We start from the raw sequence: 1,153,433 nt of genomic DNA, 5'->3' as shown, positions 1-1,153,433 counted from the left end.
GACAGTTGATATAGGAAGTGGCTACCCCAGGGCACAGAGAATATGTGATTCTCCTGCAGAAGATGAAAAGGGCCCAGGAGTTGAAGCATTAGATATTTTTGATGGTAGAACTGAGGTGTGAGGCTAATACCAAGAGACCAGTTAAAAACCTATACTGAAAAGACCAGGGAATTTCCTCCACTTTGTTGGTCAGGGCAACTATCCTTTCTTATCTCTACTGCCTACGTACACTGCCACTGTGTAGAGCAAAAGCATATTCCCTGGACGTATTCAATCAGAAAAGCTCCTGATTTAGAAACAATGGCTGGAATGTGTATGGAGAAATTTGTGGCTGAAAATGAGATTAAGTGAAGTGTGCATAGTAAATTGTGAGACTTTATTCCTTTCTTCCTTCCCTGGCCCTGATTTCAAATGCTGGGAGCCAGAAATATATTCACCATGTAGGAGACTGAAGGACTCTCTAGAGAAATTAACTGGCCATAAAGAGAAGAGCCAATTCCAGTGTCTTTTCCATACACATGGCCTGTATTGGCTCATGCTACAGATTTTTCCTAAAATCTCGCAAAGGTTCACAAACCCCAAACAAGCAGCGTCTGGCTTCGGCATGTCCTATACTTCTGGCTGAGCAGCGCTAAGATGGGCACTAGCGACAGCTGGCCTTTGTTCACAACTTGGCCTCTCCAGGCACCTCCAAGTCCAGCACAGACAGTAGCAGCCACCTGCAGATTGCTTTTTGGCTCATGCCAGGTGGCCCTGGGCAAGGCACAGGCTACAGATGAATGTGGTCTGCAGCAGGTCCCCTCCGGAAGGCCCTAGGGCTGGCATGCCTGGTGGCCAACTTCGGACCCAGCCTGAGCATCACCCGACCACCTCCAAGGTTGACACATCCAAAGGGCAGACTGGGCAGGCACCAGAGCCCCATTAAAACAAGGCCTGCTCTGTAGGGTCAGCCCCTGCATTGTAATCGTGGCCAGTCCTCACAAGTAATCAACCCAAGGGTCAATCCCTCCCATTGACATGTAAACAGCAAGCAAAGTTTAATTACAACAGCAGGACACACGCAACCAACACAAGAAACATAACTGGAGAACATGACTCAGGTGACCAGGGAGACTGTGTCCTTGAGACTCACTGCACACTTACTACATAAGGACACTCTGCTAAGACTGGGAGGCATAGTAGCCCTACCTAATACATTAAAAACAAACACAGGGAGGCAGCCAAAGTGGGGAGAAAAGGAAACATTTACCAAATTAGAAAAAAACACACACAAGAAAACAGAACAAAGCTCCAGAAAAACAACTAAACAAAATGGAGACAAGTAATCTACCAGACACAGAGTTCAAAACACTAGTTATAAAGATGCTCAATGATCTCAGGGAGAACTTCAGCAAAGAGATAGGAATCCTAAAATTGGAGATAGAAAACATAAAAAGAACCAGTCAGAAATAAAGAACACAAAACTGAAATGAAGAATACATCAGAGGAAATCAACAGTAGATTAGATGAAGCAGAGGACTAAATAAACAATTTAGAAGATAAGGTAGCAGAAAACACCCAATCAGAACAGTAAAAAGAAGAAAGAATCCAAAACAATGAGGATAGTTTAAGGGGCCTCTGGGACAACATCAAGCACACTAACATTCACATTATAGGGGTACCAAAAGGAGAAGAAAGAGAGCAAAGAATTGAAAACCTATTTGAAGAAATAATGATGAAAAACGTTCCTAACCTGATGAAGGAAATAGATATACAAGCCCAGGGAGAGCAGAGAGTCCCAAACAAGATGAACTCATGAGGCCCACACCAAGACACATCATAATTAAAATGCCAAAAGTTAAAGACAAAGAGAGAATCTTAAAAGCAGCAAGAGAAAAGCAGTTAGTTACTTATAAGGGAGCTCCCATAAGATTGTCAGCTGATTTCTGAACAGAAATTTTGCAGGCCACAAGGGATTAGCACAAAACATTCAATGTGAAGAAAAGCAAGGACCTACAACCAAGATTACACTACCCAGCAAAGCTTTCATTTAGAATTGAAAGACAAATAAAGAGTTTCCCAGACAAGAAAAGGCTGAAGCAGTTTATCACCACCAAACAAGTATTACAAAGAATCTTAGAGGGACTTCTTTAAGATGGAAAAATAAAATAAAAAATATGAATAATAAAACGGCAATAACTACATATCTATTGATCATTACTTTAAATGTAAATGGATCAAATACTCCAATCATAAGATAGGAGGGCTGAATGGATAAGAAAACAAGACCCTTACATATGCTGCCTACAAAAGACTCACTTCAGATTGAAAGACACACACAGACAGAACGTAAAGGGATGGAAAAAGATATTTCATGAAAATGGAAACAAACAAAAAAAACCAAGGTAGCAATACCAGATAACATAGGCTTTAAAACAAAGACTGCAATAAGAGACAAAGAAGGACCCAGTAACACCACTTCTGGGTATTTATCCAAAGAAAACCAAATGCTACTTTGAGGGGCACATGCATCCATATGTTCACTGCAGCATTATTTACAAGGGCCAAGCCGTGAGGGCAGCCTGGGTGTCCGTCGATGGAAGAATGGATAAACAGGAGGTGGTACATCTATACAATGGAATATTGCTCGTTCATGGAAGGGAATGGATTCTTGCCATCTGCAGCAGCATGGAAGGACCTGGATGATATTGTGGTGAGTGGAGTATGTCAGACAGAGAAAGACAGATGCAATATGATTTCATTTATATGTGAAATCTAAAGAACAAAATAAATAAACAAAACAGAAACAAACTCATAGATGCAGAGAACATTTTGATTGTTGCCAGATGAGGGGGGTGAAAAAGAAGGGAGTAAGAAGTACCGATTGGTTGTTACACAGTAGTCATGGGGTTGTAGGGTATAGCAGAAGGAATATAGTCAGTAATGTTGTAATAACTATGTCTGGTGTCAGATGGTTTCTAGATTTATTGAGGTGATAGATGGGAGGGGGGTTGGGGGTAGCATGAAAAAGATGAAGGGATTAAGAAGTACAAATTGGTAGTTATAGCATAGTCATAGGGATGTAAAGTAAAGCATAAGGAATATAATCAATAATGTGGTAAGAACTATGTATAGTGCCAGGTGGGTACTAGACCATTCAGGGGTATCACTTCTTAAATTCTACAATTGTCTATCCATATGCAGTACACCTGAAATTAATATAAAATAATATTGAATGTCAACTTTAATTGAAAAATTAAAAAGGGAGGGAAGAGGAAGGGGCATAGGAGGTTCAAATTTCCGGGTTTGAAACAAGTAAGTCATGGGGATGTAATGTACAGCACAGGGAATACACACAGTCGATAATACTGTTATAGCATGGTATGGTGTCAGATGGCAGCTGGATTTATTACAGTGATCAGTTCTTAAGGTAAATAAATGTTGAATAACTATGGTGTACACCTGAAACCAATGTAACAGTGTACGTTAGCTATATTTTAATAAAAGTCTAAGGACAAAAAATCACTTTTCATAAACCTCCTTAGCTAGAATCCCCAATTTCCTGATCCCTGGAATTAGCCATAGTTTCCCCTTAACTTCATGTGGAGTAGACATTCTTGTAGGCATTTTTTACTGCTATGATCATACAACATAAAAAATAAGTGGAAAATACATAGAAACTAGACCTTTCGCACTAACTGGTAAATGTTTTGGGAGGAGAATTAATCATAGTTCTTTGTTCTGTTGAATTTTTCTTATGGGGAGTTCTGTTGAAGAACCATGCCAATGAAATGGGAAATTAATATTTCTAGCACAGTCTACTCTTATCCTTAGGATAACATGTACAAGAAGAACTATTCATAGAAAAACATTTTGTTCAGAAACTACCCTCTTCTCTTATCCAAACTGTCTGAAGTATAAAAATCATCATGTGGGTTTTAACATGCAATCCAACTTTATTATCTCTTATAAAATTTTCAGTGCAAGCAATTAATCATTACATCACATGGTATCTAGAATTTCTGAAACAAACATTAACTTGAATGGAACAGCCCAGCCCTATGGAATAGGAATGTCTTTAAGACTTGGGGTTTTTTGATAAAAGAAAAACCAGGACAAATCCTTTTTCATTTATTATTTTCAATGCCTATTTTCAATTAGTGCAATACCAACGGTAATATTTATGTGAGAGCACAATCAGAAGTAATATTTACATGGGCACCAAGTTATGGGATGACCCATTGGAAATATATCATCTTATTAGCAGAGTTCTCCCTTATCCTCATCTAAGCAGAATTCATTGGCTCTTCACTTGTTTATACTGTATCATTATTTTATCTCTTGACACATTGCACAGTGAGCAGTTCAAATCCTTGCTATGCCACTTATCCACTGTGCAACCATGAGAAAATTACTTAGCATTTTTATGTCTTCATTTTCTTATCTGTACAATAGGAATAATAATATACTTCTATCACAGAGTTGTTAGAAGAATTTAAGCATTCAATAAAAATTTACTACTAGTTACGTGTGTGTGTCTCTTCCCCACCACGATGACTTAGGAAAAAAGGGATTCAGAAGAACCAAATAATATCACCAAGCAGTTAACTTAGATACCTATAACACAATCATGTCTTATTATAGAGAGGTAGATCCCAAAACTTCACTGGCAGTGACATTTTAAGTAGGACTTAATGATACATGCAAAGAAATGCACAAAGGACAATATCATCACAATCAAAGGTTTTGTTCCTGAACCACCCTTCGACCTGTCTATGTTTATTTTCTTCGTCCCCTAAGGCCACCTCGTTTTATTCTCTTGACTTTTACTGGGCTTTTCATATTCTTCACCTTTTGAACTATTTCTTGGTTCATGAATGTTGCATTTCTTTCCCAAAAATTTCACTAGCTTGTTGCTTCCTGGAACAATGTCTCAATAATGTACTGTTCTTTGGCACTGACCCCAGACTCCTTCCCTGAGGGCAGTGCACCTCCCCCGCTGTGTATGACCCTGACTGGCATGACTTAATTCTCTCCTTGCCTAAACATGAGATTCTTAACATGTAAACTGACATTGACCAGGACGGGAAGGTAAAATGCAAAATTAATAAGGGTAATCTTAGAGGATTGTGACATTAGGGATAATTCCGCCCAAAATATGCTTTAACTTTTAAAAATGGAGAAGAGGATTGTGTACGGGGATAGGCCACACAGGGCCCAAATATTTTTAAGACAAGACTAAGAATGCTGAGAATCCCAAACTCTTGTGAGAGTTTAAAAAGCAGAAGTCTTACATCTATTATTCCTGTGCGGTGAAAAGAACAGGGACTTTCAGACCTGGTAGACATAAGTCAAATTCATATTCTGTCACTAAATAGCATGAGACTGAGACCTTGACAGAGGCCTTGACCTATAACCTGTCATCTATATAATATATTTAATAGTGCCTACATTGCAGGAATGTTGTAAATAGGAAAGACAATATAGACCAATTTGCTCATAAAGATTGCTTGAGCGAATGAGTGCAGAGTGCCTTTGAATTGAAAAAGAAGTCCCCCAAAGGGTGGAATTGAAGAAGCGGCTGTAAGTATGGGGGAGATTGGGGAAGGGGAGGTATGGGGAGTCAGATATATTCTTTTGGCTCATTAATGTAAGGTAACAGTTATGTACTGGATACCTTTTTTGTCAAAAAAAGATCCTGAGATTGATATATTAGCAGCTGACAACATACTTCCTTTTCTCTCTGAACTAATACCTCTACACCATTAACTGTAACTCAGTTGTAACTTGTAACTCAAGTGAGTAAATTCAAGAGAAAATACATGAAGTGGAAGAAGGAAATACCAAGCATCTTAGCCAGCTCCCAGCCATCCAGTGGCTTGGAGGAAAGTTCAGGAGAAGAATAAAGCATGATACTTGTCCTTCTTGAGCACAAAGATTGATGGACTCCTACCATGGAACTTATTTATATTATAGGAGAAACTATAATTTTAAAATGTTTACCTGAGCTATGTATTGCTAAAAAAAAAAAAAAAAAAAAAAATGAAGTCCAAGAGTAGATATCATTTTGTTTTAAACATGCAGAGAAATATTAAATGGAAAACAAAGTTGCTCTGGTTTAGTAATGGAACTGAAATTTGGGGGTTGGAGGCTGGCAATGGAACAAAAGAGAAAGGACTTGGGAGATGTTATGGACTGAATGTGCACCCCTAAATTCCTATGTTGAAGCCTTGAACCGCAGTACTTCAGAATGTGACTGCATTTCAAGATAGGACCTTTAAAGAGGTACTTAAGTTAAAATGAAGCTGCTAGCGTGGGCCCTGATCTAGTCTGACTGCTATCCATACAAGAAGAGGTGATTGAGACACAAGAGAGACACGAGAGATGAAATGCACACACAGAAGCAAGGCCAAGAGAGGACACAGTGAGAAGGTGGCCATCTGCAAGCCAAAGAGAGGCCTCAGGAGAAATCAAACCTACCATCACCTTGATCGTGGACTTCCAGCCTCCAGAACCTGGAGACAGTAAAGTTTTGTTGTTTAAGCTCACCAGCCTGTGGTATTTTGTTATGGGACCCCTAGCAAACTAATATAAAGGATTACTGGGAAAGGGCAGGAGAGGGAGGGTGAGGCAGTGTAATTCCACTGTACAACTTGGAAACTTCAATATAATCTGCTGACTACAAGTACCTTGTGTTATTGATACTCTTGTCAATGAAAGAATCAGGCTAGCGTTCAGACTGGAGCAAAGGGATTTAGGAGAAGTACTGCAGTTCGAAGAATCAAGCGGGAGGTAAAAACCAAAAATTCAACAGATACAGATATCAGAACAGGAGGAGACTATGGAAACTTGCTGCTGGGATTGCTAGTGTAACTGGGCAGTACTGAACAATGCTCTGTAAGAAGGTTGGTTTCTTCCTTTCGGGCCTGGAAAGATTTTGCTGTGCCTGGAAAGTGAATCATAAATAGAAATAAAGAAAGAAAAATGTTTAACGGATAGTTATCATTAGGTGTATTACTTTACACCGAATCTCACATTAATGCAAGACAATTATATAGACCTATTGAGACTGAACTCAGATTCCTTCTGAAAAAGTAGAATGAAATAGTCAATATTGTGCTAATTTAACATTAGGAGAAAGCAGGAGCTTACATGATGTGTGTTGCATTTGTGCTCCTAAATTTAATAGCTTAGATAGCATCTCAACAGATTAGACTAGTGCCTCAATACTTACATTTGTCTTGATATAGTGCCATATCATCAATAATAAACACTCCGGTACAATAATGTGAAAGATACTGGAAAGAAAGAAAGTAGACTGGAAGATCCTTTCTTGGATATTCTAAATATCTCAGAACCTCTAAAACACATGTACCTGTCTTATCTAATATGCAAAACAAATCACTATGTAACAAGGCTACTTATTTGAATACTATTTTTCCAGCCAGCTAAAGAATAACACCATAAAAGGAATAGAATTTTCCATCTAGTGACCAGTTTTTGAAGAACGAATTTTTAAAGTATTATTGAATTTTGCCTCTTGTAATTACTATTCCAAACTACTGACTTTAGGGAGCTCAAATACTGATTCTTTTTTTAATTAAAGTTTATTGGGGTAATGATTTTTTTTTAAATAGTTGTCATCTTTTTCAGTCTCAGTTAGGTTTTTCCAGTGTAATTCCCAACTTCTAAGATCAGTATTTGGATTATGCAATTTTTGTCATTTCAGCAAAATGTACACATTTGCTGTGGTGAGGGTTTCATCTTCCTGAGGCTATGCTTATGGGCAGAAGAAAAAACAAAAGTTCTCCAATGAATAAACTGTCATTATCGCTTGGTCATAGCAGACCTTCCTAGACTTCTGTTTTACTGCTTAAACAGGAAGTTAAAGAGACAAGAGCTTTCTTCCCAAACCTAACTTCGCATATTTGAAAAAAGCTGCATGAACTAGAACCAAAAATAACTGCTTGATGCCTTCTTCTTTAGCTCCAAGTTACTTTCCACACAGGAAGCAAACTGTGTTGCTTGTATTTTACCAAGAAGCATGCTTTCCGTGATTTTCTAAAAAGGAAAAATAAAAGTTTTCATAACAGCAAAATTTGAATATAAATGACACCATTTGAAATAACTGACACCAGGAACACAATCCACTATTTTATACACTTATTACATGATGTTATATTATATATTTATTTATTAACCTTTTTGTAGTTAGCCTTGCCGTTAGAATTCAAACTCCTTGAAGACAGGGGTTGGCTCACTGAAGTTTTGTTAATTGAATGAATGAATTCTGATAGTTACCAGTACATGCTTATAGATCATATTTTGTTCTAGAAAAACAATTAATTACACCATAATATTAAGATACAAAATATTTCTGCCACTCGTAATTTTAAACCTTAACAGAATTAATCAAAAAATATGGTGTGACTACTTGGTTAGTATATTACTTATTGTTTTTCTCTCCAGTTTTGGTTTTCCATGATTTTCATATACAAAGGCAAAAAATAGAAGGTATAATAATAAAGATACAAGATCATATTTCCCTCAAGGTGATGGGAAAACAAAAGGATGAATTTTTCATGCAAATAAAAACCACAACGAGCTATCAGCTCACACCTGTTACAATGGCTATCATCAACAAGACAAATAGTAACAAGTGTTGGAGAGGCTGTGGGAAAAAAGGAACCCTCATACACTGTTGGTGGGAATGCAGACTGGTGCAGCCGTTATGGAAGGCAGTGTGGAGGTTCCTCAAAAAATTAAGAATAGAATTGCCATACTACCCAGCAATCCCTCTCCTGGGTATCTACCCAAAAAATCTGAAAACTTTTATCCGTAAAGATCTATGTGCTCCGATGTTCATTGCAGCTTTATTTACAGTGGCCAAAACATGGAAACAACCACAGTGTTCTTCAATAGATGAATGGATAAAGAAGATGTGTATATATACACAATGGAATACTACTCTGCCATAAGAAAAGATGAAATAGTGATAGTGCCATTTACAAGAACATGGATAGATCTTGAGATTATTATGCTAAGCGCAATAAGTTAGACAGAAAAAGTCAAGAACCATATGATGTCACTGATATGTGGGATATAAAACTGAGAGTATCAAAGGAACAAGACAAAGAAACAAAAACTCATAGACACAGACAGAGAATAGTTTAGTGGTTACCAGAGGGTAAGGGGAGAAGGGAGGTGGTAGAAAAGGGTAAATGGGATCAAATATATGGTGATGGAAGGAGAACTGACTCTGGGTGGTGAACACACAATGTGATATATAGATGATGTGTTACAGAATTGTGCACTTGAAACCTATGTAATTTTACTAACCATTGTCACCCCAATAAATTTTAATGAAAAAGAAAGGATGAAGTTTTCAAAAATAAGTGATTATCTTGTATTGGATTTTAAGTATATTTTTTAACTTTTTTATTAGTTTCAGGTGCACAAAACAATGCAATGGTTAGAAATTTATCATTTATATCCCTCACACAGTGACAACCCCCCCTCCCCCCTTCCACTACCCCTGTGACATCGCACACAGTCATTACATTTCCACTGTCTCTATTCCTAATGCTGTACTCTGCTTCTTGTATATATATATATATATATATATATATATATATATATATATATATATAAAATTGTAGTTGACATTCGTTATTGTTCAATTTCAGCTTCAGGTGTACAGTGCAGTGCAGTGATCAGGCATCTACATCATCCCTAATGACACAGTATATTTTTAAATGGAAATTGATTCATAAACTTTTTTAGGTATTATGAACAAAACCAAAGTTCAAGTAGAAATATCTTTAATTGACAATTACCTTTTATGATTCAAGCTTTCCACTAATTAAGTGAGAAATAGTTTCTGCATTTTCTGCATTGGACAGAGTATGTTAAAATATATGGATAAATCTACTGTGTCTGGTCAAGGTCAAGCAATATATTCCAGAAAAAAAATTATTTTTTTTATCAGTTTCAGGTGTACAAAGCAACGTAATAGTTATTTAATAGTAAATTACGTAATAGTTATTTACACCTCACAAAGTGATAACCCCCCTCCCCCAAGCTACTACCCCTCTGACACCTTACATAACTGTTACAATACCATTGACTATCTTCCTTATGCTCTACTCCACCTCCCGTGAATAGATATATATATAGTTGACATACAATATTATTCTACCTCAGGTTCAGGTGTATAACACATTGGTCAGGCATCTATACAGTCTATGAAGTGATCCCCTTGATAAGTCCAGTGCCTACCCGGCACCTTATATAATCTTTACAACATTGTTAATTATATTCCCCACACTATATTTCATATCCCTATGACTATATTGTGTCTACTAATTTGCACTTTCTAATTCCTTCACCTTACCCCCATCCCCTCCCCCTCCCATCTAGCAACCAATATGTTTTTTGGGTTTTTTTTCCATATCTCTGAGTATATTTCTGTTTTGTTTGCTCAAATTATTTTTTAAAAATCATTTTGACCAATGAAATTAGACATAGTTGTCAGGCTCTCTTCTATTTTCCTTTTTTTTAGTAGGGGATGAGTGGTGTTATGGCTAATGGTTTGGCTGGATGGTCATGGACTTGGAAGGAACATGATTGGAAAATTGGGGACAAAGAAATTTGGGGAAGAGGTGTGTGGATAGACCTCTCCAAATGACCAAAAATCATGAAAATATGTATGTCCTATGTGAATGCTCACCAAAGGGTGATGCCAGCAGAGGATGATTTTAATAATCAAGTGGATAGGATGACCTGTTCTGCGGATACCAGTCAGCCTCTTTCCCCACCTACCCCTGTCATCGCCCAATGGGCTCATGAACAAAGTGAGCATGGTGGCAGGTAAAGAGGTGATGCATGGGCTTAACAACAGAGACCTCCACTCACCAAGGCAGACCTGGCTACAGCCACTGCTGAGTGCCTAATCTGCCATCAGCAGAGACCAACACTGAGCCCCCATATGGCCAGGTGATCACCGTTTACCCACGTGATCAGCTAGCTACCTGGTGGCAGGTTGATTATACTAGAACACTTCCATCATGGAAGGGGAAATGCTTTGTCCTTAGTAAATGGAATAGACATTTATTCTGGGTATAAATTTGCCTTTCCTGAGGCTCTCTTGCTATAGAATGTTCACAGAGCTCCAGTCAAATTGGCCTACATTCAGTTCCTCAGTACACACCCCAGGTCCTTTCCTTTCTTGGGGCTTTTGCACATGCTCCTCTGTCTCTCTGGAACAGTCTTTCCCCTGCTTTTATAGCCATTTCCTGCTCATTCTTTAGGTTTCAGCTTATATATCATCTCCCCAAAGAGGCTTTCCTCGACCACACTACCAAAACAACTCCTTTGTAATTATCAAATCTGTTTATTTAGATTCATTTTTGTATTATTTTTCCCCCCAGTCTCCTCCAACTAAGAGGAAGAACAGATGTTAATTACAATAAAAAGAACATATTTAAAGTTATATGGTAATTTAGCAGAGAGAGATAGTACTTATTTGGGGATGACCCAGAAAAGTTTTGCAGAAGAGATGCTCTTCCTTCCACAACAGTGGAAGAGATGGCATTCCTTCTTGTATGCATAGTTCACACAACTGATGTGAACATTCAAGAAAAGGGGAATAGTTGTCCCCTTTGAGCCCTGTTTCCTCTCCTCTATCAGCTTTGTGCTATTGTTGCCTATTTGTCACATTTCACTGCTTTTACTATGAGGTCTGACAATTAAGTTCGAGAACTTGCTGCAACGATGTTGCTAACCTTTTTTTTGATATCAGAGGTATTATTCATTATGAATTTGTACCAACTGGACAAACAGTTAACCAAGTTTACTACTTGGAAGTGCTGAAAAGGCTGCGTGAAAAAGTTAGACGACTTGAATTTTTCACCAATTCATGGCTCTTGCATCATGACAATGTACCAGCTCACACAGCACTGTCTGTGAGGGAGTTTTTAGCCAGTAAACAAATAACTGTACTGGAACACCCTCCCTACTCAGCTGATCTGGCCCCTAATGACTTCTTTCTTTACCTGAAGAGAAAGGAAATATTGAAAGGAAGACATTTTGATGACATTCAGGACATCAAGGGTAACATGAAAACATTCCAGAAAAAGAGTTCCAAAATTGCTTTGAAGAGTGGACTAGGCGCTGGCATCCATGCATAGCTTCCCAAGGGGAGTACTTCGAAGGTGACCATAGTGATATTCAGCAATGAGGTATGTAGCACTTTTTCTAGGATGAGTTTGCGAACTTAATTGTCTGATCTTGTATGTTCATTTTTCCTTTTCTCTGCTCATAAACTACTGATTCAAAGCAAGTTACAATTAATCACATTTACCTTAGCTGTTCTGAGACTGTACCATGAGCGGGTACAGTCTCATGGAAGGAGGGAGTCCAGGAGCAGTGCTGTGGTAGCAATTCCACAGGCGATATAAACAAAACCAGCAGAAAGACAGTGATCTGGGCTTTGAAGCTCCCCGCCTCATTGTCCTTCAGGCCCAGGCACACAATGACCATTCACTCTCATTGCTCTTACTCACAACCACGTGCTCTTATTTCCATTCTGACAAAGTTGCTCTATGGTTATCTTTAATAGATGTTCTGTGCTGTCACTGCACACTTGAGAAGGCAAGGGCATTAAACTAGTCAAAGGCCATAGGTGTTTCCAAATTCTAAGGCAGAGAGATTGGTGTCAAAACAAGGCCTGTGTTTGGCATAAAGTGCCACAAGTAGGTCAATGGATTCACTATAGAGAAGAAACACAGGTCAATGCTTATGAACTAAATCGCATTGATGTATTTCCTATCTTTCCCTAGAAGAAGCATGTGGCCATCCTCACATTGGCATGTGAACTTGTTCCAGTCCAATGAGTCAAGAGAGAAGGGAAACCAACTTATTGGAGACAACAAGTGTTAACTTTGTTCTGGAGAGGACAAGTATGATCATAAAAGTATACTTGAAATAAGTACCCTGAAAGTATGCACATGGTTAGTTACACTTTCCTAGAACTGAATGCATTTGTAAATAAGGTCATTTAGCTATTTTCAATTAAGTCCTTTGTTTCTAGAGTTCTCATATGGGAAATCATGCATGGGGCCTATCAACCATCAAAGTCATTATAACAGGACTTGGTCAGAGCCTGCTACAAGATTGGTGCCGCAACTATGATAGTGATAAAATGGATGTCCATTCAAAAAATGTAGCTGTGAGGATAAAGAAGATCCAATACATGCTGATAGAAAGAGAACTGACTCTGGGTGATGAACACACAATGTGATATATAGATGATGTATTACAGAACTGTACACCTGAAATCTAGGAAACTTTACTAACAATTGTCACCCCAATAAACTTTAATACAAAAAAATGTAGTTGGCGGGCTTTATTGTTTGGTTGCTATTTGTTACTATGAAGATCGGGACCACCATGCATCAGAAAGGAGAGAGAGAGAGAGAGAAAGGAAGAGAGGGAGAGAGAAAAGAAGGAAGGGAGCAAGAGAGAATGTTTCGATCAATTGTTTTCTATCTAAACTATTTTTTAAAGTTTCATTTACACTTCTCATGGAAAAGATGATGTTGCCAAATTTAGACATGTGCTTATTTCCCTAAACAGCTCATAATTTTCCATCTGTAAAAAAAAAATGTCATTTGACTTCAGTAAGCTAAAAACTCTCAGAAAACAGAGGGAACACTTGAATGATAACCACAGTTTCAATTGAATGACAGAATCAATTCAATCACAGAATGAACTGAATAAGAAGCACAGTTTCAGACCTATCATTTATTTCCCAATACGATGTCCATCCAAATGCAGGGACTTTGTTCTGCTGCAGATTTCCCAATCCCAATTATTCTGCTTACTTTGCTACTATAAATATGGTCACATTTCCCTTCAACATATATGTGCAGAATGTGCCTAAAGAGAGGAATTTTATTTTTAAATGTTTCTCTCTTGCTGCCTATTTGTCAAATCTCCCAGCTGTCACTATGGGGCTTTTCCCCTTCTCCTTTGCTTGTAAGTTTGAACAAGTTATAGACCAACATGATTTCTTACATTTAATATGGTATATAACTTTATGCATTTGTCTAAAGTGTATCTCCCATACTTAAGCTCTAAACGTACAGGTATCATTCCTGAACGATAATAATATTTAACCTTTATTGAATGCTTACCAAGTTCCAGGTCTAGCCTAAGCATTATATCTATGAGCACATTTAATCTTCACAACAAGATTCTGAAGGGGGTGCTGTTTCTGTACCTATTTTACAAAGGAGGCCTGGCCGGAGAGGTTAACTAACTTATTCATGGTGCCTCATGCAGGAAATGACCAAAGCAGCCTTTAACTAAGGCAGCCTGACCACAAATCCCTTGCTCTTAAGGGTAGTAGTAAACTGTATAGCAACCTCATATCAGGACATTTAAGAAAGGCCTTGTCTTCTTTCTATGCATGCCACAAAATGGTGAGCACGTCTGTAATTTACACAAATCCTAATTCAAGGTTTGACCTTGCCTAATAGGTCGGCTCACAAGGCCCTCAGTTCACAAGGTTGTAAGTAAATGTTCTGGAATCAGGCATTTTACACCTCCATTAACCAAAGCTGTGTGACTGACTACCTCCCCTCCATCAGGTTTGTCCTGCTGCTACCCATTTGTCAAGCTCACTGCCTTCATTATGAAATATTTTCCTTTCCTTCGCTGGCAAATAAAGGGTTCACGGAGAGGTTGTGATGATTAATATTTGCAATGTATATAGAAAACATCATTTTTATATTTACTGTGATTTATGATTTCATGCAAATATCTAAAATGTGTTCACAAACTTCAGGGTAATGGGTAACATTTCTGAGAAAATAGATTTGTTTTAAATCCTCTTTTAATCAACGATATTGTCTTTCTCTTAAAGAAGATAGATATATTATCTGATTCCATGTTGTCTTCCTATTTTGTTTCCCTTATCTCTAAACTCCTTTTTTTTAAAAAAAATTTCATTCTGCCTTTCTTTACTCTCTTTTCCTGTACATATTTGTTTAAGAAGTATTGACCTAGAAATAATAACACCTCCCCTCGATTAGAAAAAAAGAAATTGTCTGTGTTTACTGAGAAAAAGTAAAGGAAAACTGGTTTGAGGCAAAGTAGATTCATGCTCTACTAGCTACACATTCTTAGAAATCATTTGCTCTGGAAGGCACTGAACTGTCTCTGATCTTTGAAACAGAGAAAGTGTTAGTGCTAAAGGAACCATTGTTCATTTGTTTATTTGAAACTCTCTGAAGAGTATGTCAAAGAGAGAAGAATATGGATCCTTGATTTCTTGATATTCTTCTAAAAAATTCCCATGCTTCCTGTATCTATCTAGTTTCTAGAAAACTAGAAACCAGTTCAAGTACGTATAACAGAAAGAATTTAACACAGGGAACTGATAACCATGAAAGATGAAGATCTGAGAAGCCATATATGCTCTGTGAAGCAACAACATTATGTAGCCACTGCCCTCCCTAAACCAGAGGACGGAAAGGGAATGGTACTACAGCTCAGGGCCCAAGGTCACCATGTGAAACTGGAATGATAAGGAAGGCACAGGCACTGTCAGAGATGCTGCCAGATGCAGAGAGAGAAGTAGAAATACCCAGCTAGGCTTCTCTCTTCTTTCTGCCCACCTATCTCCTGTAAGTATCATCCATTAACTGAAATTAGCCAAGGGGGGGGGATGACATGGGGGCTTGGAAATGCAGCCTACAGGGCCATTCCCTCTGACCCAGAGCAGAGCAAGGAGGATGGATCTGACAGCAATCAGGCCCTGCACAGCACTTTCCCATTCTCCCTTCCAATTTTCTGTGGCTACACACAGTCATCCTTTTCCCACCAGAGAGTTGTTTGTTGTTACATGGTATTAAGTTGGCTCCGGCTCCTGGTGACTTAATGAATGAGTGATGTTGTAATGTCCTGTCCTCAACAACCCTGCTCAGCTCCTATAGACTCATGCCCATGGCTTCTTTTATGGAGTCAGTACATCTCATCTTTGGTCCTTCTCTTTCCCTGCTGCCTTCTATTTTTCTAGCATTATTGTCTTTTCCAAAGAACTCTGCCTTCTCGTGATATGCCCAAAGTAGGACAGCTTCAGTTCTGTCAGTTTTGCCCCAGTGATATTTCAGGCTTAATTTGTTCTAAGACCCATTTGTTCATCTTTCTGGCAGTCTAGAGTAGCTATATTTCAAATGAGTCAACCTTAAAATATGGAACTTTAGAACTCATGCAGAAACTGGTCAGTCATCCAATTATGTTACATCATCGGAATAAGCTTCAAGAAATAATGTGTTTAAAACTACAAAAAAACAAATCTACTAAATCAAATACAAAGGACCTTGACACAAAGCTCCATCTCTGAGACATTTATTGAAATTCAGTTACAGACTATTTCCTTATTGAGTTTTACTTTTCTATTTTCCTGGAATATAGACATAAAGTCAAATTTGGCAAAGTTATACTGGTTAATCACATTCTGCAAAATTATAATATATTACTTCTTTATACTTCCACAGAGACAGTTCTGTGGCTATTCCAGAAAAATAGAAAAGATGATGAGGACTCAAAGAAAATAGTTCAAACTATTTTTTTTACTTTCTCAATTTTCAAAAATGTTCTTGTCTACTGCATCTATTATAACTTACAATTTTAAAAACTTTAAGGTGTGTTAAAACCACCCCCAAAATACTAAAGTTTGAGACTAAAACATGTTCAGAAAACATGATCTGTTTTTATCAAATTTTGTATATTCTTACCTTTAGCCATCCCCGTTGAGTTTTTGATGGTGAGAATTAAACCTTGTTCGGTTTTGTATCCAGAGCAGCTGTTGCAGTGCCTCACACCTACCAGGTGTTCATTAATGCTTGTTGAATGGATCAGTTCCTGTATCAGGAAGAGAAGGAAGAGGATCCTGAGGTATCGTAGATGTTAATGAAGTACAAACTGATCCTTTTAAAATTCCATTGTAATCCTTCTGCTCAAGAAACTACATTGCTTTTTTTTTTATTTCCCATAGAATACAGTTCCAAATAGAATATCGGCTATCTAGTTAAATATGACTTTCAGACAACCAACAAACAACTTTGTATGTCCCACATATTGTACGTATAAAATATTTACATATTTGAAACGTACTTCAAATAACACATTATTCATTGTGTATCTGGAATCTAAATTTAACGGGACATCCTATATTTTCATTTCCTAAATCTGGCAACCCTACCATAGGATAAATATAAATCTCTAGTTTATCATGGTTTTTTAAAATGGCTTAATTATCAGACATATTAGGTAGAGATGGCAACCCAATAAAGTTAGCCAGGCATCAGGAAGAGGAAATAATATTTATCATTTTTATAGGTTTTTAAATTTTTAATAATTTTTCTTTTTTAATATATATTATTATTTTAATACATTGCTGGATTAGATTTGCTAAAATTTTGTTAAGAATTATTCCACTTATTTTTTTTAATTTAAGTTTATTGGGGTGACAATTGTTAGTAAAGTTACATAGATTTCAGGTGTACAATTCTGTAATACATCATCTATAAATCCCATTGTGTGTTCACCAGCCAGAGTCAGTTCTCTTTCCATCACCATATATTAGACCCCGTTTACCCTCTTGTAGAGCCCCCCTTAACTTCTAGTAACCCCTAAACTATTGTCTCTGTCTATGAGTTTTTGTTCCTTCATTTGTTTGTCTTGTTCATTTGTTGTTTTCAGTTTTATATATCACATATCAGTGAAATCACATGGTTCTCTACTTTTTCTGTCTGACTTATTTCTCTTAGCATCATAATCTCAAGATCCATCCATGTTGTCACAATGGTACTATTTCATCCATTGTGTATATATACCACAACTTCTTTATCCATTCATCCATTGAAGGACATTTTGGTCATTTCCATGTCTTGACCACCGTAAATAAAGCTGCAATGAACATTGGAGCACACATGTCTTTATGAATAAATGTTTCAGATTTTTGGAGTAAATACCCAGGAGAGGGATTGCTGGGTCATATGGTAATTCTATTCGTAATTTTTTGAGGAACCTCCACACTGCCTTCCATAGTGGCTGCACCAGTCTGCATTCCCACCAACAGTGTATGAGGGTTCCTTTTTCTCCACAGCCTCTCCAACACTTGTTACTATTTGTCTTGTTGATGATAGCCATTCTAACTGGGGTGAGGTGATATCTCATTGTGGTTTTTATTTGCATTTCTCTGATGATTAGTGATGTTGAGCATTTTTTCATATGTCTATTTGCCATTTGTATGTCCTCTTTGGAGAAATGTCTCTTCAGGTCCTCTGCCCATTTTTCAATTGGGTTGTTTGTTTTTTTGTTGTTGAGTTGCATGAGTTCCTTGTATATTTTGGATATTAGCCCATTACCAGAGGCACTGTTTGCAAAGATCTTCTCCCATTCAGTTGGTTGCCTCTTTATTTTGTCGGTGGTTTATTTTGCTGTGCAGAAGTTTTTAAGTTTCATATAGTCGCATTCGTTTATTTTAGCTTTTATTTCCCTTGCCTTTGGAGTCAAATTCATAAAATGCTCTTTGAACCCAAGGTCCATAAGTTTAGTACCTATGTTTTCTTCTATACAGTTTATTGTTTTCGGTCTTATGTTTAAGTCTTTGATCCATTTGAATTAATTTTGGTACATGGTGACAGATAGCAGTCCAGTTCCATTCTTTTGCACGTGGCTTTCCAATTCTCCCAGCACCATTTATTGAAGAGGCTGTCTTTTCTCCATTTATGTTTTTTCCTTCTTTGTCAAAAATTATCTGTCCATATTTATGTGGGTTTATTTCTGGGTTCTCAATTCTATTCCATTGGTATGTGTGTCTGTTTTTCTGCCAAACCATGCTGTTTTGATTATTATTGCCCTGTAGTACAAACTGAAGTCAGGGAGTGTGATACCTCCAGCACTGTTGTTTTTTCTTAGGATTGCTTTGGCTATTCAGGGTCTTTTGTGGTTCCATACAAATCTGATGATTTTTTGTTCTATTTCTTTAAAAAATGCCATGGGGTGGTGGGTGGACAGATGGCTCAGTTGGTTAGAGAGCAAGCTCTTAACAACAAGGTTGCCAGTTCAATTCCAGCATGGGATGGTGGGATGTGCCCCCTCAACTTAAGATTGAAAATGGTGACTGGACTTGGAGATGAGCTGCGCTCTCCACAGCTAGATTGAAGGACAATGATTGATGGGTCCTGGAAAAACACACTGGACCCAATATTCCCCAATAAAAAATTTTTTTTTAAATAAAAAATGCCATTGGAATTTTGATGGGGATTGCATTAAATCTGTATATTGCTTTGAGTAATATGGCCATTTTAATTGTGTTGATTCTTCAATCCATGAGCATGGAATGTCTTTCCATTTCTTTGTGTCTTCTTCAATTTATTTTAAAATTGTCTTAGTTTTCAGCATATAGGTCTTTCACATCCTTAGTTAAGTTTATTCCTAGGTATTTTATTCTTTTTGTTGCAATTGCAAAAGGAATTGTTTTTTATTTCTTTTTCTGAGATTTCATTGTTAGTATATAGGAAGGCAATGGACTTTTGTACATTGATTTTGTAGCCAGCAACTTTACTGTATTCGTTTACTGTTTCTAATAGCTTTTTGGTGGATTCTTTAGGGTTTGCTATATATAGCATCATGTCATCTGCAAAGAGTGACAAATTAACTTCTTCATTCCCAATTTGGATGCCTTTTATTTCTTTCTCTTGCCTGATTGCTCCGGCGAGGACTTCCAACACTATGTTGAAAAGCAGAGGTGATAGGGGACAGCCCTGTCATGTTCCTGAACGTAGAGCAAAGGGCTTCAGTTTCTCACTGTTAGTTATGACATTAGCTGAGCGTTTGTCATGTATGGCCTTTATTATATTAAGGTATTTTCCTTCTATATCATTTTATTAAGTGTTTTAGTCATAAATGGATGTTGTATTTTGTCAAATGTTTTTTTTGCATCAATTGATATAATCATATGATTATTGTCCTTTATTTTGTTTATGTGATGTATCACATTGATGGATTTGCGGATGTTGAACTATCCTTGTGCCCATGGGATGAACCCCACTTTGTCGTGATGAATGATCTTTTTAATGCATTGTTGCATTCGATTTGCTAGAATTTTGTTTAGGATTTTTTCATCTGTATTCATCAGAGATACTGGTCTGTCATGTCTTTTTTTGTGTTGTCCTTACCAGGTTTGGTATCAGGGTAATGTTGCCTCAAAAAATGAGTTAGGTAGTATTGTCTCTTCTTCAATTTTTTGGAAGAGTTTGAGTAGGACAGGTATTAGGTCCTCTTTGAAGGTTTGGTAGAATTCACTAGTGAAACCATCTGGTCCCAGACTTTTGCTTTTAGGAAGGTTTTGGATGACTGATTCAATTACCTTACTGGTGATCAGTCTATTTAGATTTTCCAGTTCTTCGTGATTCAGCCTTGGAAAGCTATATGTTTCTAAGAATTTGTCCATTTCTTCTAGGTTATTGAATTTGGTGGCATATAGTCCTTCATAGTATTCTTGGATGATCCTTTGTATTTCTTTGGCATCAGTGGTAACTTCCCCTCTTTCATTTCTGATTTTGATTATTAGTGTCTTTTCTCTTTTAATCTTAGTGAGTCTAGCCAAGGGTTTGTCAATTTTATTAAAATTTTCAAAGAACCAGCTCTTTGTCACATTAACTTTTTCTATTGTCTTTTTGTTCTCTATTTCATTGAGTTCTGCTCTGATTTTTATTATTTCCTTTCTTCTCCTGACCTTGGGTTTCATTTGTTCTTTTTCTAGTTCTTTAAGGTGTAATGTGAGGTTACTTAACTGGTATTTTTCTTGTTTCTTGAGATAGGTCTGTAATGATACAAATTTCCCTCTTAAAACTGCTTTCGCTGCATCCTAAAAAGTTTGGTGGGATGTATTTTCATTCTCATTTATTTCCATGTATCTTTTGATCTCTCCTATTATTTTGTCTTTGACCTGGTCATTCTTTAAAAGTATGTTGTTTAATCTCCACATATTTGTGGTTTTTCCAGCTTTCTCATTGAAGTTTATATGCAATTTCAAAGCCTTGTGATCAAGGAATATGCTTGGTATGATTTCAATCTTCTTAAATTTGCTGAAGCTAGTTTTATATTCCAATATATGGTTTATCCTTGAGAATGTTCCATGTGCACTAGAAAAAAATGTATAGTCTTATGTTCTAGGATGAAGTGCTCTATAAATGTCAATTATGTCCATTTCATCTAATGTGTCATTTAGGGCTGCTATTTCTTTATTTATTTTCTCTTTGGATGATCTATTCATAGCTGTTAATGATGTATTTATGTCTCCTACTATAATTGTGTTTTGGTCAATTTCTCCCTTTAGTTCTGTTAGTAGTTGCTTGGTATATTTTGGTGCTCCCTGATTGGGGACATAAATATTGATGACTGTTATGTCTTCTTGATGTATAGTCCCCTTTATCATTATGAAATGTCCATCTTTGTCTCTTGTTACCTTTTTTATCCTGAAGTCTCTTTCATCTGATATCAGTATGGCTACACCTGATTTTCTCTGGGTACCATTTGCTTGGAGTGTCAATTTCAACCCTTTCACTTTGAGTCTATGTTTGTCCTTGTAGCTGAAATGTGTCTCTTGGAGGCAGCATATGCTGGGTTTAGTTTTTTGATCCAATCTGCTACTCTGTGCCTTTTTATTGGTGAGTTTAGTCCATTTACATTTAGGGTGATTATTGATATGTGAGGATTTCTTAACATTCTATCTTTGGTTTTCTGGTAAGATTGTGTCTCCGTTGTTTCTTTGCCTTTTTGTTGTTGTCTATTATTTCTGTGTGGTGGTATTCTATGATTTTTCCTTCTGTTTCTTCTTTTATTATGTTATATATTTCAGTTCTGGATTTTTTTGAGTGGTTACCATTAAGTTTATTTAAAAGAAAGTTTCACATTTAGAGTATTCTATTTTCTTCAGCATGCTTACTTTCTCCATTCCCATATTCTGGTTCAGGCCTTTATCCCCCCCCCCCTTTTATGTCTTGGTTTTCCCAAATTATCCCTATTTATGCTGGTCAAATAGCCTCCTTCAGTATTTCTTGTAGTGCAGGTCATGTGTTAGAAAATTCCCTCAGCTTCCTATGTCTGGAAAGGTCTTTATTCCTCCTTCATATCTAAAGAATATCTTTGCTGGATATATTATTCTTGGTTCATAATTTATCTCTTTCAATAGTTTGAATATTTGGTTCTACTCCCTCTTGGCTTGTAGAGTTTCTGCTGAAAAATCTGATGATAATTTAATGAGCTTTCCTTTGTAGGTTACCATCTTGTTTTCCCTGGCTGCCTTGAGGATTCTTTCTTTGTCGTTGATTTTTGACAGCTTCAATACAATGTGCCTTGGAGAAGGTCTGTTGGGGTTGAGGTAATTAGGTGTTCTATTTGCTTCTTGGATTCGAGGATCCAGTTCTTTCCACAAGTTTGGGAAGTTCTCATCGACTATTTGTTTGAATATACTCTCTGTTCCCTTCTCCCTTTCTTTTCCTTCTGGTATGCCCATTATTCTTATATTGCTCTTTCTGATGAAGTCAGAAAGTTCTTGTAGAGTTCTTTCATTTATTTTAAGTCTCAAGTCTCTTCCTTCTTTCATCTGTGTCATTTCCAGATTTCTATCTTCAATGTCATTGATTCTTTCCTCCATCTAGTCAACTCTACTGCCTAAGCTGGCTATTTCATTCTTCATTTCTTTTACTGAGTTCTTAATCTCCAGAAATTCTATTTGGTTCTTTTTTAAAATTTCAATCTCTTTGGTAAAAATGTTCATTTTGTTCTTTGATTGTGTTTCTGAGTTCATTAAACTGCCTGTCTGTGTTTTCTTGTATCTTGTTGAGTTTTTTAAGAACTGCAATCTTGAATTCTCTGTCATTTAAGTCACATATTTCCATGTCTTTAAGTTCATTTTCTGGAGACTTTTCATTTTCTTCCTGAGCTGTCTTGTTACCTCGGTTATTCATGGCAATTAATGATTTATTATTTCTCTTCCTAGACATCTACAGGAGTGGGTTCTGTAACAGGTTGATAGAAAGAGGTCTTTCTTTTGTTTTCCAGTAGGTATTGGTAGAATGTTTTATTTTCTCTCCGACTGCAGCCTTTTATTGTCTTTCACACTGTAGTGTTATATTTTCTCTGCACTATTCCAGCTTCTCACACAATGGGGGGTTCCCTGGAAGCCTGGCTTCTCCTCTGTGAACAATTCACCTGTGTCATCAGGCGCCGCCTCCGTGAGGGGATGTGGAGAGCTTCTGAAATTCCAAAGCTCTTCCTGCTCCAGATTCAGAGTCCTTGTATTTCAGCAGCTCTGTTTACTCCTGCAGGGATTGGCCCAGATAGGTGGGGACAGGGGCAGGGTAGGTTGTGAGAGGTGGCCCAGAGCAATGGCGGCAACCACCACCACAGCCAGTCCTGCTTCCATGGCTCCCTTCCCTTTGCCAGAACTAGTAGTTGGGCTGCAAGTCTGTGTCTGCACACCACAGTTCTCAGAAAAACAAACATTCTGTTCTTTTGATCTGACACTGCTACTGTTCTGCTTCTAGCACTGGACAGGTGGGGGTGAGGCGAGCTCTGGGAGGGTTGGGACAGAGCAGCTAGGCTCAGTGCCTAAGGCTTCCATTCTCTGCTCGGCAGTGAGGGCTTATACCACCGTGTTCAGCCTGCTTCTTTCAGTGTTTGCTCCGAGGTCTCTGCCACGAGTGTTGGGTTCAGCCGTGTTATATGCTGTCCCCCAGTCCTGTGGGCCATAATCAGAGCCCTAGCAGTCTGAGTTCTTCCCTCTCCCACAGCTGTGGTAGTTCCGGGATGCAGCGAGCTCGGAGCACCGAGCTAGGTCTGCATCCTTTGCCCACGCTGCCCCGTCTCTGCACTTCTCCCTTCCCCCTTCCTCTGCTCACACAATTTGCCCAACTTTAGATGATTTCAGTAGTGTGCGTCTTAGTCTTGTCTACTGTGGAGTTATAGTTGTTCAATTTGTTGTAAATTCCAAGGGAGATTTCAAGAGTCTCACCTCACGTTGCCATTTTAATGATGTCATCTCCTCCATTTATCAATAATTTTTTCTGAATAAAACAATTTACTTTAGAAATAAGTAAATAATACAACAAATAAATAGGTAAAACAACCTTTGATATTTAAGAGAACTGTGTTTAAGGGATTATATGCAATTGGAAAGCCATTTTTCTCTACGACTTTATAAAATGATCCTAATTTTTTCTTATGGTATTGAGAAGAAAACAAAGGGCTAGATTGAACTATGGATGTTTCTTTATACCCAACCTTTCTCACTCCCTTCCATAGACGTAATCATCACTAACTGCTATAGTTTTAATGTTTCTGTCCCCTCAAGATTCATAGGTTGAACCTCATCTCCAATGTGATATTAGGAGGTGGGCCTTCGGGAAGTCATTAGGTCATGAGGGGGGAGCCCTCATGAATAGGATTAGTGCCCTTGTAAAAGAGACCATAGAGAGCTCCCTCACCCCTTTTGTCATGTAAGGAAATAGCAAGAAGTTGACCATCTATGAATGAGGAAGTGGGCTCTCACCAGGCATCAAATCTGCCAGTGCTTTGATCTTAGACTTCCCAACCTCCAGAACTATGAGAAGTAAAGGTTTGATGTTTATAAGTCATCAAGTCTGTAGTATTCTCTTATAGCAGCCTGATGGATGAAGACACTAATCATATGATCTAAATCATTCCCATCATTTTGTATGCATTTATACACGTATATGTATGTGTATATATGCATGTTATCTTTTATTTACAAAAATGGAATCATATTTCACATGACACTGAGACTTTCATTTTCATTTAAAATATTGGATGTCCAAAAACACTTTCATTTATTTAATTTTACTAATTAGGTAATACACACATGTTGTGGCAGGAGGACTCTAAAATGTCTCCCCTGTGATCCCCAACTCCTGGTATTCATTCCTGTGTGTAATTCCCTCCCCTTGAGTATGGAATGGCTTAATGACTTGTTCTAACAAACAGAATAGGGCAAAAGTGACAGGATATCACTTCCATGATTAGGTTACATAAAATTTGACTTCCATTTTGCTAGTAAACTCCTTCTATTGCCTTCTCAGCTATTATGCTTTGATGATGCATGCTGTCATGTTGGAAAGGAATTGGGGAGGCCTCCAACCAATAAACAACTAGAAATTGAGGCTCTCAGTCCAACAGTTCTCAAACAACAGAATCCTACCAACAATCATGTAAGCTTGAAGGCAGATCCTTCCACAGTCAAAGCTTCGGGTGAGACTTCAGACTTGGCGTACAATTCACTTACAGCTTTGTAAAGACCCTGAGGCAGAGGAACCAGCTAAGCCTTGCCTGTATTCCTGGCACACAGAAACTCTGAGATAATAAATGTGTGCTGTTTTAAGCCACTACGTTGTGTGGTAATTTCGCTACAAGTAATAGATATCTAACGCATTCATAACACAAAATTTAAAGTTATAAATGTTATCTCTGTGAAAATTTAAGTCTCCTTCCTATTCTTTTTTTCTGGTCAATTAAGTTCCTTTCCCAGAGGCAAGCAGTGTTACAAGCATCAAATCAGATCACCAATCTGAAAGCATTTCAAATGTTTAAAAGAGAATTAAAAAATTAAACATATTTATGTCATTATTCAAACTAAAATTCCAAAATTTACAAATGATACTAAGATCTTGGGTTAGTGGAAAGTGAGAACAACAGGGATAATTATAGAATTATCTCACATGAAACTATATGGAAAAGGCAGAAAAAGTGACAAAGATTCAGAAGAACACATATAAGAAGGGTTATTTATACCTGGCAGAAATTCCAAGTACATTTACAAGATTATAACTAATGAGCTATTGCTTATGACCATAAAAGATCTGAGAATCATTGAACACTTATCCTCAATATCATTGATTCAGTGTCCTATGCTGGCTGTAAAAAGGGCATTATCAGGTTGAGTGGAAACAAAACAAAAGCATTGTATTGCATGGTTCAAAGCCAGGTCACTGCACCTGACACTATACATGGAAGACTGTTTATCACACCTCAAAAATGATTTGGTGTCACTAGAAATGAACTCAAACATCTGCTCTAATCACCATTCTTAGTGATTTTCTGCCCATCTAGAACCTGAGTTGTCTTAGCATTAAAATGGAGTCACAAATCAAGAATTACCCCTTATTTTCTCAATGCCCTGCCTTCTCACCATCCCTCTTCCAGCTTCTTGGGAAATTCTAGGACTAGAACAATAGTACTAGATTGAAAAATGTTATCATTAATAGCTAAACAGATATATACAATCCATATTTTTAAAATTATATTGACAGAAATTAGTGTTTTTAAGCATTTGATACTAAATTATCTTGTTTCAAAGCAATTAAATTAATATTTATAAGCCAATGTATAGAATTAGACATTTTATATTTTTATGCTATATTTACCACAACACTTATAAATTTTATTGATTTCTTAGCATCCTTTTCCCCAAATCTCAACTATGTATTATATGCTTTTATGTTTCATGAATTTTTGTTAAAAAAAATAAAAACAACCCTCAAATCCTTTGTGTCAGAGAAAAATCTACACACAGATAGCCGTGGGTTCACACATACCTGACACAGTTGGATAAAAGTTTACCTGATTTTATTTTCTGGTCCTAGTCCTCCTGCCCACTTGGTTAAAACACAGGATAGAAGACAGGACCATAAGAAATATAAGTTGCCCAATCATATAAAAACATTATGAAATTAAAATATGTTTTAGAAAAATAAACTTCCTGTGTATAAGATTCTAGTCCTTCTTAAAAAGAAAAAGAAGTGTTTTTCATTAATCCTCAAACAGTCAAAAATTGTGAGAATTAAATGAAAGTGTGTCACCTTTATTCTTCTAAATTCAGATTACCATCATCTCTAAGATACAAACTGGGTTCTTAAGGGCCCAAGCTTGATGAAGCAAGATGTATGTTTGAAATCTTACTAGAGGTTAAGACACCACAATTTCACTTGTGTCTGAACCAAGTCCACATAAACAAAAATAAAGTGAAACCCCTGCCTGAGACACTTTGGCACTCTCTAAAAGCAGGAAAAGACCGCTTTCCTGACCCCAGCTTCCACTTCCTACCCAACCCAGACAAGTGGGTGTACCAACTCTGCTGATATGCCACACATGACCTCCTTTACTGCTTCTATGAGAACTCTGGTTAGCCCCCTGGCCAAGCTATGATCCGCAGACCAGAGACCACCGTGGGTTGGGGAATATCGGTAAAATATACAGGAAAGGGTCAAAACTTCAGCTCCTAACCATAAACAGTTTCTAACATAACCTACGGTTTCCTCTAATTATGGTCATCTCCATATTAGGAACCATGGTGGCGTGTTTTAAAATTCTTCAAGTTTCCTAGAATTTACCACCCACACAATATTTGATCTGGTAAAAGTCAACTAAGACTAAAATTAATCTGTAAACACATTTCTACCAGGGAACAGAAGTCATCCAAAACTTTCAAAGAGCATAACTTTAAGTTCTCAAATATAACTAGATAGGTTGATTTTAACTTCTTATCTACCTACCCCTGTTTGCCCCTTGGTGAACAAGCCAAAAAACAAAAGGTGCTCCGAAAGGCAGGTGGCCTACTCCGGAAATTAAAGCAAATGATGCTATGTGAATAATCAGAATTTTCAAAATGAGTTTATTATTTATTGGGAGATCACTGTAGCCCCTCTCAGAGTCAAACTAACTTAACAACATTTAATGCAATTTGTGGTACAGTCAAGATAAAGTCAGGTTTCCTGGTTTCCTACGTTGGACATTATCCATTAAAACCTGTACCAACACTAATTCTCTTCTAGTAAAAGTAGGAAAAACAAAAACAGAGGACCAAGAGAAACACGCTACCTTAATCACTTAGTCACTTAAAATATCTACTGATGCTCCTTTTGCAATTAAATGAGATGATACACCAACTCCTTTGGGAATTAAATGAGTCACATACATATTGTATAAAAAAAATCAACTCCAATTTTAACATAATAGTTGTTTCAAGTGGACTAATTCAGGGTTTAAGGAATGAGAAAGTAAAATGAATAGAAAATTATATATATATATATATATATATATATATAGTTTGGGGATCATAATATAAATCCAGTTTCATGAATTTAAATGCTAACATTCAAAAACTATGGATTGAGCATTGTTATGTTTAATGAGTTGCATGAATTAAGGTAACATCTGCTATTACGATGTATAACAGATATCAGGAACTTAAGGCACATTTATGGTTCATGTAATATCCAATGCCAGGGTTCCTGGTCAGCAGACAGCTCAAGCTCTCTCCTCCTTGGGTCTCTCTGCCCTCCAAAAATGCATCCAAGTCCTCTCCATTCAGCCAAAGTGTTAAGAAGAAGAATATGGAGGAGGCACACTTAGGTTTTAGGCATTTCAGCCTGGAAGTGAAACACCTCACTTTAGTTCACATTCCATTGGCAAGGACTAGTCACACAGACACACCCAGATGCAAGGGAGACAGGAAAATATAGTTTCATCTGGGAAAGCTGCTTCCCAGCAACTCCTCTGAAGGAGATGAATCTTTGGTGTACAGCCACCAATACCCGCCACAATTATTATCGTTGGTGCCATAAGAAATTCAAATGTAGTTAAGACATAAGGCTAACTATGAACTGTACCTTTGTCTAGACATATGGCACCTGTTAAAATATAAGCAATTAGCTTGAAGTTTAGCTAATTAAGACAAGTAATATTTTAGGCGATTATATGTATTAAGTTTGAAGCTAATGATATTAACCCACAACCAGCAATCACGCATTTGAATTGGTGATTCATAACAGTGTGAAATTAGCAGAGATGTATTCACATTCTCTGACACTGTATGGCTAATAGCCATAGAATGTATGACATTAGCTGGGTGACATATGTGGAAAAATAAATCTTTACATTTTTATTAGATTTGAACCTATCAGAAACAAAATTATTCACTGTCTTTACAAGAATTTTTTATCAATATCATTGTAACTCATAGCTTTTGCTATATCTTTATTTGTGAGGTATTTTTCAACCAAGTTTGGTCAAAGGTGAATGCTTATAATTTTTATTCATATTCTAGAAGTTATTCTCTAGCATCAATTCCTCCTCTGTATTGCATTGTAGCATCCTCTTGGAAGCTTTTTGTACCCAGGGAGAACTAGTTACTCCCTTCTCTGGACATCTATCGACTCTGCAAATATATACTCAAAGGTTTTTTGCAAGGAGTGAATGAAGTCATGAATACAGAAGTGATGCCACAGTAAATTGCTTCTATTATAATCATCTGAAAAATTGATATCATAATACTGAATTCATATAGTTGTTAAGAATATTAGGCATAATGTATATTTTAAAATCTAGTACATTATAGGTGTTCCATGAAAACATATACAATTTCCATTGTTATTGCTGCTATTACCATTTTAACATCTCTCCTTTTAACAATCGAAGGCAGAATTTCTGCGCTTACTCTCTGCTATAATAGAAAAGGTATAAGCTGAGGGCATAATAATTACAAGGAAGTATTTCTTAGGAGGAAAAAAAACAGTAGAAACTTGTTAAGCATGACAGAATTTAGTTACAAACTTTGACTCTAAATAACTCTTGAACAATTTTATCACATATAAAGTGAAATTATTTGGTTGTCTAGACCAGTCATATCTACAGATGCTTGGAAATGAAGATGATAATAGAGCAAGAATGAAAAATCTAGAAGCATCTCCAAATTATGAAGAAGCCTCATATTTCTGATCTGTTTGGCAAAGAAATTACCTCCTAAAATCACAGGTGACATTTTTCAGAAAAGAAACAAGACAACTTCTTCAGTCACTTTCTCCTCAATCTCTCACTGTTGGAGTAACAGCATCTGAAAGAAATTCCCGTGACCTATACTGAGAAAACACCTCTAAAAAAAACCCATATTTGGGGAGGTAGGGATAAAAATTCTCAGAACATCAAAGATTGATTTATTAGAGTCATATTGGGAATGATCTCCCTCCTTTTTTAAAAAAAAAGTTTTATTTTTACAAGTATTATTATAATAATATTCATTAATTTTATCTATGATTTAAAATATAGTAAAAAACACATGAAAGTTTACTTAAAAACATCAAAAAGACTCAACTTTCACTTGACTGCTGATCTACTAGAGATTTTGTGTCAAAATCTTCTCTTTCTGTTTTTTAACCTGAAGTTCTCTTATAATCTCAATGTCATCTTTATTTCTACAGGTGGTTTGCTCTTCCTGTTGTAATGTCAATATTTTATTCCTTGTGAATTAAAAAAAAACAGAATTTTAGAGCTGAAACTGATATTAAAAATAAACTAGATGAATTCTATCAAGAAACCTGAGAAACCAGACAACTTAAAGGGCTTGCCAGAACCCTGTAGATAAGAGGAAAAGAGAAGAAGAGAAGATCCTGGATCTTCAGATTGTGCAATGACATTATAAAAATGTATGTATGAATCGTTCTGAGAATGCAGCTGTTGTGCCAACTTCCTGGAACGGAGGATACTACAGTAGTCCCCCCTTCTCCACGGGGGATACCTCCAAGACCCCCAGTGGATGCCTGAAACCGCGGACAGTACTGAACCTTATATATACTATGTTTTTTCCTATGCATACATACCTATGATAAAGTTTAATTTATAAATTAGGCACAGTAAGAGATTAACAACAATATCTAATAATAAAATAGAACAATAATACAATATACTGTAATAAGTTCTGTGAATATCACCTCTCTCTCTCAAAATATCTTATCGCGCTGTACTCACCTTTCCACGTAAAGGAAGCACTTTAGGGCTTCTCCTTGGCACACCTGAATTGCCAGCATCACCACTCTTGTCTTTGGGGCCATTATTAAGTAAAATGAGGGTTACTTGAACAAAGCAGGGGGATACCTCTACAGTCAATCTGATAACCCAGATGACTACTAAGTAACTAACAGGCCAGGAGCCAACATGTGGGGGATACATTGCGATACAAAGAGATGAGTCACGTCCTCGGCGGGATCGCGCAGGACTCGCGAGATTTCATCACGCTACTCAGAACTGTGCACAGTTTAAAATTTTATAAATCGTTTGTTTCTGAAATTTTTATTTAACATTTTCAGACTGTGATTGACCATAGGTAACCAAAACTGCAAAAAGCAAAACCACAGATAAGATGGGGCTACTGTAAATGCAGGTGTTACATGTAGCACATATACAATTAAGCATTATTAAAGCAATGCTCCTTCATTCACTTGTTCCCAAAACATTTACTGAGTGCCAAGTAGGAAACTGTGATGCAAACGTAAGTAAGAACCAATCCTTACTTGCAGGGAGTTGACTTGTTAGTGTTAGCAGACCAGCATGTGAGAGCAATGAAGTATCACAGGTGCTGTGCTTGATCGCGTGCAGGGTGCATTTGGGGCACAGAAGTGGGAGTGGTTCTTTCTATTTAAGTCAAAAAAAGGCTTCATAAGGGATGCCTGGATTTTTGGCCTGAATTAAGTCTAGAAAGCTGTGAGAATATTTCACAGGCAGGTGTGGATGGGACTGGAGGGGTATTTTAGAGGAGGTGGGGGTTGCAATGTGAGCAAAGGTGTAGAGACTTGAAATTGCATGGCCTATTGGGGAGCTCTGAGTAGCTGTGTGCTTATTTCATGGAGTATAAGGAGGGACTGGTGAAAGATAAGACTGGAAAGATGAAGGATGCCAGATCTCAGAGGACCTCATGTTCTGTAAAAAAAAATAGCTTTCACCTGACCAGCCATCTTGGTGCATAGAAATCATGCCTGGAGTCAGGTGTAATCCATTCTGCCTGACAGCAACTTCCAATAGGACCTAGAGAAGTTCTATTGAGACCTTTATGAAAGCAACAGAAAATAATAAACTTAAGAATTATATACATTTTGTTACGGAGTTAATTGTTTTTCATTACTGCATAAATATTTGTTGGCACATAAACTGCTAAGGGATGAGCATATATTAGAAATTGCATTCTATTGAGGAATTAAAACATTAAGGAACTCAAGCTTTAATTACTAATTATTTTAAATAATGTTTTTAAAAAACATAAATGTTACACCATGGAACAGGGGACATTAACGTGAGGTATTCCTTAACTGGAATTAGCAAAACAAACAAAAACCCTTAGCCAAGTGTGGCTAGAAAATATAATTTAGTTGCTTTTTCCTTTGTTAAAGTTTTATAAAAGTTTATTTGAGCCCAACTGATGACATGCTGTGGAGCAAGATCTGAAATGCTCCTAGCCACTTCTTTTGTTCTCCAGTTTTTGTCTTCTTTCTTCTGTTCTGCACTAATATGGTCTCTTTTTCATATCAACCTTATACTGGATCCTCCACTAGAAATTACTGAAACATCAGATTTTTAAACAAAAATTCTCATAAACTGATTTCAAAGGATGCTTTTCTCTGCTCAAATACATTCTGCAAAATGCCTGTCACTGATTGCTTAGTGCAGCAAAATGTATTTTCTGTTCTAACATGGGCCCACAACTGCTAGACTGTCTATGTACATCTCTATCTGCAGTTTTGCACCTCCCCAAACCCCTTTGGATCTTCTCTAATTTCAGGCTCCTGGATTGTTGCCCGTGTTGCTGCAGGTAGAGTTCTATGCTACCAGGATTGATTTTGGATGGGAAGAGAGACTTCCTGTTTTAGCTCAATCCCAAAATACTCATCCCTTCAACTCCAGTGTAGACACAATGTCCCCACCCTGTGCCTTCCCTTTCCACAGCTCCACTGAGCTTACCATATAACCACACCCCTTAACCTCATTGGTTACTCCAGTTCCAAATTTCTTAGTTGAGTTTCATGAATAAATGGGCTCCATAAGGGTAAGAATGGTGTCATTTTAAGAAAATAATAATAATTTAAGTCCCGTTTAGAGAATCTATTATTTAAAGAGTGCCAGAATATCCTCAAAGTTAATGATAATATACTTTTATAAAGAATACTGCTAGATTCTTGAGTACTGGCAAATATTAGCTATCAATATATGATATATGGATTGAAACACGGTGCCCATGCATTGTATTGATAAGTAAGAACCATATGTTCATATTTCATTATTATGGACGGAGAGTGGTTAATCATTAACAATCTATTGAATACTTACTTATTCTATAACAATGCTGTGGATCTAAAATGAAACCTTTTTTCTTTTGTTTGAAGTGAAACTAACGTTTATCAATAGTAAGACCATTTCATCCGGAGCTGAATTTTGTTTACTAACTTATTGAACAATGGGATAAAAAGTTGTATGGTGTTTCTTTTTTGTATTACTGAAATATTTTAATTTCATGTCTGAACTTAAAAACAGCACCTTCTTATTTTTCACCCTTGTTTCCCTTCCTCTAATAAATAATGTCCCTTTTCCCTGGACTATAAATGATGAATACTGTGGTAGGCATATCTATTATTAGCTATAATTCCCAACTTGTCTATGATAGTTTGGTGATGGTATCAAAATATCAGATTTTCAGCTGACCCTTGACTCAGAGGGAAAAAATACTTATTTGTAGAGCTGAAAGAGTTTAAACAGTTGATTATACTTTACTAAGTAAAATATAATTGGAAAAATCAAATAAACTAGAAGTTGGTAATAAAGTTCACCAAAACAGTGACATCTGGACACTTAAATTTTTATTATATGGGAATTTTCATGAAATTCAAGCAAAAACAAGATGTTCTATCTGTTTCCATATGTCCTCTTATAGTGTCTATAGATCATGATCACAAGCCAGTCTTCATTCCTGTTAACAAGTAAAATTTTTCCTTCCCACATAGAAAACTTACAAGGACTTTGGTCATTTTGAGTTTTGATTCTAACAACCAAAGATCAGCCTAATCAAGAATGGAAACAGTGTGAAAATGTTACAGATCAAGCCTCTGTTTCAAATCATTTAAAATGTTAATTCTGACAGTTGGAAAATGTTACTCAGAAAAAATCAGGTGTCAGCAGCATGTTTGATTACAAAAAGTAAGAAGCAAGAACCTCTTCAAACGTCAGAATGACACACTATCCGTTTCATACTTCAGAGAACTGCCTTCATTATAAATCACGTTATCTTCTCATCTCTGAAGCATCCCAGACACATTCTTTAACCATGAATTCATAAGCCTTTACTCTGAGTGAGACCTCGGGATCAGTAACCTTTTGAGTGAGTGTGGGAAGTGGGAAAGGGATAGCGGCCACCTGGGAATTGCTGAAGGCAACCACTGAGCAGAACAAGCATGCTTTGGTTCTCTTGGTCTCTGTGTCCCCTGTTATTGTGTAGCGGGTTATTGTTGGGAAATATTTACTCACCTGGCATTCCAAGAAATGGACCCCCTCCCCCCGCCCCCCAGCTGTCTTAGAGTTCTGTCATTAAATAAATGAATGTTCTAGCCAGCCGAGTAAAAAAAAAAAAAAAAATGACAGACCAGATTGTGGTCTGAAATCCTATTCAGAAATGCTGCCATCGTGTGGCACTTTGTAGTCATGACCGGAAGAGTTCTGGGGTGGGTCATATAGTTCATCGCAAGATGGCTGGGCTCCAGCAAGATCTATTCCTATAATTCTCTAAGTTCATATTAAATCATTTCCGTGGGCACAGAGTAAACCATAGTGAATACTGTGGAAATCTTGTTGTTTTTAGAATTTGTGAACATCCCCCCCACTAAATTGACAACATGACCAGCTTATGTGGGTGATGTGTTTAAAGAGAAAAAAAAAACAGTTTTTAAAAGCGGAAATAAGAAGTCTGTTTTGCAACTTTATAAGCTGTGTGTCTTATATTTTATAGAGATAGCTGCCATCTGAATTACTAAAATGTGTGCTTGGAATCCACAAATCAATATCAATTCATTTGGAATACATACAATTTAAGAGACATATTTTCCCCTGAAATCTATGGGTTAGTTATACTACTAACACTGCAAGAAATCATTTAATCCATATTTACATTAAAAGCAATATTTGATAAGTAGAAACTGACACCTTAGATAGAACTAATAATAAACGGGGCCATTTATCTTTAATCTTACTTCACACACAGATTTTACAATGGCGATATGAGGTAAATGAATAGTGGAATCTCCATTTCACAACTGAGAAAGGTAGATGAAGAAGTTAACTACAAAATCTCAAGACAACACTAAACATTTAAATGAACTCAGAGCTCTGCTACCTCTAATTTCTATTTCAGTATTCAAACTTCACGTGCAATTTTCTTTCATTCAAACACCTTTTAAATACCCAGTAAAGTTTTTTGTAAATATAGACTTTTTTTTTTTTTTTTACAATTTCATATTAAGTAATCAACTTTATATATTCTGGGAGAAAAACTAGAAAAAGATGATTCAGAAATCTAATCCATTCCTTTAGAAGTGTGTAAATTACACGATTGATGTACACAGTTTAAAATCTTAACATCTAGTCTTATTCCAAATAACTCGTTCCACTTAAAGACATTGCAAATGATGAGGACCTGCTCCTCCTAAATTTCAGTAACAGTTAACACATACGCAATCCTTAAAATAAGCATATAATATGTGCCAAGCACTTTCGTTTTCCACATACTAATTCATTTAACCTCTCAAAAACCCCATGAGCTGGGTAACTGTGTGCATATGACAGACGAGAAAACAGGTGTAGGTCTGCTAAGTGATTTGCCCAAGGTCACATAGCTATTTAGGTGGCAGAGTGAAATTCAAAACCACTCACTCTCTGGCTCCCAAAGCAGCATTCTCAAAAAGTCACCCTGTGCTGTTAGACACCACTTTCCTTCCGCAGCATCTAAAGTAAATTACCATTCTTTTATTTTGCATAGCAAGTTATCAAATTAATCACCTCCATACTATTCAAACAGTGTGACAAAAATCCGTGTCCTTGAAAGGTCATTGTTAAGTCCAACTTAATGGGCAAGAACATAGATCTTAATGTTACTAATACCACTTGTCTAACTGACAAACTGCTGCATACTTGAAATGACAAACCCAGGCTTGAGGAGTAAAGGATGGAGGGAGGATCTCTGAGCAATTTGTACACCTGAACAATAGTCGTGTAGATCTTAAATAAGTATAACTGTAAGGCAAATGTAGTTGTATATATTATCTGATCTGTTATTTAAACTGAAAGAAGCAAAACACATTCTATTTAATTTTATTTAAGATTTATTTGTGTTAATATTTTTTCTTCCAATTCAGAAATTATAAAGTCTTTGTAAGAACTAGTCATTTCCCCCCTTTTTTGATGGGACCCTTAGGTACCCTTTCATGATGCTAAATGCCATTCCCATAAAAAAAATATCTAGTTAATGATATTGTAAATAAGTAATGTTTTAACTTGTGGGTGTGTGTGGGTGTGGGGGGGTGTGTTAACCACAAAACCAGAGGGGGAAGTGTGGGAGCAAGTGGGTTGGGCAGTGGCAAAAAAACCTCATGACACATCTCTCCGCCTCCCTGTGTCGGTGGGGAAAGTCTGGAGCAGCATTTAAATTCTGGCAGGTCCTGGTTGTCAGCAGCAAGAGAGGAAGCAAGGAGTGCAGCTCCATCTGGGACTAGACTCTCTTCTCAGGTCAGTGGCAGTCTTCTGAGCCCACCTCAGACCAAGGTAAGCCTGCAGTTTATTATTTTGCTGTTGTCCTATTCAGTTTCAATTCATGGAGAAGGTCAAGTTCTAAGGGAAATAGTTTAACTGTACTGCTGCTAATCAGATTTAAATTGTTCTAGTCTTGAGTAAGCATGCCGGAATACAGAGGATAGGTGACCAGCTAGTTTGAAAGCCAGTCAAATATAAAACTTAAAATTCCTTCCACTGAGTCCTTAAAAGAACTGAAACTACTTCTTTCAATCCAAAAAAAAAAAAAAGTAAAATTCTGTGCTCCTGTGCAATGATTTATACCTATTTCATTTTAAATGGATAGATGATTGTGAAGGCATTTAAAAGGAAAATGATCTTTAGTGTTAATGTAAGGCAATGATAGCACACTTTTTAAAATTATTTGATTAATCCTATTTTCAAGGAAAAAAAACCCTTTCTAAATATTTCACTTCTGTATTTAACTGTTAAAATTTTCACCAAAATACCTGTTTGACACTATGTAGACTTATTATCACAAATAGAAAAGCTGTTGACTGTTTTCAATGTTTCCTTTTTTGTTTCAAATTGGAGAAAAACTTATTTAAATAACTCATTTTAGAGATAGCTTCATCTCACCTAAAGTAGTACCTTTTTAATAATTTAAGTTAAAAATCATATTTGAAATGCATGCTGAAAAAATGGAGAAAGCAAATTTCTTTCATGGTTTTATTTTCTCTTTCTCTTTGTTTTTCTTCTCTGAAAAGTAAAGATTCCCATACTAGCTTATTATTTTAATTAAATTACTGTTGAGCTGTGTTTAGATTTAGATAGCTGGCCATATCAGCTAATAATGGTGTAATCTCTGAAACTCTAAATTTAAAAGTTGAATATACAGACTTGCAAAATTCCCCCTCCCTGGCCTAATGGAGAAAGATGGAGAATAAGGGCGGCATTACAAATAGTAACTCAAAAGACCATAATGTTAAAAAGAAAAGTGTTCTCTAGGAAGTAGAAAATACTTTACAAAAAATATATTTTTTTGTGGTTATTTTGTAATGTGGTAGCATAAAAAGGTATCACCATTTTAACCTGTGATCAAATATTCATTACAAATTTTTTGCAGGAAAAATCACTACCATGAGAATTGCAGTGATTTGCTTCTGCCTCTTAGGCATCGCCTACACCCTTCCAGTGAGTACTATAGAATCGTAAAGAAAATTCCTCAAAATAAATAAGTTGTACACTCTCAAGTACTGGGAACACATTCACATTGTAATCTTTCTTCATCTTTTCTGTTTCAAAGGTTAAACATGCCGATTCTGGCAGCTCTGAGGAAAGGCAGGTAAGCATCTTATAGGTTTATCATACAGTTAAATGATTTATCCAACTGCTTCAAGAAGCACCACAAACATATTTGTTGCAATTTTACTTGTTTTCATAGTCAAGCCTGTTAATTTATAAGTATTTATTGACTGCCTGCTTTCGTTCTAGGCCAATACCAAGCACAGTATAATTTTTAATTAAATATAAGCTCCAAACATCAAACTAGATTTTTTAATTTAATAAAATAATGCTGTAGGCCATTATTATCACTCATGTAAACTGAGTTCTGTGAAGTTGTGAGACTTCCTTTCCAAGAGTCAACATATTGTTCTATAAGTAGAAAATTCTGTCCTTTGTTTTACTTAGTGAAAGTTTCTTTACAATTCATCTCACATATTGGACAACTTATATGACTATAATATTTACAATATCTCCTAAGATTTTTGCTAAGAAGCCCATTATAAAACGAAAGCCTATTTATGCTGTTTGCATCTATTGTGCTTGTCAGCTGACTTTAGATCACATTTTTCTAACCAAACATCAGCCCAAATCAAACTCTTTATTATAAGTTCTTGACCAGCACCATAGATGTACCTGCCCCTCCACAATAGATGAAACTGTGCCAGCTGAACAACAAATGGTCATTGTCCCAAGGAGCTTGGACAAAAAGACACAGAGTCCAATTCACATGAACGGAATAAAGGCCAATGTAGAGTTGCCCAGAGTCACTGTAATTAGATTGCTTAATAAAGACACTAGGAGAGGTATTGTGTGTGGTTGGGTGTGCAAGTGAGTGTGTGGGGGTGGGTCTGTTTTCCAATTGATTTAAGAACACAGGTATTGCATCAAAACAATAAGCCAGAAAAATGAACATTTTCAGAGAAGATAGAGGTCATGCAAGAATTAGTGTCTTTTTAATAGAAAAAAAATATGGCACATGAAGCCATGGCAGTATAAGTTATGAAATAATTATTAAGAGTTAAGTGAAGAGCTCAATCTTTTAAAATCCTAGAAATTTAGTAGAAAATATGGGAAGTCTATAAGGAGACACCTCTGAAGATGAACACTGATTATTTGTGAGTGTTATAATTATTGGGTGGATTTTAGCCTGTTTATTTTGCTTAGCTTTATTTTTTTCATTTTACATTTTGAATTATAAATTTAACCTATAAATACATTCTCCCTGAGCGTGTATTGCATGTATCATCAGGATGTATATAACAAATATAAATTATATTTCTATATAATACTTATATAAATATATTTTTAAAGAAAAAAAAGGAGACAAACTTTGAACCCATCTAGACCAGTAGCTTTTTGTACCTTTTGTCAGCAAGGAATCCCTTATTTCAGCAAAAACTTTCAGAGAAGCCCAATCCAAAGCTGCTCAGGTCACAGTCAGCCATAGGGAAACACAAAGTGATGGCTGGTTTCCTCCCTCCTCTTCTCCGCCCAACGCCCAAACACCTTGATGGCCGTGAAGGAACTCTATGGAACTTTAGGGTTCTCATTCTCAATGACAGGGATTTGAGGTGCTTGGCCACGGGTGATACAGCCCATAAGATGACACACATTCAGAGCAATTTCCATTCCTCTGTTGTAGCATATTATAATCATTTTCCAAATAAATAACTTGGCTAAAAGAAAGACCATTCCATTCATGTCTTTGGCACCTTAGAGAGGTGAAACTTTTGTGCAGTGATGTTAATATTATATTTCTGCACCATCCACTAAGATAGCCACTAGCTATATGTGGCTATTAAACATTCAAAAGTAGCTAGTGCAACTGAGGAACTGAGTGTTTTATTGTAGATAATTTTACTTAACTTAAATTTAAATAGTCACATGTTATGTGACTAGAAGATACCACACTGGACATCACAGACTTAGAAAGTTTCTCTTTGTTCCATAGGGAAGGAAACAATGAAGATCAACACTAATTAAGGGTATCTCTGCTTTAGATGTGTTTTATGTGAGAGGAAATTTCAGTTAGTAAACACAGAGTAGGAAGGCACAGTGTTAAGATGAGTATAAAGCGCCAGTTTATCTGGATTTGAACCCTGGCTCTTAACTACACTGTGGCTGAGTTTCTCCTGATCTGCGAAATGGAAACAATAATGATACCTGTCTCATAGGGGATTGAGAAGATTAAATGAATGAATATATGTAATTCACTTCAAAAGAGTGCCTGGCCCACAATAAGTGCTCTGTAAGAGTTTATTAAATAAATGCCAGAAAAAATAACTTAGAAAAGGAGTATCTAAGGCTCTGGTTGACTATCTATATGCATATTATGCTTATCCACCACTATTGGTGAAGTATAGTTGTTTTTTCAGCTTATCACTTAGATATCCCTATGTTACTTTTCTTTTAAATAATGACAAATATGCAACTTTTTTGTAGCTTTACAACAAATACCCAGATGCTGTAGCCACATGGCTAAAGCCTGACCCATCTCAGAAGCAGAATCTCCTAGCACCACAGGTATTTTTAATTAATTTTAAAAATTAAATGTCTTGCAATTAAAGAGCAACAACATTAAAAAAAAAAAAAAAAGCCATCAATCAGGCCATTTGGGCTGGGTAAGTAGATCCTTCCTGCCTGTTGGTAAATATGTGAGCTTAGGACACCAATTGATCTGTCATGTTGACTTCTTCCCCTTTAAGTCATTCACCAATGAGGCTAAAAACATAAGACATGCTTTGGGTGGAAAAGGCTAACTTTTGGGGAAAAAAAGTTAAACATGCATGATATACACTGATATGGCCTTTCCTTCTTCAGAATGCTGTGTCCTCTGAAGAAACTGCTGACTTCAAACAAGAGGTGAGTTCTCACTTTGAATCAGAGGCCCACCATGCCTACCATGCCTTGGAGAGACAAAAGAAGCCACTCTTTTTTCTAATGACGTTGCCTGGGTTCAATTTTGACAAAATTCCATTAGCAAATTTTCCAGTAAATTGCCAGTCTAAAACTTGCTCAGCAAGAAAACATGTATTTACTAAATGTCAGAAATACCAGTTTTGTTCAGATAAATTTAGTGTGACCAGAAATGTTTACTAATGACTATTATTTGAAATACTAAGCTTCTTGCAGTTGATGTAAGGTATTTTATAGATGTTACATCTAATATCTGATACGCATCTAATTAATACCTATCAAACCCAAGATTTTACATCTAGGTACATTTCTGTTTCTAACATAATGGTTTACTTGAAAACTATTATTAGGACTAGTAATTAGGACTTCTTATTAGGACTATTAATATATTTGTTAAGCAAAGAGATAAGTTAAATTTGTTTTCCTTAGGATTCTCTTTTAATATACTTAAAATCACTAATAAGGAAAGTTAGATAAGTAGCCAGTATATTTGCTAATCGGAAGTTTAATAGACATTTACTGATTAATTCAATTGACAAATCTGCTGTACTTTATACATATGCATAACAAAGTCACCTTTCGATTATCTATGCTAATAAGGAAGTGGTTTCAGGTTTTGGTGCATGCATTAACATATGGATGCTCAGATCTCCTGAGAATTCTCATTTCACATAGAGAAAGTCATCTCACAATTATGTGTCTGTATTTATTGCATCATTGAATTTGGCATATTAAATAATGTCTAATGTGAAAAGAAAAAACAATGTTACCAATACAAATATTATACTCATATATTTGACTTGAAAATATCCAGGAAAATAATTTTTTATGGGGAAGCAAGAAAAATACCTCAGATTATGATTCCGTTTTTCTTTGTGTTAAAAGAGAAGTTGGAAGATGCTCAGTTGAGCTCCTAAAAGCCACTGAGTACATTGTTGTGGATGCGAAGATCCTGAAACTGAAAAAAAGATAGTAAAAAAAAAAAAAAAATGCACTGGAAAGGCTAAGGGAAAATAAATGCCCTTACATTAATTTTTCTTGCCATCTTGATTTTAGACCCTCCCAAGTACGTCCAATGAAAGCCATGACCTCACAGATGACGTGGATGATGACGATGATGAACACGTGGACAGCCAGGACTCCATTGACTCAAATGAGTCAGATGACGCTGATGATCGTCCCGACGACTCGGACACTTCTGATGAGTCTAACCAGTCTGATGAATCTGATGAAGTGGTTACTGATTTTCCCACCGACTTTCCAGGGACCCCTGGAGTTGTCACTCCACCTGTCCCCACAAGAGACACGTATAATGGCCGAGGTGATAGTGTGGCTTATGGACTGAGGTCAAAATCTAAGAAGTTCCACAGATCTGCAGTCCAGGTAAATACTTTAACATGCTCATCAAGATGATTATGATTAGAGCCCAATTCTAGGAACCAGAGTCTGAATATTCATTCATTCAGCAAGCAAGCATTATTATTACTTTGAATATACCATTGAATATAAAACCTTTTTCCACTTAGGTGGGTATTTTTTTATGTTTAAGTCCATATAATTTCTCTCTAATTTCATCTCTCAATCACAATGCTATTTTTCCAAATTCCAGCTATAAAATATTTATTCTATTCACTTGTTTTTTAGATTAAAATAGACTTTAGAAAACAGCAATTATGTTCACAATACAGTAGTCACATTTCGAAGTTAAATACCCAAGAGGAATGGTGGAGTTGCAAATTACACTGAATCTATAGTCAAAGGATCTGGATTTGATACATAGCTTGGCCCTTTACTATTCACTTTACTTTTTAATTTCAGTTCACTTTTCCTTCATGTAAAACAGAGGTAATGAGACCTACCTCATAGGTTTCATCACATATATAATTGATGTACCTATTACACTGAAGGAGATAACATATGAAAGAGCTTGGTGAAAAACAAAGTAACATGCTAGTATTATTTTTTATTTCAGCCAAATTTAGATTGTTTTCAGTATAAACTGGCCTAAAAGCTCAAGAGCAGAAAAGAATGACAATGTTCCCATCCATGGCTGTCATTTAATTCTTCTTCCTTTTGTGCTATGATTCAGTATCCTGATGCTACAGAGGAGGACCTCACGTCACATGTGGAAAGCGAGGACGTGGACGATGCACACAAGGCCATCCTTGTTGCCCAGGGACTGCAAGTGGCTTCTGACTGGGACAGCCATGGGAAGGACAGTCAGGAAACAAGTCAGCTGGATGACCACAGTGTGGAAACCTACAGCCACAAGCATCCCAAAGAATATAAGCTGAAGGCAAAGGATGAGAGCCATGAGCATTCTGATGTAATTGATAGTCAGGAAAATTCCAAAGTTAGCCATGAATTCCATAGCCAAGAATTTCATAGCCTTGAAGACAAGCTAGTCCTAGACCCTAAGAGTGAGGAACAAGATAAACACCTGAAATTTCGCGTTTCTCATGAATTAGAAAGTGCATCATCTGAAGTCAATTAAAAAAAAGAAAAATACAATTTCTTGCTTTTAGTTAAAAGGAAAAAATATATAGTGGAGTGGAAGAGGATATAAAATGCTTATTTCTCAGCTTAGTTGGTGAATGTATATGTACATGGATCTAGAAATAGATGATGTTTTTGATCAGTAGTTTAGTGTGTGGCTTCGTGATAACGCCCTTTTAAACGAAAAGCTTCAGGGCTTAGTCTATGTTCTTTCCATAGAAGAAATGCAAGCTATCACTGCATTTTATTGTTTGCTATTCCTTCGTGAATAAAAATTTATGTAGAAGCAAACAAAATACTTTTACATACTTGTAAGAGAGAATATAAAATTTTATGTCACTATCTTTTGTTTTTCAAATTATTGTACATTTTGTTGTGATTATTTTTGTGTGAATAAATCTTATATCTGGAATGTAATGAGAGTCTGGTTGTGCCAATTGCTTTTCTTATTTTGTTTCCCACAGTTGCCCAATAATTAACAGATATAACCATTTTAATGAATGTGCTGGACTTAGTAGAGAGCAATCCAGGAACTGCTGTATCAACTGTACTGTTTCTGGCTGAGCCAAAGGTCCCAGTCAAGGAAACAGGAGTCCAATAGGGGTTGATATTCAGCCAGAAATCCTCCCACCATGCAGGTCTCTGTAGGTTGCTTTCACCCAGTGGGAGCACATTTTTCTAATTTTCACAAAGCTTATATAAAAGCTAACAAAAGCCTAAATGCAATCACAAACAATTTTATTTTTTTCTTATTAATTTGTTCAGTAAATTTATTGCTTTCTTATCCTTGGATGAAAACTTGGGTAGGTCCCATAGCTATTCTGATTACTCATAGAAAATAAACAAATAGTCCCTTTATATTGGGAAAAATTTTTATGAAATTTTAGGTAATAATCAAAATTTTTTTATTTCATTCAAAACTAAAAGTTCTGGAAATCTAAAGTGGAGCAAATGTCTTTATTTCCTTGTCTTGCTTCTCTGGTATTTCTAAAACTAGAAATTCCATGTAGAACTTAAAGAAATTTTCTATTAAACAATTCTTGGGACAAAAGAGGAAAAATTTAAATTGCTGAATTTCTAAAAAAAAAAGAAAGAATCATTATGAAAACACAAAATCAATAGAGTATAGTTAAACCAGTGATCATAGAAAATTCATAGCCTTAATTTTTGCAGCAACAAAAAAATAAATAAAAGAATGAAAATAAATAAATTAAGCTCCCATCTTAAGAATTAGGAGAGCAGCAAAGTAAAGCAAAAGAAGGTATAAGGAAGGAAATAATAAAGTTAAAAGCAAAAAGAATGAGGTAGAGAACAGAAGAATAGTAGAAATTAATAAATCAAAATGACGGTTCTCCATTAAAAAAAAAAGTCAACAAAATAGATAAGCCACTAGCTAACACAATAAAGGAAGAAAGGTAGTAAACAAAAATAAGAAATTAAAAGAAAGAGATCACCAATGAAACTGAGGACATTTTAAAATTTACAAGAGACTACTTTGCACAACTCAATATAAAACTAATGGAAAACCTAGATGAATTGGACTTTTTTCTAGGAAAATACAATTTACCAAAATTGACCTTGCTATACATGGAAAACATAAATAAATTTATATAGAGGCAAGAGAAAATGTTATCAAAGAACTAACTATAGAAACTAGACCCAAATGATTTTACAGGGGAATTCTATCTAACCTACAAAAACCAGATAATCCCAATACCATATAAATTGTAGCAGAGATGGAAAACTCTCAAGTGATCTTTATGAAATGAGTGTAACTTTGACACTCAAACCTGGTAAAGATTGCAAACACATACAAAACAAAACAAAGCAAAACAAAACAAAACAAAAACTATAAACCATTCTCACTCATGACTAGCAATGGAAAAATCCTAAATAAAATGCCAGCAAACAAAATCTAAAATCAAGTTTAAAGAATGTAACATAATCAAAGGGGGTTTATTCTTGGACAATTAAGTTTTAATATTAGTAAATTCATTTCTCGTAATTCACCATATAGTTAGATCTATGGAGAAAGATGTCCTGTGATTAGATGTAGAGATTTTGTTTTAGTCAGCTATTTCTGTGAAAATAATGAGTAACAAACACACCCAATATCTCAGTGGCTGACAACCTCAAATATTTTTCTTCTTCTCACTCAACAGTCTGTGGGTTGGCAGGGGTGGTTGTGCTTCAGGCTATAGGATGGATTCAGGGCTGCTCCGTTTGTCTCTCTATCTGAGATCAGCAACAACCTGGGTCCATCTTTCTGATAGCAGAGGCAGAAACACAAGAGGGATGAGCAGAAATGTGATACTTTGGGCTCAGAACTGATACACTGCCACTTTTGATCAAATTCCATTGTTAAAAGCAAGCTACATGGTCAAATCCAATATTAATGTTCAGGTAAAGTGTACCCCTCTCCCCACAGTGAATCAACTGTACTGTTTCTGGCTGAGCCAAAGGTCCCAGTCAAGGAAACAGGAGTCCAGTAGGGGTTGATATTCAGCCAGAAATCAAATTCCACTTTTGATCAAATTCCATTGTTAAAAGCAAGCCACATGGTCAAACCCAATATTAATGTTCAGGTAAAGTGTACCCCTCTCCCCACAGTGAATCACGATAGACAAAGGGAAAAAGGAAAGAGTTGTGAGCAAATAATAAAATGTAACACAGACTTTCATAAATTTCAACAGTCATTCTTAAAGTTCATAGAAATAATATAAAAATTAAGGGATACTTCCTTAACATGATGAAATATTTTATACCTCAGCTTGAAAGCCAGTATCATACTTAATGGAGAAGCATTAAAGTCATTCTCATTAAGATCAAGGACAAAAGAAGTATGTCCTCTGTCTCCACTAATATATAGCATAATATTGGAGCTATAAGCTAATAATCATAACCATTTATAGACATAAGAATTGACAAAGAATAAAATTATATCTTTATGTACATTATGTAATACTACACCTATAAAACAGAAAATCAGTACTATAAATAACTACCAAGTTCTGTAAGGTAGCATGATATAAAAGTTACCTAAAAACATATATACAAACAGCAACTCTTTAAAAGATATAATTTCATTTAATATAGAAACGAAAAAAGATAAAAATCAGAAAATGTGCCAAAAGTATATTAGAAAATCTGTGAAACATTCCTGTGGTTTTTTTTTCACATGGGACAATTTAACACCATAAAGATTTCAGTTCTCCCCCAAGTAATATATAAATGTAATGTGATTTAAAATCGAAGCAAAATTTTTTTCCTAGAGCTATGCAAGCTAATTCTAAAGTCCATATGAAAAAATAAACATACAATAACATGAAGGAAAATCCTGAGAAACATAAGCAACAAAGGAGAACTAGCCCTAACAAATATTACATCAGACTATAAAGTTCTCTAGTAAAAATACTGTGAAACTGGCAAATGAATAGAGAAAATGGAAAAGAATATTAAGTCCAGGAATAGACCCAAGTACATATGGGAATCGCTACGTGACATGTGAGATCACTTGGAAAAAGATGGACTTTTAAATAAATGATGCTGAGTGACTGGATACCCACTTGCAAAAAGATAATATTGGATCCATACCTCACACCATACACCAAAATAATCTCCAAATAAACTAGAGGTATAAATTTAAAAGAAAACTATAAAAATATTAGACAAATACATGAGGTAGTTAATCTGGATGTGGGAAATACGTTTTTATGAGGAGAGTCAACCCATATCACCTACTTTAGACTAAATGTTTGTGTCCCCTCCGAAATTCATATGTTGAAACCTAGTGTCCAATGTGAGGGTATTTGCAGTTGGGAGCCTTTGGGAAGTGATTGGGTCATGAGGGTGGAGTCCTTATGAATAGAATTAGTGTCCTTATAAAAGAGGCCCCCAGAGCTCCCTGGATCCTTCCACCATGGGGGACACATTAAAAAGATGGCCATCTAGAAACAAAAAGCAGGCCTTTACCAGACACCGAATCTACCAATGCCTTAATCTGGGACTTCTCAGCCTCCAGAATTGTAAGAAGTAAATGTTTCTTGTTTCTAAAGCACAAAGTCTTTTGGCATTTGTGTTACAGTAGCCAAAACAGGCTAAGACACCACCATCCTTGTAGTCATCATAAGTCAAGAGCAGCGGCCCCTTGGGCTCCCATGTACTTGCTTCAATTGACATTTCATCACAACCAACCACAGGTAACAGCTTTATTAACTGTGTTGTCCCTGTGTGCCAAAGAATCTGAGTATCCCATTCCCTTTGGCAAGTGGCTCAGTTCTATCCTCAAATCCAAGAACATGAGCAAGTTAATCCAGAAATTATACCATTCAAAGACCACTCCCTGTATTCTATCAGTCAGGGTTCAGTTAGAAGACAGAAAACACATGAGTAATTTGAATAGGGACAATTTAACATAAAGAATTATCAACTAGACACAGAGGGGAAACCAGAGGAGATAAAGAGAACCTTAAAAATGTCACTCGGCTGATAGTACCCAATAAGGAACAATTTGGAAAAAGGGGCCCTCTCCCTAAAGCTAAAAGTCAAACTTCATTAGAGAGGGTGTAGCTGCAGCCCAGACGATGGCAGAGATGTTTGCTGTGTTATCCTGGGCGGGAGCTGGTCCATAGCTGGTGGATTGAAGTTGGCAAACAGGTCACTTCCCACAAGAGTGCCAATAGACTGAGGCTGGCAAGTAGGAAACCGTGGGCCATGATTGCTGAACAGGAAACTGCCTGCCTGAGTGCCAGCAAAACTAGCTGGACAGTGAGCACCACTGCGAGTTCTGCATGCACGTCACCGGCAGCTGCTCCCTCCATAAGGAGAACAAGAGAGGACACACACCAGCTCCTGAAGCCTGTTTCCTGCAATGTCCCTCCAGTGCCCTCTACTGGCAAAGCTTGCTGTGTGCCAGCTGGCAAAGGAAGCATGTTTACAGGGTCCAACTCCAGTATCACAAAACAGGGCAAACACAATATATTCCAAGCAGAACAGCAGTAAACTGATAGCTGCCACAGGCTCTATAAAAAGGCTGATTCCTGTTCTTGGACAAAATGGGTAAAATACGAGCCTGGGAAATCTCTTTAATAATAGAATGCAAGGAAGCATTCAAAAACAAAATGGTGTCATATGCAAGGGATGAAAGAACAGACTTGAGGGAGACTTCCAACAGCCAAAACTGAAATAATTTAAGAATACAAAGAATAATGGCAATAATGGATTATAACAAATTGAATTTTTTTCAATTTCATTAGTACTTAGTGATATTATAAGAGAAGAAAGAGCATAAAAGCAAGATCTTCTTTACAAATGAATGCCAGTTAACAATAAATGTAGAAGGAATGAAAAAATTAGAAAATCATTTTGGAACCCACAGTGTGATATTGATTCAGGAAATGATAACAAATGAATGTTAAAATCATTGCACAAAAGGTTATTGGGAATAGGACAATCATCTGCGTTCAGAACACCCCCCCCACACACACTCACACAAATTACTAATTCTGATGAAAGAAGACACCATTAACTAGGGAGGTTTGGTAGTCACCATCTTCATCCAGTAATCAAACTTAGCTTCACTAATGGGACTAGTAGATATGTTCCTCCTAATGTGATGCAATAAGAAGGATGTAACATTGCTTATGCAATGTTTTTGTAAAAAAAAGTTAAACAGAATCAAAGAGAAAAACAAATCTAGAATTTGAGCTACTATATGAGACAACTGGCCTGAACTTCCCAAAAATTAGGGTTGCCAGATAAAATATAGGACACTCAGTTAAATTTGAATTTCAGATTAACAACAAATCTTTTAGTATAGCATGGGCATATTATACTAAAAGATGATTCATTGTTTACCTGATATTCAAATTAACTAAGCATCCTTCCTGTATTTTTATTTTCTAAATCAGTCAATCCTACAAAAGAAGTAAGTGTAATGAAGAAAATTTGTAATCTATTTTAGATTAAAAGCCTAAATACGCATAACCGAGAGCAAAACATAAACTTTGATTGGCTGGCTCCTGGTTTGAAAAACAAACAAAACTATGGAACATTTTACAGACAATTATGGTAATTTGAATATACATAGTATGTTAGATGATATGGAATTATTGTTAATTTTCTTATATTTGTATATCATACCACAATAAAGCTAGAAGAGAAAAAACCCAACTGTAAATAGATACAGTTCCTCTATTCAGATTCATATAATGGTAAAAATAATAATAATAAACTCTACATCACCTTTTGTTTCTCTCTGTTTTATGCATTTCCCCTATATACAGATTTAAAATTTTTAAAGAATTGTATTACTGTAAAAAAGTGGGATTAGAAAGCAAATAGCGGGCCAGCCTGGTGGCTCAGGTGGTCAAGTGGTTGGAGCGCCGTGCTCCTAATGCAGAGGTCACTGGTTCGATTCCCATATGGGCCAGTGAGCTGCACCCTCTGCAGCTAAGATTATGAACAACAGCTCTCCCTGGAGCTGACCTGCTGTGAGCAGCCGGAGGTTGGCGTGAGCTGCCATGGGCTGCTAAGTGCTGCTGTGGGCTACCATGTGCAGCATGAGTGGCAGGCAGCCAGCGTGAGTGGCCAGCAGCCAGCGAGAGCTGCCATGAGCTGCTGTGAGCGGCTGACCAATGATTGGTAACTGACTGTCTCAACCAGGGAAGGGGTGGGGGGCGCGCAAGGCTCATAATACCACCAGCATGGGCCAGGGAGCTGTGTCCTACACAACTAGACTGAGAAACAACGGCTTAAAAGGGAGTGGGGGGCAGAGGCAGAAGAAAGGGAGGGGCAAAAAGCAAATAGCATGCACTGAAACAAAGAGTTTATTCTATATTGTTAAAGTCCAATAGATATAACTATTATGAAACATTAAGCACCAAATAGCAGAGCAATAAAATACTACATAACAAAAACTGTTACAAACACAATAAATAATTGATGAAAAAATAATAGTAGGAAAACCTAGTTGACCTTGGCTATGCTGATGACCTTTTAGATATAACACCAAAGGTATGATCCATGAAAGAAAGAATTTATAAACTGGGCTTCATTAAAATGAAAAACTACTTTGCAAAAGACAATGTCAAGAGGATGAGAAGACAAGCTACAGACTAGGAGAAAACAATTTCAAGACACATCTGATAAAATATTGTTATACAAAATATACAAGGAACTCTTAAAATTAACCATAAGAAAATTAACAATTCAATTCAAAAGTGGGCCAAAGACTTTAACATATACCTTACCAAAGAATAGATAGAGATGGCAAATAAGCATATGAAAGATACTCCATGTCATATGTCTTCAAGGAAATACAAATTAAAACAACAATGAGACACCACTACACACTTATTAGAATGGCCAAAATCTCAAACACTGACAACATCAAATGCTGGCAAGGATGTGGAGAAACAAGACTTGTTATTTATTGCTGGTGAGAATGCAAAATGGTACAGCCAATTAAGAAGACAATTGGCTGGTTTCTTACAAAACTAAACATACTCTTACCATATGATTCAGCAATCACACTCCTTGGTTTTTACCTAAAGGAGTTGGAAACTTATGTCCACATAAAAACCTGCACATGGAAGTTTATAGCAGCTTTATTCATAATTGCCAAAACTCAGAAGTAACCAAGATGTCCTGCAGTAGGTAAATGGATAAATAAATTGTGGTATATGCAAATAATAGAATATTATTCAGCACTAAAAAGAAATGAGCTACCAAGGCATGAAAAGACATGTTTAAAACTTAAATGCATATCTCTAAATGAAAAAAGCCAATCTGAAAAGGCTGCATACTATATGATTCCAACTGTACGAAATTCTGGAAAAGGCAAAACAATAAAGATGGTAGAAAGATCAGTGATCCTCAGGGGTTAGGGTGATGGGAGGATGAATAGGCAGAACACAGAGTACTATTAGGAAAGAGAAACTATTCTGTATATACTGTAATAATGCATATATGTCATTATACGTTTGTCCAAACCCTTTGAATATACAACACCAAGAGTAAACTCTAATGTAAATGTGGAGTTTAGTGATAATGCTGTGTCAATGTAACACATGATCTGATAGGGATGTTAGTAATGGAGGAAGCTATGCATGTGTCAGGGCAGGGGTTACATGGGATCTCAGGGCAGGGTTTATACGGGAACTCTCTGTACCTTCTTCTCAATTCTTTTGTTGTGAACCTAAAACTGCTCTAAAAAATAAAGTCTTTCAATGGGGGAGCTGACATAATAGTAGTGATAATTTTTAACATATCACTTGGGTTCACTTAGGAAATAGAAGGCATACTCAACAGGCTAATTTGAGTAGCAGTTATACAGAACAGACCAGCTTTTATACTAGGCTAATTTGGCCTCGCTAATGAGGCATTGCTCTTCTGAGTATTCTACTCAATGCCCTACATATCATAAGGTTTTTAATTTGAAAGTTGAGAACTTGAAAAATTCCTGACACTGTGAGAGCATCAGGAATTTTCCCACCTGCTCTTGTCTGGTAATCCTTTCCTCTGCCTCAGGCAAGTTCCTCAAGTGTACACTCTGAAGACTTGAGGGCATCTCTCTGGAGAGCTCTTCTTCTATGCAGCTCTTTCCTCTCTGGTACTCTGTCTATGAATTCTGTCCACCTTTGCCTCCCCAAATCCTCAGCTTACTCGGTCTTCTCAGCTGAGGAGGACTGCACTGCCACAAGAAAGCCATCTCCAAACAATTCCTGGGAAAACCATAGCCCTCACCTCGTATGTTTATCTTCTTTCAATAATTACTGTTTGTCATTGCCTGCTGTCCAATGTTTAAAAGCCAGTCTTCATAAATGTTGACTGTTTTTTGTATTTGTTTAAGGTGGGTGGCTAAATCTGTCCCTGTGGTTCCATCAAGGCCAGAAACAGAAATCCTTTAAAAATAATTTTAAAATTGACACATGCAATATACAGATGATGTATTATAGAATTGCACATCTGAAACCTATATAATCTTCATCAATGTAACCCCAACAAATTTAATAAGATAAAAAAATAAAATAAAAAATATAAACCTCACTAAATTTCAATTTATTACAATTACTCACTCACGTGATAGTATCAACAGACTCAGTACTGCAGCAATTTGATAAAAATCACCATGATATCATGAGCCAACAAAAGTTTACAAGTAAAATATTATCTCGTTAATAATAAAAACATTGAAAAAGATCAAATAAGATATATGACCATGGAGAAATGAAAAGGAAGCTGGCAGAATTCACAGGAGGAATTAAGAATTTAAAATAAATAATTAGGGAAATGAAAAGCCACCTTTGAAACTACAAAAACATGAAAGATACAGTAACGTGGAGGGCAGGATTTATAAAACTCATATTAAAAACAAAATATAGAAAATGACAAAAGGAAAAATCATTAGAAAGAAGGTAATACAAAAATCAAACACAGTAGCTCCAGCATATGCATCATTGGTATTCCTGAATTAAGAGAACAAAACAAATGAAACAGACTATTTCAAAACTATATTTTAAAAAAACCTTTCCAAAAATAAATGAAAAATTGAATTTGCTGATTGAACCTGTACAATATTTTCCAGAAAATAATTATTCAGCATGAGCAACACAAAGTTGTATCTTGGAGCAGGATAGTAAAAAACTCACTAAGCAGGTAACTTTGGGGCAGAAAAATCAAGACATCTGCTAGGGCTGAGAGAAAAAGGGTGGGTTTAATCTGACTACTTCTCCATAACAACATTTAATGACAGAGGAAGGTGGAGGAATTTTTCCAGAATCCTGAAAGAAAAAAAAAAAAGATTAAGCCAAAAAAAATTAAGCCAAATGCCCAGCCCATTTGTTTTATGTTTATGGCAACAGAAAGCCCTTCTCAACTTTGTTCAGATTCTGGGAATCATGAGGCATTAATGAGTCCTTCTCTAAAATTAAATAAATAAATAAATAATACAGATTTTAATAAAAAAATCTATCCCAAAAAGATAGGATCAAAAGAAAGAACTCAGAGAAGAGGAATGCATGTTTTAAAAGTACTGGTAATGAGTATTAAATGCATTTAAATATATAAAATGAAATATTATGTTTAATATTTTAGAAAAAATGAAAGTTTATAGTCATTGACAATGTAAAAGTTATTAATTTTAAAACATGTTTGCTGGTAGAGAGTATATATTTGCTAATATTCTCATCTTTCAGAAGAGCAGCCAAAAGCTACTGAAAAAACTGATAAATAAATAAAAATGCTGGCTTCATTTAAAAAATTGAGAGTTGATGTTAAAATTTACATTTGTAAATGATTTGAAAATATCATTCAGACAAAAACCCAACATAGCTCACTAATGCTCTCTGATAAACTGATGAGTAGCCCTTAAAGGGTCAGACCAAAGTAAGGACTGTGACTAGAAGAGTCATTAGATAAAGTTAAACCATTAAAATTTACAAATGTAAAATATCCTATGTCTCCAGAGAGCAAGAATGTGAGGGAAGCTACTATAACCAAAGCAGGATAATTTCAGTAAAAGGTTAATTGCGTAAGTCAAAGGAACAAAACAGAGCGTCCAGAAATAAACTCACACACATATGGTCAAATGATTTTCAACAATGGTACAAAGATGATTTAACAGAGAAAGGACAGTCTTTTCAACTAATGATGCTGGAACAATTGAATATCCATATGTAAATTTAAATTTATAAAAACCTCAATCTGTACCTCACACCATATACAAAATTATCTCAATTATATGACTAAATATAACATCTGAAATTACAAAACTCCTAGAAGAAGACATAAGAAAAAATGTTCATGGCCTTGTGTGAAGCAAAGATTTCTTAAATATGATAACAAAAGCACAATTCACAAAAGAAAAAAAATATATAAATTGGGCTGTATCAAAATTATAAACTTCTGCTATTGAAAAATACTCAAGAGAATAAAAAGATTTTTAAAAGGTCCTTTGGAACATTATTTACAGCAAAAATTTCAAAGTTATAATTTAATGATATTAAACAAGAAAAGTAGGGTTCAGCATCCCCCCAAAGTCTCTACTTTCCTAACCCTTTCAGAGTGGGAGGTCAAGCCAGCCACCCTATATACCCTATTTAGCCTACTTAGCTCAGACTGGGTGTCCCAATCATATAGCATCTTATGCATATTACTAACACAACTCTTAACAGTCTGCATGATCCACATCTACTCAAATCTATTTCAGTTGCAAGGGACAGAAAGCCTAACCTAACATAAATTAATCAAAAAGGACATGCTTTGGCTAAGGAAGTTCAGGGATACGTCTAACTTTAATTAGTGCTGGCTCAGGGGCTCAAGTGACATCATGGTCTTTCCTGTCTCCTAGGACCCACCTAAGACACAAGGAGTCGGAATCCCTAGGAGTTAGACTCCACCTCTCAACAACAACAAATCTTTCACAGATGAGTGCCATATAGCGCTTATTGGGTAATTGCTTTACCTGTGTACAGCTTGTCTTTGCAAGCTGATTACAAGCTTCTTACAGACAAGGGCAACTTCTTTTGCACACTAATCATATCTAAGATGGTGCTAGATGGATATTAAACACTATTCTGTAAAGCCTGGTAGATCTGGGGATGTCGTAAGCTTCATTCATGTTGGCATCAAAAGGTTTTTTGAAAAAAATTTTTGTATCCTTTTGGAAAATCTAGGCTAGTGAAAGTACAGTTGTACTCAAAGTTTTTGAATAACTACACCCAAATAGCATTAGTGAATAGATTTGAGTTGGTGAAGAGAAAAAGCCTCACACAGCATTCCAAAAAGTTGTGTTCTTGTCCCTACATGATTCAAAATTCTTTTGAACTTGGATAAAGATATAGATGATAAATATCATATCTACATCTGACAAAACTAAGCTATGACAAATGATAAAAATATATTTCACAATGTTCTTGAATACCTTGGCCACTGAAACATTACCACTAGTTCAATTTTAGTATTCTTCCAGTCTTCGCATTATACGTATATTTTGTATATGTATTGTTGGATCCATTTTTTTTAATTAAATTTATTGGGGTGACAATTGTTAGTAAAATTACATAGATTTCAGGTGTGCAATTCTGTATTACATCATCTATAAATCCCATTGGGATCCATTTTTTCTGAGCATCAACGTTTTGGCTGCCAGCTTGTCTAGACTTATGTCCTTACAACTCCAAATCTAGTGAAAAGAAAAGCTTTCCTTTTCCAACAACTCAGGGAAAAAGTTCTGTCCTGATTTCCATTGAACAAAATTGTATTCCATGTCTGTTCTTAAATACCATTCACAGGGGGCAACTGGACATAATGCCCTGGTTTGCCAACCCTGAGTTCCACGCTCAGCCACATGAGTCACACATGGACTCAGAACGGGGGACAGTAATACCCCCAAGAACATCTGAATACTGTTCAGATTAGAAAGGGGAATGGCTATTGAGCTGCTAAACAACACACCAAATAAGCCGGGGTCTCTGCTCTCTAGGAGCTTACATTCTACTCAGGAAGACAACTATGTTAACAGACATTTTCAACATGAGATGGTAGATGTTTGTGATAAAAGTTTACAAGTTAGAGGGACAAGTAGATTTAAGCTGGGGGCCAGGATCATGACTAAGGAAGTCCCAGAAGAAGACAATGCCTCAGTCTAGAAAGATTCATAAGTCTGTATGAGGTATAGAAGAGGGCTTGGGAGTGAGGTATGGATGTTTCCAAGCATCCTTGACTTATAGGACTTGATCCCCTGGAAGGTAGGAATCATGTCTTCTACTTGCCTTCCCGGAATCCATCCTAGCATCTGGCATCAAGAGGACACTCTATAAGTGTTTGATGAATTTAGTAATATTCCCTAATTATGTCTTCAACAAAAAATTCTGTGGGAATTTTTAAGATCAATATTTAACCTCATTGTTCAGAGAAGGAAACTGAGATAGAGAAGTTAGGTCATCCAAATCAGGGTGCCAGCCAACAATGGTGCCTCATAGAGGCAGGGACATATCCAAACCAACTCCAGACATGAAGAAAAATACCACAAATACTGGCCTTGCATTATTAGAGCAGTAGAGTGTGAAATAAAGTAAAAGTTTTAGTATGGTTAGCAGTTCTTATAAAGCCCCAAACACCAAATTTTCTTCTAATGATTTCAGATGTCAAGTGGTAATAATTTATTTTATAATGTCCTTGAATAAATAAGGACTGGGGGAAAAATTGAGAGGGAAATATGTTTGTTTGGGTGGGTTACTAAGCAACCCCACATATGCCAGATACTTCTTTTGAAGGTGGAATCTGCAGAACTAGCAGGTTCTTCAGTTTGTGTCTACTTCATTGGTTTACCCTGGACAATAAAAGCAAAACAGGAAACAAACAGGCAGTGCTAATAATACAGAAGAGAGATGTGTGGAGAATACTAAGTATTAAATTAGACTGGATTGTTTTTAAAGTTGCCTTTTAAAATGGATTTTCTGAGTGTCCACCATGGCACTGAAACTAAGAGTTGAGGTTTATAGGGCATGTCCCCAGAAGAACCTACCATACAGACGAAATAAAACCAAATAGCAGCCAGGCTTTGTTATCTACCTGACATGGTATTTCAAGCCCTATGGATCACTGAAATTTGAAATGTGGCAATAGGACTGCAGCAACCAATGGAAGAAAAATACGAGTGTGTACATCTCACTTATGTAATAAGGGAAATCTTCACATGAGAAAGAGGGTTTTAAGATGGTATTAAAGGCAGGAAGGGGTACAGAGAGAAAATTATGGCCTCAAGGCCTGCTTGATAAAAAGCTAGGAGCTCTGAACGGGGAAAATAGGTCAAGGTAAAAGCACGAAAGAGAACATGAGTAAGCCAGAAAGAATGAATAGGTGGAGGGTTTATAAAGACTAAGATTGAAATTAGTAGTGAAACTTGGAACATAAGGTTTAGAACAAAATAGACCAAATACTATCCAAGTCATATTACACAAATCGCTGTGGATTTTTTAAATTGCATTTCTTGCAATGGTTTGTGATTAAAATTTTGGGTCGGCACACATCTAATTCTGAATTATGTATGTGTGGACACATTTTCAATCAATCTGAGTTCTTTTCAGAATTCCTTTCACATGCCTGTGCTCCAGACCCAGCAGCCCTGCCTTTGAGAAACTCACAGTTAAATGAAAGATGGACACTTAAAATAGATAAACTTCAGGATCCGGTGATAGGTAGCTATGGTTACCTACATACAAGCTGCATGTTATGAGCACACAGGCAACCAACAAAGAATGCTGCACTCGGATGTACAGGAAGGCAAATTGTGTTAGAAAAGTAGATGGGAAGTTGTCATGGGCTAAATTGCATCTCCATCAAGAATTCATATGTTGAAGTCCTAACCCCCAGTATCTCAGAATGAGACCACATTTGGAGATAGGGTTTTTAAAAAGAAATTAAGTTAAAATGAAGTCATTAGCATTGGCCCTAAATCAATCTGACTGGTATCTTTATATGAAGAGGAGATTACAACACCTACACACAAAGGAAAGACCACGTGAAGACAATGGAGGATAATCACCACGTACAAGCCAAAGAGAGAGGCGGCAGAGGAAACCAACCCTGCCAACACCTTGCTCTCAGACTTCCAGCTTCGAGAATTGTGAGAAAATACGTTTCTGTTGTGTAAGCCACCCAGTGTGTGCTTTTGTTATGGTAACCCTAGCAAACAAATACAGGAGCCGATTATGAAAATTTACTAAGCCAAATTATGGAAATTAAATTTTATCCTTTAAGGTGTCAGAAGCCCCCAGAGGTGTCTAAGTATCAACGTGCCATGAGCAGCTTTGGTCCTGGAATATAATTTAGAAACAATGGAGCCCCTGAAGTGGTGAATGGAGGTGGATTTGACAGATGCATTGTTTCAGTGTGGAAGAAAACAAGACATAAGGTACGGGCTCTATACTAAACCGTTGACAACGAGAACGAGAAAACAAAGGTCATATCAGAGATACATTTGTAGGGCAGAAGAGGAGGATGAGAAGAGATGAGGATATCATGAAGCGTAGCTTGGGAAGTGAGGACAGCGATGCCTCAAATCTCAGCTGGGGATACAGGAGGTGAAGCAGGCTTAATACAGGAGGGGAAAGGTAACTTTAGTTGCGGATAGGTTAAGTTTAAGACAATTGCAGAGCATGGAGCTGTATGAGCTTGGTGGGGTAAGAACAAAGTTCTGGACCTGGGGGCTGATATAAGATTCTGTTACTCAAAGGCCAGTGCTGGTCCCTGCAGAAGGGTAGTGGGTGGGGGGACTTGGGCATGAGCTCACGCTGAGAGCATCAGCGATCTGAGAGTCCCAAGGCCGAATCCTTGGGGTCTCACAGTGTGTGTGGAGTGAGGAGTCAACCAAAGATTGAAGAAACCATCCAAAACGCAGAATCAGGGAGAGGAGAGCCACCAAAAGCCAAGGAAGTCAGTATTAGTAGTTTGTCGGTAGTTTTCAAAAGAAGGGAAGATTTCTTTGCCCCTGCTGCAGACTAACTCAGGCTACATTTCGCTAGTTCACGCCATCCCACATAACGCTTTTCTCTCTCTCTTTCTCTCTCTCATTCTCTCGGCACGTCGGTACATCGAGGCAGAAGTGGCTGGCGGTTAACGGGCACCCAGCAACACCTCAGGGTCGCGCAGGCAATGACAGCTGCAATAGCCCTTTCCCGCAGGCGGGCTGGCGGGCGAGCCGGCGGGTCAGCGACTCTGTCCCCGCCCGAGCCCTTTCACCCGAATGGAATGTGGGCGCGCGCCCTGGACTCCGGCTGCACTTGGAACGCGGGCCGGGACGCCGCTCGCCCAACGCGCGGGCCGCGGGGGCGGCTTCCTCTCGCCTCCCCCAGAAGCGCGCCGCGGCCGCTGGGCGAGGCGAGGCGAGGCGAGGGGGAGGCGGGCCGAGGGGGCGGGCGAGGGACGCGGGACTGCGGGGAGATCGGGGGCGGGGAGCAGCAGGCGGCGGGCTGGGAAGAAAGGAACATGGCTCCTGCGGCAGGCAGCGCCGAGCGCGGCGCGGGGCGAAGGCACGCCGGCCGCCAGTGACCGCGATGGTCAACTCGAGCCGCGTGCAGCCGCAGCAGCCCGGGGACGCGAAGCAGCCGCCCGCGCCCCGAGCGGCGGGCCCGAGCCGGCTGATGGCGGGCGGCCTCCGCGAGCAGACGGGCCTGGAGATCGAGATGGAGCGCATCAGGCAGGCGGCCGCTCGGGACCCCCCGGCCGGAGCCTCGGCCTCCCCGTCCCCTCCGCACTCGTCGTGCTCGCGGCAGGCCTGGAGCCGCGACAACCCAGGCTTCGAGGCCGAGGAGGAAGAGGAGGACGAGGAGGTGGAAGGGGAAGAAGGGGGAATGGTAGTGGAGATGGACGTGGAGTGGCGCCCGGGCAGCCGGAGGTCGGCCGCCTCCTCAGCAGTGAGCTCCGCGGGCGCGCGGGGCCGGGGGCTGGGGGGCTACCACGGCGCCGGTCATCCAAGCGGGAGGCGGCGCCGGCGAGAGGACCAGGGCCCGCCGAGCCCCAGCCCTGCGGGCGGCGGGGACCCGCTGCATCGCCACCTCCCTCTGGACGGGCAGCCGCCGCGAGTGGCCTGGGCCGAGAGGCTGGTTCGCGGGCTGCGAGGTAAGCGCGAGACCGGCACCGGCTGATGCTCAAACCAGACCTGCGGGCATCGGCCAGAGCCATCGCTCGCTGCGGGCAGCTTTCCGGGGCTCCACCTTGCATCCCCCTTGCGTCCCCGCCTCCCTTGGAAGCGCATTCCCCACCTCTGCTAATTCTGCTCTATTTCCGGTACCCAGCGCCCAATTTCACTGCGCCCTTGTTGGTGCAAATTTAGTGGAGACCTCCTTCTTCTAGAAGAAGAAAAGTCAGCATATTTTTTATTTCTGGAAATAAGTGAAAGCCGTATTAAAGTGATAGGGTATATCTGGGGATTTTTTTTTTTATTGTAGGAGGGAAAAAATATTATGGTACAACTAATAGTGGTTACACTGTATATTTGCTAGTTTTACTAAACCAAAATGAAAATTCTGTATTAGTACCCATGCTCTTCCACGGGTCTCGATCCCTCATTGCCCCTCATCCCGTTCTCAAAAGGGTAACAGTACCCTTTATCCAAGTTGCCGGGTTGTGGGTTGTCATTGATGTTGTTTTGGTGATGTGTGTGGTTGTTTCTGGGAGGAGGTGTTGTTCAGAACCTCGAATAGAATAAAATCTTTGAAAACGGTTATTTGGCCATTTCTAATTCTAGGCATTTTCCTGAAACAGTTGCAAAGAAAGATTACATTGTTTTAAAAACTTGAAAGTATGTTTTTAAATAACAAAATTAATGTTCTTTGAAATTCCAACAAAACAGTGAAGTCACCAGATACCAGCTGTGTGTAAATGTGTCAGAGTTCAGTGTACCCGACTCTCCAAAGGCAGGAAAGGAATTTTCAAATTTGCCAGTGTCTATGAAAAGGACACAAATTTTCCAAGAGCAGATGGGGATCCTGTTTCTGCAAAGTTTTGTCAGAGGCATACTTAGAAAAGCGTTGCATTTGCCCTTACCATCCATATTATTTTAATCTCTACTTTTAAGTGTTTCCATTCTCAGTTCTTTTGAAAATTTCCCTTCCCTTCTCTTACTGTCGGTTTTGAAAATCTTGCACAAAAAACGACCCAGGTGTTTTTATAATAACCACGTGATTAAGATCAAGTTAAGGCCTACACCCAAATCCCAGTTCTATCACATTGTCTCTGTGACCTTGAGCAAATTGCTTAACCTCCCTGATTCCCAATTTTTACATTTATTTTTTTAAGGGTTAATCACAATACTGAGCTCTTGACTTTGGAGAATTAAATGAGATGAGATGTGTAAAATGTGTACAACAAGTCTCTCCCATGTTGTAGGTACTTCATAAATATAAATTAAATCATAAATTCTAAAAGTATACATTTTGGTACTTCTTTTACATAAGTGCTTATGCTAGTTAATTTGATTCAGAGCATGGTGGGGAAACAAAAGATCCTTTTTGAATAACCTGTGTGAGTAGATTAGATATGTACTTTTTAAGGTTCGAAACTGTATTCAACCAAATTATATACGGTTGACTCTTGAATAACCTGGAGGTTAGGGGCACTGACTTTGCCATATAATTCCAGTTGGCCGTCCACATATGCAGGTTCCCAACTGCAGAGTTGACCTTTGAACAATGGCTTTGAACTGCCACAGGTCAGTTGAAAAAAATACCCATATAAATGGACCTGTGCAGTTCAAACCCATGTTGTCCAATGGTTGACTGTATTATTTTACATTGTTTTAAATGTGCTTTATGAAATGTTCTCTAAAGTAAGAGAAGTTTCTAAATTAATAAGTCATAGTAAGTCATGCTCCTTTTAACTCAATTTAACCATTTGATAACACATTTAACCTTTGAATAAACTCAATAATGGAATATAATGAAACAAAATAACATTTTTATAAGAGTATATGTACCAGTTTATTTCTTTTAAATAAAGATTTCAGGAAATTTACAATGAATATTAAAACGTAAAGTCATACTTTATCAATGGTCTGTTTAGGAGAGCAGACTCAGGAAAATCTTAATTATAGAAAATTTTGCAATAACTTCCATTTTATTACTTTCTTTTATGAAGAAATATAATTGACATCCTTGTCACTTGTTAAATAAGTGACATTTGTTAAATACTTAGCACCTACTATGAAAATAACACTGTGCTAGGCGCTACAGAAAGAAATAAACTAAAATAGCACAACACCATTTTCCTATAGACAGAAACCCAGAAGTGTGAAATAAATAACCATAAATGAGTTGTGATTTTTTTTTTCCCCTCTTGGGATACCAATGACAGAAATCTTACATGCATTGTATACCATGTTTCCCCGAAAATAAGACCGGGTCTTACATTAATTTTTGCTCCAAAAGATGCATTAGGGCTTATGTTCAGTGGATGTCACCCTGAAAAATCATGCTAGGGCTTATTTTCCAGTGAGGTCTTATTTTCGGGGAAATACTGTAAGTAGTGCCCTAGGATCAGACCAGAAATTAGCTTGCAATTTCTAAAGTTAGGGGAGATAACTCAAATTTGGAGTGGTCAGGAGCTTCCCTGGGGGTCTCCTGCCTTTGTGACTTTACACAACTCACTCAAACTTCCTGGGCCTCAGATTCTCATTTATAAAATGGAAGAGTTGAACCACCCAGGTCCCTTCTAGTTTCAACGTACTCTTGTGTTACTGTTACGTGAACCCAAGATGAATAGCAAACGGTCATTTTTGTTCCTTGAAGAGTAGATCTATCTTCTTAGCAGAAGTAAGGTAGTAAAGGAGAAATGTTTGAGGCCTGGTTGTGGGAAGCATTGGGTCTAACCAAGGAATTAAGAATTTATTCCTCACGATTAGGAAGCGGTTGAAAGTTTTTGAGCAGGAGCAGAACATGCTGAGAGGCAATATGATGAGTCAGGCAGTGCTGTGCCGGAGAACTTGCAGAGGGAGACAGGGAGGTAGGAGGCAGCCAGGGAAGAGGTGATGAAGGCCTGGACCAAAGGAAGTGAAGAAGCGCTGAAAGGCTGCCCCAAACTTAAAGGTATCCCCAATAATCTTGTTTAATTTTTTTTCTTACCAAACTGTTTTTAGAGCAAAGAGAAAATCTGATACTCTACATGAGTTACCAAATTTTCTGAATTTCCATAATTAAATGTGTCTTATGGACCTAGCAACTTGTTAGAGTCATTTCCTGTTATTTTAGACATATATGCTTGTTTTGTTTTCATGGGGGTTTTTTCCCTGTAGAAATCATAAAGTACTAGCTGCATTGGTCTGGGTAGGCGAAGCTGCTATAACAAATAGATACTTCATCACTGTCCATTTCCAGAACGTTTTCATCATCCCAAACAGAAACTCTACCCATTAAATGACAACTCCCAATTCCCGCTCCTCCCGACCCCTGATTGCCTCTATTCTGTTTTCTGTCTCTATGAATTTCCCTATTCTAGGTACCTCAGTATTAGTAAAATCATAACAATATTTGTCCTTCTGTGTCTGGCTTATTTCACTTAGCATAATGCTTTCAAGATTTATCCATGTTATAGCATGTATCCAAACTTCATTCCTTTTGATAACTGAATAATATTCCATTATATGTATGTACCACATTTTGTTTATCCATTTATCAGTTAGTGAATACTTCAGTTGTTTTTACCTTTTGACTATTGTGACATTCCCTTTATTTTAACCCAAACCTTGCTCCATCACTTCATTCTTTTCCCTTTTTGTTTGAACTGTAATTTTGGACAAATGACATTATTCTGGGGTTTGTGATATGGTTATACAAGTAACAGAATTTGTGCAGTCAACAAACATTTATGGAGAGTCTCCTTTGTGGTAGGTAGTAGGTATACAGAGATAAATGATACAAGTTCCCAACTCTCAAGGAGCTCAGTTTAGTAGGGGAAACGGGTGTTAGTAAAAAAATTGCAAAGCCTGGTCCCAGGTATGGGAGAAACCCAAAGAGGAGAGGACCATTTCTTCCTGGGGGAGGCCAGACGTAGTGAAACTTGAGTTATGTTTTAAAAAGAAGGGTGAGGATTGGAGGAGGGAAAAGTAGCAGAAGTAAGACCAAGTCTGTAGCTCATTGATACTTTTTCCTGTAGACAGAGCCAGTGGAGGCTTCAAGCAAGGGGCTGATAGGATCACATATCAATCTGAAGATAATCCTGGCAAGAATGTAGAGAATGGGGTGAGGTGGATAGCACTGGCTGCTGAGAGATAGGTCAGGAGAGATCTGACCGAGAAAGAGGGGTGATAAAGGGTGCAACAAGGGCACATGACTTGGGATGGAGGGAAACTAGGTTAAAAATACAGAAACTATCACAATTGTGGACCAACTAATTGTGAGGGTTAAGAAAAGTGCTTATTCTAGGATGAAATCAATGTTTCTGGCCTGATATCAGTAACTCAATCAGGGCAAATAGGTTTCTAGAGAAAGAAAATGAGAAATCTATTTCAGGTATGTGAGTGTGAGCTGTCTGTGGAATATGCAGGTGGAACTGGCAGTTAGCTGTGGCATATACTGATCAGGAGAGGGCTGAGAAGTTGAGATTCAAGAGTCAAATCATATAAGGTAGCAAATGTCTATTCTATAGAAAATGGACCAACAGTAGTAAAAAGTCACTTGCCTTTCTAAAGATGTCCTTGTAATTCAAATAGATGTCAGGAAGAATTGTTATCTGTCTTTGTAAACAAGCCCCACATGTGTCTGAGCACAAAAACAGGATTCTTTTATGTATGCAATGAGCATTTGGTCAGGTTATTCACAGCAAACTCAAAGTCCATATGGATTTGGGTCTCTATGCCCTTCTAACATCTAGGCTTTAGATTTGGACCCGTTTCTGAAGCTACAGACAGGCCTCTCCCAACCCCTGTATGTGCTTTATACATAATATTTCTAATTCCCAGAGCAACCCGACAAAGAGGTACTCTTCTCCCATTTTCAGATGAGGAAATGTAGGCTCATGATGGTGGGGAAGGTCTCATCCCATAAGGGGCTGAGCTCTCACTTGAACACAACTCTGACTCCAAGTCCCTGCATTGTACTTTGTCATGATCGGTAAGTCACAGGGGTTTAGTGTATTTCAGATGGGGCAGGGTTCATATGAGGCAAAAGATCCACACTGAATCTTTTTACCATGGAACTGAAATATTTACAGATGAAATGATACGATAGCTGGGATCCATTTCAAAATAATTGGGAGGGATGGGTGAGGATTTAGATGAATCAGGGTTGGTGTTGAGTTGATAATTGTTGAAGCTGGGCGAGAGATAAATAGGAGTTCATTATATCATTCTCTTTCTGTGATTTTTAAAAATATATATATTGCACAATAAAAAGGCTTTAGAAGCATTTGGTTAAAATAGTTACAAAGATGGCATTTTTTTCAAAGTCAGCTATTTATATTTGGGACATCTTTTGTGTTTGGGATTATTCACCTCCGAGTTCCCCTATGTTCATATTAATAAGTAACACCGCATGGGGGAATAGACACTGTTTAGATAATATGCTCCAACTTCGGGTCCTGGCATTAACTAAGCTTCTCTTAAACACCGAGGAAGCTGGATATTGTCCAGTATCCCCCTCATATCATGTTCTCCCTGACAGCTGGAGACACCTTATATACTGAACATGCGTGCCTGGAATGTTGGGAAGGTACTCCCTCCACATGTGGGACAACTGTGGAAAAAAGACAACAGTTGATTTTGAAGAATGCTGCCATTTTGGACATGAACTCTATCCATAATGATTCTTGTTCTATCAGTTCTGCTAAACATGGAAAGTAGGTAGCTACAGGACAGCTGTTTTTTCCATTTGTGGATGCAGCCATTTCTCACCCATCAGAATGTAAAGAGGTCCCTGTATCCTGAGACAGATCCAACATACAGACCCAGTTGGGAAATCGGATGAAATTTTTAAAGCACTAAATGTTTGAGGAGGTAGATAGAGTAATTTATAGCAAGTAAATGCATAAACGTGCAGTATATAGAAGTATAAATAAGGGGACTTGTTTCTTTTCATTTGAAATGTCTTATTCAAAAGCTAGAATTAAATTGCATAGACCATTGCAAGTTTAGCTTGAATAAAATTTGAAAAGAACTTGGTTTTTCTATTTATAGGTCAAGTGGTACCATTTGTAAATATTAAGAACCATGACTGTTCCTTAGTGCATAATTGTTTATAAACCACGGGAAAGAGTGAAGTCACTGACTTAGGCAAGGCAACAATCTTTCCTGATGGGAAAGAGACTAGCAATCTCTACTGATGTGTGTATTTTAGGCCTGGCCTCTGAAAGAAATATATTCAAAGAAGTGGTGTGTTTGTGTGCAGAGCTACTGAGCCTAATATTTGGCTGCCGCTGTGTTATTCTGAGTTGTAATTTTCCATGTCATCTAAATTTGTAATAATTCTTTAATATGATGGAGTTTCAGTGAACAAACATTCTGCTTGCTGCATTTCTTCGGAGTGAGTAATTCCCTGACAACTACCAGATCTTGGCAGAAGCAAACCTGGTCATAAGTTATGCTCCACTTTCAGTGTGGTGAAACCTATGATGCGTAACACAGTCTCTTTGAACTCAGATACTGATTTTCCTAAAGGAAATTTGGGAGAAAAAGGAAAAGGAAATGAAATGCCCAAACTTAGGAGTCGAACTAATGTATTATTATAAGACTTAAGAATACATAAACACTAGTGATGAAGTCACTTCTTCACCGTGAAAAGCCGTATACCATTTTTTCCCTGGTCTCTGTGTGGCTTACGTGGTTCTGTGAGTTTCAGTGATTGAAGGGGTTAAAGTCTGTGGAGTAAAAGTGAGGCAAGATGCAGGGACCAGGTTGATTGCCATTACTAGCAGACCTAATCTAACTAAAAGGGTTGAGAAGTTTGTCTTTTTTGGAACATATTAAGGCTCTTCTTCCAAGTAACCAGCAATGTAACTTGACCACACTGTTCATTAATGGGGGTTTGGACGGCCACCACGTCTGTCTACGAGTCCAAAACTGTGGTAACTCTCTCCAGCAAGCTCGTGGAGGGTTATGTCATCTTTGCTCAACTGGACCAACACTTTTTCCATCTGTGAAAATATAGAACATGATTGCTGATTTTACCCTTTCTCCAAAGAGAGCAGTCGGATGAGTTGTTGCATTTAATTTAAAGATTAGATGTTAATTGGCACTGCAAAAATCTGTGAAGCTGTGTGTGTTTAGTGTAGTCAGTCAGCACTGAGTGTCAAGCTGGGCACAGAGCAGAGCTTTTACACCACTATGTGAGAAGCTTGATAGATGTTCCCACAGGGAAATGATGTTCCCACTGGGACTTCTTTTCATCAGGGGCGCCCTAAAAGTTATTTGCAATGTATTTTCAGCATGTGCTAAGTTTAGTTAATAGGATAATTACCAGGTTGCATCCTCCCCCATATAGGAAGAGCTGTTGTGTATGCACAGTTATTTAATTTTCTCTTTTAGACTGCCCTCATTTCCTGTTCTCTTTCTAAGTGTTTACTAAGGTACTCCTTCTAAAACAATTTCCCGATGACATTCAGAGCATGCTAGAAAAAATATAGGAATCTCCCTTAAGGGCTATACTATTTATTTTATGTTTTCCCTTTGCCATTCACGAGATTTTTAACAATAAAATGACATCTTTTTTATTATTATTTTAAAGGTCTCTGGGGAACAAGACTCATGGAGGAAAGCAACACTAACCGAGAGAAATACCTTAAAAGTGTCTTACGGGAACTGGCCACATACCTCCTTTTTCTCATAGTCTTGTGCATCTGTAAGTAAAACATTTCCTTCCATTAAAGGAAAAGTTTTGAAATTATTTGACTTGTCAAAATCATAACTAAAAGGAATTGTTTATGCACCAGAAGGGTTAATTCAGAAGTTCTCTTCTCTGTTTTCAATTCCAATTTAGAATTTGGTAAAGCTTTCTTCTCTTGTACACATTAATTAAAATTCACCATTATCTGATTAGCCAGTTCATTGTCGTTTGTGATCATGTTCACTCTGAGATGCATGTGGCAACCTGCCATTTACCAAGAAACTAAGTAAAAGAATTTTTGTATTAGATTTCTTAACAATAATTACTCCTACTGTGTCACTATTGTTACATCATGTAATGCAAAGTCCATATAAGAATTATTTTCAGCGGAATGACTTTCCAAGTTTAACTTTCAGGAAATACAAATAATGTCAGCTAATATTGCATACACACACACACACACACACACACAAAGGGTGCTAAAAAATGTATATACATTTTAAGAAAGGAAAAAACTGTATTAAAATTACGCTGATGGTAACCACTTTGAGCACCTCTTATAATTGCAGAAGTCAAATATGACTTGTATTCATTTTTGGTTATCAGTATATATTGAGTATTACAATTTTAATACAGTTTTTTCCTTTCTTAAAATTATATATATTTGGCACCCTCTGTGTGTGTGTGTGTGAGTGTGTGTGTGTGTGTGTGTGTATATGTATATTATATGTACTTAAAAATCTCCTTCTTTTGGATTTGGATGTGTTATGTGGATGCCTTCATTCTTCAATAATCACCAGATTTTTACTCTATAGGAAACTTATTGTAGACTCATCTCTTTTTTTTTCTTCTTTTCTTTCAATAAGGCCGTGCATCCTTTGGATAGGGAAGCCTTAGCCAGAAACAAGTCTTAGAAGCCATTTGCCTCAAAATCCAGAAAACCCCAGGCAATGGATTTAACCTCTGAATCAAAGGGTGTTGGATGATGCCATTCTGTTGTGTCCCCTCTAAAGCCCTTTATGAGAATATACAAGGAAGCATGTTTGAGACCACCAGGACCTCTTACCACACTCCTTTGGGGAAGGAATTCATTCTTATGTTGTACACGTAGAAATGCTTAAAGATTCACACTAACCTTGGAAAGCATCCCCTTCTTTGTATATGAAGATAAACAAAATTTAACCAATACTTTAATAATGCCATTTTTATTACATTAAAATTGACCACCTTGAATTTAATTGACTAAGTGCTAAAAGCTTCCTAAAAAACAATTTGTATTTACTAGATTTATTTTTAATAAATTAAGAGATTTGAACATAAGAGTGTAAAGAAACATTTAAGTGTCAATATTTGTAATATTAAGAAATTGGCTCTTGATTTATTTAATATCCCTGCACTGGTTTTTACTAATACTAGTAAGCTCTTAGTGAGCTTACTAAGAGCTTGACTTTTTTTAGCAGGGCATGACTTTTTTTCACATTTTCTGAGAATTTGCCTAGCCCAGTGAGAACTTAAGGAAAAAAAAGTTATTCAAGCCAAAAAGTTTATCTGTATGAATAACATCTACATTCTTGGTTTTTTTCACTAATTTTCTGAAATTTTTTCTTCTTTGTATAGAAAGGAATGTCTCATTACATTTTAAAACATCCAAGACAGAAATGCTGAAAAGCTTGAAGTGATCTGTTCGTTACATTCTAAGTTATTAAGCAAGAGATATAATATTTTTAACTTTTATATTCTAAGCTGTTAGACCTTAGAATACTGAAGTTGAGTTTGCTCCCTGCATAGAAATGGTACTTAAATATTTAACTACAGTGGCCTTAAGTTAACAAGTTGATTAGAAGTATTATTAAATTTTTTCGAGCATGACACATACATACATACATATTTCTTATGCAAATATAAATCCTCCTATAAGTTAGTCTAGAATTTTATTGGTCCCCAAAACTGCCTGAGCATGAGAATCACCAAGAGAACTTTTTTAAAAATTACAGTTTGCCCAGATGTACTAAATCAGAGCCTTCCGTATGTGACCCAGGGAAGTAGGTTTTCAGATACACTGATGAGTTTTGGAACCAGGCCAGATAAATAAACTGAAAAGCTAGAGTTTTGGGGAAACATACCTTAAGTCATATAACTAATTGGTATTTTCTTGTTTATTTTAGAATTTTTATGCTTTTTGCTCTTTTTCACACTAATTACATTGTTTTCTTATGTCAGTAGTTACATATTTCACACAGCAAAGTTTTGTTTTCAGAATATTGTAGAATCTCTGGTTAAGAAGGGATCGTAGTAGTCATGATCAAACCTCCACTGAACGCTAAAATTCCCCCTACAACATCCCTGTCAAATGGTCAGTCATCCTGCCTCCGATTGAGCAAGAGTTCCAGGGTAAGGGAATTACTTTTTTGAAATAGTTCATTACATTTTTCCAGGGCTATGTTGGATAGTTCTTCCTTATATGAAGCCAAAGTCTATTCCCATTTAACTTCCTCTCTTAGTTCCACTCTCCAAGACTACTTATACCAAGTATCTTTTTCACATCTCTTCAATTTAACCCATCAGAAGTTTGGAGACAGACATCAAATCTCCCCTAAGTCTCTTCTAGGTTAAACTTTTCCAGCTCCTTTAACTGCTGGTCATGTGATTGGAGACATGCTTTTGAGTAACTCTCCACATTATAGAAACTCCCTCCCGCACATGTTCTGTTGATCAGAGTCCCTTTGAAAGCACTACAGGAGCCTCACCATGAAAGAGTGGAAAGTGGGGCCATGAGCATCCTCACCCTGATACTCTACTGTGGTTCATGCATCCTACCATCACTTGATTCTCTGTATAATTCATATGATTCCTTAGTCTCTTCACCAAAAACAATAAAGCACTGTGTCCTGCAGCTTGTTCCAGGAGAAGGAACAAGGTGGAAGACTTCTCTGTCAGCTATGTTAAATTTTATCACGTTAGGATCTGCTCATCACTCCAATCTGCTGAAATTGTCTTAAATCTAGATTTATTCATCTCATGTATCAGCTTCACAGTATGAGCAGTGTTGATATCTCCCTGTTCTTATCTTGGTAAATTAACAAATCAGAGGAGATTGGTCCGAGAGCACCAGTCCATTAGTCAAAGCTCTGTGGGTAGAGTTCACGAATTATTGTCATCTAGCTCAGACTGTTCATGAAGTAGTATAATAAGAAAGACTTTCAAATGCCTGTCTGAATAAATGCACCATGTCTGTCAGCTATCGACCAAGTTAAAAAGGAAGTGAGGATAAGCAGGCCTGATTTACTCCTAGCAAAGCCTTACTGGCTCCTAGTGCTTGAGTCCTTTCCCTATTGCTCAAAAGTCATCTTTTTAATTACTAGTTTTAAAATCTTGCCAGCAATATCGATATCAAATGACCAGTAATATCAAACCCATTACTCTGTGAGTAAATGAGATAATGTACCTAGCCTTATGTTTGCATATTGGAAGTTCTTGATATGGTTCTGGAAAGCAGCTTGACATAGTAAGAAAAATACAGATTTTTTTTTCTTTTTCATCACAGAGATCTGGGTTCAAATCCCAACTCTACTACTTACACACTAGGTGAGCTTGAACAAGTTATTTAACCTTTTTAAGCCTTTGTTTCCTGGTCTGTAGAATATTTATTTTGTGAAGATTAGGAATAATACATGAAAAGATCCTAGGGTGCTATCTGTCATACAATAGTAGTAAGAGCAAAAATCTTCCCAAGGTTGTTAATAATGGCTGAATTATCTCATCGGGGGTTCTAAGAACTATAGGTAGTAATTAGGCATTCATTTGGAGCAACTAAGTGTCCCTCAAGAGCTTATTTTCTATGTTACCAGTGTTAGTTTTAGCTCCTATGTCTTTAAAATCAGTCTACTTAAGCAAGAGGACAGAAAAACATGGGAACTAAGTAATCCCACTTTCTCTGTAATTTAGGATTTATTTTTACTTGAATTTTAAGGTGGCTGTGAATTGACCATCAAAGTACTTACTTATATTGTGGGTTACTATTGTAAATAATAATGGTATTTCTATGTGTGAGTTAGATGCTGAAGTTAAAGAAAGGAATAAATATTATAATAGATCTTTGAAAAAGGCGAAGGAAGGTCTTTGGGGAAGTAACTGTTAAAGACTGACTATGGCTGGAAAGGTCTTTGTCCTTTTCAATAAACTGAACAACAAAAAACTACAATGACAAGAATATATATTCAAGCACAAATATTACTTTTCTCCACATGCATAGCTTTTTCTCCTTTATGTAGTCTTAATAACATATATGTATATTACATATCTTCTCTTTTGTTTTAAAAGAAAAAGTGTACTAGCTCAATACAGGCATTTGCAAAAGCACTTGTGTCAACAACCTCTGTACCTTAAAGATTTCCATCACAACTTCTTACTTACAGTTTTCTTTGAATTTTAACCAAAACTGGATTAAAATACCGGGGGTGCCAAAAAAGACGTATACAAGTGGACATTTTGGTCAACATTGCTCAAGCAGTAGTTTGCTGTAATCAGAAGTGTCTGGACGCTGATGGTAGCCACTTTGAGCACCTTATAATTGCAGAAGTCAAATGTGACTTGTATTCATCTTTTGTTATTGGTATATATATAGTAATACAATTTTTATATAGTTTTCCTTACTCGAAGTGTGTATACATTTTTGGGCACCCTCTGTATTTGCGGGTTTTAATAATTTTAATTCACCTCTCTTGCTTATTCTGCAGTCTCACTTTGGCTTCCTGAAAGGCCCTCACCAAGGTCACTATGGTCTTCTTAATTGCCAAATTTCATGGTCTCTCCTCAGCCTTTTCTCTGCTATTGGGTCCCATGGCATTTAGCCTTCTAGAAACTTCCTTCTATGAGTCCTTCTCTTCCTGTGTTCCTTCTTGTTCTGTTCACTTTTTTAGTTTTCTTCTTTTCGGAATATGTTTAGACAGTGATCTTTTCCACAGCTTCCACTGGTCCTTGTATGCTGGTGACTCCCAAGTCCCTCTAGACCTCTCATGAACTACACACCTTTTGCCAACTTTTACTGGACATCTCCAGTGGTGTATCTCACAGACATTTCATCCTTAACATTCCTAAAGCTGAACGCATCCTTCTGCCCATCCAAACTTGCTTCACTCATGTTCTCTACCTGGATTAACGTTAATGTCACCTACATGAATGCTTCATCCAAAACCAGGGCATCATCCCTCACTCTTCTTAGCTGATCATTCCACCTAATTCTTCTTCTTTCATATATCTGTCTTCTTTCATATATTGCCATTGTCCCTATTTTAACCTTTATCATCCCTATCCTGCATTGTTGTTCATTTATTCATTCATTTGTCAATTCAGTAAATGAATTAAAAACAGATATAGGCCCTGTCCTTAAATGTGATAAGTGATATGAAAGAAGACAATTAGGGAAGAGGATTACCCTAAGGGAGCGCCTTTTTGAAGCCTGAAGCAAGATTGGGAGCCAGTCTGATAAAGAGAGAACTGCATGAATAAAGGTTCTGACACAGGAAAGTACTCAAAACATTCTGGAAGCTGAGTAAAGGCAGTTATTGGAGAGAGCGCCATGAGATGAGGATGGGAAGGTGGTCAGGAGCGAGACCCTGCAGATCTGGTATGCTTTTGTAAGGGGGAAGCTAGGATTTTAAGTGGAGGAGTGACGAGATTTATTTAAATTAAAAAAAAAAACATTTAACAGTTCTCTCTTTTTTTAATCATTTAATTTTTTTTTTTTGACATACAATATTATTTTATATTAATTTTAGGTGTACAGCATAATAGTTAGACGTTTATATAATTTAAAAAGTGATCCCCCTCCTTAGTCTTGTACCCACCTGGCACTATGCAGTTATTACCATATTATTGACTATATTCCCTATGCTTTAATTTACATCCCCGTGACTATTTTGTAACTACCAAGTTGTACTTTTTTTGTGTGATGGATATATGAAAGAAAGTTTGGGGAATATAATCAATAATGTTGTAAAGATTTTCGTAGGGTGTGAGATGGGCACTTGTCTTATTAGGGAGACCACTTCATGGGCGGTGTAGATGCCTGACCACTGACTGCACTGTACACCTGAAGCTGAAGTCGAATATTGAATGTCAACTATAATTAAATACATATATAGTCACAGGATATGGAGCACAGCATGGGGAATAGAGTCAAGAGAACTGTAACAGCTGTATACGACGTCAGAGGGGTAGTAGATTGGGGAATGAGGATTATCACTCTGTGAGGGGTGTAAATGTCTAACTATTACATTGTTTTGTACACCTGAAACTAATAAAAAAAAAAGGTTTATTTAAATTTTAAGGAGATGACTCAGAATGCCATTGGACCACAGATTGGATGAGATCCACTATCTGGACTTTTAGGACTCCCAGACACTACCTCCAGACTGCTGTCTCTGAAGCCAGACTAAACTAGGTCACACTTCCATTTAATATGCTATTATGACCTCACTTCAAGATAAAGTTTTAAATCTTTACATAATAGATTAGCATGTCACTACACAGTCTCTGCTTACTTCTTCAGACCTACCATTCCCTGTGAACATCTGGTACTGCAACCATTGCAAACCACCTATGAGTCCCAAAAAGGCTTCGGCCCTATGCTGTCCTCTTCCTGTTGGTCTGTTTAATTCTTCCTCGTCCTTCAAGATCAGCTCAAAAGCCAGATCCACGGAGAAGCCTTTATCAACTAGCCCTTCCTCCAGGCTGTGCTGCTGTTCTGGGTCCACCTCTGTCACGGCACACCTCACAGCAGATTATCAGACTAGTTCATGCATCTGTTTCCTCAGTGCGGGGAGGGAGAAAGGGACGCTGTTAGACACATCTCAGAAATGGCACACAGATGTTCTCTCTAAAGGTTGACAGTTTGCCCATTTTCATTCTCTGTTGTACACTAGCATTTCTCACTCACTATCACAGAACTTTTCCTAATACAACAACTAAAATAGTTGAAGCCTAATCATTCCTCGATTTATGTGTAGCACTTTGCATTTACATATAACACTTTTAGTTGGTAGAGTTCCTTCAAATACCTGTTCCTACTTTATACCGTGTATAACACAGAGCTAGCAAAGAAGTGGGGTTTCCTGTTGAAGATGATGGCTTCACATTGTGGTAGATGGCCTGCAATCCTGCGACCAAGGCACCTTGGTTCTACTGGCTTTATAATTGCTACATTTATATTTGTGTGATAGTTTTGATTTCATCTTTGGCCCAACAGTTATTAAGAGAAAAGAATCTTTAATTTCTAAATGGCTGGGTTTTATCTGGATATTTGTTTTTCCTTGTTATATTAATTTTCTGCACTTATGGTTTAAAAAATATTGCCTGGTTGGTATCTAGGGTTTTGTGAGGGGTTTTTTGTTTGTTGGGGGAATTTTTGTTTGGGTTTTTTTGCTTACAGCAGGAGATATTTATTGTCTCAAAATTCTACGGGCGAGAAATCCAAACTCAAGGTGTCTGCAGGGCCCTGCTCTCTCTGAGACCTGTAGGGGTATCCTTCTGTGCTTCTTCGTAGCGTGTGGTAGTTTGCTGGCAATCTTTGGCATCCTTGATATATAGCTGCATCACTCTAATCCTCCGTCTTCACAGGCCATTCTCCCTGTGTCTCTTTCTTCACATGGCCATCTCCTTATAAGGATACCTACTTGTTCATTTTTAACTTTAGAGATTTACTGGTGTCCCCTTTGTGGCCTCATATATTACTAATTTTCATAAATTTTCCATGGATATTTGAGAAAGAATGTGAGTGATTTCTTTTGGTACAGTATAAAATTTGATGTATATATGAGCCATGATCAAAAAATACAGTGAATGTTTAAATTAAAAAAAAATTATTACAATAAGAGACACATTGCCTCAAAACACTCTCCGTGACTTCGAACACTTATCCTATCATTCTTGCCACTTTCTGAAGCAGTTCTGGAAGTCTTCTTTCTTATCTTTAGCTGTGCTGTCATGGCTGCCTTGATGTCCTGAATCGATTCAAAACATTTCCCTTTCATGGTCATTTTGACTTTGGAGAAGAGCCAGAAGTCAAATGGTGCCAGATCTGGTGAATAAGGTGGATGAAGACACACTGTAATGTTTTTATTTCACAGAAATTGCCATATCAGAAGTTATGTGTGACACAGTACCTTTCCGTTGTGATCACAAAATACGGTGAATGCTGCTGCCAAGTTCATCAACGAAAAGGCAGGGATCTTCAACAATACGGGAAGTACATATTGAATGAACCTTAGTAACAGTGCGTGACAAATTTCAACTTGTTCGGTGCAGTCAGTCAGCTGTGAGCTACAGTTGAGAGAAGGTGTGTTTTAAAGTGTGCTGTAAATCATCCTCCATCATGACAACGTTCCATGTCATACATCACTTCTGGTCTGTCAATTTCTGTCAAATAAAAATACTACAGTGTGTCCTCATCTACCTTATTCACTGGATCTGGCACTGTGCGACTTCTCGCTCTTCTCCAACATCAAAATGATTCAGGACATTGAGGCAGCCGTGATAGTGCAACTGAAGACACTCACAAAAGAAGACGTCCAGAACTGCTTCAGAAAGTGGCAAGAACGATAGGATAAGTGTGCTCAAAGCAAGGGAGAGTATTTTGAGGGGGGTTAACAGAATGTGTCTTTTACTGTAATATTTTTTTTTATTGTTCAATCACACCTTGTACATTAAGTCACATATTCAATTAAAAACCATAATATCCCTAGATAATTTTTATCTACTATGTCAAAGATTAAGAGAATATAAATTTAAGTTTCCAACTACAATTGTGGTTCTGGTAATTCTCCTTATATCACTAGGATATTGCTTTATACATCTTGATGTTGTTATTCAATGCATAAGAGTTTCATTGTAGTTAAATCATTGTATATGGTGTTATCAATTAAAATAACCTTTTTGTTTAACTCATACTCACTTTATAATCTCCTTTGTCAGATGATTATACTACTTAACATATTTTTCAAAATATTTTAACCCTAACATATATAGTATATATTTCTCATTCCTTTATTTTTAGTTTCATTTTGAGTGGGTCTCATAAAAATTTTAGAGTGCAGTTTTAATTAATTAATTTTTTTATTATTTTTTTATATTATTCGAGCTGAAATTTATTTTAGTGTACTTATCCACATTTTTAACCAATATTTAAGACTTTATCATCTAGTAAGTTTATCCTCTTCACATTTCATGCTTTTGTCAGATTTGTCACCTTTTTGTTTCCTCTCTTATGCTTTTCTGTTATTTTCCATTATTTTTATTTTGTTACATTAGAAAATTTTTCTTTGCTTTTTATTCTAACAATTTGGAGTTCATTCAGTACAATTTCCTTTATTTATTTTTAGTATTTGAACTTATATTTTTCATGATATTAAGAATAATGTAGTGTCTGTTGCCTATTTTGAAATTAAGACACAACTTTGGTTATTTTATATGTTGATTAGTTGATGATGCTGTGGTAATATTTTTATTCTGGCTTATTTTATGGAAAATGGAAATTGGGAGTTAAGACAAAGATTAAATAGCATTTAGAGAGTGAATGCTACCTTCCAAGTAGCCTGTTTCCATCAGGGACTGAAAGGAGAAATGACATCACAGTCTTATATATTTCTATTATATTTAACATTATGCAATATGTCTTCACATACTTTTCTCCAGTTGAACTACACGAAAGCCCTACATGTTATTAGTCCCATTTTCTAGATAATGAAACTGAAGCCCAGAGAAGTTAAGTAGTTGTCCGAGATCCCAAGAGGCTGAGACCCACAGCACAGAGGCACACATTCAAGATGAAGCAAAGTGGAAACTCAAACCCAGATCATTCTGAGTCTAAATCCAGGGGTCTTTTAGCTACAGCTTAGATAGACTCAAGGTGCAGTTGACTTTTGAATGTGTGGAGATACCACTCAAAAATATCCCACTGACCAGCCCATGGCCTGGCACAATGGAGGACTGAGTTAATGTTTGCTGATGGAATGAAGGTGTTAGTATAATCAATCATCCTTCAAAGCTAGATGGCTTTGTTTCTCTGGATGTCCAGCAGGTGGCACTACATAATCAAGGGGATCTGTCACTTCCCTTTTAGGGAAGCCATTAAATTCCATACAGGTCCTGAGAATTTCAAAAGCAAAACCAAAATTGAAAATATGGGAAATAAAGGAGATATATTTTTTAATCGTTGGCTAAAATTTACGTACATACATAACTACCATATTTATATATCAAAAAATTTAAATAATTTGTCAAAATTCCTTCTTAGCAACAACAAGAAAACCCACAGGTGAAAATTCCAGAATGATCTATATCAATCAAGCCAACATAAATTCTAATTTCAAGTTAATGAAAAAACTAAACTTCATCATTTAGTCAACCTTGGGGAGCATCATATGGGTTTTGTTCCCTCGACTGACTCTGATCCATAGAAGGCCTTTGTAGAGGACACTTGTCCCTGCCTCTGTGGGGCTGGATAGGTGGTGCTCTCCCTGGGCACTCTACAAGCTCCTCTTCTTGAGGGCAGATATTACATCCTGCTCATCTTCATGTCCAACACCTTGTTTCATAAATGTGAGTGGACTAAAAGTCTAAACCCTTAACTGCTCCGGTAGTTTTCAGAGATGGCAGGTGATGTAACACCTGAAGAAGAGTGTTCTTGTCTAAATTAGCGGGTCGTAGGATGACAGGTAAGGAAACCTAACTGAGGCAACTAGAAACTGTTCCTCCCCCTCGAGATACAGCATTATGCACCCTGTGTGGATTACGTGTTTTTATTGCTCCATTGACTGCTCGAGAGAGACTCTTAGACACACTTGTGTTTAGATCATTATTATCTACTCCTTTCTTTTAATAAGCTTAGTTTTCTATTATGTTCAGGTGGGGAAGGGGAACTATATGACGGAGAGACTTTACTAAATAGCATTTAATCCCCCCAAATCATTTAATACAAGGTTTAAAAATGCATTTTATGATGCCTGAGATTACTATAGAATCAGCTACGTATTAGTCACCTGCTAGGTGTTGAGAACTGTGGCCAAAAAATATAAAATGTGCCTCCCCTAGAAGCTTTTTGTCAGCTAATTATAGGAACGCTAGTGCATTACACTGTAGTCAATGGAGTTCAGCATAAGATTGTACTCATTAAAGTGCACTTTTAATAGATATGTTATAGCAATCTGATTAAGGAGGAAGAACCACCATTACTGGACATTTAAGTGTCAGCCACTGTATTATTTTTGTTATTTTTATTTAAGCAGAAAAAAATATCCTATGGGATAGCTTATTATCTCCATCTTATAGATGAATAAACTAGAACTTAGAAAGTTTAAGCAACTTGCACAGGTCACATAGCAAGTAGGAGGCATGACCAAGATTCAAACCCTGATCTCCTGTGACCTACTATGCTTATAAATTATTTTCCCACTCCCTGTAGGACCATTCAGAATGGACTGGTATAATCAGCAAGTCTTCATGGCAGAGATGGAGCTTGCGTTTAGAGGGTTTCATGAAAGACTTGATAGGTGGGAGACAGATGTGTCTGCATCTGTCAGCATCCTGGAGGGAAAGAGATGGAAAACTCAAAGTGCTAATTAAAGAAAATTTAATGAAGGGATTATTTACAGAGGATGTCAGGGTTATGGACACCAACAAAGAGAAGTGAAGCCTCAGGAAAGGTGATCACCTTCAGGCTTGAGGGCCAAAGGGAGAGAATAGCATGGCATGAACCCAGTGTGGCTGTGGGAGAAGAGATTCCCCCAGCAACTGTGGTCAAGGTTAGAGATTTCCCTGCCAAACTGCATCCAGGCAATGAAGGAATGGAGAGTAGAGTGGCGGGAACAAACCCAACCTCTCTCTCCTCTCGTGCCCCCACGTCTCCTGTTCAGCTGCCTGTTGGCAAGGGACCCCATGTGATACAATCTATAGAGATCAACCTCAGGGCAAGAAGAACGGAGAATTGATCTGGGAACAAATGGAGAATGGCCTGCCCATGTCACTGTAGAGACAGTAAGCAGCATGTGCACAGTTGTAGGCTGAGGAGCTCGACATGGACTCTGTTGGCGCCTGCGCAGACCGGCCTCGCCAGTGCAGAGGGTCTGATCTGAAGGCGGTGGATGAAGTTGAAGAGGCATGCTAGAAGTCCTAATGTCAAGTAAAGGGGCCTGATTCTAATCTGACACTCAGTAGTAAGCTATTTTGTTTTAAGCCAATGTTAAATTATTTCTTTTGTAAGCCAGAGAGCTAGGGAGATACCCTAGAAGCATGAGAAGGGGACGGAAGGTGAGGGTGAGAGCAGACTGAATGTGGATATCTGCCCGTCCACTGGACTGTGGGAGTGAGTGTGCAGGTTCCCTCACAGAGTTCATTTGGCTCTCTCTGTTCCAGTGACCTATGGGATGATGAGCTCCAGTGTGTACTACTACACTCGCATAATGTCACAACTCTTCCTAGACACCCCGGTGTCCAAAACGGAGAAAACTAACTTTAAAACTCTTTCTTCAATGGAAGACTTCTGGAAGGTATTTGCAAATGACTTTGAAAGTACCTCTTTATCACGGAAAATTGTTCATTTGGCTTCATATGCTCAATTTGATAGTATCTGCAGGGCCTGCTATGCGCTTAACACTGTGTAAGATGTGAAAGTTATGGTGAGTTGTTAGAAGTATGTATGTGCTTTGCACCATGCTGAGTGTTTCATACGCTACCTTATTTAATCCCCATAGTAACCATACAAGATAAGTATAATATTAATATTCCCCATGTTGTAAATGAAGAAACCGAGATTCAGAGTGCCAGGGAGTAAGAAAAAATGACTTTATTCTAGCCTGCAAATACTTCTTCACCTAGATTATAATTCATGCAGTCATTCAACTCAATAAATATCTATTGAGTATCTCCTAGGATGTAAGGCCCATAGACAAAATGTGGTTATTTTTGTTTTGCTTTGCTTTTTGCTTTTTGCATTTTGTCTTTATTGATGGTGGCAGGTATCCTAGAACAATTCTTAATACAAGACAAACACATTCTTTCAAAGATCTCTATCTAAAATTCAACCCAGCCCCTTCCCAAATTGCCACCAATTCCAACATGGTAGTGGAAAGTAAGCAGTGAATGATACAATGGGAAAAATATTAAACTGCTCTGGATGACATGGTGCTCAGAATCTATGAAAATTGGGAGGGAAATTGGAAAGGAAATGATTATTTCTTCCTTAGGAAATACTTTCTTAAATTCTTATAAAACCCTGGCAGTCAGTGCTGTTGATTTTAAAGATAGAGGAAACCAGATCACAGGAACCTGTTCATTCTAATGAGTAAAAATATTTGGCATCCAAAACCACACTTGCATAATATGAATATTTCCCTCCCTCAATGGGGCAAATCAGTCCATCGGTATTGATCATCTGATAAGACGCTGAGAATGGCTAAATCTGTCTTCCCTACAGGCAAACTAACAAGAGACTTCTCACATACACAGAATTCCATGATAATAAATGCCAAGCTCTAAAAGCAGGGCTGGGTGGGGTTGGAGAGTTCACCATATGGCAGAATAGTCCAAACAATTAAAAGATTCATCAGATAGCAGACTGATAATCAAAACTATAGTCTTTTCCTTTCCAAATAAGTTTAAAATCATGATTATTAATTATTAACTATTTTAATAAGGGAAAATGAAGTGGCTATGGCTTTATGCAAACCATAAAGCCATAAAACCTCCCCATCCCCTCCTTCAGTCCTAGAGCATAAATCAGAGTTTCCATTTAATAAGCATCCACTCTGTGCCTATTGTTCTGTGGAACCATACAGAGAAGATTAGCATGGCACCTACACAAGGATGAAATGAAATTCATGAAGCATTCTACCTTTTTTAAAAGAAATATCCTGTTTATTCATTTGAAATATCACATGCAACTTTTAAAAATTAAAATTATTTAAGCATTTCAATAGCATCTTATCAATTTGGTGGCAAACGAAACACTGCCAAAGACAAATGTTTTGAAAAACATTTACAAAAATAAATTGCACAAAGTCCTATCTTGAATCTTTAAAAGTAAATTAATTTTCAAAATATTTCTATACCAACTCCCAAATTTAGTTTTACATAGGAAATTCTTATTTATATATTTATTCTGTAACACATAAGACATCTGTATATATTTTATCCAACGTAACTGCATAGTAAGAAGACTGAAAAAAATACTACTTTATGTAATTTTTGTATATTTGAGGACTGTTGTGCAGTATACATAAAACTTCAGAAAATTGGTCAACACCATTGTTTTATCTTTTTCTGAAAATACAAAATATATGGTACACAAAAAAAGTCTTAACCCAATAAAACTTAAATATTTTTTTAAGTTAAAACATTTGCAACACTTAAGTGCCTTGCAGATACCTCCTTTATAAAGTCTGTTCTGTAAAACAGTCTAAATGTTAAATATTAACTATAACCAAAATGAGTCTCACAAGAATCAAGTGAGAATGGCTAGCAGTCATAATAGAAGGCAGATCCCAACTAAAGCCAGTAGAAAGTGCTGCTGTAAGGAAAATTATAATCATAAAATGGAATGGTTTCATGAATTTGCCATCCTGGATAATCTTTCATAATCATCAGTGGAGTAAAAACAAGCTTCTGAAAGATTTAGAGCATGTTAGTGTTCGCTTTTCAGCAAAACTCAAAACAAGACCTGAGAACATCAAAAGATTGGATTTCTTGATTTCCGTTCATACTGTGAAGTGAAAACTGCAGAATGATCCCAGTGGGTTGAGCCTAGTTGAGACGTGAGAACTCTATGTGATTGTTTAGATCCACTCCATCCCTTTTCAAATCGATGTAGTAACCATGCAAAAGATGGACCTTACAGGTGCGGGAACCCAGGCTCAAAGGAGGATCCTGCTCCAGGCTTTGCAACTAGCCAATGATGGTGTACGCTCCAATTTAAATCTCTCTGACAGCAAAAGCCACCCTTGTTACTCTACTGTGTTCACAGAGTGCTACCCTGTTGGCCATGCAAACATTCCAGTCAAGAGCAAGGCAGCCACTGAGTTTGGAGCTTTTCAGAAATGTTTCCTTTGCTTTCAGTTCACAGAAGGTGCCTTATTGGATGGGCTGTACTGGAAGACACAGCCCAACAACAGAACTGAGACTGACAACAGAAGCTTCATCTACTATGAGAACCTCCTGTTAGGAGTACCACGGATTCGGCAACTCAAAGTGAGAAATGGATCGTGTTCCATCCCCCAGGACTTGCGAGATGAAATTAAAGAGTGCTATGATGTCTACTCTGTCAGTAGTGAAGACAGAGCTCCGTTTGGTCCCAGAAATGGAACCGCGTAAGTGTCTGTGGCTCATGGCCACGTGTCCTGGCCTCTCACTGACATTCATTCATTCATTCATTCTCTGACTCCTTCACCAAGGACAAGTAGCCTTAAGTGAGTCTTCAATACTTATATTTAAGGCCATGGCCAAACTGACCTTTGGTTTCTCAAATTTTCCCTACCTTTTACCCCCTTTCAGCTTCTATTATACATACGTATTTTTCAAAAGGCTAAATCATTGACCATATGGTCCACAAGAAAGAAGCTACATGGTCCTTCAGATGTTTCTTTTAAGGTGACTGGATACTATTTTTATAGAGCTAGTGATATCATTCACTAGGTTATTACTGGAAAATTTTCTGGGAAATTATTTTATTATTAGCTCTTACAAATACATTTTTGTTCAGAGTGCAATAATTTAAAGTGTATAATAAGCTTGTGAGGCAGTTTTTCTGTCTGGTTTAAAGCCCATCCTTCTTAAATGTGTGTTTATGATTTTGAGTATGTATTTATAATGTGCACATTTATAGGTTTTTTTTTTGTGTGTGTTCTTTGGTAACCATACTTAATAACACATTTTTTGCGGGAAACGAGTAAACTCGTCATATCGCCTCTAGTTGGAACCGGCAAAAATTTTGCAAAGTAAATAAATAGAGACCTCTTTTTAAACTAAAACACTGAAAGTTTCATAGAAAATTATCAAATAGATCAAAAGATATGAATATTTTACGGAAAGTCTAATTTTGGCGAAAAAATGTCAAAAAAGCCCCGCGTTACTAGGCAATTTGGCGGGAAAATGCCCGCTTACATTAAAACATCTCAAATATTAAGGGAGTACAGTCTTTTTAGAATTAGTGTAGTCATTATGAAGAAATGAGAAGAACTCTCAGGCTATCCCAAGATGGACCTTTTGGGGTCACTGCCCCAGGTGAGTCACTGTGGTGAAAATTGTCTTCTAAGCTTTACTGAGTTAATTCTGTCAGTTCATCTAGATCCTGGAGACTGAGACACCCAGCATCTAGATTTGTTCGTATAGAGTGGGATAAACACCTTTTCCTTGATCAGATTCTTTGTCTGTCATCTAGTATACACCCTATTTAGTTCCAGGGTCCATAGAAATTTAGTAAAAAACCAGAAAATTTAGAGTAAAGGGACTAAATAATCTCAAAAGACTTTTTTTTCAGATTATCATAGTGATTTTTCTTTTTGATGATCCATTTTCTAATTCCTGCCAAGCATAAGCATGCCCTTAAACTGTGGCACCTTGCCCAATATCTTACTTTATCTCATATCATAAATGTGAGAAATTTATGCAGCCACTACTCCATGCCAGACACTACTTAAGAAGTGATTTCATGCATTATCTCATCTACTCTTCACAAAACAACTCTGAACTAGGTATCATCTCCATTTTATAGCTGAAAAACAGAGGCTCACTTGCCCAAAGCGCCAAAGAGTTCCTGACTATCCTAAATGTAACTAAGCTGGGATTTAGCCAGCCTGACTCCCAAACCGTGTTTTCTTCTTCCATATTAATTGTGTTATTAAGGTAGCTTCTTGCTATCCTGAGCCCCCCATCAGTATTCCAGCATGAGGCACGAACTCTATTTCGTCCACTGCTATATTCTCAAAGCCTTGAACAGTGCCTGGTCTGTAAAGATGCTCAGTAAATACCTGTTGGATGAATGGATGAATAAGTGATTTCCACTACAGGGTGGACTACTGAAGGGCATCTTTCTTGTGTGTCTCTAAGCTACCCTTGGATCCACCATATTCTCAAGTTACTCCCATTTCTCCTGCCCTTCAACTCCAGACTTCTTGAAAGAATAGTTTTCACTTGACACCTAGATCTCCTTACCATTGGTTCACCCCTTAACACTTAAGCCCTTACTTTGACATCTCTCATGGAAGCTCCCAGTGACCTCTGGTTAGCAAACCCACTGAACAATTCTCAGTCTTCATCCTATTCAATCTCTTTGAAGAATGTGGTAGTGTTGATACCTCATTCTTTTGACTTCTGCGAGTGACACTGAACTTGGGTTCTGAATTCTGTAACCTCTTTCTTTTCTCACCTCTCCTCTCTTACTCCTGTGTTCTATATTCAGATCTTTGTCTTTTCTTTCTTTATACTCTTTACCTTACAGATAAGCTTCCACTCTCATCTCTATTTAATGATTCATCATCTTTTCAACAAATATACTGAGTATGTGCATGTGCCAGGTATGTTCCAAATGAGGTCTGTCTTTTCTTGCAAATGCCCTTGGTGCTGGCTGGGGTAACAGAGCAGCAGGAAACAAAGCAGAATCACAAAGCTTACATTCTAGTGACAGACGACAAATATTCTGCCTGTATGTCCCACCAGCTCCTATAATTCAGTAGGCCACAAACTGAACTCATCACTTTCTTATTAGATTTGCTCTTCCTCCTATTGATGGCACCACCCTCTTCACATTACCCCAAAAGAGTCATTTTGGAGATGTCCCTTCCCCCTCGCCACCAACTTCCAAATCAGTTGCCAAGTTCTGTTGAAAATCACTGCAGTGGCTGCACTCTCAGTCCTGCCTTCTCCTTCCCACCGTCTCTGCTGTAGTTCAGTCCTCATCAGCTCTTGTTTATTGCAGGGATGGCTCACTGAGCTGTGTCAGGGTTCCCAAGACCATTCCCAGGTTCAAATTCACTGGAAGGATTCACAGCACTCAGCATATACTCGTATTTGTGGCTAAGGTTTATTGCAGTGAAAGGATATAAAGCAAAAGCATGAAACGTGCAGGCACATGGGTCAAAGGGCAGAAAAACACAGCGCAGGCTTCCAAAAGCTCCCAGTGACCTCACACAGGAGGTGCTTAATTCTTCCAGTGACAATTTGTAACAACATGTGTGAAATGTCTGTCAGTGAAGCTCATTAGAGACTAGTGCCCAAGGTGTTTCCTGGGTGCTGGTCACATAGGCACCCTCTACCTGGCACGTACAAAATCCAGACTCCCAGAAGGAAAGCAAGTAGTCAGCCTAAGCCCCAGCTTAGGCACAGCGAAGCACTCTTGCCAGTTAGGAATGGTTTATATCAGTGTAGGTCGCTGATTATCCATCAAGTTCCAGATGGCAGCCAAGGTCCAACTTTGCAAGCATGCCTTCCTAAGGAAAGGTCATCTCAGACCTGTTATGTTAACTCTTTTCTGCTCATGAGCCCTCTGTTCCTCACCACTGTAGTCTTTCCCATTCCCTCCAGAGTAACCCTGCTCTGTGCCTCTCAGAAACCTTCCCTTCTGAGACTCCATGCTACCCTTCATAGTCTGACCACAGTCTACCTTTCGACCTTCTGTTTTTCATCATATGGAAGCCAAACCGAACTACTAGCTGAGAGCTTTTTACTTCTCTGGCCCTGCCTGGCTCACGCTTGGCAATGCCTTTCCCACCACCCTGTGCAAGTCCGAATGCTACTTACCTTTCACAGCCCAGGTCCGCTACAGCTTCTTCCCAAAGCCTTGTCTGATCCACCTTTCCTATCTCTGGACCTCTAAGCAAGTATAGCTTTCTTCTGAGCTGCTTGAGCAATTTCTCTATACTTCTCTTTTGATTCTCATCATCTACTACCTTGTATTTTAATTGTTTCATTACAACTTTTCTCTCACTACTTATTACAAATTTGGTTGGGAAAGGATCCTGGTTCATCTTTTTATCTCCATTAATGCCAAAGAAGCATCTGATTCTTAAGTGAGCTTATGTAAACATTTGTGGGTTAAATTCCCAAATGCTGTGTGGAACCATATTTAGTTCAGTTGCCAAAAGTGTCACTCAGTGAACTTATCCTTCATTTGGCTGCAGTTTTCTTTGAGGACCTAGAGTCATCTAGGCCTTGAGTAGTTACCCAGGGAAGGCAGCCATATTAAACTAAGGGCTGATACAGGGCTCTGGAGACAGTTCTGATCTAGACCCCTGACTCTACCCTCAAAAGCTTTGAGACTAAGTTGACCTCAATAAGCCTCAGGCCCTCATTCCTAAAGTGGGATTAACAACTCTATGAGAATTAAATGAGGAAACACTTACGAAGCACCATGCACATGACCCAGCTTGATAAGACTTACATTTATTACCGGTTCACACCAAGAACCGTCTTTGTAATTGCCACAAGTCTTGCACTGATTTTCACCTGTTTGTTTTGTTTGCATTTTGTGTTTTAATCAGTTGGATCTATACAAGTGAGAAGGACTTGAATGGAAGTAGCCACTGGGGAATGATTGCCACTTACAGTGGAGCTGGCTATTACCTGGATTTGTCAAGAAGAAGAGAGGAAACGGCCGCTCAGATTGCTAGCCTCAAGAAGAACGTCTGGCTGGACCGAGGAACCAGGGCCATTTTTATTGACTTCTCAGTATACAACGCCAACATTAACCTTTTCTGTGTGATCAGGTGTGTACTGAGGGCACGGAGCCCTCCTATTCTGTGTATTTCTGTGTACATCCTAGTCTGTTGATAGACCAGAAAACTTGTCTGCAGTTGGCTAACGGAGAGTGCCAAGGATCAGAGCTGTTAGCAAGGAGGGGCAAAAACTGGAGGGTTATTGGCGTACGGGCATTTGGGAAAGGGAGTTAGGATCCTTGAATATTACGAGTTGGGAAGAAGAACCTAAAGCCTGATCCAGGTTCATCCCTAAAGCACTGTTTGGCTAACAACGGTCCTTACCCAGTCTAAGGCTGATCAGTGCTACATGCTCCATTGCCAAGGCCCCCACCCATCAAATTTTGACTCATTTCCCTGAGTTTCCCAGTCTCAGATGATGCCCTTGCTACTAGAACACAAGCACAGCAGTCAGGGGCTATTTCTGTGTTCAGTAGGAAACCTAGGTACCTGCTTGTGCTCGAGATTCACCAAAGGCATATTAAGTTCCTTCTATAGATCCTGTCACATTGCACTCATGACCATTCGGGTGACAGTGAGGAAACTGACAAAGATCCGACTAGCTTGTCTGGCACCTCTTGTTCACTCATTCATTCACTCATCAAACATTTATTAGATACTTAAAATATGTCAGGCACTGTTCTAGGTTCTTGACCCATTAGTGAACATGGTAAAGATCCCTACCCTTACAGAGCTTGCATTCAATCAGGACAAGATAGATAATAAAAAAATAAACAAAAGAAACAAATTAATTCAATATTATAATATGTTAGAAGGTAATACATGCTATAAAAAAAGAAAAAGTAAAACAAAGCAAGGAGGGTCTGAATTTCACCCACTTTAATCCTCCTGGGGAACATGTCCCCGACATCCAAACATCGCCAGCGTGAATTACTTGCACGTATGTTTACCCACCAAATAAGAAGGATAAATTCTCATAATATCCTTATTTTGTGATCATTTTTGAAGCTAAACTCAACTCTGTTTTGCATGGCCAGTTTGGATTTTCCCGGTCCTTATATTTAACAACTTTTGCAGAAAGTATTAATAATATCACATTAAAACAATAGCTATTACTAGAAATAAATGGAAATCTACTGCAGTTATTATTGAACTTTTCCTGATGATTCCAGCGAGGAGAAGAAGAGGATAGAAACAGGCAGGCAAGCTTGACTGACTTAAACAAATATCTATTTATAGAAGGTCTTGAGTCTGTCTCCCACTTCCTCCTACTTTAAGAGTGACTATTATCAAGGCAATTACTTCATTTCTCTGCAGTGTTGTGTAAATTTCCGCAAGGGGTTGACAGATGCAGGGTCAGAATGCACAGCAGAGAGATGACTTGGCACAGAGGCCACTTCCTGCCCTCGTGAGTTTGTAGTGAGGTTGTCTCAAGGCTTTGTTTCAATATTGTCCTCCTTAGATTTTGGTTTCTACTCATTCTCTCCAGTATATAAAAATAGGAAAGAAAAAACAGGAGACTGACAGTGAAGAGGAAGCAAAAATTTTCACATTTCTTTGACCAATTCTAATTTTCCATAGTCCATGCATGTATTTGATGATTGCTCATGCATGAGTCCTAAATACTCAAGGTCTTGTGTGGCTAGTGACCCTGTAATGGGAGAGTTGGTTATGCCTAGTAGCTGACTAACGGTCTTCAAATTAAGAAGCTAAAGGTTCTAGTTCGATAGGGAGACTGCAGCATTAAGTGAATCATTTAACTTTCTCAGTATGACACCTACAAAATGGCAATTTGGCCAAAAAATGTCCTCACTTCAATTATTGTAAAGTACTAAAGATCAGTGCCATCAGTATGAGTGCAAAAATATATGTGATTTATTTAGGGCCTATTAACTCTGAGGCTCTAGGAAGGGTAGCAAAAAGTACCAACCCCCCAGGGCAAGCTATTTGATGCTAATTTTGTGTTACCAAATGAATGAATGAGAAACTCAGCCCCTATCCTTACTACAAAATATACAATTCTCAAACAGATCGTTCATGTTTTGAATGCATGACTTATTATTTTTTATGTTCTTCATTGCCTAGTAGAATGACTGCATTTAATAGAAGTCCTAGAAAGGCTGGCTTATTGATTACCTGCTACACTACAAAACAAACAAACAAACAAAATTTAAATACCAGGGAAGTAAAGGGGAAAGTGAACAGGAATAATCTGTTTGGTCTGGGAGAACTTGGGAAGTCTTGTTCCTTTTGTGACACAAAATTCTGTAAGAATAGAGTCACCAGCTTTGATAAAAATATTTTGCCATTAGTTTGAGGTGACATGTGGTTGCAGTTTTATTACCTTGTAATGTAGAGACAGACTAGATGGATGTCCTTTCCTGGATGCATCCATGTGTTGTTGTTGTTGATGTCGTTGTTGTTACTGTTTTAATTGTTCTTATTCTAATGCAGGTTATTGGTTGAATTCCCAGCAACAGGCGGTGTGATTCCATCTTGGCAATTTCAGCCTGTAAAGCTGATCCGATATGTCACAACTTTTGATTTCTTCCTGGCTGCCTGTGAGATTATCTTTTGTTTCTTTATCCTTTACTATGTGGTGGAAGAGATACTGGAAATTCGCATTCACAAGCTACACTATTTCAGGAGTTTCTGGAATTGTCTGGATGTTGTGATCATTGTGGTAGGTTCAAGAACACCACCAAACTACCTACTTTGTTATGAAAACACGTTAGAGTCTGTCTCCTCAGCATTTTGAGCCTTGATATGCCTGAAGGAGAATCTAAAACTTCTCCTCCATTACATCAACTTCAGTTACTATGTTTTCTCATTTTGCACAAGTAACCGTTCTGAATATGGAAGTGGAGAGGCATTTAGAGTAAACTCTCAGCCAAAAATAACAGTAATTCATATTTGCCCTTGGCATGCCATATGAGATGTGGGGGAGAAAACAGTGTTGTTTTGTTTATTCTGTTTTTTGCTTATTTTATATTACGGTAGGGCTTATTTTATATTACGGTAGGGCTTATTTTATATTACGAGGATCCTGAAAAATCATGCTAGGGTTTATTTTCCAATTAGGTCGTATTTTCGGGGAAACATGATAGCAATAATAATTGCTAACACTTTAGCAGCTGTCTGTGCTAGGCACAGTTCCAAGTGCTTTTCATATACAGAAGTTTGTGTAATCCTCACAATAACCCTCTTAACCACTCTGTCACTGCCTCACGAGTCATGTACACGTGTACTTCAGAAAGAGCTTTCACTTAAAGTAAAAATTCCTACGGAACACAGTATGGAACCTATCTGACCCTGTTGCAGGTAGAAGTGCATCTCTTCTTTCACGATGGTCGTGTAACATCATGCAGTTCCTGTAGGTAAACTCTTGAACCCCAAATTCTCAATGTATTAATAACGAACAGAGTTACAGAAGAATTTTAGTAACTAAGGAGGCTGGATAGGTGAAGATACTGAAAAGTTTTCAAAATATTTGTGTGCTGTGTGATGGCAGAGTGCAGTCCATACACACTGAAAATTATTCTAGAAAACAATTATTATTTGAAACTCTAAGGATGCAAAACCTGCTGTTTTGATTTATATGGATATATTTATATTTGGGTCAATGAGGATAATGGTAAAAAGGTAAGTGCAATACGCTAATTAATAACAGTCTTCTTTTTAACTAAATTACTTCAATAGCAACAAAAAGCTAGTCAATGGTATTCAGCTTTTTAAATTAAGAACACCTGTCAGTGAAAACTTTAACAACACACCCTAATGTGTTATATTTATTTACAAAGTGAGTGTGTGTGTGTGTGTGTGTGTGTGTGTGTGTATACTGGTATAACAGGTACATTTGAAAAAATATACACAACATAGAATTTTAAAGATTGGGATAAAAATAAGTAGAAATAGAATTCCAACGCTTTCTTATCACCTGCCTAGAAGTTTTAATACTTTCTTCCCACACCCCAGTGTATTGCTTTGTACCCACTTTGGAGGCCACTGGAAAAAAATAGTTGATGATATGGAAATTAAAGATAGTTTCTTTGATTCAGGAACCACAGAATTTTGCAAGTATTTATTTGAAAACTTGCTTCACTGTGCTAGTGTTCTTATTTTTCTTAATGCTTAGTACTGCCAAGACAACAATTCAAACAGTGTGCTTTTAAAAAGAACAAGGAAGAGCTACTGAAATCTCACTTCTCCTTCCAAACCTTTCCTGACCTAGCTGACATCAGAGAAAGCTTTCTGCTCATCCCCAAAAGGTGCCCTATGCTCTACTAGACATTAAAACCTTTGAAAAAAGCCAAAAGTTTTTTGTTTTATCTGGCCCAAATTTGCTCAAGTCCTCCTGAAACTTGAAAAGAAATGGTATCCTGACTATAAATATAACATATTGGAAACACTTTGAAATTATTTCCTCTATTTTCCTTTTTTTAAAAAACACTCTGAAGTCTATAGGTTTACTTCAATCAACCATTTGTCCTAAGAATAGTCTTTTAAAACTAGAAGAATTACTGAAAGAAGCAGACTATTAAGAGTCTAAATTCAAATAATTTTGTTGAATCATAGGTTTCACAGGGTGAAAATGATTAATTCATTTATCGAACAGATGTTTTCTGAGCACTCACAATGTGTCTGGTACTGTTCTAGGCATTGTGGCTATAAGAATGAACAAAGCATCCAAACCCCTACCCTTATGAGTCTTATGTTATAGTAAGGAAAGAATGATCTTTCATAGACAGGGGTGAGAATCCCTAAGAATACCCAGGAGTGACATAACAACCTAAATGCTCTCAAAATCTCTTTATGTCTTTTCTCTCTATCCCTTTTTTAAAGGGAAAGTTTTGAGGAAATTTAGTGTTTAAAATGATATTGTGTAAAAGACCGCATATTCCATATTTTTATAAACATTGGTCCTGTGCAGAGTAAAAAAAAATGGAATGGAGAATAAATTGTACCTAGAGCGCATTGGGTAGGATTATTGTTGGATTCAGTCAGTCAGCACTTCCCTCAGCTTCTTCTCCATCCCTGTCAGCTAAGTCCATAGAGAAAAGCCTTTTCAGTGTATTCCAGAGAGTTCAAAGACAATATTCCTCCAACCAGCACAGAAATACAATATTGGCTCCAGACATCTTTTATAGAGAAGAAAAAAGAAGGTGGTGAGGTTGGCTTTTTCAGCTGTGATGGGCAGCCAGGTGGGTCTTTGATTTGATAATCACCTGGGGCCATGATCTATATGGCTTCTCAAGAAGGGCTAAGGAAGTATTCTTTTACTATCCTCCATGAGAAGAGAGAAAGAATGGGCAGCAATGGTCACAGCACTTGTCACAGCCCACCTGACATGGATTCAGATTGCATGTGAGAGCAAGGTTGTAATGGTTAACCCCTAGCACTTTCCACATATACATGTTAATCCAGTGGTGACAGATGCAAGTATATGCAAGTGTCCCATCAGATATGGTTTTATATCCCAGAACCAAAGCAGATGTGAAAAGTTGTATGGTCATAGTACAAGGAATATAGTCAATAATATTGTAATAACTACGTATGGTGTCAGATGGGTGCTAGATTTATCGGGGTGATAGATGGGAGGGGAGTTGGAGGACAGGATGAAAAAGGGGAAGGGATTAAGAAGTACAAATTGGTTGTTACAAAGTAGTCATGGGGTTGTAAAGTAAAGCATAGGGAGTATAGCCAATAATATGGTAATAACTGTGTATAGTGCCAGGTGGGTATTAGACTGGTCAGGGGGATCACTTCTTAAATTATACAAATGTCTAACCATTATGCTGTACACCTGAAATGAATATAAAATAATATTTAATGTTAACTGTAATTGAAATTTTTTTAAAAGGGGGGGGGGAAGGGAATAAGAGGTTCAAATCACCAGGTGTGAATCAAATAAGTCTGGGGATATGATGTACAGCATGGGGAATATAGTCACTAATATTGTGATAACATAGTACACACTGGATAACATAGATGGTTACTGGGCTTAATCATGTTGATCACTTCTTTAGGTATATAAGTGTTGAACAACTATGGTGTACCCCTGAACTCATATACAATAGTACCTCAGCTTTCAAACATCTCCGTTGACGAACATTTCGGTTTATAGATCTATGGTAAAATTCATGCTAAATTTGCAGTTTTGGGGGTTGATTTTAAAGGTCTGGAATGGATTCATCCATTTTGCATTACTTTCTATGGGGAAACCGTGCCTCGGTTTTCAAACGTTTCAGAACTCGAACGGTCTTCCGGAATGGATTACGTTTGAAAACCAAAGTACCACTGTAATGTTGTAATGTTAGCTATATTTTAAATAAAAGTCTTTAAAAAAGGGAGGGAGGGAGGGAGGGAGGGAGGGAGGGAGGGAGGGAGGGAGGAAGGAAAAGGAAGGAAGGAAGGAAGGAAGGAAGGAAGGAAGGAAGGAAGGAAGGAAGGAAGGAAAAAAAGTTATATGGTCATGAGTTAAGGGACAGAAACAAGCAAGAGGGAAACCGTTGGCCCATGTAGTTCTAATATAAGCCTTCTCAAGCCCTCTCTGCCCATCATTCCCTCCATCTTTAAGACCAAGCTCGTTCCTTCCTCTTAAGAGCACTTCTTTTAATATGTTTTGTTTCACCCTTCACCTTAAGTTACTTAGGAGCTAGTTACTTACTAGGTTTTTTGTATTATTTATCTTTATGAGTTTATCTGATCTTGAACCAGAGTATTCGTTTCCTGAGGACAGAGTTTGTGCATTTTACTTTGTTGGTTCCTCTTGGCCTCTAGCACAGTGCTATGTAGATAAACATCCACTGTGTATTTGTTGAATGATGAAAGAATGGATGGCAGGAAATTGAAAATAAATAAATAAATCAAGAGAAAGCAAGATGAGGTAGAGAAAGTAGTAGGGTGAGAAGTGATTTAAATGGTGGCAGAAAAAACAGAATGCATTCCTGTTTGAGTTTGATTTTGAAACATAGTGACATCTCTTGTGTGTGTGCATGTGTGTGTCCATGCACATATACGCATACATACACTCATTGGATTTCTCTTCCTAACTAAGGAAGTGCAAGCAATATATGTTTTACTTGTTTTCCAGCAGTGCTCAACACTTTCCATTTGTGTGAGTAACTTTTATGAATGCCATTGGGTAAATAGAAAGTTGAGTCCTAGAATTAAAACAATGGTGAAGAAAAACTAGTTATTTTAGGTTAAGTTATATATTTCTAAAACACTGTAATAATATGTGAATCTTGTTTTCCAGCTATCAGTGGTAGCTATAGGAATTAACATACACAGGACATCAAATGTGGATGTGCTACTACATTTCCTGGAAGATCAAAATACTTTCCCCAACTTTGAGCATCTGGCATATTGGCAAATACAGTTCAACAATATAGCTGCTGTCATAGTATTTTTTGTCTGGATTAAGGTAATTTATAAATTTCATATTCTGGATTTTTAACAATACATCTCCCTTCTTTTTATTAACACAAATCATACAAAATGTTGGAGGAATTTGATTTTATGGCCAAATTCAAGTAGCCAGCCAAATCTGCTCCGTATTGCACAAGTAAACTAGCTCCCTGCTGCTTGCACTCCTGCAAGACCTATGCCTGTCTAGGTTTAGTTGAACAAATGCAGTACAGTAAGAGGCCTCTTATGTCAGCTGGGCCTGGAATCCCAGGCTGCTCTAACACAGGGAAAGGTCTGAGTATCACCTGACATGGGGTGACCAGGTGGAGGAAAAGAAACTAAGTGAAATAGGAAGAAAGGCTGGGAAGAAGGAACATTGGAAATGTTCTCTAGAAGGATTGTCTGTTCCAAGTAGAGGTCATAGGGAAGCTCTACCTAGAACTGAGGTTGGGACAGGCACCTCTTCCAAATAGTTCCTTAATCACTCATTTCCTTTTTTTCCCAAGACATAATGTGCAGTTCCATATATGTGAAAAGTTAGGTCATTTCATGTACAATGAGCCTTCATTCTGGAAAGGCAGGAAATTTCAGTAATTTGGAGGCAGCTGCCAGCCTGTCGTTAGTCAAGTTCTATAATTATACCATCCAGACAGTAGCTACTAGCCACAAGTGTCTATCCAAATATAAATTTAAGTTAATGAAAATTATATACAATTAAACATTCAGTTTCTCAGTCACTCTAGCCCCATTTTAAGTGCACAATGTCTGTGTGTGGCCAGCAGCTACTATATTGGACAGTGGAAATATAGAACATTCCCATTATCACAGAAGGGTCTATTGAACAGCACTGTTCTAAAAGATACTTACCAACAGTTATTTATTTTCCTGAATTGATATTCACACCTGGAAGGCCTAAGATTTATCAGACCTCATCCTGTATCTCTCATGCTATTTATTCAATCACATGCTTGTTCAGGAGAAACCATCACTAGTGTACCAAACGTTTATCGTAAAATAGTAATCAAACTCTTATGATAGGAATTGTATTAAGTAATGTGATTACAACAACCCTGAAAAAAATTTTGGTGTGGCCGGAAACATTTTATAAGAAGCCTTTCAGTAAAATTCTACAGGTTTCCTTTCAATGTGTGCCTCAGGCTGGGTGGTTTATTTAGTGTTTCACTTGTGAATATTTTGCCCCCAAAACTTAAAGAACCTTTACGTTCTTTAAGGCAGGGTCATAACTTGACTTCTTTGTATCTCCCAGTGTTCTCCCACCAAGGCTTCTAGCTAGAAATGTGCAGGTTGTCGTGCCCTGTGGGCTGTGAATTGCCCAACCTGGGGGGCCATCTTCAGTGTCCTGTCTTCAAAAATGATCACTCATCATGGCTTTGCAATCAGACAGAGTTGGGGTCAAGTCCTCACCCCGAGACCCAGCTGACTCCTGAGACTGAGTACCAATATTCTGTTCACTGCAAAGGCTCGAGGCAGGCTACGTAAGGCTTCTCCCACAGTGCCTGGCACATAATTGATGCACAATAAATGAAAGTTAATAATATGCAATAAGTATTTCCTGGAGTTTCTTTTTTTTAACTAGTTTTCATTTGTGGGGGGTTTTCTCTTTTAATCTTTCTTGAGGGAAGTATATCACTAGTCATTTTAATTATAATTAAACATGTTTTCACTGTATTTTATCCATCATGTAAATGTAAGCAGCATGAGAACAGGACCTTTGTTTTGTTCACTGCTATGTTCCCAACTCCAAAAATGTGTCTGGCTCATGGCAGGCACTCAACACATGTTTTTTGAATGAGAAAATAAAAGTTTCTAGATTTGAAAAAAAAAAGTCATTTTTCTCCTCTTTTTTAAATTTTTGTAAAATATACATAACATAAAATGTACCATTTTAACCATTTTTAAGTACAATTCAGTGGCGTTAAATACATTCACAATGTCATGCAAGTATGCATTTCCAGAACTTTCTCATCATCCCAACTGAAACTCTGTTTCTATTAAACACTAGCTCTCCACTTCCCCTTCCCTCAGCCCCTGGTAACTGCTATTCTACTTTCTGTCTCTATGAAGTTCCCTATTTTAGGTATCTTACACGTGTACGTGGAAATATTTGTCATATTTCACTTAGTATAATATTTTCAGGGTTCATCCATGTTGTAGCATGTATCAATACTTCATTCCTTTGTAAGGCTGAATAACATTCCATTGTATGTATATACCACATTGTATTTACCCATTCATCTTTTGATATCTTCCCTCTTTTTTACAGCTCTTCAAATTCATCAACTTTAACCGGACCATGAGTCAGCTCTCCACAACCATGTCGCGGTGTGCCAAAGACCTGTTTGGCTTTGCAATTATGTTTTTCATTATTTTCTTGGCATATGCTCAATTGGCATACCTTGTCTTTGGCACTCAGATTGATGATTTTAGTACTTTCCAAGAGTGTATGTAAGTATACATGAAATTAGAAGAAAAATTTAATCAAAAATGTCACTGCCTTCTCAATGATAAGTCTTCACGGTTGCTATTTAACCACCAAATGTTTAAAAGTAGTTGTTTAAAATTGAGAATTAATTCCTTCCCAGAATATTAACCCACCAATGCAAAGATGACCGCACACTCTGAAATGCTGATGCTTAAGATAACAACAGCCCTAAAGTAGTCAGACACCGTAAATTAGTCGTAGTAAAACAACACGGTTTCAAACATCAGGGTCTTCTTAGCATCAAATGCAAATGGTAGCTTTTAAGAGATCATTTGCCTATATTTTTATTCCTATTCACTATTGTTGCAGTGTTTTAAACTTCAAGTTATTTTCTAAGAAAAATAGTCTAATATTCTCAGAGAAACTCAAACCAGTACAGGAATTTTCAGACTTTTTTTTCAAAGTTCTCAACTATGGTATTAAAAACAGGAAAAGTAGCCAGTATCAGATTTCCATGCCATTTGGAAAGGACTTAGGAAAAGAGGTGACCATGATAATGGAAGTTAATAGGGCTTTGTGTATGGGTATTCCTAATTAATGTTGCTGTTTGATAAAATCAGGAATGAAAATGATTTTGCTAATTAAGGTCCAGCATTGGCAACACGTGGCAACTCTTGACTCTACTGTGAGTGCATGTGAGATCCTTGAAACACAATTTTGTCTGTCCTCCAAAAATATTTTTTTTAAAGAAATTTTAAGTTCAGACCCATGATGACCATTGTGAAGGCTTCGAGTTACCATATTTTACACAGATTACATATTAAATTATTTTAGCGTATCGTTTTATAAGTCATCCAATAATGATTATTATATTTTCTTCTCAACCAAACGAGATAACATATTTAAGCATGAAAGCATATTATTTTTCTTCCAGAAGGCTTCAATTGCTCATAGAAGTAGCAAGAGTTTTCCAAAGGGATTCACAATTTTCTGTTATTCGGCAGCTAGCTACACTGAAAAAAATCTGAAAGTGTGAAATCACCTTTTCAAAAAATGTTTCATCAATGCTGGACATTCTTTGTTTTTGTATTGTGGTGTTGTGTTGTGTTTTGTTTTGTTTTTATAGCTTCACTCAATTCCGTATCATTTTGGGTGATATCAACTTCGCAGAGATTGAGGAAGCTAATCGAGTTTTGGGACCAATTTATTTCACTACGTTTGTGTTCTTTATGTTCTTCATTCTTTTGGTATGTACTCTTTTATTTAGAGTGAGGTGATTTAAATTTCATAAATCACCAACTTTTCTTTTCTCTACATTCTGTTCCCTATCATTTTTAAAAAGAACCCGGAAGTAGAAAATTGTAGATATTAGAAATCATATTTTATTTTACGTCTCATTGATTTACATTTTTAAGTCTTCACTAAATATCTTTTCCATGGACTTTCATTTATCCATATATATGTAAATATATATGTCTATTTATTGCAAAAAAAATAGATCAAGTGCAACCTTATAGTTGCCTAAAATAATGCTTTGCCTAAAAAGTAGAATATGCTTACATGCTTTTTTAATACAAACATCAGCACTTCCATGGTCACTTGCTAGCATGACTTTGCATTTCTCTCTTTCTTCTTTTCTGTTTAAAAAAGAGGAACTGACAAAGCAAGATAGATCCAGGGTGTCAAGAGTAATGCTTGAGTGAATTATCACTTGTCAAGGTTAAGATATTATGTTTTCACTTCCTCATATTTAGCACATCTAGAGACTGCCTGCAAATAATATTTATATTTTAAATTTGAAACTAAATCTAACAATGAATGGAAATTGCTTGAAAAATTATTTTCAAAAATATTTTTTTTATTCTCTTGCTTTGGTACAAATTAATATTTGTTTTTTTAATATTTGGCCTTCAGTTATGATTTTTTAAAGGCATTTTTTTCTTCATCTTAACGTTTATACATTTGTCCACTCTACTAAGAAAGAATTAAATTAAGTTAGCTTAACCTAAGCAGTGGCTATTGTTTCATTTAAATACTAACACTTAAGATTTCCTTACATCAACCATCATCGTAAGAAAACAAAACTGTTTCCATTTTCAATAAGTTTTATAAAGATTCTTTGTATAAGATTCAGTATTTTAGTATAATATCTCCAGAGTTGGTCCAGGTATTTAGTTGTGAAGTATGTAGTATTTACTGAGTGAAAATTAGATGTACTTTAATAGGACTAAAAGAGTCAGGAATATCTTGCAAGTCATTTGTGTCTTGCTGTTCCCATGTATCATGATTACTTTTAAACTTAAGCCTCTTAAGTTTCTTCTTCCTATCATATATTAAGGACAAAAAAAAAAATAGAGGAAGAAGTAAGCTTTTGTTACTCTCTAACATTGGGAATACTTTGGATTCTGTAGCGTCTGAATCCCTGAATCTCTACTAAGAAAACAAAACCAGAAATCGAGAGTTCTGCAACAACCCTTTAGTTGACTTCAGGCCACCAGTTTCATATGTATATAATTGTGGCAATTGGAAATGCTAAAATGTGAACTTGTTTGAATGGTGTCCTCTAGTACGTAGCACCTTCTAAATTATTCAGTCACTATGTCAGATCAATCACTAGAACGTGAAAAGAAGCGCTTAGTTTTTGTTTTTACACTAAAATGATTTTTTGTACTACTGCACAAAAAGGAATTGCTCTCCCTGAACCTCCCAGAGAGAAAGGGGAGGCTACTATCAATTCAAACCTTTCTTTTACGGATATGACAAGCCAACTGTAGGGTTTGCCACCCTTCTGAGATGACTGCCAAGTGTTAATTTATTGCACCTACTTAATAAGAAGCCACAGTGGTGTGAGGTGGCCCAGCTGAGGCAGGAAGCAAAAGGCCCATCATCAACAGGGAAAGACCACTGATTGCAGATGTTCATCCTACAATTAACGGAGAGAAGAAAAGTAAACTTCCTCTCCCCAGACCTTCAAGAGCCTTTCTCAGCCACTTTCTGTTTTTTGAAATCTCTTCAGAGGATGCACACTTTAATACATTTCAACTAAGATATTTGCAGGCATTAGGTAACAGCTGTTTGGAAACAAAAATAAAACAGATGCCTGGGTTGAAAAGGAGAAGGTGGGAGATGTTACTCTGACTGTAGCTGTCTGCCCTTGGAAATGAACATTAAGCCAGGAACTGTGTATTCTATATTCTATTCTCATATCTGCTGCAGAATCTTCATTATTTCTCCTTAATTCATAGCAATTCAATAGCCCAGCAAAATAATAGATCTATCATTTGTTCATCAATCATTCAATAAATATTTATTGAGCTGCTGTATTCCAGGCAATGTGCTAGATACAAGGAATGCAGGGTAAGGAAAATAGAGACCAACTCTGCCCTTATGAAGATTCTGTGAACTTGCAAGGAAAACAGATATAATCAGATACACAACTTTATATTTACAAATCATAGTGCTAAAAAGGAAAGCCAAAGGAAGAGCATGTTAAAGAAGGACCTGATCAACTGGGTACAGTGCTTCCAGAAAATCTTTTAGAAACAGGTGTTGGAAATATAAACCATTATATTGGGGAAGGAAAAAGTCAGGAAAATGAACTAACCATTACTGAGTAATATTGGCTATAAATTATGTAGCATGTACCATACATTAGGCCTGTCTTTAAGCACTTTAGATAGATTACGTCAGTCATTCTTACAACAAATCTGTGTGTGTGTGTGTGTGTGGGGGGGAGATACTATTATTTCTTCCATTTTATAAATGCAAAAACAAATAAATACATTTTTAAATGAAGATTAGAAAATTTAAACAATTTAGTCGTGGCAGTGCCAAGACTGAAACCCAAGTTTGCTTGACTCCAAAGTGTATGTCTTGTCGATTAAGCTTTTCTTGACTATCTTCCTGCTCAGCCTACCATATTCCTATTTGCAAAGATCATTTTAACTCTTAAAAATTTGTTCCATAAACCTCAAATATTATATAACAGTATTTGGAATAAGCATAGAATTCCATTTGTTTGTTGAAATTTGAAAAGCTGTTTAGAGTTCTACACTCCAAATAATTTATGTCAAATGAAAAATGCAGAGAACGTAGATAAGCAAAAATAATAAAATAATCCATTCATAGTTAAATACATTAATATTTTGTTGTATTTCATTATTGTCTCTTTTTGAAAAATATATTACAATATGTGGTTTTGTAAGTAAAAAAATATGTTGCATTTTCCTTTGGCATAACTTCATTGAAAAAATAATTTTCCCAAACAATATGGTAGCAAAACTATTAATTTATGACTTCTTAAGATATCAAATTGTAAAAAAAGAAAAAAGGAACAAAAAAGGCGTGTGTCAAAGATTAGACTGATGTTTACAAAATATATTTAGGTTTCTTCTTTAACCTCACCTTTCCTTTGATTTACAAACAGAATATGTTTTTGGCCATCATCAATGATACTTACTCTGAAGTTAAATCTGATTTGGCCCAGCAGAAAGCTGAAATGGAACTCTCAGATCTTATCAGAAAGGTATGACAAGCCCTAATTCTCAGAATTGTTTTGAACATAAAATGAGCATTGTTTCAGCCAGATTTCCAAATCAACATTAATTGATTGTCACTGTTTAAAATAAAAAGTAGATTGCTATATTGTAGGAATAATCTAAGTCTTTTTAGAGAGATGGATCTACAGCTAGCTGAACTCCTTTAATGCCCTGGATTAAATTCTCAATAAACTCTTTGGATTCTTGGAGCTGAGCTGCTGGTTTCTGAGCTGCTGGTTTCTGGGCTGCTGGTTTCATCCCCTTTATTTATTTTGACACCTTTTCTAGCGGGCTCTCATTTGCACATCCAAAGTTCAGAATAAACTAGAAGGGAAAAATATAAAGACATTTCCACCTTTTCTATTTCAATTACAGTTTTAAAAAAAAGGAAAGGAAAAGAAAAGAAAAAGTTTCTGCGGCAAATACTTTGTAGTTCACCCTTTATCCTTAACTTTCCAGGGAAGTTTTAACGTAGTCAAAGGCAAAGGTCCATGGAGTAAGGACACAGCCTAAGGGAATGAGAACTTTCACCTATGCACCTTCTCAGGATATGTTTATGTTTAATGTTAAATGGAAGGGCAGGACTGGGAAGTTGGGCAGCTTTGCTCTTCTCAATGTGACTTCTTTATTTGGTTTAAAATACAAAACTTAAGCAACAACAAATATCTACATCTAAAGCACACAGCTTGTTTCCTAACGTCATTTTCTAAGATATAGTGGCCCTTTTCTGTTAGTTCAAACCAAAGGACTATGTTGTCTGTGAATCCTGTTGTAATAGAGAACTTATACTTCTTAAAACAAAGTCCTTTGGATGGGACCTAAGATTTACATTATCCTGAATTTTGCATAACAGTTGATTACATTGCAGCAAATCTTCATGGTGTAAGCAAGCGGTCCTCACTTTGCACTTTTGTTCTAATAGGCACACATTTCAGTTAAATCATACCAGCCTGTCAATACAGTTGGAACTTCAATTATCACAGTGTGTTGACTGTGAATAACAGTATAAAGTACAAACTTCACTTTCAGTTACCACAGTTTATTAACTGAGTGATAAAGTTCATACTTCCCTACAAATCGTGACCAAAGTAACAGATGTGCATCAAAATCGGTGACCTATAATGTCACTTCTTGCAAAGTCTCGGATTGTCAGTGAGGATCTGCTGTTCAGTTCACGCACAAAACATGTAGTTGTGCTACTTCCTTGTATCCCAGTGATAAATCATGTGACATTTTACAAAAAGGAATTGGAAGGGAGAGTGGACGAGCAAAGATGAAAGTATAGCAAAGAAAAAAGAATCACAACACTGGAAGAGAAAATCAAACAAACGTATTGGATTTATAGAAGAAAGAAGTAGCTGGCCACGGGAATGTCACTGCCACCATTCAAGAGATCTAGATATACAGCTAACAGGACAATAAGGCAAATTTATCAATATGAATGAGACGATTGTGACAGAATGAATGAAAATGTCACAGAGGAAATGACACTGGCAAAAAATTTCAAATGAAAGGAATTCTTGGCAATATTTCACAACACTAAAAGTACAAAGAATAAAATTTTGGGAGCTGGCCCATATTAAGAAAGGATTGTGATTATGGTAATACACCAAGACATAGGAAAGATGCTCACTCCGTACCATAAGTTACACAAGACTAAGGCAAGCAGTGTTCAAAATACTCTGGATAAGTTTTCTTGTTTTGGGTTTGTTTGTTTTCTCCCCTTAGGGAAAAGCGCGGTACTACTTATATTGCCAAGGAGATAATGAATGGATCCAGTAATTTCTGAGTTTACCTCAGGAAGGCTTAACTATCCATTAACCACATTCTTGAATTCAGGCTAGAACATCACATATTTCAGATTTTATACTAAATCATGGGCTTGGTCCCAGTGGAAATTGAAGCAGTGAGTGGGTTGAGACGAGCTTCATCTCACAAATCAAGCTCACAAATCATTAGACAAACTGGGATCCTCTTCACTAGTGAAAACTACTATCGTGCTAATAACAATAGCAATAAAAATAATAGCTAATACTGTTGCATCCTTATAATGAAAACTGTGGGGTAAGAACAGACTTTCCTCAAGGTTCTTCCGGCTAGCCTAACAATCAAATAGACATGAGACAGGTTAGCAAGAGAAAATAACCAAATTTATTACATACATGTGTATGAGAACCTCACATACATAAGAGACTCAGAGACTCCACATGCATGAGAGATTCAGAGACAGAGAACTTGTTATATAAGGCATCCTGAACTAGGGATGAGGTAAGGTGCCTTGGAGGTTTCAAAAGGTCATTGCAGGATGATAAGAGCAGACCTTTAGTAAATAGAAGTTTGCCTCGCCTGGTGAAAACTAGGAAGTAAGCAACTGTGAACTGTCTGTTACACCAGTATTTTATTTAGAGTGATATATTTATGAACACATATTAATTTCTAGGTATATATGTTATTTCCTCACAGCACAAATTTTTTTAATGTGGCATAAGGCATGTTTACTAATAGACCCAAACATCTTTAGTTCCTCTATTATAAAAAGCAAAAAGGTGATATACATATGTTCAGTAATTAATGTTTCATTATTTTATCTTATTTGGACATGCTGTGACTATCCATCATTTAATTTAACTAGCAAAACATTAAAATTTCAAGTTACCCAAGAGATTTAGGAAACCCTTTTTAACAATATACTTATTGCTAAAGAGTTCACCTAAAAAGAAACCTTTGATCCTACTTACATTTATTTAATTTACTTGCTCCTAAAAATAAAGTTTATAGATTACTTATGAAAATATAATCATACCAAGTTACTTTTCTTGCTGACAAATTTTGCAACAGAGAACTCGTTTGACTAATAAACCCAGGTAGAGTAAAAGTACTATTTAATGCTGATTATTCTAAAGATATGCCTATTTAACCAAACCAAACTCAAACCAGCTTTAATGTCAAATATTTTTCCAGATTATGTGATTCTAAAAAGTTTTGGGATTAGTTTCTGTTATATTTTTGAGAATTCTCATATAAGTGCTTATTCGTTTAAGCCAACTTAATAGAGCTTCTTTTTTTAATAAATTAACAATACCATCCAGAGGTAGAAAATACTAGACTTCTGGGGGGGATCACTGCATAAATTATATAAATGCCTAACCTCTGTGCTGTACACCTGAAACAGACATGAACAGAAATCTCCTAGCCTTCATTTTAAAATTACTGCCATAGGATGGATAAGATAATGTAAAAGAACAGTTGGATCCAAACTCTGTTTCTGGCAGAAAAAATTAAGGTTACCTGTATAGATGGCTAAAGCTTTTTCTTACTAATATTTGTGGAAAAAGCACTTAAGATTTGTATTTGTCCTTCGCAAGGGAGTCTTGGAGCCATAGAAGCAGTGCGTGCTTTCCAAAACACCTCAGTGTCCCTTTTTTTCCTTCAGTCTTAAGAATTGTGGACAATAAAGATAGCTGGGCTTTGAACTGCTTCTGGAGCTACATTTCCGGTTTCACAAAAATTTTTAAGATGAGAACAGCTGCTCTAAAAATCTGGGCTGTAACTTAAGTGGCATATTGACCTACCTGTCGAACTACAGAATCTCTAATTTGCCTCCTTCCCCTTGGGTATAAAGTTTTATTTTACCTGAGGGAGGTAGCCCAAAAGAAAAAAAAAATTCCTGTCAGGCTCTGTCATTAGTTTCAATTTGACCAAATTTCTCATCAAAAAGTTATTAAATCCTTTGAAATATCTTGTCGGGTTTCCGCTGGGACAAACAGTAAATATTTCCGGCATTATTAAACAATTCCATAGACCTAAGAGGGCGCAAAAAGTTTACTACCTTCTAGAGTCTTTTCCTCTGACAGCCAAAAGAAAAAACTGACAGCCCTCATGTACCAGCCCCCCAGTGAGACACAATGTCTCTTCCATAATACACTCAGGTAAAAGAGATGCAATCAATTAAAATTGACATAACTTTTTTAAACATAAAGGCTGTTCAAACATTCCAATTTTCATACTCTTATGAATCTTTACTTTTCCATATTCTTTTAATCTAATTGTAGCTTGAGTCAGGGCTTCACCAACGGATTTTGGTACCACAGTTCATGGAGTGCTGGAAATTTCTTTTTTCTATCTCCTGACCATTTTATCCACTCTTGAGTAAAACGGCTTTGGGTTCCCAGCAAGAGGTTAAACCAGGGGACCTGTTATCAATCTTTAACTTGATTTAACCAGAGTGACTATTGCCGCAAGTGACTGATTGCTGGTCAGATTTTTCGTTGTATTCATTTCCCTACAGTCTTTTAAATGTCTCCACACAGGGGTAAATAGAGCAGATTTATTTGTGGGGAGTAACAGAAGGTCAATTTGGCCCATTCAGCCTTTGGTAGTGCTGTACTAAAACCTGTTTTAACCCCGTGAATATCTGTTTTATTTATTCCACTTTTTTTTCTTTCTAATTAGCACATTCCTTATAATAGCCTTTGGAATTTTAGATTATAATTTCGTTAAGGGATGACAGCAATGTGGTACGACCCTACTCATAAATGGAGTTGAGCCCATGTTTCTGTCTGGCCACATTTTGGAGCTTCCAACCTGACAGTTACCAAGCTGAGTTCTTAAGACATAAAATTTTAGGTTGTCTTTTAGTAAGATTTTGCCACTCTTTTTCTTTCATTTTTCTTTTTTAGGTACAGGACAATTGTACTTCCGATGTATTTTTTTTTTTTTTACAGTATCTGTAAATGTCTGAAGATAAATAGGAAGGGGTCTGTCTGAGTAGACTTCGATTTTTGTTTTAATTCCTGTCCTTCCATCATATTAAGGGAATCTTAATGACTAGCTTTTATAACAATATGAGAGCTAAGAAAAAAAATTTCTTTCTTTTCGATTTAGAAGTTTTTCCAATTAAAAGGATCCATTGTCTGGCCTTGACATTAGGATCTATAGTGACTCAAACCAATACTATGGATGTAAGAGGCATCCTCAGAAGAGACTGCAAAAAGATGCAAGAATGTTTATTCCCAGAGTTAGCCTAAGAAATATGGGGTGGGTTCTGTCGTTAAACAGCTGTTCCAGAACACAGGGAATCACATGCTTTCCCCATTTGAGCAGAGTAAGGTTTAAGATTCCCTAAGCTTGGATCCACAGCCTATTTGGCTGCCCACCATTTACATAAGCATCCTCCACTTGGTGGAGATAATAGACCATCTCTAGGAGGAACCAGGTAGACACAGAAAATTCTGTAGAGAACTAGTCATGGCCGGATAGACAGCAAGATGCACCTTAGCAAGTACACCCTCTGGATGGTGGAGGCCAGAGAGAAAATATTCTCACTGGTCATAAGGCCCAGCTCTCAGGACATACAACATGAAGAAAGGAGAGAAACCAGACAGAGACAGAGACAAACAAAACCTGTGGGTACTCATATCAAGGAAATGAGTTGCTAGCCCAAGAAACTATTTTCACAAACATTTTCTCCTGCCAATCTAAATTTAGAAGAGAGGAAAAGACTCTCACCACCTTCGCTTCCACCAGACCCTGCAGACAGAGATCTGGGGGTGTGCTGCCTTGGTAAGCACCTTACCTTCTGCCAGCATGTGTAAAATGCCCCAAGATCTCCTCATCTGCAGCAGCCTCGTGGGGAAGCACGGGGTTCCAGCAGTGAGTTTACCCTACTCCTTGCATTAGCTGGGGGCAAGGAACAGACTTTCCTCTATCTTCAAGGTTCTTCTGCCTCGTCTAATCATCATAGACATGAGACAGAATAGCAAGAGAAAAATAACCAAATTTAATACATACACATATATGTATGGGAACCCCACATACATGAGCAAGTCAGAGATGACACATGAACGAGAGGTTTGGAGATAGAAAGGGAACATGGGGATAGAAGACATCCTGAGCTAAGGATGAGGTAAGGTGCCTTAAGGGCTTGAAAAGTCATTGCAACATGATAAGAACAGATGTTAGTAAATGAAAGTTTGTCCTGCCCTATAGATAGGTCAAAAGAGGTTATCTCTAATAATCTCTTATTATGGCAAGGCCCCTAATTCAAGTTGTTCTAGGTAATTAAGGGAAGGGCAAAGTTTCTTTTGAACCTGAGGCTAAAGGTGTCTTCAGCTCAAAACAATCTGCATACCACGGAGGCATATCTTGGAGTGACTCATTACGAATCCCCATAACACAATGCTAAATACATGTATATTATCTCATTTCTTTCTGATGACAGCTATGTGAATTGATTGCTGTTCTGCACACTCTAGGTATGACGTAACTGAGGCATGAAGGGAAGCATGTCCAAGGTCACATACGGCACACACTGGACTGATCCATAGCACTTGGCTGGGCCAGGACTTGGACCCAGGTCTATCTGGCTACAAGTTCATGCCTTTAGCACATTCAAAAGACTCTATACATGGCAAAAGGAACTTGTTTTATTTGGATAGGAAAGTAGAAAGGCAATTCTAGTGCCTTCTCCTTTCAATAACTTAATATGAACTGCTCAAAGTGAGTAATTGAGATGCTTCTCAGCATAGGTGATTCAGTATTTTGGATCCCAGAGTGCTGTTATAGAAAGAAGTCACAGTGTAAATCATAATTTTCTTCTAAGATATGGGTGGTTCAGGGTGGTTGGCTCTTTTCTTTGCTGTTTGGAAAGCGTGAAATTTCCATTTGTATTATTTATAACATCTCTGACTTTGCAGTGCTCAACTCTTATCTTGATAGCCACTGGCCTGGCTGCCAAAATATTTAGTAAAAGTGGTCTGGGGGATACCCACTCACCATGTTTGGTTTGGGGGAATATTCACCGTCATAGTCTATGGAGCTGCCACGCAGCCCCAAAGTCTCATAAAAATTGCACCGTATCATCTCAAAAGAATCTTGCAGTCAGAAAGGTGGCCCCTTTGGAAGGTGTCATTGAAATCCCAACATTTAGGTCCAATTGGTAGAGGTGGTTGCATGATGTTGTGATTTAGAAGGTCTTAGGATAAGTTTACGATAAAACTTAGGAAAAGTTTTTACAAAGAAATAAAATACTTTAATTTTCAATGTTTCTAATGTTTTAAATTTGAATGTACTAAATATTCATTTTACTATTTTTTTTTTAAATTTCCCTATGACTTTCTAACCAACACAAAGGGAGGTTTTAATGTTTGACAAACAATTTTAAAGGTCATGGAGCAATCATAATTTTTCCTGTTGATTATTAACATCACTTTGTACAGTTTGAGCTTGCACTTTTACAGTCCTACACTAAAATGCAAAGCAAGGTCAGCCTGTAGTTTATTAATGAAAAGTCCACATTCACATTTTACTTAATTTTTTTACATGCTTAACATATATAAGGAAATTACTATGAGATAATATAAAAAATAAACAATCTATGACTCAGATTTCTCAGTAGTAAGAACTGTTGCACATTCGTACATATTCTGAGGCAGACAGCTATGAAACATATAGCGATTTTCATTTCTATAACCTAAACTTGAGTTCATATATGAGCAAAAGGCCCTTAGTTCTTGACTTACTGAAAGTCTTTGACTCTTTTCATATAACTCTTCCACAAGAGTTTTGTGGAAAAATCGGGATACTTTTGTTATTCATGCATTCAACATGTACTTGATGTGTGGCCAACTTATGTCAAGCACTCTTCTGGTTACTGGGTTTACAGTAGTTACTACTGTAAATGGAAGGTAAAGCAAATGCAAAAGGAGAATACACTAAACCAAGTATTTTCTTTTCAACAGGGCTACCATAAAGCTTTGGTCAAGCTAAAACTAAAAAAAAATACTGTGGATGACATTTCCGAGAGTCTGCGGCAAGGGGGAGGCAAGTTAAACTTTGATGAACTTCGCCAAGATCTCAAAGGGTGAGAATTATGTTTTCTGAGGACCTGGGATGTTGCTTATGCAAAGATAAATTGTTGGAAATAAGGATATTTCTGGCCCAAGTACTCATAGAGACACTTTTTTTTTTTTCTTAGAGGTGGGTATCTTTCTGGAACATATTGTAAGAGGAGGACTGTCCCTGAGTCAGCAATTTCTCATTTCCTCTTGCATTTTGTTGTCTCTGGGTTGGTCCACGTATGTGAATGCGTTCATCTATAACCTCTCAATAATTTCAGGAAGGGCCATACTGATGCAGAAATTGAGGCAATATTCACAAAGTATGACCAAGATGGAGACCAAGAACTGACTGAACATGAACATCAGCAGATGAGAGACGACTTGGAAAAAGAGAGGGTAGGTTTAGTTTAAGAGAATATGATTTGATTCAGCACCCAAGATATTTCAAACTCCATGCTAAATAGTGGGTGAGCTTCTCTCTCTGTCTCTCCCCAACCCCCACCTCATCTCTCTTTCTCTCTCTCTGTCAATTTATGTATTAGTACCCTGCTTATTCTAACAAGGATATGTAACACATTAATATATAAAAATGCAGTCGGTTAGCATAAATGTAAAAAAAACAAAACAAAATGAAGAATGAAGCAAAACAAAGCAAAAGTGAAATATAAAACTAGACTGAATGAAGTGGAAAATGCATTCCATAAAAACACACATGCTTATTGAAATTGGGCTACACATTTGGCCCTAAGCTTTCTAGTAACCAACTTGAAAAGAGAAACCTGAGTAGTTATATACTTCGTAATATCCATGAGAGTGCGAAAAAAATATTTCTCAAGAGATATAAAATTAGTTGATCTTTATATTAACATTTAAAATAAAACAGCTGCCTTCCATTTGAATAATTATTATGAAACTGAAAAGTAAATTTACATGGGCTTTTATAGTCAGAAAAAAAATAATAAAAAGCTTAATTCATTACCTTACTGGTAATTAAAATCACTTTTGAAAATTTGCCAGTCCATGAAATTGAAAAGTATGGGAATCACAGTCAGGTGATAACCACAAAGAAACCTGAAGTAAAGGGCACGCACCCATTTTTCATTGGCCCAAGCCCTCAATGAAATGTCTGTGGGGTCCAGGTGGTCCTGCTCAATGACGCCATTTTCTTCAGGAGGACCTGGACTTGGATCACAGCTCTTTACCTCGTCCCATGAGCAGCCGAAGTTTCCCACGAAGCCTGGATGACTCTGAGGAAGAGGATGATGAAGACAGTGGGCATAGCTCCAGAAGGAGGGGAAGCATCTCCAGTGGAGTTTCTTATGAAGAGTTTCAAGTGTAAGTATAAAGGAATTGCAATACACAACTTTGCTCTTACCCACTTCCTTTGTCCTGTTATTGTCAAATGTATTATGATATTTCTATATGTTATAGGCCTAACAACACCTTTGTGTACATATTGTCTTGTACAGTTCCTCTTTAAATCAGTTAAGAGAATAAAGGAAAAGAAATATGCATCAATGCTGCCTTTCATAGTTACGTAATTCCCTGTACCAGTGCTCTTTGTTTTTCCGTGTGCTTTTAATTACAGTACTGTCTGGAATCACTTGCTTTCAGACTGAAGAACTTCCTTTAGCATCTCTTCTAAAGCAGGCCTGCTTGCATGAATTCTCTCAGTTTTCCTTGATCTAGGGATACTTTTATTTTACTTTCATTTCCTTCTGGCTTCCATTGTTTCTGATGAGAAGCCAGCTGTTAATCTTACTGAGTTTCCCTTGTATCTGACAAGTCATTTTTCTCTTGCTGCGTTCAAGATTTTTTCTTTGTCTTTAACCTTTCAGTATTTTTATTATGATATGTCTGAGTGTGGATCTCTTTGCCGTTATCCTACCTGATGTTCACTAAGCTTCTTGGGTGTGTGATATTTTCATCAAATTTAGTAAATTTTTAATCATACGTCTTCAAATATTTTTCTGTTCCTTCCTTTCTTTTCCTTCTGGGACTCCCAGTATGTGTATGTTGGGGTGCATAATGTTATCCCATATTTCTCTTAGGCTCTGTTCATTTTTCTTCATTCTTTTTTGACTCTGTTCTTCAGATTGCATAGTTTCTATCCATCCATCTCAAGTTTACCAATTTATTCTTCTGCCTGCTCAAATCTATTGTTGAGACTCTCTAGTGAATTTTTCATTTTATGTATTGTACTTTTCAACTCCAGAATTTCTATTTGGTCCTTTTTAATAATTTCTGTCTCTGTATTGATATTCTCTATTTGATGAGACAATGACATCATACCATCCTTTATTTATTTAAGCATGATTTCCTTTACTCTTTTGACTATATTTATATCAGCTACTTTGAACTCTTCATCTACTAAGTCTATCTGAGCCTTCTCAAAGATAGTTTCTGTTACCTGCTTTTTTCCCCTTGTGTATAGATTACATTTTCCTCTTTCTTTTTCATAATTTTTTATTGAAAACAAGGTGTTAAATAACATATTACAGCAATTCTAAATAGTAATTTCCCTTCCCCCCAGGGTGTGTTTTTGTTGTTGTTTGTGTGTTTGTTCTTTAATGAAGTCTGTTTCCTCCACATGCTGAAGCCTCTGATGTGTCCCTTGTCAGAGGGCACAGCCACGACAATGCACACAGTCATCCTGGGAAGACAGTGGCTTTAGCAGGACTCTGTTGTCTTCCCTGATCTCCGTTATCTTCAGTTCCACTAATTGTTGGCTGTTTGGTCTTTTGTTTTCAGTAATGCGTTGGGATATAAATTGCTCTACAGTCCCATCCAATTAAATGCAGGCCCCTTTGAGGGGTAGTTTTTGAGGCCAGTCTTTAGGTCTCTTCTTAGCTGTCTCTTTCCTGGTTCTCTCTGGTAAACTAGCTGGTAAGCAAGTTAATTTGTTGATCTCATGAAGACTGGTCTACTGTTAATTGCCCATCACCACCATCACCATTGTTTTCAAGAGCAGTCTTAGGCTTGAATTTCCCCAGGCTTTGTTCCAAATAAAACCAGTACACTTGGGGGAAGCTTTGAAGCTCTCTGTTTTATAGCCTGACTCTACAGAAGCAAAACCTCTATGCCACTGCTCCAGAGCTAGGGGCAAGGAGAGCAGCCCATCTCTCTCAAAGTGACGGCCTGCTTCCTAAATAAGGCATTGGGCTGGAATGGTAGCCTGTGGTCTTCTCAGCCTGTCTCTCCTGGCATGGAAACTCCACCCTACCCTTGGAAGTTGAATGGGGAAAGAGAGCCTCATATTCACCCACTCTTGCCCAGATTAGAGCCTCTGCCACATGGATTTGAGCTAGAGATGTAGGGATGAGAAATGCTGGCAGCCTGCACCTCCCTGGGAGATACTGTAGCCCTCCGTTGGAGCTGAGGGGCCAGGGAGCCCTGTGTCCTTTGCCCCACACACCAGAGTGGTACTTTGGTCATACTGAGCTGGGGACAGTAGAAAGGGAACAGATTGTGGCTCAAACGTCACAGATTCTCACTCGTCTTACTAAAATTTAGTGGATTTTATTAAATAAATGCTTCTTTATTTGCTCTATGCCCTTAAGAAAATTTCCAGAAATTAAAACTATTAAAAAAAAATATATATATATATTTAACAGTTATGGTTCTTTCACTGGGAGAGGGCCTACAAAGCCCATTCCAGAAGTTATCTTCTATTATATTTTTAAAGTATTTATATAACATTTTGCTTATTCAAAATAATGGGATCATAGGTGAACATACTGATTTCTAACTGCTTTATTTGCTTACTATATTGTCAACATCACTCTACTTCATTAAATATTCTGTTGCAATATAATTTCTGGTGTTGGCTCAGAATTCCATTGTATACATGAACAACAACACATTAAATAATCTTGTATTAATTATTTAATGTAGTCATTTTTCATTGTCATATTCTTAATAAGTAAAACTCTCTTGAATATCCTGGTAGCCAAAAATCACACATATGCTTAATTATTTACTTTAGAAACTTTTCAGAAAAAAAGACTATCTGAATAGAAAGTAGGCATACATTTTAAAGACGTCTGATACCATGTTGACTTGCAGAGGCTTTCTTTCCACCAGCAATGTATGAGAGTTTATCTCTAAAGTTTGAGACTACAAGGAAAATGTTTCTGATGATCATACTGTTTAAAACAAAATCTTAGCACTTCCATTTGAAAAGCCAACTGGGCTGAAAAGACAACAATGCAAGGTGGCTTTGTCCCTCCCCACTGTGGTTTCCTACAGCCTCGTGAGAAGAGTGGACCGAATGGAACACTCCATCGGCAGCATTGTCTCCAAGATAGATGCTGTCATAGTGAAGCTGGAGATCATGGAGCGGGCCAAACTGAAGAGAAGGGAGGTGCTGGGAAGGCTGCTGGACGGGGTGGCCGAGGTAAGTGGTCATCTGCAACACAAACACTCCCATTCTATCAAATATCAAGGTTGTCATTATTTTGTAAGCCTTAATCTGAGAGGTTTCTCTGTCTCCATAGCTATAGATCAATTCATAGTCTAAAGATGTTACTTTCTTCATACTCCACACGCCTACCTTCCCTTGGATGGTAGAATTAAGCAAAAACATTTCCTCTAGTAACTGGGAATTGCTGTTATGTGCTGTAAATCTTCAGCCTTACCTAATTACAAGCAGATTATTTGGCCCCTAAATTTCCTCAGGCAATTTCTAAGTTCAAGAATATGCATCAATCTACCCTTAACATTCTGGTTTCTTTTTCGTTTATTAGGATGAAAGGCTAGGTCATGACAGTGAAATCCACAGGGAACAGATGGAACGGCTAGTGCGGGAAGAGTTGGAACGCTGGGAATGCGATGATGCAGCTTCCCAAATAAGTCATGGTTTAGGCACACCCGTGGGACTAAATGGTCAGCCTCGCCCCAGAAGTTCCCGCCCTTCTTCCTCTCAATCCACGGAAGGAATAGAAGGCGGAGGTGGAACCGGCAGTTCCAATATCCACGTGTAGGATGTTTGTTAGTATAATAAATGTGTTCCTAATAGATGAGAAGGCGGCTGTCCTGAGTTTCCATAGCAAGGACACGACAGTAAGTCCTCACTTAACATTGCTGATAGGTTCTTCGAACTGTGGTGAAACGCGTATAACGAAACCAATGTTACCATAGGCTAATTGACATAAGTAAGAGTTTAGTTCCTACGGCATCAAAGTTATAACTAAACGATGTTATTCCAAGCCCTGCTTATTTATATGCCCTCACCACCATATAATGCTGGTCTTTGTGACTAATTGTTAATTCTTCTGCACTTTAATTTATTTTAGATAAATTTTTCCCATGGATCAAAGAAGACTTTTTACTTTTTCTCATATAAGAAATTAGTTGTAAATATTGAGTACAGAAACAACATCTTTGTAAAGTATTCAGAGTGGTATACCCACTTGCTACCATGACTGAGTCTTTTCAGTTTACAATGAAGTCGCCTTTTAAAGCTAGAAGAGAACTGTCAAAAGGCTTCTGAGTTTTATTTTCAATCACAAAAATCAGTATTGTCATTTTTGCCCAGTGTGTGAAGGGAAAGTAGGGGCATTCCTTCTCACTCAGGCTGAGGTCATGGGCTTACTACACAGCTTTCTTTTTTAAAAGGAGCCTTTTATTTCAACTACCTTCCTGGGGTAAACTTTTCTAAAAGATGAGCTAGAAAAGAACTCCAAACAATAGAATGGGTACGTAGTCATTATGCTAAATTTCGTATGAATGGTTAAGGTAAATGTTGAATACCATGCTTTTTTGTTATTTTATCATATCTAACGTCTGTTGGAATAACCGTTTCACTTAATTTTTACACTATTTTTGCTCTCATTTGAAATGAGCTGCATGAAATCACCAAAGATCAGTTATGGGTTAAAATGTCATCTCTAATCATAACAGGAGAACCGGAAGGAGCCATATCACTAAGTTGGAATTTTTCTCATAATTGGTTTAGTATAAAGATTCATTCATATATTCTCTTTCCCATATGACTCAACTTATTTGCAAGTAACTGTAATGTTGAACTAATCTAGAATGGACAACTTAACTAAAATTTTTAGTACACATTGAAAGTTTTCGCTCAGCAAATTTGTTCATTTTAAATAAAATGTTAAATGTGTTCTAAATTTATATAAAAATACTGTAAAACTAAAATTTGAGTTTTGTACTGTTTAAAGAATACACATCTCAAATACTCTTAGTTCTGCATTTCAAAACTAGAATTTCTAATCTAAATGAGCTCAATTTAATGAAAAGGAGCTTTTGATATTGAAAGTTCATCCATTATCAGAAACTACCGTGTTTCCCCGAAAATAAGACCTAACTGGAAAATAAGCTCTAGCATGATTTTTCAGGATGACATACCCTGAACATAAGCCCTAATAAGTTTTTTGGAGCAAACCTTAATATAAGACCCAGTCTTATTTTTGGGGAAACACAGTATCAGCCAAAGTTTGAGTTTGCAGCAATTTTTTTGTCATTAGGAGAGGTCTCAGCAAATTTATGGGGAAGAAATCCGTTTCTCAGTAAAAAATAAAAGTCTTATTTTTCGAAAGTTTTGAATAAGATGACCTGAGAGCTAATAGGATAAGCAAGAGAGCATTCAGTGCTGGTGAATAACTCATTTGGAAAACAATAGAAGAGGGGCCTGTTTTTAAATGCTATGTTTTAATGCACATGTGGTTCATTTAATTGGTAGAACATGTCAGTCAAATCTTCAATGAAAACATGAGCAACAAACCTTTCTAAGTTGGCTTCTACAGAAATGATAAACACTGGGTTTCTTTAACAGTTATTTCCCATGGCTTCATCTCCATCTTTATTTGCAGTATGCTGCAAAAGTCCTTTATTACTAGGTACTAACGTTTGCATTCCAGGGATAGTGAGTGTATGTATTTATGTATGTGTACCATGTTGTTACATGTAAACAAACTTCAATTTGAAGTGCAGCCATTATGTGGTATCCATGTGTGTTGACCACGTGCCATATATCAATTATGGTCACTAGAAAGTCTTTTATGATACTTATTGTTATACTTTTTTTTTTACTTCACCTGTAAAATTTTGCAAAATTCTTTCTTTTTACCCATAAGTTGCCTATTTTTGTTTTCTTTAGTCATGGAAAATTCCCTCCTTATCCTTCCCCTGTCATCTTCCCCTCTATATTAATATTATTAAGATGTTATATATGCAGGTTTCTCTCAACAATTGAGAATTTCATTAATGTGTAATACTGAGCACTTTACTTCTTAATAAAGACTTGATATAAAAGTGGATGTAAGAGTTGTCTGTTTCCTAAGTAGAAGCAATTAGATAATTTGCCTTGTATCATGAGCCTAACAGTAAAGGCTTAAACTTTCAATAGTCATCTTCTCTTTTTATGTCCCAAAACAACATGATTGACACGTTACTTCTTCTGCAGTATGTATCTCTAGTAGGTTATTCTGACGATTGTGTAGTATTTCCTAGTGTGAAACCATCACATTTTACTTATGTATTCCTATAGTGAGTGGTTGGCTTGAATTGTTCTACTATTCCAAATCTTTGTAAGTAATTCCCTTGTAGAGTTTTCATGGGTTCCTCCGTGAGTACATAACAGGAGTCAGAGTCCCAGGTATAAGTGAATACATATCTAATTTTACCCAGAGCGGTCAGGTTGCCCTCCAGAATGACTGCACCAATCTACAATCCCACTACGTGCATGAGATTACCACTTTTATCCAACCCTCACCAGCACTGGTACCATCTAGCTACCTAATCTCTGTTAATGGAATGGTTTTAAAGTGAGGTCTCATTTTATTTTGCATTTCTCTGATTCCTAATAAGGAGAATCATCCCCTCATACAGTTGATCAACATTTGGGTTTCCATTTCTGTAAATTGCCTATTAAACCCCCTGAAAATCTTATGCACTGATCAATGGGAAACCAGTATGTTTTTGTTCACTACCTATTTTTCCACTGGGTCAAGGTCTTTTATGTTGATTTGCAAAATTTCCTGAGTTTAAGTATTAATTCCTTATCAGTTGTGGACTCTGTTAATATCTCTCATCTAACTGATAACTTTGTCAAGGTTTCCTTAGGTTTTTTTTTAATATAGTAAAATCAATCAATTTCTTCTTTTTCCTATGTTTGGGGATGTTACAGAGTCCTTTGTAAGGTCACAAACTTTTATTTATTAAACTTACAGTTTTAATATATCTTAAGAGTAACTTCAGAATTTCAAATGTATAAAAGAAGCTACAAAACTGTCATTCTCAGGAGCATTTGAGATCTTGCTTTCCAGCAATTGTCAATTTAGGGACAAACAAGCCCTTATAAAATTTTTTTTTTTTTTAAAGTAGCTTCTCATAAGGTCCATAGGTATTTTTCTTTATATAATGATCCAGTTTTATCAATATGCTATTAAATAAATTTTTCCCTTACTAGTTCATGGTGTCACTAATATATTTCAGGTTTATGTATATATGTGTCTGTTTTTGAACTCTTTGGCCTCTTACACTAATTTGTGAGTGTTCCTATAGTATAATATTTTTCATTATTATGGCTTTGTAGTATGTCTTCCTATGTGGTAAGTTCTTTATATGTGTTCTGCTCTTTGCCCTTTCTTTTTTTTGTAAAATTTACTAAGCTATTTTTGTGAACCTTTATTTTTCCATATAGATGTGTTCAAATAAGTTTGATGAGTTCCTAGGGTGAGGTGGAGAAAAATTCCCCCTGAAATTTAATTGGAATTGTATTGAATTTATTGATTAGTTTGGGTAAAACTGACATCTTCACAATATTAGAAACATAACTCTCCATTTATCCAGAACTTCCTTAATGTCCTTTAAGTGTTTCTTAAAATTGCTTAAAGATCTTATATATTTTTTAATATGGTTTTATTGCTACTATGAACAAAATTTTGTCTTTCATTATATTTTCTATTTGATTATCGCTGATATAAAGGAAATTACTAATTTCATATAAATTAATCATATATCACACTTGAACTCCCTTGCTAGCTCTAATAGATTCTGTATTGATTCTTTGGGTTTTCCATGTAGAAGACCAGCTCACTTGTACTAAGGAGGATAGTACTGTGTTAGAGAGTAGCAGTAACAGTAGACATGCTTTTCTTGTTTTTGGTCTTAATGAAGTGTGTTTTAGTTTATGTTCCTCTAAAAGAAAAGCCAAAGGCTTGAGTTCAGATAGTTTATTTGGGAGGTGATACTAGGAAACTAGGGTAGGAAACAGAGAGTGAGCCGGAAAGGGAGAGAATGCCAATATACAGGTGTGTGATTGAAGTTGCCCCTGTAGACAGCAGGAGCTCAGTTCCGTCTGAGTATACTACGGAATGCCTCCCATAATTCCCTGTCTGAAGAACATGAAGCGGGAGCAGCTGTCTACCAACCCCAATCCCTACTTGCTGAGGGGAGCCTAGGGGTGTTAACACCTGCCCTTTCAGGCTGTGCTTGCCCTGAGGTTGAGCAGGTTCAGCTTTGGAGAAGGCCTCACAGCAGAAAAGTGAAGAGATTGTGTTGCAGGCTTGGGGTAGGGTGCTGTCAACATGATCTGAGATCACATGGAACTGTTCACATAGCTGCAATGGAAGTCAGAGGTGCAGAGGCTACGTGACTCAGAGCACCGACAGCACCTACCTCCTCCACGCCTTCACCACTCAGATTCACTCATGCCCACATTAAGTCCACTCCGGACTTTTTGAGGGAGGCCAGATATGATCTCTAAATCATACAATACAGGAGGGTTAGTGGAACAAGCTAGTCCCCATTGCTGTTGCTTGTCACAAGGCCACAATTTTTTCTCCTCTCTCTCCTCTCTCCCAGCTTTTCTAGAGTTCCCTCATTGCTGGCCAGGTGTGCATTGATCCACACTTTTGCTGAGGGCTCAAAGTCCTGCTTCCCTTGTCCTTTTTCAGGCTGTGGTTGTTGGGATTGCCTATTTACTGTAAACACTGAGCATGGAAACCCAGTTAGCGCCGTGCATTTGTTATGTAACAGTAAAGCTAGCCTTTCCTAACAGAGATAACCAATGTGACAATTGCTCTCTTTGTCTGCTGTTCAACCAGTGTGGGGATCGCAAAGTGAAAAAGTGGCAGACAGTTTCAGGTTGAGTAGAAGCCTACTATATTCCCAGGTGAAAGTATTCCTCCACTCTTGAGTATTCAAGAGCTCTAATCCAGCCAGCGCCTACAGCTGCAGAAACAGGAAGCACAGATTCTGCAAATGGATTGATTAGTAGGAATGATATTGAGAGAGGACTTGTGTATTCTAACTGTTGGGAACAGGCACTCTTTGTTTAATGCAGGGGTCTACACTTTACACAAAGGGCCAAATAGTAGATATTTTAGGCTTTATGAGCCATACCGGCTTCTGTCACAACTACTTTACCATCATAGTGCAAAAATAGCCATAGACAATACAAATATAAATGAGTATTGCTGGGTTCCAATAAAATTTTGGTTACAAAAACAGGCAGTGAGCAGGATTTGACCTGCAGGTCAAATAGTTTACCAACCCCTGGTTTAATGCATATTACACATCCTAGAGGATGGCTTTCCAGTCACTCTGAGTGTGTCATCCATGAAGTAGCACTAGCATAATGCTAATAACTAGTGGGATGTCCTGTAGGATGTAAGAGGAATAGCCAAAAGGTATTAAGTGTATCCTGTAAGCCAGGTACGTCTGTAAGCCAATGCACTTCACATGCATTACTTTATTTAATCTCACACCTCTGCAGAGGTAAATACTACTAGAATCCCTATTTTATGGATAAGAAAAATACAGATTAAGCTAAGTTAATCAAGTTCACAGACCTGGTGAATGGAAGATGATGAAGAGGGTAATGGGGGGAATTTGCCTGAGTAACTATAGTGATAAAAAGGCCCTGTATTCTTCACAGCTCCAGGAATGCTTCTTTTCAGTACAACTCCCTAGCTTCTAGTGATGCCCACTGTTCCCATCCTGGCTCCTGCACATTTGCAAAAGTGACCCACCAGAGGTGATTTGTCAAGTTACTGTGGTAATTCTGCAGTACACCCCAAATCTTATCAAGGAAATAATCTGTCACTTTCGGCTGGTCAGTCTCTGAAATTCAAGCTACCTCACCTGCAAAATGAAAAAGATAGAAAAGCTTGAGGTTTTTCAAACAGTATACTGCCAAGCCCTTAATTACTGAGATGATGCCTCAGGTTTTGCTCCTTTGCAAAGAAAGGAAGCCAGGGTGGCCGGATGGTTCAGTTGATTAGAGTGCGAGCTATGAACCACAAGGTTGCCAGATTCCCACATGGGCCAGTGAGCTGCGCCCTCCACTACTAGATTGAAGACAACAAGCTGCCGCTGAGCTTCCAGAGGGGCAGCTGGATGGCTCAGTTGGTTAGAGTGCAAGCTCTCAACAAGATTGCCACATGGGATGGTGGGCTGTGCCCACTGCAACTAAAGATTGAAAACGGCGACTGGGCTTGGAGCTGAGCTGCGCCCTCCACAACTAGACTAAAAGACAAAAACTTGGAGCTGATGGGCCCTAGAAAACACACTGTCCCCCAATATTCCCCAATAAAATTTATACAAAAGAAAGAAAGGAGGCCAAACTGAGGGGCCATATCCTCACTTGGATCAGAGCAGCACAACTTTTAACTGTCATTTATCAGAGACCCAGATACGCTGTTCTATGGTTTGCCAAGTGAAAGAAGGATTTTGCAGGTTAAAAAAAAAAAAAGCTTTGAGAGCGATCCAACATGTCTGAGTAAATAAATACTGTGTCTGCGTTGTTCCATGAACACATTAAAATTAAAACTAAATTACAGAACAATCAACCTGGAGAACCATCTGAAATCTAGCCTAACAGAAGTCTTCTGACCAAAAATTTAAAGAAGCCACAACGAGACTGTTAGGAGGGGTGGAGACGCAGAATGGGCCCCAAACGTCCCTGTGGCAGTTGAGAATCCAGAGGGATATCTCGGCCACAGAGGTTCCCCCAGAGGAGGGAGGGACCTCAGCCCCCCACACCAGGCTCCCCAGCCTGGAGTACTGGTGCCGGGAAAAGGAGCCCCCGCAACATGTGGCTGTGAAAAACAGTGTGGATTTGGCCATCTGGGTGGTACAGAAGGCTGCGGGAAACCCAGCCATCTTCTTAAACAGCCCGCACACAGACGCATTGGCTCGCAGGTACTCACCTTGGGCTCCAGTGGAAGGAGGGTGACTTGGGAGGTGTCGGAGCAATGTGGCATGGCAGACTGAGTTATGTGGCTTTTGTGGGAGGACTGGAGGACAGTCGGCATTTTCCTGACTGTGTGAGATCCTCCTCCTTTACAGCACACAGGTCGGTGACGTCTTTCCTGTGCTGAGCCCATCCCCACCACGGCCAAATCTGAATCTGATTGGACGGTGAGTTCTGCTGCTGATTCTGAGACCCCACCCCACCAACTCCCGCAATGTCAGAGGCACTTTCTCAGAGAGCAGCCAGTCACATTGTACTCTTTCTTGGAAAACTATCAGAGTCCATGTGCCCCGGGCGAGTGGTGACTGGCTTCAGTGTGCTCTGAGACTTTTGCTGAGTCACTCCAGGCCCAGCACTGTCACCAAATCAGAATCTACAGTAACTTGGTGACCACAACTCTTCCCACTCTAGTGACTCCCTGAGACCCTGCCTCACCCAATTCGTGTAACACCCGAGGCTTTATCAGCAGCTGAACCTTACAGGGGCTAGAAGGTGGCAGCAGGCCTTGGAGTGTACTGGCTTTTTGTGGAGTTACCCCAGACCTGGTACTGGTGGCAGCCATCCTCAGTTTGTAGCATGACCTCTCCCATGCACCTCCACGTTTATAGCCACAGATTGCTTTGCACCTCCTACCAAGTTGTGCCCAGCCAGTCACAACTAGTGTGTGTCCTGTGCCTCCATTGGAGCCCCTCCCAAGAGACTTCAAAACCAACACACTGGGAATTTGGCTTCAGAGCACAGCAGAGCACCACCCAATTAGCCCCAGAGGCAGCAAGCCAAAAGGATGGTCTCAACAGGCACCAAAGCCCACTAAAGTGAATCTGACTCAGTGGGGTAAGCCTCCATCACAGCAGCCCATAAGCTGTAGATGTGGCCAAACCCCACAGACAGACTGAGGATCAATCCCACCAACTGACATGCCCATAGTAATCAAGGTTCAATTATAACAAAAGGGCACACACAACCCACATAAGGGACACTCCTGGACACCCAGAGCAAGTGACCAGGGAGACTATGCGAGGGCCCCACACCGCACATACTACATAAGGCCACCCAGCCAAGACTGGGAGACATAGCAAATCTACCTAATACATAGAAACAAACACAGAGAGGCAGGCAAAATGAGGAAACAAAGAAATACATCCCAAATCAAAGGAGAAAACTCCAGAAAAAGAACTAAACGAAATGGAAGCCAGCAACCTACAAGATACAGAGTTCAAAATAATAGTTTTAAGGATGCACAAGGAACTTAGTGACAAATTCAACAAAGAGATAGCAAGTATAAAAAAGGACATAGAAACCATAAGAAAGAACAAGTCAGAGAAGAAGTGTACAGTAACTGAAATGAAGAATACATTAGAAGGAAACACCAACAGACTGGATGAAGCAGAGGACCAAAACAGAGATTTGAAAGACAAGGTAGCAGAAAACACCCAATCAGAACTGCAAAAAGAAAAAAAGAATCCAAAATAAGAGGTCTCTGGGACAATACCAAACGCAACACTATTTGTATCATAGGGGTACCAGAAGGAAAAGAGAGCAAGCAAGGGATTGAGAACCTATTTGAAGAAGTAATGACTGAAAACTTTCCTAACCTGGTGAAGGAAATAGATAATACAAGTCAAAGAAGCACAGAGTCCTAACCAAGATAAACCCAAACAGGCCCACTCCCAAGACACATTATAATTAAAATGGCAAAGATTAAAGACAAAGAGAGAATTCTAAAAGCAGCAAGAGAAAGGCAACTATTAACCTATAAGGGAGCTCCCTGTAAGACTATCAGCTAGCTGATTTCTCAGAAACTTTGCAGGCCAGGAGGGAGTGGCACAAAATATTCAATGTGATAAAAATCAAGGACCTACAACCAAGATTATTCTACTCAGCAAGGCTATCATTTAAAATCAAAGGACGGATAAAGAGATTCCCAAACAACAAAAAGCTAAAGGAGTGCATCACCACCAAACCAGTTATTACAAGGAATGTTAGAGGGACTCCTTTAAGGTGGACACACACACACACAAGATCAAAATTAATTTATGAATAATAAAATGGCAATAGCTGAATATCAACAATTACTTTCCATGTAAATGGATTGAATGCTCTAATCAAAAGACATAGGAGAGCTGAATGGATAATAAAACAAAACCCTTAAAACTATGCTGCCTACAGGAAAATCACTTCAGATTGAATGACATGCACAGACAAAAATGGAAAATGAAAGAAAGAAAAAGCTGGGGTAGCAAAACTTTTACCAGACAAAATAGACTTTAAAACAAAGGCTATAAGAGATGAGGAAAGACCTAATTAATCCCACTTCTGGGTTTTTATCTGAAGAAATCAAAACGCTACTTCCAGGGGATGTGTGCATCCATATGTTCGTTGCAGCATTGTTTACAATGGCTAAGATGTGGAGGCAGCCTGGGTGCCCATCGATAAATGAATGCATAAAGAGGAGGTGGTACACATATGCAATGGAATATTGCTTGGCCATGGAAGGGAATGGGTTCTTGCCATCTGTGGCAGCATGGATGGACTTGGAGAGTATTGTGCTGAGTGGAATGTCAGACAGAGAAAGACAGATGTAATGTGATTTCGCTTATATGTGGAATCTAAAAAACAAAATAAACTACAAAACAAACTCATAGATACACAAAACATTTTGATGGTTGCAAAATGGGAGGGGGTAGGCGGGTGGGTGAAAAAAGAGAAAGGAATTAAGAAGTACAAATTGGTTGTTACAAAGTAGTTATGCGAATGTAGGGCTTAGCATAAAAATTACAGTCAATAATATTTTAATAACCATCTATGGTGTCAGATGGGTACTAGATTTGTTGGAGTGATAGATGGGAAGGGGTTGGGGGCAGGGTAAAAAAGGTGAAGGGAGTAAGAAGTACAAATTAGTAGTTACAAAATAGTCATAGGGATATAAAGTAAAGCATAGGTAATATAGTCAATAATATGGCAGTAACTATGCATAGTGCCAGGTGGGAACTAGGTTAGTCAGGGGGATCATTTCTGAAATTATATAAATATCTACTATGCTGTACACCTGAAATGAATATAATATTGAATGTCGACTGTAATTGAAACATTAAAAAGGAGGAGGGGAACTGAAGGGGAATAAGAAGTCCAAATTTCCAGGTATAAATCAAATAAGTTATGGGGATATAATGTAGAGCATAGAGAATATAGTCAATAATATTGTGATAGTGTGATACAGTGTCAGATGGATGCTGGACTTATCATGGTGATCACTTCTTTAGGTATATAAATGTTGAATAACTATGGTGTACACCTGAGACTAATTTAATACTGTATGTTAGCTATATTTTTTAAAAAATCATATTAAATAAGTAAAACACTCATCAATCAAAAAAAGCAATATTAGCAGCATAACTATATAATTTATCAAAAAGGACACTAAAAATAAGTAAAGGGCATATAAAATTATATAACCTTTTGGAAGTGTTTATTGATTACATATTCACTTTATTGGCGAGCCTATAAAATAGTTTTACTTAAACCCTATTTTCAAAAATTCAGAATTCACTACATGATACTTGTTTGGATTATTTGTGTGCATATAAGAAATGGGTTGTAATATCAATATGCAATATGAATATGTTTTTTACCATGAATATCAGTCAAAAATATTCACCCTACAATAACTTGGACATGCTCTCAAGCCAATGACCTCCTATAATCCTACTGCTACATTGAAAAGAAAACTTCCTTTGACAGAGTGTACAAGAGATATGATAAAACATTACAGTTCTGCAACAGGGCCTGCAAACTAAAACAGAAAGCACAGAATTTCTATAAAGTTAGAGCCACCAGTAGGACCCATAGCCCAAGACAGTGATTCTCACAGACTTCAGGGACAATAGGTATTGCATGTTTTCAGCTTGTCACCAAATGCCTGGCTGTTCTAAAGGACAGAGCCATATGGAGAGCTTAGCATCAACTCCTGCCACTGACAGCTCAGGCATCAGTAGTTGCTACCAGAAGATCAGCAGTGGTGAGAGCCCACGCTGTTGGACCATGAGCACCCTCCATCCCTGCTACCTTGACTAGTCTGTTCTGGGGCCCACTGAGCAAGCACTGGAGTGTCCTGAAGATGTCTTATAAATATAAATAATGCTACGTTTCAAATATATGTAAATGGTATTGAAGTTAATAAAATCAAAGCTAAAGACCATGAAGAATGGCTTCAAAGATGAGGAAACAGATGAACAAGTCAGGTCCCTTTTTGACAACCCTCTCAACCTACCCACTTTTCATTTTTCCTTTCTTTCTTATTACGTCAATCAATGCGCCAAGGAGCCTTCCATACCAGGTTTTCTTGCACTCTTTTTTGAAAGCCCAACGACAGCTACTGCAGGAGTGAAAATATAGCTAACATTTGTGTATCCTGACGTTTCTTTTATTTTAAACCAAAGTAATTAATTTATCCTCTCCAATATAGATTAGTTCTTCTGACATACAAGAAGAACAAAATTCAAAAGAATATAGACATATTCTGAAGTGAATTTCTATAATATTATTCTTTCTATTTTATAGGACTTATGCTTTTACGAATACTTATTGTTTTTAAAATGGTTAACATAAAAACGTTTAAGATGGTAAATTTTATGTATGTTTCTTACCATAATAATTAAAACAGAATTATATAAAAAATATAACTGTAATACAAAGGGAAGGTAAGTATAATAAGATATATTTAATTCTTATTAGTTTTAAAATGGGTAGTGTTAATATTTTTGGCTTTTTTATTTCTTAAGTATATATATTTTCATGAGTTTCTGTTTTGTTTTCTTATTTTGTTCTTATTTTATTTCTTAAGTATATTTAGTGTATGAAGTATAGATATATATTTCTCTCTGTGTATATCTACATATGTATATATACAGAGTTCTCTGTTAATATGTTTGTTCCTATGTGAGGAATAGCGTATACAGAGAACTGTGAGTAAGACAGGGTTATGTTGAAAGAAGGAACTATACCAACAACAGGAAAAACTGATTAACCCTGATGGTTATATAATAAACAGGTAAAAAGAAAATGTGATAATGTGTTACAAGATGATGTATTAATTAAACGTCATCAAAAACAAAAGAAAAATGTTCCTTAAAATTCAAAGAGAAAATGGAATGCTATGTCCCTAGAATGATGCAGCAACAATATGGCAGGGCACCTGCTGATGCTAAATGACATTCCAACATGACCAGTCACGGGGGGTCTACACGCTGGTGATCCTCAGTTAACTTAATTCATGTAATACTGAAAAATACTAACTTTTAAAAATGAGATTAAATGCAATGTGATCACCTGAACTGGATCCTGGCACAGTAAAAGAGTATTAATGGAAAAGTGGTGACATGAATAAAGTGCTCAGTTTAATCAACAATAATGTACCAATGTTAACTTCTTAGTTTTGACATATAAAATGGTATATAAAGTGTTAACATTAAGAGAAGCTGGGCAAAGGGTACATGGGAACATTCTACACTACCTTGTAACTTTTCTGTAAATCTAAAATTATTCCAAATCTAATAGTTTATGAAAAGGAGGAGAGGGGATATAATTAAGGTTGTACCTACCCACACAGGAACACAAAACTGAGCTGCAGTGATGCTCTGATGATAGCACAGAGGGGAGTATACACGCTTCATTTCACAATAACCCAGAGACACATGGGGAAGTAGTAACTGGTACAGGGGCCTGAGAGAGGCTTCCACACGCTGGTAATTCCTTTCTCATCACCTGCATGGATGTGATCCTTTTATGACAAAGGGACTGTACTTTTTATTACATTACCGCTCAATAAAAAAGAAGTTAAAAAATACTTATTAGTATAAAAGTTAGAATAATATCAAAATAAATGAGATGTACATGTGGGGAAGAAAAGAACCTATACAGGGCCAGTTATAGCAGTTATTATATCATAAGTAAAATACGCAGAGCTGGGAAAGAACTTGGAAATTACCAACTCCTGGCATAAAGTTCTTTATGTTGGTGCCCTGGAGATATGGATGCAGCTGGGCTCGCAGGCCCAGACATCTGCATTTGAGCCAAGTTCCCAGGTGATCTGATGCACACCCAGATCCTACCACTGAACCACCCCAGGAAGGGTAAGTCACCAGGTTCCCGGCTCTCTACACCTGCAGTCCAAAGGCCCAGCCAGGACCCCTGGGATAGTCTAATTCCACAATAGATAAATCTCAGTAAGACCTACTCACCTTACATGGCTAATCAAAGCTTTTTCTATCATAATGGCTTTTCTACATTATAAATAACACTGAGTTTTTCCAACATAGTTTAGATTTCATACTTCAATTACAGCATCAATACATTTGTTATTTACTTATTAAATAATGTCACTTTATAAATTCATGCAATATTGAAGCTAGAGGGCAACTAACCCACCTATTCCTTTTAAAGATGAGGAAACTTATATCAGAGATATTAGTAACTTGTCACGAGATTCTAGATTCAGTTCTTCTTTAGGTCAATAAAGTAAACTACACTTCTCTCTTGTGGTTACTGTCTAACTAGTAACTGTCTAACTGATATTATCAGCAGTACAGAATATCACTAGTTTATGACTTAGGTAATTTAAGATGTAATTCAGCTCATGTGATTTCTATGAAAGTTTCTGTTGAAAATAATTCTGGCTGCAGAACAGTATGATGGTAAATGAAAGAAAAAAAACTCCATTAAATGCTTAAATCAAGGTGCTCCATTTTAATTGTAGATAAGTTATGTAAATTAGAAGGAATTTAGGAAAATTTCTTAAGAAATAACAACTTTAGGTAGGCAATTGTAAGGAAGATAACAATCATGCACGCCAAGGCCACGTGATTCTTCCACAGGCCCCAAGGTGAGAGGTCGATGCCCTGGTTTATCAAGTATTCCTCGCCGGTACAGCTGAAATGCAACAGAAACAGAATGTGACTTCATTCTCACCATCTGTCCAATTTTACTCAATATATTCATTGTTCCTTTGTTAAAGAAGCATATAGGTTATCAAGCCTTATATAACTATCCCTTTATATAAAATAGGTAACAATGAGCACTTACAATTCTGCTAGATATTATGCTAAGCAACCTGCACATAACGCTTCAGTTAATTCCTAATATAATCCAATGGGGTAAATATTATACACATTCAAGACATGAAGAGATAAGGTTTAAGGAACTTAGTCAGGTTCACAGACTCACACTTTGAAGTAGGTTGCCTCTCCAGATTCATTTGTTTCCAAATCTATGATGCTGCTCTCTTCAAAGGGCAGAAACATTTACCAAGTAATTTTTCACTTACTCCTGATGGGGAAAACCTCAGCTTTAACACGTGACATCTAGCGCTCTCACAAAAATGATCAACGCCCTGTAGGGAACTCATTACCCACAAACCACCCATACAAAAGACGGCAGGCTAAGAATTCCAACTAGGAGGAGAGGCGAGGAAGGGCTTCCTGCCAGTTAAACTTGCTCAGCTCTTGCAACCAAGAGTGGAATGAGCATCTCAGAGGCTCGGCGACAAGACCTCACCAGCAGGCCCCGTAATCAGGTGTAGGCCTTGTAGCTGGAGGAGGGCAGGATGCAGTACCTGCCACAGGTGAGACAAGCCCCGGTACTAAAAATACAGACACAGCTATTACCTGGTACCATATTTGTATGACTCTTGGCATTTACTAGTTCCAAAACAAATGTCATACCCAAATGAAAAGAGCACAAGTGGGCAGAATACTTCTCTTTATAGAGGTTTTTTGGCAATACACTGACCCTTGAATAATGTGGGTAGAGTGTGGCAGGAAAAGGTTCACCCCTTTCCGCTTCTGCTGCCCTTTGAGCTCTTACTCCTGACCATGGGTTGGGCTCCCAGGAGCCGTGTTTGTGGATCCACACACTTCACATGAGACATACAGTGTGGATACTGCAAGGCGTTGCTAAAACACCAAAGCAGCTCATTTCAAACTCAGATGTTCTGAAAATCAAAACTCACACCCACAATCAAAACAACAAAAGGAACTTTTAAAGGGTCCAAAACAAACAACACACAAGAACCATTTCTCCAACATAAATACAATCTGACTGTAGTAGAATACCTACAAATTGTACAGCACTTTCACATGCATTAATAAACAATTATCTTTGTTATCTTATCGCATTACAGATAAGAAAACTTAGCTCACAGCACTCACAGACCTGAAGGGACTCACACCAGCTCTGAGCCCAGTGGCCTTTCTACATCACACCACACAGTAAGCAAACCCATTACGGCACTGAGTGTAAACTTACATGGCAAAGCTACAGGTATTGTTTGCTGTTACATTGAGTCCCGGGCAGAAGTTCTGTCCCAAAAATTCATTATGCCGCAAAGCCTATAACACAACGGGGAGTGGGGCAAGGTAAATAGTTTTAAAAGACTTTGCAAAGAATTATCACAATCCCATCTTGCTACTTTCATCTTTATTGTTATTTCTGAAAACAAACCAAACTTCATATGCACAATCTTCGTCACACCAAAGTAACTAACATGAGTTATCCTGGCAATGAAGAGGCCTTGAGGTGAATTTTGGCTTCTAATACAAAGGAAATAAAGTATTTGGCCAAGAGGGGAGACCTCTGGCTGTAACCCCAGAACTCCTTCGTTTTTCTCTCCCCAGTGTTATAACACTGTGAACACTACAATTAAGATGATATAATGATACTCAGTAACTTTTCTTAATTTATGGTAACACATATTATATCATTATTGTCTGTTTTAATCAAAACCACTTATAATTCTTTGGAGCTGATTACCTTTCTAAAGCCAATAGTGGCTGTATATATTATATGGTCTTGGTTTTTCTTCCAAATTCCCTTTCAATATATGCATAAAATATGAATAACAGTCTCCCATTGTCTCAACTATTTCCTGTTGCCCTTAAAAGCAAACCCATTTTTTTTTTTTACAACAAGTGGTCAATCTTTCTCCTTCACTATGACATATCTCCCCACCCTTCACCTCAAACAGCAGGGTGACTGGGGAAAACTCAGGTGATCATCATGGTGACCTAAGACTTAATAGATAACTCTCCTTCATTGGTCCCCAAATGATTTCCTGAACACCTCCAAGTCCTTGTCTGGGGACATGAGATGGTCAGGCTTTATTTTGGTTGTTCCTAGCTTGGGAACAATGACCCAGCCATGGTAATAGAGGAGGAAAACTTACCGTATAGCCGTATCGAGGAATGCTGAAGTACTGAAGCCATGACAGCCACGGCACTATTGTTTTGAGATTGACCAACAGCCCAGAAAAGATCTACAAAGAGCAAATATGAAGAATCAAGACTGGTGGAGTGATTTCATGAAGAATTCTAGAGAATACCCTCTTTAGGTACCGTACAACCTTGTAAACACTTCTGCTGGGGCCAAGTCTTTCTGGAAATTTTGTCCACTCATCTAAAGACTCAGCATATCCTCTTTGCATGGATATTCCTCTCTATAGCTGAGGTTGTTTATGGTTTTAAAGGAATGACAATATATCTGTGTTTCCTTTAATTAGAAATTCCTTGTTACGGCTTTACTTTCTCTGTGACTGCGCACAATGGAAGGTCCATAAGTACTGCCTGTTCTAATGATACGACCACTGTACGTTCCCACCAACAGACATAATGAACATATCCTGAGCCCCTCATGCCCCTCTCTACTTCATAACACAATAAACTTTGTTGTTTACAGGGTTTGCATTCTATCTCCCAATGACTTTAGGAACAATTTTGGGTTCAGAACGCATGCCTAAAGTAACCCATAGCCTAGACTGGTACACAGTATAACGTGGTGAAGTATAGCATAAAATATGGTAAACACCTTCATTTAAAGCAACAAAAAGCAGTATTGCAATGGAGACCCCAGGAAGGACCGCTCCAGCAACAGACGGGTACATAAGAAGAGGTTCATACAAAACTTCTCCTCACTGGCACTGCCATGGGGGACGGGCATAACAATGACAATGTTGCTGGTGTCACTACACACATTGTAACTTGATCTAACCAAGTGTATAACATCTCTCAGTAAAATATGGTTTTAAAAGTTTTATGCATAAAGCATTAAAGTCATAATCAAAGGCTCTAACATATCAAACAAAACATTTTTATATTATCCAAGGACATATTCTTTATTGGATGCCATTTTAGGAAATATGTACAAGGATTATCATGTTCTCAATAATATTTATATTGGTAGTTTTCAATAGCAATTTTTTGTGCTAATTACAAACTTTTAAAGATATCTACTCCTGCTCTAGCAGAAAGGACTTGGGTAGTAAGTAAATAGGCTAAGCATTCCTGTTTACTCCATGTAGGAGGGGATATGTGACAACTGGTTCCTTTCACCTGTTCATACATCTATGTTTCTGCAAAATTTAGGAGCACGTAAGCTTAGGATTAAGTAATCATTAAAGAAAATGCCTAGATATATTGATATAAGAGAATGTCAAGAACCCAGAAAGGAGGGGCCTTAGTACTGTGTGGACTTTGGAATTTTCAGTATTTTTCAAACACTCCTTTTCAAAATATAGGAGGGTACCCAAGATAGATGACCCATACCACATACTGTTTTATTTCTCATGGAGCTTAGCTTTTCCCTTGGAAAGTATTTGATCCATCCAAACCATTTCAGTTGTTCGTTAAATAAGACAACAGTTCACTAACACCACCATAAAATTTAGGCAATTAACCTATTGTTTTTATAAGGGAATCTTCCAATAAAAATTTTCTGGGTTTTGCAGTTCCCATTTATCAAGGTTTCACTATATGTCACCAAGAAGCATCATTTAAAATCTCATTTGTAAAAACATGTTAACTAAAGTTGTAGTAACCATATTGGAACAGAGCAAAAAAGGCTGGGTAAGAGTCCAGAAAAAGCTGGTACATTCCCTAATATGAGCTATACTTTAATATATGCTTTCCTTAAAGCTAAGGGTCCCATTTACAGAATCCTCCAAGCAGATTTTCCATGAAAGGCAAATTACCAGGAAGGAACGAGAGGCAATAATTACTTCTCAGAGAAGCACTGTTTCTACTCACCATCATAAACACAAAAGAGATGGTCATGAGAAGTGTTGCTATGGATACCACACTCTGACCTGCTGCTATGGCCAGTGACATAGAACTGGCCGTATAAGCCACCATCGCCAGAGTAAACATCATGATGAAGAAGGACTCCACCACTGGTTTCAATCCTTAGGAAGACAGAAGGGGTTAATCCAACTGCCTAGGTCACTGTGTACCTCGTTTTTTTTATTGTGCAAATAATACTCTATTTTGAGAAACTGATAGCAGAATGAAAAAATTCATCCCCTACCAAACCATCCTGGGTCACTAATTTCATTGATCTCCCCCCACCCCATATAATTGCATAAAATGATCATGCAATTTTCTATTTTATACTTACTGCATTAGCACTTTGCCATGTAACACCTATGCTTCTTTATGTGGAATTATTAACAATTTCTGAGTGCCTGAGATGGAGATCTGGAGGCAGCACACCTGGTCAGAATTCTACTGGCTTCTCTTCAGAGAAGGAGAATTGTCAGGAGCACACCCTTTTCACCCAGACATCACCACATTATTCAGTGTTTGCTGTAACTGTGTTGGTGAAGAAACTGGGAAGACGAGGATTACGTGAGCTCCCAGTAGTTTCACTACCTGAGGGAGAACCTCAGAACCCAAGTCTCTGAGAAAAAGTAACACAGAGTTTGGGATTGAGGATGGGGTGAAATTACATTTCATAAAAATGCATTATACACTATAATGCGCTACAATTATGGGTCAATTTGAAGATTTTTTTAAATTTATTGGGCTGATAATTGTTAGTAAAATTACATAGATTTCAGGTGTACAATTCTGTATTACATCATCTATAGATCCCATTGTGTGTTCACCACCCAGAGTCAGTTCTCCTTCCATCACCATATATTTGATCCCCCTTACCCTCATCTCCCACCCCCCACCCCTCTTACCCTCTGGTAACCACTAAACTATTGTCTGTGTCTATGAGTTTTTGTTTCTCATTTGTTTGTCTTGTTCTTTTGTTGTTTTTGGTTTATATACCACATATCAGTGAAATAACATGGTTCTCTGCTTTTTCTGTCTGACTTATTTCGCTCAGCATTACACTCTCAAGATCCATCCATGTTGTCACAAATGTTCCTATATCATCTTTTCTTACCGCCGAATAGTATTCCATTGTGTATTTTGGAACAGCCATAAGACCACCAGTCAGGAGTCTGAGGATCTAGATACTATGCCTAATTCTTTATGACACACCTCTCATTTGTAAAATGAAAGTTTAAACTATATCAGTGAATCTTCTCTTATAGAGTTTTGAAACAAATACATGTATTTCTGGTATATGTGTATGAATCAGGAAATACATGGAAATTCTGAGGCAGTGAGCCTGGGGTGAAGCCTAAACACGATGCACAAATGAATCTGTCTACATTTATCAAACAACTACTTTATTGAACTACTATGCACCAAAAGTTGCTACCTTTCACTATCTTTACACACACATACAGATATATATACATAAGAATATACATAGATAGGTAATAATATTCCAGCTCCAGCTCCCCTCTCATAGTCTCAAATACTTTCATGAATTCTTTCCATGTCCGTAAATGACACGTATTGCTTCTCAGTAAAATATAGTTCTATAAATAGGTTTAAGAGTTAGGTTGGGAAAAGTCATGAAAAAAGTCCTCTGAGACCAGATTTCAGAGTGTGCACAATAGATTGATGCTTCCTTATCTCATAGCTTGGTTTATACTTTTGGGAACCAAAAACATGCTTGTGAAAAGAAATTAGCTTCCCCTCACATTGGAGGCTAAACACACATACTTTCTTATTGCTTACCTAACAAGAAGTATGTGATACAAGTAAATATAATACTTGGTAACATCCTCATGGGTAGTAAATCAGATAATAGTTTTCCAAAGAAATAAGATGACACTCTGTAGTATCCACTGATATATTCATGCCTAAAAAACAAAAATTATACCATACACCCCACATTAGTTTAAGAAGGCACAGACCAGATGATGAAAACACTTGCTGTACAGATTTCTGTGGCCACCAGGGGTCTAAAAGACACCTTCTCACATCCTGCAGGTTTACCCACCCCTTTCACCCAGTCAGCATGAGGCACCAACCTTAGGTGCCCTCCCCTGGGACATCGTCCCGCCAAGCTCTGTGCAATGACCCCTCTTCTCCCTCCTAATGGCATCCACTTTGCCCTTGGGGACCCCACTCCAGGTAAACAGGTTCTGCATCTCCTCCCTCTTCCGACACTGGCTCACGTGAAGAAGAGCACGTCAGCCGCTGATCCCAGTGGTCAGAGAGGGTTTTCTTTCTCCCCACTTCTGATTGTGAAGAAGGTGGCACTGCTATTCTCCACACCCCCAAGTACAACTTCCGTGCACTAATCCCTGGTTAGTCCTTCCCTCTGAAGTCCTAGAGGCCCCTCTTCCCGTGATTCCAAACTATGCCACCAATATCTTCATTCTTTCCTCAAGCATATAAATACGGGGAAGTGTCTTCCAAATTTGAAAACCACACAAACAAAACAGCCTGCACTTTATTTCAAGGCTACCTTCTGGCTCTTTCTCCCTTCTACTGAGGGCTAAGCTTGCTCTATATTCTTTGTCACCTTTACCCACCCACCTTCAACTGACTGTTAGACACAATACTTTCTACCAAGCCCCTCAAACTTTTTCTGAAGGTCATCATGACTTCGTATTTGCTAAAAACAAAAGATCCTTTGCAGCCTCTTTATTTCGTGCTTTCTCTGCATCATTTGCATTTGGTGGGTATCTTGAACCTCCTTTTTCCTTTGGTCTCAGGCCCCACGTGCTCCTGCTTTTCCTTCCAGTCTCTGGCTGCTTTTTCTCAATTAACATTAGTCATCCAGGAAGCAATCTAGGGTCTGCAACTGGATGTGACCAGTTTGATCAACAGTCCCGTCACTGGACAGCCCCCTTCCATACTCACATAAAGAGCTTCTTCTCGACCACAAAGAGCTCTACAGCTGAAATACTGCTGAAACACTGGTTGGTTGTCAAGAAGAAGAGCACCCCAGCTCTGCGATGAGAAAAAGGGGATGAAAACACTGCATCAATGAAACATCCCTGCATCAATTTCCTACCTGCGAATACTCTTTCTTTAAATGGTATAACGTTAACAACTATGCTGGTCAAAACAGAGAGGGAAGTGTGAGCCCTTTCAGGTCTTGCACCATCCCTGTGTCTCCTCACGGTGCCCCTGGGACTCTATATAGCACGGTTTGAAATTCTGGGTTCTGGGTTACCATGGATTGAAGTGTGTTCTCCCAAAATCCCTATGTGGAAGCCTTAACCCTGAACGTGATGATACCATGTTTCCCTGAAAATAAGACCTAGCCGGTCAATCAGCTCTAATGCATCTTTTGGAACAAAAATTAATATAAAACCCAGTCTTATTTTACTATAATATAAGACCAGGTATAATATAATATAATATAATATAATATAATATAATATAATATAATATAATATAATATAATATAATACTAGAATAGAATAGAACAGAATAGAATACTGGGTCTTATATTAATTTTTGTTCCAAAAGACACATTAGAGCTGATTGTCCAGCTAGGACTTATTTAACATAGTAGTTAGAGGTGTTGTCTTTGGAAGGTGATTAGGTTTAGATGAAGTTATGAGTGTGGGGTCCTCATGAAGGGATTAGCACCCTTAGAAGGAAAGGGAGAGACCTCAGAGCTCTGTCTGCATCACTGAGGACACAGCAGGAGGGGCAGCAAGCAAGCAGACGGCAAATATCAGAGCCCGACCATGGTGGCACCCAGATCTCCAGAAGGGTAAGAAGTAACTTCTGTTGTTTAAGCTACCCCGCCTAGGAGTCTCGTTATGGAACCCAAGCTGAGGATTACATAGGTGTTAAAAGTACTATCGCTTTGAGTTTTAACTAACAAAAACACTGACTACCAGTCCCAATGTATGAACAAAAAACCAACCAAATAAAGCCTGCAAAGGTTAAAAAGCTCTATTAACCACTTTTTCAAAGTTGAGTAAAGACACTAAGACATGAGGAGGCAAAATGAAAGAGTGGAGGGAAACCCCCGTCGATACCTTACTACATGCTTTTACCACATAATCATCAGCAAAACCTTGACAACACATCACCAACATTACTTCCCACATGCTCAAAAAGAAAGCAGATCATGCTTATGAAGGAAAAATGAATTTGTGCATGTGTAATTAAAGAATGACTATTAATGCTTCTCTCTCGGTAAAATAATTAAGGTTTAAAAAGGAAAGCACACAGTTTATTGACACTTTGATGGAAATATAAATTTTACGATAGCATGACACAGCCCTGAAACAGTGTTAGGAATACCTTCATAACCAAACACTTTAACTAACATTGAGGATGTGAGTTGAAACAAGAAAAGATGAAGTGAACATTATTTAAATGATACAAAATTAAGACAGTGTTTTAAAAAAATGTAAACTCAAGTGTACAACCCCCAAAGGGCCAAAAGACACTCAGTAATTGTTTTTAACACCAAAATTATAATTATAAATAACTTAGGTAACAAGCTATCTTAAAAGTAAATGTTTATACAATAATGGATAAGTGGAAAAGGCAGACAGAGTGCACATGCAGCTATGCAAGTTTACAGAAACACCAAAAAGAGCCTAGTTTCAAAGTAAAAGCTAGTTTCAGAAACATAGGACATATCTACATTCAGTTCAATTTGTTAAGTCTTTCATGAATTACTTCTAATTCATAAGGTAAGTTATTCTATAGAAAATATAGTTTTTATTGTTAAAGTATTTAATATATTTGATTTAAGGTGGTAATCCCTGTCTATAATATCTAATTATGGATCCAAATATATTTTTAAATAACTTTTCTCTTTTCTCTACTTTATTTACTTTGACAGTCAATATTATTTTATATTAATTTCAGGTGTACAGCACAGTGGTTAGACATTTGTACACTTGAAGAAGTAAGCCCCTGACTAGTCTAGTCCCCACCTGGTACTATACATAGTTATTACCATATTATCAACTATATTCTTTATGCTTGACTTTACATCCCCATGACTATTTTGTAACTATCAGTTTGTATTTCTTAATCCCTTCAACCTTTTTACTCTGTCCCCCAAACCCCATCCCATCTATCACCCCGATAAATCTAGTACCCATCTGACACCATACATAGTTATTACAATGTTATTGACTATATTTTTTCTGCTATAAATACTGTGTCACAACCAATATTTACTTTTTAATCCTTTACCATTTTATATTCACTCCCAACCCTTCCACCCATCTGGCACCCATCAAAATGTTCTCTGTATCTATGAGTTTGTTTTGTTTTGTTCTTTAGATTCCAGATATAAGTGAAATCACATTGCAGCTGTCTTTCTCTGTCATACTGACATACTCCACTCAGTACAGTACCTTCCAGGTCCATCCATGCTGCCATAGATGGCGAGAACCCACTCCCCTTCATGGCCAAGCAATATTTCATTGTATATATGTACCACCTCCTCTTTATCCACTCATCCATCGATGGACCCCCAGGATACCTCCACATCTCAGCCATTGTAAACAATGCTGCAATGAACAGATGGATGCATTTGTCCCCTCAATGTAGCATTTGGAATTTCTTTGGATAAATACCCAGAAGTGGGATTACTGGGGTCTTCCTTGTCTCTTGTTATAGCCTTTGTTTTAAAGTTTATTTTGTCTGGTATAAGTATTACTACCTCAGTTGTTTTTTCCAGATTTTCATGAAATGTCTTTTTCCCATCCCTTTACTTTCACTTTGTGTTTGCCTTTTGATCTGAAGTGATTCTCTAACAGGCATCATGTGTATGGGTCTCGTTTTCTTATCTATTCAGCCACCCTATCTTATGATTGGAGCACTTAATCCATTTATACTGAAAGTCATTATTGATAGATATGTACTGACGGCCATTTTATTATTCATATTTTTTATCTTTTTTTTTTTTTTTTTTGTCTTAAAGACATCCCTCTAAGATTCCTTGTAAAAGTGGTTTGGTGGTGATGAACTCCTTTAGCTTTTTTTTGTCTGGGAAGCTCTTTATCTGTCCTTCAATTCTAAATGATAGCTTTGCTGGGTAGATTAATACTGATTGTAGGTTACATACCTTTTCTCTTAATACACATTAAGTTGTTTAGCTATCACCACAACCCCGTAAGGTAACCATTAGTTCCAAGAAGCTCATAGACTACACATGATTAGAACCCAGCTTGTCAGTTGTACAGGTTAGAGAAAGAGGAGAATGAGCATCTCCCTGGGATAAATCATTCCCAAAGAAGAGAAGAAAACCATTGTCCTCATGAGCAATTTCAAGTTATGAAAAATTGGTAGCAACTTAAATCAAAATACAAATTAAAATAAATCCAATGCCCTGTTTCTCCAGAAAACATTGGAAGAGACAGCTAAAGCTCTTTTTTATTTCTCTGAATTCTTCTACCATGATCTTTAATGGCTACATTTCCAGGTCTTCTTTAAAATTTCAGTGGAGGACAGGTGTCCCAATATTTTGTTCCAAATGCTTCCCGCTGGACAACACAAAAGGTTCATGGGCTCTAGATCCTGTGATAAGTATTCTGCACTAGGTGAAAATATGGCATCTACCAAGGTACAAACCACCAATTAATAGCAGGTTTGGAAACAGAGAAGAACACAGCCACCAAGGTAGGTAAAGAGAAAAATGATGACCTAACTCTATAAAGGAGCTGCCATAAAAATTTCATTGTAGAGGAACACTGTCTGATTCCATTCAGGAAATGTTTTACCTGAGTGAGGTTTTTATGCTTTTTCTTTCTTTCATAAACAATCACCCTTTTTCCAGACATCAAAATAGATTCCATTGAAGCCACTGAAAGTTTCTCCCAATAGTAAAATGGGGATAAACCACCCACCTCTCGGGCAGGAGGGTAACCTGAGGCCATGGATGGAAAGCAGGGAGCACAGTGCTGGCACAGAGCAGCTCTAAATACACAAAGCAAAGGAGAACTCCGCGGTCTGCCAACTTGCTGAGCACCTGTATTCACAGCACACCTGAGCCCATTACAAAGTCTCATCATGCAACAATAGTTCTAAGAGCACATTGTGACTGAAACTGGGGAAGGTACACTGACGCAAGTGTTAATCATATATCATAGCCACACACAAAAAAGCCTAATATCAAAGTAAATATGAATTTCAAAACTGAAAGCTAATTTTAGAAACACGGGACACAGCAACAATTCAGCTCAATTTGTTAAGTTTCTCATCTAAGACTACAATAATGTGCATAATGTTTCAGAACTAGTAGACAGTGAAATTCCTTCTAAATTAGAAGAATTTATTTTATAACACTAACCAGTTTTTGTTAATTTAACGTATTCTAATTCTTTTCAACGTGGTAATCCATATTACTGTTAGAAAGAAACTGAATCTGATCCATGTCCCCACGTCAAATAAATCAAAAAACAGAAAGGAAATTAACTCACAGGCAACAAAAGAAAAAACTAATGAACTATGAGAAAATGTAAAACTTTTATGTATCAAAGGACACTATCAACAGAGTAAAACAACCTACAGAACGGCAGACGATGTCTAAATTTACATCTAATAAGGGGTTAATATCCAGTATATATAATGAACTTTTACAGCTCAACAAAAAAAATCCAATTAAAAATGGGCAAACAACTTCAATAGACATTTCTCCAAAGAAGACATACAAAAGACCAATAACCACATGAAAAGATGCTCAGCATCACTAATCATTTGGGAAATCAAAACATCAGTGAGAAAATACCACTTCACAATAATTGGGGTGTCTATTATAAAGCAAGAAAAAAAAAGATAATAACAAGTATTGACCAATTGGAAAGAAATCAAACCCTGATACACTGCTGAGAATTGCAAAATAGTACAGCTGTAGAAGACAGGATGGAGGTTCTTAAAAAAAAAAAAAAATGGAATTATGAAATGATCCAGTAACTCCATTCTCAGTATACACCCACAAGAATTTAAAGCAGAGACTCAAACAGAGAGTTATCTGTACACATATGTTCCTATCAGCATTAATTACAACAGCCAAAAAGGTAGAAACAACCCGTGTCCATGGGTAGGTAAATGGATAAACAAAATGTGATATATCCTTAAAATGAAACACTATTCAGACTTTGAAAGGAAATAATTCTGACATGTGCTACACCATGGATGAACCTTGAAGATATTATGCTAAGGGAAATAAGCCAGTCACTCAAGGACAAACACTGTATGACTCCATTTATATGAGATACCTAGAGGAGTCAAAATCAGAGAAAGAAAGTATAAAGGTGGTTTCCAGGAAATGGGGAAAGGAAAATGGAGAGTTTTTGTTTAATGGGTACACAGATTTATTTTGGGAAAACGAAAAAAAAAGTTCTGGAGCTGGATAGTGGTGATGGTTGCATAACAATGTAAATGTAATTAATGCCACTTAACAGTACACTTAAAACTGGTTACAAGGTTAAATTCTATGTTCTGTATATTTTATCACTATATATGTATACAGGAAAATTAACTTTTCCATTAAGCCTTCAGCTCACTGACTTACCCTACTCCTCAATTTCTGCAGTACTTATCTGAAATTCAAACTCTTAATAGATTCTCATAACCTTGAAAAAAGTAATAGGACTTTCTAAAAGTCAGTATCTAAATTTACTTACCTATTCTGGATTCCCGTAGGGTCATGTTTAAGATCATAGAAAATGGCACCTATAATCAGTCCCAGGAAGATTGTTACAATTATCTTTTCCAAAAGAAAAAAAAAAGGAAGAGTTTCAATTAAAAGTAAAAACAACTCACTATTTATTATTATAATATATACAGCTATAATCAAATCACTCCATTAAGATAGATAATTTAAATGGCTTGGCAAAAACCCTTTAGAATCAATATGAAACAGTGTGTATTACTAGACTGCTGTCTAAATTAAAATAAAAAACAACTTCTCTGTGTGTTGGGGGGCCTGTCAGGAGAACAAAGGAGACTACGGGAAAAGTTACGGTTCCTCCCAGTGCTTCCGTGGCACTGGCAGTTCAGGGTCCAGTTCAGGCTACGGGTACTTGGAATGCCACACAGAGTAGGAGAGCAGTGCAAGCGATAACAGAGTCATTTCGGGAATAAAATCAACTTGAAATGACAATCATTTCTGGCCTGACCTCTCAAATTTTCTGGTAGTGAACATGCAGTTTTATATTTCAAGAGGTCGAGTAAAAACAGGATACCTTTACTCTTAGTATGAAGCTAAATAAAAATTTTAAAGCACACATAAAATATCTGACAATGGAATTTTGCACAAAAAGAAAGTAGGGGTGAGCTGGGGATGCCTGCCTATCCTCCTAGGGAGAGCCCACCTTGCATGGAAAATTCACTGCATTGTCACTGTCACCAAAGCATTCAGTCAGCTTTCCCTGAGGGCTCCCAAGTGCTTCCATGACCCAGTCTCCTGTCACTTCTCCAGCAACTTCAGCCTGTAGGACCCACGACCCACAGTGTAGAACTAAGCCGCCAATTCTTTGCCATGCTGGCCTACTGTCACTTACTCTGTTTAATAAGTCCTAAGAAAACCAAGTAAACATCACTTATTTTCAAGATTGATAAAATGGTCTCTGAAGGACACTTCTACCAGGAAAGGGTTAAAGGTTATATAATGATATAATTTACTTAAGGAAATTTTAAAGAAAACAAAATATCTAACCTTGTGTCTTGGAACCTTCAAAGTTAAAAAAAAACAAATCAGGACTACAAGTACAATGATATCAAGACTTGAAGTAACTTGTCAAGCACACCTTTGGCATGAAGCAAACCAAATTTAAATTGAAAAAGGATCACGATCTGTGAAGGCTAGTTTGTGAAGACCAGAGTCTGGAAAGCATATGATTTGAGACGGCCTTAAAAATTCCCTTGCTAATAAAACAGAAAAAATTTTGAAAAAAATCTATTGCCCTGGCATATTTTAATTACCCTCAGAGAACACGGTACATCACGTCAACAGATCAAGTTTCCAAAACAAATTAGGATGATTCCATCAACATATAAGCATGCTCTATATAAGTCTATAATTTCACACAGTATAACTTTAAGAATATCAAGATTTTTTTTAACTGCATACTCCACATGCTTTGTTTCTTTTGCATTCGAACTTGATATCTTATACTAACATATGATCAGCATTACCATTGGGATGTTTCCTACAGGTCGCAAAGTTCTAAAAGTATTTTCAAAGTCAGCTTTCAAACATACTGACGAAACAGTTAATCCCACAATACTGTCACGCTTTTACAAGGTGCATCTATGTTATTCTTTCTTTCATTAAGAGAAAACAAACAAAGTAAATGCTGCACAACACATCAGAGAAAAACACCCTGTGTGTGTATCTCGCCACTATTTTGAACAGGGGGGAAAAAAAGGAAAGAAAAGAATTCCCTACATATATGATTCTTTGTTCAAATGTGTTTACCAACATTTCTCAAGGTGAGTTCTAATTGATGTTTAAGGCTGTCCCTAAAAAAGTTTTCCAGTCAAATGTTTAATATGCTGATAAAAACAATGAATCTTCCAAGAGATAAGACAATGTTTCCAAATTGGTAAGATTAGAAATGCCTTGTAACATTAAGTGAACATTAAATCTTCTTATACAGGTAATCTATTCATGCCAATATTTTCCAAATACTTTTGGTTAAATGCATTCTCAGAAGCAAAGTCTGATTCACGTAGATAACTAGTTCAAAACCAAATAAGTCTCTAAGACAACAGACACAAGATTTATGAGCCAGAAGCCATAAAACGTTTTCATAGCTACATGTTCAAACACCTAGAGAAGCAAATGACATACTTGCAAAATTAAAAACCCAAACCAGGGGTCAGTAAGCTATAGCACACACACCAAATAAGGCCCGTTGGCTATTTTTGATCAGTCTATGAGATAAGAATGGCATTTTATACTTTTGTAATGATTGAACAAGAAAGGGAAGAATATTTCTTGCCACATGAAATTTACATGAAATTCAATTTCAGTGTCAATGAATAGTTTAATTGGAGCACAGCCATGTTCATTTGTTTATGCATTATATCATCTATGGCAGCCACTAAAATGGATGAGATTACTACATGAGACAAACACCATATGACCTGCAAAGCATAAAATATTCACTACCTGCCCCTTTACAAAAATAACTGGCATACTTCTGACCTAAGCTAATATACCAATATTCAAAAACCTGAACAAGAGCTGCTCCAGTTAAGCAGATGCTCAGGGACATGCAAGGTTGTATCCCTATTGTATGAGGTCACCACTGCTCTGAACATTTTGGAATTCCTTTTGTGGAACTGAGTTCACTGAGGAGGCAAGTAGGCTGAACAGGCAACCTGGAGACACTAGGCCTGGGGTTTGCCACTGAAGGAAATCAAGCACCAAAAGATGCAGAATCGTGGTGTATTAGAAATATTTCCGCATTCACACCCTGCTCAGAACTGCCATATACTTGGATAGTACACTCATAAACCACTTGGAGGCAAGAGAAATTTATTTTCCAAGTAAAAAATTCTAATGCATGAATTACACTGAAGAATCAACTCCGTTACATCATCTCACTGTTGACCAATGGGAAACCAGGTTGACATGATTCACTAGACTTGTTTCCAAATAACATCAAATCTACTCTGAAAGAACAAAAATTTACCCTTGATTTATAGTACGCAAAAGTGCTCTCATTCCAACAGAAATGTCAAATAACAAGTCCCAAAAATGTTTGGAGCAATAGCAGTACATTCCAAAGAGGGATCTAGGCTCTAGATCCCTCTAGGTATTAATACTTCAAAAACAACAGTACTGAAGTATGAAAATTATGGTGCACATGGTAAGAAATCAGTAATAGAGCCAACTCCATGACATCTTTTGGAAGTCAACAGGTTCAGTGATTGATAATAAAATTAACAACCCAAAAAATAACTGGCTAAATTGATTTCCTTAGAAAGGATGGACCAATAAAATGGAAATATTAGGTTTTGTATGGCAGAGGGCTTCAAAATTACAGAAAATCCATATGGAGTATTAAACAACTACCATTAACAGAGTCAGCAAAAAGAGTAAAAGAACATTATTACATCTTAATGAAGAGAAAGTTAATCTGACAGTGAATGATAGCCTTATGTAATGGAAGTTACGTTCGCTTACTACCTTTCTGTCAGTTGTACACCGTTTTAGGCATCTACTGCTGTCTGAAGACTAGAACCCCAAAATGAGGAAGGTCAATTATAAGGAACATCATTTGCACACAGGCTCTTCCCTCAGATATGGACCAGCCCCTCCTCCATTCAGGTGCATTCACTGACATCTAGGTGAAGTCTTCTGTGACTACCTTTGCATTTGATTGAAAATGCAAACCAAACCATTTTACCTGTCTCCCTCCCACAACTGTTCTTTTCTCTTTTTTCTCTCTTCCTTTCTCCACTTCTCTGTTTAAAATTTCCCATAGACCCTTTAACCTTCTGTCATGCTAGACACTTTATTTCTGTATGAATTTATCACCTGTCCTTCCTCATAAGAAACTGTGCTCCAGGAAAGCAGGGATTTTACTTTTATCCATTGTGTTCACTGCTCTGTACAAGCTCCTGAATGTAGCACATGATCAAGAAACTTGTTGATTAAATCAGGAAATAAACATGTACAGCTACCAGAAAACCTCAACTGGGACTAAACATTTGTTTACATCACTATTTTGAAAACAAAAGTTCTCTCTACAAAAATTATCCATTACAGCTTGTCTGAATCAACAAAACAATTCTGAATTAAGTAGTCCAAAAAAAAACACTAAAAAAAGTGTTCTATAAGTAAAAATTTTATTGTGTTTTATTTGTTCCATTGATTGTTTTGATATCCCAAATGGAATGGGGTGAAACTGTCAGTAGAAGACAATGTAATCCTAAAATATATTGTATCAAAATCTAATGTTGCTACATGAGCATTTCAGAGCATAATTAGAAGAATCTCTTAAATTACCTGAGCTATAGAAGCCTGGGGATTACCCAGTAAGTTTTTGAATGAACGCTTGGAAATCCATTTGAGTTGATGACAGAAGGAGGTGGCATAGGTGAGCTCCTTGAAGACTACACTCTTCTTCTTTTTCTGAACCCCTGAGAGTTCATCTAACTCAGCTTTTGTGTCTCTGAAGAAGGTGGAGTTGACATAAAACTCAGCCAATTTTTCTATGAGTGGCTTATCTCTCTTGGATGGCTCTTCAGTCTCCTTGGCTTTGAAATAAAAGTGGATAGAGAGGGAAAGATTAACAATATAACTGATTTAGCACATTTTTATGTAACCCCGTTCTTAGATTCTACTCTAACTCCTTAATCCTAAAGCTTGAGCATATAAAATTTTTTAGGTAAGTCATTGCCTTACACATTAGAAAAATATAGTTAATTGGCCTGACTACTTCCATAAACATGGATATAGCAAACCCACTGACCTTTTCCTAACTATAATATTTGTACCCTGACTCTCCTAAAATAAACGTCTTACCACAGCGAGTTTTCATTATTCATATAAAGACCTCATCTTTCCTTTCTACTATGTGCAAAATGTATATAGTGTCATGTTTCTCATTTCAAAACACTACATAAACAATGAGTATATTTTTTTAATAGAAGCTCCCCTTAGAACTGACACTATCAGATATATGTTCATTTATAAATTACATCAAAAATACTTATCACATTCATGGACAACAATACCTGTGTTGGCTGGTGCTACAGACTGAATGTTTGTGTCCCCCCCACAACTCATATACTGAAAGCCAATCCCCAGTGTGATGGCATTTGAAGGAGGGGCCTTTGAGGAATGATGACATCATCAGGGTGGAGCCCTCCTGAATGGGGTTAGTGCCCTTAGAAATGGCCTCAGGGAGCTCCCTCCCTGCTTCCACCATGGGAAGAGGCAACAAGAAGATGGTCGCCCACCTATAACCAGGAGGCTGGACCTCAACAGACACAGAATCTGCTGGCGCCCTGATCCTGGACTTCCCAGCCTCCATAACTTGAGAAATAAATGTTTGTTGTATAAGTCACCTAGTCTGTAGTATTCTTCTTACTGCAGCCTGAACACACTAAGACAACTGACACGAGAGGGGAGTGTTAATAATGTAAATTCACAAAGCTACATTTTAATGAGCTACCACACTGCTAGTCTTCAGGAAAATCAGGTGATAATCTGTGACTCTGGACAGATTCACATACCTTCACCGTCTTCATCCTCTCTGTTTGATATCACAGCAGAGGAGTCTCCATTAATGACATCCAGGAAGAAGTCTGCAGGGTTATTATAGGACTCACAGTGGTGACCTACAAAAGAAGGCAACTTCACTACATGAGAAAAACAATATACATGTTGAAAAAGAAAAGAAAGCTGCACGTAGGACTAACGTTCCTAAAGCGGGGCAAAGAGCAAAGCCAGAGAAGGCGCAGCAGGACTGTGTTTGTGAAGAGCCAGGGCGTGCTCTGTTTGAGTTCCCCAAGGGCCTGCAGGAATTCCAGCACCCACTATAGTAGGGTGCTTCTCCACCGACCAAATTCAGGTCCAAATTGTGTTCTATTGTGCAGCTGGAATTCAAATACAGAGAACAAACTACCAAAGCAGGAATCTCAAGAGGACGCGAGCAGCACCGCCCACCTGAAGGATTACATTCACTTCTTAAGCCAGAGCTTCTGAACTCATCTTGGCCTATTGTCTGACTCTTAGCATCACCTCCCTTATACTCACCAGTCACATATAAATGCTTGACTATTTTAAATGATAGGGATTCAACATTAACAAATTTCATGGACCGTGACCTATAATCATATTCAAATATCTCTAAAATAAAGCAGACTGCATGAGTCATAAAAAATATTACACCTTATCATCTGAAATAGAACCAGGGAGACCCGAACTGTCAGAAATATTGACCGTTAAGTCACTCTCAGGAGTAGTCATTCTACTGACTGTAAGTCACACATATCCACTCCAATCTAATTTTACTAGAAAAGCAAGCAGCATCTCCATGAACCCTCATAAAGTCAGAACAACATCGCCTGTAAGGGAAAATAATGATTAAACCTGATCTGTAGCGCAGTCAAGAACACAAATATTTAGGCGTATTTTAAGGCCTTTCCAAAAATGTTCAACTGACAGATAACTGGCTATGAGGCCAATATATTTATTGAACTGTTAGGAAACGGTCACCAGAACTGGCAAGCAGATCAGATATAGGCCCAGTAGAAACCGTCCTACACGTACACAGAGTATGCACGCATACTCAAATAGGACAAGAAAGAGGCCTAAATAACAAGCCAGTGCTGCAAAATGAAGAAAACTTCTAGCACCAAACTGACCAAAGATGTTCTGCAGTGGTGGAACCCATACTATGTCTACCCAACGATCAAACAGCACTAGCGTCCTTCTCTGCTCTCTTTCTATTGAGGAAGGATCTCACTGCAGGAAAAAGGCAACCATACCAGCTGATGCAAAGTACCCCAAGGCCTCCTGAGCAGGCCCGTGGAACATTACTCTTCCTGAGGCCAACAAGGTGAGGCTATCAAACAGCTTGAAGATGGAATAACGAGGCTGATGAATGGAGAAGATGATGGTTCTTCCCTGTTTAGACATCCTAGTTGAAAGAGAAAATAAAGAGTCATTAATCATCTGAAACGTCTACCTCTTAGCAGTGGAATTTATTCTAGCCTTTACATCATTTATTCCTAGTTCAACTTGATTTTCTCTTACTAACTTCCCATCTCCTGTTATCTCTCTGAGAGATGGGGGAGATAAATCCAATGTTGTTATGAAATATGAAGGTTTCTGAAAGTGTGTCCCATGAATGGTCTGGTCTAATATCAACTAGAACATGAATGAAAACTGCACATTCCTGAACAGTCTTCCCAGACCTACTGGGTCTTGGGAATCCTTATTTTTAACAAGCACCCAGATGAGTTGTCAGTACACTCACATTTGAGAACTTATCATGGACTAAATATTAAAACAATCATTGATGCTCCAGTCTCATGGATCATTGAAGTCTTCTGGTTCTATAGGAATTGGTGTTCAATCTTCAGTCCTAACACTACAATTAACATTGCTGAGTTCTTACTATGTCTCTGCTGAATATAGGTACCCACATCTAAATTTTCACAATATTGTTATGAGGCAATACTGACAGTACCAACAGTGTTATTACTTGCATTTTACAGACAAGCCTAAAGGTAAAGTAACTGGCCCAGTGTGTCACAGTTGGTAAGGAGCGGGGCTGGGGTTCAATGGACCGTGGCCAAAACATTGCTAAACTACATTTACATGGGATTTGCTACTTATGGGTAGAAGAAACAAAGGCTAAAACTACTATTCAAAAACTGTTATAATTAAATATATTTTATGAGAAGAATCACTTCAATTTAAGCATTTTCTATGCACATACTATATGTTGGCAATACATACACATTTGTTCTGCCTCAAAGACAATCAGGCCAGTAAATCAGTAATTTGAATATGATGTGCAATAGAAATACCTGAGATTCCCTTGTAAGCAAACAGTCTGAAGATGATATGAGAATATTAAAGCGGCCAACAGGAATAAGTCAAGAAGAACTAAAAAGGGTAGTCAAGGCGAAGAAACATAGAGAAGAATAAAGAGTGTGATGACACAGTCTATTCAAGAAGCTACAAGTAGTTCAGTATCATTGCAGAGTTAGGTTGAGGAGATGAGGAGGCTAGCTAATGAAAGAGTCTGCATCAAAAAACAAGCATGTGATGAAACCTTTACTCAGAAGGTGGAACTTCAGTCCGTAGACAATAAGGAGCTGAAAAATAACAGGAAGTAGGGAAGTGGATTGGTGTGAGAGCCTTGCTATTGAGGACCAATGGCATCATTATCAGTATCTCCTACAAGAAATGGAGACTCTGCATTTTAAGAAGACCCAAGGAGATTAGTGTGCACAGTGAAGCTAGAGAAAGATTGGGTTAGAGCTCTAGGCATAAGCAAAGATGCTTATGGGATAACCAGCCAAAACATAGTGAAAATATTTACAGTACTCTTATCAATTCATGATTGATTAATGAACACTGTTAACATAATTGCAGATGATAAAAATAACATGGATGTATTCTCTAACTTAACTTGAACCCAAGATTCATTACTTGAGATGGTCATTGTATATGTACAATTGACATCTCAAACTGAAGATGTTGAAAATCTTAGATATCTTCCCATCTTCACATTTCTTCTCATCCTAGCAGAAAGACTTGCTTACAAGTGCACGGCAATCAGAGAAAGCAAGGTAGTAATCAGGTGGGAATGCTATAGGTAGACTGTGTCTGGCAGCTTTTCAAAATTGAGGCTGGGGAAAGGGAGGTTCCTAGGGATGGTGGGCAGAAGAAATCGCCACAAGGGTTGGTTACACTGAACAATTAAGTTAGTTGCTGAGCAAGTAAGAAAATATATTGAGATAATAGGAGTCAAGTTTCTCATTGTCTGAAAAGTCACTTACAAACATGGAAAAGGTGCAGACTAAAAAGAACACTCAGTTGTTAGATAAAAATTGAAAATATTACCTTGTGGATTTTTAAAAATATATACATAATGACATACAGTAATAGTTTCCAGATGTATGTTTATGTGTCTTTTTATTCAAATTGCGTATATACACACTATATGTTGAATACATATTTTCTAATAAGGAATTTCTATGTTTCAAATGTAGAAATATATTTCTATATTATATATACACACAGTCACACACATACATGTGTATTTCCTGTCTCTGTCTGCTAAGTGGGCGAGAAGAAATGACATGCCAGTAGTAGGGAGCACTATATAATCAGACCTTGGTTTACAATTCTTAATTACACCGAAGGGACTAGGGTTCCGTAGAGAAGCATCTGGCACAGGAAAAGTATAAGATGAGCCTGGAATCTCTTATTAACCAAAAAGTAAAGAAATACTTGAAGAATAATCATAGACATGTCAAACGGACATGTGTCAGATTCAAGGGGGTTCCACTGGTGAAATCAGGGTTAATTTGGTCATAAAAATAAATAAGAACAATGTATGAGGAAAGAATGATGGAAATACAAAATCACCACCTGGTAACCATCATACTAGTAGGTAACATAGGCAGGAGTTGTAAGTATATCCTAAAACTGCTGGGGAGATCATTGAAAAGGAACAGGACTTTGGTTTAACACTTGATTACATCCTCTGACAAAAAGCTAGTCAATTACAAAGAAAAAAAGTAGTTATTTCACAGCAGAGAAACCCAGCAGACATCCACATGACCAGGTAAAGGATAACATCACCCATGGTGGGAGAAATCAAAACCATGCAGCCCTTGATGTTATACACCAAGAACACAGCATCATTTCTGTGGTTTCCCTGCCAAGAATTCGTGGCCTGATCTAATCATGAGAAAACTTATTGGATGGGGTCAGCTGAGGGCCACCCTATGAAATGTACTCTTGAAGACAGGTGAGGACATGAGAGGCAAGGAAAGATTGTGAACTGCTCAAGCTTAGAAAAATGTATCCACGGAGAGGATCATCAGACAGAAAGGAAAAAGAGACTGGGACAACTGCTGAAGTCTAAGTGGAGTCTATGGATTGAATGATGGCAATGGTATCACTGTGACTTCCTCGCTGGAAGGTAAAGAAAGTGATAATGTAAAAGGAGTGTGCTGATAATTTGGAGTTACCCTCCAGAGGATTTGGGGGGATGGGGATAAGCTGAGTTCCAAACTAAAACACACATATTATCATTATTAGCAATAGCAACCACAGCCACTATCGTTTATTGAGCTCCTAATGTGTACCAACCCTGTAAAAACAAATGAACAAACAAATAAAACTACCCATATACATGTGGCAGGGAGGGACAGAGGGAGAGTGAAAGGAATTAAATGCTAAGAGTTGTGGAATCTACGTAAGACGATATGGGATTTTTTTCCAACAATTCTATTTTTTCTGTAAGATTCAAACTTTAAAAAAATAATGTAAAAAAATGTCAACAAGTTAAATATTCAAATTCCTATTATTAACATGATCCTCCCAGAGTCTTTCTTGACAAAAGGAAATGACATTCCTTTTACTCCATTCTTCCATTTTTCAGGTCCCAAGTCTTAGAATCCATGCTCTCAATACTCACAACCTATGTGCAATTCATGAGATAATCCCATTGGTCCTATCTTCAAAATAGATCCAGAATCCACCCACTTCTTACCACATCACCGCTACCATCTTAGTCAAAGCCACAATCATCTCAACTGAGTTAATACAACCAGCCTACTGACTGGTTTCCCTGCACTCACCTTTGCCCAATTACACAGTCTGTTCTCTATGTGGTTGCCATTCCTTCCTTCTAAAACTCTCTGAAAGCTCCCAAGTCACATAGGTACAGGAAAAGCCAGTGTTCTCACTGTGGCCTACAGTTATCTGCCACCCACTCAATTCCATCTCCTGTCTTATTCTAAATGCTAAGGGCTGAATTGTACCCCCCACACACACTTCATATGTTGAATTCTTAAGAAATAGCACCTCAGAATGTGACTCTATTTGGAGGTAGAATCTTTATAGAGGTAAATAACGCTACAGAAGGTCATATGAATGAGCCTTAATCCAGTAAGAAGCAGTGTTCTTATAAGAGGAGGCGATAAGGACACAGAAAAACCGAAGGAGGGTGAAATGAAGACAGAGGGAGAAGACAGCTACCTACAAGCCAAGGAGAGAGGCCTCAGAAGAAATAATCCTGAAGACACCTTAATCTTAAATTTCTGGCCTCCAAAACTGAAAAAAATTAACTTCTATTATTTAAGCCACCCAGTCTGTGTACCATGTTATGGCAGCCCAAAAACTAATACACTAACAAGCCCAACTCCCTTTCTGTCAGTGGTTCCAGTCCCTCTGGCTTCTTGATGTTACAAACACATTAGTCATGGTCTGCCTGAGGACCACTGTCCACTGCCTCCAACTAGAACTCTCTCCTCCCAGACCCCCAGGTCTTGCTCACAGCTCAATGGCACATCATTGAGGACTTCCCTGACCATCCTGCTGTATAATACAGCACCCTCAGTCCCACCACAGCAGTCTTCCCTACACTCTTACCTTGTTCCATTTTCTTGAAACACTTACATTTGTTAGTTGACTGTTCACCTCCAAAAAAAAACGATAGAAATGTTTGTCTGCTGTGCTCATTGCTAAATCTTCTGCACCAAGAATCATGTCTGGTACACAGCAGGTGATCAGATATTGCATGAATGTAAGAATAATGTTCCCATAGCATTTACCTCTTCAGGAGCAGAAGGACGGCATTCGCTGTGCTTGAGTCTAAGCCAGTTGTGGGCTCATCCAGGAACAAGATGGATGGATCTGTAATAAGCTCCATTCCAATACTAGTCCTTTTCCTTTCTCCTCCAGACACCCCGCGGGTAAACTGAGTTCCAACCTAAAACACAATTATCATCAATATTAACAATAACAACCACAGCCAGTCATTTGTTGAGTTCCTTACATAAGCCAAACCTGTAAGAGGCACGTTATCTCATATCCTCATTTATTCTGAACAGCAAATAAATTAGTATCTGGGAGGTAGGTTTCTCCTTAATTAGACAGGTAAAGTGAAGCTCAGGTCAGAGCTGGTGCATGACTAAGCCTGATATAAAACCATGTTTCAAATCATTCTATATGTTTCTTATCACATCAAAAGTTTAGCTTTAAGATGGAAGTTAGAACTGAAATAATGTGGCCCTTACATAGTGAAATCTCATTCTGAAAACAGAGATAAAGATAGGGTAAGAAAAGGTAAAAGCATTTATAATTTGTTAGTTCTTCTAATACCCTCCGCTTCCTACCCGACTTAAAAAAAAAGTCCTCATGTGGAGTTACAAGAGCTGGGGGGTGGCAACTAAGGAAGTGCACTTTCTACCATTCACATTAGCACCACTTAAATCACCATAAGCTTCCCAAACTGACCCCTTTTAAACCCTAAATAACCACAGAATTCCCGACTTATTCTTTCAGACAAATTCTGAAAGCAGAATATTCTACAGGGCAACTGGCTCAGTCTTTTCAAACACTCAAGGGCCCTGTATGCGGTTGGGAGAACAGGAAGGTTTGGGGAAAGGCAGGAGATAAGCAACAATTCTTATACTAAGAGTCTTCTACAGAGAATATTCAAATGGTAGTTATGCCTTTGATTTTATCCAATAACAATTGAGCAATAAAAGGCATGGAAAGAGAATTGGAGAAATGTGAATGAATATGAGCTCTATATAGCTGATATCAAATATTATTAATTTTGTTAGTTAACAATGATAGTGTAGTAACATAGCCAAATATCTTTTTCAAAAGTGCATAACAAGTACGTAGGAGTGACATATGATATTTATAACTTTGCTTAAATTACTTCAGAAAGAAAAATATGAGGCCTTTACTGAAAAAGATGTTAACAACTGAAAAATCGAGGTGAAAGTTTTTAGTAATCATACCATTGTATTAATTATACTATAATCATATCAAAACTGTAGTAATGAGATGATTCTCTCTATATTTCTGTTACATTTAAAATTTCATAAAACATAAACATTCTTAATGTATTGTTTCAATCAATTACATAAATAAATTCTAAGAAGTCAACAACTGTCTTCAGCTTATATTCCTTGGAAATCCATGCAAGGAACTCAGGGCAATGACTGCCTAAAGGTAAAGAATGGAAAGCACCTTACTGGAATGACAAAATCAAATAAACAGAGCCCCAGCAAAGGAAACCGAATCACTCATAAAATGAAAATAAGTGGTACATTGTAGTATCTCAGAGGCATTCTATCAAACAAAATATAGCAAAATATACTTTATAGAAAAGACTGTCAGAAAGTATAGTATGACGCAGCAGCCAGAAGAATACCCCAGTCTTCATTCCCTCTAAGTAAAGGGTATCACAGGGGATTAAACTGGAGCCATCAGACTCTAAAAAGCTCATCTTCACCCAGAGCTTCAGAAATCTTCCCAGCAAATCGTCCATACATATTCATCAACTGTAAACTTCACTCATTCGTCTCATTTCCTCTTCCTGATACTGCAGAACCCATATAAGGAGTTCTTCTTGTCTCTCTTGCCCATAACTTTCACCTATAAAACCTAAGAGAGCCCAGCACATGCCTGTAATATTGGCAGAAGGGAGAGGGGGAGGAAGAGATGGATGAGAGACAAAGTGCCAAAAGAAACCCTATAGAAAAACAACTTCGACACTATACAAATTAGTAATAAGCCCCAATTTTAATGAAATAATTTTGGAAGCCAAATTATAGCAAAGTGAAACACACAGGGGAAGAACCCACGGAGTCATGTCATTTCTAAATTCCAGAAATATGCCTCCAAAGCAACAAAGTCCCCTGGAGGAAGAGAGGAAGAATAGCTAAAAGGGGAAGGAGATAACGGAAAGAAGAAAGTTAGTGTACAGACACTGAACGTGACAGGACCTAAACAATTTGTGTGGGGGACGATCACGAGCTATAATCACATGGAAAGGACACCTGTTCTTTGCAAAGAACACTTTTACAAACTGGACCACATGCCATATTTCATTTCCAGGATTCAATCATTTTTTGATGTTTTCCTGGTTTATTTCCACCTCCATATTACGTAACTAGTCACTTTTCTCACCCTAAGGTAGGCAGCCACTTTTGACCACACACAATATAGAAAAAATGGGAATAAGAGTTACACTAGCCACACCATGGAGGTCCTATTGCCTGGAGATACCATCAGGTTTTTCCATGTTACCTTGGAATCTGCCACTTTAGCCAGACCTAACTCTTGAATGACCTTGTTTATCCGTTCATTCTTTTCATGATTTGTCATAGTTGTTGGGAGCCGAAGAGCTGCTGAGAACTGCAAATTTTCTCTCACTGTCAGAGTTCCCATCACAACATCATCCTTAAGGCAAAAGAGCATTTTAACAAGACATATCAGGTCTTTTCTAGTACCATCACTCTTTAGTACATGTAACTTAATCCACAAAAATAATATACCGGGGAGAGTTATAGATAATGATGAACTAGCAATGATACAAATCACAGTAACTCCCGTATACAGAGAACTGCAAAGCCTGATGGAATTAATTCTTATTTCCTATCTGTACACCCAGATAGAATAAACATAACTATGATTACTACTAGCAGACATTTCCAGACTGCTTTATGCAAGGATTTGCCAAAATATCTTTCTAAGCTAGGGGAAGGAGAGAGCTAAATACAAGGAAAACAGTAAAACAGTGTATCTTCTGGAAATATGGTAACTAGAAGTGAAATCATGGCCCCTATGAGAGTCATATGCCACCAGGAGAACTAATATCACTGTGCTTACAAGAGTCCTATTCTAGATTCTCCCTGCATGTTCAGGTAACACTACTCTATGTCTTACGGGAGATTCAATGGGAAGCAAACCGAACTATCAGCCACGGCACTTGCCCACATAGAAACAAGATAAATCTAAAATGCAAATCCATGAATACTTACTTGTACCACATAACCTGAGGTACATTTGAAATTGGCAGGTTGAGGTGCTCCATTTATCAAAACATCTCCAGATAGTCCCTGTGGATCTTTCCTTGCAGCTAAGACATCCAACAGCCTATGAAAGGAAACACATGTTTTGTTTTTTTTCACCTCCACCTCGGACTATATCTTTCAGCTACTCTGAATCCAAATTTTGTACAAGTTGGAAAGTTAACTAATCAAAAAATTCTATGGTTTAACTAAAATTATGTGTTTTTTAAAATTGTCACCTTATATATATATATATATATATATATATATATATATATATATATATATTTATATATTTATATATTTATATATTTATATATTTATATATTTATATATTTATATATTTATATATTTATATATTTATATATTTTTTTGACTCTATATTACCATAAAGCCCAAGAACATAAAGCAAGGCACTGCTGGCTGATCCAGCATAGACCTCCCACACTGCCCTCCAGCTGTCTGATGCTGGGGGAGCCAACACAGGCAATGTGCCGCTTTACCTGAGACTCAGCCTTCACTTTTGCCTTTGGCTCCATCTCCCCACTTTCTATTTTATCCCCTCCCTTTTCCATCTCATTAGCTCAAATGCCAATCACCTTATCACCTCCTGTTAGTAAAGCTGAAATAAGACTTCCTACTCCTAGGACAGAACCACAGCTGGCATAACTGCATGGGATCCATAGCACCTAGAACCAGACTAGACATGTACTAATGCTCAACAAAGACCTGCTCTCCTAAAAGTGATCTTTCAACACACACTAACACTGCAGAGAAAAGACTTATGATACTCGTTATACTCACGAAGATTTGCCTCCACCTGTGGGTCCCAGAATGGCGTTGAGGCCAGGTCTCATGATCCCACTACAAATACAGAAACAGACTGATTTACTGGGTCACTTTAAATCCAGTACTACTAATTTACAGTCTGAATTTAGTACATTCACCTAAAGTTTATGAAAATAACAAAAAACAAGCACAAACCAACTTTTCTTTTTTTTGAAGGCACAGCTCACAGTGGCCCATGTGGGGATCGAACCGGCAATCTTGTTGTTAAGAGCACCGCGCTCTAACCATCTGAGCTAACCGGCCATCCCAACAAACCAACTTTTAAAGGAAGAGAAATCAAATGGTCAATTAATGGAAGTCTAGTCTACAAAGAACGTCATCACCAGTTGGGACCTACGAGAAAAATGGCTCAGTTCCATAGGTACCTGGTAGACACTCGAAATTTGCTGAAGAAAGAAGTCTGTATGTTTTTATAAATGATGATTGCTTATAGGAAAACCAAGTGCTTTCAATGAAAACAAATGTTAAGAAGAACGAAAAAATGTATGGAAATTAGGCATAGCCTCACTGGAAAGAAAACCTAAGTTGCATTCTCTCCTATTATACCATGTTCAAATAATACATCAGTCATTTCCATTAGACTTTACCTTCCCTTCTTAGTGCGAAGGTGATGGAAGTGCTGGGTGGCGGTGCAGCTACCTCAGCACCTATGAACACAGGCTGCAAAGAGAGATGGAAGAGAGGAGACAGCTGGAGGGTGGGGAGATTGCTTCTACTAAGGAACAAGAAAATTGACTGAGCAAACCAGTCAGTATACTAAGAATAATGAACCAGGTTTTTCACTTTCTGAGAAGATGTTTTATAAAGATAGGAATATGGAAATAACCCTGGGGCATTAGACAGGAATTGGGTGTCATGGGTTTTAATCCACATACACGGACAGATATAAAAAGGTTTAGATGCATGCATACTTAAACATATACATATGTTCCCTAGGTCTGCCCCCTGAAAAGGCCTGGAAAGTATGACATCCCAGTAGCAATGAACATTCCAAACACCTAGGTCATGGCTATAAATACAAAACTCCACAAAAAGGAACATCGGCTCATTTCAGGTCTGAGGGAGGCTAAGCACACAGTGAGCCTGGAACTTCTTGCAGTGCCAACAAAATACTCAACGAAACAGAGAATATGTCCAAAAACAATGAGTTCAAAACAACAAAACCCAGAAACTACCTTGAAAGGTTACCCACTGACCAATTAAGGAACAATAGGATTATCGAGATAATTAATGATAATGCATTACTATTAAATGCTACTGAATAAAATGGGAATCCATGAGTCTACACTGATATAAATAAATGAATGAAAGATGATGAATGAAGCTTTTTCTTTTCAGTAGAATGCAAACTAACCCACACAGAAGAGTAGGATGAAAACAGAAAATCACCCTCTGGTAACTATCATCGTGATAGTTATTGCTGATTCAGGCAGGTGTCATCAATGGCAGCTGAAGCAGGTGTGTTCAGGTTTAATGAGGAATAGGGTTTGGGAATAACGTCAGGGTATCTCCCCTCATAATAGTTATTAATTACAAAATGGAAAGTGGTGACCTTGTGGTGAAGGCTGGCAGACACCAACGTGACCATGAGATCAAGGTTAACTTCACCTGGGGCAGAACAGGAAAATCCCAGATTGGATGAGACTGAGGAGACAGGATATGGTGGTCAGTCAGCTACGTGAGGGGCATGGTTGACCAGCGGCCCCGTAGGACCCACCACTGCATCCATTATGAGGCTTTGCTTTCCCTGGGCGGATCCTAGACAATGACCGAGAGGTTCTATAGGAGATGGTCCTTATTTCTGAAAAATATACGGTGGAGGAGTTAGGGATAATAGAGCACCATGTGGACGGCTTGCTCTCAAATGGTTCAGAAAAATCCTTATGACAGTGGGCATGTAAAGAGACAAAATGACTAGCAAGTGCAGTGTGGTGTTTACAGTTGGGAAATTTAGGTAAATTAGTTGTTTCTGCAAGGCTTAACTTTGAAATCATTTCAAAATAAACTATAAATTTTTCAAAACTCCAAGTAGAAAATTAATTTTCAAAAAAAAAAAAGAAAGAAAGAAAATGAATTTCCCTGAAGATTACAGGATATCTACACATCTACTGGAATGGACCATTTTTTCCACAGACCTTCAGCATTGGTGAGAAAAAGCTCAAATTTGGGTATGGAGACAAACTAAGCATAACAGAAACGTTTGTCATAAGGTAGCAAAATCTCACCGTTTTGAATTCTCATAGTCAGATTTTGTTTTATCTTTTTCCCCCCAAAGAGGACATCAAGTTCTAGTTATTTAGTTCTAAAAATGACATTACAGAATGTCCAAAGGCAAAATAAAAATCAAGATCCTCACCAGCTGTTTTTGGAATATTTTACTATTTTGAATGGTTGTGGTGTGATCAAACACAAGTCAAAACTAAGAGAAATGAGAGCAACCTTTCTCCCATCCAAGAAATGCTATTTTATTTAGTAGAAGACAGCAGATAGGAGAAAAATTAGAAATGCTGCATGGAATAAAAGGAATGACTTTTCTGATGGATGCCTAAACCAGAAATATCAGTAAGCGAAAAAAAATGTAGTGTCCTACCAGATTTATCAGGCCGATAACTTTGTAAGGTATATAAATGTCTCATCACTATGCTGTACACCTGAAATTAGTATAATATTCTATGTCACTTATAATTGAAAAGTTAAAAATATTTAATAAAAGGAAAAAAAAGTTTATAGTGTTTTTATGAACCAAAAAATGCAGGTAAAGATGGACTCAAATATTGCTGGAAAGATTACCACTGCACCATAAAAGCATTAAGAAGCCTTGATCAGATGACAGTTTTATTACATCAGGTTACTAATCTACTAGCTATAAAACATAAAGATAAATGTATACTCGCACACTATGCATTTTTAACCTATTCAACCTGCACATAGTCAAACTATTTGTCACCTTCCACTTAGCACAAAATCTGAAGTGACCAACACTTTCTTCATTGTTATGTTCCACAAAAATCTTGTCACCTTTCAAACAGGTCAGTCAGTTCTAACTAGGCACGTAGCAAAAGACAAAAGCTTTGTGTCTATCATTTCTCTCCTTATGTTCCTAGTCAGGGTTTCTTAACCAACACAAGAAAGCAACAAGGAAGAGGGTATGACAGAAGGTGTTGCTGCATGAACAAAGGTCTATCTAATCCTACGAGCCCCTGACCTCACCACCACCCAATCAATCTCAGATCCCCATCGTCTCTTCCCTACCCACATCCAAAAATATTCGCTCCTATTTTTTTTTATTTCCTAGCCTTCTGGGAGCAGTTGACTGCTAGTAACAGATAAAACCACAATCCCATAAAATGCATCAAGCAAACACCTGATTCTATTTGGTTGATGCAAAAGTAACTGCGGTTTAAAAGGTTAAAAAAATTAATTGAAAAAAACCGCAATTACTTTTGCACCATCCTAATACAATATATAGATTTGCACCATACCTGGCCAAAGTGTATAACCACTTATAACCACTCTTCCAATCTCAGAGAGCTAGAAAAAGTTGCTTGTTTTTTTCATGAATAATTATTTCCCCTATTAAAAAAAACAAATTACCAAAACAAAACACATAGGCTATGCTGTCCCAGCAAACCCAGATGCATTCCCCACTCCAGAGAGGAAGAATCAGGCTCAATTCTCTAGAAATCAGAAAAACACGAACAATCTTAATGGCTCTCATCTGTGAAAGAAGACAGATATGTGGTACCAACTAAGTTCTATTCTCATCCCCCTGCACCCCACACACCATGCTACTGCCCACTCCACCACCACTAAATGAATTCATTGCTGGAAGACGAGAATGAATATCATAGTTGGTATTGATTTGGATCCTAAATTCTCCATTACTCTGGACTTCAACTGCGTACTTAAGCTAAGCTAGAGATGTCATATACGGTATTTAAGTAATTTCTGTCTACCTGTATAATAGGGGAAAGCATTAGGCAAATTGTTATAGATTATAAACGACTATATAAACAGGCTACTTATTTGAAACAAATCTATTTGAAAATCATAGTACTTTCACAATATATTGTCATTTCAACATCATGACTCTTGCTTCTAGAACATAAAGGACATAAAGTGCATTAAGAACCTAGTGTGTCTGGCTCATAAAGTATAGTGATAGATCTTTTATTTCACAGATTAGAAAACAGAAGCTCACAGATTAAAATTATATCCACGATCAAGAAATCATAAGTCATACAGCCAGGCTCTCTGTCCACAAACCCACCAAGCTTACCGAGGAAAACTAAATGACATGTTAATCATTTGCTTTCTCAAATTATTTGGATTCTCAAATTGTTTGGTTATGCACACGGTATAACATTAAAAATAGTCTGACAATTCTTTTAAATATTAAACATAAACCTAATATATGATTCAGACGTTTCAGTTCCAGTTGAGCCAAATGAAAGTATGTGTCTATGTATCTGTACAGACATGTATACAAATGTCCATAGCACCTTACTTGTAACAGGCAAAACCTGTGCAGTTCACTGTATGTCAACAAAGCGATTTACATAAAAATTCATGCACGTACTTGACATTCATTAGTATTTCTTTCTCAGTTGTTTTTCGAGCAAGTAGAAAGCCACTCTTCACTTTTACTCGATAGCAGATGTTATGAAAACTTAACACAGCTCCTTCAGCAAATGACTTCAGGTCATTGGACGGCTTCCCGGAGAGGCCACTGGTGTTTCTTTGTGACATTGGGATAGAAACTTGGTCATTACTGGAAGACATCCTGAGAGTTTCTGCCTTTCTGCAGAGGGAAAAGCAACAGTAAGCTGATAATCCAGATAAATGAGATTATAAACACTAGGTACCCTTAAAACAAGTCCATTTTGGTATAAACTTCCAGTTATAAAATAAGTCCTGGGGATGTTATGCTCATCACAGTAAGTAGCGTTAATAGTGTATTATATATTTCAAAGTTGCTGAGAGTAGATCTTAAAATTTCTCATGGTAAGAGAAAAACTAGTAACTATGGTGATGGAATTTAACTAGACTTATTGTGGTGATCATTTCACAATATATACAAATATTGAATCACTATGTTTACACCTGAAACTAATGATACATGTCAATTGTGTCTCAAAAAATAATGAAAAGAACAGAAATCCAAATTTTAAAAAAAGAATATAAAATACCTGATTAATCAATTTTACATTGACTACATGTTAACTAAAAATATTTTTGATATGTTGTGCTCAATAAGATATATTAACTTTTTAAAAACTCCATTTTAAACTGCACTAAAATAACTCCAGTTCCAGTGGACAGTCCCCATCACTGTGTTAGGAACAACCTTGTAACCCATATTAAGGAGGCAGACACAATTCTCAACACATAAACTTCAATTAAGTGTCAATGAAATATCTAACAACTAAATAGGGAGAGTTTGAAAATTATATAAAATTCATGAAGCAGGAGAAACCTAAGTGGGAGTTATAAACCTGGCGAGTGTGAAAAGCATATTATACTATGATCCAAGATCGGGACAGACTACATGGTCACCATCACCTCCTGTTTTTGGTTTTGGTTATTTTTTTATTTTTGGTTTTATGACATAGTTGTTACAAAAGGGAGCTTAGCCAGGCAGTCAGGAACAAGAGAAACTTCTCTGAATGTATAGCTCCAGGCTTATATCACTGATTGTTACGCTCCTTCAATCAGCTAAGAAGATAAACTCCAAAATTATTTGGGATGACACAATCATTTCCTTAATGGATGAACATATTTAAATCCAGGAAGATTTAGAATTAAGTGTAAAAATGTTTCAGAAAATCAAACCAATAGTTAAGCAGCTAAAGAATTTGAAACAAAAACTTGAGTACTAAATTTATAAATGAAGTTTAAAGGTTTCATTATGGCAGTAACAAAAAGCCCCTTTAAAAGATTTTATTAGAGTAGGAAATTAGGCAGAAGGCAAATTCAATAGCTTGTGAATAGATTTGAAATGTGAAACTTCGGGGAATCTAGTTTTGTTGTGTGTGTTTTTTGTTTTGGTTTGGGTTTTTTTAGTTTTTACTTTTTTTTTTTTTTTTTGAAACCTAGTTTTTATTTTTAAAAATCAAAGTAATCTATGAAGAACTTTTTCTCTGGCTATGATAGAGCAGCTGTTCCAAACCAATCACCCTCCTAAGAATAACTATAAAAGTAGATAAAATATAAGAAGCAACAGTTTGAAGAATTCTCTCTGATGAGACCAACAAAAGCACCCAGGACTTAAGGAGCCAAAAGCCTGGAAAGGAGGAAATAACACAGAGGGAAACCCAGCATTCTGTGCCCTTTCCTATCCAGGCAAACTATACACCCAGAACAAAACTCAGAAAGAACACAGGTAGAAAGAAACTGCTAGAGGCTAAAAACAGCTGAGGAAATATTTCAGCAGTCTCTCAGGGCAAGGGAGAGAAAATTTGAAGTTGCAAGCCTACCAAAGAGGAGGGGTCCTAGAAACCCAAGCTTCTGAGATCCCAGAAGGGCTATGCCCTGGCAATATGGGCAGCCCAGAAACAGACCAGCCTCTACTGAATCAGAGCGATCTGCTCATACTTTATTTGTCAACTAGGAGTTAAATCCACTGTCAAAAAAATATATAATCATCCAAATTTTCAATCAACATTAATATGGAGTTTCAGAAAATAGGACCTAATGTTCCAAAAACAAGAAAAGAGAAATAGACCCACAGGCAATACAGACTGAAGTCATCAGACATTGACATTAAAATAACTGCATAATATACTATTTAAGAAAAGAAATGAAAAGGTAGACTATTTCCAAAAAACCAGAATCTACATATTTTCGAAAAAGCAATAGATGAGTTTAACAGCAGTTTAGATACTGATACTCAAAGAGAATTAGTAGTAGACTAGTATGTAGAAAACATCCAGGTTGAAGCATGGGTGAAAATTATCACTTGGAAAATAAAAAGAAATCCAGACTGAAAACAATGAAAACTATATTTAAAAAGCCTAAGAAGCATATGGGACGTGATGAAAAAGGTACTGTCATACACATGTAACTGAAGATTAAGAGTGGGGAAAACAATGGAGCAGAATCAATATTTGAAGAACTACTGGCCAAGCATTTTCCAAAACTGATGCCACAGAATGAGGAAGTTCTAGGAACCCCAAAGCAGAATAAATACAGGAAAACCCCACCTGTGTTCAAAGGCTCAGCAGCAATGTGGTAAGTTTTAGATGTCTGAGACATCCCAGGGAGGTATAGCTTTGGTTAAAAACTGAGTAGACTCTCATGGATGACCAACGACCACACCCTCTTGGGTCTTCATCATACAATACTGTGTTGCTCCTTAATTTTTTTAAAAATGCTACAAACCCACATTTAATTGAGCATCCAAGTGTGAACTGTTTTCCAACAGGCATCGATGGATTTACACTGTCACATACAATTTTGAAGGTTACTATGTTGTTGGCTTCAGGGAATTTCAAAATCCATATAGACCTTTGTCCTTCACCTTCCCAGCTCCCTGAGCTTCTCTCCTCTAATGATCTTGCCCTCCCCACTACCACAGCCACGCAGGCTCCCACCTTGGCACTGTAAATAAAGACCTCTTTTCACCCACCCACCCTTCCTTTTTACACCATCTTTCATCCATGTCCTAACTTTCCAGCCCACTCCCTCTACATATCAGGGGCCAACTCTTCTAGGCCTCCTTTTGCTACCGAAGGTTAACCCTCTACTTATGCATTGCTTCTCATTCCCTCCTGCCTCCTCAAGGATGTCTCCCCAATCATTGCCACCACCTCTCACTTTTTCTCCCCTGCATCAATTTTTTCCTTTTCTACTGATTATAAATATTCTGTAATTCTTCTCCCTAGTCCCTCTTTCCTTCCCTTATTATGATGTTATAAGCCCCAAAGGTATGACCCCTTTGAGTCATACTTTTTTCTCAAAAAAGAAATAAATAAAATAAAAGCCCTACAGCCACTGCCTAGTGCCCTCTAATTCGTCTCCCTCAAATTCATTCTGAACCCACTCCAGTCAGGTTTCACCCCACCCCACTCTCATATCAAAGATACTCTTGACAAAATTAGGCAACTACCAAAGTGATGTATCCAATGAACAATTTTTTTTATTAAAATATAATTCACAAACTATAAAATCCACCCTTTTAAAGTGTGAACAATTACATGGTTTTAATGTATTAATGATCATTTCTTCGTCCTCTCTGAGGCAAACTACCAGCAACACTGACAAGAGTTGAAAATCCCCTCCTAGAAATGTTTGATTCACTTTGATTAAGGACACGATCAGGAAGCTCTGCTTGGAACATGTGTTTTTCAGACATCCAAGCGGAGATGAAGCACAGGTTTGGATGTTCTCCAGTTCACAGGAGAGGTCCTAGGGACACCCACAATTGTGTTAAGGCCCTGAAACTGGACACAGTCAGAAGGGGAGTGACTTGAATACACCACTGTGGCAGAACAGTTATATTCAGCTGAAGGCATCCGACTTCCTGAAATCACTTATCTGCCTAAAAGCAGACTGGGCCATAAGTTTTTGTTTCTTCTGGGAGGTCTTTTTCTTCTGTGCAACCTCCTCTTCTGGTTTAGGAACAATCTGCTCTTTTTCAGTGAGGACCATCTCAGTGTGTCAAGTGGCTAATCTGCCCGTGAGCTCTGTAAACTCTGCGCTGCATCTTGGGAGCTTTGTTCACCTGGATGTGTAATGACCAGAGAGTCTACATCTAAAACCTTACTTTCAGCATTACTCTCTGCATTTTTAAGCATGTACAATAAAAATTCTACACTGTTTTTGGGCCACCGACCCTGTGTTGAACCCCACTATTCACAATAGCCAAGACATGGAAACAACTGAAATGCCCATCAGTCGAAGACTGGATCAAGAAACTGTGGTACATTTATAAAATGGGGTATTATGCAGCCATAAAGAAGAATGAAATCTTACCATTTCCAACAATATGGATGGACCCAGAGAACATTATGCTAAGTGAAATAAGTCAGACGGAGAAAGACAAATACCATCTCACTTATACGTGGAATCTAAAGAATAGAATAAATGAACAAACTAATCAGAAACAGTCTCAGAGATATAGAGGAAAGACTGAAGGTTGATAGATGGGAGGGAGGTTGGGATAAGGGGGAAGGTGAGGGGATTAGAAAGCACAGTCGGTAACCACAAGATTGCCACAGGGATATGAATGACAGTTTGGGGAATATAATCAATAATATTGTAAAGATTTTGTAGGGTATCCGATGGACACTTGTCTTATTAGGGAGGCCACTTCATGGATGGTGTAGATGCCTGATCACTGCGCTGTACATCTGAAGCTGAAAAATAATGAATGCCAACTATAACTATAACTATAACTATAACTATAACTATATATATATATATATATATATATATATATATATATATATATATATATATATATATATATATATATGGAGTACAGCATAAAGAATAGAGACAGTGGAAACGTAACGGCTGTATGCGACATCAGAGGGGTAGTCGATTGGGGGAGGGTGGTTATCACTTTGTGAGGGGTATGTCTAACTATTACATTCTTTTGTACACCTGAAACTAATACTAATTTAAAAAGTAAGTTGGTGCAAAATTCAAGTTTTCTCTTTCTACTAAATAAGATAAAAAGTTTGTTAGACTATTGATCTACTGATATTATGAGAAAGTTTTCTGCCTGAAAAGCAAAGATTATATGTGCCATCAAAATAATTTTCTGTTTTATATTGTCTCAATCAGGTTCTTGGTTATTCAAAAAAACTAAATCTAAAAATTAAGCTTTGCTAATAGTTTCTAAATTTCTGTATTTTAGAACTGCTAGAGTTCATGTGCCTTCCTCGATATCAGCTATAGGCCAATATAAGGAAGCTTAGCCTGATGTTTTCCCCTAACTGGCAGGGAATTCTAATGGTTCTAGCTATTAGAACTGATAAAGAGGCTCAGATTCTAAAGAAGGCCAGAATTTGTTTAAGTATTGTTAACAACCCAGACAGGAAAACAAGGAATAAAGGAACAGTGAGACCAGAGGATGAGACCAGAGACAGGCCAGACTTTTGGCCACAGTTATAGACAATCCAGGGCTGAGGCCACCTCAAGGCACCCCAAACGCCCCAGAAAAGAAAATGCCACATAAAGGATCCTGCTTTGGATGTGGAAGCCCAGACCACTGGAATAAAAAGTGTCCCAATTCTCCAAAGCAGCCATGCCCACTGTGCAAACAAAACGGCAATGAGGGAGGGATTGCCCCGTTCTAGAGGGAACAGGGACCAACTCCTTCCCCACAAATGGCTGTGATTGACTAATGGGCCTAAAGTTCCCAGCAGCTCCCAAGCTATTCTCATCACAGGGGTGAAACTCCAGGTGACCCTGATGTGGCAGGTAAACCTTTTAATTTCCTAATTGATATAGAAGCCATTTATTCTGTCTCAACTGCTCACTTTGGACCTTTTACCTCTGAAAACTGCTCGGTTGTAAAAAATAAAGCAAGCTCCCAGATTTGGGCTCATTTTACTCACCCTGTTCCTTATCACTGGTCTATACCTTAGAGGAAATGTAAAATAAACAAATTAAACTTAAAAAAGGAAACTTAAATTCTGGAAAAGTTTTATCAAAAGACCTCGAAGCCCTGGCTCCAACTGCTGCCCATTGCTTTAAATTCTAACCTCAATTCTGTTATCTCCTATGTTGTTAGCTTGGGAAACTTTCAGCAGGCACTTAGGAAATATGGAGAACCAGCATCTCCCCCAGGCCCACCCATCTACACATTGCAGCCCTGGAAAGCCAGGGGCCTAAAACAAACCAGTTTCTTCCTACAAAAAAGGAACGCTTTGCAATTTTTCCAAGCACCCCAACGGTTGCTGGGCTTCAGAGAGTCAGTGACTGGGTTCACTTCCTTGAGTTAACTTATTTCATTTAAGTCTCCACAGGTCTCCCCCAGAAGGAAGACTGTCATTCCTGGTCCTGTAAGACAACTGAAGACCTTAAACTCTTCAAACAAAACTGCTGGTGCTGCTCATTATTGCTTTATATTTTTTCTCTGCGGGACTAGGTCTTATCTTGCCTTCCAGGTACTTGCATAGACACCTATACCTTCGTCTACTTGGCTCCAGAGATCAACATAGCCCCCAATAATCAGTCCCTAACCATTCCTTTGAAAACCCGCTGAAAAGGGGTAAGGGAGGCTATGCTTATATTTAGAAGAAGACTGTTGTTTCTATGTTAATCAGCCTGACAGAGATGCTGCCCAAAAGTTAAAAGATAAAGCTTCCAGGATCCGCCAACAATTAAGTGAATCTTGGGGATCTTGGTCCAAGATTTGGAGTTGGGCATCCTGGCTTCTTCCCCTTGTGGGGACATTGCTAACGATCATTTTAACCCTTGTTTTTAAACCCTGCATCTAAATTTTTAAACGAAATTTATTTCTTCCCTCCTATAAGCCATCAAACTTACAAATAACACTTCAACAGGGCCCTGGGCCAATTTCAGCAGTAGAAGCTAATCCAAAAATCCTGCTCTCACGTATAGACCAAATAGGATGGGAATTTCATAGTTCACCAACAGTCTCATAAATATCAGGGGAGAATGATACTCCAAAACAATAGTCAATCAGGAAATCTTTAAATTTCCTTGTGCAAGTTGTGTTAGGTAATAGACTTCTCTTGACTATATCCTAGCTGGACAACTATGTAGGGTTTGCCCTGTTGTTAATACTTCATTTTGAACTTGGAAAAAACCCACTTTCTATGAGGTGTTTTGTTTTTCTAATTTTATTGGGGAATATTGGGGAATAGTGTGCTTCTCCAGGGCCCATCCACTCCAAGTCGTTGTCCTTCAATCTAGTTGTGGAGGGCATAGCTCAGTTCCAAGTCCAGTCGTCACTTTCAACCTTTAGTTGAAGGGGGCGCAGACCACCATCCCATGCGGGAATTGAAGGCAGCTCTTTGTCTTCAATCTAGTTGTGGAGGGCGCAGCTCACTGGCCCATGTGGAAATCGAACCAGTGACTTCAGCGTTAGGAGCACGGCACCCCAGCCACCTGAGCCACCAGGCCGCTCCCCACCCCAGATTTAAACAACCAGTAGTATACTACTAACTTTCAATGCTACAATTCTTTCAATATTTTATCTCTATAAATGAGCTAACTATGTAGCTTAAAAATTAGATATCCACCTTCTAACAGTCTCCCACTGAGGTAGAATACTTGCTTCAAAAAACTACGGGGTGGGAGAAATATCATGAGAAGGGGAGGTGACTGCTATTGGATAATTAAAGGAGAGAATGATGAAAATGTGACGGTCGCACAAACTGTACACTTTAAATGGTAATTTGTAGCACCTGTGAATTATATATCATGAAGCTGTTAAAAAAATACCTATGAGGCCAAAGACATCTAGACACTTTATCAATTATTGGTTCACATCCTGGAGTAAACTGGGAACTGATTTTTTTTAAAGGATTCACGTTAGTTTCCTGCAGACCTACATATCTTATATGCTATATGCTAAAATGGCTTATATGCTAAATGGCCATCTAGGTTCATTAGTTTTTACTAACAGATCTCAACCCTAACCTACAACCCAAGTAAGCAACACAGAATAAAACTTCCCACTTGATATACTCTTCAACTCTTGCCAAACTTCTATTACTTCTTGACAGATAGAAATAGAGAGTGTTTGAAGAATATGAGGTTCACCGATCCCACTAGAAAATCTAGATTTATCCCCAAAGGAGGCCCGAGCCATTAAACAGCAGCATGTGTGTGACCACAGGGTCTTAGCAAACAACACGTGTTTTTCATAACACTTACAGTAAGGAAAGTTACAGCTACAGCAAGCAGTCCTAGGAAATGCACCATTGCACGTACTGTCTATCATGGGCACACGGGATGCTCTCCCACTGCCATGGTTCAGTCTCCTCTACATCCTTCTGTAACACAAGACATTTCCCTCAGAGGTAAATGCCAGGGAAAGCCTCTCTAAGGAGCTGGTGTGTTTCTCCCCTTTATCCTCATTGAACTGTGTAAGTCATAGCTCCCTTTTTATTATGGCCAGAGGATGCAACTTCAATTTGCACAGAGTCCTCTGGTCGGTCCATGTTCATTCCAATGTGCTCACACAGTAACTCTACTCTGGGTGGCACTTTATTTTCCATTAGTAATACTTATGCTCACCTCAACTGCTTCATGGATGCTTAATAAAATTAATGCAGAAATAGATTCTAGATACAAGTGTATTTTAAGACCATCTTGATGCAAAAGAATGTGTTCCCTAAGGGAGTTCTTGCTGAATGCTGAAGTGACCCAAAGTTTGCTACCCTGAGCAGCCTTTTTGGGATATTGATTTTAAGCTGTTTCTTAAGAAGGACTCAGAAAGAATTTTGACCCTTCACCTTAACTACCCCGGGACTGGGATAGAAAAAACCTGCTTCAGGAAGGAGATCTTAGGATGCTAGCCTCAGCCTAATTTGAATTAAATATGGTAATAAGAGGGCTTCAGCAGGGGCCTGTTAGCTAGATACCCAGTGTCCCAGAGTTTCTGAGTAGCCTAGCAAGGATTTGCCTGCCAAGTGTGTTCTGCTCCTCAACTACCTGTAAATCCCCCATTCTCACTCCTGAAATCTAAGACCCTGTCCCCACCCCTTCTCCTTTGTCCCAAAATGTCATAAACCCAATGCTGCCTCACTGTCTTTGGATTTTCATGCTTATGTGAATTCCCCATGCACATGTATTAAAATTTTGATTTTCTCCTGTTAATCTGTCTCTATTAACGTATTAGCCAGGCTAGAAGAACTTAGAAGGTGGGAGGAAAAGTGTTAATTTTTTTTTAGCCCCCAAAATGCCCAGGGTCTGGAGCAAAGATGGCCAATAAACATTTGTTACTATGATTGTACTGTTTTTTTCTGATAGCGCAATGAGCCTCAATATTTTCACCATTAGGCAAGAAAATAAAACTAGGCAACATTGCAAGTATATTCTTTACCTGTTTGCTAGATTTGCAATCTAACCTTTTGGTCTTCTATTTTTCTGTGTTGTTCTAACTTCTCTAATAATCTAGAAACTATCCACAGAAAAATTACAAAAGGGAGCTCAAGAACTCTTCAGCAAACCATCCAAAGTTGTGGACAAACTTTATGTCCTGAGGATAAGAAAAAGAATAAATATATTGGTTAATGCCTTTTAAAGTATTAACACTAATGTTAACAAACTTTTCTCCCACCTTGCAGTAACTTCCATGCTCACTAAGTTTTCATCCATCCAGTATCAGCTCTAGTTTCACACATTTGGAGAAAAGCTAGAGTTTGACCAAAGGGCCCTTAACACACACTAGCACACACTGAAACAGTTGCACCAAAGCATCGTTTTCTGAAAAAGCAGTCTGCATTTTCAGTTTGCATTTCATATTCACTTTCAAATGAAACTGGGAGGCACTAATTAAACCCTAGTCATCTCAGCTGAACAGTTTTCTATATTCTACCAAAAGTACACGCAATTCCCACCGACCTTTCAAGCGACACACATCTCAAATAGCATTTACTCACTTGGCAATTCAAGGGCTGATGTCAGGGTCCGTGCGCTGAGAGGCAGAGCACTAATAATCGTTTACATAAACGCTGAGATGAGTCCGCCAGACCTTCCGAACATTCCCTAAGCAGCTCCTACTTCGCAATGACATCAAGCACCTGTACTGTGCTTTCTAAATCGTGCAGCTTTTCCAAAATCTTCCCGGTTCCTTCCTGCGTCTCCCCAGTCTTTGTTGGACCGACCAGGACTCCCTCTCCCCTCCTGCGCTCAAGGGACTGGGTGCTTAACCACCGGTTTAAGACTCAGCGGGCGCGCGGCAAAGCAGAGCCGGAGGGCGACCTTCCCGGACTGTCACCCACAGCCCCGCGGGCAGCCCTCCTCGCGAGCCCAACTCTTACAGGCGCGGCGCACAGCCTGGGAAGGCGTCGTCCTGGGGTCGGGGTCGGGGTCAGGAGCGGCGGACTGCGAGCCCCGGCGGCGAGAGGCGAGCGCAGGCAGCGCGGATGCGGGCTTCACATCCGACACCTGCGGCTGCGGGCGGGGAGGCGCAGGGCGAAGTCCCCCCCACACGCCCGGGCTCTCTGAGGATCCGTGCTGGTCAGAGGGCGAAAGGCGTGGCGCCTCCTGCCTCGCTGCGTGTATCGTCAGGGCGGAGCCCACGACCCTTGTAGCGCTGGTACCAAGTTCCGCACCGCACCTGGCAGCCACCTGCCCGCTGGCAGGGGAAACGAAGACGACTCTCCCCGAGCACACAAGAACAGTCCCAAAACTTCTTCTCCAGGGCTCTTCCGAGATGGACAGTTTGCTATAAGCCATGGTCATCACAGGACGCTACCCCTGCTGATCAATACCTCGTCTGGCCTTGACGGATTTGGTCACTAACGGTGCCCTGCGCCCCTAAGCACCGGGGGACGCTGACGCCTTGGTTTTTTCAATTTAGAACGTTGCCCACCGAGAGCAAGAAGGCAGTCTTCTACTGAATGAGCTTCCGAGAAATTAGGTTCCCGCGCCCCAAGGTCAATAAAATCAGGAACTATATCGACGGGGAAAGAAGGGTGGAAAAAAAACTATTTGAATGAAAATATTACAGAAAACAGTTAACAGTATTTTTCCACACTCCTGTACTAAACACATCTTTGCAAGACACGGATCATGTAGAAAAAAACCTGGAAAGTGATTGTGCTGATTGAGGAAAAGGGTTGGTTATCAGGCTTTATGAGTGTGTATGGCTACGCCAAAATTCACCTGCTGCATCTACTCTCAGAAATTAGTACTTGCATCTATCTAGTTTCTGGTTTTCATTTACAAACAAAAATCATACCATCAGTTAAGTTATTTTAAGCAATACTAGGAATTACTGTTAATTCTTCACCCAATACAAGAAAGTGTTAGGCAAGAGGCCTAGATAAGAAAATTAATTACACATAATTTTTAAAAATTAATTTTAGGTGCACAAAACAACATAATGATTGGACATTTACACCCCTCACAAAGTGAAAATCCCCCAATTCTACTACCCCTCTGACATGGTACATAGCTATTACAATACCATTGACTACATTCGCTATGCTGTGCTGTACATTCCATGACTATATAAATATATTTAATTATAATTGACATTCAGTATTATATTAGTTCCAGGTGTACAGCGCAGTGGTTAGGCATTGACATAACCTATGAAGTGATCCCCCCCAATAAGTCCAGTACCCATCTGACACCCTACATAATCTTTACATTATTGATTATACTCCCCATACTGTATTTCACATCTCCGTGACTATTTTGCGACTACCAATTTGTACTTTCTAATCCCTTCACCTTCTCCCCCACCCCAACCTGCCTCTCATCTAGCAACCATCAGTTTTTTCTCTGTGTCTATGAGTCTATTTCTGTTTTGTTTGTTCATTTACTCTGTTCTTTAGATGCCACATATAAGTTGCTTACACATAATTTTTTTAGAATATTAAAAATACTATACTGTATATTTTTGAAGGACTTAAAAGTGTAAGTCTATGATGCGCCCAAACACTTGGGTGAAACTGTTGTTGTGCATTAAATTTCTGAGTCAGTTTAAAGGACCTTAAAAACCTGTATAAAAATACATTTGTCATTTTAAACCAACGTTGGAAAAAATTCTTCAGAGCTGGCCCTTAATAACTGCAAACTTGAAAAACACTCTCTAAAGGATAAAAGTTTATTGATATAAGTAAAGATGAAAAATTTTCCACCAAACTCTGAAGACAGTTCCAGGAGGGGACTTATAAAAATGAAGAAAACACACTTGAAATTGGCAAAAAGCACATTGGAAAAAACAGGATATTGTCTATAGCATTCTGCAACTATGTAAAACAAAAACAAAACAATAACCTATACATGGAAAAACAGCTGGCAATACAAGAAAATGTTTGTTTTCTGGGTAATAACATTATAGTTCTCTTTTTTCTTCTCTTTAGTGTAATTTTCTAAATTTGATACGATATACTGCAGATATACAATTTTTTACATTAGAAACATGAATTTTGTTTAAAGGTAAAATTAATTGATAAAATGCCAGTGTTTGTTTTTAGTCAGGAAAATGTACACACAAAGACACATAACAATACAGAGTCATGTTCTCATCCAAAATAGGGCTAAAACCACTAAAATAAACAACAAAAAACTTTCTGCCTTGTTTTTGGTCTAATTTTTAAAATATTTACACCTGTGATTTATTTCATATTGATATGTCAGTGAATTTGCTAACTAAAATTATATTAGATCTTAACCTCCCCCTAATACTTTCTCAAGTTGACCACTGCCATCAAATCCTGTTTGACAAATTCAGATTAAAGCCAGAATTACATAAATGGATTGCACTGTAAAGGAAAGAGTCATTTTAACTTACAAGTTAGCACTTTATTTGGGGCTAATTATTTTCAAATGGCCTGTTGTGTCTCAGTGTTTTGGTATTTTGGTTGTCTCTTTTAGTGTTTTAGAATATTACAGAGGGAGAAACCTAAAGATGAACTTCCTAATCTTACATATGAGTCACCTAGTCCAGAGGACACCAATTTGCAGAAGTGCAAAAGTTATAAGAACAAATGGGTGACTCAGCTTTTCTCAGACCACAGCCCTCTGCCCTCTGCCTTATGACATCTATATTATTTTATCTAAAAAGAGTAACTGCCCAGTATTTATAGAGCCCAGTATTGAAACTCTCACTGAATGTGTTCTCAATTTGGCACTTTTTCTTTTCCATTTAATTAGACTTTTTTTCTCTCTTATTGCATATCAAACAAGAAAAAAAATCACCTTTAACACTTCAGCCACATAACATCTTCTTTTAGTCTTTTCTATGCATACATATATTCTTAAAAAACAAAAGTGAGCTTATGAGTGTATACAAAGCACAGAGATGAAGGGTATCATCTCAAATCAGATAGTCTGTGTCTGAATCCTGGCTCTCCCACAGCCTGGAGATTTGAACTTGAACTAGTTACTTAGTCTTTAGATGGTCTTTGGTAATCAAGGGAAACAATCTCCCTGGTAGTTACAGAGATTAAACGAGATAATGTCTGTGTAAAGCACTGAACAGAGTCATAATCTCTGCCTGATTAGCCTCAGCAAATCATAGCTGTTATTATGTAAATTGCTCTATTGGTTCCCTGTCATTTATTACCTTGCTACAACTTTATACTTAGTGCTGAAGTTTTCGATGGTTTGTGATATACCATAATAAATTTAACCAATCTTCCTATTATTCACGGAACACCCTTGTAGCTATGTCATTGCACACACCCAGATAAGTTCCAAAAAGGGAATTGCTGGGGCAAAGGGTTATGCCATTGAAAAATTATTAATACATGTACCCAAATTTCCCACAAAAGTTTGTGCCAAATTCAATCTCTCAACAATTTAAAAGGTTTCTTCTTCTCCTAAACTCTCACAAAAACTGGATAGAATATTAAGTTTAATTTTTTTAGAATTTGACCTATGACAAATGGCCTATCAGTGTTTTAATTTATATTTCTTTGACTTAGTGAGTGAAAATAAACTTTTATAATGTCTTACGATTGCTGGTTTATTTTTAAATTTTCTCTGTAAGCTCTTTCCCCATTTCTTTCTATTAGTTTTCTAGAAGGCAGAACGAGTAAACAGAAGAGCCTGGATCTCTGATGACATTATTGATCTGCTGGACTATCTCTACGTTGCTGAAGTCACTGTCACGTTTTATGTACCTTGCAATCAAACCTCAGAATTATCAAAATTAGCATTTCTTTACAATCCTAACTGAAAGCTTTGGAGCCATCTAGAGTCCACACCCTTGACACACACAGTGGAGATCTAAAATGGCATTAGCAGGGGTGAGTTGTGGCCATGTGCTTTTGTAGGCAGTGTCATGACATAAACAGACAAACAGTGAAGATGTCCTCCAGTGAAGGGAGCAGACAGGCTCATTCATGAAATCACTTGAGCCTCACTTTTGAAAACTTCAAAAATAACTGGGAGATTTGGTGGGGCTTGGGGTGGGATGGAGGTGGTAATATCCTTTATAATAATCACACCAGTGAGGGGCTTGCTTGTGCAGTTTTCACACAAGTATCAGGGTGTGATGGAATGTCAGCAGAAGTCACAGGCAAAGGATATAAATTTATTTAATGTTGATAAAGGATATGGCTTATTATACAGATGGGCAAACTAAGCACTCTTCTCATTAAAGGAACAAACTTCCTGGGCCTGTAACTGCATGAATCAGGTTCCCTAATAACAAAGCTCCCACAGGGACCTATGACAGGCTCTCTTCACCGAACTTACAGCATTTTTAATACACTCTGTTAGATTAAAAAATATATATATGTATATATGTGTGTGTTTTTTCCTTTAACTTCCATGGCTGAAAGTGTTTTGGTAAGTAATGTTTCATTGAGCCAAAAATGGTAGCCAAAAGGACCTGTCTTGGATCATGGACTCTAAACTGCCAGCAGCACGGCTAGGTGGAAAAGACAGCATGTTCACCCTCCGAGTTCCTGCTGGAACTTCAAATTAATTTCCAGGTGGCTATTTCTGCAGATTATTTTAGCCAGGCACTGTTGAACTCCAGGAGCCTCCCCTTGTTTACACGTGGGCTTCCAGGACCATTGTCCCAGCCAATCTACAGGGGTGAACATTTCTTTATGCAGACTCTGGGCCTATCCCAGAGCTGGCCCCACTTCACCTTCTCCACCCCTTGTCTATAGCTCATACAAATCTTTCAGGCTACCCCTTTCTTCCCCCTCTCCCAACTTGATGTATAAAAATATTTGCATAACTCTGGGGCAGTGGACATGCTGTCTTTCCCACCTAGCCATGTTGCTGGTGGTTTAGTCTCCATGCCCCAGGACTGGTCTTTTTGCTAGCATTTTTGGCTCAGTAAGACCTTGCTTATAAAAAGACTTTCAGCCACGGAAGTTAATAATTTTGTGTTTAACATTTGGCCCCTAATGTGGGCAACGCTTTGGAGAAGCAGAGAGGGGTGCTGCTCTCTCGAGTCCGAGTGTGACGTCCACAGAACCCCCCTGAGGCTCATCGGACTCTGGGTGCCATCTCTTTTTGCCAACCCAAAGCCTTGGATCTTGGGAACCCTCACTCTGTGATAGAAGCATATGGCTTTATTGCGCCAGGGTGGGGTATTCTTTCAGGAAAGGTTCCATAGGTGCAGCTCAAAAAGTCATGAGGGTTTGTTCCCTCATGTCGGTACCAGGTCAGTACAGCGAATGTGAAGGAGAGACTCACTGGTTCTTTATCTGACTTGTGATTTTTTTCAGGGGACACCCTCAGTTTTCATGTACCTGTATTCCTTTTTTTGTCTTTGTCTGAGAGTATTGGACATGTGGTGACATCTGATGGCCATTCTATGTAATTAATTTGGGGTTTTGTTCCAAGTCAAAGCCATTAGTTTAGCTTTGGAAATTATATAAGGGTCAGCTTTCCACTGTGAAGATAATAGAATAGGCAGTGACCCACTGTGGAGGGGCACTCACGAAGCAGCATTCTACTGACCAGACACTATTTCCCAGACTCGATTGGTTGAAAACAATTTAAATTATAGGAAATCAAAACTCCAAAACTTACCCTGCCCCTCCCGCAAAACTTACCAGGTTGTTGCTAATGAGAGAAAATATGGGGCTAACTTGCGCTTTTTTTTTTTTTAAATCTAAATGCATTAACCTTACTGAAAAATGACAACTTAGAATAGAATATTTTTCTCTTCTACATTTAGATTAGCAGGAGAAAAAATTTGTGAAGCTAGTTTCTTGGGCCTACCGTGTTTCCCCGATTATAAGACCTAGCTGGACCATCAGCTCTAATGCACCTTTTGGAGCAAAAATTAATATAAGATGCAGTCTTCTATTATATCATATAAGACCTGGTATCATATTATATTATATTATATTACATTAGATTACATTATATTACATTATATATTATACTATATTAAAATAAGGCCTGGTCTTACATTAATTTTGCTCCAAAAGTTGCATTAAAGCTTATTTCCCAATAAGGTGGAAATTTTAAAAATATTATTGAGATATAAGATTATGAATATTGGTATATTTGAACAGGATTTAATAATTGATCAGAAATTTGGCCAAATTGGAAGTTGATTTTTCAGTCTGAAAGGAATATTTTAAAAGTTTCATCAGGTCTTCCTGCTGAGTAATCAGAAATACAAACCCAGTCCACAGCTGCCTGAGGCTGGGAAACCAAAGGAAAAAATTGAGAAAGGGGCACTTTTAAAACACAAGCAAGACTGGCCTGTGGCTCAGGCGGATGGAGATCCATGCTCCTAACTCCGAAGGCTGCCAGTTCAATTCCCACAGGGGCCAGTGGGCTCTCAACCACAAGGTTGCCAATTTGATTCCTCAACTCCCGCAAGGGATGGTGAGCTGTGCCCCCTGCAACTATCAATGGCAACTGGACCTGGAGCTGAGCTGTGCCCTCCACAACTAAGATTGAAGGACAACAACTTGACTTAGAAAAAAGTCCTGGAAGTACACACTGTTCTCCAATAAAAATCTTAAAAAAAAAAAGAAGAAAAAGAACACAAGCAGCTGAAGTCTGCTAAATCTGACCCCCCTTTTGTGCAGCCTCCTTAAAATTGTCAAGGGCAAATAAAAAGTTTTGTGTCTTCTTGCCTTTCCCTTACACAGAGGAAATCAGCACTGGCCTGCAGATCCAGCATGAGTCTAGGTCTCTGCAAAAACCACGAGGACTATTTGGATAGGCCCGAGTATCTCCTGGCTTTCTTCTTGGCACAGAGAAGCAAAGGTCCAAATTCCTAGGTGGGAGCCTGCACCGTGAATGCAGAAAACAAGACTGTCGGGGTCGGATACAATGGAATGGCAGCCAAATGGGTACAGCGATGACCTCTTGCCTTGCAGGAGGACAGCAGAGAGGAAGCTGGATGCCAAATACCCTTATGTGTGGCATGCCTAACTGAATGCCATCGGGAACTAAAACTCGGTCAACGTGAAAGGCTCTACTACTATGTATGTGGCCTTGTTCCAATGTAATGAATGTGCTAAGCTCGTCATCCAGGCAGGTATCAGGAAGTTATTTTCATGTCCCATAAATACCATGATGGTGAGGAGACAACAGCTGCGAGGCTCATGTTTGGTATGGCTGGGGTTACCTTTAGGAAATTCACACTAAACTGCCGCAAGATTGTCACTGACTTTGTCAATTAACAGCAGCGACTCAGAAGCTTCAGTGAGTTATATCTCATGAAACCTCAAAAAGACTGGGATCATCTTCTTCTCAGGAGCTGCTGATGCCTTTCATCTTGAAGTTACACGTAACTTCTTAAGAGCCAGTTCAGCAAAAGTAGACATCTAAAAAATATAAAGCTTCAAATCTTCCTAACTCTCCCTCCTGTCACGTGGAATCTACATCTGTTTAAGCTATTGATTTAGGGTTTAAAAGATAAAGGAACCTGTAGATGGCCTGCCACAAAGGGCTGAAGTGGGGTGCCTCCCTTTGTGTGTCCCGGTTCACTGGGATGCTGGTGGCTGTGCAGAAGGGCATCAGCATGTCTTTGTCATCCAGTGCATCTCACAGCTGCTTCTCGCTGCTACATGTGCTGGAAGGACAAATAAATGATTGTGTTCCTAGCGGGATGAACAGAACATCTGGCCCAAATGAAGCAAAACATGCAGTGCCCTTCAGGAAAAAAAAAACTAGGACCCACATGACAGTGGCATTAAAGTATGTGCTTTAGAGATTTAAGGAAACTCCCACCCACCCACCCACCCATCCAAAAACACCTAGACAGGATGGCGCATCTGTCCTGACAGTCGATGAGCATGACTGAGCTCTGGGTACTCTCTCTGCTTCTGCCGTCCTGCTACCCACTGGACAATGTGGCACGTTGTCCCTCTGGGAGAGGGGGTCTCTGTTGTTTTTGCCTCTTATTTTTGTTTTGGTCACAAGGAGGTCTTACACTGGTTTATCTGAATACTGAGTTGCTCCCAGAGGGGGCAGCCTGGCTCCTCCTGTCGTCCCTGAGACCACGCTCTGCTGTGGTGGTGGGGATTGTGTGGATGGGAGGGTGGGTCAGGCACCACTTCTGCCACCTGGAAACATGTTGTCACTCCTCCACGTGCCAACTCGGTTTACCTCCAAGGCCACTCCACAACCGGGGAGTAAATTAATTCCTATCCTCTAAGTGAAATGTGAGGAAATTCAGCCCGTCTCAAGGCGGTTTATTCCAGATCTATTGGTGATGGGAGCTCATTTGTGCCCCTGGCCATATGTCTTCCTTCATTGACACAAATCTCGCCTTCCTAATCACTGTGCCTTAGGGAATATGTGGCTGTGCACCTTTAATCTCATTTCATTTTTAATAAACATGCCCGGCACCTTTGTTGACAAAATGGTTTCTTTATCCTAAAGATAATTACTGTTTTAAAGTGCTCTTGTATATTTATGAATTTTTGTTTTGTCTCTGAGGTTTGTATTCCATATTCTGGGACATGTTGTAATTCGGCTGCTTACCAATATTATTAAAATCTAAAAGAAAAAAATCTGTGTCTTCTCTAGAATTATTAGTAATTCTGTTTATGTTCTGATCTTGTTGTAATCTGTTTTTATTTGTTTGTATGTTTTATATGTGGTATAGAGTTTTTTTTACCTCCAGAAGGTATTGTTAATTTTAATACTTAATTGGCTTATATAAATGAAGAAATATAATAGAAACTAACCCATTATTTTCCAGATCTAGTAAATATTTAATATTAAAATGAGATACGATACGGCAGGACACCCGGGGGACAGGAAACAAAACATCAGCCAAGGACAAAAACCAATAAACCAGGTTGGGGTACAAACAGGCCAGAACTGATCAAGACCAAGATGGTGACCTCCAAGTAACCTCCAGTCTCATTATACCTTCATCAAAATATATTTTCATACTATATAACACACCCACCATCGCCATGACACTCCAGAATTGACCATATAAGCACAAAGAGAGGGTATATCACCGATTCTCAGAAAAGCCCACCCATTTCCTGAAATTAATAGAATATTCCTCCCTTTCATTTCCATGTAAAATACGTACCAAAATGAAAATTACTGCCACACCTCAAATCAAGGTTGTCTCTCCCTCAGAGGCAACCTCTGCTCTGCCTATGGGGTAGGTCTCTAACCAATAAACTACTTTCGCTTTGCTATTTGGCTTGTTCTGAAATTCTTTCCTGTGCATAGCCAAGAACCCTCTTTCCTGTAGCAAAAGCTAGTTTAAGTTTGGTTTGAGTAGACATGTCTTTTAAAGTTATTAACTTTAAATACAATATCTTGTTCTACCGGGGTTTATGAAAATAAGTTCATGTTTTCTCTGTTACAAAATTTGTCAATGGCTTGTACAATAATTGACTTTAAAATCTCATACTGTTAAGAGCTAATAAATTAAATAGATAAAAGATTCTAGATAACACTTTTTAGTAATAATTATGTTGTATGATATATATGTATATATAACATATATATTATATATACAGACTCAGACACTTAAAAAGTTTCCCAAAATCTTTTGGTAACTTGAGACTTTAGAGTTTTATTCAGTTAAATAATAAAAATTACTAAATATCAAAAGTAAGTTTACCTACTATTGGCTTCCTATTACAGAGAAATGAAAAGATAAACATGGATCTGTTAATGAATAAACTTTTTTAAATGTTTAGTAAAAATGGCTAGGATGGTAGCTTTATATGTGCTTTTTGCTATAATAATTTTTAAAATAGGCATATAAAAAGCTAATTGTAATACAAAGGAGTATAAGTATCACAGGATACATTTAAATTCTTATTAATTATAAAAGTAGGTATTGTTAATATTTATGGCTGTTTTGCTTAAGTATATTTTGTATATGAATTATAGCCATGTGCATGTGTGTGTATATGTGTATATTTATACATATATATTACCTGTGGATTATATTCCTGTGTGAGGAAGAGCATATACAGAGAACTGTGAGACAGGGTTATGGAAAAAGAAGGAACTGTACCAAGAACAGGAAAAATTGATTGACCCTTATGGTTATATAATAATCAGGTAAAGAGAGGATGTGATATGTGTTACAAGATGATGTATTCATCAAATACTATAAAAAGAAAAAAATGTTCCTTATCATTCAAAGAGAAAATGGAATGCTATGTCCCTAGAATGATGTAGCAACAATATGGCAGGGCACCTGCTGATGCTAAATGACATTCCAACATGACCAGTCACAGGGGTCTACACGCTGGTGATCCTTAGTTAACTTAATTCATGTAATACTGAAAAATATTAACTTTTAAAAATGAAATTAAATACAATGTGATCACCTGAACTGGATCCTGGCACAGTAAAAGAGGATTAGTGGGGAAGTGGTGACATATGAATAAAGTGCTCAGTTTAATCAACAGTAATATACCAATGTTAATTTCTTAGTTTTGACATATAACATGTATACAAAATGTTAACATTAAGAGAAGCTGGGCAAAGCCTATATGGGAACATTCTATACTACCTTGTAACTTTTCTGTAAATCTAAAATTATTCCAGAATTAAAAGTTTATGAAAAGCGGGGGGGATATCATTAAGGTTGTATGTACCCACACAGGAACACAAAACTGAGCTGCAGTGATGTTCTCATGATAGCACAGAGGGGAGTATACACGCTTCATTTCAAAATAACCCAGAGAGACATGGGGAAGTAGTGACTGGTACAGGGGCCTGACAGAGGCTTCCACATGCTGATAATTCCTTTCTCATCAACTGCATGGATGTGATCCTTTTATGACAAAGGAACTGTACTTTTTATTACATTACCGTTCAATAAAAAGAAATTAAAAAATACTTACCTATTAGTATAAAAGTTAGAATAATGTCAAAATAAATGAGATGTACATGTGGGAAAGAAAAGAACCTATATAGGGCCAGTTATAGCAGTTATTATATCATAAGCAAAATACACAGAGCTGGGAAAAAACTTGGAAATTACCAACTCCTGGCATAAAGTTCTTTATGTTGGTGCCCTGGAGATACGGATGCAGCTGGGCTCACAGGCCCAGACATCTGCATTTGAGCCAAGTTCCCAGGTGATCTGATGCACACCCAGATCCTACCACTGAACTACCCCAGGAAGGGTAAGTCACCAGGTTCCCGGCTCTCTACACCTGCAGTCCAAAGGCCCAGCCAGGACCCCTGGGATAGTCTAATTCCACAACAGATAAATCTCAGTACGACCTACTCACCTTACACGGCTAATCAAAGCTTTTTCTAACAGAATGGCTTTACTACATTATAAATAACACGGAGTTTTTCCAACATAGTTTAGATTTCATACTTCTACTATAGCATCAATACATTTGTTATTTACTTATTAAATAATGGCACTTTATAAATTCATGCAATATTGAAGCTAGAGGGCAACTAACACACCTATTCATTTTAAAGATGAGGAAACTCATACCAGAGATATTAGTAACTTGTCACGAGTTTGTAGAATTCAGTTCTTCTTTAGTCAATAAAGTAAACTACACTTCTCCCTTGTGGTTACTGTCTGACTAGATGAACTTATAAACAGTACAGAATATCACTAGTTTATGACTTGGGTTATTTCAAGTACAATTCAGTTCAGGTAATTTCTGTGAAAGTTTCTGTTGAAAATAATTCTGGCTGCAAAACAGTGTGATGGCAAACAAAAAGAAGACAACAAAATACTTCATTGAATACTTAAATCAAAGTGCTCCACTTTAATGTGTAGACAAATTATGTAAATCAGAGAGGAATTTAGGAAAATTTCTTAAGAAATAACAACTTTAGGTAGGCAATTGTAAGGAAGATAACAGTCATGCACGCCAAGGCCACGTGATTCTTCCACAGGCCCCAAGGTGAGAGGTCGATGCCCTGGTTTATCAAGAATTCCTCGCCGGTACAGCTGAAATGCAACAGAAACAGAATGTGACTTCATTCTCACCATCTGTCCAATTTCACTCAATATATTACTGTTCCTTCATTAAAGAAGCATATAGGTTATCAAGCCTTAAATAACTATTTCTGCATATAAAATACGTAACAATGAGCGCTTACAATTATGCTAGATATTATGCTAAGCAACCTGCACATAATATTTTAGTTAATTCCTAATATAATCCAATGGTGTAAATATTATACAAATTCAAGACATGAAGAGACTAAGGTTTAAGGAACTTAGCTTCACAGACTCACACTTTGAAGTAGGTTGCCTCTCCTGATTCATTTGTTTCCAAATCTATGATGCTGCTCTCTTCAAAGGGCAGAAACATTTACCAAGTAATTTTTCACTTACTCCTGATGGGGAAAACCTCAGCTTTAACACGTGACATCTAGGGCCCTCACAAATATGATCAACGCCCTTTAGGGAACTCATTACCCACAAACCACCCATACAAAAGAAGGCAGGCTAAGAATTCCAAACTAGGAGGAGAGGCGAGGAAGGGCTTCCTGCCACAGCTGTACTTGCTCAGCTCTTGCACCAAGAGTGGAATGAGCATCTCAGAGGCTCGGCGACAAGACCTCACCAGCAGGCCCCGTAATCAGGTGTAGGCCTTGTAGCTGGAGGAGGGCAGGATGCCGTACCTGTCACAGGTGAGACAAGCACCTGGTACTAAAAATACAGACACAGCTATTACCTGGTACCATTTTTGTATGACTCTTGGCATTTACTAGTTCCAAAACAAACATCATACCCAGATCAAAAGAGCGTGAGTTAGCAGAATAAAGAAAACTTCTTTTCATACAGGTTTCTGGCAATACACTGACCCTTGAGCAACACAGGGTCGGGGGCTAGAGAACTAACACTCCACACAGACAAAAATTCAATTATAACTTTTGACTCCCCATTAAATTTAACTCTAATGGCATATTGTGGACTGGAAGCCCTACCCATAATATAAACAGTTGATTGACACATATTTTGTAGGTTATCTGTATTATATACTGTATTCCTACAATGAAGTAAGCTAGAGAAAATATAATTTAAAAAATCATAAGGAAGAAAAAATATATTTACAGTATTTATAGAAAAAGAAACCACACATAAGTGAGTCTCTGCAGTTCTAATGCATGTTGTTCAATGATCAACTACTTCAAAATAGCATTTGTGCTATTATTCAAAATTATTTCTGTTCTACTTGAATGGTCATGAGATTTAGAATATCAACATTCTCTTTTCTATCATTAATTAACCAAAACCAAAGCATTAACAACCATCATTGAAAAGGAAAGTGTTATTATATTTTTAAAACAACTTCTAAGTTTATTAAAATTGACATTTCTTTACTTGACATTTGTTTCACTGACATTACACAAAGAAATGGGATTCCTTCTCAGCTTATTGAAATATGTGTTTCTCCCTCTATAGGATACCTCCTTCGACAGGTAGTATTCCAAGTCAGTTTAAAAAGAAGAACAAAAACTGTGCAGGGTTTGATTTCACGATGTCTCATAAATGGAAGAGGAAGGGGCACGTGCCAGGACTGTGGCAGGAAAAGGTTCACCCCTTTCCGCTTCTGCTGCCCTTTGAGCTCTTACTCCTGACCATGGGTTGGGCTCCCAGGAGCCATAAGTTTGTGGATCCACACACTTCACATGAGCCATACAGTGCAGATACTGCAAGGCGTTGCTAAAACACCAAAGCAGCTCATTTCAAACTCAGATGTTCTGAAAATCAAAACTCATACCCACAATCAAAACAGCAAAAGGAACTTTTAAAGGGTCCAAAACAAACAACACACAAGAACCATTTCTCCAACATAAATACAATCTGACTGTAGTAGAATACCTACAAATTGTACAGCACTTTCACATGCATTAATAAACAACTCGCTTTACAGATAAGAAAACTTAGGCTCACAGCACTCACAGACCTGAAGGGACTCACACCAGCTCTGAGCCCAGTGGCCTTTCCACATCACACCACACAGTAAGCAAACCCATTATGGCACTGAGTGTAAACTTACATGGCAAAGCTACAGGTATTGTTTGCTGTTACATTGAGTCCTGGGCAGAAGTTCTGTCCCAAAAATTCATTATGCTGCAAAGCCTGAAACACAAGGAGGAGCGGGGAAAGGTAAGTATTTCTAAATTTCAAAAGTTTTCCAAAAAATTATCACAATCCTATCCTCCTAGTTTAACTTTATTGTTATTTCTAAAAACAAACCAAATATCACATGCACAGTCTTTGTCACACCAAGGCAACTACAATGAGTTTTCCTGGCAATCAAGAGGTCTAACGATGGGATTTTGGCTTCTCATACAAAGGAAATAAAGTATTTGGCCAAGAGGGAGACTTCTGACTATATTACCCCAGGACCCCTTCCTGTCTATCTCCCCAGTGTTATAATCCCATAAACACTATAATTAAAATGATACGGTGGTACTCAATGACTATTCTTAATTCACAGTAACATCTTTCGTACATTCTTGTTTGTTTTAATCAAAAGCACTTATAATTCTAGGGAGTCAGAAACTCAATTATATTACATCAATACATACAGTTTTCTTTGGAGCTGATATATATTATATGGTCTTGGTTTTTCTTCTAAATTCCCTTTCAATATATGCGTAAAATATGAATAACAGTCTCCCATTGTCTCAACTATTTCCTGTTGCCCTTAAAAGCAAACCCGTTTTGGTTTTTTTTACATCAAGTGGTCAATCTTTCTCCTTCACTATGAGTTATCTCGACAACCTTCACCTCAAACAGCAGGGTGACTGGGGAAAACTCGGGTGATCATCAAGGTGACCTAAGGCTTAATAGAAAACTCTCCTTCATTGGTCCCCAAATGGATTTCCTGGGACACCTCCAAGTCCTTGTCTGGGGACATGAGATGCTCAGGCTTTATTTTGGTTGTTCCTAGCTTGGGAACAATGACCCAGCCATGGTAATAGAGGAGGAAAACTTACCGCATAGCCGTACCGAGGAATGCTGAAGTACTGAAGCCATGACAGCCACGGCACTATGGTTCTGAGATTGACCAACAGCCCGGAAAAGATCTACAAAGAGCAAATATGAAGAATCAGGACTGGTGGAGAGATTTCATGAAGAATTCTAGAGACTATAGAGAATACCCTCTTTAAGTCCCGTACAACCTTGTAAACATTTCTGCTGGGGCCAAGTCTTTCTGGAAATTCTGTCCACTCATCTAAAGACTCAGCATATCCTCTTTGCATGGGTATTCCTCTCTATAGCTGAGGTTGTTTATGGTTTTAAAGGAATGACAATATATCTGTGTTTCCTTTAATTAGAAGATCCTTGTGACGGCTTTACTTTCTCTGTGACTGCACACAATGGAAGGTCCATAAGTACTGCCTGTTTTAATGATACGACCGCTGTACGTTCCCACCAACAGACATAATGAACATATCCTGAGCCCCTCATGCCCCTTTCTACTTCATAACACAGCAAGTTTTGTTATTTACAGGGTTTGCATTCTATCTCCCAATGACATTAGGGATAATTTGGGGTTCAGAATGCATGCCTAAAGTAACCCATAGCCTAGACTGCTACACGGTATAATGTGGTGAAGTATAGCATAAAATATGGTAAACACCTTCATTTAAAGCAACAAAAAGCAGTATTGCAATGGAGACCCCAGGAAGGACCGCTCCAGCAACAGACGGGTACATAAGAAGAGGTTCATACAAAACTTCTCCTCACTGGCACTGCCATGGGGGACGGGCATAACAATGACAATGTTGCTGGTGTCACTACACACATTGTAACTTGATCTAACCAAGTGTTTAATATATAACATCTCCCAGTAAAATACAGTTTTATGAGGGGCTTTAAAAGTTCTCTATATAAACCATTAAACAATAATAAATCAAAGCCTCGAATATATCAAACAAAAAACATTTTTCTATATCGAAGGACATTTATTAATTGGATGATGCTTTAGGAAATAAAGGTTTATCACTTCCTCAGTAGTTTAGATTAGTTGTTTCCAATGGCAAGAGTTTGTGCTTATTACCAAGCTTTAAAGATACCTACTCCTTTCTAGCAGAAAGGACTTGGGTAGTAAGTAAATAGATTAAGCATTCCTGTTTACTTCATGTAGGAGGGGAAATGTTACAACTGGTTCCCTTCACCTGCTTATTTTTCTATGTGTGTAAAACATAGATGCATGTAAGATTAGGATTAATAACTTTTTAAAAAGGTATGCAGAAATATATTGATATAAGAGAATGTCAGGAACTCAGAAAGAAGGGGACCTAGTACTGTGTGAAGTTTGAATTTTTCAGTATTTTTTAGTACTTTTCAAAACACAGGAGGGACCAAAGTCAGGCAATGAAGCTGTCATTTTCATGAAGATCTCTTCCAGTGAAAAATTTTCTGGTTTTTTAAGTTCCCATTTATCAAGGTTTCACTATATGTCACCAAGAAGTCTCTTTTAAAATCTCATTTGCAACAAAAGTTGTTAACTAACAGTAGCATAAAAGGCTGGGTAAAGTGAAGAAAGTTGGGACATTCCCTAATATGAGCTGTACTTAATATTTGGCTTCCCTAAAGCTAAAAGTCCCATTTACTGAATCCCCCAAGCAGGTTTGCCATAACAGGTGAATTTGCAGGAAGGAAGGAGAGGCAATAATTACTTCTCACAAAAGAAGCTTCTACTCACCATCATAAACACAAATGTGATGTTCATGAGAAATGTTGCTACAGATACCACAGTCTGACCTGTTGCTATGGCCAGTGCCATAGAACTGGCCGCATAAGCCACCATCAAGAGAGTAAACAACATGATGAAGAAAGACTCCACCACTGGTTTCAGTCCTTAGGAAGACAGAAGGGGTTAATCCAACTGCCTAGGTCACTGTGTATCTCGGATTGTTTATTGTGCAAATAACATTCTATTTTGAGAAACTCATAGCGGAATGAAAAAAATTCATCCCTATCAAACCATCCTGGGTCACTAATTTCATTGATCTCCCCCCACCCCATATAATTGCATAAAATGATCATGCAATTTTCTATTTTATACTTACTGCATTAGCACTTTGCCATGTAACACCTATGCTTCTTTATGTGGAATTATTAACAATTTCTGAGTGCCTGAGATGGAGATCTGGAGGCAGCACACCTGGCCAGAATTCTACTGGCTTCTCTTCAGAGAAGGAGAATTGTCAGGACCACACCCTTTTCACCCAGACATCACCACATTATTCAGTGTTTGCTGTAACTGTGTTGGTGAAGAAACTGGGAAGACGAGGATTACGTGAGCTCCCAGTAGTTTCACTACCTGAGGGAGAACCTCAGAACCCAAGTCTCTGAGACAAAGTACCACAGAGCTTGGGCTTGAGGATGGCGTGAAATTACATTTCATAAAAGTGCATTATAAACTATAATGGGCTACAATTATGGGTCAGACAATCTGAAGATTTTGGAACAGCCATAAGACCACCAGTCAGGAGTGTGAGGATCCTGGTTCTACGCTACTTCTGTATGATACACCTTTTATCTATAAAATGGAAGTTTAAGCTCAAGCAGAGCATTTTCTCCAAAAGCTCTGTCAAAAATGTACATGGAAATATATGGAAATTCTGAGGCAGTGAGCCTGGGGTGAAGCCTAAATACAATGCACAAATGAATCTGTCTACACTTATCAAACAAGTGCTTTATTGAACCCAATATGCTCCAAAGTTGCTATTGTTCACTATCTTAATATATACAGAGGGCACCAAAAAAATATGCAGATTTTAAGAAAGGAAAAAACTGTATTAAAATTGTAATACTCAATATATACCAATAACAAAAGATGAATACACATCATGTGTATACATTTTTTGGAACACCCAGTATATAAGCTTTTCAAAAGAAGTTATATATATTCTTGTGAAAAGAAATTATCTTCCCCTCACATTGGAGACGAAAGACATATACTTTCTGTCATATTGCTTACCTAAGAAGAAGTATGTTATACACGTAAATATAATAGTTGTTAACATCCTCATGGGTAGTAAATCAGATAATAGTTTTCCAAAGAAATAAGATGACACTCTGTAGTAACCACTGATATATTCATGTCTAAAAAACAAAAATTCAGACCATACACCCCATATTAGTTTAAGAAGGCGCAGACCAGATGATGAAAACACTTGCTGTACAGATTTCTGTGGCCACCAGGGGTCTAACAGACACCTTCTCACATCCTGCAGGTTTACCCACCCCTTTCACCCAGTCAGCATCAGGCACCACCTTAGGTGCCCCTCCCCTGGGACATCGTCCCGCCAAGCTCTGTGCAGTGACCCCTCTTCTCCCTCCTAATGGCATCCACTTTGCCCTTGGGGACCCCCACTCCAGGTAAACAGGTTCTGCATCTCCTCCCTCTTCCAACACTGGCTCACATGAAGAAGAGCACGTGAGCCGCTGATCCCAGTGGTCAGAGAGGGTTTTCTTTCTCCCCACTTCTGACTGTGAAGAAGGTGGCACTGCTGTTCTCCACACCCCAAGTGCAGCTTCCGTTCACTAATCCCTGGTTACCCCTTCCACGTCTCGATGAAAAATAAAACGGCGCTCCTCCCATCAATGATTGTGCCTGACAACTGTACGTCCCTGTCAGCTATGAAATCCTATTTTCTTCCCTCTGAAGTCCTAGATCCCGCTCTGTCCCACAAACTCTTCCTGTCATTCCAATCTCTTCCACCAATATCTTCAATCTTTCCCTCTCTAATGATTGCTTTCTTGAAACATATAAAAATAGGGAAGTGTCTTCCAAATTTGAAAAACACAACAAAACAGCCTGCACTTTCTTTCAAGGCTGCCTTCTGGCTCTATCTATTCTCCCTTTCATTGAGGGCTAAGCTTGCCCTATGTTTTTTGTCACCTTTACCCACCCACCTTCAATTGTATGTTTGACCCACTACTTTCTCTCTACCAAGCCCCTCAAACTTTTTCTGACGGTCATCATGACTTCGTATTTGCTAAAAACAAAAGATCCTCTGCAGCCTCTTTATTTTGTGCTTTCTCTGCATCATTAGCATTTGCTGGCTATGCCCTAATCTTGAACCGCCTTTCTCCTTTGGTCTCAGGCCCCACATGCTCCTGCTTTTCCTTCCAGTCTCTGGCGGCTTTTTCTCAATTAACACTAGTCATCCCCAGGAAGTAATCTGGGGTCTGAAATTGGATGTGACCAGTTTGACCAACAGTCCCGACACTGGACAGCCCCCTTCCCAGAACAGAGACATACTCACATAAAGAGCTTCTTCTCGACCACAAAGAGCTCTAGAGCTGAAACACTGCTGAAACACTGGTTATCTATCAGGAAGTAGAGCACCCCAGCTCTGTAATGAGAGACAGGGAACTAAAGCACTGCATCGATTAAACATTTTTAATCAATTTCCTACCTGTGAAACTCTTTCTTCAAATGATACAACGTTAAACAACCATTCTGGTTAAAACAGAGAGGGAAGTGTGAGCCCTTTCAGGTCTCTCACCATCCCTGTGCCTCCAGAGTGGTGCCCCTGGGACTCCATGTAGCACAGTTTGAAATTCAGGGTCCTGGGTTACCACGGATTGAACTGTGTCTCCTAAAACCCCTACGTGGAAGCCCTAACCCTTAACGTGATGATAGTTAGAGGCGGCATCTTTGGATGGTGATTAGGTTTAGATGAATCTAATGAATTGAGGGTGGGGTCCTCATGAAGGGATTAGCACCCTTAGAAGGAAAGGGAGAGACCTCAGAGCTCTGTCTGCATCACTGAAGACACAGCAGGAGGGGCAGCAAGCCAGCAGAGGGCAAATATCAGAGCCCAACCATGCTGGCACCCAGATCTCCAGAAGGGTAAGAAGTAACTTCTATTGTTTAAGCTACCCTGTTTGTGGTTCTCGTTATGAAACCCAAGCTGAGGATTACATAGGTGTTAAAAGTACTATCACTTTGAATTTAAACTAACAAAAACACTGACTACCAGTCCTAATGTATGAACAGAAAAATAGCCAAATAAAGCATGCAAAGGTTTTATTTATGCCAAATAAAGCATTCAAAGGTTAAAAAGCTCTATTAACCACTTTTTCAAAGTTGAGTAAAGACGAAACTAAGATATGAGGAGGCAAAATGAAAGACAGGGGAGGCAAATCTCCATTGATACTGTAACTACACACTTTGACAATACAATCATCAGCAAAACCTACACAACACACCACCAACATGGTTTCCAACGCACTCAAAAAGAAAGCAAATCATGCTTATGAAGGACAAATTAATTTGTGCATGTGTAAGAAAAGAATGACTATTAGTGCTTCTCTCTCAGGGAGATAATTAAGGTTTACAAAGGAAAGCACAATTTATCAACACATTGATGGAAATATAAATTTTATATAAAGCATGCTAACATCCCTGAAATGGTGTTGGGATCCCTTCATAACCAAATAACTTAATTGACACTGAGGATTTCAGTAGAGCTACAAGAGATTAAGTGACACATCCATTTATATGGCACAAAAATAAGAGCATGTAAAAAAATGCAACCCCAAGTAAACAATCCCCAAAACAGTGACCATAGACACTAGATAAGTTTTTATAGCACCAAAATTATAATAATAATAATAATAATAAATAGAATTCACTTAGACAACAGGCTATTATAAAAGTCAATGTTTATAAATAATAAATAAATGGAATATAGCCAGACACAGTGCACAAGCAGCTCTGCAATTTTCTAGACACATAAAAAGCCTAGTCTCAAAGGAAAAGCTAATGTCAGAAATAGGCTACACGGCAAAATTCAGCTCAATTTGTTAAGTTTTTCATGTAACAGTACAATAATGTTTATAATGATTCAGACTAGCAGACAGTGAAATTCCTTCTAAATTATAAGAATTTATTTTATAACACTAAATGGTTTTTGTTAAAGAATTTAATGTATTCTAATTATTTTCAAGGTAGTAATCCATGATACTGTGGAGTCCTATCTACCTCCCCACGTCAAAAAAAATCAAAAAATAGAAAGAAAATTAACTCACAGGCAACAAAAGAAAAAAACTAATTGAATTATGAGAAAATGTAAAACTTTTATGTATCCAAGAACTCTATCAATAAAGTGAAACAATAGTCCACAAAATGGCAGAAAATATTTGCAAATTTATTTCTGGTAAGGATTAATATCCTGTAAACTCTTATATAAAGAACTCTTACAGCTCAACAGCAAAAAAAAAAAAAAAAAAAAAAAACCAACTGAAAAGTAGGCAAAGGACTTGAATACATATTTCTCCAAAGAAGATATACAAATGGCCAATAAGCACATGAAATGATGCCCAGCATCACTAATCTGTAGAGAAAGGCAAATCAAAAACACAACGAGATACCACTTCACAACAATTAGGGTGCCCATTACAAAGTCAAAAATAAAATAAAATAATAAGTGTTCAACAGGTTGGGAAGAAATTGAACCCTTATACACTGCTGGAAGAAACGCAAACACAGAATAGTGGTTCTTCATAAAACAATAAATGTAATTATGAAATGATTCAGTAACTCCATTTCTGGGTGTATACCCAAAAGAATTTAAAGCAGAGACTGAAACAGATACCGATTTGTGTTCCCATGTTCATAGCAGCATTATTCATAATAGCCAAAAGGTAGAAACAACCCAAGTGTCCATGGATAGGTAAATGGATCAACAAAATGTCCTGCATCTATACACTGGAGTATTATTCAACCCTTAAAAGTAAGAAATTCTGACACATGCTACAACATGGATGAACCTTACAGATGTTATGCTTAGGGAAATAAGCCAGTAACCAAAGGGTAAATACTTTATTACTCTACTTACATGAGGTACCTAGACGAGCCAATTCAGAGAAAGTCTAATAACGGTCGCCAGGGAGTAGGGAAAGACGGAATGGGGATTTTTGTTTAATGTGTACATAGATTTATTTCGGCAAAATGGAAAAAAAGAGTTCTGGAGATGAATGGTGGTGATGCTTGCACAACAATGTGAACGTAATGAATGCTACTTAACAGTACACTAAAAACAGGTAACCAGGACAAATTTTGTGTTATGTATATTTTACCACCATACACACACACACACACACACACACACACACACACACTATAATTAACAGTCCCAGTAAACTTTCAATTCACTGACTTATCCTACTCTGCAATTCATCCCGTACTTCTCTGAAATTCAAACTCTTAATGGATTAGCATTAACTTGAAAAAAGCAACTGCACTTTCTCAAAATCAAAATTCAAATTTACTTACCTATTCTGGATTCCCGTATGGTCACTTTTAAGGTCATAGAAAACAGCACTTATAATCAATCCCAGGATGATTGTTACAATTATCTTTTCCAAAAGAAAAAAAAGGGAGGAAGAGTTTCAATTAAAAGAAAAAACTTAACATACTATTTATTATTATAATATAATATACATGGCAATAATCAAAACTCTCAATTGAGATAGAAAATTAAATAGCTTGGCCAGAGTGCTTGGGAAAATGTAAAACTGTGTATATTACTAGACTGTTGTCTAAATTAAAATAAAAAATAACTTCTCTGTGTGTTGGGGGGCCTGTCAGGAGAACAAAGGAGACTACGGGAAAAGTTACGATTCCTCCCAGTGCTTCCGTGGCACTGGCAGTTCAGGGTCCAGTTCAGGCTACGGGTACTTGGAATGCCACACAGAGTAGGAGAGCAGTGCAAGCGATAACAGAGTCATTTCGGGAATAAAATCAACTTGAAATGACAATCATTTCTGGCCTGACCTCTCAAATTTTCTGGTAGTGAACATGCATAGTTTTATATTTCAAGAGGTCGAGTAAAAACAGGATACCTTTACTCTTAACATAGAACTAAATAAAAAATTTAAAGCACACATAAAATATCTAACAATGGAATTTTGCACAATAAGAAAGTAGGGGTGAGCTGGGGATGCCTGCCTATCCTCCTAGGGAGAGTCCGCCTTGCATGGAAAATTCACTGCATTGTCACTGTCACCAAAGCATTCAGTCAGCTTTCCCTGAGGGCTCCCAAGTGCTTCCATGACCCAGTCTCCTGTCACTTCTCCAGCACATTCAGCCTGTAGGGCCCACGGCCCACAGTGTAGAACTAAGCCGCCAATTGTTTGCCACGCTGACCTACTGTCACTTACTCAGTGTGTTGGATGAGTGCTAAGAAAACTAAGTAAACATCACTTATTTTCAAGATTGATAAAATTGTCTCTGAAGGACACTTCTATAAGCAAAGCCTAAGAATTACATTCTGATATAATTTGTCTAAGGAACTTCTACCTATTGTACTTTTAAATTGTATTAAATACAAAATGTAAGAAAGAATAATCAATAGAAAATAAAATATCCAACCTTGTACTTGGAATCTTCAAAGTTCAAAAAGAAAAACAAAAATCTCAGGACTACAACAGTGCAACGGTACCAAGACTTGAAGTCACTTGTCAAGCAAGCTTTTAGCATGAAGCAAATCAAATTGAAATTGAAAAAGAATCATGATCTGTGAGGGCTACTTTGTGAAGACCACAGTCTGGAAAGAATATGATTTGAAACAACCTTAAAAATTCCCTTGTTCAGACAGAAAATTTTTTGAAAAAAATCTATTGCCCTGGCATATTTTAATTATCCTCAGAGAACACTGTACATCATGTCAACAGATCAAGATTCCAAAACAAATTAGGATGATTCCATCAACATATAAGCATGCTCATGTATACACGTCTATATTTTCATGCAGTATAACTTTAAGAATATTGAGACTTTTTAAACTGGACACTCCACATGCTGTTTCTTTTGCATTCGAACTTGATATCTTCTACTAAAAGAGAATCAGGATTACCGTTGGGATGTTTCCTACAGGTCGCAAAGTTCTAAAAGTATTTTCAAAGTCAGCTTTCAAACATACTGACAAAATGACTAATCCCACAATACTGTCATGCTTTTACAAGGTGCATCTTTATTTCCTTTTGCATTAAGAAAAGCAAAGAGATAAAGTAAACACTGCACAATGGAGCAAAGAATCCTTGTCTGTGTATCTGATCTCTATCTTCAACAGGAAGAAAAGAAAAAAAAAGAAATTCTCTAAATGTGTGATTCTATCTTTATTCAAATTTATTTACCAATATTTCTCAAGGTGAGTTCTGAGAGATTTTTATGGCTGTCACAAAAATATTAATGCATTGTCAAAATGTTTAATATGCTAATAACATAGATGAATCTCGAAAGATAATATTTTCCAACTTGATTTGATCAGGAAACACTTAGTACATTAAATGTACATTAAATCTTTTTACACAGAATCCATTCATTCCAATATCTTCCAAATACATTTCAATAAATGCGTTATCAGTAGCAAAGTCTAAATCATGTAAATGACTAGTTCAAACCTAAGTAAAGCTACGACAACAGATACAAGATTTATCAGCCAGAAGCCATAAAGCATTTTAATACCTACACCTTTAAACACTTAGAGAAGCAAATCACATACATGAAAAATTAAAAACCCAAACCAGGTGTCAGTAACCTACAGCACAAAGCCAAACAGGGTCAACCGTGTATTTCTGTTCAGTCCAGGAGATAACAACTGTTTTTACAATTTTAAATGGTTGAAAAAAAGGGGGAATATTTCTTGCCACATGAAATTTATGTGAAAATCAAATTTCACTGTCCATGAATAGTTTAATTGGAGCACAACCATGTCCATTTGTTTATGTATCGTATCATCTATAGCTGCTGTGTCTCACTAAAATGGACGAGATTACTGCATGAGACAAAGACCACATGACCTGCAAAGCCTAAAATAATCACTACCTGCCCTTTACAAAAATAACTGACAAACTGCTGCCCTAATCTAATACACCAGTATTGAAAAATCTGAACAGTAATGCTCCAGTTAAGCAGATGCTCAGGGACATGCAAGGTTCTATCCCTATTGTATGAGGTCACCACTGCTCTGAACATTTTGGAATTCCTTTTGTGGAACTGAGTTCACTGAGGAGGCAAGTAGGCTGAACTGGCAACCTGGAGACACTAGGCCTGGGGTTTGCAGCTGAAGGAACTCGAGCACCAAAAGATGCAGAATCGTGGTATATTAGAAATATTTCCACACTCTAATCAGGTCTTGCTCAGAACTACAATATACATGAATTGGACAGGACATTTATAAACCACTTTGAGAGCCAAAATAAATTTATTTTCGAAGTAAAAAAATCTAATGCATGAATCTCATGGAAGAATCAACTCCATTACATCATCTCACTGTTGACCAATGGGAAACCAGGTGGACATGATTCACAGACTTGTTTCAAAATAACACATCAAATCTGCTCTAAAGAAACAAAAATTTACCCTTGATTAATAGTACACAAAAGTGCTCACGTTCTGACAACAATGTCAAATAACAAGTCCCAAAATGTTGGGAGTAACAGCAGTACATCTCAAAGAGTAATCTAGGCTCTGGGTATTAAAACTTAGAAAGCAACAGTACTAAACTTTGAAAATTATGGTGCACGTGGTAAGAAGTCAGTAATAGAGCCAACTTCATGCCATCTTTTGGTAGTCAACAGAAATTCAATGATTGGTAATAAAATCAACAATCCCAAAAATCACTGGCTAAATTGATTTCCTTAGAAATGTGACCAATGAACTGAAAATACTAGGTTTTGTATGGCAGAGGGCTTCAAATAATACAAAATCCATACAGAGTAATAAACAACTATCAATAGACCAACCAAAAGATGAAAAAAAAACATTATTTCATCATAACGAAGACAAAATTAATCTGACAGTGATTTAACAGAAGTCTTATTTAACAGAAGTCACGTTTGCTTACTACCTTTCTGTCAGTTGCACACCGTTTTAGGCATCTACTGCTCTCTGAAGACTAGAACCCCAAAATGAGAAAGGTCAATTATAAGGAACAGCATTTGCACACGGGCTCTTCCCTCAGATATGGACCAGCCCCTCTTCCATTCAGGTGCATTCACTGACATCTAGGTGAAGTCTTCCATGACCACCTGACTTAAAATGCAAACCACCCCTTTCTACCCCTCTCCTTTCCTTCTCTCTCTATCTCTCTTTCTTTCTCCACTTCTCTGTTTAAACTTTCCTACAGTCCCTTTTACCTTATGCCACGCTACATACTTTATTTCTGTATGAATTTACCAGCTGTCCCTCCTCATAAGAAAATGTGCTCCAAAAGAGCAGAGATTTTTACTTTTACCAATTGTGTTCACTGGATGTACAAGCTCCCAAATGGAGCACTTGATCAAGAAATTTGTTGACTAAATCAGGAAATAAACGTATGCAGCTACCAGAAAAACCCAAATGGGACTAAACAATTCCTTTACTACACAATTTTTGAAAACAAATTTTCTCTACAGTGATGATCTATTAAAGATTGTCCAAATCAACAGAAATTCTGAATTACATAGTCCAAAAATCACTTTTTAAAAATTTCCTATATGTAAAACTTTTTTTATGTTTTATTAGCTCCATTGACTGTTTCGATATCCCACATGGAATGGGCTGAAAATGTCAGTAGAAGATAGTAATATCCTAACATGTACGGTGTCAGAATCTAATGTTGCTACATGAGCATTTCAGAGCATAATTAGAAGACTCTGTAAGATTACCTCGGCTATAGATGCATGGGGATTACCCAGTAAGTTTTTGAATGAACGCTTGGAAATCCATTTGAGTTGATGACAGAAGGAGGTGGCATAGGTGAGCTCCTTGAAGACTACACTCTTCTTCCTTTTCTGAACCCCTGAGAGTTGATCTAACTCAGCTTTCGTTTCTCTGAAGAAGGTGGAGTTGACATAAAACTCAGCTAATTTTTCTATGAGTGGCTTATCTCTCTTGGACGGCTCTTCAGTCTCCTTGGCTTGGTATAAAAGTGGTAGAGGAAAACATTAACAAAATAACTGATTTAGTCCATTTTTCTGTAACCCGTTTCATAGGTACTTCCCAAACATCTCAATTCTAAAGCTTGACTATGAATCATTATTAGATCTGTTCTTGTTTTACACATTAGAAATGTATAGTTAAATGACCTGACAACTTCCATAAACTTACTGATACAGCAAACCACTCACCATTTCCTAAATACAATATCTGCACCCTGATTCTTTCAAAATAAACTTAATAGGAAGTTGGAATTCTTCATATAAAAATGTCATCCTTGCTTTCTACTATGTGCAAATACATAAATTACCACGTTTCTTATTTCAAAACACTACATAAACAATGCCATAATTTTTAATGGAAACTCCCCTTAGACACTATCAGATAAATGGTCATTTATAAATTAAATAAAAAACACAACACTCATGGCCAACAAAAACTTTTTGACTGGTGCTATAGACTGAATGTTTGTGTCCCCCAAATTTTCATATACTGAAACCCAGTCCCCAATGTGATGGTATTTAAAGGCGGGCTTTTAAGGAGCAAATACATCATGAGCATGGAGCCCTCCTGAATGGGGTTAGGGCCCTTAGAAGTGGCCCCAGGGAGCTACTTCCCTGCTTCCATCATGGGAGGAGGCAAAAGAAGATGGTCGCCCACCTATGAACCAGAAAGTGGGGCCTCAACAGACACTGAATATGCTGGCACCTGATGGACTTCCCAGCCTCCAGAACTGAAAAATAAATGTTTGTTGTATATGTCACCTCGTCTATAGTATTCTTGTTACAACAGCCTCCACGTACTAAGACAACTGGCATCTGAAGGCAGCTTTAGTAATATAAATTCACAAAGGTACATTTTAATGAGCTACCACACTGCTAGGCTTCAGTTAATTCAACTAGGTGATAATCTGTGACTCTGGACCAATTCTCATACCTTCACCATCTTCATCCTCTCTGTTTGATGTCACAGCAGAGGAGTCTCCATTAATGACATCCAGGAAGAAGTCTGCAGGGTTATTATAGGGCTCACAGTGGTGACCTACAAAAGAAGGCACTTCAGGTCCACAAAATTCATGGGCTTGCAAAATAACGACTCATTTGCATGGGGTAAGGGAGGTGAGGCTGGGGTACAGATTTTAACAACTTCTCCCTCATTTTCTTTCTCTCTTCTCCTCTTACTAAGTTACCCCTTCTTTTTATATATTCAATCACACAATATTTCAATAATTCTCCATCTCCTGGCAAAATCATCCTCCAAACCAGCCTGGGACTCCCACAAAGCCTTACCCATCGTAATTCATGAGACCCGAAATACCTGTTAATATGCTCTGGTTCTTACCGTTACTTCTTAAAAAAATCTAAATATAGGCCCAAGGGGGAAAAATATATGGGTTGAAAAAGAACACAGAAAGAAAGCTGCATCTAGCACTAATGCTCCTCAAAGCAAGGAAACAAAAGCCAGCAGAGGTGCAGCAGGTCTCTGTTAGGGAGGAGCCCAGGGCGTGCTCGGTTGTCAGGGCTCACCTACAGACTTCGAGAATGCCAGTACCTACTATTACAATGGTTCCTTCTCCATCTACTAAATTCAGATCCAAATTTAACATGCAGCTGGAATTGCAATGTGGAGAACAAATCACCAGAGCAGAATTGTAAAGAGGACGTGAGCAACACCGCACACTTGAAGTCTTACCTTGACTTCTTGAGCCAGATCATCTGAACTCATCTTGTTCTATAGTCTAATTCTTAGAGTCACCTCCCCTATACTCACCAGTCAAATGTGTGCTTGATTGTTTTAAATGATAGGCATTCAACAATAGCAAATTTTGAAAGACAGCTAAAGACTATTTACAATTATAGTTGGGGTCATGAAGAATCATCTATAATCATATCCAAATATCTCTAAAATAAAGCAGACTGAATGGGCCATAAAAAATATTACATTTTTCTATCTGAAATAGAATCAGACTGACCAGAACTGTCAGAAATGTTAGCCCATCAAAGTCAGGCTGAGGAGTAGTCATTCTACTGACTGTAAGTCACTCATATCCACTCCAATCTAATTTTACTAGAAAAACAAGCAGCATCTCCATGAACCCTCATAAAGTCAGACCAACATCCCATGTAAGGAAAAATAGTGATTAAGACTGATCTGTCACAGAGTCAAGAACACAAATGATTTCGCGGTACTGTAGGCCTTTCCAAAAATGTTCAACTGACAGATAACTGGCTAATATATTTATTGAACTGTTAGGAAAAGGTCACCAGAACTAGCAAGCAGAACAGATAGAGGCCCAGTAGAAACAGTCCTACACATACACAGAGTATGCACGCATACTCAAATAGTACAAGAAAAAGGCCTAAATAACAAGCTAGTGCTGCAAAATGAAGAAAAATGCTAGCACTAAACTGACCAAAGATGTTCTGCAGTGGTGGAACCCATACTATGTCTACCCAACGATCAAACAGCACTAGCGTCCTGCTCTGCTCTCTTTCTATTGAGGAAGGATCTCACTGCAGGAAAAAGGCAACCATACCAGCTGATGCAAAGTACCCAAAGGCCTCCTGAGCAGGCCCGTGGAACATTACTCTTCCTGAGGCCAACAAGGTGAGGCTATCAAACAGCTTGAAGATGGAATAACGAGGCTGATGAATGGAGAAGATGATGGTTCTTCCCTGTTTAGACATCCTAGTTGAAAGTGAGAAAATAATGAGTCATTAAACATCTGAAACGTGCACCTCCTAGCAGCTGAATTTATTCCAGCCTTTACATCATTTATTCCTAGTTCAATTTGATTTTCTCTTACTAACTTCCCATCTCCTGTTATCTCTCTGAGACTTAGGGGACATAAATCCAGTGTTCTTATGAAATATGAAGGTTTCTTGAAGTGTCCCATGAACAGTCTAATATCAACTAGAACATGAATTAAAACTGCAGATTCCTGAACAGTCTTCCCAGACTTACTGGGTCTTGGGAATCCATATTTTTAACAAGCACCCAGGTAACTTGTAAGTACACTCACATTTGAGAACTTATGGACTAAATATTAAAACAATCATTGATGCTCCAGTCTTATGGATCATTTAAGTCTTCCAGTCCTATAGGAATTGGTGTTCAATCTTCAGTCCTAACACTACAATTAACATTGCTGAGTACTTACTATGTCTTTGATAAATATGGGTACCCACATCTGAATTTTACAATATAGTTACGAGGCAGTTATGAGGCAATACTGACAGTACAACAGTGTTATTACCTACATTTTACAGATAAGCCTAAAGGTTAGTAACTGGCCCAGTGTGTCACAGTTTGCAAGGAGCGGGGCTGGGGTTCAATGGACTGCAGCCAAAACATTGCTAAACTACATTTACACAGGATTTGCTACTTATGTATAGAAGAAACAAAGGCTAAAAGCACTATTCAAAAACTGTTATTAAATATATTATATATGCGAAGAATCACTTCAATTGAAGCATTTTCTAAGCACCTACTATTAATATATGTTAGCAGTGTGTACATGTTTGTTCTGCCTCAAAGAGGATCAGGCCAGTAAATCAATCATTTCAATACAATGTGGAATAGAAGTAGCTGGGGGTTTCTTATAAACAAAATAGAAGATTATAACCTCTGAAGATGATATAAGGTAAAGAGCCGGACAGTAATAAGTCAAGAAGAAATATAAAGAGTAGTCGAGGTGAAGAAACCTGGGGAAGAAAGTGTGCGATACCAAGATCAATTCAGGATAACACAAGCAGTTCAGTGTCATTGCAGAGTTGGGTTAGGCGGGTGGGGAGGAGAGAAGCTAATGAAAGAGTCTGCATCAAAAAACAAGCATGTGATGAATCCCTTTACTCAGAAGGTGGAACTTTAGTCAGTAGACAACAGGAAGCTGCAAAAGGACCAGAAGCAGGGAAGTGGATTGGTGTGAGAGCCTTGCTATTGAGGACCAATGGCATCAGTATCAGTATCTCCGACTAGATATGGAGACTCTTCTCCACCTCAGAGCTGTAGGCAGACTCTGCATTTTTAACAAGACCCCAGGAGATTAGTGTACACAGCGAAGCTGGAGAGAGATTGGTTAGAGCTCTAGGCATAAGCAAAGATGCTTGTGTCCAAACTAGTCTAAAACGCCATGATAATACTGACTGTTATCTTATCAATTCATCATTCGCTAATGAACACTGTTAACATAGCTGCAGATGATAAAAACACCATGGATGTATTCTCTAACTGAACTTGAACACCAGACCCATTACTTGGCATTGTCACGTACGTGTACGATGGATCTCAAACTAAAGACGTTGAAAATCTTAGAAATCTTCCCATCTTCACATTTATTGTGATCCAAGCAGAAAGACTTGCTTACAAGTGCATGGGAATCAGAGAAAACAAGGTAATAATAGGTCGGAAATGTCATAAGAAGAGTATGTCTGGGGGCAGCTGAATGGACCAGTTAGTTAGAGCATGAGCTCTTAACTACAGGGTTGCCGATTCAATTCCCACATTGGTTGGTAAGCTGCCCCCTCCACAACTAGACTGAAGACGACGAGCTTCCACTGAGCTTCTGGAGTAGCGGGCGGATGGCTCACTTGGTTCGAGTGCAAGCTCTTAACAACAAGGATGAAGGTTCAATTCCCACGTGGGATGGTGGGCTGTGCCCCCTGCAACTAAGATTGAAAAAGGCGACTGGACTCTGAGCTGAGCTGCGCCCTCCACAACTAGATTGAGGGACAATGACTGATGGGTCCTAGAAAAACACACGGTTCCCCAATATTCCCCAATAAAATTATAAAAAGAAAAAAATATATACAAAAAAATAAAATAAATTATTGTAAAAAAGGATGTCAACAACTTAATTTTTATAACTTATCCTATTAACCTGATCCTTTCAGTCTTCTTATTGAAAAAAGGAAATGCCATTGCTTTCACTACATTCCTCCATTATTCAAGTCCCAAATCTTAGAAGTCATGCTCTTAATACTCACACCCTAAATAGATCCAGAATCCACCCACTTCTTACCACGTCACCACTACCATCCTACTCAAAGCCACAATCATCTCAACTGAGCTACCAAAAACAGCCTACTCACTGGTTTCCTTGCACTCACCTTTGCCCAATTACATAGTATGTTCTCTATATGGCTGCCACTCCTCTGTTTAAAAAGCACCTCAGATCACCTAGGGACAGTAAAAGCCAGAATTCGTAGAGTGGCCTACAAAAGTCTATATAATCTGCCACCTACTCAATTTCATCCATGTTCTATTCTAACTGTGAAGAACGAATTGTATCCCACCCCACTCCCAAACTCAGGTGTGGAATTCTTAAGCCCCAGCACCTCAGAATGTGACTGTATTTGGAGATAGAATCTTTAAAGAGGTAAATAACACTCTTGAAGGTCATATGAAGGAGCCTAATTCCAATACGAACTAGTGTTATAACACGAGATCAGGACACAGACAAACCGAAGGAGGGTGAAATGAAGACACAGGGAGAAGACAGCTACCTACAAGCCAAGGAGAGAGGCCTCAGAAGAAATAATCCTGATGACACTGTAATCTTAAACTTCTGGCCTCCAAAACTGTGAAAAAATTAACTTCTATTGTTTAAGCCACCCAGTCTGTGTACCACGTTGTGGCAGCCCAAGCAAACTAATACACTAACAACCCCCACTCCCTTTCAGTCACTGGATTCCAGTCCCTCTGGCTTCTTGATGTTACAGACACATTAGTCATGGTCTGCCTGAGGACCACTGTCCACTGCCTCCAACTAGAAGCCTCTCCCCCCAGACTCCAGGTTTTGCTCACAGCTCAATGGCACATCATTGAGGACTTCCCTGACCATCCTGCTGCATAATACAGCACCCTCAGTCCCACCACAGCAGTCTTCCCTACACTCTTACTCTACTTCATTTTTCCTGAGACACATTTATTAGTTGACTGTTCCCCTCCAAGACAAAAGGAAGAAATATTTGTCTTCTGTGCTCCTTACTAAATCTTCTGCACCAGGAATCATGCCTGGTATACAGCAGGTGATCATATATTGCATGAATGTAAGAATAATGTTCCCATAGCATTTACCTCTTCAGGAGCAGAAGGACGGCATTCGCTGTGCTTGAGTCTAAGCCAGTTGTGGGCTCATCCAGGAACAAGATGGATGGATCTGTAATAAGCTCCATTCCAATACTAGTCCTTTTCCTTTCTCCTCCAGACACCCCGCGGGTAAACTGAGTTCCAACCTAAAACACAATTATCATCAATATTAACAATAACAACCACAGCCAGTCATTTGTTGAGCTCCTAACACTTGCCAAACCTGTAAGAGGCACGTTATCTCATATCCTCACTTATTCTGAACAGCAAATAAATGAGTTTCTGGGAGGTAAGTTTCTCCTTAATTAAAGTGAGGCTCAGGTCAGAGCTGGTACGTGGCTAAGCCTGATATATGTTCCTTATCATATCAAGTGCTTAGCTTTAAGATGGAAGTTAGAACTGAAAGATGTAGCCCTTACATAGTAAAATCACAGTCTGACAATGGAGATTAAACACAGGACAGTAAAAAGTGAAAACATCTATAATTTATTAGTTCTTCTAATACCCGCCACTTTCTACCCTACTAAAAAAAAAAAAAAGTCTTCAAGTGGAGTTACAAGAGCTGGGGGGTAGCAACTAAGGAAGTTTACTTTCTACCATCCACATTAGCACCTCATAAATCACAATAAGCTTCCCAAACTGACCCCATTTATACCCTAACTCACCGCAGAATTCTCGACTCATTCTTTCAGACAAATTCTGAAGGCAGAATATTCTACAGGGCAACTGGCTCAGTCTTTTCAAACACTCAATGACCCTGTATGCGATTGGGAGAACAGGAAGATTTGGGGAAAAGCAGGAGATAGGCAACAATTCTTATACTAAGAGTCTTCTAGAGAGAATATTCAAATGGTACTCATGCCATTGATTTGATACAATAACAACTGAGCTATAAAAGGCATGGAAAGACAACTGGAGAAATGTGAGTGAATGTCAGCTCTATATAGCTGATAATAAATATTGTTAATTTTGTTAGTTGACAATGGTAGTGCAGTAACATAGCCACATATCTTTTTTAAAATTAATAACAAGTATTCAGGGGTGAAATATGATATTTATAACTTTGCTTAAATTACTTCAGAAAGAAAAACCTGAAGCCATTATTGAAAAAGATGTTAACAACTGAGAAATCAAGGTGAAAGTTATTAGTAATCATACAATTATATTAATTATACTATCATCATGTCAAAAATGTAGTAATGAGATGATTCTCTCTATATTTCTGTTACATTGAAAATTTCATAAAAAGTAAACATTCTTAATGTGTTGTTTCAATCAATTACATAAATAAATTCTAAGAAGTCAACAACTGTCTTCAGCTTATATTCCTTGGAAATCCATGCAAGGAACTCAGGGCAGTGACTGCCTAAAGGTAAAGAATGGAAAGCACCTTACTGGAATGACAAAATCAAATAAACAGAGCCCCAGCAAAGGAAACCCAATCACTCATGAAACAAAAATAAGTGGTACATGGTAGTATCTCAGAGGTATTCTACCAAACAAAATATAGCAAAATATACTTTATAGAAAAGACTGTCAGAAAGTATAGTATGACGCAGCAGCCAGAAGAATACCCCAGTCTTCATTCCCTCTAAGTAAAGGGTATCACAGGGGATTAAACGGGAGCCATCAGAATCTAAACAGCTCATCTTCACCCAGAGCTTCAGATGTCTTCCCAGCAAATCGTCCATATCTATTCATCAACTGTAAAGTTCACTCATTCGTCTCATTTCCTCTTCCTGATACTGCAGAACCCATATAAGGAGTTCTTCTTGACTCTCTTGATAATAACTGTTACCTATAAAACCTAAGAGAGCCCAGCACATGCCAGTAATATTGGCAGAAGGGAGAGAGGGAGGAAGAGATGGATGCGAGACAAAGTGCCAAAAGAAACCCTATAGAAAAACAACTTCAGTGCTACACAAATTAGTAATAAGCACCAATTTTAATGAAATAATTTTGGAAGCCAAATTATAGCAAAGTGAAAAACATACATCAAGACCCATGAAGTTTTGTCATTTATAAATTCCAGAAATACACCTCCAAAGCAACAAAGTCCCCTGGAGGAAGAGAGGAAGAATAGATAAAAGGGGAAGGAGAAAGCAGAAAGAAAGAAGTTAGTGTACAGACACTGAATGTGACAGGACCTAAACAATTTGTGTGGGGGACGATCACGAGCTATAATCACATGGAAGAGACACATTTTCTTTGCAAAGAACACTTTTACCTACTGGACCACATGCCATACTTCATTTCCAGGATTCAATCATTTTTCGACTTTTTTTCTAGTTCATTCCCACCTCCATATTACCTAACCAGTCACTTTTCTCACCCTAAAGCAGGCAGCCGCTTTTGACCACACACAATATAGAAAAAATGGGAATAAGAGTTACACTATCCACACCGCGGAGGTCCTATTGCTTGGAGATGATACCATCAGGTTTTTCCACGTTACCTTGGAATCTGCCACTTTAGCCAGACCTAACTCTTGAATGACCTTGTTTATCCGTTCGTTTTTTTCATGATTTGTCATAGTTTTTGGGAGCCGAAGAGCTGCTGAGAACTGCAAATTTTCTCTCACTGTCAGAGTTCCCATCACAACATCATCCTTAAGGCAAAAGAGCATTTTAACAAGACAAATCAGGTCTTTTCTAGAACACTGGTAATTATGATTATGTACTACTAGCAGACATTTCCTAATGGAATAATTTTCTAGTACTGTCACTATAGTATATATAACTTAATCCACAATAACAACATACCCCAGGGTGAGTTACAGATAATGATCAACTAGCAATTATACAAATCACAGTAACTCCATATACAGAGAGCAGCAACCTAATGGAATAATTCTCACTCCCTATCTGAACCCCTAAATAGAACACTGGTAATTATGATTATGTACTACTAGCAGAAATTTCCAGACTGCTTTATGCAAGGATTTGCCAAAATATCTTTCTAAGCTAGGGTAAGAAGAGAGCTAAATACAAGGAAAACAGTAAAACAGTGTATCTTCAGGAAATATGGTAACTAGAAGTGACATCATGGCCCTTATGAGAGTCATATGCCACCAGGAGAACTAACATCACTGTGCTTACAAGAGTCCTATTCTAGATTCTCCCTGCATGTTCAGGTAACACTACTCTATGTCTTACGGGAGATTATCAAAATCTGGCGCAAAGAAAGATGGCTCTACGCCCATGTCATGTCATCAATGGGAAGCAAACTGAACTATCAGCCATGGCACTTGCCCACATAGAAAGAGGATAAATCTAAAATGCAAATCCATGAATACTTACTTGTACCACATAACCTGAGGTACATTTGAAATTGGCAGGTTGAGGTGCTCCATTTATCAAAACGTCTCCAGATAGGCCCTGTGGATCTTTCCTGGCAGCTAAGACATCTAACAGCCTATAAAAAGAAATGCATAATTTTTTTTCCTTCCATTCAGGCGATAACTCTGAGCTATGCTGAATCCAAATTCTGCTCAATTTAGAAAGTTAACTGATCAAAAAATTCTATGGTTTCACTATAATTATCTGTTATTTTAAATTCTCACCTTCCTTTTTTTTTTTTGACTCTATGCTACAATAAAGCCCAAGAACATAAAGCAAGGCACTGCTGGCTGATCCAGCATAGACCTTCCACTCTGCCCTCCAGCTGTCTTATCCTGGGGGAGCCAACACAGGCAATGTGCCCCTTTACCTGAGACTCAGCCTTCACTTTTGCCTTTGGCTCCATCTCCCCAGCCTTTTGTACCCCATTATCTCAAATCACAGCTGGCAGCTGTATGTCAATCACGTTATCACCTCCTGTTAGTAAAGCTGACCTAATAAGACTTCCTACTCCTAGGACAGAACCACAGCTGGCATGACTGCATGGGATCCATAGCACCTAGAACCAGACTAGACACGTACTGATGCTCAGCAAAGACCTGCTCTCCTAAAAGTGATCTTTCAACGCACACTAACACTGCAGAGAAAAGGCTTACTGATACTCGTTATACTCACGAAGATTTGCCTCCACCTGTGGGTCCCAGAATGGCGTTGAGGCCAGGTCTCATGATCCCACTGCAAATACAGAAACAGACTGATTTACTGGGTCACTTTCAATCCAGTTCTACTAATTAACATCGTGTTTAATATACACAACGAAAGTTGATGAAATTAGACAGAAAACAAGCACAACCAAACTTTTAAAGGAAGAAGAAACCGAACAGTCAATTAAAAGAAGTCTAGTCTACAAAATAAGTCATCACTAGTCAGGTCTGATAAGAAAAATGGCTACGTTTCCTGAGCACCTAATAGACATTCAAAATTTGTTTTAACAAAAAGGAGTCTGTACATTTTTATACATGATAATTACTTATGTGAAAACCAAATGTTTTCAGTAAAAACAAATGTCAAGAAGTAGGAGAAAACTTACAGATACATAATAGGTATGGACTAACTGGAATGAATTCTGAGTTACATTCCCTACTTACTATATCATGTTCAAATAATACATCAGTCATTTCCATTAGACTTTACCTTCCCTTCTTAGTGCGAAGGTGATGGAAGTGCTGGGTGGGGGTGCAGCTACCTCCGGCACCCAAGTACACAGGCTGCAAAGAGAGGTGGAAGGAAGAGAGGAGACAGCTGATGGTGGGGAGATTGCTTATATTAAGGAATAAGAAAATGGATTGAGCTAGTCAGTAGCTCCCATGTTTCCTTGAAAATAAGACCTAGGCGGACTATCAGCTCTAACTCATCTTTTGGAACAAAAATTAATATAAGACCTGGTCTTATTTTCATGGAAACACGGTATACTAAGAATTATGAGAGCCAGGTTTTACTTTCTGAGATGTTTTTCAAACATGGAAATAACCGTGGGGCATTAGATAGGAGTTGGAGATCATGGGTTTTAATCTATATGCACAGATATAAAGAGGTTTACATGCATGTATACGTAACTACCTACATATGTTCCCTAGGTCTGCCCACTGAAAAGGCTTGGAAAGTATGACATCCCAGTAGCAATGAACATTCCAAACACCTAGGTCATGGCTATAAATACAAAACTCCACAAAAAGGAACATCAGCTCATTTCAGGTCTGAGGGAGGCTAAGCACACAGTGAGCCTGGAATTTCTTGCAGTGCCAACAAAATACTCAATGAATGAGAGAATATGTCACACACAAAAATGAGTTCAAAACAACAAAACCCAGAACCTACCATGAAAGTTTTCCCACTGACTAAATAGGGAACAATAGGATTATCGAGATAAATAATGATAATGCATTACTACTAAATGCTACTGAATAAAATGGGAATCCACGAGCCCATGCTGATATAAATAAATGAATGAAGAGATGACGACTGAAGCTTTTTCTTTTTAGTAGAATGCAAACTAACCCATACAGAAGAGTAGGATGAAAACAGAAAATCACCCTCTGGTAACTATCATCGTGATAGTTATTGCTGATTCAGGCAGGTGTCATCAATGGCAGCTGAAGCAGGTGCGTTCAGGTTTAATGAGGAATAGGGTTTGGGAATAATGTCAGGGTATCTCCCCTCATAATAGTTATTAATTACAAAGTGGGAAGTGGTGACATTGTGGTGAAGGCTGGCAGACACCAACGTGACCAGATCAAGGTTAACATCACCTGGGGCAGAACAGGAAAATCCCAGGTTGGATGAGACTGAGGAGACAGCATGTGGTGTTCAGTCAGCTACGTGAGGGGCATGGTTGACCAGCGGCCCCGTAGGCCCCACCACTGCATCCATTATGAGGCTTTGCTTCCCCTGGGCGGATCCTAGACAATGACCGAGAGGTTACATAGGAGTGGACCCTTATTTCTGAAAATATATGGTGGAGGAGTTAGGGATAATAGAGCACCATGTGGACGGCTTGCTCTCAAATGGTTCAGAAAAATCCTAAAGACAGTGGGCATGTAAAGAGACAAAATGAGTAGCAGTGCAGTGAAGTGTTAAAAGGTGAGGAATCTGGATAAAGGGGTTATATTCTTTCACAATTTAAAATTGAAATAAGCTCAAATTAAATTATAAATTTTTAAAATCTATTGCTGTAAAGCATATCACTGAATCATAAAGATGCTATGAAGCCTTGAGCAGATGACACTTTTAGTGTACTGGGATACTAACATACTAGCTTTAAAACATAAGCAAGATAAATGTATACTCACACACTATGCATTATTAACCTATTCAACCTGCACATAGTCAAATCATTTGTCACCTTCCACTTAGCACAAAATCTGAAGTGACCAACACTTTCTTCATTTTCATGTTCCACAAAAATCTTGTCACCTTTCAAAAAGGTCAGTCAATTCTAACTAGGCATGTAGCAAAAGATAAAAGCTTTGTGTCTATCATTTCTCTCCTTATTTTCCTAGTCAGGGTTTCTTAACCAGCACAAGAAAGGAACAAAGAAGTAGGTATGACAGAAGGTGCTTCTGCATGAGCAAAGGTCTATCTAATCCTACAAGCCCCTGACCTTACCACCACCCAATCAATCTCAGATCCCCATAGTTTCCTCCCCACACACATCCAAAAATTTTCTCCCATATTTTTTTATTTCCTAGCCTTCTGGGAGAAGTTGCCTGCTAGTAACAGATAAAACCACAACCCCATAGAATGCATCAAGCAAATTGAGAAACATCTGATTCTATACAGGTTTGCAGCCATACCTGGCAAAGCGCTCTTATAACCACTCCTCCAGTCTCAGAGAGCTAGAAAAGGTGCTTGTTTTGTGTATGAATAATTATTTCCCCTATCAAACAAATAAATAAACAAAACAAAACACAAAGGCCATGTTGTTCAAGCAAACCTACATGCTGTCCCCCCCAACTCCACAGAGAGGAAGAATTAGGCTCAGTTCTCTAGAAACCAGAAAAACATGAACAATCCTGATGGCTATCATCTGTGAAAGAGGAGCGCTGTGGTACCAACTGGGTTCTAGTCTCACTTCCTTGCCCAAACCTCTGCCCACTCCACCACCATGTGAGGAATTTGTTGCTGGAGGCAGAGAACGAACATCATAGTTTGTACGGATTTGGATCCTAAATTCCCCATCACGTTAGACTTCAACTGCGTACCTTAAGCTAAGCTAGAGTCGTCATATATTTAAGTAGTTTCTGTCTATCTGTATAATGGAGGAAAGCATTGGGTAAATTGTTATAGATTATAAACAACTATATATGTAATCAGGCCACTCATTTACAAGTCTATTCAAAAACCCTAGTATTTTCATAATATATTGTCATTTCAACCACATAGCTCTTGCTTCTAGAACTTTAAGGACATAAAGACCGTTAAGAACCTAATGTGTCTGGCACATAAAGTACATTGACAGATCTTTTATTTTACAGATTAGGAAACTAAAGTCAGAGATTACAATTATGTTCCCATATTCAAGAAGTGGAAAGTCACATAGCCAGGCCTCTTTCCACTAAACCACATGGCATACCCAGGAAAAACTAAATGACACATTGCTTATTTGTTTTCTCAAACAAAAGTAGATTCACATGGTACAACCACTTTAAAAACAGTTTGGCAATTCTTTTAAAAATTAAACATATACCTAACACGTAATTCAAATGTTTCACTCCCAGTTGAGCCAAAATAAATGAAAGTATGTGTCTATGTACAGACATGTATACAAATGTCCATAGCACCTTACTTGTAACAGGCAAAACCTGTGCAGTTCACTGTATGTCAACAAAGCGATTTACATAAAAATTCATGCACGTACTTGACATTCATTAGTATTTCTTTCTCAACTGTTTTTCGAGCAAGTAGAAAGCCACTCTTCACTTTTACTCGATAGCAGAGGTTATGAAAACTTAACACAGCTCCTTCAGCAAATGACTTCAGGTCATTGGATGGCATCCTGGTGAGGCCATTGGTGTTTCTTTGTGACACTGAGATAGAAACTTGGTCATTACTGGAAGACATCTGGAGAGTTTCCGCCATTCTGCAGAAGAAAAGCAAAAGTGAGCTGATAGCCCAAATAAATGAGATTGTAAACACTAGGTAACAGAACACTTAAAACAAGTCCTTTTGGGTACAAACTTCCGTTATAAAATACGTTAAGTCCTGGATATGCAATGTACAGCATGTTAACTATGGTTAACACTGTATCATATACTTAAAAGTTGCTAAAAATAGATCTCAACAGTTCTCATCATGAGAAGAGAAAAACTAGTGACGGTGGTGTGGGGACAGAGTCCCAGAGAGCAGTTTCCAGGCTCTCGGCCTCACGTGGAAAGGTGCTGGCTTGGGTAGTAGATGGCCATCAGCTGTGACTAGTTGGCCATCAGCTGTAACCAGTTAGCCAATTAGCCACTGATATAACTGCCGTGATTTCATTGGTGGTTGGTTGGTTGGTTGGTTGGTTGGTTGGTTGGTTGGTTGGTTGGTTGGCAGGCAGAGAAGTGGACAGCGGATTGTGGATCGTGTGGATCCCACTTCCTGTGTCTCCAACCTAGCCGCCAGCGAGAATATAGTGGTATGACTCCCCTATCTATGGCTCCGTGGGTGTTCCTTTTTGGCCTCACCATATCCTGCGTTCTCATGTGGGGAGTGGGACCAGAGACCCCACATGACACCCTGCATGACAAATGGTGCAGTGTGCAGGGTGTGGTGCTGGCTAAAACTCTCCTAAGTATAGTGGAGCAGTTTGTGTGTATGAACACTCAGCTTGGGGAGGCCGGTGAGGAGCAGCGCCGGGAACGGGAGTTCTGATGTGCCTAGGAGACTCTAGCCTCCAGATGACACACCTCCCTCTTGGCCATAGAAGGCGTCACCTTCCTTTTGGTAACCTGCTGCTGCTGTAGGCTCCGAGGGTTGTGGACTTCTTGCACCAAGGCCTCCACCCAATCGGACACCTGGCATGGCGAGCAGGATTCCAGCCAGGTAGGAATGTACTCTGGGCAGGAGGACAGGTGGCCCCCACACAGTGTATGGTACCCGGTAGACACTGTTCTCAGGAGCTGGACCACCGAACAGGGGTGGGAGGACATGGATGGCTCTCCAGCCAGCATGAAGAGGCCCTGAAGGTTCTAGCTGAACAGTTGCTGGAGGAGGCGAAGGGTACAGCCAGCCGTGTGGGCTAGATGTTCCTCGCTGCATTGTGTCATAGCCTGGGAGACACGCTTAATGAAATGGCCCAGGTGCCGGACCAGGTGTCCCGGTTGGAAGCGCTGGAAGCTTGGTCTACTTTTTAGAGTATGAGCCCCACAGTGGAAATTCTGAAGCAGAGGAGTACAATGCGAGTGGAGACAATGTAGCTCCCAACCCCCACTCCCGGCCCATTATGAAGCAAAAGGTAAAGCATGAACAACCTTTGGGCCCCGGGGGCATTGCTGCCGGCAACCCAGCTGTGACTGAGTTCACAACCTACACCCCATACACTCCCACTGAGTTGCAGGAGCTGGGGAGACAGTACCGACAGCGCCCTGGAGAGCCAGTCTCGGCTTGGCTACTACGTTTATGGGATGAGGGGAGAGACAGCATTCTCTGCTCCCCAGGCGAGATGGAAAAGCTAGCCTTCGTGACAGTGCATCCGTCCCTGCGACAAAGGTTACAGAACTGCCATAGGTTGGCCCAAGACCAGGGCAAACACATTCTAATGGAGTGGCTCACTGCTGCAGTACACACAGTATGGGGACAGGCTGGCGAGCTGCCAGACACTGTGAGTCAATGGCAGTCATATACAGAACTTACTCAAATCATCCGTGAAATGGGTATGAGACATGCTATGTTCAACCCTAATATGCGGGGGCCGGATGACGAACATTTTACAGCCAGCATGAGAGATCTGGTTTTGGATACTGCACCTGCAAGTGCTTTTGGATCCATGGTTGCCATTCTTACACCCTATGTGGGGTGGCGGATGTATGAAATTACCACTGCCATACCCACCCTGGGGGATGTTAAAAGATGGCGGCAAAGGAAGTTAAGACAGGAGGTCCAAGAAGTCGAGACCTGGAAGCCCAAATCAAAAGTAAGGAGGCAAGGTCGCAGGCCTTAGAGAGTAACACACACGCAGATGTGGTGTGATCTCGTGGCAGCAGGGGTTGATCGGGGAAAAAATAGACTGCCAACTCAATGCACTCTTGTTGGAACTTTGAAAACAGCTGCGTCCGTAACAGCAATTCCAGCGAAGCCTAAAGGAAAAGTCTGGGAAAGCACAACATGTGTCCCTCCAGGACTTCATGCGGCTGCTTGAGGCCGACTCCTTTCAGCTTGATTAGGGGTGGGGCCAAGGTGGGGCCCCAGTCAGAGAGGACAAGCAGGGACCGGAGGCCTCACATGGAACTGTCCATACATTGGTCCCCTTCTGATGTGCAGAGGGTTTTGGCTCTAGTTGATACCAGCGCAGACTGCAGTCTTGTTTATGGGAACCCAGAACTGTTCCCCAGACCAGCAATCTGCATTGATGGCTATGGGGGAAAGACTGTGACAGTAAAAGCTGTTTCCTTACCACTGGGTATAGGAAGGCTTCCCCCTGTACCTACAAGATGTATGCCTCCCCCGTTCCAGAATATATTCTAGGAGTGGACATGTTACATGGCCTCAGTTACAGACATCGGTTGGAGAGTTCCGTCTCCAGATCCGGGTGGTATAAGCCGTGAGGTGTGGGAATGCTCACCACCCTCCTCAAGTGTTGCCGCAGCCCAGGTGCGTGGTTACAGTGTGACAGTACCGCCTGCCAGGAGGACAGGAGGAGATTGGTCATACAATTTTGGAGCTGGAGAAGGCACATATTGTGAGGCCAAGCACAGTCCCTTTAACTCCCCAATATGGCCTGTCAAGAAGCCAGATGGGACCTGGCGAATGACTGTAGACTATAGGGAGTTAAATAAGGTGACACCCTCCCTTGCATGCTGCAGTACCTTCAATACACGATTTGATGGATCGTCTGACTGTCCGCCTGGGAATGTGTCACTATGTAGTGGACTTGGCCAATGCTTTTATCTCCAATGACATTGCACCTCTAGTGTCAAGAGCTGTTTGCTTTTACTTGGGATGGGAGGCAGTGGACTTTTCAAGTCCTTCCGCAAGGATACTTGCATAGCCCCACTGTCTGCCATGCGCTTGAGGCCCAGGATTTGGCACAGTGGGATCGTCCGTCCTCTGTGGCCTTGTTTCATTATATCAATGATATTTTACTAACATCTGATTCTCTTTCAGATTTAGAGCAAGCAGCTCCCTCTCTTCTCCGCCACCTAAAGTCACTCGGCTGGGTGGTGAACGAGGAAAAGGTCCAATTCCCTGGCTTATCCGTCAGGTTTTTAGGTGTTGTGTGGTTGGGTAAGACAAAGGTCATACCTGAGGTGATTATTGACAAAATACAAGCCTTTCCCCAACCAACCAAGGTCTGCCAACTGCAGATGTATTTGGGTCTGCTAGGGTATTGGCAGGCATTTGTACCCCATTCAGCACAAATAGCAAGGCATTTGTATAACATGATAAAAAAGGGGGCCTCATGGGATTGGACAGAGGCTGTAGAGCAAGCCTTTGTTGCCACAAAACGGGCAGTGCAGCAGGCACAGGCTCTGCAAATAGTAGACCCTCGTCACCCATTTGAACTTGATGTTCATGTAAGCCAAGAGGGGTACGGTTGGGGCCTCTGGCAATGGCAGGAGCGTCTCCGGTCGCCAGTGGGATTTCGGTCCCATTTGTGGAAAGTAGCGGAAGTCCGCTACTCTCTAATAGAGAAACAGCTGGCTGCTCTGTACTCAGCCCTAGTGGCCACAGAGGCCATCACAGGGATGCACGGATATTGGTTCGAACGACCTTTCCCGTCCAGGGGTGGTTCCGTACATGGACCCAGGGACCCAAAATGGGGGTGGCACAGACCACCACCCTTGCCAAGTGGGGTGCCTACTTGGAGCAGTGTAGCACCCTTAGTTCAAGCCCTTTGAGCACAGAGCTACAACAGGTCCTGGGACCTGTTGTAGCCCAGGCTGAGCCAAGCGCTCAGCCTAGAGGGGAGGACTTGAAGTCCTCACCCTACAGAGAAGGACAGCCCCCAGTACCTGAGGATGCCTGGTTTACCGATGGTTCTAGCCAAGGAGCTACAGTCATTTTGGCGGCTATGGGTGTGCAGCCCAAAAAAGACATCATTTCGTTTGATACTGGGACTGGCCAGAGTAGCCAGTGGGCTGAGCTACGAGCTGTGTGCATGATAATCAGCCAAGAGTCCGGGCCCCTAGTTATTTGTACCGACAGCTGGGTGGTGTTCCAGGGCCTAAATTTGTGGCTCCCTATGTGGAAACACCAAAACTGGTTGGTAGGACACCGTCCACAGTGGGGTCGAGCCATGTGGCAGGACCTCTGGGACCTAGGGCAGAAAGAGGAGGTGACCCTAATGCATGTCACAGGTCACTCCCCCTTAGGGTCCCCAGGTAATGACGAAGCAGATGCCCTAGCACAGGTATGACGGTTAGAATGGACCCCAGCCACTGATGTGGCCCATTGGCTGCATAGAAATTGCAGCACTCTGGAAGCCGAACCATGTGGCACAGACGCTGGAGTCTGCCTTTGAAATAGCAGGAGATAACAGATGCCTGCTATGACTGTGCTGTCTGTGCCCAGGACAGCCCCCAGTGGTGGAGGCTCCCCTGGGAGACACAGCAGATTACGTGAGGGAAGGTGCCCCTCGTTCGCTGGCAAGTGGATTACATTGGACCCCTACCTAAGGCCCGCAATACAATATATGTGTTCACAGCAGTGGACACTGCTACGGGGTTGATGTTTGCTTGGTCGTGTCCGGTTGTGAATCAGCAGCATACAGTGGTCACTCTTACACGACTCTGTGCCCTTTATAGGCACCCCCAAGTCATTGAAAGTGACAGGGGTACCCATTTTACAGGGCAAGAAGTGCAGCGCTTGGCTGCCAGGATGGACATACAATGATTGTTTCATACCCCTTACAATCCACAAGCAGCTGGCATGATAGAATGCTACAACAGCCTTTTGAAGCAAGGCCTCTGGGTGTCAAAACACTCTCCCACGATGCACTACTGGGCCTCGCTTCTATGGGACGTCTTGAGAATCCTGAATGAGAGACCACGGAAGGGAGGGCCTGCACCAGTAGAAGCTTTGCTACATCTAACGGCCGCTCCCGTTCAGTTACAGGTTACCACAAGTGAGACTCTTTTAAAGCCAGGCTATAGCAGAAATGGAAACATTTTGCTGCCAGCACCCACATGCTTGAAAGCAGGGGAATGGCAGCAATGGCCTTGGCCTTGGCAGGTTAAAAGCCCCCATTATTGGTGATTGGGCCTGATAGCCCTGTGGGGGGGTGGTTTGACCCATGATTTGCAAGTGACACCAGGGGTGGTAGCTGAGTGGCCACCTCAAGTGACTGTGGTATATGAAGGTCCTAATGCTGGGACGATTTTGCGGGGAACATATGTGCTCTCGCTATGGCCTATTATGGGGTCTGCTGTTCTATGTTGAAAGTACGCAAGGGACCCCAAGTACTGCCATAAAAGTCTGGTACCACAAACCGGGAAAGGTGCCAGTAGTAGTGACCCTCCTTTCCCAGGACAAAAAGCTAGCATGTATCCTCCCAGATGGAAGGGATTTGTCATTGTTGGTTCCTAAGACTGCTATTTCTTTCCACCTGTAGGTTCCTATAGGCTACTACAGCACAGGGCCCCTCGTAGAAGATGCTTGTCATGTAGATTGTCAGGCAAGACCCTGGAGGGGTGGAGTGTGGGGACAGAGTCCCAGAGAGCAATTTCCAGGCTCTCGGCCTCACGTGGAGGGGTGCTGGCTCGGGTAGTAGATGGCCGTCAGCTGTGACTGGTTGGCCATCAGCTGTAACCAGTTACCAATTAGCCACTGATATAACTGCCATGACTGCGTTGGTTGGTTGGTTGGTTGGTTGGTTGGTTGGTTGGTTGGTTGGCAGGCAGAGAAGTGGACAGCGAACTGTGGATTGTGTGGATCCTACTTTGTGTGTCTTGCCCGGCCACTAGCGAGAATATAGTAATGACTCCCCTATCTATGGCTCTGTGGGTATTCCTTTTTGGCCTCACCATGTCCTGTGTTCTTATGTGGGGAGCGGGAGCAGAGACCCCGCATGACACCCACATGACATGTGGTAATGGATGTTAACTAAACTTATTGTAATGATCATTTCACAATATATACAAATATTGAATCACTATGTTGTGTACCTGAATCTAATGTTACATGTCAATTATATCTCAACTGAAAATAGTAAAGAGGAGAGATCTAAATTTTTAAAAAAAACTAATGTGGCCCTTTATGCCTCTTGAGCCTTGCCTTTGCTCAGGGTCCGCTCCAAACCTTTTGAAGTGTACTTTTTCTTTTAATAATGAGCCCTTGAGCCATTCTCTGCTGCTTGGGTCCACTCCTACTTTTTTGGAGTGTACGATCTCTTCTAATTGTGGGGACAGTGTCCCAGAGAGCAATTTCCAGGCTCTCGGCCTCACGTGGAAAGGTGCTGGCTCAGTTATTAGATGGCCATCAGTTGTGGCTGGGTGGCCATCAGCTGTTACCGGTTAGCCATTAGCCACTAATGTAACTGCCGTGGCTACGCTAGGGGGTTGGTTGGCAGAGAAGCAGACAGTGGATTGCAGATCATGTGGAGCCCGCTTCCTGTATCTCCAACCCAGCTGCCAGCGAGACTATAGTGGTATAAACCCCTTATTCATGGCTCTATTGGTGTTCCTTTTTGGCCTCGCCATATCCTGGGTTCTTGAGTGGGGAATGGGACCAGAGACCTTGCATGACACTAATAAACTACTCTTTCACCACTTTAAATAATAATAATAATAATAATGTAAAAACCTTATTCTCATTTTTATTGATCACGTTTAAGTAAAAATATTTTGGATATAGTAGATTCAATAAGATATATTATTAACATTTTTAAAAACGACCCACTTTAGACTGCACTACAATAAATAACTCCATTTGCAATGAACAGTCTATATCCCTGGAATAAGAACAACTTTGAAACCCATATTAGGGAGGCAGGCAAAATTCTAAACATATAACTCCAATTAGATGTCAATTAAATATCTAATAAGTAAATAATGAGAGTTTGAAAATTACTCAAAACTCATGAAGCAGGAAGCAGACATGTAGGAGTGAAACGTGGCTAACCTGAAAGCATAGTATGTGATATGACTCAAGATTAGGGACAGACTAAGTGATCACCATCACCCCTGTTTTTGGTTTTGGTTATTTCTGTTTTAATTTTTGAGTTTATGACATAGTTATTACAAATATGGGCTTATTAGCCACGCAATCAGGGACAGGAGAAATATTTCTGAATGTATCGCTCGAGGCTTATATCACGGGTTGCTATGCTCCTTGGATCAGCTAAGAAGATAAACTCCACAATTATTTGAGATGACACAATCATTTCCTTAACAGAAGAACATATTTAAATTCTAGGAAGATTTAGAATTAAGTATAAAAATTATTCAGAAAATCAAATCAGTAGTTAAGCAGTTAAACAATTTAAAACACAATTGAGTATTAAGGTTACCAGAGGGGAAGGAGAGCAGGGGTGGAGGGTAGGTGGAAAAGGATAAAGGAGGTCAAATATGTGTTAATGGAATAAGTCTTGACTTTGGGTGGTGAACATACAATGCCATGTATCAATGATGTATTATAGAATTGTACACTTGAAACATATATAATCTTATTAACCAATGTCATCCTAATAAATTTAATAAAACTTAAAAAAAAATTTAGCTCAGTATTAAATTTATAAATGAAATTTAAAATGTTTCATGAAGGCGGTTACAAAAAGCACCTATAAAAGATTTAAATACACTAGGAATTAAGGTGAACGTAACAGCTTGTGAATAAGTATGAAATGTGAAACTTCAAGAAATCTAGCTTTAATTTTTAAAAATCAAAGTAATCTATGAAGAACTTTCTCTCTGGCTATGATGGAGCAGCTGTTCCAAACCAATCACCCTCCTAAGAACAACTACAACAGTAGACAAAATATAAGAAGCAACAGTTTGAAGAGTTCTCTCTGATGAGCGCAACAAAAGCAGCCAGGATTTAAGGAGCCAAAATCCTGGAAAGGAGGAAACAACACAGGGAAACCCAGCATTCTGTGCCCTTTTCTATACAGTCAAATTGCACACACAGGGCAAAACTCAGAAAGAGCACAGGTAGAAAGAAGCTGCTAGAGGCTAAAAACAGCTGAGGAAATATTTCAGCAGTCTCTCAGGGCAAGGGAGAGAAAATTTGAAGTTGCAAGCCTACCAAAGGGGAGGGGCCCTAGAAAGCCAAGTTTCTGAGATCCCAGAAGGGCTATGTATGCCCTGGCAATATGGGCAACCCAGAAACAGACCAGCCTCTACTAAATCAGAGTGATCCACTTATACTTTATTTGTCTACTAGGAGTTAAATCCACTCTCAAAAAATATATGTAATCATCCAAATTTGCAATCAACGTTACCAGGTGTTTCAGAAAATAGGAACTAATGTTCCAAAAACAAGAAAAGAGAAATAGACCCACAGGTAATACACACTGGAGTCATCAGAGTTTGACTGCTTGATGTACTATTTAAGAAAGGAAATGAAAAGATAACCTATTACCAAAGGATCAAAATCTATATTAAAAATTTTAAAAAAAAGAGTAGATGAGTTTAAACAGCAGTTTAGAGGCAGATTAGTAGTAGATGGTATGTAGAAAACATCCAGATTGAAGCATGGATGAAAATATCACCATGAAAAAGAAAAAGAAATTCCGGACTGAAAGGGATGAGGTCTACTTTTCAAAAAATCTAAGAAACATATGGAATGTGATGTAAAAGGTCTGGCATTCATGTAACTGAAGACCTAAAAAGGACGTATGGGGGAAGGAGCAGAATCAATATTTGAAAAAATACTGGCCAAGCATTATCCCAAACTGATGAAGGTATCATGCCACACACAGAAGAAGCTTTAGGAACACCGAAGCAGGCTAAATACAAGAAAACCACACCTGGCCATATCAGAGTAAACTGCCAAAAACAAAAGTAATCTCTGAGTAATTGTTTCTGTACCCAAAAACACTCTATTGAATGTTGGAAACTGGAAAAGTAGGAAACTCTTTAAGGATTATTACCCCGGAAATTAAAGGTAAATAGCTTGCTTTTAATCTGGCCACACAATGAATGGTAGAAGTGCTCTATTCTCTTAAAACCCTATTCTCTTACAGCTGTCACAGAGAAGGCACAAGTAATCCCTGGACCTTACATCCTGACTTTATAAACTTCTTAAGCCATCACGTGAGGTCAAAATATGCCAGTTCCAAAATCTTCTCCTGCTGTCATGTCCATTTCATGCTTAGCCACTGCGTACTCACAACACTCATTATGAGAATCCAATAACATCCTGCATGAAATGTAAACAGGCCATTGCTCAAGATGGAAATTGGTAAGGGATTTTTGGGAGATTTTCTGCTAACGTAAGGCACCAACTGGAACACAAGTGCCCCAGAAAAGTCATCCATGCCCATACAAGACACAAGCCTTAAACTTATAGTAAATACAATCACACTTTTAGAAGTGGCTGCATACAAAGAGTTTGCCTTCATGGGGACAGGATTTGGTGTGTAATTCATATGGCTGCTTGGTTCCTCACTAGGACCCTAACAATCTCCCTACGCACACAGCAGGGCCTCCACAATTCACGAGTTACGCATCAAATGACCAGATGGGTACAACCGAGGCACACCATCCAGCTGAAGCGCATTCTACCAATAAACAAACTGAAAATGTCTAAAACCAACATGGAACAAAGCATTAACCTAAGCTGAAAGGCAAAAATACATTGTAATAATTACAAAATATAGAAAATACAACACCCCAGCCCCATATTAGCCCCCAACTCCTGGACCTCTAATTAATACAGTAATACTGGTCATACATAGATGAGTCACTAAAAGCAACTGCTCCACGTAAACATGAATCTTTCCCCATGGGCAGAAGCTTTCTGGGCATATGTGCTGCGCTCTTCTCTGTACATGAAATAACCTAACTCACATAACAAAAATCAGCTTCCCACCTTGCTGCCGCTTCCCTGCTTCCAGGGCACCTGCTGGTCCTACTTGGCTTTTTACCACCTTCCGTGTCCTACACCCACGATAAAGACTTCACATCCTTACATAAAGGAGGCATCCCCATGTTTCACAACTCACCTGAACCAGCCTGCTCTGTTACCTGGCCTGATTATATCCCTTAGGCAGCTGGGAAAGGCCTTCAGCCAGGATCAAGGTGCTTGCAGTTAATGATATTCTTTTTCCCTTACCAGTTGTGCCTTTTCTGGTGGTCTATCTATGTCACCTTTCTTCCTCTCTTGTTGCCTTCCAACTAGTGAGGCCACATTTTTTACTTTTTGACAGTTTGAACCATTTTCTTCCATAGATGCTGCTATACTCGTATGTTATAAGAATGATAACCTGCATTTAAAATGCCGTTTTCCTCTATTGTAGTTTTTACCATACTCTCAATATGACAGTCTATTGTAAATGGAGTGCATTATACCATGAAAAGTGCACACAGGTAAGAAAAGTCGATTCTAAAGTCCTCAGCCAGATACCTGCCCACAGTGGAACTATTACACAAGCTGGTAGAAGCCCAGGCCTTCCTCTTACATGGTTTTCCCGAGTGATGATATTAGGAAATGGAGAGTTGCATGCCCTCTGCTTCCAAGCCAAAAGGACATGCTGTGTAAGCACACGTGACCTTCAACTGAGGCTAAGACAGAGATTACAATCTGACAAGGAGATAGGGTTCTCAGGTGATTGCTATTAAACATGATGGCACAAAAATACACAAGAGGATACTATTAAATATTGTTAGGGGAAAAAATGTCAAAATCTAAAATCTAACTTCCATAAATTAACCCTTGCATTTAAAAAGTTCTGTATCAGGTCTTCCAGACAGAAAATCAATATGGAAACAACGGCCTTAATTGATACATTACTCCAGTTGGATTTAATCGATATTTTAGAGCATTTCACCACAAAACTGCAGAATACACTTTCTTCTCAAGCACACATGGAACATTTTCCAAGACAGACCACATGTTAGGCCACAAAACAAGTCTTGATAAAGTCAAGAAAACTGAAATTATACCTATTGTCTTCTCTGACCAAGGTGCTATGAAATTAGAAATAAACTACAGGAAAAAAAACTGGAAGACACACAGATACATGGAGGCCAAATAACATGTTACTAAATAATGAATGGGTCAACCATGAGATCAAGGAAGAAATCAAAAGATATCTCAAGACAAACGAAAATGAAAACACGACGACCCAAAATCTATTGGATGCAGTGAAAGCAGTCCTAAGAAGGAAATTCATAGCACTGCAGGCCTACCTAAAGAAATAAGAAAAATCACTAATCAACAGTTTATCTTCACACTTAAGGGATATGGGAAAAGAACAGCAAAATGAGCACCAAGGGAGTACAAGGAAGGAGATAATAAAGATCAGAGTGGAAATAAATGAAATAGAGACCAAAAAAACAATACAAAAGATCAATGACTGCAGGAGCTGGTTTTTAAAGAAGATAAACAAAACTAACACACCTTTAGCCAACTCATCAAAAAAAAAGAGAGAGAGAACCCAAATTAATAAAATCAGAAATGAAAGAGGACAAGTGACAACAGACACCACAGAAATACAAAAAATTTTAAGAAATTACTATGAGCAACTATATGCCAACAAATTTGACAATCTGGAAGATATGGACAATTTTCTAGAGGCGTACAACCTTCAAAGGCTAACTCAAGAAGAAACGGAAAATCTGAATAGACTGATTACTACCAGGGAAATTGAATCAGTAATCAACAAGCTCCCAACAAACAAAAGCCCTGGACCAGATGTCTTTACAGGTGAATTTTACAAAACATTCAAAAAAGAATTATCACCTATTCTCCTCAAATGATTCCAAAAAATCCAGAAGGAGGGAAGTCTCCCAAACACTTTTTATGAGGCCACTATCATCCTGATCCCAAAATCAGACAAAGACATTACAAAAAAAGAAAACTACAGGCCAATATCCCTAATGACCATAGATGCAAAAATCCTCAACAAAATATTAGCGAACAGAATTCAACAATACATTAAAAAGATCACACACCATGATCAAGTGGAATTCATTCCTGGTATGCAAGTGTGGTTCAACATCCACAAATCAATAAATGTGATACACCACATTAACAAAATGAAAAATAAAAACCATATGATCATATCAATAGATGCAGAAAAAGCATTTGACAGAATCCAGCAGCCATTTATGATAAAAACTCTTAAGAAAGTGGGACTAGAGGAACTATATTTCAACATAATAAAAGCCAGATATGATAAACCCATAGCTAACATCATACTCAATGGGGAAAAGCTAGAACCATTCCCCTTAAGATCAGGAGCAAGGCAAGGTTGCTCATTTTCTCCACTTCTATTCAACATAGTTCTGGAGGTTCTAGCCACAGCAATCAGACAAGAAAAAAAATTAAAGGCATCCAAATTGGTAAAGAGGAAGTAAAATTGTCATTATATGCAGGTGACATGATACTATAGAGAACCCTAAAGACTCTACTAAAAAGCTATTAGAACTGATAAATGAATTTAGTAAAGTAGCAGGATACAAAATTAATATTCAGAAATCAGTTGCATTTGTATATACCAATAATAAAATATCAGAAGGAGAAATTAAGAAAACAATCCCATTTACAATTGCTTCAAAGACTATAAAATACCTGGGGATAATTTAACCAAAGAAGTAAAAGATCTGTACTCAGAAAATTATAAGACTCTGAAGAGAGAAATTAAAGAAGATACAAATAGATGGAAACACATACCATGTTCATGGATAGGAAGAATTAATATCGTTAAAATGTCCATACTGTCTAAGGCAATATACAGATTCAACATAATTCCTATCAAACTACCAAGGACATTTTTCACAGAAATAGAACATATAATCCTAAAATTTATATGGAACCATAAAAGACCCCGGATAGCCTCAGCAATCTTGAGAAATAAGAACAAAGTGGGAGGTATAACACTACCTGACATCAAATTATACTACAAGGCTACAGTAATCAAAACAGCATGGTACTGGCATAAAAACAGACACATAGATTGATGGAACAGAATAGAGAGCCCAGAAATAAATCCATGCCTATCTGGTCATGTAATCTATGACAATGGAAGCAAGAATTTACAGTGGGGTAAAGACAGTCTTTTCAATAAATGGTGCTGGGGGCGCTGGCCCGGTGGCTCAGGTGGTTAGAGCTCTATGCTCCTAACTCCAAAGGCTGCCAGTTCGATTCCCACATGGGCCAGTGAGCCCTCAACCACAAGGTTGCCAGTTCAATTCCTCGAGTCCTGCAAGGGATAGTGGGCAGCACCCCCTGCAACTAAGATTGAACACAGCACCTTGAGCTGAGCTGCCTCCCAGATGACTCAGTTGGTTGGAGTGTGTCCTCTCAACCACGAGGTTGCCAGTTCGACTCCTGCAAGGGATGGTGGGCTGTGCCCCCTGCACTAGCAACAGCAACTGGACCTGGAGCTGAGTGCGCCCTCCATAACTAAGACTGAAAGGACAACAACTTGAAGCTGAATGGCACCCTCCACAACTAAGATTGAAAGGGAAACAACTTGACTTGGAAAAAAGTCCTGGAAGTACAAACTGTTCCCCAATAAAAATAAAATGAAATAAAATAAACGGTGCTGGGAAACCTGGACAGACACATGCAAAAAAAATTAAGCTGGACCACCGCCTTACACCATATACAAGGATAAATTCAAAGTGGATTAAAGACTTAAATGTGAGATCTGAACCATAAAACTCCTAGAAGGAAATATAGGAAGAAACTTTACAGACATTACCTGGAGTAAGATTTTTACTGATATATCCCCTCGGGAAAGGGAAGTAAGAGAAAAAACAAACGTGTGGGATTACATCAAACTAAAAAGTTTTTTTCACAGCAAGGAAACCATCAATAAAACAAAAAGGTATCCTACTAAATGGGAGAAGATATTTGCCAATGATATATCCGATACGGGGTTAATATCTAAAATTTATTAAAAACACTCACTCAACTCAACTCCAAAAAAACAAACAACCCAATTAAAAACTGGGCAGAGGACACGAAGAGACATTTTTCTAAAAAGGACATAGAGATGGCAAACAGACATATGAAAATTGCTCAACCTCATTAATCATTAGAGAAATGCAAATAAAAACCACAATGAGATACCACCTCACCCTAGTCAAAATGGCTATCATCAATAAATCAACAAACAACAAGTGCTGGTGAGGATGTGGAGAAAAGGGAATCCTCGTGCACTATTGGTGGGATTGCAGATTGGTGCAACCACTATGGAAAACAGTATGGAGGTATCTCAAAAATCTGAAAATGGAACTACCTTATGAATCAGCAATTCCATTCTTAAGTATCTATCCGGAGAAATCCAAAACTCTAATTCAGAAAAATGTATGCACCTTAAGTTTATTGCAGCACTATATACAATAGCCAAGACATGGAAACAACTGAAATGCCCAATCGGTAGATGACTGGATTAAGAAACTGTGGTACAGTTATACAATGGAGTATTACGCAGCCATAAAGAAGAATGAAATCTCACCATTTGCATCAATATGGATGGACCTAGAGAACATTATGTTAAGTGAAATAAGTCAGACAGAGAAAGACAAATACAATATGATCTCACTTATATGTGGAATCTAAAGAAAAGAATAAATGAATGAACTAATCAGAAACAGTCTCAGAGACATAGAGGAAAAACTGAGGGTTGCTAGATGGGAGGGTGGGTGAAGATAAGCGGGAAGGTGAGGGGATTTGAAAGCACAGTCAGTAACCACAAGATTGCCACAGGGATACGAAAGTCAATTTGGGGAATGTAATCAATAATGTTGTAAAGATTTTGTAGGGTATCCAACGGACATTTGTTTTAGTAGGGAGACCACCTCAGGGATAATGTAGATGCCTGATCACTGCACTGTACACCTGAAGCTGAAGCTGAACAATAATGAATGTCAACTATAATTATATATATATTTTTTTTCTTTTTTTTTTTTTTTTACAAGAAGTGGAGTACAGCATTAGGAATTGAGACAGTGGAAATGTAATGGCTGTATGCGATGTCAGAGGGATAATAGATAGGGGGAGGGAGTAATCACTGTGTGAGGGATACAAATGATAAATATCTAACAACAACAAAAATAGGGCTGCTCCGTGGCTCAAGCAGTTGGAGTGCTGTGCTCCTAATGCCAAAGGCCGCCAGATTATTGTGGAAGGCCCCTAGAGAAGCCTCAGGATCTCCCTGGTGGAGATAGATGCCATTGAATAGCACAAAACGGAACCCAGTTATGGATCTGAATCCAGCTTGTGTCAACATGGCTCAACAATGTCACTGGGTGTCTGGAGCAAGTGGCTCTTCTGCAACTTCATTCAAAAAAGACCACAGTTTGTGTGAGAAATTGGCTGAAATGGAAACCTTTAGAGATATCATATGTAGACAAGTTGATACTCTACAGAAGTACTTTGATGCCTGTGCTGATGCTGTCTCTGGGGACAAACTTCAAAGGGATAAAGTGGTAGAAGATGATGACTTTCCTACAGCACATTCGGATGGAGACTTCTTATATAATCCCAATGGCAATAAAGACAAGTTATTTACACATGTAACACTGAAAGGAATACGTGGTATAGACTTTAAAGGGAGACAATAACTTTTAAAGCAACTACTGCTGGATTCCTACACTTTTTCATTGTATTGAACTAACGTAAAATGTGAGGACAGCTGGCAAAAGAGACTGGATAGGAAACTGAGAAAAGAAGAATAGAGGAAGCATACAAAAATGCTGTAAGAGAACTTAAGAAAAACATCTCACTTTGGAGCACCAGGTTATTAGGAAGGCCCAAAGAGCTTGATTAGTGAAGAAGAGTTCTTTGAGGTTGTTGAAGCTACTTTTGACAGACAAGGCAAAATAGAAGGACAGTCATAGAGCAAAAAGGTCAGATTCCATTTGCCTACATCCGTGCCATCTGGTGATGCCTTTTCTTCTGTGGGGACTCACAGACTGTCCAAAAGGTTGAAGAGATGGTGCAGAACCACATGACTTATTCATTACACGATGTAGGTGGAGATGTCAATTGGTGGTTGTAGAACAAGGAGAAATGAAGGTATATAGAAGAAAAGGGAATTTGAAAGCTACCCATGTATTTAAAGGTGTTGCGGACATAGGGTCTGCAATTACTTCTAGAATGTTGATGATTGCAATTAGAGAAAACTTTCATGTGGCACAAACAGTGGACAATGCAAGCATCATTTATCAAAGGCACAAAAGAGTGTGGCCTGCTTCTCAGCAAGGTATATGTATTATGTCTTTCTGCCATTTGAACGATACCAACCTTGACTGAAAATGACTCAGTTTGTAATTTTTCTGTGGATTGTGAAAGTGCTCCTCTAAACAATTGACGTGTCCCTGCCAAAATAAAAAATATAAAGAACTCATACAACACAACACTAAAGAAACAAACAATCTGGTTTAAAAATGGCCAGACGACCTGAATAGACATTTCTCCAAAGAGGACATACATCTGACCAACTGACATATGAAAAGAAGCTCAACGTCACTAATCATCAGGAAATGCAATGAAAACCACAATGAGATATCACCTCACACCTGTCAGAATGGCTATCATTAATAACTCAACAGGCAGAGATGCAAAACAGGCTGGCCCACAACCTCCATATGGCAGACAAAAACTGGGAGGCTATCTCAGCCACAGACGTTCCCCACGGAGAAGCAAGAAAACCCAGCCCCACACTGGGCTCCCCAGCCAGGAGTACTAGTCCTAGGAAGAGGAGTCCCCACAACATCTGGTTATGAAAAACAGTGGGGATTCTGACTAACCCAGTGGGACAGAAGGCTGCGGGAAACCCACCCATACTCTTAAAGGGCCCATGCACAGATTCACATGCTCACAGGTACTCACCCTGGGCTCCGGTGGGGGGATGGTGACTCCAGCTGTTGGAGACATATGGGGGACAGACTGAGGTGTGTGGCTTTGTGGGGGAGGCCTGGAGGACAGTCGGCATTTTCCTGGTGAGGGGTTCTTCACTGCAGCCAGCAGGCAGGCACCATTCTTCCTGTGTTGATCCCGCCCTCTACCCTTACAGCCAAATCTGAATCTGATTGGTCTGGTAAGCAGTGAAGCTCCACCCTGCTGACTCACTGAGACCCCACCACACCCAACTCCATAAAGCAGGAGACTTTATTGGCGCCTGAACTTAACCAGAGTCAGCAACCAGCAGCAGGCAGCAGCAGGCCTCACTATGTCCTAGGGTGGTAGCACAGCTACCCCAGGCCCCGTACTGGTGGCAGCTGTCTTCAGTTTGCAGCATGGCCTCTCCCACACACCTCCAGGTCCAGCACAGACAACTACCATCCATGGCTCACTCTGTAGCTCCTACCAGGCAGTTCCCAACCAGTCAAAGGCAATAGCTGACCTGGGCCAGCACTGGAGCCCCTCCCAAAAGGCCCCAGAACCAATATACTTAGAGGTTGGCTTCAGACCACAGCAGAGCACCGCCCAATTAGCCCCACAAGTGGCACAACCAAAGGGCAATCTCAACAGACCCCAGAGTCCAATGGGGCAAATCCCACTGCGTGTGGTAAGACCCCAGCACAGCAGCTCATAACCTGTGGACATGGCCAAATCCCACAGCCAATCAGCCTGAGGGTCATTCCCACCCACTGACATGTCAATAGCAATCAAGGCTCAAATGTAACAGGAGGCACATACAACCCACGTGAAGGATACTCCTGGAGCACCTGGCTCAGTTGACCAGGGATACTGTGGCACTAGGCCCCACAGCACCCCTACTTCATAAGGATACCCAGCAAGAGATGTAGCAGATTTATCTGATACATAGAACAAACAGAGAGTCAGCCAAAATGAGGAAACAAAGAAATGTGTCCCGAATGAAAGAACAGGAGAAGACTCCAGAAAAAGAACTAAATAAAATGGAGGCAAGCAACCTACCAGAGACAGAGTTCAGAACACTTGTCATAAGAATGTTCAAAGAACTTTGTGAGAACTTCAGTAAAGAGATAGCAAGCATAAAAAAAGACATAGAAAGCATAAAAAAGAATTAGGCTGGGTCTTGTAATATAATGTAATATAATATAATTTATAATATAATATAATACCGGGTCTTATACTAATTTTTGCTCCAAAAGATGCATTAGAGCTGATTGTTCGGCTAGGTCTTATTTTCGGGGAAACAGGGTAGTAACTTATAAGGGAGCTCCTAGAAGATTGTCAGCTGATTTCTCAACAGGAACTTTGTAAGCCAGAAGGGATTGGCAGGGAATAGTCAAAGTGATGAAAAGCAAGGATCTATGAGGTCAGACAATTAAATTAGAGAACTCATCCTAGAAAAAGTGCTACATACCTCATTGCTGAATATCACTACAGTCACCTCCGAAGTCCTCCTCTTGGGAAGCTATGGACCAACGCCAAAGCCTAGTCCACCCTTCAAAGCAATTTTAGAACTTTTTTTCTGGAATGGCCATCAGAACATCGTATTACCCTTGATATCCCGAATGTCAGCAAAATGTCTTCCTTTCAATATTTCCTTTATTTTGGGGTAAAGAAAGAAGTCATTGGGGTCCAGATCAGGTGAGTAGGGAGGGTGTTCCAATATAGTTATTCGTTTACTGGCTAAAGACTCCATCACAGACAGTGCCGTGTGAGCTGGTGCATTGTCGTGATGCAAGAGCCATGAATTGCGAAAAGTTCAGGTCGTCTACATTTTTCATGAAGCCTTTTCAGCACTTCCAAACAGTAAATTTGATGAACTGTTTGTCCAGTTGGTACAAATTCATATGAATAATCCCTCTGATATCAAAAAAAGATTAGCAACAGTATTGCAACAAGTTCACGAACTTAATTGTCAGACCTCATATACCACCAAATTACTGGAATTTAAATATATACTGAGGAGGTATTTATCCAAAGAAACCCAAAACACTAATTCAAACCCCTATGTTTGCAGAAGCGCAATTCACAATAGCCGAGCTATGCAAACAACCAAAATCCCCATCAATAGACAGTTGGGTAAATTGTGGTACATTTATACAATGGAGTATTACTCTGCTATAAAAAGAATGAAATCTTAACATTTGCTACCACATGGATGGACCTAGAGAATATTATGCCAAGTGAAAGTCAGACTGAGAAAGACAAATACCATATGATCTCACTTATATGTGGAATCTAAAGAACAGAACAAATGAGCAGACAAAATAGAAGTAGACTCACAGATACAGAGAAAAAACTGAGAGTTGCTAGATGGGAAGGGGTTGGGGAATGGGGGAGAAGGTGAAGGGATTAGAAAGTACAAATTGGTAGTCACAAAATAGTCACAGGGATGTGAAATACAGTAGGAGGAATATAATAATGTTGTAAAGACTATGTAGGGTGTCAGATGGGTACAGGACTTATTGGGGAGATCAATTCATAGATTATATAAATGCCTAACAACTACACTGTACACCTGAAATTAATATAAAATAATATTGAATGTCAACTATAATTAAATATATACACATATATGCATGTGTGTGTGTATATTCACAGGACATAAAGTACAGCATAGGGAATATAGTCAATGGGATTATAACGGCTATATACGATGTCAGAGGGGTAGTAGACTTGTTGGGGTTATCACTTTGTGAGGGGTGTAAATGTCTAATCATTATGTTGTTTTGTACACCTGAAACTAATAAAAAATTATTCAAAAAAATAAATATATACCAAGGAGAAATCAAAGCACCTCCTATATCAGATACAAGGAGTAACACACTTGTTATGGTGCTCAACGCAGGTTTTAGTATCTAGAAGCCATTTTTTGAATGGATGATTAATTTAATTGCTTAAATAAAGGATAGCAAAGCTCTTGAGTTCTAATGCATGGTTACAATTTTATATAATTCAGAATATGGGTGTTTCTCTAGCTCTCTCTTTTCCCCAGTGTTGCTGGTCAACATATCAAAAGAAAAATGATGGCGAATTTGAATGGCAACAGAAAGAGTAAAATCTGTACTTTTCAAAGTATAACCCTCCCCCACCCTCCAGTAATTATTCAACTGTGTAAACCAATACAGCTTCAATATTTATTAAAAGTGGGTGTTTTAGACATGACTCATGACCCCCAAAATCCAAATAATGAACTGAAAGCTGTAACAGCACAATAAGAATCTCTCTTCAATACTATCCCTACTTTTTTTTTTTAATCTTTGGGCTACCCCTAGCATAAGAAGTGTACTCAGAAACATTGCATTTCTAACACTAGTTGTTTTGTAATTTAATCCTTCCATAAAGAGAGCACATAATATGAAGAGCATGGAAGTTTCCAATGAGAAATATTGCCATCATCTCCAACTCCGAATGTCAGAGCAAGTCTTCTCTTTTTATCCATTTGTTTCTTGAGAAGTTTTGTTGCTTTCAAACCTTAAGCAATCTAGAAACACTTTGAAGAGTTTATAGGAAATACAGGATTATAAACTAAGTTTTCTATCATCTGCTTTAAGTAACAATTTGTTCATCAGCAATAGACTGATGGAATGTTAGTTGAATTTACTGGCTGGTTTAATTGTAAAAAGACACATAACTGGCGAGGATTTATAAGAACTTTAATATTATAACATGTGACCCAATATTTGCATTTTTTCCAGCTGGAGCTCTGAAGCTGCTTGCAGAGCATAACTTTGCCTTTGGGGCCCCAAAACTGCCTGCAGAGCAAGCAGCCCCCCTTGTGCTGATTGTACTATTAAATCAATTATACTCCTTGCATTGTTGTTAAATAATAGTCTCTGTACCTTAACTGTGTGATCAAATTCAGATTGTTTGTTCTACAGGCCTGGGCTGAAACTAGAATGCTGATAAGTGGGTAATCATATATTACCCATTATTCTCATCTCAAAACCCCATTTGCTTGACCTCTGAGGCAGCCGATCATTGAAAATCCAGTTACCCCCACCAATCAGAAAACAAATGAAGTAAGTTTACTGTCTTGTTTGCCCTCGCAACCCATCTCTGAGTATCCTTGCTACTTTTACATTAATAAACCCTGGCCTATACCCTCCATTTTGGAACATGTCTTCAGTTCATACTGTTAAATAGAACAAGGGTCACAAGTTCTGGGCCCATTCGTACTAAACGTTATTCTTGCTAAATGTTAAAATGTAGCACAGTATTTTTCAGGCCAGTGAAAACAGGATGAGTTTAACAGGAACCCAACCAGAGAAGTGGAGCCAACTGCAAAGAAGAAATCAATCTGTAACTGATCAAACAGTGCATATAAGCAATGGCTAAGTCTACCTTTGGGGGAACACCTTTGGATGTGAATCCCTGTCTCTTCTTGCTGCAAATTAGTAAAACTACCCAACGACAACCATATCCCGGTTTTTTTGTTTTGTTTTTCATTTTTTATTTTTTTAGTTTCAGGTGTACAAAACAATGTAATAGTTAGACATTTATCATTTATATTCCTCACACAGTGATAACCTGCCTCCCCCCAGTCTTCTACCCCTCTTGACATCGCATACAGCCATTACATTCCATTGTCTCTATTCCTAATACTGTACTCCACTTCTTGTATATATAAATATATATATATATATATATATAATTATAGTTGACATTCATTATTGTTCAGCTTCAGCTTCAGGTGTACAGTGCAGTGATCAGGCATCTACATGATCCCTGAGGTGGTCTCCCTACTAAGACAAGTGTCCATCAGATACCCTATAAAATCTTTACATTATTGATTACATTCCCCAAATTGTTCTTGTCTGGAACACTCCAAGTGGCGAAGCTCTAGAGTCTGGTAACACATTTGCCAACTCACATTTGGGACTCTCCTAAAAGGAGTCCCTGTCTGCCTGGTGTGGATGCTTGGTAAAGTTGTCTGCAGCGGCAGCCCATGAGGGGCTTACTCGCCTGCATCTCTGCTGGACTGGGGGTCTCTTCCGTAGGAGACTCCCACTTGATGTTGACCACGACAGCTGCCCCAGTCCACCTTGACAGCGAAGCGAAGTGGCCACCTGAACCTGTTTCACTCAGTGCTTCGAAAGGAAGGCAGGCAGGTCGGCCCCTGTGGCCACTTGAATTAGTTTCTACTCCCGTTTTGGGTATAGGGTTGTCGAAAGGACAGTTTCATTTCTAGTGCGTGCCTGGTTACAGGTTAGTGGGACAGCAACTCTCTCCGGGATACTGGATTCAGGGCCTGACATAGGTCTAACTCTGAAAGGCTGAGGAATGCCTGAGGGACAATCCAAGACATCCTCAGGTGACAATCTCTGGTCCGGTTGTCTGGTTGTCAGGGAACCCTGGGTCACTCATAGTGTTTTCAGTGGGCTAGAGGTTGTGGGATGTCCTCCAGGAGTTGGATCGTGTTCTTCGTGTGCCCTTGTTTGTCTTATATATAAATGTGCTGGCTATGGGAAACTCAAATTCCATCCCCGAATGCACCCTTTTGGGGTGCATTCTCCAGAACTGGATAAAAAGAGCTCTGTTTCTTGGACTTAAAAAAATTAAGCACTTGTATTGTTAAGTCCGGGAATCTTTCACCCCTCAGAAAGACAGAGACACACACGACAATGCAAGTCACACAGCGAGGTTTATTTCCAGCTAGCTGGGGTCCCCGTCTCTGCCCGATGCAGTGGGTTTTAACAAAGGACCCCTAGCCTACAAAGCTAAGGGTTTTTATAGCAGTTCTAAGGTGCTTAGTAATCACTAAAGTCTTAGGGAGTACAGTATGGACTTCAATTCTCACATAACTAAGACATTCTGTAATTTCAAAAGTCTTAGGGAGTGCAGATTGTGCTATGCTTCAAGAGTTTACAATAGATACGTTTCAAAAGCTTCCATATCAGGAGATAAAACATCTGGTCTCTATGCCCACATCCTGGAACTAACAATTAGGCCATTAGGTTGTTTTAAGCTCAAGGCTGTTAGGCTGTTAATCTTACTCTGACTTTAAAGTAACAGTTCTTGAGCCCAGGGCTGCCAGGGCTGTTAACCCTATCTTAACCGTAAAGCGGCAGTCCTTATGCTAACAGTCCCTTACAGTATAAATGAAGAACTCGAACACATGGGTCATAGCAGGAAACTGCCGGTCCTGTCCAAGGCAGCCTTGTTCCAGGCTGCATGCAAGTCTGTTTGGATTTGGTAGACATTGTTTTCTCTGTGCAGCTTCTTTGCTTCTTCAGGTTTATTATGTAAAATCACATTTGTTACTTTATACACATAAGCTCTTCCGCACAACCCTTGCCCTGCGAGGAGTGCACGTTCTGCAGCCAGGGTGGGACTTAAAATGGGAAAGGCACCCAAGCCTTGCAGTTCCCTCAACAGCAACAAGGTTTCCATCAGGCAGGCTGCACCACCTTCACTGAAGTGGACCAGCAAATGAGCTCAAGTAGAGGTGATCTGGGATAGAAGAAAGGAACTTTTGCCTAGAAGACAAGCAAGACTGCACAGCAAAGTTTGGCTATGGGACTAAGGGGCCAGTCTACAGCTAATGGTGTAAAGATGAATGAGGTGTGATTAAACAACATGGTTCAGTCAGTCGGCTGAGAGCTACAGTTGATGGACGGTGTATTTTAAAGATGTGTTTTACTGTAAAAAATTATTTTTATTTAAATATCCCTGGCTTTCTACACCTGCAGTCCAAAGGCCCAGCCAGGACCCCTTGGATATTCTAACTCCACAATAGATAAATCTCAGTAAGTACTATTCACCTAATAAGGCTAATCAAAGCTTTTTCTATCATAATGCCTTTTTCACCCTATAAAAAACACTCAGTTTCTCTAACATAGTTTAGATTTCATACTTTTACTACAACATCAATAAATTTGTTATTTCTTACATTATTAAATAACAAATTCCTATAATATTGAAGCTAGAGGGCAACTAACCCACCTATTCATTTTAAAGATGAGGAAACTCATACCAGAGATATTACTAACTTGTCACAAGTTTCTAGAATTCAATTCTTTTTTACGTCAACAAATTAAACTACACTTCTTCCTCAGGTATCTGACTAGATGAACTGATAAGCAGAACATAGTATCACTAGTTTGTGACTTGGGTTGTTTCAGGTATAATTCAGTTCATGTGATTTCTATGAAAGTTTCTGTTGAAACTAATTCTGGCTGCACAACTCTATGATGGCAAATGAAAAGATGACAACAAAATACTCCATTGAATACTTAAAATAAGGTGCTCCATTTTAATGTGTAAATTATGTAAATCAGAGAGGAATTTAGGAAAATTTCTTAAGAAATAACAACTTTAGGTAGGCAATTGTAAGGAAGATAACAGTCATGCACGCCAAGGCCACGTGATTCTTCCACAGGCCCCAAGGTGAGAGGTCGATGCCCTGGTTTATCAAGAATTCCTCGCCAGTACAGCTGAAATGCAACAGAAACAGAATGTGACTTCATCCTCACCATCTGTCCAACTTCACTCAATATATTACTGTTCCTTCGTTAAAGAAGCCCTATAGGTTATCAAGCCTTAAATAACTATCCCTTCATATAAAATAGATAACAACAAATGCTTACAATTCTCCTAGGTATTATGCTAAGTAACCTGCACATGACACTTCAGTTAATTCCTAAAACAACTCAATGGGGTCGATATTATACACATTCAATACATAAAAAGACTAAGATTTAAGGAACTTAGCTTCACAGACTCACACTTTGAAGTAGGTTGCCTCTCTAGACTCATTTGTTTCCAAATCTGTGATGCTGCTCTCTTCAAAGGGCAGAAACATTTACCAAGTAATTTTTCACTTACTCCTGATGGGGAAAACCTCAGCTTTAACACATGACATCTAGCGCTCTCACAAATATGATCAATGCCCTGTAGGGAACTCATTACCCACAAACCACCCATACAAAAGAAGGCAGGCTAAGAATTCCAACTAGGAGGAGAGGCGAGGAAGGGCTTCCTGCCACAGCTGTACTTGCTCAGCTCTTGCACCAAGAGTGGAATGAGCATCTCAGAGGCTCGGCGACAAGACCTCACCAGCAGGCCCCGTAATCAGGTGTAGGCCTTGTAGCTGGAGGAGGGCAGGATGCAGTACCTGCCACAGGTGAGACAAGCCCCGGTACTAAAAATACCTGGTACAGTAGCAAAATTACCTGGTACCATTTTTGTATGACTGTTGGCATTTACTAGTTCCAAAACAAATGTCATACCCAGATCAAAAGAGGATGAGTGGGCAGAATAAAGAAAACTTCTCTTCATACAGGTTTCTGGCAATACACTGACCCTTGAACAACACGGGGAGGGTGGTTAGAGACACTGACACTCCCCACAGACTAAAATCCACATAACTTTTGACTCCCCCTTAATTTAACTATTAATAGCCTACTGTTGACTAGAAGTCTTACCCATAACATAAACAGTTGATTGACACATATTTTGTCAGTTATCTATATTATATACTGTATTTCTACAATAAAGTAAGCTAGAATAAATGTTATTAAAAAATCATGAAGAGAAAATACATTTACTGTATTTACTGAAAAATATCTGCATATAAGTGAGATTAAATCCATGTTGTTGAAGGATCAACTCTACTCCAAAATAGCAATTTGTGCTATTATTCAAAATTATTTCTGTTCTATTGGAATGGTCATGAGACTTAGAATACCAGCATTCTCTTTTCTCTCATTAATTAATGTACCAAAATCAAACCATTAACAACAATTACTGAAAAGGAAAGTGTTATAAACATGCATTTGTTTTGATATTTCTGTTTTATTGACATTACACAAAAAAATGAGTTTTCCTTCTCAGCTTACTGGAATATGTGTTTCTTTCCCTGGATTAACTAATAGTACTAATTATCCTTTGACAGGTAGTATTCCATGTAAGTTTAAAAATAAAAACAAAAACTGTCCAGAGTTAGATTTCACGATGTCTCATAAACGGAGGAGGAAGGGGCACGTGCCAGGAGTGTGGCAGGAAAAGGTTCACCCCTTTCCGCTTCTGCTGCCCTTTGAGCTCTTACTCCTGACCATGGGTTGGGCTCCCAGGAAGCCATGTTTGTGGATCCACACACTTCACATGAGACATACAGAGCGGATACTGCAAGGCGTTGCTAAAACACCAAAGCAGCTCATTTCAAACTCAAATGTTCTGAAAATCAAAATTCACACCCACAATCAAAACAGCAAAAGGAACATTTAAAGGTTCCAATACAAACAACATATAAGAACCATTTCTCCAACATAAATACAATCTGACTGTAGTAGAATACCTACAAATTGTACAGCACTTTCACATGCATTAATAAACAACTCGCTTTACAGATAAGAAAACTTAGCCTCACAGCAGTCACAGACCTGAAGGGACTCACACCAGTTCTGAGCCCAGTGGCCTTTCTACATCACACCACACAGTAAGCAAACCCATTATGGCACTGAGTGTAAACTTACATGGCAAAGCTACAGGTATTGTTTACTGTTGTTACATTGAGTCCTGGGCAGAAGTTCTGTCCCAAAAATTCATTATGCTGCAAAGCCTGAAACACAAGGGGGAGCAGGGAAAGGGAAACTATTTTTAAATTTCAAAAAGTTTCCAAAAAGTTATCGCAATCTCATCCTCCTAGTTTAACTTGACTGTTATTTCTGAAAACAAACCAAACATCACATGCAGTCTTTGTCACGCCAAAGCAACTACAATGAGTTTTCCTGGCAATCAAGAGGTCTAATGATGGGATTTTGGCTTTTCATACAAAAGAAATAAAGTATTTGGCCAAGAGGGGAGACCTCGGGTTTTGTTACCCCAGAGGTCCTGCCTCCTTTCTCCCCAATGTTGTAACCCTATAAATAGTCTCATTAAAATGTTACAGTGGTGCTCAATGACTATTGTTAATTCATGGTAACATTTTTCACATCATTCTTGTTCGTTGTAATCAAAAGCACTTATAATTCTTGCAAGTCTGAAACTCAATCATATTAAGACACAGACATTTTTCTTTGGAATGGTTTAGATTTTCAGGCAAATAGTTGCTGTGTAGATTCTCAAGCAAATAATGGATGTGAATATTATATGGTCTTGGTATTGCTTCTAACGTGCCTTTCAATATAAAACACGTATTCTAAGGAGGAAGACTGGGCCCTATGGAAGGGAGTTGAGAAGACCTAAAGCACCACCCGCTGGGGAAGAGGGGTGTCTGAGAAATGGAATATCCATTACAGTGATTTTTCGGAGCCCAACAAAACTGATGTGAAACTGAAAACAAACAAACAAACACAAAAAACAAGTATTCTAGGTTTCCATCCTCTCATTCATTTACTTATTGAACTGAAAAGTGACTACATTCTTAAAAAATCAAGTGGTCAATCTTTCTCTTTCACTATGACATATATCCCCACCTTTCACCTCAAACAGCAGGGTGACTGGGGAAAACTCGGGTGATCATCACGGTGACCTAAGGCTTAATAGAAAACTCTCCTTCATTGGTCCCCAAATGATTTCCTGGGACACCTCCAAGTCCTTGTCTGGGGACATAAGATGGTCAGGCTTTATTTTGGTTGTTCCTAGCTTGGGAACAATGAACCAGCCATGGTAATAGAAGAGGAAAACTTACCGCATAGCCGTACCGAGGAATGCTGAAGTACTGAAGCCATGACAGCCACGGCACTATGGTTCTGAGATTGACCAACAGCCCGGAAAAGATCTACAAAGAGCAAATATGAAGAATCAAGACTGGTGGAGTGATTTCATGAAGAATTCTAGAGAATACCCTCTTTAGGTCCCGTACAACCTTGTAAACATTTCTCCTGGGGCCTAGTCTTTCTGGAAATTCTGTCGACTCATCTGAAGATTCAGCATATATTCTTTGCATGTGTACTTCTCTCTGTAGCTGAGGCTGCTTATGGTTTTAAAGGAATGACAATATGTCTCTGTTTCCTTTAATTAGAAGATCCTTGTGACGGCTTTACTTTCTCTGTGACTGCACGCAATGGAAGGTCCATAAGTACTGCCTGTTCTAATGATACGACTGCTGTACATTCCCACCAACAGACATAATGAACATATCCTGAGCCCCTCATGCCCCTCTCTACTTCATAACACAGCAAGTTTTGTTATTTACAGGGTTTGCATTCTATCTCCCAATGACAGTAGGGATAATTTGGGGTTCAGAACGCATGCCTAAAGTAACCCATAGCCTAGACTGCTACACGGTATAACGTGGTGAAGTATAGCATAAAACATGGTAACACCTTCATTTAAAGCAACAAAAAGCAGTATTGCAATGGAGACCCCAGGAAGGACCGCTCCAGCAACAGACGGGTACATAAGAGGTTCATACAAAACTTCTCCTCACTGGCACTGCCATGGGGGACGGGCATAACAATGACAATGCTGCTGGTGTCACTACATACGTTTTAACTTGATCTAACCAAGTGTTTAATATATAACAGCTCCCAGTAAAATACGGTTTTATGAGGGGCTTTAAAAGTTCTCTATATAAACCATTACAAAATAATAAATCAAAGCCCCTAATATCTCAAACAAAACATTTTTATATATCAAAGGACATTTTATTTATTAGATGACATTATAGGAAATATACAGAAGGTTTCTCACTTTCTCAATAATGTTTAGACGGGTAGTTTTCAATAGCAATAGTTTGTGCTAATTACCAACTTTTCAAACTTTTCTGCTACTCCTACTCTAGCAGAAAGGACTTGTGCCATAAGTAAATAGGCTAAGCATTCCTGTTTACTTCATGTAGGAGGGGAAATGTGACAACTGGTTCCTTTCACCTGCACATTCACCTATGTTTGTGCAAAGTTTAATGGCATGTAAACTTAGAATTAAGTAGTCATTTAAAAAAAAAGTAAGATACAAGAGCATATCATGAACTCAGAAAGGAGGAGACGTAGAACTGTGTAGACGTGGGAATTTTCAGTATTTTTAAAACACCCGTTTTCAAAATATAGGAGGGACCCAAGACACACAACCTACGTCACATACTGTTCTATTTCTCATGGAGCTTAGCTTTTCCCCTGGAAAGTATTTGATCCATCCAAACCATCTCAGCTACTGGTTAAATAAGCCCTCAGTTTTCTAACACCATCAGTGAACATTCCAGTCAATTAAGCTGTCGTTTTCACGAGGAAATCTTCTGATGAAAATTTTTCTGGTTTTTGAAGTTCCCATTTATCAAGGTTTCACTACATGTCACCGAGAACATACTTAAAATCTCATTTGTAACATGCTCACTAAAGTTAAGTAACTACATTAGGACAGTAGCAAAAAAGTCTGGGTCAGGTCAAGAAAAAGCTGGTACCTTCCCTAATATGATCTATACTTTAATATATGGCTTCCTTAAAGGCAACAGTCCCATTTACAGAACACTTCATGCAGGTTTTCCATGAAGGGCAGACTACCAGGAAGGAACGAGAGGCAATAATTACTTCTCAGAGAAGCACAGTTTCTACTCACCATCATAAACACAAAAGAGATGGTCATGAGAAGTGTTGCTATGGATACCACACTCTGACCTGCTGCTATGGCCAGTGCCATAGAACTGGCCGAATAAGCCACCATCATGAGAGTAAACATCATGATGAAGAAGGACTCCACCACTGGTTTCAATCCTTAGGAAGACAGAAGGGGTTAATCCAACTGCCTAGGTCACTGTGTATCTCGGATTGTTTATTGTGCAAATAGAACTCTTTTTTGAGAAACTGGTAAAGGAATGAAAAAATTCATCCCCTATCAAACCATCCTGGGTCACTAATTTCATTGATCTCCCCCCACCCCATATAATTGCATAAAATGATCATACAATTTTCTATTTTATACTTACTGCATTAGCACTTTGCCATGTAACACCTATGCTTCTTTATGGGGAATTATTAACAATTTCTGGGTGCCTGAGATGGAGATCTGGAGGCAGCACACCTGGCCAGAATTCTACTGGCTTCTCTTCAGAGAAGGAGAATTGTCAGGAGCACACCCTTTTCACCCAGACATCACCACATTATTCAGTGTTTGCTGTAACTGTGTTGGTGAAGAAACTGGGAACACGAGGATTACGTGAGCTCCCAGTAGTTTCACTACCTGAGGGAGAACCTCAGAACCCAAGTCTCTGAGACAAAGTACCACAGAGCTTGGGGTTGAGGATGGCGTGAAATTACATTTCATAAAAGTGCATTATAAACTATAATGGGCTACAATTATGAAGATTTTGGAACAGCCATAAGACCACCAGTCAGGATTCTGAGGATCTAGATAATATGCCTAATTCTTTATGACACACCTCTCATTTGTAAAATGAAAGTATAAACTATATCAGTGAATCTTCTCTTACAGAGCGTTGATACAAATACATGTATTTCTGGTATAAGTGTGTGAATCAGGAAATATATGCATATTCCGAGACAGTGAGCCTGGGTGAAGCCTAAACGCAATGCACAAATGAATCTGTCTACATTTATCAAACAACTCCTTTATTGAACTACTATGCTCCAAAAGTTGCTACCTTTCACTACCTTTATATATATATATATATATACACATACACATACATACATACATACATATACACATAAGAGTATAAACAGATAGGTAATAAAAATCCCAGCTCCAGCTCCCCTCTCATAGTCTCAAATACTTTCATGAATTCTTTCCATGTCCGTAAATGACACGTATTGCTTCTCAGTAAAATATAGTTCTATAAATAGGTTTAAGAGTTAGGTTGGGAAAAGTCATAACAAAAATGTCCTCGAGACCAGATTTCAGAGTGTGCAAAACAGATAGATGCTTCCTTATCTCATGGCTTGGTTTATAGTTTGGGGAACCAAAAACATGCTTGTGAAAAGAAATTAGCTTCCCCTCACATTGGAGACTAAACACACATACTTTTTTATTGCTTACCTAACAAGAAGTATGTGATACAAGTAAATATAATACTTGGTAACATCCTCATGGGTAGTAAATCAGATAATAGTTTTCCAAAGAAATAAGATGACACTCTGTAGTAGCCACTGATATATTCATGTCTAAAAAACAAAAATTCAGACCATACACCCACATTAGTTTAAGAAGGCGCAGACCAGATGATGAAAACACTTGCTGTACAGATTTCTGTGGCCACCAGGGGTCTAACAGACACCTTCTCACATCCTGCAGGTTTACCCACCCCTTTCACCCAGTCAGCATCAGGCACCACCTTAGGTGCCCTCCCCTGGGACATCGTCCCGCCAAGCTCTGTGCAATGACCCCTCTTCTCCCTCCTAATGGCATCCACTTTGCCCTTGGGGACCCCGACTCCAGGTAAACAGGTTCTGCATCTCCTCCCTCTTCTGACACTGGCTCACATGAAGAAGAGCACGTCAGCCGCTGATCCCAGTGGTCAGAGAGGGTTTTCTTTCTCCCCACTTCTGATTGTGAAGAAGGTGGCACTGCTATTCTCCACACCCCCAAGTGCCACTTCTGTTAACTAATCTCTGGTTACTCCTTCCATGTCATGAAGAAAAAGAAAAGGGCACTTGCCTGTCAATGATCATGCCTGACAATCCTATCTCCCTGTCAGCTATCAAATCCTATCGTTTACCCTCTGAAGTCCTAGATCCTCCTCTTCCCGTGATTCCAAACTCTTCCACCAATATCTTCATTCTTTCCTCAAGCATAAAATATGGGGAAGTCTCTTCAAATTTGAAAAACACAACAAACAAAACAGCCTGCACTTTATTTCAAGGCTGACTTCTGGCTCTTTCCATTCTCCCTTCTACTGAGGGCTAAGCTTCCTCTATATTCTTTGTCATCTTTACCCACCCACCTTCTGCAAACTTTTCTTGTGAAGGTCATCATGACTTCGTATTTACTGAAAACAAAAGATCCTTTGCAGCCTCTTTATTTCGTGCTTTCTCTGCATCATTTGCATTTGCTGACTATGCCCTAATCTTGAACCTCCTTTTTCCTTTGGTCTCAGGCCCCACATGCTCCTGCTTTTCCTTCCAGTCTCTGGCTGCTTTTTCTCAATTAACACTAGTCATCCCCAGGAAGCAATCTGGGGTCTGAAATTGGATGTGACCAGTTTGAGCAACAGTCCCGACACTGGACAGCCCCCTTTCAGAACAGAGACATACTCACATAAAGAGCTTCTTCTCGACCACAAAGAGCTCTACAGCTGAAATACTGCTGAAACACTGGTTGGTTGTCAAGAAGAAGAGCACCCCGGCTCTGCGATGAGAAAAAGGGAATGAAAGGTCTGCATCAATTACACATCCCTGCATCAATTTCCTACCTGTGATACTCTATCCTCAAATGATGTAATATTAAACAACTATTCTGGTTAAAACAGAGAGGGAAGTGTGAGCCCTTTCAGGTCTTGCACCATCCCTGTGTCTCCTCACGGTGCCCTTGGGACTCTATATAGCACAGTTTGAAATTCAGGGTTCTGGGTTACCATGGATTGAAGTGTGTTCTCCCAAAATCCCTATGTGGAAGCCCTAATGCTCAACGTGATGATACCATGTTTCCCTGAAAATAAGACCTAGCAGGACAATCAGCTCTAATGCGTCTTTTGGAGCAAAAATTAATGTAAGACCTGGTCTTATTTTACTATAAGACCAGGTATAATATAATATAATGTAATGTAATGTAATGTAATGTAATGTAATGTAATGTAATGTAATGTAATATAATATAATAGTACCTCAGTTTTCAAACGTCTCTGTGGACGAACATTTCAGTTTACGAATGCCATAAATTTTATGTATCTATGGTATCATTAGATAGTAAAATTCATGCTAAATTTGCAGTTTTCAGGGTTGATTTTAAAGGTCGGGAACAGATTAATCCATTTTGCATTACTTTCTATGGGGGAAACCATGCCTCGGTTTTTGAAAGTTTCAGAACTCGAACAGTCTTCCAGAACGGATTACGTTTGAAAACCCAGGTACCACTGTATAATAATATAATAATAATAGTAATATAATATATAATATAATATAAAACCGGGTCTTATATCAATTTTTGGTCTAAAAGACACATTAGGGCTGATTGTCCGGCTAGGTCTTATTTTCAGGGAAACATGGTAGTTAGAGGTGTTGTCTTTGGAAGGTGATTAGGTTTAGATGAAGTCATGAGGGTGGGGTCCTCCTGAAGGGATTAGCACCCTTAGAAGGAAAGGGAGAGACCTCAGAGCACTGTCTGCATCATCGAAGACACAGCAGGAGGGGCAGCAAGCCAGCAGAGGGCCAACATCAGAGCCCGACCATGCTGGCACCCAGATCTCCAGAAGGGTAAGAAGTAACTTCTATTGTTTAAGCTACCCTGTTTGTGGTTCTCGTTATGACTCCCAAGCTGAGGATTACATAGGTGATAAAAGTACTATCACTTTGAATTTTAACTAACAAAAACACCGACTTCCAGTCCTAATGTATCAACCAAAAAATAGCCAAATAAAGCCTGCAAAGGTTAAAAAGCTTTATTAACCATTTCTTCAAAGTTGAGTCAAGAAACAAAGACATGAGGAGGCAAAATGAAAAACAGTGGAGGGAAACCTCTGTCATTACCTTACTACACACTTTGACAATACAATCATCAGCAAAATCTTGACAACCCATCGCCAACATGGTTTCCAATGCACTCAAAAAGAAAGCAAATCATGTTTATGAAGGAAAAATTAATTTGTGCATGTGTAAGAAAAGAATGACTATTAATGCTTCTCTCTTAGTAAAATAATTAAGGTTTAAAAAGGAAAGCACACAGTTTATTGACACTTTGATGGAAATATAAATTTTATGAAAGCATGACAACATCCCTGAAACGGTGGGCAAACAACTTCAATAGACATTTCTCCAAAGAAGACAGACAAAAGACCAATAACTACATGAAAAGATGCTCAGCATCACTAATCATTCGGGAAATCAAAACCTCAATGAGAAAACACGACTTCACAATAATTGGGGTGTCTATTATAAAGCAAGAAAAAAAAACAGATAATAACAAGTTGACCAAGTTGGAAAGAAACCAAACCCTGATACACTGTTGAGAATTGCAAAATAGTACAGCATTAGAAGACAGGATGGAGGTTATTCAAAAAAAAAAAAATGGAATTACGAAATGATCCAGTAACTCCATTCTCGGTATACACCCACAAGAATGTAAAGCAGAGACTCAAACAGATAGTTATCTGTACACACATGTTCCTATCAGCATTAATTACAACAGCCAAAAAGATAGAACAACCCAAGTGTCCATGGATAAACAAAATGTGATATATCCTTAAAATGAAACACTATTCAGACTTTGAAAGGAAATAATTCTGACATGTGCTACACCATGGATGAACCTTGAAGATATTATGCTAAGGGAAATAAGCCAGTCACCCAAGGACAAACACTGTATGATTCCACTTATATGAGATACCTAGAGGAGTCAAATTCAGAGAAAGAAAGTATAAAGGTGGTTTCCAGGAAATGGGGAAAGGAAAATGGAGAGTTTTTGTTTCATGGGTACACAGATTTATTTTGGGAAAATGAAAATAAATAAGTTCTGGAGTTGGATGGTTGCACAACAATGTAAATGTAATTAATGACTTAACAGTACACTTAAAACTGGTTACGATGTTAAATTCTATGTTCTCTGTATTTTATCACTATATATGTATATATGAAAATTAACTTTTCCATTAAGCTTTCAGCTCACTGACTTACCCTACTCTTCAATTTCTGCAGTACTATCTGAAATTCAAATTCTTGATAGATTCTTATAACCTTGAAAAAAGTAATAGGACTTTCTCAAAGTCAATATGCAAATTTACTTACCTATTCTGGATTCCCGTAGTGTCACTTTTAAGATCATAGAAAATGGCACCTATAATCAGTCCCAGGAAGATTGTTACAATTATCTTTTCCAAAAGAACAAAAAAAGGGAGGAAGAGTTTCAATTAAAAGTAAAAACTTAACACACTGTTTATTATGATAATATAATATATATGGCGATAATCAAATCTCTCAATTGAGATAGAAAATTAAATAGCTTGGCCAGAGTGCTTGGGAAAATGTAAAACTGTGTATAGTATATTACTAGTCTAAATTAAAATAAAAAATAACTTCTCTGTGTGTTGGGGGGCCTGTCAGGAGAACAAAGGAGACTACGGGAAAAGTTACGATTCCTCCCAGTGCTTCCGTGGCACTGGCAGTTCAGGGTCCAGTTCAGGCTACGGGTACTTGGAATGCCACACAGAGTAGGAGAGCAGTGCAAGCGATAACAGAGTCATTTCGGGAATAAAATCAACTTGAAGTGGCAATCATTTCTGGCCTGACCTCTAAAACTTTGCCGTACTGAACATGCAAAATTTGTATTTCAAGAGGTCAAGTGAAAACAGGATACCTTTACTCTTGACATTAAAACTAAATCAAAAATTTAAAGCACACATAAAATATCTAACAATGGAATTTTGCACAATAAGAAAGTAGGGGTGAGCTGGTGATGCCTGCCTATCCTCCTAGGGAGAGCCCATTGCATGGAAAAGTCACTGCATTGTCACTGTCACCAAAGCATTCAGTTAGCTTTCCCTGAGGGCTCCCAAGTGCTTCCATGACCCAGTCTCCTGTCACTTCTCCAGCAACTTCAGCCTGTAGGGCCCAAGGCCCACAGTGTAGAACTAAGACGCCAATTGTTTGCCATGCTGACCTACCATCACTTACTCAGTGTGTTGGATGAGTGCTAAGAAAACTAAGTAAACATCACTTATTTTCAAGATTGTTAAAATGGTCTCTGAAGGACACTTCTACCAGGAAAGGGTTAAGGGTTATATAATGATATAACATATTTAAGGAAATTTTAAAGTAAACAAAATATCTAACCTTGTGTCTTGGAACCTTCAAAGTTAAAAAAAAAAATCAGGACTACAAGTACAATGATATCAAGACTTGAAGTAACTTGTCAAGCACACCTTTGGCATGAAGCAAATCAAATTTAAATTGAAAAAGGATCATGATCTGTGAAGGCTAGTTTGTGAAGACCAGAGTCTGGAAAGAATATGATTTGAGACGGCCTTAAAAATTCCCTTGCTAATAAGACAGAAACATTTTTGAAAAAAATCTATTGCCCTGGCATATTTTAATTATCCTCAGAGAACACTGTACATCACGTCAACAGATCAAGGTTCCAAAACAAATTAGAATGATTCCATCAACATATAAGCATGCTCATGTATACACATCTATACTTTCACGCAGAATATTGAGACTTTTTAAACTGGACACTCCACATGCTTTGTTTCTTTTGCATTCGAACTTGATATCTTCTACTAACAGAGGATCGGGATTACCACTGGGATGTTTCCTACAGATCGCAAAGTTTAAAAGTATTTTCAAAGTCAGCTTTCAAACATACTGACAAAATGATGGACGGATAACTGATCTGGGTGGTGAACATACAGCGTGATATATAGATGATGTATTACAGAATTGTACACCTGAAACCTATATAACTTTACTAACCATTATCACCCCAATAAACTTTAATTAAAAATAATATTAATCCCACAATACTTTTATGCTATTACAAGTGCATCTATGTTATTCTTTCTTTCATTAATAGAAGAGAAACAAATAAAATAAACACTGAACGACAGAGCGACAAAGACAGTCTGTGTATCTGGCCTCTGTTTTGAATCGGAAAAAAAAAAAAAAGAAATTCCCTACGTATGTGATTCTAGCTTTGTTCAAATGTGTTTACCAACATTCTCAAGGTGAGTTCTGAGGGATGTTTAAGGCTGTCACTAAAAAAATTAATCCAGTCAAATGTTTAATATGCTAAGAGAAACAATGACTCTCCAATATATAATAATGCTTTCCAAAATGATTTGATCAGGAATACCTAGTAACAAAAAGTGAACATTAAATCTTTTTATATAGATAGCAATTCATTCCAACATCTTCCAAATACCTTTGGTAAAATGCATTCTCAGAAGCAAAGTCTGATTCACATAAATGACTAGTTCAAACATAAGTACAGCTTGTAAGACAACAGATACAAGATTTATGAGCTGGAAGCCATAAACATTTTAATAGCTACACATTCAAACACTTAGAGAACCAAATAACATACTTGGAAGATTAAAAACCCAAACCAGGGGTCAGTAAGCTATAGCACAAAGCCAAACAAGTACCGTTGGCGATTTCTGTTCACTCCACAAGATAAAAATGGTTTTTACCATTTTTCTGATAGTTGAGAAAAAAAAGAATATTTCCTACCACATCAAATTTGTACGAAATTCAAATTTCGGTGTCGACTGAATAGTTTAATTGGAGCACAGCCACATTCATTTGTTTATGTATTTTCTATGGCTGCTTTCTTGCTAAAATGGCAGAGTTGACAACCTGAGACAAAGACCGCATGGCCAGCAAAGCCTAAAATATTTATTATCTGGCCCTTTACAAAAATGGCTTGCCTATTTCTACCCTAAGCTAGTATAGCAGTATTCAAAAATCTGAACAAGGGCTGCTTCAGTTAAGCAGATGCTCAGGGACATGCAAGGTTCTATCTCTATTGTATGAGGTCACCACTGCTCTGAACATTTTGGAATTCCTTTTGTGGAACTGAGTTCACTGAGAAGGCAAGGGGGCTGAATAGGCACCCTGGAGACACTAGGCTTGGGGTTTGCAGCTGAAGTAACTTGAGCACCAAAAGATGCAGAATCGTGGTGTATTAGAAATATTTCCGCATTCTAATCACACCCTGCTCAGAACTACCATATATGTAACTTGGACAGGACACTCATAAACCACTTGGAGGCAAGAGAAATTTATTTTCCAAGTAAAAAATTCTAATGCATGAATCACACTGAAGAATCAACTCCGTTACATCATCTCACTGTTGACTAATGGGAAACCAGGTTGACATGATTGACTAGACTTGTTTCCAAATGAAATCAAATCTACTCTAAAAGAACAAAAATTTACCCTTGATTGATAGTACACAAAAGTGCTTAGGTTCTGACAGAAACGTCAAATAACAAGTCCCAAAAGTGTTTGGAGCAATAGCAGTACATCTCAAAGAGGGATCTAGGCTCTAGGTATTAATACTTAGAAAGCAACAGTACTGAAGTATGAAAATTATGGTGCACATGGTAAGAAGTCAGTAATAGAGTCAACTTCATGCCATCTTTTGGTAGTCAACAGAAATTCAATGATTGATAATAAAATTAATAACCCCAAAAATAATGAAATTGATTTCCTTAGAAATATGACCAATGAACTGAAAACACTAGGTTTTATATGATGGAGGGCTTCACAATAACAGAAAATCCATACAGAGGAATAAACAACTATCAACAGATCAGCCAAAATAGGAAAAGAACATTATTTCATCTTAATGAAGAGAAAGTTAATCAGACAGTGAGTGATAGCCTTATGTAATGGAAGTCAAGTTCACTTACTACCTTTCTGTCAGTTGCACACCGTTTTAGGCATCTACTGCTGTCTGAAGACTAGAACCCCAAAATGAGGAAGGTCAATTATAAGGAACAGCATTTGCACACAGGCTCTTCCCTCAGATATGGACCAGCCCCTCCTCCATTCAGGTGCATTCACTGACATCTAGGTGAAGTCTTCCATGACCACCTGACTTAAAATGCAAACCACCCCTTTTACCCTTTCCTTCTCTCTCTCTTATCTCTCTTCCTTCCTCTACTTCTCTGTTTAACCTTTCTCATAGCCCCTTTTACCTCCTGCCACGCTTCATACTTTATTTCTTTATGAATTGATCAGCTGTCTCGCCTCATAAGAAAATGTGCTCCAGAAAAGCAGGGATATTCAGTTTTACCCATTGTGTTCACTGGATGTACAAGCTCCCAAATGCGGCGCATGATCAAGAAACTTGTTGAATAAATCAGGAAATAAACATGTGCAGCTACCTGAAAATGGGGCTAAACAATTCCTTTACTGCACCATTTTGAAAAAAAATTTTTCTCTACAAAGCTGATCTATTAGAGCTTGTCTAAATCAACATAAATTCTGAATTACATAGTCCAAAAATCACTTTAAAAAAGTTTTCTATATGTAAAAATTTAATTGTGTTTTATTTGTACTATTGACTGTCTCTATTTCAAGTGGAGTGCGGATAAATAAATGGAAGGGTGCGTAGAAAATAAGCCATATTCTAAAATAGATTGTATAATATCTAATGCTCCCACATGATCATTTCACAGCATAATTAGAAGAATCTGTCAGTATACCTGAGCTTTAGAGGCCTGGGGATTACCCAGTAAGTTTTTGAATGAACGCTTGGCAATCCATTTGAGTTGATGACAGAAGGAGGTGGCATAGGTGAGCTCCTTGAAGATGACACTCTTCTTCTTTTTCTGAACCCCTGAGAGTTGATCTAACTCAGCTTTTGTTTCTTTGAAGTAGGCTGAGTTGACATAAAACTCAGCTAATGTTTCTATGAGTGGCTTATCTCTCTTGGACGGCTCTTCAGTCTCCTTGGCTTTGGAATAAAAGTGGATAGAGGAAAACATTAACAAAATAACTGATTTAGTCCATTTTTCTGTAACCCCATCTTAGATTCTGTTCTAACTCCTTAATTCTAAAGCTTGAGCATAGAAACTTATTAGATAAGTCATTGCCTTACACATTAGAAAAATATAGTTAATTGGTCTGACTATTTCCATAAACTTATTAATACAGCAAACCCACTGACCTTTTCCTAACTATATTTGTACTCTGATTCTTTTAAAATAAACTTCTCACCATAGGCAGTTATAATAAAAATGTCATCCTTGCATTATACTATTTGCAAATGCATAAAGTGATACATTTCTTATTTCAAAACATTTTATAAACAATCAGTATATTTTTTTAATGGAAACTCCCCTTAGACACTATCAGATAAATGCTCATTTATAAATTACATAAAAAACACAGCACTCATGAACAATAACATCTGTGTTGACTGGTGCTACAGACTGAATGTTTGTGTCCCCCCACAATTCATATACCGAAAGCCAATCCCCAGTGTGATGGTATTTGAAGGTGGGGCCATTGAGGAATGATGACATCATCAGGGTGGAGCCCTCCTGAATGGGGTTAGTGCCCTTAGAAGTGACCGTAGGCTGTATGCAATGTTAGAGGGGTAGTAGATGGGGTGAAGGGTTATCACTGTGTGAGGGATATAAACGATAGATGTTTAACTATTACATTGTTTTGTACACCTGAAATTAATGTAAAAACATGTTAAAAAAAAAAAAAAAGAAGTGGCCAGTGGCCTTAAGGACCTCCCTCCCTGCTTCCACCATGGGAGGAGACAACAAGAAGATGGTCGGCCACCTATAACCAGGAAGCGAGGCCTCAACAGACACCGAATCTGCTGGCGCCCTGATCCTGGACTTCCCAGGATCCATAACTTGAGAAATAAATGTTTGTTGTGTAAGTCACCTAGTCTGTAGTATTCTTGTTACTGCAGCCTGAACACACTAAGACAACTGACATGAGAGGGCAGTGTTAATAATGTAAATTCACAAAGCTACATTTTAATGAGCTACCACACTGCTAGTCTTCAGGAAAGTCAGGTGATAATCTGTGACTCTGGACAGATTCACATACCTTCACCATCTTCATCCTCTCTGTTTGATATCACAGCAGAGGAGTCTCCATTAATGACATCCAGAAAGAAGTCTGCAGGGTTGTTATAGGGCTCACAGTGGTGACCTACAAAAGAAGGCAACTTCACTACACGAGAAAAACAATATATATGTTGAAAAAGAAAAGAAAGCTGCATGTAGGACTAATGCTCCTAAAGCCGGGCAAAGAGCAAAGCCAGAGAAGGCGCAGCAGGACTGTGTTTGTGAAGAGCCAGGGCGTGCTCTGTTTGAGTTCCCCAAGGGCCTGCAGGAATGCCAGCACCCACTGTAGTAGGGTGCTTCTCCACCGACCAAATTCAGGTCCAAATTATCTTCTACTGTGCAGCTGGAATTCAAATACAGAGAACAAACTACCAAAGCAGGAATCTCAACAGGACGTGAGCAGCACCACCCACCTGAAGGATTACATTCACTTCTTGAGCCAGAGCTTCTGAACTCATCTTGGCCTATTGTCTGACTCTTAGCATCACCTCCCTTATACTCACCAGTCACATATAAATGCTTGACTATTTTAAATGATAGGGATTCAACATTAACAAATTTCATGGACCGTGACCTATAATCATATTCAAATATCTCTAAAATAAAGCAGACTGCATCAGCCATAAAAAAATATTACACCTTTCCATCTGAAATACAACCAAGCAGCCCAAAACTGTCAGAAATGTTGGCCCATCAAAGTCAGGCTCAGGAGTAGTCATTCTACTGACTGTAAGTCACTCATATCCACTCCAATCTAATTTTACTAGAAAAGGAAGCAGCATCTCCATGAACCCTCATAAAGTCAGACCAACATCCCATGGAAGGGAAAATAATGATTAAACCTGATCTGTCAGAATCAAGAACACAAATGATTTGGGGGTACTGTAAGGCCTTTCCAAAAATGTTCAACTGACAGATAACTGGCTATGAGGCCAATATATTTATTGAACTGTTAGGAAAAGGTCACCAGAACTGGCAACCAGAACAGATACAGGCCCAGTAGAAACAGTCCTACACATACACAGAGTATGCACGCATACTCAAATAGGACAAGAAAGACGCCTAAATAACAAGCCAGTGCTGCAAAATGAAGAAAACTTCTAGCACCAAACTGACCAAAGATGTTCTGCAGTGGTGGAACCCATACTATGTCTACCCAACGATCAAACAGCACTGGCGTCCTTCTCTGCTCTCTTTCAGTATTCTATTGAGGAAGGATCTCACTGCAGGAAAAAGCAACCATACCAGCTGATGCAAAGTACCCCAAGGCCTCCTGAGCAGGCCCGTGGAACATTACTCTTCCTGAGGCCAACAAGGTGAGGCTATCAAACAGCTTGAAGATGGAATAACGAGGCTGATGAATGGAGAAGATGATGGTTCTTCCCTGTTTAGACATCCTAGTTGAAAGAGAAAATAAAGAGTCATTAATCATCTGATACGTGCACTTCTTAGAGGCAAAATTGATTCCAGCCTTTAGATAATTTATTCCTAGTTCAACTTCATTTTCTCTTACTAACATCTCATCTCATATCATCTCTCTGTGAGTTAGGAACCTAAATTCCATGCTCTTATGAAAGAGCAAGGTTTCTTAAACTGTGTTCCACAAACCGTCTAGAATCAATTAGAACATGAATTACAATTGCAGATTCCTGGACAGTCTTCCCAGACCTACTGGGTCTTGGGAATCCATATTTTTAACAAGCACCCAGGTAACTTGTAAATACACTCTTATTTGAGAACTTATTATGGACTAAATATTTGAACAATCATTAATGCTCCAGTCTCATGGATCAGTGAAGTCTTCTGGTTCTATAGGAATTGGTGCTCATTCTTACAAGAAGAGATCATCATACAGACACACCAAGGGAAAATGAAATGACACAGGGAGAAGACAACTACCTACAAGCCAAGGAGAGACGCCTCAGAAGAAACAATCCTGATGACATTTTAATCTTAAACTCTGGCCTCCAAGACCATGAAAAAATTAACTTCTATTGTTTAAGCCACCCAGTCTGTGTACCATGTTATGGCAGCCTGAGCAAACTGATACACTAACACACCCCCACTCCCTTTCGGTCACTGGGTTCCAGTCCCTCTGGCTTCTTGATGTTACAGACACATTAGTCATGGTCTGCCTGAGGACCGCTGTCCACTCCCTCCAACTAGAACCCTCTCCCCCCAGACCCCCAGGTCTTGCTCACAGGTCAATGGCACATCATTGAGGACTTCCCTGACCATCCTGCTGTATAATACAGCACCCTCACTCCCACCACAGCAGTCTTCCCTACACTCTTACCTTGCTCCATTTTTCTTATATTTACTGTGTTTCCCTGAAAATAAGACCTAGCCAGACAATCAGCTTTAATGCATCTTTTGGAGCAAAAAGTAATATAAGACCTGGTCTTATTTTAATATAAGACCCGGTCTTATATTAATTTTTGCTCAAAAGGTACATTAGATTCATATTGCATGAACATAAAAATAAGCATTTACCTCTTCAGGAGCAAAAGGACAGCATTCGCTGTGCTTGAGTCTAAGCCAGTTGTGGGCTCATCCAGGAACAAGATGGATGGATCTGTAATAAGCTCCATTCCAATACTAGTCCTTTTCCTTTCTCCTCCAGACACACCGCGGGTAAACTGAGTTCCAACCTAAAACACAATTATCATCAACATTAACAATAACAACTTTAGCCAGTCATTTATTGAGCTCCTAATATGTGCTAACCCTGTAAGACGCACATTATCTCGTAACTTCATTTATTTTGAACAGCAAATAAATGAGTATCTGTGAGGTAGGTTTCCTTTTAATTAGACAAACTGAGGCTCAGGTCTGAGCTGGTACGTGGCTAAGCCTGATATAAAACCCATGTTTCAAATCATTCTATATGTTCCTATCACGTCAAATATTTAGTTTTAAGATGGAAGTTAGAACTGAAAGATGTGTCCCTAAAATGATGAAGTCACAGTCCTAAAACACAGATAAGGATAGGACAGGAAAAGGTGAAAGCATCTATAGTTTATTAGTCTTCTTACACTCCTCACTTCCTCCCCCACCAAAAAAGTCCTCAAGTGGACTTCACGAAGCTCTGAGGCTTGGCAGCTAAGGAGGTACACTTACTACCATCCACATGTTCACCCCTTAAATCACTATACGCTTCCCAAATTGACTCTTTCTATACCCTAACTCACAGCAGAATTCCCAACTCTCTTTCAGACAAATTCTGAAGGCAGAATATTCTACAGGGCAACTGGCTCAGTCTTTTTAAACACTCAATGACCCTGTATGCGATTGGGAGAACACGAAGATTTGGGGAAAAGCAGGAGATAGGCAACAATTCTTATACTAAGAGTCTTCTAGAGAGAATATTCAAATGGTACTCATGCCATTGATTTGATCCAATAACAATTGAGCTATATACATGCTATTAAATTTTATTGATTTTGTTAGTTGGTAATGGTAGTATAGTAATGTAGGCAAATGTCTTTATTTTTTAAAAGTGCATAACAAGGATTCAGGGGTGAAATGTGATATTTATAACTTTGCTTAAATTACTTCAGAAAGAAAAACCTGAATAAGATGTTAACAACTGGGAAATCAAGGTAAAAGTTACTAGTAATCATACCTTTATATTAATTATACTACAATCATATCAATACTATATAATGAGACTATTCTCTCTATATTACTGTTACCTTAAAAATTTCATAAAAAGTAAAAATTTTTAATGTATTATTTCAAGCAATTACATAAATAAATTCTAAGATATCAACAACTGTCTTCAGCTTATATTCCTTGGAAATCCAAGCAAGGAACTCAGGGCAACAACTTCCTAAAGGTAAAGAATGGAAAGCACCTTACTGGAATGATGGAATCAAATAAACAGAGCCCCAGCAAAGGAAACCCAATCACTCATGAGATGAAAATAAGAGGTACATGGTAGTATCTCAGAGGTATTCTACCAAACAAAATATAGCAAAATATACTTTATATAAAGACTGTTAGAAAGTATTGCATGAAGCAGCAGCCAGAAGAATACCCCCAGTCTTCATTCCCTCTAAGTAAAGGATATCACAGGGGATTAAACTGGAGCCATCAGAATCTAAACAGCTCATCTTCACCCAGCACTTCAGATGTCTTCCCAGCAAATCATCCATACATATTCATCAACTGTAACCTTCACTTATTCATCTCATTTCCTCTTCCTGATCCTGCACAACCCACATAAGGAGTTCTTCTTGTCTCTCTTGCCCATAACTGTTGCCTATAAAACCTAAGGGAGCCCAGCACATGCCAGTAATATTGGCAGAAGGGAGAGAGGAACAGAGGGAGGGAGGGATGTGCGACAAAGGGCCAAAAGAAATCCTATAGAAAAATGAATCAGTGCTACACAAATTAGAAATACACCTTAATATTACTAAAAATAATTTTGGAAGTCAAATTACAGCGAAGTGAAAAATACAGAGCAAAAACTCGTGGATTTTCATCACTTATGAATTCTAGAAATATGCCTCCAAAGCAAAAGAACAAAGTACCCTGGAGGAAGAGAGGAAGAATAGCTAAAAAGGGAAGGAGATAACGGAAAGAAGAAAGTTAGTGTACAGATACTGAACGTGACAAGACCTAAACAATTCGTGTGGGGGACAATCACGAGCTATAATCACATGGAAGAGACACGTGTCCTTGCAAAGAACACTTTTACCTACTGGACCACATGCCATACTTCATTTCCAGGATTCAGTCATTTTTTGACTGTTTTCCTGGTTAATTCCCACCTCCATATTACGTAACTAGTCACTTTTCTCACCCTAAGGCAGGCAGCCACTTTTGACCACACACATTACAGAAAACATGTGACTAAGAGTTACACTAGCCACACTGCGGAGGTCCTATTGCCTGGAGATGATACCATCAGGTTTTTCCACATTACCTTGGAATCTGCCACTTTAGCCAGACCTAACTCTTGAATGACCTTGTTTATCCGTTCATTCTTTTCATGATTTGTCATAGTTGTTGGGAGCCGAAGAGCTGCTGAGAACTGCAAATTTTCTCTCACTGTCAGAGTTCCCATCACAACATCATCCTTAAGGAAAAAGGGCATTTTAACAAGACATATCAGGTCTTTTCTAGTACCATCACTCTTTAGTATATGTAACTTAATCCACAGTAATAACATACCCTAGGAAGAATTCTAGCTAATGATGAACTTGCAATTATACAAATCACAGTAACTCCCATATACAAAGAGATGCAAAGCCTGATGGAATAATTCTCACTCCCTATCTGTACCCCCAAACAGAACACAGGTAATTATGATTATGTACTACTAGCAGACATTTCCAGACTGCTTTGTACAAGGATTTGCCAAATACCTTTCTATAAGCTAGGGGAAGGAGAAAGGTAAAGGTAGGGGGAAAAGTAAAACAGTGTATCTTCGGGAAATATGGTAACTAGAACTGACATCATGGCCCTTATGAGAGTCATATGCCACCAGGAGAACTAACATCACTGTGCTTACAAGAGTCCTATTCTAGATTCTCCCTGCATGTTCAGGTAACACTACTCTATGTCTTACGGGAGATTATCAAAATCTGGCGCAAAGAAAGATGGCTCTACGCCCATGTCATGTCATCAATGGGAAGCAAACCAAACTATCAGCCACGGTACTTGCCCACATAGAAAGAGGACAACTCTAAAATGCAAATCCACACATACTTACCTGTACCACATAACCTGAGGTACATTTGAAATTGGCAGGTTGAGGTGCTCCATTTATCAAAACGTCTCCAGATAGTCCCTGTGGATCTTTCCTTGCAGCTAAGACATCCAACAGCCTATAAAAGGAAACACATGGTTTTTCTTCCCCTCCACCTCGGACTATATCTCTCAGATACTCTGAATCCAAATTCTGTTCAAGTTACAAAGTTAACTGATCAAGAAATTCTACGGTTTAACTAAAATTATATACCGGGGTGCCAAAAAACTGTATACAAGTGGACACTTTGGTCAGCTTTGCTCAATCGGTAGTTCGCAGGACTCAGAAGTATCTGGACGCTGAAGGTATCCACTTTGAGCACCTCTTGTAATTGCAGAAGTCAAATGTGACTTGTATTCATCCTTTTTTATTGATATATATTGAGTATTACAATTTTAATACAGTTTTTTCCCTTTCTTAAAATGTGTATACATTTTTTTGGCACCGTGTGTGTGTGTGTGTGTGTGTGTGTGTGTGTGTGTGTGTAAAGTTCTCACCCTCCTTTTTTTTTGACTCTATGCTACAATAAAGCCCAAGAACATAAAGCAAGGCACTGCTGGCTGATCCAGCATAGACCTCCCACACTGCCCTCCAGCTGTCTGACCCTGGGGGAGCCAACACAGGCAATGTGCCCCTTTACCTGAGACTGAGCCTTCACTTTTGCCTTTGGGTCCATCTCCCCACTTTCAATTTTATCCCCTCCCTTTTCCACCTCATTAACTCAAATGTCAATTACCTTATCACCTCCTATTATTCAAGTTTCCTACTCCTAGGACAGAACCACAGCTGGCATAACTGCAAGGGATCCATAGCACCTAGAACCAGACTAGACACGTACTGATGCTCAGCAAAGACCTGCTCTCCTAAAAGTGATCTTTCAACGCACACTAACACTGCAGAGAAAAGGCTTCCGGATACTCGTTATACTCACGAAGATTTGCCTCCACCTGTGGGTCCCAGAATGGCGTTGAGGCCGGGTCTCATGATCCCACTGTAAACGCAGAAACACAATTTACTGGGTCACTTTAAAACTGGTTCCGCTAATTTATATCGCATTTAATATACACAATGAAAGTTGACTAAATTAGACAGAAAACAAGCATAAACCAACTTTAAAAGGAAAAAGAAACTGAACGCTCGATTAATAGAAGTCTAGTCTACGAAGGGTATCATCAGTATTTAGGACCTGTGAGAAAAATGGCTTGGTTCCCTGTAAATTCGTTTCACTTCTTCTCAGCCACTTACATTTTTTTGGAAAAGGACACATAAACTTTCAGAGTTCCTTGAAAATTGAGATTCTGATAAAGCATCTGTTACACTTACTGCTCTTAACACAACGTAAAATCTTGAGAAATGTTTGATGATAATTATCTTCACATCACCTCCTTTGCTACCTAGTTAAGTTCTGTACAGTTAAGTCTATGGATTTCCAAAATCACCAGTATTCGTGTTCTCACTGCTCAAATCTGGACAGACCAAGAAACAATATATATTAAGTAGAAATTCAATGGCTAGAATAAAGCACCTCATGGGTTTAAAAAACAAAACAAAACAGCAACCCTCACCAGTTCTTAACCCTCACAAAATTCTTCATCAAACTGGAAATGTAAAACATACGCCCTTCAGATATACCATTTTCTTCCTTGTAAAGTGTCAGATAAGTGAACTGGAAATGTTCAGTTTAGAAGTGGGAGACGCCACCATGTATAGAGGGTGACCTTTAAGGATGCACGGACATGATGTAGACACTGCATGTTACAAACAAATGATGTTTCAGGGGAGAGAATATTCAGACAGAAAGCAAGCAGGTAGAAAAAATTCAGGCAGTGTTGACTGTGCTGAGAATCAAGAAGAATGCAAATAAGTAGTTTGAATTTTATCCTGAACGGGACCAGTAGAATGGTAAGGAGAATGAAGGGCAGGGCCACCGCAGTTACACAGGCATGATGAAATGGAGGTCTGACAAAGCTCGTTCAAAACCCTGATGCTTAAGCCCAATCTCTGGAATTGGTAGGTAAGTCAAAATTTAGTCCACAGAGAAAACTATTCCGAGTGGAAGGTACAAAACAGGATGCTATTTCATGCCCAGATAATGCCTTTCACTGAGGCAAATACTGTGATTATACAATTGTGTGAGTGACAAATGTCACCATGCAGCTGTACCACAGTGCTTCAATCAGGAGGACCTCAGCATTTATGGCCTATTGTGCTTGAGTTGTCACATGTAAAATGGCTGGTGGGTGCTAGGGTGAAATGTACCTTCCACTTGGCTCGTTATCTGAGGTGCCCCTCACTGAAACACTGAACAGATACAATGATTTAGGTAAATCAGGCACAAACTGTAAAACAGAAAATATCTTAATCTTCCAGTGACCTTTCCCCCTGTTGTAAGAAGGCATGAAAATAGTTGGGTAAACTTTCAAGCTGCATTTATCTATAGCTCTTGATGCACCTTCTCTAGTAACAGCGACCTAGTAACTGTTTCTAAAGTGACTAGAAGTAAGCTTGTTATTCACTAAGACTTCACTGTCAGAAAACCTGTCCAGGTTATAAAAAATATCTACTCAAAAAAGGAATAAACAACCCTAAATGATTAACCCAAAACTCAGTGTGAGCATTCTAAAAGGAATTTCCCAGGTCCCTGAGTTGGGTTTTCTTTGGCACTAACCCTTGCATTACACAAAACAATAACAGATAATCACAAATGCAAGAGTTCCAGTTTGAAGCAGTGGCTAATTCTCCTTCCATTCGCTCAACACAGCTATTCAGTGTCTACTATGTGTGTACAAGGCACTCTTCTAGGATGTGGGTCAAAGCGGAGAATAAAGCAAAGTGCCAGCCCTCATGGACTTTACATTCTAGTCCAGGGGTCAGCAGAGCAGGTAGTCACGCTATCTGTTTTCATTAACAAAGTGGTACAGAGCCAACCACATGCGTTTATGTCTATGGCTGCGTTCATGCCACAACAACAGAGTTCAGTAGTTGCAACACAGATGAATGGTCCACAATGCTGAAAACATTTACTATCAGGCCCTTTACAGAAAACATTTGCTGACCTCTGTTCTGGTCTGTGGTCTACAATTCCCTTGTTGCCCCATTCTACCCTCCACCATACAATCATCCCTCAAAACCCATTCCCCACCCTTATTTATTGCTTTATAACATTTACATGCTATAGTCTCCCTCACTATACTGTAAAACCTTGCCCATAAGAGCTGTGTCATCTTTTACCACTGCCCTCCATAGCGTGCAGCACACGCACAATCAGTAGACCACTGAACACACAAAATAAAACCTAGGTCACAGGATTCCTGTCGCATCTAGTACATTTTATGATGGTAAATGATGGTAAATCCTTTGGTCTCGTCCTATTAGAGAGAAGCCAATGCCATTCCCACAGCATGGAGCATAATCCTTCCCTACCATCTTAACACACACACACACACACGCACGCACACACACACGCACGCACACACACACACATGCACGCACACACACACATGCACGCACACACACATGCACGCACATGCACACACACACTCACACACACGCACACACAAGCACACACATGCACGCGCACACACACACATGCACGCACACACACACACACACACTCACACACATGCACGCACACATAATCTTCACTTTCTCTCTCCCTATGCCCCTGGCTCTCCAATTTAGGGTTAGGGACTTCTGTCATGTCTTCTATCCCTCTATCACAGCAGAACACAGTGACCTGCTCTAGGTGTGTGAATCCCCCATTAGATTAGAAGGTTTCTGAGAACATAGGACACACCTCTATCACGAGCATCATGCACAATGTTAGGCATCTAGTAGACATTCAAATTTGTTGAATAAATGAGTCCACATTTTTATAAATGATAATTACTTATAGGAAAATGAAATGTTTTCAGTAAAAACAAAACAAATATCAAGAAGTAGAAAAAAACTTACAGATACATAATAGGTATAGACGAACTGGAAGAATTCTTAGTTACATTCCCTACTTATTATATCATATTCAAATAATACATCAGTCATTTCCATTAGACTCTACCTTCCCTTCTTAGTGCGAAGGTGATGGAAGTGCTGGGTGGGGGTGCAGCAACCTCCAGCACCCAAGAACACAGGCTGCAAAGAGAGATGGAAGAGAGGAGACAGCTGGAGGGTGTGGAGATTGCTTCTACTAAGGAACAAGAAAATTGACTGAGCAAATCAGTCAGTATATTAAGAATAATGAGACCCAGGTTTTTCACTTTCTGAAAAGATGCCTTACAAAGATAGAAATATGGAAATAACCCATTAGATAGGAATTGGGTGTCATGGGTTTTAATCCATATACACAGACAGATATAAAAAGGTTTAGATGTAGGTACACGTAATACATATGTATATTCCCTAGGTCTGTCCCCTGAGAAGCCCTAGAAGCTATGACATCCCAGGAGCAGTGAACATTCCAAACACCCAGATCTTGGCTGTAAATGCAAAACTCCACAAAAAGGAACATCGGCTTATTTTAGGTCTGAGGGAGGCTAAGCACACAGTGAGCCTGGAACTTCTTGCAGTGCCAACAAAATACTCAATGAATGAGAGAATACGTCAAAAAAAAAAAAATGAGTTCAAAACAACAAAACCCAGAACCTACCTTGAAAGGTTTCCCACTGACCAAATAGGGAACAATAGGATTATCGAGATAAATAATGATAATGCATTACTATTAAATGCTACTGAATAAAATGGAAACCCACGAGCCCATGCTGATATAAGTAAATGAATGAAGAGATGACGAATGAAGCTTTTTCTTTTTAGTAGAATGCAAACTAACCCAAACAGAAGAGTAGGACGAAAACAGAAAATCACCCTCTGGTAACCATCATCGTGATGGTTATTGCTGATTCAGGCAGGTGTCATCAATGGCAGCTGAAGCAGGTGCGTTCAGGTTTAATGAGGAATAGGGTTTGGGAATAATGTCAGGGTATCTCCCCTCATAATAGTTATTAATTACAAAGTGGAAAGTGGTGACATTGTGGTGAAGGCTGGCAGACACCAACATACTAGGTGATCAAGGTGAACATCACCTGGGGCAGAACAGGAAAATCCCAGGTTGGATGAGACTGAGGAGACAGGATATGGTGGTCAGTCAGCTACGTGAGGGGCATGGTTGACCAGCGGCCCTGTAGGCCCCACCACTGCATCCATTATGAGGCTTTGCTTCCCCTGGGCGGATCCTAGACAATGACGGAGAGGTTATATAGGAGTGGACCCTTATTTCTGAAAAATATATGGTGGAGGAGTTAGGGATAATAGAGCACCATGTGGACGGCTTGCTCTCAAATGGTTCAGAAAAATCCTAATGACAGTGGGCATGTAAAGAGACAAAATGACTAGCAAGTGCAGTGTGGTATTTACAGGTGGGAAATCTAGGTAAAATTTATGTTGCCACAAGGTTTAAGTCTGAAATTATGTCAAAATAAAATATAAAGTTTTTAAATCTCCAAAATAGATAATGAATTTCCCTGAAGAGTATAGGATCTGGAATGAACGTCCACTGGAATGAGCATTGGTTAAAAAAGCTCAAATGCTAGCTATAGAGACAAACTAAGCTTAACAGAAAGATTTGTCATAAGGTAGCAAAATCTCGCCTTTTTGAATTCTCATAGTCAGATTTTGTTTCGTCTTCTTCCCCCCATAGAGGATGTCATGTTCTAGTTACTTAGTTTTAAAAACGAAATTACAAATTGTCCAAGGCAAAATGAAAATCAAGATCCTCAACAACTTTTTTGTCATATAATTACTATAATGAATGGTGGTGGTACGATCAAAAACAAGTCAAAACTAAGATAAATAAGAGCAACCACAACTACGATAAATGAAAGCAGATACGAGAAAGATTAGAAACACTGCATCGAATGAAAGGAATGACCTTTCTCTTGGATGCCTAATCCAGAAATAAGAGTAAACTAATAACACTGGTATGAGACTTACCGGGGAAATCATTTCGTAGGGTATATAAATGTATAATCACTATGCTGTGCACCTGAAACTAATCTAATATAGTATGTCAGCTGTAATTGAAAAAAAAAATTAGTTATATTAAAAAAGAAAAAAAATTTTGACTGAGCTTATGAACATAGGAATGCATGTACGGATGAACTCATCTATTGCAGGAATGCATACTACTGCACCATAAAAACATTAAGAAGCCTTGATCAGATGACACTTTCATTACATCGGGTTACTAATATACTAGCTATAAAACACAAGCAAGATAAATGTGTCATGTAGGAGACCCGGCGGGGTCTCTGGTCCCGCTCCCCATACAAGAACGCAGGATATGGTGAGGCCAAAAAGGAACACCCACGGAGCCATAGGTAGGGGAGTCATACCACTTTATTCTCTCTGGCGGCACTATACTCTCACTGGAGGCTGGATACACACTGTCCGCAAACCGCCATCCACGCTTGCCAGCCCAGCCGCCATCTTCTTGCTAGCCCCATCCTTCTTCTCTTTCCCTTCCCTTTTTCTCAAACCGCCATCTTTTCCTCTCCCTCTCCTAGCATAGCCACAGCAGTTATATTGTGGCCAATGGCTCACTGGTTACAGCTGACGGCCAACTAGCCACAGCTGATGGCCATGCAATCACAGTTGGCCATTTACTACCTGAGCCAACACCTTTCTATGTGAGGCCGAGAGCCTGGAAACTTCTTTCTGGGGCTCCGCCCCCACACTCCACCCCTACAGGCTCTCGCCTCACAATCTACGCGACAAGCGTCTTCCGCGAGGGGACCTGTGCGAGGAGCCTGGGGGTGAATGCAATATCCTGGACACAGCCAGGCTCTCTGGGCACAGCCAGGGTTTCTCAGGGCACCACCAGTGCTTCTGGGCACGGCCAGACTTCCTGGACTTCTTAGGGTACCACCTGTCTTCCCGGACACAGCCAAGGTTTCTCAGGGCACCACCAGTACTCCTGGGCACTGCCAGACTTCCTGGACTTCTTAGGGTACCACCTGTCTTCCCGGACACAGCCAGGGTTTCTCAGGGCACCACCAGTACTCCTGGGCACAGCCAGACTTCCTGGACTTCTTAGGGTACCACCTGTCTTCCCGGACACAGCCAAGGTTTCTCAGGGCACCACCAGTACTCCTGGGCACTGCCAGACTTCCTGGACTTCTTAGGGTACCACCTGTCTTCCCGGACACAGCCAGGGTTTCTCAGGGCACCACCAGTACTCCTGGGCACAGCCAGACTTCCTGGACTTCTTAGGGTACCACCTGTCTTCCCGGACACAGCCAGGGTTTCTCAGGGCACCACCAGTACTCCTGGGCACAGCCAGACTTCCTGGACTTCTTAGGGTACCACCTGTCTTCCCGGACACAGCCAGGGTTTCTCAGGGCACCACCAGTACTCCTGGGCACTGCCAGACTTCCTGGACTTCTTAGGGTACCACTAGTTTCCCCGGGCACAGCTAGGATTTCTCAGGGCACTGCCACTTTCTCTGGGAACACCCACACTTCCTGGACACAGCCAGGGCTCTCAGGGCACTGCCACTCTCTGGGAACAGCCCGACTTCCTGGGCACAGCCAGGGTAACTTCAGGGCTCAGCCACACTTCCTGGACTCAGCCAGGGCTCTCAGGGCACTGCCACTCTCTCTGGGAACAGCCCGACTTCCTGGGCACAGCCAGGGTACCTTCAGGGCTCTACTACTCTCTCTGGGAACAGCCCGACTTCCTGGGCACAGCCAGGGTATCTTCAGGGCTCAGCCAGACCTCTCAGCGCACTGCCACTCTCTCTGTGCCTCTCAGGGTACCCTGCTGGAACAACAGCGACTCACAATCAAGGTGCTTACATATTCTCAATGGCGGCCAGTCAAGAGACAAAAGCAAATATCCCCCAGTTCCACTAACAACAGTTCCCAAACAGTCAAGCAGTCCATTAAATTAGGGATGGAAGGCAATTCCCCATAGTCCACAGTCATTCTCCAGGGCTGTCCTGGGGGTGAGGGACGACCTTGACCTCACCCTCATCTCCCATGGAGGACTCAGCAAGCGTTACCTCCTGGGACTACAAGTCCTGCATCCGGGCTGCCTGAGCAGGAACTTCCCCGGCCCACAGGGCTGCAACGACCTTCGCTTTCTCCGGCCTGTGCTGGTTGGGGAACCGTCCACATCTTTCCACCTCTCCACGGGGCTCCATCTCTCCAGCAGCTGCATGGCTTTTCCTGTGCTGGTGGGAGAACCGTCCACGTCCTCCCACCCCTCCACGGGGGTCCAGCTCTCCGGCAGCTGCTCCTCCTGGTCTTCCTGAGACTGAGTGTTCATACACACAAACTGCTCCACCGTCCTTTGGAGAGCTTTGGCCGGCACCATATCCTGCCGACTACGCCATGTGTCATGCGGGAGACCCTGCTCGCTGCGCCATTTGTCATGCAGAGAGACCCGCGGGGTCTCTGGTCCCGCTCCCCATACAAGAACGCAGGATATGGTGAGGCCAAAAAGGAACACCCACGGAGCCATAGGTAGGGGAGTCATACCACTTTATTCTCTCTGGCGGCACTATACTCTCACTGGAGGCTGGATACACACTGTCCGCAAACCGCCATCCACGCTTGCCAGCCCAGCCGCCATCTTCTTGCTAGCCCCATCCTTCTTCTCTTTCCCTTCCCTTTTTCTCAAACCGCCATCTTTTCCTCTCCCTCTCCTAGCATAGCCACAGCAGTTATATTGTGGCCAATGGCTCACTGGTTACAGCTGACGGCCAACTAGCCACAGCTGATGGCCATGCAATCACAGTTGGCCATTTACTACCTGAGCCAACACCTTTCTATGTGAGGCCGAGAGCCTGGAAACTTCTTTCTGGGGCTCCGCCCCCACAAATGTATACTCGCACACTATGCATTTTTAATCTATTCAACCTGCACATAGTTAAATCATCTGTCACCTTCCACTTAGCACAAAACCTGAAGTGACCAATACTTTCTTCATTGTTATGTTCCACAAAAATCTTGTCACCTTTCAAAAAGGTCAGTCAATTCTAACTAGGCATGTAGCAAAAGATAAAAGCTTTGTGTCTATAATTTCCCTCCTTATTTTCCTAGTCAGGGTTTCTTAACCAACACAAGAAAACAACAAGGAAGTAGGTATGACAGAAGGTGTTGCTGCATGAGCAAAAGTCTATCTAATCCTACAAGCCCCTGACTTCACCACCACCCAATCAATCTCAGATCCCCATTGTATCCTCCCCACACACATCCAAAAATTTTCTGCCCTATTTTTTTATTTCCTAGCCTTCTGGGAGCACTTGCCTGCTAGTAACAGATAAAACCACAACCCCATAGAATGCATTAAGCAAATTGAGAAACATCTGATTCTATACAAGTTTGCAGCCATACCTGGCCAAAGCGCTCTTATAACCACTCCTCCAGTCTCAGAGAGCTAGAAAAGGTGCTTGTTTTGTGTATGAATAATTATTTCTCCTATTAAACAAACAAATAAACAAAACACATAGGTCATGTTGTCCGAGCAAACCCAGATACACTCCCCACTCCACAGAGAGGAAAAATCAGGCTCAGTTCTCTAGAAATCAGAAAAACATTTCACTGATATGTGGGATATAAAACTGAAAACAACAAAAGAACAAGACAAACAAATGAAGAAACGAAAACTCATAGACACAGACAATAGTTTAGTGGTTATCAGAGAGTAAGGGGAGAGGGGGGTGGTAGATGAGGGTAAAGGGGATCCAATATATGGTGATGGAGAGAGAATTGACTCTGGGTGGTGAACATACAATGTGATATATAGATGATGTATTACAGAATTGTACACCTAAAACCTATGTAACTTTACCAGCAATTGTCACCCCAATAAACTTTAGTAAAAAAACAAAAGAAATCAGAAAAACATGAATAACCTTAATGACTATCATCTGTAAAAGACAGATATGTGGTACCAATTAAGTTCTATTCTTATCCCTTGCCCCCCAAAGCTACTGCCCACCCCACCACAAAATGAATTTGTTGCTGGAGGAAGAAACTGAAAATCAGTTTGCATTGATTTGGATGCTATGTTCTCCATCATTTGGACTTCAACTGCTTAACTTAAGCTAAGCTTGAGTTGTCATACATTTAAGTAGTTTCTGTCTATCTGTATAATGGGGAAAAGCAAAAGTAATTGCGGTTTAAAAGGTTAAAAATAATTGCAAAAACCACAATTACTTTTGCAACAACCTAAAATAGGCCACTCATTTAAAACAAGTCTGGTTGAAAACCAAAGTACTTTCACAATATATTGTCATTTCAACCTCATGACTCTTGCTTTTAGCACATAAAAGACATAAAGTGCATTTAGAACCCAATGTGTCTGGCTTATAAAGTATAATCACAGATCTTTTATTTTACAGATTAGGAAACTAAAGTCAGAGATTACAATTATGTCCCCACATTCAAGAAGTGGAAAGTCACATAGCCAGGCCTCTTTCCACTAAACCACATGGCATACCCAGGAAAAACTAAATGACACATTACTTATTTGGTTTCTCAAACAAAAGTAGATTCACATGGTACAACCACTTGAAAAACCGTTTGGCAATTCTTTTAAAAATTAAACATATACCTAACATGTAATTCAAATGTTTCATTCCCAGTTGAGCCAAAAGAAATGAAAGTATGTGTCTATGTATCTGTACAGACATGTACACAAATGTCCATAGCACCTTACTTGTAACAGGCAAAACCTGCGCAGTTCACTGTATGTTAACAAAGCAATTTAAATAAAAATTCATGCACATACTTGATATTCGTTAGTATTTCTTTCTCAACTGTTTTTCGACTAAGTAGAAAGCCACTCTTCACTTTTACTCGATAGCAGATGTTATGAAAACTTAACACAGCTCCTTCAGCAAATGACTTCAGGTCATTGGAGGTCATCCTGTAGAGGCCACTGGCGTTTCTTTGTGACATTGTGATAAAAACTTGGTCATTACTGGAGGACATCTGGAGAGTTTCTGTGTTTCTGCAGAGGAAAAGCAACAGTAAGTTGATAGTCCCGATAAATCAGATTGTAAACACTAGGTAACAATACACTTAAAAAACAAGTCCATTTTGGTACAAACTTCCAGTTATAAAATAAACAAGTCCTGGGGATATAATGTACAGCATGATTACTAAAGCTAACAACACTGTATTATATATTTGAAAGTTGCTAAGAGTAGATATTTAATGTTCTCATCATGAGGGGGAAAAAAAAATAACTTTAACTGTGTGTTGATGGATGTTAACCAGGCTTATTGTGGTGATCATTTCACAATATATGCAAATATTAAATCACTATGTTGATAGCAATGGCGGCAGCGGGGCGCACTTTTTGAGTTCTCCGTCGGATCTTATCAGAAACGGGAAGCTTATAACTCATCAAAGGACTCTCTGCTCATCACGCAGAACAGCGAAGAGACTCGCGCAGGGATTTCTTGCAGGTGGGGAAAAATTGGGCGAGCAGGGGAAGAAGGAAGGAGCGGAGCGGAGACACGCCGCACCTGCGGCGGTGGGGACGCTGGTTGGGATCGCGTCCACACCTGTGGCGGTAGAAATTGCCCCCACCCTCGGGTTGTGGAAATCTGCTCCGCACCTGTGCCTGTGAAATTCCAGCCCACACCCACGGCTACAGATACGCAGGATATCCCAGGACGGAGGAGAGCCCGGAAGCCACGAGGTGGGCGTTTGCCCTGCGCCCCACAGCGGACCTCTCCGCTGCAGGCGCAGCATATCCAGCATTAACTTCAGCTAATAACCTCAGTTGGTCCTTGGGCCGGACAAGGAACACAGACTCCGTGCCTGGGCACCTTCCCCGCTCTTCTGACCCTACCCCGCCTTTCTAGAGACTTGATCTAGCCCCTGCACTAAGGAGCAGCGGCAGATTACAGAGGCGCCTTGGAGCCCCGGCTCCGGGAAGACAGGCGGGCCCAGGGAGGAGGCTAGGAGCTGGGAATCTTCCGCCCCAGCCACCACCTTTTCTGGCCTGCGGAAGAGTGTTAAGACAGCGGGCTGGGAAAGAGAAGACCCTCCTTCCATCCCCAGCCCCCACCCTTTCTAGCCAGCCTAGAGCGGGCAAACACATCCCCAGCTGCAGAGACGCAGGGGTTCCCAGGAAAAAGAGAGAACACAAAAGCCAAGTGCCGGACTCTACTTTGCGTCCCACAGCAGACCTCTCCCTCCCGCAGAGGGAGGATATCTAGCATTTGAGACTATTAAACTCCATACCTGGGCCCCTCCCCGCTCTTCCAATCCTACCCCCACCCTTCCAGAGACTTAAACTGGCTCCTGATCTGAAGAGCAGTGTCAGATTACAGAGGAGCCTTGGGGTTTGGGCTAAGGGAAGACTGGCCGCTGGCTTTGGTCCAGGGAAGAGGCTGAGAAGAGTGTGGTTTGCCCTGGACTAGGAGACAGAAGACTCATCCACCCCCAGATACCACCGTTTCTGGCCTGTGGGTGGGGTGTGACACAGCTGGGCTGGGAAAGAGAAGACCCCTCTTTCCATCCCCAGCCCCCACCCTTTCTGGCCTGCCTAGGGCGTGGCAATTACATCCGTGGAGGCACTCCCAGGGATCAGCAGCAAGTGGTATATACAGCACTCAGCTTTCAGCAGCTGAGGAATTCCCTGCCGGCCACACACACACACACAGGGAAGAGGTGCCCTAAGACTCAGGAGAGCTGGACACAGGGCTGGTGGTGCTATTCTCGGTGTGCATATGTGCCGGCAAGGGCAGAAACTGCACTGACTTTGTAAAACCTACTGTCCAGACCCCTCAGCCCCACGCATCTAAAGCTGCAGCCTCAGAGTCACTCTGGGCATCAGGTGACCGGCTCTACCTGCACAATACGCAGGGGATTACTTGGTGGGCTTAAGCCACAACTGGCGCTGTCTTTTTTTTTTTTTTTTTCTTTTTCTTTTTTTCCTTTTCTTTCTGTTTTGATTTGTCTTTATATCTTTGACATCTTTGCCTGTGTCGAGTGGGGATTCTGTGCTACAGCAGAGAACAACTTGGAGATTACTTGGTGGGCTTAAGCCCCACTGGCGCTGGGTTTTTTGTTTGTTTGTTTGTTTGTTTTTTGTTTGTTTGTTTGTTTTTGTTCTGTGTTGATTTGTCTTTATATTTTTGACATCTTTGCCTGTGTCGAGTGGGGATTCTGTGCTACAGCAGAGAACAACTTGGAGATTACTTGGTGGGCTTAAGCCACAACTGGCGCTGTGTTTTTTGTTTGTTTGTTTGTTTGTTTGTTTTTTGTTTGTTTGTTTGTTTTTGTTCTGTGTTGATTTGTCTTTATATTTTTGACATCTTTGCCTGTGCCGAGTGGGGATTCTGTGCTACAGCAGAGAACAACTTGGAGATTACTTGGTGGGCTTAAGCCACAACTGGCGCTGTTTTTTGTTTGTTTGTTTGTTTTTTGTTTGTTTGTTTTTTGTTTGTTTGTTTGTTTTTTGTTCTGTGCTGATTTGTCTTTATATTTTTGACATCTTTGCCTGTGTCGAGTGGGGACTCTATGCTATAGCAGAGAACAACCTGGAGATCACTTGGTGGGCTTAAGCCACAACTGGCGCTGTGGTTTTTGTTTGTTTGTTTGTTTGTTTGCTTGTTTTGTTCTGTTTTGATTTGTCTTTATATTTTTGACATCTTTGCCTGTGTCGAGTGGGGACTCTGTGCTATAGCTGAGAACAACCTGGAGATTACTTGGTGGGCTTAAGCCACAACTGGCGCTGTTTTTTTTGTTCTGTTTTGATTTGTCTTTATATTTCTGACATCTTTGCCTATGTCGAGTGGGGGTTGTCGATTGTTTTTTTTACATGTGAATGTATTTGACTTTTTCCTTGTTGTTATTGTTGTGCTTGGTGATTTGCTTTGTTCTGTAATTGCCCTACCAGTGCCCAGCTTAAGAGGCACAAGATTCAACATACCCAGCGGCCAACTCCAGGCCAAGCCAGAGTACTACCGGTTTGACCTACAAGTGACACACTCAGAGGGGATTCTTTACAGGCACATAGAGGCCAAAGGGCAAACCACATCTAAGCGGTCAATCCTCACGCAGCAGAATACCCTGCGTGGGCAAAGCCAAGTCTCACAACTAGTCAGCCTAGGAGTTAACTCCACCTACTCACAAGCGAAAAGCAATTAAGGATCTTCTTTAACAGGACAATATACACAACACAAGAGTCACTTTTAGAGCACACGCAGGGGAGGAGAACGAAGTAGTGCAAGTCAAATATAAAGGACATTTATTATATACTAATCCAGCAAGAACTAAGAACTCCAGGGCACCTACCTAATACATTGAAGCAAACACAGAGAGTCAGCCAGAATGAGGAAACAAAGAAACATATCCCAAATAAAAGAACAGAAGAAACCTTCAGAAATGGAACTAAATGAAGCAGAGGTAACCAAACTGTCAGAGACAGAGTTCAGAATACTGATGATAAGAATGTTTAAGGAACTTAGAGAGGACATCAAGAAGGATGTAGAAATCATAACGAACAACCAGTTAGAACTAAAGAACACAGTTACCGAAATAAAGAACTCACTTGAAGGAATTAACAGCAGGTTAGATGAAGCAGAGGATCGAATCAGCGACTTAGAAGACAAGTTAGCAGAGATCACCCAAACAGAACAACAGAAAGAAAAAGAATAAAAACAATGAAGATGGTTTAAGAGACCTATGGATAACATCAAGCGCAACAACATGCATCATAGGAATACCAGAAGGTGAAGAGAAGAAACAAGGGATTGAGAACATATTTGAAGTAATAATGTCTGAAAATTTCCCTAACCTGATGAAGGAAACCAACATACAAGTCCAGGAAGTGCAGAGAGTTCCAACCAGGATAAACCCAAACAGGTCCACTCCAAGACACATTATAGCTAAAATGGCAAAGATTAAAGACAAAGAGAGAATCCTAAAAGCAGCAAGAGAAAGACAGAGGGTTACATACAAGGAACTCCCATAAGACTATCAAATGACTTTTCTGCAGAAACATTGAAGGCCAGGAGGGAGTGGCAGGAGATACTCAAAGTGATGGAAAACAAAGGCCTACAACCTAGGTTGCTTTATCCAGCAAGGCTATCATTTAAAATTGACGGGAGATAAAGAGCTTCCCAGAAAAGAATAAGCTAAAGGAATTCATTACCACCAAGCCAGCATTGCAAGAAATACTAAAAGGACTTCTGTAAATAGAAGAAAGACGAAAACAACTTATCCACAAATTTAAAAATGGCAATAACTATGTACTTATCAATAATCACTTTAAATGTAAATGGTTTAAATGCTCCAATCAAGAGACATAGGGTGGCTGAATGGATAAGAAAGCAAGACCCTTGTATATGCTGTATACAAGAGACTCACCTCAGATCAAAAGACACACACAGGCTAAAAGTGAAGGGTTGGAGTAAGATATTCCATGCAAATGGAAATGAGAAAAAGCTGGAGTTGCAATACTTATCTCTGACAAAATAGACTTTAAAATGAAGAAAATATTAAAAGACAAAGATGGACACTATATAATAATAAAGGGATCAATTCGACAAGAGGATATAACCCTAGTAAACATCTATGCACCCAACATAGGAGCACCTAAATATATAAAACAGATATTGACTGACATAAAGATGGAGATCAACAGTAACACTATCATAGTAGGGGACTTCAACACACCTCTGACAACAAGGGACAGGTCTTCCAGACAGAAAATCAATACGGAAACAACAGCCTTAAATGACACATTGGACCACTTGGATTTAACCGATATTTTCAGAGCATTCCACCCCAATGCTGCAGAATACACGTTCTTCTCAAGCGCACATGGAACATTCTCCAAGATAGACCATATGTTAGGCCACAAAGCAAGTCTGGATAAATTTAAGAAAATTGAAATCATACCAATTGTCTTCTCTGACCACAGTGCTATGAAATTAGAAATGAACTACAGGAAAAAGACTGGAAGACACACAAATTCATGGAGGCTGAATAATATGTTACTAAACAATGAATGGGTCAAACAGGAGATCAAGGAAGAAATCAAAAGATATCTCGAGACAAACGAAAATGAAAATACAACGACCCAAAATCTATGGGATGCAGCGAAAGCAGTCCTAAGAGGGAAGTTCATAGCACTGCAGGCCTACCTAAAGAAACAAGAAACATCACTAATCAACAGTTTATCTTCACACTTAAGGGATCTGGAAAAGAACAACAAAATAAGCCCAAAGGGAGTACAAGGAAGGAGATAATAAAGATCAGAGCGGAAATAAATGAAATAGAAACCAGAAAAACAATACAAAAGATCAATGAATCCAAGAGTTGGTTCTTAGAGAAGATAAACAAAATTGACAAACCTTTAGCCAGACTCATTAAAAAAAGAGAGAGGACCCAAATTAATAAAATCAGTAATGAAAGAGGAGAAGTGACAACAGACACTGCAGAGATACAAAAATCCTAAGAAATTTCTATGAGCAACTGTATGCCAACAAATTTGACAACCTGGAAGAAATGGACAATTTCCTAGATGCATACAACCTCCCAAGGCTAACTCAAGAGGAGACAGAAAACCTGAATAGACTGATTACCACCAAGGAAATTGAATCAGTAATCAACAATCTCCCAACAAACAAAAGCCCTGGACCAGATGGCTTTACAGGTGAATTTTACAGAACGTTCAAAAAGAATTGTCACCTATTCTCCTCAAACTCTTCCAAAAATCCAGAGGAGGAAGACTCCCAAACACTTTTACGAAGCCACTATCACCCTGATCCCAAAATCAGACAAAGACACCACAAAAAAGAAAACTACAGGCCGATATCGCTAATGAACATAGATGCAAAAATCCTCAACAAAATACTAGCAAACAGAATTCAGCAATATATTAAAAAGATTATACACCATGATCAAGTGGGATTCATCCCTGGTATGCAAGGGTGGTTCAACATCCATAAATCAATTAATGTGATACACCACATTAACAAAATGAAAAATAAAAATCATATGATCATATCAATTGACGCAGAAAAAGCATTTGATAAAATTCAGCAGCCATTCATGATAAAAACCCTTAAGAAAGTGGGAATAGAGGATCATATCTCAACATAATAAAGGCCATATATGATAGACCCACAGCTAACATCATACTCAATGGGGAAAAACTAAAACCATTCCCTTAAAATCAGGAACAAGGCAAGGCTGCCCACTTTCTCCACTTCTATTCAACATAGTGCTGGAAGTTCTAGCCACAGCAATCAGACAAGAAAAAGAAATAAAAGGCATCCAAATCGGTAAGGAGGAAGTAAAACTGTCATTATATGCAGATGATATGATACTATATTTAGAGAACCCTAAAGACTCCACCAAGAAACTATTAGAGCTGATAGATGAATTTAGTAAAGTAGCAGGATACAAAATTAATATTCAGAAATCAGTTGCATTTGTATATACCAATAATAAAACATCAGAAGGAGAAATTAAAAAAAGCAATTCCATTTACAATTGCTCCAAAGACTATAAAATACCTGGGAATAAATTTAACCAAAGAAGTAAAAGATCTGTACTCAGAAAATTATAAGACACTGAAGAAAGAAATGAAAGAAGATACAAATAGATGGAAACACATACCATGTTCATGGATAGGAAGAATTAATATAGTTAAAATGTCCATACTGCCTAAGGCAATATATATATTCAACGCAATTCCTATCAAACTACCAATGACATTTTTCACAGAAATAGAACATATAATCCTAAAATTTATATGGGATAACAAAAGACCCCGGATATCTTCAACAATCTTGAGAAATAAGAACAAAGTGGGAGGTATAACAATACCTGACTTCAAATTATACTACAAGGCTACAGTAATCAAAACAGCATGGTACTGGCATAAACACAGACCCATAGATCAATGGAACAGAATAGAGAGTCCAGAAATAAATCCATGCCTATATGGCCACTTAATCTATGACAATGGAAGCAAGAATGTACGGTGGGGTAAAGACAGTCTATTCAATAAATGGTGCTGGGAAACTTGGACAGACACATGCAAAAAGATGAAGCTGGATCACCTCCTTACACCACATACAAAAATAAATTCAAAATGGCTTAAAGATTTAAATGTAAGATCTGAAACCATAAAATTCCTAGAAGAAAATATAGGAAGAAACTTCACAGACATTACCCGGAGTAAGATTTTTACTGATATATCCCCTCGCACGAGGGAAGTAAGAGGAAAAATAAACATGTGGGATTACATCAAACTAAAAAGCTTTTTCACAGCAAAGGAAACCATCAATAAAACAAAAAGGGATCCTACTGATTGGGAAAAGATATTTGCCAATGATATATCTGATAAGGGGTTAATATCACAAATTTATAAAAAACTCACTCAACTCAACTCCAAAAAACAAACAACCCAATTAAAAATGGGCAGAGGACATGAAGAGACATTTTTCTAAAAAGGACACACAGATGGCAAACAGACATATGAAGAAATGTTCAACCTCACTAACCATTAGAGAAATGCAAATAAAAACCACAATGAGATACCACCTCACCCCAGTCAGGATGGCTATCATCAATAAATCAACAAACAACAAGTGCTGGCGTGGATGCGGAGAAAAGGGAACGCTGGTGCACTGTTGGTGGGAATGCAGATTGGTGCAGCCACTATGGAAAACAGTTTGGAGATATCAGACACATCTGAAAATGGAACTACCTTATGATCCAGCAATCCCACTCCTAGGTATCTATCCGGAGAAATCCAAAACTCCAATTCAAAAATCTTTATGCACTCCTATGTTTATTGCAGCACTATATACAATAGCCAAGACCTGGAAACAACCGAAATGCCCATCAGTAGATGACTGGATTAAGAAACTGTGGTACATTTATACAATGGAGTATTACGCAGCCATAAAGAAGAAAGAAATCTTACCATTTGCAACAACATGGATGGACCTAGAGAACATTATGTTAAGTGAAATAAGTCAGAAAGAGAAAGACAAATACCATATGATCTCACTTATGTGCGGAATCTAAAGAAAAGAATAAGTGAATGAACTAATCAGAAACAGTTTTGGAAACATGGAGGAAAAACTGAGGGTTGCTAGATGGGCAGGGGGGTGGGGATAAGGGGAAGGTGAGAGGTTTTGGGAACGTACAGAGGGATAGTGGATGGGGGGAGGGGGGTTCACACAGTGTGAGGGATATAAATGATAAATGTCTAAGTTTTGCTTTGTCTTGTGCACCTGAAACTAATTAATTAAAAAAAAAAAAAAAAAAAAAAAAAATCACTATGTTGTGTACCTGAAATTAATGTTGTCAATTATACCTCAATTGAAAATAGTAAAGAGGAGAGATCTAAATTTAAAAAAAAAAAATCTAAAATACCTCATTAGTCATTTTTATATTGATCACATGTTTAAGTAAAAATATTTTGGATACATTAAATAAGATACATTATTAACATTAAAAAAACATCAATTTTAAACTGCACTATAATAAATAACTCCATTTGCGATGAACAGCCCATATCCCTGTGATAAGTACAACTTTGAAATGCATATTAGGGAGGCAGATAAAATTCAAAATATATAACTCCAATTAGACGTCAATTAAATATCTAATAAGTAAATAGGAAGAGTTTGAAAATTACTCAAAACTCACGAAACAGAAAACAGATGAGTAGGAGTTAAACCTGGCGAGCGTGAAAAGCATATTATACTATGATCCAAGATCAGGGACAGACTACATGGTCACCATCACCCGGTTTTTGGTTTTGGTTATTTTCTTTTAATTTTGGATTGATGACATAGTTGTTACAAAAGGGAGCTTAGCCAGGCAGTCAGGACAAGAGAAATTTCTCTGAATGTATAGCTCCAGGCTTATATCACTGATTGTTACGCTCCTTCAATCAGCTAAGAAGATAAACTCCAAAATTATTTGGTATGAAACAATCATTTCCTTAATGGGTGAACATATTTAAATTCCAGGAAGATTTAGAATTAAATATAAAAATAATTCAGAAAAATCAAACCAACAGTTAAGCAGTTAAACAATTTAAAAGAAAAATTTAGTATTAAGGTTACCAGAGGGGAAGAGGGAGCAAGGGAGGTAGAAAAGTGTAAAGGGGGTCAAATATATGATGACGGAAGGAGACTTGAATTTGGGTCGTGAACCCACAATGCAATATACAGATGATGTATTACAGAATTATTAACTTGAAACACACATAATCTTATTAACCAGTGTCACCCCAACAAATTTCATACAATTAAAAAAAATTTTAACTAAGTATTAAATTAATAAATGAAGTTTAAAACGTTTCATTAAGGCAGCTACAAAAACTACCTATAAAAGATTTAATTAGAGTAGGAAATTAAAGTGCACTTAATAGCATGTGAATAAGTATGAAATGTGAAATTTAAGAAATCTAGTTTAATTTTAAAAAATCAAAGTAATCTATGAAGAACTTTCTCTGGCTATGATGGAGCAGCTGTTTCAAACCAATCACCCTCCTAAGAACAGCTACAACAGTAGACAAAATATAAGAAGCAACAGTTTGAAGAGTTCTCTCTGATGAGCGCAACAAAAGCAGCCAGGACTTAAGGAACCAAAATCCTGGAAAGGAGGAAAAAACAGAGGGAAAGCCAGCATTCTGTGCCCTTTCCTATCCAGGCAAATTGCACACACGGGGCAAAACTCAGAAAGAGCACAGGTAGAAAGAAACTGCTAGAGGCTAAAAATAGCTGAGGAAATATTTCAGCAGTCTGTCAGGGCTAGGGAGAGAAAATTTGAAGTTGCAAGCCTACCAAAGAGGAGGGGCCCTAGAAACCCAAGCTTCTGAGATCCCAGAAGGGCTATGCCCTGGCAATATGGGCAGCCCAGAAACAGACCAGCCTCTACTGAATCAGAGTGATCCACTTATACTTTATCTACTAGGAGCTAAATCCACTCTCAAAAAATATATGTAATCATCCAAATTTTAAATCAACATTACCATGCATTTCAGAAAATAGGACTTAATGTTCCAAAAACAAGATAAGAGAAATAGACCTATAGGTGATACAGACTGGAGTCATCAGACATTAACATTGAAATAACTGCTTAATATATTTAAGAAAGGAAATGAAAAGGTAAACTATTACCAAAAAACCAGAATCTATATTTAAAAAAAACACAATAGATAAGTTTAAACAGCAGTTTAGATGCAGATTAGTGATAGACTGGTATGTAGAAAACATCCAGATTGAAGCATGGATGAAAATTATCACTATAAAAAAAAAAAAAATCCGGACTGGAAAGGATGAATACTACATTTTAAAAAGCCCAAAAAACATATGGGATGTGATGCTAAAGGTTTGGCATACGTGTAACTGAAGACCTAGAAAACAGGAATGAGGAGGGTGGGAAGGAGCAGAATCAATATTTGAAAAAATACTGGCCAAGCAATTTCCAAAACTGATGAAGGTATCATGCCACAGACTGAAGAAGTTCTAGAAACACCAAAGCAGGCTAAATACAAGAAAACTACACCTGGCCATATCATAGTAAAACTGCCAAGAATCAAAGTAATCTCTAAGTAATTGTTCCTATACCCAAAACCTGCCCTATTGTTATCACATTTACAACACTCTATTCAATATTGGAACTATTGGAAATTTTGGAAACTGGAAGAGTAGGAAACCACTTAAAGATTAGCACCCAGGAAATTAAAGGTAAATAGCTTGCTTTTAATCTGGCCACACAATGAATGGTAATAACTATCCAAAACCCTATTCTCTTACAGCAGTCACAGAGAAGGCACAAGTAATCCCTGCACCTTACATCCTGACTTTATAAACTTCTTAAGCCATCGCATTAAGTCAAAATTTGCCAGTTCGAAAATCAACGTTCGCTTCTCCGGCTGCCATGTCCATTTCATGCTCAGCCACTTTGGACTCACAACACTCATTATGAGAATCCAATAACATCCTGCATGAAATGTAAACAGGCCATTGGCTCATGATGGAAATTGGTAAGAGATTTTTGTGAGATTTTCTGAATACGAAAGGCACCAACTGGAACTCAAGTGCCCCAGAAAGGTCATCCATGCCCATACAAGACACAGGCCTCAAACTTATAGTAAATACAATACACTTTTAGAAGTGGCTGCATACAAAGAGTCTGCCTTCACGGGGACAGGATTTGGTGTGTAATTCACATGGCTGCTTGGTTCCTCACTAGGACCCCAACAATCTCCCTACGCACACAGCAGGGCCTCCGCAACTCACGAGTTACGCCTCAAATGACCAGATGGGTACAACCGAGGCACACCGTCCAGCTGAAGCGCATTCTACCAATAAACAAACTAAAAATGTCTAACCCAATACGGAACAAAGCGTAACTCTAAGCTGAAAGACAAAACTACATAATAATAATTACAATATACAGGGAACACAACACGCCAGCCCCATATTAGCCCCCAACTCCTGGACCTCTAATTAATACAGCAATATTGGTCACACATTAGATGAGTCACTAAAAGCAACTGCTTCACGTAAACATGAATCTTTCCCCATGGGCAGAAGCTTTCTGGGCATATGTGCTGCGCTCTTCTCTGTACATGAAATAACCTAACTCACATAACAAAAATCAGCTTCCCACCTTGCTGCCGCTTCCCTGCTTCCAGGGCACCTGCTGGTCCTACTTGGCTTTTTACCACCTTCCGTGTCCTACACCCACGATAAAGACTTCACGTCCTTACATAAGGGAGGCATCCCCATGCTTCACAACTCACCGGAACCAGCCTGCTCTGTTACCTGGCCTGATTATATCCCTCAGGCAGCTGGGAAAGGCCTTCAGACAGGATCAAGGGGCTTGCAGTTAATGAGATTTTTTGCCCTTTTCCCAGATATGCCTTTTCTGGTGGTCTATCTATGTCACCTTTCCTCTCTGCTTGTTACTTTCTAACTAGTGAGGCCACATTTTTTACTTTTTGACAGTTTGAACCATTTTCTTCCATAGATGCTGCTATACTTATATCTGTTAAAAAATGATAACCTGCATTTAAAATGCCGTTTTCCTCTATTGTACTTTTTACCATACTCTAAATGATAGTCTATTGTGCATGGAGTGCATTATACCATGAAAAGTGCACACAGGTAAGAAAAGTACACAGGTCGATTCTAAAGTCCTCAGCCAGATACCTGCCCACAGTGGAACTATTACACAGGCTGGTAGAAGCCCAGGCCTTCCTCTTCCATGGTTTTCCGAGTGATGATACTAGGAAATGGACAGTTGCATGCCCTCTGCCTCTAAGCCAAAAGGACATGTTCCGTAAGCACACGTGATCTTCAACTGAGGCTAAGACAAAGAGATTACAATCCTGACAAGGAGATAGGGTTCTCAGGTGATTGCTATAAACATGATGGCACAAAAATACAAGGAGGATACTATTAAATACTGTCGGGGAAAAAATGTCAAAATCTAACTTCCATAAATTAATCCTTGCATTTAAAAAGTCCTGTATCAATTACTGGGTTTCACGTTGCCTCTGATTTGACAGATCTGCCCTGAAGCGTCCAGGGTGAACATTGTATTCAAGTCCAAAGACTGCTCAGTAATGGACAGTTGGAGTCAGACCACTGATGTCTTCAGGCCAACGGAGCAATCTGAGTGTGGCACTCTCGGCCCCCACAACACTGCAGCATGGTGATCTGGGGACCGTGTTACTGAGGACGAGGTCAGTCAGACAGAGGAAGAGACCCCATCATAGGTTTGTACAGTCAGTGAGACTGAGGCCTTTTCAGCAGGAAACTCCCATGATCCTATTATAATTATGTTTTCAGAAGACCACTCTGGCGTTGTGTGCCAAGTGCGGAAGCAGGGGCCAGTCAGAAGGCTGTTACGGAAAACCAGGTGAGACATGCTTGGACAAGGAGGCTTAGGTAATGACAGAGGGGACGCCAGAAGGCCAAGGTCTCAGCTCCCACCTGGTAAGTTTTAGATGTCTCTAGACTCCTGGATGACAAATCCCCATTTCTTGGGATCTTTATGATGCAATAATGTATTGCTCTTCAGTTTTAAATAAATGCTACAGACCCACATTCACTTGAGCATCCAGTGTGAACTGTTTTCAAAGGGCATGGATGGATTTACATTCACATACAATTTTGAAGTTTAGAATCTTGGTGATTGCAAATAATTTCAAATCCATATAAACCTTTGTCCTTGGCATCCTCACTCGAATGATCTTGCCCTCCCCACTATCACAGCCATGGGGGTTCCCACTTGGCATTGTAAATAAAGACCGTCTCTTCTTACCCACCTACCCTTCCTTTCTTTCCCATCTTTCATCCATCTCCTCTCTTTCCAGACCACTCCCTCTATTTATCAGAGGCCAATTCTCCTAGGCCTTCCTCTATTGCTACCTAAGGTTAACTCTCTACTTATGCATTGCTTCTCATTCCCTCTTGCCTACTCAAGGACATCTCTCCACTAATTTCCACCAACTCTCACTTTTTCTACCCTGCATCAATTTTTTCCTTCTCTATTTGTCACAAAAACGCTGTAATTTCTTCTCTCTATTCCCCCTCCTGTTCTCTTATTAAGATGGTATATAACCCTCAAAATTTAACTACCCCTTTGAGTCACACTTTGCTTCTTAAAGAAAAATCTTCCAGTCCCTGTCTATAGCCTTCACATTCCTCTCCCTCCCATTCCTTCTTGAACCCACTCCAATCAGGTTTCACCCCACCCCACATCAAAGCTACTCTTGACAAAATTAGGTGACTGCCAAAGTGACATATCCAATGACCAATTTTTAAATTAAAATATAATTCACAGACCATAAAACCCACTCTTTTAATGTGTGGTCACTTAAGTGGTTTTTCCCATATTAATGATCAATTCTTAGTCCTCTTCTGAGGTGTGGGGACAGCGTCCCAGAGAGCAGTTTCCAGGCTCTCGGCCTCACGTGGAAAGGTGCTGGCTCGGGTAGTGGATGGCCGTCAGCTGTGGCTAACTGAACATCAGCTGTAACCAGTTAGCCAATCAGCCACTGATATAACTGCAGCAGCTGCGTTGGTTGGTCAGTCGGTCTGTTGGCAGGCAGAGAAGCGGACAGCAGGTCGAAGGTCGTGTGGCTCCAGCCTCCAGTGAGACTATAGTGGTATGACTCCCCTACCTATGGCTCCGTGGGTGTTCCTTTTTGGCCTAGCCATATCCTGCATTCTTATGTGAGGAGTGGGACCAGAGACCCGCAGGCCGCCTCGCATGACAAATGGCGGAGTGAGCAGGGTCCCCCGCACGACAGAGGCAAATGACCAGTAACACTGACAAGAGTTGAATATTCCCTCCCTGGAAATGCTTCATTCACTTTGATTAAGGACAAGATCAGGAAGCTCTGCTTGGAACATGTGCTTTTTAGACATCCAAGCTGAGATGAAGCACAGGTTTGGATGTTCTCCAGTTCATAGGAGAGGTCCTAGAGACACCCACGGATTGTGTTAAGGCCCTGAAACCGGACACAGTCAGAAGGGAAGTGACTGTTGAATACACCACTGTGGCAGATCAGTTATATTCAGCTGAAGGCATCCGACTTCCTGAAATCACTTATCTGCCTAAAAGCAGGCCTCCCAAAAGAACATAATTGTCCTAAGTGTCATGCAGGGTGTCATGCGGGGTCTCAGCTCCTGCTCCCCGCCTAAGAACGCAGGATATGGTGAGGCCAAAAAGGAACACCCATGGAACCATAGATAGGAGAGTCATACCACTATATTCTCGCTGGCGGCTGGGTTGGACACAGGAAGCAGGAGCCACACTATCCGCAACCTGCTGTACACTTCTCTCTGACAACCAACCTCACTGCAATCCGCTCTTGCTAGCTCAGCCACCATCTTCTTGCCAGCCCCCATTTTCTGCTAGCATAGCCACGGCAGTTATATTAGTGGCCAATGGCTCACTGGTTACAGCTGATGGCCAACTAGCCACAGCTGATGGCCATCCAATCACAGTTGATGGCCATTTACTACCTGAGCCAGCACTCAGGAAACCGCACTCCTGGCTCTGTCCCCACAATAAGTCACCCCAAAAGCAACCAGGCAAGACTGACTCTTACCACCTGAGACAGAGAAGTCGTAACCATACAGTCGTAACCACAACAGACAAGTCTCAAGACTATTGTATTTCTCATCTATTCTCTTAATGGCTCATTTATCTTGTTAAAACACCATTTCTTTTCTCATAAGTGGCCTTCATCCTCTCCTTCTTATTAAGATGGTTTTAAGCCCCTAATTCTAAGGCCCCAATGAGTCACATTTTTCTGTGAACTCCCTTCCACATGATTAAATCTAATCTATCTTTTCTCTTGCTAATCTGTCTTCTTTCAATTTAATTTGCAGTCCCTGGTTGGGAAAGAGTCCCAGAGAGCAGTTTCCAGGCTCTCAGCCTCACCTGGAAAAGTGCTGGCTCCATTATGTAAACCGCACATGCTAGCACTTATGTAACCAGTTGGCCATCAGCTGTAACCTGTTGGTCATCAGCTGTAACCAGTTAGCCATCAGCCACTACTCTGTTTGTTTATATTACTGCCATGGCTACGTTAGTATGCACAGATGCCCTTGCAAATGAGGATACTGCAGATGACAGATACACAGATGTTGCCTCCTGTGCCCCGACTGGCCGCCATCAGGGCTGTGATGCGGGAAGATCCCTTGGGGCATTAGCGTATGTTGCTTCCTCCTTCCTACGTCTGGGCCTGCTGCCTTTGAGAATACAGTGATATGAACCCTCTGTCTGTGGTTCCATGATTGTTGTCTCTTTTCCATTGCACTGTATCCAGTATTAACCTGCCCAGGAGGGAGCTGAGCTCCAACGTTACCCGTGTCATTACATTCCCCCAATCATCAACCTAAGAGAGTAGAAGAAAAGTTTTCTCTTCCTACACCAAAGCTAAAGAAAAAAACTCAAGGACTGGGCCTCAAGGTTATGATTCAATTTGAGAAGATTAGGAAGCACAAGCAAGAGGTAATTTGGCAAAAGTTAAAAATTAACAACTCCCTTTACTTCCACAAGTTACACAACAAATCATTTATAGATGATAATCTGGTTCCTGATATGAAAAAGTCTATAAATAAGGCCCAAGGAAGTGATTCTTTTATGAGTCGCAGTTCAACATAATTGGAGGTCAGACTGAAAAGTACCTGTGCTTCTTCTTCAACTACACTCAGGGGGAAACAAATTACCATTGTCCTCTAGACACTGTCAAAATTTATGACAGAGACCTTAACCAAGGCAGCAACCTGGAGGTCCTGCAGAGGAGGCTCTTGCACCCTAGGTCTGGCCCCAAAGCCCCACAGGAAGAACTCTGTGGTTACAACAGAGCTCTTTGGTCCTAACAGCCCTTCCCCTCAACCTCTTCTTCCCTCTAAACTAGAACTTCCTCCCTCTTTCTCTTCTTGCATGTGGCTCACCATGGCTGCATAGAACCAACTGCAATCCTTTACTTTTCCTGAATAAATCCTTTTCCTGTCAGAATACCTAGTTGACATTTTTACAGTTGACAGAACATATGGAAACTCAGCATTTGAAATATAGTTAGTGATTTTGTAATGTTATTTAATTTCAATTATCTTTAAGTACTAACGTGTGGCTAGTGGTTAACATATTGATCCATGCAGATCCAGACTCCTTTTTTTAAGTCTATTTCCACAATCCTGGGTTATTTTATAAATAACCAATTTTATAACCCCATAAAAGACACACAACCTTGTGTGAGCAACAACATAAAGGAAACCACTTCAAAATGTACTGGAGCTGCCATCCCAAAGGAACTAGCTTACACGTTGGATTTCTCAAACCTTCAGAATACCAAAACTGTGAAAAATTACCTTTTGCACTGGGCCTAAACCTGCATTGTGTGGTTGGAAAAGAAGAGGGTTCTATGGAAAGTAACCTCACAGGTTTATGTGAAGGTAAATTCCTAACTGGGCAGATCATGGTGGGTAGTCAAGCCCCAGGCTTATAACTTCTACTGTGAAAGGTTTTAAGCCAGCGCTGTCCGTTGTTCTTGTGCATCTAGGTTAACACAGCATTGAAACAACAGAAATGATACCCCTCCAACGGGGTATTCACCCTCAAGAGAGCACAGAATCCTAACTATCCCGTAATCCAATCCCCGCCTTGCTTTCTCCAATCTTCCTTACATCCCCTCCTTAATTTCAAACACATAAAAGCTGCATAACTGTTATTCTCCAGAGCATTTGAGATCTTGCTTCCTGGCATATTGTCATCAATTTGGCTCAAATAAACTCATAAAATTCTCTACAGGTTTGGACATTTCTTACGTCAACATCTGTATCCCAAACAACTGTATGCAAAGCTAACGGGAAAGCGGACATGAAAGCCTCCTTCGGGAAACTGCGCTGGTACCTTACTTACAGGGTTCCCAGAGCCTTATCAGGTCGACCTATGCATTTAGCTTACTCTGATTTTAACATCCAATGAATTAAAGGGGACAAAGAAATTAAACACCATAATTTACAAACAGGCAATTATGTATACTAGAAAAGACACTTTCAGAAGGGCTCTGTACAACCACGATGGAAAGGACCGTATCAGCTACACTTAACTAATCTGTGTGCAGGAACAGAGGATTTGAAATTATTAATTACCAGGAAAGGAGCAGACAGCATCCATTGTGGACGGCTAACCCAAGATTCTGGACCAGGCCTGTGTAATCTACACCTTCATTTTTCATTTTTTCCTTACTTCAGTTCCTTCCTGTCTCACAATTAATATGACAGATCAAGCACTCACTATAATAATTCCTGTTTCCTTTTCCCCCTTAATTTCTACCTGGAAAGATAACTTGGCACTGGATGTCACCTTTAAACCTACTTCATAGGTCAAAATGCCACTGGTTGTACACATAGTCAATGCCTGGAGATGTCAACCCTGGCGAAGATTGGGAAAAATACTTTTTCCTTGGGCAGGTGCTGCAATGAATGAATGAATACATAATTACAAACTTATCAAAAACCTTTGGGGAATTTAGGGGAGTTCCTACCAAAGCAATAGTCAGCCAGAAAATCTTTAAATTCCCTTGTGCAAGTTGTACGAGGTAATAGAATTGCTCTTGACCATATCCTAGCTGCACAACTAGGGTTTGCTCTGTTAATACTTCCTTTTTCACTTGGCATAAAACACCTCTTATGAAGTACAGATGAAACTAGATAAAATCTGGGTACAAGGAAAAGGTTAAATACAGTGTGCACTGATTCCTCATGGTTCTTCGATATCTTCAATTAGTTGTCCTGAGGTACTGCCTCCTGGTTCAGATTTATTCTCCAAATAGGCTTAAGATTTTGTTTGTTATTATAGGAATTTTTGCTGTTATAATGAAATTGTTTTGGATAATGGTTGTTCAGCATTTTGAGATGATCACTAGGGCCTATGAGATTTCATATGAGAAACCTCAAGAAACTACGCAAGATGTTTGCCCCAAAGGAACATGACATAAAGCCTTCCTCTGTTCTGGTGCCCATGTTGCTCAAATGTGGCGTAAGGCTCCTAAGAACACTATTTTCCCTTCTTCATGGGAAATGACATACCGGGAACAACCCTTTCCAGTAATGAAGAACAAACAATCCTTCTAATAAATAATCCATGTTGTTTTCTAATGATTGATCAGCAATGCTTTTAAGGAAATATCATCAAAAGGGGAAAATAATATAAACGGAGCCACTTCAAAATGGAGTCCAAGCTGCCATCCCAGGGGAACTGCCTTGTAGTTCTTACTCCTCAAACCCTCTATATGTTAAAACTGAGCAAAATGACCTTGGGACTGAGCCTAAGGCAGCATTGTATCCCAAACAACTGTTTGCAAGACCAACTGACTACAGAAAGTAGACATCATGACTACTGGACTAAAAATTAAAGACATTCTTTAGGATTAGCGTCATTATATCAGCTTATCTGAACCTACAGAAATTCCTTAGCTTACCGTGTTTCCCCAAAAATAAAACCCAGTTAAGATCGTCAGCCAGATGAACACATTTAGTACGTTATGACGATGTTCCAGAAGATGACATGACTGTATTTGAATAATTGTATATTGTTGTACATGAAAAAATAAGACACCCCCTGAATATAATTTGGAACTTGTTTCAAAAAATATAAGACCCAGTCTTATTTTTGGAAAAACACGGTATTAACACCCATAGAAACACCTTCCTTCTAGTCATATAATTATTCCCCTTCCCTTTCTCAAAAATACCTTTTGCCTTTACCTCCTAATCAGACACTATTTGTTTCTGCCTAAATCACTTCTTCCACAATAGCTATTCTTTTTTTTTAAGGTAGTTCTATTTTTAATTTTTTTTATTAGTTTCAGGTGTACAAAACAATGTAATAGACATTTACACCCCTCCCAAAGTGATAACCTCCCTTCCCCCAATCTACTACCCCTATGACATCGTATATAGCTGTTACAATATTGTATGTAGCTGTTACGATTTCATTGACTCTATTCCCTATGCTGTACTCCACAATAGCTATCTTTTCAATCTCAAATAAATGTGTTTTGCCTCTCACTTTCACCTTTTATTTTTAGGATAACAGCACATCTCAAAGATATGTGACCTAGGCATAGCTTCCCTTCACAGATGTTCAGCCATTAATCAGGAAATAGTTTGAGTTAACAAGCTAAACAAACAAACAAAAAACCTGTTTTCTTATATAGGGCCTAATAAATAAAAATTAAAAATTCCTATCTTCATTCTGTTTGTTTTGTAAGCATTTATGGGTCATCTTTTGAGAAAAACTGGGAACTTTTACAAACTCTAAAACTTGGCCAATTTCATTTCTTTCCCATAAGACACTAAACCCAAATTGGCAGCTACAGTCGGGTCTTCTATAGTGTTTGAAATTTAAGGCATTACTCCTCTTTGTAGAGATGCATTGACTACGTCACAAATCTAATAAACTTTAAAAAGCTCAAATTTACTCCAATAGCACAGAGAGAAAGCATAGATACTGGTTTCTGACAGCATTCTCCAAAAAAGGAACCAGAGTGTCTTGGAGAACAGGGTTGATCTTGGTTGATTACAGGGTTATGGCAAGGAAAATGCAAAATGAGCCTGGAGCATTTTGTGATACCAGAGAGTAAGGAAGGGCTTTAAAAGGGGGGGGGTGAGGGGAGAGGAATGGTGGAATGTCTAAGGGCATAGGGACCAACCTGAAAGAGATCCCAGTGGCCAAGGCTGGAATGACTTGAGCCACCAATTAAATAAGGACAGTATTACATTATGATCTACTTAATAAAATAAATATCCATTACTGTGTACTGATACCAACAGTTGAATAAATAAATGAGGGAGAATGGACAGCTCTTCTTTACACAAGAATTCTACTTAGTAAACATAGGAGGAATAGGAAAAAAAACATATTAATTACCATTAGAACAACAGAGTACAATATACAAAGTTCCACCAATGGGTGCTAAAATTAGTTTAAGGAGAAACAGAATATTTACATAATCTAAATTTACATTTACGGTTAAGTAGAAACAGGATATCTGCATAGTCCAAGTTTCTCTCCCAAGATATCCACTAATTACAAAAGGGAAAATGATAACTTTCCACTAGGAACTCAGCAAACAGCACTTAAACCAAGTTTAACCTCAGTAATAAGACATCATAAACCCCTGATATACACTGGGATTCCTTCTGACATATTTTCCCCATATGCACAACTTCAATCTTGATGAGAAAACATCATGAACTAATTGAGGGACACTCTTCAAAATAACTGACCAGTACTCATCACGTATATCAATGTCATGAAAAACAACAAAAAGTTGAGGAATTGTCACAGATTGGAGAAAATTAAGGATGTGTAACAGTCAAATGCAACCTCATATCCTAGACCTGACCCTGAAAAAAAATGACAGTGAAATCTAAATAAGTCTATAGTTTAGTTAAACAGTATTATAATATTGTACCAATGTTAATTTATTAGTTTTGATACCTGTACTATAGTTATGCAAAATGTTACAGGAACTCTGTATTATTTTTTTGCAACTTTTCAATAAATCTAAAATTTATTTCAAAATAAAAAATTAACGTGAAAATGCCAATATTTTTCAATGTTTATAATGGAAGCACAATGTCAGATTTAAAATGCCATCATTGTTCTTAAAAACTTCTTCATTAAGATCTACACAACCCAGTCACAGCTATATGTACTGTGGGAGTCCAGAAATAAATAAGCCCAAAATGTGCCTCCGTGGTTTGCAGATTGTTTTCATCTAAAGGCAACTTATCAGCAGGCTCAAGAGAAATTTCTCCTCCCCTTTAACTACCTTGAATTTGAATTAGAGCCCTTGCTCATAAGAGATTTTCAGAGATAACTTCTTTTGACCTATCTATAGGGCAGAGCAAACTTCTCTTTACTAAAATTCTGCTCTGCTTATCGTCCTTCAATGATCTTTTGAAGCCCCAAGGCATCTTATCTCATTCCTAGCTCAGGATGTCTTATATCCCCATGTTCCCCTTCTATCTCTGAACCTCTCTGACTCTGTCATGTATGTGAGGTTCCCATACATATGTATGTTAACTTTGGCTGTTTTTCTCTTGCTATTCTGTCTCATGTCTGTTTGATTATTAGACCAGCAAGAATAACTGTGAGGGTAGAGAAAAATTTGTTCCTCCCCAACAGTATTCTGAAAAGTATTGTTTTATAAAGAATAACACATCAAAAACATATTTTTCTTGTTACTCTGGCATACTTATAATTGGTTGAAATTCAAATGATATGAAGAGTTGTGAGATCCTCCTAAAAACCAAGATTTAGGGCCCATATTATACTGAAAGGGAAGTAAGAGCAGGAAGCTTACGTTTTGTAAACTGTTCTCCAGACGTGTACTAAAATAATGGTAAATATTATTTCCTCCATTTTTGTATTTCCTGCAAGTTTATGCTAAGAACAGGTAGGTATTAGGAACAAGTTATTAAAAGCTATTAAAAGCAAGAGGCACATGTATAAATACATTATCATCAAGATAAAAAAGGCATCATCCATACCAACTACTATCAGTGTAGCAATTAATGCCCCTAGACCTGTGCTACCCCATCAGGCAGCCACTAGCCACGTGTGGCTATTGAGCACTTGCGATGTGAACAGTCTGATTAAGATGTGCTGTACGTGTGGACACATCAGATTTTGGAGACTTAGTATGAGTAAAAGAAGGAAAACTATCTCATTAATAATTTTATATTGATTGCATATTGAAATTATAATACCTTTAATATATTGTTTATATAGAAAGAGAGATATATACAGGTAGTGTTTCAAAGTTTCCAAACAATACTAAGCTATTTGGTCTCTTCTGAGCCTCACAAGTAGGACTGAGTCATTCCATTGTACAGAGAGCCTATGAGCTAGTATTGACAGGCCAGGAACACATCCTAGGACTTGAGACTTTTCCTGGGTGATGACTCCACTGGCTGAACACTTGCAGAATAGGATTGCTTGAACAGTATTTATTAGTCATAGGATAATATCGGGAATGGCTTTTGCATTCCCAGTGGAGGGTCAGATAAGAACAGTAAATGTTCTCAGCACACACTCCGTACCACAATTCTGACACTTTCAATTGACCCACACTTTACTTCTGGGCACCATCAATAAAATACAGATCCCTTCCATCCAAACTTATGTTCTCTGGTCCCATGTAGAAATTATGATACGGAGAGATGACTTCATCCAAGGCAGAAAATGAAGGAATGACAGAGTTTATTAGACCCAGGTTAGTCTGGGCCTCTCTACTCCCTGTCAGCTCATACATTCTGTTCTTGTCCCTTCATGCCTTCACAATGAGCTGCTGTATGAACATGAGAAGAAAAATGCAAACACATTAGCAGACTAGATTAAAAAAAAAAGAAAAGTACGAAAGGTATAATGAACTTTACTCTCGTGCAATCTGGTCTTTTTGGCCCAGCTGTGAGTGACGAAAATGCCTCCCTGGAAGGCTTAGTGTGAGCATAAAGTGAGAATGGATATAAAAACTACCTGCATGTGGTAAGCTCTCAGCCAATCCCCACAGCACACCTCCCCTGCTTAATGGCCACTTCCTTTTATTTTTCTAAGGATGTACTGACTGAACTTGTATTAGGGCACTCCAAACTAATATGGGCTGGTTAAGGAAAAAGGATAAGATGGACGTTTTCCCTTTGCTTTTTAAGTATTCTATTATACCTCTACTTTCTATCCCTTTTCTCCCTGACCCCTGGGGTCAGAGTAAGGCCAGGGGCTGGCTGTGTAGGACAGGAAGCAAGGAGAGCAGACCTCCTGTGTAAGGGTATCCAGAGTCTGGGTTCCTCTCAGGCAGGCTTTCCTCTTTCCTTGTAAGACACTCACATCAAGTGGCTTCAGAGGGAGTTCGTAGGGCTTGCTGCTTTCTATAGAGACTTCCATTTCTTTTACCCTTCCAGATAACGAAGAACATCATACCAGTGATATGACAGCCACCTAATGCTACTGAGGCCTAAGAACTAGCCCAAAGGGATTGAGCTAGTGATCACCAAAGTGCATAAACCCTGTTCAACAGGGTTTCTAACCTTGCTAAGATTTTATTCTACCCTTCTTGCCAAAAACAACACTTCTTCACTGAAATGAAGATGGGAGCAGTAGTTTGCTTTACACACACCGATCTGCCCCCCTCGGTGGCCCCCCGTTTAATCAGTACACTAATTCACTTTCAAAGGTACAATTCTCTGAATATTTTATTCGTCTCTATAAGCAACGTATGGGGCTCAAAAATGAGATATCCACTTCCTAGCAGTCTCCCAGTGCAGTAGAATACCTGATTCCAAAAATTATGGGGTGAGCGGAATTATCATGAGAAGGGGGGCTGAGTGCCAGCTTCTATCCAAAACTCTCAACAGAGAGAAAGACAGTATTTTGAAGAATATGCTAGAAAATCTAGATTTATCCCCAAAGAAGGCCCAAACAATTACAAAGCAGCATGTGTGACCATGGGGTCTTAGCATCCAACCACCGTTTTCCATAACACTTAAGAGAAAGGAAAATTAAAACTACAGCAAGCAATCCTAGGAAACGCACCATCGCATGTACTATCTATCAGATGGGCACACAAGATGCTCTCCCCCTGCCATGGTTCAGTCTCCTCTACATCCTTCTGGGACACAAGACATTTCCCTCAGAAGTAAATGCCAGGAAAGCCTCTCTAAGGAGCTGGTATGTTTCCCCCCTTTATCCTCATTGAATTATGCTTCATGCCTCTAGGATGCAACTTGATATAGGGTTCTACAGTCTGTCCACGTCCCTTCTAATGTGCTCCCGGACAGTAACTCTACTCTTGCTTGTATTTTATTTTCCATTTGTAACACTTACGTTCGCTTCAACTACTTCATGGATGCTTAATAAAATAAAGGCAGAAACAGATTTTGGGTGTAAGTGTATTTTAATACCATCTTGAAGTAAAAGAATGTTTTACTTCAGCTCTTGCTGAATGCCCACGTTCTGAAACAAAGATGACCCATAAACATTTCTTACTATGAATGTACTTTATTTCTGAAAGTGGGATGAACTTTTATATGTCTACAATTAGGCAAGAAAATAACACTAGGCAAGATTACAGGAATTCTGTTTTTTAACTACTAGATCTGCAATCTAACTTTTTTGATTTTTTATTTTTCTGTTTTGTTCTAACGTCTTCAGTATTATTTTTAATCAGGATTGTAATAAGCCAGTTAATTTTTTGCAGTTAGTATTTAAACTATCCACAGAAAAATACAAAAGGGAGCTCATAACACTTCAGCAAACCATCCAAAGTTGTGGACAAATTTTACATCCTGAGGATAAGAAAAAGATAGAATAAATATATTGATTAATGTCTTTTAAAGTACTAATATTAACAAACTTTTCTCCCACCTTGCAGTAACTTCCATGCTCAGTAAGTTTTCATCTATCTAATATCAACCCTAGTTTCACACATTTGGAGAAAAGCTAGATTTTAACCAACGGACCTTTAACACACACTATCACACACAGAAACCGTTGCACCAACGCATCGTTTTCTGAAAAAGCAGTCTGAATTTTCAGTTTGCATTTCATATTCACTTTCCAATGAAACTGGGAGACACTAATTAAACCCTACTCATCTCAACTGAACAGTTTTCTATGTTCTACCAAATGTACACGTAATACCCACCAACTTTTCAAGCGACACACATTCCAAAGGGCATTTACTCACTCAGTTCTTCAAGGGCTGGGATCTCAGGGTCCGTGCGCTGAGAGGCTGAGCACTAATAATCATTTACATAAACGCTGAGATGAGTCCGCCAGACCTTCTGAACATTCCCTAAGCAGCTCCTACTTCACAATGACATCAAGCACCTGTACTGTGCTTTCTAAATCGTGAAGCTTTTCCAGAATCTTCCCGGTTCCTTTCCAGGTTGCCTCCTGCCTGCGTCTCGACGGTCTAGGACTTCCTCTCTCCTCCTTCGAGCTCAGGACTCGGTCTGTAACTGACTTAGGACACTGCCCGCGCGCGGCAAAGCCGGCCCCAGGGCGACCTTCCTGGATCGTCACCCACAGCCCGCAGGGCAGCCCTCCTCGCGGGCCCAGGTCTTACAAGCGCAGCGAACAGCCTGGGAAGGCGCCAGTCCAGGGTTCCAGTCACGGTCTGGAACCGCGGATTGCAAGTGGGAGCAGCTGGCGGCGAGCCGGGGCGGCGAGGAGGCGATCACAGGCACCGCGGACTCGAGCTTCACCGCGCACACCTCCGGCTGCAGGCGGCGAGAGCGCAAGGTGAAGGCCCCTCCCCTACGCTCAGGCTCTGGGGGTCGGAGCCCGCCTGAGTGCAAAAGGCGTGGTACCGCCTGCCGGGTTGAGATAATCGCCAGGGCGGAGCCCGCGCCCCTAGGAGCGCAGGTACCGCCACCCACCCGCCAGCCCAGGTCAGGGACAAGACTATCCCGGAGCACGCAAGGACAACCCCAAAACTCCTTTCTCCAGGGCACTTCCGAAACGGACAGTTAGCGATTAGCCCTGGTAGGATGCTACCCCTACTGATCAATACTTAATGAATTTGGTCACTAACGGTGCGATGTGCCCCTAAGCACGGAGGGACGCTGACGCCTCGACCTTTTTCAATTTCGAACGTTGCCCACTGAAAGCAAGTAGGCAGTCTCTACTGAATGAACTTCTGAGAAATTAGGTTCCTGTGCCCCAGGGCCATTAAAATCAGGAACTAATTCAACAGGGAGGCGAGAGGAGTGGCAAGAATACTTTTTAAGTGAAAATATTACTGGAAACAGTTAAAAGTATTTTTTTCTCACTCCTGTAGTAAACACTTTTTTGCAAGACACTGATCGTGCGGAAAAGCTGGAAAGTGATTGTGCAGATTCAGGAAAAGGGTTGGTTATCAGGCTTTATGAGTGTGTATGGCTATGCCAAAATTCACCTGCTGCATCTACTCTCAGAAATTAGTACTTGCATCTATCTAGTTTCTGGTTTTCATTTACAAACAAAAATCATTACCAGTTAAATTGTGTAAAGCAACACTAGGAATTACTGTTAATTCTTCACCCCATACCAAAAATAATACTTATCCAGGAGGCCTAGGTAAGAAAATGGATTACACATAATTTTCTAGAATATTAAAAATACTGTACTTTCTATAATTTTAAGTCTGCATTATGGCATGATAACAAAATTGTATCCTAAAGCTCATCACTTTTGTAGGTGATGGTAGTTTTTAGACTTGCTTTTGTAAATACTAGTGGACATAAAGCATCAAAGACTATTTACATAGTCAAGCTAAAAGCAATGTTTAGCTCTTAAGAAATCCTAATTATGTGAAAAAATGGTTGTTGTTTAACTGATGCTAATTTTGCTATGTGTTTATAACTTAAATGCTATATAGATAGATAGATACAGATATATAGATAGATATGTATATATTCTCTATTAATATAAAGAACCAAAGTTTGTCCACTATTTTGTAAAAATTAAACTGCAAAAGTCTGAATGAAAAAACAAATAACATACTGTATTCTTTTAAAGGACTTTAAAAGTATATATCTATGATGTGCCCAAACGCTTGGGTGAAATTTGGGTTGGGGGGGAATTAAATTTCTGAGTCATTTAAAAAAAACACATACAAATACATTTGTCATTTTAAGCAAAGGTTGGGAAAAATTCTTCAAAGATGGCCTTTAATAACTGTTTGCAAAATTGAAAAACACCCTCTAATGAATAAAACTTTTAAACATGAAAAATTTTCCAACAAACTCTGAAGACAGTTCCAAGAGGGAACTTATAAAAATGGAAAAAAACACATGAAATTGATAAAAAATACATTAAAAAAAAACAAGATAGTAAGTTTACTATATACTATTCTGCAATTATATAAAATAAAAATAAACCAAACTATTTTAGCTGGAAATTGTCTCCGTAATAATGTTATAGTCCTTTTTTATCTTTTTCTTATATTTTCTAAATTTGATATGATATAATGCAGATATGCAACTTTTACATTTGAAAAATGAATTTTGTTTAAAAGTAAAATAAATTGATAAAATATCAGTGTTTGTTTTTACTCAGTAAAATGTACATATAAAGATACATGACAGGAGAGAGAAGTAATCAATGTAATGAATATTGGAAAAAGCTTAACCAATGGTCAAATCCTAATAAACATCAGAAAACTCAAAAAAAAAGACATATGAAAATAATTAGTCATATTCTCATCCAAAATAGAGCTAAAACCATTAAAACAACAAAAAACTTTCTGCCTTCTTTTTAGTCTTTTAAAAATATTTTAGTTTGTGATTTTTTTTTTATATTGATGTCAGTTTGTTAACTTAAGTTATATTAGAACCTAACCTGACCCTAATACTTTCTCAAGCTAGTCATTGACATCAAATTCTGTTTGACAATGTGGACAAAAAAAAAAAAAAAAAGATGCTCTAATAAATCATAAATTCCTAACTGGGCAGGTCATGGTGGGTAGTCATGCTCCAGGCCGGTAACATCTTTAGTGAAAGGTTTTTAAAGCAATCCCTACCCATTCTTCTTGTGCATCTATGTTAATACACCTTTGAAATACCAGAAGTAACACCCCTTGAAGGCATAACCACCCTCAAGAGAGTACATAATCTTAACTATCCTGTAATCCAATCCCTGCCTTGCTTTCTTCCACCTTCAGGTAACTTTCCTTAAATTCCTTCCTTAATCCAAATCCATAAAAGAAACTGTGAAACTGTCCTTCTCTGGAGCATTTTGAGGTCTTGCTTCCCAGCAGCTGTCGTCAGTTTCGGCTAGAATAAACTCTTTTGAAAGTTCTGTGGACCCTGAGAAAGAAGATACTGAGAAGGGCTCCTGGTGGCTAACTCAGAGCCTGGCAGATATTTCTAAATAGGTATCTCTCATGCAAACAGCACTTCAGAGACAAGCCTGACCCCTCCACTGAACTGCTTGTCTGCATGTGTTCCTACCATCTGTACCAGCCCTTTTAAAGGAGTTCCTGGAATAGTATTTCAACCAATAGGGCTAAGGCTTTTCCCATCCAATCAGAGTTGTGTAGCTATATCCCGCCTACCCAATCAGCATCTTCATCGACCAATCAGAGCGGCTCCATTCTGACCAATTAGGAGAGTGCCTTTTAGACCAAACTGAGGATTTGGAATCCTCATTTGAATGAGGACAGACCATTCAGAGACCAGGGTGGGACTTCTGTCTATATAAGTCAGCTCTCTCTCAGGTTTGCAAAGTGCAATTTCCCTTTCCACCAAAGCCTGAATACTGTGTTTCCTCAGCTGGAGCCAGAGCAGAGGTGTCTAGCTAAAGAGGGGCCTGGCCCCAGGGCACCTCACCGCCATGCTGCTTCATAATTGAGCCATAACACTATTGAGCTGTTCCATAGCCATGCTATTCTCACAGATGTACTGTATCACAATTCAGCTGTTTGCACTGAATAAAGAAAGTTTCCCTCTTCACTGCATCCCAAACTGGGGACTAATGTTGGCATTGAATTGGCGCCAACCAACATCATTTGACACATCTTTTCAGGTTTGGACATTTCTTCCATCAACAACAAATTCAGATTAAAGCCAGCATTACATAAATGATTTGCTTTGTAAAGAAGTGAGTCACTTTAACTGTAAGTTAGCATTTTATTTGGGGCTAATTATTTTCAAATGCCCCGTTTTCTCTTTTAATGTTTGGTTATTATAGGATACGGGATATTAGGGAGAAAGAAACCTAAAGATGACCTTCCAAAGTGGACTGATTTGCACAGGTCAAAAGTTAGGTGAATGCACAGGTGACTCACAGCTTTTCTTGGACCACAAACCTCCAGCATCCACCTCATGACCTCTCTGCCCAAGATTTATAGAGCCTGGTATTGGGACTCTTACTGAATGTGTTCTCAATCTGGCACTTTTTCTTTTCCATTTAATTAAACTTTTTTTCTCTCTTATTGCATATCAAACAAGAAAAAAAATCGCCTGTAACCCATCAGCCACATACCATCTGCTTTTAGTCTTTTCTATGCATACATATTTTCTTAAAAAACATAAGTGAGCTTACGAGTGTATACAAAGTACGGAAATGAAGGGCATCCTCTTGAATCAGACAGTCTGTGTCTGGATCCGGGCTCTCCCACAGCCTGGAGATTTGAACTTGAACTGGTTACTTAGTCTTTAGACGGTTATTGGTAATCAGAGGAAACAATCTCTCCGGTAGTTACAGAGATTAAATGAGATAATGTCTGTGTAAAGCACTGAACAGAGTCATTATCACTGATTAGTACTCAATAAATGGTAGCTATTATTATTTTATAAACTGCTCTGTTGCAAACATGGTTTCCTGTCATTCAACATCTTGTTATAACTTAATGCTTAATGGCTGCATGGTATTCAATTATTTGTTGTGTACCAAAATTAATTTAACCAATCATCTAATTATTCACAAAACATCGTTGTAACTATTCTCACATCATTGCTCCCATTCATATATATTCCAGAAGGGAAATTGCTGGCACAAAATGTTATGCCCACTTAAAAATTTCTAATATACATAGCCAATTTTCCCACATGAAATTTGTGCCAAATTCAGTCTCCCAACAATTTAAAAGGTTGCTTGTTCTCCTAAATTCTCACAAATACTGGATAGAATAATAAATTTAATTTTTTAAAACTTGATAAATGACAAATGGCAGTGGTTAATTTACACGTCTTTGACTTAGTGAGCAAGAGTTACCTTGTTAAATACCTAATGATGACTTGTGGTTTATTTGTAAATTTTCTATATAAGGCCTTTTCCCATTTCTTTCTATTAATTTTTCAGATGGCAGAACAAGTAAACAGAAAGAGCATGGATCACTGATGATATAATTTATCTACTGGACTATCTCCACCCTAGTTGACATCACTGTCATGTTTTACGTGCCTTGCAATCAAACCACAGAATTATCAAAATTAGCATTTCTTTAAAATCCTAATTGAAAGCTTTGGAGCCATCTAGAGTCCACACCCTTGACACACACACTGGAGATCTAAAATGGCATTAGCAGGGGTAAGTTGTGGCCATGTGCTTTTGTAGGCAGTGTCATGACATAAACAGACAAACAGGGAAGATGTCCTCCAGTGAAGGGAGCAGACAGTCTCATTCATGAAATCACTTAAGCCTCACTTCTAAAAACTTCAAAAATAACTGGGAGGTTTTGTGGGGCTTGAGGTGAGATGGAGGTGGTTATACTCCTCTCCAATAATCACACCCGTGAAGGGCTTGCTTGTACAGTTTTCACAATGGTATCTATCAGTGCTTGATGGAATATCAGCAAAAGTCACAGGCAAAAGATACAAATTCATTTAATGTTGATAAAGGATATGGCTTATTATACAGAATGGTAACCAAAGCAGTCTTCTTTTTAAAGGAACAAATTTCCTGGGTCTGTAACTCCATGAATCAGGTACCCTAATATCAACGCTCCCACAGGGACATGTGACATCCGACTCATAGGATTTTTAATATCCTCCTAGCGTCTGGCAGCTGCCTTGAGCTCTCAGTCTATTTGCCTGCCTGGCCACCAAGTGCAAAAATCTCGTAAGAACCTGTTACCAGCTTTTGGGTTCTTGGGTTCCCCAAGGTAGTAATCAAGAGAAAATTCCAGAAACACTTCCAGACCGATTTTATTAAGCTTATGCTAGAGCACAAGGGAGGCAGCACAGAGGAGAGGAAGGTCCTCAGAACTCTCTCTGGAGCTGGTTCTACTTGGCTGCTTTTATAAAACGAAGGACTTTTTAAAAAGACAAATGGACTCTTAGGGAATTAAATGAAAATAGGAGAGTTTGTGATAATGTTTGTTTATGCAATTACTTATCCAGGTGTGAGTTGTTGGCTGACTTGTAGAAAGAGCAGTCTTTTTGAAAGTAGAGGGCTTTCTTTATAGGTTGTGTTGCCTGGTAATCAAGTTAGCGCCTGTGCTGTGGGGCAAGATGGTGGACTGCTCTTTATCACTACCCCCAGGAAGGTCAAATAGTCGTCAAATCTTGATCAAATGCACATGCAGAATAGTGGTTTCGACATCTGTATGGAAGTAGAGGTTTTGAAGGGAGATAAAATCAGCTGCTTATGCATTTTTGTGTAGGGAGTGATGGGATGGTGGCATTCCTTCACCTCAGCCCAAGTCTCTACACTGTCTCAAATCAAGTATGTTATTTAGTTCTTGGTCCAAGTGGTAAATTGAAGGGTCAGTTTTCTCCTGTCAAGTATAGGTTTCAGGCAGGACTTATTAGGGACTGGGGGGCATTTGGGATACATATATAACATCTGTAGAGGACAGGCTATTCCATGACGTGACCGCTGCTTAAGTGCTGCCAGACCTGTCAGCTAGATAAGGGGCAGAACAGACATTGCTCCCCTTAATTCCCTCACAGACTGTCTGATCGACCCCTTCCTCTACGCCCCACAGTGTGCTGGTTTGTGCTGGTGCCTGGAACAGGCGGTTGCCCTGCCCTAGGCAAGCATGATAGGCATTTCCCCCTTATCAGGAGTGGATCATGCCGCAGTAGTCTAATCCATCCTGCCTTGTTCTACATGCATATAACCCTTTAGCGCCTGTCCCATGGAGTGGAGGATATCCATAGCATCTCACTGTCTCCCACCACGCACTTCACATGTAAGTTCCCCTAATAAACTCTTAATGTAACGAGAATTGTCAGCCTCTTCCTCTGATTTCTCAGCCCCAGGAAATTTTCCCAACAATATCTGTTGTGGGTCCAACTATATTTGTTTCCACTACCATTCCAAGTTAAAGAAAATAAATCACAGTGCAAGACACTGCATACACCATGTTCCTCTGTGGCTCTGTTCACAGCTACCATGGGCCTTTGGCGAACTCGGTGAGAGAAAGGTCAGTCTGTAATGGCTTGAGAGCACTGACAAGTATGTGAAAGAACGGAAACATAACACCAGTATAGACAACTCTTCTCAAAGCTTTCAACTATCAAAAGGTATACCTTAAAGGCTATCTTGGGGTTCACAGAAAATCTTTCTTATTTGATTTAAATTAGACAGGCCAGGATATGTGTGCCTGCCCAGAGGACAAACCATGAAGAAGAAAAAGTGGTTAATTGGTAAAATCAGGTCCCTTAGAATGCAGGGTGGAAATGGAATTCAGAGGAATTAGCATTAGCAAAGGAAAAAAAAATTTTTTAAATTGTGGTATAAGGGAAGGGAATGGAATCAAGATGTGTCCTCATGTAGATAAATGTTTTAATTAGGGAAAATAGAGAAAATTGAAAGAACTGTCTGGCCCATAACCCCACTTTCTGAAGTTGAGGATCAGCTGAGAGTGTGTGTGAATGAGAACATAGGGGATTTGAGAAAATGGTGACTACTGGAATAGACCTGTGTTCATTTCCTATGGCTACAGTAGCAAATTACCACAAATTTAGTGGCTTAAAACAACAAAAATTTATCTTCCATTTCTATTGATGAGGAGTCTGATGGGAGTCTCACGGGACTAACACCAAAGACGTCAGCAGGTCTGGGTTCCTTTCTGGAACCTATTCCAGGTTCTAGAGGCTGCCTGCATTCCTTGGCTTATGGCCCCATTCCTCCAGCTTCCAAGCCAACAACGAAGCATCTCTCTGACCCTGCTTGTTATCACATCACTTTCTCTGACTTTCATCCTCTGCCTCCCTCTTCTACTTTTAAGGACCCTTGTAATTACGTTAGACCCACCAGAGAAAGCAGGATAACCTCCCTATTTTAAAGTCATCTGATTAGCAACCTTCTTTTCATCAACAACCTTAATTCTCCTTTGCCAGGTAATCTAACATTCACATTCTGGATATTAGGACATGGACATCTTTGGGAGGACATTATTCTGCCTACCACAAGGTCCTAAGGAAACAAAAAGGATACTAATGTAGGAACCCACCTGCACTCATATAGTTGATATGAAGATTATTTTCAACTGAAGATATTAGAGATATAACTGATGCAGAAAGAAGCCTTTTTGGAGCTTCCCTTATCTGACTAAAGGCAGGGTCTTCAGAGAGTGAGGCTGCTATAAATCCCATCTCAGGGAGCTTTACCGCCAGGAAGACCACGAACCACTCATACCTGGATAAGAAATTCCGTGAACAAATATCAAATATCAAACAATTATCAAAAACTGCCATACTTCCATTTGTTTCCCTAAAAGTCCATTGGTCTTTTCTAAAAGTACTTTGTTTTGCCAAAGAAGCCCTTTCTCCCCTCTTCCCTCTCTATCAAGTTGGTATATAAACCCCATAACCTCATCTTTTCTCCTTTAATCTGTCTGTTGTCAGTTAACTTTCAGCTCCTCCCCTGCCCAATGGACCTAAATTGATAGAGGAAAAGTTTTTCCTCCCAACACTAATAAGGGACCTAGAGAGATTGCACAGCAACACCAAGGACCCCTAATATTAGATTCTATAAATGTCCTGGCATCAGGGTATGGCTTTCCCATTCACAAAGAAGTAAAGATAGAGAAGGTTAAAAGGTTGAATAAAGCCTAGGATGTGGTTTTGGTGGGTGGGTAAGGTAATAGAAAAATGAGCAAGGAGTGGGTGAAGTGATTCACCATAGGAAAATGAAACTAGGAAGAAACCGGTAAAATGGGAGCCTACAGAGGGGTTAGTTTGAGGCTGAAGAGCTGGAACAGGAGGATAAGGTCACTGAGTAGGAAATTGACATTTAATATTGGCATTCCAGATTTTAACAAGGTCCCAATGTTTAAACATGACAGTAGGATTATGGAAGTAAAAGGGAGGTGGATTTGTCTTCTATTACTGAGTGACAAACTATCAATTTAACATCTTAAAACAGCACTCATTTATTATCTCACAGTTCCGGAGGGTCAGGAATCTACGTAGGCTAGGCTACCGTGTTTCCCCGAAAATAAGACCTAGCTGGACCATCAGCTCTAATGCGTCTTTTGGAGCAAAAATTAATATAAGACCCAGTCTTATTTTAATATAAGACTGGGTCTTATATAATATAATATAATATAATATAATATAATATAATATAATATAATATAATATAATACGCATAATATAATATAATACCAGGTGCTGTAATTTTTGCTCCAAAAGACGCTTTAGAAATGATGGTTCGGCTAGATCTTATTTTCGGGGAAACACGGTAGGTCCTGTTCAGGGTATCACAGGGCCAAATCAGTGTGTCAGCCAGCTGGACTTCTTTATTGACACTCTTATCTGAAGAATTTGCTTCTGAAGTCAAGTTGCTGGCAGAATCTAATCCCTGTTTTAGGACTGAGGTTCCTGTTTCCTGGCTGACTGTTAACCAGCTCCTCCGGGTTGTTCACATTCCTTCTCATGTGAACCCCTCCATCTTCAAAGCAGATGAGTCCGTCTCAAAATTCTTCTCTCTCAGACTTCTCCTTCTGCCTTTTAAAGGGCTTCTGTGATTAAATCAGGCCTACCTTGATAATCACACTATCTTGGAGTCAACTGACTTGAAACTTTTAATTACAACTGCACAGTTCCTCAGAGCAGTACCTAGGTTAGTGTTTGGTTATAAAACCAGTGGATGAACTGGAATCTTGAGGGCTAGGGAAGAAGGGGATCTTTAGAATTCTGACTACCCTGGAAGTGAAGTTGAGAAGATCAAAGAGCACAGAGCTAGAGTGATGGGTTGATCATCTAGATACACATCTTCGGTAATAATCATCTTGGAGAGAAGAGAAATGCCAAAAACCTGTTGTCAAAGTCTTATAGATATGGAGACGAGAACAGAAGGTGGCATTAATTCAGAGAGAGACAGCGTCATGTGTGTATAAGCATACAGCAGTGTGGGGGGGAGGGGTAGGTGTGTTAAGAGCTCAGAATCTGGAGCCAGATCACCTTGGATCATATAATTTCTTTTATATAGCAGACAAGAGACCAATTAAGAAATAATTCATTTGGGAAAAAAAAATAATTCATTTGGTTATAAAGTTCACAGAGGTATGAGTAGTCAAGTTCTAAAAAATGAGTACGGAGGGTGGAAAATACATATGATTAGGTATTCATAATTAACCTGCAGAGTCAGAAAGTGGCATAGAGGTTGTAACATTTGTCCCTGCAAAATAGGTTGGAAAGTTCCATGCTGAGAGTTCACCAAACTAAATTTCACATATCCATAAAGTCTTCTGTTTAAGTAAATTTTTTAATTGAGGTATAACATACATGCAGAACAAGTAGAAAATCTAAGTAAACACCCTGATGTATATTTACAAAGCGAATACACCTGATTTATTATCAATACCCCAGGAGCCTCTCTCATGCCCCACCCTCGTCATTGTCCCTTCCAAAGGTAACCACTCTTCTGACTTCCATCATTATACATCAATTTTGTCTGTTTTTAAACTGTATATAAATGAAGTGATTACTCTTTTGAGCCTGCCTCTTTTTATTCAATATTATTTATATGAGCTTCATCCACATGTTTTCACATAGTAAAGGCTTATTAAATTTAATCTCTGTGTAGGATTCAATTGTATGAATCTACTGCAATTTATCCATTCTACTATTGATGGGCCTTTTGGGTTGTTTCCAGTTTTGAGGTATACCCTAAAGTGTTAGATCAGGAAAGAATCCTAATGGTTGACCAACCACATCACCCATTAGAATGGCACAAGTGGAGGCCCGAAATTTGAAATCATCTTCTCCCCTTGATTATGCTTAAAACAGCATAGAGAAAATTAGAGAGAGGATCAGAGTTGTAGAAGAGAGTGAACCCATAAGCCATCGTTCCATTTCTCCCTCCAGCAGATGCTAGCCCCATTCAGCAACATTTTTCTGAGGGCTTCCCTTGTGTTAAGTCCTGTGTTTGACAATGAGGTAGAGAAATAACACATAGAAAAGGGGAGACAGATGTGTAAATGGATGCATTACAGTGAAAATGATATGAGAAGCGTTATACCCCTGGGGCTGGTATGACTAAGTCTATATGGGGATGAGGGCCGTGGAATGCTGAGACTGGGGGAAACATCTGAGCTTAGTATGCACAGGAGTTTCAAAATTCCAGGGTGGTTGAGGACGAATGAAAACTCTGGGATATAGATAGGGATGATGGTCACACAACATTGTGAATGTATTTAAGACAACTGACTTGAACACTGATAAATAGTTAAAATGATAAATTTTATGCTGTGAATATTTTACCACAATAAAAACATTTTTTTCTGGGCAGTTCTTTTGGAAATCACTTTTGTTCATTTTGTTAAAGGTTTCTAATGTGAGTGCATGGTTCTCTCGATTCATTTGTGGTCATGAATTGCCAATATTAATTCTTGAGTTACGGTGTGATTATACATCCGTTGTGTAAACATTGACACGGTCTTTCCTGATCACTCGAGCATGAAGTCATTTTCAACTCCAAAACACTGTCTACCACCTTCCACATTCTGCCTTGTGTGGTAGTAATTTGTGAACCTGACATCCTGGATGCTCAATAATATATGATGAGTAATCAAATGAGGGAAAGACTGTTTTATCTTCCAAACTAGAAAAAGTGTTATGAGGAAAAGATGAAGAAATGCTAGATTAAAACAAGTTAACTAAGGAGACTTCATCATTGTAGAACATGTATACAGCATTTGTTCGTGAATCCTATCCCCCAAGAAGCATCTCAACTTGAACAAAAATATGAGAGAATCTTCTGGGGCCAAATTGTGGAGGCTTTGAATTCCAAACCAAGGAGTTTAGACTTATCTTGAGGGGAAAACACTATTGAAAGTTTAGCGTCGAGGGATGACATTGCCCAAGTAGTCTTTTAGAAAGATTAATCTGTTCCTGTATAGAATGGATGGAGGAATGTGGGAAGGCAGAAATCAGTCTGCAAATGAAAAATATAGACTGAACTAGAGCAATGGTGGAAAAATTTGTGAGAAAATGGGCATGAAAAAACAGTATAAAGGAAGAATTTACAGCATCTGGTATCTGACAAAACATTCAAGATGTGAATTGACTTCAAGATCTCAAACCTGAGAAACTAAAAACTTTGTAGTGGTGTTAATGAAAATTATGAGGGCAGAAAGTATGTCTGACACCTAGGATATTTCCTAAATATTGCCTTGAAACAACAGATAACTCATAAATATATATTGACTGAATAATAAAAAGAAAGTTTATCTTATAAAAGTCAGGGACCTATCCACCCTTACCTGAATCTGCTATGTTGTAAAAATGGAGATGGGTGTCATAAAAGGCTTACCTCTGTCATATAATACATTACTGACTACTATAAACATTTCATTGCCTATAGAGATAAGAGTTTATTCATGGTAGGAACTAAAGTTAAAGTGTAATGAGTATTAAATAATGCATTATACACATTTGGCTATCAAGCTTAACTTTATAATAGCTGATCTCAACAAGGCTAAATGCTTATAGGCTCACCCAGAACCCATATTAGACCAAGAAATATACATTAATTATTCTGTGCATGACAAAGCCATAAGCCAATTGAGATGTACCCAAGTTTCATCTCACCTCTCCAGTTTTTGCTAGTTGACCTTTGGGTGCCTCAATTTCTTACTTCACATTAATGGTGACAATCCCTGTCAGAGTGTTGAATAAAGATTTTTTAAAATTTGTGACAACAAGGATGGATCTCGAGATTATCATGCTAAGCAAACTAAGACAGAAAATGTCGAGAACCATATGATTTCACTCATATGTGGGATATAAAACTGAAAGCAACAAACGAACAAGATAAACAAAAACTCATACACACAGACAACAGTTTAGCATAAAGGGGGAGGGAGGGTAATAGAAGAGGGTAAAGGGGATCAAATATATGGTGATGGAAGGAGAATTGGGTGGTGAACACACAATGCAATATAGAAGTGATGTATTATCGAATTGTATACTTGAAATCTATATAATTTTATTAATCAATGTCACCACGATGAATTTAATTTAAAAAAATATTTATAAACTAATGTATATTTGGAAAATATAAGGTAACCTTGATTTTTACCAAATGACAATTATAACAGTAATATATATTGAGTAGTTACCACTTGCCAGGCAGTATTCTAAGTGCCTTCTAGTTTTGCGGCCTATTTAAAACCTCATTTAATCTTCGCCACAATGCCTTTAGGTGGGTTCTATTAAAATTTCTATCTTGTAGATGATGAAACTGAAGCATAGTGAGATTAAACAATTTACCCAAGGTCATACAGATATTACAATTTATATTAGTGCTGATATAAGAAATACTAACACCATTATTTCCTGTAAAAACTGCTAAAAGAAATTGGAAAGTAGAGGTGAAATAAATTTGTTCAACCTTCAAAATCCCCCTCAGCCACAATGGATCAAAATAAAGGAAGAAAAGCAAGAAAAGTCTAGGCAGTTGCAAGTCCAAGAAACATCTCCAGAAAAGAACCTCCAAATGGTAAGAATTACGAAAGCTTACGGGATGAAGGCCTTGGGTCTAGAAGCAGGTAATGGTGGTAAGGAGGTTAGCCCAAAAAAAGGGAACGCAAACTATAGGAGGCAGAGGACTAGAGCTAGGCTCACCACTTGAAGCCCAGGGCAGGGATGGGACTGGCCACTTACAAAAGGGGTGGCAGTAGTGGGAGACAGTGCAGCTGGATGTGTCGCTCTGTTGTTTGGATGGGCATATTGTAGCAGAGACACAGCACATAGGTGGGGAAGCTCCTCCAGCCCATCTTGCCTCTCATAGCTGTAGGGGCCTCTGTGCCTCCCCAAAGGAGGGCAGTGGGTACTGAGAGCCACTGGAGTGGACCTCTGCCTGTGAAATGCCAGGTTTCACCTGTTGCATCAATTTTAGAATGGGATTTTTTATTTCTGAAAAAAAAAACAAAACAAAACAAAAAAAAAAAACACGCCATTGGAATTTTGATAATGATTGCACTCAATCTATAGATTGCTTTGGGTAGCACTGTTATCTTAACAATATTAAATCTTCAAATCCACGAACACAGGATATCTTTCCATTTATTTATGTTTTCTTTAATTTTCTTTCAGCAATGTTTTTGCAGTTTTTAGTGTACAAGTCTTTTACCTTCTTGTTTAAATTTATTCCTAAGTATTCTATTCTTTTTGATGTATTATAAATGAAATTATTTTCTTAGTTTCCTTTTCAGATTGTTCTTTGCTCAACTACAGAAAAGCAACTGATTTTTGTGTGTTGATTTTGTATCCTGCAACTTTGCTGAATTCGTTTATTAGCGCTAACGTTTTTTTGTGTGTGTGTGGAATCTTTAGGGTTTTCTACATATAAGATAATGTAACCTTATATTATGTAAAAAGAGATCATTTTGCTGCCTCCTTTCCAATGTGGATGTCTTTCATTTTCTTGTCTAACTGCTCTGGCTAGAACTTTCAATACCATGTTGAACAGAAGCAGACACCTTTGTCTCATTCCTGATTTTACGGGAAAAGCTTTCAGTCTTTCACCATTGAGTCTGATGTGAGCTGTGACGTTTCCATATATGGCCTTTATCATGTAGAGGAAGTCTCCTTCTATCCCCAGTTTATAGAGTGTTGAAAGAATGTTGAATTTGTGATATATTTTTTTGCATCAATTGAGATGATCATGTAGTATTTTTCCTTCATTTTATTAATGTATTACACTGATTGGTTTTCATGTCGAACTATCCTCATATTCCAGGGTTAAATCCCACCTGGTCATGGTGTATAATCCTTTTAACATGCTGCTGAATTCAATTTGTCGCATAATGTTGAGAATTTTTGCATCTACATTCACAAGGGAAAATGGTTTATAGTTTTCTTGTAGTGCCTTTGTGTGGCTTTGGTTTCAGGGGAATAGTCTCCTCAGAGAATGAGTTAGGAAGTATTCCCTCCTCTTCAATTTTTTGGAAGAGTTTGAGAAGGACTGATGCTAGTTCTTCTTTAAATATTTGATAGGATATACCTGTGAAGTCATTTGATCCATTGCTTTTCTTTGTTGGGAGGTTTTTGATTACTGATTCAGATTTATTCAGGTCTATTCAGATTTTCTATTTCTTCATGAGTTGGTTTAGGCAGATTGTATATTTCTAGGAATTTGTCCATCTTCTCTAGTTATTCAATTTGTTGACAGACAATTGTTCACAGTACTCTCTTATAATACTTTGTATTTCTATAAAATCTGTAGCAATGTTTCAACTTTCATTTCTGATCTTAGTAATTTGAATCTTCTCTATTTTTCCCTAGTCAATGTAGCTAAAGGTGTGTCAATTTTGTTGATCTTTCCAAAGAAACAATCTTTGGTTTCATGGTATTGTTTTTATAAAATATGTTGTAGTACTCAATCCATAATTATATAACTGCTTACTTTGGTATTTTCCTTATGAGAGTATAAATTACTTTTTAAGGCCAATTTCTACCTTTATGATATATACATACTCAATAAATTCATTAAATGAATAAATGAGGTAAGTTTAAAAGGGTACACAAAAAAGAAATGTACATAAATCATAAGCGCAAAGAAGCCATGGGGTGGTTTAAGGTAAGAATGCGAAGCTGGCTTTTATATGCTGAACACAATACATTTCCCTTAACAGCATGTTTTTTTCTTCGTTATTATTTAAAACAACAGTCATTGAGGTGGATTTCTATTGTTAAAGCCTGGTTGCTACAGAGTTCAGAGTTTTTCCTGGCTTCTCTTTGATGTCTAAGTTTTTTTATTCTGAGCCAGAAAATAAAACCCCATCAGGAAATACTGATTTTCTCACTTTGTACTGCCTTAGCCGACCTCAGGACTCCTGACGTTTTTGTTTGTCCTCAAATCCAAGCTGAGCTCCCAATTCTCCATCACACTTTGCAAACAGGCATTACAACTAGTAAGACATTCAAACAGGCAGGAGTTAATTTACAAAATTAGAAGGGCATTTGGTTAATTGTAAGGTCCCTTGCGACTACACCAGTCTATGCTTCTGCTGATGATGACTTATTTAGCTTGCTGAGTTTAAATACACTGAAATGCTCACAAGCAGCGGGTGTCACACTGTGATCCGATAATCCTAGGGTACCAAGGAGAGGTTTCAGGGACTCCACAAGCCTTTTATGTACATATCATTCTCAAAAACAATGTTTAATCATTAAGAAAATGAAAAGACAATCCACAGACTGAGAGAAAATATTTGCAAATCATGTATCAGATAAACAACTTGTATCTATAGCATGAATTTTTTTCCTAATAAATAAATAATAACACTTATATATTTTGGTTCTGTTCTATATATGAAATTAAAAATGTGAATATTGCATATGCCTTTTTTTAAATGTATAGGCTAGAGGAACACCTTGTATCCAGAATACATAAAGAACCCTTGCAAATCAATGCGAAGAAGATAAATGCCCCAGTTTTTAAAAGGGGCAAAAAATTTCAATAGACATTTCACTGAAGATAATATGAATGACCAATAAGCATATGAAAAGATGTAACTTGCCAATCAACAAGATATTATACAGTGAAAACTTTGCACATCAGAACTGTCCTCTAATTACCACAGAAACATTCCAGTTCAACATGTAACACATTTCAATACCAATTATACATTATTACACAGTAAATAAAATTAATCAGTTCACAGGCCTCTCAATGAAATAATCACTTTTAATTTTTATCTTTCACTACAAGTTGTATAGGTATATTCAGACACTTTTTACAGGAACACAGACAATGGATATTTTTACACAGACACTAACATACCAGCTTTCAGGAAATTATCTACTCTTCTCTGCTGGAAGGCCAAGAAATAGGGGGGAAGGGGCACAGGGGGTGCAAGTGGCACTAGTAAGGTTTGCAGGAAGCTTTTCCAGGTGATAGAAAGGTTCTAAAATTGGATTAGTAATGGTTACACAACTCTACACAGGTACTAAATTCCACTGAATTGTACACTTAAAATTTATAGTATCTAAATTTCAATAAAGCAGTTTTTTAAAAAGCCACCAAACAATGTGTTCATTCTAAATATAGAGAAAAACATTTATTTATTTATTTATTTATCAATTACATTGAAAAAAATTGTACAAAAACATATTGTGACCTGTCATGCAGTTATCTACCAAAGTTTAACATATTGGAAGCCCATGTGTTAACTTGTGCTAGTTTTATACGTTACCTCAGAATCAATCTTCTCTTGTCATCTCTGTTTAATCAGAGAAAAATCATAAAATTGTCAGATGAAAAACAACACAAAAACTCGAAACTATTTCTGCTTGTTAGTCTGTAAATCAGATTTTTCTCAATATTGTACAACTAAAACAAATGCAGAAATAAATTTATTTTAGACATTTTCTGCAACTATAACAAACCCTTTTCACAACACATGTGTGCTCATCAAAAATACTTTGTTTTCATTGACTAGCTTCCTAATAGGTAAATACTATACATTTTAAGATATAAATAATAATAATTACATTTTTGTATAATGTAGTTGTTCATTTATTTTTAATTTTTAAAAAGTTTTCTGTTGCGAAAATAAAAGAATTCTGAACTCTCCTGGACCACAGGTGGTAGCAAAAGATCAAGCTCAACTACATTTTTACTAGCATGATGATTGGAAACAAGTTTAAAAGAATACCTTATTATTGTCCTTGAAGGCCATGAAAGTAAGGGGAATTTATTTACACAGGAAAAGTTTAACTTCAAAAAACATTTTTTAAAAAAACGATGTGTTCCATTTCCTTCTTTACCCAACATTTCACAGAAACAGAGCGCTCTTTCCCTCTTCCTCTTTCCTGTTGGCAGGAAACCAAACATGATATCCTGTCGCTATCTTGGACCATAGTCCATGAGATGACTTTGAGAATGAAAGCCACATATGGCAAAGCAACAAGCTGAAAGGAATGTGGGTTCTTGTTATACTATCTCTGGAATGCCTATCTCTAGATTTCTTGAACATGAGACACAAACTTTTATATTGTTGATGCCACTGTCTTACATCTAAACTTAATCCCAATGAATATACTGAGATCAGAGTGGTACAGACGGAGGGAGTGGTAGGCACAACGGCTCTGAGACAGGAAGTGTTTGGCATTTTCAGGGCATAGCAAGGTAAGTGTGTCTGGGGTATCAGTAATAGGAGGGAGAATGGCAGGAGATAGGGTGAGGTGAGGGCTGACAGGGAGCCAGATGGTGTAGGGCTTAGTGGCTCATTGGTATTTTGAGCTTTTATTTAGATGTGGGAAGCCACTGGAGGGTTTTGAGAAGTGACTTGATTTATATTTTGAAAGAATCTCTGTGTAGAGAACAGACTGATGTTAATGTGTTAAAAGCATCATGGTGGGTACATAATTATTTATTATAATATTCTCTACACTTCTTATATATGTTTAAAATATTCTAGGTTATAAAGTTTCATAATCACCTTTATTAACTGGCCAAGCTAACAATGAATCATTTACAACTAGTTTTACAATAACCTATCAGAATAAAGAATGTGTTAACACAAAGAGTTCAGTCTATATATTATAGAAACTAAAAAAGCAGTTCAAGACTTGTTGAGAATCCATATGGTGTACGGTCAGCTCAGAAACCTCAGCATTTGAATCCTGCCTCCGGGTTTTACTAACTGGTGGAGTGACCTTGACTAAATCATTTAAGTTTCCTAACTTACCAAAGTGTAATCATCTTTATTTCCAAAGAGTCTATGACGATTGAGTGCTTAGGATAGTTTCTGGCACAGGAGAATCATCCCATAAATGGTGGCTTTATTATTATTAGCCACAATTATTAGAGATTGAGAATACTTAACCACACTTTTAACATTGGATGAGAGCAATATGAAATTTCCAGTCCCTAAAAAGGTTTTACTGTTTTGGTAGAGACACAAGCATTCTCTACTACTTGGATAAAAAAGCTAAGTATATCCACTTTTCTTTATTCTATATCTAGAAGTGCCTGCCTAGGAGACTTGAGTATCTCAACCATAGAAAGGACTGTCCCATAAGAAAATCAATTAATTATCATTCTGATTCATACCTCAATTTCTTGTGAGATTAATTATTATGCATCAGCAAGTATGAGCCCTATCAGTACAAGAACACTGAAAAGATCCAGTTTCTGGAACCACGTAGGTGAGTCCCAGCCTCTCAGCTAGGCTGATATTACCTCAGTACTGCTTACCAAGCACCAATTACTTCTGCTTGAGCAGCAATTAATCATTTGAGAACTAATTCAGGTACAGAAACAAACAAAAAACATGTTTGCCATGGCAGTTGAGGAGAGAAATTGGCATTTAAAACCAGTCGATCAGACTTCAATTTCCAATCAGGCACATAAGGACCTTTGAAGTCACCACTCTACCCAAACAACAAGCAAAAAGCTTAACAAATGGAAAAATTAATAGCTTTTATTAGATCTCTCAGAGAACGGAGGATACAGGGCAAATTGTTCCCCCTAAAATTGGAAAGACAGGCAAATACAGAATCACAGCTTAATGGATCAATGCCAGGGTAGGAAAACTTGAATTTCAGTAATTGACAACTTGCTAGGGGCTTGTTGTAGACAAGTCCTTAAGCTGAAAACTTCAAGGGAGTCTCCTCTCTTTTGTGAGTTTTATCTCTAGAGTTCTACCAAGTTCTCACAGGGAAAATCCACTTGGGCTTCTCCCAGGAAAAATAACCATTTTGAAACAAACCAGAACATTCTGTTTTATCAAAGCTTGCCCTCAAAAGAAACTATTTTACCAGAGCTTAACCTTTTGGGATTTTATCAGAGCCTAAATGACCCAGGAAAAAAGGAAATAACCAACTCCAGTCAGCCATCTTGTCTTATCTAAGGTGAGTAGAGGGGTGGAAATAGGAGATGAGAGGCACTTGTGAAGTTCCAACCTAGGAGCACAGGCTCACTAAAAAATTAAGAACCTAATCGTAAGATTACGGAGTGATACCTATCTTCCCTCACTTTGCTACTACATTACTAAAGGCCTATTTACCAGAGTTCCTTTTACTCAGTACATAATGTCTGACTTTCAACCAAAAAGTTACAAGGCATACATAAAGGCAAAAAACACAGTGTACAGGGCAGCCTGATGGCTCAGTTGGTTAGAATGTGAGCTCTGAACAACAGGGTTGCCAGTTCGATTACCACATGGGCTACTGAGCTGCGCCCTCCCCAACTAGATTGAAGACAACGAGCTGCTGCTGAGCTTCTGGAGGGGCGTTATGGCTCAGTTGGTTAGAGCATGAGCTCTCAACAACAAGGTTGCCAGTTCAATTCCCGCATGGGATGATGGGCTGTGCCCCCTGCAGCTAAAGATTGAAAACAACAACTGGACTTGGAGCTGAGCTGTGCCCTCCACAACTAGATTGAAGGACAACTATTTGGAGCTGATGGGCCCTGGAGAAGACACTGTCCCCCAATAGTCTCCAATAAAATTAAACGAAAACAAAAACAAACAAATAAAAAAGCACAGCATGAAGAGACAGAATAAGCATCAGAACCAGACTCAGATATGGCAGGAATTTTGCAATTATCAGGCCATGAACTTAAAACAACTATGATTAATATGCTAAGGGCTCTAATAGGAAAAGCAGACAACATGAAAGAACAGGTGGGCAATAAAAATAAAGAGAAATTATATAAATGATTAATATTAGAAAGGAAAGGGTGGACATCACTACGGAACCCATGGACATTAAATAGGTAATAAAAGATACTATAAACAACTCTACGGCCAGAACTTTGATAATCTAGATGAATTGGACCAATTCCTTGAAAGACACATCTGCCAACCTTATACAGGAGGAAACAGACAATTTGAATATGCCTATATCTATAAATAAATTGAATCAATAATTAATACTTTTCCAAATGAGAAAGCAACAGATGGGTTCACTAGGAAATTCACAAACTATTTAAGGAAGAAATCATACCAATTTTCTACAATCTCTTTCATAACATAGAAGCCAAGGTAATACTTGCTGAGTTTATAAGGCCAGCATTACCTTAATACCAAAACCAGAAAAAAAAAATTATAAGAAAAGACAAAACAAGAAAAGAATAGCAATATATCTCATGAATATAGATGCAAAAATCTTCACCAAAATATTAGTAAATTGAATCCAACAACATATAAAAAGAATTATACACCACGATCAAGTAGGATTTATCCTAGGTATGCAAGGCTGGTTCAACATTTGAAAATCAATTAATGTGACCCTTCACATCAACAAGGTAAAGAAGAAAAATCACATGATTCTATCAATAAATGCACAAAGAGCATTTGATAAATACCAAAACTCATTAATGATTTAAACAAAACAAAACAAGGAAAACCTCTCAGCAAAGTAGGAGTAGAGGGGAATTCCCTCAACTTGATAAAGAACACCCACAAAAAGCCTACAGCTAACACCATACTTAATGGTGAGGAACTAGAAGCTTTCCCATAAAGATTAGGGAAAGGCAAGAATGTCCCCTCTCAACACTGCTTTTCAACATCTTACTGGAAGTCCTATCAATGCAATAAAGCAAGAAAAGGAAATAAAAATAATACCAATTGAGAAGGAAGAAATAAAACTGTCTTTGTTTGCAGATAACGTGATTGTCTACGTAGAAAATCCAAAAGAATCAGCAACAATAACAAAAACTCCTGGAACTGATAAATGATAGAGTAAGTTTGCAGGATACAACATTAACCTATGAAAGCCAACCACTTTCTTATATACCAGTGATGAACAAGTGGAATTTGAAATTAAAAACACAATGCCATTTACATTAGCATCCCCCAAAATGAAATACTTATGTATAAATCAAAGAAAATATGAACAAGATCTGTATGAGAAAAAGCACAAAACTCTGATGAAAGAAATCTGAGAATAACTAAGTAAATGAAGAGATATTCCATGTTCATGGATAGGGAAACTCAATATTGCCAAGATGGCAGTTCATCCCAACTTGATCTATAGATTCAATGCAATTGCAATCAAAATCCAAGCAAGTCAGTCTATAGATATTGACAAACTGTTTTTCAAGTTTATATGGAAAAGCTAAAGACCCAGAATAGCCAACATAATGTTGAAGGAAAAGAACCACCTCAGAGGACTGACACTACCTGACTTCAAGACTTATGACAAAGCTATAGTAATCAAGATATTAGTGAAAGAATAGAAGAAATCTTAGAAGTTAAGATCACAGCAGCATGAATATAGGTGCAACACTATCGTGTTTAGCTCAAATGGTCTTATCAACTGCAGTATTCCATGAGCTGCCCCCAACATGCTACTAATGGGAAAATGTCCATTAATGCCCCTCAACAAATTTAAGAGATTATATTTGTAGAATTTTTTGTTTCAATAGTTTATGGCATTAATCTCTCTTTATTTAACCTTTTCTCTTTCACTTCCACCCAAATTGCTTATCCTAGGAGGGTAGGTTTCCATTAAACTTGTGGGCCAAAAGAAGGGGTTCTATGGAAAGTAACATCACAGAGTGATCTGATTATAAATATCTAACTGGGCAGGTCATGGTGGGTAGTCATGCCCCAAGCTTATAACTTCTTCAGTGAAAGGCTTTAAGCCAGCCCTGTCCATTGTTCTTATGCATGCATATAGGTTAACACACCTTTGAAATACCAGAAGTACCCTGTTTCCCCGAAAATAAGACCTAGCCGGACAATCAGCTCTAATGCGTCTTTTAGAGCAAAAATTAATATAAGAGCTGGTATTATATTATATTAAACTATATTATATATTATATTATATTATACCCAGTCTTATAGTAAAATAAGACCGGGTCTTATATTAATTTTTGCTCCAAAAGACGCATTAGAGCTGATTATCCAGCTAGGTCTTATTTTCAGGGAAACATGGTAACACCCCTCCAGGGAGGTATTAACCCTCAAGAGAGCACATAATCTTGTTAACTGTCCTGTAATCTGATACCCTCCTTGCTTTGTCCAGTCTTCCTTATGTCCCCTCTTTAATTTCAAATACATAAAAGAAGCTGCCAAACTGTTATTCTCCAGGCATTTGAGGTATTGCTCCCTGGTATATGTTGTCAGTTTGGCTCAAATAAACTCTTACAGGTTTCTCTACAGGTTTCAACATTTCTTACGTTGACAAACTTTAATGAAACTGGTGTTCAGCAAAGCATCAATAAAATGAGATTCCATTTACAAATTGTGAAAAGTTGATATAAGAGGAACCATTTTAAAATGGAGCTAGGGCAGCCATTCCAGAGGAACTGTCTTGCACATTTTGCTCCTTGAACCTTTGAATGTTTCAACTGGGCAAAATAATCTTTGGACTTGACCAAACCAACATTGTATTTCAAACAATTGCTTGAAAAACTAACAGGATAGCAGACATTCCGACTATAAGGACTGAAAATTAAGAATATTCTATAGAATTAGTACTATCATGTATAGCTAAAGAATAACTTAGCTTATTTGCACCTATAGAAATTCCTTCCTTAGTTTCTTAGCACCCAATAGAAATTCCTGCCTTCTACTCATGTAATTATTTCTCTTCCCTTTCTCATAAAAACCTGTTGCCTTCATCCCATAATGAGAATACTTTGGGTTTCTAGCTGAATTAGTTCTTGCCAAATAGCTATTCTTTGATCTCAAATTAATGCTTGTTGCCTCTCACTTTGGATTTTTTTTTTTTTTTAGGTTAATATAACCAATGAAAATACTAAGGGTGATTCAAAAGATTGTATTGTAGATTATTCAGGAACTGGAAAGGTGAGAGCAGAATGGGGAGAAGAATTGAAGAGGAGGTAAAGAGATGAAAGAATTAAGGGAAAGATCAGAGAAAGGAAATATGGTGGTACCTCGGTTTTTGAACGTAATCCGTTCGGAAGACTGTTTGAGTTCTGAAACGTTCGAAAACAGCCGACAGCTAGGCCTCAGGATCTTGCACTCAGCGGGAGCCGTGTAACATGTTCGACTTCCGAGGAGAGTGCTCGAAACCGAACCATTTACTTCTGGGTTTACGGCGTTTGTAAACTGAAATGTTTGTCAACGGAGACATTCAAAAACTGAGGTACTGCTGTACTTGCGTGTTCTTTCTGTTAATGACAGTTGGGTTACAACTGAACCAGGGTTGTAGCTAACTGACCATCATGACTGGTTGCCAAAGAAACTTGTAGTTAACAAATTGTGGGACTTTTTCTTCAAAGTGGTTTAATTAGAATGTTCCAATATTGGAGCTTCAAAATAACTTGAGAGCTACACCTAAGAAACTAGGTATTCTTTAACCTGGAGAAAGAAAAAGGTCAACTGAATATCACTGGTGTTATCAAAATAAAAATCTGACCCCAGTGGCACAAAGTTCATTTTTATAGATTACCCTGAGATAGCTACTTCCTGTTTTTGCACCAGAAAGTCTTAAAGCAGCAGCTGGACCAAAGTTGTTTCTGTTCCAAATTTCCTCTTTCCTCTTCTCTGTTTCTCTAGTTTTCTTTCCTATAAGTAGGGAAGGATTTTGCTTCTTCTAAAAGAGCCAACATACCCCACCTAGAAACAATTCAAACAAGGCAGTCCCCTGCTACAAAAATAACAGGAATGCGATATTGACAATATGTGCATAGTGCACAGACAATGACTTTGCTCTAGATGTCCAATAACCAATAGCATGGGCATAAAGTTGCTCACCAACAGTTGCCACGTGGGTCCATGTGTACATAAAACTTTTGCACATCTTTTGTACATTTTAGGTTCTGGATCAGTTAGCCTCACTTGGCAGAGCAAGAAAGCTCCATTTTACTTAATTTGTTCGGTTGACTAAAATAAAGGGGGCTAGTTGACTGTGCTTTTAGTGAAAGGGGATTGATTAGTCTCTCCATCAGAGAAGGATTAATTGCGTTGTTTTGGAGGCACTGGCTGTGAGGATTAGGACATTTATAGGAGCATCTGATTTCACAATTAAAGTAGTGAGTTCTGCATGGAAATAGACTTGATATCTGGGACCTAAGCTGCTATGATATTGATCAGTTAAATACAAAATGTGTTTGTGAGTTCCACAGAACAGGAAGGTCAGGCTTGCCTGAACAATGCTACACAGCCTCCTAAGAGAACTGACAATTCTTTGTTTTGGCTTTAATTTCTTACAGCTGCTTCCTCCTTGGCTAGGAGCTGTTCACCCTTTTCTGAAGCACTTCTACCAGCAGGGACACATTAGGAAACATCCAACAAATTCCTGTAGTTCTGTTTCCTTCAACTTCCACTGGCAGAGAACTTGGCAGCTTGCCCTCTTTCCTGAAGCACAATCACCAAAGCTGTTTGTGTTTGGGGCTCTTCTTTAACAAAATGGTTGAAAAATCTTCCAAAAACCCCAGCAGATTCCAACATCCCAGTTTATCACTCTAGGTATCATCACTCTAGACATTATCCCTCTAGGTATAGGTTGCTTGACTCTCCCAAGGTTTCTATGGGAAAGCAAAGATTCTAACAATTATATAAGCTTTAAACCCCTAGGGTATGTGTTCAATTTTGAGTTGCAAAAGTTCTTTTCACTCTTATTAGGACAGTTAGCGTCTGAACTTTTCATACAACCTTCCAATATTCACACTGATTCCAACTCACTTGGTATAAAAAAGAAATGCTAACCATATAAACCCACAGATGCATACCTCTTTCTGAAAATTTACCCTTCTCTTTCACTTTCATAAAGGTACTCTTGTCCTTCCTTTGTATGTGGTCACCAGTCCCATCACTTCTTTCTTTACAATGTTTAAGAAATCTGTTTCCATTCCCTTGGACCTATCTTAACCTAACCCTTTATTACTTTACAGCTGTACTTTTTTTTTTTCCTTCACTATTCTCTGCCATCCACACTTATCTTCTAATCTAAACTATTCTGCACCTTGTTCCCAATATAATCTTTATTCTAGAATCACCAAAGTCTTTTTCACATCATTGCCTGTCGAAAACCATTTGTTCTTCTCCCTACTAAAAAAAATCAACTCCAAATTCCTGTGCCTGAGATGCACAGCCACCCCAGCCTGGTGCTAAGAGGCCTTTCCCCAACTCTTCTTCAGTTAAGACAGCTCGGCTGCAATGGTAGAGAGAGGGTCAACATGCATCTCATAACCATGCCTCTTATTTTCTCACTTCCGTCCCTTTGCTCACACTCTTGCTTCTCATGTGTTTCCCACCTCTCACATCTTCAAATCCAACATATTTTTTAAGGCCAAGATGTTTAAAGACCAACCTTTTCCATGAAGCCTTCCTTGACCACTCTAATCTACAATGGTCTCCCCCTCTTTTGAGCTCTTAACACTTATTCTCATTTCCACTCATTTGGCAACTTAATCACTTACTACCTCTTATATATGTCTCCCAAACCACTGTGTTGCATTATAATTGAACTCTGACATGTTTATATTTTATCCCCTCAAAGAAATCATTACCTCCTCCATTCATTCAAAAAACCATGTGCTGGGTTTACTAAGTGCCCGATACTATGCTAGGTATGGGGAGAAAGTCCCTGCTTTCTCCTGATACTACACTCATACCGTAGTTCTCAAAGCAGTATTTTCTTAATGTATAAGAAGTAGATTTCAGGCATGACTGTTCTATTAGAGACCCCTGCCACTCTCTGATCATCCAATGGAGATATCTGCCAAGCACATTAAAGAATAGTAAAAGGCTAATTTTCATGAGCTTTTCCTGGATCTTTAACACTAGTGAGTGACCAGCTATTACATGAGTTCAATTGTACTCCCTACATACTGGCACTTTTATAAGAATCACATTTTAATATCACCATCAGAAGCAGGCTTGGTAAGATGGTGTGATATGGTTTCCTATCAAGTGGTACAAACAGGGATGGATCCGAGGCTCCTTCATTTTAACTGAAATCTTAGTGATAAAGCACTGTGTCGATGTGAACAAATGCCCTTCTGCCACTGAGAGGAGGAGGACAAGCAACCTGCTATGGGACGTTTCTGTGGGCTAAAACGCCTACTCAAACGTTTACGTGGGTTTTAAAAATTAATATTCCATAATTAAAGTTACAAACTTAAGACTCTAGTTTTCACGAAAACTGTAAATTCAATTTACAATTGCTATTGCTTTCTACATAAGTCTAGCAAATTGTGTTTTTCACTTCTAAGGGATTTTTCAATAATGGTTGGTCTAGTTCATAAAGATAGTTAAACACTTCCCAACACTTTAAACTGTACTTGGAAGAAAAATACTCTCCTTAGTGTGTTGGGGATCCTCTAGACCACACCTACATTCAGATATTCATGGAAGGATTCCACGTTCGTGGAAGGATTTACAGCACTCAGTACACGCGTATAGCTGTACTCATAGCTAAGATTCATTACAGCAGTGCAGTAAGGATACACAGCTGGGTCATAAGGAAAAGACACAGGCAGAGTCTAGAGTACTCCATCTGCAGGCTTCCTTATGCCCTCTCCCTGCCACAAGGGGGTCATGCAGAGCACACTCTCCCCTGCAGGAAAAAGCCAACAACATATGTGCAATATTTGGGCCCAGGGAAGCCCACTGAGACTAAGAGCCCCAGGTTTTTATTAGGGGCTAAGTATATAGGCACACTCTGCCTACAATGTACCAAAATTTCAGACTCCCAGAAGGTGAGCAGACATTCAGCATAAACCATACTGTTTGCATAAACAGTTTAGGCAAAATGAACCACCCTTATCAGTTACCTGATGACCGGGAACACTCTGTTACCAAACTTCCCAGATACTGGCCAAGGACCAATCTTGACCAGGTTTTTCTAAGGATAGCAGTCACCGACTTGCTGCGTTAGCTCTTTTCTGAGCACTTAGGTACTCCCATTTTCTAATTTAACAAACGAAACTTTCTCAAGTGCTCAAATAACCCAAATAATTAAAATCACAAATATGGTCAAACATTGTTTTTTGTAAATGTCCCATCATTTTCTACAAACTTAGTAAGATTTCAACTTTAAATCAAAAAACTAAATTACTTATTTAATTACAACATTTATAATTAGAGGGACAAAATTGGTCTTCTAACAGAGTAACAAATAATAACAGAGCAAATTCTATTCAGTAATATAAATACATAAAATAACCAATAGAGGAAAATTATTTAATATGAAAGTATTCACATGGATTTGGTTATCTTAAACATTTCTATGATTAATCCCAAATCTTCCTAGAAGGACAGATGCTTTAACACTAAGGAAACTAAATGTCCCACTTGTACTGCTGGCAGATATCCTAGCAGCTGATTAATGTTAACATGACCTGGAAGTTGGAGATTTCTTCAAGGATTAATTTTTTTGCCCTGACCCTGATTTGTGGTTGATATGTAACTTCAAGATGAGTTATTGTGATATCGCGGCATGTACGTTACATATTAGCTAATTCTTCTTATTGCCAACCTAAGTCTGCCGTTTACCCTAGGTTAAGCATTGATAGGATGCCGCTCTTCTTTTTAATTGCAGAAGGGAACGTAATGAAATTCATTCTTTCATATTCTTGCTTTCTTTTAGGACCACACTATTTTTAGATACAAAAACAATATCAGATTGAGTGCTGGATAGTCATTGTTTATGATTTTATCTATGTGGTCACAACTTTCAAAATCATTTTTCCCTGTTTATTTTTTAGGGCAGTTTTAGGTTTGCAGCAAAATTGAGTGAAATGTACAGAGATTTCTCATATATCCTCTGCTGCCCCCACCAAACACACTCTCCACTATCCCACCAGAGCGGTGCACTTGTTGGTTGAATGATGAAACTATTAGGTTCATGCAAGGAATCTATTATATACATTGCCACATTATAATCACACAAGGTTCACAGTTCAAATTGGGATTCCCTTTTAGTATACATTCTATGGATTTTGACAAATGTATAATGACATGTTATCCATCATTGTAGTATCATACCAAATAGTGTCCCTGCCCTAAAAATCCTCTGTGCTTCACATTTTTCCTTTCCCCACACCCACTGGCAACCACCCAACATTTATTGCATAGTTTTGTCTTTTCCTGAATATCATACGAGTATAGCTAGAATCATACAATATGTAACCTTTCCATATTGAATTTTTCACTTCATAATACGTATTTAAATTCCTCCATGTCTTTTCATGGCTTGATAGCTCATTTCTTTTTAGCACTGAATAATATGCCATTGTCTGGATGGACCACAGTTTTATTTATCCTTTCACCTACCAAAGGATAGTTTGGTGGCTTCCATTTTGGCAATTATAAATAAAGGTGTTATAAACATCCATGTTGAGGTTTTTGTGAGGACAACTTTTCAGTTTATTTGGGCAAACACCGAGGAACACGATTGCTAGACCCTGTGTAAGAATATGCTCCATTTTGTAAGAAACTGCCAAGCTGTCTTCCAAAGCAGTTGTACCAATTTGCACTCCGACCAGCAGTGAATAGAAGTTCCTGTTCTTCCATATCTTGACCAGCATTTGATGTTATCAGTGCCCAGGATTTTGGTCTTTTTAATAGGTGTATAGTAGTATCTCACTGTTGTTTTAATTTGTAATTCCATAATGACATATGATAAGGGGCATCTTTTTATATACTTATTTACCATCTGTATATCTTCTTTGATGAGGTGTCTGCTCAGGTCTCTTGTTCATTTTTTTAATCAAGCTGTCCCTTTTCTTACTGCTGAGTTTTAATTGTTCTTTGTATATTTTGGATAACAGTCCTTTATCAGATATCTTTTGCAAATATTTTATCCCAGTCTGTGGTTTGTCTCCTCATTCCTTTGACAATGTCTTTCACAAACTAGATGTTTTAGTTTTATTTTTTTAACTATTTTTTAATTTATTTAACTGTGTTTTTCCAGATCCATCAGCTCTGAGTCAAGTAGTTGTTTCAATCTAGTTTTGGAGGGTGCAGCTCACAGTGGCCCATGTGGGGATCAAACTGGCAACCTTGTTGTTAAGAGCACCGCGCTCTAACCAACTGAGCTAACCGGCAGCCCCCAGATGTTTTAATGTTAATGAAGCCCAGCTTATGGATTATTTTGTTTTTTGATGGGTCATGCCTTTGGTGTTGTATCTAAAAAGTCATTGCCATACCCAAGGTCACCTATATTTTCCCCTATGTTATCTTCTAGGAGTTTTATAGTTTGGCATTTTCCATTTAGGTCTATGACCTACCTTGAGTTAATTATTGTGAAGTGTTAGGTCTGTGTCTAGATTCTTTTTTTTTTTTGCATGTGAGTATCCATTTATTCCAGCACCATTTGTTAAAGAAGACTATCTTTGCTTCATTGTTCTGCTTTTGCTCCTATGTCAAATGTCAGTTGACTATGTTTATGTGGAGCTTTTTCTGGGCCTTCTATTCTGTTCTATGATCTATGTGTCTATTCTTTCACGGATACCATACTATCCTGAGTCCTCTGATTTTGTTCTTCTCCTTCACTACTATGTTGGCTATTCTAAGTCTTTTGCCTCTCCATATAAAATGGAGAATTTCACAGATTCATGCCTCTATCTCCATGACATGGGACCTCCAATTTTCAAATATTTTCTGGGATCACATTGTGATATAAATCTTCTAATGCCCTTCTGCTGTAGCCCCCTCAATGTCTGATGTCCATGAAGCACTTGACAGTGGTGATTCATTACTACAGCTGACTAACATGTAAATACTGACATTCCTTGGCAGGGGTGTTTATCTTCCAAGGCTTCCAATTCTAAATAAAAGCCTCAGAGCTGTCAGAACAAGGCTTAATTCTCCTCAGTCCCTGCTGTGCCGGAAACTTCTGTGTGGTCCACAGAAGTGGAGAGAAATGCCACACCTTGCTTGTTACCCCGTCTGAACTGTTTTTACTCACAACACTTCTGACACCAAATATTAATAATTGGTTGTCACACCAACCAATTCTCCAACTCTGTACACACCACCTGAGTATCCTATAATTCAACTCTGACAGCAACTACCAAGAATTAGCATAGACCGCACAGATTAAGGGTCAATCCCACAAAACTGCTCCTACTTTAGATACCAGTTACAAGTCACAAATTGTCACCTCTACTTCTGACCAATCAGCTACAAATCAGGGGTTTCCACCGCCTCCTCCTTAGGTTTGGTAATTTACTAGAACAGCTCACAGAACTCAGGAAAATAGTTTATTAACTATTACAATTTATTTTAAAGGCTATAGCTCAGGAATAGCCCAACAGAAGAGATGTATAGGACAAGGTATGGAAAGAAGTAGCACAGAGCTTCCATGCCCTCTCTGGGGGTGCCACCCTCTCAGCATCTTGATATGTTCACCAACCCTGAAATTTTCTAAACCCCAACATTGAGGTGTTTTTAATTGAGATGCCATTAAATAGGGATGGTTGATTAAATTATTGTCATTAGTGATTAACTCAATTTCCAGCCCCTCTTGTCTCCCTGGATGTTGGGAGAGGAGGCTGAAAGTTCCAACCCTCTAGTTACAGGGTTGGTTTCTCTGGCAACCTGCCCCCATTCTGAAATTCTCTAGGGGTCCACCAAGAATCATCTTATTAGCATAAACTCAGGTATGGTTAAAAGGGGTTTATTATGAATAACAAAAGATGCTCTATCACTCACGAAATTACAAGAGTTTTAGAAGCTGTGTGAGGAACCACAGCCAAGGACCAAATATATATTTCTTACTATATCACATCCCAAGTCTCACATTGCACACTTGAAAACAGACCATTGGCATTCACTTATAGACCAGGGTTCAGACCTAGTCTAGGAGGTTACACTGAGGTCCAGATACTGTGTCATCTTTCTGCCATACCAACCCATCAAAGTATTAAGTGAATTTGAATTCCAGCATTGTCTCTTAGTCCATTTCCAGTTTGGGGGTTCTTTTTCTGCTTTCTGGATAACTGATCATATCCTCCTTAGTCCAGCAAGTAGATAGTACTCAAACAAGATGTAGAAAGATAGCTGAGGACAGAGCTCAGACAAGAGGCTAACTAAGTTGTAGAGAGTGCTAAATTAAGACATCACCAGAATAAATTGTACTATCAGGTAGTCGCAGTGAACTACGGGTTGGGACTCAGATGGATATCCCATGTCATTTGTGTCAGAGGGAGGCAGGGGCGGGGGACAATTTCAACAGGATTGAGACATTGGAGGGTGACAGGCAAACAGTAGGTAAAGAAACCAGTACTCTGAACAGGGCAAACGGAAGCACAAGCCAAAAAGACAAGCAGGTAAAACCAACCCAGGATCAGTCCTGAGGGTCTTGTTCCTAAAACTGTGTTTTTTGATGAAGGCCTTGATATACAGTAGTTCTGTAATCATGCATAAAAAATTGTTTTGGTACACTAGGATACATTTAATTCATTAACACAGTAAATCTATTTTGGGTACCTGCAATATACAAAGCATTGTGGATTGAGGCAGTTCTTGTTCTCAAGGTATCTATAATGCAAAGAGAGAAAATAGAAAAGTACACAAGCAAAGATACGAAGCAGAATATTTGAATGATACACACAAAGTTAATAGTTCAAAGGAAAAAAGAAAAAAGAAAACTCTGTTGAGATATAGTCACTAGGAAAGTTAAACACTGTTATTTCTATTTTACAGTAAGAAAATGGATGATCAAAGATGTTTAGTAACTTCCCTGGGACTACAGCTAGGAAGTCACAGAACTTAAAGCCTGAACTCTTTTCTTCTCCTTCCACGTAAGCAGGGTTGAGGGTGAAGGCTTCACAGGGGAGGTAACATTTAGGTTTGGAGATCATAATCATTTTCCATTTAGTGTTCTCTTACTCTGTCCTTTCCTACCTTGCTGTTCATTTGCTCATTACAATATTTATTTCTACTTTTGATAGTTTGGAAATTTTCATGCTTCCTGGGGAAGACAGAAGCAAGAGACTTGAATTGTGCTTTAACAAAAATCATCTATCAGAGTGGCTGGTTGGCTCAGTTGGTTCGAGCTCAGTGCTCAGAACACCAACGTCGCCAGTTCGATTCCAACAAGGGCCAGTGAGCTGCGCCCTCCACAACTAGATTGAAAGCAATGACTTGACTTGGAGCTGATGAATCCTGGAAAAACACAGTTTCCCAACATTTCCCAATTTAAAAAAAAAAAAAAGTCACCCTTGAAAAGGTGCTTTCCCTCATTTAAAAAAAAAAAATCATCTACCATATTTTGTTGATTCTAAGATGCACTTTTCTCCCATCTTAACAGCACTAAAATCAAGATGAATGCTTTAATCAATGGCATCTTACAATTCCTGTTGGCCAGGTGGCAATTATGACATACTTGTCGTCGTTGCCTGTGTAAGCCTGAATATCAAAAGTATCAGCATCAAAACTTGCAGAATGGGCATCAGTAGCATGGATGAAAATGGCTGAAACAAGAATGGACTACTCTTTACCTCTAGGAACAAAGTAGTTCTTAGAAGAAGGTGATATATTTAGCAATGTTCCTGGGTGTTTAGTGTAGGCTAGCTCTGTATAACTGCAAAGCAGTTAATGAGCCCAGAAACAACAGCTTTTAGTTCCTTTCACGATTATGTCAAGATGTAGCTGTATCCCAATACTCTTAGAGCACACGGGTCCTGTTGTGTGAAAAACCGAAGACATCCATGACTGAGTCAAAAGTGATTTGGAAAAGTTAGTGTCTGAAGGTGAAGAACTTTTAGGAATAACAACCAATTAATTTTATTTTTATTGTCCTTTTTAGGTATAAACAAAGTAACACATGATTTAAAAAATCTCTAATCAAAGTTCATAGATCCCTTTCAACAAGTAGAAAATAAAAATTCTAAGTGAAAGGAAAGCATGTTTTTCCATTTAATTAGCAGGGATTGTCTTGGTATATAAAATAATAATCAAATAATAATGAATTTTAGGTTCAAGAGAATATGATATTAACAATATACTGAGTTTTCTCTTGCCCAAAGATAACCTAAAGACAAAACAAATACACAAACAAAAATCTCTTCTGGTATGCATCATTTTCACCAATTGTCAATGACTTTTTTTTTTTTTTTTTTTTTAATTGGGGAAGGGGAACAGGACTTTATTGGGGAACAGTGTGCACTTCCAGGACTTTTTCTCCAAGTCAAGTTGTTGTCCTTTCAAGCTTAGTTGTGGAGGGTTCTGTTCAGCTTCAAGTTGTTGTTCTTTCAGTCTTAGTTGTGGAGGGCGCAGCTCAGCTCCAGGTCCAGTTGCCGTTTGACCCAGTTTTAGTAGGACTGAATAAATTTCTTGTGTTTGTGCCTTAGTAGTGGACCCCTCTTTATACACATCTAAAGACATAGCTTTAAAAAAAAAAACACCCTAAGTACCCTCCCTGGGAGAATTACTTTGTGGGTGTGCCAGACAAGTTTAGAACATTGCTAATTCACATATGAATTGGTAATTAAATATCTTTTGATTGAATTCAATATGGTGAAGTGTAAGAATGCAAGTAATCCAATGTTTTTGTGTTATTTAAAGGGGACAAAAACAAACTGTAAACCCACTTGTAACTGATTTTGAAATGCTTTCCTCAGCAGCTTTACTTTCCCACTTATTTTCTTGAGCTACTATTTACATTAACCTCCCACCTTCATTGATGATGGAGGATGTGGTTTCAAAGCAAAAGGAATGGTAGAATTAAGTCCCATAAGATTAAGAGTGTGCTACCTGAGACTAAAATAATATTACATGCTAACTATACATTAATAAATAATTTTATAAATAATAAAAAATAAAAAGAGTATGCTCCCAATAGCAAGAGATTAATAAATAAATTTTTAAAAAGAATAATATCAGCAGAAGTTGGTTTTATTTGAGCTTGTTAAGAAGAGAGAACACAGTGGAAATATAATGGCTGTGTGTGATGTCAGAGGGATATAGTGGATGGGGGAGGGGGGTTCACACAGTGTGAGGGATATAAATGATAAATGTCTAAGTATTACTTTGTTTTGTGCACATGAAACTAATTAAAAATAAAATAAAATAATTAAAAAAAAAGAAGAGAGAACAGCTTGGCTTACTAAGAAAGGAAAGAATGTGACAGAGCTCTTAAGAAGAGCCATTTTCAACACCTATTTTTTTAATATCCTCAGCATGTAAGTCACCTCCAAAAGAAGAAATGAAACAAGTACAGAAATAATTGCCATATAGTATGGAAAATAAAAGACATACAGAGCAGAACTATGGGAATTTAGAGAACACGTTAGACAACTTTCAAATGACCGAGATATTTGGGGGAATAAAGCAATTCTCTCACTTGAAGATCCTAGTCAAACTAGGATTGCACTGAAGAGGCAAGTGGGATAGGCAATAAATATAATTAGGGAGGTGAGTTAAAGAGGAAAGTCCTTCTTAATCTTCTTTTCAAGACAAAAGCAAGTTTGGTCATTTTTCTCTTTCTAATTTGTTTGTGCCGAAAGTATTAGAGTGATTTTGAAGAATGAGAGCTTTTACCGTAGAGGTAGCTCATGATTACATTGGTTATGCTTATATTCTGCAGGGCAGGGTGTGAGCTTATGTCCCAGTTTGCATGGGGAAGTCACAGTTTGCACATATTGCCCAAAGGAATTCTTAATTGTGCCCCTTTCCACTCTCAAAAGTAAATGCGGTTGCCCTAGCCGTAGATGAAGAACAAAAATAATCTTTGGCTAGACTCTGGCGCCCTCATATGATTAAAGCCTGAAAAGTCTTTACGGAAATAAAAACGTTTTCCTTGAGATTACATTGGGGAACTTCACATTCTGATATTGCTTATTCGGAGAGGAGAAGTCGCCACAGAAAATGTGAACATCCCAAAGTGGATCATCTACTAACTTCACCCCAAAGATCTCAGCTTTGCATTTCATGTCATCAGACTTTATCACTGAATACCCCTGACAGTGGCCACTATCTTCAGACTCCAGGACCCACTTCCGACCTTCATCTATCAGTAACTTTAGCTCCTGGTACACTGTCCCTCTCTCTAATACTACTTCTGTCTTACTTCTTGGTGAATTCAATATACACATAGGAGATTTTGCCAGCACACTAGCCTCTGACTACCTTTCACTTCTCTCCTCCAATGCTCTTGTTCCCCCCCACCCCCGCCTCTGCTGTGCACTCCCAGGCCACGCCGTGGACACTGTCATCACCAGTCTCATTTTATGTACCTTGCTCTCTGACTACCCTATCCCCTCTTTCCACCCAGCTCCTTCTAGTAACCCAACTCCAACAAATAGTTGACCCACAAAAACACTACAATCCATTCATTTTACTAATATGTCACTGTGCCTCATCCCCCACTGTTCCTTTTAGTCTCCATACCAGCTGAGATTCCATCATTATGCATTACAGTAATAGTCTTGTAAACACCCTCAACTCGCTTGCTCATCTTTGCATTGCCACTTGCTTGGCAAAACTACACACTCTAGTTAAATTCGGATCTTCCCTCACTCTGTGCCTACATCTCTGCAGCTGAATGTGGGTCGAGAAAGACACATATGAATGATGATTTATCTGATTTTATTCATGATCAAGAATCTAAATGCTGGGACTCTCACTGGTATAGCAACTCATACCCTATTTCCCGATGCCATTCACTGTTCTATTTTCCTATTTCAATATGTCACGATGTCTTCTTTTTCCTCAGTACTCTCTCCTGTCATCATTCTCAGCTGACAACCTTATTTCCTACTTTGCTGAGAAAATTGAAGCAAGCACAAGAGATTTCTAGATGCCTGCGCCGTATCTGCCCACCTACCAGCACACTCTGCCTTCCCTCCTCCTGCTGTGGCATACATGAACTGTCCATGCTCCCGTCTAAGGCCTCAGGCCACGTCCCCACTTTGCACTAAAATCATCCCCTCTTTCCTAACTAAGTGACAGCAATTTCCCCCTTTCTCTTCCACATCATTAGCTATAGATAGCATTCTGGATGTGCTATATATTTATATATCGTGTAGTTATATATCGATGTCAGTGTATCTACAGCTCTATACATCCCTGGCTGCCAGCTCCTCCCCAATGCCCTAAAAACATGCTGTTATTTATTTCTCTCAATTCCAATATCATCTCTCTGCATCTCATACCCTCTGACCACTGTTCTATTGCTCTGCTCTCTTTTGCAACAAAACTGTTCAAAAGAATTCTCTATATTCTCTACCCCAATCCCTCTCTCATTCTCTCTCAAATCCACTCAGTCAGAACCATGAGACATAATAATAAGTCATTGTTTTAAGCCTCTTCGTTATCGAGTGGTTTATATGCAGCAATAGATACCTGGACTAGAAGGAAAGAACCTATACCCTGACAGACTTACATGACTTTGACAACTTGTATCAGGAAAAGCCTGGGGAGGAGCTGAGGGTACAGATGCTAAGAGTGTTAAGCCAATGAGGATAAAATATATTTAAGTCACATTCATTGACATGGGTACATTCCCCCAGGTTTTGGAGTATAACATATTGGTTGGAATACTGAGGATAGTGCTAAGCGTTTGAAAAGGTTAGCTAATGAAAGCCTGGACACAGTGATAGCCTAGCGTTAATGAGGTTGAAATGCCAGCAATTCTCTAGCATACTGTAGGCAAAGGAATGCAAGCTTCAGGAAAATACCTCCTAATTAGAGGTCATTAGACCTCTCCTAATTAGGACCTCACCTCCTAATTAGACCTCTCTGGGAAGGTCTAAAAGATGCTCCTTTCACAAGACATTAGGAAATGCATTAGTGAGGCAGGCACCAGCATTCTTGAAGAGCTCTGTAGGCAGAGATATTGGCAAGTGAGGCTGCAATGAAAATGTATGTCCTTCTCTCAGTGGGAACAAAAGGATTCGGCACTGTAACGGCCAGCTCTAGTGCTGAACTGTTACAGACAATGTGGAGTAACTACCACAATAAGCCACAGGATGGAGTACATAATCAGTGTTTTGACCTGCTGCGCTTTGTGGCAATGGCTAATTGCTTATGGGGTCCCAAGAAATCATAAGTTGACAGCTTACTAAGATGCTGCTGGACATATACAAATGGGAAAAAGTCTGCTAGGCAGAACCTAACTCACGTTGCCAAAGTGTGTATTGTACCCAATACCCAGGCCTAAGTCGGTTCAGAGATGGAGAGGCCCTCTCGGGGAAATCTGGGCACTTTAGAGAAAAGATCTTGCAGCATGGCCATAGGTGTGTACCATGAATCTTCCTTCAACCCAGTGCTTCTTCTCCTTGGCACATACTTACATTTTGGGCTATTTCTTTGGTGTGGGAGACTCCTGTACACTGCAGGATGTTTAGCAGTACTAGTCTCTGTCCACTAGATGGCAGTAATATACACACACAGCCCTTTTCCCAGTTGTGACAACCCCAATGTCTGCCAGACATTGCCAAATATTCTCTGGGGAGTAGGGTTATCAGATTTAGCAAATGAAAATACAGGTTAAATTTGAATTTCAGCATCAAATGATTGCATGGGGGCATACTTATACTAAAAAATTATTTGTTGTATATCTGAAATTAATATTTAACTGGGTGACCTGCTGGTTATTTGGCAACCCTACCTGAGGGGCAAAATTGCTCCTAGTTGAGAACCACTGACCTAAGTCAGTGCTTCTCAATCTTTTAATGTGCTGAGCATCTCATTAAAACACTGATTCTTGGGACCCACTCCCAGAATTCTGATTTAGTAGGACTGGGGTAATGACTATGAATTTGCATTTTTAATGAGTTCCCGGGTGATGCTAATCCTTCTGGTCCAGGGATTGGAATAGCACTGGCCCAAAAAGATTTGCTAGGTGACTATACACTTGAGCAAAGGCAATATCCAATGTTTCCGGGATCATTAGATACTACCGCTGAAATTACATTAACCTTCAGTGACACAAAATGCCACCCAGTTCAGAAATTCAGAGTAGCAACTCCTGGAGATCAGCAGACAGATGGACGCTTAGCCTAAGTGAGTCTAACCCTGGATCGTCACATGGAGTGATCACTATTGTTGTAGGAAGCATCAGGAATCCCCTGGAACTGCCCCCCCCCCCCCCCACGCCTCCTCTCTACCAAGACAGAAACCCAAAATTAATAGCACGTCCCTGAGAGAGTTACAGGGATTAATACCTACAACAGATATTTATGGTACCGGGGCAGTGATTCCTCCAGGCTTTTCCATTTAGCTAACCCTTTTTAGCTGGTACAGAAGTCAGATGGATCACACAGAATGACATTAGAATATTATGATCGTAATCAGGTGGTGAAGCCAATCTCAGCAGCAGTTCAAGCCGTGGTATCTTTAGTGGAAACAATTAACACAGAACCTGGTCCCTGATATGAAGCTATCTGACCTATCAAATACTTTCTTTTCCTCTCTAATCAATAAGGAAAGTCAAACGCAATTTGCATTTACATAGCAGGAACAACAGTATATACTTATGTTCATGTCCCAGACCTATGTTTTCTCTTCTCCTGCCATCATAATATAGTTAAAAGGAACCTTGATTGTCTTAATATCCCAGAAGATATCATGCCGATGCTGTATATTAATGTCATTATGCCAATTAGATCCAGTATGCAGAAAGAAACAAGCATCAAAAATACCTTATTTACATATACAGGTGCCAAAGGGTGGGAGTTAAACCCTACAAAATGTAATAGGTCTATTCCATCCGTGATATTCATAGAGGCCCCATCACCTGGCGCAGGTCAGGGCAGCCTTTCCAAAATGAGACATAAGTTGCTATATCTTGCACTTCCCACTGTGAAGGAAAAATCATACCCCATATTTGGTGAAACTCTTTCAAATTTGGAGGTAATCGATGCAATGTTTGAACATGCTGCTCTGACTCATTCATTCAATAATTTGTAAAGCTACCATTTTTGAGTAGGACCAGATACAAGAAAGGAATCCAGGGTTCAAGAGAAGCTGCAGTGCCACGTAGGCCCTGGGACCCAGCAGACCAAGTAGTAGTAGAAATGAATATTGCGGAAAGAGAGTCTGTATAGAGCTTGAGGCAAGCTCCGGTAGAATCACCACAGCACAGACCTCTAGGGGTTTGGTGAGGCCATATCCTCCTCTGATGACAAATACTCTCTACTTCAAAAGCAGCTGTGGCTTGCCCTAGTTTTTGAGACTGAAATAATGACCAGGTGGCACCAACTGACTGTACAACCTGAATTTCCCATCATGAACCACAGAACTGGATGTACGCAGCAACATTTCCATTGTAACATGGATGCAGTCGAGGAAGACCAGGCCCCCAGCAGGTCCAGAAGGCACAAGTGACATGTATGGTGAGTTGGCTCCAACTTCCCAGTACCTTCGCCTACCACTTCTCTACCTTTTCCTCAATCTGTACAACAGGGGTATTTATGATGGTGAAGGCTGTCAAAAATCAGATGATCAAGGGACCTATTTTGTGAACGTCAGGACGCCTCTTTCCCCGGGCATTCCAGTGCTAGCTCAGCAGGTCCATATACAAAGCAATCATGGCAGCATGGAAGGAAGTGTGAGCTAATAACATGGTTTTCACCACCACCACCACCCCCACCGAACCCTCAAGGCCAGTCTGGCTATATCTAGTGCGATTGCCCAATCTGCCAACAGAAGAAGCCAATACTAAGCCATGATATGGCACCACTGTCCAGCGTGACCGGTGGCCACCTAGTAGTGGTTGATTATGGTGGACTCCTCCCATTGTAAAGAGACCAGCTCTTTATGCTCTCAGGGATAGTCACCTATTCTGGGTAAAAATTTACTTTCCCTGCCTGCAGAGCTTCTGCCAACACTATCATGAAGTTACAGACTGTCTCATCTATAGCCATGTAACCAACATAACACTGTCTCTGACCATGGGCATATGCTATAGTCCAGGAGGTTTTTGGAAATGGGCTCATGCTCTCAACATCCACTGCGTACTCCTATCACGCAGAAAGAGCTGGCTTGATAGAACAGTGAGCTGGCCTATAGAAGTCTCAATGATAGCGCTAGCTCGGACACCATGCAACATTGGGATACTGTCCTACAGCACATGGCATATGCCTTAAACCAGGAGCCAATACTGCACAGAGCCAGAATGCATGGGTGTGGGGAGCACGGAGAGGAATGGTTCCTCCATCCACACTTGTCCCCTATGTGTTTCTCTAACATATTAGACACACTCCTCCTGCCTCTATTTCCTGTCCCCAGATGCTTTCCTCCACCCTAAAGTTGCAAACCTCTTTTTGCCTTCCTGATTACCCCTTCCCTTACTATATTTTTCTTTCTAGCCCTTCTCATCTTCCAACATACTGTCTTATTTATTTGGTTATTGTTTATTATCTGTCTTCTCCCACTAGAAGGTGAGCTTTACAAGAACTGGGTTCTATTTCATTTACTGTTCTATACCCAGTGCCTAAGACAGTGCCTGAAGCATAGTAGGCTGTTTCATTCAATAAGATTGACTTGAATGAATATCGTGAAAGTTCTTGGAAAAGCGTAAACAAATATCTCTAGTCTATTATCTTTACCTACATTAGGGATTGGTTGGCAAGTTTTTCCGTAAAAGGCTAGATAGTATATATTTTAGGCTTGTGTGCCATGCAGTTGCTGTTGCAACCACTCTGCTCTGGCATTGTAGCATGAAAGCAGCCATAGACAGTAGGTAAATGGATGGGTGATACATGGAAAGAAAAGAAAGGAATTGCTGGATCACGTGGTAATTTCATGTTTAACTTTGTGAGTAACTGTCAAGCTGTTTGTTATGGAAGCTACAACATTTTACATTCCTACCAGCAAAGCACAAAGGTTCCAGTTTCTCCACATTTATGCCAACATTTGTTATTTTCCTTTTTCTTATTTTTTATCATGGCCAGCCTAGTGGGTATGAAGTGGTATCTCATTGTGGTTTTGATTTCCAGTTCCCTAATGATTAGTGATGTTGAACATCTTTCCATGTGCTTATTGGTCAATTGTATGCCTACGTTGGAGCAATGTCTATTTAAGACCTTTGCACTTTTTTAATTGGGTGGTTTGGTTTTTGTTGTTAAGCTGTAGGAGTTCTTTATATATTCTAGAGATTAACCCCTTATCAAATCAATGATTTGCAAATATTTTCTGCCATTCTATGGTTTGTCTTTTCATTCTCTTAATAATGTCCTTTGATGCACAAAAGTTTTTAATTTTGAAGACGTCCAATTAGTTTATCTTTTGTTGCCTATGCTTCTGGTGTCATATCCAGGAAATTCATCCCAAATGTCATGAAGCTTTCCCCCTATATTTTCATCTAAGAGTTCTTATTTTTATACTTTTAGCTTTTACATTTATGTCTTTGGTCCATTTTGACTTAATTTTTGTATATGGTGTAAGATAAGTGTCTAACTTAATTCTTTTGCATGTGGACATACAGTTTTCGCAATAGAGTTTGTTGAATGTCTTTCGCCATTGAATGGTCTCGGCACCCTTAGTCTGCTCTATTGGTCTGTATATGTCTTTATACCAGTACCAGTGTTTTGATTACTGTAACTTCGTTGAGGGTCGAGTTTTAAATCAGTAACTTCAAAGAACTAAAGTGGGGATTGAAGGGAACCAAAATTTTGCCACCCTGAAGCCACCTTTTCGGGATATTGATTTCAAACTGTTTATTAAGAAACAAAAACCCAGAACCTTTGACCCTCCTCCACCCTTATCCTGCCCAAGGGATTCAGACAGGAAAACCTGCTTTAGGAAGGGAGCCTTGGCTTAATCACCCTAAGAGTCTTCACCCCAGCATTAGTCAGGAAGACTCCAAGCCTGTTAGCTAGAGACCCACTGTGTCCCATTGTTTCTGAGTTGTCTGACCTGTGTGTTCTTCACCTACTTGTAAATCACCGCCATTCTCACGTCTAGAATCTAATACCTCGCCCCTTTTCTCCTTTGTCCAAAAATGTCATATGTACCCAATGTTGCTTCTCTGTCTAAAATTTTCATGTTTATGTGATTTTCCCATGTGCACATACTAAAACTTTAACTTTCTCCTGTTAATTTGTCTCTGTTAGTTTATTATTAGCCCAGCCAGAAGAACTTAGAAAGTAGGAGGAAAAGTAGTAGGTTTTCTATAAAGGGCCACACAGTAAATATTTGGGCTTCACAGTCCATGAGGTCTCTGTCACAATTACTCCACCCTGCTATTGTAGCACTAAAGTAGCTGTAGACAATACATAATCAAATGGGTGCGGCTGTGTTCCAATAAAACTTTATCTGTAAAAATGGGTTGTAGGATGGATTTTTCCCAAGGGCAGTAGTTTGACATCCCCTAGACTAGAGGTCACAGTTGGGCATTTTCAAAGGCCTAAAGAAAGGCCAGTGTGATAAGAACAAAAACAAGAGAGGAGGGAGATGAGTTGGAGAAATAAGCATGGGCCACATCACCCAAACACTTATAGGCCACACAAGAAGAATTTGATTTATTCTCCCTTACCCATTCACTCACCAGACACTCAACAAGGACCTATTAGGAGCAGCGGGGTTGATTACATAAGAGTTAGGCTCAGTCAGCCTCATGGAGCTTCGATGTAGAGAAGAGGCATGAGCTAAGGAGTTTTAATACAGTATCATATTTCCTTTCTGAGTCATGGCATATGCTTCATTCCATCACCTGAACCATGGATCCCTGCTCCATATTGCCTTAGTTCAAGCTTTGTTAATTCTCTCCAGGATGACTGCAACAGTCTATGCAAACAGGTCTGACAGAGCCTCTAGCCTCATCTTTCAAACTAGCCTCCACACTGCAGGAAGAGACATTTCTGAAATGCAATTCTGATTGCACTCCCCAACTTCAAACTATTTGGATGGCGTTCAGCACTCTCAGAGTCAAATCCAAGCTCACATGACAATATGTACAGCCCTGTGTGATCAGGCCCCAGCCAACTTCTCAGCATCATTTGCTCCCTCTCCTTTAATGGGAAGTGATAGTTGACAGCTCAGAACATCTACTCACACCCACATAAGAACATGTTTGATTCATGATTAAACCCTGGGATAACATCTACATCAAAGAAGAGCATTTGGTATCTGTGTGAATTCCTGTTGTTGCTGTTTCTAACATACAGTATAATTACAAATTGAGCAAGACTTGTAATATGCTCTTATAATAATAAGAGCATACACTTATGGAGATAATCTGTGCCCAGTGCTCTTAAAACATTTAATCCTTACAAGTACCTTAAGAAGTAGGCCATATCATTGAACCCATTTTACAGATTAGGAAATTGAGGCACAGAAGAGTTACCTTCCCTAGGATCACACAGATCGCATATGTGATGACATCAATATTCAAACACAGGAATTCTGGTTCCATGATCTGTTATTAAGCACACTAAACCATAAAGATACCATTTTAAATGATTGACCGAAGCAGCGCCCATAGTCTAAAACAGTGGTCTGTGGATAGTAGCACAGGGATCATCAGGATGCTTATTAGAAATGCAAATTCTCAGACCTGAGCCCTGACCTACTTAATCAGAATCTCTGGAACTGAGGCTTCTGAATCTGAGTTTTAGCAAGCTCCCCAGTTGATTTTCAAGCGTGATCAAGTTTGAGAAGCGCTGCTTTTAAACATTCATTCCTGGGGATTAAAGGCCTGAATGGAGGCAAAGCTAAGACAATATAGTGGTACCTCGGTTTTTGAACGTAATCCACAAGTTCTGAAACGTTTTTAAACAGCCGACCGCTAGGCCTCAGGATTTTGCACTCAGTGGAAGCTGTGTGACATGCTCGACTTCTGAGTTGTGTTAGAAAACTAAAGCATTTACTTCCGGGTTTATGGCATGCATAAACCAAAATATTTGTTAATGGAGACATTTGAAAACCAAGGTACCCACTGTACATGAATCATTTGAACCAAAGAAATAGGAAAAGGATACTTTTAATGCACAAAGGTTTCAGATCATGACAAAAAGAAAACAAACCCTAGTACAGAACCATGTAGATGTTAGAGGTCTTGTGAGGATGCTGAAGAAAAGCACAGGATTAACCTGAATCTAGAGCCAATCTGGCCTAAGGTTAAACCTGGCATACCATGTGTGGTATACCATAGTATGGCATACCATACTAAGGTTAAAGCCATGTGCCTTTTAGCAAATTGCTTAACCGGAGCCTAAATTTCTTCATTGAAAGGTTACAATAATAACCACCCTGACCTGTGCCCCATGATGGTTGTGAAAAATCAAGTGGGATAATGTATGTGACAATGCTTTGTATGGAGAGACAGTGTGGTGATCACATTTCATGTTCTGCTCTCTTTACAGAAGAATATGTGTATCGTCCCTAATCCTACTCAAGCAACAGATAGGATTTTGAGTCTTGCAGTGACATAAGAGAACTCTACTTTCTATAGTGTAGGTTGCAGAAGATAAACAGCTGGAATGAGGGGTTGCTCTGCATCTTAAAGTCACAGAACCTAGCAATGACATTAAGTGAGGACTTACTATATATGTCTCTACACTCATCTGAAGCTTTATAATTTCTGTCCCCTACCCCTACCCCCGCAAAAGTTTAATTAAAATCTGGGATAGTTTAGGCTAATATCCAGCCCTGTGCTCTCTTACTGCCTACCAGTGGTTGCTGTTGCATGGGTTATTTACAATAGCTTCTGTTCTGATTGGTCAATGCTCATGCCACACAGGTTGTTAAATATTTCAGTAACAGTCTCAGTTATACGCCATACCAGAAAGGAATGTCATTTGAAGCTGATTTCAAACAGAAGCAGCTCCTCTCTGTCTGGGATGGTTTCATGGGTTCATCCTGGGCCTCATGGGACCTATTCTGACCTTTAATTCTATTGCATAATCCTCAACTTAATGACAAATGGTTTCGGCATGTTTATTAAAACGACACCATTTATCATTTATCTACTCTGTCTCAAGCACATTTCTCCAACCTAGGAAAACAAGCTACTACTCTAGAAAAATTCCCATGCATGTGTAGGAAAGAATTCTATTTCTAGGCTGGGGTTTCTTTTATTCATTTTGCAAAGTTGTGACTTTCCCAGCCAACACTCTCCTTTCTTTCCCATTTTTTCCCCCATGCTATTTTCTCCCCTCAGTTAGGGACAGAATATTTCCCTTTTCCTAGCTATTCATTTTTTTCCCTCTTGGTTTGTCTCTGTATTAAAAGCTACTTTCAGATTAAAATGGATTATTTAGGACAGGGAGCTTCAGTTGAAAGAGGCACATATGCCTCTCACAAGAAGATAAAACACATTAATTATATTCCTTACTCGAACTGATTTTCAACTATGTAATAGATTCGTATGCTTTACAATCTTCACTTCCAAATAGTAGGAGGAAGACACTAGTTATTTTTCTAGCATGCGTAATTTTTTATTGAAGCTGAAATGTTCAAAGTGATCACTGACCACACCAGTGTGGGGCATGATATGGACACTTAATCCCCAAATTACAAAAATTACAAAACGATTTCTGGCTATCTTCAAAGTGGCCCATGCAATCTAAGGAGCAGTCCAACATGTGTCTCTCACTTGGTGTGATTTGGTTTCCCACACCTCGGAAGTGTTTAACAGAAACTCCCACGCTTAGAGATACTCCATCAAAGCAGGCACAACCAGGGCGAGATGCTGTCTAATTTTTTTCTCTTCCCAAAATAAACAAAAACCTAGAGGTTTTAAGCCTCTAGGTTTACTCATGGCATGTTTCCCGGAGCAGCACTGAAGTCACTTGGGACGTTGTCAGAAATGCAGAATCTCAGGCCCACTCCAGACCCACTAAATTCTAAGAAGCCTGCTTTTTAACAAGATCTCCAGGTGATTCTTATATTAAAGAAGGAGAAGTACTGATGTAAGTGACAATGTTTGTTAATGCACATACCAAAAAAGAAACAAGATTCTCTACTCAGTATGAATATTAAAAAAAAAAAAAAAACAGGCAAACAACTCACCTCAATTATGATGTGTGATGTTGGAAGGAAAGCAGCCCAAACCTTAGTAGACAGGCAGTGATGATACACTTATAGGTCTTCCCATAGAGACTTCAACCAAGATCCATGTCCCTTAAAGTCCAGGAACTTCCCTTTCCCAGCTCTCAAGAGGCAAGAGGGAAAAAAAAAAAAATCACAGAGGAAACTGATCAGCCCAGGCTAGGTCCTGCAACACCAGAAGGACTCAGGCTTTCCAAAAATAAACTGGCCTTGAGGAAATGTCCAGGGTGAAAAGAACAGTTCTCAGATCGCCTTGAATTCCTTTTTTTCTCCGTTAGCTGGTTTTTACCCACATTTCTTTCTCATTCACTGGGATTCAAACTGACAACGAAGCAGCCTGGGATACTTTTCCAGCGTTCCTGGCAAGGGGCTGGGAAACAGGAGGAAATTCCCATGTCAGAGAGATAGTTTTATATCTTTCTCTTTGTGCAACAGAATCCTGATGACAGCATCTCCAATGCTAACGACAACTCGAGGAAGGACCAAAACCAGTTCTAGCAAATAGTTTCGCTCTGTGTTAACTTCCTGTCTTTGACTAGCTCTGCCGTAATCGGGGGTCTCTTTTCATAGGCTCTGCCTTCTAGCAAAAAAAGCACACGCAGGAAGATAACACAGATTTAGAAAGGAAGTGAAAGAAGCCAAAGCAAAGACAGTGTTAGGTTTCAGTGTAAAGGTCCACCAAAGATTTAAAGAGGAGAGAAGCTGTATTTAGAACACGCTATCCTTGCCAATGTTCTCTTTTTCTAAACCAGAAGTATAATAGGAATTTAAGACTATTATATAGGCATTTCATATTCTGAAAATATGATGTCAAGTGAAATAATATGGCATTTACTAAGAGTTTCTGGTCCCACTCTTCACTATCCTTGACAAGTTTTTTCATCCAAGCCTTCCCAGCTGTAAAACAGTGATAACAGTAATGCCTTCCTTACAGAGCTGGCATGGTAACACCATGAGACACGTGAAATACCCATCACTGAACTGGCTGTGCTGTAAGTTCTGTTTATATTTAAGTCACCACCCTGATTCTTCTCTCTATTGTGCATACCTAAACACAAATCAGGCACTCAATAAGTATTTATTGAGTTAAACACTTATTGAAAATGGAAGTTAAAAAAAATCTTGACATTGTTAAGAAATTCTATCTATTTATTTTTATTATTTTTTATTGTGGTAAAATATAACATGAAATTTGCCATTTTAACCATTTTTAAATGTTTGATTCAGTGGCATTAATTACATGCACAATGTTATGTAACCACCATCACTATCTATCTCCAAAACTTTTTCGTCACTCCAAACAGAAATTCTACTCATTAAGAAATAACTCCTCCAGGGATTTTTTCCATGTGAGGATCACTTTTTAATTTGGGAGTCCCTCCTCCCTCATGGTAATAGTTGCATTTTAAGTACCCCGGAAGAGAAAACACATAATGTCAAAAATAACATAGAGAACTCTTTTAAATAAATTTGCATTTTAATCACACCACACAACAAATCTTTGAAATATGTGTGAAATTATTCTTTATTCCAGCAAAAAACAAGATTTAGCACAAACCTTGACATAAAATGGTTGTCATGCTTGTGGATAGAGTTGAACCTCTTTTAAATATGGTCTACCTTCTAAACAGGTTAAATTCATCAGGCTAATTATTTCCTTTTGAAGGAAGGAGAGAAACTAGCACTTACTGAAACCCACAGTGTCATGGCAGGGACTCAGCTCCTGCTCCCCACATAAGAACACAGGACATGGTGAGGCCAAAAAGGAACACCCATGGAGCCATAAATAAGAGAATCATACCACTATAGTCTCTCTGGCAGCTGTGTTGGAGACACAGGAAGCAGGCTCCACACAATGAGCAATCCGCAATCTGCCATCCGCTTCCCTGCCAACCAACCAACTAACCTCCTAACGTAGCCATGGCAGTTATATTAGTGGCTAATGGCTAACTGGTTACAGCTGATGGCCACCCAGCCACAGTGGATGGCCATCTGATTACAGCTGATGGCCATCTAATAACCGAGCCAGCACCTTTCCATATGAGGCAGAGAACCTGGAAACTGCTCTCTGGGACTCTGTTCCCACACACAGGTACCAGCAAGGACTCTAATTTCATCTCACTCTTTATCATAAACATGAATAAGTGTGAAATTATTTATCTGCTATTACTGTGATCCTCATACTACTGTGATATTACTGTGTGATAATTCTAGTAATTGCACAGTTGACCATTTTGTTGTTATATAAGCATGAGCAAAGCAGAGGCACCTGTACCTCCCTGGTATTTAATTGAGCAAGGCATGTGTGCACTATACTACTAGTGCAATTGTTTATACATAAGCAAGGCCTGGGGGGAGAAACCCAGACCAGCACAAAATTACAAACTTCCTTACCAATGGTACGTTTAAAAGAAGTGCAGATACATCCATAGAGATGGAAGAAATTTTATTCCAAGTTTTATTCTAAACCAAGCTTTATTCTAAAGCTAACCTGACAAATCTAAGTTTAAGGATAATTAAAACATATATTAAAAATAAGCATGATTCTAAGGATCAGCTAGACACTGTTGGGGAAAAAAGGAATGTATGATATGGTATGGCTCCTGTCCTCCAGGGGTTGACATCAAGGATGGGTAGACAAAACTAACACACATGACCTGACAACAGTGCTGGCGGAACACCATATTGGTTCAGGCTGTAGGTGGTGGGAAAAGAGAGTGCCTCGTGTAGAATGAGCAGATTACGGATGTAGGATTCCTACTTCTTACTGATGTAGATCTATGGCTGACTTGGCTAAGGTGACCAGTGAACTCTTAGCAAAGCTCAGAGTAACTAGGCTCAAGTCCTCATAATTCCCATTGTCGTGTGGGAGACCCTGCTCACTGCGCCATTTGTCATGCGAGGTGGCCTTTGGGGCCTCTGGTCCCGCTCCCCACATAAGAACTCAGGATATGGTTAGGCCAAAAAGGAACACCCACGGAGGCATAGATAGGGGAGTCATACCACTATAGTCTCACTGGCGGCCCTATAGTCTCACTGGAGGCTGGATCCACATGACCTGCAACCTGCTGTCTGCTTCTCTGCCTGCCACCCAACCGACTAACCAACCAACACAGCCGCGGTAGTTATATTAGTGGCCAATAGCTCACTAGTTACAGCTGACGGCCAACTAGCCACAGCTGATGGCCATCCAATCACAGTTGATGGCCATTTACTACCCAAGCCAGCACCTTTCCATGTGAGGCCGAGAGCCTGGAAACTGCTCTCTGGGACTCTGTCCCCACACCCATTTATTCCAGAACAATAAACATTAAATAAGTTTTTATTTAAGAAGTAACCCAAGCCTCTTTTCCAATGAGGCAAATCTAAGTGATTCCAATTTACAAAACACATTGCTTTTCTGACAGAGGTAACACAAGCTTTAATTTTCAAATTTTCTCCCAAGTCCCATGTAACATGTAATTTTATGTTATTAAATATAATATTAAGACAGTAGTAATTCAATATGGGAAAGAAAAAAAGAAGGAAGGTAAAAAGAACGAAAGAGGGAATGGAGGAGAGAGGGAGGAAGGAAGAAAAGAAAAAAAAGAAATTAGAACCTAAATGTTCACCAGTAAGGTTAAATAAAATGTAGCATATGCATACCATAAAATATTATGGAACAGTTAAAAATAATGAGATAGAAATATATGTACTGTCTTGACAAAGAAAGATCTCTAAGACATGTTAATTGTAAAAAGCAAGTTGCTAATTAACATAGAGCATACAAATGTTAAAACACATGTAAGTACACAGACAGACAGACAGACACACACACACACACACACACACACACACACACACACACATACAATCACAAAACAAAACTATGTATTTTCATAGTTTTTCCATACATATTGTCCTGTGGGGCGGCAGGCGGAGTCTCTGGTCCCGCTCCCCACATAAGAATGCAGGACATGGTGAGGCCAAAAAGGAACAGCCACGGAGCCATAGATAGGGGAGTCATACTAGTATATTCTCGCTGGCGGCACTATACTCTCACTGGTGGCTGGATCCACACTGTCCGCAATCCACCATCCTAACTGCAATCCACGCTTGCCAGCTCAGCCACCATCTTCTTGCTAGCCCCCATTTTCTGCTAGCGTAGCTACAGCAATTATATTAGTGGCCAATGGCTCACTGGTTACAGCTGACAGCCAACTAGCCACAGCTGGTGGCCATCCAATCACAGTTGATGGACATTTATTACCTGAGCCAGCACCTTTCCATGTGAGGCCGAGAGCATGGAAACTGCACTCCTGGCTCTGTCCCCACACTCCACCCCTACAGGGTCTCACCTCACAATCTACGCGACAAGCATCTTCTGCGAGGGGCCCTGTGTGAGGAGCCTGGAGGTGAATGCAATATCCTAGACACAGCCAGGCTCTCTGGACACAGCCAGGGTTTCTCAGGGCACCACCAGTGCTTCTGGGCACGGCCAGACTTCCTGGGCTTCTTAGGGTACCACCAGTCTCCCCGGGCACAGCCAGGGCCTCTCAGGGCACTGCCACTCTCTCTGGGCTCAGCCTGACTTCCTGGGCACAGCCACGGCCTCTCAGGTTATCACCAGTCTTTCTGGGCACAGCCAGTCTTCCTGGACATAGCCAGTCTTTCTCACATATTCTCCACGGCGGCTGGTCAAGACACAAAAGCAAACATCCGCCAGTTTCACTACATGGTGGTGTGTTCCCAAGCAAACAGTCAAGCAGTCATTTAAATTAGGGATAGAAGGCCCATTCCCCATAGTCCACAGTCATTCGCCAGGGCTGCCCGTTAGCCTCACAATGTGTGCACTCTCCACAGGAGAAGGGCTCCAAGGCCTCCCCAACCTGGGGGTGAGGGTCTCAGCAAGCACTTCCCAGCTGTTGTGCAGGGAGGCCTGCGGGGTCTCAGCTCCCACTCCCCCACAAGAACGCAGGATATGGTGAGGCCAAAAAGGAACACCCACGGAGCCATAAGTAGGGGAGTCATACCACTATATTCTCGCTGGCGGCATCCACCTCTCTGCAATCCACTTTTGCCAGCTTAGCCACCATCTTCTTGCTAGCTCCCATTTTCTGCTAGCGTAGCCACAGCACTTATATTAGTGGCCAATGGCTCACTGGTTACAGCTGACGGCCAACTAGCCACAGCTGATGGCCATCCAATCACAGTTGATGGCCATTTACTACCTGAGCCAGCACCTGTCTATGTGAGGCTGAGAGCCTGGAAACTGCTTTCTGGGGCTCTGTCCCCACACCAGCCCACAAGGCCGCAACGACCTTCACTTTCTCTGGCTTATGCTGGTTGAGGAAACATCCACGTTTTCCACCTCTCCAGGGGGCTCGAGCTCTCCAGCAGTGGCTCCTCCTGGTCTTCCTGGGACTGAGGGTTCATATGCACAAACTGTTCCACCGCCCTTCGGAGAGCTTTGGCCCGCACCGTACCCTGCTTGCTGCCCCATTTGTCGTGCGGGGCAGCCTGTGGGGCCTCTTCTGGGGTCTCTAATCCTGCTCCCCACACAAGAACACAGGATATGATGAGGCCAAAAAGGAACACACAAGGAGCCATAAGTAGGGGAGTCATACCACTATAGTCTCACTGGAGGCTGGATTCACACGACATGCGACCTGCTGTCCGCTTTTCTGCCAACTGACTGACTCCCCTCGCTAGCTGCAATCCACCGTGCTAACTGCAATCTGCTCTTGCTAGCTCAGCCACCATCTTCTTGCTAGCCCCATTTTCTGCTAGCGTAGCCACGGCAGTTATATTAGTGGCCAATGGCTCACTGGTTACAGCTGACGGCCAACTAGCCACAGCTGATGGCCATCCAATCACAGTTGATGGCCATTTATTACCTGAGCCAGCACCTTTCCACGTGAGACCGAGAGCCTGGAAACTGCACTCCTGGTTCTGTCCCCACACATATATACCCATCTATGTATATAGTCACATAGAAAAACCTCTGGAAAGACATGACTGACCCAAAATGGCAGCAATCTCTGGGACATATGAAATCAGGAAGTAGGGATGCTATATTGAAAATATACATCTCTATTGTTTAAGGACTTCCTAATGTGTATTTATATACTTTCCTATTTCTTTTAGAGTAAAAGCCAAAAATCTTTACAATCAGTATCTTCCATACCTACTTTTCTGATGTCACTTTCCCTTTCACTGATTCTAATGTAGCCAAACCTATCTCCTTGCAATACTTCAAATATCCATACATTTACCTACGTCAGGGCCTTTCCACTGGCTGTTCCCATTGTGTAGAATGCTCTTCCTACATTTATCCATATGGCTCATTCCCTCACTTCAAGTTTTTCTTCAACTGGTAACTTCTCAGTGAGGCCTACCCTGACCTCCCAATTTAAAATTCCAATTCCTCTTACTAGTACTCTTGATCTGCCTCATCTTATTTTTGTTGATAGCACTTATCACCTTCTAACATATGTGATTTCTTTATTTATTGTGTTAGTTTTTTTCCTTCCAGTAGAATGTAAGCTCTATGAGGGTATGGATTTTTATCTGCTTTGCTCATTGATATATACTTAGTCCCTAGAATTGTGCCTGGTATATAAGCAGGTGCTTGATAAAAATGTATTAATCAATTCGCAATTCACAAGAATATATTCATGTGTTTTTTTGTATACTGTTTTTAAGAACCAAAGATAACCACCAAGCTCACAAAAAATAACTTCTAAAAAGTTAGAATAAAATGTTTGAGGCCCTCCTGGGTTCTGCGGAACAAGATGTGAAAACCTCTGGCTCACAGCTAAAGAAGACAGAACTTATGGGAAAGAAGTTTATTGAATGGAAGTCCTTCTGTTGACTAAGGCACACTAACTAGCAACGCATATTATCTTACCCTAGAACATCTGAGTTTTTTCCAAACAACTAGGAATAAACCAACCATTCCTAGGAACCTCTGTTGAAATCCCCAGCTATTTCTCTAACGAGGCAAAGAGCCAATAAAGGTCCCTTATTTCTTATAAGGTCATCTCTGTGCCAAAGGTAAAGAGCTGGTGCTTTTTTGTGCTTGCAAGTTATTGGGGAAATAAATATTTATTTAAAAAAATCAAAATCAAGGCATAAAAAATATTTTGGGTGTCAAAATGATCTATGTTAAGTCACTGAATCATTTGTCACTATTTCAATGGATGGTGGAAACGTCTTCTGAAATGTTGGCATGTCTGCATGAGAAGCATCAGGGCAAATGCTTGAATGGGAAGTCAGGAGTGGCCTAAATCCTGCCCTCCTCATCTAAACAGCTGAGGAAGTTATTTAGATAAAAGAGAAAACCATATGACTCATTTTTGACCTTTGTACAATGGGTATAATAACACCATTAAGGGCTTGTTGTGAGACATAAATAGTCAATATACAACCTACACAGTAAAATATTCTCTTTTCTGCCACTAGTTTCTTGTCTCTCTAGGTGTCAGTTTTGCTTTTCAGCAAATGTTTCTCCCCATGTTTTTTTTTTTTTTCTTCCCTTATGTGCCTTTCTTTTCCTCTCACTACTTTTCTACTTTTTCCTTTATTATCTCTCTCCCTGCCTGACTGAATTTCTTCTTAATATTCTTTTACCTCTCCTCCCTCATTAAAAAATGACCAATGGCTATGAATTTTAGTAAATTTACAGAACAAGAAATTTAAGAACTATTAGCAACTTTTCTTTTTTCCAAACTAATTTCCAGTCTCTGCCATGCTCATACATATTTTTTTTTACATTTGAAAATCAGTGAATACATTCAGGTTATTTTAGTTCTGACTTTCTCCACCTAATATAACTTTATATTGAAGGGGATCAGGCTATGCCACTTTGCCATAAGGACTATTTTGAGTCAAAGGCAATTGAAAATCAACAGATGCAGAAAGAAGCCTTCTCGGGGCTTCTTATCTGAGTAAAAGCAAAAACATCTGAGAAATGAGGCTGTCATAAATTCCCTCTTCAGGATGGGTCTACTACTGGGAAAGAGACCAAGAGTAAATCCACCATAAATCCATCCATCTCTGGGGGAGTTTCAGGGTCATGAAGAAGATTGAAAACGCCATTTGCATATGCATAAACACATATTATCACAAAACTTCTCAGCTCCAGGTTGTTCTCCTGAAAATCCATTTTCTCTTTCCTAAAGAAATTTATTTTTTTTTCCCCATAGAAGACTTTTCTCCACTACCCTCTCTCCCCTGCTAAGTTAGGTAGATATACCTCCAACTGTAACCACTTAGCTATTATCTACTTCCAAATGAATAAACGTTTTTTGCTTCTATTAATCTATCAGTTTAATTTGCAGGTCCCAAGAAACTATACCTAAGAGGGGAGAGCAAGAATTTTTTCCTCTCCTGATGGTTCATAAGCCATGTATCAATATAGACTATATACGTGTAGATTTTTACGATTATGATTATACCACAGTTTATATCACATTCTCTTGTGGGGCACATTGTTTCTAATTTTTAAAATTATTTTAAATAGTTCCTTCCTTCATGCCACTTTCTTTTGCCTTCTCTGACACAGAAGACATATACAAACATACAACTGCATGATTATGTAAATATATAAAAATTTGCCATATTTGTTGTCTAGATCTTAAGCCTTGTGGAAAAAAAGAAAATCAAGGCAGTACTGCCCGCCTGAGAGTCTCTCTTCTCTGTAGAGCTGATCTAGGGACCAGTCATAAACTTTATTGTACCTAGACTTCTTAAACTCTACTCGTTAATAAACAGCCATACAAACGTGCCAGGCAATAAAAAGAGCTAAGATTGGTCTGCCCAATAAAAGTAATTGCTTTGATGTGAGCTTCCCTCTCCTAGAACTTCTTGTGTCATCAGTTCAGTACATAATAATTATGAAGAGTTAACAAAGAAAATGTGTCACTAATTTTCTGTTTTGGTGTTTGGCTTTTAAAATTCAGAAGCAGCCATTGAAGCAGATTTGGCATTTCAAAGTTCTGCCACAAGTGTGATTTTATTTTAAGTTTTAAGTAATGTTTAGAGGTTCAGTTTATATTAAAATATTATTTGGTTGATAAGGCTGATTATAAAGCATTGATGAAATAATTGCTATGTGAACAGCATCATACTTTTGAACTACAAGACTAACATGTGACCCTTTGATCCTTTAGAGCAGGTTTAGCATCAGGGAAATACCGCAATGTAAAGACATTCTGAGCAGGACCTACGAAGACTCTATATTTGGATCTTCTTACATTAGCATTGTTTCTTACTTCAAGCATCACTGTCATACTTTCTCAGCTGTGCCAGCATAACTTGCTAGAACCAACTGAACAAGATCTTAATATAATGATGTTGGGCCCACCTATTCAATTTGGTTGTAACTGAATAAATCGGAGGGCTTCATTTCTCTTAGTAACACACTGATTTTTATTCTTTCTATGATTTTTTTTTTTTTGGAAGGGTGTACCTTCAAATTTTAAAATAAGGCTCAGGAATGGGATAGCTTTTCTTTAAGTATGTCATTCCAAACTTTTGAATACCTACTATGTGCCAGACCCTGTGCTGTTAGAATTATATAGAAAAAAATACCTAGTCCCTGCTCTCAAGGAATTCACAATCTAAAGGTAAAGGAAGGAAAGGAAACAAAGAGTTATGATATAGGGTAATAAGTGTTAGGATAGAAGTATTGGATGTCATAGGAATAAATAGAAGGGGAACTTAGTCCAGACTGGAGGAGTCTCAGAACATCCCAGAGGCAATGACATCTGAGTTTTGAAGTTAACCAAAGAAAGAAGTGGGGAGATGTATTACCGGGAGAGAGAAAAATGTACACAGGCTGGGATAAAGCTTAGGAAGGAAGGTTGGAAGTGGAAGAAATTATGCTAGAGTGGCAGGAATAGACCACAAAGGAATGAAGGAGTTTTAATTTATCTAGGAGGTGAAATTGGAAGAAGGCAAACATGAGCGTGCAGTGATCAGAATGTGGAGAGTGAACAAGGGGTGACCCCGAAAGCAGGAAAATCAGTTGGGAAGCTACAGTGTCAGTCGGATCTAAGGAAAAGGCAGTGATGAAGGAGCAGAGGAAAATTTAAGACCTGAAGGAAGAAAGGGGGTCTGAGTAGGAGGCACTGGCATTCATCAAGATAGGCGGACTAGAAGGAATAGATTTGGGTGGGAATTGCGTTTTGGATATGTTAAAGTTGAGGTGCCCACGGGACCTCTGAGTGGACATTTCCAGTCTGCATCTGGATATTTGAGTTTGGAGCTCAGGAGAGAAATCTGCGCCAGGAGTACAGCTGGAAGTCATCAGTATACAGGTCATAAGAATGTATTGGCTTTTTGAGCTAAAGGCAACTGAGATCCCACAGGCTCCAGAGGAACTTCTGTCCCCTACAGTATAAACTTACAAGTAAATTATATTAGAAACAAAGATAATATAGACTTTAAAAAGAGAATATATCGGCTTGCACCAGGAGAACACACACTAAGAGCTCAGGTAGACCTGGGGAACATCCACAACCAACAGTCAGGAGACTGAGAAGCAGCTGCTGGATATTTAGAAGGAAAACCACAAAGGTACTGGGAAAGGAGAGTTTCAATGGGAAGGAAGTAGCCAGGAGTGTTGCATGCTGAAGAGAGGTCAAATAAGATAAAAACTAAAAAGAATCACTGTGTTTATCCGATAGGAGGTTATTGTGGACCTTTGAGATGGATGCTTCATCGGCGTGGTGGAGTGAGATGGCAGAATGCAGTGATTTGAGGAGTGAATGAGAGGAAGGGAAGTGGGAACCACCAGTGTAGTCAGAAATGTGGTCTATGAGTTTGGTTAACTTTTGTCTTGGTCTTAGACTCGGTCTTAGTGTGCTTTAGTGTGCTCTCCTTTATCCCTGACACATTTTCCAATTATTCTGCTCCTCTCGGTTTCCAGTGAATAGCTGCAGCGTTCTCAGCATCCTTCTGGAATTTTTTCCATCTAATTATTAATGTACAAGTACTTATTAACCTTCTCTGATTTCTGAAGTGGAAAAAATAACTGACTTTGGAATGAAAGAAGGCTGGGTTTGAATCCCTAGCCAGCATGCTCAAGTAGTTGCTTTTTGTATTTTGTTATCTGCAGGAGTGTTGATCTCTACAGAAATCTTCTCAAACTAGCCATGCATTGGAATTGAGACTCTTATGAATGGAGGCAGCTCTTCTCTCCACTTCTCTGACCCTCTCTGAGCAAGTATATTCTCTCTGCATACTCAAAAGTATGCACATTATCTAGAAATGGCCATGCCAGTTTGACATGATCTCGCAATCCTGGCTCCTTGGATTATACAGCTCCAGAGCCCACACATCCCTTAGTACAAATTTTTAAGAGAGAATCTAATTGGTTGTTGACTAGCTAAGGTTAACTCTATTCAGTATCATGTCCAAACATCAAGAAGTGTCAGTGGGCGCACACATGGCTACTCAGGCCAGTTAAGCAAGAGCAATGAATGGGGCAAAGTTCCTGAGAATGAGGGTTTGAGCGGGACAGAAACACCTCTGGGACCTTGAGCAAATCCCTTATCTTTTCAGTCTTGTCTGCAAAGTGGATGCTGGGTTGTGGTGCTCAGAACCTACCTTCAGGATGGAAGGAACTGCTCCCCCAGCTGCTGGGAGCATGGCCAGGGGACAGCTCTCATGTGGCATCCTCTCCAGATATTTCCCTAGGCAGAAGAGGCTCCTTGCCAACATTTGTGTCCTCTTGCCGAAGACAGCCTGCATCCAATGACTGCCCGGTGATGGGGCAGGAAGGCCTGTTCTCCCAAGTTCACCAAGGGCACCAAGGAAGGAAGAACCGGAAGGAGGAAGAGCTGGGAGAAGGCAGATCCAGCGAGTGGCTCAGGTGGGGGTGCTCTCAAATTAAGGTCTGGTGTCTGAGGTGGGTTTCGGTCTTTGTCGGCCACAGGGAGAAAGGAAGGAACGGTACAGGAAACCAAAGAAAAAGGGGAGGGAAAAGGAAACTAGCTGTCCGGCATCTGTTATGGGACTGAAGGAAAAAAGTTCCCCAGCGCTGCAAGTCCAGGCCTCTCTCGGGCCCTCACCACGCGTAGCCATGGGACCAGTGGAGCCAGGGCAGAGGGCGCGGAGGGCACGGATTCCGCCATTATCGTGGCTTTTCTGGCCTTGGCCAGTGGAGGTGGGGCACCCGGAGAGCCCTCTCTCCTTCGTGGTGGAGGTGCCTCTGATGGAGGGAGGAAGAAACCATAATTCTTGGAGAGAGGCTTTGTAAATGGGAAAAAAAAAATGTGGGAAATTTTTCACCCATGTCTCCAGTTTTATTCAACAGCAGAAAATTCACACTGGAGGGGAAAGCCTTGTAGGTGCAGCAAATGTGGGCGATTCTTTGACTAGAGCTCCAGCCTTATTGTACACAGAGTTCACCCTGTAGAAAAGCCTTATGACTGTAGTGGATACGGAAAATCCTTTATCCCAAGTTCCAGCCTCATTAAACATCAGAGTTCACAATGGACAACGCCCTTAAGAGTGCAGGGAACGTGGGAAAGCCTTCAGCCCGAGGTCTCACTTCATGTGGCACCAGAAACCGTAGATGTGCAGGGAATGTGCTATTTCCTTGTGCAGTGTGACACTGGAGGACAGTCTCTGTGAGGGAGACATCTTCCTGTAGTTGAAACTCACATCAGAATACACACAGTAGAGAAATTGCCCATAGTTCCAGGTATGTGGGAAGCTTCCAGCGCAGTATTGCACTTCCTAACCTGTCTGTGGCCCTTGCCAAAATTGTGTCACTGCCAGTTTCTGTGGCACAGTCATCTCAGCTCTGCCACCTGAGAGGTCCCCATTTTTGAATAAGGGCCTGGCACTTTTATTTTGCTATAAAAGTGCCTTTGGTCACCTGCCTCCTCAGACTGACATAAGCCCCTGGCCCTTGAAAGAACCTACCCTTGACATGTGACCAAAGGCCCAATGACTTCACTGCTTATATCTCTCTTGCCTCCAAATATCTTTGCTTCATCTGTGCAGGTGAACACTGGTATCTTTCTGGTCTAACTCACCTTCCTCGTTCTCTGTACCTGGACAAAGTTCCTCCAGGGAGATAATCAAACATTACCTTCCTCAAGCCCTGCTAGACCCATCCTGATGTCATTTAGACATATGCAGTAGGTTCTCAATACATGCTTATGGTTCATAGACTGACTTGTTGGACTTTGTAAATGATCCTCTAAATCCTGTACTGTTTAAAGCAGTCACTCCTTCATTCACTCACATCTGCTCTCCATTTATACCATTTCCCCCAAAATAAGACCTAGCCAGAAAAATCAGCTCTAATGCATCTTTTGGAGCAAAAATTAAATTATAGTAAAATAAGACCGGGTTTTAAATCAATTTTTGCTCCAAAAGACGCATTAGAGCTGATGGTCCGGCTAGGTCTTATTTTCGGGGAAACATGGTACTCATTTGGCTTGGACATAATTTAGTTCTCTACCCTAGTTTAAGTGACATATGCTCAGTTACTATCTCTAATGTGTTCATCTACTACATTAAACTTTCTGAATCATGTCTGTGTAACTTCATTTCCACCAGAGATCCTTCTGCAGATGGATGTTAATAGATGATTTTGATAGTAGTGAATTGGTTTTGTTTTTGCTAATATGTAAAGAAGGTATGGTAAAATAGAACAGACTTTGAAGTCAAAAGGGCCTGTATTGAATCTTGCTATTATTAGCTGCTCAAAGGCTCCCATTTCTCATCAGTAAAGATTAGAGAGAGGCTTCCCTGTGTGATTGCTGTGAAGAAATGAGATAATATATGTAAAACAGCATAGCCTATGAGACCCTTAATATTCATTTCCCCTTCTCCATCTTCTAAAGAAGCAAAGTTAGGGTCATTCATGCAACATTGCTCAGTTAGGTTTTGTTCATAACAAGATTCTGAACCGTATTAATGGTAACTTATACTTTACAAAGGCCTAACTGATCATTGTCTAAGGAAACACCAAGAGGTGAGATCTCATTTCTTCACCATTAAATACTACAGTTAGCATAGTATTTAAGATATCTCATGCTCCTTTCCCCACTAATAAAATTAAAATATAATTCAATGCATTACCTTACTCATTCAACAAACATTAATGATTCAACAAGCATTTTCTCATTGCTAAACATAAAAAGTACTAGGTATGGAGTTAGAACATAACAGGACAGATCTCTACTACTGTGTAGTTTACCAAGTTACCTTCAACAGCTACATTCTAGGAGAGCCTTGTGCCAATGGATTGCAATTACATTTCCATTAAATCAATGATAGGACATTAAACATCAGTGTTCACAGTGACACATGTGCATATTACATGCTGTAAAGTCTGATGCCAAATAAATACAGTTGGATTAGAAAGTGCTTAATGCATGTGCTTTATTAAAATGGTGTTATATACACTGAGGTATGTGAATTTAGTCTGTTCACAGTTACTCTAATACATACATTTAAAACAATGGTCAAAGCAGCAAATATATCAGCTCACTACAGGAAGTGCTGTACACCCAAGTAGCACTTTGGTAAATGATAAAACAAATGTGTACAAGAGCACTTCAGCAGAATTTAAATTAATTTCAGACACACCAAGCTGCTAAATTCTGTACTGGAAGCCAACGGCAGATGAGTCATTCTTGGAGGTGGAAGGACACCATGATTTCACCACCTGGAACACTCAATATGACCATCAGTGGACCGTTTTAACCATCTAACAATCAACCAGTGGGAGCTGCCAAAGAGCCAAGTGTTCTCATTCCAGATGTCAAAAGCCACAGGCAGGTCATCACAATTAGGCTTGTAAAGACATGACTTTTTATTTCTGCTTAAGTCATCCAGATAAGTGAATCTAGTGAATATAATCAAATGTAACCCAACGAAAAACGTATGTCACTTTTCAGACATGGGCATGTGAACAATCAAAGTGCTAAAGGAAAATACAAATACATGTTTAACTGTTTGGTGCTAAACCTTACTCATCCTTTCCCCCCTCCCTGCCTTGAAGCATTTTCTGTCATATTAACCATGATATTAAATCTTTGCACTTTCTTAGAAAGGAAACTAAATGTCCTGTCTGATATTGAAGAGTTAGCATAGGCCTACTTATTCTCTGCCAAGATTCTAAAGAGAAAAAAAAATCATATTCCACTTTGAAAAGGTAATTTCTATTTAGATTATATGTTAATAGTTCTTCAAAGTAATTTTTTTAAAAAGTTGGAACTTGAGAAAAGTTCACATCAGAGAGTACAGAGATTCAAACTGATCTCTCCAAGATGAATTCTTCTCTCAAAAACAAATGCATCACTTTGACTCACTTAAACAACAAAGATCTGTAAGAAATGAACAGCTGATGGAAAGAAGGATGGCATTTACTTTTGAATATATAAGTACTTAACAACTTACACTGTGTTTCCCCGAAAATAAGACCCAACCATCAACTTTAATGCGTCTTTTAGAGCAAAAATTAATATAAGACCAGGTCTTATTTTACTATAATACCAGGTCTTATTTTACTAGAAGACCGGGTCTTTATAATATAATATAATGTAATATAATACCCGGTCTTATATAATGTAATATAAAACTGGGTCTTATATTAATTTTTGCTCTAAAAGACGCATTAGAGCTGATGTTCCAGCTAGGTCTTATTTTCGGGGAAACATAGTAGTTATGAAAAATCACAATGATTTCAAGATAATTTTGCCAGGAAAATGTTGGCAAATGAAGTTTGGCAACATATTTTAGGGAGATGATTTATAGACAACATATAAATGAAAGGCAAACATAAATACAATTGATTTAAGTTTAATTACGTTAATTTACACCATACCTATACTCATATGGTAATAGTCAAATGGCAAATTCACAGTTATAACTAAAAAACTATATTTAGAACAGTCCTTTTCTTCCCACTACAATTTGCATAATTCCGAGTATTAGACTTAGAAGCCTAACCATGTATGCTTATCTTTTATGGATTATAATAATCTACAAATTATTCTTCAACAGTGTAGCTTAAAAAACAAACATCAGAATGTTTTATGCCTTAGTCAAAGTTGACTGGTTTTGGGTTTTAAAAGCTTTTGAGGTGAAGCAGAGCAAAGCCCCACCCGCCCCACACCTACACAACCCTACCAATTCCCTTGTCAAACCTGGCCAACCACTCCAATGCATCAGTGATTCTTAGACCTTTCAACTTGATAACACCACTTCCACCCGTAGTTTTTAAAGTAAAAATGGTATAGTAATGTGAAGAATTCAAAACTAAAATGAAACTTACATCTTTAAATGTCATTTTGTGCTTTAGAGTTTTTGTTTGCTTGTTAGTTTGGAAATTCTCCATACTCCTAAGTGTATCTTCTATATTTAAGTTCCAGGACCTGACTCAGAAAAAGCAAGAAAGTTTTCAAGCTTTCTTAGTCTACATTTGGGTCCTCACTTCTCAGACAACAAATAGGAGACTATGTTCTTTCCTGCAGTGTTTTTCTTTCTTTCACCAAATTTCCTTGGGAAAAAAAAAAACAAAACCTGAAATATTTCTTTATCATTTTTCCCCAAGTACAATTCCTGATTAATATAGGCTGGAAAACTCAATATTTATTTTCTTCCATCCCCAAAAAGGTGAGATGATGTAAATATGTTGGGTCCTCTTCTTTCTAACAAGCCTTTAAATAAAACTTCAAGAAAACTGAGAGTTGAACATATATACTACATCAACTTTATCTTTATGCTTTCTTTTGCTTTTGTTTCTACAAATCTCCACCTCATTCTTAACACTCAGTATTTTTCTCACATCGTATTATTTTATGCAATTACCATATAACAGTGTAGCTTCAACATGCTGGTTCTGTTCCTGGGTTTTCCACATAAGTTATCCACCATAAAATATCCCCTACAGCCATTTTTAATCTATTTCCTCATCTGCCAATAACCATTGGTTCTCCACTATAAAACTGCCCTCAGTTTATCAAGAGATCTTAGGTATAAACATATCAATAATTTAAAGCTAACTGGTGAAGGAGTTATGCAGGATTGTTCCCTTTAATTTTCTATTACTTCAAAATATACATATGTACATACACTCACACTTAGTAACAAATTTATACTGTCTGCAGAAATAAACTGCAGATAATTCCAAACACACATCTAGAGATTCACATTTTAACAGCAAACTTACATGCAAATATAAGGTAGTATAGTTTTATATTCCTAAATTACATAGCAAGCTGAAATATAGAATGTTTTACTGTTTTAGATTTATCCCTTCTTATGAGCCTTAGAAATAAGCAAAAAGACATAAACCTCAAGCTACGTCTGTAGGAACATCAGTCAATGTGGTATTATTTTTACTGACAATTATCTAACATGCTTACTCTAGAAAGTGATATAAACATACTATATACAAAACATAGAGATAGCAAATGCAAACTTTATACAAGATACTCGATGCCATTGGTATTTAACTTTGTATAGCTTTGACCAAAGGAATCTTAGCCTGTGCGTTTTTTTGATATGAAGGAATAGTCGTATCTCTATAGCATTCTTAGCTACAAAACAGGAATGAACTGTGCATCTGGTGCCACAATTAAAATCTGTAAGTGCTCTGTTTATAAATATGTACATAATTTAGCAGTGTTATATCATCTGAATTAATTTCTTTTACATTGTTATATTTCCCAGTAAGCAGTCCAGAATACAAAATATAGTAACAGAGAACTGTCTCACACTTACTCCTTGGTACAGTCGTTAAAAATTGAAACACTTGCTGATAATCTACTGAATAGCTGTCAAAACACTAACTACTCTTGAAGAACTTGAAGACAAGAACCTATTCAAATGAATAAAGAACAAATGTGATCAAAAGAAACGCATAGCTGCCTAAGAGTTTTAAAAATTAGAAATTTCACACTCAGCAAGTATATGAAAACCACTTTTCATTTGTTCACTTAACTTAGAGACTCACAATAGCTGAATTACACATATATTTATACTATGTACAGTTGAACATAAATATAGTGGGTATTTCTGAAAAACTACTACGTAAATGATTATTAAGTTTACACTGGTTTGTATACTGATCTAATGAGTCACGGGCTCACTCTGGTACAGCTGGCTTTTTTGATCTAATCAGCTTCTTCATATATTTAGTGAAAAACAGTTGCACAGAAACTCAAAGTCCTGGCAAGCCATCAGGCCCATCGTCCACTGGAGGCAAAGCTTCTGCTGAATGAGAAGCTGATTTCGGAGTTCTTGTATTTTCCCCAAGCACCAAAAGGCACTACTACTGCAGTACTGTTATCTTCAGCTCCATACTGTATTGCCTGCAAGGTTTGGAAGGAAGGAAGAAAAAAACACTGGAAATTAGAGGATCTGTACAAAGAGAAATCATGTTTCCTCTGGAAGGTCAAACTGATATAACACAGTTACTAAGCCAATTATGTCACAATGGTTTGTGATCCTTTTTTTACTTCTTTTTTGGTTTGTGATTCTTTCACCATGTATCAATACCCACATAGTTTATTAGATTGCACATAGAATAATAGATGATCCAAAACAACCATATTAATGATATTCCACTGTAGTGATTTTGGCAATGGAAACACTGGTGAACTAAGGTATAAGACATGCAGCTCCAGAAGAAGAAAATAACATGTAAAGCATTTGGCACAGGGACTAATACAAGGTAAAGACTCAGTAAGTATTAGTCCTTACCTAGCAATTCTGCTTCTAGGAATTTAGCCTGAAGAAATAATTACCTAAAGAAGTGGATGTGTATGAAGGTGTAGCTACAAGAAAGTTTATTATGCTCCCTGCAAAATGGAAAAAGTGGCATAAACTAAATTTCCTACAGTAGAACTGTAAATCAATTTCAGGAACTAATTCAAACAGCAAATGATACAGTCAGCATTGTAAGTACTTCGGATTATATTTAATAGCAACTGTATTTCAAAAGACCTTCACAGCCTGAGGCAGAAACTGTGAAGAAAATCGTTGATAAACATATCTGAAGTAAAAAAAAGCCTCAAAAAGTAAAATGTTTTACAAACAAATTAAAAGAAAAAAAACGTGCAATATCAAGTAAAGTACTAATATGCTAAATATATAGGGAGTTCTTATAATGACCATGAAAAAGACAAACATGCCTATAAGATAATGGAAAAAACAAACTATACACAGACAAGAAATACAAGCTATAAAACGTGCTAGTAAAAAGTATAAATTGGAATAATATTTCTGGAGGGCAATTTGGCAAACTTATTAAGAGCTTTAGAAAACTACGTATTCTTTTAACCGAGCAATTTTACTTCTAAGACTTGAACCTAAAAAATAATACCTGAAGAAAAATAATACCTGAAGAAAACAGATATGCACAAATAGATATAAAAATGTTTATGATAGTGCTCCCCTATAACATGGAAAAGTGAACATAAACTAAATTTGCTGATTAGGGTAACTGTTAAATGAATTATGGTACACTAATATAGTGGAATACTATGCAATCATTACTAAATATCATCGCCATCATAAACTAGAACACACGTATCTCAAGATAGGTAGATGAAATTAGGAAAACGTGATCCTCCATAGAACTGGGCTCATTTCCTTAATCTCATGAACACCTAGTAACCAAGTGAGTAATTCATGCTTGCCCATTTATTTTCATGCAAACAGTGCTTTTTATATTCTTTTATAACTGTTTTAACTCTTTCGCTGTGTTAACTGATTTCAATTTTTTTTCAAAATGTGTCAGAAATCCACAAAAAAACACAAAGTTGATATTTTGACTATTTTATTCATTTAATAATAACAATTTGAGCTGTTTTGTATATAAATGACATTATTTCCTATTGTTATTCATTCTTGAAAAACAGAGAAACATAGAAAAATGTATATCTGCTTTCCTAAACTTCCTTTCTGGAAGTTTCCATCTGCAGCCAGCAGATGGAAATATTTATTCGGATATATCAGACCGTCTCAGCAAAAGGATTTTAAGTAATGTCTTATATCTTAATTACAAATATTACCATTGAAAACTTTGGGCCTTATACTTGAAACTGATATGAAATAATATTGAATGTCAGCTGTAATTGAAAAATAAATAAATAAAATTAAAAAGTGTAAAAAAAAGTTTGGGCCAAATTTGGCTTCAGAATTAAAAATGCAAAAAATAGCTGTTGAATTAAACTGTGCCTCTAATGATCAGTGATGGCTACAAGTTAAAAGAGCTATCTGTCCATATGGAGTATTAAATGACACATAGAAATTTTACATTTTCTCTACTTTGTATTATCAATCTTGCAAATTTTAGCTCTGACTGACACAGTGATGCATAACATAGCCATACACCTTTTTGTATTTGTTTCACACACCCATTCTCAAAAACCAGAGTCTACTGTGCTATAGTGTTCCTATACTGGGTAATTACTTGGAACAGTCAAACGGTTAGACTTGGGAACTTGGCTGATTGAAGCCCAACCAACAACCATTCCGCAGCATACACATAATTAGTTTTGTGATCTTGAATAAAAGTTACTACTTCTCTGCCTCTGTGCCTCAGTTTTCCTCATCCATGAAAAAAGGATAATACTAGCTCCAACCTCAGAGGGTTATATTGTGTGATTACGTAAGTCAAATATATATCAACAGAAGAGTGTCTGACACATAGTAAGGAATATATTAGTATTCATCATTATTATTTACTGGTGCTGTTACTATTATTTCAAGATGTGTACAAAGCCAGAAAATAAACAGCATATTTCCTTGGCATACTTCTTTTACTTAACTACGTGAGAGAATTGGAAAAATTTTTTAATTGGTAATTCTATGGAGTCAAGTGTAAAATTCATTGTAATACTGAAGCTAAAGCACAAGATTTCAAAGAAACCTCAAGCCTGTTGTGACCTGTTCAGGCTGCCTCAAAATCTGCACCTGGGTTTGTCCTCCTCTCCTCCCCCACTTGGGACTTTTGTAGCAGAAGCTCTGCTGTGTCACCTGTTCAGTCACTGCGTGGGCTGCTTCACGAGGATCATGGCACTGATTGACAAAGTTACAAATCTCCTGACTATTCACCATGAAGTTAATTCCGTCTGTGGTGAGGACTAGGAAGCTGTCATCAGCGTGATGGAGCTGCAATCAGAACCACATGCACCGGATTATGAACTACACTTGGCCTTGGGATAATCTTCACAACTCGAAGATTGTCTCTGTTTGCTGAGTGGTCATCTGTGTTTAACAGCTTGTAGACAAAACAGAGTGAAAATGGAAGGCCTGTATTTAGGGGAAAAGCAGCAATATTTAGGACCAACCACCGAGGACAGACCTAACAATTACTTAGTGACACCACAAAGGAAGTAGCCCGACAGCCAAATTCAAGAGGCAGCAAGATATAATGGTTGGGAGCACTGTCTCTGGAGCCAGGTTTCCTGGGTTTGAGACCTGCTTCAATTTTTCAGCTAAGTTGAACTCCAAATGCTCCAGATTTGTTTTCTTTGTAAAATGAGGAACAGAGCCTGGCACACACTAACCCCTATATAGTGGTACCTCGGTTTTCTAACGTAATCCACCAGCTCTGAAACACTCAAAAACAGCCGACAGCTAGGCCTCAGGATCTTATATTCAGGGGAAGCTGTGTGACATATTCGACTTCTGAGTCGTGTTCGAAAACCGAAGCATTTACTTCTGGTTTACGGCATTCATAAACCAAAATGTTCAACAGAGATTTTCGAAAACCAAGGTACTACTGTACTAGTATTTATTAGATAAAATGAATATAAATGGGCTGTCTATAAAACAGGAAATCATTTTAATTACTGTTTGCTGCCATTATTGGAAGCCTGTACTACACTCTAGTACCAGGTACAAGAGTAGGACAGGGGTTGCAGAGAGCGAAGTGATGGCTCACGACTGGATGTGTGCTGGGGGAGCGTTAATGTTAGTAGCATGCAACGGATGTCACAGACATAGAGGAGGGATGATGATTCAGCTTGGTGGAAAAGGGAAGGGAGGGTCAGCCTCCAAGTGGAGGTGACACTTAAATGATCAGGTGCAGGTGAGGAAGGCGGAGAGCCATTCCACCAGAATTCCACAGCAGGCGAAACAAAAACCAAACCCATCATCATACATTAGGCCTGGAAGGTAGTATCTTATTTTGTCTGAAAAGTTTATCTTTTCATTAATTATTCCCTTTTAAAAGTCATTTTGGCTTCATTTAAGGCTTCCAAGAAAGCCTGATGCAGGAGACCATCTTGCATTCATTCCCTGTGTGTATCTCAGGTGTTTTCAAGTCCTCTCTTACCTTAATCCTCTTTGTTTCAGGTTCTGCTATCACACCACTTCTTTTCAGATCCAAATCTCCAAGACTCCTTGTCATAGCAAGTCTGCCATTCACATGAGGCTGTCCCAGACTATTCCAAGCTATAAAACCACCACATTTCTTGATCCTGGTCAAAAAAAGTGAAGACTATGATGTGATATCCAGAAAACCAAGGCACAGTTTGCTGATCACTCAGCAAACAGAGACAACTTAAACTTAAGCATGAAATCAGTTTAAAATGCAGGGTTTCATTTCTATGAACTACATATAAACAACATCCTCGTTAAATGATCGATCAGCGGCAGGTGGTACCTTTCTTTTTCATCTTTTCTTTCTGGAGTATGGTCAGTGGTCAGCTTCATGGGTTTTCCTTTTCTACACAGAATAGCCCGGCTATCCCCAACACTGGCTACAACCAGTTCAATACCATCTCTCAACAGGGCTACTGTTGCAGTAGTCCCAGATGTCAGAAAGGTTGCTGTAAACATTATGAAAAAGAGTACAAGTTACTGCAAGTCAAATGATTGGATACAAAATTCTCATTACAAAATAAAACACAGGCATGTCAAACTAATGCTGAAATGTGTCATTTTAATTTAACTAGAGCTATGCAAATAAAATGCAAATGAACTATGTAAGAAAGAACATGCAGAGAAAGAAGTATTTAATTCAGTAACAAGGCTCCATGCAAACAGAAAATGTTACTATCCTAATTTGGTAAATAACTCATCACTGTCTCCAAATGGCCTCTGTTTGCATCAAGTAGAGCTGATATGAACTTATAATTATTATCACAACACTTTTGTGTGTACATCAGGTGTCAGGATTAAAAGTATTATATTTTAATTAGATTGGTTAATATAGTAGGGTGACTTAGGTCTACTGAGTCCATTCAGGCAAGCTGACTTTTCTATAATCTATGGACTCAGAAGGTTTTGTCTTCCATTTCTTATTCCCATTCTGTAAAAGTATCATTAGTTAATAGACTAAGCAAGATATGCTAAAGGCATATCATTTGCTGTTCAAGTGCTGTATTTTATATTCTTTCCTTCTATAGCTGTTTTAATTTTATAAATGTTAAAAAAATCCTAAAAAAGTCTCACATTCTTTCCTGTTTATCTTTGTTGAGCCCAGACATGAAACAAAGTTACAGCCATCATTAGATTAGGAGAATATTTAGAGGCAGGGGATGAAATTCTTTCTAGTTTCCCATAAACTTGGTATAGTTAACACTTCTATAGCTCCAGAAGGATCTAACACAATCAAGTGCTACTCCTGTGGTCATGCCCTGGGCCCAGAATGTTCTGAGAATGTTAATTTTTTTTTTCTGACAATAACAAATAAAATTAAATATTACTTGGCTGAGGTCACCACTATTTATTTCCTCCATCCAATGCAAACTGCATTTTTGCATCTTCTTTTGAATTATTTTAACAGTATCTGCCCTCAGTTCTTTACCACTTGTTAAAAAAATGTAGGATGCATTGAGCCTTGCTAAAGTGAGAATACTGTGCAGGTGTGGGCTAAAAGGTAAAGCAAATTGGAAGAAATTGGAAAAAAATAATAACTTATTTAAAGCAGGCATTGTTTCCCATAACACGGTAAATTCTTTAAATCAACCAAAAAATATTCAGGTGATCAACCAAAGATGATTGACTTCAAAAGCAGATTTAAGAAAAATTAAGTGCTATTGATTTGACTGATTGAGGCTCAATCTTTCCAATCTTTTTTTTAATAGATAATTTTAAAAACTTTCCCAGTAATGCATTCTGGAAAGACATATATATTTTCCAATCAGTATATTAAAATGCCTGCTTTAATTAGAAAAGTAAAATGGAGAAACATGAATAAACCCCACTTAATCTTTTATATCCATGCTGAACTTACTTTACTGAGAAATAGCATTTATACTTCTATCTTCCCATTTATCTCGATTTTGGAACTGTTTCAACAAAGCAATAATATCTAGGCAATGCTAAAATATATTGGTCAATGTATAACAAATGTTTTAGCGTTAAGTATCAGTAATATTTACATTACAAAGGTTAACTTTTGAGTTTTCCAAAACACAATACAATGGACTCGTGTCAGTTAAACCACTCTCGTATTTTCAAATGATTGGAAGAGCCAGGCAAGAGAACACAGGCATTCACTCAGATGCTACCTGTCCAGGGAGTTCAGTATTCCTCTTCTTTGTTTGAACTGTCAGCATCGACTTTTTTACAAGAGGTTTTTAATTGCACACATCAAAAGAGTTCTAATTTCATAAATGAAAATTTCAAGTTTAACCGTTCAGGATTATAATTCATGGCTCTGCCACTTCGGAATTTGAAAGAGCATGCATTTTACCAATCCAACTTGACAGTTCCAAAATCTCAGGATTTATGGGAAAGTTTTCAAAACTAACTGATGATTCTAGTTTGCCAAGCATCTTAGACTATAAATATTAAATTAGCATTTATTTTCATTTAACATTTAACATAGAAGTAAAAATTCTCACTTTTTACCCTAACAACAAAACTATATAAAACTAAGACATCTTTCAATAAGTTCTTAACACTCACTGGACATTTTCTACTGCAAGTCATCTCAACTAATGGGACAAAGAGGATGTGGGAACCTTCCAGTAGTCCAGGCTAGGAACCGCTGGACTCCTTCACCTGGGACAAAATTAAGCAGATCTCTCTTTCCACTGAAGCCCAGCATATAGTGTCCACGGGCTCCAGGTCTAGAGCTGCTGACCAGGCACAGTTCTCTGCCACAAATAACACGCACAGAGGCAAATAGGAAATTCACCCAGGAATTGTGCTCAAACATTACAAACCTGCAACACAGGGGAAGGCAGAGAAAGAGCTGCAAAATATGGGGAAGGATTTTCATTTTGGTGAAAATTTCACTCGCAAATTATATAATATTCCAGGAGATGCCAAATCAAAGATTCCAAAGCTCAGTTTGCCCAAGTTGGTGGTATTTTGTAGTTGAGTCTATTTTTCATCACAGAGTAATACTTCTTAGTTTTGTGACTTCCCAAAGTAGGAAAAACTATATATAAACACATGGGCACCAAAACACATATGCGGTGACAGAGACACATATCTACACACTCTCTCTCTTTCACACACGCACTCACTCACTTGAAGAGTAGTAAATCAGTACCTTTATTGAGTTGAAAAAAATGCATTGTATATTCATTTGGTAGCAATTTCAGAATTGTCCCAATAACAGAAGGGAAAATTCACAAGTACAGCACTGAATATTTGTCGTATCTGACAAGCGGTACATAGTTCGAGAGGATGTGAACTACAGTATACCACCAAATTACTGGGGTTTAAATACGTACATATACCAAGGAGGAATACGTCCTATATCAGATACAAGGAGTAACACACTTCTTATGATGCTCAATGTAGGATTTAGTATCTAGAAGCTATTTTTTGAGTGGATGATTGATTTAATTGTTTAAATAAAGGATAACAAAGCTCTTGAGTTCTAATGCATGTTTATAATTTTATGTAATTCATAAAAATGGGTGTTTCTGCAGCTCTCTCTTCCCTCCAGTGTTGCAGGTCGACATATCAAAAGAAAAATGATCAAGATTTCAAACGGCAACAGAAAGAGTAAAAGCTATACTTTTCAAAGTATAACCCCCACCTCCCTCCAGTAAGTATTTAACTGTGTAAACAGCAGTTTGAATAAACCAATGCAGTTTCAATATGTTAAAAATGGGTATTCCAGACATGTATGACTCATGACCCCCAAAATCAAAGTTATGAGCTGAAAGTAGACACAGAGCAATAAGAATCTCTCTTCAATACTATCCCTATTTATTTTATTTTATTTTATTTTTTTATCTTTTGGCTACTCCTAGCATAAGAATGATACTAAAAAATGCTGCGTTTCTAACACTGGTTGTTTTGTAATTTAATTCTTCCATAAAGAGATCACATAATATGAAGAGCATGGAAGTTTCCAATGAGACTCACAATGTTGTCACCATCTCCAACTCTGAATGTCAGAGCAAGTCTTCTCTTTTTTATCCATTTGTCTCTTGAGACGTTTTGTTGCTTTCAAACCTTAAGCAATCTAGAAACACTTTGAAGAGTTTATAGCATATATAGGATTATAATCTAATTTTATACTATCTGGTTTTAAGTGACAATTTGTTCATAAGCAATAGATTAATGGAATATTATTTGAATTTACTGGCTGGTTAATTATAAAAATACACATGACTGGTATAAGTTGAATACAAAAATATTCAAAGATAATTATGAAATTAGTTATTTGTAAATAAGGGTAAATTCAAAATTTATCAACAACAAATCAATAAAAATAGCCAGCAATTCCTTAGGGGCAAGATTCTTGCCCTTTCTTGATATGTGGCATTCTGATTTTCTCCTCAAACTACCCCCAGTTTAAACTAAAATAGTAAATATTTTAAATGCTAATTTGAAGTACTTTATGCAGATGTGACAGCATTGGACTAGAGTCTTGAAAAGATGAGAATGTTTTATTTTCATTTTATTATTTTCACTTTCTCTTAAGAAAGCTAATATAGTATGATTGAGGGACACTTCCTCCCATTTATACCTGAAATTCCACCGTTAGTGATTTATTTCTATGGTTTAACCAATCTTTTTTCATGTTTTCCCTACTTAAATTCAAATCCACTCAGGAGTGATAACTCATTAAAGTAAAAACATCCTATTACTAATTTGGTTAAATCAGCTATAGGATAATCAAGGAATAAATTATAATCACTTTGGTGAGAACGAGCAGGCAGTGCAGATTTAGTTCAATCTGAGTAACTTCCAGATTCTATGCAGGGTGAACAATGGAGATCCAAACCAAATAAGCACGGTCCCTACTTGCAAGCTACTCACAGTAAGGGTTCAAGAAGGGAGAATGGGTCTGATGGTGAAAGAAACTGGAGAGAGCAAACTGTAGTTACTTCACAATTTAATTTAACTAACACTGTTCCTCTCATATGTAGGAATATTACCCACTCTTACAAAACTGATACTGCTTTGGTTCTTACCAAAAACTAAAAACCAAAAAAAAAAAAAAAAAAAGTAAACAACTCTGAAATCTGAAATGGCTTAAGTTTTTCTTTTAAATCCACAAACTGAAAAGTTAAATAACAAAGAAATCTACCTTTAGTGGCTTTAATACACTTAATAGAATAGGCCCCAAATATCAAAAGGCAATTTTTGCCACCTTTGAAAGCCTTAGCAACTGATTTTGAATAAATTTTGAAGTTGTTCTCAAAATACTTCTGAAAACCTTGCCCAATAAGCTCTGCCTGTTTGTAGAACAGCAAGGGCACACCGCCTGCCCTGCAGCCGACAAAATCGTGGTGTGAGACGCAGCCAACCTGGTTATGGATGAAACAAGCATACCAATATGGATACCAATATTCAGAGTTATAAAAATATAACGGTAAGAAAGTGTTTTAGTTCTCTTTTCCTTCATATATTTTACCTACTAAAATCAAGAGATAAATCTTATGCCTAAAATTTACCCTCTCTCACCCCTATTTTCATAATAGGGGACAGCTAGAAGGAAAAGAAATGTCTAACGGAATAAAGGAGAAGAGCAAATGGGCCTGAATGATCTACATATGCGAAAATAAATCCCCAAACAAAGAGATGGAATCTAATCCTCTTCTGAGGAATATGATGATGGAAAGTTTCTCAAAAAAGATCAGGAGAACCCTCTTAAGATGGTGAAAGGAGCCATTTTAGTCTTTTTCTCTAAATGACTCTCATCCTTAGATATGCCTGTAAAAGGGGCCACAATGGGTGCCAGGAAATCCCAGCAACTGCCCTTTACCTCTCCTTGAGTTTCAGTTCCTTATCTGGGAAAAGGGGAGAATTTCCATCCCTACACACTCCAGCTGAACATTGTGAAAATGACATTTCTGTGGTGCACTTTGACCTCCTTTGAACAAAAGGATGAACCAAACACAGGTTAATATTATTGCATGATTCATTTTCATTCTACAGAGGGTGACAAAAAAATATACACACATTTTAAGAAAGGAAAAGCGTATTAAAATGTACTGCTCAATAGATTCTGATAACAAAAGATGAATACAAGTCACGTTTGACTTTTGCAATTACAAGAGGTGCTCAAAGTGGTTACCATCAGCGTCCAGACACTTCTGACTATGGCAAACTACTGCTTGAGCAACGTTGAGCTAAGTGTCCACTTGTATATATGTTTTTGGCACCCCCGGTATATGCACACATTTACATGGTTGCTACAGAAGTTTTCAAGATTAACTTTATAAGCAAAAGACTTGGGGGCCAACTAACTAGAAAACATTAACTACATTTTCCTGAAATGGTTTTGATAAATTTTGCTAAGATCAGAAACATTTTACTTTCAAATTTTAAGGACATACAGTACACAAAATTTGTGTTTTAACAAATAAATACAAAAATACCACTAGTTACCCCAGGAAAGAAAGCTGCAAGATTAATCTTTTTTCAGTGGGAAGAAAAATAATAACTTCATTCTAATTATATAAAATAGTGTGTATTAGTCATTGTCCTTTCCTACCTAGAACCAATCAGCAATTTTCCTCTTGCCTGGACAATTACTGTCCTGGCTAGATGAGATTGCCCTGTAGTGTATTTCTGGATTTGCTCATCAGATTCATCTAAAAAAACAAAAATAATAAACCCTCTCATAGTATGACTATCTTGACAACAAGCAATCAAACAGAATAAAAATATTTTAAATCTTTTTAAAAGTGAAATTCAACATCAGAATCATTTTAGAGCTTCAATTTCTGAACAATTCTCCAATATATTTCATTTAAAAGTGAGGTACTAACATTAGTTTTGTTTCCAAACAGCATTTAAAGTGATTCTTTATATAAAATAATTTTCAATCTAACATCCTTACAAATAAAATAACATTAAAATTCCCAACCCCTAAAAAGCTTAAATTGTTTCCATTTTACCTCACATTCCCCAGGACCTAAGAAATATAACTGTTTTACTTACCATCAGCAGATAGGTGGGCAAGCCTCTCAAAGGCTTTATCTATTTCTAGAAAAGCCAAGGTCAACACAGTTTCCAAGTTCTTCTCTTTAGGAAGCAAATCCCTTTGTGGAGAGGGAAAAAAGAGCCCCAAACAATCATTTTACAATAGGCTTCTCATCTTCCTCTCCTCCAGATCATTCTAGCTAGCAGCCACCTGTGTGTCTTGCCTTTCTGGTGCACATTTAGTGTCTACTAAGTGGCAGGCCTCTAAGGACACGAAAATAAAAGCCCAAGTTCCCATACGAATCCTTTCTACTGCAACCCTGAGGGGGTCAAGAGTTCCTTCATATTAAATTAAGCCACTGAGTTCTATGGGATAAGGCAAAATATGCATAAATCAACTGATAAACAATTAAAACAATTGTACGCAGAAGACAAGAAATAATCACATGGCCATAACTCTGCCACATGTTCTGCCCCTCTTTTAATGCTACCAGTAGTGTGACCCGAAAAAGTACATCAATAATAACTGCAGTAAATAAACTATGTAAAGAGCTTCAATACACCCACATTAAATGCATTTTCCCCATACTAATGACAATCATCTTAAGCTATTTTCAAGTATTCAAAGATGTTCATACCACTTGAGAGAATAATTACCATTTATTGAACCAGTATGTGTCATGCTGGAGTAAATGCTGCTCATAGATTCTCATAGTACATGAAATCATGTACTTTATGTTAATGCACTTAAAATGATCATAAATCCTGTAAGGCAGATTCTGGTTGTTAAAAAAAAATAGAGGCCCAAAATGCAGTCACCTGTGCTAAGCCTATACCACCAAAGCAACGCTTAATATCTAACCTAGTTGCAATTTCAACCTTCCCCAGGAATGCAATCTTAACTGGTCAGTCTGGAATTTTCTGATCAACATAAATGAGGTAAAGGTAACCTGCCACATAGGCCCTTTCTATCCCTCAAAGGAAGATGAGGTAACCTGCTCTTTCCTTACCCCTCTGCCTATAAAAGCCTTCCATGTGTTCAGCTCCTGAAGCTCCTTTCTAATTGCTAGATGGGATGCTGCCTGATCCATGAATCGTTCAATAAAGCTAGTTAGACCTTTAAAATTTGTTCAGCTGAATTTTTGTTACTTAACATGGTCAATGCTCTCACCAGAGGAGTTGTGAAAACATGTATTTCTGAAATGGTAACAATCCTCAGTAATAAATGGCATGCTTAAGCTACTGTTCGTCCATAAATCAACAGTATAAAACCACTCAAACAATGACATTAAGACTGAACATCTCAGCCAAAAAGTGAGGTAAACACAAAGTCTGAGGTAAACTGCGAAGTCAAGAGTGAGTCCTTGTACCTACATGATGCATTGCTCCATGTGGGTGTGGCAGAAGTCAGCAGCTGCAGGCCCACCATGCCCATCAAACACGGCAAAATACAGGACCTCCTCTGTCAGCTGAGCAAAGTCAAATCTGTCTTCATTCTCTTTCCGTTTGCCAATCTGTGAGGCGCAGCCCACATTTTCCAAGCTGATTTTGGGTATTGGCTTGCCATACTTAATGCTGGGCGGCAGCAGAATTGGCTCATCAATGCGGTTATCCCAGATCCCAAAATTATCCCAGGTGGCAGGACGACCGCTACCATCTGAGTCATATCGAGAACACCTGGGCTCTGAAGTGGAGCTGTGGCATGTGGGTGTCACCCGCCTGTCGTCCTGCAGCAGGCGGGAGCTTAGCAGCACTCTCCTTCTCACCTGGTTCCCACCGCTTCTAACCAAAGTGATTAAGGCAGCTGTTGACATAACTCAACTCCAGAGGACTCAGTAATCAGGGAAAGGTCAATGGAACAATAATGGAATGTCTTCAAGAAAACTGATGCAACTGAATAGAAAGAGAGAGAGAGACTCCATCAGTAATTCGAATATAACTGACATATTATTAGATATTACCAAAAATGAAGGCATAAAGGGATGTGGCACCTAACAGCCAACTTCTAAGAATAGTGGATCAAAAATGAATTGCTTTATTTACCCCATTCACAGCATTTAAATTCTATAAAAATTTGACAATATGCACATATCGTATAGAACAAGTGCTTCTCAAACTTTCACACAAAATGATCTTTGATCTGATTAACATGCAGAGTCTGATTCAGTCTGTCTGGAGGGGAGCCTGAGATTCTGCATTTCTAACCAGCTCCCTGGTTGATGGCTGTCTGTTCCAGCAGACACTTTGAGAAGCAAGAATACAGAATGCAGGTAGTAAATAAATATTCTTCCCTTCATTAACTCCATTTGCTCTGGAGAAAAAGAAAAGGGCAAATATTGAGAATAACAAAGTCTCTTACGAGAGGTAGAAATAAGAGAAGAAAAAAGTAACCAGTTAATAGAATGTTTATGATAGTTCTGTACCCAAAGAGTGTCCCCTAAAACACCTACGATCTAAGTTCTGTTTTAAGATTTCTTAACTGACTAAACTTTACATACTATATTACCACAGTTAACGTAAATTGATTCATGCAAACACTCCCAAAAACACAAGGATGAGCCAGTTCTGACGTTTCCCTTTGTGGTAGATACTCACAGGGAGGCTGTGTGATCTAAGGAACTGGGGAGGCACTGCATTTGTGACACGCTGCCCTGATTGCCGAGCAACTGATCTATGCATTTACACTAACAGCTACAGCTCTCCTCTCCCACAACCCCAGGAGCCCACCCACCCCTTAAACTCACTGCCAACAACTATTATTCTGCACCCCCACTTCTGGACTCTGCCCCAATGCTAAATCCTAAAGCCTCCTCTGGGTATGGTCAAGTGGAATTCCTACGCCCTCATAGGAAGGGCTGTTTCTGACAGTTTTACATACAAATAAGGTTCTAAGCAGAAATTCATCTCCATAGTCCTTCTGTTCTGTTACTTTATGAATTAAAAACCAACTTGAAAATATAGCATGATGTTAAGATTAGATAATGCTGGTGGAGGGTATACAGGTGTTATATTATTCTCAATAGTGTTTGAATTATTTCACAATAAAAAATGAGCTTGAAAAAATATATCTCCCCAAAAGGTACAAACATACACAACACCAAAAAGCCCAACTTGAGTGCATCTATAGGAAAATGAGTTACAGATTTCATTTTCAAATAAATTCTTAGAAATCAGTGTAACTATGTATAGGGAGGTCCATTACACCTTTCAGTGAGTAAAGCAGTAAAAGGATGAGGTTCCAAAGAACACCTAAATATTTAGGCAATGAAAGACATGAGCCCCCCCTTATAGTACTGAGAACAAAGATGGCCCACCAAACAATGAATGTTATCATGAAAGACTTAGGAGGCCATTCCTTTTGGCCTTTTAGCTAATATAATGTATAAAAGACTGAAACTCACTTTTTTTATGACAATGTGAGAGGTGGTAGAGACATAGCATCTCTGGCTATCAAGTATCTAAGAGAAGTAACACATTTCATTACAAAAAGAGGTGTTTATTCCTTTGCTTCTGATTGAAGGTTACAGTTTATTCAGCACCAATAACTGTCAAATGAAGATGATGACTTGTAGAGAAATTTCAAGCTATAATGCAATCTAGCAAGGAAGAGAACTAAGTACTAATTACTGATAGACATAATTCACAATGCAGCTTTATACCACATAGAAAAAAACAAAACCTTAAGTGTGTTGCTTAGAAAACACATTCATATTTGAAGAGTGCACCAGAAATTAACAAAGTACTATTGTTTTGGCTTCAATCTGAAAGCATGTATGCCATATTCAGTCTTGGGTCATTTTGCAATCATGCACCTACTTTAAACAAGAGTTCTAAAATTACAAACAAGAAATATTGAAAAAGTTTTTCTGCAGCTTTTATAGGATACCCTTGTCCTTTTTATCCCTCTTTATCTTCCAAATATAAAAATAAAACAGAGCTGCATTCTCAGCAGGGAACCAGTATCCACTGGAAATATTATTTAAGAGAGAAAGAAAATGCAAGTTGGGCAGTTTCTTTAAGCCTCCCTGTACTAAAATCAGTCATCAACCTGGCCTCCTTTCTCATTTATTATCTGCACAATCACCTCAGGAAGGAAGCAGAAAACTCATAGAAAAGCACTGCCTTTGAGGCCTACTGTTGTCATAGATGAAATGTGGGGCAGATAAATAGCTGTTTACATAACTAGATCAACATCTCTTATGCAAGCAGGAGATTTAAGAAGAGTTTCACCTCCTTTTCCATAAGCAATATAACTACACCATACTAATCTCCCCTATATTCCTAAGGAAACAATCAAAGAGCACCTGTGTTCCCAAGCTAACTAACAACTCTGAATTAAACCTGCACATCAAGAAAAGTTTCCTCCATAGCTTCAAACTCGGAATCAGCCATCATAGGTCCCAGCTCTCCAGATGCCCATGGAAATGTCTATGCACTGACTAGCAGGAAAGAAAGTAAAATTTATGATGTGAAAAACACACAAAAGCCTGAAGGAAAAAAAAAATCAGTGTTCTTTATTACAAGAAGAGTGGAGAACAAACTGGCAAACAACTAAAAAATATTTTTATTATCTGTCAGTTAAGCAATTATAAATTGGCATGCATTTATCATTCTGCTAACTAAAAACAGTTATTTAGGAATCCCTTATGTCAATCTTTCAATTGGAAATCATGACTAGTTTTCTTATATAGGATTTTAACATTTATATTCAGTCTTTGAAAGTCAGTCATCCAAAAGGGTCAAAGAACAGAAGTAATTCTGATTGAAAGCTATATGAAGACACAAAAATGTCAGAACAAACGTTAAATGAACTAAAAGCACAAGAACACATTACGCTACACATCATATTGAGACAGGTTAGCTAGCTGGTCCAATTCCCTCATAGGATGGTGGGCTGTGCCCCCTACAACTAAGATTGAAAAAAAACAGCACCTGGACTTGGAGCTGAGCTGTGCCCCCCACAACTAGATTGAAGGCCAACTTGGAGCTGATGGGCCCTGGAGAAACACACTGTTCCCCAATATTCCCCAATAAAAAAAACAAACAACAAAAAATCCTCTATGTTCTACATACTGTCAATAAATAAACTGAAAGTACTTTCCTTTTTCATCATTTTCACATTGAATTATGTGACTAGGCCTTCTCCATCTTCCTCCTTCTCAATGCTTTTAACTAGTTAATCTGGTATTTTGAAGTCCTGACACAGAACTCTGACTAGTGAAGAGAGATGGCTCCTGCCTCAACAATGGCCCCTGGTTTAACAATTCTGACTGGCCCAGGAGGGGGGTGGGGAATAGGGGGGAGAATCTCAGCAATGAGGGTTAAATGGAAATATTGTAAATTGTGAGAGGCATTGAGATTCTACATAAGATTGGTGGTGAAGATCCACATCCTGAGAGTAGGAAATCTCAGGTGAAAAGCATCAGGATGGAAAAAAAAAATGCATTTGGTTTCTAATAAACTTTTGAAGTACATACTAGATTTAAAAATAAAAGCTGCGGGGCAGGGAAGAAAATCCACATATACAGCTACAAGATTGCTATGCCAATTTTACATTTCATTTAACTCCGATTTTATAATCTCTACGGTTTAAACACCTCAGAGCTGTCCAAGTATATTTTTGGAAAAGGGATGTGCTCACTGTCTCTGGCAGGAGAGTGAATTTGGGACTTCAGTTAAACTGCTCTTGCCCGTTGAAAGCAGGTCAAAAGGGTGTTTTATGGTTGTCGTTTTAAACCCATGCGAAATTATTTAGGAATTTTAAGAATTAGTACTAGTGATAACCCGCTTAGTTATCCCTCCAGCAAAAATATTTCTAAGTATTCATATCTGTCATTATAAAGTGGCACTCAGGTATCTTACATCAGTAACTTCCATAATGGATACTCAAGATAATTTTAATGTTCTTAAGCCAAATATTTCTTTATCGACTTAAAAAAACAAACAACTCAATGCATTCTAATAAATTCAAATGGTATGGACACCTCCAGCATATATTTCAGGAAATTCGGACTCTAATATCTTCTTTATCAGTACCATAGGCAGGAGGAAGGGAAAGAAAATCTACTAGTTTACACGAGGGGAAAAAAACAACAACAAAAACCCTAAATGACTCCCCTTAGGTTTGATGGAAAAGTGTTTAGATGTGTGAATAAAGAACATTGGAGCAGTGAAAAGTACTCATTATTCTAATTCCATAGAATCTTTTAAAACATTTGTTAACGTGGACACAATTCACAGACTATTCCAAGCCTGTACCTTTACACTTCATGGAAGAATTTTCCTTTACATTCTATAGTCTGTCACCAGCACCTCTCCTCTCTTCTTTTTTTCTTCTCTAAGATTCCAATTAAGGGAGGTGCCTGTATTAGTGGTCAATAGAAAGAGGCTTACGATGGCAAGAAAAAAAATCATTAGCCAGATCTCACTACTCAAAAATTATACCTAAGGTATTTTATTACACAGAGGTGCACCTGTTCTTTTCCTGGAATAAAACGATACTATTGCTGTTTTTCAAACCCATTATAATCTGTCACTGTAGTCGCTTATTCTGAAACCGTCCGACAACCTCCTTCTTTCCTTGGCCCTGGTGGAGGGTGCAAAGGACAGAAGCCCTCGGTGCCCATTTCCAGTCTGAAGCTCAAAAAAGCTGATGGAGCTTTAGGGACTCCAAATTCCCGATTTCCACCCGGATTCTCTCGTCTTTGTCACCTCCTGCGTACAAATATCTCATCTACAGAAAGCGGCTGCTAAGAAAGACATCATCACCAGCCACAGGCCTTATTACAATGCTCTTCTGGCAAAGAGCAAAACCCACGTCCTCACATCGACACCAACCAAGCCTCTGCATCCTTCTCTATTCCGAGCCCCTGAAAACCTCCCCGCTGCACAGTTCAGGGTCCTGCGAACGGCTCGCTGGCCGTGACAGATGAGTGGCCAGTGCGATACAGGGCAGGAAGCACACCCTTCCGCCCGCGCAGCACTGCAGATGGCTGGGTTTTCCCCAGCATCTTCCGCCGCCTGGTCTCCGCCTCTTAACCACCCTCACCATATACAGATCCCGGGTGTCGTTCATTTCTCCCTCGCCCCGGCCGCAACTGCGGCGGCGACGCGGCACTGACCGCGGCAACATTCTCGTGTCCGGGGGCTGGGACAGGGCGAAGCGGGGCCTCACTAAAAGGAAACGGGAGCGGGCAGCCCCTGCCTCCCTTGCTCCCTCCGCCTCGGCCCACCCCACCAGTTCAGTGGGCGCCTGCAGCCTGCGGTCACATTCAAGGCAGAGAGCGGGGTCTCAACGGGAAACGCCCGCAGCCCGCCGTGCAGCCCCAACATGCAGCCGTTGACCTCGAAAGGGAAGAAGTGGTGCACAGAGAACACAGACACCGACCGTAGGGGCTCGGACTGAGAGGGCTGGACAAATTAAACCTACATTTCCCCTCACCTCCCTGGGGACCCCTGCCGCGTTAACTCTCCATTTCGCGATATGCGAGCGGTGGGTGCGACCCAGCCTGTAAATATTATACAAGGTTAACATAAATAAATGAGGTGCAATCTCTAGGTTCTTACCTCGTGATGGCGAAAACTTTAATTAGCTAACGGAAGGCGGGGGAGGGGCTTTTTTGGTCGGTAAATAAGAGTGCCTTCTCCGATACTTCTGAACCCGGGAGGAAGAACTTAGAACAGCCACTGGCTCGTCTGCTGGAAATTTTCGAGTATTTGTCGCCAGCAGTGGGCCAGACGGTAAAGGGGAAATCTGTTCCTGCTGACTGACAGCAACTCCGTCCACTCGGCGCTTTGGAGAGGCGGTGCCCCAGCCCGTCACATCAATCATAGATTCCGAGGGGAACGAGCCTCCCCGCAACTGCAATTTGACTTGGCCGACTTCTCGCAGTGCACTGTGGAGCGACGTCGACTTGGGCCAGTAGCAGCCAGCGACGACATCCCGCCCTCCCGAAACCCTTGGCGCCCCGGCCAATGGTGGGGCGCCTCGGCGGTGGGTGGGGTCAGGAGACCGTGACTAGCCAGCGGGTCCACAGGGTGGAGAGGGGTGTCACTTTGGGCAAGTGGGCGGTAGGCGTTACAACCAGCAAACCATAAACGGAATGCTAACAGTTTGCCAGGGCCAAGAGCTTGAAAGGCATCTGGTTCATTGCTATTCTTTTGAAAAACTCGAAATGCAGTGTTCTTCGTTACTGGAGAGGCATCTTGTGATCCCTTGATAATGTCGATTCATTCATTCGACAAGTATTTCTGTCTAGGTAGGATCTTCTGTATTCCAGGCACTGTGCTAAGCACTGGAGATACAATTCTGACTCAAATAGATGTGATAGCTGCCTTCATAGAGCTCACAGACTAATGAGGAGAAAAAGGGAGAAAACAAACAGGTAAACAAGCAAATAAAATAGCAAATCATGTCAAGGAAGGAAATAGACAAGTGTGATATAGAGAATGGTACGAGGTTGAGGTTAGATAGGGAGGGTTTTTATAAGAAAACTTTACAAAATAAGATAGTATTTAAACGGAGACTTGAGGAATAAGAAATCAGTCAGTCCTGAAACCAGGAAAGTAACGATTGTTCTGGACACAGGGAACAGCAGAGTAAAGGTCCTGAGGTAGGACAGCTTCAGATTTTTGAAGACTAAAAAGAAGGTCGGTGTGGCTCCAGCACAGAGGTAGGGGGAAAGCAGCATGTTATGAGGTGGATGAGGCAGACAGAAGCCAGAGCATGTAGCCAAGTCTTGGGGTTTGCCTTAAATTTAAATTTAATGGGACTCTGTTGAGGCAGTTTAAGCAAAAGGTAAAAGGATCTGGTTAAGACTTTAAATCACTTTGGTTAATGTGTTGAGAATAGGTAGAATAGGTTATTGGGACTGGTTAGAAGACTATTAGATGAGACTAATGGGAAATGACCTGGCTTAAAATATGGTGATATCACTGGAGGTAGAGAAAAGGAGAGCAATTGGAGATTTTAAAGGTAAAGTATTACGTAGCTTGTTTTGACATATTAGGTATCTCGGTCCCAGGACAACTGTTTTGAATCCAGTTCACTGAATACTCTGCTTAGAGAGTAATTCTCACATTAATGGCTCACAAATTCTAGTAATGGCATTTGAGGATTATTATGTTGTATTGAAATTCAATTGTCCTGGGCTTTCTGGAATTTTCTTTCTTTTTTTAACCATGTACTGTGCTATTTTATTAAAATCGCAATGGAAGGTTTTTACAAATAACTATTTCTTAAAGATGACAGCTGTATATAAATCCCATAACTCTCACTCAGAGTAGGTGCCAACACAAAGAGCAGATCAGACAGGAGCACATCGCATATCATGGGAGGACCATTCGAAGACACCGCAAATTAGGAACTTTATCAAAAAAACATGTTAGAAATGACCGAGGTGATTGAACCTCTGCCACACTCTACAAAGGATACTGCTGAGGCCTGAGTGACACCCTTTGAAGTGTCACACTGAATGGAACCCTTGACTCCAGCAGGGCTGTTTCCTGAATAAGAACAGAACAGTACCCCTGAACTCCACAGACCACCCCACACCTGACGGATGCCAAGAGTTCTCGGTAAGTAAGGAGGGTTCAAGTCCAAGAATTTCAAAGGAAGTACTTAGACCTCCAAGTAACACTGTTTTCGATTCTCTGCATTTTGTGCAGATGTGGGATTTACAGTCCTGGCATCCTGATTGTATATTTAAATACGAGCTGTGTGTGTGGTCTCACGCGTGTTTTAATTTCACACTAACGAAAATAATGTTTGTAGCACGAAGAGCCGGATTCAATTAACAAGAGTTAAAAGTTTGACTAGAAGCTGGTATCCTTCCAGTTAACAGAAAATAAAAAGCACGGACACCCGGGGACACCAGATCAAAGCAGGTGCAATGAGGGGGGCGGTGCCACAGCAGAGTCCAAGACTCCCCCAAATGTAAATGGGAAAAAGGTTTCCATTTAAAGTGACATTTTAGTCCCCTGAATCCGTCAGTGTCCAATGTTAATTACAAAACTTCTGTCTTCTTACTTGAAGCCGTTTCAACAGTAATTCTTACACTGACCACAAACTGGTCATGTGGCAGACCTTCTCTAGAGGAACTAGAAGTCCATCTGCAGTGCGGTTTCCCACGCCCACCCCACCCCACCAGCCTTGGCCGAGCCCTGTCCTGCGTGTCCCTGGAAGAGGCCGTGGCTGCCCTGTTACAGGTCTTCTCGTGTAGTCCCAGCTCGATTGTCTTCCTTCGAAACCCGAGGTTTCGGGTCTCCCTCCTTCTTCTTCTTGCCCTTCTCTTGCTTTGTTTCATTTTTCTCTTTGCTTCCTCCTCCTTTGCCAGGGTACACCTGTCCCTCCAGAGTTACATCAGCACACCGGTCTTGACTGACCGAAAAGTCTTTGATCTCCCAGGCTATATAACTCTCATCACGAAGCATGAAGGTGGCGCGGTCTGAGCCCACGATGAACCTCTGGACGTCCTAGTTGGCATTGAAAAGGCTGCCCTGCCAGAGCCTGGTGATTTCCTCCGTCTCCTTCTCCGTGGGGCTTCCTGATACGGTGACAAACATCATGACAGTCTTTCCTTTCTTGGTCATTTTCAAAATGCTCTCAGGCTTGCACGGGTCTATCTGCGAGAAGTCGATAGGTGCCGAGGGCCCTTTATGCTCCGGGAGATCTCCTTCCTCGATGTCATCATCTTTCTCCCACTGTTCCAGAAGACGCGCCACGCCCGCATCACTGAAATCGTGAATATACTTCTTCTTCTTCCGGGGAGGCGGGGCAGCCTCCCTGGGCGTCCTGGTGGGACCCCGGGCCGTTTGGACATGGGGCTGTAGCAGCAGAAGCAGCAGCAGCAGATCAAAGGCACAGAGCAGGACCAGGCATGGGCGCCCACCCGGAGGCCGCCATCTTCCTTTTTTTTAAACTTTTTTTGAAGCATTATATATAAACGGGTGTCAAAAAATGTATGCATGTTTAAAGAAATGTTATCTATGTATTACTTAGTAGTTTGCTATAATCAGAAGTGTCTGAACGCTGATGGTAACCACTTTGAGCACCTCTTGTAATTGCAGAAGTTTCACAATCTGAACACACCTGTGTTTCTAGCATTCAGAGCAGAAATAGAACATTATTAATACACAGGGACTCCAGCATACTGCTTTTAATCATTGCCTATCCTGACTTTCAACAACATGGATTAGTTTTGCCTGTCTGTGTGTGTGTGTGTGTGTGTGTGTGTGTGTGTAGTCATAAAGTATACATTCTTTTGTGTTCGACTTCTTTACTCAACTTTATACTTTGGATATTCTTCCATGTTGTTGCAAATGGTTGTACATCATTCATATTATTTCATTCTGTAAATATACCACAATTTATGAATTCATTCTTCTGTTGGACATTAGGGTAGTTTCCAGTTTGGAGCTATTAGAGATAGTGCTGTTGTAACATTCTAGTACATGTCTTTTGGTGATGTCCTTTTCTTTCTATGGAGAATTTTGGTGGCTGGGTTCTAAACACAATTAAGTTATATTGGAATCTGTTCATCAATAGTATAGTAACATCTATTGCAATATCTTAAACATTTGGACCAAACTTTGCAGCAGATATTGAAGAACTTTTCTCTCACAAATGTGAAAACTTTTGGCAACAACAAGGAACTGTTAATGTAGGGATTTGAAGCTTGTTAATCTAAAAACATTTTGAATTATGTTTAGCATTTTGACCTTCTTTTTAAAAACATGCAATCTGCATGCCCAGCATTTGAGAACATCGTGACTGTGCTATATCCTTTTCTATAATAGACTGTAATCCACAATCATATGATAAGCAATGTCAGTTAGGCTGTCCTAAAAATATCCATATGTTTGATGCTAATACAGTTATTAGAATTACATTTGAAAACCATACCATTTGGGTGGCTCAGGCGGTTGGAGCTCCGTCCTCCTAACTCCAAAGGCTGCTGCTTTGATTCCCACATGGGCCAGTGGGCTCTCAACCAGAAGAGTGCCAGTTTGATTCCTCAACTCCTGCAAGGGATGATGGGCTGCACCCCCTGCAACTACCAACGGCAACTGGATCTGGAGCTGAGCTGCGCCCTCCACAACTAAGACTGAAAGGACAACAACTTGAAGCTGAACGGCACCCTCCACAACTAAGATTGAAAGGACAACAACTTGACTTGGAAAAACTCCCGGAAGTCCACACTGTTCCCCAATAAAGTCCTGTTCCCCTTCCCCAATAAAATCTTAAAAACAAAAACAATGATGCCATTCTACATCCCATCAGTGTTGATTACAAATAAAGCCAGCAATTTACTTCATTTGAATTATATATTATTGCTTTTTGAATCTCTGAAGCATGGCTAAATGTAGTACAAATGTTCATGTACTCAGCATGAGGGATCACTGCGTATGTCCGAAAGAAACAAATGGACACAACACTCCATGCCTTTAAATTGAGCTCCTTTTTAATTCATACTTTATATTTTAAAGAATTGAACTATTTGATAATAGGGACTATCAGGAAACTACCTAAAACAGGTCATAGGGCTTTGGGTAAGTATGTGGCACAAGGGCTTATAAAATATAAAGTGAGGACATATGAGTCGTGAGTAAGCCACTTGAAATTTAGGCTAATGAACTAGAATGAAACTATTAAAAGATAAACTGAGGCATACTAAACATTTTAGGGGTTTATTTGAGCAAAAATCAGTTGGAATTGGGCAGCGCTAAACTGGAAGCAGTTAGGAACACTCCACTAACAGGAGCTATAGGCAAGATTTTATAGAGAAGGTGCAAAAGCAAAGCAAGGAATTTGACTGGCTATAGCTTAAGCAGTTACCTTTGAGGCACAGAGTGAAGAAATAAAATGGAATCACTATTGTCAAGCTGCTAAAAAAAACTAAAATCAAGTAGGTTGAGGCATGAGGAAATAATTCTATTCTTGTTTTAACTAGCCTGAAACTTAAACTTTTGAACTTCCCAGTTCTGTGTTGATGCCTGGGTTGTTGTGTGTCAATACCTGGACATATACCAGACTGTTAGATAACCCCTCCTGAAGGACTCATGTATTCAGACCGTCTGACATCAACTTAAATCCATTATGCAGACCACTGGTCACCTGACTGATAACCAGTTCTGGACCAAACCTAGGGCTTGACTAATTTTTCTTAAGAAAGTACTTTTTACCATAAGAACTCTTAGATTTTCTTTCTTCTTCACCCTATTCGGAAAAGTCTAGTTGGTTGTTTATCCTTAGGTTTCTATTTGTGATTGGTTGTCCTTAGGTTTTCATTTCTTAACCTTAAGGCAATGCAGCCTTAGGTTTTGGTTTGCTTAAGTGAACTATAACACTAAGGCATTAAAGCCACCTCAGTTTAATGGCCTCTTGTTTAATAAATATTAACACTACCCATTTTCCTGATTAGTTACTAATGCTCCTGGGAGCTATATGTGTAATAATGAATTGATAATTTTATTAATAGTCACTAATGAAAAATCAATTATTTTCTTGTAAAAAATTAGACATAAATATTTTTGTATACTTATTGAAGTGTCCCAGAATATATCATCCCAAAATATGCCTCTCCGCATATGGATTATTTTGAGATAAAGGCAACTGAGGACCAGGAGATCCAGGAAAAGATTCTACCTCCCCTTGTCTAAGAATAGAGTATAAATTTCCCCTTTTGTAAAATAAATTTATATTTATAAAGGAAATTTCCATTTATAATAGTGTCTCTAGGAATTGCCAAGAAGAGAGTTATTCCAGAGATAAATTATCACCTGAGAGACTCTGCATAACAAGACAGCCCTTATTTACCATACATTTCTTCCTCTCACCTTCCCATAACTTGCCTTCCCCACTCAGAAACCCAAATCTCTTTTCCTTTGATTAGTCTAAGGTAGTCTATTAACCTCAATCATCTGGCCTCCTAGAGTTTCACTTTTTGTGTGAAATTTCCACGCATAATAATTAAAATGTTTTCTCTCTTTTTAAATTTGTCTTTTGTCAGTTTAATCCAGGGTCCCAGCCAGATAACCTAGGAGGCTAGAAGGAAAACATTTTTTCTTTTCCTACATTAGAATCCGCAATTTTCCAGGTAAATATCTGTATGTTACTTTTGGCCTCATTCCTAAAACATAGGACTGGGATACTAGGTAGGATGTATCCATATTTTTCCATAGTTCAGGCTGTTCTAACCAGAATTTCGAGACCAGATGTCCCTTCTCTGTGTCACTAGGATAATTGCCAAAACACGAATACAAGGAATTTTTCAATCTTGTCCTTGTACCCAATTAAAATTTGCATCAATGATTTGCATCTTCAAATATAATCGTTGCTTTTTTTCCGTGTGTAATTTACTTCCACAAATATGGAATAAATGAGCTTCATCCAATACCAGTGTTTTCGAGATTTGAATTTTCTTTCCATTTCCACCTCTGACTTTTCTATTTGCCCTTATTCAAGTATTGACTATCATTATGCATAATTCTCATGTAGGGCTGTTATGAGAAAAATTGTATTTTATACACGCATATTATAGGAAAAATTTTAAAGGAAATTGCATTTTGTTACTTAAATAACAAAAGCTCAAAATCAAGCAGATGAAAAATGATACATTAACACCATTTGCCAAATATTTCCTGCTCTCTACCACTGGCAGTGTATGGCTCCGTTGTGGGTGGTGCCGAGAGAAGGTGGGGCAACTGTGAGAGTTCACATCAATGAATTCTGAGTGGAGGTGACAGGGTTTCTGAGTTGGAGCTTTTAATGTTCTCCTGCAAGACCTTCCAAGGGTCACTTCCCTCTGCCGTTGCAACCAACAATGTTCCAAGTCATATCTGCTCCTTCAATCTGGGTCCTTGAGTGACTGAAGAGCAGAATCCTTCTGCAATATATGATGGCCATATAGCATGAGCGAGAAACAAACCTTTGTTGTTTTAAGACACTGATATTATTTGTTACAGCATTTTGAGCTAACTTAACCTGGCCTATCCCAACTGACACAGAGAGTAGTAGCTCCAACTTAAAATTATTTGGTTAAGTTTTCTTGGGTCAATTTTATTCAAAGAGAAACTTTCATTCGTTTTTTTAATTAAATTTATTGGGGTGACAATGGTTAGTAAAATTATATAGGTTTCAAGTGTACATGTCTATAATACATCATCTGTATATCACATTGTGTGTTCACCACCCCAGAGTCAGTTCTCTTTCCATCGCCATATTAATTCTTTTCAATAATAACTTTTCGTGAAATTCCTACAATATATTAAGTATTATGTATGTTAGGCTCTGGGGTTTTCTAGTAATGAACGAACAAAATAAACATGATCTCTCCTCTCATAAAAAATGGGGTGGGCAGAAGAGACAGTAGGAATGTATCTAAATATGATGACTGTTATACCTGGAAACATTTGACATTCTCTAAATATTTTCCTAGGAGTCTTGTGACTTATCTTTCTCTTTCTATCACTTCACTGTCTCTCTTCTAAGTTAGGAGTTATTCAGTTGCTGACGATACAAACCTAGAAAGAATGAGAGGAAAAATAAGTTTCTAACTCTTGAGAAGTATCTCGGAATTATAGAAAATACCTGAGTCTGGAGCCTGGACTCCAACCTTGCTTTTGACCAATGTGTGACCTCAGATAAGCAGCCAGTTTTGCTGTGGTCCTGTCTCATCGATGTGAAATAGCACTAAATATAACCTGCCAAGGCTGACTTACATAATTGCTGCAAGAATTAAATTTGGCAGAGACTGTAAGTGTCCCATAAAAATAATCAGTATTATATTATTCTTTAAAGATTTTACAGAGCATTGGAGGAGCCTATAAATAACAAGTTTAAATGAATAATGAAAACACTTGGTCCCCCTATAAAGCAACACATGGAACAATTCAAATTGTACCCTGCCAGCTATGGGAAATGGTACAGAATTACATAATGAAAATTATACCTTCGAGAATCTAAACTCAGTGTTTATTGTCAGGTAATATCTGCTAATGTACCGCTGTTATGATGCAGCAGAAATAGGTCAAAAATTCTCTTGTGATCTTCATAAAGAATATTCAGTACTTTTCTTGTCAGTAAAATGAAGTGAATATACAAATAACTAGTTTTATACAAGTGGATAAACAACAGAAAAATGCATGCAGTATTAAGAAAAACTGCCATTGTCTTTGAAACCTGTAATTTCAGAAATGGTATGTACGCATTTAATCAGTTCGAAATGATATCTAATTTCCTAAACTCCTTCCTTTTATTCTGAGTCTCATTTAGGTTAGAGTTCAGAATCTCAAGGTAACATTGTGAAAGATGATGAAAGGCACGTTTGTCACTGGTTGTCAGGCAACCAGAAGCCTGAGTAACTGGCATGTACAAATACTCCATCCTGATTTGTACACAGAGTGGGAGTAGGCGCTGAACTGCTTTTCTATTGGCCAATTTCTCTTCCAATGGCAGAAAAGAAGGTATTATTTTTCCAGCTAATTAGCATACTCTGGGAAAGTACCCAACTGTGTTTGTTTCCCTGGCAGTGTTATATATAGACTTTAAAAACAGGATTAGCACTTACTGTTTAAAAGTTACTTTGGCTTTGGGTGATCTAGATTTTTATATACAGAAATACTCTAGGGAAAGTTTTAAAAATTCAAATAAACTAATAGCACATAATGGTTATGCTATGAAAAGTAAGCAAAAGAGAGCTTGGTTTTGTTGAAGATACTTTAATATAAGGAAAATAACAATTCACAGTGATCCTCAAAGGTTAAAACCAGGAAAGAGTTCCCCAAGTCACAAAGGGCAACAAAAATGGTGTTCCCTACCCCTGCCTCACCTTTGCACAGACTATAGGGAAGAGGCAGAAAGCTGGGAAAGGAAGAAAGGAAAGGGGACCAAGAGAGGGACATCAGTGCGGCTGGTTGGCTCAGTTGATTACTGCGTAGTGCTCATAATACCAAGGTCATTGGTTTGATTCCCACATGGGCCATTGAGCTGCGCCCTCCACAACTAGATTGAAAACAATGACTTGACTTGGAGCTGATGGGACCTGGAAAAACACACTGTTCCCCAATAAAAAAATTATATATACATATATATATATTTATAAATAAATAAATAAAAATTAAAAAGAGAGGGACATCAGCCTGCTCACATGAGGGATCGCCATAGGGCCTCAAATGTAACCCAGGGAGAACAAGGAATATATTTTGTGATCTTTGGTAATGAACTGTGTGTAACTCTCAGATGAGGTTTGATTTCCCAGTGGGGCCCATGAGAAGGCAGAGCGTACAGTACTGCATGTTTACTGTAGATAAGAATCCATAACAGTGTTTGCCACCAGGGAACCTTTCACCTCTTCCTTCTTAACTACTGACTAAACATATAGCCTGGGAAAGGAAAGTCCCAGAAATCTCTTTGCCTGTCCAAAAGTCAATATGATCAAAGAATTTTAGAGCTGGGTGATACTTACTTAACCCTTTCCCTTCATTTTTCAGAAAACTAAATGCAAACTCTGAGAGGTAAAGAAATTTGCCCAAGACCACAGAGCTGGTAACTACAGTCTGGGATTATAGGCCAAATTCCTAGCATCCCAGGCAAGCTTTAATTCCACCTCTTCACACGATGTGATCATAACCCCTGAAAACAGGCAGCAAAGCCCGGGATTCTGTCAAGGACATGCTAACTTGTAGCAAAGTTTTGTAAAATTAGATGTATTTCTCCTGCACTACCTGTAGGAAAGACACCAATGCTATAGGTAAGATTGACTCTGGGCCATATTTTGAAGTAGGTAAAGTGTGAACTCAGTGGCCTCATACTTGCCTCTTCTGAGAGGCTGTGTAATATAGTGGTGAAGAACTTGGCTCTGGAGACACCCAGCCATTTACAGACTGTGACCCCAGGCCAGTTTTTCAACCTTCCTGTGCCCAATTTCCTCACATATAGATGAAGGTGGTAGTATTTCTCAAATCATGCTTTTGGGGAGAATTAAACGAACTAATGTGTAATGTATCTAGAGTTGTTCTTGGCTTTAGACAGTATTAGGAACGTTAGGAATTTTTATTAGTGTCCGTCAGTGCCTGGAGCCCGACCTTGATCTGGGCTTGCTTGTCTCTGACATGGTCTCCAAATCACAGAATGTCTGTCTTCTCCCTCCTCTCCTTTATAAAAACTCTCTCTCCTTGTTGGTTCAACAAATGGTGTAGGGAAGATGTTGAAGAAAATTGCCTTCATTGGTTGATGTGAGCTTCTGTCTATTAGCTTTTATCTGTTCCAATATGTGAGGTGATTTCTGTGCTGTGATCAGAGGTTGAGTAAATTCCCCCTTTAGTCTCATTCTCCCGAGCAGGGGAGACATGAGATGATGTTTGCTGTTCTGTCTGTGCTGTGAGGTGATGGTTAGCTTAGGGTTAAAGAAATTCTTGATCAGGGGTTGAGAGAATTCCCTCTTTGTTCTGTCTGTTTCGTGGACATCAGCAGAGGAAGTGAAGAAGTAGCTAAGTTATATCAGGACGACATGATAGGCATGTTGCCAGGCTTTGGAAGACCTTGGGCTGATGGTCCCAAGCAAGAATAGTAGATATTGCTTGTCTGGATGAACTAGCCCTTCAGCCAGATAAGTAATAGATTTTCTTTTTTTATCATTGACTGCTGGACCCTCCCGGAACTGGCTATTCCTTGAGAGGGGAGACAGAGACACAAAAACTTGGCCCCGGGATACATCTAAAAAGATATATAAGGAAGACCTCAGGTGGATTGACATTGATTGATTGCTATTTCAAGAGATTGTTATTCAGAAGATTTGCTGTTTCAGGACTGCTTTTCAGGATTGGATTGTTTCAGAGTAAGAGTTTGGAGCTTGCCTCAATGGACAGTAGAGACTTCTTTTGTCGGTGAATTGTCATCATTCTAGCATCTTTGAGAACTTATATGCAGCTTGCAGCTTACAGTATCAGAAGACTTCCTAACTTCCAACAACAACAACGCCAACAGCAGCAGCATTCTTGGGAACTAGCAAGCAGCGGTGTGGGAGATGCCTGAATTTCTCTCAGCTACAGACCTGGCAAGGTTTTGATTTATGACTTTTCCAGTGTTGTACTACCCCCGCCCCCAGTTTGGTGAGCTTTTGGCATCTACTGTAATAGTTACTATCCTATAAAGCTTATTACTGCTTTTGGATATTCCTTACTGATGCTATTTGTGTATTTAGCCTAGTGATTTTTGGTCAATAGTAACCATATGTTGGGATCTCTTAAACCTATATGTATACTCCTTTGACATGACATTATTATCATGACTATCTATGTAGTTTAGTCTTAACCACCTTTGCTTTGTGACATTAACATATTCTATTAATTGCCTTTGTCTTTTGCTATTGCATATTGTTAAATAAATTGATTAGATATTAAATAAATTAATTAGCCCCATTCTAGCATGTGTCCCTCCTCCTTCTTTTCCCTGCTCATCATTACAAATGTCTATTCACTCATTCAAATAATATTTATTTAACGCATCTCCCTATGTGCCAGACACTTTTCTGGGAGCTGGAAGTATAGCAATTAACTAAACAGACAAAATTTCTGTCCTCGTAGAACATACACTCTAGAGAAAGGAACAAAAAGCAAAATAATTAAATATCTTCTTTGATAACCCAAATGTCCCTCAACTGATGAATGGATAAAGAAAATGTAGTACAGCTATACAGTGTGGTATTATTCAGCAATATAAAGAAATGAAGTATTAATGCATGATACTGCACAAAGTACTAATACATAGATGAACCTAGAAAGCATTATATTAAGTGAAAGAAACCCATCTCAAAGACCACATATTATGTGATTCTATTTACATGAAATGTCCAGAATAGGCAAATTTGTAGAGACAGAAAGTAGATTCATGGTTGCCTAGAGCTGAGGGGTGTGGTAGGTTGTGGTGTTTTTTGTGGGTTTTTTTGGTGGTGGTGGGAGCAATAGGGAGTGAATGCCAATGGCTACAGGGTTTTTTTTTGGGGGGGTGATAAAAATGTTCTAAGATTATGGTGATGGTTGTGCAACTCTGTGAATATATTAAAAACCATTGAGTTGTGCACTTTAAGTGGATGAATTATAGAGTATGTGAATTATATGTCAATAAAACTGTTCAAAGTATGATGTCATCTTAACATAGGGATCGGAACAAGGTGTGCAAGAGGAACCTGAAATAACAGGATCAACCTGACCCTTCTCTGTACAATGACTTTACTATGAGTTATTCATTTAATATAAACATGAATCACCAGTAATCAGAGAAATGCAAACTAAATCATTCACAAGTATATCCCTTCACATCCTTCAGGCTGACAAAGAAATCAGAAATCTGGATCTTGTCAAGGGTTGGAAGAGCTGTGGCAAAAGAGGAACGTAATATCCTCCACTGCTGGTGAGCTTCTAAACTGGTACAGCCAGCCATTCTGGAGAGTAATCTGGCGTGATATAGTCTAAGGAAGAAAATACCATACTCTATGATCCAGCAATTCTGGTCCTGGTATATATTCCAAAGAAATTTTCGCACAGGTCTCTATGGGAAGAGGTGCAAAGATGTTCCCTACAGCACAGCCCAGAGTATAAGGGAGTTGAAGTTTGTCTGAGTGCTCACGCCTGGGAGAGTGGACCGGTAAAATGTGGTGCACATGCCTCTGTGAGTAGCATCAGGTTAGATGTAGGCAAAACCACAAGGATGACTCTTAAATACATAGCACTGAATGGGAAAATGTAAACACTGGAAAGAGATATATAATACAATACTCTTTCCATAAGTTAAAAACATGCACAAATAAAACAATGTATTTTGCAATAATACCTTCAAATAAAAAGATAGGCCACTTAAATAATAGTGGCAAGTAGCTCTATGCCTACAGTCTCCTTGTCACAAGCATCTGCTAGGCTCACAGTCCGTGCTGCAGTCTCTTCCTGAAAAATTAGAGGGACTAACCACCTCCCCCCCACATAGATTCTCAGACCCCCAGGATCTACCAGGCATTGCGTGAGGTCTCCACAATAGCTGTGGTTTCCAGCAAGAATTAAGGCAAACACACAGGTCTAGTGTCTTTCAATATGCTCATTTACTCACACAGAAAATGCAATGGGAAGAATAGCCTCCTTAACATCAATATCACACCACAGTGTAATCATAGCAATACGGCCATCGATCTAGCAATAACAATTCAGCAAAGTATTTTGATAACAAACCAATCCAAGAGTCAACCAGAATGGGGCACACAGGGCGGCTGGTCCGGGAGGTCGTTCCAGCAGACGTTTGGTCTAGTCCAGAGGAGCAAGCAGGTTTTCGGAGCAGAGGAGCAGCGTGATTACCACTCAGTGGAGACCAGCTCCCTGAGCTGTCAAAGTCCTGGGTTTTTAAGGACTTCAGTAGAGCCATATGACCTCACCTTATCAGCCCTCACAGACTTGTTTCCTATCAGTCCATGTAGCCGCTGCACCGTCCATCTGGTGGTGGTTTATCTTCATGGAGAATTTCCACAGCACTCAGTGTCCAAACTGGAGTTACTCTTGCTCATACAAAATGGAGTCAGTCTCTCTTGTTCATATAAAAACACACTTTTCAGGGGCACTCTACACACCTCTTCCTATGCTTTGTAAAAGGTCAGGATTTATATATAGAGAAAAGATTTTTTAAAATATGCATCAGTAAGGCTGTAGGAGAGATTCCTGCCTTGGGTGGCCTAGATGACCTAGAGCGGGATAAATCAATAAGATAGCAGAGGTTACAAGATCTGACCCACATCCTGGCCCACACCTAGTTTCTTTACTATTTTAAGAGTCAATAATACCTAGGGGTGGTTTCTCCAAAACAGAATTTAAACCTTGGTTCTCTGAAATTGAAAATGGTTAATTTTGCTCTAAACTGAGGTTGAACCATTGATTCCACAATGGTTCTGTCATGTGCCCCCCAGCTTTTCTACCAGCCCAGCTATGTATACAATTTCCTTAGAGTAAATGTACTCTCTAGTCACCCCACAACCTCAGTTTGTGCACCATTCTGCTAATGGCTCCTGGCATTTCCTCACAGGCCTTTCTGACTAATGTTAAAATGGACTAAGCCAGGGTCCATACCAGAAGGACTTGGTTTCATCTCTTGGCTTCATCATTTGCCGCTGATTGCTCTTGGTTAAGTCATTTAACTTCTCACAGCTTCTGTTTTCCTACATAAAATAGGGATAATAATAAAATGTGTCGGCTATCCTTTCTAAGTATTTTCTATGCAACTAGAAACATACGTATTAAAGTTAGAATTATATCCTATTTATTATGCATATTTATGTTAATTTCATTTTTATTATATATATACATATACATGTATATATATACACATATATATATAAAATGGATAGCTTTCCATGTCAATATATATAGATTAATAGGTAATAGCTGTTGTGCGTGTGTGGGGGCAGGGGGCATATGAGAAATCTCTGTAGCTTTCACTCAATTTTGTGGTGCATCAAAATCTGCTCTAAAAAAATACACTATTTTTTTAATTGAAAGTTGATTCAACAATATGATTGAATAATTTAAAATACATGTTCACAGATTTTTACAGAATAATAATTATCATTGAATCTAGGATTGTATTAGGTTAGATTATGTCTACAACATGTTATTCTCATATTTAAATAATGTACTCAGTGAGAGAAATGATCTTAATATGAACATTTAATACATAGATAATAACTGTCCACGTCAATATATACTTTTTTAAAAATACACTTTGAGATGGGATGAAACAATAGACAGATTAGGAGGGAATTACAGTGTTCTAGATCCAGGAGGAATCAGATATGTGGAAAATAAGAAAATTGGAGAAATGGATGGAAGATGCTTACCAGGGGACCAAAAGGAAAATGTTACCCAGCAGTTCAAGCCGGATGAGTAGTGATGGTTTTGATGAAGAAACTCAGAGAGACTACTGGAGGCCAAAGAATGAAATTTCTGGAGCACTGGCAGATAATTTTCTTAAGGCTAAATCCTAGAACAAGAAGTTATATGATTATGAAGCTAACATGCCAGACAGATGGGGTCGCAGTGGTTATAAAGAGTTATACCCTGAAGAATTTGAAACAGACAGTAGTGATCAGCAAGATATTACCAATGGAAAAAAAAAAATCTCCCCACGTGAAATCATCTACCCACGAATCTCACAAGCATAAGTCAAAGAAATCCCACACAAACACACACACACACACACACACACACAAAAAAAAAAAAAGCAGAAAAAGAAGTCACACAAGAAAACCGAAGAAAAACAAAAAGGAAGCTACAGATGTAACGGCAGATTCCTCAAGCAGATTCTCAGAAGCAACTGGAGCTTCTAGTACTAGGAAACAATCACATAAGCATGAGAAAAAAATCCAGAAAAAAGTCTCAAAAAATCTGCTTTAGTCTTAGAGACAGAAAGTGATACTTCTCAGTCAGCTGATTCTGCATCCAGCAGTTCTGAAGAAAGTGAGGAAAGAGACACTAAGAAAACCAAAAGGAAAAAGAGAGATAAAAAAGTCCATATTCCTGTGGTGAACAATGAGATACAGGAGAGGACAAACGCACAAATTGGCAAGTGGCTACAGATGAAAGGTCTGCTGAGAGCTCAGAGGATGTGAAAGAGACATTCTTCAGTTTCCCATGTGACTGGATATTTACAGCTCTTGCACTTTGGGGCTTTGCCAGTGACTCTATTGTTCGGCACAGAAGGCTTGAGGCAGAGCTGTTCCTACCACCTGCGTGCATTCTGATAGACTTGTCTTCTATTTCGGCCTGTTAAACTTGATCCTCTTGTTGTTAATAGGAAATCGGTATTTTGTTATGAAAGTTTCTTGAAGAGACGATTTTTTGCAATTAATTACATTCAGCATAGAATGCGTGTACGGCAAATGAAAGGAAACAGAAAGCTGAATCCAAAAATAAAAAATAAAAAATAGACTTTACTTTTTAGACCAGTTTTAGGTTCTCAGCAAAGCTGAGTGGAAAGTACAAACCGTTCTCGCATATCCCAGGCCCCTGCCCACATGCACAGCCTCCCCCAGTGCCAACATCAGCTACCATCCGCTACATTTGCTAAAAATTGATGGACCTAAACTGACACATCATTGCCACTCAAGGTCCATGGTTTACATTAGGGTTCACTGTTGGTGTGGTATATTCTGTGGGTTTTGACAAATACATACTTTTTTTCTTATTAGTTTCAGGTGTACAAACATATACTTTTTAATGGTGGCCTGAAGTACGATGATATGGATTTGCCATGAGTAGTTTAAATAATTATTTGAAAATGAATTCATTTGGAATTTTTTTTCTATTATATACAATACAGATGTTGCATTACATATTAAAATTCCTGCTATTTTAACTTATCAATCAAGTAAGATTGATGCATAGGAAAATCAACAGAGCACATGAATAGGCAATTTATAGAAGAGGAAATATATATGGCCAAAAACTAAATAAGACGTTGCTCAATCTTGTTGATCAAAGTAATGAAATTTAGAAGAAGACATCATTTCTGAGAGACAGATTGCTAGAGATGAAAAAGATTGATAATATCAGAGTTGGCGTTGCTGTAAAATATAGGTGGAAGGGTAATTTGTTGTACCCTTCTAAGAGGGCAAATTAGCAATATGTAACAACAGTTACAATGCACAAATCTTTTGTATTATTTTTAACTTTTTTTAACCTGTGGTAATAGTATTGTTGTTATGTTAAATAGTTCTTAACTTTTAGAGATAAATATTGAAGTATTAGGAATGAAGTCTTAAAACTTGGATTGTCAAAATAGTCTGGTGTGGTGTGGGAGAAAAGTGGGTAGAGTTATAGACAAAACAAGATTGGCCATGGGTTCTCATTTATTGAAACTGCATGTGATAAATTTATACTTGGTCTTCACCCGTGGTTCCCGGTACCCTGATACTAAATCCCTTGAAATTTTCTGAGTGTTAGGAGCATCTTTTGTTCTAATGAGGCCACTCTTGGTGGGTCCCTAGATAGGTTCAGGGCAAGGATTGGCCACCAGAAAGACCAAAGCACGATCTGAAGATTGGAACTTTTAACCCCACCCTCTGACCTCCTAGGAGAGGATTTGGCTGGAGACTGAGCTAATCACCAATGGCTAAAGATTTAATCCACCATGTCTACGTAGTGGAACTTCTATGCTGAACATAACCAGGTGCTTGGAGAGTATGGCTCCAAAAAGGACATGGAAGCTCCCTGCCCCTCCCCTAAACCTTGCCCTATGCATCTCTTCTGTTCTGGAGTTGTGTCCAGCAATGGACTGAATGTTCGGGTCTTCCCCCTCACCATTTACATGTTCAAATTCTAACCCTCCCTGTGACTATGTTAGGAGGTGGGGCACTTAGGAGGTAAACTGGGTCATAAGGATAAAGCCCTCATGATTAGGTTAGAGCCCTGGTAAGAAAAGATTCCAAAGTCTCCACCCTGTCTCTACAGTGTGAGGATGCAAGTAGTCCAAAGTCTGTATCCCAAAAGAGGGTTCTCACCAGAACCTGATCACGCTGGAACCCTGATCTCAAACACCCAGCCTCCAGAACTGTGAGAAATAAATTTCTGCTGTCTATAAGCTACCCAATCTATGCACGTTTGTGTATGTCTTATGGTACTTTGTCATAGCAGCCTAAACTGATTAATAAATCGGTAATTAAAAGTAAAGCATTTTCTTGAGTTCTGAGAGCTGTTCTAACAAATTATTGAACTGGAGGAGGGGATAATGGGAATCCCCGATTTACAGCTGGGTGATCAAAAGTTCAGGTGTCTACCTGGGACTTGGGACTGGCACCTGAAGTAGGGGCAGTCTTGTGGGACTGAGCCCTTCATCTGTGTGGTCAGCGCTAACTCCGGGTAGTCAGGCTCAGAAGTGAATCAAATAGTAGGACATCCACTTGGTGTCAGAAGTGTTGTCAGAAAGCAGTTCAGACTAGGTAATGGGTACATTGCAATTTATTATACTATTCTCATTACTTCTATATTTAACAATTTTTTTTTTCAGAATAAAAGTTTAGAAAAAAAGAAAATCATAGAGTTAAATTTTAGCGCAGCATTTATTTTTAAGGAAATTTATTCTAAGGAAATGATCAATAAGTAGGCAAAGATGTAGTTACAAAAATATTCAATATAACTTTCTAATGGCAACTTCAGTCTGGGCGTTGAACTCTTTTTATCCAGGCAAAGAGCTAGTTTGACTATCCTGAAAGGTTAACAAACTGGCAACTTTGGCTCAGGAGAAGAAACCTATTTCTCCTAATCACTTTCTGGTAAATGATACTACCCAGCAAGGTATTGATCTTAGTTATACAATAAGTTAAAACTCAAATGATCTCTAAACGAGGATACGGTGTTCAGAGTAAAACCAGTGAACAAAAATGATTTTACACATTGAAATTATTGAGCTAAGTACAGAAAATTTGCTCAGTTTTACTGTGTGAGTATACTTAATGGTCATTATGTACATTTTGATTGCTCAGTACTGAATCTACTCATTATAATGTACAGTTGTCACTTTTAATGAATTGGTTGCAAATAGCTCCCAAAGCCATTACTAACATAATCAAGAAAATATTCTGATTTTTAAAAATTCTATAATGTGAATATATGCTATAGGAAAGCTTGCAATAATAGCACATGTTCTAGTTATTTATGGGCAGAACATAAATAGCTTTTAACTGTAAGATTTCGATGAAGGCATAATTACTGATGCATAGAGGTTAATTGAGCTAAACTGATTATGCTGATGTATCAGTGTATTAGTCAGAGTTCTCTAGAGAAACAGATATATATATATATATGTATATATATGTATATACATACACACACACACACACACACACACACACACACACACAGAGGGTGCCAAAAAAATGTATACACATTTTAAGGAAAAAACTCTATTAAAATTGTAATACTCAATATATACCGGTAACAAAAGATGAATACATGTCATGTGTATACATTTTTTGCCACCCCTGATATATATTTATATGTGTATGTGTATATTATATGTATATACATATATATGAATTAAAAGGTATATATATCTCTAGAGTTTTCTTCTCTTTCGATATAGATAGATATGGATATATATAGATATAGATATATGATTTATCATAAAGTATTGGCTCATGTGATTATAGAGATTGAGAAGTTCCGCAATCTGTTGTCTTCGCCTGCAAGCTGGAGACTCAGGAAAGTCAAGAATGGGGATGTAGTTTAAAGGCCTGAGAGCCAGAGAGTCAACAGTGTAGATCCAGCCCAGGCCTGAAACCTTGCCAGCAGGAAAGCCAAGGGCAGGAGAGGACTGATACCTCAGCTCAAGTAGTCAGGCTGTGGGGGCAGAGCCCCAGAAAGAAGTTTCCAGGCTCTCGGCCTCACATAGAAAGGTGTTGGCTCAGGTAGTAAATGGCCAACTGTGATTGCATGGCCATCAGCTGTGGCTAGTTGGCCGTCAGCTGTAACCAGTGAGCCATTGGCCACTAATATAACTGCTGTGGCTACGCTAGCAGAGAGAGGAAGAATGGGGGCTAGCAAGAAGATGGCGGCTGGGCTGGCAAGCGTGGATGGCGGTTTGCGGACAGTGTGGATCCAGCCTCCAGTGAGAGTATAGTGCCGCCAGAGAGAATATAGTGGTATGACTCCCCTACCTATGGCTCCGTGGGTGTTCCTTTTTGGCCTCACCATATCCTGCGTTCTTGTATGGGGAGCAGGAGCAGAGACCCCGCAGGCCTCCCTGCACGACACATGGCGCAGCGAGCAGGGTCTCCCGCATGACAAATGGCGCAGCGAGCAGGGTCCCCCGCATGACAAATGGCGCAGCGAGCAGGGTATGGTGCCGGCCAAAGCTCTCCAAAGGACGGTGGAGCAGTTTGTGCATGTGAACACTGTCTCAGGAAGACCAGGAGGAGCAGCTGCCGGAGAGCTGGACCGCCGTGGAGGGGTGGAAGGACGTGGACGGTTCTCCCACCAGCACAGGAAAAGCCATGCAGCTGCTGGAGAGATGGAGCCCTGTGGAGAAGTGGAAAGATGTGGACGGTTCCCCAACCAGCACAGGCCGGAGAAAGCGAAGGTCGTTGCAGCCCTGTGGGCCGGGAGGTTCCTGCTCAGGCAGCCCGGATGCAGGACTTATAGTCCCAGGAGGTAACGCTTGCTGAGTCCTCCGTGGGAGATGAGGGTGAGGTCAAGGTCGTCCCTCACCCCAGGACAGCCCTGGAGAAATGACTATGGACTATGGGGAATTGCCTTCCATCCCTAATTTAATGGACCGCTTGACTGTTTGTTTGGGAACTGTTGTTAGTGGAACTGGGGGATATTTGCTTTTGTCTCTTGACTGGCCGCCATTGAGAATATGTAAGCACCTTGATTGTGAGTCGCTGTTGTTCCAGCAGGGTACCCTGAGAGGCACAGAGAGAGTGGCAGTGCCCTGAGAGCCCTGGCTGAGTCCAGGAAGTCTGGCTGAGCCCTGAAGATACCCTGGCTGTGCCCAGGAAGTCGGGCTGTTCCCAGAGAGAGTGGCAGTGCCCTGAGAGCCCACCCACATTAGTCAGGGCCATTTGCCTTACTTAGTCTATCCTTCAAATCATGATTTTTCCGGAAACACCCTCACACACACACACACCCAGAAATAATGTTTCACTAGCTATCTGAGCATTCTGTGGCCCAGTCAAGTTGACACATAAATCACAATTAGTTATCTATTGCTGCATAGCAAAGTACTCCAAAACTTAGCTGCTTGAAGCAGTGATAAGCATTTATTAGCTCGCATAGTTTCTGAATGTCAGGAACTTGCTTGAGGTCTCTCATGACGTTGCACTCAGTAGGTCAGCCAGAGTTGCAGTCATGATGGTTTGACTGGAGCTGGAGGATCTCTTCCAAGAAGCTTCACTCCCATGGCTGGTAAGTAGGTGCCGTAGGAGGCTTCAGCCCCTCACCACATACACCTGTGTGAGTGTCCTTGTGATCTGGCAGCTGGTGTCCCATAGCAAATGATCCAACGCAGAGAAGGCAGGAACCACAATGTGACCCAGCCTTGGAAGCCACACTCCATCATTTCTGCAACGTGAATATCAAGATGCAAGAACCTCTGGGGGCTGCCATGGAGGCTGGCTACCACAGCTAATGGCAGAGAATAAACAAAAAGGAGTGAAAATGAGGTGATTTTATTTTATTCTTTTTTTTTTTTTCAGATTACTTTCAATGCTATTGCTCTGTAACTTCTGTTTTTTTCTCTTCAAACCTACTCTTCACCCTTCCCTTCCTTGTCCCAGTAGGCTAACCTGTATGAACAACACCAAAGTCTTCCCTTGCCCTCTGGCTTTAGTTGGATTCATCCAATGTAGACCCCTAGGACTCATGGGAAGGAAGAGAATAAGGGTATTCTCTCTCATTGTTGCCTTCCTCAGGAAAACTTTGTTCTTTGACCCAATGTCATACATAGTTCTTTTCAAGGCAGTCCATTCATTCCCTTCCTATAACCATGCCCCTCCCCTTCATCCCTTCAGGCTCAGGGGTGTTAACTTCCCTGCTGCTGCTGTAGACCACAGGTGAAGATATTATCTCTTGCGGTTGGTTGCTCTACATCTTACTCACAGCTTTTTGAAAAAAGGTGTGTTTTTTTTCCCTCAGTGGTATAACTAGAGTGTAACCCAATTTTCTCTTGGGATACTGACTAATACAATGTTAAACATGAAGATTAATGTACAGGTCTTACACTCAAACATTCCCCAGAAACAGCCCCTCTGGTGTTTGGGGTCCTTCTATCATCCCTGCTGTCACTGAGAACTTTCTTTTCTTTCTCCTTCCTTTTCTGGACCTCACAAAACACTCAATGACCTCTCAGCTTGCCTGGTCTTCAGCGGCCAGCCTGGAAGAGTTTAAAGAAAGAGGTGGGATATATTCCCAGAGAGAGTAATCATATAGCTATTTATTCACCACCTTCCATCTTTTTGGTCCTCAGCACCAGCCCTGGATCCTGGAATGAGAGCCCAGGAAAATCAGCAAATGTGCATTCCCTACAACTTGGATGCCTTGGTGATTTTGAAGTTGGTGGTATTCACATGCTGGGATTAGGGTAGAAAGATTGAAAGGGCCTGGCTCTCTGATGCCTGCAGAACCTCCACAGCAGCACTCCCTACCTCTAGACATTTAACTAATATTTAAATGATGTGCTAAAGAAATGAATTTCTCTTTTGTTTAAGCAACTATCATTTTGGGTTACATGCAGGTGAGTAATGCAAATCAATACCAGGCCCTTCAGACAGAACACCTTGGGCAACTAGAAACTATCTGGTTACCGTAATCACTGCAGCGAAGTCACAGAATGCTTACTCCCAATCTGTACCCCTTTAAAATTCCTCCACAGATTGCATGTTTCAGGGACAGGCAAAACTGAGACCGACTCTGGTCAGAACATAAGATGGTGATAATAAAATCAGGCATGTCCATGTTGGAACCTATGGAAGAAAAGAAAGACGGTCAAAGCCTTAGTTTGAGAGGAATATTGGGGGAAATACTATCAGAGTTCCAGGCCCCACAGCACCTCATCCTCCAACCCAAGACCTCCTGTTCCCAGTTCCTTTTCCTTCAACCCCAGCTTGCTGCAGGCCCACACACAAAATAGCCAAAATGGCTCCAGGGACACCCTGATACCACTGCCTAGCAATAGATATTGAGAGAGAAGTCCCCAGGGTGGAGGTTGAGGGGATGAAAGTGCAGAGGTGGGAGAGAAGATATGGCCTTCCTTCTCCTTTGTGAGTAGATGAATATTTTTCATAAAAACATTCCTACCCCTGGCTGCCAGGTACTCTTGGTGCCATTGCAGGTTGGAAAGATTTGTGGGCTGATTAGAAAACTAACTACCATAACTTCTAACATTACTTTAAAGGGAAATGCATTCTGGGTTATAAACAACCAACTAACAAAGGCTATCTTAGAACATCATCATTCATTTATTCATTCAACAACTATATATCAAGAGCGTACTAGTTTCAAGCACTCTTCTAGGTAATACAGTAGTGAAGAAAATGAAATAAAATCTTTCTTGTTAAGAAATATTATTTAAAACTTGGAAATAAGGCAAAAATGTGGTGCCATGTCTTTTGAATGACACTAAACTATGCTATCACAATGTTATTGACTATATTCCCCATGCTGTACATTATAGTCCCATGACTTATTTGATTTATACCTGGAAATTTGGACCAACTATTCCCCTTCCTTTTCCTCCCTTTTTAAAATTTACCAATCACAATTGACAATCAATGTTATTTTATTTTTATTTCAGGAGTACAGCATAGTGGTTAGACATTTATATAATTTAAGAAGTGATCCCCCTGACTAGTCTAGTACCCACCTAGCACTATACATAGTTATCACCATGTTATTCATTATATTACCTATGCTTTACATCCCCATGACTATTTTATAACTACCAATTTGTATTTCTTAATCTCTTCACCTTTTAAATCCTGTCCACAATCACCTCCCATCCATCATCCCAACATATCTAGTACCCATCTGACACCATACATAGTTATTAGAATATTATTGACTATATACCTTATGCTATACCCTACATCCCCAAGCTCGCATAGTTTCTGAATGTCAGGAACTTGCTTGAGGTCTCTCATGACGTTGCACTCAGTAGGTCAGCCAGAGTTGCAGTCATGATGGTTTGACTGGAGCTGGAGGATCTCTTCCAAGAAGCTTCACTCCCATGGCTGGTAAGTAGGTGCCGTAGGAGGCTTCAGCCCCTCACCACATACACCTGTGTGAGTGTCCTTGTGATCTGGCAGCTGGTGTCCCATAGCAAATGATCCAACGCAGAGAAGGCAGGAGCCACAATGTGACCCAGCCTTGGAAGCCACACTCCATCATTTCTGCAACGTGAATATCAAGATGCAAGAACCTCTGGGGGCTGCCATGGAGGCTGGCTACCACAGCTAATGGCAGAGAACAAACAAAAAGGAGTGAAAATGAGGTGATTTTATTTTATTCTTTTTTTTTTTTTTCAGATTACTTTCAATGCTATTGCTCTGTAACTTCTGTTTTTTCTCTTCAAACCTACTCTTCACCCTTCCCTTCCTTGTCCCAGTAGGCTAACCTGTATGAACAACACCAAAGTCTTCCCTTGCCCTCTGGCTTTAGTTGGATTCATCCAATGTAGACCCCTAGGACTCATGGGAAGGAAGAGAATAAGGGTATTCTCTCTCATTGTTGCCTTCCTCAGGAAAACTTTGTTCTTTGACCCAATGTCATACATAGTTCTTTTCAAGGCAGTCCATTCATTCCCTTCCTATAACCATGCCCCTCCCCTTCATCCCTTCAGGCTCAGGGGTGTTAACTTCCCTGCTGCTGCTGTAGACCACAGGTGAAGATATTATCTCTTGCGGTTGGTTGCTCTACATCTTACTCACAGCTTTTTGAAAAAAGGTGTTTTTTTTTTCCTCAGTGGTATAACTAGAGTGTAACCCAGTTTTCTCTTGGGATACTGACTAATACAATGTTAAACATGAAGATTAATGTACAGGTCTTACACTCAAACATTCCCCAGAAACAGCCCCTCTGGTGTTTGGGGTCCTTCTATCATCCCTGCTGTCACTGAGAACTTTCTTTTCTTTCTCCTTCCTTTTCTGGACCTCACAAAACACTCAATGACCTCTCAGCTTGCCTGGTCTTCAGCAGCCAGCCTGGAAGAGTTTAAAGAAAGAGGTGGGATATATTCCCAGAGAGAGTAATCATATAGCTATTTATTCACCACCTTCCATCTTTTTGGTCCTCAGCACCAGCCCTGGATCCTGGAATGAGAGCCCAGGAAAATCAGCAAATGTGCATTCCCTACAACTTGGATGCCTTGGTAATTTTGAAGTTGGTGGTATTCACATGCTGGGATTAGGGCAGAAAGATTGAAAGGGCCTGGCTCTCTGATGCCTGCAGAGCCTCCACAGCAGCACTCCCTACCTCTAGACATTTAACTAATATTTAAATGATGTGCTAAAGAAATGAATTTCTCTTTTGTTTAAGCAACTATCATTTTGGGTTACATGCAGGTGAGTAATGCAAATCAATACCAGGCCCTTCAGACAGAACACCTTGGGCAACTAGAAACTATCTGGTTACCGTAATCACTGCAGCGAAGTCACAGAATGCTTACTCCCAATTTGTGCCCCTTTAAAACTCCTCCACAGACTGCATGTTTCAGGGACAGGCAAAACTGAGACCGACTCTGGTCAGAACATAAGATGGTGATAATAAAATCAGGCATGTCCATGTTGGAACCTATGGAAGAAAAGAAAGACGGTCAAAGCCTTAGTTTGAGAGGAATATTGGGGGAAATACTATGAGTTCCAGGCCCCACAGCACCTCATCCTCCAACCCAAGACCTCCTGTTCCCAGTTCCTTTTCCTTCAACCCCAGCTTGCTGCAGGCCCACACACAAAATAGCCAAAATGGCTCCAGGGACATCCTGATACCACTGCCTAGCAATAGATATTGAGAGAGAAGTCCCCAGGGTGGAGGTTGAGGGGATGAAAGTGCAGAGGTGGGAGAGAAGATATGGCCTTACTTCTCCTTTGTGAGTAGATGAATATTTTTCATAAAAACATTCCTACCCTTGGCTGCCAGGTACTCTTGGTGCCATTGCAGGTTGGAAAGATTTGTGGGCTGATTAGAAAACTAACTACCATAACTTCTAACATTACTTTAAAGGGAAATGCATTCTGGGTTATAAACAACCAACTAACAAAGGCTATCTTAGAACATCATCATTCATTTATTCATTCAACAACTATATATCAAGAGCGTACTAGTTTCAAGCACTCTTCTAGGTAATACAGTAGTGAAGAAAATGAAATAAAATCTTTCTTGTTAAGAAATATTATTTAAAACTTGGAGATAAGGCAAAAATGTGGTGCCATGTCTTTTGAATGACACTAAACTATGCTATCACCATGTTATTGACTATGTTCCCCATGCTGTACATTATAGTCCCATGACTTATTTGATTTATACCTGGAAATTTGGACCAACTATTCCCCTTCCTTTTCCTCCCTTTTTAAAATTTACCAATCACAATTGACAATCAATGTTATTTTATTTTTATTTCAGGAGTACAGCATAGTGGTTAGACATTTATATAATTTAAGAAGTGATCCCCCTGACTAGTCTAGTACCCACCTAGCACTATACATAGTTATCACCATGTTATTCATTATATTACCTATGCTTTACATCCCCATGACTATTTTATAACTACCAATTTGTATTTCTTAATCTCTTCACCTTTTAAATCCTGTCCACAATCACCTCCCATCCATCATCCCAACATATCTAGTACCCATCTGACACCATACATAGTTATTAGAATATTATTGACTATATACCTTATGCTATACCCTACATCCCCATAACTACTTTGTAACAACTAATTTGTACTTCTTAATCCCTCCCCTTTCTTTTACCCACACCCCAACCCCCTCCCATCTGCAACCATCAAAATGTTTTCTGTATCTATGAGTTTGTTTCTGTTCTGTTTGTTAATTTTGTTCTTAGATTTCACATATAAGTGAAGTCACATTGCATCTGTATTTCTCTGTCTGACATACTCCACTAAGCACAATACCCTCTAGATCCATCCATGCCACCACAGATGGCAAGAACCCATTCCCTTCCACAGCCGAGCAATATTCCATTGTATATATGTACCACCTGCTCTTTATCCATTCTTCTACTTACAGACACCCAGGCTGACTCCACATCTTGGCCATTGTAAACAATGCTGCAATGAACTTATGGATGCACAAGTTCCCTTGAAGTAGCATTTTGGGTTTCTTCAGATAAATACCCTGAAGTGGGATTATATCCTTCATTGTTTCTTCTTACAGCCTTTGTTTTAAAGTCTATTTTGTCTGGTATGAGCATTGCTATCCCAGCTTTCTTTTAGCTTAGTTTAGTTTCTTTTTCTTTCTTTCATTTCCACATTCATGAAATCCTGTTACTTTCAGTATGTGTGTCTTTCAATCTGAAGTTAATCTCTTGTAGGCAGCATATGTAAGGGTTTTGTTAACTATTCAGCTCTCCTATGTCTTTTGATTGGAGCATATAATCCATTTACATTGAAAGTAATTGTTGATAGATATGTAGCTATTGCCATTTTATTATTCATAATTTTGATTTTTTTCTCTTATCTTAAAGAAGTCCCTCTAACATTCCTTGTAATACTGGTTTGGTGGTGATAAACTCTTTTAGCTTTTTCACATTTGGGAAGCTCTTTATCTGTCCTTCGATTTTAAATAATAGCCTTGCTGTGTAGAGTAGTCTTGGTTGTAAGTGCTTGCTTTTCAACACATTGAATATTTCCTTTCTTGCCTGCAGTTTTTGTTGGGAAATCAGTTGACAGTCTTATGGAAGTTACTAGTTGCCTTTCTCTTGCTGTATTTAGGATTCTCTCTTTGTCTTTAAACTTTGGCATTTTAATTATAATGTGTCTTGGTGTGGGCCTGTTTGGGTTCATCTTGTTTGAGAGTCTCTATGCTTTCTGGGCTTGTGTGTCTATGTCCTTTGCCAGGTTAGGGAAGTTTTTCATCATTATTTTTTCAAATAAGTTTCAATCTCTTGCTTTCTCTATTCTCCTTCTGGTACCTCTATGATGTGAATGTTGCTATGCTTGATGTTGTCCCAAAGGTCTTTAAATTTTTCTCATTTTTTGGATTCTTTTTTCTTTTTCTTGTTCCAGTTGGATGTTTTAATTACCTTGTCTTCCAAATTGCTAATTTGATCCTCTGCTTCATCTAGTCTGCTGGTGATTCCTCCTAGTGCATTCTTCGTTTCAATTATTGTATTATTCACTTCTGACTTTTTTTAAAAAATCATTTTTATGACCTTACTTTTATGCTTGTTATCTCTTTGTTGAAGTTTTCACTAAGTTCCTTGAGCATCCTTATAACCATTGTTTTTAACTCTGTCTCTGATAGGTTGCTTGCCTCCATCTTGTTTAGTTATTTTTCTGGAGTTTTCTCCTGTTCTGTCATTTGGGATGTATTTCTTTGTTTCCTCATTTTGGCTGCCTCTCTGTATTTGTTCCTATGTAGTAAATAGATCTGCTATGTCTCCCATTCTTGGCTGGGTGGATTTATGTATTAGGTGTCCTATGGGGCCCAGTGGCACCGTCTTTCTGGTCATCTGAGCCAGGTGCTCTGGTCATCTGAGCCAGGTGGGCTATGTTTGCCCTTCTGTTATAGGTGAGCCTTGATTGCTGTTGGCATGTCAGTGGGTGGTATTGTCAGGCTGACAGGCTGTGGGGTTTGGCCACATACATAGCTTACAGGCTGATGTACAGGGGGCTTACCCCACAGAGAGGGATTCCCCCCAGTGAGCTCTGGTTCCTGTTGAGACCACTCTTTGTGTGTGCCACTTGTGGGGCTAATTGGGTGGTGCTCTGTTGTGCTCTGAAGGTAACTTCCAAGTATGTTGGTTCTGGGGCCTCTTGGGAGGGGCTCTGGTGCAGGCCCAGGTCACCCACTGCCTGAGACTAGCCAGGGAGTACCTGGTAGGAGCTACAAAACAATCCACTGTGGTGTACCTGGAGGTATGTGGGAGAGGCCATGTTACATACTGAGGATGGCTGCCACCAGTACCAGGCCTGGGGTAACTCTACAAAAAGCCAGGACACCTGGAGGTCTGCTGCCAACTACTGGCTCCCTTAAGGTTTTAGCCACTGATGAAGTCTAGTGTGGTATGCGAGTTGGGTGAGGCAGGGTCTCAGGGAGTTACTAGAGTGGTCACCAGGTCAATGTTGACTCTGGTTTGGTGTTAGTCCTGAGCCTGGAGCAACTCAGCAAAAGTCTCAGAGCACACCAAGGCCAGTTCCACCCACCTGGAGCCTGAGGACTCCGATAGTTTTCCAAGAGAGAGTGCAATGCAGGAGGGGCTGACTGCTCAGGGAGAAAGTACCTCCCAGATGAAAGTACTGGGTGGGGTCCCACCTGAATCAGCAGGGAGGAGTAGTGGAGCTCAACAGGCAAATAAGATTCAGATTTGGCCTGTGGGGGAGCGCTCAACTTAGAAAAGATGGTGCCCACCTGCCAGCTGCACAGGAGGAGGACTCCTCACCAGGAAAATTCCGACTGTCCTCCAGTCCTCCCTCCAAATACACACACCTCAGTCTGCCCACCTGTATGTCTCTGAGGTCCCGTGAGTCACCGTCCCTCCACTGGAGCTCAAGGTGAATGCCTGTGAGTGAGTAAAGCTGTGTGCAGGCCGTGTAAGAGGACGTCTGGGTTTCCTGCAGCCTTTTGTCCCACCCAGATGGTTGGAATCCTACTGTTTTTCACAGCCAGATATTGTGGGGGCTACCCTTCCCTGCACCAGTACTCCGGGCTGGGGTCCCTCACTCCTCTGGGGGTAACCTCTGCAGCTGAGATATCAACCACCACAGGGAAGTTTAGGGCCCAGTTCTCATCTCTGCCCCTCCTACCAGTCTTGTCGTGGCTTCTAATTTATATTTTTAGTTAAAGGACTTCTTTTTGGCTAGATTTCAGATGGTTCTCCAGGTTGACTGTTCTATAATTTAGTTATAATTTTAATGTGTTCACAGAAGGATGAAGGCACATTGTTTATCTACTCCACCATCTTGGATGTTTCATCATTGTTTACTCTTTTTTTTTTTAATTTTATTGGGGAATGTTGGGGAACAGTGTGTTTCTCCAGGTCCCATCACCTCCAAATCGGTGTTCTTCAATCTAATTGTGGCAGGTACAGCACAGCTCCAAGTCCAGTTGCCATTTTCAATTTTTAGTTGCAGGGGGCGCAGCCCACCATCCCATGTGGGAATTGAACTGGCAACCTTGTTGTTGAGAACTCACGCTCTAACCAACTCAGCCATCTGGCTGCCCCATCACTGTTTACTCTTGATTAAAGGTCCCAATCTTAGTGAAGTTACATGTTTTCTCCCCCATAACAGTGCAAATAATTTCTGTCCAGTGGAGAAGATAACCCCAAACGTCAGAATTAATTGCCTTGAAGAACATTAAACAGTTTTGTATCTAACCTAGCAATCTTATTCTAACATTCCTTTATTAAAACAGGAACCAGCTTTACCAACTTGCTGGATCCTATTAATTAATTAGTTGAAAAGAATCCTTTACGTGTTCATTATATATTTGTCTGAGAACAATATTTTTAACTTTTTGAAAATTATACTTTGACAGTCTCCTCATAGAGCTTACAGTCTGGTTACATACCTTTCTTCTTTGTTTTCTTATTATAGTTTGGGGTTCAAACTCGTGGATTTAGATAAAATAATTCTTCCTATTTGTTTTTCTTATTTAGAGGAGGAGATAAATTTCTGTAAGACACGATAGGAAAAAACAAATCTAGCCTTCTTTATAGTTTTCCTGCAGCTAAATCTGTGCTATACGGAACACAACACACAAAACACCATGCATGTTGCTGGCACTCAGCCAGTTTACACTGATGTAGTCAGACCAGTCCCGAAAATATCAAATCACTTCCATTTCAGCTGGTAAAGCAGCTGCTCCCCTGAGCTCCTGCCTGCTTTTTCAATGACCTTGCTGCCCTGCCCCTCCCCTGGAACCTCTGCCAGAAAGTTTACAGCTGCCACCACAGTAAGCCTTGAGACTCCTGCCCCAGTGACAGGGTCCCTCAGTCCTTTCTGATGACGTGTGCCAAAGCAGGGAGCAAATGTTTGCATATCATTCCTGCAATAAGACAACATCCTAGATCATTTGCCACGTTTTCAGTGTTGAGAGCATTCCAACTGTCAAGACTTCCAGACTCAAATCAGTTTTTTTACAGTATAGCTAGAATCCCTCCACCAACTGGTCTTAACTTAGTTTTTTAAAAAATTGTAGTAAAATATACATAACAAAATTTACCGTTTAACCATTTTTAACTGTATTCAGTGTCATTAAGTTACCTTTGCAGCCTTATTGCTAAGAATGCAATTCTTATCATATTCAGACTCTTCCCAAAAAAGGATTCCTGGGAGCCTTAGGGGGTCTGTGCTTTGGCTCACACTGTTTCCTCCACATAGAATGCTTTGCTCTTTCATCTGCCTATTAAAAGCCTGAATATATCTCTCTACAGCCACCAGATCTTCACTAATCTGTCACAGCTGAGACAAAGTCCTGCTTGCTCTAAGCTCTTGGCACACACAATTTGAAAATATCAAATATTTCCACAACTGCTTTGCATTATCATTTTTTGCATATGTATTTATGTGTTAACACCTTCTAGACACATGTTTCTCAAAGCATTGTTCAAGAGTCACCTGTACTAGAATCACCTGCCTTAAAACAGAGCCCAGGGCCAAAAATTCATTTAATAAGCCTGGAACAGAGCCCAGAATCTGCATTTAAGATCCTAAGGGATTTTATGCATACTAAAGTTGAGAGCAAAGTTCTAGACAATTGCTTCTTAAAAGGTTGGGGCTTATCTTCAGTCAGCTTATCTTCATATCTTTCGCAGCACTGAGTACTTAGTGCTCAATAAACCTTGAACTGAGCAACCCAGCGCAATATATGAGAAATGTGAATGTGTTTTCTCTTAATCTCTGTGTATTGAACAACTGTTTGTTTGTTGTTTGTTTTGCGTGGCCAATGTTTAGTCCTACTTCTGCTAAAAGTACCTCAATTTTCTTGTTTCCCTGTGGAAACTGCTCCTTCCAAGTATTACATTACGTAGTTCAAATAGAGTTGAATCTAATCCTTGGCTCTAGAAGTGGGAATGTTATCCAGGCCAGCCTTGGAAGAATAACAATTCTCCTGGCCACAATTATTTGTTCAGAAGTGTGCATACAAGCCAAACTGAGATAGGGATGATGTGTGTGTGTGTGTGTGTGTGTGTGTGTGTGTGTGTGTGTCGATTCTGGCACTATGGTAAGCTCTTTCTATTGGTGTTGCTAAACTGGAATCTTATAACTTAAGCCAACTCATGGTTGCCTGAGGAGAAAGACATCAAAAAGGAAAGTAGAATCTAGAAATAAGTGAGAAAGACAATGAGGACATCATTTGAGTGCCTAAATCAAGCCTTGCCTGAAGTTCATTCCTTGAGTTTCCAGGTATTAAGTCAATCAATCCTCTTTCTAATTTAAACAATTTAGCCAGCTTTCTTTAGCTCACAATAGGAATCCTGAGGTATATATTTTATGTTGCCCTCTACCACTTGGTAAATTTCTGTAAGATATGATAGGAAAAGACAAATCTTATTCACCCTGAGTGAATATCTTTGAGGCTTTCCCTAGCTTTCTTTGCCAATGCTAAATATGCTAAATATGATTTCACAATATGGCCCAGGCCTGTTCAGACTTCTCTATTTCAGAGATGTCTTGTGTATGGTGTAATTTAAATCCTTCTGTCAGAACAGCTTTTATACAGTTCTGTGATGAAACAAGTGTAGCATCAATTTAAATGAGGATGTCATCTTTCCCAGACTCCCACACTTCCTTGTAGTTCAGGTTAAGAAAATCTCTTATTGTTTCCCATGCTTACCCTCATGCTATAATTTTTTCTTACCTCCTTTCCCATATGGGTTTCCTTTTGCAGATTAGGAACTTGACATACACTTATCAAATAAACAGATAAATAGTGAATGCTAGTAATTACATAAGTTAGGGAAGACTGTTCTTTTTTCCCTATACTTTCTCTAAGAAGTTCACAGAAAATCAATAACTACATTTAAGACTTCTACTCATTGATATTGATGGCTTCTCTTCCACTCTATAAGGCATACTTAGAGATAGACATTGATAAAGTATTCAAAACCAGGTGTGAAGGTTGAAAATATGATCAATGAAGATCAATTGAAGAAACTGGAAAGTGTAGCTTGGGACAGGAAGATCAGGGGTACAGAATAAAATTGTCTTCAAATGCATGAAGTGGGTGGGAACCAGGGCGAAATTCAGGCCAATAAATCCAGACTGAATTTCTTTCACAGTAGAGAACTCCAGCAGTTGGGGCTGTCAAAGGTAGAACAAGCTGCTTCCGGACTTCCTGAGCTTCCCATTCCTGGGGGAGCCACGCTAGATCCCAAAGATCATATGATGGAGGCTCTAGAGTATTTGATCACAGGGCACAGGGATTCAAATACCTGGCCTCTGCAAAGGTCTCTTGTCACCTTTAGAACATTAAGTTTTCAGAATCTTTTTAAAATTCTAAGAATCTTACAATCCTTTAAATATATATTTTAAAATTCCACTGAACCTCTGCTCCCTGTTTAATGAAACATTTGCAGATGAAGAGTTCTACCCCTTATTGCTCCAGTGCTATGTTGATGGACAAGACCGCCATGGAGCCGAAAGGCCAGCCTCTGCCTTTGGTTAGAACAGGGCTCAGAAGCATGGAGTTGTCCAACATACACCCTGAATTTTGCTCAAAGCCAAGCTTAAGACTTTGTCAGTATAAACTATGCATGTTTGTATATGTCTTTGGTTAATTTTTGCTTGTAGTCCTTAGGCAATGACTAATTAACTAAGGATGCAGGCCCTTCATATGAGAGAACCAAAGGCTGTATCTGGAAAAGGGTAGGCTAGACCACCTGCATCAGAACCTCTTGGCATATATCAATACTATATGTTCCTGGATCCCACCCAGACTTACTAAATGAGACTCTTTGAGAGTTGGGCCCAAGAATCTGCATTATAACAAGTAGATGGGAGGAAAACTAATTTTCTCTCTACTCTTCTGAGTTCTTAGCTGAGACACCTGTAACAAAAGACAGATTAACAAGAGGAAAACAAACAGAAGGCTATTAATATGTATACTTCATATATACATGGGAGAAACCCAGGAAAAAAATGAGTAAGTCAGAGAGGTAGCTTTAGAATTTAGGCTTAAATACCATTTTAACAAGGGGAAAGGCGATGCAGGCCTCTTAGGGGAGAGTAAATGATTTAAAATAATTATTTTTCAATTACCATTGACATTCAATATTGTATTAGTTTCAGGTGTACACCATAGTGATAAGACATTTATGTCTCTTCCAAAGTGATCACCTCGGTAAGTCTACTACCCATCTGACACCATACATAGTTATTACAATATTATTGACTATATTCCCTGTGCTGTACTTTAAATCCCCATGGCTATTTTTATAACTGGCAATTTGTATATCTTGATGCCTTCCCCTTTTTCACCCTTCCCCCTAGCCCCCTTTCATCTGGCAACCATCAATTTGTTCTATTGATGAGTTTGTTTCTGTTTTGTTTATTTTGTTTTTTAGATTCCACATATAAGTGAAATCATATGGTATTTGTCTGTCTCTGTCTGACCCACTTCATTTAGCATAATACCCTCTACGTCCATCCATGTTCTCACAAATGGCAAGATTTCATTCTTTTCTATGTTTGAGTAATATTCCATTGTATATATGAACCACCTCCTCTTTATCCAATTGTCTATTGATGGGCACTTGGGTGGTTTCCATATCATGGCTATTGTAAATAATGCTGCAATGAACATAGGGGGTACACATGTCTTTTCAAATTAGTTTTTTGGATTTCTTCATGTAAATACCCAGAAGTGGAATTGCTGGGTCATAAGGTAGTTCTATATTTAATTTTTTGAGGAACCTCCATACTGTTTTCCATAGTGGCTGCACCAATTTATAGTCCCACCAATGGTGCATTAGGGTTCCCTATCGTCCATGTCCTTGATAACATGCTGTTTGTTGATTTATTGATGATAACCATTCTGACAGGTGTGAGGTAACATCTCATTGTGGTTTTAACTTGCATTTCCCTTATGATTAGTGATGTTGAGCATCTTTTCATATATCTATTAGCCATCTGTATGTCTTCTTTGGAGAGATATCTATTCAGGTCCTCTGCCTATTATTTAATTGGGTTGTTTGGTTTCTTGGTGTTAAGTTGTATGAGTTCCCTATATATTTTGGATATGAACCCCTATCAGATGTATCATTGGTGAATATCCTCTCCCATTAATTAGTCTGTCTTTTCAATTTGTTGGTAGTTTTCTTCCCTGTGCAAATGTAGAGTAAATGATTTTTAGGAAAGAATAAATGGGAGGTATGATAGTTTGTGACAGTTTGTGACAGAAGAATAAATGGGAGGTATGATAGTTTGTGACAGTTTGTGACAGAATAAATGGGAGGTATGATAGTTTGTGACAGTTTGTGACAGAAGAATAAATGGGAGGTATGATAGTTTGTGACAGTTTGTGACAGAAGAATAAATGGGAGGTATGATAGTTTGTGACAGTTTGTCTGGGTGTGGTGTCAACTACTGTCCTCTCCTGTGATGAGAGTCAATCCTCTCTGATTGATAAAACTTCTGAGAAGGAAATTTAGGACAACTGAGTTCCTTTTGGGGGATCTGTCTGTAGGCAGATATGGGGAGTTCAAAGAAAGCTTCTTCAGCATTTGCTGTTTTTCAAGTGACTACAGCTCAAAATAATCAATATGCCAAACATATCTTGAATATGTTTGGTACTTGAACTTGAACTTGAACTTTGATTCAAGCATGTCTTGAACTCCTACAGTGATATTTTGGGGTGACATGTTCTGCAGCCTTTCACAAGCAACCCCAGGTACTAATCATGAACCATAAAGTTTGAGGCTTATGACTTTAGGAGGTATCAGGATAGCAGTGAGAGGAGCTTCCCTTTCCTAAATACAAATTGATCTCTTTGGGGAGAACTGCAAGACTATTCTCAGATGTCAAAGACAAACTGGTCCATCAGGAAATAGGCCAGCTGAATTTTTGTTATTGCTAATTTTCTGAAAAAATATGACTTAAGTTAAAATGATAGACATCAAGTTATATTTTAATTATTCAAGTATTAAAAAGATATTTTAAATTATAAGTATGTACACCCATACATATTTGGCTTAAAAAACAAATAAGGAAATACATACACAAAAACAGGTAATTATATAAGAGATGGAGGTGTTAACTTACCTTATTGTGGCAATCATTTCACTACATATGTGTATCAAATCATCATGTTATACACCTTAAATTTACATATTGAGACAGGTTAGTTAGCATGTTCTTAGGTAGAGAGGGAGGTCCCTGGTGAAATAAATAATAGGCAGCCATATCTTGAAACTCCACGTTCTGGAATGTCTCCTTCACTCCAGGACAAAGATATAAAAATGCACTTTGAGGTTTTAATAAATTATCCCATAAATCCCTTTTGGAATGACAAATGGAATATATCTGATAGATAGGAATGGTTTCATTAACTCCTTTGGGGTGGGCAAACCCAACAAACCTGATAGATAAATTCCATCAGAAGGCGCCAGCTCCCTTCTCCACGCAGACAAGGGAAGACATAAAAGTCAGAGCTTTTGCCTCAGTCACAGGGCAACCTGGTCGGGACCCCCTCTCATTCTGAGAGCTGTGACTCTTTACTCTTTACTTTTAGTAAACTATACTCTTTTATAACTCTTCGCCTCTCCTTGGTCCATGCTTCCATTCTTCAGTTTCACGAGACATGATCTCGGCACAAAGAAAATATTCTACATCAATATGTTATATGTCAATGATATCTCAATAGAGCTGGAAGAAAAAGAAATCAGGAGTGGGAAATTGGGCTCTTGACATATGTAGAGTCTTCAAATAATATTAATATATTCAAACATCTTGTGTGATAATTACGAAGAATGAAAAACACGGGAAAGCAAGTGGCTTGTCTTCCAAGCTCACAGTGAAAAAGGCTTACATCTACAGTACAAATCAAGCCAAAGGTATACTGGAAAAATTATATAATACTTCTCATTTTATGCTGGCACATTGCATCTCCAACTGGGCACTGTTCCAGGTCATACAAAGTAAACTAAGCTGTGCATGAAAACAATTTCTGAGATTTACATTTTGTTTAAATTAGGACGTATTTGTCCATCAGAAAATATCGCCAGTCAAGCGGCTTTTGGAAGAGATTGCTGCTCATAATCTGAGATACCAGACATACTTCTTCCAGTAATGACTACAAAATTAAAATGGACATCAAAAGTCTGGAACTTTAAATGAAAAGACAACTTCCATTGAGAAGACTGATATTTTTGAGACATAGCCTTTTAAAAAAACACAGAGTAGCTAGCACATCTGAATCTCATGATTGTGTTTCAAAAACTCTCATATTCTAGCTCTGGCTTTGATAGCAAATTTCTGACAAGTATAACATTTGGTCTCACTGAATCTCCACTCCCTGTGAATGAAACGATAGCAATTACATTCAATGCAGTCTATGTCCTAGAGGTCCCCATTGTGAAGAATTTGCAAATAAAAAGCACTATGAAAATTACAAGTGGTAATGTGAATGTTAGGCACAGCTGGAGGAATGAGTCACAGGAGACCAAAATTGGTCTGTTAGAATTTATTTGGCATGCTTGAGCTGTGGGAGGTCAGGCTAGAAAAGACCACAATCTCCCCAAGCAAAGAGGGATGTGGAGTTTTATAGGAGAGGATAAACGAGGCTGTTCCCCCTTCAATGCTTCAGGGGGTTTTCGGTGACAAAGGTTTCAGGGCATGGCCAAGCCCTCCAGCTCCACACCCTGGTCCCAGGTCGCCATCCCAACCGCCCAGGCCAGCTGATTGCAGGACCACAGGAGATAAAGCAAGACAGGATCAAGACAAGATGGCTTGTAAGATAAGTTTTCTGCTCCTGGCCTAAATATGGCTTAACAGTGAATAGAGATCATTTATCTTCTGTTTTCACATTGCAGTTTACCCTTAGTCTCAATCCATGTTTTCTCTTTTATTTCTGTTGCTATTACTAGAAATTGTATGGGCTTAATTACCATCTTGTTGTCACTAACTTCCAAGTGGTCAATCAAGATTGCATGGTACTGGGGCAGACGGATGGCTCAGTTGGTTAGAGCGCGAGCTCTGGGCAACAGGGCTGCCGGTTCGATTCCCACATGGGTCAGCGAGCTGCGCCCTCTGCAACTAAGATTGAAAGGACAACAACTTGACTTGGATGGAGCTGATGAGTCCTGGGAAAAACACACTACTGTTGCCCAATAAAAAGTCCTGGAAATACATACTGTTCCCCAATAAAAGTCCCGTTTCCCTTCCCCAATTAAAAAAAAAAAAAAAGGTTAAAAAAAAAAAAGGTAGCATGGTACTGTATCCAGAGACAAGGGTTTTCTGGTAAACAGGAATAGATAGATAAGAATGTTATAAAAGAATTTTTTTTGTCTTGGGGATTAAAATTCTGGAATATCATGCTGTGTTGTGTTGATCAAATGCAGGAGTTAAACATAGAAAGAATTGCAGTCAACCTCATTTCCAGTATCCTTTTTTTTGAATGTTTATAAAAGCTTTATTCACAATAGCCCCAAACTGGAAACAATCCAGATATACCCCAATGAGTGAACTGTCAAACAAGCTGGTACCTCCATACCATGGAATGCCACCCAGCAACAAAAAGGAATGAACTATTGATTCATCTCACAATCTGGATGAATCTCCAGAGGACCATACCAAGTGAGAAAAGCCAGTCATGTTATGTTATATACTGTGTAATGCATTTCTGTAACATTCTAGAAATGACAAAATTATAGACATGGAATAAAGATTAGTGGTTGCCAGGGGTTAAGGAAGGGGTGTGTGTAGGACAGAAATGGGTATGGCTTATCCAGTATACTTTAGATAATGTGTTGTGGATTACAATTTTAAAAACTCTTTTACTAAGGTATAACATATATCTATATGATACATAGATGTACATATATATGTAAATGTGCATATATTGTGTTAATCATAAATATGCAGTTCAATGAATTTTTGTTATGTATACACCCAGGTAACCTCCACCCAAATTAAAATGTAGAAAATTTTCAGCAACTTTATTTCATTTAAAAATAATACATTTAAATTGTAATTAGAACGAGTGAAACATTTAAGTATTTGACATGTTAAAATACTTAAGTAAAATGTGATCATAGAAAACTTGAAAAAATTAAGAAAAGAAAATAATCATCCATTGTTTTGCCACCTTAATAAAACTATTTTAATTTCCAGTAACTTCATTCAAGTCTTTTTTCATATATATATATATTTTTTTTTAATTGTAAACAGTGTAATATATGTAAAATTTCAAATACTGATTTTCTACCTAACATTATATCATATGCATTTTCCATGCTGTTTCATGATTCCTTATATTTATAATTATTTGATCATGCATAATATTGCATTGACAACCGTACTATGGTTTTCTTAACTATTCCCCACCTGTTAGAAATGAAGCTTGTTCCAGCATTTTGCTCTTTGCTGTGACAAATATTTTTGTGTACAGGGATTTTTCAGTTTGGTAAATGGGTTTTCAAATATTCATTTTACTAACAACAAAGAAAACCCACATCTTTCGGGGGAAGGAACAAATTTTCTTCTACCCTCAAGGTTCTTTGGGCTGGTCTAATAATCAAATAGACATGAGACAGGTTAGCAGGAGAAAATAACCAAATTTAATAATGCACATGTATGGGAACCTCACATACATGACAGAATCAGAGAGTCCACATGCAGTAGAGGCTCAGAGACAGAAAGGGAACATAGGCATATAATGAAACCGGAGGCCAAATGAGTCCAGGGCCCGTGCTGCCTTCGCAGTCAGCCAATAGACCGACACAGGAGTTGGGTCCTAGAATAAGCATTTATTATCAGAGCAGCCGTGGTCTGAGAAGGCAGCGGGTTAACATCTCCAAAGACTGCCTTAACATTTTCAGTCCGGATTGGGGTATTTAAAGGAAAATCTGGGCATTCCTCCAGAGGCTAGTTTTGGGGGTCTGCATGGAGCCTTCCTTCTGGCCACGTGATTCTCTGGTTGAATCAGCAACTCAGGAACAACAATGGAATTAGCCTGGTAGACCACTGAGATTGTGATAAATAAGCCTAAGGATATTGATCATAAGTTTTAGGGTAATTTTCTAAAACAGGGAACTGGATGGGACAGGGAACATTTGGAGCTTAAGCCACAGGAGGATGATCTATTGTTAAACTGTAGGCAGGTCAAGGAAAGGTGAGGCCTGGGCCATGGAGAGGCCTCTACAATGGGGGTGCCAACCAGTCTCTGTTTCTTTTTTTTTTTTTAATTTATTGGGGTGACAATTGTTAGTAAAATTGCATAGATTTCAGGTGTACAATTCTGTATTACATCATCTATAAATCCCATTGTGTGTTCACCACCCAGTCAGTTCTCCTTCCATCACCATATATTTGATCCCCCTTTACCCTCATCTCCCACCCCCTACCCCCCTTACCCTCTGGTAACCACTAAACTATTGTCTGTGTCTATGGGTTTTTGTTTCTCATTTGTTTGTCTTGATCTTTTACTGTTTTTGGTTTATATACCACATATCAGTGAAATCATATGGTTCTCTGCTTTTTCTGTCTGACTTATTTCACTTAGCATTACATTCTCAAGATCCATCCATGTTGTCACAAATGTTCCTATATCATCTTTTCTTACCGCCAAATAGTATTCCATTGTGCATATATACCACAACTTCTTTATCCATTCATCTATCGAAGGACATTTTGGTTGTTTCCATGTCTTGGCCACTGTAAACAAAGCTGCAATGAACATTGGAGCACACGTGTCTTTATCTATAAATGTTTTCAGATTTTTTGGGTAGATACCCAGGAGAGGGATTGCTGGGTCATATGGTAATTCTATTTGTAATTTTTTGAGGAACCTCCACACTGCCTTCCATAATGGCTGGACCAGTCTGCATTCCCACCAACAGTGTATGAGGGTTCCTTTTTTTCCACAGCGGTCTCTGTTTCAATAAGACATCCTGAACTAGGGATGAGGTAAAGTGCCTTGGGGCTTCAGTAGGTCACTGCAGGGAAAGCACATGTTCAGTAATTATTAACTTGCCCTGCCACATAGATAGGTAAAAAGTCGTTTCTGGAGATAACTGTTATCGTGGGCCAAGCTTCTAATTTAAATTCTTCTAGATAGTTAAGGCGTGGCGGGGCAGAAGTTTCTCTTGAGCCCGCAGGACTTCAGTTGCCTTTAGCTCAAAATAATCCACATACCACTGAGGCACACCTTGGGGTAGCTCATTCTGAACACCTATAATACCTTAGCCAATGATATAGGATCTCGGTTTCTGGGTGTGGGCTGGGATCGTGTCCCGTGAAGCCGAAGAATGGACACACGGACCCCGGAGAGGCAAGGAGTTGTAAAGGAAGATAGTTTATTAGAGGCAGGAGAAGAGGTTGCAGCTCCTGAGCGGGAGGGGGTACCTGAAACTGGGAAGCCCAGAGACTGAGGCAAAAGTTCTTACTGTTATACCTGCCCTTGCCTGCTTGGGGAAGGGGGCTGGAGCCTTCTAATGGAATTTGTCTATTAGGTTTGCCCTGTTTGCCCATGTTTGCCCATGCTCAAGGGATTAACAAATAACCTATTCTTATCTACTAGATCTGCTTCTTTGTTCAGCCAAAGGGAATTTGAGATAACTTATTAACCTCAAGGCATATTCTCCTGTCTCTGTCCTGGAGTGAAGGAGACATTCCAGAACCTGGGGTTTCAGGATATGGCTGCTTTCTTGTTTATTCCACCAGGGACCTCCCTGTCTACCTAGCACCATACTAACTAACCTGTCTCACCAAGACATTAACTTTACATGACTTTCTATTCAACAAGCATAGGATCACAGTACACAAGTCTGAAAGGGACCTTGGAAGTAACGGTTCTGCCTAATTTCTATAAAATTTCCAAGAGACAGTCATCCAACTTTAGTATGATCACTCCACTGGTTTTAGAATTTCTATTGCCATATTCATTATGGACACACGAAACTAATGTGTACATTTTTGATGCAGCCTCTCCGCTTCCTTAAATGAGACCATTGCCACCACCCCACCGACACTCCAGTAACTTCTATTCACTATTTTAGTTGTTTATTTTCCATTCTTCCTCTTTGTGCTCCTTATATTCTGTTTCTCTATCCAGTTTCTCTCCACCCTTCTCCACCTTACTTTCTGACCTAGAAGGCTGGCCTGAATGAACTAAAGCAGCTCTGGGCTGATGGGGACCCCAGCAAGGAGGAAGGAGCATTAAGTGAGAGTATTTCACTCTCCTGGTTGCCTCTCTGCAGGGTCACTTAAAGCTGGCTGTGTCCCTTCATTAAAGAGCATAGCTCCTCTCAAGTTGACCTCCACAAAACTTTTCTGAGTTCCTCTTTCTCACGGTCCCTTCAGTCATAAGGATAATAGTCCCAAGATACTGTGCTATCCTCTTCCCTTTCACAACCTACTTGGACAATCCTAATTTGAGCAAGCCATCTGTTTCTTGTTTCCTGCGAGATGTGTTTGACTTACTCTACATACTCACAAAAGTGGAGTTATAACTATTTGCCTTGTTGATGCTAATGGTTGAATAAACAGTCCAGAAACTACTGGCATGGCTCATCCTGCTCTCCGCTAGTATTCACCACTGCATTTCTTAGTTACTTAATAAGTCACGATCAGAATGAGAAACTTCACTAATGAATTTAAATGATAAAGTTCATCCTAAAAGGCTCATGAACTAAAAGAGTTCGTTTTGTTTTCCTTTAAAGTTCAGATTTTTATCCCATGAAAATTTTCATGTTAGATAAATATCTGTACCGGAGTTATTTTATTAACAGAATGAATAGATGGCATGTGAGATAGATATGTACTTTTCTTTGGTAAATGTTAAATGTCTAGCCAGCAATGGATGAAATAATAACTGGTAATAACAAAACAAAAAAAAGAAAGAAAGCCAACATCTCAGCACACTCTAGTTATTCCATATTTGTAAATCAAGCTCCGGTAGAAGCTGAAATAATTCTTCTAAGCCTTTGGGAGCATTATTTGGCAAGTTACTTTCTGGGTGTGCTCAATCTATCTAAGTTTTCATTCCATAGGGAAAATGCTTTTTGAATATTAAGGACATTTTAAAGGGATTAAGGCATAATAGAATTGCTAGGTTAATTATTTCCTTTTAGAAAGAGTGTTTCAAACTGGATAAAAAGAAACAACTGAAGGAATCCCAAGTGTAGACTCAATCCATTATATCATTTTCTTGATATGTTTCCCCTGCTGACTACAAGTTAGACTTGTTTTGCTCCTACAGAAGAGAGAGTTTGGATCAGTAAATGAAAAAAGATGTAAAAGGCTGAATCAAGGCCAAAGAAAACTTTGGCTTTCTTACTACATATTGGGCAATCATCTCTTCTCACTCAACTTTCCTTACTGGATCTTATCCATTTCCATGTCTCCAATCACCACCTATCACAGATGACTCCCAAAATAAATCTCAAGCATAGACCTACCTGAGCTCCAGATCCACAAATACAACTATGATCTTGACATTGCCAAGTGGAGGTGTCTCAAAATACCCCAAATTCATGATTTTCTTTCCTGCACTCAGGTTTGTTTCTCTTCCTGTGTTCTCTGTGTCAGAGAATGACACCACCATCCCCCCAGTTATACAAGGCAGACACCTAGGGATCACCCTTGACATATCATTCTTCTCAGCCCCTCATCACTCCTCATCCATTTTCTCCCCAAAATATATCTTAAACACACTCTGTCCTCCAGGGCCAATTCCCTACTACCATCACATCTTGCTTTTGCCGAGCAGCAGCAGTCACCTCCTAACTGGGTTCTCAGTATCTACTCTCCCATCTTTTCAAATAGTTCTCATACTGCAGTTCAAGTGATTGTTTTGAAATGCAAATATGTTCATACTGCACACACACACACACACACACACACACACACACACAACTTTTCTCCTTCATTAACACTTTGGTGACTTCCTTCTTCTCATCATAAAAATAGAAAATTTTAACATGACCTATGAATCACTGCGTGTTCTGGTCCTGTCCTACTTCTCCAAACTGATCTTACTTCAACTCTGCTGCTTACTCACTGTATAACCTTGGATAAGTTACTTATCTGTGCCTCAGTTTCTTCATCTGTAAAATGGGAATAATACTAGTATTGACCACTTAGGATTGTTGTGAGGATCAATGTAAAGTGCTTAGAAGTTACTTAGTAGATACACAACAAATGTTAGCTCTTATTAGTACATCTTAGCTCTTTCAGTTACTCTGACGTTTTTTCCTCAGCGGTGTTATACTTCCTTCCACGATAGAACTTTTGCACAATGTGTTCACTGTGAAGCACTGATTCCTCCCATCATAAACTGGCATCATTTCCTCCAGAAAACTTTCATAATTTCATTGACTCAATTAAGTCCTTTCCTTACATGATTTCATAGCAACATATACTTTTCCATAATAGCACTTATCACAGTTATATTTATACATCCATTTAGGTGATCATATGACTCTTTTTTCTCTTTTAGCTGCAAGTCCATGAGGACAGGGCAGATGAGATCAATTCCCCACCCCCTCAAACCCCCACCTCACCCCACCCCACCCTTAACGCTATGTCCTTAGCTCTTGCATGGCTCCAAATAGGTATTCAATAAACAATTTCAATAAATGAAATGGAATCTCATTGTTCCCTGAGAGTAGTTCCAAAACAATGGGTCTCTCTAACATGGTCCACAGGTGCCTTTCTCCTCTGCCAGACAGCGGTCCTGTGTGTAAGAATAAGTGCTTCTCAAGGAAACTTCCTTACCATAGACCCCTTATTAAGTTTCTCCAGAATGTTAATGGTTATCCCCTTCTCTATGTGTAGGTCATCCCTAAGAGGACTATTTCTAGTAGACATATGGTGCCCAAACCATGCCTCTTGACAAGGCCAAACTTAGACATATAAAAGAGTAATGCCCACTTGAAGAATCTTTGGAGAAGTTTAGCCATTGAAATCTGTCTTGACCAGGAGATGTTAGACAAGTTTTCCTGGCACCTTTGATTGTCTTTTTCTCAGGTCTGGTTCTGCTTTGCTCCATTTTCACTTATTCCTTCTTTATAATGCTGCACAAGGTGAAATAGTGATAGCTAACATATATTTGGTGTTGGTGTTTGCTATTGTCAGGCACTGTGCTATGCATTCTCTATATATTATTTCACTAATTCTTAATTAGAAAAAGGAAATCTCTTAGGTAATGCTATTATTACCCCCATTTTACAGTTGAGAGCATGGAAGTTTGGAGAGATAAAGAAACTTGCCTAATGCTATGGGGCCACTAAGTAGTGCAGCCAGATTTTAAACCCAGGCAGTCTGATGCCAAGGCTTGCACCTTCGTGTGGTGAACCACACTGCCTAGGTACAGCTAGTGATGTCTTACGGATCCTAACTCATTAGCCTCTCATCCAGTTGGGTAAGTTTTAAAGACCTTTTGTATTGTCATTTTAAACTTCAAAACATATTGTGAACACGGACATCATACAACTTGGGATCAGATGACAAAGTAATCGAGATTCAAAACAGGGCATATCTTGATCTGTGATTGGTATATCATGAGTTCTTGCACAATGTAGGCACTCAATAAATACTTATTTATTGAATGAATAAATGGATCACACCATTCACATGGTCATACATCCTTTAATTGGATTATTGTCACGTCCAGCGCAACACGGGCAGTGAGAGAACGAGAAGGGACGGCAAAGGGTTAGGAAACAAACAGAAGTCAAGAGATTTATGCACTAGAGGCCAAGGGTCTCACAGCCTCAAAGGACTACAGCCCCAAATTGGGCCACTTTGTGGCTTTTATTGATGTACACACAAGGAAGTAACATTGTTTTCTCTACGGTCTGTGAATTTCATACATTATACTAGGAAACTGATTCAAACCAATCACCCTTGCCTGCAAACAGCCGGAATCAAAAGTCCCATGATGTCTTAGTAATTGTTGTATGTACCTCCCCAAAGGACAAAACCTTTATGCTGAAACTTACTGATATGAATAGATGGAGAACTGATGTTATCACATCATTGAATCTCTTCCCAAGCAGGTTGTGGGCAGGAATATAGCCACAGAGTAAGAAGCTCTCCTTAGCTGGGGGACGGTGGGGGTCTATGCCCACTTCTCTCAACCCCGTGAGTTCTCCAGATGGCCCCTGTGAGACTGTGTCTGTCTTAGGTTGTTCCTTCCTTGAGGAATCTTACCCGTCATTGACTAACCAGCCATCCTTTGGGACCAAACAGAGAGACAAGGTGCAAGCACAAAGGTGAAGCAAAGTCCCTGAAAGGATCAGTCCCACAGACTCTCCTTTCTTTAGGGGTAGGTACGAGGGGACAGACGGGTAGGCTGCTGCGTGACAACAGATTATGAGTATTTTCTCGTAAAATTTCTCCACAATTCAGTGTCCTTTCCAAAAATGTAGCGCAAAGGATTTTCTTCTTAATTCATTATGATCCAGACAATTTGATCATAAATGCACAACTTTGACAACCATCCATCCATCCATTCCACTATTTACTAGCCAAGGTAGAATGTGTGCTGCCTTTGCCTTACTGGAGAATAGACTCATTTTTCCTCTGATGACTGTGCAACCTGGCATCTCTTCTGTATTCTCTCTTTTCATAGTCAGGCCTATCCAAAGCTCCTCTCTGTGATGCTCCACACAGACATGCGAGTTTCACCTGTTACTGCTATCCTAACAAACCATTCTCTCTCTAGCCTGACCTCCATTGTACTGCAGCAGGTACCTTGTTGTAGATTCCATAGTGATTATGATTTTCAGTAACCATTTCTATCTAAAGTAAACTCATTGTAATAAAAAAATAGACCGTTTCTCTTATTATGAAAAATACATATTCATTACATAAAAAAAAAATTTAATTCTATATAAGGCCCCAAATAACTATTATATAGATAATATTTAAAGAGCCTATACTATATGTGAAATGCTGAGCTAATAAAGTTACATTACTATTCCTATTTTACAGATGAAAAAAATACACCATGGTGTAAAAAGACTTTCTTAAGATCCCTAGCTTGTATGTGCAAGTTTGGATTTGCATTCAGGTCTATCCAGTTTTAATGCCAGCAATTTTTATCACTGACATCTTTTAAAGGCCAATTAGTATTCTGTTGTATAGCGGTACCAAAATACTTAGCAGTGTCTTCTCTATTATGGATTTTCTGGTTGTTTCCAATTTTAAAATATTAGAAATAGCACTTTGAGAACATTTATATTAAACTTTTCTTTGAAGTAAAAATAGTATTATTGTTCCTTTTAGAGTACATTAGTAACATACGAGTATGCTTACTGTAAAAAAATCAAGGAATACATGAAATTGTAATGATAAAAATGAACATCATTTGAAATTCTACTAGCCTATAATAACTATCATTAACACTTTGCTGATCATAATTTTGTCTTTTCTATTCAATCGCACATGTATATCATATATTAGCTTACATAAATGACTCTTATGTCTCTGCTTTTTTTCTCCATTCCCTACCACTCCAATAAATCTTATATATGGAAGTAGACAAATGATTCACTATTTATTTTACAAAAATGGGATTGTTTATTTTACAAAAATGAGAAAGAGAAATTACTTCTCCCCAATTTGCTCTTCTCACTTAAAAATACATCATGAAAGGCTTCAGGTGAAGATGACAGAGTAGGTTAAGGCTATTCTCACCTCTCCCCACAACCACATCAAAATTACAACTAAACTACAGAACAACCATCACTGAGAACCACCTGAAGCCTAGCTGAGCAGAAGTCCTATAACTAAGGATATGCAGAAGAAGCGACAAAAAGACTGGTAGAAGGGGCAGAGACACCTAATGGATAGGTCCCACACCCACAGTGTGGCAATTGAGAAATGAAAGGGCTATTCTCAGCTGCAGAGGTCCCCCTGAGGAGCAAGGGGTCCCAGCCCCACACCAGGCTAGGCCAGCCCAGGGTTCCAGTGCTAGAGAGAGAAGTTCTCATAACTCCTGACTATGGAAACCAGTGGGGATTATGGCTGAGTGACACAGAGGGCTACCGGAGTGCCAGGCATTCCTCTTAAAAGGACTGTGCACAGATTTAGTTGCTGACGAACGCACTCACTCTGAATTCCAGCACTGGGGCAGCAACTTGAATAGCACCAGGGATATATGGGGAAGAATGATTTGTCTGGCTTTGGTGTGAGGGATGGAGGTGTAGCTGGCTCTGCCATTTTGTTCCCTTGTTAAGTCCTGCCCCCCCTCCCCAGCCTGCAGACACAGGTGGATGCCAAGTCTGAGTCTCCATCAACATGGTAAACACCATAGGCTCTGCCATGGTGATTCCCTGAGACTCTGCCCCACCCAACTCGTTGGCCCACCCAAGCCGCTTTCAGTGGCTTTCCCATACAAACAGCCTAGCTCAGCTTGTGTTGCAAACTTTACTAAAATCTCCCAAAGACTCAAAAACCCCAAATAAATAACATCTAGCCTCAACATGCCCCATACCTCTTGCTAAGCAGGCCCAAACCCAGCACTAGTAGCAACTAGCCTCAATCCACAGCTTAGACTCTCCCAGGCACCTCCAGCTCTGAACAAGTGGCAACCATCTACAGATCACTTTGTAGCCATACCGCCTAGCCCAGGACGGGGCACAGGTAGGGGCTGACCTTGGCCTGCATCAGAGCCACTCCCAAAAGGCCCCAGAACCAACACATCCAGTGGCCAGCATCAGACTACACCATAGCGCCACACAGCCACCTCCATAAATGACACACTTGAAGGGTAAACTGGCCAGGCATCAGAGCCCTATTGAAATGAATCCTGCTCCATGGGGTCAGCCCCTGCACAGCAGCTCTTCCATTGTAGTCATGGCCATTCCTCTCAGCCAATCACCTTGAGGGTCATTCCCTCCCATTGACATGCCAACAGTAATCAAGGCTCAACTACAACAGAAGGGTACACACAACCCACACAAGTGACACACCTAGGGGACTTGGCTCAAGTGACCAGAGAGACTGCTACTGGGCTCCACAGGACACCTACTACATAAAGGCACTCTACCAAGACTGGGAGACATAGCAGATCTACTTAATACATAGAAACAGGGAGGCAGCAAAAATGAGGAGACAAAGAAACATGTCCCAAAGGAAAGAAAAGAACAAAACTTCAGAAAAAGAACAAAACAAAATGGAGACAAGCAACCTACCAAATGCAGAGATAAAAACACTGGTTATAAGTATGCTCAATGAATTTAGGGGAAGAGTAGATGAACTCAGTGAGAACTTTAACAGAGACAGGAAACATAAAAATGAAGATAGAAAACAAAAATATCAGAAAAGAAGAATATAATAACTGAAATTAAAAAATACATCTACTCTACTGTTGATTTGATGAAGCAGAGGATTGAATCAGTGGTTTGGAAGCCAAGGTAGTGAAAAACACCCATCAGAACAGCAAAAAGGAAAACGAAAAAAAAAGAACAGCAAACGGAAAAAAGAATCCCCCAAAGTGAGGACAGTTTCAGGGGCCTTTGGGACAACATCAAACATACCAACATTTATATCATAGAAGGACCAGAAGGAGAAGAGACAGAGCAAGGAATTGAAAACCTACTTAAGAAATAACCATTGTAAACTTCCCTAACCTGGCAAAGGAAAAAGATATATAAAGCCCAGGAAGCACAGAGTCCCAATCAAGACAAACCAAAAGAGGCACACACAAGACACATCATAATTAAAATGCCAAAGGTTAAAGACAAGGAGAGAATCTTAAAGGCAGTGAGAGAAAAGCAGTTAGTTACCTACAAGGGAGCTCCCATAATACTGTCACCTGACTTTTCAACAGAAACTTTGTAGGTCAGAAGGGATTGGTACAAATATTCATACTCAAAGTGATGAAAAGCAAGTACCTACAACCAAAATTACTCTACCCAGAAGTCTATCATTTAGAATCAAAGAACAGATAAAGAGCTCCCCAGATAAGACAACACTAAAGGAGTTCATTGCCACCAAACCAGTATTACAAGAAATGTTGAAGGGACTTCTTTAGGAAGAAGAAGGGGAAAAAAAAAAAAAAGGATAAAAAATATGAATAATAAAGTAGCAATAACTATATATCTATCAACAATTAGTTTCAATGTAAACGGAGTAAATGCTCCAATCAAAAGACATGGGATGGCTGAATGGATAAGAAAACAAGACCCTTACATATGCTGCCTACAAAAGATTCACTTCAGATTGAAAGACACACACAGACTGAAAGTAAAGAGATAAAAAAAGATATGTCATACAAGTGGAAATGAAAAAAAAAAAAAAAAAAAGCTGGGGTAGCAATGCTTATACCAGAAAAAATAACTTTAAAACAAAGGTAATAACAAGAGACAAAGAAGGACCCAGCAGTTTCACTTCTGGGTGTTTATCCAAGGAGACCCAAAACACTGGTTTGAGGAGGTGTGTGCAATCATGTATTCACTGTAGCATTATTTACAATACCCAGGTAATAGAGGCCACCTGGGTGTCTGTTGATAGATGAGGGATGGATGGGGAGAATGTGGTATGTGTATACAGTGGTATGTTACTCAGCCATAAGGAGGGGTGAGGCCTTGCTGTTTGCGATGGCATAAATGGACCTACAGGGTATAGTGCTGGGTGAAGTGAGTCAAGCGAGAAGGGATGGATACTGTGTTATTTCAATTATATGTGGAATCTAAAAAACAAGATAAAGGAAAAAGCAGAGTAAAGACAGATTCATGGATGCAGAGAAAATATTAATGGTTGCAAGATGGGGGGGAAGGTTGTAGAGGTGGGTGAAAAGGGGAAGAGATAAGATGTGCAAATTGCCAGTTATAAAAACAGTCATGGGAATGTAAAGTACAGCATCGGGAATATAGTCAATAATATTGTAATAACTATGTATTGTGTCAGATGGGTATTGTACTTATCAGGGTGATCACTTCATAAGTTATATAAATGTCTAATCACTATAATGTATACCTGAAACTATTATAATATTGTATGTCAACTGTAATTGAAAAATAAAAAAAAATATTTTAAAAAAAGGAAAAAAAAATACATCATAAAAATTCCTCCAAGAATACTAGTATAGATCTAACTCACTCTTTTTAATGACTCCATAATACTCCATTGTATGACTATGCCACAATTATTTTACTGTGGCATATGCAATCATTCCTCTATTAAAGCAAATTTCATTTAGTTTTATTTTCTTCCCTGACAATCCAAAAAAGTTTTAATCAATATCCTTATACAAATATCCTTACTTAAAAATATGCCTTTATTTCTATGGAACAGATTCCCTGCGGTTATCATTTTGTGTGACTCCCAAACCTAGGCCACAGGTTTGCAAACTGTGTCCCATGTATCAAATCCAGCCAATCATACTCTCCCCCTTTTTTTCTGTGAGCTACGAATGGATTTTATAATTTTTCATGGTTGAAAACAATTTTTTAAAAAGAGTATTTTGTGACATATGAAAATTGTATAAAATTTAAATTCCAGTGTATAAATATAGGAGAGAATCTCCTTTATTTACAACCATGCTCATTTATTTGTATACTGTCTGTACTACTTTCATGCTACCAGGACAGAGTTGAATAATTGTAACAGAGCATATGTAGCCTGCAAAGCCCAAAATATTTGCTATCTGACTCTTCAGTATACAAAAGTTTACTGACCCATGACCTAGGCAAATGATATACTTCTCTTATTGCTATTAAATGGAAAGGGTAACTGTTTAAAAATAAATATATTTTAGAATAGCTGAGGGAACATTTAATAGCTAAGGAATCTGGGGAGTTATTTAAGGCCATATTGGAATAGTACATATATTAATTATTCCTTCTGCGTAAAAATAACTTTGATATTCAGATTTTTATAACTATCAGCATAGAAATAATATGTGGGGTGATGGGAAGATATGTTCTTGAACATGTTGCAGTTAGGAAAAAAAGGTCTTTGTTTCTTTAATTGTAAGAGTAAGGGCAGAAACTTTAGAGTCAAATTCAGCTTATTCCTTCCTTTTTCATATCTACCCTACCCACAGTGCCTTTAACTGCCTAGGGACGGGCAGGCATCCCACTACTACTTTGCACATCCGTCTAAAATAAGCAGGGACTTCCTGTGAGAAGCTGCTGTTAGAAAGTGTAATTGAGCAGGCTGACTGACACGACTAACACTTGGCACAATCAGTAAGAGGATACTGGATTGCAGATGGATTTCCTCAGCCCTGAACACAAAGGCCTGCATAATAGAGCCAAGGAAAATGCCAATGCAGGGGTGGGACATATTTTTTGTAGCTAAACCCAGAGAAACAACTGATTTTCCTTTCCTGTAGAAGTGTCTCTAGAGTTGACTACTATGATTGAAGTTGCCCTTGAAAAAGAAAGCAATTAGGATTTTACAGGCAGAATTTCAAGAGGCAGGAAAAGTGAGTGTACAGGAAGGCCAGGCAACAGGTCAGAAGGGGGCAGAGAATTTTCACATTTTAGACACTGTCATTTTTGTTTAAGTGAGAAGCTTATTTGTTCATTATTAGTAGAAATAATGCCCTAGACCTTAAAAGAGAACAATCTCTTCTTTTCCCTTTGGCACCACACGTTCTACTGGGTCTGTTCAGTCTGTTGTCAAGTATTCGGGGTGCCAGTTCTTGTCTATCATTGGGCATTCCCAGTAGCAGAGCAGCTGAAAACCCTGCCTTCATGGAGCTTGCAACTGGGCAGAAGAAGAGAAACCATAAACACAGTAAATCAGTATAGTCTATAATATTTAGAGGCTGATAGATGCAATGGAAAAAATAAAGCAGGGAGGGGGTGGCAGCAAAGAAGCGGGTCTAATCTTAAGTAGTGTGGTCAGGAGAGGCCTTTTGGAGCAAGTTATACCTGAGCTTCCTGCATGTCAGGGACGAGGGCTATAAACAGAGGTATTTCTGGTGCAAAGTTTCCTACTGTGTATCCCCGAAAATAAGACCTAGCCAGACCATCAGCTCTTATGCGTCTTTTGGAGCAAAAATTAGTATAAGACCTGGTATTATATTATATTTTGTTATGTTATATTATATTATACCTGGTCTTATATATTAAAATAAGACTGGGTCTTATATTAATTTTTGCTCCAAAAGACGCATTGGAGCTGATGGTCTGGCTAGGTCTTATTTTTGGGGAAACACGGTAGATGAAGTGTTCCTGGCATTGTGAAGGGACTATGGAGTCCATGTGGTTACAGGGAAGCTAGCAAGGAGGAGAAGCCTTAGGATTGGGGTTGGAGAGTTGAGGGACTGGTGGCTGGTTGTAGAGCCTCTTAAGCGTTGGCTTTTACTTTGGGTGAAATGAGTGAAATTCTTCTCTTTAATGGAGATCTGAGATCTAAGATCTGACATCCACTCCTAAATCTCCATATCTTCTGCCACGCTGTTTTGTCCCTAATCATTTCCACCCCTTCCCAAATATCACTGTAGCGTCAGAGTCCCAGGTTAGGAGGCAAAATGTAAGGGGGTGTGGTGCCAAAAATCTCAGCACTTACTGGTTTTCCTTTGCCTCAGTCTCTCACATGGCACAGTGCAGCACCGTTGCTGATCCTATCTTTATGTAAATTTTCATATTTTGTTCATCATGGATATTTGGCATTAATTTTTATTTTTTTAAATATGGTATTAAATATTACTTGATTGCTGAGGTTTTTTGGCACCCTTTTCATGCTCTCTCTTCTTCCTATTTCACTAGCATCAGTCTAAACTAAGAGTCTATAAACAGTTTCATTAAGTCCAGATAGTAAATATTTTAGACTTTTCAGCCATAAGTCTCTGTTACACTCTGCCATTGGGAGCACAAAAGAAGCCATAGATTATCAGCAAACAAGTGAGAGTGGCTGTGTTCCAGTATGTTGGAGGAGGACATTGAGAAGACATGATGGCCAGTTGAGCCTCGAGCTGGACCAGGGCTTCTCACCCTCTCCCTGTGCTTGGAGTGTACATTCTGCCCACCATTCCCACAATGGGAGTCATTTGCCAGGATGCAGCCCTGAGGGAGCAATGTGTTGTTGAGACCATCTGCACTGTATACATGACTGAACTCCTTTAAGGACTCTATATAAACTTTTGAAGGGGGTGGTAAATGAAGGTAAAGGGGATCAAATACATGGTGATGGAAGGAGAACTGACTCTGGGTGGTGAACACACAATGTGATATATAGATGATGTATTACAGATTTGTATACCTGAAATCTATGTAACTTAACTAACAATTGTCACCCCAATAAACTTTAATTAAAACAAACAAACAACAACAAAAAACTTTTGAGATTCTCGCAGGTGGATAGAGATCTATTCTCTTGTGTTCACTCAAGACAAGCCTCATATGTAACTTCCCTTGCTTATTAAACCTGCCACCTACCAACCTGGAGTGGCTGCCTCTTTCTTCTGTCTCTCCTTGCCCTCTGTATAGGGACCAATTTCAGAGTTTACCTGGAGAACTTCAAAGGTTGCAAATGAACACAGCAAAACTTTATTAAGAATACGGAGATTTGAATTTCACGTAATTGTCATTCATCATGAAATATTATTCCTTAGATTTTCCCTCAATCATTTAAAAATGTAGAAGTCATTCTTAGCTCACAGGCCACACAATAACAGGTAGGCAGACCAGGTTGGGAAGCCTTGATCTAAACTGTTGATGCCCTGAGAAAGCTCTTTCAAAAGTAGTATTTGCTCAATTCTTGTAGTTGCGCAAGCACCCCCAGTTTACCATATCGAGAGCCAACTTTCAGGGCCTCTGTGTTTTGACCCACGCTTTCTACTGAAATTTGTTATCCTCTCCTCCCTTCCCCCAAAAACATACTGCATGTGGAACCAGACCAGTCTCCTCACTGTCCTTTAAACAAACCAGGTTCGTTGTTTGCTACCCGTTTTTGACCTTGCTCTCTCTAGGTCCCTCCCTTCTCTCTTCATCCCTGCAAGGTCATTCTCCTTTTCTGACTCCACCAACCACTAGAGGTCTCCTCTTTTTTCCTGAATTCCCACAGCAGTTGTCAATAATACCCCATTTTGCTCTTAATTCTAGCATGTTGTCTGTTTTACATGTGTCTGTATTGTGTTCCAGATGAGATTCCTTGTCCTGGTAACTCCTTTAGAGTGCCTAGGCCAGAGCTGAGCACAAGGGAGAAGCTTGATACTCAGCCACTGGTTAGTACTATCTGGTATTATGGCTTCTCTTAAAATCGACCTTCAAATAGTCAAACAGGACTAATGACATTCTTAGCACATGCCCTCTGGATTTTGAGGGTGATCATTTTGATTAGATGTACAGATTATCTATGCTCTTTGCCTCCTTTAACCTGTGATTAGTGGCATTTTTGTTCCATGTCATTTCTAGTCATTTCTAAGATTGTTATCGCCTTGCCTTGTGATGTCCTGCCAGCCTACCCTCTACTTTTCCCCAGATTCACCAATTTACAAAAGGAAACCCTGAGGCTAAACATTGACCTGTTTGACTACTTTCAATTAATAGAAGAGGAAAAGGGAATAGTCATTTATTAAACACCCACTTAGATTGCAAGCAGTCTGCTAGGAATTTTACATAAGGTGGGAATGTTATTCCTGATTTTCAGATGAGGGCACTGAAGTTCAGAAAATTACAATACCTCATCTGAGCATAAGGGGTGGAAAGCTTAAACGGTGGAAAGGAAATGAAACACTCAGGAGAAAACTAAAGGAATTTGAAGAGGTTTAACCTCACTGATAGGACTGAGGAAGTCAGCTCTCTTCCTGACTTCCCTTATATCTGTATCTTGCCTCATCTCTGTATCTTGCCCTCCCACCCTCACTCCTACCAAATATTCATGCTGCATTATGAGATAATGTGTAAAGCTCAGAGAACGGAGTCTGACACATGATACTCCAAAAGTGTTATGTTTTCTTTCTCTCCCATTTCAATCCCCCAATTTCTCCATACCTCTTCAAAATTAAATGGCTCTTTAAAATCCATATCTAAATTGAAATTCATATTATGATTTATAAAATTGTATTTAGGGGGGTAGAAAGTCAAAAGGGCAAATATTTAAATATACAAACTCCAAAGCAGGTAACCCAGGACCTGGTATTTGCTCTGCAAGTTCTTGTTGAGCTAAATGGGCATTTGAGAAATTTTTCTAGATTTAAATATAAAATAATCAACTCTCACATTTGACTGAATCACGGTGCCTGTGTTCTACTCTTTCGGTGATTCCTCATTGCTTAATAAAGTTCATTTTGAGGGCCTGGCATCTCAAACCTACCATGGCCTCTTTCCTTTCCAGCTGGTCACCTGCACTTCTATATACGTACATTCCAGAGCCCAGGCAAATTGGTCTAGTCAACCTTCTCGAACAGAAGGCTTTAAATATCTTCAGCTTTTTCACTTCAAAGCTTATTATTTAGTAAAGCACTCTACATATCTCGTCTCATCTATGTTTCTTTGTTCATGTCATTTCTCCATTTCGAATTCCTTCGCATCCATTCTGTCAGTTGAAATCCTCCACATTCCTTAAGGTACTTTGCAGTGGCAACATCCTCCATGAAACTTACCCTGACCTCCTTGGCAAAAAATGATCCCTCCCATCCGATCTCTGAGGGCCCCGACACTTTGTTTGCTCTCCAGTCTTCATATACAGCCTTTACTGTAGTTATTAGTGTACATATCACATCTGGTCTGTTAGATTTAATCATCGCAACACAGAAATTCCATGAACTTTCTCAAGTGGTGCCTTGTATAAGTGGGTTACTCAGTAAATAGGAATTAAGTTGATGAATGAAACGTGAACACAAAATGATGTTGGTAGACCTCTCCTCCTTTTAGGGAAAAGTCTTTAAGGTACTCTATAAACCTCTTGTAGCCAATTCTTCTTTAACAAGAGAGTGGGTTTTTGTTTTTTGTTTTTTTTTTATTTTTTTTATTAGCTAGGAAACAATTTTTGTGGAGTCTGAAATTTGGAGGGAAATACGAGGTCTGACAATTAAGTTCACGAACTCATTCTAGAAAAAGCGCTACATACCTCATCATTGAATATCACTATGGTCACCTTTGAAGTACTCCCCTATGCACCGACCCCAGTGCCTAGTCCACCCTTCAAAGCAATTTTGGAACTCTTTTTCTGGAATGGCTACCTGTTAACCTTATACTAGCTTTGAATCTCATTGAACTCCCACATGTCATGGGGCCAATGGAATTTTGTGCTCATCAGGCATCTTGAACACTATGTGCAAATAGGATGGCAAGAAACAGCAGACAAATTTCATGTATCTACCCTGTTCACATTCATGCTCCAGTGTTCCATCAAACTTCACTTACAAAACACAAGTTCAAAGATAAAGTTGTTCAGAATTTCAACACAGAGACAGCAGAGCATTAAACCTGCTGAGAGCAGAGCCCTGTGCGAAGGACTACACTGGTCACACACCCATGAAGCTGCCCTCCCTACGATGTGTGTTTGAACCAAACATTTCAAATCTCTTGCTGGTTGTGGAGAGACAGCTCATTGCCACCTAATAATTCTCTCCTTTCCTGGTGACAGAACTACAATTTTATTGGGGATTGTAAGATGCTCAGCTAAAACGACATTTTCCAGCATCTTCTGCAGTTACTGCAGTCATGTGAACAAATTTTGTTTAATTAGATGTATGGGCGAGTGTTGTATGGGTTTTGGGGCGAGCAGCCTCATTCCTCCTTTCCAGCTGCTTGGAATAGAGCTGCGATAGCTAGAACTCCAAAAGTCATCTTGGAACAGGAGGTGACATTGAAAATGGAAGTTAAGTTCTCACATGAAGCAGATAAAAGGTGACTGAGTCCCTGAAAAAACCACGGAGCTGCCCCATGAGCCCCTGGCTGCTTACCTCAGGACTTTTTACATGTGGGAGAAATAAACTTGTATCTTGTTAAATCATTATTATCTGGCAGTTTTATTTTATGCAGGTGAAACTAATCCTAATTTACAGGAAATATTCCACTACTGTGTTTCCCCGAAAATAAGACCTAACTGGAAAACAAGCCCTAGCACAATCTTTCAGGATGCTCGTAATATAAAATAAGCCCTAATGCGTCTTTTGGAGCAAAACTTAATATAAGACCCGGTCTTATTTTGGGGGAAATACAGTAGGGCTTATTTTATATTACGAGCATCCTGAAAAATCAATATTAGGGCTTATTTTCCAGTTAGTTCTTATTTTTGTGAAACACAGTAGGTCACTGTCGTGCAGGGAGTCATGCAGGGTGGCCTGCAGGGTCTCTGCTCCCGCTCCTCACATAAGAACGCAGGATATGGTGAGGCCAAAAAGGAACACCCACGGAGCCATAGGTAGGGGAGTCATACCACTATATTCTCTCTGGCGGCACTATACTCTCACTGGAGGCTGGATCCACACCGTCCGCAAACCGCCATCCACGCTTGCCAGCCCAGCCGCCATCTTCTTGCTAGCCCCCATTCATTTCTCTCTATGCTAGCGTAGCCACAGCAGTTATATTAGTGGCCAATGGCTCACTGGTTACAGCTGACGGCCAACTAGCCACAGCTGATGGCCATGCAATCACAGTTGATGGCCATTTACTACCTGAGCCAGCACCTGTCTATGTGAGGCCGAGAGCCTGGAAACTGCTTTTTGGGGTTCTGTCCCCACAGTCACATAGGTTAACAAATTAAGCTAACAATATTTTAAATACAAACCTTGGGCAGTCCTCAATTTGTAGCTGAGTAACATGCTTAGAAGTCCCTGGCTTGAGTGGCAACCATTTCTAAGATTCAGAGGCACATTTCCTCTTTCTTCCCAGTTCAGGGCTATGTTCTGGAGCTCTGAGATTGCTGGCAGACTCCAGATAAATGCAGTGTTGTAACGCAATGTGTTATGACCCTGATATGGTAATAATATAATAGCGTGAGTATAGCATTTTGTATTTTTTAAGTGATTTAAATACCAATATTTTTCGATGAGCATGGGAAAGAAAATCATAAAAATCCTTGTGGATAATTACAAGACTACCTATAGAAAAGAGATGTCAACCATTAATCTGCCAACCACATCGATAATAGGTTTGTTTCCGCAAGATTAGAGATCAGCTTGACTAATACTGCCATCTAGAGTTAAATATCAAAACTACCATTTCTTATCTATATAAGGAGACTGAAAAGGTCAGGGAATCCTAACTTTCTTGTCCGTTTGTGAAGAACTGCTGTATGACATTTGCCAGGGAGCCACCTGGAGGTAATTGGGATGGCAGTTGGAGTGTCCTCATAAGCTAAGCTAATACATGGAGTGTGTTCCACTTTCCATTTGTCTAGAATAAGGCCTGTCCTGGCTAGTAGCAGAGGATGGGCTGTGACCTCAGAAGAATGGGGGTTAAAGCAGAAGTGGATTCAGGAAGAAGATGGCAGATGAAAGCAATGTAATTGCAATGTCTCTACTTCTTCTCAAATGTCCTTCCAGCTGATCCTCAAGGATTGACCTCGGGCCTATTTTCACCCCTCCTAAATGATTTATTCTGTCTTTTCTCAACCCCATGTGCTCCACAGTGACCTTTCGTAAGCATCTCTTCTCTCTCATCCCCTTCCCAACATCCTTCTCACCTTGCTTTGAGTCAGTGCTGTTTGATGGAAAGAAGGCAGAGAAGGCAAATGTGGTTTGAATCTGTGGTCCCCCATTTATCTAATTTGCTTTTTTTTTGTTTTTTTTTTTGAGCAAGTCACTACAATTTTATGAGACTCGCATTATTCATATCTGTATGGAGTACATAATATGGACCGTATGGAGTGATTACAAAGCTTAAATGGGGAAATGTATGGTGAGAAACTGGCATGTGGTAGGTAGTTAGGAAATTTTATTTTCTTTCCCTTCTCTCATTCTTCTGTCCTCCAGTTGTGCGGGGTGACAGGCGGGGGTCTCTGGTCATGCTCCCCGCATAAGAACACAGGATATGGTGAGGCCAAAAAGGAACACCCATGGAGTCATAGGTAGGGGAGTCACACCACTATAGTCTCACTGGAGGCTGTATTCACACAACGTGCGACCTGCTGTCTGCTTTTCTGCCAACTGACCGACTCCCCTTGCTAGCTGGAATCCGCGGTGCTAAGTGCAATACGCTCTTGCCAGCTCAGCCACCATCTTCTTGCTAGCCCCCATTTTTCTGCTAGCGTAGCTACAGCAGTTATATTAGTGGCCAATGGCTCACTGGTTACAGCTGACGGCCAACTAGCCACAGCTGATGGCCATTTACTACCTGAGCCAGCACCTTTCCACGTGAGGCCAAGAGCCTGGAAACTGCACTCCTGGCTCTGTCCCCACACCTCCATAAATCAGTCAGGAAAAAAATTAGTAAAAAAGAAAAATAGGCTATTTGTATGACATAGTACATAATCTTCAACGTTTGACTATAAAGATATGATGACTGTGGGGACAGAGTCCCAGAGAGCAGTTTCCAGGCTCTCAGCCTCACGTGGAAAGGTGCTGGCTCAGGTAGTAGATAGTCATTAGCTGTAATCAGATGGCCATCTGCTGTTACCGGTTAGCCATTAGCCACCAATATAACTGCGGTGGCTACGCTAGGGGGTTGGTTGGTTGCCAGAAAAATGGACCGTGGATTGCGCATTATGCGGCTCCTGCTTCCTGTGTCTCCAACCCAGCCACCAGCGAGAACATAGTGGTATGACTCCCCTATCTATGGCTCCATGGGTGTTCCTTTTTGGCCTCACCAAGTCCTGCATTCTTATGTGGGGAGCGGGACCAGAGTCCTTGCATGACACCCTGCATGACAAGGACCTGAGACCCTGCATGACAATGACAGTCACTTTTGATTGCTTTTCTCTTTTTAACCTGGGTGTTCTCTGAGAAAGGGATGCTCACCAGACATGGTTGTATAGCGGAAAGAAAAACCATGGGTTATTGCACTTATTCATCTGTAACTTGAGGCCAATCACTTTCAACCTCTGAGCCAAAGTTCTTCATCTCTGAAACAGGGACAGTTTCCTCTCATGGCTACTTCCTCTGAGCTTATGAGGATACGGCAGGTAAAATAGCTGGAAGGATTTTGTAAAGTCTAAAGTAAATGCTATTATGAGTAATCATATTTTGTTTGCTTCATGTTATACCCATAGTGGAGATTCGGTACAGATTAAAAAATACATTAACTATGAATTTTACCTAATTAATTCACCTCATAGTCACTGCGTCCCCGTTAAGTATCTCCTAAGCATTCACCCCCCACTTCTTCCAGACAGGCATTATACTTAGCAGATAGTGGGTAAGAGATGCTTTGCTAGACTTTGGTGAGGCTGCAAAGATGATTAAGTTCCCTCACAGAGTTGATTGGGCAAAGATAGAACAATATAGTGATACAGAGTGTAATTAGTGTCATGTTGGGGAGTGTGTGCAGACTAAGGACATTATTTATTGTGGGAGAGCAGAAAGGAGTAATTGATGTTGTGGAATCCAAGAAGAACTTCACAAAAATGAGGCATTTGAGACATCTGTAAAACGAAATGGGGAAAAGAAACTTCTAGGCAGAAGACACGGAGTGAACAAAGGCATGGATTTGGAAAAAAGCAAGTAGGAAAAGGCAAATTGTTCATTGTGACAGAACTGTGTGTGTGTGTGAGATATGCCTGTAATTGTTGGGGAAATGCAGCTGGAAAGATCAGTTACAAACAGATCATAGGAGCCTTAAATTATACGCAAAAGATTTTGTATTTATTTTTTCTGTAGCAATAGGCCTACAACAATTAAAGATGGTATGTGATGTGATCAAAACTGTGTTTTCTACAGATAAGTCTTAGGAGAACATAAAAGATTGATTAGAGATGCCAGATGTTAGAGATACAGACATGTGAGGTGTTATTGCAAAAGACCTGTGGCAGAGATACAAAGTGAATAGAAAACGAGATGTTGCTGATATGAGCCTATAGCCTCAGCAGCTAATTGGTTAGGGGAGGGTTTTGCAATGAGTTGGGAATATAAGATGAATTGGAATTTTCTAGATGAGATGGCTGTGAGGATGTGCCATTAATCAAAAGAGGCACTAGAGGAGAGATCAAGGAATAAAGAGTATGTTATACAGTGTGAGGGATATAAATGATAAACGTCTAAGTTTTGCTTTGTCTTGTGCACCTGAAACTAATTAAAAAACAAATAAAAAAATAAAAAAAGAAAAGAACTAAGGGGGGCGGGGGGTGGGGGGTGGGAGATGAGGGTAAGGGGGATCGAATATATGGTGATGGAAGGAGAACTGACTCTGGGTGATGAACACACAATGGGATTTATAGATGATGTAATACAGAATTGTACACCTGAAATCTATGTAATTTTACTAACAATTGTCACCCCAATAAATTTAATAAAATAAAATTAAAAAAAAAAAGAGTATGTTATAATAGAAATTAAATGGGCTTTCTAGTCAACTTGACTGTTGTTAAAATCCTGCCATTTACATACCATGTAACTTTAAGCAGGTTACCAAAAGTCTCTGAGCCTTGATTCCTTACCCACAAAATGGGAACAACAATAATACTTATTTAACATGATTGATGTAGAGGATGCTTGTTGCTTATCTCCTTGGCATCCATCCCCCACTTCTTCCAGCAACAGGCCCAGCTGTCATTTTAGAATCTGCCTACCCCTCACGTTCAGATCCTGCGCTTGGGTGAGTCCATCCCCACCTTGCAGAGAGCTCTGCCAGGTGAATGACTCCTTCTCCAGGCCTTCACAGTGCCTGGCTCAGAGGTAGACATGTGACCCAAATTGGGCCATTGAGGGCATCATGGCTAAACTCCAGGACTTTGATTTGTGAGCAGTCTCCACACAGTGTGAAACTGAGGGCTGGATATGAAGTTGAGAGTTGCTACAACCCTCTTGCCACCTCAGAGGAGATTCTGGAACTGTGGACTGTACTGAGTGGAGCCTGAAGACGAAGCCCTCACAGCAAGAGGCAGAGTGAAGGGAGACAGAGAAATGGAGGCATTAGGACATTCAGTTCTTGTTGACAACAATCCATGAAATCATCCTTGCTGACGGACTTCCAGTTACGTGACTGTCAGAGAGATAGTGCTCTCTGTGCAGTAACAAATACTCCTCAAAAGTCAGGGCCTTATAACAAAGATTCATTTCTCACTTATGCTACATAGATTAGTTTCAACTGCTAAATTTCTGTTTTTAATCTGGGACTCAGGATGATGGAGCAATCTCTAAAAAGCAGACAGTAGGGAAAATAAGTACTGGCTTTTAAACCATCTGCCTGGAAGATACTTCCTGCTTGCATGTCATTGGCAAGAACAAATTCACATGCTCAAGCTTGATGCTATAGGATGGAGAGGGGCAGCAAATATTTTTGAATAATAATACAATCTGCCAGTAAATTTCCCTTTTGCTTAAGTGAGCTTAGGTCGTATTTCATGTCTCTTGCAACCAAAACAGTCTTAACTGAGAAAAGCAGAAAGAGTTAAATTAGATATTTTATATAAAATAGTTAATACATAGTGAACATTCAGTTATTGGTACCTACTATTTCCAAGTGCATGAACACAGATAAATGGATAATCATATCTTTCTCAAGCAATAAAAGTATGGTCAATTTCTTTCCTTTACATTTTATTCACTTATCTCACTAACATTTATTGAATTATTTTAATGTGGCAGACACTAAGTGGTGAGGATACAAAATGAGTACAATACATTTACATTTTAGGTCTCCAGTAGTTTTTTTTATGTTGCTATTTTTTTAAAAGAAATAACTTAATATGAGGGCTCAGTGTCTGAGGCTGATAATATCAAACTCTGACAGTTTGTGCCTGAGGAAAGGAATAAACATTTAGGAAATTACTATTCAGAAAAAGGTTCTCTATGGTACATAGTAAAATGGAACCCAGAACTATGAATGCTATTCATTACTCACCACTCATCAATCCATTTGTCCAATACATGCTTGTTAGCATCTACCATCTTCAAGGCACTTGTAAGAGTGAAAAACAAATAACATTTATTCTCATCTTTAGAGAACTTAAAAGGTAGTAGTAAAGAGAGGTGAACTGAGAGTATATAAAAGGATACTATAAAAGTAAAAATAAAACAATAATGCTGATGATGGCTAACATTGTCAAAGTTACCAATGACCTCCTTTTTTGCCAAACCTAAAGTTCAACACTCAATCCTTATCTTGCTCGACAATTGACAGAGTTGATTGTTCCCCTCATTCTTCACTTGTCTGTTGCATACCACCCCTCCTGGCTTTCCTCCTGGATCAGTCCTCTGTTATATGCTAGCCACACTCACCCCTTGGTGATCTCAGTCAGCCATCTGGCTTTAAGTATTATCTCTAGACTGACGACTGCTAATGGTATGACTCCACCCTGACTTCTCTCCACTACTCTAAAATAGTTCATCTTATTGCCTCCTTGTATGACAAGCATCTCTCAGTTATTACCAGACTGGACTCCTGATCCAACAGCCCCAAAGCGGAGCCTTCCTCAGCATCCCCCCTCCCAGTGAAGGGTCCCACCATTCACCCAGGTGCTCAGGCCGACCTGTAATCCTAATTCTTATCCCTCTTTCCTCCCACTTCCAATCCATCAGCAAATCTGTGGACTCTGACTTTCAAAACATCTTGAATGTGATCATTTCTTCTCTCCTCCTGTCTAGGATATCACCTTAGTCCCAGCATCATCCTTCTGCCTCGACTCCCAACAGCAGCAGCCTCTCTCAACTAGCTTTTCTGCTTCCATTTTTGTCCTATTATTTTCTGCACCGCAGTGAGAATGAATCTTCTAAAACTAAAGTGAGAAAATGTCACTTTTCTGTTCAAAACTTTCCAATTGCTCCCCTGCAACCTCTGCTCTTAGATGTGAGTAGGACTCATTTCCTCATTTCCCATGTCCCCTCCAATCTCTGCTCAAATGTCACTTCATGTCTTCCCTATCTTATAAAAAAATACTAGTTCCTTCTGCCCTAGCTCCTCAATTTCTTTAGAGTTTTATTTTTCTTCATGTTGCCACTTGACCTTATACTAAGTATTTATGTATCTGTTTATAAAGAGGAGAGTATAAGTACCATGAGTGTTTTCCATTTCCAATGCCAAAAACAGTCTAGAAGAGGGTTGGCAGATGCTTTTATTAAGCACTCTGGGCACTATTCTAATACATTATGAATTATCTGTTAAATTATCCTAACATATTAGATTCGCTGTATTACTGTCCACACTTCATAAACGTGGTACTTGAGGCACAGAATTGTTAAGTAACTAGCCCAAAGTCACACAGCTCACAAGTGGCTTTGCTAGGAGGTAAATCTAGGCACTCTTCCTCCGGACTCCCTCTCTGCTCCTCAGCACTTGGCACTCACGTTTAAGCCCCGAAAGCCATTCGCGGGGAGGCATCAGGATGACGTAGGGCGCCAGGGCAGCGCTTCTTGGGGGTGCGGTCAATCGCAAGAAGAGAGCGGGGTGGAGTTGGGCCATGCAACCTCCGGGTTTTCAGGAAATCTGTCATTAGTCTTTGCGAGCAGGTTGAAGAGGAGCGGACAGACCCCGGCAAGTGGCCGGTTTCCGAAGCGGGATGTACTTCTGGGGCACCGGCCCTGAGCGGCGTCTGCGTCGGGAACTGACCACAGTGAGCGGCACCGAGCTTCAGCAAGCAGCCAGCGGGGAGCGCCACTCGCTGCTGCTGCTGAGCAATGGTACAGTCCACTCGTGTGGGGACAACAGCCGGGGTCAGCTGGGCCAGAGCGGCGTGACGCGCGTGGAGCGGCCAGGTGAGCAACAGGACACAGGTGAGGGGTGCGGGGCCAGGCAGGTGGGGGCGCTAGGAGCCTGCAATCCGCTGGGGCCACAGGAGACGGGAAGCGGTGCTCCGCGCTGTGTGAGCGCAACTTCATCAGTTTCCTTTTCCAGGCTCCCCTGGTTTGTTTCGGTTTCCAATTCCTCTTCAAAGTAAAACTGAAAGAGAAACTGTGAGTAGAGCCAAACTGGACCGCTCTCCTCAGAACAGAGGTGTGGTCCCTCCCGCTTGCCTTTGGAAACTGAACTTTGCCTGCGTGAATCTCTCTGGAACAGTGTGACCTTGTGGTTTGTGGATTGGACACCCGTAACTCCCTCAGAAATACCCTAGGTCGTCGTTTTTCTTAAAATTAAAGAATATGTAATAGCATTTTTACCATTACTAATTCTTGTAGAAACAGGGAGAGAAATCTCCTGTAATTCTAACACCCAAAGACATCTCCTGATTTGATGCGTTTCCTTTTTGCCTTTTTTCTCTATTACATAGTTAATCTTTATAAAATCATGTCATTATACAGTTTTGTATACTCAGTATTTATACAACTTTGTAAACTGCATTTTCACCAAACATAATATCATGAATATATTGCCCTCTTATTATGTATTTTTGAAAATACATTTTAAATTGTTGTGTAACATTCCAGCCTATGAGAGTACAATTTAATTCTCCTTTTGTGGAAATTAGGTTTTTTTTCTCCTTAGGGGCTTTTATAAATAATACTACAGTTGATATTATTGTAGGTAAATATTTGATGACATTTCTGATTACTTACTTAGAATAAATTACAAGAGTTGTGTCTGGGAGGAAAAAAAATTTCCTTTTTTCCTCCACCCTCTTAATTCTTGTGAGGACTGGCGAAGTAATCTGACAAAGACAAAGACGGATTAACAAGAGAAAAAGCAAAAAAATGTGTTAGTATTTTATATGCAAAGGAGTCCACAGAAAGGAAGTGAAACTCAAGAAGTGATGAGACTCAGGGGCTTATATGCAATTTTAACAAAAATAGGGGCTTGCGCTTTGAGGAATGATCAATTGTGTGGAAGTGACTTGGAAATATACAATGGAAAACCCTTTAGTAAGGGTTGTTTATGCAGACTCATCTCACTGTAAGCTCTAGTGATAAGTCTCTCTTCCCAGGGTGGGAGAGTGGGGACACCTTCGCAAGGGAAATTTATGCCCTGCTTTTAGGTGGATAAGGGGAGGGCAGAGAACACTTCCTGCATTTGTTGATTCTCAGTTGCCTCAAGCTCAAAATATTCTTTATACCAAAGTGGCATATTTTTTGGTGGCATAACCTGATCCCCTTCAGGTAGAAATGAGGCCAACATGATACTTAATGCCAAATTGTACTCTAGGAAGGTGGTACCAGTTTCTACTTCCAGGAGTGTATGAAGCTTTAGGAAATTTTTTATTGTTATGTAGTTTTGAAGTAAATCATTGAGAAGGATAAGATAACAAAGATTTTTAGGGGGAAAAAAGTAAGTGTTAAAAAAGCTTTACTGGTAATGATATATTTAAGTCCAAACCTTTAATAATTTGGAGACAAATACTTTAGGAAAACAGTGTAGATTGGCTTGTAAGGAAAGGTGAACAGGTTTTCATTTGCGGGCACATTTGGTCCATTTAGAGGCATAACTGCACTCTTCATTGTGAGAAGATCTGGCATCTGCCTCTCACACTCATAAGACACACTCACTGCTTGTTTCCTCCTAAGTAAGCAAGCAGATATTATTCCCTGTTCTCACTATTCAGGGCTGGGAAGCCAGAAGAGTAGAGTGAGGCAATCCCACCATCCCTCTGGCTCCCTGTATTTTGCTGGGTTTTGCTACCACCATCATAGAGAAACATTACCTCAAATGCCATAGTCCTTATAGGTTCCTTTCCTCCACGATTCCCACTGTTGTAACTAGCAGTTGTATTCCCACAAAGACAGTACAACATACATTGAGCTATTTCCTTCACACCTTTAGCATGGACTTTAGGCCTCCATTTAAAAGCCCATTGGGGGCCAGCCCGGTGGCTCAGGCGGTTGGAGCTCCATGCTCCTAACTCCGAAGGCTGCTGGTTCGATTCCCACATGGGCCAGTGGGCTCTCAACCACAAGGTTGTCAGTTCAACTGCAACTAAGAATGGCAACTGGACCTGGAGCTGAGCTGCGCCCTCCACAACTAAAACTGAAAGGACAAAAACTTGACTTGGAAAAAATCCTGGAAGTACACAGTGTTCCCCAATAAAGTCCTGTTCCCCTTCCCCAATAAAATCTTAAAAAAAAAAAAAAAAAGCCCATTGGAAGAGATGAGAAATCCCAGTGTCCCTTCTATTTGAAGAAAAGTACTGTTCTCAACTTGCTGTTAAATTAATAATCTATGGGGTTCCTGTTTTGTTTTGTCTTTGTTCCCAAAGAACCAGTTAAGGCATTGGAAACTCTACGTGTTGGTCTCGTGAGCTGTGGAAAGGAGCACTCCCTGGCTGTCTGTCACAAAGGCAGGGTCTTTGCGTGGGGAGCTGGTTCTGAAGGACAACTGGGGATTGACAAATTGAAGGAAACAGTTTTTACACCTATGTAAGTATTTCAATTCATTCATTCATTCAATATTTTTGAGTCCATGTGCCAGGCACCATGTAAGATGCCAGGGTACAAAGATGACTATGACACAGTCCCTAACCTCAACCATTACAGTGTAGGGAGGGAAGGAGGCAGAAAAACAGTTATAACATCAATTATTATGTAGAGTCCTATGAAGGAGAAGGGTATAGAGAAATGAGAACATGTAACCCTTTGATCTTAATCTTATGTATTGGAAATAACTTTATATCACTTAGATCCCCAGAGATGGTATAAATATTATTTTAAATGAAAACATTTGAGCAACTGAAGATTGCAGAAAGCAATCTTATCTGAATTTCCCTATCTAATTAAAGCAGAACCTCTTAAAATTCAGCTGCCATTAACCATCGAGGGAGGGAGTTTCCTGTGATTTCTGCTGCTGTGAAGACAGACTGCCCAATCACCATAAAAAAAACCCCAATAGAACCTTCTATACTCTCCCATCGAAGCCCTAACTTCTCCTATCCTCCACTTTTGCTAAGTTGATATATATAAACCTTTACTCGGGTTATTCCACAAATTTCCTATTACTGGAACCTCACATGTGTACATACAGAGGGTGCCAAAACAATGTATACACATTTTAAGAAAGGAAAACTGTATTAAAATTGTAATACTCAATGTACACTGATAACAAAAGATGAATACAAGTCACGTTTGACTTCTGCAATTACAAGAGGTGCTCAAAGTGGTTCCCATCAGCGTCCAGACACTTCTGATTACGGTGAACTACTGTTTGAGCAACATTGACCAAAGTGTTCACTTGTGTACATTTTTTTGGCACGCCTGGTATAAATAAACCTGTCTTTTCTCCTGTTAATTGTCAATTAATAGCAGGCCCCCAATCACTGCACCCAAATTGTAAAGGAAACGTTTTTTCTCGCAACATAACCTTTTGGCTTATTATAAGTCACTAGGTCCCAATATTTTCCTTAGTAAATGGAGGGAAAAAATAATATCCTCACAAACAGCTTTCGAGGACAAATGATACAACAAGCAGTCTGAATTTTGTGTTCATGAATTACATGCTTTGGAAATGTCCAAAAGCATGCTTTTTAATACTAGGAAGTTACTTCTTGTTATCTCGTGGGGTCATTAAAAAATGTGAGAAATTGCTGTGGTTTGAGGGAATGAGCATTGAAGTTGAAATGAAAAGATCATGGTTTGAGTCTAGTTCTACAACTTGATGCCTATTTGACCTCTTTGAATTCTACTAGGTTCCATCATATGAAATTGCTGATCGTTACGTTTGACACACAAAAATGGCAGTTAACCCAATGGTTTCTTTATCTCACAGGGCTTAAATTAGGTCATGTAGGTGACAGTGTTCTATAAATTCTAAAGCCCTGTGCTATATGTGTATGAATAAATTTATTTTTCTTTTTGACCAATGAGTATAGAATAAAAGTACATTAAATACATTAAAAGTCCAGTAAAAATCATTTTTGCATTATATACTGTTTTGGATTCTGCTCTGCACCTTTGTACATGTTGATGTCATGGTTTAAAACCGTTCAGAGCTTTGGAATAAAGGTACTACAGAAATGTAAGAACATACAATTATTTTCCTAGACCAAGTGTATCACTTGGGATAGTTTAAAATATCTGTAGTCCACATAGTGATCCACGCTAAAGAAGGATTAATAGATTTTGTTTTATTTTTATTACAGGAAGATAAAAACTCTGGCTGGTATAAAAATAATACAAGTTTCCTGTGGAGACTACCATTCCCTGGCATTATCAGAAGGTAAAAAAGGCTTCTTGGCTCTCCTAAGTGTCATTAGGAACTAATTTTTCGAATACAAATGATACCTATTGATTTTTAATGCATTGGGATTCATTTTAATGCATTTAGAAATTTGTAATTCTCCACATTTCATAAAATGTGTTGTCCTTCGTTTTTTTGTTTTGTTTTTAATTTTCTTTGTTTTTATAAAACTCTAAGTAGTGCCTAATTCAAATCTCACTGCCATAAAGAACCATCTCTCTTTACATGACTTGATTGGTCGACTGTCTCAGAACTCAGTAGTGGTTTTATTTCTAGCATTTTGCCCTGCATGCCGAATTGCTTGTCTGCACTGGCAAACTCAGACAAAGGCCTATTTGTCTTTTTTACTCAGATCAAAGAAAGAAAAGTCAAGATGTCAAAATCATGACTGTATATTTTTAACACCAATATCCCCCATCCTTTGTCCATCATCAGGCCAAATTTCTCTATGGCGAGTATCAGGGAGGATAAATTTTTCCTTACCCTCTCAGGTTCAGTACCTTGGAGCCTGCAAATCTAACAAAAGACAGCTTACTGAGAGAAAACACACACGATTATTATTGACACTTTTGTGCATGTGAGGTCCCAGAAAAAAAGCGAAACTCAAGAAGTAGTTAGACTCTAGGGCTTTTATGCCATTTTAACAAAGGAAAGGAGGCATGGGCCATGAGAGATAAATTGTGGGGAAAAGACTTGGAAATATGTGGAGGAAACTAATAGAAAATAAGGGTTATTTTAGTAAGGGTTGTTTGCACAGACTCATGTCAGTGCTGACTCTCCATCTCTGGTGGTGAGTCCCTCTCCCATTCCTGATACAGGAGCGGAGGACACCTTCACAAGGGAAATTTATACCTTGCTTTTGGGTGGATAAAGGGAGGGTGGAGAACTCTCTACATCTGTTGATTCTCATTTACCTTCATCTCAAACTAATCCTTCTCTCAAAGTGGCATATTCTGATCCCCTTCAAGAACCATATAACACTTATGTGTCCTGCAGGTGCTTTGTCATGCATAATTGCAACTGTGCCACAGGGTCCATGGACAGCCACCATTTCTTGGTTGCACTCTATGTGCCAGCTACTCTGTTAAATGCTTTACATGTGTTGTTTCATGTAATTGCCTAAAACACAGAAACGAGGCATTATTTGTATCCTCATTTCAGAAATGAGGACATTTGGGTTTAGAGACTTTCAATGATTTGCCTAAGGTCACACACTAAGAAACAGAAGAGACGGTATTGGAACCTATACTTGTTTACATCCCAACCCTAAGGGCTTAATCACTGTATCATGCAGGCTGTGCAACCAGGACAATCCCATGGCTATAGTGTGATTCCTTCTACCTACCATTTCTAGCTGTTTGATATAAGGCGAGTTATTTAATTTTGTTGAGTCTCAATTTTCTCATCTGTAGGAATATTGATGCCTAACATAAAAGGTTGTTTAGAAGATTCAGTGAGAGAAGGTACACAATATATCCTGTATAGCCCATGGCAGATAGTAGAGGTATAATAAATGCTCATTTCTTTTCCTTTCTTACTTTCCTTCTTCTTTTTTAAAATTACAAAATTTTTAATTTATATTTTGTTGAGATATAACTGACATATAACATTACATAGTGTCAGGTATACAACATAATGATTTGATATTTGTATATACTGCGAAATGATCACCACAATAAATCTAGTTGACATTTATCACCATACAGTTACAGAATTTTTTTGTTTCGTAATGAAACTTTTAAGATTTACTCTCTTAGCAACTTTCAAATATGCAGCGCAGTATTATTAACTCTAGTCACCATACTGTACATTAAATCCCCATGACTTACTTATTTTATAACTGGAAGTTTGCACCCTTTGACTCCCTTCACTCTTTTTGCCCCCACCTTGCCCCCACCAGGAACTACCAATCTGTCTTTGGTATCTATGAGTTTTTTTCTTTTAAAGATTCCAGATATAAGTGAGATTATACAGTATTTGTCTTTCTCTGACTTATTTTACTTAGCATATTGCCTTCAAAGTGCATCCATGGGCATGTTGTCGCAAATGGTTCTTCCTCTTAATTATTGAAATGATTTGAATTACGTCCTTGGGGTATTGACTTGTCTTTACATTGGTCTGGAATGTAAAGGCTGTGTAGAGTTCAGCACTCAATGCATTTGCTATTGTGAACTATGAGTACTCATAGACCTTCATGAGAGTTTGACATTGTGCAGTGTGCTCGCAAAAATTCTTTCCAGTGATAGAAACAAGTTAGAAGAGTTCAAAATAAAAATCAGATATAATAACATAAAAATCTGAGATGTGTTGCCATTTCTCTGGGTAAATAATTAAGCATTAGAAACGCTTGATTTTTGACCTGATATTAATTATCCATCTCTGGTCAAATTCAAAAATTCAATGGGTTTTCTACCCCATGGCATCATTCCACAAGTATTTATCAAGTATCCACAATGTTTCTAGATAAGAAGATATAGCAGTGAACAAACCTAAAACCCTGCTTTCATGGAGCTTATATCCTGTAGGAAGTAGGGGAAGTGAACTTTAAACACACAAATAGTCATGTAGTATAACAGATAGGAGAAAGGGGTGTGAAGAAAAGTGAGGCAGGATAAGCGGACAGAGAGCAAATATTTGGGTGGAGGAAAGGGGTCTTTCTATTTATGAAGGAGGTCAGGTAAGCTAGCTCTTATAAGGTCACATGTGAGCAGAGACCAAAAGGGAGGGAGGAAGGGAAAAATGATTCTAAGACCATGATCCAGAAGAATGATCCAGAAACAAAGACCATGAGGTAAGGGCTGTGCCCACTGGTGTGCTCAGCAACAGAAGGGTGTCTGGAGAGGCATGAGCAAGGGGGAGATAGGTCTCAGAAGTGGTTGTGGGGAGTACTGGGGATATGGGGCTTATGAGCTGTGATAAGAATCAGCCTTTTATTGAGTGAGATAGCAAGCTCCTGAAGGGTTCGGTCTGACTTATGTTTTTCAAAGATCACCCTGGCTGCTCTTTGGAGAACAGACTGTTGGTAGAATGTGGGAGCCCAGTAAGGTATGTACTCATGTAATTTTGCAGGACATGAATGATGGTGACTTGGCTGCTAAGATGGTAACACTGGGGAGGTGAGAAGTGGCTGGATTCTGGATAAACAGTGAAGGCAGAGGCTTTAGGATCTGCTGGGTTGAAGGGTGTAAAAGAAAGAGAAGAGTCAAAGATGACTCCAAGATTTTTGGCCTGAGCACCCGAAAGAACACGGTTACCATTTACTTGGAGGGAGAAGAGGAGAGAATATTGTTGGAAGAGACTTTTAAAGGCGATCTTGACCATTTCTCTTGCCTTTAGTCAAAATACTTTAAGCTCATTTATCCCTATTTCATTCTTTAAAGATTTTGGGGATTAGGGTGGTAATATCTACTTGAATTTGGCATTCCAATGTGTGTGTAATTCTGAACATCTCTTCTTTATTTTTGTAGATGCCCAAGTGTTTTCATGGGGAAAGAACAGCCATGGGCAGCTGGGCCTGGGGAAGGACTTCGCCTCCCAAGCCAGCCCACAGAGGGTGATGTCTCTGCAGGGGATCCCTCTGGCTCAGGTGGCTGCAGGAGGGGCCCACAGCTTTGCCCTGTCTCTCTCTGGGACTTCATTTGGCTGGGGAAGCAACAATGCAGGGCAGCTCGCCCTCAGTGGGAAGAATGTCCTAGGTAAGGAGATAGTCTTGTTCTTGCTGTAAATCATTATTTCTTTCTGGTTGGAAGATCAACTCTGCAAAGGGCAGTCTCAAAGCTTAGAACAGTGGTTCCCAAATTTTGTGACACAGTAGAATCACCTAGGGACTCTATTAATTTTTTATTGTTACTATAGCAAATTATCACAAACTTAATAGCTTAAAAGAACACAGATTTATTATCTTATTGTTCTAGTAGTCTGAAGTCTGATAAGGGTCTCATTGGGCTAAAATCAAGGTGTCAGAAGGGCTGTGTTCCATTCTGAAGGCTCTGGGGCAGAAATCATTTTCTTCCTTTTTCCAGCTTCTAAAGGCCACCTGCATTCCTTTACTCATAGACCCCTTTCTTCTTTAGAGCCAGCAATGGCTGCTTAAGTCTTTCTCAAGTCACATTACTCTGACATTGACTCTTCTGCTTCTTTTTCCTTCAGTTAAATGACCCTTGTGATCTCCCTATTTTAAGGTCAACTGATTAGCAACTTGAATTCCATCTGCTTCCTTAACTCTCCTTTGATGTGTACCCTAACATATTCACAGGGTCTGGGAAAAGGATATAGACAGCTTCAGGAGATCATTATTCTGTCTGCCATAAGAGCATTTTAAAATTTCAATGCCTAAGTTGGACCCCATACCAATTAAATAAGAATGTCTGGGGATGGAAGCCAGGCATCAGCCATTAATAAGGATCCCACAGGTGACTCTGATGTGCAGCAAAATGTGGGAACCACTGGATTAATTAGAAGCTTGCTAGAAGTAGGGGAAACAACCAATTCATCTGGCAACCTTTAAACAACACTCACTGTGAAGTCTTCCCCATGGACCCCATCCTCCTCTGATTCTTTACATTTGGCTAACATATATCTAGCACCTGTTAAGAGCCAGTACCATGCTGAACACTGACATCTCACTTCATTTAACTCTGTCAACATGAAGTAGGTCCTTTTATTTTCTCAAATATGATTACATATTTGAAGAACACCTACTATGTGATAGAAATGAATACAATATGATGGCAATATTATGGGGATGAGAGTCTCAAAGCTTAGCTTTCTAGGGCACTAGACTCAGGCATGCTAGAAGATTAAATAGTTTCCAGAAAGAAATACTAAAAGACTGCTTTTGTTTTCCAAAGCAGGTCTTTCCTTCTGTTTTATAAGACCTCTCATTATTTATTTACTTTTTTAAATTATGGTAATGAATTAGAAGATAATAAAAATATTAAAAACTATTAACAAAATGAAAACTCAAGATATCTGAGTCTGTTTCTTATCCTGGAGGGTGTCTGCTTTCTTTCAGCAGTGCAAAGCTACAAGCCTCGTTCAATTGGTGCACTGAAGAGTCTAGATGTGATTTATATCAGCTGTGGTTATGAACACACTGCAGTGCTTACCCAGGTAATCCAAATGTCTTACTATTTTTTTTAAACCCCAGAGCAATGTTACCATAGGGTACATTGTACTGATTATTGTTGAATCCACTCAGTGTACAAAACATTTAAGAGGAGAGGTTAACCCAATATAAACCATGAAATTTTCAAGATCTTGTAACATAAGCTAATTTTATCTTTGGGTTAATATAGGAGCTAATCCTTTCAGCAGTCATTCATAATGTGGTTCTACCAATGAAAATGATTATAGAAGCAACAAAGTAATTTTTACAGTTTTCAATAACTCATATTAGAGACTAGAACACAGTTTGTTCCATTTCTTGCTTGGCACAAATATGAGCTGGCTTCCTGAATGTTTCCTCCTCTTCTTGTACTGGCCATATACTATATTACAGTGTGATGGATTTTCTCCATTGCCCTAAGAAATAGACTTAGAAACTGTGTGGTTGAAATGTTTATTTAAAAGCTAAATATCTAAAGTAACTTTTATTACTTGTGTTAAAAGCCAGTTTGGAGTATATTAGTGTAGCAAGAGAAAGTAGAGTTGTTTTCATCAAGAATCATCTTTTGAAGATACTTTGAGACAAATGAAAACACAGTGACTCAAAATCTGTGGGTTACAGTCAAAGGAGTTCTAAGAGGGAAATTCCTAGCAATACGGGCCTACTTCAAGAAACAAGAAAAATCTCAAACAATATAACCTTATACTAGAAAAAGAAGAACAAATGAAGCCCAAAGTGAGTAGAAAGATGGAAATGATAAAGATCAGAGCAGATATAAATGAAATAGAGACTAAAAAAAAGAACAATGAAGTCAAGAGCTGGTTCTTTGAAAAGATAAACAAAATTGATAAACCTTTAGCCAGGTGCTTCAAGAAAAAAAAGAGAGGGACCACATAAACAAAATCAGAAATGAAAGAGAAGTGACAACTGACACCACAGAAATACAAAGGATTATAAGAAAATACTATGAACAATTATATCCCAACAAATTGGACAACCTAGAAGAAATGCATGAATTCCTACAAACATACAATCTTCCAAGACTGAATCAGGAAGAAACAGAAAATCTGAACAGACCAATTACTAACAAAATCAAATCAGTAATCAAAAAACTCCCAACAAACAAAAGTCCTGGACCAGATGGCTTCACAGGTGAATTTTACCAAACATTCAAAGAAAAATTAATACCTCTTCTAAGATTATACTTCTCAAACTATTCCAAAAATTTGAGGGAAGTCTCCCCAACTCATTTTATAAAGCCAGTATTACCCTGAAACTGAAACTAGGCAAAGACACTACAAAAAAAGAAAATTATAGACCAATATCCCTGATGAATATAGGTGCAAAAATCCTTAACAAAATATTAGCAAACCAAATTTAGCAATATACTAAAAAGATTATATACCATGATCAAGTGAGATTTATTTATTCCTGGGTTGCAAAGTTGTTTCACTATTCAAAAATCAATTAATGTGATATATCGCACAAACAAAATGAAGGATAAAAACCATATGATCCTATCAATAGATGCAGAAAAAGCATTGAAAAAAATCCACCATCCATTTATGATTAAAAAAAAAATCTCAATAAAGTGGGAATAGAGGGAACATACTTCAATATAATAAAGACAATACCATGTTTCCCCGAAAATGAGACCTAGCTGAACCATCAGCTCTAATGTGTCTTTTGGAGCAAAAATTAATGTAAGACCCAGTATTATATCATATTATATTATATTATACTATACTATACTATACTATACTATACTATACTATACTATATTATATTATATTACATTATATTATATCTGGTCTTTTATTATATTAAAATAAGACCGGGTCTTATATTAATTTTCGCTCCAAAAGATGCATTAGAGCTGATGGTCTGGCTAGGTCTTATTTTTGGGGAAACACGGTATCTGACAATTACCTAACATCACACTCAATGGTGAAAAGCTGAAAACTTTAAGATCAGGGACAAGACAAAGATGTCCACTTTCACCACTTTTATTCAACATGGTGTTGGAAGTCCTAGCCCATCAGTCAGATAAGAAAAATAAATAAAAGATATCCAAATTGGCAAAGATGTAAAACTGTCATTATTTGCAGATGCTATACTTTATATAGAGATAGCCCTAAAGATTCCACCAAAAAACTATTAGAATTGATAAATTGATTCAGTAAAGTAGAAGTCTACAAAATTAATATTCAGACATTGGTTGCAGTTTTATACACCAATAACAAACTATCAGAAAGAGAAATTAAGAAAACTATCCCATTTACAATTGCACGAAAAAGAGTAAAATACCTAGGAATAAATTTAACCAAGGAGGTAAAAGCCTTGTACTCTGAAAACTATATGACATTGAAGAAAGAAAATGAAGAAGATATGAATAAGTGGAAGCACATACCATGCTCATGGGTAGGAAGAATTAACATTGTTAAAATGCCCATACCACCCAAAGCAAGCTACAGATTCAGTGTAATCCCTATCAAAATACCAATGGCATTTTTCACAGAACTAGAAGAAATAATCCTAGAGTTTATATGGGGCCACAAAAGACTCTGAGTAGCCAAAACAATCTTGAGAAAGAAGAACAAAGTTGGAGGTATCATGCTACCTGATATCAAACTATATTACAAGGCTACAGTAATCAAAACAGCATGGTACAGGGCTAAAAATAGACACATAGATCAATGGAACAGAATAGAGAGCCCAGAAATAAACTCACACCTGTATGGTCATTTTATCTATGGCAAAGGAAGCAAGAATATACAATGGGGTAAAGATAGTCTCTACAATAAATGGTGTTAGGAAAACTGGACAGATACATGCAAAAAAATGAACCAGACCACTTTCTTACACCATATAAAAAAGTAAACTCAAAATGTGTTAAAGACTTAAATGTAAAACCCAAAACCATAAAATTCCTAGGAGAAAACATAGGCATTCAACACTTTGACGTAGCTCTTAACGATATTTTTTTTGAATATGTCTTTTGGGTAAGGGAAACAAGATAAAAAATAAACAAAAGGGACTGCATCAAACTAAAAAGTTTTTGCACAGTGAAGAAAAACATCAACAAAATGAAAAGACAACCTAGAATAGGAGAAGATATTTGCCAAGGGTACATTCAATAAGGGATTAATATGCAAAATATATCAAGAACTCATACAACTTAACACCAAAAAGAACAAACAATCCGATTTAAAAATGGGCAGAGGACCTGAATAGACATTTCTCCAAAGAGGACATACAGAGCAATAGACATATGAAAAGATGCTCAACATCACTAATCATCAGGGAAAAGCAAATTAAAACCAAAATGAGATGTCACCTGACAGCTCTCAGAATGGCTATCATCAATAAATAACAAACATGTTGTCAAGGACATGAAGAAAAGGCAACCCTAATGCACTGTTGGTGGGATTGTAAATTGGTGCAGCTACTATAGAAAACAGTATAGAGGTTCTTCAAAAAATTAAAAATAGAACTGGTATATGATCCAGCAATTCCACTCCTGGGTATTATCTGAAGAAATCCAAAACACTAATTTGAAAATAAAAAACATATGCACCCCTATGTTCATTGCAGCATTATTTACAATAGCAAAGACATGGAAGCAACCTAAGTGTCCATTGGTAGAGGAATAGATAAAGAAGAGATGGTGCATATATACAATGGAATATTATTCGGCCATAAGAAAAAGAATGAAATCTTACCATTTGTGACAATATGGATGGACCTAGAGGGTATTATGCTAAGTAAAATAAGTCAGACAGAGAAAGTCAAATACCATATGATTTCACTTATATATGGAATATGAAAAACAAAATAGAAACAAACTAATAGATACAGAGGACAGACTGAGAATTGCCAAATGGGAGAGGAGTTGGGGGGCTGGGTGAAAAAGGTGAAGGGATGAAGAAGTACAAATAGGCAGTTATAAAAATAGTCATGGGGACAGCAAGTACAGCATAAGGGATATAGTCAATATTGTGATAACTATGTATGGTGTCAGATTGGTAGACTTACTGGGGTGATCACTTTGGAAGAGGTATAAATTTCTCATCACTAGGTTGTACACCTGAAACTAATATTGTATGTCTACTGTAATTGAAAAGTAAATTAAAAAAGAGAATCATCTTCTGAAAAGAGATTGTTTTCAGAGTAATGTGCAATAAAGCAACCCTATACTTAAATGATAGTGTTATTTTTCAATCAGTTATTTTGTCCATCCATTTATTCTACAAACTTATATGAAGTGCCTAGTTCTTAAGGGAATGCCAATGATATTTTATGTTTAATGTTTTAACTCCAAATTCACTATGAGAAATTGTAAGTATAGCACCCCTCCTCTTTATATAGAGCTTATATTTCATTTAATGCTCTCGTATAACTCTGTTATATACTTAATCTATAACTTTTTGTTATTTATGTATCTATCTATCTATTTATTTATTTATTTTTTTTACCTGAAATTAGTCTGATTTCTTCTTTTTAAAACAGGATGGAAAAGTGTTCACATTTGGAGATAATAGCTATGGACAGCTGGGACACAGCTCCACTTCTGAGAAGAGAGTTCCACAACACGTGGAAAGAATTGAAGGCCTAGTTTCGCAGATAGATTGTGGAAGGTAATAGGCTTTTTTTTTTTTTTTTTTTTAGCATGAGTGGAAAGTGTTATATTTTATTACTTAGAAATGACTCATGACAAAGACAACTACTATGTTAATAATATATTCAATTTGAAAAAGAAAAAAGAAATGACTCAAGTGGGATGTTATGGACTCTTAAAACCCTAAAATATGTGATATCCTTTTCATAGATGATCTTCCTTTCTGAAAATTTACTTCTTTCAAATATAATTTAATTTTACCATTTTTTTCTTCTTTACCCTTGGCATTTCATTTATTTCATAAGAATTTAGTGGGAGTTTACTGTGTTAGACCACCTAACTAGTTGCTGGAAGGTGTGGGAGTGGGTTTGTAACAAAAATAGTGGTGCTTGTTCACTTGAGTTGATAAAACAAAATTAAAGTAATCTCATGCTCATGCATGTAGAAGATGATGTATATTTGCATATATATTTAGAGTTTTCCATAACCTAAATATGAGGACACTTTGAGTATTGTCTACTTAATTCATTAAAAAAAACAAACCCAAACACTTGCGTTTAAAACGCAAATGATAGAAACCATAGTAAGACCTAACAGTAATATTGTATATTTACGGTTAATATTCACCGTAATATTAGTTAATATTAGTAATTAGCTAATATTAGTTAATATTAGTTAATATTAGTAATAAGTTAATATTCACCTACCATTTATTTTAACCTCATCATGTGGTATCTTCTAACCCTGACGTTGTAATAAAGCATCTGTGTACTTAGTATAAGATAAATCCGTTATTTTGTGTTAGGAGACATCATCTTTCTCAAAATCATGAGTATCTTGGTCTTCATTATATTAATTCTCTCTCCTGTAGTTTTCACACCGTTGCATATGTCTACACCACTGGTCAGGTGGTGTGTTTTGGTGGTGGACCAAGCTGCACAAGCACCCCAACTCATCCAGAAGCCCAGATAGAGAACTTTGACATTAGCTACCTGATTTCTGCTCATGGTATGAGTGATCCACTAATTCATGATTTTTCTGTTAATTGATGTTACTGGAGGACAAATATTATTCATCTTCTTCTCAAAGGAATGTGTGGTACTATGATTTGTCTACTACAATTGTTTTTCATTTGTACAATATGCATTTTTTCTTATGCAATAATTCCTGGAGTATTTGGTAATCTTTTCTAAAGATTAAGATAATACAAAAGGAGTTGCCAAAGCATCAGAGCAATACACTTTTATATATTTAATCAAACCTTTTCTAAAGCACATCAGCCTGACGAAAGTACATGAAAAATTAAATGTTCGGCTAAGTGAATATATGACATGAAACCTGATCAAAATCAGTATTTTCTTCTGTGGTAGTCAAAATCCATTTAGAAGAATATAAATTTTCTATAAATAAGTAAATTTAGCTTGGTAATACATCAGATTTTTTATGTCTTTTTAAAAAAGGAGTTTTAGGTTTACAACAAAAGATTTATTTTTTACTTATAAAAACAATAAACATGAATTTCTGACCTCTTTTAGATCTTGTGGGTGTTCAAGTCAAACACATTTTTGCTGGAACGTATGCCAACTTTGTGACAACTTATCAGGTATCTACTTACACTTTCTTCTTTTTCTAAAACTAATTTTTTTCCTCTAGGTTTCAGAGCAGTATTTGAAATATTGTATCATTTGCATGTATTCAAATTTCTTACTAAAATGATAAGATTCTCTCTTAGAATGCTTTTTAAAAATATTATGTAATTCCCCTTCCTCATTTGGCTTCCTAACAGATGAGGCCCCATATTTATTGGTTTTCCACTAACTTTTTTTTTATTAAGAATACTAACGATGATAATAAAGCACTTATGATTAATGTTAATTGTAGTCATCGTGCATTAGGCACTAAGCCGAGCACTCTGAATGTGTCAACACATTTAATCCTCATATCAATTCCAGTTGGTATTATGGTATTTCCCTCTCTTTTACGTATGGAAAAATTGAGGCTCTGAAAGGTGGACTCACCCAAAGTTGCGATGCTTAGAAATGGCAGAACTGGGTTCAAATTCAGACAATCTAGCCTCAAAGCTTAACCAATTGCCCACCATGCTAATGCCTTCCCTATTGTTAACTGAGAGGATTTTATTATATGTCTTGGTGAGTTCTGAAATGTTTGTGTGGAGACAAAAGCACACATATTTTCCTAGTTCATACTTTTTTCTATTATCAAGAATGTTTTAAATTTGACATCCATATAGACTCTTACTATATTCCCTAGGACAGTAAGTGGTCAGAGGCCAAGGTTTGTGCTGCTGGGATAGTCAGGAAATTGTCCTTGGTTGCTCTGTCATAGCCATTCAATCAGCCAGTCCACAAATGCCTCCTGTCTCAGGCTTTGCTCTTAGTGCTTGGGATAAAAGAGAACAATACAAGGATCCCATTGTTTGTATTCTATAAGGTTGCCCCCATTCATGGCATTTGGATTCTACAGGGAAGGACAGACAATAAACATGTAAATGCAGAATAAGATTGTGTTAGAGAGTGACAAGTGCTCTGAAGAAAATAAAACAGGTCATTTGAGACTGATGAGGTAGGCTTCTTTAGAAATGTCAGTCAGGGAAAGCCTTGCAGAGGCTGTGACATTTGAGCAGAGATCCTCGCCATGCTTAGGTCCAGAGAAAGAGCATTTTGGGTAGAGGGAATGACACGTAGAAAGCCCTAGTACAAGAATATGTTTAGTCTGTGTGAGGGACAGAAAGAAAGCCAGACAGTCAGACAGAGCTTGATAGGAAAGAATGAAGTCTATGAGATGGAGTCAGGTATGTAAGGTGGGCTGAGTTATGTGAGATGGAGTCAGTTTGAAATGTCCTTGAAGAGGAGATCCAGAGTCTTAGTGGATGTCTGAATCAGGGAGGATGTCAGCACCAGAATATAAACATGGTAGTTATCAAACTCTAGATAGTATTTAAAGCCAGGGACCTGGATGAAGGTCACCTAGAGAGAAAGAAAAAATGAGAAAAGAAGGGAAGCAAAATCCAGCCTTGAGGGACTTCTCCATTTAGAGGTCAGACAGTGAGGAGGAGCCATAAGAGACTGAGAAAGGCCAGTTTCTGAGGTAGGGGAAAACCAGGGGAGGGTGGCTCATCAAGCCAAGAAAAAAAAGTATTACTATAAAGAGGAAGTGGCCAATCCTGTCACATCCTGCTGAGAGGTCAAATAAGATGGGCACAGAGTTTGTTTTTGTTTCGTTAAGATTGAGTCATCTCAGGGGAGAATGGATGAAACCTGACTGAGTGGGGCGGGGACAGAGAATAGGAGGGGAACAAGTAGCAACAATGGCTGTGACAACTCTGAGAAGTTTTGTTGTGAAGGGGAATAGGGAACAGTGGGAGGGTTTTGTTATTGTTTAGAGAGGGGATATTAAGGTATGTTTGTGTGCCTCTGAGAATGATCCAGTTCAGATGGGGAAAGTGATGAATCATGAGAGTGAATAATTGTCATAACGGCAGAGGAACATTCGCGTTATGGTGGCTGCTACTGCTGTCTAGTGCGTAGAGGCCAGGGATGCTGCTGAACATCCTACAATGCACAAAATAGCCCCTCACAACAAAGAATGAGCTGACCCAAAACATCAATAGCGTCCGTTTAGAAACCCTGACCAAAGGCATGACTGGCTGAGGTGGAGCAGAGGAAAAGATTGGAGATGTGATCAAGAATTGAGAGATCAAGGTGGGAGCTAAATTGTGTTGATCAGTTCTGAATTTGCCAAGAATGGCAGGAAGAATGATGTTGGGCACGGTGGTGCTGAGGAAGCGTATCAGCAAGGTGCTAAAGTTTTCAATGATTGAAGGGTAGTGACTAGGACATTGGGAGGTGATTGTAAAAGAAGGGGAAGCAGATGATACAGTCTAACGTCATACCCTTCAAAGGAAGTGGAATTATGGAGAAGCAGAAGAAATGGTATGTAGGGAGTACCTTCTTGGCCTGATGTTCCTGAGATGTGGGAGGGAAAAAAAGGTTCTTCATGATTGAACTACAGGGGACACCCAGGACTCAGATCAAGAAGCTGGAGGGAACTTTAGGAGTCATGGTTACACATCTTTATCAAGAGGTCTTTATTTAAGCATTAAACAAAAAATAATGCAGTTTCCTGACCCATTACAAGTTCAGTGGAGGCAGAGCTATAATATGGAGCAGAGCACTCATGTTTTTGGAAGACTATGTTAAAGACAGATTTTTCTTTCCAGTGATTTCTGACACTTCTGGCTGAGCCATTTGGTTTCAAGTATTGTACAGAACCATGGTTCTCAAAGTGTGGTCCCCAAACCAGCAGCATCAGCGTCACCTGGGAATTTGCTAGATGCAAATTCTTGAGCTACACCCCTGACCTATTGAATCAGAAACTGTGGGGATTGGCTGAGCAATCTATGCTTTAACAAGATCACCAGGTGATTCTGTTGCACGATGAAGTTTGAAACCCACTTATATAAATGTAAAAATCTGTGGCTGCTTAAAAAGGAGAAAGAAACTAATATTTATTAAGCACCTACTATAATCTAAAGGCTTTGCATACATAATATCATTTAATCTTAACAAGATCCCAGGGAGGTAGGTATTGGGTAGTGTTATCTCATTTCTTTTTTATTGTGGATATCTATCTATCTATCTATCTATCTATCTATCTATCTATCTATATATATATATAACAAAATTTGCCAGTTTAACCAATTTTAAGTGAACAATTCAGTGGCACTAAATGCATTCACAATGTTGTTGTTGAATGCGACCATCACCACTATTCATCTCCAAAACCTTCTCGTCACACCAAACAGAAACTCTGGAAACATTAAATAATGGCTCTCCCCTTACCCCCACCCCCAGGTAACCTCTAATCTACTTTCTGCCTATAAATTTTCCTACTTCATATAAATGGAACCATACAATATTTGTCCTTTTGTATCTGGCATTTATTTCACTTAGCATAATGTTTTCAAAGTTCATCCATGTTGTAACATGTACCAGAATTTCCTTCCTTTTTATGACCGAATAATATTCCATTGTATGTGTACTCCACATTCATCTGTTGATGCAGTGGATGGACATGGGTTGTTTCCATCTTTTGGCTACTGTGAATAATGCTGCAGTAAATATTGGCCTACATGTATCTGTTTGAGTTCCTGTTTTTAGTACTTTTTGGTTATCCCATTTTTTTAAATGATGAAACTAAGGCTCAGACCAAGTGGCCAATGCTAGGAATTGGAACAACCAGGCCAGTCTGATGCCATAGCTCCTCACACCAAATCCCACTGTCTGAGAGGACTGGTCCTATCTACCACCTGTACCACAAACTTGACTGGGTTATCTGTTACTCAGCGTCTGTGTGTGTGTGTTCCTGATTGTTCTTTTTCCTTTTTTCTTCTTCTTCTTGAAAGCATACTAGTTCCACAGATGTTTCCAAGAAAACTTTGCCAGAAATAAGCCGAATTAACCAGTCCCTGACAGAACAATGGATGACAGTGGCAAGTGGATGTACCAAACGTGAAGTGGCTGAGAGGTGGCTCTGTCTGCTAATCATAAAGCACTCTTACTTGATTCTGAAGCCATGGTCGTTTTATCCCAGACTTAAGAAAGAGGGTTTGGCTTTGTTGTGAAGGCATTTGTATTTTACCCATGATTCTCTTCTGCCACCCTTAATTTGAAGAAGCCATTGACTTATTCATTCATTCATCATCGATTTAACAGAGTTACATTGAGGACGTACAATATCCCAGGCACCTTGATAGGTGAGGGAGATGTAGGAGTGAATCAGAAACACATTCTGACTCACAAAGCCTTCACTCAGGTGGACTGTTTTTATATCTTCATAGTTTATTTTCTGGAGCTCCTTAAGTTTCTGTTTTCAGAGGTATGGATTTTATTTAAATCTAGATGACGATCAAATCAACTGTGAAGGGTGTTGGTAAGGTTTAGCAGTCACATGCACAAAGTATAATGAGCATTTAGAGGACTCTTAGAAGAGTGTTTTCATTAATAATGATTCCGCATCATCACTTAGATATTCAGACATGGGATAAAAGGAGGCATGCTTTACAGTATGTTATAACTTAACCCTTATTACTTTTGCAGGGAAATTGAAGTGATATTTTCATCTCCTGCTTGTCTGACTGCAAGTTTTTTAAAGAAAAGGTAATATTTACTTTCACTTAAACTGGGGAATTTTTAAAATGAAATCTTTCGAGTCAGTCACTTTAATATGTGAATTTTGTTATCTACAAACCAAAAGTTCAACATAGAAAACTCCATGGGTTATTATAGAATCCTTCTATTTTGTAAAGTAATTTTCTATTAAACTACTATTAAGCTGTAATTCCTAATTCACATTGTTTATTTCTTCTGCCCTGCCTTCCTCTGTGATGTGATTGACGGAGTGATGTTTTTTCAGGATTTTTGTATAGGAGTGATTAGTTCATTCTAATGTCGCTTTAGTACTTAGAGGACAAGGCTGTACTTTGCAGTTCTTACTATGGTGGGATCAATAAGGAAAATTGATCTATTTATTTTATCTTTAACTAGTCTCACTATTACAGAAGAAAATCTAACTTCTTTCTGATTTGTTTTGACACTTGGTCTGATCCAGTAGTTGAAACAATTCCTTTGCAAAATGCTCAACCTTTGGTCTTCTATTTCTTCCTCTCCTTCCTTAAAAGGTAAACTGAGGCATATTAAAATTTTTAAGAGTTTATTTTAACAGCAAATATCAATTGGAATGGGGCAGTGCCAAACCGGAAGTGGTGAGGAACATTCTGCCCACAGGAGCCAGGGGAAAGACTTGAGTAGAAAAAGTGCAGAAACAAAGAAAGAAAATTATTTGATTGGTTATAGCTTAAAGCCTAGTTAGCTGTTTGTGACTGGTTGTCCTTAGGTTTTTATTTCATAACTTTGAGGCATTTACAAGTTTAGATTTTTGGTTTGATTATGTAGGCTGTCACGGCATAAGAGCCACCACAATCTAATGGCCTCATTTTTTAAGTTAACAGTATGTAAAGGTGGAGAAGGGGGAGAGCAGCATGAAAGGGCTGTTAGGCTGCCCTCTGCCTTGTCTGGAAGACGGTGCCCTGCTGGTCTATGGGCAGCTGATGTAACTGATTCCAGTCCTTCGCTAGGTCAGGTCCGGGTCTCCCTCCTTGAGTTGACCTCAAGTTAGCTCACTGGTTCAGTAGATAGTTGTACACATATTGGACTCCCTCCTGGCCACTAGGTGGTGCTCGCTTAACCCCTATTGCAGCTATTCCTTAACGCCTGCACAACCCACAGTTTTTCACGTTGGTTCTTAACCCAGTTGCATTCTCAGCCACTCCAACAATTTCACCTAGGAATCAGAGAAGCCCAGGGAAGTTAACTGTCATGGGTCCCCACTGGCAACTCATGAGGCAGTATCCTTCTGGAGGCCACAAAATCATCCCTGTTCATCTCTACATATCCTGGGCAAAGGTGGGAGAAGAGACATGGGGACACTGCTTCCCTCTGCTTTCTCTCCCATTTGCTTTCTTTCTTCATGCCTTCCTTCCAGGCTGGAAGTGAGGGACTCTGTTGTACAATGTATCCACTTTCTTCCCTACTCTAGCCTCTTTCTACACTAAGAATATTATCTTTTAAAGTGGAACCGTATCCTCCCAGGAGTGATGAACCTCAAGATTTGGTCTTAAGATGCCAAAGGCTGCAAAGGAGAAAATATTTTAAGGGGAAATTTACAATATTTTGATTTAGTACTTGTATGATATTTTAGCCCTGGTGTTACTATTGATCAGTGAATCCAGTGAGCATAAAATATTTATTGATAGAACATTATAAAGACAATTTGTTTGACAGACTGTAGGCTCCTCAAATATCACCAACACAACCCAGGGAGATGCGACATCTAGACAAAGGTTTGATAGTGTTTCCAAGGGGAAGGCTGGGCTGGAATTTATTAAGAATTGGCAGTTTGATTTAAGGCAGGTTTTTCAACATGGGAGGGGGAGGCTGGGGGCTTAATTAGGATTGGGAAAAGATACAAGGATCCTGGATGGATGGAAACACAGTAAGGCAAGGATTTTGAGGTCAGAGATTCAACGAATTTTAGGGCATAACTATCTGTGATGCTTTCCATTGAAGAGTTAATGGGTCTTTTCAAGAAGTTCCTATAATGAACAATCAAGCCATGTGCCTGGGCAAATGTCTCTTGGAATAGCAAAGTCATGTTAATGAACCAGTGGAATCCCAAAGTAATGTAAATGTAGATTGTAAGGAATGTGGGGTGGGGTAAGTAGTTGCAGTTCTCAGTGTGCAGGCTGAGTGTGGGAGTAAATGGTTTCTGTGCTCAGACTTAGCATAGAAAATTTTGCCATAACTGCAGCCCAAACTTGTAGCTACTCTAGAGATAGATAGTAAATTGTGACCTCTGTTAGTAGAACATAAATTTTATAAGTGTTTTCTGTACCAAGTAAATTGATTATTTTGAAAGGAGGCAAGCTTTAAGAAAAAAAGTTTATATCTGATATGTAATAAAATAAAGCTACATAATGATACGAAGTTTAGAAATATTCCTTTCCATCTGTTTCTGTGTTTTTTGTTTGTTTTTTTTTGTGTTTGTTTGTTTGTTTTTTGTCTTTTTGCATTTCTTGTATCCAAAGAGAGCATGGAGAAGCGAATTCCATTGATGTGGACTTACAAATGGCAAGAGATACCTTCGAGAAGTTAACAAAAAAGGAATGGATTTCTTGCACGGTAATAGTCAATATTTTCTTGAGAAGTAGACAGTAGAATTTCCTTACAGGAACCAATATGGTTGCACTTTAATTTTGTTGGGAGCTGAGTGAGGGGTCACTGTGAGAAAGAAGGAGGCTAGTAGTGCTCAATATGAGGTTGCTATTAGGTTGGTGCAAAAATAATTGTGGTTTAAAAAGTTAAATTTAATTGCAAAAACCACAATTACTTTTGCACCAATCTAATATATTCCAGACACAGTATTAGGTGTTGGCTTTTCTTTTTTGAATGCTTAAATGTACAGTAGATGACAATGATTTAATTTTCAATATGAGAAAATCAGTGCTTGAGAGGTGAATAATCTCTAGCCTGAATATGAAAGGATCACTAATTTGGGAAGCAGAATAACCTGATCCTGGACTAGGAGACCAAAAAGGCCGGTCTATTTTGAAATGAATCTCAAATCTAGTTGAGATGACTATGCTACTGATTCATCCCTTTTCCTCTTTGGGATCTCTTTGGGATGCATTTTCTTTACCTGTAAGTTGAGTTCATCTTTCAGATCTATTCCAATTTCATATTTTGTGATTCTTGGTTGTGTTGGAAGGAAAACTTTTCCTCTACCAACTTAGGTTCACGTATTTGGGGGCCTGCAAATTGACAATAGACAGATTAACAGGAGCACAGAAAACAAGTTTTATTTCCATACATGTGAGAGCGTTCTGATAAAAAGGCTCCCCAGACAGCTAGGGATGAGGGTTTATAGACCAACTTGTGGCAGCTTGTGATAGTGTTTGTTTATGTAGTTTCTCATCCAAGTATACAAGTGGTGCTTGCCCACCCTCTCAAGAAGGGATTTATGGCTGCTTCGCTATTGAAAGCCTTTAGTCAGATAAGGAAGCGCTGAAGGCTTTTTTCTGCGTTAGCTGTATCTGATGTCTTCAGTTGAAAGTCATCTTTATACTATTTGGGGTCCCTACATTTGGACGGGAAAGGGGGAGAGTGTTCCTTAATATGCAGTAGATACTATATTTTTATTTCCAAGATGAAGAAGAATACTAGATGTTATCCAGTATATTTTTAAAAGAAGTTATTTAGGTGATATGGAAGATAACTTGGGGTGCTATTCCCAGTGTGAGTACCAAGGAACATTAGTTTCACAGAATGCTGCATGAAAAAGGGTTCTTAGTGAAACAATTTGGGAAAAACTGCATACAGGTATGGAGTCATGATGCATATTAGTAAGTCGAAGAGTCTTTGATGTCATACACCCCCACAAAATCTAGCTTTTTTTGACTATTTTTCTCAAAGTTACTTGACTTTCTGATACTATTTTCCCATACACACTTAACCAGCATTCCACAGAAATCAAGTTCTGGACATCTAAGAAAACAAATTGTAAGAACATTAATGTAATAATAAATAATAATAATAATATATAGTAATTGACAGTTTGTTGTTGCATATATCATCTTACTTAACCCATATGACATGTAGAGGCAGTGACATGTATGACACTATAGTTAAGAATATCTAAGATCTATTACATAGAGTAAACAATGCTACCTGTTGTAACAACTTCTAAATCTCAGTGGTTTAACACAATAAAGATTTCTTTCCCACATCATAGTCCAGTAAGGGTTGGAGATAGGAGGCCCCTGTAGGGAAGGAAAAAAATTATTTTTCCTCTACCCATCTTAGTTTCATTGGCTGCATCCCTGCAAATTAGACTAAGAAAAAGACAGTTTAACATGAGAAAAACAAACAAGGTTATTCACTTGGCATCCTTCATATATACACACTCAGTGATGAGTAATTTAAAGGGGTGGTTAGAACTTGGGCTTATATAGCATCTTAGCAAAGTACAATACTAAGTACTTTGTATTACAAAGTAAAGGACTTTGAGTTTCTAGGAGTACCACATTGTGGGAAGACAAATATATGGGGGAAATTAGTGGTAGATAAGGGCTAGTTAGTAAGGTTTGTTTGTGTAGACTCTTTCTCCTTGCCAGCTCATCTCTGCTGATAAGACTGTTATCCCCTTCCTGGTACAGGAAGTTGGGGGCAGGAAGACACCTTCACAAAAGGAATTTATATTCTATGTTCAGGTAGGTAGAGGGAAGCCAGAGAGCTTATTCTGTTCTGTGTCTGGTTTTTTTTACCTGCCTTTAGCTCACAATAATCATGCCACAGTGGCATAGTCTACCATTCCCACCTTTGCACAGGTTCATTCAGGAGTGACTCAGGCTCCATGTTTCTAGCATTCTAGGCTCTGGGGCCATTAAATCCTCTAGTAGATCTTTTGTGTGTGGTTGGCAGATTAGGAAAGAGAATATGTAAGATCACATGTAAGGTTTTAGGGAGGCCATGCCTGGAAATGCCATACATCACTTTCACTCGTATTTGTTAGCTAGAACTCAAGTCACATGGCCCTCCCTAACTGCAGGGGAGGCTGGGAAATACCATCTTTCTCTGAACCCACGACGAAGCTGAAACAGGATTGGGAAGGTGACCATATGGCATTTTCTCTGCCATGGTAGATTTTAAGTCAGATGGATATGGGTATGGATCCCTGATCTGTGGCTTTCTAATTAAGCAGCCTCCATAATTCACTCAGTACATACATGCACATGTGATTCACTTTTATGTCCTCATGCACCCTAATGTAAAACAGGAGGGTGACGCTCACATACCACTTCAGGGGTATTTGGGATGCAAGGAGCGATGGAGTTTGAACAGTAGGTTGCAGGAAAACTAAGTGATTATTCCAACTGGAAAGTGGTGGAATGAAACCTCTGGCACCATACCTTATCCAGGTCCTTTCCCTGATCCTGTTTCAATTGCAGATAACTGAACATCTCAGGAATAAGCTGCTCAAAGCTCTTCCATGTTGTTCTCCACACCAAGAAGCGTTATCAGTTTTCCTTCTGCTCCCACAATGTCCTGTGATGTGTGATTTTAAGAACTGGAGGGATCTGGTGATTCCATTTGCAGAGGCTGTTTATAAAATGAGTGACCGATCTTCAGGACTCCTGAGTAAGTTCGATTACTTTTATCTGTCACTTTATCTGTACTGTTAATAGAGAGTCATTGCCTGAAGGAGAATTGTAGCAAATTTTGTATAGAAGATTTCAAAAGACACAAGTGTTTGAGTACATGATATGTGAATTACTGAAAAGGTTAACGTAAAGCTATTATAATCATTACTGTTGGCATACAAAGCATGTGTAATTCTTAGACTTGGACATGGCTTTGACATCTGAGTGTAATAATGATAGAGGATCCAGTCAAGATAAATCCACACTTTAAAACTTTTTGTTTATGTTGTTTTAAAACTTTAGACATTTTAACCAGAGGTGATGAAAATTAAGCTATGTATTCTTGTTGTTTATTTTATTCACTATTCTAGGGTGTCCTTTTACAATTTTAATCTAGTGGTTAAGCTCCAAAGCTTAAAAGACACAAAGGATATATACAGTGAAATATAAGCCACCCAGTTCTCCCCTCCCAGAAAGCAGTTACAGAATGTAATTTCTTATGTAACCTTTGAAAGATATCACACACACACACACACACACAGAAATGTATTTTTTTCATTCACATTCTTTGGCAACTTGCTTTTTCCCGCTTAACAGTATATCACGGAGATCGTTCTGTTGATAGACTTATAGAGCTGCCTTCTTCTATTTAATGGATGAATAGTATTCTTTTGAAAGGATATACTGTGAATACTTGTTTCTAAATTTTTGCTATTACAACAGTGCTAACATGCATTTCTTTGTACATACTACAGAAAACAAAATCATTGGGTCCAATTGTGTATACATTTTAAATTTTGAGAGATTTTTGCCAAGTGACCCTCAATGGAAGTTTGAGCCACCATGGTGCCCAACTTCAAGTGGCCACCATTCAAATTGTAGTCTGAATTGCACCCTTAGAGTTGGACAACATGGCAGCCCTCACAGAAGATGTAGTTCTCAGTTTACACTTCATCAACAAATATGAGAGCATCAGCCCATGCACTTTTCTACAGTGTTGTCAAACTTTGGTCTTTCCCATTCTGAAAAAAAGATTCTCTTAATTTTAATTTTCTCATTCTGAATGAGATTGCTGGTTTTCCTATATCACAGTTCCATTTGTATATCATATTCTGGGAATTATCCGTTCTTCCCTTTTTCCTACTTGTTGTTAGTATTTTTCTTTTTTATTTAGGAGGTTTTAAACTATTTAGGCAGCTAATCCTTTGTCAATAATATGAGTTCCAAATTTTTTCTTTAGGTTATTAAAATTTTCTTTTGCTTTGTGGTATTTTTGCCACAATTATTTTGCATAATTATTTTTAAACATTTTTATAAAGCCAAATAAATTAACATTTTCCTTTACGGTTTCTGAGTTTGGGTCATACTTCAAAACGATCACATCACTTTGAAACTAAAAAAAAAAATGTTCCCTCTGCTCCTACAAGAATTTTCATTGTTTCATTTTTATGGTTAAATCTTTGATCCATATGGAGTTTATCTCTATTAAATTTTTTTTCTGGATCAGTTTTCACTTGTCCCCAGATATTTAGTGAATGATCTGTTTCATTCCCACTAATATGCAATGCCACCTTTATCATATGCTAAAGTCTCACATGTATTTAGATCCGTTTAGGGAATTTCTGCTACATTGATCTGCTTTTCAGGCATTTGGGTCATACTATGTTAATTACATTAGCATGATAATATATTGTAACATTTGATAGGTTTGTTTTCTGAGAATTGTCCTTTAAAGGTATAATTATCCAGGTTGTTACCTCAGTAATATTAAAATATTGTTATTGAGATAATTAAAAAAAAATATCCATATATACCAGGTATTCATAAAGTAGGAAGACATAGATAATATTTTTTATGGATTGAAAATGTCTTTCATGACATTATATGTATATATGTGTATGTGTTTTCACCTATGTATGTTTTCAGACTTTATAAACACCCTATAGAATTTTTAGTTTAAAAATCATTAAATCAAGTAATCAAGCATAACTATAAACTATCAACACATTTCTTCAGAATCCTGAATTTGAGCTTTTAATTCCAATGATACTTAATCAGAGGAAAAAAAAATTTTTTCTGTGGGTAATAAATGTTGCCCAGGATATGCTTAGAAAAGGTATTTTATGGGTTATGCCATCAGAAATGGAAAATATTATCGATTTCTCATACCGTGTTTTCCCGAAAATAAGACCTAACCGGAAAATAAGCCCTACCATGTTTCCCCGAAAATAAGACCAGGTCTGATATTAAGTTTTGCTCCAAAAGACGCATTAGGGCTTATTTTCAGGGGATGTAATATTAAAAATCATGCTCGGGCTTATGTTCTGGTTAGGTCTTATTTTGGGGGAAACATGTCATTAAAGAATGCAGTAGAAATTGAGGGAGTTTTTTTTGAGGGGAGTGGGTATATATTTATCATGGCTGGTTTTACACCCCTCAGAGCAGTGCTGGGCATCTTTGCAAGAATCTTCTCTCAACACACTGGTCCAGATGCTTAAAACTGCCATCATTGCTCAACTGTCTTTTTGGACTGAAACTGATCAGAGTATCAACAATGTTAAAGCTCTTCTAACAATGATGAAAGATGTGCACAAGGTAAGGGTTCATCTAAAGAAATGTATATACCATTTTACTAAATCAAGATCCCTTAGGTCTCAGCCAACTGGAGTCTTGTTTTGTTATGTTTTTCACAACAGAAAGAATATTTTATTCAGCTCTTAATAACTCAAACTTTTGCTTATTTTGCTAACTGGATAGACTCTAGAAAAATATATTACATATTATATATAATGTATTAGATGGAAAATACTCAAAGATGAGCATGATTCAACATTTTCATTACAGTACACAGCATAATTCAGAAGTAACCTAAGGTTTGGCTACTAATAAACTTGAATATTGGGGGATAGGCAGGAGCCAGAGCATTTTAAATAAAAGAACAGAATTAAGTTGGTATTGTTCAATTTAAAATTTAGCTAAAATAAGATGCTTTTACAAAGATAAATTGCTAAATGGCAATCAAAGCAAATTTCACCACAAAATATTCATTTCCATAGGAGAAACTATTACATACAAAAGTTAGTACTTTATAGTAGTGGTATATATAGTAGTGATATTACTAAAGTAGTACATTTCTTATTTCCTCCAACTTTATTGAGATATAATTGACATAAAACACTATAAGTTTAAGATGTGTAATGTGTTGATTTGATATACATATATTACAAAATGATTACCACCATAGCTTAGCTAACCACTCCATCTCACATAACTACCATTTCTTTATTGTGTTGATAACACTTAAGATGTATCTACACTCTCAGCAACTTTCAAGTAGATAGTACAGTATTGTTAATTATAATTACTATGCTGTACATTAAATCCCCAGAACTTATTCATTTTATAACTGAAACTTTATAACCTTTGACCAACATCTCCTCATTTTCTTCACCCTGAAGCCCCTGACAACCATCATTCTACTTTGTTTCTATGAGTTCAGATTTTTTAGATTCCACATATGTATAAATGAATTCATACAGTATTTGTCTTTCTCTGTCTGCCTTATCTCACTAGCATGATGTCCTCAAGGTTTGTCCATGTTGTCGCAAATGTAAAGATTTCCTTCTTTCTCATGGCTGAATAAATATTCCGGTGTTTATATATAGTATACCATATCTCCACATCTTTATCCATTCATCCATCCATGGAAGCTTAGGTTGTTTCCCTGTCTTGGCTATTGTAAATAATGATACAATGAATATGGGGATGCATATATCTCTTTGAGATGGTGATTTCATTTCCTTTGGATATATTCCCAGGAGTGGGGTTGCTGCTTCATATGGTTAGTTCTTTTTTTAATTTTTTGAGGAAACTCCATGCTGGTTCCTTAGTGGCTGCACCATTTACATTCCCACTAATAGAGTACAAGGGATCCCTTTTCTCTACTTCCTTACCAACATTTGTTATCTCTTGTCATTTTGATGATAGCCATTCTAACAGATGTGACATGGTATCTCCTTGTGGTTTTGGTTTGCATTTCCCTGATGATTAGTGATGTTGAACATCTTTTCATGTACGTGTTGCCCATCTACATGACTTCTTTGGAAAAATATCTATTTAGTTATTCTGCCCATTTTATAATCAGGTTGTTTTTTTGCTCAGTTGTATGAGGTCTGTGTGTATTTTGGATAGTAATCCCTTAGATATATGATTTGCAGATATTTTTTTCCATTCCATAGGTTGCCTCTTCATTTTCTTGTCTGTTTATTTTTCTGTACAGAAGCTTTTTAGTTCAATGTAGTCCATTTATTTAGTTTAGCTTCTGTTGCTTGTGCTTTTGGTGTCATATCCAAAAAAAAAAAATCATTGGTAAGACCAATGTCAAGGAGCTTTTCCCTATGTTTTCTTCTAGAAGTTTTATAGTTTTAGGTCTTATAGTTAGGTCTTTAATCCATTTTGAGTTAATTTTTCTGAGTGGTGTAAGATAGGGATTCAATTTCATTCTTCTGCATGTGGTTATCCAGTTGTCCCAGGTACATTTATTGAAGAGACTATCCTCTCTCCATTGAGTAGTCTTGGCTCCCTTATCAAATATGCAAAGGCTTATTTCTGGGCTTTTGGTTCTGTTGCATATGTCTATGTGTCTATTTTTGTACCATTACCATGCTGTTTTGATTACTATAGCTTTGTAGTATAGTTGTAAATCAGGAAGCATGATACCTCTAGCATTGTTCTTCTTTCTCAGGACTAGTTGGACTATTCAGGGTCTTTTGTGGTTTCATACAAATTTTAGGATTGCTTTTTTCTATTTATGTGAAAAATGCCATTGGAATTTTTAGAGGGATTGCATTGAATCAATAGATGGCTTTAGGTAGAATGGACAGCTTTAACAATATTAATTCTCCTAATCCATGAACACAGGATATCTTTCCATTTGTTTGTATGTCCTTCAATTTCTTTCATCAGCATTTTATAGTTTTCAGTATACAGATCTTTCACGTCCTTTGTTAAATTTATTCCTAAGTATATTATTGTTTTTGATGCTATTGTGAATGGAGTCTTAAAAAGACAAATATGAATCATATGGAATCAAATATTTTTTAAAATAATGTATAAAAGGGAAATGTTTGGCACAAAATAATTGGAGATGTAAAAAATGAGAAACTATGAGGACTTAAGATGTTTTGTAATGGAGTTCTCTCATTAAGATAAAGTACTATCACAATCTGTAGTGTTATCCCATTTTCATTCCTGATATTGGTTATTTGCCTTTTTTTTCCTGGTTCAGTCTTACCAGGAAGCTGTTTATTATTTATTCATTAAAAAAATTATTTTAAGAACCAACCTTTTTATTTGTTGATCATCTCTCCTGTGTATCTGGTTTTCATCTCCTGAATTTATGTTCTTAGATTCTGCATTCTGCCTTCTGGATTAATTTGATTTGTTGGAGGCTTATTTAGATTTTCTAGCAGGTGTCCTCTAAAAAGCCTTCTTGAATTCCTTAAGTCCTTCTTCATTCAGAAACTATATCCTACATGCCTGATTACTTGTTTTTACCTACTAGACCATGGGTCAGGGGTTGGCAATTTACACCCATGAGCAGCCTCCTGTTTTTATAAAGTTTTTTTAGAATACATCCACACTCGTTTACATATTGAGTATGATTATTTTGTGCTATAAAATGGCAGGGTTGAATAGTTGCTCCAGAGACTGTATGGTCCCAATCTCAAAATATTTACTATCTGGATTTAAGGAAGAGTTTGCTGACTACTATACTACACAGTAAGCTAATGTTCAAGCCAGGACAATTTTTAGCTTATGTTTTGTCCCATGCCTGACAAATAGTGTGTGCTAAATTAGTACTTGTTAATTAGTAGAGAAAGGTCTGAATCTGTCAAAAGTACCATGGATTTTTAGGGTGCTTTTATTCTCAAGATTTAGAAACTGTTTCCAGTAAACCTGTGCCCTAAGAATTGGTTTATCAATCTCCACTACCAACATCTTATATCTTATACAATATTTACGAAAATTGGAGAGATTATAAATCAAAAAAATGAAAGTTTTATAGAGCTCTACTTCATTATTGACTAATGAATTGGGTTTTTAGAGTTCTATCCTGATTTTCTATATAATAGCCACGTATATATAATAGATTAAATCATTTATTGATAGAAAATGATATTCACAGATGATATTCCCTTCAAGGTAAACAAAGCTAACTGTCAACTACCAGAAAATGCTTTCAACATAAATGAACTTTCTGTTTTGTTGGACTTACTGGACTTACATGGACAAAGGATGAGAATGATCTTTTGGGACAACCAGGTAAGAGTAACATTATTACTTCTGAAAATTTTCATACTTTAAAGGGAAATACATAGAGTAGCTATGCAGGTGTCTCTTTGATAAATCAATATTTGAAAACTTCTTTATTGCAATACTGAATTTGCTAAATTAGATGATCATTGAAAACTTAAACAGCTTTCACAAAACAAATGCATTTTCTTAGAAATTTGTTTCTAATTTGGATTCATACAGAGGGACATAATTTCAGGTGATGAGGTAGAGGAATGAAGTTTTTGTTTTCTTTTAATTATCAAATCTGTTATCTCTATTTCTTTTTTTAGGTACTCGTGGAAAAGAGAGTCTTGCAGCTTCTTGTTATTTTCAGGGATTTTCCATTTGTCTTTAATTTGCCATGCAAAATTAAATTATGGAAAGCTTATTTCCTTATGAAAATGCGGGTATGTATGCCTTACTTTTTAAAAATTATGTAAAATTTCAAATACATACAAAGTAGAGATAGTGGTGTAATGAACCCCATCACAAAGTTTCAGCAGTCATCAACATTCTGCCACACTTTCATCTAACACTTTTGTTGTTTTTGTAGTTGTTAAACTATTTTTGCTGAAGTATTTTGAAGCAAATCCCAGGCTCACTTTCTTTTCACCTCTCCACACTTCAGTGCATTATTTCTGGTTGTCTTGTTTTATTTATGCTGGGATTCATCAGTGGGCTCAAGTGGTAACCACACCATTCTTCCGTTGTAATGTTTCCCAGCAACCTTTTATTTAATGATTCCATCCATTGTTTTGAAGTTTGCAAAAGACGATATTTCTAATCATTCCTTCCAAAGTTATGAACTGAATCCTGTAAAGAATTTTTCCTCATCAATCAGGGCCATTTGGCTACCCTGAAAAATCATTCATATTGGATGGTAGAATGATGCTTAATTCTTTTTCTTTAATTATTAAATATTCTGTACATAGAGGTTGGACCAATTTATGTTACTATCAGAAATGTATGAAATGCCTCTTTTATACACTCTCACCAATGTAGTGTTACCAAGCTTTGTGATCCTTTCCAATTCAATGGTTTAACCATGGTATTTCAGTTTAATTTTAATTTACATTTTTCATTGTTATATTAGGTTTGTGCCAAAGTAATTGTAGTTTTTGCAATTATTTTTAATCTTTTAAACTGCAATTACTTTTGCACCAACCTAATATGATGCCTGAGTCCTCACTTTCTTTAGATAATATCTATTATTTTCCTACTAAGAGCAATACTGAAATGATTAAGTAACTGCTCTTTCTCTATCCAGTTTTAGTTACTACACTATGTTCTTAGTTGTTAGTCTTTGGGTTTTCATATCTGCTTCAGAGTCTTGGAGCTTGATTGGTAAGCTCCAACTGATATTCTTTTATTCCTGGATAATGCCTATGAGTCAATCAGTGAATTTATTCTGTTTTCTATTTCCTCTCTCCCTTCTGTTCTTTTTCTGGTAGTTGTATTAGTCCCACATAACGCTTACATGCTATTTTGTCTCTCTTACCATCATCAGCCTTAGTTCTCAGTTATGCTCATCCCGCCCCCAGACATTATGTTAAAGATTTTCCAAACTTTTTTGATTGCTGAGGCTGTTTACTAGGATATTCCTCAGGAAAGGTGTGTTATCTATTTATCTATGATATTCATACTTTAAAGACTGATGGAAATCAGAAACATACCCATTGCTTTTATTAATAATTCAAAGGATAGGCCATCTAGGTGAAACATGGAGAAGTCTGGGACGTCACATGAACAAAAGGAATCATTTCAGTTATAAAACATTTCCTTTTTATACTCTATTAATTATATAGCTTACATGACATTTTCCAATGAACCATGCCTGATAAATCCGTAAATTCTGTGTTTATTTATAATAAACAATCTAGATGGACAAGGTACATCCTGCTAAAAGCATCCCATTCAGGACTCTTCCTCTAATTTTTGTTATTAGTGTCTGTCATCAGATTTGACTTGGTAATCTCTTTGGTCCCCAGCCACCTCTTTTTTTTTTTTTTTTTTTTTTTTAATTTTCCTAACATCCCTGGTAATGGGAGAAAATAGATTAAGTCTGTCTTTCCCAAACCTAATTTCCCCTTAAGTTCCCTTTAAGCAAGTCCATTACTCTATGGTATTTTCTTCTATAGCAATGTTCTGTCTAACCTGTCTTTTCTGTTAGTGAGGGTGGAGTGGATAGTGAACCCACGCAGGCTGTATATCGTGAAGGATTGGGAAATGTTGGAGGACTAGAAAACTCTTAGTTGTAGTTGTCATGGATGAAGTTAGAAAACAGATTCCAGAATCCTGTCCTCCAAAGGAATGATAATGGACATAGTCAAAATTGTAAGCTCTTGGGGCTGGCCCGGTGGCTCAGGTGGTTGGAACGCCGTGCTCCTAAGGCTGAGGTCGCTGTTCGATTCCCACATGGGCCAGTGAGCTGCGCCCTCTACAGCTAAGATTGTGAACAATGGCTCTCCCTGGAGCTGGGCTGCCGTGAGTGGCCGGCAGCCGGCAGCCAGCGAGAGCTGCCGTGAGCTGCTGACCTACCAACCAACTGCCTCAGCCAGGGGGAGCGCAAGGCTTGTGATACCAGCATGGGCCAGGGAGTTGTGTCCTATACAACTAGACTGAGAAACAACGGCTTGAACTGGAGTGTGGGGGGGAGGTGGAAAAAGGGGGAAAAAGAATTGTAAGCTCCAAACTGGATTACCACTTCAAATGTATAAATGTAGAAATGGGAAACAATACATGGAGAATGGGAGTTGAGAAACTGGAAAATAAGATATGATGCAGGTTTCTAGTCCAATTCTTGGTTAGGTGAGAGAAGGATAGGCTTACAGCAGGCCACATACACCTCGCCCTGCACACCTCGCCCTGCTGTAGTCAGTGGAGCAATAACTGGCCACTCCTTGGTCACTCCCTGTCACTCAGAGCCATGGGACATGTTTCTTAGCAGTCATTATTGCTGACGTGTCCCAGAGCTGCAGACTCCTGGGCCCCAGGAAGAGATGATCCACCACCAAGAAGGATAAGAAATGGTACTTGTTCCATCTCCCTACAAATGTGAAGCTTCTTTACAACAAATATCTGAGGGAAAGCCAGAAGAATCTAATGGAATCCCATATCATTTCCCAGTACATAATGGTGGCAGAGATCTGGGACACGGCTTTCCCAAGCCCAGAACCACATGCACTCTTCTCTGAGATACTTGTAGAGTGCGAATGTGGACAACCACACCCAACCTGGAAACCTGGAATAGGATAGGTATTGTCCACCTGTCTCTATTGTGAGACAGGCCCCAAGAGGGCTGTATTGGTTTATGAGTTCTAAATACTAATTTATTGTCCTTGAAATACAGCAGAAATCCTAGAGGAGTGTCAAAGGTCAAAGCAACACTACATTTCTAATCCAAGGGAGTTCAGCAGAAACAAGACCAGGGTACTCATGTGGTGAGGACATGTTGAGAATTCAGAAAGCTTAATGGAAGTACGATGTGGGGTGACAGAGAACAATGGTAGGTACAAAATGAGGCCACCAGTGGCTTCTTTTTAGGGAGCTCCCATGGATATTCAGTAGATGGATCATAGTTATTTGAAGGAGAAGAAGGGATTTTCTCTGAGCAAGTCTTTCCTCTAGTCTTTTTCCTACATCTAATGTTATTCCTGAGCTCCTAAATTGTTTCTATATTCTTGAGGATTATGGTGCTAACACTCTGTTTCTTAAGACTGGTGGGTGAGTGTCTTAGCATGTTGAATACCACTATTGCCTTTAAAGATCATGTTTACTATAATAAGTGATCTGACATAGCTTTTAATAACTTAGCTGTACATCCATGATGATTAATCCCCTGTACACAATTCCTAGGTACCATAGTTTCACCGATCCAATGATCTCTTTATCTTCCATAGTGTAGATACGATGCCCTTCTCCTTAAATAATTACAATAAATGAGTATATATAGCAATGGTAGGCATAATTGTGTGCTATACAAAATAGGTTTGTTTGAAATATTAAACACTTCCTAGTATTCCTATGAGGATTCCTAAAATATTTCTTTTTCTAGGAGCCAAATAGGATTCCACTAAGAGAGAATGAAGTCTCCCAATTATTCCCATTTGTACTTAGAGTGAGACGAAGTCACCTAACTGAAGATGCTCTGCGACAGTTGAGTCAAGCTGCAGTCACTGACCTCTGGAAAACCTTAGTGGTACAGTAAAAAATCTCGTTGGACATTTTTACTAATGTGGGAGGGGAACATTTATATAGTACAGCAAAGGAAGAGACTGCATTTGGAACTATAGTTATCAGCCTTATGATTTCCAGAATTCCTTGCTTACCCTGCTGAGAAAAACTATGGGATGTTTAATTGAACATTGGGATTATACGTTAACTCGTAGTTACCTGTGGCTATAAAAATGCAACCTAGTGAACCATCCCAAAGCTTAATGACTTAAAATAACAATAATTTATTTTTCAGGTCTGCAGTTCAGTTGAGTTCTGCTGGTCTAGGTTGAACTCATCTGGGTGGCTTTGTAGATTTTGTATGCATGTGTTTACAAGTTTGTGAGTTGACTAGGGGTTGACTGATCTAGGCGAGGCCTGGCTTGGGAAGTTTGGCTCTGCTTCCTGTGTTTTTTGTCTTCTTCCTGGGACTGGCAAGCATTGCCAGAGGTACAATATAGCAAGCCCAGTCACACAACAAACATTATTTTAGTCAAAGCAAGTCACATGGCTGAACCTACATGAAGGACTGGCAAAATATGCTCAGCCTCCTTAATGGGGGAAACTGCAGTCACATGCAAAAGACATAGATCAAGGAGAGGTGAAGAATTGGGGCTGTTAATGCAATCAACAAGCAGGGGGTGGAACAGATACTTTTCCTACATTTTGGCTCTAGTTTTAGTCATAGACCTTCCACTGCTATATTGACTATATTGGTTCCAAATAGCCGTCCTTCACTTCATCCTTTGTGGGCACCTGTAGGAATTTTATTGTGTGGTACCTCAGATTATTTGCCCTATTGAGGCCATAAAATAATGACTAACTATGTAGGTTAGAGCTGGAGTCTTGGAGTCTGCCCAGCAGGGAGTGGATTTTCCTGATATCAGCCATGAGGGAAGAGTTAGGTTCTCAGAGAATAAACCAGAACCTGGAGTTTGAGACTCAAAATAGAGAGATATTTACCAGCATGGGACTCCAGTGGGAAACAAAGAAACTATTTTATAAGCCAGATTTTCTAGTTGTATCTAGTAGTCTCTGTACTTACTTTCCTTTAAATAAATCTTGATTATGAGGGAATGAATAGAAAATGATACACATACAGGAGACGACAAAGAGCTAAGAAGGTAAACTTCAAGACAGATCTGATCAAAATACAGACTCTGAACAAGGCAAGATTGTCAAGGCCTGTTAAGAGTGGGTCCTGACCACGGCGAAGGCAGACTTGCTAGTGTAAATAAGTAGAAATAAGAAAATCAGAAGTAAGATTAATTTGTTATTAGAATATATCCACAAATGGAATTTGAGGCAGGCCCTTGGAGATTATGGTCTGTGGCCAAGGAATCGGTTGATCAAAGTTGCAGTAAATAAGATCTTCCAGGCAAAGAGAGGAGAAAGAGAACTCTTAGTCAAGCTTAGTGATGCTTAGATTAAAAATTTAAAAAGAAATTAGCCAGGAAAAGAAGTAGAGAAGGAATAGTTAGAGAGGAAAACCAGGAGTGTAGTCAGTCACAAAGTCCAAAGGTGGGCTTTAGGAAAGAGGGACTAGTTCATACTAATTTCCCACCTGAGGGCTATGGGCAGTCAGGTCTGATAGTTCCTGCAAAGGTGCTGTGCCCAGGCTGTATGGGAGAGCTGTTTATCAGAAGTCCTAATGAGGGGAGAGGAAGGAGAAACCAAACAGTTGTTGACTGGAGCCAAAGTTGTAAAGTCTGAATGATGAGACGAAGACAGACAACTAGATAGAAGAATCAGGCAATTTAGTGGCCCAGGGGTTTGAAGCACATCAAAATTTGGTTCAAGATGCTGGTCACCATAATTGGAGAATACTAAGTCTTGCTAGAATCCCCTCACTTGGTTCATGGGGCAGTGTAAAGCACCCACGCACTCACAGCAATCGGACGATAAATCGGTTCATGGCATCCACTGCTCAGTAGCAAATTGAGGGAGAACAGATAGCAGTGAGGTAAGAGGTGTGGGATTCTGGGAATTCTGGTGACTGCAGGAGATTTGAAACTTTTCCACAAAGGTCAAGGCATTTTATTTTAATCCTTAGAGTGTGTTCTCTTTCCTCAGATTGAATTTTCTGAAGAAATTCGTTCCGGGGGTAGAGGAGTAAAGTCCGAGTTCTTCCACTGTATATTTGAAGAGATGACCAAGACGGAATATGGAATGTTCATATATCCTGAAGGGGGTTCCTCCATGTGGTTTCCTGTCAGCGTAAGTCTTTTACTTATTTTCTTAGTTTTTCAGAACAGAAAAAGTATACCATATACATGAAAACCATACATAATAATGTAAAATCAGGTCCTATACAGCTTTGCTACTCAAAATACAGTCCATAGAGCATCAGCTTCAGCACCACCTTGGAGCTATGAGAAAAGCAGAATCTCAGGCCCTAACCCAGAATATATATTTTATAAGATTTCCAAGTGATTCATATGCATATTAAATTTTTAAACAGCTTTAATGAAGTATACTTGAGATACAGTAAACTGAACTTAAATTGTCCAATTTGATAGGTTGTGATATATACGTATATATACCCATGAAACTTATCACCACTATGACAGTGATGATAAGATAATGAACATATACATAATCCCCTAAAGTTTCCTCATATCCCTTTCTAATCCTTCTCCTCCCCTGCTCCTACTTCTTCCCTGCTCCCCACCCCATGCCCAAGCAACCACTGTCACTATAGAGCAGTTCAAATTTCCTAAACTTTTACATAAATGGAATCAGTCTCTGTGTCTGTCCTCTTTCATTCAGCATAATTATGTTGAGACTCACGCATGTTGTTGCATGTATCCATGGTTCATTCCCTTTTATTGCTGAGTAGTATTCCACTGTATGGATGTATTATACTTTGTTTATCTAGTCACCTTTTAATGGATGTTTGGGTGGTTTCCTAAATTTTGAGTGGCAGTAATCTAGATGTTTCAAATTAGGAGAGAAATTATTAATAGAATCCTAGAGATAATTGCTAATTCTAATAAGGTGATTTATTTCTGCAATGGTTTTATTTTTACAAACATTCTCAAAATGTAAACATTTTCTTAAAGCAACACAGACTTGTCTTCATTTCTCTATTAGTAACACAGACCAAATAATCTGAAAAGAATCACATGTTGAACTTCAATTTATTGATCCCCTTTCAGATAAACTTCCAAATGTTCTTCCCAATGACCCAGTAGAAGTTTAGAACCCAGAGGACAGGGAAGAGGAGAAGATGAATGGGTGTGAAAAAGTACTGAAAAGTGTTTTGTATCTTTTTGAGGAAGAATGAACCTCTAAAAGATAGGAATGGCCAAGATGTACAAGTGGTAGGATTTTTATCAGTCAACAAGCATTTATTGATTGTTTCTTGAGGTTCCACATTGTATTAAATATTGTGGGAGATTCAAATTAATATACGACACTTTCTTCTTGAAACTTCTTGTATATGTAGATGGAGCAATAAGACTAAAATACCAGGAACTTTAGCAATTGTTTCTAAATTATGGATTGTTGACTTTATGTGTAATAGTTGTTGAGCACAGTAGGATATGGAAGGAAGCACTGATGTAGAATTAGAAGCTCAGAGCTCTAGTGTAGAGTGATGGTGGGTGTGTCATTTAGCTTCTCTGAGCTTTCAGTTTCTTTACCTATAAAATGGCTGTCATAATTGCTGCTAACCCTGCTTTATAGAACTGTTACGAGAATAAAACACAATAAGGTGTATATCCAAGTGTGAAAGCACCATGAAAACTTTAGGGCACTATCTAAATTTAAGGGAATCTTTATTAGGACAGAAAGACATCAAGGGGGACTGAAGTGATTGGAGAAAGGGTTATGGAAAAGTGGACACTTCAGTTGCTATTGAAGGATAGGGACAAAATAGATCAAAGAGATGCAAGTAGGGGATAGAGAGGAGAAAAGGAACCTTATATCAATTCTGTGAGATAGGTGGTTTGTCCCCATTTTACAGATAAATAAACTCGAGGCTTAGAGAGATTAAATAAACTAAGGACATTCAACTAGCAAGTGACCAAGCTAGGATACGAATTCAGAACTGTCCAACCCCAAAGCCCTTACTCTTAAGCATTGTGCTATACTCCTGGTTAGAAAACAGAGACAAAAGTCTGATTTGTGTATGACTCAGTGAAGAGACAAAATCAAGTAGAACCAGGGGACAAATTACAAATACAGGAAAGAAGACTGAAGAGGTTAGAGGAGGCCACTTATGGAGAGTATTTGTATTGCAGTTTTTTTCTTTGCAAAATCTGGATGGCCATTAGCATCATTTTTATTGCAAATCAGTTAACAACAACAACAAAAAGATGGAAAAAACCCATGTCATTTTTATCACCTATAGTTTGCATGTAATTAACTTTTAAAAAGGGTCCTTTTTCTGTAAACTACATTCCATTTTATAAAACACAGTAAGAATCAACATCTTAGGACGTATCCAGTCATACCCATAAGTGATGGCAGAACGTCGGCCTCGGTGAGGCCAGAGAAACTGCCCCAAGGAGATGGACATGTGCCCAAGCACGCAGGCAGAGCCTTCCCTGGGTTCGCTCTTAGGAGCTGCGGTGTCAGCAGCTGCAAGTCTCAAGGCCTTGGTTGTAGGCGGAACCCCGTTCTGACATCCCTCATCAACATGACCCCTGACAGACCTGTTCATTCAGATTTTTAAAACAAAATCCACTTTAAAAAATGTATTTACAGACATTTACTTTGCTACAGGCTTATATTTGATATTGCAAGAATCTGCTCCCCCCCACCCGGGGCTCAGCCCCCCCTAAACTAGGAAGGTGGCCCTCAGTCAGGTTCCTGTGGTGTCTCTGAGCCCATTGCCTCAGCGCATTCCCTACTGAGCCAGGGTGGCTGCCCTTGGTGTTCAGAGACCAGTAGTCCTGCCAGGTGCTGGGTGGGACTACTGGTCTCTGCACACCAAGGGCAGGCACTGCCATGTTTTTCCAAAACCGCCATGTAGGTTGCTCTGGCAAGTCTCCTGTAAAAATGGGGCTCATTTTCAAAATTCAAAGGCATTTTTAATATTTATCCTCACAATTACTCTAAGAAGAAAGTAGGGCAAGTAGATTGAGGCACAGGCTGTCGCATGAGGGGTCCAGAGTCATGCACCCGCTAACAGCAAGGCTGACAATGTGCAGGCTAGTGTTCTTTCAGCTGGGTGGTAGTGATGGCCTGGCCAGATGTGGCCAGTGTTTTCCCTCATCTGGAACTAACTACAAAGTGCAGAGAGGAGAGTGAAGCCAATTTCATCAGGACTCTTTCCTTCTTTCTTCCACCCCACCTTTGCAGTCAACAGCATCAGTCATGTTCCCTGACCCGTGTGCTTGTCCCCATAAGCACCCTGAGGTTGAGGACCATATTGCTGAAGGGGACACCACTCATCTGACACACATCTGACATGCCTGATGCCTACTGAAAGAGTAGATAAAGTGTACCCGTCTCCCACAGTGTCATTTTTCTACATGAATCTGAAGGCAAAGACTAATACTAAATACTGATAACTTGTTTATAAGGCTATCTGAGCGTGTGTGTTTTTTTTAAATATTTCAGGTATACTGTTAGTAACAAAAAAGTAAATTCATTTATTTTACGTTCTGAACTCTTAATTTGTATTTTAATTTATGGAACAATCTTTAATTGTATTGTGGTATGTGTAAGGACCTCAAATTTTTATTTTAAGGAAGCCCAGTTTGTTTCTAATTTGTGACTTAGAAAAGGAAACCCAAAACTATTTTTACTAACCTAATTATCCCTTTGGATTACTGATTATTTGTAATACATTAGGGATTTTTTTTCTTTTTCTCTTTTCCAGCCTAAATTGGAAAAGAAGAGGTATTTTCTCTTTGGGATGTTGTGTGGACTCTCCTTTTACAATTTAAATATTGCCAATCTTCCTTTCCCACTGGCTCTGTTTAAGAAATTGCTGGACCAAAAGCCATCATTGGAAGATTTAAAAGAACTCAGTCCTCTCTTGGGGAAGTAAGTAAATAGTTTTCCAGGACTTTACCTCGTCACTCTCAGTTGTCTAGGCATAAATGATATTCACGCAAACAAGGTCTTCAATTTCAATAAATGTAGTTTCTTTAGATGAATTTGAATTTTTAGCATGACTCATAATCAAGTAAACCTTTAAAAATGGAAAAAAGCCAAATATTCCTCTAATTATCAACCAGTAAAATAAACAGTGCCTAGTCTCTTAAATTTATCCAGATGGAAACAGTTGCCTTGGACAGTACATGATATTCTTAATGAGAATCATGCATGCTGTATTTATTTTATATAAATTGTATTTCATATTTAATTTAAATAAATCAGCATGTCATCAACTTTATTAAGGGTTGAAAAATGCATGTTCTAAGTTAAAAGGCAAACTATAGCTTATGAGGAAAATATTGGCAACATATATGATAGACACAGGATTATCTCTGATGTAGAAATATACTATATATATATGTGAGTCATCACATATATGTATACATGTGGCTAATCAAAACATGAAAATATGCTCAAACTTACTAGTAATTGAGGAAATACAAATGAAAATGTCATTTTTCTGTTTACAGATTAGCAACTTTTAAAAAATTTTCATAAAATATAGAGTTGACAACAGATTGGGGAAAAGGATTCTCCTCTCATGAATTGTTAATGGAAGAATAAACTGGCTAGATTTACACTGTAGCCCTAACAGTCTAGAGCAGAGGTTGAGAAACCCCCTGGCAATATAGACATTTTGGGCTGGAGAATCCTTTGTTGTAGAAGGGCTGTCCTGGGCATTGTAGGGATGTTGAGCTGCATACTGGGTTGTTACACACTCCTCTAATCATGACAACCAAAGATGTCTCCAGATTTTCCCGAATGTCCCCTGGGGGGCAAAATCACCCCTGGTTGAGAATCACTGGTTTAGAGGAAGGGGCTCCTTTTTGTAATTTCCACCGAGACATAGCAGTGTCTATGTGTTAGTGGTCTAACCAATCAAAACTGTAAATAGAGGTTATCTCTAGGAAGAGGGAGTGGGAAGGTGGAGGAAAGGAAATTTACATGGCATTTTATACATTTCTGTAGTGTCCAACATTTTTCCATTGAATATTTATTACTTTTCAAATTGTATAAGATCAATAAATACAATTTTTTAAACCAAAATTTTCACTAGGAATTTGCAAGAAGTTCTAAATTATGAAGCTGATGACATTGGAGAACGTTTTGACTTGTATTTTTCTGTGAGTACTAATGAACGTCATATTATAGTTTAGCTTTCATCTCTTTTAAAAATAATTTTTATTATAGTATCTCAAATATGGGACTCCTTTTTTGAAGGGTATTTTACTTCTTTACTGTTAGACTTTCTCCCCACATGCTTCACCTTTATCACCTTATGTCTGTATACTCTCAAATAAGGTGAAAATACAAGCGATTACTCAATCGCTGTAAACAACTAAATGGATCAGTGTATGCTTAAAAGCGATGCACAACATATACTAGGGGAGGTTTTAAACTTTTATATGTATTTAAACAGCTGAACTACACAAATAATTGTTTAGCTCCCAGTTATTTAAAATTTATAGGGAAGAATATACTGGCAATAATAGTATTATGGTTGATTATTTAGACTTTTCTTTCTTGTTTGCTACCTGAATATATTTTGATTATAGATACACTGGGACGGAAGTGATGTTGATTTAATTCCAAATGGGACCTCTATACTTGTGGACCAAACCAACAAGTAAGTTTTGAGATCTAGAGTATCTGCTTTGAATACACATAAAATGCTTTTATCACTATGCTTTATGTATGTATTTTAGCTTCTCAGATGATCATTTTAGCACCTCATCTTTTAGAAAGATAAAAAGATTATAGGATAAGAGAAGTAAGTCAGAATTAAATATGTCCTTTGCAGTACTTTTCACTAGTTATTCATTTAACAGTTATTTTTGAGCCCCTAAGCTGTACCAGACAATACTGGTATTCTTGGTGTGGTATTCTAGCAGTGAAAATGGCAGGTAAAATCTGGAGCTTAAATTCCAATAGGACAGAAAGACAATACACAAATAAATTACGGTATTTTGCCATGTATAATGCACACCACATTTTTTTGCCCAAACTTTCAGGGGAAAAAAAAATCTTTCATTTTAATTTTTTAATTCAAATGTTTATTTGTTTAGATTTAGGTACTTGTTTTTTGTATTATAAAGGAATTTTAGCATTTATTTTTTAACATATTATGGTGTAAGAAATAGTATGTAACAAATATTTACAAAACACAAGAACAGATACAAGGTACAAGAAATTTTATGTACTGGTAACACATTTAGGATATTTATGCATCATAGATGGCCAAGAACTCTTCATAGTTGCAAGTTCATAAGTTCAATAAAACTGATTATCGTATTCGAGGGTATTATTTTGCATATGGATAGCATTATTGATTTCTAGAGTTACACTTTTAACTCATAAGCATAAATAAAAGAATTAAAAACATTTATATAGATACGGAATTAATACTACCCATGTATAATGCACATCCTTATTTTTCCCTCACAAAATTGTGCAAAAAAGTGTGCATTATACACGGCAAAATATAGTATTATGTAATAAAATGTCCAATAAGGATGAGAGCTCTGAAGAAAATTAAATACAATTAAGAGACAACAGAGTTATAGGTGGAGGTATGCTGGAGTAAGCTTGTACCAGCTTGTGAGAGCTAATAGTTAAATTTTCAAAAATGTTGAGCTTATTATTAAAATGTTAGTAGACTGAAATCAGCCATGGTGGGCCTATTTACACCACAGAAATTGGCAGATGCTGCAAATGAGGGTTCCCTTTTTCTCACTCCTTTTGGGAGAACTGTTAACCTTTTTCCAGCACATCACTGGTTATAGGAGAGGGCAGAGAGGGGTTGATTTAGATAGGATAGTCCAGGAAGGATGCTCAAAGGGTGGGAGACTATCGTGTTTTTGGTGAATATCTGGTGAAAATACTTCTAGCAGCCCTGCCATCAGGAAATTCATTGTGTAGTACAGATTTTGTATAAATAATTTTCACATAGTGACATGTGTTGTAAGCAGGGGAAGGAAAGAGGACACACAGGACCAAACTTGAGAAAATCACGCTGATGAATGATAGAAGTTGCCAGGTAAAGAGGAAGAAGCACCGAATGCTGTGGTCTAACTATAAGAAAGACAGTGAGGCCAGAGGTTCAAAAGGAAGTGGGAAGAGGCTGCAGAGTAGGGCAAGGGTCAGATCATGGAGGGCTTTTTGATCCTGTTAAGGTGGTTTGGAATTCACCCTAAGGGTAATTGAAGCCTTTGAAAGAAAGATTTTAAGCATAAGAATGACACATTCAGATTAGTGTTTTAAAAATACCCTGACTGCAGCTAGCAAAGTGGAAGCAAAACAAAGTGTTAATCCTTCTGCTATATTCTCCAGGTTTCCTTCTGCTAGCTGATTAGACGTTTTTATATCCGGGGTAGTACTTGGGTTGTGTGCTATGCAGAAGTAATTCACTTTTCTTTCTCAATAGAAATGGTAAAAAGAGCAAAGTACAAAATGTTTTTAGTCACTGCTAAAGTATGTTATTGGCCTTTTTTTGTTGTTTCCTCAAGGAAAGACTTTGTTTCTAAGTATGTTGATTACATTTTCAACACTTCCGTAAAGGCAGTTTATGAGGAATTTCAGAGAGGATTTTATAAAGTTTGTGACATGGAGCTCTTTAGACTTTTCCAGCCTGAAGAACTAATGGCAGCAATGGTTGGAAATACTGATTATGACTGGAAACAATTTGAAAAGGTAGGTGATAACTAAAGTGCCCCCAATTCTTCTGAACAACTTCGCTATATTCCCCCTAAAAACCATTTTTTCTCTCTCTTTTTTTCAAGAATTCAAAATATGGTCAAGGATACCATGATCAAGGAGAGTCACATCCTACTATACTGATGTTTTGGGAAGCTTTCCACAAATTAACTTTGGATGAAAAGAAAAAATTCCTCTGTAAGTATTATAGTAATAGATGGATCTATAAATATATAACTTTTAAAAAGATAAATATCTTATTTGTGATGAAAGCATTATTAATGGGTCACACATATTAATGGCAGAGCAAGTGTTAGAACCCAGGTTCCCTACCTTCTAGACCAATGTTCTTTCTCTTAATTAGCTTGTTCCCCATTAAAAACAAATAATAAAGATATTGCTATTTTACTACATTCCCTACACTAACTCTAATCCCACCTCTAACTTTAATATACATTCTCTTTCCTCACTCTGACTCCTTATCAAACCATTTTTATCTTACATTCTTATCTTCATTTAATTATCTAAGTCCTATGGAATTAGGACAATGTAAACTGTCTCTAATACTATTTTAGAAATAATAATAGCAATGGCCACGGTTGATAATAGCATTTATTGTGTGCTTATTGTATGCCAGGCATCGCACTGATCACTTTGCATCTATTGCCTCTCTTTATCCTAATAGCAGCCAGATGAGGTAGGTACTTAATTTTCCCTACTTCAGATGTGAGGAAAAAGAGGCTTGGAACATTTAGTAGCTAACTATGTTCAGATAGCTAGTGAGTGTCAGAACCAGAATTTGAACCCAACAGCTGATCCAAAGCCCAGGCTCTTGACCACTCAGCTCTGTGGCCTTGGGGTATAAGGACTTCTCTTGGTGGGAACCCTGTTTTCCCTAGGGCAGACAATGACTTGTTCTCTCACCTCCTCATCCCATTTTTCAGCTCCTCCTGTGATCACATTTTCCCCCTGGCTATTTTTGTTGCTACTGAAGATGTTGGAGGAAAATTCCAACTTCTCTGCAAACCCAACCTACTTCTTCACAAAACCTAACTACCTTTCCAATCTTCTCTCTTGATAGGTAATGTCTGCTTTAGCCCAATGGTTCCATTGTCTGTACAGTCAGTGAGTTCATTTGCATCTTCCTGCCTCATGCTTTTCCTTAGGATATCTGCACCCCCCACCCCGAAAGTTCACTCAGTTCCTCTCCTTGAGAATTAACTACCAGATGTGACCTCTGTGAACTCTCCCTAGCTACCCCAACCTGGCGCCTCTCTCCCTCCCCTGAGTCTTAGGGCTTTCATTAGACTTCACTTCAAACTTCTTGGTTGAGCTAAAATAAACTTCCTTGTATCTTGCTATTTTCTTTTCATGTATTGTTGACCCTTGAACAATATAGGGGTTAGGGGTGCTGACCCCCCTCCACCTGCCGCACAATGTAAAGTCTGCGTATAACTTTTGACTCCCCCAAAACTTAACTACTAATAGCCTACTGTTGACTGGAAGCCTTAACATTAACAGTCAATCAACACATATTTTGTATGTATTATACACTGTATTATTACAATAAAGTAAGCTAGAGAAAAGAAAATGTTACTAAGAAAATCATAAGGAAAATACATTTACAGTATTTATTGAAAAATATCTCTGTGTAAGTGGACCTATACAGTTCAAACCTGAGTTGTATGTAACTAGACCATGAACTCACTGAGGACAAAGACTAAATGTCATTTTTCTATGCTCCACATGGTCCTCTGTAGTTTTCTCTACGCAAAGATACTCAATAAATATTTATTGAATGAAGTGATTAATTTCTTCATTTTCATTTTAAGTTTTGCTCTTTCTATGAAATCTCTTAACCAAAGGTTATTCCTTTCTAGTTTTTCTTACAGGAAATGATAGACAGCCTGTAAGAGGATTAGAAGAAATGGGAATCAAATTTCGCTGTCCTGAAACTTTCAGTGAAAGAGATTGCCCAAGAGCACTCGTATGTCATAATATTCTGGACCTTCCTAAATATTCTACAATGGAAAGAATGGAAGAAGCACTTCAAGTAGCCATCAACAGTAACAGAGGATTTGTCACCTATGAGTAATAGTGACCTCTGAGAGTCTCAGTGAGACCTCAGATTCTCAGGTTGTCTCTCACCCTTTGATTGTGATGTTCTTCTTCAGGTCTACTTAGTACAAAGGGTTGATGGATTTTAATTAGAATTAGTTGATAAATGTTGAGATAAACAATAAAGTGATGAATCAAGATAATATTTTTAATGAATCACATTTCCTGATACCTAAACTTGCTATTAGAATGTTTATTGAATTACTTCCTGAATAATAATTATCATTTAAAAATAGGCTGAATATTAAAAACTAATATACTTTTAAAAATATTATTCCTCTGATAAACACTGCCTGCAAATATGAAAGTCTGAAAAAATAAACAAAAATGTAAACTAATTCAACATGATTTTGAGGCACATAAATGTATATTTTATACTGTGGAATATTGCCAGAGTTTTAATTTTAACCAAATGATGAATAATTTCTTTGAAAAATCTAAAAATCTAATTGTTAAGGGATTCATTAATTCATTGAAGAATTACTTATGCTCAATCATTCTAAATGCAGACATCATTATTTTGGTTAAAAATGCTGAGTCCAACCAGGAACTCTTGTCTAATTATAACTGGGGAAATGTGAAGAACCTGAAATATGTCTCAGCATCATGGCTATAGAGTAAATTAGAGATATAAGTATGGTTGAAAATGACCAATGAATTTTGTGATCAGTTCTATCTAATGTTAAATTTTAAACTAAGCTGTTCTATAAATGCCTATTATTTCAAACCATGCACAGAGCCTTGTGTTGGTGGTACTTTGGGAAAGCAAAGCCTATGGGGTGAAGTCCACATTGGGGAGCTAATGTGGAAAGAGGGCAGGATCACCTGAAGATAGAACAGAGATAGAGATTTCACCAAGGACAATAGAATATGAGGTGGTCAGTAGAAACATAAGCCCCCCAGCAAATCCTCAGTTATTTTGGACATGTCCGGTTTCTGCAACAAATGGAATGAAGACCCAGATATATTCTTTTTGAATTTTAAGGGAAAAGGTATTATCTAAATCTTAAGGATCCTCAGGCTCCTGACTTTCGGGTTGTGTGATTCAGGCCTTTCACATCCAACATTACTTTTCCTAATGCCAATGGGTGAACTATACTAAACATCTTTGCACTCTTTCAGAAAACAGAGAATAAGGGAACACTTAACAATTGATTCTATGAGGCCAGCATTATGCTAATACCAAAACCAGACAAAGACATTACAGGAAAAGAAAACTACAAATATCTCTCATGAACAGAGACACAAAAATATGTTACAAAATTTTTGGCTAATACCTTGTGACTAAGTTAGGTTTAGTCCAGAAATTTGAAAATCCATTATATTTCACCATAATATAATAGAAAAAAAATCATGTAATTACAACAGAGGCAGAAAAAAGCTCACAAAATTAATAGCTATTGATGGATGATAAATACTCCTCGCAAACTAAGACCAGAAGAGCACTTACTCAACCTGTTAGAGCCTACACACAGCTAACTTCATACTTACTGTTGAAAGACAACGCTCTCCTACTAAAATTGGGAACAAGGAGAGGATGTCTCATAGTTTATACTCAACATTGTACTAGATGTACTAGTCCATACAATAGGGCAGAGAGAATAAAAGGCATACTGATTGGAAAATAAGGAGTAAAACTATCTTATTTATAGACTGCATGGTCAACTATGTGTTAAGATTCTAAGGGATTTACAAAACTACTAGAATTATTAAATAAAAATAGAAAGGTATCAGGATTCAGGTAAATATATAAAAATTAATTGTATTTCTATATATACTCACAACAATCATAAATTGAAATTTTAAGAAGTATCATTTGCAATATCAACAAGAAATAAATACTTGAGGATGCTTTTTTTTCAGGACAAATTTAACAAAATATGTTTGACTATACACTGAAAACTAGAAAATATAGCTGGAAGAGATTAAAGAAGCTTTAAATTAATGGAGAAAGATATGCTCATGGACAGAAGAATCAATATTATTAGCACATTAATTCTTTCCAAATTGATCTAATTTGGTATAATCTCAAAAATCCCTGCAGTCTGTTTAGTAGAAATTGATAAACTGATCATAAAATATATATGAAAATGCAGAGGACCTAGAATAGCCAAAACCACAATGAAGAAGTACAACAATGGAACATCTGAATTATTTTAAGACTTGGAATCCACAGTAATTCCAGGCAGTGTAATATGGGAGTAAAAATAGACATATAGATCAATAGAACACAACAAGTTCAGAAATAAATCCAATCATATATGGATCAACAGTTTTGACAAAGATGCCAAGGCAATGGGGAAAGGCAATCTTGAACAATTGGAAATCCATGAGGAAAAAAAATACACATCTACCCTTACCTCACACAATAAATAAGAATTCATTTGAAATGTGACAAAGACCTGAAAGTATAAAACTTCTAGAATATTTAAGAAAATCTTTGTAATTTGGGTTAAGCAAAGATTTCTTAAGTAGGACAAAAAAGGCATGAACTAGGTAAAAGAAAAAAAAAATACTGCATCAAAATTAAAACGGTAGCTCTTCAAAAGACACGTTTAATAAAATTAAAAGACAAGCCACAGATTGGTAGAAATCATTTGAAAACAAATATCTAATAAAAGACTTGATATATAACAAAGAGCTCTGATGTATATGGAGCTTTTAGATGATAAGCAATTGAATAAATGGGCAAAAGATATGAATAGACACTTCACTGAAGAGATTAGCACTAAGAAGCACATAAAAAAACCTCAACACCATTAAACATAGGGAAAGGGATATTAAAACTACAATAAGATACCACTATAAACAATTGTTAAAAAAGACTTATAATACAAAATATTGGCAAAGATAGAGAACAATTGGAACGCCCATAAATTGCTAGAGGGAATGCAAATTGCTGGAGGTACAGCACTTTGGAATTCCAAAGTTTGGCAGTTTCTTACAATAATGTTCATGTACTTACCATCTGACAGAGCAATTTCATTTTTTAGGTATTTATTCCTTCCCCAAAATTAAAACATTGATCCACTAAAAGAACTGTTCACGAATATTCATAGCACTTTCATTCATTGTAGTCAAAAACTGTAAAGGACCGAAATGCCCTTCAATTGAACAGATCAACAAATTGTGGTATATCCATATAATGGAATACCACTCAACAATGACGAAGAGGGAACTTCTGGCGGAACACAACAGGATGAATCTCAAAAGCATTACGATAGTGAAAAAAGGCAGACACAAAAGCCTGCTTAAGTTTTATTCCATTTGTAAGAAATTCTAGAAAAGGCAAGAACTATATTGGCAGAAAGCAAATCACGGGTTGCCAGGCAACGCGGTGTGAGCGGAGGGACTGAGTACATAGTTATTTTCATGCATCACGTTCATCACAAACTTGAGCTTTCCTTACTGCCTTAGCTTTTGGAAATTCTGCAAGTCCGACTGTGTTAGGGCTCCTCCTAGTGGAACTGCCTTGTTTCTTCGAAGGCCATTTGGTCCAGGAGTTCAGATGGCCACTGTCCGCCCAGGGACGCCTTCTCAGCCCCGCCCGTCATCTCATCACCTGCCACCGTCCTGTGCTCTCCGGCCGTCTCCCAAACCATTCATGAAAGGTTTAAGTTTCCCTTCCAGTTTCCGTTTCGGTACCGCCCCCTTGAAAAAAATTCTGTTTCGTTTCCCACTAGACCGGCCGGCTCCGCCCCCAACCGCAGCACGTTGGGAGGCTGGCGTCTGAGCAGGGGCGGAGTAGGGGTGGCGCGGTCCCTCGACGCCACGGAGCAGTCCGCTCGCCGGCTCCGCACCGCAACGTCTGAGGGCAGTGGAACCTTTCAGGCCTTGACCCTTTCCCTCCTTCCTCTTGCCTCCCGGCTGGCTGAAGCCCCGTCTCCGGAGAGCGGAGGTGCGGCCATAGAGCCCAGGAAAGCGGCGATGGAGCAGAGGCCACCGAGGAGGTCGCGGGGCGGCGCGCGCTCGACGTTCCGGCCGGCCTCCAAGTCCCCGCCACCACCCACATCCCGGCCGGCCCCGACCCGGCCGCCCGCCGCAGAGCCTCGGGGCCCGCAGGTCTGGCTCTTCCCCACGGCCCCGGGCCTCCGCAACGCGCTGCTCCGGAAAACTGAGGTGATGCGCCAGATGTGCTGCACGCGCGGGCGCCTGGTGGTGCTGGAGCGCGGCGGGGCTGGCGTCGAGGTGCACCAGCTGCCGGCGGGCAGCGACGGCGGCAGGAAGCCAAGTGAGTGGGCCCGGGCGACGCCAGCTCGGCCCTCCCGCCTCGGGCTGGGGGTGTGAGGGTGGGCGGCCGGGGCCCGCGCGGGCACTGACACTTCTCTCCAGGGTGGCGGGAGTTGTGGGTACGCGGCCCATCTGTAAATGGGAAGGGAAACTCCGAAGGCAACCCGGCGCCCGAGCGGTCCGCGGTGCCTCAGAAAGGCGCCGGGCCCGGGTGGTTTTTCGCGTGTCGCGCGTGCGGCACCCTTGAGGTCTCCATCCTGTTTCTAGAAGGCGCGGAGTTGGCGGGGTAGTAGCGAGAACTAGATCGTCCTCTCCTCAAGTTAACCGCGCGGCGGGGGTGTGTTGCCAGCAACTTCATTTTAGCCAGTCGGCCGTTATCATGGGTTTCTGTTCAAAGTTTGTTTTTCACTTGCTCCCTTTTAGAACATAGCTTATCCGATTTTGTGTCTTTGGAGAACACAATTATCTTGTTTTCGATGGCAATATGTTACATTTGCAAGCCGTTTAAGGAGTGCTTTCACTCGCACTGCTCCAAGGGAGTAATCTCCGTAGAAATTAGATCACGTACTGTGACTCCGATTTTACAAGTGGGGAAGAGCAAATGGCCACATTCTTACTGTTAAAAACTTTGTCCCTTTGATTAGTGAAGAAAATGGTGTTCTGTTCATTTTGCTCTTGAGCGAAGTCGAGAATCTTCTTTTGCTATTGGTCGTCGCATTCCTTTTTGATGAACTGCCTGTTCATATCTTTGCCTGGCTTTTACAAAAAATTGAGTTGTTAATCTCTTTCTTAGCTAATTTGAAAGAGTTATTTGAATTTTGAGTAAGAGTAGCCCTTTGTCAGTTACGTACGTTGTATTTTACCCAACTTGCCTTTAGTTGATGTTATTTTATAGTCTACTTCATTAATCTTTTCTTTTGAGGAGGCTTATGGATTTTGTGTTATGTTAGAAAGCTACCCACACAAGGTTTTGTGTTTTTTTTGCACTCTTCTTTATAGAAATTTTAAGCATTTGTTTTTAAAGTTAAAGTTTTTGAAACGCTTGGATATTATTTTGATTTAAGGAGTGAGGTAGGGGAATCTGGACTGGTTTGTTTTCACCAAATGGCCACCCAGGTATCCCAATACCTTTTTTGAATAACCCTTCTTTTTAAAACTGATTCGAAATGCCGAGACTCAAAGTTGTTGATCTGTTGGGCCATTTCGTCTTTATTACCGAACTGTTTTGGTTCTCCTAGCATTTGTATAGTATGAAGTGGTTTGTTTGTGCTTTGAGATTTTACATGAATCGATTCAATTTCGTTAGAACTAAAAAGTAAAACAAGATCCCAAATCTACTGTATCCTACATTAATTTTTGTGATAAAATTAAATAAGAGTAAATGGTGACTAATGGACAATTTCAAATCTTAAAAATTCTTCTAACACCATCCCCATCCCTCAAACACAGTTTAAGAATATAAGCCTTGGGTTTTATATGAAGCAGTCATGAGGGGTTTATTATTATTTGTTTTGTTTTTGGGAAGAGTACATCTCAGAATACACTTATATTTACTCCTTCGGTGAGTTATGTTGTCCAAAAATTGTTGTATTTTCTTTCTTCTGACTTTTTCATTTCTGTCTCTTCAAATTTAGTTTCTTTCTCAACTTGTTAAATAGGAATCTAATATCAAATTTTAATTGTTTTAAAAAACAGTATAAATCAGTGCTTTCCCAAATTAAAAGAAAAAAATCAGTTGTGAAGACAGTAGTCATTACTAGTTTGTCTGCTTTCTGTACTTGATTTTTCTTTAAACAGAAGTTCTTGTTAAGTCAAAGTTGAAGTTCCCCCCCAGGTGTTTTAAGTGTGTTGTAATGAAATCAATAATTCCCCCCCCCCAGGTGTTTTAAGTGTGTTGTAATGAAATCAATAATAATAGTGGGTAATAATCAGAGTGATGATAGTTTCTGGTTGGATTTGCTCTGCAGAGTGCATTAAGTTAGGAAAAAAAATGAAGATACATTCCGTGGACCAAGGAGCAGATCACATGCTGATTCTATCCTCAGATGGAAAACCATTTGAGTACAACTATAGCATAGAACATGCAAGGTAGGGAACTTTTTCTTTCGTTAAAAAATTTTAAAATTTTACTCAAAAGGCAATCATAGTTTTTGTAGAAAAATGTTACTTTATATAATCTTTGTCCCTCCTTCACGTCATGGCATTTAAAGTAAACAATGAATTTTGAACTGACCAGTTAATTCCTTGAGTAAACTACAAATCAATTTTTGTCTCCTAGAACACTTACCAAGTATTGCTTTGACATTTAAAGGAAATGATTGGTTATTCCGCGTAGACCCAAATTGGACTTTCATATTCATTAACTCAACCTCATAATAATCTTATAAATTAGATTTCCAGAAGTAAAAGTTTTCAACCTAGGAAAAAAAATGCATTATCATGGAATGATCTGTGAGACTTTCTCCTGGTAGAGCATGTGAATTAGAGCTTATTTTCATCTTTTATTATTCTTGCATCATAAAATTATTGTTTGCAAAGAGTCGTAGAATCATCCTGTTACAATTATATAATGTACATTATTTTCCTTTTAAACAGCTAATTAAAACATATATTGTATTTTCTATAATTTAGATGTATTGAATATGATGCAATACATTGAAATAAATTTTTTTCTTGAGCTTCAATCCTAATTACAGTTAATAATTCTAACGTTGATGTTGTGACTTTCATTATGGTAATTGACATAAAATGTATTTTCTTTCATCAGGTTTCAGTGCATTTTACAAGAAAAAACTATCATTCAGATTGCATGTGGAGATTATCATTCCCTTGCACTCTCAAAAGGTACTTTCCTGGAATATTAATTGTTTTTTGGAGAGAGTAAATGTGTGTATATGTAGAACTACCATGTTTCCCCAAAAATAAAACCTAGCCAGACAGTTAGCTCTAATGTGTCTTTTGGAGCAAAAATTATAAGACCCGGTCTTATTTTACTATAAGACGAGGAATAATATAATATAATGTAATACCGGGTCTTATATTAATTTTTGCTCCAAAAGACGCATTGCAGCTGATTGTCCAGCTAGGTCTTATTTTCGGGGAAACGTAGTAGAATGTGTATGCTTTGCTTTTAACAGGATAGAAATATGGTTTTGAATTTGATATGGTTCAGAGCATTATTGTTAAAGGAGCTACAAAATGAGAGAACATTCTTGGACCTATAAAATCTTCGGGTTTTCGTAATAATTATTCCTACATTTTGTTCTGTCAAATGTCATACCTAAAACAATTTAGTAATGAGTTTGAGGTCCTTTATTTAAGGGAAAGTGACCCATGAATTGGGGAGTGCAGTGTCTCTCTCATAAGCAGGGGAGCGAGCACTTTTCCCGAGGAATTTTGGGCAATAGTGAGTTTTAGTGTTGAAAGAAGTAATATGATTGGCTGGGATTGCCTCTCTGACCTTATTTAGAAAGATCAAGGAACAAGGAAATAAGTATAGAGCCTAGAGTTGACTTGGAGTTTGGGAATTGGCTGAATTGATATACTGCATTTCTGGTCAAGTGGAGCATTTACCGGAATGCGAAAATCCGGTTGACATGGCACCCGAGGCAGAAGCGGCTCCATTTTGGGCCTAGAGATTTATGTCAACAGTTACATGTTTTTATTTTTCAAGTATGAAACAGTGAAAATATTCTGAATAATGAAAAGCATTCTGTTTAGAATCAGGACCAGGCATGGGCCACCCTTTCCCAAAACCGTTTTCTCTATTCCTAGTGCTTTTCCAACTCCTGTGGGTCAGAATTCCTTGGCTCTACTTCTGTGTCTAGTTTGCAGGCCCCTGATGTGTTTGAACATTACCTTTTGAATTCAGGGATTCTCCCTAGCCCTTTATTATTTCCTGTTTCTTATCAAATGCCATAATTTCCTGAAGAAATGACAGCAAGGGAATAATTAAAAGAGGATGATAGAGAGGAATTCAGGATTGAGGAAATTTATTTTTAATGTATAGGATAGATACGAACATAAATTGAATGGAAGCTGGGATTTAAGGGAAGAAAATAACCAAGTATTCGACCTATACTGAAGGCCCTGTGGATGTTTGAGAGTATGAACTTGTATTAGAAAACATTAGTCTGATTGTTTGACTTTTTCCATTCATGAACAAGTATTTCATTTTGAGTATGTACCATTTTCAGGTTATGAAGATGAAGCAGACACGTGCCTTCAAGAACCCTAGGGTCTAGTGGTGTGGGTGGAAGGGGAGGTACAGGGTTTATCATTGGTAAATCATAGTCTAGGAAAAATGAAAGTTGGGGAAGCAAGAAAGGGAATTGCATGCTCATTATATATTCCTGGTGGCTGAAAGGCACATGACAATTATGTTTGAAGGAAACACCCTGCCTCCCACCAGATCCTGCACAGTATCGTGCAGAGAGGTAGCCTTAATTCTCTGATATATTCTGTCCCATTCCATTAGATATTGTTAACTCCATTATATAACGTCTAAGAGCTTTTCTTGAAAAATATGCTGCATATATTCAGTTAATGGAAAGAGATGCTGGCCCTTTCAAGATATCGTGCTGCAATTTCAAATGTATTTTTAAGTTGTTTATTTAGGATCTTTAGGTACATTAAGGAAGGGGGTAGGGGGCAGAGAGAAAACAGTAGTTTAAGGTTTTATTTTCCAGATGTACAGTGTTTTTCATGGGCCCATCCTGTGGGTTTTTAAAAATAAGTATTTCTTGAATTTGATTATAATATGTTCAGATAGCTTTATTCTACCTGTCTTTGTCCGTTCCGGCTTCTGTAATAAAAATAACCATAAACTGGTTATTCTGCTGGCTTGAACAGCAGAAGCACCTTACAGTTCTGGAGGCTAGAAGTTCAATTCAAGGTGCCAACAGATTTGCTATCTGGTGAGCAGCCCGTCTTACTACATGGTGGAGAGGGCAAGAGAACTCTTTGGGGTCTCTTTTGTAAGTGCCCTAAGTCCGTTGATGAGGGCTCCACCCTCATGATCTCATGTAATCTTATTACTCACCACCCAAAGGCTCCACCTCCTAATATCACATTGAGAGTTAGGATTTCAACATGTGAGTTGGGGGAGGGGACACAAACATTCAGTCCATAACACTACCGTTTGAGGTAGGAGGTAAGAAAGTATGACTGTTAACTGCTAAAGAGATTTTTCTAGTTTTTCTGATTCAGGCATATGAGATCTGAGAAGTCCTGTCAGTTTGAACGTAAGAGATTGTGATGGTATAATATGGATTGCATATATAATCCCCTAGGGTAATGTCTGCTGCATTTTAAACTTAGTAAGACAGCATTTTCTTTGTTTACATCAAGGTGGTGAGCTTTTTGCATGGGGACAGAACTTACACGGCCAACTTGGAATTGGAATAATATTTGCCTCAATCCAGACACCGCAGATTGTGGAGCACCTCTCAGGAGTCCCCTTGGCTCAGATTTCTGCAGGAAAAGCGCACAGCATGGCTTTATCCATATCTGGAAACATTTACTCATGGGGGAGAAACGATTTTGGACAACTAGGCCTGGGCCATACCGACAGTATGGAAACATATTTTTAAATTCATATTATCAACAGATATTTGTTAGATAAGGGATGAATTTAATACAGACCTCCGTTTCAAAAATGGTTCAAGTCCTCACTCTTATTTGTACTGTTCTTCCTGGTTATCTCTGTCTTCAGGACAGCGTTGGTCTAAAAGACATGCGTAGTGTTAAAGTCGTTGCTATAATTGAGACGTGTCTGGGCTTTGTAGAAAAAGGGGAGAGTATCAGATGGGATCAGAACACCTGGGTTGTGATTCTCGCTTCACAGTTAACTAACTGCAGGGCCTTACCCAGTCACATAGATTTTCTCTAGGCATTGTTTTCATTTTCTATAAAGTGACGAGTTTGGATGAAATAACCTTCAAGGTACATCAAGGTGCACTTAAGGTGACTTCAAGGTGCAATTAAATATCTATTAATATATTATGACAAAAGGATACTAAATTCTATCTTAGAAACTCACATATCCTAGTCATATTCTACAAACTTTACATCTATGCACACATGTACCTCCATGCAAAAAAAAACATGTATAGTTATTCCCATTACTAAATTGTAATACCTCCACAAAGTAGATGGCAAAATTTCTTATGATCCCAAACACCTTTTTAGTTTTCAGGCGTAGCAGACTCCATTGATTTTTCAACTCTGGTAATGTACACATTATCCCGAGTTGCTGGTCAAACACTACATTTCTCCCTGATGTGGTGCCATGCTAATTACTCAGGAGAACCCATAAGTCAGTGTTAGAAAAATATTCAAAGGAGTGAAAGGAATAAAGGACAGGTAAGCTGTTTTTGCTGAATCTCGAAGTGTTTTGACAAAATAATTGTGAAAGAAAAAAGAGGTAGAGTGAGGCAAGTACACCATAGTAGAGAATTTAAAAGAAAAAAAGAATATGTTCATTAAAAAGGGTAATTCTAGATGAGAATTGGAAATATGAGATATGTCTTGCAATTAAAGTTAATCATGTCAGGTTAAAAAGAGAAAAATGAGCTCTGGCAAGTTACTTAATACTTTCACAGGTGAGCACCCCCAAATGTAGTCTTCTAATCACAGCCCCAGCACTCCACCTTTGGGCCTAAATGCTCCAACATAGAACCTTTCATGTCAGAATGTGTTGGGAACTATTGCTAGGCTGAGAGGAAGTGGTCCATGTATTTTACCGGTAGCACAGGACTCTAGTGTGAAATTCAGCATTTCCTTTTGGTCACTTTAGCTATTCTTTCCCTTGTATAGATAAAGATTTTCCTTCCCTTGTTGAAGCACTGGACAATCAGAAAGTTGAATTTCTTACTTGTGGTGGCTCTCACACTGCCCTGCTCACAAAGGTACGTGTACCCTTGTCTCCTTAACTGAAATTCTGGAAGAATATTTTGTATTGGGGAAAGCACTAGAACATTTAGGTGTGGGCAGTGTAACTCAGGGAAGAAAGGTCATCACTTCCTACAAACAGGACTGTCTTCCTGATAATTGGGGGTTTTGCTTTGACAGTGCTTTTATTAATTATTCACCGATGCCTTTGCCTCAGTGAATATGACTTCTGGGTCACATTTCTCTAGAATCTGATATGATGTTCCCTTTCCAGGATGGGCTGTTGTTTACTTTTGGTGCTGGAAAACATGGGCAACTTGGTCACAATTCAACACAGAATGAGTTAAGACCCCGTTTGGTGACTGAGCTTGTTGGGAATAGAGTCACCCAGATAGCATGTGGAAGGTAAGTTTTAAAGTGTCAATGAAAAAAATCAATACAATGCATTTAGTTAGGTATTTTTATAAAATTTCCATCACTTTCACTGATTGAGATAAAAGTATTAAATATTTTGAAATGAGTGAAGATGATTAATTTACATTATTAGATAATCATAATAAGTCTTTATTTTAGTGTACATATTTGTTTTCATTGATTTTTTTTTTTTGATGATCAGATATATTCACTTTCTGATGCTCCTTCAGTGAAATACCTTTGTCACTGTCCAAATGCACTTTTATCTTTAAGAAAAATGTCATTTTATTTGAAAAACAAACAAACAAACATGAATAACAAAGGATTATTCATTGATACAATCACCATTCCTCACAACCCTGCAGGGCCCATCATACTTAGTTACCTTAATTCTTTCAGAGTGATCACAGTAAAGTATAAGACAAAGTCACTGGTCATTTGAGTAGAATATTCTTGAGAAGTTTGAATTTCACAGCTTTTTCATATTTTCTGTTTGTTTTAAACCAATGTAGAAAAACAGACTCCTTGTTTACTTAATTATTTTGTTCCTAGAACATCAGTCAATCTACTTCTCACCAGTGGGACATTGGGTCTTGGTGGTGTTAAGAAGTATTTTACCCAGATACACTTACTCTTTTTGAGGGCAGTTTTTTCCTCACTAAAGCCAAGCAAATTCAGACTCTATCTGAAGATTGGGTTCATGTGTTTGTTTACTGGCCCTTTACTGTAAAAAATGGTGCATGTATTTTTAGTCTATAGACATAGTCTCTTATGATCTTGGAGTAAAATTACATAAATGGATATTATTAAGGTAAACTACGTAGATTATTGGGATGGTATAGTTCTCTACATTTGAGAATCTCTGCATATCACAGAAACATTATCACCACCTTGGATTTTTCATAACACACATTCCTCTTAGTAGTATGTATTATAAAAAGAGTTGTCATGTTAGAGGTATCTTAATGCAAACCAGGGCAGTACCCCTACTAACACAGAATTCACTGGAAAGACTCATAACTCACTGAAAGCTATTACACTTATGGCCACCTCTATTACAAGAAGAGGATACAAATTGGAACCAATCAAAGGACGAGATGCATAGGACAGTCTAGTAGGGATCCAAATGAGGAGCTTCAGGCATCCGCTCCCCTTGGAGCTATGGACGGTGTTACCTCCTCCCAGTCTGATACGTAGCAATGTGTAGAGTATAGCCAATCAGGGAAGCTCACCCAAGTTATTGGGGTTTCATTGCTTAGTTGTGATTGACTGAATCATCGCCGAGGTAGAATTCAACCTCCAGCCTCTCCGTCCCTGTAGGTTGGGCTTACATTGCAGCCAGAGGGGCCTTCATGAGCCAGCTGGGTAAACTGTTAGGTGTGGTCTCAGGGGCCAGCCATCAATAATGAAGACACATCTATCACTTGGGAAGTTATAAAGGTTTACCTCTCAGGCACTGAGGACAGAGGCCAGACCTTTATTTGAGCAAGACCAAATTCTGTATCATAGGAGAGACCATTGAACAAAGCTGTAAGAAAAGCAGTGTGATTAAAGTCTTTGGGAAATAGAGTGGGAGCTCAGAGAGTATCACCTAATTCTGTCTTCTAGGATGGGGAGGGAAGGGACTCAGAGGTGGCTTCCAAGAGGTTTTTTCAAGCCAAGCCTTGAAAAAGGGGTAGAAGGCAAGAGGAGATGCTTGTTGCTGATGCCGGAACACCATTTGCCGGGGTGCAGCATCATGGCCTTGAGCAGACTTAGAGGTTCCAAAATCATCTCAACCACACAGTAATGATTTCTTAGTTTCCATGTGGCTAATTGCATGAGTTGGGAGTTGGTTAACTACTTTTACTCACTGGGTAACCTAATTTCAGCCTTTTACCATATTGCTGCGTTTTCTCATCATTGTGAATAACTGAGAACTGACGATATGCGCTTTTATTTAATAGGCGGCACACACTTGCCTATGTTTCTGAAATGGGGAAGGTCTTTTCTTTTGGTTCTGGAAAAGAAGGACAACTGGGAAATGGTGGAACACATAATCAGCTGATACCACTTCCCGTGAAGTCGCTGTCAAATGAAGAACTCAAACTTGGTAAATTCTGTAGGAGCACAGGATATGGCATAAATACCTTTGTGGAGAAACTGATTTTTCTAAGTGTGTAATGTGGCAAGAAAAGAAATCTGTGACTTCTTTTCATTTTTTATTTGTAAACAATTTAAAATATCCTGTCTAATTTATTAAGTCAAAATAACCATTAGTTTTCTCTTACCCATTCAGATGAATGTGGACTTAAAATGATACAACATAAAATAGACTATGGATTCAGAAGCATAGGTAGTCTCTGATTCCAGTTTGCAAGGGGCCTATTAATTTTATGGTGATTGATTTTCTTACCTTGTTAAATTGACTCATAGTCATGTAAAACCCTCAGAATGAGAACAGCTTACACATGCTGGGTAACTGTGCTGAACACTTAACGTGTTATCTCACCTGTCCTTGAACAGTTCAGGGAGATGTGTACTCTCCCATTTTACTAGAGGGTACAGACACATGAAAAGTGAAGGCTTAGGTTAGCCAGGCTTTACGGCCGGTAAGTGGTTTGGCTGGATTTGAACTGTGCCCTGTGTAACCTCAGAGCAATTTGGTTACTTGTTTTCTGACAGTTTAGTGATGACCCATAGTACCAAAATTCTCTCAGTTCTTCTGGGAAAGTGAACAGGGTTATTTCCTTAAGTAGTTCATATATTTGATTTGTTATAACCACTTACGTAGAGTTTTGAAGTACTTATTTACATTCCTCACAGCCAGTAGTCATTGGTCAAATCTTGAGTTGTAGAGTATAATTTTTATTAATAGGAGCCAAATTAAACCAGGGAACAGTTAACTAATCAAATATTTGATGATGTTTTACATATAAGCATTTATATTAATTATGAATATTAAACTGATGCCACTTGTTAACCTTGAAAATCACCTGTTTGCCAACTAGATTTTACCCTGAATTATGTATATTTCTGCTTTATGGGTGGGAAATAACTGAGTCTTTACCTATCAAAAAGATAAGAGGACTAAGTTTAAGAATCTGCAATTATTTGAGTGTGATTGTGTGTTTGTGCCAAATGACTTTCTAAACTCTTACTTTCTGTATATCCCTTTTAGAAAGCCATACCTCAGAGAAGAAGTTAATAATGATTGCTGGAGGGAATCAAAGCATTTTGCTCTGGATGAAAAAAGAGGTGAAAATAGATCTCTAGATGTTCTATAATTTGGTATGTTAAGCAAATCAAAGGGTTCCAGAATTTAAATTTGGTGAATTCCAAAATCATCATGTTTCTAGGCTGACTTTCGGAGACTAAAAGGTAGACATCATTGATCCTTTATTGTCTAAACTACATAAATATTTACCCAGGGAAATCTTGGGTGTGTGTGTCTGTGTATCTAGTGAATGTCGAATCAGTGATTTCCTTAGATTCCTCTTAGCTTTTGGGAGGCTCCCTGCCAGTGGCATTTGGTCAGTCCTAGGGAGCCAACACGCTGACGTTCTAATACGACTTTGCCAGCCAGTGTACTAAAAAAGACCTGAGGTTCATAGACTTATGAGTAACCTTCTTGCCATACTTCACTAAGGCGCGCTGAGTTTCTTCCACTTCTACATACAGCCCTTTCAGAATCTTTCCTTCTCTTCAAAGTTGTGTGATGTTCATTTTCATCCAATCATACCTGTATAAAGTGCTGAGTGTTAGGGCACTCAGTGAAGTTTACTTCAGGTCTAAATTTGGATCCAAATTGACAAGAAATTGGCAATCAGGCAAATTACTTCTTGGTAGAATCTGATTTTATGATTTTCTAGAGCTCTATTATCCTTATTTAAAAATCAATATTACCCTATATCCTTACAATGTGCTTAAAAATTGGATACCTGTTTTTGTTGTGTCTAAATTATTGTATTTTACTTTTTATTTGTTTACAGAATCCCTATGTTAATCTGAGGAGGAAAATTCCTACACTGAAGGAAGGTACTGGAAAGAGGTGGATTGCTGATGTGGGTACTAAGCAGTGGCAGAATACAAAAAGGTACACTCCATGTGTCTATAGCTCTTTAAAGTGGTTTTTCCCCCAACTAGTTCTGCACAGTGCAGAGTGGTCCACTAGCCAGAACTCTCCAGAGAAACAGAACCAATGAGGGCTGTGTGTATGTAGAGAGAGAGAGATATTTATTTTTAAGGAATTAGCTTGTGTTTATGAGGGCTGGTAAATACAAAATCTGTAAGGCAGGCCAGGGAAGAGTTGATATTGCAGCTTGAGTCCCATATGGCAGTCTGGAGGCAGAATTCCCTCTTCTCAGGAGAGCTTAACCTTTTTCTCTTAAGGCCTTCAACTGATTGGATGAGGCCCACCACATTATGGAGAATAATCTGCTTTACTCACAGTCTATTGATTTTAAATGTAATCTAATCAAATACCTTGACAGCAACACCTAGATTGGTGTTTGACCAAATATTTGGGCGCTGTGGTCTAGCCAAGTTGACACATAAAATTAACCATCACAGCTAGCATGTAAGCTCTACAAGGGCAGCTTTCTCTACTGCAGGACTTTTCTGGGCCTTTGATATGTTTACATATATTCTGACTCTGAGCAGAATATACAGTCTATAGTTTCCCAACCCTATTTGACCTTAGAACCACTTGTTTGTGGACCTCCTATTTATAGCTGAACAGCTTAGGCAATCTTGCTCTAAACGGTAGAACTCCTACCATTTGTTAAAGATTATACTCATTTTGACATACATCTTTTAGAGGTATTTTTAGGTATGGTTTTTTAATTCTGGAAAGTAGTTGTACAAAAAGTTACGTCATAATTTGCAGAGCATAAATGATCAAGAACTATTTGTGCAATTACTTCTAAGACAACTGAGCATAATCCCCTTACCCCATTTAATTTCTGGTAATTTTTTGGTTTCTACTTTAATGGAACAGAAATAAATAGGGCTTGGAAAACTGGTTGGGATGAGAGTGTTTTATTTGTCCAGTAAAATACTGACTTTAGGTCAAGCCTTTTCCTCTTTGTGGTTTATCTGAGTGCATAAGTTTTTATTTCTCATGTTTACCACTGAAATTTTGAGATTTAGTAAGTGGAATTAACTTCTAGATACCCAAGGGAATATGCAAACAAATCAGAGATGGAGGAGTTTGAAGGACAATTATACGATGTTTTATCACGTCTCATGCCATGAGGAAGTATATTCATGATTTGTTTTAATCACCGTTTTATTCCTAATGTAGGGAAATCAGAGAGATATTTTCATCTCCTGCATGTCTGACTGGAAGTTTTGTAAGGGAAAGGTAATATATATATAATCAATATTATAATAAATTTTGAATTCTGTTAAAATACTGTGGTGACTATAGTTAATACTGTATTGTATATTTGAAAATTGCTAAGAGAATAGATCTTAAAGGTTCTCATCACAAGAAAAAAATTGTAACTGTATGGTGATGGTTGTTAACTAGACTTATTGTGATGATTGTTTTGTAATATATATGTATATGGAATCATGTCATACACCTGAAACTGGTATGTTATATGTCAATTATATCTTAATAAAATACAGTGTGAAAGATTGTAAAGAAATGATTTGATGGTAAAATAATTAGCTATATGTTTATCTCTTTTTGAAAATTACTTTTTTTGACAAAAATATATGATTAATATAGAAAATGTCAAAAATAGACACACAACAAAAAGAAAATGAAAAATCATCTGTAATCCACCACCTAAGAGTAACAGCTAGTAGTATTTGTGTATATATTTTTCCTATGTAAATGTATTCTTTTACAAACAATAGGATTATATATTGCTTTATATACCGCTTTACACTGAATATATTTGTCCATTTTCATTTTATTCAGTTTCCATATCCCATATTTTTTATATTTTAATAGCTGCATGACATTCCATGGGAAGGACGTACTTTAATTTATTTAAACATTTCTTTGTTGCAAGATACTGAGATTTCTTTGAATTTTTAAATAATATGAAGGAAGAACTTTGTCCTTTTCCTAAATATTTGTATATTTTTTATTTAAAAGAATTTTTTCTGTTTTCAGACACTTAAGTATGTATTGTTTTACAAAGAACATGTCTACTTTTAGACTGACTATATTCTAGTCAGTATAAACGTAATTAATTCATGGGTTAAGATACACATTTGATTAGTAATTTTTTATTGGAAAACTAACAATTTACTGCTCTGATCTATCCTTTTTTTTTTGGTCCCTACTTTACTTCATGTAACTGGGAGAAATGGCCATTTTTTTTAGAAACATAAAAAGCCATTTCCTTTTTTCTGTTGGCTATTTTTTTTTTTTTTACTGGGAAATAAATATTTATTGATTACCCATTTAAGGTTAGATAATATCTGAGTTAAAGTTGGATAGCACACACTATTAATGCAGCCTTTGTATTTTTGGCATTTTAGAAATTATGTTGTCAACTATAATACATTTTTAATTGTATTTACATTTGGTCAAATTATAGTTATTGTAAAGTTGAGAAGAAGTGTAATTTTAATCTAATAAAATATTTAATTTTGAAGTGTCCCTTTCCTTTTACTCATTCACCTGTTTTTTTAATTTATCTTCCTTCCACAGAATAGCTGCAGAAATGATGTCTATTCATTTGGACTTAAATAAAGCAAGAAACACCTTTAAGGAGTTAACCCAAAAGGACTGGATTACTAACGCGGTGGTATTCTTTAAATTGTTTGGAAAAAGAAAATACATGAAAACATTTTTTTATTAGAACTCAAAATTTCAGAGGAAATATTTTGTTTTGAGAGATTCTTTGAGACGCTGTAGTATATCCAGATTAAGTTAAACTCAGCATATTTGCCCACTCAGGGTGAAACAGTTGTTACAGTAGTCATAATAGGTTAAAACTCGTTGAAATATTAGTTCATCTATACACACACACACACACACACACACACACACACACCTACCTGCATGCACTCTTCTAGAGGGAATTTTTTCAACTTGGAGCTTCAACAAAAGGATTTGTTGAGATTGGCAAACTAGAATAAGAACATTTTATTTGCCATTATTGTAAACATTAGTGTAGAAATGAGCACACTTTTTCTGATGTGAACATCCCCTTCACCAAGGATTCTTCCTCTCTGTTTTGTTCCATTACACTTTTCTTTTCTGTAGGTTCTAGAATGTTCTTGTTCTTTTGAGATTGTTGGTTCTTTTTTTCAGCACTGTTATTACTATCTTTAGGTTTCCCATTTGCAGATATTCCAGACATGCTTAGCCTTTCTTGATTTCAGCCTTAATTAATTTATCTGCCTGTTCTTTTGTACTGGTTGATCTAGGGGTATTACTTGCTATGTCTCTCAATCTGTTTCTTTCTGGATCTTACTTTGGTTCCTTTCCTCTCTCCTTCACTTCTTTCCTCTTTGCCTGCCCCTTCCTCCCCCTCCCCTTCCCTCTTTCCGTTCTCTCCTCCCTGTCCCCCTCATTTGGTCTTTCCCTCTGTTTCTATAATCTGGCTCTCATCTCTGTCCCTCCCTCTCAGCTCCGTCACCTGTTCTGTTGTTCTGTCTGCAATAATGCATTCTGGATCTTAGCTGCAAGTTCTCTCTTACATACCTTTATCTCAAGGGAAGATGGGAAGTTTAATTCTGTTAACTTTGGCAGAACCATAGCCCCATTGGGGTCTAAGGTAAAATGGATCCCTAACTATGAACTTTTGTCAGGATTCTGCAGCACTTAATGGAAAGATCACCAAAAATAGAAGGCCATTTCTGCATCTGTGAAGGGAAGAGATTGGATCAGCTCATCACTAAGGCTAATATACCTTGGTTGTGCCAGAACAATATCATATAATGTGCAAGTGACAGAATCATAGAACGATCTTCCCTTGTTTCAAGTGGGACAGTTAGGTCAGAGGACCTGTGTTATGTTTCTGTTTTGACATTACCGTGATACGGACGGATTCACAGACAGTTGGCATTCGTTCATTTACTTAGCAAACTTTTAAATACTTGCTATGTGTCGGACACTGTAATGAGTACTCCTGCTGACAAATGAAAGAGATACGCTCCCTGTCCTTAGAAGGTCATTGTTTAGTTAGGGGCATAGACACACGTACTTGTCACAATACTTGTATGTATTTAGGGGGCTAGGTGAGATAGGATGTAAACATGGTTTTTAGATTAAAAATGATCATTCCAATTTCATGGTGCTGTGAAACTACACGTTCTACATTTTATTTTATTTACAGTAAGTTGCACCCAGTTCCTGCTGTGTTTTGACTATCTTTTTCCCTGATCCTTTTTGACCACAGATAACCACATGTCTCAGGGATAATCTGTTCAAAAATCTTCCATTTCATTCTCCGCACCAAGAAGCTTTAGAAGTTTTCTTCCTTCTCCCAGAATGTCCCATGATGCATGATTTTAACAATTGGAAGAGCCTGGTGGTTCCATTTGCAGAGGCTGTTTGTAAAATGAGTGATAAATCTTCAGGGGTTTTGGGTAAGATTGATGATTTACATTTGGAAATACTTTACCATCCTCTCAATGGAAAGACATGCCTAGTAAAGTTACAGTAAAACATGGGTATATGATTGTAAACACATCATGATTTTTAGCTCATGTTAGTGTATTCTAAAGATGCTATAATAATTAACTGGTGATCCATATATTGTTCTAGTACCTTTTTTTAGTTCTTGTAATGATCTATGTATGTCTTGGTCATGACTTTTTATTATAAAAAATACCATAAACAGAAGTCGAAGGAATAGGACAGTGAATAACCATATTTCCTGTACCTGAGAGTCAGCAAGTGTTAATGTTGCCATATGTACTTCCTCTCTCTCTATGTACAGATTACATTTTATTTTTGCTGAACTATTTGAAAGTAAGTTGGAGATACCATGACATTTCACGCATAATATTTCAGCATGCATCTCTTAGTATGGAATTCTACATTATCATGACATTATCAAACCTAATAAAGTTATCCATAATTCTATAATATTATCTAATACCTAGGCCACATTCAAATTTCTGCAGTTGTCCCAAAAAGTATTTTATAGCCTTTTTTTTTTTTAAAATCTAGGTCAGTTGTCCTGTAGAATGTTCCACCTCTAAATTTGTCTGATTGTTTTTTTTCCGTTTCCAGTACACTGGAAGTTAGGTCTAGGGGCTTGATTAGATTTTAGTTTTCTTTAAAAACAATAAAGAGCATATTCAGCCCAAGTAAGTCCCTTCTTTCTTAAGTTTTATCAAATTGAGATAACATAAGTGATGAAAAGCTAGTTGAAGATATTTTTTGTTTTTTTACAATGCTGAAAGGTGTTTTTTAAGAGTTAAAAACTCATGTTGGGAGCACAAAAAGAGTTGTGCAATCACAAATAGTTCTTAATCTAGTTTTTAATACAGTATGCTATTTTATCTGGATAAAAATATGACTAATTTTGTCTGTTTCTTCACAAGTTTATCAAGTGTGTGGTTGTGTTACTGTCAAGGAATTTTTTTCTAGGGCATTAAATTCTAAACTTTAATGACAATTATATTTACTGAAAATTTTATTACAAACGTGTTTTTGTAACTATGATGTATATGAAAATATTCTATCAGTTTTAGAAAATGTGAACCACTTTTTACCTTTAAGAATGTATGAGAAATTACATGCTAACGTTTATTTACCTTATATCCCTTAGAGGAATATTGGGCAACTCTGCCAGAATCCGTTTTCACCAAACTGGTCCAGATGTTTAAAAGAGCCATCACTGCTCAACTGCAATGTTGGGCTGAAAGTGCTGAGAATAACTGTCACATTAAAGCTCTCCTAGAAATACTGAAAAGGCTTCACAGGGTAAGGGTTCTTTTAGAAACTCATATATCCTTATTTTGCAATAAAAATTCCCTTGGTTTCAACTGGCCTGAATCTTAAGCACACTCTTACTTGAAACATGAAGTTTATATTGCTAGTTTTAAAATATTGTTTTTTGTGAATTAAGTCAGTGTATATATATATATCTAATCTATGAACAGTTTGCAGTAAAGTAGTAAAGCAGATGTCAGTGTAATTACCGCCCATGTTGAAAAAGAAAGCATTTTCAGTACTTTAGAAATGCCTGCGTAGTTTTCACAGATTGTACCCCCTCACCTCCTGGAGGTAGCCATGATCCTGGATTTTGGGTTAATTGTTGTTCCCTTACTCTTTTTATTATTTAATGACTATATTTCCCTAGATACTATATGTTGTTTAATTTTGCTGTTTTCAAAATTTAAATGAATGGAATACATGCATCTTACACAAGATTTGTCTTACAGATTTATCCAGATTGATACTTTTGGCTGTAATTCATTTTCACATCTACATCATAGTCCACATTTTGACTCTATCGTAGTTATCCATTCCAATATTGATGGATATGTGTACTCTTTGCAATTCTTATTTTTCGCATGTGTTGTCTATGAGATAACATGCTGCTATAAACTTTTGTGTACATCTTTTGGTGTTCATGTGTCAAGAGTTGGTTTTTAGTTTCCATTCCTAATCCTGGAATTGATAGATTATAGGATATGAATGTGTTCTTTATTATTGGTAGTTACAAACTGTTTTCCAAAGTCCTTGGACTAATTTAAACCCTGTTCAGGAGATAATGAGAATTCCTGTTCCATGTCTGACTTTAAAACTGGGAAAATACTTTCAGTGTGAAATGATACCAAATTACGATTTTAATTGTATTTCCCTGGTTGTAATACATTAGAGTATATTTTCATGTTTATAATTGGCAATATTTGTTACCTCTTCTATAAAGTATCCTTGACTATTGCTCAATCGAAATGATTCATTTGCTTTGTCTTATTGATTATAGGAGTTTTCTTTATTTTGGAAGCCAGTCCTTTGTCAATAATATGTATCGCAAATATATCCTAGTTCGTAGCTTGTGTTTTTTGTGGTTTTTTTTGATGAATTCACATTCTTAATTTTTAATACAGATGAATTTGTTGATCCATTTTTTTATAAGTTTTACTCTTTGTGTCTTGTGTTAAGCTTTCCTCTTGCAGTGTTTTCAGTTTTTACCTGCATCTGGGATCAGCAGGGTTTCTTTTGGGATAGGACTGGATAGTAAATATTTTATGCTTTGTGAGGCATATGGTTTCTGTGGCAGCTGCAACTATTTTACTCTGCAGTAGTAGCATGAAAGCAGTGCTTGGCAGTATGAAAATGAATGGGCGTGGCTGTGTTCCAACAAGACATTAGGTAAATAAGCAGAGGGCCTGATTTGGCCCTGAAAGCTGCTCTAGATAGTTTTCTAACAGAGGCAATAGCTGGACCAAAGGAAGGGTACAAACAAAGGCCCATATACCAAATGTCTAATTTAATTTAAAAGGTTGGAAATCTAGCTAACAAACTGCTTAATAAATAAAGTATACTCTGTCTTTCCATCTTGACGGGTGGGAGTCCAGGCTTAAATTTAGAAATCTCAGGCTCCTTACAGAGTTCTGCACTAAAAGGTGGAGACCCAGACAGAGGCCTCCCTAAGTCCTCTGCCTTTTTTTCCTACTTTGGTTTTGTCCACACCGGGGTGTCATGCCCATAGGTGGACACCTCAGCTCATAAGTCTGTGTTAAATCCGCACCTTCCACAGCAGCTGCTCCTTAGCCAGTCCTGGAGTCTAGGGGCGTGTTTACCTATGACACAGCCCACTCTCCAGAGACCAAACAAGGGAAGAGACCTGTGCAGGTCCTGGTAGCTGGCTTGGAGGCCTTTGAGCAGGGACCTCAGGTGCTGGGTATCTGGAGCAGTCTAAAAAGGGAGGTGTGGGCTGCACCTAGACAGGTCCCCTTGGCCCTGCAGACGCCTTACTTCCCCTGTAGGAAGTTGATTGGCTGGAGGAAGGCCAGAGACAGGACCTTTAAATCATGGGCCCAGAGCTGAGACTGCTCTTGCCCATGTCTAGAGAGAGTATTGATTTTAGCTTTGCCGTTCACAATTTGGTGTTTTGGTAATCCAACTGGAAATTTATTTTAAATTTATTTTTATTATTTTCCATATGAAAACAATTACCGAACACCACTTATTGAAATTCTGTCCTTTCCCTACTGATAGGCAATGCAAACTTTGTCATAAAACAATTTTCTCCATGTGAGATTCATTTCCAGGCTCTCTCCTGAACTTGTTGGTCATTTTATGTGGCTCTATATTGTTTATATCTGTTAAGAGAAGTTACTCCTACCTTGTTCTTGAAGTTTATCTTGGCTATTTGTAGCACTTGGCTCTTCCATACAAATTTTAGAATTGGCTTCTCAGGTCACACACACACACACACATCTTACTGGGAATTTGATTGGAGTTGCACTGAATCTGTATTTCGCTTTGGGGAGAATTGACATCTTTGCTACTGTGAATCTTTGTGGTGTCTGTTTCTTCTGCTTACTAGATTGTCTTTAAAGTCCTTCAATAAAGTTTTGTTATTTTATTATGAAAGTCTTGGATATTGTTTGGTCAGATCTATTTCAAGATATTTGATATATTTAGGTTTTTGTAAATATCTTAAAAATTATCTGTTGGTTTGTAGAAATGCATTGATTTTTTTTTTTTTTTTTTTAAGATTTTAAGATTTTTATTGGGGAGCGGGAACAGGACTTTTTATTGGGGAACAGTGTGTACTTCCGGGACTTTTCCAAGTCAAGTTGTTGTCCTTTCAATCTTAGTTGTAGAGGGTGCAGCTCAGCTCCAGGTCCAGTTGCTATTGTTAGTTGCAGGGGGCGCAGCCCACCATCCCTTGCGGGAGTCGAGGAGTCGAGGCGGCAACCTTGTGGTTGAGAGCCCACCAACTGAGCCATCTGGCCACCCGGGAGCTGAGCGGTAGTTCATCAACTTCATTCTAGTTGTGGAGGGCGCAGCTCGCTGGCCCATGTGGGAATTAAAGCGACAGCCCGATTGCCCAGAGCTCGTGCTCTAACCAACTGAGCCACCTGTCTGCCCCGAATGCATTGATTTTTGAATATTGATTTTATAGCCAGCGAATTTGCTAAATTCTCATATTATATCTAATAATTAACTATAGATTCCTTTGCATTTTCTGTGCAATCGTGAGGCTTTTGACAGTGCAAGATGGTGATCAGCAGGGTCCAGAGGACCAGTCACAGGAATGAACTATGGGTGGTGGTACTGGGAAGCCTGGATCATTTGGGGTGTGGGCCAGAGTCAGTAAGAATATTCCAGATGAATGGTCTTAGTTTGCACAGCCAAAGAGGGTCTTTTAGAAGACCTCCTGAGAATTGGTCATTGAGGCCAGGACTATGCCCGTCCATGTCAAATAATGATGGTTGCTCACGTCGTTATCAGTGTCTTCACTGATGGTTAGCTGTGCCAGGGTGTTCATGTGTATGTCATAATAACCATGGTGACCTCAGGGGATGGACAGCTGGAAAATTCCCCCACTGTTTAGGAGGGAATGTTCTGTAGATGCGTTGCCATTGGGAACATATATAAATGGTATATAGTTAAGCTCTGAAGAACATGACATGAAGTATCGGGCCCCAGAGTATTTTGGATTTATATTACAATGTATTTTTCTTTTTTCCCCCCTTCTGCCTCCCCCTCCCCACTCCAGTTCAAGCGAGCTGTTGTTTCAGTCTAGTTGTGTAGGACACAGCTCCGTGGCCCATGCTGGTATTATGAGCCTTGTGCTCCCTGTGGCTGAGGCAGTTGGTCACCAGTCATTGGTCGGCTCCTCACAGCTCACGGCAGCTCTCGCCGGCTACCGGCCACTCGCACTGGCCACCAGCCGCTCCTGGGAGCACACGGTAGCCCGCAGTAGCTCATGCCAACCTCCGGCTGCTCACGGCAGCCCAGCTCCAGGGAGAGCCATTGTTCACAATCTTAGCTGTAGAGGGTGCAGCTCACTGGCCCATGTGAGAATCCAACTGGCGACCTCAGCATTAGGAGCATGGTGCCCCAACCACCTGAGGCACCGGGCCGGCCGACACTATATTTTTCTTTGGACTTAAAGTTCTTTAAAACTTTTCTATGAAGTAAAAGTAACTAGAAGTTTATTTTCATAATTATGAATTTCTACTATTTAAACTTCAGTATTTATGTTCCTGAAAAATTTGGGCCTTGGCAGGAGAGGAATTGGATAGAACTTTATTCTGGTTGTTAAAAGAGTATTTAATTTTCTATTTATTCTGATAATCTAGTAGCCATTAAGCAAAGTTGTCGTTACATATAAAAGTTTCTCATAAGTTATATTTTATTTAAGGTAAGCCAGACTAAATGTCAACTGCCTGAAAATATTTTCAAAATAAATGAACTCACACACTGGCTTGATTTTTATGGAGACGCATATAGAAGATCCTCTTGGAAAAGGAACTCAGTACGTATGGCATGTTTGAAAGGGGAATTTGATCATCAGTGAGTTGATACAAGCATTTGTGCTATAACTTTCGACATAGAAATAGCAGGGCTTATGGGAAAAGCAAGACAGATCCCCTCAAAACCTGTGTAGCCAGAGCACTGACGGAAAAGTGGTTGCTACCTGGGCAGATAGTCTAGCTCTACCAGACAGGCAGCTTGTGGAGGAGAGTGCTATGCGAATATGAAAAGTGCACAAAAACAAAAGGGTAGAAATCTATCCACGTTCTAATTAGAGGACTGGTGGTATTGAGATAACAGATGGAAGTGGAGCTCTGCCTAGGGTGGGCATAGAAGGCAGGGTGACTGACCAGGAGCCAGCAGTATAGGGCTGCAACTTTGGGGAGGGTACCCTGTGTAAGTTCTCCCATTTTATTTTCTTAAAATACAGCCAAAGGGCTCTTGCTGCCAGTTCAGCAGCTGACCTGGGGTGTTTTTCCTTTTCTCTGAAGGCTTATAACTCTCCTAATGCATCCGCCCTTGCCTGGCAAAAATCATGTCTGAGCTAACCATCTATCCAGGTTATTTCATTCCCCTGTTTACCAGATGCATCTGAACTAATTTACATTTCAGAAGTATAGGTTGCAGCAGAACAGACTCTTTGGGAAAGTGTCCAGGGTTTATAATTGCTAAATTAAATGAGCGCTGAAAATACTAGGTTTCTATACCTTTCATTGGTACAGTAAAACATGTTCTCAGAATTTTATGTATGTAAGTAGTACAGACCAGCACTTTGAATTGGTTTGGCCATAAGTACTGAGACCTTAAACCATCAGGGATTTAAGGTTATGAAGTAAGGCATCAGATATCTCCTGTCCTTTCATTTATCAGAATTGTTCTTATTTCCATTTTTAGGACATGTCCGTAGATATCCAGTATCCTGTCATATTTAGTCATTTTCCATTCACCTTTAATATTCAATCGAAAATTAAACTACTATATGCAGACTCGCGTTTAAAAATACAGGTATGTATGCTTATTTCTTTGTCTTCATTAACAAATCAAATGATAAATGCCTTCTTAAGCAGACAATATTTTTGGGGTGATAAGGAAGGCATCCACTGGTGAAACCCATAGTTGTGGCATTCAAGAAGCTTATACTCTAATGACGAGGACAAGAGGGACAGTCATAATTTGGATTGGCTTGGCCTTGCGGCATATCAGGGCCTGATGAGCATGGGCAGCTGGAATACTTGTAGGGCTTTGACTTTGAGGTTGGTGTCTATAGTCTTCTGAATGGCACTCTAAGAGGCACAGCCGACTTGAGCTTGATTGGAATTCCACCAATATTTAAGAAGGTCAAATCTAATGAGAAAAACATAGCAGTGGGAATAAAGGTGACAGAGGATTCTTGAAATCTGGACCCAAATAATTGGCTGGTACTCTGTGATGGTGCTATACTTAAGCTTTGTAAAAAGTATCCCCTTTTTGCTGAACTATGGACACTTGAGTTGGTTTTGTTTGTCAGCATATCCAGCAGAGTGCTCTGAACTTAAATTGGACAATTGAAATGGCTTGGGAAATGCACCTCATTGCCTTTTTATAAGGATTAAATTTGTTAATATAGATACAGCATTTAGAATAGTGTCTTGCACAAAGTGAGTGCCCCAAAGTGTTAGCTCTTACTGTGTCACTTTGACTTTTGTATATGCATCTGTGTATATATATGTGTGAATAATACTCAGATATGTCATAAAAATATATGCTTTTACATAATGCAGTTAGCACAATAAAACAAAATAGGAATTTGATTTATGAGTTCTAGGAATGACCATTAATGAAATATTTAACAAAGGAAAATGAAAGGAAGAAATGATATCAGATTTTATTTTGCTTCATCTCTAACTGTTCTCTCCTGAGTTTAAACAAGGTACCAGCAGTAATTTTATAGAACTAGTATTTGATTGCTCTTTGTTTTGCTAAGAGCCATTGACTTTAATGATCCCACATTGCCATTTGGTTTCAGATGGAGTGTGTGCGTGTGTGTGTGTGTGTCACTCTCAATTAACTTCTTAGATTATCTGTTACCTTAAAATCTCTTGTCAGGGTTTTCCTTCTAGAATAGGCTCTCTTTAGACAGATCTCTCATGCCTGAACTTGTCCTGCAGCATGCTTCTTTTCTAAACTTCTGAACTTCTCTTCTGAATGAGAATACTATGTTTCAGTGCACTGCTTCAGTGTTTACTAATAAGTCTCTTAGCCTATTGATGATAATTAGCTTTGGTAACTGAAGTATTAATGATTTGTGTTTACAGGATAAAGTGGCCCAAGGGAGCCTGCCATTGGTCACTTTCCTGCTCACCCTGGTGGACTTCAAAGCTTTTCATTCCTTGGGTCCTATGTTTCTTCTGCTCACTGAGGGTCACTGAATACTGAATATATAGCTTATCTCCAGTGGTGTGTGTGTGTGTGTGTGTAATACACACATACATACATATATGTGTGTCTGTGTATATGTATATATATATGTACATATATATGGCTTTTTTTTGTAAATGTTTGTGACATGCACTTACAATAAACTGAACGAGTTTATTCCATATTATAAATTTCTGCAAAAAGCAAATGGTGAAATGAATTGAAACATTTCTGTTTTCCTAGGAAAAAAGATTTAGAGCTTGTATATTGGCCGGAATTGTGGAACATGGAGGGTGGAACATGTTTACTTTTAATCTCACGGTCAGAAGGAATCACTTGATTGAGGATGTTTTGCATCAGCTAAATCAATTTGAGAATGAAGATCTGAGGAGGGAGTTAATGGTAAAGTATAATTCTCAATATTTTGCTGCTGAGATAAGGAAAACATAAAAGAATATGACAACGGGTCTTACAGAGGGGAAATTATCTCCCTTTGCCGCTGAGGTGGTCTGCTTTCGAGTTCCCCTAATGACCCCGTTACCTGTGAGTTTCAGGTGATAGCTTGCAGGCACTTGGTCAGTACACTCAGGCTAAGGAGCAGCAGATAAAATGGTTGTCCTCCCCCAACCTGGTCATGTAGAAAGTCCAGCACTAACTCTAAGAGGTCCAGTCCCTCCTGAGGCCTGACCTAGCCTGGCTAGCAACACGTTTTAAGGGTTTCAGTGAGATGAGGTTGACACCGTGGAAAATGAAGGTTTGTTTCTGCTCTCATGCAGGAACCCACATTGCTCTGTGGAAGACAGAGCATCCTCCTATTGACTACATGTTTTTTTGAGTATAATTGTAGATATCTGAACATTCATAAATGATCTTTGGTTTAGTAACTATATAACTTGTCTTACTAGTATATATTCGACACAATAATAATAATGACTGGTAGATCTAGTGAATGTTTTCCTTGTGCTAGGAACTGTTCTAAATGCTTTACACTTGCTTGTGTAACCCTTTCAACAAGTGTGTGGAAGTTTCTGTTTTTCTCTCATTTTACATGTGGGAAAACAGATACAGAATTATGAGGTAACTTATTCAAGGGTAACACAACTGATAAGTATCAGAACCAGGATATGGGACCAACCATCTAAATAAAGATTTGCCTGATAATTTTTATTAGAGTGTTTTTGATGGGAGACCCTGGTTTATCACTTATCCTGCTCAGATTAAAGAAAGATGGACTTGACTAAAGCTCAAAATACTATTTTAAAAGTATGTTGCAATGGGATTTACAATTAAAATTGGCATCTCTATATATTTTTACACACGAGTACTTTAAAAAATCTGACAGACTCATGTGATTCTAAGCTGTGTCAGCTAGCCAGTCTACTCAGCTATTTTAGTTCCACTTTTTATATTTCATTTCACCCATTTTTTAAAATTTAGATAACATTCTTCCAAACTGTGAGGCATTTTAACATGTTATCCCATTTAATCCTTCTGATAATCCTGTGAGAAACCTGAGACTTTGTGAGATTAAAGAACTTGCCCACCGGAAGGGGCTGGTTTATCATCTGGTCTTATTATAAAGAATTTTAAATAATTCAGTGAGGTTTGGAACTTGCATCTCTTTAAAGTGGAAGAGGCATTCACCCAAATAAACCAGTAAAAGGAGCTTTACAGGAGTGCTTGTGGAACATCCAGATGGAAATGTTAAGCAAGCCTTGTGGAAATGAGCGTGTGTTAATCAGAAGAGAAGATGGATGGATATGAAGGTTAAAGAGAAAAATGAGCATCCAGGGAAAGAGCAGAGAGAAAGGAATTTCTGGTATTAAAGCAGCAGGAAAAAGAAGGAAATAAAACCTAAATAGCGCTTCATAAGAGAAAGCAAGGGAGAAAAAGAGTGAAGAAAGAGGAGGTGGTCAGAAGTGCAAAAGGAGTTAGCAAGATCAAGGAGACGAGACGAGAAAAAGTCCTTGGAATTGGGCGTTCCGGGTTCTTTGTCCTCTTGGAGAGAAGCATTTAAGTAGAAAAATGAGTTTGTAAGTTGGTGATAGCATTCTCTGACATTTGGCAACCTAGAGTAAGAGGAGCCAGTGTTGTCTGATTTGGAGACAAGGGTGTTTGTTTTTTTAGGGATAAGGGAGACCTGAACACATTTGTAAACTGAAGTGAAGGAGTCCAAGAAGGAAAGGCAGGAATGGAGCGAGTAATTGAAGGAGCAAAGATGGGTTATGATAGAGTCATCTTGGGGAGGAATTGGTGCCACCTCCTCAAGGAGTAAACAGCCAAGCGAGTGAATACTGTATGCATGTTCTGGCTTTTTGGTTTTTTGAAAACCCTAATATTTCTGATTTCTTTATGTTTATTTTCATTATACTTGATGTATCTTACAACAAACGATGCCAATTGAGGTAAATTTAGTGGTAAAAACTTCAGGCTCTGAGGTTTCACAGACATAGGATTAAATCTAGGCTGCACCATTTTAGCAGTTGTATAACCCTGGGAAACTTATTTACATTTTTGAAGCCTTCTCACCCTTATAGGATTAATGGGAGATTAAATACACAATACAAGTAAGCTGCTTACCACAATGCCTACCAAATACTTGGGCCCACAGTAATGTTAGCTGTTATTGTATTAAATGAGACTTAATATATAGCAATACATAGCCCTGGAAGTGATGCATTATTTGCTCTGTTTCTTCAGGTTTCATTTATTGGAGAAATTGGACATGACTTTGGAGGAGTCAGAGCAGAGTTTTTCCATTGTCTGTTCGAAGAGATGACCCAGCCAGAATATGGGATGTTCGTATATCCTGAAGAAGCTTCCTATATGTGGTTTCCTGTCAGGGTAAGTCTTTTTTTCTTTGTTGATGGTATTTCCTGACAGAAGAGGTATGTCAGCACCATAGGAAATTAGGTTGTCTGGACTGTTCTATGTTAGGAGAAGAATTGACATAATTGTGGAGATAAATTCTAATTCTAATAAGGTGATTATTTTCTCTAAAATGGGATCCACTTTCCCTGGGCTCTCATGTCCACACAGGAGAACTTACGCAATATATGTTTTTGACCAATTATGGAATATATAGATAAAAATGAACCCCTTATTTCTCAGGCACTCATTCTTTGTTACAGTTCTATTTTTCCTGATGAACTTGAAGACAAAGGCTATGAAAGGAAATTGTGAAAACTTTATAAGGATTACTGAGCCTGATGTGTTTCTATTCCTGTTAATGCCTTCATTTATTTGTTTTATTGAAATAAATGACATAACATTGTGTACATTGAAGGTGTATAATATGTTGATTTGATGCATTTATATTATTATGATTGCCATTGTAGCAATAATTAGCACCTCCAACATGTCACATAATTATTTCTTTTTAGTGGTTGGAATAATTAAGATCTAGTCTCTTAGTACATTTGGTGATTATAATCCAGTATCGTTGTCTGCATTTACTACTGTGCGTTAGATCTCTAGGACTTACTTACCACTTGATGCAGTATTTTCCCCCTAAATACCTCTCCTATCCTATCAGCCCCTATTCTGTTAATGCTTTTAGTAACCAAAACTGTGTCAGGGATGTACAGTGACTTAATGATTGAATATAAACCCTAAATATTATTTTTCTATCTTTTTTAAAAATAATTTTTATTTTTCAATTACAGTAGACATACAATATTTTATCAGTTTCAGGTGTACAACACAGTGATTAGACATTTATAAAACTTACAAAGTGATCACCCTGATAAATCCAGTACTCATCTGACACCATACATAGTTACTAAAATATTATTGACTATATTCCCCATGCTGTATTTTACATCCCCATGACTATTTTGTAATTACCAATTTGTACTTTTTAGTCTCTCCCCCTTTTTCACCATAAATATTTTTACCTCAAGCTCTTTGGTTTTAATTTGTGATTTGATTTTGTGAAAGGGGAAAAAAAAGGTTTACATAATATAAACATGTCATTGTATTGGTAAAAAAATCATAATAAGATTTTCTTTCTCTTTTCAGCCTATATTTGAGAAGAAGAGATATTTCTTCTTTGGGGTTCTATGTGGACTTTGCCTATTCAACTGCAATGTTGCCAACATCCCTTTCCCACTGGCTCTGTTTAAGAAACTTTTGGACCAAGCACCATCATTAGAAGACTTGAAAGAACTCAGTCCTGGTTGGGGAAAGTCAGTAAACCTAGTTCCTTTTTCAAAATTCTACCTAACATATACATTTAGATAAATATTTAAACACATTCCCCCAGTAATATTTTCATGTTCAACAGTAGCATTCTGGGTACTTGAAACCAATGTTAACTTTGTCAAGAATTTTTGGATTAATAATTAACTTTCTAAAATTAAGAAAAGTTTATTTTTTCTATAGTTAGTCCTCAGGACTTACATTAATCTTCGAACAGTCATGGACAGAGCACAGGTTACACCTTGGTGTGAAATCTACAAGTGACATTTATTTAATATTTTTTTTGTAGATTTATTTTTTAATTTTTATTTATTTTCATTAAATTTATTGGGGTGACATTCGTTAGTAAAATTATATAAGTTTTGTACAATTCTGTAATACATCATCTATGGATTGCATTGTGTGCTCATCACCCAAAGTCAGTTCTCCTTCTTTCACCATATATTTGACCCACTTTACCCTCCTCTACCACTCCCTTCCCCATTACCCTCTGGTAACCACTAAACTGTTGTCTGTGTCTGTGAGTTTTTGGTTGTTTGTCTTGTTCATTTGTTGCTTTCAGTTTTATATTCCACATATGAGTGAAGTCATGGTTCTTGATTTTTTTCTGTCTGATTTATTTCGCTTACCACGATAATCTCATGATCCAACCATTATGTCACAGATGGCAGTATTTCATCTTATGGATGAGTAATATTCCATTGTATATATGTACCACATCTTCTTTATCCAGTCATCTATTGAGGGACACTTTGGTGGTTTCCATGTCTTGGACACTGAATAATGCTGCAATGAACATAGGGGTACATATATCTTTATGGATAAATATTTCCAGATTGTTTTGGGTAGATACCCAAAAGAGGGATTGCTGGGTCATGTGTTAATTCTGTTCTTAATTTTTTGAGGAACCTTCATACTGTTTTCCCTGGTGGCTATACAAATTTACATTCTCACAGCAGTGTACAAGGGCTCCTTTTTCTCCCAAATGTCTCCAGCTCTTGTTATTATTTGTCTTGTTGATAATAGCCATTCTAACAGGAGTGAGGTAGTATCTCATTGTGGTTTTGATTTGCATTTCCCTAACAGCTAGTGAAGTTGAGCATTTTTTCATGTGTGTTGGTCATTTGTATGTCTTCTTGGGAGAAGTGTCAGATCCTCTGCCCATTTTATTAATTGGATTGTTTGGGGGTTTTTTTATTGTTGAGTTATATGAGTTCTTTATATATTTTGGATACTAGCCCATTATTGGAGGTGTTGTTTACAAATACCTTCTCCCTTTGTTTGGTTGCCTCTTTGTTTTGTTGATGGTTTCTTTTCATGTGCAGAAGCTTTTCAGTTTGATACAGTCCCATTCATTTATTTTTGCTTTTACTTCCCTAGGCTTTGGGGTCAAATGCATAAGATCCTTTCTGAACCCAAGGTCCATAAATTTAGTACCTATGCTTTCTTCTATGCAATTTATTGTTTCAGGTCTTATGTTTAGGTCTTTGATCCATTTTGAGTTAATTTTGGTATATGGTGACAGGCAGCAAGCTAGTTTCATTCTTTTGCACATGGCTTTCCAGTTTTCTCATCACCATTTATTGAAGAGACACTTTTTTTCTTAATTGTTTTTTTTTTTGGCTCCTTTTTTGAAAATTGCCTGCCCACATATACGTGGGTTTATTTCTGGGTTCTCATTCTATTCTGTTAGTCTGTGTGTACGTTTTTCTGCCAATATCATACTGTTTTGATTATTGGCACTTTACAGTATAAATTGAAGTCAGGGAGTGTGATAACTCCAGGCTTAATCTTTTTTTCTCAGAATTTCTTTGGCTGTTCAGAGTCTTTTCTGATTCCAGGCAAATCTGATGATTTTTTTGGTTCTATTTCTTTAAAAAATGCCATTGGGATTTTGATGGGGATTGCATTAAATCTGTATATTGCTTTGGGTAAAATATTGCCATTTTAAAATTATGTTGCTTCTTTCAATCCATGAATGTGGAATATCTTTCCATTTCTTTGTGTCTTCTTCAATTTCTTTGAATAACGTCTTATAGTTTTCAGTGTATAGATCCTTTACCTTGTTTGTTTATTCCTAGATATTTTATTATTTTTGTTGCAATTGCAAAAGGAATTGTTTTTTCCATTTCTTTTTCTGAAATTTCATTGTTAGTGTATAGGAAAGCAATGGATTTCTGTACATTGATTTTTGTATCTTACAACTCTACTGTATTTGTTTATCGTGTCTAATCGGTTTTTGGTGGAGTCTTTGGGGTTTCTATATAGAGAATCATGTCATCTGCAAAAAGTGATAATTTAACTTCTTCATTTCCAGTTTGGATGCCTTTTATTTCTTTCTCTTGGCTGATTGCTCTGGCGAGCTGATTGCTCTTCCAATACTATTTTGAATAACAGTTGTGAGAGGGGGCATCCCTGTCTTGTTCCTGATCTTAGAGGAAAATAATATTTCAGTTTTTCACCATTAAGCATGACATTAGCAGAGGGTTTGTTATATATGGCCTTTATTATGTTGAGGCACTTTCCTTCTATACGCATTTTATTAAGTGTTTTAATCATAAATGGATACTGTATCTTGTCAGATGCTTTTTCTGCATCTATTGATATGATCATATGATTTTTATCCTCTATTTTGTTTATGTGGTTATCACATTAATCGATTTGTGTATGTTGAACCATCCTTGTGCCCCTGGAATGAACCCCACTTGATCATTATATGTAATCTTTTTAATGTATTGTTGTATTTGCTTTGCTAGTATTTTGTTTAGGATTTTTGCCTCTGTATTCATCAGAAATGTTGGTCTGTAGTTTGTGTGTGTGTGTGGGGAGGGGGGGTTAGCCTTACCAGGTTTTTGGTATTAAGGTAATGTTGGCCTCAAAATGAGTTAGGAAGTATTGCCTCTTCTTCAATTTTTTGGAAGAGTTTGAGGAGTATAGTTATTAAATCATCTTTGTTTGGTACAATTTACTAGTGAAGCTATCTGGTTGTGGACTTTTGCTTTTGGGGAATCTTTGGATAATTGTTCAGTTTCCTTACTGTTGATTTGGTCTATTTAGATTTTCTAGTTCTTTCATTATGATTCTGTCTAGAAAGGTTATATATTTTTAAGAACTTGTTCATTTCTTCTAGGTTATTGAATTTGGTGGCATGTATAGTCCTTCATAGTATTATCATATGATCCTTTGTATTTCTGTGGTATCCATTGTAACTTCTCCTTTTATTTCTGATTTTGTTTGTTTGTTCTCTTTTTTTCCTTGGTGAGTCTAGCCAACGGTTTGTCAATTGTATTAATCTTTTCAAAGGACCAGCTCTTCATTGCATTAATTTTTTTCTATTGTCTTTTTCTCTATTTCATTTAATTCTGCTCTGATTTTTATTATTTCCTTCCTTCTGATGACTTTGGGTTTCATTTGTTTTTCTTCTAGTTCTCTAACATGTAATGTTGGGTTGTTTATTTAGGATTTTTCTTGTTTCTTGAGATAGGCCTTTAATGATATATGGACTACCTAAATGTTCTTCAAGAAGAAAATTACATATTTTTGGTGTATTTATACAGTGGAATACTATGGAGATTTTTTTTAAAGAATGAGAATAATCCTATTATTATTATCCCCATTTTACAGATGAGGAAACTAAAACACAGACAGGTTAGGTAACTTGGCCCAGGCCCCATAGTAATAGAACCATGATTTGAACACAGTCTTGCTCTAGAGTCCAACTAGTAATCATTATACTAATTATACAAATAAGATAAGGGGAAAAAAAATGTCAAAAACACAAGATTTAGAAAGGAGAGAGAAATTCGTTATTTTTTTTTTTTTTTTTTTTACTGAAGACATTTTAAGTCACCTAAATAATGCTTAGGCATAAGAAGACTTAATAAGCTTAATAAATTAATACACATTAACTTAGTAAATATAAAAGTCATTAAATCTGTATCAGCATTTCTCAAACTTTTAGGTCTTAAGACTCTTAAAAATTACTGAGGACCCCAAAGAGTTGTACATTTGTTTTAAATACAGGAATATACAAACGTTCTATTAACTATTATAGAGCCTCTGGAAAACACTGTTCTGTACTCATGACAGAATGTGAAAGAGGCAAGTAATATCTTAGTATTATTATGAACATAGTTTTGACCTATGGGTCCCTGTAATGTCCTCAGGGATTCCCAGAAGTTGTTGGTCTGGGTCACACTTTGAGAAGCGCTGTTCTCTATATTCAATAAAACTCCAATTTTAATTCCAGCAGGCTTTTTGTAAAACTCGACAAGCTGATTCTAAAATTTATATGGATGAACAAAGGTCCAAGAAGAGCCAGAAATATTTCGTAAGGTGAATAAGAATGAGGAACTTGTCCTACCAGATACCAAGAATTATTAGAAAGCTGTATTAATTAGGACAGTATGGTATTGGTGCAGGCTTTGCCATGGAACAGAAGAGAGAGCTCAGAAACTGACCCATGCGCATGTGAAACTTGGTTTGAGGTAGTATATTAGATCAAGGAGAACAGGAGTACTGTTCAATTAATACATCTGGGGAACAATGAGAACAGATATCTTATGCCATACAGAAAAATCAACTCCACATGGCTGAAGGACTTAAATATTAACTGCAAAAATGATGGAATTATGGACAAATACCTTTCTCACCTTTGTTTTAAGTAAGACATAAAAAACACCAACATTAAAGGAAAGATTGGTAAATTTAACTGCAATAAGATTGAAGAAGTTCTCTGTCCACCAAGAGATACCTTAATGAAAAAGAAAAGACACTCTTCATTTTGGGGGAGGTAGAAAAGTGGGATGGGGTATATCCCCTATGGGTAGGTGTAAAATATTAGCTACATTTTAATTCTTTTTTTGGGAGGCAGGTTCACAGGTATGCTTCGTAAACATACCCATAAATAAGTAAATAAGCCATACATGGACATATAATGAGAGTATCATGAACCAAATAAGATGAATCCAGTTTTGTCAGCTGAATTCGCTTACTCTCCTCCCCACCCCAAAACCCACGATGAATAAAATGTGGTGTGTTTTATCACATTTTGGTAATAAAAAAATCCAGTAGGGAAAGGAGTCAACTTGGTTTCCACCTTCTCCCAGAGGGAGGCCTTCCCCAATGACACGTATCCCTTTGAAAAGAGTTAACCAAGCCCTTCTAAGTTATACCTGTGCCATTTACATAGTTTCTGGCTGCACATACCTCACAGTACTGTAGGTGAGACTTGCACCAGCATATCTTAACCTACAAGTCTCTTGAGTTCACTGACAGGAAAGGAATGTCTTAGTCTCAACTTTATATGCCTTATACCTGCCATATTAGGTAATTAATGTTTGTTGAATGAATAAATAAGTGAAGGAGTAAATAATATATGATACATATTACTTTAAATGTATTTGTAAATACCATAGGACAATAGAATGGAAATATAAAAAGAATGGCTGTTATCCATTTTGATACAACCTCTGTTCTCACAGATGCCTTGAAACAATTAAGGTAGTCAAATTTCAGGCCTGTCTTAAGCTTGATGATACTGGGATAGTAGATACAGAGAAGGTCCTTTGACCCACCCACTCCTCAGATTTCCTAAGTGATACCTGGTATTTAAAAGGAGGTCTGTTATTTGTTCTGTAAGTAAAGTTCCAAAGCTTAAATAAAGGTAACACCAATTTCAGTTTCAGTGTCAGTAAATATGTTATCCTTTTCTAAATAGAAACCAGCAATCACTGGGTAAAGGAAGTTAGGGTGCTAGGAAGAGAGGTGGGATTCAGGTGGGGAGCCTGCAAAAATTGCAAATAAACTTACAAACCTCACACTTATAGTTGAAGTCTGGCCCTACTTAGACCATCAACAGACACAGAAATGGGTGCTGTGAACTGTACCTGACCTCCCACCTTCAGAACAGTCAAGCACTTAACACTTATTTTAGATGATGTATCTAGTGATCGTGATTATTGACATTTAAAAAACAAATTATTTGTTCTTTAGGAGTTTGCAAACACTTCTGGATGATGAAAGTGATGACTTCGGAGAAGTATTTAATGTCCGTTTTAATGTGAGTAACAATAAAAACCAGATTACAGATCAGATTTAAACTGATTAATTTACATACTTCTGTAAACATGTCACCCTTTAATTAAAAAAACCAAACTTCTCAATCAAGCTAAGGGTTTTTCCCTCATTTTTCACGGGCTGGGTGTATCAGCTAGATTTTACTATGTAACAGACAATACCTGAACTTAGTGGTTTAAACAGCAAACACAATTCTGTGGGTCTCTGGACTGGGCCAACTTGATCTACAGTGGCCTTGCCTACCTTCCTGGTTGTTGGCAGGTTGGTTGGTTTACGGGGTGTCAGCTAGAACAGCTTGTCTCTGTTCTATTTCTTATCCTCCAGTCGGCTAGCTGAGGCTTCTTCACAGGATGGTCTCAGATTACCAAGAGATGGCAAGCCTCAACATACAAGCTTCTTTTCATTCTTTTGCTTATGTCGTAGTCCATTGGCCAAAGTGCTTTCACAAGGTCATATTCAGATTCAAGGGCTAAAGTTACAGATTCCCCCTCTTGATGGGAGGTATAGCAGAGTCACATTGCAAAGGGACATGAATACCAGGATGGGAGGAATTTATGGTTAATTTTGCAAATCTACTACACTAGGTCTTTATAAAGTGAAAACTGAGATAATGGCAATTTATCATTTTTTTCAGTCTGATCAGTTAAAACAGATAATTCAAGTTTTGTAAAATTTCATTTTTCATTCTGCATGGTAACGTAATTTTGTACATTTTTGTCATAAAAATGACAAAGTTTCTATGACAAAAATGTATATTTTCACATATTCTTGAGGAAAAGACGTTTCAAAGTGTTTTTGTTGATGACAGACTGTTCAGGATTATTTTGGAGATACTATCTGTGTTCATTTGTGGTTACAGGTGCATTGGGACAAAAATGATGTAGACTTAATTCCTAACGGAAGTTGCATTATTGTTGACCAGACTAACAAGTAGGTACACAAAAATAACGAAATATTTGTTTATATACTGTCTCACTGGACTCTACAATTTCTTGTAGTTATTATAATTTTCCATTCAAAATCAATCATTTTTTAACAAGGTAGAAAGTTGGTGTGTGTTGTGTGCATGTGTATGTCTTCTGGAGTTTATATTCTAGTAGGGAAAGAAATGGCAGAGAGGCCTTTCCTTATCCTCCAGTTTTGAATTATACCACCAGCCTCTCTATCCCCTTACCTTGCTTTACTTCTTTTCATATCACATATTACCTGCCTTTAGGATTTATTTGCTTAATTCCTTATCAGTGTTTCCCCCAGTACGATGACCTGCACGACTTGCTCACCATTGTATGTCCAGTACCTTGCGTAGTCTATGCAGGTGCCTGGTCAATAGCACACACTCAGTATTTGTTAATGTTATGCGATATTGCTGTGGTATCTTGACTTCTCAACACCTTATGGGATACCATTTCAAGGCATAGAGTTTGGGATTATAGGACATTCCCTTATTAGTTGGTCAGAGTGGCAAAGAAATACCTAGTGAGCATTCTGGCCTAAGCCAAATATTTTTCTTTATTTTTTTAATCTTCATTTAAAAAAAACTTGTGTTGAAGTGTAACATACATAAAAAGTGCACAAATAAGACTACAGGTCAAGAAATAGGACATTCCTGGCTCTATAGTATATTTTATGATTATACCCCAGTTTGTACGTAGTATTATTGATGGATATAAGGTTTTATGCCTCTTAACTCCATTTTGCCCAGCCCCTTTCTCTGAAAGAATCGGTAAATGCATCCAAAGGGAAAAACTGCAAGCAGAATGCTGGCTTCACATCAGTGAGCTTCCCTTCTCTCTTAGTCCAGAGACCTTGAATCTTGTCTCAGATTTGGAAACCTGAAGCTAGAAGTGTTTTTTATATTATCTGCCTTTTTTTGGTTCTTCCTGGGAGCATTTGCTACAGGCTACTTCATCATAATTAGAAGTATAGATCCTTCTCTATTTGTGTTAACCACAAATAATATTGCTCACTATGACAAATTCAGACAATACAGAAAAGTATAAAGTAAAATATGAACTTTCTACCATCTTTCAAGCCTATTTCCCAAACATGACTATTAGCAGGTCAGGTTTTATTCTTCCAAACGTTTTCTATTCTAATCTGTCAGTTCTCTTAACCATGTGACCAGGAGCAATCACGTAGCTTCATTGTGGCTGTTTCCTTTTTACTGAAATGTCATAAGAATCTGCCTCAGAAAGTTTTATGAAGATTAAATAATATATGAAAAATGGTCAGCATTTGATTGTTGGGTGTTCTAGCTCTTACTTTTAGCCTCCTCCTTCCCGCTCCTCCCCATTCTGTTCAGGTTATTGCAATAAGCTAAAATCATTTTTTGTTTCATTATAGGACAGACTATGTTTCTAAGTGTGTCAGTTACATCTTCGACATCTCTGTCAAGGCAGTTTATGAAGAATTTCAAAGAGGATTTTATAAAGTGTGTGACAAGGAGATTATTGACATTTTCCATCCTGAAGAATTAAAGGATGTGATTATTGGAAATACAGATTATGACTGGGAAACACTTGAAAAGGTTTGAAAACATCATAAAGGCCAAGTAGTTAGAATTTAAATTTTTCTATTTCGTGAATACTTTTTTTCTTTTGTATTTTTCTTTAGAATGCTCATTACGAACAAGGATATAACAGTTCACATCCCACCATAGTGATGTTTTGGAAGGCTTTACACAAGTTGACTTTGGAGGAAAAGAAGAAGTTCCTTGGTAAGTATTACATCAGCTTTTGTCCTTTATGGGATAAGAAAATCTTCTTTGTCATAGGCAGCATTTGCAACAACTCATACTTAGTGTAAGAGCCATCCCTAGCCCACTTGAATGTCCTCTGCCATGTTGTCCCAATATCAAAAAAATAAATGTTAATATAGGTCTTTTTCCCCGTGATTTCAACCCTGCCTGTCAATTTAACATTTTTCTTCCTTTCTTCCTCCAAGCTAACTATTGAGCCTTTCTGTAGTTGTATCATCATTCAGTTATCCAGGCCTGTGGTTCCTTGCACGCTCCCACCTTCAGGTTTTCTCTGAAGCTCCTTGCTCTGCCTTGAACCTTCACCCACCTCCTTGTTGCCTCTCTAAACCTTTCCCTCCTTAAAGGTCCAGCTTAATTCTCGGTAGTCTCCCCGGTCATCCCAGCCTGATTCTCCCTGCTCGGAACCACAGCATTTACACTCAGGAGGCACTGAATTCCGTATTTTATTTGGCTATCTTACACCCACCCTTTTATTTTTCTCATTTATCTTTTTCTGTGTAAGAATCTAATATTCCCAACCAGACTGTAAGCTGCTCAAGGGTAGTGACTGTGTCAGACTTAGTCCCAGTGTGATCCCCAGTGCAGTCTAATGCAGAACTCTGCACATGAACCCTCAATAAATGTTTTTGAATAAAAATATTTCTCTCTAAATTTTGGTGATCTGTGAAGCAGATGACTCAATTTTATTCTTTTTAGTGTTTCTTACAGGAACTGACAGAATTCAAGTAAAAGGTTTAAAGAACATAAAAATAACATTTTGCTGTCCTGAAAATTTGAATGAGAAAGATCCCATAAAAGCACAGACATGTTTTAGTGTCCTCTACCTCCCTAAATACTCTACGATGGAAAGAGTGGAAGAAGCGCTTCAAGTAGCCATCAACAACAACAGAGGATTTGGCTGACCCTACCTCACACTCTTTACCTCTGTTTGGAAATACTTTCAAAAATAAAAACTCATAAATTTATTAACATTAGTATTGGAGATTCAATGTTTACCTGCTATTTTAGAATCACTGTGTTTTTGCATGTAAGATCTATTAGTTACAGATTAGGCTGTTAAAACAAGGCAACTCCAAAGCATAGTACATTAAACAAGATAGAAGTTTTTCTCTCATAAACATCAGGATAGTTAGGTTCTCCAGGGCTGAAGTGGTGCTTCCCCCACTCAGACTGCGCTAATGCAAGTCACAGATGACTTCCCTGTTGCATATTTCAATGGAAACTTGCCCATTTCTGTCGTAATCATATCTATTGCATTTGAAACCGTTGAGTACTTTCTCAAAACTCATGAACTGTTAAGACTAGCTTTCTTTTTTTGGCTTCTTTCCCATCTCCTTTTTGTGTTTCTTTTAAATTCCCGACCTAAAATGCTAGTGCAGTCCTCTTACTCTCTACATACTTTTTATCAACTCCATGGCTTCAGTTATTCCATGCTAATCATACTCAAATATTTCTCTGACCTACAGGAACTGGTATCTTCCAAAACCACAGCCATTTTTCTATGTCGTCTGTGTCTGTGTATGTGCATGCCCGTTGGCTCCTTAGTCTTAACATACTCAAGAAAATGATTTTTCTTGTGTTCCACATTTTGGGGTATACCAGCAATATCTCCAGGCAGAAGCCTGCAGTCATCTTCCCTTCCACCCTCTTCTTCACCCCCCACATTCAATAATCAGTTATGTCTCAACAATCTTAGTCCTAAATATCCAACCCCACTTTCAGTGTTGTTAGGCTATCAGCATCTCCTGTCCCATCACAATTGCCTCTCGACTGGTCTTGTATCTAGACCAACACTGTCCAATACACGTCTGTGAGGCTGGAAATCTCCCATATGTGCACTGCAATAAGGTAAGGTTTGTTGGTACGGTTTGTTGCTACTAGTGGGAAAAACAAAGTCTAAGCTGTGCGGTTCAATATGCGGCTATTTAGTTAAATTTAAAATTCTATTTTTAAATCTTAATCACACTAACCATATTTCAAGTGCTCAATAACTACATGTGACTGGTGGCTACTGTACTGGACAGCAAATAAGAGTACTTGCCACCATAGGAGTCCATAACATACAAACCCTCTAATTTGAACGTGTTTTGTCTGGGAAGAAGAGCCATAGTATTTGACAGCTGCACAAATCAAAACAATTTGAAAAGTCAGACAATAAAGCCGTTTTGTTAACATTGTTTATTACAGCTCCTATATCCTTCCTGAGGTGCCTCCTGTAAACTCCAGCCCCATCTCCCACCATTGCCCTGCATTCATAGCATACCTCATCCTAGTTAACTGTTTCCTGAATGAGCCGAGCCAGTCTATTTCCTCACATGATTTTTCTTCTGCCTGAATCATCTCACCCTCCGCATATTGCTGCCCCTTCTTCACCTCCTCTCAATTTCACCTCCCCGAGTTACACACTTGTTTCTTGGGATTCCTATCAGCTATCACGGCTATCTAGAAGTCATGATTGTGGACTATTACCATCTAGCTCTGCATTTTGCTAGTCCCTCTGCTTAATTGCCAGTAGTCCCATGAGTTAGTGAAAAGTGCCACCTAGTGGCATATGCGGGAGATAGCAATCACTTCCAAATGGAGCATTTCACTAAGGTAGAAAACTTGGAAAGGGGGACAGGCCTGTCTCCCCATAAGTACACATAGTAGTGATAATCTACTATGGTTCTTGGCTATGCTGAGTAATTTCGTATTTTCTGCCTCACTTAAAACTCCTGTTTGATCTGGAAATAGGTATCATCCTTTCCATCTCACAGATGCAGTCTGAAGTTCAGAGAGGCTTCCTTAGAAGCCCACTCTGCAGGATTGGAAGTGAAGGGGGAGAGGTCAAGTCCTTTTTTGCTCCCTCCAGAGTGGTTACTTCTCACTTAGCTGGTAGGAAGGCTCTTATTCATGAGGTGATTGAAGATCCCTGTCAGTGATATCGGATAAGGACACTAACGGAAGGTAATCTTACTAAGAGGCCCTTAAAGAGTCAAGAGGTCCCCTGTCATTGTGAAGTCAGCTATCATTGGGGAGGAGGAGTGGAGTGAGTCCCAATAGTGAAAGAGTAAGACAGTATTTTTCATGGTGAGTTTATAGTGCAACAGGTGAAGGTCAATGTGTTTGTGGCATGAGCTATGTAATGGGAAGCTGGTAAAGAGGGTCCCCATTAATGGTTGGAAGGCAAGATGCCTTGGTAGTGAGGAACTTGGGAGAGGATCACCAGAAAACTTGGGAGAATTTTCAAGAAAGGGTGTTGTAGCTGAGGGTCCCAAGAAGTGGCCCAGATGGTTAATGTGATTTCACAGGAACAAATGAAGAGAACCAGAAAAGGTATTTAAGGTTAATACAACTATGCTACATATACTTGTTCTTCTCTCAGTTTGAGACATTAAATTGTAGAAATAAAGTATTGTCAGGTTTGTAATATGTAGATGAAATATGCATGACAATAGCCACCAGTAAAGGAAATGTAAATGCATACTTTTTTAACTGATTTGCAGAACAATTATAAAATAGTGTGTATACAATTGTATTTGGGGTCTGTATCATATTGCCATTAACAGCACGAAGTGGATGAGAACAAAGCTGTACTGCATTTTATGTCATGGTTTCATTTTCTTTTGATGGGTAAGAATCACTGTCTAAAGCTTCTGTTAAACTACTTTAAGATTCTAGTAAGAATCAAGTTTAGTATATTCAATTCTTAGTTTCTTTAGGCTAACTACTGAAACCTTTATGTTATACCTCTAAAATACTTATTGTACTGTTTTCTATCAGTCTTGTTGAAAGCTCTGGAAAATCAGGAACTATTAATGTGTCTGATACTCATGCCCTTAGTAGTGCTAAACAGGTCTCCTAAGGCAGGAAAATAAACTAAAATGTGGCTCAAAACATAGCTGTAAGTGCAATAGGACACAGCTATTTGCAAGTCTTCTAACCCTACCTCTACCTCCAAAGGTACATACTTTCCTGGGAAATTATTCTATTTGGGGTATTAAGTGTCTAAAAATAGCCTACATTTTAAAATTTAGAATATTTTTTCACTTTTCCCTTTCTTAGACCCACATTCTTAAGACCAAAAACAAAATACACAAAACCATGAAAACTTTTATGGAAAAGTGTTATTAGTCATGTAAGCATTTGATGCCAAAGAAATGAATTTTACAAACTCAGAATTTCTGCAAGTCCATAAAATTTCCACTTTATTGTAGTGTATATCACACTAGTTCAAATGCATTTCTCTCCAACTATTCTAACAGTTCTGGTGGAATTTACTGCAGTCATCTGTAACATGTGACTTTACCAAAGACTTCTACTCTAAAACATAAAATTTCAAATTAACTTTCAGATGAATGGGATAAGAAATAAAGTCATCAGATGATGGTCAGGACTATAATTTCAAACACTTTTGTTGAAATGTTTCTTCTCACATAGGCGTTATAAATTAGAACCTTCGAATAACAAGGGCAGAACCAAAGAACAATAAAAGAAACATCTACAGCCTAAGCGTCCCATAGTCCTAAGTCTGACAGAAGTAAGGTAAAGCATCTTTCCTACAAATTAGGCGTGTGCCTGGTATTTCCATACAGCTGAGCTTTCAGATATAGACACTCAACATAGCATTAACCTATATACCATCTGGGCTCTGGCTGCATTAATTATGCCTGAAGAGTTTAATGCCCATCCAAGTCCAAAGGTGGAAGAACACATAAACTGGTATGGTAATGGGTAAGAGCAGACTGTAAAAGCACAGGCTGGCTGTGCTAGTGCAGCCCTGTGGGAAGTTTTCTTCCACAGAGGCCGAGTAGAACAGTCCTGCTAAAGAAACCAATGGAATAAGGACAGTCAACACAGGAAGAGAGAGAAACATTTTTCTCCTCCACTTATGACCTGCCACCCTGACTTTTTAAAACGTAGATGGTATTAAGAAAATTTAGTTGTGTGTGTTGTTTTTAATTATGATCTAGTGTTGCTCCGTATCTTCTTGTTTCTTATTTTGATGCGTCATCCTAGCTGCTTGTGGTATCATATTAGGAATCCCATCAATAATTGGATAGGCTATTCCCAATTCTTCATTAACCAATTCATTTGTTGACGCTTCGTATCTGAGAGGGAAAAAAAAAACAAAATGAATCGTGGAAAACAAAATGCTTGGAAGAGCTTGATGTTCAATAAACACCACCATTTATCCAATTCTTCACAGAGTTAATCCCAGAAAAGCAGAATTAAACTTTTCTAAAAGCAGCAATAGTCAAACCATTTCTCTTAGAAAATTAATCTAATTGTTACCATTTTAATCAGTTTCTCATTTTGTTTTCACTTTATTCTCAACCTATGCATTAATTTTTTTAAATACCCAGAAAAGCTCTCCCCTTTTCATCCAAATATTCCTTCATTACTCTGGTCACCCCCAAAACCATCCCAGTTAATTTACTACTGGGACAGAGAAAATTTCAACTTCCTCGTTTTAGAATACAGGCATACTAGAGCAGCCTAACTGATCCATTAGAAGAAAACCTCTGAAAAATCGAAGTACACAAAAGTTTGGGAAAGCTGAAAAGGCAGAAATGAGAAAACTCTGGAAAACCAATCTGCAGTGACCTAGTTACACAATTAGCTAAAAGGTAGATCAAATGATAATTTCAAGGTTTAAGAAAATTGAATATGTTAATTACGGGAAAAATTTAGAAAGATGCAAAAAGATGAAAATTAAAATTATTAGCAATCTACCACCCAAAGATAGCCACTCATACATAACATTTTGATGTTTAGTATATTCAATCTGCAATACTCGTGTTGTCAACATTCAGTTTTAGTAACGTGGAACTGTACAGTTGTTTATCCTAAGGATTGTAAGCTAAAGGTTAAGGAGGCCTTCACAAAACCAGCTAGTCCAGAACTAAAAGCCAAAGGGCAGCACATGTAGTTGACACGCTTAAGATCGTCGTTGTAGACATTTTCACAAGAATCTGGAGGCTACTACAGTATTTATTTTTCATCATCTTGGCTTAAAAACCTGAATGCTATGGACTACTCCTGAATCGCAGTGCTTCATAAACCTGGCTGTCTATTAGATTATACACTTTGCGTCTAAAAAAATACAGAATCGCTCAGGCCCTGCCCTCAGACCTTCCGATTCGGTCGCCTGGGGTGTTGCCTGGGAATCTACATTTTTAAAAGGTACCCTGGCAGTTCTAACGCACAGTCCGTGGCGAACCTCTAAGTTTCTCTTCATGCCTGCGGGTCGGCGGTTGGATTTGGGAGGCCTGGGGCTTGGCTCTCCTCCCGCCTTCCCTGCTACAGAGGGAGATGCGTGGGAACTGGCAGGCCCCCAGAAAATGGCAGCCGAGACTACCCGGATTGACCTGAAAGGCTCCCCACGGCTGCAAGCGGCCGCGCGGTCCCCTGGCCTCCTCCCCGCAATGGGAGGCCATGAAAGGAAAGGCAGCCGGATAATCTTACTTGAGCGGCTTCTTGGAGAGCGGGCACACCAAGAACTCCAGCAGCGCCGGGTCGAAAGCTTGGGGCACTTTCTCCGTCTCGCTCCCGTCCGCCGACGATCGCGACCGCGACACGCGCAGGCACCTACGGGCGACCGCGGAGGACGGCGCGCGTGTCTGCCGCAGCACTGGGGCGAGCCTGCCGCACGCTCCACTCAGCATGGTCTGGCAGCCCGTGACCGCCTCTCGCCGCGCCCTTCGCCAGCTCCGGCCGCTCTAGGCGATTTCCGCACGTCCAGCCGACCGGCCAGTCCCCGCCCCCCGGTGCCCTGGAAACTCAGCCCCGGACAGGCGGGGCCGAGCGCTTTGGTTCCGTGGGCACTCCCGACTGCTTTTAGCCGCGGCACTGCTCCGTAATAGTGATGAGCGCCACCTGCAGCCGGCGGCCTCTGGTGGCTGTTCCACCGCGTTTACAATTTACAAACAAAACCAATGCTTAAGTCGGGGTTCCTTGAATTTTCACCAGGAACGGTCGCAGGGTGCCAGGAAGCAGTGGCCGGACTTCACAGTCACACACTATTAGACTTGGACCTATGTGGCTATCTCCCAAATGAAGTTTCAAACACTGTCATATTGGGTATGTTAAAAGCATTAATTTGTTTTATGTAAATCTTTACTATACCACAGTTCCTGTAACCGTGTTTGGCAAATTTCTTTTTCTTCTCTCATTTAAAAGGATTTAAGAACCTGAAAAGAATGGCTTGGTCTTGTTAACGTTCCAAGACATCCAGATTCTTACCCTGAGGGATTCATGAATCCAATTATATAATAAGTCACAATTAATTTACTTATATAAATGAGCTTGCAGACAGCGAGGACTCTAAATAACTGCGTGATCATGCAGATGTCCATTAGTTAAAGAGGTGATCCATTTAGTGGATTTTTCGCCCTATAGTTGCCTCTGACTCTCCAAGGAATTGATACAGGTTTGATCTCTTTCTTAGGTGTAGTAGATAAGGGTTTGGGGCTCTGGGGCCTGACAGTTTGGTTCCAGGTCCATAGTTTACCAGCTATATGACTCCAGCAAATGACTTAATTACTTAGGTTTCTTATCTGTATAATAAGATTAATAATTATACCTACCTAATGAAATCCCCTTGGGGATTAAAATGTGCTAATGCATTCCGAACATTTAGAAAATTGCTTGGAACAAATTAATGCTCAATTAATGTTATCTATTGTTATTTTTATTTCCTCTGTTCTTCCCAGTTCAATACACTACAAAATTTTTTGTTAGTCATCAATTTTTTCCCTTTGTTTTGCTGAATATTTACTTGAACCTTCTTGACATCAATGGGCTTTACCATTTCACACGTTGAGCTCCTGGGAGGTAGGAATGGGAGTGAGGGATATACAGATACAAACTTCGCTTCCACTCAGCAATGTAACAGTAAACTGAGAAAATTTTATATTGTTTGCTCACTCTATTTTTTAAAATCTACTACATTATTTAACACTCTTTGTTCATTGGTGTTCAAAAGATTTCATCATAGGGCAGTTGTCAGGTTTGTAGCCTCAGGAAGGACAATTTCAAAGTTCCTATGTTATCCTCACATTATTTCCTCCGAGGGCAGTAGCAGGAATTAATTTTTCAGTTTGTAGTTAGTTGATACTGTGGGCCCTAGGGAGGGAGTGAACTATAGGAAAGGTATGTTTCAGTGAGGTAGTGGGAAGCAGAGCTTGACTTCTGCCAGCCCTCAGTGGGCCAGGCCAGGCCGGGCAGGCTAGGTGTGGGGAGGGGCAGGCATGATGATTAAGGCCAACTTGGTCAGCCTCAGCTGCCTGGCCTGCCTGACAGATCCCTATCGACTGGGTTTGCTAACAAGTTATAAATAAATTAGTTTCAGTTTGCCTCCACATAGAAGGTTTGAAGCAGATCAGTTTACTTTCATTTATATTAGTATTGGGGGAAAATGGAGAGTACCAGCAAAGTACTGAAAACATCTTCAAATTTATAGCACCAAAAATCTACAACTAATATGTAAGGAACATCTGAGTGTGGGATGTATTAATTCAAACCGTGTAAATACTAAGTTGCAAAATGTCAAAGCAAAATGTTCCTAAACAGCCCTCAGTGATTAAGGAATGTAATATAGAATTGTAAAATCATTAGTCTTTTTTTTTTACTATTGGTGTGACTATGATCTTCCTTATCACAGAGCCCTGTACACACATGTAATAACATGATGGGCTGTGGGCTCAGGTATCGTATTAGCTGTGTGACCTTGGGGAAGATACTTAAACTCTCTGCCTTAATCGTCTAAAATATAGGCATACCTGGTTTTATTGCACTTGGCTTTGTTATGCTTCACAGATGTTGCATTTTCTACAAACTGAAGGCAAGACATTCCACCAGCAAGATTACAACTCACTGTATTGTGATACTTGTTTTTTTATGGTGGTCTGGAACCAAACCTATACTATCTCCCAGGTATACCTGCCTGTAGCATTATAATAGTTACCTATTTTATTACAACTGTTGGGAGGATTAAATAAAATAATACAAGTAAAGCGGTTAGCACAGGGGCTGGCACAGACTATTCATTTAAAAGAATGTTATCAGCAGCAAAATTACTTATTAAGGTGAAATTGGTGAAAATGCTGATGAACAAGGAAAGCATAAAGTATCACTGGGCACCTTAATTTTAACTAACATGGAATTTTTATAGTTTCCAATGTGAATATAATTGAAACACAGCTCTTGGGCTATCCTATACATTAAGTGAGTTAAAAATCTCCAGGCAGAGGAGAGGCTATGTAGAATACATATTTTAATAAAGTCCCATAAATACTAAATTTGGGGGCATTGAAATCACGGACTCTGATCCAGAGAGTAAGTTAAAATCAATTTTCCACTAGATGGCATCATTCAGTATTTGAACTAACATTTATTTCTCCTTGTACTTTTCTTTCTGTGATTATGAAGATTTGCTTTTATGTTGACAGTTTCCTTAATTTGATAACATCTATTTTTAGGAACAAAAATCACAAAATATTTATTAATAAGTTGTAATTGTAATGAGTACATTAAAAACAAGCGTCCAATAAATGGACAAAAAGTTTGAAAAAAATTCATGAAAGAGAAAATGCAGTTGCTTAATAAAAACATGGAAAATATTCATCCTCAATAGTAAAGTAATGCAAATTTCGAACATCAAAGAAATTTGCATTTCTCACCTATAACATAATAAATATGTTTAAAATGTAATTCTTAATGTTGGTCATTCATTTATTAATTTATTGAATGCTCACTAAGTGGCTGGTACTGTCTGGATTAGTCAGGGTTCACCAGAGAAACAGAATTAATGGGAAATATACAGAAAGGGATTTATTATGAGAAATTGGGTCACATGATTAAGGACACTGAGAAGTCCCACAGTCTACTGTCTGAAAACTGGAGGTCCAGGAAAGCTGGTGGCATAAATCTAATCTGGTCCGAAGGTCTAGTGGAACGGACGGTGTAAATCCCTGTCCAGTGGCAGAAGACAGATGTCGCAGCTAATCAGCCAGGTAGGAAGCAAAAGATTTGAATTCTCCCTTTCTCCCCTTTGTGTTCCCTTCAGGCCCTCAACAGATTGGATTATGCCCACCCACACTGGGGAGGGCAGTCTACTGAGTCCACAGATTCAAATGCTAATCTTATCCAGAAACGCCCTCACAGACACAGCCAGAAATAAGGTTTAATCTGGGCACCCTTTGGCCCCGTCAAATTGACACGAAAAATTGCTGTTACACTGTCCTAGAGGCTAGAGCTGTCCTCTGGATATACCATTATACAATGTTAAAAACTCATCATAACAACACAGAAAATGATTATTAAATATAATAAGTGAAAACAAGGACAAAATTTTATGCACAAAGAGTAAAATTATTTTTGAACCAAGAATTTAATATAGAAAAATTAATAAAACCCAAAATGTTGGTTGTCTTCAGGTGGATAGAATATTGCTGAATTGTTCTTTAACAATTTCTCTCTTTAAAAAAATTTTTAAAATAAAGTAGTTTTAAAAATACATATTACCAGTTAATATTTGAGGTTAACAATTGATAAATGTGTATTTGATTTCAAAACTATTGATTAATTCAATGAATAGTTATAGTGAGCCCTTCCTATCTTCTCAATATTGTGTTGGGAGGTAAAAAGGAGTGTAACGGCATAAAAGATACGACCCCAATTTGCAAGAAGTTTGTAATCTTAAATGGACTAAACAGCATAGGCTAAAGTTAAGTAAAAATCCTGGTTTGTATATGATGCATTTTTGTGTGTGTCTTCATTCAACATTTGTTGAACTTATACTAAACATCAGGTACACAAAGGAAGGAGTGATATTTGTGCCTGACGGGAGGGTTGGGGGAGAGTCAGTAAACTATGGGTCATGTATCAAATTATTTACTTAGGTCTTAGGAAACACCGATTTTTATCCCCTTTTCTAAATGTTTTCTAATCCATGACAACAAAATTTTAATTTTGCAAGTAGGATATGAAACTTGCTGGCAGAGATGAGTATGATGACCCATCGATACTATATTGCAACTTGAATGAATAATATGGAATTGAGTGATATTAAAGGGCTGCATGTTAATATACATTTTAAATGGCTTCCATATGTAACTGTCCGATATTCTATTCATATGTATTTTGAAATACTTCCAAAATAAAAAAAGCAGTCACTAAAACTATAACTATAGCAAAGACAGAGTATTCAGATAAGCCACTGCTCATAATGTTAATTTGTCTATAATAGAATAAAGGAAATGAAGGAAAAACGGCAGGAAGTTCTTTCCAACTTAACTTTAAATAGGGACAGTACTTGTCTCTTCTGTGCCAACTACTTTGGCTCTCTCAACCTCCATTTCACCTTCTATTTGGAGAACTTGGAAAGCTAAAAAAGTGCATTTTCCAGATTCTTGTATCTGGGGTTGTGGATGTGCAATAAGCAGTAAACATGTTCCTGAGATTTGGAAGGGAGACAGAGGTGAGCCTCCTGCAGCAGGGGAAGCTGACGAGCAGATTCTGACAGACATGGTTTGCGTGGGGTTGGATCCATGTTGCCCTCTAGACACATCTTGAGTCTGAGGCAGCAGTGGTAGTAAGTAGCAGCTCCCTGTCCTCTGGATCACAGCTACCGTGTTTCCCAAAAAATAAGAGCTAGCCGGAAAATCAGCTCTAAAGCGTCTTTTGGAGCAAAAATTAATATAAGACCCGGTCTTATTTTACTATAAGTAAAATAAGTAAAATAAGACCGGGTCTATAATATAATATATAATGTATAATATATAATGTATAATATATAATGTATAATATATAATGTATAATATATAATATATAATATATAATATATAATATATAATAATATATAATATAATACTGGGTATAATATAATATAACATAATACCGGGTCTTATATTAGTTTTTGCTCCAAAAGACGCATTAGAGCTGATTGTCCGGCTGGGTCTTATTTTTGGGGAAACAGGGTATATGGGAAGGACCTTAATGTCCAAACTCCAGAACAAGCCACCTATTTGTGCTCTTCCAGCTCTTCCAATGAATTTATAAGCCATACTTCCCCATAGTAAATTCCTTTGTACCAGAAATATCTAAAATAATTTAATTTTTCTACACCGAACCCTGTGTGATAAACTACCCTAGAGTGCTGATGTGAGAAATATAATAATATAAGCAAATCACTTACAATAGTACCTGGCACTTTGTACTCAGTGCATGTTAGTTATTTAAATTTGTATTAGGGAGATGAGTTCAAGCTCAAAAGAACAATCTGGACCAGGGGGCAAAAACTATGGTTTGCAGGCCAAATTGAACCCACCACCTGTTTTCGGAGTTTTATTGGAACATAGCCACAATCATTTATTTACATGTTGTTTATGGCTGATTTCACTTTACACGATCACAGTTGCAGCAAAAACAGAATAGACCACAAAGCCTAAAACATTTACTACCTGGCCCTTGTAGAAAACATTTGCCAACCCCTGACGTGAACTATCAAGAAGAATGAAGATTATGAGTCCTGGGAAGTACTCAGGAAAACAATAATCCTCTTGGCACAGAGTTGCCATATTTAGGAAAAATAGTTGGCGGAATATTTTATCAACAAAGGTTTAAAGTGGAGGAGGAAAGATAACTTACTATACCAAACCGTGCAAAATTCTAATTTTGTAAGTAAAATTGACGGGATAAAAGGAGGGAAAACTGATGTCACCTGAGGCTTTAGAAGTACTTTGGTGGTACTCGTAGTACCACCCCTGCCATTTCTCAACGTTTTCCCCTGGATAATGCAGCCTAGTTCAGAAAGTTGCCATGTGAGAAGCAGTATACGAAGTCTGTGTTATTCCTCTTTCATAACCAGCTGACCACCATTTCGTACAACTTGTTTCTCCGTAAGTCCTCTGGCGTTCACCCACTTTCATCTTAATAGTCAGTTCTAATCTAGGTCGCAGAATTTGAAACTGCTTAACTTAATACAGTCCTAACTTCCCTGTCTTTCATTTCTTTCTCCTTTAAAACCCCACTGTAAAAAGTTTCTTCTTTATCTTTCTCACTGACAACTTTGTCAGAAATGTCACCAAAAAAATTATTAGTCCTTGATTTATTATTTCTAAATGTTTTTTTAAAACTCTTTTTAGAGCAGTTTTAGATTCACAGCAAAAATGAGAGGAAGTTACAAAGATTTCCCACATGCCCTCTGGTCCCACACGTGCACAGCCTCCCCATTATAAACATCTCCCACCAGAGGGGTACATTTGTTACAATTGATGAACCTATATGAACACTATGTAATAACCCCAAATCCATAAATTAGGGTTCACTCTTGGCTTTGTACATTCTATGGGTTTGGACAAATGTATAATAATATGTGTCCATCATTATAGTATCATACAGAATAGTTTCACTGCCCTAAAAATCCTCTGAGCTCCACTTATTTTTTATGTTTGATTTTAAAGTTCTATATGTTTTCAATTTTAACCAAGTTTCTTAGCTTTTATCTCTTTTCTTCCTCTGTGCACTCCCCACACTTCTTTCTTTTCCGCTTCCTTCCTGCTGATGGATAAATGTGATCTGACAGTGCTTTTCTAACTTGAATATGCATGAGTCACCTGGGAAACTTGTTAAACTGCAAATTTTGATTTCAGTATGACTGAGATCACGCTGAATAGGCAGCCCTAAATCCTCATTTCTTAAAAGCTTCCAGGTGGTGCGTGGGCCGCCAAAGGACATTTGGCAAGGTGTGGAGACATTTTTGATTGTTACAACTGGGGTAGTGCCAGTAGGTAGAGGCCAGGACTGTGGCTAAATGTGCCTTACCATGCACAGACAGTTCCTTATAATAAAGAAGGATCTAGCTCCAAATGTGTCAAGGCTGGGAACCATGCTTCCAGAATGTTCTGGAACATTATAGTACCCAGTGGGAGTCTCCTATAACTCTAACAGTATTATTTTTTTTCCTAAGAAAAAGCTTTTTAGGTGACTCCCAGTCTTTTCCCTCTTCTTAGCCAGTTTCTGTGACTGAAAGGATTCTTGATATTATCATATCGGAAATAATTTTTTTCTTTCAAAATTCCACCAGCTCTCAGATCATAGCCTCTTCCAATTTATTAAATGAAACTTATGAATGGAATTTTCCGTGATATTAATATGATTTTGAAGCCCCATAATCCTGGAAAAGGATAAAAAATTAACGCACCAAGTTCATAGCCTTGAAATACGTGATCTTATATGACTTTTGTATTATCTGTGTTTAGGCTAGTTCATTATGGGGTCTTCGAAAACTGAAACGATTCTCAAAATGACAATAGGTGTTTTACTCTGTGTATATTTCCAGCGAATCTTCAAATTGTATCAATCAAATAGTCTATGGTATAAAAGAAATGAACCTTAAAAGGAGCCTTTTAAAAGGAGACTTCCCTGTGATTAGATGAGGAAGATGGGAACTATCTTGAGTGTCCGTCACTCTGATTATAGGAAGCTGTGTTTTCCATGGTTGGAGAGATTCAGGAATTTGATAGCTCTAACTTGATTTCCCTCTCCAGTGACATAGCTTGCACAACAGAATGGTTACCTGTGAAAAAATATGATTTTACCAGAAGCATGATTAAATGAATGTAAAGTGAGGCCTGAGTATTTTTATTTAAACTATGGTCACAATTCTAAGTTTTTGAAAGTCTGCTTTTCCTCATTTTCTCAGTCTGTCAGGCATCTTTGGCTGACTCATAGCCCCACATTGGGCTGCCTACCAGGCACTGACTACCTGGCCTGCTAGCACCTGGGGTACAGCCCCGTGATTCACTCTGCCCAGTTTCTTCTTGACTTTCTTCCAAAAGAAAATAATACGACCACATTTTTAGATAGCACTTGGTCTAGTCTCTGAGGATATTTTCTCATTGAAACGTACGTTACTCACCACCTTATAGAATTCATAAACTGGAAAGTGTTATATAAGGTGATCAAATCAGGCAGAATGATTGTCTTAAATGTATTATCTCCCTCCCCCTCAACTCTTCCTCTTCTTTACTAAGCTTAGTAACTGACACCACCATCCCCTGAATCACCTGGTGCCCAGAAGCGAGGTCTTCCTGTACTTCTCCCTTCCTCTCCCCTCCTGCATGCAGTCCGTCACCAAGTCCTGTCATATGCATCTCTTAGTCTCGGTCCTCATGCCTTCTGTCCTATTTTTCAACAAGAGTCTTTTAACCTGGACTGCCTCTAGTCTTGTTCTTTTCCAATTCATCCCCCATGCTGTTGCCAAATATTCTTTTAAGGTAAAAATCACAAACCTTACCAACTAAAAGCCTTTGCTGAAAATACAATTTCCAAATTCCCGAATGTAACAGCTTTAGGGGAATTTTTGGTTTTAGTCCTCCTGGTGGTCTCCGAATTTTATATATATATATTTATGTATATGAGAGTTTCCATATACCCCCCCCACAAACACAAAAGCCTCCCACACTAGCAACACCCTCCATCAGAGTAGTACATTTGTTAGAATCAATGAACGTACATTGACAGATCACTATCGATCAAAATCCATGGTCTACATTAGGGTTCACTCTTAGAGTCAGACATTCTATACGTTTGGACAAATGTATAATGACATGTATCCACCATTATAGTAGCATACAGAAATGTTACACTGCTCTAAAAATCCCCTGTACTTCACTTGCTTATCCCTCCCTTCCCCCAGGCCCCTGGCAACAATGGATTTTTTTTAGGGTCTCCATAATTTTGCCTTCTCCAGAATGTCACATAGTTGGAATCATACAGTACACAGCCTTTTCAGAATGACTTCTTTGACTTAGCAATATGCATTTAAGGTTTCTCCATGTTTTGTCGTACCTTGGTAGCTCATTTCTTTTTAGTGCTGAGTAATATTCCATTGTCTGGATGTACCGCAGTTTGTTTACCCATTTACCTACAGAAGACATCTTGGTTTCTTCCAAGTTTTGGCAATTATGAATAAAGCTGCTATAAACATTAATGTGCAGGTTTCTGTGTGGACATAAGTTTTTAACTAATTTGGTTGTAAAAATTAAGGCTTGTGATTGCTGGATCATATGGTAAGAGTATATTTTGTTTTGTAAGAAACCGCCAAACTGTCTTCCAAAGTGGCTGTACCATTTTGCATCCCTACCAGCAATTAATGAGAGTTACTATTATTCCACATTCTTGCCATCATTTGGTGTTGTCGGCATTTTGGATTTTCACCATTCTAATAAGTGTGTAGTGGTATCTCATTATTTTAATTTGTAATTCTCCAATGATATATGAAGTTGAGCGTCTTTTCATATGCTTATTTACCATCTGTATAGTATCTTTAGTGAGGTGTTTATTTAGATCTTTGCCCATTTTTAAAATTGGGTTGGCCATATTTTTATTGTTCAGCTTTAAGTGTTCTTTGAACATTTTGGGTAATCATCCTTTATCAAATATATCTTTTGTAAATATTTTTTCCCAATCTATGGCTTGTCTTCTCATTCTCCTTATATATATGTTTTCATGTGAGAGTAAATAAAGGGTCAGAATCCTAAGACAGGATTGGAAACCATTAGAAATGTTTTTTCATTAAAGACCTTTTATTTTTACTCAAAATAATCTTAAGTAACCAACACCTGTTTCCTGCACTCATTCTTCAAATTTCTGATTGCAAGGTTTCTCTCCTTCACTGATGAACTCATTCAAAAATGTGAGCAGAGATTTTTGACCCCTTGTAACCCTAATCTATGAGAGGCAAACAAAAAAGAGGTATACCCAAGGTCAAGTACTGTGGTCGTCACTGAGCTACTATTTCTTTCCTTGGAGTGACTGCAAGAGAATTGACAGTGATGACATTCAATTACAACTTGAACTTTATAATTTGGCACATTAAGAGTCAAGTTCCTTCTAATCTCTTACAGTGATATTAACACAATAGCATGAAAATACTAATGTTTCTCATGTCATAACATAAAGATATAAAGATGGCAGGACACCCCATTCTTTGTTCCATTCCCTTGTAATTAACACAAATCATCTCATGGAAATGAAATGACCTACTTTGATGTACCTTGTTTTATATGTGATAGCTTAACATGTTAGATATTCTCAGATATAGATAAATGGCCAAGAACTCCCAACCACACTTCCCTGGGATTGTGCAAAGTTTCCTGTCACAATGGCTTATGAGACCCTCAAAGAACTGGGCTCTACTTCTCTCCAGTTTCTTTTCTCACTGTGGCCACTTCTCATCTTGGATTCAGCCATTCTGAATTATTTGTTGTCCCACTAATACTCTAGGTTGTTTTATAGCTCCATATCCTTTGCTCATGCCATTCAACTCCTGTCCCTATACCCTTTCCTCCATTTGTCTATCTAACCCACTATTCATCTTTTAAGACCCAGTTTTAACACTGTGTATCTTATGAAGATTTTTCTAACCACCTCCTTTTCCCAGATCTCTAGGAATTGGTCCATCCATCCTTTGTATAGAATGGTAGATCTCTCTCTCTCTCTCTCTCTCTCTCTCTCTCTCTCCCTCCCTCCCTCCCTCCCTCCCTCCCTCCCTCCCTCCCTCCCTCCCTCCCTCCCTCCCTCTCTTTCACACACTTATAACATGTATACTACTTCATTGCAATTATTCATTTATATGTCTGTTTCCCCTGCTAATCTGTAAAATCCTTTAGGTCACATACTATGTATGTTTTATTTCTTTATCCCTGAATCTAGTACAGTGACTGCCACATAGTAGGTTTTTAATAAATATTGTAAAATGAATTTTATAAGTACCAAATCTTTAGTTGTTTCTCTTAACTTGCCAGCAGAAAAAAAATTATTATACAGTCATAGAACATGCTGGGAGTATACCTACCAGTGAATAGAACAACACAATGAATTTTTCTTTTTCAATTTAGAGAAATTCAAAATACAAACTCTTTTCCAGTCTGGTTAAAATTTTGAGCATCATAAGTTAGGGTGGAGGTACTAGGAAGAATACTGTATTAGATCTGTCTTCCAAATTGTTTTTTGTTTGAGATTATTTATGTTTTAAACTTACATAAAAGTTACAAAAACAGAACAAAAAATTCTTGTATACTCTCATCTAGATCCCCTAAATTAACAGCTTTTTATAGCTAGATTTTTTAAAAACTGAGAGTAACTTGCAGACATGAGGCTTAAGAACTTCAAAACAAAAACAGAAACAAAACAAAAGACATTATCTTATATCACCATAGTACAATTATCAAAATCAGAAAATTAATATTGATGCAATGTTATTATATAATCTACAGATTTAAATTTTGCCAATTGTCCCATTCATGTATTTTTTTTAATATTTTGTATTTTTATTAAGTTTATTGCTTAATAACATTATATAAATTTCAGGTGTACAAATTTATAATGCAACATCTGTGTACTTGATTGTGTGTTTACCATCCAGTCTAGTTTCCTTCCGTCTCATTAATGTATTTTTCTAGCAAAAAAAAAAAAGAATCATTTCTGTTCCAGGATCCAATCCAGATCAAACATTGTTTATAGTTGTCATGTCTCATTTGTCTCTTTTAAAATGAAACGGTTCCGTGATTTTTTCTTTTTCTTTCTTTCATGATCTTGACATTTTCAAGCATACAGGCCAATTCACAGCAAGTCCATTGCTCTATTTGACTCCTCTGATATTTCCTCCTGATTAGATTCAGGTTATGCATTTTTGCTAGGAATATTACAGAGTGATGCTGTGTCTGTCTCAGTGCATTAGACTAGCAAGCATTACTGGTGATGCTAACTGTAAATATTTTATTAAGGTTGGTGCGTGCCAAGCACCCTGAGAGGTAGGTGCTGTTATGATTCTCATTGTAAATGGGATGCTTAAAAGCATCACTGCTTCTTATGGAGACAGGATTGCATTGTCCTTCAGCCACATCAGGCCCACCTGAGGCTGTGGCTGGATTGGGCTGAGTCTCCAGGCCTGATGATGGTCTCAGAAATCCCCTTCGAGTGTGCACCCAGGGCCAGTGGAGGGGCAGATGCCTTCACGATCTGCATGGGGCCCTATGGCTTGAACCCATACCCAGAGCTACAGGGAATGAGGAGACTGGACCCCAAGCCCAGCTGCAAATTCTGCTGCAAATTCCCTGTGTGCCTTCGGGCAGGTCATTCTCTGGGCCTCAGTTTTCTCATCTGTATCATGGAGCTGTTGATGGCCTCCATGACCCCTCCAGCCCTTAAAAGCTTCAGTTTCTCATAAGTTATGTCAGCACATCCAGTAAAAATAATATTGCAAACCGCAGATGTAATTTAAAATTACAGATGTAATTTAAATTTTTCTGATAGCCACATTGAAAAAAGTAAAAAGAAATGTGAAATTGATTTACATAATTATTTAACCCAATTTATCAACAATATTATAATTTCAAAATGTATTCAAAATAAAACTATTACTGAAATACTTTATATTCCCTTTTCAAATTAATCATTCCATGTGTGTTTTATATGTAGAGCACATCTCGGCTCAGATTGGCACATGTGGCAAGTGGCTGCCATATTGGACAGTGAGGATTAAGCAAGCGTGCAAAGGAATTGTGGCAGAAATTCTCAAAGGCCCACATTTGGCTTTAGCCCCCTCCCCAAATTAGCCCATGGCTGGGGCCAATCCCCTGCAGGCCTCCCACTGTCCTGCTTCCTGCTCACCTGGGTTCTTCTCACCCTGGGGACACTGAGAGTGAGAAGGCGACTCCCTAGGAATTAGACCATTATAAAGTGCTGTTTTTCTCTATGTAATTAATGTGTCATATGAGGATGAGGGTATATGTAAGGTTAAACAAAAGAGAGAGAGCAAGTTTTCCTAAGTGCTTTAATGGAAAATTTTTTAGCTCTATGTGACCTTCCCAGAGATTACATATAAAAGCTAGAAGACTGTTTAAAATGGTAGTCTTCTGACATCTTTAGTGCTTTAGCTGCAAAATTATTTATGAAAAAAACATGTAGCTCTGAGTTCCATAGAGCTGAATATTAATACTGCTAGTAAATGAGAGTTCTGCATTCAACAGCTCCTCAGGGGGACGAAGCTTGAAGAGCAGCAGAACTGTTGTGCTCTATGCATGATGCTTTATGCATTTGGCTCACTGTTGGATCACTCTTCAAAAACCCTCTGACAGGAGGATAATATCCTATGCTATTAGTCATATTTCACAAGCAAAAGAACAGGTTTATGTTTGTGTTAAAGCGACGAGTCCTAACTTCCAGTCTCTTCGTTCAACTCACGTATTCTTTAAGAGAGAGCTGTGCTGAAATTGTACAGATGATTTCATGCATGTTTACTTTTTTTCTGGAGTTATAAGTCTAGCCCAATCAGCAGAATGTTTTAAAACTATTCGTTCAAATGGCTTTATGTCATAGTAAAGGAGGCATGCAGGTTTTTTTATGCTTAATTGTTCATTTTTTCACTTTATTGAGGTATAGTTGACAAATGAAATTGTATATATTTAAGGTGTACAACATGATGTTTCGATATATAGTCGGTCCTCTATATCTGAGGGTTCTATGTTTGCGGATTCAACCAACCATGGATCAAAAATATTTTTTAAATATGTTATGTTGTTGTTGACCTGTACTATGTAGTTAGGCCTATGATAATTGTGTCTGTACTGAACATATACAGATTTTTTTCTTATCTTTACTCCTTAACCAATACAGTATAGCATTTATTTACATAGCATATATATTGTATTAGGTATGATAAGTAATCTAGAGATGATATAAAGTATACAGGAGGATGTATATAGATTATATGCAAATTAAATGAACATCCTTGAATTTGGGTATGTTCAGAGGAGGGGGTCCTAGAACCAATCCCCCACAGATACCAAGGGATGACTGTACATATACACCGTGAAATGATTACCACAATCAAACTAATTAACATATCTATCATCTCACATAGTTACCATTTTTTTGTGTATAGTGAGAACATTGAAGACTTAACTATCTTAGCAAATTTCAACTACTCTATTATATAGTTACCACGCCACCGTGTTTCCCCAAAAATAAGACCTAGCTGGACAATCAGCTCTAATGCATCTTTTGGAGCAAAAATTAATATAAGACTCGGTATTATATTACATTACATTACATTATATTATATTAGACTGGGTCTTATATTAAAATAAGACTGGGTCTTATATTAATTTTTGCTCCAAAAGACATATTAGAGCTGATTGTCCAGCTTGGTCTTATTTTCGGGAAAACACAGTTTATATTAGATCTTTGGAACTTATTTATCTTGCATAACTGAAACTTTGTACCCTTTGACCAACATCTCCCTGTTTCCCCCACCCGTACTCCCAGCAACCACCACTCTCCTCTCTGCTTCTGTGAGTTTGACTTTTTCAGATTCTACATATAGGGGAAATCACACAGTATTTGTTTTCCTGTGTCTGGCTTATTTCACTTAGCATATGTCCTCCAGGTTCATCCATGTTGTCATAAATGACAAGATTTCCTTATTTTTAAAGGCTAAATAATATTATATTGTATGTGTATAGACTATATTTTCTTTATCCATTCACCTGTTAGTGGGCAATTAAGTTGCCCACTAACAGGACTTTATTCCATATTTTGGCTATTCTGAATAATGCTGCAATGAACATGGGGGTGCAGATATCTCTTTGAGATACTGATTTCATTTCCTTTAGATATATACCCAGAAGTGAGTTTGCTGGATCATGTGGAAGTTCTATTTCTAATCTTCTGAGGAGCGTCTGTACTTCCCACTAAAGGTATACAAGTGTTCCCTTTTCTGCATATTCTCTCCAACACTTATATTTTGTCTATTTGATAATAGCCATTCTAACGCAGTGAGGTGATATTTCCTGGTTTGATTTGCATTTCCCTGATGATTAGTGATGCTGAACATTTTTTCATAATACCTATTGGCCATTTGTATGTCTTCTTTTGAGTGATGTCTGTTCAGACCCTTTGCCCATTTTAAAATCAGGTTACTTGTTTTCTTGCTACTGAGTTATTTGAGTTCCTTATATATTTTGGATATGAATTCCTTATCAGATGTATACCGTGTTTCCCCGAAAATAAGACCTAACCGGAAAATAAGCACTAGCATGATTTTTCAGGATATTCATAATATAAAATAAGCCCTAATGTGTTTTTTGGAGCAAATATTAATATAAGACCAGGTCTTTTTTTGGGGAAAATACGGTAGGGCTTATTTTATATTACGAGCATCCTGAAAAATCATGCTAAGGTTTATTTTCCGATTAGGTCTTATTTTGTGGGAAACACGGTAGTTTGCAACATATTTTCTTATTATGTAGATTGTCTCTTCATTTTGTTGATTGTTCCCATTGCTGTGCAAAAGCTTTTCAGTTTTTTTTTTTTTTTTTAAGATTTTATTGGGGAAGGGGAACAGGACTTTATTGGGGAACAGTGTGTACTTCCAGGACTTTTTTCCAAGTCAAGTTGTTGTCCTTTCAATCTTAGTTGTGGAGGGTGCAGCTCAGCTCCAGGTCCAGTTGCAGTTGCTAGTTGCAGGGGGCACAGCCCACCATGCCTTGCAGAAGTCGAACTGGCAACCGGCAACCTTGTGTTTGAGAGGACACTCTCCAACCAACTGAGCTATCTGGGAGCTCAGTGGCAGCTCAGCTCAGCTTAGCTCAGCCTAAGGTGCCATGTTCAATCTTTAGTTGCAAGGGGCGCTGCCCACCATCCCTTGCGGGACTCGAGGAATCGAATTGGCAACCTTGTGGTTGAGAACCCACTGGCCCATGTGGGAATTGAACCAGTAGCCTTCGGAGTTAGGAGCATTGAGTTCCAACCACCTGAGACACCGGGCCGGCGTAAAGGTTTTAGTTTGATACAATCTCCTTGTGTGTTTTTGTTTTGGGTGTATGTGCTTTTCAGGGTCATATCCAAAAAAATCATTGCCCAGATTATTTCAAGAAAATGTTTTCCTATGTTTTCTTCTAGTAGTTTCACAATTTTAGGTTTTACATTTAAATCTTTAGTCCATTTTAAGTCAATTTTTGTGGTGTGAGATAAGGTCCAATTTCATTCTTCTGCATGTGGATATCTAGTTTTCCCAACACCATTTATTGAAGATATTGTCCTTTCCCCATTGTGTGTTCTTGGCACCCTTATGAAAGATGGATTGACTATAAATGCATTGATTTGGTTAAGGTCTCTCTATTCTCTTCCATTGGTCTATGTGTCTGTTTTTATGCCAGTACCATATGTATTAATATAGCTTTGCTATATAGTTTGAAATCAGGATATGAGATGTCTTCAGCTCTGTTCTCATTGCTCAAGACTGCTTAGGCTGTTTGGGATCTTTTCTGGTTCTATATGAATTTTAAGGTTTTTCTATTTCTGTGAAAAATGCCATTAAAATTTTGAGAGGGATTGTATCGAATCTGTTGATCTCTTTCTATATTAAGGGCATTTTACCAATATCAATTCTTCTAATTCATGAACATGGCATATCTTCCCATTTATTTGCGTATTCTTCAAGTTCTTTCTTCAATGTCTTACAGTTTTCAGTGTACAGACCTTTTACCTCCTTAATTAAATTTATTTCTAAGTATTTTTTGATGCTATTGTAAATGGCATTGTTTTTTTAATTTCTTTTTTGAATAGTTTGTTGTTAGTGTATAGAAATGCAACTGACTTTTGTATATTTATTATGTATCCTGTAACTTTACTGAATTTGTTTATTACTTCTAACAGTTTTTTTTGTGGAGTCTTTAGGGTTTTCTATGTATAAGACATCATCTGCAAACAGAGACCATTTTACTTACTTCCTTTCCTATTTGCATGCCTTTATTTTTTTTCTTTCCTATTTGTTTTGCCTGCAACTTCCAGTCCACTGTTAAATAGAATTGGTATGAGTGGGCATACTTGTCTTGTTTCTGATTTGAGAAGAAAAGCTTTCAACTACTCACTATTGAGTACGATGTTAGCTGGACTTCTCATATATGGCCTTACTCTGTTGAAGTACATTCCTTCTATACCAAATTTGTTAAGAGTTTTTATCATAAAAGGGTGTTAAATTTTGTCAAATGCTTTTTCTTTATCTATTTAGATGATTATATGATTTTATCCTTCATTCTGTTAATTTGTTGTATCATATTTACTGATTTGCATATGTTGAGTCATCTTTGTATCCAAGGGATAAATCCCATTTAATCATGGTGTATGATCCTTTGTGCTGCTGAATTCAGTTTGCTGGTATCCTGTTGAAGATTTGTGCATCTATATTTATCAGGGATATTGGTCTGTAATTTTCTTTTCTTGTAGTGTCTTTGTCTGAATTTGGTATCAGGATAATGCTGGCCTCATAAAATAAGGTTGGAAGTGTTCTCTTCAATTTTTTGGAAGAGTTTGAGAAGGATTGGCGTTAATTGTTCTTTAAATATTTGTAGAATTCACCAGTGAAGCCATCAAGTCCTGGCTTTTCTTTGTTAGGGGTTTTTGATTACTGATTCAATCTTCTTACTTATTATTGGTCTATTTATATTTTTTATATGCTCATAATTCAGTTTCAGTATAGTGTATGTTTCTAGGGTTTATCCATTTCTTGTAGGTTATCTCATTGTTGGCATATAATTGTTTGTAATAGTTTCTTGTAATCCTTTGTATAATGTTTCTGTGGTATGAGTTGTAATGTCTCCTCCTTCATTATAATTTATTTGTTTGAGTCTTCTCTCTTGTTTCTTAGTCTAGCTAAAGGTTTGTCAATTTTATTTATCTTTTCAAAAAATCAGCTTCTAGTTTTGTTTATCTTTTCTATTGTTTTTCTAGTCTCTAATTTATTTCTGCTTTAATCTTTATTTCCTTCCTTCTGCTAACTTGGGGCTTAGTTTTTTCTTGTTTTCTGTTTCCTTGAGGTATAAAATTAGGTTGTTTATTTGAGATTTTCCTCTTTTCTTAATATAGGCATTTATTACTATAAACATCCCTTTTAAACCTACTTTTGCTGCATCCTGTAAGTTTTGGAATGTTGTGTTTCCTTTTTTGTTTGTCTCAACATACTTTTGATTTCTTTTTTGACCATTGTTTATTCAGGAGTTTGTTGTTTAATTTCAACATATTCGTGAATTTCTAATTTCCCTTCTGTTACTTATTTCTAGTTTCATACCATTGTGATCAGAAAAGATAGTTGGTATGGTTTCAATCTTCTTAAATTTGTTAAGACTTGTAGCATAGAATTAACATATAATCTATCCTGGAGAATGTTCCATGTGCGCTTGAAAAGAGTGTTCTTCAGCTGTTGGATGGCGTGTTACGTATATGTCAGTTGGGTCCATTTGGTGTATAGTGTTATTCAAATCCACTATAAAAGTTTCATATTAATTTTCTGCCTGGATGATCTATCCATTGATGAAAGTCGGGTATTGCAGTCCCCTACTATTATTGCATTGCTGTCTATTTCTCCATTCAGTTCTGTTAATATTTACTTCATATATTTAGGTGCTCTAATGTTGGGTGCATCCGCTTGATGAATTGACGTCTTTATTATTATAAAATGACCTTCTCTGTCTCTTGTGACAGTTTTTGACTTAAAGCTACCCTTCTGTCTTTTGTTTACCATTTGCATGGAATATCTTTTTCCATCCTTTTACTTTCAGTCTATGTATTAATATGTGCTTAAAACTAAAGTATATGCAGCATAAAGTTGTTGTTGTTTTTAAATCCATTCAGCCACTCTATGTCTCCCCCTTTTCACCCATGCCCCTAACACTCCTCCCATCTGGCAACCATCAAGATGTTCTCTGTATTTATGAGTTTGTTTGTTTGTTTATTGTTTTTAGATTCCACATATAAGTGAAATCATATGGTATTTGTCTTTCTCTGTATGACTTATTTCACTTAGCATAATACCCTCTGGGTCCATCCATGTTGTCACAAATGGCAAAATCTCACTCTTTTTTATGGCTGAATAATATTCCATTGAATATATGTACCACTTCTTTATCATTCATCTATCGATAGACAATAGGTTGCTTCCAATTTTTGGCTAATATAAATATAAATAATACTGCAATGAAGATAGGGATGTGTATGTCTTTCTGAATTACTGTTTTGGGTTTCTTCAGATAAATACCCAGAAGTAGAATGTTTGGGTTTTTCTTTATCCCTTGTTATAGCCTTTGTTTTAAAGTCTATTTTGTCAGGTGTATTTGTAGCTCTTTTTTTAAAAAATAATCTATCTGCATGAAATATATTTTTTTATCACGTGAGTTTTAGTCTGTGTGTGTCTTTTGATCTGAAATGAGGCTTTTGTAGGCAGCATATGTATGGGTCTTATCTATTAAGCCACCCTATGTCTTTTGATTGGAGCATTTAATTTACTTACATATAAAGTAATTATTAATAGGTATGTAGTTATTGCCATGTTATTATTCATATTTTTAATCTTTTTTTTCTTCTTAAAGAAGTCCCAGTAACACATCTTGTAATAGTGGTTTGATGGTGATGAACTCCTTTAGCTTTTTCTTGTCTGGGATAATTTTGTATTCTTTGCTAAATAGTGGTGTAAGATTTGCATTATAATTTTTTGTTTAGAAAGTATAACAAGTGTATAATTACTGTATTATGTTAACTAATATCAAAGGAATATGTATTTGTAAGTTTATTTTAATAACAGCTTTATTGAGATAAATTCACATACATACAATTTACCCATTTAAAGTGTATAATTCAATGGTTTTTAGTATATTCACAGAGTAATCACCAAGATCAATTTTAGAACATTTTCATCACTCCAAGAAGAAATCACAAACCTATTAGTAGTTACTCTTCATTTTCCCAATCTCACCCCACCTCCAGACCTAGGAAACCACTAATCTACTTTATGTCTCTACACATTTGCCTATTCTGGATATTTCCTATAAATGGTATCATACTATAAGTAGTCTTTTGTAACTTTCTTCTTTCATTTAGTATAATGTTTTCAAGGTTATCCCTGTTGTAGCATGTATCAGTATTTCATTCCTTTTTATTCAATTAATATACTAATATTCAATAATATTAATAATATTCAAATAATGTTCAATTATGTGGATACGCCACATCTATTTAACCATTCATCAGTTGATAGACATTTGGGTTGTTTCCAAGTTTGGGTGATTATGAGTAATGTTGTTGTGAACATTTGTGTTAAAATTTTTGAATACTTGTTCATATGTTTTTATTCAGCTTGGGTATATACCTAGTTGTAGAACTGGTCAGTCATATGGTGACTATATGTCTAACCTGTTGAGGAACTTCCTGATTGTTTCTGAAGCAGCTATACCCTTTAAAAAGCTCACCAGCAATGTATGAGGGTTTCAATTTTTCTACATCCTTGCCAGGACTTTTTATTATCTGTCTCTTTAGTTAAATAATACTTACCTTGGGTGTGATGTGGTATTTCCATGTGGTTTTGATTTGCATTTCCCTGATACCTAATGATGTTGAGCTTCTTTTTTAATGTGCTTATTGGCAATTTGTTTACTTTCTTTGGAGAAATACTTATTCAGATTCTTCGTACATTTAAAAAATTGGGTCCTTTTGTCTTTATATTATTGAATTGTTAAGTGTTTGTTATATATTCTGGGTATAAGTCCCGTATCAAATATCTGATTTGCAAATATTTTCTCTCATTCTGTGGGTTGTCTTTTCACTTTTTGATAGTGTGCTTTGGAGAACAAAAGTTCTTTTTACCCCCTCTCTGGTTACTTGTGCTTTTGGTATCATAGCTAAGAAGCTATCACCTAATCCAAGTCTACAAAAATTTACACCTATGTTTTCTTCCAAGAGTTTTGTAGTTTTCACTCTTACATTTAGGTCTTAGAACAGTTTTTAGTGAAATTTTTATATGGTATGAAGTAGGAGTCCAACTTTATTCTTTTGTAAGTGAATGTACAGTTGTCCCAACACCATTTGTTAAAAAGACTATTCTTTACCTCCATTAAATTGCCTTGAGACCCTAGTTAAAAATTAATTGGCCGTACATGTGAGGGTTTATTTCTGGACTCTCAATTCTGTTTCATTATCTATACGTATATACATATACCAGCCTACACTGTCTTGATTACTGTACTTTTGTAGTAAGTTTTGAAATTAAAAAATGTGAGTCCTCCAACATTTTTTTTCCCCCCAAGACATTGTTTTGGCTACTTTGGGTCTTTTGAAAACCCTTATAAATTTTAGGATCAGCTTGTCATTTCTGCAAAGAAGCCAGCTGGATTTTTGGTAAGGAGATTGCCATCTTTATAATATAAAATCTTCTAATCCATGAACATAGGAGGACATTCCATTTATTTATCCCTTAAAAATTTTTTCACAATGATTTGTAGTTCTCAGAGTCTGACTTTTATATTTTTTTGTTAAATTTATCCCTATTTTATTCTTTTTGATGCTATTACACATAAAATTGTTTTCTTAATTTTATTTTCAGTTTGTTCTAAAACTGTATTGCCATGAAAATATAATTGATTTTTTAATATGGATTTTGTATCCTGCAGTCTTGCAGAGCTTGTTTATTAGTTTTGTTTGTTTGTTTGTTTGTTATTAGATTCCTTAGGATTTTCTATATGCAAGATCATAATATCTGCAAATGGAGAGTTTTACCTCTTCATTTCCAATCTAGTTGACTTTTTTTTATTACCTAATTGCCCTTGCTGCACCTCCAGCACAGTGTTGAATAGAAGTGACACGAGTAGACATCCTTGTCTTGTTCCTGATCTTAGGAGGAACACATTCCATTTTTCACCATTAAGTATTATGTTAACTATGGAGTTTTTTTGTAGGTTCTATAAATGATCTTTTAAAGAATTTATAATTCATCTTTTACATAGTTGTGTTGCCTAAATAGTATAGTAGAATTTGATAAAACTGAGGTAAACATTCAACAAGGAATAGAGTTACATCTTCTTGACTCATCTACAACCACTGGCCATCTTCATCTTTGTGCTTGCCCTGTACCGAGAAAACTGACCCAGCATTGAACCCTGCTGTCTCAAGAGCCATATTTGGTAGGTATTGTGGTGATCATCTTTCTTTTTCCCCATCCTCCAACCCCATTTATTGGACTGGAATAACCATCGGACCCAAGAACAACTAATTCTTATGCAAGACAGTAATCTACATCCTCTAAGGTCAGATCAAAGAGATTAATTTGACTAAATGAATTTTCTTTCTTATGAATTGGACCTAAGGAACAAAGAAATAATTTATCAGTTACTGGTGGAAGCTTTAGCTTAAAATTTATGAGACAGAAGCAGAGCATGGCGGGCCATAATGGACCACGTGGGGAAGTAGAAATTATAAACAGGCAGAAACAGTTATTAAAGCAGGATAGAAAGAAGTAGATATATAGAATAGAACTGAGTAACACTAACAACAGAGTAGTAGAGGAAAGATTCTTGTACTCCTGCATCTGAGATTTCTGGAATGAGCTTAAATCCAAAACCAATTTACAGCTCTAGTTCTTGAACTTCCATGAAATCCGTCTCCTCATTCCTCCACATGAGCTAATTGTAAATGGTCTTTATTGCTTGTAAGTAAGTGAAATAACTAAAAACACTCAGCACAAACTTGTTACATTTGACAATTTTTTTTCTCAAGTGTCCTGAACTCTAAAAAGAGAGACGTAGGAAAAGAGAATGGAAATTATTTGGGGTCTAGTAAAGGATGACACCTATATGTTTCTTAATGTCGTTGCTATTAGTTAAAAATGTGACTAGTAATGACTAAATAATTCCTATTTAGGAGAAATATGTGATAAAATGGTGATGATATTGTTAAAATGACAATATTGTGCTTGATAAATTCTTCAAGGATAAGGTATTTGGGAAGAAACCTTGTTAATGGGGAACATACCCTAAGAATTTAAAATGGTATGGTGACAATACCAATTATAGATGATATAAACGGCAAGACCTGTGTCTTGGCAACTGGCAAATGATTTCAGATAACGAATAAAGTAATTGTGAAGATAAAGTAAATAAAATGATTGGGATTAATTAGAGTTGGGCTTTACACAATGATTGCTCTTTAGTCTTTGTGAACAATTGAGGTAGAGGCTACTATTTTTCCCAGCTGAATTTGATTAAGCCTGCTCAGCTGCCAAATGAAGTTAAAGATTTTGTTCATGGCAAATAGGTAAAGCTAATGATGGGTAGACTTAGTATGTAACTGATATTGGGGGCAATTTTTGATGTCAGAGGAGAATATGTGAAGTTAATAGAATACCTTGGTATTTAATTGAGAAACAGATAAAACCTAAGTCCATGGGGAGAGTCAGAATTATGGTGATTGAGGTGTGTGGCTTACATTAATTTATTGGACAGTAATCATGTCTTGTTAATTATAGCAAATATACGAAAATGTGATGCTGCTTTTGTTGATTTTGGATGGTGATTTTGGGTAAGGTATTAATTTCTAGGCTTACTCAAGCTAATGTTCATGGAGAGCCAAATACAGGATCTGGAAGTAGAGTAAATAAAACAATTATCACACAGGTGAACTTTAGTATAGAAATGATATGGTATAAACCAACATTTAAGAGTGTGGATTCAACAGTTTAATTAATTGACTTCACTTAAATGTAGTGGAATATGAGAGCATGGAAGTTTTGCATTTTCTTATCCAGATTTGAGTCTTAAAATTTATTCTTTCAAAGTAACTCTTATCACTCATATTTATGATTGCATATTGTACTAATCAGGGTCCTCCAGAGAAACAGAGCCAATGGGATATCCCATTGGCTCTGTTTCTCTGGAGGACCCTGATTTTCTTTCTATATGTATATATTTATACATATATATATATATATATACACACACATACATATAGAGATATAAATATATAGACATAGATATAGATATAGATATAGATATAGATATAGATATAGATATAGATATAGATATAGATATAGATATAGATAAGAGGAGATTTATTGTAGAAATTGACTCAAGTGAATATGGAGGCCAAGGTAGTTCCATGATCTGTGGTCTAAATGCTGGGGAACCAGGAAAGCTGGTGATATGATTCAGTCTGAGTCTGCAAGCCTGAGAACCAGGAGCACTGATGTCCTAGCTCAAGCAAAGAGAGCAAATTTCTCTTCCTCCACCTTTGGTTTCTATTCAGGTCCTCGCTGGATTGGGTGATTCCCATCCACCTTGGTGATGGGCATATTCTCTGCTCCTGATTTGTTACCTATTCAAATGTTTATCACCCTAAGGAAATCCTCTTACAGATACACCCAGAAACAATGTGTTACCAGTTACCTGGGCATCTGTTAGCCCAGTCAAGTTGACACATACAGTCAACTGTCACACATATGTATTAAAAGGCAGTTTGAGATATATTACAAATGCTTGATTTGTTTAAGGTGGAGAAAGTTTGTTCACAAGTGGCTATTTGGGTATGCAACAAGTTGAGATTTGATTAAACTCATGGAATTATAGTGTATGTCTTTATATGGTTTATTATTGGTAATTGTGATAGAGTTTGATATAAAATGCTCTTGAAAAAATCTTTAGTATATTTATTGAAAATTGTACTGCCATATTCTACTAATGAAACATTTCAGGTGGATATGAAGAATTTTCTATATAACCTGAAATAAATTTACTTATAGTTCTGATGTGATTATGGTTGCTTAAGTAGGGATGCAGATAAATCCTATCATTATCAGAGATTGAGCAGGAATATTATATTCCTTAGTTAAGTTTGATCTGATGAGAATAAGGAGAGAGGAGAATTATAGTGAATGTTATTCAATAGGAAATTGGTGACCTGTTAGGCAAGATCCAATCAGGTGCTTTGTAGCTTCGTAAACTTATCCTGATGAGAGAATAAACTGACAGATTAGATGTAGTGAACATGAATAGGAGCCTCCAATTTTTATTTATAATTGTCTCAAATTTGCGTAGATGCATCAGGACAAGAGTTCAAAGTCAGACCCAAGTGAGAGGTTAGGAGCTTTAAAATTGATGATATGGGAAGCTGTAAAATTATGAAAAAAGAACCATGGTGTTCTTCCTTTGTTAATGCTACATATCCACACAACTCCTCGTAATGATACAATAATACCTTTCTATTCTTATCAAACATCCTGCCATTTTCCAATATTCTTTAAGGAAAAATGAAGCAATTTGGGAAGCAACAGTTGTGTTACATAGGAGGTAACACTGGAACTTCCAAACCACAAGTGTCATTGTGAAAAGCAATAATTTTGAATACTAGCACTCTTTAGTTCTCCAAAAGCTTTGTGCAAATATTTGCAATAATGGATTAAAACATGAATACAATGGTAGTAAACTCTAAAGGTTCTAAAACCACACTTCTTTGAAGCATTAACTGAACCAAATATTTATATTTTGGAAGAATTAGTTGGTTGAGACAAGAATTAGTTTCCTTTTAAAGAAAATAAGCAATTTAGTTACATTCTATCAACATTTATGAGTGCCTTTTATGTGAAAATAATCACTGTGGTAAGAGCTGTAGCACAGCCATTTTTCAACTACTTCTTTTTCTAAAACCTCCCATCAGCTCAGTCACAAGTCCTATAAATTCTACCTCTTTATTTTAGCCTTGACTTAGAACCTTGCTTGCACTCAGTTCCCAACGTCATTACTGATTTTGCTTGCTCATCCTTCTACAATATACCCTCCATCCTGCCACCACAGGTATCTGTCTAAAATACCGGTTAGGTCACATTGTCTGCCTGCCTAAATTTCTTCAATGGTGCCCTACAGCCTTCAGAATTAATTTCAAACTCCTCTTCGAGGCATAAGCCCTTCTTATTCTTATCTTGGTTTCTCCAGCCTTGGTTTTCACCACATGTTCTTATGTACCTTATGTTCACACATTGGAAACTACTTGCAGTTTTGCAAAATGACCTTGCATATCTTCCTTCCCTCTATGTAATCTTTCCAGGTTCGTTTCATCTGGGAAGCACCCACTTTTTCTTTCCCATCCCCTCATTAGCCTTTGCTCCTTTCTCTTTCTTTCCCTGGTGTGAGTTATCACATCTTCTCTGGGCAACCACAGCTCCCACTCATACAGCTATCATAATACTTTCCATATGGACTTATAATTGGTTTAACTGTTTGTAGTCATCACTGGACCAGAAATTACTTAAAGACAAGAGCTATTTCTGTCCTTTCTATTTCCTTTGTAGTTGGCACAGTGTCTGGCTTGTGTCATGGACTCTTAAGTGGTCATAAGTGAAGTTAAATCTACCTCCTAAGTATTTCTCATATATGTCCCCTCTTCTCCATCTCTTCTGCCATTGTCTTAATTCAGGTCCTCGTTGCTCACCTGGATTCCTAAAACAACCTTTGTCATCACTGTTTTTAGTTCTACCCAGTGACAATTCATTCTTTATTCTCCCACTACTAGCACAATTTTTTGAATAGGTAGATCTGGTCATTTCATTGAATCACTTATAATTATCTATGCCTCCTCATTATATTAAGAAACAGTCTGAAAAACCAAACTCATGGAAATAGAGTGGAGTAGTGATTACCAGGGGCTGAAGCTGGGGGGAAATAGGGAGATGCTGGTCAAAGAGTACAAGCTTTCCATTAGAAGTTGAATAGTTCTGGGGATCTAATGCACCGCTTGTGATTACAGATAACAATAGTGTACTATGTAGTTGAAAGTTGCTAAGAGAGTAAATCTTAAATGTCCTCACCACAAAAAAAAGAATGCTAATTATTTGAGGTAATGGAGGTGTTAGCTAAAAACTATGGTGGCAATCAATTTGCAATATATGAGTGTATCAAAACTAACATGTACACCTTAAAGTTACACAATGTTATATGTCAGTTATATCTCAGTAAAGTTAGGGGAAAAAAGAACAAAGTCCAACCCTTTAGCAAAGCACCCAAACACTTTCAGGATAGGGATATTGTCTCCCTTTCTAGTCTCATCATCTGCCATGTCAGACTCAGCACAGCCACATGCTGTGCTCTGATATGCCTTGTTCTCTAGCCTCCCTCCTTTGCAGGCCTGATTTGTTCTGCTACTGCTCTCTTCCCCCTACCCCACCACTACTAACTCCTAATCATCGTTTAAGAGACCCATCCTCTCATGAGCACTTGCTACCATACCCAATCCACCCTTGTCCCCACACCCACTGTTGTAACGATTTCTTTTCTAGTCTTTCTCCCGTACAATTATTTAAGGACAAAGATTTTGTCCTGTCATTTGTCCAATTCCTGATCAATAAATATTTGTTGAACAACTAAATGAAGGACATATTTGATACAATTAGAGATAGTAAGCTGGAATTTTATTGACTTCTTTGTTTCCAGTGATAGTTGTTTTAAAAAACTTTTTGTTGGCCTAAGAACTCCTAATGGGTTTTAGGCTCTCAGTTAAACAACAGGTTCAGAACAGAAGTGTCATATTCATATTCATTCCCAGAAACATTTTTTGTGTACTGGCTATGCTCCAGTTAATACACTATATTTGTAGAGTTGATTTTGTTTTCCTTAGCTGTCCTGTCCTGAAATTACTCTTGTTAAACGTCCCCTGACCAGTTTGAATTTCCTTTGTTTAACACATTAGTAATCCTTTTCAATGTGGTATTTAACTACAAACCAAATTGCTATTCCACTCTTTCAGTTTAAGCACAAAAATAGTAGTGACATTACCGAAGGAATGACTTCTGGTTGCTGCCTTTGATCCCTCCTGTCAGTGTAATAGTAGATCAGTGACAATTACTGTGCTTTAGTTTCTAATTGTTGTGTTTCTACATAGTAATACCAGGAATATGTTGTTTTATGTCTTGATTTTGGTCACATAATTCCTTACCAAATTCAACCCGGAAGTTTTCTTTGCTAGGAGTTGTCAGTCTCTATTAGAAGATGATGCTTATCCAGAAGATCCATAATGATATATCAAAGTAAGTGATGGTTTTCTTTTTTTTAATGAAAATGGCTCTTTACTTTGGCTGATTTTTTGGTAATAAAGGGACAAGAAAATCTGAATTCTGGTTCAACTAAAATAAATGGTATTGATTTCCATCTTATTCAATATCATGGGCAAGTGTCTATATTTTTATTATGTTTCTAGTTATTTTTCTTATTCATTAGTATGAGACCTACATTTTTTTTTAACCTATATATCACATTGTGTGCTCACCACCCAGAGAGACCCACATTTTGGACATGGATCTACAAGTGATTTATCAAATTATCCAACTGCTTTATGGCTTCATAAAGTATTTATATAGTAATAAATATAGTATCTTTGACTCAGGAATACCATAAAAATAAATGGGTTTTAACTAGAGTGCTTGTTGTAGTTTCCTAGTGCTGCTGTAACAGGGTACCACAAACTGGGTGACTTAAACAGTAGAAATGTATCATCTCACAGTTCTGGAGGCTAGAAGTCAGAGATCAAAGTGTCGGTAGGTTTTGTTTCTTTTGAGGGAAGTGAAAGAAAATCTGTTCCATGTCTATCACCTAATTCTAGTAGCCTTAAGCATTCCTTGGCTTGTAGATGGTATTTTCCCTGAGTCTGCATGCAGTCTTCCTTTTGTACATATCTCAGTGTCCAAATTTTCCCTTTTTATAAGGACACAGTCATATTGGATTAGGGTGCGTCCTAATGTCTTCATCTTAACTTGATCATATGCAAAGACCCTATTTCTGAATAAGGTCACATTCACAGGTCTGGGGGGTTAGGACATCAACATATATTTTAAGAATACATTTTAAAGACTATTATGATAAAACATAGAAATAATATATAAAATAGCACTTTATGTTTTCCAAGTTTTATGAGTGATAACTTCTAAATCCGAGTTATTTCAGCTCTTTGACTGTTTTCCGCAGTTCTAAACACAGGTCTTATCGTATGCGTGCTCAACAAGAATTTGTACAATGAGTGAAGGATACTTTCCTGAAACTGTGATCCACATCGTATACTCCTGGACTGCAAGTGAGATGGTTTGGAAAACTTCGGTAATGCTTTCAGGGAACCAACACATTCCTGGTTTGTGTTTAGTACCAAATCTCTCTTTAATAATAAAATTGAGCTTTGCGTGGACAAAATGGCAGCCCCCATGCTATGGGTGTTGACTTGCTTACCCACGGCTTTAGGATGTTCGTCTTGGCAGCCAGTCCATAGCTGTAGTTCCAGCGAGAACTAAAAAATGTTTCACATGCCTACACAGGAACCCAAATACAAATCAGAAAGGAGTTTATAGAAGATGCCTGGAAAGCAGGACCGGTCATTCCTCCAGAACGTTTGGGGCATCCCATACATCTGGCCTGTATAGCTGGTATCTTTGATGCTTATGTTCCTCCAGCCGGGGATGTTCGGGTGTCATCTCTTTCAAAGGAAAACTACCACAGAACACTGACGATTGAAGAAGAATGTGGAATCACAATTGTCAAGTCAATTGGAAGATAAGACAATATGATGCTAATTTTAAACTAAAGGACCTCCATGAAAAAGCTAAGAATATCTTCGTTAAAGCTCACCTTTGCCTAAACAACTCAGACCATGACCAAATTCCTATCTTAGCAACTGAAAACTGTTTGCTGGCATGGTCTGGGACATCAAATATCAGAATGTCCACTGGAACTTCGTAGAATCTTTAGAGCCACCCCAGTGGTTCAGGTTCGCTGTTCAAGTATGCAAGACCAAGGCACCGTTTATGGGCAGGTTACAATCCACATGCACACCTGGCAGACTTTAGCCATCTAGGACCAGTCTGGCAGATTAATGTATGGGCAGGAAGATGTGTCCAAGGATGTCCTGGAGTACGTTGTCATTGAAAAGCACCTGACAAACCCCTATGGGAGCTGGAGAATGCACAGCAAGATTATCCCCCCACAGGCGCCCCCTAAGCAACCCATCTTTAAGACAGTGATGATCCCTGGCCCCCAGCTGAAGCCCTGGGAAGACTATGAAGAGCCACAAGGAGAGGCCCATAAGCCTCAGATAGCCTGATAGCACAAGTGACTTCTGGGATGAAGCATGGGTGATGAGGTGTCTGGGAGCTGTACACTCCTCCGTCTCCATCATGCAGTAGAAAGAACTACCTTTGTTCTCTCCTGACCTGCTTGGGTCTTCTCAGCAGTCTCATCCTCAACAACCACTGTTAATGTCTAGGGCCAGGTGGGTGGCTGCTATGCACAGCCATGGACCTACTTTTTTTTTTCTTCTAAAAATTATATCTAGCTTCTGGGTCTAGATGAAAGATAGTATGTTTCAGTGAACATCTGATTTCAATTTTTCTCACAGCAGGTACTGTCAGTAGCAAACTAGCAGAATTTTGTTTCTTATCACAGGGTAGGGATCAGAGTTTGAAATAAAACACTCTTGGGGAGTTGGATAAATTGTGCTGGGTTCTGTTCATTTCCCCTGATTTGGGCTAGAAGTAGACCAGCCTTCAAATGGCAGAGACGGAAGACAGGCTTAATTGTGAGTGGTAGGACTTCCATGAAATCCAGACTTGGGAAAAATAATGAGTGTTTATAAAAGATGGTTTCATTTAAGAGGGTCTTTTCTCATACACTGACTCACTGAATCAGCATTTGTATTTCACAGGATGTAAATCCAAAGAAATCATTTGTCCCTCAAAAAAATAATAAAATTGACATTCAAGAACATGCAATTAAAGTTTAAGGGTACCGTTCACAACCTTGACACAGTATTGTGACATTGTGCCACATGATTTGCTTAGTGCAGGAGTGTCCAAACTTTTTTTCAACGGTTTTCACCAAGGACCATATGTGGTAAAATACACAAACAGCCGGGCCACTCACTCGAGGTGAAGTACGTATTGCCTCACCTGGTTTATTTAAGTAAACTAAATATATTTTTGGAATTTGCTGCTGGCCAATTAACAATGGATTGCGGGCCGCAGTTGGCCCGCGGGCCGCAGTTTGGACACCTCTGGCTTAGTGAGTTAATTGGCAGACTGTGCAGCTTCAAGAGTATGGAAGCAAGTTATGCCTCCTGCAGTCCAGCTGGTTTTGCTTTTTTCATGGTTACATACAGCTCACACTAACTAGTCATCTTAAAATGTAGGACACGGGGGAGGGACAAGGAAGATGGTGAAAAGGAGGACAGATGGTTCTGCACCAGCCAGTTTTCACCCTGGAAGAAACAAACCTCAAAGTCCTCTCTACTTTTAACAATGCATTTTTACCTTTAAATAACTATAATAATAATACTTTCATTGTAATATTCTGAAATAATATTGCTTTGGCACTCCGAATGTACTCTCTTGCAGTAATTTAAGAATTAGGAGGTTGGTTCTTAAGACCTTAAAATCAAAGAATCATAGAATGCCAGAACTTTGAACTAGAGGTAACCTTATTTATCAGTTGGTTCAAAGTTCTAGCCTAGTGCACAGAACCTTCCACACCATCCTGCAAATGTTATTTGTGTTATTTTTAAACATGAAGAAGTGAACTATAACTGATATTTATGATATTATATTAGATAGTAAATACTCAGTATAAAAACAAAAATATGGTGACTTTATGCTCAAGAATTGATGTTTATGAGTGCCTTCATGAAAAACAAAATTGAAGTCTTATGTGATCCAGACACTGTCCTAGGGGCTTGGATACAACATGGAGCAAGACAGACACACCGACTCGGTTCTGTAGGAGTTTATATTCCCTCAGGGAATGAATGTTCAATTTCAATAAACTGTAGGAAGTACTACAAATGAGAAAGTTAAGAGTGTGACAGCAGCACATATCAGGACTCTTAAATTATTCTGGGGTAAGACAAGGAAAGCTTCCCTGATGCAGTAACATTTATGTCAAACCTGTAAGATTGAGGAATTAAGCATTGGGAGGAGGAAGAGAAAAGTGTTCCAAGCAAAAGTTGCAGTATGTATGAAGGCCTGGAGGTCAGAGAAAGCATGTCAATGATACTTCTTGCAAAGAATATAGCAAGTTATTCCATATTATATTTATCTTTCTTATTCAATTACAGTGTGGCTAATAGTCATCAACAGAGCTATATAGATACAGGATGCTCTTTTCAATGAATTTAATTGTGAATCATCATCTACTCTTTTTTTTTTTTACACTTTTCTCTTTCCATCATCTCAGTGAAATTTCTCAGTGACAGTGGCTCAAGGTTCCTCAATTCAGGATTGGTTTTATTAAAACTTTTATTTATTTCCTGAGCCTGATGCACTATACCTATATTATCTCATAACTCATAACCTTAGCAGCAACTATTATTATCTCCAAGTTATAATGGGGAATCTGAGCCTCAAAGAAATTAAATAATATATCCTAGGTCACACATGGCCAGGATGCCAACTCTTCTCTGTCTGCCTTTCTAGTCCTTTCTCTTTATACTCTGCATTACTGCCTATGAATTACATGATGGATTGTGAGAGGCCATATTTCAGAACGTGAGTTAAGCTTTTTGAAATTGAAAGTCTCCGTCACAAGACGTCTCTTTTCTATTCTCCCCTCATTGTGCTGAGTCTTCACTCCATTCTCCCATCTATGTGACTGCCTTTGAAAAACTCATCTCTGCTAAAGGAAACTAGAGATTCCTTAAGTACCAAATTGCTTGGTCTATCCGTTTTAATAACTGAAAATTTACACCATCTGGAAATTTGTTCCTTTATATAAATCCATTCCTCTATGCATCAGTTCAAATCAAATGTGTCAACCATGTAGTCAATGGCAGGAAAAGAGCAGAGGTGATAGGGAACTAAGAATTCAGAGCCCTTATGTCAGGAACTATGTTAGACCCTTTAAGGACATAAGTCATTTCATCCTCAGCATAAACTGTAGGGTAGGTATTGTAATTCCCATTTAACAAGTAAGGAACCATTGGTACAGTTGCCTTAGCTGCAGAGCTGGGATTTGAACTCTTGTCTGTAAGTATCCAAAGTCCTTGATTTTTCTTCTATGCTATTATTTCTTTCAAAATTTTCACTGAGAGATCCTATGTGATAGAACTGAGAACATTATGATGAGAATTGAACCCATGTTTTAACAAGACCTTTATTTTCTAATTGGCTCTGTATCGCTGATTGGTCATTTGTGCCATGAGTGCCTGGTGTGTAATAGGAACCTGAATATTTGATACATCGCATGCTTATTTAATTTTCAGCCCAGAATTTGTCGGCCACTGGTCATCATGTACACATACAGTTGGTATCACTTAACTCTTCTCCCTAAGCATACTAGTTGGAGCTTATTAATTTACCCCCACTGGATGCAGTCATATACCCAGGTACCCACGAATGTCATTACGTGTATGCCCTGAAACCTGATCCTCAGCTCTCCAGGCCGTGCATATCTGTTCCTCCCGCACTATGGATTTGGCCAGGAGAAGGATCCTGAAGTTTGTAGACCTGCCTGGGCTCCTCAGCATCACCGTAGCTTGTGTGTGGGGATTGGACAGCTCCTGCTCACTTAGCATTGTGCATGCGTCCAGGACTGCACAGGGGGAGGTGAAGCGAGAGGTAGCGAGGAACTGTACTTCAATTGCCCTTAGGTTCCTCTATCGGTAATCATGCTGCTCCCTTAATTTCATTCTGAGTGGGTGGGAACACATCTATGCCCAGTACAGTACCTGCTTCTCCCTCATTTGTTGTTGTTTTTAACATTTTCCTATCCACACCACACCTTTCCAGAGTGGCAGGGGAAAGGAGCAGGGCCTGAGCAAGAGGTCGAGAACCATTCGAGCTTCTTGCTTTTTCTTTCCAGCCATTGGCATTCCTGAAGTGTTTTGCTGGCACGTATATATGGGGAGTGGATACAGAAATAATCAGGTTAAAGTTTCAAATATTTAAAGTGGGATAGCATGCAGAGTTATTTTTGTTTTTCTCAAAACAAAACAAAACAGACTATAAATTCTGAAAAACAGCCTCACGGGTGTGTATTTGAGTAAAGTGTTTCATGAACTTGTGGGAGAAAAATTAATTTTGAAACAATCTCTTAAAGTCATAGGGCTACTCTTATAAAATGCTTTTAGAAAGCACTGACAACTTTCCAACATTAAAAAAATTATTTAAATGTAGAGCACTCTCCTCTGCCTCCCCTTGTTTTTGTTTGAGTGATCCCCAAATCAGATTGAGCTTAATTCTTTTGTTCATTGAACACTTATTTATTTATTTAGCATTTTGTTAATTTTTTAAATTGGAGGATGTAATCCTAGTTGAAAGAGAAAAAAATAACTAAAGTAGAAATAGGAAATACAATTACAATTTTAGGGTATTTTGAAAGATGACTTCCCAAAAGCATTAAAAACTGTCATGTGTGTTGTGTGTTGTGTATTGTGTGTGTGTGTGTGTGTAAAATATATTACACAGACAGATCCTGTGACTCATGAGCTATAAATAGTATGTAAACCATGGTCACATATATTAAGTTTGAAATATATAACTTTCAACAAGGTGACTCCTAAAAATGTTACTATGACTTGTAGAACTTTATGACAATATGTGTCAGAACTCATTAGGATTTTCCTTTTTCTTATGAACACTTATTTATTGAATTGCTGCCTATTTCCCTATTTCCCGGGAACTGGGTACACAGTAGCTACCAGTCGAGATATAGCTCCTGCCCTCATGGAATTTAACTGATGTTGGCTAATATTTATTACATACTTATCTTGTGCCAGACATTTAATGCCATCATCTCATTTAATTCTCTTATCGACCCTGTGAGGTAGGTACTAGTTTTAGTCCTATTTTAAAGATGAGGATAATGCAGCTTAGGGACGCTGAGTATCACAGCTAGTAAATAAGTCATCTGTGGGAATAAACAAATTAGTGATGGGAATGACCCCAAAGATAAGTGGGATGGTTCACGTTTTAGAGCAATGATAGCCTGTGCGGACTTTGAATGTCCATGGCTTTAAAATGAAAAGCAAAAGTAGAAAGTAGCCTTGGTTTGAAAATATTTTCTAAAGCTTTCTTTTGAACTCTCATTAACCCTTTTGTTTTTTCCCCAGGTCCTAGAAGGATGGACTAGGAGTACAAACCGGAGGCTCAGGTACAAAATCTCAGGTATATCTAACCAAAGTCTTTACACATGTAAGTGTGTAATTTCCATTACACCTGTTATTCTTGATTGGTCTTTGACATCCTGAGGCTTGTGAGATTTGTTGGTCCCTAAGTCTGCCACCCTTAACCATAAGCATTTGGGAGTCTCCAAACAACCTATGCTTGTGCTGTAATCTGACTTCAATTTGCATATGATTTACATACAATTTTTCTGTATAGCAACGGTTATCAGGAACTACTCTATTTCACTTAAACCAGATGAAAAATATGGAAAGTCTGTGAATTGGTGTTGTTAAAATTAAATACAAAATGGAGACTGGGCCTGAAAATTCCCTGGCAGACAAAATCATGTAAGCCAACAAGTACAACTAACTAACTTATTTCTTGAATGTAAGTAAAAGTTAACTTAGGTTTTTTTGTTGTTGTTTTGTTTTGTTTTTGTAAATGCCTCCGATGATCATAAATAAAATGTTGTCATTGTGCAAATGGTATAGGATAATCACTTTTAACCAATCCCCAGCCCTATCTGGAAACCTCCATTGTAATAACCAATCACTGTAAAGGTTAAACAACTTCCCATTTTTACTTTATGAGACCTCCTATAGTATAATGCCCCCCAAGCTTCATATTAGTTTTAAATTTGAAAGCTCCCAGTTCATGAACTGTTCTTATATAATGATAACATTTTACTAAATACTATTTATCAATCTAATGGTTTTAATTTTGCTATTTCTGGATATTTGACAGTGTTATGGGTTGAATTGTGTTTCTCCAAAATTCATATGTTGAAGTCCTAACCCCTAGTACTTCAGGATGTGACTATATTGGAGGTAGGATAAAAGAGGCAAATAAATTAAGATGAGGTCATTAGAGTGGGCACTAATCCAATATGACTAGTATCCTTATAAGAAGAGGGAGGTAGGACAGAGATACATACAGAGTGAAGAGCATGTGAAGACCTAGGGAGAAGATGGCCCTCTACAAGCCAAACAGATTGGCCTCAGAAGAAACCAATCCTTCTAAAACCTTGATCTCATACTTCTAATCTCTAGAATTGTAAGAAAGCAAATTTTTGTTGTTTAAACCACTCGGTCTGTGGTACTTTGTTATGGCAGCCCTAATACAATTGGCTTCTAAATATGTGCTGAAAGGGTTGTGAGTTTCCAATTAGACACATTCAATTTATATAATATAGTATTGCACCAAAGAAGATCCTCCAAAATAATCAGTTTTGACAATGTATTTTTCCTGATGGAATAAGCACTCAGAAATTCAGGGTTATGGCCCTAGTTCAGTTGGTGGCAGTTAATAAAGTGTATGTGGCCTTCGACCATCTCCTAACCAAAAATTGTTCTATCACTATGTAAAATTGGTATAATGGCACTCTTTTTCTTCATGAAGTCTATAATTAAAGTTACATAAATGGGTAATTTTTAATCATAAACCCTTCATTTAAAATAAAGTTGGTAATTTGATTCTGTTGTCTGAAAAATTATATTTTGCTGATACTTCTTCTTGGGTATCAGATGCAAAACGTATGGGGGCAAGACTGTACAGGGAGAAAAAGATCAGGAAAAGTATTCACTGGATTTTAATTAAAACATTGTTTGTTGCACTTTAATAGAGTGAAGGATATGTATATGTTATAAAAAACTACTGAAGTCTGCCTTTTGCTCATAAAAAAAAACAGCTGGTTTTTTAGCGTTTGTGTGTATTCAAGATCAGTGTTCACTGAGAAAAAGAAAATCCACAGCCATTTGGAGAAGAAAATAAAAATTTAGCTTACTCACCACTCATTAAAAAACATTCTTTATGTGCACATGGAACATAAAGCTCATTAGATTTACAATCCAGCCACTTCCAGATCTTATAAAGCTTAATCTCTGGATTAGGTGTCATTTTTTTAGTAGACTATTTTAGACCTGAAATTGGAAATTTGTGCAATATAACTATTTATTCACACTGCTACCAGGCAGTGTCACTAAGGACCAGTAAACTATGGACCATGTGCCTACTCTGACTTCTGGAAATCTGGAATTCTGGGATAAGATGATAGGATGGTGACCCCAAGAGATCAGAGCTTCTCTTCACCCCCCCCCCACTTCTTTACATTGATTTGAAATCTAACAACTCTGAGAATCTGAGAAAAGGAAAATTCTCACAACAGATTTACTGATAACCCTAGAGGAAGTTCCCATGCCTTCATGTGCCCCTTTCAAAAGAATTCAGCAGGAATATACAGAAAGTAATGATTTTAAAGGACACCTGGTTTTGAGCCTTGGCAGCCTTTCCTAGTTATCAGTGAAAAGACTTGTGATGTTTCAGGAAAGATGAAAACCTCAAACTCTCCCTCCAAATATGTTAGGATTTCTGGGTCTATTGCCAGGATCTAAAATGAATTTCTATCATCCATGAAGCAACAAAACACAACTGAAAAATTAAAATAGTTTTGACAGACCACCTGCATTATACTCCTGGAAACAGAATGATTCTTCCGAATTGAAAGTAGTTATAAAGACCTTTCATCTCCCCTCCCCTGCCTTGAATGTGTTGGCCATACTTTCGGAAGCAGCCAGATTGCAGGTTTCCGTATGCCCACCTACTTCCACCCTACAAATCAACAAATATCCATCTGAGAATTGCACCTCCCTGAAAGCAACTGGGTAAGATCTAGGAAGGAATCAAACTGGCCCATTGCATTCTGGGATGTAGAAATCCTACCACACCCCCAACTCCAGAACACTGTAAGAAGGGATAAGAATTAGAACAGTCCTTGTGGCAGTGCCCACTGGGGGTTGCAGCTTTATGTACAGTCTATTTTTTCAGAATATTAGAGCTCTGGAAAGTGAAGGAAAGAGAATATACCATCTCATTCCTTCAGAGTTGCTGTAGATGAAATTCTTCTGGTTACTAGAAATGAGTATAGGTCAGGATTTCTCAACCCTGGCACTATAGGAATTTGGGGTCAGATAATTCTTTGTTGTGGGGGCTGGCATGTATATGTTTAGCAGCATCTCTGGATCTTAGGATGTTTTTGCAGCATCTCTGACCTCTACTAATTAGATGCCAGTAGACCCCCTCCCCCTAACTTGTGACAACCAATAATTTCTCCAGATAATGCCAGATGTCCCTCAGAGCAAAAATCACTCCTGGTTGAGAACCATTGGAAGAAGACAATCAAAGACATAATTTGACAGTAGATTGTTGAGCAGAAAAAAAATGACCTCCGTATGTATATCAAAATAGATCATTGAGCTCTAGGCAAAAGATTTGCTGATATTTATTGAGAGTTGATTATATGCTAGGTACTGTTCCAAGTGCTTCATCACATTATCTTATTTAACCTCAGACCACCCTATGAGGTAGGTACTATTATTATCTTCATTTTACAATTGGAGAAATGGAGACACAGAAAGGTAAGGCAGGGGCCCATTACTAAGTCAAATGAATCATTTCTGATTCAATTCCAGACATCTGACTCCAGAGGCAGCTTTCTAATTATTAAGCTATAAACGTGTACACCTGTATAGCCATTTATCAATTGCAGGTCACTTTCCTAGTTTAGTGTTGTCTCTCCCCTGATTCACTTGTATTCCGTGATGGTTTCTTCATACAGGTTTAACCTAAGGCAGGTAAAGAGTCTGTTTTCACCAAGGTGGGAAGTGCAGTTGCAGCACCAGACTCATCAGCTGAGGCCTGGCATCCATTTTAATGCCCTAAGGCTAGAATCAAATACCTAAGTTGAGCAACAGCCTTTCTTTGCTTCCATCCACCAGGACCTATATCCTTGGCTTCTGCCTCATATGAATACCATCTACTTGGCTGAGACTTTGATCAATCTAGAAACACCTGCCCCAGTGGTTGTTTTCTATTCCCTATGCCCTCTGCAGCATATGAGAGTGTACTCTTGAGGCATTCCTTCCCTCGTAGGACTGACCCACCATAGACAGATAGGACACTGACCCTCATCAAGGCTGAAATTGTTATGCCCCTTGGTACACAGCGTTTGGGTTAATTCTACCTTACCCTCAGGGGGAAGCCCTATAATACAGCCAGTTCCTCTTGTCGTCCACCCCCCACTCCAGCCCAGGCTTCCACCCACCCCTCCCAGGGCTCTCAAAGTTCGTGCAAGACTTCCAGTCAATCAAGGTAAGGATGCAATTATCTTTCTTGTTTTGTTTTTCTTGTTTGTTTTAAAATGTTATTTTGATCTTCCAAATAATTTATGTAGCAAGCAGGGTATATATTATAATCCTATTTGAGCAAAGCAGCTAATTGACTTTACCTAATGTCACCATGCTACTAAATGGCAATGCCAGGACTTAAACCTAGGTCATGAAACCATAGATCTTCAGGTCTTGGAAGGCCTTTAAAAGTCATCTAATCCAACCAAGTAAACGAAACTTGTGTCTCCTGCATAATAGCTCTGCCAAGTAGGTAACTAGCCTGTGTTTGGATGCCTTCCCTCGCAGGACAGATCAGTTGCATCTTTTGCTAGTTCTGATAGTCATTTGTTTAATCATTCTCACACTCTTCAATTCATTCAACAAGTATTTCAGGGCCTAATAGGTGCGCCTGAAAGTGGTACATGGATATTGAGGCAATTTCTAGAAGTAACTTTAGTTAAAGATAGAAAGTGGAAAGTTCTACAAGAGAAGTACTGATAAAGTGCTATGGAAACTGTCAGAAAGTTCTTCCTTCCACTGATCCAAAACCTGTCTTACTGTGTAGCTTCCAAAATTTGGCCTTTTTTCTACTTCCTAGTCAAGAAGAAACAAGTCACTCCTTTGCATTACAGCCAGTGTGTCATCCTTCAGTTATTTCCCATAAACTAGTTGTCAGATTCTTTTTTACTTCTGGTTACTCCTCCCTGAATTTGTTTCACTTTGTCTCTGTTTTTCTGAAAGGGTTTCCGTCTAGCTGAACAGAACTTAATGTGGGCTGGTCAGAAGAGAAGAGAGGTGGACTACCCTTTTATCATTCTAGGTAAAATTATTCTAGACATTTGCTTTTAGGCAACCACATTCATCATACTGTTGACTCAGATTGACATTCCTATTTATTCACTAAAACCCACTGTGCCAGATGTATGGAAGAAAGCTCTGTGACTGGGATCCCACTCTTAAATGTCTTACGCTGTCAGATGATTATAATATTGTTCATAGGGCTGAACGCTTACTACTTAAAGTTAATTAATAAATTATTATTTGTTGAATTATAAAATACACATAAAATAAAACTGACAATTTTAATCATTTTAAAATACACAGTTCAACAGCATTAAATATATTCACATTGTTGTACAACCATCACCGTCATCCATCTCCAGAATTTTTTAAACCTCTCAAACTGAAACTGTGACCATTAAACACTAGCTCCCCATTTCCCTTCCCCACAACCCTGTCAATGACCACTCTACTTTCTGTCCCCATGAGTTCGACTAATTTGACTACTGTAGGTTACTTATACAAATGAAATCATACAATATTTGTATTTTGTTTGTGACTGGCTTATTTCATTTTGCATAATGTGTTCAAAGTTCATCCATGTTGTAGCATGTGTTAGAATGTCTTTCATTTCTGAGGCTGAATACTAATATTCCGTTATACATATAGACATTTTGTTTGTCCATTCATCTGTTGATGGACACTCGGGTTCCTTTTATCTTTGGCTATTGTAAACAGTGCTGCTATCAACATGGGTGTACAAATATCTTTTTGAGACTCTGCTTTCAATTCTTTGGGGTACATACTTAGAAGTGGAATTGCTTGTGGAATTAATAATTCTTTTTGATACTTGAAGAATATTTAAAAAAATGTTTTGCTTATGTCTCCTAGAAATTTTTTGGCTTGTTTTTGTTTTAAATCTCACTTAGACAAGATATAAAACTCCAGCTCTGGGTAAATTGAACTGAGTTTGAAGTCTCTCTGATCAAATCTGATTTTCAGTGATAGCTAGTACCAAATTTTGAAAAGACTTTATTGGAATAATAAGGACACTAGATGCCAATTACCTAAGGAAAGTATTGAAGTCTACTCGTAGATATCTTTTGGTGGAACACCAACAAAGATAAATTTTGTATCCTTCTGTACAGGATTTCTCCTTTTCCCACAATGAATAATCCATATTCTAGTAGAGCTGGGACATACAAGTAGCATGTCAATGTGATTATGCTAAAAATCATGTTGCCCTCATAGTAGTTTGAAAGCTAAATACTACTTTGGTCTCAATATCATTTGAGGGCTCCTCCTTAGCTTATCAAATCTGACAAGCATCAACAGTTTGCTCCCCTGTCTACCAAGCCAATGGTGTGAGGCTGCAGTGTTTTTGAGTCAATTTTCTAAAACAATAGAATTGAAGAGCTTCCTGGAGTACTAATTTACAGTAGCAGACATTCTTTACATCCGACATTCTGTAAAACATTTCTTTGCTTTTACATAAGGCTCACCTGTGTAGAAGACATTACGTTATCACTGTCACTTGATGCATAAATTTGAAATGTGAATCTTTTAGCTATATCCCATGTCTGTTTAATATATCATTTAAGTTTACTGAATACCCTTTTGTAAGATGTTACAGGATTGTCGTTAAACCCAGTTCAATTAATATTCATTAATGCAACAAACACTGCACACTGTGTCAGACAGTGTGCTACAGGCTGGGTATATGCTGGCAAGCAAAGTTGAAACAGAGAGGAACCCTCAGGGATCTGCTTTTAGAGGATACGCTTGATTTACATTTTAAAATCTGTTCCTCTTTCAATCCTCTTCACCTTAGTAAAGAGCATCACCATCTGACCAGCTGCTCAAGCCAGAAATCTAGGACTTTTCTTAGGTTTTGTCTCAGAGCCCCCCACCCCCACTCTTCTCTCTTCTGCCTCTAAAATTGATCTTGATTCCATCTGCTTCTCTTCATTTGTACCGCCATTATCTGAACCCAGGCCACTATCATTTCTAGCTGGGATTACTGTACTAGCTTCAGTAACATTCTGACTGGTCTTTCTAATTGTACTGTTGCGCCTCATTCACCCTTGTCATTTATCCAGGAAGCAGTGAGCTGTTTAAAACCTTCCCGTGGCTTCTCATTGCATTTATAATAAAATCAAACCCTCTATAATGATATATCCCTGCATTTTTCTCCCAACTTAACCCCTGCCTCTTCCCTTTCTGCCCACTCTGCTCCAGCCACACTGGCAATCTGGCAGTCCTTTCAGTGTCTTAACAAAGACAAGCTCTTCTCAGCCTCAGAACTTTCACATGTGCTGCTCCCTCTGCCAGGGATGCTCCGCCTCTGCCTGGTGTTTCTTCCCATCTTTAAGATTTAAGCTTAAATGTTTTCTCTTCAGAGAGCGATTCCTTGAAAATGGTAGATAGGTCGGCCCTTAATGTGTGTGTGTGTGTGTGTGTCTGTGTGTGTGTGTGTGTGTGTATTACCTAATCAAGACCGCTGCTATTTTTTGGAGTATTTTTTTCTTGTCTATTGAAAAAGACTCTATCATATATAGTGTAAATATTTTCCCAGATGTTTACCTTTTACAAGTTTCCTAGATGTTGCTTTCACTTTTTTTTTGTTTGATTTTCTGCTTTAAGTTTCAAGCAAAAAAGCCCATCAATCTTTTCCATTTTGTTTCATGGTACCACGCTTAGAGAGTCCTTCTCCTGTGCAAAATTGATAAGTGATCACTTAATTTTTTTTCTGAAACTTGTGTTATTTTATTTTATTTTTTTTTAAACTTTTATTGGGGAACAGTGTGTTCTTCCAGTACCCATCAGCTCCCAGTCAAGTTGCCGTTTTCAATCCAATTATGGAGGGCGCAGCTCACTTGCTCATGTGGGAATCGAACTGGTGACCTTGGGGTTATGAGCACTGTGCTCCAACCAACTGAGCCAACCAGCCGCCTCTGTTGTTATTTCTTCAGCTTATCTGGACTTTATTTTGCTATGTGACCTAAGGGAAGAATTTATCTTTCTTTCCCCAAATTGTTGGCCATGCGATTTCTTCTCTCCTCCAAGGAGGAGGAACTGCTATGGGTTCGTAAAGTTAAAGGCTGCTGATTCAGAGTAGAGTCTTCTGGTAGGGGTTACATAAGATGGTAGTGAGCATTAGAATACCAAAACATAAGACTTAGATTTGAGCTGTGGGGCAGAAATCGTGGCTAGGTCCTATTTTGGCTCTAGGAACCGTTAGGCTCATGAAGTTTAGGAAAAGGTAGTTTTTTTCCAAGTTCCAGACTAGTTCCCTAAAATTCTACACTGAGGTCTGACGTTCATTAAAGCTTCTCTAGTAACAGTTTTTTCTAACAAGTTTTTTTTCCCTTCTTCCTCAACGCCTATGTTTTCCTTAAGGGAACCTTAGGGAAGAGGTTACTGACCTAGAATAAGATTTAACTATTTCTGGTCAAAAACCATATTGATTACAACCTCCCATTTTCAACCTTAATTAATACATTTGTTTTTAAAAGTACATTGCATTGTATTATCTTAAATCAAATGAACATTTATATGGGTTCTACATATAATTTTGACTTAGAACAGTTTTATGCTAGAACAAAATATATTTTATGCATATGTATATGTGAAATGGGATTATAATACTAAATGTAGTTTCACATAAGAGCTACTCAAGTAATAGCTGTAGACTTAATCAAGAATCACAGTAGTTTTAAGATTCTAAACCTAGATTATGAAGGCAATGGAAGGGGAATTAATTCCTGGGGGAAAGATGAGTTCAATTTTATATATTTTGCTTGGGTTCTGGGGGTGGGACATAAAAAATCAAGCTTACCTTATATGAGGATTAGCTTTTGAGTCTTCAGGAAGGGGCCCTTAGGAGGCAAAATGCAGCTCTCACATTGCACAATGATGCTTTTGTTATTTAGATCAATTAAATCAGTTAGAGATGAAGTCACCTCACTTAAAATTCCCTTTCGGGAGAGAATGGCCAAATATTAAACCTTCCTGCATTTCAGAATGAATGAGCTTATTAGGGTCTTAGATTTGGCAAGCAATTTAGGCAAAGGTTTATAATGAAGAGGAAGAGCCCTGGATGCAGAATCCATGAATACTCTTAGAATGCTATTCAGAATTACATGAATGCGAGGTGTGACAATTAAGTTCGTGAACTCATCCTAGAAAAAGTGCTACATACCTCATTGCTGAATATCACTATGGTCACCTTTGAGGTACTCCCCTTGGGAAGCTGTGCACCGATGGCAGTGCCTAGTCCACCTTTCAAAGCAATTTTGGAACTCTTTCTGGAATGGCCATCAGAGTTGTTGTCGTATTACCCTTGATGTCTGAATGTCATCAAAATGTCTTTCTTTCAATATTTCCTTTATCTTCAGATAAGAAAAGAAATCATTGGGGCCCAGATCAGGTGAGTAGCGTGGGTGTTCTAATACAGTTATTTGTTTACTGGCTGAAAACTCCCTCACAGACAGTGCCGTGTGAGCTAGTGCATTGTCGTGATGTAAGAGCCATGAATTGTTGGCAAAAAGTTCATGTCGTCTAACTTTTTCACGCAGCCTTTTCAGCACTTCTAAATAGTAAACTTGGTTACCTGTTTGTCCAGTTGGTACAAATTCATAATGAATAATCCCTCTGATATCAAAAAAGGTTAGCAACATCATTGCAACGTTTGCGAACCTACTTGTCAGACTTCGCATATGCACCATTTTTGTGAAGACAACATATAACTTTTGTCAAATCCTTAAAAGGATAGAAGATCACAAAATAAAGTTAAGAATCATGCCCTAATGGCACGAAGTACCAGAGGGCGGAGGAGAAAGAGCAAAGAGCAAAAGGAAGCAGAAAGGGCAACACACAGGAACTCCACAGTCATCCTTGCGCTGCAGCTCGATGCTGCTAATTCCTGCTTCTTTTACCCTTTACTAGACCCATTTCAGGGCTTCTGGTGTTTCCAGAAAGAGGCTGCTGTTCTGGTGACAGTTATTTTATTTTCTGACAATGTGTTCTTTGAAAGATTCTCTTCTTCTGTTTTACACTATATTTCATCCATATTTCTTAATCGAGTTTCCTAAATATTAATATTACAAATACTAATATCTCCACAAAATGGATATTAAATAACTCAGTAAATAATTATCATCGGCAATCTCTTTTTGAAGAATAGATGAGACCTATTATAGAAAGCTTAGGAAGCTTCTAATTAGTAGCAGCTTTTTTTTTTTTCAGTGTACATCAAGAGTTGCCTAGTTGATCTCTAAGTAAAATGTTTCTGTAGTTAAAGTTGCTGTCAGTCTTAGTATATACTGGAGATACTTCTCCAGATAGCTTAGATGCAGCATAGTCTAGTCCACTGAATACTTCAGAGGCTGACCTGGGGGTCAGAATCTCTTCCCTAAGCAATTTATTTATTTTTATTTTTTATTTTTAAAAATTTTATTGGGGAATATTGGGGGACAGTGTGTTTTCCAGGACCCATCAGCTCCAAGTCATTGTCCTTCAATATAGTTGTGGAGGGCGCAGCTCAGCTACAAGTCCAGTTGCTGTTTTCAATCTTTAGTCTTCAGCCCACCATCCCATGTGGGAATTGAACCAGCAACCTTGTGGATAGCTCGCGCTCTAACCAACTGAGCCATCTGGCCACCCCTCTGGAAGTTCAGCAGGAGCTTGTTTTCTTCAATCTAGTTGTGGAGGGCGCAGCTCACTGGCCCATGTGGGAATTGAACTGGCACCCCTGCTGTTCAGTGCTCATGCTCCAACCAACTGAGCCATCCGGCCACCCCTCCTAAGCAATTTATTTAGGTAACTGGTTTTCCATCTCTGTACAGATTAAAATAAAGAGTTTCCATTTTGTTTTGTAATATAATGCTGACTTTAAAAACAATAAAAATTATTAATGTCAAGATTTCCTTTTAATAATATAAAAGAGTGGACTAGGTTTGTACTTGGTGGAGTTTCCTATGGGTATGATTGATTTTCTTGGGTCCTTTCCATAGACATGAAGTTTCACGTTAACATTCAGTCTTGCTTTATGGGATAAATATTAATTCAATAAGAAAGTAAAACAAATTTAAATATTTTTCACCTTTTACTATTATAGTCAAATCATAAAGGGTACGTGCTCTGCTATGATATCAAAGAAAACATATGTAATGATTTATCTTTAAAATGACTAGAATTTCATCAAGATCAAGGTTTGTGTAACTTCAATCTTATATAACTGTATATGCTTTCTGAGTGAAACTGGTATAGAGCTATGATTTGACTGATATTATAACAACATATCAAGTGGAGAGGGGCACTTTATGAAACATATTTAGCTCACCTACATTTGCTTGCAAAGGGATGTCAGTGTTTGTTGGAAAGATCTAGCCACAGAATAAACCTTGACTAAGAATACACTTTGTTTGGAAATGTCATTCTTTTTGATTGAGTTGGCACTTTAGGAAGAACACACATGGAGCTCTCAGAGAAAGGGAACTCCACAGTAAGATGCCTAATCAGTCGCTCAGTCCTGGCAATCAACCTGGTGACAGAGGTGGCAGTAGGACTACATTAAAAGCCTATAATAGATGCTTTTTTGTAGCAACAAAATTACCTCTGTACCACAAACTGTGTGGCTCAAAACAGAAATGTATTATCTCATGATTCTGGAGGCTGAAGTCTGACATTAAGGTGTTGGCAATTTGGTACCTTCTGGAGGCTATTCCCTATGTCTCTTTCCTTGCTTCTGGTGGTTGCTTGGCATTCCTTGGCTTATAGACACATCACTCCAATCTTGTCTCCATCTTCACATGGTGTTTCCCTTGTGTGTCTCTGTGTGTTCACATGGCTTTTTTATAAGGACACCAGTGATTGGATTTAGGGTCCTCCTAATCCAGTATGATCTCATCTTAACAAAACGAATCACATCTGTAAAGACCCTATTTCGAATAAGTTCACATTCTGAAGTTGCAGGTAGACCTGAATTTTGGGGGGGAGACTATTTAATCCACTACACCTTCCAAGCCATTTACCCTCAGAAACATAAATACAAATTATCGGAACATATGCTAATAAGATCCAAGGTGCATGTTTCATTCCAGGTAGTGGGCAAGTCGTTTTATCTGATTCTAGGCTGACAGCTATAAACCTAACTTGAAATTTTATCCAGTTAAACAAAAAGGGAACTGGGTAAGAACTTGGGTGGAATACTACAAATCCACCCCTAAAGGCTACAAAAGAATTCAAAGCACATGCCTGATGGTTGGTCAGTAAGGTTATTTTCTCCAATAAAGCCTGGGACTCCCTGGTACATATAACAAGGTGATTGATGGCAAAGGTGATTGGACCACAATGGATGTTATAAATTGTGACACTAAGATTTCTTTTTGAGAAATGGACAGTCAAATGCCTTCTCTGGCTACCATTCTATTGCTGGATGACACAGATTCTGACATTTTGTTTTTTATTTTGCTACGGAAGTTGGTGAACCATCAACTGATTGTACCATGTTTCTCCGAAAATAAGACCTAGCCAGACAATCAGCTCTAATGCGTCTTTTGGAGCAAAAATTGATGTAAGACCCAGTCTTATATTGTACTATATTATGTAAGACCCAGTCTTATATTTATTTTTGCTCCACAAGACGCATTAGAGCTGATTGTCCGGCTAGGTCTTATTTTCAGGGAAACGTGGTATTTGGCTTCTGCATGTGTACTGAAGATGAAAATGATTAACAACAGTTTGCATTTGTACAGAACTTCCTTTCTGAAAGCTTTTATTTTTGGCAGGTATGTGGGAGCACTGGGGGAAACACATGACATTAAACAGAATTTTAGCAAAGGAGCAACAATCCCAATTTTACATTTTTATGCAATTAGATAATTTTTGATCTGAATATTTAAAAGCATCTTACCTAAGTTAATTTTTAGATGTGTGCTACATGGCTTTTTATTTTACTAAATTTTTTGGGGGGGTTTATTTTTGTTTATATCCCACATGTTCTGTTCAATATTTAAGGTGGCTGACAAAATTAATACCGTAAGAGGGACAAAATGAAAACCAAACCAAAACAACCCCATTACTGGTAAGGGGGGTCCACTTAGACATTATGTGTGTTTTCAGTTGGTGCCCTCTTTTGTTAGGGAAAATTGGCAGTACGCCACAAAACTGTGAGTCTGCATTCTGCCTGATCTAGCAATTCCACTTTTAGGAATTTATCTTAATAAAATAATTAAGGGTGAGGGCAAATATTTAGCTATGTTCACTGTGCATAGCTATGTTTCACTATTGTTCATAATGGCAAAGAATTGAAAATAATTTAAACATGCAACAATACGGAAATTGCTTAAATTGTATTATATCCATTTTGTGGATATGTGCAATTGTTTAAAATGATGTTGTAGAATAGTATTCAATTCTACTGAAGATGTTCAATATATTGTTAAATTTAAAAAATATATTGTAAAATATTATGTATAAAATGCATATACATGCATTGGAAAATGCCAAAATATTAAGAACTAAAATTGGGTGGTGAAAGGACAGATTATTTTTATTTTCTTTTTTCTTATATGTAGTTTACACATTTTATATAGTAGATATTTATTTGTGAAGAGAAAAACATGTTTTTTTAAGTAGGTAAGAAAATGAGTATAATGGGAAAATGACAGAGGAAAATTAAAATGAACCTTGAAATGAGGTTTCTTCTCAAAATGCATGCAATAAGATTCTGTAGAGGTTGGACACACTTTTTGCTCTAGGCTTTCAAAAGCCAACGGAAAGAGTGAAACAGAATCAGCTATGGTATTTATAAGATAAGAGATTAAATACCTATGAGTTAAGAATAATTTGTTGGTCAACAACATAAAAGTCTATATAATGTCTGATTTCACTGGGCTTTTATTTACAATTAGGATGAAAACAAAATTGCGAAAATAGTAGAAAGTTGAATATCAGTTCCCCTTTATATAAAAGGTAGCCATAAAGTTTGAAAACACAAACAATAATATTTTTTTTACAGATTTATATTAAGTAATATGTATCAGCTTTATGGATAGAACCCCCATGATTACTTACTTCTTCTGGAGTATGTTAAAGGTTGTGGATGTAAAAAAGGGGTTCTATGGAAAGTGACCTCACAGGGTGATCTGATCATAAATTCCCAAATGGGCAGGTTATGGTGGGTACTCATGCCCCAGGTGTATAACTTCTTTACCAAAAGTCATATCTTTCCTTAAGCAAGCCCTATTGTTTCTGTGCATCTAGGTTAACACACCTTTAAAATGCTGCCTTTCAGACTCCTCCTTCTAAAGTGTACAAGAGGTGGGGGTGGAGGGAAGAAGTATCTAATATCTGTCTTGCTTTCTCTTACCTCCATATAATCTTCCTTACATTCCCTCCTTAATCTCAAATGCATTAAAAAAAACTGCAAACTGTTACTCTCCGAAGCATTTTTCTCAGTCTGTTGAGATCTTGCTTCCAGGAGTATCCTGTTTGATTCCAATAAAAAATTCTTTACACGTTTGGATGTTCCTAAGGTCGACAAGGTATATAGATTTAGTAAAAATGAGAAGGAGAAATCAACCAAGGCAACACATTGCAGAAGCTTCTGCTAGAATGAAGGAAAATGCACTGCACTCACGACCTACGCATTGCTACAAGAGATAACACATTTAACATATCATATAATGTCATCAAACATATCGTGTATGATAATGTTAAAACAGCAAACTATTTATTATGCATGATTTTCAGAATTTACGACCAACTTATAAATCTAATTCTCTTATATGTATGTCCTTTTGAAATTCTATAGGCTCACATTAGCTTCTCTATAATGACATTCCTCAAATTTTATTTGACCCAGGTTTCATCAAATTTCAAAGAAAGGGTTGTTTTTTTCCCTTGATTTTGATGATTCTATTTTAATTTGACACAAGTAAACTTCTGAAGAATTTGGTGTTTGTGTGTGTATCTAGAAGGATAAAACAGCAGCCTGATTTTTGGCAGTTAAAATATGGTCACATGTTCTTTGATGCATTCCCCAAGGACTCATTTTTTCAGTGCAGTCACAGTGGTAGGCTGGAGACCATTTACAAGAGTGCGAGTTTTGGGACCCTGTGGAAAAAGAAAGCTTCAAGTTACTTCCTAAAGGTTTTATTGCATGCATTCTTCAGGGACAAACCAATGCTCACCCTTACAGTATCATTAGGAAATGCTCAACCATCCAATCTTGTTAACATTAATTAATTTTAACCTAGATAGTACTAGTTAGTTTCTTATATTGAAGGTAAGGTGCTTGTGCTTCACAAAAATGTCTTGAAAGAAAAAAAAAATACAAACAAACTATGAAGTTTCAAGAAAAACAAAGGAATAGTCATAATGGGTGTGAGTACTTTGTAGTCAGGAATGATGCTTCTTGTCTAGCAACACTACATTAGAAGACATTCAATAAATACTTAATGATTATTTGATTGACGGCAATATTGATTTACCATGATATAGTTCTTTTAAGATTGTTCACATTAATAAATCAATGCTCTGTGTTATAGGACAGTGTTCAATAAGCTTAGATAATTTAACCTGGGTATATATGGGTTTCTTGGATAACCTGTATTAAACAATCAGAAACAGTGAAAAATGTGAAAAATGTTTTACAACTGATTTTTCCCTTGAGTATTGACTAGACTGACAAAATGAGGATTTGGGGGTAGGGTGGAGGAAGGACCAAGAAACACCTTTGTCATTATGTAGCTTTACAGGGTACACACACATTACCTGTCAAATAAATAATCAGTGTTTTCCGTTCCTTGAGGGGAAGGCACTTATTCAGAAGTATACCCGACAGACAGAATGTTGTGGCTGACCTAGGTTTTCCCCCACAAGTTTGATCTGAGATACCAAAGTATGTTTCTTTCTAAGTTTAACAAGTAAATATTTGTTTGTGGGGCAAGTAAGTTAAACACAGAAAACAATCATCATTAAACAGTATTCCTACTGTACTGAAAACTACTTTAATTTCAAAACAGGCATATGCATTTCAAGAAGTGAGATGTGAAGAATGGAGCAAATTGGCTTCTGTTGAGGAGGAAGGACAACAGCCTGGGAATCACCCCCCATGTGACTGGGGCCTCCTCATCTGCCCAGTGCTAGAGCTGGACCACAGGACCCCCTCTGCCTGTTACAGGTTATGGTTAGGATTGATTACATACTTTGTTATCCATTTATTTTTTTGTTTTCCAACATTTTTAAATATAAACTTTTCAAACATACAGAAAAGTTGGAAGTAATGTACAGTGAAACCCATATATCTACCAGGTAGAGTCTGTAATGAACATTTTGCCATCCTGGATTTAGCACATACCTATCCATGCCTCCATCCATTCTTCAATCCATCTTTCAAAATATACATTTCAAAATAAGTTGCAGACATTAGTGCACTTCCTCCTAAATACTTCAGGATGGATAGCATTAACTAGAGCTCAGTTTTATTTAGTTCTCTTTTGGGTTAAATCTTTTAACATGAATGTTTTTCTTTCATAAACATTATCATGGTTAGCAACTATGTGGTCCCTGCTGTGATCATTTGGCTAATGTGTCCTTCCCCCTTCAAGACTATATGGACTGTGCTGTTTGCTCACCAATGTATCCACAGGGCCTGGTTAGAGTATTAATAGATAGTCAATATATAGTATATAGTATATAGTATATAGGGTAAGTCAGAAAGAAACGGATGAAAGACAGCAATAGAAGTGGAAAGAAAAAGTAAACCATGGCATCTTCAAACCAATTTAAATATCTGATGTTATGACTATTGTTGGTGCTGGGCCATTGAAAGCCATTTTGGTAAATGGAATAGGACATGCTGCTGAGGAAATCGCGTTTATGTTGGCTCAATTAAGAAAATAAAATAAAGTACTATGGGTATGTTCACTGATTACATATGAGTAAGTTCCCAGGGTTCTGGCTGTTTATTTTGTAAGGAAGGTTATAGTACTTTATAGTTTAGACATCATTCCTATCCCACCTTTAGGCTTGAGTCTTTGATAACTAACTTTTTCCTTAAGATGAAATGTCATATGAAAAACACTTGAGTCTTGTGCCAGATATATTTACCCAAAGGCTGATTGATTACAAACCTCATATTTAACACATGAAAATGGAATCTATTTCTCTTCTCCTCAAGTAACCCCTTCCTACCATGACTCCTTTTTGGCTATTCCCTCAGTTCTTTCTGGTGATACCATATCTAAATTGGGATTATGACTGTAAACTATAATTCATGTTAGACTGTAACAAGGAGTAAAAAGCATTTATTTGAGCAAAATGAGCTACAGCCTGGGAGATACAGGTAGCAACTTAAATTGTGCTCCATTAAGACAAAGGGGAAGCCATCTTTTATAGAGAAAGTTCCTGCCCAGGTCCCAATTTTACACAACTGAGGTTTCCAAATTGTGCAGTTCTGATTGGTTGGTATAGATACAAACAAGGATACAATTTGTATAGTTCTGATTGGGGGAGGCAGGTCTCTCAGTCCATTGATAGAAAGAAGAAACCAGAGTTTCCCTGCGCTGGTTGACTCAGATGGCAGGGTAAACAAGTCAGGCACAGTGGGGGGAAGCCAAGAACTCAGTCTGAGGTTCTTGCCGGTATACAGAGCATGTGAGAAATCCCTGTCAACAAATAGCTGTTAGAGTTTTATTTATAAAATCTGGGCCCTCAGTTGACCATAGGGAGTTCATCTCAGCAGAGAAATTCCTTCTCAGGGTTCATATCAAATGAATCATTCTTTTTGGGATCCACATGTATTTGTGAGGGACGTGGATTTTGTGAAATTGCTGCCCTTTTGGAACATAAGGGCATTATGTTAATGTTGTCCGCAGTGTATCTAAAGGTGTCCAGCGTGATTGAAACTTCAAAGATTGTAATTATTTTCATAGATGACCTTAGCTGAGCAGCCCTAAACCTGGCAATTGTGATAGCTGGCCTCGGTTTACAACTTGGCCTCTCGAGGTACCTCCAAACCCAGTGTGGGTGGCAGATTGCTTTATGGCTCATGCCAAAGGGCCCTGGGCAGGACACAGATTGCAGCTGAACTTGGCCTGCAGTGGGTCCCCTCTCAGGAGACCCTGGGGCTGGCATGCCTGGTGGCCACCTTTGGACCAAGCAAGAGCATCACCCAGGTGCCTCCAAGGATGACACACCCAAAGGGCAGACTGGGCAGGCACCAATGCCCTGCTAAAGTGAATCCTGCTCTTTGTGTCAGTCCCTACATAACAGCTCCTCCTCTGTACTCATGATCAGTCCTAACAATCAATCAGCCTGAGGGTAAATCCCTCCCACTAATGTGCAAACAGCAACCAAGGCTCAACTACAACAGGAGGACACACACAACACACACAAGGGCTACAACTGGAGTGCCCAGCTCTGGTGACCAGGGAGAGTGAACCTCTGGGCCCCACAGGACACCTACTACATGAGGCCACTCTACTAAGACCAGGAGGCATAGCAGCCCTACCCAACACATAGAAACTAACACAGGGAGGCAGCCAAAATGCAGAGACAAATAAGTATGTTGCAAGTGAAAGAACAGAACAAAGCTCCAGAAAAATAACTAAACAAAATGGAGACAAGCAATCTATCAGACATAGAGTTCAAAACACTGGTTATAAGGATGCTCAATGATCTCAGGGACACAAAGAGATAGAAAACCTAAGAATGGAGATAGAAAACATAAAAAAGGACCAGTCAGAAATAAAGAATACGATCACTGAAATGAAGACTACATTATAGGGAATCAACAGTAGAGTAGATGAAGCAGAAGATCGAATCAGCAATTTAGAAGATAAGGTAGCAGAAAACACTCAGAACAGCAAAAAGAAGAAAAGAATCCAAAAAACTGAGGATAGTTTAAGGGGCCTCTGGAACAACATTAAGGGTACCAACATTTGCATCATAGGGGTATCAGAAGGAGAAGAGACAGAGTAAGGAATTGAAAACCTATTTGAAGAAATAATGATGGAAAACTTCCCTAACCTGGTGAAGGAAACAGATATACAAGGAAGTACAGAGAGTCTCAAACAAGATGAACCCAAAAAGGCCCACACTCAGACACATCGTAATTAAAATGCCAAAGGTCAAAGACACAGAGAGAATCTTAAAAGCAGCAAGAGAAAAGCAGTTAGTTACCTACAAGGGACCTCACATAAGACTATCAGCTGATTTCTCAACAGAAACTTTGCAGGCCAGAAGGGATTGGCACAAAATATTCAAAGCAAGGATGTACAACCAAGATTACTCTACCCAGCAAAGCTATCATTTAGCATGGTAAGATAGATAAAGAGCTTCCCAGACAAGAAAAAGCTAAAGGAGTTCATCACCACCAAGCCAGTATTACAAGGAATCTTAGAGGGACTTTTTTAAGATGAAAAAAAAAAAAGATAAAAAATATGAACAATAAAATGGCAATAACTACATATCTCTCAACAATTACTTAAATGTAAATGGATTAAATGCTGCAATCAAAAGATAGATGGCTGAATGGATAAGAAAATAAGACCCTTCCATATGCTGCCTACAAGAGACTCCAGATTGAAAGACACAGAGACTGAAAGTAAGGGGGTGGGAAACAGATATTTCATGAAAATAGAAACAAACAAACAAACAAACAAACAAACAAATGAACATCTGGGGTAGCAATACTTATACCAGACAAAAAGGACTTTAAAACAAAGGCTATAACAAGAGACAAAGAAGGACCCAGTAATCCCACTTTTGGGTATTTATCTGAAGAAACCCAAAGCTCTACTTCAAGGGAACAAATGCATCCATATGTTCATTTCAGCATTGCTAACAATGGCCACGATGTGAAGGCAGCCTGGGCATCCATCAATGGATGAACGGATGAAGAGGAGGTGGTACATAATTATGCTGGAATATTGCTTGGTCATTCCGGGTTCTTGCCATCTGCAGTGGCATGGATAGACCTGGAGGGTATTGTGTTGAGTGGAGTATGTCAGACAGAGAAAGACAGATGCAATGTGATTTGCTTATATGTGGAGTCTAAAGAACAAAATAAACAAGCAAAACAGAAACTCATAGATACAAAGAACATTTTGATGGTTGCTAGATGGAGGGGGAGGTTAGAGGTGAAGGGGTTAAGAAGCACAAATTTGTTGTTACACAGTAGTCATAGGGATATAGCATAAGGAATATAGTCAATAATATTGTAATAACTATGTATGGTGTTAGATGGGTACTAGATTTACCAGAGTGATAGATAGGAGGAGGGTTGGGGGGCAGGGTGAAAAAGATGAAGGGATTAAGAAGTACAAATTGGTAGTAACAAAATAGTCATGAGCATGCAAAGTAAAGCATAGGGAATATAGTCAATAAGATGGCAATAACTATGTATAGTGCCAGATGGGTACTAGACTAGTTGTGGGATCACTTTTTAAATTATATAAAAGTCTAACCACTATGCTATACACCTGAAATTAATATAAAGTAATACTGAATGTTAACTGTATTGAAAAATTAAAAAAGGGGGGTAAAAGGTGAAGGGGAATAATAGGTTTAAATTTCCAGGTACAAAATAAGTGATGGTGTTGTAATAAACAGCATAGGAAATATTGTCAATAATATTGTGATAGTGCGGTGAGATGCCAGATGGTTGCTGGACTTATCATGGTGATCACTTCTTTAGGTACATAAATGTTGAGTAACTATGGTGTACCCCTGAAACTAATATAATTTTATATATTAGCTATATTTTAATAAAAATCTTTTTAAAAATACATAAAAAATTAAATGTGGATAATGACAAAAAAGCGAGGGCACAGAAATTCTCCCATTAGGAAAATCATTCCTTTGGGTTAAAGCCCAGTGTTCTGCTTCTGTGTTTCAAATTGAAAGGTGGTGGAGGGATAGCAGACACAAGAAGTCACCTTTGTGAGAATGTTTTTTTGAACAGATTTTCTGTGGATCCGACCAGGACCAGGGGAACTCTGAAAGCACTGTGACCTTGGGGACGAGGAGGAAGCTCTGAGATTCATTGCTAGGCAGGACAAACTTCTTTATCCATTATTGGGTTTTAGGCCACATAGGGTCTTTCAGAAGGTAAAATTTAAGATCTCCTGCTCAGTGACTTCTTTTCATGCTCCTCCAGCCGCCATCCTCCAATACTCCCCCAGCACCTCTGTCCTCTTGGATCCCTAACTCTCAAGGAGGGCCATGGCAGCGCCCGCCGCTGCAAGCGACCTCATTCCTACCTCTTCCACCGCGCAGCCCAGCGTTTTGCCTCCGCACTAACTCCAGTCATTCCAAAGCGAGTAAAACCGAGGACTCCTTCACCGTGGAACAAAACACTTAATAACTCATCCTTAATTGTTACCCTCTAGCTTTTTTTCCTATAGCCAAGGCTTTCGGTCACCTCTGCATAAAGAAGACCCAGAGCCCAGAATCTGCAAAACCAACCTCTGATCAGCCCCGCTCGCTTTCCCACCAGTGACAAGCAATCCTATTCTGGCGCCAACGCTCTATGTCTAGCAGTCGGATCTTGGCCAACACACTCCGGCGCCGCTGTCCCCTCGCGGAGCCCGCTGGCCCAGTCATCTCAGCCCCCGGCCCCCTACCGCCTCCCACCCCGGCCTGGGCCTCTCCCCGCCTCCAGCCCGCGGACCTCGCCCTCCCCTTGGCTCAGCCGCGGCAGCCATTGGTGCCAGCCCGCCCCAAAAGGGCGTCCATTGGCCGGGTGGGAAGTCATTCAGCCGGCGCATTCCGCCGCCCGTAGGCTTGCGGGGAAACTTCCTTATTATTGTGACGCCGAAAACCGAGAAACCCCGAGCCGGGCCAGAGGGGCTGTCACAGTCGGAATCCCAAGCAGCGGTTCGGCTGCAGCCAAGGTGCGTGGGGCAGGGGCCGGGATTCCAAGGAGGAGGAAAGGGGAGCTGCAGCAGCGCCGCCGCCGCGTTCCACTGGGCACCGCTGTCAGCGCGCGGCTCCTGGCGGGGCAGCTGCGGCTGCAGGTCCCTTCCCACGACGACCTGGGGCCGGGCGCACCGGGAGGTCGGGGCGCGGTGCCTGCAGTACCTGCGGGGCGCCCCTCGGCCTGGCATGCGCCTCCCTGACATTCTCGGGGCTCACTGATCAAGAGCTCCCGCGCCCGGAAAGGCCGGAAGCAGCTTTAAAAATGGGAGTGCCCCCGACCCCTACTCGGGTGCCCGCAATCCAGGAGGAATTGCGACGCAGAAAGTCAAAAACAGGATCCTCCCCTGCCTCCTCGTCTGCCCCTATTTAAATTTTGGGGCTCCGGAGTCACCCTGGCTGGGAGGGGCACGGACGCTTCCCAGCGAAATGGGAGCCGGCGAGGCCTCCGCGTTTGGGGGAACCCCGGCGGTCGCGAGGAGTTTGCGCTGACGACGCGGGGCTCGGCGTCCGCGGTGACAGCGCAGGTGGGGCCGCGGCGCCCGGCACCACCCACCTCGCTGAGGCCCTGAGGGGCTAGCCTCGCAGGAGTCCGCCTCTTAAGCGGAGCCGGGGCGAGGGTGTGTGTGGACACGTGTGTGTGCGTGTGTGTGTGTGTGTGTGTGTGTGTGTGTGTGTGCGCGCGCGCGCGCGCGCACGTAAGTACGCGGATGGGCGCGGGAGTAGCTGGAACTGCTGGGACGTTCGGGGGCAGGTGGCACTTTGAGTCATTTGTAAATGTGTGGAGTGGGCAAACCAGGACAACTGACAGCAGAGCATGTGTAACCTGAAACAGATGAGCCAGGGAGTGCTGTGGAGAGCACCTGAAGCCACTGTGCCCTGATTCTGGGTACATGTAATTGAACTTTGCCGTTGGTATCTCGCTGTTTCTGGCTCTTTTCGGATTACGTGTTACTTTAGCTTTTAAGTCATCTCCATTAAGGAGTACCTTAAATTCAGAGCTAAGCCTTCCAAGATTTTGCTTGCGTTCGTTACACACGGAATGCTTTAGGAAAGACGATTTAAGAGTTCCCATTTTTGTGTCTTCTGGCTCTTTCCACAAATAGAAAGCTATTTCTAGAACCTTTCATTTGATGACTTGATAGCATCAAGTGAGCTGATTTTAAACTCCAGACTGAGGAGAAAGAAAAGTGAAAATGAGGATTAAACAGCCTTTTTAAAATTCAGTGACTAGAGAGGGATGTCTTGTTTTTAGGCAGATTACTGTGATGTTCCCTTTTTTTTTTTTACTCCCTGGGGGAAGGGGAATGACATTATAAACTAGAAAAGGGGAGTAATATATTTAACCCCCTTTTAAAGCAAAATAGATGAACTATATACATTGTCTGAGCCCAGGAACCTTTTAGAGAAAGTATGCAGGAGTCAAGGAGGAAGATTTGGAACCTCTTTGGGGAAACTCCTCTTTTGACATCAAAAAAAGAAACAATTGATTAGCATGTAGTTTTACTTGTTCAGTATGCACTTGGGTTTTTATTTGAAAAAAAACCCAAAATATCCAAAATGTTCCAAATGGTGTGATTGGAGCCATTGGTTATAGCATTTCATTCTGAGTAACAGATTTAAATTTCTTAAGATTTGCACAATAATAAACATTTTTAAATACATGATGAGAGTTGCACCCCTACTGGAGAGACAAGATAGTTTTGCTTCAGTTTCAGAAATAAAAGTAATAGTCTCCAAAATGATTGGGATTTTCTATATAAAATAGAAATAAAGTTATGATAATATCTTACATCATGCAGGACTTTTGAGAGATTTAATTAGAGACTAATTATAGGTGCCTCTCAGTCTCATCTTGGTTTTTTGTTTTTTTATTAGTTTCAGGTGTACAAAACAATGTACTAGACATTTACACCCCTCACAAAGTGATAACACCCCTCCCTCATCTTGTTTTGTACCAAAGAGGATGTGGTGATGAGAAGGAAGGAAAGATATGAGAAAGTCTCAAAAACAATTGTGACAAAATAAGCTATAATGTGTGTGCTACATGGAAAACATGAAGGAATAGACAAATTTAATTATTTTTCAAAATTTTCTCTTTTTAACCTAAATGGGAAATGTAAACATAATTGAATTTTACTTTTATATGTTTTACAAATGCCAGGAATTTTTAAAGGTGCTGTCTATGTCTCTAGTTCACTTTTAGAGGTGATATCTTCATAATTGGTTAGAGGTTATCTTAGTTGGCATTTAACCAAACTCCACTCTTGAGATACAATGTTTGGGGACTATTGGACTATTCAAGCTTGCATAATTTAAAGATATTCTTATTTTCAGAAGTTTATTTCTCATTTTGTTTTTAATAACATTTTGTTTCTTTGTAGAGAAAGTACTTTGTAGAGTTTCGTACTACTGTTAATTATTATTTCTTTAACATGCAGATCTGCAAGGTGAGGTGGAGCCATTCTTGCTTCTAGTCCAAATGCCAAGTGTGTGACCTGTGGTGAGTTCCTTAATTTCTCTGAAACTCAGTTTCCTCATCTTATACGTGGAGATAATATCTAACTTACAAAACTGATAACAGGATTCAACAAGATAACCTATGTAAAGGACTCAGGGTTAGTACAGCTGCCTAGAAAGGGTCCTCAACAAATCCTTAGTGACTTTCTTTTGCTGTGATGTAGTGAAGTGAACCAGGGGAACCCAGGAGGCTGGAGACCTAATTTCTGGTCTCTGCTTCAACCACTTACTTCTCAGAGGACCAAAGTTACTTGGCCTTGGAAGGCCTCAGCTGCCGTTACAATGAGGTTAGGAATGTAAGTGTCTTGCCTAGAGGTTCGGTTAAATGGACTTTTAAGGTCTCTTTAATAAGATGATTCCTTTCATGATATAACTCTGTCCCCTTTGGACATTTTCTACATTTAGAAATAGTACTTGCTGGTGTCAGGGGCATGCGTTTCTGTGTCTGAATCAATAAGTGAACTAGTTTTATTGTAAGTTAGGGTGGACATGGAGGAAAGTCTGGCTAACTTGGTTGAGATTGCTTTACTCACCCTTCCCGTCTCTGGCTAGCATAGGTTGTAGTTGCTTATAAACACGGCCAGTGATTCAGCTAATATGAGCTCACTTACTGTGTGAAACATCTTCTTTAAAAATTTATTTTCAAATTGGAGATGGAGTGTGGCTTGGCTTCGTTTTACTTGAAAGATGGTATATAGCATCATGTTTAAGAGCATGGACTTTGGAGTATGATAGATGAGGTTGGAATCCTGCCTTAGCCACTTAGTTTCCATTTCAGTTACTTAATTACATGTTCTTGGGCAAGTGACCTAACCTTGCTAAGCCTTGAGTCATTTTAAAGGCAAATTATTTAATCTATGTAAAGTTTTTAGCCCAGACTCAGACACACAGTAGGCTTACAGTAATAGTAAATATTTCTTTATTCAACAACTATTTATTGAGCTCCTGCTATGTACCAGACACTATCCTAGTCTCTAGTGGTAGAGAAATGAACAGAAGAGGCTTAGTCCTTCCTTCATTGGCTTACATTTCTCAATTCTAGCATTGAGAACCTCCACTATTTAAGGACAGCTTCGATGGTAAAAGGTATTCTACTTTCAGATCTGCTAAGATGTCATGAGAGGACAGTGCATTTTAAAATGGAGCAATTTATTACTTTTTGTCACTGCATAGGGAATGTTTATTTAATACTACTTGGAAAACAAAACTGTTTCCAAATTTAGATTGTGGGAGTTCTGGTTTTCTCATGTTTGGATTCAGTTCATTAGGCACTTACTAAGCATCTACTGTGCTCCTGCACTATGCTGAGAACTGGAGATACAAAGATGTGTAAAACCCGGTACCCTCCACAGAGAAGCTCCCAGTCTGCGTATGGACAGGCACTTGGTGGATGAAATACAAGGAACAAGGATCCTATAGTTTTCATTTTTTCTTACTGTGAAGTATTTGTAAGCATAAAATAATATATGTAATATATATGCTAAGAAACAACAAAAGGACAAAAGCAGAACGTCAGCCATACTATTGAAACTCCCTTTGTGCTCCTTCCAGACTGTACCCTCCATGTCTGCTGCCCCCAAAATGATTACCTTGTGTTTTGTATTGATCATTGTTTTGCTTCTTCATAGCTTTACCACCACTAATGTTTTTATCTCCAAATACTTGTTATACTTGTGTTTGGACTTTGTAAAAATGCATCATATTCTCAGTTGTTCTGTGACTTTCCCCACCTCAACACCATTTCTAAGATTTAGCTACTGATGCTTGTAGATGGAATTCATTTATTTTTCACTGTTGTACGCATGTGCGAAGGTTTACCAGTTTTATTATGGATGGACGTTTGGATTGTTTTTTTGTTTTATGTATTTCACACAATCCTGAAATGAACATTCTTGTGCATATATTTTGGGGCATCTATTTTTGAATGTTTTACTGCATTATACAGTAAGATAGCCACTAATGATATCTGATTACTTACATTAAAATTAATTAAAATTAAATTAAAATTTCAGTTCATCAATTGTGTTAACCACATTACATGGCCAGTGGCTACCATATTGGACAGTGCAGAGATGTAACATTTCCATCAGCACAGAAAGTTCTCCGTTTCCAGGTTTTGCGCTTGTTTGTGTCTCTAGTTCTCAACGTGGTGCAGGAGCATTGCAAAAGCTTGACAAGTTAGACACTGCTGGTCATCCGCCTAGCAGTGCAGTTGCTGTGCTGTGGGGTATTTGCATCTTCACTAGAGAATGCCCACTTGTTTTTCCCAAAGTGCTTATGCCCATTTATGCTCCCACTAGCTGTGTGGAAGAGTCTGGATGCTCTACATGTATGTCGTTGCCTTGGCACTGTTAGACTTTTCAGTTCTTGCCAGTCTGGCCAAGGTCTTTTGAAGGCTGCCCACAGCTTCTGCAGACAGTGGCGAGATCATTTGTTTAGCTTCACAATGCTCAGCGCCAGGTAGTGAAGAAGGCTCCGCCTGTACAGGGATCATCAGGGGAGGGGTAGGAATATTTCCAGGGTTGGCTATAAGGGCGAGAGGACCAAAGTCGAGCTGAAGGGAAGGAGAAAGAGAAAATAGAGAGGAGTGGATTCACATTGTTGAAAACTTCTCGTTCCCTTCTGTGCCATTTTTGCATATGGTAGTAAAAATTTTGATAATAAAGCATGTTATTAGAATGACTCTTTGTTATTGGAGTTAATTCTGCATGGACTTTTGGCTCCAAATTTATTTAAAGCTTGGATTTGCGGAGTGCCTGCTAGAACTGAAGCCTTGGACATTGCCTTTTCCTGCTATTGAAAAAGACCTCCCTTTCCCCACACACCATTCAGGTAATGGCTTGTAAGCATATTTGAAAAGAAGCTTATTCCTATTGTAAATGAGATTAGAAGTCCTGCCTGAGTGTTATTTAGGTTTCAAATAAAGGAATAAGCATCAATCCATTGTTAGGATGCTGAGTGCATAGTCTGATTAAGAAGACAAAGTTTAGGAACTGCCGCTTGTCTTTTTGCAGTCAACTCACTAGGAAAGATAAAAAAAGGCTTATCTACCTCTTGGCCCATCCCAGAATTTAAAAGAAAAAAATGCAAAAACTTTCTCCTAGCAACTTTGAATTCCCTTCATGAAACTTATGACTGTATGGTGGTAGTCCTGCTTTGCTGTCGTGCAGATTTGGGACACAAGTTAATGCTAACCACAGGAAGAAAGTCACCCCCCTCCCCAGACACTTCACCCCCAGACTCCTTGGGGAACTGTCCTGTATGCTGAGGTCTCAGAGAAGACCCCGGGGAGTAGGAGTAACGGTGACTGCAGTACCAGACAGTGACTGGTCACTTAGGCCGGCACCATGCTAGGCACTGTTTGTATTCACTCAGTTCATAGCCCTCACAACCCTGTCGCTCTTTTCCCTACTTTAGAACCAGGAGCCAGGCTTAGAGTGGTTAAATATCTTCCCCAGGGTTTCACAGCTAACATGTGGTTCATTCAGGGCTTGAACTTTAGTCCTTTTGACACTTAAGCCCTGTTAAGATTATCCTGAATCTTTCACCAAAAATAGATGAGTAGAGGGACTGGGAAAAGTACCAGGTGTGACCCTGAGGGATCCGTCTTTGTCCCTTTTGTGTTGGTGCTGAGCCACAGTGCAGGCCTTTATTTTTTTATTATTTTTACTTTTTTAGTTGTTTACCATTCTTAATGTTCTTCATTCATTCCCGAGGGAATATGAGTTTCCTTCTGGTACCAATTCCCTAAAGGAACTTCCTTTAGCATTTCTTATTTGTTTGTTTGTTTACTCTTTTAGGGAATATTTTAATCTCCCATCTTGGACCTATTCTTCTATAGTGCTTTTCATAATTGTGTGTTTTGAAGTTAAATAAAAGATTTTACTCTTTGAGAAGCCAGAGAGCGACAAAGAGTAAGGAAAAATGGGTGGGAGGACCCAGGTTATCAATGCCAAGTGACGAAGAGCGCTGCGGAAGCTAGTCTTTAAATTCATGGATACCAGTAGCTACTAGATTTGGGGGTTCCACCAGAGTGTACTGTTAAGTGAAAGCTGTATTAATGGCTGGCTTCTTTTCAACGTACTGAACTTCTCTCCTGAAAGCTAGATGATTTTAATGCCTCCTGCTGTAGTTTTGGACAGCATTATGACCTAAACTAGATTTCCTATTAGGGTTAATAATCCATTCATAGGAAGATAGCTTATTTGTGTTTGCCATTTAGTTACTTCTCTTAGTAAGTAGTTTTTATTCGACTATTTGAAGATGCCATTACTATAACTCAGGTGGGAAGGATTTTCAACAATAGTCCTATTTATCTTGTTTCAGAAATGGTTTCTAATAGTCAGTAAACAATGAGGCCACACTTCAGGCTGCTCACTCAGGCTTGCGGTTGGCCACAGCACCCAGAATGCAGCTGACTTTTAAGATTGACCCATGCTAAACAAACTTATAAGAAGATGATAGATCCAGGATGCCAAATTAATAATTAATAATAATGAGAAGTAGAAATGCCAAGAAGCCTGGGGTGCTTTGGCCAGCTGGTCACGGTGTTCTTTCCCCAAAGTACCATCTGCCTTGGGAACCAAGTCATTTAAGGTTGCTTATTAATCATGGAATCTAAGCAAGGCCAGTGGCTGGGTACATTTAATGCCTAATAGATAGTACTTCAGCTCTATACTTGGGGGGCATTTTATACAGTAAAATTACCAACAAAAAATATGAAAATGTGAAAAGCATGGCAGTAAATAGATTGTGAAAACAGCACTTGTTTACAGTGTGAGAGGTGACACAGGAAGGCAGAGCATCATCGTCTTTGACTTCAGCTCAGAATACACGTGTAGGGTGATTCAGATTTTTCACCTGTTTGCGCAGGGAATGACTGCAGAAATGTTCCCTGCATTGATTTGGGAGTTACAAGTAAATTTTAGTGAGTAGGCAAATTCACGAGTAGGAATCTGCAAATAATGACAAACAACCAGTACTTAGGAAGAGAGAAGGTGGTGGTGCTGGCACTAGACAAGGGGGGATCCCTGGCGCAATCGACATCATTGGGACTCTTTCTGTCTATTGTCTTTGAGCCTCTGTGGCTGGTAGCTTCATAATGTCTTACAGGTGTCCTCCATCTGGCAGGAAGGTAGCTTCTGGTAGCCTCAGTTATCCTTCAGAGGCAAAAGGCGTTCTTTTGTCAGAGCTCAATGGGACTTAATGGGGAAGGACTTGGGCTCAGTTGGAAGTGTGACCCTATCCCTGCACCAATCACAGTGGCTTAGGGGTGGGTTGTTCTCTGATTGGTTTGGTGTGGGTCATGTGTATGGCTTAGGGCTGGGTTGTTCTCTGATTGGTTTGGTGTGGGTCATGTGTATGGCTTAGGGGTGAGGTGTTCTCTGATTGGTTTGGTGTGGGTCATGTGTATGGCTTAGGGGTGGGGTGTTCTCTGATTGGTTTGGCCAGGGTCATTATCACCCTTCTGCAAGAGTGGGTAGAGTTATTACAAGGCAATGAAGGACTTGGGAATAGGTACTAGACAGACAAAAAAGCATTCGACAACACCCTTGAGTAATTTTTTTGAAACTAATCTTATTCTTCAGAAAGGTTGCTACCATGTTGAGTTGCAGCTTTCTATTACATTCAGTGCATTTCAGCATGGCCTCTACACCCCCCTTTATTAATGAGTGGTATTTCATTGTAAAAATATACTGCAATCTGTTTATCCATGCTCCTGTTGATGGGTATTTGTGTTGTTGCCATTTTGTTCAGTATGTATAAAGCCACTTTGAGCACTGTTTGTGGATCTTTGTGTAGACGTACAATCTTAGCTTCTTGATGCCATATTTTTAGACACATTGTACTTGGCTGGTTAAGGGGATGGCTTACTGCCACAGCTGCATAATGTCATCTATTATCTCTTAATTCTGATGAGTTTCACTCTCAAAGGGCAGTTTTATTTTCAAGTTTGCAGGGCATTCTGTAGTGTATACTGACTATGATTTAGTCATTCTGCAAGTATATTTTGTATTCTTGCTCCTGTAGGTGACATAAATCAACTTGGGCGGCGGGGTAGCCCACTGGATAAGACTATGGACATTGGCATCAGACCTACCAGATTCATAGCCTGGTTCTCGCTCTTTCTGGCTGTGTGACCTTTAGCATGCTTCTTTATCTCTCTGAACCTTGCTTTATCTGAAATGAAGCCAAAAATAGTACTTATGGCACAGGGTTGGTGTGCAGATAAAATGAGATAATGATATAAAGTGCTTATCACAGTGACTGGTATATAGTAAGCCCTATGATGTTGCTTACATCAGTATTGGTAGGAGAGAGAAGACAAAGTCATTAAACATTAAAAATGAAAAAAAAGGTATTAATGTGGATATAGCAATTTAGAAAATTGGGAAAATTAAATTATGAGTAGATTATGTGATCTTACTGGTCTTTTTAAATGTGTATCCACCCCCACTTTTCATTTTATCTCTCCTCCCTTTGCAGTTAACTCACAGAAAAACATTGAAACTTTTTTTTTTTAATTCTAGACTATAGGCAAGGAATAACAATCTTAAGAAGAAGCAGAAATTTCTGGTTAAGACAGCAAATTGAGATTTAGTTTTATATTTTATTTTGGGTCTTTTCATGCTTTTTCGGAAAGAGTTCAAAGAGTAAATCAGGGAGCATTACCCCTGTGTTTTCCCGAAAATAAGACCTAACCGGAAAATAAGCCCTAGCATGATTTTTCAGGATGACATCCCCTGAACATAAGCCCTAATGCGTCTTTTGGAGTAAAAATTAATATAAGACCTGGTCTTATTTTCGGGAAAACACGGTACCTTAGGTAGTAAATAACGGTTAGTTGTATGGAAATACCATATATTGGTTATCCATTCATCAACTGATGGACATTTGGATTATTTCCACCTTTTGGTATTATGAATAATGCTGCTATGAAAATTTGTGTGCAAGTTTTAGTGTGGACATATGTTTGGTTTTCTTTTTCTTTTTAAATTTTTTTAAAATTTATTTTTCACTTAGAGTTGACATACAATATTATATTATTTTCAGGTGTACAGTTATATACCCTTTGAAGTGATCAGTTATATACCCTTTGAAGTGATCACCCTTTTAAGTCCAGTACCCACCTGAAACCTTACATAGTTGTTACATGATTGACTATATTTCCTAGTGCTTTATATCCCTGTGACTGTTTTCAATAACTGGCAATATGTCCTTCTTAATCCCTTTCACCTTTTTTATCCATCCCCTCAACCCCCCTTCCGTCTGGCGACCATCAATTTATTCTCTGTATCTATGAGTTTGTTTCTGTTTTGTTTATTTTGTATTAATATGTATTCTTTTGAGATGCAGTGTATCTGAAGAATATTAAGGGCGTGGTTATTTTTAATAATTGATTAAATTTACTTAATGTGATTTTCTCTGACCTATTTTTCAAAATTTTTTTTTTGTAACAAAACTTTCTTCTAGGCTACATGAGTCCCTGAAGAATAAGAACAATGTTATGTTGGGGATATTGGTCTCTGGGCCAACCTGGGATCAGCACCAGCCTGCGAGGGATTGTGGCCGAGCCCCAGGTGTGTGGATTTATATCGGACAGAAGTGTCAAGGAAGTGGCCTGTGGAGGAAACCACTCGGTGTTCCTGCTGGAGGATGGGGAGGTTTACACCTGTGGATTGAATACCAAGGGGCAGCTGGGCCACGAGAGGGAAGGAAACAAGCCAGGTGAGTGCAGCCCGTCGTCGGGCCGTGATGGCTGATGAGAAAGGCTAAGGGGGGGGAGGGGTACTGGTGGAAGATTTCCTCGTCAAACGTTTATCTTTCAGGGAGGCTCTTTGAATGGTGCAGGGATCCCCTTCTGTGTGGAACCTTAGTGTCTAATGTAGACCTTTTGATGCAAAACCAGACTTTTCTCTTTTCATCTTATTAGACAACATATGTAATCTCAGTTACCAGGGGACAGAAGTCGACTAGTTAGTTTCTAGTTAGAGAAGTAGATTTTTCTCCAGTAGTTGAATGCTAAGACATTGTGATCATGTTGTAAATAGGTAATTCTCATACAATCGCTATCAGAAGCATTTTCCCCTAATTTTTCCTCCTAACTGCCTATTCATTTGCTTATTTCTGCAACATGCTTTTGTTCAGCATTTTGGGCTAAGCACTGGGCTTGGTGTTGTGAGTAGGAAGTGAATGATAGTGATGATGTGGCTCTAGTGCACCAGTGTGAAGTAAGTTGAGGAATATACTGGGGGAATAAGGGAGAGGGAATTCGTTCTGCCTTTGGGGGCTGAGTAGGAAGCATGAGTAGGACTCTGTGTGTGTGTGTGTGTGTGTGTGTGAATGTATGTATGTGGTAGGAACACAAGCTTATGGCACACACCTGAGTGTACCCCGTGATCCAGGCGTGGGTATGATGGTGCAGCCCTCGTTCAGGGAAAGCTGAATAGTGTGCTGAGACTGTTGATGGAGGGGAGGGAGAGAGGATGAACTGCAAAGGTAGGGGGCTAGTTAGATTCTTTAAGTTTTAGTGTCTTTCATTGATTTATAACAGTTGCTATGTGTATTTAAAGGCTATTGGTTTGAATGTTCCTTTTTCCAACTTTTTCTCTTTAAAGAACCTTCAGTATATGTGTATGTTATGTAGATCTATGAGGTACTTTCTCAGTCTTGGATTTCAGCTACGTTATAAGTAGTGGTGATGATATTTAAATGAGTCTCCTTTTGATGAGAAATGATAAGGTGGGGTCTTAAACTGTAACCATGCTGTTTTTTCATACTAACATGGGCACGAGCCATTTTCTTTGTTACTTGCCCATTTCTTTGTCATTTTTTATTCACTCCAAATCAAATCATGATACAGAAGTTTCATGAAAGAACAGCCTTGCTGTTTCTTCTGGATGGTTTTACTCTTTTGTGTTTATTTAGGCAAGTCAATTTGGTGTCAGATTGAACTAGTTTTTTCTGTGACACTGTCTCCCTCTTCTTTCATATTTATTCCCACCCATAGCAAGTGACTGTGTTCCATAGTTCCCCTCCCCAAACGTCAGTATTAATTTCTCATCATTAATTTCTCCATTGACCACTGGATAAAAGGCTGCAGCGCTGTTGTTAAACAGAATTATGAAGTATGTGGGGTATGATATGTGGCCTTTTCCCCCATTCTTACCTCCTGGTTCCCTCATGGGAGCCCTCCCTGGGACACCCCAGCAGGCCTACTCGCCTGGAGCCGTACCCAGTGTTCTAGCCAGGGGATTCCTAACCTGTGGGCCCTGGGCTCTTGGGATTTCAAGGAAGGGATTTGTAGCATGGTCCATAGGTACACCTTTATGTGTACAATGCAACCGATGCTACAGGTTTTCAAATGTAAGTAGATCATGTTGTTCACGAAAATACAAATTCAACGAGCAGTGCCACCAATTCATACATTGACTTAGTAAATCCTATTCAGTATGTTTTTCCAATTAATATAAAACAAGAGTATAATATAGAGCTATTATGGAGGTGGCAGGAAGGTTTTTTTTTTAGTGTTAAAAATGGTTTTCATGTTAGAAAAGGTTAAAGACCAGGGTTTTCTTTCCCCTCCTTCTGTTAAGATTTACTTGTGTCTTACATGAAGCTCCTACTCTTGCTGTTTCCTCAGGTGAGAGCCAGTGTCCAACAACTAATGCCTCCAGAGAGGTTAATGGCAGGTGCAGCCCCGGCATGCTCCTTCCTTTGGAGTGTCAACATGCCACCAGGACTTAGAGATGCTTAAGGCTCACTTCACAACAGTGGTCTCAAAGGACTTGTATTTACCCTGGCCACCCTTTGAAGGGAGTATTTTGGAGACCAGGAAGAGATCTTTCCATTACTCCTGCAGAGACAAATGGTTAGGGTGAACTCTGGAGTCCGACAAACCCAGTGGAGGTGTTACCCCTCTCTGATTCTGTATTTCAGAGCCTCAGTTCCTTTTCCTGTAAAAGGAGGAGACTTCCTGTTCTAGTGTAGCGCTTGATGAGGTCAATTCAAATGCTAAAGAAGACTCCACAAAGCTACCTGTAACCTGTGAGGGTTGCCCTCCTGTCTGTGTTCTCTGGGACTTGGCCTTCTGTCAGGCAGCATCCCAGCAGACCTGTTTGCTCAGGATACCTCATTGCACTTCATTGCAGGACTCCTTTGCCTTAGAACCTGGAGTGAGAGGATTCCACCTAGGGTGGCAGGTGAGGAAGGAAGCAAACTGCTTGCAGTCTCACAAGGGCAAAGATCTGTGGAAACCACCCACCATGGTGAGCACATCTGAGTGTATTCTGACATTCTTCCAGTGGAGCCTCCTGGCATAGCTCCTTGGAGCCAGTAGTGGGTGGTTCGTGGGCCTGGGAATGAGGAGCAGCGCTCTGCTTCTGCCTGTACGTGGGGTCTGGCCAGCCCCGTAGTCAGCCTGCAGCCGCTTCCTGTAGGCAAGGCTGTGTTTGCAAGAGACTTGAGGTGTGCCAAAGCCTGCAGATTCAACCACAGAATCCAGCCATGCTTGTAATCTAAATTTAGAATAAACAAGGTTCTAGTGTAAATTACAATGGAATCCAGAAATTTCTGTTGGTTAAGCTTGTCTGTTAATTATAAACTCCATAGCAGCTGTGGAATAGTGCCTCTGTGAATGGGAAGATTATGTGAGTGGGCACCTCCCTCTCTTCCTTTAACTTTTTCATTGGTAGGTGTGTTCTAAATCTGGGTGCCCTTGGGTTTATTTTTAATGAGTGGGAAAGAGAGAATGAGCTTGTTTTCTACATGTGCTTATTTAGAACTGTGACCTGGAATGCTTCTAGGCGTGGAGGGGAAGGCAGTGACAGGCAGACTCTGTTTCAGGTGGCCTGTGCTGGTCCTGGCTCCCAGGAATGCTACCCCCACGGAACCCTGTGGAATTTGGGGAGGGAGCTTGGTAGCAGGCCTCCTCCTCAGAGAGGAGGTTTCTGGGGAAAATGGGCAAGTCTGAGATTTCAAGTGGACATCAGTGCCCAGACCAAAGGACTGTGGTATGAAGGATTAAAGAGAGGGGGGCAGAACATGTGGAAGGTGGTAGTGTAGGCAGTACACAGGATGAGACTTTTCTGTTAGAACATGTGTGTTGGGTCTGTCCTGCCAATCGTCAGGTATCAGGTTATATTGATATTTTATACTTCGTCTCTTACTGGCACAGTAACAAGGTGCATGAATTCATATATTTGGAGCCGTACTGTACCTGAGCAGTGATATAAAACACCCCACAATGCTTTTAAGGGTTTCTTTTTTTTTTCCTTCTTGAGAACATGTAATAGTTTCAAAATGCTTTTGTTGCTCCTGAGGCTACCGTGCTTTCCTTGTGCTCTCATTTCTCTCCTTAGTACTGCTCTTATGTGACCAAATACTGTGTGGTGGAGAGAGGGTGTTTCAAGGACGCATCCAGTACTGAAACTCCTGGTAAGGCAGGCCCAGATATTTTCCCGGTGTGTCAGGCAGCCTAGGGTTCTAGCTTAGGTGTGTCCGTGACTCATTCATTTGTGCTTCGGCCAAGGGCAAAGAGGCCTGTGATTCCCAGAAGCATTTTTCATGGTCAGAATATCAAAGCCCCAACTAAACTCAACATCCAGCTTCGTAGAAAAAGTGTTGGATGTAACTCTTTTTGCATATTCCAATCTCTTCCATATAACTTTTCTCTCTCTCCTTCATCCTCACCCTTATATTGTGATATCAACTTTATCTCCCCCCCCCAAATCAGGGATAGTTTCAGCTGTTAGGACATTGTAGGATTATTGCTAATTTCCTCATGTTTTTGCCCATGAATTCATCATACGGTTTCCTAAGACATACAGTTACAGAGCTGCATTATAGGAAGACTTTTATGCCTCTTCCCCCTCTTTTTTTAAGTAAAGCAAGCAAACAAAACATGAGTTTTTATCTAATTGATGATTTTTATAAGTAAAATGATTAATCTATTACAAAACATTAAGCAAATCTAAAAATATTTTATTAAATTAAAACAGAAACCAGTTGCCCCACGGAAAAACTTAAAAAGTTTTACATCAGTTTACCATGTTTCTCTTATTCCTACCCAGCCCCATTGTCAAAAATGCTTTTCAGCTAAACAGAAAGTTCTTCTTTGCCCAGACATACTCTAATTTCCCATATTTGTTGGGATTAGCATAAACTAATTTTTGTATTATTAGGGCTGTCTGAATTTTTGTAAACCTCCTCTAACCTTTCTTCTTATCTTGAGTGGACAAGAATTGTGGCAGGTGCAGTTATTTAGTTATCTAATTTGACTATGTTGCAATTTTTAAAATTCTGCATAGACATTCCAGGAAACCTTTTCATGGTAAACCCCAAGGGTAACAATTTATAAGTAGACGCTAACATTTCTGTGCACCCCTGTTTGATTCATATCTATGATTGGTTCCTTTTACTTCCTCCTGAGTTAGTTTTTCTCTTCTTTGCAGGTAATTTAATCCAATTCACATTCACATTTTGTATTCAGTCTAAGCATTTCCATAATGCCCATTACCATATGTAACAGCTCTCCTGCTGTTTGATAAATGAGATTTATAAAGCAGAACATCTCAAAAGCCTCAATTCCCAGAGCTATGGTTGCTGCTAACCCTGGTAGAAGTAACACTTTGAACTAGCTTAGCAGTTTGCTCTTGGGCATCTGAAAGACTCAGTAACTCTGTCATGTTAATCAGCTTTTGCTGAAAAGCAAACTAGCAGAGCTGAAAGGAACTAGAAGAAATCCTATAATGACTTCCTGTTATTGAAGTGAATGTTTCCATGGGCATAACTGATATAAAGGCAGAAGGTGCCATAGGAAATGTTCAGATCTCAATTTGGCGCTTATTAGGAGTCCCATCCCTTTCTCATTAGGAATGGTAGGTGGTCTGGGAGGCTGCACGTCCGTCCTTTCTGATGATGAAGATAATGGTAGTGAGTGGGCAGCTTTCTGGTTCAGAGGCCTGGATCTCAGGAGCAAATGTCATCTAGTAAGTTTATTTTCTGGTATGGTTAATCAAAAGTTACTTATTTCTGTCTGTGGTACTCAGCCTATTTTCTTTAAAGATATTTGAATGTTTTAGAAAATACATACTTATTAGTGAACGTATTCTTTAATGTGAGGTGCTATTTGTGACTGTAAAAAATTTGCAATATTTTAAGTAATAACATAGTGGTTTGCATTGTGATACAAGAGACTAAGTTCATTTGTTAATTGTAAATACAAATACATATTATAAGCTTTCTTCATCTTGCTGTGCTTAGCGTTTTTAAGCTGATTAATCCTCATGATAGTTCTGCAAAGTAGGTCAGTATGATATCCTAAGTATATGTAAAAGAGAAAAAGAAAGGGATTTGAGTTTGAGTCTTGCTTGGGTACTGACAGACACTTTGGTTTTAACAATCCTAGAATTATGTCCATGGTCATCTTTTTAAACCTCAGGCTTATTGGGAAAGCCCAATAAAATTTAATTCTCAAACAGTTATTTTTGTTGTTGTTTTGTTTTGTTTACCGCTCAGTCCTTATAGAAGAAAAAAAGGATATAAACTTGTCCACTAAGCAGCTTGTATTCTTTAATTTACTGGTTAAATACCTAAGATGATCAAGGTGCTTTGATTAAAGGTATGGAGAAACAATTGTCCTTTCATCTTTAAAATCATGAGATGACTATGGGTCTGTTCTTTTATGCTCTTTTGAGAACCAGATAATCTGGAGAAGGACACATGATAATTCGCATCTCAGGCCGATAACATTTTGCCTCGCAATTTGCCTCTTGTTCTTTGTTCCTTGATTTCCTTGACTTCTTCTTATCAACCAGTCCTTGATTTAGCAGATATTTACTGAGTGACTAGACTAGGAGGCTCCTCGTTTGTTCTAGATCCTGTCAGAACACAACGCCTTTTGTACGGAGCCTACCCTCTGGGAGTTTAGAGGCTGGGTGGGAATGGAACATGTGCTCCTGTTAAGGTTACAGGGTGCAGTTCACCATGTGCCAGGCAAGTGATGACGGTTCTAAGTGTGTCAAATGCAGAGTTGCAGTGAAGAGTTAGGTCCAAACCAGGTCACCCACATCACTGAATTCTGATTTCTAACCAATCTCATCTTTTACACCCACCCACATAGAAAGGTCAACTTTATGTTGTGGTTTGTGAGCTTGGGAGCGATCTCGGAGCAGTTCGGAGAAGGGGCAGCTTTAGTCACCTTGTCAGTGTTCCAGGATGTTCCGTGGTTTTAAGACGTTCACCCTTTAGTTCTGAGTTTTTGTGTTGCAATAACAATTTCGTAGTTTGGCGATTTTGATGATCTCTTGTCTAGCTTGGCGCTCTGTGATCTTGATAGATCTAGGATAGGTGAAATGTTTCTAAATTTATCAGTCTGGATGGGGTATATCGAGTCAGCTGGTATTTTATAGTTCAAGAGATACTGGAATCTTGGTCTTCCTGAGTAGCTATCCTATGATAGATAGAATGAAACGTTGAACTCTTTGGTAACTCTTCAGCAGATATACTATCTCATAGCCTTGCAGATTGAATCGTTTTTTCCCTTGTTGTTAAGACATGTATTGTGATTTCTATTATAATTATTAAATGACTCACAGCAGTTGAGATCATTGTTGGGAATGATTTTAATTTAGAGTGAGCTAATTATGGAGGCAGTATAATGAATACGAGCATGGACTCTGGAGCCAGACTTCCTGGGTTGGAATCCACTCACTGGTTGTGCCACACACTGGCTGTGTGACTCTGAGAAAGTTGCTTAACTTCTCTGTGTTTTGGATTTCTTAGTTGTAAAACGTGGATAATAATATCTACCTCTTTTAGGGTTGTGAGGACTTAATAAGTTGCATATCAGGTGTTTGGAAAAATGCCCGGCTCAAAGTAAGCACTCAATAGCTAGCACAATAGTTTGTGCTAGGTGTTATTATTAGTAGTAATTTGTGTTAATACTTTCTGTTGTGGATTTTGGATCCTACTATTCCAGCATGTTAACAAATAAATTCATTACAAATATATAGTATATTCATATACATATAAACACTGTGTTACCATTTTTATAGGTTCCCTTAACACCATAGGATTTGATTAATGGCATATACAGTTTGTCATGCGGGGAGGCCTGCGGGGTCTCTGCTCCCGCTCCCCATACAAGAACGCAGGATATGGTGAGGCCAAAAAGGAACACCCACGGAGCCATAGGTAGGGGAGTCATACCACTACGGTCTCACTGGAGGCTGGGTTCACTGGACGTGCGACCTGCTGTCCGTTTTGTCTGCAACCCACCGACGACTCTCTTTCACTCTCCTCCACTCTCCTTTGTAGCCACAGCAGTTATATTAGTGGCTAATGGCTCAATGGCTACAGCTGACGGCCAATCAGCCACAGCTGATGGCCATCTACTACCCGAGCCAGCACCCCTCCACGTGAGGCCGAGAGCCTGTAAACTACTTTCTGGGGCTCTGCCCCCACACAGTCACACCTTGTTTTATTGAACTTTGCTATATTACGCTTCAGAGATGTTGTGCTTTTTACAATTGAGGGCAAGACCATCCACCAGCAAAAGATATCTTGCTTTATTGTGAGACTCACTTTATTGCTGTGGTCTGTAACCGACCCACAATATCTCTGAGGTACGCCTGTACATTCAGGGGAGGGAGAGGTTATAAGCTAGGGTCATTAAGAGATGTCACACATTATGTTCCTTTTTACAGTTTGAGTTTTAAACGATTGACTGTTTTCTTTATTTTCAATTTCTTGGAGTCCTTTACCTTATTTGTCCCAAGAAAGTAACTTGCATATGTTGGGCACTCTGGAAAAACTGATGATCCACATATAGACATGCATATATACAGAGGGTGCCAAAAAAATGTACACACATTTTAAGAAAGGAAAACTGTATTGAAATTGTAATACTCAATATATATAGATGACAAAAGATGAATACAAGTCACGTTTGACTTCTGCAATTACAAGAGGTGCTCAGGGTGGTGACTGTCAGCTTCCAGGCACCTCTGATTACTGCGAACTACTGCCTGAGCAAGGCTGACCAAAGTGTCCACTGGTATACATTTTTTGGCACCCTCTCCCCCAAATCTTATCTCTATGCATGATTAACATTACCTCTAGCGTTCTGGTCCAAACTCGCAAAGATAGGGGAAGCAGATTAGGCCACTGTGGACATCAAAGCACACGAAGCACTGCTTTGGTGAGACTCCTCCTAGAGGACTTGCCTGGTTTGGTAACAGCCAGGTGATTTGATCTTGCACAGGTTCAGAAAATAGAGTGCAATCCACTGCTGCGGAGCTCAGCTGAATTCCGTGGGCAGTTACTTTCGGCTTCCAGTTAGATTTGATGGGGTGACTCTTTGGACAGGGCTGTAGATGACCTGAAACAAGGTAGTTGGTTTTCCTTCCTGCATTCTGCGCTCTGGAATCAGAACCCATCTGATCTCTGCTTTAAAAAAAAAATTTTTTTTTGTGGGCCTCTATCAGTCAGGGTGCTTTAGCTGCAAGTGACAGAATGCTGAGTTAAATATGGAGTGAACAATAAGTAAAACTTATAATCTCACATCAGAGGTCCATAGTGACATTTCTAGGATTGGTTACATCATAGGCACAATGACATAATCAAGCTCCCAGCCAGGTACTTCCCATCTTTCTGTGCTGCCATCTTTAGTTTGTTGGCTTTCTTCCTTGGGCTTGCCCCGTCATGGTCACCAGGTAACTGCCACAACTGCTGGCATCACATCCTCACACAGCTGTACTAAAAGGTAGACAGGAAGCGGTTTCTTCTCTTGTGTCATCTTTCAAAGTGGGAGGGATCTTTCCCAGGGAGCCCCCAGCGTACATCCTCTTTTGTCTCATTGGCCAGGTCTGGGTTACATGCCTACACTAGAGTGGTCACTAGTGTGCAGATATGTTCAGGGAAATGAATATTAAAATGAGATACCATTTTTTTCATCCATTTGATTGGCAAAAAAATTTCAGAGAGTTATAGCCACTGCTCATTGGTGTTGGAAAAGGGGCATGTCATATGCTGATTGAGGAAGCGTGAACTGCTGCAATCTTTTTGTAAATCAACTGGCCGTATTTAGTAAAATTTAAAATGGTCGTTTTGAATCAGCAGTTCTATTCTTAGGAAGTTTCCTTATATAAATAAAATGTTAATATATAGCGTAAGGAAATATTTCTAAGGATGCTTATTGCAGCACTGTTTTTAATGGCAAAATGACGATAACAGCTTACTCATTCTCTAGGAAATAGGTTGAAAAAACATATTATAACCGATAGTCATAAGGTAAGGCTTTAAGTACCAGTTTTATACTGTTGATTCATAAATTATTTCCAGCCTCAACCACCAAATTCCAGACTTGATGTCTACTTAAATGTATAACTGGCATCTTAAATTTAGCATATCCCAAGGGAAACTGATTTTCTTTGTCCCTTAAACCTACTCCCTGCTGTATTTCTCTATTTTTGTAAATGGCAGTTCCAGTCTTCAGGTCAAAAAACTTGAGGTCACCCCGTCACCCCCAACCCCTTCACTAACCTGTTATTTCCCACTGCCCCTCCCCTAACATCTCCTTATTTCCTTTCTCTGCTTTGTTTTTCTTCATAGTTTAGCCCTATTTGATATATTCTGTCTCTCTCTTATATTTGTTTAGCTCCATGAGGATCAGGGCTTTGTTTTGTATCCCCAACACCTAGAATAGTTTCTAGCACATATAAATGTAGCATTCAATAATTATCTTTTGAATAAATGAATGATTACATTGTGAAAAGAAGCCAAAGAGTTAACTTCATAAGATGTATAGAGTCACTTATTTGTACAAATAAAGTCAAGTGAAATTCTAAGACAGAAAAAAACAAGTACCATATGATCTCACTTATATGTGGAATCTAAAAACAAAATAAAACAGAACACCCCAAAACGAGCTCATAGATACAGAGAACAGATTGGTGGTTGCCAAAGGTGGGGGTGGGGGGTTGGGTGAAATGGGTGAAGGGAGTTAAAAGGTACAAACTTCCAGTTATATAATAAATAAGTCATGGCGATGTAATGTACGCCGTAGTGACTATAGTTAATACCCTATTATATATTTGAAAGTAGCCAAGAGAGTAGATCTTAAAAGTTCTCACCACAAGCAAAAAAATTTTTGTAACTATGTATGGTGAGGGATGTTAACTAGATTTATTGTGCTGCTCACATCTCAGTACAGTTGACTCTTGAACAATGTGCACATTAGGGGCATTGACCCCTGTGCAGTTGAAAATCTGTATAACTTTTGATTCCCTCAAAACTTACACTGATAACACAAGCTGTCGATTAACACATATTTTGTATAAGTATTATATATGTGTATAACACATATTATATGTATATGTATTCTTACAATATAGTAACCTAGAAGAAAATCATAAGTGAGAGAAAATACATTTACAGTATTTATTGAAAAAAAATCCACATATGCGTGGGCCTGCACAGTTCAAAATAGTGTTGTTCAAGGGACAACTGTATACAGGTGTATAAATATAGAATCACTATGTTGTGTATTCTTGAAATTAATATAATGTTGTATGTCAATTATACCTCAATAAAAAAGTTAATTGCAGCTCCCTGAAAACAAATCATGCCAAAACTTTATTTAAAACAATTATTTGATTTTTTTTTCTTTCCTTTGGCTGTTATATAGAATTCATTTCTAGACAGGCTCACACGGCTTCAGCTGTCTAGCGTTTGCCTGGTGGCCTGCAATGGGCTGCATGTCTATAGATGTGAAGCTGCTGAGACGAAGGTCACCCCTAGAAGTACTGCCTGCACTCCTGCAGCAGATGTGCTGGATTTACTTTGGGAGAAGTGTTTATGAAATCAGTTGGAAATATATTGTTGATACTAGGGACCCAAATATATTGAATATTGACATCCTACAGTGTGTTAGTCCCTTTACCCAAATATGTAGGGAGTTTCATTTGTAATCCTACAACTGTAAGTATTCCAGAATGAGAAGCCGTATGATTACATCTGTGGTAGGTAATTGCACTTGTGTAGCTACAACAGCCTGCTGACTCGTTCGTGCCCATCTTCCACCTGAGAGATATTTGTTTAATAATTGGGATATAATTCACATACCATACAGTTTATCCAGTTAAGGTGTACAACTCAGTGGTTTTTAGCATATTCACAGTTATGCAACATCAGCACAATCGAATTGGAACATTTTCATCACCCCCAAAAGAAACCCCAAGCCCATTAGTCACTCAACTCTTTCCTCCCCATCCTTCAAACCCTAACCCTAGGCAACCACTAATCTACTTTCAGTCTCTATACTATAGATTTGCCTATTCTGGACATTTCATGTAAATGGAATCATACAATATGAGGTATTTTGTGACTGACTTCTTTTTACTTAGCATAATGTTTTCAAGTTTCATCTATGTTGTATCAGTATTTCCTTTTTATTGTGAAATAATATTCCTTTGTGTGTGTATATGTATATGTACATGTGTACATGTATATCACATTTTGTTTTCATTGATGAACATTTTGGTTCCCATCTTTAGGTTATTATGAATAATGATACTATGGACATTTGTGCACAAGTTTTTGTGTGCATATATATTTTTATTTTTCTTAGGTATATACTCAGAACTGGAATTATTGGGTCATAGAGTAAACTCTACATTTTGAGGAACCGCCAACTATTTTCCGAAGTGGTTGCACCATTTACATTCTCACTAGCAGAGTATGAGAGCTTGAGATATTTTTAAAAAATGAAGATCTGTTGGAGTGCCTACCTGATAGGGTTGTTGTGGGGATTAAATGAGATAAAACATATAAAGCAGTTAAAACATAGGAAGCAGTCAGTAAGTGTTGACTATTTTATTATTATGGATATAGTGGGTGCTCCATGTATATAACAAGTTCAGAATCAATGCATTGGTTTTTTTTGTGGTAAAATACACACAACATAAAATTTACCATCCTTGCCATTTTAAGTGTACAGTTCAGTAGTATTAAGTACTGTATATTCATAATATTGAGTTACCACCACCACCATTTATTTCCAAAACTCTTTTCATCTAGTAAAACTGAAACAATATCTCCCCACTTCCCTCTTCCCACCAGCCTCTGGCAATCAGTAATCTGCTTTCCGTCTCTGTGATTTTGACTTCTTCATATTAGGGGAATCATACAGTATTTGTCTTTTTGTGATTGTCTTATTTCACTTAGCATAACATTCTTAATTATGCTAAGTGAAATAAGATAACCACAAAAAAAAGTTTCATCCATGTTATGCATGCGTCAGAAGTTCCTTCCTTTTTAAGGCCGAATAATATTCCATTCTATTGGTACGATATACTACATTTTGTTTATTCATTCATCAATTGATACTTTGGTTGATTACATGTGTTTTAGGTATTGTGCATAGTACTTCTAAGAACATAGATGTACAAACGTCTTTTTGAGACTCTGCTTTCAATTCTTTTGGGTATATACCCAGAAGTAGAATTGCTGGATCATATGGTAATTCTATTTTTAATTTTTGTGAGGAACCACCATAATGTTTTCTACAGGGGCTGTACCATTTTATATTCTCACCAATAGAGCACAAGGGTTCTGACTTCCCAACATTCTTACCAACACTTGGTTATTTCCTGTTTTTTTTTTTGATAGTAGCCATCCTAATGGGTGGGAGTTTTGATTTGTATTTCCCTAATGATTAGTGATGTTGAGAATCTTGCCATATGCTTATTGGCCATTATATATTGTCTTTGGAGAACATCTATTTAAGTCCTTTGCCCATTTTTGAATTGGGTTGTTTGGGGCTTTTTTGTTGTTGAATTTTAGGAGTTTTCTGTATATTCTGGTTATTATTCACTTACTAGATATATGAGCTGCAAATATTTTCTCCCATTCTGTGGGTTGCATTTCTACTCTGTTGATAGTGTCTTTTGATGGGCAAATTTTAAAAATTTTCATGAAGTCCAATTTGTCTATGTGTTTTCTTTTGTTGCCTGTGCCTTTGGTGTCATAGCCAAAAAAATCATAGCCAAATCCAGAGTCATGAAGCTTTTCAATGTAGTGTTTCTTAACATCAGAATCACCTGGACAACTTTTTAAAAATGTAGAAACCTGGTCTTTCACTCTAAATTTTCTGATTCAAGGGCTGGGATGGGTCCAGGTATATGTGTTTAGAAGAAGTTTCCTAAGAGATTCTGATGCTCATTTTTCTGTTGTGAGTCACTGCTTTGAAGACTCCATTCTGGGTGTTGACTCCTAGGGAGCTGTCCCTTGGCCCTCTTAGGCTGGTATGGTAACTCACAATGTCCTCTCATAATGTGCTGTACACAATTTTATTGTTGGATTTACCTGGATATGATGTAATCTTTAAATCTGTCTCCTGTTATAGACTGAGTCTGTTTGAGTGAATGGGTGGGTGGGTGGATGGATGGATGGATGGATGACTAGCTCTTTATCATTCAGGGCACATCTTGGATTTTACCTCTTCCAAGATGCCTTACCTAACTCTCAGATCTCCCCCACTTGCAGGGTGGATTAGATGCCTCTCAGATGGGCTACCATTAGTGGCCTGCAGATGTTTCTTTGATCACACTGTGAGGTAACATCAGTTCATATGCCTTGTTTGCTTCAGTCAGAGGGAACTTGAGTGCAGAACCGTATCTTATTTATCTTTCCACCCCTAATATTTATAAACAGTCTTATATATGGTGAATCCATATTTTTTAGTGTGTGCTTTATTTTAAAATCAGCTTCATAGACATATAATTTACATATAATAGCATTCACCAATTTTAAGTGTACAATTTAATGAATTTTTACAGTCATAGAGAATCAGGCAGCCACCACAGTCAAGATAGAGAACATTTCTTTCACCCATAACACATCTCTTGTGCCCCTTTGTAGTCAATCCGTTCTCATGTCAACTGTTTTGCCCGTACATCTACTTTTTGTTGTATAATTTTGACTTGTCTACAATTCTATGTAGATGAAATCAAATTATGAAGCTTTTGTATCTTCTTAGAATCATGCTGTTGAGATGTTGATTACTACCATATTTATAGTAAGTCTTGAAAATATGTAGTGCAGATAGTATAAATCTTGTCTTTCTTTTTCAGAATTGTTTTGGCTGTTCTAGGTTCTTGACCTTTGGATATAAATTTAAGAATTGGCTTTTTAGTTTTTAACAAAAAGCCTGCTGGGATTTTCATTAGGATTGCATTGACTCTATAGAACAATTTGGGGAGCATTGACATCTTATTAATAGTATTAAAATTTTGATTTATGAATGTGGTATGTAGGTCTCCATTTTTTTTTTTTTTTTGGTCCTTACTCTTAGTAATAGTTTATACTTCTCAGTGTACAGGTCTTGCACTTATCTTGTTCCTAAATATTTCGTATTTTTGGTGTTACTACACATGGTATTTTAAAACCGTTAAATTTCCAAATTTTTGGTAGTAAATATGGTTAATTTTTTATATATCGATCTTGACTCACCTGCTAAACTCTTTTAATAGTTCTAGTTGCATGTTTGTTTTGGTAGACACCTTAGGAATTTCTACATAAGTGATAATGTTGTCTATAAACCAAGTCAGTTTTACTTCTTCTTTCACAATTGGTATGCTTTTTATTTCGTTTTCTTGCCTTTTTCACTGAATGAACTCTAATACAATTATGAATAGAAGTGGTAAAAGTAGAAATCCTTACCTTGTTTCTGATCTTAGAGGGAAAATATTCATTTTTCACTATGAAGTGTGGTGTTAGCAGTGGGTCTTTCTTGAATGCCCTTTATCAAGTTGAGGAAGTTCCCTGATATTTTTGATGTTTTTAATTTACTGGTATTTACTGATTTTTAAAAAATCATGAGTTGAATTTCGTTAAATGCTATTCTGAACTTACTGAAGCACTTGTATGACTTTTCATTTTTATTTCGTTAAGACGGTGAATTGCATTGATTATTTTTGAATATTAAACCAACCTTGCACTCCAGGAAGAAATCTTACTTGGTAATTTTTATATATCACTGCTTCTGATTTCTAAAAATTTGAAATGGACTTGTGCCTCTTTGTTGATGAGGATTATTGGTTTTCTCTTATTGCAATGTCTTTGATTTTTTTATGCGGGTAAGGTCTACCTCAAAAAATGAGTTGAGAAGTGTTCCCTCTTCTATTTTCTGGAAGAGTTTGTCTATATTACATACAGGTTTATTATAGGTGATTATTTCTAACTTAAATGTTTGATAGAATCACCAGTGAAGCTATCTGCACATAGAGTTTTCTTTGTGGGGATATTTTTAGTTACAGATTCAATTTTTAAAAAAAGATGTAGGACTAGTCAGAGTATCCATTTTATCTTAGGTGAGTTTTCATAGCTGGTGTTGTTCAAGGAATTTGTCCACTTCACCAAAATTGTCAAATTTATTGGTATAAAATTGTTCATAGTATTCTCTTATTATCTTTTTCATGTCTGTAAGATCTGTTTTTCTGATATAGGTAATTTGTTCCTTCTCTCTTTGTTTCTTTCTTTCTTTTTGTTTTTTAGTTTCAGGTGTACAAAACAATATAATAGTTAGACATTTCACCACTCAAAAAGTGATAACCCCCTACCCCCAATGTATTGCCCCTCTGGCATCGTACATATCTATTACAATTAACTCTATTCCCTATGCTGTACTCCATATCCCATGACTGTATATATATTAAATTATAGTTGACATACAGTACTATCCCTCTCTTTGTTTTTTGATTAGACTGGCTAGAGGTTAATCAGTTTTACTAATATTTCAAAAAAAAAAGTTTCTGGCTTCACTGGTTTTTCTTACTCTTTTTTTGGTTTTCTTTTCTGTTTCATTGATTTGTGCTCTTATATTTATTATTTCCTCCTGTTTACTTTGTGCTTAATTTACTATATTTTTCCAGTTTCTTGATGTGAAATTTTAAATCACTGATTAGCCACTTTCTTCTAATAAACATTTCATGCTTAAAATTTCCTTTTAAGCATTAATTGTGTTGCATAAATTTTAATTGTATGTGTTTTTATTTGTATTCAGTTCAAAGTAGTTTCTCATGATTTTTTGTTTGACTCATGAGTTATATAGGACTGTATAGTTTAATGTCCAAATTTATTGGGATTTTAGTGATATTTTTTCAGTTAATGATTTCTAGTTTAATATTCTGGGTCAGAGTACATATTTTGTATGGTTTTAGAGCTCTTAAATTTATTCAGATTTCTTTTATGGCCTAGAATATGGTCTATCTTAGTGAATGCTCTGTGTGCAATTGAAAAGAATGTATTTTGCTGATGATGGGTTGAGTGTTTTATAAATGTCAGTTAGGTTAAATTGGTTGACAATGTTCAGATATTCTATATATTTTATATCTATATCTATATCTATATCTATATCTATATCTATATATATATATGCATATATATATGCATCTTATTGATTTTGTGTTTACTTGTTCTATCAATTACTGAGAGAATAGTGTTGAAATCTTTGATTTTCATTGTTGGTTTCCTTATTTCTTCTTTTGGTCCTATAAATTTTGCTACATGTATTTTGAACTATTTTAGGTGTATACACATTTAAGATTGTTGGGTCATCTTGATGGATCCTTCCTTTTAACATCATAAAATGTCATTCTCTTTCCCTGATAATATTCATTGTTTTGAAATCTGCTTTGCCTGATATGAATATAGCAACTTCAGCTTTCTTTTGATTGATGTTAGCATGGTATATCTTTTTCCATTCATATACTTTTTTTCTTTGTCTTTATAATTAAAGAGGGTTTCATTTTATTTTATTTTATTTTGTTTTTTTAAAGACAGCATATAGTTAGGTCTTGCACATTAATCCAGTCTGACTGTCTCTGTCTTCGAGTTTTTATATACACATGTTTTTAAGAGATAATGGACAGGACTACAATTCCAAAGATAAAGAGAATAGATCTCAATGCAGGAATGTTTTGTTCTCTATGATAGAATTTTATCCAAATCTGTAAAAATCAAGTGGGATTAACTGTCTTTAGAATGCTCCCTCCAGAAGCATCTCATTTTGTATTATGATTGTACAATGATATTTTTTATGAGCTAGCATATAGTCTGAAATAGTCAGTAAACAACACGACATCTTAGAAATGGTCTCCTGTTGTTAAATCACATTGAATAAATAGGATTTGAGTTGTTGAAAAGAAATGTAAATAGGAGAGGGAAATGGTAATAAATCCTTTTAAAAATTTCCATATTACAAAAGTAATACATGTATATTGTTCACAATTTAAATAACCATAAACAAAAAGAAACAAAAAATACTCTTTAATTTTACCAACCTGAGTGAAAAACATTATTATCACTTTGAAATATATCCTTCCAGTATTTTTAAACATTAAGGTAATTTTTAAAATGAAGTTACGTCATAATACTTCTTTGTAACCTTTTTTGTTACACTTAATATCATGAATATTTTTCTGTGATGATCATGTTTATACTGATCTATATTAGTCTTTTTAATGACTGCATATTTCAATTTATCTTGCCTAATCCCAGGTTCTGATTTTTTTCTGTTAATAATGCAATGTACAGTATTTCTTTAGGATACACTTGTAGGAATGCAGCTGTCAGATCAGAGACCATGCAAAATTTTAAAGCTTATGGAATATTGTCAAAATTCCATACATTTTGTACAGATGGTTAATGTACTAACATTAAATGTCTGCTTTTTACTTTTGTGGGAGGTATAGAATGGATTTGTATCATAACTTCAATTTTCTGGTCCTTCATTTTTTTCCTAAAAAGTTAATAAATTTGTTATCTCTATTTTTCATTTAATCAAAGACAGTTTTTACATTTACCACAGTTTATATGGTAAGTCAGAAATAGAGACTTTTTACACAGTTTCTTTGAAAAGAAATGGAGTGGCAAGTATTTTCTTGTGATTGTACAGTTGAAACACGTCAGCTTCTCAGTGTGTATTTTGTGACTTAGTACTGAGGGCTTTGTATTCTCTTTTGGGTCAGCCCATGGGTTTTGGCTGCCTTCCAAGGAGGCCAAAGCTAAAATATTTCAGCTCTAAGGAGGTAGAATAGTGCTAGTTAAATATAGTATGTGGTGAAAATTGGGAGGGGTAGGTTTTATTGTGGATGAGAGTAAATGTTTGTGAATTAATAGAAGATATGTATTGGTCTCTGCTTTCAGTTCCTGGCACAGAGCTCCTATTCGTAATTTCCTAAGTGATAAGAGCACTAGGAGCATCTCTGGTTCTAATATTTGGTTTTTGACCCCATTCCTGACACAGGGGTCCTAAAATACTTGTAAATTCCTAGGTGATAAGAGTCCTGGGAGCATCTTTTGTTCTAATGAGGTGACTGGGCTGTGTCCTAGATGGAGCTGGTGACGTCACCAGACAAACCAAGCCATGGTTAGACTAGAATATTCAGCCCCACTCCTCATTTTCCAGAGAGGGGGAGGGACTGTAAATGAAGGTAGTAATTGAGCATGTCTACCTGAGGAAGCCTCCTGTAGCAAAGGAGGCACACAAAGGGGGAAACTGGGTTTTCTTAATGTTCTGGTTATGTTAGTGGATCTAGCATGGATTAATTTATTTTCTAAATGGGCCTGTTTTGGTTCTGTCACTTCTGTTTCATGTATCTTTTGAAAATGTTTTAGTGTCTCCATTCCCCCCATAAAGGATGATGATACTTTGAAACATCTATGAACTTCTCCAGTGATTTTGAAATAACCAGTTTGTTTTCTTCTCCTTTCATGCGAATTATAGTACTGTAATTTGTGACTTCTTTGGCAGTCATCTGTGACATCTTAAAACCTGATGTTTGCATTTTGATAGTAAAGACTTAATACCGTGTTTCCCCGAAAATAAGACCTAGCCGGACCATCAGCTCTAATGCATCATTTGGAGCAAAAATTAATATAAGACCCGGTCTTATTTTAATATAGTATATGACTGGGTCTTACATTAATTATTGCTCCAAAAGATGCATTAACGCTGATGGCCCGGCTAGGTCTTATTTTCGGGACAACACGGTATATTCAACAGGTGTTTCCTAGCATTTCTTTAGTGTAGTTTACATTCTAGTTCTGGCTGGTACCCAAGCAGGCACTCTGGTGCTGTCATTATACAGGAAAGGAAAGCTCTGTGACAGATAAAGCCTCTCTGGTAACATGTGAGCTGAACTCTGAGGGACTGTTAGTATTTTGTGCCTGAGGATTAAGATTTCAGTCTTCTCGGAGGCGTCTTGAATGATCACCCGGAGGACTTAGGACTCTGCAAAGTTATAAACACCACTGTATCCCCACTGCGGAGGTCCTGTCTGCTTTAGGATTCCCTCTACCAGCACCGTCAGGTAGTTTTCTAATTTACAATCTTTCTCTAGTAAAAATCCTTTCAAGGTGTCACATTATGCCATTACTGGCAGTTCTGAGTTCCTGAAAATGACTCCCTACAGCTGATTTTTTTCTGGCTAGTGGACTGCTCATGACTCAAAAACACAGTCGCCTGCGACAGGCCTCTGTGTGTTCTCATCCACTTAGTGTATCTGACTTACTGCATCCAAAAGCATACATGGTCAATTTAGATATATGGCTTTAAAAAGAAAATACTGTCAGAAACATATTTCATAGGAAGTGTTTTGGGGTTTTGGATTTGAGCGTGTAAGGCCCACAATTTAAGTCACCTGTGTGAGCTGAGAACTACTACTCTGACTCCTATGATAACTGATCTTTCTCTCTGCTTCTTTAGTTGAAAAAATTCGATGTAATGATTGTTTAAACTTGGGCAGTCATACATAGGATTATGCAAGTAAGTGTTTGATATGCTCAGATAACATAAATGAAGCATCAGCTGCTCCGAGATGCTGCCTGCCTTCAGGAACCCAGCCCTTCACTGTATAGAAAGGTTAAACACACTTTTATTTGGAGCATTCATGGGAGAGCTGTACCTTTGGTGTGTGTGTGTGTGTGTGTGTATTTCCCAAATAGAACAAAGATAATTTGTGGACTTTCTCAGATTTTTTTTTTTTTTAAACACATAGCAGGAAAAAAATGTTATTTAAAAAACCTGGCTCTGGCTCTCTAGTTCTAGGCAGGATGGAGTATGCACTTCCTTCCTGTCTCTCCTACTGAATGCAACTATAAAACCTAGGCAGAACGCATGGAACAGACATTTGGGGACTCTGAAAAGCAAATAATGGTAGTTGGTTGGGAAAGAAGACCAGAATTCGAAGTGCTATTGAACTGGCGTTGAGGTTACCAGAGTCTCTTGCCATTTATTGAGCCTGAGAGGAAGGTGCAGCTGTGGAAGAACAGTGCGTAGGCTGGAGAGCTAACAAGGAGCTAACAGGAAATTAAGGTATTGGGGGTTCTCAGAGGAGGAGGAGCTTGGAAAGCAACTCCATGCCGTTCTCTATGAACTGTGGGCCCACCCCTCTATGAGCTGTGTCTGTGTGGATCTGATCCTACTTAGTGTATAAATGACTTTCAGAACTGAACTAACAAATAGACCACCATCCAGGTTCCAAACTAGCCACTATGTGTTACATGCAGGACCCACATCCAAGGAGCACTGAAAAGGCTTTGAAAATTAAAACAAAATGTTGATATTCAGTAGAAGATTTCAGTAAGACCCAGAGTCTTATAATATTCAAAATGTACATGGTACAATCCAAAATGACTCAGCATGTGAAAACCCAGGAAAATCTCGACTAGCATGGGAAGAGACAACAGATGCCAATGCTGGAGTGACATAGATGTTGGCATTATCTTGACAAAGACTTTAAAGCGGCAGTTATACAAATGTTCCAACAAGCTGCCTTGAAATCTTGTAAAACAAATGGAAAAATGAAATTCTCTGCAAAGAAATAGATGCTCTAAAGAAGAGCCATTGTAATAACCAAAGTGAAAAACTCAATGGATAGGCTCAGTAGCAGAATGAAGATGACAGAGGAAAGAATCGGTGAAGTTGAAGATAAATTGGTAGAAAGTATGCAGTCTAAATAACAGTTAAAAAAGATTGAGAAAAAAATTGCATAGGATTTCAGGGATCAGTGTGACAGGAAGAAAAGGTCTAACATGTATGTCATTGGAATCCCTGCAGAAGTGGACAAAGAACGTGGTGCTGAAAATAATAGTCGATGAAAAATTTCCAAATTTGCCGAAAGACAAAAACCTATAGATTCAAGAAATCCAGTAAACCCAAGAAAGAAAACCTTAAAAAAAAATCCACACACAGACAGATCATAGTCAAATTTCTGAAAACAAACTTCTAAAGGCAAAATACTTGAAAGCAGCCAGAGAAAAACAACATATTATCTATTGAGGAATGATTATTCAAATGACTGTGGATTTTACCCCAAAACTATGGCATCCACAGTGGCACAGCATTTTTAAAGTGCTAAAAGAAAAGTCAACCCAGAATTCTGTATCCAGCAAAAAATAGCCTTCATAAATGAAGGTGAAACAAAGGCATTCTCAGATGAGGGAAAAGCGAGAAAGTTCACAGCCAGCAAATTTATTCTAAACAGTAGCTAAAGGAAGTTCTGTGGACAGAAGGAAAATGATACCAGAAGAAATCTATTGGAACATCAGGAATGAAGGAAGAGCAATATAGAAATAGTAGATATCTGGGTAAATATAATACAGTATTCTCTTCTTGAGTTTTTTAAAATATATTTGATGATTGGAAGCAAAAATTACAACATTATGATGGAGTTTTCAATGTACGTGGATGTAATATTTAGGATTATAACTTAAAGGGGAAGGAGGTAAAAGGACCTATATGGTGGTACGTTTCTACATTCAACTTAAAATGGTAAAATATTGATTCTACATAGACTCTGAAAAGATAAATACTGTTTAAATTGTAATCTCTAGAGCAATCACTTCAGTACCTATACAAAGAGTTATAAACACAATAAATTAAACTGAAATACTAGTAAATGTTTAAATAATACACAGGAAGGCAGAAATGGGGCAAAAAGTCAATGAAAAGCAGAGGGAACAAACAGAAAAGAAATAACAAAGCAAGTCAAAAATCTGATACACAAAGGTTAAAACACCCACTTCTGGGTATTTATGCCAGGGAAATGAAAACTTACTCTCACAAAATAACTTCTCTATGAATGATTATTGCATCTCTATTTATAATTGCCAAAAAGTGGAAACAATGCTTTGTGGTACATCCATAATACAATAAAATACTACTCACTAATAAAAAGGAATAAACTGTTGAAGCATGTAACAATGTGGATGAATCTCAGAGGCATTATACTGAGTGAAAGAATCCAGTCTCAAAAAGTTAGATACGACATGATTTCTGTAACAGTATTGAAAATAAAATCTATAGTGAGAGAAAACAAATCAGTGGTTGCTAGGAGTTAGGGATGAGGAAAGAAAGTGACTAAGGGATAGCACAAGGGACTTTTTTAGGGAGATGGAACTGTTCTGTATCTTGATGGTGGCAATGGTTACTTGTGCTTAAATTATAGAATTGTATACGAAAAAAGTAAATTTTACTGTATGATAAATAAAATGTTTTTAAAAAGCTGACTGGTTTGAGTGCCTTGGCTCAAGAACAGGGTTGGATTTCTCTTAGATAACTCGTTTATGTGGGGGGGAAGGTGTCAAAGTGTGAGTTGTTATAGATTTTTGACTCCACCAAGGATAGCCCAGACCCTAAAATGTTTGGATGAAAATAATTAAGAAAGTAGTTGGAATGTAGTTTAGGAACAGGACCTTTTAGATACAGAAGCAAAGAAAATGAGGGCGAGAGAGCCTAGTCATGTTGTGGGAGACCAGGGGACCCCAGGAGGAGAGTTGATAACTAGGAAATTCTCTTTGTTGGGACTGCCAGGCAACTTGGATTATATTCCATTTTGAGTGGTTTGCTGAGATAGTTTATTTTTATCACCCCAAAACTGTACCACTCAGACTGGGTTGATAGTACTTTGGAGAAAAACTGCCAGGGAATAGCAGATTGTAGCAGCAGGAGGCAAGATGTGGACTAGAGTGAGAATTCTGTGGGAAATAGAAATCAGGGTTGGGTGAATGTGAGGATTTAGAATCCACAGAATGTCAGGGCAAAGCACTGAATTTCCCACAGTATGGCTCTGTCTTTTGTTTTCTATTAAGGTATAATTTTAGAGTAGACAATTTGGGGAAACTCAGGAGACATCTAAATGCTGAATTTTTAATCCCTTTTGTCATACCAACTGCTGACATTTAATTTATTATAGTTTATTATTAGTTAAAAATTTAGTACCAGATATTGATCACTAAATTTGTATATCCTGTATACTTTCCACCCGACTGCTCATGTTGTTAGCTACAAACTGTTGGATGTATTTCTCATCTGAACAGAATAAGGGGGAAGAGTCAATTTTCCATTATCCATAACTATGCACTTCCTAGTTACTTCTGCCCATTTAAAATCTGCCCAGTTCATTTCCACGAAGGAAGATGATACAGCCTAGTGGGTGTAATGGGCTTTGAAGTCAGAAAGACCTGGATCCAGTCCTAGCTCCACCACTCATTAGTTGTGAACCTTGGCCAAATTACATACTTTTTCTGAGCTGGAGCTTATTATAGAGCCCTTGCTTCATTCACAGGGTTGTTGTAAGTATGCAGGATTAAGTAAGTATCAGCATTATCCATGTACCCTCTAGGCTGGTATCATCCTTCTGTTACCACCCTTTGATGTTTAATGCCCAGTTTACTGTTAACTTGAAAATACATTAAAAAATGATGATGGGCTCAAAAACCAAGTAGAAATACTCCTAATAATGTAAGTCCAATTGAACTGCTGATTTGCTCTAAGCAGCATTCCACATTTGCCACTCTTCTGCCCTGTTACCTTGGCTCAGACTTGATAACATTGCTAAAGACTTCTTTCTTTTTTTTTGCTAAAAACTTCTAAAGACTTTAAAATATTGCTTTGAGAGGATCAGAGAGAAAATATACTTTTATCCTCAAAAATTGCCAAATATTTCTTCATTGTGTCTAATTATTTAAACGTGTGGGTTGAGGTTCTGTTATGATCTGCAAAATAATAGCGTACAGTCCTGACAGAATGACTCAGAAGGGACTGCATGTGAAATTGTGCACCACAGCCTGAATGTGCCCAACTGGGGCAGGGGTGTGACCAGTGAGAGGCGTGAAGGAGGCGTTCACGGGCACATTGGCCCCACCTAGGGAGTAGGTTCTAGCAGAGGCATTATAATTTCACTGTAACAGATCCCCACTCTGAACCAGATGAGTTCTGTTTTCTGGCTAGGAGGAATAAAATAAGTTGAACTTGGTATAACCAGTGGTTTAATTCTCCACAAATCTTTCATTACTGAACAATTCCTCTGCCTTTGGGGCTGCAAATTTTGTTGCAATGGTGGTTGGAGGTCTGTTTTGGTGGCTGATATGTGATGGCACAGGGATTGGTTTGCCTAGGGCTGGACAGACTGGGAGTAAATAGTACTTGGAATCTAGACAGGTCCTTTTAAGGCTGCTCAGCTGTGGTAAACAAGATCAAGAAAGATGCGACTGACAGATTTTGAGGCAAGGAAATACGTGGCAGACCCAATAGAGAATGTCCAGTCAGACAGTGGAGAGACTTATTAGTATCAGGTTAGGCTGTGTGGTAACATTCGGGAGGAAAGGCTACTGGTTGGCATAGGAAGTCAGGTACTGGGGGGCAGTCCTTAATCATGGTGGCGGTATCAGGCCAGGTAGCCAGGCCTGGGAGAACATAAAAGCTGCACAAGGCCTGGAACGGTACACGGTGGAAATTTGGTCAGAGGAGTAGAGTCTGAATCACCTGAACCACTTCGGTAGCAGTTTCTTACATTCCTCTGAAGTTAAAGACAGAACAGTTCTTAGTGTGTGGTGCAAGGCTGAGATGAGAGGTAGGTTCTAATACCACAGAGCGGTGAAAGAAAATAGGCAGTGGGAACCTATCTTTCAGGACATTTTTCTGACAGCATATTTTCAGCTGCTTAATTTAAAAAAAGGTTTTTGGGGGTGGCCAGTTGCTCAGTTGGTTAGCGTATGGTGCTAATAACACCAAGGTTGCTGGTTCGAGCCCCACATGGGCCACTGTGAGCTGCGCCCTCCTTAAAAAAAAAAGTTTTTGTTCTCAAGTAATATGTTTACACAAACTAGGTCTAGGTCAAACAGCAGCTCCCTGCCTCACCTGTCTTCACCCTTGAGTCTCAATTGAAGAGGCTGTTACTTTGAATTCCTTTAGCTCTTTCTTTTGGTATTATATTAACCTTGACATTTCTAAATAACAGGCTTATAATACTGTGTTGTTTTTTTTAATTTCAATATTGGATATGACCGAGAGACTTCGCACGGTTATATCTATATTGGGGAAGATTAGCATTCTCTTACATTCTCTACCTATCTTTTCCTCTTTCTCAGCCCTAGACCCTCATCCTTTCTCAGATACTTGAGTTTTTAAATCAATTGACAATTAACATTTTAACTATATAAATTATATTTATTTGGTTATTATGACTTCATGTACCATGATTGTTTTTATTACCTGTTAAACAGTTAGTGCTTCCTGGAGTTAATTATTTCATCCCTGTCTCCCCCCTTTGGCATAGTAACCTCTATATTGTCTGACAGATTGTAAAATTTACAATAATATAAAACTCATCAGATTTTATTTCATTTTTCACCTTGGAGACAGCCCTCCAACTTTGCTTCATTGACCTGCTACATAACTGTCTTGAAAATATTTTTCACCTCTCCTATGTAAAATTCCCATTTCCTGAATTTTCTTTTGTTTCGGAGGCATGATCTTTTGGTAACTTCTGAGAAAGGCAGTGTGGGAGGTAAAATATATTGAGAGCGTTACATACCTGAAAATTATTCTTTTTTCTCCTCCCCTCACATTTGACTCATAGTTGGCTAAGTAAAGAATTCTCAGTTGGAAGTCATTTTCCTTGAGAATTGTGAAGGCATTGCTCCATTGTCTTCTAGTTTTCAGTATCGTTTCTGAGAAATCTGATGCCATTCTGATCTCTGTATACAAACTTTTTCCGGAACATTTAGAATCCTTTTCAGTGTTCTGAAATTTCAAGATGAAGTGCTCTGAAATAGGTCTTTTATCAGTCATTATTCTGAGCCCTTCATAGGCCCTTTCAATGTGAAACTCATGTCCTTCAGTTATCAGAAATCTTGTTTTTCTTCTTTGAAATTTTTTGTTTTGTGTTTTTTCTATTCTCTTTGTGGAGTTTGTATTTTGTTGTTATTGTTGGACTGCTTAGAATAATCCCCTCATTTCTTTTTACCCATTTTGTTCTTTGCCTTTTTGTTCTATTAGAAAATTTCTTCAATTCCAATTTCCCATCTTGCTTTTGAAGGTTTTTCCTTTAAATTTATGCTGCCATATTTTCATTTTCCAGAATAATTGTGTTTGTTTTCTGAATGTTTGAATGTTCCTTATCTTCTGTTTCTCTAATAGCTTTACTTTTTTTCTCTGCTCCTTTCATGATCTTTTTTTCCGGAGTTCATTTTTTTGTTTGTCTTTCATGTTAAATATTTCCTCACATGATGATCCTTGGCCATGCTTTTACACTCAAGAGTGAGGCACTAAAGTACGAGTGAAGCTGGACATTTAATTGGGGGACCCACAAATGTTAGTGTCTATGGCTTTTTGGGGTCAATTTTCTCAGAGAAATTCTCTTATCTTCTGGCTGGATAGATACGAGTCTGTGTTCTGAAACTGAAGGGAGAAAGTGTTCTGGGAGGGGGTCTCATTGTTCCCAGGCAGAATTTCACTCAATCCCACTGCTTTTAGTAGTATGCCTCATTTTCACTTACATTTGGGCTTCTCTGGTTCAACATGTCCAAATAGTAAACCTTCATGCTTCTCTGGATGGAAGCACCAGGCACACGAGGGACCATCTGAGGTATGTGTGCTGCTATAAACATGTGTGTCGCCCAGTATAGCTTGGATCTAAATGGACAGCTTTTAGAAACATAACATTTATAATCTCTACAAATATACAGATTGAGTGATTCTGTTTGAAAAACAAAACCACCTAGGAAGATAATTCTGTATAAGATAATTCTGTGTAATTCTTATTTCTGGGTTGTACATTTTCCTCCTTTGGTTTGGTCTCTTTCAGAGCAAATTGGAGCTTTGGCAGATCAGCACATCGTCCATGTGGCATGTGGCGAGTCCCATAGTCTGGCCCTCAGTGACCGGGGCCAGCTGTTTTCTTGGGGTGCAGGGAGTGATGGTCAGCTAGGACTCATGACTACCGAGGATTCCGTGGCAGTGCCCAGGTAAGAATGTCACAGAAAGGAAGCTGAGTTTGCAAATGTAAATGGTTTTAAATATTATTTTCTGCTGTTGCTTTGTTAGACTCCTTGTTTCTGTTTCTGCTTTTTTCATTTAATTGCTATTCCTTTGTGCCACTGCTGTGCTTTATACTGTTGTAGTACTTGTCATGAAAATTGTAATTACTTATAGAAGTGTATGTCTCCAGTTAAAAAATGTGAGTAGTTTGGGAACTGTACTTTATTCTAGTATCCTAATTGCTAGCAGAGTGCTTGGAACTCGATAAATGTTTGAATTAAAAAAAACCAAACAAACATCTTTTCACATGCTGTACTTAATAACCTTTAACTTAAAATTGCAGGCTTATATCAATTACTCAATTAAGCACTAGAATTACAAGGCTAACCTGTTACTCTACTAATAGGCCAAATTACCTTCAGCATTAGGAACAGCTAAAATACCAAATACACATAAGTTGTTCAGCATAAAAATACTAATACAGTGGTTTTGGGTCTCTTAGACATTTACTTAGTTCTAAATCTTAGATGATTTAACTATCTAACAGATGCTTCACTAACAAGAAAACACTAAAAATATTGAAGTTATACTTTCAAGTGGACTTTCTGGGTGTGGCATCTCAGTTTGTTGAGGGTTCTTAATGATCGAAGAAGCCACCGGTTTATGTCCTCCAATTAATTCCTGTTCCTTTATACTACAAATGTACAACATTCCCCTATTGTAGTAGGTGTCATATTCTTTGTAATTATTTGTTTAATGATTATTCTGAGTACAAAACTGGGAGCTGTTGATGGCAGGAGACCTGAGCTGTTCACTTCAGCATCACCATTACCAAAGATGCCCAGCACACATGTTGCTCAGTACAAGTCAGTTTAATAAATGGCCTCTCCTCCCCTGCCCAATTATTGCCCCCTTTAAAGGACAATGTATTCTTCTTCCTCTTCCTTTTTGCCCTTCTTAGATTTTTGTCTCTTTAATCAAAAGCTGTTTTAAGGAAAAGAGGGACATGGAGGTAAGAGTGATTTGATTCACTTCCTGATTTAGAACAGGTAATGTCTTGGATTCATTTCTTCCAAATATTATTTTAATTTTGGGAGAAGAAGGAGAGTGGCAATAAGAAGAAAGGGATGCTCTACTTTAATGAAATTGTGGAAAAGATTTATAACATGGATGACAAAAGTATTTCATTTGTTGATGCCAAAGACTCAAAAGCTTTTTAGTGACATTTCATTTCTACAAATCATGTAATCTGTGTTATAGGAACAATTTAAAATTTTCATTAGTCCTGTATAAATTTTGGATAACTTCTGAGACTTTGGTTTGTGTATAATTTTATATTATAACTTCATTGAAATACATTTATTAATTTATATCTTAGTATTGTGGAAAGTAACATAACTTTGAAGTGGAACAATCTCAGATTCTATTACTGGCTGTGTTACTTATTAGGTGAGTGACCTTGGGCATATTGACTTATGTAAGCCTTGGTTTCTGGACAGATGTATTGAGTGCCTTTACGAAGTTATTCGGAGGATAGATGAGATGACTAGATAAAACACAGTGTATGCTTGCATTATATATATCCTCTCCACCTCAGGGGTATGATTTTCCTGTTATTTATTTTTGTCCCTTTGACCTGCTTCCTTTCTGTTACTGTGATTGTGAAGGTTGTAACAAGGGTAATGGTGACCCATAAAGGGAGAATTATGAGGAATTTGAGGGAAAATGGCCCAAGAAAAAGGGCTATTGCTGCATAAACTTTCTGAAACATTGATCCCCTAGGCAGTAATGCATTTTTCAGTTTTAAAAAATAGTGGGGTTCTACCAGCTGTTGATACATGCAACAACTTGAATAAATGTCCAGGGAATTATTCTGAGTGGAAAAATGCCAATCCCAAAAGGTTATCTAGTGTATGATTCCATTTATGTAACATTCTTGAAATTTTAGAGATGGAGGATAGATTAGTGGTTGCCAGCACCTCGGAATGGGGGAGGGAAGGAGTGGTTATAAAAGTACAGCACGAGGACTCCTTGTGGTGTTAGAGCTGTTCCGTAGCTGGACTGTGGTGGTGGATCCATGAACCTACACAGGAGATAAGATTAATACACACTCAGAAATGAGCACAAATAAACCTGGGGAAATAGGAATGAGATTGGTAGATTGCATTAATGTCAGTATTCTGGTTACAATGCTAGAATTTTGCACAAGGTCACCACTGGGGGAAACCAGACAAGTGTATAAGGGATCTCTCTGTGTTATCTCTTACAACTGCGCATGCATCTGTCATCTCAGTGAAAACTAGTTGGGTGCTCTTTGGTACGAAATGCATATGTGATCTCTATTTTAACTTTTTTATGTCTGAGAAAACATTAACCCTAGCAACATCTACCACTCTAAATAGTCCCGGCCCCTCCCGCCTCCCCCTTCCCCATCTCCTAAAATACCCCTCTCCTGAGGGCATGTCTGTCTGACTCCTTTGTTGCCAGGGCATACAGTTAATGAAAAGGAATATGGCAACTTGTGGATTATTAAAATAGAGAGCGAGAGATATTCCCATGCTGCCCAACTCTGCTGGGCAGTGCCAAGCACTTTACATGGATATTTTTTCATTTAATTCTCACCACACCCCTGTGAAATAGGTACTGTTCTTATTTTGTCTTTCACATGAGCAAGCAGAGGAGTGGCATTTGAAAAGTAATCCTATGATCGTCTTTACCATCCTACTAGGAAATCAGGGTTTGGGAGGCATTGCCCTTATTTTTTTTAATTGTGGTAAAATACATTTAACATAAAATTTACCATCTTAACCATTTTTAAGTGTTATAGTTCAGTAGTATTAAGTGTGCTCACGTTGTATAACCAATCTCCAGAACTTTTTATCTTGAAAAAAATTAAAATCCATACCCATTAAACATCTCCACATTTCTCCTCCTTGCAACCCCTTGCAATCACATTTTACTTTGTTTCTATGAATTTGATTCCATTAGGTACCTCATATAAGTGGAACCATGCAGTGTCTTTTTGTGACTGGATTATTTCACTTAGCATAATGCCCTCAAGTTTCACCCATGTTGTAGCATGTGTCAGAATTTCCTTTTTTTTTTTTTAGGCTGATTAATATCCCATTGTATGCATATATGCTATGTTTTGTTTATCCATTCATCTGTTGATGGACACTAGGGTTGCTTCTACCTTTCGACCATTTGTCAATAATGCTGCTATGAATGAGTGTACGAGTATCTCTTTGGGACCCTGCTTTCAATTCTTTTGAGCTGGATTGTGGCATTGCCCTCATTTGAAAGCAATTTAGACACCAGCCATATTCTTAGGGACCTCTCTTCAGTAGCTTCCTCCATTTGTCCCTAAATTGGAGACAACAGGTGGAATTTGCAATGGGTATGGTGATGGGTTTAACCACAGAAGGGTGTGTTTGTTTGTTTTTCAACGGTGCCTAAGAGGCAGGAGGTTAGTGAAAGACCTAATAGAATGATATCATGTGAGATTGTATATTTGATTTTTAAAAGACTTTTAGGAAAGATGATGTTATTTATTACAACTGTTTTATTTAGTTTGGAATATTTCTGATCATTGTTTGTGAATGCCCTTCTTAAGAATAAAGCCTTTTCTGTTTTAGGTTAATACAAAAGCTGAACCAGCAGACGATATTACAAGTTTCCTGTGGCAACTGGCATTGCTTGGCTCTTGCAGCTGGTAATGTAACATTGAAATATATGCTAATGTTATGTTAATGTTGCAACCAATTCTCTTTGCATTTTTGACGAATGTTATCTAACTGGAAACCTTTAACTGGCGAGGGTCTGTGCATTCCTGTTGGACAGTGGCAGCTCTCAGCCTGAGTGTAGCTCACCGTTTTCTCAGGGCGGGGAGCTGCAGTCCAGCTCTCTGGCAGGGGAAGATGAGCCGCAGGCAGGACTGTCCCTATACGTGCCCTTGAGCATACAGAAGATTGGTGTTCCTTGGCTGCAGCTCACCATCAAGCTCCATTCCACTATCAGGCTCCCAAATACACGAAAAAGAAGGAGTTAGAGAAACCTAAGCCCGCAAATAATACTGTCTTCTATGTGAGAATCAGTTTGAGGGCAGTCTGCACTAACATGGCCTGCTCGATGCTCTGTGGTGTAGTCCCGTTTCATAGCTGGACCGCATGAAGTCCTGGGTCTCAGGGTCTCGGGGTGCTCAGAACTAGTTCAGCTCGCTTAGTGGCTCTAAGCCTGGTAATTGGCCTATTCAAAACTGAATTGACTTAAACATTTCATTTCTTTTCATATATGTTTATAGCCTTTGAAGAGTAGTAAGACTCAGCTGTTGTTATGACAAGTGGTAGTTTTTGGTTATGACAATCTGACAGGAAGTGTCTCTGTTCTCTTGCTCTCAGGTGGGTTTGGTGTATGTGTGCGGGCAACTAACAAGTGACCCCACTGGGCAGCTCTGTTCTAAGGAGATTATTTTAGTGATGGAACTTATATCACTTCTGGTAATACCTGTTGTCCTGTTCTTATTTCAGATGGACAGTTCTTCACCTGGGGAAAGAACAGCCATGGGCAGCTGGGCCTGGGGAAGGAGTTCCCCTCCCAAGCCAGCCCACAGAGGGTGAGGTCCCTGGAGGGGATCCCTCTGGCTCAGGTGGCTGCAGGAGGGGCCCACAGCTTTGCCCTGTCTCTCTCAGGAGCTGTCTTTGGCTGGGGGATGAATAATGCAGGGCAGCTAGGGCTCAGTGATGAAGAAGGTATGTAAACCCTTCGTATGCACTCCTTTGGTTCAAAAGCACATTTACTTGTTTAACACATGCTTCTTGAGGATCTACTATGTGCGAGGCACTACGTGTTAGGTACTAAGGGCAGCAATGAACAAACCAGGTAACACTTGGCTTAGTAGAGATGGCGTGTATGGGGTGGAAGCAAGCAACAAAGCAGTAACTATACATAGCATGTCAAAGGGTTCGAGAGAAATGCTTCCGGTTTTACGTAAGGTGGTCAGGGAGGGCATGTCAGATAAGAGGATGTTTGAGCAGTGCCCTGTAGGAAGTCAGGTAAGAAACGAGACAGTTAGCTATCTAGGCAAAGAATGTTCCAGTCAAAGGGAACAAACAGAACATTCTATGCAGGAAGATCGTGGTGCGCTCAGTATCGGAAAGAGCGGGAAGGAAGCAGAGCTGGAGGTTAGAGAGGCAGTGCGGGCCCAGTTGTGTAAGGCAGGGTAAGGATTTTGGCTGCTCCTCTGAGTGATGGGAATACATGAGGGTTTTGAGGACATGAGTGATTTAACTTGACGCTGGCTATCGCGGGTCCCAGGGAAAGCTGGAAGACCAGTTTAGAGGTGGTGGGAGTAAAGTCGGATTTTGTATGTGTTTTAAAGATGGGTCAATTGGTTTTGCTCATTGTTTGATGTGTGGTTTGAACCAGAGAGAGGAAATGCTGGAAGGATAAAGTTATCATTTATGAAGAGAGGAAAATGTGTGTATGTATGTGTGTGTGTGTGTGTGTGTCGGGGTTGATGAGAAGAGTGTGAGAAAACCATGAATTAGGTTTTAGATAAATTGAAAATGAGATGTCTGTTGGACATCCAAGTGGCGGTGTGGGTAGGAAGTTGAATGTATGAGTCAGGAATCCAGGGAGACCCAAAATTCATGCTAAGATAGCTGTGTGTATTTCATCTCAAGGGCAAACGGTAGTGACATTCTCATATTTATCTTATTCTAGATCGAGAGTCTCCTTGTCATGTGAAACTCTTACGAACACAAAAAGTTGTCTATATTAGTTGTGGAGAAGAACACACAGCAGTCCTCACAAAAGTAAGGAACTGGAGTATTTGGGTTTGTTCTGTGATGCTTTGGAGCTGGCTATGATACGAATGATTATCGTTGCTTAATTTCTTTTGATAGTGTTTTTTAGCATAGTGATGGTATTTAAAAATAGTTTAGTATAAATGACCTTAAAACAGTGTATGTAGTAACATTGTGCTCCTTTAAAACAAGCCGTTTAAATACGTTAAAAAACAACAATGTAATTAGTGTTTTAAAACTATCAACCTATTTCTTTTGCTTCTAAAACAGTCACATCTAGAGAGAATGAAAAATGCATTTTCGTGTTGAACAAATACTATTATAGACTCACTTTAGTAAAATGCCTTAGCATTTGTTAAGTACAGCTATGTAAAATATATCTTACTTACCAAGGAGTTTGTGGAACATTTAATTTCTTGTATATGAAACAATCATGCAAAGTTATCTCATTTCACCTATCTCTGTTTCTCTTTTTTTGCTTTACTTCCTAACACATCGTTATACTTTTACACTATTTTCAGAATTTACAGATGGCACCATTCCCTTGAGCAGTGCTGTCTTTGTTCCATAAAGATATAGTCTTAAGTTCTTTTTTGAAATTATTTTTCCAGTTAATGAATGTTCCAAAGAAGTGATCTTGGCTAAGTATTAAGTGAGCGCAGTGTTTTTATAGGAACCCTTGTGATACGACTTTTGTATACAGAAGGTTTTAGAGGCATGTACTCAAAACACTGTGGTACAGTGTAGTCATGTGGCATTTGTTCCTCGTCAGAGTGGAGGTGTATTTACCTTTGGCGCTGGCTCCTGCGGGCAACTTGGACATGACTCCATGAATGATGAGGTTAATCCAAGAAGAGTTCTAGAGCTGATGGGCAGTGAAGTAACTCAGATTGCTTGTGGCAGGTGAGTGCTCCTAATATCTCTTAATACTAGAAATGGAGCTTATCTTTGTAATGATAAGAGTGTGGTTAGACCTAACCATCAATCTTTTAAGAAATCTTACCTGCATACATACCCTATGGTGAGAGTTTGGAGAGAGTCAGGTCTGAGCAGGGTGTGGCAAGGAAGGGTTTTAGATAAGCAGAGCAACAGGGGGACATTAGGTTTCTTTTGGGATAAAGAGGAGCAGGATGTGGGCAAGACATGAAGAAAGGAAAGTGAGAGAGCCTCAGAGAAGTTCCTGGAAATTTTGCCTGGTCCACCCTTCTTCTTCCCTCTCACCCCGAAGGCCAAACGCGGCAGTCCATCCAGCTCTTTCCAAGTCTTGCCATCCTCCCCGTGACCTAGGATAGTATTATGGAGAGCCAGCAATTGCAAAGAGAGTCACATATAAACATGGGGGAAGCTATCTAGGGGCACACCTAGGAATTGCTGTGCTCACGTGTGAACATTAAAAGTCAGAGTCTGAGTGTGTATCTATATTCAGTAACTATTTTTAATGTATTTTTCCCCAGACAACACACACTAGCCTTCGTGCCTTCTTCTGGACTCATCTATGCATTTGGTTGCGGAGCAAGAGGTCAATTAGGAACAGGGCACACTTGTAATGTGAAGTGCCCATCTCCCGTAAAAGGTTACTGGGCCGCCCACAGTGGCCAGCTTTCTGCCAGAGCTGGTAAGAGCGATTTTCATTGGAATTTAATGATACTGTAAATGATAAAAATAATTGGTTAGAGAACATGTTTCTGTTTTTCACCTTGAAGTCTTTTAGAGGGAATGAATATGACGTATTTTCTTTCAACATCAGTCAATTATTTGAGTACTAACTTTGCATGAGGCTCTATAGTTGAGATCCTAGAGAATAAATTAAGCAGAAAATGTTATTTTGGCCCCAAGGACCCTGGTGATGTTGTATATATTTTAATTATTATTGCTGCTAATAATGAAAATTGATGTTTCCCGAATGCTTAACCAAGTTCCATTACTATGCTAAATACTCAAAATAACTTTCAGAACTAGTGGTTGTTATCCTCATGCTGGAGCTGAGGAAATTGAGTAAGAAGTTAAGTAACTTGCCCAGGATCACATAGATTCTGGGGCGGGATTTAAACCCAGGTCTGCCTCATTCTAAAGCCTGTGCTCTGAATTCTTGTACTGTGCTACTTCCCTTTGCTGTTTGCTCTTTTGGTCATAACATGACATAATTTCTTTTTATGCCATTGTTTTTTTCTCTTAAAAAATAGTTAAGTAGCACAGTTCCATTTTATTGGAAATCAGAATAAATAAAATTATTTATTTATATCAGTATGAATGACCTGAAATAATAAATCCAGATGCAGAAATGGAGCTGGAAAGTCATTAAAAAGAAGCATAATTTATTAATTAATTTTTATTTTGAGACACTTGTGGCTTGATCAGGATTTCTTTTTTAACAATCACAATCATAAGTTCCTTACTGGATTATAAGAAACTTGAAGATAGGGACTGAGTCTTTTCCTCTCTGTAAACCTAGCATAGAGCACAGGGCCTGGCACACACTTCTCACTCAGTAAATATTTATGGAAATAATATACGAGCATCTAAAAATGTCGTGAAACTTAAAATGTAAAATAAACAAGATGTTTGTTTTGATGATGTTTGTTCCCAAAAGTGAGAGAGTGGCTTGGTGCCCTCTTCTGTCATCTGTAAACTTTTTATCCAAGCAATGTACTCATTCTAGGAATGCACGTGTTTAAGAAATATACCGATTTTAAATACTCAGGTGTTTTATAGGTTAATTTGAAACCACAAATTTTTGAAGTTTCATTACCACCTAACTTATGTGATCATAAATTTCTGCTCAGATGTTTGCCAAAATGATTTTATAAGGAGGTCAGTTTCAGTTTATCATGTAGGTGCTGTGGTTTGAGGAACGTTCATGGCAATGGGGGAGTACAGAGGAAGGCGTCAGGAGTATTCTAGTTAGAAGAAGTTTGAGCTGTGTCCTGAAGGGTGATTGGTCGTTAGCCAGGTGGAGGGCTGTGAGGGAGTGGGCAGTGGTGAGGGCCAGAGCTGCACAATTCCAGGAGCATTGTTGACGTTATGCTTTAGGAGGCACCATCCATGGAGACACAGTGTGCACCGGGAGTGGTAGAAGGAAAAGGCACTGAGGCAGGAAATAGTGTATGTTAGCAATAAAAGCAATGTGGTGGGATTGGAGCATCCCCATGGACACAGTGTGATGGGAGACAAAGCAGGGAGGAGGAAATTGAGGTCCTTACATGGCAAGCTTCCTCTTGAGGGGGCTAGGGATCACCACACGCAGATGGTGAATTATTTGTTAGGCATATGTTACCATTTATATAATAGTAGTGACCGCTTTAAATTTCAGGTCAGTGGCATGGCAGAGTTAGAATGAAAAATAGAAACGAGGTCAGGATTAGCTGGCGTTTGAGGAGGGGATGGAGGTAGGGTTAGAGTGGAGGATACCATTGGATATATTCATTTTTAATTGAAGTAGAAACAGTCCTGGGAAGAGAGCCAGGAGAGAAGCTTTCTTATTTCTTTGACGTAATTAAAATGGATAGGAAACCACTCTGAAACATATTTTGGAATATTAGAGAAGGTGATCAAGGAAAAACTTTAATTATTGAAAAATATACTGTTGCAAATTTTTTTGACAGATCGCTTTAAATATCATATTGTTAAGCAGATCTTCTCTGGAGGAGACCAAACTTTTGTACTTTGCTCCAAATATGAGGTAACATTTTCTTTTGACTATTATTTTGGGGGTGGAATGGTGGTGAACCAATATGGAAAAATAAGTAAATAATTACATGAGAGCGATGTTACTGTTTGTTTCTACCAATTTTATCTTTTTAAAATAAGCAAACTAAACCTTGAAGTAGTTTTGCTCCCTTAAAGTGCCAGTATTTTTTCTGGTATTTTAATCATAGAGTTCTAATTTATAATTTAAAATTATTTATTTATATCTATAGCTGTTCCAAAAGACATTTAAGGAGACCTAGAGAGTTCATACTTACTTTGGCATTTGACTTTCCATTTCTTTCCTGCCCCATGAAGTAGCAACAAATGCTAAGTGTTTGAGAACTTAGTGGATTTCTTTGATACGATTGACTGTATACTAAATATAAAAGGTACTGCAATATTCAGATATCCTTTCTTATTTATAATCTACTCATAGCACCACAGTAAAATTTTCCTTATATTGTTTCCTGCATCACTGTAGTGGGTAATTCAGGAAGAATGACGTTCCAGTATCTTTCGCGGTTGAAAGGTAGAAGAGAATGTGGTCCAGGCATCTGCAATAGTGCTTTAATTCATGGCCCTCTTCCTGCACAAGGGAAATCAGGCTGAAATCAGCACCACAGATTTGTTTTGTGCCCTCCATCCTCTCCCCTGCTCCTGTGCTTTTCTCCTCACCCACCCTGCTTTTATTCAACAAGCATTTAGGAAGGACCATCTATACATGGTGCATTGATCCTTATCCAGTCGTGGAGGAGCGGGGAAGGGGTGTTGGTGACGGTAAAGGATTCAGAATTGATTGGGAAGAAAATGAAAAACTGTGGAGACAAGGGGTCCTTTCAGTCCTGGAAACCCTTCCCCATTCATCTCCTACTTTGCCATCTTTAAATATGCACCGTTCTTACCTTCTAGTCAGTAAAGCTCTGTGCTTTTGGTAGAAAAGGTTGTGGTGCAGCTTGAGCCTGCGGGTTGGATATAAAACTGACAAACAATTAGGTAGCTCCCAGGTCCACAGTCTGGAGAAGTTTCTGTTTAGTGCCACCATCTGTCGTGGTTTGGAACTCTGGCTTTACACCTATTTTAGGCTCCAGCTTCAGGGCCTCACAGAGAAATCTGGAGGAAAGCTGAGATGATTTTGTGTTTCTTTAAGATGCCAATAAAGCGAAGTAGGAAAAGCACTGAATCTCTTCATGTTAATAATTTTTTGTCCACAAATAGTAGAGTTTGAAGTATTAATTATCCTAGGGCATTGATTTGAATATTATCCAACTTTAATTTTCTGGGCAATTCAACATAAAATTTAGTTTTCTTCCTTTTATAAATATGGTATCTAATATGTAGCTGGATTTTAAACTTACTATAAGGAACTGGCGAAGAAAACATTGATGAGAAGGAAGTGACTTATTGTAGTGTTAGTGAAACAGGGCAGGTTAAAGTTTGAAAAGCTATTAAGAGTGGTATGCATTAAAAATGTAAGATAACAGAAAAAAGAAACTAGAAATAGAATATTACTTAGGAAGGTCTTGCTATTTTTTAAAAAACTGAAACCTCTATACTTTTATACTTAAGTTATTAACGATAGATCTTTGTTTAGCTAGAGACTGATCAAATCGTGTTTACCCTGTTACTGTATCACTTGAGGAATCATGTAAAGAACTAAGAGAAAACATCTGTGTAGTAACAGGTTCCATTTTTGTAAAATGCTGACTCATTCATCAATGCCAGGCCTGAGATAGAAGAAAGGAGGGAAGGAGTTATGTTCAGATACTCCTTTGCTACATTTGATTCTAGGTTTTGGCAATTTACGGAGTGTAAGCCGTAACCTCCTTTTCCTTTCATCTTGTTCCCTGGATGGGATTGAAGAGGGGAAATGTGGTTGAGAAAGGGGGGAAGGGGGATGAGGAAGGGAGAGGGAAGGAAAGAGAGAGAGGGCGGGAGGGAGGGAGGGAGGGAGGGAGGGAGGGAGGGAGGGAGAGTTGTGAAAGCCTGCTAGGTGACATAATACTCTTTTTCCTAGAACAGTTATTCTCAGCCTTGATTGCCCATTGAAATCACCTGGGGGCCTTAAAAACATGATGCCTCTAGAGGTTCTGATTTAAATTGGTCTACAGTGTGACCTGGCCTCCAGGATTTGTGAAAGGTCTGGTGATCCAAAGTGTGGCCAACATAGAGAAACACTGTCCTAGACCATTTTTTTTCTCTTTTTGGCCTGTATGTAATTAGAAGGCATGGAAAATTGATGCTTTTTCTTAAGTCTTTAGGTGATTATGAAATTGTACTTCATCCAAGGCGTCTATGATTTATTGGACATGGAGTAAAGAATGAGAAAATAGTTCCCTGTCTATATTTTATTATAAGTATGTGTGAGAGTCTATGGTCAGCTGCCCCTTTAATGAAGAAAGTAATTAAAATTTCTATAACAATAGTTTTAAAACCAGAATGGAGAGGCAGTCCTGTTTGTACGTGCCCAAGTGTCTACTCTGTGTTACAATTTTTCTGTGTGTAATTCAACAGACTTTTGCTCTCTCAGTAGATGTCTGTGGCCATTTTAGTCAAATAATGATCAACAACCAGATGATCAAAAACTTTGGTAGGCATCTCTGATTTGTTACATGCCCTTCTTTTTCTTTATAATGATATCTTAACTCATAACTATAGGAAAAAAAACAAGAAAATTTACTTTGAAAATTGTGGTTTTATGTGTAGTTACAAAGGAGAAAAAATGATCATCTTATGAATTGATGGATGAATGCTTTAATATTACTTTTTTCCTCTTTTCTGGTGACCAATATAAAGCACTTTCAACTTTTTCTTAGTTCTAGATCAAGAATATTGAAAGGAAAAATTTTAGAAAAGGAAAGTGTTTATATTGTTTTTAACATCTCACTGAATAAAGGGTGTACAGTGCTGGAAGAATTTTCAAGGCCATTATTCACATGTCCTTTTTGCCCCCTTCGTTACATATTTATAGTTATATATACTTGGAGCAAGAAATTAGAGTCATTAAGTTTTTGTAGTTTATTTGCAATATAGATTATAAGTGAACTTGTTTACATTTTTTTGGAGTTCAGAGAACAGTTACGGCAAAGGATTAATACCTTAAAAACTTTGATGTTAAGTGATTCAATGCAGAGGGGAAGGAATTCTGGACAAGTGGTTTTGGGTTGGTTTCTCTGGGAGACAGACTCTGAGACAGATTTATGTTCAGGAAGTTTCTAGGGGAGTGCGCTGTAGAATAACATCCACTTAGAGATGAAGGAGACAGGATTGGGCAGAAGGAGAAGTTGAACTTCTATTTTAGTCAGTGTAACAGAGTCCTCAGCCAATCAGTGGGGAGCTCTGAGATTGGGATGTCCTTTCAGCCAGTCCTGAGTTGAGACAAAGGGGGCTGGGCCTTTGTACCACACCTCTCCCTGACATTGGATGTGAAAAGAGTGAAGCAATTTCTGGAGAGCAGCCCAGCTGGGAGCTGTTAGGAGCTTACACTCTTAGCAGTGCCTCCTGAAGGGTGGGGGGCATCTAAGCAGTGCACCCCAGCTCCTGTAGTAAGTGCAACACGAAATGGAGACTATGTCAGGAAAGGAGAAGAGGAAAGACCCGTCCTACGTAATTTCTCTTTTTTACTGTTATATTTAATCCTCCAGAATTATTCTCCTGCTGTTGACTTCAGGACTGTGAACCAAGCACATTATACCAGTTTAATAAATGATGAAACCATAGCAGTTTGGAGACAAAAACTCTCAGAACACAACAACGCAAATACAATCAAGTATGTGACTGCTTGTTTGCATTTCATTTTTTCCAAAGTTTATTGGAATCTTTTAGCTTAGTGACTTTCCCTACTTCCGTATTGAGGTTGTGAATATAAATGGTGTTTTACATTTTAGGGAATCAATTTTTTGCACATATTTATTCAGGATTTGGTGTCCTAAGTAACATAATAGGTTGCTCCCCCATTCTCTCAGAGAGTGTATTCTTCAGCCTGCCTTGTTCAGGTCTTAGCAATCCTGATGAGGGCCTGAGTTAGCCTTTTTGCTAAGAAAACTCAGTGTTGTTACTGTTTAACCTCTAGAGTTTGTTTGTTTCTTTTTTATTAAATTTATTGGGGTGACATTGGTTAGTAAAATTATATAGGTTTCAATTCTGTACAATTCTGTAATACATCATCTGTATTTTACATTGTATGTTCACCACCCAGAGTCAGTTCTCCTTCTATCACCATATGTTTGACCCCCTTTACCTTCTTTTACCTCCCCCTCTCCTTTCCCCTCTGATAACCACTAAACTATTATTGTCTATGTCTATGAGTTTTTGTGTCTTGTTCATTTGTTGCCTTCAGTTTTATATCCTACGTATCATTGAAATCATACATTTCATTGCTTTTTCTTTTTGACTTATTCTCTGAGCATGATAGTTTCAAGATCCATCCATGTTGTCGCAAATCGCAGTATTTCATCTTCTCTTATGGCTGAGTAGTATTCCATTGTATATATGTACCACATCTTCTTTATCCAACATCTATCGAAACACACTTTGGTTGTTTCTATATCTTGGCCATTGTGAATAATGCAGCAATGAACTCAGGGGTACATGTATCTTTATGGATAAATGTTTTCATGATTTTTGAGGTAAATACCCAGAAGAGGGATTGCTGGGTTGTATGGTAATTCTAGTCTTAATTTTTTGAGGAACCTCCATACTGTTTTCCATAGTGGCTGTACTAATTTACATTTCCACCCGCAGTGTATGAGGGTTCCTTTTTTCCCACAACCTCTCCAACACTTCTTATTATTTGTCTTGTCGATGATAGCCATTCTAATAGGTGTGAGGTGGTATCTCATTGTGGTTTTTATTTGCATTTTCCTAATAGCTAGTGAAGTTGAGCATCTTTTCATATATCTGTTGGCTGTTTATATGACTCCTTGGGAGAGTGTCTGTTCAGATCCTCTGCCTGTTTTTTAATTGGATTACTTTGTTGTTGTTGAGGTGTATGAGTTCTTTATATATTTTAGATATTAGCCCCTTATTGGAGGTGTGGTTTGCAGCTAACTTTTTCCATCCAGTTGGTTGCCTATTTGTTTTGTTAATGGTTTTTTTTTTGCTGTGCAGAAGCTTTTCAGTTTGATATAATCCTATTCATTTATTTTAGCCTTTAATTCCCTTGCTTTTGGGGTGAAATTCATAAAATCCTCTCTGAACCCAAGGTCCATAAATTTAGTACCTATGTTTTCTTTTATGCAATTTATTATTTCAGATCTTATGTTTAGATCTTTCATCCATTTTAAGTTAATTTTGGTATACGGTGACAGATAGAAGCTTAGTTTCATTCTTTTGCACATGGCTTTCCAGTTTTCCCATCACCATTTCTTGAAGAGGCATTCTTTTTCTCCATTATATGTTTTTTGGCTCCTTTGTCAAAAATTGTCCACCCATATATATGTAAGTTTCTTTCTGGAGTCTCAATTCGATTCCATTGGTCTATGTGTCTGTTTTTCTGTAATACCATGCTGTTTTGATTATTGTCGCTTTGTAGTATAAATTGAAGTCAGGAAGTGTGACACTGGCCTTGTTCTTTTTTCTCAGGATTGCTTTGGCTATTTCAGGATGTTCGTGATTCCGTACAAATCTGATGATTTTTTTGTTCTATTTCGTTAAAAAAATGACATTAGGGATTGTGATGGAGATTGCATTAAATCTGTATATTGCTTTGGGTAATATGGTCATTTTAAAACTCTGTTGATTCTTCCAATCCATGAAGATGGAATGCCTTTTCATTTCTTTGTATCTGCTTCAACTTCTTTAAATAATGTCTTACGGTTTTCAGTGTATAGGTCCTTCATATCCTTTGTTAAGTTTATTCATAGGTATTTTGTTCATTTTGTTGCAATTGCAAAAGGAATTTTTTTTTCATTTCTTTTTCTGAAATTTCATTGTTAGGATAGAGGAATGCAATGGATTTTTGTACATTGATTTTTGTATCCTGCAACTTGGCTGTATTTGTTTATTGTTTTTTAATAGTGTTTTTGGTTAAGTCTTTATGGCAGGGGTGCCCAGACTTTTTTCAACATTTTTCACCAAGGGCCATATGCGGTAAAATATACAAACAGCCAGGCCACTCACTCGAGGTGAAGTACGTATTGACTCACCTGGTTTATTTAAGTAAACTAAATATATTTTTGGAATTTGCTACGGGCCAATTAACAATGGATCATGGGCCACAGTTGGCCTGCGGGCCGCAGTTTGGACAACCCTGCTTTATGGTGTTCTATATAAAGAATCATGTCATCTGCAAAAAGTGAGTTTGACTTCTTCATTCCCAATTTGGATGCCTTTTGTTTCTTTCTCTTGCCTGCTTTCTCTGGCTAGGACTTCATAACAGCGGTGAGCGGGGGCTTCCATGTCTTGTTCCTGATCATAGAGGGAAAGCTTTCAGTTTTTCACTATTAAAGATTGTATTAGCCGAGGGTTTCTTGTATATGGCCTGCATTGTGTTGAGGTACTTTTCTTTTATACCATTTTATTAAGTGTTTTAATCATAAATGGATGTTGTATCTTGTCAAATGCTTTTTCTTCAGCTATTGATATGATCATATGATTTTTATCCTTTATTTTGTTTATGTGGTGTATCACAGTGATTGATTTGCGTATGTTGAACCATCCTTGCACCCCTGGAATGAACCCCTCTTGATTGTGATGTATAATCTTTTTAATGTATTACTGTATTCGATCTGTTCGTATTTTGGTTAGGATTTTTTTCATCTGTATTCATCAGAGATATTGGTCTATAGTTTTCTTTTTCTGTGTTATCTTTATCAGGCTTTGATGTTAGGGTAATTTTGGTCTCATGAAATGAGTTAGAAGTATTGCCTCTTTAATTTTTGGAAGAGTTTCAGAAGGACAGGTATTAAATCACATTTGAATGTTTGGTAGAATTCACCACTGAATCCATCTGGTCCTCGACTTTTGTTTTTGGGAGATTTTTGGAAGGTTGTTTCAATTTCTTTACTGTTGATCAATTTATTTAGATTTTTCCAGTTCTTCAAGATTCAATCTAGGAAGGTTACATATTTCTACGAAATTGTCTATTTCTTCTAGGTTATTGAATTTGGTGGCATATAGTCTTTCATGGTATTCTCGTGTGATCCTTTGTATTTCTGTGGTATTTATCATAACTTCTCCTCTTTCACTTCTGATTTTGTTTCTTTGTGTCTTTTCTCTATCTCATTTTTTAGTGAGTCTAGCCATGGGTTTGTCAATTTTATTAATCTTTTCAAAGGACCAGCTCTGTATTGCATTAATTTTTTCTATTGTCTTTTTGTTCTGTATTTCATTTAATTCTGCTCTAATTTTTATTATTTCCTTCTTTCTGCTGACTTTGGGTTTCATTTGTTGTTCTTTTTATTGTTCTTTAAGCTGTAATGTTACATTGTTTATTTGGGATTTTTCTTGTTTCTTGAGATATGCCTACAATGATATAAATTTCCCTCCTATTACTGCTTTCATAGCATCCCAATAATTTTGATATGTAGTATTTTCATTCTAATTTGTTTTCATGTATTTTTTTAATCTCTTCTTTTATTTCTTGTTTGACCCAGTCATTTTTTTAGTAGCATGTTGTTTAATCTCCACATATTTGTGGTTTTTCCCGCTTTCTTTTTGCAGTTGATCTCCATTTCAAAGCATGTGGTCAGAGAATATTCTTGGTATGATTTCAGTCTTCTTAAATTTGTTGAGGCTAGTTCTGTGTCCCAACATAATGATCTTTCCCTGAGAATGTTCTGTGTGCACTAGAAAAGAATGTATAGTCTGGTGTCTGGCATGAAAGACTCTGTAAATGTCAATTGTGTTCATTAGATCTAATGCGTCATTTAAGGCTAATAGTTCCTTATTGATTTTCTGTTTGGATGATCTATCCATAGCTGTCAGTGGGGTATTTAGGTCTTCTACTATAATTGTGTTTTTGTCAGTTTCTCCCTTTAGTTCTGTTAGTAGTTGCTTTATATACTTTGGTGCTCTCTGATTGGGAGCATATATATTGATAAATGTTATGTCTTCTCGATGTATTGTCCCTTTTTTTCATTATGAAATGTCCATCTTTATCTCTTGTTGCCTTTTTTATCTTGAAGTCTATTTTGTCAGATACAAATATGGTTATATCCACTTTCTCTGGATGCCAGTTGCTTGGAGTGTAGTTTTCCATCCTTTCACTTTGAATCTATATTTGTCCTTGCGCCTGAGATGTGTTTCTTGAAGGCAGCATATGATTGGGTTTTGTTTTTTGATATAGTCTGCTACTCTGTGACTTTTTATTGATGACTTCAGTCCATTTCCATTTACGATGATTGTTGATATAAGATATGTAAGGATTTCCTATAGTCATTTTATCTTTTGTTTTCTGGTAGTTCAGTGTCTCCATTGTTTCTTTGCCTTCGTGTTTCTGTCTGTTATTTTAGTTTGGTGGTATTCTATGATTTTTTTCTCTCTTCCCTCTTTTTTTATGTTATGTGTTTCAGTTTCAGATTTTTTTTTTGAGTGGTTACTATTAAGTTTATGTAAAATAAAGTTTCATACATACAGTAGTCCTTTTTTTTCCAGCATGCATCTTTTCTCCAAGAGTTTCTTCAAATGCATGTCCTAGAGCATCTGAAATCTGAGACAGTTGTTATCTCACCTAATCTGAATAATTTCTAGCATTTTCCCATTCAAAATGATTAGCTAAAATGGTAATTCACTGTCAAGTAGAGAAAAAATACATAGCAAAAGGAATTGAGGCCTTTTATCAAGTTTATTTTATTCTTAAAGGAGAATTTTTTTTCCTGTACATTTTTAGACGTTTTTATTGCCTTTCCTCAATAGCATCTGTTTTTCTGCAGAGATTCTCATTCTTGGGAATGAATGACCCACACTCTATGTACTAAGTGCTGGTCATTCCAAGAAATGTATGTAATACATCTGCTTTATGACAGAGATTGTAGTGGGGTAAATGACCAGGTCCTGAACTTTGGGGCATACCAGAGGATCATTGAGACTTCTCTAGAGCAGTTCATGTCTATCCTCAGAATTGCTCTAACTTTAGGTGTCTGCCAAGGAGTTCAGGCTGGAAGGTGGCATGGGAAAGGGGACTAAAGTCACTGTTGGAGGGGTTGGAGGAGGTAGACTCACTTTGCTGGGACTGTCACACTGTGCTAGTTCTCAGTTTTCTTATTTATAAAATGAAGGGGTGGAAGAAATGATTTCTAAAGATATTTCCTGACCAGATTCTGTGATTAACAGAAGTTATTGCAGCACCTTCCTCAACCAAGTATTTGTTTAATTCCTTCACTGTTCCTCATGCTGAATAAGAGAGTCCTGGGCTCGTGGTGTGCAGTTTCATTCTGGGCCCTTAGAAACTAGCTGTTTTCTCAGAACCTGTATAATCTAGGTACTAGGAATAAATATTCATTTTACTTCTTTTCAGTTTCTTTCTCAGATGGGCAACAAAATAGAAGGAAGTGGTTGTTCAGTTATTAATTTGCAAAGATAATTTCTTTGGGAGATAACAGCTTCTCTGTTTTGGTTTTATTTTATGTTTATGTTTGGAGGTGGAGTGGGGATTGTCTTAGATGGTTGATTGTATAAGAATGTTCAAGATCATTACCAGTTGCAAGTGTTTTTCTTTTGGTAGTTTTGATACTCTATTTTATCATGACTTATGGAAAAGGTAAGTTCTTGCTCTTTTTGAGATGTGACACAATGTGTATTTTTTAAAGCAAATGTGTATTTTCCAAGGCTTCCCCTGGGTAAGAGAGCTGTTATTAATGAATCCCTAGAATAGATGGCTAATCTTTTGCTGATGCTTAAGTAATCATTTATTTGTAATTGTTAAAGGCTTCTCTCCCTTTTTTTCTCTGAACAGTGGTGTTGTTCAAATATTATCTTCTGCAGCCTGTTGGAATGGAAGTTTTCTTGAAAAAAAGTAAGTGACTTAGAGTCTTAAAAAACACACACAGGTGATGCAGATACTTACTCAGCAAAGGCCGTGAAAGACTTCTGTTCTCTTTGATGGTGGTTGGCCTTAATTCAGTGGATAAGCTGATCTGTGCAGAATTGGAATGCCTCATAATGATGAATGAGAGGACATCAGCAAGGGCGATGCTGAGTCATGCCTGGTTGGCAGGGAAGCAAATTACCCAAAAGAGACTGTATCTCAGAAAGAGTTGGTGTAATCAAAAGTAAGGTTTTTCAAGGTATTCTAAAATGTTATTACCTCCACCATGTGTACAGTATTTATTATTGAGTTTTTTCATTCTTTAAATAATCTCCTTGGTTTCTTTGGTTTGTTTTCCCATAGGTTTTTCTTTTCTCAAAAAGAGTGAGCTTAGGGGGAAGGCCCAAGGAGACTTCAGGGCTTCTTGGCCTCAGGTCCAGCCCTGCTCACCAAGAAATTACACTTGGGTTGAACTCCCCAGGTAGTAAATAGAGTGTTTTCTGACTTGGCTTTATCCCTTCTGCAAATATCCCCCTCGGGAATCTCATACCGCAGAAGGGCCTTGTCGTGCGGTTTGCTCTTTGGTAGTCCTAAGTCCTCACCATCCCTCAGTCCTTTTCTGCCAGTGACCAGGCTAATGAAATCGCAAGAAGACTTACACTTCAGTTCTGTGTGTGAATCCCACTCCTCCATCCTCCATTATGTCTAACTGGGTTGAAAGAGGTCACTTCAGAAACTTGCTTCAGTTATAGTTAGATTGCTAAGTCATTTACTCATATCATTAGGGCAGCTGGAATGAGATCATCCAATTCATTTCGGACTCAATACTTAGCCTTTTCCGCCAGGGGAAAGTATTCTGGGCTGTGCTGATGCTGGTCTTTTAGGACAATCTTTCCCAACCTGGCTGGTTTTGCTTTCAGGGGACATTTGGCAATGTCTAGTGACATTTTTGGTTTTTACAGTGAGGGAGGGTATACTACTGGTATTGAGTAGGCAGAGGCCGGGGATGCTTCTAAGCGTCTCATAATTCTGCCCACCCAACAAAGAATTAATTATCCTGCCTCAAAAGGCAGTAGGGCCAAGGCTGAGAAACCTTGTTCTAGAAGGACAGCTTTTATGAAGGCTGGGAATGGCTCTTGGCCAGGAGTGTTAGGATATCCCTCCTTAGCATCATGGATTCTATAGAGTTGTGAGTGAAGCTTTTTTTTTCTTCTTTTTTTTTGAACCGACAGCGGTGCTATTTGAGGAGTCTTCCTCCTCCAGCATCATAGGAAACCAATTAAAATGAAGACCAGCATAAATACATGCAGAGGGAATCTTTTGTTTTTCATTTTTCTTTTTTCCTTTTTGTATTTTGTGTTTCTTTTTTTTTTTTCTTAACAGATTAGCAAAAATTACATCTAAGCATATGGAAAGTTACATATGGGACCAGAATAAATTAAAAAAAATTTTATTGGGGAATATTGGGGAATAGGGTGTTTTTCCAGGACCCATCAGCTCCAAGTCAAGTCATTGTTTTCAATCTAGTTGTGGAGGGCGCAGCTCACTGGCCCATGTGGGAATCAAACTGGCAACGTTGGTGTTATGAGCACTGCGCTACAACCAACTGAGCCAGCCGGCCGCCCCAGAATCAATTTTTATATTTTGGGCCAGTTTATTTTTAGAAGAACAATTATTTTAGAAGAAAAAATAATCAGCAAAGCCCAAGCATTATGATTTTTAAAAGAAATGTTAGAAACTCTACTTTGTTTTTCTAAATTTTAACATTGCTGTCAGAGGGCATTAAGACTGTCTGAATATGTCCATTACTCATAAACAGAAGCCTATTTTGCAAATAGATAGTTCTTTTGTAATTAATAGATATGGTATATTTAAGAGTGGAAATTTAAAACAGACATTTTCTAAGTCTCTAACAGGCCTAAGACTTTATTTAAGGTTGGAAAAATGATTAGTTGCTAGGAAGTTAAAAACAATAGCAGTTAAATTAATCCTTGGGTGAATTTAATTGTATCCCTTGTGTTAACTGAGAAAAACACTAACTTTGCATTAGTTGTAGATCTGATTTTAAAAAATACTTTGTTAAGAAAAGCTTTAAACAGGGAGGTTCTACCTCCCATTTGTTGATGAGTGGTCCTGTTTGCACTGGGGATGCTTTTCGCATCTGAGCGTAGTATCCACATCTAGTTCAGTGTAACACAATTACATATAAAGGCAAAAACACAAGAGTAAATCAAGGAAATAATACTGCTTAGAAACGTCAAGATGGCCTCGAATTGTAATGACGATCCTTGTGCTTTGACTTGGAGGAAAAAAGACTTGAAAATTTTAAGAATATGTTGAAAAAGGGATTCCAGAGAGGCTTATTCTGTCAGATTTTCCCCAAAGAGTAGTATTTTTGTGCATATTATCTGCTAGGTGACATTTAAATCTGATCAGTATGGACAAGCTGTTTTGTTTACCTGTTCACAATTCCTATCAGCGTGTTTGTTTTTCTTTCATTACTAATTATTTTGTTTTTGTTTGTTTAGAATTGATGAACATTTTAAAACAAGCCCCAGAGTCCCTGGGATTGACCTGAACTCAACCAGAGTGTTATTTGAGAAGTTAATGAACTCCCAGCATTCCATGATTCTAGAACAGGTATGTTCTTTACATTGACAAAGTGCATGTTGAAAAAAGCATTTTTCCCGTTGCAATAATTCAACTTTCAAGAGAAAAAAAAAAAGAAAAGGCAAGTCTTGTATAAACCTTAACTCAGTAAAATGTTCACTTTGGGAATTTGACCTACCTTTAGCTTTCTTTTTGTCCTAAACGTTTCTTCGGAAATGCCCCTCCAGAGTGTAAGGTCTGCATGGGCAGGGATCTTTGGCTTTTCTTTTCTCTGATGTACCCTGAGTAACTAGACCAGTGCCTGGCTCATAGGAGGTCCTCAGTGTATACTGAATGAATGAGAGTTGAGAGTCTATCAAATAGCATATCAATTAGAGATAAGTAACTAGATCTCATGTATGTTTGAATTGCTCAATACTCTTTTTTCTTATGCAGATCTTAAACAGCTTTGAAAGTTGCCTGATTCCTCAGTTGTCAAGTTCACCACCAGATGTTGAAGCTATGAGAATCTATTTAATACTACCTGAGTTTCCCCTGCTCCAGGATTCCAAGTATTACATAACGCTGACTATTCCCCTGGCTATGGCCATTCTGCGGCTGGACACAAACCCTAGCAAAGTATTAGGTGAATTTGCTCAACTTCATACCAGTGGTTTTGTGCTTTTTATTTTATTGGTGTGACCACTGGCTCTTGGCAGATTGAGATCCAAGAATCTATTTGTTGCCATTTAGTATCTTTAACATTTAAACCTTTCTTTTTTTGCTGTTAATTTCTAACTGGCCATATTTGCAGTTTGAACAAATCGAACCATAATTTCAGTTACTTGAAATCATTCACTCCAGACTGATCTTGACTTTTAAATATTCACAAAGTTAGATTATCCAACTTTAAACTATTTTTTTCTTCTCCTACACTTGCTAGTAAATAGTGCCTTAAAAAGTAATGTCCATCAACTGGCTTTTCCTCCTATACCTTATGAAGGGGGTGGGAGTGAAATGAACAGTTTTGGTGATACACAGGTCTCTAAAAAAAGAGAGGAAGGAAATGACCAGGTGGAGCCTTACCAAATGTTTGTTTTGTTTTTCTTTTTTAGGACAGTTGAGTCCACACTGATTTTTGCAGGCTACGGACACTTTGCTGAGATAAGAACCTTCCGTTCCTCAGTGAATTGGAGAGTGTCTCTAATGGGAGTAGCGCCTGAGATGTTTTTATTAATCAAGTGCAGAAAGTCTATCACCTGGCTTATTCCTTTTTTTTTTCCTGGTAAATTTTTTTTAGGTGTTCACTGCAGCTCAGTAACTTCTGCATTGCATATGGACTAGGATGTTACTTGAGTGTGGTCTCCCCATGAGTAAAGAGACTTGCATTCCTAAGGATGGAATACTGGCTCATGTTGCTTCCACCTTTGCAGAAGACATAGAAACAGAAATAATAATGAAAGCACTAGTAATATGTTAGCCCTTAATTCTTTTAAGGTCAAAAGCTTTTTGGGACATATTTTCTCAGGTGTTTTAATAGACTGTGAGGTAGAGAGCTGGCAATCTGTGAAGGAATATAGTACCTGACTTTTAAGTTTTGTTTTTTTTATTTTAATTTTTCCAGGTAGGATGGCACAAAGAGATCACACTTAATTTGTTTTTAACTTCCAATTACAGAACTTTAAACTTAAGAGAGCACTCGAATGTAGGGAGAACACTATGGGTACACATCACACACATTCACGATTATCAGTATTTTGCCCTTTTTGTTTATTCCCCCTACACCCACCTTTTTATTTTTGCTGGGAGATTTTTTAAAAAAAATCTCAGACATCATATTATTTTATCTTTTCAATATTCAGTATGGCTGAATTTATTTCTGACAAAGTCAGTGGTATAGTTTTCTTGTCGGGTTATGAGAAAGCATTGTTTGGTGAGAAGCAGAAATGGTAGTTTTTCGACTAATCACGCCTCTTGGGGTGTGTGGTCATTTGCATCCCTGATAAAGGATTTAGGTGTGGTGGCTGAGAAGAGGGCTGAAAGGATTAGGATATATGAATGCTCCTGCACAAAATATGTGTCTTAGCATCTTGTCGAAATGTACCCTTGGAATTGAACTTGTAGATTAGTCTTTTGAATGAGTCTTTGAGGAAAAAAATCAGATCAGCTTTACAAAAAAAGCTCCATGGATTCCTGTACAGCTGCTGCTCTCTCCAGAAATGCTTTAATGTGTTCTTTTTAAAGTCAATTTTGGGAAACTGTATTTTAGACAAATGTTCATGTTCTAGCTGGAGCTGTTTTTAGCTAGTAGGCAGAAGACATAAATACCTGATCAAGATTATATGTTGAAGTATGTCTTTTCTTTCTTTCTAAAGATAACTGGTGGTCTCAGGTATGCCCGAAATATTTCATGAAGCTGGTAAACCTCTATAAAGATGCAGTTGTTTATCTACTGAGAGGAAGAAAGACATTCTTAATTCCCGTGCTGTTTAACAATTACATTACAGCAGCTCTTAAGCTCTTGGAGAAATTATATAAGGTGAGCATAGAGCGGAGCCAGTAGGGAGAGGGGTGAATAGATGGGAGGGTCAGATATTCTGCTGAGTGTTCTATGGGAAGACATTTTCCAATTGTCTGGGTTTTCAGTCGTCCTTATTTTGCTCTTCATCAGGTAAACCTTAAAGTGAAACACGTGGAATATGATACATTTTACATTCCTGAGATTTCCAGTCTGGTGGACATTCAGGAAGACTACCTCATGTGGTTCTTGCATCAAGCAGGCATGGTAAGAATTCATGTAAAGCATATCTTACTTCTTTAGTCTTTTCTCAGAGTACAAATAAAGATTAAAAAAACACTCTGAGCCCTATAATTTGTCTTTGACTGCTGTTAGTGTCACACCTCGGTTTTATCCACTGGCTTATGCCTTCTTGAAACTTTGAAGTGCTTTGAGTTATCACAAATGGGCATGAGGAGTCATAAATGGGTAGTCACACGGAATAGTATAAATTTTAATTAGTTATTAACATTAAAAAAAAAAATCTAGGTACCTAAAGTAGTCACACTCATAGAAACAGAAAGTAGAATTGGTGGTTGCCAGTGTCTGGGGGAGAGGAAATGGGGAGTTGTTGTTTAATGGGTATAGAGTTCCAGTTTTGCAAGATGAAAAAGTTCTGGGGATCTGTTGCACAATAATGTGCTTATAGATAATGCTACTGAACTATATACTTAGTGATAAAGATGGTAAGCTTTATGTTATGTGTCTTTTACCACAATTAAAAAAAAAAGTCAAGACTCATAAAATGAATTTTTATCTTTTCCTGAAACTTGGAAGATCTGGCAACATGACCTGTCTTCCCAGATGGCACCAATTGGCTGGAGTTCAAAAGTGGCTCTTTAGCTGAGGCTTAGGTGTGCCACAATCCCCACTGCAGCTTGATTTTGACATTGAGGAAAGGATATTTGCTATCATTTTCTAATAACTATCCTACTTCAGTCATTTTTTTTTTTTAATTAAATTTATTGGGGTGACAATTGTTAGTAAAATTACATAGATTTCAGGTGTACTATTACACCTGAATTACCTGTATTACATCATCTATAAATCCCATTGTGTGTTCATCACCCAGAGTCAGTTCTCCTTCCATCACCATATATTTGATCCCCCTTACCCTCATCTCCCACCCCCCACCCCTCGCCCCCCTTACCCTCTGGCAACCACTAAACTATTGTCTGTGTCTATGAGTTTCTGTTTCTCATTTGTTTGTCTTGTTCTTTTGCTGTTTTTGGTTTATATACCACATATCAGTGAAATCACATGGTTCTCTGCTTTTTCTGTCATCTTATGTCAGCTGCCTGAACCCTCTAGACCACCTCTGATTTAGGATTCTGAGTGTGAAAATGTCACATATCCCTGACCTAGTTCTCACTGTATGTTGACATGCCATCCAAGGAACTATGTGTGGATTCCTGCCTACCGTCCTTCATTGGGGAAGAGCTGATCAGTTTGATTGAACTGGCTTAGGATAAGCGCAGAGCTTTTTAGGATCCCCCATCTGTGGAGTATATGTAAATTTGAGTTATGGCAGAAAACAGAATGATAATTTGATTATAATAATTAGTGAAGCAATGCACAGCAGATATATTGAGAGAGTTCTTGCCTGTTTAACAGTTTTATCATCAACATTTAGGCAATATTTTCCCTGTAGGGTTTTTGTAGGTCAATAGTGGTCTCCAAAAGCAAGGCATTTAAATAGGTTTATTTAACACAGCAAGATTATTTTCTTTGTCAAATAATAGATGATCAGTGCTAGACACAATATTGTTACCTTGAAAAAACAAAATAGTTTTCAGTACAAATGGATTCATGTGTTCTAAATAGGTTTGCACGGGAAATTTAACATGGAAGCTAGCAATGAACTTTGCTTTCACCCGCTAAGTTAGAAATTGTAAAAAGATGAACGTTTCTGTTCTATCAATCTGTATCAAATAATTATTCATTGAATAATAAAATGTTATGAGCTAAAATAAGCCTGAATTATTTAGGACAATAGCTGTATTTTCAGGTAAGGAAATCGGAGACTCAGAGAAGTTAAACAATTTTTCCACCAATTTAATTAGCCATAAAAGCCAATTCTCCTGACTTCTCATTTACCCTTTCTCTAACTTAATGTGGAATAAGATAATTCTAATAAAATCTAATTCTTTTTGACACTGAAAAAGAAGTAGCTGGTGCTAAAAATCTACATTATCATGACTATAGTCTCTCAATATATGTTGTTAAGTGAGCAACTTTTACAACTTTTTTATAGTTCCTTTCTCCTTACATTTGATAAGCAAATATAGGTCTTGAATCCCAGATACTCATTTCCTCTTCAGTAATTAAGGTAGTTATTATAGAAAGATAGAAAATTAGGTGAAATTACTCTGTGAACTTTTGTGATTTCTATGGAATTTTTTTATTGTGTAGAGTATTATACTATTAGAAACTGAAGTTTAAATTTCTTGATATCTTGAATTTCAACCTAAATTGCTAAAGCCATTCTATGTATAGATTTATATGTTTTTTAACCCCTCTTTTGAGGTATAATTGACATTTGACAGTATATTAGTTTCAGGAGTACGACAAAATGATTCAGTATTTGTATACACTACAAAATGGTCATCATAATGAGTTTAGTTACCATCCATCATCATATATAGTTACAAATATTTTTGTCCTGTGGTGAGAATTTTTAAGATTTACTCTCTTAGCAACTTTAAAATGTGCAATACAGTATTATTAACTGTAGTCACCGCGCTGTACATTAGCTCCTCAGAACTTATAACTGAAAGTTTGTGCCCTTTGATGTACATCTCCCCTCTTCTCCACCTCCACCCCCTCACCACCCAGACCCTGGAAACCAGCATTCTTCTGTTTCTATGAGATTGGGTTTTAAAATTTTTTTATTTTTATTTTTTTAGATTCCACATATAAGTGAAATCTAAATATGTGGATTTCACTTAAAGACAAATCTATTTGTCTTTGTCTTTCCCTGGCTTATTTTACTTGGCTAATGCCCTTCAGGTTCACTGTGTTGTTTCACATGGCAGGATTTCCTTTTTCATGGCTGAACAATATTCCATAATATATATATATATAATACAATAAATGGATTTTTTTTTGTATTAAATTTTTTAGCTTGGTAGTAGCTGAGGCAGTATAGCATATAGTTCAGAACACATGCTTTAGTCAAAAAGAACTGGGCTCAAGTCTCAACTCTGGCCTACTACCTATGTGATCCGAGATAATTTACTTAATTTCTATAGGCTTAGCATCCTCATTTGTAAATGAGAATTATAACAGTATTGTGAGAATTAAATGGGAGAAAGCAGGGAAGGGCCTTACTTGGCAAGAGTACTTTACTTGGCCTATAATAAGCCCTCAACAAGTCTTCAGTAAGCTGTTCTTGGGCATTTGATGTATTTTGCATGCCTGCTAGTCACTGGGGATGGAGGTGTACAGGATATGGTGGGCGCCGCTGTGGGGTGTTCAGTGCAGAGGCAGCAGTGAAAAAGGAATTACAAAGGAATGAACACGTGTGCAAAGGGCTACGGAGCACAAAGGGAACGTTCTAAAGTGGCTGATTTTTACTCGTTTTAAGGAAGAGGTGGTAGTGGCTTATTTATTTCAGTTAATAAACTACCATCATCCACTTGAAAACGAAGTAACACACAGAATGAGTGCCTTGTGGACTGCCATAGAGGGCAGCACAAGTGAGAAAGTCAGTGGTACCAAGTAAATGCTTTAGAAATAAAAACGAGAGTCAACTTGACTTCTTGCCATATGTGTCACATGGGCCAGTGTTTTGGCTCCAGGTACCAGTATTGTGCACGGGTGAGGTGAGGAAGCTGTTTTTGCCTCAGCATTCAGTGATGGTGGGAGCCAGATTTGCCCACGGTGGGTGTAGGAACATGTGGTGGCAGGCAGGCTGTACAGCAGAAGCTCCTGTGTTTCCTTCTTGGCACGACAGGTGTTTGTGCAATGCTTTCTGCTCCCAGTCACAGCCACATTTAGGAAATGTTGACTTGGAATTAAAAAAAAAAAAAAGATATTCTCAATTCTACAGTTCTGTTCCATGTACTTATTCATTGCTTCTATTTCATTTACTTGAAAAAATGAATTAAGGTCACAAGGTAACCCATTTCAAGAAGGAACACCAGTGACCCACCAATACTTGGCTGGTTTTAGGTTTGAGAGACTCTCCTAGGGAGGATGGACAGCCCCTGGACAAGCAGCCTCTCAGGAGGGGACCACTTGTCTTAGCAGCTCAGGTGCATTCTTCTAGGTTTGGGAGAGCACTTGTGAAGCAAAATCCTAACAGCTATTTCAGTATTTATTTCATGTAATGTGGAAGTGCCGGTACTAATACCATTTTTAAAACATTCAGCATTCACAAACTACAAATCGGTGACATTAAATTATTACATTTCAGATAGAAAACCTCACAGACTTATAAAAACTTTATGTATGTATAAATAGCCTTCATGTAGATCTGCTGGTTCTTTTGACCGAGTAGCCTTCCCTTCTTCACCTTCCTTGGAGCTGGCTCTGTGGTCCTCCTTGGGGGAGGGTCTTCTGGACACCAACTCTGTGGCCGTGGCTCTAATTCCTAGGCAGTTTTGGATTTCTTTCCAGCCAACTGTCTCACCTAACTGCTTGGTGACCTTGACCTCAGTTGAACTCCTCTCCTTCACCAGAAGAGAGATCAACCTATTTCCAAAACTGGGCCCTTTCAGGAGGGGGTGGGGAGGAGTCAGGTGAAGTGGGGAAGGGAGGGAATGGAATAGTGGCTGGAGAAGGTGGGTATTAAAGTGGGGCTGAGAGGACTTGTGGGGGATGCAGGGAGAGAGTTGTAGAGAGACTTAGAGGACTGGAGTGGGACTTGAGAGAGCCAAGAAATACAAAGATGTTGATTGATGTCTGGAATAACTATATTTCACCAAGAGACATACCAGTATTTAACAATGGTAGGTATATTGGGGGGGCTGTAATGCCAACAACTGTTTTTACAGTCACTGTGAAAACTTCTCCCCAGTCATTTTTATATTTGAAGGGTTCAAAACTTCATCTTGTTTTATAGACCAACACACATTAAAGATCTCCCTTTTCCCTTGAGAATAAGCAAATAATGCTTAGAATAATCTCTTCTGAGGGGAAGATTTGAAAATTCTGAATATTGGCATCAGTTTAAAATCCACTTCCCTTCCCCAGGATACTCATACCTCTTGTAGGTACTTAGACTGGAAGATAACTTTGTGGAGTGCATTTTATGGTGTGCGTGTTTTTTATTTTAGTGATTTTGGCTTCTAAATTAAAAGTAATTAGATATTATAGGCATGAGAGTGAGTCAGATTAGCCTGGATTATGTACGTATGATTTCATACCTTGTCTCACTGGACTGGAATTGTCTCTTTGGTTAGTGTTTGTCAGTCCAGGGAAATGTTCCAAGATCCCTTAAAGGAACCTGTTTGTAAAGGATAAACAGGGTGGATTTTAATTACAGTTGCTTTTAAATGATTTCATTGAAATATACACAAACACAAAAGGAGGTAGGCATGCACTTCTTATTCATATAGCATCTAAACAATTACAAACCGAACCAAATTTTTAAATTAAATACAAACAAAAAACGCAGATTAGTCTCACCGATGTAATGTGATGGGTAATATGGTCTTAGTGAAATCAGACCCCACTTGCATTGTGGATCGAGATTGCCTGCTGTCAGGCCTTGGTGCTTGAGCTCCCCACCTGTACTCTCCACCCTGGGATGACTCAGCTGTCTGTATTCCTTTCAGTTGCTATTAAATCTTCATTCATGCAGGGAGCCAGGTTACTCTGGCCCTTTCCTTAGGTGCAAATGCATCACTTACAAAGGAAGACTGCTTTTCTTCTTACTACTCTTAGACAATTAATTATAACGTGGCATGAATGCAATCATTAAAATACATGCAAATTATATGGTAACACACCGTTATTGAGGAGGTCATTCAGAATGTGTTGTTATTGATTTTGTTTTGGATATCATTTATAAAAAATACATAAAATTAAAAAAAATTCACATAGCACTCTCAGATCTCTGAGAATAAATCCATGGTTTTCTGTTTGAGAAATGTTACTACAGGTCATGATCTGTATTGTTGACATTTTTGTTTCTGTTAAGTTAATGAATGTTTGTTACATATCCTAACAAAAACTTTCAGAAGAGATTTCTTTGTTTTTTCCCTTATAAATGAAGCTACCATACCCCTTACATATGTTTGTTGTTGTTTGTTTACTTTTATTCCCTTCCTCAAAAGTTTATTCAGATTTTATTCACATACTGATGGTATATCTTCTGTAGGCAAAGCATTGGTCTAAGTGCTGAGTCAGGGACAGCTGTCTAAATATTAGGTTTCTCTTAAGAGTAAATCTCTCTCTCTGTAAGAAGGAGATGTAACATGCTGACAAGTAAATGAAATTTGCATTATTTACTCAACAAAAGTAATCTCAGAAGTCAAGGTTTTAAAGTTCCTGTTTTCGAATTAGATTTGATCTATGAAAGAGAATTGTTTTAATGCTGTGAATTGTGGAATTAGAAAGATGGCCTGTAGGGCCCTTTAAAAAGTTTTAGAGATTGTTTTTAGTTTTTTTCTCAGCCTATGTCCATCAAAACATCTGGTCTATTCCATGAAAAATACAGTCAGTCATTCAAATGGGGTTAGTTCCATGGCCAAATAGTGAGATGAGTTATATATTTTATTTGTATTTCACATTTGTAGTGGGTAAAAACTTCAGGTTTTGCAATCCAAATAAGAGACTTTTTATTTTTCTTTTCACAGAAGGCTAGACCATCTATAATGCAGGTAAACGATCCTTTTTAAATTTACTTATATATTTTTCCAGCAATATTCTCTGTGGAATACTACAGTATTGCCAATAATGTTTTATTTAGGATGCTGTAACACTTTGTTCCTACCCTTTCATCTTTGATGCCCAAGCCAAGACCAAAATGTTACAGACAGATGCTGAACTACAGATGCAGGTATCACATTCTAAAAATCCTTTCGTCTTCTTACGTGTTTCTCTTAACCTGTACATTCAGTTGTAATTTTCGGTAATAGGAAAAAGTATATTTGGATGAATTCCTTTCTAACTTTTAGAACTATTACAAATTTTTGCAGCAATTTTATGTTGAATATAACACACATGTGAATGCACAATTACATAGATCAGGGGTTGACAGGCATTTTCATAAAGGGCCACATACGTCAGTATTTTAGTCTTTGTGGGCCATACAGTCCATCTCAACTATTTAACTCTGTTGTAGCAGAAAAAGCAGTGATAGACAGTATGCGAGTACATGAGCAGGGCGGCGTGCCAATGGAACTTTATGTGCACTGAAATTGGAATTTGGTGTCATTTTCACATATGGTGAAATATTCTTCTTTGGGTTTTTTTTTTTTTTTTCCCCAACCATTTAAAAATGTGGACATCATTGTGAGCTCAAGAGCTGCACAAAAACCAGCAGAGCTGTACAAAAACCAGCAGAGCTGCACAAAAACCAGCAGAGCTGCACAAAAACCAGCAGCAGTCTGGATTTGGTCCAGTTGCCTGCTGACCCCTGATAGAGATAGATAATTAAGTGGAGCTTGGTAATTGTTTACTGAATAAAAACTTATGTTATAGAAATTTATTTTAAATATACAATTTTTGTTATAAAATACAGTTGGTTTTAACAAGCCTACAAAAATGTTTGCGAATTAGCAATCTAAATCTGTAATACTAATTTCTACTGTTGGTGGATATATAACTTCATTCATCTCTCTCTCTCTCCATCTCTCTGTCTCTCTTTTTGTCTGTCTGTCTCTCTCTAGCTCTCTGTATATCTATACGTATATATTTACTTGCACAATGATATATCCATGATACTGACAATTTAATGGTTTTCCAGAGAAAATGGACATTTTTCAAAGAATAAAAACCATTTAACAAGTGGTTATTAGGTTTCTGTTTCTGCCATTTTGAAAGTCATGGTTGTTACCCACTCTCCATCATGTTTCTTCTATTGCAATATTATTTCAGTCTTAATCAACTGGTCTAAATCATTTTCCTGGTAATGGTTATGGATCATATGGTTCATAAATGGACCATATGGTTTCAGTTAATCTCTTTGGGTTCAGATAGAAAGATTTGTGTATTTTGTAAATGTGAGTAACTTGGAAAAATCTAACTGGAAAAGTTAATAGGAAAATAGAATAAGTGGAGATGCAGTCAGCCTGTGCCTACCCACCCCAGGTTGCTGCAGAGCTGGCTGCTGTCCCCACTCACAGGTGCGCTCTGAGTAATTGTTCTTGATGTGCCATTCATTCCAGGTGGCTGTCAATGGAGCCAATCTGCAGAATGTCTTCATGCTTCTCACCTTGGAGCCTCTGCTGGCCAGAAGCCCCTTCTTGGTCCTTCACGTTCGCCGGAACAACCTTGTTGGAGATGCCCTAAGAGAGCTGAGCATTCATTCTGATATTGATTTGAAAAAACCTCTCAAAGTGAGCTTTTCCGTGTATTCCTCTAAATACCCTCCTAGTTTTTTTTTTTTTTTTTTTTAAACAATGTTGATGAAGAAGCAGAGACGGTACTATTAAAATTGTGGAGTGCAGCCATTCATTATTTCTTTCATTCATTTTATAAGAGTTTAATCACCTTCTGTCAAATCATCAAATAGCTGATAAAAGTGCCAGTGTATTACTTGAGGAGTTATAGGGCTTTCTTTGTCTGCTGTCTTCATTGTATGTGCTTCAGCTCTACCCAAAACAAGCAAACAACAGCAAAACTAAAGCTTCAATTAGTAAAACTATTAAGCCAGCATCTAGGAAGTCTTTGGATATCAAAGATTTAAGAGAAAGAAGGTGGAAAAGGAGAGCAGAAAGGTAGTGAAATCATCTGGGAAGCTATGGTCCTATTCTGACAGGCATTTTTAAATTAAGAAATTGTCTTTCCTCATAGAGTATGCACGTTTGTGTTACTCCTATTGTATTCCTGGAGTTTAGCATAATACCTGGTACACAGTAGGTGTTAATAAATATTTAGTGAATTATTTGAAGTTATTTTAAGTCACTTGTCTTTTCCTTCAGAAGACTTTCATATCTCTGTTTCCAATCCTGTTGTAAACTCATTTCCAAAACATAATTGGCAAAAAACTGATGGTTTCCATGATACTGTTTCCCTTTCCAAAATGTCCAGTAAGTAGCATCTGTCCCACCAATCTGTCTAGGAGTTCTCCCTGGAACTTCTGGGTTAGATTTTTGATACTGCAAAGAGAGGGGCCTCTCTTTGCCCCATTTTCGATCAGTAATTCAGATGAGACAGTTCTTGCTTTGTAGCGTGTCGAGTTACGTCTTCTGCCGGCATCCATATCTTCAGCGTCCTAGTGTCCCCACATTTGTTCTCATCCTGCTCTAAGCAATCTTGAACTCAGCCACGCAGATAAGCTTTCTCAAATGCTGTTTTTGGCTGTGTCTGAGCCCTTACCGGTACAATGGGGCCAATAATAGTAATCCCTATGTAGAAGGCGGTTCTGAGGATTAGACTGGCAGAGTTTAAGTGCTGGCATGTAGTAAACTTGCAATAAACTCATTTGTTGGTTTGCTGTAGTTGTTACTGTGATGACCATTATGGGTCCAGCATGCCCCAGATGCATCTGCTTATCGGCCCTCATAGAGCCCAGATCTGGACCTACCTAGAGTGCCCTCTTCCCTTCCATATGATCAATTTCTTCAAGAACTGCTTCTCTTACCCAGGTTGATCATTGCTTTTTTCTATGTGCCGGAACATTGACCTTTCAATGTATTTGACTATTTGACTCTTAGAAAATTAAATGAAAATTAAATGTATTGGCTAATGGATTCTTTTATGTTCACCTTACTGCCCTAAATAGATGGTAGGTATACTTTCTGTGGACTTCTAACTTTCTTTGTATCCCTTGGAGTACTTAATAAAAATTTTGTGTAAGTCTGTAAGTGCCTTGTTAATAATGAACAGATGTATCTCGCAGTTTTCATTGCATCACTATATTCTCTGTTGTATCTTCCTTCCTTTGTCCTGACTTTGGAAAGAATTTGCTAAAAAAAGGTTAAAATACCAAAGATTTCTTTGAAGTATTAATTCTACTTTTATTATCTTAAGGTAATTTTTGATGGTGAAGAAGCAGTAGATGCTGGTGGTGTCACAAAGGAGTTCTTTCTTTTATTGTTAAAAGAACTTTTGAATCCCATCTATGGAATGTTTACCTACTATCCGGATTCAAATCTCTTGTGGTTTTCAGATACGGTAAGTTAGTGATGTCTCAGCTAAACAGATGGATAGAATTAAACTTCCTGTTTTGTTGTGAGGCCAATTCCCAGACTTCTGTCTTTGAAGAGGGAAACATAATGAAAATAATTTAAAAGATCTAAATAATGTATCCAATCTTTATTTTTCATCTGTTGCCAAGACTTCATAGTATATTTTGTCACCCATCAGCCCCATGTCCATATCTAGTAGGTAAGATCCAAGTTTTGTTATCTTTCAAGGGTGGAAAGAACACAGTATGATAAATTTGTTTTATGACGTGTGGACAGTGGTAGTCAGATGTCTTATTTTGATAACAATGATAGTATAGATATGAATACTAATACAAGTAAACACACACACACTTTTTGAAAATTCAGTAGGAGAGCTAACTTTTAAGAGGGAGTCTAAATTTCAACCACACTATAATTTATTCTTTTTGTGCCATAATTTACTCTCTAGATCAGCACTGTCCTAAATTAGCCACGTGTGGCCATTGAAATTTAAATTTTATTGAATTAAAACGAAGTAACATGTTTCCCCCAAAATAAGACCTAGCCGGACAGTCAGCTCTAATGCATCTTTTGGAGCAAAAATTAATATAAGACCCGGTCTTATTTTACTATAATATAAGATCGGGTACAAATACAAATACAAATACAAATACAAATACAAATACAAATACAAATACAAATACAAATACAAATACAAATATTAATATAATATAATAAATATAATATAATATAATATAAACTATATATAATATGTATAATATAATATAATTAATATAATACCGAGTATAATACAATATAATATAATATAATACCGGGTCTTATATTGATTTTTGCTCCAAAAGACGCATTAGAGCTGATTGTCTGGTTAGGGCTTATTTTCAGGGAAACACGGTAATACTAAAGATTCATTTTCTCAGTCGTATTAGCCACATTTCAAGTGGCTACCATATGGGACAGCACAGAATAGAGAATGTTTCCATCATGCAAAGTACTGTTGGACATCATTGCTCGAAATGCTGTGTAACGACAGTTCTGCCAACAGTGGACCTCATGTATGACGGTGGCCCCATAAGATTATAATGGAGCTGAAAAATTCCTATAGCCTTGTGACATCGTAGGTGTCATAACATTGTAGCCCAAAGCATTACTCATGTGTTTATGGTGATGCCAGTGTGAATACACCTACTGCACTGCCAGTTGTATAAAAGTATAGCCCATACAATTATGTACAGTATGTAATACATACTTGATAATGATAATAAATGACCATATTACTTACTGATTTATGTATTTAATGTACTGTGCTTTTTATTGTTATTTTACAGTGTACTCTTTCTACTTAAAAAAGGTTTTTCTGTAAAACAGTTTATGCTGTGTTACCCTGGCTGCAGCCTCATACATCTCCTGTTCACCATATCTCTTGATGGCATCATTTTCTTTTGTGCTCAATTGAATCTCGTGCTGTTTTGTACAGTGACATGCTGTACAGGCTTGTCGCCTAAGAGCAGTAGGCTGTATCATACAGCCTGGGTGTGTGGTAGGGTCTACCATCTAGGTTTGTGTAAGTGCACCCTGTGTTGTTTGCACGCTGAGCAAATTGCCCAATGATGCATTTCTTAGAATGTATCCCCGTCATTAAATGGTACATGACTGTATATAAGCTGTTTTCTGTATCACTAGATGAGCTGTAAATGCTTAACTTTGGGGACAGTCTTTTGGGGACAATCAGATTTTTGTCAGGGGCATGTTTCTACTTCAGAAGGTCACTAAATATTCATAAGATCTTTGTTTTTTATGCTTAAAATATTTTAAGGTAAATGGCAGATTGTTTTGAGGGCCGCAGACACTGCATTCCTTTTTAACACGTTTCCATGCGTTCTGAAAAGTGTTTTGTAGAGCACAACTGGTTTCACTTGATTGGCATAACCTGTGGCCTTGCCATCTACAACTCCACCGTGGTCGATTTGCACTTCCCGCTGGCGCTCTACAAGAAGCTGCTGAATGCAAAGCCTGGCTTGGAAGACTTAAAGGAGCTGTCACCCACTGAAGGAAGGTACAAAGCTGCAAGCCTGGTGTGGAGAGCCATTCTGGCTGTCTCTGGCGCAGTGATTAGAGCTTGAAAATACCACCTGTATATGGTTGAGTATTTCCGAACCACGTGGTTAGACTCTGTTGTTCATACATGCTTTATCTTAAGGCGTAGCTCCACAGCTGCCTGCTTAGAGTATTTCCTTCCACGGGCAGAAGGAACAAGAAGAAAAGGGAAGTCGTAGCTGCCCAGGAATACGGAATAATCTCGGTTTTCTTTATTCTGAACAACAAATAAGGAGTTTGTGATTTGTCATGGTCCATAAATGCAGGGGGAGAAAGTATTGAAACGGGAGCTTGTATTAAAAACAAGTATAGTTCTTCCCCTCCTTTTTCCTCTTTCCTGTGTGTCTCCTTTACTCTCACACTTCTATCACACTCACAATACTTCTGGTCACCACATACCTTGTTTCCCTGAAAATAAGACTGGGTCTTATATTAAGTTTTGCTCCAAAAGATGCATTAGGGCTTATGTTCAGGGGATGTCCTCCTGAAAAATCATGCAAGGGCTTATTTTTCGGTTAGGGCTTATTTTCGGGAAAACATGGTACATGGGGGTTTTTCCTCCACACCACCAAGCAGTTCTCCATGATGCCATCTGGGTGTCCTACAATTTACCTCAATTCTGACACTGTCTACCCGGAAACAGCGTCAGATCCCACAAGTTAAGAGCTCAGTCCCACGAGCTTCCAGCTTTCTTCAGATGCCAACCACAAGAAGTAGGTGCCTCACTTATCCACAACATTGGTCCCATTGGCTGCAAATGATAGGGTCCCATGACCCCCTCCTCAGATTTAATTAATTTGCTAGAGCACCTCATGGAACTCAGGGAAACACTGATGTTTACCCGTTTATTAAAGGATGTGATAAAGAACACAGATGAAAAGTCAGATGAAGAGGTTCTGAGTGTAGAAGCTTCTGTCCCCGTGGAGTTGGGGGTGTATCACCCTCTCAGTATGTGGATGTGTTCACCAACCCAGAAGCTTTCTGAACTCCCTACGATTGAGAGCTTGTGGAGGTTTCCTCACATAGGCGTGGTCCATTATTACCTCCATTTCTAGCCCTTCTTTCCTCTTTGGAAAATGGGCGATGGGACTGAATTCAGAACTTCTAGTCATGGTTTGGTCTTTCTAAGGACCAGCCCCCATCCAGGATGCTCCTACTTCTCTTACCACTTAGGAATATACAAGGGTGGTGGGAGCTCCGTGCTAGGAACCAGGGGCAGAGACCAATTTATGTGTGTGTGTGTGTATACACATATATTTTCTATTATCTCTCAGAGCCTTTTTAAAAAAAACAGTTTGAGATATAATTCATATACCATACAAATCACTCACTTAAAGTATACAAGTCAGTGACATTTGGTATAGTCACAGAGCTGTGCAGCCATCACCACAATTTCAGAACATTTTCATCACCTGTAAAAGTACCCGGTACTCCTTAGTCACGATCCCCAGTCTCCTTATCCCACAAGCCCTTGGCAACCATTAATCTACTTTCTGTCGCCATAGACTTGTCTGTTATGGACATTTCATATAAATGGAATAATACAATATACGGTTCTTTGTGTCTGGCTCCTTTCACACACCATGTTTTCAAGATTTGTCCATGTTGTAACTCATCTTAGTATTTCATTTCTTTTTATTGCCAAATAATATTCCATTGTATGGATATACTACATTTTGTTTATCTGTTCATCAGCTGATAGACATTTGACTTGTTTCTGCTTTTGGGCGATTATGGATAATGCTGCTGTGGACATTCTTGTGCAAGCTTTTGTGTAGACAGAAGTTTTCATTCCTCTTGGGTATATACTTAGGAGTGGAACTGTTAGGTAATACGTAGCTATATGTTTAGCCTTATGAGGAACTGCTGGACAGTTTTTCAAAATAGTGGAGCCATGTATTTGTTCTATTTCTGGCTCTTAAAACTCCTTTATTCTAAGTTTCTCTGTATTGATTTTAGGTAGCATAAGATCACGTATATAAAAAGACACCATATCTGTGGCTTTCTGTAAACAGTATAATCCTTTTGGCTTTATCAGGAAGGAACATCCCTTTTAATCGAGAAAGAGTACCAATTTTAAGATGGAGATAGATAGAGTAGAAGTGAGACTGTCACACTGCCACCAATACTGAGAAACCATGAAGGATGGGAGGCGTGGGGTCACAGAGAGAGGAAGATAAAATTTAGAAGAAATACAAAAAAGTGGCAGAAGAGGCCCAGACAGGGTTAATTTTTTGGTAACTGAAAGGGAAGGCTAGAGAGTAACAGAACTGTGCATTATTTGCCAAACCTGGCTGAGAATGATATATTTCAAGTAATGATTTTGGTTGGTTAACTGGTAGTGAATTTAAATTCTGCAATAAGTATTTTCTCCCTGGGCACTCTTGATGGAACCGCCAGACTCGGAGCTCATTAAAGAAGAAATGTGAATGTGAATGAGGTCTAGTTACAAGAATATATTCTCTTGAGAGCTGGGATATGAGCGTTGTTGGAATAAACATATTCTTTTTTTAAGAGTGCATGTTTCAGTGTCTGATAAATAATGTGTCTTTACCAAGCACACCTCTTTGCACTAACAAGTAAGCCATTAAGATGCCTAACTGGATGAGGTGATTTTGTGGCTTTTTTTAAATGATGGGAGGATTAGTCTATGAATGCAGGTAGATGAAGCCAATCTGTAGGACCACTGTAGTACCATCTCCTCATACCTACTTCCAAACAATAATAGGGTTAAAAGAACACAAGGGTGTTAGATACAAATCCATCTGAATTTCTTCATAAATCTAGTAATATTTGTCAGTAGGAAAAGAGAACAATTAGTGAATGTCTTACAGGTCTACTGCCATATTTCTTTTCAAGGTATGGATGACATGATTTTCTGTCAGTCTGGATTTATGTTCAGTCTAGAATCTTCTATAGTTTTTCCTTGCACCCAATCCGGACATGTGCCTGACATGGCAGCACCATTCCCATGTCTGATTTGCCTCTTTTCCTTTTTCCATCATTCTATGATTAGGAGCCTTCAAGAACTTTTAGATTACCCTGGAGAAGATATTGAGGAGACTTTCTGCCTCAACTTCACGGTAAGGATTTCTAGTTTACTCATGATTGTGGCCATCTCTTTTATTGTGCCTATAAGTCAGAATGCACATTGATTTCTCTCCAAACCTAAGAACAAATTCAGGGACTTCCTCTGTGACTTCTTATTTTAGTCATAGAGACTTAAGTTCAGTAAATGTGCTGAATATATATGAATGAACGATTATTTTATGCACTTAAGAAAATTACTGAAGCGGGGGCAGTTGGTTGGCTTAGTTGATTAGAGTGCAGTGTTCATAACACCAAGGTCACTGGTTCAATTCCCACATGGGCCACTGTGGCTGCACCCTCCACAAGTAGATTGAAAACGATGACTAGACTTGGAGTTGATGGGTCCTGGAAAAACACGCTATTCCCCAATAAAAATTAAAAAACAAACAAACAAAAAACAGCATTTAAAGGGATCCAAAAAGAAGCTAATAAAATTGCCTGATTAAAAAGAAATCTTTACTCCAGTTACATTCCTGTTCTAGAGTTCATATGATTTTCTCTTTGATTGCATTTACTGGCAGCTCCGAGTCTTCAGAGAGCTCTTTTAAGGTCCCAGTGTTTTCTGATTCAGATTTTCTCTCTTTTCCCAAGAATTTGCTGTGGTAATAAGTGGTCATTAAGCAACATTCGCTTCTTAAGCTTCTCTCAGACATTTAAGTTCTAGAAAGAAAGGTGGTAAAATTGAAACATTGCTTTTTCCCCCTTAAATACAGATTTGTCGAGAAAGCTATGGAGTGATTGAACAGAGGAAGCTGATACCTGGGGGAGACAAGGTGACCGTGTGCAAGGACAACAGGTGAGTCCTGACCTCCAACTGCTGCACATGGTGCTGCCTTATTTCTCTGTGCTTTTAGGACCACGACTGAAGTTCAGTTCTAATCCCTTCTGCAGAGGAATTAAGGGAGAGCAAGAACTTGCAGATTTTAATGAATTTTTCATAGTAGAGAAGGCATTGGACCTGAATTCAGGAGATAACTGTTTTAATTCTAGGTCTCTGTCTTACTGGCTTTGACCCTGAATAAATCATGTAAACTGTTTCTCCTCTGTGAAATGGGGGTTATAATAACTGCCCTACCTACCTCATGAGATGGTTGTGAGACTACAGTGAGATCATTTATAGGAAAACATTTTAGAATAAATCAACTCCCAGCATCTAGCTCAGGGTTTCCAGTATCCAGCAGAGTGCCTGGTACAAAAATGCTCAAAAGTATGTCTTGAATAAATGAATGTTAATAAGGTGCTTACTACTATTGTTGTTTCACTGCTGAAGAATTTGTAATACAGGTTTTAAATTATTCTTTCTGCCTCGTGGAAATAATTTCAAGTACATCTGATTTTTCAGAACTGTTTACCATGTCTGTGTTGTCTCTTCAGAGGAAGAAAAAAAATCAGTTTTGTTTACTTTTGTATTAAATTATGAGTGAGATTGCTGGCAGTGTACCTGTTAATTCAGTTTACAAACACTACCAGTCATGTTGCTGGATATAGGATATAAGTAACTTTGATTCTTGAGAAGCTCAAGATTAGTTGGGAAGAGTCCATGTAAGTGAAGGACTGCAGTAGATTGTAATGTGTGTGACAGGAGAGTAATAGGCCAAGTACCATGGACCCAGAGGGAGAGACTACAACACTTTCACTGGACATTGAAGAATGTAACGGGGGGAAACGTTTCGGCATGGGAATAATGTGAGTCAGGACTCAGCCTTGACACCTGACAGAACGATGAGTACTCACTCACAGGACGGGGTCTGGTGTGTGGCTGGAGGGCGGGTGCGGTAGCATCAGGGTGGAGGTTGTCAAGGCCTTAAATGGGATTTGGACTGGGACGTGGTTGATTAGCTTTAGAACGAGAACTGGTGGCCACGTGGAAATAGACCCCTGTGGGGGGCCCACGACGAGGCTGTCGGGGTAGCTCAGGTAGAGGGTGGTGAGGGCGAGAATGAAGGTAGCGGGAGTACACAGTTGGCTACATGTTGATTGTGTCTGATTACAGGCGGACGGCACTAGAGGCGTGTGATGATAACAACACTGAGGTTTGTAATTTGCACAACTGACTGAACAGGACACAGAATCTGTCGAGCAGCGTGGCGGGGAAAAAAAGTTCCATTTTGGATACGTTGAATTTGACACGTCTGTGTGATACCCAGATGATTATGTTTAGAGCTGAAAATTTACGTCTCAAGAGAGAAGTCTTATGTGGATATTTTATTAAGTTGCTTATGCCAACCGCAGTCACCAGCGAATTGAAGGTCACTTAGAACAAGAAGCATAAAGAAAGCAGTGGCGAAATAAATAAAAAATAAGGACAGGGACAAATGTATATTCTTAGAGGAGCTATGTAGATTGGAGTAGAAAGTGAAAACTCTTGAGATAAGGATTCTAGCACATGGGCTAGCGTCGAAACTGTTGGCTTAAAGGAGCGGTATAAACTATTGGGAAAGATGAGAGAATGGCAGTCTCTGCTTGGGAGGGTTGTGAGTGACAGAAGCCTTCACAGAGGAAAGCAGGGCTTCATTTAAGCTCTGGGAAAAGGCAGATGTATGGAAACTTCATGCTGTTTATAAGCCTGTTGGGAAATTAAAACCAATTTCCTCTGGTCTTTAGTTGACTTCTTACTGTAAATAGTTGCAAGGATGCAGGCAGAGATCCTATGAAATTCCCATTGTCCGAGTGATCTGCCTCGGCTTCCTCCCATAAATCTTCCCTTTTGAAAACAGGAATGAGAAAAACTGACAGAGCTCTTCTTCCACTATTTTACATTTTAAAGACAATTGGAAGCCAGTAATGATCTGATGTAACGATCAGTAACTTTTTTTGTCATGTAAACCTTCCAGACTATCCAGGAAGCCTCAGCTTTGGGGAAAGTATGATCTATAATACTTTAAGTGAGAGTTGCCAAGTGCAGAAGTTGCCAAGTACCCAACAAAAATGGCTTCAGATGGTGAAATTATCTTGACTCTGGGAACCTAATAGAGAGGCTAGGTTTGTCTCAAGTAGGTGTTTCAATCAAAACTCTTACTTGATAAGAATCTCTCAGAGCTAAAAGCACTGTCCTTTATATAACATTGGTACTTCTGTTAACAGCATATGATTTATTTTTTAAAAATAAGATCAGGTGTATTATTTCATACAGTCTGGTAATGATTGTAGAATTGGGAGATTTATGACAGATCATAAAATGGATTTGTCAGTACAGATGATTTCTTTTCCCTCCTAGTGTTGATGATTGCTTTATGTGTGTATGTACGTGTATAGATACATGTAGAGGCTTTAGCCTTTTAAAGCACATCTGGGTTTTTGTATCAGGCTTCAGACAAGCCTTGTTAGAAGCCTTGTGTCTTGTTAGAAGCGAACAGTGGGCTAGTCAAGCAGACTGAGGCAGGGGGACCTTCAGGATGTCTTCACACTGTGATGAGTCATCTTAATGTTCTGTATTTGATCCACTGGGTGGGGAAAAGAGTGATCTAGTGCAAGCATAGGCAATATGTGATACAGTCTGCAGTTGAGGCAGTTGTGGAGACTTCTATCTCTTTTCCACATTTTTATAAAATTATTTCTCTTAGAATATTTTTGTCTCTGCCTTTTTTTCTCTCTCTTTCTGGGTCTGAGTTTTTCTCTTTCTGTCTCTCTGTTTCTCTCTCCCTTTCACTCTCACTGTGTCTCCTTATTCAATAGATATTTCTTTGAATCAATAATTTAATTGGCTCAATAGTTAAGAGACAAACTGCCGGAATACTGAACTAGAACACAGTTTGTTTAAAGTGATAAGCTGCTCTCATATGCAATCATAAATGAAATACGAAGACACAGTTGAGTAGTGGAATCTGAAGTTCATAGAAATCAACTTGGACAGATGCTTCTGGGAGGAGAAATAAAGGAGAGAGCTGGGTTGGGAAGCCTACTAAGATTTGGATGCTAGAAAGTGGAGAGGAGGACAGTACTAGTGAAAGGTTCTCTGTAAAGTGATGGCTGAATCTGGGTTGTAAGCAGAGGAGTGGCATGATAGAAGTGGGTCTGTGGCACACGTTCTTCACCTTCTTTTTTTCCTTCTCCACTATTTATATCTGTTGCTGACACATGTGCCCTTGTGGACATTACTGAACACCAAGTGGTGCTCTGAATCCATGAGGAGAGCATGCTGTTGTTTAAACGGCATGTGGGTTCCTTTTCTCTTACTTTGTAGTTATTTGCCCTAATTGACATCAGGGCTGCTCCTGCAAAACATTTTCTATAAAAATGTTCTGATGACACACAGGTTCTCTAAAAGAAAGACAATCCATATTAAATTCAAGAGGGTAGAAGATTGGAACCCACGTTATTCTTTTACTTGTACTCCCAAACCCCGTTACTCTGTTACTCTGGATTTCTAAAAGCTTTAGAAGTTTTCAAGTCTCTGTACAGTAAAGAGTGCTGTGATTTTACATATTGTCAGGCACAGGGTGAGGAGGGCAGATTCCTAATTTTATTGCCAGTTCATTGTGTTTGAGATTCAAGGATGGAACAACTTCTGTGTTAGGGAAAGTTAGGTTTTCGCTTTTCTGGGTCACAAGCACTGATTGAGCACACAGTGATGTCACTCACGCTGCTTTAGGCACCTGCCTCTGTACATGGTGACAGGAGGCAGACCCCAGTGCGGTCACACAGTTACCTGTTGGCAGGCTTCCAAGAACCTAATGTGGTTACTACCACATTATTTAGTGTCACTACTGTGGTTAGAGACAACCGGCAAAAGATATGAGTGATATATTTTTTCTTTTTATTTTATGGTGCAAAAAGCAGAATCTTATCATCAAAGCATATTGAGATCCTGGTAAGAAAGGTTGTGTACGATTGTAAAAGATGAATCACTGTGGCTGTTTTTTCCTTTTGTCTGTTGTATGCTATTCATAATCTCATCACTAGAGGTCTTTTTTGGGTGTTTCTTAGATCAGTCCTAGAAAAGTAAATGAAAGAACTATAGAAATAATACCTGCTGGATTTTTAACTTGGGCAGTTGTGGGCACAGATACTGGCTGGCATTGGAGCTGTGCTCGTTCATAGTAAGATATTTGCTGTCACTGCTGCCCGGGAGTAAAATCCAGAAGGTTACCAGTTCTGTATCCATCACTTAGTACATTCCATTTGGTCTTAAAAATGCTTTCTGTCCCTGGACAAGAGCTGCAGAGTTGAATGAGTTATAAGCATCCAGGTAAAAGAACATTGTGGGTGAGTGCCAGTGGCTGCATCATAGCCCAGTCTTGCCCCATCTGGTAGTCATATCTGCATGATACTGTAATACATGACCACTCATGGTTAAGTATTTCTCACACTCCATGACATGGTGTTATTACCACTGTGAAAAACCCAAATGTTATTCTAGATTCCCCCAAATTTACCTCAATTGAATGTAATCAAATTAAATGTAATCGATATCTTTTCCCCATGTCCCCCATATTAAAAAAGAGGTGGGAGGATGAGGGTCGGGGAGAATAGTAAAGAGACCACACAGTGAGAAATGCCAAACTTAAGGAAAGTGCTACAAAGGATAACTAAACCTAAGCATAAAGCTCATACCCGACGAACACTTCTAGCTTCTCAAGATCTACTGAAGTTGGACAGCTTACAGACTTCACTTGATCTCTTGAGATAATTTATGAGAGGTGCAATCTTTTAGATATTCATTGTATTTGCACTGGACTATTATTAGCAATAGCAGATAATAAAACTGCCAGCAACATTTCTTGAGTGCTTACATGTATGAGGCACTAGTCTAAGTACTTCCCATGTACTGAGAATCCCTTCCCACTTTACAGATGAAGAAAACTGAGGCATAGAGAAACAAGTCACTTGTTCAATTACATAGCCAGAAGTCCAGGATTCAAAACTAGAACCAGAATTTAAAGTCAGGCAGTCTGAGCGAGCACTTTTCCCTCCCTCGCCCCCCAAAGAAAAATCACTTTGAAGAGTTTGTTGTTTTCTTTTAGACAGACTGTGTAATTTTTTAAAAACAATGTTGGCATAGTTAAAAACATACTCTGTATGTGTAAAATTGTATGTGTGCATTTTTAAACTTCAGCCCAGACAATACAAAGCCCACGGACACCCTTAATGGCCGCACAGCCTGCCAGGTGGCTGTGTATTTTCTATCACTTTAAGGTGTTTGGCTTGTTTCTATGTTCTTTTTTCTTTCCTTTTTTTCTTTCTCTTCCCTGCCCCTTCATTTTTAATAAGACTATACCGAACATCTTTTATTTAATAAGCTTTGTTTGCCTTTAAAATTGCTTTTTACTGATAAGGTCCCAAGGGTGAAATTGAATTAGTGTGTATCATTTTGAATCTGTTGATATTTTTGCTAAATTCAGTTTTCTAGTGAATTATACCAGCTTATATATTATCATCAATATATGAGAGTACCCATTTCACCTAATCCTTACAAACACTTTAACAAAAATCTAATTTTATTAAGAAATTTGATTTCATTTGTAAAATTTTATATTACTTCCATATGTAGGTTACTTTACATATTCTACACAATACTGATCCACTTTACTGATGTTAATTTCTAAAATATTTTTGTTTAAAAAAAGTGAATTAGATAGAAGTGATGATTGCATAGCATTGTGAATGTACTAAATGCCACTGAACTGTTCATTTAAAATGGTTAGTTATGTTTTGTGACTTTCACCTCAATAAGGAAGTAGTGTGTATGTGTATGTGCACGTGCAAATGTGTCTGTGTATGATGCATTGAGGGAGACTCTCAGGCTGGGAGAGCTGCTGTGCCCTGCCTGGGCAGTGAGCATGGAGGGCCATGCCACAGCTTTCTGCAGAATGTTCTTAGAGACAGAGTTGAATGCGTAATGCATGTTGCCTTTCTTTCTGCCAGTTATTTTGTGCATTGCTTACTAATTTGGGTCTCTAATGGATTAAAAATGGTTGGTTGATGAATGATAGTGTTTGACCTGCCTTGAAAGGAGGGTATCCTGCTAGATGTTAGCATGCAAGTTTTATGGCTGCCTGAGGAATGATGAGATAAGCACTGCAGGAAACAGGGTAAAAATACGCCCAAGTTAGGAAATGGTGGAAATTGCTTGACTTTGTGAAGGGCATTATAAACGTGCCTGCATCCTGGGAAAAGTGTCCAACAGTGTTATGACTGGTAGTTAGAAAACCCTATAGCTAGAGTCTTATAAGTGAAAGAAAGATTGCAGCCCAGAGCATGCCTGGGAATGCCTGTACTCCAGACCTCACTGGCTCCCTGGTCCAGCTGGTACTGCACTTTCAGGACATGTCTTTCCTGCCCCAAACAGGGCTGCAGTGTTTCCTCTTTTTAAACTAGTCTGCTGATGTTCTTTATGTATTCTCTATTGGGTCTAAATGTTTTTCATAGATTTGTATGAACACTTTATTATATTGACTATTAACCCTTTGCCATCCATATTTATTGCAGATTTTATTCCCAGTTTGTCACTTGCTTTTGAAAATGTAGAGTGTTGTATTTAAATCTTTATAATTTATTAATTTTTGTGTTCTCATGTCTGTTGATTATTTCATTTGGTCTTTGGGCTTTATGTGTATTAATTCACTGTTGTCCATAATAACCTGTGAGTATGGGGAGTATTACTATCCCCTTTTACAGATGAGGAGAAACTTAACTGGATTGCCCAAGGTTCATTCCTATTAAGGAGGCAGAGCTCGGATTTGATTCCAGGCAGTTAGAGTACTGAGTCCTTTGTTTTTTGAAAATACTGTTTTATTAACACCACAGTGGTAAACAACTTTATGCTTATGTTTCTTTATAGATCACTGGGTCACACACAATTCAAAACCCACAAAGAAGCTAAGTCTTTACATTAAATGTGTCCTTCCTAAAAATCCTCAACTGTATACCAATCTATCCTCAAGCAGTAAAATTTGATTTTGCACCATTTTATATTTAATATGTCACATTTACATAGCAAAATAATGAAGGCACAGCTAATACAAGCAAACAAACCCTTTCTACTTCTGAGCTGGGGGTGGGGACACACATTTAGATTGGTTCTTCAAGTATATATTTTTCCCAAACATTAGCTTCACTGAAGAGTTGTGATAATTTTCACAGCTACATTCTAAAAGCTACATGACAAAAAGACTTCACAAGGATCAAACTACATAACACCGGATACACATGCTTTACAGAATTTGCTACATTCTGTATCTCTTCAAGTAAATTAATATTTCTGAAAGGCTAGGTAAAGGGATTTAATACTTAAAACATTTGGGGTTTTTTCTACACCTTTGTAAATAGACACTACCAAGAAAATACATAAACATGGGACTGTAAATAATAAACACATATGTTGACAATATTATACAAGTTATACACCCTCCTTCTCAGAACCATGTTGTTTCTCTAAATTCAAACATTGAGAACATTCTTTAGAATTTGAAGTAGCAGTTTTCCAGGCCTCGTTAACAGTACTGGCATCTCCATCATAGGCTTCCTCGATTCCATCACTCTCCTCTGACATGTAAAGCTGATGTCTGGGTTACAAAAGCAAAGTCTCACAGATGAGTTTTTTCGTTGGATTCTTCTTTTTTGGTACTGGAAAATGTCAGGACTAAAGAAATCGAAGAATTAAGCATTGAGAACATGTTCAGTCTTGGCTTGGGTGTTCCGTGTGTAGTGTGATGATAGTGTGATGAATGGGTTTGAAAGTGACATTCTTTACTTCACATCTACTTGACACCCTTAATAAGCCTCAGTTCCTGTCCTCACAGAAGAGATCATGAAAAAGTATTTTTAATTTATCTCATTTTCTTCAACACCTTTAGATATATTTATAGTGTTCAAAATGAAGAATTTGAAATGGGCTGGCCAGGATCTGATTGCTTCAATTTAATATAATTTTAGGAATGTCAGAATTGATTCACATTGTATTTTGGTCCAAAACCTGAGCCTTTTTAAGTTCACCAATATTCAAAAAAAAAAAAAAAAAAAAAAAAAAAAAGCAGGATTTTGTTCGTCGTCCTTCTCCTCTTCCATCTCTGCCCCCGCTTATTTCTTGGCGTCATCAGACACTGCAGAGTGGGGACCCTCCTCTTTGGCAGCGGCAGCTGCAGCGTCTTCCTCCTCTTCTTCCTCCTCTTCCCCCTCCTCCTCATCCTCGTACTCGTCGTCGTCGTCCTCCTCCTCCTCACCCTCCAAGGTCCATGCACATCCCTCCATCTCACCAGTGAGCTCTTGGATCTTGGCAAGTAAGGGCTTGTAGATGTCATTATACTTTTTTTCCAGAGCCTGAAATTCCTTATCAAATTTGGCTTCTATCTTATCGCATCGCTTCTGCAGCTTTTTGAGAGCCAGGACTCGGCATTTTACCGAGTTAGGCAGGCTCTCAATAAAGTCATTCTTAGGCTTTGGTGCATTCTCTGCGGGGGTCTGGGGCTCCTCCGCCGTCTGAGCGGCGGTGCTGTCAGAGTCGCCCGCCGCGCGGTCCGAGTCTCCCCCCTGCGCACCGCCTTCCGCCATTACCTCCTCTGCCGCCGCTGCCGCCTCTGCCGCGGCCGCCGTCTGGCTCGGCTCCGCAGGCGCCTGGTTTTCCGAGTCGGCCATGGTAGACGAGAAGCCGCAGAGGTCTAGGTGGCTCCCGCAGAGACCTGCACCCGAGCTGCACCAGCGCGATCTTGCGGATGCGGCAAGTGGCGGTGACGTTGGCCGCGGCAGTGACGTTGGCCGCGGCCCCGCCCTTTCAACTTGGGCCGCTGGACTGGCTCTCCAAAATCAGCTGACGGTCGTGCCCCCGTACTGCGCCAGCTTCCTCCTGTTGCTACCCTGCTATCTCCCTGGCATCGCAGCCGACGTCAGAACCCGTCTCTTAGATACCCTGCCCCCAGTCTGCGCACACACCTGCCCCTCTGTACAGCCGAGCAGGGAAAGGCAGCAGGTGCCGCAGAGACACTTTTCAGGAACTGCTTGGATGGCCAGCGGTTTTCAGTTTGCTCTTCTGTCCCACCCAGGTCCCCAAATACATTTGTCAATACATCTGTTTTACTCTTTGTCTGCATCGTCCTGTAGCTGGCCTCTGTAGGATGTCTTTGGCTTACTCTCGAATCAGCTTTGCTCACCTCTCAGATTCCTCCTAATTCCTTTCTAGAAAGTGGGCACACTGGAAAGCTGACTCCATTTCACCCCCTTGGGGGTCTGGGTGCATGTGTGTGAATAGGGCAGCTTGCATGTCCGTCTGCCCAGCCAACAGCCCCCCTTGGCCATTTCTCAGTCTAGTGGCATGTATACCAGCGGCAAGGTGTTCTTTCAGTATTACGGACCCTGGAATCAGTTTTGGAGCCTTTTGGATAGGGAACCTCAAAACACCAGGTATTCTGGAACATGTTCTAAAAGGTTCCTCAGAATCCTTGGTCTGTGGGGAGGAATAGGCTGGAGGAGGGCTGAAGAAAAAAGCAAGGCTTTCTAAGGCTTGAGGCAGGCCCAGGGGAAGGGCCGTGTTTTATCCTGGCACACCTTGTAGGTATGGAAGACAAATGATTGGGCCAGGGACTCCTCTGGAATGTTTTCAAATTCAGCATTACTGATTTCAGTGTTTTTCTTTCACTATGTTGGGGCTTGCTGAAGCTTTTCCATCAAGCATATGAATGTCAGGAAATTATTTCCCAGAGTATATTTGGTGCCGTCTGTGGCTTGTTTTTCAATTTTTGTAACAGTGTCTTCATAAGGCAGAAATTTAAAATTTTGATGAATCCATTTTGTTGATTTTTTCTGTTATAGATTATACTTTTGGTGTCATATTTAAGAAATCTTTGCCAAATCCAAGGCCATAAAGACTTGTTCCTGTTTTCTTCTCAAAGTTTATAATTTTCAGTTTCACATTTATACTATGATCCATATTAACATTTATATAGGTGTGAGATATATGATATATACCTTTTATATCTAGATACCCTGTTGGTCCAGTACCATTTATTGAAAACATCTATCCTTTCTCCACTGAATTGCTTTTGCAAGTTTGTCAAAAATTAATTGCCCACGTGTATGTGGGTCTATTTCTGGACTCTGCTCTTTTGCATTGATTTATGTGTCTGTCCATGTGTCCTTTCACCAATACCACACTTGGTAACTGTAGCTTTATAGTAATTTAAAGTCATGAAAAAAGGTAATGTGAGTCCTTGAGCTTGTTCTTTTTTAAAATTATCTTGGCTCTTCTAGTTCCTTTGGCTTTCTATATAAATTTCTGAATCAGTTCGACAAGCTTTTTTGAAAGATTTTTACTATAGTTTGGATTCAGACTTCTAAAACCATTGGCAATGCAGATAGTACCTAATCTTTTAAATTTATGTCAGTTTGTTAAGCGTTGTCTCATTTTGTGTTTTATGGACTCTGTATAATTGGGGCTGCAGTAACACATAGTTGTGAAAAGTGTAATGAGCTATCAGGCGATCAGGTCTGTCAGCATATTGTAATTTCTCGTGCAGCCATCACATTGGAAATGGAAAGAAGCAAGGGGTGGCGGGGAGGGAGGGCACTTTGGTTAGGTGGTTGGGAGCACAGCTCTATACTCAGATAGCTGGCTTCAGTTTCTGCCTCTGTCCATATACTAGTTTGTCTTAGATTCAGGACTGAAATTGAAATAATGATCATATCAACCTCAAAAAATTGTTCTTTTCATGTATTTATTTTTATTGGAACATAATTCTCCTACCATAAAATTTACTCAGAGGGTAGTTTTGAATGTTTACTGAGGGTAGTGTACATCCAAGAAATTATTGCGATGAACAGCACTTAGTAAACACTCCATAACTGCTAATGATCATTATTAAAGAAAACAATGTGTTGAGAGCAATAGTAATTGACATGTAGAGATTAGAGTCTATGTATTAGTTTATAGGGCTGCTATAGCAAAGTACCACAGACTCTGTTCCAGGCCTCTCTCATTGGCTCGTAGATGTCTGTCTTCTCCATATATCTCTTCCCATTGTGTTTCCTCTATGCATGTCTCTGTCCAAATTTCCCCTTTTCTAAGGACACCAGTCTTATTAGATTAGGGCCCGCACTAATAACCTCATTTTAACTTGATTACTTCTGTTAAGACGCAATCTCCAAATAAGGTCACCTTCTGAGTTATTGGGGGTCAGGACTTCAATATATGAATTTTAGGGGGATAAGTCCAACCCTTAACACTCCATCTGCCACCCCCCCCCCCAAATTCATGTCCTTCTTCCCTAAAGTACATTCACTCCATTCCAACATCCCCTAAAGTCTTAACCCAGTCCAGCATTAACTTTAAGTCCAAAATCTCATCTGTGATCGTTAATTTTATGTATCAGCTTGACGGACCATTAGGTGCCAAGATATTTGGTCAAACATTACTCTGGGTATGTCTGTGAGGATATCTCTGGATGAGATTCACATTTGAATCAGGAAACTGAGTAAAGCAGATTGCCCTTCCTGATGTGTCTGGGTCTCATCCAAACAGCTGCAAGGCCTGAATAGAGCAAAAAGGCTGAGTAAAAGGTACTCCTCCTGCCTGACTTACTGCCTTTGGACTCTCACAGAAACATCAGCCCTTCCTCAGTCTCGAACCTGCCTGCCTTTGGACTAGAACTACACCATCGGCCCTCCTGGGTCTCCAGCTTGCTGACTATGGATTTTGGGACTTATCAGCCTCCATAATCTCATGAGCTAATTCCTTATAATCACACACACACACACACACACACACACACACACACACACCCTGTTGGTTCTGTTTCTCTGGAGAACCCTAATATATCGTGTAAATATCATTTAAATCAGGTATGATGAGACTAAGGGTTTGATTTATCCTGAGGCAAAAGTCTATAGTTGTGAACCTGTGAACATACGAGTTATCTGCTTCCAGATACAATGGTGGGCCAGGCACAGGATAGACATTCCCCTTCTCATAGGGAGAAATCACAATGGGGGGGGTTATGGATCCCAAGCAAGTCCAAAACCTTAGCAGGGTCAGATTCATTAGATTTTAAGGCTTGGAGAATAATCCTCTTTGGCTCCATGCTCTGTCCTCTGGGCCACTGGGTGATGGCCCTGTTCCTCAACCTGTGCCCATGGTGGTGGTGTTAGCCCCGCTGGACTCGGACCTGCCTTTGGGGTTATCCTTCCTTTTTCATGAAAGGTAACACCTGTTTGCAGCCAGTTATCTTTACTGGCTCATTTCATACCTATGGAATTCTGTAAGCCTGCCAACCTTCTTTCATCTCATCCCATCTCTGCCTCATCAGTGCAAGCTGGCAGAGTTTCTGCTGGTATAAAATTCTCAAAAACCTCATTGGCCTCCCAGGCAATTCGAACGAGTCCAAACTCACGTCTGCATTTTCAGGCATTTGGTTTTGTAGTACCCCACTTCCTGGTACCAAAATCTGCATTAGTCAGGCTTTCTAGAGAAACAGAACCAATAGGATATCTTGATTGACTGTCTGTCTGTCTGTCTGTCTGTCTGTCTGTCTGTCTGTCTGTCTGTCTATCTACCTACCTACCTATCATTTATCTATCTATAGCTTTCTATCTATCTATCTATCTACAGATATTTTAAGGAATCTGCTCATGTGATTGTGGGGCTGGCAAGTCAGAAATCTGCAGGGCAGGCCAGTAGTTCTGGCACTAGTTGATGTTGCAGTCCTGAATCAGAAGGCAACATGGAGGCCAAATTCCTTCCTCTTGGGAGGACCTCAGCCTTTTAAGGCCTTCAGCTCACTGATGAGGCTCATCCACATTATGAAGACTAATCTGTTTTACTTAAAGTCTACTGATCTACATGTTAATTACATCCAAAGAACACCTTCACGGCAACATCGAGACGTATGTTTGACTGAACAACAGGGTACCATAGCCTAGCTAAGTTGACACATAAAATTAACCATTGCAGTCTATAATAAAAAATCATGTTGATGGTGCTTGGACAAACCTGTCCAGGAAACCAATTCCTTATCTACAATAAGCAGCCTAGCAAGCCAGCTTGCTGTCTCGCTCAGTAACTTCTGTAACAATCAGCTCCAAATGGCCAGCGCTTGATTAATAACTGACAGCTTCTTCCAACTTGGAATCAGTCAGAGAAGGCAAAATACGCTTGGACCGATCACGTAGGATGCTTGCTTGCTTCCTTAGCCTGCCTACAGCTTCACCGCCCCGGCAGCCTCCAATCAAGGCATACTTGAAGCCTTCCCCTTTTTCCACTTTAAAGGTTTTCCACTCTTCTTCCTGTTTTTGAGTCTCTGCTAAAACATAAATGACAGTGGCTGACTGCTTTGCTATAGCAAGCTTTGAATCAATGGCTTTTGCTTTTCTCATTTGGTTGGTCTTTATTTTCCGTATTAGCTATACGTGGTTCCTCTCATCATTTCATAGTTTAATCTTCTCACTAGCTGTGTATGAGGTTCCCATTTCTCCACATCTTTACCCATCATCAGTGTTCTCTGACTTTTAAACTTACGCCAGTCCAGCGGGTGAAATGGGAGTTCACTGTTGTCTTAATTTGCATTTGACTGATTATTAATGAGATGGACCCATTGTATAAGACAGTTCTTTCCAGAGGTGGGTAAGAGATTTATGGAAAGGAGGGATGACATTACTTTTAAAATATGTGAGGATATAAATATCAGATGGTTTAGCTTTATTCGTTTCTGAAGAGAGGGGAAGTAACCTAGAACCATTATTGTAGACATTTTTTTGTTTTCAGCAGAAAATGTCTTTTTTATTTTTTAACTAAATTTTAAGCAGGACCATAAACAAGATAAAAGCTGAAGTGCCTCAAATAAAATAAAGTCAGGAGTATGGTTCTACCCACCTGGCCTCCTCCCCTTCCTACCTACCTTCCCTGCCCCCAGATACCTGAGACTCCTTGGTGCTAGGGCTGGGTTGTCACCTACACGATGCCCCAGGATGCCTGCTGGTGTGAGAATTTGATGAAATTCCATCTTTTTTTTTTTTTTTTGGTTGGGGGGAAGGGTAACAGGACTTTATTGGGAACAGTGTGTACTTCCAGGCCTTTTTTTCCAAGTCAAGTTGTTGTCCTTTCAATCTTAGTTGTGGAGGGTGCTGTTCAACTTCAAGTTGTTGTCCTTTCAGTCTTAGTTGTGGAGGGTGCAGCTCAGCTCCAGGTCCAGTTGCCGTTTCTAGTTGCAGGGGGCACAGCCCACCATCCGTTGCGGGAGTCGAACCGGCAACCTTGTGGTTGAGAGGACACGCTCCAACCAACTGAGCCATCCAGGAGCTCAGTGGCAGCTCAGGTCAAGGTGCTGTGTTCAATATTAGTTGCAGGGGGCGCTGCCCACCATCCCTTGCGGGACTCGAGGAATTGAACTGGCAACCTTGTGGTTGAGAGCCCACTGGCCCGTGTGGGAATTGAACTGGCAGCCTTTGGAGTTAGGAGCGTGGAGCTCCAACAGCCTGAGCCACCGGGCCGGCCCTGAAATTCCATCTTTATCACTCTCACCTTCAATGTAGAAGGGGAACTGTATAAACTCTACAAGACTTTGGGCTAATCACATTCTGTTTCTTTGGTTCCCTGGCAGGCAGGAATTTGTGGATGCTTATGTGAATTATGTCTTCCAAATCTCAGTTCACGAATGGTACACAGCTTTCTCCAGCGGCTTCCTCAAGGTGTGTGGCGGCAAAGTGCTTGAGCTCTTCCAGCCATCAGAACTGAGGGCCATGATGGTGGGGAGCAGCAACTACAACTGGGAGGAACTAGAAGAGGTGAGCATGGAAGGTGGTGCTTTCTGTTTCCTCTGAGGAAGCAGCAGTGGCCTGGGAGGTGTGCCTGCGCCTGGTCTGCCAGCGTTCTGTGGTTGGGTAGGACTTGGAGGCCTCATGAAGCTCAGTGGTTACTTCTTACTCTCAAATGCAAGTGTTTTACACTTGTCCATTAAAATCTCCTTCTGTAAGATACATTTTTTTCCTTTTTGTTTTTTGGGGCAGACTGCCATCTACAAAGGGGATTACTCAGCCACACATCCCACTGTGAAACTATTTTGGGAAACATTTCATGAGTTCCCATTAGAAAAGAAGAAGAAGTTTCTCTGTAAGTATGAATAGTCTCAATATGGTATTTGTGTACATTTTACTTTTGGATGTGGTGTAGGATGATATACTCTACAGGTGAAGTTCTAACTCTTTTAAATGGCAAACAGGAAACAAGTAAATATAATTATACCTTTTATTGTAATGGTATGTCAGGCACAACGTAGGTTGTTAATTCATAGTTGTTGCCTAACTGGATGGATTACATGAAAGGAAGAAAAGCATCATTTCACTGATTCTCAACTGCTCTAAAAGTGCTAGTTATTTTATATGTAAGTGAATCCTTTAAGTATTATGTTGATGAAATCTAATTGTTAGCATTAACCTCCCTTATCTCTCTAGCTATTTGAAAATATTACAAAGTGTCTACTGCCGATATAACTTGGAAGAAGTGATTTGTTATAGCTTTACTGGGATGTAATTTGCATACCATACAATTCACCAATTTAATTGTACAATTCAAGTGTACAATTCCGTGGGTTTTAGTGTATTCACAGGGTTGTGAAACCATCAGTCAATTTTAGAACATATTCATCACCTCCAGAAGAAGACCCATCCCCATCAACAGTCATTTCTCATTTCCTCCTACCCACTCCCTTATCAATCTGTTTTCTGTCTCTATTGATTTGCCTATTCTGGGTATTTCCATACACAGTGGTACCTCGGTTTTTGAATGTCTCCATTGATGAACATTTCGGTTTATGAATGCTGTAAATTTTATGGACCTATGGTATCATTAGATAGTAAAATTCATGCTAAATTTGTAGTGTTAGGGGTTGATTTTAAAGTTCTGGAAAGGATTAATCCATTTTGTATTACTTTCTATGGGGAAACCGTGCCTCGGTTTTTGAACATTTCAGAACTTGAACAGTCTTCTGGAATGGATTACATTAGAAAACCGAGGTACCACTGTAAATGGAATCATACACTATATGACCCTTTGTGACTAGCTGGATTACATTTGTGGAGAGTAATATATTTGGAAAGGAGAAGAAGTCTAGTTTACATGAAGAAATTCAGTCTTTTAAAATAGTTGAAATTTTTGTGTCAGCGTATAATTCGGGACAGAAATTGGCCAGTAAATAGTATACAATTTTTATCCATATAAAACTTAAAAATGGGAATTGAAAGGTAGTCTCTTTTGCGTTATAAGAATGAGCTTCTATTAATCTTAATGCAAGATTTACCCTTAGATTCTACTACTCACCTAGAGGAAGTAGAGATCTTCCACAAGGTTTTAAAAAGCCCCGCTTCTCCTTTGCCCAGTTACCTTGGCCCTTGCGAAGCAATGGCATGAGAGTCAAATGACAGGTTGAGGTTTGCCAAGGCAGCTTGTAGAGCTGTGACAGTCAGGAGGTGCCTCTTGGTCCTGTGGAGTTCCTTAAAAGAAGACATTTTTCTGTTCAGACACCATTAGATTTATAGAAATTTTGATTAACTCTACAGATTTTGGCAAGAATGTTTATATATTACAGCCTCAGATAATGGCAGGTTAAAGTGCTTCTTGACTAATGATTTCATGTGGTGATTTCCAGCAATTCAACCGCGAGAAGGCTAGCGTTGGAAAACAGGGAAAGACAGCTGGGTCCATCTCTCTTTTTTGCCAAGTCACAGTTTATGTAACAAGAGTGAAATATCTAATATAATGTCAGTGTCAGCTCTTCTGGTTTAAGAAACATGGAGAGACAGGGAAAGGAAAGCAAACAGCTCCGAAATGGAAATTTGCTAGCCAGGGTGGTACAAGCACTGCACCCATAGGTACAACGAGGTCTGGAGGTCAGCTCATCTTCTTCCTGGTTTCCCGCTGAGGTCAGCTCCTCTTGTCTTATGTCAGTAATTCCTTTTCTCTGATTGTATGAAGGCTCATACCGTTTACGAGGGCATCCATTTGAGGACATTTTGAGCAATGGATTGGTGATTTGTGTCAGTGTCTAATCAGCGTCTAAACTTAGCCAGCGAATAGTATAGAATTCTTATTCATACAAAATTTGAAAAAAGGATTTGAAAGACAGTCTCTTGAACTGTGTAAGAATGAGCATGTATTAATATTAATGCTATACATACTGACAAATAAGAGTGACTGTACTTCTTACACGAGCCACAGGGTGTCCTGCCTACCTCTCTGTTCCTGGGAGGACTGAGAGCAACTCCGTTAGCACAGCTGCTGACGCCGATTCCTCTTCTCCCAGTGTTTCTGACAGGCAGCGACCGGATTCCCATCTATGGCATGGCGAGCCTGCAGATTGTCATCCAGTCCACAGCCAGCGGGGAGGAGTACTTGCCTGTGGCCCACACTTGCTACAACCTCCTCGATCTCCCCAAGTACAGCAGCAAGGAGATCCTGAGTGCACGGCTGACCCAGGCCCTTGACAACTATGAGGGCTTTAGTTTGGCCTGAGGCTTCCCAGCTTGCCCCACGTTTCCCCTCCTTCCTCAATGTCCACATTGAGGCCTATACAGAAAATCATGGGGAATGAGTTCTATTTTTTTATTGTATAAGTGGGCTGGGACTTGTGAATCCTGAACCTGGTTGATGTGTTTCCGGGGTTGTAAGCAGGAAGCAATCTTCTTGAAAAAGCAGGGTTGGGGATGGGGTTGGCTCTCGTATGGGAGGTGTTTTTGTTTTTTAACCAAATTACCGAGTGTTCCTTGCACTTGTGAATATATTGCACTCTGCTGGATAAAATGGCAGTGGATTTTTAAACTCTCATTTCTCAAATGTCTCTCTCAGCCCTCATCTTTCCCCACAATGCTTCCTTGTCCTCTTAACTTCTCATTCCTCTGCAAGAAGGATTTTGACTGATCTGTCTGTCCTTTCTTACCTGCACACGCAGAACGTCTCCTCTCTCTCTGCAGCCCTGGAAATGCCCCTGGCTTGTTGCAGCTCTACTCTAAGGACTAAGGACTATGGCAGAAATTCCTAAGTCCAGCAAGTTGAATCTGGGTCCATTACTTTGGCTGAACTCTTGAGAATTTATAGGAGCCTTTATGAACACATCATGCTTTAAAGAAAAAAAAAAGTTCTTGAGGGATTAGCAGTCTCCCTATGGCCCTGCCTGTTCCTGGACTTCCCTAAAGATGTGCAGGCAGCTGAGCCTAATTTTGTCCTGTTGCTCAGCCAAGTCCCTTTGACAATAAGTAAGGCGATAAGCCCTAACCCCTTCCCTTATCTCGCATTTGGAGCAAGTTGCATCAATTTTTTAAAGAGAATCTTCTCCAAGAAAAGTAGAAATAATAAATTTCTTGTCCTATCCTCTACCACTTTCTCTGTCCTCCCTCCCTTTCTTTTCTCCTTTTCCTACCCTTCTCCCTCCCCTACTTTACTTTTCTCTCTTTGTCACTGTGTCCCAGTCTTGGCTTTCTGACTTAATGCTCCCTTCCTCCCCTCTAGTGGATGCATGCAGTCTATTTTATTTTATTTATTTCTACTCAGACTTCTTTTTCCCTCTTCCCTAATTGCTAAGACTTAAGGACATTCTTTAATATGGAATTTTTGTTTATTGCATTTGAAATGTTTGTTTACAATGGAATTTCAGGGGGGATTATGTTTAAAGCAAATATATATATATATCTCAAAAATAAGGACATGCTCAACTTTCGTCATCATGTACAAGAAAATTCTACATGATCAAAGAATCCATATCAACCTAATTTTAAATTCCTGGTAACTAGAGAAAAGACTTATTTATATAAAATGAAGTATTTATGAACCGTGATATAGCATCAAATCTCAATGAAGGATTGTAGATTTTTGCTTTTTCTTTTTGTTTTTAAAACTTATTCCATTTGCTAAATTGGTAGTTTTTCAGTCTTTATAATACAAGATTAAAAAAAGATATACAGTTATATGAAATGTTTATTTTCTATGTGTGTGCATATAGTTCAATATTATGCAATAAATTTGGTGTTTTAACTTAAAACTATTATTGTAGAATGGGTAACTTGTTTTTTGTAGAAGAATTAAGTCGTCTACCCAAGTAATCTAATAGAAGGCCAAATTTGATTCTAACCATGAGAAAGTAGAACCAAGTGCTGGGGAAAGAGAGAGGAAGCAGGGCCAGGGGCAGGGGCAGGGGAGCAGAGGGTTGTGATGGATAAAGAGGCACTTCCCATGGAGGGGAAGGCTGAGCTGAGGCTTGAACATGGGGACATATCTAGGGAAGGGCAAAGGCTGATTCGAAGGGAACATTAGAGGAAATTGGAGAATGGTAAATAAGACTGGGGGGAAAGAAGGTAGGTTTGGGGCTGAGGAACTGGGCTAATAAGCCTTGGAACTTTAGTTATAGCCAAGTAGGATTTATAAAGGTGTTCAGAACCTTGGGGTGGGGGTTGGAGGCAGAGAGCTGACTTGAGTTTAGTTTTAAGAAGAAAGATGTGGGTGGAGGTTCATTTGGAGGAAGAGGACTAGGAAGGGCAGAGTAGAAAGACGGCTACTGAGAGCAGTGAGGGTGGCAGCAGCAGAAATGGAAGCGGGTGCATGAACAGGAAGTGGAAGTGATGGGAGCCTTAAAGGAAAGGAGAAATTAAGGTGAGTCAGAGACTTGTTAGTCACTGATTAATGCTTATTAGCCCAGTTACACACACTGAAAGTGTGTGAAATGCAGCAAAACATAAAAGGATTTTTAATAGACTTTAAAAGCAATTATAATGTATGATCAGATTTAATAGATGTTTAAAGGTGGTAAAGAGAACAGTAGCTTCCCATTAATAAGTTCCATTCAACAAATATGTAATAGCGTGTTACTTACTAGCTGTGTGGCCTTGGGCAGGTTTCTTAACCTCTCTGTACCTTGTTTTCTTCCTGTTTAAAATGGGGATAGAAATAGTGCTTACCTCATGCAGTTGTTATGAGAATGAATTAATTCACAGAAAGCACACAGAACAGTGCCTGGCACATAACAAGCTCTCATGAACTATAATTACCACAATTATCTTCAGTTTTTCACATGAAGAAATGAAGGTGTAGAGAAAATAACTTGCTCAGTGTCACAGGGTGGTGGGACCTGGACTTGACCATTAACCTGTATTATGCCCGGCTGCTAGAGATGAGGCCGCTTGGTGGCCAAGTAAAAAGGGACATCATGACATGGCAGGTAACTTCCTTGACCACACATCTGCAAAGACATTGCAGAGTAGGAGAGCACAGCCTCCACTCCCGCTCCCCCCACCCCCCCCACACAATTAGCTATCCATGAAAAACCAGCTCTAAGAGAGCTCTGGAGTCCACTTAGGAAATTTCAGCAACACGAGAAAAACCGTTCAAAACAGGGAATGAAGACAGCGTCATTCATTCTGTCTGCAGCCAATACCGCAAGACAGCATTGTTGAGCACCAAGAAAAAACTCCCACTAGAGTGAGGTCCCCTCACCAGGAAAGGAGAAGTGGGGTGAGCCACCAGCTTCCCAAGCCTTTTGGGGCATCGTACATAGGTCCCACTGAAGTTTCACCCCAGTGTTTGCCAGTGCAGACCCTGGCAAAGCTGAGACATATATGGCTAGGAACAAGGAAGAAAATCAGGGGCTACCAGAAGCAGGTGCATAGCAGGTACGATCGTAGTTCCCAGTGACCTACCTGCTCTGCAGACAAATCCAGCAGCTTTCACCACTGGAAAAAAACAACAGACAACACAGCTGTCGTGGACTCCCTGCAGATTTCACCACACGGGCATTTGTGTTCGCTGACATTAACCACCTGACTCCATGCTTGCTCCTTTCTCAGCCCCCAACCCCACTGGTTCCTGCTAGATCCCAGGAACTGCACCAGCAGCCAGTCCAGGCCTCTGACTGTGCGAGTGCAAGGTGCCAGCCGAGATACCAGCCTGGACTCCCACGGCTGACCCCCAGCACTGTGCGGGCACTTGGGGCTAGCCCCTCAGCTGTGCACTTGCACACTCCCAGCTTGACACCTATCACTGGCCTTCACTGCTGTGCACACACCCAGGGGGAGACTATGTAGTCACAGCAGACAATGGCAACAGCCAGGGCCCCGCAGCTGCTTGTGGGCCCAGATCAGGTCCTGTCTTCTGTCATTGGCCTGTATCACTTTGCTTACCTGCAGCTAGTCCTTCCTTCTGTGTACCTGCACACACCCTAGCTGATCCCTGTTACCAGCCTCCACTGCCATGTGCCTATGCCCACACCCAGCAGCCATGGTAGAGCACACACTGACAGCCAGAGCCCTCCACAGTTGCCAGGGTGCCCACAGTTGGCCCTTGCCTGTGCTGCCTACCCTGGTGCCCACCAGTAAATATGTGTCTGCAACTGACACCTACCACTATAATGGCACCTGTAACTGGCCCCTACAGCTGAGAGTGTGCACACCACTGGTTCTGGTCACCACCGCTACCTGTCCCAGTCCCTAGCTGTTGGACTTGGAGGTACTGCTGAGGACCCCAACAGCCATTCCAGCCTCTAAGGACTCCCCACAGTGTTCATCAAAGACCAAATAGTTGTTGTGGACCCCAGCAAGCTGAGCCAAAGAGACAGCATCCCCCTCACACACTAGATTCTACCACTTGTCCCCGCACTTGGCACCTTTCACCACTAGGTTCACAGTCACAACATGTTGTAGTGTGCCCCCACCCACAGCTGAAAGTCTTCACTTACCAAAGTCAGTTCATAAAGTCTGGAAAAGGTGACTCCTTCAAATGCACGCTTATCTACATAAGAGTACAGGAATCATGAAGAATCAGGGAAACATGTCTCTGCCAAAGGAATAAAGTAAAGTTTTAGTACCTGGCCCCAAAGAAATGGAGATCTAGGACCTACCTGATGAAGAATTCAAAATATTGTTCTAAAGATGCTCAGAGAACTACAAGAGAACACAAACAATTTAATGGTACCTGTAAATAATACAAGAACAAAATGAGACAACAAAGAAATGTAAAACTTAAAGACGAATTTTGGAGTTGAAAAATACAATGACTGAAAATTTAATAGAAAGCTCTAACATCAGATTTGAACAAGCAGAAGAATCAGTGAGCTTAAAGATAGGTCAATTGAAATTATCCAATCAGAGGACTAAAAAGAACAAAGAACGAAAAGGAATGAAGAACACCTACACGACTTATGAGACACCATTAAGAGAAATGGTGTACACATCATTGGAGTCACAGGAGAAGAGGGTAGAAAACTTACTTTAAAAAAATTACGCTGAGTACCTCGGAGAAGTTTGGACATCATGTTTATGGAAATAATAGTTCACTCCAAAATTTCAATCTAAAGCAATCTTCTCCAAAACATAAAACTGTCTAAAATCAAACCCAGAAAATTTTAAAGCAGCAAAGGGAAAAAAAATTATCTCATGCAAGGGAAACTTCATAAGGCTATCAGCATGTTTCCCAGCAGAGACCTTGCAGGCCAGGAAAGAATGGGGTAATATATGCAAAGTACTGAAAGAAAACAACCTTCCAATCAAGAATACTTTTCCCAGCAAAGTTGTCCCTCAGAAATGAAGGTGACATAGACTTTACCTAACAAAAGCTGAGACAGTTCATCACCACCAGATGTGTCTTACAAGAAATGCTGAAAAGAGTTCTTTAAATTGAAAGGACATGAATTAGTAACATGAAAATACACAACACATTGGTTAAGGTAATTATATACCGTGTTTCCCCGAAAATAAGATTTAGCCGGACACATCAGCTGTAATGCGTCTTTTGGAGCAAACATTAATATAAGACTGGGTCTTAAATAAGACCCGGTTTTATACTAAAATGAGACTGGGTCTTACATTAATGTTTGCTCCAAAAGACGCATTAGAGCTGATTGTCCGGCTAGGTCTTATTTTCGGGGAAACAGTATGTACTCCTGAGTTAATTGGTAGCACAGAGAAAATTAGTTCAGATGTCAACTTTTTTTTTCTTTCAAGATTGGCTGGCTGGATGTTTGGCTGAGTGCACAATCACATGGTCTTCAGATCTTGTAAAAGCTGATTTTCCTGTGCCTAATCCCAGGGAGTTGGATACAATCTACAATAATTATTGATTCAGATCCTATTGGTGTTGAGCTTCCTGAGAAATGTAAATAAGAAAACACACACACACACACACACACACACACACACACACACACACACACACACAACTCAGATGGAGATAAACACTAAACCAGATTAGTCTGTCACCGTCACCTTATTTTTTAGGATTAAGAGAATAAGAAAGCCAAAGAGCAGTTTTGGAAATAACCCCATTCATTCCCCCGTGTCATAAGAGGCCAGACAGACCTCTTGAGGGCAAAGGTCAACAGCGAGTACCAACTGGGCACTGGTTCGTGGCCCCACAGGACCCGCTTGCCATTGCCAAAAGCTTCTTGTTAAAAACGGGTCTCCTGACCTTTCCTGCCTGGGCATTCTCAGGAGCTCAGATGTTTGTGTAGCAGTTTCAAGGACTCTCAAGTTCAAGTCACTGACAGATTATTTGGCGAGGAGACCTAGTTTCTGAATTTCTGAGGTACTGGGGGGCAGGGCCTTATTTAATGAGACTGGAAAATCATTGAATCCCAAGCTCGCCCTGTTGCTGGCCTACGCAGTGGCACCTTCAGCTTGCCCCCTGTGGGAGGAGGGAGTGGAGGACCTCAGGTACTCTCCCAGTCTCAGCCTGGCCCACAGGCTTAAAGAAATTTAGGATGTTAATTAGGAGCTTGCCAAGATTGAAGCAACTCTCCTCCCTAGGGTAAGCTTTGTTTTTAGTTGTTTAAAAATACACCCTGAGACAGTAATTTCAGGACACCAAGTGATCTAGAAATCAGTTAAAAGGTTATTCTGTTCCTTCACTGCACAGAGTTCAGGCATTCCCACGTTAGTGTCAGGGGCAGCTCAGACAGTTAATATTGTTTACATGTCTAAGATTTGGACCTCCCAAAATATTTTGGGGAGAAGTTGACTTAGAGGAATTTGCCTTGCTCTGCAAGGGAAGGAATTTAGCAGGCGTAGATATAAGAAAGTTGCACATAGGTTTTGATGCAATTTACTTGAGAACGTTAGTAGCCACAATTTTATTTCCCCTCCAGGAGAATGGGTCAGTGTTCTCACAAAATCTTGCTTACCCTGTCAGCACTAATTTGTTCTTTCCGTGCTGGAAGCATGTTCTGTTCTGATTTATACAAACAAGGTATTGGAGGGTGATGGTGGAGGAAATACAATTCCTTTTTTTGTAGCCATTTCAAATATTTTGTTGGACTTCAGCATAGAAAAAATCTGTGTCTCAATGCCGATAATAACCCACCACCACCATTTATTTATTGTGTCCTCACTTTATGTTCATCCAAGTAAATTCCCATAATAACCCCATAAGGTAGGTACTATGATTGTTTCCATTTTTCAGATAAAGAAACGGAGACGTAGGGAAGGTAAGTAATATACCCAGGTCACAGAGAATCCATCTGTCTGCAATCTGGGCCTTAAGCATCGAGCAGCATTCGGTCTCCATTGGTGGTGTGAAATGTGCTGGTCTCTATTAATTTAGGATTTTGAATTGATTAGAGCTGCTCATTTCCACAAATACCCAGGATTCAGACTGCACACCCTCTCCTTGAAGGAAGGTCCTTAGACGAGCAGCATGGCAGCACCTGGAAGCCTGTCAGAAATGCAGAATGTCAGCCCCCTAACCCTTAGAGATACTACAGCACAAGACCCCTTAGCCATTCACGTGCTTGTTTAAGAAGCACTGCTGTCTGACTGGAGAGTAATGTCCTTCACTCCCCTTTGTCTAATCTTGTCCAGTAATTTTAAGTTCTTTAAAAGTTACAAAAACATCACAATGTCTTAAAATATCTTACCAAAGAATACACAAAGCTGTAGAACAAGTTGCATGACAAGGATTTCAGAGCATCTATGAATTGCTTTTGAGAAATTTGAGAGAAAAATTCAAACATCGAAAAGATTCTGAGTTTCAGAACTGACAGTAACATAATCGACACACACACAAGTCCAACGGAGACAAAGGTCTGAGTGGGGGACTCGGTTCAGGTGGGTGTCACATGAGGCTGCATTTCCCTAGCAGATGCCACACAACACGGAGCCACCCTGTGGTGTGCAAGCCTTGTTGCTGGAAAGGAAAAGTGAGAACCAAGCTGTCAACAATCCCAGTTCCTGCCAAACCCCATCTCTCTGCCTGCCAGCCAAGATTCTAAAAATGCATTTGGGAATTTTGACTTTGGTTTTTACTGCATATGAAATTCTATTGTGTATATATAGCCTTGATAAGCTGACTCAACTAGGGATAACTGATATATTTTGTCTTACAACATTCAGAATCCTTTTCTAGACGAGGTAATAATGCCATTGAAAGTATTGAAAGGGACTGCCTCTCGTTCTCAACCTCTGCCCCCACTGGACGTAGTAGGTCCCCATTTTGCAACTGCCATTCAGGAAGTCCACAGTACCACAAACTACAACAGGAGTAAGAGCAAAAACATTTGCTGGGGGAGGTGGGGGCTTCAGAGGACCACCGGCTTTGTAACAGGCTGTAGAACCTGATGTACTTGGGAGAGCATCACTTTCTGGTCCTCAAAGGGGCAACATCAAATATGACTTACGAAAATGGAGGGTCATTAAATGCTGCCTGAATTTTATTACTTTGGACCCAGTGTTTCAAAAGTTAAATTATTCAGCTTTTGGCAGAATGGCCTTAAATTGCACCATCGTTAGCAGTACTGCATCTCTGTACTCCGAAGTCAGATTCTCAGCTGGAATCCTGGTGTCAGTTAGGACAACGTCCTTACTCCAAGCCTTACTATTATTATTTTTTTGATTTCAGGTTTAATATATTTTTAGCATTTACTTTTGTCACTAAGAGCACATATAACACATGCAGTTTAAAGAACACCGGCAGGCCTAACCAGCACGGAGGTGTCTCAGCTGTGCGGAGGAGCAACTGCTGCCTGACTCAGCAGGCTGTTCAAGGCTCGTGTGAGGGAGCGCCTGGCCTCACAGGTGACGGAAGGGTGAGCTGCTAGCTTCACACAACTGAAATGGGCCTTTCCTTGTGAGTCACAGTTTTCTGGTAACCTTATTAGCTTCATAGTAGTAAGGGGCTAATACATTTACCAGTGATGGCAAAACAGACTGTGGAAATGTACTTACACATTCATTCACTCATTCATTTTGCTTACTGCCTTTGTTTCACCCCTCTAGCCCCTTCCATGAATTCTTCTAAAGGCAGCTGAGCAGAGAGCACAGGCCCATTTTCCTACTGTTTCCCCCAAAGTAAGACCTACCCCGAAAATAAGCCCCAGTTAAGATCTTAGCCAGACCGACACATTTAGTGCGTTATGACGATGTTCCAGAAGATGACATGACTTTATTTCAATAAATGTAGATTGTTGTACGTGAAAAAATAAGACATCCCGTGAAAATAAGCCCTAAAAGAGCAAAAATTAATAGAAGACCCGGTCTTATTTTCGGGGAAACACGGTACCTACGACCATGGGCATGCCTAACTTGTACCTTGTTTGCCTCACCTTTCCATGCTCTCTCTGGAGACAGAAAAAGAAAAACTTAATCCTTGTGAGGCTTCTGAGGAACTCAAGGGAGCAGCTTTGATTCCTTACTGAAGGGAAACGTCGGACCTCACAGGTGGTTCAGTCACAAGTTCCTGACGCTGTCAAAAATTCCAGAATATTCACATTTCAAAATATTTTATTTAAGTTTATACAAAATACAGTCATGTACAAAAATGTACATATCATTTTTCATTCAGTTTACATTTTAAAAAAGGACAACTGTAATTTCAAATACTTTCTGCTTACATGTCATGTAAACATTGTTCTGGGCCCATTTTCTTTACTAAAATTGTATCCACTCTTGGAGATTTTTGTGACTGGAGAGATGCTTTCAGATTGAGAATTAGATCTGCTGAAATGATTTCTCAAGCCACACACTTGACGGTGATTGGCTGGATTACAGGCAAAATGAGATTCTCTATAGAGATATAGCTGCAGCTTCACAGCAATATAAAGTTGTAGATGTACAGAGTTCATTTTACAGACATTTGTGTAAATCTGTAAGCGATGTCATCCTATCTACATACATCTATTATGAAGGGTCGTGGTGGAAGAATGCAGATGCCCACAGGGGCACAGTCTCTATTTGGGAAAGTGGCTGAAACAACAGCGGCTGACATGTAGCTCACTCTTGTTTGGAGCTTGCCATGTCGGCCACCCTGTGAAGAAGGGCCAGTGTGCACAATTTGAATACACAAAAATTTGAAAATATCGTTAGCCTATCTTTTGACAAAATATTCAGTGTATTTTGAGGGGCGAGGGGGGGTGAAAACAAAAGGGAACAAAAAGAAAGGAAAGCACGTTCTGGGTTCTACCAAACACACGGGCTTCAGAGGAAACTGCCTGCTTCAGTTTGTCCCTCTCTGCTGATTTAACCTAGAGGATACTGAAAAAGAACACGAAGGAAGAATTGAAGCCACTACTTCCCACCTACAGGGGAAAAAGGAAAATCCAGGAATCAGTGTGTCAGGAAAACCACTCTTGGAAGCAAAACAGAATTTAGACTACAACCAGCTTTTCACAAAGCAGTTAATAGTTTATGGTGTTCTATTATTAACATACCATCAAAAGCAGTAAGACGTAACCCTTAAGAAAAATGGCACCTTCATTATCAGATTAAGAATCATTATAAAAAAAATTAATGAACTTTAAAATTTGATTTTTTCTTGTAGATCTGCAATCTATTCTAGATACTGGACCCAACTCTGTCTACTGAGAACTAGGCAGTCCCAGAAAGAACCAACTTAATTGGCGCTATGGCCACCATCCCTTGATTCTGATGATAAAATATTCAGCTTATAATGAATTCCAACCTCAAACACATTAACAAATGCTCAGCACTCAGGGGCTCCAAGATTGCTGGTCTTAGGACATCTCAGCGCTACCTTTCTGACACAAGCACAGCTCTTGTCCTGGGCTAGAAATGCCATACCTGCAAGCAGACACACCCTGCCAGCACACAAGCATTGCATCAGAATGAGACAAAGCAAAAATTACACTGATGTTACATATAGAGACATCTCTGACCTTGGCAATAATAATCCTGACTTCAAACCGGCAGCCCAATGGAAGAAATTTAATTTGATTTGGTCTTTCACAGAAATTTTCCCTGAATTGGAGATCACTGAGATTGTGCGGGCTTTCTTTTCACAGCACAAGACAAACTTCGGCTGTCGTGAAACCTTCTAAGTAGGGCCCTAAACCAAAACCTTGCACATATATGACTAAAAAGTGAAATCTGAGCTAAATGATTCAAACATGAAACCAGTAATGATACCATACTGAATATAAACATCTATTTCCATGTTTACTCCAGACTCAACACAATAAAAGCAAATGCTTGTGAAAATTACAAGCCTCTCCTATCTCTAATTATTATAACCATAGTCAAGTTTAGTCATGCTTTACCTTTACTTATCATTGCTATTAAATAACCCTTGACATTTATTTTGTTGGCACGTGCTAATAAACACACACACATTCCCCAAGAGAGCAAAGAAAAAAACCCAGTCCAGAGTATTCTATGTGAAGCCAATTAAGATGCTGCCTCTAGGGTCTTGATACCCTGGGCGGCAGAAATGGTTGCTGTGGAAACAAATTTGCCACAGCATTTCTGGCAGAGTCAGAACCTACTGACTAATATAACATGTCTTCAGATAGGATCTAGTGTAAATAGGGCTATTTCCCCCTTACTGTGGACGCCAGTCTACGAAGTATATAGATTATTAGAAATTAGAAAGGAAAACATGACATTCCATACACAATTTATTTTACCATAACTTGGTATTTTCTTTTATTCAATCATACAAATTTGAATGGGGATTCCTGAAAAAATCCTTTACTTAATTTACCTTTCGCAGACACAACAGATTTCAAAACATTTAGTAGCTTCTCATTTACATAGCTTTTTCTCTTTTTAAAATTCTGTAGCATATTAGTATTTTCAAAACAATAGTCTTACACGGATGTGCTTTAAAAATTAATTGGTAATGATTTGATTTATATTATAGCTTATTTCAGAGAATAATTACTAAAAAGGACAGACTAGACAAGTATTTCTTTTAAAAAATACAATTTTTGGTCATGTGAATGATTCATGTTCAGATTTCAAAAATAGAAAACATCCTAAAGTGCATCATTTCATTTATAATATAACTCCTTGAAATTATAGCCATCTGTAATGTAAACAGTGGAGCAAAGAATACCAAACTATATTTTCGTGTCCATTTTTTACATTTGGAGGATTAGGTACCATCTTTCAGTGTGTAGGGTGCCTCCAATATACTGCTCATGCTTCTACGCAGGTATTTTTCAGAGTCGATAACATCAATGCGTTCTTTTCACCCACTCCCGACTTCAACAATTTTCAGCTGACAAAGCTGCTGCCTCACTTCAGCAATGGAAATTGCTGCTACAAATCCAATCTGACCAGTTTCTCGAAAGCCCATTTTTTTGAAATGGAAAACTGGTCAGTAGAGTTTTACGTTCTCTTTTCTTTGTCTTCTTAAAAAAACAAAACAAAACAAAAAAGTGGTACTCTTTAAGAAGGCAAAACATAGAGGAGGGCATCCTGTTGTCCTGTTCAACCTGCAACATTCTCTTCCAAAGGCAGAGCTGCTGAAATGCCTGCTCCGGACACCCAGTGGCTGCTGTGCGATACCTGTTCCACCTCACAAAGCACAAAGGTGGATCCAGGATGGACAGGCAGAACCAGAACCCACGTTCCCCAGTGCACACACGGAGGGTTATAAAGTAATAACAAATCACAAAGTGACATCAGCACATTGAAGAGATGAATGGTTTGGTGCCTTAAATTTCCTGGTCCCTCCAAAATGTCTAATATAGACAGCTTTGTGACACCGTCTTTAACAAAATTATAATCATAATTGGCCACACACCATTATTTGTCCTCTTTACACATGATCTTGAAAATAATGTGATTTAGATTCTGCCTTGGGATGAACTCCAAGGGCCATATGTACCCCTCAGGGGATTTTAGTGCAGGTTTACTTAAAAAAAAAAAAAAAAAAAATTAAACTCTGGTAACTACTCAAGTGGCTGAGAACACAAGTGCTCTCTCTCTCTTTCTTTTATGATTCTCTACACTTCAGTTAAAAATTAAGCAAGATCCTTTATGTTTCGCTTGTGCCAAAACGAAACCGAGCCCCAAACAGGCTGCCATAGCATGCTGGTCTTGCTTTGTGTCTGATGTTAATATTTGAGACTGGTAAGTGCAGTCAATGTTCAGGAAAGAATTCTCCAGGCTCTTTACCCTGTTACCTGATTTAAACATCAGCATTAATATAGCTCCGGCTATATTCCTTCTGTCCCTTGAAGGTATCCAGTCCTGTAGGGCTCAAAATTCTTTGTCAGCTGAGGAAGTGTTGAAGACACACACAAACACATGGTCAAATAGACGTTTGCACTGCCACTCAGGGCTGATGCAGCTTCCATCTACCTGAGAGCTGAAAGGGAAACAATTCACACGAGTGGGGGAAGGTGCAGCTCTGTGGAAAGGTCACAGGAATGGCCAAGGCAGCAAATAGGGCTCCAATGCATGTTCCCACGTAACTGGGTACACAGAGAACAGAGACCGGCACAGCAAGTCCGCTCTACAGAGTGAAGTACTGAGCTGGTTTTTATCACAGTTATGGACAGAGAATGAATGGCCTCCTGTTTCTCAGTTATCCAGGGAAGAACAGTGTATATTCTCTGTGGATGAGTGTGTCTCAATGTAGTGACTTGTCACTGCTAGTGTTAGTAAAGCTTCCACTGCAGTGTCTGTGCGTGTTTGTGCACGCATGCGCAGGAATCTTGACTTTCCATTACAAAATTCCTAGGTCAGGGCGCGTCGCCTTTGTCCAGCTAGGTGGTTTCTAAGGCAGGCAATGGAAACTAGAGCCGATCCCAATGGCCTGGATGGAGGCAGAGGGCTACATGCTTTGCAGGTCCAGCCCCGAGGCTGCCTTCCAGTTTCTGCAGAGCTGCTATGTACCAGGGGAGGCCGGGGGCAAATTCCAGGTGCGTCGCCAGCCTCCTTGGCTCGGGCTGCGGCTGCCCCCTACATGGACTTGGAATCAGTGTCTCTCTTGCTGATGAGCACCTCCAAGAGCCTTAGTTTCGCCTTTATGTGCTTATATTCATTGTATTCTTCAGCCATAGGAGTGCGGTCTTCCTTCTGGACATTTCTAATGGAAACAAAGGGAAAGCGGGGTGAGGACTGTTTGCTGTCTCTCCTACATGATACCGTTCAGCAGGTATATTAGCAACATGGAAACTTTGCAGGTTATCAGTCTGTAGAATCAGTGTTGCCAAACATCACTTGGTATCAAGACTGGAACTGGGTTTAGACAAGCAGCTTCCCCCAGAAGGCACCACGTGACTGAGTTTTCATATCTTCTTGTTGAAGATATGAAGGATTAAGAAATATAGAAAGTTCCTCTCACTGGTGCTATGTATAAATTCACATCAAGAGTCTCCATACATTGAAATCCTTTATTTATACTGAATGCTTTCTCACTTTTATATATTTCAGCTAACGGACCATTAAATTTCTACTTAGCAATTGGTATACCCATAATTTACAGGTTTCTCAAAAATAGTTTATACTCCTAATTATTATAAAATTAGCCTTGGAATCCAGCAATTGAATCCTATGATACTAATAAGGCTTTATGGTTTACTAATTTTATATGCACACTTTTTATATGCACAAGTATTAATTGAGAGCTTATTATGGGTCAAGCACTGTGCTAAGGGGATCTGTCTCCACGATCTAATACAACCCTCAGGAGAACTCAATGAAGTGGTGCTATTACCCCCATTTTACAAACGCTGAAAGAGGGACGGAAAGTCAGGCTCATTGCAAAGTGACTGCTCTCAGCTACTGGGTGGTACAGTCCTGCTTCTCATTTCACTTTGAAATGCACATGTCAAACATTCAAACACCAGGCTTCCTTTTCTTTTTATTAAAGGACAAACATGAAAAAGGCAATAGCATGGGACTTATTTGGTTCAGTGCACTAAAATAAACTTATTTATTCATGCCTTGCCTTGTTCAAGGAAGCGATTCTAGATAGCTTCTCAGGTGAGGCAGTGAAGGGAGCAGAGCAGTGGGAGTCGGGGCCCAGCTGTGTCCTCTGTGGGGCTTCACTCTCCTCAGACAGGAAATGATGGAGCCAGAATTTATGAGATCTGAAGTCCCTCAGAGTTCTAAACCTGTATGATGTTTATTCATTCCCATCAATTATACTTTCTGAATCCTCGTGAAACTTATATAATTATATATAGTTCCTCATGCATAGGATACCTGTGCATACTATGACTAACCAGAGAAACAGACAAACCAAAAATATGCCAAACCAGAAAGATGATTAGAATGAAACATCCAAACATTAATCCTGGTTTATCTCTGGGTATTATTATTTTGGGTATTATTTCTTTTATCTGCTTATCTATATTTTCTAAATATAAATACGTAAATATATAAATATCCTGAACACAAGGAGAAAGAAAAGCGAGTATTTCGGTATAATATTGATAAATATTGAGAAAGTCATTATAGGACAAAGCCAAATCAGAGATCTTAAAATTAACAATAATTGAAATAAACTAATACAACACATTCTAAATGCCATAGTTAATTTTTATGGTCCTTTTGTTTCTCAATACTTTCAAGAGGTATGAAAGGGGACTTAAAGAGAAACTATATTTACACTGTTTAGATAATTTGGATTAAAACAAAATCAATTTAAAATGATAAAACTTAACTCCAATGTAAGAGATGCAAATCTATTCTTGCCTCTTGCTGTGACTTGAGCAAGACACTGTGTGCAGTTGCTTGCAAACAAGGAACACTAAGCCTCAGGATAGTGTTACATAAGGATTCCATTATGCTTTAAAACTCACTGGTGGAAAGTACCCTAGTAATCAGGTGGATTTACTGCTTCTGGTATATTTTTCATTCAAACTTAACAACTACCATCTTTGCTTTTAAAATGTGCTTAAAACCCAGCAAGATTTAGAGTCCTTTCCTTATTTCTCTTTCCAGTTTCTTAAGACAAAAAAACAAAAACAAACCGGTGCTGTCGACTGGAAACATAGCTTCAAGCTGCTCATTTTAGATTAGAATTTGATGTGACAGGTGAGTTTTACAAATGTTAGCTCAGTCTACATCAGTCTTGGATACTATCCAAGAAGCGTTTCTTCCTGAAGGACCACACAAACCTCACCATCTCACAGTCAGCCTCGAAGGGGCCCTGGGCACAACAAACCTGAGGGCTAGGTTACAGGGAGGATGCACAGCGGTTCCCACCTGGGAGGCATCGCACAGACCTGACAGAAAAAAAAGAGGATGTGTGCGCAGAAGGGGCGAGGGAGGGAAAACCATGCACTACCTTCCATTTTGTCTGAAAAAGTTGTCTTCAAAATCACGAAGTGTCTTTCGAATCCTTTTCTTTTCTTCTCTCATTTCCTGAAGGTGTTCCAAGAGTTCTGGTCTAAGAGGGGCAGAAAAATATCAAGCAAATTGAGTTAAATCTGAATTGTCATAAATGTAATGACTGTGCAACTCGATAAGGTTTGTGGACAAAGTGGGAAACACATAAATGCAAAAACCGTTGTGGGAGCTGAGGGTCAGCAGGAACGAATGTTTTCTATTCCTCGAAATACTGACAACAGCTATGGCTTTTGGGGCTCCCACAAGGCTCCTGCTACTTAGGAATCCTTAGGGTTTGTGAAATTCCATGGTGCTTTGTCGTATTTTGCTTTGAAAGAAAGAGATGACATCTGTGCTCAGTGTTAAACGATGGGCTGCGGAGTACAGAACCGCACGATGCCATTTATAGAGCCATTCTGATTGTTTAAGCAAATCTCAGATGCTCCCTGAAATAACATGGGCTGAAGCACATACAGAAACTGAGCCAGAAGATAAAAAAAATTCACTGTTTTATCTGCACAGACGCACTCCAGGTAAGTCTGTGTTTGGTCAGCCACTTTAAGTACAAAGACTAAAATAATATGTAGGAAAGTTATTTTCACCCAAACATTTCAACACCAAAACGACATACATTGAAGCAGCATGGAGATTTGAAAGCCCAGTGTCCTGGCTGCATTTTGATGGTATTTTATCATCCATTGGGGAAATAAACCCATCAGCATCATCTTCAAATTGGTCGAGAAAGCAACGGGCACTGAAATCGGTTTTCAGAGAGACTGTGAAGTCCGGTTTTGTGTTGCTATCATCTTCTGAACCCTCCTCTTCTTCCTGGAGATACAAAACAACCCCAACCAGAATCTGGTTACTTTTTCTGACACTCTTTCATCACAAATATCATTTAATGATCTTTCAATTATCCAGACACCATACAGTTTTTTCTATACCGACATTTAGCAATACATATGCACAGCATGAATATGTTATTAAACATCTGTACGTACACAGTAAGTAACACAAACACTAAACACAGTCACTCAACAGGGAAAAAAATACAACAAAGTTAGTGGACATCACAATTAACATTTGTCAAGGCTGAGGATAGGGAGGAACAACCATCATAATTTATACCCTTAATCAAATGAAGCAAAAGAATCTAAAAATTCCCCATTCTGTGAAAACACATAAGAAAATCCACCATCAGTCATCAGTGCTTTCAGGATTGCATTACTTGTATACCTCAGAAAATGTTTTTTATTAAGCTATAAACATTCTCAGAAATTTAACAATATAGCCCTTTCTATTTAAGAGTTGAAATTGTAAAATACTTAATAGTTGCTTGGATAAAACACAAAATCTTAGGGAATTTTTTTTTTAACTTTCATTTATTTTAAGTGTGTTTTTCCAGGACACATCAACTCCAAGTTAAGTAGTTGTTTCAATCTAGTTGTGGAGGGCACAGCTCACAGTGGCCCATGCGGGGATCGAACCGGCAACCTTGTTAAGAGCACTGCGCTCTAACCAACTGAGCTAATCGGCTGCCCCTTAGAGAATTTTTGATGAGATCAAAACACTTATCTTCCCGTGATTGGAATCATAAATCTGCCATTTTTTCAAGGAATTTCCAAGGGCTCACTGTATTTTTCAGTATCTAAGAAAAGTATCATATTCTCTGTCTTGATGATAATGCAATCATAAAAACAATGGCATCAAATTAGTATTTTGTAGTGCCAATTTTAAAGCTATGTAAGTCTAAAAAAGAAATAATATCAGTCTGAAAGATTTTAAAAGTAATTTATCGCCAAAATGTCTAGTCAGACCAGGAGAAAATATCCAAGTATCTTGGAAAATAACAAAATTGGTTAGGAGTACAGCTACATGTGCACCAGGAAGTACATCAATTGTTCTAGTTAAACCAAGTGCCCATGCAGCAAATTCACCTCAGGATGCAGGAGTAGTTACCACTGGTGGTCAAAGCACAAGCACGCAGTGGGTTTTCTTTACATAAAGTTTGGTATGTCTATCATAGTGTCTCTGAAGAGAAATAATTTAAATAAACAGGCAAAACAAAACAACAGACAAGGCCCATTCCATAACCACAATGAAAGTACGGTTATGAAGACAACATTGGCAAAAACTAGTGGCTTTTCCAGATTCTCTCTGGGGTGACTTCAAATCTTCAATATCTTTGCTTGGTCCATGGAAGTAAGGGCCTCATTATTAATTTTTAAAAATTTAAATTATTAAAAACATTTTTAAATTAACAAAGTAAACATGACTTTTAAATCAATAAGTTTCTCTTTTTTGTAAGCGGAAGTAACAATTCCCACTTATGAAGTCTTCATAAGAAGTAACTGAGGTAATATATTGTCAGTACCTGATAAGGTGCCCCTGGCACACAGGCGGCGCAGCTCAGCCTGCTGCTTCCTACCCCCACCCCTTCCCTGGATGAGGAAGATCAGGTAGAACCACCTGATCGTAAATTCCACGGAGGCAGGGACTTGGACCTGTCTGAATATTGTGGTCCCCAGAACTTGGCAAATACCTGCATATAGTAGGTGCTCAATAAATGTCTGTTAAACAGTCTAGTAATTCAGTTTTAAAAGAGAAATACAAACTACTATTAAGAGAGTTTTAAAGCCCCAGACACATAAAAAACGAAATCAGGTGTCTAGGCCTTTTCAGTTATATCCCATGGTCCTGAGAGAACTTAAAAATGTGAGAGTGTGTCTTATACACCGTGAGAACTCAATGTTTTTTAAGATGAAGCCAAACAAAACTAATCTCAGTAAGCTGTGACAATCATAGGAAAAAAGAAAAACAGCCAAAATAGATCTTGAAATTATAAGAATACCAGGTTGTTGTGAATATTGGATAGATTCTAGAAGGATTCAATACATAGATAATGTACGAACAATTAATAAAGAACAATGATCAACAGTGACTAGTACTGGCTCCTTAAAAACAAATCATGAAAACTACCCATTTTCCCTTGTTTGATAGGATTGGCCTAATAACTGATTTCAAGAAAGAATGAGGTGAGCTGACCTATCACAGGAAAGCTGGCTGTGAAAATCTGTGCAGTTATGATACGATGGAGACGTGAATCTGGAGAAAAGTCTATAGCAGGCTCTTTACCTGACTCTGCCTTACTCAGTATTTATCAGTCACTTAAAACATGTAGGTAACAGAAGGTGGGTTAGGGATATCTGGTATATTGCAATACAAAATCTAGATTTAATCTATTTCATAAGGCTGGAATAGAAGTATGAAAAGTAATTAATTGGAAAAATGCAAGGTCCTCTAAATACATTAGGAAAATAAAAAGCTGGATACACAGACAATAAACAATCCATGGAAAAGGAAACTGAGGACTGCATAAATCAACAATGAGAGAGGGTCACATGCAGTGGTTCTCAACTGAGGGTGATTCTGCCCTTCAGGGGGCCTTTGGAAATGTCTGGAGACATTTTTGGGGAGGAGGTGGTTGAAGTGCAGGACTGGTACATACTGAGTGGAGGCCAGTCCCCACAACCAAGAGTTATCCAGCCCAAAATGTCTGCAGTGAAGTGGAGAGAGTGCTATGGAAGGACTAAAAGGAACTCACAATCCATTGACAGTCATGTAGTCACAGAGTTAAAGAACTGAAGGGCCTTAGATCGAGTTCAGGACTAGTCTTTGATCTACCGCCTTACTGGTTAAACCATATCTAGAATAGTGTACAGTTCTGGGTATCGGTTTTCAAGAGGGATATAAACTGGTATGTGCATATAAGGCAGAGTCACTAGACTGCCGAATGGTCTGGAACCCGTTATCACATAAGAAGTAGTTAAGAACTTGGAGAAAAAATATTCACAGGGTATGGGTGGGAGTGGGCAGGGCAGGTGACCATAAATATATGAAGTGTTCTCATGGAAGAAGCACTCTGCTTCTTCCATGTTGTCCCAGAGGGAAAACTTAGCCTATTAAGTAGAAAGTGATATATTAATAACTATGAATATTATAGTTTTAAATTATGTTCATTAACTGTGATATTTTATCCTTATCAGACTTATTATACTTTCTAAAATTACATATTACATAATGTATTTTATAATTTTTAAAATGATAAGTATAAAATATGAGGTATTGGCTATTACTGATGTCTAGTCCTGTAATGAGTGACCTTACTCTCCCAGTTGCTGTAAACTTATCAAACTTGAAGATACAACCACTTCTTAGGGACAGTGTCTCTATTCTGTCAGAGAAGTCTTAGAGGAAATTTTTACGTTGGATAGAACTGACTAGATGACCTCTAGGATTTGGGGCTGGAAGATTTAGGGCCTCAGAACTTGAGCTGGCTCTATTTCACACACAGCTGGCTTCCTCCTATTTAAAACCAGAAATCGTTCTTTTTTTTTTTTTTAACACTTAGATACAATCTTCTTATCTGCCCACACACCAAGTTCTAAATTGTATTAGGATTGCCAAGAATTAGTACAAAACAAATACATGCTAATAATAAGCCTGGTCAATTGGAACAAAATGAACTAAAAGAAAGCATATTTACAAAAGCAATGTAATCATTGCAAAATTATCAGAAAGCCTGACCATCATGTGAGCCAGTAGAAGAGCCATGGCCAAAATATACTTGTGAAAAAAAATAAACTGAAAGGAGAAGATTTGGAAGAAAGTCCTCTTTCAAAAAGAGCATCATTAGAATGTCTTCCATTTGTTTAATAAGGCAATTATTAAGTGTCATATTTTGGATGTGTTAAAGATCACATTTTAATCTGGTAACAGTTCTATCACATGAGTCTAAGACAAATACGTGAATTTTCATACCTACAATTGTCCAAATTTCTTCATTTACAGTGATCTAATCCTTCGGTGAAATTACCATCTACACATAATGTGTCTTATTTCATCAAGTCTTATTGTACAAAAATAGCTCTAATTTTTAAGATATAATATAGTATATTCATCTAAATTTCACATTTAGAACATTTTCATAAAACAAATTCTATTTAAAATAATATGAATAGTGAGCACAATCATTGCCTAGTACCTTAAAGTTAGGTATATGAAGTATTTAAGACCTCTCAGAGGTAAGAAAAGGAATAGAGTAAATAAAGCAGAAGACTGTATAACTTCTGGTATCTTACCTCAGTTATAATGATGCCAATTAGGCAAGAAAATGGAATGGTTCTCAACTGGCGTCCCTCTGTAGGAATGAGGCCCCCATATTCTGAAATAATTATTCCTAACCACCCATGCTTGTAATTGTCACATAAATATGACAGGTGAAACTTTTTTTTTTTTGGGAGACTCTTAAAATTCATTTTTGCTTTTGGTTTTACTCCCCCTTCTGACTTAAAAAACTGCTAAAAAATAATCACTGATGTTTAAAAAATTATTGATGTTGATTTTTCAACTCTAGAGCTTGGTATAAGGCCGTCCAGTTTGCTCAGTTGTCTAGAAACACAAATATGAAAGAGGCTGAGCCTAGTCCAGGCCAATTAGGTCCCTGCAGAGATGCACAGATCTATGGGCACAGGTTATACTTCCCAATCTAGTAAAAGTAGTCACTGAGGACAAGGATTATTTGTATAAAATCCATAATTACTACTGGGGGGAAAAAAATCCGAGCACATGTTCTAGTGACTGCTGGTCACAGCACTACATTCACCAATCAAGAAGAGATTATAAAATTAGTACTGAGGACTAAATGTGCCGGAGAATTGTGAGGGAGGTAGGGTGGGTGAAACTACCAGCAAAATTGCCAAAGACAGCTAAGATATTTGTCCATATACGTATGTATATATACATATATATATACACACACACACACACACACACATATATATATATACACACACACACACACATATATATATATATATATACACACACATATATGTATCTCACATAATAAAAAAATAACAGATATATGGTCTTTGTTGATTTTGGTTTTTCTATAAACTCAGTAAATGAGGATTCTTTTTAAAAAGTTATCCAATGAACTAATTTAACAAAATTTTGAAATATATAAAAGTCCATTCTCCAACTAGGCAAAACAACAAAACAAAACAAAAAAAATCCTCAGAACTGAAAATATTGTGAAAACAAAACAATCATCCCTGAAAACAAAACAAACAATAGCAAACAAAACAGAATAAAACAAAACAAAAGGCAGAGAATGAAATGAAACTAAGTAAATCAGCTAGTCTATAACGGAAATAAAAAGGGATTGTTCAAAGTTGGTTATGTGCAGATTTTTAGGGCATGCTACAAGAAGCCATCACGGAAAGGTCCCATCACAACCCATCTCATTTACAGGACCAAGGGAGGGAACTGAGGCTGATTTAGCAAGTGATTAGCAGCTGGAGGTCTTCACCTTTATCTCCTTGAAGAAGGAAGCAGTTTCACCCTCGATAATTGGCTGCAGCAAAGGGCTTCTCCGCTTGCTGGAGGGGGAACCCTGCGACAGGTGTTAACAGGTAGGTTACATTGCGAACCCTTCCCCTTTCCCACCAGCTCTTCAAAAAGCTACCCCACAACCAAGCAGCTCCCATGAGAGCAAGAACAGCACACAGGCATGTTAACCTGAGGAGAACCACCTGCCTCCCCACCCGCTTTCCACCCTAATCACAGTAAATATAAGAACATTTGAACTGTAATAAACTTTAACTATAACAACATAAGCTCACCAAGTTGTACAAAGGTTATCTGACTTCTCTGTTGTCCATTCACCTAAATTTAGGGACACGAAGGGTTCCTAACTGAAAAATGAAAACTATTCCTTAGCTATAATCATTTTATTGGTTAGTTTACTAATTTATTCTGCAGGAAATTTCTAGACAAGTGGCTTTCTTCCAACACACCTGCCTGAGGTCTCTGGACCCTCCCTCAGTCATATGAACTACGTAGTAGTACAGTTAAAAGCTACATAAAGACCATACCTTAGGGTTAGAAACAAACGACGAGATTTAAAGCAGGAACAGAAGTGCAGCAGCTAAGATGAATATGCAGTTCAGCAACCACATAAGCGGGGATGTGGCTGCTTACTAAAAAGCCTAAGACCCCGGGTCCCTGGAGAGGAGAGCACCGAAACGAAAGGAAACCCAGTCCCCAGGAGATGGACGGGCATTCACACTGCACTCATGGCTGGGGGCGGGGGAAGCGGAGACTGGGCTGAAGGGGGAGAGCCAACAGGCCAGTGCCTGACAGGCTTTCCCAGAGCTGAGGGCAAGGCGCTGCTCCCTACTCCTGACAAAACCGGAGCTCAGAGGCCAAAAGCGGCTAAATCCAAGGCTGGTGGCACGGAGAGCACCTTCACAGTATGAGCCTCCCTCCTTTTCTTCAACTTTGCATTTCTCTACATCCTCCAAAAAGAGGAGGCTCACTCTCCTGAGCTCCTTAGAGGGATTTCCCCTGGATAGGATTCCTGAGGGCATCCTTTTGGAGCAGGAGACAAGACTATTAACAGAAGGCTCTTAGGACCAGAGAAGCCTGGAGACAGTACAGCCCCCCCCCACCCCCCCTTGGTGCTCTGTCTCTAAGGAAGGATGGGAGAGTTGGCCCCGCACATGTCAGATGGATGTATATGGCCAAAGTATGACTCCCAAAAGAAAGAAAAAATTCTATTAGCTTCAGATTTGCTCATTTTTGACAAATGTAGCCTCAGAAGTCTTTACTAAAGTCTTCATTCCTCAAGCTTATGGGCCAAAGATATCAATGGTAAGTTCAACTATTAAAGACTGTTCTGCAATGAGAAAGCAGGTGAGGGCCCTATTGAGACAGCCAGGGCCCATTCAACCAAGTAATCAACTACAGAGAGGTGGTGAACTCACAATGATGGGTATGGTGTTGGCTCGGGACAGGATCTGCTTCACCAGCCGGTACCTGTCATATAGGGGCTTCATAACCTGACGTTCATTCTTGGTTACCTGAAAAGCAAGAACAAGAGAGCTGAGAAGCCTGCCCCTGGTGATCAGGCTACCAGCTGTCCCAGCATGCTCTGGGCTTAGAGGAAGTACTGATGATTCAACTGAAGTCTCACCATTCTCACAAAATTTATTTAAACTGATAACATTATTTAGTCAGTGAATGTTTCAAACATCGACTTCAGCTGCAGAGCACTCTGGCAATCACTCTATTAGCAGTACTGCTTTTCCTAAATCAAAACTATGATCATTGTTATTAGTTCCCTGTTTAAAACTCCTCAAGGTTCAGAATTCCTGGACAATTTACTATTTTCACGGTTCAGGGAAGAAAGGATGTATTTCTATTATAATAATTACCATGCAGTTCTGTAATCAATTTTTTTTTACATGTCTTTCTCCCCCATGAAATTTTGTTTTTAAAGACAAGATTCTGGCTAACAGTGAGTATTCAAGGCACACCTGCTGACTGAATACGTGGATTCATTCCCCTATACCTGAAATCTAGCACAGCGCTTAAAATCGTTTAAAGGGCTGACTCTACAGGCAGCGGGGAGGAATCAAGCCCAACTCCCTGGTATAGTATTTGATATAGTATTTGATACCCTTCATCATCTGCTGTTTCTCCTCCCCCCATCACACCTCAGGCGGAGATAGATTAGGTTGTCTCACACCTGCTTGTCTCGTTCCCTCTGCCCCGGAAATGCCCTGGTTTGGCAATTTTCCTATGCAGCCTTCTTCCAACATCTCCCATTCTGGGAGACCTGCTCACTCTCTCCTTTGTGGTTTTCTTCGGTGGGGTGGGAGGTCATGGTATGGATGGGAAGGGGACATGAGAGGGGATCCCAGGGGCTTGGCAGCTTTATATTTCTTAATTTGGATGCTGGTTACCTGGATTTGTTTACTTCATGAAAATTCATCAAGGCATATATTTATAACCTGGGCTCTTTTCTGTATTTATGTTACCCTTCAACGAAAGTTAAACAACAGCCACAAATAGGTCTGAGGAACAGAAATAGAGTGACTAGTACAATTTCACATGTAAGACGACAAAGTTTAGGATTGGGACACATAATTCTTTCAATATAAGATGTATCCGGTAAATGTGTTGCAGATGAAGTTATTGTGAATACATGACATGTGGTGCAATATAATATTGTGCAAGATAAACAATAGATGGTTTAGTGACCAAAAGACATACTAAAAATAAAAACAATAATAAGAAGGCAGCATTTCCCCGTTGTGGACTAACATCCTATTATTAGTTGCTTGGCAGAAACATCTTTGGCTTATAAGAGGAAACTTCACTGGTAAAATCAGCCAGATATGGCAAACTTGACAGAAACCAATTTCCTATCTAATTCTTCGTTCAAAAACCAAATTTTCTAGTTAGAGTAGAAGAAGAAGATAACTGGCTTAATTATTTGGCTTATGACACTGATATTTAGATTTTCTAGGAATTGCTCATATTTTAAATTAATGACCCTCAGGAACTAATCACTTGTAAATCATCTGACAAAATCCAGTTTTTGACCATGGGGAGTTAGTTACAACTCATCACGACTCCACCAAAGTTAACACAGGCATTTAACAGAAGTATCTAAACATCAAGAATATCGGTATCAAAGATTTTTAAGTCTGATGTGTGGAAAGAATTAATACTACTTGAATTGCACCAGTATTTTTTTCATTATATGTATCTGAAGCCATAGGTTTGGTGATACTAAAAGTTAATACAGCTTTCACCCATCATAAATCCATGTCTCATACAACTGTCAGTGCTGGATTTGTGAACAGAGCCAAAAGCTAACCAATAATTAGACAAACAAAGCAGGGCCTTGGCTGAACTGTCAAAAAGGGCCGGCTGATGTTGAGTGGACCATGGGAAAATTTTGGGGGTCATCAGCTCTTAGGGATTCCGCTGCTAGCCAAGAACAGGCCTTTAAATGGAGCCAGGAAAGTTCTCTGAACCTTGGTTTCCTGATGGGTAAACTGCAGAATTTATATAAGAAAATCTTTATGATCCATAATTGCTTGGAAATGACTTTAGGCCAAGCACATCGTGTAGTATCTTTTCAACATACTTCCATTACTCTTGCCTCAAACCTTTAATTTTCATTTAAGTGGTAGTTGTGAATGGCTTTCCAATGTGTGGAAACAGGGTTAATACTAAGATGTATTTTTGCACACAAATCAAGACAATATAAAAATCCAGCTATGGAGATCTAATGGGTGATGACAGCACCTTCCACTCTCTCTTTGCTTTTGATTAAAATAAATCATCATCTACCGATCTCTTACCATCCGCTTTGGTTTGTAAGTCTCGGACACTACTTCAAGGAACAAAGGGAACACTAGCCAATAATTATCCATATTTAAGTAGTTGCAAGCCTTGGGCAGAAATCATAAAGGTCTGAGTTGATACCTGCATTTGCTTGCTTTATCTTCTGTGATAGTTTCTGTCTTAGACTCAAATAAAACTTCCTTAAAGAAATATCAGTTTGGGTGCTGTTACCTGGACAGTGCCACAAAGGTGAAAAATATAATGATTGATGTTTTTACTATGAAGACAAAGATAAAATTAGAACCATGGAATATTAGAGTTACAAGCACCCTGTTTTTTTTAATATGATAAAATTAAGCATATTTTATTTTAAATATGGTAAAATTAAGGAGAGGGTGATGATTTGCCCAAGGCAATAGATCTGGGATAAGAACCCAGGGTTACTGCCTCCCATTCTAGTTTCCTTTCCATTCACAAATCAGTAAAACAATAAGTGAAGTAGAATCTTAACAACGCGTCACAATGTTGCATTATCCTCTAATAGGGTTTGACCAAGTTGTCTTCTTAATATAAATAATTTTGCCTTCCGAGCTGAAAGTTCTGCCTATATTGAGTTCACAAAGATCTCTAGTTCTGAACATCAGCATGGAAAATCATGCCATAGACAGACAGGAAACTACACTGCCTCAAAATCTTAGAAAAACAAAAAGTGGTCTGAATTCGTGTATGGAAGGGTACCTCTGAGTCATAAACTGCAAGAAGGAGAAAACAAATGAGATGGATTCTTATAACTGTTGTCTTCTTGGCCCATTGCTTTGGAAAATGGCAACTCTCCCTTCTTCATGTGCAAAGATCAGATAATCCCAAAGAGCAGATAGCCAAAAGAGAGTATTTATGTACGGTTTTAGCATTTGCATTTAAATTTAACATGATATGATAGTGTCATGTTAGTTCCCAAGGTTTCAAAACACAAGATTAAAATACACCGATGAGGGAGACTCAAGGAGAACCCAGAAGCTCTGAGCCAGTTACCCCGTCCTGTCCCCTTTACACTGACAGCAAGCAGTGGTCTCTGAAGAGGGCAATCCTGGAAGCTGCCACTGTCTGCTGTGCTTCTCTCTGACAGTCTTCTGATGGGATTCTTAAATGTTGAAAAGGACGCACTTTAATAATAATTAATTAGGAGTATGTGCTAGTATGTAAATGAGTGTGACTTTTTTTTCATATGTGTCAGTCTGTCTGTCGAGTGCCTGGTTAAAGCAAACAGCCTTCTTAAAAAATGTATGCAAGTGGCAGATAATTATTTTGGCTTGCTATTTGGACAGTGTCCTCTAAAATCAGAATCTATAGACTCAGCAAAAACCCATGAGCTCTGAGCACCTGCTTTTCTTAAGAAACCTGGGGTTTGGAATGACAGTTTAACTCTGGAAGTACGTGTACTTTTCTTTTAAAAAGAGTTTGCCCAAATGCTATTTACAGTCCAGGGTCCATGGCAACAGCACAGATCTGAGAATGAAAAGTTCACTCTTTGATTTTTAGACTGGCCAGATATCAAACGGACTCTGCTTTTCCTGAGGAGGTTGGAGCATCATGTTCCAGCGAAAAGCGGAGTCTGACCCGGGACCAGGAATACATGATACACTCCCTGAGCATTTGTTCACTGCCCCGTTAGATGCTAGAATCCTACCCAAAAAGGTCTTCTTCCTTCATTGGAAAGGGCAATACGAAGGCAGGGCCAAGAACTAATATTTCATATTCCTAATTACAAGAATGCTAAAAATGTGCATTCCTTCCCCTGATTCTATCACTTCATAGGAAGTACGCCACAAAGAGCAGAACCTATAACTGTAACAGAAGTGAAAACTATCATTTACAGTACAATTCCCTCCTCCCCCACCAAAACCACTCTGCTCCACTTCCTCAGTGTGAGACAGCCTACAGGTAAATGTGTGTGTCTGTAATGCCATGTAGTCTCCATGACAACCTATAACAGACACCTATTATACAGACAAAGCCCTGAGGCTCTGAGAGGTTACCTAAGTCGCCCAAAGTTACAGAGCTAGTCTCAGCAGGGCTGGGTTTTGAATCTAGGTTGCCACAGTTCAGGCAGAATGAGAAAATCTGTGCCCAACTCAGAGCAACAAATACCACAGCCCACAACTCTTTGAACCTGCAGTAAGGTTCAGACTACAACGCAGCACAGAGATCTCAGGGCCTCAGGCAAGCAAGTCTTTAAAGGAGTCTATTCATGTCATAATGTGAATCCATACAATGAAAAGAAGGAAAGCACACAAGTCCCGCCTCCTTTACCTAAGACTGTTGGCCAGAGGCTCGGTGCCTACCATGGGGAAGGCGGTTCTGTTAGAAGAAATTCAGTTCCAACTCTAAAAGCTGTGAATACTCCAGTAGAGGAGGACAGCGTTTCACAATACATGTGAGCTCCAGTGCATTTACTATTTGGTTCAATGCCTTTAAAAAATCCAAAACACAACTTGGCTTGAGAAAAAAAAAAAAAAAAAAACCACAAAAAAAACAACTTGGCTTGAAACATGACCATTATCCCAAAACGCCAGTATTTTTCCACTGCAGGGACAGGCCAGCAAAATCAATCATCATCAGCCCAGCTTATTATTTTTTAAACTTAAACCTGATAAATTCAGAACCAAAAATACCAGGGAAGAAGCATTCTACGGATAATTTACTGGGCATATGATGTCAGGTGTTGTGCTTGCTGAGGGTCAGGTTCAGAAAACCCAGAATAACTGCTGCTCTCACAGACCTTAGAGTCTGGTGCATTATTCTGGAAGCTTCTTTATTGAAAAGAGCCTATTTCAGATGAAAACACGATCTCCATTGCATAACTATGGCTGAAACTGGAAAAGAGACCCCTGCTTTTTGGCAATATGAAAATCCTACCGTGAATACAAACGTCACGCTTCTTATACCTGCTCTTAAGAGTTTGTTTTATTGGATTCTTAACCACATTCAGAATAGGTTACTAAGAGTAACTAATAAGGATCTCTGATTACAAGTTCCTTAAGGGAGAGAGAAGCCTATCACGCTACTAAGGACAAATATTCAGTGAACGCTTGCTAACTAACAAATTGCCTCAAATGCTCCTTGTTATGAAAAGGCAAAGCCATATTTTGGATTCCTCTCACTTTTGGTTCTGGATGGCAGCTGGAACGTGTCTACGGACAAACCCTAGTGGCAGCTGCATTGCAGAGAGAGTGAATTTTAGGGCAGATCATTCTAATTCAGCACCTGCGTTTTATGGACAAGGGTGCCTAGAGTGGACATCCTTATGGACAGTGACAGCGCATGGGGGCAGTGACAGGGAAGTCTCCTCACTCTTGGGCTCTGTGCACTGGTTTCTACCGACCCCCTCCACCATGTTTCCTTGAAACAGGCCATTAGTCACTAATTTTAGTTGCAAACTAATTTTTCTGTGGAACTCAGTTCAATTCAGCATCTACCAGATAGTAAAATGCTTATCACAGGTTTAGCCTTCAGAAAGCTAGTTCTGGTGAAAATATACAGTAATCTCCTAAACATAGGGAACCTCATTTGTAAAATACTGAACACAGAAGATCCATTTCTAAAGCCAGATAATTTACCTCAATCAGAAAGAAAATTCAGTGCATTCACATACCGGCCGTCCATGAATGCTTTCATAATATAACAGAGCTTTCTGCAGAGCCACCTTCTCGTTAGCGATCTGATCTTTGGTCATATCCTGTGTAAACACAAGGATAGAGAAATGCAAGAGGGGGAAAACATTCGTGAACATTCCAACTTCTATTTTTAGATCAATGAAGTTCCTAAAGGTCAAAAAGAATACTCATGTAACAGCTCCTCCTAGCTCTATCCAAAGCTCACTTAGGAACCAACTCTTTCCGACCTCCTGCTAGAAATACGGATTGCACCGCAGAATCATCCGCTACTTGTTTCTCCCTTTGTAGCAGCAAAGGTGCGTTGATACCGAGGTAAGCAAGGCTGTGAGGCACATGGGACTTAGCTTAATGTCCCAAGCAATGACTACAGTTAAGGTTACACAGTCCTAAAGGTTTGTCTATAATCCTTCTACTTCAGAGAGTCACCAAACCATGTATTAACCAAAACAAGTTTGTTCTGCAATCTGCACAATAGAGTTTTCTGCTTTCAATTTGCGGTCAAAAGCCAAAGTACCTACAGTTAAAGCACTCTGAAGTGGTTTCATCTGCTTCCTTAGACATCTACAAGTGTGGGAGATGAGAGTGTGGGAGGTTTTAAAAAGCGTCACGCTATCATCACTCTTCCACGTGGCAAGCCCTACATTTCGACTTCTAACATGTTGAGTGGAATGGTTTAGGATTAGCTCGGGGTCTGCACAGAATCATCACACCTTAATGTCCTCAGGACGGCTAGTTTCCATCCGCTTCTCCTGGAGCTTCCTCTGGATGGATTCCAGCGTGGCTTCCACGCTAGGCTTTATTGCTTTATCTACTGGCTCTTGCTTCTTTTCATCTTCTTTCTCAAGTTGGGAACCGAAACTCTTGGGGAGTGTGTTGCTTCGCTGACGCATTCTGGGGACTAGGTCCTCTTCAGATATCTTTAGTTTTGACTCTAGTCAAAAAGATTTGGGGGAGGAGATATATGAGAATTGATATCGGCTGAACCCAAATTGTTTTTCTGTGGTGTTAATAATTGCTTAGCCCCATGTTTGTTTCAGGAGGTATCTAATTATAATACTTAGCTGAAATCCCTAGGTTAATGCATAAAACCCGAGAAAATGATAATGTCTTTCTAGATTATCTGGAAAGTTTCCCTAACCCTAATTCCTAAGAAAGCTTTGACTGTTGTATAATATCCATGCTTTAGCCACACCAACCTGTTTGCTGTTCTCAGAATGTGGTAGAAGGCTTCCTATACTCATTCCCTTAGTGTTTAAAGAGATTTACCAATCTAGCACCTAACTGCTGGCCAACTTTTCCTATGTGGTTTATGTACCTCATTTTGGAATTATTTTTACTTTGTATTCTACTTAGTTTGTTCATATGATTTTATCTCCTAAAAGCCAGCAAGGTGTTTGAGGGAGAGGGGCAAAATCCTTTTCGTATTCGTCTCTGTCTGTCTTCTCCTAACATCATCATAGGACGCAAAGCCTCGGATTAAAGAGGTACTTAATGACTGCTGAATCAAAACCATCAACTGTAGATTAGTGATTTAGGGAAACGAAGAAATGCTGCAGAATTCTCATCTTAGCTGATCTGGGGGCCCTGTGTTTGAGGCCATGGGGAGACATGGAGAAGGTGTCCCCTGAATTCTGAGCACTGGGAAGCAGGCTTCAAGGAACTTGTCCTCCCTGGACTATTTCAGCAGTGGCACGCGGCAGGAGGTGAGATCATGGATTCTGAACCTGGTTTATTTTACAGAAACCATGCCACAGGTCTAGAACTGCACCTACCTTTCAGTTGTTTCCGGAATTTGGCAAGATCATTTGTCCATTTCAGAACTTCTGGGTTGGCTGCTTTGTCACTGTGGGAAGGCTGAGAAAAGGAAAACGAAAGTAAATGCTTCGGAATTGGGGCCGGAAAAAGGAGAAGCAGTTGATGATCATTTTGTTTTAAAAAGGAAGGAAATGTTGAGTCCCATTGGAATAAGAAATCAACCACGACCAATCAGAGCAAATTTCACAGGTGTCATTCCATTATCCTTCTTTATATCTGGTTATTTTTGATGCTTTTGCATACTTCCTCAGAGGCAAAATGCTGGATTTTTATGATCACAGACTCCTATGAGGTCCATGGCCCCAGGCTAACAGAATAGAGAGCAGAGGGGTATATGATTTTTTATACTGCAACCACCTTGAAAAATACCTTTTTGCTATTCTTGTGGGAAATACTAAGAGCTGAGAGTAGAATGAGGTCAGCAGTAATGAAATTTTAGAAGATAATCTTGAATTAGGTTTTACCCAAACAAAAGACTTCCACTTAATGATTTTTCCCATTCCTGCTCACTGGTAAGTTTACAAAATGTAGACTAAGGCATTCAATTTATTTGTAAATATACACTTGTGCAAGGAAAATGCTGATACACGATATTTGGGGTTTATTACGGTTCACCATCCATTTTTTATTGCCTTTTGAGATTCTCTAGAAATCTCTCTTAACCTTTTATCACTTTTATGAGTTGTTGATATGCTGGCATGTCATGTCTGGGGAGAAGAGAAGACGAAGAGAACGTTGCGAGGAGGCACTTACTTTAAAAGTAATTGTGGGTTTTGCAATTTTTAACCTTTTAAACTGCAATTACTTTTTTTTTTTTAAGGAGGATACAGCTCACAGTGGCCCATGTGGGGATCGAACCGGCCACGTTGGTGTTATTAGCACCACGCTCTAACCAACTGAGCTAACCGGCCACCCCAAGGCGCTTACTTTATACTTCCTCTCTTCTTCAAATCTGTCTTCAAACTTTCGGATCTTCTTTTTAAGACTCTGAATCCTTCGCGTGAGCTGGGCAGGTGTCAGGTCTTCGTGCTCGTCATCATATGACCCCAGAGAGGAGCTCCGCCGCCTGTGAGGGACACACTTGGGTCAGCTTCCTCGAGCAGTCAGTCACTGCCTGCTGGGAAGAGCTGGGGGGGTGAGGATGCAGCATGGAGGGGAGGGGGAAAACAGTATCCATCCTCTCGAATCATAGAAATTTGACACTAAATCATTTTTTGACTTTGATCTCTGTATGTCCCACCTACTCAGTGGGTCTAAACTTTTCTACCTTACATTTATAATTAGTACTGTTAGGACTGAATGTCTGCTGCAGACCTTAAAAGTTAAATTTGAGAGAATTTTGGTAGGAGGTTCTAACGGAAATTCAACATGTGATGTTGTAGTTGGGCCACAGTTCAACTGAACAACTACGGGGGAGCCTGTGTACTAGTAGGAGGAAGACTTTCAAACATGTTCCTTCACAGACTTACAACTTAATTAAAGAAAGTTACTGGCTATCAGCACCATCATGATCCTTCCTACGGATGATGCATTTGCCTACCAGCCGCACAAAGAAGCATACCTCATGAAAGAATGGGAATTTGGGGGAGAAGGAGGCACTTCCGTGTCGTCCAGGTATTGCCTACTCTGGCCATAAGCGTAGAACCGAGGCGAGGGCATGGGGTCACTGTCTGCATCCAGAAGCTGACGAATCAGGTGCCCGGCCTGCGGGGAGAGGTGTGCTTCGTCAGAGTCCACGTTCTCCTGCTCCCATGAGGACAAAGTAGGGATGGGCTCTGGAAAATAAGGAAGGTAAGAGGTCAAAATTGTTTTTCAAAGCACAACTGTTAGCCAAGTTTTCTGAAGGCATTAGAAAGCACTGAATTTAAGAGGCAATGAATGGTTTCTCATTTTAGATTTAAGGTTCAGACTAGGGATACTACGTATGTCCCGACCAGAATCACCAAATGTATCTGACAGCCATCATCTGCCTTCTATCTCCATCCTCACTTGCTTTCGAGAGAGAATTCGCTAGGGCTGCCCTAAGGAACAGGCCTGAAGGAGGAGAGCCAAGTGTACGCTTCTACCTCCCCCACCCACTATCACTGACAAGAACTTTTCCACGTGAGGGCTTTATGGAAAAGAAATGCAAATGTGTCAGGGAGGGAGAGATCTGGCATGGTGGCTGTCCATCTTTCGCTGATGGATAGGAATCAAGCTAAGGCATCACATTAATCATGTGAGAGCCATTTAGGAGTTTGCCCCTTCCACGGAGGTCACTCACTAAGCTGATTTGTGCGCTTCTGCTTAGTGTGTTGGGATTACCATGTTTAAGATGCACGCTTTGCAGTTCAGAAGTTGCTCAAGACTACAGTTAAAGAAAGAGGAATACGAAGATCAGTCAAAAAAAGAAGAGGACTGCCTTACAAAGGACAAATCTGTACAAATCTTGGAGAATCTTTAAGAAGAAAATATACTCAACACGAAATCCTGATTTGTGATTTTGGGAGGGAATAGGGTGACATTTATTTCTATTTACTGCAAGACCCACCTGAATCTATTCCTTATTAAAAAAATCTTATCTAATATATTTTAAAGATAGATCTCAGATTACGTAGGGTATTTCATTTGTAATACTCTATGCATATAAAAAAGTTATGCATTTTAAATACATTTGTGGATTACTGTGATTTACACAAGGCTAGAATTTGGCCATGATTTTAAATTCTGGGATTCCTACAGTTTGAATCATGGAACTGTTCCTTCAGCTATTAAAGTATTTATAAAGTTTACAAAATCACCTTAAACAAATGTTTACTCAGTATTTTATTTAAAAAGGTCACATTATAATAGAGCACTAGACCTGGTTGAGACCTTGAATATCATCTAATCTAGTGATTTCTCAATCTGGCTGCACATTAAGGTCACACAGGGAGATGTAAATAACTCGTAATGTACAGATCCTCACACCACCCAATTAAACACAATTTTTAGGTGAGGGCTCTGATATGTAACACACACACACACACACACAGACTTTCAAAATCCGCACAAGTGATCGTAAATGCAGTCGGTTTTGAGAACTACTGATTCAACCCAACAGATTACAGATAAGGAAACTGAAACCCAAAGAAGTTAAGAGCAAATACCTAATCAATGACAACATTTGGGACCAGAAACTAAATCTCCTGATCCAGGACAGTGCTTCAATTTAGAATGTGCCAGGTGCTTCAATAACAAGGATGACTGTCTGAAAATTCTGAAGACCCCACTGTGTAGTAGGACAGACAAGCACATTTAAAAAACAATTAACTTCATGTGGAATGGGGTCCACAGATTCTCAAGATTTAAAGAAAACCAAAAAATGAAAAAGAAAAAAGAAAAAATGAAAGCAGTGTTAAAGACACAGTCTTGCCTATGAAATCTCAAAAAGTGGTCGAGAACATGTTGGCAGATTTCCTTGGCTGAAGCAGGAGATGCACAGGTGTTGTTCCATCATTTGTACTAACGCTATCAGTCAGCTCCTCCTCAGTGGCAGGGCTCAGATACGAGCAGCTCAGAGCTGCCAACATAAAAGTAAAAAAAACGGACTGAGAGGTGAAAGGAGGAGGGGAGGAGTGCAATGTAATCCCTTGAAAAATAATAGAAATGTTGTGTGAAATTGCAGGAAGTGGAACTACTAAACTGATCAGATCACATCTTCTATTTCATGAAACAGCAGTCATTTTCTGCAAGGACGAAAATGAATGGAACCAGGACAGGGAAAGGGTAAGATGGCTTGAACAATAATGCAGCAGGCAATTACCTCACCACTGAGAGGCAAAGGAGCAAAACAACCAGGGTGCAGGGCAAGGTGGTTCAGCAGGACACAGAGCACCGACAAAACAAAGTCTGATGTTGATATTGGCATATGGGTCTGCTAGCTAGTTTGACATTTCTACTCATCAAGACTTAGTTGGAAGAGGTGTTACCTTAGATCCTGAAGCCCTTTAATCTGTCAAAATCTAACAGAAGATCTCTTTAAAAAATGTCACAATTAATCTTTGATTTAAGATTTCAACTACGTGGTCTCTGTTTGCAAAACAAATGTCTGTGACCGTTAACCAAACATGGCTCCAGTAAAAGATACACTGTGATTTTGAATTCAATATAAAATACTAATCATGGAACAGAATCATGCTTGTCTGAAGCTTTGGGGCTCACACGAGGCCACCCATCAGAGTTCCTTTTTGTTAGCATGGCTGTATTAGGTGGCTCCATTCTTGACCAATCACTTCACTGACAAGAAGACCCAATGTTGTTTTTCTAATGTCACCAGTGGTATATATGAAATACATAGCTGAAGAAAGTCTAGCTTATGGTGACATTTTCTCTCAAAGCATATAGTTGGAGTGGATGAATTCACTTATTTTAAAGTAAGAAATGTAAAACCATTATGAATTTAACAAAATAGGAAGAAAGGTATGTTTGATCATTAGTCTGCATGTAGCACAGAAGTGGTTTCTCACCTATGCAACATGAAATGTTTAGATGATTTCTCTCTCCTTTTTCTCTCTTTACTTTTATTCTATAGTCTTATATAATTTAAGGCTCCTATTCAAGAGTTATAAAATTACATGTAATACATAGATCAATATAACTGAAGAACCAATAAAACCTACTGTTTCTTCTCTTTTAGTTTGAAATGATCTAAAAATTCAAGGCTACCTCATGTTTTGATAGTTGGCACTCGACAGAAAAATGAGAAGGAAGCAAAAAGAACAGTGTGTACATGATACGATGTCAAATCGCATTACCTGCTATGATGTCAAACTGTATTACCTGCACAGAGTCAGTTCTGAGGATGCACTCACTAACAATTCCCAATTGCTGGTTTGGGAAATATTTTATTATTTTAACCAGTAATTTTAGAGCAATAAGATAGACAAGGATACTGCAAGAAAATTATTCAAGGGAAAAATAGAAAAGGTTTGAGGCTTCAAATTGGATTTTCATCTTAAAGGTCCACATAAAATAAATGTGTTTTCATAACTAGACCAGAATTCCCAGGATACAGTGATTTTGACTTTAGCCATGTGTCTTGTCACAAGGAACTCTGGACGTAAGTATGGCATGTCTCTCTATTAAACATTAATCCACCCAGGTCAGCTGACATCACAGCAGGTCAGAAATAAGAGAGATAAAAGCTGTATGCTTGCTACCTAAGTAATAAAAAAGAATAGGTCCTGGGGGAATTCCAATCCAGACACTACAGCACACATGGAAATAAAGGAAATTCACTGCAGGAGGAGGGAACAGAGCCCTGACTAATGTCACTGGGACATAACATACTCTCTGCTTAGCTGGCTAGATCCATTGATTATGCTACAGAAAATTGGCTACTGAGATGATTTATTTCTAAGAAATCCACACAGAATTAAGGGAACTGATGTTTTCCACATGTCATTTCCAACTATATTTTATTTAGAGTTATTTCTACTTGGCACGATGTCATACTGGCTTTCAGGTGCTAGGTGGTGGTGCACATCCCAGACATACAGTGATGTCAGCCCCACTGGGGAGGGTCTTTACTGGGGGAATCCTTTCATAAAGTTTCCCTTGGTGTTCCAAATTTTAACCTTAGAACAATGGTAGTCCTATGAAATTGTTCAAACAGTCTTGCAAACTATCAGAGTTAGAAGGAACCTTAGTAGGCAGCTTTATTAATTCCATTGTAATTCTTATATTTCATGTATCTGCATTGCCCCTATTTGTCAATGTAATAAGTAGACCATCAAAAGCTGCATTTAAGGCATTAATAAATGTGTGGAACAAGTTAGGGCTTTACTAACTTCGATCCATGGATTTGCACATGTAAGTGCAGTTGCTTCATCGGTTATTAATTCACTATCCTCCCTGACTGTCTTCTATCCCTTCCCCATTTCTGAGAGGGCTGTCACAAGTCCCAGGTAAAGGTCCAGGGGAGGCCTTTTCAAATGCACCATTTCCCTAATCCAGAGTCTGAAAGCAAGCAAGCAAGAGAAGAGGTTGGTGTGGCATGATTAGTCCTTTGGTCAATCTGTGGAGGACCTACTGATTGCTGACTCCGCTGTGGTGTTCAGATCCATCCATGGTCATTACGGAGAATTGGGCTCTGATTTCAAAGAAGGTGAATTTAGGTTGGTTTTTGCCTAAAACTAGACTTGGGAGCATTTAAGGAAGATGGTGGAGCATCAACTAATGTTCACATGGTGCCTTCTATGCCCACACTGTGGTGGGCACTTTGCCTGTATTACCTTGTGTAACCCTTGCAACCAACTTACTAAGGAGATATTACTGTATCTATTATTCATTCTTATTGACTATCACACCTATTTAAAGATGGGGAGGCAGAGGCCATCTTTAGTAAATATGAGACATGTTTACTAACTTGTCCACGACGCTGGTTAAGTAGTCGAGCCAGGCTTTGAACCCAGGATGTGTCTGGCTCTTAACTTTATGGTACTGCCTGCTAGGATACCTAATTGGCATGGCTTAGAAAGAGGCATCTGGGTGAAAGTCAGGAGACTTTTTATCTTGAAAAGATAAAAGTTTTGCCTCTTTTGGTCTCAGCTTTCTTTTCTGTACAATGAGAGGGTTCAGTTGTAAGGTCTTTAAGATCCCTTGCTACTTCTCTATCATTCCTTTAGAGAATTTCCTTTCCAAAGTTATTTTGGATAAGCAGTAAGTGATGAATAACATACACGGAATATTTCATGCCTTTTTAGAAATGTTCTTTTAAACTAATTTCACCAGGATAAATATATAAGAGTGTAGCTGAGTATTTATATTTCAGTATTTCCACAAATGGTAACCCCAAATCCACATGAAATGGCAGATTAAGAATGTTGTAATTATGCAACTCTGAGGGGCTCTAAATAACAAAGAACAGTACATTTGATTTGTGTATTTAGGAGGGTAAAAACAACAACAATAATGTGGATAGATCAAATAATGTGCCCCAATACATAGCTACATGTATAAGGGGAAAAAAGGATAAAGCATGTGTTATTTATCTGCCAACCAGCATGATTAGACTCTGATCCTATATTCACTTTGAGAGGTTCCCACTCTCTGTAGCCTATGGAATCTACTTATTTCATTTCACTTTTTCTATTCCTTATGCAGTATGTCCCAGAAACCAGAAAACATCATTTCCACATGGGGGAATACATTGTAGGCTGCTCATTAAGTACTGTCTCCCCTGACATTCTATGATTCTACATGAATGAGAGTATGAACTCTGGTGCGGGGACAGGAAACAAATAAGCAAACCCAAAAGAGGGGTTTGCACTCCATGGTGGCTTGAAGACTGGTAGTGGACACTTAGAAATGGATACTGGCTCATGTGGTTCTGGTAACAATCACTTGTATTTACATATTTTATTGCATTGGTTTCACATTCACAGTGTAAATTAGTGTAAGGTTTATTCCTTACTGGAAAGCCACCATTTTGTCTGTTTTTTATTGAAGCTATAAAAAAAAAGGTGATATTTTAGTGATTGGACTTATTGCTCTCATCTTAACTACGCTTTATGCAAAAATTCCTTTATTTTGACTCTACTTATATTACTAAGTATATATTGACTATAGCTATATTACTGCTGTAATGTAACTTGGAAATTTAAAATAAACATATGATAAAAAACGGTCACTGAAAGCAGTAACCAAATGATCAAAATGGCCTTGAAATGAATCTGTGTAGATTTTTAAGATATGCAAGTTCAATGACAAATGCAGTAACTGGCAAAAAAAGTTAAAGCAAGTCATTTCATAAATTACATGGATAACACAATTTACATTCCCAAGCCTATTGAAATGTACTTTTCCCAATGAGCTTTTTTTATGCCATTTAGTTTCCCAATACAAAATAAAATGTTGGTTCCTTCATACTGTTATTATTTAACTAAAAGAAAAGTTCTTTATATTAAGCAATGAAATAGCTTTAATGAAACTATAAGTTACCTTTCAACCATTCTGGAGAAAATTTTCAGCTTTATATTTGCCTCTTAAGTGTGCTGGGAGACATTATAAATTTATGATTAAACAAAATAAAAATGATCAAACTGAGTCAATTTTAGGAGGAAGAAAAATCTACCTGCCCCTTTACTGAATAAATCATCAAGATAATGAAAGCTAATTTGAATTCTACCCCCAAATCCTAGTTTTTATCTAGTGGTTTATGCTAATATTGTGAAGAGACCGTATTATTAAAACTCAAATACAGCATTTGTTTTGACTACTGCTTTTTTCTTTTATTTAGGTGATAGTGGCTACTACAGTACTATTTTTTTTTTTGGGGGGGGAAGTGTTGTTTCTAATGTATGAATTAAAACCCTACCTGATTATTTCAAACTCCACAAAAGAAGAAAAACAAAACACTACTAGGGATGTATATCACTTACATTAAAAACAAAACACCCTGCATTTTTTTTCCCCAGTGAATATATCATTAGCTGGGAAAATCTGACAAAATCTCAGACCTACTGCCTAATTATGAAAAGAAGTAGAACACGAGTTTTAGATTGAAAAGAGGGAGAACCAGGATAAAAGCGGTTTTCACTTCAGTAAGCCTGGGGTGCCAGGATCATAATGGAGTTGCTATTTTTCACCTTGAGGTCTTTTTAGATCATCTTTTGGTCCTTCATCTAAGATCATTACCATAGTCATTTTTGTTTAAAAAAAGGGGGGGGTTGGTGGGGGAGAAGAGGAAATCCAGGCGCTTTACAAAAAACTGCTTTTTCATAGTTGTGATTCTCTGCTAAGTCATTGTGTTAAGTCATGCTGCTGCTCTGAACTCAGGAGCATGATTTCTCCTTCGGAGCCTTCAAACATGCACGCTCCATAGAGGCACATGGGCATTCATTTTGGACACACATTGATATGTGCTTGGATAGAGTGAAAGAATAATGAGGCTGCTACAATATCCTTCCTGAAATACAGCTTTGAAGAGGATACCCTCTTCTTTCTCACAAGAACATTTCTAACGTCTTTGTCAAGTACCTAGAAAAACCAACCCAAAACACTGTATTACAGGCTTTCAATAAAAGCACTTTTAATTCAGTGTTCTCTTTGATAAGCAAATCCCTTATTTTTACTAACCTGGATTTTAAAAAGTCTGCCCACTAAAACAAATGTGGAAGCAAAGCAAACCAAAATAACCCTGAAAAATGGCATGTAGTGGGGGGTGGCAACTGATTATACTGAGATGAAATCCTAAATGCATGCCAGTTCCTTATGATGCTGCTTGTTACTACTAGAGGGACAACACACACATATAAGCACTCCTGGGGAGTTAAAAAGAAAAAAACGGACTGCAAGGTGACACTCTGATAAAGGGCAAGCACATTTTCTTCCTTAGACTGCAATTACTCTTGGCAGCACTTAATGTGACACATTCCTATGCCAGGGAAAGCGTTTTCAGTCATTTAGAAATGCAGTTACTTCTGCACACATAGCTCTCACTCTCACCCATACAACTGCACAGTTACATGCCTCTCATCTATGCTACTTTATATATGCTTTTGCATTATTAAATCATCCAAGTATCAGATGACCCTACCTGTCCAGCTCTTCTCATCACACAACGCGGTCAGGTCCAGCTGGGGCACCTCAGAGACAAAGCTCTCCTGCTGGGCGTCGGCATCCGGAGTCCTTTGCAGTTTAGTGTCAGATATGCCGGGGTGCTCCTGGATCTTCATTGTGGGGCTCTGCAATAACAGCACAGTGTCCCCAAATAGCTACTGCTCACCAAAACCCCAAAATGTCTGCAGCAATTCCACTCCTTCTGGATGAAACCTCCCAAACCACAGCTGCTGACGCACCCGGCACAGAAATCAAAATCATAGCCTGATGCCCCCTGGATACTAGCTGGCCACTTGCATGCACAAAGCAACCGTCCATCTGCACGCCTTTAACTTTTCTTCTGTGAGAAAGACAAGATGATTTCCGAGGGTTGCTCTTCCTGACAACTGCAGGCAGCTGACAGTCTTGATGATTACTGACTGGGGCCAGAAATGAGGGAAAAGAGTTTGTGTTTCCTTAAAGGAGTATGGCTCTCCAGACTGTAAATAACAACTAATCAGCTACTGCTGTTGCTAAGGCTGTAGAAGCAACACGGTGTCTTCTGCATGCAGACTTTTCTGCCCCTTGGGTAAACAGTCCTGCCAGGCCAGGAGCAGAGGCTGTGTACACGCGTGCACTCCCGCTGGCCCTGCAGGCTTAGATCAATTAAGCGCGGAGCTGGCTGCACATTCCCAGATTTCCTGTGGTTGTTTTCTCCCTGACTGTGGGGAGAACAGACTATTTATGGAGGAGCTCTGGGTATTAAAGCATTGTTGCGCAAATTCAAACAGCTCAGAGGTTTGGCGTCTTATCTCAGCTAGCAGTAAGGAATACGGACTCTGGAAATGAGCCAGAATTACACAGGGAACACTTTTTTTTTTTTTTTTTAAGTAAAAAGCCAAGAGCTGGCAAGTCAGCGATGCATAATTTGTATCTTACAAATATGCAACTGTCGCTTATTTTCCTACTATTCATCTACTTGAGTATTAACTACTTGGCTACACTTGGTTTTGCTTATTTGTGGCACCTACGTCAGGCTAGGCTATCTGGGGGATGGGAAAACCCTCTGCCAAAGGCTGCTATTTTAGCTAAGTGACTTTATGTTCTAAAAAATTTCATTGAAATTAATTCTTTTTTTACCTTAATCTTTTGGAATCTTGGAAACCCAACCACTGTCACTCTCCCCTCGCTCATAAAATTACAAACAAAAGTATTTCCTCACAAATGTATTTTTCAAGTAGCACTTACCTCAAAGATTTTCTTTGAGAATAACTGGAAATTTATTTTAGCAACTATACCATCAGTAAATGAAAAAAACAGAAACATCTGGAAATCATAAGTGATTCCATAGTGAGAAATGTTCTTATGCTTAAAATAAAGCACTACTAAGACTTCCAGCTACTTTTAATAGTTATTCAATCCACTTTGTTATCCCCAGGGAAACAGGCAGCGCTTTTACTATTCGAGTTCCATGAAATGGTGCATGAGGACTGTCATTTTCTTCACATTTGGGATAAAATGAAATTTCATCAATCAGTTTGTGACGAGCTACTAAAGTCAGAGAGCAATGCCAAGTAAATCTGGGGTTTTAAGACACTTTAAAAATGCTGTTTGTCTACTGAGGGGAAAACAGATTATGCATTTATACTCGCAAAATTCTTTGTTCCTTGAGCTGAATCCTAAGTGACTTAGGGTCGAATGACTAAATCTGGTGCTCAGCTTTTTAAGTTACAGGGTCAATCTGTCACCTATCGCGTGTGTGTTATATACGCGAAGTGTTTCTAACACTTGTTATACTTAAGAGACAAAAAATGGTAAGCATATAAGAAATATGATTCTATGTTTGTGTTTGGCATTTTCTTCATGAGGAACACACGCGTGTATCAAGCCATGGGCGCTGTCCTGCAGTGGAAAAGCCATGGATTTTGCTCACAGGCAGACCTGGCTTTGAAGCATGCCTGACATTTACTAGTTTGGTGCTCTGACTGGGCTATGTCACTTCTCTGAGCCTCGCTTTCCTAATCTTTAAAATGGCATTAATAATACCAATATCGGAAGGTTCCTCTGAAGACCTGAGAGAAGGTATGAAAAGCATTTAGCATGGTGCCTGGGGCATAGGAGACACACGAAAGGAAGCTATCATTTTATTATTATTGGGCACCCTATGAAGATGGGTAAAACACTGCCCTATCTCAAAGTGCTAGAGAGAAGAGTTGGAGACAGGCATATACAATGGCAATTTGAGGTAAAACATGTCACAAGGGTGCAGCAAAATTTTAGATCCATTATAAAAAAATATTAGAGCAAAGACCCACTCGTGCGGAGTGGCAACAGCAATTTGGGTAGAGCGGTTGGGAGGAAGGGCAAGTGCAAAGGCAGTCATGACATCAGGGTTTGCTGGGTCACAGCCAGAGAGGAGGTTCCTGGTGGTGAGCCCTCGGGATAGTGAAGGGGGGATGGCAGATGATAAAGGTATCCAGTAAGCAGAAGATGGACTACGAAAGGCCTCACATGCTGGGCTAAGTTTGGATTTTATCCTGTCGTAGAAATAAGAAAGCCATTGAAGGATTTTTAAATACAGAGTAGAAATGGTGAAATATGTGTTTCCAGGCTGGGCCTGCAAATGGGAATGGATGCTGGCGGAGAGACCTAGAGGCCTAAGAGCTGGGTTGTGCAGGCAGCCGGGTTCTCCCCCAACAGTCACTGACTCTGCTCCCTGCAGTTCCTTGCGTCCCCTCAGGCTACTCAAGAGTCCTGCAGTTCCTGACACCACACATGGAAAATCCTGAAATTCCATACACATACAAACTAATGTAAAAATGCATTACTTTTAATGATTGCTACATCTCAATTGGCACCAATTTCAAAGTAAGAAAATTAACATTAGAAAAATTTTCAATTTTCTTTCTCCAAAATGTATGAATTTTGTTCATTCCTTTAAGAACATGGTTTGAGGCATCCACTTTGTGCTGGGCTCTGTGTGAGACACTCAAGCGTCCTGCACTGAGAGATCTGACATTCACTGGAACAAGTTCAAGAACCTTCAATGGAGTTCTGAGGACAGTCCATTTTGGTGTAATACAACAATGCACGACCTTGTGAATCAGTGAGCTGCCCTTTCAGTGTTCAAATGAAGTCTAGGAGTCAGGCATGCGGGAAAAGGAGAGATTACCACCCTGGGTAGATAACCCTTGTAAGATTCTATCACTCTAACAAAGAGAATCAGGTCAAAATTTTACAAGTTTATTCAATTATAATATATGTCACATATTATATATGTATAATAGGGTTGTCCAGTACATGTCAGGTGCTAGAGCTACAAAGACAAAATTTATCTACTCATTCATTCAAGAAATAAATTTTGAGTACCTACTATGTGTTAGACAGGAACAAAACTTCAGTGGACACAATAAGGTCTCTGTCCTAATGAATCTTACAGAAGGGGACAGTTAATAAAGACAAAAATGTCAGGGAGTGATATGGACTATGGAGAAAAATAAAGCAGGGTAAGGGGGATGATGAAAATATGGGCCAATATCTGCTATTTTATACTGGGTGGTCAGGCGTGTCTTTTCTGTAAGATGACCAATGAGCAGAGACTTGAGGGAAATGAGTGAGCATTTTGTGGAAACAGCATCCCAGGAAGAAGGAAAGCAAGTGTAAAGGCCCTGAGGCATGATCATTTTGTGTATGTTTGAGGACTAGCAAAGAGGTCAGTGTATCTGGTGTCAGGGCCAGTGTATATGGGTGTTTAGTATGTGTGCTGTACCACATATAATGGGGTATCATGCACACTAGAGACCTATGTTAATTTACCGGCACTTCTGGACTTCCTGGCTGATTTCCCAAACAGCAATGGACAGAAGTCCCTCCTACATAAACCCACACCAGCTCGCACAGCCATGGCCCCACTTGGCACGGCACTCAGTCACCAGCACACCCCCATGCGTGGCCCTGTTCTGCTCTTACCAATCCTGGAGGTTGCTTTTCACATGCCTGCTGCTCCCAGGGGCCTGATTCCCCATTTCTGGCTTGCTGGTCTCTGAACCGGGCAGATTGCCTTGCCTGAGGTCCGAGAGTGGGCTGCTGGTGTGGGCCCAAGATTTATGTGCACGGGGAAGCTGTTCAGGCTCGGTAGCAATATACTAGCAAAAAACTACTCTTCCTTCAAATATTAGCTAGCCTAGTCTGGGTTCCGTACTCTCTACGAGGGCTTATCATATAGTATCGCACTTGTCTGCTTGCTTGTTTCTACTACTACATTGTTAATGTTAAAATGTCAAGGACATTCTCAAATACCAAAATAGTTTTGGTTTCAACTGTTGTTGTTTATACATCTTATATCTTCAGTTAAATCAGAGAATATACAAATTAATTTCACCATTTTCAACCAAGATGTCACATAGCAAACTCTTGTCAAAAGTGTTGTTCCAAATGAAAACACACTAAAATTCACGTACTGAAATAAACTAAGTGGCTCTTAGGAGACACATGTGGTATGGCAGATAGGGAATGGGTTTTAGAGTCAGAGACATGAGTTTAAATATTAGCTTACTAGCTGTGAGATCTTCAGTGGGTAAGATCTCTGTAGTTCAGCTTCTTTGCTCTAATACAAGAACAAGACTTCATAAAGTTTGTGATGAGGATTAATAGAAAATCATATATAAAAGCAACTAGTCCATAATAACAGGGAAAGAAATGTTATTTGCATTTATACCCTATCTCCTTTCCCCTTCATTCATTTGGCAAATGCTTGTTGAACACACACTATGTGCTAGGCACTGGGATGACGGGAACTAACAAGATAATGGTTAGAAGAAGAAAAAATTGTAACTGTGGTGACGGATGTTAACTAGACTCACTGTGGTGATTATTTTATAATATATACAAATTATTGAATCATGCTGTACACCTGAAGCTTATATAAAGTTATATGTCAATTATACCTCAATTAAAAAAACACAAGTAATAGAATTCAGTGTGGAAGGGAGACATAAGTGCTAAGTGTCATGCATGTTCTAAAAGAAATACCTACATAGGATGCTATTGAGCAAACACCGAGCTCACCTTGCCTGGGGCCTCAGGTGCCCTCTTCGTTCAGGTTAAGAAACCATTAACTACTAGTCTATCCACTGATCTTTGTTAAGACTTGTCCCTGTCTTGCTGGGTCTGGCTTTTTCTATCCCCAGACTTTACTGATCCTGATCCTTCTCTGGCTTCAAATAGTTGACAAATTTTGTTTTATTCCTTCTCCCTCCCTGTACAGGACATGGATAAGTAGCCTATCTAATAGCTTACCAGAGCCAGGAATAACGAGATCATAGAGTGTACTGGACAATGCAGTTTGCACAGGAAGGAACCACACACTGTTCATGGAAGGACCACATGGAACCATAAATATTTACTATTTGGCCTGACAATAGAGGAAAATGGACATAACAAATTTCCCAAATCAATGTGAACAGCAAAGCTTCAGCAGCCTTTCAAAACTGGATTGAACTGGAAATGAATCTGAACAAAATAGAGCTTTTTAATTTTTCTGGTTTTAACATTATAATCAATAACAAAATCCTAAAGCTCCCATGAAATACAGTGAAGCTGAAATAACAAAGTCATCCATTTCATAAATATTTGTTGATGGAGCTGCTTCAGAATGAATCTCAAACTTTATCAGGACAAATAAAACTCTGCACTTAAGATCTTGTGATCAATTTTAATTCTCAGTTTTGACTGGAAAGCCTTGTCTTCTCTCCTTTCTTTTTCTCCCTCCTCTGTTTTCTTTCTTTCTTTCTTTTTTTTTTTTTTAAGCAGGATAAGAAAAAGGGAAATAGTCTTTTGTTTATTATGAACTTATTTGTTATCAAAGGTATGCTTCTAAGCTTTCCTAAGCAGTAGGCTTAGAAGGCATAAAGAATGCAAAAATATCTTGAAAGAATTTAACACTTCATTTACCTTAGACTAATGATATAAAATGACTTCTTCCAGATAATATAATACCTTTCTATGTATTATTCTTACATGTTTTGTTTTCTGACAGAGATTAAGTATAAAGTTATAGTTTGAATTTTCTGGCTTTTACATGAAAGTATAAAATATTTCTAGAACGGGAAAATACCTTATCAGAAGGAATCAAATTGATGTGTAAGGCATAACCTCCACTGTAAACTGAACTCTGTATTTTTACTGATACTTTTTAGAATCCAGAAATTGCTAGTTTTAAGGATGATCTCTCTTCTGGATACTTTCAGTTATTAATTTAGTTTAAAAATAAACAAAAGAGTAAATATTCTGGATTCTACAGTGAGCTAGGTCCTTCTTTATATCATTTCATACAGCCCAAACAGGTTACTTCATTAAAAGGTCGGCCTTTCCAATCCTACTCAAAGAAATCATACTTTAAGATTTGGCATTTTTGAAGTGACTCTACATTTTTTTTTTTCATTATCAATATGTCACTAACTAGATTTTAATACAAACCACTCAAGAAATTCTCTTTTTGGATAAAATTAGTCGCATAATTAAAAGAAATAAAAAGACATGCAACAAAGGGATAAGCCTATTTTCACTTTTCAACACACTCATTCAAATAAAAACATATTTAACGTTGCAAAATCATTATTTAAAAAATAAAGTCACAGTTGTGCTTGTATTTATTTGCCTTTGAGAAGCAGACTGACAAGCCTCTCTCTGCTGATCTATCCCTTTAAAAAGCATTTCTGAGGCTGAAGGTTAATGTTTCTCATTCTAATGGAAATACTAGTCAAAACACGAAAGACACTACACCTTTCCGTAGCAGCTGTCATTTGCTGTATCCTGCATGAATCTAAAGAGCTTACAAGGAAAATTTTAATAGACCGTAATATTAATGAGGATAAAATCTGTCTTAATGGAAAAATGAAATTGGAAAAAGTATCATGTCCATTCATTGTGGGCATGTAAATTTTGGCATCTCAATCTCATGCTGTAGGAGACTTGAAATAAAATACCAGCTAAACAGAATTTGAGGAGAGGTAACCAAAGTCTAGACTTAATTTTCCTCTCTGAAATTTAGGAATTATTTGTGGTATTACCAGAAGACCGGATGACCTATTTCGGTTGTACAATAAGTCCTAGAAAGTGCTAGATATATTAAAAAGTAAAAAATTACAACATGCTAGAAACGAGGGAAAGAGCTTTCAAAATGGAAGTTGGATCTTTTCACAGCCCTTCATTAATAATATTTCCTCCAGTGAAAGATGCACATGCCTTCATGAGTAGAAACATGATCCCACAACTTGTGGAGTGATGTCTTTTTTTCTTCCTTTGGTGCCGTTGTGAAAGAAAGGTGACATGCAAAGCTTAGTTTAGATTTTAACTCACCACCTAACTTGATCTCCTAGCTGCAAGTATGATGACAATGATTATTAATAGTGAATGCTTAAGGAGCGCCAACAGTAGGCTAGGTGCTGACTGATAACTGCCCAGGGGTGACACATGTAAGAACAGGTCCTGGCACATGAAAGAAGGATTTGAGATTCTTTTCCCGTGATTCAGCTACTGCCACGGCAGTTATCCACAAACACACCAGGGCAAAGTGAATTCAGCACGGATTTAGTTTGGGTGCCGGTTGGAATTTATGAGTTAGTGTTATGAAGTTCATCCACAAAGGTGGCTCTGTCCCCTTTTATCTCTTAAAGGATAATAGGCATAAAAGGGAAGAACCCAGAAGACCTCTCCAGGAGGCTGGCAAAGCAATTCTCTTTAAAATAGTGTTGAATGGCATGAGGAGTAGGTGCTTGCTGTGAACAGAGAAGAGAACAGAGAAGGGATGAAACCAGAAGAAAAATAAAACAACACTATCATGGGGGAAACTGTGCTCTAAAAAAAATGTACCTAGGGATGAGAAAAGAGTGTCATCTTGTTGCCTGGGTCCCAAGGAAGGAAGCTTAAATGAGTTGGGACTAAGATGAAGAAGTGGCTGAGAAACTATGATGTCAGAAAGAGGTGGCATTCCCCTCCTATTACCTGGCGTGTTAATGAAGAGGCATATACGAAAAGAACAGAAGAGAAAAAATAGGAGGAGTCTACAGCATTGGCGGGGGATGTCATTCATGTCCAGCAATTTTATGCCAGATTTTACACGAACATGCATTATTGTAAGAAGGGGAGTCACAGCTTTCAGATGATTAATCTGCTAGATTGTAAAACTCTATGGAGGCAGGGGCTGCAGCTGTTATTAAATCCCAGCTCTTGGCACAGTGCCTATACATAGTAGGACTCAATGTATGTTGTTGAATAAATCCACCAGTGAATTAGCTCAGTGCCCAACAAAGATTAGGAATCACTGAGCTAGAGGGAGAATTCTATGGATAATTAATACATCAAGAGTCAGAATCCAAGGACAGGTTGAGAAAAGCTTTAATTCTTGCTGTAAAGAAAATCGATGGTAAGTATGAAGGTGGAGCGGAAAGCATGTGGCAGTAGATCACATACACATACATGAACAAAAATGAGCTTGAGCACAATGAACAGAAGCCACAGTTGGGAGCAAGAAAACCAAATACTTGGGTCCACATGGCAATGCCCTCAAAGGACAACAGGAAAGCCAGAAAAGTAACCGAAACTTGCAGATACAGACAACGTAAGGGAGTTACATAATTTTTCTTTGTTGTTTACTTAAAACGAGATACAAAACTCAGAAAATGGATTAGATTTAATAACTCGAACTGATTTTATGTTAATTTGAAGGTTAATGAGATAATCCCTGTGAGAAATCCACTAAAACTCAATGGCTATTTCAGTCACTTTAAAAATGCATAAAATCATGGAACATCAAACCAGTGGCTTTTTGTTTTGTTTTACTTTATGAAAACCTAAAGAGAAATCTCCATGCTATTGAACTTTTATCTTTGCAAGCAGAATTTTAAAAGCAAAAGAATGGAGTTCTTATGATTTCTCAAGTAATTTCATGTCTCATTATTTGCCTTTCTAACCAAACACGGTGCTGTCACTTAATCTCATTATCCCTTATTGACAGGCTACTGCTACTTCACATGTACTCTCAGGAATGAATACGTGAACAATCCTGTCACAGCCACAATCTTACTTGTTAGCTACTCACCTCAAAATGATGGGTACGTCCACTGTCTCTTTCGTTTTCTTTGCTATAAAAAACAGCAACAATAACAAAACATCATAAAATGTCAAGCTGTTTATAAGAATGCTTTCCATCCATTGAAATTATGATGTAATTTATTTTAAAAGTAGGTTGAGTTGCTCTAAATCAAATTCTTAAATAATTTAAAAACAACCCCTCCAAAATTAATCCAAGTAAAACAAAAGTAGAAACACAAACACGAGTATGGTTATTAGCCTTTCAGAGCACCATGGTAGATCTTCTATTCTAAGTACTTTCCTTGCTATAAAATAATGTTGGTAAACATACAGTCCTTTAATTCTACTCTTTTTAGTTCTTATACGCACACTGCATCAAGTGAAAAACAGATCTATTCATACTTTTATAAACAATGTGAAGTGGAAATTCTAAAATTACCTTTCATCAGACATCAGTTCAACATCATCAGGTCCAGTGCTCTCATGCGATGGTGTGGAATTGAGACTTTCCATATTCTGTAACAAAACAAATCATTGGTTGTACAGTACGAATGGTAAGAAATATGCACTAGCAGACTCCCCCTTCTTTAAAACTAAACATCAGATAATATGCAGTTATAACTCATTCTAGTCCTCGTATTTCTGTATTTGTTAAAACTAGCAAAATTATGAGTTTATTATACACTGCTTGCATAAAATCATGTTAAAGCTTATCATTCTTTTAACAAAGATATCTGACAGCATCACACAAATGGTCATTGAGCCCTTGTTAGGTATTATCTATATTTTATAGCTAAATACAGCAAAACTCACATTGCCAGAATATGAGGGTGGCATTAGAAATAGAATTGAGGAATCTGATCTCGAATATAATCAGAAACTGATATAACATTCACTGCTTATATAACAACTTTTCAGTATATATTGCCAATATGATCTGGGGTAATATATACCTAAACTGTAAAATACCCATATAAAGAAACTGAGTTAAGAACCTTCCTTTTTCCAATATTTGATGTTTATATTTTCTAAGATGGAAAAAAATACAAATAGGAAACTTACTTTAAATAGCATGTATTTTCACATTGACCAAGAGGGCTTAATGCTTCTCAGGAGGCATATTTGTAAGGGTTTTTGGCTGCCTCTGCGAATACAGCCAATGCTTTCTACATATAATTCAGATGACTGAGCACAAAATATGTAAGTGATACCCATGAAGGAAGATTACAAATGAGCTAATGAGCATATTTCCATTCAGGAGACTCAAAAACAGCTGCGTTGGAGATTTGAACCTGAATTTCATTGAACTCAAAGATTCACACATGCATTAAGCAAAATCTGCCCATTCTGTGTCATTGAAATAAAGAACACACATTGTAGCAACATGTGTTCATCTACATATTTATAACCTCCCATTATGAAAAACACAAGGTAAATCTGATTAAGGTTCACAATAATCCCATGAAGTTGACATATATAAAACTCTCCCAAAAAATAAACATATAATTAGAGTAGAAAGCAAATATTTGTCTTGGTAGATAGATGAATTATTTTCTCTTTAGGTTGGTTTGGCTAACTTGTCTAGACTTCTTAAAGATTAAAACCCTAGGCTCCATCAAAGAAAAAAACAAAGTGAGATAGCATAATATAATAGTTAAATTGGTGGCTCTGGAGTCAGAATGTTTGGGTTTGAACCTTAGCTTTATCATTTACCTACTGTATTAACCTACTTGACCTTCAATTTCCTTATCAGAAAAATGGAGATGGTAAAAATACTTAACAGCAAATGGTCATGAGGATTAAACGAGATAATACATGTAAAGCACTAGAATAATACCTGGTACATTTAATGAGTATGAGTTGTTATTATTACTATTTCTACAACTATGAAATCCCCTGGGAAAATATTTTACTACTATTTGTCTACAGTCAAGGCAATGCTTCAGGAACTGGAAAGACTGTATTTTTGCCTGTTATTACTGAACACTGACTTACATGCTTAGATAATTTACAGTTAGATAATTTTAGAATGAATCTGAGAAACAAATTATGACAATTATATTCACATTTTTATTGCTCTAAAGTTTGAGTTAAAAGAGGCCTCTTTAGAATGGCTCTCATTAAACCAAAGTAGAATTGCTCTTATTACCTGAATGCGATCCTCCTGATAAAGAGGGATACATCTATGACAAAGAATCTTTGTTCTCATTGGTAATCTTCAGTAGATTATCAAAATCTTTAGTGCAAGATCTAGTGCAATAGTATTAAGTTTTCCTAAAGTTCTGAAACATGATTTCTTAGGGAAAGCATAACCCTTTACCGTCAGATCATTTTAAAAGTGTCCATTTATAATTATATGCAAGTGACTATTTCAAAAGACATAAAGATGTCCAGATTAAGGTGAAGAAATATTCAGGAAGAGAGAATAGAAAATAAACCTTAATAGCATTATATACATTTGAAACTATTTCAATTAGAAGATGTTTTTCCTAAACAGAAAGAACAAAGGTATAACTGATATAAGTTTTGAGAATTATTGAAAGAAGATAGTTATACAATAGAAGGCTTTACAAAACGCAGTTGTAAAATTTAGTGAGAAAGTTTAGCTGATCTTGATGGTTAAAACAAGTAAATAGGAACTTCTTCAACGCCCTCCCCAACCCACTTTTAAAAAAATGTTTGGTCCATATGTTTAAGAACTCTTCAAGGACCTGAGATTTTATAGATGTAACTGACAAAGACTGACTTTCAATATTGTTCAACATTCCTCTCTAAAACTTTAAAATAATTCCCATTTTCATGTTGTCCTCAGCACACTTGAGGCTGTTGAATATTCATGGTCTGCTCCCACTAAAGCAGCACGCAAGTACACAGTGTTCCTTTGCTAAGGTGGTTGGGTTGACCCTATACCTTTTGGAAACAGGAACATGTGAAGAATGTGTTACATCTGGCAACCTACCCTAATTTTTTCAGAACGAAACGGACAAGGGTAGTAAAGATCTATGGGTACAGTAACTCAAGTATGTATTTCCATGGTGAAAAATGTTTTATAAATTCTAACTTCCATCCTTTGCCTCAGATTTAGGAAGGGAAGATTAAGATAAAGAAATAGATCAGCAATTCTCCCACTTCACTGAGATGGGGAAAAGGGAAAATGGAATGTACAGGTCAAAATAAGGGCTTTTTAATGTCAAATGCCTTCACTACATGAGAGGTAATCTACTGGAGTTTCACATGTTCTGTACTTGTTAATACCACTTGCCTTATGAGAAAATACTGGCTCAATGTCTTTTGAAGGTTTTGATCTGCTTTAAGTCCAAAACACTTCTCTAGGTGCAGTAAGAGTAGTTAATTAATGTTTTCATTTCTTAAAGGTTGAAGTAATAGAATTATTATAAAAATGTTTTATTGTGTTAACTTTTAACTACGCTTTTGAAGTTAGAATCTTTTAAATAGGTAATTTTAAGAAAGAGCATAGAACAGATTATGATTTTAAGTATAATGCAAAGAAACTGCTTCTTGAATGGCATTAAAAAAACAGATAAAGCCTCATTTATTTTATAATCCATAAAATTCTGCCTCTCAGGTCCTACCAGTGACTTTCAAAACACATAGATTTGCTATGATATAATTTATTTGGACAATTTTTGGTATCAGAAGGAATGGAATTTTAAGAACCACCTTGCTCAATTATAAAAGTAACCTCAAATCTGAAAAAAGTAAAGCCTTGAAAAAATTAGCTTTAGACTGTGGAATTTATTTTCATTTCTTCCCCCGGCCCCCTCTCTGTTTTGGCATTGAAAGCGAGGTTAAAAACCTGTTTGACCACTGAAGCACTTGAAAACACTTGGAGCAAAAACAAATTTGTCTTTTAAAAGTATAAAATGCTGACAAAGCCTTTATAGAGGACACCAAAAAAAAAAAAAAAAAAAAAAAGCCTTCACTCAATATACAAACGACTCAGTCTGAAGGCTACATGGAATGCTGCTAGTCAAAACAGGTTCATTATTCTAACCTTGAGCTCTAAGAGAAGGAGACTGTTTGATATATTCTCATTAACAAATGATTAATGACAGACTTGAATTTCTTTTTGTATCCTTTTATATGTATTTTATGTTTTACTGCTTAAAACTGTATAAAAATTAATCTGTATTCCAAAAAGAACTACTGGTACTGTAAGAGGATGCCTATGGAAAAGCGTGCTGTCTGTGCACCCAAATCCATTCCCCTTTTCCTCCACAGTAATGAAGAAGTAACATGCCCCGCAGCAACACATTTACTGGCTCCTCTTGCAATGAGACATGGCCATGTGACCAACTTCTCTCCACCAGGATGTGAGAAGCGATGTGTGTGGCTTCCAGGTCTGTTCAATAAACTGCCCCAGCAGGTACATTCTTCGATGTTCATTCTCTCTTTCTGTGAGCTAGGATGGAGATGAAAACCGCCAGAGTGCCCTGGAAGCTACTTTCTGAAGATGACAGAGAGACAGTTGGCCTGAGTCCCTGAAAAACTGTGTGGAGCAAGCCCTCTACTCCTCTCCCCAGCTCTAAACTCCGATTCAGATTGTCATGGGAGAAAGAACCTTTGTTGTGTTCCGGACATTATATTTTGGGTCTTTTTGTTACACAAGTTACCCTAAACACTATGGCAAATATTTGTTTACTCTTTCCCCTCCATCCCGACACATTTTTAGTGAGTGCCGAAACATAATGAGCATGAAGTACAATGGTGAATGGTGAACCAGACAGACACCTGTCCTTGCCATCATGACTTTTATATTTTGGTTACTGCTCCAACTCCAGTTTGTTACACTGTTTACATTACTTTCGTTTCTATCAGAATACTAATGTTAAACATTATTTGACAAAACAAAAAATTCAAGGCCAGCCCATTCTTTCCTTACTCAATAGTACGCAAAGGAAATGAATCCTAGAGGTGTGTATACACATGGTGAGATTATTAAAAGAGTACTCATTTTTCTTAAATGAAAGGTAGGTTGTAGTTAGAACACAGGGACACAACTTGTTGTTATGCAAAGGAGGTAGTGGGGCAAAACTGTTTAAGTTTCTGATGAAAGTCTTCAAATCAAAATAATTTGTGACCAAACCTCTCCACTTGTCCAGTAGGTTCCATCCCCTGCCAATTACTCAAGACCATTGATCCTTCAATGGATCCCTTTCTTTTGCATCATCATTTTGCCCTCTCTGTTGACTTAACTTATACAAAGTCTGAATATCTCTGCCTTTTAAAAAACTTCCCTTAATCTTGATTGTCTCCAGCCACTGCCTCCCTGTAGATCAAAACCTGTCCAAAGACTCTCCATATTTGCAGTATCCAAATCATTTTCTCCTATATAGTCTCTTAAATCCATCTAACTGGGCTTTTTCTTCCCTTTTCACACAAAAATAGCTATCATGGTAGAGGTGGGTTAGACAGATATTGTATGTGAAATTATCACTCAATCGCTATTTCAATTTCTCTCTTCTGACTTTCTCTTGACTCGAATCTAATAAGGCTATTGCCCCCCAATACTGTACTGGAAATTGCTAGCTGCTCCTTTTTAATCTTTTTTGCTTGCACCTTCTCTTCTGCCTAGCCTCTAAATGTTGGTATGTCCTAGGGTGCAGTCCTTCCGATTCTGCTCATTCCCCGGGTGTCAGCTCAGCCTGTCTCACAACTTTAAATACCAACTGTGTAGCAAAGATTTCCAAACGTATTTTATCTCTACCTGAACTCCAGATTCATGTATCTAACGGTTTACTTGACTTCTTTAGTAATGAATATCTCAAACTCTATATATCCAAATGGAACGTTTTGTTTGTTCCCTCTCATTTACCCCTCCAACAGTTTCCTCCATTTTACTAAATGGCACTCCATCCTTCTAGCTACTCCAAAAGTCCTGGAGTCACTCTGCACCCCCGCCTTTTTTTCACATCTCATATCCAACCCATTCGATGATCCTCTTGGTTCTACTCTGAAATAGATCCACAGTATCCGACGACTTCTTACCACCTTCATTGCTACATCCTGCCTAAGTCGATATCATCTCTTGCTTAGATTATGTCAATTATTTTGCTTTAGTTCTTGTCTATTCCTCACCACCCCGGGCGTATTCTTAACACCCCAGTTGCCAGAGTGATCCTTTCAAAAGATATCTCAGAAAATGACTTTCTTCCTTTTAATCCTGTGATGGTTCCTCATCTCACTCAGCGTAAATGCCAAAGACCTAGAAACGGCTACAAAGCCTTAAGTGATCAGGACCCTTGCTACGTCTCTGACCTCATCTCCTACAACGCTTTCCCCTCAACCCTGTTCCAACCACAGCAGCCTCTGGCTTACCCTCAAAAGACTAGGCCTGTTGCTGCCTCTCCCTAGATATCCTGAGGGCTCACTCCCTTACCTCCTTCAGGTCCCTGCACAAGTACCGTTCACAGTGAGGCCTCACCTGAGGACCTCAATCTATACACCACCACTTCCTATTTTATTTACCCAGCTTCATTTCTCTCCACAGCATGTACTGCCATGAGACTACATATTTACTTATTTCTTATCTACCTTATCCTTTGAGAATGTCAACTTCAGGAAGGTACAGAGTGTGTCTGTTTGATCACCACTGTGCCCCTAACGCCTGGAATAGTGTTTGTCATATAGCTCACTGTTGTATGATTGAAGGAATGAATACTTTTAAATCTGTAGTTCACAATGTTGGGCTTTTTTACAGTATATTGACACCACTCAGAGCATCATTGTCATGTAGTTTTGACAGGCATTCTTGCTAAGTTGTACTACACTGTAAACAAGAGTTAAACATTTCTGCATTAGGTAAATGACTGTTTTGCAGCAGCAGATAAGATGGCTTGGAGATGGGAGAGGGGAGAAAGTGGAGGCATGGAGATAAGTTGGGTGCCTGTTTCGATGTTCCAGACTAGTTATAGTAAGGGCCTCAGCTAAGTAATGGCGATACTAAGAGAAAAGGGTAACATGTATAACACTGCTAGAGTAGAGTTAACTAAATTTGACAAATAATTGAAAAGTTGGAAGAAGGATTGGGGATAAAGAAAATGACTAAGACGGTGATGATCTGATGATATCAGATGGGTGTCTTGAGCAAAAAATAGATCCAAAAGAAAACGATGGTAAGTTTGGTCTTAACTTGTTGAGCGTGAAGTACTTTCTAAGGTGAACTACACAGAGCATGAATTAAATGTTGGTTTGGAAGTCATTTGTAGAGAAGCACCATGGAAGTAGAGAAGCTCTCAGATAAAGTACTGATGAATAAGACAGATGAGACAGAAATCTCGCTAAATTTACATTCAAGCATACTTTGTGGAACACTAGCCAGTGAAAGATCCAGCAAAGAAGAAAACAGTCATTGTGGTAAGAGGACAAAGGTCAAGTAGATGTCATAGCACAAGGGTCTTCAAAGGCCAGTTCCAACCACAGGTCTGACCAGTGACATGGAGAAAACAGTTTCTTCAGAGAAACGGGGTTAGAATCTGGACACCAGGGGTTGATGAGCAAATGTGGAAAGAATTGGAACTAATACAAACTGCTCCAAGTATTAGATGGTAAAATGAAGGAAAGAGATTGGACATCAGAGCAGAGAGAACAGAAAGGAATTGAAACATGCACTGTTTTCAGTTTTTCCTGTTTCTTAGCACATTTCATTGCATTCAAATCTCACAAAAAAAATAACCACAATGAGATATTAATATCACTGACTTCACAGATGAAGTAACTGAGGCAAATACCATGCCCACTTGCCATAGCTATTAAGTGATAAACTTGGAACTGAAATTCAACTTAGTGCAAGACTTACGCTCCTTCCTTGAACCTTGCATACAATTTCAGAGGGTGTACATGACATCAAATGGAGGGTGTTTATGAATAAGAAAGCTACTAAACTATGTATTTTTATATATTAAATGTAATACTTATTACAGAATTAATATAATAAGAGAATATTTGGAAAACAGAGAATGGACTAACAACTGCCTGTAGTACTACCACCACAATCATATAATCATTTCTTTAGCTATATTTCCTTTCAGTCTTTTTTCCTAAGAATGAATATTTATATATATATTTATACACGTACGAGGAGGTCTGACAACTAAGTTTGCGAACTCATCCTAGAAAAAGTGTTACATACTTCATTGCTGAATATCACTACAGTCACCTTCGAAGTACTCCCCTTGGGAAGCTATGCACTAACGCCCACGCCTAGTCCACCCTTCAAAGCAATTTTGGAACTCTTTTTCTGGAATGGCCATCAGAGCTGTTGTCGTATTACCCTTGATGTCCTGAATCTCATCAAAATGTCTTCAATATTTCCTTTATTTTTGGGTAAAGAAAGAAGTCACTGGGGGCCAGATCAGGTGGGTAGGGAGGGTGTTCCAATACAATTATTTGTTTACTGGCTAAAAACTCCCTCACAGACAGTGCCATGTGAGCTGGTGCATTGTCATGATGCAAGAGACACAAATTGTTGCTGAAAAGTTCAGGTCATTTTCGTCTTTTTCACACAGGCTTTTCAGCACTTCCAAATACTAAACTTGGTTACCTGTTTGTCCAGTTGGTACAAATTCATAATGAAGAATCCCTCTGATACCCAAAAAGGTTAGCAACATCACTGCAACAAGTTTGTAAACTTAATTGTCACACCTCATACACATGCATAAATGCATGCATTATAGATTCTGCTTCATGACTTACTTTTAATGTTGAGGGAAAGTAGAGTAAAATCCTGCACCATTTATGTGTGATCCCAAACAAGTTATTTAATCTCTTGTGCTTCATTTCCCCTATGTTTAGAATAATAATATCTACCTTATGGAGTGTTGGGGGGATGAAAATTGATAATATATGCAAAGAACAATACAACTATTTTCAAATATTTTCTATTTTATTTATTTGTATTTTTCAATTACAGTTGACACTTATATAGTTTATGAAGTGATCCCCCCAATTAGTCTAGTCTAATCCCCCCAATTAGTCTAGTACCCACCTGGCACTGTACAGTTATTACAATATTATTGACTATATTCCCTAAGCTGTACATTACATCCCCTAATAGAACTACTGATTTGTACTTCTTAAGCCCTTTACCATTTTAACCCAGCTCTGCAACGTTCCTCCCATCTGGCAACCATTAGTTTTTTCTTTGTATCTATGGGTCTGTTTTTGTTTTGTTTATTTTGTTCTTTAGATTCCACATATAAGTGAGATCACATGGCATTTATCTTTCTCTGTTTTACTCCACTTAGCATAATATCCTCTAGGTCTATCTATGTTGTCTCAAATGGTTAAGATTTCATTATTTTTATGGCTGAGTAATATTCCATTGTATAACACTTTCTATTTTATTATATAGTCTTCAGAACCGTAATTTCAATTATTGTATAATATTTTATTGAACTGCCATACAAATGTTACTTATCTGGTCTCCTATTTTTGAACATTTAAATTGCTTCTAATTTTCCATGCTTATAGAGACCCTTGTGGTGAGCAAATTAATACATAGGGTCTTTTCTATATTTAAGGTTATGTAACAGAATAAAGTGTCACAGGTATGATTATTGGATAAATTGCATGATTAACTTATGGCACTTGATTCAAACTGTTAAATTGTGCTCTAGAGAGACAGTTTTTAGAGACAGAGACTTCCTAAGCCAACAGAAATGAGCCAATGGAGAGAAAGCAATGAAAAGTGTGCGTATGTGTATGTTTATACACATACATGGTGGTGGGGTGGGGAGATGGAGATAGAAAATAGAATTTTCAAAGATATTACTTAACCTTAGAGGTTAACCTTAGAATTTAGAAAAACCATTTTATCATTTGAGCAGGTAAGAAAATAAAATGAGTGGAGATCTAGAGAAATTCTGAAGCAGTAGTGAGGGAAGTTGCAGAAACACTACCGTTAGTTGACTGTCTGAGCTTTCAAGTAAACCAACGGATAAGCTTTCCTTCTGAGAGCGACTCAAGGGCACAAGTGTGAGGTGGGAGCTTAAGGAGAGAGGGAAAGGGTAGAATCGTGGCAATAAGTAGAGATAAGGCAGAGTTCTCTAAGGCCAGTTACAACCACTAATTTCTGATCTCTGAATTATCTGTCGTCTCTTGGTCTCTGCAGGTTATGACAGCATCCAGAGGTGAAAGGACAAAGGCGAAAGCCCAGAAATTTCCCACTTTAGAGATTCCAAATCTGCAAGATGCTTTTTTAGGTCTGCAGCACATTCTTCTCTTTGTGTTGTGGGCTGGTGAGATCACTGAAATTATTACTCACTGTCTTCACTCTCCTCTCATGCTCTCTAGAAAATGTCTTTTGTCCCCAGCTCTCCACCAAAACTGCTCTTAAGTGATCTCCAGTTTGCTAATTCTAATGGTCAAACTCAGTCTTCTACTTGACCAATCACCTGACCTTCTCTCCAACTGGAGATACTTTGTTTACTTGGCTTCCAAGCCAACAAACTCACCTTGTTTTTCTTCTACTTTGCTGCCTGCTCCTTCTTAAGTCTTTTCTACTGGTATCTTTTCATCTCCTCATCCTCTAAGTGTTGGTCGGTCTCAAGACTCACAGTCCCTGAGGCCACTTCTCTTTTCTGTCCACACTCACTCCCCCTCAGTTATCTCATCCAGTATATTGGCTTTAAATGTGCTCTATCTGCTTGCTGATGACTCCCACATTGGAACTCCAGCCAGGATATCCTCCCTTAACTCTCAGCCCAGAAATCTAGTTGCCTCCCTGATATCTCCTTTTAGCTATCTGATGGGCAGTTCAATCTTTTCTTTTTTAAATTAAAGTTTATTGGGGTGACAATGGTTAGTAAAGTTACATAGGTTTAGACAGTTCAAGCTTAACATGTCCAAAACTGAACTCATAATGTTATCCCTAAAACTTCATTCTTTCTTCCATCTCAGTGAACTGGCAACACAAATCTCTGGGTGCTCAAGCCAAAAACCATGGAGTCACCTTTTACTCCTCTATTGTTTTCAAACCACAGGTAATGTCAGGAAATCCGTTCAATACTACTTTCAAAATGTCTCCAGAACCCATATGCTACCTCATACTTCTGCAAAATACTACTCCAGGAGGAACAATTCACATTTTAATTGATGTGAACAGTGCCCCCGTAGTAGTGCATTAGTTATGTAACGATGACCCTGTATCTTCTATTTTTGAAATGTCAACCTCTGATGTAATTCGATTTGATAGTGGTTTGGCTGGGGACTTTTTGAAAGTTTATTTTTTTCTTTTCTTTGCTTCCCTGTCCTCCCACCAAAACTTGATGACTCTGTTTACTGTATATTTACTATGAATACCAGTTCCAATGGTTCTGTTTACTTCGGACCAGTGTGCACAGCTGGCCCGGTAACTGGGGAGGGTTTTTTTCCATCTGTATGGGATTCACTCCTGACCCTGGGGAAGACCAGCCTCTAGGAAGTGCTTTTTCCTGAAGTTGCCTGGCCAAATTCTCCTTCCTTTGCTCTGCCCCTCCTTGCATGTCTATAAAACCTTTTGGCTACTTAAGGTTTTATGAAGAACAGAAAGGCAGTCTTTCTGGACAAGGACAGAGAATCCACTGTCTTCCCTTAATGCTGGCATTTTGGAATAAAACCTGCTTTTCTTTCCACCAACCTCACCTTTCAAGTTTTGGCTTTTCTGCTGCGAGAAGCAGGACCTTTCACACCGTAACAACTCTACAGCCTGCAGGGCAATATGTGCTGTCGCTTATCACTGCAATAGCTTCCTAACTAGTTTCCCTGTTTCTACCCTTGCCCGATTACTCAACATAGTAGTCAAACCAAATTTCATTAAGTTAGGTCACCATTCCACTGAGACCCACCAATGGATCCTTATCTCACCCAGAGTAAAGGCAGAGTCCTTATAATGATCTATGAGACTCTACTTAATCTGCCCCTTCTCAGGTTACTTCTTTCACTTTGCTCACTCTATTCCAGCCACAGTGATAGCTTTATGGTTTCCTGAGAATTCCAGATAAATTATTGCCAAGGCCTTTGTACCTGCTATTATAGTATAGCTTGTTTCCTTACTTCCTTTAGGTCTTTACACTCAAATGACAAATTCTTGGGAGGTCTTCTCTGGCCATTATATTTAAAATTGCATCCCCTGTCCCCTCACAATTCCTGTTCTCATTTCCTGCTTTATTTTTTTTTCTAATAGTTATCACTATCTAATATATCCTATATTTCACTGATTTTTCTTTATTATTGTCAGTTTCCTCTACTAGAATGTAAGCTCCACAAGGGCAATGATTTTTGCCTGTTTTTCTGACTGCTGTATCTCCAAGATCTGAAATATTTCCTGCCCTACAGAAGGCATATAATTATGCGTAGTTCTTTTTTCCAGCTATAGGAACAAATGTTTAATCAGGGTGCAAAGAACTTGAAATGGAATAGAAAAAGGTTTTGAAGGAGAGGTGGGGAAAGTAAACTGGGGAAAGCAACATTATAAGGTTAAAAATAAGTGGGAAGTTAAAATGCACAACTTAACTTTTAGGATGTCGTCTAAATATTAGTCAATGTTATGTTCCTGGCTCTTTGATTCATGGTTACCTATGAAGATTAGATTTAAAAATCATGGAATAAGAGTTAGAAAAGATCTGAGAGAACACCCTCACTTTAGTGAAGTTTTTCTTTGGTCTAAATTGTGTTGGTAGGGTCTTAAATTATTCATTGCAAAAAAGACATGGTCCACTTAACTCACTTATATTATTAACATGTGACATGCACAATCCTGGAATGCGGAACTGGCAACTAAGGTGGGGGAAAATCCTTTCACATAAAATAGATCAAAATGAAATTAAGCTTCCCCATTCAAATGTTTTTAAATAAAGACTATGTTCCTAGTTCTATGAATTAAACACATGAGGTCTGACAATTAAGTTCACGAACTTATTACAACAATGTTGCTTACCTTTTTTGATATCAGAAGGGTTATTCATTATGAATTTGTATCAACTGGACAAACGGGTAACCAAGTTTACTATTTGGAAGTGCCGAAAAGGCTGCGTGAAAAAGTTAGACGACCTGAACTTTTCGCCAACAATGCATGGCTCTTGCATCACGACAATGTACCAGCTCACAGGGCACTGTCTGTGAGGGAGTTTTTAGCCAGTAAACAAATAACTATATTGGAACACCCCCTCTACTCACCTGATCTGGCCCCCAGTGACTTCTTTCTTTACCTGAAGATAAAGGAAATATTGAAAGGAAGACATTTTGATGAGATTCAGGACATCAAGGGTAATACGACGACAGCTCTAATGGCCATTCCAGAAAAAGAGTCCCAAAAATGTTTTGAAGGGAGTAGTAGGCGCGGGCGTTAGTACATAGCCTCCCAAGGGGAGTACTTTGAAGGTGACCGCAATGAGGTATGTAGCACTCTTCTAGGAGATTGTGAATTTAACTCTCGGACCTTGTATTCTTAGGAATAAATGTACTTTTCCACTTTTATTAGCTATTACCACCTAGCTAATCCAAGACACTATTCTTGGTGGAAAAAATTACTGATGGGTTCAGTTTAGTCAAAAGGGAGTCAAACAGAGAAGTACATTATTTTCAAAGAAGCCAAGTGTCAGATTTTTAGTCACTGTAATTCTCTTTGGCAGATAAGCAAATCATGGCTAAAGAGCTAATGAAGTTGAGTATGATTTTTTTTTTAAAATTTACTTTTCCCCAAAATAAGAATTAAGCTAACATTAAGTAAAGCTTACATTCTTTATTTGGAGAACTGTGTCAGACATGGGTCTGAGGTAAATGACTGCTCTGTCAGTTCAAGCTGATCAGTTCACTGAAAACAGAGTATCAAAACATTTAGAGGAATAAAATAAACATGTGTTCCCCAGATTTGCATTTATATATATTTTTAGGGCAAAATAGGGAATCTTGGGTGAGCACGTGTAGAAATTAACAACGAAAAAATAGGTTACCTTTAAGTTCTGCTACATATATGGAGCTAAATGTATGTACCCAGCATGGAGCTAAAAACTGGTCAGCGATAAAGTAGATCAGAGGATTTACACACAATAAGGATGTACATTACCTATTTTTATTAGGGATTCTATGTTATGTCATAAAATCTATCTTTGGCTTTTTAAATTCTTGGTTAAATTTTTTAAAACTAAAGAGAATTAGAAGACAGACTTTGGTTCTCATTTTTCAGAGAAACCGAAGCATACATAAAAAAGGATGATGTATATTAAGAGTTAAAACAAACAAATATTTAATTAGTGACAGAAACCACTTGTAACAGCTTATATATCATATTAATGATCCAGGGTTCAGATCTGAGGTAACTGTGTAGGAGATTAATGTTTTTGTGTTTCTGATTAATTTGGAAGAAAATACTTGGTAGAAATAGATTTGAAAATAAAATTCTGAACACAAAGAGATTTCTGAACACAAAGATAGTTGAATCTCTTTCGCTTTGTATTTTTCTTTCACTTTGCTTTAAGTTACTTCATTAAAAATTGTTTTGTACATATTCATAGAGATAAGAAGAAACAGAATGAGAGAAAACAAGGGAAAAGGCAAATTACTGACAATTTTGTTCCAAAAATAAAATTTTTAAATGCTTAAAAAGAATGAGACCAAAATCAGACCAATTTGAATAGTATGGAAATCAAGGTGTGTACTGTCGTCTCTGGCTCCTTAGGCAGAATGTCATCTTTCTCAGCCTTGATTTTTATATTTATTAAAAAGAAATAGAAGTGTGTATATTTAGTAGTTCTAAGGCCTCTTAGAGAACTCATATTTTATAATTCTGTGAAACTCAAGATTGAAATTATTTTTATTTTTTACAAAGCAAGGAAAAGAGATGTGATATTTCCTAACTGGCTACAAGTAAAAATTTTATAAAAAGATTCACTTACCACAAGATCATCTTGATTTTCACGGAGCTCAGAAAGTTTGGAACTGGATTTCTGACGTTTAGGTTTGCCCCTTTCTCCAATATAATCCGAAGTATTGTCATGTAATTTTTCTACTTCCTGAGCATTCAAAATACAATCATCAAGGGTGGTGAACCCAGAAGGAATATTTTCTTTGTTGATAAGTCCCCTTGAATTGAAAAAAAAAAGAAAAGCTTAATTTTATTTTAAAAGGTAAAAGGGACATTTTAATGACACTGCCACTGCATCACATAGGATGTCAGAAGAGTGCCTAGAAATTTCAGTTTGCAACTTTGATCAAATTCTGAGCAGAATGCCACTCCTAAGACCTCTTGGTGACAAATAAACACATTAAAGGAGAAATTATTCCTAGAGGCAAATTGGCAAGGGCTGTGTTTCTATCAATGAACAGCTTTTGTATTTGTACCAGAAATAATTTGTATTCAAACAGTGAGACTAGTGCAGGCTAACAAAATCATTTCTCATTAGTCAAATATTACACACACACACATTTATTTATTAAACAAATAAATTTTATAAATTAATACAACATATGGAGAAAAATCTGAAAAGGAAATATGATGTCATTTTCTCTAGAATAAGACATAGTAATTTTTCCAAATGAAAAAGACATTTTATCATAGTGGAAATGCATTAACGTCTAAATCTGACTGCATTAGATAATCTTGATAGAAATAGCATAATAAAAACTATGGAATACAAACCATTTTAACTGAAATATGGATTTGTTACTTCCCAGTATAAGAAGTTCCATGATGTAAGCTTATAACTGGAGGTCCTTCATGACTTAGTTTTAGAAGTAGATATGAATATCATAATTTAATTCATTTAATTTTCTTGAAACAGTTTTATTTAAGATTTTAAACATTCCATTTTAAGAGGATTTCACAAAATTAAATTACATTGCAAAACGTTTGTCTTTTACTACATCACAGAACAAAATAAAACATTAGTGTAGCACCATGGCTTGGTAAGGTACGAGTGAATGAGATTTTACTCTTCTATGTAGTATGACCCTAAAGTCGCCTCCCCTAAATATCTAAAGCTGTATCTTGAAATAAATGAGCTCTAAAGATTAAAAATAGATGACCATATTTCACTATCCATTCAACCATATCCAAAAGTGAAAGATAACATTAAATATTTATTCTGCAATCTAAATTCATATCCTGTCTTAGATGGGCTATACTGGAACAAAATTATGAATTAATGTTATCATAACATTTTTAAAGTTATACTATCTTTGGTAATTTTTAATACTCCATATTTAATTTATTCTTATGTTATACAACTTTTAATGTAAAAATATGTAGATTTAGTAAAATTATATTAAAATGTGCAACATTTATAAGAAAAATCCTAATATAAAATAATTGAAGACATGAGGAAAATCTGATGGCAATTAACATGCCATCATACAGCATATATTCTCATGTAAACACTCTTAAATCTCTCCCCTCCATGCACTGATAGCAGTGCCTTCTGTGGATGGCTGGATGAGTTCGGTCTGAAATTCAACATTGTTTTACTACTCAAATTCTGTCTTCTTGTCACTCTTCATATTTTCCCTAACTCCTGGGGTATACATCCAATCATTATTTTTTAATGGAGGGCTTTTTATTTTGAAAACTGTTATGGACTAAATTGTTCTCCCCCTGATTCATATGCTGAAGCCCTAATCCCCAGTGTGACAGTGTTTGGAGGTAGGGCTTTTAAGGAGGTAATTAAGGTTACATGAGGTCACAAAGGTGGGGGCTTAATCCAATAGAACAGGTGTCCTTATAAGAAGAGGAAGGAACATCAGGAGAGCACGCACACAGAGGAAAGGCCATGTGAGGTCACAGTGAAAAGGCACTGTTTGCAAGTAAAAGAGAGACATCTCATCAAAAAACACTCCTGTCAGCACCTTGATCTTGGACTTCCAGTCTCTCAGAACTGTGAGAAAATAAATTTCTGTTGGTTAAGCCCCCCCAGTCGGTGGTACTCTAAGCAGACCAATACAAAAACTAAAAATTATTTTTAGAAATTAAAAGGCAAAGTTTATTTTATAATCTTTTTGAATAGTGAATGAATGGCTGGAATAAATCCAATGCAAATAAATATATGAAAATCTGATTGAGCAGTTGAGCTCATGTGGAAATCCTGTTCTCCCCAACGGAAAGTCTTCGCTGTTGTGAGAGTCAGTGCCTCTCAGCGACAGCACCTATAGGACGGTGAGGAGCAGTGGTACGCAAGTCCTTCCGGCAACATTCTGACAATTTTCAATTATACTTGATATCACTGACCTTTGAGCTAAACTTAGATCTCTACGGCCTCTCGCTTTCACTATCTAAATCTTATTTGTAGTGTTTTTTTAAATTTTTTCAGTTTCCTTCTCACCCCTACACACACACTTAATGTTTTAACAATACTGAACCATTTATTATTCCCCTGACACAGCATGCTTTTCTTTTCACGTTGCGGTAGGAATTTAATGTAATATTTACGTAACAAAATAAGTTTTTCCAGTTCACTGTGTTTTGGAAGATTGAAATCATTTTTACTTAAACATTTCGCTTTTAAAAAAATATTTATTATGAAATTTTCAACATATAGAAAAATAGGCTATCATAATGAACTTCCATACACTCCTCCCCAAGATGCAACAATATTTCCATGTACACAGCAGATGGTAAATTTTTTAATTAATGAATTAAACTGAACACTTTCACATAATAAATATGTTGCTTAACTTTTTACATTTTTCTTGTGGCAAATAATAGAAGATTGATGTTTCCTTATGAATTTAGACAAATAAGAAATTGTATGCACTACAATGAAGTATCATATTAGCCAAACTTCTCAACTGCTTATTTCAAAAATCTGCTATGATTATTTTAGTACAGAATTTATTGACTCCTTAATCTCATTGTGAAATATGGTTACCATTGGATTCAAGGATTTCTTTTTATATGGTTGCATCTTTAAATTGTTAGAGGCAAAATAGATGGATTATGTATTTCAATGAATTTCTATTCTTCAAAACATTTTTTAACCATTTTCTAGAGCTAATATTAATAGTTTTGAACAGAATACAGTAAAGTCTAGCTTAATCATTCCTTTTTAAAGAAAGCCTAATGAAAATCTTAGATAAATGAATCAGTTACATATAAGCGTATACTGAGAAAAACATACTTACTATAGGCTATATAATAACGATTCTCAACCTTCTCACAACAGATGCCATGTGAGTATATCTCCTGGGGACATATGGGAGAGGACCTTTATGTGGGAAAAAGTAGTAGGTCTGGGGCCCTGAGAGATGAAAGTCTCACTTTTCCAAAGACCTGGAGAGCTCAGAGATGCGGTTCAGTATGAGCTGGGAGTTGAAGGACTATCAAGACATGACAGTGATCCAGTGACAGCTTAGGAAGGGGCTTGGGAGGACATGGAGGAGAATTCTGAATGTCCAGACCACATACTAAGAAGAACGACTACGGTGAGACTGTTAAGTTACTCAGCTATATATAGTTTGCACCCTAAGATTCTCTCACTTAATGCACAGCTATGGTTTGACCACAAGTGACCAGAATGAGTGGTGAAGGGAATACCAGAGATGAAAGATTAAAGGAAAAGCTAAAGTTTCATAGGTGTTTAGTCAGTCTCTATTATTCTCCATCCCCTTTTGTTTCCGATATTGACAGTAAAATATAATCAAGATAACCTATAGTAGAAACATGCCTGGAGTTGGGAACCTATATTCAAAATCTGCAGTAGAGGTTACCCTGTTTCATGTTTCTCTCCCTTTCTAGCTCCTGTTCATTTCTGACCTTACCCCACTGCATTCCTCTCCTATCTGCAGCTACACATCCACCATCACCACGACCATCACCCATCTCTGTTCTATTAGGCTTACTACCACTTCCAACCTCTGCTTGCTATCTCTCTATCCAAACAAAGAGAAAGAAAAGCATAATGTAGTGACACACTAAAGATATTTAAAAAATGCAAAGTGTTGCTGCATACTATTTGGCAAAATATGAGGTAGAGGATAAGAATGTTAAATGAATAATTTGTACTTGCTGTATAACACAATATAAGCCATACACAAACTAATTATACTCCAAACACTTCCTATAAAGCTTAGTCAGTAGCTGATTTTAAATGTAAGTATCTTCTGTATCATAATTTTTTTCTATTTTCTAAAGGAAATATTACAGCACCCCCTTTTATCCACCAGCTCCAAGACAAATGTTTTTTAAAAAAGTAGTTAGCTGAACCTACTTTGGTAACTATTTTATAATATATATAAGTAAAACTATCATGTTTCATGCCTTAACCTTATACAGTGATATATGTCAATTATTTATCAAAACCAGAAAAAAAGTGCTGCTTATGTTACTTAAAAAGTCAGTGGGTTATACTACTGACATTGTTTTACTTCTAAAATTACATTTATGACATAGCCCTTAAACATCTCAATGATGGGCAGCATGGGATTTATTTATATTATTTACCTTGTGTTTTTCTTTAAGCAAAAATAAGCTTTATTTTTTTTTAACAAAGATTTTGATGTGCAGATTATATGAGTCCAGATGAAAAAGAATGATGGTAGTCCCCATCTGGCTTAGTGTCTGATATTTAATGAGTTCAAAGCAACAACTTTATAGAGGCTAAGTACTAAAGTACATAAATACATTAAAACTTTTAGGAAAAATATATAAATATAGTCTATTATATATAAATGCATTCACCTTGACAATTTAAATCATGATTATTGAATAATATGAATGGCAACTGTTTATCTGTATTTTATCAAATCTTTTAATGGAGAATAAAGTTCCTTGTAATACTATTCTTGAAATTTATGCTGTGGGAATGCCTCAAAATTAGTCATTATAATCATAAAAATCTCAAGCATTTCCACTTTTGATTAGACTTTAGCTCAACCTATCTTATATTAAAAATAATCAAATGTCAGAGTACTATAGTGATAGTATAGTATTTAAACAGTCAACACAGTAGAAAAATTGGCTAGTCCTTAAGCTAGTCTAACAGCAATTGAATGTTGTCGAACAAGTTAAAAACAGGCATACAGCAATTTATTCCTCCAACCATTTCAGTATCCCTTGAAATAAAATATTCACAAGGAAATCTTGAAATGTATTAAATCAGAAGTGGCTTCCTACAACATAGCAAACATTTAGATGGCAGAGAAATATTTATTCAATCACCCATGAATCTCCAAATGAAAACTTTTAAAGTTTTAACCTAAATACTGAAGTGGGCGTGACTATGACACAGTGACTAATTCAGGGGTATATTTTTAAAAGAGAAAACACAAACAAGAAGTACCAATACCAACTCACATGTCTCTGCCACACCGAATGTCATCCTGCTCCTTTGCTTGGCGCCGGCGCTGTCTGGCCGATGTGGTAGAAGATGCTGACGAACTTCCAGATTCGGAGTCCTCTGAACTTTGGCCTCCAGAGCTATTAACATCAAAAAGATGCTGTTCTACAGCAGAGCGAATGGTCCTTTCTAAGAGTCTGATTAAAAAAATACAAAATAAATCAAGTCATCAAGTTTGTCAATGATTGCCTTTAACAATATGTACCCATAAATTTGGAAATACGGGTATTTCCAATGAAAGATCCACAACTTCATGAACAAAGACAGTGTACGAAGCATTCATCTCAAAAATATTTGTACTGTGCATGAAAAACAACTAAACTGAATAAATCCCACCAACTTGATAACTGTGTCTCTCATTTTTGTGAGTCCAGGAATACAGAAATGCTCACCACAAGTCTAGCAAGTTATAGGAGGCATTCAGGAAATAAGGGTCATTCATTTAATATGAGGCAGACTGAGGAAAGATTTTTTTCCTCATAGAAGAATAATAGACCCATTCTTACAAAGGTGAGTTTCTTTCAGATATCATACGAGTTCTGCAGAGGAAGACAGTATGATTTACAAAGCACACTGGCACAAATAATTTTGTAATACCTATTATCTATCTAGAATCCCTTCAAGATAAAATTATAGAGGGAGTAATGCTATTAAATAAAGAACACCTCACCAGAACAATTACTACGTATAACAGAACAGCAAAATCTTTCCAAACCTCTATTCAATTAAAGAGTGATGCATATATTTAAAGCTGTATTCATATAAATATCCCAATATATATTACTGAATACGGAAGAATAGATTTATTTTGTTCAACCTGAGAAAAACAGGAAAGTACAGGGACTGAAAAGAGCAGATGTCACGCGGGGTGGCATTCGGGGTCTCAGCTCCCGCTCCCCACATAAGAATGCAGGACATAGTGAGGCCAAAAAGGAACACCCGTGGAGCCACAGACAGAGGAGTCATACCACTATAGTCTCGCTGGCGGCTGGGTTGGAGACAGAGGAAGCAGGAGCCACACTATCCGCAACCTGCCGTACACTTCTCTCTGCCAACCAACCTCACTTGTTATCTGCAATCCGCCGTGCTAACTGCAATCTGCTCTTGCTAGCTCAGCCACCATCTTCTTGCTAGCCCCCATTTGTTGCTAGCGTAGCCACAGCAGTTATATTAGTGGCCAATGGCTCACTGGTTACAGCTGACGGCCAACTAGCCACATCTGATGGCCATCCAATCACAGTTGATGGCCATTTACTAACCAAGTGAGCACCTTTCCACATGAGGCCGAGAGTCTGGAAACTGCTCTCCTGGCTCTGTCCCCACAGCACATGATAAGATATCATTTTTAAGGCTACATGATCTTTCAATGTGTCTAAACCCCCTTTCATCACCAAACTATTTAATTCTAAATAAGCTGGCATGAAAAATTCTAAATTTAAACTTCTCAAAACATGTTTTTCTTCAGTTGAAAAAAGAATCACATTCAAACCCATCAAATTATACATATTAAATATGTATAGTTTTTGTGTATCAGTTGTATCTCAATAAAGCTGTTAAAATTAAAAAAAAACTACAAATATAGTTTTTAAATGTTCAGATTTAAAATACATTCACTTAAATAAAATGGATTTTGAAAAACTCAAGAACTTTAGATTTTTCCAAATATAGTTTTATAACAGACTCATCGTAATTTCAATAAAATTATTTTAAGACAATAAGTAAGTATAGTCTAACTTGGGCATTAGAACTTTTATATTTAGAATTCTACATCCCAATGACTCCAGATTAACTAAGAATGGTACAGGAAGGTGAGTACATTTCACACACACACACACACACACACACACACACACATACATACATACATACACTAACCCCACACCTTTTCCAATCTATACAAGACATATAAGAAGTGCAAGTTATCAGGAAAAAAACAGGAAAGAACATGTCAGTTTTGATACAATCTTGTAATCTCTTTAAAATTCATAAAAGCAAGAGAGGTCAATCCTGCCCTTTGATTACTTTCTCACCTAAGACAAAAGGAAAAAAAAAAATCCCAATTCATCCTGTCAGATCCAAATTCATACCAATTAGTGCCTTTTCTAATTCTCCTTTCTTCCTCCTTATCATATCACATCTTCCCCTTCTCCTCCACCTGATCCTTGCTGATGGGAGATGGTCCAAAAAGGCCCATCCATGTTCCAGCAAGGAAGGAAGGGAGTTAAGTGCAATGGAAAATCTTTGGACAAGGAACTATTTACAAATATTTATCTAGTGACTGATATATGCCAGGCACTTTTCTATGTGTTAGGAATACAGCCATGAATGTGACAGAATATATACATTACTATGAGGAAAGATAGTTAACAAATAAACCATGACACTGTAGATAGTGATACATTTTCTAAAAATAGGGTACAGGGTTGGAGAGTGACTATGGGTAGTCAGGGATGGCTTCTCAAATGAGATGACATTTGAACAAAGAGGTGAATGATAAAAAAGTGAATCGCTAGGCTGAGAAACAGCCAGGGCAAGGGCTCTGAGGCAGATACATACACTTGATCTACTCCAGAAACAGGTCATGTGGTGGAAGCATAATGAGCAATGTGGTTGGAGAGGTAGGAGAGGGCAGGTAGCTGGAGATTAGATTTTAGTCAAAGTGCAACTGATAGCCTTAGGAAAAAGGCATGTGACAGACATAATTAACAGAGCACTGCCACTGCCCTGTGAAAAAAGGACCTACTGCAATCACTAATTTGCTTTCTTCACTGTGTCCTATTAGACTGTAAAGTCTCTGAAGGCCAAGCCCAAGGTTAATTTGACATTAACACTATTTGGCATATTGCAGGCAGGAAATAAATGTAGGGTGACTAAAAATAATGAAGAAGTAGACACAGTTAATTCCTTAACCTTTAACGGCATCCTCCATTGCAAGATACCTTTCAAAGCACACAGATTGCTTTGCACATATTTACTCTGACATTATTTAGACTGAAATAACTAAAAATCTCGTATTTTTAAATGGCATAGCTGTCTCTAGTCACATACCGACACAGAAGCTCCAATAGGAACATGTCTTACTTAGTGCTCTCCTCTGGGTAGTTTTCAGAGTCATCTGGCTGCTGACTGTATGAATCTTCCAATACTATCCAACGTTAGAATTGTCTTTCTGTTTAATAAATGGGAAAGGAGGGGCAATAAAACCAATTCAAGCAACTTACTCTCCAGTTGTTGAAACATTGCTGACTTGGGATACACGGGCACTATGGGAAAGAAACAAAGAGAAAGAAAAGTCAGATTAGACGGAGGACCAGAGACCATGAACCAAACTTTCAAAGGGGATCCAAGGCTGAAAGAATTGGCCAGGCCCTGAGTGACCCTCGCAAGACAGTTAAGTGGAATGGTGAAATTTCAGAACACTGATTAGCACCCTTCAGAACTTCGCCCTCTTGCCTACACTCTCTGTTCATATAACCACAGTGAGGGGTGAGGCTGGCAGTTATTTTAACCATATCCATATCAACACATTCTCACATTCTGCCCTCTAGTGCTTAGTTGGCTTCTAGATCAAGGTTTGAAAGTAGCTTGAACAAAGAAATTTTAAAAATCTTTAGTGCATGTCAAACTACAGTTTTCTCTGGCCGATCTGTTCCCTCCTTTTTACTTCCTCATTTGTACAAAGGAAATAAGAAGAAAATAAGAGCTGTTAATCGCCAATATTGATGGCTGCCTTTCCATCACTCTAAACATCCTAAGTCATATAGCATAATTTTTAACACCTGAATGTGCTGCTTTGGAATTATCTGCTGAGTTTTTCTTCCATGTATGTGTATACCTTATTTTTTGCAATTCAGAATCTAAGTGAAGTGCCTCAGGGGGTTGTATGATATTTCTCATTTTTTTCCATTACACTTCATACCACTACCACACCCATCATACCCAGCATAGTAATCATTGTTCCAGAGGTTATCAACAGACATTTAACTCTTTAGTTCCAGAGAATTTCCCTTAAAGCTGCAGCTCTTGGTCATGGCCACAAGTCACAGCCAAATCCCTGAAAAAGCACGTAAAATAATGCTACTGTGCACAAGAGAAACGAGAAGAATCTTAATAAATGAATGAATGAATGAACAAACAAATGACCAAACATATCTTAACATTTACTGAGTACTTACATTTCAGACACTGCTAGGTATTTTTTACAAAGATTTTCTCTACTGCTTACAGTAACCCAGTAAGGTAGGTTCTATTGTTTTATTTCCTCTATTTTCAGATAAAGAAGTGAGAGGTTAAGTAACTTGCCCACAGTCAGAAAGCCAAGAAGTAAATGAGCTGGGATTTGAATAAAAAAAGTTTTAGCTCAGAGTCTAAGCTCTTAATCACTACACTAGACTGTCAATCACTCACTAGAAGAAAAACTCATCAGTCATCTTTGTATATGGAGGCCTACCTACACTTGGGTATTTTACTTTGCTTTTAATCACAACCATTTCTCCTCTGTCTCACAATGGCTGTTATTCACTGTGGTTCCCAGGTTATATAACCAGCAGTAAATCCTTTGCTGCTCTGTCCTTAACTGGAACAGGCAGTCAGTCCCTCCCTGCTTTTGATGCTTTGTGGCTCGCCCTCTGTAAATTCAACACTGTATAATTAACTCCTGTACTCCACTTCTCAATGCAGTTGTACAACCTTGGTCTGGGAGCAAGGACCAATGTGAATGACTGGGGGAGAGGAGGGGGGTAACTAGAAGAGGAAAAAAAATGTAGATCTGCTAAATGCTAAAAACATTGCAAAGAACACATAAGTATAATTAGTTAATTAGTCCCCACATAGCATCTCAGAGTGAAAAGACGTGTTTTTTCCTCCTTTTTATACACTTTTGATCTGAATTTCTTTTTGTTTATTAAAGCGCACACTGATATTTTTATGTTCCTTTTTTGCAGGTGGGAATGAAAACAAAAAAGAAAGATAAGAAACAGGACAGGAAATGACAACAAACAGGACCAGGTTCTGAGATTACTAACTCCCTAAGTAAATGGTTCTCAAACTCTATCAAATGTGCATCAGAACCACCCGGGATCTTGTCCACTCACAGATTCTGATTTAGGAGATCCAGGTCCAGGGAAGGGCAAGCTGACATTTTGCATTTCTAGCATATTTCCTAGTGATTCTGTTGCTATTGATTTGTGAAAGACACTGATTAGCAAGGCTCTAAATCCCTGTAACCAAAAATTCTTTAAGTCTTCAGTTCCTTAGATATCATAATAGCTATTTTGAAACACTCTAAGTAATGAAAGTATGATTTGGAAAACCTATGCTAACCCGAGTGACCAAAAGGCAATACATAAAATTTCCCTCACAGCTTTAAATTACCTGAACCATCTGTATCAATTTAAAGAGCCTTTCTCAGAATGCAAAATAAGTGAATAATGAAACCAAGTAATTAAATCATGTTCATTTTTGCTAACATATTGATCTTAGTTCAAATTTGAGAAAAATTTATATTTTTATGTTTCTTTAATAGTCCTTTGGATTTTCTGTATACTTAACATGTCCATATTTTCATATTTTTCTAACAGAATTTCTCTAAAGAAAGTATTCTGAGAAGAGAACATTTTCCACTGGGAATCAGAAAAGAGAAGTTCTGGTCTTGGCTCTGCAACTAATTAGCTGAAATCATAGACTGGTAACTTGGCTGCGTTGGGTTGGTTTCTTCACACAGAAAATGAAAGGCTTGGCTAGTGATCTCTGACATTTTCTTTTAGTTCTAAAGTTTATTACCCTAAAGTTTAAATCATTACAAAAGGTTATAATTGCATATTTAGTTTTATGATATAGTGTCAGTCATGGTTTATTAGATACCAAACTGGCTTTGGCCAGGTATCCATCTACCTCCATAATTCCCATGGGACGTGATTAACAATTCACCAATACCAAGATTTCTAAGAATAGTTAATATCTGAAAAAGGGACTGCTGTAATTGGTCATGGAGGTAATTCTAAGACACTGACAAAAAAGATGATATGCAAATTAGCTAAAGTGAAAGATAAAGATTTGCTTCATTTACATGTAGCTTGTTTTTTATCCTCTGCAGTGATGAATGACAAATTCTCCCCCTTCCCCCCAGAATCCTTGACTGATTTGCTAAGAAAATTTCCTACATATGCAATATAAATACTTGAATATGGAAGAGTTCATTTCCTAATGTTGATAAAGTATTCAAAACTGAAAGAAATAAGCTCATGTGCAGACTCAAGCATTACGGTCAATTTCATTACCCAAGCCTACTGTAAGTGTTGATGCAACTGAATTTTCTATTGGTATGATCATTTAGAATAGATTTTAAGCCTACTTTGAAATATAGCCTATGACATATTTAAATATATTTAGTCTTTATTAGTAAAACCCAAACTACATTTCTGTAAGCTGATTATGCCCAGCAGTATTAGTCTATAAAATTTGCATGTGATAAGATGCACAGATGCTGGTAGACAAGCGATTCTTTAAAATTAGATCTCTTGATTTGAAACAAAGAAATTTACATATAAAAAGAAAGACGGCTCAAATCTACTAAAACCAGACATCTTGAAAAAGCTTGTGTTCTCTTTTTCTATATGTTCTCTCTTCTGTGGTGTGTAAAATCCTACCTGTAAAAAAAATTATTGTTTTAATAGGAACTGTCAGGTCTAACAGAATTATCCATTTTCTCTAAAAGATAATATTTACTTTTACTCAATTTTTAATGAGTAAGGATTTAAAAGACAAATATATGATGTTTGTTTAACTAAACCTAAGGATAAAGATCATGCAACTAATCATTAAAATGGCATGAAACTCATAATTTGTCTATTTAACAGAATACACTATTTTTAGTATCATCTTTAAATACTAAAAGTTGATATGCAGCATCAAGATTATAAAATCACTGTAACATCGTTTCCTTGTAATTGTATAATGGATTTCTAAATTAAACTTTTTTCATGATTTGAGTTCATTCTTTACAGTGTCATGCATTAAAACAAATATACTCAATCCTCAATATTTATTCACTTTACTTTAGCTTTTAGCTCTGATTACCATATGCAGAAACTCAATGGACTATTTACAGATATTTAGACTTTGACAAAAATTGCATCACCCCTTTGTGGTGGTGGTGTTTGGATAAAAAAAGCCTCATATTTTGGTTTTAAATTATACACTACGTATATAATACTGGAACATAAATTGAAAACATGCTACATATATATGACTCAGTATGAGAAATTTTTATCGTCATACTTTTCTGAAGTTCATACTTTCTAATAGAGCCCCTCAAAATGTCAAAATACTCATCTTTTGTACAGCTTCTTTCAAGCTGTAACAGTTTTCAATTTTACATATTTAGCATGTTTTGTATGAAAAGAAATTCAGAGTTCTCTTCGTTTTTAGACTAAGGTCCTAATAAAGCGAAATTACAAAACGAAATGAACAGTTCACTATATATACTGTACTCAACTACAGATAAGGAAATTGAGGTTCGGAGAGGTTTAATATCTCACTCAAATTTACAAAGCTCTGATTCTATCTCAGAGTTTTAGAGTGTGTCTTTAATAAGGACATAACGCTTATCCTCAAATAGTGTTGCTTTTCACATAAATCTTTGGCTGTACATCAGGTTATTTTCTTAGTGCTATTTATTTTGTAATTTTTTTTTGTGTTACAGACATATAAACAGGGTGCCAAAAACATGTATACACATTTTAAGAAAGAAAAAAACTGTATTAAATTGTAATAATATATACCGATAACAAAAGATGGATACAAGTCATGTATATACATATTTTTGGCACCCCAATAGTTGAATGTATAAGTTCTATATAAGTTCAAATTGTTTGCCTGTTTATCCTTGCTAAAGAGTTTAAATTTGTATGATTTGATGTTATGCTATTTTACACATACTTATTTATAACCTTTATGTCTTTAGTAAGGATTTTACCTAATAAAGTAAGTCTAGCTTTATGCTGGTTAACAAATTTGGCCTTGAACTCTAGTTGTTCTGGTACTGATTGTCATCTCTCTTTTTTTGTTATTTATATTTATCGGATATAAATTCTGTATTTTTGTTAATAACCTTTCTGTGCCATTTTGTTTTAGGTATGGCTCTTTTGAGCAAGATATAGTTCAAGTAGTCACTTTTTAAAGTATTTTCAGCTTTTGTCAAAGAATTTAATCCATTTACATTATTGTCATAGCTGACATATTTGTTCTAGTTTTTGCTTTGTGTGTTCTAATTTGGGAGATTCCCTTTTCTTTGAATTCTGTCTTTGCTCTTAGATTCTGAGAAAATTTGGAATATAGGGGTCGTGTGCACAATTCTACTGATGGTTGCCTCTCATACCCATACATCTCTAATTAAAACAAAAACAAAACAAAACAAAAAAAAACGAAAACAACCCCCCCAAACTCTTGACTCCTGCTTCTATTCCCCTACTTTCCATGCAAGAAATTTAGAATTTTGTTACTGTCTTTGCCCCTCCACCAATGATTATAATCAGGTTTCTACTTCTTAATTAAAAAAAAAATTAATTCACCTCTCAATTAGCTGGGTATACATTAACTTTGATGTCTACTTCCATTTCTATTAGTATCATTTCTTGCTTATAATAATTTTCTGGTTAGCTTTGTAATCTCTGACTTCTAATATCTAGCATTATTTCTCCCATAGTCTTTTCTTTATCCTTTACCTCTTAAGTTTGGAGAGTTTCTCAAGTTGCTCTCTCATCATGTACTTGATTAATTTTTTAAATAATTTCTGCTCTTTACTGTTCTCTATATAGTTTTAAAAATCTCTGCTATTTCTAGGCTCCCTTTTCTCTCCTTATTTCAGCTATTCTTCTATGTCTCTAGCCTTTTAATTCTAAATCTATTCTCCCCTTACAGGTTCCTACTCATGTTTCAAAGAGGTTGGTTATGTCCTTGAGCATTTTTGGAAAAGAATAGCATAGCAATACTACTTCTCAAGGGTTCCTCTGAATCATATAAAAGATAATTCTCTAAAACCTGTTTTGTAACTGAGTCCTCGTGGCATCCTTTCCTTTAGTTTCTAATTTCTCTTCACAGGTCCCAAATAGATCTTTGTGTTTAATGGTTCTTAAGGGGTAATAATCAATCCAAGCAGAGCCACTACCAAAAGCCTGGATAGGCAGATTGGTCTTAGTTTATTTCATTGTCCCTTGGCTGAGGGCAGATGCCTCCTCTTGGATTCAGGCTTTAAGAGCCAGTCTATGAGTTTGCTCTAGAACAATCTACAATGCATACTTTGGTGGACTTGTTTGGTCCAATTTTATGACTAAGCTGGAGAAGCAAAAGGAAATTTGTAGTTTGTCTTTGTGCGGTGTACACTTGAAGGCATTAAATCCAGTCATCTTGCTGCCTTTATCCCTTTCTCAAATGCTTTTCTTAAGTGACTGAGCATGCCAGGGGTATACCCTTCCCTCTCTGTCATTTTGTATGTGAAAAGTTCTAGTCTCTAAATAATGAAAGAAAGAAGCTGGTGGGAACAGGTGAAAAAGAATATGCAACACAGAAAGTAAGTTTCTGCTCAGTTGGGGGATGTTACTTGCTTTTCTGGTCAGTGCAATAGACGTTGGAAAGAATTCAAGTCAGTTTTTTTTCCCTTCCTTCTCTCCTTGTGGTCACTGTATTGTTTAGATGGTTGAACATGAAGTGTGCAAGGCAAAAATACGTTTCTCAGGTCATCCCATTGATGACGTGACCTTTGATATAAGGTTTTCTTTTTTATCATTGTTATAAAGCTGTCTCCAGCTTTTGCCTTTTATTTCATCACTAGAATTTAAATGGGAAGCTGGGAGTAGTTATATTAGGCAAAGCTAGTCTGCTACTTGTTTAAACTAGATGTTTGCATTTTATTAAAATGTGAAGTTCTTATAAAGAGTAGTCTATAGGGAGGCAGGGAGACTGAAGAATAAAGCAGCAAGAGATCTAGACAGAATGATTACAAATGTGTCATTTTCTATAAGTAAATTTTTCCCTTTGATTTTTTATGCTGAGGAAGACATAAAGAGAAGCATAAAAATATATATAAAAATGATATAATTTATCTTTCTCAGTAGGGCCTAAACATATGCTTAATATTTTAATTACTATTGATAGAAATAAACCCAGAATTTATACTTATCTCTTACTATGCAAAAAATATGACTAGTGGTTCTTAGATGTCATGAACTCAATATTGAATCCCCCAAATATTATATGATAAATAGTAGTGAAGTTCATAACTATTCTTTAGCAATAAAATATACTGTTGGTCTGGTTCAGTGGTTTTCAGCTAGGGGTGTGCATCAAAATTTCGTATGACACTTCTTTCCCTCATTTTTTTTATTGTGGTAAAATACATATAAAATTTACCACCTTAACCATTTTTAAGTGTACAATTCAATGGTATTAAGTGTATTCACATTGCTGAGCAACTATCTCCACCACCCATCTCCGGAACCCTTTTCATCTTGTGAAATTGAACTCTATACCCATTAAACAGTAACTCCCAATTCTCCCTCTCCCCTAAGTCTGGCAACCACCGTTCTATTTTCTGTTGCTATAGATTTGACTACATTAGGTACCCATATAAGTGGAATCAAATAGTATTTTTTTTTTTGTTACTGACTTATTTCACTTAGTATAAAAGTCCTCAAGGCTCAGCCATGTCGTGTATGTGTCAGAAGTTCCTTCCTTTTTTAAGGCTGATTAACATTCCATTGTACGTATGTTCTGCGTTTTGCTTATCCCTTCATCCACTGGTGGACACTTAGGTTGCTTCCATCTTTTGACTATTGTGAATAATGCTGCTATGAGGATGGGTGTACAAATATCTCTTTGGCATCCTGCTTTCAATTCTTTTGAGTATATACCCAGAAGTAGAATAGCTGGAATATATGGAAATTCTGTTAATTTTTTGAGGAATTGCCATACTATTTTACCTACTAGCTGTACTATTTTACATTTCAACCAGTAATGCACATGTGTTTCAATTTCTTTTCATCTTTGCCAACACCAATTTTCTGTCTTATTGACAGCAGCCATCATAATGGGTGTGATGTGATATTTGATTATAATTTTGATTTGCATTTCCCTGATGATTAGTGATGTTGAGCATTTTTCATGTGTTTATTGGCCATTTGTGTATCTCTGGAGAAGTGTCTATTGAAATGCTTTGCCCATTTTTTAATCTACTTTTTTGTTGTTGTTGAATATTAGGAGTTGTCTATATAATCTAGGTATTAATCCCTATCAAATCCCAAAATGATTTGCAAATATTTTGCCCCATTCTGTAAGTTGCCTGTTTACTCTGTTGGTAATGTCTTTTTTTGATACACAGAATTTTAAAAATTTCATGAAGTCCAATTTATCTATTTTCTCTTTTGTTTCCCATGCCTATGGTATCATATCTAAGAAATCACTGCCAAATTCAATGTCACATAGCTTTTGCTCAAATGTTTCCTTCTAAGAGTTTTATAGTTTTAACTCTTACATTGAGGTTTTTGATACATTCTGAGTTAATTTTCATATAAAGTATTAGGTAAGGGTCCAACGTCATCCTTTTGCATGTGGATATCCAGTTTTCCCAGCACCATTTGTTGAAAAGACTGTCCTATGGCGTTTTTAGAAAATATGGACATCCAGCCCCTCTGGAGACACAGAATCTTATCCAGTGAGACCCAGGCATCTTAAAAGAGCTCCACATACTTCATACTATAAAGATGCTATTATTAAAAAAATAAAAAATAACAAGTGCTGACAAGGATGTGGAGAAACTGGACTCGTGTGTATTAATAGTGGAAATGCACTTAAAACGGTTAAGATGGTAAATTTTATATTATGCATATTTTATCACAATTAAAAAATAATTTGAAATGATAAAAATAGCAACATTTGTTGTATTTTATCACCAAAAAAAAAAAGAAAAGGAAAAGCTCCACAGGCAGAGGTGACATGCCTCCTTAGTTTAGAAATACTGCTCTAGTCAAAAAGGACAAGGAAAACAAATATTTTAAATATATAGTTATTTGTGTCTAAAGACACCCAAATATCTAGCTGACTTTATCATCTTGGGAAAAAAAATTAAGTTGATTATTAAATAAATAGCCCACTTATTTGTTCCACTTCTTAGTCAGTAGCCCAAAACAGGCTTATAAACAAATATAATGTCTGTTACGTTATATTTCTCCAAACTATCTTATCTAATAATGAGAGATTTTTTTTTACTTCAAAAATGATAATTTAGAAAATATACAGTATGCTTAAGGAGAAAAATAAACTATTAAAATTTAATAAACTATGACCCAAAAAATCATAAATGTACAAATTCTAACACAAGTTGTTTGGAAAAGTAATCCCCAAAAAGCTATCTAAAAATAATCTATAAAGAATTTTCCCACATATCAAATGTCTGGCAATATTTTAATATGAGTTTATCCAACGGTACATTTTTTTCTTCAACATAAATTCCACAGTTAAAATACTTTCATAAAATTGATGACTGCTAGGTTCCAGGAATAAAAAAATTAACAAAATCATAAACAATGAGTTAGCATGCCAAACAGCTAATTTAGAAATAAATCTATTTGATGTTCCTGATTCAGAAAAATTAGAAAACATATGAAACACTGAAACTTACCCTAAGTAATTCCAAATCTACTAAAATAGCAATTTGGCTTCAATTTGCACCGTATTAAAACTTGGCCTGCAACTGATAGACTGTCAATGTCAAGTTTCAGTGGAGCGCAAAATGAGAAAAGGAAAGCAGAGGAAGATCCATGCAGTTGCTAGAAGACAGGTGTTAGATAAGCAAGGAGGTACCATTTGGGGGCCAGGTGAGATGGTTAGAGCCCGAGGAACAAGACTAGTTACAGGTACGTAGCCCTTGAAGCATATATTTAGGATTTTGATAAAGCACAGGAAAGATAAGTTGTAGGTATACAGGCTATATGTATAAACCAGTAATTTATTAGGAAGAAGGAATTCAAGGATTGAAGTATGACGGGATGGGATGAGGACGGGATCTGAGCCTGGCCATAAGAAATATGAAGGTCGTGCAGGTGAGGTGGGAGCAGGCAGAGATGAGGTGTAATAGAAAGTGGTGATTAAGAACCCTAGTCCCAGGGGAAATAACCACAGAAATCAAAACCCGGGCTTGGAGACACTGAAGACTCAAACAGAAGAACTAACAACAGATCCCGATTAGATGTGACGGGATGCCAGATAAAAGAATTCAGACAATAACAGGCTGAATGTGGCACAGAACAACACCTATAGCAAAAGTTGTTTTGATGCCAATTTAAGCAATTGAGGTAGGGGCTCCTTTTCTGGGATTCCAGCCTAGACTATGAAAGAGGCCAAGGTATGGACCTCTAAGCCAAGAATATTCTTCACCTTAAGTTTGCAGGTTCATGTTTATTTTGCGGCCATCTCACTAAGGGTTTGGCATAACCTGTCCTCCCCTTTCATTTCCTTAATCAACACAAGGGGAGGGTAATCTCTAATGAGCATCTGGAGAACAATGACACCTACTGTTTGAGCTACTGTAGCTGCAATAAACTTGCTACATAGGACAGCGGCAGGTGTAGATTGGTAACTACTATTTATTTCCTTTAAAAAAAGGACAAATGGCTCTGTTGTGAGTTAGGTTAGGTTAAGGAAGTATTGAAATTAGAGAAGACCTAGTTTTTATTACAAAAGATAATTAATCCAGAATGAGAATATATAAGTGCATGTCTATTTATAACAGCCCTACCTTGCAACGGAAAAGATTGTAGGCAAGTAACATGTACAGTAGACTAAAATGTGGTTCAGCCATGACTATTAAAAGAGAACTGAATATGACCGAGCAATCCCTCTTCTGGATATCTCCCCCAAAATTCTGAAAACATTTTTCAGTAAAGATATATGTACTCCAATGTTCACTGCAGCATTATTCATGGTGGCCAAGACATGGAAACACCCAAAGTGTCCTTCGATAGAGATTGGATAGAGAAAATGTGGTACACATATACAATGGAATATTACTCAGCCATAAGAAAAGATGAAGATGAAATACTGCCATTTGTGAAAACATGGATGGATCTTGAGATTATTATGCTAACCAGAATAAATCAGACAGAAAAAAATAGAGAATTGTATGATTTCACTCATATGTGGGATACAAAACTGAAAGCGACAAACAGACACAATAAACAAACAAACAAACAAACACTCATAGACATGGACAACAGTTTAGTTGTTCCCAGAGGGTAATGGGGGGGAGGGGGAGTAGAAAAGGGTAGAGGGAGTCAAATACATGGTGATGGAAAGAGATTTGACTTTAGGTGGTGAATACACAATACAATATATAGATGATGTATTATAGAACTGTATATTTGAAACCTATGTAGTTGTATTAACCAATCTCACCCCAACAAATTTAATAGAAAGAAAGGAAGAAAGGAAGAAAGAAAGGAAGAAAGGAACGAAGGAAGGAAGGAAGGAAGGAAGGAAGGAAGGAAGGAAGGAAGGAAGGAAGGAAGGAAGGAAGGAAGGAAGGAAGGAAGGAAGGGAAGGGAAGGGAAGGGAAAGGAAGGGAAGGGAAGAGAGGAAGAAAGAAAGAAGGAAGGAAGGAAGGAAGGAAGGAAGGAAGGAAGGAAGGAAGGAAGGAAGGAAAGAATTGCAATCACAGAAACTGAAATTCTATAAGGTGAAAGTGGAGCAAGGTAATGACTGAAACCTCTCCGGTCCCCTATCCTGCATTCCATCTCTCTTCCCCTAGCCACAGAAAGATCCTGGACTGTCCACTGGTGCACTGTGGCCTCTCTGTATGGTTTCCATTTTTATCCTCTACCCCTGTTTTATTATAAATAATGCACCTTGTCTCCACTCCAATAGCTGGAGGCTTGTCTGATCTCTGTATATGAGTTTCTTTATGGATCATCTAGTCTCCTTCCTCTGAAACCAAAGCCCTCCTTTGCTCTTATTTTCTCTCTCTTTTGATCTGGTCTCCCTGAAGACTGCCCACTTCCAGGCTGAGTCTTGCTATTATAACTCATGCTGGACTTTTCAGAATAATCCACCAAACTGAATACCCCACCAATGACCAGCTGTCCCATCCCCTTTGCCTGGTAGCTTGTGGCTGGATCCACTTCTGGTGAGTACCCATCTTAGCTGATGTGTCTCATCTCTTGATCGGGCCTTTCCTGCCATGCCCACCCTCCTGAAAAACCTGACCTATCAACACTGTCAAAATATAATATATAACATTCAATATTAAATATTCCTTGTCGGGAAGATATCATTTGCAACTTCCAATCACTTTTACCTTTCAAAAAGGCACAACAAATACTATTTTGATTTAAAAGAGCTAATTTAGTTTTTCATCATGTTAACAAATCATTATGAAATCTATGAGTCTTACAATAACTCCACTTTTGGAGCACTGCAAGAAAGGAATCTTAAATAATAGTGTGTGTGTGTGTGTGTGTGTGTGTGTGTGTGTGTATGTGTGTAATGAAAAACAAGAAAACTACAAAAATTTAGTTAAATATATTTAAAATATTTAAGCATTCATTTGCTCTTCCTAGAGGTAGTGCCAAGAAAGTGCACCAATTTATAAATTAAATTATCAATGGACATGTTATGTTTCTAGCCCAAAAATCTAGAACTTAATAATAATTAACAATCCTGTTTTCTTTCTTCTACTTGAATTCTGTATGTTAGAAAAGTCAATCTCAACCACCCATGCAAATAATTTGAAAAAAAGGAAAAGGTTTATGTGTTATCAATACATTCTCCCTGCTTCATTCAAGTGGGTAATAAAAAAACATTAAATTAACTTGTACCAACCTAATTCTTACATAATTTCTGAAACTATCATATAATGTCATTCAGAAAAAGAAACATTTGAAAATTTAATTTCAGGCCAAATAACTATTATTTTTGCATTTATGAAATAGTTCTTAGTTTTAATTTCCTTCATGTGAAAAGAATGCTTACTGGTAACATTTTATTTTTTTCAGCTTTGTCTCTACTATAAACGTGGGCTAGTATGCATATTCATTCTTTTCCATACTTTTCTCATATTTTAGCTTTTAACTCATAACACTGAAAGGACAAATAGCTTCTATCAAGAGTTCAGTAATATGTTACTTATATTAATTTTCTTTATATTTTTTACCTTCATTCTGCAAGTACAGAATTTCTTTTACAAGACTACATTATCAGTCTAGGTAATTACAAAAATTATTACACTATAAAACACAATTATGTGTCTTTGAAGACTTATCACTTACAAACCCATTTGCCCATCTGCTTTTTACAATAATGGTAAAAAAAAAAAATTCAATACTATGTAAAACATTGATTGATGTTACCCAGAGTAATAAAAATAAGATATTCAGAGAACTGATAGTTCTCATTAGTTGGCAAGATCCTGTGCTGTAATCTTCTGTATTGTGTAAAACTTAATTCCATTAATATAAGATAATCATTTGTTTGATATTATTGTGTGTATTTACATAATGAATACCCGAGTCACCACGTGCTCAGCAACAACATCCTCATGTGTTCAGTAATTGCATAGCTGAGATAGCCCAAGAGCCAGAATATGCTGATTGGGTTGGCAGGAAACCAGGGTGAATCAAATGAACCACCATGTTGTCTCAAACTGAAACCTCAAATGTTCCCTCTCTTGCCACAAAGTGATTACGCAATATGCTTCAAGTCACTATGGCCAGAACACTACTGAAAAGCAGTTAGTTGGCTAAGCCTGAGGACCTATGACACATTCCTTAACTATTGGTGGTTGAACTAAAGTCTAAATCTATCTTTGGGACGATTGCCACAAATCAGCTTCAAAAATACACAAACAAATTATGTACCACATATCCTGATATTTCCTTTAAAAAAGATTTCAAAATTGAGAAAAAGATAAAAAAAAACCCACACAAACAAAAAAACTTCAGCAATTTTAACTTTAATTCATATGGTCATATTATTTTCAAATATATTTTCTAAGCTTTTAAAGTGGGTAGGTAGCAGGGAAAGAAATGTTATAAGAAAAACTTGATTCTATATTATCCCTAAACTGAAAATCACATTAATCCAGCATACATTTAAGTTTGAAGAGAGGTGATCTCCTTTAACATCTACTTTGAATTCTGTAAACGTCCCCATTTTAAGAGTTGCTATTCTGGCTTTATACGCTTTAGAAAATAATACTGAAGTCCATGAACTTACTGAGTATTTAGTTTCATACTCCACTACTATATAGAAAATAATCTATCATAACCTAAGGCTTCTTCAGCAACTGAGACTTGTGCTTAAACTCCTCGTCAACCTGTGTATCTGTACAGAATAGAGATTTTAAAATTTACTTACAGCCTAATCATCAGGCACTTTTTGAAATTAAAATTGCTACCTGGATATCTGCGAATTTAAAGCAAAATATCTTATTTTAGTCTTTTCAACTACATTAAATTTTGTTTTAGGATTTCTTAAACCAAAGAGAAGAAAAATAAAGCGTGAACAATATGGTGAAGGGTTCTAATGAGCTTAGTCTTGCCACAGTAAAGAATATTCTATTAAAAAAAGAATTAAAATGGACAAATAAACCCAAAGAAGTCTTAACCCTCCTCCATTCCCTGTAATAGACCAACAAAAATCAAATAAATACCTCAAGTAGAAAGGTGATATAGGTCTTTCATCTTCCTTCGAACTAAAAAGAAAACAAATTTTGAATATCATTTCTGTTAATATTATAACATGTCCATTTTACTAACACTGCTCTACTTATCACAAATTTTGCTTTGACACATTAGAGCTAATCTCATGCTGAAGTGAGTTTAGTAAAACACATTCTACTTTGGACATAATCAAAGTCAATTACTTCTTCAAGGGAGGCCATCAAGGGAAGTTTCTTTCAAGATTAGCCTAAGGCAAAAATAATTCACATTGTACTTTCAAGAGGAAGCTTTTTACTACCTTATTCTACAAGCCCAATCCAAGTATTCATATATTACACATAAAGCCTTAAAATGATTACATACTCAATTATCTCAATAAAGCTAATTACAGCTCATTAACATGATGATGAAAGTAAGAAACAGCCCTCAAAATATGTCTGTTAAATGTGAGTCACTTTAGGAATGATGCCCTAGCAGTGAAAAGTGCATTAGTAAACAACACTAGTGCTCTCTGTCATCTGTAGTTAACAAGTATAAATAATATGAAAGGACACAGATGATATCATAAAAATAAGTTCCTCAAACAACAGAGAAGTGATATGAAGCTTAATATAAACATATTTAATTTAAAAAAGTGTAAAATATACACAATAACCATTTTTCCTTTAACATTTCTTTTTGTTTTCCCATCTGATAAATGATCTAAGCAAAGAATGAGTCTCTCCCCCCTTAGTGTCTACTGGAGTGGTCTTTGAACTTTTTTGATTATACACTTGTATAAAATTAGCTTTTAAGCAGCCACTTGCCTCAATATATGATAAGTATCTATCTATATTATGTGACTCATTAAACAGGTAAACATTCTGTGAAGTATTAGATAAAATTAAAAAGAAGCTTTAATATTTTCTTCTTGTACCCCTATTTTTAATCTTGTACACCACTTGGGGATGCAACTAGTTAACCTCAGCATTCTCTCTATCACATTTAAAATTTTCTTAAGCATCAATAGAAACGAGAAAAGTTTGTTTCAGTTGGTATTATTAAACTAGCAATCACCAAATCTTATTAGAACTATTGTGTAAAGCACACACACACACATTACCCTCTAACACCCACTCCCCTCACCTGGAAGTTGAAAAAGATCTTAACATTTTAGGTGGAAGATGGCACGTAAAATATGAGATACTATTTTGCATTCTCTTATGATTTTGATTTCCCATTTCAATATCGCTTAGCTGTTCTGATGCTTATGTTGCCAAATTCTTAATGTTTGTAATTGTGCCAAGTCTTCCCAAGTGAAGGATAAGTAGTGGATCAGCTTTATTATCTGCGCTGATGTGGATGAGCTGAGGCAAAGCTTGTAGTTAGGATGCAGGGCTGAAGAGGCAGAGGTGACAACACCTGAGCTACATCCTGGTGTCTTGGGAAGAAAGCACCTGGAGCGGTGCTATTACAGGAAATGACTACTTAAAGCCAAACCGATACAAGGAGATTACATATTGGACTTTAAAATATTCCTTGAAAGTACTTAACAAATTATAAAAATGTTAGAATTAAGTTTATTTCCTAATCAAGGACTCAATGTCAAAAGCACTAATTATGACCAATATTATGCAAAAAGGCTGCAACTAAAAACCTATAATGATTTTATTATAGGAAAATGCCTCCATGTGCTATAAAACGGGCACTCTACTAAGTACTTCTTTGCCCAGAACAGATCCTTAACTCTAACATGCAACAAATTATAATGAAAACTAACAAGGGTACTTTAGTGAACATTAAATTGTCACTGCGCTTGGTGTTCTTAGAGGTTAGAAGTGCTTCTGGGAGATGATTAAGATGGTGCAAGGTTCTGAACACAGCTGCTCGTGTGTTTTGGCTACTGTGTAGTAAATCTCTTTGCAGCAACAGAGGCGATCAAAGTCAATCAGTCCTTTCTTCACACCTTCTCTCCCTCACACATTTATTCATCAGCCAGGTACTACTGGGCGCTATACATTAATATATTACATCAATTCTCAGATAAACCAATCCTGGTACTTGCTCCTCACTTGAGGAAAGTAGGATCAGAGTGAGTACATAACTTATCCAGTTCACAGAGCTAGTGATGTGTAAATTACTGTACTACATGTTAGTCCATTTGTTTACTGTCGTCCCTTCAATTTTAACCTATCAAAACATGGTGGGATGAATTGGTTAGTGAAGAAAATTCACGCGATGGCCAGTCTGCATCCCAGCAGCCCTCAAGATTGTATGGACTTCCTAAGCTCCACGTCATACTTTTGATTCTAGTAACTCTACACTGACCTTAGTCAAAGCCCATTAGCAAGACACTGCCTGATAGCACACGTAAAGTGATTAACTCATTAAAACATACTGGCAATATGTCAAGAGTCTCTTGATAGAAACACAAGTTTTTAATCATAAGCAAATATGTTTCAGGTTGCATTTGCACAACGTAAATTTGTCAATGAAAGACAAAATCAGAGATTCCTAATTTGGATATGTCCCTGAATTTTGACTAGTTTTATGTGTTCCAAAAAAGAAAATATAAGCACTAAAATTTAAATAAAATGAAACAGACTGAGTATTAGATTTACTCAATCAGCAGCAGTCAATGGGGCAGCAATCCATGCACACTACCTGAGAATAACAGTATTATCTGAAAAGAAAATAAAGATAAATAAATCAATTTTGATAGTTAATTAGCATATTCCTCTTTTCCCTTCATAAAAGTACCCTTATCTGGGGTTTAGTAACGTAATCTTGACAAAGGCATAAATTCTGAAACAACTAAAGCATTGATTTCAAAGTGATTAAATCAATTAATTCTGAAAATTAATTCAATGCAATAATTTTAAAGGTAATTTAAAGGAAAATGGCCAAGGACAATTATTCCAAATAGAATTGAGAAAATAAACTTTGGCACAAAATTTACATATCAGAATGCAAAACATTTGAAAAGATCACCAGTTCTACATCTGTGCAAAATGGATGTTGTCTTATTGTTACAGGCCTCCAGACATCTATTTATAAAGACCATTTATGCCTATTTCTGGTTTTGTATCACTCTCAAGCATGTCCAAAAATATTAAATGAGTCACATTTTTTGTTGAAATTTTAAATAAAAAATTAACTGATTCACTTTTAAAAAGTTAGCACATGTAATTTGCATGAAAGGGAATGTGTGTCATGAAATTAAGCCAATGACAAAGTAACAAATTGGAATTCATTCAATTTCTTCCTTGGTTACTAGTATAAACACCATGTTTTAATTATTTCCTGTTTTCTAACTCAGAATAAGGGCCAAGCTTAAGCAGCCAATTAGTTTGCCTTTATCATTTTTTAAAAATTGAAACATATATTGAGAGATTTGGGCATTCAACTCCTGTGTGTCAAGTAATCAGGTATTTAATGTCCTCAGACATGTGGCACTATATTATCTCAAAACCGTGGGAAGAACATTTATCAAAGAGACCCAAGTAATAGTCCAAGTCTAAGAAGCTATAAATGAGAATGACAATAACATATATTTTAGGGTTTCAGCAGGGTCCTATCTAACTTATTTAATATGGTGCAACACTGGTAAATGCAGATAAATGAATGACACCTAAACTTACAATCTCCATGAGTTGTACTAATTTCTAAACTGAAACCACTGAATGCAATGCCTATCAATTTAATTACACAGCAGTTAATTGAAATGACGAAAAGCATGGTGTTTTCTGTCTAAGAAAAATCAAATACTGTTGGGAGGATTCCCAGAGTTGGGTATTCAGACTGGACTTTCAGTTACTGGATCAAACCACCATTCCATTCAATTCCTTTTTGAAATGTTCCAATCAGTCCAATTTTCTAATTGGTTAATGTGGCTGGCTACCAAAAAAATTAACATAATCTGCATTTTTAGCTACACACTTTAAATACATTTTCAAATGATTTGAGCTAAGAGAAATAGTTTGTGTTTCTTGAAGACAGAAATACAGATAAATGTATTTCTGGATTAGGCTCCATTCATTGGAAAAACTAGGAAAACCATCTATGGCGGCTTAAAAAGAAAAACAAAGGGCAAAAAGGGAGAGAGGAAGTGAGGGACAAGTGAAAGGAGAAAATCAAAAGTAAACATTTTTTACGGAATTCAGGTTTTTCCTCATGTTGCAATCGAATGTGCTAAGAAGAATTTTTTTAGATGAATTTTCTTAGAGAATGATCAGGTGAGTGAAGTTCGCACATTTTCTTTCCTTCCTTCCTCTGCAAAACATCAAGTGCCACACTTACTTGAGCATTTGGACTTATCCACAGCCTCAGACACTGGCCACATCCCACTCCAACTGGGATGTAGCAGCCGGTGTGCTGCCTGCTCAGGTTTTTGGTTTGGCCCCATTCGGGAACATGGAAAAAAAATAATCTCCCTGTTCTTTTTGGAAAACAAATGTAAAAGTTTTCAGATCAGTTCACAGTTTAGCGTTTGCAGCTGTAATTTTGGGGAATGCTTTTGTAGATGGATATATATTTCTTTATTACAAACCCAAGCAATTTTTTTTTCTATTTTATTATTTGTATATTGTGACTAAAAATGAAACACCTAGCCAATAGAAATAAAAACAAACTATTGAAGTTCAAGAGTAAATCGATTTTCCTGACCAAAGGGTAAAAGCAAAGACCCGAAGCTCTTAATATTCACAGGACATGAATTTTTCAGCCAAGACCAAGAGGCATTATTTTAGAGGCAAAACAAACAAACAGACAAAACAAAAAGACTTTGAAAAATCTAGAACTTTGCTTCCCAATAAGATAGGGAAATATTTCTACCACTTTCTTGACTGCCTAGTGGAGATTTGAAATATAATTATGGGTTGAATTGTGTCCCCTCAAAAAGATATATTGAATCCCTAATCCCCAGTACCTCAGAATGTGACCTCATTTGGGTATTGCCTTTACAGAGGTGATGAAATTAAAATGAAGTCTTTTAGAGTGGGCAGTATGACTGGCGTCCTTATAAAAAGAGGGAATTTGGACACACGGACAGACATGCACAGAGGGAAAATACCATGTGAAGATTGGAGTTGTGTTGTCCCAAGCCAAGAAACTACTGAAGCTAAGAGACAGGCCTAAAACAGAGAATTCTCCAGCACCTCCAAAGGGAGCATGGCTCTGCCAACAAATTGATCGGGGACTTCTGGCCTCCAAAACAATGAAACAATCAATTTCTGTTGTTCTAAGCACCCCCATTTGTGGTACTTTGTTACAGCAGCTGTAGGAAACTAATATATCTGCTAAAAAACCAAAACCAAAAAAAACCCCTTTTTTCCCTAAACTCGGAAATAAGAACCTACTTCCCAAAGGTGTCTCCATCTTACAAAAAAGTTGTGCTCTGAAAATTCATTTGTAGGACTGCTACGACTAGTATGGACTTCCTATACTGTCATGGGGATTTGATTTTTAGGCCCGTACTAACCTCTCATTCAAATGATCTATGCACAATTAGTTCAGATAGAATATTTTAAAAAACTTTTGGCCATGATCCAGTTAGAAATAGACTTTACATCATGAGAGTATACATACATATAAAATAGACACAAATTTCATGAAATTATTCTTCCTTTGCATATATTCTATTTTGTCATATTTTACTTATATAAAAGTATACAAAATACTGGTTACAAATCGCTAAGTTGGTTTTATGACCACTAACAGGTCGTGACCCACACTGAAAAATACTATTCTAAAACACAATGACAAAACAGTCTTCCCCTGCTTGATGTATATAATGCACACTCAATGAATGCTATTGAATTAAGATCCCACAGGACAGAAAACACTCTTTCCTTCTTTGGCCCACTGCCAGAGTCTGCTCTGGGCCCAACAAAATCTGGGCCGAGATTTTGTTGAGTGTGGATGGCAGAGAAAAGCATGGCGAAGAAGTGGGTCCAGAGATGCCCAGCAGGGGGCCTGAGGATATAGTTTTGGAAGGCCATGGGGAACTGATAGGGTCTCTTATTTCTATTCTTGTGTGTGTGTGTGAAGTAAATTATTTTATTTTCTATTTTCTTTTTAAAAAAAATTAGTTTCAGGTGTACAAAACAATGTAATAATTAGACATTTACACCACTCATAAAGTGATAACCCCTCTCCCCCAATCTACTACCCCTCTGATATCATCTATAGCTGTTACAATTCCATTGACTCTATTCCCTATGCTGCACTCCACATCCCATGACTGTATATACATTATAGTTGACGTTCAATATTATTCAGCTTCAGCTTCAGCTTCAGGTATATGGCTCAGTGGTCAGGCATCTACACTGTCCATGAAGTGGTCTCCCTAATAAGACCAGTACCCATCTGACACCCTACAAAATCTTTATATTAGTGATTATATTCTGATAGGATTTCTTTTAAATACTTTTTCCCTGGTTGTAATACAAGATGGTATCAAGAATGACACCCAGGGACACATCCTCTCTTTGGATTCCTTGCTTCATGACTGTGGCATTTTTAATCACCTGCATTCTGTCTTCCAGATTCAAAGAACTATTATACTTGGGGGGAACTAAGGAACAGCTCATTCTATTTCAACATCTCATTCTACTTCACCCAGCTAAGTTCCATCTCTCGATGCCCTTCTGATTGACAACTTTCAATCTCTTACAAATTGGAGGGAGGTGAGGGTGTGTGCATGTGGGGAAAGAGGAGTCAAGTTTGTAAGCAGGGAGGGGTGGGTGCTTTATCTTCTACTTCTTTTGTGTCTCTCTACACAGTTAGAAGGTCAAAAGTAAACCACAATTGCCTGCTGATTGACACACCCAAGAGACTCACAGTGGGACCACTGGAGGCCGCACGTCACCGGGCATCCTGGCTGGAATCATGTTTAGAGTCATAGAATGGAATCCTCATTCCTACTATAGTTAAGTCATGTTAACAACCAACTGCTCTCCTCATAGAAGTTTATCTCTTACCCCCACATCTGGTAAACCACTAAATTTTATTGATTCCATTTCAAAAAAGCCAAGTCTCTTGAATCTGATCTTCCCTTTCCATTTCCACTGCAGTAGTCTTATACGGGGGCAGTACTCTCTCTTTCCCTGCTACCCATAACCAGCTATCCTTAGTAGTCCTACCAGATTCAGCCTCCTAAAAATCCCTCATACTTTTCCATTGCCTTTGGGGTAAAATCCAAGTGTCTAAACCTGGCACACAAGGACCCGCCCAATCTAAGTCCAACATTCCTCTCTAGACCTCTCACTGTATTTTCGTAACATTCCCTGTTTGTACATGCTGTTTCCTCTATCTTGAACACTTCCTCCACCTCTCTGTCTGGTGAATACTTCACCTCTCAGGGGTAGTGTCATCTAATCTGGGAAGACCTCTCCAGCACCCTGGAGAGGGAGCTGCTTCTTCCTCCAGACTCCGGAAGACACTCTGTTCACAGCTATAAATGAGTGCTTAGCACACAACACCGCAATTCCTGAGTGTAGACACTTGGCCTCAACTCCTGGATTTGTCTTTATCTTTGTACCATCAGCACCTAGCATCTAGAACCCTCCAGGTGCTCAAAAAAATGTCTGTTGAATAAAATCAGCATCACCAAGACTTTGCTGAATGCTAGTATTTGATTAAATATTTTGAAAACATAAATACTTTAAAACTTGTAAAATGAATTCTGCCAGCTAGAAGCATTCTCAGACATCTGTATGTTGATTATTTTATCTTGTTCCCTTCTGTTCAAAACTTGAAAGTGAAACTGTGCTATAGGGTTTCTCCTATCCTTACCTAAAGAAAATAATTTATTTTCTCCAACTGCACAATTAGAGGTGGGAGTCTGCCATTATGCCATCAATGTAAACACTATACTTTCTCTGGTGAACAGTGAACCCAGAAAAGGATATGTTCAGGCAAGGCAATATTTAAATATGTTCTTGCCACAAACTGTATCTGTTTGTTCTGGATTGAAAGCAGAAAAATAAAATCATTTCACCACAATGTAAACCCAAAGGTTGCTTGGGGCTTAAATTTTTTTTTTTTTTGGTTTAGTCATAAAACTATCACTCAGAAAAGTGGTGTTTGTCATTATTACAGACTACATAAAGACTGACATAGGGAGGCAGTAATTTAGAATGTAAATACAACAGTTTTCTTTTAGAGCGGGTTGATATTAGTTGATCAGAAAATGTTTTTAGAACACTAGTAAATGGATTAAAATATTTTCTAATCTTTAGTGATTGAAACAAAATCAAAAGAATATGGGGATACCTGCAGAAAGAAAGAAGGAAATAGTAAATGATTTTTACTTACTTCTTTCAATGCCTACCTTAATTATAATATTCTTAATGATTCATTAATATAGTTTTTATTTAAGATATATGATTTCCCAAACTGTTAATGCAGAGTGTGGATTTCTTGAGACAGACAAAAAGACGTAGAAAGCAATGTAAATTATCCTGTCATCTTCCCCCTAACAAATCGTCCCGCTGTCAGAGGGCTCTGCACAGAAAAATGAGTCATGGACTTGCTTCTACACTGTCACGAATTTACACTGGTTTTTGGGAGGATGAGCCTCTGGAGAGTGTACGAAGGCCTGCTGTCTCCGTGTGCTCCGGCTTCGCGAACTTTCATAACCATGTGCATGGGCTCATTCAGTATTTTCTGGGTGTCTACTCCTTATCAGCGCCTATGACAAGTACTGGAGGTACACAGGCCAATAAGAGGCAGTCCCAACCCTCACAGAATGTATAGGTCAGGGAAAAACAGAAACTTGAAATTTTATAATATTATGAAAAGGGATACACAGCTACCATGTACTGAGGGCTCAACATAATAAGCCAGACTTTGGGCCAAGAGGTTCATGTACATTTTTTCATTCAGTCCTCAGAGACACCCTTGGAGGGAAGTATTATTGACTAGATTTTTCAGATAAGAAAAACAAGTCTTAGAAAGGTTAATTAACTGGCTGAAGGCCACAGAGCCAGGCAGAAGACACAGCTCTCATCTTAAATACAGAAACATCACGGAGAGAGGGAGGGGTGGAGGAGGAGGGCCAGGCACTTGAGTTTTTGCTAAGTCAAGGGTTTGAAAATCAAGGAGGGTCACAACACGGTTTATCAATAGTCTACTCAGACTGGGTTTCGATTCCTAATTTTAGTTTCAGGGGTTATTTTAACCTAGACAGTGAAGTTACAATCCTTTCCATCATCATTTTGATGACAGCAAAATACTGATGGATCATCTTAAGCTTTTCAAAACCCTTAATTTTTGTCTACTATTTTAGTTCCATTCAGTATGATCTGAGTGAAGCAGTTCAGTTCATTTTTATTTCTATTAAGTTTTCTGATTTTCATTCTTATATGCAATGAGACAATACCATGCTTTCCTGACCTGAAACTTGAAATGTTTTATAAAATGTACACGGTGTCTCTCCTTTCCCCCACGTCCAGTATTTTTCTTTACCTAGGTACCTTAATTTAAAAAATCAACTTCTAGGGCTTCCTACTATTTTGTTTTTACCACCCCTGTCCCCACTATTTCCCAATAACATTTCTTATGCGAGAATGAAAATCAATTTCCACATCTGGCTTTGTGATAATCTGTGCAAGGCTTATAATTAGTGTCCCGAGAGACAGAAAGTAGATTAGTGGTTGCCTAGAGCTGGGATAGGGGGATTGAGCGTTGTTTTAGTCAGTCTGGGTTGCTATAATAAGATACCACAGATTGGGTGGTTTAAATAATAGGAACATTTATTTCTCACAGTTCTGGAGGCTGGAAGTCTGAGATCAGGGCGCCAGCAATGGCTGGGTTCTGGTGATGGCTCTCTCCTTGGCTTACTCTTTTTGCTGTGTCCCCACATGGGGGGTGGGGGGTCCACTCTGGTCCCTTCATCTCCTTATAAGGACACTGATCCTATCATGGGAGCTCTACCTCCATGACCTCATCCAAACCTAATTACCTCCCCAAAATCCCGCCTCCAAATACCATCACACTGGGGATTACGGCTTCAGCATATACATTCGGGGGCAACACAACATTGAGTCCACAGTAGGAGTGTGATAGCTAAAAAGTACAGGGTTTCTTTTTGGGAGACAAAAAAAGTCTAAAATTGATTGATGGTTGTACAACCTTGTGAATATACCAAAAATCATTGAATCGTACACTTTCAGCAGGTGAATTGCATGATATGCCAATTATATTTCAAGCTATTACCAAAAAAAGTTATTTCCAATTCATGAGGAAAGAATAAATAGGGCTTTTAAGAGGTTTTACACAGTACAAATAATTTATCTGGCAATTCATTCTGATCATCACATAAATATATAAGTACCATAGAAAAAAATAAGGTAAAAAGTTTTGCGAGTTTCAAGGAATTTGATTCCATGGTATTCCAATGGCACTTCCCACAAACCATTCTTTAGGTCCCTTTCCAGTATTCATCCAATGAAATGGAATGCAATGATGGAGCCTCACTTTCACTGTGTTTAGCACTCCTGCATTCAAGGAGTTGAAAGGTATTGCAAGTATATGAATGACAAAACCAAAAGATAAGCAATATACTACTCTTCAGTCTGAGTAACTATTTACAAAAAAACTATCATATTCTTTAACTCCAAAATTTCCCCCATAAGTAACTGTGTTGGGTATTATCATCCCATTTGGTTGACCAGGAAAATGACCTGCCCAAATTCATATGGCTGGCTAGCTGTCAATGTCTGGGTATGGTTTTTGATGACAAGTTGACTACCTTGCCACTGCTTTCCCCACTGTTTTGTGCTGAATACCTAATGCCTCTATTTTTTTTTAATGGTTTAGGCAGGGTGATCTCCATAAAACTGAAAAATATCCTCATCTTAGTTCATACGATCTTCTTTATTTGGCGTAATGAGTAAATATTTAGACTCCAAGGTACTGCAACCATCATATCGGAGCAGAGCCCACAGAGATCTTATTTGTTCTCAGTGACTTCTCATTATTACCAAATACCGACTGTATAGGTGACAAAGTCTCAGTTACACAACCCCGTTAGGGTTAACCCAGATTTGAAGTAAGGCAGCTTTTAACTCCTCTTAGACTGTGTTTATGGAGGGGGAGTATTAGCAAAGTGCCAACAAACAAGTAAGGAGTAATATGAGTTCATAAATAAATTAACTGAAGGTGTCACCACCACAAGCAGTAGAGGGCTCTCTAACACCACACAAAAGATACACGAGCAGAACCATTATTACCTGGGTTGTTCCCGGGTTAACTCCCAGACATCCACATATTGTCAATGTTTACTTTTTTGTAGAAGGATATTCTAAAGACCAGTACTTAGAAAGACCAGATCTATTCTGCTATGAAGTTTCGGTGGAGTTTTCCCATGTTGGATCAATAATACATGATCATTAACCCTGTTGCTCTAAGTCTTCTTAAAACAGCCATTGCAATTTGGAATCATGAGGTATTTCACCATCACCAGACAAATATCAGTAACATACAGTAAATATCATAATTTGCTGAAGTAATAAAAAAGAGAATGACATAGACATTATTAATCTCAGTATTCCACCTTGGTAAATAAGCCAAGGAAAGACTAGGATCCTAACGTGAAAGCAGATGTCAATGCATCAAAACCAAAGGAACCGAAATTAATCACTAGTGCTCTCAACTGCATCCTCCATCATTCTTCTTTTTGGACATGAGTTAACAGCTATTGGAAAGTTAATCTAGCAAATCAAAATACTGCTGTGAAAACTGAGAGTTGTCATAGATATGACTCAGAGTTAAGACTTTGTTTCTTAGCCTACTGAAGTCTTGCTATAGATAAAATAGAGATCCTTACCTACACTTCTATAGTATCTAAGGGAAAAACTCCAATGGAATATGAGTCATGCAAAGAACCTGAGGTATAAGTAAAACCTGTCTCATTAATAGTGTGATAGTATGATAAAACATATTATCTCATTTGTGACAGAAGGTAAAGTTAGTCATCTGAATTTTATTTAAATTCTTAATATAGTTCCTCCACTTATTTCTGTAATATTTTGTTTCTCTTGAGAAATTTTTTCAGATGGCAAGACCATCCACACAAAGCTATACAATGTGTTGAGTTTTAAAATTAAGTATAAGAAGTACATGCAAATATTTTATTATTTAAAAATATAATTGGGATAATGTAACCATCTCAATAGGTATGTAATAAGATCCCATCTTTAACTTAAGTCATTTGACATGAACAAGAACTCTGTTCTTCATTTTACAGAGGGTCACATTTTAAACACTCAGCCTCTGCAGTTTTCTCTAAAGATTATGAGTTTCTCAATAGTCAACTCCATCCTGGCAGCCTGAAAATTACATTAAGTAATAAACAGATAGCAAGATACATTAAAGGGAACCAAAGTATTTTTCATTCTTAGCTTTTAACCTCATCTGTTATTCTCATCTCAGTTAAAGATTAGCAGTAACGAATTTATCTTCCACATACTTTCATAATATGTTGAGAAAGGCTAAAAGTCACTCACAGAAATTATAAGATAAGTAGACATTAGGGCACAAACGTATCCTCTAATAAGATCATACCCTTAGATGAGGTAAAATAAAACACAGGGCAATGCTATCCATGTAGGCCCATCTCTATTATTAAGGTCATCATACTGTCCATTAATGAATTCACCACATGAACTGTAATTGTCTGGTAATGTGTCTGCATCCTCACTAGCATGTGACCTCTTGGAAGCAGAGCTTGTGTCTTAATTACCTTAATTCACTGACAGTACAGGGCAGTGTTCGGTCATAAAGAAAATGCTAAACAACATTTTAAGTCAGTTATATTTTAATAAGTAACACTCACCATCTATAGTAAATAAAAGCATCAGTTATGAAAAAAAACAACAACACCTCACATACGGTCATGACACTCAGCATGCTACTTGGGGGTGTTGAGTAGTACAATGTTAGATTCTTATATATACCTGCTGCCAATGGCTTTATACAATGCTAATCATTAACTAGAGTTTAGATCAGTGTTCCTCTGAATGTGTGCCGCATTTTTATCAGATTTGCTTTTAAGAAGCTTGTTAAAATGTAGATAATTTCCCTGTCACACCCAGATTCAGATACACTAAGTCCAGGAAAGGAGGGCAGCAGGAAGAAGCTGATTTTAAAAATAAGTTCCCAGGTAATTCTCAGGCATATAAAGTATGAGAAGCGCTGGCCTCTCTGTTCAATACAAATAGCATACACTTCTTGAACTGGTATTTAAAGCTGTTCTTTTACTCATCCACTTTGAATTCCATCTCTAGCCCCTTAATGATCTTAAACAGCGTGGAGCAAAGCTTTCATCCCATCAGTCAGCAGGGTTACTGCCAGGCTCTGCAACCGTCCTGCTTCAGGAAGTATAACCACTGGGGTAGCTGACTCTCATCATGACCAGAGGATCACAGAAATCCTTAGCCAAAGATACTGAACCAGGAACAGGAAAGTTTTTCGCATAAGCACTTAAATTCACAAGCGATCCTTAACAAAGAGAACCACACAAACCTGGTCCTTGTCTGCAGGAGGTTTATAATCAAAGGCAGGCATGGGCCAGAAGTGAAGACTGCAAAGTAATCAATCCAATTAAACTCTCAGAGCCGGGCAAACAGTGAACATGCTGATCAGCATTCTTGAAGCAAATGGAAATAATTCCTCTTACATAGGTTTACTGATAAGGACTAAAAAATGCAAAATAATTTTGGAGGAAATTATGCTGATTCCACTTTAGCTTTCATCAACTTGACTCCATAAACAATGTTTTGGTAGTATGAAGATCTATTTTCTTCCTAATAGTTATTATATCACCAAGTAGCTTACTAGAGAGTTCAGTAATAGCCAATATTCTTATCTAGAATATGACTTGCTTAAGATCCTTAAGAATTGTCATTATAAGAAAAACAAGTCTCCAACATTAAAGTTGGAAACCAAATCAAGACTCCAAAAAATGTACATTTAATCTCCTACAAGCTTCAAGCATGTGGACCTTTCCACTGAGTTAATATGGAAAAATTTCACTGTATCTGTAGACTACTTTCTGCTCCTCTGGGTTATAAATTTTTAGAAAAGGAATTCTTAGGAAACCCCATCAAGTTCGCATTACTGTGCACTTGTCATTACAATTTAAGAAAAGCAACTACATTGGTTTATCTCACAATATACATCTGCAGGAACCATTTTGCAAATGAACACAATTTTTGTTTACCTTATTTTCATTACTGAATATTAACATACAGTAAAATATTGGTGGCATGGTTTTTAAAAATGAGATTCATTTTTGTCCTGATTTTGTTTTAATTTTATAAACTGTATTTACTATTTGATTTTAAAAATCATTTTCACTAATAAAACCATCTATAATAAATACTCTAGTTTTCTTAAAAGGAAGCATTTATATGGGATTAAATGCCACTGGCATGTAAGCAATTGAAATATGATTGGCAAAAGTAATTTTAAGAATCATAAAACGTGACCTTGGGCAACTCTGAGATGTCCTCTATGCCTCGGTTTTCCTTCCTGTGGTGAAATTGGAGGACTAGACCCCGACATCATGGAGGTGATTTCCAGCTTTAACATTCCAGGATACATTATTCATTTATTAGTTCACTAGCAATATTCTTTTTAACAGCCCCCTTTGTTTAAATTTACATTTCTCTGCTTTGGTATAACTCTTCCACCCCACCCTCCATAATTCATATTAGGGTCATTAACGAACAAAACACTTGTGTCCAAGTGTTCTTACATAGCAATATTTTAAAAAGTGTCATTTGTGTAATAAAGCTATCTAGAATTATTCATGGGGAAATATTATCCTTGACATTTATTTTCATGTATTATAATGTACTCATTGATAGAAAATCCTTGCCTAGATCTGAACTCAAGAGAGGGATCCTAAGATGCATTTTTAAACAAAATTTAAGCATTGTTAGTATACAATCTTACATTGGTTATATTAGTTTAAGGTGTACAATATAGTTACTTGACATTTTTATACCTTACAATATGATCACCCCACTAATTCTAGTATTTTGAAAGTTCTGTAGCCTATCAACGTCCTTTAAAATGAGCTTAGAGCTTACCACAACTTACAACATTGCTAAACTGATTCAGTTTTATTATAAACCTGCTCAATATATTCTTCAGTCTCTGTTTTTCCTCACATTTCAAAGGCATTTTCTTACATTTATTTTCTTTCAAGGAAAACTTATTGAACATAATATTCCAGTGAAAAAGATAAGAAAATGGGCATAATTATCAGTACAAGCAGTATATTTATTTTTTTCCTGGTCTTAAAGAACATTATGTTCTATGGACTCTACACAGTTTGCAGCATATTACCAACAGATGCCATGTACTGGCAAAGTTATATGGTTTTATACTACTCAGAAAACACAAAATAATAAAACAAAACAAATAGGAAAGAACACTACCTTTGCAGAGGTATGATTTCACAAGCCATTCTTGTATACAATTTGCAAGGGACCCTTACAACTGTCTGTTGCACGCCAAGTGCCAAGTTTGGTCGTCTGTACAGGGAACGTCTTCATACAGTGGCTAAGCTGCGCTTGGGGCGGGAGACTGCACCTCACAGCTGGAGAAGCAACTCGATCTGCAGTTAGCCAGCGTACTGCTGCTCTCAGCCTGCAAACTTTTTCAAGCACTGCTATTTCATCGGCTGCCTCCCCACATTTACACTGCAGTCCACTTTGACCTTTTGTTCCAGGGAAGCAGCTGAACCATCCAGCCAATCAGAGGAGCAGCTGCTGCAGTACTTAAAGGCGCTGTTTCTTTTGCTGCTGCTGCTCCTCCTCTTCTCGTTTCCCCTCCCCCGCCCCCTCCGTGGGCTTGCTTAATTCTGGTAACTTGAAACTTTCTTCTTAGCAGTTCCACAGACAAGCTTGTCAGTCTGGGGAGAGCGACCAATAACTGCAGCATGAGCAAAGAGTCTTACTTCTTAATGTTGCAGACTGCCAACAAGAAAACCCATTTGTCAAGGAAAGACACTGCCTCTCTAGCGAAAGGTTTCTGTGACAGAAGACAACAGCTATGCTCCGCCCTCTTTCTTCCCTTAGAAAAAAAGCAAACAAATCACTAGCATTGGAAGGCGGGATAAGTTTCTAGAAGGAAGGCAGGCTTATAGACCCTTGCCCTCTCTACATTCACTTCCTGCTGATGTTTGTTTACACTGCGGTGGTTACTAGCACTGGTGACAACACCTAAGTCACGTAGCTCCTGCTTCTGGGGAGAATAGACGGTGTGTCCTAAGGCTACCCAAGTTCTCCAAGGATCAAAGCATCTACTCCCATGGAAATTATTTCAACTTATTATTTCTGTATTTTATCCTTACAAAATTGAATGTATTGATTTTCCTCTAAGAACATCAACGTTATTTTTGGCTATCTATCTAATCTATCTTATCCATCCATCCATCCATCCATCCATCCATCCATCCATCCATCCATCCATCCATCCATTTATCTATCTATCACAGCTAACACCAAATCAATTTTTCCGTAAGGTCTACTAAATGTCTGTTAATTATCCAGCTTTCCCTTATAAAGTTTCTTCTTCAGTATGGAATACTAAAGTGTTGTTTTTAGGAACATAATTGCTAATCCATAGATTTCATATACTGCAAGAACAACAGAAACACATTTTACTAAGATTCCTTTCACATGGAGTTACAACAAAGCCCAGAACATTGCTTTTAGTAGAATGGGCAGAGAGCCAGAGTCCATGACGTTCAGAAACTCTGAGGGCTTGTGGTCCAAAAAGGTATCCTCCTCCCCAGTAGTTTTCCCCAGATTTTTTTTTTTTTTTTTTACAGACCACTCATAATTCTGACTTTAGAACACAAAGTCCTATTGTGTCTACTTTCCTTTGTTACACCTGCTAATAAAAACATTTCATTTTATGGCTAAATATGATATTTATGAAAATGGATTAGTCATTCTGAAACTTATGTTCACATTATGATGGAATATCAATAACTAAAACCAGCCTTTTAAAACAATGGGAGTTGACTTAAGCCCAGAAGTTACCTTAATTGAAACTGTCCATATATATAAATATATATATATATGTATATATGTGTGTGTGTGTATATCTATCTATCTATCTATCTATCTATCTATCTATCTATCTATCTATTTATCTATCTATAATTCTAGATTTGGAAATTCTAATTTGATTTTCCAGCAACAATAACTTACTTTTGCATATGTGAGTTTTATTTTTCAAAATGCCTTCACATCTTAACACTTCAATTAATTGCGTGAGTTAGAAAATCACTATTATATAATATCTATTCCATTGAGGAGTAAATTTGGTACCAGAAAATTAATTTGTTCAAATTCACATAGAAAGTTAGTGGCAAAACAGAAACAGGATTCAGAACTTCTACGTTCTGCTACACATCTATAGGAGTTTTAAAAATATTTCCTAAGATACAAAAATTTTTAGCCAATAGTTATAATTCAAATGACAGAAATAATATTTTCTAAATCTTTTGAACACATCAATACTATAGGCTAAAAGAGACATATGAATTGAACAATAAAGGGCCCAGCATTACAAAAATGTTAAATTGAACTACAATTTACATTTAATACTAGAGCTAAAATATTGATGAGTAAGAGCATTCAAATTTTAACATTTGATTACATATAATTTACCTTACAAATTAAGTCTTCCCATCAACATTCCTCTAACATGCCATATTACTAGTGAGATGTCAATGGTTATTTTTTAAAATCACCTAACACTATAACTCAGTAATTACCTGCCTTTTCAAGTCTCTATGATTTATTTATAATCTCTCTCTCTCTCTCTCTCTCTCTCTCTCTGTTTTCTGGGCATTACTTGATGATTGTTTATGAGTTTGTACCTGGACTGCGGTTCCTCCTCTCTGCCATTCTCATTGCCAGAGTGATGACTTCTATTACTAACAGGCTCACATGGGTTCCTCACAGTCAGGTAGCTGGAGCACCATTCCCTGAGCTCTGCCAGTTCTAACTGCTCAAACATGGACATCTTGACTGCATTTCAACTGCACTAAGCCCCTTAATGTGCGTCACTCTTAACTACCACACTCTGTGCACCCCCACGCCCCATTTTCTACTGCTTTTTCCCCTTAGCTCTCTTCACCTCTGTTTTTCTACGTCTGCAAAGGATAATCTGCACCCAAACCAAATGCCATGCAGCTTAAAAAAATGCACATCCCTGGCTCTCCTCCGCATTCAGTTATTTCTAAAAGGTTTATTCGCATCCTCTACTTATTCACCGTTTGTAAATCCTGCCAGCTGGGTGGTTCTCTACTGCCAGACTGCTAAACACTGCAAAAAAAGTCACATAACCCTGGCAACTAGCTACACTGAAAATTCATGCTGTTTAAGCTCAGCATGAACCTTGGTACTGTGTGGCAACATTTTAAATTTATTTTTATTTTATTTTTTAAATTAGTTTTAGGTGTACAAAACAATGTAATAGACATGTACACCCCTCACAAAGTGATAACCCCTTATCCCAATCTACTACCCCTCTGACCTCGTATATAGCTGTTACAACTCCACTGACTCTTCCCTATGCTGTGCTCCACATCTTGTGACTATGGAAACATTTTTAGTTTTATCTTTAACTGATTTTTCACAGCATTCACACAGAAACTGCTGCAAATTTCCTCCAGTGCCGCGAATCTGAACCTCTCAGTCACTAATTACTTTGCCTGCTGAATTTATGGAGAAAGTCAAGATCAACAAACATGAGTGAGTGCCTTTGGTCTTCTTTGCTATACTTACAGGTTTAAGTGCACCCCCCTACACACACACACACACACACACACACACACCCTTTGCCTCATTCTTTTTGACTTCTTCCTAGTCTAGGAGAAAAGCTCCTCACTCATAGGACCCAACCTCTTATCTATTGTGAAGATTAATAAACAGAAACCTCATTTAAATTGGAGTTGGAAGGGCCTGTAGGGAGGACTTTCACCCCAAATAATAGGTGCACTTTCCATCTCCACCAGGAGGATGTTTCTCTTACTCTATTACTCCAGTAGGAAGGAAGATGTTCTCCTCCCCAAAACCACTCAGCCAATGAAAAGCCACTACACTTTGAACTCCCAGTTTCCTCCAATGGACTCTGTTTACAACAACCCCTCTGAACTCACCTTCTATAAAAGAACTCTTCTCTCCTTTGTTCTCTGGACTTGCATTTGGTTGCCATTAGATGGAATGTCCAGAATTGCAATTCTTTGTCATTCCCTAGAAAACCCATTTTGCTAGAGAAAGATCTGGCTATTGTTTAAGGTCAGCAGTATGTATTGGATCTCATCACTTTCTCCTTGCTCTGGAAGAGGTCTGCTCTCTCCTACATCTTAAATCTGCCTCCCTTCTGATAGGCACCCAACTAAGTGTCCCCCAGCCTACAAAAGTTTTCCTCAGCAGTCCTACCCTCTGACACTGCAGCACGATTTCTCTCTCTTTCCCGGTAACAGTAACTTCTGTATATTTGGTTAAGTTTTTTATTTTTCAAAATGCTTTTACATCTTCACACTTCAATTAACAGCCTGAGTTATAAAATCGCTATTATATATCATAATATCTATTCTACTGATGCGTGAATTCAGTACTAGACTTCCCCAAAGCCTAACTCTGCTGCTCCCACTTCCTCATAAACTACTCCTCCACCCCATGCCAACAAACTTCAGACTTCACCACTTTTCTGAAACTGCTTTTAAAGCCACCAATGCTCTTCTGGCCTCTAGATCTAAATGCCTTTTCTTAGACCCGACCTCCTACTTTTAACTTTTTGGAATCACCCACCTTGACTTTTCTGATCATCCCTGAAAATTCACCAAACGTCTCTGATCACTCCACCTTCCTTTTATTTCATTTGTCCTTCCTTCTCTCTTATTACCCCCTCCCCACCTCACCTTCCAGCCCAACACCATTCAATACAGGCATTCTATTAGGGTGTAATAAATCGTGCTCTGGAATTAGGCTCCTGGGACTGGATCCCAACTCTACCACAGACGGGCAGTACAAACGGGCAGGCTGTATAAAAGGTCTGAAGTTGCTCTGAAGAATAAATGAGATTCTGCATGTAAAACACGTAGAAGAGTTCCCAGCAAATAATAAATGCTCAGTAATTATTAGTACTATTACCCTACCAGCACTTTCAAAGCTTTATATTATTTAATTTCCAAATTCCTCCTCCTCCTGACGCTTCTTGTTAATGATGTTATTACTCTCTTTAGGAATCAGATTCACAGCATGAGTCATCTTTATTCCTCCCTCTCCTCTCCTTAACCAAATCTGTTGACTCTTCTGTCATCTCTTTAATGAGTCAGCTCTGGTTATCTGCAGCATTATGATAACCTTCACGTGATCTTTCTTCCTCCATTCACTCTATCTCCGATGCATACATTTTACTATTAGAGTAAATTTCCTACTGTGATTATGTTCTGGTCAAAAACTTCAACAGCTCCCAACTACTTCTTAAATGAACCCCAATCCTTTGTATATGATGATTAAGACTCTCCACCGATTAACCCTAGTTTACCTCTCCAGTTCTGCTGCTTATGCCTCCTAAGGAAATTACTTCAGACATACCTGGACACTGTTTTGAAGTCTGCTGTGAACTTGTCTACCGCAAACATTTCTTCATGCTGTTCCCTCTGTCTGAAATATTTTTCCATTCCACTTCCTGGAAAAATTCTACGCATACTCAGCCTCAGGGGAGTTGGAAGAAATCTCTTTTCCCTTTTAATTCATACAGCCCTTTGCATCTCTTATGATATTTATTTAATTTATTTATTTCCACACTGTTTTATTATTATATGAATCTACATATTATCTCTCTACTGGAACGTAAGTTCTCCAGGACAAGAACGGTATCTTTCTGCAGCCATTATACAGAACACTCAGTAAGTGCTGAATGAATTAACTGATATATTGATCACTCTTCCTGAGACCCAAACATAGCTCCTTTGATTAGATTTGACTTTATGAAGCAATATATCTGTCCACTTTTAAACGTGTCCCATTGTAGGCCTACACTTAAGATAAAATAGATGTTTAATGTAGAATCAAATAAAGGATAATAATAACTGAATAAAGAAATAAACTATTGATGTGCAATCACAGATATGGAAAAAGTAAGATTCTATTCAAGACTTTGAAATATTTTAAGCATTTTACATTATCCAGTTTCTCTTAGGTTGTCTACTTCCTTTTCCACACTTCAGCTGGGCTTGCAGACTTCTAATTTTCTTACATAACTTCTTTAGCAGGTTCCAAGTGTTTGGTAATATGTGTGTTTGCCCTTGTGCTATCAAGAGCAACAAACGCTCCAAAAATGATGTGGCTTCATTTGTTTTACTTTCAACATCCATTTGAAACAACCAGTGAACCAAGAATATTTCTTGGCTACATTAATTTGTTTTCACATATTGTTTTAAAATTAGATTGATTTGTGTCCTAAGACAAAATGGTATATTATTTCTCTCTTAGGAGTTTGGTAAGAACCTGCTTCTCAGGCAAGGGTTTTTCCTCATATTTTTATCAATCTTTGTAAAATGCACTAAGGAGCCTTCCGGAAGACACAGAATATTCATAAATGATAAAGATTAAATCTGATATGAATTTTTCATAGTCATGAAGCCACGGTTTTTAGGGTGTGTATAATTTAGAAACTCTGGTCCTGCTGCACAGGCTCCTGACTAAACGTGCTCCCTGGCAAGCAGCGTTAGAACAAGTGAGTTCCAGGGCTCACCAGAGGACATCACCATCCTCCCCAACAACAAATGTCAAAAGAAAAAAAGGGCAAAGGGACAGGTGGGGTATATGTAAGGCAACTAGCATTTACTGAGAATCTATGCTGTGCTCATTTTTATAGATGTGAAAATGAAAAGTTAATTCACTTGAATACTCAGCTAGTAGGAGGCTGACATGAAGTCAGCATATGAATGCTATTAAGTTTCCACCATATAAAGCTTTTAAAGATAAATATTAAACCTACCCAATGATAATATATATTATACTATCAATTTTCTAGAGGAAATAAAGAATCCTGTCTTTTGCTCTGAGGTTTGTATTTAGATGAGTGAATATATATTAAAATCTATACAGTCTTATAATGGCTGTCTGAACCAAAGACATACACTGGACCAGAACAAACCTCTTTGTTACTCTGAGTCAACACTGTGGGGGGTGTGTGTGTGTATGTGTGTGTGTATGTGTGTACATGCACACTTATGCATAGTGGTAGAAGACAGTTGTAGTTGCAGTGGGAGAAGAGGGGGTGGAGTGAGGAAGGTAGAAAGAAAAAAGATGGAAAATAAAGTTTTAAGTTGTGTTCTAATTGTATCCCTCTTAGTAAGAAATTAATACATGGAAATGGCAGGTGAGTTATCAGTTGTTTCTATGCTAAAAAACCCCAAACCTTATGGTATTTCTTAGAGAATAATTATAAAATCTTATAAAAGATTTATCTTCGAAAGCAAAACAGTGACATTCGGGCTCATGACAATATAAATAAGGAATTTCTACTTAGATAAACTATTTTCTTCAGAAATGGCAGAAATGAAAGTGCTTGCTTTACTTAAGGCCAAAATAAAAAATAACTAATAAAATCAATATAATTGTTTCCTCATTGATTTATTAGACTAGTCTATATTAGAAGATTGCTGGAAAAAATCCCACAGGGATAGAAATTATGTAATTGTTTTTCCAAATACACACCTCTTTAATTCTGATGATGGATTTCAGTTTTAAAACTGTATGTGGGCTTTTTTCCTTAAAACATACGTGATTGGCCTTGTTGGAATCTCAAATGACTCACAGGGATCATTTCTCCAGGCTCCAAAACCCTGAAGAGCTGCCAGAGAGGGACAGAGGAGAACGAGGCTAATAGTGAGGCACGGTTTAAAGGCCTTGACAGCTGAAGAGGCACCATTCAGGGTTCCCTTCCTCACCCCATGGATGGCTTTGATTTCACTAAGCGGCTCCAACATTTCTAATCTAGAAAATAAGATGCAAAACATTCACCACAAAAACTGAATTATGATTTCAAATCACAAGACAAGTAATTATAATTTATGGTACGTAAAGACACAATTACATAGAAATTCATAAGACATTTGCTTTATTATTTAAAAAAGCAAATTTCTTATACCAATTGTTTCTCCATAAAAAGTAGTTAAAAATAAATTCTTTGAGACAACTTACATAATTGTTCCCCAACTTTCTGGGACAGGGAAAAATCCACATTTGTGCCAGATGGAATCTCAGTAAGTGATTACTGCCAATAAATAAGTACTCGAGCACATTTTTCCTGGAATGGGACTCCCCGGGCATGACTTGCTTCAAAGTTCCCTTGGGAGGCCAGATAATAGTGTTTCTGTTCTCATAAAATAAGTCACGCCCCGTACAACAGCTGCCACTACACCTGAGATCAGCTGTCTTACATTGTCCCAGTGACTTTTCACCCTGTTAAATGAGATTTCCTGGCAGAGGAGAAGCAGACTGCAGCAGGCTTCCTTCTAGAAATGTCTGAATTGTTCAGTGTGATATGGTAACCGACTGGCTGTTTCTGTATCCATAAATCATAAAATAAACTTCACGTATCTGAGTCATGAAATACTAAGCATGAGCACAAAAATCTCTCACTATCAGTATACTCTCTGGTAAAATCTATTTACCTTAACACAAAGCTGCATGCTTTGCAGCAATCCAACACATGAATAAGTAAAAATATATTTAAAAGCAAAATAAGAGGAAGTAGTGATTATTTGTGTTACCAAGAATAGGTCACATTAAAAAAAAAAAGATCACAATAGTGGTGCCTTAAAATGTATGTCACTAGTGCATTATAAGCGATCTGATTTAAAATAAATAAATAAAATTAAATTAAAAATTCTCTTCAATTTAATGTCTGAGAGAACTGGACCCATTGCATTAAATACGTATGTATGTGTAGTATCTTCCTTTTCTAGTGCTTTTCATGTGTAGAGCATTACCAGAATTCATAAAGAAACTCATTGAATTTCAGCAAGGAGACATATAAGTTGGAAAAAGAAATTTCAAATAAATTAGGAAATAAACTGGACTTACAAATTAATTAATAAAGCTAATAAAACCAATGGTCCTACAATGGCAATGCAATTGATTCATCATTTAAATAAAGAAAATGCATTGAAAATGAATTATAATTTTACAATAATTTTCCAAAATATTACTTCAGGAAGATAACTCTAAAACGAAACTCAATCTAACTTTAAAAGTCTGCAAACAACCTAGTAAAATACTTTTGAATAAATATGAGTGATTCTGGAAATAATAACCTAGACTCCCAATCACCTTATATAAATAGTATAGAATTTGCTCAAGCCAAATAGTAACTGAATGGATACTTTGTTACTAAAAAAAGTTTAAATGACATAATATTGTTTCTCTCTTCCTGCCCATTAGCCCACTACCACCACATGTTCTGTTCCATGCCCCTCACTCTCTCTTTCCCCAGTTTACATTTTTATTAGTTAACCTCTGGATTACAGCCTTTTCTCCCTAAAAGGTTTGTTTGGTCTTTCCTATACTAAATCCAGATTGTACAGAATTGATTTTCCCAAAACAGTGCTTTGATAATGTCAAAAAGCTTCGATTGTTTTTCATAGCTTACAAAGTTAAATCCAAACTTTACACACACACAACGGAGCCTTTTACTCCACTCTGCTGTACCACTCTTTTACATGACCTGGGTGTGCATGCAGGCTAACTTGTGCTTAGCTTTCCTATGTGTTTATGTTTCAGGCATTTCTCCTAGCCTGGAATCCCCTTTGGACCTCATACCCATCCATGCAAACAAAGCATAGCCTTTGGGCTTCTCATATGCTGCCCTTTTGGATTTCCCCATTCAGGAGATTTTGTCCTGAATGAGTGTGAACATATTACCAAGTCCAAAAAGAGTTCAGTTGTCACTTCACATGATTTCTCTAAAATCTGAAAATTACTATTTCCTCCTTGAAGCATTTACCATCCTTGGTTTAAAAAACAAAAACATTTTTATTATTATAAATTATACAGTATAACTTCACACAGAGAACTTAGAATACACAGACAAGAAGGTAAAAGCCAAAAACAATCCCTTCACTTGCATAACCAGTGTTCAATATGATTCTATATTCTTCCTCTATTAGTCTATATTCTATTTCTTCTCTCTATATAATATATAATAATAGCATACAGAGTCGAACAATATGAATGTACTTAATACCACCAAACTGTATATTTAAAAATGGTTGAAATGGTAAATTTTAGGTTGTGCATATTTTACCACAATGTACTGTTTTATAACATCATTATTCATTTAATAGTCAGTAATATATTTCTGATATTTCTAATCTTCAAAACTATTTTTTATGCTTGTCTTCTCATATTTTTATCCATGATGTTAAGTTTAATTATTTGGTTTAAGTGGTAACTGACTACTTTCTCCATTGTAAAAGGACCTTTTCTCTTTGTAATAAAAAATTACGTGACATAATCTGAGACTGAAAATTTAGATTCCAGATGTATTCTGAGCATACATTTTGAAGATAGAGCCAATGGGACTTGCTGATGGATTGGCTGAGAAAAGTAGAGGAATCACAGACTTTTGGTTTGAGTAACTGGGTGAGTGGTGGTACAAATTACTGAGATGTAGGAAAACAAAGGTAGATATGGCGTTGTCCTTTTTCAGGCAGAACTGTAAATCAGGAGTTCTGTTTTATATAGATTGACTGTGGGATGCTCATTAAATACCCAAAGGGACTTCTTCGGTAGCCAATAGCCAGGGCCAGCCTCACTGGCATGTGACATGTGCAGTCTCACGGGGTCCGGTTCAGAGAGTACCATGCTTGATTTGATGATCTGCTGGTGCTATTGTGAAATTCCTAACACTTTTCACCAAGGGGTTCCACATTTTCACTTTGCATTGGGGAGGGGGGTACTCAAAAATTAAGTAGCTGGTCCTACCAAATGGATAAACCAACTTGGAGTATAATGGAGAGGTTGGAACTGAAGGTATAACTCTGGAGGCCATATGAGTAAAGGTGATATTTAAAAACATGGACCTGGATGAAAGCATCCAAGAATGAGCATAACTTGAGAAGAGGTCATAGGACTGAGCCCGAGGGGTGGGGGGTAGGGGAGAGTTGGTGGGGTGGGTGGATGTTCCATACTTGAGAGGTCTGCGAAAGAAAATAGAGTATACAAATAAGATGAAGAAATAGTGACTAATAAGACTAAAGGATAAATAGGAGAATGTGATGTTGCAGAAGCAAAGAGAAGAAAGTGCTTCAAAAGAGAGTGATCAGTTGGGTCAAACGCTGCTGAGAGAGAGGAACATGAAAATAGTCGACTGACCTTTGGATTTGGCAAGATGGCAATTGCTGGTGTCTTTAACAAGGACAATTTCAATGATGAGTGAGTTGAAGAAAGAATGGGAGGAAAGCATATGATGACAGCAAGTACATATAATCCTTTACCACAGATTTTCTCTAAAGGAAAAGAGGGATCATGTTTCTAGGGAGGGATTTTTAAAAAAATGTTGAGAGCTATTACAGCATGTTTCTAGCTGATGGGAAGAAACTAGAAGGGAGAAATTGGTGTCATAGAGGAGGGAGGTGATTATTGAAACGTAGTCCTTGAGTGAGTGAGAGGGACTGGAACTCAGAGTACACAAGCAGAAGGGCTGACCCCAGAGACGTCCACGTTCAGTTCATATACTGTAATAGGAGAGAAGGCAGCGTTTAAGAGTAGAGATATGAATATGCTGGTAGATTTGGGAGGTAGGAGAGTAAGAGCAGTTTTTTTCTGAGTGCTGTTGTAAAATAAGATAAATTTTTTGGATTGTGCTGTGATATTTTGTAGATCTAAGCCATGTTCATTTCTCTATTAAACTGAAGTACATGTTTTCAGAAAACAAAGGTGGCTGAGGAGACAAGAGCTAGGGTGCTAACTCAGTTTAGTTTTTTTTTTTCTAAATTCAGGTTCAGATTTTTGACAAGGGAACCAAAAAGACAATTCAATGGGAAAAGAATAGTCTTTTCAGCAAATGGTGCTGGGACAACTATATACCCACATGCGAAAAGATGAAGTTGTACCTGTACCTCACACACCATATGTAAAAATTAACTTAAAATGATCATATACCTAAATTTAAGAGCAAAACTATAAAACTCTTAGAAAAACATGTAAATCTTTATGATCTTGAATTATGCAATGGTTCTCAGACAAAACATCAAAATCAGAAACAACTAAAAATAGTTTAATTGGACTTCATCAAAACTAAAAACTTTTGTATTTCAAAGTTCATTACAAAAAAAGTGACAGACAACTCACAAAACGCGGAAGTATTTAAAAATCATATATCCGATAAAGGCTAGTATCCAGAATAAATAAATAACTGTTCCAACTCAACAATAAAAAGACAAATAACCTAACTAAAAAAATAACCTAACTAAAAAAATGGGCAAAGGATTTGAACCTAACTAAAAAAATGGGCAAAGGATTTGAACTAAAAAAATGGGCAAAGAATTTGAACATTTCTCCAAAGATATACAAATGGCTCAAAAACACACGGAGAGATGCTCACCATCATTAGTCACCAAGGAAATGTAAATCAAAATCACAGTAAGATAGCATTCTACACCTAGAAGGATGGTTATAATAAAAAAGAAAGTGTTAGCAAGAATGTAGAGAAACTGGAAACATTGTACATTGCTGGTGGGAATACAAAATAGAGCAGAAACAGTTTATTGGTTCCTCAAAAAGTTAAACATAGAGTTAACATATGACCTAGCAATTTCACCTGTAGCCATAAACCCAAGAGAACTGAACACACGTCCATAAAAAAACTTGTATACCAATGTTCATGCTGGCATTATTCATAATAAACCCAAAGGAGAAGCAACTCAAATGTCCATGGATAGACATGGATAGACAAAATGTTCAGTAGAATATTATTCAGCCATAAAAAGTAATGAAAATGATATATGCTACAATATGAACTTTCAAGACATATGCTAAGTGAAAGAAACACAAAAGGACATATAATGCATGACTATTTACATGAAATGACATAGTTAGAGGGAACTTCATACAGAAGATGACATTTAATTGACCATTGACAAAATCGGACAAGGGCACTCCCGATAAAAGGAAAAATGTTAGCAAGGAGACAGAGGTATGAAATAATGTGGTTGTGATGTAGCATGGCTATAGGATAAAGAATTGCAGGAAAGTCAGTCAGGGAGGTAGGCTAAGCTAGAGTTACAAAGGCCTTGAAGCCCTTGAACTTTATTCAAGGAGAAGTCCTCTGATTTTATGGCATGTATTTTATGCTACCTTTAAACCTTTTGTGTTACATATTTTTGTTAACCACATATACATTTGTCTCACTTTATGAACTGGGAGAGTCCTAAAGATTAGAGACCGTGCCTTAGTTCTCTCTGGCTTCTTAGGGCCCAGTGCAAAACATGCAGCACATAGAATGTGCCCACTAAGAGTTTGCTGACTTTGAATTACTAAGAGAAATTCAGCTAATACCACAGTAATCCAGATATACTCTGGTGATCTATATGCTATTAGAAATGAACTGCAAATATGATAATACATTTTCTTACCCTTAGTTACCTTCTCTTTCCTAAATCACCAATACTGTAAACGGACTTAGAAAAACACATTTTTATTTTTTTTATTTATTTATTTATTTTTAATATTGAAGTTTGAATCCCAATGAAATGTCAAAATTTGAATAGAGCAATTGTATGGCAGTAGATTTTGGTGAGTGGGTAGAGAACTATTTGTTCTTTAATAATAAAAATACTTAAATGTCAGAGACTTTCATTTTAAACTATAAGAATCAAAGGAGATTGAAATCAAATACTGGGAAATATCTTTCTTAGATATTCAGCTTACATGAAATAACTTATCTAAGAAGAATTTGGAATATTTATCATGGGAGCTAGTGGTTAAGAACAGAGTAGAAAACTATCTGTAGAGATAGTTAGATATTTTTTTCTAATCCGGTCTGAGATCTCTGGGCCTTTTTCAAACCCTTTATTTTCTATAAACCTTTATTATGAAGGCCAGAGAGTGGGAACACTTCAGAAAATGGTAGCTCTGTAATGGAACTGTGTGGTGAGGCTGACCACTAACTTTTTCACTCTCTTTAAACTCTCTTTTCCTTATAATGGGAGCTGTTGCAGTAAACCCTGCAGTGCCAGCAGCATGTTTAGAATATCTGGCAATTCTTCGAATTATATTGTACATGATACGGTTATGAATCTGGTAGCTAAGAATCCTAACTTTGTTTCAGTTTCACTAGTCAGTTAAAAATGCTGAAACTTGGCTCCAAGTAGCAGAGAGTGAAACACTAGAGGGAACAAACACATGTTCAGGAAGTAATTGGAGTGCCCTTGATGAAGTACAACAAACACAGGATAGTTATGACTACTTTCTATTGCTGGCAGGACTTCAGAAATGAAGAAAGTCATATTTAATTGCAGGAGCTAATAGATTAGATAGCTTGAAGAACAATGGGCACGGTTAATACTGCTGAAGACAGATTTATTATCAATATCACTGCAAGTCTGAATCTTATGAAATGTACTATTGTAATATGCGACTAACAAATGAAGTGTTGTTGGGCAAACATCACGGGGCACACACTTTCTGCCATAAGGGCAGAGAGTTGTAGAGAGATGCTGTGAACCTCATAATAGATTTCTCCTATATCAATAAGCAGCTAGTTGCTGCTTCAAATGCAGCATAGATGTGCATTTGTGGCATCTCTAAGGGTGAGCGGCATACGGTTTGCTTAGGGGGCACTTTCCAAAGACCACAAGAGAGAAAACTGACACATACAATTTTAAAATTTTAGATAAAGATAGTGGAATTTAAATCCAAATTGAGCACAATTAATAATATCACAACAATAATGACTACGGCAGCAGCTTACGTATAGGCCTACTAGGTACTGTCGTGGATGCAAAAACAAACAAAAAACCTCAAAAACATAAGACATAGTCCCTCCCTCCTCCAGGAAGTCACAGTCAGGTTGGAGAGAGAAATACAAGCACATAAAAGGACGAAGTAACTCATGATGGAAGACAGACAGGAAATAATTGTAAAGTAATCAGAAGACATATTAATCTCAGCCTGTCAACAAAATAAGTAATCTTGGATAATTCACCTAACTCAATAACTATTTGTGAAATGAATAACCTTTTCAAAATCATGGGTTCTCCATCCAAGGTTACTTTCAGATATGAAATTCTCTTTACAGGGCTACCTAACATAAGTGTGATACAGACAAAAATGTTATACGTGGAGTTATCATAATTTTTCTAGCATTACTGAGGTATAATTGAAATACAAACTGTATATATTTAAGGTATAAAATGTGATTTGATGTATGTATACATGTGACACAATTACCACAATCAGGTAAATTAACACATCTATCACCTCACATAATTATGATTTTTTTGGTGAGAACATAAAGATCTACTCTTAACAAATTTTAAGTATAAGAGACAGTATTGTTAACTACAGTCATCATGCTGTACATTAGATCCCCAGAACTTATTTCATCTTATTACTGAAAATTTGTACCCTTTGGCCAACATCGCCCTATTTCTCCTGCTCCACAGACCCTGGCAACTAGTGTTTTACACTCAGCTTTTATGAGTTCAACATTTTTAGAATCTAACATATGTGATCTCACATATAAGTGAGATCATATGGCATTTATCTTTCTATATCGGACTTTATTACTCTGAACATAATGTCCATCAGGTTCATCCATGTTGTTGCAAGTTGCAGGATTTCCCTCTCATGTATTTGTATGTGTGTGCATATATATTATGGTGCACACTATATATATAACACATATACAAGAAACACATACATATGTACATACACAGTATACGCCCACCATGGAATTTTATACTATATTTTCTTTATCCATTGACCTATTGACAGGCACTTAGACTGTTCCATATATTGGCTATTACAAATAATGCCGCAGGGAACATGGAGGTGTAGATATAACTTTGAGATACTGATTTCATTTCCTTTAGCTATATGCCCACAAGTGGCAATGCTAGATTATATGGTAGTTCTATTTTTAATTTTCTGAGGAACCTCCATACTGATTTCCATAATGGCTGCACCAATTTACATTCCCACCAACAGTGTGTGAGCGTTCCCTTTTCTCCACATCCTCACCAACACTTATCTCCTCTTTTTCATAATAGCCATATGAACAGGTGTGAGGTGATACCTCATTGTGGTTTTAATTGCATTTCCCTGATGCATACTGATGTTGAACCTGTTTTCATGTACCTGGTGGCTATTCCTATGTCTTCTTTAAAAAAATGTCTATTCAAGTCCTTTTCCCAATTTTTAATAGGGTTGTTTTTTGGTTATTGAGTTCCTTATGTATTTTGTATACATATTAACCCCTTATCAGGTATATGGATTGCAAATATTTTCTTCCATTCTGTAGACTGCCTTTTCATTTTGTTGATGGTTTCCTTTGCTGTACAGAATCTTGTAGTCCCACTTGTTGAATTTTGTTTTTGTTGTCTGTGCTTTTAGTGTCATATATAAAAAAAAATCATTGCCAAGACCAATGTCAAGAAACTTCTCCCCAATATTTTCTTCTAGGAGTTTCAGGTCCTATATTTACGCCTTTAATCCACTTTGAGCTATTTTTTTTAGTATGGTTTAAGATAGAGGTCCAATTTTATTCTTTTGCTTGTGGATATCCAGTTTTCCTACTTATTGGAGAGATTTTTTTCCCTACTGTATGTTCTTGGTGTCCTTGTCAAAGATTAGTTGACTGTATATGTGTGGGTTTATTTCTGGGCTCTCTATTCTGTTCCATTGATATGTGTCTGTTTTTATGCCAACAGTACACTGTTTTGATTACCAGTATAGGTTTGTAATATAGTTTGGAAATAGGAACTGTGATGCCTCTAGTTTTGTTCTTCTAAGATTGCTGTGGCTATTTGGGGTCTTTTGCGGTCCATAGGAATTTCAGGATTGTTTTCTTCTATGTCTGTGAAAAATGCCACTGAAATTTTGATAGGAATTGTTGAATCTGTATATCTCTTTGAGTAGTATAGATATTTTAACAATATTAATTCTTCCAATCCATGAACACAGGATATCTTCCCATTTAGTTGTGTCTTCATGGTAATTGTTTTCTGTTTTGCTGTTGTTTGTTTCTCTCTTTCTTTGTCTTCCTTTGTGATTTTTTTTTTTTTTGTAGTGGCATATACTTTGATTCCTTTCTCTTTATCTTTTGTATATCTATTAGAAGTTTTTTTCTTTGTAGTTGCCGTAAGGCTTACATAAAACACCTTATAGTTATAACAGCCTATTTTGAGCTAACAACTTTAATTGCACACAAAAACTTTACTATTTTACTTCTCCTTTGCCCTGACATTTTATGTTATTGATGCTACACGTCACATTTTTATATTGTGTCCATTAACAAATTATTGTAGCTATAGTTATTTATTAATACTTGTGTTTCATTTTTACACTAGGGTTAATTTACATATCACATTACAGTCTTACAGACAGCTTTCAGCAGGTCTTCTTCTCTTTGGTCCCTGGGCTGATGGAATTGCCTCTGGGATGTCAGTCAAGTGGGGCTGAAGCCAGGTCATGTGGCGGCTGCTGGGTCTGTGGCTGGAGGACCTGTTACCAGCGGCTTAGATCGGCATGGATCCTGCCTGGTCCCACGGAAGGTGGGGCTGCCTCCAGGACCTTGGTCAGTAGGCTTGGTGCTGGACAATATTCTGCTTCAGGGACCAAAGATAGTAGGCATGCTACCAGGTGTGTGAATGGATGTGGCTCCTGCCAAATCCAGGGGAGGGTTCCGCCAGGCCTCTGGGTGGGCAGGACTGGTATCTGACGGTGGCTGCGACGGGCCAGAACAGAGTCACAGGGCTGCTTCAGAGTCCACAGCTGGGACAGAGGTCTGCGGCCCTGCCTCTGGGGGTATAAATTGGTGTGCCTCCTGCCAGGTCCTTGGGTGGGTAGGACTACCCCTGGACTACGACTGAGTGGGGTTGGAGCTAGGTCCAGGGCAACTCCAAGGATCCAGTCAAACCAAGGTCAGTGAGCCTGCCTCTGGGGGCTCAAAAGAGCATGTCTGCTGTCAGGTCCCTGGGCAGGCAGTAATACTCCTGGAGCACAGCTGGGAGGGGCTGGTCTTAGTCACAACACTGCTTCAAGATCCTGTAAGACTGAAGTTGGTGGGCCTGCTTCTGGGGACATGGAGGGAAACGATTCTTTCCAGACTAAGGCTGTGAGGGGCCAGAGTCAGGTTATGATCCCCTTCAGGGTCCACAGCTGGGACTGACGTCAATGGTCCCAAGGCATGGGTGGGCATGGCTCCTCCCCGGTCCTTTGGAGGATGCTGCTGCTGGCAGCACTGAGGCCAAACAGGGCTGTAGATGAGTCCACAGGGTGAGGGGCTGTTTCCAGGTCTGTAGCCATGATTATGGAACCACGGTGTGTGAACCTGCCAACAAGTGTGGACATGCCTTCTCAAAACGGCCCTCCTCAGTCTGCGGCTCTCCCGGGATGTTGCAACCTCTTCCCTGGATCCCAAAGCTCCCACAAAGGCATCTTTGTCCATGGATGGCTGCCAGGTTATTGTTGCTGTGAGCGGATTCGAGCGGGGGACCTCCTATTTTGTCATCTTGCTTTATAATTTTTTACAGCAAATATCAAGACAAAATCTGACAAATGATCTAATTTTGAAGACAATTTTAAAATCCAAAATAGTCCTGGAAAGTGTTATATGGTGGTTGTAGGTATGAGAAAAAGGCAGGCATAGAGTTGAAGGAAAAGTAGATGGAAAAACAGGTAGGGGACAGAACAAGACGTGTCTTGTAGGCTGGACACATGTGAGCCCCTAAATAGTTCTGAGCAGAAGGACGATCTGTTGATACTTTTGTGTCTCTGGAAGTAGTGACTACGGGAGTAATGAGGCGAAATAAAGACAGTGAGTTTGTCAAAGAGCATTGTGAATTGGCTGGCTGTGGCTAGGTGATGGGGTGGGGGCAATGGAAGAGTGTGAGGTCTCGGAGGGACGAGGCTGACAAGTCTGCTAGTCAGAGTGCCGTATGACTATGGCTCAGAAGAGTATTTTGGATGGGAGATACAGATCCAAAAGTCATCGTATATAATTAAGAGTTAAAGGCAGAGACATAGGACCAACTTGTGCGAAGAAAATGAACCCAGTAGGTTAGTGGAGTGCAGAAAATGTAGCAATTATCTAACCACAAGGTGCTGGAGGCCTAAATTAGAGTTGAGATCATGGAGAGGGGTAGGGAGATGGGGAAAGGGATGCTGGAGATACTGAAAAGGAAATACTGACAAGATTCGGTGACTGATTATATAAAAGGGTTGAGTCTAGTGGTTGAGAGAATGAATCACAAAGCCAAGCTGGGAGGGAACGATGAGAAAATGAGCTGTGTTTGGGCACAGTGACTTTACTGTAAAGGCTGAAATGGAGATGGCTGGCAGGCACTGGAAGCTTAGAACCGAGGGCAGGTCCAAGACAGTGACTTGAAAAATCATCATTCTGAGATGAGATTAGCTGTGGCAGGGATGTAGACAGAGGGGGAGCCAGTGGCTGAGGAAAGAGGCTTGGAGATTGCTGAATTTAGAGGCAGGAAGAAAGAGGAAGGAACATCAGAGTAGCAGGAAACAATACAAGGAATGGGAAATTTTCAAGAATATGAGAAGTACCACAATACATTCAGGATGATGAAAATTGTTTTTTTAAAAAGTGAAAAAGTATGCAATGTGAGAAACGTGAGAAAGATTTGTTTTTAATGCAACATTGAAAAGTGATTTATTACAGATTCCTTCATTTATCTATCAAATTAAGAACACTTCTGCTTCATAAGCAAAGATATTTTAACTCTATTCTTCATCGTATTTTTTTTTTGTGTGTAAATAATTGTCACAGTTGTAGCTATTTATACATTCCCGTTACAGACAATGAAAGCATTTTAATCAGACTTAACTGCTTTATCTCTCTATGTAGGCACCAAGTACAAAACTTTCATTGTCGGTATGTCTGTAGGATACTCACCTATAGGAAAGGAGACCATGAACTTCTGTTGACACGGAAGCACACTGGGTAACTTTTCTTATGAACAATGGACCTATGACTTTTTCTGTGACACTCCCAATATGCTGAAGCTTTTTCTTTCTGTTCCTGTGTCTCCCTGAAATACTGATCACTTCAATAACTTTTGATTACAGCACAGTAAATCACAACCTGGAATCCTTCCAGAATGACCAAACAAAAAGCTTTCACCCTTCTACTCCCTCCTATGAATCACCTTTCTCAAGAACCTTTATTCCTGCTACCATGTTCTGTTATAGTCAATGAAAAGACGAAGGAACAAAGTATCTTATAATGTAATAAACACAACTTTCTCTGTAGATCGCATTTACTTATAGCAATAGTTTGGTTTTTTTTTTAGCAATTTGCAATCAAGTGACTCTCTTGTTAAAGCATATCCATTACACCTTACCCCAACTTCTTTTTTTGTAATTGTATTTTTTTAAACAATGTTATTGAGCTATATTTTATATATCATAAAATCCGCCTTTTCAAATGTACAGTTCAAAGACTTTTAGTAATTTTACGAAGTGGTATAACTATCACCATAAATCAGTTTTAGAATATTTTCACTGTCCCAATAAGGTCCCTGAGGGTATTTACAGTTATAATCTCTGTCTCTCCCTGGCCCCCCACCTCCAGCCAATCACAACTCTATGTTTATGCAAATTTGCATTCTCTGGACAATTTATGTGAATGGAATCATACAATATGTAGTTTCTTGAGTCTTCACTCTGACTTTATAGAACAAAATGAGAGATTTCCTTTGGCCTTTAAGAAAATCACACATGTACGGAAATACATTAACTTTCAAATAAAACATTAACTTTTAAATAAATACTATTGAACACCTAAAAGACTAAAAATACTCATCCTGCTGTCTAAGTTCTAAAATTTAAAAAGTCTGAAATATTATAATATAGTGCTAGAAACATGAAAAAGTGATAATTTACCTATTTCACATATTGAAAAAGGAAATAAGATAGCCATCCCTGAAGTTTCAAGTTATTTTAATATCTCAACCTTTACATACAATACAGATCTTTACCTTTTATTTTTTTTAGGATGAATATGTTACTTTCCTTCAAGGATAATTTTTAAATGGCTTGTTTCTTAATATACTAGTTAACACTACAGTTTAATTTTTGTTATTTTTCTCCCCAGTATCTTTAAAAGGAAACAATATAAGAATATCATGTGTAGTGAGAGGAATTGGAATGTTCCAGCTTTGTTTATGGGATGCACCTGTCCAATAACCTCGTTATTTCTGCAAGTGCTTCTGACTCAGCAAACGTGTACACTATGTTTACACCATGGAAAAGGGCATGCATTTATTTACTCCTTTAAAGTAGAAATGACGTATTACAAATTATGCTGTTCACTCTATTGTGAATTTTAGTAATGCACACATCTTAATTACAAAGAAGAATTCGTAACAGTATTTTAGGAATTGCTGCTGTCATTTTTAGATGAGAAAGATGGATTAGCTAATGCTTTCATTGAATAACGTGGATGTGTCACTAAGCATTTCTGTCTTTGGTTTGGAATTCAGTATAAAATAGATCATTCCATTAAGCTCTACGAAAACAGGAGATATTTTATCCTTAAGCTTTCCTCATGAAGCCACTCTAATTGTGAGAGATTCTATGAAGATTAGAAAAATGACTGTTGTTTATATATATTTTCAATGACAATTTTAGACAATTATAGGACTACAGAAAAATGTCATTTGTCTAAATAAATAATGTTCCAAGCTACAAATCAGACAATGAACAATAAATGATACCTAGCTCTTCCTTGGACTCTCAAAACTTCACATTTTAAAATGTGTTACTCCTCTAAGCTCTTATTTTTACTGCCACTATCTGAAGAGCAGAAAAACAATGAATACCTGCTAACAATTCATATTTCTATCACAAATCAAGAAGAAATGGGACTATGTGTAAGAATTGAAAGTAAGACAAACAAAGATCTAAGTGAGTCAACCTGGGGAAATATACCGGACAAGGTCTAAACTCTAAAAATTCAAAGTTATCAAAAACACACCGTTAGCCAAAAATCACTTCTCAAGAGCCCTAGAAATCAACCTTTAACCTGTTGTTGAAAAATCGTAAGACACTTCATCATTCTGGAAATCTCAGCACTGAAGGTTGTTTCTTGGTTTTATCTTTGTTGTTAACTGATATGGTAACTGCTGAATACCAAAATGCTATGTATAAATGTGTTAAACAAATTTTAACAAGTGCAAACAGAAGGATTTTATTTTTTCTTTTGTAAAGTAAACCAAACTTACAAGACCATAGATCAAATAGATTTTGCTGAATTGCTATTTTTTCTTTTTCAAAGAGAAACCAGAAAGAAAGAAAAGAAGGCAGGCAGGCAGGCAGGCAGGCAGGAAGGAAAGAAGGAAAGAAGAAAGACAAAAAGAAAGAAAGAAGAAATCAATACTAGGACAAGCCCAACTAAATGCTTCTTGATAATTCCTTAAAAAAGAGTTGATAATTCCTTAAAAAAGAGTTGATAACCCAAAGTAAATATTGTATTAGAGAACAGTGGCATAACAATACACTTAATACACATTGCCAACCTTTGTGTTTAAGACTGTTGAAACTAATGAATTGTTAAGGAGAAAAGTGGAAGGTTCTCTAAAGAAAAGATCTAGAGAAAAAAACACACACACTTAAAAAATATTTAAAATTTATAAACTACCCAATAACTTGTTCTGGAAAGTAACTGCAAATAAAAATAGCTTCACACGTTCCTTTTTGAAATGAAAATTGGCGTAATACCTATTCTGCTACTCAAAGATATATAAAGGATTTAAAACTTATTTTTAGTTAAATTTATTTTAACGTTCACTTGTCTTTGATAATTTGTCTCACAATCTATTAAGAGGTATAGAAACAGTAAAAATTTCTGAACAGATACTATAGGTTTTTGGCTAGAAACAAGAAGTTGAATGGGTTGAATGAGTATGCGATGGTGAGTAGCAAGGCTTGATGTGGATGATGTTCTAGCTAAACCTTTAGGTGCTGCCTGTGAAGGAGTCAGTTCTTCAAGGCTGCACTTTAAAAAACTGGGAAGCATGTAAGAAATTCATAAATACTAATATGGATTTAACTGGTAATATGCTGACCAGAGGAACAAAGAGTGGCTACAGCAATGTTCGCTGAGCCTTCTCTCTATAATCTCACTTGACTTGTAGCTCAGAAATACAAATTCATTATCTCCACAGGAAACTTGTTGCTTGTGACCTTTAGAAGCAGGAAACTTTGTTTTCTTTCCTTTTCTGACTGGCTGATTAAAAAGAATGATATAAACAACAAACATCTGAGTTTTTCTTTTCATTATTTCACTGAAGGCATTCTTGGCATAGTTCTTTACAAATTAATTTGGGAAGATAACATCGGCACTAGCTCTTACCAGCCAGCCACGTAACCCTGGTCTTTAAAGTAGAGAAGGAAAATTTTAAAAAGGCCCCATGTTTTGTATCTTTTGCCCTTATTCTTTCCTGAACTGTTCCTCACTGACCAAGGTTAGTTCCTCTACTAATCACCCCTTTCCCCCTCGGCGGGGAAGACTGCACTGCCAAGCCTGGAGCCCGGTGGGTCACAGAGGCGACAACAGGAAGACGCCCTCACAGCTGACCACAAGTTGCCTACCTGCCTTACGTCTCCGGGGGTCGCTACTTGGTCTCTGAATTCCCTCCTAGAGGTCCTTGTTCTTATTATCTCTTGGCTTATACCATCAGCTCTTTCTCTCCATGAACCCTACCTGTTCTACTTACAAACCTGCATAGATTTCATTCATTAAAAGATTATAACACCCCAAATGGAGCAAAACAAACGAATGAAGAACCCAACCCTTTCTGGACCAAGTCCACTCCTCGAAGCAGTATCCTGTCTCTCCCTTCCCTTCAAGGCACAAAGACTTGCCCACATCCCCTCATCCTCCGTGATGATGAGGCCTTCACAGAGGCGCTCAGTGTGCCCTGGATCGCCCCACAGCCTCTTGCTGCTCTCCCAGCACCTCGCCCTGTTCTCTTTAATCTCTCCTTCTGCATAGCGGCTGCAGTCTCTTTTATAAAACACAAGTCTGTTTATGTCATGTTCCTGCAGTCACTCCCCATCGTTTTCCAAACTCCTTCATATGGGGTATATAAGCTGACTTACCTAGTCTCTTAAACCACCTTTAGCCTGTCCAGGTGTTCTGAGTCCTCTGCTGAACTTGCTGCTCTCCTCTAAGTTGTCCTCACTGTCCTGCATGTCCTTGCACAAGTCGTTTTTTCTTCCAGGAGCACCCTTATCTCGACGTCCCTGCCCAGTAAGCTTCTATTTATCCTCCTCACCTTACTTCAAACGTCACCCTCCTTCCGAAACCTTCTCTGACCCTCATCTCCCCACGTGGTCGATGCCCTTCCTCTGTCCTTGCCCAGCATTTGAACGACACTCACGGCTCTATTTTTTTCTTAGTGTCCGGCTATTGCCTTCCTCACTAGAATGTAAGGGCCATACACACAGGGGCCTGTTGGCTTTGTTCACTATGTACCCCCCATCCTACAGCACTTCCTGGAACCAGAGGTTAAGTCTGAACACTTGTGCAGTGAAGGAAAGACTGAGTATAAAAATACTTCGCACTGGCATTCAAGGTCCTCGATGACCTGGCCTCACTCCACCTTCCTAGCCTTTTTTCCAACTAATTCCTCATGACACTTGTCTGCTATTTCCCAAATACTCACTGTGCCTCCTAACGGGGCCTGTCTACAAGAGCCTTGTCATCTTTTTCTTTCAATTTAAATTACCTTCATCTTTTAAATCCAGCTAAAACCCCATCTCTTCCATAAAGCAATCCAAAGTGGTAAGCTCTTTACTATATTTATACATTTAATGTCTTAAATACCTTTCAATTTGCTAGAGCTCTCTGTCTTATACTTGTAATGGCATTTTTTTAAAAATTTCAGAAATAGGTTTTAAGTTATAACAAAAAAATAAAAAAAAATTCTTAAAAGGAAAAATTCTTATGCTCTGGGTAAATAAGACTCAGACTTCATTTTATCTATTTTTTTTTAACAAAATGACATACCTTTTTCTTCAAGTATACCAAAGAAGTTTGCTTTCAGGTATAATGTGCAACATAATGGGTAAAAGGCAACATTCAAAATTTGTTAGTGAGAGTGGATTCTAGTAACAACTCTGATGTCCACTTTAATTGCAGATACTATTGAACATACTAAGAAACGGTATCCAAAAAGTAACTCTTCCAACTTTTGCCTGTGAGCATAGCATGGTCCAATTGATTAAACAATTTGTTCTAACCCAGAAAACGAAACAAATCAGGAACGCTTCTGTGATGAGAACTATTAGTCAGAAAATGCTCAAAACTTAGAGTGAATTTTAAATAGTATTACTGACCTGAATCCTATCGACCCCAGTGGTAGATACATACAAACATACCTACATATGTAGGCCTATACATGAGAGCAGCTAAGGCAATATGTAACATGCAAACAAAGGAAACAAGCCAACCTGGATACCAACTTGGCCCCACTGACGTCTTCTGCTGATTTCATGTCATCCCAACAGGGTTTTCTACGACTTAGCTGCACGCTGACCTGAGGAATGCCATCAGATAGCTCTGGTTGGGGTACCCTGTGCGCCTGAATAGAGCCCTCACTCCTGGACTTTGGGATCTAGAAATAAAATTCAAAAGAGAGAAACAACTTTTAGAAGATCAAATTCCAATTTATTAATAATCTAATGTATTACACCAAAAACATCAACTTAGGTATGGAATTAAAAATGCATATAAAAATTCTTGCACAGTGAAGGGGAGACACTGACATTTTCAAGGGGAACTTTCAAACCATATATGGCCCATACCCCTCTCCTGGATTCTCAAACAAATCTTCCTCAAGCCTAATGCTCCTTATAATAATCATTCTATGTAATGAGAGATTATGAGAGTATATCAGACTACAACCTGGAGTGAAAGAAAGACAAAATAGAGGCAGAAAAATACAAGGCTGAGAACCACTGAAATAAAGAATGCCGATGTCAGAAAGGTGTAGAAATATTTAGTACCAACAAGCAAAATACATAACAATTTGCTAATAGTTTCTATTGTAATCCTCTTTGCAGAGCAAGAGATGGTCTAATAAATTTTTAATTAAGGAAATAGGAAAAACACAACACTTTTAGTTATCTTATATCTTTGAAAGCATGGACAACACATGCGCCAAATAAATACCAGGTATACTGACGTGTCATATCTGAAGTTATGCACTCCTTCCAACTCCAGAAATAACCCCTCATGCTCTCTTATTTTAGACCATAAAGAATGTGAATACATCCAATATTCTTTTCCTAAGAATGTGTAAAAATCATATTAGAATTGCAGGAAAAATTCAAATCCTTGGATCAACTGTATTTGTTACACTGGAAGCATTTTCACATCTCTAAGATTTCTCTCATGTTTGTCCTCCTACCTGGAATGTCACCTGTTGATCACTGGCCATTCACCAACTGCCTAAGACCAAACCAAATCCTAACTTCTTCTGAGGTTGAGATGAGAACCCACTGCCCATAGAGCTTCTCTAACTAACTTCAGGTCTTGACCTTTCCCAATTCTGAATTCCTGTACCACACCACCACACAATCTACACTTGATTACATGTCCTCTGGTACTGTGTTTCCCCGAAAATAAGACCTAGCCAGACAATCAGCTCTAATGTGTCTTTTGGAGCAAAAATTAATATAAGACCCAGTCTTATATAAGACCCGGTAATTTATATTATATTATATTATATTATATTATATTATATTATATTATATTATAAATTATTCTATACTACACAATACAAAATTATATTATATTATAATTATATTATATTAGACTATAGACCTGGTCTTATATTATTGTAAAATAAGACTGGGTCTTACATTAATTTTTGCTTCAAAAGATGAATTAGAGCTCATTGTCCAGCTAGGTCTTATTTCCGGGGAAACACAGTTTATTAATCTTAGTTCATAATTCTGTTGTCTCATGTTTCTAGGTTATATGGCCTCAACCAGATCTCTCCTCTTCCTATTTTGTCCCTTCCACTCCTTCCCTCTCTTCCTCTTCTTTATGTTATTATTTTTAACATTTTTAGCAATGTTTTGAACCTATTAATCAATACTAATTGTCAGACAACACACGTTTCAGTTATAAGATATTCCCAAGACACTGCCTGACAAAGAGGCTAGGATATACACAATTTTAAAAGGTTATATGTGGATAATTATGTATGTAAAATATAATAAATTCATATCTCTAGGATTACATAAGTATATGAAAATAATTCAGCAAAGAGTTACATTTAGCACAAAGCAAAATACGCACTCAATAAAAGCTAGCGTGCATTAATATTGTTGTTATATAACATCTGCCCAAATCTGATGGCTACCAATTAATACTATGTTTTGCTGTGTATAATGCGCATCCACATTTTTGGCACAAACTTTCAGGAAAAAAAAATTTTTCATTTCAATTTTTTAATTCAATGTTTTATTTGTTTACATTTAGGTACTTGCTTTTGTATTATAAAGGAATTTTAGCATTTATTTTTTTAACAATAAGTACAAGAAATTTTATGTAAAAATAATTACAAAACACAAGAACAGATACAAGGTACAAGAAATTTTATGTCCAAATTTATGATATTTACCCATCATAGAAGGCCAAGAACTCTTCGAAGTTATAAGTTCATAGTAAGTTCAATAAAACTGATTATTGTATTCCAGGGTATTGTTTTGCATATGGATAGCATTATTGATTTCTAGAGTTACACTTTTAACTCATAAGCATAAATAAAAGAATTAAAAACATTTATATAGTTACGGAATTAGTACTACCCATGTATAATGCGCACCCTTATTTTTCCCTCACAAATGTGGGCAAAAAAAGTGTGCATTACACACGGCAAAATACAGTAGTTCTGTTGTATTTTTCTATAGGGCAAATTATAAACTTATAAAAACCAAGGAAAGGAAAAAAAAATTAATTATGAGCTAAGATATTCACAGATTTTTGCCAAGATTACTTCTAAAATAAATATTCAGATAAACAATGAGAACGTGAAAAGTACAAATATATGCTATTATATATTTCATAAAAGGGCTCCTTTTGCATGTGATTCTTTTTCATGGGAGTAGATATGAAAATTAATTAAAACACTGAAAAAGCAGTAAGATTTCAAACTAGTTTGCTAAAGAATCTGACATCTAACTTAATTCTCTCTCAATATTAAAACAAATGCAAGAGCAGTTGTTTGGCAACATTTCATAGTTTAAAATCAGGACATGACATTTTTAAATTCAGTGAAAAGTTTTGGGTTCTAAATTCATAAAGGAGAACTATTCTGAGGTAAAAAAAGTAATATGCAGCTTATTCTGTTTTGTCGGTTTACATAAAAATAGATTACACAATGCAAATCACTTAGAACTCAAACACCAGTAACTACATCAATCTAAGTGTATTTCTGTGATAAAATTAATTTCCATAGAAATAACATACATGTGATTGTCATTAACCATAAACTTTACAATATAAACTCATTATTAATATACATCAAATTTTTATGACGTTTGTTGGAACAAAAGTAGCTCAGTAACTCTGAGACTACTAGAAGTGTGGAATATATACACATATTTTTTAAGGAATGCATTTTTAGGTGATTAATGAAATATTCTTGAAGATGTACCTTGATGACTATACATTTTCGCTACAGAAATAATGACTATAGGAAAAATGGAGTAATCAAATTTTAAAACCTGTTGTTTCACAGATGTGTTACCTTACACTGCATATGATCATCTTGTTAATACTAATTATTAATAACACATAGTACAAATGTGTTAACTTTGAGACAAAGGAAGAGATCACTTTCTTGATGTTAGCTGGAATTGAGCATTTGAGGAACACATGATTTGAGCCTTGGCCTTATAAAATTGGTAGACTGTATAATTTCCTTTGTATGCTTCTGGGTGTCCATTTCACAGTGTATATAGTTTAGGGGAGGACTTTGAGGTAGCACTTGAGGCCCCTTCCATCAATGAACTCTCTGAAGAGGAGTATGACCCCAGTCAGTCAAGTCCAAGGTTACAGGGAACATGTTATTACAGTGCGGCTTTAAAGCAGTGGTTCTGATCTGGAGACAGCTTTGGAGACATTTGTGGTTATCATGACGGGGGTGAGGGTGATTGCTATTGGAATCTAGTGGGTAGAAGCCAGGGATGTGACTAAATATCCCACAATACATAGGACAGCCTGCCATGAAAAAGAATTATTTGGCCCAAAATGTCAGTAGAGCTGAAGTTGAAAAACCCTGTTTTAGAGAGAATGGTAAGGAGTAACCCTGTATGGAGGCAACTCCTCTCTTTATATACTTTTATTCTAGTTCTATCCTTCCTTTTTGCCACTGGCATGTTAAAACGTAATGGACCCAGATCAGCTATGAGTTTAGCAGTAATGGGCCAAGGAGGGCATGTAGGCCTGCCTTGTCTAGGCAAGACTCACTAGTGACCTCATGAGGTTCAGTCAAGCTCTGTGGGGCAGGGACTCCTAGTAGGGCCAGAAAGCCTTACTGTAATAACTGGAGCGGATGTGTCTAGAAAGACCCATCTGCAGCCTTCTCATAATGTGTGGCTGCAGTAGGAAATTGGCCACGGGTTTGGGATGCTGACTGGGGTAGCCAGATTTCTCTTTCTGTTGGAGCTATATGCTAGTTCAAACCACACTCTGCTTCTTTATTTTAGTGCTTTCTTCATGATAACTTTTGTACTTGAGGGTAAAAACTATAAAAGGCCCTACACTATGTATGAAAAACATTTTGCTAAGAAGAATTCTGACACTGGCTATTTGAGATAAGGATCTAGGCACATGCTATGTGATTTATGTGCACAACTGAAATACTAAGAATTCCAGGAATCTTAAAAAGTGTACATTCCGTGCATGTATTTACAGGTATGAAATAGTCTAATTGAAAGTAATTTGAGTGACTTCAGTATTTGAGATGTTGTGGGAATAGAAACAAATGAATAACTTTTGAGAATGTAAAATTAGGAAACATTCTTCATGTTGTTGTTACTTTTATAAATAATCATTCAGTGAGCATTTACTTTGTGCTGGGCAAGAGATTTACATAAATTAATTCTCACCACATTTAATTCTCACAGAGGCAGGGGCTATTATTAGTACCATTTCATAGATGAGGAAACTGAGGCATAAAGAGTTTGAGTGATTTGTCCCAGTGAGTAAGTGGCAGAGTTACAGTTACATCCCAGATAATCAGGCCTTATTACCTGTGCTTACCAAATATCTATATTTGGTTACATGTTAAACATTAGAATTGCAAGAAGAAAAGGTATTTTTGGATGAAAGTCACATTACATCCCAATAATGCAACCCACGTTTTTCTCTTTTTTTTTTTTTGGCATTAATAGTTAAAACTTTTCTTAAGTTGATCTCTCGGGCACTCTCTGAACCATTCTAGCAATATAATCGTAGGGAAAAAATCAGATATGAGGACAAAACTATACGGAATATGTGTTCATTATATTTTTATTTGCAATAGGCAAAAAAATGCAAGCATTCTAAACAGCCAAATTACTATAATAGGTAATTTCGGCATATCAATATGATGAAAGATTATTCAGCCATTAAAATGTCTATGGAGCTTTTAATGAGACTATGAAATCATTTTGCTCTGATATATAATACTGTGTGAGCTCAGTTAGCAAATAGAAATGCATAGAGATAGTCATGTTCCTTCAATAAAACTCAGATCTTCACCACACTTAAAACATACATGAATAAATTTCATAGGCCAAAAACCAAATTCTGTTTTAGTCAACACTACAAATATCTTAAGATGGTCTCATCTTTAAAGATTGAACAAGGAATCCAGCACCTGAAAAACATGTCTGTGATACCAGGCTCTGATTTCCTCTGACACCTGGATGTGACTAAAAAAAGACGAAAAATAATGTGTCTTGACTTAATATAAATCTGTCATAGCCATATAAACCTGTCACTGTGAAGGTACAACAGTAAGCCATAGGTACAGGCACCCTGTCCCATGGGCCAGTGTACGAGGAGCTGTCTGCCCTGCATGACTGGAACAAAGGACTGACAGGTGAATCAGAGCAGGAGGGACTGAGTTTGCTGGACGGGGACTCATGTCTCCGAAATCCGCGGCTCCCTTTCCTTTGTGTAGTGAAAGTGGGTTTCCTGCTTATTATGTTTCTTCCCAGAAAAGTCACGTGTTTGTGAATCAGCTGTAGGAAAATTTATAAGAATAATTTAGTGTGCCATTATGAGATAGTATTAATAACAAATAATGTTTTAAAGCTTAAGCATAACAACGAATGTTTTGATCTTAGGAGTCACCCCAAGCACTGGTCAGTTGCTCTATTTGCATTTTGAAATTACAAAAACAGCAAAACTTATATTTGAGGCTGAAATAATGAAGAAAGATTGTGATAGAAGAAAGCAGAGCAGTTAATTTTTAACATTTAAACTTTCTAAATAAAGTTCGTTAGGCCTCCTCATATCCATGACCTTTTCTCTCCTCCACTTGTCACATGTATGGAAGACGGCAAAGCCTCTTGCTTTCTTTGTGCTCATTAAACTCATAATCTTCATAAGAAAAAATGGTGAAATAACAACTACCAAAAAAGAGATGTTTAGTTCTGATTTCTTTTAAAAGAAGATAGGCACGTGTAGTTTTAAAAACTTAAAAAAAAACAAAAAAAAACCTCTAAATCAGAAAAAAACCTTTTGTTTTTGTTCAAAAATGTTTAATGTTTCTTTTAAAAAATGAGGCTTGTTTATTAAATGGCAGCAATTCTCCTGATAAACAATTTAATCAGCCTATTATGTGCCAGCTACAGTGCTAATTAATGTGCCAGGTTTTGGTTTTGTTTTCTGAGAAAGTTATTAATATGCTTTAGGGAATTTGGGGAATTAGTTTCTTGCACATACTTCTCTCCATCTTGTTTTTTTTGTAAAAATGGGTCAATGTTAAAGTAATAACTTACTAAAATCTCATCTTGATCTAAGTTTTAGAGTGAATCTACGTTAGCAAAAATCAGTTTAACTTAGAAAAATTACTCATGTGAAAATACAGGAATTTCATAATTTTTAAGAAGTTCCTCTTGAAATACAAGTGATCAGATCAATGACAGGTTCACAGTGTGGCCCACACAAGTAACAAGCTCTTAGCACTTGGTTTTTCTCAACTCTACTCTTCTCACTGCCTTTCTCCTCTACAAAAAGTGAGCGCCAACACAGCAGAAAGTTTTGTCTGTCTTGCGAATTGCTGTAGCCCTGCACCTAGCAAATAACAGGACCATTCAATATTAATATAATGAATGAATGAAGAAATGAATGACCAAGGAAACTAAATGATACCATCTACCTTCCTCCCAGAAACTCTGAAATGTTAATGGACTATCAATCGATACCATAAAAAACACTAATTCCATTATGTAAACATTATTCTTATTTTAGAACTTTCATTCATATTCGGTTTCAAAATTTGTAAATCAGTTTAAAAACTATCTGTGGTACAGAAACGGGAAGAATCTGAATTTGTTAGAGCACAGGAATTATTGACTTAAGACCAGAGGGCAGGAAATGACTATACTGGGAATATGTGGCTCCGTGTAGAGCCATCTGTCCTGGGACTCGGGTTCAAGGAAGGCTCACCTTTTAGAAGCTTCTCATAGATTAATCGATACACGGCAGTAAGGTGGAGCCTTTTACTAACATCCACACAATTCCATCTGTTATTTTACAGTCATGCATTCTAGTCCCTGACTTCAGGTCTTTTATTAGGAAAAAATTCAGGCAAAAAGTAACAGCGCAAACTGAGCAGTTTAGGAATTTAGATACAAGACTTTCACAAATTTTCAATTAGTAATAGAAACATTTCCTTGAAAAGTTTGGTCCTTTATCTGTAATGACTATAGTGAATGATCAGTCAGTGGGATGTTTGGCATCCAATCCCAAATGCAATCCTTTGGTCTCAATTCTTGCTAATTTAAAGGACTGGGTTGTAAACAGGGTGACGGGGGCCTTAAAACAAGACGCTCTCTGAAAGTCTGTTCCGAAGGGATGCTACTGACAGTAGATGGAATGCCATGACAATGGGTGCTCAACCAGGGGTGCACATCAGGCCATCCTTTGAAGATTTAAAAAAGTACACTTGCCTAATTTCATCACTCCACTCTACTTGTCAGTCTCAGGGAATATATCTGAGATGACTCCTGGGCAGGTGAATTTTTTAAAGAATAATGTGTGCTGCTGATTCAACGTTTTAAAATTTGTTAAGAAGTAAATAATTTATCTGAGTTTTTTTAAAATAAGTGTTAAGGTAAATAATCAACTTAACATTAAATAACTGAATTGCTTAATTATACAAGTCATACAAGTTTCATGTTTATACAAAAAAAATTAGGTGGAAAATTAAGAAATCAGATGGTAATTTTATAACCACTCAGTTTTATAGTTGAAGAGAGATCTGTTACAATCCTTTCAGAAATGAACTCCAGGGGCCCAGAGAACTGAAATGATTTGCTCAAGATTGTACAGATTTCCTCCAGGTTGCTCAAGGTTGTACAGGTGGGAAAATTGGCTGTTAAAACTCCATTTTCCGGATCAAAGTGGAGGTGAAAAGTGAAGTAATGAGCTGTAAAATCCAAGACACACTAAGTGATGAGCAGTAGAGCAGGGAGGCAGCACGCCTCCTGTGGAAAGCAGATGAAGGATTCTAGGTCTCGGGCAACCTCAGAGTCTCATTACCAGCCCTGGCCTGACATCCAGTCTTGTTTACTTGAGGGGAATGTATTTCTATCTTGGTTAAGTCAATGTTGTTGGAGATTTATTTATATGCAGGAAAACCTAACCCAAACTCATGCAAGATTTTGCTCCAATACTACTTTATCATTGAAGCCTTCTCGGACACTATATAATAAATGGCAAAATGCCCCCTTATGCACCATTCCACATTTGCTTGGCCATTCCCCATTTGCTTATTTATCTACATGGCACTTAGTACCATCTGACACACTGTATATTTACTTATGTTTATTTATTTGTTGTCTTTTCACCTAATGCAGATATAAGTTCCATGAGGGCAGGAAATTTGGTTTGTGCTACAAACATGGTGAGATGGAGGGAGGCCCAAGGAAGGCCACCTCCTTAAAAGGAAATCTAACACGTATTGGGCAACATGTAGTCACAGGATGCCACACAGCTTCCAGGGAAGTTCGGGCAAGTGGTCTGATAGCTGTGTATCGTGGACCCAGCCAGAAAAGTGAGGGAGACTAGATACTGGGAAGCCACCGCAGTCTTGACCACAGACCTAAAAGAAATAAAAGAGTGCCCCAGAAGGATGTCTGGGGAGGAGCATTCCAGACAGAGAGAAGAGAGGTGAGAAGGTCCTGAGAAGGACACATGACTCACATGTCTGAAGGCAGCAGGAGGCTGCTGCGGCTGGAACCAAATGAGTGAGCAGAACAGTGGCAGGAGATGAGCTCAGTGAAGTAGCAGAGGGCCTGGATCACATAGATCTCAGGCATTTTAGACTTTGGCTTCTACCCTGAGGGAGACAGAAAACTGTCGGAATATGTTGAGCAGAGAAGTAACATGTCTTTCATTTAAAAAAGATCTTTACTACTGCATTGAGAAAAGACTATGAAAGGGCCAGGATGAGGCTCATGGCTTCATTGTGGGAGACGGGAGAGGAGATCAGATACTGGACATATTCTGAAGGTAGAGTCAACAGGATTTGCTATGCATTGGACAGAACACGTGGGGCAGGTAGGAGTCAAGAACGACTCTAAAGTTTTTGGCCTGAGCACTGAAAGGATGGAACTGCCACCTGGGAGTTGGAAAAGACAGCAAGAGATACAGATTTTGGTGGGTAAATCAGGAGTTTATGGCTTTGGATATGCTAAGCTTGAGATGCACATAAGAGAAGAGTGGAGATGTCATATAGTCCATTGGATACTGGAGTTGGAGTTGAGAGGCTTGAAATAAAAACATAAATTTGGGAGTCATCTATAAGTAGATGGTATTTAAAAACCAAGTAATTAGAAGAGATCACCTAGGGAGTGAATCTAGATGGAGAAAGGAAGAGGACTAAACTGCTCCGCAGAGCACTCCGAAGTTAGAGGGAAGACTCAGAGAGATTGAGGAGTAGACAGTGACGTAGAGAGAAAACCAAGAAAGTGTCCTGAAAAGAGAGGGAAAAGGGTTTCAACCAGCAAGGAGTAAATAGAGTTACCGTATAAAACAGCAAGTCCAAAACATATGTCCACATAAAGCAATTTGAACGTCCACATGAAGGTTCACAGCAGTATTCTGCATTATAGCCGAAAAGTGGAAACAACCCAAATATCCATCAACTGACGCATGGATAAGCAAAATGTATATATCCACACAATGGAATATTATTCAGCTAAAAGGAATGAAGTATTGATACATGCTATAAAATAGATGAATCTTGGAAGTATTATGCTAAGTGAAAAAAGGCAGACACAAAAGGAAGCATATAAGAAATGTCCAGAACATACAAACCTACAGAGACAGAAAGTAAATCTAGTGGTTGCCAGGGACTGAGCAATGGAAGTAACAACAATGGGTATGGAGTTTATTTGGGGGAGATGAAATGTTCTAGAATTAGTGATAATGGCCGTACACCTTTGTAAATACTAAAAGTCACTGAATTGTAACTTTCAGAGTGAATTTTATGGTATCTGCATTATCTCAATAAAGCTGCTATAAAACAAAAGAGTGATCAAACGTGTCAAATGCTGCTAACAGGGTGAATAAGAAAAACTGAATTTCTTAATACTCAATTTGGCAACGTGATGACACTTGACAAAAACAGTTTCATTTTGTAGTGGGATTGATTAGAGTGAATGCCAGAGAACAGAGAAGAGGAAGTTAAAACAGCAAGTTTATCTAATTGTTTTGAGGAGTTTTGTTTTAAGGAATAGCAGGGGAAATGAGTGATTGCGAAAGGGGCTCGCTGTGTAGTCATGAGAGAGGTTTTTTTTGTTTTTGTTTTGTTTTTTAATAAGATGGGAAATATAGTATATTTCTATGTAATGGAAAGGATTCAGTAGACATGAAAAAGTGACGCCCCAGGAGAGGGAGCAGAGTTCCTGAGTGGGTCAGAGGACATGGGATCCAGTAGACAGTGAAGCTGCCGATCTAGGACAGGAACAAGCCCAGTACTTCTCCTGGGATTGGAAAGAAGGAGAGAACATGGCCTGGGGGCAGGCAGTGGACGTACGGGAGGGAGGGGACAGGTGGACGTTTTTCTCTTGAATGTTCTCAGTGGCACAGAAAGTAAGATCATCATCTGAGAGTGAAGGGTGAAAAGGGGGATAGTGGAAGTTAGGGACCAAGGAGAAGGTCTGAAACAGGTGTTTAAAACAGAGGAAGAGTGAAAGGATTGGGGAGAGCGGCAGGACTGCGAGCAACACGAGGCTGCGTTGCGGTATGTAGTCATGTATTTACAGTGAGACATCCCTTACAGCTGTAACGGCCGTGTGCAATGTCAGAGAGGCAGTAGATTGGGGGAGGGGAGCTATCACTGTGTGAGGGGTATAAATGATAAATGGCTAACTATTACATTGTTTTGTATACCTGAAACTAATAGGAAAAATAAAAAAAATTAAAAGACATAAATAAGTAAAAAGGGAAGTAGTTAAAGCTCTCAGAAACATGACCTGTTACAATTATAAATTATATCTAACATGCTATACGAAGTTCAATACTATTTTAAACATTACATGTAAACTAATAAACAGTATCATTTTGCCATTGAAATTTAAAAAAAATAAATAAATAAAATAAAAAAATAAAGTGTCTGAAGTTAGTAGAGGAGTCCAAATAATAAAGGTCAGGGTGGAAATGAAGCAGAGACTAAAAAGAATGGATCAATGAAACTAAGAGTTAGGGTGATTTTAACTTCTGGATTTATTCTATTTAAAAAAATTTCAAATCTACAGAAAAGTCGCAAGAATAGGACAATGAACAATCACACACATTTCACTTACAGTCACCAATTGTTGACATTTCATTAGATATACTTTCTAAGAGCTAGTTTTTAAAAAAAATATACAGAAAATAGACAAACTTTTAGCTCGACTCACAAAGAAAAAAGAGAGGACTTAAATAAAATTAGAAATGAAAGAGATGTTACAACTGATACCACAGAAATACAAAGAATCATAAGAGACTATGAGTAATTAATATATACTAACACATTGGACAACCAAGAAGAAATAGATAAATTCACAGAAACATACAACCTACCAAGACTGAATCATGAAGAAACAGTATATCTGAACAGACCAATATACTAGTAAGGAGATTAAATTAGTAATCAAAATCCTCCCAAGGAAAAAAAAAAAAGTCCCGACCTAGGTGGCTTCACTGGTGACTTCTACCAAACATTTAAAGAAATAATACCAATTCTTCTCAAACTCTTCCAAAAAATAGAAGATGTGAGAACAATTCCAAACTCATTTTTGGAGGCCAGAAAATCCTGATATCAAAACCAGACAAGGACACTACAAGAAAAAGAAAATTATAGGGCAACATCCCTGAAAAACATACATGCAAAAATTCTCAACAAAATATTACCAAGCTGAATTCAACCATACATTAAAATACATTCCCTTTTCTGAGCACTAATCAAAACATGAAAACGTCTTTTGATAATGTCATTCATGAGTTCTTAAAAATATTATTTTATTTTTCTAAGAGGTGAGGTGATTATGCACCCTAGATTTCTCTAAAAATGAGAGTTAACTCCCCAGGTAAAGATAAATATGTAAAGGATTCTATGCTGTATGATTCTTGTACTGTTCAGCAGTAGTTGGGGCTGCTTCCTCTGGAAAACTAGAAATCATTCTTCTATGACTGTGAAGAGTTACTACCACTATTTCTGGTCATCCATTTGCATTTACTGTTTGCATTTCTGTGATCAATCCATAAGCGAATGTACATTTCTTTGGGGGGAGCACCTCTCACATCAATAGCCGTGGAGGAATATTATATTTACAGCTCTGTCTGAAGGTGCTATTTTGGCGAGCAGGACCGCATATTTGATCTGCATGTATTTGTCTATGTGTGTTGTGAGCAGGACGGCCAAAACATGATTAAAGGGATAAAACAAATGCTATTTATAATCCAAGCTTTATTTAATGGAGTCCATACTATAAACAAAGAAAACTGATGAAATGTTTTGCCCTCCTTTTGCCAAACTCTGAAACTAATGAACCCTTGCCCACAAAGCCACCTGGAATTATAAGGCTCAGAATCAGTGAGGCCTCTTCCATTTTGGAGGAGGTCTGCCCCATTAGGGTGCTGCTTTATGTAACAAAGCTAGGAGGAGTTACCAGTTATTTGGCTTTAGTAAAATACACATTCTCAATGGATTAAAAACCATTTCCATTGTCCTAAACATAAGCGAATACTTTATTTTGCAACATATTTATAAGGAAGAAACTGGCTTTGAACTCTCTCTCTCCCTGTTGCCAGCTGCATAATTTTGGGAAAGCCCCTTAACATCTCTGTGGCTCAATAGCCTCAAGTGTGTAATTAAAAACCTACACTTCATAAGATTTGATGGAAATTAATTGAGATCATTCTTGTTTCACTAGGGCCTGGAACAGAGTAAGCACACGATAAATATTAGAAGAACTACTAATTTTGATAATAATTGATAAAAAGAACAAAGGACTTCAGGACTTGGAAAGACATGTCACTATTACCAAACTTACAATCTTATATAGCATTCTTCAAATTTGACAATGCACTTCAATAAGGATTCCTTGAACAATTAGGACATGCCCTGGCCTCTTTAATGATGCTGGCTATAGTTTTAAAGGAGCGGATGGTCTAGCTGGGAGACAGACACATAAACTACTGCCTCCAGTAAAGAGCACAACTGCAAGTATAGCTGACTGTTGGCTGCTTACTATATGGTAGACATAACATTTAAGCACTGCATATATATATTTTTTTCATTTTCAGTTAAGAACAACCTTATGAAATAGGTACTGTTATTTTCATTTTATAGATGGGAGAATAGAGATAAAGAGATACAGAAAAGTTGCCCAAGGTCACTCAGGTAGTAAGTGATGAGTTCAGGGTTGGAATTTCTGGCAATTCTACTCAGGAGCCAGCAACCTTAACTATTATGCCACCCTGCCTTTGATAGTTGTAAAAACATTCAATAACAACAGATATTGACTGAGCACTTACTACCTGTGAGGTACTAGGAATACAAGGGAGAATAAATCAGACCTGATTTCTGTACATTGGAGCTGGCAGTCTAGTGAGGAAGACAAATATTAATCATATAACTGCACGAATATATACAAATGAGCTGTGATAAATATTAGAAAAAATTGTGTTAAGTAAGAAATGTATAATGTATGCAATGCTATTGAAGCATATACACAAGACACACAGTTAATTCTGCCTGAGGGAGATAAAGGTAAAGAGGAAACGCCTCCCAGATGATGGGCATAGGAGCCAAAGTGCAAAATAAGGAACCTGAAATGATTGGGCATGGGGGTGAACAGAGGTGGTGGCAAGAGTTGAGGTTGGAGGGCCGGATGGGGGTCAGACTGTTAATGGCAATATGTACTGTGATAAAGTGTTTGGTCTTTGTTCATTACTCAGTGGAGGAACAAAGTATTTTATAATAACTATTCTGGTCGCAGTGTGGAGGAAAGACTAGGATGATATTAATGTTTTTGACTGAACCTTCACCAAACACTGTTATTGATAATATACACCCCAGATTACACTCATACTTTTTGCATCTTCTAAGTTTGATATTCATTAACTGGCACTTGTGCAATGTACAATTTTGGTTGCCTTCCCAGAGCTTATATCACTCCTTCTGTGCCAATGTCCCCAATTTCCATTGGGGCATATATTATCAATAACAGAGTTTGGCGAAGGTTCAGTCAAAACATTAATATCATCCTAGTCTTTCGTCCATGGGGTTCCCAAGAAGGTAACTCCTTTCAGGGCACTAGGGGTGAATCACATGACCTAGACGAAGCCCATTGGTGCACTCCCATCTCGTAGCCACAGTAATTTGTTCAGGAAGGTCAATATGAGAAATTTTCCCGGGGATGCTAGGACAAAGGTTCTCTCTTGTTCTAATGAACATGGTAGTTCTAGAAGAGAATTCTCTATGGGTCTGCTATGTTTCTGTATGTCTCATATGTAGAGACACTGACTGCCTTTGTTCTGCATTATCTTTTCAAGGATATTCGTATAGTAAAAAGCTTTGGAAGATGAGATAGTCTTTTCATCTGGAGTAAAGACTGGTTTCCTTACAGCCTTGAAAGACAGAGATAGTATCTTTCTCAGGAGCAAAGGGTAGTCATGCTTACTGCCCATTATGAAAGATTCAGGTTCCCTAACTTCAAGATACCTTTCTTGTAACACCGACTGCTACAGGTATCATCTGAACCTCTTCACATCACTCTGTGGGAATTGGGGTTTAGGTAACGAGAATAAGAAAATGCTGGCTACTGTTATTGTTGATTTAAACACAAGTCAAATTAACTCTGGAAAAATCACAGGGTATTTTGTTGCTGAAAGCTATATAGTATTATCAGATTAAAAGTCATTGGTTAATCTGAGTGTTTGGCAGAACTGGTATTGACAAAATCACTTTCTGTAAGAGCTCTTCAGTGAAAAGGAGTCACAAAAGTTTTTTGGGGGATGTTAGAACACTACTAGTTAAAACTTGTTCTAAAATTGAACTCTGCTATCCTGTTTTTAATTGTTTAGCAGGCCTAGTAGGATATAAGAATCCCATTTAAGAGGTTGGGGTAGATCCAAGAATTGCCAGGCTAGTCAGACATCTTTATCATTCTATGCAATATAATATGGTCACAAAGAGAGACTTCTGACTGGGGACATGATGGGTATAAATAACTTTATTTCTCTTCCTTTTTAAATCTCTCATTTAAAAAAAAACAAACAAAGAAAAGAAGAAGATGGGATAAGGAAATATGAGGTCCCTGGTAAAAGGATAAGTGAATAAAGGCCGGGTTAGAGTCATCAGGGTAAGCATTCAGTTAAAGAATTGTAATGAAACAGAGAATAAGTTCAAGTACAAATTTTATGATGTTCCAAGGTCCCAAATTGTAAATCTGAAGAAGAGAATCAAATAAAGTAGTATTTAAGATAAAGAATCATGCAAAAAAAAAAAAAAAAAGGAATATAGTAAGTCCTCATTTAACATCTTCAATGGGTTCTTGGGACTGTGGTGAAACGATATATAACAAAACCAACTCTACCATTTGATATAAGTAGCAGTTGATATAAATAAGAGTTACTGATTGATATAAGAGTTAAGTTCCTAAGACATCTCATAATATTATGATGAAATGACGCTGAACGTTATTCGAGGATCTTCTGTACACTGTGATAACAGAATGAGAGAGGGAGAATAAATCATTCATTCATTCAACAAGCATTTACTGAGTGTCTATAGCAGGCAATATGACAGACTCTAGATATACAAGGATGCACACAGCCTTATTCTGAAAAGCGTTTGTATTCTACTGAAAGGTAGAGTAGTGAAAGAACGCTGTACTGACAATGGAAGTGATCATTTCCACCAGAGAGAAGGATGCCAAGAAAGGCTTCAAAGAAGAGTCATTTGCGAGATTAGTTAGTATCTGACAGGCAGATGTGGATGTTGGTGGGGGTACAAATACATTTTTTTTCATGTTTCCATAGAATCACATCTTCCCTTAGGAGTTACAAAATTAAGATAACTGTGAGAATTTCATTGTATTTGTGATATTTTAACAAGGAGTTATCTATGTTTATGAGCCAACTGGTTTCCTTTACAAAGAACACGTGCTATGGGTTTTTTTTTTTAAATAGTGTTTTCTTCTAAAAAAAGAAAAAAGAAAAAAAATGAATTGTTGCTTTCTCTGTCTTTTATAGCTGCAACTAAGTAATCAAATGGGAAGGTGATAACTACTAAAACTCTAGGCATAAAACCTGTGAGGAAATAAATAGTATACTCTCCCAAATATCTCTAGCTATTCTGTGACTACTAAACAACATCATAGGGTAGGTATTTCAACGGAGTATCCAACAACTTGTGACAAATATCAGAAAAAATTTTCAGAAAAAAAAAAATCTGTAAAGAGATATAATTGAGATGCTGGGGCCATATTAATATGTAATTCAGTCTGACACACTGCCTGCCATAGACACTCAATAAATGTTCCTTGAATGAATGAATGATTTATTGTCCCTCTCTGATAATGTTATCAAAATGTCTTCCATTTCTCATTTACTTCTGATCTTAAATATTTGATTCTCTTCTTCAGATTTACACACTGCGATCTGAGAACATGAGAATTTGTACTTGAACTTGTTCTCTGCTTCAGTTTAAAACTCTTTAATTGGATGTTTATACTGACTTCAACAAATACAAGTCAGAAATAAAAGGAAAACAGAAGAAACACTAATCAAGATTATAATAAATTTCTGAAAATATATTTTCCCTATCCACTTTGTCAATTATTGTTTTTGTCTTAGCCAGTATCTCAGTAGAAGCCTGAGAAACAAGTCACTCTAAAAGTGACTCATCAGATGGAAATGCAAAGGAGAAACCATCTCCTTTACATATGTGATGTGTTATAGAAATTATAAGAGTAGTGCTGTTTTGTTAGGCATAATTATAAGGAAAGAAAATATTGAACAACGGGGAATGTGATTTGAAAGTAAAATTATAAATTATCTGCTTGCAGCTATAAATAATTTAAACCTTATAGTCATTTTAAAAGGTTTAAAATGACAATATAATTGTAAAATATGCCTATCAGATTACAAAAAAAAAAAAAATCAACCTTATAAATTCTGAGTTTTATATCTGGTAATGGTAACAGCAAATCATGAAAATTATTAGTAATGATAATGATTCAGGGGTTTACACTGGCCTTTGGCAATTATGCTTCTACAATAGGAGTTTGCAAACTTTTTCTGTAAAAAGCCATATAGTACAGGAGTAAAAGGTGATGGAAGGAGAACTGACTCTGGGTGGTGAGCGCACAATGTGATATATAGATGACATATTACAGAACTGAACACTTGAAACCTATGTAATTTTACTAACCACAGTCACCCCAATAAATTTAATTAAAAAAAGAAATTCAATCCAACAAAACCCCCACACATATTTACTGATGATAATGATGTTTCTGCATGGTGCTAAGTGCCCAAGTAATTATAATTACCCCCCCCAAATAAAAAAGCCACATAGTTAATATTTTAGGCTTTATGGGTTCCACAGTCTCTGTTGCTACTACTCACCTCTGTTGTTGTAGTGTGAAAGCAGCCATCGACAATATGTAAAGAAATGGGCATAGCTGTGTGCCAATAAAACTTTTTTTATAAAAACAAGTGGTGGGGTGCTTTGGGCTGGTGGTGCTCACTCGTGTTTTACATCATTCATTTGAACTTTTTCTTTGTTGTCTTTATTTATGATCACCAAAGCGTCTACTTTGTGCAGAAAATTTAATATTGAACTATTTTATTTAATTTGACCCAATTTTATACCACTGATTGTTAGAATATAATTATAAGTAGTCCAGAATATACAAAACATGTTCAATCACACTAGAAATCAGAAAAATAACATTTTACAACCCAAGCAAAGATTCCAGTTCACATCTATCATGTTGGTAAACATTTAAGGCTGATTATGTCCCATGTCCACCAGTTTGTAGAGCAATTAGAATGCCCATATATAACTGGGGGAAATACCAATTGGTAGAACTATGTTAGAGAGCAATATGGCAACACAGTCTTACTGAAAATATGTGGATACCTTAGTATCTTTCAGTAGGCCTTAAATGCTTAATTCATGTCCCAGACAATGTATCAATTAGGTAAACGTATTATCTTTAATTCTCACAATTTCTCTGCAAAGGAGGTATTGTGACACAATATAGCACACAGGACTATGGAAATGGAAGGCACAAAGACTTTGACCTTTAGTATCAAATACATATATTATCCATACAACCTTGGGAAAGTTAACTACGCTCCCTAAGAGTCCATTTTCTCATCTATTAAAAAAAAAAAAAAGAGGAAAATGAAGGTACTACTGTTTATCAAATACTGGTAAAACTCCTTCCAGGCACATCAATAGGGTTGTAGCTCCGTTACCATTGTGGCTGGGTGCGGTAACATGATTAGTTCAGGTTAGTTCTGGCCAATGAGTTATGAGCAGAAGTGATAGAGTTACTTACAGGCCAAGGCATTTAATTGTCATTGCAATACCCTACAGAATTCTTTCTTTTTCTTTCGGCACAGTAACTGGCCACATTTGAGATGGGTTGCTCATCAGAACAGTGACCAGCATAAGCAGAGCCCTTGTGTCAGTAAAAATTGGACAGGCATGAACAAGACATGATTTTTTAAGGCACTAAGATTCTGGGATGGCTTTAATTATTGAAGTATAAGCAAGGTTATACAGAATGATAAAGGTCATTTCTATCTTATACTATTTTATTTAATCAAGTAATATGAGAAGTATGTTTCACAATGTTTAGCAATCAATAAATACTCAATAAGTGACACCTACATGATTAGTATTATGCTATTATTGCTTTTATAAATTAGAATACAAAGATCCCAAAATATTCTACAATGTGCCTAAGGACATACTACTATTAAGTGACAGAGTTGCTTCTGTAAGACATACAAAACAGAATGGCAAACCGAAAGGCAGATCTGGGATCAGAAAGTCAGTCTAGCACATGTGATCTTTTAATTTAGTTGCTGCATATACGTCTGGTCTCCTGCTCAATCTAGTTCTTTGAAGTCAGAGACAGTGGCTTTTCAACTTTGAATCCCTAGTACCTAGAGCAGGACAGATGTGATGAAATGTCCAAACTGAGCCTAAGTGTCGGGGTGTTTTATCAAAGCAGGGCAGATATGCAAGAGGAGATATTTCAGGCTGGGGAAATCCAGGGAACAGACATCTACACCCTGACTTTGGAAGCTGGGTACTCAAGACCAGTGAGTCCAGGCTAGCTCTGCTCTGGGACTCGACGGCAGTGCTAATCTAGAGGTACTTTTATAGAGGTCCTTCTATTGCTTGGGCTAGGGTTACTGCTGCTTAGGGCATCTGGAAAGAGGTTAAGTATAAAGACGGGGGTTAAATGAGCCAAATTATTAAGATTAAGAAATTAGGCAGGTGTACCCAGATATACTATATTTGTATTATTACTAAAATTATTATTTAACCCCATATTATTTTTTATTTCACAGTATATATGTACGTTATAAAATATCACAGAACACAAGAAAATACTATTTAAATAATTGAGCCTGCCTGTCATTGGTTCTAGAAAGATTCCAGACACTCTTCAAATAGATTAGTAGTGACTTAAGAAATCAAATAATGTGCTTAGAAATATTAGAAATAAAAGATTTAGCCATAGATACTACTCTAAAAGATTTAGTCATATAATTCTAATGACAAATGAACATTTATTTGTTTTAAAATTTTATGCCACTAAGCATTGAACATTTAGCTTTGCAAAGTGATTTCCCAAGATAATGGAAGAGGCAAAACAAAAAACAAAAACCCAGAATATTATCATCCAGAACCTAGAAGGGAGATAGTAAAATGTGGAAATTTTCTATCTAGTGAAATAAACATTCATACTCGTTACACAACCATATGGGGGAAGAAAAGCAGATGAGAAATTATAGCAAGAAAAACTCAAAACAGACAAATCAGGAAAAGATACACATAAACCCCCAAATCTTAAATTCCAGATATAATTACATATTTAATGGTTATCAACCCCTTTCCAAAGAAAAAATGTGCTAAATTTAGCTAGATTCTTACAAAGCAAATTCTCCATAACCATAGTCTCTTTCTCTCTCTCTCTCTCTCTCTCTCTCTCTCTCTCTCTCTCTCAGCTTTCATATGGAAGGTATGTATCAAGGGTTCCCTCTGCTTCCTGGCACTGTGAAAGTGTTACCAAAAAAAATAAAAATAGGAAAAAAAAGGAAGGGACAAAATGACATAATCCTTAAAAAAAAGTGTCCTTTTTTTTTTTTTACACATTAGGAGGCTTTTAGTAAACAGAGCAAATACACTCAAAAGAATTGATCAGTAAGCTCCAATATCACACCACACAGAAAATATATTTAGAATATATGAATATGTCCATGAAAGAGAACGTAACAGACATTAGGAAAAAAGGTCTACCATATGAATAACAGATACAGAGAAGAAAGGTAATGATAAAAATCAGAGATCAAAGAAATAAGAAACAAAGACACAACAGACAACAAAACTAAAAGCTGGTTCTTTGAAAGGACTAATAAAATATACAAATCTCTGGCAAGTCTAATCAAAAGCAAAAAAGAGGTTTCAACAGATAATATTAGAAATGAAAAAAGATAATTTCCTAGAATATATAACTTAACAAAAGCTAACCGAGAAGAAATAGAAAACATAAACTGAACTATGGGCGTTAAAGAAACTGATATCAGTTAAAAATCAACTTGCCAAAACAAATTTAAAAGCAAACAGAACAAAATTAAAAACACATAAACCAATAAACCTCATCAGACCCAGACAGTTTTATAGGTATGTTCTGCCTAATAATGAAGGAACTGATAATCCTCATCTTAAACTGTTTCAGAGATTAGAAAAGAGAAACTCTCCTCAACTCATTTTATTAGGCTAGCATATAAAATCTGACAACAAAAGTCGCGAACTCATCCTAGAATAAGTGCTACATATAATACTTCATTGCTGAATATCACTACGGTCACCTTCAAAGTACTCCCCTTGGGAAGCTATGCACTGATGCCAGCACTTAGTCCACCCTTCAAAGCAATTTTGGAACTCCTTTTTTGGAATGGCCATCAGAGCTGTTGTCCTATTACCCTTGATGTCCTGAATGTCATCAAAATGTATTCCTTTCAATATTTCCTTTATCTTCGGGGAAAGAAAGAAGTAATGGGGGGCCAGATCAAGGGGGGTAGGGAGGGTCTTCCAATACAGTTATTTGTTTACTGGCTAAAAATTCCCTCACAGACAGTGCCCTGTGAGCTGGTACATTGTCTGATGCAAGAGCCATGAATTGTTGGCTTGTCTAACTTTTTCACGCAGCTTTTTCAGCACTTCCAAATAGTAAACTTGGTTAATTGTTTGTCCAGTTGGTAAAAATTCATAATGAATAATCCCTCTGACATAAAAAAAGGTTAGCAACGTTGCTGCAACAAGTTCACAAACTTAATTGTCAGACTTCAGAACCTTTATACCAAAACATCTGTAGATATATAACTATACAGATAAAGCATATTTACAAACATAGACAAAAAAGTACTAACCAAAACATCTTTCAAAGTATTTAAATATATGTATCAAAGCCAAGTTCAGAAGTGGTTTATCCCAGTGATGCAGTGTCGGTATAAGGTTAGAAAATCTATCACTATAACTCCCCATTTTACAAAAGAATTCATGCAATTTTCTTAGAAAATGTTTGCTAAATTTAACATTCACACAAGATAAAAACTCTTAGCCAAGTATAAATATAGGGGAACCTCCTTAAGCTTATAAAACATATCTACCAAACACCTACAGCAAATATTGCAAACCTAATATATTAAGTCTATGTGAGACAAATATATATGAAGACATACTGACAATACTTTCATATGAAACAAAGAAGCAATTAAATAATTTATTTCTTCATTTTCAAATCTTTATTAAAGGTTTGCTATGTGCCTGGTATGATGAATAAATTATAAAAAAAGAAAGATGCCATGACAATACTTAAGAATTCAAATGTAAAAACTTTCTCTTAAAATTAGGAAGAAACTCAAGGAAGCATACTATCATCACTTGTATTTAACCTTATACTGGAAGTCCTAGAACACAGTACAAGAAAAAATAAATTAAATGATAAAAGGCTTGAAAAGGAATAAACAATGCTCATTATTTTCTGATACTATGACTTTCTATGAAGGAAGTGACAGACAACTGACTGACAAAATATTAGCACTAATGGGAATTGGCAAGGTTCCTAAAGTCAACAATAAAAACCAATTTTAACGCTAAATATCAGCAACAAAGTTTGAAGACTTAATGAGCATTCCATTTATAATATCTATAAAATGTGAGCTACCTAGGACATTTAAGAAGAAAATTATATACATATTTTAACCAAAAACATTAGAGAAAACAAAGAGTTATAGGACGGTCACGGACAGGATACCAATTCTCATAAAATTAATCTATCAATTCAATTCAAATTCTAACTAAGATTCCTCATGAAACTTGACAATATGTAACTGTAAAAGCAAAGGACCAAAAATGACCCAGATAATTTTTAAGGAGAATAAAGGTGAAGGAACTTGTTCTACCCGATATTACTACATAAGACATTGTGGTAATGGCACAAGAGAAACAAATAATAAGACAACAAATAATACAGTCCAGAAAAAGACATAAAAATTTTGATGTATAATAGAAATGATATTTCAAAAAGTGGGAAAAGATAAACTGTTAAACAAATATGTTGAGTTAGACTGATTTTTATATATGAAAGTAGATTCCTATTTTATGCTTCACACAGACTCTAATTTCAAACGGAGCAAAGCAAAATTTAAACCTTTTGGAAAACAACAAAAAAACTTTCTTGAAGTCAAGTTCTTAAACAAGATGTAAAAAAGGCACAAAAACTGAAGACTGATGAATTTGACTATATTAAAAGCTTTTATATATTAAGAGGCACTATATTCAATATGAAAAGAAAATTAAAATATTGGGAGAAAGTATTAGTTTGGTGCAAAAGTAACTGTGGTTGAAAACATTAAAAAAAAAAATTGCAAAAACCGCAATTACTTTTGCACCAACTTAATATTTGGAACACATATAACTGACAACAGCTAATAAAGAAATTCTTACAAATAATTAACAAAAAGACCAACAACTCAACAGTAACTCAAAGGCAATGATAGAAGAAAGCAGCACACAGATTAATGATCACAGATATGGCCTAAGTTTAATATATGAAAATATCATCACATGAAAAGCTGCCCGGGTGTATTAATCAGGATAGACTACATTATGGCAAAGGTACACATTAACATGGAAATCTCAGTGGTTTAACAAAACAGAGATTTATTGCTGTCTTGGCACACATCCAATGCAAGTTGACAGGGGGCACTGCTCCACAAAAGGCACTGAACGACCCATGTGCCACTGCCTAGTTGCTGTAGTGCAACAAGGAGCTGAAGAGTTGTGCACAAAGTTTTGAATTCTCTGCCCCTGAAGCGACACTTGTCACTTGTGCTCATAGCCTATAGGCCAGAGTAGTAGGCTGGCCACACATAACTGCAACGGGGCTGGGAAACTCTGGAGGAGCACATGGATATTCAATGAGTAATAAATGTCTCTGAGACATGAAAATTAGAGAAATCCACATTAAGGAAACAGCAAGCTGCATCTCACACTCATTAGATTGCAGGGAACAAAACTCTGATATTACCAAGGATTGGTGAGGATGTGAAAAATGGAATCAATCGTACACAGCTGTTGAGTGTGGAAATTGGCACAACATCCTAGGAGAGCATTTGTGATGCCTGGACAAAGACGTATCTACTTATGACCCTACTTTTACAGATGTATAAAAGGTATCATGTGAAAATGATCCACTTAAAAATGGTTTGCAATAGCAAAATATTGGAAATGATTTAAATATTGGAGACAATCTAAATATTAGGAAACCTAGAATAATGGCTAAATAAACTGGGGTATATTCTTAACATACAATGGATACGGGTAGAGCATATTGAACAGAAAAAGTTGCAGACGATGATGCACTGAAAAACTGTAATATACATTGTGTGTGTGTGTGTGTGTGTGTGTGTGTGTGTGTGTGTAGCCACCCTATAATAACACAGGAAATGATACATATTAATTTCAAAATAGTGTTATCTTGAGGGAGGGTAGTATTTTAGAGTGATAGTACATTAACCATGAAATTATTCATATCCATTAGTTCTTAGATAATAAAAATATAAGAAAAAATGCTGTTCAGCATTCAAAAGTTATTCTTTATTAACATGTAGGTAGTAGTGCTTTTTATGTTTATGGTAAATTAGAAACAGTGCCAAAAATTCAAGTTGTCTAAATGTGCAACACATGAAATATGATTAGGTAAGAAAATACACATTAAGCAGTTCCAAGAGTGTCTGGCACTTGTTGTTACCCATCATCATCATCACTATTACTTCTACTAATTTTACTTTTAATTAAAAGTAAGTATGCAAACTAGGCTGATTCACGGAAACACATAGTGGAAATTACGTTAACTGGAAAAACTAAAATACTAATTAGAATGCACACATTAATTAAAGCAACATAAAATATGTGCATGTCCATTAACAATATTTTTAAATAACTTGGAAATTTGGTAAAATGTAATGCTTATTAAGTTACTCTTTCTATGAATTTGCACATTAAAAATTAAATTATATTGTACTAAATTTTCTCAAAACTGTACAAAATTTTAAGTTTCTAGTTTACTTTGCCAATAGGCATAGGCATTTAAAAAAAAATTAAGAAAATACAACTGTGACAACTAATCTCATTAGTGAAGAAAATCTTCATAAATGATTCATGGTCCCTGAAACCATTACCCTTTGAAAAGAAAAATAATTTAACAGTTGCTTCTACTACATAACTGTTGACTTGATAGCATTATCTTTTATCACAAAATTTAGAGGTAATATGACAGTTTATTAAAGAAAACATCTATAAAAGCATTAGGAGAATCCAATGATTAATCAAAACTATTACGTGTTTGTAATATCAATTTTTACCAATATATTTTTATCCACTGATAAAAGTCGGGAAATAAATAGATTACACTTTATTTTATACCTTCATCCCAGCAATGAATGAATCTGATATTCATCCTCATACAATGACCTGACCTTGAATTTTTTGCTGAGGTCAAGAACACAGCAACTGCAGTGGGAAGTTTAGAGCATACACCAAGGGAAGAGAGACAAAAGATAGTTTTCTTCTCTTGGTTCCCTAGATTCTCTTCAGGACGGTGGATATGGGTTGTAAGGCTTATTTAAAGTCATAGCACATATGTTTGGTAGAAAATGACTTTGTCTCCTCTCCTCCAGTCATCATTGTACTAAGTTCAAGGAACTGTGTCTTTCTATGTTCTACACCTCTTTAAAAATCTATTTTGATGTTCTCTTCAGTACCTTCTATTCCAATTATTTGTTTGCATATGTAGTCTACACGGTATTGGACATGAAATGGTTATATGACTACGTCCTTGAGCTAGCAGGGCTGGTGATCATTGCTCATCCACGAAGTAGCATGGCACTGTGTAATGGAGGTATCATTTTATTTCAGCTTGGACTCAAATCAAGAAGAGGCTTTCCTACCTAAGGAAGAGAAACAGAATCCTTCTCATTGCGTAAGAGCAGAGATAACAGCTGGCAGAGGGAACACACATGGGGACAGATGGCTTAGACTAGAGAGACATCTCCAGAGCCAATGGACATATGCCATTTCTGGATTACCATTTTACACTTCTAGCCATGTAGGGATCAGAAATACTTAGCTGTCCAAGGCAAATACAGCTGTAACAAGAGATGTCTGAGAAAGACAACTATGGTATCCAACTGGAGTGACATCAATACCAAGGATACACACCATTCTCACAGTTCCTTAAGTCACTCTACAAAGGACACATCAACCATATTTTAAAGGTGTTCTCAAGTTTAGCTTTTCAAAGATCAACTGGAGAAAAAAAGATCTTAAGAGAAAATCTTGATGAAAGAGTCAGTGCCTTATAACCTCTTGTAGCTCACATGCTCTGTCTGTCTCATTTCTGGGATTTGAAATTACAAAGAGTTTAATCACCCCTAAACTAAGCAGAGCCTAGTTTGCTCATATAAATTTACACTTGCTCATGAAAGGCCACAAAGAAGCTAAAGTTACAAACCAAGACTTAACCAATGAAGTAATTTCTCTATTTAATTAATTTGATCATGAACCATAAAGCAAGACTGACAGAGGATAATAAATGCAAACTAATATCGATTCTGTACCAGCCTGTAATAATCCAAATGGCATTAATTTCATATGACTAACAAATCCCTTCAAACAGTTATTATGATAGAATTCAAGATTATCTTTTATTTAGGAAGTGATTTATCTAGGGTCTCTCTGCCTAAAAGTAGTTATAGCAATATAAATGGAGTTAATAAGCAAATGGTACCTAAAATTTTCTTCATATTCTACATTTTTTTTTTTTAAGGAGGGCACAGCTCATAGTGGGCCATGTGGGGATTGAATCAGTAACCTTGGTGTTATTAGCACCCCGCTCTAACCAACTGAGCTAACCAGCCACCCCATAAATTCTACATTTTTTAATGCATTCATTCGATGAGTATATTTCTGACACTGAATTTTATTAATTACACAATAAACAAAATTTCTACTATACATTTGAATTAATTATATGTAAGGTTGCATACACAAACATTTCATTGAAAAACATACAAAAAACACCATATTTTGCCATGTATAATGCGCACCCACATTTTTGGCTCAAACTTTCAGGGAAAAAAAAATTTTGTTTACATTTTTTAATTCAAATTATTATTTGTTTATATTTAGGTACTTGTTTTTTGTATTATAAAGGAATTTTAGCATTTATTTCTTAACATATTATGGTACAAGAAATTTTATATAACAAATAATTACAAAACACAAGAACAGATATAAGGTACAAGAAATTTTATCTACCAGTAATAAATTTACATTATTTATGCATCATAGAAGGCCAAGAACTCTTTGTCTTAAGTTCAAAAAAACTGATTATCCTATTCTAGGGTATTATTTTGCGTATGGATATTGTCATTGATTTCTAGAGTTACAATTTTAACTCATAAGCATAAATAAAAGAATGAAAAACATTTATATAGATATGGAATTAGTACTACCCATGTATAATGCACATCCTTATTTTTCCATCACAAATTTGGGCAAGAAAGTATGCATTATACACCACAAAATATAGTACTTTGAATCTCGAAAGGAAAGCATGCTAGTTAAAATAATTTTCCAGAAAAAATCAAGGTAGAATAAGTTTTATAAAGAGAGATGTTTTTATTTCTTTCTAAAATAAACTGTGGACTCTTACCATAAAGAAGACACTAAGTAATGACTCAGTACTTTCCTTGATTTGCTTTTAAAAATAATGACACAATTATTAAATTTTGCTTCTAGTGGACTCAAGAAAGTTTGGAGAACATTTGTCTTAGAGCTAAAAAAAAAAGTAGCTGTATAAATGTCACAGTGGCCAGTTAGGAATATTATATATACCTAATAAATAGAAGTTCTACTCAAAAGAGAGGATTAAAGATTATGAAAGGGTCTCTAAAATGAATGTAATCACTTTTCTGGTTTAACAAACAAATTATCAAATTCTCATGACATATTATGTGTTGAAAAGAGTTTTTCTTTTCCCTGGCAAAACAATTATGTGCCATTTTGGGTTTTCTTAATAAGGAAAACAAAATTTTACACATTAGACCCTTTATTCTGTCATATATATGATAGCTCTTATTTTTTCTTATTAAAGTTGACTTACTTTCCATTGATCATTTTATTTTTGTGATTTTGAAAGTATATTTTAAATAATTATAATAGATTAATAATAAACTAAAATAAATTTTAAATAAAGAATTATATTTTATAATTATGAAAAATCAATAAAGTGATATCTATTTTGAAAAAAGTTATAGTTGGACATTTTATTTTACCCCTTGAAGTAACCAAGGAAAAATTTGCTAAACTTAACTATTTCCTATTCTGTAGGCTGGAAACAATTCTGATTGAGCAGAAGACCACCACTAAAAAATAGCACTTTCTGTTAAATAATAGGAGTGTCCTGAATTTTGGATGAATATAACCTTGGATTAAAAGTACTAAAAATAGAGCTTTTTATTCCACTAGATCCCAAAAATTTTTAAAAGGCTGAAAGAAATGCAAGCAACAGAACATGGAAAACATGAGACTATAAAATGTTTCATGTGGAAGCCTAAAAATCAGATACAACTCACCTTGGTTTTGGGAGATGGTTTTGGCATGTCTAAGTCTTTTGTTAGAAGGATGGGTAAGGAGTTCTTACAACTGGCTTCCTATGAAAGAAGTATATAAGAAACATTAGAGAGACTAAAGAACATTACCCTAGTCAGAAATTACAATGTAGTGAAAAGTAATTTTTTTCAGGGAGACAAGAAAGCATTTCTGGATTGAGTTCACATCACATCAAATTTACTGAGTCAGATTATAGTGAGGAGTCAAAATGTTTCCTTTCTTACTTGTCACCTGCAATAGTAAAGTAAGAAAAGATGGAGATAGAGGTGTGGGACATATAGGACATATATATTCAGAGATGACCACTAAAAATCTCTTCTGCACTATCACTTACAGATCCACACACAGCTTACCCCTTCTTTAAAGAATTGGATAGTTAATTCTCCCAGATATAAACCATTATACTTAGAGTTGCCAACTCTCTCCACAGTATTGAACAAATGGGATTGTGATTCTGTCAATATTTTATCTTAAGCAAATTCATTCAGATAGTTCAGGAAAGTACTAGTGAATAGTGCTAGTTTCATACCAACATTCTAACTGAGGAAAAATATCCGAGTATCTGTTTCTAAAATTATGAAGCTTTTGTTAGAAGGTTCACACCAAAGTAGTACTTACAAAAATAATAGCAGAAATTACAAGGGAATAGCTTACATGGAGTTGCATAGATTTACTTTTTATTTCTACATCATAACCAAACAATAATAATGTTGTTGTCTTTAAAAGATAACATAGGGCCCCAATTCTGAATAGCTATTAACTTGGATAAATTTTCCATGGATGATTCTATCTCCAAGTTAAGAGAGAACAAAAATACATGGAGGAAGATTACAGACAACAAAAATGTGAAGGAGAAAATAAGTTAGATTTTTTTCACTTGCTCCATAACCTTCACCTCTGCATCCCACTTCTTCCCCTATCGTGTCTACCATTCAATCATCTAAATTACGGGTCTTTTTTTTCCAGTTTACTTTATAGTTAATTAACCATAACTTTTTTTAAAATTGTAGTCTACATACTTCATAATATTACTAAAATTTGCTATCATTATATTCATTTATTTCTAAAGGGAACAGTATATTATTAGGATAAGATGTTCCTAAAGAAAATAAAAATACTACTTACTACTAACAAATATGCACTGAATCATAGGATGTGTCGGGCATTGTTCTAAAGATTGCATAATGCCATTTCCCCCCAAATACCCCTATGAATTAGATGCTATTATAATCCTTTCCCTTTTAAGTATAACACAATGAAAACTTATCAAGATTAAGTAATTTGCCCAATATCACAAAGGACTCAAAGATGGTTCTGTAAAACTTTAAGGCCTGAGCTCTTATCACCTTTATATACGACCTCTCAGCTAATACACTTGACATGTTAAATCAGTAGGGTGCACAGCTATAGCATTTTAAAGCCAAAACAAGTTTTAAAGATCAAAATGTGGTCTACCTTCCTCGCTTTACAGACGAGGGACTTGGATTCTGAGGTGAAGTGCCCAAGATCACACAGACAGTGGTGGAGCTGAGACCTGTGCCTGGGTCACAGCGCCTGTTCTTGGCTCTGTGCTAGGGAACAATCCTCCCAGACTCAGGGGATTCAAGAGCCTCTTCTGAGCTAGAGGGTAGGTGTGGTGCTGCCAACTCTCTCAGCTGCCTGTGGCCTCACATACAGCCCTATGTCAGGACCCAAGGGTACATTTCTGAGATCTCCAAATAAGCATGCATTCCAGTCCTACCCTTTCCCACCAGTCACAACACCTGTTGATGGTAAATAAGCCACTTACTGGAAATAGTGAATGAACCCATTCCCACTTCTGACTCACTGTGAGAGGGATAAACTATATCCAGCATGACATTTAGAAGATCAAAGTGATTAACTGCATAATCCACTGGGTAATTCGACTACACTTGGGTAATGTAATTATGCTTAATCCTTATACCCCCAATTTAAACTACTGGTATGTAAATGTTAGAATTAAATAAGAAGAAAAAAGGGCTGACTCTTAAGGGAAGTTAATAGGAATAGCTGACCTTTGTTTATAACTGTCTGCATGTTTACAAACGCCTATCATTCTTTCTTCCTTATGAGCAAACTAAAAGTGATTGTATTTCCCTAATACTCCTATTTTTCCTCTCTGTCCCTGTGAATTAATGAGCATGAGGCTGATAGTCAACTTTTCCTATAACTCTCTGAAAGCATTCTCTGTAAACTTTTATCTGAAAATGCCACCTATGTGAATTATGCTTATTTTCTGGTTTATGACTTTAAATTCGGACAACAGAGACAAAGTTTAGCAGTCAGAGCACCGAACTAGGATCAGAGGAGATCTGGCTTCTCATCCTAGATCTGTAATTAGCTGTAGGAACTCGGGCAAGCATTTTAACCTCTTGGACCACTCTGTTAGTTCAAAGGCCTATAAAACAAAGGGATGGGATTAGGTAAACTCCAAGAATCCTGTCTAATTCTTAAATTCCAAGAATTTATGATTCTTCCAGGAAGAATGAATATTTATTGACAAAAAGGTAAGCCGCCACCTGGTTAGAGTTGCATTCCCAATGCCCATCAGACAGGATGTGGCTGAAATACTGGCATGCACCCATGCAGTGGGCAGTGAGCCAGGGGGCTCCAGAGCCAGGGGGTTTAGGAGACAGTTTCTGTAGGGCCAGTGTTACTCAGATTTCTGGAGAAAAATTAGTAATTCAACTAGTAACTTAATAAGTAACTGGTAATAACTGAATGTATTCTTTTAAAACAGAATATATTATGGAGTAAGGGATAAATATTTATAAGGTAATACTTTTTTAAGTTTGGGTCTTTAAACAGCCACTTATACTTGTAGGGATATACCTAAGAGAATTAAACATGTATCTCCACATAAAAACTTTTACATGAATACTTATAGAAGTATTATTCATAATAACCAAAAAGTGGAAACAACTCAAATGTCCATTACCTGATGAATGGATAAACAAAATATGGTATATCCATGCAATGGAAAAATATTCAGCAATAAAAACGAATGAAGTACTAATACCTGCTAAACACATAGATTAACCTTGAAAACATTATGCTACCTAAATGAAAAAATCAAACACAAAATGAAAGATGTGATTCTACTTACACGACATCTCCAGAAAAGGCAAATAGGAACAGGAAGTAGAGAGTGGTTGCCAGGGGCTGGGAAAGGGGGTAATGGGTAGTGACTCCAGTCTGCATGGGATTTCTTTTGGGTGTGATAAAAATGTTCTAGAATTAGGTAATAATAATGGCTGCATACTCTGTTAATATACTAAGTAACGATAAACTGTATGCTTTGAACAGGTGAATTTTATGGCATACAAATTATATGTAAATTTTTAAAAAGCCATTTAAAGTAAGTCACTATACTCCCGGGGCAAAGGGGAGGGATTCTGGGTTTCTGGTCAAACTCTTCCCTTAGAAGAACTTCTTTGAAAGGGTTTGAAGGCAGGAATGTGTTTTGTGTTTGTAAGAATTAAACTATTTTTGGGCATGAAACTGACTGAAATATTAATTGAGCCTTATTATATATGGCATTCCAATGCTGGTCATTGGAGAATGCAATGTTAAACATGGATATATTATGTAGGGTATATTCATATGTCAACATTTGGTCTACCTAAATGAGACTTTTGCCTGAACTGATTGGTCACGCTAATGATTTCTGTGCAATAACCAATTGCTTAAACAAGCTGTGTCATTTCGGTATCATGAAAACACCATTTAAAAATCAATAGGGGGGAGATGAGGGTTAAGGGGGATCAAATATATGGTGATGGAAGGAAAAAAAAAGAGATTGTCTATATCTGCCTTGAAAGTCATAATAAAAAGATATTTACTTAAAACAAATCAATAGGGAAGAGAAAAATCTCTTGCTCATCATGGCATTGTTGGCCTTACTATCTATTCAACTACTAACGATACTAAACCAGAAAAGCAGTCGGTGTTCCGTCAGCCCAGCCACTACTCCCAGTTATTCACAGGCCTGTTCTCTCACAACATCCAGGCTCAGTTTACAGAGAGGATTCCCCGCTGGAACACCTTCTCTAAATTCCACTGCTTTCCCCTCCCATTTGATGCTCTCTACCTCCCTACCTTTTTTATACTTTTTTCATAGCCCTCTGTAATATCTGACTTTAACACTTATTGGTTTTAATTGTTTATTGTTCATCTAACCCTACTCTGTGAGAGGACTTGGCCAGTCTTGCTCAAGAATATATCCACAGGGCCTAGAACAATATTTGGCACATAGTCGGAGCTCCACTGTAGTGTATGAGTAAACCAAATGAATGAATAATATCCCTTTTCTAACCGTTCACAATACCCTGTGCATTCCTCCTGTTTTTAATTCCCTCCTTAATCAGCTTACATTCCATGATCCTTCATTACTTTGCTAAAACCCTTAATTTCCTTCATCCAGTCTTCAATCATTGCATTCATCTCGCACAAGTACAACTGTGGATGAATCCAGAGGAATCTATGCCTCCTCTGTGGTAGAAACAGAGCAACTGAAAGTAGCTGGAAAAAATTATACATTTATTACGATAAATCTTGAATGAACCCTCTCTAATGCACAACACTCCTGCTATCCTTCTTTGGTAACCTTATTTTCCACTCTCAGATATTTCATGTCTTCTCTTCTCAAACCCCTTTTCCTTCCATTCTCAATTTCATACATCACTGGAAAAAAAAGAAGCATTCAAGCAGTTGTACTGCTCGAGCAAAGTAATCAAATTTACAAACCTAGCTACAACCATTTCATCCTCTCCGCCTTCCGTCCACTTACAATGAACAATAAGACTCTGATCCTTTCAAACAGCCATTCCCTCCAAGCCCACCCTGGATCTCATCTCCTCACCTGCTCAAGAACTTCACTCCTTCAGTTACCACTTCCACTCCCTCTCCATTAGAGCATTCCCATTAATCCTAAGCATGCTCTGTAATTCTATCTCCTAATCTCATTTCTTTCACTAGCTATGGTCCCACTTTTTTGCTGTCCTGTATAGCAAACTCCTTTAAAACAGCCGTCGTCACTATCTCCATTTCTTCATCTTCAGGGCCCCCAAATCTATTTTACACTACTCCACAGCAAGTGCTGAAAAGCCACAGTTCAGTCACCATCTTACTTGGGTTCTCTGCAGGATCTGACCCACGTGACTCCTTGTTCTTGTACCACGCTCTCTCTCAGCTGCCACAACATCACTGGTAGGGAAAAAAAGGTGCTACCTCATTGACCAACTCCACAGTCTCCTTGGCTGTTGCTGGTCCTCTATATAATGAAGTTACACATCTGTTGGTTACTGGTTTACCTTCTGCATCTTCTACTAAATAGAAGTTCTATGAAGGCAAATAATTGGTCTCCTTTACTCACTACCGTAGCTACAATGCCGCAGGAAAGTGCCTGGTATAGTAGAACTCATTAAATATGTGTTGAGTAAGTAAACGAATGAATGAAGTTGGAGTGACTCGGCGGTTTATGCAGAGAAGTCTTCTTTTTCCCAAATGATATAATGATCTCATCACACTTTCATGGCTTTTAAATACAATCAATATCCTTACAAATGACTCTGAAATTTGTATCACTATCTTTCACATTTCTTCTGAGCTACTTACATATAACTGCCTACTTGTCAACTCTACTTGCCGGCACCTACATTTAGTATATCCAAACCCGAGCTTTTCCTTTACCAGCAAAAAAATTCTGACAGCCTTTGAGTTTGTTCCCCAGATTAGCAGATGGCCCCCAGTCACTCAAGCCATTGTCTCAGGTACCTACCTTGATTCCACCTACCATCAAAACCACCAATAAGCCCCATCAGCACTCTCTAGAATAAAGTGGGATTGATTCACTTTTCTCTATGATACACACTCAATTTCTTCAATCATCCTGCCTTCTACCAGCTTTGTACATGCCAATCAGATGATGTCACTCCTCTATTAATGCCTTATTATGCCTGGAATAAAATCCAAACTTTTCCCCATAACTTACACAGCCCTGTATGATCCAGCTTGCCTACTTCCCTAACTTCACGTCATTGCATTTGCCCTCTCCCTCACTATGTCTCAGCCACAATATCCTTCTTTCCTATTCTTCAAATACTCTAAATAGCTTCCTGCCTTCAAACATTTGCCCTTTATATTCACTCTGCCTGGAATGCCTTTCTACCATTTCTTCAGCACGGCTCACACATTCTCGTCCGTCAGCTCCTATGTCACCTCCTCAGAGAGGCGTTTAACAGCCCCATCTAACGCGGCCCCTTGACTATGCTCATACTCACCTGCTTTATTTCAAACACAGTACTTATTCTAATTTGTAATAAAAAAATTATGTTATATTTATTTGTTTATTGTCTGTCATCCCCAGTAGACTTTAAGGATTCAATCAATGTATCCCCAGTAGGTATTTAATAAGGATTTGTTGAATGGATAAATAAAGCAATGTCAACTCCTACATTTCTCATTCCTTTAGTATTAATTTCCAACCACTAAGGAAATATGATGGATCTCCACGATATTAGGAATCACATAATAATACATTTTCTTATTACCTAGGTAATATAATGAAGGGTGAGGGTAGGTGGGAAAGAAGCTGTGTCTATGATAGGGAGGAATAGTCAGACAGTTGCATTTGGTGTGCTGGGGTCAAACCCACAACAGTCGTTTTGGTCGAATTTAGTGACCTGCAGAGTAGAAGACAGAGAGCAGTATTGATGTGATCACAAGTTGAGTATCAGCCCATGCTTGAGGCTTCCTCTGCACACAACCAGGATCCAAAAAGTGTGACTGGCAGATTACAAACCACTCCTTAAAATAACATAAAATTCTCCTCTGTAATCCATCTGTATCTGCAAAATGAATCTTAATTTGACTGCAAAAAAAGAGAATGTTTTCTTAAAACTCAAAAGCAATATAATATTATCTTTACATAAATGAAGGAGACAAACTGAATTTAAAAAATGGCACTTAATGGATCTTCACTATATATACTTTTGGGAAGAAATCTGTAATTCTCAGGCTTAGAAATGGAGGTGCAAAGTAGTGAAATTCTGGATATATTTTGAATATATTACATTTACTTTAGAAACTACAATGATAATATTCACAGGTATATATCACCAACACTTGTTATCTGTTGTCTTTTGGTATTACTCATTCTAATAGGTGTGATATCTCATTGTAGTTTTGATTTGCATTTTCCTGATGATTAGTAATTTTGAGCATTTTTTCATGTACCTGTTCGTCACCTGTATAGTCTTCTATGGAAAATGTCTGTTTGGGTTCTTTCCCCATTTTTTAATCAGGTTGTCTTTTTGCTATTGAGTTGTATGAGTTCCTTATATATTTGGTATTAACCTCTTATTGGATACGCGGTTTACAAGTATCAGTTGTAAACCGCAACTTGGTGCAAATGTAATTGCAGTTTAACAGGTTAAAAATAATTGCAAAAACTACAATTACTTTTGCACCAACCTAATATTTTCTCTCACTCTGTAGGTTGTCTTTTTATTTTGTTGATTTTTTTTGTTTGTGTTTTTTCTGTGCAGAAGCTTTTCAGTTTGATGTAGTCCTACTTATTTTTGCTTTCGTTGATTGTGCTTTTGCTGTCAAAAAAAAATTGTCAAGACCAATGTCAAGGAGCTTTTCTTCTCTGTTTTCTTCTAGGAGTTTTACAATTTCAGATGTTACATTTAAGTCTCCAATCCATTTCTAGTTAATTTTTATGTATGAGGTAAAATAAGGATCCAATTTTATTTTATTTTTTTGCACATGGATATTCCGTTTTCCCAGCATCACTTTTTGAAGTGACTATCCTTTACCCATTTATGTGTTCTTAGCATCCATGTGGAAAATCAGTTGACTGAAGATACATGGATTTATATCTAGACTCTATTCTGTTTCACTCACTTATATATCTATTTTTATGCCAGTACCATACTGTTTTGATTACTATAGCTTTGTAACATATTTTGAAATCAGGAACTATGATGCTTCCATATTTGTTGTTCTTGCTCAAGATTGCTTTGGCTATTTGGTTTTTGTGTATGTGTGTTTGTGTGGTTCCATATAAAATTTAGGATTGTTTTTACTATTTCTGTAAAAATGCCATTAGGATTTTGGTAGGGATTGCACTGAATCTGTAGATCATGCTGGGCAGTATGGATAGCTGAACAATAGTAATTCTTCTAATCCATGAACCTGGAATGTCTTGATTTATCAGTGTTTCTTTAATTTCCTTCATTAATGTTTTATAAGTTTTGGTGTGCGAGTCTTTCAACTTTTTGGTTAGTTTATTTTATTCCTAAGTATTTTATTCTTCTTGTTGCTAATGCAAATCGGATGTTTTCTTTCTTTTTCAGATAGTTTGTGTATAAAAAATATGACTAGTTTTTATATGCTGATTTTGTATCCTGCAACTTTACTGAATTCATTAATTAGTCCTAACAGTCTTTTGGTAAGAGTTTTTAGAATTTTCTATATACAAGATCATATCCTGCAAACACAAACAATTTTAATTCTACCTTTCCAATTTGGATGTTGTTTCTTTCTTTTCTTGTCTAATTGCTCTAGTTAGGGTTTCCAGTACTATGTTGAATCAAATTGGTATGAGTGGGCATTCTTGCCTTCTACCAGATTTTAGAGGGAAAACTTTCAGCTTATTCCCTTTCATTATATCACTTGTGGGCTTCTCAGCTATGGCCTTTATTGTGTTGAGGTAAGTTTTTCCTATACCTATTTTGTTGAATCTTAACATGGATGGATATTGAACTTTGTTGAGTGTTTTTTCTGAGTCTATTGAGATAATGTGTTTTTTCCTCTTCTTATTCTATTAATTGTGGGGTACTGCATTAATTGATTTGCATACTCTGAATCACCCTTGCATTCTAGGGATAAATCCCACTTGGTCACGGTGTAGTATTCTTTTAATATACTGTTAACTTTTGTTTGCTAGTATTTTATTGAGGATTTTTGCATCTCTGTTCATCAGTAATATGGGGCTATGGTTTTCTTTTGTTGTCGTGTCTTTGTCTAATTTAGTATTAAGGTCATGCTGGCCTCATAAGATGTGTTTAGAAATGTTCCCTCTTTTACTTACTGGAAGAGTTTAAGAAGAATTGGCATTAATTCTTTGAAAGCCATCTGGTCCTAGTCTTTTTTAAAATATGGGAGGTATTTAATTACTGATTCAATTTCATTTATTTGTTAGATCCAGCTTTTTATTTCTTGATACAGTTTTAGTAGGTTGTATGTTTCTAGGAATTTATCCATTTCCTTTAGGTTATCCAATTTGTTGACAAATAATTAGCCATAATAGTCCCTTATTTTTCTTTTTCTTTTCGAGGTATCCATTGTAATGCCTCGATGTAATGCCAGTCACATATAATAACTGTACACTTTTACCACTCCCCACACACGTTGTATTCCTGTAGTCAGAGTTTGCTTTGTACATTGAATATGCGTCAATATATTTTTATTTTTTAAAATTTGTATGAACATTAAAAGTAATTTACACATCTATCCAAAAAATCTGAAACCATTTAGAGATAAAGACACGTGTGCTCCAATGTTCATTGCAGCTTTGTTTACGGTGGCCAAGACATGGAAACAACCAAAATGTCCTTCGATAGATGAATGGATAAAGAAGTTGTGGTATATATACACAATGGAATACTATTCGGTGGTAAGAAAAGATGATATAGGAACATTTGTGACAACATGGATGGATCTTGAGAGTGTAATGCTGAGCGAAATAAGTCAGACAGAGAAAGCAGAGAACCATGTGATTTCACTGATATGTGGTATATAAACCAAAAGCAACAAAAGAACAAGACAAACAAACGAGAAACAGAAACTCATAGACACAGACAATGGTTTGGTGGTTGCCAGAGGGTAAGGGGGGTGGGGAGTGGGGGGTGGGAGATGAGGGTAAGGGGGATCGAATATATGGTGATGGAAGGAGAACTGACTCTGGGTGATGAACACACAATGGGATTTATAGATGATGTAATACAGAATTGTACACCTGAAATCTATGTAATTTTACTAACAATTGTCACCCCAATAAATTTAATAAAATTAAAAAAAAAAAAGTAATTTACACATCACTATTTGTTCTATTATTAGTATAACATTATTTGGTATATATCTGGATTTTTACTTTTACCATTGAAATTTATGTTTCATTTACTTTTGCCTTGTTCTTTACCATGTTTTCATTTCAACCTGAAGAACTTCCTTCAGCATTTTTTGTAAGGTAGATCTAGTGGTGACAAACTCCCTCAATTTCTCTTTGTGTGGCTTCAGGTTTTGTTTGTCCTGAGTTTATCTCCCCTTCATTCTTAGATGATAATTTTTCTAGATATAGTATTCGTGGTTGGTACATTTTCTTTTCTTTCAGTACTTTAAATACATCATTCCACTCATTTCTGGCCTCCACTGTTTCTGCTGAGAAATCCACTGACAGCATTATGGAGTTGCCCTGCAATGTGATGAGTCACTTTTCTCCTCCTTTCAAAATTGACTTCGAACAATTTGATTACAATGTCTCTTGGTGTAGTGTTCTTTGAGTTGATCCTGTTTGAAATCCATTGAACTTCATGAACCTGGATGTCCATTTCCCTCCCAAGATTTGGAAAGTTTTCAGCCATTATTTATTTTCATTTTTATTAAATTTATTGGGGGTGACATTGGTTAGTAAAATTATATAGGTTATTATAGTATTCGTGGTTGGTAGATTTTCTTTTGTGTCCTAAAATATGGTCTATTCTTGAGAATGTTCCATGTGTACTATAAAAGAAGATATAGTCTGGTTTTCTGGGAATATAAGCTCTATAAATGTCGTGTATTTCCATTTGGTCTAATGTGTCTTTTAAGGCTGATATTTCCTTATTGATTCTCTGCTTGGATGCTCTATCCATAAGTATCAATGGGGTATTTAGGTCCCCTACTATAATTGTGTTTTTCTCATTTTCTCCCTTTAGTTCTGTTAGTAATTGCTTTATATAATTTGGTGGTCCTTGATTGAGAGCATATACTATATTCGTGTTATGTCTTCTTGATATATTGTCCCCTTTACCATTATGAAATGACCCCCTTTGGTTTGTTAACTTTTTTATCTTGAAGTCTATTTCATCAGATATAAGCATGGATACACTTACTTTTCTCTGGGTGCCATTTGTTTGGAGTATTGTTTTCCACCCTTTCACTTTGAGTCTGTATTTGTCCTTGCAGCTGAGATGTGCCTCTGGAAGGCAGCATATGGTCGAGTTTTGTTTTTTTGATCCAATCTACTACTCTCTGCCTTTTCATTGGTGAGTTCAGTCCATTTACATTTATGGTGATTACTGATATGTGAGGATTTCCTATAGCCATTTTATCTTTAGTTTTCTAGTAGCTTGGTGTCTCCACTGTTTCCTTGCCTTTGTGTTTCTCTGCATTATTTTAGTTCGGTGATATTCTATAATTTTTTTCCTCTGCTTCCTCTTTTTTTTTTTTTTTATGTTATGTGTCTCAGTTCTGGATTTTCTTGAGTGGTTACCATTAAATTTATGTAAAAGTTAAGTTTCACACATACAGTAGTCCTTTATCATAAGATTGCATCTTATCTCCATTTCCCTTTGCAAATTCAGACCTTTATTCCTGCCTTTTATGTTTTTGTTGTCACTAATTATCCCTATTTATGCTAGGAGTTCATTTCTGAGTTACAGAAGCAAACTGTCTTCTTCTTCTTTTTTTCTTTTTTATGTTTTTATCTCCTTTACCCTTTATATTAAAGTGTGTAGTGCCCTATTCTGAGTAAGGTTTGCCATTTCCTGCTTCTGTTAGTCATCAGTCACTATTTTTTAAAAATAAGCTTCCAAAAGCAGAGAACCATGTGATTTCACTGATATGTGGTATATAAACCAAAAACAACAAAAGAACAAGACAAACAAATGAGAAACAGAAACTCATAGACCCAGACAATAGATTAGTGGTTACCAGAGGGTAAAGGGGGTGGGTGGTGGGTGATGAGGGTAAGGGGGATCAAATATATGGTGATGGAAGGAGAACTGACTCTGGGTGGTGAACACACAATGGGATTTATAGATGATGTAATACAGAATTGTACACCTGAAATCTATGTAATTTTACTAACAATTGTTACCCCAATAAATTTAAAAAATAAATTATAAAAGAAAAATAATAAGCTTCCTGCCCTTTTAACTCTCTCTTCTCTGGAACTCCCATATGTGTATATTAGGTTCACTTTATGTTTCATAAATCCCATAGGTTTTCTTTCTTTCTCCTCTCTGACAGGATGATTTCCAATGACCTATTCTGAGTTTGTTGATTCTTTGCCTGACTGAGTCTATTGTTGCTCTCTATTGCATTTTTTTCATTTCGTTTATTGTATTCTTTTGCTTCAGAATTTGTGTAGCTCTTTTTATGATTTCTATCTCTGTGTTGAATTTCTCATTTTGTTCATGTCTTGTTTTCCTGATTTCATTATCTCTTTCTGTTATTTTGTAGCTTGTTGAGCTTCTTTTGAACAATTGTTTTGAATTATTTGTCAGGCAATTGATAGATCTGTATTTGAGAGTCGATTACTAGAAATCTATTGTGTTTCTTTGGTTGTCACTTGTTCCCTTGCACTGATGTTTGCACTCAGCTGCTGTTAAGTATCAGCAAACATGGTGGGGCTCTTCGGTGGTGAAGGCTGTGGCTGTCCATGGTAGCAGTGAGGGCTGCTGAGTTCTTTTTGTTCTCCTTTAGTTTCATAGGGGGAAGTCACAGCCAAGGGGATCCCCTTTGGTGCCAGGCTGTGCTGGCCTGTGGAATGGTGTAATGCTAGTAAAATGCTTCCTGCATTTACCTACGTGGTCATCCTTGGCTTTTGAGTTGCTGGAGCTTCTTAATATACACTGAAGCTTTCCCAGAGCTACTTCCATCCATTGATAGTTGTCAAATTGTTATTTTATGGGGAAACAGAGTTGGGGCCTGCTAGCCTGCCATCTTGCTGAAATGTTTAGCTTTTCTCTCTATTCTGTGAACTACCCTGTGTCCTTAAAAAAAAAATTCTTTTATATTTTCTTCTCTTTTTGGGTTTTCAGTTTAATTTTAGCCAGGGTTGCTTTTTGTTTTTAACCAAAGTAGTTTAAGTTAGACAAATATTTATTACAATATCACAGTGTGGTCAGTCAGTAGGAGACTGTGTAATTAAATCTTACAATAATGATGATGCTGATAATCAAAATAATAACAACACTGGATGTCACTTATATAGCACTTACTACATGTGTGGCATTTTTCTAAGTGCTTATTAAACATTTATCCATTTGATCCTCACAATAACCCTCTAAAACATGTACTTTTACTGTACAAATTTCTCATACATGGCAACTGAGGTACAGAAAGTATAATTAGCTCATCCAAAGTCACACACCCAGTAAGTGGCAGAGCTGGAATTTGATAACAGGCAGTCTCACTTCAGAGGCCTGCTTTTAACTGTACAAAATAATGCCTCTCCACAAGAATCCTTCCTATTTAATTAGATAAGGAGATGCTGCAGGTTATGTGACCCCAAAGGTATACTAAAACAGGAAATTTTTTAAAAAAGATACATAATCAAAATTGTTTTTACACTAAAACTCTTAATAAATTCCATTTATGTCTTAGTCTTTTGATGTGGGCCTATGTTTGAGAATGGCCATAAGCTTGGAATTCTACATCTTCTCCTTGTACATACCACAATCACAATTTATCATTTATGTGGAGGGAAAACAAAGATTTAACCTTTATTGAGTCTTTCCAATATGTTCAACTGAGGTTTTGCTACAGAGATAATTCTCACTGTGCACTATACCATATCCTCATGACTCTTACGTCTTCTCTGTAGGCACCAGGAAGACTACATTTCCAGCCTCACTTACAGTTAGGTTGGGAGCCATATGGCTGACTCTTCTCATTGGAATGTGAGCATAAGTGTTATAAGCCACTTGCAGGTGTAGACATAAAACTATTCCATATTATTCTCCACCCTATTTTTCTTACTGAGACAACCTTGGGAGATGGCTGGGGCAAATTGGAGTAGGGCTGCTCAAGTGATTGGCTAACAAGAGAATAGCCTATTAGCCATAGACAGCAGTCAGTATGCTTTGAAAGGAAATAGAACTAACCTGGCATATTAATTAGGTGAGTTCTGTTAAGCAAAATTTATTGTACACTCTAGAAATGTGAAGCATTACTAATGCCCATAATTACTATGACTTTCCTGAAATAAGTTTGAGTTAACTTTTATTTAGACATACATGGTAAAATTTCATGGACATTTTTGAGTAAATATAAGAAACCAGAATAAATGCTTAGGAAGACAGAAGAATGTATGAGTTACTCTATAATTGTAGAGAAAAGCCAATGTATAAATAAATATGAGCTATTGTTCTTATCTTTGAAGAACTCAAAATGCAACACACACACACACACACACACGCAAGCACACACACGCACACACACAAAAGCAACTCACCCAAGACAGTATATGAAACTTATTCTAATAGGAGCAAGAAAGAACCCTAATACAACAAAGGGAAAGGAGATTAACTATACCTGGAGGATGAGAGAGGACTTTATTGCGGGAGTAGAATTTGAGATGTCTTAGGTGGACCCTCACCCACTCAACCAGAAGTAGACCCTGCACCAAGGATTGAGGGCAAGTAGTTTATCTGGGTGTCTCAGCAGGGGAATGCAGTGGTAACAGAGCAAGAAAGTAGACAGTGAGGGCTGTCATTATTAAGATACTAGAGCTACTACAGAGGTTCTCAAGATTGAACTTGGGGGAAAGCTCTGGAAAACACTGTAAAACACACACCCCAGAATTATATCAACCAAGGAATAAAGGAGCTGGGAATTTGTACTCCCTACTTCTCAGTTATTGGTTAAGGGCTGCCTCTGGAGAGATATTCTTTTCTAGGCACCTCTGATCCACAGAAGTATAATTTATATTCCCAGGAAGACAATTGAGGAAAATATTCAGTTCTAAAGCAACTACCAGTGATCTTTGAAAATTCACAAATAATCACCTGCCATTTACTCAGTGCCTCTATTTGCCAAATACATACACTATAATGATTTAAAGTAAGAAAGTTCAGAGATGTCAGCTCCAAAGTGTTGCCATCTCACTGCAAGTATTTTAAAGGTTACGTAGCATAATGATGTTTTCATAATCAAAGCAATTTAGTCTGTCTTCTTTTAAATAGTCCTCATAACAGGAATATTATCATAAGAGAAGGAATTTAACTGGCAGATATATCTGACAGATATATTCTATTCCAATGATTCCTTAGCAGACATGACTCTGCTGTTTATAAATATTCTACAAAACGAAACATCTGGAGAGAAGAAATTAAGAGCAATCTGAATTGTAAATATGTGGCTATGATCTAAAACCTGGCGCCATAAAAGTGCCCCAAGCTAAGCAATAGCATTTAATACTACTTTTATTACTTAATGCTTTATACTTATTGATAGTCTAATCAGTTTCCATTACTAGAAAGTGCCCATTTAGGCCACGCAAGCAACTGACATTCTATCATGCTATTATATCTTTGCTTTTCTTAAACATCATTTAATATTTTTTAACCTTCAAAGTCAGAGCCAATCTAAAAGGTATGGCTCACGAACAAAAGAAAGGTTTGCTATGAAGAAATGAGCAAACAAATTTAGTTCTATCTCTGAGTTCCTAGGTGCTCAAAATGATAACATATAGAGTTTGGTGGGTACAAGTTGGTCATTCTCACTATGTAACTTAACCAACACTAAGAGACACCACAGCCAAATCACAAAGTATCAAACAACAACATAAAAACCAAAACATTTTTTATTCCTATTATGACTCCACTGCTACCCTTTTTGGAATATTCTTGAAAGGCTACAGAAGAGGCTAATAGTAGTGGAAGCATATAGAACTAGAGTCCGAAGGACAGAATTCAAGTACTTCCCTAACACTAAATTGCAAAAATATGTGTTGAATGAATGAATGCATAAATGTTCATGGCACTGATGGTCTGCAATTAGTACCTTGAGTTCAAAATCCAGCTCTGTTACTATTTACTGCTGTTGACCCTGAATTATAAATACGGTCCTTGGATTCTCTTATCTGCAAAGTGGAATTAACATCACCTACTTCACAGGGTTACTGTGAGAAGTAAATGAGATAATATGTATAGAACAACTTAGCACAAAGTCCACTTTTCCCTTAGGCCCCTCTGTTCCTGCACTGAGTATGACTGGGCGCTGTAGACTGCAAGTTCCCCTACACACAGGGACACATGTCTTATTTATTTTCTGAAGAGGCCCAGCACTTAGTCAAGAGGTTTGCACAGAGTAGGCATTAAGTAAGAAACAAAGTGAACATCTGTTTATTTTGTTTAGACTATAGCCCTAAATGAAAAAAATGGAGATACTTCCAATGGTTATGAGCATGAAAAAGACACAGGATATGTTTTAGGAAGTTTATGTGCTATATCAGCTTATGTGGTAAATGACTTTTACTCTACAGGAATAAGACTGAACTTTGTAATCAAACTTGACATACCATATTGGTGAGTAAGCACGTCCCTCAAACTAATCACTGTGGAAGGCTATTCTAATATTTTGCTTTTGCTCAGAACATTTAAAAATAGTGTCCAGAGTTTGTTTATGAATCACACAGGAAAATCAGCATAATTATTTTATAGCCAGATTTAAATTTTAAACCCAAAAATTAATATTTAATCACTACTCCGCAGCATAGTGGTCTGCTGTGGCTGAAAACTAAAACACGATTATTTCTAATAATCAAAATAAAGCATTAAAGCACAAAGATTTCCCAGTTTAACAATATACAGAAAAATATGACATATAAATGACATATGTTCTGAAAACAATTTCAAAAGAAAATCCCGAAGATAAAATGAGCAATAGCAACATGTCTAAAAAAGACAGTCTCACAAGATGTTTATCTGGAATAGGGCGATACTCATCTAGATCCTTGTAGATAGATATTTAGCAACATGCTAATCACATTATTTTGCATATGCACATATACATGAGGCTCTACATTAACTCTATTAAACATCTATACATATAACTTATACCCTGAGTGCATTTGCATAAATAATACATATATACTAGGTACACCAGGCTCACACCTCCTCCTGGGTAAATTCAGGATCAATATGGACAAACAGTCAATATCTTCATTTGTCATCCCTTAATCATCTCCTTTCCAAAGACTTTCTCTTCTTTTCCACTTCAGTCACTCATTCTCACAAACACAACCTAACTCTCATCATCACTCTAGGTTACTCTGCCTCCAAAATCTCTAATACAACCATCCCACTCTCGGTTCACAGCCCCCTACTCTTCTAGCCTGCTTGCTCATCTACGCCCATTTCAAACATTGCCTTGCCTAACTGAGGTCTCTAGTACCTCCTATCATGTTGCTCTTTCCTATCCTAACTTACACTCCAGTTCTCCTCACCATCTTCACTACCATTGCATTGGTCCCAGCCACCATTGGTTCTTAACCAGACTATTGTGATAAACTCCCAAAGGCTCTCTGGGCTTCTGCCTATCCCTCTCAACAGTCAATTCTTTGCCCAGCAGTTAGAGTAATCATTTTAATACATAAGCCAGTTCATGACATTCTTCCATTTAATACTGTCTAATAAGATACTGTCATAATAAAAGTCAAAGCCCTTACAATGACCTTTAAGAGAATACATGATCTGGTCCCTCATTGCCTCTGTGACCTCACTTCTGTTAACTTTCCCCCTTGCTCACTGTAATCCAACCATACTGGCCTGCAATTCTGCTCATCAAACAGAAAGGGTATACTCTCATCTCAAGGCCTTTGTGTGGCCCTGCTCCCTGCCTCCAGTGCTCTTCTCTCAAGTGTCTCTATAGCCTGCTCCTTCACCTCCATCACGTCTCTGCTCAACTGTCCCCTTGCCAACGAAACATTCTGACCGTCCCACTGCAATGGGCAAATGCTATTCCCTTAGTACCTTACCAGTACTACTTCTCTCCTTCCCTGCTCTTCCTTCACAGGATCTTTTACCATCTGATATATTACATATTTTCTTAATTATTCGTTTATTGTCTGTGGCTTATTGTATGCCCATGAGAACATAAGCTTCATAAGGGGAGAGACTTTTGTTTATTACTCACTAAAGTACTTCCTATGCCTAGAACAATGCTTTGCACATAGTAGGCACTGACAATTATTTAGATTTAATAAATTCAGCCTAGATTCTGCGGTCCTTTATTTTAACCACATTTAAGTTACCCAATTTTGTGTATGTAACTATCTGGGTGAGTAAGTTAATTGTATAGATAGGAGAGAAAAGCTTCACTGAAGACTGGATTTAGATCCTCTATGGAGAAAGACTCCAGAATTATTCTGAAGCTGGACAAATTAAAGTGTGGCTATTAGATGTCTATTTGAAAGATGTGCTTCTCCCAACCCAGTTATTCAGAAATACAGCTTTGACCGTCCAGTTTAGCAAAATAAAGGCACTTCTTACTTAGGCTCCTTCCTCAAAACCTACAAAATACAAAAATAATGAAAAAGAGGAAATAAACTTTACCTCAAGTGAAGCAACAGTGGCCAAAATTATAGACAACCAAATATGAAGACTACTTGACAAATTCAGCAAAATGTGGAACAAAATGCAAAGAGCCAACATGCATATTCTTAGACCACTAGCAGACTACAGATTTCTCCAAACATCACTGTTCTAAGTAGTCTATTCAAATTCCTTTGCTTGAAGTAACTAGATCTGGCCAAACCATTGCAGACTCTGGAAAAACCTTAAGGGGAACAATGTTCACTCCCAAAGAATGGCAGGGCAAGTCGAGTTAAGGAGGAGTCATGCATATAAACCTTTTTCTTATGTTTGCCTTGGCCTCCTGGTACAGGAAGCCTGTTTGGAAGGGAGGCTGATGAGTGCATTGTAGTAGCCACGATCAATTTTGCAGCACTGACCAGAGTCATGTGAGCAGAAACAGACATTGGATACTCCCCTGACAGCTTATTACAAAAAAGGCTTCACTGAGAGTCACACCTACTTCCTACTTAGACCAAAGTGGTAAAGTAAAAATCTGAAATACAGCTTAAATTAAATCCATCCTGTTCTTTAAATCTTTAATTGTTCTCCCATTCCCGTAAGTGTTAACGCCATAGTTAAACATTATACTAGTTTACTCTGGTATATAGTTCTCTAGTGCGACTTCCTATGATCTAGCCAGAAATGTTTGTTCACCACTACACAAGCACTCCATGACTTAAAGCATACTCTTCTGTGTGGAAGGTTTTCAGCTCCCTACTTCTCTTCCTGTCCCCAGCCAACTTATTGAAATCCCAATCACAGAGTCACTTAAATAAGCCACTGTTCTATAAAACTCTCACTTAAAGGAGTTTCGTGTGTGCTTTTTAAAAAATGATTCATTTTCTTTTTTTTTTAAATTTAATTTTATTAAATTTATTGGGGTGACAATTGTTAGTAAAATTACATAGATTTCAGGTGTACAATTCTGTATTACATCATCTATAAATCCCATTGTGTGTTCATCACCCAGATTCAGTTCTCCTTCCATCACCATATATTCGATCCCCCTTACCCTCATCTCCCACCCCCCACCCCACCCCCGTTACCCTCTGGCAACCACTCTACTATTGTCTGTGTCTATGAGTTTCTGTTTCTCATTTGTTTGTCTTGTTTTTTTGTTGTTTTTGGTTTATATACCACATATCAGTGAAATCACATGGTTCTCTGCTTTTTCTGTCTGACTTGTTTCGCTCAGCATTACTCTCTCAAGATCCATCCATGTTGTCACAAATGTTCCTATATCATCTTTTCTTACTGCCGAATAGTATTCCATTGTGTATATATACCACAACTTCTTTATCCATTCATCTATCGAAGGACATTTTGGTTGTTTCCATGTCTTGGCCACCGTAAACAAAGCTGCAATGAACATTGGAGCACACGTGTCTTTATCTCTAAATGTTTTCAGAATTTTTCGGTAGATACCCAGAAGAGGGATTGCTGGGTCATATGGCAATTCTATTCGTAATTCTTTGAGAAACCTCCACACTGCCTTCCATAACGGCTGTACCAGTCTGCATTCCCACCAACAGTGTATGAGGGTTCCTTTTTCTCCACAGCCTCTCCAACATTTGTTATTATTTGTCTTGTTGATGATAGCCATTCTGACTGGGGTGAGGTGATATCTCATTGTGGTTTTGATTTGCATTTCTCTGATGATTAGTGATGTTGAGCATTTTTTCATATGTCTATTTGCCATTTGTATGTCCTCTTTGGAGAAATGTCTCTTCAAGTCCTCTGCCCATTTTTCAATTGGGTTGTTTGTTTTTTTGTTGTTGAGTTGCATGAGTTCCTTGTATATTCTGGATACTAGCCCCTTATCGGAGGCACTGTTTGCAAAAATCTTCTCCCATTCAGTTGGTGGCCTCTTTATTTTGTCAATGGTTTCTTTTGCTGTGCAGAAGCTAAAAATGATTCATTTTCAAAAAGCAGATCTGGATAGACATATTAAATACTAAAATCACAGTCTTCTGCCCATTGAGGGTGCAGATTCTTACATTTCCAAACAAAAGAATACTGAATTTAATCATACACTGAAAACTAAATACTGAAAATTAATAGCAAGAAATATCTAGAAAAAGTAAGTCTTCTGTCATGAGTAACCCATATGATTGTCAACTTTATTTTCGACTGTCTGTTTTCCTTCTATTATCAAGCCTGAGTCCCTCTATGGCAAAGAGAAGTAAGTAAGGTAACATCATAAGGTAATATCGTAAAGGAGATGTGACACTAATGATTTCTTTATTTTAAAGCTAAAAGTTACTGAACACTTGCTATCATTATCTCATTTAATCATAACGAAAAATGGCCAAATTAGTTACTGATATTTTTCATATTTTACAGATGAGGAAACCAAGGTTGAAGGAGAGACTGAGTAATTTGCTGAGAGTCACACAAATTGGAAGTTCTAACCCATTCAGTCTAATTCCAGACTGGAGTTCTTAACTCTGTGCTCTAAAGCTTATTAATATATTTACTGAAGTCTCTCTGAACAGATGACTCCAAAGTACACCAATGGCTTAATCAGTTACTCTTCACCTTATACCATCATCCAAGACAAAAAAAAAAAAAAAAAAAATCCTTTGTATTTCTATAGAACTTAACTGGCTTTGAAAATACTTTCACAAGCATGAATGGTTTGAATCCCACAACACATCTACAGGATTTTGCCATTTTAGATAACAGCAAAGAGAAACAGAGATATTATAAATTACCCAGTCATACTGCCAAGTAACACAGTTACAGACATAGGCCTTCTTATTCTAATACCAGTGCTCTTTCTGGAACTAAGACTTTACCAGTATTTAATACCTTTTCTTAAATATGGCAGTAAGTACTCAGTGAACTACCATGTTTCTAATTTTATTCAATTACTTTGAAAACATTCCTTTATATTGCTTTCATACTATGTACAAATTACAATCATAGGATTTATTTTCAGTAAAAAGAATATAGTCCTATCACTGATTTCATGGAATTTTCAATGCCAGGCTGTGCTCACTAGACTGACAAACATGAGGCTTTAAATAACATGGTTGCTACAATTACATCAATCAATAACTGCTAGTGCATCAAATGCATAGGAGGGAGTGTTGGGAAACAAGTGTGAATAGGTAGGGTGGGTTCAAATCTTGAAAAGCCTTGTTTGTCAAGCTAAGATTTAGATTTTATAATACAAGGATAAGTGAAGCAGACCCACGGAAGAATTCTGATATGGAAAGTGACATGTTCAGATTTGCATGGTAAGAAGTAACTCAGGCAGCAGAAGAAGGAAGATGGAGTCAAGAGGCAGAGATCAGAGTCAGCGAAACCAGTAAGAAGGCTAGTGTAGTAGTCTTCCAAAGAGCAATCAATTCCCAAATCTGGCTGATTATTAAAACTGCCAAGGAAGCCTTTTAAAATGCAGGTGTCAGAGCCCTGCCATGAGTTTCTGACTCAACTAAGTCTGGGTTACCAGGTGATGGTGGTAATGCGCCAGGTGTACAATTCTCTTGCCTGGATGAGAGGAAATGAGGAAGCACTAGGGAGGGTGGGAGAGATTTCAGAGATCGTAGGCAGCAGAATTAACATATTTCAGTGATTGATAGACATCAACCTGGAGCAACTGTGTGGATAGATAGGCCATTCTTTAATTCCAAAAATACAAGTGGAGCTTTAGACCTTTAAGGGCAAGGAAAGATGATGAGACAGTCCATGGGACAGGCATGTGCAAGTGCTGGCTAGGCAGGTAGGTGTGTACAATATGTATGGTCTGCCAGGGAGAGCTCTGGACTGAAGACCGAGAAATGAGCCTAATAAATAACAATATTTAATTCTGACTGAGGAGGAAAAGTCCTCAAAGGAGACTGAAGACAGGCCAGAGAAACAGGAAGATGACCAGAACCATTCAATAATCATTCAAGTATTTAATGGGACAAGTTTGGTTAGGGGACAGAGTAAAGGGCCTGAATTCCAAGTAGTCTTAATCGCATATTGTCAGCAAAAGGGTGGGAGGCCAAACAACAACAGCAGGAGGTTTGCTTAAGGCACACGTTGCTTAAGGGATATGCTATGATCAGTCTGTTTGTTAGAAACATAATTCGATCACTAGTGGAAAGGAGAGGGTAAGGGGGTGGGCCTAGAAGTGGACCAGTTTGAAATTGTGTGGCTATGATAAGGGTTTAATCTAACGCAGTGGTAGTGGGTGGACACAGGACACCCATTTCCAGAGACATGTCTAAGAATACGAGTCCCATTGGGAATGGTAACGGAGGAAGAGTTAAGGATAAAACTAAATATTGTAGCTTGGCAAGCCAGGGGCTGGCAAACAAAGTTTGGAGAGTGCAGAACATAGACAAAGTTTTGGAGATGATGTTTTTAGTGTGAGAAATTTGAAGAACCAGCATGGCTTTTTACAGGTAGTGGGAAGCACCCTCACTAGTGCTTCCTGTATTGCTCTCCTGACAGGTTGGGCTAGAGTTATGATTTAAAAGTCATAAGCAGTATAGTAAGTGATATAAAAGAGTCACCCAAGCAAATACGTATTTACTGAGAATAAATGAGGACCAGAGGTGATTGTCAGGAGAGTCAAAATGCAGTACTCAGAATCAGACATAATATTACAGATATTGCCTGGACCTGCCCCAAGTGCAGTGAAACACACATTCTTTGTCTGGATACTACTGGTATACTCAGTGAAGGAATTTATGAGGTCTGACAATTAAGTTTGTGAACTTGTTGCATTGATCTTACTAACCTCTTTTTGCTATCAGAGGGATTATTCATTACGAAATTGTACCAACTAGACAAAACAGTTAACCAAGTTTACTATTTGGAAGTGCTAAAAAGGCTGCGTGAAAAAGTTAGACAACCTGAACTTTTTGCCAACTCATGGCTCTTGCATCACAACAATGCACCAGCTCAAACAGCACTGTCTCTGAGGGAGTTTTTAGCCAATAAACAATTAACTATTGGAACACCCTCCCTACTCACCTGATCTGGCCCCCAATGACTTCTTTCTTTACCCAAAGATAAAGGAAATATTGAAAGAAAGACATTTTGATGACATTCAAGACATCGAGGATATCCATTCTTTACCCAAAGATAAAGGAAATATTGAAAGAAAGACTCACCTGATCTGGCCCCCAATGACTTCTTTCTTTACCCAAAGATAAAGGAAATATTGAAATAAAGACATTTTGATGACATTCAAGACATCGAGGATATCCATCGATGATGGCCATTCTAGAAAAGTTGTTCCAAAACTGCTTTGGATGGTGGACTAGGCGCTGGCATCGGTGCATAGCTTCCCAAAGGGAGTACTTCGAAGGTGACCGTAGTGATTTCAGCAATGGGGTATGTAGCACTTTTTCTAGGATGAGTTTGCGAACTTAATTGTCCGTCTTCGTATGGTTATTTTTGGCAATCACACCACAGTTAGATCTCCTATTATGCTAGAAGTTAACAAAAATCTGTGGATGATTTTCAATTTAATTATTATTAATTTTGGTCTCTTCTTGTCTATACTTATGCAAATAATTTTATGAACCTAAGTATAGTACTTTCCAATTATACTGATTGCATCAGATACAGTGTTTTGGGTTTCCAGAAACAAATAAATATGAGGACATAAATATACGTATGAGAACATTTATTTCCCATGTAACTAAAAGTCCAGAGGTACGTATGTTCAGGATTAGTTCAGGAGATGAGCACTGAAGAGTAACAGAGGTCTTTTTCCTCCTTTAGTCACCAACCTCAGTGTGTCTGTTATACATTCATCAAGAGGAGAAGATGGTGGTGGTAGCTCCAAGCATTGTACCTTCACATGAAAAAATCTAAAAGCAGATGGGAGAGGTGGACATCTTGATTCAGAGGCTTACTATCGTTCTCTCTTTTTTAAAATTAAAAATGAAATTTAGGTATAGTACTATGTAAATCTTAAGTGTGCAGTTGAATGAGTTTTGCAAATCTATACACCCAGATTACCCACATCCCTATTGAGATACAGAGCATTTTTATCACCCCAGAGAGCTCCCGTGAGCAGCTTCCTAGTTAATCATCACCACTGCCACCACCCCTAACGCCGCCCAGAGGCAACCACAGCTTAGAGCTCTTAAATCATTCTTTCTGTTTTGCAATCAGGGATGGACAACTTTCCCAGAGGACCTCTGCCCCCAGCACACTTTACATCTCCTTGGCCAGAACTGTGTCTCTTTTGACCTTTAAGTCAATCACTGACCAAAGAGCGATTTTCATACCACTGTATTATGGACTATTTATGATTCACCTATCCCCTGGGGCTGAGGGAGTGAGGGGCCCATTGGACCTCAGCACACAGCCAGATTTCCAAATAAAACATTTTGGGTTTTTTTTTTAAAGCAAGGAAGAAGAGGGAAATGGGCATGCGCGTGCGCACACACAAACACACACACATACATACACACACACACACACACACACACACACACACACACAACCATTTTGTTAGTCTATATATGCAGCCCTCCAATATCTGACCTATTCTTCCAGTTTTATTTCACTTGCAAATGTGCTAAGTACAGGCTCCTTCAAGTCAATGATTGAAGTACTGATGACAAACAAATGTCCAGACCTCCCTGAAGTTAACATCAGTTTTCAATGCTCTGGTCAAAGTTCTTCATTCAGGTCCAAATACAATCAAGTTTATGCTTGTCTGGGCCCCAAATCTCCACTTAGCCCACAAAGATATCATGAGAAATTTTATTCAACACTTTGTTTCCTACACTGGAGTACACAGAGGTGTGTCAGTGGACACATTATAATACTGTTTCCCCTTAAAAATATCGCTTTTCCATACCTCAGTAGTTTTCATGAGCCTAAGCTTATTTTCAGCTTTTTAGATCTGTTACTCTTGTGTATTTAGCACTTGTTTTATGCTAGTTCCCTTTTTGTACATATCCTTCTAAAAGCTGAGCTGTTGAGAATGATCAGTATAATAACTTGTTTTAGCCATCCGTTCATTTGTTCTATTTTTCAGTATGTTAATGATTTCATTGAGAGCTTCCCAATTCCTTTATAATCTAGCTTCCTCTCACTTTATAGCTAATGTTTCTAGATCTTATGAATTTAAAAAAATTGCTTTCTAAACAATGTCCAGTTTTATATACCTAACTGTGGCTAGCATATTCTTTACTAGCATGGACCCTAAAATGGCACTGGCACATCCAGTTAAAATAATTTCCATAACTTCCATTTCATCCTTATTGTTTATAATTAAGTCCATAAAATCACATTCCCCTGTTGCATAATCTACCCTCTAGAGATAAGAGTATTGGCAAGATCAGTAAACACAATGTACCAAATATTCTGCTTTAGCAGCATGACGCTTCCAAGAATATGGACGTGTAGTTTCCAAATATGATGTCTGCCTGCCTCTAGGCCAGATTTGAAACTTGCATTAGGAGAGTATCTATGAGCCACGTTCATCCACCTAAGGTATCTGTGTTTGGCTCCCACAGGATTGTCAGCTTACGTGTCTTATCCTGTATTCTCCGGCTGTGTTCTCTACCATGCTGAAACCTACCAGCGCAAGGATTTCAAGGCAGGGAACTCTTCCACGTACCTCAACAGGTGTGATTTGACTTGCACAGCATATAAACTCCCATTGACATAGTCCAGAAATTACCTATATCTCTGCAAGTTTGTCTTACCTAGGAGATCATATTTATCTATGTTCATTATATTTTAGGTTTACCTTATTATCTCATCAGCCCTAGTTGAAAGGTATGAGTGTTAAAAAGTATTTGTCAGAGATAGAGCAGAAACAGTCAATCACTTCTTAATATTTTCAAAAGACACCCCTTGCAACTACAGGAACCAGAGGAACAAATTTATGGTAAATTTTTTCTATTTAAAAAGTGATTTATTTTAATTTTTTTGTAGCAAAACTGATATAAGTGAGTTTTTATCTTATTTTCTCTTGCGAATCACTGACATTTTCTCAGCTTCCGTGTTACCTCCACTTTAGGTTACACTTGATATTCTCCCAAGTATTTCATGTTATCTGAGCATTTTTCTTCCCTTTCTTCAAATTTCAGTTTAAAGTTCTCTTTATTAGGTTGGCAAGATTCCTGCTAGGTGCATTCCTCTCAGATATACTCTCTCTCTTACACGGAGTCTGTTCTATTACCAGCAGAAGCACCAGGTTAGAAAACCTAGTTTTGGTCTTCTTTTGCTATTTTGATAAAGTGCTACTTGATACCCATTACCTTTTATTTCTTCTTCAAAGTCATGGCCTCGACTGGAAGAAGGGAAGAAAACACCCCTTTAATACCGACACCAAGAACCTCTTATCATTCATTGCCAAGTGAATCAACAGAGTATAGAACAGTATGTAAATTTGGTAAGTCTCAGTGAAACCTCCTGAGGGAACCTCCTATATCAGTTCCACCATGATTTACTTCAATATAAATGAGAAAGAAATAAGATGCTTTCTCTCGTTACCACATCTGGAGGATTTGGTTTGGATCTTTATCCTCTGACTCTCAACTGTAAGTCTTTAGAGACCTACAATCATTTAGCTAATGTGTGAAGGATATGTTATAAATTATCAGACATCATATAAAAAGATTTAGATAGTATTATCAAGGATTCCTTCATAGGTTTTTAAAATATTCTCCTTTACTGATGATAGTTACCAAGGACTACATATACGAGACTGAAAATGTGAGGTTGAACTTGAAAGTGTGCCAGACACAAAAGAGACAAAAAGACAGTAAAACTCTCTAAAGGAATGTTGCCATCTACTCTGTAAGCTAGCACTCCTGAACACAGACATAAACACATATGATTTGCTGTAACACCAGGCTTCCATAAAAAGGTGCTGCAACCAATTGAGCATAGCACTGGGCTCACGTAAGTGCTTTTCAGATGATTTTAGCGCAGCAAGGAAACATCAATTCAAAATAATTCTACAATCTTAGAAGAACAGATCAGTTAATAAAAACTTGATACAGAGACAAGATTTCACAAAAAGAATTCAACATAGGAATAATAATTTGAAATTATATCCATATGGAGTTTTATGACAAAGAATGATTTAAATAAAATATCTTCCACTCAAAATATAACAATACTCAAAGTTAAATGCCAAAGTTACTTACTTTTACTATGATAAGCCTCACTCGGTTTTCACATCTCTGGTTATCATTTTCTGTATATTCTACTTCAAACAGGGTATTATAATTTTCTAGTATTTTAGCCATTATCTTGTTGCAGAGGTCTTGTTCTTTCATGCCTTCAAGCCCAGGTGGCACACTAGAAATAAGAAATAACTTATTCAGATATATTTAAATAACTTATTCCTTAGAAATAAGGAATAACTTTATAAAAACAAAAATGCCAGCACAGCTGACTCAAGCTTATATTTTGACATCTCCACAATGATTGATCAGCCTTCTTAGAAGGACATATGGGATTTTTAACAAGCTTTATGGCGACACATATGATGTTGCTGGGACAATTGGTGAGTTCCCAAGATTTGAATCGATAGCTTGTGCTGAATAAGAAAAGTGCATGTTGTTCAGGAAGAAGGTATAAGTTAATATGGGTGTAATAATGCTTTGTATATATTAGAAACTGCGATACATAAGGTAATATTTACGTAAAAGTAAAAGCAATAAAGAACAGGTGTTATGACAAAAAGAATGAGTGTTTTATCAAGACAGAAATACTCAGCCACACAAATAATAGCAATACAATCTTTATTTAAGGATTTTGTAGATAACACACAAAAAGTACAAAAAATAAAGGAAAAGATAAATACTGCTTGGGAAAAAATCCTGATAATTGTTGAAGCAGAGTGATGAATACATGGGAGATTTTTTATACTATTCGGTCTTCTTTTGGGTATGTTTAAAAATTTCCATAATTAAAAATAGGTGAAAAAACCTTCTGAATGCAGAAGACACCATAATATAAATAAGATAAATATTTCTTCAGTAACATGCACAACTGACAAAAGATTAGTAGTTAGACTATGTAAAGAATTCCTACTACTTAATAAGAAAATGAATTTTTAAAAAAAAAGACAAAAACATGAGTTGAAAAACTCATACAAAAAAACACTTGGATAGTCAATAATCTAATGAAACCATATTTAACCTCATTGAGTACCCAGTGAAATGAGTTAAAAAAGCAACACTTGGGTATCATTTAATACCCATCTGTATTAGTTTCCCATGTCTGCTGTAACAAATCATCATAAACTGGGTGGCTCAAAACAACAGAAATTTATTCTCTCAGTTCTGATGGCCAGAAAAGCGAAATCAGTATCACTGGGCAGAAATTAGATTATGATCAGGACCACGTTCCCTAGAGGCTCTAGGGGAGAATCTGTTCCTGGCTTCTGGTGGCTGGCAGCATTCCTTGGCTGTGGTTGAGTGGTTGCATCATTTTAATCTTCAATCAAGGCCAGCATTTACAAATTTCTCTCTGCTCTGTCTTCACATTGCCTTCTTTGTGTATGTGTCTAATCTCCCTTTACCTCCTTCTTATAAGGACACATGTAATTGCATTTAGTGCCCACCCAGATAATCCAAAATAATCCTCTTATCTCAAGATCTCTAATTTAATTACAACTGTAACATCCGCTGCCCCCACCCCTATAATGTAACACATACAATTTCCAAGGATTATAACTTGATATCTCTGGGGGACATGATTCAGCCTGCTACACCACCTTTGGGGTACTATCCTAAAGTGGCTACCATGAGTCACACTCTTATACTCCCATCAGTTATAGGCAGAATCTGTGACTTGATTCTCATCAACAGAATATAGCAAAGGTGACAGGATGTCACTGCCATGATTATATTACGTTATATGACTCAGTCTTAGCAAACTGGTGTGAGGATTCTGTTACAGACCTTGAAGAAAGAAGCTCCCATATTCAGAAAGGGCCCTTGAGAGATCCATATGGCAGAGGACTAATAGGGACCTGAAGCCTCCAGCTCAAAATTAATAAGAAGCTGAGGTCCTCAGTCATGCAGTTGTAAGGAACTGAGTTTTACTAACAATCTAAATGAGCCTGAAAGCAGATTCTTCTCCAAACTCAAGCCTCCATAAGAAAAGGCAGCCCAGCTGATACTCTACTTTCAGCATTGTGAGACCAAGAGCAGAGAACCTAGCTGAGTTGTGCCTGAACCTAGCTGAGTTGTGCCTGGACACCTGACACATGGAAACTGTGACATAGCAAATGTTTGTTGTTTTAAGCCACTACATTTGTGATGATTTATTCATAATAATTGAAAAACTGATACTGAAGAGTTTGGTACCTGGAAGTGGGGTGCTGCTGTAACAATATCTAAAATGTGGGTGTGGCTTTAGAATAGGATAGTGAGAGGAGACTGGGGCACATGGCAGAGAAAGACTGAAATGCCTTGAACAGATTGTTAGAAATCTGGATGTTGCTGCTGAGCACTCACAAGGAAATGAGGAACATGTATTGGAAACTGGAGGAAGGGAGATCTTGTTCTGTTGGAAGAAAGCTTAGCAAATTTGTATCCTGAAGTGATATAAGAAGCAGGACTTGTAAGCAACAAATTTGGATATACAAAGTATGATAAAAAACTATGGTAAATGCTTAAATTAAAAAGAAAATTTATTCCAGTAAGTTGAATGGCTCATTCAAGGAAAAAACAGTTTTTGGAAAAAAACTGTTCCCAAAAAAGACCTGATGGCATATATACTAGATAAAGACATTAAACAAATGTCTTAAAGATGCTCAAAAAACTAAGGAAGATGTGGGAAAAGTCAATAAAACCATGTGTAAACAAAATGGAAATATTTAATGAAGGAAAAGAAAATCCAAAAAGAGACTGAAAGAAAAGTACAATAACTGCAAGAAAAAAGAGAAAAAAACACTAGAAGGCTTCAAGGGCAGATTTGAGCAGGCAGAAGAAAGAATCTGCGAAGATTAAGATATGACATTGGAAATTATCAAGTCTGAGGAACAGAAAGAAGAAAAATCATAGATAAGCAAACAGAGCCTAAGGACACCAGCAATTGGACCCACATACATATTGTGGGAGTCCCAGTAAAAGGAGAGAGGGAGAGAGAGAGAGAGAGAGAGAATTTGAGGAAATAATGGCTGAAAACTTCATGAAAAAGACATGAATATAACTACCAAAGAATCTCAAAAGACTCCAAGAGACCCACACTCAGATACATTGTCTTTCTTTCAAAAGACAAAGAAATGGAGAGAATCTTGAAACTAGCAAGAGAAAAGTAAATGATCACATACAAGGGATCCTTAATTAGATTATCAACATATTTCTCTTCAGAAACTTTGGATGTCAGATTTATATACTCAAAATGCTTTAAAAAAAGAACCTGTCAACTAGAGTCATATATCTGGCAAAAATATCCTTCAAAAGTGAGAGAGAAATTAAGATAATCCTAGATAAACAAAAGCTGAGTTAGTTAGTTACCCCTAAAGATGTCCTGCAAGAAATAGTTAATGAATTATGCACAGTGAAATGAAAGGACACTAGACGGTAACTTGAAGCCACACGGAGAAATAAACATCTCAATAAAGGTGAAATATAAAAGCTAGTATTACTGTAACAGAGATTTGTCACTGCAATTTTTGTTTTCTACATGATTTAATAGACTACTATATATATGGTAGAAAATAGTGTAAAAGCCAGTAATACTGTAATTTTGGTTTGTAACTCTAAATCTTTTCTACATATTTTAAGAGACAATGCATTTAAAAGAATTATTAGTTACTCTAATAGCAAAACTAGACAAGGACACTACAGGAAAAGGAAATTACAGGCCAAAATCTCTAATAACCATAGATGCAAAAATCCTCAACAAAAAATTAGCAAGCTGAATTCAACAATACATTAAGGATCATACGCTATGATCAAGGGGGATTTATTCCAGATCTGCAAATCAATCAGTGTGATACACTACATAAACAAAATCAGAGATAAAACTCATAGATCCTCAAAATAGATGAAGAAAAAGCATTTGACAAAGAAATACACTTATGATACAATTACTCAACAAATAGGTATAGAGGGAACATACCTCAATATAATAAAGGCCACATATGAGAAGCCCACAGCTGACATCATACTCAACAATGAAAAGATGAAAGCTTTTCCTCTAAAATCAAGAATAAGACAAGGATGTCCCCATTCTCATCACTTCTGTTCAACACAGTTTTGGAAGACCTAGCCACAGCAATTAGGCAAGAAAAAGAAATAAAACATGCGCAAATTGGAAAAAAAGAAGTGTAACTGTTACTATTTGTAGATGACATGCTACTACATATAGAAAACTGAAAACTCCATAAAAAATTATTAGAACTAATAAATTCAGTAAAGTTGCAGGACACAAAATCAACATACAAAAATCTGTTGCATTGCTATATGCTAATAATGAAGCATCATAAAGAGAAATTAAGAAAGCAATTCCATTTTCAACTGCATCAAAAAGAATAAAATACATAGGAATAAATTTAACCAAGGAGGTGAAGAATCTATATATTGAAAACTAGAAGACATTTATGAAAGAAATTCAAGAAGACATAAATAAATGGAGAGCCATTTTGTGCTCATGGAAAATTAATATTGCTAAAATGTTCATACTACCCAATGTAATCTATAGATTCAACGCAACCCCTATCAAAATTCCAATGATATATTTCACAGAAATAGAAAAAAAAAACCTAAAATTTGTATGGGACCAAAAAGACCCCAAATAGCCAAAGCAATTGTGAGAAAGAAGAACAAAGCTGAAGGCATATACGCTCCAATTTCAAACAGTATTACAAAGTTATACTAATTAAAACAGTATGGTATTGGCATAAAAACAGATACATTGATCAATGGAACAGAACAGAGAGGTCAGAAATAAACCGATACCTATAAGGCAAATTAATTTATCATAAAGGAGCCAAGAACATACCATGAGGAAAGGACAGTCCCTTCAATAAATGGTGTCGAGAAAATTGGACAGCCACATGCAAGAGAATAATACTAGATCACTATCTTATGCCATACCCCAAAATTAACCTGGAACCATAAAATTCCTAGAAGAAAACATAGGTGCTAAGCTCCTAGACCTAGGTCTTTGGCAATGATGTTTTTGATCTGACATGAAAAAAACAAAAAAAACACAACAAAAGCGAAAATAAAGAAGTGGGTCTACATCAAACTGAAAAGCTTCTGCACAGCAAAGAAAACCATCAACTAAATGGAAATGCAACCTACTGAATGAGAGTAAGTTACTGCAAATCATTTATCTAATAAGGGGTTAATATCCAAAATATATAAAGAACTCATACAACTCAATAGCAAAACAACAATCCAATTTAAAAATGGGCAGAGGATCTCAATATACATTTTTCCAGAGAAGACATACAAATGGCCAACAGATACATGAAAAGATGCGCAACATCATTAACTATCAGGGAAATGCAAATGGAAACCACAATGAGATATCCTCAGGTATGTTAGGATGGCTAATATCAAAAAGAAAAGAAATAACAAGGGTTGGTGAGGGTGTGGAGAAAGAAACCTTTGTGCACTGCTAGTGGGGATGTCAACAGAGAAAATAGTATGGAGGTTCCTCAAGAAAGTAAAAAAGGAACTACCATACAAGCCAGCAATTCCACTTTGGGGTATTTATTCAAAGAAAATGAAAACACTAATTGAAAAAGATTTATACACCTCTTGTTCAATGCAGCATTATTTACAATAGGCAAGAGATGGAAACAAAATACCGTGTTTCCCTGAAAATAAGACCTAGCCGGACCAATCAGCCTTAATGCGTCTTTTGGAGCAAAAATTAATATAAGACCCAGTAATATATATTATATTTATTATATTATATCATATTATATTATATTAATTATATTATATTATAAAGAACCGCTCTTTATATGAAGTTGTTCCTTACAGCTTATTTTAATATAAGACCAGGTATTTATAATATAATTAATATAATATAATGTAATATAATAAATATAATACTGGGTCTTATATTAATTTTTGCTCCAAAAGACGCATTAGGGCTGAATGGTCCGGCTAGGTCTTATTTTCAGGGAAACACGGTAAGTGACACTGGTAGATGAACGGATGAAGAAAATGTGATATATATACATGGAATATTACGTGGCCATAAGAATAAATGAAATCTTGCCATCTGTGACAACATGGATGGACACTGAGAGCATTATGCTAAGTGAAACAAGTCAGAGAAAGACAAATACCAGATAATTTCTCTTATATTAGGTCAGATAATTAAGTTCACGAACTCAGCCTACAAAAAGTGCTACATCCCTTATTGCTGAATATCACTACAGTCACCTTCAAAGTACTCCCCTTGGGAAGCTATGCATCAATGCCAGTGCCTAGTCCACCCTTCAAAGCAATTTTGGAACTCTTTTTCTGGAATGGCCATCAGAGCTGTCCTCGTATTACCCTTGATGTCCTGAATGTCATCAAAATGTCTTCCTTTCAATATTTCCTTTATCTTTGGGTAAAGAAAGAAGCAATGCGGGACCAGATCAGGTAAGTAGGGAGTGTGTTCCAATACAATTATTTGTTTACTGGCTAAAAACACAGACAGTGCTGTGTGAGCTGGTGCGTTGTTGTGATATAAGAACCATGAATTGCTGGCGAAAAGTTCAGGTTGTCTAACTTTTTCACGCAGCCTTTTCAGCACTTCCAAATAGTAAACTTGGTTACTGTTTGCCCAGTTGGTACAAATTCATAATGAATAATCCCTCTGATATCAAAAAAGGTTAGCAACATCGTTGCAGCAAGTTCGTGAACTTAACTGTCAGACCTTGTATCTATGATGTTAAAATTTTCAGGGAGGATGTGATTAGAAAGAGAATCTAAAAAGACTCCATAGGTGAACAATAACAACAAAAAAAGATTGAGAAACACTGTTCTAATCCCTCCTCCAGTAGGTCATTGTGAAAGTTAAATACTGACTCCAAATATAGAATCCACCTTGAGGTGACTAAACAATGCAGAGAAGAGTGGGCCTTTTGGAGCAAGGGACCCGGGAAGGGTCAAGGGAAGTTAGAAAATGAGGCATCAGGTACTGGCTCCACTACTTATATATTGTAGCTTTTGGAATGCTAATTTCTTCATTTACAACATAAACATGTTGTTAATATTAATGTTGTAGTTATCTTGTGACAATTAAATTTTAAAAAGTTGTGTGAAAAATGCTTTGCAAAACTATGGGGTCAGAAAACATTGGTTACTCGGGGCTGGAGTAAGGGGAAGGGCTGACTAAAAGGGGCATGAGGGAACTGTGTGGAAAGACGGAAATGGTGTGTATATTAATTGTGGTTGTGGTGCTATGACTGTATGACTGTCAAAACTCAGAACACTACACTAAAACGGATGTGTTTTACTCTACGTCAATCGTATCTCAAGAAACCCCACTTTTAAAAAAGTGTCTAGCAAACTATAAATAATCATATAAAGTTTTTTTATTATGCAGGGTAAGAGTCTAACTTTCAACAGTAACACGGTTAGTTTACACTGAACTTGCAACTAGCTAAAATTCTATAGTCATTTTCATAGGAATCACTACTAAACTAGGTTTTTCTAGTCCTGATCGCCCTTGAGAATCAAAGTTCAATGCTAAACAAAATTCACTACAAATATCAATTTGCTATGTTTCCATCCATTTTTCCACCTGTGATACAATCAAAGGATAAAATTTTTGTATTCTTCTGCAATCTTTTATTTCTAACCTTGATATTCAACATATTATTCTTCTCAGCTTTGTCTCATTGAATACTTTTATATGCATAAAGTCTTCTGTCTTAACCTAAGTCAATAAAAGGATTAAGTAGGTAAAGAATGAAGAGATAACCCATTTATAACCTCTCTTTGTACTGTCTTCACTTGATGGTCAGTACCTTAAGAATACGATTGTCCACCCAGGACCGACTGTACCTAATTACATTACCACTAGATTATATTGCCCCATCTTACCCACATTCATTCCATGCAAACATTACATCCTTAACTTATTATTTTGCAATTAAAAATTGCTGACATGCTGGGACATTCCCTCTTAGGTGCTCTTTGCAAAAAGAAAAATGAAATCTATTGAAAGCAATCACTAGAGGCCAGGCTTAAAAACCATTTTAAAAGGTGAAAGTTCCCAAATGTGTACTGGCTTAACTATTTATCTACTGTGATTTACCTATTTCATTTATATGTTCTGAATGAAAATTTAGTATAAATGAAAAGCTGGAAGATTTTTAAAAAATATAACATTCAGTAATAAATTTTCCAATGTTTCCTGGAATTAAGGTGAGGCAGTGGAATGAAAAATTTCCAGAACTGTTTTTGTACCTAGCTCCCTTCTTAAGAACTACTATGTTGGTGTTTCCAGGTATTCAATTTATATTATATATGCGAGCTTCCAGTTTTTTCCCCTCACATTGCAGATTTTATAAATAGTGCCGCTTATTAATCCAAGTGATGAGTTAGTCTTTTCTGCTTAAAAGTACCAATAGAAGATAAAACTTTCTAAATGAAAGTTCTAGACTACTACATGAAAAATTACCCAGTCATGTCTATATAATAATCAATATTTTGGGTAAATTGCAAAATTTTAAACAAATTATTCAGATATTTTCAAATATATAGATGTTTGACATCGAGTTACCAATCATTTGGGTGGATAAATAATTTTTGAAAATTTTATACTCTGACTAGGTTGTTTCAAACTATTTTAGGTACATGGTTTCAACCAAAATAGTGAAAAAGTAATAACTACTTATTATTCTTAAGAGTAGTTATCAAACCTGCAATGATAAAAAAATTAGATAGAAATTAATTGATAACTACATAAAAATTGGGATATTTTTATTGGCATTTTCTGAACAAGCATTTGTATGATAAAGGATTTTCTAAAGGAGGACAAATCAGTTCACTGCCTGTGAAAATGGAAGGATAAGAGGAAGAATTCAGCATTTGCACAATTCTCCAGAGGAGAAAGAAAAGAGGTGGGAAACACACTGGGAATGAGAGTCCCCAAAATTAAGGAGTTTAACTGCAATCTGAGTAAGGAGCAGCTGCTGCAGGGAGGCTCCAGAGTGGTGGAAGCAAAGGGTGATGTACTGGGTACATCACCAAGGAGTTGCTGCTGCTGCTATGTGTTTGTGTGTGTGTGTGTGTGAGTGTGTGTGTGTGTGTGTGTACATACATATACATGTATGCATCAAGCATATACATATGCATCAAGCGTGAAATAGTCATCTAAAAAGCTGTATATTTTGCATTTTTGATACAACTAGAAGTCAGTGAAATATTTATGGGCTATGTACCATTTATTCAGACTAACAACCTTTTTGTACACTGAAATGTGAGTGGATAATATTCTAAAATTGAAAACAACCTAAATGTTCATCAAGAGGGATAATAACAGTGAAATTTCAGAAAAAGAAATTAAAAAAAAATTCCTTTTGCAATTGCAACAAAAAAAATTATACCTAGGAATAAATTTAACAATGGATATAAAGAACATACATGCTGAAACTGACATTAATAAGACATTATTAAAAGAAACTGAAGAAGACACAAAGAAATAGAAACATATTCTGTCTTCATGAACTGGAAGAATCAATATAGTTAAAATAGCCATATCACCCAAAGCAATATACAGACTTAATGAAATCCCCATCAAAATGTCAATGTCATCAGATTTGTATAGAATCACAAAACACCCAACTAGTCAAAGCGATTCTGAGAAAAAAAGAACAAGGCTGGAGGTATCACACTCCTTGACTTCAATTTATACTACATAGCAACAATAATCAAAACAACATGGCACTGGCAAAAAAACAGACACACTGAACAACAGAACAGAATTGAGAACCCAGAAATAAACCCACATATATATGGACAGATAATTTTCAATAAAGGAGTGAAAAACATATAACAGAAAGAAAAGCCTTCTTCAATAATTAGTGCTGGGAAAATTGGAAAGCCACATGCAAAAAATAAAACAATACTGCTATCTGTCACCATATACCAAATTTAACTAAAAATGGATCAGACCTAAACATAAGACCTGAAACAATAAATTGAATAGAAGAAAGCATAGGTACTCAACTTATGAACCTTATGTTTCAGAGAGCATTTCATGAATTTCACCCCAAAAGCAAGGGAAGTAAAAGCAAAAATAAATGAATAGGATTATATCAAACTAAAAAGCCTCTGCACAGCAAAAGAAACCATCAACAAAACAAAGAGGCAACCAACCGAATGGGAAAAGATATTTGCAAATAACACCTCCAATAAGGGGCTAATATCCAAAATATATAATGAACTCCCACGACTCAACAACAAGAAAACAAACATCCAGTTAAATAATGAGCAGAGGATATGAACAGAAACTTCTCCCAAGAAGACATACAAACAGCGAACAGATATATGAAAAAATGCTCAACTTCACTACTATTAGGGAAATGCAAATCAAAACCACAATGAGATACCTACCACCTCACACCTGTTAGAATGGCTATTATCAACAAGACAAGTAATAACAAGTGTTGGAGAGGTTGTGGAAAAAAAGGAACCCTCATACACTGCTGGTGGGAATGTAAATTGGTACAGCCATTATGGAAAGCAGCCTCAAAAAATTAAGAATAGAATTACCACATGATCCAGCAATCCCTCTTCTGGGTATCTACCCAAAAGATCTGAAAACATTTATCAGTAAAGGTATACACGTATGTACCCCTAGCTTCACTGCAGCATTATTCATGGTGGCCAAGACATGGAAACAACCAAAGTGTCCTTCAATAGATGTCTGGATAAAGAACATGTGGTATATACATACAATGGAATATTACTTGGCAATAAGAAAAGATGAAATACTGCCATTTGTGACAACATGGATGGATCTTGAGATTATCATGCTAAGTGAAATAAGTCAGACAGAAAAAATTGAGAACCATATGACTTCATTTATATGAGGAATATAAAACTGAAAGCAACAAATGAATAAGACAAAAACTCATACACAGACAAGAGTTTAGTGGTTACCAGAGGGGATGGGGGGAAAGCGGTGGTAGAAGAGGGTAAAGGGGGTCAAATATATGGTGATGGAAGGAGAACTGACTCTGGTGGTGAACACACAAGGTATAGATAATACTTTATAGAACTGTACACTTGAAACCTTTATATCATTTTACTAACCAATGTCACCCCAATAAATAAAAATTTAAAAAATATCTAAAATTATAAATTACTAATGTTTTCATTTAACAACAACAACAACAAAAATGCATTTAACTATTGAATGAAAAGACAGACGGGCCAAGATTTGTAATGGAATAAAATGGTCCATAGGATTTAAAGATGTTTGAGTTAATTGGTTTTAGAGAAAAAGCAATCTAATAATATATTGGCAATTCTTTTTGTTTTTATTTAGGGTGCTGTGTTTCTTCTCTTTTAATTTAAAAGAAACTAAGTAAAGTTCTCCTGGAAACTTAAAAAGCCAACAACAAAGGAATACTACAATAACACAATCGTGGTGTATAGATTAATGTTTGCTTACACAGAAAATTGTTCATAGCATGTTATTTAAATAATAAATTTAGTAACAGAATAGCAAGTTGAGTATTTCTCTTATGCAAAATGCCTTTAAGTCTCTGTGTAGAGATTTCTAAAAAGATACTCAGAAAAATGTAAATAGCAATGGGTCATTGGTTAATTTTTATCTTTTCTTTTTGCCATTTTTGGTATTATTTTAGTTAGAAGGAGCAAGTGCTATTTTAATGAAACTAATAATGTTGCTTTAAAATTTTTTAAAGTGATTAAAGGATATGCTTCTCTGAAGCGTAATAATCTGATAACAGTAACATTACCTCACCCAGACCAAACAAACAACGTTTAATCAGATGTTCCCTTGTTGTACTGCAACACGTTGGCCACCCAGAGAGATTACTAATACTTTAACAGTTTCATTTGAAACCTTTTTAGTAGGATGAGATAATAATTTCACACCACTGTTACCTCTAGCAAAAACAATTGTCATTAGTAAAAAGGCAGTAATAAACATCAAACTATATACTTCACATAAATAATTTTTTATGAAAAAGTAAACAAAAATATGTTATATGAGAGATAAGAAAGTCTCTTGCACCTGTGAGAAATAAATGGCATGCCTACATGTGACTCTTTGGAAAGATATTTGACCTGTATACTCTTAGATCAACTAAATTAAAATCAGTTCCCTTATAGTACTGAAAATTAATTTCATATCAAAATTTTGTTACATAGTATGATTAACCTTAATAAAAAAATATGTCTCTACTGAATAAGTAATACTAATGGGTAAGCATATTCTTTCTACCTCTATAGAATGGTTGCAAATTTCCCTAGAATGATAGTGAGACCAGGGTCTTCTTTCAAAAGTTTTTTTTAAAAACATAATTTCATAGCTTCTTGTTTATAGTTTTGAAGGACCAGACAGTCTGTTAGTTGGTGCTAAAACTTATAAATAACATGGTAAAATACCTATATCATTTGAAACTTACCATAATGACATCAAGGGTATTTCAAGCTTGTAGACATCCACATTTATTTAATAGGTACAAGTGGTAAATGAGTCATCTGATGGGCGAGCCAATGAATAAATGAGTGCTTAGTGTAAACTGTTTGGCGTACAGTACCCTCCTCAGGCACGTCCCAGTGAACAATAACACCAATGAAAACGCAGCTGTAAACAACTTATCCATGTGCCAGAAAACTCAAGAGGTTTGACTTCCATTCAACACAAACAAAAACTTCCTGAGCAGTCAATAAGAAATGAAAGTAGTTGCAATCTGCCTACGTAGGGTAGGCAACAGGATATAGTGGACTTGAATATCTTTCATATGACTGAGACCAACCAGAACAGTTAATTTAATGAATCTATAAACAGGGGATCCAACAAATATTTACTAAGCACTTGTTTTATTTGCTGATGGGAAGTGCTTCAGACAGTACCAAGACTAATGGCAAGAGAGTCCCAGCCCTAAAGGAACTCATACAATGGGGTGAGGGGAAAGATAATTATATAAAAATCATAATTAGTAGACTATTTCCATAAGAAAGGTGCAAAATAATGCAAGATAGGTCACAATAGGTACAAATTGTGTATTTTTTGAGGTGGCTTGTCTATTTATTTGGGGGTTAAAAAGTATTGTTATTTTTAGGAAAAGTATCCTAGGGGAGACAGTATTTGATACAGGACTTAAAGACTAAGTAACATAATTAATACATCTACGTTCTTCTGGAATCTCTTTACAGAGAGCACCAACTAGTAGGCATTGTGAATCATGAAACTAACATGTATTCTTCTCCCTCAACAAAATATTTACCAGAATATCTACAAAGATGTATTTGCATGCTACATTATAAAGGTCAGATATTGGGGACAGAATGGAAAGTAAACAGCAATTCATTTAGAACGTTATGGAGGAAGGAAAAATGTTCATATTTTGTGGATACATAACACACTGAAAATAAAGCTGAATATGGGCAAAACTACCTTATGTCAAGACTTTTTAAAAAAAAGATGTGCCAAAAAATCCATAAAATTTACCATATTAATCATTTTTAAGAGTAGTGCTTGGTAGTGAGTGCTAAGTATAATTACATTGTGAAGCAGTTCTCCAGAACATTTTCATCCTGCAAAACTTAAATTCTATAACCAATAAACAACAACTCACCTTTTCCCTCACTGCCCAGCTCCTGGCAACCACCATTCTACCTTTTGTTTCTATGAATTTGAATAGATACCTCATATAACTGGAATCATACAAGACACATCACAAAGTATCCGTCTTTTTGTGACTGGCTTATTTCACTTAACATAATGTCCTCCAGGTTCACCCATGTTGTAGCTTGTGACGGGATTGCCTTCCTTTTTAAGGCTGAATAATATTCCCTTGCATGTATACACCATATTTTGTTTACCCTTTCATCAATGGATGGACACATGGGTTGTTTCCACCTCTTAGCTATTGTGAATAATGCTGTGAACATGGGTATAAAAATATCTTGAGACCCTACTTTCAATTCTTTTAGATAAATACCCAGAAGTAGGATGACTACCATATAGTTCTATTTTTAATTTTTGAGGAACAGTGTGAAGACCTTTCATGTACTTTTTGACTACTAATGTAGTTTTCAAACTGGACTATCTATTAAATTTTAATTAGAGTATTAGTATAGTATAGATTAATTCTGGGTACTTGTTTTCCCAAAATAAACATTAGATTCTTGTGGGCTATGTCCCTCTCTCCTTTTCCTAGAGAATTAGAAACAAAACATAGCCTTTGTATTCACTTATTCAACACATACATATTGAGGGCCTACTATGTGTTAGGCATCATATACTAGGCATTGGCACCAGATCAAAACAAAACAAAAGTGAAGTTCCCACTTGTCCCTTCTCGCCTCTGGCCTTTTTCTTGTTATAATAAAGGAATTACAGCTTTAGGGGGCCATGGTTACACCCTTCTGCCTAGAGGCTGGGCTACCCCTAAATATGCCCAACAGAAACGTATTTATTTTTTCATCTCATTTACTATCTACTGTATTATTAATTCCAGGATGTAGGTTTGACTAAAGTTGAATCCCTGACATTCCATTACAATAGTCATTATTTTCAGTTCACCTTGACTTCTGTTATTGTATGTTAAAAGGAATCACATTCATGCTTCTTCTAATGGACTACAATGAAAAAAAAATCTTATAATGTTAATCAGAAATGTTATATTGAATTAAACACAACTTGGCTAGCTCAAATATATGCAAAATCAAATAATCCAGTCACTAAAGTAGAATCTAGAAAATGATTATCCGTTCTCTTTAGTATCCTCCAACTCAGAACCTAGATTTTTCACTCCAGGGCTCTTGCTGTTTTGTAATTATAGTGTAGTCATCAAGAATTCAGACTCCAAGCTTCATATTCACGTTCAAATCTTGGCTGTTTATATTATTAGCTGCAAGACACTGTGTAAATTCCCTAACCCACATGTGTCTGTGTCTTCCTTTGTAAATTTGGGATAATATTACCTAATTAATAGGGATGCTGTTAGGATTACATAATATATGTCATTTGTTAGAAAAGTGGTTAACACCAAATAAACACTAAATGTAACCTGTGATTATTATTGTAATTATTGTTATTTATTTGTGGAGTGTTTTTGTCTGTCTCCTTCCACAAAAACATAAGCTCGCTGAGGTCAGGGAGCACATCTCTCCAGTTCATCCACTGAGTATGTGGTACCTAGTACAGTGCCTGTCCCATAGGATGTGCTCAATAAAAAATTCACTGGATGAATAGCCTCATTCCCTTCCAAATTGGTATTCTTCAGTGAGGTTTTTAATGGGAGCTTCCCCCAACACCACCATTTCACATGCGATCATTTTTGTGGGACAATGTCTAAGTGATGCCTCCTCTTTGCTCCCCATAGAAAAGACAGACATTTCCAACACAGCAAAGAACAATGGGAAAAATCAGTGAGACCAGCATTGTACCATCATAATTTTAGGAAAAACAAATAAACCACACTCCAATCAACAGTCAGTTATTCCCACTGTGGGCAGACGGTGAGTAATGGGGGAGGAAGAAACGGAAAAATCTTTTGGAGGTTGTAAATCAATTGCTACTCAGTTGTTAGCAGAAGTATCATGCATCTTTTTCTGGCATCCCGCCCCTAAACAGTGCCTACCACACAGAGGGGACTGGCTGGCTGAGTGACAGAAGCCATGGCGGTGGGTTTATTTTCAACAATTACAGTGCACTGCATACTTACTTTTCCTGTTTATTACTCTCTATAGAGGACCTGTCATAATGCCCGCTTATTGAGTGAAGGTTTGCTGTCTCAAGGTGGGAGGCTGTCAGGGTTCAATGGCCAGAGAAAGGCAGATAATTTGCATTATCTGCAATACAATGCACAAAGAGAACACACATTTCTAAAGTTTCAACTTTGCACCACTTTATGTTCTGAAAAAAACTGGGGAGTGGGTCCGGACAACCATTGTTCCCCAGCAGAGTAAATATAAAACTACTAGGATCAATAGCAGGGTAAACTTGATTCTTTGAATAAAGCTCTCCAATTTTCTCTTGGCCCTGACCTAGAATCAAGCTTTGATGAAGAATACAGTAATTACTTACTGCACAATGAAACGTGTTGTTTTGAGTTTAGAACACTTGGCAGTTGTTTTCAATCTTTTTTCCTGCCCTACCTGCATGAGAAGATGGATACACACTGTTCTTTCTTAATAGCAAGGAAATCACTGGCTTAATTTCCAAAAGTATTTTGGAGGTTTCTATCCTGTCTCCCATTTTCTCCTACTTTTTTTCTTTTTCATCACATCTCTTCATGTTCCTGCCCTTTTCACCCTATCCAGTATAATGGGTATTTAAAATCCAGGATATGAGAGCTAAATGATTGCCTTAATTTCTTTTCCCCAAAGAATCAAGTGGCATTCATTTTACCTCTGCATCTTCAAACTACTATTTATTTATTCAACAGAAATCCCCATAGTATTGTTCAGGGCTTTTGGGTCACATAAAGAAATGCAACCAGCCTCTTCCATCAAAGGAGCGTACATTTTAAATAAGAGGACATGAAATATTTGTAAGGAATTGAAGTAATAATGTCATCAATATAAAAGATGTTCCAAGGAGGTCACATAATTGTATGCTGTCAGTTACTAACATTAGTAGTAACTAACATTTAAAGACACATTATTTTCACGTTAGCTCATTAGATTTTATCCTTATGACAAGTTTCTGTGGCGATTTTCCTAATTTCTATGTTAAATATAGGAAATTGTGGAAGAGAAACTTTAAATGATCTATCGAGGTGGCATAGTTTTTCAGTGTAAAATATAGGACTGCATCTGAGGCCCTAACTCCAGGCTCAAGATTGTTTCTGAACACAGGACGGAGAGCTCATGGGTAGGGGTGGCCAGGGGAAGCTTCCAGGAGGATGCTGGGTAACAAGTTGGCTATCAGATCGACTCAGGAAGGTTCAGGTGGAAGATGGGGATGGGATAATCAGGGCAACCTGCACTGGAAGAATAGTGTGAATAATGCATGTAAGGGAACAGAATGGGACAGTCTACATTGAACTGGGGTTTAAAGCAGGAACAGAGGGACACACAGTAGGATGAAGCCAACCCTGCCTGGGGAAAGTTCTCTACCAGAGGTGAATTCTTTTCTAGGCCGTATCAGGCTTTGAGTAAAGAAGTGACAAGCCAAAGACTGAATGGAGGATTAATATTAGTGTTGGAGAATACAACAGAAATGGTTGCAATACAACAGAAGGAGCGCTGCCTATGGAATCAAAGGCCCAGGGTCAAACCTCTGTTCAGCGACTTACTAGCTGTATGATATGGGCACGTCACAGCCCTCCACTACCACGGTTTCCTCATCAGAAGAGGGGGAAGTGAAGTTTTTCATGAGACTCAAATGAAATAGCAGACATGAAAGCACTTTTAATGTGCGACACAAATGGGCTACACAAATACAATGTACTATTTCATGTTAGGGATCAAAGAGGAAAGTCAACGCAGAGACTTCCATTAGGTAAGTTACTGTAATAATTCAGAGATGAAGAGAGTCTGGAGTAGGGTGAAGGTAGGAAAAACTTCAGGATTTAGAAGACATTGTAAAGCCATAGTCAATAGAACTAGACACTGATTTTTATTATGAGCAGTGCTGAGAGAGGAGGGTACCAATTCTGCCTCAACAGGAGAATGGCAGAAATAAGACAGGGATGGGAGGCTGGGAGGCAGGGTGAGGGGGACAAGTTAGGTTTTTGGACAAGTAAAAGTGACCCCAAGACACATGGTGAAATGGAATGAGAGAGAGGGCGGAGCTGGTGATAGGGATATGGACCTTCTTCTCTATCTGATTTCACTCTCTCTTCCTCAGGGATCTCTTCCACATGATTCCAAGTGCTCAAAATACTTCCAAATCTGCTGGGCACTCTACCTCCACCACCATCACTCAGGCCACACCATCATCCCTCACACCAGCACCACCCCATTAGCAGGAGTTCTGCCCTCCACATATTCCCACTACAGCCAATTGTGATCTTTCAAAAATGTGAATCGGACAAAGTCACTCCATTTTTAAAATCTCCCGCTACTATCCATTCTGCTAAGAACTAAGTCCACGTCTTCACTCTACTCGACAAAGCTCTACACAATCTGGTCCAGCCTCCCTTTATGTCATCATTTCTTACCATTTTCTAGAAACACAAATCTATTCTCTGTTTGTGGAAAATTTCTCATCTTTGGGTTTTTGCACTAGGTGTTTCCTCTACCTGGAAAAAATAAAAAGTAACACTTACTGAGTGCTCACTATGTGCGAGCACTTTACATGTCTTAAATGACGTAAGCCTCCCATTGCTGTAAGGTAAATACTAATACTAAGCCCATTCTACAGAAGAGGAAATGACTCAGAGAGACTAAGGAAACTGCCCTAGAGCATCACTGTTAGTAAATGGTGGAGGCTGGGACCTGAATTCGGTCGTTCCGGCACCAGAATCTATGCCCTGAAGAATTTTCGGACCTAACTCATGCTTCTGCTCTTTACTGCGTTGACTTGTACTCGAGATCTCAATGTAAATGTCATCTCTACAGAAAGGCCATCTTTGACTTCCTAATGAAAAGTGGTCACTCAGGCCCTTGCTCTTATATCACCCAATCCTCAGTCATAAAACAGCACCTGTCACAGAGTAGACATTCAATAAATACAGAGGGTGCCCCCAAAAAAATGTATACACATATTAAAAAAGGAAAACTGTATTAAAATTGTAATACTCAATATATACCAATAACAAAAGATGAATACAAATCATGTGTATACATTTTTTGGAATCTCCAGTATTTGCTGAATGAATGGGATTAAGAAAAGTTTGTTACAACTACTATAATTTTGGAGCTGTGAGATACTTTCTAAATAATATATTTCAACTTCCTGTTTTATATTTGAGGAGAACTGGCAAAGACACATGAAGCAAATAGCCAGGCAGTGGTGAGGCAAGACTTAAAGCCAGTGCTGCTACCCACATGCTCTGTTTGTTAATCTTATTTTGCTTTCAACTTTGAGGGACTTTTGATAGTGTATTTTCAATCAAATTTTGATAATAGAATCCATATTTTATGCTTAATTAAGGGAAAGACTGTTAAACTAAAACAGATAGATATAGAACTGCTCATTTTTGTTGTTTTTGTTTTAGGTGTACAAAACAATATAACAGTTAGAGATTTCTCATTTCTCATTATACCCCTCACAAAGTGATAACCCCCTCCCCTTCTGACATCGTATATAGCTGTTACAATTCCATTGACTCTATTCCCTATGCTGTACTCCATATCCTGTGACTATATACATATATATATGTATATATATGTGTATATATATGTTTATATATATATACACACACACATATATATATGTCAACTATAATTTTATATATATATATATATATATATATATATAAAATTATAGTTGACATTCAGTATTATCCAGCTTTAGCTTCAGGTGTACACTGCAGTGGTCAATGAAGTGGTCTCCCTAATAAGACAAGTGGCCATCTGACACCCTGCAAAATCTTTACATCACTGATTTTATTCCCTAAACTGTCTTTCATATCCCCGTAGCAATATTATGACTACCAATTTGTGCTTTCTAATCCCCGCACCTTCTACTTCATCCCCAGTCCTGTCCCAATTAGCAAAAACTGCTCATTTTAAATGTAGGTTTATGTTTTTGAATCAATGGAACTGGTAACATAAATGACTGAATGGCTAACATGACTAAGAGTTCACTAGTATTTTGCTCCTCTTTAAAGTCATTTTCAAAAGAGAAAAGTTGCTAACTTGTAAAAATAATAACTCTTTGTTCCTCTACTTTAATATTAACTTAAAATAAATGATAGTCTTTAAACTCCCAATCCACCCAATTTTCCTGTCATCTAGATAGTATGGTATAGCAAAGCAAAACCCAAGTTAAATGGTGTGTACAAGACTTTGTACGTCCACATTATCAGTACATTCATCTAACTTAATCTGACCCCACTATGTCTCAGGGGGCATATGAACCTTCCTAAGGAAAACATTATTGCTGCCTTTCATTTCTCTGGGCAAAGCTGTGGTCACATAACATACAGGGGTGAAGTCATCAGAACTCAACTACTATCTAACTGAGCCACTTTGGTTTCCCTAAGATAATTTTATTTGGAATAGGGCCATTTTATTTATTAAATAAAGGATAGCCTAGGGCTGATTGAGTTTTAATGAGACAATGAAAATATCTGAGCTCTCAGGATTCCAAAATACAAAACAAAACAAAACAAAAACACTGCAAAATTAAAATTGAATACTTAAATGTTTTAAAATATGGTATTGTATCAATTAGTCAATTACAGCTCAACAGAAATCAATTTTTTAAAATAAATAATTAGTGGGGGTTGTGGGTGTATTTTAACATGTTTTTCGTGATGTAGTGTGGGGCTGTCAAATGCAAGAAAGTTGAAGACCTGGGAAAGTCTTTGCAAAGGTTAAAACCTAAAATGGTCTAGGACTGCAAAACATGGAAATAAATGCAAGAATATTTGCCATCTATGTTTAAAGGTACCTCTATCAGCAAAATTAATCAGTGCTCATGGAAATCATACTGCTTTATATAAGGAATGAATACCATATATTATAAATATATCAAGGAAATAATAGCGCCTAATCTTATACATGTCACTGGAGTTCTATCTTCTCAGACATAGCATCAATGCCAGCGCCTAGTCCACCCTTCAAAGCAATTATGGAACTCTTTTTCTGGAATGGCCATCAGAGCTGTCGTTGTATTACCCTTGATTTCCTGAACGTCATCAAAATGTCTTCCTTTCAATATTTCATTTATCTTTGGGTAAAGAAAGAAGCCATTGGGGGTCAGATCAGGTGAGTAGGGAGGGTGTTCCGAAACAGTTATTTGTTTACTCACTAAAAACTCCCTCAAAAAGACAGTGCCATGTGAGCTGATGCATTGTTGTGATGCAAGAGCCATGAATTGTTGGCGAAAAGTTCAGGTAGTCTAACTTTTACATGCAGCCTTTTCAGCACTTCCAAATAGTAAACTTGGTTAACTGTTTGTCCAGTTGATACAAATTCACAATGAATAATTCCAAAAAAGGTTAGCAACATCGTTCTGACTCTTGATTTGGACTGACGGAACTTTTTTGGTTGTGGAGAATTGGCTGACTTGCATTGTGCACTTTGGTGCTTTGTTTCAGGGTCATATTGGTAAACCCATGTTTCATTACCAGTGATAACATGGCCCAAAACATTGTCTTCCCTCTCCAAAAGGTCTTGGCAAACTTTGACTCCCCTTTGCTTTGGTTCTTTGGCGAACTCTTTCAGGACCATTTTGCACACAACTTTCTCATGCCAAGATTTTCAGTGAAGATTTTCCTGTTTCTCTATTGATGTTTATTAGGTCTGCTATGCTTCTCACAGTCGGCTAATGATTTTGACACACAATTCAATGAATTTTTGCAATGTTTTCATCAGTTCTGCTCATTACTGACCACACTGACCTCTCTTCATCAGTGACCTGTTCTCGCCCCTCCGAAAAACATTTAATCCATTTGTACACTGCCGCTTTCTTCATGGCATTATCCCCATAAACTTGGATTAACATGTCCCTGATTTCACTTCCACTCTTGCCAAATTGAACAAGAAATTTAATGTTTGTTCGTTGCTCTAATTCAAGCTCAGACATTCTTGCGATGACACAAAAACACGTAACTACAATGAATACCACTCAGCAAAACACCATCACACATCGACATGAACACAGCTGTGAGACACTGATATACCAAGGTTATGAAACCTTACCGAGCTGTTTATACAGTGCTGCCAACATAAGCGTAGGTAATTGTCAGACCGCCTATGCAATTATTGATTTGAATGATCTTTACATCTCCAAATCCAGGATACTTTTCTCACCTCTTTCTCCTTGATCCCTCTCTATAGTTTACCCTTTCTTAAAATTTCATTCTTTGGCTTTGGTGATGTTACACTAGCTTATATTCCTCTGATCTCTCCAACAGACTTTTCTAATTACTTGGCTATGTATATTCCCCAGGATGCCACTGTTCTAGGAGAATTTGTCCATTTTTTCTTCAAGGAGTAAATTAGAATGAATGACCTCTAGAGTCTAGCTCAGCCCCAAGATTTCCCTCTAATTTAAATACAGATTAGAGGAAATCCAAACCCCTGTTAGTTTCTGGGAAGCAATAGAAGAGATGAGGCTACAATGAGAAATTACAGACCAAATCATTAAAGGCTTTTGAATGCCATGGTAGGTAAAAGGAAATATCCTTAAATGGAGGTCTTGGAAGCAAGAGAGAGGGAGATGATCTGATTTATGTTTTAAATAGGCAATTCTACCAATAATGTGGATTTGGATTGAAGTGGGTGACAGCAAAAGGAAAACCAGTTATCAGAGTCAAAGAAGAGGGAAAGAGAACTTGGAGGATGTGGAGTGCCTTAAAAAGGAGAGGGAGTATTCCAACTCAGCTAAGTTTGAATAAAATGTGAGCCATTTCTCTGGCATGTACAATCAAATAGGCACATGATCAAGATCTCTATTAGAAACCCCATTGCAAACCTTGTCACAACTGTAATTCAGTATTTAAGAAATTTCCCTCTTCCCCCATAGAGTATGAGGTCCCTGAAGGTATGAACCATGTTGTTTGGCCAACATTTAGCACATTGTCTGATGGTATATAGTATGTGGTCAAAAAAAATATTTGGTAAATTAATATATTTACCAAATAATAATCACATAAAATCTTAATGCTGAAATGAAATCCATGTATCATCTAGTAGCAAAGAGAGGTTAGAAAAATTAAGTGACTTCTTAAAGTCAGAAAGCTGGTTAACAACAGAGGAGGAAGGAGAGTTCTGCTCCTCTAAGACTGATTCTCTATAGCAACCTCATAAGAGAAAATAAGAGTGTAGAAGGCAGATATGGGGGTGTGAGAGATAATTCTGGAGATTGTTACATATTGTATAAAGACACACACACTCCCATACTAATGCTGAGAGTATAAATTTGCCACTGGATTTTGTCAACAGCTAAGAAACATGCCTCAATATAGATATTAATAGTTATATATTTTCTGGGTTTATGCCTAAATTTGCCACCTGTCATCACTGGATGATGAAATACAAAGAATTTCCAAGACCAATAGCTATTTTCAAGGTTACTCTTGAATAAGATATATGGCACTAGTTTTTATTTTGAAGTCGTATAGACAGTATCCACATAGGATTACTAAATTGATTTTGCTTTCACTTAAATTTTTCTTTTAGAGGTATGAAAAGTGAAAAAAGCAGAATTATCAGAATCTGCATTTGCTTTTAGTTTCTCAAAGAGAAACAGTATTCATTTTAAATGCTTTCTTCAATTTTTAAAAGTTATAATTAAAACTAACTATACACACATGGGCCACATGAAGACAAGTGTTACAATGAAGGCCATTAATTCCACAGATAACCCATGACTGGTGAGATAGAGTACAGTGCAGGAAATAACATCTGTAGTAGTATGTTGAAAAAATATGTGATCTACTGGAAAATACAGCAGACTAAGAGTCAGAAGACATCCTATTCTTAGTCTTCCTATTAACTGGTGATATAACTTGTGGTCAATCATTGATACCTACCCACCAGCTACCCCAAGGAGTCTCATGCCAGCTTTCATAAAATAAAATCATCTGGCCTTCTCTCTTCCTAAGATTGATATAAGGAATAAACAATATCATGAATGTAGAAGTCCTGTGAAAGAATGTTTGAAGCGAAACAGGCAATTTCATTTTTAAAGTATTATTTATTAGAGTAGTGTTTATATCATCTGGCTGGGCATTTCTCTTCATTTAATTTTTTAAAAAATTTTCAATTACAGTTGACATACAATATTCTATTAGTTTCAGGTGTACAACATAGTAATATGTCATTTTTTTTGTAATTAAAGTTTATTGGGGTGACAATTGTTAGTAAAGTTGCAGAGATTTCAGTTGTACAATTCTGTAATACATCATCTAAATATCACGTTGTGTGTTCACCACCCAGAGTCAGGTCTCTTTCCATCACCATATATTGGATCCCCTTTACCTTCATCTACCACTCCCCTCCCTCCTTACCCTGTGGTAACCACTATTGTCTGTGTCTATGAGTTTTTGTTTCTTCATGTGTTTGTCTTGTTCCTTTGTTGCTTTCGGTTTTATATACCCCATATCAGTGAAACCATATGGTTCTCTACTTTTTCTGTCTGACTTATTTCACTCAGCATAATAATCTCAAGATCCATCCATGTTGTTGAAATGGTACTATTCATCTTTTGTTATGGCAGAATAGTATTCTGTTGTGTATATATACCACAACTTCTTCATTCATCTATTGAAGGACACTTTGGTTGTTTCCATGTCTTGGCCACTGAAAATAAAGCTGCAATAAACATTGGAGCACATATATCTTTATGGATAAATATTTTCAGAATTTTTGGGTAGATACCCAGGAGAGGGATTGCTGGGTCATATGGTAATTCTATTCGTAATTTTTTGAGGAACCTCCACACTGCTTTCCATAATGGCTGCACCAATCTGCATTCCCACCAACAGTGTATGAGGGTTCCTTTTTCTCCACAGCCTCTCCAATACGTTACTATTTGTCTTGTTGATGACAGCCATTCTAACTGGTGTGAGGTGATATCCCATTGTGGTTTTTATTTCCATTTCTCTGATGATTAGTGATATTAAAATTTTTTTCATATGTCTATTTGCCATTTGTATGTCCTCTTTGGAGAAATGTCTCTTCAGGTCCTCTGCCCATTTTTCAATTGAGTTGTTTGCTTTTTTGTTGTTGAGTTGCATGAGTTCCTTGTATATTTTGGATATTAGCCCCTTCATCAGAGGCATGGTTTGCAAAAATATTCTCCCAGTAGTAAGTCATTTACATAACTTACAAAGTGATCACCCCAATAAATCTAGTATCCATTAGACACCATACATAGTTATAATATTATTGACTATTATCCTATACCCTACATCCCCAAGATTATTTATGATTTTGTAACTACTAATTTGTACTTCTTAATCCCTTCACCTTTTCACCCATCCCAACAGCCCTCCCATCTGGCAACCCTCAAAATGTTCTCTGTATCTATCTGTTTTGTTTATTCATTTATTTTGTTCTTTAGATTTTACATATAAGTGAAATCGTATGTCATTTGTCTTTCTCTGTCTGACTTCTACGCAGCACAATACCTTCTAGGTCCATCCACATTGATGTAGATGGCAAGATTTCATCATATTTTTATGGCTGAGTAATAATCCATTATATTTTTGTACCATCTCTTCTTTACCCATTCATTTAACTGATGAACACCCAGGTTGCCTCCATATCTTGATTATTGTAAACAATGCTGCAACGAACATACAAATGCACATGCCCCTTCGAAGTAGTGTCTTAGTGTTTTTTGGATAAATACTCAGAAGTGGGATTACTGGGTCCTGCTTTGTCTCTTTTGTTTTAAAGTCTATTCTGTCTGGTATAAGTATTGCTACCTCAGCTTTTTGTTTCTTTGTTTCCATTTTCATGAAATGTTTTTTTCCATCCCTTAACTTTCACTCTTTCAGTGTGTGTCTTTCAACCTGAAGTGAGTCTCTTATAGGCAGTATATATAATATGTAAGGGTTTTGTTTTCTTATCCATTCAGCCACCGTATGTTGTTTGTCTGAAGCATTTAATCCATTCACATTGAAAGTAATAGTTGATAGATAGTTATTTCCATTTCATTATTTATATTTTTTATCTTTTTATTTTCTTCTTCTTCTTAAAGAAGTCCCTTAACATTTCTTATAATATTGGTTTGTTGGTGATGAACTCTTTTAGCTTTTTTTTTTTTCTGGGAGGCTCTTTATCTGTCCTTCAATTTCAAATGATAGCTTTGCTGGGTACAGTAATCTTAGTTGTAGGTCTTCGCTTTTCATCACTTTGAATGTTTCATGTTAATCCCTTCTGGACTGCAAAGTTTCTGTTGAAAAAGCAGTTAACAGTCTTATCAGAGCTCCCTTATAGGTAACTGCCTTTCTCTTGCTGCTTTTAAGATTCTCTGTTTGTTTTTAACCTTTGGCATCTTAATCATGATGTGTCTTGGCCTGGGCCTCTTTGGGTTCATCTTGTTTGGGACTCTCTGCACTTGTATATCTATAATGTTTCCTTCTCCAATTTAGGGAAATTTTCCATCATTATTTCTTCAAATAGGTTTTTAATTCCTTGCTCTGTCTCTTCTTCTAGTATCACTGTGATGTGAATGTTAGTACTTGATGCTGTCCCAGAGGCTCCTTAAACTATCCTTAGTTCTTTTTTTTTTTTTTTTAAGAAGGTCGCAGCACACAGTGGCCCATGCGGGGATCCAACCAGCAACCTTGGTGTTATTAGCACCAAGCTCTAACCTATTGAGGTAACCGGCCACCCCCAATCATCAATATTTTTAATCCTTGTTTTTTATTTTTGCTGCTCTGACTGGGTGTTTTCTTCTACTTTATCTTCCAAATGGCTGATTTTAACCTCTGCTTCATCTAATCTACTGTTGATTCCCTCTAATGTATTCTTTATTTCAGTCATTATATTCATTTCTGACTGGTTCTTTTTTATATTTTCTATCTCCATTTGTATGTTTCCTATCTCTTTGTTGAAGTTACCCCTGTGATCACTGAGCATCCTTATAATTGGTGTTTTAAACTCTGCATCTGGTAGATTGCTTGTCTCTATTTTGTTTAGTTCTTTTGCTTGAGCTTTGTTCTGTTCTTTCATTTTGCATATTTTTCTTTGTTTCCATTTTGGCTTCCTCTATGTGTTTGCTTCTATATCTTATGTAGAGCTGCTATGTCTCCTAGTCTTAGCAGAGTGGCCATATGTGGTAGGTGTCCTGTGAGGCCCAGTGATGCAGTCTCCCTGGTCACCTGAGCTGGCTGCTGTGGGTGTGAAGCAATTTAGCATGAGCCACAAACCAATCCGCAGATGTCTTCTGCCTGTGCTGGCCTTGGAGGTTCCTGGGAGAGGCTAAGCTGTGTACCCAGACCAGCTGTCTGAGTTCTGGGCTTGGGACTACTTAGCAGGAGGTATGAGGCATGCAAAGGCCAGATGCTGCTTTTGGAGGGTTGGGAGCCTTGAAGAGATTTTAGTAAAGTCCATAGCATGAGCCAAGATAGGCCATTTGTATGGAAAAGCCACTGGAAGCGGCTTGGATGAGCCTGTAAGTGGGTGGGGTGATGTGTCTGTGAATCCCCAGGGTGGGCCAAATGGTGTTAGCCAAGTCGATGGAGATTCAGGTATGGTGGCTGCCTACATCCGCATGCTGGACGGGGGAGGCCTCAACAATGGTTTCAGTCAACACCTGTGTCTGGGAGAAAGCTGCCCCTACTTCCCTCTGCCTGAAACCAGACAATTCAGTTCCTTCCCATACTTGCACGTCGCTGGCAATTTTCAAGCTGTTGGACCTCAGAGCAAGTGAGTCCATCAGCAGGTAAGTCTGTGCGTGGGCCCTTTAAGAAGAAGGCTTGGGATTCCAGCTGCTGTCCATCTCACTCATCCACAATCTCCACTGGTTTTCACAGCCAGAAGTTGTGGGGAATTCTCTTCCCTGCACTGGAACCCAGGACTGGGGAACCCGGTGTCAGGCTGGGACCTCTGCAGCCAAGATATCCCTCCTGATGTTTAACTGCCACCCATGGTTATGGGGACCAGCCTGTTCCACATCTCCAGCCCTCCTACCAGTCTCTACATGACTTTTTTTCTGCATATCCATAGTTATAGGATTTATGTTCAGCTACACTTCAGGCGATTCTCAATGGTGGTTGTTCTGTAGTTTAGTTCTAGTTTGGATGTGGTCGTGAGAGAACGCAAGCACAGAGTTTACCTATTCTGCCATAACCCCACCTGGGCATTTCTCTGTAATAAACAACCAACTGACTTAAAGGACCTTGAATTTGTGCTGGACCATATATTTCTCCAGCTGAACATTAACTGCAAGGCAGTTGTTATTGCTTAATCACTACATTCCCATGGTGATTAAAGAACCCTAGGGATTATTTTTAAAAAGATAAGAAATCTGTGACTCTGGCCGCAATCCGCAATGTTCAACAACTAAATCTGGTTATTCTCTAGAGACGTATATTCCAGAGGAGAGTTCACACATTTTAAAAACACTGTTTCACACTGACAGGGTAAAAGACCTCCAAACATCTATACTTTATTCTTTCTCACATAAACACTGACCTAAAATGCACTAACCTTAGGTTGCTAGGAAAATATTCATTGTTCTTTGCAATATAACAAAGTAAATTATTATTTCACATAAAAAAATGTAACTGCAATGTATATTTTTTCAATACTATTGGTTGTTAATTTCATACATTACAAACAAGCAATCAATCAATTTGCTGGGCAACCACTTGAAGCTCTAATGCCACCTCTTGAGTGAGACCAAGGTCAAAAAGTGTCCTTTCTGATTACTTTTGTTTGAATCAAGACTTCAAACATCATTATTACCACTATCCAGAATAATAGTTTACCCTTCACACAGAATGCTGTGCGTGGTTCACATAAAATTATAAATCATCATGATTCCTGGAAAACAGTAAGTGGACATTGAACAGAGAATATGTAGTATCATCTTCAATATGTATATTTAATTTCTTGTGATTCAAATGCATGTTCTAAGCTTATAATAATAGGAATAATAGACTTCAGCTACTATTACTCTTAACTATATAAAATTGTAATATTTGGCCATTTTGAAATAGAAAAATGGCAGTTTTATATGGTTCAACCTAACACTTCTATCCATTTTACCAAGGGACCATGATAATTTAGAAATCTTTCTGTACCAATCTGTTTTTTTTTTTTTTTTTCCTCTCTAAAAAGCAACTGATTATTCTCTTGCCTAGTTCAGATAAAGTTATACTTCGGCCCTGTAATCCTAAAAACTGATCTATGTACACTTCAGTTTTTTATCTATTAATATAAAAGTATGAGAATACCAACTATGCTAATGGGTTCACCATGAGAAACAGATGATTGAGTAACATATTTTTCATATATGCTCCAAATTTGATATAATACAATAAAAAGTCCTGGTTATGAATAAATAAAAAATGATGTAAACTAAAGGATACAAATGACATCAAAAACTTTTATATTTCAATGTTTTGTAAAAAAGCAGGATTAAAAATATAAAGAAAACATAATATTGATAAAATTTTTAAAAAGAATATGTACATGGGAAAAGGCTGGAAGGAAATAGATACATAATTTAAAGTTATAATTTCTAAGTAATAGAACTACTAGGTGATTTTCACTGTATATTTTACAATTTTCCATATTTTTTCAATCTTCTACAATTTTAAGAAACAAAATTACATCAGGAAAAACTGGACTACATGGAAGGATTTGTCATTTTATTAAACAAATGATTCAATATTAAATATTTTAACTATACCCAATAAACCTAAAAGCTCAATGGGAATTTTGTAATCAAGAAAGATATTCTGAAGTTCTGGGAGAACATGTGCATATAATTATCCAGGACAATCTTGAAAAAGAAAAATTAAGTGGAAGAATATGACTTGTGACACTAAAATATAAAGGGTATGATACTAGCACCAGACAAGCAGATAGATCAGTGTAGTAGACTAGAGCTAAGGGAAGGCCAAAATATACTTAAGAAATTGATGTAACATACTTAAGAAATTGAATCACTTGGAAAAGTATGAATTACTCTCGAGATGTTGTTTGGTTACTAGGCTAACTATTTCAGTGAAAAATTACATCCTTAAATTGCATTTTATTCCAAAGTAAATTTCACTGAAATTCAGTATCTAAGTATTAAAAAACTATAAATATAAGATGAAATATAAGATAATATTTAATAACTTTTTGATCCCATATCATACCTTTTCTAAAATAATTTCCACATATATTCAAGATTTAAATACTATAATATGAAATTGCAAAAATATTAAGAGATAATGTAAGTAAATATTCTTATAACCTTGAGGTAGAAAGCCTTTTAAGGGTAACATCAAACTCACACAACCCAAACTGATTAATAAAATTTTTAACTTCTTTGTGGCAGAAAGTATGAATTATAAATTCAAATTTAAGTTATAATCTGTGAGAAATATTTCCAATATGTAACAAAAGATTAATAGTTGTAGTATAAAAGGAAATCTTACAAACCAATTACAAAAAAAAATCACCAGCTTAGAAAAACTGAAAAAAGAACAAAAAAAGAGTAAAAGGCAATTTACAAAAGAAAACTATATGGGGAAAATAGGCTTTTAAATATGACAGACCTCACAGTAACCAAATAAGCAAAGATTTTAAAAGAAATAATATTCACTTATTATAATGCAAATATGAAATAGAATGATAAACCAGTATTGGAGAAGGTATGGGAAAGGGGACACATACATACATTGTTGCTTATGAACTGGTACACCCTTTCCATGAAGAAAAAAAATCTGATATGAATATTCATTGACTAGGCAAATCTACTTCTGAAAGTACAGTGAAGTGTGAAAAATGTATGTTCAAGAATAGTCACTGTAAAGCTGTTTATAGGGGAAACAGTTACTGGTGGTGATTAAGAGCTTGGAGCTGAGGAGCCAGGCTGTCTGGATTCAAAATCCCAATGCTAACCTCTTCCTAATTATGTGACTTTGGGCAATTTAAACTTTCTGTGCTTCAGTTTCTTTATGTGTAAAGTAGAGATAACAATAATACCATAATATCGGCCTCAGAGGGTTTTAAGGATAAAATTATCAAATAAATGAAAAGCACCTAGACCATTGCCAGAACTTAGTAAGCACTCAATAAATATTACCTATTCTTATTGCTGAGGAAAAAAAAATCATGAAAAGCCATTTATAGGGATGGCTTAAATAAAGGATACCAATCAAAAGGTCACAATGCTATGCTATAAATAGAAATGATGACGTAGAATTATATTTATAAGCATGGAAAAATGCCATGATAGATAACACTAAGCTTTAAATAAAGGTTATAATGAAGTATTTTATTACTCCATCTTTAATCAAACATAAATATATACGTGTGTGTGTGAATGTGTGTGTATGTATGTGACTGTATGTGCAAAGACTATGGAAACATGTAAAGTGAAGTGTGTGATCTGAATCTGGGTAGAATTATGGATGATTTTCATTTTCATCTTTATCCTTTTGTTTTTTGGTTTGAAAAATGTTTTTCATAATGAAACAAGTTACTTTTGTAATAAAAAATAAACAGTTACCCATTTTGCAAAAAGGGCAACTAGAAAGTTGATTATCATAGTTACTAGTGACAGTGGATTGTAATACAGAAGCACAGGCTATGAAGTAACCACTGAAAAGGGCTTCAGCAGGATTTATCAGGTAAAGGCCAAACTTTCCAATTACCAATTCTTTATTATGCCAGGTATATGTTTATGGAGGGTGACAATATAAATACAATAGTGTTAAAATTAAAGGAACAAACTGCATTTTATGAACAGATACATTAACAGGTTTAAATATAAGACTATGTGCGACTAGAGTTTGGGTTTGATTTGAAAAATGTCAACTGCCTACGCTTTTTAACCCAAGTTATTCATTTTCAATCCCAAATAAACAACCTAATATTACATCTTAACGTACTAGAAAAAGAAGAAAAAAATGAAGCCCAAAGTCAGCTTAAGGAAGGAAATATAAAAGTTAGAGCAGAATTAAATGAAATAGAGAACAAAAAGACAATACAAAAAAATTAATGCAACACAGACCTGATTCTTTGAAAAGATTAATAAAATTGACAAATCCCTGGCTAGACTCACTAAGGAAAAAAGAGAAAAGACACAAACAAAATCAGACATGAAACAGGAGAAGTTACAACAGATACCACAGAAATACAAACGATTACACAAGAATACTATGAATGACTACATGCCACCAAATTCAATAAGCTACATGAAATGGACAAGTTCTTAGAAATATATAGTCTTCCTAGACTGAATCACAAAGAACTGGAAAACCTAAATAGACGGATCAACAATAAAGAAATTGAAACAATCATCCAAAACCTCCCTAAAAGCAAAAGTCCTGGACTGGATGACTTCACTAGTGAATTCTACCAGACATCCAAAGATGATTTAATACCTGTCTCTCTGAAACTCTTCTCAAAAATTGAAGAAGAGGCAATACTTCCTAACTCATTTTATGAGGCTAACATTACCCTGACACCAAAGCCTGGTAAGAATACACAAAAAAGTAAACTACAGACCAGTATCTCTGATGAATACAGATGCAAAAATTCTAAACAAAATACTAGCAAATCAAACACAACCATACATTAAAAAGATTATATATCACCATTAAATGAGGTCATTCTTGGGGAGCTAGGATGGTTCAACATACTTAAATCATTCAGTGTGATACACCACATAAACAAAAAAAGGATAAAAGTCAATTGACCATATCAATAGATGCAGGAAAAGCATTTGACAAGATACAACATCGATTTGATTAAAACACTTAATAAAATGGGTATAGAAGGAAAGTACCTCAACATAGTAAAGGCCATATATGACAAACCCTCAGCTAATATCACACCTAATGATAAAAAACTGAAAGCTTTTGGTCTAAGATCAGGAAGAAGACAAGGTACCCTCTCATCACTGTTATTCAACATAGTTTTGGAAATCCTAGCCAGTAAATCAGGTAAGAGAAAGAAAAAAAAGGCATCCAAATTGGGAATGAAGAACTCAAACTGTCACTTTTTGCTGACAATCTGATCCTTTACATAGAAAACACTAAAGATTCCACCAAAAAAACTATTAGAAACAATAAACAAATAAAGTTTCAGGAGACAAAATGAATGTACAAAAATCTATTGCATTCCTTTATACCAACCATGAAATTTCATGGAAAAAAATCCATTTGCAATGGCAACAAAAATAATAAAATACCTAGGAATAAACTTAACAAAAGATTTGAAGGACCAAGCTGTCGGAATGGCCAAAATCAATAAATCAACAAACAAGTGTTGGAGAGGATGTGGAGTAAACGGAACCCTCGTGCACTGCTGGTAGGATTGCAAATTGGTACAGCCACGATGGAAAGAGCATGGAGGCACCGAAAAAAAATTAAAAATAGAACTACCTTATGACCCAGGAATTCTAGTCTTGGGTATTTATCCAAAGAAATCTAAAACACTAATTCGAAAAGATATATGCACCCCTATGTTCACTGCAGCACTATTTACAATAGCCAAGATATAGAAACAACCAAAATGCCCATCAATAGACGATTGGATATAGAAGAGGTGGTACATATATACAATGAAATATTACTCTGCAATAACAAGAATGAACTCTTACCATTTGTGACAACATGGATGGACCGGACCTAGAGAGTATTATGCTAAGTAAATTAGTCAGATAGAGAAAGACAAACACTGTATGATTTCATTTATGTGGAATCTAAAACACAAAATAAATGAACAAACAAAACAGAAACAGACTCACAGATACAGAGAACAAACTGATGGTTACTAGATGGGAGAGGGTTTGGGGGACTGAGTATGAAGGGATTAAGAAGTACAAATTGGTAGTTACCAAGAAGTCACGGGTATTTAAAGCACAGTATGGGAGATATAGTCAATGGGATTGTAAAAACTATGTATAGTGTCAGGTGCGTACTGGATTTATCGGAGGGATCACTTCATAAACTATGTAAATGTCTAACCACTATGCTGTATACCTGAAACTAATATAAAACAATACTGAATGTCTGCTATAATAAAAAATAAAGTCACAGGGATGTAAAATATAGCACAGGGAATAAAGACAATAATATTGTAATAACTATGTACAATGTCAGATGTGTAATAGACTTTTTGGGGTTATCATTTTGTGAGGTATATAAATGTCTAATCACTATGTTGGTTTCTACACCTGGAGATATTAAAAAAAAAATGTAAAGAAAACCTGTCCACTGAAAACTACAACACATTCTTAAAAGAAAGTGAAGACAAAGAAATTGCAAGATATTCTGTGTTCATGGATTGGAAGAATCAACATAGTTAAAATGACCATATTACCCAAAGCAATAGATTTTACGCAATCCCCATCAAATTCCCAATGGCATTTTTAAAAGAAATATAACAAAAAAATAATCAGAGTCATATGGAAACACAAAAGACTCCAAACAGCCACAGCAATCCTGAGAAAAAAGAACAAAGCTGGAGATATCACACTCTGTGACTTCAAATTATATGACAAAGTGACAATAATCAAAACACCACGGTATTGGCAAAAAACAGACACACAGACCAATGGAATAGAATTGAAAGCCCAGAAATAAACCCATAAATATGGACAACTGATTTTAGACAAAAGAGCCCGAAACATACAATGAAGAAAAGAAAGCCTCTCCAATAAGTGGTGCTGGGAAAATTGAAAAACCATGTGCAAAAGAATGAAACTAGTTGCTCTGCTACCATATACCAAAATGAACTCAAAATGGACCAAAGATCTAAATGTAAGACCTGAAACCATAAATTGCATAGAGAAAAAGCTTAGCTACTCAACTTATGGACCTTGGTCTGAGGGAGGATTTTATGAACTTGACCTCAAAGACAAAAGAAGTAAAAGCAAAAATAAACAAATGGGACTATATCAAACTAAAAAGCTTCTGCACAAAAAGAATCCATCAACAAAACAAAGAAGTAACCAACCAAATGGGAGAAGATAGTTGAAAATAACGCCTTTGATAAGAGCTCATATCCAAAATACATAATGAACTCATACAATTCAACAATGATAAAACAAACAATTCAATTAAAAAATGGCAGAGGACATGAACAGACACTTCTCCTAAGAAGACATACAAACGGCCAACAGATACATGAACAGATGCTCAACTTCACTATTATGGAAATGCAAATCAAAACCACAATGTGATACCACCTCATACCTATTAGAATGGCTATTATCAACAAATAATAACAAATGTTGGAGAGGTTGTGGGAAAAAAGAAACCCTCGTACACTGCTGGTAGGAATGTAAATTGGTACAGCCACTATGAAAAACAGTATGGCGGTTCCTTAATAAGAATAGGTTTACCAAATGACCCAGTAATCCCTCTTCTGGGTAGATACCCCAAAATTTGAAGAAATTTATCCATAAAGATATACATACCCCTGTGTTCAATGAAGCATTATTCACAGTGGCTAAAACATAGAAACAACTGAAGTGTCCTTTGATAGATGATTGAATAAAGAAGATGTGGTACATACATACAATAGACTATTACTCAGTCATAAGAAAAGACGAAATAGTGCCATTTGTGACAACATGGATGGATAGATTTTAAGAATATCATGCAATCAGATAAAGTTGAGAACCGTATGATTTCACTCATATGTGGGATAGAAAACTGAAAGCAAAACATGAACAAAACAAACAAATAAAAACTCACAGACACAGATAACAGTTTAGTGGTTACCAGAGGGAAAAATGGAAGAGGTGGAGGCAGAGAAGGGTAAAGTGGATCAGATAGTACATGGTGACAGAAGAAAATCTGACTTAGGGTGGTAAACACAAAATGCAATATACAGATGATGTATTAGAGAATTGTACACTTGAAACCTATATAATTTTAATCACCAATGTCACCCTAATAAATTTAATAAAAACAACAACAAAAAACCAAATTAGCTATTTTCCAAAAGTAACATTTGGGCTGTAATCCAAACAAAGCTGCTTAATAGCAGTTAACAGATAAGATGATGGTAACATTGTAAGTTTATGTGTTTACACATCCTACAAATTTAGCTGATCTCATCTCAAATGTACTGATGTGTGTACCTAATTATACACACACACACACACACACACACACACACACACACAGTGACCCTGCAACTACAGGTTACAAGTAGGTGATTTGTTATGATTAATTTACTGTGCTATTTTTCTGCAAGATTTGAAGGAGGCCAACAGCAGCTTTAAAACATTTTTTAATGATACCTCTGGACAAAAATGTAACATCTTGGAAAGAAGCACATGTGGAAAGCTTTATCACTAAAAATCGAAATTTGATTCATCTCTTTAAGCTTTGGAAATACCTATAATATTATTATATTACTGATTAGCATGAAACACTTATCTGAAAAGATAGGATTAATTTACAGATCTCTAGACAAAGGAAAAAAAGCAAAGGAAGCAAAGAAATGAAGCAGAATTTTATCAAAATGGCTTACTCATCAGTAGCAATTAGCAGGTTTAATTATTAGAGACTAAAATTTGATTTCATTGATATTATTAAATGGTGCAAATTAAGTGTGTACAACAGGTTTAAAGCAAAGTGACAAGAATATTAACAAACGAAAAAAGTATCTCACCTAAAGGTCCTTAGGGAGTCTTTGGTTTCATCAATGTTATTTAACAAATTTTTAAATTAACTCCAAATAACAGTAAATACAAATATTTAGATTTTTCTAATATTACTGTCCGCTTCAAAGACTGTTTTGTCAAAGAAAACCTCAAATCCAAAGGAGTCACATAATCATATTGGGAAGTTTAACATTTAAAGTGGAGTTGCTTTTTATGAGAAAATTAAGTTTCAAAGTCAAGATATGAAATGAAAAATCATTCATAGCTAACATTATCCTTTAAAATTCTTAGAGTACAACATATCTCACCATATCCTAAGAAAATAGGTTTCCCTCCTGTATTTGAACACTCCTGTGTGTCCTTAGGTGTACACTGTGTTAGAGCAGTTTTCCAAGTAAACAGAGACTGACTAAGGATGAGGATGTCGGTGCATTCTTTTGGAAGCAGGACTGCAGGGCAGCGTGGGTGAGGAAAGGAGGCAAGTGGGGATGTGAAACAATGTAAATGTACATAGCTATTTCACAAAGAACCCCAAAGACAAACAACAGTTGGCTTGACAGATGCTTTATTTGGCAGTCTAGAATTCACCAGATGGACTGCAAGAATTAGCCATGAGATGGAGTATTTCATGGATGAGAAAAGAAGGGAAACACCTTGCTTCCTCCTGACTCCTATTTCCCATTGTCAAAGTTCACTCAGAGGGATTTAACTGCTCTAGACTTCCAGATTGCCTTACCTAGCTCCTCTGACAGCCAATCAGGAATTCAGATCCTAGTTCAGGGTACAAAAGTGATGGGGGAAGTCAGAAACTCTGGGCAGGTGGCCGGTTAACCCAGCTGCAAGGGAGCAGCTAAGCAGAAGGATCCAGCATTCCCAAGGATGGTGAGATGTCAGTCCCTGGCGGCAGATTAGTGCCAAAGCAATCTGAGTAAGTCATAAGATTTGTTTCTGGTACAAGTATTAAGTTGAAGAAGTTGGTTTATATTTAAAGTTTTATTGGACAAGAAAAACATTTTTTCCAGTATGGAGGTATCTCAAACTACCTTATGATCCAGCAATTCCATTCCTCAGTATCTATCGGGAGAAATCCAAAACTCTAATTCAAAAAAATTTATGCATCCCTATGTTTATTGCAGCACTATACACAATAGCCAAGACATGGAAACAACCGAAATGCCCATCGGTAGACGACTGGATTAAGAAATTGTGGTACATTTACACAATGGAGTATTACACAGCCATAAAGAAGAATGAAATCTTACCATTTGCAACAATATGGATGGGCCTAGAGAACATTATGCTAAGTGAAATAAGTCAGAGAAAGACAAATACCACATGATCTCACTTATAAGTGGAATCTAAAGAAAATGATAAATGAATGAACTAATCAGACACATTCTCAGAGACATAGAGGAAAAACTGAAGGTTGCTAGATGGGAGGGGGTGTGGGGATAGGGAGAAGGTGAGGGGATTAGAAAGCACAATCGGTAACCACAAGATTGCCATGGGAATATGAAAGTCAATTTGGGGAATGTAATCAATAATGTTGTAAAGATTTTGTAGGGTATCCAATGGACACTTGTCCCATTAGGGAGACTACCTGAGGAATGATGGAGATGCCTGATCACTGCACTGTACATCTGAAGCTGAAGCTGAACAATAATGAATGTCAACTACAATTTTGTGTGCATATATATATAGTTACAAGAAGTGGAGTACAGCATTAGGAATAGAGACAGTGGAAATGTAATGGCTGTATATGATGTCAGAGAGGTAGTAGATGGGGGGGAGAGGGGTTATCACTGTGTGAGGGATATAAATGATAAATGTTTAACTATTACATTGTTTTGTACACCTGAAACTAACAAAAAATTATTTTTATTTGCATATTTAATACTGTAAGAAGTTTATACTATATGTTAGAAGAAAGTGAAAGCTAAGACAACTGAAGTAAGAAGAATCTCTCATCTCATGTTTCTAAGGAGTCCACTTCATTATGTGGTATGATGGGCTAAATCTATAAAACCTGACCTTTCCCTTAATGCAACTTTAAATGTATTTAGTTAAATGCACATGTATTCCAACACTACTCTACCAGCTGTCTATTGTGCACCCAGACTTTCTCTTACAGCCTTGCTGAAGATTCAAAGAAAGCTCTGTAGGACCCATTTCATAGAAAATTTAACAGAAAAATAAAGACTGCAAACAGTCATACCTAACAAGTGGCAGAACAAGGACTAGACTAACTTTTTAAAAATTATGTCAGGCTATTCAAAACCACTGAAAATCTAGTACCCATTTCAATAACTATCAAAACTTGGGGAGAGCAATTCCGGCTAATCTCTCACAATAGTATTCTTCAAGAGAATTTTTAGTTATCTTAGAAACTGGGATATTAGGAATTTCTTTAGAAAAATCAAATAGAACATATACAGGTTATAGTCTAAAGTTTGCTGAACTTTTTCATAGAAAAATACTTATTACTGTGCCATAGTATATTATAAAAGCATTATTATAACATTGTTATAGAAATGTAGTGGACTCTGTGAGGTGCCACTCAGATGACGCCTTCATGCTGGAAGTATTTATTACTCCACTTGCTGAGAGTGTTGTCTGCTCATGGCTCATAATTGAGCTATCTCCCAAGCTACACCACCTCCTGGGCACAACTCCTTTCCAATGACTTAAGGGAATGGGATAAAAGAACCAATCTCCTTGACTCAATTTGGGATATCTCTAAAAGGCCATCCCAGCTGCTAAGTAACTCGGACTGAATAAGGCCTTTTTTACAACTTCATGAAGGTTCACCTTCTTCTGTCTAATCCTGCTTCCCTCTATTCTTTACAGGTATGGTTCCAAGGAGCAGTACCCAATAAAACTCCTGCTTGAAAACTTTAGTCTCAGGGTTTGTATCTTGGACAATCCAAACCATGACAAGAAGTGAAAGTGATGTGACAAAATCATACTGGAAGAAAAATTAAGAGTTTCAAATGTGTTTATTAGGGAGAAAAGAGACTGAAATGAAATATCCAACATGGAAACAAATCCCTGAGAACCTGATAGGAAAATGGGCAAAAGAACAAACACACCAAGAGAAGGAAAGGCAATTGACCCTTAAACAGAAGTAAAGATGTTCAACTTCATTCATAATAAAATAAATGCAAATTAAAACTATGTTAGTACAAGCAATGAACAATCGAAAAATAAAATTAAGAAAACAATTATATTTAGAATAGGAATCAAAAGAATAAAATATTTAAGAATGGATTTAACAGAATATAAAACCTGTATTCTGAAAACTACAAAACATTGGTGAAAGAAATTAAAGACATAAGTAATTGGAAAGACATCCCATGTTCATGGATTGGAGATTTAATATTAAGATGGTGACAGACTCATCTACAGACTCAACAGAATCTTATCAAAATATCTGCTGGTTTTATCTCAGAAATGTGGAAGCTGATTCTAAAACTCATATGGAAATGCAAGGGACCTATAATAGCTGAAATAATCTTGAAAAAGACAAACCAAGTTGGAAGACTTAAACTTCCTAATTTCAAAACTTACTAAAAAGCTACAGTAATCTAGACCGTGTGGTACTGGCATAAGGATACATATATAGATCAATGAAATAAAAGCGAGAGTCCATAAATAAACCCTAACACTTATTGTCAGTTAATTTTCAACAAGACTGCTAAAATAATTCAATGTGGAAAAATAGATGGTACAACAAATGGTACAAGGATAGTTGCACATCCACAGGTAGAGGAATCAAGTTGGACTCTTTCCTTATACCCTACAAAAATTAACTCCAAATTAACTTCATAAACCTAAATGCAGGAGTTTAAACTATGAAACTCTTAGAAGAAAATATCTTCACAAGTTAGGCAAAGCCTTCTTAGGTACAACACCAAAAGCATAAGTGACACACAAAAAAAGATATATTGAACTTCACCAAATTGAAAAAAACACTGTACTTGAAAGGACATGATCAAGAAAATAAAAAGGCAATTAATAGAATGGAGAAAATACCTCTAAATCCTGTATTTAATAAGGGACTTAGATCCAAAATATATAAAGGACTCTTAAAACTTAATAATAAAGCCGAAAAACCCAATTAAAAAATGGGCAGAGACTCTGAATACAAATTTCTCTAAAGATATACAAATGACTAATAAGCATATAAGATATTCAATATCATTAGTAATCAGGTAAATGCATATCAAACACAATGAGATACCACTCACCATGGAAATTCCAAAATCCCTCTTAAAGAGAAAATGTAATAGAAAAATGGAGGAAGACAAGAAGGAGCCACACAAAAACCAGAAACAAACTCATGTATGTGTGAGAAGTTAATATGTGATAGAGTTGGCCTTGTAAATTAGCAAGGAGATACACTCCTGAATGAATGGTTGGGCAAAAATTAGCTATCCAATTGAAGAAAAATCCACTGGATACATACATGATATATAGAAAATAAATTTAGATAAAGTAAAAGCTAATAATAAAGAGCTACAAATATAACACAAGAAAAATATGTGTAGTGTAACACCTTTATGATACTATTAAGACAATATTATTAAGCAAGACATAAATCTCCCTGTAAACAAAAAAGGGGATGAGTAGACACATTAATGCAAATTAAAATTTTAAGAAATATGAAAAATCACCATAAATAAAGTTAAAGGCAAACAACAGGAGAAAATTTTCACAATTTTTATAACAGACAAAAGATTTCTTTCTAGAAGACCTAATGAACTCCCACACAGAATGTAAATTGGCACAACCACTATGGGAAACAGTATAGAGGTCCCTTAAAAAATTAACAATAGAACTACTGTAAGATCTAGCAATTACAATTCTGGGTATTTATCTGAATAAAACACAAAAACACTAATTCAAAAAGATGTATGCACTCTTATGTTCACTGCAGTTACAATAGCCAAGGTATGGAAACAGTTTAAGTGTCTATTAATGGCTGAATGGACAAAGAAGATGTAGGGTACATATACACAACGGAATATTCTTCAGCCATAAAAAATAAAATCTTGCCATTTGTGACAACATGGAGAGAACTTGAGGGCATTACGCTAAGTGAAATAAGTCACAGAGAGACAAATACTGCATTATTGCACTTATATGTGGAATCTAAAAATCAAAACAAATTAACAAACAAAACAAAATAGATACAAAGAACAGACTGGTGGTTGCCAGAGGGGAGGGGGAATAGGAGGTGGGTGAAATGGGTGAAGGGTATCAAGAGGTACAAGCTTCCAATTATAAAATAAATAAGTCATAGGATGTTATGTACATCATGGTGACTATAGTCAATAATCTTTCATTGAATATTTGAAAGTTGCTAAGAGAATAAAGCTTAAAAATCTCATCATAAAATAAAAAATAACTTTGCATGGTGACAGATGGTAACTACACTTATTGTGGTGATTATTTCATAATGTATACAAACATTGAATCATTATGCTGTACACCTGAAACTAATATGTAATGCATCATTACACTTCAATAAAAAAAATCCCACAAAGCAATAAGAAAGAACCAAAAATAAAAGATAAAATAAAAAAAGACATACACAATATATGAACAGAGGTACAGAGAAACACAAATACTAACGATCCCCCACCAAAATCTACAAATATATTCAACTTCACAAAAAATTAGGATATCATCTTTTCCCCATTAGATTAACAAGAATTTAAAAATTTGATTAACAGTCATCATAACAAGGTTACAGGGAAATGAGTATTCTTATACAACAATTGGGGAAACATAAATTGTTACAGCCTTATGAAGGGTACCACACATTAATTTAAAAATGTGTAAACGCTTCAGCCAAGCAATTCCACTACTACCTAGGTTATCTATTCTAAAGAAATAGTTGCAGATGTACACAAAAGTCACATTCAGGATGTTCACTGCAACTCTGTTTTAACATAAAAAATTTGACAAAAACATCAATGCTCATCAATAGAGGGATAAACAAGCTAGGGTAAATTCACACTATTCAATACTTAAAAAAGAATGATGTATACAAATATACTGACATTACATGTTCTAGTGCTAACATAAAAACAATCAAGCTTCACAATATATACATCATGATCCAATTTATATTTAAAAATGGATTTATGGCTGTGTCCAGAAAGAAGGATGGAATGAGATATACATACATATATCTAGGGAAGAAAGGCTAGAATGGGAGGGACTAATGGAAGATACTTTAAGTCTACATACCTCTATATTGTTTGAATATTTTACAACGATAATACTACTATCTGATCATCTAAATTTAATAAACCTGTAACTGGATGTGCATATTGAAAACCTATTAATTAAGAGTCACCTACGACAAGCATTCAGAACACCAATCATATATACTTGGTGTACTTATTTACATTTTTATTGTTATATATTTCATAGTCAGTATCATTTTATATCTAACACTTTCAAAACTTATTTTATGAAGATATCCCTTTATTTATTAGAAATAAATCTTCCCTATCTATTGACTATACAATGTATTCACCTTAGTTATTAAGAAAAGTACTTTCTATGTCTTTTAGTGGTTCATAGTAAGATTATTCTTGTATGGCAGCTTTCCATTGATCATCTTTATAACATATATGAGGTTGGACAATTAAAGTCACAAACATCCTAGAAAAAGTGCTACATACAGCTCATTGCTGAATATCAATGAGAAAAGTACCTAGTGGTGACTTCTTTATCCATAAGTTTAGAAATACATACCAATTGGTAGATTACAACAATGTGAATGTACTTAATGCCATTGAACTATAGTTAAAATAGTTAAAATGGTAAATTTTGTTATATTTTACCACAATAAAAAAATTTTTAAAGCCATACTAATTAGTACAATCTACAATAAGAACTCATTTCTTATTTGATATTTCAATTGACGAACTGAAGTAGGTTACCAGATATTCTAGATCAAGCCCAATCCAACAAGTCAGCAATGAGGTATGGATCTGTGTGTTATTATTAAATAAGTATTCTATTTACAAACTCATTTCACCTCTTCTAGAATCTGGGGTTGCAAAATTGATAAATAGTTTTCTACTTACCTTTACTTCTTACATGTAAGTCACCAGAGGTTTACTGTGCAGATAGGAGTAAAAAGAACAAATACAGCTTTTTTTTTTTTTTTTTTTTTTTTTTTTTTTTTTTTTTACCACAGAGCTCCTAAATAGGAAATTAGTGGAGTTTGTGTTTGAGACATTTACTCATGAAACCCTAACATATCCTGTGCAATGTCATATTTAAAATTTAAATCTCTAAGGTTATAATGGGACAGTTTTTAACATACAACTTCTCCCCAGAGTAGGTTGCGAATGTCCTAGAAACCTGCAGCCACTATGATCTAAGCCAGAGTTTATATGTAGGCAGTCATTCTGGGGACTGTAAAATTACTAGTTCTGGGCAGCTGAATGTGTCTGTAAATTAATAGAGTACATAAGCAAATACACTACTAAAAAAAAAATTTGCTGAGAATTTCCAAGATTTTTAAAATTGTGAGTGTTCTCTCTCTCTCTTTATAACTAGAAAGAATGTGGTTGATATCAGCGGGGATTAATGGGAGATTTATTAAATTAAAAGCAAAGTCCCTGGATTGCAAGATCACATTTCACGTAGTAAAAGGCTTTAAGGAAAAAGGGAAAATATAAAACTTTACAAAAGTTCTTCTAGCTAGTGATATAACACCCACAGTGGAAACTAGTTTATTTCTAGTCTAGTTTATTCCTAGAAAGTAAATAAATGTACCTGAGATTACATTTTTCTGTCATTGATATATTCTGCTTGTAATTTTCCATCTAGTAGCAATGATTTTTACTTTATCACTATTTAAAAAATTATGCACTATTATATTTTTTCTCTTTCTGCTAATCAATGTTTCAGATTAGATTTTTTTTTAATACCCTATTTGGTGAAAGTAAAACATTTCCAGAATTTTAAATAAGGTTGTCTGAAATATTACAAATTACAGTTTCATAAAAAGGCCTATCTGCTTTCTTCAAAATTGGGACAAAAACAAGGCTAAAATGCCCAATAGCCAGATGGAACTTCTCCAACTTAAACTGGTTGACTTTTCAGTTTGAAATATTCTTCTGTATCCCAGTAATTTCAGGCAGTGGTAAAGGAAAAGGAATATGTGATGATATTAAAAGAAAAACGGCATCAACTTACTGAAAGCAATTGGGTCCAAATACAGTGGCAAGATTGTGGACGTTCATGCGATTCTGCACTTGGTGCTTGGCTACTTTTGTCAAGAACTGGCACAGGTACTTGAGGAGGTCATAGTGGGTGTCTGGCAGCTCTTTTAGTAGGTCTCTTAAACTACTCTCCTGAGCATCATGTCTGTCATCTGAAAAGAAAAATAAACAATGTTCTCAGGCATATTTCATAATAACAGTAACTAAAGCACACAGGTATATTAAATTCTAACATTTTATTCAGGGAAAAACAAAATCCTAAAGACAGGTATGTCATCAAAAAAGAGGCACTTTACAGGAGGCCAAAGGCCTTCATCCCATCCTTGCTGAAGAGAAGCTGCAGTAAAACTGCTGCCAAAGAAATGCAAATAGGATGTTAAGACCCCTGAGCATTTAGAGGGAAAGTCTCTGAGGGTGACCTCTCCCACTGTATTCCATCAACAAGCTGAACTGAACCCGGGACGAAAATTACAAATATGTGCCAGGATCATTAATTTGTATTTCTGTTTTTTGTGTTTTTTCTTTCTGTCTCTTTCTTTTCACTGCCTGCATTACAAGTAAGAAATTGATAAATACTTACTGATTTTTATTTTTAAAGTACCGTAAAAAAGATAAAGTGACATATATGTGTACCCACTATCCATAATTAATAAATGTTAACATTTTACTAAAAAAAAGAAAAAAAGAAAAGGACACTTTTGCTTTTTCTTTGCTCCTTAAGCGTTCAACTTTTTTTGAATGTTAAAGAATTCCTGACTTATTCAAGATATCCTGACAACCAAGAGCTTTATTCGCTGCATAAAATGGGTTCAAGTGTGTCTTTTCTTGCCCAAAATTAAGACAATGGTTGGGTTTTTATCTACATTTGAATCTTCCATTTGATTTTTGTGTTCAAGTTTGTTAAAAACAAGAATTTCTAATTAGAATAAAATGTGATACAAGAGACCTTCCTGAGTCACCATGAGCAACATTGAACTTAGTGATCAGGCATCTGTGCACAGAGAAAACTGGAAAGCTTTATTTTCTATATAGCCTTTTAATCTCACATATTGTAGAGTTTAGAACTTGATACATGCCTCTCATATAAAACCCTAATAACCTTGTATATAGCCCAAAATATCTAACAATGTTTTGAAATTCACAGGCAGACATATGAAAAGTTTTCCCTCAATTCTCAAAGATTTGTTCATTTTGTCAATATTTAAAACCCAATCAAGTTGCTATCGTTAAGTCATTCTGTACACTACTTTCTATTAGAGAAAAATTCACATCTTTTTTAGCAACTATTTTTTGGGAATAATCACAGTCCATCCTTTAGACAGATGCCAAAGAGAATGAAAACTTAATCCAGTTATAACTAATACACATCAGCTTCTTTAATTTAGATAGGTCAGCTGCTTTAGCCTGTCAAGTGAATGAGAAACAGAAAGTGAGGCAAATGAGATGCAGAAGATTAGTCAGTGTTACAAAATAAATGAGCAATCTGATGCCACTGCAGGGAGTGAACACACACAGAACAGCACATAAAGTGCCACTGAGCGCTGCAGAGCACAGGATAAGAGCCCAGGCTCAGGAGTCACTTCCTGGGTGACGATCCTGGTTCTGCACCTACTACAGTAGTCCCTCCTTACCCACCATATCCCTTTCCCCAATTTCAGTTACCTGAGGTCAACCATGGTCCCAAAATATTAGATGGAAAATTCCAGAAATAAGTAATTCATAAGTGTTAAATTGCGTGCTTGTCTGAGCACTGTGAAGAAATCTCACGCCATCCCGCTCCATCCTGTCCGGGATGTAAATCATGCCTTTGTCCAGCGTCTCCACTCTGTAGACGCTCCCTGCCCATTAGTCACTGAGTTAAGCCCCCTTGGTTATCAGATCCACTATCATTGCTTGTGTTCAAGTCACCCTTATTTTACTTAATGATAGTCCCAAAGTGCAAGAGTAGTGATGCTGGCAATTTGGATATGCCAATAGGAGCCTATAAAGTGTTTCCGTTAAGTGAAAAGGTGAAAGTTCTGGACTTCATAAGGAAAAAAGAAAAATTGTATGCTGAGGATACTAAGGTCTATAGTAAGAACGAGTCTCCTATCCCCAAAATTGTTAAAATGAAAAATAAATTTGTGCTAGTTTTCCTGTCACACCTCAAATTGCAAAAGTTAGGGCCCCGCTGAATGGTAAGTACTTAGATAAGGTGTAAAGGTATTAAATTTGTGGGTAGAAGACATGAACAGAAAACATGTTCCAATTGAAAGCAACATGTTATACCAGAAAGCAGTGAGCCTGGACAGGCACTGTAGCAGGGCATTCCCTGAAACAAATGACATTAAGCCATTTACTACAACTAAGGGATGGTTACAGATTCAGAAATAGGTTTGAACTAAAATGTATAAAAATGACTGGAGAGAGATCACAATTTACAGACATTTTATTACAGTGTTATAATTGTTCCTTTTCATTATTACTTTTGTTAATATCTTACTGTGCCTAATTTATAAATTAAACTTTACTAGATGTATGTATGTATAGGAAAAAAACATAGTCTATATAGGGTTTGGTACTATCCGTGGTTTCAGGCATCCACTGGGGGTCCAGGAATGTATCCTACACAGATAAGAGGGGGCACAACTGTACCTATGTGACATTAGATTCATTACTAAATTCTGTTTCCTTATTTGTAAATGGTAATATTAACTATCTCATAGGGTTGTGGTGAGAATTAAATGAGTTGACAATTGTAAACTACTTAAAACAGAGTGAGTGGCTGACACATATTAAGTGCTATTAAAGTATTTGTTAAATAAACAAAATAACTCCAATTTACTCCAAAGTAAACTGCCTTAATTTGGTTTTGTGAGTGCACTGAGGTTTTAATGAAATGCCTTTTTATATGAGGCCATTTCAAATTTATGACTGTTAGAATAAGTGCTGCTCACCAAAATGTATTAATTTCAATCATTTTTAGAATTGTTTTGGAGAACATGCTATTTATAATTAGAATTATTATTTCTTACTGATCAAAAACAATTTTATCGAATAAACAATATAATCCTTAGAGTGAAATAAATTTATTGATATTAGAAGTTCTTCATAATAATATAAATTACCTTTACATGGTTTTTCATAGAGAAAACCCTAAAGATTCTAAACAAAAAAAAAAACAACTTTGAGATACAATAAACAAACACAGTAAAGTTTCAGGAAACAAAATCAATGTATAAAAATCCATTGTGTTCCTATATACCAACAATGAAGTTATAGAAAAATGGAAAAAACAATTCCACTTGCAACTGTAACAAAAAGTATAAAATAACTAGGAATAAACTTAACAAAAGATGTAAAGGACTTATATATAGAAACTATAATACATTATTAAAAGAAATTTAAGAAGACACAAAGAAATGGAAAGATATTCTTTGTTCATGGATTGGAGGACTCAACATAATTAAAATGGCCATATTATCCAAAGCTATATGCAGATTTAATGCAATCCCATCAAATTCTCAATGACATTTTTTAAAGAAATAGAACAAAGAAAATCATCAAATTTATGGAACCACAAAAGATCCTTAATAACCTTCCTGAGAAAAAAGAATAAAGTCAGAGGTATCACATTCTCTGTCTTCAAATTATACTACAAATTGAAAATAATCAAAACAGCACGGTACTGACAGAAAAACAGACATACAGACCAATGGAACAGAACTGAAAGCCCAGAAATAAATCCACAGATATGGGCAAATAATTTTTGACAAAAGAGCCAAAAACATACAATGGAGAAAAGAAATCCTCGTCAATAAATGATGCTGGGAAAATTGAGAAACCACATGCAAAATAAATAAACTAGACTGTTATTTGTCACCATACACCAAAATTAACTCAAAATGGATCAAAGATCTATATATAAGACCTGAAACAATATTTGCATAAAAGAAAACATAGGTACTAAACTTATGGACCTTGGTCTTGGAAAAGATTTTATGAATTTGACCCAAAGGCAAGGGAACTAAAAACAAAAATAAATGAATGGGACTATATCAAACTAAAAAGCTTCTGCACAGCATAAGAAACCATCAACAGAATGAAAAGGCAACCAACCCAATGGGAGAAGGTATTTGCAAACAACATCTCCAATAAGGGCCTAACATTCAAACTATATATAAAGAATTCATACAACTCAACAGCAAAAAAACACACAAAACAACCAATAAACAATATAACTAAATAATGGGCAAAAGACCTACATAGATACTTCTCCCAAGAAGACATATAAATGATCAACAGACATATGAAAAGATCTCAACCCCACTAACTACATATAAAGGTAATGCAAACCAAAACCACAATGAGCTACCAGCTCACACCTGCTGGAATGGCTACTATTAACAAGACAAGAAATAAAAACTGTTGGAGAGGTTGTAGGGACAAAGGAGCACGCATACACTGCTGGTGTGAATGTAAAGTTGGACAGCCACTATGGAAAACAGTATGGAGATTCCTCAAAAAATTAAGACTATAATTACCATATGATCCAGCAATTCCCCTTCTGGGTATCTACCCCAAAAATTTGAAAACATTTATTTATAAAGATATGTATAACCCCGTGTTCACTGCAGTAATATTCACGGTGACCAAGACATGAAAACAATCTGAATCCTTCGATGGATGACTGGATAATGAAGATGTGGTACATATATACAATAGAATACTAGTCAGCCATAAGATGAAATATTGCCATTTGCAACAAATAGATGGATCTTAAGAATATCATGCTAAGCAAAATAAGTAAGATAAAAACAAGTACATATGATTTCACTCATCTGTGGGATATAAAACAGAAAGCAACAAGTGAACAAACAAAACAAACAAAAACCTCATTGACACAGACAACTGTATGGTGGTACCAGAGGGGAAGAGGGTGGTAGGGGAAGTAAAAGGGAGTAAAAAGGGTGAAATGTATAGTGACAGAAGGAGACTTGACTTTGGGTGGTGAGCACACGATGCAATATACAAATGATGTATTATAGAACTATACACTTAAAACTTCTATAACGGTATTAACCAATGTCACCTCAATAAATTTAATAAAATTTTTAAAAATTGCTTTTAAAAAAGAAATCATATTCAAATAATTTGATAAAACATAAGACATACAGTTAGTTGCTTAAAATGGCATTATTTTCCACTGCATTATGATCTTAACAAGCCGAGTGAAGATTTACTTGACCAGCACTAAGAAAGGAAAATAATTAAGTTTGGAGTGATTAAAAACCAAATGAAGACTACCCACTTCTCATATCTTTACATTATAAAGATAAATATGAATTAGAAAATGTAATCCCATTTTTTCTTTTTTTACTAACCCAAAGTGAGTCTGGATATTTTCATGTGTGTGTAGTCTCTATTTAAAATTGTTTTAACTACCACCATTTAAGGGTACAAGCAACAGCATATGAAAAGATCTCAACCCTACTAACTTGATACAACAGCCTTGATAATGGGCTGCTGGGCTGACCCTGAAATGAAACCTAATACCCGAAGGCAGGCAATTTGTGAAGAAACCAGGTTAAATAAAATAAATATTTAAAATTGTTATGAATTTATGACAATAACATGTTTGAAAAAATAAGCAGCACTTTCATCATTTACTTCCAATTTTTGAAATCCAATAAATAATCTGCCAAGGAAATAAAGTCGACAAATAATGGAAAGAGACACAGATCTACAAAGAGAATCTCAAACTTATTAACGAAATAACATTAAATCTTTTATGGTATGAATGGAAGAATCATTAAACATGTTCTCAAGAAGCAAAACGTGTGGATAAACATGTTCCCCTGAAGTAGCATTTGGAGTTTCTTCAGGTAAATAACCAGATGTGGGATTACTGGGTCCTTTTTTGGCACTGGTTATATAGCCTTTGTTTTAAAGTCTATTTCTTTTTTTTTTTTTTTTTTTTTTTGGTATATGTATTGCTACCCCGTTTTTTTTTGTTTGTTTGTTTGTTTTTTCATTTCCAGATGAATGAAATATCTTTCCATCCCTTTACTTTCAGTCTCTGTGTCTCTTTTAATCTGAAGTGTCTCTGGTAGGCAGCATATGTAAGGATTTTGTTTTCTTATCCATTCAACCACCCTAGGTCTTTTGATTGGAGCATTTAATCCATTTACATTGAAAGTAATTGTTGATAGATATGTAGTTATTGCCATTTTATTATTCATATTTTCATATTTTTTATCTTTTTTTTCTTCACCTTAAAGAAATCCCTCTAACTTTCCGTGCAATACTGGCCTGGTGGTAATGAACTCCTTTAGCTTTTTCTTGTCTGGGAAGCTCTTTATTTGTCCTTCAATTTTACATGCTAGCCTTGCTGGGTAGAGTACCCTTGGTTGTACATCTTTACATTTCATCACTTTGAATATTTCATGCCAATTCCTTCTGGACTGCAAAATTTCTGTTGTGGAATTAGCTGACAATCTTATGGGAGCTCCTTTGTAAGTTACTAGTTGCCTTTCTTTTGCTTCTTTTAGGATTATTTGTCTTTAAACTTTGCCATTTTAATTACAATGTTGCTTGGTGTGGGCCTGTATGTCTATTTCCTTTGCCAGGTTAGGAAAAGTTTTCAGTCATTATTTCTTCAAATAGGTTCTCAGTCCCTTGCTTACTCTCTTCTTTTTCTGGTATCCCTGTGATGTGAATGTTATTAATGCTTGATATTGTCCCCAAGGTCTCTTATTTAAACTATCCTCATTTTTAAAAATTCTATTTTCTTTTTGCCATTTTGAGTGGGTGTTTTCTGCTACCTTGTCTTCCAAATTGCTGATCCAATTTTCTGCTTCATCTAGACTGCTGGTGATTCTTTCTAGTGAATTTTTCATTTCAGGTATTGTATTCTTCAGTTCTGACTGGTTCTTTTTTATGGTTTCTATGTTATTTTTTATACTTGCTACCTCTTTGTTGAAATTCTCACTAAGTTCTTTGAGTGTCCTTATAACCAGTGTTTCAAACCCTGTCTCTGGTAGGTTGTTTGTCTCCATTTCATTTAGTTCTGTTTCTGGAGTTTTCTCCTGTTCTTCCATTTGGGATGCATTTCTTGGTTTCCTCATTTTGGCTGCCTCTCTGTGTTTGTTTCTGTGTATTAGGTAGATCTGCTATGTCTCCCAGTCTTGTCCAGGTGGCTTTACGTAGTAGGTGCCCTGTAGCGCCCAGTGGCACAGTCTCCCTGGTCACCTGTCTTGAGTGCTGCAGGAGTGTCCCTCCTGTTATAGTTGAACCTTGATTGCTATTGGCACACCAGTGGGTGGGACTGACCCTTAGCCTGACCTTTAGGAGGTGGGATTTGGCCACATCCACTGCTTATGGCCTGCTGTGTGGGAGTTTATCCCACTGAGTGGGATTTGCCCCAGTGGGCTTTGGTGCCTGTTGAGACTGCCTTTTGTGTGTGCCACTTGTGGGGCTAATTGGGTGGTGCTCTGCTGTGGTCTGAAGCCAACCTCCAAGTATGTTGGTTCTGGGGCCTCTTGGGAGGGGCTCTGGTGTAGGCCCAGGTCACATCATGGCCTGTGACTAACCAGGGGCTACAAAGCAATCCACAGTTATTCACTGCCTGTGTTAAACCTGGAGATGCATGGAGTAGTCCATGTTGTGAACCAAGGATGGCTGCCACCAGTACGAGGCCTGGAGTAACTCCACAAAAAGCAGGACACCCAGAGGCCTGCTGCCACCTGCCAGCTCACATAAGGTTCAGCACTGATAAAGCCTTATGTGGTACATGAACTGGGTGAGGCAGAGTCTCAGGGAGTCACCAGAGTGGGATGAGCTATGGTCACCAGATTAATGTAGGGTCTTGTTTGGTGCCAGTGCTGAGCCTGGAGCTACTTGGTAAAAGTCTCAGAGGCCAGTCACTGCTCGTTTGGGGCCTGAAGACCCCTAATAGTTGTCCAAGATAGAATGCAATGTGGGCAGGGATAGCTCCTTGCTGAGAAAGTGCTACCATTGTTGGGTGAGTTGGGTGAAGTGGGGTTACAGAGAGTCACCAGGGTGGAGTGAGTGAAGCTCACCAATTATAAATAATTCAATTATAAATAAGATTGTCAGGAAGGCCTCACAGAGAATGTACCTGATGTTTAAAGTAAAAAATCCACACACTGGCAAAGGTAAGCTCAGAATTGGAGGCTGAGTTTTAAACATCTTTTAAATCCCCTCAATGCCTTCCTTGCATATAAAAATGATTAAGAAATAGGTTTAATAGGTTGATACACACTTAGGACACATACTTAAGACACACTTTTAAGACACAAATAGTAAGACAAAATAGTACAGGAATAAAGAGACATTTATATCTCAAATACATCTTAAAAAATGTGGAATGATTTAGTCCATTTAAAGAACTAGCTGGGTCAAAGCGTTGAGTCGGAATCGAATTACAGAGTGTTATTTAAATGATAAAAAAGGGTTATTTGGTGATGGGAAGGTAAAGATACTAAGTAATGAAATTACACAGAAGGGAAGGGCCTCAGAAATGAAAGTGAAATGCATCTTTGCAGATATTTAAAATATTTTAACTGTTTTAAACTTGCAATTACTTCTATAACTAAATTGGAATAAAAATTAGAATAATACCATGTTTCCTCAAAAATAAGACCGGTCTTCTATTAAGGTTTGCTCCAAAAGACGCATTAGGGCTTAATGTTCAGAAGCATTAGGGCTGAAAAATAATGCTAGGACTTATTTTTCCAGTTAGGTCTTATTTTTGGGGAAACACGGTAGGTTATTATTCATGAGTCTGAAAGGTTTAAGAAAACTTTGCAGATGGAATAATGGCTAATAATTGAAATAGTCATTATTTTCCTTAATATCAATCTTTTCCTAGGACAAGAACTAACTTTCTTCATTAGGGGAAAGTGCCACTTCAAATGATTCAAGTTTTCTTGAAAGATTTCATTTGCTGTTGGCAAAATTTGACCCATTTCTCAAGTGAAGACACAAAAATATAACTAGCATAGTATATATAGTGTACAGAAAAAATTACTCAGCCCTTAAAGAAGACTGACTGTACCATAAAAACTTTTGTTCCAGAGTAAGTAGCAAACATTGAACCATGTGACAAGTATTTACTCTTGCTAAAAAAAAAAAAAAAAATGATGGTCATAATCAGCAATGCTGAACCTTTACCATGCAGTGGCATCTAACTCTAATCTGGACATTTATCTCAGTGTTTGTCATATGCTTTGACTTTTCAATGGCTGAAGTTATACTGTACTTATAATCTTAGCTGCAAGGAAAAATAAAATAAAACTGGGGAAATGCTAACCTCTATCATGATACATTTCAGAGCCATGAGAAGGTCAGCCATTAAAGGAAGCAAAATATTCAGCCTCATGGAGCCAGATTCATTGAAGTAGCTTTTTATTTCCTCATTAGGCCTCACAAAAGGATTTATGAAAGCTTGCTAATCTATTAGATAGAACAATGAGCCACTGCTGACTTCGGAGATAAAGAGAGGTCACACACCTGAGAATGTGGACAGCCTCTAGAAGCTGAGAAGCAGGCAGCAAGGAAACAGGGGCCTACAACCCCGTGGAGCTGGAAACGGCCAATAATCCCCATGAGACTCCTGGAAGCAGCTGTCAGGTAAGAACCCATGGTGACACATACCCTTATTTGGGTCTTGTGAGACCTGGATTAGAGAAACCCGCTGAGCCTCCACACTTCTCACAGAACAGTAAGATAATAATTTTGTACTGTTTTAAGCCACTAAGTTTGGGGTAATCTGTCAAAGCAGCAATAGGAATCTAATACATTCCCAGATAGAGATGATTCAACTGAAACAGAGACGAATTAACATGTCCATGATCACACAGCTATTACGTAGCTGAACTGCAGTTCAAATGGGCAGTCTGACCTCAGAGCACATCATTTGACCAGTGCAGTCTAACAGTTAGCTGTTGTTATTACCTCTATCACAGAACACCTAGCACAATGCTCATATATGTGAATATTTAAGAAACGTTTCCTGAATCAATACATAAACACACAAAATTGATGAGTAGTAGGAATCTTAATTCATTTATGATAAATTACAGCTTCTTAGGTCCTGGGTGTATGTGGGGAACATTTTCACAAAAGCCTACAAGAGTGTCTGGGCACAAAATGTTTTATAAAATATATGAGAATATGCAACACATGAATTATATTTCTTTCTACATATGCATTCACAGCATGGGAAACATAATCATGAAATGCCAGCACACTGGATTAGATTGGATTTTACCACTGCATTTTATTCCTCTGGAGCAGGATCACTTCTTTAAAGTGATGAGAAGCTTATATACACAATTACGTCTTATACTGAATGGGATTGGTGTTTTTCCATGAAAAAGGAGAGGCTATATTTTTACAGCTCTCTCGCAACCCTTGCCCATGACAAAGCTCTCAAAGGCCTCACACAAATTTCTCAAAGGGCAAGATGATAAAGTGACTAATACAAATTAATTAGTCTATTTTCAGACATTACTAATAAAAGTACAAATCCTACTATTCTGATTAGATTCTGAAAGATGTAGAGGTATGTTTATTGCCAAATTAGCCAACATCTACAATGAACCTCTGCTCCCAGAATGAACCCACGTGTTGAACCATGTGACAAGTATTTGCTTGAGGCAAAGGTCTGCAGGCAGAACAGAAAATTAGGTGCCACTTTCCATTTCAGTCCTATAACAACTCTTGATGATACCTAAATTGTAGGTCAACAAATCTGTTTTAGGGGCACTTAGACTGCTGAATGCTTGTCCGTGGGAATAGGTGGCATAGATAAAAATATAAGAAACATGTAAAATAGTCTATCTGAATTTCAAAACTGGGAGATCTAGGCTAGATGTTAGACAAGCATTTAACAGCTGAAGAACCTGTTTATATGGGAATGTCAGTACATAGAAGAATGAGAAAAACAATCACAGCACGTAGGAAGCGGAGCCTCTGACAATCTATTAATCTTGAACAAAACTGGCAATATCCCAGCTAAATGAAACTTGGCATTCCCCATGAATTTAGGGCCACATTAAGTGGGAAAAGAACAGTGTGTAGTTACATTAAATAAGTAATTAATAGGCAAACCATATTACACCCCCCTTGCCCCCCAGTGCCCCCCACACACACTATTGATTCAGCGGAAACTGCTGTTCAAGTGGACTGACTTGGTGTCCTATGAGTCAAATCATCAAGCCCTGAGTTAAGCCCAGAGTTACGTAAGTCTATTTTGGATGTCTCCTCCTTTTCTCTGAAGTCTTCAAATTTATTTATGGATTCAGTGTAGAAGTTGATTATGTCCAAGGGTTCAGTAAACTAGGTGTTAGAATACAGCTTAACAGAGTCAGGGCAGAGCTGCAGGTGGCTAGCAAGCTAACCATTCGACATCCCTTCAAATTGATATTCTATAAACACATTTTCAATATTTATGTTATGTGAGTTGAGTTTCTATTAATACAAGTTAGACACTTTTAAAAAAAATAATTCATTTGTTGACTGTTCTCTTTTTTCCAGCTCAATCCAAATAAGATGCCCCTCAAATAAAAGCATTAGTGAAAGATGCAAAATTCACTGAGGATTTCACTCAGTTCACAACAATGCATTCTAAAAATCCCCCACAGACATTATCTTCTTGGCCTTGGAGAGCTGGGTCTCCTCTCTTTTTCCTCAAGCCCAAAATCTTCCTATTACAAAATTGTATTTGTCTATACTATGAAGATGACTAAAGTAAAAACAACAATAACAGGTGTTATTGAGGATGTAATTAAAACTTCCATTCCTTGCTGGTGGAAATGTAAAACAGCACAAATACTTTGGAAAATTGTTCCTTAAAATGGTAAACATAAAGTCACCATTTGACCCAGCAATTCCGCTCCGAGGTAGATATCCAAGAGAAATGAAAGCATTTGTCCATATAAGAACTTGTACATAATTGTTCATAACAGCTTATTCATAATAGCCAAAAGGTGAAAACAACCCAAAGTCTATCAATAAATGAATGGGTAAAGAAAGTGTGGTACAGTCATACACTGGAATGTTAATTGGCTATAAAAAGGAAGTACTGATATATGTTCCAACACAGATGAACCTTGTAACTTACTTACATGAAAGAAGCCAGTCACAGAAGACCACATGTTGTGTGATTCCATTTATATGGAATGTCCATAAGGGGCACATCCTTACAGACAGAAAGAAAATTAGTGTTTGCCTGGTGCTGGAGAAGTTGAGGGGGGAGCAAAGAATGGGGAGTATCTGCTAATAGGCTTCCAGTTTCGTTCTGAAATTATAAAAATGTTCTAAAACCAGATAGCAGTGATGGTTGCACTCTGTGAATATACTAAAAACATTGAATTGTACACTTTAAAAGGGTCAATTTGTATGGTGTGTAAATTATATCTCAATAAAACTGTTATAAGGAAATTCTGTGGGCTTTAAAATCAAGTATGAGGAAAACTTGAAAAGTTTATCTACTTTTCCTAATACTTCAGGAAAATGATAAAAGAATTTTTCAAAGGTATAAGCAGTCAAGGATAAAGAGAACTGAAAAAAAGACAGTAGATGCAAGATTTCAACAAATTTACACACACACACACACACACACACACACTCTCACACATACTTCAAGACTAGTTGCTCTAACGTAAAATAATTTTGCTTAGTCATGGCTTCTCTTTCCAAGTTTGCATAAACCCACTCCCAACTTAATACTATCTCACAGTGTCAAAGGCCATTATTAGAAAAATAAAGATTTGTGTATGTACTCAGAAAAGACCATCTACTTATCAGGATCTATAATCTGAGAAATCATGGGGTATTATAAGCACAAATAAGGCTTTTCCTGTAATGTGGATCTGATGGAAGCAGAACCGTCTGGAATGTCATCGAAATTCATTCCAGTGGAGGTTTCGCACATCTGAATGCCCGGCACTTTGGACAGATATGTAGAGGGCAACCTTTCAATCCCGCTCTGCATTTAGGTCTTTACCCAGCAGAAAAGAACAGTTTATATATTTGACACTGCTTATAGAACACCTAAAAGGCACATATTGAAAATGAAAAGGGCTTAAACTTGGAGTTTAATATAATGATTCTGTATTTCATAGACACAGACATTTATGAGGGTTGAATAATTTCAAAAGAAAAGGAACTTCTCAATAAGAAGGAATTAACCTAAGGAAGGAAATATGTCATATGCGTCCTACAGAGCTCATATTATCTAAGAGGTGATGACTTAATAACTAGTATTATAACTAACCAACATTTGCAAGGCAAAAACCACTTAGCTAACCTCAAAAATGCAACTGGCATTATGATATGTAATATGGACAAAAGACAGTCTTAACTCAAACTTCCCTAGTGAATTTCTCACGTAATGAAGAAAAACAGAACTCAAGGCTTAAATACAAGTTGGTTTATTAAATTAGATTTCTTCATCATTAGGCATTGCACTGATAAAAATGGCCCTTTTCGGGTGGTTTTCTTTAGAAAAACAGTTGCTGTCTAAATTATCAAATGCTCTTAAGTTAAAATTCACAGGCACTTTACATGCACATATTTCTTGCACAGCTGCTATTAAAATCAAGTATGGGGGGGAGGCAAAGAAAAATGGATTTAAAGAGATGAACTGATCACATGTTCTTCCCAAGACTCCACTATCATGACAGTAAAATAACGTTTAAAAAGTATAAGCACCCAAGGGCAAAAAAGAACAGCAGAAAAGACAGAAGTAGATGAGATTTCAAAGACATTTGGAAGTGCATGCAAGTGGCTGAAAATAGACAGATTCTGGAAAAAAGCCTGTCCGTTTCCAGGGAACTTGCCCCCAGCCCACACACCCAGGCAAGTGTGCTCTGACGCAGTGGACTCAGTCTCTGAATAACAATGGGTTCCTGGACACCCGAGAGAGGGAAGGGCAAGAGGAACACAGTTGAAAATACGAGGATTAGTGAAAATCTGCTAAGAAATAATGGGCTCATGAGCACATTTCCCACTCCTCTGCTCCTGAGGAACTTGATGGTTGAAGAGAAAAATATGTCCACATATTGACATTTTGAATCCCCAAATGAAATATGCTAGATTTCTCTCTATCTATCTCTACTAGATTTCACTCTATCTAATCCTCCTAAAGTGCAGTACAAGCCCACTGGTCCCACATACAAAATGTTATTCTTATATCACAAAAGACAAGAATCATCATATGTTTGAATAAAGAGATACAAAAAGAAATCCCACAAACAGAAATAACACATGGAAAAGAAGAAAACAAAACCGAAAGACCCGAAAAGCTTTGTTAGTATCCTCAGAAAGAATAGCATGCTACAGAGCAAGAACAGAATGCTCTGAAGAAGAAACAGAACATGGATATTAAAAATATAAAAGCTAAAACTTAAAAAACAAATAAACTTGACCACATTTTGTAGAAAGCAGAATTAAAAGACAGCGATAAGACGTGCAAAGCAACAATACAAGAAAGATAATACAGGAACATTTCCCAGACCAAAAAACAGTATTTTCCAGATTGAAGGAACTTAATGCCCAGCACAATGAACCAAGAGACCCCAGGAAACAGCAGATTCAGGCAGACAGGTGAGGGAAGCTCAGGATGACCTTTGTAATCGGTTCAGGTAGGAGCAGAAGAAAGAGGGCCGAAGAGGACTCTCCCCAGAAATAAAGACTTGATCAATTATTTGATAATTTTGAAAACAAATAGTTAACAGTGGATTTGCTGGAGCAGTTTGAAAAAAAAAGTGCAGACAGGTTTATAAAAAATTATGGGAGTGAAAACGTAAGATGAATGTGAACACCAGGCAATCATTCTCACACATATACACACACCCTTACATAGTCGTAAGTCAAACATTAATTATGAATTCAGCTAAAATTTAATATAACAATATTAGAAGAAATCATTTGAGGGAAGTGGATGTAACAGAGCTAATGCCACATATTTCATATGCAGAACCAATGAGATAATGTCTAAAAGTGAGGAAGCAAGGTAAATCATTATAAGTATATTATTAAATGGAAGCAAATACCTAAAGAACACGTAACCAAGTGAAAACTGATTTCCTCTGGGGAAAAAACTGAGGGTTGCCAAAGGGTGTGTAGGGTTTTTCTTTATAAACCTTTTAAGTTTATTTGATTTTTTAATAAAACCATATGTATGTATTGCTCTGATAAAAATATTTCTTTAAATAAAGGAAAATATGTCCAAGGCAATGAAGATGAAGAATTTTATTCAGGGTAATAAAATTATTTAGAAATGTGCAATTGAATAATAATTTTACAGAAAGATTACCAAATCCAATTATATGTATCCCCCTCCCAACACACACTGTGCTCACTGTTGTAATCACAAGCCTCTGTTTTCCAAACACCTTTGTTCATGTAATCCTTTCTTCCTAGAACACAAACCACCTGTGGGAATTCTACCAGTTGTCCAAAGCCCAGCTCAAGTACTACCTTCCTCTTCCATAAAACCTTTCTGATCGTCTGACTTAGAAATGATTCTTCCCTCTCACCCCACTTTAGTCTGTGTATCCTGGCTCTCTGTGCAGGTGTCCTGTTTCCTTAATAAAACTGTAAGCTCACTGTTGGCAGGACTAGTATCCTGATTTTCCATGGGAGAAATATCAAAGCTAATGCCTTCATTTCAATTTAATAGTTGAAAAGCAATGTTTCAATCACTGATTTCATATTAACAAAGAGTCCTGTTCTATATATAAAATGCAACATGTATTTGCAGGCTTAACCTGTCATTAAAATTGGATAAAATATAAAAAATAAAAATTACTGATAACTGGTAGCCAATGCAAAAATATTCCCAAATGAATTTGTGGAAGGCTTAGTTCATCTTGTGTGATTTACCAACTCAACCAACAATCAAAAGTTCAAGTAGTTTCAATTAATTTGGGCAAGAATTTTGAAATCTTAACTCCAAAATAAGCCCATTTTTAATCCTTTTCCTTCCTCCTTACTAATCATTAGGCAGGTAAGTGCAGGCATTCTTCTGTAAGTTTCTCATAATATTTTAGAGACAGGGAAGTTCAGAGACAGAAAGGGTAAAGGACCGATCTTAAGCTTGAAAGTAAAAAAGTTGTGGGACTCACACTAAATGGCTTGTCTTCTTACAACCAAGAAAACAAGGGGCAGAAGTCAGGGCCAAGGATGAACCGGGATATGAGCATGGGGAAGGAAGACTGCATTTAAAATATGAATGCTGTGTCGCATCTCTAGAGATGGTCATTTAATTGGCCTAGGGTGTGAATTGATCTCTGGGATTTTTCGACCCTTCCCAGGTAGTTCTCTTGGGTTCTCACAGTTGAGAAGCACCGGCTTAGCATTAATTATTTATTATACGAGTGGCATTGTTCAAGGTGCTTTACATGGATAAATGCAACATCCACAATAAGCTCAGGAAGTAGACACTGCTACAATCTCCATTTCAGAGTTGGGGAAACTAAGTGTGGTGGCTTTAAAATGTCCAAAAAGCCTGATACTCCTCTCTTCAAAAGATGGAGCCTAATTCCCCTCCCCCTGAACACAGGGCACATTAATGACTCACTCCTAATGAATAGAACAGGGTACAAATGATGCTATTTGACTTCTGGGGCTAAGTCATTAAAAGAAGTTTCCATCTCTCTTTAACTGCTCATTCTCGGGGGAAGCGAGCCAACAGCCATTTGGCCAGGCCTGTATGGAATGAACCAAAGGCCTCTTGCCAAGAGCCGACACTAAATTGCCAGTCATGTAAGTCAACCATCTGGGAAGCGGATCTTCAAGCCCCAGTCAAGCCTTCAGATAATTGCAGCCCTTGCCAATTTGTGACAGTAACCTCTTAACAGACCCTGAACCAGTATTGCTTGGCTACGTCACACCTGGATTTCTAACCCACAGACACTGTGAGGGAAATTAAATGTTTATTGTAGTTAAAGTCAGTAAATTTTGGAGTATTTGTTATATAGCAATAAATAGTGCATTAAAGCACAAGAAGGTTAGGTAACTAACGCAGCTGGCAAATGGCAAACAGATTTGAAACTAGTCTGAATTGACCTAAAACTGTGCTCTAGGCCACATACCATAATTTCTTTCTTTCAAATGAAGATTATCCTGCCTACACATTATTACAGCCACTGCTGGTACTAATCTGAACGGTGAATAATCACTTAATACAAGGAATAAATTCTCAAAGAGAATCAATGTTAAAAGACACAAAAAAGTATCTCTACAAATAAAAAGACACACCCCAGTAACATTTTTTCCCACAGCAGATCATTTATTTTAAACCAATCCCTTATTCTTAGTGGTGCTAGTCATTAAAAACAAAAACATCAAATCTGTAGTAATGTTTTCTATCCCAGAGACCACCTAATTAGCATCCACTGTAGGTTTTTTACTAATTTTTACTCATACATCTATTAAATTGTGATAAATTTTTTAAAAGCACAGTATTATGGACTGAGTTTTGTCCCTACAAAACTCATACGTTGAAGCTCTAATCCCCAGTGTGACTGCATTTGGAGAAACAGCCTTTAAGGAGGTAATTAAGGTTACATGAGGTCACAAAGGTGGGGGCTCTAATCCAATAATAGAACTGGTGTCCTTATAAGAAAGGAAAGAGACACCAGGAGAGTACGCACACAGAGGAAAGGCCACTGTAAGGTCACAGTGGGAAGGTACCATCTGCAAGCCAAGGAAAGAGGACTTACCAGAAACCAACCCTCCCAGCAACTTGACCATGCACTTCCAACCTCTGGAACTATGAGGAAATAAATTTCTGTTGTTTAAGCCATCCAGTATGTGGCATTATGTTAGGCAGCCTGAGCTGACAATTACACACAGTATGATGGGAAAAGCTTGGGCTCTGAAGTGTGGCACATCCCAGTTCTGTACATTGTAGCTGTGTACTCATTGGTAAGTAACTTACCCTCACTGAAGTTTCATTTTCCTTCCCTATGAAATATTGTAGGAGTAGGTGGGATCGAATTTAGAGGCCACTCAGAAGTAAAGCATCTAGGCAAAATCTTGGCACAGAATAGGCACTTAAATCATGATAAAAGGAATATAGCATTAGCTTACTGTCATCTGTTTACAGCTACAGTATTGTCCAAACATAAGTGATGCTGAGAATGCTAAGTATGAAGACTGATGAATGTACATAGACGACCATGGAATTCACAACTTCAGCCGTAACCCCCTTCCCCTTCGCACTGAGATTCATTTTACTCATCTAATTAAAATGAGCAACTCGTCAGGGCTCCACAATAATCTTCCCCTCTTGACTTCCATTATTTGTATTAACTGGCCAATTGTCAAGGTGCCCAATAGGAGCACTCGTCTTTCTTCAATAAAAACCACTGGATCTCTGAGACAGAAAATTTCTAAAGCCCCCACAAAGAAAGCATCACATCCTACCAAGCTAATAACATCCAAGCCCTTGGGCTAAGTCTCAAATTCCACTTGTAGGGAAGACGCATTGGCCAGCCATAGAACTTTCCTAGAAAGTTGAAGACTGTTTCTTCCTTTCTGGACAAAAGATCAGGTCGGAGAGGCAAAAGGCCCCATCCTAGGTACAGACAGCAAAGATTTGAATTACTGAAGACTAAAGAACAGTAGTTGCCGCAGGTCTTGTCAAAGCAGAGTTTTCAGGGAGTTCTCCCTTGTGCTAATTCAATCTTGCTTCAAAACTTCCTTCCTAATTTATTAGTTTCCATTCACAACAGTCTGACAAACACTGTCTGCCACCAAGCCCCCGCTCCTCTCCCCCGAGTTCCATGGGTCTCACCAAAGGTATGGCCACCAGAGTCTGGCCATTGCACTACGCCTCCCTGACATACTGTTTTTCAAGTCACCTAAACTCAAAAAATCTTTGACTCCTTTCTTACTCTCATTATCTAATTATTAGCAACCACGTTCTGTTCATGTTTTCTTTCTAATGTCTGTCTGTGGTGACCTTTCTTTAAAATTCCATTACCAATTTCTGTTTGGAATGAAGAGAAAGTTCTAAAAATGGATAGTGGTGATACCTGTACAACATTGTGAATGTACTTAATGTCACTAAACTGTACACTTAAAATGATTAAAATGGTAAATTTTACATTATGTATACTTTACCACAATTAAAACACATTTCATTATCAACTATCCAACAGATACAGGTCCTTAGGACCATGACCTAGATTTCTGCCAGTCCTCTAGATGTCTTTCCTACACCCACACGTTCCCGTCCAGCCATCTGGCACAGCAATGCCGAAAATATTGCTTCCATCATATGACTTCATTCTTCAAAAATTTACTGTTTAGAGATAATGATTAACTTAGCCTAACATTCAAGACCCTCTACCATCTAATATCAGCCTACTTTTTAAATTCTATCTTTTGCTAAATTCCTGTAGTTACAGACAGCTCTGTCTTACACTGACAGTGTTTTGCTCATAGTCCTTCCTCACCTAGATTTTCCTCTTCATCCAAATTAATCTTATGTACCCCAATTTTACTTTTACCACAAAGTATTCTCTGACTATAATAATCCAGATTGATTTACCTCTCCTTGTTACTACCAACCGGATATTCTTATCACTCCTTTGTAACACTGTAGAACATAACACCACACGCATTCTACGTCCTCAGCTAAATCACACACTCCTTGCAATCAGGATGTTTAATCTGTTATTTCTTGGTATCATCCTGTGTCTAAGTAGAAGGTACTAATAAATATTGATGGACTGATCCAATTCCAAGTAAGCGAATAACAACAACCTTGTCTCGAAACTTCCTCCCTAATTTATTAGTTTCTATTCACAAAAGTCTGACGAACACCCTCAGCCAGGGTGTTTATTCAATATTCAATTATGAGACAGAAATGTTTATATTATAGAAGACTTTTCAATAGGGAACATTTAAATAAAGGGATTTCCAGTTAATCCTAAATTAAATGATCCTATCCTAGAATCTTTTTATTGCTTGCAATTTACATCTATTCTCAAAACACACCTGAGATTATTAAAATTTAAGAGAAAAACAAAAAAAAACTTGTATTACTGGCCCAACAAGAAAAGAATAAAAGATCAGCATCACGGGATATAGCCAAGCTGAGATAATTATACTGGAAACCTCAATTAAGGAAGGCGAGTTGGTGCAATGGGTGATAAGTTTAGCACGACAACAGGAAAGGATGATCACTGAAAGGTCCTTTAAAATCTCTCTCCCTTAAATGCGAATTGTCAAAACCAGGCCTTTGACAGAACAAAAGGTCTTGCTGAAATCAACTTCAGATAGAATTTTTTGATAAATATCTGGTATGGAGATATATTGGTTTACTAACTAAAAAATATGATCTCAGGGCTTTAGACACCAGACAAGTCTCAAATTGATAATTTGTTATAAAAACGAAAGAATCTAAATGATGTTTTCTACATAGAAGGCCCTTGTTGATCTTGATCAAAGGATAATTACAGCATCAGGGATGCTCACAGGCAGCATCCTGACCATCCTCAGGACCAGTTTTGGTTTATTAAATGTGTGAAAAAAATACTTGGCTGGGACTCCAGGATTCCATCCCACATAGTATGGAAGCAAGGATTTTGATCTGAAAAATTTTAAGTATATGTCAATTATGAAATAGCTTGCTCATTACACAGGATATAATTTGAAAACTCGTAACAATTTTAAAAAAAGAAATTTGGCATTGAGTTGTGAAAGACTATCAAGAAAACTACTTAATCTGTAAAATAGTTATGAGGACTGAAGTAGGAAAGCAAGGTTGTCTTTAAATAAGGAAACTGTATCAAAACAATTTTATTACCTATTAATATATAGTAGAAAAGGGGAGATGAGAATACTATAACTACTTCTGGTGAGTCTGTAAAGAGCCTTGCCACTTCCAGCTTTAGAGTGACCTGCTGTACTCTACTGTACCCTCTATTGTAGAAGCGCCACACAAGGGTAAACCAGCAAAAGCACAGTGACTATTTTCTACTTGAATTACTAAAAAGTTTATTTTATAGACGCTATACAGTCTGATACCTAAAGCATACGCTATCCCTCTACTTAACAACTTACATAACTAGTAGGTACTCCATTAATACCTCCTTTAAGGAACATTTCAGATCTAGCCCCAGAGGTCGTCAGGAATGAGAGAATACTACTAATAAAAACAAAAATTAGTTTTTCTGCTCCATTCAGAATTTATCTGTGTATAATCACACACCCCTATAGACTGCTATCTAGCCAATCTTGCTTTTAGAATGATACTTGCTTGCCTTTTATGATACATATCAATTTTTTGGTCACCAAGGAAACATGTCATGAATGAGAAGATAATTTACAAAGGAGACCTAAATTATAACAAATGTTAGTATAATTTATTATTAACAAAAATAATAAAATAGTACATTCTCATTATCAAATGAAAGCTATTCTAGGAAATGTGACAAAAGCTTTGAAATTCACAAGGATTCAAAAATATTCACAAGCATTAGTATTAATACTAATATTAATATTAGTAACTTAATATTCAGATATAATATTAGGAATAATTACTTTTAGTACAATACTAAATAGTTGATTACTAAATAACTTGTATTAAGCACACAATATTTGAATCTTTAGCTTTTGCAGCAATTATTTTTAAATAATTTTTCAGAAATTTATTTTAAAACTTCACATCCCTGTGATATGGATAAAATATTCCCTGTAAGAATCATTTAAAAAGGAGCAATGATCACCTCCTTGAAATGTTCATACTTGTGAGCATGCAAAAGTTCAGCTTCCAGTAAACAAGCTTCAAATGTGTCACTTACTCAATGTTACCTACTGATACAGAAAGCTTAAAAGCACTGTAGACAACCAGAACACACAACTGGGTCTACATTTTTTGCTTTTGCATTTTAACACACTATTTTTCAATAGAATGCAACATACAGCATGGCCTTCTCACTTCTCCCATATTACATGTGAATAGTTATACCACTGCTTTAAAGGAATGTAGCTTTAATCCTTTATCTGGTAACAAATACTCTTTAAAAATACATTTTCTCCCTTTCACTTTAACTTGGCAAAAATAAAGAAATGGTTTTCCAAAGCTAAATCATTTTTCTTAATGTATTTGGGAGGGAGAACTCAATAATGATTATGCCTTTAACTATGACATTTAAAATGAAGCTTCTTCATTTAAAATTACTTCATACTATAATTATAAATCAATACTACCTCACAAAATGAGTATAATTATTTTAGGACTCAATTTTGTTTACAAGAAAAAGAAAGTACACCAGTGACCTTTCTCCAAGGTCACTAACCAAATACAATTTACTTAAGATTTCCTACATAGAAATTAATGTCTTGTTCTCACTCCTATGGCAGTCATTAGTCAGAAAATAATTTCTTTGGCCCAAAAGCATCAAAACTTTTCAATATTATGTTACTGAAGTATTTCTATACCAATTATCTTAGAAATTCTATTTAATAATAGTATTTCCAGTCAGTTTAGTATTATTTTAGGGTAGACGATAAGGGCCTAGACTAAAATAGCCAGATAGTAGTTACGGACGAATCACAAACACTTAAAAGCTCATTTAAATATTTCTAGTTTAAATATTTAAAAGCTTAGTTTTAGCTGAAAAATAAAATTGTTTCAATGCATAAAAGGATTTACTGTACTAACCCTGGAAGAGCTGGATGAATCGAGGATGTAAGGCCGAGGTGATCACACTTTCTGGCAGCTCCCTTAGGAAGAGCTTTAATAGACTGGCTGCTGAGCAGACATCTCCATCTTTCCCAAGCTCCACCGGCACTCCACTCTCAAACTTTAAACGAAGTTGTTCCACCACCTTCATATTGCCATTCACCCTAAAGAGGCCTTCCTGGGTGAGTCCTGTAACGGTAAAGCAGACACACAGAAAATAAACAGAGGTCTCTAAGAGACACAAACTCTTCAGAATAACAACAAAAATTAAATCTTAGTATAGGATTTTCTGAATACTATAATAACCAAGCCCTGGAAGATTTTCCCATTTTTATAAAAATGTTTTCTTGGAATAATAAAATTTCATGTCTATTACACATCAACTAAAAAGATCACATATGATTGTTATAAAAGCTGACCTCTAAAAATAAGGCTAGGACATATGAAGTGTGATCAAACAATACAGTGAATGTTTAAATAAAAATAATTTATTACAGTAAAGGACACATTGCCATTAATTCCCCTTAAAATACTCCCCCTCACTTCAAGCCCACTTTTCCCATTGTTCTTGACACTTTCTGAAGCACTTCTGGAAGCCTTCTTCCTTGAGTGTCTTTGGTTGCACTGTCATGGCTGCCTTGATGGCCTGAATCATTTTAACTTTGGGGAAGAGCCAGAAGTCGCAGGGTGCCAGATCCAGTGAATAAGGTGGATGAGGACACACCATAATGTTTTTATTTGACAGAAATTGATGTACCAGAAGAGATGTGTGACACGGAGCGTTGTCATGATGAAGGACGATTTACGGCACACTTCAAAACACACCTTCTCTCAACCGTAGCTCACACCTGACTGACTGTACTGAACAAGTTGAAACTTGTCACACACTGTTACTAAGGTTCGACGTACCACTTCCCATATGGAAGAGCCCTGCCTTTCTGTTGGATGGCACTCGGCAGCAGCATTTTGTGATCATGATGGAAAGGCTCCGTGTCATGATGGAAAGGCTTCTTGTATGGAAATTTCTGTTAAATAAAAACATTACATGTGTCCTCATCCGCCTTATTCACCAGATCTGGCACCATGCGACTTGTGGTCTTCCCCAAAGTCAAAATGACCATGAAAGGAAAACATTTTGAATCGATTCAGGACATCGAGGCAGCCACGACAGTGCAACTAAAGACACTCACGAAAGAGGACTTCCAGAACTGCTTCAGAAAGTGGCAAGAATGATGGGATAAGTGTGTTCGAAACAAGGGGAAATATCTTGAGAGGGATTAATGGCAATGTGTCTTTTACTGTAATAAATTATTTTTTATTTAAACATTCACTGTGTTTTGTGATAACACCTCAATATAACCATGAAACATACCACTCTACAAAGAAATTTCATTCATATAACTGTACATAGTTCGTTCATAACAGAGACCCTGGACTTCAACAGCAGTTTAGCATTTTGAGAACAACTATTTAAAAAAATAACATGTATGTAAGAAACTTATGAACTACACATGATTACCTTTGTAATAATTACTAAGTAATGTTTCTTTAGTAATCACTAAATTCAAAGCATAAGATTCTGTGAGACTATAAAGTAGTATTAGGTTGGTGCAAAAGTAATTGTGGTTTTTACAATTATTTTCAACCTTTTAAACTGCAATTACTTTTGCACCAACCTAATATAAGACAAGATCCTTGCCTTCAGTCAATCGCTGGGGACATTAGTGTTGTCTGGGTCAGCAGAGAAGACGTCACGGAGGATCTCTGGCTCCTTTGCCTAATCTTTGGCTAAAGCATAGGCAAGATGTAAGGGCCGAGGCTGATGTACTGTGAAACAAATGCAGTTTCAGCTTCGGGGCTCCTCTTTTGTTTGGGCCTTTTTTGGTGCTGTCTCTAATTCAGTATTCTTAATGTTGTATTCTTTTCTTAAAGAGGGTCCCAAAGGATTAAGCATCAGGAACCACAAAACCTTGGTCTATCCCTGACAGAGAGGAACAAATAAATGAATTGAGAAGCAGAGACAGAACAGCCTAAAGAAAGGTAGGCGGATGAAAATATGGAGAATTTAGGTCAAAGAGTGATGGGGTAATAAAATGGAATAAATGAGATAGGGTCATGAATGTCAAGTTAAAGAGTGAAGACTGTATCATTGGAGCACTAATTGTATGTGTGTGTGAGGGGGCAAGCGAGACATATTAGGTTGGTGTGAAAGTAATTGCGGTTTTTGCAATTATTTTTAACCTTGTAAACTGCAATTACTTTTGCACCAACCTAATAATATAATCAAGGTTTAAGAAAGATGTACCTGGCTAGGAAACAAAGAATGGAGAAGGCAGAGAACTTGTCTTCTAGAGACTACATTCTACTGTGAGGCAATAAGGCAGACATTATGGTGGGAAGGATGTGAAAAGGAGAGTATCAGGATGATTTGGTAATTTAATACAAAAGGAAAGTAAGGAAAAGGAAGAGTTGAAAGGTTAACTTTAGGTTTGAAAACTAGGAATCCAGGAGAAAGGCACTGTAAAGGATAAAGTGTAGTGAGGGTGAAGGGTGGTAACTGGTTTAGGATAGAAGATGGTTTTCAGCTCAGTGCGCTGGGTTTGAGGAGACAGAATACCATGTAAGCAAAGGAGCCAGGCCGTGGAGGAAGGCTGACGGTACGTATAAGAAACAATCTTTCTAAGAAAGAGTAACCCAAGGACTCAACTTGCCACTCTTCTTTCGAGAGCCTAATGGTGAACGTCACCAATGCCCTAAGCATTAAAGCCTAGTAGATTTACATGGGAGGTGTTTGTTTCTATCAGCCTTTGTTTCTTTCTCCTACCCAACTGTATTGCTCTTTCTGAAGAAAAAGAAGGATGTTGATTTCAATTTGTAATCTGATAAAACATTTGACGAACTCCGTAATTCAACAAATATTTCATGAGTACCTAGCACTATGTTAGGTACTTAAAATAAAGTCAACTGAGAAAAAAATTCTAACACTACCATTATCCTTATGGAGTCTGGAGTCTGGTAAGATGTTTATATTCATATGTATGCATGTAATTTGGCTGTGAAGAACATGAATACCAAAAGTTAACATGAATTTTAGCTCCAATTTTGACAAAAAATTTGTGAAACCAGAAATATTAATAAATATTTACCCACCAGTACGGCCAGGGCACCATGCAATCTCAGAGGAAGTATCAGTCACTACGTGTGGTAGGCAGTCTCTCAAATGGCCCCAATGACCCCTCACGTGGTATCCACACCTACGTGGTATCCACACCCTCCCTTTAAGCGTGGACTGGACCTAACGACCAGCTTCTAATCAACAGAATGGCGCAACACAATGTGATTACATTCTAATCTCACTTCTGGGATTAGGTTATAAAAGACTAATGTTCATCTTGCTTGCTTAGTGTTGTCTTTCTCTTTCTCTCTCTTTAGTTCTTCGTACTTGCTAACTCTGATGAATCAGCTGCTATTTATTTTGTTAGCTACCTTATGGAGAGGTTGCACGTGGCAAGGAACTGAGGGCAGTTTCTGGACCATGGCCAGTGAGTAACTGAAACCTTCAGGTCAACAGCCCACAAGAAACTGAATCCTGCCAACAGCCACGTGAATGAACTTGGAGGTGAACCTTTCCCCAGTCAAGTTCTGATATGACTGCAGCCTTAGAAGAGACACTAAGACAAAGGACACAACTAAGCCGTGCCCAGATTCCTGACCCACAGAAACTATGAGATAAGAAACACTGTTGTTTTAATCTGCTAGGCTTTAGGGTAATCTGTTAGACAGTTACATAACTAATGTGATATGCCTTTCCCTTTCACACTGCAGAATATCAGCTACTGTTGGGAGAATTCAGCTTAGTCGTTTTTAAAACTTTCAAGGTCTTTTTCCTTTACTCCATAAAGCTTCATCTGTAACTTCAAAAATGTATACTGGCATCAAGCAGATAGCACCCGATAAAAGAGAGTCCCATCCCTGGTCAAGGCCCAAATCCTGAAAATTTATAATTTTGCAGCATAGTCCTGTCTCTACCCAGCTCCTAAGCCTGTTCTTTGGCCCAGCAAATGCCCCCGGCTCAGATTTTACAGCGTTTTTTCTAGCTCTGACCTTACATTTTCTCTTCCAACAGAGTTTTTTTGACCCTTCCCTCAAATAAATACACTTCCAGTTATTCCAAACTAACCACCCAACTCCAAGAATTGGCTTTGGCTCTCTCCACTGGACCTTTCCAGTGGAGAGATAAATTATAAATGGAAGTAATAAACGTTAATGCTTCTCAACCATTTTTTTCTGCCTCCGTTCCATTTATTTGCACAACTCTCTTTACTTACACAAATCTCTCCCCCAAACAATTCTTATGATACTCAGTGATTTGCAATCATGGGGAGTTGACCCCTGACCATGGCTATGTTACACTCTGGGAAAAAGAATCCATTAGTTTTTTTAAAGCCCCTTATGAGCCTATATCCAATGTCCATATGAGGCTTACCAGACTAGATAAGCTCTAAATTTTCCTACTCTAAATTTTTAGGACATGATGACTATAAAAGAAATGCTGAGAGGAAGAAGATACCTAGAAGGCTTAGTGGAGTTACTGTCATACATTTCTGATATTCTCTTATATTTGATTTCATGGGTTAATCATGAAACATCAACTTAATAATGGTTTAAAAATGAAAGAAGAATTATATAAGCTAAATAACATCTACGCTATTGAAAGCTACTTTTTTGTACAACTGAAATATTTTCTTCAAAGTAGTATGAATACATCATTACAAACTAAATATGCCCGAAGTCAGAATTTGCCTAATTGGCACGCTTTGGCCTGGGAAGTAGTATAACAATATGTGAGCATCTTCTGACACCTGGTGGTAAGTGGAGTATCCTACACTATTTAAAATGGTATATTGCCCAATATTCTTCATGCTAAAGAGAAGGGATTCGGTAACATTGTTATTTTAAAATAGTATATAGATGAGATGCCTCATAACTTATAAGATTTTTCTTTGAATCTACAAAAAAAGAAAAATATATATATTTTTCTTTTTTTCAGGAAAAAAGTCCAAAGTCTGTTTAAAAGGCCTTGACATAGGCCCTAATACTTTTCTGTCCTAAAATTCCTTTATAATAACAAAGAGTTCCCCTCATGTCAAGTTTTTAAATGTGTGCATTTAATTAAACAACAAAGCATGACCACAACATCTACCTACAGTTACATTATATGACCAATCATCCCTGTACCCATACCTAATGGAATATCTACTCATAGGTGCATAAGAAATATTTGTTAACTTGAAAACAAACCTACAAAATAACTAAATAAAACTAATTGCAGTATCTTCTTGCCTTCAAACTTTACACCACTCTTCAAACATACACAGGCTCTTTGGTTTATTAACATGACAGTTTCAGATACAGTAAGGGGCCTCTGGTTATCTAGACAGTATTAACTATATAGCCTTTCAAAATACAGAGTAGGTGCCCTACCCTAGGTTGCATAGTCAAGATTCTGATTCAGTAGATCTGAGGTTCTGCCAATGCATAGGAATTCTGAAAAGATTCCACTAGTGATTGATTCTATTTCACATCCCTAGTTAAGAGTGATAGATTTTGTCCACTAAAACATTTAGTTTGCATTACCTGAAGACATCCTATTAGAATATAACTAAGAATATGCTAAGCAGAAGTAGAAGAAAACCAATCCATAATTCAAATTTTACCAAATTTTCATATATCGATGGTGAGAATACAAACAGGTTCAACTCTTACAGCATTAATTATAAATGCACATATACTTTGACCCAGCAGTCCACTTCTAGAAAGTTAGTCGACAGATACACTCATAGTGCTTAAAATAACAAATGTTAAAATTAGTCCTTGACTCTTTTTATTTTATTTATTTTCAGTTATAGTTGACATTCAATATTATTTTATGTTAGTTTCAGGAGTACATTGTAGCAGTTAGACGTTTATATAACCTATACAGGGATGCCCCCGATAGTCAAGTACCCACCTGGAACTATACATAGTTGTAGCAACATATTATTGCCTATATTCTCTATGCTGTACTTTACATCCCCATGACTATTTTGTAACTCCCAGTTTGTACTTCTTAATCCCTTTACCTATTTCACCCAGCCCTCGAACCCCCTTCCCCTCTAGTTTGTTCTCTAAACTTATGAGTCTGTTTCTGTTTTGTTGTTTGTTCTTTAGATTCCTCATATAGGTGAGATCACATGGCATTTGTCTTTCTCAGTCTGGCTTATTTCACTTAGCATAATACCCTCTAGGCATGAATCTTGGTAGACAGCAAAAGACTGGCAAGAATCAGTATCCATCAGTATGTGACTGCTTAAGGAAAGGATACAGAGAGTGGAACAGTGCACAGGGGAAAAAAAAGGAATTAAATGAGCAAAGCACTTTATGCAATATGGAACAATCTCCAAAATATACTGTTAAGTAATTTTTGAAAAAGATTCATAACAGTGTACGTGATGTGCTATATTTATGTTAAAATGGAAAAAGAGCATAAATACATATGCATATTCATCAAATATCTTTGTCATAACATACCAGAAACTAGTACAATAATATTGTTTCTGAGAGAGGAAATGAATGATCAGAACACATGGTTTGGAGGGAGGGGTTTTTCACTGTGCATCTTCCTGCATTTTGAATCACAGATGTATATTAACTATTCAATTAAAAAATTAAACTAAAAAATTAAAAATGTAAAGTGATTTTACATAAGCATAACCTCAAGAAGCTATTTTTTAATTATTCTCGGGAGAAAGATCAGAACACTGATTACGCCAAAACCAAAATATTATTTTAGGTGGTCACATTTTGGCAGCCAAATGAATAATACAGAACAACCCTATTTAACAGATTAGAGGAATTACCTAGAGATCCTTTTGTATCTAACTCTCTGGGATACAGTTTTACTCAATACTGAGTGTGTACATGAGTTCTGTCAAAGCCCTAACATTATAACATCTGGTCAAGGTCCCATCTTCCTGCCATGCTGTGTAAACACCTGTTGTGTTTAACTGTTTCAAGGAGTGAAACAACTCCAGAGCTGTTCTAAAAGAATCTCGCCCTTCTGCAACTATCTTCCTCTAAAAATAGGGCGATAACTCCTATGAGGTGAAAACGCAAGCCTGGCTCTACAGTTATCAGGACAAAACATCATTTTGTCATCTACATACCTAGGGACCAGAGCACACAGCTGTTTTTCACTGAACGCAAACCACCTGATCTTCTGAGGTCTGAATTGTCTGCCAAATGGTCAGTCGACACACATTCCTACAGAGGAACAAATGCACTGTACTTCTCACGCATTTCCCATGAAGGATTCTTCTTAGCAGGGGGAATGGACTTGTAACCATGGGAAGGTATAAATCCCGAAGCAAAGTGTGCAAAGTGCGGAACTTGTTTGAAGTGTCAAGCTTTACCTTTAAAAATCCCCACACATTTTATATTCTACTCTACAATGACTCTTGTTTTACTACAGAAATGCTGTTTTAGTATAGAAATGCCGTTTCAGTATAGAAAATGATGAAAATTCCAAGATTTCCATCAGAATGTTTCCCGCCCGAATCTTTTCATGTGTATTGATATTTATTACATAGTTTGGCGTTCTCTCAGCATACTGCCCTGGTTTGAAACCATGAATGAAGGGGATATGGAAACATTCTCTCAAATCACCCAGGTTTTAAATTCCCGTTTTTAAATAAAATTATAAAAAAGCTGTAAGGCAACATAGCTCCCTATATTGAAGAGAGATTATTTTTTTTATCATGCAATGTATAATTACTCTCTAATTGTTTAACATACTTAATTTTATTACTCCAAAAGTAAATGACACCCACCCCCAGAGGAAGCTATATGTCACTTTTTTGGTATCCCCACTGAGCTTATGGAGGCAATCAAGCCATCCAATACGTTCCCGATGAACTTCAGCTGAGAGAGATACCCAAAAAGTGTAGTATTACCTGAAAAATTCTTGACTATCCATCGGAATCTAATGAATCAAGAGAACTCACTATTAATATGAGAACAGCGTATTTTAGCATTCTTAAAACTAGGAATCATTTCAAACTGAAAACCTCAGTAATTAAAGTGATTGTTCCATGGTAAATTAAATTAGTATTGTCAAAATAACGTGAAGCAGTAATTATACTCTTAATGTCCTTTTTAAAGGGAAAAATATATCATGCAATAACTTGTTTTCTAATTAAGATGTTTTAGAATATTCTAACCATATTTTATGAAGTGATTCACAGAAAAAAACATTCTCCTTGTAGGCCAGAACTGTAAAAACAACAGTTAAAACAAAATTGACTTACCATGCTTGGTCAAGTACTCCACTATACTCCCCACTATAGCTGGAATGCCATTCTCAGTGAGTCCCTGCTGTTGAAGGTCTTGGAGACTGACTCCAAATAACTTTTTATAGGTAGGATTCCTCTGCTCATTTAGTGGCACTGCCACTATCTTTTTCATGTCTTCTTTCAGCCGAACTGTTGCTTTACTTTGCTTAAAAGAGCGTAAGAAAAAAGAGCAGTCAGTCATATTTACCACAGGAGGTTGCATGGTTACAACAGAAACACCTGGATTAAAATGTGTTTGAAGACATATAGCAGTGGTCTTCACTTATTTTTTACTTCAACTCAAAACCTCTAACCTCTCTCACATGTTGCTCTGTGTTACCAATCGCACACACCGATACCATGGTTAAACGGAGTGAAAAATAATGAGCAACCTAAAGCCACAACTTAGCTGTAGCTAAGAGAGGGAGCAATGCACTGCAGTATCTAAGATATATTACTACAGTAACCAAGGGGTGTGACTCAGAAATACCTGGTTAACAGGAATATAAAACATTCCTACAAACACTGAAATTCCATGTAGATTCTAAAAAAATAAGAGGTTTGTAAAGATGAAAATTTATTTTAAGGTATCTTTAATTAGAAATGTTAGAAAAAAATCTAGATATATATATATATATATATAAATGTAGAGTGAATATTTATCTGATTCAATTACATCTGTGACTCTCAGTAATGTTTGGGGGCACATAAATGCAACTCAATTCTCTTTGAGGTTCAAAATGCCAGATCTCTGATTGAAACAGCAATATTTCAGGTAGTCACAATTTAAAAAGTTCCAACAAGACCATACATATTACAAATAGAAAATGCAATTCACATTCAATTAATTCAAGTTATCAACACAATGAAAAACCCAAACACATTTCTTTCTTTTAACTGAAATATGTCCCCCAAGAAGTATTATAAAAGATAAATTTTAATATGGTTTAACATAACTAAATGAAGGATTTTTAAAAAGCATTTATCCTATATAAATGTTATGTATCTATAAATCTAAACACTGAAAAGAAAGATGGCAAAATGTAAACAATTGGGGAACAGAGGTTGTAGACTGGGGGAAAATCACTTTTTAATTAAAGAATGAATATAGCAACTGACCAAAGTGTAAATATTGTAAGTGCAAACTCATGTAGCTGTTACAATCTAAATGCAGAAACATTACTTCCATTTTACAAGTGAGGAAACAAAGTGTTAATTTGGTAAAAGTCACAGAACTAGTAAGAAGAGAATTTTATCCTATTCTAAGTCCATGTTCTCTCCCTAATTTAGATTTATATTAATGCTATGGTGCAGTTTGTAATAATTTTAGTAAAAAATTATGATAAATGCTATATGTGACCCAAGACAATTACACAAAGTTAATTCTACAATCTTGATTTTGAGTAGCATGCCTGTAATCTCAATTTGATTTTGAATTTTATAATCTACATAATCTGACCAACTTTCATTAAGATATTTGCATTTTCCATAGGTCATATCTGAAAGCCAGATTCCCTAGTGAAAATTCAGCAAATGTAAAATTACAATATAGATTTAGTATCTATTAATATTATAGATAAGGCAGAGTGTTAGTTACTATAAAGTAGTAGTATGCAAGAACTATGATCTCTGTTACCAAGGAAATTATGAATTTATTAATTAAGTCAAATTTGTAACATCTAATAATTTTTTTTCTTGTGGGGTAAAAATAGATTAATTTCCTTCAACTGAACACATGAGAAATTTCAGCCAACCAGGAACATCTTCTGCAGGGTAGGCGGCCCCAAAGTATCCAGTATTAATGAAACTTTGAAAATAGTCTCAAATGTAGCATTACAAACAGCTATGATATGGGCTTAAATTACACAAATTTTATTTTACTTTTATTTTATCTTCTTACAGAGACAATACAACATAGTGGTTTAAAGCATGGACTGTGGAACCAAGCTCCTATTTCTGATACAATTAGCTGTGAACCTTGGACAAGTCATTTAACCAGTGTGTGTGTTTCCCCATCTATGAAATGGGGATACTAAGAGGTCCTATCTCACAGAAATGTATGAGGCTGAAAGAAGTTCACAAAGGAATGAAAGGGGAGCCTGGCATGCTCAGTAAGTACTGATTATTATAATCATCATCGTTATTGTTGCCACACAGCAGCCTACCCGTCTGTCTCCTCGTACCTGCCCCTAAAGAAAGGAGAGTCTGTGAGACGGATCCTTTCAGGGACTTTGCTTCACCTTTGTGCTTGCACCTTGTCTCCCTGTTTGGCCCCAAAAGATGGCTGGTTAGTCAATGACGGGTAAGATTCCCCACAGAAGAGGGTGGGGAGGGACAACCCAAGCCAGACACAGCCATGTGGGGACCATCTGGGGAACTCGCAGGGTCAATAGAGGTGGACACAGCCCCCCACCGTCCCCCAGCTAAGGAGAGCCTCTGCCTCTGTGGCTGCATTCCTTCCCACAACCTGCAAAGGAAGAGATTCAGTGGTGTGCTCTCCATCTATTCATATGCATAAAGGTTTTGTCCCTTGGGGAAGTACATACATCCTGAGACTTATGGTTCAGCTGCCTGCAGGCAAGGGTGATTGGCTTGAATCAGTTTCCTATTATGATGTATGGGATTCACAGATCTTGAGATTGACAAGCTTTATCTCCTTTACTTCCCCACCTAACTAATCAAAGCCATGCGTTGGCCTGATTAGGGGCTCAGCCCTTGAGGTTGGAGTCCCTTGGCCCCGCTTGCACACGATTCTTGGCTGCTGTCTTTCTTAACACTGCACCGCCATCCTCGCTCCCCACAGCTTTTGTCGTGCAGGACGTGACGCGTTATCATCATTCTTTTTCTTTCAGAAAACTATTCTGATTTCTTCTTTAAAAAAATGGAGAGATACTTAACCATTTGTATACACAATGTCTGTGTAGACTACAGGTTGTTGTTTAAGGTGGCAATATGGTCGAGACATGTTTAGTTAGTAGATAGTCTTATGAGCTAACCATACAGATAAAATGATAAAGATAAAATAACTTTGTATTTAAGTATCAGAATTCCTCAAGTTTTTATTAGAAATGCTGTCTATATTTGAGTTTAAAACCTTGAGTCAATGTTCTTTCCATTGCCCTGCATTCTGTCACGTAGTCAGAACTGCAGCCAGTAAGTTGTGTCGCCTGTTAATAGTATAAATAAGCAATCCTGGCATTATGGCTTAGAAAGTTTTCAAGAGACATGCAATTAACCTCACACATTTTGGAATGATTGCAAATTAAACTACCTGTTGACTCAATCTAGAGCCATACTACATAGCAAATTTACATGTAATCATAGTAATAAAGGGACATATAATTATTGTTTTTAATTGGTAATCTAATTCAGGTTAACACTTTTTAAAATGTAAACATTGTTTTTAAACCACCACAATGAAACAAAACAGCTATATTTCCAGAGACATCTGAGTCAATTCTTCAGTGACCAAAAATACCTATTATAAAGTTTTGCTCATCTACCCGCTTGGTGAAGGAGTCTGGTAACACTATTGACATGCTGCTAGTAGCTTAAACCTAAACTACAATACTACTCAGTAGTGTATACCTAAAGTATTAAAAAATATACAAAAGCTTAGAACAAATATAAAATATCCTTTTTGGTAAATAATAAATATGCAATAGTCCCTTAGTCATGAAAAAAATAATTCTGGAAATGAAACGTTATTTATGATTAATTCCATTTAAACTGAAACTATTTTTTACTCATATACAATGATTACATCACTACCTCTTTATAAATGTCAATATCTAGGGAATTTTAGCTTTTCACCAATATACCTCTTATACTTCTTGACGTAATATAAGCTAAAAAAATCACATCAGTTACTAATTGTGGTATTCTGAAGCAAACTTACTGTGTTTCCCTGAAAATAAGACCTACCCCAAAAATAAGCCCCAGTTAAGATCGTCAGCCAGACGGACACATTTAGTACATTATGACAATGTTCCAGAAGAAGACAACATGACTGTATTTGAATAAATGTAGATTGTTGTACATGAAAAAATAAGACATCCCCTGAAAATACACCCTAATGCATCTTTTGGAGCAAAAATTAATATAAGACCCGGTCTTATTTTCGGGGAAATACGGTAACTGTTTAACTTAGGTTTGCATATATTCTCATACATCATTTGAGTTTGAAAACTGGACTATATGGGGTGTTTGTGTACATGTGTAAAAGCAACATAGGTTCCCACATTTAAAAAGACAGATAGGGTACTTTAAGGTTTTAATGCTAGAACAATCTTAGGGGTCATTCAGTGCTTATAGTATCACCTTAAAGGAAACCAGGACCCCAAAAGTTGTGGTAAACTAGTGAAAAGGGGCTGGGCCTTGAGCTCATTATCTCCTGAATTACATACCAATATTCATCTCTATAATTAAGTGCTTGTGGCCTTGTTTTCCTATGCCTTTGTTTTGGATAGCTAACAAAATGCATGCACTAGGACTGTAGTGAATATTTGTTGGTTTGGGGTCACCTAGTCTCCACATCCCCTTTTTTTTTTTTAGCAACAAATCCTGACTGCCTTTTGGGGAATGACTGTACTCTCTTCGTGAACAGCTCTGATGAGACTGACACTCAAAATGGCTGTCCTGTTTTTAGCAAGGGCTGGGCTTAGGGTCCCCACCTGGTCAATCAGAACTTTTATCCTGCTGGCCACAGAAGCTGGAATGCATTACCACCAGGACAGAAAAATGATTGGGACTAATTGATTCCAGCTGCAGTGCTCTCACAAGATGGTTAGATTAACTCACCATTAGACTAAGTCTTACCACTTGCATCCCCAAAGCTGCTATGGTCCTTTAGCTGCTCTTTCTGATACTTGTCTTTCAGCTGTTCCCTCCATGTGCGTGAGCCACTCCATAAATTTCCAGGCAAGTTTCTTTGGGCTTAAGTTTGCCAGAATCCTTTTCTACTGTGTAATACACATACCCCCCTCTAATTGATAAAACTTAAAACTTTTTAAAAACTAAGAATAAGCAGAGCAAATAAAAAAACCAAGGTTTCAGAAAAAAAGAAAATCAGGACAATGATGACTAACTTTTATGGAGACTGACTATGTAGATCACGGTTTCAGACACTTCAGATGGCTTCACTCGTTAAATCCCAATAAAGAAACACCAAAAAGGAAGATACTTTTGTGATCCTCATTTTACAGGGGCACCGAGGGGCCAAGTAATGTGCTCCAGGTTGCGCAAGGATGGGGTGTAGCCAAGAGTCAGACTCAGACAATCTGAGTCCAGACGACACGTGCTGAATGCTGTCTCCAAGTAGGAAGTGGGGAGAATCAAAAAGCACACGCTGGGGAGTCCAGTGCTCTTGCTAGAAACGAGAAACAAAATTCTTATTCTCCTAGCAGAGGAACACAGGAATATTTATGTTTCTCGGTCTCCTTAAAATAAAGTAAGATAGGTTCAGAAGCAACATCAGTATTTCTGATATTAGAAACTGAAGAGAGAATACTTTTATCAACCTGGTTGGTACACAGGATGAGTTGCAGAAGCCTGGAGTTTTATAACAGCTAACATTTATTGAGTGCTGATTTTGTGCCAGACTCTGTTATAAGTGCTTTAAAATTAACTTCTCTAAATCTTAAAACAACCTTACCAGTAGGTATACTTACTATTCCCATTGGGACAAGAAAACTAAGGCACAACGAAAAAGAAACTTGCCTATGTTTACATGATTAGGAAGTTTTAGAGCCAGAATGTACTCCCCCCACCATCACCCATGCTCTGGCTCTAGAGCTTGAGCTCTTAACCATGACACAGTACTGTATTTCCAGAACCCTCGGTATTGGTGGTTTTATGAGAGCTCCAGGGGAACAACACTACATGCAGCTCTCTGTTTGCAGAGCTTAATATAAAATCGATTTTACACTACTGAAATCAATGGCCTGTATTTCCTTAAGGCAATCTTCCAAGAATTTAAGTACTACAAATTTAAGGTACTTTGAAGGGCAATCAGATTACGTTGCTGGTTAAATTCAAAACTGGGCTTTAAAACTCTTTGGAACTGGGCTAGGACTAATAAACCAGCAATGTGTAGACTGGAAAGCCATTCCATCACCAAGTTAAAGGGTGCAAGGAAAGCACAAAATAAACCAGAGACATCTTGTTCCAGAAAGCAAGGAAGTAATCAAGGACTAATGGCGCATGTCAAAAAGACTCATGGGGCAATTTAAACAGGCTCCTACTGGCTATTTGGGACAGTTAGGGCACCAAGGGGAATAACTATAAGCAATTATAACATATTGCATAAATAAAAATCCCTGATTAAAAGTAAAGGTCCTCTTTACAGAAGAATGCCATAGCTAAACATAGAAAGCATAACAGAATAAGAAAAATCACCATTTTCCATAAATCATGTAACAAATGATTCCGTCAAAGATTATCAGTGGATATTAAAACATCAGCTAAAAGGTTGTTGGAGAACAGAATTTTCACAGCATCAAAGATCACATACTATCTGTACAGGAAAAAAAAATTATCCTTACAATTGATACCTGGGTGTAATCACCTTAACTGAAAAGATCAAATGTATCATTAGTAATCATGAGAAGAGTTGACATTATGTGCTACTGATGTGTGTGACACAATATGCAGAACACATTATTTATAAAGTATTCTTGCTACAAATGTTTAAATTGATGCTACTCTGGCCTCTAAATTTAACTTACAATGTACAAGAAATATAGGAGCTAAAAGAACAAGTAAAAAAAGACAGTGAAGAATCAGACAAATCCAGAATGAAGGACATTCTAACAGACAACAGGCCTGGACTCTTCAAAACATCTATGTTTGAGGGAAACACTGATTCTAGATTTAAAAAAAATTAAAATACACAAACTTTAAATATATGAATCTCTACTGGTTTCTGGTTTAAAAAACAAGCAAAAAGCCTTGTCTCTTTGGGACAACTGGGGAAATTTGAATGTTTGCTGGATATTAGATGGAATTATTCTAAATGTTTTTAGGTATGTTAACATTGGGTAAGAGCTAATTTATTATGTTAACCTGGATTAACATAACCTAGGGTTGGATTATTGTGAAAGCATTCCATCTGACGTAACAAAAAGGACTAACAAAAATGAATAAGGAAATGACACTAAAAGCACAGGCAATGACAATAAGAGATAAACTGGATCTCATCAAAATTAAAAACTTTTGTGCATCAAAAGACATTGTCAATAGAGTGAAAAGACAACCCACATAATAGAAGAAAATATTTGCAAATTATGTATCACGTACCTAAATATTAATTCAGAACATGTGAAGAACTCCTTCAACTCAACATAAAAATGAAACAACCCACTTCAAAAATGGGCAAAGGATTTGAATAGACATTTCTCCATAGACAACATACAAATGGTTAATAAGCACATGACAAGACGCTCCATATCACTAATCATCAGGGAAATGAAAATCAAAACCACAAGGAGATAACACTTCACACCTATTAGAATGGCTATTATCAACAAGACAAGTAATAGCAAATGTTGGAGAGGTTGTGGAGGAAAAGGAACCCTTATACACTGCTGGAGGGAAATGTAAATTGGTGCAACCATTATGGGAAGCAGTACCAAGGTGCCTCAAAAAATTAAGCATAGAATTACCATACGATTCAGCAATCTTTCTGGGCATCTACCAAAAATATCTGAAAACAGTTATCCATAAAGATGAATGTATCGCTATGTTCATTGCAACATTATTCCCAAAGGCCAAAAAGTAGAAGCAACACAAATGTCCACCAACTGATGACAGGATAAACAAAATGTGATATATATACACAATGGAATATTACTCAGCCTTATAAAAGAATCAAATTCTGCTACACACTATAACATAAATGAACCTTGAAAACACTATCAAAGTGAAATAAGCCAGTCGCAGAAGGACAAAAATTGTATGATTCTACTCATATGAAATACCTAGAATGGACAAATTCATTGAGACAGAAAGTAGAATAGTTATCAGGGCCTGATGGGAGTGGGCAATGGAGAACTATTTAGTGAGTACAGAGTTTATGTTGGGATGCTGAAAAAGTTCTGGAAACAGAAAATGGTAATGGTTGCACAACAATGAGAATGTACTAACGCCACTGAATTGTACAACAAAAAATGGTTAAAATGGTAAATTTTATGTTATGTATATTTTGCAATTTAAAAAAAAGTAAATGAATCAATCACAATGATGAAGATACCACAAAGCAGAAAAACAAAAATTTAGGGAAGAGATTGATGAGTCAACAGAGGAATGTGAAATGGAAACTAACAGAAATCATGAAAGAATAAAAAGGAAATGACAAAAACACATCAGAAGTGAAGACGAAATTTTAAAGAGCACAAAGAAGAACAGAAACCATTGACAGACCAGTAAGAGACATAGGGAACATAAATGAGAAACGGAGAAATGAAACACTTCTAAAAAATTCACGTTGAACTGAGAAAGCAGTTCAACGAGCTCTAATACATATGAGCTATTGGAGTCCCTAAAGAAGGAAAACAAACCATGGAGTAGAATATTTAAAGATATAATTCACCAAAGCTTTATATAAATAGAAGCCTTGCATCTGCAAATTGAAAAGGCTCATGTTGGACCCAAGAGTGCACAAGAAGATATATCCTAAAGAAATTACTAAACTAACAATAAAGAATCCTTTGGAAACCAGGCAAAAATCATGTCATAATCAGGATAGAAAATAAGAGTAGCTTCCAACGTATAGATTGTAGTGTTTAATATGAGAAGACTATGGCATAAGACTTACAAGATATTTAAGGAAACAAAACCATGAGCTAAATTTAATAACCAGTCAAGCTCCCTGCAACTATAAAAGCTATAGTTTGAATATACAAAGGCTCAGAGAATATAGTCCACTTGAACCTTCCTTGAGAGAACTACCAGCGAACAATCTTTAGCTAATGAATAAATGGCTGGGAGACAATGATGAAAGGACCAGCAAAGACATTTTTTAAAGTTTTTTTAAAAAGTAGAAATTTTTAAATTTAAAATATTAAAAATTTAATTAAGTAAAACCATGTAATGTGAGGGAAGCATGAAGAATTTGAAACAAACTCAAAAGGGAAGACTGGGGGTTGAAACATTTCCCGATTTTAGAAGAGCTGCTATGTGATTCACAGGACAAAAACAGAAAGTGGACGGTAGTTACCTGGAGACAGATTTTAAGACATAGAAAGGAAATAACAGGCACTTCTAAAGATGAAACACAGCCATCCCTCACAGATATTGTGGGTTCAGTTCCAGACCACTGCAATAAAGCGAGTATCACAATAAAGCAAGTCATAATTTTTTTGGTGGTGGAGGGTCTTCCCTTGTTTGTAAAAAAGCACATCTGTGAAAGGCAAGAAAAAGAGGTATGCCTAAGGTTTTCTCAGAAGGTGGTGAAGTTCCTAGTAATCAAAGATAGGCAAAAACAATGTGATACCATTTGTCAGTCTTTCTACTCATGAATTTTTTTTTTAAAAATGAAAGTGGGACATGAAGTGATTCAAATTTCTGGGGGGCAATTTTGCAAGCCCAGCAAGAGCTAGGGCTTGGCGCCAGACTCTCCTCTCTCTAGCCAGGTCTCTAAATAAAGGAGAATGGCAAGTAAGTGAGCAAGACTCATATCTTATACAAATGGGACCTCAAGATATTCACAATATACTGTTACTTAGGGGGAAAAAAAGAATGCTATAAAACTGATGGCAAGTATAATTTGTTTTATAATTTTATACGCTCATAGAAAAAAACGACAGTACATAAGCAAATATAGTATGTGTTTATTTCTGGGTTATGGAATCTTGGATTACTTTTATTTTTTCCTTTTTATTTATTTGTATTTTCTAAAGTTTCTACACCAGATATGTATTACTATCACACCAAGAAAATTAAAAGGTTATTATAAAAAGTTAAATTCTCTATATAAGAGAAAGTCAAGACCTACTGCTGATTTCCAGTGATGGTTGATTAATAAGACTCCATTTACCAATTAAAATGTTAGCCTCCCCATCCCCAGCAAGCCCCTTACCCCAACCTAGCTTTATTATTAAGATCCTGGCATCCTACCTTCAGCTTTGGCTAATCCTCCAAACCTCCACATAAAGGAAGTTCTAACTGAATATGTACAGGGGGAAATAAATGCATGTCTGTGTTAAATTTCTGACAGTCTAACAAATGAAAAGGTATAATGGGCTGAGAGCTACAAATTCTGGGAAGTATTAGGTTGGTGCAAAAGTAATTGCGGTTTAACAGGTTAAAAATAATTGCAAAAACCACAATTACTTTTGTACCAACCTAATACAAATGACTCAGAATCCTAGAACATTGCAAAGGCATCTCACCTTATAACTTTAATTCCATGACGTAATTCCTATGAAAAGTCGACCCATGACCATTCAGCCTTCTCTTACTCTTGGTGATGGAGCACTAACCACCTCACAAGGCAACCAGCTCAATATTTTACGTACTGGAATCTTTAGATACTTCTTTTTACTGAGTTGAAACTGCTTCATTACATTCTACCTAGCTCTAGGTCTGCCCTACAAAATCTGCAGGGAAAGCCTATTTCCTTTTACATATTAGAAAATTTCAAGTAATTTATATATTTCAATATATCTGTAAAAGTACTGTAGACATCAAACTTAATATTCATTACTTTTATAATTGTAAACCAATCTTTATTTCTAGACTGAGCTACCATTCCCTGTTCTTTGAGCAGTCTTTATTTTTACTAATTTAATAAAAATAATACATGTACTTGATCAAAACTCAAACACACATGAGTTTAAACAGAAAAGTCTTCCTATCCCAGCCATAAGAGTTCGTTTCCTTGCAGCAATTTTCTATGCATAATTAAGCAAACACATGCATATTTTTAAAAAGGAAAATATAACTAAACTACTGTATATTTATGCACTTTGTTTTTGCTACTTGATCTATGTGGAGGTGTTTCAATATTGGCACATACAGCTGTTTCTTATTATATTACATAGAAATACTGTAATTGATTCAACCAACCTTATTTACTAACATTTAGATTATTTACAGTTCCTGCTATTACAAATATTTCAGCAATGAACATTCTTGCAAACATTTTCACATAATTGTACAAGTACTTGTAAGATAAATTCCTAGAGATGAAATTGCTAGATCAACAGGTATATAAATGGTACATTTCAATAACTAGCCCTACAAAGATGCTTCAGCTGTTTACAACTTGAGCGACAGCATGTGAAAGTGCCTGTTTCCCATTCTCTCATCATCTTTGGGTATTAAAGTCTTTTTTAATTTGCCAATATTTATATTTATGAATGAGACTGAACAATTTTCATTGTTTATTAGCACTTGTATTTCTTATTTGTGAACCTCCTGTTCATAAACTTCGCCAATTATTTAATTGGGTAGATTAGATGTCTCCCAGCAGTAACTGGGGTTTATAATTCTTTGCTTACATTTAGACAGATGAACATTATGTAACACAGGCTGCTGGGAGTATGGTCCTTTCATCGCACTGCAATGCTTTCTGGGTAGGTAAACCTACCCCATTTTTCCCCCTTTGCTTTGTACTGTTTTAAGGTGATTCCATAAATCCAGCAACATGAGTATCTTAACTTCATCTGTGGGGAGTCTTTGTGTACTCTGACCATAGCTCCTGCCTGAACTACAGGGTATCTGTAAGGTAGCTGATGGTACCAGGTGGTAAGGCTATAGAAGTGGAGGTGCCCAAGTTAGGTACAAAGGCTAGAAGGCACAGATGCCCTTGGAATCATCACCAACTCCAGCAAGACTTGGGGCTAAGGCACTGGGTCCTGATTATACCAAGAGAAGTGAGCCACAAATTCACCAGTCAGATTTGATACCTGAACTTACACACAAATAAGAACATCCAGAGTATAAGAACCTGCACACATGAATTTCAAGGCCCCTCGTTCTTCACCCACTAGAATATGCTAACTCTTCACTCCCACCTACCTCTCGCTAAAAAGCCCAGATGCCACTTGGACAGAACAGCAGGAGGGGCAGGGAACCTGAAAGACTCAAGATTCACCTGAGAGAGCTTGAGTGATCCAAAAGTGACATTTTAAAACTAGAAGAGACTAAGGCAACATTAATTGGCAAGTATAGTTTCCCATTCTGCCTGGCGGTGATTTACTAAGAAGATATTTTATGGTAAAGAACCTACCACTTCTTGGTACATATGAGTAGCAATATAAGTAAATTTGTGAGCCCACAACAGTTTTACTAACAGCACTACCAATACGGGAATGAGGAAAACAAAAGAAATGAGGAAGAGAAAGTAGTTTAGTCAATGGACGAGGAACTGACTATCCTTAAACCAGTCTGTGTCCCATTTCAAGAATCTGTAAGTACATTCTCTCTCTCTCTATCCCTGCCCCCCCCCCCAAATATCTGGTACTCTTATTATTTTGTCTAAAGACTAGCTTCAGTAGCAGGATACACATTAAGATATGTCTACTAAGTAGAAAAGTTCCAAACTTAAAAAAAGGATAGTGTATCAACCCATATGCATGCATTTATGTGTAACTTAGTTCTCACTTTCCTGCTACACACATTAAAAAAATGATTTTTGTTCTCAAAGCTATCTTTTCCCAGAAATACTATGTTGCAATTCCTAAAACTGTAACTATTTCTTCCTACAGTAAAACTGGGACAATCATATCAATCATACCAGAGTGAATAATCTCTTAAACAGTATGATTTTTATGCCAGCCTTAAATGAAATTTTGGAAAAGATTTCGCTATAAATGAAGATGGATTTCATACATGGTAAGTCTGCATTTCAGTCAAGGTCAGATCAATGTATACAGGAGGGGAAGAAGTAAGGATCTAATCAGAAATCAAAGAGATTGCAAATCTCACGACAAATAGTTCATTCTGCTGCCTCACTCTTCACATTTCTAGTTCTTAAGTATCTTTTAATAAAGGTGGAAAAAATGCAGACCCGCATCTGTAGTAAAATGAAAGCTCAGTATTTCTCACACAGAAAAAAATCAGATTTTGAAAGAAACTGGAGCGATAAAAAGATAATCAGCTCGATACTCGGATGCTAAAAACCTCAGGGTTAAAAGGAAAAGACAGACAGGCAGACAAGCACACAGGATGCTGAAAAGTTCTGAGCATGGAAATGAGGGAGTCACCCTGCAGTTTTACTAAGAAAATTCAATCTGTGGGGCTGGTACACCATCTGGTGACCATTTGGGGCCTACGTGTCAAAAACTGCCCAGATATTTCTGGATATTTTAGGATGCCATCACAACTTATAACAAATTGCAGGTTTTTCTGAAACTTAAATACATATATACATGATCTGACCTAACTGTGAAAAAACACAAGTGAGCAGTTAAGATATAAGAAAGAGTAAGATATTTCTCACTCAGTACTTCTAAGGACAAATAAAATACCCCACTGGAATACACTACCAACTTGAAATATAAATATTCATGACATACTTATGCATTTTCTATATATTAAAAAATTTTAAATATAGAATTCTGTAAATTATAATTGACAACACTTGGTTACTACTAAAGGTTATGTATAAGCACCAATAGAATTGCTTTGAAATTCATGAATTTCAGCCCTAGAAATATATACATTTTTCCCAAGGATTTTATATCAATGTTATTTGTTGATGCTACTGTATAACAACCAGAAGTTTCTACAGTCGATTAGGATTCACAAACATTTATCGATCAAGCTTTTTCTCCATCGCTTTCAGCAATCATGCTGAAACAGAAATTTCAGAATTACTAAATGAAAACAAGAATGTGAATAGAAAGATGTCGTATACATACTTTTTGTTTATTTTAATTCTTTCTCAATCTAGCCGCAAGATTTTCCCCATAACTACAAGTGAGCACTCATACTTAACTCTTTTAGAACAAGAACGTCTAAAACACTTGAGAGCACTGTACATTAAATTAAGTTGACTTAACTGAATAAACTCAGGATGCATTTTCCTTCACTGTTGTTTTCTTTCTTTTTTTTTTTTTTGGAAAGGAAAATGGATAGAAATGCTGAGTGCCTAAAATACTGCTTAATGTCCATTTGAAGAGACAGGAATTTGACAAATCTCCCCCCACCTCCTAGGTAGGAAAAAGAGTCACACAAACTTCTCTTCAAAAGCAGGAGGGCCGAGGCCTCTCCGGAGCCCTGGCAGTGTCTGCAGACGACAGAGGCCTGCATGTACTCACACAGACGGCCAGCGCTCCTGCCCCCATCCTCGCAGGAAGTGTCCGGTACAACTACGAAGACCAGATGAAAACACCCCAATGACAGCAAAATACTGAAATTCCATTCAGGATATGCTTTGATTTGAAAACCAGCTCCGGATCCCAAGTCCCCACAGGGCGGGAAAAGCAGCTCCTAACATTTTCGCAAGTGTGGTACTGCTTCTCAATCGGCTAAACCCACATGGCTGGGAGGACTGCCTGGAGTTGAAATTTGATCCACAGAGTCTAGTATTGGCAAGGAGTGGGGAGTCATGTGACACAGGTCTTAAGTTCCTGACATCTTTTTCTTAAACCTGACTTGCTAGATGCCACACACAGGCTTTTTCTGTTCAGAAAACACTGATCAGCTGGTAGTCTTCATTAACAGAACTAATGGGGCAGAAAGAGAAAACTTGCTTTCTTTTCGCTAGTCCAAGAAAAATTCACATAGGTATTTACACTCAGGTTTAAATCTGCTGGCATATTCTTCCCTTTTTTGAGGCAGTTTTCACTTCTTTTGCCTCCTAGAAACCAGCTAAAATCTATCAAAATTTTCTTCCCTCCTGTTTTACTCTATCAGAATTGTTCTGAGTGAAAATTCTCTATTTCATGTCGCTGTTACTGCTTCTAATTACTTTCAAATAATTTTATTCACATATACTGGTGATAAGCATAAAATAACACTCTTCTAGACATCCATAATTCTAAGTATGTGATTTACAGACTGGAAAATTAGCCTCTTTGAATAACTTCCTACTCCATATGCTGTGTAATTAGAAAATCTGATAGATTTTACAGGTTGTAAATATTTGAACCGATAGCTAAAATATCCATTTCATATAAACCAGAAGGAAACTGTCCTTTTAAATTTTTTTAGTACCACCTTTCTGTCAAATCTTTTTTACTACTATGTTTCCCCGAAAATAAAACCTAGCCAGGCAATCAGCTCTAATACGTCTTTTGGAGCAAAAATTACTGTAAGACCCAGTATTATATATTATATTGTATTAATGATATTATATATTATATTATATTATACCCGGTCTTATAGTAATTTTTGCTCCAAAAGACGCATTAGAACTCATTGTCCGGCTAGGTCTTATTTTCAGGAAAACAAGGTAGCACACTTGAGACAATGCTGACTAATAATATTACAGATGAAGTTTCACTTGACCCAACTTTAAAAGATGTAAATTGCCCAAATAATAAAGACATAATAAAGTTATAGTTTAAGGGGAGGAGGTGGGAGGAAAAGGGAAAACCAAAAGCAGCTCCCATTTCAATACTTCCCTTCAAATCTAATATTCCTTGTGGATCTATAGCCAATCAATAGCAACTCGCATTGAGAAAGGCACAGGACAATGTGTACAGTTATTTTTATTTCTATATGTGCACACAAAACACTGCACAGACTCTGCTTCCATAGGCAGAATAACACAGTCCCAAGGCCATACAGGGCACAGGGGTGGGAGAATGGAAACAATCTTCTCCATTAAGAAAATTTTTTTTCTACTTCCACCTTAATCTAGATTTCATCACTTCTGCTTCCCATTCACGCATTAGATAACTAGGCTGATTATTAAAGAAAATTGTCATAAAACAAACTTTGTTTAATACTTTAAAAATTGGTCTTCTTTTTCTGATTATGTTAGTATTGCCAGTCTATGATGAAAAATAAAAGCCTAAAGATTAGGTCACCTAGAGGCCCATCACCAAACATCACCCAATCAGTGTTTATTACCTACATTGGGCCAGGTGCTATGCTATACAATGTACAGAAAATGATACGAAAGACATGGTACTTTTTCTCATGGATTATCTAATGGGAAGAGGGAGGAATAAAAATAGGTAAATAAACCTTTTGTTTAGTCAGTGCAGAGGTGCTAATAAAGAAGCAAAGATAAAGTAGTGCAAGAAAATAACAGAGGCTAGCCAGGAATATTTAACATATAAACTCCCAGTCTCTTTTCTATGCTCTTTAAAAAACAATTTAAATCAAATTTCTGGTAATTTTATATCCTAATTTTGTTTGCATTGTATCAGAGGCATATTCACATGTTGTTAATAACACCATAAACAATTTTAATCATGTGGAATTTTGCAAGCTTTAGTCATTCTCTCATGTTTTAGACATTTACATGGTTTCTGATTGTATGTGTATGACTGTAAGTAATGCTTTGCCCTCACTGATTTTTTTTCTAGTAAAGACTCCTGACTGTAAAATTTCTGGGTCACAGAAAACAAGAACATGTGCTAAGGCTCTTGACATACATTGGCTCTGGCAGTTTATATTCTGCAACCCATCCTACCCAAGTATGGATATTTTATAAAATATTTCCTAATTTAGAAAAGAAAGTCTTACCTAAAACCACACAAAAATGTTTTTCTTAATTTAATAAGTGAAAATGATTTCTCATTTTAAAACATTTTTATTATCATAACATTAAAGGTATTAAAAATCCTTAATCATTTGTATTTTTTGTTCTGTGAATTCTCTTTGATCTATTTTCTTTATCGATTTATTAACTGGAGTCTTATCAGTGGAAGTCTCTTTTGCAGGGTTATTAATGATTAAGTGATATAATCCATAAAAAGCATTTATTTTTATTACCATTTGCCAGGTGCTATACTAACAATTTCAAATGCTTATCATATGGTTTCATTATATATCTATTTGGAATTTATTTTGAAATATAGTAAAAGATCAGGATCTATATTGATTTTATATTTCTTTTTCATCTAACTACTGTGGCCTAGACTCTTAACTCCCCGCAAGATGCAATCTTTCTTTTTGATATTAGAGCTCTTTCTCCCTCTTAGTTGGGGTTGAGCCCATGGTTATCTCGCTAGAGACTACATTTCCCAACCTCTCATACAGGTAGACAGACAGGGCCATGTGACCATACACTTATTAACAGAATGTGAAAGAATAGGCTATGTGCAACTTCTGTGTCACGTGCTTAACAGGACTTCACTTGCTCCACATCTACTCTCCTTCCCTTTCATCACGAGCTGGAACGTGTGTGCACCAGAAACCTAGCTTCAACCATGCAGGAGTGGGACAATGTCCCAGGGGAGGACGGCATAACTAGAGGAAAGGACTTAGACCTCTGAATGACTTTGTGAAAGTACAGCTGCCTTACAGCTTAGACCAACTGAACTTCTATAAAAGAAATAAACTGTCAGTATGCTAGTGTACGCGACGGTCCTGTGTGTGTGTATTTGTACAAAACCAGTTTCATTTCTCACTTATCTGTGATACTACCCATACTATATATTAAGTTCATACACGCACACACACACACACACACACACACGCACACACCCGGGTATTTTTCAGGCTAATATAGTCTATCTAGTTTTTTTTTTCCTAGTTTTATACCATTATCACAATATTTGAATAACTATATCTTTATAATTCATTTGAGTATCTGATAAAGATAGCCTTCCCTCATTATCCATCTCTTTCAAAATTTTATTGCTCTCTTTCCAATCAATTCTTCATGATGAATTTCAAAATTATTCAGCAATGTTAGAATATGTTAGAGCACCGAAACATTGCTATTGTTACATCTCATTTCTATTTTGGATATAACAACATATGACATAAGAACGAAAAATCTAGCCCTAATTTTCATAACTTTTTATATACCATTATAAAGTAAAATTAATACTATGCCAAGCAAATTTTTATCCTTAGTTATTATTATTCTCTGTGACGACTAGATTTCACTTGCAAAAAGAAACTCTGAATAGGCTGTTTAACAAAAAACACTAAAAGACACTCTTTAAACAATGTTTGTGTATCCATGGAATATATATGAAATTACAGTCTGAAATAGTTTTTTCTGACCCCAAAATGGATGCTTAATTCCAGAGAGTTTTCTGAGCTGTCATACATGTATATTCCTGAGTACTGATTTACAAAGAACCTTAAGATGTGCAAGCTACAGCCAAGAGATTTGCTGATATAAGCTATTGCTCTTCCCCCAGAAGAGAAAAAGGAATTTTTAAAAGTGCTTTTCTGAAAGTCCACTATGGTGGGCCAATTCCATGACTACTCACAGAAATGCTGAAATACCATGGCAGGACAAGATGTCCTATTTTCAAGAAGATCCATGGGCACCCTGGAGGAAGGTGTCAAGGTGACTTCATGACTGATGGTCAGTCCCCTAGCATGCTGTCATTCAAATGACCCTGTGACCTAGGGAAGCTTGATGGAGAAAACTAAAAGGGCCAGGTTATTTTCTAGCCTCCAAAAAGGCTAAAAATGCTTCAAAGCCAAGTCTTCCGATGTTAGTTGGCAGAGCTATCAGTTTTCAAAGGACAAAATCTCTTTAGCTGGAGTAGATCTAAGGGATGTCAGAAGAACAGGAGCAGATTGCAGATACATTACTATTAGCCATGTTCCAGGAAGCAGCAAGTATCATGGGTGGGGTGGGGTGGTGGTATTAATAATAACAGCATGAATTACCTGGGCCCCTTGGAAATGGGAGGCTTTTTCATCCAAACTGAGTCTCTACACCAGCTCTAGCCCTCTCTCAGCTATTTCTCAATGAGTATCCCAACCTGGCCCGAATCAATGACATCCAACCAGACAGGGTATCAGAAGTCAGTTAGTCAGCAACTATTTAATATTTATGTACTCTTTCTTGATCAGTCGGGGATGGAGGTGTTAGATATTTTGGGTTTAGAATCACTGACAGTAGATGCAATGAGACATTACTTGCTGTAGGGCAGGAGTCAGCAACTACAGCCTGTGTGCCAAATCCGACCACTACAGGCCAAATCCAGCTATTCCAAACCAATCTGGGTATATTCATCTGTTTACATAATGTATATGGTTGCTTTGGCACTACATTGGCTAAGTTCAGTAGCTGCAGAGACCAAACCCATGGCCTACAAATATTTACCATCTGAGTCTTTGTGGAGCAGGTTTGCTGACCCTTGCTCTAGGCTGCTCAGTAACATTATTGGGCACGAGAGTCCTCATATACCCATAGAAGACTAGTCTACGTGCTTTGGTTCCTTGGAAAATAGAAGGAAATAGGTCTTTCTTGGATTTGTTAATCTACTTGGTTACAACTGCCCCATTATCTGGGTGTGGGGCTATTTTCACATTCTCCTAATTATTTTTTGAGGGATTTCCCAGGAAAAAGTCCAGTTTAAATCTAATGATCCCATTTCTGTTCTGAATTCTAGGTACACTCCCACTCCACATAAGGAAAAAAAAAAAAAAACACACGTCTAGGAAAAAATAGATTGTTCTGTAGCCATGGAAACAAATAGCCAACATAACTAATTTTAAACCTGTTCAATCAGCAACTCACTTCAGTTAACCAATCGGTCTTGCAAGCCAAACCATCAGTGACAACCTATCTCTTCTGGCCAATCAAGAATGGGCTCACTCCAATGAACGTGTCTCTGAGTGCCAACCAATCAATAAGTGTCTCATTTGAGTAAATTCTCCTTCAGATGATGTCTACATCCTTGAAAACCCATGAACCCCAGTTCTACACTTCCCCAAAACCCTACATAAGATAGCAGTCTGCTCTGCTCAGAAGGCCGCCTGACCAGGAAAGCTTTGTCTCACTACAATGGTCAGGAAATTCAGCTTTTTAAATGTTTTTATTTCAGGTACTGTGTACTGGTCTCATCATTCTTTGACACAACCCACAGTTTAGACATCCCAATTCCATGGGTCATTATTTAAGTCCTATCATTTGACCTGCATTTCTATTTCTTCTTCACTAGTTTGCTTAACACTCCTTCTTTCAGCACCACTTATGGCCCCACCTTAATGGGGCCCTTGGCTCAGGCTGGACTGCTAAATACCATTCCCTATCCTCCCCTGGAAGTTAAAGCAGATCCACTATGCCAGTCTCCATAGGAGAGAATCAGAATCCAGGCCCTGAAGAAGTGGGCAAGAGAGCTGACTTGGGAATCAGGAAGCTCTGAATCTGTGATAATTACCTCAACCTCAGGAAGAAAGCAAGAGAATAGCTGCATTTTCTTTTGAAAAGTTTTTGTTACTTCCCCAATAAGTTTTCTAAAGCCGTAATTTAACTTTTTCATTTCATAAGCACTCCTACAACACACAATGTATACCCATTACTATTCTAAGAATTAGGGCTAAAGGGGTTACGGGAATGGTATATGACTTCAGCTATTAAGTACATGTAAACAAACAAGGACACAATTTGCAAATATCATGAGGGCATCCTGTTTGGCCATTTTGTCTCATCTGCAGAGTCATCTGCAAGTCCGTGTACCTAGGTGGGAATTACTATTGCTCGCAACTAACACAAACCCTTTGATACCTATTATTCTTCACTCTGCCATCATCACAGTTTATGATTACCTCATAGCCCCTCAAGGCACCTGAGTCTTAATCTTTCAGTTAGCAAATACGATACATTACATTGTATAATCAAATTCGAAATGTGTACCCTTAGCACTTGAAGATTAGAAGACAGGAAAGAAATGTGATGTGTGGAAGTGACTGAAGCTAAAGCTGCAAGAAAGCAAGTGTTGAGCTGACTCAGAAACCATTGATTAGGACAGCAGAGAAAGGAAAGGGCATTCTCACATGGGTCTGTGTGATGAGCCCAGAGACAGACATCAGCATGAAAAGCAAGGGGCTTTCAACAGCAAGACAAGCAGTCTAGGCTGGACCTCATAAACAATCAGGAGCTATTGCAGGTTCTTAACTGGAATGAACGGCTTGATAAAACTAGTGACAAATTAATCTGGAAGTCTGACCAGAACATGCTAGAATGGGAAGGAGACTTATTACAGATAAATGTACCCTGTTTACAATAATCCAGCTGAGATGAAGGTGTCTTGAATCCAGACAGTGAAAGAAAAGTCATACATTTTGTAGAAAGAACTCCTAAGACTGGTAACTGACTTTAAATAAGAGGCAAAAGAAATGCTATGCTAGACAAGAGAAGCATAAAAGGGTGTTTCTAAAGATTGTTTTCCAGGACACTGGATTAGTGCCTAATAACTTGACTACTTTAAACCACAGTCTGCCTGGAAAAGTTCTGATTTACGCTTGTTGACTTAATTTAATTATTAGTAGTGTCCCCTTTCACTCATAAAAGTGTTCTGGGAAAGTTGAGGCTATGGGAGGTACCAGCAAAGGCTATTGCCAGGGTATCAGAAGGACCCCCTCCACCAGGATCCCAAGAATCCAGAATCATCACAACGTCGGTCTTCATTGGACAGATCTTTTCACTCCCCTCCACTTCCTGCCAGAATCCAGGTTTCATTCCTCCACTTCTAACTCCAACGCACGGTCCTGTGGGCCAGTTCATGAGACGAGGACCTGAGAAAGTATATGTGGATCACCCCAAAACACTCCACCACATTCTTAAGTAGCAATAGGAAATGTCTATCTATCAAGGGGATTTTCTTGTCTTCCTCTCTTATGTGCTGATTTTCTTCCACCAGCTCGACATCCTGAAAGCAACAGTGAGGCACCATCGGTGGTGATTCAGTCTTCAAACAAATTTGCTGCATACAACCAGCACCACTATAAACTTGAGGCTTTTTGCTTCTCTTCAAATGTAACTTTGAATTCCTTCTCATTTTTCATTTAGGAAACCGTATTACCTAAATGATTGTGCCTTTGACAAAGGAAGCTTTATAGAAATACCATTTTTAGGTTACTGTTTTATAAGTTTGATACAAACATTTAAAAAATGGTTATAAAATTTTTTCTCACCATTTGGACTATGTATTATATGGTTACCCAACTAATAAAATAAATTAATTAGTTGGGAAACAGAACATGTTTGAGCAGAAAGTCGCACTTGGTTGTGTGCAGACTCTAGAAATCAGTCACAGAGTAGGGGCAACTTTCAGTAGGGAATGTACATTAGAATCATTTTCATTAGCATATTGAAGGTTGCTACAGCCTCCTCTGGCTTCTTTAATCCCTCCCTAAAAAAAATCACCACAGCCTATTTATTCTATCTCTGAAAAGTTTTTCAGATCAATTTCCTCTCTATTTCCACAACCATTTTTTTCTTAATTAAAAGTTTTTTTTAAATACGGTACCTCATCAGAATTCCTTTGGCACAACTACGTCACTACATTTCTGAAACAGATTTGATTATGTTACTTTCCTGATTATTCTCTTTTTCTTTAGGTCTATTGGCTCCATAGATGGGTTTTGCGGTATCTATGATCATCCATGTACTTGTATGTGAATTCTCAGTGTATGCACACTGAAGTTAGCATCCATCTTAGTATTTTTAACCTTTCTAAGAATAAAAAATGCTAACCCATAAACTATATTCCAAACTCCTTAGCATGGCTTCAAGGTTTTTCAAAATCAAATTCCACACTAGTCTTCTCTCCATTATATACCTTAAATTCCAGCCACTGTCCTCATGATAGGCTGGATAATGGCCACCCAAAATTGTCCACATCCTAATCCCCAGAACTTGTAAATATTTTACCTTGCATGGCAAAATGGAATTTGCAGATGTGATTAAATTAAGGATCTTAAAATGGGGAGATTATCCTGGATTATCTGGATCCAATGTAATCACATGGATCCTTATAAGGAGGAGGCAGAAGAGTCAGAGTTAGAGGAATGTGAGAAACTGGAAGACACAGGCTGCTGGATTAAAGATGGAAGAAGAGGCCACAAGCCAAGGAATAAAGGCATCCTCCAGAAGCTGGGAAAGGCAAGGTCTCCCCTAGAATATCAAGAAGAACCTTGATTTTTAGCCCAGGGAAACTGATTTCAGACTTCTGAATTCCAGAACAGTAAGAAAATGACATTATGCCGGGTTTGTTTTGTTTTTAAATAAATTTTATTGGGGAATATTGGGGAACAGTATGTTTCTCCAGGGCCCATCAGTTCCAAGTCGTTGTCCTTCAATCTAGTTGCAGAGGGTGCAGCTCAGCTCCAAGTCCAGTCGCCGTTTTCAATCTTTAGTTGCAGGGGGCACAGCCCACCATCCCAGGTGGGAAATGAACCGGCAACCCCATTGTCCAGAGCTCGTGCTCTAACCAACTGAGCCCTCCAGCCGCCCCATTATACTGTTTTAAATCACTAAGTTTTGTTACAGCAGCGATAGAAAACTAATACGTTGATGTTCCACAAATTAAATAAGGCATACATTTTCCCACTTCAGAACTTTTGTTCATGATCTTGTATTTACCAGAAATGTCATTGTCTCCTTTTTTCTATTTGGGGAACTCATACACATACGTCAACGCGCAGCACCTATGTCACTAGCTCTCCTGATCAACGCTGCTCCCTTGTGTGTACATACGCCTCATGTAAACCACTAGTATAACATTTAGACATGGCATTGTTATTGTTTGCAAACCTATCTTTCTAGATTGGAAACTTCTTGAGGGACAGGGCAATATCTTATTCTATTTCTTCGTAGGCTTCATAAAATAAATATTTGTATAATAAATGTTTTAAATGTGTAGTTATAAACCTTAGGTTGCTCCTGGAAGCACTTTGAGACTCATTTAAAAGTTAGGACAAGAAATGGGGATTGCATGAGTGTTCTCAGAAAAAGAATTGAACAGTGTGAGCATGGATATGCTTTCTAAGAGATTCCAGAGAAAGTTCAGAGATCTGAAAAAAAAGTTGGAATAATAAACATAGGGTAGGGGAAACAGGTGAAGGTGGTCAGAAGGTACAAACTTCCAGTTATAAGATAAATAAGTCCTGGGGAATATAATGTACAGCATAAACTACAGTTAATACTGTATTATATATTTGAAAGCTACTAAGATAGATCTTAAAAGTTCTTACCACAAAAAGAATTTCTAACTATGTGAGTTGATGGATGTTAACTAGACTAACTATAAATAGTACTCCACAGTATATACATATCGAATCATTATGTTGTACACCTTAAACTTATACAATGTTATATGTCAATGCTATATCTCAATAAAAGTGACAGAAAGAAAGAAATATAAAGAGAAACTATTAAAACAAAAGCTCATTGGAAACAGTGCTCATTGGAAGATATTTGTAGTCTTTAATATCTTAGTCCTTCATTTTCAACCTCTTATTACTAGGAAGATTCCACTGACTTTTTTTTCTAATCTTACTTCTGAGTAAAGGTTAAGTTGAAATTCTTGAAGCAATTACTTTTGATTTTTTAAAAAGATTTTTATTAAAAAAGTAGAGATAACATACAACATTATATCAGTTTCAGGTGTACACCCTAGTTATTAAATATTTATATATCTATAGAAGTGATCACCACGCTAAGTCCAGCAACCATCTGACACTGTACCATGCTATCACAATGTTATTGACTATATTCCCCATGCTGTATGTTACATCCCGATGACTTATTTGCTTTATACCTGGAAATCTGAACCTCTTATTCCCTTTCACTTTTCCCCCCTTTTTAAATTTTTCAATTACAGTTGACATGCAATATTATTTTATATTAATTTCAGGTGTACAGCATAGTGGTTAGACATTTGTATAGACATTTGATTTCAAATTGTGAGCAGGCTATAAGGGTAATAAAAGAGTATGAACATCACTGCCAATTACAAGGTATAAATAGTAAATCAATATGCCAACTTAAAAAAATATTATAGCAGAAGAGGTACCTCAAGAGTTTATTTTTAGAAATATTAATTATTAAGCACTTATACCTATATTAACTAATTCAATGAATATTTTAAAAAAGATAGGCTATAAATGCCATCATTCTTATTTATAATGAAAAAAACATTTGAAACTCAGAGAAATCAAATTACTTGCCAAATCGCACAGCTGGAAAGATGTAAAACAGAAAAGAAGCTCAAGACTTCACTTATTTATTCATTTAATACTCAAATATTTATTAAGAGAATACCATGTGCCATGTATTGTTGCAGACACTATGTTCCAATCCAGATTTTTTAAAATGGATGTGACTCGTAATCCTAAAAGCCTTACACCTCATATAGTTATAATATGCTCGGCTATCATGGACTGTTAGGAAAGATGGAAGGGGTATTGCTATAGGATTCTTGTGCATTCATGTGGCACTGTAATAACATCTCACATTAAGATAGCTGCAATAGTTTATTATTTAGTCATGAATTGCTGCTAAATTTCTATTTTATATATAACAATTTGTAGCCCTTCACTGCGGCATACAAAACTCCTAGTAGTTAAGCAATTAGCCTGAGATAAATCAATTTCCTAGTCATTTACATCAGAGTCTCAAACTATGCAAAAGGGAGGGAATCCATCTCAAAAAAGTAAAAAATAAATAAATAAAAAATAAAAAATGGAAGGAAAAAAGGAAGTTAGAGTCCCAATACTACACATGAAAGATAGATAAGAAGAAAAAAAAACTAAAAACTCTCTTCTGTGACTGTAGCGGTAATAAATTAACTAAAATCACCTATTGGTAAAAAGAAATAAAAAACTTAGAAACAAACATGGTAAGCATAAAATTAGTGTCTGTGTTGTAGTAATAGATACTGCTGTTAAAACACATTTTTTGCGGGAAACGAGTAAACTCGTCATATCGCCTCTAGTTGGAACCGGCAAAAATTTTGCAAAGTAAATAAACTAAAACACTGAAAGTTTCATAGAAAAATATCAAATAGATCTAAAGCTATGAATATTTTACGGAAAGTCTAATTTTGGCGAGAAAATGTCAAAAAAACCCCGCGTTACGACGCGATTTGGCGGGAAAATGCCCGCTTACAAAGTGTTAAATAAACCAACCTGTTTCTTTTTAATATTAGAAACAAACTACCAGTTGAAGAGAGAAATCTTTAAAGGTCCAGTCAGCTTCAAAATGATGGATTTAATAATCCCATCAATTTCTCCTCATCAAGCAATCATGTAATTGTACATCAATTTCAGCACACTGTTGATAGGGGCTTTCCAAATTGTTGGCTAGTTCCACTATTACATCCCCAATGGAAAACAACACAGTGTTGAAGACAAGGGAGAGGGGAAAAACAGAAATTTGTGAATACCACAAGCTTAAGTATAAAGAGGAAAGGGGTATGGGGGGGAAATCTACACTTATACCTATTTATCTCAACGCAGAAGAGGGAAAACTATGCAAATCCAAGGAAAGAGAGATAATTATAACCTCTACCACCTTTCAGAATTGAGATGTGAGGATTTAGCTTGAGAGATACAATAAATACAAGGGAAGGAAAGGCAGAGTTAAACGCCTCTCTCCAATTTTTGTGGTTGTTAAATCTAATAAAGGACAACAAAGATAATAAACTAAAATATATTTCAAACATATTTCCAAAAGTATGATTATTTGAAGACTATCTTTTGCATCATACTTCCATTTTTATATTTTTACCATTCATTCCCTTCAGATACCTATAATTGGGCTAAAAATCTGCAAAAACGGTACATGTGATATGTTGCAATTAGGATTAAAGCAAAGAAAGAAAATGTGCATCTGTTTCGGACAAAGTGAAAATTTTCAATACACAATCCTGAGGTGGTTTTGTGTATCCCCTTATAATTACAACCACAGATATGAGGTGTGATAAAAAAAAATACAGTGAATGTTTAAATTAAAAAAAAACAAAAAAAACATTATCACAGTAAAAGACACATTACCATTAATCCCCTCAAAATACTCCCCGTCGCTTTTAATACACTTATCCCATCGGTCTTGCCACTTTTTGAAGCAGTTCTGGAAGTCCTCTTTCAGGAGTGTCTTTAGTTGTGCTGTCGTGGATGCTTCGATGTCCTGAATTGATTCAAAATGTTTACCTTTCATGGTCATTTTGACTTTGGGGAAGAGCCAGAAACCACATGGTGCCAGATCCGGTGAAAAAGGTGGATAAGGGCACACCATAGTGTTTTTATTTGGAAGAAATTGCTGTACCAGAGAAGTGATATGTGACATGGAGCCTTTCCCGCTGTGATCACAAAGTATGGTAAATGCTGCTGTAGACTGCCATCCAACGCAAAGACAGGGATCTTCAATACAGGAAGTGGCGCCTCGAACCTTAGTAACAGTGTGTGATAAGTTTCAACTTGTTTGGTGCAGTCAGTTGGGTGTGAGCTACGGTTGAGAGAAGGTGTGTTTTAAAGTGTGTTGTAAATCATCCCCCATCATGACAATGCTCTGTGTCAAACATCGCTTCTGGTACATCAATTTCTGTCAAATAAAAACATTACGGTGTGTCTTTATCCACCTTATTCACCGGACCTGGCACCATATGATTTCTGGCTCTTCCCCAAAATCAAAATTATTCAGGACATTGAGCTAGCCACAACAGTACAACTAAAGACACTTATGAAAGAGGACTTCCAGAACTGTTTCAGAAAGTGGCAACAACGATGGGATAAGTGTGTTTGAAAAAAGGGGGAGTATTTTGAGTGTGATTAGGGCAATGTGTTTTTTACTGTAATACTTTTTTTAAATTTAAACATTCACTGTATTGTTTGATCACACCTCATAGTAAGCCCAATCTGGGCAACAGGTGTGTTCCTAGTAGTATTTGGCAGATGCTAATCAATGATATCATAAAACATTTATAATATGTTGTAAAGAAGAGCCTGAATAAAATTATGTATATTATGACTTCACGTTCTCATTTTATATGTATATACATACATATAAAATGATATTGATACAGAAAGAGTGGATATGCACCAAAATACTAAGAGTAATTATCTCTGAATGTTGGTATTATCTTCCTTTTTCTTTCTGCATTTAATATTTTCCTACAAAGACTGTATATAATTTAAGAAGGGTGTAGGTGTAAGAAGAAAAATTCCCTCCCAAAAGAGTACATTATGAGAGAGGAATCTTATATTCAAAATAGTGGTCAAGACACAAAGGTTTTCAAACTTTAGCATACGAGACTCTCTTGGGACACTTACTGAAAAATATAGATTCCTGGGCTCCATCCCTGGAGTGCACCCCCAAATCTATATGTTGGACCCAAGGTGATTCTGACCCATAAAGTCTAAAGAGTAACCTTGAGAAATGCAGCTTTTGGGAAAAACTATAACTTGAATGATCTACAGATTAACAGAGAAAGGAGAGAACTTTCCAAGCTAAAGGAAAAGCTTGAAGCTGCACGTGCTGGGGACTGGGAGAATGAGTGTTCTGATGCACAGTGAGGTCTCAGGAAATTTGAGTCAACCAAACTATGGACCTGAGGGTTCCTTTAGAGAATAGTTGGAAACTGGGCAGGTTTGGAAAGGTAAGGTAGGTACATAAATTTTACTCAAGTTTCCCACCCATATTGCTGACACCAATCAGCAATTCCCTGGTTTTTTCAATTTTTTTTTTTTAAATTAAATTTATTCAGGTAACAACGGTTAATAAAATTACATAGATTTCAAGTGTACAATTCTATAATACATCATCTATATATCATATTGTGTGCTCACTACCCAGATCAGTTCTCCATCCATCACCATATATATGACCCCTTTACCCTCTTCTACCACCAAAATTTGATTTCTTCTATTTTTATCCACTTGTTTTCCAGGAACTGAGTCTAACTTTTCCTTAAACATTTCCAACAGTAATTTTCATTTTTATGACCCTATTAAATATTTTCTACTCTCTTAGGAACTCATTCTTTTATCTTTGCATATGCTGCCAGTCAATTAAAAACCAACCACCAGACATCAACAAAACACAGAAACAAAATAAATGTAAAAGTCCCCTACTGGGCATCTATATGACTCAAGAGTATAAGAAATCACTATTTTCCCTATCATATTAACTGTTGAAAAAAGATATGGGATTTTCCAATAAGTAATCTGATCTTTCACTTGTGTCCATAAATTTTCAAGTGAAAAACTGTTCCTAACTTTAACCATTTTAAAAGAAATTTTTTAAAATTAAAAATGAATAATTTGGGTTTTAATGCACAATACAAAGCAAAATAATTTTACGGCTAACAGACTTCAAAGAACAAGCATTCATTTTACCGATGACAACCATTTCACACCCTGATTGCTCTAAAACACACACACACACACACACACACATCCCCAAAGAAAAATAAATTACATTTCAGTTGGAAAACGCCCCTCAATATTTTACATCCCTTAAAGTAGGTGACAGTAAATGGTTGTTGTGAAAACTTGATTTTCAAATAAATGGAACCCAAAAAGCAAAAAAAAAAAAAAGCAATTCCTTTAAAATTAAGAATTTACCAAGAATTGTCCTATTCCATTACAAAACTATGGTGCATAAAGATTACTACTGAAAGTGAGGCCACATAATGTATTTCTATTGATATTATCTCAGCAGAAAGGGAATTCAGAGATTGTAATGGGGAGAAACATAAGCTACTTTCAGTTGACTGGGAGTAGTTTTCAGAAAACCCACAATTCAATGAAGCAGATGCTAAGTCTGATAAATACTGTTGCAAACTTAATGTGCTTTCTCACTCCTAGAATGCCTTTGTTGGTAAGTTAATGTCAAAATTCCATTTTATAAGTGGCAATTTCAGTTGTGCAGAAATAACTTTTTTTTTTTTTTTCCTTTTCATGTCTTTGCGTTACAAACTTCGATTGTGACAGTGCTTTAAAGTCGGATAGACCCGGCTCAAATCTCACTTTGCCACCTACATTTTATAATTCATGTACTTTTTTAACCTTTGTTTTCTTGTACATAAAATAGAATTAACATCTACCTCATAGTACTGTCATAAGCATTATTACAAGGAGCAATTGTATATACAGAGAAGGAAAGACATACTGGTGGGTTACACCTGAAACTAATAAAAATAAATAAATGCATAGCATTAGACTTAAAAAAGAAAAAAAATGATGGTGGTAGAATTTCTCAAGGAGTGGAATGTCTTTTGATTAGACAATAAACCACAGGGAGTGGTAAGGGACAGTTGGAAGATAAAGAATACAAAACTGCTCTGAATAATAAAGTGAAAAAGAATCTTCAGATTTTACAAGGAGCTAAAAGGGAAAGACAAAAGGGATCCTGATACAGAAAAATGGTGGGGGAGAGAAAGGAGAAGATGGTATAGTAAGATGGAGTGAGGCTGTGGCCCAATCAAAGGACTGACAAGAAGTGCCCTGTGGCCAACCAGACTCTTAATAAAACAAGGATGCCCAAAGTTCTATTCTAAGGTCCCTCCGCTCTTGTATTCTAATATAAATCTGCCACAATTGCAACCTCTCCTCCATCAAAAAAGAAAAAAAACGATTGTTAGATAAAACTATCTTGTGTAAAGACAGCTGTCTTGAGTAAAGTCTTATTAAACGTCTGGTAAATACAACTGCCTTGTGTGAAGCGGTGTTTCGAGGAGATTAAGGAATGCAGGCTGTGTTCCAGATTTGAATTTACACAAGGTGATGAAAAGGGAACAGCTATAAGAGATAAGACACTAGCAAGCAGAAACAGAGAAACAATGCAAGTGATATCTGGAAGAAAATTAAACTCCAGAGATATTGGGAGAGGGAGATAAGAAGCAGGGTTTGTTTTATTTAAGTAAAATAAATAGGACAGAGTGACCCAGTAGGCTGGAAGAGTAGGGGAAAAGCCAAGGCTGCTAACATCTGGTTAATTACTTGGCAGGCAGTAAATGTCAGCTTTTTCCCCTTATAGTAAAGGATCATATCAGATACAAGTGTTTTAATGCTTCTTACAAATATCAGGGGAAAGAGGCAAACTTTTAAAAGTGAAACAAAACTAGCATGAAGTTGTATTTTATGTAAAATAGTCAACCAAAACTGCAGAAACTGGTACATATGGGGAGGAGGAGGTAAGGGGAAGACCTATCTTCAGGAAAAGCAGGAATCTGTCAAAACCACATATAACTTCACAGCATAACTAGACGACCAAAGATTTTCCATTGTGCCTAATCCGGGAAGGTTCTGATTTTGAGGAAGGCAATGGAACAGTTTGGCGGGGGAGTTAAATAGAAGGCTTAGAATCAGCATCTTTTCTGCAGTATGAAAGCTGAGGCCAGTTCCCTTTTGAAACATTCTAGCAACACTATGGCCTTGGTAAATACATGATGAATTATTATGCTACATTGTGTTAATGAAAAAGGTTAGACATTTATGTTCAGATACTAGAGAAACTTAACTGAAACTTTTCCATTTTGCAAGGTATTATACAAAAAAAGAGAGCAAGAAAAGGCTAAACGCAGTTCCTCGGTAAACAGGTGCTGCAGGACCAAGCAAGGTGCAGCCGCTCCCTTCTCCCGGGAAGGCTCATAGGACCCAGCAGGCAACTGGATCCAGGAGGGGGGTAAAGGCACGGTTCATCACAGCGGTTATTAGTGTACAGGTGCCGGCATTCGTTCCATTTAGAATGCCAAAATAGAAACCTATGGTATCTCCGTTTGAAACAAATCAAGGGAGTCTTCGTCAAACTGCAATTCCCTTATTACTACTGAGAAGCTGGGGTAGTAAAGGGGTGGCAGGGAGCCTCCCACAGGCTTACGCGTCTACCAGGTGTAGTCGGTTTTGCACTGCGTCGGCTTCTACAGAGACTGTGACTTCCACCTGCGAGCAATCTCCCCAGAGAGTGGAGACTCATACCCAGCTGGACCGCTCCCCGCTGCGCCCCAGACACCCAGGAATTGCTCCGGTGGGTGGTCCAGAGTGTAAGCCCCAGTTCCTCTCCAGAACCCTGTACCCACGAGGAGCCAGCCTCCCTGCCCTCGGCCAACAGCCGCATCCACTCCCTCCTACCGTAGCTCAAGATCCTTGCTCTGGCTCGTTCCTTCCGGGCGGGCGGGCGCTGAGAGGCGCAGGCACCAGGGCCGCTATTTGTAAACACGCTCCACGTGCGCTCTCCCTATCCATTTGCATGCCGCTCTCCGCATCTGAGGATGCGCAGCTTTTTCGCAAACCCTCAGGGGGTGCGATTTTTATTCTCCCTGAGCGTAGAATAAGCCTCGCCCGCAGATCCTGGGAGGGCCAAGACTCGGTGAGCTTGTACCGTCCCCTGCTGGTCCGTGAAGCAGTCCGGCGGCTGGAGCAGGCGGGCCATTAACTAAACCCACGCTGCACCTGGAGTCGCAGCAGCGGCCGGCCCCGCCCCTCTCCTCCCTTCCCCTCCCCTCCCGCCCGCTCGCCAGAGACTCCGCCCCCGGGCCGCGCGCGCTCGCCAGAGCAGGCCCCGCCCCCTCGCCGACATAACGTTCTTGCGGGGGCGCGCGCGTGCACCCTAATCCCCCGCCTTCCGGCTCCGCCGGCGACGCTTGCTCCTCGCTGCTGCCGCGCCACCAGTGTCAGCCTCCCTCCAGAGACTCCATTTGCTCTCAGGGCGATCTGGCCCCTTCGCAGGCAGGCGGAGAGCATGCCCTCGGTTCGCGGACTGGCGTCCCCTGGGCCAAACAGCTGCTTGCTTGATGGCTGGCTGCGGCGGTGACACCCTTGTCGCCAGCGGCCACGGAGGAATCCGGGCTCCCTCCGCGTGAGCAAAGACGTCCCGCGCTCCGGAGCTCGCCCTGCAGGGAGAGGCCCTCGCTTACACTGCTTCTCTCTGACCTCTTAATTTCAGGAGGTAGGCAATGCAGGTCCCGCTGTCACTCCAGATAATGCCTAAAAACATTATTTGTCGTACTTAGCCATCACATTTATAGGAGGCGTTAATTTTCTCAACATAGTTTCAGGAAAGATGTGGGTAATGCCACAGACCCTGATATTGAAAAAAAAATGTTTTTGGTATTTTTCTTTAGGTTTCGGAGGCTCCGAGTGCCTATACAGCCCCCCCTCAGGAACTACAGTACTTCTGTTGGCCCATCGAGGATCATCCTTTACCAGGATTATTGTATCATCATCATTACTGAACCTTCCCCATACCCTCTACCATGAGTTCTGATTTCTACCATTGGAATTTTTTGATGTTTTATTTAATCATGTGACACCACCTCTTTTCTACCCTTTTTCTTTTCCACTTGCTAAATACATTAAGTATAAGTTTGTGTCGTTAGAGTACAAAGTTTTCTGCGTGTCCCCTTTCACCTTATTTGCACCATTCACTTCTGTACAGCCTACCTTACTTTGCTTGCTTATGATTTCCATAACCACTCACTTGTGTAACCTGTAGCAGTCCTTGCCTGGAAAAGGCAGCATTTTATACAATACACTGCCTGAAAAAGAATAGTTAAGGGATGAGTTTTCCCATTATATTTTCCGATATGTCACATTTGCAAGTCTTCTCTTAAATTATTTATTCCCCATCACATTTTCCAAAGCCAAGAACTTCACCTGTAATGATGGCAAGAAGAATTAAATATGCAATAAGACTGTTTTAGAGACATTGCTGGTACAGTATTGGTTGCAGTTTCCATTGAGATTGTAGTTCATGAAAAGAAACTAAATCAGGAGGAAGAAATAAGTTAGGGTTAATTGGAGCTAGTCCTTGTTGAAGGAGCTTTGTAAGTTTTAAAACAGCAAAGTGAAGAGTCACATAGGCCTTGCCTGGCAATTGGCCAGCACATTATCCATCTAGGTCCTATGGGGATGGGAGAGGGATTTTAGAACTCCATTTCTGGTCTTACTGTGTTCAAATCTAAGTTGTTAAATATCTTGTTCTAGTCATCACCTGAAACATTAGACATTAAAATGTTGGGGAAACGTAAGCGTGTGGTGTTGACAATTAAGGACAAGCTTGACATTATTAAGAAACTTGAGGAAGGCATCTCTTTCAAAAAACTTTCTGTGGTGTATGGGATTGGTGAGTCCACGGTTCGTGATATTAAAAAGAACAAAGAAAGGATAATAAACTATGCAAACAGTTCAGATCCTACAAGTGGGGTATCCAAACGTAAATCTATGAAGTCATCAACATACGAGGAACTGGATAGAGTTATGATAGAGTGGTTTAACCAACAGAAAACAAATGGGATTCCAGTGTCTGGAACGATTTGTGCAAAACAAGCTAAGTTCTTTTTTGATGCTTTGGGGATGGAAGGTGATTTTAATGCATCGTCTGGCTGGCTAACTCGTTTTAAGCAGCGCCATGGTATTCCAAAGTCTGCTGGTAAAGGAACAAAATTAAAAGGAGATGAAACTGCTGCCAGTGAATTTTGTGGTAACTTTCAGGAATTTGTTGAGAGAGAGAATCTACAACCAGAGCAAATTTATGGTGCTGATCAAACTGGATTGTTCTGGAAATGTCTACCATCAAGGACATTAGCTCTTGAAACTGAGCAAAGTACTTCCGGTTTTAGGTCAAGCAGAGAGAGAATCATTATTATGTGTTGTGCAAATGCCACAGGTTTACACAAACTTAATCTTTGTGTTGTGGGAAAAGCAAAAAAACCCCGTGCATTCAAAGGAGCTGACCTTTCAAACCTTCCTGTCACTTACTTCAGTCAAAAAAGTGCATGGATAGAACATTCTGTTTTCAGACAGTGGTTTGAAAAATACTTTGTGCCACAGGTACAGAAGCATTTGAAGTCCAAGGGGCTTCTAGAAAAAGCAGTGCTTCTTTTGGATTTCCCCCCAGCACATCCAGATGAAGAGTTGTTGAGTTCAGATGATGGCAGAATAATCGTGAAATATCTGCCACCAAATGTCACAAGTCTAATTCAACCTATGAGCCAGGGAGTTCTAGCCACGGTAAAAAGATATTACCGAGCAGGACTTCTCCAGAAATACATGGATGAAGGAATTGACCCAAAAATGTTTTGGAAGAACTTGACAGTATTGGATGCAATTTATGAAGTATCAAGAGCTTGGAACATGGTAAAATCAAGTACCATAACAAAAGCATGGAAAAAACTCTTCCCTGGCAATGAAGAGAATTCAGGTATGAACATTGATGAAGGAGCCATTTTAGCAGCTAACTTAGCAACGGTTTTACAGAATACAGAAGACTGTGAACACGTTGACATTGAGAATATTGATCAGTGGTTTGACTCACGGAGTAATGACTCCAGCTGTCAGGTGGTAACTGACAATGAGGGTGCTGAGGACCAGTCCAGGCCTGCTGAGCAAAAGCCTTCCAGTAAGACTAGAAAGACAGAACTGAATTCAGAGAAGCACATTAGCCATAAAGCTGCACTTGAATGGACAGAAAATTTACTGGATTATCTAGAACAACAAGATGACATGCTTCTGTCTGATAAACTGGTGTTACGGAGGCTTCGAACGATAATAAGAAGAAAACAGAAGATCCAAAATAACAAAAATCATTGATAGTGCTCTTAAGGGTGTCAGTGTATTTGCATCTTTGTGACTTTATCTTCAGTGCAACTTAATTATCTTGCTTGAAGTGCTATGGATTTCAAGGCCAAATATATTTTATAAATGATTTTAGGATTAGATGCCATTTTGGATTACTTCAATTACCGCTCTTTAATGTCGATTCTATACATAAGCATTGACATGTAACTTGTCTATCTTCTGTTTCTAATCTGTATTATACTAATTAGATCGTAAGGTACTTATGGCCGGGATCTTGCACCTGTTTTATGCCTCAGTTTCATTGTGTCTAATAGAGGACCATGCACACTATGGGCAATCAATAAATCTTACTTAAATTGAATTTTTATGACTTTCTCTGAACTTCAGTTTTCAAATTGAATTATGTTGGGGATAAGTGTCCATTTCCATGATTTTCCAACCTAGTGAAAATTTTAGTACTCAGCAACGATCATGCTTGAAGTATTTCACTGTGAAAGCAGAGAACTGCAGGAAAATAGTCTAAAGCTTTAAGTATGACATTCTATACCAACAGTATTTGGGCACTCAGCAGTTTAGATGGGAGATCTCTCAGTATAATGAAGGAAGAAGAAATAGGTTAAAATGTCCCCAGGGCTTACTCTTTACTTTTATTCCATCTGGCAGTAGGGAGAGTTCCTTCATAGTTGTGGAAAGAATGCCAAACTTGCTCCAGAAAAATAAATTTCAGTTCCCAAACCATTGTTGTTAGAAGAGGTAAGGGTTAAATTTTATCTGTCATTTTGATCCTTTATTAGTATAGATATGTCAATAGTTTTTTCTCTCTAATAAGCTATTTAATATTTATGTAACACCTTTAGCTTACGAAGTATGCCATTTTCTTTCACATAGCATATTTTTCACATAGCATATTTCACATAGCTATTTCTTTCACAGAGCATATTTTTCATGTAGCTATTTTCCACATAGCATGTATTTCTGTGAGAAATACTGAGACTATAGCATACATATAATTTGTGGAACCATCACGTGAACAATGGACTGACATTAAACAGAACATGAGAAAGGCACTGTAGAATAGCGTGGGTTGCCGTGTGACCATGGGCAAGTTACTTAATCCCTCTGTAAAATAGGAATAATAGCTGGAGGATGAGTCACAGCCATCTCTTACAGTGACTGAGCAGACCAGTCGAGGGCATTGCCTTATCACTGGGAATGCTGGGGTGTCTGCCTACATGAGAGGACAGTGCTGAGTTCCCCAGGGCCCTAGGACTGCAGTGTATGCTGTCAATTATCACAGGGACCCACTGGTAAACAAACAAACAAACAAACAAACAGGTGGGGCCTGCTTTAGCTGCAGTTTGGGATAACAGGGCTCAAAGAGAAAGGGGTGCTTCCATGCAGCTGAAGACATTCTTGTGAGATGATGAGCTGATGTCCCCAAAGCAGAAATGCAAACTGCCTATGTAAATGCAGTGGGGAAACGGGAGGAGCAGACTTGGACCCAGTCACCAAGCAGCACCAGCGATATTCGCAGCAGTGTTGGCAGCACCAGCACCAACAGCACCACCATCACTGCCCTCCATCTAACTGATGCGTCCTTGGGTCACTATGTCTGATTTGCCCTGCAATGTCCTGGTTTCCACTGGTTGTCCCAGAGTAAGTGTTATAGTACCCCTTCACTCTCAAGTGTTCCAGTTTAGAAGAGAAGTTAGTTTCCCTACGAGTGACCGAGAGAAGGGAGTTGATTTGTCCAAGGTCACAGTCTCCAGGTGCCAAGAGGGGAGAAGAAGTTGCTTCTCCCAGCTCCAGACAATGTGGTCTAGTGGCCAAGGGCATCGGCTCCCTTCAGATTGTGAGGCTCCAAGGGCTAGACTGCAGTCCTGATCCCACTTTATCCTGGAGCTCAGCACAGCGCCTGCCTCCTTAACACGGGTGGGCAGTCCCTTACTGAAATTCTGTCTTTCCCAGAGGACAAGGAGTGCTCCCCGTTCATGTGCTGAATGTCTACTACGTGCAGACACACTGCTGGGTCTTCTCTTTTGTGATCCTCAACACCAATCCTGTGAAGCACAGTACTTCACCCAGTTCAGAGGGAGCCCCCCGAAGGGAGCTGGCAGAGACCCAACCAAACATTCCTGTCTGAGACAAGGACAGAGATATCAGCCCTTGCAGGAAGCTGCGGTCTTCTATTCCTCCACGGGCATCAAGGCTGCCGGAATCTACGAGGCACTCAGCCAAGGCCTTCCCTAAAACCACTTTTAGCATCCAGAAATGTGCTGGATGTGTTGTAATTCCAGAGAATGTTTCCACTAGCATTATTCCCCAGGCAGCTGACTGTCAGTGTAAATCCATCAGGCTCAGAAAATCCTTGTATGACGCTCCAAGCAACTGCCAGGCATAGTCATCCTGAGGGTATCTTTGTATTAATTCCCTTTTGATCAAAAGATCAAGCCTGGGGCTAGAGGGTGGATCCAGCCAGGACTCCACAGGTCGTCAGGGCCTCCAACATCCTTTCCCCACGGAAATCACTGTGGGGTGTGTGCGCAGTGGGAGGATAGGGTGCCGGCTCCCGACTGTTTCTCCTCTTCTAGGTCGCCCCAAGCTCCAAGCCTACCTGCCTCACAGGCCCATATCAAGAGCATATTTATTTAGTGTAATTTAGAAAGCCAGGAACACGAGGTGTTATAAATGCATAATGAAATAAAGACTCCTGTCTTCCACATTTGTGGCCATCCTAAAGATAGATATGAACATATTAGTGTATTTCCTTTGTGGAACTTTAGGTGTGATTTGTGAATATCCCTAGAACTTTGAACATAGACGTTTGGGGATGTTTTTCATAGTGACTCTGTAATGAGATTATCACCTATTACCATTATAACTAATTAAATCTCAAGGGGATATAATATATTAGAGTTACTATACAGATATTAAAGAAATCAATGAGATTTTGGAACATTCAACTTTTTAAGTTAGAAGAGAAAAATTGTTGTAAGACTCAGTTTCAGTAACCTATGAAGTAACTTCTGCCAAAAGTACTTTTGTTCTTGAGGAATCTAGACAGATGAACTTGTAACCAAATCACATCTAATTTCCTCCAAGATCAAGAGAAATGATACCTAATTCTTACCTATATTTCAGAGTATGTTGATCTTCCAGAACTTATCTACAAAGAAAACACGATTACCTTTGAGACTAAAACAAGAGCAGGTAAACTTAAGGCAAATAGCTTTTCTCATCTACGGCAGCAATTAATTTTTTAAAATGTCATAATAGAATAAAGTTTTAAAAATACTTTTGTTTCTTAATGAGTAATGTCTGATATACACATAAACTTGATGTGTTAATTTGACAGAGAACCCAGGTTTTTTTTTTTTAGTCCCTTTTTGGCTTTAAAAAAATCAATTTAGGAGTTGAATCCAATAGCTTTGATATCTATGTGATCTAATCCAAACTAACATACTTTAAACTATTCAGTGTAGTAATCGCAACACAAAGCTGATTCAGAAAGTATGGTTGTATTTTTAAACATTATTGTTATTGTGGAACAATATGTAGTGAAAACACTTCCATTTTCTATTATTCAGCTTTTTGGGATCATTTGCCAATTTACTTTAAACATTTGGGGTAGTTTGTGTCCCCTCATTGTATTAATAAGATATTTCACCTATAGCATAAAATACCAAAATTACTTTTATATAAAAACTAGAGAATGCAGGGTTTTTTCCTGCACTGTTCAGCTATTCAGTACTGTAAATTAGACTTGTCAGTTAAATTGGCACAATATATAATAACATTTCTACCATAGAAAAAACTGCATTTCATTGATTCTAAAGATATACATTTTAATATCTGTGAAATGAGGATACTTCATACAATTAATAGCATCTTTCAATTATAGATGACAGCATTTTTTATCTTTCTGCATGCTACATAATGATGTCTTAAATTCTATGAAATACGTTAAAAATTTTTGTGTAAATTTTGCCTTCCTTTTGAAAGTAGAACTCTGATGGCATATATAAAAAATATTTCATGTACTAGATTTATATTTATAAAAGAATAATTATATATGATATATGAATATGCAAAAGATAGATATTAAAATGATAATCTAGCTTCAGTAGTCTTATTTCATAATACTACTATTAATTATTTATGCTCCCACACTTATGTTTCACTAATTTAGGAGAAAAGGTAGGGTAATCCTTTTCATCACTGAATATTTTTCAAAGACATGCTGCTTTATTTCATTTAAATATATAAGATAAATTGTAGTGAAATAGTGGTTTTACTGGCCATACTTCTAAATGATTTGTATGTGAATTAATCTTGGTAAGAAGTTTGTAGATCATTCAAGAAGAGCATGTTTTCCCTGTTTGCATGTTCTATCCATATAACATACCATAATAAGTTTTTGTTTGTTTTTCTATAATTTATTCAGGTTTCCATAGTTTTAACCTAATATCCTTCTTCTGTTCCAAAATCCCATTCAGGAAACTGCGTGATACTTAGTTTTCATATCTCTTTAGGCTCCCATTGGCTGTAACATTTTCTCAGATTTTACTTGTTTTTGATGATCTTGACAGTCTGAGGAGTACTGATCAGGTATTTTATAGGATGTCCCTATAATTTTGGTTGTTATTTGTGCATTTCTTGCCTGCTCTAACACAAAGCAGGTTGTGAAAGTGCTTTGATTAAAGATACATTATAAGAAATGGAAGTATGAGAGAGAGATAAATTTTGATGAAAATTTGATGAAAATCTGCGAAGACTTCTCATCACAAGCAGGGTATAAGTTTGCCCTTATTAGAAGTTAGTTGTGTTGTGGTGGGAAGCAGGGAATGAATATGAGGAATGCAGATCCTATTCTAGTAACAAACCAATGTGATTTTAACATGAAGTTTATTAAAGGTGTAATTAGGAGTAAGGTGTAAAGGTTGGTAGGGGACTGAGCTATTTTTTCCGCTAACACCAAATACCTGGTGTCTTTTCCAGCACCCCTTCTCCAGCTCTTGGACACCGACATGGTGTCTTACGGTTCCGACACTAACTACCTGGAGTTAGATGCCACAGGTGTGAGAGCTCCATGCCACAAGACTGCCCTTACCTCAGATGGTAGTTGCAGTTATCAGGTCCCTAGGTCACCCACACTTCTGTGAGACTTGGTTACAAAGTCGGGGGTTCCCATGGTGTGTTCCCCCATTACTGTTATAGTTCATTATAAAAAAATGTGCAGGTGCTACTGGAATTTAATAGGCTTGAAATAGTAACGCTAAATGTCTTGCCAAATAGGAGGAGAGTCCTGCAGAATAAAAAATTGAAATGCTCAAAATGTCAATAGCACCTGGTCTTCTTGCATTTATGATCAGAAAGAATTTTGTAAGAGAAACAGCTCTGGCCTGGAACGTAGGAAACTTATGTTGTGGTAATGCTTTAACCCTCAACTGGCTTCATGACCTGTGGGAGTCCTGAAATCCCTCTGGATTTCAGTTTCCTCTCTTACAAGTGTAATGGTAGAAATTCCTTTAACCATGATTTCTTTGACTTAAAAGTCTAAAGATAATTACTTTGCTTTTTTGTTTAACTAATTTTTTTCAGCAATATCCACTCCAGGTAACAAAGTGACATGATGTCAATCTATTTGAAGCCGCAACTGTATGCAAATATTGTCCTGTAAATATTCCAATGATTCTTTAACAAAAATATTTTGTTTTAACTGGAGTAAAAATTTTAACAAACTTGAATTCAATTTTTAATATGAAAATATTATTATCCTCTAATTTAATAGATCTTGTATTATATTTCAATGTATCCCTATTCAACATCACTATTGAAAGTTGCTTCTACAAAACTGAGAATAAGTAAGTTATAATTACTATTATCAATTTTCTTTTCATAAATATTAAATAATGTACATGATGAGAAAAGGCCCATTTGACAAGCAAAGCTAATGATTTCCTTAAAGAAAAAATGTTTATCAGCAACTTCTGACCATATTTAGAGTTGATCAATTTTAGTATTTGTGACCTGAACATAATACTGACTATGACTTGCCCAAAATAATTATGGTAAATCTGTAACTTCTCATAAAGGGTTAACTAATGTATAGCATATTATTTACATTGTGAGAACCAAAAGTTTATTTCTTTCATTTTCATTATATAACCACTAATTTTTACTGTATAACTAGACTCTTATTCTACATAAAGTGAATATTTATTAAATATTGATGTTAAAATAATAAGCAAGAAATACAGTACAGTATACTTTGTTTTGCTGAATTCCAAGGATGAGAAGTTTCCTACATAATATTTTTTCTCTAAAGAAAAGCAGTTTGTTGTATCCAAGCTCCTGTGTGAAAATAGAATTAATGTATGCTTCTGAGACCAGGTTCCTTGCAAAAATATTTTGTTCATTTTGAGTGAGGAGAGGTGCCATAAGTGTTCTGTACACAGGCATTCAGTCCATTCTGGGAGATTCACCAATCTGTCCTAGCTTTGCAGTTTCATGTTGTGACCCAGAATAAAATGCATAAAACCTACCAGTGAAATAAAAATTGGCAAACTTCAGGTCTAAGATAGATTTCTAAAAAGAGCTCCCTAAATCTTTGAGATCCAGATTACAACACCACCAACAAAGTAAGTTTTTGTGGCAAATAAAATAAGTAAAATCATTTCTCATCTTCTGGTGGCATTTTTTATCTCTATTACTTTTTAAATATACACTTACCATAGAGATAAAAGGATACATGAGAGGGTTTTTCAGCTGTTTGGTTTACATTGTAGGAAAAAATTACTTTTTATTTGAAATAAAACATCACTTCATAAATCTTGTAAAACTCCAACTTCTAAATAATTATTTATGTCTTATATCAATAGATATTGCTAACAACTGATACTATCAGTCATATCCTTGGCTGGAAAGACTAAATGGTTCTATTTCTTTAATCTCTCAGGAAACATAAGAAACATTCTAGTAGTATGTAGCTACCTCAGCTTTTAAAAGTATTTTTTATGACAGATATGAACATGTGGCTATTCATTTATATTATAAACTGAATTCCCTTTGAAAGTTATAAATTACATTTTTTTAAAAATAGTTAATTTTTCCCATTAGAAACTGGGGTGTTATAAAACCTTGGATGATAATAAAGGTAAAAGTGAAGAAAACTATGTGTCATAGCCTCTTAAGAAAATCATAGTTATATGATTTTTAGTTATATGATGGGTGTATATACATGTAATATTCTAACATTTTTATTCATGCAAATTAATTAACATATATTTATGCAAAGTAAAACATGGGCATAGTTTTAAAATCAAAGAATATGCAAGATTTATAACAACAATCCACTCCCTCCCTTTCCTATCCCTGGGTCCCTATCCCCAGATTCAACAATTATTTGCAACACTGTTTAGGTGGTTTCCAATATTGTCTCCACATACAAAGATATCTGCATCCTAACCCCCAGAACCTGTGACTATGTTACCTTACATGATCAAAGGGACTTTGCAGATATGATGTAGTTAAGACTCTTACGACTGGAACATTGTCCTGGGTTATCTGGGTTGGCCCGATGATGTAATCACAAGGATCCTTATAAGAGGGAGGCAGGAGGTTCAGAGTCAGTAGTAAGAAATGTAATGCTAGAAGCAAGAGGTTGGCATGATGCAAGGAAAGGGTCATGTACCAAAGAATGCACGTGGCCTTTAGAAGGTGAAATAGGCAAGGAAATGGATTCTCCTTGCAGAGCTTCTAGGAGGAATCCTCCCTGCTGACACCTTGACTCCAGCCCCGTCAAAATGATTTTGGACTTCTGACCTCCAGAACTATAAGATATGTTTGTGTTGTTTTAAGCCACTAAATTTGTTATAGCAGCAGTAGGAAACTAATACAGCCTGTTATTTTTTCACAGAACCCTGTTCTTATTTTTTATGTGCAGGTTGCTTTCTCATCTCTCTGAGGATATGATTTTTTATAAATTAGGTTATCTCTTACTCTGTGCATTGTCTCTGATTTATTTGGGTCCTCTTTTTTGGTTTGTTTTCCTCATTCCATTACTTTCTTACCTTTGGATACCTATTTATATTTAAGAGTGAAACCCTAAAAAGCTGTGAGGAAGCATCGCCTAAGAGGGCAGATTTATCTCTAGGAGAACTTGACTATATATAGGATAGTCAGTGGGCAGATAGCCATTCCATTGCAAGCTCCCTGTTTCTCTTTCTCGCTTCATAATAACTTACCCTAAAGTTCTGTGGCTTAATATTTTAGTTTGCTCAGTGATTTTGTGGGTCAAGAATTCAAGATAGGCTCAGCTGGGCAAGTCTCAAGTAGGGGGTCTCATGCATTTGCAGTCAGATGTCAGCTGGGGTTGTAGTTATAATAAGACTCATCTGGACTGGAGTCTACAATAACTCACTCACTTGGCTGGCAGTTGATGTTGGCTGTTAGCTAGGTGTTCAGACAGACTGCCAACTAGATCACCTACATATGGCCTTTAGAACATGCAATCTGAGACAGTCACACTTCTTACACAGTGATTGGCTTCCTCAAGATTCTAGAGCAAGCATCCCAAAAGAACTAAGTGGCTGCTTCTTGATCTTTTCTGACCAATCTTCAGAAGTCACACAGTGTTATTCCCCTTCATTCCATAGATTAAAAGGTCATATGCCTACCCGAATTCAGGGGTACTGGATATAGATCCACCATTCAATTGGAGAAGTGTATAATTTGGAACTTGATTATTCTGTTCCACTGATCTATTTGTCTACCTTGATGCCAGAATTGTAGCTTTGTAATAAATCTTGAAATCAGGTCATGCTAGTTCCTTAAATAAGTTCTTATTTTTCAAAATTGGGCTATTGTATGTCCTTTGCATTTTCCTATGAATTTTAGAATCAGTTTGCCAACTTCTAAAAAAAAAGAAAAAGCCTGCTGAGATTTTGATTTAGGTTGCACTGAACCTGCAGACCAACTTGGGGAGAACCGACATCTTACTAATGCTCAGTCTTCTGACACATGAGTAAGGTATATATTGCTCCATTCATTTAGGTCCTCTTTAATTTTACTCTGCAATGTTTGTACTTTTCATTGTCCAGGTCTTTTACATCTTTGTTAATTTATCCTTAAATATTTCATATTTTTATGCTATTGGTTTGTAATTTTAATTTCCAATTATTCATTACCAGTATATAGAAATGCAGTTGACTTTTATGTATTGATTCTGTATCCTACAACTTTTGCTAAACTCATCTGTTAGCACTACTAGCTTTTGTGTAAGTTCCATTGGATTTTCCACAAAAACAATCATGTCATTTACAAATAAAGACAGTTTTACCTTTTCATTTCCAATATGGATGCCTTTTATTTCTTTTCCTTGCCTGATTGCACTGGCTAACACCTCCAGTACAATGTTGAATAAAAGTCGTGAGAGTGCACATTTTTTACTTATTTCTGAACTTTGAGGGAAAGCGTTCTTTCTTTACCCATTAAGATATGATAAGCTGTAGGATTTTATAGCTGCCCTTTATCAGATTAAGGGATTTTTCTTCTCTTTCAGGTTGCCGGGAATTTTTTTTTTTTTTAATTAGGAATGAATGTTAGATTTTTGCCAAGTGGTTTTACTGAGTCTGTTGAGATTATTGCATGGTTTTTGTTTCCTAGTTTGTTTATATAGTAGTTTATATTGAAGGATTTCAGATGTTAAAACAACCTTGCATTCCTGAGGTAAACCCCTTTTGGTCATGATGTATTATCATTTATGTATTGTTGTCTTTGATTTGCTAAAATTTTTGCATGTGTTTTCATGAGGTACATTAATCTGTATTTTTCTTTTCTTTAGTGTCTTTTTTTTTATCAGATGAATGCTGGCCTCATAGAAGGAGTTGGGAAATATTCCCTAATTTTCAATTTTCTGATAGAGTTTGTATTATTTTTTTCCTTAACATTTGGTAGAATTAACTGTGAAGCTATCTGGGTTTTTCTTTGTGGGAAGGTTTTTAACTAGAATTTTAAAAGTAGATATGTGGCTATTCACCTAATCAATCTCTTTTTGAGTGAATTTTGGCAACATTTGTCCTACAAAAAATTTTATCTATGTGTTGAATTTATTGGCAAGTCATTAATAATCTTTCACTTTCCTTTTAAGGTCTATAAAGTCTCTCATGATGTTATTTCTTCCATCCCTGGTATTGTCAATTTGTGCTTTCTTTCTTTCTTTTTCGTCCTTATCAGTCAGGTTAGGGGTTCATCAATTTTATTGATCGTCTCAAAGAACGAACTTTTAGTTTCACTGATTTTCTCTATTGTTTTTCTATTTTCTAGTTCATTGATTCCCACCTTGATCCTTATTATTTCCTTTCTTCTGCTTACTTGGGGTTTAATTTGCTCTTTTTTTTCTTTTCTCTATTTTTCTTAATGTGGAAGCTGGGGTTATTGATTTGAGAGCTTCTTTCCTAATATACACATTTAGTGTTATAAACTTTCCCCTAGGCATTGCTTTAGTGGGATGAAATTTTGATATGTTTTCAATTTCATTCCATTCAAAATAATTTCTAATTTCAGTTTTGATTTTTTTCTTTGATCCATTAGTTATTTAGGAGTGTACTGTTTAATTTCCAAATATTTGAGGAGTTTTTCAGAGATCTTTTTTTTTTTCACTGATTTCTATTTTAATTCTGTTTTGTTCAAAGAACTTAGTTTGTATAAATTGAATCATCTTAACCTTATTGAGACTTATTTTCTGGCCTAGAATATGGTCTATGTTGGCAAATGTTCTGTGTGTCTTGAAAATAATGTACAGTCTATTGTAGCATGGAGTGTTTTATAAATGTCAATTAAGTTGTATTGTTCATGCTTTCTGTATCCTCCTGATTTGCTGTCTACTTTTCTATCAATAATCGAGACATACTCCAACAATAATTCTGGATTTGTTGATGTATCTTTTCAGTACTATCAGTTTTTGTTTCATGTGTATTAAAGTTCGATTATTAGGTACATAAATGTTTAGGATTGCTATGCTATCTTGATGAATTGATCCCATTGTCCATAGGAAATGACATTTTTACCTCTGGTATTGTTCTCTGGTTTCAAGTTTGCTTTCTCTGATATTAATATAGTCACTTGCTCTAACTTTATTTTGATTAGTGTTAGCATATACTTTTTTCCATACTTTTACTTCTAACCTATTTGTGTCTTTATATTTGAAGTGGACTTGTTGCATGCACCATATTAGATCTTGTTTATTAATTCAATCTGACCATCTTTGTTTTTTTAATTGGGTTGTTTAGATCATTTATGGTATTTTTTAATATGGTAAGATTTTCTATATATACAAGATAAGATAATTAAGTTCGTGAACTTGTTGCAATGATGTTGCTAACCTTTTTTGATATCAGAGGGATTATTCATTATGAATTTGTACCAACTGGACAACCAGTTAACCAAGTTTACTACTTGGAAGTGCTGAAAAGGCTGCATGAAAAAGTTAGACGACCTGAACTTTATGCCAACACTTCATGGCTCTTGCATCACGACAATGCACCAGCTCACACAGCACTGTCTGTGAGGGAGTTTTTAGTCAGTAAACAAATAACTGTACTGGAACAGCCTCCCTACTCACCTGATCTGGCCCCCAATGACTTCTTTCTTTACCCAAAGATAAAGGAAATATTGAAATGAAGGCATTTGATGACATTCAGGACATCAAGGGTAATACTATGACAGCTCTGATGGCCATTCCAGAAAAAGAGTTCCAAACTTGCTTTGAAGGGTGGACTAGGTGCAGTGTCAGTGCATAGCTTCCCAAGGGGAGTAGTTTGAAGGTGACCATAGTGCTACTCAGCAATGAGGTATGTAGCGCTTTTTCTAGGATGAGTTCGCGAATTTAATTGTCTGATCTCGTATGTAATTTGCTATTTGTTTTTCACTTATGTCCTGTTTTTTGTTTACTTTTTCTGCTTTTCCTGACTTTTTTGGATTAGATATTTTCTGATTCTGTTTTATCTGATTGGTTGCTTAGTAGCTATGACTCGTTTTTTAGTTTAATTGTTGCTTTAGGGTATATAGTATATATAAGGTGTGATTAAAAGATACGTGAATGTTTAAATAAAAAATGTATTACAGTAAAAGACACATTGCCATTAATCCCCCTCACAATACTCCCCGTTGCTTCTAGCACACTTACCCTATTGTTCTTGCCACTTTCTGAAGCAGTTCTGGAAGTCGTCTTTCGTGAGTGTCTTTAGTTGCACTGTTGTGGCTGCCTCAATATCCTGAATCTTTTCAAAATGTTTTCCTTTCATGGTCATTTCGACTTTGGGGAAGAGCCAGAAGTCGCACAGTGCCAGATCTGTTGAATAAGGTAGATGAGGACACACTGTAATGTTTTTGTTTTACAGAAATTGCCATACCAGAAGCAATGTGTGACATGGAGCATTGTCATGATGGAGGATGAAGTAAAGACATTCATGAAAGAGGACTTCCAGAACTTCTTCAGAAAGTGGCAAGAATGATGGGATAAGTGTGTTTGAATAATGGGGGAGTATTTTGAGGGGAATTAATGGCAATGTGTCTTTTACTGTAATAACTTTTTTAAAATTTAAACATTCACCATATTTTTGATCACACCTCATATTTTTAACTTATCACAGTCTATCTTCAAATGATATTATACTCATATTTAGAACATTTCAATAGTTCATTTCCATTCTTCCCTTCTATCTTTACACTTATTATTGTAATATATTTTACATTCACATGTTATAAACCACATGCGACATTATAATTAGTTTTGTTTAATTACACAGTTTAATAGTAAGAAATTTAAATTAAATAAAAAGTCTTATATGTTTTACCATGGAGTTATCATTTCTAATACTCTTTATTTTTTTGTATAGATTTACATTTCTATCTAGTATAATTTTCGTTCTGACCAAAGAACTTCCTTTATAATTTCTTGTAAAGTGGGCCTGTTGCTGATGAAATTGTTTGTTTTTATATATCTGAAAAGTGTTTTGCCTTCATTTTTGAAAGACATTTGGGGAGCTATGGTATTTTATGTTGACATTTTTTTCTTTCAGTACTTGAACAATTTTGCCCTACTCTATTCTCAGTTGCATTGTTTCTGATGAGAAATCTGATTGCTATCCTTACCTTTGTTCCTCTGTATGTAATGAGCATTTTTCTCTGGATACTTGGCTCTTCTCTTTTTTACAGGTTTGGAGAAGTTTGATTATAATGTTCCTCGATATAATTTTCTTCATGTTTCTTGTGCTTAGGTTTGTTGAGCTTCTTCAATCTAAAGTTATTACGGCATACTGCTTTCTTCAGAGAGAGAGTCTGATGATAAAAACTCTTATAGATGAAATGAAAGAAGTTTTAGATGATGCTACAAAATGGTTCACTTTATTAAATAAAGACCAATTCACTCCAGAATATTTTAAAATTGTGTTATCATTCGGTGGAGGACCGCACAAACCTTCTATTACATATATAAATCTTGTGGCTCAGCAGAGAAAGAGTTTGCAACTGTGTGTTCTAGCTAAAAGGTGAATTATAGGAGGATTTTTAAGAAGCAGTAGGCCTGATTTTGTCAAGTATTTTGAAGAAGGCTGCAACAACTAGCTACTTAGCAGGCATTTTTCATTACATAACCCAGTTGAACAAGTATCTACAAGAAAATGGAGAAAGCAGTTTGACATCAAGCTACAAGATTCTTCAATTTATAAAAATGTGAATCTTTGGAAAAATTATATTGCAATAGAAAATCTTGACATTTTCCCACTTCTGCTTGAGAGTGAAGAAAGATATTAGCAAGACTTAAGCTTTATTGAAAACAAGTAGAAACCCCACAGAACAAAACAGAACCATATTTTCTTATTTTCAGCATAAGACTGAGTTTTCTGCTCAGCCTTAGAACCTGACTTTGAGAGAAGAGCAAAGAGTTCCTGAGCTTCAGTCTGATCATGCAATCAAGATGAGCTTTATTGATCTGCCCCTTGTCAAGTTCTGGATTTCTGTGAAGGAAGAGTATCCTGCCATTCACAGGAAAGCAGCAATCATTTAGCTGCAGTTTTCCAGTCATTACAAATGTGGGCAAGCTTTGACTTGTTTAACAATCAGTAGGAGCAAGGATGAAAACTATCTTATTTTACTTAAAAATGAAATCTGTGTGTGCTTATCTCAAGTTTGGTCTTATATTAAAATAAGACCGGGTCTTATAATGAAACCGGGTATAATATAATATAACACTGGGTATAATATATTATAATATAATATAATACCAGGTTTTATGTTAATTTTTGCTCCAAAAGATGCATTAGAGCTGATGGTCCAGCTGGGTTTTATTTTCAGGGAAACACTAGACATAGGTGCCAAAAAAATGTATATGTGTTTTAAGAAAGGAACAACTGTATTAAAATTGTAATACTCAAAACATAGCAATAACAAAAGATGAATACAAGTCATGTGTATACATTTTTTTTGGCACTCTTGATATATATATATATATATATATATATATACACACACACACACACACACACACACATATATACACGTATATATCTACAGATTTATGAAAGGGAGAGTAAGATATTACTTTCAAAAAAGGTAAGCTAAACCTAAGTTATTTTTTCAAAGAAGTTTGGGTAAGAAGTCATTTTAGTTTTAAACAGGGAGAGAAAAACCGACATAGCTTACCTTATCAGCTACTTGTAGAGTAGACATTTGTGATAAACGTTTAGATCTTCAGTGTGGTGGCCATGAGAATGTGCCTTGAGCATCTCCAGATGTAGGGAACTTAATTGACCAAGGGCCCTAGCTGCTGTGGTCTGAACTCTATCACTCTTGGTGCTAAGGCCACTCTTGCCTTGAATTGCTCCCAGCTGGTGACTGAGTGCAGCAGGAATATTGAGGTAGGCACATACCTCAAGGTCATCAGACACCTCTGATGGAAAGCTGTGGCTCAAAGACTCCCTGACCGTTCCTCAGACTTACAGCTGTCTAGAACACTGCCACCCAACCTTCCCTTCTCTCTCCGTCACACAGGGTCATAGGTACTTCATGGTCTGATGGCTCTCCCAGTCTTTTCAGTCCCCTTCCCCATTTCCTCTCAAAGGTGTTTCCTTAAAATCCTTGCATGTTTAATCCTGTATTGGTGTCTTGGAAGACTTGAACTAACACACTGGATATGATTAAAAAAATCAATAAGTAAGAAATAAAAATGAAAAGGAAAACTACATTTTCTCTGTCTACACTACCAACTTATATTAGAGTTGGTGTCTTTTGTGAGGAGAGAGAACCACACAAAAAGATTAAGCTAATACGTTTGTAAAAATAAATAAATAAATAAATAAATACAGTCAGTTTAAAATGGGGCTGAAGCTGCCATTCCAGAGGACTGCCTTTCATGTCTTACTCCTCAAGCCTCTGGAATGTCAAAACAGAGCAAAATAACCTTTGGACTGGGCCTAAGGCAACACTGTCCCAAAGAATTGTTTGCAATAAAAAGAAAATTGATATTGTGACTATTGGGCTGATGATTACCAGACTGAAAATTAAGAACATTGTTAGAATTAGTGTCACCACAGTAGCTTATCTGAACCAATAGAAAGGCCTTCCTTCTAGTGATATAATTGTTCCCCTTCTCGTCCTATATCTGTGCTTCCCGAATAGCTAGGTTCCTGAATAGGTAGCTATTGTTTTTGGATCTCTAATAAATGCTTGTTGCCTCTCACTTAGGCCTTTTATTTTTTGGTAAACAAGTTATTCACTATAGTCACAAAAAAAGATCATTTTCTGTGACAATTATTGACAATTATTATTGGATTATTATACTTCCAACTTACCAATCATATTAACATTCTGTGATTTATAGATATCAGAATATTTATGTCGGGGTTCCCTGAGACTTGAAAACTGTTTCAAGAATTCCTCCAGGGTAAAAAGTTTGAAAACGATTACTCTAGGCTATTTCTGACATGCTTCAATTCAATCTCATTTCATTTCTTGATCCTCTGGGTGTTGTATTTTGTGCTGAAGCTAAAATATTCCACTCTCACTTTACAGCTCCAAGTAGTTGAGTCCAATTCTTGCCAGTACAACCCATCCTCAAAGCCATTTCCTGCCTGTTTCCATTTTCCTCTCCCTTTGTGTGATTTAGAGGCTCTCTGATAGAGTCTAGCTGTCTTGCAGAATTAAAAGGCTAGATTCTAGTCCTAGAGGGATTACAAATTTTTACAAGGTTATTTAGACAAAATTTATGTACAGAGACAACATAGGACTACTGTTCACAGAGTTAGAAGAGAAAAAGCAAAATTTATCCGTGGTGAAAAATATCCCAGTTGCTACAATTGGCACTCAAGATGAGGCCAGAAGAAGAGCAAAGTACAGTATTTAAGAACATCCTCCATCAATTAGAATCAATCTGCTTGAAACCTGGCTCTATCATTGACTAACTGTATGACATTTTGCAAGACACATTATCTCTCTAGTTTCCTTATCTATCAAAATAGGAATAATAATACCTGCTTAGAAGAATTAAATGAGAAAATATATGTCAAGTGCTTAGCATTGTGCCCGGAACAGTGGAACTACTCGAGAAAGGGTGTTCTTATCATTAGCAAGGGTAATTTGATACAAGTTTTTCTCTCAGTGCTGTTAGTCACTTTGTATCTTGCATTCAGATCAAGTTCTTTTCATAAGTTCATTTGTATTCTTAATAAAGAAATACAGGAAATATGAAAAAAACAGAAAAACATCAAGGTGCTGAGGCTCCTACAATTCAGCATGTCCATTTTCACTTAATGGCCCTAATTGAAGTCCCTTATATCACACCAGCTCTCCGTGGTGTCCTTAAGTCTGGACCTTCTCCATTCATCTTCTCCGGAGAATAAGTGTTGGAGGGGAGAGGAAGGGATAGGAGATTGCAGGAGGAACTAGGGGTACCTGCTTCCTTGCCTGGGTAGGAGAGGAGCCCTAGCTACCCAGGTGTTTTGTATACAGTCTTTCACTCAGTCCTCCATTTTCACATCCTGCCTCACACCCTTCTGAAGTAGTTGGTGCTGTGCCTACACTTGCACAAGGCATTTTTATTCATATAATTCAAAATAAAACAACATTTAAAATGAGATAATGTATAAGAATTTTATGTTTTGATTTCGTTTTTTTACCTCATTTAATCCTCATAAGAATTCAGTGAAATAGATACTGTTATTATCCTATTTTTACTGATGAGTGAAATAGGGCTTAAAGGGGCTGAATAACTTCTGGTTACATAGTGGCAGGACAGGACTTTGTGATTTTTTTTCACCACTGTACCCTGAGTGTGTGTGTGGGGAGCTCTGCTTATTTAACTCAAACACTTAGAATATGATCACAATGGCCAACAATTAAATAGCTGTTTTACCTCTAAAAGTAAGTTCATAGCTCTTGAACTTACTAAAATTCTTGGAATAAACAGAATTTTAGGGGCAACAAGACGAGGAACTGGAGAGAAGAATATTTTGTACTTGCTACTGACTCATCCATCCAAAATAGAAGATCATGACGACAGTCAACTCACAAAGTTTTGTGGACATCTAGGTTTTTCTCAAAACACATCTGAACTCAAGAATCACACTGATCTAATATTGCTGTTTTCTAGACTGAGACTTAGAGAAGTAGTTATTAAAACTACTTTTTTTTTTTAAAAAGTGTCTAGTTTTATTTCAACTTTATAATGCCAGAGACATATCCATGCTAATGAAAACCTTTTTGTATACTGGGAATCTATTCTAAAACTATTTATCTAAAACTACTTATTTAAATTTCTCACTTAAAAATAAAGCATCCCCTCCGTGCTCCCCCTTCTGATCCAATGTTAATTTAAGACTCATTTCAATTTATATTTTCAGACTACATATGCTATCAGCTATAGAAAAGTGGAAGACCAAAAACGTTAAATGATATCCAGACCAGCTTTTGTATCTTATGAACACACCATGTTTCCCCGAAAATAAGACCTAACCGGACCATCAGCTCTAATGCATCTTTCGGAGCAACAATTAATGTAAGACTCAGTCTTATATTATATAAGACCCAATCTTACAATCTTATAGTAAAATAAGACCGGGTCTTATTTTAATTGTTGCTCCGAAAGACATATTAGAGCTGATGGTCCGGCTAGGTCTTATTTTCGGGGAAACACGGCATTTTTATATGTTGACCTTTTATATTTGTAGTTGACAGAAAACTGTTTAAAAACAAAGGCATTATTTATTGAAAAAATTTCCATCTACATAAAGGCTTACATAATAAGCCTTTAATGTGATTACCTCACTCTTTTAACATTAATGAAATGCAAAGTTTTTCCCTGATATGAAACAAAATGTTATTTATTTGGGATCAAATAATGAAGCTATTTCTCTCAGGAAATCACTGACTGGCTTAACTGGATACGCATTCATGTTACAATGATCGGTTTCATTTTATAATACTTTCTTAACACATCTACATGTATTAAAAAGTCAGCAATGTAATAATAAAATACAATGAGCTATTGACAGAAATATGCAGAGTACAATATTATTTCCCTTAGAATATAATTCAGAAAGTACTTGTGGGTTTAAAATATTGCTTCTCTAAAAATATCTATTATGTGCACTCAGTCTGAAAAACATGACTAGTTTGGTGACTTTGACATGTTCCAATTTCTAAAAATAATATCTGCCATTAATATCCTTGTGCCTTCAACAACAATTTTCATTGAAAGAGTTCTCTCTTTGCCTATAGCATTGCTGTTGCATGCAAGATGCAACTGCCTTCTGTTTATGAACATTGCATTTTAAACATGAATTATAATTGCTTATAAAAAATGTCCAAAAATTAATAGCATTACAGTGGAAAATAATGTACCACTTACCATAGAAAAAACAGTGAAGTTAAAAGATTAGTACAATTAAATTGAACCTAAGCAGGTCTTAAATTACAACACAGCAGTTTGGCAATGTATCAGTGTGCAAAACAGAATACAGAAACCGGACATAAACTGCTGATTACACAGAGAAGACATGCAATTCAGCGCATTTAGGGCTCTCAGTTCCAGTTACGGATATAACCTTTATGCACATTGGCTAAAAACTGACTCTGACATGTTCAGTGTTAAGGCTTTTTTTATCTTATCATATTTTTGTTTAGATGTAAAATAATGGCCCAATCGGAAGTTTTAAACAAGCTGAGGGCTCAACAGAGTTGTGATTGCAATTTTAAGATTTGATAATGCTTTGATAAGTATTGAGGTTATAACGATACATCCAGTTCTGAAGGCACTTAAAAGGAATATTTAAATCAGTAAATAGGAATGTTTAATTGTGTCTACATGTTAAAAGTATATACATCTTTTTAAGATAATTTAATTTTTCCAAGAGGAGTCGATAAAAATTTTTAGTCCAAAAGACTGTGTTCTCTAGAATAAAAAAATACTAAAGAAAAAAATTCACTTAGCATTTTTGGAAACACATTTCTTCATCATTAAAACAAACACATGTTAAGTTTTTGTGATTGAAAAATATGGTTTGTATTAATAGTGAAATAAAGATTTTATGAAAATGAGATATTAAGTAACCTTATAGTAACATACCAATAGCTTATTGGTCTATTTCTCAGGTGCTTGATATCCTTATATCTAATTAGCTTCCTTTCATAACATAATGATTTTTTAATATCTTTGATATAAAAAAGCTGGTCATACTTATTTTCTTAATAAGATTTACTCAAAGAACCATAAGGAATGGAATCTATTACTAAATGTACCAACCCAGCCTTTAAAAAAATAATATTTTCAGTACTTCACTTTTTCTATTTCACATTTTGAATCTCTGATAATGCACAAAAGGCTATTTTTTAAAAAATTATTTCATGGTGATAATTCTTCCTTCACTACCAAAGTGTAAATGCAGGGACCATTCACAGTGGTTAACAGCATAAAGTGTGGGGCCAGACTCCTTGGGTTCAAATCCTAGTTTTGCCACTTAACAATTGTATGGCTTTGATCAAGTTAATTTCTTTGTGCCTCAGTTTTCTCAACTGTAAAATGGGGATAATAATTCTTACTTTGTAGGGTTGTTGAAGGGATTAAATGTATTAATACAGGTCAGACAACAGTGTCCAGAAACTAGTAAGATCTAAAAAAATGCAAGCTATTTTGAATACGAACATTTATTTTATTGCCAAGACACTGAGTCAGCCAGCTAGGCAAAAATTCACCTTAATCAGTATCTCTAAATTTCCTGATGATTCTAGTAAACTGTATCTTGTTTATATAAGTGATGCCAGCCTTGTCTGAAATTTTTTTCAGTTCCTGGTGCTTGATAAAACTTTAAATCTTGTGTATTCACTGAATATTTTTGCAGGGGGAGATACATTGTTATGGGCTGAATTCTGTGCCCCCAAAATGATGCATTGAACTTCCAACCCTTAGTATCTCAGAGTGTTACCTTATTTGGAAACAGGGTCTTTGAGATTTAACCAGGTTAAGATGAGTTCATTAGGGTGGGCCCTAATCCAATGACTAGTGCCCTTATAAAAAGGGAAATTTGGACACAAACACACAGAAGAAAAATGTGAAATGCTTATGTGACTGGAGTGATGTGTCTACCAGTACAAGCCAAAGAATGCCAAGGATAGTTGGAAAACAGGAGAAAATAGAGGCAAGGAAGGATTCTCTCCTAGAGTCATCAGAGAGAACATGGCTCTGGGACACCTTAATTTATACATTCTGGCCTCAGAACAGTGAGACAATAAACTACCGTTGTTTTAAGCCACCCAGCTTTTGGTACTTTGTTATAGTAGTCCTAGGAAACAAAAACAGGTATCATACAGATTTATCCACTTTTTGATTGGTTTTCCTCACAGCTAACTAAAAACCAAGGCTACAATTTAATCATCCTGTGTGCCCACACCCCTTTTGCTTCCCTGAGTATCATGCATTATGGACTTGAAGAAATGAATACTGAATTTCTAGATGTAAATTAATTGATGAAATTATTTTTAATCAGTGAATGAAAAACAAGCTGATGAGTGACTTACCAATGTTACAACAAGTTGCTTAGGCCTATTTCATAGCTTCTTACTGATATACTTTTCAGGGGCTATCTTTGTTAATACCACTGTTATCTTCTAAAATGATCTATTTTTATATTCTGGGAGACAAATGCATCTGTAAATCAAACTGTCTTTAGCTCCTTACATGCCCACCACAGTCACAGAACCACTCAGTGGTTGTTTTAGCAGGTAATTAATAGACCAAGTAGTTCAACTGGTTTATTTGTCAGAGGAGGAAGCTGAGGTCAAGGAGGTTAAATAACTCAGACTTCTGATGCAGTCTAAAAATTGTACTTATTATAGCCTTCCTTTCTGCATCACATCACAAGGGATTTAAACACAATTTAAATCACACTTAAAAGATCAGATGTTCTGGGATCTTTCTTATATCCTCGTCACAGATTGTAATATAGTGGCCTACAAACGAGTGATAACTGTTCATTGGGGAGAATGCTTATTTGCCAGTTATCTTGAAGCTGTAGACAAACTTGGTATTAATAGTGACATCGAATGTGGTTGTATATGTGATTTACCTATCCTTCTAGGCGTAACATTTTGTAGCCAGAGCATGTGAAATCTACAGTTTTCTAAAGGCAGAAGCCTACCTTAGGGTGGCTGAGGCAGACGGGCTCTTTCTAAACGAGGCATCAAGTAGAGACAGGTCCTGAGTTTCAGAAGCACATAGACATTTTTAGTATGACCTCATTTCCTACCGTAGCTAACTTTGGAAGATCGGGGTGAGGAGGTCATGAGAAAGATCAACAAACCAAAATAAAAGAAAATCTAAGAAAAACTACCAGGATTGAAAAAAGAGAAAAGGCTTAACATCTTTAATAAATGACTTTGTCCAGATTATTAGTCAATTCATAGCTTTCAGATTCTCCCTGGTAGTTAATAGTTTAATTATTATCTACTTATCTACAGTTACTTCAAGATCTCTCTTCAAATGATGTTATTAAATTTACTTTCTGCCAGAAATTATGCGAATCACTTCACAGATATTGTCTTTTTTAATGCGACAAAACTATGAGAAACTACAATTACTATCCTCATTTTACAGTAATGAAAATGAAGCCTAGAGAGTTTAAAAACTTGCCAAATGTTGAATTCCTAGCAAATAGTTGAGCCAAGACTTAGATCTAAACTCCAGTGGTCATTTCCATTCATTGTCTAATCATAGGGTTGTTAGGAGCCCTGACTGGGCATCTTTCCAGTCTCCCTGCTGTTAGGTAACATATGGGCCCTCCTGCTGGTTAAGCACTTGGGTCATTCCTCTTCATCTGGGGTCAGCTATCAGTATAATCCTTTCTTCCTGCGGGCTGTAGAGATTTGGTCTGCTTACTCATCTTTTTTCCAGCTGTCACTACCGATCCTCCCTCCTGTGATTCATCTTCTACATGTATTCCAGAGTAGAATACAGATTCCCTCTTCTCTCTTCCTGTTATTCTGATTTAATAACAATTAAAAAAGAAAAAAACGTCAAATTTTTAATGAGAATCTCACTACTAACTTCAAGTTGTAATATAATGACATTGATTGCTATTTTTCTTCACTAGTAAAAAGTTATTTTGCTGTTGTTAAATTTACTGTTCATAATTATTTTTGCATATCTCTTTAGACACTTCTATGGCAATGAGTAGAATTTTAGTTTGACTCATAATTACTCTTTCTTAACCTTTGCCCTTTCTGCAGGCTTGCAACTGCCTTGATTTAGCTTGTTATAGGTTATACTTGAAAGATAGTGAAAGATATTACTGAAGATATATCAAGACTTACATTTTAAGAAATGAACTGAAAAATAGAGACCTGAATGTTACGAATTTCAGAAAAAGTTCTGCTAATATTGGCCAACCTTGCCTTTCTTGAGATTATTTATTGAGTTCTTAAGGTTCTAAATGCTTTATGTATAAAAAGTCATGATGATGATTATCCACATTTTGCTGATGGAGAAACTGAAGCACAGAATCTGTCCATGAATAGTAGTAAGTGTTGGACCTAAGTGTCAAACCCAGGTCTGTATGAACATTCATTAAGTGACTTGTAGCAAATGTCGTATATAAGCTCAAATCATGAGTGTTACATAAAGAATGAATTCCATTTTCTGTATTTTTTTATCCTCAAGTCCCTTGCATGTTAATTTGTTTTCACATTCACAGTAGTGCTTAATGCTTTTGAAAAATGGACCTCATTTTACTCTAAAAAGTCTACAGTTAAACAATAGATGAAATGCTTTGTAAACGTGAATTTTTAAATTTAGTCATTGTGAGTCTAGTTGGTTAGTTAATTCTTTTGAGGTCGTTGGTTTAAATTAGTATTTCTAAATTTAAACTCTTTAAAAATCTTAAACTTGCAGTTGTCTTCTGAATTCCTTGATAAATACAAGTACGTAACACATATAGCTTCAGTGATAAAGTTTCAGTTATACCATCAACTTTACAGTCCTTTTCTTATAAACTTTACTAGGTGAAACCTTCTTTCCACAGTTAAATGTTTTTTTGGGTGTGTGTATAAGTTTTAAACCCTTAAAAGACATTAAGCATCCTGAATAAATTAATAGTTTCTTTAGAGATTTGTTTTCTCTGTTGTGTCTTTTTGAAGGAAAGAGCAAAAGTGCCCCTTTCCTATAACTCCCCAAAACAAAACTGGCATTGACTTTAGAATCCATTATTTGTGTTTACTTGACACTTTTATATAAATGTGTTTTGTAAACTGTGCATAGCTATTTTAATAGAATGGCTCTACAATCTCAGAAAAACGTTTTCTAAGGGGAGATTAAAATGAAAATTATCTAGTCCACAAAAGCATGTTCACTTTACAGAAAAATACATTATACCTGCATAAAATGTCTTCCCACTCACAGTCATAAACTTTCTTGAAAAAAACTCCTATGAATTTATGATATAGGTGACATTGGTCTAATAGACTTATCTTTTATTCCATTTTATTAGGTTCTTTAAAAAGTGTTTTTTTTTTTAATGGTACTTTTAAAATCGAACAAAACATAAAAGAAATGAATAGGAAACATTTCCAAGTTTATTAAAAACAACCTAAAATCAATGATGCCACTGAACTCTAAGGCCTTTCTTTGGAGAAAAGAGTATCTTATCAATACCTGTTCTTGATGAGATTATGTTTCCTCTATATCTTTAGTAAGTTCAGGTTCAAAAAATTGATTTTCAGGGGGAAGAAGCTGATAGAGCTTTGTGGCATTTTTAAAAGACTCAAAGTCATAATGTAGGTTACCCAGTGGAGTGTCTACCTACTAGCAAACATCCAGTGCTGTGCTCACCACATTTTAAGTTCATAATAGCCACCATTGTAGGAAATTCTACTGGACAGCCCTGATCCAGAGGGTCAGAAATGGTTGTAAATATTTTAATTGTTTGATAGATTTCAATGCCCATCCAGATATTTGATAACATGTAAAAGTAACTATGAATATTTTTCCCAAGCATGATGCATTTAGAGAAGATAAAAATAACTTAAAAATTCATCCAACAAAGGTTGAATAAAACGCATCAATACACTAGGCACTAGTTAGGCAAATCTGAATAAGGTGTGCTTTCTGACCTTGAGACGATCCAGTTTTGTGGATGGGGTGGACAAACATCCAGTCATTATACAATGTGGTTTTATTATAACAATATTATGTACTAGACAAAAAAGACATTAGCTCTGTCTGGATGAACTGAGGAGGACCTCAGACAGGAGGTGACAGTTGAGCTATTGCATTAACAAAGCTATTTTTGAAGGATGTGCACTAGGAATACAAAGTAAAAGGCTCGGTCTTTCTTGATATACATCTAGGTAAGTTTGGAACTGACCCTGAGGCAGTACACCCCACCCACATTTCATAGCATGCCCTGGGAAATATGTGTCCACTGAATACATATATTGTATTTTATGGATATAATTTGGCCTAGTGTATATTTGGGGTGGGGGTGGGGGAATGCTAGACTAACAACAAGAGCTGCTATAACCGACCCCAAGGATGATAGGCATGAAGTGATTAACCAGGGAAGAGCCAGAGAACTGCCAAGCTTCTGCTGCCAGGTCACGACTAATGGTGGAACATGGAGAATGTGGAAGGGCCGCCAGCTTTAGGCATTTATGTAGACAGATACTTAAATGGAGTGGATTCTAACTAGTCTAGATAAGAGTCTGGTGCCCCAAGTGGGCAAAAAACAGATAAGCATCACTTGTTAAGAGAATTTTATCTGAGTGAAGAAAGGCCTATGTAATGTGAACTTTCATAGCCACATAGGCTTGGCTACTACCTTATAGGGATTAAAATTAAATTACAAATGAGAAGTAGATTTTTTTTCATAAGTATGCAAAAATTAACTAGGTAGAAAAAAAATGACTAAATAAAATTCTTAACTATTTATTGATGTGTACCCATGGTGTTGAGAAACTCCTCTATGCGTGAAAATGAGTATGAACCACATAAATAGATTTCACTAAACCCAAACTAAATGTATGTCCTACTTCTGCTTCTCAGGATCTCAGAATGCCTAAGTGCTCTAAAAGTAATGACCATGAAGGGAAGTAGGAATGGGAAGAGATAGTGGTCTTAACTGATTGTGGTTTAATTTTCTCATTTTGCAAATTTTACAGAACCATATAAACATGTGAAATCATTGCTAAGTTCCCTTGGAAGCATGAAAGTGAAGTACACAGAAGCTTATGCTTTTATAGGTGCCGGGTAAATCTTTCTCTGGACCATGCTTCATGGTGATTGACTGTGAGGTCCCTGAGATCAGAGTTATTTGCACATATTCATCTCTTATTAAATGTTTGTGAAAGGAAGAATAAAATAAAGGGGGAAGGAGAGAGAGAGAGAAAAGGAAAAGAAGAAAGGGGGGAGGAACAAAAGAAGAAGGAAGAAAGTTAGCAAAGAAAAGAAATGAAGGGTGGAAAGGAGGAAGAGAAAGAGAGAGGGAGATGAACAAGAGAAATGTACCAGGTCACTGAATGAATGCCAAACAAATCTTGGATTAGAATCCGGGTAATCTAGTCATTTCCTTAAGAAATCAAATAAAACTACACATGTATATTGTAGACCTATATTTGGTAAAAATACAATAATCAAAATATTAGAAACATTCTATATCATATAAATGTCCATTACAGCATGGTGTAGAAAAGCAATATTTGTGTGAGAAAAATTAGTGTTTTGTTCTTCAAAAATACCTTATTCAATGAACATTTCTATGAACATTTGTAGGGCCTTGAAGATTTATTTATTTTTTTAAATTTTGATGTCTACTATTTCCCTGTTTAGTAATCAAAATGTAAATTATATTAGGGGTCAGGAATGATTAATTTATAGTCTCTGGATCCCCAGGGCCCCATGGCTACAACTCAGGTGGTCCATGAATTGAAGAAAGAAATAACAATTTTTCCATGAATTTCTAACTGTAATTTAGCATTTCCTGCAATTATGAATATAGGCAACAAACCACAGTAGCATTAGCCTGTGACACACATTTTCATGTCAAATTACTGGTGTGGCCAATGTCCCAACATATTGCTACTACTTACTAATTCAAGGTCAAAGTAATTATTAGACTTTCCACTAGAGTTTGTTAATGTGTTCATCAGTAAGCACACATATTAGTCCGTTACACATCTGTCATTTTAAACCTTTTGATAATTGTATTTCAAGATAGTTTTCTTTCCAGTCCTAGTATTTTATTTTATGCATTTAGAAACATTGTTATGAAAAGAAATCCGTAGGTTGTCAAAGAGTCTCATGGGCATAAAAAAGACTAAGAAACACAGCCTTTGGGAAGGTCCAAATGTCTCCCTTCATTGCACTATTTTTTTCCAGTTAGTGCTCTAAATATGCTCAAGGAGAATAACCAAGGAGAATAATGGCGCTTACAGGCAGAGTACACAAGGTGGCAGCACGTCATAGTTTAATTTCCCGAAATCAAATTCCCTCATTCCTGGCCATATCTGGATATAAAATATATAAATTATAAGATAATGAGAATGTAATGCATTTTCAAAAAATGAGTTCTGATACTTATCAGCCTTCTGTTTTATATTAACATGTTCCTTGTTTGTGTGTGGGATATACAGCACAAAAGAATTTTCTCAGTTTGAGAAACACAGTAAGAAATAAAATTACTTTTGGAGCTCTCTTTAAATAGGTGTTCTAAAAACAAACAACCCCCCCTTCCAAACAAAAAAACCCAAACAAACCACCCTTATGAAGAAAGACTTTTTCCTACTATAGGTACAGTGATCTCATTTACACAAATATGGTCTATGTGCTCAAAGGGTCACTGATGAATTACACAAAACTTATTCCACCAATATACTCCATTTATAATCACATACTCTAATTTTCATTTGTGATTTTTTTTAAGTGAATAAAAAGGGGGAGGTGAGGATGGCAAGACGACCTTTAGTGAAGTAGAACGCAAAATGACTGTAATTGTTCACGCAAAATGGCTGTAATTGTTCAGGCAGAGTCTGCTTCTCCATCTGTCGAATGTGAACTGTGCTTGTGTCTTGCCTGGGCCAGTAAATGTGGTAGACATGACAGTGTCCTGCTTCTGACTCTAACCTTTAAGGCACCTCGAGTCTTTCCTTTCGCTGTCTGCTTCTAGGACTAAATACATTTTAAGAAAGGAAATTAAAATTATATACCTATAACAAAAGATGAATACAAGTCATGTGTCTACATTATTTTGGCACCTCCCCTGCCCCTGGTATAACTATATAAATGTATAAAGAAACAGGTTCAGAGAAGCTAAATGATTTGAGTAAGTTCACATAGTAGAACAATCCTGGAAATTTGCTTTAATTTTCAGTGGCCTTATTACATCCCTACACATGATCCCATCTCTAAAGAAGTACCATATGGCTCAGGGACGTATAGTCGAAGATATCCTGGAAAGATTGTTATAAGAAAATTGTGCCCAGAGTTAACTATTTAAACTAAGACGTGACAAATAGCGATCTGGATCACAGTGGGAGGAACTAATGCTACATATAAAGTGCATTATTAAGCAATGTACCATTTAATCCTGTGTTCCTGTGCTACTAGGAGAGGCAATACCCTGTCAAGCACATTTTAAAGAAAACGTCACAGGTAGTTCCTTGAATTTTACTGATCCACTTAACAGATAATGGCTTTAAAGATCTATATTTCACTTTTATCCAGTTTTTTCGCATTGATTCATCACTCTCAGGTATAGATAACTTCCTTTGTACATTATTCACTCCCTCAAGCAATACAGAGTGACGGTTTGTTATATATGAAGAACTACATTAGCTATTGGTACGATGTCAGGGTTTCAATGGTTAATTGAACATCATTCCCTTCCTCACAGGTCCGTACCAAAGATGGCTAATTTGTGGCAAGGGTGGCCTCCTTGCTTTAACCCATTGTGCCTATGGCAACACTGAGCCACAGAACTCTTTCCAATGACTTCAGAATCCTTCTTAACATAGCACTCATAGCAACTACTACTCAAATGAGTTTTGCAGAGGACAAGGTTGAAACATTCAGATAATTATTACCATCTGATAGTTCTACGAACACCAACCTGCCTGTGAAAAAAACAACAATAAAACCCCCATCTTTAAAGACCGTATGGCTCAATGAGGGAGTCATGCTTCCTGCTCTTGAAGACTGGGAGCTCCCAGTAAGATGAGCTATAAAATGCTCACATGGCAGAGAAGCCTTAGGACACTGAGAGAGAGAGGTGAATAAATGTAAATGGATTAAATGCTATTAATATTATATATTTGTCGCATACTCAACAGGAAAGATAAGAAATGAAGTTAACTGATGGGTGCCTAGGATGTGTCATCACTATGCTAGATTTTTTCCATACAATGTATCACTTAACCCTCTTAATGACTATGTGAGGTAGGTATCAATATCGCTCAGAAAGGTTCAGTAGCTTGTTCCTATCACACATTTGACCAGTATTTGGGGTTGGATTTCAAATTCAAGTCTTGTGTAGCTCTGAAAGTCCACCTCTTTGCACTGCATTGAGAGGTCACGTTAACCAGGTGAATTTTCCAGTTATAAAATGAGAGAAGCCCAAACTGGGTTGGAGAAACAAATGTGGATCTACCACAACTACATTTGCTGAAGTGTTGGAGAAGCAAATTTTCAATGTTAATGCTTTTCAGCTATGTCCTTGATATAAAAATGGGTATCCAAGATCTATCCAGATTCACTGGTTTCTTTCCAGCTCAAATGTACCAGACAAATTATTCCAGCTCTAAAATTTCTCTGATTTATAACAAATCTCATCCTCGACTAAAAAAGAGGCACAATTTAAGCTTATCATATGTTAAAATCTTAAGAGACGTTGGGTAGTTTAATGGGAGAAAATCTGATGATATTGAAGTCAGGTAGATTGTTCCTTAACTACTTGATGACTATGAGACCTCAGACAAATCATATGTTTGGAAAAAAAGAATAAATAGTACCTGAATTCTCTTCCCACCCATGAAGACAAATTCTTGTTTCCTCTTTATTTGAAACTAGGGAGGGAGAAAGTTGGAGTTGACACCTAAGGGAAAGGAAAAAAACAAACAAACCCAAATGTTTATTAATATACTTACTCACTCATTCATTTAATAGATACTTATAGAGCTCTAATAAGTGCCAGCCACTATGCTATCTGCTTCCACATGTTATTTCATTTAATTCTGATAGAAAGGTGTGGGGAAGTTATTTTTATCCTCATTTTACACATAAGAAGATAGAATCCAAAAGGTTAAATGATAGTGGGATTGAAAAGCATTGGACTAATGATCAAGAAACTTGGGTTATAGATCCATCCTTGTGTTTGATTGACTGTGGGACTTGAAAAGAACTTTACATTCTCGGTGGCTAGTTTTCTCTTTAAAAAAAAAAAAAAGAGAGAGTGTTGAAACATATAACCCTGACTGCAATATAGGTGTTTTTCTACTATTTGAGTTGTGAGTTCAACTCTGCATTCACCTCTTGCTTTGGCTTTTTGCCCCTTACATTTAATCGATATTCTTTTATCTTTATCATTTTACTATTATCATTGCTACTAGATTAATCTAATCTGAGTTTTTAACTAGCGGTAAGAAATTTGGGGTATTTGAGTCAGATACCCCATAGGTTTGGACCAATGTGAATATGAATAGGCAGGTATATGTCTCAGGCTTAGCTTTGGGTACTCCTGTAACATGATGTTTTTCTTGCTGCTGGTGGTAGACTTATGGAGAACAATGCCTGATGGGAAATTCCAAATTAGCCTAGTTTAGGAAACAATTCTTTTTCTTATATAAATTACTGGATTGACAATAGGAAACAAATGGATAATCATTAACAGTATTTCAGAAACTGGTATTGAGAACAGCAATATTATATATATATATATATATATATATATATATATATATATGTGTGTGTGTGTGTGTGTGTGTGTGTGTGTGTGTATAATATTCATACATAATAGCTTTATTGAGATATAATTCACACTTTCAAAGTGTACAGTTCAGCATTTTAGTATATTTTCAGAGTTGTGCGACCATCACCATTTTTTGATTTTAGAACATTACCCTTCCTCCCCAATTCCCCCAAAAAAACATATCCATTAGCAATGGCTCATTTCCCTTTCCGCCTAGCCTTTGGCAACCACTAACTATTTTTTGTCTCTATGTATTTGTATATTATGGACTTTCCCTACAAATGATCATACCTTATGTGGTCTTTTTGAATTGGCTTTTTTCACTTCACATAACGTTTTCAAGTTCATCCACGTTGTAGCAGGTATCAGTACTTCATTCCTCTTTATTGCTGAATAATAGTGCATTGTATGGATATACAATTTTTAATTTATCCTTTTGTCAATTGATGGACATTTGCATTGTTTCAACTTTTTGGCTCTTATGAATAATGCTGCTATGAGAACTGGTTTTATGTGTTTAAACATACTTTAAATTATCTTGGAAGTATACCTAGGAGTGGAATTACTGGGTCATATGGTAATTCTATGTTTAACTTTTCCTAAGCGCATCTATTCCAAGATCCAGAGTAGGGTAGGTACAAGCAGAGAGTATTATTCAAGCCATTTAACTTGCATGACATTATTCATCTCTACCTGTGTGATTCTTGTGTCTATCTCTCAATTGGTTCCAATATCCCAATAAACAAAAACATTAGTTCACACTAAATTAATAACAAATTTAGGATATCAAGACCAATGTATTTAATTTACTGAATATCTATTTATTAAATAGACATGATGAATGATGATTAAAGATATAGAATGATTATGATATTTGATGCTATGTAATTATATATCATTATTACTGGCTGTGTAGCAATACAGAAAACTTACATTGGTAAAACAGATTTGAGAATAGGTCCATATATTCTCTATGGGGTTACCAAGAGACATTTTTATGGGGCTCAAAGTTAAGAAAAGATTGAAGTTGTTTTTTAAAACTTAACATTTTTTTTAGGGTAGCTATCTGCAGAGATGCCCTACCCTAAGAGATGATCGCTAACTATGTTACTGAAAGATTTGGAATAAATACTAGTTCCATTTACTGAAACCTTAAGACTGTACCAGGACACACACACAGACATACACACAAATACACACACTCAATAAAAAGAAAACAAAAACAAAACACCCAAAACTCTATAGATCTATCTACAACCAGGCTATCCATAGGATTGTATTAATGTAAAAGTTTCTTAATGTTCAGGAAGAAGTGAATTAAATTGAAGAATATACTAGTGTTTCCTGACCAGTAGGACATATGCTCCTGGCTCTTCGACAAGAATGATTCTCGTAGTAAATATCAATAATTTTTAATTTCTAGATAAACCGTAAGCATCCAGCAAGTTTATATAGCACAGAATCAATCTCCTAAAATTTACTATCAGTTCTCAATGAATTGGAAAATTTGAATTTTGGGTCCTGCAAAGCAAAGGCCACATCCTGGACCCATGGTTACCAAACTACTTTCTTTCAGACATGGCATTTAAAATATCCAGCATGGCATGTGTACTGACCAATGGGAGTGGACTCATTGTCTGATTCAGAGTTCCTGGCAGTAAAGGACCAATGCTACCAGGTGTGTGAAGATATCGACTGTTTGATTGACATCAAGAATTCAACTGGCTTCTGTTTAAATTTCATTGTTTAAATCACAATGATCTTTTTGTCCAGCGTGTGTAAGATTCACAAAGAAAACCAACAATGGCAAGTTTTAACTCCAGTTAAACTGTTAGAGAGGTACACACCATATTGTCTTAAATATTTCTAGCCCATGCCCCAAACAAACAAACAAAAGAAACTTTAAGAAATAATAATTTTCTGGGAGAATGCACAGTAACTGGGAACTCAAATTAAAAAGAAGCTAATAACCTCCAATCCATATAAAGTGCTAAATAATTTTGTTACTGTTTTTTCTCTTTTGAATTTTGTTATTAAATTTGATAATTGAATTTCAGGACATTTATTTTGGTGGCATCGTTGTTATTCCCTAAATTGCTAAACTACCAAATTTTTATTAAATGTTATTATGTACAAGGTTTTCTCTTTCTCTCTTTGGTGTTTGTATACCCCTATATTATGTAACTCACACAACAGAGAATTATGAATAAAACTGAGTTTTGAAAACAAAGGAAATTGGGGATAGTGCTTTACATAGTACATACTATATACTGTACTAATATTTTTACTGTGCAAACTTTTTTTCATATTGTTATACTTCTAAATCGGTCTTTTATGCTGCCTGGTATAAATTTTACTGAAAATGTATACCTAAAGATGCCCGTATATGGAAAACTTATTTTGTTACCTTGGAGGAAGGGAAAGTCTTTCTAACTATGATTCATATTGGCCTATAAAATAAAAGATTCAGAAAATTAACTACATAAAAATAAATATGCCTGGGAAAACATCATAAACAGAATCAAAACCCAAATGTTGAAATGAAAGAAATGAAAAGATCTGTAATTCATATTACAGACAAAGTGTTAATTTCCCTAACATATACAGGAATTCTGAAACAGATAAGACCAAAAAAATCCAATAAAAATGGACAGAGGATTTAAAGACAGCATTCACAGCATTTACAGGAAAATAAATATCAGCAGCTTTTAAGCATATGAAAATGTTCTCAACTTCATTCACTCAGAATAAATGAAAATTAAAAAAAACCTGATACTGTTTTCCCTTTTTTTAGATTGTTACAAATTCAAAAGTTTGATAACACAGTTTGAGCATTGCTACAGATTCCATGAAGGGCGACTTGGAGATATCATATAAATTATAAATGTAATCCTTTGATCTAGGAATTCCACATCTAGCAATACAATTTTTTTGTTTTTGCTTTTACATTGTATTTCGTATGGGTTTCAGTGTATTGATTTCTTCATCCATTTACAAACATACACATTATGTATAAAACAGAAGTTACATATATTTATTTTTCTTTTAGAATAAAATGTTAGTTATATTACCCCCATTGCTCTAAATCTTGCATTTTGACTTACTGACATTTTGACTTTCCATGCCATATATACAAAAGTGCTACAATGTTATAACTTTTTGAACTTTTACAGCAGATACACAGATACCTTGAGATAAATGACTATGAATTTGTCTTCTAGCAATCTAATCTTTAAAAAACTTTAAATTTGTTATTATTTCAATCTTTAGTAAAATTGCAAGAGTAGTACAAATAACTCCTGTATGTTCTTTACTCAGATTTACTAATTATGAACATTTTGCCCCATTTATTTTCTATCTTTCTATTTCTGTGTGTATGAACTCATAATTATTTTTACCTTTCTCACTTGGTTATGTTGGTGTTTTCCAGGCTTCTCCACTAAAAAGTTATTTTTTCCTGTGTAATTATTAAAAATTTATGGGGTGATTCATCCATATTGATGTATATATATGTAGTTATTTTTTTCTTGCTGCATAGTTTTCTATTGTATTAATATTTCACACATTGTTTTTCTATTCATCTGATGATGGGCATCTGGGATTTTTGCTCTAGACATGGAGGTACATCAACCAGAGTTGTTAGCAATACATCTTTCACATATATTGGCACACATTCAAAAAACTTATGCGAGATTATTCATTGCAGAATGTTTGTGAAAGTAAAAGATTTGGGGAATAACCTAAATGTCCATCAGCAGGACACTGGTTAAATAAGTTATGTTAGCTCACACAATGCAATATTATGACACTTACGAAAAGAATGCTCAAGCCCCATGAATATTGAAAAGTAAAGCTCTCTGGAGGTAAGGTGCAGAACACTGTGTATTGTATGTTATATGAAGGTCTGACATTTGGGAACTTGTTGCAATTGTGTTGCTAAACTTTTTTGCTATCAGAGGGATTATTCTATTGTGAATTTGTACCAACCGGACAAACAGTTAACCAAATTTACTATTTGGAAGTTCTGAAAAGGCTGCGTGAAAAAATTAGATGACTGGAACCTTTCACCAACAGTTCATGGCTCTTGCATCACGACAATGCACCAGCTCACATGGCACTGTGTGTGAGGGAGTTTTTAGCCAGTAAACAAATAACTGTATTGGAACATCCTCCCTACTCACCTGATCTGGACCCCAGTGACTTCTTTCTTTACCCGAAGATAAGGGAAATATTGAAAGGAAGACATTTTGATGACATTCAGGACATCAAGGGTAATATGACGACAGTTCTGATGGCCATTCCAGAAAGAGTTCCAAAATTGCTTTGAAGGGTGGACTAGGCGCTGGTGTTGGTGCATAGCTTCCTAAGGGGAGTACTTCTAAGGTGAGCTGTGTAGCACTTTTTCTAGAATGAATTCTTGAACTTAATTGTCAGACCTCGTGTTTTATATATAAAGGGAGAAATATGAATACATATTTGTATTTTCTTATTCATGCATAAAGAAGTTCTGAAAGCATAAACAATAAGTTATTTCCAGAGGTGATTTATTGCGTGAATAGAATCAAGGATGGGAGGGAGATTTTTCACTGTTTATGAAAATGATGTAATTTTAAAAACATGTGTGTATAATCCAAATGTTAATCATAGGTCTCCTTGTTTTCTAAGTTTAGTTAGGGTGAGACATAATCTTTAGTTACATTTTCTAGACTCGGATCAAATGGGACAGGAGTAACAGTATAGATAACCAGTGAGCAAATTCCGAGATAACTACAGAAACTCCCATAGAAAATATCACTATCAACTCTACTCCTCAGGATCATTTCCTGAGTTTGGCAAGCAGAACCACTGACTTAAAAATCCACAGGCATAAAAAAATGGAATTGAATCCATAGAGGCTGACACACATAAACAGAGAAAGAAGCTAGAGAATGCCAAGGAGTGTGTATGACGGTCATGTCCATGTCACCTGAGGGTCACAATCATATCTTACATGTGAAATTTCATAAGGAATTAGGACTAGAACTGTCTTCGTGCCTTCAGGCCTGAATCTTTTTCTAGTGTCACATTTACTATTAAATTCATGTACAATATAGCTGAGGAGAATTCAAGAGATATAATCCTAGAAACAGCAAAATTGCTTCCTTTTATAACAGAAGAAATGTAACAAAAAATGAGGACAGAAAAATCAGCTTTTGTTACCTTCAGAAGCCTAATGACAAATTTTGGAATGACGTAGTAACATGAAACGTGTACTTTCTGTCTCCTTCCAGTGTCATTGTCCCATCTGCAAAATTTGTCCAGTAGGAACTCTTTGATATAACAAGTCCAGTTTCAAACAGATGGTTTCAAACTGTTCTTTTCTTCTCAAAACTGGCAATTATTTTGTCCCTGTGTGTTTGAAGCTTGGATGGGAATGAATTTTTCACAACTATCAAGCACAACATGAATGAACAGAGGCTTTCATTTATTGAAAATGGACAGCAAGAGTGGAAATCTCTGTGGAGCATATTTCAATGTTGTCATATAAAGCGGTATTTCTTGTTATCAGCAAGTGGGTTATAAATGCCTACAGCACCCCCAAACAAACAGCCTGGTGTATAACAACATATTTGGTACTGTTTTACTTTCTAATATTCAGTGCCAAGCTTCAAGTATTATGCTCATATATCAAGTAAACTGTTTAATTAAAGCTTAACTAAGGGTCTTAAATAGCTTTAATAGCAAAGAATTATATTTTAAAAACAAGGTACAGTAGTCCCCCATTATCTATGGAGGATACATTTCAAGACCCCCAGCGGATGCCTGAAACTGCAGATAGTACCAAACCCTGTATATACTATGTTTTTTTCCTTTATATGCATACTTATGATACAGGTTAATTTATAAATTAGGTATATAAAGAGATTAACAATGTTAACTAAAAAATAGAATAGAAAAATTATAACAACATACTGTAATAAAAGTTATGTGACTGGTCTTTCTCTCTTAAAACATCTTATTTACTGTACTCACCTTTTCACTTAAAGGAAGTACTTTATGGCTTATCTTTGGCATATCTGAATTGCCAACATCACTTAAAAGTTTGCGTATTTGCCAATATCTGGAGCTGTGGGGCAATTATTAAGTAGCAGAAGAGTTACTTGAACACAAGCATGGCAATACCACAATAGTCTATCTGATAACTGAGATAGCTACTAAGTGACTAATGGGCGTGGAGTGTCTACAGCATGGATACAAATGCTGGACAAAGGGATGATTCACGTCCTAGGCAGGACATAGCAAGATGGTGTGAGATTTCATGCACTACTCAGAAAGGCGTGCAATTTAAAACTTTTGAGTTGTTTATTTCTGGAATTTTGCATTTAATATTTTTGGACCGTGATTGATTACAGGTAACTGAAACTGTGGAAACCAGATAAGGGGGGCAGTCTACTGTAATGAATCTTTAAAAATTAACTAAATATGGCCTCTTTATGCCAGATAAACAAAATCTTGCTTGGTATGTATTATAAATCTTGCATTCAGAAAATCTAGTGTTAATGTTGTTCTAAAATCCTATTTTACAAACTATATTCCATATTTTATTTATTTATTTAATCAACAACAGATAACCCTAGGTTTGAATTTCAGTTCTGCCATTTAGAAGCTACTTGGCTTCTCTGAGCCTCAGTTTCCTCAGCTATAAAATAGGGATTGCATCCCTTAGCTCACGGGGTTGATGTGGCATTTAATTGATAGAACAGATGAAAAACACAGTACTCAGTACATGGAATGCTGATAAATCCTACTTATCTTTTCTCCTCCCATCTCAGTGGCACACTCACACTCGACAGACACATTCACACAGGTGTTATTAGAAGCCAACGGAATTGGCAAAAAAAAAGAGTGACTAAATAGAGCAAGTGCCTTTCCTTTAGCGCCTGCATTTTTTCTACAGGCTAAGTCTAACAGGGTAGAAAGAGCTAAGTATTTAATGAAACAGAAAATCCTTTAGCACCTATGGCTTTTGAAACTGCTCTGGAATATCCATATAATACCAAGAAGAGACTGAGTTTTCCACACTAATTTAGAATCTGATAGTCTTTTTCAGCAAATTGTGAAATCTTGTCAATTCATATTTTAATTTCTCTCCTCAGAAAGGGGGCATTGCTGTGTGAGGAAAAATACATTCTACTACTGAAATCCCTTTTTATAATCCTAACATGCTATTTAACTTCATTCTACTTGCATCAGAATCATGTATTCTGTAATGAAAAGCTGTGGAATCAAACAGTTGTATATTTAAATTTTGTTCTCTCACATATTAACCTGTATGACCACTGGTAGCAAAAGACAGTCTGTGGGCCTTGGTTTTTTCATCTGTAAAATGGGATATGTACTTTATGGTGTTGTGAGGATTAAATAAGATAATATACATAAAAGGTTCATTTAATTGAGTTTGACACAGTAAGTACTCAAGGAAGCAAGTGATTATTATGATAAAGTATTCCAGACATTAGTATTAGTCAACATTTCCAGTGGTTGGCTATACTTGGCCAGTGCTTGAGCTCCAAACTAAAGCAAGAAGACCATTTGTAAATACTATGTGCCAATTCTGAAGGGTGAAGGAGAGATTCTTTTAAAATAAAAATCAGGGGTGCAGGAGAAATTTCCTAGCTTGCATATGAATATTCTCCATAGGACCCACACAACAAAAGGGTACTCGTCACCAGCTTATCTAAATAGACACATTCAATTTCTAGACCATCCCAACGTCAAGTTCAGAAAGTCAGCAGTGGGAGTTTGAGATGGGAAACTACATGTGAACATCAAGAATAAATCAAGCGCAGGTACCTTTTTGAAAGCAGGGAAAGTACAAGAGGCCTTTGTTAATCAGACAGGAAAATCATAGCCTGAAAATGCTGACAATGACATTTCAAAAGTCTTGATTCCTTAGTAATAGGCAAGAACATGTGAAGGAGGGAAAAAAAAATTCTCTGAAGTTTTAAAAAGAAGAAACAAAGTATCAAATATCTGTTATACGTGAGAACTTCATCTTGCGAGGTTACTTCAGTTCACATTTCCTAGACAGGGACACCTCTGCAGAGGGAACTTGAGGCCTGCCCTAGTGAGGCACCATGCTGGTAATTTGTGACTCTGACAAATGCCACCTGATTGACGGCCCCGCCCATCCCATTTTAAGCCGATAGACATACTGAAGACAGACAGTCACCCAAATTCAAGTTCACTTACAAAATACCAGAGGGAGTAGAATCTTTCATGCCCTCTAGTGCTTTCCCCCTCGCACTGTAAGAGGCATAGGGGAGACATGTCCACTCACTGAGACTGGCCCAGTGATGGGAGATATTCAGGAGTTCCAGTGAGAGCTCCAGGTACATCCCAGACATCAAAGCAGATAGAATGAATCTTCGTTAGTCTTGAGGAGAGACATTGACATCTTCTGTACCCACCCTGCCTCCTTCTTGAGCAACTACGCCTCCATTTTTTTCTCTTTTCCATTCACCACCATCTGTCAACAAAACTTCTGGAGGCCTTAATAAGTGAATGCTTTGCTCTGAGACATTCCTCCTCTTTATCCATTCCACCCTTTCTTCCCTACCTTACCTCCTCCCGCTAAAATGCGAGTCATAAATAAGTTGTCTCTCTGTCAGTTTGACATCCAGGAATTCAAATGGTAAAATACCATCTAGGCTCAAAACGTGATTCCCTCAGGCTATAAACATAAACTCTGTTGTCCCAAGTCATAACAAACCAAACTGCCATGAGGGAGCACTCACCCATGTTCTTAAAACTTAAGGAAGAAAATCAGACAGGTGATCAGGAGGTGACCTGGGAGAATTCTGTCTCTCCTTGTTATAATTGCTGGTAGATTTGCCTCTGTTATTGTTTCCCATCTTTGTTTACTGCTGAAGGATTGGAGAAGTCTCCATCCTGAGCAAAGGAGCAGGCTGCTTCCTACATCCACTCTCCCCACCGGGGCAAAAATTCTTGGTCAAGGTACCGAAGAACATGGCAGATGGCCCAGAAATGATTGGGAATAGGAGGCAACAAACTCAGAATTACAAAGGATACACAGAAGAAGTAGAGACCTGAGAGGTGTTGTGAGGAATTGGCACAGAAATGAACTGGGGTCACACAATGAATGGAAAAAAAGGGTAATTAGCTCAAGTTGAAAGCTCTTCCTTTTGGTGAATAAAAAAATCACAACTAAAAGCATGGAGGATTTATAGGCATTTTTTAAAGGAATATATCTTTGTGTTTTTCTTCAATTAAACAATATCTTTAAAGATAAATAGGACTGCAAATGAATTTTTTTTTTTAATCTAGGAGGGTGCATTACAAAGCAGGAAATAGTGTAAGCACAAATATTTTTGTGCAGTCATTGGAAATGTTTCAGCAAGCGCAAATAAAGTGACCTTTAAGCTATCATAACACAGCCAAAAAAGATCATTTCAGCAAAGGATGGAGACTTGCTGAGTTCCCTACAGATAACAAAAGTATCTTAGAAATATTACAGTTGTGTCATCTACTTATAATACAAATTACTGTATCAAATGGGATACACCGTGTCTGAAAAGTGCCATTCTGGAATTCTGGAATAAAGTTTGAGCTGGGAGTGGTTCTGGCTTTGCACATCTGTGAGTTTGAGAGAGTTCTTGAACTTCTCTGGGCCTCAGATCCTCATCAATAAAAGGAGGGACTGGGGTTTAGATGCATCAAGGTACTTCCCACTCCACAATTACTTCATTGGCAAGATTTATAGAGAAAACATTGTAAAAGCACTATTAGCCTATACTTTGGGCATTTGTCCTGTCCCTTTATATTCATCAGGGGATTTGTCTCTTTCTTAACAACTAGAAGCAAAACTCTTTAGTGGAGTTATTACATTATGGGCTTTGGACCCAGCTGGACCTGGGATAGGTCTCATCTCTGTCATTCACTGGCAGTGTGCTGAACACAGGACTGTGCCTTTCTGAGCCTGTTTCCTCACCAGTTAAACATAGTACTTATCTCATAGGACTGATAGGAGTAAAATGGCATCAATCACATACAGAGCTTAGTGTAGCACCTGACACCCAGTGAGCACACAATAAGTGATATAAACTATATGGTACATCTATGATATGCAAAGTATGTAATAGAGTCAGCATAACACAATGGGTAAGTGCGTAGCCTCTGTGCTCTGGAGCCAGACTTCTTAGATTCCAATTATTCTGTGTCCTTGCTTAGCTATGTGGCCTTGGGCAGATTATTTAAATTCTCAGTGGCTCAATTTTTTAATTTGTAAATTAGGAATCACAACTGCAGTATTTACCAAATTGCGTGGCTGTGAGCTATAATTGAGCTAATACTAAAACTTTTAGAACAATGTCTACCTCAGGGGAGATGCTAGTAAATAAACTACTCAGATCACCTTTTAATTAGAGGTTGAAGCCAAGAACATATTTAAGCAAATAACAACAACAAAAAAATTTTAATTTGTAGTCTAAAGTGTATTTACATTAGACACCGCCCATTAAAACCATTCAGACACGTAGTTGTGTTTTAGAGAGCAATCTGAACACCATCAGGATTAGGGGTTGTTGGGGCCAAGATGTCTTCCTCTATTCAAGACAGAGGTTTGGCTCTAAATTCCTGGCTGGCATTTTTTTTTTTTTTAATTAAAGTTTACAGGGGTGACAATTGGTAGTCCAGTTACATAGCTTTCCGGTGCACAATTCTGTATTACATCATCTATAAATCCCATTGTATGTTCACCACTCAGAGTCAGTTCTCCTTCCATCACCATATATTTGATACCTTTTACCCTCATCTACCATTCCCCTTCCCCCTTAACCTCGGGTAACCACTAAACTATTGTCTGTGTCTATGAGTTTTTATTTCTCATTTGTTTGTCTTGTTCTTTTGTTGTTTTTGGTTTATATACCACATATCAGTGAAATCATATGATTCTCTGCTTTTTCTGTCTGACTTATTTTGCTTAGCATTATATTCTCAAGATCCATCCATGTTGTCACAAATGGTCCTATTTCATCTTTTCTTACCGCCGAATAGTATTCCATTGTATTCCATACCATAACTTCTTTATCTATTCATCTATCAAAGGACATTTTGGTTGTTTCCATGTCTTGGCCACCGTAAACAAAGCTGCAATGAACATTGGAGCATCCATGTCTTTATGATAAATGTTTTCAGATATTTTGGGTAGAAACTCAGGAGAGGAATGCTGGGTCATATGGTAATTCTATTCGTAATTTTTTGAGAAACCTCCACACTGCCTTCCATAATGGTTGCACCAGTCTGCATTCCCACCAACAGTGTATGAGGGTTCCTTTTTCTCCACAGCCTCTCCAACACTTGTTACTATTTGTCTTGTTGATGATAGCCATTCTGAATGGGGTGAGGTGATATCTCATTGTGGGTTTTATTCTCTGATGATTAGTGATGTTGAGCATTTTTTCATATGTCTATTTGCCATTTGTATGTCCTCTTTGGAGAAATGTCTCTTCAGGTCCTCTGCCCATTTTTCAATTGGGTGTTTGTTTTGTTGTTGTTGAATTGTATGAGTTCCTTGTATAGTTTGGATATTGGCCCCTTATAGGAGGCGTTGTTTGCAAAAAATCTCCCATTCTTCTGGTTGCCTCTTTATTTTGTCGATGGTTTCTTTTGCTGTGCAGAAGCTTTTAAGTTTGATATAGTCCCATTCATTTATTTTAGCTTTTACTTCCCTTGCCTTTGGAGTCAAATTCATAAAATGCTCTTTGAACCCAGGTCCATAAGTTTAGTACCCATGTTTTCTTCTATGCAGTTTATTGTGTCAGGTCTTATGCTTAAGTCTGTGATCCATTTTGAATTAATTTTGGTACACGGTGATAGATAGCATTCCAGTTTCATTCTTTTGCATGTGGCTTTCCAATTCTCCCAGCACCATTTATTGAAGAGGCTGTCTTTTCTCCATTGTATGTTTTTTGCTTCTTTGTCAAAAATTATCTGTCCACATTTATGTGGTTTTATTTATGAGTTCTCAGTTCTATTCCATTGGTCTACGTGTCTGTTTTTCTGCCAATACAATGCTGTTTTGATTATTGCTGCCCTGTAGTACAAATTAAAGTCAGGGAGTGTGATACCTCCAGCATTGTTCTTTTTTCTTAAGATTGCTTTGACTATTCGGGGTCTTTTGTGGTTCCAAACAAAACTGATGATTTTTTTTGTTCTATTTCTGTAAAAAATGCCATTGGGATGTTGATGGGTATTGCATTAAATCTGTATCTTGCTTTGGGTAATATGGCCATTTTAAGTATGTTGATTTTTCCAATCCATGAGCACGGAATGTCTTTCCATTTCTTTGTGTCTTCTTCAATTTCTTTAAAAAATGTCTTATAGTTTCCAGCATAAAGGTCTTTCACATCCTTGGTTCAGTTTATTCCTAGGTATTTAATTATTTTTGCTGCAATTGCAAAAGGAATTGGTTTTTTTTATTACTTTTTCTGAGATTTCATTATTAGTATATAGGAATGCAATGGACTTTTGTATGTTGATTTTGTAGCCAGCAACTTTACTGTATTCGTTAATTGTTTCTAATAGCTTTTTGGTGGAGTCTTTAGGGTTTTCTGTATATAGCATCATGTCATCTGCAAAGAGTGACAGTTTAACTTCTTCATTCCCAATTTGGATGCCTTTTATTTCTTTCTCTTGCCTGATTGCTCTGGCAAGGACTTCCAACACTATGTTGAAAAGCAGAGGTGATAGGGGACAGACCTGTCGTGTTCCTGAACGTAGAGCAAAGGGCTTCAGTCTTTCACGGTTAATTATGAGATTAGCTGAGGGTTTGTCATATATGGCCTTTATTATGTTATTTTCCTTCTACACCTATTTTATTAAGTGTTTTAATCATAAATGGATGTTGTAACTTGTCAAATGCTTTTTCTGCATCAATTGATGTAATCATATGATTTTTGTCCTTTATTTTGTTTATGTGATGTATCACATTGATGGATTTGTGGATGTTGAACCATCCTTGTGCCCCTGGGATGAACCCCACTTGGTTGTGATGAATAATCTTTCTAATGCATTGTTGCATTCGATTTGCTAGAATTTTGTTTAGGATTTTTGCATCTGTATTCATCAAAGATATTGGTGTATAGTTCTCTTTTTTTGTGTTGTCCTTACCAGGTTTTGGTACCAGGGTAACGTTGGCCTCAAAAAAATGAGTTAGGGAGTAATGTCTCTTCTTCAATTTTTTTGAAGAGTTTGAGCAGGTTTGGTGTTAGAGCCTCTTTGAAGGTTTGGTAGAATTCACTAATGAAGCCATCTGGTCCCGGACTTTTGCTTTTGCGAAGGTTTTGGATGACTGATTTAATTTCATTACTGATGATTTGTCTGTTTAGATTTTCCAGTTCTTCATGGTTCAGCCTAGGAAGGCTGTATGTTTCTAAGAACTTGTCCATTTCTTCTAGGTTATTGAATTTGGTGGCATATAGTCCTTCATAGTATTCTTGGATGATCCTTTGTATTTCTGTGGTATCCGTGATAACTTCTTCTTTTTCATTTCTGATTTTGTTTATTAGTGTCTTCTCTCTTTTTATCTTAGTGAGCCTTCTGGCTGGCAAATTTTATGTGTGATTAGTATATGCATTCTTTTCAGTATGACATGAGAAACCCTGAGATGAAATTAGCTGCCTTTGTGTTACCAAAATAATAAGTAAAATATTATATCAAATGAATTTGGTGGCATTTCACATACAGTCTTTGGGCTCAGGGCTTTTAAAATGAAGCTCTGCCCTTTTCTTCTTGCATATCTTCAGAGATGCCCTTGATTTTCCATTTACTTGAAAATGCCCATGACTCACACAAGCCAACAGAGTTGTATACCTCGTTATCTCATCTTGTTTTGTGATGGCATTAGAACAATAAGCTAGCACTGTTTGGTACAAAATAAGGTCTTTGGTGAAGAACATTAAACTCAGTTATCCCCGATTAGTAAAATAAGAGACTTTAACACCTGATTTCAGGGAGATAGAAATTCATAATATTGATTAAAAAGTCAAATGGCTTTTGTGATCTAACTCATCTAGAGTTGTAGAAAGGGATATCAGACTCTTGCAAAACAGTTTCCGTTATAGGACAATGAAATGATAAGACATCATTTCTTAAATTACAAGGGTATCCTGAAAATTCCTGCTTTATGATGATAAATCTGATAATAAATGTGTAATCTGATTATATTAAATGCATGAAAACTCCATTTGGTAATATATGCACTTGGTGTTTTTTCAGGAGAAATGTCAATCATAATCAGTTACTTTGATCTCAAAAGTCCCTTTCATCTGTATCATTCTGACTCAGACTTATTGAACACTCACATCGTGTGAGGCACTGTAACCAATGTTGGCTGTTATGCCAAATGCTGAAACAGCCTCTGGAATCTCCCTGGGACCTTCCTCTGCACACAGACACACATTCTGTCCAATCACTGGCGTGTTCTCAAAGTAACCCACTGCGCCTTCCAAGGCAAACGACTTCTATTATGAAGTTGCTACTGAAGCAAAGATTTCTTGACATACTTGACTGCCAGTTCTTTTAACATTCAAAAACCTTGGGAGAGCCTCTTTTATTGAATCCTTTTCTTGTATCTACTTTATATGTTGTCAACCATCTAAAAATTCAGAGGAGTCTTGACATTGTTGAAGACATTTCTATCAGGTACAGGAAGTAGCTTGATAGTTATTTCAAAAAATAAGAAAAGCATTATGCTTGGCATTTATCAGGTGCTCACAGAATAGTGTTTGTATACATAAATTAAAGTTTTACAGACCTTGGAATGACTTTAGGCGTAATAGGAGAAAAAATTACTGAAATAAGTCAAACGTGCCATTTGAGATACTAAAAGAGGAGTGTCCATAGTTAATAGTTGCCATGAAAGATACTCTTCAAATCGGGTACATTTTAATCAAGAAGCTAATTAATGTACACCTAAGTCTTTACAAGTAGATAAAAAGTATAGAAAATGAAAGTAGCAGCTTTTCCTATACAGATAAAATAAATGGAATATTTTCTATTAATTTTTTATCTTTCACATATAAATCTTTGGACTCAATGTTTTTGAAAAGAAACATAAATCTTTCATTTGTAGAGAACATCTTAATTTTCACTTAATAGGAAATACCCATATTGTACTTTCTGGGATTCAAGTTGCGGTGACCACGTTTTAATGATACCTGCTTAATGGGGTTGAAATTCTAGGGCTACTTCAAGAATCTTTTCATGTCTATTAATCAGCTATCTGACTGAAAAAAAAGTGAAAATAGAAACTCCAGTATTGCTTCCCTAGGATCCCACACCAACACTGAATCTATAATACTGCTTTAAGGACACAGTGTGATCTAGGGGAAAGAACAGACTAGAGCTTCAGCAGCAGACATACTAGCTGGAATTCTGGCCCAGCCATTTTCTCTTAGGCTTCAGACATGTTACTTAATGACCCTGGGCCTCCATTTCTACCCCTGCAAAATGGGAATAATATTTATACCATAAGGTGATTACATGCATTATCTAGCATATAGCATATTTAAAAAAACCTTTTTATTTTGAACCAATTTTAGACTTATAAAAAAAGTTGCAAAAGTCATACAGGGAGTTATCATATAAATAGAGTTTTAATAAACTTTAAAAACCTTCTCCTCCTATGCAAGATAAATTTGGTCTATGTTTTCTTATTTTAAAAACAAAGCAAGGATTCCCAATATTTCCTTCCCTTAGATTTGGCCTCACTAATACATTGAATGTATATATAGTTTAATCAATAGAATTTAATTTTCAGGGCTATTTTATATTCACAGAAAAAGTGATTAGAAAGTAGAGTTCTCATGTACCCCTGTCCCCACACATGCACAGCCTCCCCCAATGTCCACATCCCCCACCAGAGGGGTACATTTGTTACAACTGATGAACGTACATTAACATACTATTATCACTCAAAGTCCATAGCTTACATCAGAGTGCAATCTTGCTGTTGTACATTCCATGCATTTTCACATGTATCCACCATTTTAATATTATACAGAACAGATTCACTGTCTAGATATCCACTGTGCTCTACCTGTTTATCCATCTCTCCTGCCTACCCCTGGCAAACACTAATCTTTCTACTGTTTCCGTTGTATTGTCTTTTCATGGGTTTTCCTTTTTTGTGTGTTTATTTTTTTAGCCCTGAATAATATTACATTGTACGGATACACCACGGTTTATTTATTCATTCACCTATAGAAGGACATCTTGGTTGTTTCCAAGTTTTGGCAATTATGAATAAAGCTGCTATAAACATCCATGTGCAAGTTTTTGTGCAGATAAATTTTTCAACTCATTTGGGTAAATACCAAGGAATTTGATTGCTAGATCACATGGTAATAGTATCTTTTGTTTTGTACGAATTTGCCAAACTGTCTTCCAAAGTGGTTATGCTATTTTGCATTTCCACCAGCAATAAATGAGAATTCCTATTGTTCCACATTCTTGCCAGCATTTAGTATAGTCAGTGTTTCGGATTTTTGATGCTCTAAAATCTATAGTGGTGTCTCATTGTGGTTTCAAACATATATTGTTTAAATGCTTCAACTCTTGGAAGGTCAGAGTTAAAGTCTTTTTCTCCAGGAGGCCCCTGGGCTCTTACATAAATTAATGGATTAAACTGATAAATTAAGGGGAGATTGAAGTTTTACTTTATGTTACATAGAAGAGTCACTTGAATACCAGCTTCTGCTCGCCAAGAAAACCAGGTCCATAATGAATATCAACAAACATCTCCTTCTACTAAAACTTCAGCCTTGTGTTTTAGAGTTAAGCTTAGCTACATTATATCAGATGGACTATTTGCTTCCTACTAAGAACAATGCCATTTGAAGGTGGAGTGTGTGTGTGTGTGGTGTGTGTGTGTGTGTGTGTGTGTATTTCACTCTGTAGGGCCAATGATGTATATTTAATAAATAATAGTGGCATAATTGTCTATATCTGGAAGAAAGCAAAATTGGACTTATATCTCCTATCATATGTGAAAGTAAATACCAGTTCAATTAAAAAATTAAATGCAAAAAAAATAAGAGCATACAAATCTTGAAAGATAACTTATTATATCATATGTATAATCCAGAAGTTGAAAAAAATTTTTAAATCCAAGATAGGAAAATCAAACATATTTGATGATATAATAAGAACTTTTGCACAATGAAGATATAGGAACTGCTGAAAAAATATATTTGTAATTTACATGACAGGTAAAAATTTTTCTTATGATATACTATGAGCGTTCATAAACTTACAAGAAAAAGATAAAAACTAAATTGTATAGTAGAAAAAGGATATATAAACAATTCATAGAAGAAAAAATCCAGATGAGCAAAAAACATATGTAAAGATGCTAACCCTCATAAGTTGCAGAGAAATGGAAATTATAGTAACAATGTGCAAAGAAATGCAAGTATTAGGCCTGAGCCCAGCCAGAGAACACCCAATCTTTCTCTATTATGGCTTTCAGTGAATACACAGGTACTACTAGGGTGGTAGTGGATATATAATACTGACTTGGGCAATGCTAAGTATTTTCTTGAGTTCATTTACTATACCAAGAAACTATGTAGCAATAAAAAACATGGACTTCAGAATCACTTCAGAGATCTAGTTTGAATCATTACTCCTTTTACAAACAGTATAACAAACAAATTAAATTTTCTAAGTTATTTCTTTGCTTAAAAATGAGAATAAGCATACCTACATCATGAAGTTACATAAGTAAGTTCATAGGTTTTAAGCTCTTAAGGTAGTATAAATGCTTAGTGTATTTTTAAATATTTTTCTCATTATTAGTTAAAAATTATAAAAATATATGAAAAATTTATCAGCATTCTTGGTATGGAATCTATATTGCTTTTGTAGGAAAATTACAGGGAAGAAGTATACTTCTTGAATTTGTTGGGTTAGTTTTCAAAATGTTCTAAAATATAAATTTCATCTCAAATCTATAATAGCAATTTCAGTTAAAATTGGGCTAGAGAGGATGAAACTGTGAACGGTTGGATGCCACAGCGTGAGGCAACCCAGTAGATAACAGCCTTGGCTGTGGTTCAATACACAGTCCATATGCTAAGTCCAGCTGCCAGAAAATGATTTTTTAATTTTCATGAAGATTGTACAATTTTGAAAAAATTAGCATAATCTATAAACTCAACATTATGATAAGATATGTACTCAATTTTATGTCTTCTTTCTAAAACCATCCATATATTCTTAAAATATACAATATAAAGTTACAAATTGTTTATCTAGTTTTTTGAAGAAGTCAAATTGGGAGGATCCAAGATGGCAGAGCAGATGAATAAATGCTGTGCTTGTCTCCTCCTGTGATCACATTAAAATTACAACTAAACCACAGAACACCATCATGGAGAATTGCCTGAAATCTAGATGAGCAGAAGTCCTATAATTAAAGATAGAAAGAAGAAGGCACTTGGAGACTGGTAGGAGGGGCAGAGATGTGAAATGGGCCAGTCCAATAACTGTATGTGGTGGTTGAGAATTTGGAGGGATACCTCCACTGTTTAAGCCCTCCCCCTTCCAGAGGAGCAAGAAACCTGAGCCCTACACAGGGTTCTGCTGCCCAGAGTACCATGCTGGGATGAGGAACACTCACAAAATCTGACTTTGAAGAACAGTGGGGATTCTGACCATTAGGGTGAGACAAAAGGCTGTAGGAAACCCAGGCATCACCTTAAAGGGCCCTTGCACAGACTCATTCACTTGCAGGCACTCACCCTGGGCTCTGGTGAAATATGGTGACTGGGAAGGAGTCAGAGACACTCAGGGAGGATCTGAGTTGTGTGGCTTCAGGGTAAGCACTGGAGGTACAGTTGTCATATTCTCTATGTAAAATCCTCCCATCCAGTCAGCAGGCAGGCACCATCTTTCCTGTGTTGAGTCCTCTCTCATATGGCTATGGCTAAATCTGAATCTCATTGGCCTGGTGAACTCTGCTCACTCTCCCCTGGTGACTCCCTGGGACCTCACCCCACTCAACTTGCCCAATGCTGGAGGCACTTTCCCAAGAGCAGCCAGCCCCATCCACATTGCACTCTTTCTTGAACAACTAACAGAGATCCACCGACCCCTGGTGGGCGGTGCTTGGCCTCAGTATGCTCTGAAACTTTTGCTGAGTAGTTCCAGGGTTAGCAGGGGCTCCAAACAAGAGTCTACATTAACCTGGTGAATACTACTTGTCCCACCTTGGTGACTCCTTGAGACCACACCTCACCTAACTCCCATACCACACCAGGATCTATCAGCAGCTGAGTCTTACAGGTCCCAGCAGGTGGCAGCAGGCCTCAGGTGTCCTAGTTTTATTGCAGAGATACTCCAGACCCAATATTGGTGGCAGCTGTACTTGGTTACAGCATGGCCTCTCACACACCTCCAGTTATAGCACAGGTAGTGACCAACCACAGATTGCTTTGTAGCTCCTACCAGGTAGTCCCAGCAAGTCACAGGTAGTGGCTGGCCAGGGCCTGCACTGGAGACCTGCCCAAGAGGCCCCAGAAGCAACATACCTGGAGGTTGGCATCAGACCACAGCAGAGTACCACCTACTTAGCTTCACAAGCAGCACACCCAAAAGGTAATCTTAGTAGGCACCAGAGCCTGCTGGAACAAATGCTGCTCCATAGGTTAAGTGCTTTGCACAGCAACCCATAAGCTATGGACATGGCCAAACCCCATACACAGTCAGCCTGAGGGTAAATCCCACTTACTGATGTGCCAATAGCAATCAAGGCTCAACCATAACAGGAGGGCACACAATCCACACAAGGGACACTCCTGGAGCACCCAGCATAGGTGACCAGGGAACCTGTGCCACTGGGCCCCACAGTGTACCTACTACATAAGGTCAACTGGCCAAGACTTGGTGATATAGCAGATCTAATACACACAAAAATAACAAACAAACAAACAAACAAACAAAAAGAGAGGCAGCCAAAATGAGGAAACAAAGAAATATGTCCCAAATGAAAGAACAGGAGAAAACTCCAGAAAAAGAACAAAATGGAGGTAAACAAACTACCAGATACAGAGTTCAAAATGATGGGTATAAGGATGCCCAATGAACTTAGGAGATCAATAGTTGAAGTTAGGGAGAACTTTAACAAAGAGATAGTAAGCAAAAAAAAAAAGGACACAGAAACCATAAAAAAGAACCAGTCAGAAATGAAGAATACAATAACTGAAATGAAGAATGCACTAGAAGGAATCACCAGCAGACTAGGTGAAGCAGAGGATCAAATTTGTGATTTGGAAGACAAGATAGCAGAAAATGCCCAATCGGAACAGGAAAAAAGCAAAAAAAAAAAAAAAAAGAGGATAATTTAAGAGACCTCTGGGACAACATCAAGCATAACAACATTTACAATATAGGGGTACCAAAGGAAGAGGAAAAGCAAAGGATTAAGAATCTATTTGAAGAAATAATAAATGTAACGACTATATGCGATGCCAGAGAGGTAGTAGATTGGGGGAAGGGGGCCATCACTTTGTGAGGGGTATAAATCATAAATGTCTTACTATTACATTGTTTTGTACACCTGAAACTAAAAAACAAACAAACAAAAACGACTGAAAACTTTCCTAACCTGGTGAAGTAAGTAGACATACAAACCCAAAGCACAGAGAGTCACAAACAAAATGAATCCAAACAGGCCCACACCAAAACACATCATAATTAAAATGCCAAAGGTTAAAGACAAAGAGAGAATCTTAAAAGCAGAAAGAGAAAGGCAACTAGTTACTTACAAGTGAACTCCCTTAAGATTGTCAGCTAATTTCTCAACAGAAACCTTGCAGGCCAGAAGGGATTGGCACAAAATATTCTAAGTGGTGAAAAACTAGGACCTACAACCAAGACTACTTTACCTAGCAAGGCTGTCATTTAAAATTGAAGGTGAGATAAAGAGCTTCTCAGATAAGAAAAAGCTAGAGGAGTTCATCAACACCGAACCTGTATTACAAGAAATGTTAAAGGGGCATCTTTAAGAAGATTACAAGAAATGTATTACAAGAAATGTTAAAGGGGCATCTTTAAGAAGAAAAGGGGGGGGGGAGAATATTAATATGAGTAATAAAAATGAATAATAAATACGAGAAATAAAATAACAATAACTATGTATCTACCAATAATCATTTTAAAGGTAAGTGGATTAAATGCTCCAATCAAAAGACTTAGGGTAGCTAAATGGATAAAAATATAAGACCCCTACATATGCTGCCTCTAAGAGTCACTTAAGATTGAGAGACATATATAGACTGAAAGTAAAGGGATGGAAAAAGATATTTTATGTGAATGGAAATGAAAAAAAAGCTGGGGTAACAATAATTTATACCAGACAAAACAAACTTTTAAACAAGGCTACAAAAAGAGACAAAGACGGACATTACATAATGATAAAGCAATTAATCCAACAAGAGGACATACGAGCCTTGTAAACATTTATGCACCCAACATAGGAGCACCTAAATATATAAGCAAATATTGACTGACATAAAGGGAGAGATTGACAGTCATAGCAGGGGCTTTAACACCCCAATCATAGGGACTTTAACCCCCATTGACACCAATAGACAGATCTTCCAGACAGAATATCAACAAGGAAAGAGTGGCCTTAAATGACACACTAGACCAAAAGGATTTTATTGATATTTTTAGAGCATTTCATTCCAAAGCAGTGGAATATACATTCTTTTCAAGTGCACATGGAACATTTCCCAGGATAGACCACATGTTAGGCCACAAAACAAGTCTCAACAAATTTAGGAAGACTAAAATCATATCAAGCATCTTCTCCAATCCCAATGGTATTAAACCAGAAATCAATTACAAGGAAAAAAATCTTAAAAATACAAAAAACACATGGAGACTAAACAATGGATGGGTCAATCAAGAGATCAAGGAAGAAATCAAAATATACCTTGAGACAAACAAAAATGTAAACACAATGACTCAAAACATGTATAACACAACCAAAGGAGGGGGAAATTCACAGAAATATAGGCCTACATCAAAAATCTCAAATAAACAACCTAAACTTACACCTAAAGGAACTAGAAAAAGAAAAACAATGTCCAAAGTGAGTAGAACAAAGGAAATAATAAAGTCAGAGCAGAAATAGAGTCTAAAAAAATATAAAAGATTAATGAAACGAAGAGCTAGTTCTTTGAAAAGATAACCAAAATTGATAAATGTTTAGCCAGACTTGTTAAGAAAAAAAGAATGACCCAAATAAATAAAATCAGAAATGAAAGAAGTAACAAATGACATCACAGAAATAGAAAGGATAAGGAAATACTATGAACAATTGCATGCCAACAAATTGGACAACCTACAGGAAATAAATTCCTAGAAACATATAATTTTCTGAAACTGAATCAAGAAGAAACAAAAAATCTGAACAGATGGATAACTACTAATGAAATTGAGTCAGTAATCAAAAATTTTTCAACAAATAAAAGTCCTGGACCAGATGGCTTCACAGGTAAATTTTACCAGACATTCAAAGAATTAACACCTATCCTTCTCAAACTATTCCAAAAAAAAAAAAAAAAAAAATCAAGAGGAGGGAATGCTCCCAAGCTCATTTCATGAGGCCAGCATTACCCTGATTCCAAAGCCAGACAAAGGCATTACAAAAAAAGAAAATTACATGCCAATATCCCTGATGAACATAGATACAAAAATCCTCAACAAAATATTAGCAAATGGAATTCAGCAATACATTAAAAAGATTATATACCATGATCAAGTGGGATTTATTTTTGGGATACAAAGTTGGTTCAATATTTGCAAATCAATTAATGTGATATACTACATAAAAAAATGAAGGATAAAATCATATGATCATATCAATAGATGCAGAAAGAGCATTTGAGAGAATACACAATCTATTTTGTGATGAAATTGTCAGCAAGAGGGAATAAAGGGAACATACTTTAACATAATAGGGGCCATATATTACAAACCCACAGCTAACATCATACTCAATGGTGAAAAGTTAAAATTGTTTTCCTTAGGAACAGCAACAAAACAAGTATGTCCACTTTCACCACTTTTATTCAACATAGTATTGGAAGTCCCAGCTACAACTATTAGACAAGAAAAAGAAATAAAAGACATCCAAATTATAAAAGAAGAAGTAAAACTGTCATTATTTGCAGATAACATGATTCTATATAGGAAGAACACTAAAGATTCCACCAAAAAACTATTAGAACTTATAAATAAATTCAGTAAAGTAGCAGCATACAAAATTAATATTCAGAAATTATTTTCATTTTATACATCAATAACAAACTATCAGAAAGAGAAATTAAGAAAACAATACCATTTATAATTTCATAAAAGAAAATACCTAGGAATAAATTTAACCAAGGAGGTAAAAGACCCATATACTACATAGGAAAACGGTAAGACATTGAAGAAAGAAAGTGCAGAAGATAAGGTCTGAGAGTTAAGTTCATGAATTCATCCTAGAAAAAATGCTGCATACCTCATTGCTGAATATCACTACGGTCATCTTCAAAGTACTCCCCTTGGGAAGCTATGCACTGACACTGCACCTAGTCCACCCTTCAAAGCAATTTTGGAAATCTTTCAGGAATGGCCATCAGAGCTGTCGTTGTATTATTCTTATGTCCTGAATGTTATCAAAACGTCTTTCTATCAATATTTTCTTTATCTTTGGGTAAAGAAAGAAGACATTGGGGGCCAGATCAGGTGAGTAGGGAGGGTGTTCCAGTACAGTTATTTGTTTACTGGCTGAAAACTCCCTCACAGACAGTGCCGTGTGAGCTGGTGCGTTGTCGTCATGTAAGAGCCATGAATTGTTGGCAAACAGCTCAGGTAGTCTAACTTTTCATGCAGCCTTTTCAGCATTTTCAAATAGTAAACTTGGTTAATTGCTTGTCCAGTTGGTACAAATTCATAATGAATAATCCCTCTGATATCAAAAAAGGTTAGCAACATCGTTGCAACAAATTCGTGAACTTGTCATACCTTTCATATACATATATATGTATATATCTATATACATATATATATATTCACATATATTCTAATCCTATACATATAGGATTATATATATGTATATACATGTGTATATATATAGTATAAACTATATATTATCTAATCTAAATCACAAAGCATTCACTCAATCATTCAACAAACATTTGTTGAACATCTACAATCTGTGAGGAATGTCAGGCTCTTAGGATACATCATGAACAAATAAAAATCTCTGCCTAGTGGAACTTGCATTCTAGCAAGATGGAGGCAATCATAAGCACAATCAAGAACTAAATTACATAGTGCATTAGCAGGCAACAAGTGCTATCGAATAAAAGAAGAAGTGGGGGAGAATAAGGGGTGAGGTGGGTTGAAGTTTTGGAATGGAGTGCTCAGTATAGGCCTCATTTGAGCAAAGCCTTGAAGAAACTGAAAATAAGTTATTTTAGTTTTATTATATGCATAATAAAATACAACCCCTCTTTCTATTGAATACTCTCTTACACATTAATTTTTCTAAGATGAGTTAATTATCCTCTATTATTTATGTGTTTTCTCTTTTGTTAGACTCTCATCTCCTTGAGGAAAAGAATTGAGTCTTAGGCATCCTTCTTTTCCAAGCCCTAGCACTGTGCTTGGCATAAAATTTGAGAACGTGAATTGAATTGCTTAATATGATATGTTTAGCACCTGAAAAAACTCATGAGAGTTCTGACAATGAGATTTTAATTACTGGAATGAAAACCAACTACTGCCATTTTTTTTATACTTGTTTCTTTAACACTCTATTAAACCATATTTACTGAATCCCCCAATTTTACCATTTTTTTCAGACCTGGAAGAAAATTGTCATTAATGAAGTCCCACTATGCATGGAGGGAAATGGAGTAAGTCCTAATTTTGTTTCTTATCTGACATAATAACAATTAAAATATATGTTAACACATGCAGCCTGCAAAAGTGAATATACAATAGTTAAGCAAGAAAAACCCAAGATCTTTATGCAATCTAACTTCTTAATATTAGTATAAGTTAGACTCCGTGATTTTGGGTAGTAGGCATACTTTTTCAGTGTTTAGGTAACTACTATACTTTACCAATATAGACCCCTTCTAACTTCATAGATGAGAGAGAGAAAGAAAGAGAGAGTGAGAGTAAGAATTTCTAGGTAATAGTCATAACCTGACTATTTCAGAAAAGGAAATCAAATGCCTTTGGAGGTGGGGTTGATAAAGTGAACTTTGAGAAAATGCGATCAGAGAGATGCAAGGAAGCAATCATCCCAACAGCAAGAGGCATTAGGCTCTGTGAACAAAGAGTCATGAGAAGGAGAACAGGATTAGCCAAATACTGCAGAACAGTAAAACAAAACCCAAAATCCCCCCCAAAACAAACAAACAAAACAAAAAAAAAACAAACAAAAAACTACATCTATATACCTGTATCTGGATTTGCATCTGCATTAGTGTTTATATCTAGATCAGATATGGACATATGCAAACCTCTGTCATATCCTTGGTCTCAAAGGATTCCTTCAGCATCCTTATGATACAGGATTGGAAATTAATACCAGAACTCTGTTCTTTCGTGTGTGTGTGTGTCTGTGTCTGTGTGTGTGTGTGTGTGTGTGTGTGTGTGTCTCCAAAATTGAGTTAATAATAAATTGCATAAAGGTTATGGTCATTGTAGCAATCTTAACTAATAGTCATTCTCATCTAATTTTTTTGTTTTGGTTTTTATAGTAACCTGAGTTATTAATGAATGTCATATTATGTAAAGATAAATATTTACTTTGTCTTGAGCCAACTGAACATGGCAGTACATCTATAAGTTGTATTACTGTTGGTGTGTTAAGTATTTTATAATTATTAATTGAGACAAAAGATTTAGAGTGAATTTTCTCACTCTGGGAATCCAACACAAGAAAAAACAACAACAAAAACCCCCAAAATCCTTTCTCAAAAGGTAGATTATTACTCATTCCTTTCTTGGCGTGAATTTAGGCTTTCACTGAAGAATAATCTTGAAGGCTATTAAGCTCTCATTCACATTTCATACTTGGTTTCCATCTGTGAGAATGCTAGAAGCAACGTTTAAATTACAAAGGTGCTACAGAATTTGCTAGGCACTTTGGGATAAGTGCTGAACAGTATCAGAAGGAACCAGTTTGGTCTTTTGGATGTGTTTGACACATCTGATGTGTTTGACACAACAACTATTGGAATGCGTACTAAGAATTTCTGAGACATTTGTAGGAAATGCCTTGTAAATTACTTACATTAACAATTTTAGTCTTTTCTCTCCAATCAGGAGTAGCCACTGAAATGATGACATTCTTGAGTGCTACCTGAAAGTCTAAAGGTCTCCAAGAGAACCAAGGGAGAAGGAATTTTCCTGCCCAGACTGGAAGCCAATTTACGGCAGGAAGTACAACCAAAGAACAGCACAAACTTATGTTATTTACTGGCTTTCTCCCGAGAAAGGACAAATTAACAGAAAATTCCAAGAGCAAGGTCTATGTTTTTGTAGGCTTTACTTTTTTTAAAAATATAAAATTATCAAGTTTCATTTTTGCCCTGTCAAAAATGAATACTTATTAATAAAAAGAGTAATAAAAGAAACAGCTACCACTAGGCTGGAAGCTTTCCATCTTTTTCTCTGTGAATAAGCAAAATCCTCGCTTTACTGCAGATAAATATAGCTTTGAACTCAATTCTGCTTTCATTCTGACCAGTCTTTGCAGTGATCTGTGGCAAATGATTTCTTTTTGTACTCCTTTTAGCAGCTAAAATTAATTTACAGGACAATCTTTTGATCCTTAGTGAATGGTTTTAAAAGTACTTCAATTTCAGGAAAAGGTATGTTATATAAGTTTATATTGTCAGGTTTTCTTTGACAAAATATTATTTTGGGTACATCTTTCGGGGAATCGTATTGAAGACAAACACTTTTTAGGAAAAATAAAATTGTGTTGAAAAACTATTATTTACTCATTACTGAATTTGGTAAATATTTATTGTGTACCTTCTACAAGCTGGGTATGTTGTTAGATACAATGCTGTATTAAAAAATAATGTAATGTTTCTTTTAAAGAAGCCGTGTTTAATCACATGGGTTCTAGAATCATGTAGGTCTTGTTGTTCATTCAGGCTTCATCATTTACTAGCAGAACCCTTAAACTGTTTAAGCCTCAGTTTGGTTACTTGTAAAGTAAGAATAAAATTGTAGCTATCTCATGGGGTTATTGTGAGGCTTAAATCAGATAACATATGTGGCATAACAACACTAATGTATATTTCGCTTTCCTTATTTATAGAAATCAGCAGAAATAGGACAGTTACAGTTCTATTTCCTTCCCTTTTTCCTCTCCCACTTTCCTTCTCCCTTCCTCTTCCTTTTCTTTCTCTCCAAGGTAATCTGAATCAAATTCCTCTATTTTTGGAGAGGATGAGCTGGGGTATGAAGACAATTTCCTTTTATGGTTTTGGGGCTTAGGAGATGATACCCCAACACTTGGCACCTTGGTATATTGAATATTTTAAGCTGAAGGAGTTTGAGAAACCACCACCAGCAGGAAGGTCCCTCTGATCTTGAAACAGACATAAAACCCTCACATGAGATGTTAACTGGAGGAAAGGAGCATCTTCACCTCTGAAGACAAAGGGACGCCAAGAAAAATCTGAACAACCTTACTAAGTTTCCTCCAATTTGCTACACTTATCTCGTACTCTTTTACCTATCATATTGCTCCATGACAGTTCATCAACCCCAGGATACAATACTCAGGTAGAACTGCTTCTTTGACTTCATTTCCTAATGAAGACTCCTGCATCACATCAAACTCATTTTAAATAAATGTGTATGCTTTTCTCCTGTTCATCTTTGTCAGTCTAATTTTCAGACCCAGCCAGAGACCCTAAGAGAGTCGAAGAAAACTTTTCTTTCCTACACCTTGATACTTTTCACATCTCAGAGTTTTTTGGAACTTAAACCTCCTCTGAGATAAACAGCTTCCTCTTCTCCTCCCCTTATCAAGAAACAGGGCTGCCCACAAATGAGCAGTAAGTGCATTGTCTTCGTCCATGTTCCACCTCTCTTTCTAAGGACACCATGAAAGGCAAACAGATTGACGTGAAGGGGTGTGTTTCCCTGTATTGCCTTATGCAACTAAGTCAGAGTGGTATCTGTGGGAAAAGTGCGTTCTTCTGACCCTGTTATGAATTTGCTTACATCTTTTTCTAGCACGAGGGAATCCTGTTTGCAAAAATAGGATTCTTACAGTATAGTTAAGCTGAGGTGACCTTCCATGATCTGCCAAATAGATGTTTGTCTCATTAGACAATTTACTTGGCAAATAGGTTATCATATTATCTGCTCATGCTGCAAAGCAAATATAAAATGGGTATCTCCGTGCATATGAAAATAGAATACAAGGAGGTTTTGACAAGGCAACTACTATATCAAGCATTCTGTGCCACCTACCTCTTCTGCATTTTTAGATGCAGAAATCTGGGTTACTATGGCTTCCAATGACGTTAATAAAATATAAGATTCCGGATGCATGTGTGCTTATAATAAAATATAAGTACTTACGCATATTTGCTTTGAGCACATTTAAAGTAAAAGATTCTTTCTATTTAGGTTTTACTCACACTTTGCGAACTGTAGGCCCTAATATGCAACAAACTTATCAGGCAGCACAGCAAGATCACCAGTAAATGGCAGCCCATGGCATCCCTTCTTTGTTCACATATTTTCTTGTTTCTTGAACCAATTTTGTGTGCCCTCACACAAACTTTGATTATACTAACCCAAATTGGGATTAAGGCTCTGAGTAGATGCTGAGCAGCAGTGCAGTTTATAGGCACTCATGTACTGCTGTGTATGAAGCTCCCGATGATGTCCATATTATTAATGCAAAAAATGCTTGAATGTTTGGTAGCATATTTAGCAAATAGATCTTTTCTTTTGGAAGAAGTAAAGTCGATGGTTTCCTCTCCCCTCTGGGAGAGGGAAAACGGGAAAGTTTGCCAAGCAGACACTGTGAACGTTCGCTGAGAGAATTACAGGTTTGAGGTTCTGAGCACTGCAGTAGTCCCTGTCATTACTGTCCTTGGAAGTTATTTAGTTGTCGATCACTTTGTTTCATCTTCAACATGATGGAAAATCATGCTTGTTATTCACCTAATCTCTCTCACAAAGGTACTGGTGGTCTGGGCCAAGCAAAGGCATTCAAGGGGGGAAAACTGAAGGTCCCTATGACTTTGATTAAATTTAGTTGGAAATCCTAGCTCTAGAAATCCTGTCTCTCTCTCTCTCTCTCTCTCTCTCTCTCTCTCTCTCTCTCTCCCCCCCACTCCTGCCCTGAGAGACCAGGCCTTTCCCCAGATAATCAGCAATCCCCGAGGCAGCAGAAGATAGTAGCCAGAAACTGACTGATGGTTACAAGATCCGGACTTCTGGCAGGCTAAACATAACATTTTGACCTAAGTTATGTTTCAGCTCCTGAGCCCTAAGGTGGAACAACCCTCTGGCTACTTTCCCATGAGACCAGACCAGACAGAGGGATTCTGGAAAAGACCTCAGACCTGTCCTCAAGACCTGAAGAAATGATTTATTACCCTTATCTTATCTCTGACCAATCAGCTCCCAACATAACCCCTAACCTGTGGTGTCCTGTGATTGTGCCCTATATAATCTATAACCTACATGCCATTGAGGAGTTAAGTTTATTAGGCAATAAGCTCCCCTTTTCTGTATTGGCCAATATAATATTAAGCTATTTTTTTCTTTCTATACTGCAAACTCCTGCTCGTGATTTCTTTGAGCCAGTGTGCATAGGCAGGTGGATTCAAGGAAAAAAACACCGGGGTTCCAGTAGCAAGGATGCCAATTTTGTAATTTAAATAAATGACACAGAGAGGCAACAATCTAGTGTTATACAGACTATTTTCATAATTAGCTTAACAGCATTCCTTCGAAGTTACAATTTCAATATATTGTACATTTATGAAAAAGTAAACAGATGAGACTGTGACAAGTGTATCCTCAAGAGCCTATAAAACACTTATCTCTAAAATAGTCCCTACAATTCAAAACCTACTATCTGAAATATGATCTGGTAATTAAAATGAAGTCCCTTTTTATTAAGAAAAATTAATGGGTCTTTTGTACAAAAATGGTTTATAAGATGAATGAATCAAAGTCTATTTAGTCCCAAGTGTCAAGGCTTTGGGGGCATGGCACTGCAATTATTACACTGGTGCCAGTGTAGGAAACAGACACCATGTGGAGAAACAAAATTAACTATGTTCTAGCTAGCTACGTTCTGAGATAAGGTCTACACATCTTTTAAAAGTACACATAACTATTATAGTGCTTTTTATCCCTTAATGCCCTGACTAGAATTTGGTTCTTAACAGAGGGTACAACTCTCTATGCAGCAACTTGTTCTCTCATATCTCATATGCCAAAGGGTCATCAGTGGGGCTGGCATTCTTCAGGCTATTTGTTGCTTCCAGAATCTGGAAACTCTACACGTGTGATGCTTAGGCATCTAACTAGAGCCTTCAAAATCCCTTTTGTGTCAATGACCTGACCTCTGACCTCTTCCTCTTGTTTATTAAACACATCAGGAACTAGCTGACCCATCTACCACAACTCCAGCAACTGTAAATTTCAAAGAATAGATAGACCAGCTTTGCGGGTGTGTGACCTGTGCAGTCACAAAGAGCTACACACTTCGAAGGGCCCAGCACTTGGTTAAATGTTCGGCTATTGCCATATTGAAGTTCTCACGTTTTGAATGAGTTTTATTTTGCCCTGGGCCTCTTAAACTTTATAAGCGGAACTGATTTTTGTTACAAGTTAGGTTTCCCAAGAAACAGATTCTGAGATGGAGATTAGCGTAGAGAAGGTTTATTGGGGATTGTTGTTTGTATCACTGGTGGAAGTGAAAGGAAGGAAGGAACACTGGGCAGGGGGAGAAGCTGAGTTTGGATGCAGTGTCAGTGACAACCTCCCCAACCCCACAGGGAACTGTGATGCTAATGTGGCTTTTAGAGTTGTTCTAAGTTGAGGCAAGGATGACAGGTTTCTATTCAACTGCATTAACTGTCACTAGAGGTGAGACTCCCCAGGAGGGGAACACAGCCTTGGGAGAGCTGACTCTCTTTAGCCAAGGAAATTCCAAAGACAAGGTATGGCTGAGGACTGTTTCTCAGCAGCTAGAGGAATCCAGGTGGCACACCACTGTATCCAGTACAGCCATCCACCCAATAACATGCACCTAAGCCATCAAAAAACAATGGCTTAACAATTATATCTGAAATTCCCTGAGTCAGAATCTCCGAAGCTGAGGTGTCTGCAGAGGCTCAGACTTTCATATCCAATGCTGTCCTGGGCATTTCTGCTGGGTGAGGAACAAACTTACTCTCAGAAACCCTGATGCAAACGTATGTGGTCAATTCCTAATGCCTTGTGATGATATTTGTATATTACTTTAAAATACATGTCATAAGTGGTGCAAAAGTATATATGTGCTAAATATGCTAGAGATATTCAACAACCTTGCATAAACAGAGTATATGTGTTTCATGAGTCCTATAAACTGCAGCCTTTGAGATGGTGCCCTAAACTTAATCCCTAAAGTGTCCAATGGGCCTCAGGTAGCCCAGGTTCTTTGATACCATACCCTGGAAAAAAAAAAAAAAGTTAGCCAAAACCTACCTCTGGAATGGTAGGTATTACACTTGTCTCAGATGAAGCTTTTTATGAAAAGTGCTTCTGGAGCAACAAAAACGACAAGGAGCTGAGACTTCATCATTCTTAAAGAACAGGTTGCATGACTGCCATGTACCGATAGGCTAATCGTGGCAGATTGTGTTTTGCACAGAAGACTAAATGATCTTCTGGGAAGTGACATTGTCCCTCTCTGTTCATGGTACAGGAGTTTGTTTTTTTCACCGCCTCAAATATGAACAGACCCTGTGGCTGCACTGGTGTTAGAGTATGGCAGAGATGAGTCTGTGCCAGTTCTGGGTGTAGCCCTAACTCCCTTTTTTCCAGCCACATGCTGTGGGAGGCCTAAGCCATAGAAAGAGGATATGTATAGGTGTACTGGCCCCTGCTGATCTCCGAAACAAAGCCAGCATTAAAACCAGCCATGTAAGCAACTATGGTGGGTGTTCCGTCCATCTGTTCAATCCAGAACCCAGCAGATATGACTCCTGAGAGACCCCATGAAAAACCACCCTGCTGAGATCACTTACACCCCAGAACTGTGAGAGATTAACAATACGATTGCTTTTTTCAGTCCACTAAGTTTTACAGTGGTTTTTTATGAGAATAGGTAGCTGAACACTAATAAATGCTTGTGTTTCTGGCAGAATTTGGGCTGAGACTTGCTTTCTTTAGAACCTGGTATTGAAGTTGTGGGGAAGCTTAGCCCTTATTCACCCCCTTCCAAATATTGTGGCTATGGAGATATAATACAGAGAACCTGAGTTGTACATGACCAAATTGACTTGGGGAGATAGGGCATTTTCCCCAGTGCTAACAGAGCAAGAATTTCAAGGCTCAGACCCAGACATTACACCTGTGTAATGTGGTTTGTGGAATAGCAGAATTATAGCTTCAAATGTTACCTTAACTTATTGGGTGCTGACATGGTTGGGAGTATAAAACTCAGGAAGCTCATAGATCTATAATTTCTTTTGTCCCAGTGGACAAATTGTCCAGATAGATTGCTAAAACTACATTCGCACTACATCTCCTAAACAGAAAAGGGTGAGAAGGAGGAACTACATCAGCCATTTGCATCTTAAACTTTGCATTACTTATTTGTTGCTTCAGGAGCAAACAAAAGCAAAAGCAACCTTGATTGAGACCAACTCCATATTCTTACTCATCCTTAAACCTAGACCAGGTGGCCTAGTATAATATCCCCACCTGAATGATCCACAGGCATCTCAAATGTATTGTGTTCCAAACTGAGCATATCACATTTCCTTCTAAACCTGCTGCCATTGCTATCTTCTCTGTCTCAGTAGGTATTAATCTCCATCCACCTGTTCACCAGATTTCTCCTTCAACCTCTCTCACCACTTCCAAACAATATCCAAGGTCAGCTAATATCACTTTCTAAACAGTTTTTAGTAATCTCTTCCTAATGCCATGACAAGTTTTTGACCTTCTCCATGTCTCATTTGGATCTCCTGATTCATTTCCCTGCCTCTAGCCTTGTCTATCTAAAATTCTCCCTTTTCTCTGTTAGCAGAGCTAGTTATATACAATGTAAAACTCACCACCGTCACTTCCTTGCCCCAAATCTGTTATTCTGAAGGCAGTACAAGTCTCCTTGTTCACCTCTCTCACCTCATCTCTCACCACTGCTCTCATAACAATGAAGGCATTCTTGTAACACTGCGCTCTCACAAAACTGAAACATTTGTCTTACTCCTCACACACTGAGCTCTTTCTTTGCCTCAGTACCTTTGTTCATACCATTCTCTGCTTGATATATATTCTTTCCATGCATGTCCTCCCCTATTTCTCTCATCTTCCCCCTGGCTACTTTCTACTCATTATTTAGAACAGTAGAGCTTGAAAAAGTCCCGATGCCTAGACAACATGTCTGGCCAATTACAACAGAATTTACGTGCGTGGCTCTCAGGAATCAGTAATTTTTAAAGCTTCCCAGGTGATTTCTGTGGTAGCGAAGACTGAGAACACTGTTTCAGAGTCATGATGCTCCTTTTCTCCCCAGACTGAAATGCTCTCCTATGATTTCATAATTGTTCTGTAACATCTCTATTATTGCACATTCCATAATGCATTATAATGAACTGTCTACAAGTTTGTCTCCCTAGAGGATATGAGCTCTTTTAGGTAGGGGTTATGTTTTTTTCAAATTTGTATTTGCAGTATTTAACTTAGTGGCCAGTAGGCACTAAGCAATCAAACACCCTTTATGGACAAATGAATGAATGAGAAACAACTAAACTTATGCTAATAAACACTTTCAGAATATTCATATGAAAACTAAGTGAAAATGTCATTCTATCTTACTTTAGCACTATGCATTTTTTGTAAGTCCCAAAGCACATAGGCATGAGTAGGGTGAGAGTACATAAAGTTTGCTTTATGATTTGGAATAATGATTATTTAAAAACCAGTGCTAGCACTGAAGATTTTGATGAGGGTCTCCTCAAAGAATTACTGACAGTGCCAAGAAAGGGACATGGGTTAGTGAGCTAGCGGTAAGTGGTAAACTCTTGTTTCAGAAAAAAAATAGAGAAGGGAAACATTTAAGGTTTACTCAATAACTTTGTAGGAAAAAAAACACCCTTTTCTCCTATTTACTCTAATTTGATAAGAAACATCAGTGGGTTGGGTTAGATAGAATAAATGTGTACTTTTCAAAATTAAAAATAAGTAAAGAGGACAATAATAATTTAGAGCACAATATTGAGCAAAACGAGAGTGTTTGACAAACATAGCAACCTGAAAAACCGCATTCTGGAACCACTTCAATTCACTAACCTATTTTTGAGCATCCACACTTCAAGTTTCTTGGAACTTGAACCAGAAAGTCCCTAATATCACGATACTTAGTCTAACAATAATGGTAATGGGAACCATAATATAAATACATATTTTGAGCATCTGCTATGTGCCAGGTTTTGTCCAAAGATCTTTATGCATCTAATATCAACTTATCTGTGGTTAATTTATTATTCTCACTTTTTAGAACGAAGAAACTAAGGCTCGAGGAGATTAAGTCATTTGCCCAAGTTTGGTAGAACTAGGACTTAAACTCATATTTTCTTTGGTTCTAACCCATCCTGCTTTCCTAAGAGGAAAAATTAAATACATACAACAATGAGAAAAGTTAGAATGTGATATGTGCTGTAAGCAAACAAGGGCCATAGAATATATAATATAAAGTTTTACTTCTCACTGTGGGGGATAAAAGCAGACACCATGGGGAAGACATCTGATTCAGCTCTTACATGAGAAGTAGAATTATGTTGCTGTTCTAAGTTTAGTAACTTTCCTGAAGTTTTTTTATTTAGTGGTTTTATATAAAAAGTGAATACAGAAAGTTCTCTTATACCCATCACCCAATTTTCTCTCATGTCAACAGCTTGCATACTCTTGGGACAATGACCAAAAGTAGTATATTAACATCGGTGCAATACTAGACACTCAACTACAGATTTTACTCAGATTTCCCCATTCATGTCCTTTTTCGGTTCCAGTCTCCAAGGAATAGAATTGTATCAGGAGATAAAAAGAGGAAGATATTCTAGGAAAAGGAAAGTCCCTGAATAACAAAAACTAATATAGTCCGAGGCACTTCTTCTAAGATGATCAATAACATTTCTTAAATCGAAATTACGCTGTTATTAGGTTGGTGCAAAAGTAATTGCAGTTTTTGCAATTATTTTTAACCTTGTAAACCGCAATGACTTTTGCACCTACCTAATAACAAGTGGAGAATTCTCCATTGCTGTTTTCCTTCCTGTCAGTCAGCTTTGTCTGGTTGAACATAAAGTAACAAACAAAGAGGGAAATAATTCGTGATGTTCCCTTGCCACACTGCTGTATTTTCCTTTGGCATCACCAGTAATAGAAAATTAGGCTGGGCGCGTTGCTTTGCTAATGCACTCTCAGTGGCTTTTCTGTCGTGGTCTGACAGTTCTGCCCTCATTGCAACATACCACAGATCTGAGAAAAATATGCCAGTCTATGCTGCATTTCCCCAAATAACTTTTTCATTTTGCACGGTAGAAAGAACCCACTCTACACAAAAGCATAAACAAAGCCATTAAGTTCATACTAGGTCTTCTTCTAAAAGGCTTTCAAAAATCATATTAAAAAAAAAAAAAGAAAACAATCAACCACAAACCCCAGGGAGCAATAGTACACTTGACATAAATATGAAGAGTATGTTTCTGTTCAAAACAATGATGACAGAAACATTCACCTGAGTCTCTGGGGAAATATAAATGATAGAAAATCTTGAGCCTTGCTTGATAAGTTCTATGTGAAGAATTCAAACACTCCTTTCTCAGAGGAATAGCAAATATGTCTCTAAGTTAATTTTCTTTTTTCTTATGTATCTGATGCATTTCAGCCATGTTCTTCTCCTTTTTCCATCTTGCCCTGTAGATGGATCATCTATATATACAATTGTAAAGGTGAGTCAAGAAAAACGGATGGATGATGTTTTTTTGTGTTGTTTTTTTTTAATAAAAGCTACTTTCAACTTCCTTTTTTTGACTTTAACATAAAATGTGTAACATAGTCTGGCATGACCCCATGCAGAGTCAGGACTGCAAGCTAGATATGTCGACGTTATCAGGGACAATGATTCAAAGGTCACAAGTTATCACTATTTCCTGTTGTTTGTGGGACTGCAAACTGTCACATATTTAGCGACGTTACTCATAACCACACTATGGTTGTTTAAATTGGAAGGAATGATAATGAGAGTAATTTGCGGATAATTAAGCCTCTCCTTTCCACCTGACAGCTCTACAGACTAGAAGGAGATGAACAGCATAGCCATGTGTTGCTTCAATTAAGAAACGTTTCACAAGGACGTTGAGTAATGTAGGTAGTCTATTAAAATGTTATACAGGAAAAAGTTGAAGATCTGTGATGCTTTAAAGGAGAGTTTTGTTGGTACATAATTTACATATCATAGAATTCACCCACTTTAAGTATATAATTCAATGAATTTTAGTATATTTACAGAGTTGTACAACCATCTACCGGAATCCAATTCTAACACATTTTCATCACTCTAAAAAGAAACTTTACTTATTTGGTCACTTTCTATTCCTACCTCCATCCCTAGATGATCACTAATTTACTCTATATATTTGTCTTTTTAAGACATTTCATATAAACAAAATGATACAATTAGTGTTCTTTTGTGTCTGGCTTCTTTCACTGAGCATGTTTTTGAGGTTCACTCATGTTCAGCATGCATGAGTACTTCAATATTTTTCATTACTGAATAGTTATCCACACTACGGATATACCACATTTCGTTTATCTATTCACCAGTTGATGGACATTTGAACTATTTCCACTTTCTAGCTATTGTGCGTAATGCTGATATGAATATTTGTGTACATGCTTTTGTGTGGACATAAGTTTTTATCTTTCTTGGGTAGACACCTAAGAGTGGAATTGCAAGGTCATGTGATAAATCTGTTTAACTTTTGTAAGAAACAGCCAAATTATTTTCCAAAGTGGCTACATCATTTTACATTTTCATCAGTAATGTATGAGGGTTCCAGTTTCTGCACATCTTCCTTCAGCAGTATTTCTTATTTTTTTATATACCCATCTTAGTGGGTGAGAGATAGTATCTCTTTATGGTTTTGATATGCACTTCCCTAATGAGTAATGGTGTTGAGCATCACTTTATGCTCCTGTTGGCTTATCACTGCAGTTTATTGGTATAACTCCTTTGGTTAAATGTTTATTCAAATCCTTTGTTCACTTTTTAATTCTTTATTTTTTTATTCCATCTTCCTGTTTCCATCGAGAGGGAAGAACTAGCTCAAATTTTAGGGCCATTATTCCCTTGCATTTAAAAACTAGTTTTCATAATGTATTGCATTTAAAAAATAGTTTATAATGAATTCCTAAATAACACATTGTTTTGCTACTTCTTGAACTTTGCAAAAAATGGATTTACATTGTTTATAATCTTCATGAATAGAATCTTGAATGATCTCATAAATTACATTTTCATGTTGGGTAAAATCAATTGTTTTCCAACAGTGTACTAGAATACTTAACGAAAAAAGTGATCTTTAAGAGTATAAATGAGAACATGTAGCTGCTGATTCTTGTCTTTTGGAAGGTTTAATGGAGTTATTGTAAGTGGGTAGAACTGTGATAAAAAGATGTCTCCCCACATTTATGAACTCCAACTATTGCACTAATCTGATATTAGAATGTAGAGCTATTTGCCTCTAAATGGTCCAATCCTGCTGGGAATTTTTCAGTTTGTGAGACTAACCTGTAGAGTTTTCCTGTCTCTTCTTTGAATCTGATCATTACATCTCTTACTCTCCTCACTGCTTTCAACATGCTGTTTCCTACCTGACATAGATTTAGAAGATAAATAATCTAGAATTGTGACTAGGCTTTGACTGAATATTTAGGCTCTGATTCAGAGCCTGAGGGATTCCTGTGGAGATGAGTTAATACGCTTTAGTGCATGAATTATGTGAAATTTATTTTGGTTGCAAAGGCCTCTTTTTGTGTTCTTCCTTGCTCTCAGCTTTTCCTGAGCAGAGATTTAAGTGTATGGGTTTGAAGACAGACATATTTGGTTTTGAATCCTTGCTCTGTCCTTTTATTGACTATGAACAAATTACTCCATTTTCTTTATCCCCTAAATAGGGATAGGAATGTGTTTATCACCATATGACATAAAATAGGGTGATATCTCTAAAGGCACCTAGTATAAGCACTCAATAAACTTGTGGATATTATTTTTTATAATATATACAGAGGCCAATATTAAGCTATCAAGTTGCTCTTTGGTGACATCTGAGAGTAGGGAAAGTAAAATATAGACAGTAAAGATTGTACTTCATAGATATGTAATGCTGGTTAGTACAAGACCCAAAGAATAAAACCAAGAGGAGAACTGAGAACAAGATTTGGATTGGTCGGACGTGGTAGTGGTAGGAATGGTGATGAGTAGGAAGTTTTTCAGCAAAGCCAGATAAGAAAAACTCCAACATTCCTGGTGAGGACAAGTTGGTGCTAGAAGGGCTGTACCATCAAAAAAGTCCTGAAAAGGGGCTATCCAGCTCAGAATTCTTACATTTTATCATACCAAAATTTATTATTTTTTCTCTACTGATTACATTGAATAAATCTGTTCACCAAAAGATCTGATGTTCCAGTGAATTAACTAATTTGTGTGAGAATAGAGTATGAAGAGGAGAATGATACCATGTTTCCCTGAAACTAAGACCAGGTCTTATATTCAGGTTTGCTCCAAACGACGCATTAGGGCTTATGTTCAGGGGATGTCATCCTGAAAAATCATGCTAGGGCTTATTTTCCCGTTAGGTCTTCTTTTCGGGGAAACACGGTATTTTCCCCTTTTTCCTCTTCGAATGAAGAGGAAATGGGGTGAGGCCTCAGAGATTGTAAAATAGAGGTTGAGAACATGCAGACTCTTCCCTTTCTCTCAACTCGGCTAGTATCCATGGCTATATATGAACTTCATGTAGAGAAGCCATTCTCCCTTCTTCTGTGCCCATTCTGGCTTAGCCTATGTGTAGTAAATACTAGAGAGTACATGAGCTTGTCAGGAACTCAAGGGTTTTGTAGCACTGGAATGTTAAGGAGACAACCTTATGGGCTTGGCAGATATCCCGAGAAGGTGTCTGTAAGCAGGGTGGTGATATTTACAATCTGAGAAGGATTTACAGACAGCAGACACCATCTAGTTGACAGGAAGACAAGAATAGGATTTCACTGGTTTGTGAGCTTTGTACAACTCCTCAGCTATTGTCAGAAGTAACTATGGGAGAGATAATTAAGGAGGTAGCTGATAGTTATACACATGAGGGTGATGAATCAGATACATTTTGACCTAAATGATAATGTATAGTTATTAAATCCACAGAGAGGTGATGTCCCAAGATTTTTGAATTATGTAAGCAATAATCCACAAATTGAAAGAAAAACCACCCAAGTGTATTAATCTAGGGCAAAGTAATAATTATTACAATTATATATTTTTACTAATAATTATATAGTTAGAATTAAAGTCGTTAGAAACATGATGATTTAGCATATGCATTGTCATTCATGCACAGGTCCCTCATAGTTTATAGATTCTTTTTGCTTTAGAATTTCTGAGGTCTAAGGAGCTTAAATTGGACATAGTGATGTAGTTCATCTCTTTTTATTCAGATATGGATAAATGAGACCTGGAATGATAAAGTAGATTAGAACTCAGCTTTGTTTTTCTAACTCAATGTTTTTCCTTCTTGTACCCTGTTCTATCTAGTCATTTTAAACATCAATAGCCCATAGTTGTGTGTTACAAGAAAGCAAATATATGGAACATTTAGTGAACTATACAGTAGTCAGATACACTGGTAGCCCATTTCATCCACCTCAGCTCAAAAGATAAAGTTCTTTGGTGTTTTTGATAGAACTGGGGGAGAGAGAGATGTCTCAAGCTTGTGGCAGAATGTCACCTTGGTTAATAATTAAGGAAAGCAAAAATCCAAGGCTTACTTACTTAGCACTACTTAAGAATCCATAGTTCAGACCTCAGCAGAAGAAAGGGCATGGTGGCAAGTTGGAGCAGAGAAGGTAGAGACTATAGCAACTAGTCTGGAGAGAGTATTTATGGGCGTAGTTGGCTGGAGGGAGAGTTGGAGAGCACCTGGCATGTGGGTCCTATCAAAGAATCTGAGAGAGGCTGGTCATCCAGGCCTTTCCAACAGATGGCAGTCACAGCTTGGTTTTTCTCAGACAATCTATGGTTTTATTCCTTGGGTTTCACCTCTAGGTGTGACCTAACTCTGGGGTCCCAGGGCATGGGGCAAGGCATATCTCTGTCTCTTATTCAGGGGGCGTCTCCATAGAGAGGGAAAAGGCATTTATTGAGGTCTCAAATTCCAGAGAGGATCTTGGTGGAAATCAAGCTACACTTTCTCATGTAGGGCATGGAACTGAGGGTCTGTCCACATTAATTTTCTTTTCTTTTCTTTTTTTTTTTGCTGCCTTTCTCTAAAGTTTGATTAGCTCTCTGTCTTTGGTATATCTCCATCTAGAATTCAATATGAGTTTGACAACAGCTTGACTGAAGTTATGGTTACTTTAACTAAAACTTTCTTGCAAGAGAGAAAAAAAAATGGATGATTGAAGGTGAAAATTTTAAACTATTTAATATAGTTAAGAAATGTATAAGAAAAAAACTATTTAAGGGACTTATTATTCAAATTATTGTTTTGCTAGTGATTATTGATAATGAAGAGTAGCAGAATATGCCACTTCAAAAAATGCTGTTTAGTGTACTGATTATTTTGAGTTGTAGGCATTTGAAAAACAGCAAGTACAGAGAAAGGCTTTTTCTGAACTCCCCTTATCTGCCTAAAGACAGATCTGCCTAAACACAATTGTCATAAATCCCCTCCCCAGGAGTATCATAACAGGAGAGGAGACTAGAAGTCAACCACACACCCAATAAACTTTCATAAACTAACATACATTTCTAAGGACTGGGCCCTACTTCCCCAAGAGGTTGTGACAGATTGTAGGATATGTGTTCCAAAGAAGGCTGCATTAGTATAGTTATTCAATGTCACATGCTTTTCTTACAAAGTGATTAACACTCCTCTTAATTGGGTTTATGTTCTTTCCTCTTGAATCTGGGTAGAGCTTATGAATATCTCACAAGGGGTGCTATGTGACTTCTAATACTAGTTCATAAAAAGGATGCAGTTTCTGCCTCTCGCTCTCCTGGAGGAATACAGGGGTTGTGTGCCCAGATGTAGGGGACTGAGAGAGGAGTGGTGTTGTTAGCTATAAGCTGCAACATTTTGGTGGTACCAGCTTACACTAAAGGCAGCATGTGGACTCAGAGGACTTAGATATTAATGAAATTCATGTTGTGGGGGCAGAAACTCCTGGAAATCTATACGTAGAGTCAAATAGTGGAAAGAGGCTCCTCCCTCACCCTTTTAAATTAAACTGAGAGAACTTTCATTTTGAAGACTCTCCAATATCCCAAGAGTGGAACTAGAGACTGAGGAAGAAAACCCAGGTCACAGTGACCTTGGCTTTGTCTGTGACTAAGACATGCATTACACACCAGATAAGCATCAGGAGATAGAACTGTGCAACCTTTGACCATTTAGTTCAAAGTTAGAAAATAAATCCATTGTCTCTCAAGAACTTGAAAGGACGTGTAAGAGGGTTTTTGACTAATGGCATCCTTTCTGACTCGTTTCTGTTGCTTCTTGACACTTCATTTTTATGTGCGTCAACAACAAGCAAGACACGGGCAGTGAGGAGCTCTGTCATCTGCAAGGCTCCTAACATGAATGGATGTCATCTGTTACATGGGCTCAGTCACTACATTGCTCCTGTCTCAAATACTCACCTACCCAATTCCTGAGGGCTGTGTGACAACACTCCCCCAAAACCGCAATTCCTAGGGAACATACTGAGCACCTAGGGGTGAATTACATTAGAGAACCTCAAACTGAGCACAAGGAGAACTATCCCTGTTTCACATCAATTTTGTGCTGATCCACATGACTTCTCCACTCAAGAATATCGTGTGATTTACTGTTTTTGTATTAATAAACATTGAACACTGGTAGGCCATTCTTTTTATCCTGCACTGACATCTGGCATTCTTTGTTATGCTTATGTTCCAGAGATCACAAATACAATAGGTAACAGTGAAAGGAAACAATGGGCGCCACATGTTTTGTAGAAAAAAAAGCGTATTTTTAAAAATTATTTTGGATCGGATATACCTTCTTCAACTACTGGTTTTAAACATAATTTGGGGGTTTTGGATAAAGGAGGTTCATCTCTCACCACATATTATCTCTGTATATTTGATATATACATATTCTATTATAATACACTATTTTTCTTTTCAGTGTTCATTCACCCAATGATTTTTCATGGTATTATCAGCTTAAAACTATTATATCTCACCAGTTAATGCACGACTAAAAAGTACATTAAAGTTTGCCAATATGGCTATATTATATGTCTAGTGACAAATAATTTGTGACATTATAATGGGAGATACTATAAATATACAGGAGTGCAAATATACACTCTGACGTTCTGTGCACTGTGTTCTCCTATTTCCATTCTTTATCTTCTTGATTGAACTCTACAGGTAGGGGTCAGCCCTTCATCCACCGGGCTTTTATAGTAACTGATAATCTCTTTATTGTGGCCCTTTTGATATTGCTGTGTTTTGTGGTTTACATATCTGGGATATGAAAGGTAAGAACTGTAGGTCATTCACATTTCCAACACCTGAACATCACATGGTACTTGGTGCAGGTGTTTAATTTAAGTCTACTGAATGAAAGAACGGTTCTTTTGATGTCATTTTGTTTAAATCTATTTTGGGCTTTTGGATTAAGATTCTGGTTGACATTTGAGCTAGTATAGAAAAATTCTCCCAATTATAGGCAGAGCTGGTTGTTATCCCTGGAAAGTTCTCAGAAAGAGATATGCGCTGCTTCTGCTTTTTCACATGAGAATTTATCTGCCAGGTTATCTGTGTCCATGCTTATTTCTCTGTTATTTCTAATATTTTTCTCAGACAGGAAACATTAATACACTGTCTGTAGCTTCTTTTCCTTCTTTATTCACATCAAATATGTAAGTGGTTCCTATTCTGTTGCAATATAACTCCTTGGGAGATAAATAAAAAACTTTCTCAAAATGAAATGATAACATCACTTATAAATTTCATAATTACTTTAAATGTGTCAGTTCATACATTTGGCCAATATTAGTAGGATGAGTATCTTTAGATGAGTATTTCACTTTCAAGGGAAAAAGGAAGTTACACCAGAACTTGGTTCTTGCATAAAGGAAGCTATAATTAAAAATTCATACCTTGCAATCATTTTATTAATTATTTTAAAATGTGCTCAAACTTGTTCATAATTTTATGTTACAGTTATAAAGTTCATAAAAATTTAACTTAATTAATTATTAAAACACTTGTAGGGGTAGAAAGCAATCTCATTTGCTATGAGACAAAAAAATTACTTTTAATCAATTTGTGCAACTGTACTTCAGATTGCACTTAAAATAATGCTTTCATACACCCAGATCTTTTTTCAGATTTTCTTTTCTGTTCCCCAGAAAAGGGCAAGTAATTTTATATAGTTTCAGTAACTGTTCTCCTACTTTTTGCAGTTTTGGCATAAAATTGTTATTATTTGTGAATATGAGATTTGTGTGAGTACAAATGGATATTCTGATAACATGCTTTATTTTTTATACATTATTTAGAAAAAATATATTTGAATGAATCTTGTTTTCTTCTAGAAGTAATTATTCCCTTTTTTATATTACCCTCACCCCTGATTTGGGAAGATTTACTACTTTATTAATGATGCATCAAATAATACTCTAGTAGCCTGAGTTAATATAACTTTGTAAGGACTAGTAGAAGAATGAGTTAGGTTGTAATGAGAAAACCATTAGGTTTTATTGAAGTAGTATCTGTCATCCTGAAAATTCCCTTCTTTTTTTGTCAATAGCGTTTTGTGTACAGTAAAGCAGCCATCATGAACTAGTTAGGTAAGTATTAGGTTGGTGCACAAGTACTTGCGGTTTAAAAGGTTAAAAATAATTGCAAAAACCGCAGTAACTTGTGCACCACCCTAATAGATGATGACACTGGGCTTGAGGGGTTCAAGTCTTGGTGCCAGCACTAACTAGCTATATGCACTTAACGTCTCTATATTTCAGCTTTTATCTGTAAAATGGGCAGGATAATAATAATAATACATCATAGGGTTATTGTGAAGAATAATAATGTATATAAGAAATAGAATAATGACTAGTATGCAGTAAACATTCACTATACCTTAGCTGCTATTAAGATCACAGTCTGGAAAAAATACTAATGTATAATCATTTATACATAAATTTAATTGTGAGCAAGGGATGAATAATGCTAATTGTCTCATTTTGTACATGGGAAATTAAAGCATGTAATTTCATTAAATGTTTATCCTAAGAGCTCTGAGAAAAACACTATACCTGAAGACGTCTTATAACAATCTAGTGCCTATTTCACACCAGAAGGCTTCTCCTTTACTGAAAATGCCCTCTATCACATAGTAAAGAAAATGTTATATGTGTATTTACATCAACGAATGATTTTCAAATTTTATGTAGTATTATCCTTAAATGTAGATGAGAATAATAAACTAATAATACTAGAAAGTTAAGGGGCAGAGATGGAAGAAACCAGCAAAATGAGAGAAATTTATCTGAAATCTTGTTTTATCGTTTAAAAATGGTGAATTTGCCCCTTGAGTCCTCTATCAGTCAGATTCTGGTAGGAAACAGTTGGCATTGTCAAATTGAGTAGTCGAGAATTTTATAGGTGTAGGTAAGCTTTAGGGCAATAGCAAGGTAACAGTGCAGTACCATGGATCTAGTGACAGGTTGGAGGGAAGCATATCACTCTTAGTTCTGAGGAATCAAGTAAAGGAGGAATGACCCGGACCCAGCCCAGCCCCTAACTGGCAGGGGTTCTGGCTTTGTTGAGTGAGACACAGCCAACACAAGGCACCCCAATGACGGGGGTTCAGAGAAATAAATGCCTTAACTTACTCTCCACCCTTCCACCCATCTCCATCAGCACCTCTGACAGGCTGAAAGCAATGGGTAGCAACCTGATGAGGGAGTCTGTGGAATCGTCTGTACAAGTCAGCCTCCAAGTGCACAGGGCAGGGTGAGTGAGGGAGAAGAGTGGATGGAGAAGAGAAAATGCAATATAGCCATCACAAGTACATAAATTTACATTTGCTTCCCCATTAAAGTGACTTAAGTACCTACCCTTAAAACTACCATCAGATGTTTAGGAAAACTGATACTTCAGGATGGAAGGGTTCCTATGTCCCAGTTTGGGTAGCATAGAAAGTAAATAAGTCCTTGAGTGCAAAATTGATCTTTTGTGATTTCAAATCCCTGAGCACTGCATTAGTTTTCTACTAGTGTGTAACAAATTACGACAAACTTAGCAACTAAAAATTGTTATCTCACAATTTCTGTAGGTCAGAAGTATGGGTCCAGCGTCTTTGGATTCTCTGCTCTGGGTGTTGCATTGCTGAAATGAAAGCGTTGGTCAGGGCTGCAGTTCTCACCTGAGTTTTGGGTTCCTCTTCCAACTCACTGCTTTTTGGCAGAATTAATTTCCTTGCAGTTGTAGGGCCGAGTTGCTGTTTTTCATCTAGCTATCAGCTGGAGACTTCTCTCAGCATGTAGAGGGTGTCCGCAATTCCTTGCCATGTCGCTACCATTTGCAGTGCACAACATGGGTGCTTTCTTCCAGGACTGCTGGAGCAGGCATTGCCGACTTCTTCTGGGACCAGCTGGAGAAAACTACCTTTTAAAGGGCTCATGTGATTACGTCCAGCTCATGCAGATAATCTCTCTATTTTAAGGTTAATTGATTCAGGACCTGAATTACTACTATATCTGCAAAATCACCTCACAGCAGTGGTTGATTGAATAACTGGGGGTGGTGTGTGTACATGAGGGGCTGTCTTAGAATTCTGCCTACCACGGTGCGCCTGAATAAATTGAAGTGAAATCAGTTGGGTCTCTCCTTCCACCACCTGTGGAAGGTCTGATGCTGTTGCTGACCTCTAAAACCTGCAGTAATTGTGGGGCCTCTAGACTAGCAGGAGCTGCAAATGCAGATGCCTTCACAGGTAGCATGCATGGCTCAGTGACATGAACTTCTAGTATTTTCTGTCTACACAAAACTATGTTGTGTGGCAAGGTCATCATTACTGACATCGTCTATTTCAGTTTTTGGGGATTCCTCCTCAGTTCAGCAGTCACAGATTGTTCAAAATTGCAAATGCAGTCTCAGTTCAAATGACCAGTCTCATGGAATAATGGTTATTCTATTTATAATTGAAAGTTATCTCCCACAGGCTCACATGAAGAAGGGGTTTGTGATTTGCATTCTTGTTTCTTTTCACTTCTTAGAGATTCTATTTCTGCCAAATAATCTGGTTGTAGACCAGGGAAAGAGAGAAACACGGAATGTGGAAAGTTCATCGTTTCCTGGGTATTGTCCTCTCTGGCAGGTGTTTGCACCTAACCTTCTCTCCTGGGCTCTCTGTGGATTCTTCATAGAACTAACCCCCTACCGCACATTCTCTCTCTCTCTTTCTCTCTCTCTCTCTCTCTTTCCTCCTCCTCCATTACATGTGCATGTGTACTGCTCATGGGCATGTGTGTACATGGGTGTGTGTGCATGTATACACACACACATACATACTTCCTCTTTCCCTCCCTCAGATACACACATTACCAGGGATCTCCAACTTGCATATCTCTTAATGCAGGTGAAAAACTCGCTTCCAATTCTTGGACAGAAAGCTCCTAACTCAGCCGCTGTGAATCTGGTAGGTCTCCTTCAACAGCACTCAGCTGTGGGGGATAGAGATTTGTGAGTGAAGTTAAGCATATTTTCATACATTTATGATGCTTGCTTATACAGTTTGACAAATCTCTGTTGTATTGTTCACCTTTTTGTAACTGATTTGTAGGTGTTCTTCCCATTTTTCTAGATTCTAATATTTTGTCAGTTATATGACTTCTCTTTTAATGTATGCATAGAAACTTTTATCATATCTAAGTTTTAAATTTTAGTGTAAAGTTGCCAATTGTTTCCCCTTTTCCTTTTTTTAATTGGCAACATTTTATTAGCACTTAACTTTGTATTTTAAAAATCACGTATGATGTGACAAAGTTAAACTTAATAAAAAATATTTCCCTAATTCTTAAAGGTCTGACAACTCTAAATGCCTGAATGTATTATCTTTATGCTTTAGCAAAAAGGGAAATACCTTAAAAGTCACAATTTAGGTATCTCATAGTCATATTTAAAACCGTTCTTATTATTTATCTACATTTATAAAAAGTTTACTAAATGGAAGAAAATGCAAAATGCCAAACTTTTTACAATAGAGTGATAACATTTGAGCAAAGAAGAAAGCAAAACTTGAAGGAGCACGGAAAAGAACTAACATTTGTCTTGCCTGTCTTTTAATCCACACAGTTTTCAAAGTATGTATTGTTATCCTCAATTTACAGATGAACTCCCTGAGCCTCAAAAGGATTAAATGATTTGGCCAAGGAATTTAGCTTTAAAGCTGAAGTTTGAACTCAGGGTCCTTTGGTTCTAAGCCTGAGTGTTTACCAGTGTATCTCTTTGAGCATCCAATTCATGTCTCAAGAATCTACCACTGGAAAAAATAATTGACCACAAAATAGTGTGCATTTATATACAATACTCACTAAGGTTGAGACATATATGGAAATGCCCAGCAGAATATTTGGCACATAGCCGTTATTCTTTCTATTGACTTGGGGCAAAAAGAACATAGATAACAAACAAATATTTTCCAGCCCTTTAAGAAATCTTATTTTGCTTTTTCTTCGACATTGACATTCTGTTTGGTTTTGTTTGGTTGTTTATTTTTTTTAAATGGCAGGCCAAGTTTCCTGTGCAGTTTAAGAGGTATCAAGTGGGAATAAAATAAAATATAGGGAAATATCATCCCTGAGATGCTGACACTCCCACCAGAAATCTCTTCAAGCACATTCATCTTCCATCTTGACAATTTGAATTTCGACTATGTTAGTCCTGTGTGATATATTTAGAAAATCAGGTTGAAGAACATTAAGATAGTTTGAAGGGTCTAAAGATTTCAGAACTCTGTAAATTAGCTCCCTGATAGGCATGGATGGTGTTGAGGAAAATTAAGCAAACAATGCTTTTTTTCATGAGTTCATTAAGAATGTGTAGTAGACCAAAAGTGATCCTATATGGTTTACAAAAGGCAGACCCTTCACAAGAAACAAGAGGTATTTTGGATTCACAATCAGTCCAGTGAAGCCTGACTATGCTAAGAAGTCGGCTCTTGTGTTGACCACTCAACATGAAAGATGTGGGTGAGTGAGAACAGTTAGCTGGAAGTAACACGTAATGGGTCAGAACCTGCTGGTGGGACAAACAGCTACAGACATAAGACAAACTATCTCAGCCTCCCTGAAGACTCTTGCACGATCTAACTTCTCCACAAATAGCATTTGTATCTTTGGAAACACATGATGTTTAATTTTGCCAAGAATGAATGTCTAAGTATACAAGAGTTAGATAATGGCAGCCCTAGGACATTAATTTAGGCCAAGATAGTGTGCATTTATACACACAGAGTAGTTGAGGGAGAGTATGGTCCTTGAAAGTTTTGAAACAATCAGTGTTTAAAGTTCATGGAAAATTCACTAAATCATCTTTTGAGATATGGGGTTCATAAACCATATACCTTTCCCACTCTATAATTCTTTGATGACTTGAAGAGAGATTCAAAGAGGCAAAAAGGGATCCAATGATTGTAATAGTTTTATTGGTGGTTAAGCTGGATTGGAGAACATGGATAAGTTTTCTGTCTCCCTCTAGAACCTAGACTGTAGGATCTTATCTTTACCCAGGACTGGGCAGTGAGGCTGGAACTACACAGCACACACCTGAATGACCCTGGGCAAGAGGCAGCTAAGCCTAGACATGAGACCCTATAAGCTTGAACACAGGAGATTCATGCCACTACAGGAGTAGATGGGCCCTGCACCCTCACCCCTTCCTGTATTTCCGTGAATGCCAAGCTCTCATCACTCTCACCAAGCAAGAGCAAAAGTGCATACATGTACACACACACACACACACACACACACACACACACACACTCCGCTGTGCCACCAAGAGCAGGAAAAACCACTGTTTCTGATGATCTGCGGGCATTGTTTATTGATGGGAATTTTTACTTTAATTAAAGGAAAAACAACTTTCATTGTAAATACTTTCAGCTCCACTGCTGATTCCTAGCAGAAGTGTGTCACACTGGAAAATCAAGTAATTCTAAACATCTTGGGCTAAAAGAACAATTTTGACAGAAGTGGCAGAAGCAGTTAACAATAACAAAAACGGTGATGGTAAATTTTAATCTATATTACGTTTATTATGGAAAATGAAATGCAAAAAAATCATATTTGAAATTTTCTCGACGGTAAAACTAAGTCATCAGTTGAATTTCATTCATTCACCCATTCAAAAATCAAGTCCAAAATGAAGGTTGCAGTGTATATAATTCCAAAATCTTAATCTATTTTATATAAATTATAACATTTCATCTTTTTTCCAGGAAATTAAATTTAATTGGTAGATCAATTTCTGGAGGATGGGGACTTTCTGGAGTAAACTATTTTTTGACCTTTTTATATAGACATCATGAAAAAACATAACATTAGATTCTAATATTGATACATTCATTAATGGAATTTCATTTTGATATGACTATTTCTTCAGTGATTTAACCTTACATTACACTTTTGATCTTTCTCAGCTGAGTATTTAGAAACACAGATGATTCTTACATTGACAGCTATACTTTTTCTAGGTGGCATTTAAATTAATACACATTTTCCAAAATACATAAAAGTATCTTGTAAGCAACAGTAAATATTGACAAACATCGAGATTTCAGATATGCTGCTCTTATAAACAAGTATGTTAAAAAACAAGGACAGCTATAGTTGTAATTGCAGTGTTCTTATGGTTGGTTAACCTTTATTTTTTATCTAAGATATAAAGATGGCATATTTATTCTCTAAAACATGGTTATGTAGTAAAAGGTATTAACTTTCTACTGAGGTTATATTTGCACTTTGTCACATAGATTTCTCTATTAATGGGTAATTCTGGTATTTCCATTCATATCTTCAACCTAATACCCAGCCAACATCACTTTTAGTGTTAAGGAATTGGGGTCAAATCATATTAGGTTTTAGGAACCAGGTCAGACTTCTAGATCTCTCATAGAGTATTTCCTTTTAGAAGAAATGAGAGAAACTCAAACATCAACTTACTGATTCCAATTGTGATAAGTTGAGAAGTGTCCAGTGTGGACATTTGCGGGCTAATGACTAACCTTATATTATGGAGTTCTCCTGGTATATTTATCACCTGTTATTAATGATCATAATTTATTTGAGTCCATCTTAAGGAACTCCCAATTGCTCATATCCTGTTATCCAACCAACACCATCTACAATTGAAACAATTTTTTTACTCTAGACCTCTCTTTGGTGTTGTAAAACATTGTTTTGCTGATCTCAAGAGAAGAATGCCTACAATCATTTTCCACTTCGAGCGATTATACACTCTTTTGAAATCTAGGGATATAGCTCTAAAAAAATGTAGGTCTTTATCAACCTATGCAAATATACACACTAATAAATGTACAAATGGAGTCTACAAAACATAATTGGTTTTCCCCAGTGTTTGTCATTTCCAGATATAAAATTAGGTGCTTCAAGAACAGCATGAAACCTTTGAAGCTGCTCAGGTACAGTCTGTGCCTCAGTAAGATGCTAACTAGATTTTCGTGGCCCAGTGGCGCTGGGTTTTCCTAAGCACCAAATCTGCTACCAGGGAGTAACACCATTTAATGGAGAATATCTAATCCAATATTAATATATGTAAAACACAACAGTCATGGAAAAATGCAATTTTCAAATAGTTGTTTTTATTTATGATTTATTTAAATATACCAGCATGAATAAAATGCATTTATGTGTGCATATATATGTGGGTAAGCTATTTACAGTTATGTATACACTTTTATGTGTAGAAAATGAAAATACACATTGATTAGCCCTTTTGAGGCTTCTGAACAACTGTTTCTTTTCCTGCTTTCCTGTAGCTGCTTTGAGGATTTAGATAATTCATACGAGGTATGTACACGATCACACCCATAGTATGTACCTCCTAGTCATACACTTAGCATAGAGAGGATGTGTGAGGAATGTAAATCTTCCTGGTGGTCAAAGAACTGACCTTACCTGTGTCTAATGGTGTACTTAATAAACCCTGGCATATTTAGTAACATGCCAATGTACTGATTACTATATTCAACCTTTGTGATAATTATGTTATCTACTTTCAAAGATGATTAAAAACAAAAAATCCAACAGCCCTTTCTGACCTTCAAAAATGAAAGGACAAATTCTGTGACTGAATACACATGCACACTTTAGTTAGCTTTATTCACTTTCGTACATGTGACTACCTGATGACAGAACTTGGCCTTAAAATGGGATGCAGCATTTTATGTTTTTTTCTACACATAAAAATAGAAAACCAACCATTCACAGACTGTACACACTTACAGAATGAACTAACACACCACGACCAGCTACAGTATTATGCACAACATATTTTTCACACATTAGTACAGCAGAGATAAATATATTTAGACATTTAGTTATTGTTAATATATTTCTTTCTAGAGTTTTCAGGCCCTGTTGACCTTTCTCAACCTCAGTAAAAGTATCTCCAGATGCCCTTAAAACAAGCTCTCCTCTAGGGATTAAGGAGTATGACAATAATACTGCAGTCTCCTGATTTACCAATATCATTTTGAGACATGATGGAGAACATTATGAAAAATAATTTACTCTAATATCTGGTTAAAATAAATGCTAAGAAATCTAAACTAAAATCATTAAAATATACTGATAAACCTCGGTAAGCCCTTTTGACTCATTTGATATAGTTTGCTCTGCACAGTCTTTACATAATATTGAAAGCCATGATTGAATCAGAAAAATGTTGTGTAACTGCTTAAAAGTTTTGCTAAAAAATATGCAATTTAAATTTTAAAATAACAAAGAGTAAATGCTAGCAGCAATGTCAAAAGCAAGCTCTAATTTTCACCGCAGAAATAAGTGGATGACAACCCCACATCTTGAGAGCAAGAAGGAAGTTAGCATTTCTTTCCCACCCCATTTAATTCTCCTTAACACACTTACATCACTAGGCTATCTCTTGTCATAACTATCACCATGCTGGCTGATCATCAGTATCTTTTTATGAAGTGTAAAATATATTGAGTGTTATTCCTACTGTTTGGCAGCCAATTGATTTTGAGCTTGAACCCAAGATACTTGATGAAGAATTAGTATCTAGAAATGCCCTTCTGGAACATCATTTTCCATAAGGCATTATCTGAAGCCCCTTTGGATACGAGAACTCATGTTTTAGTTATTTTACATTTGGGAACCCATTTTTCATAGCTAAGGCTGCGGTAATTCTTCAGGCACCGCTAACTAAATTGCTTTTCTACCTGCAAATGTCCAGGAAGAGTTAGCTATCACATGCTTAACTTCTCCATTCCAATAAAGTTTCCGGTTGGAGCTGTCTTGAGTTTCAAGTTAGCAAGACTTCTTGACTTATTTTCTGTCTTGGCTAGCATTAAAACAGATGCTTACCATATCCCTACCAATGCTTATTAGTGTTGTACCTCTTTATGGAGCTTGTAATCAAGTGTTTTCATTAAGAAAGCAGAAATGATGCCTTTGCTTATTGTATCCTATCAGTGACAGTCAGTTTTCATGGAGCAGACCATAACCACATAACAGTGTGCCCATAGGAGATGGACTTGCTGGTATAATGCCTCTTTTTGGCACATTATTGCTTGGCTTTAATTCATATTCAACAGTCTTTATTCTCGTGATTAATATCTAAGATATCTGGGACTGAAAAGAAAACACCAAACTCATAAATAACATTTTGTTGCACCATTCTGGCCTCCACAATCATTTCACCAAGGCCCATGGTTATTGAAATGTCCTTTAAAATGATCATCACCTTGATTGCCTAAGAGCCAACAGTAATATTTCAGGACATTTTGTTGTTTCTACCTATACATATATACAGATATATTGGATTTACTTCGAGAGGTTATTTGGTTGTGGCAAGTGAGCAGTTTAGCTGGTGAGTGTTCACAGTTAAAAGTAGCTGTAATGACCTCTGGCAGATGTCACTGATTACTTGTGAGAAAGAATTTTTCCACCGTCATCCACTTCATTTCTGTCCTTGGTCATTGCAAATCAAGTTTATTTGATTTCTGTAGCCAAGGAGAATTTATTTTCCAAGAGTAGGATAAAGTTCATGGATATCTGTTTCAATATTTACAAGACAATTTTTCCCCTTTTAAAAAATGTCTAAAATTTTGTAGACATCTGTAAGCCCATGTATCTGCACAGATGACATTTATAATTACTCACCCAGCTGCAGAATTTCATTACGACCATATAGTTACAAGGATGGACAGGAAATTCAGCATATCACCTGTTATTTGCAAAGTGGCAGCAGCTGACCAACATTTGGAGAGATTCAACCAAAAGGGACACACAAGGAGCATTGTTAACAGAAAACAAAATGCTCAGATATGAATGTAAAATAGTAAACACTGAAGTAGACGTACACAAGACTTCTGGTTTACTGTATAGACAAAACAGGGGTGAGGACAAGATGGTCAGCTCATTTGTCCAAGATACTGCTGAGTTCACTGTATTATTATCACAAAGGGAAATTCACAGGCCTCTTTTCTCAAACACCATTTAGGACAAAGCAGAAGAGAGTAAACAGCGTCATCTCCATGGCAGCATTATAGATGATTAGTAAATCAGACAGGTAGAGGCCTACACAACGCTGCAAGTGCCCAATTTTCAGTAAAAACACACATACATATATGCAAACCTTATTCTAATGTATTGTTTTTCTTTATACTGATTCTTAAAAAGTAGACAAAAAATGTGGTGAATTATATGGTACTAGAAGCGGACAAATCTTTTAACACTTGCACAATATGTTGGAGAAAGAGAAGCAATTTTTCATATTTAAGCAATAAAACAGTAACAGAATGGATACAGCAAAGGGCAAACAATTTACATTAACAGCATACTTGTACGCGGATATACCTCTCTAAACAAATTTTAAAGTCACCTCGTATTCTAGTCTTCATGTGGTATATACAGGTATTCCAAGAATGACAGGAACTCCCAGAAATAACAGGAATAACATTAGAATAAGATAGGAACAATAAAATCCCAATACTCGGGGATGCATCGAAAGGCCATTTTTGTCTTCGGCTTTATACTTTAGGGCGACGAGCTTAATCCTATTAAGGATTTGGTTTCAAAATTCAAGCTGTAGCTATACATGCGTATTCAGTCCAATTTATTTCAGTTTTGATATTTAACCTATAACAATAACATGGAGAACACTGGTATCCAAAATAATGAGTATCAGACAATTCTAAAGGTTAAAAAAACCATCAAAAATCAAATAATATTCAATATAGCTGAACTTCTCAAGGTAGAAAATTATACTCATAAATTTTATAAATATCTGGTTTATATGTCTGGTTAACTTTGATCTAACAAAATGTTCAACTTATGCCACTGATCAAAAACACACAAAGATTAATTAGGATCTTACTGTACATAAAGTAATTGGTCTGTGCATTCAAATCAATAATCCAGAAAGACATAATTAGAAGAGCACTGAAGAAAAACACATGACAGCTAAAAGGATGACATTTTTCTTGTGGTCATAAAAATAGAAAGATCAGTCTTTAAATTAAAAAAACTAGTATTCACAGAGTAAGCTGGATAGCATCTTAATATTTTAAATGTTTCATTATCTTCCAGACACTGTGTTCTATCTCATCTCTCTTTTACTACTGGTTTAAGAAATATTTTATATTTATTGAATAAAACATTTCCTTCATTTATTTCAACAACTCAACTGCATTAAAAAGGACCAAAACATAACCAAGAGGAATTAAGGACAAAAACAAACAACTTTCAATCCACTGTGTGTCACACAAGTAAGGAATAACCCAACAAGTTCAAAGAAGCTGCCATTAAAATTGTTTTGCAACCTCATTTGTTGAATGAACCTAAGGAGTCATGAATGATGTACTAAATGTCTGTGCTGTGTCACAAAATGAAGTGAAGGAAAATTTTTAAATCAAGGTTTTATTGTGAGAGGACCCAGGGTATCATGATGCATAAATATGGTTGTCTTGAACAAGCTCCTATCTTATTTCTCCACTTGATGATCTATTTTTGTTACTGTTTATAAAAGCTGTTCCTTCTATAAGATTCAATAAGCAACAAAACAAGAAAGCTTCTGTAATATTTTGTGACAATCTCTAAAGTATGGTAGAAGTAAAGATGAAAAATAAAAAAAAATAAAGATTAAGAAGTAAAGGTTAGTTCCAGCACCAAAGAAAACCAGTTAAAGTTGCGACCTCAAACATTAAGTGTTAATAGCAGAGGCACACCACCACCAAATTTAAATTAATTTAACTAATTCGTTTATTTAATGTGCGACAAATGCCTACAACTCTTTTAGGCCTCTGCTTCATTTAATTATTTATAAATCATGTGATTACTCCAAACTCATGAAAATAAATATTACCAGATGCTGAATTCTTCCTTTTCTCCTATTTTAATGAAGGAACAGCCTGTTCTAGCCAGTTCACAGCAAAGGATTACCTGGGGCCCACCCAGCTGGAGTGGGTACTGTTGACAGCTGCTACTGTGTACACAGGGTGTTCTCCGTGTATACACAGCATGTATGCCAACATGTGAAGGAGACAGGCAGTGAATGAGAGACAGGAGTGAGATGACATCCTGGAAAAGGTATCTCTGACAGAAGTGACGTGAACATTGCTACAAATGGTCATTTAAGGCCAAAAGAGAGAGTTTTAGACTAAATGTCTAATCATTAATAGTCATTTGATTACTAATTTGATGGTAATTTCTACTTTAGATAAGATTCTTAATAGAGGCCAATTGGTAGCAACTGAAAAATGTGTCATTAAAAAATTCATTATAAGTTCCAAGTGCAACCACTATTCTCAGACTCTGAGCATGCTGTGATTATGGTCTACTTATGCAGGCCTCATATACAGTCCAATTGCTTTGAAAGAAATCAAGGGCTATTACTAATTTAGGTTGTGTCCAGTGTAGCTTGTGGTGTTCAAGTTCAGGTATGTTTTCTCCATATGTTCAGAATCTGCAAAAGCGAAGTAGAATTGAAAAAAAAGCCAAAACTGAGATTTTGAGTTCATGCAAAAAGGGCATTTATAAGTCTCCAGAAGGAGAATATATATATGGCCATTTGTCTCATCTAAGGGAATGAGTTCAGAGGAGGCAACCAGTACCCCAAATCTCAAGCCACTGCTGGTCATCCTAGCCCAGTGCCCTGCAAGACACTCATGGGTCCCTTACACCGGTCTTCTTCTGAGATAGCTGAGGGCTGAGCTCAAACAGGTGACTATGTTCTCAAGGACCATAGTCCATCCAGATCTCAAACAACATTTAGTGAAGGCTTCTTCTTTTATTGTTTGAAAGATGTGATATAATGGTATTTCTCTCAAAATAAAAAAAGTTTGCAGAGGTTACCTTTTTGCTACAGGTTAGAAACATAAGCAATTACATGATACAAGTGTACATGCAAAAAACTCTAAGGAAGCTTGTGTTCTATTTGGTGTTGACTACATTTTTTATTAGAAGCTACTGAACCAAATCAAAAGAAAAACACAAACTGCATCCTGTTTACAGGACTCTAAATTGAACGTATTGTTTTTATTACTCAGGAAGCTTTCCTTTTTCGACACAGAAAGAAGAGTGTTTGTTAATCGGCTCTTTATAATTCCTTACTAGAACCTTAATGTTCTTGTAGAATCTGTTTGGAGAACATCTGTACAATATAAAATTTAGTATTATCAATAATTTGATAACTCTTTTCAATGATTTAGTCACATGTACTTCCTCTAGGGTAAGGAAATATGAATTTTACCTTGTCAGAATCAGAGAGGTTTACCTTACCTTCAGTGCAGGAAAATGTGTATAAATAAATTCATGTTTTATGTGGGCAGTACTCATATTTGAAAGCATAGCTAATTTTCCTAGTATAACTTCCTTACATTTATTAAGAGGTATAACAAGGTTTATAAAAATGGTATCTGTAGATGTTTACAAATATTAATTCATATTTGGTATTTTATGCATTTAAATGCTTTTACTTAACGTCATCTGACCTAGGAATGAGTCAAATTTGTTTCAAATTTTTACTTTATAGTTCTTATCAGCTACTTAAATTTTGTGTGGTAACAGTATTCTTATTGCAGTAGGACTGAAAGTATAACAGTGTTTTGCTAATAGTGTTTTTGGTAATTTTAATATAAAGCAGGGAGTTTAATGGAAATACCATAGTGTGACAAAATGAGATAGTAACACTAAACGACACAAGTATAATGAGAATGCTAGTTCTATAAGTAACATGATATTTTTAAACCCAGTGAATATTATTTCCTCTTAATTAAGTCACAAACTTTCAGTGAAGCTTGCTTTTCACTTGTTCTTTCTTTCAAATTGAAATGGTCTTTTAATTTATGAAGCCCCAAAGGACCCAACAATTCTTAACAGCAGTATCCTATAGTTAATACTTGCTTTCTCTCCCTGGTCTCTTAGGAAAGAAAAACGAAAACAAAACTAAGTAAGCTTTGACACGGACGGACACTTTACGGAGCCCCTAAATGTGTACAAGGGCTCGCATACCCTTTCCCTTTCAATCTAACACAGAGGAAGGGGCAGGACGAACACAGCAGTTGGGGCGTCGAAAGTTCTGCAGCATGGACTGGAAAACACTGTGCTGCCTTCCTTTGAGCTTTTTATTTGAGGAAGTATCTGAGGAAATGGACCTCCGGGTCTGGCTGTTTTGCGCTTTGATTAACTTCTCATGTTCCCGGATTTGTCTCTGTAAATGGTTCTGGATCGCGACGCCCAGGGACTCCGGGTCCAGGGAAGCGCCGTACACTTCCCAGGTCATGCCCTGTTCATCCCACACGACGTCCCTGACTCGCTTGGATTGTTTCAACTGCAGCTTGGAGTCAGCGCCAAGCTGCTTTTTCTTCTCTCCCGGAGTGAGCCCCACCTGAGCGGCGGCCGCTGTCACATTTAACTTTTGCTCCTTGAGGAACTCGCTGACCCGGCTGGCCCGGCGCGGGCTGGCTTTGACCGAGCGAGAAGGGGTCCTCTTGCCTGAACTAGGACTGGAGTCACCCATGGAATCAGATGGCAGGCTCAGGCTGGTGGCTGTCTTGGTCTGTCTGTTTTCTTCTATGGTGCTCTCCTGGTTATTTCTAATTGGGGAGGGTACGAGATTGGCAGCTGATCCTGTGCCTCCACTTGCTTGAGATTTGGGATTGAGCAGTAGCGTTTTGGACTCAGCCCCTGCCCTTGCATCGAGGATATCGGTGCCCTTAGATTCTTGTTCTTTTACAATCTGAGAAGATGCAGACTTCAGTTCTTTTGCATCTCCTTTATTAGAGGGATCCAAGCTCCCAGATGGGTCAGCTTTGCTGACAGGGCCACAAGAGTCGATGAGTTTGCAATCTGGGTCTATTTTGTGGCCATTTGTGGTTTTCACCGCAAGCTCAGATGGCTTGGTTTCAAATTTCCCCAATCCATGTCTTGTTTCATCTTGACTTCCTAAACTGATAGAAATCTGGTCGATGGGACTAGCTTTCAGGGAGCTAGTATTAGTACCAGAAAGCTGTTTAGAGCTATGCTCCACCGTCACTGGGGTCATTCTTGCCGACCTTCCATCGTCTTTACACCTTTCCTGATCATTACTGGGTCCCACATTGATTGGTGAGGTTTTGAGGACCTCACCTGGTAGGCTCACCAACTGATCCCCTTGGAAAGCTGCAGAAACAGCTGCAATTGCCTGGATGTGCACCTCTGGCATGGTGCCAGGGCACTGCCTCGACTCCTGGGGGGCTAGGGTGGTGTCTGACAGCTCTACTGTGTGGCTCCCGCTGCCATGGCAAATGACACGCAGCTGCTCTCCTTGTTCAAAACGCTCAGGGGCAGGGGTTTCCTTTACAAATGCAGGGAGGATGCTGGGGCTGGTGGAGACTGATCTGCTCTGGACACTTGCCACTGCCTGCACCTCAGCATCTCGCTGTGTCCTGTTGGGAACCGCCTTGGTCTCATCTTCAGCTTGGTTGGTCATTGTACTTGCTTCTTTGAACCTTGACATCTGATGCTGTGCTGGTAGCAGCACCTTTTCTGCATCTGGAGGAAACGTCGAACCTTTGCTGGTGAGGTGGGATGTTTGAGGTGTCATAGATGTCATGGCCTGGGTATGTGAGGAGGAGACAGAGGGCTGTTTGTTCCCTGAACATCCATCTTCTCGTGTGGGAGATTCACAGGACCTCGCCTGGGAGTCGCAAACGTCTCCCTGCCTTTCCCTTGTAGGGCCTATTACAGGAGAGGAGGCATGACTGAACACCACGGCTGCTGTATTTGTAGTTTGCACCATTCCCTGGATTGTTTCTTGAGAAGGAAAATCACAGGGCACTTGATCTTTGCTGCTGCTCCAAGTGCCTCCCACAGGACAACTTGATGTCTCTGGTCGCCCTCCGTCTGAGGACATCTGTGATTTCACCAGGACATCTTGAGATCCTGATGAGGGGCTGGCATTGGGCTGGTCCCCTGAGATGGCCTGGTGGGTATGTTGACTGGCTGGCATGGTAAATGCTGTGTGTATAATATCCTTTCCTGCTGCAGAACACGGGGCTGGTGCTGTGGGATTGTTGCTTCCTGGCAGCTGGGTTTCACCAGGAGAGTTGAGTGTGGGAGGTGCTATCTCTACCTCATTGACGGCACCAGGAGAAGACATGTCTGGCTGGGTAGTCTCATGCTCACAAGACTGCGTCAGGGCCTCAGCAGCTGCCCTGGAGCTGAGGTCTGGTTCTGCAGGCACACCGGAAAGGCCATTGGTGTTCTTACACAGCAGGGCTGGTGGAGGGTGAACTGAGGCAGCCAGCGCCTCTCCCAGATCCTCTTCCTTTCCAGAAGCTGTGCTCAGGGATGTTTTAGCCGATCTCAGAGGGTCAGGTACAGTCCCCATGGAATTTCTCTTCAGGAAAACCTCAGAACTCTCCCCTGAGCAGTGCTCCCAATGGGAAGCTCAGAGTGAAGACACAGGTCAGGGATGACTCCTCTGCAGAACCAATCTGCGGATCAAGGAAACAGTACCATTAATAGGGTAAGCATTGAAGGATTGAAAGTACACCAAACTGCCATATGTAGAAGATCTCATAAGCACACCAAATCTTTTCTTCCCATATCTGTTCATATAAAAATACATAGATCGTGGAAAGAAAGATTTTAGAAAAACACTTTAATTATACAAGTATCATTTTGACATATTAATTTCCTTTAACATCTCACTGCTGTCTAAAAAATAGGTTTTTAATGTATTTACTTAAGCATTTTGATAACTACCTGTAATCTGATTTGTCAGATATCAGAAAATCCTGTAAAACTACTGTACTCAAATCAAGAAGTACTGAAATCAGCCTAAACAGATATGTGAAATAGAATATCTAGAAATAGATCCACATGTAAATGAGGATTCAGTATATGACAAGAGAGGCATTTCAATTTGGTGGCAAAAGGATGGCATGCTTAATATAGGGAGCTGGAAAACTTCATTCATCTGAAAGAAAACTTGATCTTTATCTTACACCAACTCCAAAAATAAACCCTAGATGGATTAAAGGTTAAAATGTTAAATTAATTAATTAATTAAATACCCTGTAAGAGAATCTAGGAACCATAAATATAATCTAGGGACAGGGAAGGTAGGTGTCCTTTGGCAAGGCAGAAAATACAGAAACCATAAGAAAAATATAAACATAAGTGTCTAAATAAAATTCAAAACTTTTGCATGGCAAAAGACACCATAAGAAATACAATAGCCTTGCAAAAAAAATGTTTGTATTGCTAGAGGACAGGCCAAAAATATCTTTAATACAGCAGAAGCTCTTAAAAATTTACACCGAGATAAAACAACTCATTGGAAAAATGGATGAAGAATACGAAAATGCAATTTGCAAGATAGGAAATCCAACAGCCAACAAGCTAATGAAAAGATGATCAAATTCATTTGTCGTCAAAGAAACACAAATAAAGTAACAATTAGATTTTACTTTCCACTAATTGTACTTGCAAAAACTTAAAATAAAAAAGTCATAACACTGTAGCCTGCGGAGACCTAGCTAAAGAAAGCATTTTTATTAATTGCAGGTGTAAAAATGTATTGTTACAGCTTTCTTAGAGAAGCAGTTTAATTTTTAAAACTAAAAACACACATGTCCTTGACCTGATGATCCCAACTCTATCAATAGAAACCAAGTACCAACATATATAGATATAGGTCCAAGTATGTTTCTTGAAGTATTATTTGTAGAGGCAAAAAACTGGAAACAAACTGATCTCCATGAATAAAGGGAATGGTAGAAAAAAAATTATGTCACTCCTCTACTGTAGAACATTATGTAACCATTAAAAGAAACTATTAATTAGGCTGTAGGTTTTCACTTGGGAGAGATTACTCCAAAGTATGGCCCAGTAAGAAAAACAAGGTACAGAGAAGAATATATATGTTTTCCTTTTTGTAAAACAATGACATAAAATACAACACATATGTATGCAATATGTGTGTGTGTGTGTGTGTGTGTGTACACAGATATGTTTGTGTATGATTACACAAATTCTAAAAATATGTAGAAGACATATTAGGTGTTAAATGGGGGGAGTGTGATGAGTTGGAGATAGGAAAAGAGAGATGGAGGTACACAAAAAGCGTGAAAATACAAAAATTTAAAAAGTATATGTAAAAATTTATGTGTGTGTGTTTATGTATAAACATTTTTTTTTTTTTACAAAGGATAATCAGATACTAAGCTATATGAGTAAAGCAGTGGCTCAGAAATAAGTGGATGACTGTGTTTTACTATTACCTCTATTCCTCATAGACTCTGTGACCCCAGGCTAATCACTTACTGTTTCTGGACCCCTAATCAACTCATTGGCAAAATGAATTATGTGATTTCAAGGGACTCCTCTGGCTCAAAATTCAAGGATACTATTTTATTTATTTATTTATTTTGCATGCGATAGATAATAAACCAAATAGCACAACATTAACTCAGGCTATAAAGGATCAAAATAAGACAAAGGCAAATCTGGTTGGGCCCAGATTTTGAAAACACATATTTTTATCTTTTGACTCAATGTTATTTGGCTGATCCATCATATGAAATCTAACAATAAATCCAACTTATCTCCTTCGCCAATCCAGCTCTTCCTTCTAACTTTATAATTCATATTAATGGGTTGACTATTTTCTCCTTCTTGGTTTTGACTGCTTTCTGCTCATTCAGACCATTTCCCTGGTTTATATTCCATTTCTTCCTTACTGGAGTTTTCTGTTGCACTCACTGGCTGTGCCCCAAGCCCATTCTTCCCTTTTCCCTCTTCTGCATCTGTCTTTATTATTCCTTTCCTCCCACTCTCTGTCCTCCTCATTCTGAAAAAGCCTATCTATTCTTTGAGGCTCCACTTAAACTCCATTTCCTTTCTGAAGGCCTCTAAAGCCTTCAGGTCATAAAATCTGTCTCTCTTTTAAAAATCCTACAGCTATGGTCATCTGTGTCCTTTGTATTGTGCTTTTTATGCACTGTTTTTGTGCTGTTGTTACTTGTATAAATGCCTCATTTCTCCAAAAGTACTTCAAGCTCCTGAAAGGAAGCGGACAAGCTTATTGATTCTTTTCTGCTCAGTCCACAGGACACAGTGCAGGATCTTGTGTATAAAAAGGTACTAATTGATCCTGTTTTCCTCCAAAATGACCATCTACCAAACTTCAGAATAATAGGAAACTTAAACCTATGGTATCAAATACAAACAAAAACACAATGAAAAAGAGTGCTGTTTTTGGAAGTAAGAAAACGGCTGCATCTTATTTATTAAACTTTATAATCCAGGTTAAGACAATTAAAAAATAAGCACATGGATACATGGTACAAAAAGTTGGAAGTTCTCATAAAGCCAGCAATACAGAATGTCTCCTATGTCATATGCCTAGAGCCGAGAAACCTGGTTTGCCAAGACGACGGCAAACTGTGAACAGCTCAAAGTTCAGCAACTGAAAGTTGGAAGTTAGAAAAAGATGAGGGACTTCGTAAACTCTCAGAAGTCACGGTGTTTACTTCCATTCCCCACAGATAGCTGTTTGTACTAGTTTAACTTTGAAAGGGTATTTTCCTTTGTTGGCTTTGTGAATAGAGGTTAAATTATCTATCAGTTGAAGAATCAAGAAGAAAAGCCCAGATTGCTTGGCTAACATCTGTAATTAGACATCTCTTGATTTATGAGTAGATAGGCAGTTAAAACTACTCTCAAACATATATGCTAATGTAATTGTCACAGCATCTCCTTTCGCCCAGGAAAGACTGCCTATGTTCTGAAACAACCTCCCCCCACCCACAACACCCTACCTCACCCCTACCCTCACCAACCAAAAGGCCAACATCTTTAGTCTCCAACAGGTTAGACACATAGGACATTCAAAAAGTGTAATTACTCGATGGTTTAGAGTGAGGACAATATATCATTAAAATCAACCAGGGTCAAAAATAAAAAAAAAGCAACCAGAGTGCAGTATGGTAAGATTTAACCTCTGAAAATGAGGTTGCAACAGACTGAATGAATTCCTTATGCAGGGGTGTGTGTGTGTGTGTGTGTGTGTGTGTGTGTGTGTGTGTGTTGTGTGTGTCTCGTTTATGGTTTTCCCATCCCTCCTCTTCCTTGCTTTTTCCCCACCCCCTTACCTTCCTGTTCTTTCTTTGTCTTTTGAATTGAAGAGATCTTTCATAAAAACCCAGATTTCTCTTTTGCTTCTCTTTAAAACCATGGAAGGTATACATTTCCAGGAAGCAACACTAGATGGCAATGATAAGGGCGGGTCCCCTTGATGACATGGACTCTCTAGTGGCCCATTCCTTATCCGCCCTGCTTCACTCATTTATATTACTTAGCTGGGCTCCTGTGGGCAGCTGAGTTTGACAACTTTGCTCCAAAAGCACTGACAGAGTAAACTTCACAACCTAATTCAGCAGTTTAGTATTGCATTTAAGAACATGGAAACTGGCGCCAGAATATCAGTTCCACTCCCTAGTTCTAGGTCTATGTACTGGGCAAATAACCTCTCAGAGCCCCAGTTTAATCTATAAGTTGAGAATAATAATAATAGTATGGTCTTATTAGGATGTTGTAAGGAACAGATTTAGCATTTAGAATAAACAGTGTCTTGGCATATATTAAGCACCTTATAAGTGTTAGTCTCTTTAAAAATAATATATAAGCTTTGATCTGTGTTAAGGAAAAAATTATTCTGACACTTGTTAAAATGGTAAGACAGACTATACTCAGGACTATTGCAATAGGTATCAAGACTATTGCAGGAGGTGAATATGTTTAGTATAATATTTCATTTTATGGCAGACTATATTTTACTTAACTAATCTTCCACTTTGGCATTTAGATTATTTTTAAATGTTCACAACTTTATATTCTCAGAATTCAATTATTGTACTAAGGCACATTTATTTCTTTTGGATGAGAAATTTATCAGATATTTAAATTGTTTTGAAGAGTATATCAAAGAGATATATGCACTCCCAGGTTCACTGCAGCATTATTTACAATAGCCAAGATATAGAAACAACCTAAGTGCCCATCAATGGATGAATGGATAAAGAAGATGTGTTAATAATATACAATGGAATGTTATTCAGCCAAGAGAAGGAAATCCTGCCATTTACCATGATATGGATGGACCTTGAGGACATTATGCTAAGTGAGATAAGTCAGACAGAGAAAGACAAATACTGCATGGTATCACTTATGCGTAGAATCTAAAGAAAGCTGAACTCATAAAAATAGAAAGTAAAATGGTAGTCACCAGGGGATGGCGGGGTGGAGGGAATAGTACAGATGATGTTTAAGGGTGCAAATTTGCACCAAATAGAAAATAAGTCCTAGCGATCTAATGCACAATATAGTAAATATAGACAATAATATTGTATTATAACCATCAAATATGCTAAGAGACTAGAACTTAATTATTCCAACCACTGAAAAGAAATGATAATTATGTGGCCTTATAGAGGTGCTAATTATCACTACAATGGAAATCATATTATAATATATATGTATCAAATTCATGTTATATGCCTTAAATTTATACAATGCTATATGTCAAATCTATTTCAATTAAGAAAGATTGAAAGAAAAAAAAAGACTTTCATAGGAGGGGAGAAAGATCAGGCCCAACTCCAAATGCAACAAGAATAAGTGGGGATTTACAACCAAGAAGCAGGTTCAGGAGGTGGGCAAGGGGTCAGTGGATAGAAAATTACTAAGAGGAAACATTGAGGGGAGGGGCATTCTTGCTAAACTACTTAATGGGATTCTTGCTGACAGGGCCCAGCTGATAAGCTGTCACCTGGGGGATGATGGGGGATAAGGAATTTGACTGGATATTGAGGATGACCAGATATCAAAGGTGGCAGGAGTCTCTCTAAACTGGCCCAGCAAGATTCTTGCTAAAACTGGACTTTGCAAGGACAGACATGGGAGCCCAAGATTGCGGCCTAGTGCAGAAGAGGGCTTAGAGGAACCTGACTAAAGTCTGGTCAAAGAGGGTGCCTTTGTCATTGGCACTGGCAAATATGGATTTTCTTATAAGACTGTCGCATTATGGATTCTTTCTGAATTGGTCATGAATCACACAGAAGCTAACGGTATCTTGAAGACTAAATGAATTTGTCTTTATGGAAACTGACCTCTTAATAGCAAGTCCCTTTGGCGCTCCTGCTCTTAAAATTCTGAGCAGATTTAAAGCCTTGTTCCGGCAATGCAGCAAGTCTGTAAACAACATCCACCTTTCACAGGGAAGGAAACTGAGGCCCAAAGGTCAAGTAACCTACTCAAGACTGAACGAACACCTTTAATTGCCAGTGAACTGAGTTCTAATGAATGCTAATGTCTAGCCTCTTCTGTACTTCTTCCTTCTTATCCGTAACTCTGGAAAAAATAATAAAATTTAAAACTGTACATACACATATCTCTAGAGGAGAGGGAGCCTTCTTTTTGTAAGGGGTTTGCAACTCAGGTACAGCCTGGATGGCATGAACATAAGCTATAATGACATTCCTAACTGGTCACTTTATGAAAAGCCCGGCTTGTTGAAAGCCGAAACTACCACTGCTCATTCTGAAAATAGCGGGTTCCACTACTACGCCACGCTGCCTATTTTCATAACAGACACCCACACTTAATAACACGGGCAGCAGGGATTCTCATCCCTTTGTGACTTGCTCCAAAGCTGCTCTGGTGGGAAGAGCATTAGCAGAAGGAATGGAGAGCGGCTTGGCAGTCCTGGAGCAGCAGGATGCTGATACACCGCAGGCCATGGTAGTAATCCGGTGGACAGCAGTTACCTTTATTCACTTCAGAACTGCTGCTTTGCTAGAACAAGGGCATTAGGATGTCACTGCATCTCTTTAGTAACATTACACAAGTGTTACAGGGACCTCGGGTGAGTACCCCTCTCTCCAGCCATCCGACAGCAGCTTTTAGCCTTCAGATGATGGTGCAAAGACACTTAGAGAACAGTGAGGCAAGAGGTAAGAGACTATTAGTCCTCAAGAAAGGATAAGGAAAAAAAATATCATCTGCATCCTATTCCATTTTATTTTATTTGCTCCTTTTAATTGGCAACCTTTGCCTAGATCATTTGCATTCTGAATTTGCAGATCCTGCCAATGCAGTTTCAAGGAGAGGTGATTCAATCCCAGGAAACACCCACAGGCTAGGAAAAGCGTTTTTTTTCTTAAAAAAAAAAAAAAAAAAAAAATCATACCCTCATACTAACAGCTGTCTCAAATGCACTTTTCAAAAATATTAACTGCAAATAGGCTCTTCCTTTTGAACTGTGTCTAAAGGATATCAGCATGGTTGAGCAGAAGAGGCTGCTCTGCTTAGTGCCACTAACAGTGTCCTGTGGACTTTCAATTATAATGGTCACTTTAATAAAGGCTCATGAGAAATGAGCTGCATCCCTTCTCCCTATCCAGTTCTTCTTTTGTTCAACACTGTTCTAAAAAAAAAAAAAAAAAATGAATGAATTCCTTGTTATCTCATTGAATTCTATTATGAGCAGGACTGGACAAAAACCAAAAAGTAAAAAAGGTTTTTAAGAAGCACGAAGTCCCCCAATATATCCTCCCTCTTTTGTCAAATGCAATTTGAACAGACGGCCTTCTAAATTCACCACAGATTGGAATTGTACGGTACACCAAGCACTTACTTATTGCTTTCTATATTCCAGACACTGTTCTCTATGTGAATTTATTTAATCCTCAGAATAACTCTATGAGGATGGACCTATGAGTTCCACTTTGCAGGTCTGGAAGCCGAAGCGAGGTCACACAAGCACTAAGTAGTAGAGACTAAATTCACATCCAGAATTTCTGGCTTCAGAATCCACGTTGTTAACCAGTTTTACACAGAGGAGAGTGTGGAGGCAAGCTGAATGACTGGGCAAGAAGCATCATCAGACAATAAGGGAAACAACAGAAAACTCAGAAAACATAGTCTTGAAACCATCTTACTAGTTCAAGCCAGTAGAAGTAATCTAGGCAGAAGTTCCTGCTTTTTCATAGTGATTAATCCAATTTGGACATCTGAGGTGCCACAGACTTTCCTGAGAAGCTGATGAAAACTATGAACCTTCTCTCTAGAAACACACACATGCCCACACATGTATGTGTTTGCAGTTAATTTTAGGGGGTTCATGCCTGGAAACCTTTCCAAGACTACATTAATACCCTTTTGTCTAAGGAATGTTGTCATAGACCTTAAGTGAAATAAGTTGGCTTTGGGAAGATAACAGATACAAAATCATGACTTACTATTATTTTGGCATCATTTACCTAAGAAGGCAGGACCTATGCAATATATTTTATAGAGTCCATCTTAAGTGGCCAGCAGTTAAGTTTATGTTCTTGTACACCCACCTAAAGACTATCACTTAAAGAAGAAACTTTTAGCTAACTCTAAGATTAACACAATAATGAGCTCTATTTTCTTTTCTTTTTTTTAGATCATATGGGAGATGAGGACTTATGAATTCTTTCTCAGCAAATTCAAGACTCAGGTTTTAATAACCTTGTAAAATTAACCCCTCAATATTGAGCTCCATTTTCCTGCCTGTAGAGATAATTCATAGCTAAACATCAAAGTTGCTGTTTAAAAGTTCCTAAAATAAGTTTTTTTTAAAAAAATTTGAATTCTTTTAGAAAAGAATAAATTTATATATACCATGTTTCCCCAAAACTAAGACCTAGCCGGACAATCAGCTCTAATGCGTCTTCTGGAACAGCAATTAATATAAGACACAGTCTTATTTTAATACAATATAAGACCAGGTATAATATAATATAATATAATATAATATAATATAATATAATATAATATAATATAATGCAATATAATATAATATAATATAATATAATATAATATAATACCAGGTCTTATATTAATTTTTGGTTCAAAAGATGCATTAGAGCTGATTGTCCGGCTAGGTCTTATTTTCGGGGAAACACGGTGTATATATATAAAATATATCATTATAGTATATAAGTTTTCTAATTAGCTGGTTCTTACCATTTATTTTGTTTGCCTGACAGATCTGAATGTTTTCCTGACAGATCTGAATGTTTTCCTTCTTTTGCAGCTCAGCTTTGAAGGACTTCAACTGCAAGCTTATTCTAACTGCAAAGAGAATGCACCAGGATCTCAGGGCTAAATGGTGGTTAAACAACAAGCCATTAGAAATAAACTAAGCAGTTCTGCATTTGCATTTTAAAATACTGTGTTAGATACGATCAAAGCTGCCCTGCATCCCAATTTTCTGCAGGATATATTTAGTGCCACTCCGAAATCTTGTCCTTGCTTCCTTCTTCCCTGACCTTGCTGATCTGCTGTCATTTTCCCCTGGCTGCCACACTTCCACCACACCATGGGGTTCTCATTAAAACCAGGCCTCCACTCTCCCTGCTTTCCTTCTGGCAAAGTCAGTTCCTACGTGCAGAAGTGGGCACCTATGCGGTGACCCCTGCTCCCTGGCCTCAGGCTCAAAGCTTGTTAGTGATTTCTGCTGTTAGGTCACGTAAGACAGCACACTTGGGTCCTTAAGTAGGTTGAATGATGGCAAAGTGTCTGGGGGCAGTACGCGCGGTGATGGAAATAGTTGTGAAGAGGGAGCTGGTCAGTTGGGGCTCTTCTGCTTATAGACAACACAGGGAAACCGGGAGAAGGGAGAAGGCAATGTTAGGAAGCAGAAAGATTCCTCAGGGCCGCAGAATGGACCCTGTCTGATGCTGCCCTTTCGGTCTTTGTAAGGAGGACCTGGTGTCTGAGAGAAACTGGGGTGCTCTGCTCTTGGGAAGGAATAGTTTCTTTGGTTAGGTTTGGATCTTTGAGTTTGGTCTATGAGTTGTGATTAAAATGAAAAAAGAAAGAATCAAGCAACCCGTCACTCTTTTGCTTTATAGTCTCTAAAACCCTAAGTTAGGCATCATGAAGTACTTAAAAGTTTTGACTTTTGCCCTTAAAGAGAGTTAAATCCACTTGAGGAGACAAGACAAATCCAATCAGAGGCTATAAGTAAGCAAGATAGTATATAATACGTGACTGATGCTGTGTAATAAGCTACAATTTGTAGAAGTTCAAATCTGGGGTGAAAGGCTGATATTTCTTATTCAAATGACATCTCCAGGTCAATTCTTCTATAGGCTAGAAAAAAACTGCCTGCATAAGTCTAAAGAAAAATGGACATTTGAGATTAAGTGAAAAGTGAAGCAAGTAGAATAAAAAGAATGGTCTTTTATTACAAATTTAAAAATTCCTTAAATCACACTGAGATAATTAGCTAGTATTGTTACTATCCATTCATCCATTTAATAATTGGGTGCCTTCTTTGTGCCAGATATTCAGAACACAAATATAAATAAGGTACATCCATGTTTTGAGGAGCTCACAGTTCCTGCAAATGACTAATTTCAATACAATATAAATGTAAAAGAAACAAAAACCAAAAAACAAATGTACTATGGAAGCACAGAGGACCCATTATTTGATTCGGCATAGACATTAAGTTAGAGAGAGCTGAGAATCTTAAGCTTTGTAAGATCTTATTTAATATAATTGAGAGGAGGCAGACATTTATCTAGGACCGATTTTCTCACCTCCACAATACTGATATTTTGGACATGATAATTCTTTGAGGAGAGAAAAAGAGGGGTGAACTGTCCTTTGCATCATCCATGGCCTTTTCCTATTAGATGCCCACAGCACCTCCACACCCCAGTTGTGACAATGAAAAATGTCTCCAAACATTGCCAGATGTCTGCTGGGAAGTAAAACTGTCCTCAGTTGTGAAACACTGATCTAGGAGATGAGTGTATTTACCTTTGCTGGAAAGAAGCATCCTTAGAATGAATACCTGTGAGTTGATGTAAGACAGTTTGAATTTACTCCACCTAAATAGGAATTAATGACAGTTTCCTGCTGTCAAGTCAAAGATCGTGCTCTTAATACTCTATCTGTGAGGATGCAAATATAAGTACAACTTATATAGAGAACAATTTGGCAATATTTGTCTAAGATACAAGGCCACATATACTTTGACTCAGCAATTCCACTTTAGGTCCCAATTTTATAAGTAAAATAAATATATGTGCTAATTGATATACGTACAAGGTTATTCATTGCATAAAATAACAAAAGATTAGAAGCAATCTAACTGTCTATTAACAGGGAGATATTTAGTTACAAAAATTATGGTACTACTTTCATGTAATGGTATACTAAGCAACCATATTTATTAATGAGAAAACTATGTATTGATATGAAACAATCTCCAAAATATATTAACTATAACAACAAAAACTAAAACAAAGCAAAAACACAATGCGAATGAAAAACCAAAGATACAAAACAGTATGTTTAACACGCTACCATTAAAACGGCAAGGAAAAAAAAAGAAATTGCTATCAGAGGAGGGGAACTAGGTGGTGGGGGATAGGATGCATGGAAGACTTTTCACTCTATATCCTTTTGTATTTTTAAAATTTTAAACTATATGAATGTATTGCCTATTCAAAAATAATAAAAAATTTAAAAGCTGGTAGTCTTCACCTAGGTAAAACTGAACACGTATGCACCCTGAAGCTTTTCTATCAGTAATGATGGATTTATACTGGTCTCTCCTTCCACACTCTTTTCATCTGTTCTTTGCTATGCAGGGAGGTCAGCCCAGCCATTCAACTAGTAAAAGGAAACCATAATTTCCTTATCCATCTAGGTTATCTACACTCTCCAAGCTAGGCAATGCAATTATTTTTCAAAGTCAACAACTGAGAAATCCTTTTTAAAGTGATGTCTGTTGAGCCACAAAATGAAGTTTACTTAAGTTTCTTTTCCCAGACTCTCTGACTCCTGTTTATCAGTTTATTTCTTCCCCACCCCCCTTTTCTATTCTTGGTAACATAGCAGTTGGTCCTCAAATCATACATCCCTCAAACAAAATATCTAAGGGAAAGTCAAACTCTATGAAATTGGGTCAAAACATCAATGAAAATGATTGAGAAAAATTTATTTATTTTGTCTATATTTCAAGAATTGACTAAATGTTAAGATATACAGTTTAGACAACTTGTTTTAATTCCCAGTTATCAACTCCACCTTTTCTGGCACTGCCAGGTTTAACCAAATTTATCAAATCTCACAACAGTGCAATATCATACTACCTGGTCTTGTTTCATCAATTCCGAAAACTTACCCTTCACTCACTATTGTTATCTTTCTAAAACATAAAAGTATATCACATCTCTGTGCAAGACTATTTTAATGGTTCCCTATTACCTATAGAATAAGATACATTTTCCTTAGCACAGTTTAAAAAATACCCTTCATTATCTGATTCCTTTCTCTATCAAGACTAGTATCCTCTTGTTATCATTTGTCAGACCTTGTATGTTACTTTTCTTACAACAAGCTTCAAAGAAGAATTAGTGTTGTTTTACAGATGAGAAAACTGAGGCTCAGAGAAATCCAGCTTGCCAAAGATGCACATTTAGTAAGTAGCAGAGTTGAACTTCAGAACTAGGTGAGTCTGATTCCCAAACTCTACTGCCTCCAAGAGGACAAAATGGTGGGAAAAAGGAATTCATGAAGTAGGGGGATGAAGGAAAAGATAGCAAGCGGGTAAATTTGAAAAGCATTTTGAAAACATAATTCCTCCCTTAAGACCTTTTCTGATAACACTAACCAAAAGTAACTGACCCATCTCTCTCGACCCATCTCTCATCTGTAGCCATTTGTTTTCAGGGCACTTCTCACATTTTGCCTCATCCTTTGTTCTCTAGGCAGAGGGCAAAGCTAGTGCAAAGGCAGGATCTTGAGGGGAAGAGTGAAGAGTTCAGCCTGGCAGCTGGATCTGAGCATGAGGGCAGGGTAGAGAAATAAGGTAGAGGGATGGGTCACACAGGGCTTCTTTAGGTCTTGGCTTATGTGTCACTTTTTCAGTGAGGTCGCTTTCGACAAGGCTACGGTTACATTGCAAGTCCTCTGACTTCCACTCTTTTACATATCTGAAGTCCTACTGTGCTTATTTATTTTTTTCCCATAGTACTAATCACCCTTTAAAATACCCAAACATTTGCCCACTTATTGTGATGATTGTATATTGACTGTCTTCCTCTGCCGAGATGAAGGCTCTGAGATGGCAACAATTTTGTCCACAGGCCAATTAAACAGGACATTTAAGAAAAGAAGCAGATTTCAAGTGTCTCTGACTAGGAGGGAAGAATCCATAGGTAGGGAGATCAATTACAATGCTATTGCCACATAAGAGGTAGGGAGGAATCCATCAGTGTTGTTAGTAAAAAGGATATAAAGAGAAATGGGATATGAAAACCATGGCAGAGGTGGCATTCTCCGTATTTAATGACTGGTGGCAGGTAGGAAGGAATGCTAGGGAAGGAATCAAGGATGATTCCAAGAACTCAAATCAGAATGATTCGCAGAATGTTGGGGGAGGTTGCCAAGATGATTCAAGAACGGGGAACACAGCTGGACTGGAAGATTTCTACTGGGTGGCTGTGCCATGGGTGGGTGAACAGCATGGATGGCGGAGGTTTAGCTACTCTTACCACTGCTATCTCTGTCCATGCCTCCTCACTCACTCCAAATAAACAGATGATCAAATAAAAATAGTGCAGTTAATATGCAGCCTTCCTTTCCAATTAGGTTGGTCCTGCAATTCCCTTTGATACAAAAATTCTGGAGTCACTACTAAGGTACATAGGTGGTGAAAAGTTGGGATAGTGGGCCTACAACCAGTAGTGTCCTGGAGCTGGCTCACCCAGCTGATCGTGTTCATCTCTTCCCAGCTCTGTGATCAGTAACATCATATGCCCTGTTTCCCTGAAAATAAGACCTAGCTGGCCAATCAGCTCTAATACGTCTTTTGGAGCAAAAATTAATGTAAGACCCAGTACTACATGTTACATTATATGTTATAATAATATAATATATTATATTATACCCGGTCTTATATTATAGTAAAATAAGACCGGGTCTTATATTAATTTTTGCTCCAAAAGAAGCATTAGAGCTGATTGTTCGGCTAGGTCTTATTTTTAAGGGAACACAGTAGGTAGCTTGAAATGGGCCATGGAGGGAATATTTATACCACAGAAATTAGCAAACTCTACAAATACAGAGGTTGTTCTCCCAGAGAGTAAGTTGTTAAATATTTATACCTCTTTTGAGAAATTGGTAATGAATGTCAGAAAAAGAGTGAAGTTATATAAGTTGTTGAATGATTGTAAGGTAAAGTTTAAGACTGTCAGTTGGAAGGAGAAAAAGGAGAAGCAGAGATGATTTTGAGGTAGCTTGATATACATAGATGGCCATCAAGGTTCATGGAAGGTGGGATAGCAGGATGTATTGCCATCCAGAAGGGATCTCTAAATATTTTTAGTTCCTTGAGGGAAAAATTTCTTTTGATTTTTAAAATAATATTTGATACTCTGGTACAAATTATGTTTTTCAAAGATGACCATGATAGATGGTCCCTGCTTCTTATTCTTCCTGTTAGAACAGTCCTGTTGGATTTCCTCTACAAATTGGATTAACACTTCAACTGAACAATAATGAATTTTTCAGCAGGCTAGCACGCTGAAATGTGTGAAACAGTTATTAAAGAGATAACAAATCACCTCCATAGTGCATCACTAACATCTCCGTCAGGATACCTTTCTGGAACTAGGTCTGTGTCAAATTGTCCACCCTACCCCACTGTAACTGCATCCACCCAGTTCTTCTTTTCCTCCAAAAGGCTAGTATAGTTTGTATTCATTCTTTTTACAATGAATCATTTCCGAGGCTTAATCTCTCAACTGTGAAATATATTACAGAAATTGTTAACCGGTGCAGGCAGGATACAAAAGATGATTATGCCTAAATGACATTTTAGTTGGATTAAGGTTAAGGTACCCATTATTTGAACCATATTCTCCCATACAGTGCAAAATGCAGTTCTTTAAATCTACTCAAGTGTTGAAAAACAAAACACATACTATACTGTATAACAGGGATACCCATGTTATTCTCAAGAAAATGATTAGGCATTACAGAAGAATCCAATCTCTCACTATGTGGTTTGATCCATATTTGGTGCTCAAAAATGTTTGTGGAAAGAAAATAATATTTTCCTGTAGCAGTAGGGTTCCATTGCAGTCAGCCTTAAATCTAATATATGAGGAACTAAGGGAATAAATGTCCCTTTCACTTTAAATATTATTTTAGAAATGTTGGATTAATTTAATCAATGACATATAAATCTTGAGTATTCATTCTCTTAGTCAGTTTAAATTTATTTCTCATTTAGGGAGAAAATACTTCATTTTAAAGTTACCAAAACAGAATACATAGTGACATGAAAAAAAGTAAAAAGGAAGCGAGGGAAAGCATGTGGTAGATCTGTTCACCATAAAAAGGAGAAAAGACTGTGAAAAATAGAGATAAAAGAGCTTGCCTTTATCTGGTGGTACAGTGTCTCAGGGGTGAGAGGGTAGATTACCACTGACTAGGTAAGTCTCCCTGCAATTCGCTTTTATGCTAAGAAAACAAAGGTCAGTTTACTAGAAACAAATTAACTTATTCAAGTTGTCAGACAAACGTACTACCTCACTGAGTTTGGAAACAGAAATGGCTCTTCTATTTTTTATTCTTTCAAACATAATTTTTCTTTCTGGCATTTTTACTTTTTTGTGTGCTGAGCACCTCTCCTATAAATCTCACGCATTGAGATACACATAGGAGAAACAGCAACTAATCACATATATTGCTAAAGGCCAAAGGAATGAAAGAAAACTAGAAGTATGAAGCAGGAATTAGAACTTGGTGCAGTTGAGACGGATGAGTACTCATTGTAGAAGTAGCAGTTGAGGGAGAGGACAAACATTTCAGAGGCTACAATGCTTAGGGATGGGTACAGTGGTCATACTGAATCAGGAGGATTTGACTAATATTATGAATACAATATGTCACACTAAGAAAAGTTGAGTAGTATATTGAAGAGTACACACTGCCATATAGGTTAGTGATAGGTTACGAGGTAGAAACAGATTTTATTGAGCATTTACTATGCTCTAGGAGTCCTTATGTTCGAAAGACTTCATAAGCATTATCTCACTTAAAACCCACAATAGCCCTATGAAGCAGTACTCATTTAACTCACATTTTATAGCTGATAAAAACTAAAGCTCAGACAATTTCATACATTTACTCAAAGTAAATAGCTAATAAGCAATACTGTTGACTCCAGACCTCAAAGTCTTTCAGCTCATTAAGGGCTAGTATAGAAATGAAGTGCTCAGGATAGGAATGGCAGCATCAAAGACCAGTTGGCAAAAGATGGGCTACATGTGATATATTGTGGGGACTGGAATAAAGGAGATGGACAGGTGTTTAAAACAAGCAGTGAGAAGGGCAGTGGAAAGAGAAAGGCATGGATTCAATACAACTTTTGAAAAAAGAATTACCAGGACTTGGACTCTAAAACGGGTTAGAAAGGATGATGGAGAAAACAGGACCGGGAGACTGGGACTATATCTTGGTGGGAAGGCTGTAAAAATTAGGTTTCTAAGAAAAGACGGCAGGAAGTGGGTGGAAAGGGGAGGCAGTAGTCACAGATGGCAATTGCCGGTGCTGAGTATTGAGAGGGTTCACAAGGTACCTATCATACCACTCACTCGTGGCTAACTCCATAAGGAATTTCTCTTCGCAGTTTCAAAGTCACTCACACCATGACGGCAGTCACGATCATCACAACACTTACTATTTTTAGATTTATGAAAATAAACTTTTCTTTTCACATTCTCAATCACTCTTTGGGTGTTCAACTCAAACTTCTATTTCCCCTGATTTTGTTTTTGGTACTTTTCTGATGGCATGTTTCTAATTGTTTTCAAACAATTGTGGGTCGTGGGATTTTTGCTTCAATGGGATATTTAGGATATCACAAATTTTTCTCTGTCAATGCTGGTACAGCTGATAAGCTATACCAGTTATACCAGTGAATTTCATACTTTTTTTTAAATACAATTCACGTTATATAACCCAGTACATGCGTTCATATCCAACTGTTTCTTGTCTAGTAAAATAAAGTGCTATTAAGAACAATATTTCTGATATTTTCTATTCAATTCCATTCCATTTTACAATGCTGACTGAAACCCACCAAATTCATGTCCATAGTGACCCACAGATTGAAAAGCTGGGAGCTTAACTCAGAGCTCCATACATGAGGTTCAGCTTGGGCCTCTGGTGCCCAGTTCAGAAGCTGTAACAAACAGAGCTTTAGAAATGTTGAAAACAAGAAAGAGAGGGAAATCAGATCTTTTTTATGTTTTTGTCTTTGTTTTTTAATTAATAGACTTTATTTCTTAGTGCAGTTTTATGTTTATAGAAAAACTGAACAGAAAGTACAAAGAGTTCCCATATACTCTCTCCCCGACCCTCCACCCCTCTGTCTCCCCTACTATTAATAGGAAATCACATCTTTTGATAGATCATATATTTTTCTCACTTTAAGAAAGAATCAAGTAAAATCATTGCATGGCAATCTCACTCAGTTTTCACCATCTGTCAATTTAGTAAATTTGTTCCCAAGTCCCAAATTCCAGTTGGTGCCTAATCCCAATTATAGTGTTAGTCCAATAATCACAACATATCAGGGTTTAAATCTCCAGAAGGTCATGTTCATATCTAATCAGAATATTACAGTGATTTAGAGAATTTTAACAAGCTGTAAGAAAAGTTAATCTGGAGTAAAACAGATTTATAGCCGCAGAACTATAACAGCTAGAACATACAGTAACATTTAAAAATGTGCCTAGTGATGATAGAAACACTGTTTTCACAAATTCTCCATTCTTTTCTCCTATTAAAATAAGCGTGTTTATTTTTGCTTGTTGTTGCTGTTCTTATTAGGATGTGGGATAACAGCTAGGAAGCTGACTGTCTACTTCAGAAGTTCTCCAAAGACAGTCTGTGAGAGTCTCTTTCTGAGGGTCTGTGAGGTCAGAACTACTTTTATCTAACAATAGCACTCAAGTTACTTGCCTTTTTGGCTGTGTTGATATTTGCACTCATGGCACAAAAAGGGTAACTACTTGATAGTAATCATGTTGAATTTCATAGTGGCTTTGAAGACATTTCCAAAAGGAAATTTGCAGGAAGGTGGAATGAGGCAGTAGGAAGAACACTGTTAGTTAGAAGACATAAACCTTGATCTTTTTAGAGCCTCAATATTTTCATATGGAAAATGAGAGGGTTGGCTTTGATTAGGGGATCCCAAACTTAGCTGGACATCAGAATTATCTGGAAGGCTTTAAAGAAATTACAGATTGTCGGGCTCCTCACAGCTGTACCGAATCAATCTATGTGTTAATTAGGAACAGCTCCATATAAAAGCCAGCCAAGATGGAGAGGGGTTCACATCCTGTGATGAAATTTCAGGTGATTGAGGTGAGCTTTTTGTCTGGAAGTCCTTCCTGCCACAGGGACTTCGATTCACAGGGTAAAAATTTTCTTTAGAAAACTAATATTCTGGCCCTGCTCCAACTGTTCTAAACTGTATGCATGACGGCAATAGTTTGGAAAAAATAATTAAGTGGGTATTATCAAACACCCACTGCAGACACAATCTCAGTAAAACACACATGGAACATATACCATCAATGTAGCTATTTGGTGAAAGCAGCCCCAGGTAACTTAGTGAGTTGGCTTCTTGTGTCAGAGAGCCCTTGAAAGAATGCATTTCCTCAGGGCTGGCTCTCTCTCCCACCTGCCAAGTGGTGCAAGCCAGGACTCCCACAGTGCCCATTGCCTGGATGGGAACTGGAGCGTTGGCAGCGGGCCAGGGAACAGATGTAGACGGAGCTGGGGTGGGCAGCAGCTCAGAAGGAATCAAGGTCAGGTATTTACAGGACCAGGCAGGGACGGGGACCTCCTTGACTAATGCTATGGGTGGGAAAGGGTAAAAAGGAGGCTAGTCTGTCAGCAGTTATTTCTCTCCCAACTCTTTGTCTTTCCAGTGCTTCCCTCCTTCCTCATAACCTTAGATCAGCATTGAGATGGGGGTGTGAAGACCAGGTGGCTGCTCTCCTACCTAGGAATGGTCAATTACTGACAGATAAGTTAAGTAAGTATGGATGGCTGGGGTTTGGCATCAAATATGACCACTGAGGCAGGACAGGCATGGGAGCCACAGTTGTGGCCAGAGGAGCTTCAGCCTCTTTGGCAAGTACCATGTCCTGGTGACGTCTACATTTCCCAGTAAGTGGCCAGGCAAAGTAACTGTGTGTGTGTGTGTGTGTGTGTGTGTGTGTGTGTGTGTGTGTAAGGTAACTAACCTAAGAGTAAAGCAGTGTCTTTGAGAAGAGAGCTGAAACACAAGACAGGCTTAGTCCTGTCTTGTGTTTAGTCCTGTCTTGTGTTTGAATAATAGAACAAAAGCTGAATATCCAATTTAAAATTTTTACCAATAATGTCTACATTTTGCCATTCAAGATAGTCTCATCAATAATAAACTATGTAATGGCACCCTGCCTAGAGCCAGCAGCCACTCAGTGCTAGATGGAGTTAAAACACTCTTTGACCTTAGATCGTATCTGAGTATCTTGGAACCAGTAGTAAAAAGGAATCAAAACAGAGACAAAAGACAAAAGGACAGTTTTCCTCTTCCTTCTTCGAACAATTCCCTGACGACTGGATGAGATTTGCTCTGGCAGGTCTGTGCGCTGGCTAACACAATAATAACTGTATCCATTCTTGAAGGAGCAGCAGAATGCAGCCTTCCTTTCTTCTCACTCATTTCCTACTAGCCCTGCAAAGAACTGCAGGAAAAATAACTGTGCAAGCCCTTCCTCAGTTGTTATTTATTCCTTCCTTAGTGAAATAGACATTCATTTGCTTCCGTGTTCACGTCACCAGCAACGACACACTGTAACGTCATTACTGTCCTGCAATCTGGAATCCTAATCAGACTGGTTAATATTTGCTGACACATTTCATAAAGAAAAAAGAAACACAAAAACCCAATCTGCCTAACTGATCTCTACAGTGGGCCAGTTTTATGTGGAGCTCTCAGTTCCATAATGAATAATGTCTATAATTAACATAGGTCAGGCAGACAATTTTAAGAGAAGGTTCTCTGAGCTTAACCTGCCTCAGGAGAATAGAATTCCAGGAAATTCTTGCTTAAATCAGTAGAAAAGGGATAAACAGTATGACTTGTCTTGGAGCTCAGAGCTATCTTGTCTTTCTGCCATATAGCAAATAATATATTTTTTGATACTAATAATAAACGTTGAAGATGCCAATAATTCTTTCACAAATATTTACTGATTACCTAGTATGCACCAGGTTTGATCATGTATAGTTGTATTTCATACAACTTTTATTCCTCTTCTTATTTATTTATTCTTTTTGGAATATTTATTTTAATTAGATTATTATAGCTTTTGCTAATGATATTCTAATTCACATTTTAATATAATCTTTCTTATTATAGATCCCTTTAATTAATTACTATTGCACCAGTTACTTCTATTATAACATAGAATTTGGACTTTCCTTTTTGTTATTATTTCTATATGCAGAAAGATAAGCTGAAAAATATGAAATCAACAGTTTCTTTTTAAAAATGTTATATAATAGAAACAGATACATTTGATGTCTTTTTTTTTTTTTCCAAGTCAAGTTGTCCTTTCAATCTTAGTTGTGGAGGGTGCCATTCATCTTCAAGTTGTTGTCCTTTCAGTCTTAGTTGTGGAGGGTGCAGCTCAGCTCCAGGTCCAGTTGCCGTTTCTAGTTGCAGGGGGGGCAGCCCACCATCCCTTGCGGGAGTCGAACTGGCAACCTTGTGGTTGAGAGGACGCGCTCCAACCAACTGAACCATCTGGGAGCTCAGTGGCAGCTCAGCTCAAGGTGCCGTGTTCAATCTTAGTTGCAGAGGGCACTGCCCACTATCCCTTGTGGGACTCGAGGAGTTGAACTGGCAACTTTGTGGTTGAGAGCCCACTGGCCCATGTGGGAATCAAACCGGCAGCCTTCGGAGTTAGGAGCATGGAGCTCCAACAGCCTGAGCCACCGGGCCGGCCCTTGATGTCTTTTTTAAAAGAACATATGAAAAAGTGAGAATTGGCCATGGTGGCCCATGGGGACAGGGATAGAAGTGAAGTAGAAGGATGAAGAGAGATTAATTATTATTGAATTAACAAGATAGAGTCCTTTGCAGACCAGCGCTCAAAACTAAAATCAGTTGAGAAATATGATTACTTAAACTATCAATAATAACTATAACTAAACTTCAGAATACAAGACATTTAAAGAAGAAATTTTTTAGAATCCCTAATGTCACCATCCAGAAACACTGTTAATCTTTTTTTCTTAAATTAAAACTTTCATTTTGTTTTTAGGTCAGTTTAAGGTTCACAGCAAAATTGAGTGGAAGGTAGGGATTTCCCACACACCCCCTCTACTCACACCTGCATGACCACCCCCCACCACTATCAACATCTCACATCAGTGTGGTACATTTGTTACAATTGATGAACCTAAATTGACTCATCAGAATCACCCACTGTCCATAGTTTACGTTAGGGCTCACTCTCAAAATGGTACCTTGTAAAGGTAATGACACATAACGATCATTATGGTATCACACAGAGTATTTTCGCTGCCCTAGAAAGCCTCTGTGCTCCATTCTAATTCATCCTTTTCCCCACCCCACACCCCAACTCTTGGAAAACACTGATCTTTTTTACTGTCTCCACAGTTTTGAATTTTCCACATGTCATATGTGTGGAATCATATAGTATGTAGTCTTTTCAGATTGGCTTCTTTCACTTAGTAATGTGCACTTAAGGTTTCATCATCTTTTCATTTCTTCTTAGCACTGAATAATACTCCATGGTCTGGGGGGTGCCATAGTTTATCCATTTACCTAATGAAGGACATCTTGGTTACTTCCATTTTTAGTAAATATAAATACAGCTGCTATAAATATCCATGTGCAGATTTTGTGTGGATATAAGTTTTTAACTCCTTTAGGTAAATACGAAGCAGTGCACTTGCTGGATCATATGGTAAGAAACTGCCCAATTGTGTTTCAAAGTGGCTGCACCATTGTGTATTCTCATCAGCAAAAAGTGAGAGTTCTTGTCGCTCCACATCCTTGGCAGCACTTGGTGTTGTCATTTTTTGGATTTTAGCCATTCTAATTGGTATATAAAGGTATCTCATTGTTTTAATTTTCATTTCTCTGAAGAGAGATATGATGTGGAGCATCTTCTCATATACTTATTTGCTATCTGTAGATCTTCTTTGGTGAAGTATCTGTTAAGATCTTTGGCCCATTTAAAAAAAAAATTGTTTGTTTTCATATTGTTGAGTTTTAAGAGTTCTCTGTATATTTTGAATAACAGTCTTTCATCAGATGTGTCTTTTGCAAATATTTTCTCCCTGTCTGTGGCTTGTTTTCTAACTCGCTTGACATCGTCTTTCACAGAGCAGGAGTTTTTAATTTTAATGAAGTTCAGTTTATCAATTATTTCTTTCATAGATTCTGCCTTTTGTGTTTTATCTAAAAGGTGATTGTCATACTCAAGGTCATCAAGGCTTTTTCCTATGTTATCTTCTGGGAGTTTTATAGTTTTGCATTTTACATTTAGGTCTACGATCCATTTTGAATTAATTTTTGTGAAGTGTGTAAGGTCCGTGTCTAGATTCTTTTGTTTTTCTTTTTTCTTTTTGCATATGGTGTTCAGTTGTTCCAGCACAATTTGTTGAAAAGACTATCTTTGCTCTATTGTACTGCCTTTGCTCTTTTGATAAAGACCAGTTGACTTAAACTTTTGGACTCTGATGACATATCAATTTTCTTCCCCCCCCTTCTTCTGCCTCCCCCCCACCCCCATTCCAGTTCAAGCCATTGTTTCTCAGTCTAGTTGTGTAGGACACAGCTCCCTGGCCCAGGCTGGTATTATGAGCATTGTGCTCCAGCCGGCTGAGGCAGTCGGTTGCCAGTCGGCTGCCGGCCACTCACACTGGCCACTGGCCACTCCTGGCGGCGCACAGCATCCCACAGCACTGCACAGGAGCCCAGCAGCCCGCGGCAGCTCACGCTGATCTCCAGCTGCTCATGGCAGCCCAGCTCCAGGGAGCCGTTATTCACAATCTTAGCTGTAGTGGGCGCATCTCACTGCCCCATGTGGGAATCGAACTGGTGACCTCGGTGTTAGGAGAATGGCGTGCCAACCACCTGAGCCACCAGGCAGGCCCAACATATCAATTTTCTATTCATCTATTTGTTTATTCTTTCACCAATATCAGACTGTCTTGATTACTGTAGCTATATAGTAAGTCTTGAATTTGGGTAGCATTAGTCCTCCAATTCTGTTCTCCTATGATATGGTTTTGGCTATTCTAGGTCTTTTGCCTCTCCATGTAAACTTTAGAATCAGTTTGTCAATATCCACAAAATAACTTGCTGGGATTTTGACTGGGATTGCATTGAATTTATAGATATAATTGGAAAGAAATAACATCTTGACATTATTGGGTCTTCTTATCCATGAATATCTCTCCAATCATTTAGTTCTTCAATGTGGTCTGTCATTGACTGAAATGCTTACATGTGGCACATGATTGTATGAGTATGTAGGCACAGTTACAAGTCCCACTTTACAAATATGGACACTAAGGAACACAGAAGTTAAGTAACTTGCTCCCGATCACACAGTTAGGATGTGACCAAACCTGGATTTGAACCCAAGCTTTGTGGTTTCAGAATCTTAGACACTACAGCCTATCCAAGGATACAGACTGTCACAGAATAGAGACTACAGAAGCAAGGCATAGCAGAGAGCTGTCTCTGGGATAAATTAAGTCTAAACACTCCACCTCCATCCCCCAAACTTTGTATCAGTTAAAGTCTCCAGATTCAAAATCCTGGGAGAGAGGCTCAATTGGTGTTTGCCTGGGTGAGGGCAGGGCACCCTGACTGATATTTCTACTAGGACTGCACACACAGGGCAAGAACCATTTCCCCAAGAGGAAATGAAAGTGCTGCTTTCAAGGAAGGGGAATGAATACGGGAAGGACAGGCAACAAAAGAATGCCCATTACATGGAGCATGAAGATTTGTATTCATATTAACAAAAGGTTCACAATGGCAACCATGGAAGAAATCCCTCAACTGGCTTAAGAATGTGTCCTCAGTAGAATCATTTATTTGGAAGAAATGTCCCTGTCCTTTCCCCCTTCCCACCCCTGTCCCAAGACCACGCTCCAGAGCCAGCGTTTTCCACTTGAGTTGGACCACAGCATGCTCCAACTCTTATCAGGGAAAAACTTCCCTAACCCCATGTAGCTACTGATTCCTATATAGCTCTGAAAAGAGAGTCCGCAATCCCTTCACCCCTCCCTTCCTGCACTGTCACTCCTAAATCAATTACCTTGTTTCTTCCTTTGTCCTTCCTACCATTCCACCAAAACTGCCCTTGCCAAAGTTACCAATGACTGGATTTTCCCAAAACAAATACATTCATTCATTGCATAGCGATGTTACGATCAATGACAGACTGTATATACTACAGTAGTCCCATAAGATTATAATGGGGCTGAAAAATTCCTACTGCCTAGTGATGTAGTGGTCATAATATCATAGCACAACCCATTATGTGTTTGTGGTGATGCTGGTGTAAACAAACCTACAGCACTGCAGTCGTATAAAAAGATAGCACATACAATTATGTACAGCACAGAATACTTGATAATGATAATAAATGGCTATAGTACTGTTTTATGTACTGACTATACTATACTTTTTATCAATATATTAGAGTCTATTCTTTCTTCTTATAAAAAAGTTTGCTGTAAAACAGTAGGCCATGTGGCAAGGACAGCAGCTTCATACATCTCATGTTTACCAAGTCTCTTAATTGCATCATTTTTTTATTGTGCGTGATTTAATCTCACGTTCTTTTGTTCTTTCTGGCCCCTAAGCATACAAAATCCATGGCCAATGTTGCCAGTAAGAGGCTATGTCAAGTAATTAACCTGGAAATGAAATTAAAAGTGTTTAAGGATTACAAAGGTGGTAAATCAGTGATGGTTACTGCTCACCAGTTAGGCATATCCCCTTCCACCACAGCTACGATCTTGAAAAATAAGAACAAAGTGATGGGAGCAGTTAAAGCATCTGCTTTACTGAAGGCAACAAGACAACCAAAAATTTGAGAAGGGCCTGTGTCAGACGTAGAAAAACTCCTAATGACCTGGTTTGAAGAGCAGATACAGAAGCACATCCCTCTCGGGACCATGACAATCATGGCCAAAACAAAAAAGTTTGTTTGCAATGTTGAAAGAAAAGGTTTCACTCGACTATGATGTTGAATTTACTGCTTAGCTCTGGGTGGTTTAAATGATTCAAGAATTGTTATTCATTACATAAAGTGAACATGAGTGGTGAGTCTACGTGTGCTGATCTAGTAAAGGTAGCTGAAGAATTTTTGGAAACTCTAGATAAGCTGGTTATGGAGAGAAATTACTTGCCAGAACAAATATTAAATATGGATAAAACTTCCCTATTCTGGACATGGATACCTGAAAGGGCTTTCATTCATGAGGAGGCCAGGTCAATGATAGGTATGAAGGCTTTTCAGGACAGGATAACAGTCTTGCTTGGGGGCACCGTTGCGGGCTACAAATGGAAAGCCTTGTGATCTGTCACAGTGAGGACCTAGAGCCTTCAAGCATATTAATAAGTAAGAGTACTGCAGGAGCAGTAAGAAGTCATAGATGACTCAGCTCCTCTTCCAAGATGCCCTCCTGAATTGCTATGCCAGCAAAATGGAGAACTATTGTTTGGGGAATAACATACCTTTCAAGATTTTTCTTATGGTTGATAATACCCCCCGACACCCTCCTTTTATCGGTGATCTTTATTACAATATCAAAGTGGTATTTCTACCCTCAAATACCATCTCTTTGATCCAACCAATGGATCAAGGAGTTATAGAAGTTTTTAAGGCCTACTATCTGAGATGGACCTTTGCCTAGGCTATTGCTGCAACTGAGGAAGACAGTGAGAAGACACTGATGCAATTCTGGAAGGACAACATCTAGAACTGCGTCAAGAACCTTGCAGTTCATTAAGGAGTGTATGAATAGCAATTGGAAGAAGACACTCACGAGGTTGGTCCGTGGCCTCAAAGGATTTGTCAAGGATGAGGAGGTTGCAAAAATCAACAAGGCCATGACTGAGGCAAACAACTTGAACCTGGGCTGAGATGACATTGAGGAGCTCCTAGAGGTGTTTCCTGAGGAACTGACTAATGAGGAGTCACTGGTACTGGATCAGGAATGCATAACTGAAGAGGCAAGAGAAAAAGGAAACTGCAGGAGAAGAAAAAGAAGAACCCCCAAGAAAATTCACAGTGAAAGGGTTGGCAGAAGCTTTTGTAGACCTCAACGAGCTCCTTGAAAAGTTGGAAAACATGAACTCCAACACTTAAATGTTTTCATTAATAGAAAGGAACATTCATAGTTTATTATCTGCTTACGAACAAATCTATAATGAAAAAGAAACAGACCAAGCAAACTGCCATGGACATATTTCTGAAAAGAGTGACTCCTGTTCAAGAAGAGCCCAGGCAGGTCCCTCAGGAGGTGTTCCAGAAGACGACATTGCCATCATAGGAGATGACAGCTCCATGCGTGTTATTGCCTCTGAAAACCTTCCAGTGGGACAAGATGCGGAGATGGAAGACAGTGATATTGGTTATCCTGACCCTGTGCAGTCTTAGGCTAATGTATGTGTCTGTGTCCTAATTTTTAACAAAAATGTTTAAAAAGTAATAATCATTTTTTAATAGGAAAATGTTTATAGAATAAGGATAAAACAAAGAAAATGTTTTCATACAGCTGTAAAAATGTGTGTTTTAAGCTAAGTGTTACTGAAGGAGTTGAAAAGTTAAAAAATTTAAAAAGTTTATAAAGAAAAAAATGACAGTAAGCTAAGTTTAATTTATTATTAAAGAAAAAATATTTTAAAAATAAATTTAGTGTTTATTAAGTCTACAGTAGTGTACAGTAATGGCCTTCACATTCACTCACTGACTCATCCAGAGCAACTTCTAGTTCTGCGAGCTGTATTCATAAGTCCCCTATCTTTTATACTGTATTGTTACTGTACCTTTTCAATGCTTAGATGTGTGTAGATACAAAAATGCTTATCATTGCATTATAACTGCCTACAATATTCAATACAGTGACATGCTGTACAGGCTTGTCACCTAGGCTGTACCATATAGTCCAGCTGTGCAGTAGGCTCTACCATCTAGGTTTATCTAAGTGCACCCTATGATGTTCGCATAACAATGCATTTCTCAGAACATGTCCCCATCGTTAAGTGATACATGACTATAAACACTTTTCTCCTCTTATATTTGTTGACTTTTTTTTTTTTTTTACAGCATTTGACATTCTGGCAACATTATCTTTTGTGGAAGCTCTTTTATCTCTGATATGCTCTCACTTGGTTTTCCTCTTTTCTCTACAGAAATCTTAACGTCATCCTTTTATTCTTTCTTCCTCAGTTCATTTCCTAAATGTTGGCATTTTCCCTCCCTTCTGCTCTTCTCACGTTATACAGTCAACCTGAGGGACACAATTACTTACATGTCATGAATCTCAAATCCATCTCCAGCCAGAACTATCGATCTCCAAAATAGCAGCTCTCCACTTAGAAGTGTTATTGATACCTCAAATAAATATGTCCCCAAACTCATCCACTTTCACCTCTCAGCATGTGCTTCCTTAATTATCTCAGTGAATGTCACCTCCATCTCCTTATATAAGCCAGAAACTTCAAAGCCACTCCCTCCTCTCTGTTCTCATTCCTCACATCTAACTAATTGCCAAGTGTTATAGATCCTTCCTTTTTAATATCTCCTCTATTTACCACCTCCTCTCTAGCCTCCCTATTGCTGATGCAATGTGGGAATTTACCATTTCATTTCTTGCCAGAATTATTTCAAGGACTTCCTATATAATCTCTATACCTCCAATCTGTACCTTCTTCAATTCTCTACACTGCTGTCAGAGACTTTTCTAAAATGCAAATATGATCATGTAATTCCCAGAATTAAAATCCTTCAATGACACCCACAGATTTCCTGAGGAAATTCAAATTCTTGAGCTTGGCACACAGGCTCTTTATCATGAGACTTCTGTTACCTCTTAAGCTTCATCATTTTTTAGGATCCCCAGAGCATTTCAATCCAACCATCGAGAAGGATCTAAGGTTGATCAAACATGTCAAAACCTCTCCATCTTCATCCATGCCACTCTCTGTTTCTTGAATATCCTCTGTACTGTTCCCTAAAATTCAGGTCCACACCGAACCTGTGAATGTGACTTTAACTACAAATAGGGTCTTTGTAGATATAATCAAGTGAAGATGAGGTCATGTGAGGTTAGGGTGGGCTCGAAATTCAATATGACTTGTGCCATAAGAAGAAGGAAATTTGGACATAGACACAGACACAGGGGAAAAATTCCTGCAAAGACAAGCAAAGATTGGAGTGGTGCATCGACAAACTAAGGAACACCAAGGGTGCTGGCCACCATCAGAAGCTAGGAGAGGGACATGGGCCAGATTCTCCCTCAGAGACACTGGAAGGAGACCAATCCTGCTAACACCTCGATCTCAGTCTTTCATCCTACAGAACAGTGAGAGAATAAATTCCTATTGTATTAAGTCACCCAGTTTGTGGTATTTTGTTATGACAGATCTAGGAAACTAATATACCCTTCATCTAATTCCTTGCTAACTTCAATTCAGCTCATTATCTCCTTTTCTGGGAAGACTTGTGCTTTCCCACCCCTAAGCCTTTCCCAACCCCTGATTTAGATGCCTCTCCGGCTGCCTCTATGCCTATCTCTATTATAATGCTATAATTGCTATGCTGCCATCATTGGTTTTATTTTTCTTTCTTTGTTTTTCCTTTGTTAGATGGTAAGTTCCAAGACAGTAGAGAATGTGCCTACCTGGCAGCCCCAATACCCTGCATGAAAATGGCAAGAAAAACAAACAAAAACGATGTGCAGTAAACATTTGGTGAATGTTAACACACCTCAAAAGAAATGTGATTGTTTTTTATTTCCTTCAAAGGAAATATTGCAAATTATCAGGTAGAGTAGATATAAGTTAATGGGAAGAATAAGATCTCACATTAGACCAATAACTGGCAACGCATTGCCAACAAAATTACTTTAACATAGAAGAAGAGCTGTTTCTATTTCTGAAGTTAATTTTGTTCACCAGCAATGATGAGAATTGTGTCCATGCTATCTCAAATCATGAATTACTTGCTTTGCATTTTTTACTGATTTGACTAGCAGCTTATAAAAAATAAATATCATATGCATATTTAAGTAATAAAATATACTTTGTAAACAATAAAATAAATGGAAGCCAGGAACGTTTCCATCATGTCTTACTAGCTGGACCATTGAGCAGTTGTGATCTCTCATTTGCTTTAGTGGTCTGCATCCTTTATTGGGATCAACCCACAGGTTTATAAGAGTTCATTAAGAAAGGATCAATCCTGACAAAGTGGGTAGAATGCTAGCCTGAGAACTCACGTGTCAGAAGTACTGGTACTTGACTCACTGAAAATGACCTCCTCATGTCCTGAAGTGGCTTGGTGGGCTGTTCCCACACTGTTATCATGGGAATTATGAATCAGTCTCAAAGTTTACATTCAAGAGCTCACAAATCTGCGGAAATTTGCCCAATAAAGCTATAACAAGCTGGACTTGTTTACTTTTAAGAATTCATTAATCTGATTATTTGCCACACATGCAATTATATTACCCTCAGATGGTAACAGAGGGTATTTTTTTCTAATAGTGATAAGAACATAATCCACATATGTTCAGGCCTAAGAAGACCACCTGTTATTAAATTAACAAAGCTAGCCAAGAACTTTAGTGTTTTGCTTGGAAAACCTGTTGTTTACCTCAAGGCTATGAGATGAGATTAAAGCAAGGGCATACACCTGTCATTATTTTCCTTATTCACTCAACTCTTACACAGCTAAACAAAGGGCCTAAATACTAAACATGAAACATAGTACTTTTTTTTAAAGCTGTCCCAAATTGTTGAACATATACTATCGTGTTTCCCTGAAAATAAGACCTAACCGGAAAATAAGCCCTAGCATGATTTTTCAAGAGGACATCCCCTGAACATAAGCCCTAATGCATCTTTTGGACCAAATCTTAATATAAGACTCGTCTTATTTTTGGGGAAACACAGTAGTGCTGAGCCCATGGTAGTTTCTAGAGAGACACAAAGATGAGCAAGACTGGATTTCTGCCTTCAGGGTCTGGCATCTGCTGGGAAGAAAGACAATTTCAGTGCCAGAGATTTCAACAGTAACACAGGAGAATGACTCATTCCAAGGTGTACAGTCTGGGAAGGCTTCCTGGGAAACCAGTGGCGATTTGCTGTTATACTGGGAAGAAAAAGCATCAGAAACAGTGCGTAAGTAATCACACAAATCATAGTACATGCAAGGTGGGCTTTGGGAACAGGTCCAAGTTGAATGAGGAGTGAGGGGGAAGGAGAGATAGTAAAGCATCAGGCTTGAAAAGTGGGAATAATGTTGTTTACATGTATTTATATATGTGACATTTTAATATGTATATTAACTCATTAATTCACTCATCAAACATTTATTGAGGAGTTGCTATGTCCCAGACACTGAGAATATAATGGAGGATATACCAGTCCTCACTTTCAGGAAGTTTCTGTGTAGGTGGGAAGGCAGAATTATAAAGGGATGATTGGAATATAAGGTAATGAATCCCTTGAGAGAGTGAGCCACGGGGTGTTATGAGAGCACACTGTTGATGCAGCTAAGAGAGGACCATCCAAGTCCTCTGAGTGTAAGTGACAGCAAAGCTGCCTTAAAGGTCAAACAAGAGTTTGCCTGGGTAGGAGAGGGCATCTGAGGTGCAAATGAACAACAATGTGTGAACAGACATGAGAGACAGCCTGTTGGGAGGAGTGGTTGAGGGTGGAGTGGGGTTAGAACAGTAAGTAGCTAAGCATTGAAAGAGCTCCAGATGCAAGGCTGATGGTACAAAGAAGCCATCTGTCAAGAGAGGGGGCTAAAGGGAGCCACAAAGTGAGACTCTGCTGGGCCTAGGCTGACTTTATCCCAGGTCAGGGGCAGTCCCTTGATGGGGCAGGAGTGTGGAAACAGGAGGCAGAGGTATCGTTCAGAAGGCTATTGTAGAAGATACTGTGAGAGCTAGCGCAGGAATAGGGAGGGAGGGATGAATCTAGAAATAATGAAGAGGTCAAATCATCTGTGTACCATGATCGACGGAATGTGAAAGATGAGATAGGGGGAGCATCTGAGGTTTCAAGATGAGGCAGAAAGGTAAACAGATGCATGGTAAATGCTACGATGGATGTATTCATAGGGTAGCCCCGAACTCTGTGAGTTAGGGACCCCACCCACCTAGGAGGGTTCTGGAAAGCTTTGTAGAGCAGGATGACCCCTAGGCTGAGACCGGAAGGAAGAAGAGTTAGCTTTGTGAAGGAAAGGGTGGATGGAAGGAGGCCATTCAAGGCAAGGGAAACAGCACAAGCAGGAGACTGTAAATTACACATTAGAGAACTACTAGTCCTTCAGAATTACTGTCCCTTACCTTCTGGAAACACTTCTCTGTGTGAGAGGCAGTATTAACATGGTGCTTCTAGGATCAGATTGGGACTGAAACCCAATTTACCACGTAGGAGCTGTGAGGCCTCAGGTAAATTACTTAACTCCTTGGTGCCTAAGGCTTATACCACTTGTGGCTCAGGGATGAAAATAGCATCTACTAATAGGGTTGTTGTGAGCTCTTAGAAGAGAACTTGGCACACAGAGTTAGCAGCAGCAGCAACAGCAGCGCTATTAGTAACAGTAGTAGACTTTTGGAGATTTTCTTTTTTGTAGAGGTTGCTCAATCATACAATTTTTTTAAACAGAAGGAATATGTTTTCCTCATGTATGTATGTATGTATATATATATATATATATATATATATATATATACATATATATACATATATATATATATATATATATATATATATATATATACATATATAATATATATATATATATACATATATATACACGTATATATATATAATATATATATACGTATATATATATATGTATATATATTCATAGAAGTTTAAAAGACATGCTGCTTGAGTATCAGGTAGGTGATGCTCATTTTAACCACCATACAATGATGACCTCCAAAATCTTGTACTCAACTTTGATTCCTTGTTGTCTCTCTGGGGCGTGCTTCAGAGCAGCTCTGACATTTCCCTTTCAGCCAATTCACCTTTCGCTGGTGCTTTCCTATATTCGATCTTTATCACATCGGATAAACTTTCTATTTATCTAAGGATCCACCTTATATTCAGAAAGCTTACGAAAAAATACCATAGTTCTTTTGTCTTTTTTCCTTCATGTTTTAAAAATGGGACTCCAGTTTCAATGTATTTCCATTTCCTATGTATATCTCCTCTTATACATTAATTTCCTATTTTTGTTTTATTCCTTGCTATTATTAGGTTGGTGCAAGAGTAATTGCGGTTTTTGCAGGTATTTTTAACTTTTTAAATGCAATTACTTTTGTGCCAATCTATTTCAGGAGCTTCTTGACTTTTAGAATGATTAGGAAACGAAACTCTCAAAGACAAAAAGTTACCAAGTACTGACAGGGAAAATATGTGCTTTCTTTCATTACATTAAACACTATAAATGCCTTAGATACAAGAAACACACAAACACACACACACAAATGTTAATCTCACAAAGATTTGGAAGGTAGTACCACAAAAATACTTACAAAGCAAATTATTTAAAATTTTTTTTTTAAAAATTCAGTACTGAACTCAATGAAAAATTGAACTGAAATTCAATAAACATTTACTAAGGATTCCTATGCATTGGACACTGTGCTAACTTCTGTGGGGACAATACAAAGGTATATAAAGGTAAATAAAAACTGGTTAATGCATTCCAAAATCGAACATTTTAGGGATGATATACCCCTGAAAACAACTCTCATACTAGATATGTAGAGGCAAGTACTCTGGGGTTGCAAGAGAGCAAATGTTTAATTAACACTAGGGTGACCTTAAAAGCTTTTTGGAGATGCTGGTATAGGTTTTTAAAAATATATCTTATAGTTTTATTTCCTTAAGCCACTGAAATTTTGGGTTATATGTTATTAGAGGTTAATCTGCTATAGTTAATACATCTAAAGCGACCAAGTTGGACTGTGTGCTGTTTTCTAGTGTAAGGTCAAGATCTGAGTTGGGTTATAAAAGCTGAGCCTTTGGGGCAGAGGGGAGAGCCCAAGTGAAGATTCAAAGACAGGAAATTATATGAAGGAAGAGAGCTGGGAATCGAGTGTGAATGGGGTATGGGTTGGGATACTCATTAGGGAGCGTGGCTATAGGCCCAAGTCTATAGTGAATAAACTTCAATGACAGGTTAAAAAATTGAATTTTATTGCAGAAATTATTTCAAAGTTCTATACCTTGAAATGAGTGAGAAATGAATGACTCCATTAACTAAAATGTGGAATGAAAGAGAAGAAATGTGTTTGTTTGTGTTTTTAAATATTAGGAAAATCATAATAAATTCTAAAGTTCAGAAAGATCTAAAATGTAACCCAGACCTTGTAAGTGTTGTATGTGTGTGATGTTGCTTTTTCAAAAAGATAAATCATGGACTACACTTGCTGATTCCATGATAATCTTGATTTTTACTTAGTACTACAAATATAGAAGAAAATTTGCCCAGGTTTCAGTGTTGAGTTGGCAAACATATCAAGTGATGAGAAAAAAAAGTTCCATCAGTTTCCTTGGGAGTTCCACAATTTTTCATTAATCATTTAAAAACAAGGAATAATGTGCCATTAAATTTCAGAGTCACAAGGGTCCTTAAAGATCAGAAACCCTGCTTCTTTTCTTGGATAGTCTCCTCCAGAGTAACTGCAGATGTCCCTGAGCCTTTTCTGCTTTTTCACTGTTTCCTTATTTTTCAAAAATTTTCAAGATGGCCAATTTGAGAATTTGAGATGAGACACAAGATGAGATCCTAGAAGAGAGGATTTTTCTTCTTCTTTGTCCTCTTTTGTGAAAAGCAAACTGACTGTTACACAAATCAACACAGAGATGCTCAGCCTCTTAGATAAAAATTTTAAAAATAATCAACATGACATGAATAAATATGATGGTTGTTCTATGTTATCTTGGTCATTTAGTCATAAGATAATGAAACAGTGTGTACACAAACATACATTCTTTTACATTTTTTGCCTCAACTAATGATTTTCTGGTCAACCAAGTGTTCATTGTCACCTTCATGACTGGAATTTAGCATTATCTGCACGTAAATGACACGTTCCACATTTAGGGCCAAGGGAAGCAGATGAGCAAGTTCTTATCCGTATATCTAACTATGATTTGACTTTGGCCCAGATGGGAAAAATCTGTTTTTCCATGCAGGGAACCCTCATGAGAGTTACTGAAAAACAATAAGCTCTTGTCAGAACAGACAGTATGGAAATCTTCTAAAACTTGGGTGGAAATACATTTTACCCTTTAAAGGTCAGGAGATGTTATTATGCAGCAAATTTAGTCCATGATTTACCTTTTAAAAAAGCAACATTACACACATACAAAACTTACAAGATCTGAGTTACATTTTTTAAGAATTCCTAAAGGATATTGAAAATGTGAATTAATTTCCAATAACAATACTAATAAGAGCTCTTATTTTTAAGTCTACTATGTATAAAATATTGCACAAGTACTCTCTCTTATTTACTCTTGTCAACAACACTGCAAGGAGGTATTATTTCCTCAATTTTAACATGAGGAAAACTGAATTTTATTCCTTCTCCTCCTCAAATGCCTGGCATGGTTTCCACCATTGATCCTCTCTCCCTGACTCTCTTTTGTTGGCTTTTCTTTCTTCTTTTGGATGATCCCGTTGTAGCCTTAGATCAAACTCATTCCTTTTCTGACCCCAAAATATGGGTTTTACCAGGAATTCTCCTCTTCAGTTTCCTCCTTTCCTGGCCTTGGAAATCTCTTTCACATTTTCACATTATCTTATTGTGTTGATCTAATGGTTGTAAGTCCAGGCATCCCCTTCTCTCCACATCCCTGCCCTCATCCATTTCATAACTCTGGGTCAGATACCTGATCTGCGTAGCGTGCCAATATCCCACACTGAGTGTCCAATACAGGATTTGACATCATTCTGCCCAAACAAACTTTCCTCCTGACATATCCATTTCTGTCAATGGCACCAACATTCTCCCAGTCAAGTCTGACTTAAAATCCTGGAATCATTTTTACAGCTTCGGCTCCCTTGCTCCCGATAATCACGCAGTCACCAATTCCTGTCACATGTCTGCCAGAAATATTTGCAACTTTTTTTTTTCCCCAGTCACTGGGACTCAAATAACAATACCTCTCACAAATGCATAGCTCTTTAAAATATACCAAGCTCCCACAGATATCTTATCATTTCCACATTAACCTCATAGAAACGAAGATCAAGGCTTTGGAAAATTAGGTGATTTGTCCCACAGTTTAGAAGCAGAGTTAGGACTTGATCCTAGGGCCTCTGACTCCTGTTATTCCAACACTTGGAGAAGGCACTCTCCAAGGCATGCCTCAGCAGGCTCAGTGCTTCAGGCACAGTCTCTCTACTTTGCTCCAATACAGCTTATATAATCACTAATAGACACTGTTTCATAATCACTGTCAAACTGACATTGTTTTAAAACACAGATCTGATCACATCACTCTCAGCTCAAAAGCTTCCCGTGGCTTCCTTCCTATACTGAAAAATGTTCACACTAGTTAACCTGGCACTGAAGAGCCCCTTAAGTTTGATTTCAACATAGTTTTGGAACACTGCTTCCCACAGCACCCCGATATGCCAGTTAAATTTGTACTACCCTCAGTTTCCCAAACATGCTGTTTTTCAAACATTTGCTTGCATTCCTCTCTGCCTTTGAAAATGCCACCTGTTTTTTCTTTCTTTCATTAATTAATTCCAAAACATTAATGTATAGCCCAATATCAGGGACTGGGCTATCTTTGGGGAAAAACTAGTGAATAAGACAGAAAGGACCCATTTCTCAAAGAACTAAGGATCTACTGGACTCTTCAAGTTCAGGACAAATGCCACACTCTCCGCAAAATAAGTCTTGCCTGATACTCTGGGCAGAAAGTGATGACTTCCTCCTCTCAGCAGGCAAACTACAGTGAGAAAATGTCTATGGTAGGATTTATCATAATCTGATTGAATTATAGCTATTGAGTCACATGTTTTATTTCTCAGCCTAGGTTGTAAGCTCCATTTTTGATAGAGACTCTAACTAGCTCAATATTTAGCCCTCATTGTACATAGTACTGCACCTCTCATATAATAAGACCTCAATAAATAATATTGGAATAAATAATTCCTTTCACAGTCTGTGAATATGAGATTGGGGAGAAAGTGACATGCCCCATTCACACAGAGACAGTAAAGGACACAGTGAGTACACACTATTCTTATGCACACCCACCAGACGCTTAACATAACATCATTGAATGGAACATAATTGTCAACTGATATCCAGGGTCCCCTGACACTTGCCTCCATCCATTTAAAGAAAATTTTGAGATCAAATGAACCCAAGGTTTCTGGACATCTGGACATAAATCTGTTCAGTCTGTACATTTTGTCTTTGTCAATAAACATGGAATAAGATTAGCATCTTCTCCATATGGCCTGCTTTTCTGACCCCAGAACCAGGAGGATGCTAAACTCTGGACCATGAGTCTTGTCTAGACTGATTTTTTTTTTTTAAGAATTAAGAAAAGTTATATACAGTTATATTTACTCCTTTACGTATACTGCGGTATGAGTTTTGACAAAGCATAGTTGTATAACCATCAGCATAATCAAGTTACAGAACAGTAACTGTCCCCAAAGAAATTCCCCTCGACTATTCTGTAGTCACACTCTCGCAAACTCATAATCAGTCATCTCTTTTCTATCCCTAGTTTTGCTTTTTTCAGAATCTCACAGAAATATAAAAGTACAATAGTTGTTTCTGGATGGCTTTTTAAAATTGAGTATAATATATATGAGATTCATCTCTGTTGCTGTGTGTATCAATAATCTGTCCCTTTTTATTACTTGGTAGTATTTCATGACAAACATGCCTTTGTTTGTTTATACATTCCCTAGCTGAGGGACATATAGAGTATTTCCTATTTTTGGCGATTATGAATAAAGCAACTATATATAGGTTTTTGTGTACTGTAGGTTTTTATTTCACTTAGGTAAATAGGATTGGAATTGCCAGGACACATGCTAAGTGAATATTTTACTTTATAAGAAACCACCAAAATATTTTCCATAGTAGTTGTACCATTTTGTATTCCCACTAACAACATATGAGAGCTCCAGTTGCTTCACATCCTTGTCAACACTTGGTATTGTCAGGTTTTTTGTTTTTTTTTAATTATTGCTATTTTTTTTGTCTTTGACATTCTAGATGTGTAGTGTAGGATAGAATTTTTAAACTTCATCTTTTTTAAACCATAATATTTCCATTTTCACATTAAGCCCACACTTTTTTCTTCACTTGGAACTTCATATTATCTCTCCTATTAGAGTACCAATTTCCTCACAGGTAAGGAAAAAAATCTTAGTCATCTTTGAATATATAATGCACTGCCACCCCATCAAAAGCGCAGCAATTTGCAACAGGCAAATAATACATGCTGCTTGAGTAAATGCTACTATATGATCAGATTAGATCAACACACAATGACACACTGAAATGCAACCAAAATGTAATACAGTATTACCTAATTTTATCAGTTGTTGTATGAGTATATCAAAGGAATTTCAATAAAACTATGTACCTTTCTCCCTTTTTAAAGATATTTCCATTTTCATTTGCTTTTGTGGCTATTTATCTAAGATTTCCGTTTTCTTGCTTTACCAAAGGGAGAATTAAAAATTATGTTACTCAAATATTTGAGTAACAGATTTCTTGTCCTTATGTGAAACATCAGATTTTTCTTACTAGTATTGAAGTAAGAGATTATAATTTATTTATTTTACAAATTAGATCACTAATTTCCATTTTTTTATTGAGCTATAGACATATAATATTATATTAGTTTCAGGTGTATGGCGTGATTTGGTAGTTACACTAGACTGTGAAAGAATCACACTAAGTCTAGGTAATCTCTATCATCGTACATAGTTACAATTTTATTTTATTTTTTCGAGCTGAGGATTTTTAAGATCTACCCTGTTAGCAACTTTCAAATACTTAATACAGTATTATTAACTTTAGTCACGGTGCTATATACACTATATTACCAGGATTTAATTATTTTATAGCTGGAAGTTTGTATCTTTTAGCCCCCTTCACCCATTTTGCACCCTCCACCCTTCTGATAACCACCAATCTGTGAGGTTTTTTTGTTTGTTTGTTTGTTTGTTTGTTTTTTAGATTCCACATATAAATGAGATCATGTGGTATTTGTCTTTCTCTCTATCTGACTTATTTCACTTAGCATAATGCACTCAAGGTCCAAACCTGTTGCTGCAAATGACAAAACTTCCTTCTTTTTTATGGCTGATTAATATTCCATTGTGTGTGTGTGTGTGTGTTTATCCCTGGGATTTTCTTTATCCCTTCATACTTTGATGGACACTTAGGTTGCTTCCATATCACAGCTATTGTAAATAATGAGGTAATGAACATAGGAATGCAGATATCTTTTTGAGTTAATGTTTTTGTTTCCTTTGGATTAACGCCCAGAAGTAGAATTGCTACATTATATAGTAGTTCCATACTTTTTCCATAGTAGCTGCACCAATTTATATTTCTACCAAGAGTGCACCAGGGTTCCCTTTTCTCCATGTCCCTGCCAACGCTTGTTATCTCTTATATTTTTGATAATAGCCACTCTGACAGGTGTGAGATGATATGTCAGTGTGGTCTTGATTTTCATTTCCCTGATGATTAGTGATGTTGAGCACCTTTTCATGTACCTGTTGGCCATCTGTATGTCTTTCAAAAATATCTATTAACTTTCTCTGACCATTTTTTAATTCAGTGTTTTTGGTCACTTACTTGTCTTAAATGTGCTTTTTGGGTGAGAGAGAAAATGTTGGAATTAAGGACCCACCTGTAAAAAATCATATATCAAGTGAGGTGGGGCCAAAAAAGAGGTTGAGAGTCACTGATAAAGACTCAAAGAATCTCGAAAATGGACTGAATCTCAGAAGCTCTGTTGGCCAACCACCCATTCATTGCAGGAATTCTGACTATAGCAACTGATTGAATACTTCGACCACTGGTAAGCTGACCGATTCATACAGCACCACTGCATACAGCCTTACAAGTCAAAGAGTCTCAAAACAAAAAAGTAACAATAAAAGAAATGATGGGAAAGCGGCTTTTTTCTAACCAAGCTTTTGATTTTCTCTAACATTATATTATACAAATCTTCTGTAGCACCTACGGAAATCTAAAAATGGAGTTTGGAATCTATTGTGGCAGAAAATATATTCATCGTTACATCACCCAGCCATGTGCAGAGTTAATCTCATTAACTTTTATATTGCAAGATGATATATATTTTAAATAGATGAGCTCAGTGGCTTAAATGACATGAATCTTGGAACTTTTTTGTAGATACTCCCGAAACTTTAGTTTTCAAATGGACGTAAACCAACAACTTATAGTTGTGTATAGAAGAAAATTTGTATAAATCTATAGATGAACACGTCTTAAACATAATTGATAAGCTGACTAGATTCTGAGTCTTTCAGCAGAAAGAGTTCTTGCAGAATTCAAAACCAAGGGACTTTCTGACCTTAGACATCTTTCTTTCTATTGGCTAGTTTCTGTGGTGGTTTTGTACTAGGTGTCGGTTTAGCTCAAATGGAAATCTATTCCCAGAATTCCCTTCCCTAGATGGTTCTTCATTACAGTCAGCTGCAAGGGAAATTTACGTGAGATTTGGAAGGCAGAAGGTAAGCAGCAGTGTTACTATGCTCGGAAGGACAGTGTGGTTCAACAGATGCTGTGTGCTGATCTCTCAGCTCACCTTGGTGATGTTAGGCAGCAGTCAGGCTGTGGCCCTTCATCTCCCACCAGAGCCTCATCTCCAGCTTCTGGGCAGGCACATGAACAGCTTTTCAATGAGTAGTGCCAGCTCATTCTATAGTTCTCAACCCAGGTCACTGAGGTTGGAGCAGATAGGGGTGCAACACAGGTTCCAATCTATCCTTGCTCAGTTCCACTTCACATCCAGCATTTCTTCCCAACTGCCAAGTCTGCTACCCTATGATGATTTCAGGCCCAACACCAGATATAAAAGCAACTGCTTCCCACAGATATTTTTATAAGCCCCCACATTGCGTAAGGTTTAAAACATAATAAATTCACATTCCATATTACCACAGTGGTTCTGTTTTCCAAACTAGATCTGGCTTCTATTACATCTTTTATATTCAGAATATGTACTTTGTTACAAATATTCTTTTTGTGCATGGCTTCCTTTTTTTAACAAAATGTCCTTCGATAGATGAATGGATGAAGAAGTTGTGGTATATATACACAATGGAATACTATTCGGCAGTAAGAAAAGATGATATAGGAACATTTGTGACAACATGGATGGATCTTGAGAGTGTAATGCTGAGCGAAATAAGTCAGACAGAAAAAGCAGAGAACCATGTGATTTCACTGATATGTGGTATATAAACCAAAACAACAAAAGAACAAGACAAACAAATGAGAAACAGAAACTCATAGACACAGACAATGGTTTGGTGGTTGCCAGAGGGTAAGGGGGTGGGGGTGGGGGTGGGAGATGAGGGTAAGGGGGATCGAATATATGGTGATGGAAGGAGAACTGACTCTGGGTGATGAACACACAATGGGATTTATAGATGATGTAATACAGAATTGTACACTTGAAATCTATGTAATTTTACTAACAATTGTCACCTCAATAAATTTAATAAAAAAAATAATAATAATTATGATAGTATCATATGCAATAGTACTGATTTATTAACCCCAAGTATGTCATTTTATTTTACATTGTTTTTGAGAAAGGGACTTGGAATAGATGCTCTTTTGCCCAATTCTCCTCAAAACAACTGGGCTGGAGGGATGGGGAATTTGATTCATAATCAGAGAACAGAGAAAAAACTAACAAAGTAATTTAACTTTGGTGCAATTACCAGAGTTAAAAACCACCTGAGATAACTAGTTGTTTCTTCAAAATACGTTTTAATATGACACTTGAAAAATTATATTTACTCATGATATACCATAAACATTAAAAATTTGAAAACAATTTCACTTAATCAATTTTTATCACAATGTATGTACACTGAAAGTAGATCAATAATGCCATGAGTTCTTCAACCTCTATAATGTTTCTTAATATTAAGACTTTATGGTCTTTAAAGGCAGGGATACATCTTTTCATCTTTACATCCTCCCAGAGTGGAACGCAGATGTGTCCTTTTTAAACATCAATTGAACTAAGTAAAGAACAAATTTCAGCTTCCTGTTTTTTACAAAAAAGAAAAGAGCAGCAGTGTATGAGCAAACAACCACAACCAACTGTATCCTCTGATGCTTTTCTCACTATTATATAGAAACTCCAGCAGGAAACCACAGCTATATCCTTTCCACTAGCATAGAAAAATCTTATGAATTGCTGGCAAGCATAAAACAGCTCTATAGACATTACACAAATGCTTGTGACAATTTACACTCACCACACTCAGATGCTTTACAACATTTTAGCCATGTTTCTCAAGGACAAGTTCCCAAGAAAAAAATAGTCATAATAATAGTTACACCTTAAACACTTGTTTGGGGGTAAATTATATAGAAAAAACAATAAACACCAGCAACACTCAATTCCTCAATGTAACACACACGCACGCACGCAAAAAAAAAATACCTGATAAGTGTTAAAATTCACCATTTGACCCAGACCTGTTAAAATTTCTAACTGGCCAAAGATGCATTATCCTCTACTCAAGTCATGAAAGTACTAATATTTTTTCCCTTTGTATTCAAAACTGCTCAAGAATTAGACCTTTCTAGCCATGAAACACAGAAACCTCTTTGTCCATTCTCATGTATAATCCCATTCAGGATTTGCACAACACATGTTTTAAATTTGTAATATGAGCCTTGAAAATGTGTTTTTATCAATGAAGGGACTTTCCATTGAAGATCTCTTAGTCGTTCAGGAAGTACAAAGAAAAGATTATGGCAGAAGTCCAGGGCTTTCAAGGGCTTAACTTCAATGGGAAACACAGACATGTATATTCATTCACACAGAAGTCAGAGGTACAGAACTCTGTAATCTTTCTTGCATGCCCCTATTACCTAGTATTTAAGTTCACCATACAATGTTTGTTTCATAAGTACATGCATAAATGAATGAATGCTTGAATGCTTGGCAGTGATGAAGAGGGGGAGATAAGAAGTACCCTCTGAGTTTCAGAAAAGCCTGAAGAAAACTAAAATTCAGAAAACAGGCCCACGACTGACTGAAGGAAAAAATACATGACTCTTATTAAAAAAACGATGAGCTTTAGAGCTAGCATTGATCTTAGGGATTTCTGAACCAACCTTATTTCTAGAGAACCTGAGGTGCCTGGGGCAATGACATAATTTCATGTACCACTTTCACAGACTGTCACATTTGTGTACCTCTTTCATGATTTGTGCCTTATGTGCTTCTTATCTACACTATTTTGTACTTAATATTTTTTATTCAATTGACTATAACTGGCACACTAGTTGAAAATATTAGCCTAGTCTTAGGAAATGATATCTGAAAATCAGGTTTGGTGTGCCAGTAATATATTTTTAATATAGCATACTTAAAAATATACTATTAATTTATTCTTAATGTTATAGTAAAATAAATTCATGCCTTAAAAAATAAATCTATATTCTATCTAAAATCATCTCACAACCCACTGACGTGAATCTCCAGCACTTTTGAAAAGCAATACATTCCACTATACCACCCCCTAGAACAAAGAGCTTGAATTTTGAAACAAAAAAAGTGGTATAGATATTTCAGATTGATGACAAGAGTCCAATAACAAGACTAATGCCTGTAAGTGACTTCTGTCGATTTTTTTTTTTTGAACTAGAATCAATGCTTATTGAGGAACTAAAAAAAAAAAATCAAAGCAGAAGTCATGGCTTTAAAAATAATCTGTGGATATTCATTTTCAAAACAGACAGAGATATGTATGTCTGTCCTCCTGTCAAGTACCATTAGTTTATTAGAAATGTAGTTTTAAGAAGGAACATGAGTCAAATTGGTCTCCTGTACATAGATTACCTTTTTTTTTAGCCTTCAATTTGTAACTAGGACACATAGCTGCAAGCTATAATAAGGAACTGCTCAACTTTCATAAGTAAATGAATGTCTATGATTAAAACATCAATCGCGGAAACACTAGTTCTATAAATAGTTTCTAAGTCCAAAGTCCACAGGTAGGGCTAAACACAGACACATGCCTGGTTTTTCTCTTTATATGTGTGTATACACTCGTGTGTGTACACGTGACTCTGTGATATGTATTCGTTTTTTTCTCTTGAGAAACAAATCTTGTTTGCTGACCATATGTGTCATCTGGATATTTTGATAAAAAGTTTTGTTTTTCAATTTCACTGCCTGTACAATGATTTATAAAGTTTTAACTTAAATTGTTTGTCTTTGAACTCACCCTGTTTGTTTAAAAAATGACTTATCACTGATTTGGAAGCTTTCACATTTGGTTTTTAAGCAACCTAATACGAAATCCAAGACAGGAGAAATCAGTCTATAAAATCCAGCCTATTCTTCATATTTTGACTTAGTGTTCATAGTATTAAATTGTGTATGGTAGTGTAGCAGAGTAGGGAAGTGAAGCACGTGGCCTTCAAAGTTGGCCATCTCTCAGTTTGCACACAGCTCAGACGACTACTATCTATGGAACTTTAAGCAAGTTATTTACTCTGTTTCCTGATTTCTAAAATGGAGAAAAAGATAGTACAAACCTCATTGATTTGTTTATATGAGAAATGATTTTAGTTGGATGCCACTGGCAGAGAAACCTAACGAACGAAGTTTTGAAAGAGTTGGAGCTGATTAACTCTATAGATCTGTGGTCTCTCCATCACCCATTTCCTTTCAGTGGAAGGGAAATGGATACAGTAAAATGTATTAGGGGTCTCTTATGCCCTACAATCAAGATAGCAAAGTGCCTTGACCAGCCCCTTTAGTCTCTCGTTCCCCCTTTACCTCGCTTTATTTCTTTTCCCCCATGTATTTATTTGTTTAGCCTTTTGTTCTTTTCCACTTGTCAGCATTAGTTCTGTAATCTAGGTACCCGCATGTTCTCTTATTTCCTCTGTGCCACTACCTTCTGGGTAGCAAGGCAAGGAAGTTCACCTCGCAGTTAGAATACATACACAGAGATGCAATCATTCACCAGGTATTCCAGAGACATGAATTACCACTTGAACTTCCAGGCATCTAACCCTGGAGAGGAAGACCAGGGAAAAGTGATAAGAACCACCTTAGAAAGAAAAGGTAGCATGAGAGCACGGGATATTTCACTGAGCAGCTATGAAAACAGCCAGATATTTTCAGTATTTTGAAATGGGTACATTACCCAATAATGATCGGATTCAAGATTATTCCTCCAGGGTGGAGGTGATTCTTGAGGGTCAAAGCAATAATCTAAAAGAGTGGCCTATAAACCATCTCAAAATACACTAGTGTGTCACAAACATTTACGAGCAATGATAAAGTACCAATGACAGCAAATGATTTATTAAAAGAATAATTTAGAGCAGTTTTCTGTAATGTCAGTTATTCTAATCTTAATAAAGTAATTTCTATAATAACGTTACTTTCACTCATCTCACTTACATTTGTAGATGTTTTCTTGAATAGAAAAAAAGGGGGGGATGAAAAGTTATACTGAGGTTGTGGTATACTTAGGAGGAGGAAATTTCCTAGAGTATATGGATTAGCCACCAGCAGAAACTTAGGAGATTTCTTAATCTGTTATTTGCCCCATCTTGGTCACTTTTGCTACCCTCTGTTTCTTAGTTGTTTTTATCAGCATAAAGTAGAAAAGTAAAGTAGAAAATGTGTCCATATTTTTATTTTTAATGACATTAAGAAAGAATAGTGTGGAAAAGACTCCTGTCATTTTCAAGGTGGCCTGGCTGGGAAGAAAGGGACCCAGGTATGGTGAGCAGGTGGTGAAGCTGTGAAGAGGAACGGAAGTTAAGCTGAATTGCTAGGGAGGGCCTACAGGAAGGAAGAGAGAGGTACAGGGGCGGCCTGGTTGGGACAGAGAAAGGAGTCTGGTTCGTTAGGCTGCTTGGGGAATTCCCAAGATCCAGACCAGTAAAAGAGCCCGCTCTAACTTTGCTGAGCCATATTTATTAATAAGTTTATGTAGTCTAGTGCCTGGGAATTTTGAGAGTTCAGACTCTCAAATAATTTTATTCAACTTTAAATCCCTAGCATATATCACAGAATCTAACATATATATCAAGTACTCAAGTACAAATGTATTAAACTATCCAAGCATCTGTCTTCCCATATCAGGGCCTTCTGCCAACCCCCTTTCACAGTCTGTGAAATAAATACAGTCTCCTAAATAAACCCCTATTTTCGGTTTAAGGAATGCTTTTCCTTGATTTACAAAGCAGAAGTACTGATGTACTCGCAATCCAATCCAGCTCAGGTTATTAAAACTTTGATCGTTCTTCCTGAGACTTAGACTCACGACTCAAAAGCCACAAACCCCAGAGGGATGATCTTTTAAAAACCCATCATTACAATGTTAGACATCAAAAAACCACCAGGGAAACAGGAGAACAGTTTCTTCATAAGAGAGAATCAAAGTTTCAGTGTAACTAAGTTTATGTGATTTAAATTCACTTAGAAAAATTAACTTTATCCCTGAAGAATTTTAATGTCTATGGGCTTTTACATATTATCAATACCTTTCCGGTGATATGACATCTAATACTTAAAGACTGGGACATCCCTCTACAAGGAAATGTACTCTCTCTAAAGAAAGTACAGAGACTATGTAGCACTGTGTCCTCCGTTGGCCTTCACTGACACTATTCTCAGCACCTCCCTGGAGTGAAGATGTTGAAGCACCGACACTTTAGGATTAATAATTAAATGCGAGGATGTTTTTAGAAGTAAAGTAGGAGGCATGAGGTGGGGGTGGAATGTAGTGAAGTGTGCGTGAGGCAGGAAAGTGGCAGCAGAAGTTGAGAAAGAATAAGAGAGTTCAGAGAGCTGTTACTGTTAAGAGTTTGCTCCACTTTAGAGATGTGCCTGAGTTTTCCATCTTGTTGTCTCAGAAGGGCCATTTGTCTTGATTTACCACACGAATAAATCAGCCCTGAAACAGTCACCTCATTTCTAACCACATTAACAGAGCAGTTCCACACTATTAAGTGGCCCAACTGTGCTGTGCAGTGATCTGACTAGTTTCAGTGATGGGTTGAAAGCATAGCCAATTGCCATCGGTTGACGACCGTTTCTCAGGTGTACAGACACAGCTACAAACTGGGATATGCATCAATACTACTTCTGACAGTTTAGTCTTGACTGCCAGGCCTACCAAATAGAAGGCAACATTGCTTGGAACTCTGAGACATGCTCCGAGGCTTTTAAGAGGCTATTTATTGTAAGTTTGGTGTATACCTAAAGAGTTGTACATAAAATAAAGATATGGTGCATTTAAAAATTCATAAGGCAATCCAATGCAAAATTGTAGTCATTGGTCAAGTTAAAGAATACATAAATTATTGTTAACACTGTTCTTTTTTTTTGGCTATATGTTACTACATATGTAAAAAGCAAGTAATCAAACAAATAAATAAATTTCCACTATACTTTTACTAACAGACCTGGTCAACTCAGTCTGTATTCATTAGCTTTCATAGAATCTACATATTTTGATGATGGAAACCTTTTAGACGCTCACTATAGTTTATGGGAGTTAACTACATTCAGTATAATAAAGTCTTTATACAGTTACATTAATTTCATGAGTACAGTCAGAGCATTACAGAGCTCAATGTTACTGAGAAAACAGCTAGTCCAGGCTTTACCTAGTCAATACTTGTGGGTTTCAGGTAGCTAGCACAAATAAGTGCAGCTGTGGAGTAGAAGGGACTTATATGAAGCCTCAACGTCAGAGAGCAATAGGGAGTAGTGGAGACAGCAGTGTAATAAAGAGGTAGCACGCACTGTTATGCAGTACCAGCCTAGAGAATGTGGGTTGATGTTTCTTTTTTCTTTTTTTTGTAATAGATCATCTGATTTTTAACTATTGGCTTAATTAAAAATAAATACCTGCAGGCCAAATAAAATATGACCTTCCTGCTGGGCCCATAGACTGCCAGTTTCCAATCTCTGATCTGGTACGTACATCCTCAAACTTGAGTTCTGGGCAGGTTAAGTGACGTGAAGTGCACCAAGTCTCTGAGATGCTCATGGCAAAGCATTCTTCTACTCTGAGAATCTATATGTGTAGACAAGAAATCATCCCCCATGTGAAAGGAGGTTGCCCAGGCATTTTCACTCGCTTAATCAGAGCTTAGTCCCTGACCCAGACATTGACAGATTTCTGCTCTCTGATTGCTTTCAGAACATGTTCCATGTGAAAACAAGATGGATCCTTCACATCCATTTGTCACAAGCAATTTTTACTCATTCAAGGATGCAGGGGAAATGTACATCCATTTATTAACTTCAGGTCTGATTAAAATTCTTACTAACACAAATATTCTCCTTGCTTCATTTTTACCTGCAGTTTTCAAGGAGAAATAATTTATAGGAATCAAAGAAAGACATGCTTAGAGACCAACACAACTAAATGTAAAGTAAAATTCATGCCATGTATAAAATAGTCGTTAGAAACAGTAAGAATCACGGAGAAGTTGCTGAAGTAACTGAGCTTTAAACCCTGTTTGGAGGGGCTTGAGAGACTGATTTAGGATGAAGAAATGAGCATTCCAAAAGAATGTAATGGCACAGGAAAAGACCAAAGTCAACAAAGTGGAACCCACAGTGAATCAAATAACATTTGTATTTTTGAACAACACATTTTTTTAAAAGTCTATCATGAGAAAGCATATTCATATTAGAGTAAACAAGAAAAATAATTTAAAATGTCTACATTATATTCAGTAGCCCTGTACTACACAGTCATAATTCAGAGTAAAATCCCAAAGGCGACGCAAAATTCAGAATCCTGATGCCCTTTGCCATACTGTACTTATTAAGGCAGACACATAGGCACACACTATTACATTTTAGAAAAATGATCGACAAGAATTGAAACAAAAAAGATACTCTGATTACTCAGAAAATATAGTGGCCACAAACACTGAACTCCCTCAAGCATTTAATTTACCCAAAGTTGTACTTTATAAGAAAGAGAAGAGTGTCTCATAATCACAATGTGGTTATTCTAATTTTAGACTATTTAGAAATCAATATCCTGAAAAAACAATCAAGAATCCACCCACATAAAACACTTTGATGATTCTGCCTAAACTAGATCTCCCCCTTTGTCAGACCATTTGTAATTCAGGATTAAAAAAAGATTCTCTGCAACTCCTTTTCCTCCAGAAATTAGTAGATGCAAATGTAATTTTTTAAAAGAGCTCTGGAGCTCTCTGTCCAGCTGTCCGTTACTGAATTAGCAACAGCACTGTGGACCATGGAGGCGCCCGTGACTATAGATTTTCACTCCGTAGGCTTGAGGTTCTTTTCAGGGTTTGCTTGGTTCTGCAAGCGTCATAGGCCGTGACTATTGACTGACTAAAGCAATCTTCCTGGGGGTGGCTTGGGTATTCACGGGGTGTGGGGTCCAATAATTATCATTTTTAAATTGAATCTGGTGTGTGAAGCCAAGAAAGTGCCTTGCCTCAGATCACACAGCTGATCCCCACAATTTTTCTGCCACATCAGACCCTGGGGACAGAGATTACTGCATTGTCATTTAGAAAGACTCACTGAATTGACTCAAAATTTTGGAGGAAGGGCTGCAAGAATATTTTGAGTCCCTGCCCCTCCTCACTCTGGAGACTTCTCTTTAAGCTTTGCTCTTCACCCCTTAGCTAAGCCTTACTTTCCAGATTTGTACTCAGAGTCAACAGGTTATAGCATTTAACCTTCCAGCTAAGGGTCAGTTATTATTGCTTGGCAATAATAATTCAGGCCCCAAATTACGTTGCTTGGTTCAAAATAAAGTCAACAATCTAATTACAGACATGAAAAATTACAAAGTTGTTACTGTGTTGCCAACTTCAACATACCTCGCTAAAAAGTTGTGAAAAATTTTCTCCCTGGCATTCAAGACAATAAGTAATCTAAATTGATAGGGTATACACATTTTTCCCCATGAAATTCAATAAACATCTTTTCAATTCAAATGCAGCCACTAGATGTTTTTATTATTCCAGTCTTGACTCTTATGCAAAAAAGTTAGATTATCACTAATGTAAATATTCTGATGTGGAGAAGGAAGATGAAAATAGGAGTCCAGGACATCTCTATAAAAAAGTGAATTTCCATATTTGACTGCACTCCAAATCAACTTATTCAAGCACATGAGTCTCTATTTTAATTGGCACTCTTCTTCTGGTTAAAGGTATAGCTTTCTGTTAAAGGATATCAATATCATAACATGGTTTTATTCCATGGCAAAGACAGTAAGAGCTGCAAGAAGCCCAAAAAAGGTTTTCAGAAACACAAGTAAAGACTTTGTTCTCTGATTTTTATCTCCTCAAAATAACTATTAGGCTATCACAAAATACTCTGATATTAATTTCTAAAAGTGATACAAATATATTTAAATACAGATGCTCCTGGACTTAAGGTGGAGTCACATCCAGATAAACCCATTGTTAAGTTGAAAATATCGCAAGTTGAAAATGTATTTAACACACCTAACCCACCGAATACCATAGCTTAGCCAAGTCCACCTTAAACATGCTCATAACACCTTAGCCTACAGTGGGGGGAAATCCTCTAACACAGTGAATACAGTGTAGACGATCAGTTGTTTACCCTCATGTTTGTGGGGCTGACTGAGAGCTGCCACTCGTTGCCGCTGTGCAGCATCACGGGAGGGTATCTTCCGCATTTTGCTAACCCGGGAAAAGATCAAAATTCAAAATTCGAAGTATAATTTCTACTTAATGCATCTGGCTTTTGCACCATTGGAAAGTTGAAAAATCGTTAAGTCAAACAATCCTCAGTTGGGGACTGTTTGTATTTAACTAACATGATGGACAAGTCACAGGGCATCTGGAAGAGAAAATCGAGCAGATTCTGCCCTTCCTTTTGGGGTTCTGGGCACTGAGTGGTCTGGTTCACCTTCACAGGGCAGTCAGTGCTTAGCACAGCACTTGGCACCTATGAGGGACTCACGAAAGGAGACTTGCTTAAGAGAATAAAAGGATTTGCTTAACTACTGACAGTCACCTGATCACCCTTGCCCCCTGTGCTAAAGACTGTACTTGTGTTCTGAGAAATGAAATACTCATGCTACAGGGTGGTGTATCATGTAATTTTAATAGTTCAACCATGACATTCAATCGAAACAAGGCCTAGCCTGGAAATTATTGCAAAAGAAATAAAAAGATGGCAGGAAATGACAGGGTTATGACGTTATGGCCAATCTGTCCAGATATTCTTAAAGTAGCCATATGAGGAAAATAAATCTTAGATATAAAATAAATAGCAACTCCTGAGTGATATTTTCGTCTAAACAGAAATTCTGCTGCAATTCTCTTTCCACAGCTTGATGTTCATTTTCACTTTTTCTAAATGATTCTTAAATAAGCCTATTACACCACCTCATTCTTTACCTCCTCCCTCTGTATCATCACCTTCACTGCCGACCCATATCGATCCATCTTTCATAAACTAGCTCAGGTTCCACCTGCTCTCTGAAGTCTGTCTAGTCTACTTCAGTACCCAAGGATCTCCTTCTCCTCTAACTGTATGACCATGAATTTCCTGCCACGAATTTCCTGGTAAGTCATAATGTTTTGCCTTTCTCCAGGCAATTCTGCTATTCAGAATTTTGTGTGAATGCTTGTGTATCTAATCTCCTCGTTGACTCTTGGGGCCTTGCAAACTGAAAGGATCTCTTTGTATCACTTAAAGCAGTAACTTTCAGATTTGGGGGAACATGATGCATAATAAGATATGTTTTTACATCATAGTTCAGTGTGTACTTACATATAAATATACATTTAATGAAAAAGTTCAATGAACAATACTTATTTACCCTTCTGTTCTGTTTTACTCTATTTTTTCAAAAATAAAATGATTTCATGCGCAGTAAACAGTATTCACATGGGTTATGACCAGTTCTAGAAGGGCACTTCTTGAATACTGTAGAACTGTTGCATTTATTTCCTTCACTTAAAAATAATTTTAAATTGTATGTGGCTTTTTGGTCTCTCTTTAGCCCATGTTCCTGAGTTACTTTTTTATTCAGTCAGTTTCTCTTTTGGAGTCATCTGGGACAATGAAATGGGTTAGAATAGACAGTATTTTTCATCCTTTTGCCCTGAGCACTGTGGTCATAAAAATAAGATTCCCTGCATTTCTATAAAACTCATCTCTGTAAAAGCCAAATCTGCATTCCCTCATTCTCTTCTATTTTCACAATATGCAAAGTAGATGGTAGGTAGACATTTCATACACGAAGAAATTGACGCACAGAGAATTATGACTTTCTCAAGAACATCTCTCTTTTAAACAGGCTATTGTAAATTAAGGTAAATATGACTTCTAGATATTTGAAGCATATAAACTTGGGTAAAGTGAACAACATAGAGCCTCAAAATGAATGCATTTCCTTAACTTCTCTGGATCAAATAGTTGACTGACCAGATGAGTTAACGGCTCTTCTGGACTTCAGTCTGAGGATGGATCCACTTCCTTCTCTACCCCCATCTGTCCATTTTTACCTACTCACAGTTTTTCAATCACCTCGAGCTACTTACTTGTTCTTGGGACTTTGTATATTGGGTCATGGTACCAATATACAAAGAATGACGGTACCAGGACTGTCATTCTCTGTCCTCTTTACTGGACTAGTTTCTGTCGTCCTTCAGGTCCCTGGGAACTGACCTTGTCCTCTCCCCCTCCACAACTTGGCTTCTCTAACACTGTGTGCTCACCTTGGCATTAACTGTTTCTCCCCATCTCCCAAGTTTTGCAGGCTGAGATTGTGTCTCGTTCACTCTTCAGTTCCACAGTCTAGTACCATGTTTAGTTCAGGATAAACGTACATTGAATGCATGAATGGATCAATGAATGAGTGCATAAAGGGTGGAAACAGCTGCCACTGAAAGAGCTCAAGAGTGAGCTGGGACTGGAATTGTATGTCTTGACTCCCTGAGGCCAATCTTTTATGATTTTGAGATTCCATGACCAATATTTCAGTGCTTCCCCTGAGCTACAGATTTTGTGACTGGAAATGCATACAGTGAAGGATAGCTAATATATTCTTTTAAGTATATTTGAGGCACCATCAAGGAAATGTTGCAGGGACAAATAATTAAGTGTATTGGGCAAGTGTACTGAGACAATCAAAACAAGTCCAAATTTTAAAAACAGCTTGTTGGAACCCACCCCTATCTCTAATTGAGACTGGTTTGATTCATGTTATGCTTCAGACTTCTACTTCACATACTAAGCTATGCACTTACGATTTTTGTCCTCATCATTTTCATAAAAGTCTAGTTAGTGATTAGGTGAAGCCTCACTGTACCACAACACACTCTACATAGATCTCCATGACTTCCTCTGTACTGTTTCCAAAATAAATTCCAATGATATGACATCTAGATTTGCAAGGGCAATTACTACTTTTTTTTTCTGTTTATAAATCCACAACCTATTCTCCCCACTAAACACACACACACAAACTTGACAAAAGTTCTTTGTGATTCTAATTCAAAAGAACATTCTTGAATGCAAAGTCCTGCCATTTGCAGATAGCAACAGAGAAGATTTTCTTCTTTATGCTGTGACTCATGTATCTTTATTCCCACAATTGTTACTCAGGGCAGGCCAATGGAGAACACAATGGAAAAGAAAGAATAGTTTATAACTGGAAAATAAGCATATTTGGGAGAAGTACACTCAAATCATTATCAAAGTAAAATATGCAGCAGCACCAACAAGAGCAAACAAAAGCCCACGCAAAGGATGTGTAAATATTTCATGAAGCTAAGCCTTAATCAACTCTCTCTCCAAATCTTCCTGGTGTTGTAAACACTTCAGTTTCTTCCAGTCCCACCATGACCCAGATTCCTTGCAAAAACAAAATGCAAACATGGACCAATGGATCTTTAACAAATGTGTTGTGAAAAATATTTAGATGGAGTATATCCAAGGTATTGCTTTAAGAAGAAGGTATCTTAATAAAAGGTGTTTGCTTCTTGGTGACTCTCAGAGCTCCTGTGTTACCCTCCCCCTCCAAACCGTTGCTATAGCCCCACCGCCTTTGCTGCCTTCTGGTCATTCAGATCATCTTAACCTTGAACTGCCTCCACTCCAAGCAGAGATTTCTCCCAATGCCCATCCAGAAGGCCCTTTAGACAAAGATTTGCTGCCTTGCCACCATCCAAAATTCACTTTCCAGTGTCTAGGTACCCCTCTATTTTTTCCCTTTCACTGTCCACTGTTGCGTCTTAAATTTTATCTATATCTTTTAGATCTGCATGGATAGCATGAAGATCTGTTGTGTGTATCGGTTGACGGTAATCTTCAGATATTTTCTAAAATACATCTCCAAAGAACCATTTATATATATAGCCTCTAGTATTGACCCTGATTTATTCTGGTTACAAAGTTCACCTCTAGATACTGAACAGGTCTCTACAGTGATTTCTCCTTATCAACCTCTAGCCCTTCTTCTTCTCTCTCTGCCTATCTCAAGAAAGACTACATATATATATGTGTATATATATACACATATATATTATATAGATCATACAATATATATGAGCTATATGATATATATTAAATATATGTTTGTATATACACACATGAATGCATATATATTATATATAACTATAATGTTTTGACCTTAAAGGGAATATTCAGAAAAATGACAAACATGCCAATGTAGTATTGACACACACACACACACACACACACACACGTATTGCGATAGTCATAGTGTGCAGACCCCATTGATTATAAATCCCCCCTGCCCAGGAACAAGTACATAAGTGTCTTCTCTCATTTACCTTCAAAGCCAGAGCCTAAGGGAGCAATGACCTTGCAGAGAAATTTATCATCTGCGAGAAAGACAGTCCCTCCTGGAGCACAGGATGGGATGGAGACAAGAGCAACAGGCGAAGCATCACCAGACAAAATATGGGACCGAATCCATTCCCCATCAGTACCAAACACGCCTCTGCTCGGGTCCCCCGGGGTTGGACGCTGGGCAGAGGTGGCTCCGGGGGAGTCTTCTCCCGCGGCCGTGGGTCGCCTACCTGCTGTCTCCCGGCTCTCCCCAGAGCGGCGGGGGCACTGCCTGCGCTGTGGCGGGGGCTTCCCGTCGCATATCCCAACCAGCGGTTTTCGGCGCCACACGGATGGCTTCGGTGTGCTCGGGAGCGGCGGTCCTTTTCAGACCTGTTCCGGGAGCGAGCTGGGTGCTTGCAGGAACTGAAATTACTATGCAAAGAGCAGAGGCGGCGCGCTGAAGCCGGGCGGAGACCGCGGGGCCGCCCCCACCGCGGGACTGCAGCGGGGGCCGCTGGGCACAGAGCCAGATGGAGGTGGGATTTCAGGTGTGGGGCTGCTCATCTGTCAGGCCCGGGTGCGCGCATCTGTCCACGCAGGGCAGCGCTGTGGGGCCTGAGCATCCAAGCAAGGGGAGGCAGCTTCGCAGGCAGCGGCGGCAGCCACAGCCGTAGCAGCAGGAGACCGAGCTCCGCCCCCACCGCGCCCCAGCCCAGCCTTCTCCGTCTGGGGGCAGGGGATGCCCCGGAGGCTGCTGCGCGCCAGCGGGGGGTAGCTGGGCTGGGGCGGGCAGGTTACTGTTCTGTTGCAAGGAAACCAGCAACGATGGAAAGTTCAGAAGGGAATTAAGGTAGAGGGCTGGGGCCGAGAGCATCTCCGCAGGGATTGTGGTCCTTTCTCCCTCCTACAGGTCATCAGACTCCATGGCTATGTCTAGACTCTAGCAGACGGTTTCTAATAAAACCATGTACTGTGAAGATCTGAAATCCAGGAGACTATCTGACGTTTCATACGTGTTGCAAAATGAACAGTATACTGTGTATTTGGGGGTGGCATCGCTGACAGTGTTCCTGTACCCCTCCCCGAATCACCACCACCTTCCCTTCCATGGGCATGGATGGCTTTGGAAATCTTTCCTGCTGAGTGGCTCCAGCAATACTGAATGGATGTGTAGTGTGGTTAGCAACTGTAGATGGTGCAGCATGCTACAATGAAAAGAACTATTATTAACTGAGTATTTGTTGGCAGGCACTGTGCAAACTGCCTTCTACGCAGCCTCTCTAATTCTCATAACAACCCAATGAAGCGGGTGTTCTCCATTTTATTGATGAGAAGAAAACAGGCTTTGATGATTTAGACACTTTGCTTGAGGTCACGTAATAGTAACTTGCACAGCTGGGATTCAAACCACTCCAACTAGTACACAGCAGACACTCATGGATCTTGTCAAAATGCAGATTCGGATTCAGTAGGTCTGGGGTGGTCTGAGGATCCGCATTTCCACCAAGCTCACAGCTGATGCCCATGATGGTGGCCAAGCCACCACATTTTCTATGTTTCTTCTTTCATGCCAGCTCTAGTCGGTGGATAGCAACTCCCTGAAGGTGGGTTAAGAAGGATTCTAAAACTGTGCCTTGGTTCTGAGGCAGAGAGCGTTGCAATCAATTATCCATGTTCATTTGGGTGATGGAGGGAACGTTGTGACAAATGTGCTGGGTGGTCATCCCTGCAGTTGGCCACTTCTAAAACAACATGTTTGTTACAGAGGTGGTTATAGTGTAATTTTTATTGTCACACTAAGGACAGATGTCTTCATTCTAGTTGTCGCCCTCAGTAAGAAAACCTTAAGTTAAAGTTTTATACCTAACATTTGTATAACACAAAACACTTTACAAAGTGCTCACATGAATAACTGAGTCTGTCTTCAGTCTTCATAACAACACTGTAAGGCAGGTATAATTTCACTTTATGGGAAGGAAACAGGTAGAGTGATTTTCCTGAGATTATCCTGAGAGCATAGGGTAGGGGCAAAATTGTGACAGATCTCAAGTTCAGGGATGTTTTTATTCTATCACTGTATTAGTTTTCTATTGCTACTGTAACACTTTACCACAAATGATTTAGTCTGCAATAACAATAAAGATAATAATACCTCCTGTCCACATAGTTCTGAGTAATTTACCAAACACTTTTAACATATTTTCAGTTATTTGACCTCCTCCCTTCTTCCTCCAGACAAGCAGGCAGATACACACACACACACACACACACACACACACACACACACACACACACAGAAGGAAGTACAAGCCACTTCCCAAAGAGATCTTCTTGAGCACTCTATGTAAAATAGCAGTTTCCCTTCCCGTTTAAGTGTCATTTCTTCAATCCTTATCCTGCTTTACGTTTTTTCCACCGGATTTACATCTCCATCTTGATTGAGTATATGTTTATTGTATGTCTACTGTTTATAAGAGCAGGGACTTTGTCTCTTTTGTTCACTGCTATATTCCTATTGACTAAGGCAGTGTCCAACACTTATTAAGTGCTCAGTAAATATTTGTTGAATGAATCATTATCCATAATTTACAAATCAGGAACCACAATGTTAGATGCTTAAATGATCTTCACTGTGTCCCCCAGTTGTTAAGTGCTTTTACAAAGACAAAAGCCCAATGTCCAGTCCAATGCTTTTTTGATACTGTTTCCTTTTTGAGTGAAAGCTTGTTAGTGGTATTTAAATATGGGCAGCAATGTATTTTAAAAACATAAAAATTTGAGGCTAGAGTCTTCTCTAAATGTTTCATATTTCCTAAAAACGTCATCAGTTTAGCGGGATTGGCAAGAAGTAAGGCAGGATGGCTTTACCAACAGTAGATTCTGGATGGCTGCCATCAGTTCTGCATTACTTGGCACTGAGTAATACTGTAAGTTGTTTGTAATTGTTCTCCAGTTAATTCATATGTGCCTGTGTTGACACTCTCTACTATAGGCTTTTTGGGCTCGAGGACCGTAACTTTTATTTCTCTTATATCCCTGTATTCTGCCCGATACAAGATTCTAAGTAGATTTATCACTGCATGGTTACAAAATGGCTGCCATCACTCCAAAAATCATATCCTTACAAATCACATTTAAGACAGTATAGAAGATCCGAATATGCCACCAGAAAATATGCCACTTTGGCATAAGGATTATTTTGAGCTGGAGGCAAATGAAAACCAACAGATGCAGAAAACAACCTGCCATTTTGGAGCTAACCTTATCTGACTAAAAGTAGATACTTCTGAGATATGAAGACAGTCATAAATTTCTTCTGGGAAAGTTTTATGGCCATAAAGAAGATGGAAAGTCAGCACTGAGTCTGAAAACAAATAACTCATGTCTTCCTCTAGGTTCCCCTTCCTACAGTTTGCCATCCCTAAAAGTCTACAACCATTTTTATTTGTCTTGTAACTTCTCTACAAATTTATTGTTTTTTGTTAAGATGCTACCCTGTTTCCCCAAAAATAAGACTTAGCTGGACAATCAGCTCTAATACGTCTTTTGAAGCAAAACTTACTATAAGACCCGGTATTGTATATTATATTATATTATATTATATTATATTATATTATATTATATTATATTATATTATACTATACTGGGTCTTATATTAATTTTTGCTCCAAAAGACACATTAGAGCTGATTGTCTGGCTAGGTCTTATTTTCGGGGAAACACAGTACATAGGCCCAAGTTCTAACCACCTCTTTGAATTACTCATCACTGAGTTTCTCCTGAATCTATGTACACTACACTTGTTAATAAATTATTTCTTTTTCTCTAATCATTCTTTTGTTTGTTTAATTTGCATAGTTCTGGCCAGTAACCTAAGAGGGTAGAAGAAAAAGGTGTTTTATTTCCCTCCTCTAGAAAAGGAAGAAAAGAATTCCAGTGGAAAAAGGAAACATTTTTTTTTTCATGAAAGAAAAAATATTTCCCAGAACCCACTTTTCTACTTCTAAGTCATGGGCCAGAATTCGGTCACCAAATCACCCAGGGAGGTTTTGAAAGTGAGCACCTATAAAGGAGGAATGTGCTTGACTTGATTTTTCTAGGACACACATCTTGGTGACCCAATCAAAACTGAGGTTCTGTTAGTAAGAGAGAAGGAAGATAGGCTCTAGGATCATCTCTTTTCACAGAGAATCAGTATAGAAACACTGAAGCCTCACATTAAGGTCTATTTTTATGTTACCTGACTGCGTTTGGATTTCTGGAAGAACGCAGCAAGCCATATAAATCAGGCTCCTACTTATTTCCTCTCTCCATCCCTTCCTTTATCCCCGCTTCCCTACCTCTTTTCCTTTTCCTTCCTTCCTTCCTTCCTTCCTTCCTTCCTTCCTTCCTTCCTTCTTTCTTTCTTTCTTTCTTTCTTCCTCTCTTCCCTTCCCTTCCTTTCCCTTCCCTTCCCTTCCCTTCCCTTCTCCTTCCTTCCTTCCTTCCTTCCTTCCTTCCTTCCTTCCTTCCTTCCTTCCTTCCTTCTTCCCTCCCCTCCCATACTAAATAGCCTTCTGCAACATCATTTTTTGTCTTACTTAGTATTCTGTTGTATACTTAATCAATGTTCTACTGTCAAATGTTTACATTATCTCCATCTGGAATACTTTTAAGGTAGGCTTGTTCGATTGACTGGATAAAAGACACTCAAATCACTGTTTCTCTTGTTGCTCCCTAAATTTACATGTTTTTATTCCTGCAACAGGAGTTTTTAGAACACACTAGTATATTATTCCACCATTTAGCATTTGACCTGGGATTAACTTGGGATAAAAACGAAAACCTGCTTTTTCCTTGGCAGGGCTCTCATAGTGGGGTATTCCTGACAGACTGGGGATGGTTCTGGTTTTTAAAGGTACAATATAGCTGCTAAGTACACTATAGCTGCTAAACCCAATTCAACTGCTTCATTTGGTATTAGACTAAAGGTTCAGGAATATGTGCCAATGCTGCAAGAAGGGGTACAAAGGAGGAGTTAGTATTTTCCTCTAATGAGAAAAATAGGTCATGGATAGATGATAGATAGATAGATAGATAGATAGATAGATAGATAGATAGATAGGCAAGCTAGTGTGGAAATTATCCTTTGACTGGGATGGCTTGAAAGTCCCTGCCTTCCTCTTGCTCTATGTCACTACAGACCTCAGGCTTTTTACCACATAACCTCAAACTTTTCAGCTCAAAAGACAGGTCTGAACAAAATGGGCAGTAGACTTGCACCCTCCTGCTGGTGCAATATGGAAATAATCTCACTGAATTTCCACATCAAACATGGAATGACTGAGGTGGGCCTGGAACCACCACCTCTGCAATGATGATCAACCTTCCTTTCTGTCCTCCATCAAGTTTTCTTGGTCCATATAGCCCAACTTCTGCCTTGTTTCCCAACAATGCTTCATCCGCTGGTATTCCAGTCTGCTTGTTTGAGACCCTGACCCTTCTTAGCCCTTTCCAGCCTTTTTTTCTCCAAGGACAATGGACTGATATTACCGAGGTGCAACTTCTCCAGTAACTCGGTGAAGTCCGCCTCTAAATTAGATGGACCTCCTGGAAAGAGAATGCAACTAGCATGTGGCTTCAAGTATAACCACTATCTAGAGACTGATTGTCCTGCCTTGTTTATTTGTAGGGCTGCTCTACCTCTTCTCCACCCTCATCACCTTAAATAAAGATGCTAACTTGTATAATAAAATTTGCCCCTTTCTTTCAGATACTATTACCTTTTTCCTGAGTCAGGCCCAGAAACCAAGTTAATTTCCCTAGTGCAAATTTCCCCCTTCTCCATATTGCTGAGATCACCAATATTCTCCATAAAAATTCAAAAAATATTCAACAGCACCCATCAATTAATGAATAGATAAGTATGATAAAATGTGGCATATCCATACAATATATTATTTGACAATAAAATGAATGAGAAATTGGTACATGCTCCAATTAAAAATTGGGAAAAGGATCTGAATAGACATTTCCCCAAAAGAGATATACAAATGGGTAATAAGCGCATGAAAAGATGTTCAACAGCACTAGCTATTATGGAGATGCAAATCAAAACCACAATGAGATATCACCTTACACCCATGAGGATATCTACTATCAAACAACAGAAAATAACAAATGCTGCTGAGAATGTGGAGAAATTAGAACACTCCTAATTGCTGATAGGAATGAAATATGGTACAGCTCCTTTGAAAAATAGTTTGGTCCCAAAAGTTTAAACATAGAGGTACCATGTGACCCAACAATTCTACTCTAAATATATACCCAAGAGAAATTAAAACATATTAGCCAAACAGTGCAAATAACCCAAATATCCATCAACTGATGAATGGATAAATAAAATGTGGTATATCCATAAACTAGAATTTTATTCAGAAATAAAAAGGAACAAAATATTCATACATGCTACAGTGTGGATGAACCTTGAAAACGTTATGCTAAGTGAGAGAAGCCAGTCACAAAAGGCCGCATGTTATAGGAGTCCATTGATATAAAATGTCCTATAGAGACAGAAAGTAGATTAGTGGTTCCTAGGGCTGGAGGGCTGGAGGGAGATGAAAGTGGGGGAATGACTTCCAATGGGTATAGGATTTCTTTTAGGGGAGATTAAAATATTATAAAATTAGATAGGGGTGATGGTTGCACAATCTTGTGACTATACTAAAAACATTGAATTGTAGACTTTTAAAGGATGAATTGTATGGTATGTAATTTATATCTCAATAAATTGTATCTCAAAAATTACATATTAATAAAAGATATTTAAAGATATTATTTTTAAAGATATTATTTTTACAACTAGTTTATCCTGATGGAATACTTTCTAATGATTCTTAACTCCTCTTATTCTAAGGCTGAGCTCATGAGTAACCTTTTCATCTATAATTAAGTTTCTTTGGTGTATTATCCTGATCAACGACACAACCTACCAAGTGTGTCAACCTATAGAAATAAATTGATACTCTGGTTTACATGCCCATCTATTGTGAGTTTTTCCAGTTCAAATAATTTCCCCAGAGTTTGGTCACACGTGGGGTGGACTGGTAGAACGGATTTTAGCAAACTGCAAAGCTAAATACCTGGCCTGTGTTAGACTGACACTGGTACTACGTCCCCAAGAGACATTGCCTAAAATAGCCAGCCAGTCAGTCAGCTGGCCACTTACTCTTTCTTTTTTGACAGGTCTAACCCATAATATAGTGGGTGAAATATTATTTTTTCAATGCAGAACTATGAAGAATCCTGGTGGACATGTGTACTATTGCATCACGAAAGAAAAATAAGTGAGAAATAAATTTAAAATAAGATAGAGTTCCCAATTTTTTTGGTAATGGATGTGAAAATATTGCGAAAACAAATATAACTTGGCAGTTGCATCGCCACTACATCAGTCATTAATAAGGACTGAATCAATGAATGAATAAACACACGCCACAAACATAATACTGTTTGTGGATTAATGAATGTATTTAGTTGCTCCAGATTGGTTAAGTTTATCTAGTTATCATGAAATTGCACAATTTAAGAAGTACAACATAAATTGTATTCTATGAAATGGTGCTTCTGGATTTGTACAAAATGGAAAGTCTGATGTATCTTACAGCTCTTCTAGAATTGTAGGGGAACCAGGAACCTCAAAGAAAAGTTTTTTTTCATATTCTACCTTTCCTCTTACTTCACCCAAGCATAGAATTGTACCAGGTACCTCACTTTGATTTCTGAAAACTGAAGTCACTACAGTGCTTATTACTGATGAGTTAATGGGGCTGTCTGTCTGTCAAGACCCCATAGAAATTTAAGCTATATTTGGTTCATACAGACTTATAGACTGATATGCATTGGTGGCTATATTAACATTATGATATTCAGTTGGCTTAGTTTTCTATGGCTTGTCTTCACCAGGATCTGGCAGCTGAGACATTACTGATTTTCAGGTGAGACTCCAAATAGAAATAGGCTAAATGCATTTTGTGGACTCATATCGAGTTTGGCCACCATGTCTTAAGCCTGCTCTCTTGGCATGGGTGAAAACAGAACTTAGCATGTAATCAGTCCTTAAAGTGCTAGTAACATGGTAACAGAACTTCTTAAAGATATGATTCCCTGCTCTGGGAGACATGGTTATTAACCACGCTAAATATATATATATATATCACAGAAAATTACGTACATGTACATGTACATAGGGTATCCCTAAAGTATAGATACATAGATATTTTATTTTTTGTAGATTGAAGGTATCTCTGACAAGATTACATTTGTTTATTGTTGCCAGATTTTGTGGAAACCTTTAATACACATGAAGGATGAATACAAGAAAAGACTTCTCTAGTTAAGAAAAATACTTGATTTTCCTAATCACCTAATGGATAATTATTTCTATTTGTTATTTCTAGGAGTAACTTATCTCCCCAGTTATCCTTTACTATAAGGAATCTTATCATTTCCCTGTAAGACATTCCTAGAATCTATATAATAAAACATATCAATGTGAAGTGCATCGTTTTTCCCTATGGCAAAAATGTTACCATTAGGCCTGGCTTCTCTGATCATGAATTCAACAATGAAATGATTCAGAGTTAAAAACTAACAAATACTAAAATCTCTACAGTCATTTAAAATAAAATTATGTTCTAAATTCTGTAAAATGACAAAATCTATAAAACGATGTAAATGTATCCATCAATTATTCAAAAAATCTCAATGTACTACAAAGTACATACATAATACTTAACTATTATAACTGTACTGCATCATAATGACTTATTTAAAACAAATAATCCAGCTCTATGTTAATTATACATGATTTGAGGAATAATTTTGTTTGCATTCTTATGATTCGGAAGGAGTTAGGAGGAATAATGCATTGCTAAATTCTTACTAACATTTCTTAGGGAAGTTTGAGCAGATATTTTTTTTTCTTAGTAAATATTCCTGCTGTAAGAAGAAGTTGTCTTCAAAATCATTGAACAGTTTTGACTAGCAGATTTCTGTTACGCTTCTATCATATGACAGACACCATAGTAGGTAATGAGGATGCAAAATTGAATAATACACAGCCCTGCCCAGGAGGAATTCATAGGCCTGTGCAAGAGACAGATGCATAAGCAGTTGATTTCTATTCAGGCATGAGCTATGCATGAGGAGCTATAGAGCACAGGGCAGCTGGAGTTTTGGGAAAAGAGAGGATCCTCAAAATGAAACTTAAATTTAAGATGGATAGGAATTAGTGGGCTGAAGAAGTAGAATGAACAGGAAGTATTTTAAAGAGAGGGTAACTTGGGCTGTGCTCAAAATTGGGTCATTAGAAAATAGAGACACTGCAGTATTTACATGTTGAAAGCCTTATTAAGAAACAGCTCATTTAATAAAATGTTTACTTAATGTTTTATTATGTATCAGGCAATGTTCTAGGTACAGCAAGTACAACAATTTGCAGACCAAAGTCTCTGACCTTTACACTCTAGTGGGGAGACAGACAAAAATTGAGTAAACAAAAAAAATATATGCTACAATGTCAGATAGTGACGAACGTCAAAAAGGAAAAAAGCAGGGTAAGGGCCTAGAGAGTTATAGGGTGCTATTTTAGATGGGGGGTGGTGGTCAGAGAAATCTTCTCTGGAGAGGTGGTTTTGAACAGAATGCGGTCCAAAAGCCCTATGAATGTCTAGTGGGGAACAGCATTTCACATACTAAGAACAGCTTGTACAAAGGCCCTGCGGCAGGACCTTGGCTTGGTATGTGTAAAGATCAGCAAGGAAGCCAAAATGGCGGCAGCACCCTAAATGAGAGAAACAAATAGGAAAATGAGTTGGTAGAAGTGGCCAGAGGCCAGCTTATATAAAGCCTTTATAATTACCAAAGCTGTTTTCTCTAGTTCCTAGTTCCATAGCTAGTTCCATAATGTGTTTCCCAGAATCCCTTACAGTTAGCGTACAGCCAGATGAAAGAGTTGCGACTACTGCAAAGTGGTGGAGATGTCGTAGATGACATCAAGACTTACTCACCTAAATGTTCTGTAGGACTCTTTCTTTTTCCTGCTTTTCTATCTCTTGGAGGACTCCAAGGCCTATTTTATAAACACGTGGAACATTGATCATTGAGTAGGAAGGTTTACGTTAGACTGTGTATAAGCACAAAATACAATTGACTGGGCTAAGCCACCAGGATTTGGGGGTTTGTTTTCGGCAGCCAGTGTCTGACTAGTAAAGCTTTGTAGTAGGTAGGGTTTGAAAAGAGCCATCTATCGAATTTCATATTTAAATTCACCTCTGTTTTTTTCACAATTTATCCTATACCTGCCCCCTACCCTCAATTAGGAAAACCTTGAAGAAGCTAAGTGGCCACAGCAGATTAATTAGAAGGCTTCTTTTTTAAAGAGAAGGGGATAGTCACTCTTTGTTTTAGTGACACTGAGAAGCGTGGAAATGAACATCAAGGCTGTAGGAATGCTAAGCTTCAGGCTTTCCCCTCTACAAGTCTCTGATGCCCTAACTCTTTCCCTGCCTAGTTTCACGGAGACTAGCAGCAGTGATTGGAAGTGCAGAAGAAGAAAAATATAGTTATTAAGCAGAACTAAAGTTTGGACTACCTCATTCATAAATAACAAAAGATTATATGAGAAAAGGACTTGGTTATTGGGGAATTTGGTTGAATAATGAACAAATTCACCTTAAAAATATATAATAATTCTCCACCATCTGCATCTCTTAGTGTAAATTCGTGGCTAAGATATAGTCATTTTTATAGTTCCCAACAGCATTTCAAAACATTTTTCTCCCCACAGGAATGTTCTTCTAGCTTCATTTTTAATTCTTTCTCAAGTGTCAGGGGACTACTATGAACATTCATTGCTTTATTATTCTTTTTATTGAGCATATACTCTGTTTCTTGAACAGTTCAGGTTCTATAAAACTCCCTGCTTTCATGGAGCTCAGGAAAAAAATGTAATTTGATTATCATATGACTTAGCTTCATTTTACTTTTTGTATTAGTTTCCAGTTGGCAGGGTAAGAAATTACCACAAATTTAGTGACTTAAAGCCATGCACATTTATTCTCTTACAGCTCTGGAGTTCAGAAGTCTCACATGAAACTTATGGGACTAAAATAAAAGCACTGGCAGGGCTGGTTCCTTCTGGAGACTTTAGGGGAGAATCTGTCCCTTGTCTCCTCCTGCTTGCAGAGGTGGCTGACATACCTTTGTTTGTGGCCAAATCACTCCAATCTCTGCTTCTATTATCATAGTACCTTCTCCCCTGTCTGACCTTCCTTTGTCCCTCTTTTAAGGACCCTTGTCATTTTACTGGGTTCAGCAGGATAATCCAAGGTAATCTCATCATCACAAGGTTATTAATTGAATCATGTCCACAAAGTCCCTTTTGCTGTGTAAAGTACCATATACGTGAATTCTGGGGATTAGGATGTGGATGTCTTTGGGGAGGAAGGCACACCTTTCAGCTTACCACACTTTTTCAACATTTAAGACCCAAGAACGTATTTCCTCTTTGGGAAAGCTTCCGTTGGAGTGTCTCAGAAGTTGTTTTATAAGAAAATAATTTCATTTTCTTTCTCACAATTTGCACGTAGGCTGCTGCAACATGAAGACGCATGTGAGTTCCACGACACTAGTTAGCCGGGTGTGCAGAAAGTCAGCTTCACTACTTTCTAGCCTGTGATCTGGAGGAAACTCCTTAGCTTCTATGATCTTTAGTTTCTTCATCTCTCTAAAATGGTAATAATAAGACCTCCGTTAACTGTCGGTTTCTATTTCCTGAGGGTAAACTGAGATAACTATGAAAAGAATTTGGCTCATTGTAGATAGGATTTCTCAACGTTTGGTGTAGTCTTCTAGGGAATCCATACACAGGAGTCAGTGAATCTTTGATCCTCTGTATTTACATGAAATGAAAATGTTTGTTTGTATGTATAAACACACATTCTGGGGAGGGGGCAGGAATAGTATCTCTATTTTTCATTACCTTTTCTAAACATGTATACACTTGTCAAATCCTAAAAATCACTGAATTCGATGATCACATTGGTATTTCCTTTTTCTTTCAACTTCGTCAGGAGTGGGACGGATATACTCCCTTCCTTCATCAAAACCACAAATATGACATGTAGGCAAACTCTTCTGAGTGCTTACTAACATGGGGCCTTCTTTTCTATTTCTATAATGATGAGCTCAGGTACACAGAACACATCCTGTTTAATGTAGATGACGTGCTTCATTAAAATATCAATAGCCTTATATTTCTGAATTTAAAGCTTCACGTTCCCATTCCATCTTCCAGTGCTCCTTGTAGAGGAATAAGCATGATTTCAGCTGCCAGTTAATTCAGCCTGATCTGTCTGGGTTTTTAAATTACATTTCCATTCACATGATTCAAAACTCATCAAGTGTTCCTATCTTCACTTTGTCAACTCTCACTGGCAATTCCTCAGCTTGCCCGTCTCAGCCCATCTCACTGAACCACGAGCATGTTTTGTGGACTAAAGTGATTTGAATGGAGGCACTTTATTGAGTCCACGTGCATGACTTGCTTATTCCAACCCAAAGTACTTCCCTAAAGCTGTGGCTGCATGGTATGGTCTTCTTACATTGCATGCTAGACTGTGAGTTCCTTGAGAGCGGAGCTCATATTCTGTCCATTTCCTTATACCTGACACATAACACCATACCTAGAACATAGTAAGTGTTCAGGAAATATTTGTCATATTAATCAAATATATTAGTACTAAACTCATTGTATGTGTTTTTTTTTTTCTGATGAAGTCTACCTTTCTTTCTATTAGTGGTATCAGTTTGGAACTGTAATAATTTATACTGAGGGTCAGCAAATGATGGCCTTTGGGCTAAATCTGATTGTCACCTGTTTTTGTAAATGAAGTTTAAATGGAAAATGGAAGAGTTGAGTAGTTATGACAAAGACCATATGTCCTGGAAAGCGTAAAATATTTGATATCTTGCCCTTTACAGAAAATGTTTGTCGACTGCTGACTTATGTGATCATGCCCAGCAAATGCATCTCCCGGAATGGAAAAGATTTGTCCATATTACTTTCTTAAATGTTACTCGTCTCATTGATTCTTCCCAATTCAGTCTTAATCTCCACTTATATCAAATGCTACCTTGTTGTTGAACTCTTCATAAATCAAGAAAAATGGACTTGATCTCTGGAGGGTAAGAATTGTGTTATATTTATATTACATCCTCAACTAAACTCAGCAACTGCTGCTTGTGTGATGTGTGTTCTTCCAATGTGTGACCAAATAGCTCACTGTTTGTGATCCTCCCTAGGCTTTCTTGTAGGTAGTTAATGTACAGCATAAAGTTCTTTAAAAGTTATTTACATGCATTTTACTGCAGCATCTGCACAAGTAGATGCTTCAGGGCTCATTCAAACAGAGTCTTTGTAGTGGGCAAAAGTAGTGGGCAAAAAGCCCAGAAGTGGCATTGTGTAAAGTTCAATTAGAAAATTATGGGAAGGGATAAGAATAAAATACCCATCGATTTCCTATAGCACTTTTAATTATTTTAGAGTGTATTGTTAAGCAACAAAATTAATCAATAATAAGAAAAGGAAAATCTGTATAGCATGGAGTGATAATTTATGTTTCATCTGTTATCTAACAACTAAAAAATATGTAAATTTCTAATATAAAAGAGTACAGAACAACATTACTTAATAATGGTAAGAAAGACATGTCTTTATCTGGACTGGTTGAGTAGCATTGCTAACCAAACGGGTTAAGGTAAATGAGATCAAACATTTTAAAACACTTCTTTTTTAAGACCTTCCCCATATTCAAACTGTAGGAAGAGTTAGTCTCCTCATCTTCTATGCTGTCCTTAAAGGAAAACTTAAAACTGATGAATTTATTTCCTCAGATAGTCACTGATCTGATGACAGAGAAATCTAAGCTTTCATAGGGCTTTGGGAAATATAGATATCTCTTTGGTGGTAAATTTTGGAACTTTATGCCCACACACAAGCCTTGGGACATGTAGCACATATTTCTATCATCCAATGGCTACAAAGCAGCCTTAAGAATTCTCAGGTACTTTGAGGTAAATGGACTCATCCTAATCCTGAGCTGACTACCACACAATGGTGAAAACACAATGAAGGTTACCTCAGGATAGGAATGGGCTGTGGGAATAAAGGGATACAGGTGCAAAGGTATTTGTTCTTTTCTATTTTGTATTTTTCCTCTGATTCTGGCAACAGGTTAATTTTGTAATTTCAAGAAATTTTAATACCAAAATCCCCAAAGACCATGAATAGTCATATATGACTTTGGTAATGAGTATTTAAAAATTCAGAAGTCTAGAAATATTTCAATTAACCAAAACTTGATAAAAATAATGTAAAATACAAACATCACACAGACACAGACATGCATATCTTTGATTGTATCTGTCTATCCATCCATCCATCTGTCTAATCATCCATCCTCTGCCTATCATCTACCTACCTTCGCTCTATAGCAAATAGCAATTTTCAGAACAGTTGTTGCCAATATAATTACAATAGTAATGAGGCATGTAAAGATTAGAGTGAATAGTAACAAGATTTCCTTTTTTATATGTTGCTTCATAGCTCAGTCCTAGGAAACAGATAATGCATTTTTTACTTATGGGTGGCAATACATGTACTCTTTATTTTTAGTCCATTCCAGTCCATTATTGCCTTGGAGAAAAAATATGCCACTCCTATTAGGGTAAAGATGAGAGTTAAATTCATTACTAGAATAGGAGAAAGACACTGGATTCAGAAACACTCTTTTTGCAGAAATCCAATATATAAACCGACTCAATCACTAATGTCACTAAAAACACAAAGCCTAAGTCTTCTTGGTTAATATTTCAATCTTACAAGATTGTTGAATAACTCTGGACAAGATTTAACTCCCGTGTGAATGTGAAGGATAGGTCCATTTTTTATTGCTGGGTAGTCAACATAATTATGTAATATTTTACAAGAAGTTAAGAGACAGTAATACATTTCTGGTACTGTTGAGTCTTTGTATATACCTTGTTCTAACCTCGAAAGTACTCTTCTGACAGCTCATGTTTAAATCTTACTAGGTTTACACTTAAA

General features: G+C 37.8%; 15 protein-coding genes, 1 long non-coding RNA gene and 7 pseudogenes across 36 annotated transcripts; 12 read left to right on the top strand and 11 right to left on the bottom strand.

The window, feature by feature from the left end:
• Window positions 1–36,564: 36,564 nt before the first annotated feature.
• On the top strand, window positions 36,565–43,785 carry SPP1 (secreted phosphoprotein 1). Its single transcript, XM_019719344.2, has 7 exons — window positions 36,565–36,702; window positions 37,796–37,863; window positions 37,976–38,014; window positions 40,399–40,479; window positions 40,777–40,818; window positions 41,929–42,255; window positions 42,962–43,785. Exons 2-7 carry the CDS (start codon window positions 37,810–37,812, stop codon window positions 43,364–43,366), a joined length of 948 nt encoding a protein of 315 aa, XP_019574903.2. The 5' UTR covers window positions 36,565–36,702; window positions 37,796–37,809; the 3' UTR covers window positions 43,367–43,785.
• Window positions 43,786–59,296: 15,511 nt separating this feature from the next.
• On the top strand, window positions 59,297–116,883 carry PKD2 (polycystin 2, transient receptor potential cation channel). The gene is made up of 15 exons (XM_019719343.2): window positions 59,297–59,991; window positions 67,584–67,697; window positions 80,091–80,224; window positions 82,788–83,038; window positions 87,206–87,430; window positions 89,834–90,062; window positions 94,638–94,805; window positions 97,074–97,255; window positions 98,359–98,479; window positions 101,659–101,757; window positions 109,510–109,631; window positions 109,887–110,004; window positions 110,780–110,943; window positions 113,857–114,004; window positions 114,354–116,883. The coding sequence occupies exons 1-15, from the start codon at window positions 59,427–59,429 to the stop codon at window positions 114,588–114,590; spliced, it is 2,877 nt and encodes a 958-aa protein (XP_019574902.2). The 5' UTR covers window positions 59,297–59,426; the 3' UTR covers window positions 114,591–116,883.
• On the top strand, window positions 81,473–81,573 carry LOC141570248 (U6 spliceosomal RNA; annotated as a pseudogene).
• Window positions 116,884–128,554: 11,671 nt separating the features above from the next.
• LOC109439125 (broad substrate specificity ATP-binding cassette transporter ABCG2) lies at window positions 128,555–172,535 on the bottom strand. Of its 2 annotated transcripts, none has more exons than XM_074323709.1 (16): window positions 171,942–172,535; window positions 161,936–162,157; window positions 157,312–157,371; window positions 156,478–156,592; window positions 155,744–155,896; window positions 153,250–153,407; window positions 148,438–148,589; window positions 147,181–147,285; window positions 145,949–146,199; window positions 141,612–141,694; window positions 135,862–135,951; window positions 134,728–134,852; window positions 132,898–133,052; window positions 131,043–131,132; window positions 130,127–130,209; window positions 128,555–128,752 (listed from the first exon to the last, which is right to left on the bottom strand). In XM_074323709.1, the coding sequence occupies exons 2-16, from the start codon at window positions 162,136–162,138 to the stop codon at window positions 128,605–128,607; spliced, it is 1,971 nt and encodes a 656-aa protein (XP_074179810.1). In that variant the 5' UTR covers window positions 162,139–162,157; window positions 171,942–172,535; the 3' UTR covers window positions 128,555–128,604. The 2 variants fall into 2 exon arrangements, with proteins under 2 accessions (XP_074179810.1, XP_074179816.1); XM_074323715.1 differs by having other exon boundaries at window positions 172,323–172,535.
• A 6,588-nt stretch (window positions 172,536–179,123) lies between these two features.
• On the top strand, window positions 179,124–179,630 carry LOC109439742 (deoxycytidylate deaminase; annotated as a pseudogene).
• A 4,547-nt stretch (window positions 179,631–184,177) lies between these two features.
• LOC109439743 (broad substrate specificity ATP-binding cassette transporter ABCG2) lies at window positions 184,178–213,388 on the bottom strand. The gene is made up of 15 exons (XM_074323690.1): window positions 213,168–213,388; window positions 209,426–209,485; window positions 208,712–208,826; window positions 207,868–208,020; window positions 205,401–205,558; window positions 201,859–202,010; window positions 200,259–200,363; window positions 199,052–199,302; window positions 194,676–194,758; window positions 191,659–191,748; window positions 190,368–190,492; window positions 189,087–189,241; window positions 187,372–187,461; window positions 186,426–186,508; window positions 184,178–184,363 (listed from the first exon to the last, which is right to left on the bottom strand). The coding sequence occupies exons 1-15, from the start codon at window positions 213,386–213,388 to the stop codon at window positions 184,216–184,218; spliced, it is 1,989 nt and encodes a 662-aa protein (XP_074179791.1). The 3' UTR covers window positions 184,178–184,215.
• Window positions 213,389–214,377: 989 nt separating this feature from the next.
• LOC109439542 (ceramide transfer protein) lies at window positions 214,378–229,928 on the top strand (annotated as a pseudogene).
• A 7,801-nt stretch (window positions 229,929–237,729) lies between these two features.
• Window positions 237,730–343,795, bottom strand: LOC109452252 (broad substrate specificity ATP-binding cassette transporter ABCG2). 4 transcript variants are annotated; one of them, XM_074323695.1, is made up of 17 exons: window positions 343,201–343,771; window positions 308,960–309,027; window positions 270,682–270,903; window positions 260,825–260,884; window positions 259,858–259,972; window positions 259,069–259,221; window positions 256,632–256,789; window positions 255,384–255,535; window positions 254,119–254,223; window positions 252,753–253,003; window positions 248,332–248,414; window positions 245,651–245,740; window positions 244,433–244,557; window positions 242,996–243,150; window positions 241,131–241,220; window positions 239,974–240,059; window positions 237,730–237,933 (listed from the first exon to the last, which is right to left on the bottom strand). In XM_074323695.1, the coding sequence occupies exons 3-17, from the start codon at window positions 270,882–270,884 to the stop codon at window positions 237,786–237,788; spliced, it is 1,974 nt and encodes a 657-aa protein (XP_074179796.1). In that variant the 5' UTR covers window positions 270,885–270,903; window positions 308,960–309,027; window positions 343,201–343,771; the 3' UTR covers window positions 237,730–237,785. The 4 variants fall into 4 exon arrangements, 3 of the variants coding, with proteins under 3 accessions (XP_074179796.1, XP_074179802.1, XP_074179799.1); XM_074323701.1 differs by lacking the exon at window positions 308,960–309,027 and having other exon boundaries at window positions 343,201–343,795; XM_074323698.1 differs by lacking the exons at window positions 308,960–309,027; window positions 343,201–343,771 and adding an exon at window positions 296,176–297,098.
• A 13,804-nt stretch (window positions 343,796–357,599) lies between these two features.
• PPM1K (protein phosphatase, Mg2+/Mn2+ dependent 1K) lies at window positions 357,600–380,441 on the bottom strand. Of its 2 annotated transcripts, XM_074323674.1 has the most exons (8): window positions 380,116–380,341; window positions 378,808–378,911; window positions 373,924–374,442; window positions 372,568–372,668; window positions 365,867–366,032; window positions 365,537–365,681; window positions 364,234–364,368; window positions 357,600–361,562 (listed from the first exon to the last, which is right to left on the bottom strand). In XM_074323674.1, exons 3-8 carry the CDS (start codon window positions 374,361–374,363, stop codon window positions 361,431–361,433), a joined length of 1,119 nt encoding a protein of 372 aa, XP_074179775.1. In that variant the 5' UTR covers window positions 374,364–374,442; window positions 378,808–378,911; window positions 380,116–380,341; the 3' UTR covers window positions 357,600–361,430. The 2 variants fall into 2 exon arrangements, with proteins under 2 accessions (XP_074179775.1, XP_019596674.2); XM_019741115.2 differs by lacking the exon at window positions 378,808–378,911 and having other exon boundaries at window positions 380,116–380,441.
• Window positions 380,442–382,173: 1,732 nt separating this feature from the next.
• Window positions 382,174–384,018, bottom strand: LOC109452261 (LRP chaperone MESD; annotated as a pseudogene).
• Window positions 384,019–395,178: 11,160 nt separating this feature from the next.
• Window positions 395,179–396,352, top strand: LOC109452253 (uncharacterized protein NKAPD1; annotated as a pseudogene).
• Window positions 396,353–445,855: 49,503 nt separating this feature from the next.
• Window positions 445,856–494,692, top strand: LOC109452279 (putative E3 ubiquitin-protein ligase HERC6). 4 transcript variants are annotated; one of them, XM_019741126.2, is made up of 23 exons: window positions 445,856–446,174; window positions 448,604–448,763; window positions 450,479–450,555; window positions 454,044–454,271; window positions 455,594–455,688; window positions 460,193–460,320; window positions 461,173–461,309; window positions 461,837–461,904; window positions 465,727–465,848; window positions 466,421–466,480; window positions 468,967–469,060; window positions 471,886–472,075; window positions 474,518–474,672; window positions 478,282–478,401; window positions 478,704–478,820; window positions 482,468–482,611; window positions 484,699–484,842; window positions 488,456–488,622; window positions 489,794–489,860; window positions 490,293–490,363; window positions 492,243–492,426; window positions 492,516–492,627; window positions 494,310–494,692. In XM_019741126.2, exons 1-23 carry the CDS (start codon window positions 445,979–445,981, stop codon window positions 494,522–494,524), a joined length of 3,051 nt encoding a protein of 1,016 aa, XP_019596685.2. In that variant the 5' UTR covers window positions 445,856–445,978; the 3' UTR covers window positions 494,525–494,692. The 4 variants fall into 4 exon arrangements, with proteins under 4 accessions (XP_019596685.2, XP_074179742.1, XP_074179739.1 ...); XM_074323641.1 differs by having other exon boundaries at window positions 455,591–455,688; XM_074323638.1 differs by having other exon boundaries at window positions 445,856–446,192.
• A 3,500-nt stretch (window positions 494,693–498,192) lies between these two features.
• On the top strand, window positions 498,193–536,890 carry HERC5 (HECT and RLD domain containing E3 ubiquitin protein ligase 5). Its single transcript, XM_074323646.1, has 23 exons — window positions 498,193–498,778; window positions 500,745–500,865; window positions 501,545–501,621; window positions 504,127–504,348; window positions 505,594–505,685; window positions 505,943–506,073; window positions 508,029–508,174; window positions 509,243–509,319; window positions 510,054–510,157; window positions 511,367–511,426; window positions 512,735–512,828; window positions 514,431–514,620; window positions 515,811–515,965; window positions 520,371–520,484; window positions 521,378–521,488; window positions 523,124–523,282; window positions 525,581–525,724; window positions 526,901–527,067; window positions 533,075–533,141; window positions 534,018–534,088; window positions 535,502–535,685; window positions 535,772–535,874; window positions 536,613–536,890. The coding sequence occupies exons 1-23, from the start codon at window positions 498,475–498,477 to the stop codon at window positions 536,816–536,818; spliced, it is 3,099 nt and encodes a 1,032-aa protein (XP_074179747.1). The 5' UTR covers window positions 498,193–498,474; the 3' UTR covers window positions 536,819–536,890.
• A 3,114-nt stretch (window positions 536,891–540,004) lies between these two features.
• PYURF (PIGY upstream open reading frame) lies at window positions 540,005–542,672 on the bottom strand. The gene is made up of 2 exons (XM_019741128.2): window positions 542,364–542,672; window positions 540,005–541,006 (listed from the first exon to the last, which is right to left on the bottom strand). The coding sequence occupies exons 1-2, from the start codon at window positions 542,561–542,563 to the stop codon at window positions 540,865–540,867; spliced, it is 342 nt and encodes a 113-aa protein (XP_019596687.2). The 5' UTR covers window positions 542,564–542,672; the 3' UTR covers window positions 540,005–540,864.
• On the bottom strand, window positions 540,512–540,771 carry PIGY (phosphatidylinositol glycan anchor biosynthesis class Y). Its single transcript, XM_074323659.1, has one exon. The coding sequence runs from the start codon at window positions 540,769–540,771 to the stop codon at window positions 540,556–540,558; it is 216 nt and encodes a 71-aa protein (XP_074179760.1). The 3' UTR covers window positions 540,512–540,555.
• Window positions 542,673–542,874: 202 nt separating the features above from the next.
• LOC109452266 (uncharacterized) lies at window positions 542,875–594,013 on the top strand (annotated as a pseudogene).
• Window positions 571,896–573,008, top strand: LOC141566966 (large ribosomal subunit protein mL45 pseudogene; annotated as a pseudogene).
• A 5,605-nt stretch (window positions 594,014–599,618) lies between the features above and the next one.
• HERC3 (HECT and RLD domain containing E3 ubiquitin protein ligase 3) lies at window positions 599,619–697,658 on the top strand. Of its 5 annotated transcripts, none has more exons than XM_019741102.2 (26): window positions 599,619–599,752; window positions 602,216–602,277; window positions 609,768–610,022; window positions 637,448–637,607; window positions 641,256–641,332; window positions 642,147–642,368; window positions 643,342–643,433; window positions 644,197–644,327; window positions 644,879–645,039; window positions 647,027–647,103; window positions 650,753–650,877; window positions 657,004–657,063; window positions 659,604–659,715; window positions 660,121–660,310; window positions 662,040–662,203; window positions 662,336–662,449; window positions 669,025–669,048; window positions 669,138–669,227; window positions 670,558–670,728; window positions 672,365–672,508; window positions 674,409–674,575; window positions 677,633–677,699; window positions 678,420–678,502; window positions 693,228–693,411; window positions 693,634–693,736; window positions 695,925–697,658. In XM_019741102.2, the coding sequence occupies exons 3-26, from the start codon at window positions 609,797–609,799 to the stop codon at window positions 696,131–696,133; spliced, it is 3,153 nt and encodes a 1,050-aa protein (XP_019596661.2). In that variant the 5' UTR covers window positions 599,619–599,752; window positions 602,216–602,277; window positions 609,768–609,796; the 3' UTR covers window positions 696,134–697,658. The 5 variants fall into 5 exon arrangements, with proteins under 5 accessions (XP_019596661.2, XP_019596662.2, XP_019596664.2 ...); XM_074323616.1 differs by lacking the exon at window positions 599,619–599,752 and adding an exon at window positions 599,819–600,301; XM_074323614.1 differs by lacking the exon at window positions 599,619–599,752 and adding an exon at window positions 600,536–600,663.
• Window positions 685,413–687,504, bottom strand: NAP1L5 (nucleosome assembly protein 1 like 5). Its single transcript, XM_019741107.2, has one exon. The coding sequence runs from the start codon at window positions 687,277–687,279 to the stop codon at window positions 686,725–686,727; it is 555 nt and encodes a 184-aa protein (XP_019596666.1). The 5' UTR covers window positions 687,280–687,504; the 3' UTR covers window positions 685,413–686,724.
• LOC141569627 (uncharacterized) lies at window positions 694,996–700,460 on the bottom strand. Its single transcript, XR_012493323.1, has 4 exons — window positions 700,341–700,460; window positions 699,307–699,339; window positions 698,484–698,536; window positions 694,996–695,115 (listed from the first exon to the last, which is right to left on the bottom strand). It is a non-coding gene; the product is annotated as an uncharacterized LOC141569627 (long non-coding RNA).
• A 4,894-nt stretch (window positions 700,461–705,354) lies between these two features.
• FAM13A (family with sequence similarity 13 member A) lies at window positions 705,355–989,784 on the bottom strand. 8 transcript variants are annotated; one of them, XM_019741111.2, is made up of 24 exons: window positions 989,478–989,784; window positions 957,507–957,696; window positions 949,141–949,350; window positions 926,425–926,602; window positions 881,805–881,958; window positions 853,996–854,073; window positions 825,276–825,439; window positions 784,539–784,580; window positions 770,065–770,106; window positions 766,801–766,980; window positions 761,414–761,600; window positions 746,959–747,035; window positions 746,527–746,569; window positions 737,425–737,572; window positions 729,427–729,640; window positions 728,793–728,931; window positions 727,823–727,904; window positions 726,761–726,981; window positions 726,029–726,112; window positions 720,003–720,098; window positions 718,547–718,630; window positions 712,805–713,001; window positions 712,133–712,234; window positions 705,355–709,924 (listed from the first exon to the last, which is right to left on the bottom strand). In XM_019741111.2, the coding sequence occupies exons 2-24, from the start codon at window positions 957,661–957,663 to the stop codon at window positions 709,798–709,800; spliced, it is 3,006 nt and encodes a 1,001-aa protein (XP_019596670.2). In that variant the 5' UTR covers window positions 957,664–957,696; window positions 989,478–989,784; the 3' UTR covers window positions 705,355–709,797. The 8 variants fall into 8 exon arrangements, with proteins under 8 accessions (XP_019596670.2, XP_019596668.2, XP_074179698.1 ...); XM_019741109.2 differs by lacking the exon at window positions 989,478–989,784 and adding an exon at window positions 971,792–972,003; XM_074323597.1 differs by lacking the exons at window positions 718,547–718,630; window positions 989,478–989,784 and adding an exon at window positions 971,792–972,004.
• Window positions 989,785–989,946: 162 nt separating this feature from the next.
• TIGD2 (tigger transposable element derived 2) lies at window positions 989,947–993,285 on the top strand. The gene is made up of 2 exons (XM_019741160.2): window positions 989,947–990,294; window positions 990,470–993,285. Exon 2 carries the CDS (start codon window positions 991,359–991,361, stop codon window positions 992,934–992,936), a length of 1,578 nt encoding a protein of 525 aa, XP_019596719.2. The 5' UTR covers window positions 989,947–990,294; window positions 990,470–991,358; the 3' UTR covers window positions 992,937–993,285.
• Window positions 993,286–1,074,883: 81,598 nt separating this feature from the next.
• GPRIN3 (GPRIN family member 3) lies at window positions 1,074,884–1,140,461 on the bottom strand. Of its 2 annotated transcripts, none has more exons than XM_019741138.2 (2): window positions 1,138,535–1,140,461; window positions 1,074,884–1,084,257 (listed from the first exon to the last, which is right to left on the bottom strand). In XM_019741138.2, the coding sequence occupies exon 2, from the start codon at window positions 1,084,149–1,084,151 to the stop codon at window positions 1,081,803–1,081,805; it is 2,349 nt and encodes a 782-aa protein (XP_019596697.2). In that variant the 5' UTR covers window positions 1,084,152–1,084,257; window positions 1,138,535–1,140,461; the 3' UTR covers window positions 1,074,884–1,081,802. The 2 variants fall into 2 exon arrangements, with proteins under 2 accessions (XP_019596697.2, XP_074179663.1); XM_074323562.1 differs by lacking the exon at window positions 1,138,535–1,140,461 and adding an exon at window positions 1,138,286–1,138,476.
• Between the last annotated feature and the right edge of the window lie 12,972 nt (window positions 1,140,462–1,153,433).

The sequence above is a fragment of the Rhinolophus sinicus genome, linkage group LG02, assembly GCF_036562045.2.
Source record: "Rhinolophus sinicus isolate RSC01 linkage group LG02, ASM3656204v1, whole genome shotgun sequence".
In the NCBI taxonomy this organism is placed as follows: Eukaryota; Metazoa; Chordata; class Mammalia; order Chiroptera; family Rhinolophidae; genus Rhinolophus; species Rhinolophus sinicus.
The sequence above is the reverse complement of the archived record's forward strand: the minus strand, read 5'-3'. Positions and strand labels throughout refer to the sequence as shown.

Bases quoted from the DNA above. Each gene is read 5' to 3' on its own strand.
- NAP1L5 (XM_019741107.2), bottom strand. From the start codon at position 687,279: ATGGCCGACTCGGAAAACCAGGCGCCTGCGGAGCCGAGCCAGACGGCG.
- SPP1 (XM_019719344.2), top strand. From the start codon at position 37,810: ATGAGAATTGCAGTGATTTGCTTCTGCCTCTTAGGCATCGCCTACACC. The intron at 38,015-40,398 runs GTAAGCATCTTA...ACTTTTTTGTAG, and splicing joins GCAGCTCTGAGGAAAGGCAG to CTTTACAACAAATACCCAGA. The intron at 40,480-40,776 runs GTATTTTTAATT...TTCCTTCTTCAG, and splicing joins AGAATCTCCTAGCACCACAG to AATGCTGTGTCCTCTGAAGA.
- FAM13A (XM_019741109.2), bottom strand. From the start codon at position 971,818: ATGGGGGCAGGAGCGCTGGCCGTCTGT. The intron at 854,074-881,804 runs GTAAGTAACTTT...CTTCTTTCATAG, and splicing joins TGAGGCTTATCATAGTAAAA to GAAGCCAGTTGTAAGAACTC. The intron at 729,641-737,424 runs GTAGGGTCATCT...CTTATTTTCCAG, and splicing joins TGATGAGAAGAGCTGGACAG to AGCCCATCCCTACTTTGTCC.
- PPM1K (XM_019741115.2), bottom strand. From the start codon at position 374,363: ATGTCAACAGCTGCCTTAATCACTTTGGTTAGAAGCGGTGGGAACCAG. The intron at 366,033-372,567 runs GTAAGTAAAACA...TAATGTTTACAG, and splicing joins TGCCCACCTATCTGCTGATG to CAACCTTTCTGACATCTGGG. The intron at 361,563-364,233 runs GTGACACAGCAG...CAAACCTTGCAG, and splicing joins CCCACGCAGTGACTGAACAG to GCAATACAGTATGGAGCTGA.
- TIGD2 (XM_019741160.2), top strand. From the start codon at position 991,359: ATGTTGGGGAAACGTAAGCGTGTGGTGTTGACAATTAAGGACAAGCTT.
- PYURF (XM_019741128.2), bottom strand. From the start codon at position 542,563: ATGCTGAGTGGAGCGTGCGGCAGGCTCGCCCCAGTGCTGCGGCAGACA. The intron at 541,007-542,363 runs GTAAGATTATCC...TTTCCCTCTCAG, and splicing joins CTCTCCAAGAAGCCGCTCAA to ATACGAAGCGTCAACAAATG.
- GPRIN3 (XM_019741138.2), bottom strand. From the start codon at position 1,084,151: ATGGGGACTGTACCTGACCCTCTGAGATCGGCTAAAACATCCCTGAGC.
- PIGY (XM_074323659.1), bottom strand. From the start codon at position 540,771: ATGTTTCTCTCTCTTCCTGTGTTGACTGTCCTTATTCCATTGGTTTCT.
- LOC109439743 (XM_074323690.1), bottom strand. From the start codon at position 213,388: ATGGCGGAAACTCTCCAGATGTCTTCCAGTAATGACCAAGTTTCTATC. The intron at 199,303-200,258 runs GTATGAGAATTG...TTTTATACCAAG, and splicing joins AGAGGATGAAGATGGTGAAG to CCAAGGAGACTGAAGAGCCG. The intron at 191,749-194,675 runs GTAAGTAAATTT...CTCTCATTACAG, and splicing joins CATACGGGAATCCAGAATAG to AGCTGGGGTGCTCTACTTCC.
- LOC109439125 (XM_074323709.1), bottom strand. From the start codon at position 162,138: ATGTCTTCCAGTAATGACCAAGTTTCTATCCCAATGTCACAAAGAAAC. The intron at 131,133-132,897 runs GTGAGTAGAAAC...TGCTCTTTGTAG, and splicing joins TCTCTTTTGTGTTTATGATG to ATCTTTTCTGGGCTGTTGGT. The intron at 128,753-130,126 runs GTAAGTTTACAC...GTTGCATTTCAG, and splicing joins AATACCTGTAGCTTTGCCAT to CTGTACCGGCGAGGAATACT.
- PKD2 (XM_019719343.2), top strand. From the start codon at position 59,427: ATGGTCAACTCGAGCCGCGTGCAGCCGCAGCAGCCCGGGGACGCGAAG. The intron at 90,063-94,637 runs GTAGGTTCAAGA...CTTGTTTTCCAG, and splicing joins TGGATGTTGTGATCATTGTG to CTATCAGTGGTAGCTATAGG. The intron at 114,005-114,353 runs GTAAGTGGTCAT...TTCGTTTATTAG, and splicing joins TGCTGGACGGGGTGGCCGAG to GATGAAAGGCTAGGTCATGA.
- HERC3 (XM_019741102.2), top strand. From the start codon at position 609,797: ATGTTATGTTGGGGATATTGGTCTCTGGGCCAACCTGGGATCAGCACC. The intron at 669,228-670,557 runs GTATCACATTCT...CATTCATTCCAG, and splicing joins ATGCTGAACTACAGATGCAG to GTGGCTGTCAATGGAGCCAA. The intron at 674,576-677,632 runs GTACAAAGCTGC...TTCTATGATTAG, and splicing joins CTGTCACCCACTGAAGGAAG to GAGCCTTCAAGAACTTTTAG.
- HERC5 (XM_074323646.1), top strand. From the start codon at position 498,475: ATGGAGCAGAGGCCACCGAGGAGGTCGCGGGGCGGCGCGCGCTCGACG. The intron at 506,074-508,028 runs GTAAGTTTTAAA...TTTATTTAATAG, and splicing joins ACCCAGATAGCATGTGGAAG to GCGGCACACACTTGCCTATG. The intron at 510,158-511,366 runs GTACACTCCATG...TTCCTAATGTAG, and splicing joins CAGTGGCAGAATACAAAAAG to GGAAATCAGAGAGATATTTT.
- LOC109452252 (XM_074323701.1), bottom strand. From the start codon at position 270,884: ATGTCCTCCAGTAATGACCAAGTTTTTATCACAATGTCACAAAGAAAC. The intron at 255,536-256,631 runs GTAAATGCTTAT...TCTTTCAACTAG, and splicing joins GTCCTTTTGCTCCTGAAGAG to GATGTCTAAACAGGGAAGAA. The intron at 254,224-255,383 runs GTATGGTTGCTT...CTTCTTTTGTAG, and splicing joins GGGGTACTTTGCATCAGCTG to GTCACCACTGTGAGCCCTAT.
- LOC109452279 (XM_074323635.1), top strand. From the start codon at position 445,979: ATGTACTTCTGGGGCACCGGCCCTGAGCGGCGTCTGCGTCGGGAACTG. The intron at 461,310-461,836 runs GTATGAGTGATC...GACCTCTTTTAG, and splicing joins CTACCTGATTTCTGCTCATG to ATCTTGTGGGTGTTCAAGTC. The intron at 489,861-490,292 runs GTGAGTACTAAT...TTTTGATTATAG, and splicing joins GTTTTGACTTGTATTTTTCT to ATACACTGGGACGGAAGTGA.